The 975175-nt window shown below is 31.5% G+C and overlaps 42 protein-coding genes and 3 non-coding genes across 87 annotated transcripts; 27 read left to right on the top strand and 18 right to left on the bottom strand.

The window, feature by feature from the left end:
• Positions 1-4703: 4703 nt before the first annotated feature.
• On the bottom strand, positions 4704-168850 carry LOC132906449 (acetylcholine receptor subunit alpha-like 1). Its single transcript, XM_060958656.1, has 7 exons — positions 165939-168850; positions 116906-117181; positions 73910-73954; positions 62203-62312; positions 42259-42439; positions 31795-32844; positions 4704-21279 (listed from the first exon to the last, which is right to left on the bottom strand). Exons 2-7 carry the CDS (start codon positions 117161-117163, stop codon positions 21076-21078), a joined length of 1848 nt encoding a protein of 615 aa, XP_060814639.1. The 5' UTR covers positions 117164-117181; positions 165939-168850; the 3' UTR covers positions 4704-21075.
• Positions 168851-178743: 9893 nt separating this feature from the next.
• On the top strand, positions 178744-182871 carry LOC132906452 (acetylcholine receptor subunit alpha-L1). 2 transcript variants are annotated; one of them, XM_060958662.1, is made up of 8 exons: positions 178744-178992; positions 179659-179889; positions 180007-180051; positions 180124-180233; positions 180319-180499; positions 180570-181263; positions 181794-182002; positions 182081-182871. In XM_060958662.1, exons 2-8 carry the CDS (start codon positions 179710-179712, stop codon positions 182285-182287), a joined length of 1626 nt encoding a protein of 541 aa, XP_060814645.1. In that variant the 5' UTR covers positions 178744-178992; positions 179659-179709; the 3' UTR covers positions 182288-182871. The 2 variants fall into 2 exon arrangements, with proteins under 2 accessions (XP_060814645.1, XP_060814644.1); XM_060958661.1 differs by having other exon boundaries at positions 180570-181272.
• On the bottom strand, positions 182862-187269 carry LOC132906476 (lipopolysaccharide-induced tumor necrosis factor-alpha factor homolog). Its single transcript, XM_060958706.1, has 4 exons — positions 186999-187269; positions 185800-185994; positions 184970-185291; positions 182862-184473 (listed from the first exon to the last, which is right to left on the bottom strand). The coding sequence occupies exons 2-4, from the start codon at positions 185987-185989 to the stop codon at positions 184371-184373; spliced, it is 615 nt and encodes a 204-aa protein (XP_060814689.1). The 5' UTR covers positions 185990-185994; positions 186999-187269; the 3' UTR covers positions 182862-184370.
• A 791-nt stretch (positions 187270-188060) lies between these two features.
• On the top strand, positions 188061-191908 carry LOC132906423 (kinesin-like protein costa). Its single transcript, XM_060958599.1, has one exon. The coding sequence runs from the start codon at positions 188427-188429 to the stop codon at positions 190983-190985; it is 2559 nt and encodes an 852-aa protein (XP_060814582.1). The 5' UTR covers positions 188061-188426; the 3' UTR covers positions 190986-191908.
• Positions 191909-192337: 429 nt separating this feature from the next.
• On the top strand, positions 192338-192410 carry Trnav-cac (transfer RNA valine (anticodon CAC)). Its single transcript has one exon. It is a non-coding gene; the product is annotated as a tRNA-Val (tRNA).
• A 324-nt stretch (positions 192411-192734) lies between these two features.
• Trnal-caa (transfer RNA leucine (anticodon CAA)) lies at positions 192735-192861 on the top strand. Its single transcript has 2 exons — positions 192735-192772; positions 192827-192861. It is a non-coding gene; the product is annotated as a tRNA-Leu (tRNA).
• Positions 192862-194155: 1294 nt separating this feature from the next.
• Positions 194156-194227, top strand: Trnae-cuc (transfer RNA glutamic acid (anticodon CUC)). The gene has a single exon. It is a non-coding gene; the product is annotated as a tRNA-Glu (tRNA).
• Positions 194228-194970: 743 nt separating this feature from the next.
• Positions 194971-198134, top strand: LOC132906128 (odorant receptor Or1-like). Its single transcript, XM_060957998.1, has 6 exons — positions 194971-195379; positions 196231-196571; positions 196858-197148; positions 197209-197313; positions 197670-197828; positions 197908-198134. Exons 1-6 carry the CDS (start codon positions 195061-195063, stop codon positions 197968-197970), a joined length of 1278 nt encoding a protein of 425 aa, XP_060813981.1. The 5' UTR covers positions 194971-195060; the 3' UTR covers positions 197971-198134.
• Positions 198135-206135: 8001 nt separating this feature from the next.
• On the top strand, positions 206136-273752 carry LOC132906441 (uncharacterized). The gene is made up of 10 exons (XM_060958644.1): positions 206136-207996; positions 251805-251931; positions 252938-253108; positions 265698-265811; positions 265956-266089; positions 267251-267401; positions 268128-268459; positions 268909-269127; positions 269243-269345; positions 269457-273752. Exons 2-10 carry the CDS (start codon positions 251820-251822, stop codon positions 271994-271996), a joined length of 3876 nt encoding a protein of 1291 aa, XP_060814627.1. The 5' UTR covers positions 206136-207996; positions 251805-251819; the 3' UTR covers positions 271997-273752.
• A 724-nt stretch (positions 273753-274476) lies between these two features.
• On the bottom strand, positions 274477-278881 carry LOC132906127 (ATP-dependent RNA helicase DHX30-like). The gene is made up of 13 exons (XM_060957997.1): positions 278754-278881; positions 278555-278681; positions 278425-278472; positions 278222-278282; positions 277721-278106; positions 277555-277648; positions 276421-277432; positions 276000-276341; positions 275664-275878; positions 275349-275553; positions 275080-275269; positions 274930-275015; positions 274477-274860 (listed from the first exon to the last, which is right to left on the bottom strand). Exons 1-13 carry the CDS (start codon positions 278801-278803, stop codon positions 274656-274658), a joined length of 3021 nt encoding a protein of 1006 aa, XP_060813980.1. The 5' UTR covers positions 278804-278881; the 3' UTR covers positions 274477-274655.
• Positions 278882-279123: 242 nt separating this feature from the next.
• LOC132906450 (dolichyl-diphosphooligosaccharide--protein glycosyltransferase subunit 1) lies at positions 279124-281257 on the top strand. Its single transcript, XM_060958659.1, has one exon. The coding sequence runs from the start codon at positions 279249-279251 to the stop codon at positions 281073-281075; it is 1827 nt and encodes a 608-aa protein (XP_060814642.1). The 5' UTR covers positions 279124-279248; the 3' UTR covers positions 281076-281257.
• A 94-nt stretch (positions 281258-281351) lies between these two features.
• On the top strand, positions 281352-284214 carry LOC132906465 (deoxyribonuclease TATDN1). Its single transcript, XM_060958687.1, has 5 exons — positions 281352-281715; positions 281866-282045; positions 282484-282877; positions 282943-283146; positions 283254-284214. The coding sequence occupies exons 1-5, from the start codon at positions 281676-281678 to the stop codon at positions 283357-283359; spliced, it is 924 nt and encodes a 307-aa protein (XP_060814670.1). The 5' UTR covers positions 281352-281675; the 3' UTR covers positions 283360-284214.
• LOC132906444 (transmembrane protein 214-A) lies at positions 283809-287952 on the bottom strand. Its single transcript, XM_060958649.1, has 9 exons — positions 287734-287952; positions 287314-287519; positions 286539-287222; positions 286251-286461; positions 286029-286168; positions 285167-285293; positions 284667-284923; positions 284448-284599; positions 283809-284386 (listed from the first exon to the last, which is right to left on the bottom strand). Exons 1-9 carry the CDS (start codon positions 287858-287860, stop codon positions 284260-284262), a joined length of 2031 nt encoding a protein of 676 aa, XP_060814632.1. The 5' UTR covers positions 287861-287952; the 3' UTR covers positions 283809-284259.
• Positions 287953-288631: 679 nt separating this feature from the next.
• Positions 288632-291578, top strand: LOC132906445 (GPI mannosyltransferase 4). 2 transcript variants are annotated; one of them, XM_060958651.1, is made up of 4 exons: positions 288632-289061; positions 289170-289225; positions 289643-290181; positions 290272-291578. In XM_060958651.1, exons 1-4 carry the CDS (start codon positions 288884-288886, stop codon positions 291179-291181), a joined length of 1683 nt encoding a protein of 560 aa, XP_060814634.1. In that variant the 5' UTR covers positions 288632-288883; the 3' UTR covers positions 291182-291578. The 2 variants fall into 2 exon arrangements, with proteins under 2 accessions (XP_060814634.1, XP_060814633.1); XM_060958650.1 differs by having other exon boundaries at positions 289170-289570.
• An 82-nt stretch (positions 291579-291660) lies between these two features.
• LOC132906442 (histone deacetylase 6) lies at positions 291661-297954 on the bottom strand. The gene is made up of 19 exons (XM_060958646.1): positions 297610-297954; positions 296936-297109; positions 296460-296879; positions 296291-296388; positions 296026-296199; positions 295761-295953; positions 295577-295636; positions 295298-295387; positions 295104-295210; positions 294891-295034; positions 294703-294809; positions 294454-294623; positions 294016-294356; positions 293423-293618; positions 293212-293341; positions 292562-293107; positions 292327-292493; positions 291951-292238; positions 291661-291871 (listed from the first exon to the last, which is right to left on the bottom strand). Exons 1-19 carry the CDS (start codon positions 297610-297612, stop codon positions 291797-291799), a joined length of 3483 nt encoding a protein of 1160 aa, XP_060814629.1. The 5' UTR covers positions 297613-297954; the 3' UTR covers positions 291661-291796.
• A 1101-nt stretch (positions 297955-299055) lies between these two features.
• LOC132906451 (N-acetylgalactosaminyltransferase 7) lies at positions 299056-302755 on the top strand. Its single transcript, XM_060958660.1, has 11 exons — positions 299056-299244; positions 299544-299719; positions 300052-300257; positions 300334-300500; positions 300565-300772; positions 300847-301023; positions 301106-301349; positions 301446-301667; positions 301773-301871; positions 301986-302111; positions 302188-302755. Exons 2-11 carry the CDS (start codon positions 299564-299566, stop codon positions 302326-302328), a joined length of 1746 nt encoding a protein of 581 aa, XP_060814643.1. The 5' UTR covers positions 299056-299244; positions 299544-299563; the 3' UTR covers positions 302329-302755.
• Positions 302756-303744: 989 nt separating this feature from the next.
• On the bottom strand, positions 303745-308030 carry LOC132906462 (adipokinetic hormone/corazonin-related peptide receptor variant I). Of its 4 annotated transcripts, none has more exons than XM_060958683.1 (9): positions 306656-308030; positions 306223-306503; positions 305556-305704; positions 305022-305127; positions 304715-304919; positions 304501-304624; positions 304247-304379; positions 304070-304176; positions 303745-303925 (listed from the first exon to the last, which is right to left on the bottom strand). In XM_060958683.1, the coding sequence occupies exons 1-8, from the start codon at positions 306669-306671 to the stop codon at positions 304105-304107; spliced, it is 1086 nt and encodes a 361-aa protein (XP_060814666.1). In that variant the 5' UTR covers positions 306672-308030; the 3' UTR covers positions 303745-303925; positions 304070-304104. The 4 variants fall into 4 exon arrangements, with proteins under 4 accessions (XP_060814666.1, XP_060814664.1, XP_060814665.1 ...); XM_060958681.1 differs by having other exon boundaries at positions 303748-304176; positions 306656-306725; positions 306832-308029; XM_060958682.1 differs by having other exon boundaries at positions 303748-304176; positions 306656-306725; positions 307067-308029.
• A 385-nt stretch (positions 308031-308415) lies between these two features.
• Positions 308416-310904, bottom strand: LOC132906454 (WASH complex subunit 1-like). Its single transcript, XM_060958665.1, has 4 exons — positions 310463-310904; positions 310257-310386; positions 309619-310174; positions 308416-309505 (listed from the first exon to the last, which is right to left on the bottom strand). The coding sequence occupies exons 1-4, from the start codon at positions 310482-310484 to the stop codon at positions 308651-308653; spliced, it is 1563 nt and encodes a 520-aa protein (XP_060814648.1). The 5' UTR covers positions 310485-310904; the 3' UTR covers positions 308416-308650.
• Positions 310905-311078: 174 nt separating this feature from the next.
• Positions 311079-312897, top strand: LOC132906474 (dnaJ homolog subfamily B member 9-like). 4 transcript variants are annotated; one of them, XM_060958703.1, is made up of 2 exons: positions 311079-311188; positions 311821-312897. In XM_060958703.1, the coding sequence occupies exon 2, from the start codon at positions 311967-311969 to the stop codon at positions 312597-312599; it is 633 nt and encodes a 210-aa protein (XP_060814686.1). In that variant the 5' UTR covers positions 311079-311188; positions 311821-311966; the 3' UTR covers positions 312600-312897. The 4 variants fall into 4 exon arrangements, with proteins under 4 accessions (XP_060814686.1, XP_060814685.1, XP_060814687.1 ...); XM_060958702.1 differs by lacking the exon at positions 311079-311188 and adding an exon at positions 311379-311448; XM_060958704.1 differs by lacking the exon at positions 311079-311188 and adding an exon at positions 311448-311466.
• LOC132906472 (vacuolar protein sorting-associated protein 37B) lies at positions 312691-314412 on the bottom strand. The gene is made up of 4 exons (XM_060958698.1): positions 313940-314412; positions 313673-313844; positions 313492-313574; positions 312691-313289 (listed from the first exon to the last, which is right to left on the bottom strand). The coding sequence occupies exons 1-4, from the start codon at positions 314069-314071 to the stop codon at positions 313023-313025; spliced, it is 654 nt and encodes a 217-aa protein (XP_060814681.1). The 5' UTR covers positions 314072-314412; the 3' UTR covers positions 312691-313022.
• Positions 314413-315436: 1024 nt separating this feature from the next.
• LOC132906464 (large ribosomal subunit protein mL44) lies at positions 315437-317108 on the top strand. The gene is made up of 5 exons (XM_060958686.1): positions 315437-315768; positions 315837-316203; positions 316355-316439; positions 316515-316818; positions 316887-317108. The coding sequence occupies exons 1-5, from the start codon at positions 315708-315710 to the stop codon at positions 317009-317011; spliced, it is 942 nt and encodes a 313-aa protein (XP_060814669.1). The 5' UTR covers positions 315437-315707; the 3' UTR covers positions 317012-317108.
• Positions 317109-322497: 5389 nt separating this feature from the next.
• On the top strand, positions 322498-382016 carry LOC132906439 (nuclear receptor corepressor 2). Of its 16 annotated transcripts, none has more exons than XM_060958623.1 (19): positions 322499-322754; positions 323951-324400; positions 331563-332945; positions 334273-334831; positions 339700-340000; positions 345652-346264; positions 347957-348415; positions 349140-349445; positions 349828-350247; positions 350674-351030; positions 351171-351646; positions 354352-354476; positions 375358-375675; positions 375936-376312; positions 376679-376954; positions 377540-377999; positions 378282-380224; positions 380312-380523; positions 380684-382016. In XM_060958623.1, exons 5-19 carry the CDS (start codon positions 339720-339722, stop codon positions 381390-381392), a joined length of 7332 nt encoding a protein of 2443 aa, XP_060814606.1. In that variant the 5' UTR covers positions 322499-322754; positions 323951-324400; positions 331563-332945; positions 334273-334831; positions 339700-339719; the 3' UTR covers positions 381393-382016. The 16 variants fall into 16 exon arrangements, with proteins under 16 accessions (XP_060814615.1, XP_060814606.1, XP_060814604.1 ...); XM_060958621.1 differs by having other exon boundaries at positions 322499-322911; XM_060958637.1 differs by having other exon boundaries at positions 322613-322911; positions 349143-349445; positions 380324-380523.
• On the bottom strand, positions 355067-367644 carry LOC132906448 (mucin-2). Of its 2 annotated transcripts, none has more exons than XM_060958655.1 (3): positions 367440-367644; positions 357752-358223; positions 355067-357301 (listed from the first exon to the last, which is right to left on the bottom strand). In XM_060958655.1, exons 2-3 carry the CDS (start codon positions 358189-358191, stop codon positions 356224-356226), a joined length of 1518 nt encoding a protein of 505 aa, XP_060814638.1. In that variant the 5' UTR covers positions 358192-358223; positions 367440-367644; the 3' UTR covers positions 355067-356223. The 2 variants fall into 2 exon arrangements, with proteins under 2 accessions (XP_060814638.1, XP_060814637.1); XM_060958654.1 differs by lacking the exon at positions 367440-367644 and adding an exon at positions 359179-360042.
• Positions 382017-389265: 7249 nt separating the features above from the next.
• On the bottom strand, positions 389266-396994 carry LOC132906460 (rhomboid-related protein 2). 3 transcript variants are annotated; one of them, XM_060958676.1, is made up of 5 exons: positions 396403-396994; positions 392616-392694; positions 392299-392487; positions 391663-391988; positions 389266-391585 (listed from the first exon to the last, which is right to left on the bottom strand). In XM_060958676.1, exons 1-5 carry the CDS (start codon positions 396453-396455, stop codon positions 391075-391077), a joined length of 1158 nt encoding a protein of 385 aa, XP_060814659.1. In that variant the 5' UTR covers positions 396456-396994; the 3' UTR covers positions 389266-391074. The 3 variants fall into 3 exon arrangements, with proteins under 3 accessions (XP_060814659.1, XP_060814661.1, XP_060814660.1); XM_060958678.1 differs by lacking the exon at positions 396403-396994 and adding an exon at positions 393259-393616; XM_060958677.1 differs by lacking the exon at positions 396403-396994 and adding an exon at positions 392907-393250.
• On the top strand, positions 394457-398042 carry LOC132906455 (tectonic-like complex member MKS1). The gene is made up of 4 exons (XM_060958667.1): positions 394457-394808; positions 395330-396023; positions 397076-397434; positions 397505-398042. The coding sequence occupies exons 1-4, from the start codon at positions 394732-394734 to the stop codon at positions 397905-397907; spliced, it is 1533 nt and encodes a 510-aa protein (XP_060814650.1). The 5' UTR covers positions 394457-394731; the 3' UTR covers positions 397908-398042.
• Positions 398043-398390: 348 nt separating this feature from the next.
• LOC132906471 (ER membrane protein complex subunit 7) lies at positions 398391-399617 on the bottom strand. The gene is made up of 4 exons (XM_060958696.1): positions 399344-399617; positions 398974-399232; positions 398823-398897; positions 398391-398733 (listed from the first exon to the last, which is right to left on the bottom strand). Exons 1-4 carry the CDS (start codon positions 399544-399546, stop codon positions 398605-398607), a joined length of 666 nt encoding a protein of 221 aa, XP_060814679.1. The 5' UTR covers positions 399547-399617; the 3' UTR covers positions 398391-398604.
• A 197-nt stretch (positions 399618-399814) lies between these two features.
• LOC132906463 (RNA-binding protein 42) lies at positions 399815-414121 on the top strand. Its single transcript, XM_060958685.1, has 5 exons — positions 399815-399979; positions 400228-400469; positions 400550-400927; positions 401009-401203; positions 413604-414121. Exons 1-5 carry the CDS (start codon positions 399939-399941, stop codon positions 413726-413728), a joined length of 981 nt encoding a protein of 326 aa, XP_060814668.1. The 5' UTR covers positions 399815-399938; the 3' UTR covers positions 413729-414121.
• On the bottom strand, positions 400946-404573 carry LOC132906475 (uncharacterized). Its single transcript, XM_060958705.1, has 4 exons — positions 404376-404573; positions 402320-402665; positions 402017-402243; positions 400946-401933 (listed from the first exon to the last, which is right to left on the bottom strand). The coding sequence occupies exons 2-4, from the start codon at positions 402535-402537 to the stop codon at positions 401764-401766; spliced, it is 615 nt and encodes a 204-aa protein (XP_060814688.1). The 5' UTR covers positions 402538-402665; positions 404376-404573; the 3' UTR covers positions 400946-401763.
• A 666-nt stretch (positions 414122-414787) lies between the features above and the next one.
• On the bottom strand, positions 414788-418574 carry LOC132906458 (uncharacterized). Of its 2 annotated transcripts, none has more exons than XM_060958671.1 (8): positions 418145-418574; positions 417207-417362; positions 416764-417078; positions 416463-416621; positions 416187-416386; positions 415932-416103; positions 415673-415832; positions 414788-415296 (listed from the first exon to the last, which is right to left on the bottom strand). In XM_060958671.1, exons 1-8 carry the CDS (start codon positions 418265-418267, stop codon positions 414884-414886), a joined length of 1698 nt encoding a protein of 565 aa, XP_060814654.1. In that variant the 5' UTR covers positions 418268-418574; the 3' UTR covers positions 414788-414883. The 2 variants fall into 2 exon arrangements, with proteins under 2 accessions (XP_060814654.1, XP_060814653.1); XM_060958670.1 differs by having other exon boundaries at positions 417634-418566.
• Positions 418575-418779: 205 nt separating this feature from the next.
• On the bottom strand, positions 418780-424017 carry LOC132906473 (uncharacterized). Its single transcript, XM_060958699.1, has 5 exons — positions 423903-424017; positions 423672-423772; positions 420206-420408; positions 419672-419791; positions 418780-418966 (listed from the first exon to the last, which is right to left on the bottom strand). The coding sequence occupies exons 1-5, from the start codon at positions 423975-423977 to the stop codon at positions 418833-418835; spliced, it is 633 nt and encodes a 210-aa protein (XP_060814682.1). The 5' UTR covers positions 423978-424017; the 3' UTR covers positions 418780-418832.
• Positions 424018-424139: 122 nt separating this feature from the next.
• On the top strand, positions 424140-450060 carry LOC132906440 (mediator of RNA polymerase II transcription subunit 13). 6 transcript variants are annotated; one of them, XM_060958643.1, is made up of 17 exons: positions 424140-424279; positions 436500-436833; positions 439342-439510; positions 439623-439768; positions 439859-440288; positions 441282-441431; positions 443043-443610; positions 443687-443893; positions 443979-445700; positions 445772-446111; positions 446209-446507; positions 446772-446963; positions 447121-447432; positions 447554-447892; positions 447966-448250; positions 448321-448592; positions 448719-450060. In XM_060958643.1, the coding sequence occupies exons 1-17, from the start codon at positions 424211-424213 to the stop codon at positions 448849-448851; spliced, it is 5967 nt and encodes a 1988-aa protein (XP_060814626.1). In that variant the 5' UTR covers positions 424140-424210; the 3' UTR covers positions 448852-450060. The 6 variants fall into 6 exon arrangements, with proteins under 6 accessions (XP_060814626.1, XP_060814622.1, XP_060814623.1 ...); XM_060958639.1 differs by having other exon boundaries at positions 447088-447432; XM_060958640.1 differs by having other exon boundaries at positions 439611-439768.
• A 181-nt stretch (positions 450061-450241) lies between these two features.
• On the bottom strand, positions 450242-453608 carry LOC132906461 (glycoprotein-N-acetylgalactosamine 3-beta-galactosyltransferase 1). Its single transcript, XM_060958679.1, has 7 exons — positions 453513-453608; positions 453252-453436; positions 452917-453070; positions 452616-452791; positions 452336-452543; positions 452090-452228; positions 450242-451879 (listed from the first exon to the last, which is right to left on the bottom strand). Exons 3-7 carry the CDS (start codon positions 452945-452947, stop codon positions 451333-451335), a joined length of 1101 nt encoding a protein of 366 aa, XP_060814662.1. The 5' UTR covers positions 452948-453070; positions 453252-453436; positions 453513-453608; the 3' UTR covers positions 450242-451332.
• Positions 453609-455635: 2027 nt separating this feature from the next.
• LOC132906478 (probable trafficking protein particle complex subunit 2) lies at positions 455636-456671 on the top strand. The gene is made up of 3 exons (XM_060958707.1): positions 455636-456041; positions 456169-456402; positions 456478-456671. Exons 1-3 carry the CDS (start codon positions 455952-455954, stop codon positions 456574-456576), a joined length of 423 nt encoding a protein of 140 aa, XP_060814690.1. The 5' UTR covers positions 455636-455951; the 3' UTR covers positions 456577-456671.
• A 1407-nt stretch (positions 456672-458078) lies between these two features.
• Positions 458079-460357, top strand: LOC132906457 (beta-1,3-glucosyltransferase). Its single transcript, XM_060958669.1, has 9 exons — positions 458079-458220; positions 458298-458407; positions 458507-458689; positions 458770-458900; positions 458977-459157; positions 459225-459360; positions 459441-459588; positions 459694-459970; positions 460048-460357. The coding sequence occupies exons 1-9, from the start codon at positions 458148-458150 to the stop codon at positions 460201-460203; spliced, it is 1395 nt and encodes a 464-aa protein (XP_060814652.1). The 5' UTR covers positions 458079-458147; the 3' UTR covers positions 460204-460357.
• LOC132906446 (peroxisomal acyl-coenzyme A oxidase 3) lies at positions 459719-469999 on the bottom strand. 2 transcript variants are annotated; one of them, XM_060958652.1, is made up of 13 exons: positions 469735-469999; positions 463171-463317; positions 462923-463045; positions 462688-462846; positions 462365-462512; positions 462003-462293; positions 461765-461928; positions 461438-461681; positions 461123-461356; positions 460904-461058; positions 460543-460836; positions 460362-460468; positions 459719-460168 (listed from the first exon to the last, which is right to left on the bottom strand). In XM_060958652.1, the coding sequence occupies exons 2-12, from the start codon at positions 463288-463290 to the stop codon at positions 460376-460378; spliced, it is 2025 nt and encodes a 674-aa protein (XP_060814635.1). In that variant the 5' UTR covers positions 463291-463317; positions 469735-469999; the 3' UTR covers positions 459719-460168; positions 460362-460375. The 2 variants fall into 2 exon arrangements, with proteins under 2 accessions (XP_060814635.1, XP_060814636.1); XM_060958653.1 differs by lacking the exons at positions 459719-460168; positions 469735-469999 and adding an exon at positions 464197-464638 and having other exon boundaries at positions 460272-460468.
• LOC132906443 (ionotropic receptor 21a-like) lies at positions 465156-470244 on the top strand. 2 transcript variants are annotated; one of them, XM_060958647.1, is made up of 9 exons: positions 465157-465221; positions 465588-465768; positions 465835-465983; positions 467322-467630; positions 467713-467815; positions 467877-468163; positions 468244-468582; positions 468649-469030; positions 469119-470244. In XM_060958647.1, exons 1-9 carry the CDS (start codon positions 465172-465174, stop codon positions 469398-469400), a joined length of 2082 nt encoding a protein of 693 aa, XP_060814630.1. In that variant the 5' UTR covers positions 465157-465171; the 3' UTR covers positions 469401-470244. The 2 variants fall into 2 exon arrangements, with proteins under 2 accessions (XP_060814631.1, XP_060814630.1); XM_060958648.1 differs by lacking the exon at positions 467322-467630 and having other exon boundaries at positions 465156-465221.
• On the top strand, positions 470092-472485 carry LOC132906459 (GATOR complex protein NPRL2). 3 transcript variants are annotated; one of them, XM_060958673.1, is made up of 9 exons: positions 470092-470242; positions 470588-470714; positions 470833-470924; positions 471003-471159; positions 471230-471347; positions 471417-471651; positions 471726-471856; positions 471926-472095; positions 472178-472485. In XM_060958673.1, the coding sequence occupies exons 2-9, from the start codon at positions 470607-470609 to the stop codon at positions 472352-472354; spliced, it is 1188 nt and encodes a 395-aa protein (XP_060814656.1). In that variant the 5' UTR covers positions 470092-470242; positions 470588-470606; the 3' UTR covers positions 472355-472485. The 3 variants fall into 3 exon arrangements, with proteins under 3 accessions (XP_060814656.1, XP_060814655.1, XP_060814657.1); XM_060958672.1 differs by lacking the exon at positions 470092-470242 and adding an exon at positions 470396-470415; XM_060958674.1 differs by lacking the exon at positions 470092-470242 and adding an exon at positions 470430-470518.
• LOC132906453 (cilia- and flagella-associated protein 45-like) lies at positions 472335-508999 on the bottom strand. 2 transcript variants are annotated; one of them, XM_060958663.1, is made up of 7 exons: positions 508474-508999; positions 474615-474881; positions 473985-474395; positions 473515-473900; positions 473317-473449; positions 472787-473080; positions 472335-472693 (listed from the first exon to the last, which is right to left on the bottom strand). In XM_060958663.1, the coding sequence occupies exons 2-7, from the start codon at positions 474801-474803 to the stop codon at positions 472496-472498; spliced, it is 1611 nt and encodes a 536-aa protein (XP_060814646.1). In that variant the 5' UTR covers positions 474804-474881; positions 508474-508999; the 3' UTR covers positions 472335-472495. The 2 variants fall into 2 exon arrangements, with proteins under 2 accessions (XP_060814646.1, XP_060814647.1); XM_060958664.1 differs by lacking the exon at positions 508474-508999 and having other exon boundaries at positions 473985-474379; positions 474615-474697.
• On the top strand, positions 479190-485153 carry LOC132906479 (uncharacterized). The gene is given in 6 exon segments (XM_060958708.1): positions 479190-479957; positions 480573-481208; positions 481590-482782; positions 482866-483201; positions 483283-483513; positions 483793-485153. Coding segments are annotated over 6 exon segments (4047 nt in total). The 5' UTR covers positions 479190-479359; the 3' UTR covers positions 484846-485153.
• On the bottom strand, positions 484884-486688 carry LOC132906470 (glutathione S-transferase theta-1-like). Its single transcript, XM_060958695.1, has 4 exons — positions 486411-486688; positions 485956-486106; positions 485673-485853; positions 484884-485472 (listed from the first exon to the last, which is right to left on the bottom strand). Exons 1-4 carry the CDS (start codon positions 486608-486610, stop codon positions 485315-485317), a joined length of 690 nt encoding a protein of 229 aa, XP_060814678.1. The 5' UTR covers positions 486611-486688; the 3' UTR covers positions 484884-485314.
• Positions 487290-491659, top strand: LOC132906467 (protein rogdi). Of its 2 annotated transcripts, none has more exons than XM_060958690.1 (6): positions 487290-487429; positions 488031-488102; positions 488200-488334; positions 488398-488676; positions 488780-488989; positions 489048-491659. In XM_060958690.1, the coding sequence occupies exons 1-6, from the start codon at positions 487394-487396 to the stop codon at positions 489114-489116; spliced, it is 801 nt and encodes a 266-aa protein (XP_060814673.1). In that variant the 5' UTR covers positions 487290-487393; the 3' UTR covers positions 489117-491659. The 2 variants fall into 2 exon arrangements, with proteins under 2 accessions (XP_060814673.1, XP_060814674.1); XM_060958691.1 differs by lacking the exon at positions 487290-487429 and adding an exon at positions 487462-487802.
• Positions 492451-497716, top strand: LOC132906456 (sialin). The gene is made up of 7 exons (XM_060958668.1): positions 492451-492747; positions 493594-493817; positions 494306-494542; positions 494624-494711; positions 494771-494991; positions 495071-495601; positions 495689-497716. The coding sequence occupies exons 1-7, from the start codon at positions 492678-492680 to the stop codon at positions 495809-495811; spliced, it is 1494 nt and encodes a 497-aa protein (XP_060814651.1). The 5' UTR covers positions 492451-492677; the 3' UTR covers positions 495812-497716.
• Positions 498218-501348, top strand: LOC132906466 (lipid storage droplets surface-binding protein 2-like). 2 transcript variants are annotated; one of them, XM_060958689.1, is made up of 4 exons: positions 498218-498600; positions 499562-499912; positions 500231-500477; positions 500572-500711. In XM_060958689.1, exons 2-4 carry the CDS (start codon positions 499601-499603, stop codon positions 500574-500576), a joined length of 564 nt encoding a protein of 187 aa, XP_060814672.1. In that variant the 5' UTR covers positions 498218-498600; positions 499562-499600; the 3' UTR covers positions 500577-500711. The 2 variants fall into 2 exon arrangements, with proteins under 2 accessions (XP_060814672.1, XP_060814671.1); XM_060958688.1 differs by lacking the exon at positions 500572-500711 and adding an exon at positions 500883-501348 and having other exon boundaries at positions 498228-498600.
• LOC132906482 (lipid storage droplets surface-binding protein 2-like) lies at positions 503071-507251 on the top strand. 2 transcript variants are annotated; one of them, XM_060958713.1, is made up of 5 exons: positions 503071-503291; positions 504447-504484; positions 505153-505475; positions 505948-506197; positions 506298-507251. In XM_060958713.1, exons 2-5 carry the CDS (start codon positions 504457-504459, stop codon positions 506540-506542), a joined length of 846 nt encoding a protein of 281 aa, XP_060814696.1. In that variant the 5' UTR covers positions 503071-503291; positions 504447-504456; the 3' UTR covers positions 506543-507251. The 2 variants fall into 2 exon arrangements, with proteins under 2 accessions (XP_060814696.1, XP_060814695.1); XM_060958712.1 differs by lacking the exon at positions 504447-504484 and having other exon boundaries at positions 503139-503291.
• A 719-nt stretch (positions 509000-509718) lies between the features above and the next one.
• On the top strand, positions 509719-511714 carry LOC132906468 (lipid storage droplets surface-binding protein 2-like). 3 transcript variants are annotated; one of them, XM_060958693.1, is made up of 4 exons: positions 509719-510047; positions 510113-510861; positions 510945-511233; positions 511359-511714. In XM_060958693.1, exons 2-4 carry the CDS (start codon positions 510559-510561, stop codon positions 511550-511552), a joined length of 786 nt encoding a protein of 261 aa, XP_060814676.1. In that variant the 5' UTR covers positions 509719-510047; positions 510113-510558; the 3' UTR covers positions 511553-511714. The 3 variants fall into 3 exon arrangements, with proteins under 3 accessions (XP_060814676.1, XP_060814675.1, XP_060814677.1); XM_060958692.1 differs by having other exon boundaries at positions 509720-510047; positions 510499-510861; XM_060958694.1 differs by having other exon boundaries at positions 509724-510047; positions 510566-510861.
• The last annotated feature ends 463461 nt before the right edge of the window (positions 511715-975175 follow it).

Below are 975175 nucleotides of genomic sequence, written 5' to 3'. Positions count from 1 at the left end.
ATATACTTATATATCTCGTCGTATTATACGGAAAATTCCACATCAGAAGATACATATAGGCGGAAATAATATTGTTAACGGCAGCATTTTCGGTCATTAAATTCAGGAAACAGTGTGCAATACCGTAAATGTTGTATGGTAATCCGCGAGATACAAGAAGCGCATATGACTGTACCAACTTGTATTCTGGAAAAGTACCTTTTTGTATTCTCCTACGGTATCGAATATCGCGTGAATAAGATCCTACTTTTATAAAGTATCCCTTACAGAAGGAAATAATATCCCGAGCAGGAATGGTATTTTTAATGGAACCATTCCGAGGTGTATTAGTGTTAAAAATAGAGGGCGTAGGAACCACGGAACGAGTAAAAAATTTCGTTATTTTAATGGTCCCTTGGGGATGGTCTGGTTGCGACTTAAATATCGAGACACACACATTCTTCAGGGCGCGAGGTAAAAGAAGATCTTGCCAAGTTCCGTCTGACCAACACAAATCGTTCGCAAACGTTCCGACTGCAGGAAGTTGCTGGTAACTGCGCGCCAAACGAATATCGTCATAAACCTAACCCGCAAACTTCCATTCGTGCCGTTCCTTTCGCCGATACTCGAGCCAACCAACGTATTTGCCATTCTCGGCCAACTAGCGACCGACCCGGAAAAATTATTTACAGATGAAATTGCCGTAAATGGCAGCCGTAAACAGCCCTGCAACTTTTCCGTGGTTTGCCCTGCCTCTTTCTCTGCCAACGATTAGCCGATTCATGAACTCGAGAACTCTGGCTGTCATTTCTTCCGGTTAGCCGCTGTTGCGGTATCGTTTTGTTGATTAACTTTACGAGAGGTTTCTACAGCGTTTCTCGGTGTCGAGGAGTATGATGTTAAATCGAATGTTGTCGATCTTTGGAAGAAAAATTCCCTCGACTTTCCTCCAACAACTTCTTCTCGCTTACCTTTCCGCTTCATTCCGGGTTCGCGATGCTTTGAAGAGAAACCTGCGAGTTCCGCGAAAGAGAAAGGCGAAACTATAAAAATGGAAAAAGAAGGAAAAAGAAGAAACGGGGAAGACGGTAAAGTGCGAAAGACGAGGATGAGAAGTACGAGAAAAATGGGGACGGAAGATATGACGCTGTCTTAATAAGATTCGTTTTAAAAATCAGTAACTGGGAGTATGGTGATTTTCGTGGAGGAGAAAAGCACGGGGATTACCCCGTGAATGCCAAGTCGGCGTTCGAACAGGAAAACGCAAGGGACGTATTAATCTCGACGCCGAGAGGACTTGTTATCCGACGTGTATGATATCGTTAGCTTTTTCACGCCTCTTATAAACCCGGAAAAGAAAGGCGTATTTGATTTATTAAATACGTTATCTAGAGGCAGAGTCTACAAAGAGAGAGAGAGAGAGAGGGTAAGGAAAGCCGGAGGAACCCGAGTAGCATGTTCCAGCTGTAGAAAAATGTGCTTAAATCAAGCGTTTCCGTGATGTAGAAAAACGCCATCCTGGGAATATTAATGCCGATGTCACGAAATTCCTCGGTAGAAAACTAGGACTTAGAACGATCCCAGTCTCTGGACAAATGTTTTCCGGTGAATTTTCTACCTGCCACGGATAGATTGTGAGGGACGAGGATTTCCACAGCGAAGATTGAACGCGGCGATATACTCCGCTTCTAGTTCGTTTTACCCTCGGACGATTACTTTGTAACCGCAGTTCAGGGGTGTTTCGGGGATAGGGAGGTTGTTCCATCTCCATTTTAACACGAAGCTTTTGTCGAAGGTAAAACGCAATATAGAAATTGAAATCGATTTCATCGCAAACCTTGATCGTCGAACATTTAAAAGCTTGCAATATAGGGTAGGTAATTAGAAATGCGAAGGAATATTGCATTTTCGCAATGTAACGTTCTCGTGGAGTATCGAACGAAATCATAACGCAATGAAACAAAGAATCTGCGCCGGTTTCCACGTAGACGCGCCGGACTAAGTATTATTCAAAGAGCCACCTTTGTTCTATACATTCTTCCGCCTAGGAGCATTTAATTAAAACGAAATTGTTTCTGTGTTGCGATTTCATTCGGCGCATAGACCTTCCATCTACGTAATGAGGCAACTTCCACAAGCAATCGGCTTTAATTAACTTAAATTTATTATCCAGGCGCAAAACAGCGAGAGAGTGGAAGAAAGAGGGAACGATAGGCGGCAGCGTGCAGCAAAGGAAGAGAGAAACCGACTTGCGTTTCACTTAAAGGCTGGAAAAAAAAGACGCCTTAATTGTTCTTTATACACTCGCGCCCCCATAGCTTTCTGTCTTCCGCTGCCTGGAAAACTCCATCTTAATTCTTTCGTCGGGACGCATTCCTCCGGATCCCTTTTAATTTCCGTTCTTATTCCGCAGAAAGTGAAAATGGAGCTCGATCGCGCTCTAAATTGAACGAGGAACGACGAACAAATATCGAAAAATATTGGAAATGGAATAAATTTCCGAGTTGACGGTTGTTCAGTTAAATTACATTGTGATTAACGTAACGTTAATGCAACGTTAAATTACATTCAGAGTTAATTTCGCCGTTTTAAAGGACGATTTCGAAGAAAGTGCAAAGCGCAGCTGCCATTATTGGATGACTTCCGGTAGAATAGCCGTCGAGAGACGTCTGCATCAAGGGATGAGGGCAGGTTTCTTGAAGTTTGATCGTTAGCGGAGAAAAATGTTTCTACGGATAATAGGTGGCCTTATTGGCTGTTGTTTAAGCTAACGCAATTATCTTTCCTACAGGGTGTATGTGTCGGTTGACTTATCCAATTTAAAGTTCCTTCATCAGGCAGAAAGCGAAACAATTAGCTGGATGTGACTTTGCCGCGGTTCAATATCGATGGAAACAGCGAAGAGTGCGATTGATAACGACGAACGTCTTGAAAGAAAATTCTTGTCACTTGGAAATTCACCTTATTGCTAACTTTTTCACTCGTTGAATGCGTACGGGAAACAAAACCCAACAAGTTTTTGTTTCCACTTTTACGCGTCTCGAACAAACTTGACATAAAAAACCAACAAGTTTTGAGATACGTAGATTGAACTATTCTCTGTAACTCGCGCTTGATCAACACACGCAATTTTTGCTTCAACTTTACCCTTTGTTCTCTCATCTGCAAACTTTTGACTTTGAAACTTCGATGTTGCCTTGTGTCACACGTGAAACGTCCTCTATCGCAACTGTGTACGGAACCGATGCTTCACCCTATTGCTGCGAATCTACCACATCCTGTGGCAAAGGGGAAAAATTGATTTGATCGTCGACTACGGAACGTCGTTTCTGCCGAGATATTTGCAAACGAGTTTCCTTCTCATTGATTCCATCCCCCTTGCTCCTTCCTCGAGGAAGACCAAGTTGCGGAAAGTCAGACAAACAAAGATCGTTCGGGGGAGTGGATGAAAGTCTGTCTGCAGCGTTCTGTCGATCCATTCAACTTCTCGATACTGTACCATACCTACCCCTGTCCATATCTTCTATGTTCTCCTGTCGACTAATTTCTTTCTCGCCCTCGCCTCTTCTGGAAATGTCCCCGTTCCAATTGTTTGCTCTGGCAACAACACGATCCAGGAAAACAGGGGAACGTGTAGGAAGCGAGGGAGCTGGTAGAAGAAGAGGATGAGTTTGTACGAGAGGACGAGCGAAATTGTGCGGCAAGGGACACTGGCGTGGCGTCGAATGTTTCCGCTTTCGTCTGGTCCATTTTTCGGCTGGTATTAGTGGTAAAAGCTGTCGATAATGGATCCTTATTAAATAGAAAAGAAAAAAATGTTAGGTGGAAAGTAACGTGTCATACCTCTTGATGGTTTCGCTGGCGAAAAGCGGGAGTGCTTTTTGCGCGGATGCGAAATTTCGGAAAATGGACGACCGACAGGGTTGCGTCGGTGCGATTTTAATTTCTTCAATTCGATTAACGATAATCGATGCTAATTTTCCACTACTCTCTGCCATTCGCTATTCTACGTTTGTTCTCGTGGAAAGGATATTTGGAAATAATAGAGACCGAAATTCGAAAGAACGAACAATAGAGAGAAACCGTGACAGGTTACATCTACGACGCCACTAATTTTTTCAATACGTTTATTATTTTTTAAACAATAATTTTAACCGCTCATTTATTTCAATCGTTTTACATACGTGGATAGTTGTGTAGAGTGTAGACGTTTCTTTAGCTTACAAATAGGTTAGTTTAGTTTTTTTTATCCATACATAACGTGTGTATGTCTATGTGCGTGCGCGCGTGTGTATGTCGTGTGTACGTGTTTGTGTGTATGTACGCTGTGTATGTTCCTGTAACCGTGTGTACGTGTGTCTTTACGCCAGTGTGTACGTACGTATGCATGTATGCGTGTATGAGTCGTCACGTGTGTTCTCTGCTCTCAGAGTACTGGCTCTCCTCCATTAATTAGATAATTAATATATTACATAGCGTCTCTGCTTCCGTTCTCTATCTCCTCTGCAAACCTCATCCCTCCCCGGAAACGATCTTTCATCCCCGCTATCGACTCTCTTCCCTCACCCTCGGCCTTCCGTTCATCACCCGGCCCTTCTCTCCCCCATTTCCCTCCCACGTCAGCAACGGAATCGCAATTGAGGAATTGTAAGACGGATTTAAGTGCCATTTGCCCTTGCTTGACAGGCGACTGGAACGAGATCGAGCGCGCTGCGACGCCGAGCGTGTTCGTGGATCGACGATCGAGCGATGTCCGCGGGAGGAAGTCCGAGATAAATGACGTGTTCGTATTTTTTTTTTTTTTTTATGTACAGACCTAGAAATGGCTGACCCTCGCGAGCCTCGATTGCGTCGCCGGATGCGCGGAGGGGATCCACAACTCGTCGCTGGACCGATTCCCGACTACCATTGCAGTTGATAAAGTAACGAAAAGAGGAAAAGAAGAAAACGAATGAAACTCGTACTCGAAAGACCAAAGTCGAGAGATAAATGACAAATTCTGGAGGGGTTGAAATTTCGCCGGCAGACAAATCGTCCAGCCATCGATCGCATCCCCTTCGGCTAGTCCGTTCACTAGGCACTACTGTCGCTGAGTGTGATGTACAAAGGGATTCGTAAAAGTTACTGTACAGTCTATCGTATGCGTCGGTGGCTCCGGGGGCTCGCGACGATCGCTTCGAGGTGGTAAATGATTGCCTTAGGCGCTCACTAACGGAGACGCTGCTCGATCGGCGGCCCCTGCTGAAAGATCGTATTCTCGTTCCTCCTTCCAGCGTGTTTCGTCATTCTTATCGTCGTCGATTACGATCGTTTCATCGCCAAAGGAATCATCCAGCAGGGGCTATCGCGGAACGAATAGTGAAAAGAGAGAGAGAAAAAAAAAGAAACGCACGGCACGACAATACGGACACGATGGGCAGGTGGCACTCGGTTTCGGAGACATGACAGACACAGACGCACGAGAAACAGACAACAGACAGACAGGCAGACGAACAGCAGGCAGACGGACAAGACAGACAGACAGACAGACAGACAGACAGACAGACAGGCAGACAGATAGACAAACAGATAGACAGAGAGATCGGCATTGTTAACAACGGAAGATTCTCGGTGATTCGTTGTTGTTTATTTAAAACAAATTTTTCATTCGTTTTCCGTGAATCGTAGGTTTCCATCCATTCGACACTTCACCCTCATTCTTCTCTTTATCCTTCGTTCGTCCGAAGCGTCGATTATCGGCGCATTTCGCCGACTCATCGCTACGACGATCGTAACGATAGTCAGCGAATTGCTAACGATAATAAATAATCGTAACAGTCGCGATAACAATAATGATAAGTACAATAGTAATGATAATATTCAATCGCGACGAAGGATCCTCATGAACGTACAATATTTAATAGCAACAAACGTTTCCTTCGACATTCTCTTCACTATTTCTCCGCCAACTTTTCCAATATTTCCTCCCTTCGTATGTACATATGTATATTATTAATCGTTCCGCCGCTTTCGTGTAACGCTATAAATCTGCGAAACGCGTCGCTACGTAGCGACAACCGATCAAACAATCGTGACAAATTGCGATTCGATTCCCTTGCGCTGATTCGAGCCGCCACTAGTTTCATCGCTCGCAGCAACGAATCTCGCCGATGTCTCGTCGATTTTCGACTAAAAATTGTATTATATAAAACATTCGCAGTCTACCGAACACCGGTAGTTTTAAAATTCCTTTTCTCTATTTACGCCACGTTTTCTACCTTCTCAATGTTCGAACCACGCTTCGAATTTTCCATCAGGAGCAGTAGCTCGTGCAAAATAATCAGTTGCGGATTTTAAACGAATTTGACGCCTCCTTTGACCCCAGCGTGCTCGATAAGGTTGCTAAAATGTAACGTTTCAACCGGAAGGATCAACGTGTAAAAAAAAAATGTTTCTGCCAACGTGTTTCCAGGTTTCTTTCTTCCCGCTGGCGAATTCGTAATCCCTAATTCGAGAGGCGAATCGCGAACCATTAATCCCGCGGACGTGCTCAAAAATCCAACGATTATGAATTTCAAATGATTCCGCAATAAATCTATCGCCCCTGACTTCACGTCGAAGCATGGTTCTCTGATTAGCAAATTGATCGAGCTAAAATCGCGTCGATCCCTCGCGTTCTTCCTTTTCTTTCCCTCCTTCCTTTCCGTCTGTCTGTCCCGTGTGAGAAAAAGCAAACTTCATGCACACGCTTAGGACGATATCGGCGATTCGTCGATAAGATTTCGTTCCAACGTGACGCGTGCACTCTGTACGACGGCAGGCTTGAAGCATCTGCTCGATCAATCGATACGTACATATACATATACATACATACGTACATACATGTGTATATATATATACGTAATTATGGACGAAAGCGGTCAGAGACTCTTGAAAACGCGAGGGAACGACCTATTTCGCCGAAAATAATCGACCAGCGATGCTTTACGGGGGCTCGAGCTTCCGGTGAGCCACGCGTCGCCTTCCGGTTCCACAGAGCACCAAAGGGTCGATCCTCGTGGTCCAGAGTCGCTGAATGCTTTTCGAAAATTAACCGAGACGCGATCGAGTAACAGAATACACTCGCCTTCTGTATTCTTTTCTGCCGCCGTCATTCTCGTTCTTCGTTCTTTCTTCTCCTCGGTTCTCATTCAAAGATACGATGCTCGTTCACACCTCTGTCTCTCGCACCATGCACACGCGCACCAGGTTAATAACTTACTTATCAAATTCTTCTTTTTTTCTTTTCTCTGTTTTATTTGCGTAATCTCGTCGCTATGTGTGGTTTCATCGTACAATTCCGCTCACTCCCGGTCGTTTTCAGACAAACGGGTTACGTTCATTCGGCTATCAGGCACTCGGTGTGTCAGGCATACAGACCGGTCGCACGTTAAATACGTATAATCAAATATTTATTCCAAGCCGACTTAATATAGGATAACAGCTTCATCTCATTTGTATATCTCGTTTTAGGTCGTAAATCTAGAGGATTGGCACGAGTCCGCCGTACGAATCGATTAGTTAGAAAAAATCTAGAATCTTCTTAATTACCCGTAATTTTATCGTAAATATTTAACTGTAGATTCGATACGTTTACTTCCTTAATAACACACGTTCGTCGTACTACGTTCTTACGTACGGATATAACAAAATGTTCGTATGGTTTTTTTTATTTTTTTATTTCATTTTCTTCGTTTCCACCCTCATCGATAACACAACTCATCGTCATCGTTGATCATCGTCGTCAACATCGTCGTAATCTTCTTCGTTTCTCCCACATCTCCTCTTCCTCCTTTCTTCCTTTCCTTCTTTCCTCCGCTGTTTATACATAGATGGCCTTCGTGTACGTGTGTATGCGTATGTAAGTGAACCTGTAACGTATGCGTGTTTGCGCCCACCCTCTCCCCGTTTACGAACGCTCGCGACTTTTCCCTCCGCGTAAAATCACGGCAAACAGAAGAAAGGAGCGAAAGCAGGAGGCGATCACGGGAACGAAATCGAAAGGAAGGAGAGACGAAGCTTTCAACCGAGAATGATCTTTTCACCCCCGACGAAAGGACAAGCTTGAGGGTGGTCACTGAACGAACGAGTTCGATGTGCGCTCGTTGAAATCGATCGGCTATAACCATGCCTTTTCCACCGTTCTGTTTCGTGTTTTCTTAGCTTCTAAAGAGACAGAATACGTTCAACGAGGGAGGGCAACTTGTTTTCCCCCTTTCGGTCGTGGCGCGTATGTGTATAACTGTGCACGCGTGCATAGTTCGTGTTTTAATCAGGAAATCGATCTAAGGAAAGTATTGGAGAGATTTTGCGGGCATTTGAGGATAGTTTGAATTCATTCGTGATTACACTTTCGTTTCTGTTTTTATACAAAACCTATATTTACAGTTGACGATCGAGAACGAAAGCGATGTCAGTCAGAAACGAAGCTTTCCTCGAACATACGCACGCGTACAATCTGTATAATTGTTTCTATGAGCTTATGTAATGATGCGTGTCGCGTATTTTGTGTTTTTCGTGTGCGATCTCGTTATTTTACGTCACTGCTTTTAACCACACCCCTGGGAAACGGGGTGCCATCTCTGTCGCTCTTCAACGTGGCTCGATTGATTCCCGCAGAAACTTGATGACCGCCTTTTGCGTTCCCCTCTACCCCTAATATCCTTCTTCAATCTCTAATAATCGCTCCTTTGCATGCTATTTTTTTTTCTTTTTTCTTTTTTGAAACCGTAGAAAATGTGAGGCATAGAAAAAAACGTCCCGCGGCACATTCGACGAACACGTGCCGTGTTTTCTCTTCCTTCCCTGTCTGTTTCCCTTCTGATCGAGCCCCCTCCGACAATTTCGTTTCTGCTTGGACGAGGGTGGGTGGAATGGGCGAATTCAGGGGTAAAAGCCGAAGGTTTTCGTCCATCTTTTTCGAAACGTTCGTCACACGTTTCTTTCCTCTCGGTTTTTTCTCTCTTTCTTTTCCCCTTTGTTTCTCTTATGCATTCTGCTACAATGAAAATTCTGCCCGTGCTACTCCTTCGTCCTTCGTCCGGCTGAGAAGAGGCGCGCGACGATTCTGCTCGCACCCATTTCCTCTTCCTTCTCTTGTCTTCCATCTTCGTCATTCTCCTTCGAAATTTTCCGAGGAACAAACCTCTACAACAAATATTCACGGATGGCCCTCAAGGTGGCCGGAGCAATAAGTGTCTGATTGTCTTAACAATACTATCAGTTTTACACGAATTTCATCGGGTCCTCCCTCTCGTCAAACAACGGTCCTTCGCTTTATATTTGTCCGCTTTTAATTTTTCCCCACGTTCCGCCTCTCTTCTCCTTCTTGCTTCTTGCTATTTTCTTGTATTTTTTTCTTTTTCTTTCATCTTTGGAATTCGATAACAATACACCGTATAACGTTTCGTAATCGTCGATAGTAGAGTTAGCGCTCGATATACTTGTTAAGGGTACTTTTTAATTAATACTCGATATTTTGTTATTTAGCGTTTATTATTTTCTTGTTTATTTACTCTTACGTTTAACGGTACCGTAACTCGTTTATTGTTAAATGGTAGTTTATTACTGCGTTTTTTACGTGCTATCATTACTCGTTATTACTATTCTTCATTTATCCTTATAGCGTTAGCGTCGTTATTAGTAAATCGTTATTTAGTTATCATTATTACTATTGTGTTATCATTAATAATCTACACACTCCCACCCTTGAACCTCCGCCATCTTCCGACTCACCGTCATCCTACATCGTGTGCATCGATGGTGTCGCGTTCCTCTTCCTTCTTCGCAATTTTTCTACAACATGTTCCTTAAAAAAAAGAAAGAAAAAAAAAAGAAATCCCCGATATTCTTCGTACCATGTGAACACAACGGGAAACATCAACGGCAACGACGTGGCCGGAAAAAACACGAACAACCCACCCCTGTCCGTTTCAGTTAACACTATGTTTCAACACTAGACGATAACATCATCTTACTTTATTTTATATATAACACGTATGCAACGTTGAGCAAAGATTTCGATTTAATCCGTTCGAACATACGAAGAGATCCCTAACTACCACCCCTCCGTTACCCATCTCATCGCCGCCCTCTTCCTGGCCAGAAACTTCCTGGCCGGTTTCAGCCATCGCGAGACGCTGTACGCGAGTTTACTCCTCGAATTCGATCGACCTGCTTTCGAGGGCTGTGCACGATCGTTGGATCTCGCGTGGCCAAGTCGTGTGACTTCGATGATTATTCCGACGAGCTCCCACAGGGGGTGAAGCGTCTTCGAAACAGACATTCGCTCCTCCCCCTCCCTGGTGGCTCCAAATGTGGCTGTCTTACGTGTATATATGCGCGTGTAAATGTGTTTGGATGTCTGTGTGAGTGTGGTACCCGCGGTCCATCCTGGTGATGGTTGTAAATTCCTGTCGTGGAATTCTTCCGGTGAACGTGTTCGACAAACGAACCCGTTTCGGTCAACGCGGTTCTAAACAGATCGACGCGGTGGCTTCGTTCGATCGCCGCGTTGTAGAGGAACAAGACGATGCCGATACGGTCGTTGAGATCAAAGACAATTGGAAAAGTATGAAATTACACGGTAGAAAAATACTGTGTGCCTCGAATCCAATGAAATCGATACGAGTCGAACGGAACTGGGGCCGATCAGCGTCGACGGGTTTCCGATCTTCACGGCAGAGCTCCGGCGCTGTCTTAACGCGATGGCCACTGCTGCCAGGAACAAGTTCGTACGAATATCGATCTTTGCTTTTGAAGTATAACGCGTGTTATTAAATTGATAACTTTATCTTACTGAACGTTGTTTCTTCTTTTAATTATTCTGTGTAAAATATGTATTCGTATGTTTCATTCGATTTACCACCGCTTCACACGTGTTTCTTATTAGTATACCATTTTTCTGTAAATCAGTCTGTTCATAGAAATTGGTAGTTTTTAGATTTGAAATTAAAGTATAAACATTGTATTCGATTATAACTCTCTTCCTCGGAATCGAATATTCTCAGAGATAAAGCATAACACAATTATTAAAATCGAAACTTTCAGACGTAAAGCGAAATTCCTTTGGAAGATTCATTTTAAACCATATCACACAACTTACATACGATGGCGCTAATTCTAATAATTGTACGTATTTCGAAGTATTTAGTAATTCTTATTTGCAAATACTAATAACATCGAATTGTTAGACCTTGCCAATTTTTCACGATAATATGTAGTGTGTTCCTACTTCTTTCTTTTGATCTGCTTTTTTATTTTATTCCGCGGCTATGTCTGTGCGGTTAATAGAAAAAGTACAGAATATAGAATAAAGATCAACGATCGTGCGAACATTAATTACAGCGCCGAAGCTTATCCGTGAGGACCGAAAACGCAACGCGCTCACCGCGGAAAAAGAGCCCGAAATGGTCTTTGTTCGCCAACCCTTTTGTTTCAAAAGACGATAATTCATTACGTGATCTGGAAGCCGCGCCCACCGTTCGTTCCGGTTATTCGCCAGCTTATTTCCCTATTCCGTTTTCCGACGTCTTTGCACAACATGGGAGTTGCGGCAAAACATAGATGCCATTCCGCTGTGCCGTGCCTTTCATCGCCCGAATCCGCTTCGAACGTACGTACGAGCGCGGCTAATCGAATTTGCCACTTGTTTGAAACGCCTGCCTCTCGCGTAATCGTTTGCACGCTAGTACTGCGAACTCCGTGTTGCACTTCAGAACGTTATTCGCAAACCGTTCATATTTTTTTTTGCAAAAGAATTATTTCATTTTAACAGTGGAGCTACCGACGACTAAAATATCAAATTTGTGCCAAAGATAACGTGACGTAGAGGAAAAAATGGGTCTTTATTCATATACTTGGATGAAAAATCATTGAAATCGTGAAAAATGCACTGTTGCGAATGTGCGAAGTTACCGTAAAATCTTATTAACTTGACAATTTGACGATTTCGGTAGCCCTAATGTTAAAACAAATAATAGTTTGCATAAAAGAACAGTCGACGAAAAACGATGAAAAGCAATTTTATAAACCTGCTATTTCCGAATTTTTGTATAAAGAAAAAGAATTCCAATGATACGTTTGGAAAGGCAGTACGATGTGTGTCTCATCTTCGAAACTCTCGTGTGATCGACGATATCTATCTATCAAAGAGAAGGGAACCGCACGTGTGCGCCAACAAAGATGGAAGAACGCATCGAGGGCGGAAATTCCTAACGTTTTCGAATGATAAAGGCAGATCGTCCAATTAGTTGCGCCCTTAACGCGTGTATCGCAATTTTTGTGTAAAACGTGGTTCGCGTCTGTTCTCCGGTTGTTGTCGACGGCATTTCGCGATCTCTTCGCGATCGTTCGTTACGTTAATAATCTACGTTTCTGCTCTCCCTTTCTCTTCTTCGCTTTTTTCTGTTTTTTCCATTTTTTTTTCTTAGTATTTTATTTCACGACATGGATTACGGTGTCTCGATGAAAACGTGAAAAATTGTCCCGTAGCAAAGAGATGCCGCCTTGTTCAATGGTGATTCAATGGTGAGGTTTCGCGTACGACTATGGAAACGTTCGATGGTTATGATTGTCGAACTGACGTTAAGAACGTTTTTTTCAACGGATATGGAAAATGAACGAAATGGAGAACGAAACTTTCACGATGCGAAAACGTAAATTGGTCGGATTCAAAGGGATAGAAAAAAAGAAAGAAAAAAAAAATAGAAAAGGGTGCGGAGGAATAAAATAATGTCAATCAAACGTTCAGAAATTGAAAGCAATAAAGAATGAAAAGGGAAATTTCGGGGATTGAGGAAAAAACGTAGAGACAATGGGATTATTCGATCGGACGACGCAGTGAACCGCGCACTGGATGAAGTACAAAATTCCCGTTCGCGAAACGGAAACGAAAAGTCCCTGTTGTTCGTCGTACTTGTTACGTAAATTCTCTTTATGGACGGTTTAACATTCCTCTTTCACGTTCCCACGTTAAATCGACGGTGTGTCCACTGGACGATGTATTCGGCAAATTCTATGTATATATAAATGCTGGTTCGCCCGGTTTCCCTTTCATCGGCTTTCATTTGCGGATCACCCCGAGAAAATCGTCTTTCTTTGTCAGGAATGCCCCATGGAAGACTTTAAGCTTCTGACGATACACAGTACTTGATTTATTTGAGCGTTTCACGACTGTGACCCAGAACATGCGGTTCTGCACTCGGAATCGACCCATTGGGCATCCGGACGTAAAACGGACCGACGTAAAAACGGAGAAGCCTGGACGATCGACGAAATGTGTGGCGGCTGAGCCGCGCGATCGGCCGCCCGGTGATTTCAACGACCGGTCACGCGTGTCCACTTGCAATCAATTTAATTTCCAAGCGAGTATTCGTTGCCAAGCCTTTCGAGATTATTCTCACCGACAACACTGAAATCTTCGAACTGCTATCTACAGCGTATTAATCGAAAAGAATTCGATCGAGTTTACGATCGTTCTTTGTAGAACGAAGGTGCGTCTATCGAACGATAAACCGTACACGAGTAAGAAAGATAATCAGAGCGCGGCGTCGATGTGGCGAATAAAAAGAAAAACGATTTCTCGATCAGCCGATTATTAAATCTCATTCCGTATCGCGCTTCGATCGCAAGTCCTGGCACGAGGGTCACAATCAGAAGGGTCTACCTATTAGTTAATTAACATGCTTACACGAGATTATCACTTACGCAGAATTGTCGGGTTTGCTTATCAGGCTATCGCGCGCGAGTTTTAAACGTTTGTAAACACTTACTCTGTTAATCTACGCACAGTCACACGTTATGTATTAATCTCCGATCCAACGGTGTAGTCGGTGTAACCATGTATCCGAGTACGGACACGCGAGAACAGCGAGAAACTGGAAAAACACGAAGACAGGAAGACGGATTTTTCATTTTTTTTCTTTTTTATATTATATGTTTTTTCGTTTCTGTTGGAGGCACGTTTTCCGACCACGCGTTTTCATATTTCTTTCTTCTCTTCCACGTTCTTCCATTGAGAATGACGAGAATTTGGAAAGGAGAATTACGATCGAACCGGCGAACAAACACGAACGAATGGAAGAATAAGGTGACAGAGCTGAAACGCAGTCTCAAATTTTAATCAAACCTCTACTGGCTAGTTCCACGGAAACGTGGACACGTCCGTGATAATCGAGGGAGTCTCCTTCGTCCCGTGAGAACCGGCGCACGTTCACCGAATCACAACTCGCTCGCTTTAATCCATTTGCCTGGCGTTCGTTCGCTCGTTTACCTTACATGCCCGCCCTAATTTCTAGCCTCGGGGTTTACACTGCTAATGAATCGTGCGTCTACGAAGGCCCGAAGCGACTGAAAAATTCAATTACGACGCCCGGTTCAGCCTGGCCGACCATCCTTTTCAAGCCCTGGCCAACCAGGGTTGTTCAACGTTCACAGGCTGAAACGACCGACGGAATAACCTGCTTCAGGATCTCCCACACGGACACCTCCGTACGGCTGAAACAGAATTATTTCGCGTCCCGGATCGTTTCTATTCACCTCGAGAGATTATTCACGTCCTCCTCGACCGGTCTATTCAACGGGCACGTTGGAAAGACGCGAGATTTCTCGGTGATACGGCGAAAAATCCGCGATCCACCGGTGCAAACGGATTCTTACGACACTATCCTGGGGTTTAAATTAATCCACTGGTAAACGTTAATAAACGCGGTTGATTCAATGGTAGCATGCAAATGAGACTAAATTCCAGAAACGAAATGATCTTGGTCTCTGCCATTCTGTCGGACGATTCTATTTCAAAGCATTGAATAACGACTGCGTGATAAGCTAAACGAATGGCCGACGAATACTCTCGCAAATGGAGTAATTACATTTCCTTCGCTTCTATTTATTTATCTGGTTTTTCAAGAAAACGTGTCGGATAGAGAACGAAAGATAAAAGTATAATCGCGGAGAAGAAAAACCGGCAGCGTAATTAGAAACGCCGTCGAGTCGGATGATAAAATAGGAAAAATCATTTGATTCTGTTCGTTTCCGTTGGTTCGCGAGAAAAACGCGTGATCGGAATCGTTCGACGATTTTTAGGGTGAAAATTCGCTGCGCAAGGGACGAACAGGCACGACAACGTTACGAGGCTTCGATTCTCGTTGGCGCACACGCGCACTAAACGATCGAACAACCCCTCGATCAATGGATTGTAACGATGCGCGATTACGACGTGGCTAAAACATAACGTCTATGTTTGTAATGTTATTACAATGTACACAGTTTAACCTAATCTCTCGTAGTAATTTTTCAAGCCTATGTCGTCGATCGATGGGATCGTAAAATGGAACCGGTGTGGATAGATCGAATCGACGACGACTGTAGACGAGAACTTTCCGTTGATCGTTCGTTCTATTCTTTTTTTTTTTTTTTTTTTTTTTGTCTTTTTACTTTTTCCCCCGTGTTACGTTTCATTGTCATGGATCGATTATCAAACGTTTTATTATCAAGGAGTAGCAACTTAACGTACGACAACAACTATCGTTTAATCATTAGCGTAAAACTTTTAAATCTTTTCGTTTAAATCGTGTTCTCTCTTTCCCTGTCCAACAATTTCATTCTCTCTTTTAAACTTAACTCTTCTTTGCTGCTTTTATTTTCACGTTTCTGCTGTTCTTAACGTTAATCGTATCAATTATTGTTGTCGCAATTGTCGACGAAGCGATGGTGTGGCAGGGGGAGAAGAGCGGTTCCCGGCGAAACAATGGCTGTCGTTGCGCCATTGTTTTGTTATTGTTGAAATTACGTTCGGTCGCGCGTTTCAGCGATCCGTACACGCTGCGTCGATTAACTTTTCCACGCGTTACGCTATCCACCCTTCCCTCCTTCTCCCTCTTTTTCCACTTCTTTCTCTTTTTACGCTTTTAATGGAAAACTAACATTCGAATGAAGGTACGCCGGTTAGCGAAATTAACGGTGAACAAAAAGAATCTCGAGATTTTCGTGGTCAAATTCTGCCCTCCCGTGAGAACAAAATTGCTTTAGAGTGATTAATGTAAAGTAATTCTTTAATAGCTAGGCGTTTACGGGATTTCGGTAGAAAACAATATCAGTGAAATTTCAATACGAGCGCGGTGCAAATTCATAAAATAAATTTAATATAACGGCCGCGGTAACGACAAACGCTCGCAGCGTCGCTCTTTCAAATGAAAACGCTCACCAAATGCGTCGTTGCTTGTTTAATACCAACACACCGTTACTTTGTAATCAACCAGGAAATCCGTAAATCGGTAAATCCATGTAATCGAGTGTCAGGTGAATTTTCGTGAAAATCAATCGCACGGCAATCGGATTGAACGAGCTTTTTCAAACGCAGTTTCTACCATTTTGACGTTTGTTGGTGAAAAAAAAAAAAAAAGGATTGTGTCGCCGCGCGTGTAATTCTGTGACTCATTAGTCCGAGGTCGCACAACATCGTACATTACGTAGCCGTGTGACGTTCGCGTAATAACGTCACAAGGCTGGCTGCGTGGCTGCGTTTGAAGTCTGATTTAAACCGGCTCGTAAATTAATAACCCGGAACAGGAAGTCAGAGACGCGGCCGGCGAACAATGGCGAACAATGGCGAAACACTGCCGAAACACTGCAACACGACAATTTCCTTAAATACACAAAACTCGCGAATGGATATAATTACATTGGCAACACTGCGACAAGGACACGCCCGACCTTGCTTTTCCACGAATAAACTTATAAAAGACGAATCGTGCAACTACAATTCTCCGAACAAGTCCAGGCAAATACTCAAACACGATATCCAGGAAGGCGTCGAAGTAAGAAACGAAGTCCGTGGAACGCGATCGATTCCTTGCAAGAAGCGAACAACTGTCAAAGCTTTTGAAATCAGGTAAAAACCAACTTGGATTGTTTCGGCAACGCCAAAACATTCCTCTAAAAAATCATACATCAAATCGTTGTAGTTTATATTACGTCATAAATCATAAACGTTTGCGCTTGATGGCAGTTTACCGAACTCTCGACGAACAACGGTTCTCACGTAGGAAAGTTAATCTCCGCAACGATGGCGGAATGGCGACCGAAATCGCACGGACCTGTACTCTCGCGTGTTTCTCCTCTTCCACCCCTTGAATCCTCGGAACACGTATCACTTCGATGATCGGTGAATCGGGATCATCGCGCCTTCTGATTAGCACACTCGCGTGTTCACCGTGTCCATGGATTGGCGTTAATATTACGTCCCTCACTGCACACCATTAGCAACCACCACCACCAGCATCACCACCGGCTCCCACAGGCTGCCCGAATGAATCGTCCTCGGTTTATTATGCGATTTATTAGTTTAGTTTTTCGTATGATTAATCTTCTGTTTATACCTAATATGCACATATTAAATATATTATACCATTACCTTTACGTGAGCAAATAAATTGATTATTATACCGGTTCGCGGAGAGAGGAAGTGCCTGGGTGGCGTTTCTTTTTTCTTTTCACCCCCTGGGCTGCTCCCGCTTCCACCTTCGTCTCCTTCTTTTCTTCATTGTCAATATACAAACAATGTCTCTCTGTGTGTGTATGTATCCACGAGTGTACGCGTTCGACGCGCTCGCGCGCCCACCCACGAGCTTCGTGTGTCTCGTTTCTTTATTCTTTTTTCTGCTTTTCTTCGTCTTTTTTTTTTTTTTTGTTCCTTATAGAGCACGTGGCCAAACGATGGGCGTTCGACGGTGGATTATCCCGTCAGTCGATAAAGTTCGAGTCGAGCACGCTTTGAGCGTTGCGTTCGAACCGGAGAATGGTCGATGCTTCTGAAAGACTGAATGGCTTAAGCGTGAGTTCGTAGAACTTTGAAGTTTGTTTTTTTTTTTTTTTTAATCCGGAAGTTCTGGATACATTGAAAGACCGCTGGAAGCTTTCGAGACGTTAGAACGGTTGCTCGAGGATAACACGGAGGACTCGTGTGAACGTAGAAATATCAATGTACCAAGGTTGTATATCGAAATGAGGTTCTCTATGGTCGAGAGAAACAATGTTTACCGGTAGATCGAGCAATTCTAACATCTCGAAACGTTTGGGATTTGTTTATTCATTGGACCATCTGAGTATCCTATCGCATATTCCCAGAAGCGAGTGGCTTATCATATGTGGAATTTCACGAAAGGCGATCTCAAACCGTATCTTTGAGTCTATCAAAGAGGAGTAATCGTGTTTCCGTTTCTAGATTCCAGCGTAACAGTTCTGCCGCTTCCGAACAGCATCCGACAATCGTGTTTTCGTTGGAACACAGAGCTGAAAACACAGCGTTCACCCGTGTTGAATCTGCTGCACCGTCTTCATCTGTCGTCTGTTGGTCGTTTCCCCCGCCGTGTTATTCGCATCGATTCGCTTGCACGAGCCAACTGTAAAATCCATGGAGGAAGTAGCAAAAGCTCGGCGAATCTCTGACTTCGTGCAGGCAGTAACGGTGAAGAATGGCAGTTGATGGTGCTTCCTAGTCTTTGACCTAACTTTCTTTCGTTTTCTTTTCCCCGATCTTTCACAAGGTTTCCTCGATCGACCATGGAAATTAGGGTGTAAAACAAAATCGTTGAATGAGCGAGGAAGCTCGAACGGTGGGTTCGACGATGGAAAAATCCTTCGATAACGAAAGTGCATAGACAAAGTTCATCGGAGATTTGAACACAGTCGATAGAATCACGGATGGAGGTAATCGATTAGCTTGTCTACGGTATCTCGAGAGTTCATCGTTTGGGTAGTATCAAGATCGGCGAACGATGCTGCAAGGCAATTAGCGGCTAAAAATTCGCCGAGTTTTATCGCCATTATCTCGAAATGATTTTCAGCCATGCGTTCCACCGCACCACACGTGAGATCTTCGTTTATCTCACACGATAAAAAGAAGCACGGAGATACTGGAATCTTAATCGGTCGTTCTCAAAGAAACGGAGATATAATTCTCGTCTTAAATTCTCATTTTATCAGACCCGGTACACTCTGGTACCGCGAGTTTTCCTAAGGAACATCCTTTGCTCTGTTTTCCTCCTTTAAATCTATCGATAACGCTTGCTCGCTTCTAAGAATCGATCGGATCGATCAGGGTCCGTTGCTCCTAAAGTTGGCAGTTGTTTGCGAGCTTCTATGCTCGCGATTCTCTCCTCTTTCTTTCCAGTGTATTTGTCGAGAATACGCACGACGAAGGAATCGCTTGTCGGATGAACGAATCGTTGGTCGAGAGAACTATTTGAACGGCCGTTTGATTTCTGGCTCGATCGACGTACCAGGCCGTGCGCTGGCTCGCGATTGAACATCCGAACCACGGGATTCTGCGTTCGACCGAATCATTTGCTTTAGTAACTGATGAAGAACTTGGTGGTGATTAAAAATAGGATTACAAGGAATGAGTTAAAAGAGTTTAAAAAGATTTCGATAAAGATTATGCGCGGCGTTACTTGGTTCGGCGATCGAGTTGAAAGTAAAAAAGGGAAAAAAGGGGGAAAAAATGTAGGAAAAGAGAAGAGTGGAAGGAACGAGGAAATTTCCAGTTTTTTCTTTCTCCGAGTCCCCCGTTGCTCGAGCGAGCAGCACACGTTTCCTGGCACGATAATCACCGGCTCGACGACGACGACGACGAGTCTCGTTCTTTATCACCGCTAGCAATTCTCCAGCCCGAAGAATTCACCTTCGTCGTACGTTTCTCCCGCGAGGTTCCCTATGGTTCCCAGCTCGGTTCGTGTGCTCGGTTGTGCGTGTTGCGTGTGTCGTGACCGCGCGAGCGCGGCGCACTCCCGTGATTATACGATGTGTCGAGAGATATATGCGGATGAATATCGCGTTGCGTGCTCATACGCTGTGAGATCGTCGAGTTATATCTACGCACGTAATAGATGTATAATTCTTTTTCTATATACCTATGTACACCGCGTACACACACCTTGAACGGATACGCACGCGTGCGCGTGTGTCTACCTCGTGTTTTTTTTTTCTTTTCTTCTCCCGATGCGTTTTCTTTCTTCCCCTTCTTTTCTTCTTCTCTCTTATTTTTCCTCGTTTTAACTCATCTCGTTACGTATAAATGTTAACACGCTGGATCCTGCGCAAGTGTGAACCCGTAAGTGTACGTGTATGCGCGTGAAGATGTTGTCTGTACGTTCGTGTGTGCGCGTGTATATGTAAGAATTACATGTATACGTTTCCCCTCGTAGCTGCTCTTAGTGTACGTAGATGCGTGCGTGTATATAATGTGTACGTGTTTGTTTTAAACGTCTTCTTATATAAAATCGGCAGTTCGGGCAGTTCGACGTCTCGCCGCACGACTCTAGCCTTACGTATGAAACCAGATTTACAAAAATACGTTGCGCGTGTGTTTCGCGTATTTGGCACTTTTTCTCCCCTCTCTTGCCCCCAATTCTCTCTCTTCCTCGGTCTCGTTCGTTCAATCTCGCTCATCCCTCTCGCACCCATTCGCTCCGTCATCCTCTTGTTTCCCTTTCACACGCTTCCGATCACACGTCCATGCACAGGATTTTCTCTATTTTTCTTTCGACAAAACTCGTACGCTCCATTTCGTTCGCGTTCTCCCTCCCCCCTTCCCTCCTCTAAACCAGTCCGCGCCCCACTCTCGTCTCCCATTCCAAAGAGTTTCAGTATCGAAATCTGAATATCAGATTTATCCACAATTCGGAGAGGGAAAGATCCACGCCATCTTCCTGAATCCTCGTTTCTGCCACTCGTTGCCTCCTACTTTTTTCTGGCTGTGTTCTTTAGGAGGTCTCATCATCTCTGGCAGCAGCGATCGAGAGAGGGTCCTCTTGCATGTCGACGCGAAAATCGGCAGTTTCGATGATGGGCGGCGGCCGCTGAACGACAACGACGACGACGATAACAATGACGACGACGACGACGACGACGACGACGACGACGGCGACGACGACGACGAGAACGATAACGCGTGCAACGGGAACGACGACGCCGGCGACCGCGGTGGCAACAACAGCGACGATGATGCCCGCGACGACGGCGACGACGGTGAAGCAGCTGCCGCTGTGAACGCGGCACGAAGCCGCGCGGAATCGTCGACTAGTCCTCCTCGGGACCCATGTTCATCAGCATCATCTTCTTTTTCGCGATCTTGCTGTACTTGATGTCGATCGGCTTCGTGGTATCGTAGAGACTCGGCGCCTGCAGGATAATTAACACCGTGCCAAGCACGCAGGCCGCCGTGAATATCCAGAGGAAGATCCGGTCGAGCACCATCGCCACGTATTTCCAGTCCTCCTCCACCTAAAATCAGAAATTTGAAATACAGTAATTTTATTGAATTAGGTATGATCCATTTTGTTCTATTTCTATTATTATGTTCGTGCATAATTCAATAAATTAATATAAAACAAAAAACATTGAGCGTGTATTATTTCCTTATAAAACGAAAGGAACTTTTCGAACAAGTATAGTATATTATAGTAATTCTATCCTAGTATAATAGCAATTCTATTTTCTCTTATGATATTTCCAATTTTCAAATCTCTTTTATCCCCCTGCCCCTTTCTGTCTCCCCTTCCCTGCGCTTACATAACGAAGACATAATCCCACGCGTAGAGATAAACGACGTACGTTACTTGTGCATCGACCAGCGCTTGGCAAGGCTAACGAGAGAAAGAAACTACTCGAGGAGATAGTTGAGAATACCGTAAGACCTCGTAACGGCACGAGCTTGCCAACGTTATCGTAAATAAAATATCTCGTTCGACAAGTCGATCATCATCCTTCCCATCCAGCCAAGCACAACATTCTTTCGTCGTTTCGAAGCCGGTTCAGGGAATGAGAAACATTCTTTCCAAGTTTTCTTCCTCCGTTGAACGTCCAACTATCTACTCTATGTAGCAAGGATCCATGTGGCTCTTCGTCATCGAGCTCTCTATATCTAGCTAAAAGATGAGTTGTATTTTCGAACTTTCAATCGAGTGCCCTTACGACTTGTAGCAAACGTTGAGGAGCAGAGAGGACGAGAAATAGAGTCGGTCTCGTCCGTCCTAGAAACTGGTAACACAGACAACTGATCCCTCATTCCATGGGTGTATCGACTTCTTTCGATTCTCTCCGTGACAAGGGAGGAAGTGGACGATAAAACAGACACCCGATATTTTTATGATATCTTGCCCAGGAACGTCGCTCGGTATATCGTTCCCTTTTCAATTCCGTACAACCTTTTCGTGCGTCGTTCCACGTCGCTTTCTTCGGACTCGGTTCACGCACGGTGCGCTTTTATCTCGATAAACGAGCTTACTCCGCCTACAGTGATCCAATAACGAACTCGATCCGATCATTCCGATACGATACCTTCGCGATGAGACAAAGATCGAATGACTCACGCGGATACCAAGGGACGAAAATCAACTGGGGGGAGAAGAGAATACGAAGGGGAGAAACAAGATATACGAAGAGAAACGTGGAGGGAGGGAATTACGGTGATCTAGAAAGTTTGTTTAATCCAGGATCAAGGCGGGTAAAGTTCTTTTTGCTGGCACCCTCATGACATTTACCTTTGGCGAGCGGCCAATCCGCTGCTGGCGAAGAAAGCTCGCCGTTGGTTATATCGTAACGCGTCTGGATCGTAGACCAGTCACAGAACGTAGTTTGTTTCCTTAGGTTACTGTAAAAGGTTTGTTAGGTCGACTAAAATTTCCTATTTCTTTCGGATAAATCAAAAAATGATTTGCGGTCGATTGTTCCTCCTCTATTGAGGAAAATCAGCGAAATAAAGCTCCTGTACCTAGTGTCCACGCGGTGGAATTTAAGATTCCTTTAGGATTCGCGAGATATTCGCGAGATGCGAAAGAACAAGTAGCTTTCTAGCGGGGGAGAAACAAAAAAATGAAAGATAAGGAAAGAGGTTTCGTCTATCTACTCGCTATCTCTGGTTGGTTGCTTTTATTTCCAGCTTCGTTTATTCCAGTTGATCTCAGCCATCTACATTCCAAAATCAGCTTCCAAATCGCCAGATACCGTCCGATCGTTGCCTTTTCCCGAGACTATAGAGGGCAGCTGTTATAGCATGCGAACGATGGAATTCGGTCGTCTCGTTCTATCTCGCTGTCTCTGCTCATAGACCAGGTAGCCTTAAAATTTTCCCGTAGTTAAGTTTAATGTAAGAAACAAAACCGAAGCTATGGCCGTGACAATCGAAGTGGAGAATATTCGCACACGATGACGTAAGCGGAAAGAAAAACTTTTGTACGAAAAAGTAAGTAGAATAAAACTTTCTCGTACGAAGTTCGTTTAGGAAAAAACTCACTTTAAATATTTGCCTGATAAAGCGTCTGGTATCTCCACTTATCTTTGTGTTTATCGTGTTCTGTAATGAAGAATACACGTTGAATAGGATATTCGTGTACGATCAATTTTATTCCCTTAGAAATTATTTCCCATTTATACCCTTTGTATCAAGTTTCTTCTATCATAAACTACTAAAATTTATTGTCCTGTTTCGTTGCACACCCTCTTCCCATTACTTAGACACGAAGATATTCGTCTATAGCAAGAACCGTCGACACTTTTCAAGCAAATTCTAAATTTTCTCGAAAAATCGCCACGTATGACAAATTTCTATTTCGTGTTTTCATCCCTCCCGCCCCGGCCTTTACCTCCGGTTGCGCCATCAGTCACAGAACATCCTGTACATGTATAGAACTATACATAGGTGCTTGCAATGCTTTCTCACAAAACACGCGCGATAAATCACAAATGACGAAGTACACTTCAGTCGCGTAATTCTACGCCAATATAGTCAGGTTTTGCATGGATGACGAATCAAATACGCAAGCATTCAGCGGTGCGGTTTTTTTCTCTCGGCAAGCGCTCGTGCTTTCTCGCGACAGGATATTAACCGAATTAAGCACGTTTAACACGGGTCATGCGGCCAGAGGGTTCAGCAGCTCCGAGAATACAAACTCACAAAGCCCTTTTTATTCGTCCCGAGACCTTCCGGTCGGTCGACCACGAGACGTTACGTTTCCTCTTTCGGTTATTCCGTTTTGACGAATTTACAACGATGGAAAAGAACACGTCACGAGTCGCGATGATTTTCTCTGGCGGATTCGCAAATTAAATTGATCCAAAATACGAATATACATCGATCGGATTGATTCGTAATACGGTTTTTTACATGTCGCAGAGGATTGAATTTTTTAAACATTTTACTATGTATCAGCCCTGTAACGTAGACATGTAGTTGCAAGACACGCTGTACTTAAACTTTTGAGTGCCGTTTTTGTTATCTTTTGTTCATTACGAAGGCATAACAATAAATTACAAAGGCGCGATAAATATAATTTTCATTATACAGTTTGTTCTATAAATTGAAAAGTTACGAATCTACAGCCTTAAATATGCGGTTTTGTACGGGTTTTCCATTCAAAGATAAGCAACGAGTATCCTTTGTCAGTTTTTTGCCACTACATCAAACGAATGCCACGATATTCAACTGAGGCAATTTGGACGTAGAGCGCATCATTGTTTCGTCGTTCAATTATTTCTGCTATGGACGCCTCGTGTTTGAATTATTTCTATTGTTACAAAACGGAGTTCTTTTTATCAACGAGTTAAGAATAATTAGCTTTAGGTCAGATTTATTATACGCATATAATTCCGCTGCAATTTCTGTGTTCTTTCAATACGCGTTTTTATTTATTTCCTTCCTTTTTATTTCTTTTTACTTTCGGTGATGATTACGAGTCAAAGAGTTCCTAACTCTTCATACCCCAATATTGTGCTGGTAAAACATTTATTTTAAAAATGTGTCAGAAGCTTTATGTGAATAATATGTAACCTTTTCCGCTGAAGTTCTTTCGTTTCACTCTTAATCGTTTGAGTCCCAGAGGTCTTTGAAAAAACAGAATGGAAAAATTGCCAACAGCGCGATAGCGCCTGTCTTAATCGATTGCGAAGAAAAACAAGCGAAGAAATACATCTATATTATGCGTACTTATTAGTTTACAAATATTTCAAGTTCTATTCAATTAAAATTGTTGAGAAGATAGCAACGAAACACAAAATATCGTCAGTCGTCTGTAGCGTTCGAATGTGCTGGGACTTTTCGACACAAAATCTAAACAGCGCGATCGCGCGAAACGGTTAATAAAGATCTGTCGTCATGGAAATTGACATTTCCTCTTTATCTTCCAAGGTTAGTTAAGAGTTACTATCTTTTCTTCTCCTTAAGCATATAATAAATTGACGTGTTTCTACTATCAATTGAAGCGTTGAACTCATTGTACATAGTAGCATTTATCTTAACGCTTTAACTGCCACGCTGAAATCACATGTTTCGCTCAGAACGCCACGGGAGTATTTTTATTATTCAAAACATACAATAGCAAAATAATAATAAATTGATGATGTAAGATAACATTCTTCCCCAAAGGACCGTTTATCTTATTGGTGGTCACGGGTGACCACCGTGGCATCTTGCTAACAGTTAATAGCGACATATTATAACAAGGCTTCGTTTATTTTAACAAACCATTCGCATTCGTTATTTCGTTGTAAGCAAAACGTCCAAAATATATTGTTGAAACGTGTAGAAGATATTAGTAAACAATATTATGATTATTTTTATGATTTGGACGGAACATTCGGCTGAAATGATAGAGGTCCACAAAAAAGATTATGTTTGTGATAAACCAATGGTAGTGGTATATCACAACAGAGGAAACTGTGCTGTAGATTTATCAGATCAAATGATAGCATAATCTACACCACATAGAAGAACCCTCAAGTGGTATAAAAAATTATCTTTAGAGTTATTGTTAAATACATCAATTTCAAACGCGATGATACTCTATAAACAAGCAACAAATCAAAAATCAAGGTATCAGATTTTAGAATGGCACTCGCAATGCACCTTACACAGTGTCATTCACCAGAGCCGTCAAATGTACTTATTCGACAAAAATTGCGACACGAAATGTGAAAGAAAGAAGGGCAAGTGTACCTGGCACAAAAATTTTGCAGAGAGTGCTACAAAAGAAAATGTTAAACAGTTAGGACCAATAATGGCTAAAATTCGGACCAAAAAGGTGACCACCTATCGTTCAGATTGTATCGATGAACCACATTTATGTTTAATGTGTTTTAACACACTGCACAGTTAGATACAAGATTTGTTCACATTTTTTCTTATTGGTGTTCTAATAAAAATGTTTAATTGTTCAAGAGGGCACCTTTTATTTCAAAGTTTCTTCGATTTATCGGTTATATTCAAAATGCCCTAACTGTCAATTTTCATTTATTTTTTACAATTGTAAGAAGTTCAAGCGCCCCGGTCACCAATGACCACCGTGGCGTCGCAGGAGAAACCGTGGCCGGTCATATATGAACAACGTGGCAGTCAAAGTGTTAATATTATTCAGTGATAATATGGAAATAAATTATCTGCATATCGTTGCATTGTATTATATCGCAACTGATACGCAATGATAATAACATACGAAAATACCGACCTTAACGAATTCGTGGACGCAACGGACGATGCACCTGTTCTCTCGAAAGTTACGAGTTTGTCTGTCGACCCATGAAATTCGTTCAAAACACTTGTCTCGCCGCATTAGGAACAGTTAATTCCTCGACCGTTTGCGGTTCGTCCTTCGTGTGCATACGAAAATATGGAATACATTTCGGTTCGACCGTTTTAGAGGCTTATTTGGTAATTAAACCACGTTGAACAACGGCGTTTAAATTGAATTCTTCTACGACTTGACTGCCGATTGATTACAGGCATTCATACATTTTTCGTTTATCATTGTTGCACGACAGCAATGAATTTTCGATGTTTCATTCGATACGTTTGATGGTATCTGAGAGAAATATCGAAGCTTGCGAGGATTTTTCTGTGAATAACAGAACAAAGAAAATACGTGGGAGAGGGGAATAACGGAGAAAGAACCGTTCCATAAAGAAATTGAAGAAAAGCGATTCGATCGATGATGCTCCCCATAAATTCCAATAAAAAGCGAATACACGATCGGAAGATCGGCATCGCGTGAGATATAGCGTGATACCAGACCGAATTATTCGACAGTTTTCACTGAATATAACATTTTCCCCGCCATCTGATAAAGGATCGAATATCAATTAAGAATTTCAAACTACGTTTGATGCTATCTAACAGTAGAACTACCGACATTTAATATGTCCACTTAGACATACTAGTTACGCATATACATAGAAGATATATCTATGGTCGCAATAAAAGTGATGCGGCAAAAATGAGACACGTAATAAAGTATAATAAGTGCAATAAAGTAAATAGTGTAATAAAGGCTTCCATATTTGAACTAATAGGCAGATAAAAATGATAATGGAATAGAAAAGAGCTGTTCTTTGTCAAGTAGAAAACGATAGTTCTAGTCAGACCATAAATACTGTCAATTCAGCAAACACACGGAGAATCAAACTTTGCGGACACAAAAACGCAAAATCCTCTCTGCAATGCGCACAGGAAATCACAGTCGCACGCACAGGCCGCATTTTAATCGCTGCAACACACGTGCATTGGCGTGAATGCGAACGCACATTTGGCAGCGAGCGGAACTTCGCCGCAGTGCGTTCGCGCGACAGACAGTTCCCGTCGATAATTTATGAACGCCAGCGCTACTTTCCGCATCCCTGAACAGGGCAACCCCTGTACGGGGTTGGCTCCTCCGAAGCAACCGGAAGTCACCGGGTTGATGCGGCCAGCGCGCGGAAATCAAGGCATCTCCGGGATCGTGACTCGAGAAATCGATAGATTGAATTTCAGCCTGGCCCGCCTTGGCTCCGTCCAGATGTAGAGTATCTTGTTCAAGATACTAGATCGTTCGAGATAACTATGCGGCAAACCGCGCCACGATATGCTCGAATATCGAATTTCGGGACAGCGAAAATTCTACAGTGTATTTAAAAAATCGTGTTACGCAGGATACTTTGTGTAAACTGAAGACAACTGTAGAAATGATCGATGAGATTTTCAATCGAACGCAGAATGTGTCCATGTCGTCGTGATGAGTTCTCTGGCGTTTATAGCTAAATTAAACGACGACATTGAGACTATTTATTTTATTATTTCAGTCTTAAACCTTGAGTGATATTCGTTAATTGAATTTATCATGTAATTCCATTTAATTGTAAAAAGTAAAAGGGGTAGAAAGTAGAAGAGGAAGAAGAAGAGAGGAGGTAGGACTATCTACGATAGTTATTGATGATAGGCTTACCACGTTCGAGTTTCGTAGAATACGTTCGTATTATCGGAAAAGTAGAGAATAAGTCTATGCTACAATTTACGGTACAATTAGAATTTCTAGAAACAGCAATTTTTCTTGCCAGTGAATTATCATACTTTTGTCTGTTGAACTTTTGGACCAACTTTTCCAACCATGTAACTATAAAGTGTACTAAAAACTACTCAAGAATTGAAAACTCCGTCGTCCACCAGCCTCGCCCTGTCGAAACAGCCAAGCTGCAACTTCCGATAACCGCTCGTTTCCTGACGAACTTCTTCCTTGGAATAACAGTCACGGACGACAACTTTCTGTCATCGATGTTTTAACGGAAAGAAGAAGAAACCGAAAGGTTCCGCGATCCACGATGAAATTTCCAAAGAAACGCGGAGATTTTGCTAGGTAAGGGAAGTCCCGCAGGAACGAGAATAAACTCGATACAGGATGGATGCAGGAAAGTGTGCCATGCCGCTCGTTCTGCGCAAATACGAAATAGGAAGCATAAATTCGTTCGAATTTACGGCCAGCCCCCGGACAAATGTTTCAACTTGGAGACGCATTCTCCCCGTGCTGAGACCGCGTCAACGTCAAAACCAATTTTCGAAGTTTTCCATCCACGGAACTACTTTGCCACACTACAGAGCCACGAGCAACTCGCCGAAAGTTTCTGCTAACACGCGCCCTATCGTCGCTCCGCTTGTAATTTTTCGAAAATTTCCTGCAAGAACGCCGTTCGTATTCGATAACTTTCTAACTTCCATAAAATAGCTGTACAAACGGTATAAAAGAGTTAATGAAAAAATATAAAGGATAGTGTCTTTTAATCGTCTCTGAACTTTGCCCTCGTTTCTTCCGGTAGAATATCCCATCGTAAGTCAGACAAGGCGCGAAACTTTTAACCCGCGAATGGTAGACCAATTTTCTTGATTTATTCAACGATTTCGCTTGGAATAAGTTGCTGCTTTTCGCTACAATGTTCCTTTCAAACTTCATAAAAAATACACCTGAAAATATATTTTTTCAAAGCTTCCATGTATCCTGCTCCCCTTCTTTCAATTTCACAGTAGTAGAGCTCGCTGCTTGGCGAGTCACGCGTTTCTCACCATCCTTTAACAGGCTTTCCTTCCTGCCTTACGTACGTCGAGAAGTTTAACAGGTTGCTAAGGGTGTATAGTATGGAGGAAGATTGATGGGAAACGATCGCGACCGACTTTCCACCAGCTTATCGAGACTCCTCTCCTTTCCACTCGGTCGGATGACAGCGTTGCCTGTCAGGACTTAGCGCCCAAGTCAAAATGGACAGGCAACTGGTTTACTCATCCACTCGTGACAGCACACGCAGTGCAAGATATTTACTTTCGATGGTAAAAGGATTCGCCGGCTAATAGAAAAATGTGAACCAGCAGAGCTGAAGTTTTTCTTCGAAGATTTCGTTATTTGTGATTTTCTACTTTCATTTTACGAATTTCGAAATATACATTACGAAACTCTGATTAACTTTTCCGATATGATTACTCTATCACACATAAATATTCATACATACATATACACCCGATAGTAACATAGTGCAAGAGATAAAGTCTATTTGTCGTTGTTCGGGATATTATCATTTTAGGTGGTACAATATTTTTCAGGAAAAAACCGATAGAGCTGGCTGAAAATTCTAACTGAAAACTTTTTTCGACAATGGCAATGAAGCCTGACAATGGCTACCTCTATGAAAACGGTTGTTCGAATCTGACACTTGCGAATTAATATCGATGGTGGAAACCGAGTTGGACCCGATCGTTCGATATAACGTTCGGCTATATGGTCGAATAAGAGTACTGCACATAGTGAAACACGATTGATTTGCGACGCATCAACCATAATTCATGGCATAGTTACGCGATACTTGATGTACTTCTTGTCTCCCTTAGGACAAATGCCTATGTTAAAATTCATTAATTGCCAACTGTAAGTTGGCGACCTGTTATTCCTTCGCTGAGAGATCATGTTTGGTATATCTTCGTTGCGATTACTGTAAGTACCCATCATTTTAGAGTTCTATCGACGAATTATTAGTTCGTCTCGAGAAACATAGTTAGCAGGATTCTATCGTTGAAGCAATACTCGACGACGGAAACATAACAAGGTCGTAAAGTCTAAGTTGGTGTTATAGTTCACGGGCTTGATCGACTGAATGAGTAAATTAACCAAAGTATTTTACATCTTTTAGCTAATAAGGTAACACGTGAAATGTCTGCTTATACGATTTAGGTTATAAATTGTACCTGACTTTTAACTTCACTATTATATTAGGTTGTCCGAAAAATTTCTTTCGTTTTATGAGGAAAAAATAGACGCACAATGTTTTTTGTTTTATATTATTTGTCGAATTACGTACGATCCATTTTGTACTGTTGAGATAAACATTGCGACATTTCATAAACTTGGTTTCACGTTTGTATGAAGGTGCACTGTTGTAAAAAACACATTTACGAAAGAAAGACACTTTCCGGACAATCCAATACTATAAGTTTTATTGTTGCGCTATATGTTTACGAAATCGTAGATCCTTCTTTCTTTAACATTCTGCGTATTTGTGAAATAAAAACGGGAGTGTGTATTCCACGATGTGATTATTGAATTAATTAATTTAGAATCAGTCGCTGAATCAGATCTCCATCATTGGTGCATTAATCAACGCGTGGAAGCGAAGAAATTCTACATTTTCCAAGCGAAATGAATTCGATCTTGATATGTTTGAATCGTTAGTTTCCACGTGAGGATATTCGCAGCGAGGCGCAAGAAAGCGTATAAATCCAAGCATTCGGAACTAAAGCTATTAACAGCAATCGGATCCTGATGTGTTCCCTACTGATTAATACGATCTGATACTACTGCTGTCGGCCTATCAGATTTCAAACCACGGTTCTTGTAAATGATTCGTTATAATTCGCTTTCACTGACCCTTGCCTAGTTGCCTGCCCCATGATCACACCGAGCGAGCGGTGATTTGCACGCCCCATTACCGATTCCGTCACGTGGATTACTCGTAAAGATTAAAGAGCGTTGCCCGATCAGGCTGCCGTCCAGATCAATACGCTTCTCTTTCTACTCGATATTCTTTCGGTAGGTTCACGGGAACGAACGAGCTCGTATTATTTCACGCGCACTCTCCAAAATGGAGTATCGATCCCACAGCAGTCACGATTCGTGTCGAACAGTTTCTCAACCTCGAGAATCATCGTGAAATCGGTAAAATAGATATCGAACACGAGACTCGCAAATGAGAGGCAGGATCGAGCCTTTCAATTTCGGTTTTTCTTTCAATTTCGTAATTGTAGATATTTCCGATTAAAGGGGTCCGGTTGATAGGATCAAAATTTAACTTGTGTTTCGGTACCGGCAGTTGTTCTAATATTTATTTGCGAACTAGCCTGTGCGCGTTAGAATAAACTATATCTTTATAATAGTAATTCATCGACGTTGTCGACAAAAGGTCGTAGTATCATATGGAAGAAGCCTGAAGTAAGAAAAGATGGCGATAAAGTATACTCACGCTCTCAAACTTGTCCTTGTTCTTGGCATGTTGAGCGATAAACCTGGCATCGTCGACGGTCTTCTCGATCTCGCGTACCAACGGCTTCTCGAATGTGGGGCTGATGTCCTCGTGAACGTATGCGGGGCTGGCCGGGCCAAACAGATCGTCGTCAGCCCCCGGCAGTGGCAGCGAGGGTAAGGGTTCCTCGAAGCAGGGCGCTACGGTGCCTACGGTGGCCACGGCACCGAGGTCATACCTAGTCGCTGATGGTGGCAATCCGTGTGCAGGTATCTCGTACTCCCCGCTGAACCTGTTGCCGTAGTACGTATCGTACTTATCAGTCTCTTGTACATGGAACACATCGGTGAGCATGCCTTCGGGTGGTTTCCCGTTGGTCGCTTCGACGTCGTCGTCGTCGTCATCGTCGTCGACGGGCTCGCCGTCGGCGTTCACCACGGCGACACCGACGCCGTTTCTCCCTACCACCACCTCCTCCTCCTCGTCGTCGTCGTCGTCCTTTTTCGGCCTCTTGATCAGAAGGAACGGCGGCAACACTTGTATGAACACCACCCGCACCCATTTCGCCATACGATGAGTGACGGGCGAGCGAAAATTCACGTTCAACACGGCTATCGTCACCACCACGGATAGGGTGACTAGTACCATCGTGAACAACAGGTACTTGCCGAGCAACGGTACCGTTAACGACGTGGGCGGTATGATCTCGGCTAACAATAGGAAGAACACCGTCAACGACAGCAGAATCGAGATCGACAGCGAGACTTTCTCGCCGCTGTCACTCGGCAGGTAGAACACCAGCAGCGAGAGAAAAGATATGCCCACGCACGGTACGATTAGGTTCACCGTGTAGAAGAGGGTCTTGCGGCGTAGGGTGATATTGAACACGATATCGGGGTAGGGCTCCTCGCAGCATATGTAGAACGCCTCGTTCCTCTCGGCAGGCACTTTTATGATGTCCCACTCGACGGAAATGTAGTAGTCGGTTAGGTCGATCCCGACCTCAATTTGGTTCGAGTCTTCGGTCTGGGCCAGGTGTCGTAAGTCGACCTGCGGACATACGTTCCACTATCAGTTTCTTTGTCTACGTCGGATACGATGAAACGAGATGACGCGAAGCCAAAGGAAAAGAAAGGAAAATAGAAAAATGGGAAAGGAAGAAGGGGAGGGGAAAACCACTGATTTTGGATTATGCTATTATGGTTAAGCGACTAACGCGATTACAATGGTTATCGTTGAGAGCGCAGTTGCATATAACAGTTAAGATGAGGAGAACGTTGTAGTCTGAGAAAAGTCTACGTTGTCGCTAATGTTATTTGTCGTTGAACATAGTTGGATGATACAAGCAAGTTTATCTACGGTAGTTTTCTACAGCGATATAAAAGAGTTGCTTACTTCCAAAAGATCTTTTGTAGAGCAAGTTAAATCTTCCGGCACAAACAACTACGTTCTAAACAACTACGTTTCTATACAAACTCCTTGACAATCGGATCAAACTAGGTAGACTGATGTTATTATGATTGTTCCTTTTGCTCGCAGATAGTCGAAACAGCTAGAAGATCGTTTACTTAATTCTTCCTATCGCATCCTAACATCAGAACGTGCAAGTAAATTATCCAAGGTACGGAGAACGGTAATTGGTTCGTTTAAAGATTATCATGGCGCAGTGTACCGTCTAATTGAGGCTTCAGATAAGGAGCGTTACGTGAAATCAGCCATTTGACAGAGGGTTACGTATATAGGTTCGCGCGTGTACGTGCCTGAGAGTGAAACAGGGAGCGAGAAGAGAAGGACTGACGAATAATAAGGGTATTTCGTGAGACGTCGCCTAACTGGGAAACGAGGGATGCTTGAACCAAAAATAAAACGACTCCGAAGGACGACGTCTGTTTCCTCTTTCGCCCTTACAAATGTCTCATCGAAACTCTATAAGACTCGCGATGCAGAGTATCTTCTTGATTTTACTTTCCGTGGCGAATCCGATTGTTTAAAGACGGAGACGAGGAAAGTGGACGAGAATGGAGCAAGGATCAGCCGGGAAGAAAAGTCGGAGCTAGCGAACGAAAGAAATTGGATAGCCCTAATGGGTCGACGGGATAGGCGGTGGGTTTCACTCGGAGTTGTCGAATCTGAGAATAGGAATAAACTCCAAATCTCTCTTCCATCGAACTTCCGCCGCTAGCTAGACGCTTCTTGATCCTCTCCGGACCACTTCTGAGATCTTCTGATAGCTTCGCGAGGACATCTCCGCGCGTTAAACCACACCCCTTTCCTTCGCCCTCTTCCTCCTGCCGTATCATCTTCCCGCCACTGATCGAACAACAGGAACCTAGCCACTGAACTGTGTCGTGTAATTCCTGGAAGAAAGCAGAACCTTCTCGAGTACTGCTTTCGATGCTGCTTTTTCTTGATACTCCTTTATGACTTTTAGTTTTAACATTTTGTCCTTTCCTTGGACTGTCTGGTCTGAACGACTCTAGTTCAACTGACTTAGACTGTCGCTGCTATATTTTATTACTGAAATTCATTTCGTGAAAGTATCCTTTACGCTCTTGAAGTTTTCTAATTATTTGTTGTTGAATTCTTGCGGTTGTTTTCGGTGCTGACATTCCTTCTTCCCTCTTGGTATTTTCTAGTACGAATTTTTTAATCCCTGGAATTCCTTCTAGTGTTGGAAATCCCTTTTCTATGTCCTTGTAGTGCTTTTTAAAAACTTGCTGAATTTCTTATTCCTTATCTTTTTCTACTTTTCTTTGTATTATCATCCACTCTCGTGCTATTAACGTGTCTCTATACGAAATCCCAGACGAATTTACGTTAGAAGAGTTAGCTGCCAGATTACAGAGAGTTCCGCAAACATCTTTCGATTCGATTCCTTAATTTACGATCTACAGACAGATAATCGTCACTAATGGGAATCGACGTCAGGAAGGAAATGCGAAGAAGCATCTTCACGATTATCTTCGGTCTTCTGGAGGACTTGTTGAGCCACGATTGGCCGTCTTGAAGGAAATGAGGAAAACGATGCCATCGATATGTCCAAGTAGGTCGAGTCTTCTACTCGATGTCCTGTACACTTCCTTTCGTCGAACAGATCATCGTGGAAAGCGAGTAACGAGTTATAGATTTGCTCTGTACGGGTCAGATTTCGAACAAAAATAGCGACACTAGGCGAGGAGATTCAAAGGAATTCTGCTATTATCATTTCCAGTAATATTCCTTTCCATCGTTACTAAGTTAAAGTTCAACGTAGAATTTTTATCTTGGAAAATTGCGTTCCAGTATTATCGAAAAGTCGCTCACCTGCAATGTACTTTGCGAACGTTCGTATTTCATCGAATGTCAAACGCTGTTTGCGCGTCCGACGTATAAATATGGAAGGAATCGATAGCTCCGACTACGCCAAGTATTTGCACCATTCGGTCGCAGGAATAGACGCGTAATGCACTTCGCGACAGCGTTTATGAGCGGACACGTTTGCTTTCGATAAAATTTCGGCCTCGATATTGCCACGCCTTTATCGGCGTCAAATTGCAAGCTCTAAACGAGCCACGATACTTCTCCAAATAAAATATTTTTTGAGTTGCCTAACCTCACCTCAACTAACCCCAACCTAACCTCAATTAACGAACCTTCTTTCTCGCGAAACAACCTGACATATTAGGTCGTTCGAAAAGTTTCCTTCGTTTTATAAGGAAATAATACACGCACAACGTTTTTGTTTTATATTAATTTCTTGAATTATGAACGAAGATAATAATTGAAATAGAACGAAATGAATCATATCTAATTCAATAAAATAATATAAAACAGAAATTGTTGTTTATCTATTATCACCTTATGAAACGAAAGAAACCTTTCGGACAACCTAATATTTCAAATACCTTTCGAATAGCTTTCATCTTTCCCTATCCAAGCCATGAATTTCATTCGCGAAACTCGAAATTGGTTAAAATTGATTTGAAAAATTAAATTTATTATTAAATCAACCATCAGTGGCATCGTAGTTAACATTATTCGTGAAACGTAAAGCGAACAATCCACATATATCTTCGTGTGTCTTTGTCGTGCACGCAGATTACACGAGAGGCCAGAAACCTCGGTGGAAGCTGTAGGATACAACCGCGAAACCAAGGAAACTGGAATCGAAACGCGAGGAGCGGAAAGCCGCGCTCGAGGGGGCACGAACGGCTGGAACGGCGAGGCCGCCAGAATGGACGTTCACCGGCGCTACAGAACGATTTTATCGTTCTAGACGCGGGATTTATTTCCGCAATGGTTGTTCAGCGGTGAAATCCACGAACAGCTGGATTTGTTGGGATGGGATAAATCTGTCCATCCACAGGAAGGTGCCTCGGTCAACGGGAGTCCGCGGGAAGATGAGAAAAGGATTTCGATCTGGCTGAAGCCCTCGTGATCTTCCACTATCGCAAAATTATTCTTCCCTTTTCTTTACCTTTTTGTGTCCCTCGTGGAGAATCTCGAAGACTACGCGTCCGAGAATATCGAGAATCACTTGCAAATCCATTGGGTACGAGAAATCCTCGACCACGAGATGGTCAAATGGAAACCTTTCTGCAATGACAGCGATAGATCTTGGTGCTGGCGTTAATGCACACTTCCAGCAGAATCAATTTAGGATTTGAAATCTGGATCATCATTTTAATTTTCGACAGTTTTAATGGAATATCCAGCGCTTTAATCTGCCAATTGTTTTTCTGCATCAATCGATCTGTGATACGAACAGATCAACGATGATTCTTGCGTCTCGATGTCCTTTAAATGCAAGTTTATATCGATTTAGGCTTGAATATCGAAGGAAATCGATGGGGAAAAGGGAAAAGGATAGCTCGAAAGGCACGCATCCGTCAACAGCCGAGAAAAAGTTTCATCAGAGTCCTGGGGGAAACGCTGGCGAAGCGAGAAGACTCGTCAAAAGCAGGGCCGATGAATCATGACGTTTTCCCGATGCCTGGCTCCACGCTGCAGCCCAGTGTTGAGAGATTATACGTCTACACGAGCGAGCAAGGGCGTGAAATATTTCACACGGTAGAAGCGCACCCCTTTTAGGCTGCCGGAGATGTTTAAGACACGGACGGATATTTCGAAGCTGAAGGCCGCTATGCGTAGGCGATCAATTATGCAACATAGTCGGCAGATTCTCCCTTCCAATGCTAACATTTTCAACAACCATGGGAAATTCCATGCATCCGTACGATCGAAGAAAACATTCGATTAAAGAAAATTTCGTGTATTTATTAGGTCGTTCCACGGGTTCTTCGTATTTTTGTCAAAAGTTTGGTAAAAGAAAATAGAGAAGCATCGTGAGTTTAATAATCAACGTACTCTTGGTCGTTTCCTATTATTATTACTTAAAGTTATCATTTACAATTTGATGAAAATCGTATAATAAAAACTCCCCTTCTGCAACTGCAAATAACATTTTCGTCGTATTCTTGCGTCTAAATCTTATTCTCGTCTATTCGTTAAAATGTACGTGTACTGTAATCCTAGTGGAAGAAACAATTTGATAAGTAGAGAAACGATATTTGATTAAGACTGGATTACGAAAAAACGGGTAACTTGGAAAACACGATGTAATAATGAAAGAAAGATGTTCGAATTTCAGACATCGCGAGAATTATCATGAGATACTTGGAATCTATTCTATGTACGCTACTTTGCCAGCGAAGCTTCAAAGAAAGCACAGGAAGAAAAGGTTTCCAACAGTTTCCTCGAAATGGAATCGATGAATCGCAGCGTTTTATTGACGTCTGTTAGCACGTGCCAACTGTATCGAGAGACAGTGGAAAGAAAGGCAGCGATATTCTCCGATGGAACAAGGTTTCTCCGCCAGAAGGAAGAAAGCTGGCGAAGGTAATCGATGGATCGGAAGGTTTCATCGAAAACCGTTTTCTTTCTTTTCTCGCGTTACCACACGTCGTTTCCTCTCCCTTAACCAAATACGAACAGTCATTTCGAACTGGAGAACTCTAATCATCCGGATGATCCTCATCGATTTTTCCAGAAGAGAGAACATCCTGACTATAAGTACAGTCGATCAATTCGCTGGTACTCGCGGTTCATTCACTAGTCAGAGATGGTCGATCGCTCGGAAGAGATAAACACGAGTCATAGAGCGCTGATGACGAGAAGTGTTCTTCTCTTGCATGAACTTGCTTCCGTCAAGGCGGATGAAAACAGCTGAGAACGAATTCTATTCCAGCAAAATCTTTGATAACTCTTTGTCTGCGAGATTCCTTCGAAATGCCGTGGTTGCTTCTCGACTTTAGATATGTTTCCATTATTGCACACGGGCTTATCAGGATCCAGAACGTCGCTGGTACTTTTAACGGCCGACAGCCGTTGAGAGGGGTTGAAAATTAACGTCGCGACTTCGAAACTAACCGTCTGCGTCTACCGCGAAAGAACAAGTCAAACTTCGTACTCGGTTGCTTTGAAGAGGCAACGAAAGAAGAGGACAACTTTGAGTCGAAGATCGCGCAAGGATCGCCATCCAACGAGGAAAGATACCGGAAACTTCCACTTCCAGATATCTAGCAAGGGAAAGCTGACTTCCATTCAGCATCAAGTAAAGATCTGTCGCGCAGAAAAAGCGTGGAAATTACAAAAGCCATTTAGTCTTTCGAATTAATCATGTTATTTTTAATATAGAGAAGTATAGAATGAGAAATAAGAGGAAATTTGGATTGCTATTTCTGTGTATATTGGTATCAACAATTCTGGAAACTTTATAAAACATCGAATAGATGCAGACTGGGGTCACCGAGAGTCACTGACCTCAAGTATTTTCTCCGGACCAATTTGCACTTTTATTTATATCAGTTAAAATTAATTACCCTTTTTATTAGCATTTAATGAATATGTATGGTTGCCATGGCTATAATGAAACGCTAATATTACATATGGACGATAGTGCATGTGCTCTCGCTTGAAGGAAATAAAGTGGGCCTTCAAATATTTGCACACCTCTGACACTAAAAATACCTCAGCAGATAGCTAGAAACTATTTAACTTCTTCTTCTCCTACAAATTTTTGCTTATTTCCCATCGTTTCAACGCTACAAGCCGGACTAGCTACGATTCCAAGACCAACAGTCCAACAATTCCTGCCACGTGCAGTTGAGAGAAAGAAAGGTTCGGCCGACCATCGGTTAAGTAATTCATCGAAGATTTGCGGTAGCTCTGCAGCGGCATGAATTATTCGAACGCAGCGAAACACAGAGAGCATTCGAACCGCTTCAGAATCCGCAGGCTCGCAGCGGGTTTACGCGGACCGGAACGAAATGAAAGAAGAATCACCGGGGAATAGAACTGTCAGCGTAACTTCTAACATAATAAATAGTTCAGACGCGACGTGATAAGTTCGAAACAACGTTTTCTTGCCCCGATGCGAACGAGGTTCAGCCCAAATTCTATGGCCCTCGCGCCTTCCGGTTCATCTATATTCTACGCGATAAATGTGTATCGGCTGGCTGCGGAGAGGCTTGGTAGATTGGGACTTCCGGATCCGTGACGTTGGATCAACGAACTCGAAATCGCATCTAACCCAAGCAATGACGGACTATATGCGGCATTTTAAGGATGTCGTGTTATCGTCATTAACATTTTTAACTTTGCGGCGTTTACGCATTTAGGGGAAATTTTAAAAAATGTACAACATGCATCTAATATACTAAAGTATATATAATACCTAAAGTTCAGTACTCGTTGTATTTATAACGTTGTAATGTTTGGAATATATTAGGTTGTCCGAAAAGTGTCTTTCTTTCGCAAACGTGGTTTTTACAACAGTGCACCTTCTTACAAACGTGAAACCAAGTCTGTGAAATGTCGTGGTGTTTATCTCAACAGAACAAAATGGATCGTACGTAATTCGACAAAATAATATAAAATAAAAAACGTTGAGCGTCTATTATTTCCTCATAAAACAAAAGAAACTTTTCAGAAAACCTAATAATATTCAGTAGATATTAAAGATACAGATCTTTGAAACTGAAATGAAAACATGAAAAGCCGTGGTTTACTTGCCAGTTTTGCAGGTACTGGAAAACAGTCGGAGAATTAATATTACAGAGAATATTTTATGTTGAGGTTATTAGACGTATGTGAACAAAGGAACGCGTGGATAAATTGTAAGGTAGAAAATATATTTTAAATACTGACGAGTAAATAAAAATGGGAATATAATTGAGCTGATCCAGATGCGCACGTTAGCAGTGTTACCCTATGACTGAAAACCCTGAAGCCAACGTTGCCTGTGTACTGTTTATGGTTTGTATTCGACCCAGTCTTTTGTCTATACGCTGTTGATGGCTTCGGTGCTTGAGAAAACTAAAAGACCAGATATAAAGTTTTCTTAGAAGTGGTGATCACTTCAACATTTTACCAGATTGAAAAAGTAATTTTCAAAAGAAGAGAAGTGATCGATAATTACGACCAGGATCGGAACTTTGAGTTGAAAGTGTTACGTCTAGTTCAATTTAAGCCTATACACGTGCGACATTATCAGCGATAACTGTGTTAATTTACTCGCACAAGTACTGGCAAATTGTGTAATTTTAGGAATCTCCAATATTCTTAATATTCCTTTTGGTGATTGCCTACTGTTCGTAAATCATAGTACCGAACAGAATGTCAGGTTACGAAAAATCTTTCAGCTAATCTGGAGTTTACAACGCTCAAAAACATTCTCTGTCACGAATCCTTTTGAAACATTGAACTTCCCTCGTGAATGTATCTTTCGAATAATCGACAGTAGTCTGGGGGATGATAAATACGATTGGGTGTACGGTGACTCACAGAAGAAATTTTTATCGAAACAAAACCGCAGCAAAGGTTGAACGTGACCGGATTTACAATTCGATCGTTCTCTTTTGGACCGTAAGTGGACTTGTATCGAAATATGACCGGCCACTTAATGCAGTGAAATTCTCCGAGGAATATCAAAATATTATCGGATCTGTGACGTTGTCGGTCGAGAAACTCTTGCAGAACCCTATTGGAAGATTATAAAACGTTCTTTCGCTATAATCGAAACCAAAGGGAGATTAGCTATTGGAAGATTGATCAATTTGATTAAATCACGAGCCCATTTAGTAAAGAGCTCTATAAAAACGACGTTGTCGAAAACGCTGGCGAAATAGCAACGGAGGAAGAGGCAAACGAAGTAGATCGAAATATAAATGTAATAAATTCATCCGACAGAAGGAAGCAAGTACACGTTGAACATCGGTGGGGAAGCTCGTGTTCTAAGGAAAACTCGGTCGACGTTCCATTGATGCGTTCTTGCATATCTTGGTCGCATTGTAACGCGATTCAGCGAGCTAGCCTGCTTTTACCCCCGCTCTTCTTCAGTTCTCTGCTCCTACTTCAATACAACCTGTCCACCGATGCAAAGAAATTTCTTTACTTTTTCCCCATTTCCCATCCAACCTTCTCATCGTAGAAGCATCTTAACAATTTTTCCACGCTTCTTCCGTTCCAATGCTACTGCTTTACGTATGAATCCAGCGAATGTTCGAGTTATTTGGACAAATTATTTTTAAACCTTGCACATTCTCTGTCTGTCTTACCGGCACTTTTCACTCACGTCATATAGCATTTGGAAACAATTGTTTGACTAGGAAAAGGTCATAATTTTCATCATTTCCTACAACCTAATCTTCGTTTCTTCTTCATGTCTTCAAATCCTTCGCGATCCTTAATTGCAACGTCATTTATTTATGAAAAATATTTAGATACAGTGTGTGAATAATACATCGAAGTGAATAATTTTCACTGATTTAAAAAATACTCGCCATAGAAGCACGCAACGTTCTGTTAAATTACCCGCTGTCAATTTGACGTTATGAAATTTGCCACTATTAGTACCGTAGGTTTCCATTGACTCGAGGATATCGAAGGGGAGGGTGACAGTTCTATTTAGCATAAAGCTTTACGTCCAGTCATGGATCCCTGGTCATATTTTCTGCGCAGTAGTATGCGTAACGACTTGCTCGGTGAATGTTTAATGCAATCGGAAATGGTTGCGGCGAATTTCGATGGACCGATCGCAACATTAGCAGTCGACGCGAATAAAAAACTCGTGGAAGAAAGGAACAAGATTACAAAGTCGAAACAATGTTACGCAACAAGATCATTGTCATTTACGAGCATGACGAGAAAATGTAGGAATATGCGAAAGGCTGCAGTCATCGATACGCGTGATTCCATTTTTCAATTTTATACCGAATAACCGTAATAGAGTAAATAAGGCGCAGCAAAAATCATGGTGAGTTTCACGTTGGCCTAACAAGGTAATCTGGTTGATTAAAAACTGTTTTCTCCCACAACTGCTTATATTGTGAATTATGATATTATGGTTGGTTTTTTGGTTAAATACTTGGACGATGATTAATCGAGGGTGAAACGAGGGCGAATCGTTGGTTGAATCTTACTCACCGTGTACCCGTCGTAAGTCCAAGAACCAAACTTCATGAAGCAAGTCTGCTCGTCAAAGGGGAAGTACTCCACGTTGATCTCGCAAAATGATTTATAGATCGCTGGCGGTTTCCACACGACCAACCCCGTATGGTGCAAAATTGCTTTGGTCATAATGGTCACCTCGTAGTTGCCATCGGCGCTGAAAACAAAATTAATGTCCATCCTGATTTATGTTCCGTTTTTCACCGGCTTCGTTAGGGGCAGTTTCAATATGGAATTCGCTATATCACGTATCCTCGCGTTAATTAATCACTCAATTCTACAGCTACTTGCAATCTTATCCGAAGTAATCTATAAAATTCTATTCTAATTTTATTCCTTCATTCCTTTTTATTTCTTTCTTTTTTTTTTTTATTTTTTCTCTTATAAAGAATAAATTTTAATTCGAAGAATAGAGGAAACAGAGAACGAAAGAAAAAGGTTTCAACGGTATCAGAGGTAAGAGATAGGAAAATCCTCGAGATAAACAATAGAAAATAAGTAAAGAGGCATAGGTTTTAGAGTGTACGGTCTACACCGATGTAATAGAACTCTGAAAGAATAAATTCGACGAGATAATGCGACCGGATTTCTAATATAATACGTGCGGCTGTTGTAGCTGCAGCTGTCGTTGCTGCAATTGCACTTGTTGCGCTATTTTCACTCCGGCATTCAACCTTATTATTACCCGCTCTGTCGATTACTTCACGTAGAATTCTTCGCAGAAATCACGTCGATGTTTGTCGTTTTATGGCCAATCTAAAATAACTCGAACGCGAATATTTCTTACATTTTGGCACACTATTTCGATATTCAAACTTCGGTTATAATCGAGTTATATATCGAGTTAAATCGCAGAGCAGCGTATTCCATTTGTCATTTTTATTCGTTCTTCCTTCGTAATAATGATATTTAATAATGATCTTAAACGTAGCCGGGGAACTTTGCCAAACTATTAAAGCGCCTCATTTAACAAATCGTTGACTGGCCACGACACCTTGCACGTACATTAATCTTCGCAATTATTAAATTAGATCGGCTGATAAGTTCATTCAATTAATGTGTTCAAGAAATATATTTCATTTTTTCATTTAACGAACAGATTTTTAATGTTTCAACAAAATCTCTGCCACAAAATTAGAACGAAAAATCATGTACTAGATATATCGATAAGGATAAATTTTAGAAGCTTGCGAACGGTAAGAAAATGTTATTAGTCCGTTGATTATGCAAACAATCGGTGACACATATCGATTTTGAATGCGACACTCGGTGAAAGTCGTGCGTGCTAATATTCCATGTTTTATTGAAAGTTTCCTTGATAAACGAACCAAGCTTTTTTCAACCAAGAAAGACAGTACAGAGATACGATGATGAAAAATCGCGATGAAATATGGAATGCGATTCCCTCGACGTTGTAACAAAGTAGACAGTTCAATAAATTCACGGACGAGAAAAGGGTGGTCGTAGCAGTAGCGAGCAGAATATTGAAAGTCAGAAAATCGCGTTTGAATCTTAATATGGGTGCGGTGGTAGCGCGGTAGGTCGGTGGCAGGTGCGCGTGCCTCGAAGCAGATAGCTTTGAGGATGAATGAACGCTACTGGGAATTGGGGTTGCACACGTGCAACGAGAAATAAAACTTCGTTGTAGCGAGCTCGGCTTTTTATCCTAACTGAAAAATATATATGGCCGACGAAAGCGTGTAAACGAATTGTTTCGATAGACGCTTACGATCTTACAGTTTTCTCCGGGACTGACGTTGGTCAATCTGCCAACCTTTTAATTTCTCGGTAGATCGTTAATTGCAAGTGGCAGAAACCCTGTGATTATCGTGTTTATATAGTATAATGTTGCAGGGAATATTGGTTTGGTTGAAAATAAGTAAAACAGAGGATTTTAAATTATGTTTTTTGCAACAGACATATATTTTATTCATCGTGGTAAATTCGTTTTGTGACTGTAAATAGATAAACATTTTTGCAGTTTATTCCAATGATATGCATAAATAAAGAATAAGTAAAACCATAAATAGAACGGAGATGCAAAACGAAGAAACTGACAATGAAACGCAAAATGTACAAACGTTGGATGAATATTAAATTCGTCGAGCAAAAAATATGGTGCAATGGGTTGTTTTCATTTAAGAGATCAGAGAGTGCACGATGCATCGAATATGGAGTTAAATTCAGCTAGGATTACATACTTGTCTACGACTAACGAATGAAAAGCAGACTATTGTGACAGGGATAAAAGTCACAGTGGTAACTTCGTCATTCTACTTGCAAGTGATTACCAGCAGCGAACGTCATTGCGCATTCGAAATCGCGCCGAGCGTAGAGAATAGTTTCGCACTGCCGATTCCGGTTGTAATCCGCTTTGAAGACACATGCAAGCGGATTTGCAACGTTTAGCATTAAACCCGGACCTCTTGATCGCTGCGCGGGCTTTGTTTGCTACGAAACTTCAATATCGGATAAAGTTTCCTTCCCTCTGTCCCGTTTCATCCCTGTAATCAGGTTACGCGAACCTGGTTGCGTTAGTGTAGATCTTTCGCGCTCTGTCGTTCGATAATAATCGTACCTTTCACGTCAATGCTACCTTTACTCTGCTCTTCTTCAAACAGTGTCAATATTTCGATCGTTTCTATCTATGAAATCATGGTCTCTCTATCAAGACGGAACAGTTGTAGGGATTATCTGACAAAGGAACCTGCGATATTTCGATACCACTGTCCCCGATTACCTGCACGGCTATGATTTCTTGCCGCAGGGTGATCCGATATCACATTGTACCTCATCATCGATAAATAGTTGGCCGGGCTCACAGAATTCACAAAGGATCCTCGACCTAACATCCCTTCGTAAATCTATCGACGATTCGATCGGGTGTTGCAACTCCAGCGAAGCTGCGTCGCGACTATATCGTTGATTATAGGGCTGAATGGCGAATGGGGACGTTCTAATTCGCATAAGCACGGCTCGATACACCGAAAATTAGCGAGGACAGGTCACCGTGGCGGGGGTTTATCCGTGCAAAATTGCCTGCAGTCCGACCGGAAGTCAATGCTCCCGAGCGGCCGCTACGCGCCCCCCAAAGAGAACAATACGTCCACGTGGCAATAATTCCATGGCGAGGGCACGAAACTGACGTTCTAAACGCACCGCGTCTCCGGCCTGGAATCTACACAGCCTAGACCTTTGTTCGTCTATTCGTTGCCAGAGGAACTCGTTGCCTTAAGTGGATGTTGGGTAATTACGAAGCTGCAGCTTGCGAGGAGATTTCGTGATTTCGAACCGTGACGCGGATATTCCACATGTTTCCGACACTTGGCGGAGACTGGTTAAGTAGATTGTAAAAATCTCAAGGTGGTGCGAAGTGAACACGATGTCGAATCAAATGAACTAGTTCCGTTTGCGATTTTTTCTTCCTCCTATAACAATTCACATCAATTGTCTTGTTCCGTGAGTCTGCAAACGTGTTTCAGCATCTTGTTGAAAGCCTGTTGAAGCTTGTTTGAACCCGATCGTCGATTGATAGTATGTTCTATCTTGAAAATTGTTTAGTTAAAACGTGGTGGACATGGATATCTGTATTTTTAATCGCAGCTGCGTTTTCGTGCATGAACAAGGCGAGGCGTTTGCACAAATGTTTGTGCAAACGGCTTATTCAAATGTGTGTAATTTTGTGTGCTACACTAGATTAGCCGCATAGTGACGCACACATATGAGTATGAGTGTGTGGAAGTATGTGCGTGCACAATGTCTAGTAAAACAGATGAATGTAACTGTTCCGTTGGTAATGTGGTAAAGGAGATGTTGAGACAAAGAGAATGCTGAGACGCGTGCAAATACGTATCGACGAATATCTTGTAAATCACATATTAAATAAGTTTGAAACTATTTTAACACTTTGTCTCTCACGTTGGTCATTGGTGGTCGAAGCGCTTGAACTTACAATTGTAAAAATTGTATGAAAATTGACAGTTAGGGCATGTGGGATATAACCGATAAATAGAAGATACTATGAAATAAAAAGTGTCCCATTAAACAATTACAAATTTTTATTAGAACATCAATAAAAAAAATGAGAACAAATCTTTTGCACTGTGTTTGCATACATATCTTTGAGGGGTAATCTACGAATATTATTATAAACACACCTTAGAAAATAATCGTAAAAGCTGCTTTATAATCATGTAATTGAAGTTAGAAGTGTGCATATACCTTACTATTATATATAGAATGAGCAAATACTGTTTACTAATATCTTCTACATGTTTCAACAATATATTCTGGACGTTTTGCTTACGACGAAATAACGAATGCGAATGGTTTGTTGAAATAAACGAAGCCTTGTTATAATATGTCGTTATTAACTGATAGCAAGGCGCCAATAAGATAAACGGTCCATTGGGGAAGAATGTTGTCTTACATCATCAATGTACTATTATTTTGCCATTATATGCTTTGAATAATAAAAATACTCCCATGGCGTCCTGAGCGAAACATGTGATTTCGGCGTGGCAGTCAAAGTGTTAGTATCATTTCTACATGTGTTTCTATACATTTATTTCGGCAATTAAGATCCACAATTCTCAACACGGATATCTGCACCTAACGGAATTTCCCATGGAACCAAGTTTGCGACGTTTGCTTGTACGTGGCTATCGACTGGCCGAACCTGGCGTTATACCTTCTACATGGGGAAAATCTGGTTAAGAGATAGAACAATATTGTAACTAATCCGAGGAACGTCAAACATAAACCCGTGGCCCGGCGAAAGAACAGGACATTGAACGGTGGAAGTCGTGCCAAAGAAGTTGGGGATTTCCGATTAATCATATCTTTTTTTCGTGGACAGCGTGTGTCAGTTCTTGCTAGTAGACGCCGCGTAAATCTTCAAACTAGACGTCCCTTTTAAGCGTGGTTGTCTACTCGACCGACATCGAACACCCATCGAAAAAACTACATTGTCCTCCCCATTGGTGAACGTCGGCGAGGACATTCAATTTTTCGCCACCCCTTGTCTCGGCATATTCCATTTGTTACTGGGACAGCGTCTGCGCCACCGGATAGTTCGATCTATCTCATCCTTCTATTAGGTAGATATATCTGTGTGAACCTTCAAAACACAGCTTTCCTGCATAGAAAAACTTGGAAAGTTTATGCTCCCTTCCTCGTGTGCTTAAAGTGTTCATTCGCGCTTCGATCGTATCGCTGAAATCGATTACTCGTTTCACGAGAAGATAGCCGGAACCTTCGATTTTGCTTATTGCTGAAGTCAGTCCAGCGAAAGGTGTGTAACTGTTACCACGAGCATCGAATATTTTGTTTCATGGCGATTAAGCGAAGAGTCGAAGGAAACAACTGAATTCATATTTTTATGAACACAGTTTAAATGAGCAGTGATTTGTTTCGCCCATTTAATATTATAATAATTATTAAATTTTGAGTATTTTGGTCAGATGGAATGTGTTAATGTAATTCTAATGTACCTATCTTTTATAGATCACGATCTTTTTCCATTACGATTAAAGAAGAAGAGATGATTTGTCATAGAATCGATGTTTCTCGTTGGAATCAGGAAAAAGGAACGAAGTTGGAGAATTTCGTTGCTTCAAGGGGTTAGCCTCGTGCATCTTCCCTTAAACCTTGAGATTCAGTTTGCCATTGAGCGTGACTCTTGGGCTGGAGCCGCAGGCTGAAATGTTCCCAGTGACGTGGCAAACTGTTCCTTACTTAGACGTCTCTTTGTACCTCAACGTCGAAGTGAATTTATCAAAGTTCTAAGCAGTATATGTTCGAATGAAAATTAATGGTTTACGAGGCGTATCTAAATGTATATGTGAAACGCCTGCGTGTAGGAATTTATCGATGAAATAAAATCTTAACTTTCTTTTTCAAATGAGCAGCCTCATAAACGGGAAATTAAATCTCAGCGTTTTACATTGCCCGCTTATGGTACGCTTGTGTAATCTCATTATCTGGAGAACAAAAGTAATTAAGAGCCCATTTCCGTTGTTTACAAATTTAAAACAAACAACCTTGTTTTTTCTCTATGTTCAGCAGAAGCTGTGCGCCTTTTAGATGGCGGCAAAAATTTCTGCACGCGAGTACCTTGTTCGAGATTCATATTCCTTACATCGATATGGAAAAAATACGCGAAATCGATGAAATTTCTAGCTGAGTTGTGCGCGCTAACTTTGTACGCTACTGGAACGCGCCGCGAGAGATGGGCACGGTCGGCGGATCGATATAAGTTTCAGTAGTACAACGTGATATTCTGCAGCCCGTTTTTGTCCTCCCTCCGCCGAGCAAGCTGATTCTAGCCAATTAAAATCGAACGAAGTCGATAAATTCGATGTTCGCAGCGACGTAAAATACGTGGAATGAGACCGAAGGAGATGACGATTCTTTGCAATGAAACTTACGTTCTATTAAAGCAGCTTTTTCTTGCGAGTTTCTGAAGTTCATCTGCAGCCATACGAAAAACTTACGAAGAGTATAAGTAAATCTTTATCGACAGTGATCTTCATACGATTCAAAATTATCGTTCCTTAATTTCAGAAGGTCGTCGTTTCTTCACCCACAGACGCAATCTTTGATTTTGACTCCTAACGTGGTAATAAGTTCATGTTTAGCAGATTATCAGTATATGTGCAGCTTTAGTGCCAATTAAATTTTGTTTCTTCCTCCTTCTGTTATAGATGCGTTATGCGACTACAAAATAACTAGACTGCGAATATTTATAGAAAAATACGCATTAAATAAAGATTTATTTCGTCTGCCAAGTATTATAACGAATATTACATACATTTTCACATACTACGTGCATCTGTGCATTTCCCACAAACACACAAGCTACGATTTAATAGAAAGAATTTTCGGCGGAGCATATACGTTGCTCGAAGAACGTCCAACGACAGTTAGCCGTTGTAAGGATATAAAAAGCCGAGGAACGATATAAATCATCGCAAAGGTTAATACGAAGTGTGGAATACAAAAGATCTGCCTTAATACGTTTAAAGACAGACTCGAAGCATAGGGTCAGGTAAAAATTCTCTCCTGCTGCTTCGGTTGTGGATGGGTTCAACGACTGGCGATCGCAACACGTACCCTTCCGGTCGGCTTCGTACATCTTCACGAGAACAGAGTCGATATAAATCCCAATGAACGATGTCAGGAAGCACGTAGCAGCCCCCCCCCCTTCTAACGTAGAAACAAGAATTATTGAAGGAAATAAATCGTTCAGTAGCGAATCTTGGATCAGTGATCCCTGAGAGTAAGCGAATATTAGCGTACAAGAATTTAGTGCGCGATATTTCTCTGTTAAAAATTACTGCAAAATACATAGAGATAGGCGTTATTTCTTTTTCTTTATTATGTATTATTATTATGTTATTATATCCTTCTTATTCATATCGGAATGGGTTATTATTTGAAAGTTAATTGAAATAATTGCTGATTGTAGGTAGGTATAATTTGAGTTTCTATAATAATACGTATAAAACTATTGAATTCGGGGCACAATGCGGTTCGTTGCAACAGTCGTAACCAGCGGAAAGGGTGGTCGTTGGCAATTTTTAAATATTCAGTAGGGACCCGAGAAATTTCTATTGCCTGCGCCACCGTTTTATGGAAATAACGTGGACTCGCGTAATTTCGTTCGGCCGACTGTAGCGTGCAAAATTGAAAAACGCGAAACCGCATCGGCCGAAATGTTCAATACCGTTCAACCAAATCCAAACCAACGAAAGATAGGTCATCAAAATCACAAACGGAAAATACAGTCCTATATAATTTTGTATACTCGCTTTATGTTGTTTTAAAGGGAAAAGAAAAAGACGGAAATGTATAAAAAGAGGCGACGTATTGTATTGGTTGTTCCATTTTCAAAATCTTTGATCGCGGAAAATTTTCTTTTCTTTTTTTTCCTTTTTTTAGAAATGGCGGTGTTTCGCCGATACCACGGCGCGCCGAGGCAAATAGGGTGAAGGAGCGCAGAACGTTTGAAAGCGAATTGAAACTGAAAATACAGAAACGAGTGGCTCGTCGAAAGAAGACAAACGAGCCGGTTGTACGTGATGGCCTCCACTGCAGTTGGTTCACCGGCGAGCCGAGTAAAAAAGATTATCGTGGATTTCGCGAGAATGGTCAGCGATCTGTGACAATAGCGGTTTGTTTCCTCGCGGCTGCCACTCTATTTTCGTTCACCGACTCGAGAAAATACCCAGGGGCAAGTGGCGAGAATTGCATCGCGCAGAAAACGCAATTCCCTGCATCGTGAAACGCTTCCTTCGCCAACAGAAATTCTATTTCTCGCAAAATTTAGAAACCAACGAGAGACCTGCGGAATTCTTTCTCCTCTGGGAAAAGCCTTTCGATCTACGCACCGTGGTGCATCTCATCTCGCGTTTCACACAGTCTTCCCTAATTACATAATCGCTCGAAGAAGGCACAACAGTGAGTTTCTATCTCGAGCTGCAACTCAACAACAACGTTCAAACAACGCAGTCGTCGCCTCTATCCGAAATTACTCAAAGAGAATTAGCTGAGTTCGCTGGGAGCCCGGCTAAGCACTCGTTTCCCTTGCCCTTCCGTAATTTCTGCCACACCTGCATCGTGTTCCACCCCACGCGAAACTTCAGCCAGCAGCGAAATAACCCCTTGCAGTTCTCAACCGCCTTCGATAACGGAGTTTCGTACTTAGAAACCGAAACACACCAATTAGCAATCAACGTGTATCAGCTGGCATCCAATTTACGACGACGAGACGCTCGTGTTTATGCGAGAAAATATATAACGCAGCGACGCGTTTACTTGGCACCGGAGGCTGGTTTCTGGGGAACATCAGAGGGTGGCAGCCAGGCTGCTGGCTCGGAATCCTAACAGGGCCACGTGTACTTGGCATATTTTAGGTCAGCCGGCAGCTAGGCCGCTATAATGCGGCTGGATGTCAGGGCGAGCACAAGACGTCGACGTTGACGACGGGAACACGCCGTCGGGAGGTTGACGAAAGCACCGACGAAGGAGAGCGGTCGGCGATACAAGCGACAACCACGACGATAGTCGAACAAGCGTTTTCCCGCTCGACGACCAAGATAATTCCATTTTGTACAGCAACGAGCACGTTGCACTTGTTTTGGGATTGTTCTTCTCCTCTCGGGATCATCTACTATGAGCAAGATCGAGTGGGAACATCGTCTTTGGGTAGTTGGAGGTTGGGTTAGTGGCGTGAAAATGGAAGGTGAAACCGTGAGAAATATCAGGTGCACTGGCACAGCTTTTTCTTAGATAAAGATGTAATTACGTAGTGTATCTTTCGGTGGATTTATATAAGTGTGGTTGCTTTGCTAGAAAAATGACGCGATTGGGAAATCGAAATCGAGTTTCAAATAAAAAATTTTAGGAAAAAAATTATTATTTGCGAGCGTCTACGTATTTGTAGGATATTTCAAAGTGCATGGGTACACAGAAAGCATGAAATATTTGGAAATATCTAACATATTATACATAGGTTTTATTTCTCGTGTATTTTATTAATCCATTAAAATCCTGCTAACTATTACGATTAAATAATATTTCATTTGTAACTTTGTTTCTTTACAGATTAGTAAATTTTGTTTTTTAACAGTATGTTCATGGAACAGAATTGAGAGAGTTTGTTTACTATTTTTGTCATCACTGTTTATCCTCTTTCTAATTTTATAAAGTTCGAAAAAATTAAAATATTTCTGACAGGATAAATTATATTTTCTAACATTATAAATATCGAATTTCTGATTTCTGCAGTGGGCTTTTGTAAAGTATTTGCTATTTTAACTAATTTTTGTATCTCATAGAAACAATAAATAAATTACTGAATTTTGGATTTTCCTTCTTTTCCAATGTTTCAAATATCCTAAAAATTGTATTTTCCTAACAATGCTGCGACATCTATATTAAATAAGCGCAGGGAGAAACAAAGACATTCAAGATATTTCAATTTCAGTTAGATTCAGAAGAAAGGCGATAAATCACAGATGATAAAGCGTCGATCGATTAATTCGAACGAGAGAAGAGGAAACAACGAGAATGCGCGGGCTCAGGCGCGATCCTACGAAATCGTAAGTTTAGTTAATTTACACAGTGAAAGCGGAAGTCCGTAGCGGGGCTGACGCGTGACTTACGAGCATTAAGTCAGAAATTTGATAGTCTCGCGAACAGTTCAATTTCCTTCTAATTTAACACAGCTCCAACTACGCGCTTGTCTTATGTCTCAAACGTTAAATGTATCACTGTGTACGATAAGCCGTCGGTGTTTAGGGGATTGTCGCGTGCCTCGAGTCATCGCGCACCTTATGAATCATAAACTTAACCTCTCGTGTCGTCCCGTGGACAGGACGACTTCACTGTGGTAAATTCCAAGGAGAAAGGAATGGCAATGTAATTTTGAAAACATATTATACGATATTACGAGCGACAGTATTGTTTCACTGTTTATTGATATCTTTGTCACGCGCCTGGTGACTTGAGAATGTATTAGGTTGTCCGAAAAGTTCCTTTCGTTTTATCAGGAAATAATATACGTACAACGTTTTTTGTTTTATATTATTTTGTCGAATTACGTACGATCCATTTTGTTCTGTTGAGATAAACACCGCGACATTTCACAGACTTGATTTCACGTTTGTAAGAAGGTGCACTGTTGTAAAAAACACGTTTGCGAAAGAAAGACACTTTTCGGACAATCTAATACTATGCAGAAGGCGACAAGTCCATTCCCTTTGTTCTTTTTTTACATGGATATGATCACGGTATATGAAACACGATTTGCGCAAAATAACAGAAAATTAGAACTGGATAATTTTATGATTAAACGTAGCACTCGTCGACTTGCTTATTATTTCAAGAATCAAAAAATTTGTCTGTAACTCAACGTACAATCCGGCATAAAAATAAGTGGACAGATAGTGGAAGTAGATATGAACGAAGTATGTTCGAACTAGTAGATACTAATGTTACGTAATAAAGTATCGTTTCTTATATATGTTTATAGTACATAGATAATTTTGTAAATAATTGAAATTAATATTTACTTTCTTGTGTAAGCAAGCAGCATTTAACGAAACTTCGTTGCTATTCATTTTCACTACCTGTCCATTTATTCTAGTCCCGACTGAATCTACAGTCTGTACACATCTCAATACATATCCGAACTTCGCGCTATCTATTTGCCATGTAGCTGCAAACACCATTAATATTCCTTTCGGTGTTTCCAACAGCTTCGAAAACTGCGACTGTATCACTTTAGATTTCGCTTTGGATCATTGATACACCGGTAATCAAGCTACGAACTTATTCGAGGCACATGGGGATGCGTTCAGTGTTAATTGAAAATCCGTCTGTTACAGACTTTGTGGTAGGAACTACGGATGAGGTTTTAAAGGTTAAACGCGTGACTGGCGGAACTGGGAATTGGCAGAATATGGGTGAAGCGAGGAAAGTTGTATCTCGCGAGTAGGTCCGGCGTGGTTACTTTGAGGCCGTGTTACTTCGTTAACGCGCGTTCGTGGCGCGCGCTGCGACCGGATTACCGCGTCTGGGACGAGCTGCAGGCGCAGTAATCCGGCGATAATGGAGTAACGAGATTCCGGCTCACGTACGTTCCCTGCATATTTTAACTTTGCATTTCGCGCTGTCCGCCCGCACGTACGCCGGCGGGTCATTGTACCGAACCCTTTTGCCCGCTTCCCTCTGACGACCGACACCTATTTACTCCCGTTGATTACACCGAGTATACCTCCACAGCTGGTATCGGTCTCTGTTGCCTTTGTATCGTTTTCTTGTCCTAGCAACACTCGTCCGTTTCTCGACCGCCTTCTGGTTACTGCGTTTACAAGCCAAAACGATGGTTTGGCAATTTTAAACAATCAATACGAATATGAATTATTTAACGCATTGCGTACGGGTCACGAGATATCTCGTTTTCATGTTTTTTCGACCGAATCGATGACTTAAGCAACCAGAGACAAATGCTTTTGTTACGTTACCAGGGTAATGGAGGCTTGCGTATTTTTGTGACAATTGATTAGCAAAACAACTGAATGTTGACATTCCAAGCATGCAGAAACAATCAGTCAGTATAGCCAGTACATCGGTAGATCTGTGCCGATCGTCTACCGTACCTTATAAAGTGTTTTATTGTTGTATATTTTGTTATTTCAAAGTTCGCATTTTAATTTTTAAGGAAACAGCTTTTTAAAAATTATTTACATTTTCGAACTGTTACTGATAATTTATAACAAAAATTATTTTATGAAATAGGACCTAACTTTATAAAAGTAGCAAAATGACACATAGATGTAAAGAAAATGAAAGTCAAAGTGGATTGTTGTTTGATGATTTATCTGATGCACCAAACAACACTTGCGACGAAAATGAATTCAGTGATAGCAGCAACATTCTTGAATTAAGTGATGCGATTAAACATGGAAGAAGACTAAATAAAAAATATAATACCAAATGCAAATTAAAAATCTGCATATACGCATCCTATTGCTTGCCAAGCATGCTTCTGGAGGGTTTAAAAATGTGCGGGCCCTGGGAGCGCGTTGAACGCGCAGAGCGCCGTATGCAATGTATTAATACCAAAAGCACGAAAGTAGTGAAAATAATTAATTCGTAATTTCTTATTACACTTTTCTTCTATTATGTATTTTTCCATATATCCTTCGTTCTAATTTCGTTCGTATCAGTTTAATATATTTTTCGTTGCTACGTAACATAATATACTTGACATTTGTATCTATTCCGTGCAGTTAGTATATTTACTTGTTCCATTTGTTGTTCTTTGCTTTTTATCAATCATAATCGCATTTGATGCTAAATCCTTTCCAAGCTTCACGACGATTCGCCTTGAATATTTCATCTATTTTCATTCTAGCCAAAATCCTTCTGTAGCAAGAGACTATCGGACAATTAATTATACCACTGGCGGAAGGATTTCACGTGCGCGCTTATTCTATGCAAAACGAAGCCCTCGTATTCCACTGCAACCTAGATCTAGCAGCTAGCGCTGATTACATTCACGCCTGTGTCATTTCCATATGGGATGCCTGATCGAAAGTTCCGTACTCGCGAGGAACCCGACGAACGAGAACGAGAAGGACGATTGAACGAGCGCGTGATACGGCACGTGAAAAAGGGCCGCATACGAAAAAACACTTTGCCCTCCCTTTATGCGGCTTTCTTTATACGGACCGAGCATTTGCATCGTTGATTGCGCCCCGACGCTTCGCCGAGTTTATTGGATCCTGTCCTATCTGTTTCGAGCCAATACAAGAGCCGCGGGTCTGCGCTTTTTCGCCCGCTATTGGATCACTTTCAACGAAAATCGTTTTTCCTCGATACAGGGCCGAGATGGAGCCGCCAGAGAAATAGTTTCCATGTAATTTCAACTTTTCCCTCGGTGCATGATCCCCTTCCCCGTGAAACTAGTTCCACTGTGTCTGTCTTTCCATCCCTTTCCACGTCTCCTCAGCACCGATCTCCACCTTTTCGATTTTCTAATGTGCAATTAACCACGTGGATCAGTTCGGTCCATAAATATTCATCGATCTTCTTCGACACGATTAAACGACAGCGGCGTTGTACCGTCATTATCAATTCAACGTCGATATTTTCATGATGTTGAATTGTTAATCGTCTCGAATTCCGAACGATTTAACAACTATCGTTAGTTGTTTCATCTATCGTTACTTCTGGATGAATATCGCAATTGCCAGCGATCAGGCTTAGGATCTTTCCCTATAATTAATGAAAATTAATGTAACAGCTTAAATTGGAATTTTAATCTAGAAAGTAATGAAAAGTAAGGAAAGAGTCATACGCGAACATCGCGATCTCCACTTAATATTAATTATTTCTAACAGGTGGATAAAATTATTACGTACCGATCGACATCCTACTCATGTTCGTTTCATTTTCATTTTCCAGCTACTAGGGTATATCCAATATAGTCGCGTATTTCCAGGTTTTTCGATTAAATCCGCTGGTTCTCGATTAACCACGAATATTGTTACTGTTATTGTGCTGCTTCGACGGACACAAGCCGGATATCGCGGATGCTTCTGTTCATCGGGTTTATCTTGGCCCCGAATGAAAATCGTATTTAACGGCGCGAAGAAATTAAGTTTGATAAACGAGACCGGATTTCTTGTTCCAACACCTCGGGTCAGACTTTCACTTAGTTACCGCGGATATTACGTTCGCTGGCACGTGTATCTTCCAGGAACACGAATCTTCTAATATAACGCCGCAACTTTGCCGTATGTACTTCAATTAAAGCGATGGAAACTGAATATTTATGAGGGAACCGTACCTCGGAGACGTTCCACGAGAAGAAACCGATAATTTCATGAAATTTATGGATATCTATTTGATACCCCGAGACTCGAAATTCTTGCAACTTATTCCTTTTCTATAATATATGAATCTCACGTTATGGAACGTCGTACAGAAACGTAGCATTATATTATATCAAGTTACGTATCTTTACGAATGAATATAAAGACACGTAGTATTGCTTTCACTGCGTCGTTCTTACAACAAATATTTTATTCGAGCTAGTAATTACCTAAAACATTTCTTGATTAATTTGAAATAACTAATATCTCACGTGAATTCTTTCGCTCTCTCAACAGTAACGATACTTTGGAAGAGACGCTACTACGTATATTTTTAATAAACTTATCTCGTATTTTTAACAATTCTCTTTGCAACCTTTCAAAATACCGACTCGTATTTTTCATTTCTTTTTATTCTCAACATTGTGAATTTTTTTTATTACAGTTTTTATTTACAACAGATTTTCCAATCTAAAAAAAGTGTACAAATACTATCGTCAAACACTATGTATTTTATCTATCGTTATAAGATAGTGCGGATGGTGCAGGGCTTTAGCACAGTGCTGTATATTACACGGTATGTCCCATAATCGATAAGTTCAATTATAAACGGAGCCGCGAAGTCGCGCGGTACGCCCATCGACAGCGAGTCGGAATATCGAATTCAGATTTATCAAGGTGTTAATATTGAATGCAACTCGTACAATGACCTGCGGTTTTATTTATGACAACATCGACTGCAGTGAAACGCGTTATAGATCGGTCGTTTCTTAATTAAATTTCATCCGACGATCTGTCGTGGCCCCTCGATCTCACCAACGTACACCCTCAGCCTCGTCGCGACTTATCGATTTTCCGCGGCAAAACTTCGCCACCCCACTCCCTTCCACAACTTTTTCAGTCCCCTGAAAGAACCTTTTTCGGCGGAACTTTTCACCAAACTTTTCATGAAAAACTCTCTGCCGCTAATAAATGTCTCCATCCAATGGTATCTAATTTACATGTGCGCATATAAATTGCTTTCATAAGTTCTAAATTGTATTTTCAACGTTCTCCAACGATACAGACCCTTACGTTATTGCGCTGTTCATCGCTTTAAATTATGTATATTTTAAAGGAACGTATGGCAAACTAGAGATCGTGAAAGTTTTCGTTACGTCAGGAGGAATTTTTTAAAAGCCAAAAGACATTACACGAGCAGACGAATACCTAGCTTATCATCTTTAATATAGGATTACGGTTCACACGCGTGGCCAAAAGCACTGTTCCTCTGCTAACAACCCACGTTAAACATCCATTTAACGAAGACATTTATTCTTCTCGTTTCCTACAAGCGACTTTTTAGTCGTTCCATTTAAGAATCGTTCAAAGTTTGCAGGAAACTTGGCGAATAATTTGCGCCCACCACCACCGTTTGAGAATTCTTTAAACATCGCGAAACTATTCGTCAAAACGGCACTTGCCGCTACGTGCTCCGTTCCTACCACCACTTCGCCGTTCCCATAATTCACACAAGCCTCGTGTTCCGTTTTTCAAAATTATAGAACCGGTCGTAAACTCTCGATTTAGTAATAAAATACGTTACTACGTATAAATGATTGCCTACGATTTTCAATGATAATTTGGTGAATCAAAGACAATTGGGAAGCTTCCTGAAAAAGTCATAGTTAGGATAATGACATTTTTACACCTGGTCCTAATACAATGATCGAGACCTGCATTTATGTAAATGTACCTGAAAAGTTTCTTGGTATTTAACCCTTGAAATTGAACGAGATTATTAGCCGTTCCGATATCGCGCATCTTCAAGCTTCTCGTAGAGTCTGAAGAGTCTGGGTACACGGGAACGAGTGCTATGCACGTCGAGTGCGCGGCTCTTTGGATGAAAATGTTTTTATTCGTCGTTTTATAAGAATGCGTTTAGCCGAAGGGCAGCATAAGCACGCGCACGTTCATAAGAAATACTATAGCAATGAGAATTCGGAGGCGCAGCCTCATCCACGATTAAGCCCATACAAAGATCACGCTGTGAAACTTATCGCAGAGGAAACTAGAGAAATGAGAAACGTCACGCGACTCGCAGTCAAATTTACCGGAGCAACTTGACTCCGATTTAATTGATACATCGTCTAGGCCTAAGGCAACCTTCTCACACAGGTCGGCAATGGATGTTGACCTCGAACTTCCATTCGAGAACTTGCAAGTATGAGTGGATTGTTCGAGACTCGGTGTCTCGCAAATTCAGGCTGAAACTTTCGTGTCTTATATTCTTCACGCTCGATAATTCATCCTTTTTCACCGTTCCCTCTTCTAAAAGCGGCTGAAAGCAATCAACAAACTTCCATCCCTCGTTCCATCTAGACAATAAAGCCGTGACCAAGTTATTAAACAGCGAATTGCCTTCGACAGAGGGGTTGAAGTTAAAATTCGATAAAATGGTCAAAGAGGGGTGAGAGGGGAGGGAGCGAAAGGAACACGGTCACCAGGTCTCGGAAACGTCAAATGGAGCGAACACCATCAAAATTCATCTTGTAACAATATCCGCATTATGCGGCGTATCTCGATATCACGAGATCATCGAGGAATCCCTTTCAACTCTTCACGACTACGTTTTCTTTGACATTCGTTTCAAACAAGCCGCTCCCCTTTCGTCTGGCCCCATCTTCAACGACGACGGTGAATTATTAATAAGATTCGAATATTCCATACAAATTACTCCCACCTTGGTGGCAGAGGACATCGAAGAGACGGACGACAAACTCGTCCGTATCGTAGGATACATTTGCATGCTGTCGGGCTGCACAAAGCCCCGATACTTTTTGAGCCTTTCGAAGCGCTGCGCCGTCGGGACAATCGATTCGTCCCCTCCACCCCTGTTCTTCTCTGCCGCTGTTCGAGTAATTGAAATAGCGTAATGTATGTCGAGAGTTTCGACTTTCGAGAACGTTCTTTGTGACTTAGCATTGAACGCGTGGCCGTGCCGAAGCCACTCCAGTGCGTAATTGAAAATAAAACTCGTGGAAACGCCGACGCGTCTCCCAGCAGCCGTGAGACCTCGCGTAGGAGAAAACGCTGCGCGGCTGATATAATGAGAGGCGCACTCGTCGGCGCAAACAGGGGGAAAAAGTTTGATCGTACGTTTCAGCAAAGAGGAAACGATCGGGCTCTTCGGCCGAGCACGAGTCAAGCACGTTGCGCCTTCGGGCTGGAAAACAGGCGCAAAATTTCTGCTCACGCAGCTTGCTTTCAACTTCAGAAGAGTTAAACTTCTTTAGCTGAGAAGCATCGATAACGAAGCGATTTCGAAAAGTCAAACGGTTTACTCGAGCTTGACAATTGAATCGTGAGAGACACGCGGACATCGATAAATAGAAAATGTCTCGAATGTGTGGCCGAGCACCATGCCACCTTAGTTCAAACCAAGTTAACTCGAGTTTCATCGACGACGCTAGTATCCCGTAACTAGAAGCGTAGAAGCAATTAAATTCTTGGAAAAGTACGAAAGAAGTGGATTCCTTCGTACAAATTACTTTGAACGTATAGCAAAGTTTGAGAACGTTGTGTTGAAGTGGAATTCAATTTCTACTTGGAACAACTAGCTGTAACTAAACTAGCTTCCATTCCATCACTTGTATCATCGCTCGCGCTAACATTTCATAAGATTTTCAGACGATATTTCGCGTGATCTGCTTACATAGGCAAAATATACGACTACACTTGTTAAATGAGCATGAGTGGGATTTTAATTTAAATAAAAATTTTCCTTTCTAAGTATGGCAACGTGCTAAGTTAATGCATATAAAACGTCGCTTCTCTAAAGCTCGAATTCGACGAGGCAATACACATTACGTTTTATTAAATTTTATCCTATCGTCAATTGCTAGGTTTTTCAAAATCATTTGCACCGTATAAAGCAATTCATAAGAATTTTAGTCCGCCGAGTAAGAATCTTCCTACTTACACGCTCGTCGCTATACGCCATAATCCAGATACGTTGATACAGATAACCAATAAATACACCGATAGAAACGATCGAGACCATCTTAATTTTCCTCGAATTGGCTTAAGAGCACTCGATTTCTTATCCTACGGATACAAGGAAGAATTCGGTATACGATAGTCGAGCACGAAGTCGGCCGGGAGCCATTTAGGGTACAAGAATGGCGTCACGACGACTCGACCCTACTTCCTCGTAAAAGTGTCGTCCTTGGGGCGAAGTACATCCTATTTCTCAGCGTTAGCTCGCCTCGGTCAGGATACGTAGAGCTCGTGTGTGTCCCGTTTCGGTCGTGGATTTTCAAAATGGCCTTAGCGGGCTCTCGGCTGAAAACGTCACGTACTGGCGCGGAATATTCCACCGCGGTTTACGAGATACCGTGCTCTGCACTTTCCACTAAAATCCTATGAAGTATGACTGGACCAAGATGAAGGACGCCGCAGCGTACCGTGACCATATCCCAATACATTGGGACCAACGTCCGAAAAGAATGGGCAAAAGAGGATCAACCTGGGCCAGATTAACGCGAAAAACCGGCTGAAATATCCTCAGCCCTTTTGGATAACTGTCTCTCCCCTTCTAGACGGTGATTCGTGCGGTATTTCTTAGACTATTATAAAACATGAATCATAAATACATGTCTATACTTCAGAGAGTGAATCTACATACTAAAAAGTAAACAATAAACCGTCACATAAAAACATGTCCTACGTATTTCAGTTTTTGTGTTATGGATGATTAACTGTTCAAAGTATCCGAAACTTAGTTGTAATTTCAGCGAATATTTTTCATGGCTTTATATCGATTGCTTCTCCCTCATATTGTTATATATTTGTTGTCAATTATACAATCGATCGATAAGTTCTTATCAAATATACCTGTCATGTACTTCTCCTGTGATCGTCATTAGCAATAAGTTGATTAACCCGTTGAGATAAATAGGTAAATAAATAAATATATTATATTCTTATCTCGCGACACTTTTTAATTTGCGTATCCGGTAAAATTGGAATATCGTTAAACGTGAACGTATCGTCTTTATCGTGTTTTATCGTGCTCCGAGCACGTTTATAAATTGCAGCGAAAGGAAATTAAAGGATGGTTAAAGCCGGAACATCGAGCACGTGTAATATCGTACGCGACATCGAACGTATCGAACAGCTGTTTAAGCTAGCCCTTTCCGGTTATAAAAATAAAATCGTTCGAACGAACAAATTGCATCCGCAGTCTGGCTTGCACCCGGTTTCGTGCAAGACGTCTTGTGGCAAATTGCTCTGCCCGGTCACGGTCGTATATTTTATCGGTTTTTATCAGTGAACGCGACGCCCGGTCTTGTCGAAACGGCCAGCGCCATTTAATGCGCTTAATTTTGTCGTCCAGCCGTTAAAACCCTCGAGATGTCTCTAGTATTTTTCCATTGTTATATCTCGAAATAAACCAATATCGAAATTCTATCTCTTGCACGAGTATCAATTTCACCGCTATCGGATTTAATCCGGTGAAAAAGTCGCGTGACCAGACGTAATTAGATCGACTTACTTGTTGTAAAGAACAATGTCCGGCAACCATATATGCTCCGACGGCACGTGGAGGGTGTCGACACCGCCATAATCATCCGGGTTCCACTTCAGCTTGTAATCGTTCCACTCCTGCAAGCAGAAACAACGCAAAAATAAGTCTCGTTTATTTTCGTTCTTCTACCATGGTAACGGATACAGAGTGGAGAAAATGAATACAGCGATCATATTTTAAACAGGCGATCAATCTTGATAATCGCACAATGCTTCGACATTTTTAATTACTTTCTACCAATTTCGATTATAATTCACAAGTTAAGCGTTTGTCTGTGAAAAATAATGATTGTTCAGATCATACGTTATGTACGTAACTGGAACCCTGAATAGGAGGTTAAACCAAAATTATGTGAAAATTAATTAAACTATTTTGGATCTTGATTGAGGCAAAGCGTAGGTAGGTCTGTGTGTTCAATTCATCTCGAAGATGAGGTCGAAATACGTCAATAACTATATAATAGAAGCTGTACGAAACTTTGGACAAATCCTGATTACGTTAGACTCTGCCGTTTGGTGAACTAATAATTCCGTTTGAAGCCAAGAAACTTGCTACTCTGGAAAATAGCAATACAGCTTCGCACGTCGTCCAAACTTGCCTCCATTGACCATACTTGCACTTCGAATCGAATTATCGTTCGCTGTACTTCAAATAATTACTCTGTATAAGCTCTCCACCTGATCTTCTTGAGAATCCTTCAGATAGAAACCTCTCCTTACAAATACTGGGTCATTCCCATTTAAAATTTACGTCTCCAATTAGACTTTCAACGATTAAACGCCATGACAAGATGAAACGTGTGAAATTCTCGCGAGCTCTCCATCAGCTGTCCCTCTTTAAAATAATCGTTTCGATAAACCAGCGCATTCGTAACAACTTTCGCACAGTTTCACGTGACATTAAACGAAACTGACCTCCATTCGTCCATTCCGCGTTTCTATCGAGTTTTCGCCGCGTTCAATATTCATGTCGTTGTCGGGTTATGCGTGTCAATAAATGAAATAAATCGGGTTTTCCTTATCGTTGACTCCATTTCTACGTTTATACACTACAACTATTGGCATCTCAATACGCTAAAATAATGTACGACCTTAACATCAAAAATACCGAAATATCGTTTACGTGAAAAATATTATAATATTAAATAAATGTAGCGAATTACTATGCGAGCACGTGCGATGGATAGCAGATCGCTATTGATTCTTCGTCGATTCGAAGACTAAGAAGCGAGTTATGAGTGGAATAAAGAAAAAATTTCCTTCTCTGACTAATTTCGCGAATACTTCGTATGATAGAAACGAAGAAATTGCGGATTTAGTTGTTGGATTGTAAGGAATTTTCTGGCAAGAGGTCTGCTCGAGACGACAGGTCTTATATTTCCTGTATTTTCCTCCAAAAAATCTCGAAACATGCGAACTGCAGTTGCCTCGAGGTATCTCGAGTTATGGTTGACAGCATACTGACGCTAGTTCGTCGTTTTCTGGGTATCTAGGAACCTTTGAAATCGAATACCAACGATAGGCGACCGTTCTTTCCGTGATTTCTCTCCACGTTTCTTCAAGTACCATCGACAAACGTAAACGAAACATAGACAACGAAATGTTATAGAATCGATAATTTACCACATTAGTAAAAAGCAATAACGTACGTTTCATGCGTAATTCTAATCCATCAACATCACGCGCAACGACCGACGGAAATCGTAACAAACGATCGTTGATTCCCATCCGCGCGTTCCACCGAAACGATATCGATCGTTACGAGGTACGTACGACGAGTCGGTGTCCAGTTTGCCATCCCGTTGGTCGATGAATTCGATGATTGTAAATAATTGCATTTGCGCGAACGAGCTGCACGGTCGACGAATTAAAATCCGCCGATGCGTTCTTCGATGACTTCGGGCGATTCGCTTGATTTTTAATAACATTTCAACGCATCGAAACCTACTCCATTGATATTCTGTTAACGAAGTGGAACGTTCAAGGCGTTTCATCGCAAACTATACAGATTCTTAGTATGTAGATTGCCATGTTTCTTAGGCTAATTTTCCAAGCAAGTTGGAAAATTCAATAAAATCGGCTTGGTCCTCGCTTGAAACACACGAGAAGGAATTAGGAGGCTCGTAAAGGTACACACATGTGCGGAACGATCCCGGAGACATATCGATTCCCACGGGCATGAATTATTCCGCCTGCAATTAGCCAAGTTTCGTGCTATTCGGCAAAAATTCCGCGCACGATTCGCCTAGCTCCGTTTAAATCAATTACCGTTGCGTGAATGCCAGCGAACCATTTCGAAGACTTTTAAAAAGACACGAATAATCTCTAACCATTTATTTATTTATTTTTCTGTTTTTTTTTTTTTTTTTTGAATATTAGTTTTTAAAAACCATACAGGTTATGACAATATTCTACATGTAGAAGGGAACAAAAGAAATGAAACGAGTGAAATACGTAGCGATGACACGCTGCGATTGAAAAATAACGCAACCTGAAAATGATTGTCAGGCCAATAAACCCTTTGCTCGGGCAAACGGCGGGCCATCATTGGCGGAATATATTCGCTCGATTACAGCGTGCACGGCGCGGAGTCGATTCAATTGCGCTGAAGCAATTAACACTTTGTCCACCGCGGCTGCCACGCGATGTACTCATTAAATCGAACGACCGAAATTTCCTCAGGAAGCTACTGCCCCGTCGTTGTTTCACGAGGCCCGTTTGTTAGCCTCGTCGGAAGCGGTCGCTCTTCCTCTTGTCGAAATTTCTGCTGCGTCGCAAAGTGGCGATAGATCAGACATTAAAACCACCTTTCGGATGCACCGCGACGCTTTAAACAAATTAGTATCTGTGCCGGAAATATCAAGCAGAGAAATGTCTTGTTTGTGATTGTACAAACAAGCACTCTCCTTTCGTATTTTATATACATTTTACATGTATGTTTATGTATTTTTACGTGCGTTATGCGTACTTTTACATATTCCCCATAAATGTTCAACTTGATGTGCCAATTGTCCAACTTAGATCCTGTTTAATCGCTGCTAAACTGTTTCCGAGACCAGTACGCGCACGAACTATTTACGACAGCTGTTAAAACTTTATCGAATCTGTAAACGTACCGCAATTGTAAAAGTCGTTGGCTCAGATCGTTCCTTTGAGTCGTCGGCTCTTAAATTCCAATCGGTTTCTTTGAGACAAGCAAAGTAGATTAATAAAAATCTGGACAGTAAGACCGTTCGTCTGAAAAGTACGACTCGCTGGCCCATAAAAATTTCCTTTTCTCCTCGGCGCGACGATAAATTACGCGAGGAGAAGCACGCCGATACAAGGAGGGCCGTACGAGCTCGTAAAATCGCGACCGGTCGCGGCGACACTGGGAAAAAACGATGCCAATTTGACGCCGTCGCCGCGAGGCAAACTACTTTGGATATCGCTTTTGAAACTGCTTGACAAATACCGCTTGTTAGTCTTCCATGCTAGAAATGGATATCGCTTTCGGGCTACCACGGGGTCGTATTTTATTCCTCCTTAGCCTCGTTCAGTGAAATCGAGACTGTCGACCGTTTTCAGAATGTTTTGTACGCGTTGATTCAACGCCGGTGAAGTTCTTACGAGTCCAGAATTTGCTATAATAAACTTTGTAACGCAAAGATAGAGGAACAGCGCTCGGTTATATTCGACGGAAAGTAATGGATCGACGTCTTACTCAAAGGGTGGATTTAATACGTTCCACGTTGGGCGTGTAGATACGCCTACGAACTTTCCGTTCGGTTGGTTACTTTTATTATTAAACTAAGCGTGAAATATTTTATAAAATTACACACCAACCATTGAATATAGATAATGATGCTTTTACGACGCATTTCGAACGTTACACAAGTCCCTTGCTATTAATCTTCTACAGTATTACGCGTCTATGTATTTTAAATCTTATTTTATCAATTTACCGTTACATTGTATTTTGTTAACGTGTTACACCCCTAAATGGCAATTAGTTTATTTATAGCGATTGTTAGTTCGTGGATCTTAGATTGAAATTAAAACAAGACCCAAGGTACCAATTCTTCTTCCCAAAATCGAACATTAAGAAAGTAACGATTATTCATACCTGTATTTTCTTATGTTAAAATATATAATGCATCTCATTAATTGCTACGTTAATGATACATTATCAACCAAGTATACTTGTCTATGATAATTATACATGGCTATTATGAAATACGATAATGAGTAGATATTTTAAAGAAAATAATAAAGCTTAAGCCTTCTCGGATGCATCGAAATGTTTTAACAAAGGGCGGCAATATAAACAAAAAAATGATCGTGTGTCTTTCCAGCCTGAACAAAGAATCCTAAAAATCGATATGGCAAGGGGTGCGTTAATTACTGTTCACAATATCTCTGTTTAAAAATAGCAACTGCGAACGTAAACGAGATTCGATACGGACCAGAACCTAAGTTATACTGTTCGGTTGGCGGTGGCCTTATCGTTTTCAGCAAATGCTGTCGCATTATATCGGAAAGTCATCGGCCTCGAAGGAGAAAGCTAGTAGCTCTCTGTGGGGCGGGAAACTAAAATTGCGCTCGATTTAGAACGACAAGGCCGTCGAGCTGTCGTGTAACCCTTTAAATTCATGGATATCTAGAAATTTTCGTATTTCCGCGGCGACGTCACGAGCCTGTTCCCCTAGTCTTCTGAATTTTCGATGGATTCGCGAAAAGAGAGGGAATTCACAGCCGCAGCAGCCGATGTACGAAGAGTGCCAGCTTATTCCGCCGCCTGACGATGCCAACAGCACGAAGAAACTGACTCACGTTGGCACAACACGTTCCATCGGCTTTTACCACGGTTATACGCAACAAGATTTTCTTCGCACCAGGCATGTTCCGATCGATTTGTCTAAAAGAATGCGAAATACTATCGCGCACGGCGAATTAACGCGATCTTAAACTCAGGGCAAATCTACAGCACTGTTTTCGTTAAGAAACTGGAGGATTGCCAGTAGAAATGACATTAATTTTCATGGAGGAATAAACTCTCGAAACGAGATTATTCGAAATTGCCTTTAAATATCCTTTCACCGTCGAAATTATGCGACTTGGATCGCAGTTCTTGCAGCGTTTTTAGTTCGAATGGCGGCTCGGTTACGCGAATAGAAAAGTAATGGAATTTATGCGGTAACGATATCTGCAATTAAGTTCGATTCTTACTGTGTTAAGCATCGAACGATTCGGATTCTTCGCTCATTCGTTATTCTTTGAAAGTTTTCGTAGACGAAAATACTACGTGTTATGAACAGCGGAACTTTTCTCCGCGATAAGAAACCACGCTGGTTCGAGGAGACAGAGAGAAGGGTGGGATTTTAATCGAGCGAGTGGAACAAGACTGTCTGTGGTCTCACTGTTGGTGCTCAGCCCTACAATCGGTCGTGAAAGCACTTGCAAGTGCTAGATACACCAGCTACTACCAACAATGCCGAGATGCTAGAATAAATGCGGCCAATTTTACAGATATTCGGCTGTTTGCTTCTTCAGGAGTTGCAAGAGTCGATGGTTATTCGTGTTTAACCAACCGCCGGGTTAAACGTCATATCGAAGCGTTCCTTTCGGATTACAGAAACAAAATTGAGGAGAATTAGAGATAAGAATTGTTGGATGAAACGATGATGATCCAGTTGCCTCCTTTGAAAAATTGACTCTGAACCAATGTTAATATTGAGATATGTGTAATTTTGTGTGTTACACTGGATTAGTCGCGTAGTAGTGACACACATATATGAACATGAGTGTGTGGGAGTATGTGCGTGCACAGCGTTTCGTAAAACAGAAGAATGCAACTACTCCGTACGCATGATGGCGAAAAGATGATGAGACAAAAAGAGTACTGAGACACGTGCAATGTGTATCTACGAATATCTTGTAAATCACATATTCAATAAACATGAAACTATTTTAATATCATTTCTACATGTAATGTGAGTATTCCTATGCCTTTATTTCAGCCTAAAACCCACAATTCTCAACAGCTAATTTTCAGTTTTTCTATATACTTTTCTATTATTTCACTTTCGTACGACGTAGCATCGCGATGATTATTTGAGCAATATCAGAATACGATACGTCGTCGATCTCGAGTAAATTTGTTATTTTCCTTTCATGTTACATTATCGTTGAACGATCATTTCAGGAGCTAACCAAACAAGAAATAAATACCAGAACTCTGGCGTACCCGTTTCAAAAGCCTTCACCGTTACGGAGAAGTGGAAGAAAACGAATTCTCGTTACGTAATTTTAGCAAAGTCCCGTTTCTTCTGTATTCCAATTATTAAATAACCGCTATGCGAGTCAGCAACACAAGCAGCATGAACACTTAGTTGGCCGAGCTACCCATTCTATTATTAAATTCACAGTCGTTCCACGGGCAACGATAAAACGAACAAAGAGGAACGTGGAGGAAGTTTTCCGTCGAATTAAAAATTCTTCTTTCTGTTGTTTTTTTTTTTTTTTTTTTTTTCTCGAATCGTTCGTTTCAAGGTATCGCGAGTAATCAGAAACTGAATCTTCTAACCGCGTTTTCCATCGTAAGAACATAAACGAACTGCAAATACAGAGTCACAAAGGGCCAAGAAACGGAAAACTTGTCGAGATTGTATCCCTATGTAAATATCATCGGGGCAATTTTCACGATGCAGCATCCCCTTTGACCGCCAAACATTGCCGGAACAAACGGGCCTGAGAATCGAGATGCAACGACCTTGATAAAATTGAGCACGAGGCTGGCAAAGTGTATCGGAAGCCGATTTTCATAAGAACCGCGATATGCTCACGGAGAAAGGCGTATTCAATGGAACAAAACTTTCCACTTTTCGTTTCAGCCTCCCTTTGACCATCCAACGAATTTCAATTAATTCTTGCACTTCATTGGAATTGCCTTTGCCTGCGTTTCGTCCGAACTCCGCCAGGAAAAGTGATTCACTTCAGGAAAGTTATTAAAAATCGATACTAGCCCGATTAACGCTGTGGTGTTATAGCTATTCACAATTCTGTTCACGTTATGCTGGGAAACTGTATACTCCACGATCGTAATTTAATTAATGAGCAATCTTAAGTTATGATTACAATGAATGCACGTTCTAACGAACAGTCGACAAATGAAATGCATAAGGTTCGAGATGCATATCCCATTGACTAAGGATAGGTGCTTCGTTAAATGTGTCTTCGAATCTCACGTTGTGAAATGCCGACTTGGAAAAAATCAGCGCTCTCTACGATTTATAACGTCGCGATGATTGCAATTAGTCCGTTTAAATGCGCTCCATTTGTTCGAACAAGACTTGAGTTGGTACCTGATTAAACAAACTTCTGGTAAATGAATTCGCCTATCTGAACGTGAACTATTTGCTATTATACGAATTAAAAATTGTGAGTAATGAGAACGTAAGTATTTCTACGACACGTTCAAATAAAGGGAATTCTGCCGTACATGGAGTACAAATTACAGAATTTTTTTTCAAATTACATTATTAAGTAGAATTAGGTAGGTAATTAAACGAATAATTGAAGTAGAAATACTTGGACGTAATTTTATATTAGAAAGTAAAACATAAATTGCGCGTGTGGAAACATATTTGATTTATACATATATTTAATAATTAATTGTTGAACAATGGTATATGCTAAAAATGAAGTTAAGAAAATGTATAGATAGTTATAAAGTATTAGGATGAATTGCAAACATGAAACAACAGCCATCAATTTATAATAAAAATTACAAAACTGATAAATTTGATTGTGTTATAACACAAAAATTATTTTTTATGATATCGGCAAAAGTCGTTAACTCTCGATCAACCATTTCAAGTGCAGATTGGAAAAAATATACCGTTAATATAAAATACGTGTACCACTAATTGAATACAATTCTATTGTTGATTTAAAACAATATGTCACTAATTTCAAACAATTATACCGTTAACTTAAAATAATTCCATTGTTAATTTATATTTATAACAATTGTACTGCTAATATATAACAGTTGTTTCATTAATTTATAAAAATACACTGTTAATTTAAAACCATTAACATTCCATTACTTTTTAACGGTCAAGCCATTAATTTAAAACGATTATACTCTTAATTTAAAAGAATAATACCATTAATTCGAAACAATGTCACTATTAATTTAAAACAATAAAAACATCAATTCGTAACAATTAAATTAATGATTTATTTTATTTTATATAATATTAACTACATCTTTGAAATCTTTTAAATGGTACTTTATTTTTATTTAATTCTATTTTTTTATTTTAAATACAATACTTATTTTTTAGTTTAAATGCTTCATATAAAATCCTTGCCAATGTAAAGTGTAACTATTAAGTGACTATGCATGGAATTTAACTCTTCGCATTCGATCAGAGTCATGGGATCGAATCATGTTCGTGGATTTGAGGGAGCAAACGCAATCAAATCAAAGGCAACGAGATCTCGTCATTCAATCATGCGTGCTATGATTGATAAGTCGCATGGTTTAGTTCTTTTGTTTACTTTACTCCTTTTGATGAGTTCAATGTTGAAATATAGCTATTTCAGCTCAGGTACGAACTTAACTCTCGCGATATGTATATATGTAACATTTACGTATACTTCAATAGCTAATAACATTCGATTTATTTCTATTGAAAGATACTTCAAAGATATCTCTACGCTCGTATATAAACTGGATAGAGTTATTTTATTATTTATTAAGAATTCTATTTTCCTTTTAATGAATTTCAATTTGTTCTCATAACTTGTAATCTTTTCTGGTTTCGAACACATAATTGATAAAATTATTTGAAAATCAATACAACGCGATTAAATGTGTTTAACAATTTCCTATATGCTGTAACCTGTTCCCTTTAGGAAATTAGACATCACATTTTAATTAACAATTATATATAGTATTACGCCAATGGTTTACATATTGCATGAATTGCAACTTGTACGATAATAATCTGTACTGTCGCGCGTACAATAGAATATCATATAGGTAGAAATTCATATTAAAATCAGATGTGCTACATACCTTCTCAATACCAGCAGACGCTAATTAATAAATTTCAATCGCTCAACTCGCTACTTCTTTACTATCAAATACTTTCACATCTTCTGCTCCCAATAACATAAATAACAATTACTCGTGAACTAAATATAACACAAGCATGTTTAACAAACTTTCATGTAATCTATCCATTTCTCTAATTGTATATTGAATTAAAACAGACAAAATCAAATATAACGTAGGATAGATATTTTATCGATAAATGAAATTATTGATTTATGATGCATGATGGAAGCCCAGTGTTTTGTACCGCGACCCAGTCATTAAACACTCGTCCATTTCTTCATCCGCAACAATCTTTCGAGAATAGCAGTTTCTAATATTCTAAAACTGCCATTTACCTTCATCCAGTTTCATTTCTCTGTCAATGCTTTCCCACCTCATTTAGTTTCTGGTGTATATTTCATTTAAAGCTAATTAAATGAACCATTGAACTATTTACTATACGCTAATATATTATCCTGATGCTGAATACTTACATTCAGAATTAATGAACAAACTCATAGCAGAAGATATTTCGTCTAGACAAAGAAACAGAGGTTTAGTTGTCCATCATCAACGATCGAGGCAACAATGAGGGGACTAAAACGTTGCAGCACGCCACCCCAGTAGCGTACACACGATTGTTTACTCCGGCATCGGTGAACTTCCAAAATAAGCAACGGGGAGGTTCGACTTGCCTTGCCATCTCCAACAATGGCAAACAATTTCTCGCGACTGATAAAGAACAGCCACTTCGCTTGGCAGATGATCCTGGCCGACGGCACACTTTTCCCTGTCGGTGTGTTATGTACGTGTCCCTGCCCTGTCTTTCCACCGGCCAGATGCAAGAAAAAGAGGCGCGAGATCTATTGACGCGGACAAACGACTGGTGGCCGGGCCAAAAGGAAAGAATACCGGCGAAAAACCAACAGGCTGCCAGCCAGTTGCTTGCCGATTCCAGCAGACGCTTTGAAAAAAATTCCTCCAGACTTGCACCTAATTTCTTGCACCCTCTTTCACTCCTGAAACACTACGGGTCGCGATTCGTCGCTCAACTCTCTGCTGTGTTGTCTGAGAATAAAAAGGAATCCCAATTACAATTCTCGATTCAACTTCAACGTCGACTTCTTGTTTTGTGTGACAGTGTTCGTGGATGGTTCTGAAGGGTCAGTCGGATATGTAAAAATTCGAATGTACATCTGCTTTCATAGATACTCTGATATTTAAAGAAAAGCAGAGCAAATAAACTTGACAAATCGTCAGACCTTAGCCAGAACATTGGACTGTAGATAATTTGTATGTTCGATATCACCACTCATATATGACAAGTCGAATATCTTCTTTGTTTATATATACCGTTTTAATCGATTTTATAAATAACGTCGCAGTTTGTTACCACGTATTTGGAATGATCGTTTTGTACGAATACGAAATTCGAAGCGACTATATATGTAAAAACTGTAGCAGGTATCGTAATAGTTAGCAAGCTCCGGAAACAGCACATGTTGAAACCGTGTCACAAATCGATTGAATTTTTTAACATCGTATCTCAGATTGAAATAAAAATTGCATAAAGGCGATGGAAGTGTAACACTGCTACCAGCATAGAATAATGATGCTATTCGCTAGACACGCGAATTCTCTCTGTTATCGTCGCTTTTCGTGAAATTCGTGAAACGAAACGCGAAGTGAAAACAGAAGAAGAAAGCGGAGAAATGGCATAGATAAAAGTGTCTGAAGACATTGAATCGCATGGAACGGGAAGAGGCCTAAGAGGGAGAGAAGACTGGCAAGAAGTGGTATGTCAATAAGGATCGACTACCGTTTCGCGATTCCGATTTCGAATGTAGTCAACAAGCACGAAATGAAATTCGTCTGCTTTGAAATTCCAAACCTAGCAGAAAGGAGAGATATAGCAGCTGATGGTCAAAGTGACGCGCGTCCTCCTCTTTCGCAGCGATTCCGAATTTCTCCCTGTTTCCCCGTTCTCTCGTCCGGCTATAGTAACGGCAGAGGAAAATCACGTTTCGTTCTCATCTTTCTAGCGATCGTTTTCCATCGTGAACGACCGACTTGCACGGATTTCTCTGGCATAAGGTCCTACGACCTATTCCGCCGGCTCCTGGGAATCGTTTCGCGAATCGGCAACGGTACGGTTCGTTAAGTTGAGTCGCGGCGTTTTCGCTCGGGGACAACGCCACGGAAATGGAAACGCGGCCATATATTTAATTCCAGCGGCGCGAACGAAACCAGCCACGAGTTTCCTGAAACCTGCGCGTTCAACCGTCAAACAAAATTTAGTTCCTTTTCTTTCCTTTTTTTTTTTCTATTTTGCTTCCCATAGCTTGTTCTTTTGGCCACTGTTGCACGCCCTCGGCGCGGTTAATTTAACGAGCCGGCTTTTTAAAAGCGTATATTAACTCGGCGAATTTCAATTAATACACGGCTGCGCGAACCGTGGTTAATTAGCATGTACGCAGTATATTACCAGGACATACTGTTCGAGGGAATGAAAAGAGAATCATCCGAGAATGATACTTAAAATTGCGAAATTAAAATTAGATGTATATTGGTAGAAAGTGGTACTCACTTGTTCCACCCAAACGTTCGTCGTCATGATCTGGTTCTTCAGGTTCTGAAAAAGAAAGCAGAAAGAAGACACTTGAGGATCGGATGTCCAGAAGCGTTCTACGGTCTTGAGAGTTTCTAGTTACCGGAGGACGGATTTATTGGGTTTTGCAGATATTGGAACGATAGGCGAGCAACGAAGAGAGGAGAAACGAGCCTCCTGGCCATCGAGCAACCCAACAAATCATCTTACCTCCGGTGTATACGCAGGTTCAATTTCTCGCTGCTCAGAGCTTCGAAATCTTTCGTGAATTTTTCTTACTATGATCGACAACGTCAACTGCAGTTTGGAATAAGCTCAAAAATAATTAGATGCTGATTTATCTTGCAAAGCGGAATGCATACTGGCCCATCGTGATAATGAGATTTCTAAAGCGTTCGCAAAGAAGTTTTCCGAATCGATTAACGCTATTATGAGATCAATCTGTTTGATCTTGAACTCATTAATTAATTAAAGAGTGAAATAATACGCAGAAGTTGAGTGAGCGCACAGGTGTTTTTTAAATAGTATCGTACATTTTTTCGAAAATATAATGTTCAGGTAGTTTGGGAGTATTACGAGGAAAATACATGACACAGTTTCAAAAATCTAGATGGCTTTAGTTATACCAGGGGATTTTGTTTAAATACCTGTTTGTTAAATTATCAGAACCGACTCAAATATTGTGACGATACTATTTATTATATTAAACACTATTACTTTTATTGTTTCTATTTTATCTATTCGTCGTTAGACACATGTGTGTTGCCAACTAGTTATTTCCGGTTGTATTAGTTGTCCGAAAAGTTTCTTTCGTTTTATGAGGAAATAATAGACGCACAACATTTTTTGTTTTATATTATTTTGTCGAATACGTACGATCCATTTTATTCTGTTGAAATAGGCACTGCGACATATGACAGACTTGGTTTCACGTTTGTATGAAGGTGCACTGTTGTAAAAAAACACGTTTTTGAAAGAAAGACACATTTCGGACAACCTAATATATCAAAAGTTTGTAGTAAAAAGGTAATTTCATTGGAACAGCAGAGTTAAAGAATACCCTGTTACATCTACTATTTCAATTTTATTTATTTTTATTGATCACTGAACACGTACCATCGCCAATTACTTATTCTTCATCTCACGTCAAAAATACGTAGCAGGAAAGCAATTTCAGTCGAACAGCAGGATCAAAGGGCTCTACGATCCTTGGTGATCGACGCTCGATCTTTCTCTCTTGGAAAGGCGGGCGTCGTTAAGAATGCGCCGAGCAAATCCCTTGATCCGGCAATTAGATTCCTGTTTTCGACAAACGTTCCGTTTTCCTTCGAGCGGAGCGCGAGGTTTTAGCGAAGACACCGCCAGCGAGGATTTGCCAGCGTGATCCGGCCGCGCTTCTGCCTCCTCTCTACCCCTGTTTTCCCGGAAAACTGCAGTATAGGAAGAAAAATAAGAGAGGAAACGAAGATAAGCCGTCGCGTAACAAAACCTACGACCGTTTTCACAAAGGGGCGAGAATTATGGTTCCAATGGGAACGCTGTCACGTGGATTAGAAGAGATTGGTGCTGCGGACGCCTGGCGCAATTACACGCGGTAATTCGGATGCTTTTGTGCGCAACACCAATCGTGAGGTATAAAAATTTTGTCCAGTGAACAATTATCCGACATTTTTTCTATATAAATTCCCCGACAAATTGATGAAAAGTCAACTCATTCTCGTTTCGTTCCGTTTTGGAATTGGTGGTCCGGATATAGGGAATATTTGGAATTTCCACGATGGGAAAACCGGTTCGAACACAGCCGTCAGATGCGATCGCGATCGTATAAATCGTTTTTATACGCGAGCGTCCTGCTTCAAATTACAGCGGAAATTGTTATTCCGAGCGGGGCCGAGATACGGCCACTGTCTGTGTGCTGCAATTATGCAACGTAAATGAATTCGCCGTGTTGCCGCGGGCACGGTTTATCTCGCGTGCTATTTAAAACGTTAAGAAAATTTGCGTTATTAACGTAGAAATATGAGACTTAAGTATTTCCAACGTGTCGTGGACGCGCTAGTTTGCTTAGCTGCCGCCTCACCTTTTGTTATGCGGTGAAATATGGATAACAATTTGTTTAAAGACGCTAGAAGTGTTTTTTAGAAACCTGAGAAGCATGAAAACCAAGAGACAGGCAGGCATAAGATAGAATTCACGCAGATCTTTGTACGTTGCAAAGTAAAGTACGTCTGACAACGAATCACCTTATTTTACTGTTCATTTCACTTGCCAAACACTGTTGCGGCGCGAACAGACAATAGGTCAAGTAATAATCTCCAATTACTTTGCGAGTGTTCGAATGAAACAAAACTTAGGTGTCGAGCATTAATTATAGTAGAACTTTATTCTTAGAATATATAATTCGTTCTTAGTATATATGAACGTGTATTTTTATAGAGAATGTGTTCAAACGTTTGTTTATAATTTGAGTAAATTACACGTGATAAGTGTTGAGGTTAACTGATAGAGGAACAAGTTGATGAATTTATAATAGAAAAATATATTGAAATAAGTATAGGTATAAGTATAGTGTATGCAGATGCAGATCCTCGCTCTTACAATGTTACAGTACAATAGGAAGCGTGATAGGGAGGACGTTCCTATATTTATAGCAAAGGACATTAGCAAAAAGTGAACCTTAGTGTGTAGCTGTAGCTGAAGGGTACAAGAAGCAGCAACAGAAACCTACTTATAGTTCTTTTGTTTCTAGACCTTGTAACGTAAAACAAAATTTATATTCAAGGGCACAATAATATGAACCTCTCCTTATTTTGAGTTTTTTCACTAAATTCTATTCTTTTTGTAACACCGGTCTCCAGGTCACGGATATACAAAAGAAAAGGTGTAAAGTTTTTCTTGAAGTAAGTACTTCAACAATAAGAAGAGGACAGTTGAACTGTTCAGCTTTAGTTTTCCAAACATCAGCTCCTATTATCCGAATCAGATAAAAAGAAGAAGAGCTGGAGAGAGTAACTAATGGACCTCTATCATCAGAATTTCTCGTCTATCCGAATTTTCCTCCCCTAACTTGTTCGGATATATAAGATTATGCTATAGATACTTTATGATGTAGTGAAATATATAGTCACGATATCTCAACCAATTCTGGTAATTCAACGAGAAAGTTATTTTTCTCAAACTCAAACCAATATCCATTAATATTCGGACAAGATCTATTAATGTAAAACAGCGTTCGAAGGTATCTTCTTTCTTAAAATGTAGCGTTCCAAGTAATTTAAACGTTTTCGCTGGATGTCGAATGGAAGACTGAAAAAAAGGAAAATGCGATCGTTCTTTAGTGTCGCAGCCTTATCCTCTGAAAGAATCGCGCTACTTCTGAAACGATACGTGACGGCGTAAAGAGTCGAGCCTAGGTTGCCCCGATACGCCCAGGTTATCTAAAAGGTCTGACGTGTAAACGCATTGCCTGGCCCCGTTCATTGGCTGACGATCCTAAACGAAGCGCTGCAGAAAACAGCCGCGTCAGTTTACGTGTAGCCGGTCTAATGTTATGGAAATTGGATGTCGAAAGAAAACAGAGGGGTCTGCATCGAGCTTACTCCGGAGACGTACGAATAGAAGAATGCGAGGAAACTGTGTTTTCCCGGGGCCACCCCCGGTTGCGATCCATTTTCCGCCCGTTACACCCTATCTTCTTTTCCCCCACTTTCTTCTTCCTCCCTCTGTCGCGTGTAATTTCAAGTTTCACTTTCCCCGTCTCAGCCGTCGTCGAGCCTCTCTTAACCGCGTTTTCTCGCTTTTCAGTCCCTTATCTACCGTTCCACGACTCGACCCACCCACTCACGCGACCCCTCTTTCTCTCGTTTCGATGTCGTATCGCCGCTATCTATTCGCCAGTTTACGCGGTATGTTCGGGTCGATTTCAGGAGCACGCGTGTGGCCAATTCCAGCCATTTAACGACACCTCGGAGAAATTTTGGAGGCAGAGACGCAAGAGGAAAACGACAACAGGCAGAATCATCTTGCCGGGGTCCTTTCTCTGCAAGCGTTCGAGCCCTGGAGGTCGTGGAAAATTTTCAAGCGACGGATGCTCGACTTTCTTCTTGCCCGAGTACAGAAATTATGCACCGGGATGTGCATAATGCATTCCTCGGTACGAAGTAAGCCGGCGGACTTGGTCACCGGGAGGAAATATGCAGAAAGGGCGTGGTGCCTTTTCCGGCTGCTAGCTTTTTGCTGCCTTATTAGCGAATGAAAGCGTACGTCGATCGTGAAACACGATTGGTTTTTATACTCTGCGCAGAAGATATAAAAGAACCCTTACATCGAACAAAAGCTAAAGCTCATATGTTTTGAGGGTTAAAATGAAAGTTATTCCTCATGTTTTATGGAATATATGTATGTAAGGGACTAGATCCTGATCCAGGATCATACGATGTCAATTTGGAACTGTCTTTCTATGTCTTTCAAAAGTATACGTGTTAATTTTAGCAATTGCGGCTGAGTCTTGGCTGATATGGTGATTGGTCGAATAAGAAACGACAGAACTTCAATATCGCACGATTTTAATAAAATAGAAACAGAATTTTAATTGAGCACTCTCCCAATTGTTTCTCACTGATTATCGATACTTTGATTCGTTCGATTCTTTACTACTCACCCGTATAAATTCTCGCTCTCTCAATTCTTGTTTATTCTAATATATTAGATCGTCCGACAAGTTGCTATCGTTTTATAAGGAAACGATGGATGCACAACATATCCCGTTTTATGCTATTTTATCGAATTACGTATGATCCATTTTGTTCTATCAAGATAAAGATTAAAACGTTCGACAGATTGGGTTTCATGTTTGTATAAAGATGCGTTGTTATAAAAGACGGGTCTGTAAAAGAAAGGACACTTTTCGGACAACCTAATATTTAGCCACCAAATCGGATGTATGGTATTAGCTAAATAAATCAATTCTATAAGTTCGAGGGAACCTACGCAGATTTTTACGTATGCATGAGAAAACTAACAGTTAGGAAAGATATAAAAACTTATCTGATATAACCCATATGTTCGTATAGTATCGTTTTCTATAACGTAGAACATATCGTACGTTATACAGGGGTTCACTATATTTTGGATATTATTGCAAAGATCCGTGATCTTGATCCGTGTAATAAAGTGAGACCCGTGACAATTCGACGGCGACAATGGCTTCGAAGCGACGAGATACGAAAGCGTGAGCACAAAATTGGACATGGATTTATTTACATTCGAAGGGGGATCTCGTCCCTTTGACAAATCGAGCCTTATCGCCTGGAACAGCGAGCGTAAGTTCGTCGCTTTCGCAAGGATCACCGGCGGAAGAGCGCTATGAGAATTCCTTGTAACGTCACCAGGGCACGTCGTTGTGTCTTGAAAACGGAATCGTGATACGAATCGCGGACGAGGAACGCATCGTCTAGATAAAAGGAGGAGAGAGCAGAGGCATCCTTGATGTTCAGCCGACGTGGAAACCTACCAGCTCTTGTGGCAATTTGTCCCGAGGAATTTCATCGACACCACTTTCCTGCTTAAAATGGCACACGAAACACGGCCAATAGATCGTTTCGAGAGCTCTTTTCTACGCGAAAACTGAAATTTCTTCCACAAGCACACAAGAAATATCCAGAAACTTTATGATTTTCAATATTCTGCTTTCGCCTTCGCTTTCCTTTCTATCTCTTTCCTAACCAGTCCTTCAGCTGTTGTTTCATAGGCGAAATAAGAAACGCGGAAAATGAGAAGTTTCTGGTAGAATCAGGCAAAAAAAAGAAATGGGGAAACGGAAAACAGAACCAGCCTGCCTAAAGTACCTGCGTAATGGGGCAAATATTTTCTGAACGACCGTGGAGAAAAATTCTATTAGTTAGACACAAACGAGTTCCCCTGTGATATTACATGGAGGATAAAAAGAAGCTATCAGGAGGGACAAGGCCGCGGAGGGCGTTCCCTGGCTGTTGTCTGGAAATTAGGAGAAGATGAGTAAGAGCAAAAAGTGCGCCATACGTCAGACGGATTCCCTCCACGCCTATAAAACCGTCGCTCGATCTTTATTAAGACAGAATGAGAAGAGATACGCTCTGGTTACAAAGAGAATAACTCTGTTTCTTAAGGAAACACTTGCCGAAGAAGCGAATGTTTCTAAAGCTCGAATTAACCTACTGCTTTTAGCAGAAGGTAAGAAACGTGTCTTAAAATGACACCAACAAAGGAACGAAAATCTGGGTAGCAAGAGGGCAGAACGGAAGTTCCATCGTAAATCAGCCCGTGGTTTCCCTTATCGACCGCCTATCTACCAGGGCTAAGCGATTTTTGAACATCTCGCCGGCAAGAACGGCACCCAGACTGCTGATAAAAAAGGCTGGCCAGCTGGCGCGAAGGAGCTTTTTGTTCGGCCCTCCTTTCAGCCTTTTCCACGGCGACGCCACGACGCCCGCCATCTCGTTCGCATATTCAGGACTCGCTGGCTGTCTCCATACTCGTTCTCCGAGCCGTGAATTTATTCCAGGCCGAAGGAAAAAAAATCTCTATTCGTCATTCGTGGAAAAATTCGCGTATACTGAAGAAACCACCTCGCTCGAATATTCGTTCTATTGTACCTGCTTCTAGACTCTTCCCCTCGGTTATTAAAGAATAACTTTAATTTCCAATGTCTACTGCAATAAGTTTCGAATCATTGAGATAGCGACGTACTTCTATTTTCGTGAAAAAAAATTTATTTCGTGTTTCTGAAAAACTTTCGCGTCTTTGATAAACATACAAGAAACGATATATTGGGTTGGCAACCAGGTGATTACCGATTTTGTTATTACCACCTAATGACAAAATCCGCAATCATTTGGTTGCCAATCCAATAATTCGTAGCAATAGGTTTCCAGAAAATAAAATTCATAAAGAATATTTGATATTTAGCTCGCTGAAGGAAGAAAGTCCTGCTGCTGGTGCACGCGTTTTTCAAACTATTCCTCCATGTACTTCTGCAAACTGTGTTCAACATTTTTTTAAATAATCGATAATACTTGGCCGAAGCGAAGCTTTCCATGAAATCTACTCTTCAACTTTTCAAAGCTTTTTTACGATCCTGCGACTACGGAAGAATCTATAAAACACCGTAACGTCGGGAACACCGTAAACTTTACGAACAGCACACAAACGCCGTGGATAACAATTTAATTGCAAAAAGTACAAACTGACCAGCAGAATACGGATATAGAAGATGAACGTTAATTGTTTAAAATTTTGTGCTGAGATCATGAGACTTGATAATCGATAAATCCTGTTTATTGGAAGAAGCATCGAAATGTTTTTGTATCCGACGGTTATGTATTTCTTTTATGTTATAGCTTTTAATCGTATCTCGAAATTCCATAGAAATGTGAATGTTTCTTCTTTTCTGCTGAGACATTGTGGTCATCACTTCTAAGAAAACTCTACATCTGGTCTTTTAGTTTTCTCAAGCACTGAAGCCATCGACAGCGCATAGACAAAAGACTGCGTCAAAGGTAAACCATAAACTGTACATAGTCAACGTTGGCTTTAGGGTTTTCAGTCATAGGGTAACACTGCTAGCGTGCGGATCTGGATCAGCCCATATTATATTCCGACTTGTATTTACACTTGAGTATTTTAAAATATATATTTTCTACCTTACAATTTATCCACGCGTTCCTTTGTATTCACATACATCTAATAACCTCAACAGACATCACCAATTTTTTCAACTAATATCGTTGAATTTTGTTTTGTGACACACTGCAGAAGCCTATTGTCCACATTAAGACCACAAAAAGCATTTGTAAAATTGACAAAATAATCGTTATATATATACATTTATTAAATACTTCGATTTTTTTAAATTTCATAAAAGTATAAACTCTAAGCAAAAAAGGAATAGTAAAGAAACAAATATCGAGCGAGTTCTTGAAATTCTTTTTCATGCCAGTAGTAATATAAATTCAATAGAATTCAATAATATGAATTTATAAGAGTCCAAGGAAATTACAAATGAAATTTTGCGGCGACGCAACTGATCCTTGTATCACGATTTACACGCAAGTATGCGTGATTCGATGCAAGTTCAGATCGCGGAGAACGGAAATTCTTGGCGTTTCCGATCCCGTGAACTGCCACTCGACGAACGTCCCAGGAAAAAGTATTACGTGTCAGGCAACTTATCTCGCGTCAAGGAACTTCTATTGCACTTGGTGAATCGCACGGTGACACTGAACAGCCGGCCCGCGTGCTAGAGGTTTCCTCTGCGTAAATATCGCGGAAATATGTCATCCGAGAACGGCCTTCGTGACACTTAATTGCTCACCCCCAATTAACCCCCTAACGCGTAGCTCCACTCAGCGCGCAATCGTGTCCTTCCTATCCTCCTGCTTTTTACTAAATTCACAGCATCCGAATGCTCAGAGGTATTCCGTCCAATTTTCATTTCACCGCAGTTTATTCCTAACCTATTTCGATGGTGATTCTTGCCTTTTTTTCTCCTTTCGTTTGTTTGCCATGCTCCATATTCCTTCACATTTCCTTTTTCCTTTTCCTTTTTTGTCGTTTCTTCGACGTTTCATCGGAGCGAAGAGAACCTCTCGTCATGCGAGTCCGTGTGTCTGATCATCGACGAAGTAATCTACTGAACTCGCGCGATTTGATTATACACCACCGTTTATGAGTATTAAAACGATTCTAAAATATACGATTGATTTAACGAAGGAGGAATTAAGGTATCCTTGCGAGGATTATCATTTTATTCGAAAGCTTGGATTATAAAAATCCGGTATATTTAACGCATTCTCTGTGATAGAGAATCAAAGCAACATTTATTTGCTCGTCTATAATTTCTCCATAACTCTGACAAATCGTTTTTCCGAAACTTCATTACGTGTTTCGAATCGTTATCTATCACGCATGTAATATTCCAGTCGACTAGTCAAAAAATATGGCTCAGTCGTTATATTTTTTACGAGATCGACGAAACGTCAACTTCAATGGAGATGTATGTTCCGTCACATTCTTATTTCCATACATACGCGACAATTTTAATAAAAACGATTACTTTTGTTAAGTAAAGCATATAGCGATAAACTAGCTAATGTTTAAGGTAAAAACTAGCTAATGGCTGACGTTTGCAAGCACTCTCGGTGTTAAACAAAAATAAGCAACCGATCAAAGAGACCCGCATTCCTTTGGTCGATCGATTGCGACCGAAAAGCCAACAATTACCAGAGCGCGAGGAAAAAGGCGTTGTTTGCACGTTGCAAAAGGCATCGGCGAAGCAAAGCTGCGCCGGAATGGCGTGCGAACGGGGTTTCGTAACAAAAGGCAGAGCTTCCGCCGGGTCGGGGCAACAAAGACAAATTAACTGGCGCTAGTAGAAAAGTTTTAATTGCATTCGGCCACCGAATCAACTCGATGCTTTGACGATCTCTCATTCTCCGCGACCAAGCCGTTCTCCTCTCTCGCCTTTTTGTCTCTGGGTGTTTCTGTGCCCGCGTACCAAGTCCGATTTAGTCGCAATGGAAGGCGACACTTTCCTCGTTGGTGTGGGAAGATCAGCTTGAAAAAGAGCAGATAAAAGGGCGGAGGGAGAAAGGATCGATTCACGATGACCAGCTGCGACGGAAGTTTTAACTGGAAACCAAGGATCGAGCATTCGCCTTCGTCGACCACGGAATACGTTCAAGAAAATAACGACAAATGGTAATGACGGATTATTTTTATTTCCAACCCTGTGAAATATCTGTGCCCTGGTACGCTAACGACTCTTTAAATAGAAGGCTGAACTCGTTAAATAGATTTACTTCGAGAAATACTGATTCTCGATCTCTGCCATGTGCTAGTTTTAGTAACACGACTCTTCTACCTCTTCGAGTAGCTTTCACGGCTCTATCCACGTCTCAGCCGCCAGAAATAATCAATAAGGAGAAAAAAAAACAAATTTCCACCATTTCGGATCGATTTTTATCGATAATCTGGAATAATAAACTCACTATTATCGACCAAAACCATCTTTCTCTAAATTTAACGTCACGTTAGTGGCGAGGTAACGTTCTGAGTAGAGAGACTTTGCGATATATATCTGATATTACGAAAATAAAGAATTTAGATTAATAATAGAATTTAGCATTCTACTTCTGAGAAAATGTCGAGCTAAAGAAAAAGGTTCTCAGAATGAGTATAGGAATCGTTAAAACGGTCACTCGGGAGATGGATACAGAGATAAAGAAATCGGTAATTTTCCGCTGGAAAATGAACCAATGGAATCAGTCAATCGACGTAAAGTGCAGGCTCTTTGTGCGAAAGTAAAATTTCATTCGCCGCAGCGAAAGGAGCCTCGCTCCTGGAAGACGGTAAATCCAATTAAACCTCGGCAGAAGGAACAAAGAAGCCAACGTAGGAAAAGCAAGTGAACTTTAACTACTTTCTGGATGCCACGATGGAGATTGGTATCGCGAACCACGTTATGATCGCCAACTTATCAAAAATACCACATGCTGTCGTTCGTAGACACAGAGCGAAAGAAGAGAGCGGAGCAAAGATAGAAGAAAATACAGGCGACATTTGGTCAAAAGTTTCTCGTTGGATTTTTCGTTGAATTCTGCGACGGCCGTTTCGTGGATCAGCAAATTCCACGAAGATGTCTCGTCATAGTCGATTCCCGGAATAGCGCGGTAACGACCGCCGGTGAACTTCCAATCGATTCCAGCGAATCGACTAGCCGCTGAAACGACGTCGCGGCGTCGTGTTTGAAAATTTAGCGGCGTCAAAGCGCCGCGTCGCCCACGAGAAAGGGCACGGGCCACAGAGAAAAGCAATTTGCCAGTTGTTACAGGGAATACCTACGATTTCTCATTTACAAGACCGGATCTGAACGATCGAACGCTGCTCCGCGCTATCGAAACTACTTTTCCCTTTCGTTTTACTTTTTGTTTGGACTATCGGAAGTTTTGCAATCTCATGCCACGTTACGGAGTACCACCAATCGGTGTGAATTAAGAGAAACGAATATACATTTTAAGTACCGTTACGCTCGCCTATCGTTCTCGTGTATCGAATAAATTTCTCTGAGTTGTATAATTGTGTCCCATCTATGTGTGCACAGATAACAGAGAAACTATACAATTTTTACTCTTCTAATCATATTATTAACCTGGTGTAACATTCAATTGTAAGAAACAGGGTACCATTTTTCGGAAACTATCTGAGATTGCTCTCGTGCTTCGCATTCTTTCGTTATATAACATGATCTTTCAGTGACTAATGACAATATTAATCGGACAGTTACAGAGAACTGCAGCTAATCTTCCCTTATGCTTCCGCTGGCTCCGCTTAACTCTCGTAAGCCATTTACGAGTAAGGCGGAGTTGGAAACTTCCTCCGACTCGGACGTGCACACGCGTTTCCCATACGCAAATACGAACCCTAGGCCAACTACTTGTCTATCACTCTACCGTCTCGTCGCCGTCATGCTTTGTCGAGGTTTTATATCTCAGAATAGAGAGAGCAAACGCGTGCATGAATGTATTATAGAATTTCTTTATTAAAAAATGTTAGAAATTAGGATTTCCAATGGTTTTGTGGTGGACGATGAGACGCGTTGTTGGTTAAATTAATAAAAATTGGGACGAGTTTATTTCGTTAACTATATTTACAGATATTTTAAAATGTAGAATACAAAATTATTTGTAAGCGTTGCTCGCTAGATGTTATTCGATATAAGATTGCGCGATATTGCGATACTGATATACTAATTGTTATGCTGATTCGCTAGACTGATTCGTTATACTTATTCGCTCGACTGATGATCTCGATGACTCGATACTGATACTGATTCGCGCAACTGACGATGTCTGGAGAACATGCTCGTCTATTTATACTAGTTGGTAGGGTACTAGAAGGTTTGAATTTGTCGCCGGTTGTCAGTTGCACGTAGCAGCGAAATTGCTTTGTCCAGAGTTTGTTTATTACATTATGTGCGTCGTACAGTGTTAATCCTCTGTAGCAAAATAACTACGTGAGGCATCTTCGAATCATCCTTTGATACATGTGCCGCTACAGTTTCTATCCTATATAGTAATTTATTGATAGATGGATTTGTTACAGTGGATTAAACAGAAAACGATGATTATTTAACAACTCTCGATTAACGACTCTTCACTCTCCGGTGGCTAACTGAACAATCAACGACTGCGGTACCGAAATATTAGGTTGTCCGAAAAGTATCTTCCTTTCGCAAACGTGTTTTTTACAACAGTGCATCATACAAACGTGAAATCAAGTCTGTGAAACGTCACGGTGTTCATTTCAACAGAACAAAATGGATCGTACGTAATTTGACAAAATAATATAAAACGAGAAACGTTGTGTGTCTATTATTTCCTCATAAAACGAAAGAAACTGACTAACAATCTAATATATTGATGGCCGTTAGGTCTATTGAAGTTTTCCGCCTTTTTTGACTTTTTCAATTTGTCGGCATTTGCGCTTTACCGTCGTAATTGTCTGTATGTCGGTATTATAATATAAAAGAAGCCGTTGTAAAGATAATCGTTGTGCCAAAAACTAAACACTAGAGAAACCTAGAAGCGAAACCCACTTCAACATACTTTACAGAAAAACGTCCAGTTTTGATTAATAAAGCTATCTATGGAACGAGACCTGTTACCATGTAGGCATCCGCATCGATGAGGAAATTCGGCTGAAATTCCGTTGAAAACTGGTAGACGAGGCTTCGACGAACAGCTAATGGAGCCTTTGACATCGGCGTCTGTACTGCGAAATGGAAGATTCGATGGAGCTTTACCGGCCGGAACACGATCCCAGTCACAATTTCCATGAGCGTAAGAAGGAGGATTATCGTAAAATTTATGGCAACGGACACAAATCCAATTAGCCCGTAGAATACCACCAGTCCTAAGAGGATATATTAGTTCGCTTCGGCATGGCTGAGTCTGCTTCGCGCCCTCTCATCCGCCTCTCCTAAAGAGGATCTATTTAGCAGGAGCAAGGTGAAGTTTCGCGAGCGTCCTCGAAACTCGCGGAATCGCCAAGTTCGTCCGTCGTTTACGCGGCCCAGTTCGATCCACCGTTCCGTCGAGTATCCACTGTACACCTGGCTGTGCTTTGTTATCTGTTTTATCAAACCCCTAAGCGGCAACGAGGTCTACCGACCGCGCGCCGCTTCGAGGCGCGCTTGTTACTTTGCTCTGCCTCTCTCCCTCTCTCTCTCTCTCTCTCTCTCTCACTCTGTAGATGTTTGCGTATTATCCCAATTACTGTGGCGCGTTTCGTGTTTCCTGTGCCGATAAACACGCTGAAGAAGCAATCCGTTTCGTGGAATCTCTTGTGGTATACCTTTACCGGAGATCGATATTTATCCGAATGGCTTTTAACCTGAAGATTATTCGCCATCGCGTGATACTACATCTGCAGAGATCAGTTTCCTCCGCACTCAACTTTCCTCCATTTTATCTACTATTCCATCCAGCAGCTTCTAATTGAATTTCTGTTTGTCGTATTCGCTTTATTGTGTGCCGAAGTTTATCTTCCTGTTATTGGTACTGCGTGATTGTCACAGGGCCATAAATTAGCAATAGAAAAACAACAACGTAGACTGTGACCCAGGGTCAGAAGACAGTAACAGCATAGTCACCTCTGACCTCGGCCCTGACATCCCCTGCATAAGAGCCAAATCCATAGTATATAAAATCAGCTCTCGACACTCTTTTCTAACATTCTTAACCGTCACCCTCTTGGGTACACATGATAAACTCTGCCACCATATCTCATAGCGATAGAAAAGCCAAGGGGGTCCAACGAACATCCCACAAGCCATCGAAACAACAACGTAGAGAGTGTTCCAGTGTCAGAAAACAGCAACAACATGGCCATCTCTGACCTGGGCTCCGATGACACCCTCTCCATAGGAGCCAAACCCATAGTATTAGGTTGTCCGAAAAGTTTCTTTCGTTTTAAAAAGAAATAATAGACGCACAATGTTTTTTGTTTCATATTAGTTTATTGAATTAGGCACTAATATAATAATAGAAACATAACGAAATGAATCGTACCTAATTCAATAAAATAATATAAAACAGAAATTGTTGTTCATCTATTATCATCTTATAAAACGAAAGAAATTTTTCGGACAACCTAATATATAAACCTTCCTAAAATCAGCTCTCGATATTCTCTGTTCTAACACTCTGAACCGTCGCTTTGTTGGATTCGTATAATAAATTTTACTACTTTATATAAATATATCTAAATATATCTAAAGTTCAATTCTTTACCTTATTTATGAAACGTTCGAACTGCGACGCGAGGAGATCACCGGTGATCTGTCAATTTCGTGATTTCTTATGTCTCCTACGTGACACTCGTGAAACATTTAAACTTACGCGAAGTCATTCGAACGACGCGAGGAAACGACCAGTGATTGCTTGATTTCACCACTGCCCGTGTCTTCGACATAGCATGATCGTGCGAATGCGTAATAAATTCATAAGAATAATAATAATAGTACTAACAAATGCAAAGGAGAGGGTGGATGCACCAAGACAGCATCCGAACGAGCGTAATAAAAGTCAAGCAGCTACGAGACATGTAGCACGGAGAAGCTACAGGGAAGATCCAATAATCCGTACTCGATTTCCCGGTGGCTGTTTATCGGCTTCGCCTCGAGCCGAGTCGTTCGACACACGGAACGGCCTTATGTCCAGTCACGTAACAAATCTGGCGCGATTAAAGAGGACGGAATTGGGTGGACGAGCGCGAGAAACAATCGCAAGTTTGCGCCATGTTGCAGGATGCAGACGTATTTAAAATATCGGAAAAGCACTTGCCGTTCAGTGAACGCTATTCAATCGAAGCGGTCCGATCAGAGCCTACTTCTATTCTCAATTCCCGATATATCGTTTGCATCTGTCAGCAACTACTTCAAATAAATCGCCGAATTGCTTCGGGGAATCGGGCGCGTGGCCATTCGGCAGAAAAAATAAAAAAAAAAAAGATAGCGGAGAAACAAATACAACGACTTGGTGTCGGCGACAAAGTGATCTACGAGCCGATCGATCTTGTCGATCCATTCGAAAACGGATTATTGGTTCGTTAACAAGCAGCCATTCGTTTCCGCGTCGCATTTCTTTGTCTCCGACACACCCTGTCCTCGCGTTTCGTCTTCTCGCTTTCGTTCAGCTTTCCAGGGCGAAATTGAAATTTCCGCCCCAACGAGCATCTAAACGTCACGGATCTTGGAATATTTCTAACCGAATAAGATTCACCAGTCCGTAACCTTCTCTATCCATCGTTTTCTACTTTGTCGTTTTTCGCATCGAAACAAATTTCAAACGAAGCATCCGAATTTTATCTGCTTTTATCTTTGTCCGATGAAGAAAAAGGGGAATGGAAATACGTTTGGTCGAAAAGGCAGACGCGTATCGATGGAATCGTTCTAAAACTGTGTGTCTTTGGCTCACTGGTTCGATTGTAATTATTCGGAGGCACGTACGACGCGGAATTGGATCGCGCGGATCGTGAATATCGATTGCAGTTGCGTTTCGCTAGAATTCGAATAGCTCAAAGGCGAAACGCAGCTTTTTGTCTAGCTTACGATACCCGCATGCCTCTTCCCTCTAGTTGGAAATTTATCGAAAGCTACAATTCCGCGTCGCTTTTTAATTAATTCCAACAATGAAAACTTTCGCCTAACTGTTACGCCAGTTTCTATTGCCACTCGCTTTCGCGTTTACTCGCTGTTTGTCGTAGAAGTTAACGAAAGCACCGGCGTTGTTACCACAATCACATTTTCTTTCTATGAAACTGGAATTAATGCTTCGTGACCGAAGATTCTTTATCGATTTCGCAATGGAGATCGAATGGTTGCCAAGATTCTTATTAAACAAGCAATCCTGCTCACTAAACTCTCTCTTAAGCCCAATATTATACACATTATACACGACCGACATACCAACATCTACCAACAGCAAAGTACTGACATTCGCGGACCACATGGCTGTACTAGTCAGACATAATCCAGAAACAGCAGTCACATTACTACATCACAAAAATAGAAAAATGGCTACAATATAAAGAAATAAAAGCAAACCCCAGTAAATGCAACCATAGTACATTTACACTAAGAAAACGGAAATCACCAAATATCCAATTGAATGGCACGCACATAACACAAACAAGGCAAGTTAAATACGTATAACTCCACTTAGACACACAACTTAATGGAAGCAACATACTAAATGAATTATAGATAAAATACAGATAAAAAGAAGATAGATGTACTGGCTAACTAGTCGAAACTCAGCATAGAAAATAAACTAAAAATCTACAAAACGATAATAAAACCAATCTGGACGCACGGAATACCACTATGGGGGACAGCAGCAATGAGCCACATAAATAAACTAGAGTCGTTACAATCGAAGATACTGAGGACAATAGTGAACGCCCCATGGTATGTCAGAAACGAGAATATACGCAAAGATTTAAAAATACCAACGGTCAAAGAAGAAATCGGCAGGTACGCAGAAAAATACAAGGAAAGGACGGCATCCAAAGCAGCTGGCTGCTGAAGCGAGCACAACTCTCATAGAAAGAAGCTGAAAAGAAAACACCCCACTGATCTCACTAAAGAAATAAAATAGTCAAACTCGAAGATGGTATTCAGCTGGGGGTAGCCATCCACGTGTTATTTAGCAATCAAGTTAGAAAAATTTACCAAATGTTCAGCTGGACAAATTATAAAGTACAAATTAAATAATAATAATAAAAAAAACAACTAAACTGTTGGCAATTAAAGGTACCGATTGTCTACCAATTAGCTATCAATTAACGCTGCATGAAACCCGCAACCTAATTCGGATAAACGATCGTTTCTACAAACATTATCCGCATTTACGAGAGGATGTTAGCGTGCATTCAACGTACGTCGACTCTTTCTTCTCTCTCTTCCTCTCTCTTCCTTTCTGCCCCTTTGTCTCCATGTACACTATACGATAATCTTATTATACGTATGTCTCGCGGTCGAAAATACGGCACACAGCACGCTACCGAAAATCGTTGTATAGTTTCCTGCACAATTAGAAATTCTATTTATTCATAAATTTCTCCCTACCACGCTGTTTCGTAATTCGTGGACTTCGCATAGGTTGATTTATTAACACGTTGCAGAGTAAACTTCAGTCGCGAATGCAACTTGCTATGAAAAAAAAGAGCAATATGTATATCGCTTATCACGATATTTTGGTCTTTTTACTTTTTACTAGATTTTGCTGCTTACAAAAACTTGTTTCCGCCTCTCTGTTATTTCACTTTTTCACGTCAATGTTCAGCCAAGTAATTTTATTATTTTTCATATTTTCGGAAGCGCGCTTTTTTCCACCTACGATCGACTCGTTCGACTGACGATACGAACTGAATAAAATCCATCGGAAAAATATTCTTTCTGCTGAATCTAGTCGAGGTTCTAGATCCTAGTCCCTGGACTCGTTAAACAGACACCGCTACGCACTGCGCCACCTCGTCATCGATCTTCTTCTTCTTCTTCTACGTATTATTCTACACGAGTAAGTACATACTTCCATAAAAGACAGACCGCTATTAATCTACGAGTGATTAACGACATTTCATATGTACCAACCTAATATAATCCACGATACGACCTCTTGTAAATTTCCAAACGATTTAGTCTACGCGATAAGGTAACCATTATACAGTTCACGAATTTAAAATCAGGGTTGCATTTCCTTGATAAATTAAATCTTGTGAACAGAAAACAGTGGAACGTTCGATGCACCAACAACGAGCCTATAATCCATCATCGGCAAATTGCCATGCAGATACATGTAACGATTCGCGAATCTTCGTCGCATCGATACGGGCGCATTGACCGAGAGAATCGAAGCGAAGAGAAGACCGAGGGTAAGCGAGATACAAAAATATAAAGTGTCGGTAAAGTTTGATGGCGCCAGAGAGGGTGCGCGCGTTATATAGACCGTGATACGCCCGAACGAGCGCGGCAGCCACTAATTAACCTGGTCTTTAATTACTGCCGGCGCTTAGCATCTCGACCGCGGATGTTCGCCGCGTGAAATCGGCTGGAATGATGCCGGTCGCGGCATTAGCCTCTGCCGCATCGCCACGACATACAAAAGAACGCGCAGCTCCGTCAAGGCGAAAGTAAAATAGAAACATACCATTTGAACGCTGTGGATGGTAAAATGGTCGACGAAGAAAAGGGAGGGAAAATGCATAAGGATTTCATTGACTTTTCGCTTCGATGAACAATTCGACGAACAAACATCCTTAAATACGGCTGTGGTCGATAGACGATGAGAGGAAAATGTCGGTAAACGCGGCTGTAAAGATGCAAATACCAGATACTTTACAGAAGCTCGTTACAGAGGAAATAATTTCCATCATCTAATGAGATATAGTTTATCGCGTTGCTATAAATATCTCTGTTTACCCAAGCTTCGTTAAGACGTAGAATTTCGGCGGAAAAAGAAATAACAAGGAACACATTGGCACATAATGGATTGAAAAAACGATACTTTCCAAGCTTTGCAAATAATTTTCTCTCCTGAAATATTAGAAACAAGTTTCATGATGTTTCGTCCTTTGCTGGAAACGCGTGTTTATTGTAAGAAATTGGTTTCGGCGCAGAAACGGCAGGATTAACTCTTAGTAACGAAAATGGCGGATAAATCCTGTGGGATAGAAGATGGAGCAGGGAGATCGAGCCGTCATTTTGAAAAGTCCCTGACGGAGACATTGGCGGAGCAGATAGAGGCAACTGGGAGAGTCGTATCAATAACCGAGCATGACGGCCGCTGGAAAATACGTTGCGTATCGATCGCTGATCTCTGGAACGGATTACCGTCAGATAACGAGGTTAACAATAACCGATCGCCACGATTCCTGCTCTCAATTTGCACGGCTGACAGCAACAGCGTAGCGCGTGAATATGCAAATGAAAAAAGTTTCGGTGCCAGCCAAGTTTCCTCTGTTCGTTCGACTATTGTCGAGGGGTAGAGAACTTAAAGGAGGAAATGTTGAAACGCGGCCTCGCTCTTTCGCGGTAGACACCGTTAGTTTCGCGAGCATTTTCATCACAGAAAAAGTTACAGAATCCTCGAAACTGTATCTTGGAAGAAATTCCTGCCTGCATTTTTCCCTCATTTTTTCTATGCAGATGCAACCTAGCGCAGCTCGACGTTGTGGATTTATCGCGAGATTACTCGCGGAACTCGATTAAAACTACTATCTCGATAGTTACACACGTTAGAGTAAGCTATTCGTAACTGTAATACCGCGCGTCGGACGAAGCACGTTCGAGCGTTGCACGTATCCGAACTGCGTGCAATAATTCTCGATTTTAGATAGAAATTGCAATCGTAGTAAGTGGCAATTAAAATTTACCTTGAGTACAGTTAATTATTTTTCTCATCCTATCCATACATGTGAATGTATAATAATCGCCACGAGTCGAAAAATAGAGAATGCGGCTCGATGTACAACGGAGTTAGTTAATCGACTCACGACCCATCGTAAGACTCCCAGGCTGTAAATCACGCACATTACCCGCCAACTTGGCCAAACAATCCCAAAATACGTTCGAGTAAAACTGGAAACACACACGTGGCAGTGACGACCGTGCCTTTCCACTCGCATCTATCAACGCGATCAAAGCTACCACGAGGATCACGGTGCAAACACGCGGTCCGCAAAACTTTCTACGTCGATTTAATTAGGACAGCATCGAGCCAACGGATTGAAAATATTGTTGGGAACAAGATCAACGATAGAGAGAAGAGAGGGAAGAACAGAGACGGAGAGAGATCGTTACCATAAATTGGCGAAACGTCCGGGTCCGAATAGGGGGCGCGGTCGTGGCGCCACTCCCCGCCAGTGTCCGTTCGCGCTGATTTAAGGGTTGTGCGCGCTTTGGAATAACGCGTCGGCGGCGACGTCGGTGGCGGCGAGTCGCGTCATTATCGTAGTTAACAGGCATTATCGTCTCTAATCAGAAGTATTTATTCGATGGTTGGATCGCGAGAGGGTGGTGGGTGAAACGGGTAAGCGACGTAAACGCAGAGGATGGAAACGCGGCCGTCACCTAGTCGCCACGCCCGTTATTATTTCACCGCGGGGCGCAGTTGTAAAAGCGACGTGCAGCTGCAATAGCTGCTGCCGTTTGGCTGTCCGTGGAGTCGTTGCAGCTAGGAGTGCAGTAGTAACAGCAGCAGCAGCAGCAACCACGGTTCGATGACCCTCGGTCGGATTGCAGCGGCGACGCTCTCGCGCATCGATACGCCTCCATATTCTCCCGACAAAAGTAACGTGGAAACGTCTGCCTTGCTCTGTCTCTCTCTTTCTTTCCTTTCGCGAGCTTCCTTCACCTCTCCGCGTCTCTATCGTTCGTGGCCCCTTCCTCCGGTTACCTCTCTTTCTGTCTTTACTCTTTTATTTCTACCCGGCAAATTTTCCAGCACGCTCGAAGCGTGTTAGGAACCATTACCAGCAAGAACGAATAAAGGCTAACGTACGAGTATTACCGGGCTACAACTCACGCAACGAATTCGCAATAAAGAAAACAAACTGTTGGCTCGCGACTCTCGTTTGTTCCGAAATTTCGCTTTTCATGTTGGACAAGACTTGCGGAATTTTGCGATTTGCGTCATATTAAGTTACGGTTCTTGCAAATATAAACTACATTTAAAAAAAAGCGAACTGAGTTTAAATAAATTTCGCCTTTCTTAATTAACTACCGTCATTTGATATCTCGCGGCAGCCAAGTTGAGAGTATTTCACGGACTCGGATACGCAGCTTATTTACAGGGTGGTTTAGAGGCTGCTCCACAAAGGGAAAAAGCATGGTTCGCAGAGGGAAAAACTGAATCCGATGAAAGTTGGTCGTGCGAGGAAACGGCATGTATAAAACGCTTACTGTGAGCTAGTGTTCTTACAGGGCGCATGGCGCGTGCACTATAAAACAATTTTCAGGGAACTACGAGGTCACGCTATAAAACGATTGCTCGTAAAAGCGGCGGAAAGATATCGCGGCAAATGTGATTTCGTAGCACGGGATATGCAATAATCGCTAACGAAATTCTTAACAATGGAACGACACGGGTCGGCTGAATCCTCTTGTTTCATCACTTGCCAACGATGTGTACAAAAAGGGAAAAAAGAATTTCGACGAACGTTTCAAATGCTCGCTGCATTTTCTTCCCTATCGGCCCTTAAAATGTTCGTATTCCCCATCCATTTTGTCAGCGATGACTAAAACGAAGTTTTTGAATTTCATTAAAGATAAGTTTCTCCGCGTCCTCTCTTCTCTGCTGCATTTTCCATTTTCCTGGAATTCATGGAGCGTAAAAATAGCGAACATAGAGCCGCGACAGTTAAAAATCTTGTTACCACCAACGCTGTTCCGCGTTATTTTCGAGAGTATTTCCACTCCCGCGATTCTCTACACGGTTTATCGTCGCGTTTAACTTTAACACAAAGCACTTTACACTTGCCATCCTGCTGTCACTTCGACGACAGTATTTCGCAATCGTTACATCGTTAATCGCTCGGTAAAATTAAATCAATCCCTTGAAATAACTTCTGACAACTCTCCAATCGATATTTTCCTCTAACACAGTTTTATTTTTATCATTTTAGACGTATCATTTATACTGTCGCAACAAACATTCCTCCGAAATCCTTTCTTCGAAATATAAAAAGCAGGAAGAAACTAAGATGATACTGAAAAACCTGGCCGATACACGAACTAACGATTCCAGTCGATTGCACGATCCGAATGACTAATGGGATCCCAGCACACACACCCATGCCCCGACCTCGTAAACCCGTTATTTCTGTTTGTTTTTTTTTTTTCGACCTCATCCAGACCTGGTTGATATCCCAGAGTAAACAAAACCATCGGTGCATGGGGTAATGCGATGGAATAAAAGTATTATGATGAAAGACCCAGTCGAGCACTCCCAGGGCGCTCGGTACTTTTTAAAATTCATTAACAAATTAACCCTCCGCCGTCCTTCTCAAGTGAGGGAAAACTGATGGAAGTACGCCATTGCACACGCCCTCGACATATTTCCGGGAAAATCATTGTCCACAGTTAAAAGCTACTTATTCTAAATAACAATATTATATTATTACATTTTTTATAAAACAAGAATTTTAACAGTTCAGAAAATTAAATAATTCAAAACGATATAAAATTAATTTATATTCGTTTAAACCAAACGACAACCATGACAAGAGTTACGGGTGAAGAACAAAGGATTTTGCGGGTTTTTACGTTTCATTGCAAAGATCGTAAAATGGTCGAATTTTCTTCTGAAGCGAGAAAATCGCTCGACATTGCCCGATTCAGGGAGTTTCTTCGAGAACCTCGTCTTGTATCGAACTTTAGTGTACCTGCGTAATTTCGAAGACGTAGATATCTGGGTGAACTGTTTCAAATTAGATGCTTGGAAAGGGATTTCTTTCCAACGAAACGCGTGCAGTGTGTGACGTTTCGTCAAGAATCGCAACAGCGCAAACACTGTGAACTCGAAATGCAATTTCCTAGAAAGTTACTCCTCTGAAACGTGCCGCTGTCGCGATGTCGTTCCGAATCGACGATGTATCTTGTCCTCCGTTCTTTCCCTTCTATTTTCTTGTTTGCCGACACTGCTCCCCGACAAATTCCTTCGAGTCTTGTTTACCCGATCGAACAGCCGTTCCCCGTTGATCGATAACACGCGTAATTGTAACTCGACTCGTCACCGGACTCGCACGTTTCTCGAAACAATGCACGTAATTATTTAACAGGTCGACAAGCTGCAGATCCCGAGATCCATAATAATGCCACGATCCATATGCAGATTGTTGTTTGACGCGTCAGCTTAGAATTTGAAATACATATGCAGATTACGTTCTATGGCTCGAAGGATGGAGCGGACTCGTTTAATATACTGTACGTGCCGGCAACCTCGTGCAATACTCAACACATCCCTGTGAATCTTAGTGGAAGAGGTTGCTCCTTTTCATTATAGCCACGTGCGCGTCTTATCGAACGACTTTTTTAAATATCCTGCCTGCGTCGCGTGCATCTCCGGTGTCTGAAACATCGACCACGACTCGCGCCTTGCTTGAAAGTTTACAACATGCCAGTTAATAAAGGCTGAAATTAGTAGTTACTATCCAACAATTAGATTACGCCAACAGGACGCAGCGTGCAGAACTTTCTTCCGCTCTGCTTCACGGAAATCATGCTGAAAGCCGAAACTCTAGATGAACGTTGACCGACCAAGCGTGTGCATTCGGACGACACGGCCACCCTTTGAAGACAACCCTTTATTCGGTTACGCTAGCGTACAACTTGCTTCAACTATTACGGATCGACCAATGCCGGTGAATCTCGCAACAGCGCCAACGACGAACTCGAGGAGAAGCTTGCCACGTTGTCAACGTCGGTATTCGAAGAGGATTCCCGTTGCTAAGGCTGACCAATTACTCGTAGTAACGCTCAGAGTTACGATCCGCAGAAGATTTCGGGCTGCGCAAGGCCAATTATTGCTGCCGGCAGCAATTTGAACGATGTCGTGCGACGTGCATATTCAGCATCGTCGCATCTACGTATACGAGTTTCTTCGATTTGGCTGCGCCTCCGCCAAGCGGAAAGTCTTTCGTCTGCGCGTTCCGTCGACTCTGGAAGATTCTGGCGACAGCGACTCCGTTCACTGGAATCGTTTGCATGTAAATCGTGGACCAAGGAATTATTCAATCCTTTAAGAAGCAGCGGAGCTTTCGTACGTGGAAAGCAAATTTTATATCGTTGCTTAAATTTTGATACTACGCGTTCTATGATTTTTCTTCTGTGTCTCCCTCTCCGGTAAACTTTTAATATTTAAACATTAGGTGATTCCTGTTTGAGCAAAGGTAAACATCGATGTATTTATTCGAAAAATAAAAATCCACCAGATGAGATTCCATTGCTGCGCGTCCATTAGTTTAGTTTGCGGAAACTGTGAGCGCAGCTAGCGCGGAATATAAATCAGGTATAGCTAATTTAACGGAAGTCGCCAGCGCAAACAACGCCCAACTCGATACAATTCGAAGAGATTCCTTATCAAATATAAGTAAGCCCTGTTGCAACCCACGAGTCTGACCAGAATGCGAAGTTCACCGGTGCACCAGTGTATACCGATTCGCTCAAAGGGGCAGTTAACCCCATTCCATCGACCTTAAGAGCCGGCGAACATATAGTGCATGTGCGATGCTCCTCCGCAAAGGAAACTTCTTTGGGAATTAAAACTTCGAACGCGATCTTTTTCTTCCTTTTTCATGTATTATCGCATTCACGAATCATCCACATAGTATTTGAATTTTCTTTATGCTTTTTGGCATATAAAATTGAATTTTACGTAGCAAGTGAGCTCATAATGTCCACGCCTCTAACATTAAATCGATAAGAATATTTTGTAACGTTATAATTATATAATATTTTATATCATTCAGACAAGAGGTTACATTTACCGATACGAGTTGCTAATTAAATTCGTGGAAAAAGAAGAGTTAAGAAACACGTATTGTCCGCAAAGTGTCTTTCTTTCGCAAACGTGTTTTTTACAACAATACACCTTCATACAATACACATACAATACACCTTCATACAAACGTGAAATAAAATCTGTGAAATGTCGCGGTATTTATCTCAACAAAACAAAATGGATCGTACGTAATTCGACAAAATAATATGAAACAAAAAACTTTGTGCGTTTATTATTTCCTCATAAAACGAAAGAAACTTTCCGGACAACCTAATACTTCATCGAATAATCTTTTGCCATCTGTAACTTCACAAGTTGCCCGAAAAATTGATCATCTTATTCCGCAACGTAGAAACATATCTTCAATGATAATTGATGTGGCACTGACCTGATTGTTATTTCAATAACACGCGGGACACACACGATCCACGTGTAAAGCCGATAAAAGAAACCAGAAAGCTAGCAAAGGATCGTAAAACGAGCAGGCGTCTGTGCATCGATAAGAAAACTATAATCAGAGACGTACACCATAAAATCCAGGGATCTACGAGCGCGTTTTCACCCTCGTTTCCGTCACGCGATCGCTATCCAGGTGGCCGGTGTCGTTTCACGCCTCCAGACGCGTCGTTTCTTCGGATACTTATCCGCGATAAGGAAAGAAATCAACCTGGTTGAGTTTTCGTGGCGAACGGGGTGTCCAACGAATCGGTAGATCAGCGCTGCACACGAAGGAACTCCGTATTCTTGGCTGTCAACGCCAAGATACCGTGGCAGGTTTTATGCAAAAATCGATATCCTGCCTCTTCCTTCGCCAGCCCGATACACAGACAAAGCAGCACAAGTGATGCGCGCTCATTGCTGAGATACGCGCCTTATCTTTAATGCGCTTTTCCTCCTCGATTTTTCACGCGACTATCCTTCTCCTGCGCCTAACTACCGTGTATTTTACCGCCGTGTATTTAACACAGGTTCCGCTTTGAATCACTCGCGGGTTAAGAAGCACCGGTTACGAAAACGTATCCGAGACAAGGTTGCGACGAACGTCAGCTTCGCTTTTTAAACCAGACGATTACCGCGCATCTGACTCTGTTCTCTGTAAGCTTCGGATATTCTTTCCTTCCGCGGTTAATATTCTTTCCGTTTCCAAGGCAAAGTAATGATCTCGTTTGAGAAGTAAGTATTGTACAAGGAGGGGAAAGACGATACGCAAATGTTCGCAGAAAGGATTGCCAAGTGTACGTGCTGCAGCTGAGACGAGGTTGCGAAAGGAAGTCGCATTTGAGAGAAGTCGTTAACCTGTTAACCGGGACATTCCGCCAACAGAAACTTTTACGATCCTAGAATTAAGAATAATTAATAAGGATCTGGCGATTTCAGTTTGGTCGATTTTAGTCTTGCAAATGAAATTCTACATAATTTATTCGCAACAAAGATGAAGCGACATATTTCAAAATAGAATAGAAATAGAAATTGAAAAATGAATTATTAATTCATCCACCTCGGTCGATGGGTTAAGGGTTGTAAGTTTATATTTGCTGCAAGTTAGCATTTTTAACTGTCGATTTATTCTGATATGTTCTATATTTTCCATAATATTTGACACAAAGACTCTACAAATATAGAATTGATACAGGTGATGATTAAACTCGGAACAAACGAAGTCAATTGTCATCTTTGTGGATACATCTCTATATCCTCTAACTTTTCTTGTTATCTACGATTACTAACCGTTCAGTTTGCTTTCTCCTTTCCATTCGTCTGTCTTTTCCTCCTACACAACGATTGTTACATAGCGATTGCAAATCAGTGTGTTCTTATTGCTCTATAAACGTCTTCACGGAGTGTGCTACAAGTTAAGAGAAGCATTTTATTAACAAACCGAGAAGGAAAGTTCGCTCGACGGAATTAACAGAATTTTTCGCAACGTGGCTGGAAAACGTGGCTGTTTTCTCTGCACTCGAGCGAGGGGTCCATGATAGAGAGAGGAATAAAGAGAGAAAGAGGGAGAGAGAGAGAGTGGGGTGAGCTTGGAGTCACGCAAACACAACAGGCCTAGGAAAGAAAACGAGTGGACGCGTGGAGGATTTTATTTACAGTCTTAATTTCGCCTGGCGCGGTCCATTCAGCGTGTGCACGAGCCGACGAGCAGCCAAGGTTATACCGATAATTACGATTCCATTTTACTTTTTGTTGGGCCGAGAGGAAGGCAGGAGAATAGAAAGCAGGAGACAGCGAAGAGCGCACAAAAGTAAAGGATTTGCACGCGTATCATGCCAGCCGCGAATCCAGAAACATAATCCCGCGGGCGGGCATGCGGAATGCGCGGCACGTCCAAACCGACGCGATTCTCGAATAGAGCCGCTCGTAAATCCGCGGAGATTATTACGGGCCGGTGAAGGCGACCCTCAGGATTGCCGACGATTGCGCAAACACTGAAAAATCCGAGCGTCGGTTAAACCAACCACGTCGTATCGAGCCGCAAGCGTCTCCAGCCGAAGAAGCGTTTTTCTTCTCAAGCTCGTGAGAACGATTCTCGAATAAAATTCTCTGGTGACTAACACACGCCCGCAACCTCGCTATATTCGCCCCCTTTTGTTTTCCACGCGATCGCATTTCGGTAATTAATCGAGTCGATGAAAGCTCGGCAATGAGGATAATCGATGAAACGTGCAACGAACGAGATTCCGCGATTCGATCACGTCCATGTTCTGGCGTTAGCGAAAGAGTCTCTTTAGAATTCAGTTCTTTTTTAGGATTAAACAGCAGGATTTACGTATACGCGCAGTGGAGGACAGCGTACAATTCGTGGCGTTGTACGCATGTCTGACCCGCGCAACTTGTTCTACTTCGGTCGGACGCGATTCTAAATAGAGAAAGCATATTCAGATCATGGTTTCTCTATATTGAGCAAAAAAATCCATGCGCATTGTGTGACTGAAATCGTAAAATGACGTATAACGCGTGACTCGGTACGTGCGTCCGACTTTTATAGCTTCTTCTGTTTGATCTAGTCGAAAGAGAGAATATAACGTAGCGCAGACAATGTTAAATGCGAAATTTTTTACAAAGACTGAAGTGCGAAATAATAAAAACACGTGTCTGGTGTATGCGAATTTTTCCACTTGATTCTTACACGATTTAAAAGAGACCAATCGTACGCAGACTATAGTTTCATAACAAGGTAATTTGCGTGCTTTATATCATTGACATAATACATATATCTAACTTGCGTGATATTTTCCATTTAATTCGAATACGATACGAAAAGAAAGGTATTTAGACGAATTACTAAAATTGTCAGAAGTCAAATAAGAGGCGTGTCTCGACGTGCGTGATTTTTCCTACTCAAGTACTCGCATAACCAAACCTGTAGCAACAACCGATTGCAAGAATGCAACTATAAATCGAAGAAAGATTTTCAAATGCACAGTGTATGCTCGACTAACTAGAGTTGAATAACCTGATCTCGGTGGAGAATTCTCGTACGCAGCTGTGCAAGTGTTTCCGAGACGCAGCATCGAACGAATGGCACAGAAAACAATTCCATTCTCCGTCTATTCCTTTGGACACCGATAATAACTCCGACTTGTGGGTCACCGGCACGTCGGATGAAAGGGAACGGTAGTAGTGGGATACAAGGCAACGCTAGATCGAATGACGCTTATAAAGAGAAGCAACGTTCCCGTTAGGCTCGATGACAAAGCCGGTAGAATTGAAGAGGCAGCTCAACCAGTACGGATGTTGGTCATGTAATACCTGGATCGTTCTATTGCTTCGTCGTGTTCCTAGGGACGAGATCAAGACGCTTTGAACATACCCGGCAAAGTTTCTAGTTGCTCTGTTGCGCACCAGTTGACTTGGTCGTACGAGGCAACAACTTAACTTACGAAATGAACCATTCGCCTTGACGGTTGCAACATTAGCTCGTATCCCTAGCTATTTCTCTTCTAATTTATTGTATCTGACTGCAACTTTCATACTTCTCTTCTGGAGTCTCTGTCGTTTAGTTTTTGGTGACATCCACTGGATTAATAGTGAGATAAGTTACGTCGTTCTATTTAGTATTTACATTAGCTTACGAAAGTATTCGAACAGTTATAGACACCAATTATGAATACATTACGCGTGTTACATGAAACAATTTGAAATTTCATCGCCACGGTAATGAGGTGCAATTGTCATAGTTGTGTTGGTAAAATTTGAAACGCATCAAAAAATGTACATAGAAGTGTACAACAGAGTATTTAGTGTAAATGTATATTTCACGGGGTCACAGAAAACTACACAGTGGATTATCCATTATATGGATAAGCCTCGATATTTAGCGAGGCTATTTTTAACACTTACTATATCGTCGCCCTAGCGCTTGACTGTTCTAATTCCATTTTTCAAGAAAATGTAATTAACCAATCTATATACGTCTCAATGGTATGAAGAATACAAATTTATGAAAATATGATGAAAAATCTAGTTGAGAAACAATAAATATTCGGTTGTTTCAAGTCCCAATCTCACACAATAATATTTAACTTCATGAACTTTAAACTCGGTTTTCTCAGTTTACGAACTAGCGGAGATAGAACAGTTAAGAACTAGAGCGACGATATATCTATGCTAATTTTCTGCTAAATATATATTTATAGATAGTAGATATACTGTAACTTCTACAAACATTTCCAGATTACTTAAACATTTTTTAAATATAATCGTAATTGTGGCTAGTAACAAAAATTCATATATCTTGTCTTCGTGATTATATGAGAGAAGATTGACTTATTACACAATGAATAACCAAATTTACCTTCCTGCTAGTATAGTCGGTACGATCAGAATTTGTATGCAAATGGGAAGGATTTGGTCTCGAGGACTTGGTTTCGATATACATATTCCGTACGCTTCCTTCGTCACGCTATATCCAATTATTAGATATGACACTTCTGTTCGGTAACGAAAATTTCCATGCCTCTATCTAATGATTTTCAAAGAAAAGATGGGCTTATCGTATATTATCATTTGAGAAAAAAAAATAAACGTGAACAAATTTCAACCGCCAGCAATCGACTACATAACATCACTATGTATGTAACGAGGTAAATTTACATGATATCTCTAGATACCCTTTTCATCTCTGCACAGAAAATAATAACACGTCTATGTTCCATTGTTAAAAGAATTACACAGTGGCGTTGGAATTGAAACTCGGTTGCCGTGGCACGGGAAAAATGAAGAAGAACGAAGGGTTCCGTGTAACGCGCAGCTAATTTCCGCGTGGCCGGAATCGCTGGATACTCGAAGGGTGGATACAAGAGTTGCGGCCGGTAGTTACGGCAATTGGATCCCGACCAGGCCATGGCTATTCGCCTGTGAAAACTACAGGGAACTTAATTACCCGAAGTGGCCGGTAACAAGGGAGAAAGCGATTACTCGTCGCGTTGAATCCGCGTCGATCTGTCGGTACTGTCATCAATTTGCGTGTACGGGGCCGCATGTAAACTCGCGCACCTTATGCGCGAAAGCTGAGCCGCGTCGCGCCGAAAACAGATATCGATCGTGCATTGTTGCTGCCGCAGCCAGTACAAGCAACCGTTTTGTTTCCTCGACTCGATGCGACCCGGTGCGATGCGCGTCTCGTTGTCGACGATTGGTTTCAACGGAGGCTCGCCTAACAGGAAATTACTGATGCTCCGAGAACGTTCGCCGATAACTTCAAAAACTATCGAACACGCGGTTTCACCAATCTCTGCCCTGCTGCCTCATTGCTACCCGATCGCGCAAAAAAAATCTTCAGATTGTCCCTTGGAAAAATTTAAATTCCACTGGCGGTTGTGACTACGTGGTGTTTATGACTCGTTCTGAATAACCGGAGATCCTTCGAGCTAATTACGAGGCGTGACAACTTTCCCGAATGACGTTAGGCAAAAATCAAGTTCACTTTGAATTCTCGATTTTCGTTCTGTTTTACACAACGGACCGAGTCGTCGAGATCTTTACCCTTTCAACCGACCAGTTCGTTTACCGAAAGCACACATTGTACATATCTGGTGAGCATAGTCTTCAAAGTTGCGCAACCAGTTAACTCGTCTTGCAGATGCATTTTCCACTGACAAATGAACTCGTCATCCCTAGTTAAGGGGTTAAGTTTATAGAAACTCGCAAAACTCCAGCTACGGAAATTTGTATAAACTCGGTTCACAAGAGGATAGGAAGCGAGGGGAATAGAGAACACTCGAAGCGAAATCGCTCAAGTTCCACGACGACGTCCGAGCCAGCCTCCGAACGAGAGATCGCGAGACAAGTGACTCTTCAAACGGAGAGTCGGTTTATCCAAGAAACTGGCCAAACTTCCACCGATCGATCACTATTCCGATGTAACCTGATTCGATGGAAATTATCAGAGCAGACGATCGCCTGTTCCTCGATGTCGTGGAAATATCATTAACAGGTGATGGTTTTAAAGGCGTCTCGCGAAAAATCGATGTGGGAACTGACAGAAGAATCATTAACCAATTCATTTGATCTACATCCTTCCATTCTACCGATGGTTGCTGTCAAACTTTCTTACTGCTGATCCTAGACTTTTTACTCAAACTTCGCAAGTAGCTGAACCATGGATGAACCTCGATTACGGATTCGTTAACTGATTGAACAGCAAAGTTGCGTCAGTTATAATTATCGCGAACAATGTTAATTCGTAGCATTTTGGATGCGCGATGAATCATCCGAGCCACTAGCTAGAAAAGCGAAAATTTTCCAGGATAAATGGTGAACTTATTAATACGATCATCGTATTAGGGATTTTATTATCGAAAATTCGGCGAAAGCTATGTGGAACTTAATTACACGCAGAGCATAATCCCCGAGGTTCGATTCTATCGACCATCGCGTTCTCGTGAAAACTGAACGAAACTTAATTAGTCGAGAACAGATCAGTCCGGTCTCGAGGCTTTTAATCGATAGCCTTTTATCCAGCTTTCTGTAAATAAATTAAAGGAAGATGATTAACCCGATGACGAGTCTCTGAAACTGGAGAAACGACCACCTGGGTTCCTTATTTGAAGAAAATCCCGACTCAAGTATGAAAACCACTTGATTGCGCGACCAGGTTGCAACGTAATATCCTCTCTGCTAGAAATTGCCAGAATTGCCAGCTTAACTATCATAATTACTCAGAGGTTAGTCGGCCGTGAAAACCTAAAGGAAAATATAATTATTCAAGCAAGGCTGTAGCAAGAAGGAACATTATTTCCTGGTCTATCGATTTTCCACTAAAACTCAAGACACTCACCGAAATTGTCGATTGTCTTCCCTTGGAACAATTTCGTCGTTCGAGTACTTCTATCCTGGTCTACCAGGTACATAGTAGTTAGTTATGCAAAGTGTTTGGAACGCGTTAACTTTATTCCAGGCTGAAGAGTTCTCTAATTTGTCCAACGGTCGTCTCGGCGCATGCCGTGTCAGAAATTATGCGAATCGCGCGTTTAATCATCGCAATTAATCCGAGATCAGTCACCTATGAAGACTGAAGGAAATTGAATTATTCAGCTCGGTAATAAGGCAGGAAATGACTATGCTGGCTGTTAATTATGGGTGATTTAGAAGCATATTCGTGAATTTCCTGCTGCCGATACATTGAATATTTTAAAGCGTTTGTAACCACCAAACTAGTGAATTTTCGGCTGCATACGGTCCAGATAATATTAAGCTCTATGGGAGTATCCTCTGATAATCTTATAATAAGCAACATGTATAGCGATAAGGAGAAAATCAGAAGAAATATAATTGCGGGATTCAAAGAGCAAGCGATAGCAGTGACAAAATTTTGATTTTTATAAACCTGTAAAGAAAGTGGGCCTTTAATACAAAACAATGAAAATTATTTTATATTTAAATGGCAATTATTTTAACTGAAATTGATTCAACTGTGATCGATTCGAGATAATATTAAACGCGCAATGTCTTTGCTATGAAATCGGTTTCACGCGATTCTAACCGACGTCGAATGATTGGCAATCACTCCTACGACATTAGCAGACCTGAATCTAAGTACTTATAGCGGTTCCTTTGCTTGGCTATTTTATGCAAATTTTACGCTATCCCCGTCACCGCGTAAAACTTAAAATTGACTTGGAAACTACGACCGGGGAATGACAAGGTTCCGAACAATATTTTGGAAACTTTCATGAACTTTGATCGAATGTTCTTGGCTCGTTTTAAGCGATACTAACGTAAGAGGATTTTCAAGTTTTATTGGATACACGTAACTTCGACGAAACAATTTTCAAAGACCATGGATTAAATTTTGCATGACGGTATCGAGATTATTGACATCGTCGATGAACTTCACGTACTATATAAAAATCTGTATCTCAAAAAGTATCTTTTATTTCGTTCGATCTATAAAGCAAAGTTAACCCTTTGCACTCGGAATTTTATTTCAATTTCATTAGCAGCAGCTGCCAACGCTTTTAAATGTTTTATTTGAAATTTACTTTAATTAAAAAATAAGGCAATTTAAATATATAAAGGAAGAAACAAATCCACTTAAATACCAGTTTTATTCACACTATTGTTGTATTTTGTAATTTTTTAATTTAATTTTTAATATGATATATTTTGAAACAATTTCCAGGATGCAATCCTGCTTTTCTTTCGCACGTTTCACAAAAAGAAATGAAAGAATGGCGAGTGGGACTCGACAAAGGAGCTTCTGAGATAAAAACCGATATCGAGTCACATTCGATATAGGATTGCAAAGGGTTAATGATTAGAAAAGAGAATGAATTACGAGATCGTTGAAATTACTGATGATGACGACGACGATATAAAAAGTGGATTTTTATGCCTTTATTGGGAAATTTAAAACTGTACAAATACATCGAATGTATATTAGCACATAAGAATATACGAAAGTCACAAGTAGAAAAATCGATAAATCAATAGCTCGTCTATGAAGAAAGATATTTTTTTTCGGTCATGAAGAGTCAGAAAATGCAAAGAATAAAGTTACCATATCTCAGAATATCTCGTATGTGAATTAAAACTGTAGGAAGCTCCTATTGCTTTAGTTACGCAAATAAAAATATAAATCTGATGATAAAGGATATGTATATGACAAACGACTAGTAATACTTTGATGATTAACACTAGAACTACCGATAGTTAACGCGAAGCCATTTTTACCAAAACCAGTCAAAATGATTGGTCTTTAAAACATACGTAATAATAGAATATTGTTATATTTATTGAATTATTACTTTTTTACAAAAGCAATTCCATGTTATGTAGTACATTTTTGATATTAATCCATCTGGGACCATGATCCCTAAGCGAGGGTTGACACATTTATAAAATTGTAGAACCAGTCATTTTGATTGGTGTGGTATTTCTAGTGTTAGCATCTAGCGATCTAGCGATCGACTCGGGATTTTCCTGATAACTGATATCATCGTATTGAGTGATACGCAGTAAAAATTTGAAAAACGTGTGGGAAGTTGTACAAAACGATGAAACTGGATAATTGGGGTTCGATAAACAGATTGCAGGACCCTTTTACACTGTGACAAGCATAAGTATCCTTGATCGAAAATTATTTTGAGTTTGAATACATAAAAAACAAAATAAAATTCATTAAATTATTCATTTAGTTATCGTTGCAAAAGTCATTACATCATTGCGAGAAAAAATGTAACATGAAGTAGAAATTTTAAAATAAAATTGTAGAACCAGTCAATTTGACTGGTGTGGCAGTTCTAGTATTAAAGTCGCCTGGATGAGTGTTAATCCAACTTATAACATCTCAGACGACAAAATTCAAACCATTTATATAATCCAGTAGCGGTAAGTAATATAAACTTAGGATAACATTTGAGAAATACATTTTCTCGAAAGGACTTTTAAACTACGCCATTATTCGACACCGTGTTCAAGGAAACCACATCGTAAGAAGGTTCGAATCGTTAGGAAGGAAGTTCCTCCACCCGATCCTAATGAGCAAAAGTCTTCGTTATCGCGAAGCGACTGATAACGACGGAGTAACGCGATCCCTGTAACACTATCTTAAGAACCGAGCACCGCGACTGTCTCTTTAGATCGCGATGATGTATTTCGCTTTTGGACTGAGAAGGATTGCGAGAAACTTGTTCGCGTCGTCTAAGTGCGCGATGAAACTCGAGCTAATTGACAGTGATAAAAGAAGAAATTAAACAGGGGCCGATGCCTGGTGAAAAACTACAAGCAAACTTCTATCGCTTGGAAAATCGAAAAAGAAAAAAAGATGACGATGCACAGTTCGTTTTATTTGGTCCGTGATGGATTAATTAAATGTTACTGTAAAAATTCTGAAATAATGAGAGAATCTCGCCTGAGTATTATAAAACGCATAGAGAATGTTTCAGAGCAAGGCAGGAGTAAAGGAAAGGTGAAAAATGGAAATCAGCCTTTCGAAGTGCTGAAAACAGAATAACGAAAAATACGAAATGAGTTTGTTAAAAAATTACTCGACAGCATCCTCCGGAGAATTCCTTTCGCAGCCGTTCAACAGCTACTAGTCACGCGGAATATCGGTTATTTTAAATTAAACAACACTTCTCCGATAATTACCGAAGCAATTACAAATCTCTAGATAAATTAACGAAACAATCTCTTTTGGAGAGTAATCGAAGATTCTTGCAGACCATATCGCACGTCTGATTATATCACGTGCAAACAACCTACCGCTCAAAAGTATTTGGGCACTTTAAATGGATTTGTTCTAACAATATATGAATTTTATCAAAACGCACAAATTACAGGCAAATTAATAATTATACGCGATACATTCTGCCGTCTCACAAACTTATCGCATTATAAATTTGAATTATTTATTTAAAAAACTACCAATGCTATGTACGTATTCCTTTTACAACTGAATACGTAATATTTTTAAACGGCGGCGTACATCGGCGTGTATTTTTCAGTCGTCGCGTCGTGGTGGACCATTCTGTAACTGTCGCTAAAAGAAGCAAAACGTAATAGCGCGATCTCGCTTATTTGCATTGTATCGTTCCGCCGTGTATAATCCGCCCCTCTCCCGACGAGTTCGTGTAATGGGAAACGGCGCGTTTCGTTTACCTCGTTCAATTTAACTCCTTCGAGAAGCGTAATTTGCCCATTCGATTTAGCGGAACGAAATACCGAAGTTCCGCAGCTGCATCGTTAACGTTGCGCGATCGACAACAGAGGTTCGGCTTAATTGTTTACCCGAAGGTATGCCGATTCTATTCAAGTAATCCGATCAACGCAGAGATTAATTTAGAAAATCGTCGAGATCGTGCCGACTAATCGACAAGACCAAAAAGTTTCGAGCCGCGAATTTTCTTTTTTATCTAGCAATTGAAAACCGTATGAATATTAAATACGAAAGACTGCCTTGGTAATTATCGCTGAAATCAACTTGGCAATTCTTCCCTAAATTCCGAGGAAGCAGAATCAAACGCTGAATACGGCCAATTATACGACGTTTAATTAAACTACTATCCATCGAGCAACGGTGCTCGCTCGCTTCTTAGAAACGACGAATCGTCGTAAATTCTGGTCCAAAAATACGTCGAACGTCGTGCAATTAAACGCGGCGAGCTCAACGGCGTTGGGTATCTAATTAAAATGCTCTCGACCAGCCAACTGGCCGTCATAATCACTAGTTAGCTGCGCAATTCGTGTCTAAAATGGCGCGAGAAGAATCGAGCCGTAGCTAGTTCTCGTCCTTCATTCCCAGCTCCTCGGTTCCCGGCCCAAGATAGCCAGAGCTTCGGCTTAATTAGAAGAAACGAAGAGAACAGCGAAGGGTCGTGTGCCCTTCGAACCGTCAAATCGTTTCCCTGTGCAGCTTAAACTCGACGAGACTTAACCTTTCCATTGCACTCCGTACCGTACGCGCTCTTCAATTACACCTGTTTCGGAATGCTCGATTTAATTGGACCACTTCGATCACCGACGCCCATTGCTTCAGAATTAGCCGCTTCTTCCTCAACGGACCTCTACTCTACTCTGCTACGACTTTGCGATCGAATCGCGATCTTTCGTTTGATATAACGGACTAAAGATTGTTGGATTTCCGAAACCAAACTGATCCAATCGAGATAGATTAATTAGGAGTTAATAACGCGTATTAAATTAAAAAAGTACAATTGCAATTAAAGAACTTTCAGAAAATAAAGTTGAACAGTTTGATTTCTAAATGGTTCATATATATATTATTGTATAAACTGCACAATTTCACTTGCTCGAGTCCACTGATTCTACAAATATTGGTTGATCGATAGAATTCCACCGCAGGATCATCGGTGGAACAAATAGCACCCATACTCGAGCTACGGATTTTTCGCTTTTCACTAGACGATCGAGCGTTTAATTATCGTTTTTCCCCGGCTTCTAAATTCCGAGAGCCATATGAAACGACAATATTTGCCCGATCACACGGAGCTTCTTCTTTCGCTCGGGGTTCCGTGTGCTCTTTGCGCAAATCCTCTCGCAATACAAACAATAGCTAGGTCCGTGATTTCGAGGCGCGGCTACTTGTCTAGCTAAAAGTCAATCTCACCCAGGCCGTGGCTCGTAAATCTCTATAAAGTCGAAGGCCGCTGTCCCGTGGCGAACCACCGTGAGTTCAAGAAGATGCTCCCTTGAAAAGGAGGCCGTGTAAATAATGGCTGGACGTTGCTACGCTGTGAGAGTCACTACTCCTCTTATGGCTCTTCTGGGACATCATTCCTCTGTGACCAGGTCCGCTCACTTGCCACATACGTTAACTCGTTGCCGCTCGTTTCGCCCCTCCGATCGTTCCTTCAACGAGATCCTCTTCAATTCATTCCACCTGACGTTTTTAAATTCTTCGCCTTTACGATGCACCCTGGTAGACTTCCATGCGCATTATTTTGCCGAGTCTTGGCAAAGGCATCCTTCGAGAGATTTTGCAAACTCTTCTCGAGGATCCTCTATGTTATACTCCAGGGACGATTCTAAAGATTCCTGTGATCCTTCGACATTTATATTAAAATAACCATAGTCGTCCATCCAATATACATACCTATGACTCAGTTTAAGCTACAGACCTTCTAAGTTGCCTTACCATTGAATCTTTTAGACGGCCTCAGATGAAACACTCGTCTCTTTATTTTCTTCTTTCTTCTCCTTTTTCTTCTCTTGCTTACAGGGCCGTAGTAGAATCGAGTGTTTGAGATAAACGCGCTTAATTTGCCTAAAATGTGTGAATTAATTGTTGATGTTCAGGTTATTAGATGTATGTGACTACAAAGGAACGCGTGGATAAATTGTAAGATAGAAAATATATATTTCAAAATACTAAAGTGTAAATACAAGTCGGAATATAATATGAGCTGATCCAGATCCGTACGCTAGCAGTGTTACCCTATGACTGAAAGCCCTGAAGCCAACTTCGCCTATCTACTGTTTATGGTTTGCCTTCGACGCAGTCTTTTGTCTACGCGCTGACGATGGCTTCAGTGTTTGAGAAAACTAAAGACCAGATGTAGAATTTTCTTAGAAGTGATGACCACTTCAACAGTTGAACGATGAATTGTTTATTCGTTGCCTTTCATTACGTTGTGCTTGTACTTTTATGTATTATAATTATTTGATATGTAATCTAAGAACAGTAGTTTTTGATAGCGTATGAGATACAAGCAAGTCTGTTTGCAGGAAGATGTGTCTGTATACTTGAAAGTGTCCTTATCCAGCAAATCCGACAACGAGCCTCCCGCACAAAAGCCGCGTGTGCACGAAGCGAACTCGAGGAATCGCACTCGACTCGAAAATCAGCTTCTCATCAAAGAGCTTTCGCTCGAGTGTCTGCCTAACCGAAGGGGGTACTAAGCCAGCCCAGTCAAGCAGTCGACACCTTCATTGTTCCAAGGTGTGCGCCATCGAAAGGAAAGCTGTCGCTTCTCTCCCGTTACCGTTAAACGTGCATCCACTTACGCGTACCAAACAATTGGCCGGTTAGCCTGTGATTATTGATCGGATTGCGAAGCTTTCGTCGGCTGTGAAAAGTGGGCGTTGGCTGTTGCGTGACACGAGAAACTAGCCGGCTGAAAGAAGGGAACATCGATGCTAAGAATCGATTCGACGAGATTCGCCGTCGTCGTTGATCCAAGAGGATTGTACTCGGAAGTTTCATGCTGCTACGTTCAATAAGCATGGCGAACTCTGAATTCCGATTCAGAGGAGAAGAGTCGATCGTATCCTCGGAAGTACGCGCGTCCCACGACCATCGAGCATCGATGTTTCTGTTATTTTAATCGTTTCGCGACGCTCCACTAAATGGGTTTCGCATGTCGTCTAGTTTACCGGTCGTTAACTCGCGAGTGCAATCCTCCCTCTTTTTTTTTTTTTTTCGCATCGCACGCGTGGCCTCTTTACGTTCGCTCGTAGCGAAGAATACAAATGGTGACGGTTATCACCGGTCTCCCCTCGGTTTCCTTGGTTTACGACGCAATCGCTATTAAAATATGCAATCGAGCCGACACGTTATCCTTCATCAGGGTTTCACCATCCTCTCGGGGACGAGAGACGCGGTTAACGAGCCGTTTGTACCCGACGACGTTGAATATTTTGCATGAAGCTCGCGACGTCGGGAAAGATATCGCGCGTGCAGAAAATTCTTGTCGACTTGCACGCTGCAATTTCGATCGTTTAAACCGACGTTACATCACTCTCGCGTAATTCCGCCTCTTATCGGACTAATTAAACTGTTCGGAAATACTCAGAAGTTATGTTCTCCGAGGGGAAATCAAACGGAATCGGCTCGACGTTTTTCAACAAAAACGCTCGCTTGCCTAGAGAAAGTAAATTCCCGATAATTTCAGAGTATTAAATTTCCCGACAAACTATTTATCGCTTGGAAAGCGATTAATTCATTATCGCTCGTTTAAACGATCTCGGGCTTTCATTAAAGGAAACTCCATCAGAGTATTCCGGCCGTTTTACATAAAGATATTGAAATTCGCGTCTCGATAAAATGTTGCCCGAATTGCCTCGACACGTACCAACAAAATATTCCTATTTTTCTTTTTTTTTTTTTTTTTCAATTCTGATACAATTTTTCTCTGTCCATTTATTACGCGATACGTGGATATGGTAATTCGTATAAAGCAGCGCGTACCGTGGCTGTTCGCGCTCGGAATAAATCCTTCTCTGTCCAGTGGTCTAGAAATTTATTTTATGCTCGAACATTCACGACCACCACGGGTAATTTAGGCTTGTTGTCGCTGCATCGTTGTCGATTCACGGCTTCTAAGTAGAATCAGCCAACAAAGCGTGGACCGGCCGAGTGTCATTGAAATCCTGTGTTCGCGCTGTGGTTGCAAGTTCAAGGAGTCGACGAATGCACACAGTTGCACGTGATAATTACTGTTCGTGAGAAGCTCGCGGAAAGTCCGCACTCGACGCGTGCCAAGTCGTAACTCGCGAATGTCATTCACATGCCACTGACGTTTATCCGTTATACGGTTTTAAACGATCTTTGAATAGGTTCGAGATATTACTTAGATCCATAAATAAATTAGCTCCGCCTTTAACTTCGAGACACGTAGTTGGAAGCTCCCTGTTCTGCTTCATCGTTGCATCGATAAACTTTTTTGCAGCGATCGCAGTCGAACGAAACGCGCGCCATTCTCATCGATCGATTTTAATTCAATTGCATAGGCTGGTACGCCACATGAAACAGCAAGCGCCGCGCAAACAACGATAAAGAGATTTAATCGAATAACGCGGACATCGCTGAGCTTTGTCGCTTTCGAGTTTATAATAACACGCGGCCGACAATTAGATTTCATCTTCCTTCTATTTAGGACGGGGAATTTATTTTCCGTGACTGCGCTACTTTGCATGCAGTTTAGCGTGTCCATTAACGCTTCCTGCGCATTTTCGTCCAGAAACATTGTACGTACGTGATGCATTCCACGCGAACTAGGTACGATGCACTGAAAATACATTTTCTGCAACTAATTCGTCGCTAGAAATCTTTTTTAAAAATATTATTCTTTTGCTTCTCTTCTCTACGATTGGATATTTTCCAACGCCCTCTTCTGAATTTTCCTTCGCACGAAACAATTTCTCCATTGCATACACAACCAGTGTACGATGTATCCAAGCGTCTTTCCTGCGTGTTTCTTTTGTATTACATATTTTCAACTTTCTCGTTACCTGCTTCGTGCATTTGCTTCTTTCAAGTTTCCAGCGTTCACGGGTTTTGTGTATGTCGTTCGCTTTCTGCTTCCAATATCAGCCATAAAATCGGGAGAAGAAAGAAATCTGGGCTGTTCGGGGATTCCAACTCGAGACCTCGTGGTTCAAATCGAACCACGCTCCACCCTATCGAATGATCCCGACTTTGTCTTTCTATTTTTCCAAATCAGTCCTCTCTATAGCTAAAACTACTTTCACGCGTTTAAAATTCAGTTCATTCCATTTTTAACCTTCCTTCTTACAACACGGAACCACTCACTTTGCGAATCATAATACGATCGGACCACCAGGACCAAGAATTATATTCGGTCTGAATCGAAATTACGATCGTCTCAAGAAACATCTGCATTTTTACGATTTTCACGCATGTGACGAGAAACATCGAAGCGTGTTAACGAAATTACGCAAGTCCTAACTACTATGTTTCGTTAATATGCAAAAGACATTTCCAGTAGTGTAAGTATCGAAACATCGCAAAATTTGTGTCATCAAACGATCCTTTGAACCGCGTTCTCCTCGCAGATTACAGCGAGGAAAGAAACGGCATGCGAGCCACGAGCACGTACGGCGAAACGAGATTTGCCGAGTCCCAGCGCGTACCAAGCAAACCCGCAGTGGAAGGTGGTCGCAGTGAAATTACAGTGTTGATGTTCCATTGATAACAGCCAACGCGACGGTCAGCCAAACCGGCTGGCCGACCGATAACAAATTAATTATAGTTTGAACGGAGGTGAACACGTATTTAGTCTATAGACATCCGTGATCGAGGTAATTACAGCTGAAATTCGGACCAAGCTACATAAGCATGTAACACGAATGTAATAACCAAGGAGACAATGCGGCCGCGGAGGCGAAATGGGAGGAGGGTATGGTCACCTATGACAAGAAGGAAGGGATAGACAATCGCGTAATTGTAGCACATTGATCCGTCGAGAAGATGACCTCGAGTGTGTAGGTAGCCGTTCGAGATCCGGCAAACCTCGAGCCGAGACACGATTGATTGCTTGCGATCAGATTATGGCAATTAATGGCTCAAGTGCTATGGATCGAACCGCTTGTAAATTAGTTCCGGTTCCGGGCAGAAACTCCCGGAATTCAACTTATCACCGCAAGTACGTGGACGCGCGGTGTATCGGTGCCTGTATCTGCTGCATAATCCATACGCCATGCCAGTTCGGTGCGTGTTGGCTCCGAACGAATTTCCAGTTAGCCGAACGCTTCCCTGCCGAACGATCGTGTTCGACGAGAATGCAGAAACAAATATTCCGAGCACCCGGTTATGTATGGATGCGGCGAATTTCGACCAAGTATTGCAGTTCGGTGTGGTTCTCACGATCCAATGTAAACGGGCCTGAATCGCGAAAGGAAATGGCGGATTTTAGCGATGCAACGTTCGCCAATTGCCTGTGAGAATTATTTCTTCGCGTCAAATTCATCGTACTGCTCTTGTAAATTATAAATAATGATAAATAACGTAGTGGAAATGTGTGCGGGATACTACAGCGTAGGCGAATACAACAAGACTGCAACGCCCACGTGCAAAGATTATAAAAACGAATGCTTAATTTCTTCTAATTGAAATATCGAAAAATTCAGATTCAGTGACATTAGCTTTTCGATGTAGTATTCAAGGGGAGAATTTCAAATAAAAAGCAAATATTATAGCGAAGCGGCCTTGCAAATGAAGTATTTCAACCATCGATAATTATAATCCGTGTCTTCTACACACAGGTTAACTCGCGTCCTCCTAATTCATTGCAAAACGTCCGTTTGCCTCCTTAGAAAACTCGCACTTCGAATTGAGGATGTTCCCACAGGCATACGCGATCGCTTTCCCCATTCTTGCTATATCCTCTCCGTGCATTATCACTAATTTGTATAGGGCGTACAGTATTTGCCTAATAAATTTCCCGTTACAAATAACGTTCCACTGCAGGACTTAATAAATTACCGTGACGAGACAGGGTAGAAGCGCAATTACCCGCGCAGGGTGAAATCGAGGCCTGTCGAGGGGGAACAACCCGATGTCAGAAGCCACCGCTCTTGTTCCACATATCTCACCGGCGTTCTACACCGATTCTATAGTTTCTAACGCTATTCATGCGCTACGATAATGGGTTAAGTGGGATTTACTCACAACGTCGATGAGCTGGGAGAGGCGTAGTCCCATTTTGACAGTGAGGCGATCGCTGTTGTTGCCAACAGGCCGGATGAGGCGGTTGTAGTTCGACAGCAGGTCATCGTAGAGACGCTTCGCTTCCGGATTGGCCGAGGCACCCGGAAACGGAGCAACAAGACAGGAAATGGCCGTCGCCATCGCCAGCAATCCGCCCAACCTAGACCACCATCGCCACCAGCCTTTCCCACCGTTGTTCGACCAAGCATCCCTAAGCATCGTACGCCTTGTCCACCCCTGAAATCATAGTATTTCAACATTAAACGTTACTCATTTCATCCATCTTATTCAATTATACAGACGTATATTTTTGTTGCACCGTAGGTGAAAACGTTATAACGTTAAAAGTTTCGTGTAATACGCGTAATATAAAATTTGTTGTCATAAATGTTAAAATATTAGGTTGTCCGAAAAGTGTCTTTCTTTCGCGAACGTGATTTTTACAACAATGTGCCTTTATACAAACGTGAAACCAAGTCTGCAAAATATCGCGGTGTTTATTTCAATAGAACAAAATGGAACGTACGTAATTCGACAAAATAATATAAAAGAAAAAACGTTTATTTCTTTATAAAACGAAAGAAACTTTTTGAACAACGTAATGCTTTGGTGAGTTAGCGTCGTTTGATCGTGAAATCAACGGCGAGGTAAAGTTTACACGTTTCGGTTGCTGAAATTCAAATTGTATAGAACAGAAACTTAATACCTTTTAATGAAATATTGTAAACAGGATATCAATATGCAAATGTCTTTTGCAGTTCAAGGTTCAAATTGCTTTTACAAAACGCGTACAGTCCTGGGCGCAGTTACATCAATGGGTATCTCTTGTTAATCCTTTAATTTATCACCGCGCTATATCGTTTCCACCGAGTGTATGATAGATACACGTTCGACTCGAATAGCCGTTGTTAAATGTTTCACTTTCTGCTCGACTTCTCGAAAGTCTTACAAATAGAAAACAAGTTACCGCGAAAGAAAAAAATTTCCTGATTCCCTGATGAACAATTAGTTTCAGCGACAACAGCCTGAAACATAGTGGGGCGGGTGTACGGTCTTTACGGGACACCGAGTATGTGCGCAGAAGACACGTGTTTGTCGGCATCTCATAATGCTTTGACGTCAACTTTTCAAGCGAATCATAGTACATAGTAAGGCGTAAGTTGGTTGCCAGACGAAGTCATTTACTAGCCGTGGAGAAGAGCGTAACCGGCCATAAAGGAGGGCTTCAACGGCATTGTTGTGTCGCTGAAAGGAAAGGGGAAGGGAAGGGAACCTCTTGAGCAACTTTTATCGCTTCGTTGCTGACCTACCTGCGGCCATTATCAGCGTACCTATATGCCTGGGAAAGCTACTTTCCCGCATTATCCGGCGATTTACATTTCTTCACGTTCCTTCGTTGATTCTGAATATAAATGAGCTTGAACCTAACGCGAGCACGTTGAGAGCATCGGCTTTCAATTTTTGTCAATCGCTGCCAAAGTGTTGGTACGTTATCGTCGTGCCAGTCAAAATCTTCGCAACGTGAAAAAAAAAAGTAACAAGAGTTCGGGATATCGATGGACATTATCTTTTCTCGTGACAGATTGATAAATGATTTTGATTTCGTCCGTCGCTGCCTTTGCGCCATTAGGTTAATCGATGAATTACGTAAAAAGCTATGCTCGCTATCGCTATGTAAATGAAATTTATACGTTTCACTGCGCGCCATCCAGAGAATAAATATCCCTCGGATACGAACGGTTTCATTGATGTCTGCCATAAAATTACAATCGGTGCCCGTTCAAACTGCACATCCGCAAGAATCAGCCTTGTATTTACGATTTTATAGTGGCGTGATATCGATCGGCTCGTTGAGAATTCGCTCAACGCATCGGTGAAGAACTTTAACGTGCGAAATTATGCATCTGTGATATGTTTCGTTCGTCGACACGACGCACATCACAAACCAGTCACTGGTTAAATAACTTCTTTAAGATCCGTAAACGTTGACAAATATTCCTCACTCGACATACTTGTACGTCGCGTTATTAATGGAAAACTACTGCCTCTCTTTCTTTTTTTATTTTCCTTCGATGTCGATTTTTATACAGCATCAAAGAATCTGTTTTATTCGTGGAAAAGTTCGTTCGGCTAGCGGCTGTGGCACGCGAAATCATCGTGCGTATTTCCACGTTCTGTCGAAAATTTACAAAGCCGAGCGTCGCGTTTAATCATCGGCTTCTATTTTAACACAACATAGGAAACGCGCGTGCTGACATTACGTATCAACGTTTGACTAATGCACCCAAATGCGTCGATTCATTGATTTTCCCGCAGTCATTTGCATTTTGCGTGTCCGCGAAGCGACAGTAATTAGACGTAGCGAGTGGGCGCCTGATGGAAAAGTGAAACGAAACCGCACGATTGCACTCCGATAAAATTGTCAGGATATCGTTATCGGTATCGCTTAACTAACCAGATATAGGAAAAATCGTTTCATTCGATGCATTAGCCGATAACAGCCACTTTGTTAATAATTTATTAGAATAATTTATCGATCAAATCTTCAACATAAATAAATTATGTTAATGTGTACATATACAAAGGCAGTCACACGTAATATCAACTATCTGCAATTTATAAAAATCTCAAAACAAATCTACAAATATACGAGCAAAACTTTCCAATGAAATTCTAACACCTTCGAACGACACACGACAGATTAAACGAATAATAATAATTCCATCATTGGGATATTTTCAGGATGAACTAACAGCAAGGTCAATAGCGATCCACAGGCCGAAAAACTTTTATCGACGGTTGCTGGTTTTTATCGGTCGACCGACTGATGAACTATTTCCACGTATTAGAAAATGAAAAATGGCGCGGGGCCAAGACGACCCAAGTTGGTCAAAAACCTCACGGGACCCTTTCTACCTATCTGGGCTGTGTCGGGTCGCCAGATAAGACGACCCTGTGGTCATTATCAATCCCATTCGTTTCCAGCCAGCCTCTGGCCACCGAGTTAATTACAGCGGAATTCCGTACATCCCTGGCTTTTCCTTCGTTCCCTATCGTTGCACCTTCTTCGCCCCTGACCATCCCTTCGTTAGTCCGGTTCTTGTAACGAACCCCGTAGCGTACTGTAGTTTTCGAGTTTATCGTCCCCTGTCAATCTCTTGGGAGGACGAGGGTGGCTGGTATCGGGTTCATGACTCGATATATACTTACGGGAATTTAGTAGGGGATCGTTGTCATTCCACGATTCTCTAGCGACACACTTTGAGTGATTTATGCCTGCTTAGCTGTCCAAATGGTAAATGCGCACGCGAGGAATAATTTAGAAGGCAGAGGCCGATTTTCATCCTTTCTCTGCTATCGAAAGCGGGATTAATTCTTCGTAGGAGCAGATCAGTTCTTATCGAAGTGAAAGAAATACGAAACGTACCTGCGTTTAAGTATTTTATAGGATTCGTTGATTAAGATGTGTGTCGCGTACAAGTTAACCCAAACCGATTAATAACTCGTGTTATTTACGCTAAAAGAGTCGATTATTTTTTTACCGAGTTTTCTACGAGTTGCACGAGCTCTTCGTGCAACAGCTACAGAAAGGAAAATGAAATCTGCCTGCTATCGACCTAATACTTTGTGTAAACTCTTGCTCCAGCTGCAGCAAAGCCCAAAGACAACTTCATACCTTGCTTGAGCACAGAGTGACCTAGCAGATATGTTGTTTAACAAGCAATCCGTTGTATAAACGCGAAGAAAAAATCGACCATTGCGACGACACTCGTTCGTACATTGTATAACCAACCAGGGTAAACGATACCAGGTTGTAGTCGATCGAGTAGTTGGCGCTATCGGGCCGTCTGCGACATAAGGAAACGGATATAATGGAATCAATAATGAGCCCTGGTTGACACGTTCATCAATCTGGATCAGTCAGCCATCGTTATCCCCTGTATCTTGTCGGGACTACGAAATAATTACGAGGATTTGCTTCCATGTGTTTGTGTATCGATCGTGGTGAACAAGAGGGTGAATGGAAAAATATGTGACAACCGGTTTATTCGTCGAACGAATGAAATGTATCAGGGAAAAACACGAAACCCAGGTTTATTGGTAATTCGTCACAGTTACAGTCGCGCAAGATTTCGCCGCGGATGACTGGCAAGCCTTGATCGTTGCCCGATTAATTTCGCCCGCAATTTGTAAGGGAACGCCCGATGCAGTTTACAGTACAGTTTCCGATATTTTCAGGAACGTTCATTTCCTTGATGATCGAAGAGTACAGAATGGATGGATCGTGTCGTCGATTATATGACAGATATATTTTTGATCCGAACGACACCAGACGCGAAGTCTGGAATGTGTAATATAACGTGAGCATTCCGTGCTGCCGAGAGCTGTGAAAAATGTTACAGCTCGATGAAGTATCGCCAATAGAGCATTTCGATTCGAGCTTAAACCACGTATGACACGGTAGGTAAAAAAAGAGACAGATGGAATTAGGAATGTCTAGATGAAATATCTTCTAAAACGATGGAAAATAAATGTGTAAGCACTGATCGAAGACAAGTAACGGATAACAACAAGTAATCGTTCGGTTACGGACGAATTCACGGAAACTTTGCGCGCATTTATTGAAGGGAGACGTGGCAATGGAGCTGTATGAATGCACATCGTCATCGTTCAGTGTCCCGACGACGCAGCTCGAGCGTTGCAACTGGGCTAATCGAATCTCGCGCTACGCACAGTCGCTAACTAAGCTTTTATATACACGTTCGGTTGGCGCATTAATTGGACCGACTCTGTATTTCGTTTCAGCCGGTGTGGCTGTTAGAAAAGCGCGAAAAGCTGGAAAGAAAATAAACGTCTTAAGGGCGTAAAAAGAGGACCGTGAAATACGAGTGGCCCTTTTCCTTTCCAAACGATCAGAGAGCGGACCTTTGAATTTCTAACGTTGTTCCCGCGAATCTCCTTCGTTCGTACGAAGAATGATTTTCAACTAATAATACATTAATGATACAGACACGCGGCTGTAAAGTATGCTTCCAAGTTTCCACTGGAATTACAATGAGCTATCGATTATAACAATTAACGAGGAGCGAGCGTGAAGAGGTAAGCAAGGCAACGAGCGCCGCCCCAAGGCGAACGAACTTTCCCCCTGACCGCAGGACATGGAGGGATACCGGGTCGGCTAATTAAAACGACACGGGCGAACACAAAAACGCAGGGGTTGAGGCTTAGGGTGTGGGTGAAGGAAGCGGGATGTAAACGACACGACAATAAAATCAACGTCTGCCGTAGGCTTTTCAACGTTTTTATAAGGCAGTCAGTGTACTCTCTTTTTTAGCCGACGAGACGCGGCTTAATTTAGAGCACCGACCAGATTTACGGGGGCGGTTCTCCCTCGAGCTTTGCAGGTTATGGATCGTGTACCGCTTGACGCGTGACAACGTAGGAGGATTGGAGATTGCAAGGACCAAAACGATGTGCTACCACGTGTGTATTTGTTCTGTTCGTACGTGTGTCTAGATGTGTGTGTGTCTATATACACGTATATACATATACATAACCAGATAGACGAATGAGATCGCGCGTGCGTTCGAGGGAAGGGATTAAATGAAAAAAAAAATCAATTTTCTCCTACATCTATCTGTAGCAAATCTTCGGGAACAAAGCTTTTCACATAAATCGAGGATGGATGAATCACCATGGCTAGTCATACATACACCCTGCTTCCGATACAGTAGGGAACACGCCGATTCAGCCAGTTCACGATCGATGATAGTTCCGTATCGTCGATAGGAGCGACGAAAGTAGCGAAGATTCAGCTGGAAATTACAGCCGGAAAAATATGACCGGTCTGGACAGCGCATCGTCGCGAATTAATCGACGAACCAAGAGCAACGTCCGTGCGCGACAGAAACATCGACCAAGTGTTCCAGTTTTGTGATCGAGCGCCCCATCGACCAGAACACGATACCCGACAAGAACTCGCGACTCGCATTACGATTTTATTCGGGAAACGTTTTATTTTACAATATCCGTGTGTCAACGACAGTTGTGAAAACACGAGACACGTTTAAGCTTCCGATACGTAGTTATGCGAATATGTAAATTATTTGAAAATTATTTAAGTCTTTAATTTATATTCATTTTAGACTGCAAAAGCTTCTTTATTATGTACATTAACGTATATCGTGTATCACGTGTATAATTATTATGTTTTTACCTGTTTACAGGTCAATTTCAAGCGATAATCATTAATTTATTTATGGTATTTGTTGTTTGCTTTCATAAATATTTACGATATATCGTTTAAACGAATCAGATTCAGATTTTGAGCAACGAAATTTCAACGAAAAAATGTGTCATCCAATTTGCCTTGTATGTTCAGGATCACCATACAACAGGATCTAAAATTTTTATCAGCCAATTGTTTTTCTAACGATCTAGGTCAATTATTGCGTTTCTTACTAAAATCAAAGTATTCTTAGTATACGGGTACACATATATATACGTATTTTTTTAATAAAAATGAGAACGTTAAAACAGGAAAGTACTTCGTATGATCTCGCAGTTCGTCATCATCAACGTAGTCGAATTTCGCAGTCGAGACGCAGATAGCTGGAGTCGTGGAAACAACAACAGGAACACGCAAAGCTGGCACGGTTTTCCACTAGCTCGCATTTTCGCTGCTCCTAATGACCGACACTTTTTACCGTCTCGGAACGCGAACCTTACTCGCAAAAAGTCTGGCAACCGCGAGTTCTTGCATAAATTGTCGCGAATGAACGCTCGCCAAACGCGGCTTAATCCTCCTCGGCCGTTTGATAAAAAAACTAAGCTCAAGAAGAGCGGTGTAATTAGTTCGAAAAGCTGGCAAAGCGCAGTTACGAAACGTTCGCACGATTCTCCATTTTACGATTGTTCAAATGACGCGGAATTGCTAACGCGAATATTTTCCGTCGTTTCGTTCGCGCTGCGGGTGAAGCAACGGTTGACGAGCTTCCCTATTTAGTTCAAACGAGAAACTAACTATCCGTGTAATTGTCGGCGTTACGACGATGAACGATAAACGGTCAATCTCGCGTATGATACTTTACTAAGTATGTCATGTTGTTCATAAGCGAACTACAATAACGTTGAAGCCCGATCGATTATAGCTTAACCGAAAGCGTAACAAACGCAGGTCAGAAATTTGATCCGTCTACCCGGTTCCGATAGATTTTCCATTTGAAAAGTTTAGTGGGCTGTTTCGGTTTCGAGTTTGTAAACGACGCGGTATAATGACCAGTTGAAACAGCCGCCGTGATCAGCGATCGACCAGTTTCCAAGAAATTCGTAAAATCGTCGTCGTAAAAGTTGTTTGATTCGTTGGTAGACGTGTGATGGGAGCGACGCGGTTAACAGTTGCCATTTTGCCCGGCTGGTTCTCGTATTAAAAATCTTCCAAAGGGGGAAAAAGCGCGGACGGGTGAAAAGCAGGTGAATCGTTGAAAACGGCATTCGCGTGTCAAGTGTAGGATAATTCAATAATAGCGGGCGTACGAGAAGGGCTGACAGAATGGCCGAGAAGCAGAGAGAACGGAGGCATTCAGATGCAAACTGGAGAGAATGGCCGTGGGTCGAACGAAGAACGCACAATGGAAAGCAATCCGAGTGATCTACGAGACCCGCGCCAACGACGATCTCAATCCATATGGATAAACTAATTCAAGACGTCGCTTTATATACGTACATCCGCATCACAATGAGAAAGGCTTCTCCAGAGGGATGTCGATTCAATGGAAAACGTCCTGTGACGTCGTCCCTATATCTTTCGTGTGACCACGGAAACCGAGACCGCCATTTTCGAGCACGTACTAGACTCTGAAACGAGCTCGACTTTGTCCAACGTTTTCAGAGTGTTAAATCTTCACGTTCCAACTAGTTGCGGAATTATTTTCACGTCCTTTTTCGTCCTGAAATTTTTCTACTTTTGCTTTTTTAAGAAATCGATAACATTAAACTAGGGATATGCGTAGAATGTCAAAAATTGTCACCTGTAAATCTTCGCAGCTTTCCTCAATGGGACCGGAAAACGTTTCACGCATGCGAAGAAGAAAAATTCACCGAGTCGATATATTAGGTCGTCCGAAAAATTTCTTTCGTTTTATAAGGAAATAATGAATGCACAACATTTTTCGTTTTATATTATTTTATTACGTTTGACAGATTAGCTTTCATAGTTGTATAAAGATGCGTTGTTGTGAAAAACGTGTCTGTAAAAGAGAGACACTATGGTACATCCTAGCAGAGCCGAAAAAGTCAAATAAACCAGATAAATATATTTTTCAAATTTCCTTTTAATTTATGTTGGCGCAGATTACGTTTATACAGAGATATCTATGCACTCGTTCAAGGCATTTCTAGCACGAAAATATCCCTCAAAAGTAAAACACACTGGGACTCGGCACCATATTCTTCACGCATGTCCCACATTCTCTCCATACAAAGAAATTTCTTGGCTGTCTGTACTTTATACGCGCGCACGCTATCAAACGATTCAAAAATGAACAGAACAGCAATTTTACGTTATAATATACGGCATTTTCAACGCTGAAATTATCGATGTTATATATTTGACATTTTCTAAATGAAAGCTTTTATTCGAAAACCTGTAGTCAAAGCTGAATTTTAAAGACAAAAAAAAAAGAAAGATTCTTCTAGTTGTTTTACACAACGTATTCATTTTTCCACAATTCCGTAAGAATAGTTTTTCCGCAATTAATCAAACAGTAATTTCTGCAGTGACTTACTACAGGGATTATGCGTTAAAACTTTCAACTTGGAAGATGTATACGTCCAGTACGATAAAGTTATGGCTCTTTAAAGATTGAATCGTACACAGATAATACAGGAAATAATAAGGAAGAAAGCGTGATCAAAATTTCAAAGAAATTATAAGAAAATCGATCTACGTTACAAGCACCTTATATATCCGCGCAAATTGTTCAATCATACATCAAACGCAATACAACCTGACAACGAGCTCGAGAACGTTCAATGTTCAGGTCGTCTGCTGTCAAACGCAGCGGCACTGGTCAACAGTTGCCACGATATCTGACAAACGTCCGAATATCTTTCCGTCGAGCGTCGTCTTTTTAAATACAGCTCGTTTCTTTCGAGTTATCTAAAATTCCAGGAAATTAGGAAAGATCTAGACACCGAGAAATTGCGGTCGTTTTAAAAGAGCGAACGAGTATCAGAAGAGAAGCAGGAATTTCCAAACGATTCGCACGGTGAAACGGTGAAAAATCCTACAGCGTGGAGATTTAAAGGCCGCTGCAAGTGACTTTAGGCGATAGGAATCAAAATTCGGTGGATCCGTGGTGCAGCCGAGAGGGCGGGGGCGTGAAATGGTCCTTTTACTCGTGTTTATATGCGGCACCACTGAAATATCGGCTTTGCAACTGACGCGCAGCATATCCGGCGAAAGATATTTCAACGGCCCTCAACGTCTGCGCGCGTACACGCGCGCTGTATCGTCGAACGCGCTCGAATACGCTAGCAGGGGATTTTCAGTCTTGTCAAATGTACGCCAGAAGCGTATTTTCCCGACACAAGTACAGTTTCTTCTATGAGAAAGAGAAAATCATATTCAACTTTTTGTTTCCTACAAACATATTTTTTCTATGCTTTCTCGCTCTCGAAAGCAAACGTTCCGACGTGAAATTTCATTCTTCGAATCAAATTCGGAAGAAGCGCCACTTCTCATTCAAAAATACAAGCTTCCATGCGGTACGTTATTTAAACCGAGGCTCGAAACCTGGATATGATGAAATCGTATTCGTTGCGTTATGACAACTTCCACACTCTATTTTTCATCTTATCGTTGTCTCGTTCTTCCTAAGATTTTAATGCCACCGTGAAACTCATTCGAGTATCGTATACAAACGTCGAGAATACCTATAGTTGCTCTCGTTCGCCTAAAAATGTACCGATGGTGTCAGTTACGATCTTTAGCCCGCGAATTGACGGAATTCGGGCGAAAAGAACGTAGCAGGGAGAAACACATCGCGTTTACAGCATCGTGGGCGGAGACTTTACCTAATGAATTTTCCGGAGCAGCGGGTCTTTCGAATAACGGCTGCCTATCATTTTGTGCGGCGAGTCCATCGCCTCATTAACCCAATTAAGCAGCGTAGCTTAATGACACACGGCTTCTCTACCTTCTCTTTCTTTTTCTTCGCTTTCTTTCTTCCACCGTTTCTCCCTCTACCTTTTTCTCTCTGTTCTTTTGCCCCTTCCTCTCTTTTTTTTTTAATACGGCAAATTAGCGAGCGAGCCTGAAAGAGTCCGTTGAACAAGCGACTGTGATCATACAAGAGCTCGATTCAAAAGCTTCTTGTTCCCTAAGCTTCGTCTCCTTTCACGCGCCGCGAAGAGGATCCGCGTGGTTAATGGATCGCGGCCGGTTTACGACACGGGCACTTCGACGCAAGTCTCAATTGTCTACTCGGGGGCATCGGTATTTTTGAACAGGACGCAGGGACAACGAATGAAAGAAGTCCGCCCAAGGAGATGCGCGTCTTTCGACCGCGTGAAAAGGGCAAACATTCAGAGACAGGCCACGGCGTTTAATTGAAAGGCACTAGTCCGTAAAATAGTCGTATTAAGGAAAACTTCTGTAAAGCGGATGCAGAACTCGTGAGCTGTGCAGATTTTCAGTATGTCGTAGTTTCCACGCCGGAAAGACAAGAACGAGACAGGTACAACGACCGAATGAACGTGCACCGGAAACTGTATCGAGGAAGAATTAATGACTACGAGAAGGAGAGAGTTTCGCCCAAGCAAAACGTTAACGCGCGCAAGGTAAGGCGTTGAAAACGTCTAACGAAACGTCGAGCTCTGAATGTTCGTTTGTGAATTTTTTTCTATACGACGTCTTACCACAGCCGGTGAATAATTATTTCGCGGCATTCACGTTCACCAGCGGTTACTTTTCATACGACGCTTGCTGACGTAATTTCTGTCGAATTTAATCAAAAAGCGAACGAAAGTCGAAGACTTTGAAAAGCGCATTTAGCGGCGAACTACTCCTTTCGACTCCGTTTTCGAAAAACGCTGCGTGAATTATAAATATAGCTTGGGTGACGAAACGAGATTCAGCTTGAATTTACCGTTCGACTGAAACTGAAACCGAAACCGAAATTGCGTTCGTACGTAACCAGTGAGAATCTTGAACGAAAATCGCGGTGTATCCGACGAAACGGGTTGAACTGGTCTCGAACGGTTTAAACGGATTAAAAGATTACGCGAAACGATCCCGATACGCGGCCGAACCGAGAATAAATCTTAGAACGGTTGCCGATGCCCATTCCGCAGACAGGCCGCAGCAACAATTAACAACTGTGCCGTTTCTACGGCACACGGTTGATTGCCTGCTGGATTCCTCGGCCGATCGATACACGCCGGCTGTCGTATTTTACTCTTTTTCCCATGCCGGCGAACGAGTCTTAATGTGAGCTCAACCTATCGATAAATCCACCACGGTTACTTGGATCTACTGGGTGTCTCTGGTCGTGAAATATTTCCTGCAGTTTTTCACAACGGCGGAAAGACGTCGATTGAAACGAACGTTACGAGTATCGATGAAAACGTCGCCGTTTATCCTCGTCGGATCTTGATTCCGCGAAACGTTATTTCAGTATTTAGCGATGCCAGACAAATCTTCTGTCCGTTAATCCTTTACACTCAACTCGCTACGTTTCACATATAATAGTACGGAAGAATATACGTAAAGCATCTGTGAAACGAACAGCAGAGTTTAAGTGGAAACGGACCGACTTTGGCCAGACGCTTCCGCCTACGCTACTGTGACAATCGTGTCTCTCTGTAGCTTTAAAATACGGCGCGTTGTTTTCAGAATTGTTTGCAGCAACTATTACTCGCAGGCTGTAATGGTCGACGTTTTCAATATTTTGTTTAATTCGAAGAATCCAAGATTTTAGTTAGCGTACGATCAACGAAGACACCCTGTACGTATGCGCATGTATCCAACCAACAGCTCAGCCAAACTCTTCTTGTTTTTTATTGGAGTTGAGCCGGTTGCTTCGGTTGGTCGAACTCTAATCACCAGAAAACGCTCTTACCGTCCGACCCTCGTGGAAAATCCCTTAGCTCGTTTCTCTTCCCATCGACCAGTTCGGCCCTAGTAATTTTCGGGAACAGACCGTCACGATAAATCCCCACTTGGTGGAGTTCATTTCCAAAGTTTTTCTAGCGAATCCGATTCGATCCTCCGCGATATACCTACCGTTCGTTTGTCCATGTACTTTCCAGCATTCCTTGATAACAATTTAATCCGGTTCATCCAACTTGGCACGTTCGCGTTAACGATTGTCCAGGTGGAAAAAAGTTCCAAGAAAATTAGTATCGTAACGCTCGTGTACATGTCTGGCAATCTTGTTAATTTTGTCTATTTCCGAATCTGTTTCATCCGAATATCTGGTTATACACAGAGACGAAATGAAACATACGTGAAAAGTACTCGGCAATGGAGAACGGTATCCGTGTGCTTCGCAGCCTCGCGTTTCGCTTCTGCTAAATTACCTCGCCACTTGCATTTTTATGTGTCGAGAATCAACTCTCTTTTGTAACAATTTGCAGGCGATACGCAGCCAATTACCCAGAGAAAATAAGGCGAGTTCCAGCACACTGCAACGAAGCTTCGGATAATTGCAGCCTTAACTCTGCTGTATTCTTTTCGAGTTATTTTTCTCCTAATTCTGAATTTCCCGATAAATATTTCAGGATTAATAAACTATCAGATTTGTGCACTTATGAAAAAATTAAGTACCCAGAAATATATAAAATGCAGGAAATATAGTACACACGTTTCTCTAACTGTGTTTCAGCAGTAGAATTGTTAATGTAATTTTGTTAGAACACGAAGAATGTCCTTGTCCATTGAAATGAGAGCGAGATTGGAACATAAAAGTTCGAGGACCTTAACAAGACTTTACCGAATTTTACGAGGGGAAGACGATGCTTCGTGTTCGTCGTATCGCTCGAAGGAATCTTTATTAACGATACCTGGCATACCAGCAGGAATCGCACGAGCCACGTAATCGCGTTTAGTGATTTACAATCACGGCCGTCACTTCAGGTGGCAATAACGGCCGATACATTGAAATATTGCTCGTTATCGACGAGACAGTGTAATATCGTGGTACTATTACGAGACCAACTCGTCATTAGTCGACGATTCACGAGCCGATTTATTGGCACCGTTCACGTCCATTACAATATTTTCTCCGCCAGCCTTCGATTGGCCACGCGAGCAAATTCACTAGCGCGCATACTGTTTGTCCGGCGCGTATGTGTACACTGTTCACATATGATTCGGTAACTCGCATCGCGGTTTGTATGCTAACATTTCACGAATTGCTCAATCCGCTCACGGTAACTTAATATCGTGAAAGCTATTAGCTTTATCAATTAATATGACGAGATGACGGATGATTTACTATTTTCCGTTTGGACCGATGTACAATTGCTAGCCATCGAATTAAGATCGCTCAAAACTTCCGATATTTTTCACATTTTTCGTACAATCGAAACGTTGCACACATATATGTTAATAATTTGTGTCCTTTCTCATTTCCATTAGAACTCATGTTCTTGCAAGCGTGCGAAGCAAGGAAAGAAGAATAAACTTTGGTGTAAATGAAGTTTCATTGGGATGGCTAGTTTGTGAAATTTTTAGAACTTCGAGTTTGTGGCTGATTTATAGTTTCACGATCGTGCGTTGTTCGATTTATCTGTACGACCGAATATACGCTACTGGCCAAAAGTTTCGTTCATTCCGGTTCGAAGCTGGATATCGTGGCACAAACTCGCGATATGGCGATTGCAGGCAATTTGTGGACTCGCCTGGTTCGCATGAGGAGTGAATAGAGTCGAGGCAACGAGCACTGACTTGTGAAGGAATAATAAGAAGAAGAAGAGATAAAAGGAAGAAAGAAAACGTAGAGATTGCCCGCGCAAAACTACCTTTTTCGGCAGGTTACTCACGTACCCACGTTATTTATAACTGGAACACCGTACAGTGACGCGATCTCGGGCAATTTGCCTTTAAGAAGACGTATGCCGAGCCGCCGACGAGATAGCGGATTCATTTCAGGCATCCAGACCACGTTCGTACATGGATGAAACGTATAACGAGAGTTGCGATCCTACAGTCAGCCAGATTCCCTAGGAATATGTAGTGAACTCTTAAATAATTACGATAAAATCGCTTCGAAAAGAATGAACATAGTAAAACAGCTAGAACAGTGGTATAAATCGTCGTTTCTCAGAAGCTCCAGTAGCACGGCTCAACGATATCGTCGATGTTTCAGTATAACCGTGTAAGTTACTTGAAGATAAGGTGAATTACGGATCGTGCAAGCGAAGTTTCAGATCTAGGAAACGTATCAGCTCCATTATTAACTCTTGATCGGTACTGTGAAATGAAAACGCATTCGTGGAGATTATGAGATATTTCAATAAAAAAAAAAAAAAAATAAAAATCTAATTTATAATTATGAGTTATAATTATAAAATTGGATCGAATCTGTGATTATTAAGAGACTTAGTCACTTGAGAGCGTAATTATGACAATATTTGTAATATCTGGGTTACTCGAGAACCCTACAGAACCAGTTAAGATGTTTGTTTCGTTATTGATCAGATATGTAATTCTTCTTGAAGAGCGTCGACTTTATGCAATCGTGAATGAATCGTGCGATCGATGACGAGATTAAACAAAGGCGATAGATATAGATAGGGTAATCGCGAATTGTTCGATTTGGATGAAAAAAAGCTGCGAACCCATCGACTAAGTAACAAAGTAGTAGAGAAGGGGATTTTAATTAACACGTCGATTGTCGCATACCAGGCAGGTGAAAGTTTTTCACGAACAATCATCGACTCCGACTATTAAACGTTTCCCGGCGCAGCGAACGAGATCAACGTATAATCAGTATAACGAACATTTACGACATGATAATGTTGGAAGGAAAAAAGTATATTCTGAAAAGCGTGAAGAAAGTTGAAGCGGTTTAAGCAGGGTAAAAGGAATTAAAAGGAAATGAGAAAAGAAATTCACGAGCGTTCCTGGACTAGATACATAGTGCGTGCATAACTAGCGTAATTTGATCTGAAAGTTTGAGCAATCCTAATATTTGATAACACAGCGCATTAATATTAATTAAAGATTAACATTAAAACTAAATATTCATGGCAGGGTTAATCTGTTTACTTTGTAAATGGGACATACCCCGGTGAAAGTAATGATTTTCTCGATTAGGATGCAAATTAATGGCTTCCCAGGGAAATCCTTTGCACGAGTATTTTGTAGTGTATCGCGGAAAATAACAGCCAGCAGAATTTCCCATCTATGGAATATTTCGTTTCGCGTTTAAACCGTAGTTCGTTGAACCACGAATAGGGCGAAACAACTCTTACGTCTTCGCGAATAGGTTATAAGAAAAATACATTCGATATTTCTCCTCGATGGAGCGCAAACCTCGAATAATACTTGGAACAATTGGAAACTGGTGTTCTTGGTTCGCTCCGATGATTACATATTGAATTTCCAACAGACCACATGTCTCATTGTCCAGTGGTTTCCATTACAAACTGCACTCGCTAGGTTACCATTGGCTCTCTCCTTGCAGTTTGTTAAATTACTGCGGTCAGCTAGTGGTGGCGTCGCATCGGTCTACCTCGCTTCGTTTCTATTGCTTTATTTCACGATGGTCTAGTCACCATTACGGTGCATTCTAACTATTGTGCGGCAAATGCTTCGATAAACGAGCAAATCAGGAATGCAAAAAGAAAGAGCTATTTAATTGTAATCATCGCTGCACGAAAATAGCGAATTTTGATAAAAGCACTGAGCTGCATATTGAAACTTATATGATATTTAAACTTCTACCTGTAAAGATATTATTGCATACAATAACGTGTATCATTTTTTAACCCTAAAACTCTTATATACAGAATGCTCGGCCACAGATCTTTAAAAATTTAAGGGGCGATTCTTGGCACCGAAATAAGACGAATATCAAGAATAAAGAATTGCGTTTTCGGTCTGGTTCTTTGGTTATTGACAATTAAACATCGGCCAAAATACTCCTGCATGCGAGCAAACCTCCTTACACGAACGAAAAGAGGTCAGCGTAAGCAGCGGGGCGCACAGTGATCCTCAATTCGAACGACACATGGGCAGCAACTTACCTTTTACTAGTAGAGAAGAAGTCCACGGTATTCGGAGACATAAACAATCCCGCGCGACGTTATGCAAATGAAATTGTACATTGAACATTAAATGTTATTCTTGAATTTTGTCTTATTTCGGTGTCAAGAATCACCCCTTAAATTGTGGAAAATTCGTAACCAAACATATACTCTGTATATATTTTTGCTCATTGTTCGAAATAACAAAGATATTTCGGATGAATAAAATAACGATTTAATTACACAAACACTGTACGACTGTGACAATGTTCTGAGAATCTCGATAGGTCTGGGCTTTTTAGAAAGCAACTATTCTATCGGTATGATAAATTACGAAGTGCAAGCGTTTACGCTAGACTGAGGATTCAAGTTTAATCGCTTGAAATACAGTTTAAATCGAGGATCAGAGATAGATATGGGGCAACGTCGGGCAAGCTAGGCGAATCTAATTAATTTCCGATAAATTAAATAACTACAAATCCTGTCTCGCGTGTTACACCATGAACCGAAGTTTCGCAAATCGGTAAACGGAAATGATAGATGAGCCCCCACCAAATTTCGCGCGCAATACCTTCGGACAATCTAAATTCTTTTTTAGGACAGCAGCTGTATCGATTAAACCAGAGAAAATGAATCCAATGTTTGTACTGTTCGGATTCCTGTAAATTTCATTATAAATTATACGACGAATCCTATTAGTAGTTAACCGGAATTTATTGGAAACCAAATTGCCATCTCCTCCACATCTGCGCTCTTCTAAACTCCTACAATCAATCCTAGTACATCCTTCGCGTTTCAGACCCTAAATTTTCAAAGTCTAAGTGTTCCTTAACGTCTATATTATAATAATTGCAAGAAACGTGCATGTATATACCTAATTAGAATATCTGTTGTTTAAGCAGTTCTCAGGTTAAAATTTAAATATATAAATTTCAGTAAAACGACAGGGATTATGTAATTGGTTGTTTTCGCGGTAAAACCACTTTGTGTTTAATTATACTTCACATGCATACGTGATACTTTTAATTCGTTTGTGTCTATATCATTATGTTTTATAAACTAAAAAATTATGTATATACGCGGAGCGTTGAATATACAATTTCGCGTACGTTTCACCTAAATTGAGTAATCCGAAGAAGACTTGGGTGTTAAAATATCTCTCATGCTGCTAAGATATAGGAAACAGGCGTCGTTACGAATAAAGTTTCGTCGCCTACGTTCCAAGCGTATTTCACGAAGAACATGAACGGATGCCACGTTATCGAATAGTATCGTTTCTCACGAACTTTGTTATATTTCTCAAACATACATCAAACGTCGTGGAAACGAATAAGCAAACCGGTCGGCACGTTAACTCGTATTTGCTCGCTAATAAGTATGCGAATGTTGAAGGACAGCCGCGTGCGAATCGCGTACCAACGCGTTCTCTCCGTCTTCGTGTCAATTTACTCCGCCACAACGAAACGCCAGAGAACGAAGGTGCGCGTACAATATACACGTAGCTGGGGCAAAATGCGCCAACGCGTGGCAGATACGTGCACCTCTGTGTTCCACTTGTAACGATAGAAATTATGCAAAGCGGGAGCTGGTGCGCGAAGCAAGAGAACGGACGATGGCGCTGCCTTGGAAACAGATGAAAAAGAAGAAAACCCTGCGAGAAATAGAGAAATGGGAAGAGCTCGATTGAGAGAAATTTGTACAACAGGCCGTTTTACAATTACTGTTCGGAATTGTGAAATTGAAGATCCCGCACCAGCCATACAAATGGAAAAAGAATAATATTCCATCAGTAGGGATTTATGGCTCATCCGTTAAACGAGTACGACGAATTCGTTAGATTAAAAGAATCGAGTTTCCCGAACGTAGGTTGTACGGTATTCGTTATATAAAACAGCCTACATGGGGACAGAAGCTGCAAATACCGGGAATTAGCGATTCTCGCGTTTCAGTCAGCCATCGTGGTCAGCTAGTGATTCTGTCGACGCGCCTAACGAGCGAATACGCGCGATAACGATGGTGAAGAGCGAACAACTGAACCGGAGACGAAAGTGTGTTAAATTGAAATTAATCCTCGCAGCGTAATCTCGTGATGAAACAGGCGCGAATGTAAAAGGATCACTCATGGTGAAATTAATGGAGAGTTCCTTCGTCTTTTCTTTTCGCTCGACTACTCGTTACGTCGAGCTAATCGGGAGATCAAGAAGAAAAATTACTGCTTCAACTATAGTGTAAAATTCAACTTAGTGGAAGTTTATTTTTTATCATTTGCCGTACAAAGCTGATCTTCCACGATATTTTCGAGCGGATTTTTTAAATATTTTCCAGAATCCTCACGTACTACTAATAATAAATCGATTCATGAATTTAAGAAAATGCCAATCGCAACGCTAAATCTGTCACCGCTTTTCCCAATCCATGTGAATTTTATATGCCATTTGGTATCGAACTGTTTCAAATGAGCAAACATTTCGTTCGACAGAATCGACAGATCAAAAGAAGCGGTGCTTCATTACTATCTTTGGTCACGATGTCTAGACAGTTCCCGTCGCCGGCAGCTCATTAAAATGATCAGAGATGGTGTCGCGCTCTATTTTCATCGCATATCGAAGCGTCATCGTTTAAAGTAGCCGCTTTATTAATTTGCCTTGCGCCACTGTAACAAAGCTAACCATCACATTTGCTGTTTCCTCCTTTCACTGATGCTTCAATTATTCAACAAACTCGCACGGATCGCAACCCGTGGCACGTTTATTTCGACTAACGGAAACTGTTCGAACTTTGAAGCCGCTTGAATGACGAGCGCGATACAAGTGTTACATCTCCTCAACCATGTACAATCTTCAACGACCAACGATTCATCGAAACTGTTTAATTTACGAAAAAGTCTTCCTTTTTCACTTTCTTCCTTGTCATGACTTATTATAAATCGTTCCACATATGTGGAAAATCTGCGCAACACTAAAAGATATAAATACAAGATCACTATGGTAAATGACCCGACACTTTTTCACAGCATCGCACGCCGTTTCTCACTCATAATCTACAATTTTCAGTTGTTGCATCGCATAACCGTATCACCAAAAACTGTGAATAAATGGACGAGCAAAAGATGTGACCGAACAAATGATAATAAATACGAATAAAAATGTAAATAAACAGGCTGAAAGCGTAGGAAACAGACGAGAATGTAAATAACACGCGAAGACTGAACGAGATAATCGCGAGAAAGCAGTTCGGCTTTTTACTGCAAGTGAAACCGGGCAACTCGGTAACAAACGGAAACGTCGATTCCGGCCGCATTATCCGCGAATTTTTCTCCTTGTTGACCGCCGAGAGTGGCGCATAACATTGCTTTAATAAATCGTCGGGCCGATTGTCACGCATAAAAGTTCGCGGCGAACAATAGCGCGAGTTTATATTAAATTTAGGATACGTCCTCGTGCCGCGAGCTTCTCGGTGACACCGCGTAAAAGCAACATTATTGCGCAAACTAAATCTGTCGCTCGCGGCTATAAAGTACATGCAACAACGCCTATCTATCCACACCGTCAGCGTTATAACTGCCGGCGAGTAGAAAATTCTTGATAGTATACTTAGCTCGTAATGCCATTTGCCCTCTGACCACCACGAAAATTACTTTCAAACACAGCAAACATCTCGCGAGGCGTTCTCCTATAACGCATGGACACGAAACTTTTTTCAACAGGAATATTCGGTTATACTGTTACAACGAATGATTTTAACACTTTGAATACGGCAGTCGTCAACAGATGGTAATTTCGTGAAAGACGGTAATCGTGAACGAGCAATATTAAGATTCTAATCGAGTTGGAAATGTGGGAATCGCTTGTCGGCAACTCTATCTGCAAGAGATAAACGTAAATGAAAATACGTAACAATTTCACATTCTGAGAACAAAGTGGGACTTGCGTTGGACGATGTTACGAAACGATAAAAATCACACGAGAAACGAATTTTGATAGAGCTTCTGGACGCAAGTAAAATAAATAGCGTGCTATTTTGTATTGTATATACTTATGCTGTATATTAAATATTATTTTCTACAAAACAAACATTCGTGCTTGTGTTTCGGCGTGTGTATTTACGTCCGCAAGTTCGTAGAAATTTGCGTGAGAAGATTAGGTTCGTTTACTGAGTAGTACAATATTAAAATAAATTTAAATTGAGCGAAGCACAAAGGCGATAGAGGAAATTTCATATTAGAAATTTCATTTTTCTCGGACATTTCGAAATACTAAATAGAACAATAAGGAAAACAGAACGTGCCCGATTGTTCATCAACCGTAAACATTTTGGTTGCTTAAACACAAGATATAATATCGAATTGTCTGATCCGTCGTCTCACAATTTCAATCAACAAAATCCACGCACGCCATTAAGTTGCACTAAATACAATGCAAGATAATTGAGAAACGTTAACATACTTAGAAACCGCGACGCAAGTTACCAAGTCGCATGGAATATCACAATGGAATAACGTGGATCTGTAAAAGGGATGCATAGCTGAAATATCTAATTTCGTGGAACACAGATTAACGTAAGAGAGGGAAACGGCGCGGGCCACGTTGTACTGCATACTTTCTTAAACTATCCTTTCATTTGGACGAAAACACTTGGAGGAAATTACAACTGCGTCGTTGGTGGTAAAGGACAATGCAATTAACCGATACCATTGCGACTCTCACCACGACATACTCAAGGCCCAAGCTAATTTCCACGGAAAGAATTTCAGCAAACGGTTAGTAATATCGTTGCCGAGTTTTCTGAAAACGTAATTGCGCCTTCCTAAAGGCAACACAGAAACACAGCCACTGTACTTAGGCAGGTGGTCGCGTATTCTCTTCGCTTCTCTGCAACTGCTCGTCAAACGTAACCGTTACCACGTTACACAAAGCTTCTCGGACATACTATATCAGACCGGGCATGCGGAACAACGGTATCGTTATCAGCGCTGCGTTACAGAATCAGTTTAGTGCCCCCTAACTTGTTCATGTGTTTCAATTCCGGATCGGTGCGGTTATCGGTGATTTCTAGCAGAAAAATGTCATCAGAAATGATACCGTGTCGTTGATATTGCCCTCTTGCCTGCGCCGACACGCTTTTATCGTCGCCGATAGTCAAAGACCGAAGAAACCTCGGCAACCTCGATGATAATATTTACCATCTCGCGAAGGGAATTTTATTTTATCGATACTCAGAAGGAAACTACATCTCCTGCATCTTCACAGGCAATACGTTTTCATGCGCAAAGGAAGAACCTGTGGCGTCCTTAAGTTTATATTCAGTACGTTGCTCGTAAAGGCAACAATCTTCGCGCGATAGAAGGCACGATGTAAACGTTAGAAGAAAAACGCGATACTTAAGGGAAGAATAGAAAACTGGGGAAACGTTTCGTCGTTCGTACGTTCTCACGCAGGCGCCAAGACGAACGTTTAGCAAGCCGGGAACGAGTAATCGACACGTAACGTTCATCGTCACCGGGCTGAAAGCAGTTGCGATTCCAATGATCCTCCACGATCGTGCTGAAATGTTTTTAACGTGTTTCTCCACCGTGTGCTGTGACTTCCACTTTTCTTATCTTCCTTCGCTAGCACAGTATAATACGCGTGAGTGTCGCGTGTTCGTCGAAACGCGGAACAATGGCTGGTTCGTGCGACGATACATTTTCAACATTCGCGTCGAATCACTTTGGACACTCCTATCGAGTATCACGTATTCGACAAATGTATCGCGGAAAATGATTTCACGAGATGGATCGTTTCGCTGTTAGCGACATGAACTCGTGGAAGTTAGACGGTAGAGAAAGCAACACGGAAAGAAACCTCCTGGCAAGAATTTCATTTCAGACTTGCCGGCTCGGAAATACAATAAGCGGCGAAGATGAATGACGGAAAAAATGCTGCCTCGCGCTAAACGAGATTTTTATTGAACGGTTAATTCGAAAGCAGAAACTTGGAAATTGATGATTCGTTGTTTTATTCCAACGACCAGTTGCACCTGCGTTTCCTCTATGTTTCGAAGCTCGTTGAGCTTGTACAGGATATTCCACAGGAAGTTGTTGAAACTAACGCCCGATACTGACGAGCGAATTTTGTCATGCGAAAGTTTTATCAATTTATTCGATTATATGGAGAAATACGAATGGGAAAACGTATACTCGTTGCGGATAAAAATTGACACGTACTCGCTGTTGCAGATATTGTGATCTGTAATCATTCGCCTATTTTAAAAACGTGTATTTGAAAATATCCGAAACAACCGATTAGTTTCAACCACTTCCTGCCAAACACTTTGTACGAGCAGAGTGTCTCCGATATTTTTGCGTTTCTTCGATGAAACGGATGTGAAGTTTACGAGCTATGAATATGTGTGTGGAATCTTCAGAACCCTGATAAAACATCAAAGAAATATCAGCAAGCTATTTCACCTGATCGAAAACCTATTTCGCGATAAGTGGCGCTAGCTGCAGTCGTTGATGGCTTCCTTCGATGTCACAAAACGATCCTAACCTCTCTATTATGTTTGTCGATCGACAAGAAACAACTCAAGTTATCTTCTAGGGGCGGGACCTAAAAACTAAACTGACTAAAGTCGTACGAAGACGCATTTCCTCAGCGATTCGAAACTGTTAAGGAACTTCGAGGTGATGGACAAAGATTGCAGTGCAGAAATTGCTGCAACAACTGCGCGAAGAATGAGAGTAACGAAAATGGAAAACGCTACACGAAGATGTCGCTTTGACATTTAACCCGTAACTGCTATAATTCTTTCATTTCGTCACGTAGTCGATATGTTCGTAAATTTGCAGATGTTTAAAGGAATAGAAAACAGTAGTATTGTGTTCTATCATTTGCTAGATACTAAAAGACTATTAGTATTAATTAATACCGATTTCATTTATTTATGGATTACCGTTGTTGATACACAAATATTACACCAATATGGACGTTATCAGTTACAAATAAACGGTTAATTTATTCAGAGATATCGTGCAAATGGTAGAGGTCCGAGATGGGCATGGAAATTACCGTGCAATTCATAGCTGATAATACCGTCTCCCTATCCACGATATGCTCCATGGGGAAGTCCACTGTAACCGAAAGATGCAAACGCGGAATACCCGACTAATCAAGCCCTATGTCTAAAGCTTCCTGCTAATATTGACGTTCGAGATTAAGGGAACACCCGAAAATCTCACTGACCCATCCATTCCTATTGCCTGTCGTATCGAAGTTAGGCTCGATCTACCCCCGCACCCTCCTCGATTCGATATTCATCTCGATATTTTCGCTTAACTATGCAGGATGTTTCGAGAAGCTTGAGCCAAACTCGAAAGAAGCAGCATCCACAAAAACAAGAAAAATATGTACGTGTTAATATGAACATGGGTTCAAATGTGGCTGGTTTTCGAATTACAAGACGTTTTCAACTATACGCTTGTAACAACATAAAAGACTTTGTTGCATGGCTACTCGAGTGTATAACTTATCGAGTATAACACCTTTATGTAATAGTAACAGAAGAATGTACTTGGTCACTTTATCGCTATAACTTTCACGCGCATGAAGAGTTTTCCTTCACTCGCTTTTATACGTACGTTGTACGCAAGCTAATGAAAACTTTAATAACTTTGAAAGTAACAATAACGTCAGCACTGATTGCTATGACCAGTACTGCACCTTCTTTAAATTTGAAATACTCTGTTTTACGTACTCTGTGTACTTGTATATACTTCGCTACAATTAAATACAATTACGTGCTCTGTTTGAGTATTTGGTTTTAAGTGGAACACGTGATGCGCGAACAACGCCATATTTTCCAGGAACATTTTGCATTTGCTAAACTTTTTCCGCTCATCCAAATCGCGAATCGCTCGTTTCCTACATCGTTCTCCATCGTTCAGCTAGACAGCAAGAAAAGAGACAATTCCAGATTAACTTTGCCCATTACGAACGGCTAGCAAGCCATTCCTGCGTGAATCGAGACACGAATCGCAGACTAAGTTTGAAAGGACTTTGCAAACGACACCGCTTGCCTGCCTAGTGGACCGAGAAAGCAACCCAACGCGGCCAGTTCGATCGCTCTTATAAACTGATAGTTGTAATATCGCGTAAACGCTTACATTTTCGATTATCACGTTTGAAACTCGCTTCTTGCATGGAAAGCAGTTACCGATTGACTCGAACTCGTATCAACAACAATATTATTTTAAACAAATCTGACTATCTATTGCTCAAGTTACAACTCTAATGAGTTTTAACACGTCATTTCGAGCTTTTAAATTCAGCCCATCTCTGTATTCGTGAAAAGTGCCACTACGGATCCTATCAGCCGGGGGCAATTGAAATAAAAAGCTTGAAAACGGTCGGTCGTATACAGACAAATCAATATGAAAATAAGTGTGAACGATTACCTTGCTTAAAACGAACGAATGAACCGCGACGAAGTTCACCGATATCTCTGCTCGGCACAAACAGTCACGTATCCGCTAAATATTCCTAGAAATGGACAAAGAACGATCGCGGTGCGAACGAAACTCGCAGTCGGCTCGGCTAAAGTGGAAATTCCTCGCGACCTATTTCTACGGTTTTCCTCGATTTCAATTCCGGCCGGAAGAAAAACCCGGCCGCTAAGTATTATTTAGTGAAGCTGCAGTGCGCTACGGTGGAATCGAGTTTCATTAGGAAGTCGAGGAAGATAAAACCTTCGGCCGTTGGCCGCAGCTGTGACCGACTTCGATTTACTACGATTCGAAAAGGAAGGAACAAGGGGGCGACGATAAAAAAGACTACAATAAAGCCGGAGGAGAGGGGCGAGAGAGAAGAGCAGATAGAAATCCAGGTGAACGCAGGTGGAAACAGACGAGACGACGCTGACGCCTTGCGGGGTGTACGTTTTAACTGCAATCAACGCATCCATGGAACGTACGCGAGTGGAAATCGATTAATGCGAAATTAGGACGAAAAGTCAAGTCCTCGTCGGATGAAATGTCGCAGCCTGGCCTCCCTGTGATTCGTACGGGAACGATTTTCACGCGCCTTCGCGAATCGGGTCACGTTGCTCGAGTTTTCACGAACCCATCTCCTGGCTTCTCCCTTGGATTTCCACTGCGACGCGTAGAAATTATAATGGTACATCGAGTATCCGAAGAATCTGCACTCAGCCTGACACCGAAACAAAGAGAAACGTTTCGTTAGGAGGAACCAATGAACTTCTGAATAACGAGAAACTTTCTCTGTTTGATCAGGGCCGTGATCAGAGACAATACATCCTTCTAGTTCGAGATTTCCAGGAATTTACTCGAGGTTTTGACGCGTTCTGCGATTTTAACGATTCAGAAGAACGTGCAGTCCGCTAGAAACTGTTCGCCACTGAAGAATATATCTTTAGTTTCCAGTCCGATCGACAGAACTGTCCAAAATAAAGTGGTATTTCATTGAGCCGATCAAGTTTTCTGGAAATCGATATTTCTACTTAAACTACGACTTTTCATACTCTCTTTCGATATTTCCAGGCTATAGGTCGTGTACTTTTAGAAGATAAATTTCGACGTTCCGCCGACGTTGTAGCTATCTTACTGACTCGTTATTATTAGTAACACAGAATACACATATAGAGTTATATCGATGTGTCGTACGACCCTTCATGAACCTACCTGCAACCCTGGCAAAACGTTGAAATTTATCTTCCAAATGGACACAGCCGACACCTGTGAGTTTTCATTTTGATAATTCCGCGATATCCAACTACCACAGGCTCAAATCTTTCACCCTCAAATGTTTCGAGTGTAATCACGTCGCTTTCCATGGAACAAGCTCCATTGGTATGCGTAGAATGGATGTTTATAGAAGTGGAGGCAAATGATAAGATTTAATCGTTGGTCGTCTCTCAAGAGAGTGAGGTAAGGTGGGAAGTTAAAGGAGAGATAGATTCGCGGGCAAAAGAGAAACGAGCTTTTTTCGACGAAGAATCGCGATAATCGATAAAACTTTCACGACGCGTCAACGGCATCTTCGGGTGCATTTTTGTGTCGAGTTTTCAAGCAGAGCGAAACGAATCTGATGCGTGTCACTGGGTCATCTGTCGGGAGCGGCAAAAATCCTACTGCCTTCCTTTTCGCGGCCGCTTCAAATTTCCATCGCTTTCACAGCCACAAAATAATCCACACGCGCCACCGAACGATAATCTTCGTTATTAGTCGTTCTTGTTCCATCGTTCAATTATGGAGCGGAAGATTCAATTACAGCTCATGTACGCGGTACCTAATGCCTCTGATGATACACGTACCGAATAGGACATTTCACGAGCTAACTGGAAGTTATTCGTCGTAGTAATTTCGACCCCACCATTAAACCTCCTAAACGCATCGCCCGACGTTAGCTATTTGTTCGAGAGAGAAGGAGGAAACATAACGAAAAAGGGGGTGCAAGTTATATGCACGGTAGACCTGGACAATGGCCTGGAATCCGCGATAAGGGTAGACAGGGTCCACAAAGCTGTTCTTCTTTCCTTCTTCCCTCAGCCTTTACTTAGAAATTCAAGCAAGCGTGAGGAAGGCGCGATGGCGAAGTAAACGTTGAAAGAATTATCCATCTTGGCTCTTCCGAGTCCGATTTCGCTGCTTTTATCCCACATATATTTGCTCTGTGATTCGCTCGTGAATTCGACCGTGCCGAATCCTAGTAAAATCCGACGAATCTTTGCCACGAATACGTTCCAACAGATGGAACAAAGTGGCATTACGTTTGGAAATCGTGCGCCGCTAGTTATACTTGAACCAATAGCGACCAGGTCATAGGTCAATCCTCAAAGACGATGACCCGCCTTCCATGTGAGTCATTTCGCAAGTGCCAACCGCTGAACAACACTGTGTCCGATCCCATCCCTTCATTTCCATTGCCACACGGAAACTCGAAAGCCGAGAGCTCGGGTCCAACTAATTCCCCTGCGTCCTAACGACGAGAGAGCAGTTAACCTACAGGAAGCGATATCGGCTTGGTGATTCAGAGTCCTTAACCCTTCGACTGTATGGACCGGTGGAAGATCCGTCGATAGGTCGATTCAGTGCCGCGTCGAAAGCAGCTAGTTGACGATCGTTGACAGACAGAGGAGCGGAGGAGGAGCAAAGGGAAGGGAGGAGCTGGTACTAATTGTACGTCTCGTCCTCTCATCCTGTCTCAGGCAGCCTGCAGCAGCCCCTAAAAAGCAACCAGCTCGGTTGCTAGCAGCCGCCCTCATCATCCTGGAAAATAATACAGGCTGGATGTTTCTGCTTCTTCTTTTCCATCGTTCCTTTGTCTAGCGCGTCCACGTCGTGTCGTAGTTCCTCTTTATCCTCTTCGTGCGCGCTTCCTCCCTCCGTCGCTGCTTATATGCTTCTCTTCATCCTCCCCTACACCATCTTTTCCTTTCTCTTTATATCCTTCTTTTTTTTCTGTCGGGTAAACATGACACAAAGCTTCTAGGATTTTAGACGCGTGCTCGCGTCTCCGCCGACAGTTTTCTTTCTGTTTTGTTCCCTGCACACGCCTCACCCCCTCCCCTAAATCCCGACACCGCGGTGACGCCCACGTCATTAACCTGTAGCCACCGCCTAATTAAGCGAATTACCAAGTGGCCGAACCGAGAGACCTTGATTAACCTAAATGGACGGGTGGGAGAGGCGAGTGAGCTTGAATGGGGTCGTGTTTGCCACTGACTGCACCTACGGACGTCTATGACTCGGAAACGTCTACGATTTCGCGAATCGTAAACAGAGATCCGACAAACAATAAGAGGAGAGACCGTGGTAATTCGTAGTAAAGTGAACAATTGTGAAAATCGCCGCGGAAACACAATCCTTCGATCTACTACATGAATATGCATTGATTTCCAAGCGAATAAATATGCGTTGCAGACGATAGCGCGGTGGATTCGTTGGGAAAACAAATCGAAGAATCCGACACTACTATCTGACACAAAATTGCATTAAACAGAGGCGCGCGTGTGCGGTGGCGCGTGATCAATCGTTCTAAACAAATTTAACATTCCAGCCGGATTTTTCACAACTAATATTTCCGGTTTATTCCGCTGAGCGTTGGAAAATTTCGAACAGAAATGAACTTTTCGGCTAGTTTGCCGATATGGTAACTTTGTTTTCTGTTGCTTTTGGCAAGTACATTTATTAATCTCGACTTTATCCGATACTGATCGATCAACAGAGGGGCAGCAGGAATATGTATAACATTACAGAACTTCCCAAGTGGACATAGCACGACGATTCAACGATCGTGAATTCCTCTTGACTCTTTGCGAATTTTACGTCGCTTTACTACACCGTTAAAAGTGGCCAGATCCTTCGGTTCTACCGCTTTGTACGTTTCTTTGCCTCGTTCCAATTCCAGACGAGATAAAATTACTCTTCTGGCATGATTTCAACGCTCGTTTTCTCTTAGTGGTCCCCGGAAGCGTATTCTATTTGCCCGCTTAACGAACCTGAACAGCGCAACATCACCTTCTTCGTCGACCGTCTTCAAACATGGCGCGGCGTATCGTAAAGACAAACAAAATCTGGGTTGGATGTTTTCCCGTCCGCAAAATAGTTCCGGGAGGATTTGCACTTCCGCGTGACCAGCATCAAAGCGCGTGATCAGGATGACTCACGACGAAGGCTTACCTCAAGCAAGAAATCAAGACGAAACCGTGGAGAGGGCGGTGTTCAAAGCGCGCGGCTGGTCGATTCAGCGTGACGAAGGGCGGGACGCCAGCGAGCGACGAGGGGTCCGGGGCGGCTCGTTCTCTCGTTGGAAAATAAATCGCGCGTGCATGTGCAAACGTCACTTCCGGCGGCCGCGAGATTCGCGCAGTAAATCTGCAAGGAGCGCTTCGCGCCGACGAAATGAACAACCAGGTCAGATTTTGCAACGAGGGCGAACTACCTCGTGCCCGTTTTCTCCTCTTCCCTCTTTTTTTCATTTTTAATAAAAAATAAACCTAGAAAAAAATACGATGACGTAAACGAAAAGTCATAACACGAGACACGAATTTCCCATCCACTACGAATGGATACGACGACCAAATTGAAGGAATATCGATCGCTGTACTCGAACGGAGAAACATAACGTGCAATTAGATTGGAAATTTCACGTAATAGGAGCGACGAAGTTTATTCTGCTAAAGTATTGTACGGTTGAATCGCGGTGCTGGGTAAACGAAAGAAAACGACGAAAGGACTGAATCGAGACAGGCCATTGAATATCCCCAGGAACCGGCCGGGTCGATCGATTCGTTTGTCGATTGGATTGGAAGTTTGTCAAAAGGAGCGTAGCTTTTGTAGGTAGAATCTTACCGGGGAAACCGCAGAATTTGTCCCGGGGTAAAAAGCTCGGAAGCCGGCTTCCACGTGCGGCGAGTGGCCGTTGCCTCGAATCGACTGCGAAAACGTGTCAAGGGGGTTAAAGAGGAGCACTGCTACGTCGAACAAGTATTCTAGCGTGCGACCAAACTTCAAATCGCTGTTAAATTATAGAAGGTCTCGATGGACGCCGGTCTCCATGGCAATTCTTCCCAAAAATCTTTTTTCAATCTTACGTGTTGAAACCGTACTGTTGCTCGATAGAACTTCCTTTCGATTCAATTTTCTCCTATCTGGAGTTCTTCGACTAAAAACTGTGTAACTTTTGTCGATTAACAATTCTCTGGAATCGCGAAAACAATTTATCAGGACGTGAAAGAGCCGTGAACAGATCGCGGACGTTTATGCAAAATCGTATTTTTACGAAGAAAACTGAAGAGACAGAAAATTGAAGATTTATCTAATTTAATAAAAGATTTATCTCACTCTTTAAATATTCGAGTATTTATGCTACAACGAGTATTAACAATTCGATACTTTGTATATTTTCGCGCAATATGTTAGAAGGATTCTTACATACTTAAATCCTTTATAAAATAAACATCCGCAAGAACTTGATCTTTCGACACGTATCGATATTTGCTTTCTGTTTAGTTCACTCGTATTGGGCTGGCAACAACCGTCATTATCGCCTAATGACAAAATCCGCAATAACTTAGATGCCAACCCAATAGTTCCAAAAGCTGCAAAAATATCTGCGATCGCTGTATCCCTTTACATTATTTTATCTATATGGTACGGTGGTATCTACAGGAGTACATGTCTAATTCGATACTTATAAGTATACCCATACATATGTATATATACATACGCAAAAAGTAAGAGTAATTTTAATCCCTGAGAACATCAAAATATTATTAGCAACTCGTTCGTAACGTTTATTGTCAGAGTCGCTGCTATAATACGAAGTGACAAAGAGTCATGTAAGTTTAAACATTTACTTGTCAGACACCCCCTCCACTAAACTTGATCTCCTAAGATGGATAACGAAGGATAGAACTGCGACATCGAGCTTCTACATACCGAGGGGCGCAGTTTACCGCATCTTATCCCATCAATCTTCCAACATCGCTTATCTCCTATTTCGTTTGCCCCTGCGCCACTTTAAACCGCTGACGAAAGAGGCCACATTAATTAGCCAAGGTACTTTAATCCTTTAGTATTACAAAAAAAAAAAAAAGAAAAAGAAACCACACCGCTGTCTCGCAATTCTTGTCTTTGGTATTTCGCGGAACACGACGCGTGTGCATGTGTGTGCGCACATACAGGATATGCGCACAGAGGTGTACATGCAGTTTGAAGCGCTTTTAGTTCACCTCGGCTGCTGCAGCCTGGGGTATTTTCCCTGGAAGCTCGTCATATTTCCACCCGCACGCTGGCATGCCCCCATCAAGTATCCCTGGGCTATGCATAGTTTTACAAATATTCTACCCCTTGTCAGCGAGCCGTTAATATTCCTTGCGGGGGTGGGACAGGAATGGCACAAGTACAGCCATGAATTAAAATCATCCAACAGCCAGTGGGTAAAGTCGGTGGAAAGGGCGTGTTGCAAAGGGGTGGTTTAAGTAAGTAAAAGTTTGCGGCAAGTAAGCTGCCAGCGTGGTTGGTAGGAGGCAACTCATACACTGGATACACAATTTTGATAATTAATTATCCCGCGGACAGCTATTGTTCTCGTCCTATCACGGCTGTGTTACGAGGGACGGAAATTTCCAAGACCAGCGCCCGGTTCGATTCGCTGCCCCGATAATTCGCCAGATTTGCACACGAAATTGCGATCAAGGAGCAAATGAGACTTGTAGCGCAAAAGCGAGTGAGGAGTACGTGCGAGCTGCCATGAACGCGAAAACTTGCCTCACCGATTCGAGGAATTTAATTAAAAGGCGAGAGGAATATGTTCGTTAAAAGAGTAGGGCGATGAAATCTTCGGCGCGATCGATTCGCGCGGCATTTAACGCGTTCCGCGTAAAAAAGTAATTGGAAGTTTGGCGCTACGAGAAACGTAGCAGGAGCTAAGCAGATTATGTAAAACTCGATTTAATGCGAGGCTTAATTAATCGAAGCAGGCAAACGCATAATCCGGAAGGTTCTATTAATTGTACGTTAGTGCGAATATTGATAACGATTAACCGGTCGTTCCGTGATGTTAACGAAGTATCGAAATTTCTCAAGAGCGTCCGTTCAAGACTCCAAGATAGTTTCTTGGCCTAATAAATTTATACGACTGCATAAATGGCCAGGACTTTAATAAGAAGCCGACAAGAAACGTCGTCGAAACGAACCATTCCATCTCTATCAATTCGAAATTTCAAGTTACTCCTCGGACCACCGATGGCAGCGGAATCCTTCAACAATCCGTAATCTGTCATTCTTATCATAAATAACAACTATGTCGACTATCTATAAACGGCCGAACAACAAACGCCGTTTAATCTGATTTTACTGGCGCACTTGGTATACAAATTTCATCGCTTATATCATCTAATACTAACACGATTCAACGTTTACGACCAATCTGCGAGCGAACGATCGACACATCGAAATGGAGAAATCCATTTGCACGAAAATATACGAAAGGTTACGCACCCTTTATTCGTGTACCACGCCTGGCGCATCGATCCGTTCGACGCCACGTTGCAGTAGAAAGAGCGCGAGAGAGTGGACAACGTGGCAGAAAGCAGCGAAATAGCCGATGATGGAATTAAAAAGTTTTCCAATGGGGACTGAATTAACCGCGGAGATATGCGTGTGTTTGTATGCGAACAAGGAAGAACAGGAACCGAGAGAGGGAAAAAATACACGTGGCAGAGCAGATAGGAAGAAACAGTGAAAAGGAGGACAGCTGTGTATTAAGCAAATCGCGCTAGTTCGAAAACTTTGTTCAAATCGGATGTGAATTATGAACGATCCCGGCGGGTAACACACCTACAGGGAGTTTCAGCCAAGTGACGCGAGTGGTAGAGTATTTACGAGGCCCCAGCGGCGCGGCTTACTTCCATTGATAAATTTCCCAAGCTAGGCGCTTTTTGTCCACCAATGGCTGCTATTCGCTAAGAAAACTCCGAGACTCTCGACCAGCGAACTACGATTTCCCGGAAACCCTCCAGTTGGGGCATGAATCATCCTCGTTCATCCAATTTAGTTGTATCGTGTATGCATAATGTGCTGGTGATCATGTTAGAACCGCAGGAGGGACGCGAATATCCCCTTTTGTGATATATACGAAGATTTTTATAGGAGGGACGTGACGTAAGATTAGGTTAAGAGGATGTTGTAACTCAAATTTGTATATGTATATATATTTTGACGATCGGAAGTTATACGACAATCTAATAATTGAAGTTGTACACGCAGCACCATGGTCTATGTTTCGAATAATTTCCGCATTATTAACGTGGATCTTGAAAATTACATTGCTTGTTTTACGATATTTATACCGGAAAATATTGCGAAGACAAAACTTTGCAGAAAAAAGTTTTAGTCGATATCTTCGTCTCAATTTTTCTCATATTAGAATCACTTGCTTCCTGGCTGTGCTAATATTACTAGAACATCCTGCGTAGTGCTACTAGTTTCAACTTCGAATTCAGTGTTTTGGTTGCTTAAAGGAACGCCGGGAAAAGTTCTCAAACACAAATGAATCGCCAACGAACGCCGTCGTTGCGGACAAGCGTGAAAATGGTAGAACCGATTCAAATCCGTACCATGGCTGAAAAGAAATATTTAACTAGATTACAGAAGCTTTCACGTAACAAAGAAACCATGCTTGGAGTACGACAGCATAACAAAAGTAGTCGAAGGAAAACCACTTTTCCTTGCTGCACTTGCCTCCAAAGACCCAGACTTTCATCCGCTAAAGTGCACTGAAAAATGCACAGTCGGAGACAACCAGGCTCGCGATTGTGATCGAAAACGGCCAGAGGTCCTTAATCGTGAAATTCGATTTTACGAGAAGTTGATTGACCCTACGTGTACAGGAACGTAGCTCTCTTACCTTCCACGAGCACAGAATTTCACCGACTAAGGTACAACGAATACAAAAACAAACTATCGCTTTCAAACCGTGCCTTCTCGATTACTTCAACTTTCACGACATATCTGCGATATCATAATAATTGTACATCAACAATTATTAAAAATTTGACTCTGCGGATCGGAACATTAACTCGTCGAAAAATGGAACCATTGCACCGTAGTCGACACGACTCGCGAGGAGGCGAGGAAATAATTTATCCGCGATATTTTCTAAAATAGATGGTGCGTCCTATTTCACGTAGCACAACGCGATATGCTGATTGCGCGAATCCGATTTCATCGTTGCGCGCTATTTCCTCAGTGCATTCGTTCGCGGTATGCAAAGCAGATGTATTTCGGTAACCATGGGGGACAACGATTTTTTCAAAAAGTAATGCAAAATTCTCGAGGATGAAAGAACAAAATCATGTGACGATGAAAATAAAATCTAGGGTGTGACGCGTATGCGCTATCAAAAAGAAAAACCGAACCGTGTCACGCTCGACAGGTCCGTAACGCGATACATCCAAAGCGAAAGAGGAAATAAATATGAATGCAGAGACCATTAAAACGTGTGTACTACACGGAGAATAGAGAAGTGAGTATGACTTTTGGGTTACATTTTTGTTTCGTTGCGTTTTGAAAGCAGGCAGGAAAAATCGAAGCCTGAAGCATCGCGATATGATCGACGAATACAGCAACGAGCAAACGTATTTGACCGGAGACAAGAGATTCTGCGCGGTTCTTCTCGTTGATTAAAAGACTTTCGTCTAGTATTGTGATGATCATCTAGTATAACTTAATACAATAGAACAAGTGACTGATATTATGTACAGCCCGTGGACATCGGATTAGTACCACGTATGCAGAAACTTCACGTTTCTAAGACAAGACATAATTTATTTAATATTCTTCGGACAGAAACATTGTAAAATTATGGACGTCGTACAGGATTTTATTTCTATGTCACGTAATTGTATATTTGATCTTTGATTAATAGTTCAACGCGTTAGTTGGGCAGTGATCGAGTACGTTACTAGATACGATAAACGAAAGCTTCGCGAGAATATTCTGTCTGTCTGATTCGTTCGGAATTGAGAAGAGAATGCTACTCTTTTGTTTGAAAATAGCCCGAACAATCTGAGTAACGAAATTCCTACAACGTTGTGTCTTACTATAAAATAAACGAGTACGTGTGCATGAAGAAATCAGAGGGGATGAACGAGGATCGCGATTCTTATAAAATGAGCAGCAGAGAATCATCCGACAGCCGACATTTCTATAGTTCATCAGGAAAGTCTGCCACTTTCTTATTCCCTCGAATGGTTCCCGTTCATTCCATCGCGTGAAACCCGCGCAAGAGTCGGTGCCGCGGTGATTAACTGGCAAAAAAATTCAAACCATTGAAGCTGAATGAAAAAATGGGTGGAAAGAAGGTGAAAAGGAAGAACATTCAAGAGTAGAAGAAAGGACAAAGCAAAAGTACATGAACTTTTGCAAGTTTCCTCGAGATCGCTGATTTTTCTAATTGTTTTACACGAATTCAGACTACTCTGGATGTATGCTCACTGAGTGAATTTCTTCTGTTATAGAAGAGATACGGAGGGAAAGATAGATCTTGAAATGGATGAAAAAAGTCCAAAGAACTCGATTAGAAAGTAACTGCGTCTCTGTCAAAGCTGACATATCCGTCGATATCCGTCATGGAATTTATCCAAACAGAGCATCCGCTTTTTATCGAAGAGAAAGGTAATTTCCTAAGAAAAAGCGTGGTGTCGGCGACATCGCGGGGAAGTTTCGCGACGAGCTCCGAAAATAGATGACGGGTTTAAAGATCGACGGCGATTTATGAGAGAAGATATCGTGGTTGCCGAGTCGATATCGAAAAGAATGCTTCCGCGTGACAACGAATTCACTGGGCGGAAAAATGACAGGAATTTTCGGGACCTGACGTCCCTTCCAACCAACCCTGACGAATTTTTACGACCGTTGGAACCTGCCAAATGGAAGAAAAGAAGCCGAAAGTGTAGCCGTTTTATTGGACCGGTGCCATATTTTTTAATCTAGCAGAGTGTTTTTGCCCATTCACAACGAATTCGACCACGCTCATTCGTATCACACATCCACGAGGATCCGGTATCGTATTTGGGATGAGTGACGAGCAGCAAATACGCGGTCGGCCAACGAACGATTCACTGGAAAATTGTTATTCAAAATTTGGAAAGCTTGCCATGGATGTGACGCTAATTCCGACGTTAATGACGGGCGTGGCTCGCGCGACATCGCAAAATTCTCATCGTTCGACGAACCGAAACCCGTTGTTATCGATAGTTTTACAGAGAAATGATTTTGCGCAATCGATTTTCAAGCCTGGTGCACGCTGAGATTTGATCCTGGTTTAACCGCATTTGGACATCTCGCAGTACCAATTTATTTTAGAGAGAAAAATATTCTTCTTTAAGAAGACATTGGTACGTGAAGAGATGGTTAACGCTAATAACTCGAGACTTGATCGCCGAAATGTAAATAAAAAGGCTGCACACGGTGGAAGCGTTGCTCCCTTTAATGCAAATTAACTACCAAGATATACACGGTTGCAGAAATTCTCTGGAGATTTTTGTCAAGAAGACGAAGCACGAGGGACATGTCCCGTGGAGAGAGATGAAAGATGACTCCGGAGTCGTGGAACTCTTAAAGAAACAAGAGAAAAACTATTTGAATGGTAACTTGGAGCGAGATCCAGTTGGTAAATGGAGTTTCCTTACACACTGGACTTTCGAAACTTTAACAGGCTCATGGAAAAGTCCTTGTGAAAAGTTTCCTCAATGTTTCAAGCCCGATGATCAACCTTCGAGGGCTATTGTGCCCTCTATGCAAACATACGGATAATCGAGAATACGATACACCGATCGAACTATCCTGTTTCGCCCGATGTCAATCCGCTGCGCCATTCGAAGGAACACGATTTTTAACGTCTAAAAGATACAAGTTTTTTTAGACGAAATTCTATCGCGATTATTCAAATTACCGCTCTGTCTTGCGATGATCGAATATACGATTACGGTTAAATTACTATAAAGAAAAATTACATAACTACGTTGCTATAAGTATTCGGACAGCTACCCGTTACATTTATTGGAAAATTCTAATAAATTTTACTTCGCAGCATAAAAGCGAATGAATGAAATTACAATGACGCGAATAGAGTAATAAAGTTATAATGAAACAAGCAAGGAAGAAAAGTCGTGAGACACGTTCCATTTCACCTAAATATCCGCAGGTGTCCTAATATCTATTATTTTAATCCCAAATTTCGTTCTTATTAGAATAATATCTGCGTATAGCATCTTGCATGATTTTTATAACATTCAGTGATATAAATAGTTAGATTTAACGAGTGTAATCGTAAAATAAATGGTAAGATAAATAGTTAAACATTGAATGTTCGTATTCTTTCTTAAAATCTCGTCGCATTTCGATTTCCACGAAGAATTCTACGTCAGCCTGTGTTTTTCGAGGTTATTCGCTCGCGCTATTATACGGCTGCGTTTACTCTTTGCCGCGTTTAAAGTACTTACTTTCTTCCTATGGCGCGGACGTTGAGCGCCGGATTTGTGGGCCACTGCGCTGACTAATTCCCTTTTTCCGTATCCTTCGACCGCCTTCTATTTCCAACCCCTCGAATCTTGCCCCTCTCCTCCATATCCACCGCTGAAGAAAGCTAATCTTTTTTTCCTTCTTTTATTTTCGGCGCTGTCCGTTTATCTGGCTACGCGCCTCAAGTTTTCTATTCCCTCGCTCTTCCAGGCCGCTACTCCGCTAGACAATGGAAAAACCGTGCAATCATCCGCGTTTTGTTCGCGATCGAGCCCATGAGTTTTGTTATAAATTGCAATTACAGAAGGGAAATTGAAACCGACGTTCTTCCGCGAGGCGTTTGTTCGTTCGAATACGATGAAATTCTGGCCAGACCGCGGAATTAAAGGCGATGAACCTTGCGCCGAAAAATATTTGATACACAGCGTCGGACTAAATTCGCGATACTAATGAAATCGCACAGACTACGGTTCACAATGAAACGAAAATCAAGAATAACGTAATTGCATTGGAAACTTCATCTACGAGAAAATCAAGTTCAACAGCATGATACACGTACACTTGGCAACTTTTCAAATTACATTGTAACGCGATTAATTTATTCTTGATTTTCCTTCTATTTTGGCCCATCTAATCTTCTCTGCTATCGCTTGTAACACAAATGTAGACCCACACTGTACAAAAGAAAAAAACGGTTCATTGGAGATTGATCAGGCATCGATTTTTGATCGTTTATTAAAAATAATTCAAGGCCTGAAACAGCCCGCTCGATGGCCATAAAATCTCTTTATAGCGAGACAAATGGAGGTCGTCGTACTTAACGAGCACAATTTTTTGCAGCTCGTTTTCTCCTCTTTTCTGCCCCCTTTTTCCGTCCCTCTGTCATCGCTCAACCGGAAAGCTTTCTTCGAGCGTTCAATGAACCCCGTCGATTCCGGGGCGTCGAATAACAATCTAGACGCGTATAAAGTTTCGAATCGTTAAGCGATTCGGACCACGCCATCGTCACGACGAAACCATAAGCGGTTATCGTCTACCGTGGCCCGCCATTAAAACCACGCGGCAACTGAATTCAACGACCGAAAGTTTTCATACTCGCGGACCTTGGTGTACTAACAATTAGGAGGTCGTGACGCGTCCTCGCATCTCTCTTTAATTATTCTCCGTGTTTCGTTTGTCTATATCTATCAGAAAATTGAAACACCGCTAGCGAAAAGTGAGTTTCATCGACACAAGTCGACGAAATAACATAACATAATTCGAGCATAACATATAATTCAATCGCAAATCAATGCTGTTAAATCCACTTATCGTTATAAATTCTAAATTATCACGTTCGAATCACTATTAACGATAACGAATCATATTTAACGTTTCATATTGACAAGGATAAAGAGCCTCGTTCGTGCAACAGAGTAAACGATTGAAGAACGAAAGGGGGAGAGTAAGGGTTGAAATGGAATCAGAAACGTATTCTAGACAATTTCAGGAGGCAAAGGATCCTTTAAAGCGTTTGAACACGCGCTCATGATTTAGTGTTTAACCACGGGATCAGTAATACGGAAAGCAGAGGGTAAAATCAACGAGAAGCGAAAGACGGTCGAGCAGAGATCTATGCACGTGTGTTGCAACGATAACACGATTGAAAATTCTGAATGAAAATACAACCACGTTCAATCTTCTTGATTAGACGAATGTAAATGCGTGATACTCGCGTAACCCGGAGAAATTAGCAGCGAAGGTAGCATTTATTATTAAAAATGGAACTCCATGTTCTTTTTATAGCGTTGTCAATATTTGCGCGTTAATACTCCGACGGTTACACCAGCGACGGCCCATTTTAATAAAGCAACAACTTTCTACGCGCAACACCCAATAATATCGGTCGACTCGTTTTATTGAAGCGCGATCGCTCGATGATAAACAATAATCGAGAATATCTCGTTTTTCCTGTCTATCGATCTACGGGGGTGTCCTGTAACAGGTGGTACAGCGACGACTTTCCGCAACAGCAAATAAATTGAAAATAACATGTGAAAACCTTTGCCGTGTACGCACGGTTCTGTTTTCGAGAAACTCAATTTTCAAAATATCCACTGGTTAAAATTAGCGAAATTGGAAATCGAGAGAAATGAATTTTGAAGACGAACATACTTGCGCAAACAGTCGATTATTTACGAAGTGAATTTGCTTGGGAAGTAAATACTGCTAAATTACTACAATGCTGCGTCAATTTTAATTCGCTGATTTTCGCCAAGGCTTCGCTCCAACTACTAACGTTTTGTAAAATCGCCGAATAGCAAATACGAATTTGATTCTGAGATAAAGTGGTATCAGAGATAACGCGATATCCAGGTCGGTAAAAACTGTGCAAAGTATCACGGTGAAGCTTCCATTTAAATAACAAATCAGCCACGCAAGTACGGTGACGTTATTTCCACCAGAGATTCTCCAAGGCGAGGCACAGCTTTCGCAAATTACGAACGAACACCTGTCAACAAGTCCATAATCGAACTACCTTTGCTTAATTCCATAATTTTTATCTCTCGTTGATACAAAAAATATCCAGGGGAAATCAGAGAATGTCGACTAATGGAGGAGAAATCTCGTGGACGATCATCAAGCTGAAACTTCTCTGTTAACAACTGTTTAAATGCTTCATGTAACCATACGAAGAAGTAGTTCACGGTTTAAAGTCACCACTGGACAAGCTCATTAAAAAATAACAATCGCACAATTTCGCCGGACGAGTGTATCTTACTTTTAGCGCGTCCCTCGTGCATCATTCACGAATATGCACCAGTCAGCAGCGTGACCGAGTGGTTTGCAGGAGAGAGAGGCTCGCCACAGGCTGTTCTGAAATTCTTATTTTCTAATTTCCTTGCTTTCCCCGGACTCGGTCACCACAGTGATACGTGCTCCCTCCCCCTGTCCATTTATTTTCTTTCTCCTTCTTTTTCGCCCACTGGCTAACAACACATACGACGTTTAATACTCGCCGTGGAGTGGCCATGTTACGGAGGACGCATGGATGAAATTATTATTGCGAAACATTTGCATTACAAAGTGATGTCCATCGGTGTGCGCGGGTGGCCGGTGGCAGAGAACCGGCGAAAGGAGAGAAAAATGGAGCAGTGCCGTGGATACGGGTTCTCTTGGCCTCGGAGTGCAACACTGCCACTTCATAGCAAGGGGCCAACTCGGTCGCTTTAACCTGCATTCGCGACTGCGCCGGCAATAGCCTCGAAATGAAAAATGCAGTCTGTGCATACTTTCCACGACCGGATGAAAATCAACGTCCTCGATACAACCGCGATCAACCCCGTCTTTATAGATTCTTTGATCGTCGTTCGTTCGTCTACCGCCGATATCCTGCGTTTTACATCGAATTCTTGTAGGTATGCAACTATTGTATTAGGAATGAAGATACCGCGAGAGATGGAAAAATCAAACTATCTTTTTTTCATTTCCTGCAAGACAAACGTTTCAAGAATGTTTTCTCCAAATCCTGCGAAAAATCGTTCGTCTTTATTTTTGCACGTTTGTCGCGTACAATTAAAGGGGAAAAGACACTGCAACATGCCAAAGAATCAATTTCTTTTGTCACATTTCTTAAAAGATGGGAGTAGTTTTACCAAATTTGATGAAGCGTCGATCCTTCGATCGATTGGGAGACGACAAAGTATCTGATGATCTCTCTTTCATAGATGTTAGGATAAACGCAAAAAAGAAACTGTTAAACGTGTGTCAATCGCAAGCTAAGCACGTGGCGATAGAAGAATTAATTTGTATTCACTCTAAATGAAACAAATTACAATTCAGTAGAAAGTAGGCCACAGAGACAGCCGAAAAATGGCACGCAACCGTTTAAAACAAACGTTTCGCACGGTGGAATTTAAATGGCAGAGAAAACCACGCAATTTCACAGCGCAATGTATCGCAACCAACGATACTAGCTTCGAAAGCAGCTTTAACCTGCAGTCACCACTAAATCGGTACTGACCTCAAAATGAAAAATGCAGCCTGCTCCGTACTCCCGTTTTCCTACGCGGGGATTAACCTTCTGCATCAGACGCTAAAACATGTCGCAGATCTCTGAGCACGTTACCGTTTGCTCGGCATAAGCGATACCATGATCTTTCCTGCTGATTGCAACAATTTCAATCGCGAGTTTTCGCTTTTCTTCGCAAGTTCCCAAGTCCAATTCTCGGGCCGCACTTTTAACCAATTCGCAAAGACAAGTATCTGGCTATAGCTCCAAAACAACCAACGGCAGAACAATGTAACATGACCAAATATACAGTTGTTAGAATGAAGTTTGTTGAAATGCGTGATTAATTTGAATATAATAATAGAAAAAATTGTGCTGCACATTCAATATATCATTTAATAATATTTTAAATAAACAATTTAAATTTCACATGATATTTACATCTGTTGATTCCTTAAGGAAATAGTAAATGTTTCTTCCGATCGTTAATTAGCCATTAATTCGTGTATTTATTAAATTATATAAATTGACATTCGTTCGTTATTAACATTCCTTGTCGATAATACGAATCGACTAAAATTTGCATGTGAAGGATAGTATGCAATATTTATGAATCTATATTTTTTCATCAGTATAGAAAATAGAAAATAATTAGCAACTGTAGATCGCGGTAGGACGTTTCAGCCAAACTAAACGGTTTGCATGTAATTCGCCACATTTCGTTATGAGGAACTTTTTAATGATTTACATCTGAAAATAAACTACTAAACGCGCCATTAGAGACGTAATTATCATAATTCTATAACGCGCTTATATAATATCATGGACAGAGTAATACGTAATACGTAGAAGTTGAAACGAAAACTATGAATTTACCATGAGCAGTACATTGCAACAAATAGAAATGAAAGTTAACTATACGTACTTAAAAATGTCACAAAATCATATATGAAAATTGTCATTGTCCGTAGAAATGTCGAAGAAGACTTTAACGTATCGATACGTCACTTGTTTCGTCTGAATTAAACATTCATATGCTTCTCCTAAAGTAAAAGTAAATTTAAAGGAAAAATAAAAACATTGCGCACTCGCAAACAGTTAATCTTCGCTCTGGTGAATAATTCCGTGTCTGTTACCTATCTTGAAACCTTAAACCTTCTATCGAAGCGAGTCTCGAGACGGCATTTACACAACAGAAAGAAAACGAAGAATGTAACGGTGTGTTGTCTGAAAGTTGCCACCACTTCGCGTCACGTTCGACGAACGAACGGGAAGTTCCCGTGAATAGCACGTAGCCGCGGCTATTCTTACCCTCGGGACAATGGAAAATTGGATTCGAACTCGTAAATTCGTGCAAGCCCTACAAAACAAGCTCAATCTTTTTTAAGAGGAACAGAAGGCCGAAATAATTAAAAGTACACTGGCAATTCGTATAGAAAATATTGCCATGATTTTCGATGATACAGGCGGAAGTAATAGATAATACGAAAGTTTAACCCGTGGCATCGCGAGTTTTGCGCGAGCAACGCGAATTTGAATACCCGCATTCAGATACCGGTTCGAGTGCATCGCTCGAGAGCGATCGATAAAAGGAGGCAAGGAAACGAAGCGCTATGTACACACACTCGACTCGTTAAACAAGCAATTTGATGATTTCGCGGCGGAGTTCCAAGAGCTCGCCATTTCCCTCGTGTTTTCGCGACTTCTTTTTTGTTGGACGGTGCAGTGATCTCACGAACGAGTCCCAAGTTCGCGATTCACGACATACACCGACCAGCCACGTTGCGAGTTCGTACGAATTTCGAGGAATCTGCTGGTAGTTGCGCGCGAAACCCTTCGACTGGTCTGTGTTGTTACTTCCGGCGGAAACGTTTGGTTGCCTTCGGCCATTTCGATCGTCCAACACGAGTGAAATGCGTAACACTCGATACCAAAAATAACTACGTTTGGCATGTGCACGTTTAAACGGAGAATTAAATATTTTCGCGGACGTTCAATAATCTTGATCGTGTATCTCGCTAATTATAACGCCAACAAGTTAAACTGTATAGACACATACAGCCGTACATACGTACGATTGTGAACGCGGTGAAATTTAATCGTTTGAAAGGTACCTGGAAATGTTGTTATTAAAATAATTGATTGGAAAAATGGTGTACGCTTACACAGCCGTTAAAGTCCATTCCATCCCGATGGGCTGAGAGAACAGAGTACGTACATATAACAACATTTTCGGGAAACGGAAATCAGATGAGATCGAAAACGAAAGTTTATCGATACCTACAGCCACGCCCAGTTTCAAATGGCTGTGATTTTGACGCGGATTGCGTTAAACTAAACGCCAACACGATTCACAAACGGCATCAAATGTTCCGTTACTGCGATGAAAATTTCTACGTTATTGAAACCTCGTCACTTCGAAACAAATCGTGAGATTACAAATTTAAAGCATGTACGACCAGTTTATGGCTGAACATTCAACGCGGTAACGAACAAGTTGTACGAGGAAACAAACGTTTTGAACGGAAAATAAGCGAAATCGTAGGGAGCCAGACAAATTTTCCACAAGCTTTTCTCGAAAGCAAAATTGCGAGATCTCTGTTACAAACCTGATCCACGTGATAAAAAAAAAAAAAAAAAGAAAGAACTTTATGTAACAAGCGTCAGTCTGTTGGTCTGCTTGCTTCGTTTCAGGGCATGGAAAAAATTAACGAAATTCTGTTTCTCTGTCTGCAGGACGAAAATCCATCGGAATATCTCAGTTGAGATAGAGCCGCCGCGTATTCCAGCATCGCACTCTATCACTCAATTACGTTCGAGTAAGAAAATGGAGCAGTGCGGTGGGTGCGGTTCACTTGGTTACGTGGTAACACCACCACTTCACAGTGACCGACCAACTCGGTCGCTTTAACCTGTATCCCTAGCTGCACCAGTCGCTACCTTCTAAGTTAAAAAAAAAAAAAAAAGAAAACCGATAAAAATGCGCCTCGATTATTAATTATTGGCAGCCTCGTTTCCCGTCATTAAATCGCCCATATTATCACGCAGGATCGTTTCCTCGTTTCAAAGAAGCACGGCACGATACACGACTCAGGTCTAACGAACGTCTTGCGATATTAGTTGCGACAAGAACTTGCAATTATAATGAGAAATTATCTCGTTATATTATCGCAAGGAAAAATATTGACAAAGTGCCGATAAGATTTGCGGAACAGAATTACGTCGCGAATACGTTTCGAAAAGATCCGAGAGGAAGGGCAAATTGATTCACGATCGAGCTGGACTCCATTAATTTCAATCGCGTCAAATTTGGATTTAATCGCACCTTTGTTCTGTCCGGTCCGTGCGCTAATTCTACAGCTCGTTCTATGTATAAAGATAGTGAGCGTAATTCGGCATAATGTTGCTTCCTCGATCGAATTGAAATACATAGAAACTCGTTAGTTAAATCTTTTACTATATAAATCCTGTACAGTAGTCCTGTCTTTCCCGCCATATTAATAAGTAAGAACGTGAAAGAAACAAACGAAATTCATCCTTAAGAATACTAATTTCGCGATTCTACCCGGATGAGGAGTTCAACGTCAACTTTGTGGAACCGCGAATTATACGGACGATGAAACGGAAATTCGAAAGGTTTCAACCCGGGAATGCTCGAGGGAAAAAAAGGAGAAAAGAGGATAGAATCGTAGTCGTTCCGGATTATACGATAATACGGCAGTGTTAATCTACTGAAATAGAAAATCGAATCGGAGAGCAAGCGATAAAAGTAGGCGTTACAGGTTAGTCGCCTGCGTGAGCAAACAGCACGATCGTAGAAAATTCGAAGCCGATTAAAAAATCATCGTAAATTCGACGTAGATTAGCCGGAGTAGGCCACGAGTCGCGAATCGATTCTTTTTTCCTTTCTTCTTGCTCGTCCCGTACTGGCTCGATTTTTATCCGCTGGTTGCCAGCCGGTAACCTGATTAAACGCTCCATATAACTTAACGGTGGCTGCCAACCTACGGAATATCTGCTATCTTCGATTTCATGTTAAAACGTACGAATGAAAGTTGACACGTTCCAGGTTCACGGAACCTGGTCAACCGATAGGACTTTCTAATTCTGCGTTTCTGCTTTTCTTCCTACTAATACGACGATAAAATTATTGTTAGCGCGTTTTATCCTACACGTTGACATGTAGAAATTCGTTACGATACCAATTAACGTTGGCTAAAAATTGTCGAGTTATCGAGGAAGAAAGTAACCCCGTTACGAAAAGCTGTGAAATTGAATGAAGCGCGTGCTTCAGCGTATTTCGGTGATTCGCGAGGGAAGATCCTTCTCTCTAACGCGATTCCACGGTGAAGAAACACGAATGGATGACTTTTTGTACATCGACCTGGTATATAGGGTGGAATTAATATTCGCGCGGTAAAAGGTGGAAAGTTTGAAGAATTAATTCCAAGCGCAGCCGGATAGTTCAGCGTTTTCCCCGCGAAATACCTGGCATCGGATCAAAAGAAGAAAGGAAGTTTCACATCACGCAAAGAACCTTGGCGAACGTGACGAGCCAACGGGAAATCTGAACACCGCAGAGGTGCAGGCAGATGTTAATTCGAATGTAAATTTCGTCCCTGCATGGAGCCATGATGGGTAGATCATAAATTTGAATAATATCAATATATCCCGGTCGCTAAATCACGTTCACGTCGTGCCTAGGCGAGACGATTGACTGACGATGACAGTCCTCTCGCCCTTAATGGTGTTTCTTGTATCGACATTTTATAATTTCTATCGTCGTCCTCTGAAAAAGTTGCATTCTTACGAAGCGCTTAATCATTTTATAACTGAATAAATTCAAATTTCACTTCTAATTTTCCAATATGTAGAGATACGAATGCTATTCATTAATCATTTTCTTCCAAATACGTCCTCTACGTTGCATTTAATTGTGTAGGATTAATCGTTTTGACCGCTTCTCCGTTTGTAAGATATGCCATGAAGAATAGGGAAACAACGGACCAAGCAACGTAACGTATTGAACGAATAAAATCTACGGTTGAAGATATATACTGGGAAAAAAAAGAAAATGAAAAAAAACGATAAACGAATATCTTTCGTCGCGGATATACGATAATACCGGCTTCTGAAAAACCGATGTTTCATCGAAAATTGAATGGTAACGCGCTAGGATAGAGTGCTTTAATCAAGGATTCGCCGATAAAATGACATCGAATCGGGGCGCTGCGGAAGTGCCACCACGTCAGCAGGTTTTGACCATTCGCTATTCCTGCATATCTATAGAGACCTGAGTTCGCCTGACACGCCAGGAAGTGTCAGGCTTTATCCGGAAACGTCGCGGTGACGATGAAACGCCCCTCCACCCCAAAACGCTGATCGAACGCTTTCGATCCCTTTAACTCGGGCTATCGCGAAAATTTCAAAATCACCATAGAATTCGAGTCATTGTTGTTTCCTAACCGGATACGACGCATCTTGCTCCTATATATATATAATTCTGACGCGTAGCATCGAAAACCACTATATCAAGGAGAAAGAGCAGTGGAATAAAATGGAAAAAGAGAATGGATTTGTTTCACGAGCAATGAGATTCATGGACATCCGAACGAAACATTCGGGCGCGCCATCAGCTTGTATTTATTGGTCGCATAAATGTTCGGTGGAACGTTTGCACGGTAGATTTGATGGACATTCCGCGGATAAGGCATAGAAATTTCGATGAGCAGACAAACGGCGATAGAATTTATCAATGGCAGCAGCGTGTTGTTTTTGAAAGCAACACACGACGGTAAGGGGAATTTGTTTACGGTAGCAGTTAATGATTCGCATGGAAAGATCGATTATTAGGAAAATGACGGGTGATTGGTAGCACGATCGGTAAATCAGTCGCAATAAACACCGTTATCGACGATCGTGATTCAAAATGTTATCTTACGATAACACGAACAAATGAGAGGATTAAAGCGTGCTCACCGAAGTATGGCCGGGTTAATTTAGCAGTTACAACGGAACACGCGCGCGATCCCATCCGCCAAGTTAAAACACGGTTTACATTGCAGAGGAACGTGCTGTCAATGAACCAATGAAAAATACTGTTCCGCAGATCGCGTGTCAATTCACGTCATACGAATACATCGCAAATATTGTCAGCAAAGCAAACGAAAATTTTAATCGTGACGGATTCGCACGTTCAAAAACTATCTGTTCGACGGCTGTGTGCAACCGTGTCGCGCCGTTTTCACCGCGCAACGTCGCAACTAGGAGAACGGAGCCGCAATGAAACAGTGGGAACGATGGTTTCTCGCTTAAAAAATTTCGCTCGGATCCTTTCCATTTAGAAGTTGACAGAACGTAAAGTATCAATAAAATATCCGAAAGGAACGATATACCCAGAGGGAAAAGGATACACGAGAGAAAGACAGTAAGAGAGAAGGGGTGGATGGTGGGAGAAAAAGAGGAAGAGAGAGAGAGGGAGAGAGAAACTAGAGGACTACGCCCAGGACCACGGCACCCCTTGAAAGCACTCCGACGTTTTCGCGCGATTCCATAGGAGCTTTCGGATGGCTTTCCTTGGTAAAAGTTCGAGAGAGGAAGCAATTTATTCGTCGTCTTGGGTAAAGACGCGCTGCAAATAAGAAAAAATATTTCCACTCTGTATTTAACTAGGATTCGAGTCGATCAATCGTCTGTTCGTTTTCCGAATTAATTTCTTTCCAACGAAACAGAAAATTTATTTCTTTCTTTCCCTACAGCGATACGATATTTTTACGCTTTCGCTTTCGAGTCGTAGCGTATACGTCGATCTTTAATTAGAAGAACGGCAGAGAAATAAGTGTAGGAAGCTCCTTAGCGAATAACAAGTACCCACGCGAAACGCTAATTTTGATTTTTCTTTGGAATGGCAAGAAGGAATGTTACCTTGATCCGTGCACAAAGTTCTCTTAGATTTTAAAATTGGCGTTACAAAAGCGATTGCACAGACGGGTCGGTAACGGGTACGGTCTAAAGGGAGAGTCCCGAAGAATGCGATTATTTGTCTATGAAACGAGAAAAGTTACGTTTTAACGTTCTACCCTATCAAAGTCGAGGGGGAGAAGAACTTAATTATACGCTTTGGTTTACTCGCGAGGGCGAGCACGTGACAACAATAACACTCTTAATTATTCACATAGACTAATTAAATTAATTCACACATGCGTTCTGAACATCTCACGACCGTACAATTGTCGCGAAATTTCCGTCGTCGCGACTTTTTCATTTATTCGTGTAAATGGAACGCTTCTGGCGTTTTACTATTGTTACATTAAGGGCAATTGCTTCGCTTTGGACATTGTAAGGGGTTCGTTGACACGTTCCAGCGAGGACGATCATATATTTCTACCTATGAAAATAAGAAGAAACAAAAGCGGGAAGTTTGGTCGTAAGAAACAATAACGAAAATATGTTGTACGAAGAACGTAAACATGTACGTAAATATACATAGACAGACTGTACTCTTGGATTGAATATTTCCACGACGAACTAAACAAAACCATTATTAGGAAGATGATTAAAAATCCGAGTTTAAAAGGAGAGTAGAAATGATCGAAAAACACGAGCCTGAAGAAGGTGCACGATGACGTGTAGAGTCGGTTAAACACGCGAGGCTTAACGAGTCCAACGTGACACGGTGCAAGTGGAACGTCTAAAGAGAGAAAAGTAAAATAAAGTAGACTCACGTTGCTCTGCCGGCGGGTGGGCACATTGCCCGCGGGCGTCGATGAGGAGTAACGGTGAAGGACGAGCTACCGTATCCCAGGCTTGCTGTGTAGGGAGCACGAGGACTTGGTGCGCCGTGCCGATTTACCCGCAGCAGTCCCCAGTCCTCGTCGCGTGGCCGTGGCGCACCCGCACATATCCCCCACGTACTCGACGTCGTGGTCGTAGTGGCTGCTGTCGCCGGTGCCGTCGCCGCCGCCGCCGTGACCGTCGTCGCGTCGTAGGTACTCGTCGTCGTAAATGCGTCGCGCGTCAAGCCAAAGACGTAACCGCGGTTGTCGTCGTGGTCGTGGTCGTGGCCAGTCACCGGGGGACCGTCACCGAGACGCGCGCGAATACCAGCCCTCGTAGCTAGCCGAGAGTTGACCGCACTGCGGGTACGCGGCTATCGAAACGAGGAACCGGCCGGCCGGCACTAGCAGACCTGCTAACCCGTCACACGAGGGATCGGTAGACGGCACACCAACACACCAACACCCACCAGAGGACCACGCAGCACCACCGATAGGTAAGATAGACGATAATAGCCCCGAGAAGAGATCCGGACGGCACAACAACAGCACTGATACTAACGAGTAACGAGACACCGTACGACACGCGTTACCTACGCGCTACCAGGCCTTCGATGGCCCGAGACCGTACGAGCCAGCTACTACGGCACCGCCGTCTACTACAACTACTGCCAGCATGAGCGTACGAGCTAGAATCATCATCAACATCGACTGCAAGCCACTAGCGATAATAAACTTTCCCTTCCCCATCAGGCTCGTCGTTGTTTTCATCGACTGCGTTGTTTTCCTCTGCGATACTTCTGCCACGTTCTTCCTCGTCGTCTTGGTCGTACTCGTCGTAATCGTCAGCGTGCTGCGAGTCGTTGAGACCGTCGTCCTGATCACGCTCGAGCCGTTCGTTCGCAACCTGTTCGTTCTTTTTGGCGACGACGCGTTCGTCATGGTTCTACAGCAGAAATCCGATGGTACGATCCAACTTGCCATAACCGGCGGGATCTAACGGCTCCTACCAGCCGCCAGCTCCACGACTGCGGATTTCTGCCTTCTCCGCCTCCTTTTCTGCCTGCTTCTCCTCGTATCCCTTCGACACGAACTTGCACCTTGCGATGCGATGCTACAACCACGATCCCGATTCGAGGATCCACCGGATCGCTGCGAACCACCGCGACCACGACACCCTGCTCCTTCCTCCTTTTCCTCTTTCTTTTCTTTCTATCCGACCAACTTTCTACCGCCCGCGGACTCGAATCATTCGCTGGCGATGATACAGCACGCGCGGCAGCCCGCATAAGCGGCGACCGCCTCTTCCACGAGGCTGACGACGATCATTCACCGCTCGGAGCACCCACCACTACACCACTACCACCACCACTACCATCACTATCGGCCACCGCCACCCTGAAGCCACGCTGACCTCCTACCGACTTTCGTCTCCTCGACACACCTTTCTCTTCCTCCTTCCTCTCCCTCTCTTCCACCTTTTCTGTCCGTTTCTCCGCGATATATACGTACATACGTGCACCGCGTCTAGCCAACCAAACGGAAGGCTGCTATTTCAGCCGTGTCGATCGTTTCGACTAGCCTCCAACACCGCTCCGACTCTTTCATGATTCTTGTTCTCGTCGTGCTTTCGACTTTGCTCGTTCGTCAAGAATCCTACCGTGTTCCACGCCACCGTACTCTCACCGCACACTGCTAACAACAGTAACGGCAGCAACAGTAGCAACAGCAGCAGCAGCAGCAGTAGTAGTAGTAGTTAGTAGTAGTAGTATCAGCAGCAGCAGCAGCTTAGCCACCGAAATCTAGCGTCTCCTCACCGCGAAGCTGCGCTGCCTCCGTTCCTTCCGTTTCCTCGGACACGAATGCTGGCAGCTGGCTCGTCGTGTTCCCGTTCCTGTTCCCGATCCCGTTCCCGTTCCCGTTCTCGCTCCCGTCACCGCACGTACGTCTGTATATGTGGCCGTTGCTCCGTTTCCCTTTAGATCTTGCTGGCGTGCGTGCTTACGCGCGTGTACGTGGTTAGGCGCGTGTCGATCAGTCACAGCAGAGTCAGTCACTTCACTCACTCACTCGATGCGCGCGTTCTCTCGATCCTTGCACCGCTGCGGGTCCTGCACCAGGGAGTCGTGTCGGTGCAGCAGGCACTCCCAGGACGTGTCTCTCTCTCTCTGGCAATGTTCCGACCGAGCAACCCACCTTAGCACTGACGCTCTGCCCGTTCCGAGGGTGGAAAGAGGAGGAGGAGAAGTGGGACGGGGGGGTGTTGTGGCGAGCCGTATCTCTGCCTCTTGCTTGCTCTCGTTCGCGCATTCGACCCTCTTCGCTCGTTCTTCTCCCTCCTGCCGTGCCCGCCGCTTCTTCTCTTTCGCTCGTTCACCGCCTCGCTCGCTATACTCGACGCTTAGAGTCTCTCTCCGGTTAGAGCCCCACCGCACAAGCCACCCTGCGCCCCGGGAGCCAATACCAACCCATGTGGAAGCCCCGACGCGAGACGCTGGCGATGACTTGCGAAGTCGACCGAACGTACCCGAGCCGCCGCCACCCCTGCGCGTAACCACCGCCGCTCGCTGCTATCCTCTCTCGCTCGTGCTCGCTTTCGTCCTCTCTCGCGCGATCGTGTACAACGACCGTGATCCCCCACCAACCAGGTGCCGCCCCTGAAAGCTTGCGAAGCCCGCAAAACACGACGCGCGGCCATGTGGCAGCACCGACAGGACCGGTTACGAAAAGCTCCGAACTATTCCGAGCTTCCACGAGCCTACCCCGAGAGAACGCAAGACCATGTGGAAACCTCGAGGCGGTGACGCGCGGACAGACTCGTAAGCTACTCCGTTCTTCCGTCCTTTCGTCCTGTTCGCTATCCAGATTCATAGCGAATCAAAAGCTTATCCAATCGAAACTTTTGATAGAATGGAATCTCGATTCTAGGTAGCTTCCCCTAAGCTTTATTTCTCTCTCTCTCTCTCTCTCTCTCTCTCTCTCTCTCTCTCTCTCTCTCTCTCTCGTAGCGATGAGAAACGTTATTGTTATCGTTATTCTTATATAAATAGCCAGTGGTGTGAAAGAAGAAGATACAAACACCATAAACATCAATTGTATCCTATTTAAACTGTATAAATTTTAGGATCCTGAAGGATCGGATAGAGAAGGATCTCTGCCGAGAATTTTCTCGAAATAGATACGTCCGATGCACGGCACTGTGCACGACCCTCGCCGAGCATCGACGAACGGCCCTCTCTCTCTCTCTCTCTCTCTGCCTCCCTCCCTCTCTCCTTCTCACTCCCTTGCGTATCTGCCCCGTGCTTTTCGCTCCACTTGTATGTGTTCAGCATCTCGCCTACCCTCTGTCCTTCCTCGTTGCTGTTCTCTCCACGAGGTATCCCAGTCGATACTGACACTGGCGGTGCGAGGTCGACTCGTCAGAGGGTGCTGAACGGAGTGCAGAAGCAGCAAAGGGGCTCGGGGTAGTTAGGAAAAAAGAGAGAATGCTTTACGTTACTCTCGTCGTTCTCTTTTCTCTCCTTTTCCCCATTATTTCCCTTCGTTTCTCAGTTCCTCTTTTTCTCTCTCGTGCGCTATCCCTTCCTTTATTCCTGTTAAAATTGTACAATAGAAACGAAGCCTTATCCGATGCGGACATATCGGACATAGCCTCCGCAGTCTCTGTCTTCCTTTCTTCGCCGTATTTTTGCCCGTTTCTCGCGTCTCTGCGCCCTTCCATCCTCGAGTCCTTCGCCGTTGACGAGCTCGAAATTGTTACGTTTCGTGAAACGGTGAGAGGATTTTCCGAGATCTCCACCGCTAAAGGGCAAAGACGTTAATGGGTCAGCCGTATGAATGGATATCGTTATCGATGATCGTAGCAGAACGCGTAATCGTCCGTGAAAGGCGACGCTGATAAATAAAATTTCTAAGCATCCACCGTAGACACGGTAGATGAAAGCTGACAGATTTCGATAGTCGCGTTAACGTCGAATTAAGGGATAACGTTACGATTTAACGCGTTCGGGTATAATTCTTTCGATTTTAAGCCCCTTTGTCGAAAGCTAGGAAAACTGCTTCGTGATATCACGGCCTGGAATAATATGAAATCTACGAGGCTTTGTTGTACACGCGAGGCAGAGTAATGAAACGATACGCAGCGGCAATTTGCGCGAATTAACCGCTGCCAGAAGCACGAGATCTCGTCCCGTGCAACAGAGGAAAAAAGAAACAAGAAGGGAGAAAACGAAACGTTTTATTGAATTATTAAGAGCGCAAAAGGAAAGTGCATTAATGCCGCGTCGGTGGTGAGCTAAGACCGAAATGAAACGATACAAATCGAAATGTACCGTTGTAACTTGTTGAGCAAGCGACGAGAACGCGTCAAGGGGCTGGATATTGACTGAGATCTGTTTACGCGAGGACTCGAGATCTCTTCCACGCGTTTCACCCGCCCCGAGAATAAAGCGGCGGCTTTTCACTGCTTTTGCTTGACCTGTTCGATCCCTCGTGGTCATAATATACATTGTATATTATATACAGCGTTGAGTTTCGGAAGGGACAAGAGTCTTTTAAGTCCGACACCAAATCCACCGAAACTGAACGATCCCGTAATTGCGTTGCACGATGGATACAATAGCTAAAAGTAAATAGCGAGAGGGTGGAGAAATAGTTGACGAGAGTTTCGCCGTGATATAAGGGAAGCATAAATGCGAGCAGGCAGGCGGCGATCGGTTCTCGATACGTTTCAAATTTTCCAGCGAAATATTCGCGTAATCGTGGATCGCAGAGGCTACCGTTAATCGGAGCGAAACGGGTCAAATCGAGGAAAATATGTGACAAGCGCGTACACGTAAATGCAGCTAGGTACGCGAGACAACCTCAGATATGCGGTAGTCCGTTGTACGCTGGTCTGATGGGGTATGTGTAAGGTATTTCCGGGAACCTCCGATCTACAGGGATTCTCCAAAATAAACGGGTATGCGTGAAGTTCTTGTTTCGGGGCGCAGACGCCGGAATTCCTCGAGGGTTGCCGCGTTCTGCATTGCCTTTGGACAACGCGAACACGCCCTATTCGAGGCTGACTAGACTGTAGTAACGAAAATTCGACGGAATTCGAAACTGTTCGCGTATCCAATAGGCATTCGCGAGTACGTGCACGCGAGCGTAACGCTCATACAGGCTCGACGAAACGAGCATTACCGATGCACATGGCGATATCAATAATTCATGCGTCGGATAGCCGATCGGTGACCGACTGGTATGTGCGTCTACGGTCCATAAATTGATTCGTTATATTTGAAGGTGTCAGAGGATAATCTAAACGATCTCCTCTAGTTATGTCGTCAATTTACGCATCCTAGGAATCCCTCTAGAACAGAGCAATTTCACTTTATGATCCCATTAGCACCAATTGACGGTTTCATGGCAGGATACGCGATTATTGTTTTCGATAGATATTATAAAAATGGAAGTAAGTGCCGCGTTTATTACTTTCCGAATGGAAATAGGAATAAGAATCGTAAAATATTCTTTTGATTTCCCAGGGAAAGACAATCGTAGACGAGAGTTTTTGTTTCTTTCAACGAAGAGAAAATATGCATTTGATTCCCTTCTTTTTCTTTTTGGATGGTTACGGATCTTCTTTAGTTCTGCCGTGAATTTACGGACTTCAAGAGTCTCTTTAGAATAGATCGATTCCACTTCACAATTTCAATTGCAGCAACCGAGAACCGAATATACATATTTCCTTCTCCTTTTTCCTTTTCCACCGGTACGAGTATCTTGTGAAATTTCGCTTGTGAGAAAGCCCGTATATCCCACTAATGCCGATGCGTTTTTAAAAGAGTACAGTACATTAAGGTGCACCGTAACCTCCTAATGTCTTGCGAAAATTGAAACAACCCACTACTACACGTCACGTGCCAGCTACTGGACGTATTTCCCAAAGGTGTTCTCAATCCAAAAGACAGATAACCTGCCTTCGAATATCGACATCCTAGGATTTGCTCACGCATTCGATATCCTTATCTGAAAGTATAGTCACTTAACCACCTCTGGACAATTGTATAAGACTACAAGAAACTATCTCTTAACGTATCATTCAGTGCACACACGTATATTAGATTGTCCGAAAAGTTTCTTTCGTTTTATGAAGAAATAATAGACGCACGATTTTTGTTTTATATTATTTTGTCGAATTACGTACGATCCATTTCGTTATCTTGAGATAAACACCGCGACAATTCACAGACTTGGTTTCACGTTTATATGAAGATGCACTGTTGTGAAAAACACGTTTACGAAAGAAAGACGCTTTTCGGACAACCTAATACATATGAATAGATTAGTAACAATACAGTAAATAATTTAGTTTTGTCATATTATAATAATAATAATATATACACAACCTGGTGTAATTCATAAGTTAAACTGATCTTTTAAATAATTTTTCTTAGATACGATACTTATTACTGCGTATTTCATTAGCGGTACGCGATATAATTAACAAACGTAAACAGTTGGAAGTGGCGCGATAGCAAGTTACGATAACAATGTTACTAAATTTAGGCGAAACTTGTGAATTAAAGAACGGCACAATGTGACGCTAATGTATAATATTGCAAGTCGTATACCGTCGTGGCCCACTTACACAAATAAATTCCTTTTGAATATTGATTCCTCATTGCGGTCGTTGCGGTTCTTGTACACCACTGCCAGATAATAGAACCATGACTGTTTTCGAATTTGCCTGGCAGCATCAGGCAGACGTATTTGCAACCACTAACGAGCACACGAATGCGCCCTACACTCCCTCGTTTAATTTGTAATATATAAGTTTATAACAAATCCAAATGCCAAGCAATCACGTATGGTTGGAGCTCGTACATTAATTCCACCACAATAACGAATAATCCCTATTAGAATTAATTAAAAGGTAGCCGCTGTCATTGGAAAATAGCAGCTTAGCAGAAATTTCTATTCGTCGATTGTTCGCCCAGCATTACTTCATAACTCACGCATTTCAGTTTATATGTTATTAATGTTTTCGCGAATATCCAAATACTACCGAAATGATATAACACCGCGAGACCACTTTGTCAATTAAAATTGTGAGGCGATGAATTGGTCGAAAGAGACTATTTTATGTTTCAGATGCTATATAAAACGAACAAAATTTCGCAACTAAATTTTACAGATTATACGTTATTTAATTACCTTACTCGATGAAAACGTTACACTGTCACGTGAGATGTATAATGTATGATGCAGAATAATTGTTTGGAAGCGAAGAAAGTAGAAGGCAGAAATTAAAATCTAACATAAATGGCTACAAATCGAAATCGAAATCGAACCAATGAATTTTGTTAGAAAAAAGAAACGAATGTTCAAATAATTCACAAAACCAGGAAAATATCGAAGAAACCTAAAGAGAGAAAAAAGGAATGGAAATTAACCGAGGATAAACGTTTACTTCAGTAAAGTGGCTAGACCGTAAGTTTTTTCGAGATTCAAATTCGTCCTGGTTTATGGTTCCACGATCGTTCGCTATTCGGTTCAGCTATATCGGCAAAGAACGATCGATAACCCTCAAATTAGATGCACCGTGTAAATAACGATCTCTCGGCTGCTTTATCCACGTATACAATTACTCGCGCAATACGATAACGTTGAAAGAAGATATCGCGAAAGAAATGGGCATGGAAGAATTATTCCAAGCAAAGAATAAATTTGTTATTCCATGATATACATTCCAACGCAGTAGTCGGATTTACAAAGCAGCTGGTCGTGCGCCCCACTACCTCATTCCACGTAGTTGCACCACATTATTCCCAACGCGGCTACGAATCTCCCCTGCTCCTTGTCTCCCTCTATAATAATGTTTCCTGAGGCTGCAAGTTTTTTTCTCTACTCCCAGTCTTTGCTTTGTCTTCTACCGACCGCCAGGCCTCGTGAGACTCAACATCTTGTTTCAACGTTACTGGAAGATCAGAATTCCAGCGAACGATGTGACAGACGGACCGAGATATTCTCGCGGGAACTCGAATGGACAAAAAGGAGAAAAGTCGACGACTGCCGGCTGGAGGTAGGCTGTGAGAGAGAAAAGACAGAAGGTAAACCGAATTGGTTCCCCGCCTGGCACATTCATTTTTCTCGTTCCACACAAGTCGGCGCTTGAAACGAAAACCTTCGAAATTTGAAGGAAGAACTCTTCCCGATCAATTATGATACCATTACTCTGCTACTTGTCTATTGCTCCAACATTGCACGGTATTCGGTGACGCGAAGACGCATCGTGTCGCATCGGTCCCAAACAATGCGGTAAAAGGCGAGGGGAGCCGAGCTGTGTTCGTGAAGTTGTAACCGACGTAGTACGTATTATGTACAATAAAGTACCGACTAGTGCAAGTTATATAGAAACAGCTTGGAAAATGGCAAGAACGACTCGGTTTGACAGCGGTACGGATCGTGCGATGGTCGCTCGAGATACGAAACTCGAAAAAATACGCGGTTCTTCGAAAGTTCTGCGACATAGCTGCACCATGTACAGCGATGGGAATAATACGAAGCTAAAGGTTCATGGAAATTTATGTCAGTTTCTATCTCCCCGGCCGCGAATCATTCTTCGGTCACTGGCAATATTTATCTGCTGCAAATCACAAGAAGAACGAGATACGTGTCGCGCGATAGATGAGTAATTTCGTATTGAGTCATTTAATCTTTGTTCTCGGATACGACGGTGCACGAGGTCGCGACGATATACACGTTCGTTATACTTTCGCGATTTATGTACTAACAGGTCAAGCGTTAATTATCGAGAGGGAATCCTACGAGACCGGCTTATGTAGAACGGCCTGAAAATCGCCGATGAAATTAAAGTAGATAATCTTCTATGGATAACGTAAATTAAAACGACTAAATAATATGTATTTTGATATTTAACGAATACGCGGCTGTTATTAACCTTTGAAATCCGTGTTCTGTGTGCAGCGATACGCGTACTCGTCCGTAACAATCTCTGAAAGGAATTCCAAAGAGAATTCCTGCCGGTGAACGAACAACGCGGATTGCAACGATGCCAGAAACCCCTGGCTTCGGCGCAAGCCGGCAAATTACAAGAACAAATGTCGTTTCTTGAGCAATGCGGCTAACAATTTCTACAGAAAGAGATAGAGATACATGTAGATAGAGAGTGTGTGTGTTTGAGAGAGAGAGAGAGAGAGAGAGAGAGAGAGAGAGAGAGAGAGAAATAAAGGAATAACTGGTTCAAACTAAGTTCACGGGGGCAGCTAAGAATTAAAAGTGTTATCACAACACTAATGCAGACTACGGGAATATAGAATGATCAGCCGAGCATGAGGCGTAACGACGAGAGTGTAGCTTCTGAATGGTGTTGCTATATGTATACCGGGTGTTCCGAAAGGGGTCACCATAATTTACAGAGCGCGCGCAAACACTCATTTAAACTTCAACACGCCTTGACCATTATCCTAGGTTTAGGGACGTGGCAAAGGGAGGAAAGCGAAGGAAAGTGGCGGTAAAGAGAAGGAACAAGAGAGGAAGTGAAAAAGAGAGAGAGAGAAAGCGACGACCAACTGTTCACAGTGCGACAGGAGAATCTAACAACGAACTATAATGGGATTTCAGCTTATCTCGCGGCCCTGAGAATTTTCCCGTAGTAGGAAAGCGAGGGAACATGTAACAGGGTAAAGGATAGAAGGTTGCTTGATGCGTGACACCACATTAATTACTGGTATGTTCCAAGAACCAACCAATTTCGAGTCTCGCCCATACACTAGCTACCTGCCTTTCGATCCCTTCTCTCTGAACTATGTTCAAATTGTGTGCATTGCATCCCCTTTTACTTCATCGCTATGATATCCTTGTTCTCGCGCTTCTTCTCGTCTTTCTCCCTCCCTCTCTCTAAACCTCTTGAATAAGGAGGAAGTCTCTTTAATCCTCTTTCGTTTCTCCGGTATAATCTGCTTCGCGTAACTCGCAGAAATTTCAAACACCCTCTTACATTTTACAACATTCGATACGAATAACGAACAAAAAGGGAACTCGACGAACTGTTACTTCTACCTGTACCCGTACGTGATCAACGAAAGGTAGCAAGAATACGAGCAGTAAAAGCCAGAGTGCAGGACGACAAAAGAATAGCAGGTAAGAAAAATGCATTGCATATTAAGGGTAATTAATATTAATATAAACCGAACCGTATTATTAAATGAACACAGGAATGGTTCATTAATAAAACTGAGAACTTGCAGAAACATGATAAAAAGCAAACTACGGAAAAAGAAGATTGTATGAATTATATACTGCATTATTCCATGATATTTCTTAGAAAAAGGAAAAAGAAGAAAAAGAAGAAGAAAAGGGATTGTATCTTACTCGAGAAACAACATCTCTTAGACATTCTTATTCCACTCTAAAACAGTTGTAAGAAAGCGCGAAGCATATAGCGTAAAATACTCCGCAACGCCTTCGGATAAGATCCTGTGTTTGGGCGCGTGTACGTACACATCCATACCGATGCTTTTAACCAAATGCATGTTTCACGAGAAACATGTCATGGCGCGAGAGCAGACTTTTTTCCCACCGGCGAATAATTATTAGTCCTCCATTCCGGACTGAGGAGCTTCCATCTCGGCGAGTTTCTTCTAACGCGAGCTACCCTTCGGTTCTTACAACCAGCCAAAATAAATTCCAGATCATTGGCTATCGTGCACAGACGTTGAAACCGCGCGAAATAACTTGCCTCCAAAAAGTCTGAAATGCATTCTGCCTGGTCAGGTGTACGTTCGTTCGGTGGCGTACGACCGAATACGTACGCAGAACATTTCGAACGGTCGGCGCTTTTAAATCGTCCCCGTTTCTTTTCTTTTACCTTCTAGCCGCAGAGTTCTATCGCCGAACAAAAATATAACGTCATAAATTTCCCTTGGTTTACTGCTACAGGATCTTGGCATTAACACTTCAAGTAGCTAAGTAAGGGTGGAAAACGAGTAGAGAGAGCAAGAAAGAGAGATGCGAAGGGATCTGCAACGCATTTCAATGCACCTCGGTACAGAACATATTCCTTAACACATCCAGACGACCTGCCTCCAATACACGTGCAACATGCCACGCGTGTTCTGTGAGCTTACACGATACGATCGTGCAACTACACGACTGTACGTGGCCGCACACGTACATGCGTCCACATACAACTTCTACGAGGAAGCTATCCTCTTCCACGCTGAAAAGTAGCACCGTTCGTTCTGCCTTCCAGCCGGTGCTTCATGACGAAGGATTCCGGAAAAACAGTCACGTTTATCATCGAGTTGGTGCAAGCGCATCGGGGATGAACCTACCGGGAGATATAAGCGCAGTAAGCGCAAGAAAACGGCTCGCGTGTAAAGATAAGATGCTCTAATGTACGAACGTATAATGGTTCATTTCTGTCTACCAAGAAAAATGGTATCGACCGATGAAAGCGGCCCCTGCCCTAACGAATTCTCGTAAACATACGAACATTTCCACTACTTGCCGTGCGCGAGCCTCACGACGAAATGTAAACGCGCAGCCGACTGAAAAATAAAAGGATTTCGATGTAACACCAGCGTACGTATCTGCTGACGCGTTTTACGCTGCAGTTCAGAATACCTGCTCTCTCTCACAGAGCAAAATTGATTCTCGTTACGAACAGAATGTTTATTATCATTCTTAAAAGCATGCACAATTTTATCATCCAGTTTCTGTTAAACGTAGTCTGTTTAAAAAGTAACAGTCGCGAATTTTACGTCAGCACGGCGACGTAAATATTTGATCTTGAAGCGTCCGATATCTTGCTGTCTTATCAATATTAAAAAAATACTTAAGGACGAACTCTATAAAATGCATTAGCATACGCGTGCATCCGTACGAGGAGACGAGGGCAGTTACCTCGTCTCTGCCACTCGAAAGTGGTCCCCTAGCACGCTTGCTAGTGCTTCGCAACAACGAAACCCGGAATAATAATCTCATTTATCATTATATGCACGAGCATTGAAAGAAGAGCCAACGGTAAAAAAATTGCCATAGAATTAAATTTAAAAAATTAAAACTCTAATAGAACATCTAATAAATCGGTTGCTATAGTAGATAGATATCGATAAAATTCATTTTTTGTAAGAAAACCAAGAAATAAAAATGAAAAACCTTTCAAGCATCATCTTAACCTAGACCCAAATTCTTTTCCATCGTTCGTCTACCTTTGTAAACTAAATTAGGTAAATTGGCAAACCGGGAAAGAATTTTTCTTTGGCTCGTTGACAAGAGGTGGATACCAGGTCAATTCTATTCTGTCGTTCGATCCACTAACAGACTTCCAGAGGCTAAAATACCGCTTTGATAATATAGTCGGAACAATTTTCGTATTTCCAGCGATCAAATCGCTTTCCTCGTGTTCGAAAAATCGAATTCGTTTCGAAGATTGATAACATTGATTTCGCGCTGCGATTATTTACCGATTGACCCGGTGAACGTGCGATAGGTGGAAACGGTCGTAAAAAAGGTAGAAAAATTTCGAAGCAGAGAACGAAGAAGGAGCGATTCGAAAGGGCGTAGGAGCATCGAGGAGGCGGAGAGATCGTACAGAACCGGCGGACGTGCGCCTCTTTTTCTACTGTCGAGTGCAACGAACAGAACTTGCGCGTCAGGCGCCGGTGAAAACGCGCAAGCACCTTCTGCCACACTGGTGCATGCGCAATGGTGTATTGATCCCAGAAAATCTGAGATGCACGTAACATCATCCAGTGGTCCATTGGCCGTACAGAATGTCATTTCTGTTCTGCGCTCGTCCGACTTTTCGCGAATGAAACGGGACGCGTCAGTAATGCGAGACCGATCGGCTCCTCGTCGCATTCCTGATTGCCGGTCATCGCACTTACCCAACAATTCGAAGAAACCGCGCTAGATTATGAGAATCGTGAAACACGAGAGGAAATCTTTTAAGAAGAGCGCTCGAGGAGGCTGAAACAAACGGCAATCGCAAGTACGCAATTTTTCGTTCAACTTTCTCGTAAACATTAATAGATGGAGAAGCATCGATTTTTATACATCGATAGATACACTTTTATAGTCTTCTTTGTTTCTAATTTTTTATACTCGATTAACGGATAAGATAATGTGAATTATTTGCTGTAAATTTAACGTATCTTTCTGCAACTATTTATGTTACTTTGTGGCTTAAATTAGTTTCAAGAGACACTTTGTCTTAAGCCTCTTTCACGTCCGATTATTCTGAGAAACTGGAAATAAATTTATGATGTTAATTTATAGCCAATTAAGAACTTACGCGGCTGAAACGCGTGATTATCTCAAAATGAGACCTACACTGACAACGCGATTGTAAATATTGCAAAGTATGACTGTCCGTATATTAGAACGTTGACCCAAAATAACGTATCAAATATTAAAACACCTAGTTTATTAACTGCAGCTAATTTTCATAGAAAAATAATACAAACAAACAGCAATTAGCGCAACAGGTTTATAATTTCGTGAAGCAATGATGCATATATACATGTACTTTACATATATAATCGAGCTACACATATATAATCTACAGATAGATCATTGAGTTTAAATCAGCGACGAATATTTGTTATACGATTAATTCCAGGATTATAATTGTTTGTAACTTTTATACAACAAACAGGATGCCAATTGAACTCGAGTAGCGAAACTAGCCAAGAAACATTCACTCGAAATGATACTGCAGGCGATCATCTTGATCCTCTCTGCAAGGATATGCTACAGCAATCCCGATGCAAAGAGACTGTACGACGATTTGCTATCGAATTACAATCGACTGATTCGCCCCGTTTCTAATAACAATGACACCGTAGTCGTTAAACTAGGACTTCGTCTGTCCCAACTCATAGATCTCGTACGTGATTCTTTCATATAATCGATTTCATGTAAAAAAGAAACGTGGTTATTGAACACCAACGAACATTTATCAAATGCAATTTTAAAGTAACGCAATAACATTAAAAATTTACAGAATTTGAAGGATCAAATTCTCACGACGAACGTTTGGCTCGAACACGTAAGTCTTGAATAGTTTAAACAACTATTTGCCAAGTATGTACGTTGCTTAATAAAGACGAACTTTGGCCAGGAATGGCAAGACCACAAATTCCAGTGGGATCCAGCAGAATACGGAGGTGTCACTGAACTCTATGTACCTAGCGAGCACATATGGCTTCCGGACATTGTACTTTACAACAAGTACGTAAGATGATTCAACCTTATCCCGAGCTTTTCGCATTACCGAGCCTCGCCGACATAAAATTAAAATCATGATTGCTTTCAGTGCGGACGGAGAGTACGGCGTAACTACAATGACAAAAGCTATTCTTCATTACACTGGGAAAGTCCTTTGGACACCTCCAGCGATTTTCAAATCCTCCTGCGAGATAGACGTCCGATACTTTCCATTCGATCAGCAAACTTGCTTCATGAAATTCGGTTCATGGACCTATGATGGTATCCAGGTAAATTTCTATGCTAAAGGCTGATAGTTGTAACTAAATAATTTTTCTGATTTCTCGATACCACGTTCAGATCGACTTGAAACACATTAATCAAAACACGGGAGACAAAGTCGAAGTTGGCATCGATCTTCGAGAGTATTACCCCAGCGTCGAATGGGATATATTGGGAGTTCCAGCGGAACGACACAAGAAGTATTATCCCTGCTGCGACGAACCCTATCCTGACATTTTCTTTAACATCACTCTACGTCGAAAGACACTATTCTATACGGTGAATCTAATCGTGCCCTGCGTGAGCATCTCTTACTTATCGGTGCTCGCATTTTACCTACCCGCCGACTCTGGCGAGAAAATCGCCCTCTGCATTAACATTCTCCTATCGCAGACAATGTTTTTCCTCTTGATATCAGAAATCATACCATCCACGTCGTTAGCACTACCGTTGTTAGGCAAATACTTACTTTTCACGATGATTCTAGTCGGTCTTTCGGTAGTTATAACGATCATTATATTAAACGTTCACTATCGTAAACCAAGCACTCATAAAATGGCACCATGGGTGAGGAAGATTTTCATAAGAAGATTACCGAAACTCCTTTTAATGAGAGTACCCGATGATCTTCTCAACGATCTTGCCGCGCATAAAATACACGGCAGAGGAAAATCCGGTAAGAAAAGCAAATTCAACGCTGCGGTAGCGGCTGCCGTGCAATCCTCTTCAATAGTCTCTTCACCGGATTCCGCTCGCCACCAACGGATCGGCGGTAGATACCGTAAATTTTCTGTTCTATTAAGTCATTAAGGACCAACGTTTATCAACTCGCCATTCCATTTCCATTCTTTTTTTATTTAATCGTTTTTGTATATCGTTAAACTCTGTTTTTTTAATATTGTGCTTACGAACAACAGACACAAGAATTTATTTATATTTTTTTGTTACCATTTCTTCCTTCATCTAGGTCCTATCATTTTACGAAATTTGAAGAATTAAAGTATCTATAGCGGAGATTCTCAACCTCTCCATAAATGCTTGCAAACTATCAAAACAAAATTAAGAATATCCTCTTTTTATACTTTTGATTTGTGCAATGAATTTTTATGGTATGTCTATTATTCGGTTAAATTATTTGTCAATTATTTGCTAAAATAATATTTTATTTATACTGTATTTCACTTTATTTATATCTTTCAATAACATTGCATTTACGTATCTTTTCGGTATTATTTTATTGTTTGGTCCTTAATCAAGTAAAAGAAACAAAAAGAGCAAGTGTAAGAGGATAATTTTTTTCAGGATGTAATGGACTGCATACAACGTCTGCGCATAACAGATTTCTTGGTGGTATCGGTGGGTATAATGGACTCCCTACGGTGATGTCCGGATTGGATGAATCTCTGAGCGACGTAACTCCTAGGAAGAAGTATCCTTTCGAACTTGAGAAAGCTTTGCACAATGTGATGTTCATTCAACATCACATACAACGACAAGACGAGTTTAATGCGGTACGTATGTATATGTTAGATGAAGAAAGAGAAGATTCTGAAATATACAATCTTTCTTTTTTTCTTTGTGTTCCACAGGAAGATCAGGACTGGGGTTTCGTAGCAATGGTTCTTGATAGACTTTTTCTGTGGATCTTCACAATAGCTTCGATCGTTGGCACGTTCATCATTCTTTGCGAGGCCCCAGCACTTCGTGACAACACCAAACCAATCGACATGGAGTATTCTTCTGTGGCTCAACAACAATTTCTTCCTCATGGTGATTTGTTAGAAACTCTCGTATAGAACTTTTAGGAGAAATAGACAGACACTTAAGGAAGCTGAGGTGTTGATTTCACGTATTTCTCATAGGAATTCGTTATAGTACGATATCGCACCAATTAAACATTTTATTTCTGAATTTTTCTTATTCGAACGAATCAACAACCTCAGCTTCCTCGTCGTTTTTATCATAAAATATACAAATTTTCAATAGCATTGCAAATGTCTAAAAGTATGTTTAAGTTATACTTGATAGTATAATACGTGCACATAACGAATAAGTGCTCTTGAATAACAATAAACGTGTTAACCGTACCGTTAAAACGATACTGCAATATTATTTGTAGGAATTTTGTAACGTCGATTACGTAGAACGGTGAAAACGGAATATTAGTTGTCCATCAAAATCTGTGTATAGGAAGAAACATTTTCTGCTCGAATCGATATCTTCCCGAAGAGCAATGAAGAAAATTGTTATGTAGTATACTTAAATTTTTTCAACTACTAAAATATAAATCAACCTTTTTCATTAAAAATGAAATATATACTCTAACTCGTTCGATATCTTGTATGCCTATAAAAATTAAATAAACGACAATTATAAAGCATTTTATTATTTATTTATAACTGCGTGACTGTACTCTGTCATATTCTATGTACTTACAGTCACATCTGGTTACATTTAAACTTTCCTATATAACATATACCACTTGAAAACTAAAGTATAATTTATTATGTTAAACACGTACAAGAAAAATGTTATACATTAAAATACATGTATATGTATGTATATATATATATATATATTAAAATGCTAAAAAATTGGCCGTGTGAATCGCACGTAAAACCAAATCAATAACGTTAATGTTATTTGCGATATAATATCGTCATAGTTAAGTCAGAGGATATAGATATGGTATATAAAAAATACAAAACAATAATGTTTATAAATGGAATCATAGAAACGCTTGAATGATAATCTTAAACACGTGGAACATCAAACAGTACGTGAATCACAATAACTTGGAATATTTTATCCAGTATTGTCTCTCTGGAATATCAATGAATGTTCGAAGATATTCAGGAAATCATCAGTTTTATTTAGAATTTCCCTTTAAGCAAGAGTCTTTTTCTGGAAGTGACTATCTAATATTCGATATAAATTATTTGTACAAAGAACAAAACCGAAAACAGAAACGGACGAATCAAAATTCTCTTGTTATTATTCTCGTCGCTAATGTAATTCTGATACTTTTTGTGCAAATCCTTTTGCAATCTGCATAAAAATATATATGATAGTTTATATATCTATATAATATTCAGGAATTCATTTCACTTAAAGTTCCGGAAGCACCAATAAAATACAAGAATAAAAATACGCGAACTTTGTTGCATACAGGAGGTGGAACGATCTGCCTTTATTCACTCTCAATTCTCAACTAACCGTTCCCTTCTCTCTTATTCGCTAAAGTGAAACACATTGAAAGAAATAAGATCTTTAGCATAAACAGGGGAGATATTACCTCTTCTGCGTTCCAGATGCATTTCTCTCTCTCTCTCTCTCTCTCTCTCTCTCTCTCTCTCTCTCTCTCCCTCCCTCCCTCCCTCCCTCCCTCTTTCTCTTTCTATCTATCTATCTATCTTATTCCTATCTCTCTCTCTCCCTCTCTCTCACTCAACATTTCTAAAAAAGTCTCTAAGACTATATGGAATATGACAAATGCGAGTGAGAACAATACTGCTCACAGGTTCAACGCTCGAAAATATGTTTATAATATTATCGCACATTATCTATCTATAAATTCCACACGCGCACACTCGATCACATCGTCTCATATATAAATCAACATGGAATCTACAATTGTTCGAGTCTATCACACATAATAGAATGCATTCATATCTTATCTCGTAAAGAATAAGCGTCACATATATAGTTATCTTGTAATATGACCTATGACAATCCCGTCGAATAGCTCTTTCACTTAACGTAATACGCGACAAGCAGGGAATATCGTCTAGTCCTCATAATATTACAGTGAATCTAATATTATCTGATTACATAGAAGACCACGTAACGATATATAAGTATACATGTATGACGGTCTGTTCAACCCTTCCATGTACCAATATAATTTTTACATTTCGGACAAAAGTGGTGAACACTCATGAAGCTACTCATACAGTATGGCAGACACGAGCAAAGGCAACATCTGAAATTTGAAAGGACATCGGTGAGAATTAATTTACTAGGATCTAACAGACAAACACATACACCAACACGAAACCAGCATATATCATAAATAAACAAAACCTAACCTTACAAACTGATGCAAAACCTTCATACCAATGTATAGACAAAAGTTCCTTGCACTTGAAAATTTAATCTAAATTCAATCAAAAACTTGCATGCTATACCCATAAAACGATATCTGTGAATCTTGAGCAAACGTGGAACAACAAGCAGCAATATATTCTTACATATAGTATATTCTTGGTGACATTTAGATTTAGAAAGTGATCGCAAGTATTAGTGATATGACATATTTTTTAAAGAAATTGCATTTTCATAGAAATTATCGCGACATAACACAAATAGAATGTTAGTTGAGAAATAAATTAGAAGTAAGTAAGGCAATGCAAGCATTAATTTCAATAGTGTGAGCAACGAAGCAAATATTAGAAATAAATGTAGATGTATACACTCACCCAAGTAAACAAAGCACGATACAGCAGAGATGGGCGCTAGATTGATGATCCGATATCGTAGTGGTTTTAATACTGGCATGACACGTTGGGCAAGTCGTTTTTGTTGGGTTTGGAGTCAGGGAAAAAATCACTGGCTGATAGACAACTCGGAATTCTGCCGGAGGAACTGTATTCGGATTTGGATTATACGGTGTCTGCGATTGTGGCGGAGGAACTGTATTCGGATTTGCATTATACGGTGTCTGCGATTGCGGCGGAGGTTTACTGGATCCTGAATAATTCGGTGGATGTGGCATCGTTGTCTGATTCGGCGGCGGATTACCTGAAATTTCAATCAACTCTTATTCGTTCAATGTGTTATCAAACGTTTCTATGTATTACTACTGATATATTGATTATTACGTGATTAAGTTTATACGTTATGCCCTAGAAATTACAATATTGAATCGTAACATAAATTTGTCATACTTTTATATATTTAGAACCATATGTAAATATGTTACAACCTAATAGGTTGAAATATTTCAAAGTTTCAATACATTACTTTTGTAAAATACTATCTTGTAACAAAAATTATTATCATTGAATAGCATACTTTTACTTTATTGCTACTTTAGGATTTTTTATTTAACAATTTTATGTGTTCGTTTACGCTGTTCGAAACCTTTTAGACAGATGATATTTATCTTATCGTAACATTCTAAACATCTCCAGTAAACTCAACCGGTTAGCGGTGTAAATCTCCGCTGAGAAAATAAACACCGGTCATTGGTAAACATACATATAACGTTGGTAGTCAACGCGTTAAAAAGCAATAAAATGACACGTACGAGTTGGAATTGGCATAGATGATGGTCCTACTGGATATGGTGGAATGTTTGGTTTGAGAGATATACGAGCTGCATTTTCAACAGCTTCCTCATAAGACGGGGGTGCTGACGGGGGTGCTGACGGGGGTACTGACGGTGGAGCAGCCAAGGGTTCAGTACTTCCACTGGCGAACTCAATATCTTTTTCCATTTTTTCTAAAACAACATTTAAATATACTATAAGTATCGAATATTTAAATAAGAAAAGGACTTATACTGGATATGCATATATAATTCGATAGTAAACCAAATAAATCTAATTCCAATCTGCAACACAAATTAGATAAAGTCGAAGACTGCGGGTGTAATTGCGTTTGAAGACAAACGAACGTGAACAAATGAGCGCGAAATGTAGTTATTTATTCGCGAAAGTGCGAATAGAAAGTTAGACGGATGTTAAGTAATAGAGACAGTGCGAAGTACGCTCGTTTATCGGGCCGTACCTAAGAAATTTAGGGCCCGGTATGTATTTATGTTCTTTGTTCCGCCAAATACATATTACGTGACCTTGCTTTTCGATTGTAGCTCGAATGATTCCATTTAATATCAACTCAATACACACAAACAACTACATACATTAAAATTGTTACGAAGTATAAGTTATCGTAAAGTTAGGTACGTAGTTAGAACATTTTTTACAGATTTAAATACATAATAATTATCATAAAAAAATTTAAACATGACTCAGTATAAATTTCCGTTGTTACACGTAATCCTTTTCGGGGAAGCACAGAGACGTAACATATATTACAAAATCAACAGTGATGATTGCAATATTTATTTATTTCATATATTTTTCGTTATATATCCTAAATTCATCGAATTTGCTAGTTAACAACTTTTCAGAATGTGGAAAAATATATAACATGTTTGAGAAAATTAATTTTTTACTATGTAAAAACACGTACGACTTGGTTATCTGAACATCTCATTATACATATAAAGTAACTTAAGCGATAAATAAATTAATTTTGTCAGTTTAAATATATTGAATACACACATGACATAAAAATTTGATGCATCGATGTACTCTTTTCACAATTATGACAAGGTTACCGCAATCAACGTTACAATACATTCTAATTACAGTTGCATGGAAATATGCTTACAACAAAAATAATTTTCAAAGAAATTAAACAATAGTAAAACAATATTCTTACCGAAATTAAAATCTTACGATTTCAGAGTCGCTTAGACGTCTCCACTTAGAGAGAGGTTATAGTTGAACAGTTCAAAGTATTAATGGATTGCTTGCACACTGAAAGAACCATGTGTATCATACTATTTGATGTTTAGTTACCTTGGAATATTACTCCGAATTCCTTTTACGCGTATTTATAGGAGAAGCGTAGAGAAACACACAGAATTTACTGAAAACTGTCACAATATATACTACACTAATACGACTGAAAAGCTGTGTCGCAACTTTTCCCAGCGACCAATCAACATACTCGTATTATTCCAGTAGCGAAACCGGAGAAAATGGCGCGAGACATTTAAATTAATTCTGTGCATAAATAACTTTTACTAAAATATGACTATTCTACAAAAATTTCATTATTTTTATGAAGTGTTTGCTAATTTCATGAGTAAAAAAGATTTTTATTTATCTGCGATAAAAATATTAGGCAAGTGGATATTTAATATTAAAAAGTCGTTTGATTTTTTTTGATACGTAGTGCAGTGCGAACTTTTGCCGCGTCTGATGTGGGACGAATATGGTATGATTTTTAAAGTGCAATATGATCATGAACAAGTACAAAGATCCGTAGTGCATGGAGTAGAAGTCAGGCCTCAACGTACACATTATTACTTTTGTAAGTAAAAATACAAATTTAATTATTATAGTAATATTTGAGCATTTTAAGTCAAATGAATTGAATTCTGGTGTCAGGGCTACCAATTAACAGTGATTCAAAAAGGTTTATATCAATTTTACGTGTTTAATGGCACTAATATTTATATAAAACATTTATAATTTAAAAATTTATAACAAGCTTTCTTACATTTATTATATAGTTGTAAAAGTAACTTTTGAGGATTCACTCCACAAACCATTTCATAAAGCAATTTTTATAACATCTCATTTATTTTTCGTATTGTAATTATTTTTATATAATTTACACTTTACATATTCCATATCATAATACAATATATATAACAGACTTCAAAACCAGTATAATAATAATATGTATATGTACATAATATCCCAAATATGTTTCCTTGTGTATTAATTATAAGTTGGCACCAGTTTCTGCTAGACATTTCTGTTAATTATTCAATACAGGACTTTGTAAAATATTCTATAAGTGTTTGAATACATTCAACCGAATTCTATACACTACTTAGAATATAAAAAAATGTAGCAGTAATAGTGAAAATCTTAAACATAATTTTGAAACATGAAAAGTTTCAAATAGGTTAGAAACGATGGAAGTAGATTTGAAACTTGAATGTTTCAAATGATAAAAGAGTGAAAATATTTTAGAACAGAATGGGGTGGTAATACTAAATTATAAAACATTTATTCATGTGAGAGAATAAAGCTGTATTTATTATGTTAAATTGTATAATATAAGATTTCCAAAATGATGCATTATACACCTTGGATCCATCACCAAGCGGTGTTGGACAATCATCAGTGTTATGCACCATATATGACTAATGTGCCATCCTATCCGCACAATAATCATGAACAACAGCATATTACAGAAGAAGAAAGTGAACAAACAGGAGATGAAATGCACGATACAATTACCTCTGCTACATCAGGAGAGCGCAGTTCTAGTGCTGACATATTTAGATTAGAATTTGCAGCAGCTCAATGGTCTAAACTAGTTTCAAATGCAGAGGGCCTATTTACTAAGCTCATGACAAGTAATATTTTACCTCATACAGAACAAGATCAGATTGAACAATGGCTATGTATGAAACAAGAGTATGAAGAATGCATTGCTAGTGATGATACAGGTAGTTTGCAAGGCTATACAGAAAATGCAAGAAGATCATTGGAAAGAATAGAAGAAGTAACTGAAACAGATGAAAAGACAGATGAATCTGTACATCAAATGGAAAGAAAAATTGACTTAAATTGTTTATCCAGTTCAGAGAGTGAACTGTCTGAAACTAATGATGATGACGATGAAGAAGAGGAAGAAGAAGAAGAGCACAGTGATGTTAGTTCAGAGAACCCAGATTTTTTAGAAAAATTGGATGAATGTATGAATAAACTTAAAATAGAAACGGATAAAATAGTTGATTCCAAAAGAGACGAGTTCAGAGAAACAAATATAGAAATCATTCCATCTATAACAAGATCTATGAATACTAATAATAATTATGTCTCTGCAACTAGACCAGTTCCACTTAGAAATCCAAATTCCAGGAGGAATTCAATGCTTCCTGGTTCTGAAATGTGTAATGAAGTGTTAGCCTTTAACGATAGCCTTAAATCTAACCAAAATCAAATATTAGATAATAAAACATCAGCATTTGCTAGTATAAGAATCTTAGACAATCGTGAACCTGAATCATTTATCAATGAAAATATTGCAATTCATAATGACAATTCACCGGATTTATTAATTGATGCTTTGAAAACAACAGAAGTGCCCGAACCCATAAAAGAATTAAAAACTTTGACATTAAATAATGAGGCAAAACAAACTCAAGTGAAAAAGATTCAATCAGATTTAGATGGAGCCCATAAACGTATAGAAGAGCTACAAACGACTATTAAAATTAAAGAAAAATTCATTGCAGATATGATAAAAAATTCAGATGCACGCGCTAGCGCAAAACAAAAATTTCAGCGCAAATGGAGTAAATTAGAAGAAGAATATTATAATACAAGAAGCCAACTGGCTCAAGCGGAAAATGCTTGTATCTATAAAGACTCAGAAGAAAAATCTGCTCATAAAAAGGAAATTGAATTATATAAAAACATGGCCATCCATTATGAGAAAAGATTAATGGATATTGAAATGATAAAGCAAATTGCAGGTGATTCTGCTAAAAAAGTACTAGAACTTGAGAGTTCTTTAAATACATCTAAAAAGCAAATGGAGAAATTGAAGAAACAACTAAAAAAAGAAGAAGAACGTAAGAAACAATTAGAAGAGGAATTAGCAGAGGATCAGAAAAAAATACGTGATCTCGAGGAAAAATATAACTTAACTGCTTCCAAATTAAAAGAGATGCAATCGGAAAGTGAGGATGAAAAAAATAACAGTAAATCAAAAACCGATTACTCTGATAAGAAAAAAAATTTGTTAGACGTAAGTGCAAGAATATCACATCTTGATCATGTTTTAAAAGAAAAATCCATGGATTTGGAAAGAACGGCAGACATAGATGAAAAAGAAGCTCTACGTCATGAAATTCGAAACCTTCGACGTACTCGAGATTGTTTAGTAGATGAGAAATGCGATCTGGATGAAAAGTTTCAAAAAGAGAAAACGTTATCCACTGTAGAAGAACGAAAATTATTAGAATGTGGAGAAACCATTGAGGCGATCGATGCTATGATCGAACACAAAAATGAGATGATTTGTGGACGGAAAGGATTCGATGAAAATCAATCACAACGTGAGAAAGGGGAAAGAATGCTAATGGAGAGGTTGGCGAAACTTTCAGATGGTGAAATGAGAACTTTATTTTATAAGTATTTTCTGAAAGTAATCGATTTAAAGGAAAGTTCTAAAAATCTCGAAGTTCAGACAGCTGAATTAGAAGGTCATATAGAGTCCCAAGAATGGCAGATACAGACATTAACAAATGCTCTAAAACAGACTAAATTAGAAGCAGAGAGAAGAATAGTTTTGATGCAAAGAGAACATGAGGAAAAACTACACCTCATGTTTAGGCACTTTGCGGAAGAAACTAGCAGTTCCGGTCATGAAAGATTGGATAAAGATTCTGAACTTGCGAAATACAAACGTGAAAATAGAACTTTGAGAAAACGGCTAGCTGATGTCGAAGCTCTTTTGAAAGGTCCAACGCCTCCACGTACAGCTAGTCCAGCGAAAATCTCGCAACAAGGGTTAAAACAAATTGCACCGAATAGTCGGCCGACAACCAAAGTAACTAGGCAGCGAAATAAATTGATAATACAAAAAACCACCGACTGCGATAAAAGAAAGAAATGAGTTTTTTTAACAAAAATAGTCCTTTCTCTGTTTTTCCACAGTTAGCATTTATTATTTACTCAATATTTTTTTATCTTTTGTACAGTATTTAACTATTACGTTATTAACTTAATTGAACATACAAACGTTTATCCATTATAGACATGCATTTTTTATTATTTGAGAACATATTCAACCATTTGTGTGTTGTATCACAAATAATCATTTTCAGAAAGTAAAATATCAGTAATTTAGTCCAAATATGACAGTCAGTGTGTATAGTTTCATGGTATATTTTTCAATCCTCTCGTGCAATTATCAATTAATATTTATTATATACTCGTAAAATAAATTCAAGTTATAGTATATTCATTAAATCAAGAATATTGAACCTCAATCAAAATAGTATTTGCATGTTTCCCAGATCTCAAGAAAATACGTATGATAAGTAAATAAGTATCAGATATAATAAATACGACGGTATATTTATGCTTTAAAGAAAATAAGGTCCGAATTATTAACAATCATTTCAATACTCACTGTATTTAATATAGTATGAACATTCTATAGTATATCACTGTATGTAACACTGTTAGTAACTCAATTTATTATAATATCGGTAAATGTGTTTCACACTTAATAGTGTAAAAATAGACATGATATGGAATAATTTATGTATAAGATTTGTGCTCATTGACTTCCGATATATTATTTATTGAAATTTTGTAAATATATTAATAATACGTTAAATACATCATTAACCTTTAACCCTCTGATCCCTCGCTAAAATATTAATGAACAACTTATTTCTAATTCACCATAAAATCGCTAAAATTCCATATGAAACATACACGAAAGTTATTACAAGGACCGAAACGATTAATATCCCTTACACTTTCACAAAATGAACGCAGTAAATAAATAATCGATTATTGAAAACGAAATGTGTTCTTCATTTTACGATTAAGTTACACATGTGAATTCAGACGACATAACATTTTAAAGCATAAACAAAAGAAATAAAATGAATAAATTTTGTAGCCTGAGAAAGAATCTTTGAATTCACACCGTGTCGGAATAACAACAATCCGTAACATGATATAAAATCGGCGAAGCAAAGTAACAATAAAAGTAGGCCGAAAGCATCATTATTTTACATTTACTATTTGAAGACCGTACTACAGTGAATACTTTAATCTTTTTATTTTATGTAATAGATGCCATAAATTTATTGGAAAAAATTATATTAAAGGAATCAGTATTGAAAAAGATATCAGTGGACCCAATTTTGGCAAAAATTACATTAGCGAATTTGGTTTTCAAATAACTAGTTTATACCTATATAAGCTGTTAATAAAGTGTTCCGCAATGTAGTTTCCGTAGTGTAGTGGTTATCACGTGTGCTTCACACGCACAAGGTCCCCGGTTCGATCCCGGGCGGAAACATGTAATCAGAATTTTATTTTTTTGTTGATACTTTCATTTACAAAATACTATATTATAATAAAATATTTATTTATTCTTTTATTTTTCTATAATATTTTGATTTTTATTTTAGAAATCAATACTTTCCATATATACATTAAAAAATATTATAAATAAAAGTGGCAATATAGATAATTAATATATTTCACTATAAATTCAAATTTACTAGTATATAATAGAATTACCCTTTTTTTATATATATTAGGTTAGAGGAAGAAGTATAAAATCAGATGTAATCATATGAAAACATAAATATTTACATTGTATAAAATGCCGTTAGCACGTGTCAGGATGGCCGAGCGGTCTAAGGCGCCAGACTCAAGGTTATTACCTTATCAGTTTTCAAATATCTGATCCCAATGTGCCTTCTGGTCTCCATCTGGAGGCGTGGGTTCGAATCCCACTCCTGACAATTTTTTTGCAGTTTTTGACAAATTTCTAAGGGTAAAAACATAATTTAGCTATCTTAACATTTTATAAAGATACTTTTGAAGCACTCCAGTTATAGGCAGCGCGAGAATCCCGTGTTCAATTCTCAATACGAAATGCTAACTTTTTTTATCGTATAAAAGTGAAAAAATAATGTATTAATTGGTCATAGATTATTGTAGAAAGCTACAACAAAACAAAATAATTAATTGTTTTAAATTCATAATTATTTTATTTCGCAATAACGCGCGTGTGTGTGCATGTTGCATCATTATTGTGATTTTCTTAGATAATATATTTTAAATTGTAAATTCGATGCATTGACGTACAATTAATTTCTAATACTAAGAAAGATATTCGTAAAGATAACATTTATATAAATTATGTTACTCTTTACATATATAGTTACAAAATCAATATTACGTTTGCGAGGTCTGACCTTGTTTGTTTTGCATATCACACAACAGTACGTAAATACATACACACTGGATCAAAATTCAAGACACATAAAACTAATGCCTCAGTATCACTATCAATGCATTCAAATGTACTGCAATTACGGAGCTAATTTATTACTGAACTAAAATCACCTACCAGTAGCAGACCACATACAGAGCATTAATCCAAATTTAACGAAAACTTTATTCAATCTATAGGCACTGTTACAAACACTTGCGATATGTACGATCTTCAATTGAGATCGCGAAACCTAATCACATATACGCACGCATGATATTGGGTCACCTAAAGAAGCAACCAATCATAAATATGAATAATTGAAATTAAAAAATTGTAAATATTATATAGTTTATACATGTACTACACGTTATAAATAGAAAACATAAAAATGCGAAGAAACGAGTTGGAACGCTAAAACAGAATAAGGTCGAACAGACTGTATACATATTGATTCATTCTCTAACCTCTCTGTTGCCTATGTAAGAAAGATCCCAAGGAAACAAGTTTTTACAGAATTAACATTTTCCTAATACCTACTTTGTCTAAACCTAAACATTAGGTTCAGAAAGAAACAACCAAACACGCTATGTGTGTTTGTTTGCCTCTACTGATTCGATTCATTAGACTAACTGTATGTTGATTTCATCAAATATGCATAAAATTAATTTTACAAATCGCAAGTTAATAATTTATTGATATCAATAAATTATTTTGCACAATAAAAACAGATATTATTAAAATATATTATATAAACATTAAAAATTATATCTAATATGCTACTTAACTATTTCAATAATGAAGAAATCAAAGTTATCAAATCCGGTATGGTCTAGTGGCTAGGATACCTGGCTCTCACCCAGGAGGCTCGGGTTCGATTCCCGGTACCGGAAAGATTTTTTTTTTGTAACTTTATACATTAAACCAAATAAATAAATTACTTTTATCATTATTTTCATTCCATAAGCATTTAAAGCTATCGATTAAAAATAGATGGCAATAAATATGATAACAATATTAAAATATTATTCATGCGATTCAGTTTTTTTTACTTCAAGAGAACTTAGAATAGTCAAGAAAGCACTTTTATTTGACGTTATTGGAACAGACATGCATTAGCTACTGTACAACATGTAATACACAATAAAATTGTTGCTCCGTATCACTTTGCTTTAGACTGTCACTATTCTCCTTGCCAAGTTGTAGTAAAACGTGTCTTTGCCCGTCCATCGGTATGCAATTACTGCCACTTCTATCGATATTCGCGGAAGTGACTTGGGGACCCAACACGTGTAGCACGATCGAGTCTATAATTCCGAAAATCGGCCGCAATTTTCTTAAGAGGCATCGTGTCAAATTGATTGAAAATAACCGATGATACATGCCAGAGTTAAAGTACATACATAGTATGTAGGTATATACTATGTACTCACACGATACGGATGACTTGGTGACTTTACCTATGAGAAAATATTTTTATTCTTTGAGTCGTTGGAGAACAAGTTACATTAAGATGGCTCAAGAGCCAGGTCACGAGTGGATGAAACCCTTTCGAAAATTAATAAATCTTGAGATTAGCTATATTAAGTGAGAATCGTGATAATAAATTTGTCGTTCATATATACAATTTCTCGACCGGTATAACTGTTATGAATAATAGTAGAATTACTGATAGGAAATTTGTTAATTGTTATCAAGAATATCTATGAAATGATATACATATTTAATGAAGCAAGTGCGCCATTTTGTTTATAGGTACAGTGGGCTCGGAGAAATTGATTCAAAGAGTTCAGCGTTTTTAAACCGTGCCTACTTCGTATACAAAATATGGATGCTGATAGCTATGTACATCTTCGCAATCACTCTGTTCCTAGATATTTATGTGAACCGAGACAACTTACCGATCAGCACCGACGATGGCTGTATTTTTGCAGGAATTTTTGTTGTTATATATAAGGCGATGAACTTGCAATTTCGTCGAAAAAGAATAACCAGGCTATTGAACGAAGTATTAAAATGTACCGACGATCTCTGCGAATTTTCCGGTGAGTAGAAACAATTTAAAATCAGACACATTTGATGAAAAACGCGCAATCTAATTATCACATAATATGTCATAAATTATGCTATGTCTTGTGACTTAACTGTAAGGATTTTTATTCGGATTCAACGCAAACCTCTCAATCTCATTTGTATACAAGACAGTGAAAAATGTAAATGACAGAAGAAAAATCTAAAGTTTTATTTTTATACATAAAATTTGGAGTTAGAGATCAGATTAAACAAAAAAATTGTTTGGCTGATTCTATAGCTAATATAGTTAATAATAATTAACATTTACCATAAACATTACTACATGAAATGATCGATAACGTTTGCTTTAAACAATTCCTCGTGCAATATTTCATGAAGTGACATCGATATGTTTTGTGACATAGCTCAATGCATTTCATACTTTACCATTTCACTCCATCCACGCGGTGGACGACATGAACTGTCTCTTGTGGAGAGGGTATACCTCTTGTTAGGTGAAAACAAGAGCATAGACGGAGAAACGTATCTTGGATACTAAAGTGACGCAGCGAATGACGTCCGTTGAGATCATTAATTCAGGTCTATTTGATCACTTTTTCACGGCCCATTCTGCCAATCTTTTTCACGGCGTTTTTCCGTCAAGCATTCTCTACCAGGGACTTATTCAGAATTACTCGGCACATTTCACATTGTCGTGTCTTGTACACTTGCCTTTTGCAATATGCAACATTTCAACTAGACTTGTTCGCCTGTTTCTATAGCGACATTCTTTCGTACGGTAGCAAACTAAAACTATGAAACATCAGTACCGAGTTATCTACAGGTCTTCTCTAGTTAATTAACTATACGATATTCTTTATAGAAGTCGAATATATCAAGGAAATTATCGAAAAGCATCAAGTACAAAGCAAAATGATATTCTATGGGTTTACCGCGTTAGGATCTATATTAGGAACTGCTCTGTTATTTTTCTCACCGATGGAAGACGGTTTGTTGATCAGAGCACAGTATCCTTTCAATACTACGATATCACCTTGGCACGAGATAAGTTTGGTTATAGAAACGTGCGCTGTTTTCGGCGGTTTATTGGGAATAATTGGAATAGACAGTTTTGTAGTTATGATCTGCACCTTGCTTACTGTATTATTCGATATGTTGAATGTAAATTTTGAAAATTGTGGGATCGAAACGAAGGAGCATGTAAGAAAATGATATTTGATCTTTACTTTATATACGTGTCTTACTATGTCTTTCATATTCGGACTAATTAGAACATAACATAACGAACAAAACATAAAGTTTTACTTTGTACTATTCGCTATATGTATAACGTATTTAAACAGAATATTGTCAAAAATTGTATAATAATTTTAATTTAGAATATACGAAGTCGTCGTGTGATTCGTTTGAAATTTGTTTAGAAACTATTAACTGAAAAACCCATTGAATATGAAAGATCTACATGTGCGCTTTAAGAGTACCATAAACACGTTTACAGTGCGGGTTAATTTTCATTTATAACGTTTCAAATCTTCGTTGTATCGTGAACTTGTCTTTACAGACGGTTGAGATTTATGACGAACGCATTCACGCGAATATTCGTCTCAATAGAAAGAAACTGAACAATAGATTTCTCTACCGGTACAAGACGTGCTTTCAATTTTATCAGCGATTAGTGTGTATGACCAACGATTATAACAAACTTTTCAGCTTGAGTATGTTCATTCAGATGCTTTCGAGTACTTCGATTATTTGCCTGAGTGGTTTCCAGGCTGTCGTGGTAAGACATGATGGTCGAATGTACTGATCAGATCGTGATAGATTTGCATCGTTCGTACAGGTCGGAGGGCAAAGCTCAGACGTCATGAAGTTCGGGATTTATCTGAGCGCAGCTATATCTCAGCTCTTGTACATCTGTTGGATTGGAAACGAGTTGAACTATGCGGTAAGGGTTAATTATATGCATCGATTAACACGTCCCGTATCGTGCATAACGCTTACTTAGAAAGCAAGACTTTTTTTTAGAAAATTTCATATATGTAAACATATAAAAGATAAACAAATTACTTGAACTTTCAACTGTTCAAAATTCGACAAATAAGAATTCGAACAATATAAATTTCAGTAATTTAAAATATTTTTACCAATATGAAACTGTTGTTACTCGACGACACTTGTGAATAGAAACAAATAATTTAAGAATGTAGACGATAGAAATGAAATTGAAAGTATCGCGGCACGATACCTGTTAAGTGGAATTTTCTAAAAATAACGAACTTTAAATGATAAATTATCGTTCAGAGCTGGACGCTTGACAGAAGCCAGTGGCTCTCAGGCTGGCATAACGAACGTTTAACCAATATCGTGAAGATGATCACGTTGTCCACGATGTTCACCAGGCGATCGATAACTTTAAAAGCCAGTGTATTTTACGTGTTGTCTCTGGAAACTTTTATCGCCGTACGTAGACGTCGACAAAGTTACGATAATACACCTTTGTATTACAATACCAGTATTTTCTTCAGCATTCTAATTGCAGATCATAAGGAGATCTTATTCGGTTTATACTTTATTGAACAACATGCAAGCAACGGATCAGTAACTTTGTAATTCTATGTTTACCACATTGCACAATCTGTAAGGCGGTTTTTTAATCAATAAGGTTACAGATATAAAGACGAGGTATGTATCATATTGCGCGATCTTGCTTAGATAAAAACAATATACGAGACTGACCTGACACGTCGGTGTACCTTTATGACTAAAATGAAAGAATAGATATCCTATTTTTGGAAATTTTCATAATCGTTAAAATTCTCGGCAACCTGTTCTCTCGTCACGCTTACGGCGATCCCCTGTAGCTTCAGGCCAGCAACCTTGCAAATTATGGTCGACGGAACTCTCCTCTTGCACACCGCGAATTTACCGATTCGTTCTGTTTGTGCTCGGTAATATGCGTTCAGTGATAATCGGGAACAGCTGCAATTTTCACTTTGTTAGCCGGAAATATTTTTGCACGTCCGCTATTGCCACAGATACATAAACATCCGCAATCTAATTATTATTTCCTTAAGTTTTTCTGTCTGTATAGCGTATCTCACCAAGCTCGCTATCAAAAAGCCTCCTTGCCTCATACCGTTATTCAATTTATCTGCCAACGCATCCTGCGATTAACAGCTTCTAGAGAACCTATGCTTAGTTGCTCAATCGCCACTCAAAGGTGCACCTAGAAGGTGCTCGCGAATTATCGATAATTACATTCATTGTCAATCATCAATGGCTAATACAAGCGTCGAAATTCCAAGTATTGTCACGTACGATCGAACCCTACTCATCTGTCGACTCCAATCAAACGAAAATACGTTCGCCTGGTGTAAATTGGCTAGCGACCGTCGCGCGACTAATTTATGATTAAGTATAGATGCTACCATGCGTCTATGAAGTACCGTGCAAATCGTTTACGTGTGGTCGTTAACGTCTGACGCTGTTATTTGGTCTAAAGACGGTAGAAATTCGACGTTAATCAAACAACGAACCCTTTTTATTGCTTTGTGCCTGTCGTTAACTGACTGGATCCCTTGAAATACGAGAACGCTCGTGTCGTACGGTGTACGCGGCGCGTTTCTACGCTCAATCTCTGGCTCCTCATCTGACCGATGACTATCTGTCTTGATTTATAATGCTCTACCTGCTTCGTACAGGGAGTTCCATGTAACTAGACCGGTATAAATATTTCAGTTGTTCTCGTTGACGAAAAGACGAGTTCAAGGAAGAAAGAATCTCGATTCTTGAAAAACAATTTTTTTATAATATATATAGGTAACAGTTGTGCGTTTTGAAGTATCGGATGTACTTGTTATGAACTAGATAGTCTGTGTAGCGCGGTGTACTTATGCTCTTAGCTATTATCTAATTGCTTTTCACGGATACGAACGACAAAATGAAATAGCGTTTTTAATATTAGAATTACCAACAACTAGAATATAGAACTTGTACCAAAGAAATCGAAATGAAAGATATATATTTTAGAAGAAATCATTCGGATCCTCAAAGACCATTGTGAGTCTATAAAATCTCCACGATCAATTACAGATTGATTGCACTTGGACTTTTAATTCCATATTATATTACCAGTAAATATTACCAGTGAAATACTTTTTAATAAGAAATTCATCCTGCCAAGGTAGGAGTTCTATTTGCATGTTCTTTTTAATTAAAAATGAGTTAAAAGCAATAAATCGTATTAGAAGTATCATCCATTCATTGGGTTTTATAACAATAGTATCCAGATTTCATAACAGCTGCTCTTAGATAATCCTCCTCTTGCTCACAAAAGAGAACAAATTGAACCTTTTTTTTAGTAGCAATTTCAAAGTAGCGACATTAACATCCAATCAAACTAGTTTCGCGACCAGACGCCAGTAATCGAAAAATAATTAGGTATACAATTGTCTAAACTCGAACCAGCCAAGCATAATTTGTGCGCTACCTTGTCGTGTGCTGCAAGGTAGCAGCATCACCTAAGAAGGAAAAGAAGAAACGATGTCGTTGTTCTGGCAGCCATTCCATTGGCACTTGCTTCCTAGACAGATGGTCGCTTTACCACATGTTACCTAACTGTAGACCTGCTTTAAGTACCATTTCTGCCGTTGGTATCGCGCGTTTCTTCGCCAGAGCCTTGAACTACGCTTTGTTGCCGTCGCGATTTCTTGCGTTCCTGTTTCTTTTCCTGGAGGAAACGTACTAATCATCCGCGTTCACGTTGTTCGCGACGTTTCTTGTCATTTTCGCGCGACCATGTACACTTCTGTTGCATTATATGTTTCGCTTGTTTCCGTTTTACCGTCTTTCCAAAACCGTGTCAATGAATTCCTCGAAAATAGCAGAGAACGTTAGACGAATAGAAAAATTCTGTCAGTTTCTGTACCTATTTATCTATCAATAGACAGAACTTTCGCACCTATTCAATACCAATTGAAAATTTTTCATCTGTAACGTTGATCTTATCTTCGATATTAACGTATTCACATTACACGAAACATCAATGCCTGTTGAAAGTAATAAATTTTTAATAATAGAAATATTCCTCTTTGTACCATTCAAAAGAGGCAGATATTTTTGTAAAAACATTTTATTACATTTTTGCATTTATATTACAAATTAATTAAGTTAATAAATATCACTTTTTGTTTGGATTTGAAATTTTATAGAAACGTTTATTTTTCTCTGGGCGGGAAAGTTGAATTTTCTTAGGAAAATCTTCTTTGATTATTATCTGAAGAGGAAACATAATGTTTTCTATAATTTATCGTACTTGATACCCGTTATTATAGATACTTATTTTCTTTCACGTTCGATATGTTTCGCTGAAACCGTACGTATTTCGCGATAAAAGGAAACGTCGTATGGAATGCGCATAAAAAGATTTAACGTATTACCTAATAAATGCTTATCGGGACGACTCGTGGTAACGATACGACGAATCAAAACTCGATGATTTCAACCAGCGTCAAAAATAAAGGTTTCTGCGCGTGGTCCCAACGGAACGATCTCCTCCGACTTATTTCGTACAACTAGCTCCGCTACGAGCATGAATTCATCGCTGAAATTTTCATACACCGCCGGGTCCTTTCACCTGATCCTCTGAAAAAAACGTTCTGAGCTGACCTGTAGGTTAAACGCATCCTTCGTTTCCTGACCAAACTTCTGCTTTTCCTCTTGCAGAAAACCGAGAGTCTCCAGAAACTGGAGCAGCGATTCGTTATCGAAATTCCTGTTTGCGCGTTTTCAGCAAAAATTCCTCGTTTGTCAAAGTCTATCTCCTGGCCAAATTTATGGCATTCTCCACGTAAAGCACGCATTAGCGACTGGTGAGAATTTGTATCCAATTACAGAGGAATGATCCCTGTTCTAAGCGATACTTTACGACGATTGAAACATCAAACTGGTCTGTATTAACTGATCCTTTCACTGCTGTACTCTTCAAGCTATAAACGTTCTTTACGTATAGATGTAGGTAGACCACTTTCTCGAATTCTGCGTATATTTCGTTTTTTCAGTTTCGAATAGAAATTAAAGGAAACTAAAATCGAGGCAAAATTTTCTATGACGAATGTACTTTCTAATCAAATAGTCGAATTGTGCTAGTTATCCGAGAGTGAGAGCTGAGAAGGATTTGAAATTTGATAGGCGACGTTACGCGCATTTGCCCTATTTTTTATTTCATGTAAGAGGAACGACTCTCTGCTATATATACGATTTTGACATTATTGCGTCTGATGGTGAGAGATATGGAACGGTTAAAGCAACAGTAACGTTCACGTCGGCAAAAATTTCTCATGACATGGCCAGATTATGCCGGCCAGATATATAGGCAAAGTGAGTGGAGAGGGAACAATCCAATTTCTCGTGACAAGATAAAAATTTAATGGGCTACGAGGACAAGCAAGCAACGAGGATTAATTGGGCCGATGTAATGAATTTTTAGGGCAATGGATCGGCTCAGATCGCTGTCTCATGTTTGAAATTTAATCGAGAGAATTAATCAGCTACAAATTCTCTGTGGGTGTTCCAGAGGAACGGTGGGTGGATAGTGTGACGACATCGATCAATCATCGATCGATCGATTGTAGGATGTGTGGTCGTTTGGTAAATTACGAAAAAATTGGTTAGAATAGGCCACCTACGGAACTAGAGAATGAAACTAGAAATAAAAAGTGCATCAGGATCGGCTGGGAAGTGGCGCGGGATGAAAATTGCGAACACCATCGGTCTATTTATAAAGAAGCCTGTGCACTGACAAATTATTATATCGCACGTATTCACGGAAAGAAGCGTGCTCACTGACCATGCACCGTAAACCGTCTTCATCGTTTCAGGTTATTTTAAAGCAAAATGAAAACGTTTTGTATTCAACTAACAGTAAAGAGGGGAAAAATAAAAGAAAAAGAACGTACGATATTTTAGACATTTTCTTCTGAAAGTAGAATACTTTAGCACGCATAATAACTATACGCATAAGCGAAGTGTGAACGTAAAAGTGTGGGAAAAAATGAATAAATTAATTTATTCAAACACAACCAGAGATTGTTGCTCCACTGCACCAGTTTACTACAACGAAATTTTGAGATATACCTCCAGCTGATCGTTATTTACTGTAAATCCGGTCGATTATGCGAATAATTTACGAGATTACTGCCGGTATCACGCAACCGAAATCTGTCATATGGTACAGTTTATCGAGCCTTCGCCAAACACCATAGGCCTCTGTATTATCAGTCGGAAGTGTCGCACCACGCTCGTCGCGAAGATTTGATCGAAAATCTTGTGTTCATTAAAATTCCAAAGATACGCGCTGCAAGAAGCGCGTTATATTCGATGTATCGGCCGGTCGCGTGTTCTTGTTCGACGGATCATAATGAATATTCGAGTGTAAGCTTCATGATCCGCAGGGTCGCGATTACCGCTGTTACACCGCAAGTGTGTTCGATGAAGGGCATACCAGAGGAAAAAATGGCAACGATTACCCTTTAATTAGCTTTCGGGTGGTCAGGCCAATATTCGCGGGCTGGCATCTACATAGCCGATTAAACGAATAAAAACGGCATTTTTGATTATGCGGCGGATGCTCGCCTTGATCTTACCGTGTAATCTCTCAGCAACCTATCACGGCTCTATGGTGTCTCCCTGACCCTTAAATTTCCGTATCTCAGATTACGATAAAATATGGGAAGTTTTGCTGATGCAGAACATCATGTTTCGAAAATTGATTTGCAGATACGTGTCAGAAACGTAGTACATGTACCTTTTTTCTTATTTGTACTACAGATCATGATTTTTTGTTTAAAGTGATCGTAAACCTTTGGACGATACTGCGTTAGAACCTGTAAGTATGCTATCCATTTAATTAAATCTATTGGAATTAATTTATGTAAATTGGAGAGCTGAGGCGCTAGCGAAATGCTTCCACATGATCCACAAAAATGTACAAGTATATATATATGTTGGTTTAAATTGAAATAAATCAATCAATCGATTATAATTATTATCCCGTGTACTCCATTCGTATGGATTATTGAGGCGTCGGTGGTAATTAATTTGTGTTTCAGTGAAAGACGACGATTTCTCAAAGTTGTGTAGTAAGATAAATTTTTACCAAGATAGAGCTCCTTTCCAATTGCGAACGTTTATCATTGAAAATGGTGAAAGCATATTACCAGTTATGGTTGGATCTTCATACTGTTGGGAATAATATTCACGGCAACGCTTAATGCACTCTATCTTATTCCGAGGATGTAAATAATCTTGGTTGAAACATCGAGAGACGTAAATTTTGATCGCCTAAGTTTCTCAACTGACGGGCAGCCAAAGGCCGGACAAGACGACGTAACCGGCTATTAAAAATTTATCATCGCCGATACTTTATTGGGTTCTCTTCTTCACTGGGCCAGGTGAAATTATAGTAGTTATGCACGCACATCAAGCTTTTTATGCGGCCTTCGTCATCGCACGAATGGTTACTTGTTGAAATGTTTCATCCAAACCGTCGCATAAAATATCAATTAATATGCTGCCTTTATCTTATCTCCCATGCCAGTCTTGTACTCTCCCATTTTTTTCTTCTATTTTGTTTTTTATTTTTTATCTTCTAGGTGACCGGAATAGCATTCTAGCCAATAGCACAGCGGTAAAAGAATTTAATTTGTTGATTTACTCGATCCTCCTCGATATATCTACGTCGTATTCCCTTAATTAATCAATTAGTTTGCCTTATTATAATTAATAGTCGTCTTAATATACTGTTTACATCGTTTACAACATCAGACTCTCTTTAATTTGCTGTATAAATCGAAATATAAAATGCTAATAACATTTCAATTCGATGATTTCGTCGACGTCGAAAATGATATTTTCACGTTGCCATATAGCCCACTTACGATCGTCAACGATTTTGCGGAATTCGTTTTGTAGCGGCAACTCGAACGAGTTGAATGTAAAACGATGTTTCGCATAGTTTGTCCATGGCTATGATTCGCATTATGATAGCCTTTAATAATCCGCAAACTAGAAACTAGGGACTGGCTGTCTGCTCGAGTAGGCACGTGCTCGTCCGTAAACGACACGACTGATCGTGAAAAGCGTCGCAGAGCAATGTTCTCCATCACACGACAAACGTCCCCGTTTTCAGCCTTCTTTCTAATACGCATCGTTAAACAAACTGTCTTTCTGTGGAAGATTCTGGCCGCTAGCCAATAGTCCCCAGTGAAGTCAATTGCTTTTTTTCCTCTAGCTTCATAATCATTCCGAAGTTCGTTCGAATATCGCTAGAAGTTTTGTCATTTTCTATATTTTAATGTACACACATACTTTTCATAGAAAATAAGAAACACGTTGATCGATATGTAACAAAACATGCAGTCTCGCTTTGAAAAAGATTTAGAGGTCGAAAAAATGTGCACGAAGAAAAATATCACGAATGTTCATTGGCCTGACACAGTTGTTTGCATCGACAAAAATAACTGAGATATTAACAGAAGCAAGATAAATTCGACTAACAGACAACATTTATAACCAAAGATATTAAACGACGTTCTATGTTAATATATATGTGTGTGTGTGTGTATTATATGTATTATATGTATTTTATACATATAATATAGTATATAGTACATTAATCAACGACAAGGCGTGCAATATTGCATCGTAAAAGTAAAAATCTGTCGGAACTTGTCAATTTTACCAACATCTGTTTGCGTTACAAGAATATTAAACAACAGTTGTATTCTAAGAGTAATTCTGTCGTTGGTAGAGACTGAACAATTTGTTTTAAACGAGCATAATAATATATCTGCGGGATGTCTCGTACTTTCCTTACGCGAATCGGTGTTAAGTGAGATACGTCATGTTCTAGATGAAGTACGCTTAATATCTCGCTAGCGTTCCTTTCGCGATCGGCATTTCACATTACTCGGAAAAAATCGCATAGTTTGCAAAGAAACGTTCATGGACGAGGCGTTCAAGTGTCAACTGGTAGAGGCCGTCTCGTATCTTTAGTGGAACGACAATTGCGACTGCAACACCGAGCGCAAGTCGCATCCGTTACACGCGTGCCAGAGAAACGGAAGTAAAAATACGAGAACAGAGACGTCGCGGTTGATAGCCCTGGTAAGCTTGAAATTTATTAACGATGGAAAGTTACCGGAGATCTGGTAACAGTTATCCGATCGACGAACATCATTCTACACGTTCAACATCGTGTGTTGACTGCTCCTGTGACAAGCATTTGATAGATAATTTTTCACAAATATTCTCTCGGGCCTTAGGTTATATCTGTCAGAGGCAGCATGAATAGTACACGCGGAAACTGTTACATGTAAGTTTTGAACGATGGTAGTGTCATACGATGGTGGATAAGTACAAGCAGCTTTAAAGCCTGATATTCGATGCCGTGAAAACACCAACCGTTTTGAAGGAAAAAATTATTTTGGAATCGTTTTATAGCAAAAAATATGTCTTTTCTTTGGTGGAAAACCAAAAACATTGTTGAGTTTTGCACATCGTCTTAACTTTTATTTTTGCTCTGTTTCATTCCTTTCATAGTTTTTATTTTGTTTCTTCATTCCTTTCAATTTGACACAAAAAGTTTTAAAGTCGGTGCGTTACTGCACGCATGTGGTCTCACCTGCTGTACCATTTTACAAGGTTAATATGTAAATGGGAAATGCAGCAGTACATTTTATTGAAAAAACGAGAGCAAGGCGTTGCGCGTCTGTCGTCAGCAGCGCTTGAAAAAACACAAGACGTCGATGTATACTAACAATGTAATAAGAATATTATAGAAATTTCATATTAGCGAAACTACCAGGAAGCGACATTAGCCCACACGACACGACCGCTGCAAAGCGAAGTTTAACTAAAATAGCCTGTAATCCGTGAGCGCGAATCGCGAGCTAACATCACATTACTATTCGTGTAAAAATGAATAGTCTACTTTGCCATATACAGAATGAACTATTGTAGAGAGACGGTAGCCACGTGCGACTTAATGCAAGAACTCTCTTTCGAAGCAAGAACGACCGCCAGTCGTGTTTCTCCGTCGGAGACGACGACATCGGCATCGAGTCGTAGATCAATGGCGAATCGTAAACGCACGTAGTTTCTTCGTGAAAGAGAATCGATAAAAATGAAACGAGGACGACATTGCGATGGTCACCGAAACGGGTGAATCGCTTCGAGAGAAGAAGCAAAGAATAGAAAGGGAAGAAAGTGGCGACGAAGACCAGGAAACGATAAATGAACGGAGGAAAATAAAGTATAGGTTGGCAAGAGAGAAGAAAGCGAGAGGAAGAAGAAAGAGTATTTGCTACTGGCGCGATAAATAGATAGCCGAAGGAGGAAGCGAGGCAAGAATTTTTAGTCGCAGCGATGGGAACTCGATCCTATCGTGAACAAATCTACGTATTCAATGATTTTCATGACTGAGCGACAAAGTCTAGGAAGAAGGAAGGAGTGTGCTCGCATCAGAATCAACGACTCGCTGCAGATCCCGAGGAGTTGCAACAGGATCAAAGACAATAGGGTGCAAAAGCAACGCTAGACTCGAAATTTCCGTGATTCCAGTCCATCACTGGTTGGCGCCATCTAGCAAGGCGAGCGACCGAAAGAGAAAGAAATTCTCCGAGGGATCGCGACGAAGGATCTAAAGAGGGACGAGGGATCACGAGGGAAAGACAGAGCAGCGGCGGTGGAAAGGAGACGGAGTAAGATCGTCGTAGCTCCGCTTGCGCTCTCAGGCACAAACTACTCGACCACCAGCCAGCACGGATCCGAAACCCTATCTTGCGTTGTCTCTTGGTTACTCGCTTCGTGGAATACGATCAGCTTGCGCCCTAGGAACGACGCGGCAACCCCGAATCGCGTTTCGATTCCTTGCCTGCGTCTCTTCTCGCCAGAAGAAGAGACATCCAACACGACATCAGATTCTGAAAAACGCTCGAACAAACATTAAATTGACTCTCTGCGCTTGATCGTTTCTGGAGAACAGGCCACCTGTTTTTATCATTGTTGTTTCTAACGTTTGTACGGCTTCCTTCCTGTAGCCCTATGCACGATAATGAATATAAATGAGCAGACTTCGGCTTGCAAAAGCTATTTGTACGTTGTGACTTTATCAAAGGTTTGTTCGAGTAACGATCTTCTAAATAGAATTCTTGCTAATAGCAAGTGATTCGTGTTGATTGGAACATGTGGGGTTAGTCTGTGCGAGACGAGCTTTTGTAGGATTCCCCTGTCGAAAGGGAAAAGTGATCCTCGAGGAGAGTCAGCGATGTTTAGAAATTGTTAGAGACTACTTGATAAAATCCTTTCTTCGCATAGAAGTAACATGAACGATTGCGATAAACTGTGGTGAATATTGTGGAAGAAGAGAACAGTAGGAAGACCGTGCAAAAGGAAGCAGCAAAATCGCAAGATGAAGAAGATTCTGTGGATGGCGTGATACAAGTACACCTCGGCTGCTAGCAAAACTTCGTGCACGTGCTGCGAGGATCATCGATCATCAGTCTTCGTTGAACACTGTGACCGATGGGATTCACCGCATGGCACGTCGAATCCAGTTGATATTTAACAGGTGAGTTTAATTTTTAATCGTGTCTTTTACAGTTTAGAATAATCTGAAATCGTATTTCGTACGACTAAAAAATGAAGGGGATCGTGTTAGGTAATTGTAGTCGAAAAAGATAACACAAAATTGAGCCACATGGCAAAGTATTAACGAAACTGAATGAATTGCAATCATATCCATATGCCCAAATTAAACACCTGTTGTAACATTTGATTTGCCAAGATAATAATCGAAGGAGATCTGGCAAACCGTTATTTTTAACACACTAGTATCTGTATTGATTAAGATTTATCATCATCTAGGCTACTAAAAGCATACAACCGATTATTCTTCTCTAATCAGCGCTCGTTCATTAATCACCTGTTAAAAATTTATTCGGTTGAACGTCTTCCTTCGTCATATCACCTAGTCAGATAAACCATTATATTTTTGGTCAAAGCAACGACGATCGTTTGACCAACTTACACGGAATAATGTAATAGAAGCAATCTCGACGAGCTGCTGCCAGATATTTCCACTTATTAATTACTAACGTTTTCTTAGTTGAGTACAAAATTCACGATATTTTCACTTACTTTGCGAATTCGTAAAATTTCTGAAAACAGAGCTGAACAATTTGGTCATCGACTGTGAATAAAATTTATGCGAAGTACGTGATATATCTGCGTATGAATACAAATAGCCGCTATAATACCATCGCATAGGAAATAAACATACGTAATATACGAATAACAAATATGTACAATTAGAGGAAAAGTAAAATTTTTGACGCCCGTATTTTGAATATCTACGTCTGTAATTGATAATTTATATTCGTTAATGGAGCATTCGGTTTTATCTAGATATACGAATTACTTAACAATTTTCGATTCCGAAGTCTCAGAAATTTTAATGCGTTATCCTTGTACCAAGTCAACGAATTGACTTTACAATTTCTTGCTTCATATTTATTTTAATGCTTCTAACGACCCGAAACGTGTCGAAGGTTCGAAAGTTAGGTTCGAAAGGTTTCAAAGTTCGAGGGAATTAGCACCGTTATTTCTCCTTCTTCGATCGTAATCACGATTGCGAGGTTGGCCATCAAATCGTTTGATTTTCACTTAATTAACGAGACAGCTCGTAAAATTGCTGGACGAATCGAAAGAAAACCGCGTTCGAGAATCGAAAGAGGCAAAGATACGATCTCCTCCTTGACGGTGTACAGAAACGACCTTGCAAGGCCACATAGAAGCCGCCTCGACACACACACCCGCTTTATACTCGTAAAATAAGACCAGAGAGACTTCGTGAACGTGCTAGAAACCGGCAGCAGGTCTCACCTAGGGAGCAAGCTTCCCCTTCATCTGTTAGACGGGTTTTGCCACGTTCATTCAGCTTCGCCACGCCTCGATGCTCCAGTTTCCGTGATCGTTCGTTTTCTTTCCTTTCCTCTACTCGCGAACGATTATCAAAACAGGTCAATCACTATGCATAATTGATTCACGATCCATCATTGTTTCAGAAACGTCGAGTTTATGGTGTTGATAATATTCAAAGCGCTTCTTCTAATCTTTTAAATAAATATCAAAATTTATTACAATTTTATACAAAATATACGATGTAGCATCGTGGAAATCGTATTAATTATAAAGCGAAATTTCACTTCAGCACGTTCTTTCTATTTCAGAGATTATTCAAATGAAACGAATATCATTGACTGTTCTATTATAAAATTCAATTAAACAGATAAGTAAAAATGTTACTATTTAGAACTATTACGAGCAATAAGTATCGGTATCAATACGCAATAATTATATTAATTGAATTGATTTTGGCCAAGACTCGAGGTTTATTTTTATATTTTACGATCAAGTCAAAGCTGGCACACTTCTGCCTTCATGAAATATCTTTTTCATTCTATGTTTCATTTTCTCTTTACACGATAAAGAGGTAGAGAGGAAAGAAAACGACGTTTTCAAGAACGAGCAGATATGCAGCGTTGGCGAGAAATTGGATTAAGTCGATTACGAGATCGCTTCAATACCTTTCATCATGGACGATACTTGGCAATTTTGGTGTTCTCCGGGTAGCTGGTTTCACAGATCGTAAGAGAGTCAACTACGACGATCGATGATCAATGGCGATTAATCAATCGACCCAGGCTCGCGCTGCAATCAAACATCGTTTGCGTCGTTTCAGCGCCACAGAGAATAATTTTAATTATCAAGCGGTGAACAGGTGGCCTTGCAGTAAAACGTTTCGCGACAGTAATCGTTTCGGCATATCGTTAACGTTCGCGATAGAACACTATCGGCTTTTACAACTTTGTAATTTCGCTTGCTTGTAAATGCTCATGATCGGGAAAACCATCCAGTGACTTGTCTTGTGTCTTGGCCACGTTTACACAATAATCGAACATACTGCGAACATATTACGCGGAAGTTCAAAGCGAATTCTTCGACCATTTGCTACCCTAGCGGGATACGGATGCCTGATTTTTACGATTTTCGCGCTCGTCATCTTTTCCATCTGTCAAAGCTGAATACCAGCAGCGATCGAACTGTTGTACCTACAGTTATAATTTGTGATTTCAGCAAGTATCCCTCAACGTTGCTCGATGTTCGTGTTAATGATCTATTCAAGGTCTGGAAGAACATTTCGTAACATTTATCTAGCCTCTGCGTACGATATTATATGTAAAGTTAATGGAAGCTTATCTTCGCTCTTTAGTCTTCGTATTTTCTTCCCCTTTACGCCGTCATCGTAGAGACCAATCAACCACCACTCTTTTATATCATCTCGCGTATTACACGATGTAAGAAATTGGTTTCTGAAATGATATAACTGACACCTAGCGCACTGGTCATCTATTACGGATGAAAACGTGCAATCAGAGGGGCCCGGAGCGCGATCCTAAAAGATACCAATTCGAAGTAGTGGTCGATTTCGATTGAGCTGCAATTACGATGATTACGTTGCGATCGAAGGTCTCGTAATAGGTCGAAAGTGATTCGAATACCGGCGCAAGGGATATGGAATTTCAACGGTGTATCGGTAATTCTTCTGATCCGCTATTCTACGAGTTCTATTCATTGCATGGTTAATTTCTGCGCAAGTCTCTTGTTATTTAGACAGTGTGTGTGTTTCAATCGCACGGTTAAATGTACGGTTAAGTTGTTGTCTTAGCTGTTCGACGAACGATTACAAGAGAGACTTCAGCGAGATTTGAGATTCGAAACTGATTTCCTACGTGATGTGCCGGATTGAAAAACTAAATACCAGGAAACGTTGCTGGACAATCACGAACGCGAACATGCTAACCGATTGTGGCAAATAGAAATCGTTGTGCCATTGTGAGGTAACGTAGTAACGTTGCCGAATACCTTTCTAGCGCGTTGGAAATCGCAATACAGGCCTCGTTACAAGGTCTCGATGAAATTTACGCGATGCAAGAATCGTGGACGTTCGATTTACAATCGGCTATTGCGGTACTGTGTAACAATCTTAGTTTCCAACGAGTGAAAATATAAGCGAGTGTTACAAGCGTTCTAAGTGAGTATGAAGCTACTTGTAATATTTTACTTATTTTATTCTCACTTGTAAAATAGCGAAGAGATAGTTTAGATTTATAGATCGATCAAACTGTCCGGATTAATAGCGAATATATAATAACTACTAAAACTGTACAATCTAATACCATACGTATTAGAATTTCTTGTTAAGCATAGGATTACTGGAAGTTGTAAAATTTTCTTCCTTCATTTGGAAAAAAATTTTCGATAAGTTTTATACACAGATTTATGATTTACGGTCGTGTATAGAGTAGAAACAGATACGCCACTTGGCCAATAATTCAGGTTTCCTAATTTATTAATTATTTATTAAGCAGACTCTGTTTGAAGATATATCGTATTTTTCGTAGCGGTTCGCTTCTTTTTTATTTCTTTCCCGCTTCTTTTTTTTCCCCCTTTTTTGGCACGTGTGTATCTTACTTCTGTTTTCTGTTAAAAAAGATAGTAATAATATATGTGTTTTATTTAGTGGTCGATTTCTTATTCACTTTCGGAAGTAGCTTTCTGTTTTTTTATGTCTCTCGAATACCATTAATCACAGGTGTACGTTCGACTACGAAAGATTCATTAGCGGGGAGCGAAAAATCCGGCATTCGTGCGTTAAATCTCGACTGTGCTTTCGTCAACTTCGCCTCGTGCACGGCCCACTTCGATCACTCGCTTGTAATTCGTTTAGTTACACCTTGTTACGTGCAAGCGAAACACGATAATATCGTACTTAATTACAGCCATCTATGGCGATACCGCACTTTGTGATAACAAGAAAGTTATAAGAGACGCGTAAAAATATAGACGCAAAGTAAAGATATCTTTTATAGGCAAATTGCATATCCTTGCGTAAAATCGTAACGGTAGTTGTTCCTCCATTAACCAAATATCGTAACCAAAACAGTTGCAGTAAAAAAGGAGAAAAAAGGAAGCGCGGATGAATGGCTGCAATTATCTTTAATAGCGGAAGGATCGATGTTCATAACTTTACGATTATGTAAATTACATACGGCCGTTTACGTAACATTCTTGTTAATTTTTCTTTTCACCCGATTATCTGCAAGATTATTAAGAGATTATTCGCGGAGCAGCGCTAGCTTGCAGAAATTGCATGGCGAAGTGAAAAGTTCGGTACAAAGAACGAGGAAGCGAACAACGGGAGGAAATTTAGTAATCGAACGGCTCTATCTTACGCCGAAAGATACACAAGATGACGACGATAGCGAGTATATAAAACACTTTCACTCGAATAGAGAGTGTTATAATATCCTCATTAAGAGAATAGCATAATTACAAGCGTGTTCTAATTATAACACGTTCGACAAAAACTCGTCACAGTTTAAACGTGTTTCAAAAGTAAAAGCATATTGAACGTCTCGTTGCATTCGTCTTGTTTTTCTCATCCTATTTCTCATACTCGACCAGGTCAGTGGTTTTTTCTACTTTTAAAAGACGATCAACGAAATAATTTGAATATCAATCACTGGGAAGCCAAATTGATCAACTTAATGCCCTGAAAATTTTTTTGATATCAGTATACGTGATTGATGTTGCATTTTTTAGGAACTAAACAAGCAACTCTAGCGCTGAAAGAAGTTGATCGGTTTGACTTTTGTGTGACTCGTATCACTCATAAATCATTTGAAGCGTAAATCTGTTCTTTTTTCGTTACGAAATTACACGTTACGTATCTGCAATCGCTGCGCGATTATTACTCTCATTTGCTCGATAATGAACACCCGTAGAACACGTGTCTCATTAAGGTTTTCAATTACCTTCTGACGTTCACCTGAAACCAGGAGTACCGCTATCAACGAATACAATAAAATGTCTCACGATTTTCTCTAATCTGTCATCAATTCCGATGAGAAAGAGAATTCTGCTAGGAAAGGCCAGTGGACCGATTACAGCTGGCAGCCTTGACGTTTCATTAATATCACGATCGTTAGACATTCATCACGAAGCAACGATTCTTCCTTGTATTCCTGATATTCATATTTCTCAAAAATTCGTTTATTTTTAAAGATTCGTTTATTTTGTCGATCTTCCTATGATAAATCAATCCAGCAAATGACACGTCGTAAATTGATAGAACTTTCAGAAACAGATGTGCGTGATTTGATAAAAAATTATCGATAACGTATATACGTAAGTAAGGATAATACGTATGAAATTTTTGATTAATTTAATAGTTGCCGGATTTACTTTATGAATAAACGTCGAGATTCCGAGAATAAACGCGATTCTATCGCCTACGAGTTCATTTGCGTGCCTCGAATCATAGATCTCGACAAAGTAATAGGTTGCGATATATTACTCGCTGACATTCGTGCACAACTAAACGGAATAATCGCGTGATTTAAGGATTCCCCAGTATTCATTAAACCACGATCTTGTTGCTGAGGTTTTCTCGTAAACGAACTTTGTTACGAATAAATGACTCATCGTAGATAGATGCGTCAAGTAGAAATGCGAATTTATCGCGGAAAAAGTTCTTGTATCGTTAAGAACATCCATTTTACGAATTAATTCATTGATGGATTTTTTCAGCACATGAGCGATGATACGTTGAATAGAAAATATCGATTGACGTCCACCCTTGATTAATTATTCGAAAGAAAAGGAAATTGAATCGCGCACGAATAGGCTGATCAGGCAATAATACGATGTAACGACCAGTACTGTCGCTATAAACCTCACCTTTTTACGCAAGCTGATTTTTATCGTATCATATTATTGAGAAATAAGATTATTGAATCTAAGTTTAGGTATTTTCAAGTCGTTATGAATATGTAAAATATACTTCGAACTAAAGTTTAATTTAATCTCGGCTTCTGATCTTATTTCAGATAACCATATACAGTTAGTTTCTACTTAATAAAAATAATAGTTATTGCTGGAATTACTAATTCTTTTATATTTAATTTTATTATATTTATTATTCAAATATCATTTCATATAAAATATCTAAAATTATGGATGGTATAGAGTTAACAAATTTAAATTCGAATCAAGAGATTTTAGTGTCAAAGAACAGATTCTATCTGTCACCGTGATCAGTTAAACGCGTTTCAGTCTCTCGTACATACAGTGTGCAATGTGTAAAATGTGTTCTCGAACTGCCTTAACTGGAGTAACAGGTTGCAGGTGTAAACCTTAACCACGAAACCCTACGGGGTAAGGAATTCAAGTGTAACGCAAACTTGACTTGCAAACTCACGACATACACGCTTATCGGTCTGTTTAATCTTCATTCACTTACTGCATATTAATATGATATCTTAATTGATACCGTTATCTCTTCGGACGTGTCAGAAAAAGTACTTTTTTTGGCATTTTAATGAACGAAAAACCTGCTCTCCAAACTCGTCCCTTATTTCATTTACCAAATCACGAACTGTTCTTATTCAAATCATTCTTGATATAACTACAATGAAAAGTATTTCATATGATAATTCACTGGTGTTTCAGCGTGTGAAAATTTACTTGACGACCAGCGACTCACGAAAATATTTGAATATTTAAAAAATTCTTGATAATGTAAACCTTTCGTAAATATACTACTATATAGTACTGTAATTTATAAAATTTATTTATAGAAATTTCCTTCTTGTTGGTTACAGGAAAAAGAATCTATTAGCACGGAAAATTTGTAACTTATGATTTATAAAATTTCGCTAATACTACAGATAGCTTAATTGCAATGAAGTTAGCGTGACTGTCATTCTCTACGTCCAGTTTGCTCGAAGAAAAATTGAGATCTCTTCAGTTTTCAACGGCCTATTCCATGAAAGGTACATAATATATTCCACAAAGTACACGCGAACAAGCTTCTTCCGCGTTATGATCACCGCGATACGCTTTTGCCGCTGTTTTCTTATTACACGCTCACCAACGCTTCTTTTTCTGATTCACATTGTTTCCTTCTGGCCAAGATGGAATCCTCCTTCCGATCCTCTACCGTTCCCTCAGCAAACCCTTTCGTTTTCTAATTAACAATACACGTTCGTGCATCCCGGCTATAATAATGCATAAATTTACATAAAGAACTTTGACTGAAACGGAAAGTTCCCCGCGCTTCTCCTACACCTTCCAGCATTTAATCTCGGCGATAGACTTCTATAGCGTTCCGACGATCTTAATCGTAAATTTTTCCAAACACATTGTCTGAATACGCGGCACATGCTAAGAAAGATCATGTTTGCTCGGATGAATTTCATTTTCACTAGCACAGAATCCGTTATCGAAAGAAGGAACAAACGAAGCTACGTGGTACTTTGTTTCTTTGCTTTAAATACGCCACGTAGCTTATGCAAACAGCGTATACGAATAAATACTCGTATAGACATAATCCAACAAGAAACAAGTTCTTATTCGTGCGTTTTACAAGAAATGCAAACCTTCAAGAACGAACTGTTGCAATTCTTTGCAATCTCTAGGAAAATTACAGTTTTCTTCATATGACTCCGACAGCTCTAACGTTAAAAGTGTTCGCATCTCGCTTTCGATCGCTTCTACGGTTTAGTTCTCAGCCGATGATACGATTCTCAGAAGGTTAAGATTTCGCATAATTTTTATAGAAATCTGCTCGATATTCGTCTGGTTGGCTCGTTGGTCGATAGCCGGCCGTTCCAGAACGCTAGCAAAATTCCATCGCACTTGGAATCGATTCGCGTGATATCCTTCATGGCATCCGTTAACCGATCCCCATGTATATCCTTGTAAAAACATTCTTTTCGTTCGCACGGCGATGGAAGAGGGCTGAAAGAGGGCGTGGAATGGAGAATCGCGCGATAGATCGGCGTTCACGTCACGCCGCGATGATCAATACGAACGTTTCTGTATGTGGCTGGTTTCCTCCGTGCGTTTCACGCATACCAAAAGGTTACGTAATTGCTACGTGCTGTTATTATAGCTGGTTATTAAATTACGAATATTCCAAATTTCCATCTTCTTGGTATACTTGAAAAGTATGAACGAACAACTATTGTAGCGAAGTGTATTAATTAGTAAGACGTTGTATAGATACGTTTTAATGGTTTAAGGCCACAGATAGAATATATGGTAAGTCTCGTTTCCTTTCTTTTGTTTGTTAAAGAACAATTTAATGATTCACGATATGGCGAAGCAATTGTACATGCGGACATTTTCAATGATGTTGCTATTAATTCGTTGGTACGCGTTTCGATGAATAGGGAAAGGATATGTCCATAGAACTGGAACTAATTGAACGAAGTTACTGTGGTTTACATTGCGATATCAAAAGTGAGAAGAAGCGAAAGGGAAAGAGGAGAGAACTCGATCATTGGAAAGTAAAATGTGGCGAACACTCGTTAAATAAAATGATGCGGAAACCTCTGATCTAGAATGTAACAGAATCTTAATTGCCGTTTTAATAAAAGCAACCAAATATAAGAATGGAAACACGTATTTATGTTTTAATGGAAGAGAGACGATGAAGGAAACGTCATGGTTCGCGTGAGAAGAATATAAATGTTAATTAATTGGTCGTTGTTACGACGTCTAGATGGATTTAACCACGATTGGATAACTTTTATAGGAAGAGGTGATCCTGGATAGCCGCCAAGTCTGGCACAGACGTCCACGTTGTTTGCAATTCGTAACGACAAATAAATCAGCCTGCGCGGCCGAAGTTAATTGAAAAAGAAGAGAAAAACGTCAAATGACAACGAGGTGTAGCCACGATCGTACTCGCTTCTCGGAAAGTCAATGGCGTGAAATACAAAAGAAACGACGCATCCTTTCAACGAAACGCTTGAAGAACTGCCGATGCACACGCGATCCGTATGCTAGCTCACGTACATGCAGCAATATGATTGATAATAAACGACTACTCTTTTTATCAAACACACGCGAGTCGTTGTATGATTTATACGGATCGTTTTATTTTTTATATATCTCCTTCGTCTTAATCGTGTACATACGCATACGTGAAAACTATTATTTAATGCAAAGGATAAGCTGAAGCAAAATAAATTTTCTTCTATTTGGGTTGATACGAAAGCAACGCTCAGATCAACTTCCACCCATAAATGTCGAGATTAGACATTTTTTGAATTGTAGGAAAAAGATCGTTTACCACTCGTTGATAAAAGAAATTGCTTTTTTCCGTATTTAAAGTTACAACAGTTATTTACAAATAATGTAGATATTATCTACTAGATAAGTATTTCTCGACGCAAAACGTAGGCTATTACGAAGAAACATCGTAACCTGTCTGACAGTCGGTTATGTACTAATCGAATGATTATCCTCACTTAACTATTAAAAAACTATGGATGTGAATAAGTTAATATTCGGTAACAGTTACTCTTTGAATAGCGTGAAAAAAAAAACGAAAGAGAGGAAATAGAGGTAATCACGAGGAGTCACGAAACATTAAAAGCACCTTTTACAGGAAGCGTGTTGTATTATATGAATAAAAGTAAATACTATCATTACTTTCACGTCCTCTGTATTAAGAATCTATTTCTTCGATTATACAAATAGCTGGATAACACTTAGATGGACCAAAGGAAAGAAGAAATAAGAGAAAAAGCTGAGGCTGAACGGAAGGCACACGCTAGTTCTTGCACATAAATTGAACAGGACTGTTTTTTACTTTGCGGAATGCAATGTGCGCCAACGGCGTTGTAGTGGAGTTATCTATAGGGAATTGTAAGTCCGCCAAGAAAAAACCGCTGCTTTACGATACACGTCTCCTCGAAAACGCGTTGTCTTTGGGGAATCCTCTAATTATCATGAAATATGGTACTCAACTTCCTTCGGGCTCGTGCTATCTATTCGTGCCTTTCGATCGATTGACTGATTTACGCCGCCGTTAACATCCATTATCTAGGAAAACATTATTACTCTGGTAATTTTCACCAGAAACCTTTTTCTTGCTCGCCAGTCGAATCTTATGATCTTCACGATCGCCTATCTCTTCCCAGTATGAAGATAGTTCCACTATACCTGCAGCAATAGACGTTTCAATGTTGCTTTCCAACTGTGTAATTAGCTTCTTAGAGACATGAAAATTCGAATATTTCAAACTCTTCGATATAAAATTCTGAATATCTGAATAAATATTTAATAATTTAAATCTTGATAAATCTCGAGCTTCGGGCGTTTTATAGAAACTTTGAAGATTAAACGAAGCTCAGAATTGCAAATTTACTGGAACTTTCGATGGTGTTTTGCGCATCGAGCCTTGTTGTTTCAAGTAATTTAGAACTGGAATTAACGATTTTCAAGCGATTACGTCACGGGGTAACAAGATCGTGTAACTCGTTCGCTGACAATTTTTGTTACACCATGAAGTTTCACCGTGTCTAACGAAACAAACTATTTGATTGTTTCGCAAAGAAAAAGGAAGCTGAATTATTAATCAAACATCGTAAAACAAGACTGCGGGTGCTCGGTGTAAGCTCGTAGAAGGGACAAGATTATTTCGCGAATTATAATCATACGACCAGGTAATTTCTCTTCAATTTCGTTAATGTACCGAACAGTAGCTCGGATCGGTGCAGCATAAGAAAAATTGCGGCCGAGCGTTTTCGTAAATCGCTTTAACAAGGGCCTGACGCAAATACCAGAGTTCTCGCTCGTGCCCAATTAATCGCGATTGGGGGAACAGGTTCCCTCGCGCGTTTCAGCCTCAGCGTTCGTACTTCCGCCGAGTTTCTTGGCCCCCTGAATAATGTATACGCGTCTAATAACAGACGCGTTAAATTACGTCATAACATTATCGTGAGACGTGAGCTCGAAAAAAACATGGTAACTTATGTAGAAATTTTTCGTAGGAACTACGTGTTCTTTCGAATTAATAAGCGGATGCGATGATTTAGGTGGTAACGATACCGTAACTCAACAAATAATATTAGGTTGTCCGTAAAGTTTCTTTTGTTTTATGAGGAAATAATAGACGCACGACGTGTTTTGTTTTGTATTATTTTGTCGAATTACATACGATCCATTTTGTTCTGTTGAGATAAACACTGTGACATTTCACAGACTTGGTTTCACGTTTATATGAAGGTGCATTGTTGTAAAAAACACGTTTGCGAAAGAAAGACACTTTTCGGACAACCTAATATTTGATCATTTCACAAGTAACGTTGTAGTCGTCTGTATAATTTCAAAACGAAAAATTATATATGAAAATTAAAATCGTGTATTACCGATGAATGATGTATTACCGTATCATTTTCCGGAATTACGTTCCTTCCGTGTAATAATTTTTCGACATCGCTTGAAACGATAACATATTGTGGTAATGAAAGCTTCTTCTTGTATAAAATAAGTAAAAATTTGTCCACGTTCGAGAATAAAGCAGATAACGTGAGAATCGTATCTAATGAAACTGATGTTGGTGGAGAGCTTCGATGTAGAATCTTACGATACGAGAATTAGAAATACGACACCTGCAAATATGATTCATAGTACAGTAGAAGTCCATTTATCTGAACAGTTCCTATAACTGACATTCACCGATTCTCCACGCTACATACGATTTCTCATTCAGGTAATAGGAATTCGCATACAGACAAGTGGATTCAATCGGCAGGAGTTCGGTTAGTCGAACATCGACTAGAAGATGAGTGAAACTCCATCTAGCAGCATTGTGAAACTTTTGTTTATAACGAGATACACAGATTAAGATGAAAGATGGAAGATCGATAAGACAACTCGAATTTCACATCAACAGTTTAATGCGATGAACAGAATTTAAAATTCAGGAACGTTTATTACAATATTCAAAAGAAAAGCTTCTTTCTAACAATCATCGACAATGAAGATGTCCAAGGCGAAGGATAAAAAAATTAATAGCTTTCATCGAAACGGTCCACTCTGTTTTCGGCTATTTTTCTGCTATACAAGAATTCGGTCGTAACAAGTTTTGAACATTGCGACGTTTCTTAGGGTCTTAAATAACCGATACCTACGGTGTGTTCTCTCATGAATACAAGAAGCCTGAAACTCGTTAAAAAGCCGTCTTCGCCAATTAAAAATGCCATAGAAACCATGCGCCACAAATGTTGCCATTGGGATGTAAAGAAAGAGAAAATAAACGAAGAAGGAAGGAAGAAAAAGACAAGAGCCCAGGTCGAAATTTACTCGTTAAACTGCTATGATGGCGGGTGTGTCTTTGTCGCGATAACGTGATCCGGTCTTTGCTTGAAAATGAATGCATTAACACTAGCTCCGCGGAATTGCTTGCAGTAAAGTTAAGCCAGGCGCTGTTAATGGCTTCGTCCGTTTTTAAGGGCTCGAATTTACGATTTCTGGCGGTCTCTGGGCCCATTAATTAACGACAAAAAGATCGGTAGACCGTTTGTCTTCTTCTCGCCATATATTCTATCCACTCAGATAAAAAAAGTGACATCGCTATCTACTGTAATCCTGCCGAAAGTTTCCACATCAAAGTCGTAATAAATTCTATTACTTGATTTATTTATTTTTCATTCATGATGATTTATTTCTTTGTTTGACGAAGAGCGGTCGAGATGCATTTAGAAACAAGCTGGTCAGTGTGTAGCAATTTTCCAAAAGAAAATTCTACGACCGACTAAACACGCGGAAAACTGACTGTCTGAATGTTGTCTCTTTCTTAACTTATTTGACTGTTTAGAATGAAATCTGAATTAATGGGACGCTGGTAAGGAACGTGTTACATATTCGCCAGTTTCCGACGTATTTTCGTCAAAATAACGACCATAACGTTTAATAACGATCATATTACAAACGACCATATTACATTCGAGAAATGTTACCATAACCCAAAATTATATGGTGACACGAGCTGAAAAAGGACAAGAGAGCGACGAGTAGCGAGTAATCGGCCATTCGATCGTTTTCCTCTTTTTCTTTCTTTTAGAAAAAAACCAACCACTTTCTTTCCACCGCCACGATCTTGTGGCTCGAGGCCAATCGTTTATAGCGACGATTCAAAGGGACGTTAATGTCCACCCAAAATTCAGCCCTGTCATTCGTAAGATCAGTCTTTTTACGATGCTTCTTGCGTTCCGGCGCCTGTTTCTGTCGTCTCCGAACAAAGCAGCGCATCTACTACCACGTATACGTGATATCGTTGACTGGTTAACGTGGGAAGATTTACGCGATATCGAGCTGCAAGATATACGACGAAACGATCGGCGCAAGTGGCCCGCGGAAACGATCTGGGGATGGTTAGTTAAACACGCTGATACCGTTATGCCTAGCAGGATTTTGCCCATCGAACGCTGCCAGTTTGTCGTTTCATTTAGCAAAGGACAATGTATTTACAGTAGACTGCTGCTTAACTGACCCCATAGAACCGGACCGCTTGTCACGTAAACGAATGATCGTTTAATTCGGAAATGTATGTATACCAAGCGTCGTTTATTTGTTGTTAATGAAAAAGATGCGCATACCCATATATGTACGTGTAATGTACGTATAATGTACGTGTAATGTACGACCTGGTCGCTCATTATATGAGAACACTCGACGTTCTGTATCATACGTTTTCAGTTTATTAAAACGAGATCACATCTCGCCAAGCTGACCAATTGCTTTTATTTCGATAAAAATGTGACTGGTTAAAGCGGGACCGGATAATTGGAAGTTTTCTGTATTACGGGCGACGCTATTTAATTTTTCTGTTAATCGTGCACTTAAAATGTTTCAATGATGCAAGATAAAAATGCCGAGACGTCGTATCGAACGAAATGAAAATCGATTTTAACGACTTATGTACACAGGCCGGATGGTTTTTCTGTCCGCGTTCAAATTCAAACTGTATCTATCTGGCGTATAAATCACACAGAGAAAGTTACACTTACGCTGGGTTTGGCATGCGCGAGAGAAACGCTCCGCGTTTGGATACATCGAGGAATCTGAATGAAAATACGAGGAGAATTATAGACGCGATTCAAGATTTCCTTGCGCTACTTTCTCACGACCGAGTATCGGTCTCATGCTAGAAAAAATTCCAGTCATCGAATCTAATTTACATGCACGGCTTACCTCCACCTCTTGACTCCACTCCACAAAAAAGATATTCTTATAAAGTTTTTCACCTGTCGCCTATTCGTATTCATTCTCCTCTCCAACGCATTAACGAACGCTCACGATGGCGAGTCTATAGACGACACGACCAACATCAGAGCTCGTGCCTTACCACCGTAAACGAAATATTCTCCTCGAATAATCGAATGTTCTGTCTCCAACGCGGTTTCAAATTTCTCCTTTACTCCTAAGACTTGGATATCTTTTGTCCTCCATAATGTGTTGGACGAAGCCGCGTTCAATTATTGCAAATTCATCGTACGGTGAATGCTGGTGCATCCAGTCGATGCATCGTGCATGAAGCTTATGTAACGACATCGCGCAACAACGGACACGCGTTAACCCCGGCCTCGAGATGCCGATCGATCAGAGAATTCTTCGTCTCCTGAATCGAGGGTCGAAAAGGACCCAGGCTACGTGAACGGTACACGTAACTGAACGGTCAGAATAAATAAGCTGTGGTACGAGGAAAAACCATGATTCCGCGTGTATGGTACAAATCGATACGATGTGGTCGTCTGTCGGTATGCGACACGAACAGATGTGCAACGCTATGAGGATGATGTTTTTCGGCAGGCGCTTGTGCGAGTTAAAGCCCTCGAGCTTTTTATTTGCCCACATTGGACTCGAATCCGTTATGTTAAACGATTAAGTATGATTACGTAGCATGGGATAATTGACCCGTCAACTACTGGATCCCTTCTTCTCCAAACAACTTAATTGTTCAAACGTCTTCGTCTTCTTCTTCTTTACTGGGAATTATCAAACGTGGTAAAAATATTCGTACGTGACACGACCACGAACGAGTTTTGAGATTTTTAGATGCTGATGCTGATAGATTACGATTTAACACAGTTATAACGACAAGATGGTTAGACTAATGGCACTGACACGTTACATACTGGTACACAAACAACTCGATATTTATCCCTACTGCGTTCTTCTACTCATTTTCCGTTTAATTGCATTTTTCTAAATATTCATTAAATACGTGTGAAGTTTAAACGAAATATTGAAAGATTGTAATTCGGAATTACGTGACTTTTTGCTCGAATTTTTCGTTAAGTATCTTCCTAAACCTTTACGAATCCTCGCTGGTTGCTACTCATGAAATTAGAACAAGATTGAAATACAAAAATTCGAGGATCGCAGCGGAGATAATTTATAATACGTAGATAGTACATGGAAGTAGTTTATTATAATTTATAATACGAATAAATGACTTATCTGCTCTTTATTAGAAAGGATATATATATATATAGTATAAATATAAATATTCGTCGTAAACATTCTAAGCGAGAGTGAATATATATATTCATATCATATACTCACATAATATTGTATATGTATAATAAATATTTATGGGTAAAATAAATATTTAAACGAACGAAACGGTGAGATTTACGGTGTTTACTTGCAAGGAGAAACATCGGGAATTTATAGGTGAAAATGCGGAATATTTGTCAGGCTGGAACGACGCAACTTTCATCATTTTACCTTCGACCATGACTTTCGCGAGTTATCGTTTCCAGTTAGTGGTATAACTCGATAATAGCCGGTTAAAGGTAGAAAGCGATTCAAGCTGCGTCAAAATGCGTTCAGCGGCGTCGCCCTGTGCATGCTCATCGTGACGATTCGTTGATGCATTTTTAACGACAGAGAAATCCTGGAGATTCGCGAAAAGGGACATTACAATCTCGTTAAGAACCTTGGCAAAACTGAAATCGTTTCGGACTACGTATTTGTTAAAAGTAAAATCAGAAAGCGGATTTAACGGAAGAAATTACAGCTATGTAGACCGCAACCGTGCAATCAGACGCGATGATAATGTGTCAACATTTGCATCCGAACATTTATTTATTGCTTTTCATTACTTTATATCTTTTTACGTATTACGCTGTTTACTTTACAGTGAATTTAGTACATAATGAAGTAATGAATACGCATAATACAACTAGTATAGTATAGTATAGTATAGTATAGTATAGAAAATATGGTATAGAAGGAAGTATGGCATAGCATAGTAATGCATATTTTTTCCTTATCGTCTATTGTTTCTGGTACTTGTTTATCCATTGAACTCTATCGATTGCCATCTTTCTATATCGATTCCCACGCGAATCTATGTCAAAGAGGTTGAACGTCAAACTATGAATAATCGTGCAAATATTTCTCGATTCGAGTATCGTACAAGACAAGCTCGGTAGTAGTTCCTCTACGAATGTTTCTATCTTTGTCTCTTTTTCATGTTACCTTGTCAAGACACTGAGAAGTACGGTCTTTACTGGTCGGAACCACTCCGATTCTTCTGTCTCGTCAAGTGCAGAGGTAAAGCGAGGATCAAGACTGAAGCTGTCTCGCGATTGCTCTCACACGGAAGTGTGGGCAAACTTCAATCAAGTTTTTATTTGTTTTAAAACTTTGAATGTTGATACATCCGGTAAAAATCCTAGCACAAGTGTCGTCTTATACTCGATCATACTTTTAAAAGATATTCGCGTTTTAAAGAAATTCATCTGATCTATTTCACTATAATACTTTCTCACAAATAATAATGGTTACTTACTGAAAAACAATTTCCATGATCGGTAATATATATTTCCCGATATCTAAAGATATTTTAATCATTTCCGATGCTTATTTCTAACCAAAGTCATTTCAACTAACGTATCCTATATTATAATTATTTAAATTAGGATTTAACAACTATGATTCCGGGTTACAATTAGCCAGCGTTGAAAGGTTGCGAATTTCCATTCTTTTAGAACAAAAAAACTACAATGATTAATAATGGACAATAATACAAAAATATAATCGACACGTTTGATGTAAGTCCTGCATAGAGATGAAAAGGCGTTGCTTTAGGACGCGTCACAGAGAATATAATTCGCGAGTAACTGATTTACCTTGAATAACATTCCATATCCACGAAGCTCTCGTGACAGAACCATCGCATCGGCTGCAAAAGTATTAATAAAGAGGAAACATTCGATTTCACACAGTTTCGTGGCTGTGGACAGATATCGAATCGCTTTGTAAGCTCAGCGAATATTTCAGCAACCATACGCTTAAGTGAAAATCCAGAGATAACGCATGTGCCGAATACACAGCGATTGGTCCCGGAAGCAACGACCGATATGGCTGGCACTCTCCAAAGCCTTGAACACGCTTTTGACCAAAGAACTTTAACGTGATAGTCCTCGGATCAATCGACGTTGCTCGTAAAAAACTTTACAGAAATATCTATCCACTCTCTGACATCTTACGAACCGGATTCTTTCAAAGAACATCTGCGCCATATTAATGATTCTATCGAATTCGAAGAAGAGTACCAGTCTGTAATGCTTGGCAATTCTTGTCAGGCAGAAGAAAAGTTTTCTGATAATTTACGAGTAGGAAAAAGTACGTTCGATAAAGTGCACAAATACTGTGTGTAAGAAGGAAACAACGACGTGGATAGTTTCTCGTTATGGACATTAAAATTCCCTTTAATAGCGACCATAATCTCGAAAAGATCTGCGAATCGTTGGTCGTTCGCTCGGTTTTCGCGCTTCGCACTATCGTCGAAGAGTAGGAACGCAACAAGAGACGACATACCGAGCGGCACCTTTGATGTTACTTAATGCCTTGTTCCTCTAAATTGCTTCTAAGCTGGATATTTAAAATGACTGAACTCAATGTGTCTCTTTACTTCTTACTTTTTCCCTACTTTGTTCTCACTTTGAATAACGAACAGCGTGTTATCGCTTTATAGTTCGTGCTAAGTATCTGTATCAGCCTCATAAAATGAAAAGGTTAAGAAATAAGAAATATAATATAATCGAAGCTCCTTAAACAATTGCAAGTACGATACAAAAGTGTTACATGTTATAAATAGAATACACAAATATTTATTACGAAGAAATATGTCATAAGCGAATTACAAAAAAATTTCCTATAAACATTCTCGAGTCTAGATAATTTTGCAGACACAGATCTCAACACGTGGAGGTTGCTGCGAATGGAAATCCGTAAAGAATTTTACCACAAATCGTCATTAACGAAGTTCGTCGAATCTAACTTGATTATATTATTTCGTTTTTATCTAGAAATGGTTTCTTTGTCAGATGTGTCGCCTGCTGTTGTATCCTTAGTCTTTGTTATCTCGGTTTAAATAAAATCATAAAAAAGGCGCGAGTGTTAATCCATAAATCTAGAAAGTCGTAAATGTTGCAGCGATACGTCTCAATTGACGGCAACTAGTTGATCGTCGTTGGGCCCGGCTCGAAATTAAACGAAAGAAGTAAAATGTACGGGATGGAGTTAGGTGACATAATACACGACGCGGCTACCATCTGTTATTATGACGAAACAGAAAAGTATAACCATACATTCTAGAAGTATGGAGACGTGTTTATGGTTGAGGAACACGCGTAACATACCTAATTTAATAAGTAAGATAAAAGAACGTGGATGTGGTTGGTATGTACGTGTATTATAATTAAACAATCGCTTAGAATTCTAACGAGGTCCAGAAGCTGACACAAGTCTGTAACGATAGTTGATCAGATTGATAATTTTTTTAACGAAGCTTACAATCTCAACATAAGGCGAGAATGTAATGTCAAAGTTGTACGAGAATAAACGTACACCTAGTTCTTTTCACATTCTTCTACCTGATCAACAGAGAAGAGATATAACTAACGGTAGTCAAGGGAAACGTAGAATTTCGAAAATTGTCCAATGTGTAACGCTTTTTGTTACAATTCCAGGAAGGTTTCATTCGAAAAGAATGTCGACGAATACCAATGGAACGCTATTCCCCTGGTTATCGTGACACTTTCACGAGAACAGAAATCTTTATTTCTCCTGCTGCTGTCGCTCGATTATTCTTCGTACTTCGAATACGATAAATCCTTCTTCGAAATGACACCGCCTCTTCAATTCGACAAATTTTCAAGCAAAAAGTGGTAAAACACACGATGCAAGAGACAGTAATACTAAAAATATATAGCTAGGAAATTCCGATTCAAAAGTACTTGCACATCCTTGTTTTCTTGTATTTTTTGTAGTAGCTCCATACAAAAATACTACAAAAATTTGGTACTACGAAAATGAAACGTAGAACCTAATAAAAAAACGCCCCATTGAAAGATAAGGAAGTGTGCAAATACTTTTTTATAGCCACTGTATGTCTTGATTTCTGCTCGACAGAAGCAGACATCGCCAAATATGTTCTCGAAATAAATAATAATAATAATAATAAAAGACAAAGGTTTTCGATGATAGTATCCAATAAATCTAGTGACCCAACCAACAGATACCTTCGGGACATGGTTTAATTAATTCCTGTAATTAATACACGGTATAGCTTGAGAGAGATATTGTTATTAATATCGCGGAAGAGGCTTTATCGATGCGTTCATCGGGATTCCCAAAGAACTTTTACGAGGCAGAAGAGTGTTAATGAGCCAGTTAGAGTAAATGAGCGTAGCACGTGCTATATTCGTGCCGCGAATGATCCTAGAAATCCATTTAAGGGAACGTTCGCTCTTCCACGCTCCGTGGTCAAAGAAAGTGGCGTAATTGAGAGAAATAATAATAGGCAACCAGTGTCACCGGCTTAGGACATGTCCGCTCTCGTTTAGTTACTTTAATTGAATCAAGTCGTGTTACGAAGATCGAGTGGAATCACTGGTTTTTGCTGTGTATAAAGAATAGTCGAAGATTGTCGGCAATCTTCTAGGACATCCGTTACACAGAGGCGTGAAACCTTCCTCTTGATTGAACGACTGAGGGTTATTTAATTGCCTCTCGAAATGATATCACACCGGAGAAATTTAATTTACAGGTTTCGCGAAGTCTTTTAAGAAAGATACCAGTTTCCACTTCTTCGAAAAATATCTTCAAGAATTCTCGGGGAAAGAATTCTCCTGTCCTCCGTTTCGTAATAGCTTGATCAATTTTCGAACGATACCACTCGAATCAAAGTAAAATAAGCAAATCACGAAAAGATTTGTCGCCAAGTGCTATAACGATTAATCTTTTCCACGAACATCAGATTATTTGCGAGTCATTGTATATCACCGAGACAGTACCGTCTCGCGCACCAGCCAAACAGTTCTGAATATTTTCGTCGAGTTCGTTCGATGTCGCGTCGTTTCGTGCAGAATTTCACGCTGAATCAGCTTCCAAATATAGGCTTGTTAATTATGCGACATGCGTTCCGATAAAGTCCACACGATTCTAGTAAAATTCCAAAGATGAGCATTCCTCAGTGGAAGGAAAAAAACCACGACAGAGGGAGTTGCTCGCGGCATCAATTTTCCGGTATCTCGACGAGTCGCCGTTTCGAGATTTAATCTTCCGAACGACAAGGACTGTATGCATGTTCCAAGCGATAGTTGCACGACGATCCCGATGATTCCTGATTGCTCGAACGGAAAATAGACCATCCTTAGATCTGGAATGGATAAAACGGTGCTGACGCGACGATATAACGCAACTGCCGGCAAAGAAAATAACTGGAAAAGGGCCTCCTCCTCGAGATGATTCACGAGTAACAAAGTGTTCTTCTTCTAGATTCTAAATAATGAAAACGAACAAAATGTTATTAATAAATAATGACCTTTATACGTTAAAGGATAAGGTGATATTCAATTAGTTCGAATCGACAGTTGGACGAGACTGGCCAGATCTGTACTGTCGTAAAACTAACGTAACCGGTTGATAAAAGCAGATCGGATAGATATTTCAACGCAGCAGTTTCTTTGCTTAGACAATTAGACGTTATTTTCTTTTAGGAGGAAGGCTGGATCTTCACGCTGACAGACGTTACTTTGCAGTGAGCGGGGAGGGGGGTAATAATTATCAATTACGAAACGAGTTTCAACATTGAAAACGACACCAAGATACATCGAAGGGAAATGAAACAGTCTTATCCCCGTCAAGTATCAAACGAACGAAATTAATCGTGAAATTTATCTTAATTAAGCGGCATGATGAAAATCACAAAGGCATCGAACGCTGTTTCTAATGAATCAGTGGCTTTGAACGCTAGGCAAAGAGAAATAGAATTTCTTGCGGCCGCGGTTATTGCTTCGTTTCATAAAGATCGGTGCTTAATTGTGCAAAACACACCAACGAGCCGCAAAACTGGTTTTCTATCGCGGTGCTGTTGTAGCCTGGTCGATTCACTGATAATCAGAGAAGTTTATGAGCGCGGCAATTACGTATTCCAAAGTGCAAATACCGATAATGCGACTAATCCACGTGAATTATCCGCTAAGATGTTTAAATCATTCACGTACCGAACAAATACAAAATAATTTTATATGACCGAGCCTGCACGTTTCTGCTGCTAAAGAAAATCGACGAACGAGGAAGTCGAGTGGATTAATGAAAGTCTTTTCCATCCGTTATTTAATTCTTGATAACTTCATCCCGAATGCATATGCGTAAGTTAACGGAACATACTTCCAGTCTTTACGATAATTTACTCTGTCTCGTATTATCATTTGTCTGCAAACTGTACTTATGTATCACACAGCGCGTGCGAATACAGAAATATCGGACCAGTTACGGATGCGAGTTATAAATCAGAACTGGTTTATATATCAAAGATGAATTAAGGTTTCAAAATTAAACCTCTCGTGCCATGGAAGCCGCAAAATCTTTGGATGCGCTCTATAGAACGATGAGAAACGTAGACGATAATCGCGGCGAGTTTATTAAACACACGTTCAATCTCGTGATTCTCGTGATATATAATTAAATACGGTACACCACGTGGATCGGAAATCCTTTAGAGTAGTCATGTAGTTAACACGCGATACTCTGTAGGGGGAAGAAAGTAATTTACTTTCGTGATATACGCTGCTTCTTTCCAACGCCGATTTCAATGAATTACCCGCTCGAATTACCTGTGCGCCGTATTTGTTGTAATTACACTGTCGTAGAGTGATAAAAAGAAAAAAAGAAAAAAGATAACGGGATGCAATGGTCGCCTAAGAAAATAGAATTAATTTCATAGCAAAAGTTAATAATATAAGTGGCGTTAAAATAAGATAAATTAGCGATGCAGCGTATAGAAAGAATTTGGAAATATCTGCACGAGTCAGAATCGACGCAGTCCTTGCCGTGTCATTGACAGTTCTCGACTACGAATCACAAATACGCGTTAGCATCGAAATTTATTCGTTGCAAGAACAGACATGCGTTAGAAGTACGAAACGTTAGAACGAAACGATTCATCGAACGATCCGTGGTGAGAATATCGTACGAGCTCGGTACAAAAGGCAGTGGAAACGGAGAAGGTAGCGGGACGCGGCTCTTTACCTAGCGTAGGCGAGAGCGGAACGAGCGAAGGTGATAAATCCGAGCTCCCAGCTTTTTCCCATCGATGACCATAAGGTGCACTTGGGGGCTGCATAGCTTGCCGCCACGATGCTGTTTGCTCGATGCGTTCGAGTGGCTGAAGGCACGCCTGGCGTTGCCAAGGTAAGTAACAGGGGCGGTCTGTTGAGACAAAGAGCTCGCGGAAGTTGCCATCGAGCCATTATAAATCTCTTATGGAGGCGCGTTTGTAATATTTATCGGGGTGTGAATCAGCACCGGCATCTTGGCTGCAGTGGGTGGAATTCAAATTTATAGCTGCTGTGAATGGTATTGTTTGAATTAAAAAATGCTAATGGAAATTAAAAGATTCGCCGGTTTAACGCGTTTAATGCGCTATTAATGAACGTAATTTTGATACTTTTTACACGCAAGACGATACATGGCGGTGACCCATGTAAAATTTTTTTGATTTTCACTAATATATGCCTTAAATGTTTTTCTCTTTTTTATACGTATATGTCGATCAAATGTTAATGACTTCGCGTCATTCCATGGACGCTGCTTTCATCTTAACAATCGAATCGTATCACGTCGCACACAAAGTATTTTTAGAGCGCGCAATTGGCATATCTCGTTTCCATCAAAGAAACATATTCGCATACGCGTTGTCGTATAATATATCCCGTAATTTCCTCAAGAGGAACGCGTCTACGTTAACATACGTTGAACCATCTTAAGGTAGACTCTTCCTACCTGAATCAAATTCTACCAATACGGATTACCATAATTGTTGAAGAAAATCATGTGGAATAGAAATTGGTCAAGCATCGCTTATGTAAGCTATCATAACGTCCATCTGACACGAAAATTTCATTCCATCTATCCGAATAGGAATCCCACGATACTGTAGAACCATTCAAACCGCTAATGTAACCCGTGGTACTCGCATCGACAGATCCCATGATGCTCGAACGACGTACTCGTGTAACGCAAGTCGCGGTTAGTCTGCATTAAGTACAACCATGCACTCGAATGTGCTACCGTGAGACGCGTGATCCGGGTTCACTCGCTCTTTTTCCGCCGAATAGTAATAGCTGTGGTAAACCACGTAAGTACCATGGGTTATATGTAATACGTTAGCATACTGATGATACCACAAAATCTTCGTAAAGGATATTCAAATCAGAAGGTAGACGTTAACCGAGAAGAAAAAAGGTGTAGGTTAATAGCCAAGAAAGGTAATTTGTAATTCTTTTTGAATGTCAGTAATTTGCATGCTTGTGGGATAAGACGTGTGTGGGCCATTATTTACCATCGATAGCATCTGGTCGGTTTATTAGTAATTCCAGTTCCTGTTTCGTTTCGAACATCGTAGTATAATATAATCAATTTTAACTGAGTATACATATCGTTGCTTGAGGTAACATCACGAGGTAGAATTAGATTAAAAAGAAAAGTATTTTTTATACGCTGTAAGGTATAAGTAGCCAACTTTTTGCGAACACTATATGTTAGAACGTTGTAGCTTGAATCCATAAAGGACATGACTAATATTGGAAACAATCACAACATATTTGTACATTGTTGACCTTCTCAAATGCTGGTTTCTTAACTTCTTGTGAACAATAGCGGATATGTAAATATCTTAGAGCGTTGTAGATTGAATTCGTAAAGGACACGACTAATATTGGAAACAATCACAGCACATCACAACATATTCGTACATTGTTGACCTTCTCAAATGCTGCTTTCTTAACTTTTTGTGAACAATAGCGGATATGTAAATATCTCAAAACGTTGTAGATTGAATTCGTAAAGGACACGACTAATATTGGAAACAATCACAGCACATCACAACATATTCGTACATTGTTGACTTTCTCAAATGCTGCTTTCTTAACTTTTTATGAACAATAGCGGATATGTAAATATCTTAGAACGTTGTAGATTGAATTCGTAAAGGACACGACTAATATTGGAAACAATCACAGCACATCACAACATATTCGTACATTGTTGAGTTCTCAAATGCTGGTTTCTTAACTTTTTATGAACAACAGCGGATATGTAAATATCTTAGAACGTTGTAGATTGAATTCGTAAAGGACACGACTAATATTAGAAGCAATCACAACACATCACAACATATTCGTACATTGTTGACGTTCTCAAATGCTGGTTTCTTAATTGGCATTAACGACATGGTGTTGAATGTTCGAGGCCTATGTTTTACGCTTAATGGAAAGATTTATCGAGAATTCGATAGATCATCGAGAGGAATTTCAATTTTCTCGGAACGTGTCCGTTTATCGCATACGTGAGCAGAAGGAGCCGCTAAAAACAACAATTTAAAGGATGCTGGTAGGATCGAGAGGCGCACGGTAATGTCGACGCGGCTCCGATTTCCTCAAAACCAAATCGCAATCAAACAAAACCGATACTCTTGACGAAAGTACTCTTATCACCACCATTTCGCAGCAGATTGACGATCATCGTATAAATTCCAACGAGTTGACTCGACTGAGAAACACGCATAGCTGTTCTTCGTGATCATTAATACCATCGAAAGATCAAACGGTCGTTCATTCAGATTAGCGTCGTTAAAATTTCTCAGTTATAAATGTATCTAATTTCGAAAATATCAAGAGGAGCCAAATCATACTAATAAATTAGCAAAAATAAACGTTTTATTACTCCAAAAAAACATGTCTCCCGATCCACTGTCGAACTATATGGATACCCATTAAAGATCTACCTAAAGAAATATTGTGCAGAAATTTTCGTCTAAGTAGATTTTTCACGATTAAAACGTTTGATTTTAAAACTTTCTTAAAATGAATTCACATAGCACGCGGAACGTATCGAAGAAGGTGCGTAAAGAAACCGTGAAGGACGAAGCAAGAAGAAAATCAATTAGATCAGATATCTTTTTACTCCGCTATTTACATACCGCGTTTTAATTTTCAATTTTCTGAAGCGTTCACGGTAAACAAATTTCGCGAACACGCAACGTTGCGTAAAACCCAATTACGGTTATTTATCTTGGCTACTGGTTATCCAACGATTCTCCTGTTTTACTTATTATGCATATCACTTTTCCGCCCGTTATTTGTTGCGCTATTTACTTTAATTACTTGCAGACTCGTCCTAATTACACGGTTCAGATTCACTTCGTGCCAGTTCCCATATAGGAATTAACGGAGATCAAAGCGTAGCCAGAGGCTTCGAATATCAAAAGAAACTCGATTAAAATTAATAACCGATAATCACACGATCTGCTCGTTCGCGGTGCAATTACGTCTGGCTCGCTTGTTCGTCCCGTTTCGCCTTGCCTTGATGAAGACTCGTGAGCTCGTTTCCGACTTCTTTAATCTCGATAATTACACCTTCTTGCCGCCCTCGTCATTTCGTTCTTGTTTTCCACGTCAGTCGCGCAACGACAACTCGCAAATTCGAATTTTGTAACGTGTCAACGTAAATCATTATCCGTTCTAGCACCGGTTATCGCGGTGCTCCGCCCGCGCCGATGAGGAAAATTTCCCAATAAAATTAATAATTTACGATCACAGGTCTCATCATTCTCGCAAGGATGGCCATCTACGACGCAGTCGAGACGATGAAATTGATCCGCGATCTGGTTACCAGCAAGAATTCCATCGTCTTCTATACAGTTCTCCGTGAAGCAAAATCCTCGTTAGAGGTGACATCGTGGAATCTTTATTCGAAGCTGGCGCTAGTAAAAGACACCTTAAAGATACCATCGACAAAAGTACATTTTTGTTGAAACTTTCTTCGGTGCTGGTCGAAGGGCCTGCGATAAAAAATTGATACTTTCTATTGTCAACGTTTTTCGCATTCTTGCGAAAATATGTACGTTTCGTAGCAAATCGGAAACGTGTTTCGCCAATTATGCTTTGGGAAAAGAAAATACGCCATTACGAAGTGATTCGTTTGAAGTGGTGAATCGTCCTGGTGAATCGCGCTATCGATCGCGTACAATAATTTTCACGCTGGAACCACGATTATCTTGATAATTACACGGTGCCAGTTGTTCGAGGCCTTCCTGATCTCCCGCGTCTGGTTGCGTTATTGCCATGAACCGGTGGCAGCGAGCGCGTTCCATGCATCCGCGTCGACTGTTTATCTGAGATTTGCATAAAAAGCTCGTCGTCCAGTTTTCGTGGATCGCTTACTGGAAGAGTGCCTTTATCCGTTAAAATTCCCGATGCGCAGCCAGATATCGGGGTCATTTTTCGCCGGTCTTTTACTGCTGATTATGTATACCTTCTTAAAATGCTCACAATTTTAACGAAAAATCCCGCGACATTTCTCCGTTAACAGTCAACGTACATTCTTGCTTGCAGTATCAATTTTTAACTACCTCTTGCTTCCTTGGTATCTTGTTAACCTCTCCTTGGGTTTAGAGAAAAACAATCTTTTTTCTTATTCTGAGAATTATATAAGTAGACAATTGTTATTTCAAAACTCTCGTTTTATTTGCGTTACATGCGATATAACAAGAACGTAAAGTAGTAAAATAGTAAAAAAAATTTGTATACATGTATATGTACTAAAATTTCACAAGAAATGAACTTGTGCGATTAAGTTGTATCGTTGCTTAAAAGCCTTTTTTCTTCTTCACTAGAATTGTCGTTCGTTCATCCATGAGTCTGTCTGTCTTTAATCTTTATGCTTGGATCGGGTACATTAATTTATTAAAATAGTAAAAAATGTTCGTATCTGTCGTATGTAGAAGAAGATAATTTGTCTTTCATCTAGCTCGATAGTAGACTTTGATCGAAGGATGTAACGGATTGTAGGTTAATGGACAAGACTACCAGTGAATTTTTAGTTATACAAGAAGACATTCTTAAAAACAGACGAAGAGTTTAATTGCGAAGAGTGACAATCGATTTAGAAATTTAAGAGCGAGCATACGTCTAAAGTTGACTTGAAGAAATTTAAGCACACGACGTGGGCATCATTCATGATACACAGAATATGCATACATTAACACGTTGCCTAACAATTTGACGCGGCCAACTACTACCTAGCTGGCAAAGTTTTTAGACGGAGGCGTTTAATCAACTAGACGGAACAAGTAGGTCTCGATTCCTCATTCGTCACGAGCCTCTAAAAGGTTTTCTTATCGTAATGCTTCTTCGGCAGTCTTTAACACGAATCTCCTGGTGTTCTAGCCATTCCGCTATTTCCTGTCCCATTTTTGTTAACTGGAAATGCATCTACAGACGCGCGTTCAGACAACTAACGATAGGAACGTAGTTAAAATGGAACACAGAAATAATACACGACGCACGAATAAGTCGACAAATTTTTATTCGATACTAATAAATATAAATCTACAGCAATTGTTCAATTTCACGTTAAAAATCTTCTTAAGACGTTAGACATCTTGATTGCTAAAATCAGAGCAAGATCGAAGTATAGAAATTCGACCGTAAGATTGCAGCGAAGTTAAAAAAAGAAAATGACCGATAATGGAAACAACGAGAAAGCAGGCATAGAATTTGTAATAATATCCTGTAAAAGGATAGAGTCATCGATAACCAGGAAATTCCCGTTTCTACGAGAATTTTTCTATCAGAATAGCAACATACCAATGGAAAGTTGCATTTATAATGGGAACTAACGTCATGGGGCAGAACCAAGTTACCATTAAAGGTGAAACCTCGATGGCATCTCATTGCGTCGAGGCAAGTTACAGACTTTGATTTTATTTACAACTTCCACGAACGTGCAACATCGACGTTAGTAATGGTGTTTCCACGGGTTTCCATCCCCATTTTGAGGCGGTACCGCGAGATTCCTTGTGGGATCACCAAGCGTGCGGTATATCCTGTACAAATGAACATTAGGACCAAGCCGAGGCGGAATTGATGGTCGGTTACAACTCGTAATGCACGTGATCCCAGTGCAAGCTGCCGTTAATATGATCTATGCTCGCGAACTTGCACTTTTCACGTTGTTTATGGCGTATTCGTGAATACGCTCGCTTTGCCGCTATCACGATCGCCGCGTTGCTATTCGACGAGATACTGTACGGTCACCATTGCTGGTAATTTTCATGAATTAAAATCGCGACCATAAATAGATATCTTTCGACCAGATTGCTGGATATTATATATAATAACATTTCTTTGTTATGCTGAAATTATATTTTATATTTCATATAATTGTACGCATGTTCATATATATGAAACATAAAATATGAGATAATGAGATTACATTATAATTTTGTAATTACAATATATAAAATTGTGGAAATATTACTCGTTAAGAGATGAATTATTTTATATAATTATAAAATTGATATTAAAATTCTGAAACTATATTTCATATTTCGTATATTAATATACATGTTTATATAAAATATAGTTTCATTGGGATAGAAAAATTTTATTGTATTTTAATATCCTCCGATATTATATCGACTACTTACATCTATTCCTACGTTATAATAAATAAAAAAACAAAACTGAATTAGAAAGCAACGAAAATAATAACGACGATAACGATACTAAAGCAAAGGAAGGAGAAAGGATTTATAAGTTCGTTTGAATCGACTAAAACAAGAGAGTTACCTCTCTTCCTTGAAAAGAAGCATGCAGTTTATAATTTACAATCGTGTAAACCACGAAACCGCGGTAAATTGTCGATATTTCGGATCCAATTGATTCCGTCACATGGAAAAGTCTTATTATGTTCTTAAATTTCTCATGAAATCTTCTGTCTTATTTGTCATGGTCGTGTGGTCATAAAATGCTCGTCGATGTCGCAGTAAATTTGCCAGCGCCACAGGTTCGTGTTTTTCGACTGGCGTCAAAACCAGGACAACTATGTCACTACCGAGCACCAATTACGATCTTTAAGTCAGAAAAAAGCTAAATGCGTTCTTGGCCGTATAGCAAACGAAGACGAGCGTTTATCGTTCGTCGTTTAGTGTCTCGAGAGCATACAAGGAAAAGTAATTTTTCGCCGGAGACATAATTCGTTATGCCTGGATGACTTTGTCTACTCTACTCTTTGTCAAATTCATTTGCACACCTTCCCTCTTGTCGTATTTGAGACTTTATTTGTAATAAACAAATTTCAAAATGTTTTATATAATACGTACAACGTTGTGTGCATAAATGTTTTCTATCGTAAATGTTCAAATACTTTCGTGCACCACTACAATTATATGGTTTAATAGTTAAGTTAATATAAAAGTATATAATTACATGTATGTAGGTTAGGCGATTATTTGTCAAACCGACGTAGGGATTAATCCAAATGTGATAAACATTTTTTCACTGAACTTTTTTCAATGAATGAATGGAAGAAATGCAAGGTTTTTCACAAAGTTGGTATGATTAAATCATGAGGACTGGAGGAGGGAAGAAACAGCTTCGAAGAGATCGAGTTTTGTCGGTGTTGGATGCTGGTGATTCTTCACCGAGGTATCTTGTCGTTGATCAAACGTAGGAATTCAGCTGGTGAGTCGAGCGAGTTCGTGAATTAGATTAGCAGTAGAAGCCAGGTTCCTGGTCTGTGGACAACTCGACAAGGAAGAAAAAAAAAAGGAGATTCTCTGAATTGCTCTCTTCTCCACGATATCTCCGTACGCGAATCGAACGATACGATGCATTAGCGACGATAGACAAACACGGCGGAAGAAGCTGCACGAAACTTCAATAGTCAGTCTGGAGTTATTATACAGAGTTAAGGATTTGACAGCTAAGATTTGTCAGTATATTGTACGGTTACAATCGAGCAAAAGATAGGACATTTTAACTAAGAAGGGCAATTCTGTATACGCAGAAGAGAGAACCAAATGGAAGAAACAGAGAAACATTCCTATCGGATATCAGACGAGAATTCGTGACAAAGAATCGCGGAAACTGATAGATCTTGTAAGATCGGATTGTGACTCGAATATCTGTCATAGGTCGTTGAATTGGACGAAGACGTTCGCCATACGAGCCGCATGATATATTCACGCTCTACTGCGTGACAAAGGTTCTCTATCTATTGCCGCTTACGATTTTACCGATATTCCGTTGCTCGTTTACCGCTATATCATCGCATAAATTATGCGCCCTACTGTGAAAAGTAATATTTCAACGTTTGAATCGTAACCACAACTAATGAAATTAACTTAAGGATATTAACATTGGTAAATGTTCAAGTATTCGTTCTCGAAACGTAGTAGAAGAAGTAATTAATAAAATTGTATAATGTTCGCGTTATCGCATAAGGAGCGTAGTTTTTCCATCTACCACCCACGTATCGCGCGTCTGAATCACCGATTCATTATTATTAATCGATTCGTCCGTCGACCATATGTCGTTTGCTGACATTCCAACAAACGGTTCATAGTTACGAGTAATCATAAGATAATCACAACTGTTATTGTTGTTATTATTAATGGATTTTGACGCGTGAGATACAAAATGGAATTATCTATGGAAAATTTCTCTAGCAAGTAATAAATCTAAAACAGTCAACGGCAAGGACGGGATACAGCGTGAAACTTGATTTTAATTTTCTCAATGTCATAGGCCTAAATTCGTGATACAGATAAAGTCCGAGAATATTCTTTCTATTCTGTGATCGAACAGAATAATCTTGCGTGTGAATTCGACAAGGAGGATCCACTTATTCGCAGAAAAATACTTAACTTTCACTCGACGCGATGCGCTGGTCGAAATGGAATTCGCTGGAGTTTCTCCATGACAGCCTGACCAGTTTGTTCACTTGTACAAACTGGCAGCTTCGGCGTTGGATTAAGGGATGGTCATTCGAGCTCGCAAATATTAGAACAGGGAGGCAGAAGGCAGAGTTTTATGATGCTGCGGCCCGATAGAATCGGAAGTTCCGGAAAACGAGACGCAGCTTCGTCAATAAACCGTGTTTGTCTTCAAACACGTGTCTCTTCGTGAGAAGTGTTTTCTCTTTCGATGCCTAAGACATTTTCTACTACTTCTACGAGTTGTCTGCAGAGTGTTAGCTACACTTTAAGAACATGTTCTGTTAACCGCGGACACGGTGCTTCCTTCCCCTCAGTTAAGCTCAAACAGGGCGCCACCAGAATCCACGTCTGTCCGCATCGTTCTTTGCATCAAAGTTCATTGCCTCTGAGTTCCAACCACTGATCGAACCTCCTCTACGATCGATAAATATTATGTTCCAGGTGATTTACGTAATTACCGAAATTTATCGGTTAATAAAGACGTGAGCAGTTGCCTCAGACATGTTTCTTTGTCGGTAAACCCAAATAAGGTACAGTTGTACAATATTCGCCGAAATGAATTTCTAGAATTTTTTTCTCTCATAAAGCAGTCTGTAACAGGATGAAATTGGACGAGGATCGGCTGTTTTTCGGTTGGGACTCTAAACTATAACAAATGTTAACTAGCCGAGAGTCGAGTGAAGTAAATAGCTTGGCAGTCACTCTATTCCCGTTAACACGAAGAAACCAGATCTGACAGAGTGCAATTAATGTTCACTAGAAAATAGAACACCCTAAATCCTTTCAAACGACACGGACTAGCCATGTTCGTGGAAAGTCAAACGATATGTCGACCCTGCTATAGTAGTAAATATTCTCATCTCGTGTCAGACCCGTTCATTTCTCTTCAACGCGTCAGATCAGATTCTTCTTCTTGCATCGTGTGTCGGACCGAACACGTGTTTCAGCCGCACTTAAATTCAAGTTCGGCTACACGGAACACGGTCGCAACACGTCGACATCGTTACGGTTTATGTTGAAGCATACAATTACGGTTACTTTCAACAACCTGACCGTCTGTTACTTGAACAGTTGCACTACTTGTAATACTCTGGTGACTAGAGCCTGATTGGTTGTTGGGATCTTTATATCTTAACTGAACTAGCGTTTCATCGCAGAAATAATTATCAAATAATAATTTAGTAAAGATTGGAAATAATTGTCAAACTATAATTTAATAATAGTCGACTAGTGTATGGTCGATAGTGCAATAGTCGACTCGAAATGTGCATTAAAAACTTCCAAAAATTAATGAAGTTATAGTGGAAGTTACCATTAAAATAATAAAGCAAAGACATTGTCAGTCTTTGGAATTAGTTTCTCAATTGTATCTATATTATATCATATATTATATGGTATATGGTATATTATATATATATTAATAGTGAGTTCATAGATTTTTGTCTACAAAATATTCGAAAATAAATGAATGTTAAATTGATAATTTTAATCTTTTTAATGTCTTCGGTTCTATGAAACTACAGTAATTCAAAAATTTTGATCGGTAATTTATGTCTCGTAATGTCTCTAATCGAGATTTGTTGGCATCTTTGTCTTTTAAACTCTTCTGACACTTCTACTTTTTAAACCAAACCAACATCTGATCCTTATTTTTAAAATATCTTTCCTTATTTTTATATCTTTCCATCCTTATTTTTAAAATATCGTTTTGATGATAAAATCCATAAAGATGTCAATTCTCGTAGTTGGGAGTGTTAGGTAAACTAGAAGCGAAGAATAGAGCTAAAAAGAGGAATATTTCAACATTAAACGACGAGTAGGTCACGGACCATAAGCTATTCCTAATTCTATCGTAAATTCTAAAGTATACATAAAGCGACAAAATATTTGGCTGACAGTAACACCATTTATCATAATAATGAAATTATAAATATTGACATTTTTTAATCTCGTACCTTGCCACATTATTTATAAGGAATTATAATCACGATTAAGACATATATATGTTACTTAAAAATACCAAAATACCTTGTTGAAATGCGCTATTTATAAGAAGCAATGATTATAACGTATACTGTTTAAAGTGTCACAGTTTAAGCTATCGACTCTGGATTACTGGAAATTGAGTTGAACGAAAATGTGGTGAAAATAAAAAAATCGTCAATTTCAGAAGACTATAAATAAATATTATAAATATAAATTGTTTAAAATAGTAAAAGCAACTTGAGGAAATCTAGAAAATTTCTCGAACTAAACAAATTTGATGTACCATTTCCTGGACGTGTCTAATTTTTGAGAAACATACGCTCGTACCTATTCGCTGTCGCAGTGAAATTGTCAATCATTGGCGAACGTAAAGACGACGCAAGTTGCCCTTTTTGAGATTGGAAAATTACGTAAAACGGTGGTTCGAACGAAGCAAATAACCCGGTCCAGCATGGATAAAACGATCCGCGTAATTTTACATTATTATTGAACATGATGGTTGGAAAATAATCAGAAGAGTATGCTCGTTGCAAAAACTAACGGTCCAAGGATTAAGAAACTCCCGCGAAGCGGTATTTTAATAATGTTGCAATACGCGCTGCCTGAACGAAACGTTGGTGCATTAATGGGGCGACAAAAACCTTAAACAAGTTAGCGGAATTCCATTCTGTAGAAAAGCGATTACATTTTGCCGAAAAGAAAAACGAGGAAGTTATACTAATGGCATAATTAAACGAACAACAACACAGTTAGAAACTCTTAATCGTACGAATAGATCGATATCTGTGAGATATTAAAATCCTAAAAAACATAATTCCATTCATCGAGCGCCGTCACTTTTATTATATCGTTGGAACTGTCAAATTTATTCAAAGTTAGTTTATTCTCGATAATTTGAAAATGATATATCGCTAATGGCGATACACGTAGAAAAACAAATGAGTCGTGTCCTATACGCATAAAACTTTTATAATTATAAACGCCGGTAACTTGAGTTACAACTGTAAATTTGTGTAAATCCGAAAGAAGTATCTAACGGATAACGATGTGAAATAGAAAATAATAAAGTAAAGATGATTTCGAAAACATCCATAGGAGAAATCTTGATCGTAAGTGTAATCTTTCAACGCTCAACGGCTGATTTATTGATCTGATAAGACGTCTTTACAGCTAGATTGCATCGCATATAATATATCATATTTCGATACTAGGAAACATTTTTAATATATTTGCTAAATTTAATTAGAGAATGGACACATTTTATCCTTTTATCATTTATCTACATCAAGTACCGGCAATTCTAGTTTTCGAAATATTAATTACGTTTAGATCAAGGATCGCGATAGCTCTTAAAGAACTTTGTTATTTACTTATTTACAAGATATATACAAATTTCATAATAATTCAACTGTTCGATCAATTCGATTAAAAATAAATCGCTAGCCGTATTTTAATTTATCATAGGTCTATAGTTTCTCAACTGAAAAATTTTTTACTAAACTAACCAAATTAAAATTGAATTTGATACGAACAGTTTCTCCACTTGAAATTCCTCAGAAACGTATAAACATCTACCTCCGACTGATTATAAATTTTACAAAATTACATCGAGAGGATGGTGTAATTTATTTTCACAGCTAATAAATCTAACTGTTTAGGTCTTATTTCGTATAAAACGTTAATGCGCAACCATTTTAGGCGCGGTTAATAAACCCATACCCAGAGAATTATTATAGCGAGAGCAACGGCGACGTAATCAAGTCCCATAATAAGAATCGTTTAATTTCCACTTAATGAAAGGTCGTCCATAACATCGAAGGAAACACATCGGTGATCGTTTGCAAAGATGGAAGCGACAACAAGAGACGCAGAGTTACGAGCTAATTATATGCCAGCCGATGATTATTCCTTCATTATCGTAACCAAAAATGACATGTATGTCATTTATGGTGCTCTCTCAATTTCCTACCTATCGGGCAAAGCACGTGTTTTATCTCAATCGGCAAACCCACCGCTCTCTTAGTAATTAATCGAATTCATCTTTACGTACATTTCAAGGCCACTTTGCTGCTCTGTATGTAATTATCGCCGGTCATTTTATTCCTTTTTAAATTATATCAAGTTTGTCGATCGTACTTCAATGAACTGACAATCGACTTTGTGGATAATTTTATTGAAGGGACGATGAAGAAAGCAACATAGTGGAAGGCTAGAAAATAAAAAACGAAGATTTTTTTGTTTTTGTTTGTGCTGGAGAAAATAGAATATGTCAAGTAGGTATATTTCAGTTCGGTCTAATTATCAAGGTTCCGCAAAGGACTTTAGTTTGCTTTCCAACGAAATGAAAGGATAAGGTTAATGATCAAAATTTGCCAAGACCGTTTAGTAGATAAAGAAAGGAAATAATTGTTCTCGGATATTCTTTTTCGAATTGATTAAAAAATTCCAGCATGTGAAAGTATCGACGTACTTGTTGGCGATTAATAGAAAGAATAATATTCTTCGACATGAAAAATTGTAGATCGAAAGTAATCAAGTTAAGTGTGATATTCTTTTCGCTAAGACGATCGATGAAATCTAAAATTACATGTAATTCGCTTAGAAAAAATTGAATTTACAAATGTATCGTTCAGATATTTTTCTTCGTCTCGTTGCTTTCATACGCGTCGAATTTTTTTGATAACATATAAAATTATTTATGAATTGATTTCTCGTTGTTAACGACGTAAATAAAAGCTAATCGACGACAGCTTCTTTCCATTCGCACGAGACGTGTTATCGATTACGCGTCCAACCTCTGTTAATAACGTCTTCTTCATCAGACAGATGTTAAACGAGAGATGCAGAACGTGTCGATTCACACTGTAGTAGCCTTTTTTTCACGTAGCTACAATCTTGGATCGATGATTTCTTCTCGATCAAAGCGACGATTTAAAAGCGTGACACGCGGAATTCTAATTTCTCTCTTTTTCTTAACTGTAAGATGTACACGGAACGTTTCTTTCCAACATCGATCAACGTACAAATGGTGTTGAGATTTTTAATCACGACGCGAGGACGATACTACACGTATGACAAAAATTCGATATAACGTTACGAAAGGACACTGATACTTTAGGCAACATCTCTTTTAACATATTTTAGGATCTCTTAAATGGTTAATTTGCCTTTTTTCACATTTACCGGACATAAATTGTAACACGTATGTCAATGGATTTTTGGTCATTAAATTTATTTCGACTCCCTGTTCGCCGTAAGCGCTATATATGGATTTGTAAAGTCTATACCAATCTACGAAATATGGAAATAAATATTACAAGTTACAAGCTAAGATACAGCGCGGTAGTAAATTAAATCACCGAGTAGCTACACCGACTGACTTCTTAAGATTCTACACCTACTGTATTCTGTTTTTAGATAGACTCGTAACTAATGGGATTTCGTTTACAAATAAATACAAATTTCACGATTTCTACATACTGTCTAAAGTACATTGACTCCGTATTAAAAAATTTGTCACAAAAATCGGACTAATTGCGTTTCAAAATTTCTGACCACTGCGTACGCCGATACTTGTATCAATTTCTATAATTTCGTTTAGATACCTCAAAGTACTTCGTTTCGATTGATTTAAATTCAAGTTAACTAGCTTTAGATCTGTTGCCTTTTCTAATGAAAAATAATGGATGCCTAAAATACCGAAAATGCGAAACCGTTGCATTAAAAAGAAGAAACAGCTGGAAGAATCTGGACTTTGCTCGAAACTTGGAGGGATACTCCGAATCAAACGAATAACAAGTACATCGGTATATGCTTTCGAGTTACTTGGACGAAGCTTTCGTTTGAAAAGTCAATCTGAATTTTACAATTTTACATCCACATCGTAACTTTTCTGTACGTTGAAAGTCAATGATCTCTCATAGCTTCGAGGCCCGTGAAATTGACACGTCACGTCTAAGGAATCAGAGTTCCGTTTGTCAAATCTCTCCTTTACTCGAAGAAAAATCATCGAGATCAGAGCGAACAGGCGAAGCGGATACTCGACAGATTCGAAACGGATAGTTGACAGATTCGAAACGATAGATAAATTTCGTATCGCCAGGCGATTCGTGAGGAAGATGCAATCTCTCGTGGCATGCACCTTGACACAGAACGCGACATTGCAGTGGGTAATCGGTCACGTACGATCTCGTACTGCGATCTGCTCTTCATCCATGCTCATTCGCGACCCATTTCGCATAATTCAAAGTTATAAGGCGGAAATGTTGCACGCATCTCGGCGAACGTGGTCGATTACAATCGGGCGACGCGTGTCCATGAAAATGCAGACTAATTGCACGCATTCCGATTCTTAACTCAAACTGTTGACCATTTATATACACGGACAGCTCGATTGCGGTTCCCCTTTAAGACATCATTCGATCTTCCGATAATTTCTCCAATCTCACGGTTACAGATTTGCTGAAAGAATTAATACCACAATGAATTGCCACGCATAATGAAAACTCAGGTGATTTTGATCCATACGATACTATTTTACGTTTACGCTTCCTCAAGTACAGATATTTGGGTGTGGTTGTTCCATTAAACTATATAAATCGTATAGCAGCGTTTCTCAACCTTCTTTGTAAATATTTATAAACATGAAAGTATACAAATATTTCACGCAATACAATCTATTAAAAGCCTGGCACGACCGTTTATAGAAAGATTCCAGAAGGAATTAATTCTGTTGCATAACAGTGACACGAGCCAGAAACGTATCTTCGGTATCTGTGAATCGGATACAAGTGAAACACTGCCGGGAACATGATTAATGGCTGCTATTAGTGGCGAAGAAACCAGGACGTTCGTAATTCGTGAGCTGGTTACCAAGAAGAGACAAGTAAATATAATTTTATGTATGTATGTTCCCGAGGTAATTCTTTAGAGGTGATCCAAGAATCGACGTTTCGAGAGCAGAAATTTCACGGCACAATTTGAACGCTGAAGAAATTTTTACCGACTTGATTACGGTATTTTTATGCAAATCTAATTTTTATCCACGCAGGAATCCGGATCTTGGAATCTAGATCAATGTACAATTTTCATTTCTGATTCGTAGTTAAATTACCTTCAGTCAAAAGGATATTTTTTACCCACACTGTACATTCTATACATTTCTATACGTTTATATTTCCTATAAATATATCACACACTTTCCTGTAAATATCCACAGTTTATTAATCACGTTAGACAAATTTCGATTCGCCGACGATTTAGACGAGTAATCGTTCTTCCATTCGAATTGTAGAAATTATAAATTACAATGTAATTTAATTTTAACAAATAATAAAACAAAAGCGACAGTTTTCCTCTAGCTGTATTAAGGTATCCATTCAAATTCGATGGATTAGAACAGCGTGGTAAATGTTCCGGCAATTCGTGGCAACGACGTTCTTGTTTCGACCACTGACGATTAAGTACGTGCAAATACACTCGGTGAAACGCGTATGAAATTACCATTCTTCGTGCGACACATTCATATCAACTAACACGTTAAGCGATAAGAACCTGGAAATGATAAGAAAGTGGGTTTCTTTGTTTTTTATGTAATTCGGTAGTGATTTGTAGGATTCGAATTATTCGTTTGGATTCACGCGAGGAACATTCTTTGAGCGCCTCGGGCACTTGAAAAGACTCGCGTAGGGGAAAAAATGAAAATAATCGTTTCGCCGAAAATCATGAGAAGCGTTACTTGTCTGTTGAAATTAATTATACGAAGCGTTTAACTGTATAGGCATTAAATCGAACACCCGCGAATTTACTTCCCTCCGGTCGACGTTGCCAACTGTGTCAATATGAAAAGAAAATTTGCATTTTGCGTGAGTATTGGTTAACGAATGACCGGTGCTTCGCTGCATTAAATAAACATTACTCCAAATAATACCTCCTCTTGGGTTATCCATCTTTTACGCAGCTAGGTATAAAATATCACAGGCTATGATTCGCTTCATCGCTGTGTGCAATATCGAACACGTGAAAATTTCATGGTTTGGTTTAGATTCAAACATTAGGGAAAATAATATTGGCTCTGTGACAGAAACGTTTCCTTTATTTCATACTCTGTACTCTGTGAAATTTACAACTTTATTTATATTTTTATTTTTCTAATGCAATGATGCACATTTCGTTTTTGACGAATAGTCTAACTCGTTATTTGATCGACAGTCGATGATAAAACGTATTGTTCGAATCAAACAGAAGCATACAAGTTACGAGCGATTGTGTTCAAAGATGAAACTCGTTAAGCTGATTAATTATCTCATCAAGCATCGTGCCTGATGAAGCAAACACCGGCCTTTTTTTCAATCTCGAACATATACGAAAAAATTAATTGAATTTCAGACGCGATACCCACCCATGTCAAACGACAGATTAAAATCCAATAAATTTCATTTTTATCGAGCTATGCTAATTCCATATTCTCTTTTTTCATAGTTGGCAGATAGGTTTTCAATACGTGCGATGGAAGTTTAACACGCGTCAGTTAAGATTCGTCCGTCGACAATAAAAAATATTACGTTAACTACCTCTCGATACGTAAAATGCGATCTGTCGGCTATAAATTTTCCTGGTGCATAAAATAATACCTTGTGACCCACCGGCCATCTGCGTAACTCTGGGTTTAAGCTGAAACGTATTTCACTGTAATGGCTCTCGCGTTGGCAATTCATATTTTCAACCGAGACCAATCGAAAACATTGTGTGTACATATATATACGATGGGAAAATATCTTCCCTTCCCGGATGCTTGATAAAATTTTAAGGCCATAACGTATCACCATGATGTCGATACTCGATTTCTAAGGGTTAATATATAGCTTTCACGGTAATATTTTTAATCCATTCGAAACCGGTTTATTATCACAAAATATTATAGTTTATATTTTCTTTCCAAATCGCAAAAGTTATAATTACTTACGAAAATTCTCGTTCACCCTGTAATAAGACCCTTTGTTAAAATTTCATTTTTATTACAATAATCTTATATAGTAAGATACGTACAGTTAATCTTAGACTAATCGTAAATATCAAAATATTTTCATTAAAATAAGAATTCATCAAATTTCCCTGCAAAATTAATGTATTCTGTTAGAGTTTGCCGTTAAGCCAAGTTTCTGGCACTGTCAGCGACGATTACTATTTTTGAAAGATATATTTTAACTTTTCCAGCATCTGGGTACTAACAGACAGATTGTACAAGAATTAGTAATGATTCGATGAATTTAGACAGCGTGTATTGTTGGGGCTTTCATATTTTCACCTTTTCCGTATCTCAATAGGAAATACGCTGTCATAAACCTCGTAATTTTCACCAGTCATGCTTCGATACGAGAGCCAATCAAAGTCTATGTATAGAGTCTTAATAGAATAGAGAAATAGACTTTTAAATAACACGTTCTTCGGACTTGTAACAGCATTGCACAGGGTAACACAGTAGAGCAGAATAATGAACGTTATCGATGAGAATTTAATGAAATAGTTCTAGACATCAACAAATAATCATTCAGCAACCACCAACGCTCGTCATTTACTGGCACTTCAAAGTCCACTATCTTGGATGGTTGCTGGAATTAACAAGAGAGAATAATTATTACCTTATTATCATCTCACTTTATTATTACTTTATACGTTAATAGATTTACATAAAACTACGATGTATTTTAGTAAAAATAATTCTTCCACAGAAAATCTCTTATAAATCGTGTTATAATACGACATAATCTGTCGTTTTTCTCCTCGCTCTATCCAAATAAGACAAACCGGAGTCTTCGCTAGTCAATCTGAGCACGAGCACGAGCACGGGCCAGCTATCGGGGAAATCAACAGAATCATAAAGAAGGAGGTATCGCGTCATAAATTTTGAGCGGAACAAGAAAAAGGACTAAAAAGAATGCCTGAATAACCGGTACTGCGGACTTCGCAAGAGAAGCTATTCATTCTAAAAGCAATTAAAAGGGGAGAGAGCAATTAATCGGAAGAAGCAAGATACGCATTTCTCTAAACTAACGTCGAATATCTGACGAGCTTCGTTCTCTGTAATCCTAAGCCTCGCCGGAAAGTATTTAGATGTGAACGCGATAGACATCAACAGGCCGAAAAAAGGCACTTTAACGGACGTAAGAAAACTTTAAAGGATGTGCTAATATTTCCGGATGTGATCGAACGCGTGCCTTCATCGACCATCTGGGATTCTATTAAACATCTGTTTTTTTTTTTTTCTTTCTTTACCGTGTAATCATACCGTTTAACTCCCCTACAATTTTCCCAACCGTGTTAAATTGCGAGAATGATATGACACGAGAATTCATGAGTAGAAATAAAATCTATGTTTTTATAGAAATTCCGATTATGATTCGAGAGATATGAGGTTGCTCTATCGCATTGTTTGGGACATTCTTGATCCAATTGTACTTTTCTAACGTTAGAAAATATTTCGAGTTTGAAATTAAACACGATTTCTCGTAAAAATCCTTTTTAGACGAAAGATTGTTATTAAAGATGTATGATAAATTTTGCACGCGTTCCTAATGAAACGTTGATAAAATTTCTACCTAATCTTAAATAATAATTTTAAACTTCCACACTTGTGACTGGGACCGGATAATTAATTACAAGATAATTCAGGGATTTGTCGTGGGTTATACAACTCCAAAGGCGTAACCGTGAAATTAAAGTAATTATAAGGTTGAAATAAACGCGCGGCCGCCTCTGTTGACTAAAATTAATAGTGGTAATTAATCAGTCTTAAAAGTTTTATAGCGACCGTAGGTTGTTTGCGTATATCTTGCGTGAGATTTTTCTCTGTTCGTTGATTGGTTTGTCACTTTTGCCACGCTCAACCGTCCACCACTATTTACACATAAATCTCCTCAATAAAGAGATTTAGCAGAATATTCCTCGCGTCTTTAAATCATCCGCTGTCGACGGTTTGGTTGCGACAAAATATCGCTCGTGATCGTCTGTAACAAATTTAAGATCCGCTACATTGTACAAAGACGTTTTTGGCTGATATAAACGGAAGTTGGAGCACAATAGAATCACAATGACGTTACTCGTACTAAATATAGAAAATTAAGTCGGAGGACTCGTTAAATACTCTTTTAATCGTTCCTTCTGTCTCTTTCCAGTAACTTGCCCACCAACGTTTCCACTTTTACATTCAGATGACGCATCGGTGTCTTTCATTGCAGATTCATTACGAAAGCATCGCTGTTCCATTCTGAAATAGTAGTATTCATATGGCGAGACTTCTCGAACGCGAAATTACCGTTCTTAGCATCTTGTCCAGCGAGGCATGTTGCTTCCGTGCTGGGAAAAAAATGCCAAAGAAAAATCTTCCTACAAGCTGGAATCGTATCCCGGCATACGCGCGTTTACGGTAAACTACGGGCGCACGAAACAGGCATAAATTACACGTTCGATGCATGTCGCGAGCGGCGCATCAACATCAACGCAACGTGTGCCCACGTTATGCACAATCGAGCCGATGGCACGCGTGAGATAAGTTCAGACGATGGGAAACGCGAAAGAAGCGGCTGGAATACCTTCCAATCAGAGGTTCACCGAAACTCTCTCATCGTTTTTTACTAACCACCATAGTCCATACTCGAGCGGAAGTTTGGCCCCGAACGATTCTCCTAAAAACGATGAAAAATCAATTTCTCATTTTCCTCACTCGTGATTCCTTCTCGCATCTTTGTGTTTCAATCGTCTACCTCGATTTCCTAAGGATAAAGACGTGATAATACTGACAATAATTTTGCATATGGTTGTAAATAATCGCAGACATCAAAGTCACACGAGAGTTCGCATTTAAATGCTACTAAATGTCTCGGTCAAGTAAAACATAGTAGCAAAATGATGATAAATAAAAGATGTAAACGAAATTTATCTCGTGATAAGTCTATTTTTGTAGAATGCACTTTGAATAGTCATAAATACAAAAATACAGAATACGGAACTATGGAAACACGAAAATGTTTTAGAATGAAGGAAAAATGAAAGAAAAAACTGGTTGATTTATTCTTGACCGAAGGCAAACAACAGACGTTCCTTCGTCGTTCTTCCTCATGGACGTTTAGCTTGGAAAAAAGGTTACAGTAATTCGCTCCACTTTGTTTCAGAATGCAGAGGAGAAGATGCTTCTTCTAGTCCTCGTCCTCACGGGCTGCTTGAACGTTCTCGAGATTGTTCGTTGTCAAGAGCTTTCGGTCATCAGGCACTCCGATGGAGACATTTTCACGTTGGAAGGTAAGCCGAGCATTAAATACAATTACAAATGCTTTTTCTTATTCTTATCCTCTTGACTCGAATAATCAGAGATGGAAGCTGAGGGCTTGGTGACGTTTCGAATAAAGCCACGATACTTGTTCACGGAAGAGCGAAACCGTAAATTGCGTAACCGTGATTTGCAGGGTTGGAGAAATCGTACGGGATTTGATATTAAAAACAACGGAAAAGAGGAACGTGCACGTTTCGCGCGGGACCGTGAAGCACAAGGGGCGCTAGGGAAAAAAGCTCGTAACAGATTAACCATGAAATTACAATGTAACGATTTGACAGCTGTATTTCAGCTGGCCAGATTATATGTCGTGCTCCATCCGCACGACCACGGATGAAGTTCTCCCCCGTGGAAATTTATCTACGATCATTACTACTTAAGTAATATCGCATAAAAGTACAGTTACGTGGTGTTCTTCCTGCTTTCCCGAAAGATCACTCCGAAAGAACCGAAATCTCGGAGACGATGAGATAGAAGTATATTTATATGCCACGCTAAAGTCAATAACGTAAATAATCTAACATTTTTCCACAATACCGTACATTCAAGATTAATAATGTATTCCCAACATTCTCAGTTCGTCCTAAACCTATATTCCTTCTCACGTAACTTTCGTGTCTGCGTAAGTTGATTTCGAAACATTTGTTAACTGAAAGATACTCGAGTTGAAAAAAATCAAACTCCAGACGATTATCGCGTCTAATAGAGGAATATTATGTTATTATCTAAGTGTGACAAAATGTAATCTGCGATAGGAACTTTATTGCATCTTACTGTAGTACATTGCAAACTAAATTAGTTAACGAGCTATGCACATTTTCCTCTTTTGTCTCTCTCTCTCTCTCTCTCTCTCTCTCTCTCTCTCTCTCTCTCTTTCTCTCTCGTAACTATAGACCACAAAAAATGGCAATATAAAAAAGGAACGAGTATTTACTCGCAGATTAAAAATTAAAAGTTACAAACACGATTGTTCAGGTTCCTGCACGGAGGCTTGCACGGTGCTCAGCAGCGGAACAGCCAGCCCTTACACACGTAGTCCTTCGACCGCGGGACTCGTTCCTCCCAACAACACCTGCACCTGCCAGTGCAACCACGGCCTCCCTACCTTCCGGGAGGATCTTCACATCTGCGTGAATGATATTCACGGTAAGCCGCTTTAATCCTCGTGCCGTATGGTTATTTTCTAATGAACGCAATCAACTCCGTATACACGTCGATGCTTTACTCGCAATTCGAATCGGTCGAGTCCAATATGAAACCTTCAGTCTGGAAATAATCCGACTGAATGTGCAGCATCCTTTCGGTGATGCGTGTCAGAACATTGTCGATTTCCCGCCCGTATGATTATCCGTAAGAATCGAGTGCACCCAACGGTACCACACACGTGTACGTTTCGCGATGGTCCATTTCTGCTGCGGTCGGCCGAATCGCGTTTCAAAGGTCCTTTGCTACTCGATCGATGACGAATCCTGCGATATTTATCCCTTCCAGACGGCGCAAAGCCACGTCTTCCTTTGCAGTGCCGAGAAAACGATCCTGAAAGTACCGTTTCCAAATGGCGACGATTTCAGAAACACGTTACATGTAAATTAACATAAATGTATAACTGTCAAACGGAATTTCACCTCGATTTCTGGTTGTATCTTCTCGAATTTCGGTTTTTAATACGCATAATCCCTTTTACTATAATTAAATACGAGCAAGTTGCATTTTGGTAACCGATTGCAAATGCCTGCGATTCGCATAAAACAAACAGTCTATCTAACTGTTTAAGGATCTTACACCGGACAAACAAGCGCTGAAACGCGGTTTAGCCGAAGTGGAAGATTTTTCTCTGACGCGCGATACTATTTCAAGTATCATTGTCTTAACCCTTGAACCTGCGAGCAACCGGATCCTCGATTTGCATACATAGAATGCATAGAACCTGCGAGTTACAACTTTTACGGTAGATATTTTATAAAGGATATTATGTAAATAGATGGAGAAGTATAGTTCAAATTCGCGCCACGAAGATATAACGCGCTTGGAGAAATGTTACAAGTCCTATAATTCAATCTGTTGGTAATAATTTGTTTCATCGTCGAGACACTCCTGCGTTTCGTTTCCCTGTTTGTACCTGTCCTCTTCGTAATTCTATTCAGCTGTGTCTTCTCCTGTTCCGCGATCGAGCAGTTGCATGCACGTACCGTTTTCAATTGAACCGTGTCATCAGAAATGATTGCCCTAGCTGTTCATGCAAATGGTTCTCGGACCACGTACTTCTGCATGACTTTGCCGCTGCAGCAAACAACTGCACGCGTGCAACACGCTACAATTTCAATGGTACACGTTGTTTGCTGAAACAAGGAAAACGAGATTGCTTTTTAAAAAAAGTCAGATTGTTCAAGGGCGAATGAAAATTGAAACTGCTGCACGAGGAATGGCGAAACTAACAGATAATTTCGTTATCGTACTTGGAATATTCGATCCGCATGACGCGGCACCGTGAAACGTATAGTTACGTCGATGTAATCAAAGGGTAGTTGACCTGACTAATTGGGTTAATTTGCAATTTAAAATGTTTTACGTGTGGCCCGTGTTTCAGAGGGAAATTAATGAGGAATTTGCTCTCATAGCGGTTAACCACACACCTTGTATTTCTGATTTCAACGTGTTCGATCGCCCAGCAACTGTATAATGCACTATACTTAAAACCTCGTTACACGTCACCTTGAATATTATCTTTATCGAATCTTGTCCACAAAGATGCGGACTACCAACTTAAATGTAAAAGCATGTACGATTATGAATAACTACAATATACGTCAGCAAATGTGAATATTGACACGATGAAGATGTAACGGTAAAAAAGAAAATATTGTAGCGTTAAAATGAAACAGAGGTGAATTTCTGTTTCTACGTGTCTAAAAATTAAAAGACTCAAAGAAAAAAAATTGTTTAAAGCAGTGACATAAAACTAAATTTTCGATCACAGCAATCTCGCTAAGATTTACATTTCTTTAATCTCAAGCAAAGAGAAAAAAAGAGTGAGATGTAATATATTCAGTGTATCATCCGATGAAATCTCTATGACCTTTAGAGAGCTATAGCAACGGTCCTCATCGATCTCGATTTTCTAAGCTCGCCAGAATCGCGACAAGACAGTGCGAAATCGCTACATTGCAACGCTGCCAACCGGAGACTTCGATGCGCGCACAAGATACGAAAGCGCGAGAAAAATTGCGGCGCCATTATTCACTCGTATGATGGTATCGGCTAAATTATTGCTACCTACGAAACCTACTTTTCTAAAACTTGTACTAATCGTTAAACTTTTCATAAAAATTCTCTCATTAATTATATAAATGGATTAACAATGTTTACACGTTTATGGGAAATTTAAATAAGCAAATATTTACAGAATATGTACAAGGATATATAGAATATCCAAAGTAAAATAAACATTATAACAGTTGAACGATAAAACGAATTTCTATCTAGATTTCATGTTACTGGGTGTATTCGTAAACGTGTAAATTTACATAAACATCAGCGGTCTAATTATCGATATTAAACCATTCAAATTTTAAAAGATACTATTTTTCATGTTTAAAAAGGTCGTAAAATTTATGCATTTTTAGAGAAACATCCAACACACTTGTAACTTACGTTTTTTACGTAAAAAGAAGGAACATTCCATCAAATGTATAAACCTAGTAAGTTTAGACGATGATTTTATTCTTCGGTTATTATAAGATATACTTAATTAAAAAAAGGAATTTGAAATAGGCATGCACTGCATGCATAAAAGTACGAATGAATCCGATAGCTAGGTATTCGCTAGTCGAGAAGTCGTGATTCGTCGCCGAATATCTTGCCCAGTGATCGTAAGCTATGAATAGTAATGGAATACCTTCACGATTGCCGACCCACGTAAGGACCGTGCCCGTTGCACGGTATCTCATTAAAGTTCACTGCTTCGTATCAAAAAGTTTAGATGATACAGCATCCGCGATGATTAGCGCGCATCGCGTGTAGGAAGGACGAAGGAAAAAAAATCTGGCAATGAAAATCTGAGAATCCAAGAACAAGAGGTTACAATAACTAAAAAAGACCTCATAAAAAGAGGAGTTATGGCAGAAATAAAAGGGAAACATAAAGACGTGAATGAAAGGAATTTTAAGGAAAAAAAGAATACGTGGAAAGACAAAGGACAGTACGAAAAAAATACAAGTAATAAAGTCATCAAGCTTGAGAATAACCTGCTAATTCCTAGAATCTCCAAGTTCTATTCAGATTTTAAAAGACATGTTACCATTCGTGTTTGAATGGCAATGAAAATTTGATACCTTTCAACGTGATTAATAAAATTACCACAAAAAGCAGGTGTGACATACATCTTGTACATACACGTTATGATAGTACATGTGTACGCACACAGACGTTATTATATACAGTAATTTTGTTCAGGTGTCAGTATTCTTTGTGTATCGCGCTTTACATTCGACGCACGTTGCAGCAAACTGATTCTGTTCCTGAGCATTGTAATTTCCTTCCGTCTGCACGGATGTCACTGTTCCTTGCCGTGCATTTAGCTAATACGCGTCACATCTTTTAAATACTTATTATAATCTTAATCTCCATAACCTCCATATATTTACAAAGTATTATCTATCTATATAGTTACGAATTCGAAACGAATTAAAGAAATTCTCAGACGTCGTTTAGGTATCGATCCAATTTTTTTTACACACAATATTTTACACGCGCGAAAAGTAAAGAAAGCTATCAAATTTGAAATTCATTACTCCGAATAGTATAGTTATCCTGGACAATGAATAGTTTACTTTATGACCTCGAGACCGCGACAGAAGGTCGCATGCAAGTTTCACCTTATGACCGAACCCCTCGAGCTTACCAAACCAGCAATAATGTAACCATACGATCCTAATATTTCATGTGCACACGTATTATGCACAACTTATTTTCCATCAGGCTACTTCGTAGACACATATGACAAACGAAGTAACATTATTGTGCACAGAGTTCTCCGATCCCATTACCATTTGCACGAATTAATTACAGCTTAGACGCAAATTTCAATAGAAGGCAACGAACTGCTAGTTTTTATTTGAGGCCAAGCTAACATCTATCTAGCCGTTTAATGAGGATTCAAATTCAATTGGTTGAGTAAGTGTCCCATTGTTTCTGGGATCACAATCGTGACCTTAATCTCTCCAAGACCAATAAACCATAAAACGACTGGTATTCCTTTGCTATTCATGCGATCTTAATATTAATTGCGATAATCTTATGAGTTGTACACGTGTAGAGCTCGAAGGAATTATCTCACCGATGGTTGGGCTATAATTTTCATTCCTCGCGTTGTTCCGCACGTTCGTCCATTTCTCGTGTTCTGCGTTGAGGCAACCACGTGAAACAAGTTTCCCGACAAAATTGGTAAGGGATTCTTAACCAAGCTATGTTCCTTACGATATTCAATCGATGATAAACACTTGGAACGCATTGCGTTTATTAACTTCTTAATCATTTCATGCATCGACGGACTGTTAATCGCACTTTCATCTTCATATTATTTAATATTCAGCCAAGAAGACCAATGCAATCTCTACGGTGAATCGATAAGTTTCGTAATATTCATTTGCAGTAAAATAGTTTGTCTTCGGATAAAGAAACCCATTTACGAAGATAGATATTTATCCATCGTCTTCGTCTTCCTCGTCCAATTATACTCGATACAGGTTTATTACGCTCGTAAACTACTTAAAATGAAGCAGGAAACAAAGTCGAAGATCGCGGTACGATATAACGTGGACGGTCATAAAAATTTTCGCTTTATTTTTTGGCACAACCTGTTTCAATTACAACAAGCACAGAACGTAACCGCTTCTTGTAACTGGATAGTTTTCGATGCTAAATTGATGTCGCGAGATTATTATCACGATAAAATAATCTAATCTCGATAAAATAAACCATCATCGCAAATTTTTTCTATGTTCGTCTGTAAATGGAATTCTAACGATATGCAAACGAGTGTTAATTAGTGAAGAATTAAAATTCTACACGGGTATCCGTTATTTGAATCACCTAGTTGAACTAAAACTTAGATTGCCTATTTTTTAGATAACTTATAGATTGTTAAATCACGATTGTAACGTCGTAAATTTTTTTATATTTTCTCCACTGTATCGCCAATACTGTTTTCCTTCCCTGTATTCTCAATCTCCACCAATGCTTTAACTCTAATTCGTCGATGTTCGAAAGCCTATCAACTCTCCTGTTCCGTACAGAAACTTTTAACAAATATATATTTTGACAAGCTCTTATTTTAGTACATCTTTCATAAACGTCATGTCATAAAAGTATTCCTCTTGCAAATATCGTGTAGAAGTAATTACTTCAAGAAAAACTCTACACCTTTTTCTTTCGTATCTTCGTGACCTGGAGACCGCTGTTACGAAGAGAATAGAATTTAGTGAAAAAACTCAAAATAAGAAGAGGTTCATATTATTGTGCCCCTGAATATAAATTTTGTTTTAGGTTACAAGGTCTAGAAACATAAGAAGAGCTATTTCTATTGCTGTTTCTTGTAGCCTTTAGCTAGAGCTACACGCCAAGGTTAACCTTTTGGAAATGTCCTTTGTTATAAATATATGAGCGTGCCCCCTATCATGTTCTTCTTCCTATTGTATTGTAACACTGCAAGAGTGAGGATCTGGATCAGCATACACTTATACTTATACTTATACCTATACTTATTTCAATATAGTTTTTTATTACAAATTCATCCACTCGGTCCTCTATCAGTCAACCTTAACATATTGTGTTAGGACGCACTTGGCTGCGAGGCTTGAACATTGATACATCCAGAAGCTCTTGACTGGCCGAAACTATGCAGCAATGCCGTATATTCTCGCGACGTTGGCATCTGTCGGAATGTCATCCTTCGTCGATTTCACGTACCTAAAAACCTGACGAACTTGCTTGTCGAAGTATACGACACGTATCCAACCGCGTTAACAGTACCTCGGTACGCGGATTATCGCATTAAGGTGTCCTCGAGGACTGTCCGGAGGAACCATGTCGGGGAATTAATCATGTCGTCAGGATGGACGAGTGTTTCTGCGTCTCGGGGCCGTGTCATCGTCGCAATACATCGTTCTCGTGAATTTCACAGTTTCCTTGTCATTAATTTTCGTCGATTTCTCGCGGCGTCGAAGAAACAGGGCCAGATTTACCCGCTTTGCGAAAACAGAAGACATATTTCACAAGGCCAGAAGATATTTCAAATTTCATGCGAAATCCGCTTCTCATCACTCGATCTGTCACGTCGAGATCCACTCGCGCATTAGTCAACGAAATACCGCTTCGACGATTCGATTGGAATCTTCGAACATCGAATCTGCTTCGCGATTTAAAGAAGAGAATTCAGAAATGCAGGAAACGGTGATTCATCGAGAGATCCTAAGCAGTGTGTTTAACTGAGGCATCTGACAGAAAATTGCGATTTCTTCTTCATAATAGTCGGCATAATTTATGGATAGATATCGTACGCGCCTGTATACCTATCGCGGTTTAAAGTGTACGCGAGAAACGTTTTAAACGGACGTAGTAATAGGTACGTATCTGTTTTTCACAGAGGCTGACGCGTAACTCGTGGTAGCCGGTAATTAAAAAAGCTGAGCACAAGCCAGTGGTTCGATGCCGGCGTCGTCAGGGTCAACCGGTCGTGTCAAACGTGTCTCTTGCCGTTTTGCAAGCCCGTTCGTGTGCCCTATGCAACCGATAAATAACAGATTCACGGTTGTATAGTTGCGGCGAAGTGTACACGCCAAGAGAACACACGGTGCAACCGTAGGTTGATCAAAAGTACCGCAAGGAACAATATCTCTTCCTCCTTTGACTTGTCCACCTCGATAAAACCATCTTCACGGCCCCGCGACTGGTAAATGCCAGTATGTACACACGATTTCGAGTCGAAACCACGATCATAATAGCGTAAAGTCGGCAATAGTCGGTGGAAGCGAAAGTTTCATTCAGCGGATAAAAGTCTCCTTCGTCATATAGTTCAAGAGATTTCAAAATAAGAATTTTTTCTTCTTCGCAAGAATTTTTGTTCACCCTACGAATTAGGGATTTGAAAACTCCGTAAGAAAAGAGTACTTTTTCCTCAGCAACAGTCGTGTTAATTTATTTCAGTTACGGTGGATAATTTTTCCCATCGAAATCAAACAATACGCGAGTCCTTAACGCTTCTTGAAGTAGAAAGAGAATCACAGACTGCAAATCTTCTCTTAATAGGCAGTATATAGTTATCGTAGATAATTATAATCCTCAGCCATTCTGATTATCCATAATTATTTCATCTGTACACACACTCAGTGTCCGAGTCACGTTTATACTAAGTCATCTAAGAGCCACGGTCAAGTTAAGTAAATTCATCGTAATTTGTTCGCTGTTTACTAATTCCTACATTTTTAAACGAACTTATGCAGAGTTTCTCTACTTCTACCGTCTATGCAGCGCCTTCCCTTTCCGTGAACATTAATAAATCACGTGCAGACGTTTATTCATATCAGGCATTCTTCGTGTTAAACCATCAAAAGAGAATCGAACGACGGAATTTACCACAAAGCTGTACCAGCTTTGGTATTGGTATTCATCGAAACCGAGTGGCCATAATTTCACCATACCAATTCCAAAGTGACTTTATCTACCAGAGCCTGTGGTTCGCGGAGCGAAAAGGCAGGAAGATCGGTTTCGAGGATTGGTCGTGGTTCGACGGAGGTCAAGGTTCATCGGCGAGTATCGTCCCGTTCGCTCACTTTCCGGGGTCGAGCTTGCTGATCGTTAATCAACGGCTCTTTATCTGCTGGTCGATCGTAGAAGGCACAAGTAGCCGGGCCAGCGTCCTCCTACTAGCAAACGAGGACACCGAAGAGAGCTGCCGGCGTTAATTGCTCGCCGGCATCGATTATCGTAAATCGTGTCGTTGAACGGCCACTTTTAACGAGATACACACCGGTGAATCGCGTCGACCGAGAAAACTTGAATGAAAGATCCATTCCTCGAGGCCCCTTGATGAAAGTGAGAAGACGGTTCCGTAGTTCACGATTTTCAACGATGGAGGGGTGGCGTACCGATTCGAAAAAATCAACCCAATGCTTCGAATTATATAGTTACGAAATGCGTATAGTAAATGAAAATCAACGTGACACAGTTTTTTTTATTAACTAGTATATAATCTTGGGATAGTAATAAACGCTACGTAACTATGGGAATTTAGAAGAGATTGCTATGACAATTACGTATAGTGACTCACGAAAATGTTCGAAACACTTAAGGGAACTTTTTACAACTATATTACGCGCATCATATAAAATGTTTTGAAATTTCATTGTTTAATGAGACACAGTTATTATATTGATAAAATTTGAAACAAAACTTTAAGTGCATATAATAGTCACGATATTTATCGCAACCATACACTTCGCAAAGATCATCGGAGTATTTAAATAATCAACTATTCGCTACATTTGTAAGCTAGAATATTTAGTGTAGCTATGGATTATTGCATAATAAACGTCATTTTCCAACGAGCTCGTTTTGTTCGTTTGATCGTTCCATTTTTTCAAAGCTTCGGTCTGATTATTCTCTTCGCTCTTAAAATATCCCCGTTCTATTTCTTGCAAAGTGCATCGTGCTGAAACATGATTTACGAACCACTTTCCTTTATGGACATAATAAGAGTACCTCCATTGAGGAAGACAGCAAAAATACTACGTTTTTATATTCCACACAGAACCAATATATCCGATAAGAAACTGATAAAATCGCAAAAAGATGTACCGATCTAAACGTTTTTTACTCTGACTAGAAATGTTCACTTCAAGACATGCTACGGTTAAACGAAATTTATTAATACGACAACCTAATATTATATTGAAAAATGTAACGATAAGAGAAATCCTTTCGCAGGATACTAGGAATTAAAAATTACTCCGTTAATAACGATTGTTTGGTTTTCGAAAAACTAGATATTAGTTACGTAGGTATTTCGTAGTAAAATTATCTCAGTCAGAATACTAATCGTGAAAAAGTGAAAGTAAGGTAAATATAAGGTGCAAGAGCTTTGAGAAGCCAAGAGGTTTCGTCTAATAGAATTATTCGACCACTCGTCGGCAACGATTACGTTTATTAGGTAAATGGACTTACCGAGTCTCCATTGAAATTTCCATTGGAACCGCGCGGAGAGCGAAACCATTAGGAACACGAACCGCAATTTACGTCTAGCGATCGTGATTCCGTATTAGGAGCCGAGTGTTACAACGCTGTCAGTAAAAACAGCTTCTCGTTGGTAGCCCTAATCGACCGCAAATTTCTCGTTGTTCCCAACCATATGCACTTTCGCGCGAATTCTCCGCGACCATTAGGAATGTACCTGTACCTGTCCGAATATTAACCTTAATGCAATTCTTCTTCGCATGTCCATGAGAAAAACGCACAAAAGGATACGCGTATCTCTGGTAATAACGCCACGACCACCTTTTTTCTCGTCTAGAAATTTCACGGTAAAGCTTCGATAATGGTACACGCAAACACGCGCAAAGCGAAAATAAAATGCCAATTGTGCGGACACGGTTTCCAGCGTTAAAAGATTGAAAGAGAGTTCTACTTCTACGAACGATGCAGCTAGCATAAGGCGGATCGAGCAATTAGTAGAACGCTAAGATAAATCTAGGCGGTCAGGGTCGGGACCTCGGATCGGTGAATATGCGCCACCAGGCACATGGCATTTTCTCTTTTGGCGCACACGTGTCACATTGTACGAATCTGCGTATCCGACCAGGAAAGTCACCGAAAGATCTACGAGACTCTCCCTTTGGCTTTCTCCTTACAGAACAATGATGCCCTACTAAACGTGACTAGGCCGATTCGACAACCTACCGAAGATCTAGACTCGTCGAGAACACTCGGTTGTATAGATCGGTAGATTAGGTAGTCGTGCATGATTCGCGGCACGATTCAAACGTAGTCAACGCGGCTCATCACGCGGCAAAAGAAGCATCGTTCTGCGTTGCAATTATTTTTACGAAAACCAATGGAATATATGTTCGTTATTTTTGTACAGACCAATGATACGTTCATTGGCTTGTTAACACTTTGTCGCGTTCGTCATATATGACCGGCCACGGTTTCTCCTGTGATGCCACGGTGATCATTGATGACCGGAGCGCTTGAACTTCTTACAATTGTAAAAATTGTATGAAAATTGACAGTTAGGGCATTTTGAATATAAGCGATAAATAGAAGATACTTTGAAATAAAAAGTGCCCCATTGAACAATTAAACATTTTCATTATAACATCAATAAAAAAGAAATTGAGAACGAACTTTGCATCTAACGGTGCACTGTGTTTGCATTCGTATCTTTGAGGGGTGATCTACGAATATTATTATAAACACAGCTTAGAAAATAATCGTAAATGCTACTCTATAATCATATAATTGAAGTTAGTAGTGTGCACATACCTTACTATTATATATAGAATGAGCAAATATTGTTTACTAGTATCTTCTACACATTTCAACAATATATTCTGGACGTTTTGCTTACAACGAAATAACGAATGCGAATGGTTTGTTGAAATAAACGAAGTCTTGTTAGAATATATCGCTATCGACTGTTAGCAAGGCGCCACGATGGTCACCCGTAACCACTAATAAGATAAACGGTCTTACATCATCAATTTATTATTATTTTGCCATTATATGCTTTGAATAATAAAAATACTCCCGTGGCGTCCTGAGCAAAACATGTGATTTCGGCATGGCAGTCAAAGTGTTATGATAAGCGCTAATTTCATATCTTCCAAAATATGATGCATTTAAAAATAAAATATTTAAAAAAATGTCGAGAAGTATGAAGAAGCGTTTAACTCCAAATCCAAAGAAAAGGACAATTTTGGTAACGCGAGATCGATTGACGACACACTGGATTCTAAAGCTGTACATAAAAGTAACACATTTTTGATATCGTGTGCTTCTTTTGTAACCGCCCTTTAAACAATTCCGCAAGAAACGGCATTTTCCGGAATAACTAGTTCCACTGATTTTCAGGAATACCAGCGAACCGCACAGTAGATACGTCAAACACTTAAATCTTGATAAACGGCAAAATATTATCGTATGACATTCTCTCGTTAAGGAACCGGTACTGTCTTCACCGCAATTTGCAGCCGTGTCGGCTTTGCAGTTTACCGGCTCCCTGTCTCCTTCTCTGTTTACTCTATTTCTACGAACAACGTATCGATAAATAATTCTCGTAAAGAATGCTCTATTAACGATATTAGCATTAAAGGTTTCTTCGAAAACAAGAACTGAAAGGTAAAAACCGTTCGATATCGATGTACGATATGTATTTGATAGTGGCCGTTTATTTGCATTATTGTGCAAAAGGATTGACTGAAACGTTCTAAGACCGGTTTTATTAGGTACCAGATTACTCGCGATGACAATTCGCTCGCCATCGACGAAATCATTAACATTTTAACGAGCGGTTTCTTCTTTCCAACAGAAACCTCGTAACTGTTAATTACAAATTAAACAACGTATTTTGTAAGGTATCGTAACATTCGACACGGATCATGCCACGTTAAGAATCTTCGGTCTTGGAATTCGCTCCTCGACGATTCCATGATACGAGGAGACCTTTTTTACAACCGATTAAATAGCCCTTCAAAGAGAATATATCAAAATTCGAGGCAACCAGTAGTTAATTAACATATTTACGGATACGTTATGTTGTTTGTACCTGGTTTCTTCTAACTGTTACGTCGATGAAGATTCTTTTTTCTTTTTTTTTTTTTTTCTTTTTTAAGAACTTTGCAGGAAATAAACGCGTCAACGAAATAACGTATAACCGCGCCCGACCAATTTTCTCCAAAGAGATCGACCATCTCACGAGCTTCAGTGCAAGAGTGTCGACCTTCTCGACAGAATACAAACATACGTGATCCTTTGTATATTTCCCGATCAAAGGAAGCGCTCTGTCCATTGCGCCTTCGTGCGGAGCATGCCGAATTTTCGAGCGAACTGTATAATTGCACCGCGTTCAGATGACCGCGACCAATACGTGACTGAGAACTACAAACCGTGCTTTCGTGCATACGCACGAAATTGCCAGTCACGAGAAAACGTTAACTTGCGCGGCAAGAACACCTTCGTTCGTGCTATGTCGATGGGTGTGGTATCTCTGAGAGATCGCTTGGGATTAGAGAAAACCGTCAACGGAATACCATCGAATTTCAAACGATAAATATATTTTGCTATTATACCTCGAAGTAAGTCGTAAAATTCTTATTCTCTGATTTGCCTAATTCTGTTTTATGATCCTATTCGTTCTTTCGTCCGTATCGGAGTATCGATCGGAGCCATAAGATGTAATTAATAGCCTGATTGAAAAGAAATATACGCTATATTTCATATCTAAAGAACAATTCGGTAAAATTGTGAATTCATCTACAGGTATGAGGTACGAGATACCAACGAGAAACTGTCTTCGTTCGGAATCATGGTATATTAAAATGCTGCTCCTTAATCGCAAAGTAAAATTAAAATCATAAAATCGAGAAAACTGTACTTATCGTCCTCTGTTTCTTGTCCATGATTTTTATATCGTAGACAAAATATAGAAGACGAGTAATTGATTTAAATAATTGAATGCTTGCAGAGTGTAACGTGGCTGGTTTCGTCAGTAACACGGGCCAAATCGAAAGGGTGCCGTACGTGTTTTTACCTCAACGTGGCCAAATAATATACCCCCATGCAGAAATTCAATTCGAAGGTAAGTTAAATCAATCGGAGAATATTGTGAAATTTTACATCCTCAAAATCATCTCGAACGTTACACATACTCTCTGTAATTCTGTTGTTATCAGTCGATCAATGTTTGCGACGTTGAGAGCACTAATTTTTTATACGATCAAAGGTGTGAGCATGCCAGTGTGTGGTATAACCGGAGCTCAGCAATTAGGACGCACAGGATGGTCAGAATTGAGAAACCTTTCGGACACCGAGCCACCCTTCAGGCTGTTTCGTGACGAAGGAAGAACGTTCCTTCAGGTTAGTTACATAAAATAAGTGATTACACTGTCAGCTGGCGATATAATAATAAGCAGTCGGCTGATATTCGTCGGCTTTTGAAGGAAATTTAAAGGTGCAAAATTACACAGAATACGCGTAATAGCCAGAAATACGTAAAATATCACGGCTCGTCGTGATAATTAGCGAGTGAAACAAATCTCTATGTAGTTACACCACTTGTAGAAATTATGTAATACAATGAATATTTTGGCAATGAATAAAAGAAAGAAAATGATTGAAATATATCGAGCAAAAATTGAAAATGTTAGAGTATTTTTTTCCTTTGCTGTTCAAAATTATAACGTGTAGCCTATGTTGGATATTTTATATATTTTTATACGTTATACGTGTTCTCTGCATTTTTGCAGCTTTCAATCTCGCACGAATGCAAAAAAATTTGCAACGATGGTAATTCCAATGCGTAGAACATCTAAGCATTTTACAATTTTAAGAGAATTACACTGACGAACGAAACATTAGCTTTTACGACACTGATAATATCGAAAGCCTTAAGGAAGACTGAAGAATAATTTTTAACGTAAAGAACAGAGTGTCTTGTTTTAAGTACTCGACGATCAACGTTCCTTTTTGTCGCGTTGTGATGCGAAAAGTGCATTTTTATATACAGCAGCTTTTTAGTAGTACCAAGCTTTCGCGATTGAATAAAATACAGCTGCGCACACCCAAGTGCCGCAATTTCGCGACCGACCGGCAAATGAACGTCCCTCGGTCTGTCCGAGTCAAATGAACGAAGGACAGGCGTCCGGTGTTTCTTCTGGAAACTTGTAAAATCTTTAATGTAAGGTTAATAAGGAACCTGGAAGGCAGCCGCTCACAGAAACGTTTCACAGCGGAATGTGAACGTGACGTTAAAATTTCATGCACCGGAGGAACCGAAGACGTGGACAACGATATATACGATACTGTTAGGTGAAATTCGTGCACTTTCCGTTCGATTCTTCCTCATAAAAATATAAACGGGACAAAAAGAAAAAGACGTGCTTCGATGTATTTCCTTATTCATTTATTGCTTGCCCTTTTGCGTGTTGCTTCTTCTTCTTAAAAAAAAAAAGAATTTCCTTCGGCATTGAACTCCTTTGCTTTTAACAGAATAATTTAATTCGAACGATTTTGTTTCAGTGGATAGGTGAAACGGGACTAAGAGCGGCAGCTGAAGGTCGAGTAGTGACGGCCAAACTCGTCTGCAGAGACGCCTCGCCGAAGTCGAAGCTTCCCGGAGTCTTCACCCCGTGCGTGGCTTTCAGGGTCGCTGGTTCACCGTCTAAAAGTAGTCGGTATTCAACATATCCCGTAATCGAACGAAAATAAATTTTTTCATAAAAATGGAAATTTCAGTTGCGGGACATAGAAATGCGGAGAAAATAATGATTTCTGCCTTGATATAGCACGCAATTATTCTCTTTACCTAAGTTATCGTCCACCACCAATAGCCTAATAATTAATATTTTAATCGTATGTTAGATATTATTTTATAATATTATTCTATATTACATATTACGATAAATATCGTTTTAATATTATTTATAATGTTTGATTACAAACAACTAATGCAGTGAACTCGTAGAACCGTTTTCTACGATTTCGATGATTTCTGAATATGTTATAAAAATCAACATTTTGAACAATTTTCTCCTATACATACGACCTTCGGTTTCGCTTGGTTTCCTAGATATTTGCAAAAATCTGTCGATATCACTGTGGCGCATTTCTGGTTATAGTTGTGCGTTTGTAGAAGCGTACACGTCGTAAACGAAACTCAGGCGAGATTAAAGGTCCCGTGCACAACGTGCATACGCGAGGCTACAAGAAACATCCTATATATTATGTCTATATATTATATATTATATATATCGTATAATATATAACTCGATTAGAAATTAATATCGTCAATGTATTGGATTTGAGGAGATTCACCAGCAATATAATTGTAAATATTAAAAAAAATTCATCACGGTACATTCTAAAACTGTGCTCCTTTCTTTTTGTCTCTCTGCAGGCGTTCGAGAAGTGATGTTCTCTTCGACGACACAACTCTCACAAGGTCTTTCCGCCACGGAATACACGGCTATCGGTCTTTCGTCCGTGATCCTTGCCTTGATCTACGTTGCGAGCGTGTCCTTGTATCTTCATAGCAAAAAGACTAGGAGGAAAATCGTCGAGGAGCCAGAAATAAGCTTGACTCCTGGCCGAGAAGTTGGTGGATTGGTGAAGAACAATCCTCTGCTCGCTGCTTCGAGACACTTCGAGAGCGATACTAACAGTGGCTTAACGGAGAGCGATCTTGGCGATGATCTGCCACCGAGCGACGGTGAACAGGGATTTGAAAATGTTGGTGAAGCTACCTTTAGAGTATTCTATCTAAAAATCGCAAGAAAAAAACATCGTAAACACATTTCTTGCTTTCCTAATTTCAATATCGTTTCTTAATTAACCAAAAGGGTTTTAATAATGACATAGTTAAAAGTAACGACAACTTGTTGAACGCAGAGATCTTTGAAATAACTTTCAAATAATTGGTGAATCGTCGATGTGTTATATGGTTATGAAAACAAAGAATACTTTGAAAGAGAATGGTAAAAACACGTGTTTACCTCCAAACCCACATAAAAGACAATTTTGATAACATAGAATTGATATAGCGAATATCTTATAACTGTTTGCCTGCAAAAAGGTAGGAAATGTGACTTAACGTGTTCTTCTCCTACAGTCTTAATTTTTATTTGAAATCAATTCAAAGAAGTTTTGGAGCGTGAAAATCATCTTCTATGTACAAACAGATTACTTCGGCTATTGTTCATCCCCACTGCATTTACATGGAACAATCTGAGGGTTGCTTTGGAACTGGATCGATTTTAGGTGAAAGACTGCCAGAAGAAGATGTACGAGTCGTGGAAACTGCGGATAATCCGCATCAACAGGATGTGCCGGTGTTACCCGGGGCTCAGAGAAGAAAACTGTACTTCAACCCCGCTTATTTCGACAGACAATTGTTGCTTGTAAGCTTTCCCATAACTCCCGTAGATACGAGATGATAGATTCTCTGGTGAAAAACTGATTTCCTATATTTTGATAACTGCGAGATAATTTAAAGACAGCCGGGCATCTTTCTAGGCGCCCCCTCCAGCAGCCATCGAATTCCTTCTCAAAATTCGGGAAGTTATCTCTATCGCGAAGCACAAAATGGCCGCAAAGAGATTCGTTCCTACTCTCGTCGGTTAGTTGACAGTTTTTTTTTCTCTATTTTAACTTAACGACCAAGGAAGGTGACAGGAAACGATTCTCAACTAATTCAAAATATCCAATATTTCTTCTATCCACGATTCAGGTATACCGGAAGAAGAAACGAACACGGAGCACTGCGAAACCACGAAAAATCAGCAACAATCAGCTTCGAATTCGGCTCAGAGTTCTATTACGAAGTCACGGAAGTCTCAACGATGCACCGGATGCCCAGGTTGCACAAACTCGTTCAGGGACACGGCCGCGCTTCCGGAACCTGATCAAACGAATCCAGGTGAGAGTAAAGTTCGCGCATGGTTGGAGGACGTCAGATCAACGCCTCAACGACGTTGGCGAGACGCGGAGGAAGCCCGGAAAACGCTTCAGGAAAATACTAAAACCTTCAACAAGAACTTGGAGTATTTAAAAGAACTGGCCAAACGAGAATTCGACACGGACGTGAAAGGTTTAACAGGAAAACTCCTTTCTTCGTGGAAGGATAATCCACCGATGCTGAAAACGTTCCAAAACGTCGCAAGAAGCGAAATCCTGGAGACAGGCGATCGGCATAGCGTTTCAAAACGTTCGACCAAGTCGATGTTCGAGGAATCGAACTATTATTCGTCGAGGAACGAGGATTGTTCGGCCACTAATGGCAACGATGTCATTAATGCCAGAGTGAGGAATGCCATCGAAAATTCGTTCATTAAACAGATGGAAGAGAACGCAACGTTGGAGGAAGAGACGGTGGAGAAAACAGAAGCTGAAGAGAAGAGAATCGTAGTCCCTGAGGACGAAGATAATAAAATGGAAGAAAGAATGGCTGTCAAGGAGAATTCACTTGGGAAACAAGCGAATAAATTCAATGAAAATACAACACGATCGAAAAAGGAACTACCGGATATGATCAATGAGCTTCCAGGTGCTAAAAATACGGCAAAACGTATAATGGATGCCGTGATCCGCGAAATGGTCGATGCAAAGGTACTAGAACATCATTCGAGATCAGGCAACATCACGGATTATGAAGTGGATAGTTTAGAACGGTCGAAATCTAGCAGAAAGTCGTCTACTTCGCCAGAGTCGACCGATCAATCGAGTCCAGCTTTATCCACCGCTCTGCCAATGGACGAGGAACTGACGATGCAAAACGCTGTGATTAACACTAGGACCGGTGAAATGATGATACCGAATAAACTGAACAAGGATATCCTCGAAAGAAGCTATTATAATAGCCTGCCCGAACTAATTTCTTCGCAAAAATCGGAAAGTTACTCGCTTGTTAGCGAAGTGTACGTGAACGATGGTTATGATAGCCCAGCCTGTAGCGACGATTCTGGGCCAGAAATCCAATACGAGCCCGAGAATCCCGGTCATTTAACTATCAAGGTTCAAGATTCGCCGAAGAACTACGTCAAGCAGGATGAATCTGAATACGAGCCAGACACGTTGGATAGGAAACCGATGAAATTGAAGATCAACGACGACGTAAACTACGAAAAGGACGTTCCTGATGAGATCTATGTGGACTCTCTGGAAAGACCTGCTCAAATCCTCCTCAAAAGCAAAGGCAGTTTTCGCGATCAAGATTCGTCGAAAAATGGCTCATGTTTGCAACGCGGCTACGGTAGCCTTCGAGAAATCTACGAAGCTAGACTGAAGTCGTGTCCCAGAGACTTGTCTAACAGCACCAAATCGCTAAATGGCCATTTGGATGACTCTATGTCCTGGAAGAAGTGTAAGTATTTAACGCCAGAGACCAGACAGTTGAAGAGGCAACGACAACCGAGCAACCAACCTGACGTGGTACCGTTACCACCTATGGAGGACATCTATCAGCATCCGAAACCTCCGCGCCGTGTGAAGGACGCGAAATTACCATCAAATTCTCTGTCAAAAAACTGCTGGGACAGGAGTCCTGCCGAAGCGGGTGACCCTACGACCAGCAACGGTGCTCCTGTCCCGCTTGAACACACCCACGTAGGGACCACTGATTGTTCTTACTCCTGCAAGTCTCAATCGCCCGAGGAATCGATGACAAGGTGCAGACACCAATTGGAAGACCAAATCAGAAGCAATTGCACGCGAGGCAAGTCAAAGTCCAACGTTTCTGCGTCATGGACCAATCCTCGTAGTTATAAAGATAAAAGGAAGTTGTTCGATCAGTATCATAAACAGGATAACCAGAGGAGGAACAGCGAACCTCAAACTTACAAAAAGCATCTGACAAAACCTTCCAGAAACTGCGAATCGACCAGCAATTCCACGAGTCATTTATCCGGTTATCAGCAGCCACGAATGAAAGTAGAAGATAGCGGATACTTAAGCAGCACAGACAGCAATGGCTCGCACAAACAGCTACTAAAACACGAGGTGAGCAGCGTTTCGGAAACCGACGAGACAGAATCCGTCTGTGATGGTGCAAGCGAAAGCGGCGCCGAAAGCGTTGGAACGGACAGTGTCTTCTTTGGAAATTTCCGCAGACTCTCAGGCGTGGAAATTGGAGCGAAGCACACGTACCTTCAACCGTTTTGTACCAGGAATGAGAACGGTGTTTTAGAGAGGGCAAACTTTAGCACCAGCGATAGCGAGACTGAGAGTTTCATCACGGTTCTTCCGCCGTGTGGAACTAAAGAACCAATTTAATCATAAAGCTGTCTGATGAGTAAAGTTGTATTGTTTTTCTGTTATTTCGATATCGTGTAGCAAAGAATTAATTAGCATAGATTGTAGTATAATTATTGTACCTGTTTACAGGTTGCAATTGATGATTGTGATGGTAATTGTAGAATCTTTTACGTATTGTTCTTTTTTTTTTCTTTTTCAAAGACTATATAGTAAAATGAATGAGATGACTTGGAAATACAGTACTAAATACGTTCAGAATGAGTAAAAATCAAAATTAAATTGCCATCTATCTACGTGGATAGATATTTTCACAATAGTGGCAATTCACAAACCTTCTCACAAAAGACATAATTAGTATTGTTTAATAATGCGTTTAAGGGCCAGTACTTTCATTACTTCTGCACATTACATTGTATCTTATACAGATAGTCCTAGATTTGAAATAGAAACATAAGTAGAAGTTTCTTGAATTTATAGAATTATCTTTTACCGATTTTTTACTATTTTCGTTTAATGAACTGGTTTTCTTATTTTCTTAATATAAGGATAACTATGCGTAAATTCCTTTTTACTTAATTGATAAAACGTGACAGACGCGTTTGAAAGTTCGCTGAACGGGTAAATGTACAGTTTAATTACTGATATTAAGTCTGAGTAAATCTGAAAGTAAGTTACTTCGCATTTACTAGTTTACCGACTCTTGATATACTTATATCATATGTTATGAAAAGGGTTACTAAATTTAAGGGAAGATTTATTTAATCGTATCCCTTATATTCTACCAACAAGAAGGAAATCTATATATATATATAATTAGTTTAGAGAAGGAAAAAGGAATTGTGGCCGACGATACGTAGAAATTGCCATCGTAATTTAACTTGATAGTGAAGTGGCCGGAAGTGCAATATTATGTGGTAAAGATATAATAGATAAATAATTAAACAGATTACTGATATTCTTACTAGAATATTGTAATACTACAACTTATAATTGCTAGTCGATGTGATAGTAATTTCCTAACGAAACGAAAGAAAATTTTTATATCAAATGACATATAAAGAATTGATCACAACACGCACAAGTAGGAAATTCTATAAGCAACGTAAAAGTTGTTTTGTTTTCACACCGCCATGTAGTTATCCAATCTTGAATTTAATACATTACTTTATCAATGTTATTAATACACTTGTTATTGTTATCTTTCATGGTAGTCATGAAATAAAAGAGATTATAACAACATTTTATATATTCGTCAAAGGAGACCTCGACTACTTACCGACGTTTCACATTTTATTTAATTAATGGTTATTTTATTTAATTTGGTGCTCATTGTTGACTTTATTGTTACAAAATATTACGCTTTGTTTAATAATGGCATTTATCACGAAATATAAAGTTAACTGTATTTGTTATTATCGAAATAGATTTTTACATATTTCCTATTTATGTATTTTATATTTATAGTATGTTACATCTTAATATATATGTACTTTCGTTATTCTATTAATTTATTATAGTTTTATATATTTATACGCTAGGATAAAAAATAATTGTTAAACAAATAGAAACAAAACAAATAATAATGATTGTTATATGTTAGAGCTTAAAAATATTAATAAGAATCGTCGCGCCTCGCCTCTCGTAATAGAGTAATCTTTTTCATATCAGAAGCGCACGCTTCAATGTACCTGCCAGATGTATATAAAATAGATTTTAATATATTGAATGTTTATAATGTAACAATATAGCAGTGCTATATATAATATATTTTATATTATTATATTATTTTAATAGTTATATATATATAATATTTTTATATATAATATATATATAACTATTATAATCCATATATATGGAATGTTTTATTTAACATATAAACGTACTTACATAGATATGCGACTTAATCGATTACATCGAATGTTTTCAATGGCTACTTCTAAGCCGAAGCTAAAGCGTTCTCAATAAAACTAAATTGCATACGTAAAAGGCAATTTTCAACGTAAATCCTAATCAGTTTTCTGACTGATATCACAAAAAAATATATGTAGATAAACTAACAATCAGTATAAGCATAAAATCATTAAAAATTAATGCTACGTTAATGAAAGTAGCTTTGACAATCACAAATATCTTGTACTGTATTGACGGCGAAGTTACAAATATTGTATATGCGATTAGTAATTAAAATCTAACGTGAATAACTTTGGGATTGAGAATCTAATTCTTAATATTCTCTCCCATAAATTCGGGGAACATGGTGTTGGCAGGGTTTCAGGATTTTAGCGAAACAGGATGTAAGTATTGTAAGTATTAAATATTAGGCTGCTAAAGAATAATATATCGACATGTTTATATGAAATTTTATAAAATATAAATTCTATTGAATTTTTACATAACTATAGATAAATTATTGTAAAACGAAGATTATACTGTGATCTACAGAACACATACAGAAATTTATGTTTATACATGTACAAAAATATCAAGTAGAAAATGAATATTATCACTATATGTATTTATTTATATTCACATATAAGTAAATAATATATACAAATTCACAAATGAACCATTGTTTTGTTTTTTTTTTTTTGTTTCTAGATATTAACATAGAATTAAAGATTCTGTGATACGATGTCACAAAAATGTTCGTTCTTTAAATTTTTCTAATTTTTTATTTTTAAATCTGATTGTTTGCGTCTGATATATTGTCAATATGTCGTGACGATTCCGTCAACATTTTGGAAATTAAAACCATTAGATTGTCTCTAAATGGTTGAACTAACTGTAGCTTATCTTGGTAACCATTTTCACCTTCATATTTAATTATAAAGTGCACAAAATTCCACAACATACTTCGAAGTTGTAATAGCATGTCCGCGATTCTGAAAAAAGACGATGTATAAAATAAAAGACAAGTTGGTCATGTAAAAAATATAGGTAGAAATACGAACTCGGGTTTACACAACAAATTTAAATTTCGTATATTTTTTATCCTAATACAAATTTGTTCTTCTTCGATGGAAGCATTGTTTTGTATCTGTAAAAAAAATAACATTTAGCATTGTATAAACATATATTAACGGTTATATTCAAAAACATACCTTTTCACATTCAACATCAGCTTCACTGAATAATAGAACCGATAATGGTGATATCATACTAGTATCAAGAACTACAGAACAATTTCTTTCCCTAAACTCCATCTTATTGATGTAAGTCAAAAGCTCACTTGGCCATGTTTTTCTATTGTAATTTACACTCTCATTTTTAATTTTAATGACTTTGTTAGCCCTAAAAAGTAGAAAACTATATAAATTTTAGCTCTTTCTTGCATATTATAATTATGTGTATTTTTAAAAAATATATTAACTCAGTCATTAATATGTTTGCATTTTTTGTGAAACATCCGTTTTTAAATCCATAAGCATTTCTTTTTATCAAATGATTCGTAGCAGCAAATAAGATCGCTCGAATCAATTCATTATTATCAGAATATGCATCCAAATATTCAAAATTAGATGTGTCTGAAATCATTGCACTGCTTACAAGTTCATTTACATGTGACGAAAACAGCTCTACAAATAAACAATAGTTATTCTAAACATTATTTTTCCTCGTATATATATATATATATATATACATACAAATATATATACATATATATATATATATATAAAATACTTACTTTGTATCACATTAGAGTTATTTGTAAACTGAGTTTTATTACTGTGCTCCATACAATAAAAATATTCTAACATACTAATATGATCACTTGTTTTATGAAATTTCAACTTGTTTTCTTTCAAAATTCTGGAGGAACTTAATTTTTCCTCTAACGAAACATTAAATCCACCAAAAGTAGAAATTGTAGTGATTAATGATAACACAGGACTAAAACATCTAAAAAATATAAACTAAAATATATAACAAGAACTTTTTAAAAATATAAACATAAATATGTAGTATAAAATATATGGAAAAATAAGGATATCTTCTAGCAATAATGTAAATTTTTACGTACTGCAAAACACAGGAAAGTACTACTGCTTTACTTAATTTCGGATGCAACGAAATATACGAAACACGTTTGCCCAAACTTGTAAGATTTTCATCCTTATCGAGAAAGCCAGAAATTTCCAAATTATTTACAGCAGAAATTACTGAACCAGTATCCGGTGGATCAATCATACCATTAAAGAAATCCAATGCTTTCTTATCAGATAATGTTTTACTAATAATAATTGCTTCTTCCAATGGAATTTTTAATATCTCCGGTTTCGGATATAGATCTAATTCATTAAATTCTTTTTTAGTAATTAAGTGATAACTTTCACCAAATCTTACACGTCCAGCTCTTCCTTTCCTAAATATTAATAAATATATATTTTAATCTTTTCTTTCTTTGAAAGTAAAATCACAACGTTGCATAAAATAAAAATTACCTCTGATAAATATTGGCTTGTGATATTCGACTAAACTCTAAACTAGATAAAAACTTCTGTTCATTCCATCTTAAATCTCTCTTAACAGCAGTATCTATAACATATCTTATATCTTGGATGGTAATACCAGTTTCAGCTATATCTGTAGCTAAAATAATCCTTGTAATATAATGAGGAACTTGTCCAAAAACCATTTTCTGGTCATCATTTGATAGTTTAGAATGAAGTGGTAATATTAATACATTATTTATTTTATATTGAAGCATGTTATATAAGTCCTTAATTTCTTGCCAACCTGGAAGAAAACATAAAATACCTCCACGTGGTTTATTTTTAATAATCCATTGTATTAGATGCACTATGTCATTGAAAGGAATTTGTATTTTCATAGGAGTATTCTGATCTAATGAGTTCTTATTTAAGAAATCAATATCATCCAAGAAATGCATTTTTACATCAAATAATTTCCCAGGGACATCAATAATTGTGGCGGAAAAGTATTGTTGAAATATATCTACGTTTATACTTGCAGACATAACTATAAGTTTTACATGTGGATTGCGTTCCAACATATCTTTAAATAACATTAGCAACATATCTATTTGTAAACTTCTTTCATGAGCTTCATCTATAATTATGTGTGATACTCCTTTTAATGTAGAATTATGTTTTAATTTTTGCAAGAGTATGCCAGTTGTACAATATGAAATTGAGCCACTTATTCTTGGCATTTTATTAACAAAACGTACATGATAACCTATTCTATTGCCTATTTTTTCACCCCTTTCAGACGCAACACGTTCAGTCAAGGAAATAGCTGATATTCTACGAGGTTCTGACACAACTATATTACATTCATGTGTTTTATTTTGTTTTATATATTCATCCAGTATGAACTGTGGAACTTGGGTACTTTTGCCACAGCCAGTTTCTCCTTTAATTATCAAAACCTGGTTATTTTCTAAAGCATTAAGTATTTTTTCCCTGAAAGAAATTTTTAAGCAATAAATAACTTGATAACAAATGTTATATATAGATATATAAATACATACTTATAATTAAAAATAGGCAAATTTATATTTTCATATCTTCTTATTTTGACATTCCTTAATGAATGACTACTATGCATTTTACCAAAATCATCATCTAATGAAAGATTATCTCCCAATTCTTTTTTCAAATTGTTTTCTTCAGTAGCACATGGTATTGTTATTATAGATTTTACTTCCTACAAATAATCATAATAAATTAAGATATTTGTAAATATTAAACAAACATTTCTGTTACTTATAAACCTTACATTATTAAAAGTATCAATCAAAGATTGTATTTTACTTGCGAACTCTGGTGGAAGATTGATATTAACAGATTGTTGAGATTTATAAAAACTCTTTATACTTTCATAATCATATAATATAGGTTTCAAATCTTTAATTTTTTCATTCATATATAGCCAATCTAAACACATTAATGCTGCATTATGTCCAGCTTTCTTTTTGCTTGATGCTATATCGCAAAAGGATGCTTCATAAGGCCATGTGACATCAATGGTACATTTCATTTTATTATTATTCCCTTTTATTGCTGAATATGTAAATGATATACATGACTTATTGAATTCATCACATACAGCTCCATAGATTAAGTCAAGAGCATATTTAGGATGTGGATGAACTTGTTCAAGCTCTGAAATTTGAAATGAAAATATTAGTGAAACTTAATTTTATATAATATCTGTACAATATACATTTGTATATTATTCATTAATTAGAGGAAATTGGTATTATTTTACCATACTTACTTGGTTTCCTAATTGCAAAACCATTCAAATTTGATACATTTGTATCTTGTTCTTCCTGTTCCTATTATGATAATTTTGTTGTTAATATATTTATATATTACACTACATTTTAATAGAAGAAATAGTATGCTATATACTCAATTATACAATTTCTATTTCATATTATGATTACATGTTTTATATTATAATTACGTTATATTTACCTGTGTAGAGTTATTTACTTCTCTAAGATTATTTTTATCGATATTGAACTTCAATGAAAAAATAATAAAATGACATTAGATCTGACTGATTTGCATTCCTCATAAAATCAAAATTTGATTAATTACTTACATTACAAAATGTATCAGATTGTACATTAATTTTTGATTCCCCTTTATAACATCGATAAAGTGTTTGATAGTTATAAAACTTTCTTAAATGTGATCTACATATTTTGTTTGTACAATAAAATATTAAACTGTTCAACAAAAATATTTTCGATCATTATTTTTATATGATTGATTAAGGTCATATATTATGGACTACTTACTGGCTACATAAAGATTTTTTTGAGTTAAACATGACTGCAGATAAAATCATTTTCCTAAGTTTAATAGCAATTTTTATACAATGCTGGTCTTGTGGTATTACAATATAACTTAATATAACAAAATTTAAAAGGTTAAATTTACCATCTAATATACTTATAAGTATATATTCTTATATTTCAGTTTTAACTTTTTGTTTTATTAAATAAGTATTTAGGATTGATGTAAATATTTTTAAAAATCAAAATTTTGTAATTCATATACACATATTTGAATTATACTTGTAAAAATTCAGAAAACTGTATGAGATATGTATGTATTATAGACATACTTAAAGTATATCATATAATTCGTATATGAGTTTCGTGTCTACATAATACGTGGTTTTAGATAAACGCCACGTCTATGATGATACCGATTGTAACTCGTTTACCGGTTAGTTAAGAGTGTTAAACGACAATCAACAGTGAGCTGAAAGAAATTCTTACGTGAAAAACATGATTAATCGTAGTTTAATTATATTGCTATGGAATATTGTGTTATTTTTCGGATTAAATATCCAATCTTCCGCTATTGCCAGCACCATTGATCCCGACTTGAATTTTAAGAACGTGGAAAAACATATTGATCTGCAATCTCAATTAACAAAAATTACAACTAGACTTATATTAGAAAATGGAAGTAAAGATCGACACATACGAAATTTCCTTTTTTCACTGGAACCTGAACAAAAAAGTAGTCTTAGTTACATAGCAGCTTATAGAGAACCTGTACGAGTTGAATTAAAGCTAACCAAAGTCAAGGTAAATGCTTATCCAGATGAAACTTTCTATCAAATTGAATTAAAAGACCCATTGTCTCCTGGAAGAACTATGTCTGTTGAAATTGAATGGATATTAGCTCATGAGCTCATACCTCATCCTAAAGAGATCACACAGAAAGAAAAACAATTAGTAAAATATATAGGAAATATTTATCTTTATGCGCCATATAGCATAATGAAACAAACAACCACTGTATCTTTACCATCACGTAATATTGAGAGCTACACTAAATTTAAACCTGTTTCACAGAGTGATTCATTTATCACATATGGTCCATATGAGAAACTTTCTCCATTTTCTTATGAAGAATTAAATATACACTTTGAAAATAATAATAAATTCCTCGCAGTTACCAGACTTGAAAGGAATATTGAAATATCACACTGGGGCAATATAGCAGTAGAAGAACATATTGACTTATTACATACTGGAGCATTACTAAAAGGCTCATTTTCACGATACGAATTTGCCAGAGAACCAAAATCATGGGAAGCTAGTATTCAAAGTTTCGATACCATTTTACCTGCAGCTGCCTCTGATATTTATTATAGAGATGAAATTGGTAACATTTCAACATCACATACTCGTATTAAAAAGGATTCAGTAGAACTAAATCTTCGCCCAAGATTTCCACTATTTGGTGGTTGGAAAACTAAATATATAGTTGGATATAATGTACCTAGCTATGAGTATCTATTCCATTCTGGAGATCTATATACTTTAGAAATGAGATTGTTGGATCATGTTTTTGATGATATGGTTATAGATGAATTAATTGTAAAGATTATCTTGCCAGAAGGTTCCAAGAATATTGAATTAAGCCTTCCATATTCTGCAACACGTTTACCAGATTCTCTTCATTACACATACTTAGATACTACTGGTCGTCCAGTAATTTCTGTTACTAAGAAGAATTTAGTTGAGAATCATATTCAGAATTTTAAACTAAAATATACATTTCCACGTATATTGATGTTACAAGAACCATTGCTTGTAGCTGCAGCTTTGTATTTACTATTTTTATTAGTAATTACTTATGTAAGACTTGATTTTTCAATTGACAAAGATGAAGTTTCAGAAAGTAAATTAAGAATTGCTGGTCAGTGTGAAAAGATCTTAGCTGCACAAGATCGTAGAGTAACTTCTTACAATGAACTAGATGATCAGTTAGCATATCTTAAAACGAATAAAGACGCTAATGCATTTCTATCTGTAATAAAAGGTATTAATCAAGAATATAAAAGTGCAACCAGTTCTATTACTGAAATTGCACAACGCTTGAAAGGAGAATCAGGAGATGTATATGATCGTATTCAAGAATTACAGAAATATGATAGAACTTTAAAAGAACTTTATAATCAACAACAAGCATTGTATGTAGACAAATTAGTACCAGGCAAGATAGGACGTCAACAATTTGTAGAAGCAGAAGCAGCTATTACAAAGAAAAAAGAAGAATGTGTTGAGAAAATAAACTCTATCATAAAATCATTACAGTAATAATATTTTCCTGAATATTTTCAGTTAAAAAAATATTTGAGAACAAGAGACTCAATAAAAATAATTTAAATAATAGGTTATAATAATAAGTTGAAACAACGTTTCCTTTACAATGAATTAAAATTTGTAATAAAAAAATTGTAATAAACGTAATTTATAATAAATATATATTATAAATTATACATTTTATATTTTTATTATCCATTTAGTTATGATATAATAATAACGCATATTTTAAGTCGCTACTTCGAAGTAGAGGATTTATATCTGTAATTCTGTATAAAGGATTACAGAGACACAATATAGGAAAATATGTAGTATACCATAAGTATAAAATACATATACTTGCTATGCTGAAATGAGAATAGAAAATAATATAAAGTACGACCAATGAAAATTACATTGATTTTTACAAAATATAATTGTAGTTAAATTCATTGCATGTACAATAAAAGACAAAAAAATATAATTTCTATTTTCATGGCATGTCAAATATCCACTCATATGTTAGTATGTATACAACGCCGGTTAAATAAGACACCTGCTAACCTTTCAGACAGCATCGTGTTTGAGAAAACTGTCATTTCACTGATAGGTTGAATGCTCGGTAGTAGAATGAGTAATTTAAGAAAATTTATAGGTAATTAAATTCTTTATTCATCATATTAACATTTTAATAATCGACGTTTATGCATGAACTACAGTGTATCTTCGTGTTTTTTTTAAGATATTTATAAAAAGGTTATGCTTTAACAAATAATATATTCTACCGTTGTTAATTTTAATGCAGACATCGGGGCCAATTTGACAGATCCTATGTATCAAGGAATTTATCATGGATCACGAAAACATCTACCAGATTTGGATAAAGTTTTAGAACGAAGTTGGAATAATAATATTTCAAAAATTATAATCACTGCCGGTAATATAGAAGAAAGCAAAAGGGCTCTTGAAATAGCACGAACAGATGGTGAGATACTTTTGTATAAATAATGGGAACATAATACTAATTAAGTATAACTTGGTGTACTGTCGCGTCTCTCTATCACAGGCAGCTATATTTTATAATTTTCAAATTCTATTTTTTATGTAGAGATATTAATGTTTTAGAAACAAGTACAATGATTTTGGTACAATTAACATTTTATGCACCTTACAGGCTTTCAACTGTGAGGGTAAAGACTTATTGTTATAATGTACAGCTACTGTTTATTTCTTATTGTTAGACTGAAATACAAACATTGCATATGAAGAAACCAGTGAAAGAGAGATGCAATGGTGTTGTGATTCTATTCTCTAACTACAACAACAAAATGCATGTCAATGGAAATACCTAGGTACATATTATATTATTATTTTTCCTCTTTTATTGAATTTATTCATATATTGACTGTTACGTATATTTCAGAGCGACTATTTTCTACAATTGGTTGTCATCCGTCACGTTGTAATGAATTTGAAGAAAGTGGCAACCCAGAAGCATATCTCAAATCATTATCGGATCTAGCCACAGACAATAAAGATAAAGTTGTTGCTATTGGTGAAATGGGACTAGACTATGATAGGCTGCAATTTTGCTCCAAAGATATTCAAAAGAAATATTTTGAAATGCAATTATCTTTATGTTCCACTTTAAAGTTACCAATGTTTCTACATTGTCGTAATGCTAGTGAAGATTTTGTAAGAATTTTAAGAAAACATAAAGATACATTAACAGCTGGTGTTGTACACTCTTTTGATGGTAACCCAGAAGAAGCCAATTCCATTTTACAAATGGGATTATACATTGGTATCAATGGATGGTATGTTAAATAAGTAACATATTTATTCTATATCAAATAATTAACACACATGATGTTATTTATAGTTCTTTAAAAACAGAAGAAAACCTTTTCGCTGTTACAACTATACCATCAGATAAATTGATGATAGAAACTGATTGTCCATGGTGTGAGATAAGGCCTACACATGCTTCTGCAAAAGATGTTATTACTCATTTTCCATCCATTAAAAAGGAAAAGTGGCAATGTGATAAAATGGTCAAGGGAAGAAACGAACCATGTACCATAGTGTAAATATATTGATCAATTTTTAAACCAAAATTTGCAATGATTATGATATAATTATGATTAAATTATATTTACGTTGTATATATTATTATTTGATTTCTCTTTACAGCCAAATTTTGGAAGTACTTGCGCGAATTAGAGACGAAGAAGAGGAATATTTATGCAACCAAATATATAAAAATACAATGAAAGTCTTTTTTCCTCATGAACTTTAACACAGTAATTCAAACTGAAACATTAACTTCATAATCAGTGTGCGTTTTAGTATTGCACGCTCATACATATAATCAGGGAAAAATGCTGTGAAATTATATAAAAAAAAATAAACATAATTTCTACTAAATTCATTTCTAAAAAGGAAGGAAATGAAATACATTTTTACACACATAGTTCTATGGATGTGACAAGTATCACATTCCATTGATCTCTTTCCATATAAATCTTTAATATTTGTTTCTCCTTTTTTGTTAAATTTATCATTGTCACTATAATCATCACCATTAGAGTTGCATGATTAGCGCTATTATATAATTATAATAATAATTATATTACTATACATATATTTATCAACATTATTCTATATGTCCTATGAATATTATTATTATTGATGTGTCCAATGACATTAAGTTAATATTTTACATGTACTATAAAATCAACAATAATCTATAATAATCCAGCTTTATTTTTGTAAAAAAAGATAATACCAAAAAGTAATTTTATTTAATACATTGTCCGATTTATAAATCAACTTGTTATTATATTATTATTCAACACCATATTAGAAACATTAAATGAAAATATATTAATGAATATACAAATAAGAGGTTTTAAGTTTGGTACTACATACATAGAGTGTAGTCTATATATTACTTTAATAATTATTTTGACAATAGTAACTTCAAAAAGAAACTGACATTTTCATTAAATTTATGGATCTTAATATCATACTTAATCGTATGATACATTTTTCAAATATCACAGGTAAAATGGCCGTCACAATATATTTGGAAATGTATAATATCAAGTTCGGAATTGTAGAACTAAATGCAGAGGTATGAAAGGAGATTTTTTTGATCACCGAAAAAAATCGGTATGCAACTTTTAATAAATTTCATTCATGGAACTTTAGAAAGTGTTTGCACCTTTTCATACACCCAATCATAAGTTTGACTCGCTAAGGTCTGTGTGGTGTCAATAGCTTTTGAGGCATAATTTTGCAAATTTTCTGGGCTTAATTTTCCACTAAAAACATAATATTATAAAGTATAACTCTTCATACTTCAAAAACTTTTTATGTACTTACACAAAAACATTATGTTCTAGCCATTGAAGTGTTGCAGTTGAGCGTTCATTCAGCTTCTCCACACATAAATTTGAATAAAGTTTTACATATTCTAAACCTTGATTACTTCGTAATTTAATTTCATCCAACATTCCAGGGACATAATACTCTATCTATAAAGCAAACAAAGTATTTACTTATAGTATCTACAACTTATATATTGAAATCATTAAGACTTACTGTTTGTACAATCAGTGGACCGTTTCTTCCAATATATTCTGCAATATTACCATAAACTTTAAGAGAAAGATGCTTCATTAAAAGATAAGCATCTCCTGCTAATTTAATATAAGGTTTACATGTTTCAACAGTTGTTTTATAATATTCTGGTGAAGTAGCTTCTATAAATTCAAGTGCTCTAGTGGAATATTCTTGCACTACAATCCATGACTGTTGTCCATAGGCAACTAATCCAGTTCTTTTTAAAAACTTATTTACTAAAAAGTTATATTATAAATATAAAAATTAATATATTTAGACAATATTTCAAACAGACTGAATATTTATATGACTGAATATATATATATATATATATATATATATATATATATATATATATACACAAAAAAAGGAAATATTCAGTCTGTTTGAAATATTATCTAAATATATTAATTTATATATATATATATATATATATATATATATATATGTATGTATATTTTGTGTGTGTGTGTATTTACCTTTAAAATCATCATGTTTGTATATGTCATAAGCAAGGATGGCACTAATAAGAAGTAATAACAAAATAATTCCCTTTTTCCAGGAATATTTCTTATTAGCAGAAGCTGTCATTTTTAGTAATAAAGTCTGTAATAAAAGTGTAATAAAACAATGTATTACATGTTAACTTATTTACCATTTAACATGAGTCTAAAGGTCAATATCAAGTATCAAAAGAGGAACCTTACTACAGATGTATATATATAAATAAATTTAATTTTTGAATACGTACTTTTTACTTACAGAGTTGATGAAGAAATGAAAATATTTTCTAAATTATTTATTCTAAAATATTGTCTGCAGTATGTATCTTTGTACAAAAAAGGAATGACGCGATGAATGATGTTAATGTCGTCAGTAGCGATGCTGAAGGGACAATATGCGATCGATAGTCTCCTTCCGAAAAAACAAACGACCTAACCTACACTATATTTAAAATTCAGATTTCTCAAAATCATTCAAATATTACACTCACGATTTTTCAAAATAAAAACAAGCTCAAATGCAAATTTTGCAGGTTATTGCTGGAAAATTATACCGGTATTTAAACGTCTTTCCTCGCTCGCAAACAGGCAATTAGCCTACACGCGATTTATACGTTACGTAGTATTCTGCTGACACTCATGCTTTGCGCATATACGTGTGTATATGTATGTATAAGGCATAGAATACAATAATCAAATGTTACGTTGATTATTTCCGTATTTCAAGACATTTGTCACATACAATGCGTAAAAAACATTCTAATTTCGGCAAAAAGTATTATTTTTATATAAATATTAAATATATATATTTAATACAAAAACAAATATTTAAATTTACCTCGCATATCTTACTACAATTGTTAGCAAGACCTTCATCTTTGCCCTTTTTCCACCTTTCATTAATTGTCTGAAATTCTATACATGTTTCTTTTAAACATTTTGTTTCTAATGTTATGTGCAAATCATGCCATTTAACATCTAAAAAAAAATTAAATGAAATTAAATTTAACAAATCCATCGTATATATATATCATCTATAAAGTTAAATCACTATTCTTACCAATATGCATTAAAATCAAATGAGATTGATATAAATTTTTGGCATAAACAGACCTCCACACAAAGAAACAAAATGGATCTGTAGCCAAACAAGTCACAAGTACTTTGATTAATTCATCCCTATAGTTTGTATTTACCTTCTGTGTAACTTTTGTAATTAACAATTCAAATAGCTTCACATAACTTATATTCTTATTTTTAAACAATATTGACTAAAAAGAATAAAAAAAATTATGTCTATTTCATACTAACATGGTGTTTTGTATAAATATAACACTCAAATACATACTCTTAATTTTTCAATGCTGTTATTGATCTCCCTGCTTACAGAAACAGGAATATTAAATTTCCCAGAATATGTATCTTTTATAATGTCAAGATAAAGTTCTGGTTTAAGATCATAACAGATGTCATGCCCAAATACAAGATCATTCAAAATTTGTGCTACATAACTACAGTAACTCTTTGTCTCTAACATAGGAGACATTACTTCATGCCATACTTTTAAACCCACAATTAAGTTTTTTCTACCAGCTTGTGATATTGCCCACAATAAAGAAAGACCAATATTTTTTCTATTTTGATAGGAATTTTTTACACCGATTAATTTAGAAATGTTAGCAATTGTCATTTCAGGATTAATACGTGCTAGAAGTTGTAAAAATATTTTGTGACCTACAGCAGGTGATCCCTTAACCATATCAGTAGCCATTGTAGTAAGAGTATTTTCATAAAAAAGTTGGGCTGTTTGTTTGCCTACGATATCAATTGCTTTTTCTAATATGGAAGAAATCGTTTTAGGTACTATACTTAAAGGATAGTCTTTAGGCTTCCCAGAAAAGACTGCATCTTCTTTATCAACAGGTATTTTCATATTAAGGAAGGCAGCGAGATCTTTTAACCAAATTAATGGAGCTTCAGGAAATTTAGTTTGACTACTAGTAAAAACATTTCGAAGCTCTTCTGCATTAATCTGTTGGAAATGATATTTCAATATCAATAAACTTATCTGGAAATTATACAAAAAGAACATTTTTTAAAAGTATATATATATATATACATACCACATTTAATGCATCTTTTATAGACTTTGGGGGTTTTTCCTTTGGTTCTTGCTTCTTTTTCTCAGATTGTTGCTGTTTCTGCTGTTTCTGCTGTTTCTTTTTTTCTTCATTCTCTTTGATTTTATTTTCTTTCTCCTTTGACGGCTTTTTATTTTCCTTGTTATTATCCAAATTATCATATAATTTTTTTACTTGACTTAAGGGAACTGAAAAAAGATAAGTTCTGAACTAACATACTTTCATCTGTATAATGCAATAAACATATTTTCATCTAGAAACTTTATTTTTGAATGTATATATAAAGCAAATTTTACAGTAACATTTTATTTGAATAAAAGTGTTTATAAATTTTAAGAATTATTATTTAGTAGCAAATGAAAGTGATAACAATTTTATACAAAGTTGAGTAGAGACACTTACGAAAATCTTCCACTTTTGGTACATTTTCGATAAATTCCTTTTTTTCTACTTTTGTAAGTTTATTGATCTTGCCATTGTTTTTGTCTTTCTTATTTCTTCCAACTATTTCCCATCCACCAGACGACATAATGCTATAAATGCAATAAACAAATGGTCAGCTAATAATGCTATTAAAAGGTACTGAAGTATTTGTTGGCGATTGGCAGTTATGTTGCTGTCCGTATATCATAGGTACGTGGTCGCGCATGCGTAGAAAGTTGCCACGCGCTACTCTTTCATGAAATAACTTTCTTAATCCTTTTATAGATAGGTAATTAATAATAACATGTAATATCTACATTATCATGACACTTATTACAAGTAATATAAATAATCATGAAATATACAATTTATTATCAACTAGCAAATAATAAATTGTAATAAATAATAAATGTTAATATTATATTTACAAATATATATAATTTAGCGTTTTATATATTTAATTATGTAAAAACTGTAACGCGTTTCTGCTATTCGAAAAGAAAGAAACCAAAGAGTTCTTTCATAAAACACAATATTTCTCATTTAATTGAATACATAAAATTGCAATGTTTACATGAAATAATATTTTTAAAAGATATTATTACAATAAATTAGATATAACTAAAATATAAATATACAATTTTATAAAGTTAATCTTTTTTTGCATCGTCAATGAATCATAAACAAAATTTAATTTTCATATCAGTTTTGTTTCGAGAAAAGGTAAATAAGAACAAATTATATGATGTGACATAGATATGTAGTATGAATATGGTCAGACTCTATTCTTTGGTATGATAGTATGCAATACATACTACACAGATTTGTACTATAGTTATGTCGTCTCTTCTAACGCTTATAATCTGTGTTGTGGTATAATCATATTTTATATGTGCTATAATGCAATGATACAAGATGGAATATCATGTTGTAAATATGTTCAAATTAAGTATTATATGACTGAATAAAGATAATGCAATAATACAAAATACTATTTGACTGAAACATATATTATATATCCTCTAATAATCAAAAAATAATGATAATCAAAGAGTCTTACTACTTTCTTTAACCTTAATAAATTGACATCCCGTGAAAAATTGTTGCCCGGGACTGTTTGCTAACAAAAATGCATTTTAAAAATGAATATCGTAGATCCATAGATGAATACAAACCTGCTGTACCGATAAAAAGAAAAATGAGCCTTTATTGGATCTTAGTAATCTTAAGAATCATATTAACTCTTATTCCTCAAACAGGATATATTCATCCTGACGAATATTTTCAATCTATCGAAGTCATATCTGGTAAGTACAATAATATTATTGTCTAGGAATAACATGATTAATTTATATATTTATTTATATGTTAATTTATAATATAAACAAATTATGGGGGGAATTTTCATTTTGTAGGGGATTATTTTGACATTGACGTCAACAAACCATGGGAATTTAATTCAACGTTTCCCGTAAGAACTGTTTTAATACCACAAATCATAGTTGGTATGCCATATTCAATTTTGAAGAGACTTTCAAAATATACAGTTTTTTATTTGGGTATATCATTGAAATCGCCATATTTTCTTATATCATCTCCACGTTTATTAGTGTGTGGCTTATCTTTTATATCAGATTATTGTTTGTATAAAATCTGTTACATATATGGTCAAAATTACAAAATAAGACTGATCATTTATGCTAGTTCATATGTTATGCTTGTTTATGCCACTCATACATTATCAAATACTATTGAACTGGTGTTAACAGCTTTATTATTATATTATACATCATATTCTATGGCATATTCAGAAAAGGTATCAACATATATACTATTATGGTAAGAATTTATAGACTGGTTCATAAAGTGGTAATATTTATCATTTTAGGTAGTTGTTCAAAGTGATTATCTATCAGATAAATATAATGAAGCAAAAACTGGTATAGAAAGAGTAAAATACTACAAACTTAAAACTACATTGCCGCCACATTCTTTAAATCATTGTATAAAAATTGCAACAGTTACTGTGATTGGTATATTCAATAGACCAACATTCATTGCATTTGCCTTTGCTCCTATCTTCTTTTGGCTACAGAGAGGTTTAGGTTCAAAAACTGTAGGTTTTGGAGACTTTCATGTTCGAATATTCACCTTCATTGCCTGTGGAATACCTACCACTGTTCTTTTTATTTTAGTTGATAGCTTTTATTTTGGTTATTTAACAATGGCAGAGATAGGTAATCTCGACATTAGCATGAATAACTTTGTGGTAACACCACTGAATTTTCTCAGATACAATTCAAATACTAAAAATCTACAGGATCATGGCTTACATCCTCATTATTTACATTTGATAGTAAATGTACCCCTTTTATATAATGTTCTTGGAGTTATTGGCCTTTGTACATTTGGAAAACTATTATACAGGTAAATATCTCAATAGTGTTGTCTACAATCAATATTACACAAAAAGTTAATAATGCGAAATAATTGATAAAGGACAATTGTCGTTTACAGTGGTTTAAAAGCACAATGGTTAAATTTGCCACGAATACAAAGTGTTGTTGGTTTAATGACAACATCTTTTATTACACCCATCATATTATTATCAATATTTCCTCATCAAGAGCCTAGGTTTATTATACCAATATTATTACCTTTAACTTTTTTGTATGCACCAAATATAAGTCAAACATCAGGAGTTGACACTATTGCACGTATTGCAGAAGATGATGAGTCCTCAAATGCATTTACAACAAGAAATAAGTTGAATAAACTACAGATTTTTTGGTTTATATGTAATATTGTATTAACGTTCTTTTATGGATTTGCTCATCAAGGTGGAGTTCTACCCTTATCATCTCATATAGCAACTGAATTAAAAGCAAAACCAGATCTTACACATATACATTTATTTACATCTCACACTTATTCTGTACCAACAGCACTTTTACATTTAAGAAATACCAAAAAGACATATGTAAGTAGTGCAAATCATAAATATAAATTGATAAAAGATTTTTATCTTTATGAACAAGGATCAAAATCTTTAAGAGATGTATGTAATGTTATTGCTTCGAAACTTCGTGAATGTGAATATAAGTATGTCACCAAGAAGGTACCATATAGATTGTATTATGCTCTTCCTGCCACAGATTTGGAAGAGTTTATTTTTATTCAAAATAGTATAAATTTATTCAATTATCATATTACACATAAATTTTATCCGCACGTTGCAGTTGAAAAATTACCGTTTTCGAAAGCTGTTAAAAATATTACGCGTTTAACAAATCTAACCACATTTTCAATGGATAGATTGACTGAAATTATGGATAACATACTTGAGGTTTTTCAACAGTTTCAATTGTTATTAATACGAATTGAGTATTTAGTAGATAATAAATATAAAAATATACATATATCATGAAAGGAATTATTATAATTCATAATTACAATATTTTAATTTAATCGTTAAATTAACGTAATACCTAATTATTTACCATTTAGTCACTATAATAACTACATTTGTTACTATAATAACAAAAAATATATGGTTATTTCATATAATATGAAGACATATTTGTAATTCTTAACAGTGAAACAATATTATACTTAAAATTTACATTAAATAACCTGTAAGATTATCTTAAATTAGGACCCATGTAAGATATTTAAAATATGCGTTATTAAAATATTTAAAAATAAAAGTAAATATATGTACAAAAATTATTTAAATTAAATAATGTTGTAATATTAAAATCAATATGTGTTACATTACAATCTACAATTTCACTTTCAATAAAATTATTTAGTTCCATCTTGAATATACTACTTATTCAATGATTATTATCCTGCATAGAAAAATAGAATATAATCTAGTATAAAGTAGATAGATAGTACAAAATATTTTCAAGTTATATTAACAATTTATTTAAACATGATACGGAAATTAAAATGTGTATTTTATAGATTTACAAGTATTATAAAATACACAATGTTAATTATAAATTTTTCATAAATACATATTTATTTCAATTATCATTTATATTTCATATGTCCATGGTAATTCCTCATTAAATTTACTTTGATGTGCAGCATTGCGCGCGGCAAATAATCGCTATAAACATTATCAAACGTATTGTACAGATAAAATTATAGTAAAATGAATATCTTCAACAAAATTTATTATAACTTACCGGATTATCTATGTATGCCTCACATTTGTAACACCAAACTGATAAATCACTGAAACTTAGGGCCAATGGATGTTCCATTTCTTCAGCGTGTATTAAACCATGTTGATTAATATTACGAGCACAGTGAACCGTATAACACTGTAAACAGATCCAGTTTTCAACATTGCTTTCACATTCTATACATGGTGAATATATATCAATTCCAGAAACTGGTACATCCTTGACACTATCCAAATGTGGACATTCTCGTAAAGGTATCACTGCAAACATGTCTCCATCCACTAATGCCTGCAAAATTGACAATGAATTCCAATTGTAAAAATCACAATTGGTCTTAAATAAATATTTATAATGTCAAAATTTAAATATTAATTACTTGCGAATTTTCCAACAAATAATCATGTAAACTTTTACTTCCAGTCATTTGCACACTTGCTCTTTCGCCTTGTTCACCACTACTACCAGCAGCAAAATTGGTAACATTTTCATCAGAATGTCCTTCTTCTTCGTCCTGATTCATGCATTTCTTTGTATACTTGGAACCTATAAAAATAATCTTATACAATAATCTTATACAACATGACTACATATATATTTTTAACCTATCATACCTTTATCATTATAAGAAGCATTAATTGTTGTATGTGTACGTCGCTCATGTACAGATTTAAGAAACTCTTGTAACTTCTCACAATCTTCTTGTGAGGCCATTTTATTTATCAGCTTCCAAGTTGTAAGGTTTTTCTGACTAGTTTGCATTTTTTCTGTTTCTATTTCTTCCAATGCTATCTTAGATTCTGAATGCTTTAATATTTCTTCACTGTTTATAACATGTTCATTTGTCTTTATATGTGGAACTTTGGGTTTAGGAAGTACTCTCTCTTTCGGTAAAGATAAATTAAATACTAAATTCATCCAATATTGTTTTTGTGTTTTTATAACATTATTTATAGTGTGAATAGCGCTCGCACATGGAGTTTGGCCATTCTCTAATATCGGTAAAGGATCACCAAGCAAAGATTTTGTACAAATAGCCATTGCATGCGCGATTGAATTAATATTGTAACCTCCTTCAAGGCTAAGAATAATACGACCATTAGCTAAAGAAGATAGCCAGTGTGTTAAGTGTCCATACATTTCTGGTGTTACGAAACAACCTTAAAAATAAGAAAAATATTTAAACTAAATTTATTATTTTAATTATAATATTTAAATATCTAAATTCTTCTAAGTTATAAAAGACATAAAACTGTATATATACCTCCTAGAGGATCCCCAATACATGCATCGAAACCCGCAGAAACTAAGACTAATTCTGGATTAAACTGATAAGCAATTGGCATTATTATCTGTTGAAATGCTGCTATATATTCTGCATCACCCATTCCTTTCTATATAACACATAAATAATATATGATGATAAATTTGCTTTATTATGTAACTTATTCTATAACATATTTTTTAAAATTAACCTTATTCCATGGAATGTTAACAGTGAAACCTTCTCCTGATAGAGAACCGACATAAGAGTAATTTGCTCGTTTAGAATTTGGAAAAAAATTGCCATTATCATAACGATGGACAGACATATACAAAACTTTAGGATCTTCCTCAAAGATGGATTGAGTTCCATTACCATGATGTACATCCCAATCTACTATCAATACTCTGAAAATTATATTATTCCTTGTACTAAGATTGTACGTTATTAACCGTTTGAGTCGGTTAATAGTCCAAGTAGTGCGATCACGCTGTTTAGATTTTGTGTCGAAAAGTCCCAGTACATTTGAACGCTACGGACGATTGACGATATTTTATATTTCATTATTATCTTCTCAATAATTTTTATTGAATAAAATTTGAAGTATTTATAAACTAATAGTACGCATATATAATAATATAGATGTATTTCATAAAATAACAAATATGACGAACGCTATTGCGCCGCTTGTTTCTCTTCGCAATCTATTAAGACAAGCGCTATCGCGCTGTTCGGGATTTTTCGACTCTGTTTTTTCAAAGATCTCTGGGACTCAAACGGTTAAAAGAAAATCGATTATAATACCTTTTTACATGATGAAATTCTACCGCATATCTAGCTGCTATAGCAATATTGTTAAAGATACAAAAACCACATGCTGTATTCTCTCCAGCATGATGCCCTGGAGGCCTAACAATAGCAATACCGGATTGACTTTCTCCATTTAATACGCTATCAACTACTTGTAATAATGATCCAGTTGATATACAGGCACTTGACCAGGTTTCAGGATGCAAATAAACCGAATTATAAGTTTCTGCCTGCTTTTTTAGCTCTTTTGGTTTTAAGTTTTCTGTATCTTTTATTGTATCTATATATTCTTTTGAATGAACTAATATTAATTCTTCTCTTGTTGCACTTCGTCCCTTTAAAATAATCAATGAACAAAATGTAATATTTCAAATAAAAATTTTGATGTTAATAAAAGAGATTTAATAATACAAAGTGAATACATGAACATACCTGTTGCACATAACATCGATCAAGTAAATTGTACTCTTGATATTTTTTATAAATAATATTAATACGATGTGGTTTTTCTGGATGATTATCATTAGACATATCACAATGTTTTAACATTCTATCATCATAAACAATGCATACTTTGTTAGGTGCTTTAGATAAGTTAGTAACTAAAGAAAAAATTAAATTTATATAATTTGTTGTTATATATAGGATTAATTATTATTAACTATTAAACTTGATATTTACACTGTATTAATGTATTTAACTGCTTTTCTATCATTTCGATAACTTCTTTATTTTGAGTTGGGTAACAATTTCGAGTCTCATACACTTCAGGCTTAATATCAGTTCCTCTAAAATAAATATATAAATGGTATTTTTATATAATAATTAAATACAATAAAATTCTTGTTAAAATTAATTTAATTTCTTACTTGAATGTAACTGCAGGTAAATATTGATTACTACTTCCTTCTTTATTATTTGTTGTACTATTAATACTGTATGTATCTTGGTATTGATAGCATTTCCAATATGGTTTATGTGCATAAATTGTATTTAAAATGGTATCACGTACACTAAAATCATGTTAAATATAAACGTAATTAATGAATTACATATGTCATACTAAGAATTCTCAGGTTTACCTTACTGAAGGTAATGTGAGAGTTTCTAACATAGGGCATGGATCGCCTAACAAAGTACGTAGTGTTAATGCTGCACTTTCTGCTAATGATTTTAAACAATAACCACCCTGTAACGAGAAATATAATGAAAGTATATTTGAAAGCTATAAGTATATAATAAAAATTTAATAACAAAATGAAAATATATTTTATACCTCCAATATAACAGCAACTTTTCCAGAAGCTAAACTCAATAATGATGATAGTAAATGAGCATAACATGCAGGTGTTAGCAACATTTCACCCTGGATATCATAAAATGAAAACGTTGAAATTATTATCTATAGTTTATTGATATATATAACAACATTAAATTTATTATATATATCAACCTTTTCGTCTCCAATCGCGGAATCAAATCCAGCTGAGACAATCACAAGATTTGGATTAAACTAAGATAAAAAAAAGTTAACAAGTAATATTTATTATTTTACCTCTGGACAGCCCAAGGCTGCATCATATCCAGCTGATACTATTATAAGATCAGGTTGAAACTAGAATAATTAAAATTGGCTTAATTTATATAAATCACATTGAAAATTATATTGATATTTTATACAATATTTTTACATTAATATTACATTATTTGAATTATTATAAATTGCAATAATATACTACCTCATAAGCCATTGGCAATAAAACTTGTTGAAATATGGCTAAATAATCAGCATTGGTCATGCCAGTTTTATTAAGTGGCACATTAAAATTATATCCTTCTCCTAAACCATCTCCAACAAAATGGAAATTGGATTCTCTAAGATTTGGCCAAAATTCACCATTTTCATAACGGTGAATTGAAAAATAAATTACTCTGTACAGAATTTCCAAGTAATACAAAAATTATTCAAAAACATTTAGAGAAAGTTCGAAAGTATTTACATACCGTGGATCATTATAAAACATTTGCTGAGTAGCTTGTCCATGGTGTATATCCCAATCAACAATCAAAATTTTACTAGCTAAATTGCTACTTAAAACTTTTTCAGCAGCAATTGCAACATTATTAAAGAAACAATATCCACAATATTCTGATTTCATTGCATGATGTCCTGGTGGCCTGAAATATTTTAAGAAATAAAAAAATATAATTTTCAATAATATTATTATTATTTATTCATTTATGTATCAATCAAGCGTTACTAAATTACCTTATAATGGCCATACCATTCTGAATTTCTTCTTTGCAAATGCTTTCCACTAAATTTATTGTTGAACCCACAGCTAACAAAGACAATTGATAGGTAGACTAGAATAATTTTAAATAAATCAATATTTAAATCTAACAATTTTGATATTATATTTAAAATAAGTACATACAGGATGTATATAAATGGCATCATATTTTGATGATAATAATTCTAAACTATCTACATCTGTACATTCATTAGTAGCCTTCAAAATATCTATCTGTTCTTGACTGTGCTTCATTAGTATTTCATCCTCTGAGGCTTGTCTTGGTGTAACCAATTTACATCTATTTATTAAACCTAACTCCTCGCATCTCTGCACAACTCTTGTCAATCTAGCAGGACATTCCGGATAACTTGGATCCCAAAGGCATTTATGTTCTGCCATAGAACGATCAAATACAATGCCAGTTTCCTTCCTTTTTATATTATATGCATCAATAGCTTTTTGATATATATCATGTACAAAAACATTGTTAGATTTCTTTCCTTGTAATACACGTTGTGTTGCTTCATGTTTAGCTGCTATTAAAGCAGCAGATGGACGAACCTGATTAAATTACACAATTAGTAACAATTGTTATTTTTTCATAAATTTATACTTACATTAAATATTTTTGCACACTTTTTGGCACTTTTCTTATCTGTCACAGACATAGTATTTTTAATATTTCTATTATTTATCTTTCCTGAATTTTCTATAGCTTTTATTAATTCAATTTCACTGTCTGCTAATTGTTTAACAGCAGAGTATAAATTTTTGCAGATCACAGAATCAGACTGTCAGGATCAATTTTATACATTTAATACAAGAGAATAGATAAAAAATAAGTTAATTTTAGAAGAATGTATATTGTAGAATAAAACATAGAATAAATCTTTAATTCTGTGTCAAAGGAAGCCTTAATTGCAAAATGACATTGTTACTTAAAAATAAAAGAATTTATTGAAAAAATTCAAAGTGACTGAATTTCAACTGTAATTATTATCGCATATATAAATAACACTGATAAATACGAAGAGAAATAATATAATTAAAAACATTACACACGCGATAAAATCTAATGCAAGGATATTTATTTACTAAATTACAAAAATTACGAAGAAACTAAATGTTGTCAATTTATATATGGATGACGATATGAGACATATCCTTGTATAGCTATTTGTTTACCCCTTCCACTTGAGCGTATTGTCGCGCACAGAATCCTATCATGTTTGTTTTATTCAAATAATCAACGATAACGAATGTATATGATTAAGAAAATTTATTCTCTCACCATTTGTGTTTTTAAGTAACTCCAAAATTTTCAGTAAAGAAGCTCTTTATAGATAATTTCTACAAACAAGTCATGCTCAAAAGAGAAACTTTAGACTTTTGCCAATCGAATCAGATTTATTTTATATGAATCAAATATCTTCATTGTAAAAATACAGTTGCTCCGACCTTTTTCATTTTTCACTTTCAATTTTATTCTTATATGTACAATTCCAATAAAGACTATTCGAGTTATAGGCGACAGTTAAAATTACAGTGATGTCATCATTTAGTCCAAGATAGAGTCACGAATTCTGAAAATAAACAAAATCCGCATCTGTCGAGACCTTCCCATACTTAACAAGCATGTATGCAGATATACTGCACCGGTTCGAAGCTGTTCAGTCTTCTGATTGGTCGTCATAACATATTAATGATATTTATAAAATTTTTAGAGATAAAGGAAAGAAAATATTGAGAAGAAAGCGTATTTTATTTTTCCTAACAATCTCTATTCAGTCGTATGACTCGTATGGTTGTATTAGTTTCATAAAAATTCCATGACGCTGTTCATTTGATACGAAGTATGCAATTGAATGAAAATATTTAATACTAGTTTAATTTAAATCATAGTTATAATGAGAAAGTGTAAAATATTACAATGATTTATAAGTACATATATCAAAAGATTTTAGATTGATATATAGTAATTCTTTATGATCTGCTAAAAAGTAGAAATTTTATCCGAGTAAGTATAGTCATTGAGGGAGGTATTTATATATTTGTTTAAAAAATTCTAGATACTTATTTAAATAAATAGTTGTAGGTACTATTTCTTCCCGGTTGAAAATGCTACCGAGATACAAATATCCAATACATTTTTGTTGTTAAGTTGAAAGAACTAACAGAGATAACAAAACCAAATTTTAGACAATTAACGCAGTATTATTGCATGAAAAATATTTCTTCTTTCTAAACGCTTACTGAATTGATTATATTCATTTAATCTTATTTTAGTAATAAAATGTCATAAGTAACTGTATCATATATTATTTAAATTATCATAACAATGTGTCAAGCATTTATCGTATGCAATTTTACGATGTTTATGTAATAAAACTTCAATAGATGCTATATATTTCTCAATAATGTAATGTAATATAAACTATGTAAATATTATAGAATTTGCATTTCTTTGATTAACAAGATGACATTAATAAATTTATTAATTTGTATAATTAAAAAGGAGTATGTGGTTTCCAGAGAATAAATTTTTTTTCGAATAGCGTACAATGTTTCCACCAAATTTGTACAATATCAACGAACGCCAGATAGCGATGTTTTAATCAATTTTTTGATTAAAATTTAGAAATGTCGAACGCGTATTGGTTTATGCGAAAGTAGAAGATAGAAGATAGAAGTATGTAAGTACATATGTATTTATATACACTCTTCCCGTACATATGTATGTAAGTAGGTACTTAAGTGTGTGCAAAAGACACGTTGGCTGTGGTGTGAAGCAACGTAGCTTCAGATTCTTTGAATAATGATTCGGTTTATTATGATATAATTTTTAATATCATTGTAATATATTCAAAAGATTAATTTACTGAAATATACATATTCTATTTCATATGTTTATGTATTTTTAATTGAGGTAATTAAAGATATTTTCCTTTTAACTCTTTACTACAATATTTCAACAAATATTTTGATTGTATAGTGATTAAATGAGTATTGAAGCAATAACACTATTTTAAATTTTAATTTTTTAATTATTTTCAGTTATTTACGTTGCATACTTCGTTTTTTCCTCTTTATCAGTTATTTTTGTCATGTATCTAAAGATTATTTTTTATTTTATATTTATGTAGATTTCTCAATATATAATGAGATAAATTTTCTGATTATAATGTTATGAATTATAAAAATGTTATTGTCAAATTTTTATTTCAGGTGTCATTATCCTAAACAAAATGAGAATTGTACAGCTCAGGCGAAATCGTCTTTTCAGTATTATTATCTGTAGCATATTTTTGCTTTACACATTGTATATTGCTATAAACTTTTTTTCTGACAAGCCTATCAACAATTTAAAGGAATATTGGTCAGATAGTCTAAAGGTTAAACAGGTAAATATAATGTTAAATTATTCTTATAATATATAAACATAATTTTTTAAACATAAAAGTATCAACATCCTATTAAAAGTAATCTTGTCTTAAATTAAATTACAAAAATGAACTGTAATAATTTATTCATTAAAACTTTCTCTAAATGACTAATAATAAAAGTATGTCACCTATAGTATATTGCACTTAGCATAGTATGATAAAGATACATTCAAAACAATAATTACATTTAAAAAAGGAACTAAAGCAAGAAATTCTTTTAAAGTAAAAGAAGATAAAATGTTTTTTATACTTTTATATAAATATATTTTATATAAACTACTATTATATAGGTACCAGTTCTATCAAAAGAGCTTGGTAATTTTGAGCTCAAACATATATCAATTAGAAGTGGACCTGGAGAAGGAGGTAAACCTTATATCCTTAGGGATGATCAACAGAATGATGTTCAACAATCAGAAATAGATTATGGCATGAATATGGTGTGCTCGGATGAAATTTCATTAGATAGATCGATCCTTGATACAAGAATGCCTGAGTAAATCAATATTGCTACAAATAAAAATTTTATAACAGTACTATTTAAACTAGATTTTCACTTATTCTGTTTACAGATGTAAACACTGGAATTATCCAGAAGTACTGCCCCGAACTAGTGTAATTATAGTATTTCATAATGAAGGTTGGTCTGTATTACTGAGAACTGTTCACAGTGTGATAAATCGTACTCCCTCACAATTTTTGGAAGAAATTTTACTTGTAGATGACTTTTCTGATAAAGGTGAATAGCAGTAATATGGTAAGACTATCAAAATAAAAGTAATAACAAGTATGTATTTTTATAGATAATTTAAAAGGAGATTTAGATTCATATATAGAACGGTGGGAAGGTAAAGTAAAATTAATAAGGAATGATAAAAGAGAAGGTTTAATAAGAACAAGATCACGTGGTGCACGTGAAGCTAAGGGTGAAGTTATAGTGTTTTTGGATGCACATTGTGAAGTTAATGTTAACTGGTTACCACCTCTCTTAGCCCCAATAGCTGTTGATAGGTAATTTTTTATCAAATAAATTGTCTATTATTCATCTGAAAGTTAATTTATTAAAATCTTTTAAATATTTCTAGAACTGTGATGACAGTTCCTATTATCGATGGCATTGATCATAAGACCTTTGAGTATCGACCTGTGTATCAAGAAGGACATTTATATAGAGGTATTTTTGAATGGGGAATGTTGTATAAAGAAAATGAACTACCTGCACGGGAGAAAAAATCTCGACCTTATAACAGCATGCCATACAAGTAACTCACATTTTAAAAAATATTCTTAGGCGTGTAGAACGAAGTTATTTTACATTCATATATTAGGAATAACTCATTTCAGGTCTCCTACTCACGCCGGTGGTTTATTTGCGATAAATCGTGAATACTTTTTGTCATTGGGTGGATATGATGACGGATTACTTGTGTGGGGTGGAGAAAACTTTGAGTTATCATTCAAAATATGGCAGTGTGGGGGAAGTATTCTTTGGGTACCATGTTCGCACGTTGGTCATGTGTATAGAGGGTTTATGCCTTATACATTTGGAAAATTGGCTCAAAAGAAAAAGGGGCCGCTGATCACCATAGTAAGTAAAACATTTTTATGGGTATAAATTAATTTGAAGGATATAAAATAATATATGATTTAATATAAATTTATAAAAATCGTTAAATCTTTCTAGAATTATAAAAGAGTGGTCGAAACTTGGTTTGATGATAAACATAAAGAATTTTTTTATACAAGGGAACCACTAGCGCAATTGCTTGATCATGGCGATATATCAGAGCAATTAGAATTTAAAAGAAGGAAAAGGTGTAAAAGTTTTCAGTGGTATATGGAAAATGTTGCTTATGATGTTTTCGATAAATTTCCCGAATTACCACCTAATATTCACTGGGGAGAGGTAATAATAGCAATATCTATCACCTATAATTTTTTATGTTCGTGTATGTTTCTACATGTCACTGAAATTCTTCTTTTTTTTTTATTTTTATTTTTTTAATCTTAGTTACGCAACATAGCGACAGGAATGTGTTTGGATACAATGAGTCATTCGCCTCCTAGTTTAATGGCTACTACTGATTGTCATGGATTTGGTAATAATCAGGTAATTTTTAATTTTTTACATCTCTTTTCAAGCAAAATTCTTTATTTATGAATTATGATTTATATAGTTTCAGTTTTATATAGTTTATATTTTTATATAGTTTATATTTTTCAGTTAATTAGATTAAACGCGAAAGGTCAATTAGGTGTCGGAGAACGATGCATATCTGCTGATAGTCAAGGAGTGAAATTCGTATTTTGCCGGTTAGGGACTGTAGATGGTCCATGGCAATACGATGAGGTAAATGTCAGTAAATATGTTACCATTTTATTACCCAATTTTTTATTTTATTATAAATGATATATTACTTTTGCAGAAAACGAAGACGCTTTTACACAGAGTGCACAAGAAGTGCATGGCACTTCATCCTCAAACTCAACAGTTATCACTAATGCCATGTGATATCAATAATACGTATCAACAGTGGTCTTTCCATCAAATTCATCCAAAATGGTGAAGAAACGTAAGTACTGGTGCTGTTTGCATATGAGACGTTTCATGCCGAATTAAACTATACTCATTAAAGACTTTTGGCAAAAATCTATTTATGCATTGACTATTCTTTTGTACAACAAATTGTGTTTACGATACATGGTGTTTTATATTTCCCTATTATAAATAACTCGAATATTTGTGCAAAATCAAAAATGTATAAAAATCACATTGTAAATTTTTCTTTAAAATTTACTTTAAAATAACAGTTATAAAATACTTATAAAAAAATAGGGCTGCAAAATCTTAACAGCGCTAAAATAAGATTTATATCGTCATTTGAAACCGTAAATAGCTCATGATCATTAATGAAACGAAGAAACTGCTCATTTTGATACAATTTCAATGAAACTGTTTTAATTTAATGCAATAACATAATTTATTAAAATGCAGCCATGTTTGAGATTCTTTTACATAACTTCCTATAATACCGAGTATATTGACACGTCATGGTTTGTCTTATCTTATCTGAGATAAGTTTAAGTTCGCTCCTAGTTTAGCTATTTTTTGAGTAATAGGATAAGATTAATAGAATCACTTTCTTTAAACGAAGGTTTCCTATATCTGCTCGAGATAAAAAAGAGATTGCTGCACACATTCGCGTATCCACCGATCGTGTAAAATGCTTACAAATGTTTGTGAGCATTTAGAGATGTTAGCAAATATTAGTGGCAAATATTTATTAAATGTCGCTCAAATACTAATAAATAAGGATAGATAAAGCTAGTTTTTGAAGACGATAGTAGTCATGTCTCTTCATCGTGCCTTTGTTTGTTTGATAGTTGTGATTTGTAAGAAATCCACAACCACATAAGGTGCTATTCCTGTGGACAATGCTAGTTTATTATATTTCTTCTGTCGAAATTATTGGAAAGAATTTACAAATGTTAGTAAATATTTGTGTGCATGCATGTTCCATCTGTGCATTGACTGGTTAATAGGCTTGCAAACGTTTATGAACTATTAGTGTGATTGGTGGACACGCGTCTTAAACAGTTGCAAGGAATGTATATGTTTCAATCATTTTAAAGTGCATTTCGCTTAAATTATCGATATAATATGAGAATGTGTGCTTCCGTTTTCGACTGATTCTTCTTAAGAGAGCATGTTACTGACGTAGTTTTGTAATGGTTTTTAATTTTTTAAAACACACTTTCAGGCAAGAAGTTACTTAACATAATGTAAAGAAATAAAAGGAATGTTTTATCACAGGTTATGTACTAATAAAGTAAAGTAAATATATAATTTGTAATAATTCTCTGTTTTTTCTATGACTGTTAAATTTCTATGTCAACTATATGAAGAACTGTCTATTTTATTAATATTTTTTATTGTAAGAAAATAACTTTATTTAAATTTCATACAAATGAATGAATAAATAGTATTGTTACTTTAGGGAAGTTTAATAATTTAATTATTATTTTAAATATATACAGGTGCTTAAGGTTGTAAGGGACTTGGAAATCCAAGCTTCGGGACGGGTTGGAAAGATTCGGGCAGGCTCTCACCCGAATTCTTCCGATTCATCCCGAACCTGTACTCTCGGATACTCGAATGCAACCCTATTGTAAGGATAACTTACAGCATATTTGGTCTTCATCCAAAAAAGCTATTAATATTTAGTACTTAATTATAGCAAATATCATTTTTTGAAGTATATGGTCAATCACAGTCAAATTTGATATTGAGGACTAGACTTAACTTACAATTCTAATTAATATTTCTTACAGAAAAGTAAACGTTAGTCAAGAAGCTTGAGTGACAGTGACAATGGAGTGACTCGAGTTTCTATAGTAGTTGGTCTTACAGATGTCTGAAATAACATTAAATTATATAGATATCTATTTATATAGTTACCGAGTAGAAAAAGAAGAAATATTTACCTTATTACGATCTCTAATATTAAATGCACCATAAACAATAGGATTCATGCAAGAATTTGTGCATGCGAATAGAAAGAGACCTTTCTGGATTCGTTGATCGACTTTATATGCTGAATTTCGATCAATCCAATACCTATACATTTAGGTATATTTCTTTTCAATGTCAGATATACTTATATATATATAATGTAGGATAATTTAGGATTCAATGTCCTAATACATATATTTTCCTATTAACGAACAATAGCACTTACCAAAGACTCATTACGTAATATGGCGTCCAGCAAATAAAGAATACAGCAACAATGATCACAGTCATCTTTAAAGTTCGTATTTTCGCTCGTGTAAGAAAAGCCATAGAAGAACGACGAATTTTATCTGAAATTCGTTAACCATTTACTATTTCATAAAAAATAAGTAAATTGTTTTCTGATTTTATAAGAATTTACTGAAATTTATATATATTACCTTCGCTCTTTTTCGATCTTCTGCATATTTCCAGTAAAATGCTCGCGTAGGTGTATATTATTACGACAAGGGGAAACCAATACATCATGATCATTCCAAAGAGAGAATAAGTTATTTCGTGAGTATATGTTGGAAATGCATTAAACGTGACACATTGTGAATACCATGTGATATTTGGATGGGTTTCCAGGTGAAATACTAGCATCTAAGAAAGAAAAAAATTACAGTACATATATTATGTGTATATTGAACTAAATTAGAAAAGGTAAGATTCTCCACTTTTATCAGTTATTTATAATTATCATACCTGAGGCATTGAACATACGACAGATCCCACCCAAGCGATGCATAACATAATTTTTCCTCTTCTATTAACATCCCACAATTGCAATGGTCTTATTATTGCATAATATCTGAAATTAGAAAATTTAATATTTTTCAGTAATATTTTATTTCAATTTTGTAAGAAATTATTAAAAATTTAACTATGATGCCACTAAAAATAGAATTCATTATTACTTTATTTTTTATTTCATTGCCTTATCCATGAATATATGAAATGTAAAAGCAGATAAATAGTATATGAGAATTTCTTTTTTATAACTCTATCTTTTATACTTATAACAAATTCGGAAATTTTTTTAAATATAATGTAAGTTTTATATTTGCAATTTTTTGTATAGGAAAATTTAAATATTAGTTGATTCAACAATTGAGAACTACAAAAAAGAAATGCGACGTAAGTTTCCTAAAATGGTCAGTACAATTTTTTTAACTATATTGAGTGAGAAAAGAAAGAAAAAATAGAAAAAATAAGATTTCTTTAAAAAATTAAACTGACCTGTCCATACTTATGCATACCAGAATGAAAGATGATAAGTACAGACCGAACATCCTAAAAAATGCCATTATTCGGCACATCGCGTCTCCTGCTTTCCAGGAGACTGTGACCGCCCAACCGATTTCGAGTGGCATCATTAAAAAAGTTACCTGAAAATTGTTTCAGGTTAATATAATTTTATTTAATAAAACTCATTTCTATGTAGTATGTATTTTCCTTCTATTTATTTATAAAACATATTAAACTAGTTCGATTATTTTGAATGAAAAATACTCTGTACACAGATCATTAATTTACGTAGCATTGTTGCATGGTATTAATGTTTGTTAATACATAGAGGCAAATTGTACGTAGTATCTTACTTTACTTTTATTTTATAGTCTATGTGTCGATAGTGAACTTTTTAACGATATAATTGTTACGATATTAGCTTGTAATTACGAACGCGTTAATTAATTTCCTCAAGAAAAATGACCAAAATTACCATAATCTACTACTACATTACGAAAAATTAAGGGATCACTAGATCTTCGTCCAAAATGTTATCGATCTTCGAAAAATTTAATTATAAATTACAAATCAAAACTATAGCAATTATAAGGTATTAAATTTTATTATAATATTGCAATATTGATAAAGAGAGAAAAATATACTAAATTATACTTACAAGTAGATCAGCGATCGCAAGATGCATTAACATCGTGTGTATTCTCGATTTGGATACACGTTTGCGACGCTTAATTAATATTAACACCGTCGTGTTTCCGATTGCAGATATTATCATTAACACGCTGTAAAAGACAATACTAACAATGTGGCCTTCGTTGAAATGCATATCAATCGGTAATTCCACTTCATTCGAAATATTTGGCCGCGAATTGGGCAGTTCCGTAGAACTAATCATTTTTATTCCATTTTCCATAATGTATCCCAATATTTTTAGAAAGTCTGGTATCAAGTGAATTCATAAATAATTAATAATTAAATTTGGATTAATTTAAAAAATATTATACAAACACAACGAATTAATACCAAATTAGAAAGAAATGACCTTATAAATGATTAAAAAAAGAATTTATCTTAATAGAATACAGCTTTACCTTGATAATAAACCATAAAATAAAAATTATTTTAGTAAATGAAATGTCTTCTTTTATTTTCTACATTTCCCTGAAATCAGAATTCACGTACGATCGGAACCTCTTAAAACAAAGTTTTATCATAACTAATTTCTACAAAAATATAACAAGTCAAATACTTAAAATTGATACGGTACCAAGATGATGAAGAAGAAAAAAGCAAGCGCAGATAAAGAATGACCATTGAACATCCAGAGTTTTAGCGTTATCGTTTTATCCAAAGTTTTCTCAAATTAATGATTTTTTAAATCATACAATTATATCATCGGTATACGGATGTAGAAGTGTGCAAAACTAATAAAAAAGGAAATAGTAAAATAACGAGAGATACGTTGTAATATCAAGAATTATGAAGATTAATCTTCATCATACACTTCGTTCGTCATGTGTAAAATGTGTGCACCATTAATTTTTGCAGTAATTAATACGAATTACAAATACATATTATGTCATTCGTTCTCTTTTATCATAACACCATACATTTTACTCTTTAATCCTTTTTGTTCAAATATCAACAGCGTTTGATACCGATATCGATAAATTCATTATTCATTTGTACAACACTTTGGATTGCGATTATAGCAAAAATCGCTCTCCATTTTTTATTCAAATTCAATTGCAATTAATTTGATTAATTTTTTCAGATCCTTCCAAATTAATTCCTCTCTGATATTTTAGTGAATATAGAAATGGTCGCCTTCTTCTCCTTAAGCACATAATGCCATGAAGTATGTTTTAATGTCCCAACATTTTCTATTAAAATTTCGAATTTTTGAAATCTTTTTAATTGTGGACTTTTAAATTAATTATTCACTTTAATATAAAATTTAGTTTTTAATTAATTAGAAGGATTAGAAGGATTAAAACGCCGTTCAAAATTTATCCATTGTTCCAACAATTTTTTCTATATCTTCTTTTATAAATAATTCTCATTTTCTCGATTAAACCGTTTCACTATCATAAATTTTCAACACACGTGGATCAAAGTAATACACGCTTAAACAACGTATGAATAAGAAAATTTAAACAGAATGTGACACTTCATCGAAAACTGGTACGTAGTTCATATTATATAGTTTATAACAATGTTTATGAGATAAAAGTCATCTATTTGTACAGAATGGCAAAAATAAGACGAAAATTAACTTGTAAAGTTAAATCACAATTTAACTAAGAATTTAAAGCTTAAATGAATTTAATAAAGAGATGATGATGAACTCAAATATCAAAGACAGGAACATCCAAGCAAAAACTGCAAATTCCATGGTGCAACTAACATTTATAAACCTACAGACGATTGGTCCAGTAATCTAGGGTCAAGTGTTAAATCAAAACCGATAAGAATACGCTGTTATTATGTTACTGTCGAATGCTGATGACAATAACGAAGATTCCATTTTAAAAAAATGGTAAAATTCCATTAGAACTTATATTTAATTCAATTAATTGTCTTTGCTATTACTAAAGACAATCAGGAACCCTTTTAATTCCAACTTTGGGAATTATTTTCACCACATGTAATTAAGTATTCTTTTTTAGGATTATGTGAAGAAGATTAAAAGATAAAACAAGAGCAAAGTTCAATGGAGGGAAAAATTGTCAAAAAACTTTAATGTACATAAATGTACAAGTTTTTAAAATTGAAATTATTTAATGAAATCGTTAATAAAAATTACAAAAATGAGTTTGAGATATAATTATTAAAAATAATGAATTCAAGATTTTATGTATAATTTTAGATCTTTTCTTCATAATATATGTATATACACAATTAACAAATATTACTAACATGTTTTACAAAATTAGATTATTTTATAACATAAATTCTATTTTGTTATAAATTTCCCAAGTAAGTTTTCGATAATTTATAAATGGAACTATACATGAAATATTAAATATGATAAGTGAATGGAATTTGAATTAGAAACTATACATAATTAACAATATCGAGTAGCGTTACTCGTCCCAATCATCGGTATCTGGTTGAGAATCGTACTCGCTGGTGGCCGAATTTCTATCTGACGCAACTGCATCGCTTGGTTTAGGAGGAGGAGGAATCAAGCTGGACATTCTTTCGAGAGCACTACCTCCGGACCCAGCGATTCCCTTTCTTCTGAGTGCTAATTTTGCGTGCAAATCAGCTATTAAATCTCCTCCAACGGATGCAGAGGACCAACGATTTCCTTCTTTTTCCTCTGGTGGTACAGTATGTCTCAGTTTCGCCCTTCCTATACCGCCAGCATTGCGAATAGCTTCCATCAAATTCGATCTGACGTCCGGTTTGATCGCTTTATTCAAATCCTTGACAATTTTTTTTTTATCCGAATCTTTAGTTTGAGATTCAGAAATGGTTGTTTCGGATTCAGCTGGAGGCAGTGGCGGTGGAGGCGGTGGAGGAGAAGGAGGTGGTGGTGGTAGTGGCGGTGGCGGTGGCGGTGGTATCGATGGATCTAACGACGATGAGACTAATGAGGAACGGCTATCGGTTTTAGAGTTCGAAGAAGCAGAAGTCGACGTGTCTGACGCAATCAAGGGCGGAGGAGGAGGTGGTGGAGCAGGCTCAGTAGAATCTTTTGAGAAATCGGTATCGACAAAGCCAGGTAAGTTTGGAATAGTTCGGTCATGTTTTGTACTCGAATCCTTCTCGTCTATTGTTGCTGTTGGAGTTGGTAGATCAAGCCGAACGGTAGGAGTGGTTACTGCTGAGGAAGGTGCAATGGGACTTTGAGAATTAAAGTCTAAAACGAATTTTTCATCGTCTACAATTCCAGGTAGATCCGGAAGTGTTAGTGGCACATTTATCTGTGGCACCTGCATGATAGAATATTTCATGTGACAATATGTTCTGTATCCTTCTTTACATTTTATAAGTAATATATTGTAATTAAACAATATTAACATTAAATTTTAATAAAAGATCTTACCTCTCCTAAGGTTGGTGTATATAAATAACTACTAGATAAATCCATTTCTGATGATAACCATGGCTGTATAATTGAATCTGGTGCATCTTCTATTTGCTGTTTGTCATTTAATTTGTGGGAAGTCTGTTTAGTAGATATCTTATATGGATTATCCTTACTACTGAACAATAGAGAATTGATCGAAGATAATTCAAAGGGGAATGTCACTTCGTTGTTATCTATATAAAGTTCTTTATTAGATTTAGATCGAACATGATAAAATTGTAGCTTTTCTTGCAGATTATTATTTGATACATATTGGCCATCTTCTGTTTTACAATTAGAAGATAGATATGTTTCAGGAATATCTCTTATAGGTACAGAACATTTGTAAACTTTTGGTATCTTATTGATATCATCACACTGAGGTGGTATAGCCAATTCATATTCTTTGTATGTGTGACTAGCAGGATACCTTGCAGCAGAAAACATCTTTACAGCTTTTAAATTTAAGCTAGTTTGTAAATATTTTAATCGATCTTGAAGTTTTGTAGCCCTATCTTTAACATTTGACAATCTACAAAAAAATGTATTAACATTTTTGTATAAATTAAAAAGTTGTAATTCCTAAAATATTTAGTAATATGGAAGAAACGTACCTTTGACCATTTTGAAGAAGCCTTTTATCAATAGATTCAAATATATAATTAACAGCAGAATCTAGATTGTCGAGAGCTTCTGCTATTTGAACTATGGTTTCCTCGTGCCTTAAATTATCAGGAATAATACCTAAATATAAAATTTATATAAAATATGTTTATTTTTTTATATTTTTCCTTTTATATATATAAATTAATTTATTTACCAATTTCAGTTCGGTTTGGCATTATTAATGTTTTTTAATAATATGTATATTTCCTTAACTCAATAAAAAATCATATTATGTTCCATTGCCGCATAATACACACACATAATTACATTGACATTTAGCGATATACAAAACATTTTACATAGATTAAATTTTTAATACACTTATCATTACCAGTTAACCTGAAGCATACAATCGTATGATAATCAAAATAAATTTAATAGTTCTTTTGGAAAGTTTACATGTAGATTTACACGTAGATCTGCCATCAATTATTTTTACGAAGTGTTCATGTATGTGCCAACTAAATAAAATACAATGGTCTCTTTTTATATGAAAGAGAATAATATATTATTTACATTTTTTATGCCATAAAAAATATTTCATATTATGGAATAAATAAACATTTATTATGCTAACATCTCAATGATAAAACTATTGTGTATCTGCCTTGATACCATGAAAGTGATCGCGAATCTGTTCTATTATTTTTGACGCAACATTTAAATGTTATAAAATTTTGATATTCTGTTTTATATTTAGATCTATTTCCGTCACAATAATCTATATTTAATAACACAGATTATATATTATATACATATATATTTACTTGTAACCTGCTCAGTTCTAGCAAAAAAGTGTTGTTTATTTTAATTACTAAACAATATTCAAATAATCTTTTATTCGTTTATTATTAAGTCTTTAAAGTGATAAGATTAAAATGTATGTATCTTAAAATTAATTATAAATTTGTAAATTATTTCATGCATCATAAAATTTCATTAAATTAGTTGATTAATATTATTTAAATAAATGCATGTGACAAAACAAAGAGATTATTTATTTAAAATTGAAGACATATATCATAATTTACCGATAACAACAATTTATCTTTTTATCCAAAAATCCATGTAACAATTTGTACCTGACTATTTATCTAGATTATAACATTTCTGATAACTACCGATACTCCGTCTAGTTTTGTAAGTCCATGCATGAAGGTCTTTCAATATCAATTTGTTAGAAATTATATTTCATAAAAATTGTCTAAAAATAAAACATTACGAATAAATTATACATAATGCTATAATTATATTATATTATATAAATTGTACATAATGTGCCATAACTTTAAAGAGATGTAATCAAATTAATATCGATTACTGTAATATATGATAATAATATACTCTGGTATACAGCAAATACTATTGAATATAGATATATTTATATATTTAGACAATGGTTATGTTGGTTAGCTAATATGACAATTTAATATTATTAATACATAATAATGTTTCACTCATAATTTCTAATATACTTTAACATTTAGTTAACTATTCTTTTTTTCTTTGTAGGTTATAGATTGAATCAATCTTTTAACAAAATATCAAATATTTTGCTATAAAATATGACAAAATGTACATAAATTTATAAAATAATTTTTACTGCTCACGATATATGAAAATAAACTTATAGTAATAAAGACTAAACGTTTAAGAATATGCTTGTTCATTGCTCTTTGATAGATGTAAATAAAAGAGTTCTATTTAAATGTGTAAAACAATCTATGTTATCACTACCTGCAATGGCAAATCTAACTACGAAGACTAAAACGCATTATGAGACGTTGGGATTGCAACCAACTGCAACTTATAATGAAATAAAGTCTGCATATTATAAATTGACATTAAAATATCATCCTGACAAGAATAAAAGTAAATTTGCAAAAGAAATGTTTCATGAGATTTCAAATGCGTATGATGTACTTAGCAAATATGAAACACGCAAACAATATGATAGAACTCAAATAATTAATCAGGATTTGCAGAATTTGAACAATAAAAGATATGAGATATTTAAAACAAAAAACATTCAATTTTATAAATATCAATCTACGAATACTTTTAATTTTGATGAGTGGGTACAGCAACATTATAGTAATGCATTTCAAAAGAATATATCATTAAAACAAATCGAAAAAATGAAACTTCTAGAAAATAAAATCCAAGCTCCAAGTCTATTTGTTGCAACAATTATATTGATATTGACGATAATAGTAATATACATTTATGAATGCATAGCTGATAGGGAATATGAGGATTTTAAAGCTGTACAGAAGCGTCAAAATAAGTAACAATTGTATGTTTAAAATTAGTCATTTATAAAATTATGATTTATATAAAGAACACAATATAAGAAGAAAATTATGATGAAAAATATGTTTATGTGAAACATGATAACATTTACATGTTTATTGCGTTAACCCCTATATCAAAAACGTGTACAGTTTATGTTATATATTTTAACATATTTATTTCAGAAAACGAATCTATTTTAATATATCACAATAACATTACAAAATCTAATACATTAATTGTAAATTATCTTAATTATATTATCTATTAATTAAACGTTACAAATATTTTGATGTATCATACGCGTTAATCACTTAAAAATATTGTTAATTAAAATTACGTGTTTCTTATACATTAAAGAAAATTCAATATTTAAAAACTTAACTGATTGGAATACAATGCTGTATTATAATAAATGTAACTTAGTATGGTTTAAAATGTGGAAAACCAGATGGTACAGGCATTGGCATCGAAACAGGTCCAGCTGGATAAGGAATAGCAGGAGCTAGACTTCTAAAATTACTAGCTATTGGATATCCAGGACCAATAGCAGTATGTGATGTTCTTATTAACTCTCTCAATTTATCTACTTTAACTTTACGTAGATGCATCAATTTTCGACGTGATAAAAATTGTTCTAAAAATTCATCTACTTCCATATCTCCAGCCAGAAATTTTTCAGCTATGGTCTGTATATTAAAAAATACAAATATTACTTTGTAGAAATCACAAATTATGTTCAAGAATTTTAACACATTGCCAAACAAATGAGTTTCACATAAATCTTTCTGAAAAGAATGATAAAAAAAGAAATATAAATATAATAAAAATTAACAAAATGAAATATGAATATGGCAATGTATTAATAATTATAATAGTATTAAGTCATACTTCTGATTCTTCTTCAATTTCCGCTGCTGCTGTTTGCAATAAATCTAATGCAGTATCAGCAGTCATTTCCCCAGACTTATTTTCTATAAGTATTGGAAAAAATATAATAAGTATTGGTTATTATTTATATATTATATAGAATACGTAACTAGTAAATATACAGGGAAAAAAAAATACATACTTATCTCATCCAATTTTTCTTTTACGCTCATGCATAATCTACTTCCCTTTTCACTAAGTTCCTTTAATATTTGTTTACCCTCTTGTAATTCTGGTTGTTTTGATAAATTAAACTCTGCCAGAGATGTGTTACTTGCCATTAATAATTCTTTTTCAGTTTCTAAATTCTTAAACTGATAGAAAGAAAAGATGTGAATTACATAAAATTCCACACATAGAAAAATTATAAATTGGAAATATAAAATACCTCTAATAATAATTTAATTACCTGCTTTACATCTTTTACAATATCTTCAAATTTTGAATCATCATTTAATAATTCCTTCAGTTCATCGTTTGTTAAATGTGATAACAGACCTAGTGCTGCAGGTATGTCTGGTTCCTGATTTGATTTAAACATTATTTAATATTAATCAGTTTCGCGGAGTTATGATAATGTTCATGAATTAAATTTTATTTTTTAAGCAGAATTGTTGTCGATTTATTTAATTATATTACACAGAATCAACATTTTATTATACACATTGGTTAATATAAAAATACATTGATTGACCTTTCCACATAAAAAAAAAATTTTATTAATTTGGTTATAATGTGAAATCGATTATTATTAAATATAATTATCAAAATTTAATACAATTTTAATCGCGTAAATTTTATAAAAATATGCGTTTCAATTAATGACTCAATTTATAGGTATTATGATATCAATTGAAATTACTGTAGAATAACAAGTTAATAGATACACGACTCAATGTAAAAATCACGGACTTATATACAGGTCTGGCAACTCGTCCAATTTTTAGTGGTGGGGATGTCATCATTTTGTTATATTCCCTTACAAGCTGCATGGCGCTATCATACAATTTTTTCAGTGCGCATGCGTCGCATCAGTGACGTAGTCAAAAGCATAGTAGGATGATAGCGACCAATGCGTTATTTAGCGCAAAATAATCATTTTCAAATTTCAAAAACAAAGGAGGTATTTAATCATCGAAGGCAAATTTTGTTGGACATTTATTTATTGAAAACATTTTAGAATAAGTGAAACAGTTATTAGGTAGAAAATACACTACAGAACTGAATTTTGTTTACAAGAAAGAACAAAATAAAGCTAGTTTTATAAAAATGGAAATATCAGATTGCATTTTCGAATTAGATTGTTAATGAAAAAAGATTTCTTACCCATTAATATAATAAAAGATAATTTAATTAAATTAAACAATGAAAAAATTAGTATTTAAAATAAATGAAAAATTTTTTATATATGCATTCAATATTTTGTACTTATTACTGTAATAACATAAACATACACAAAACAATACTAATTTCACAGACAGTATGTTGCAATAATTGTATCTTTGAATCGCATTTTTTCTTATTATATATTTGTCTTTAAAGTGTTTTTGACGCATCGGTTATAGTGATTTTAATTGTGTTATTTCAGAAATGGCTTGCAATTATTTTTTTTTTAAATCCACATTTTTGGAGATTTTAAATAACGAATATTTTTATTTGTATTTATATTTATTACTGCACTCTAGCACAATACATACACGAAACATCTTTATCATATACGCTTTTCTCCCAAACACAATCACGATCGTATAGACGTTTCTGTTTTCTTTCTACCTGTCTCTCTTTTCTATTCTGATATATGGCAGCCTAGTGACAGTTTCTGTCGCCCGTTGTAAAGCAGCGTAGATCACTAAATGCGCATTTACGTTAAGGCAGTTTCATGGTAGTACTAGAACCATACGGTTAATAAGGGAATTAAAATACACCAAAATGGCGATATTCCTTTCAATAGGAGTTGTTGGACGGCCTCTATGCAGCGTTCTCTTTCTTACGCACTGACGTATTCTATTCTTATATTTTTATGGTTGTAATTGTAGTATATTGTAAACAATATTAAAGTAAATAAACAATTTTAATATTTTAATCTGCATTTATAGTATTAATAGAAACAATTCTCATTTAAAGTGAAAACCTATATTTTGATAAGAACTCAATTATATTTCTTATAAAATAAAAATATGAATAGGTTACAATTATGTTTCCAAAGTCTTACGAACATAAAGTATGTAAATTATGGAGGTAAATATATAGATAAAAATTCGAATGTATGAGAAAATGAGTATATAATGTCTTAATTGCAAATATAGTTTGCAGATATATTCATCGATGGGTTGCGCCAACTCAAATTGAAATAACCCGAAGAAAAAAAAGGTTACCACCTCAACCTGAACCAAAACGTAGTAATTTTATTGAGTGGAATAGAAATGCAGAAATATATGCATTTAATCAAAGACTTTCAGAAAAATTCGATACTGAGAAATTGAATCAAGCATTTATACACAAATCATATATCCTTGATGAACTAAAAAAGCAGGAAAATATGGGAATAAAGGATCCTAAATTAGATGTGCAACATAACGAAGAATATATTAAAAAAGGGAGAGAAATAACTTCGGCAGTTGTAAAGAAGTATTTAAATAAAAGTTTACCACGTCTTCCTGAAATTGGTATTATGTATGTATAAACTGTATGATATGTATTTGTGTTTACACATAAGTATTATAAAAAATGTATCAGCTATAATCAAAAAACAAAATTTTTATGTTATATAAACTGCAGATTTGAATTTCTAAATTCATTTCTGATACATTCAATTATGTTTTAGGGCACTTCATGACTATCTTATGTCTCAAGAGATGTTAGCTACTGCAGCTTTACATATTGGAACAAAAGACATTATTTTAACTAGTGTTTGTATATAACTTAACTATTTTACTAATTCATTGTTCTGTTGTAAACTAATAACTTTATTATGTATTATTTAGGAACATCCTGTGTCCCAAGAAACATTGGCACAAACGTTTACAGCACTTGTGGGAGCACTTGCTGAAAGCGTTAATATTGATCACACAAGTGCTTTCGTCCGAGATTTTTTGATAGTAGGATTAGCAAGCAAAGATCTAACTGAAATATGGTGCCCAACTAAACCATTCGAAATGTTAAATGATGTAATTTCTACAGAGAAGAAAACACCTATAGAAGCAAGACTTATTGGACAAACTGGAAAAAATACACTTTTGGCTGCCCATCATGTTGGAATTTATGCAAACAAAGAATATTTAGGTTCAGGTAATATTTTTAAATACTTGAAAGGTACAAGTATCTTATAACAAATAATTAATTAATTACATTTGTAGGTTTTGGACAAACCATTTCAGAAGCAAGAGATATAGCTGCTATTAACATATTAGCTCAGATGTATGGATTATACCACACAAATCAACCGCTACGATTTAACGAAGAAATAAATATATCTGCTTGAAAACAGTTACCAAATTTGTATACCAAATTTGTAGAACGTTAAATAATATTAATTGTAAATGTATATATGTACATACAAAATATAATTAACCCTTGTTTTACAATAACGTCGTCCTACTGAGATATTATTACTGCAAAAATAAAACGCATTGAATAATTTATTTAAGCAAGTTAATGAAAGTATTAAACAAGAAATATAGTTTCAACAAATTATAGGTAATAAAAGTAGATAGAATACTAATATAAGACTTAAAGAAATTATATCAAGCATCAGTAAATACATGTTTGGAATCAATTTTCCTTTTATATAATACTGAACATATTTAATATGTATTGAACACGACTACCATTTTATAAAGGAAAAAACATAACTTCACATTAAATAAAAATATACAGAAATATTTGAAATTGCTTGCAGTAAAAATTTCATGAAAGTAATATTAAAAATATATTGTTTTGAAAAGAAGTTAACAAACATGACAATTATATACAAATCAATATCATTATATAAAACAAATTTTTGTATTCTTATATATTATATTACTCTATTTTTAAGAATATTTTGTGAACGCAATAAACTACGTATGTATGTGGGGAAAAACTGCATAACGGTATTAGCAGCGTCCGTATTATATGACATAAAATTTTGCTTATAGTGAAATAGCTGAAATCGTCTTATGCTTATGGTATGATTTTTATTAATCGTTACTTGATAATATTACGAAAATTTGTAATATAGTTTCTCATATGATCAAAATATTAAAAAATTAACATAAGCATGTATAACGATAAAATTATCAAAAATTAATAAATTATTTTTAAATTATTTTATATTTTCTTGTTTTAATATTATTTTTATTTTACAAACTTCTTATAAATTCAGCGCATAGCTACTATTATAACCAGAAAATTGATTACAATACAAAAGCATATACAAAATAGTTCACATTTTTCATTTCTTTATAAAAATGAGGATTAACATATGAATTACTTTTACACGATTCTAGTCATGTGTTCTACATTTCTATTACTAATATTATTTCATACCGATTTATATCATGGTTGTTATTTTACATCAAAATAAAACAACTTATTATTAAAGACAATATTATATACATAAATCATAATTTAAGAATTATGATAAATATTTTACATTTTCCGTAAATATGAATTCCAATTCTATTCAAAGAAAACGATTCAAATCATGGAATAATATAACTACATATGTACTATATATATATTGCAATTGATTAAAAATATGTATATAAGAATATGAAATTACGAACGAAAGAATATTTTAAATTTAATACAAACAGCATGCATATCCTCGGTATCTATACGAAGACAGCAGTAAAGGAAACGGCCATATTATTTCGGAACATATTTTTCAAATCAAAGATACTTAATTATTATAATCACAAGTAATATTTCAGAAATGAAATTAAATTTTAAAATAGCAATTTTTTTTAGGTGATATAGGAGTTAAATATCGCCCAAAATTTTTCTATATCGGTCGTAGGTATAATATTGATTACTTATGATTCATGCTATCCCCTTTAAGGTGGTTCATCCTTGTCCCCATCCGCACTCCACCGCTCCGAGTTTCCGCCACTTCTACCATCTCTCTCTTTCTCTTTCTCTCTTCATTTTTGTTGCTCTTTTTTTACGGTCGTCTCGCTTCTTATTCTCTCTATTTCTTTTGCACTTCAGTCAGTTTCTTTCTCCTTTCCACACGGCATCGTTCTTTCTTTCTTTCTTTCTCGCTTATTCACTTACATACATATATATATATGTACGCGTGCGCGCACACAAATATACGCAATCGCACGTATTATCCCACTACTTGCTCTATTCCTGCGTGTAACGACTCAATGGCGTTGCCACACCCTTTCGCCATCGAGTAATCAGTGTTATTGTTTTACAGTTCCACTTCTGTTATTATTTCTCGTTATAAGGAACGTAATGTATCGATTCGAGAAATATTTTAAATACATCGCGACAAAGTGTATTCGTATTTAACGAAATAAAACAGGGAGAAACGATGATTCAGCATTAAAATCGGTTATATCGATAATGAAGGAATAATATGTAAAGAAACCAATTTGTGTAGTCTACGCCCCTGGATTCTTGATGTTTGGGCTTGATTTTACAGATATACCATATTACATATTTCGTTTATCTCGAAACAAATTTTAAATTTGCAGTATGAAATAGTTCATCGCTTTCTTGTTTTCCAAACTTGCAAGTTTTTGGATTTGTTTATGTACTTTAAAGTATATTTTCATCAATATTAAGTTGCATTATAAGCCTGTGTGGTATAAGCATTGCTGTAAATTTTGGGCTACAACATAAATAATTCATTTTTTAGATTCAAAGATTTTGAAGTTATAAATAGATTATGGATGTTTATGTAAATTCATATTTTTATGAACATATTCAATGATATGAAATCTAAGCAAAGGTTTGATCCTTCCACTAAATATAATAACGACTATGTACTGTACATACATTTTTGCATCTTTAAATTTCCATAAAATCTCAAACATCCGCAATCTATAAGATTATTAATATATTTTATTACATAGTTTCGTTTTATCAACATGCAATTTATTTATTATATATATAAACTATTCTCATAATTATTATGTTTTCATGCTGTAATATGGTAAAGTTCGAAACCGAAACATACCACAGTAATAGGAAATGTATAATAAATGATGGAACCCTTATGCCAAAATGATGAATGTACAAATTTTTTATTTTTCGGTAATGAAGCGAACTTAATGTCTTCTTCAAATCTTGACTCTATAAATTATATAAAGTGATGGACGTGGCACAATAAACGTAGTATAACAACAGTGATTATACTCTACTTGATTCATCATTCCATCTATTTTATATTTAATCGCGAACTTCTATAATCTATCGAATCGTACGTTCACGATATTGGCATAGGAGAAATGATATAATGTATGGATAATAATACATTCGAGTATGCAATATAACGTATATTATATACGTGAGGTATGTTAGTGAAACGAAATTATTTCGTACGCGTACATATACAAATACATGTATGTATTTAGAATATGTCAAACGTTTTTCTGAAATCTCAAGAGATCAGTGGAAAACTTCGTAGCCTGTTTAAGACTCGGTAGATCTCTCATTCTCTCGTGTATTTGTCCCTCCTCCCTCTCTCCCCCTTCTTTCTATCTCCTTCAACTCAGTAAAACGGGATTCTTTCCTTCTCTGGTCTGCCGTTCTCCGTACACTTGTGTGTTGGTGGATTGCTTGGCGTCCATGAAGCCTTTTGCGACGTTGCCATGCGTATGCCAGTAATGCATCGTTGCCGGGCTCTTGCACTGTTCCGTTCCTTTTTGCTCGTTCACACGCTCTACCCGTCTCTCTCGTACCTTCATATGTGCGCGGCCAGGATCAACCATATACCCTCCTCCGACAACGGCCGACATCCCTACCCGTACTATTCACAGCCCCTCCCGGCCCCTCCTCTTCATTTCTCTGCTCTTCCCTCTACCCAACCCTTCTCTTCCCTTCTACCCGGCCGCAAAGGCTGCGAGTTTGCTTGTGCCCGATACAGTGCCGTATACATCACTCTTAACTTACTTGCACCTACGCTTTTGAAAGTCGCATTTTATTATTAGTAGAAATTAACACACCAACTGCTGCTAATATGACTATTTTTTCAGGATCGAAGTATAGTTAGATAAGAACAATTATCAATGATTTTTAAGGAAAGAAGAATTTCTTATACTTATTTGAATTGATGATAATAAATGATGCAAGGTATGATATTTGATAACAAACTCTTCATATTCTTGTTATTGATTTAGTTACAGAGATTTGTCATTTTCTATTTCAGGATTTTAGTAAAATGATTGGGAAGATTCTGACTACGTGTATCTTTCTTAAAGAATGAAAAATTTCGAAGACGAATGTTCAATGTTACATTGTAAAATGTAGATATTCTTGAATATATATTTTATTAAAATATGTAAGAAAGGAAATTTGATATGTATGTTAAAGATTAAAAATTACTACCATTATAGCTATAATGCTACTTTTTATTTAGAATTAAAATCATCTGCATTCGAATAATCATCTTTTACGTCTCATCCTACTTTACATCGAATCATTTTATATCAATAAAAAGTCTAAAGTATTTGTATGGCATAGTATATTTCCCATTGTCTTTTTCATTTTTACTAAACGTATTAAATATGTACTAACGTATTATCTATTTAGTTTATAAAAATTCCGAATTCCAAGTGAAAGTCTAGATTAAAGAACGCGCAACAAAAATTTGGTTTGAATGTAAATAGCTGTACTTAAAATGTGTATATCGAATAGCACGAATAATGAGATATATAATAGTAAACAATAAGATTTGAAAAAAATGTAAATATAATGTATATACGCTACTGGAATACTTAGTTTCTTGCCATAAAAAGAAAAAATTTTATAAATATCATAATAAATGATAGTCGGACAGAAATAATAAATTCATGATAGAAAGATGAAGTTGAACATTCGATCTAACATCTAACATTTCTTAATTTTTTTATCAAGATATGAGATCAAATGTTTTTTTTAAATAATGATACTTTTTCCAGTGTTTCTTCTCGGTTACATTTAATTGTTAATTAAAAGCAGTTTTTATCTATACACACATACATACATACATATATACATACAACAGCGTTTTGCATGGATCAGCGTTTTGTTATATATACATATGTAAGTTAACACTAGAATTATTAGTGATTAAAATAACTAATTCATAATTTTTCATGGAAATTTCATAGATCGACAGTATATTTTTAGGAATTTGAATGATCATAAGATTATATATGTAAGCATGTGCATGATTGAGGATTCCAGTTCGTATGATAACAAAATTTATATATTTTTTCATCTACCTTCAACTTAAATTTCTTTAGCATAAACTCTATAGTTGGTGTTGTGAATCCTACGAACTTACCAAACAAACAATTTCATACAACACATTGTAAAACCTTACAACATTATAGTTAATACGTTTCTAAACTATCACCTTTAAGTCGCGGAGATCTTTAGGGTTGTATACATGTATCTCTCTTTCCAACATGCCGTTATTATCTAAAATAAACCTTTCATATTTTTCATTAATTTACTATATTTAAAATTCTGTCTATATTACCTTACAGATCTAAGATCCAACGATATAATAATATACATCCAAAATATAAGAAAAAAAGGGAAAAATGTGTGTTTGACGAGAAGTAGTGGCACTGAGGGGACCAGAATGAAACGGTCCTGAGCTAACGTAGACCTCCGTCCCCCGCGACGCTACGTCGTCAGTCGGTTCGGTTGCTCGCTCGTTCTCGTTCGTTTTCCCCCCACTTTGTCTCGCACGTCCCCGTCCCCTTATAACCCCACCTGCCCCTCGCCCAGAAACTTTACCCTCACCCCGCCGCATTCAATGCCCCTCCCCCCGAACCTCTCTGTGATTCCGCCTTGCCTGCTGCCAGCCAGCCGTCCGTCCTTACGTCCGTCCGTCCACCGTTTGGGATCTATGGTTGTGTCGGTGGATTTCGTGACGTTAACCTGGCGGCCCTGAAAACGTTGGACTGACCGTACGATTTTCGACTTACCCTTATCGTTGGGGTCGCGAATGTGAGACGCGAGTGCTTTTTTTAATCACCATAGGTTGCCGCAACTGGAATATACGCACGGACTAGTTTCGGGTAAGAGAAGAGAAATGTGTGTGGTGAAACTAACCGATACATTCCCCGATCGTGTTGAACGCTCCTCGACGGAGTGTAAGAAACTCTTAAACAACTAGTGATCGACGAAAAGAAATGTTGGTGTAGAAGAAAATATTGCCTAAACGTAGTCTCTCAGGTTCTTTTTCCTTTTTTTCTTTCTCTTATACACATACGTGCACATCTACATATACACGCATACACATATACGAGCGCGCGTGCGCATGTATACGTACATATATTCGTACACGACCACACAACACAATCCTTTTCTTTTATCTTCCTTTCTTTCAACAGTATACGTAAATGTGTGTAATTTATCCTTATTCTCTTGTATAGCTATGCTTGAATTTGTGTACATATACTGTTAATTCTTATTGCATAGTACGTTCTATCCTTTCTTCTCCTCTACCTTTCTTCCACTCTTTTCTTCAGATTTATTCTTCTCATTTTCGGATAGAATACTATTTTTGATTTTGTACCGGAATATTCGAAATGAATTATCTGCGCATTGAGAACACTCATATGTATATATGAGTAATTTTTAGTGAAGTGTTAACATTTGTATTGGCAATATTTTTTCTTCGGAAGCTAGATTTGATTTCTTCAAAAATGCTTCAGTATTTATTTGTGAAAATTTCCTTAGAATTAATCTGATTTGAATAATATCCTTTTAAAGTGATACTCCTTTGTATGATACATTTAATTAGTCTCTTACATATACTATTAATTTTATAGCGTTCATTTATATTAAAAACCACATTCTATCTTTCTTCCTCTCCCCTGTCTACCTTTTTCTACCACCTCTTCCTTTTTATATTTATTCTGTTTATTCTTGGTATAAGATAAACATAATAGAAAAAGAGAGAGAACGAATACATCTGCACCTGTATCTAAGCCTAAACAGTTATATAGTGGTATTACGAAGTGTACAATAGTGAAATCCATGCATTCTGATAGCATCGTAGCTGGAAACGATTCCGTAATATGTGCTGTCCGTGTACGTCGCTCGTAATGTTCATCTGCAACATTTGAAGTGCGTTCTAATCGGTCGTTCGTTCATTCGTTGATCGTTCTCATCGATTCATTTTATCCGTGGTAGTTTTATTTGTTTCACTTGTTCTTCGGCCCTTCGGGCACAATTATACATGTTCTCTCGTTCATGTTTCTTCTTGCAGTTCCCAAACAAGTCTTGTCGCCGTTCACGCATATTTTAACCTGTGTTCTAAGATTTTCAAGAATAACGTGTTTAAGTGGTGCTCCATGGTGTTTAGAAGTTACCGACCGAGTGTATTACTTCTGCTATTTTCTGGCTACCTGCGTATTTAGATTCGTGTATTCGTGTTTCTTTTTGCCTGCGATGATTTTTAAAAAAGTGTCGTCTCAACGAACTTCTGTGTGTTTTTGTGATATATCGCAACACAAGTGTTCCTCGCAAAATTCTTTCCTTTGATACACGAGAATCGCATTTTATAATGATGTCCCGGAGCAGTGGTGAGAGTGCTGAAGAGTATTCAAGATCCTGAAATAGCGAATCTAATAATAGGCGATATCTTATTCCGACCACTTTTCGTGTGAACTTGAAGAGATAACAACGTGCAGCGTGTGATTAATTAACGAACAAAATCGTACGTATGTTATATAATTGTTATATGTCCAAAAAATGAAAATGTAAAAAGAAATATTATCGATATAGTGAATGGATGAATTATAACACGATCCACCCTTTCTTTCGTGAAACGTTTACCGCCTGGGGAACAAGCGAACTCATGATCGCAACTGTTGAACCTATGATGACGTGTCTCGTTCGTTTGCATTATATCAATCTTTGTTTTCCTTAACGTTTCTTCTCTCGTGAGCAATCATATTATGTTTTAATTAGACTAGCCGTTATAATTTATAATGTTTTAGCTAAGTGATAAAAAAGTGATAAAAAAAGTTCTTCTGATAATTGCGAAAACCTTTGGTTAAAGGAATGTTTTCATTTATTTAAACACCGACCAATTTCTTTGATTTTCCTCGTTCCTGCATATGTGTTGGAGAAGAAGAGATTCTAAACGATTCTTCGCTTTACTACACTCCTGTTACTTCTTTTATTCAATGTTAGTGACATTTAGGTTTAACTCTATTTTTAAATCGATTCAAGTTGAAGACTTTCCACTTCGTGGTACAACGGTTTCTCTTAACCATACACATATGCATGCAATTCCACTGAATTTAGTTGATTCTCTGCGAATGGAGCTTTACAAAATTTGATTGCTTATTCGAAAAGTGAGCTAAAAATCGCGATTGAGGACGTCGGCTATCTAATTTTGAGTACACGCCTACAGTTATGTAAGTGAACCATACGAGAATCGAGTACCTTATCAGTTATCTGCAAAGTACTTTGATCGGGTAGAACAGTTCGATGTTGCGGTATTGATATTTCAATAAATACTCGCCTTGAATTTTCTTCGAATTTTCGAATTGTAAACGAGATCTATTGTGTTTTTTTCTAATTCATTGTGTTTTTGAAATTTTCTTCTTTTTACATTAAATTTTTTTATATAATCTTTTTAATCTCAGACTTTTTAAATTTTATAATACGAATAATAGAATGTCGTTTATGTTATTTTTTATTCTTGATATAAATTATACGATGCCTTGTGAAAAATGAAATCGGGATAAAATTAATTGTTATGAACAAGATGACAGAAGAAAATTTTAAATTCTGAAATGGTAGATTCCTTCGAACTCGTACAAAATGCGATGATTATATTGCAATTTTAATTTTTGGATATTTTAGTTTTCTGAATTTTTTTATTGATTGGAAATTAACTTTTTTTTTCTCATTTTTATGCTTTTTTTGAAGAGGATTTTGCGATTTTTACACATGAAAGGAAATTCTTAGATTGTAAGTTTAATTTTGCTCTTTAAGTTTTCCATTCGTCCAGGATGTAATTCTATTATTTTTATCTTTTACGACTTTTGGCTCACACTTTAGCTCACATTATTGCTAACACAATATACTAGTTTTCGATTTGTGACTTTTTGCCCATATCAAGTGTGAGCCTGTGATTTTAACTTGGATTTTTTTGCACTTCTGCGTTCGCAGAAGATGCGTTTTGCCAATTTTGATTTCGTATATTTTACAATATTATTCACACGTTGTATCCTTACCCTTTGCGTCTCGCTGTTAATGGATAGTTCTCCTTATTTGTTTGATTCAGATAAAATAAATACTTTAGAATTGCTATTAATTTTATGTCGATATCGATAATCATGTGTAGAATTATCAGTACAGACATAGAAAATTAGTCATGTCGTGTATTTCAAAATTTTATTTATTTTTATCTAAAATATTTTTTTTGTGATTGCAGTTTATCTAGTTTTCTTCTTCTTGATAAATTCTCGGTACTGGATAGTTCTTCCAATATTTATTATAAAAGATTTATTATAAACATCTCTTTTAAATATATATTTTGATTTTTAAAATCAAAAGGATTCAGGTTAAGGCATTACAAAAAATCGAAACACTTCCCTTCCATTTATGTTAAACAGATTTTAAAACATCTTCGTGAAATTTCCAGTGCCTTCCATGTGTTTTTTATGTCTGTGATAATATTTGTGAGTCATTCGTTTGTTTTACAAGTTTTGTATTATCTCAAAAAAATACTTAGTTTCAATTTTTAAAGAATATTCTTAATGAAATAGAACAATTTTTATATTATGAAAAAGTAGTGTAACATTACATAAAAACTTTGTAACATATTGTTATTCTATAATCGTATCTATGAAATATTGTAAATGCCTAGTAAATTATATGTTTTTTAATCAATATGAAATTATGTTCCATAAAGTATATTTAATAATATTTTCTAGGTATATTTCATTGAATTTATTCAAAAATCTAGAATATAAATGCTTAATATTTGCCAAAATTTATACATAACAAAAGCATAACGCTAAATTTAAGGAAATCAATGTAAAACTATTATACATATATACAATTACTGCTTTACAATATTTAAATAACAATAAAAATTTATACTTACCAGTAAATTATATCTTAACCTAATGCAAAAACTAAAATCGTGAACAATTTTTTAATTAATTAGAATTTTTAATATCATTTCTTATTTCATATTTCTTTGATTGTTACTCATATTACTACTATATTTGTTTCTAAATGTGATGATTACTGAGAAATTAAAAAACTAGTTTGCTATTCGGTTTAGAAATATGAATCATTTTTGTACATTTCCGCGCGAAGAGTGTAACTCGTTATTACTTCTAAATGAGTCATGATAGATAAGCAAAATTATTTCTTTTTATTGTTATTTGTAATATTATTTTATCCATAATATTGGAAAAGGGACAAATTATTTATATTCGTGTTTATATAATACATCTGTACCATTTTCATGGCTCATCTTATATACGCAAAATTTTGTAGGACATATTTAATTTCGCACGTAGCCACCATTTTATATAATCCGCCTTATAACATGAATACATATAGTTTCTGAATTATGCAATTTTTGGAATCAGATTCTTTAACGATGAAAAATTTTGTCTATATTATATAAATATCATTGAATATTCATAAATTTGATGTAGGAAGTACAAACAAATGAAAAAAATGAAAAAAACATTGAACTAAATTTATGTATACATGCAAAATGTATTGTATGTGTGTGTTTGTGTGTGTGTATTTCTCCTTTAATGTGCGGTTATTTTCCTTACGTGTATGCGCATTGCGTATAAAGTCATAGGCATAAAAAATGGATTATGGGGAAGTTCTATGCACTTTATTGCTGTATGTTTATTGCATTAATAAACATGATGACATATTTTCAAATATACTTTAACCACATTCTCGTTGCAAACGCGGTTCAGAAGTGATGAAATCATCTATAGGTCGCTATTAAGAAGCAAAAGCAAAAGAATAAAATAATATGGATAACGATACTAACTATATGCAGGTTCTAGTTCTAGTACTTAAAATCGTATTCAAAATATTACTAATAGGGTATCTAAGTATTCTTAAAAGTAAAATATTCTTAAAACTAATAAATGTTATTAATTTCGAATGCAAATAATGTACAAATCTATGCTTTGATTTATTATACAATTTCTTGATGAACGCATTATGCGATCTACATATTATAGTAATAATTAGCCAGCTCGTGGCTAATAAAATCAGTAATTTTATTAGTAATTAATCTCTATACTTTGGCCTTTCTTGTTTCTGAAAATAATGATTCAAAATACTTTTTAAATAATTCGAGATATCTTCCGATATGGCAGTGACATAATTAGGAAGTCGTATTGGGATGCGCAGAAGAGTTTTGAAACAAAATACAGTCCTTTTATTGGTATGATCTATCACTTCGCACTCGCCCTTTTTACGCGTTGACGCGCTACAAAAGTACAGTCCAGTTCGGTTTGATTCGACTCTTCTCGGTTCGACTCGGCTCGACTTTGAGTCACAACGACTGCGGAGCTATCGACCGTTCTAGGTTTAGCAAGATAATAATAATTCGGATGGAATGTATTCAGCGCGCGCGCGGGAATGGAATGAATTCTTGTACGCTTTATACGTCGATGTATTGGTTATTATTAGTTTTAATACTAACGAGAAGAGTGATGTTCTAGGATATTCATTGTCGCTTTTAGTAACTTTTTATTTGTTACCAAATTTCCTCCAGATAATCAACATAAAGTGGTCCAGTTTTTTCTAACGAAAATTGATTAGGATCTTCAACGAATATAAATAAGAAAGAATTATTGCTTAAACATAGGTTATTTGAAGCTGTATTACAAATTTCTAACAAAAATATAAAATATGGATAAAAAAATACTTAGATCTATACAACTTGATGTTACACCACTAGACTTTTACATGTGAGTGGTTTGAAAAAGAGGTATCTTAAACATGTATTAGCACACGTGATGAACTAAGGAGTTGAGGAAGAGTTGATTAATTCATTGAGATGAAGCAAACTTAAAATGATCTTCTTAGGATAATAATTTAATTTTTTTACTGTAATCCAGTATTCTATCAATGACCATTAGAAACAGTGACCATTCTAAAATGGGGTATTAAAACCTAATCATTAGATTGATAAATCTATTATCTTATAATACAGTTATTATAAATGCATTGTTATCGTCTTCAGAATATTTTATAATTTTTTAATAATGTTTTAAACTTCCTATATCGATGTAACTTTTTTTAATTATCCAAAATATGGCAAAACGGTGTAATACGCCATATATATAATATTTATGTTTATATTTATGTTAGCGAAGAATATTTATTTTCGGATGTATAAACTGGTTTTTACTTTTTACCTGTACATTATGCGTTCAAATGGCTGATTAAAGTTATGTAACAGGTTTTGGAACCACATTTTCAGGGTAGAATGTAATGATACTTTTTTTTAAAGATTGCATAAACTTTATATAGTTTGAAAAATTGAGGTTAGAAATCTCTTAATTGTATACGCGAGTGTAATTTCATTATAAGCTGCATCATTAATTTGTGTCCTTACAATGCAATTGATTAAAAAGTATGTACATTTACAAAGCATAAATTAAAATACTTTTTAAATCAGAATAATGCTTATATACTTTATCTATGTATCGATCACGATACATATATTTCAATAGTTACGTTGACAATATTTTTTCATAGAAACTACTAATACATTTTGTTAGGAAGTATTAAAGAGAACTTAAATTAGTATCCAGAATTTCCTTAGAATTATCATAGTCTGAATAATATCGTTCCAAAGGGATATCCTAAATTTACAAAAAATTTAGGCGATAGTTAAAATAAATCTATAAATATACATCACTAAAATGTAATTTTTTTATGAAGTTGTATCGTTAAAAGTTTTATGTGTGTGTGAATGAATTTTATAAATAAAAAATATCGATTTAGTACATAGCACTAGATTCTCTTGTTGTGTTTGTTACGTAGAAATTAATTTTGTATTTAAGGCACAGACACATCTGCAATGCGTTCAATGTTGCTTAGGATAAAATTATGCGTGATTTTACACGGGAAAAAGTCAAAGAGCATTGTGTTTCTTGTTCTCTACATAGACTTAAATTTAATGTGTAAATTTTTCCAGTTTTGAGACGTAATAGCAGACTTTCAAAGAAATGCAAATCAGGGTTTGAGCTCAGTTTTACATATAAATATAAAATTATTTCACATATTAAATTAAACATTAAATACTTGTGAAATATATTATAGAGTAACATAGTTAGTTGGAATTGTTTAAATTGAAACAATTATGTGAATGTATTTAAAGAAGACATAGAAATCAATTATTCGTATAAGTTTACTGACAATCTTAAATTTAAAGGTTTTATTACTTTTGACAATATAATTAATTAAGGTGCAAATCCTTGTATAGTTATGCATTACTATGTAGATACAGTTATATATAGTAAGTTATACATTTGTGCGATAAATTATGATCTTACTTTTTTCGATTCTTTCTCCCGTTACTATTTTATTTGATTTGTTTATCTATGAGACTTTCATCGTTATATCTTGTTACGAAAGCGTTTTGATGTAACGTGTTTATGTTCATCCATCTTTTTGGCTGAACGTTGTTGTTTCGCAATCTTTCATAAGTCAAGTCTTATAAGTGCGCTACTAACACTTCATGAAACGTAGCTATATCTTTACCTTGCAAGGTAAAAGACCTCTATTCTTATATTAGATCTATAGAGAGCTTAAATACACACACATTTAAAATATCGATATTATCTAACATACAATAGCAAACAAAGCTTACTTATTATTTGTTATTACTCAATGAAATAATTATTATTAATTTTTTCCAATATAAATATTTTGTATGTATATTTGATATAATTTTTTTTGGAATATATATACATAATTCTGTGATATACATACTACGAAGATCGATCGTTTCCACTGCATTCAAGATGACATATTTTGATTTTGAACGCGATGTATTTTTCAATGCAGGCGAAAGAATTTACTGTGCACGCGTTTAATTTTTATTTTAAATATATAATAAATATTTTACTTTTATCAAATTCATAAATGTGAATTCTTAAATATCAATTGTTATTTAAAGACGATAATTAATATTTAAGTATATACATGGTATTAATAATGAAGTATAATTATTAAAATTTAAGTATTGGTTCACATATCTTTCTGATCTTTCATGATCATAGCGAAAAAATATTCATTACGTTACACGTAGATTATACATGAGGATATAGCTTAAAGTCCTTAATTTCTCCTTTTTTTATTTGAAATGTGATTTTAGAGATAGGAGAACTATCTTCTGGAAGGAGCTGTTCAAATATTAATCGCAAAGGCGTATTAGTATGGTGTGTGCAATTATGTACGAAAAACGCATTTTAGTACGAAATTATATTTACTATCTTACAAGATCTTTGTTATCTTCTTATTCAATAGTAATTTATACATGTGGTCACAAAGAGAATTTTTATTACATTTAAAATCTCAAATAAGTTTACTAATTCGTTAGGATGAAGCATATTTTCATATCTAAGTTGTAGTTCTTCATTTATTTGAATTCTCAAGAAATTCTCCTTCATTCTATCAATATAAATTATAAATGTACATATAGTAAAATATGCATCATATCTCTCTTTTAAAGATATTGTAGATATTCGTAGTCAAATAATTAATAATCGTTACAAAATTATGAATTATAAAATTGATTTAAAATAATGTATTCTTTATGACAAATAAGCAAAATATCAATATAACTTACGTTTTATTTACAGGAACACTGCCGGGGATATTGCCGCTGCTATCATTATCACCGCTACAGAGATTCAAGAACGAGATGATGTCTAAAGATGAAATGTCCTTATATGCTAAATAATTCATCCACCAAATTAAAAGCTATGCTTGAACATTAAGAAGAGGAGGAGAACAAAATTATTAACTCCAAGAGTACAAAAAAACGCACTAAGAAACGAATGGAAACGAAACGAAGGAAATATATAGAAGAAACAAAAGAAGAATAGCGTTAGTGGTAGAAAGGAAGGATCGAATGGCATAAACTTTAAGAAGAAAACAGCATCGATTGGGATATCTTTCATGCAACCAGTCGTCGTCAGTTGCTATATGCGCTGAAACTGTGCGCGTATGTGTTTCTCGTTCTGCCATCTTGAAAGTCATCCAATTTCTTTCTCTTGGTAGCGCGCTGGGTCACGTGTACCGGAAGCGTGCACGGTGCGTGCATCGTACACGCACTGTGCTAGGCTACTATGAAACGAAGGAACATCGGGTCGAAAGTAAAACCAACAAAACAACACGATAATAGCACACGATAGAAGAACTGCATAATGAAAGCGAGTTCGACGATAAATTTGTTTTATTGCGGGAGTGATAACGGGTGGTGTAGCAGCAGTAGTAGCGGTAGCAGCAGTAGGAACGACAACCCCGAAATAAATACAGATGACACTACTAGCAGTAAGAAAAACGGATATGACAATGGTTTTAGCGGCAACGATGAATCGCGAGTGGAATATAGTGTGGAAGTTGTTAAGTGTGAGTCACATGGCAACAGTGATGATGAGATTGTCGAGCAGTTGTATTTCAGCGAGGTGTACTCACACTGATTTGTGAGTACTAGTAGAGAAAGAGAAAGCGGGAGACAGAGAGATAGAAGCCACCAAGACTCTCGTGGAGAGCGGGGCACTGAAAGATATGCGGACCTTTGTGCGAACAGCTGAACCGGAAGTTGTGAGAACAAGTGGAGTGCAACGCGCTCCGCCTAATCGGTGATAGGGTCAGTCGGTTAAAAGAAGACAAAATTGGCATTCGCAGCGACGGCAACGCGGCATCTTTCACGATTACCTTTTTCTCTCATCCCTTCCCTCTTTTTCTTGTTTCGTTTCGTTTCACCTCGTTTCCTTTCTCTCTCTCTCTTTTTCTCGAAACTCTTTGACTCTACTATCACTCATTTATTTTATATATGTATATACTGTTCTACTCTCTGTTGATTACCGAAAACTCTCACCTTTTTATTTCTCGATCGAGTAATGTTCGTTAAGTATATATCGTATAATGGTGACACACGCAATTAAAACGTTGGAAGGATAATGCAAATGAAAATTCGTCGTATAGAAGCCGCGTCGCGTTCCCCCACAATAATGAAGGTATACTTTCCTAAATACATACATACATGTATTGAGACGATCGGTGCTGGACACTCGCATGGCCGTCGCTGGATCTGTTTAGATCTATATCTTATGATACTATTATTTATGTAATTGTGCTTATATTATATAGTAGTTTTGAATATTTGTTTTACATATAGACTATAGACTACACTTCCAGAAATCGACTATAGTCAAAGGAGAGTTAAAGTTAAGTATTTTTATATCCACGAAATACATTGTTTTTTGGATTACCAAATGTTTTCAGATATCTAGTTTATTGGATTAAATACGATATCATTAAAGATAAAGTCAATATATGTATATTCTTATCGCGGAAATCGTCTTCTTACATCTTTTGTTATTTAGACTTGTCATTAAAAAACTGATCATATTGAGTCTTTCGCAGATTTGTTCAACAGACTTCACGCTATTCAAACTCTAGCTCATATTTTCTTATCTACTCACAAAGAAAAAATATCCAAGTTCCGAAACAGATAAAATATAAGAGTTTACAATCACCAAAACCCATTAGTTACCCAATTACTTGACACGACGGATCAGATCCGCAGACTATAAAAGCAATACCCCCAGATTGAAGCATTATATTCAACTAGAATCAAACATACTATAAACTTTTATAACCCAAATTACAGTACCACGTCAAAATAATTTACTTAAAATTCTGTATGAGAATTAATTGTAAATAATCTACTAAATAAAAAAAAAATATTTTCTTATTATACTTCGTAAAAAGTTCAGAAAGAAGATAAATGAAAGACAATTAGTTCTTGGGCTTGAAAAGACTTATCGATGGCCATGCGAGTGTTAAATCACACTGTTCCTTCGATATATGTACGAAATATAGGAAAAATTTGTGCAATCAAATCTGTAGCATGTTTTAGCATGTGAACGGCGATTGTGAGTTATTTCGATATTTCTGAGATATTTACAAAAATGGAAAATACATTTTATAGATATTTCAACAGAATATGTATTAAAATCTCTAATTAGATTAGAAAATTTCTTAAGTTAGTAAGTATAAAGAAAATATGGAAGAACCACTTCAAAAATTTTCTTAAGATAAAAATTCGAAAACCGTAGCAGAAATGTACAATTTAATTGAATAATTTCAATTCCAATTTTTCATAATCCTGACAATCGAAGTTCTCTATTTTACCTTCGTAGTACCGTAACTAAAAATTCTGTACAAAAGTCATAATCGCGTGTATTAATGCGCGCGCATGTCCCTTTATATGTGTTCAGCTCGGCTGGAAGATTTAAACAGCAGATACTAATTTGATATTTCTCCAACTGTTATCTACAGAAATCGTCGCTGGAGCAACAGCGCAAGAAAGAAATTTGAAAAGTCGATTAAGTTGTGTTACGAGTGTACGAAACCGAGTGGCGTGGAACGCATGAAAGTGTATGTAAGCTAACACAGGAAGAGAAAGAGAGAGAAACAACGAGCGAACAACAGAGAAGAAGGAAGAGGTAGCGCGAATTAAAAAGAAACAACAACGTTACAACGAAGAAATGAAGACAGTGTGAGTAATAGTGGAAGCAAGAGGGAAATGATAAAGAAAAAGAAAGAGTTTACGAAGGGAATAGCTTAGTGAGAAGAGAAGCAAAAAGTTCGCGCGACGTACAGTATAATGTGGAGTAGCGTGTTTCGCAAAAGTTTTTAAAAAGTCGATATAGAATTTATAAATAGATCGGTTGGTATACTCACATATGTGCACGCGTACGCATGTGTGCGTGATTACGCGCGCACATGTACGTGATTTGCACTCGAGACTGAAGCGGTGAATTATTCTCGCACGGATTGACTACTCGTGGGGGAAATTTGAGATCCGGCTTACCTTCCACAGCTGACGTCATTACCGGTAAGTTGTTTTTCCGTTACCAGTAGATTTATACCTTTACGACGTTAAAAATTCTGCTTTGTTTTTTTATGGTTTGCTTTTTTTCCCATATATTTAATATTTAACTTTTGTTTTGAAAGGTAGATATCTTTGGCTCTTTGCAGGATACTTATCTTCTAATGAAAATTAATGTATTGGTTCTTAATAAGTTTTTTAAGCATTAGTTATATTTATGTAAACATATATTTATGTATGAGTTAAAGGGGGCATCACACTAAAATAGATGGTTAAGTATGTAGATGTATTACTCTTACTTTTTGTTGGAAATCTAATAAAATAAATGAAAGTTTCGCTTTCAGTTTTTTGGCAGTCAAGAATAGAATTAATTAATGATTATAATTAATGAAAACATGAAGATATATTTCTTTTATATGATATCATGAAAAACTATTTTCAATTAACGACAAATTGACAACGATAGAAGTACACGAAAGGGTTTTCTAATTTTGTACATTCGAACGCGTTGTACGTCGCGATGATTTTCTATGTCTTCTCGTTAACGCTGCGTAGATTACTGATGACCCACGTTGATGATCTTATTATGCAGCATGCATTTTACGCTAGAAGCACGTACTTCGTAATGCTCATGGAACTATGAACACAGTTATCGTGAAGAAGCAATAAGAATGATACACAGTCATATCAAAATCAAATAACTCCTTTGATTTTGATTTTATAATTTATTTTTTGTTGCTATTAAGATTGTTTTATTTAAGATAAAAACACTACAATAAATTTTCTTTGTACTTTGATATACTGGTTCACTATAGAATGACTATCCATTGACTCGACTAATGATTATTCAGATTAACTATTCATCTTTTATATTTCCACTCAACACTTTAATAACAATGGTTAATTGATTATGAAACTGATGACAACAAATTATTGAATATAATTTAACAAAACAGCGTTTAAAATATGCATAAAATTAAAAAAGAAAAAGGTGTGTGTGATCAAAATAATTAAAAAGTCTTTGGAGTCTGATAATAAATTTTTCCTAACAATTAATATTTTGATAAATTTGTTAGATGTAAGTTAGAAACGTTTATTTGTATTCTATTCAAAATTACACGAATACCATGTTGTACCATCTCATTTGTCTTTTCCTTTTTTTTTTTTTTAGATAGTTCCATTTTGTATTGATAATTTTGTGGTATATTTTAAATACTTTTTTATTGCATAACGATGGATTAGCTTGCAAAAATTAAGCATAACGTTATGATATTTTTCTATGTATCAAGTGTGTTACTTCTATTAATGGCTAAGTAAAATCATAATAGTTCTATGTGCAGAGGTTAGAAAAGAAGGAAAAAGCTAGTTACTTTGACAAGTGTTTGAGTTCATCAATAAATATAAGTGAAGTATATCTTGACTTTATGTACTGAATGGTTCTTTAGACCATTAAAAGTCGCAGTAACTTAAAAATTAGAAAATGTCACTTAACACGTTCATTCACGAAGACAATCTTGAATCCTTCTATTATAATTATATATTCATATAAAGGTTATTTCATCTATAGTATCGACGAGAAGTTTTACAAGATTTTCAACACTAGAACACGAATAATACACTTTGTAAAATATATTTACATTCAATATTCCTGTAACATAAACATTTCTGATTTTTTCAAAGTTCTATTTTTGTTAAATAATATTGCAGATTTTATGTTAGCCAAAAAACTGTAGCTTAAGAAAGTAGATGTAGCTCCTAACTTATCTCTGATTGATACAATATTTATAGAATACCTAATCTAGATCTTTAACTCTTGATTTATAGTTCAAGAATCACCTTTTTAGGGATTACAATGTTCCCTGGGGTCCCCAATTTTATTACGATGATTCTCGTTATTTATTTCTCTCGACATAGCTGTGATACAAATTCTTACAACATTGCAATATGATACTAGTGATCGTAACGCTTAATAAACAAAATACACTAAAGATCACTATCACTAATTATTGTAAACTTTTTAGTCAATTAACGAGTTTGTGCAAAAATCCAGAAACGAGGATGTAGCTTTCGTAGGAAACTATATTTACAAGAATTGACATAGTAAATTGGTGGGAATACAGCTGTATGCAATTCTCCGAATTATTTCATTGCTATTCTTGCTTGTCTGATATCTTTCGTGAGGTATAATTAGAAATCTCATTGTGGTAATCTCACTACCGAGAAATATATATATGTATTCACCTAGAATCTAGAGTAAAATAAAATGATATATTACATATTTTTAAAGAATATACATGCTTGTAAAATAAATTCTTTAAAATCAGAATACTGTATATCAAGTTTTTAATTCTTTTATTCAATAGTATAAAAAATTTCTTTGTTAATTATTAATATTGACGGAGACATTGAATTTTGACAATTCTTATAAATTTCAAATGTTGGATCTTGCATTTTTTAACAATCTCAGTTATAATTTTTATTAATAAAATTTTTAACGAAAGACTATCATTGGGAAAATAAAAGAAAAATTATTGCTTACTGATATTGATATATAGTTCTCCAATTATTACTTGGCTTATACATACTCCTCCAAACCGTTTCTATATACAGCTTTCGGTTCTCTTTGAGTGTCATTACAGTACCGTTACTTTGATGATGCTAGCCGTTGACGTCCTTGTGAACTTTTTCCTTCTTTTTAAGCATAGCGTACCACGATCACGCGTTAATGTCGATTTTCATTTATTTCACGTATAAATGTATGAATTTCGACTGAGATATTCGGTATCAACCTATCAATTATTTATCACTTGTTAACTATCTTTAACGTGACTTATATATACTTAGTCGATCAGTAATGTTATACTTTGCATCCATTTACTTTAAAATCAAGTTTGCAAAAGCTACATATTTTTAAAGTATAAGTAGTTAAAGTATAGTATTTTACAATAATTAATACTTGCGCATTTTATGCAATACGCATTTACGAGTTTCGTGGAATTATATTGTAAAATGTATTCAAAGTATAGAAGGAAAAGGCAATGAAGAAGGAAAATAAGAAAACAGTTCAAAGTAATTTGTAATAATTCTGGAAAGGAAAAATTGTGCAATGTAGTTAATTTATCATTCATAATTCACGTATGAATTTAACGAAAACGTTATTAATTAAAGAGTACAGATAGCAAATAATGATGAAAGGTAATATTAATTATTGAACTAAAAAGTAATGAACGAAAGTACTATTACATAATCAGGCTTACTGTTTCGTAATAAATATTAATAGTCAATACTTAGCACGGAAATAATCGTAATTAATCATTTCAATCAATTTATTCCACACGTACATTGATTATGTACATGTATTGTTTTTATTGCTATCAATATATTAATAAATTATTTTTTTTATTTATTAGAAGAATACAGAAAGGAAGAATTGTAAAAGTTTTGCTCAATCGCGTTAACAATTATGTTATATTAAAAATTATATTTCTGAGAACAAAACTGACCAATTCCTTATATCTACTATGGAGTATGGGTATTCTAATTGTGATTATGATTATATCTTAGTATTGTCTTTAGATACTAGATATGATAAGAATAGCAAAATTTATAGCAACTGTCTGTAACAAACGTAAATAAAAATGAAAATTGAGCATCGTAAACAAAAGTTAATCACAGGAATATATTTGTAGTTTGTTTAGAAAAGTTATTAAATTAAAATACTTATTTCTAAAAGAGCAACCTACGCATATAACATACACATATAGTGGGCATATAATTCACCGGTGTAAAAATCTGAAAAATATCGATGAACGTTGTACGCTCCCATCGTAAACCCGATAATGGCATTGTGTCTTGCTTGATGTGCACTGTCATACTTTCTAATGTGTAGCATTCTCATGACCTTCCTTTTTGTATGATCTCCGTCTTTTACCAACTGCACATCACAAATTAAAAAATAAAGAAAGTGTATATGACATATTCTAAATTTAATCTTTTGGAAATCACAGCAACATTATTAATCTTATTACCAAATTGAAAAATTTTTATTATTATAATAGTTAATATAATATCACAAAAGTTTGTCAAAAAATATGGAATATATAATAAATCTTTTACATTTAAATAAAATTAATGTTTTATGGCTCAGATTTAACAACTTAAATTCTATAATAAGTATAACTTAAACAACGCACATATCTTAAGTATTTTTGTCAGCATATATGTGAGCACGATGAAAAGAGGAGGTTCCGCAGATGTTTTGAAACCGATAACATTTAGTGATATTGCGCGTCTGTGACGAACTCCTAAAATTATTGATCGAAATGTTGTTATCTAATTGCAGTTGACAAAATAGGGGATATTATTGATACTGTCGGGTAAAATTAAAATATACATATTGGGAAACGAATGAAAGGAAAGGAGAAGAAGGAAAGAAAGGGTAAAAAGGAGGCAAAGAAAGATAAATGTAATAAATTATACAATTTATATTAACGTCAGGTATTCTATGTTTGCTTCCAATTTATGAATCCTTTCATATAAAGATAACTGTATATAGTATATAATAATATGAAATATAATATATAATAATAATGTATATTATATTATATTATATTATATTATATTATATTATATTATATTATATTATATTATATTATATTATATTATATTAAAAATATATATTGATAAATTTATTAATAAGATAAATAAGTAATCAATAGTCAAACACGAGTATGAAACTATTAATAAGTCTTTAACAACCGATATGAACAATAATAAATAAGTAATATATATATACAAGTATAAAAAGGAGGAATTTTGAAAAAGATAAAACACGAAGGCAATGTTTCCAATTAATTTTTATGGATTTTTTCCAGTACACAATGCGCTAGGGGTGATGGAGACAGTGAGCAAGCAAGTCCAAGTAGTGAGCGGACTGGGGGTGGGGGGTCCGGTGGGCCCGGTGGGTCCAGTGGGGGCAGATTTGCATCACCATCATCATCCTCACCCCCACTCTCATCCTCCACACCCACATGCCCACCCCCACGGTCATCCTCACGGACCCCATGGCCACTCACTGGTCGGCGTAACGTCGACCCCTGGCAGGGGTCAGACACAACCACCGGTCTCGCATAACCAGCATTTACCCGCGAGATCTACTCCGGTACAGCTGCATAGGTAAGTTATTTTCTTGCCTATGTTGTATTGCTATCGCAGTCACATTGCACACCATATTGTTCACGTTGTAGTGTGTACAATATAATTAAAAGTTACGCGCATGCGCTTAATTCCGCGCGAAAAACGACTTAACTCATCGTTTGATGAAACGCATCTATAATGTAGTCGTAAAGGAATACACTACGTGAAAGAATAATTATTGTTTTTGTCGTCTTTCAGTTATTTTCATTGATCATTTAGCCTTAAGTAAGACAGTATGATGTATTGGTACAATGATCGGACAAAATTGGACCTAAATGCATTGATATATTATCATATCATATGATATGTAATTTATTGAAATTTTATAGAGATAAAGGTATTAAATACAGATAGCACATTGAGTGGGCGTTAATGTTAAAGTAAATGTTCATATTTACATATACAGCTTATATTAATTACGATAATAATATATGCTACTATGGCTTTCTCTATTATTTATGTCACCTTATATAAGATATAAGCTTATAATGTTGGATTCTAATTATTGAGTAATTGTTTATAATTAAATTTAAATAGTAGGATGTCAGAAAAGATTTTTCCTTTTTAATTTTTCTTTTATTAGAAGAAATTTGGAAATAATATAGTGTAACTATTATCACATTTATTTCATTTTTATATGTTTTACTATTATATTGCCATTATTGTTTAAAAATTTAGTTATATTTATTAATATATATTGCAATGGATTCTGTATTGTATAAATTCAAATATTGAAACTTGAAATACGCGGCAGATAGACCATTGAAGTTGGATACGTAACATACATACATTCGGTGTACTGCGCATGCGTTCTCCCAATTTTACCACTACTGCTACCTGTCGATTCTAACCTCAAACGTCAACGTGCAACGTTGATTTTTAACCTTGCAAGGTTTACATTTACAATTTGTAGTTTACTGAAATATATATATGGACGATGGTACAGTGTATTTTACTGAAATTATCAAAATAAAGCCGCAATTTTTGGAAACGCGATGTACCAGATGTGTGAATGGAGAATGTACGTGGGAAGGAAAGATTTCTTTGAAACTCAAGATTGTCCGTTTGCATGATGAAGTAAGTCCACGCAGTTATTTATGTTGCTTCTGGTCGTTATTCCTCGCATGAACAATATCATTACATTATAGTCCATTCTCGTATTAGTGTAGCACGTTTCTAGCAATGGCATCAGTTACAGACATATAAGTGATTTCAATGTCCATATCATGAGTTTTATATAGAAAATCATTGTAAATTGTTTTGTTTATGAAGTGACTCGTGATATTGCTTTGCCATAAATATCAAATCCTGTGATGTTATCCTATTACAATTTTTACTATTAGCATAGTAAATACAGTTTTACTATTAGCATACAAAATTTAATTAATTAACAATAATTTGCGTATCAGAAAATTTCACATAGAATAGTTAGTAACGTACATAAAGAATAAAATAAATAATATGGAAAACGCGGGAAAATCAGTTAGGTTAGGTACGTTGTAGGATTGTGCAAATGAACCAAACAATACGAAGGAACGCAGTACATGTATATGTTACACACATTTACACATTTACACATACTATGGGTTATGTTACGAGTTACGAATCTGGTCGCTTATAGGCAAAGCTTGTGTAAGAAATAGAAATACAACAAAATAAAAATCTTGCTTTATTACAATCTGTTTTTGAAACGATGTTTGATTAGAATCTTTATTTTACACATAATGAATAACATTGAAAAAATACGTTATTAATTAAATAGATAGCTTAAATAAATTGGCAAGTTAAAAATTTCGGTCTGTTTTCTAATAATTTATTGTTCATCTGTATTTGAATTAGCGGAAAATGGTAATAGATGTAGGAATTTGTTCAACGGGAAAGAGAAAGCTAACAGTAGGTCGCATGACGGGGAATAAAAGATGGCGGTGATAGAGGAAATGTACTTTTTTTTACCTGTGAATAGGTAAAAAAAAGCAAAGGAAAATAAAATTAACGTGTTGTATCTAATTACGTATATTTAAATTCATAATGTGAAAGCTTAAAACATTATCAATTTTATCAACAAAATATTGCGATTATATAGCATTCTTATAAATATTTGTACAAACTTTATGAATATTTCGCTGACTAAGAAATTTACATTAAAATACCTGAGACATATTTTCGAGAGGAAATAAGTGAGGAAAGAATCAGAGACATTAACGGAGGCGTGAACGAAAAGTAGAATTGGAGGAAGGGGCTCAAGGCTACGTTGATTTCTATTTCCTGCAATTCTCTTTCAGACGAAAACAAAAATAGAATACATTTCTTAATATAACACTTAATTCTTTAATAAAGTTGGATTATGTAGAAAATTATGGATATAATATTTAAAAATAAATATTTATTTAAAAATTCAAAGATTTCTATACTTTGTCGAAAAATTAATTAATCATAACTTTTTATCGTTCTATCGTTGTTGTCTTGAGTATATTATTTGCGATAGTAATACAAATGCGATGAAATTCATAAGATATATGTATACATTGAAAACATTTGTTATCGCAGGTGCAACTTTGCATTTCTTTTATTTATATAGGTATTTTATGATATAACTTTATGTAATATAGAATATGTGTTATTGATAAATAGTGATAATGGTGTAGTGATAATTTCTGCTTCGTTTTGACATGATGTATGTGGCGCTATATGATACGTACTTAGACGCTTTTTATCTTGTTTTCATATTTTAGATGTACCCGCCATGTTTTATACCCTAACCTATCATATTACTTTTCTTATCTGCATGTTATGATCTTTCTTCTCTTTAATTATTTTAAAATCCCTATTATTTCTAATGTAAACAGTGACATGAAAAATATCATCATATATTTTTATCATCTGGTCAACTGTAACATATACAAATTCTAGATTAATTTTGCTACTCTGCTTCAAATTTAAGAAATAGCCTGAAAAATACGATTGATTTGAAAATTATTCACAGAAGACAGCAGTTAATTTTATACATCTTATCTATTACTGTGTTATTTGTTCCCAAAGGTGGTATTTTATTTCTCACCTAAGTATTAAATTCATTATCATTGAGCCTGTATAGGTTCATATGTACAACTTATGTGTGCATGTCATGTTATCGTTCTCTCCGTGACCTATGTATGTACGTACATAACATTCTATCGCACGCGCATCATTCATAAAAGGGAAAAAGAGTAGGTGATACATGGGAGGGAGAAGATTTTAGAAGTGGGAGGAGGGGGTCAGTGACCGTTACATCATCGGGAACTCATAGTCTAGGAAAATCCATAAAGTCGTCATTCATTTACGATTATAAATTCGTATATAAGAAAAAAAATAGCAATTAAGAAAGATCGAATGATTCATTAATATGAAAAATATATCGTGCATAACTGTGGGCTAATATTGTGGTATAATAGTCGTTTTTATAGCATTAATTGTTTCTTAACATTTTATTTTGTCTTTTTATTAATTTAATTTACAATCATTGCAGTTTAATTTTCCTTCTACTAACTGGGTAATAATTATTAAAATTATTTATGTTTGACATTATTGTATATGCTATTGTTTATGATAATTCAAAAATACATAACTCTCTTTTTTGTGAATCGTTATGTTGTGAATAGTTTCGTAATTTGCCTGAAAGATTTAATATCATTAATATGTGTTTACAAAATTTTCAAATAGAAATAGTTAAGAGAGGGTTTCGTTGATAATAGCAGAATATATATATATATATATATATATATATATATTTCTTGGATGTGAGCTAGGCTAGGACTATATATAGACTAAACTATAATTCCGAATGATTTGAAATATTCATTTAGTTACTGCGGCACACACTATACTCTTTCAAAAAATATAATCAATTTTGTTTACAGTATACAAAACGTTAATGCCAAATAATAGATATCAATTTATAGAAGAATTTAATTTAGTAATTTTCAAATATATTATTGAATACATGCGTATTACACATAATTTTATTTCGTATTACAATTATGTGTAATAACTACTTTTACGTTTTTTGAGTATGTATTAGTTTATCTTCTGTTCTCAGAAAAAGATTTAAGAAAATCATATATTCAATAACGTATGAAATATATTAGATAATTTCGGGAAAGAAATCTTTATAAACGCTATATCAGACTACATCGGTTGATCGTTCACCATTATCCACCAACGAATAACGCTAAGAACGCTTGGCAAGCCTCGAATGTATTCAACGATATGGCAACGTCGCCTTACGAAAGCAGACAGGCACATTCACCCTTTGTGATGTTCAACGCATGCGCAGTCATTCTACAGAGAATAGGTACCGATGCACCGGCACGCGGAATCATGATCTGTGGAATACTGCGACATCGCATATCGTTATACACTATGGCGCATGTGCGGTATATTTTGCCACATGTGACAAACTAGCGTCGAAAGGTCGTGTATCTACTATGCTGCTATACGTATGTATAGCCAATGGTTGATTTCACGTGAAGCATATTTTTACCGCGTGACGCGATTGGTTAGTTGATCGTCATTCTTCAATTTTTATATGCATTTATTTCTTACAGTTTATCTTTTCATATAAATCTAATTTTGTACACGTATGTAACTTTCCAATATTATTTTTTTTTAAATATGGAATACGCTTCTTTTTTTGACATGTCTATATAATACTGCGGTTTGAATAATCAACATATGTATGTACATATGTACATATTATATACAGAACGTATATATGTATAGCAACCTGTTTGTAAAAGATAGTTCATTTGAACATAAGTAGGATTTATTTATGTTCGTACATAATAGGTAAAATTATTGGTGTATAAACGTATTTGGTTAAGAGATCTTCTTATGTAAAGGTATATTTAGCTTAAAAGTCTACTAGGTAATTTGATATCATTGGTATAATTTATTAAAAACAAAGGACTTACTTCCCCATAAAGAAAAATTGAATAAAATCTTAGATATCCTTCAATGAGCGGGAAACACTTCATGGGTTGTTTCTTTTTATATTAACATAGTGACAAGTATTTAAAAACAAAGTATGCTTATTTAAGTATTTTCATTATGATACTAAAATGGCTGCTTGTTTAGCGAGTTTTGTATGATACGTAAGAATATCTGTCTTAAAATGCACACTATAGTAGTACATAGTATATCAAGAAATACAATCTGAAGAAACCGTTACCATTGTAGGGACATGAAGTGTCTAATACGATTTTCTCAATAGAAATGCAAAGCATACATGTAAGTGTATGTATCGTAAATAATCGCGTTGAGTATAACATATCGTAAAAATGATCTTTGTAATTTCAGAACTTTTATACATATACAAAATCTTGTACAATCTTGTGGAATAGGAAATTTAATTATTTGTACTATATAAGTACCAAAATAAATGCAGCACTGTGCAAATACATTTGTCAATATATTTCTCTGCTCCTTTATAATAAATTTCGAATGATATGAATATATATGCATGTATATAACATAAAATATGAAAATTACGAAGATTTTGTCGCTACTGATAAATCTTCTTCCAAAATGAATTGTTAATTTGTATGCCACTGTCCCAGTCTAACCTCGTAATTTAGGTTTCCAAATGTTCGCAGGCCGACGCAGAGTTATGTCAACATCAAGAGCAGCAGCCCTGTATCTCCAAGAACGATAGGAACAGGAGTGACGTATGTGCAGGGCGGTGCGGCTTCATCTTCAGCAGCAGCAGCGGGGACAGTCGGAAGTGGAAGTGGCGGAGGTCCTTCAATCGGTGGCGGCGGTAGCGGTGGAGGAGGCGGTGGTGTTAACAACGCCGGTGGCGCGAACAGCGGTACAGGAGTCGTCGGGGCTGGAGCTGGTGCTGGTTCCGTTGGAAACGTAGCACCAGCCGGAAATGGTAACAACAACGGTACCAATAACAGCGCCGGTGCGGGGAGCAATAGTGGTGGAAACAGCGGTACAGTGGGTGGTGCACCAGGAGGTTACGTTACTGTGCCCATGGCTGGTAGCCTGCGGTATATCCATCCGTACCCGTCGACGCCTACGTCGGCGTCGGTGCCGGCTGTAGCGACGATGGTCACATCGGCCTCGTCGGCACCGACTCCAATACCCGTTCCAGCACCCGCAGCTGCACCTGTCAATCCACCTACAGTTAGTCAAACACCACCACCATCGCTTTCGGGAACGTATGCCACAAGAGATGGTGGATATCGCGGCGCCACCACGAATGTAGGTATTTTTCTCTTCGATTTATCCCACGATAAATCGGTCGTGCCCTCATTTGTTTTTGCTCTGTTGCTTTCGTTACACATGAGAGAGAGAAAGAGAGAGAGAGAGAGTCACTAACAGGTTTTAGATAACAGATTATAAATCTTCATTTTTTCATAGACAGTGGGAAATATTTTTTCTATCGATTAAAGGCTTGCGTGTAAATATGTAGAACCATAGGAAATGAAAGATTAAATTTTAATCAATGTTAATTTAATAAGATATTCCTAATAATAAAATAGAAATTGTAGGACAGAGTATCCTATTTGTAAAGGGTGATACATAAACAAATTGATTGTACTGAGACAAGTATATATCCCATTTAATATCCTTTGCATTGATTTATTTGCTTCTTCCACAAAAATTTGAATTGTTTCGACAAAAGAGTTAGTAGGTGAAAGTCATGTAGGAGGCTAACATGTACAGTTCATCATAAAAGTTTACATACACGTATGTATTCGACTTTCTTCATTAATGAAATCAGAAGTTGCTCAAACTAATCTCTTTGCTGGAATATTTGAAATTGATTACATTTATTTGTGACTGACTGATTGTATATATATTGTATATATATAATAATCTATCACATCTAATTCAATCTTTTAAACGCGTTACACGAAACGCGCATTGTATCTGCCAGTGCCCTTGACTTTCAACCACTATTAGCCGTCCCTTGTTCTTTTCACTGCCTAGCAATATAATCTTCTTTGTCGCGGATGTTGTGCCGTTTTGGATTAATTTTACGACGATATTGAAGTTGCGGAATTCTGATGAAATTATGTTTGATGATTTTAGCAATATCTTTGTTGTAAATGTTGTTTCATTTTATTTCAACGATTTTAAATTTCGACATACATTGTGTCAACTTTCAAATTGTTAGGTGGTAAATTGTCAACTTAGTTTAAAATTTGTAAATGAGCCTAAGTTTGATTTAAAAATCTTACTTTCTATTTTGGGATGTCTATTACAATATATAGTAATAATAGATGTATACTATGTAACATTGAATATAAGAACTATGAATAAGTCAGAGTATATGAACATGTATAAGAGAATAATTATATCCCCTATATGTTATACTTCTGTTATCTAAAAAAAGAAAAGAAAGAATGTACAAAAATCAAGTCTAGTTTATTAAAAGTGTAGCTGCTTATTCGAATCGATTTCGAATTGAATCATATATTTAATCATTAATGCTCGATTAACTTTTCTAAAATGAACAATACTCGATATATAGATAGAATCAGATAAACAGCTTAGTAAGAGGTCATATCTGTTATCTGTTTGGGTGGCAGATTATGATCCTAAGGCATGGTATAAGCAAGACGTAGAAGGCGTGAGAAAGAAAGACGAATCGACTAAAAGTGGAGTTTAGTCATAATACGAGTGCAAGGAACGTATGGCGGTGTCGTAGGTATATCGATGGTCTACCGTCTGCCCTCTTGAACCGGGTCATCGATTTTCTTGAAATAGGTTCGTGCCGAGAAGGTTAGACAAGATAAATTGAATAAAACGCGCGATGAAAAAAAGCAATAGAACCACACACATCTTAAATGAAAAGGAGATAAAGATAAAGATAGAGCAGAATAGATAGGGGGACAAATAAAATGAGATTCGAAAGAATGAACAGATATTTATTATGACATCTTTCAGGTGAACGAGAGGATTGCCATTAGCGTGAGCAGTAGTCCCCTGTCGCAAATAGGAGTCGGTGTCGGAGTAGTTGCAGCCGAATATGCGGCGAATAGCGGTATAGGTAGTGGGATGGCTGGTGGAAGAGGGGACAGACCGAGGATATCTCTTTTACCACCTGCTTCGGTGACACCAACACCTTCACCAACAGCACCAGATTACCAGCACGTGTCCAGTGCAAGAAATTCACGAATAGCCCTGATGCCCGTCCAGCCGGATCAGTATTGCAATCGTACGGCCGTTGAAATGGCCAATCTGCAAGAGGCGCCGCCCTTCAAGAAGATACGCCTCAGCCAACCGACTCAGATTCAATTGCAGTCCCAATCGCAATCTCGTTGTCATAGTTTGTCACCCGCTGACCCGTGCGTTAAGCAGGAACACGTGGTGCAGTTGCAGCAACCACTTAGGATAGACACTAGGGTGGGTACATAGATACATAGATACACAGGATGATTCAGGATAAATGTGAAATAACTTGACACTAAATAATAACTTAGTATATTGAAATAACTTGAAATAACTTAGTAGATTGCTTTCGAGATAGCTTTGAGAAACTTACTGAGCGAACTCTATTGTCGATATTTATGTAGGCATAAGTATTTAACCTGCCGAGTGTCGCGTTATATACATTTGAATGATGTCTGTATATTTTGTAAAGAATTCCTTATTTGTGTTTGATGTTACAACACTATAGATTCTATAATTGAAAATGAATATACAGTATAAGGATTAAGTATATAGTTGTATGATAAAAGTTATATGTGAAAGATATTGAATTTGTCTTTGATAAAGTTATACAAAAACCTCTCAACATTTAATGAATTCGGTTATTGTTTCATTGTTGTTACAATAGGATTATAAGCTTGACATGATATAGTGTTTCAGGAATTAACAAAAAAGATAGGTAAAATTAAGTATGTGTATCTTTAGAAGTACTCATGCAAAACATTTATTAAAAAGTCTCTATATTAAAAAGATATATATAGAAGATCTACAAAATATGTCATAGTCTTTCACATTTCTTTTGAAAATATCCTTTACAAGTAATTGTTTCTCCTTCGACTTTTTCTGGATCAATAATTTTTCCATTCCTAAATTTTCATTTTATGGGATATTATAATATATGAATAATTTTTGTTTGAAGCAGCCGGCAACAGAAGCGTATACACCTCAAACTGAAGCGATTTCACCTACGCTTCCGGAACCGAATACGCAAGAAGATGCGCAGTTCAGAAGCACCAAGGATGATCTTCTACAGCAAATCTCCAAGGTTGACAGAGAAATTGCAAAAAGGGAGTCTCAGATAAATAAGCTTCGGAAAAAGTTAAAGGAATTGGAAGAGACAGCTAATAAACCTCTAGAAGCTAGCGGACTTAAACGACAGGTTGAGGAACAGTCTCAGCAACCAAAGCATCAGTCTTTGGCACAAAAAATTTATGCTGAGAATAGGGTAAGATATTAATTCAAATTTTGTTTAATTCAACATGTGTAATGTAGGTTTTACATTCTACCAAATTAATCTATTAAGTGAGAAAAATGAGTTAACTCGTTATTTGAAAATGATTTCTCATTAAATAAAACGAGATGATTCATCGTAAATGTGTACTAATTATACATTTAAGAAAAGAATGAATATATCGTTTGGTTCTTACTCTTAACAATGAAACAGCTGTTTTAATCCGTACTTGTGCTATACTGATGTTTGTATAAGAAATAAAGTATGTTTCGTTTAATATTGGCAAGACGAGTTAACTGAATTAAACAGAATATATTTTTAAATAAGAAATAATCTAGTTTTTCATTGGTTGAATGAAATCATACGTTAATTACAGAGGAAGGCAGAAGAAGCTCACAGACTTTTAGAGAGGCTAGGTCCAAAAGTGGAACTACCTTTGTACAATCAGCCATCAGATACAAGCGTGTATCAAGAAAATCGAACAAAACATCAAACGTGTATGAGAGCAAGGCTTATAGTGAGGCTTCGACGAGAACACGCTGAACGCGCATCTCTCCATCGACAACAGTCACAAACGTATGCTATTTTGGTACAAGAGTGGCATCGTAAAGTAGAGCGATTGGAAGCAACGCAGAAAAGGAAGTCAAAAGAAGCGAAGAATCGCGAATTCTTCGAGAAAGTGTTCCCAGAATTGCGAAAACAAAGGGAAGACAAAGAGCGTTTTAATAGAGTCGGTGCACGTATCAAGAGTGAAGCTGATTTGGAGGAAATTATGGACGGCCTTCAAGAACAAGAGGTATATTATTGCATAATTAAGAAAAGGAAATTAAGGAACAAAGTTCATAGGTTAAAAGTTACCAAGGTTAAAAAAAAATCTACAAAATTATTGTTTACGAAAATACTTTATTATCACATATGGGTAGATCATATTTACCGATTTGCGATTTATGTACTAACATTCTGATTATATTCCTGGCAATATTAAGGTTTAGATTTAAAAAATATTCTTTTTCGAATCAAATCTCTTCGAAAATTTTCTATCTTAATTCAATAATATTATGACGAATAGTCAAAAAGTTATAAAATTGTATGGTCTTTTTATACTATCACCAACAATCGATAAATTCATAATGCTAATAATCCACTTGGTATATGAACTTTTGTAATGTAGTTGTTTGAAAAATTCAATGTATAATAACAATTTCTAAAATTGGTTTTGTAGATGGAAGATAAAAAGATGCGCTCGTACGCAGTAATACCTCCATTATTGTTGGATACAAAGCAGAGACGAATCGCATTTCAAAATCGAAATGGTCTTCTTCAGCCGGAAGAATTAGAGGCTCTTCACAGTGAACGAAAGTTAATCAACGTATGGAGTTCTGTGGAGCACGAATTATTTAAAGAAAAATATCTACAACATCCTAAGAACTTTGGGACGATAGCTCAATCTTTAGAACATAAGTCCGTTCCAGATTGCGTGCATCATTACTACCTCACTAAAAAAGCAGAAAATTATAAGCAGCTCTTGCGAAAGTCGCGGCAACGAACACGTAGCTCTCGAAATAATCCTAATAATAAAGTGAGTCTAATTGTAATTAAATTTAAAGACATTTTTACATAGATATTCTTTGAAAATTGTATAAATGCATTTAATTAATTAATACGTAATAATGTTAATTTTATAACAATTATTAACCTTATAATTGTTTTCTTTTTCAGGTAAATAATAGCAGTTCAAGTATTGGAAATCTAGACATTTTAACTACAGGTGTGACAACAAGGTTGCAACGTGAGCAACAGCAAAAAACACAAGAGAATCCTCAAAATAGTTCAGCAGGGACATCAAGTACAACGACGACGACGACTACGACTACGTCAAGTGTATCAACTACTGTTGCAACAACAATAGCGACCACTTCGACAACTCCTTTAAATTCATCAACGTCAAGTATATGTTTAACGACGGACTCTGTAATAGCATCAACGACAGCTACAACGACATCCGTGTTGAGCACCACGACATCGTCTGTCGCGGCGTCGTCGACGACAACAAGCGCGAAGGATAATAGGGAAATCAATAAAGAAAACAAAGAAAGTAAAATGGAATCGAAGGAGTCGCACCTTATTAAAGTCGAAGTGAAAGAGGAGCCTCAATTAAGTTCTGAGACGGTGTCAGGAAAGGACGTCAAAGTAATGTACGTAATATCATTTCTTATAAATATTTCTAATTTGACTTGTAGAAAATATTAAATATATATCTATATCATATCGTGGGGTTGTATAAATGGAAGTAGCATGCTTTTTTAATTCTTCAATGAATTTGTAAGTATTTCAAACATAGATTTTTTAAATTAATACTACGTAAGTTTAACACACACTTGAGATCACATATACATCTTGTAGTATAATAGTTACTGTGATTTTCGTCCTACCTACAGAAGGAATGAGATAAACAGTGGTCATATTTGATTTACTGTTTGGTAACTACAATATTGACATAATCGATATTTTAGTTGTAAATGTATACGCAAAATCGCTTATCAGGACTAATAACCATTTCTTTTTATATTTGGTTGGTTGGCTAGATAATTGGACGTATCTTTATAGATTGTTATAATTTACATCGATTGTTAGTAATATAAATAATGTTAATTATCTATCATTATTATCTTTAAGTATTAATCTTGGAAGTGAATTATCGTGGATATGAGAAAAAATTTCTCCTTTATGAGAAAATATTTTATATATTTAATCTTTGAACTAACTTATGCATCCTAGCTTGGTACTAGCTTCTAGATTTTTAGAGTATTAGTAATGATTCGTAGTATTGTATAGATTATTTTATATATCTTTACCTATCTTTAGCCTAGTCTATGTTTCGAGCTTCTGTGATGTATGTAGGTCGTTTTCAAGATGTATATATTACATGTATTCCTCTACCTATAAAACAGCATACTGTTTTGATAAATTGCATCACTTGTGCCAAGATGCTAATGTTAAAGTTAATATCAAAATATACTAAAGGAAGTTCTCTTACAGTCATAAATGTAGCTGTATATATCACATAAATTTCATTCTTAACTTTCATGGTTTTTCTTTTTAAAAATTGTTGCAACCAGATTGTAGTTACTATTTTTGCCTTTGGTAATGTACATTTAATAATGTATGAATATTTGCATACACTTGTATTAGGATTTATGATATTCAAATTTAATAATTATGAATTATTTAATTTAATGAGAATACATTGCAAGTTCACATAAATTTCAATTAAAAAATTTTTAGATAAAGATTCTTGCAATTGACTTTTTGTTACACTTTTAAGAATTTGTTAGAATTAAAAATTTCTAATTTTTCTGCGAGGCTGATAAATTGGAAGCATAATTCTAGCACAAAATCACTTTAGAAATTGTAATTGATATAAAATCACGCAGTTTTATTGTTCGAACGGGATTCATCTTGCTAAAGATATTCATCGTGCAAACAGACCAATTTTACTAACCAATCATTACTTACAATTTTTAAAATGTTAAAAAATAATTGAAGGAGGTATTCGTCCAAATTTGTGTTGAAAATAAGTAAGCCTTCCACTCTTTTTATTTTTTTAATAAAAAAATTTTAAAGTTTGTTCATTCTATATGTATCTATGATCTGCAACAAAAATTATATATTTTATATATAAATATAATAAATACCGGTATTGATTTACTAAAAATTGTCTAGTATCAAAAAATTGTTTCTACAACAATTCTATTTATTCAGAATTTCAATAAAATGAACAAATAATTTTTTAATAATCACAACGAATATTAAAATTGTCCATACGTAGAAGCAATTTAATCTTCATCCGTTTTTAAATCGTTTTTCAGATCGTAATTTCCACTCTTCGTTCATCAAGTTTTACAGTAAAATTTCTGACGATAAAAATTAATTTAATGGTATCCATCAATGGAATTATAATTCTCGGAAAATGAAAGAAAAGAAAAAGAATACAAATAAATCGCTGAAGCGGAATAGGAGGAGGAATAGAGAGGGTTTGAGTTGAATGGAGGATAGATAGGGGGAAATAGAAGGTGGTGGTAAAATGGAGGTTCGAGAGGGAAGGTAGGGTAGTTATTAGCAGATTGTAATGCTAATCAATGGTTACTGGTTAGTGGATTATGTTTGCGTAGGCATTCATCATCGAAATGGAGTCGATCGTTGAAAATCTGATTCCGAACCGCGTGAAGACCAGAATGTTTACTTCCCTCGTTCGTTTAGAAATGATGTACAGAGTGTTTTATTAATCCTGCAGTAATTGTATTCATACTGTATGGATGAATAATTCTCTCTATTTTTTTTTTAATTGTATTGAGCTTTTTGAATTTTTTTGGGCCATATACGTAAAATATTTTTTTATATTTCATCTTCTTTGTTTTCTTCCTAAATCCTTGCACAGACAAAGGGTTAATTCAATTAATTCAATTTCAAGTTTGTTTCTCTTTAAATTACATTTACATGAACTATTTTCCCTATTAAGTAAATTTAGTTAATGGATAAAAGACCTTTTTAACCGACTGTTCGTTTTATTGTTATAAAATAAAATATTCTAGGATTATAACAGCAATGATTCAGCCTTCGTTGGATTAATGTGACGAATATACGTACAATAGAAATGAGTACACATAAAATTTAACATAACAAATATAAATAAAAAATATAAGATTTAACATAAATTATAGGCAGGGATATTGAAATTTGTAATAGGAATATTTTTAAAAATTGTCGAAAAAGGTTTTATTAAATGAGTAGTGAATAACAACTAATAGGTTTTTTATCGTTGGATTTATTGTTATAAAATTGATAGGAACAGTACATTGTTAAATTTGAAAGATATTAATGGGCAGAAATTGTGTTGCAGGGAAGCAAACAACAGCGATGGTGGAAGCGTAGTAACCGCGAGCAGGATAAAAGAAAAGAAGAAAGATAATCATGCCAACCCTATGGAAACCAGCGACGAGGAAGCCCAATCGATGGACACCATTGGTAAGTTTCGTTAAATATATCTTACCAGTTTGCTTTGCCCATCTTTCATGGCACATCACTGCAACGTTATCACGAACATTTAAGTGTTATTATCGTATTTAAATGTTTAAATCGGTGTGATTTGATTTTTGTCTATGTTTAATAAACATTTATATCGTTTTTCTTCATTTCTTATTTTCTAAATGACAGTTCTTGCATAAAAAGAAATTTCAATTCCTTTTTTCAATGAGAATTCAGGGACTTATGTATTCTCGTTTCACAATTGAGAAAACTATATAAACAGGCATCTATGTAGTGTAAGTTAATTAAATTGAAGAAATATTTTCTAGTTTTAGAATAGGTATCAGTGTTTTACATTATATCCCTGTTGGTGATATGAAAGAAACTTCGAAGTAATTCTCTACAATGTAATAAAAATTTGTGTAATACATATAATTTTTATCTTTTTGAAAAATTCTGGACATAAACTGTAGTGCTGTAACGCATCTTCGTTTTAGATCAAATGATAGTACCTCTATTATACTTTCGAATTTATTGAATTAATTCAATATTCAGGATATTCTAATTCTAATAAAATAAAAATTGAAAAAATTATATTAATCTAAAAACACGGTAGGATCTTATAAGCTCGGACGCAATAAGAGGGTTGAAATTTTGTCGAATGGAACGATTAAAAATTTGAAGGAGGTAATGACGATAAAGACAGAATTGTTAATAAACTCAAGTAGAATGAATGCAATAATTGTTTAAAAGAACTTTAATCTCTATATTAAAGAGTTTTATGCATATTATATGTGTATTTTAATTTTTTAATATTTGATCATTTTTATTAAGTAATTAATTAATTAATGTAGGAAGTTAGTTTTTGTTGGATTGTACAGATTTGAACCATACTGTCATCTAATGTCAATATTAGTATAATAATTAATAATACTTTCATTATTTAAATTTTATAGTATGTCGTTGTTTTTCTAATCATAATTTCAATGTAATTCATGGATCAAAATTATTGAAATTTCAGTACTGGTCAATTGTCTTCTCTTTCACATATTATTATTTTTCATATTATAATTACATACATGTAGTACATTATAATGTAACTAGTGCTTATAATATATGTTAATACAATTTAACACATCAACAGATAATTTTCAAACTAGATAGTTTGACACATGAATATCGATTGATAGAAAATTTATTTTATATGTAATCATCGATATTTACTTCAATTATATTTTATTATTATCATTATAATTGGTATACTTTTACATTTTAATATTTAATGGAACGTCGACTATCATTAATATCACCTATCTTTATGTTTTTCCTTTATTTACTTTATTTCCATTACATTATTTTAACATTATTTTCAATTTACTACTATAAAACAGAAAGAATCTAGTTTCCTATTTGACGAAATGTCAATTGCTAATATATTAACAATATCTAACTGTATTCATCTAATTTGATCTTTACTTAATTCAAGTTACTTCTACGAAACGCAAGTAATTTATTCTATGTTATTTGACCAGTCCGCTTAAGCAATTTGTGATATGTTAAAATTATTTATCTTCATTTATTTTCGCTTAACGTTTCCACTATATCTAATTTATTTCTACAAGACACGAACATCCTGTTTTTTATTGAAATAGGTAAGTGTTTTTAATCAACTATGGATTTATTGAAATTATCTTCGCTTCGATTTTCACTCATTTAACATCAACAAACCATAAATAGCAGTTCAATTTCATTGTCTATCGTTATTCGTCGTTGAAGTAGTCGATTCTTGATCCTCGGTAGCTGTGCTATTAGCTTCGTCGGACTGCGTTCTCTCCTCCGTATTCGCATGGCACAATTTCCTGTGTTTATGTACAAAATAATAGCTCGGGAATTTGCATCCACAGATCTTACACGGATAATACTGAACATTTAAATCCAACAATCGAACTTCTCTTCTATTTCGAGCCTCTGTATCCTGCCTCTGTCTATTTCCAGTCGGATCGTTTGCTCTTGTCGGCAACAAATGCCTCTTGGTATGTTTTCTGTAACAATACTGCGACTTGAAAGTGTGCCTACAGTATCGGCAAGTGTAGCTCCCGCTGCTGTTGCCCGTATCCATTGCAGACTCGATTTGGTCGCAAGGAGTTCTAACAGCCGGTGGTCCTCCGTTTTCGTCATTTTCACCAGAGGCGTTTTCTGGTTCAAAACACGGCCTCTGTAAACGCGGTTGTAGTACAGAACTAGACCCACACGAGGCTGTTGACGAGTAATTTTCATTCAACACTCGATGGAACTTGACTGGACCATCGCAACAAGCCACGTCGTAAACCACTGACAAAACACCCGTAGAATTATCGTTTGCTCTATTGGAACCGCGTCCTCTTCGTCTAGATCTTCCTCGATCGTCCTCGCTGATCGACGTGGATTCGATGTTCTTGTCACCGTTTCGAGGTATTGCTGTGTCTTCTACAGGTGTCAGAGGTGGAGATCGATGTTGTTGTTCGTTGTTGCTCGAATTTGGATGTTCGTAACGGTGTTCTTCTGTGGATTGACGCTGCTGTTCCGTTGTCTTTTTGTTTTGACACGGTGGTACCGAGGATTGAGAAGCGGAGGACGGCGTAGGTGAAATCGATTGACAAGGCGACGACGTTCGTGTCGATGTGGCAACGTTAGAAGTGGTGAAAGTGGTAAATGCAGCTGCTGCTGCTGCCACAAAGGGCAGAGAATTGGAGGACACGTTCTCTGGTGATTTTGGTCTACAGTCCACTCGTAGGCCCCGATTTCGTTCGATTTTGAAGACTGATGATTTTGGCGATAAAACTTCTCTGTTGGCAGATGTTACGAAACATTAGGTTTCTTGATACCATGCAATGAAACATACTCGAAATATAATATGATTATTTTACAGTAAACTGCTTCTTCTATCATCTCCTTATTACTTATTTATTGGAAGTTAATATTTCAGTTGGAAAGTTGGTACTACAATTGCTCGGAATAGCTGGACAATTACATGTTTAGTAAATCTAAGAAGTTGAAACGAAATTAGATATTCAGCATTGTCACACTTTTAGCACAATCCAAAATCTACTAGTTCTGTTAGAACGCGATTGTAATATCATGTCATAATAACATGTGTAGTATATTTGTCTCTAACATAAGATTCCAAATCTCCTAAAATGCAAAAAGGAGAGGCAAACTCTTCACAGTTTCCTAGAAACACTTCACATATTCTTTATCTCGATATACGTTAAAATCAACAAAATCAACATTCAAACCTATAAGCCGTCGAGCTGTGCGTTTCTTGAACACTGGAGGTCGGAGCGACGGAAACGCCGAGTGGAACGGTCGATTGCATTAGCACCGACGGTTGCAGTTGAGGTAAATGTGGAATACCGATAGACGAGGGTACAGGTGCTGTTGGTGGATAAAGAGGCGCTGTCGGTGGCCAGCATATGCTTGGATCTATCATCAGCCTGTTTGGTATAGGTCTGAGTATATTTCCCGAACCTGGCGTCGACGTGGATATGGAGGTCGACGTTAACGTCGACGTTGGGCCTGCTGGTACCGGTATCGGTGTTGGCAAAGGCGGCGGTGCCCTCAGCCTTAGTAAAGCAGCCCTGCATTGCTCCAGTGCCCCTGGCATGTGCAGCAAATGCGTGGCTAATAGCACGCTGTACACGTTATCCAATGTTACCTCCAACCTACCCGTATACATGTAGTTCAATAATGGCGCGAATGCTTCTCCACCTACAAATTAGAATTTAAAGCAAGAAAAAAAATATATAGTCGTTTTTTTATTTATTGCTATATGTAGTTGTTGAAATTTCTTGTTTGTTTCTTACAGTTCGTCGATTCTTTTTGCGTTTAACTCGTAGCTTGTGCGTCGATGATTCAAAATTTTTTAATGAAACTATGTACGCCATAGTATAGTTTTTCAGTAGATATTATAGGGAAATTAAAGCATTGGATTTTGAATATATATCGGTATACAGAGAGGGTATTAGTTCAGAAAAACGAGCATTGTTCCGTTTGAAACAGATGTTTTATACTTCTGAGTACAAGCGATTTTATGGAAATTCTTCTACTGACTGACACAAAAAGAAATCTATACTGTGTTGTTCGAAAGCCGTAGGTGGAAACAGAAGGAAAGGACAGAGGCAAGGTATTATTTTCGTAAATTTAATGTTAATTCGTGCATTTTCTGCTTGAAAACGTTAGAAACACGTTAGAAACGTTTGATAAAAGTCGAATAAGGAATAACTAGAAAGATACCGAAAGAGGAATTTTTTATTGCACTTATTTTCGTAAGCATTGGAAGGTTTAACGAAGATGCAAAGGCATTCTTATTTAGGAACATTCAGATTTTTCAAATTTTTAATGTTTAGTCTAAGGAAAGGTGTCTTTGCGCGATGTTCTTTTCTTCAATTTTAAATGTATTAAAATCCATCAGAACTTTCTTCTAGGCGAACCTACAAATAAATCGGCGAGTTGGAGAACGGTACAAATTCAAAATTACAAATGTTTTCAAATATACCAACTAACATTAGCTTTGGCGTATCAGTAAAGCTATCGATCTTGCAGCCTCATTCCAGTTTAAACACATAGATAAAACATTGTAGCAAATTTTAAATAATCGAAATAAAACCATATTGAATTCGTGTCATTCTTCAACTCACCGACTCGAATAAATTACGATATTTACCAATGGACGAAACCGAGACAGACGTGACAGGCTGTCGTTGTGATGGTCCCGACAAATTGGTAGTAGTTACCGCGATTGCAGTGGTTGGCAAGTTAGCACAAGATGTAATATTCGTGTTAACACCTTGATTAGGTGTCGTCGGTGCGCTAGTTAGCAAAGCTTTTAGATATCCGCTATGAGCGGCCAGAACACCTTTGTGAGCGACGAACTGATGCTCTCCTTCGTTTCCCACTCTGACCACTGTGTCAGGTGGCGATAAAGTTTCTTGAAGTCTTGAATAATTGTCTGGCGTAACGCTGTCACCGAACCAAGCTCTATATAAACTATACATCGTACGATTTCAGCTATGTACCAACTAAATGATTTATTAATTGACGTATATAGACATTGTGCAGAATTATTGATTGACGATAAACTTTGGACAAATTCGTTTGAATAAAGTTGCTGGAATTAGGATGAATTCACATCGATGGTAATACGAAGATTTATTTATTCCGTTATCTTGTTAAAAGTAACTTTCACTTGTAATTTTAAGGAGTCGAATTAATTTGAGCGACAACATCTTTTTAAAGATCTATGACCAATACTTTCCGATTGAATGAATTTTGAAACTGTTCAGATTATCACGTTTCTTTTCGATCTGCCGATTCCTTTGCTCGACAAAGTCAAACAGCCCTCTAATATTAATTAAAATCTTATTCCTGCGGGTCCTCGATTAATTTTCCAATAAAATCATTTTCAATCTGCAGTATTATTATTTAAAACTGTGTTCTTCCAATTGCGCGGTGAATTTTCAAAGCGAATCCCACCGAAACAAATGTTCGAACTTGTCCAACTATGACACACGTTTCTTTCCAATTTCCCGATTCCACCCCTTTAGCGTTACTCGCTAAAACCGTAAATATCTTCAAATATTGTACAGATTCTCCCATTAATTCTCAAATCAAATTCGAGCAAAATCAATTTTTCAAACTTCTCCAACAATCACGTTCCTCCTCCGTTCCCAATTCCGCCTCATTTCCTCCACTCGTCGAACTTCCTGTCCTCTTATTTAAAACCTTATTTCTCCAACGAGTTCTCCGGTCGTACTCGAATCAATTATAAAAGCCAACTTCTCCGATTATCACTATCCGTTTTCACCCTCAAATTCTCCTCGATCTTGCAGTTGTCAGAGTCATCAAACACCCTTTCGCTTTCGACTTATGAGCGACCGTACATTTCTAAGATCCCGAAGATTCACGACGACAAAGTACGAGCGATAAATGGTATAATCGACGATTGAGAAGCGGATATAAACGCAAAGTCGAAGAGGTAACCGGCGTGCGTCGCGATTGCCCGTGATTTGAACGCCAGGTTTCCGTGACGTTGCGCCACCGTCGTAAACGTCCGTAAATTCGGCTAGTTTTTCGACGAGGTTCTACCGCCCTTCGAGTTTCCTCCTCCAGACGGCTGGTATCAGCCAGTCCCTGTGCAGCTCACCCCATCCCCTAGCCAGCGGAGAACCGCCCCCGACGAGTCGAGATTGGCGGCGCTGCCTCGATTACTGGCAGGGTTGCACGTGCGCCTGGTGTATTTACCATGTCGAAAATTGTACCAAGCATTTTTCTTCGTCTTCCCCTACCATATATCCTCCACTTCCACTTCCTTCTATCTCCTCTTTTACCTATCGGTTGGCTACCTCGTGCTTCTTTCGTTTTAAACTTGTATTTTGGTACTCCGTCTTTCTTTATAGTTTCTCTTCTTGTTTTTTCTTTCTTTTCCCTCTATCGGCCAGTTTCTTCCTGCTTTTGGTTATCGAGTTTCTAATGGCGAGTTAAGCGTAGTATTTCGAGATGTTGCTCTCGATACCTATGGATAGAGCAACATTTTAGTTCCAGAGGAAATATGTCGAAACGACGATGACTTTGAACATGTTTGGATTTGGGACGCATCTAAAAATATTACGCGTTTTGGCCACGTGTGTGTTTCGCAAACTACCACCGACCAGAATTCCCTTGACGTTTAAATTCTTAACAGATACCTAAGTTCCCTATAGATCCTTAAATTTCTAACGAATAATCTAATCGTTATTATATCCATTCATGAAGAAGAAGCATTTTCATTCGATGAATCCAGTCTAAGATTTTTATGCGATATCGTCGTTAGTTTGTTGTTGCCGAAAGGAAGAAATGAAACGGAAGGGAATGACGATGGGAAGAAGAATAATAGAAAATAGAAAGAGAGAGAATCAATCGCGGCCGCGATTCGACTGGCGCGAGATTGTGGAAGCTCTGTTTTTTTATTCTTGCCATCCCCGTACTCGTGGGATATGATCGACGTACCCCTACTCTGTGTTTCTCCGATAGTGTATCGCGTTCTGACAAAAAGGATGAAAGAAAGCCGATTGGGTTGTTGAGTCAATTAGTCCTACGAATCATCGGCGTGGCTATTTTTCCAAGTTAGAAGGGCTGGTCGGTAAACGATGTTTTTTTAATATTTTGAATCGTTGAATTGAATTATATGCTGTTAAAAATCGCTAGCATAAATAACTAGTTTAGTTTCGGACTAGACACTTTTTACAAGATTGACACGTTTTCGCGACATACGTAGAATCAAAGATATATCAAATTACTAACTGAAGTTACGATTCGAATAGAAACATCCAGCTCGCAGAAATATTACTTTGAACTAAGTTGCAATTCTCTTTCTGCATATTCATCGCGTATATCCGAACGTAAGGTTCTTTGCGTCCGCGCCTTCGAATAACATGAATTAAGCACTTCAGTTAGGAGATTGAAACGGAAGAAAGGAATCAAACAAATTAAATTATAAGAAGTATGTGAAACCAAAGGAAGATGTGAAAGAAAATAACGAAGTTATACAAGTTATAAAACGTTCAAAGAAACAAATAAAACAAGTTACTAAATGCAATAAAGAAAACCAACGAATCAAAAAACAGGCAAGCTATCGACTGTCGAGCAAAAATGGAAGAAATAAATCAAGGAAAGCTCTCTCTGCCATTGAATATTCTACTCGATACAACGGGCTTGTCGTAAGCCCCGTGAAAGAATCCCTCTCTTTGCCCAAAAAATTACCGAAACGTATCGCACGCGTAACACTCGTCGCTCAGAGCGAGAGTAGAAAACGCAAGAGAAGCAAAGACGGAAGAAAGGGAACACGGGATAAAAGACAAAACAAAGACTCTGATGACCACAGTTTGGCATGGTTGTTCGGTGATTAGAGTGCCTTTAGAGTCGAAAAGCGTAGATGAAGAGGAGCGTGTTCCTCCTCAAGAACGTTCTTTCCGGGATGCGTCTTTTGCCTGTCCTCCCCTTTCTCCCTTTCTCTTCTTCCCTCCTTCCTTTCTCTGTTTCACCCCTATCTCGTTTCCTCTATTCTGGCTGCTCTCTGATGTTTTTCATCAAATTAACTCGCGGCTACGAGTACTCTTTCTCCGCAGTGTTTGCATAATATCGTTTATAATTCAGGTTGCGCTGAAATTTCACTTTATTCCGCCTGGTGGCCCGTATACGTACAGGTCGCTCGTTTGCTCGCTCTCTTCGCTTTTTCGACCCTCGGCCACCCCTCTATATCGGTTCAAACTATCTTACTCTTTCTTTCTGTACACGGTGTCCCAGGGTTTTCTGGCACAAACCACTCGTCATTCTGAGTTGAGGATTGAAAATTGGACGCAAAGAATGATACACGAATGGCGCTGCTTCGTTCGGAAATATAACAGACTTTCCGTTAAATCATTAACCTCGGATGTTCATATTTTTATTTTTATGACATTTTAGACATTTTAGACATTTTGCTTGGTATTTTATGTATCGACGCTGAAACTATCGCGATGGTTAAAACGATCAATTCGTAATTTTTATTTGCACTTTTGGCAGTTCGAATGATTCTCTGCAATGCCTGTGAATAAAATGTAATTTCTTCTATTATAGGTATTATTAGATCCTTTTTATTTTTAATACTTTCAGTTTTATATCTTTTTTATTTTTACCAATAGGAGTCAATGGATATATTGGCAAAAATTGGTGGTAAATTATTTGAGACACCATATGTATTTCTTTTCCTTTCGGAAACGTGTACGTGCTTCCGGACACACATAAGAATATATCTTCATATCGTGGAAAGAGTGGTTTTTTTCTTCCATGCCGATATTTCGCATTTTCCCTCGTCTTCTGGAGGAAAATTAGGTTTGGTATCGAATCGATAACGTTGATCGAGCTTACTGCAATTATTGGTCAAACGAAAATGAGGAAGCATAATCAACGACATTTTTTTCTTATGAGTAAACAAAATTTCCGTTGTACAGGGCTAGAAAACTGAAAAATGAAAGAAAATGTTTTATTTCTATGTAGGTTGTCCACGCAATACAAATAAATGGAATACAAATAAATTTTGATATTCTTCGTTAAAAAAGAACGAAGATATAAATTTAGTATTTCGCATTGATTTCGCTTTATTCTATCTAGACAATTTTTGAACGTAAAAATAAAAGAGAAACCATAATAATGGAGCATAGTAATGTCACTAGAAAGGTACGTTGAATTATACAAGGATTACTTTGATTAAATAGGTAATGTTTTGATGTTAGAAACTTTATTTGGGCCAGCGATGTTTCACGTATACGAGCCTATCTATGCAGTCACTCAGCAAAATTAAAACAAAACCAGAATTCTAAATACAAAGAGTTGGCGTAAATAACGGAAAATAAGGGAGATATACAGAGCCATTGAAGTTAATCGTGGGTCATCGTAACAGGGTGGTGCGGAACAGTCGCGGTTCCAGGCAAGAATGCGTCGCCACCAATTCAGAATGGGACATGGCGATTACGCACATTTCCCAGGAGACCTGCAGCTTTAAACTGAAGTTAACAGACGCAAAGTTCCCCCTGTCCCTCCGTTTCCTCCACCACGCCCTCCCTTTATCCCGTTGTATCCCGATCGAAAGCAACAACTACTACCATAATCGTCGTTTACATAGCTATTAGTATCATTGTCGTCATCGTTGATAATAATACTACCGATTAACGTGATATCACCTGAATTGATTCTGTCGCCATATCGTCTCTAATTTATCGTCTCCTCTTTGTAAAATTGTTCATCTTACAGGAATAATTGAAACATTAGTGTTATAGTAAAAAAAACTTTCCAAGCTGTAGACACACAGCTTTAAATTCTTCAAAATGCTTTAATATTTTCCAAGTAAGAAAAATTGATTCTGGTGTAACGATTACGCTCGACTAGTGGGATAATATTCACCCTGATATCGTTGATGTCGTAGATGATTTGATGCTTCAGTAATATATACAGTGATATATTCTATTTAAATAGAAAAATATGTATGTGCCTATAAATTCAGCTACATAATCGTGGAAAATTTCTTTTTCCTTGTACGTTGGTCTGAATGGTATCTTGCAGTAGTATTCACGTCTCGTGTCCTAGAACACGATTATGACAAAAGAAAACCACTATATAAATAGTAATATTTATTTTTCGCTGCTAAATATCTTTCCCCTTATCCATCGTATGATTCGTATGATCGCAACCGAACAGGAAATTTTAACTGTCCATCTTGCGTCATTCGTTCTATGCAATTTTGGTCAGATCAGTTCAACGATTTAACCATCTCGTCATTCACACGCATATGGTCTTTTTCGATATTTTCTCAATCACTTCAATTGTATTCCACGTTCCCTAAAAAACTCTTTGCATCTTTCCTACGAGCTGTTAGTTAAATTGTCGCCGGACTCCATGACAAAGTACATGAAACTGATCGCCGCTTCAATTGGCAGAATCGAAATTCACCGCGGTGGAAAGGAAGGAAATAGCTGTTCGGGCTCGCGCAACGTATAATCGGGAGCAGAAGTGTACACATTGGAGAGGTCGGTATCGCTCTCCCCGGATCCCAGGGAGACGAGAAAGAACGCTCTCGCGGTTTAATGCTCCGAGCTCGGTCGAGACAAGCTGAGCAAACACTTTTCGCGATATTACCAGGATCCGTACGGGCTTTCTGCAGCTTCTCTTCGCCGCTTTCGCCATCATTCTCTCTCTCTTTCTCTCTCTCCATCTCTCTCTCCAGCCCCTTTCTCTATTCCGAACACGTTCGTTCGAACTTATTTTCTCTCTATTTCTCTCTTTTACTGTCTGTCCCTTGCAGATAGGCTATTTCGCTTGTAATGAAATAAATACTCACCTGCTCAGAAATCCACTTATTCTTCCTTTGCGTTTCATCGACCCGTATGGTGCGTTGGTTCTTGGTTCAATTGACCCTCTGTCTTTAATTTTAATGGCGTTGTATGTAATTGGCGAAGCAATCGAATTGAAGGTTTCGCGATAGGATTTGTGAAGTTTTTAGTGAGTTCTTCGAGTAGGGGTTCTTTCTATAGGGTCTTGTTTTTTCAAGCTGTTGTTTTGGGGGGTGTTGTCGATGTGGAAAGGATTTAACGACAGATATTTTTAAATAGAATTGGATGGTATATATTGAATACATCGCGTTAAACATACAGTATAAAATCGAGTAGAAAAAGACTTTCTATCGAGGACCTGAGAGTAATTAAATCTTTGCAAGTACGATTGCCGATCTAATTATTAGATTTCCTCTTGCGTCCTACGATGAAAACGTATAACACGTAGCAATACCAAAGCTTTTATTTCCATTGAAATATTAAACATTTGTCCGCTTCGTGACTCGATTGTTTTTAACGAAGATCCATAACAAGACCAGGATACCGTATTTAACTGTGAAATAACATGATAATATAAATTTAATAATTCCAGCTATAATTAATTATACTTTTAATTCGGCAAATTACCACTGTACGCTGAAACAAATCAAACGAAGCTTGCCTATTACGTTTAACATTTTCCCGACTTTTCGTTTAATACTCAACTGTAAAGCTGGTAGGATCGAATCAAACGAATCATCATCATCATCATCATCCCAATAAAAGATAATCATCTGTTACCGTGAACAAAGGGCCTATCTACCTTTTGAACATTCATTGGTCGTACATAGTGGACAGGAAAAAGTGTTGTTAGTGATGTCGCATAAACGAACTACCCTCGAATAAATGCGTTCCATCGTCTGCACAGGTAAATTTGTAATCGTAGCAGCCAGTTGCCACAGCAAATGGGTAGGAAAATTAAATGACCGTGGAAACGGTGATCTCTCGCGTCGGTGTAGCTAGTTACACTGGTTAGAGCTGACGTCAAGGGGTGGTAACATTTTGGTTTGAGAGAACCTCGTGGTGGTGGTAACTTCGTCGTTGGGCCGAAAGGCCGATGACGCGCGCGTGCGCGCACTCTTGGCGCGAGCTAATTAGCGTCTTGATTTACTTAATCCCAATTAATGCCTTTAGCTGCAGAGCAACACACAGCTGTCGTGTTCCTGTGTGCATTAGACGGTTGGTAAAGTGAGAGGAAGAGAAAGAGAGGGAGAAACAGAGAGAGAGAGGGAGATAGCAAGGAGTGTGGTTGAATTCAACACGAAAGCCATGGCCGCGTTTTCGTTGTGCAAATAATGGATTATCTACGTATGGATGGATACACATCGTGCACTGTTAATATAGCTTTCTGCGTGTGATCTAGTTGTCTGTAAGCGCATAAATATGTATGTATAGGAGTATGGTTCTGTGTGTAGAATATTATTTAACCTGTTAATCGGAGAAGAGTCATTACTTGGATTAGTAATATTTCTTGGATGTATATGGTAATTTATTTATTCGAGGCCTGGCTATTTTTTGGTATGTTTTATTTCTATTAAAAATTAATTATATTGTATTTTCTTCACTAATATTCTCCATAAATGACGTAGCATTTAATAATTTTAAACGCAAATTTCAATAAGGTAATACAATAAATATCTACTAGAATCTTCAGGATTCTTCGTTTATTTTTCTTTAAAACGTTCGCGGCTCATAAGCAACAAATTTATTTGTGACTCCGATGTCGGTGAAATATTATTAAAATACAAACAAGTAATAGTCGTACGACTTTTTTGATTGATAGTTAAAATTTAACTAACTACGTCTTGGTATATAGTACATGATGTATAGACAGAAGGACGAAATAAAATGGTTAACATGTATCTTTATCTTACTGGATTATTCCTATAAAATTATTCGATTTATGCATTCTCCGTTCGTAATAGGTGAAAATGATTGATCACAAAGATAATGCTGTTCCAGCTACGAATGGTCATTTCATCGTCAATACTATAATATCATGTGCCCCTCTATTTCTGCTCTTCGATTAACACACATTATTTACACGACTAGATCTTATTTGGACCGGGATCAATCGGTTTTCCAGAATAAGTAATCGCGACGATCTTTCCCGTATTTATTCGACCTGTTTCTCCATTTGTCATCGTGACCATCGAGCGTAGCCAGCTCTCTGTGAAAAAGCTTAAAGTCAAATCTCATGAGTTTCTCTAATAATACGATCGAATTAACACGTAGTGTCGATCACGAGTTATGGACGAATTAATTTTAATCAATCACGTTTCAGTATATTCATACTAACTTCAGAAAGATCAGAGATTGAAGCTCGTCGTTAGATTTAGATATTACGCCGAGGGAGTTTCATTTTTTATAACAAAGGAAATTCTCAATCGTTCTTATCTTTTTTATTTTCATATCATACATTAGATCAAAGTAATTCCGATTTTATAACTTTCTTTGATAACGATTACCTAGAAAACGAAAAGTCGAATCGCAGATATGAAATAACTGTGAAACGAGGGATTTTAACGTGGTTCGAAAGTCTGTTAAGTTTATTTATCTTTCTTGTAGTTCTCTATCTATAGATTTATAATTTCGTTCGAAGTAGTGTATTTCCTTGCATAAATTATTTCCATATTTCTCGCGAATATTTCTTGCAGATCAATTCGGCAAATATTAAAAGTTGATTAAAAGCCATTGAATTTATTGTATAATTAACGAATTAAAGGAATTAATCGAATAAAAAGGTAACGCTCCTCCCTTTACCAATCCTAACGAATTTTTGTTTGCGAGAAATTCTGCAAGAACAGCGTTTGTACGTCATTAAAACGTGCTGCACCGAACACACGTGGCCAAACACGGTAATCGAATCATTCGATGTACGCGCGTATATACATACGTGTATTTACTCACGGAACCCATCCCATAAAGTTCTTCAATTCGAAGATTTTATTCCGTTACCAAACCCTGCCCACGTTATAATTCATCGACTTTCATAACAGGAATAAAATAATCGACGTAGTAATTTCCATTATCGCGTTACGCTTTATACGTTTACCGGATGTATCCGTTTCAACGAAAAATACAGTTAAAACCGGTGTCCCGGCATATTGGATTATAGAAAAATGAATTCTCGTTATTTCTCGTCATATTACGATTGATTTGACTCGATTGTGTTACGGTTGTATTATCACGTGTTTGACGATTCCTTGGTCCTCGTATTGGTTGAATAACGAAAAACCACCGCACATATTTGCTTTTAATCATTTTTGTCGGGCCGGACCGTTATGTAATCTCATAAATACGTAAATAAAAAAACGCGTCGTTTCGATGCCTCCAGCGAAACGTTGGGCGCAAACACAAGAGAAGAGAACCCTCTCTATCTACTCCGTTAACCCCTTTCGATTATTCGTTTTAATTTCTATACTTCTTCGCGATATGGATTTATTCGTCCAACATCTGGAATTAAAAAACAAGGAAGGGAGTAATCTTTTTTATTAGGAGAGAATATTTTTCAACTAGATGCTCGTCGAAGGAAGAGTTACAATGTGTTTACGTAATAGATTTTCAGATGTGTATCAAATATTTTATGAGGATCTTATAGTCTTCGAAAAGTTGTTTTTGATACGCGTTCCATTTAACTCTAGAACGATCGACAATTAAGATGAAGCTATTTCTATCAAAACCAGTCAAAACGCCTGGTCTTCATAAAATACGTAATAATAGGATATTTTATATAATTTAAAATAATTAATAATAGAATAATTTCATTTCTCTTTTTATTAAAATTATTTGTACTACATTTCTGCTATTATTAATCTATCTATGACCATGATCCCTAAATGGGTGTTGGCAAATTTATAAAAAGAATTGTAGAATCAGTCATTTTAATTGGCGTGGAAGTTCTTGTGTTAGCATCTAGCGACTTAGTGATCGATCCGGAATTTTGTTCATAATCGACACAGTCATATTGAATGATACGCGATAGAAATTCTGAAAAAGCGTGGGAAGTTGTACGGAATAAGGAAACTGGTTAATTCGGGTTCGATAAATAGATTGTAGAAGTCTTTTACACTTTGACAATTAGCAGTTATCTTGTCTGGTATTGGTATAAGTAGCCATGGTACAAAATTATTTTCATTTTGAATATATAAAAAAGACGTAAATTCAATATATTATTCCTTCAATTATCGCGGAAAAAATGTAACATGAAGTAGGAATTGTGTAAAACCAGTCGTTTGTTAATTAATGTTAATTAAGCATTTCACATTAGAACTAGCTAATCTATCCAAGTAATGAGTTTCATTTTTCTTTTTCTACGACTGCTCAAAACATGTAGGAGCTTTTAGAATTGAAATCATACACGTTTATTTTATTCTCGTTGAGTATCACTTTAATCAGTATGATTCAAATATAGTATAACTAAGTACACACATTGCTACACGCAAGTTTACAATTCTTACGTTTATATTTTTCATCGCCATTCTTTCGATAATCAGACTACCTGAAAATCATGACAATTATTAATTCTGTGGGTAATAAACTCCTGTTTGTTCCACTTAGCTCATACGCGCTTAAAGACATTCGTTTAAGCCAAGTTAATCGTGCTTTCTTTCTCTGCTTAATTCCCAGTCACAATGAGTAAACGGGTAATATTCCGTGTTTGCTATACGCATAATACACACGCACGCGTGCACGGTCGGAATCAAAGAGAATATTTTATTAACACACATAGTCGCTGCTGTATGCACATTGGGGACACGTGTAATAATACTTATTTGTTGGTTTAACACATTATCTGACCCTTACATGCTTGTTCACGGACATTTGAATCACAGATACATACCGCTTCGCTGTTACGAAACAGAAAAAGATAGAACGCGTTGTTTCGTATATTTCCTACGATTTATTTCGAGAAGTCAGCGCCTTCCTTCGTTTCGCATATCGTAGGAAATTTTTATAACATTTCATTCGGTGATCGACACGCTGTCATTTTTTTTTTTAGGTTTCTCCGGTTTTCGTCAATTAATTTTCTATCAATTTTCAAGTCCTTTGATTTCCCTACTATCTTTGTATCAATTTCTTGTACTCTTCTACACCAATTCTCCCCCTTGCTTTACGATAATTGCAAATTATTAATTCCATCTCGTTGGACGTTCTTCTATTCTACTTGAATTGCCACAAGTCCTGTTCAAGTCCTATCGTCCTATTCTACTTAATTTCTCAACGCAATTACACGGATACGATGTATACAGAAATTATCTAGCATTTATCTTATCAACGTGATCCATTTCCATAAGCGTGGCTGAGGAAAACCCCGCATAATAAATTTCGACCGAAAATCATTGATCGGTATAAAGAGAAGCGAGAATTACACGCATGGCCAGAACTAAAGGCGGATAAATGAAATGGAGAGGAAGGGTTGCAAGAAGGGGAAAGGTGTATGGGATTCTCTCGTGATACCCTTTCTGAAATATTCAAGGTATACTCGTCGTTCTGTTTCGAGCCAGCTTAATTAGCACGTAGCTAATATCTCTCCCTTACGAGTGATATCTTTTTCTTTCCTTTTTCTGTTCTTCGCTTTTCCCCCATTTCTCCTCTCTCTCTCTCTCTCTCTCTCTCTCTCTCTCTCTCTCTCTCTCTCTCTCTCTCTGTTATCTTTCGATTTATCGTTTGAACAAGCTCAACGACATTCTTCCAATTGCAGCCTTTGTTTCGCGTCCTTGAATGCCACGACACAGCGAAGAAATGTAGCTTTGTGCAAAATGTCAAGTATCCAGGTGTTCTGTGTCCGTTTTATAAGCATTATTTTATCGTATGATTTAATAGAGTTTCACGACGTCGAATTATAATTTTATTCTGTGTGTGGGAGAACGAATGCTTGTTAGAACTGCGCGATCGTTTCAAGCAAAACTACTTGAAATTAAAGCGCGTTCGTGCATCGATCTTTTGTATTATTTTTCCGTGAAATGAAAGTAATTCTTGTTAAAAGTATTCGTGTAGCAACGTCAATTGCGTACATGGACAATGAGATTAAGAAATATACAAAGAGCGAAATTGCAAGGGCGAACAAACGCATCTAATAGAAAAGAAGCTTACGCTGCTATTCGAGTTCCTCGAAGACTCACAACGGATCTCGTATCGTTTATTCGTCAATCGTTGATGCGTGATAAAAGTGTACAAGAAAATTGATTGATTTAGAAGAACTTGATTTATCGATGTAATTTATAATCTAATCGTTCATCTGATATATATATCCAATCATTTACTTCTCGTTAAAAGGCTGATAATTGAAATCATGTAAAAGTACACCGTAATACACCATCGACATCGCATTATAATTATCGACGATTTTTCAATCGTTCAAAGTGATCTGCAAGCTTTCGTTATATCAAACTACGATGATACATGCACTAATCTCTAGAGGCCTGTCATACGGTATATTCGTGTCTTTCGAAACACGGAGAAAATTACTGTTGACGCAGGACTACCGATGGTGTATACTGTATCAAATCGGATATAGCGAAGAGAAGCGGAAGGGACACAGTAGCCAACGCGCGAGAGGAAGAATTGTCTACCGAGCAATCATATAAACGCCATACGAGAATATTCGCGACACTGATTGGCAGCTATTCCCCTGCGCCAGAGAAATTGCTTCTCATAATTTAGCTATTGCATACGATCCGATGGCTAATTTTACGAAGCTCGGATAGAATTGATCGAATAATTGCTTCGGAACGTCGTTAAAAATTCGCCGAATTAAATCATTGTTATTTTTGTTGTTGTTTGTTTATTCGTTAAGTGGATTAGAAATTAACGTTTGTTAAGGTAGAAATCCTTTCTACGAATAATTTTTGAAGGAAGAAATTCTTGAATATTTCCACGGCTCGGCAATTGTCTTCTCTGAATAATTGATAGTAAGAAATTCTCAGTTATTTAAATGAAACGGTGATGGGGTTTTTTTTTATGTAAATTATTATTTATTCTGTATATACTCTATATACTGAATGTTATTTTTCCGGTGGATGGATATATTTCATATAACCATTAGGTTGTTTTAATTGATTAATTTGTTTAAATCGTTCAGTTTTTATCTGCCTTGCACGATGATATCGTTTAATAATTACAAAATTGTATCTGTTTTAGTGAAATCAAGATATTTTCATATATTCGTACTTGATATATTTATTATTCGATTAATTACATGAAGATTGAAAAAGGATATAATTGGGAAAATATATTTTTTGTTACATAGGAAGAAAGCAATAGATTTACACGATACGCTACGATGAAGTGACATTCGCAAGTAATAAGAGGAAACATATAAGTAGAACAATATCGAGGGTTGTAAATTAGCTTATTAATGTAGCTTTAATTGTCTGTCATACCAAACTCTGTTAATTTATTTGATTGATGTACATAACACAAAACTAACGGAACTCGCGCTCGACCGCGATACTAGAAATTAATAATTATCGCAAATGCTTGTGTCATTCACAGATTGATTAATTACATCACGTCCGCAACGTGAAAATATATCCACTTAACAAATAAATGACACCAAGGTTAAATGTTTCAGATCATTATCAAATCATTATGTACTTTGTAAACGTAAATTAATTTAAACGATGATCGGCAAACGTTTCGAATGACTATTATATTGATTACCTTTTTGCTTTGTTTATGTTTAACGTTATACGAAATAGGAGTTTCTTACGAGTTCAAATAATTTCTCCCATGGTACATTTCTCAATGAAGAAATATACATAGAAACATACAAAAACATACTATTCCATATGTAATCTCGAATTATTATTCACGTATCAGTGTCAATGATTTTTCAAATACATATAAAAATTCGAATATCATAAACCTTACACAATGGTGTAAACTCAAAATATTATATCAAATAACATAAAACACTTCTTCTTCTTCTTCTCTCTTCTTTTTCTTTTTTTTTCTATTGCTAAAATTTTGAATTAACATATTGATGTAAATATTGTATTAGCCATCGTACAGTAGAATTCCCAAACTATCAATTTATACTTGTTACAGAATAAATAAAAGATGGCATAAGTAAGTGACAATGGGAATCAGAGAATTAACCCTCGAAAGCTGAAAAGTATCAAATTTAGCTGCTGACCGATTTTACAAGCCCGCTGTATCTCTTTCAGCGACTATACTTAAGCAAATGAGCCCGACAATAATAGCCGTGGAAAGAATAAACTTAAATTTTTCACCTGGCACCCAACCCGTTCCCGGATAAAACCATCAAAGCGATTTTACCATGTCTCCCGCCTCTACGTCAATGTTTGCGAGGCCGCGGGCGAGAGAGAACTTTTTAATTGGCTACCCTTAATTAGTTAACCAGCAAAGTCTCGGTAATTATTCTGTTTCTCGCTCCGTTTCCGTGCGGCCCGACTGCCCGTCCTCCTCTCATCCGACCTGCTGCTGCTTCATCGCTTTTTCCTCATCCCTCTACACACTCGCAGCCTCCTCCCTTCGTGTTTTCGCTGCGAGTTCTTGCTTCTACGCTCTGCAGTCCGACAGAGTTGAGCACCATCCCGTATCAAGCGATCGTACCGCTGCTATTTGCTCAACTTCATCGCGAACGGAATGTCAAAATATAGAATGTCGCGTCAGGAAAATGATAAAAAGCTTTCGTTCGAAGGATCATCAAAGTAGAGGGCCGATAGATTGTTAGTAAATTTCTGGATTCGACTACAGGTTTGCAGCTTTCATTTAGGTTTAGATCTTGCGAGTCTTTTTAGGTTTAGCTTGTACAACGTCTTTCTTTTCTTTTTCTTTTCTTTTAATCCATTTGTATGGAAACTAATTGAATAAGGGGATGAAGATTGGTAAATTGATAGTTGTCTTTTGGATACCCTTAACTTACAATATCGTACGAGACACGTGATACATCCTTCAGGCTACAAACACCTATTAATTTTCTTGGCCACATTCGAACGTGCAGATATATTTTCTTGAAAAATATTAGAAAGCTACCCTTAAAAATTTCTTCAGAAAGAATATTCAGCGTTGTCGAGGAAAGTTCTATTAACACCGGAAAAAGCGATTTGATAGATATTTTAAATGTAGTGACAGTAACAATATTTTATTTCCTCTATGAAAACGTTGTAAGCGACTATTTATCAAAGATGATCAATTGGTAGTAATTATTCAAACATTTTGTAAAATAAAATTAGTTGTACCTTATACATGCATTTACATATAAAAAGACACGTGCGATATGCACAGCTTCGAACGCTCAGCTAAACCGTGATATAGCTCGACGTGTGACAGACTTTGTTGTTCTTTATGGTACGCGCTATTTGAACTTAAAGCGTAAAACAAGGGGATAAACTTGGAGCTTTGTGTATTTAAATTTAGATCGGAGAACATATCTTTAATCTTCGCACTCGAGAGCATTATTATTGTTGATAATCTGATAAATGTGACGATGAAGTACTATAGATCGATATCTAGCTTTTGGATTTAGGTCCTCAGATCTAGGATTAGATTTCTTGATGCTGTTAAAACATGTAACTTTGTTGTTGTTATTGAGTCACTACGTTTTAGTGTATTTAATTTTAATCTGTATCCTATATTTTGATAGCTTATCACATAAAACACACGATTCTCTAACATGTAGTAACTTTATCCAAACTTATATCTTATTTATGGTTCAACAGTACTAACTTAAATAGTGTGAAGAAAGATGTGTTTTAAGGATTATACCGGAAAGCTAGAATATATTAATAAATGCATTAACACGAAAAAGTTACTCTAATTTTATCCTTCTCAAAGTCTTCATTTAATCTTCAAATGTAGCTTTGAAAAAAGTCTGATGTAACTTGCCCTTTCCTAACGTAAGAATTAACACCAATATTACAGTTGCTGTTGAAAATTCTCACATCATCTTGATCATATTATTACAAAAATACATATATTTTTCTTTGTTTCAGAAGGTGGCAGACAGATCGGTCCACACGCCTGCACAGTTTGTCAAAACATCGTCGAAGGAAATACGCAGAGCAGAGCATTGCCACGAAGTCAAGCGTCACAGTATGGACTACGAGAAGATCAAGTAGCACCTGGTGCACGCGTGTGCAATACCTGTAGGTGCAAGGCCGTCAGAGGACGGTACACTGCGTGCCCATTGCCCGGTTGCCCAAATCTGAACAATGCTAGCTCGAAAACGAGGGTGAAGAGGTTACGAGCTTTACCTGCTAAATGGCTCGATTTACCTGCTGAAATTCGCGATCCAATTATTCAAGAGTTTCGTAAGTATCATATATATTTCCTTTCAATAGTTAGATAAAAAAATGATTCGATAGAGAAAGTTTATTTTACGAAATAGATATCGAAATTAAAATTTTCCAATAAAAAAATATTAATTTCAAAGAAAATTGCATAAAACAAATATCAAAATTGAAAGTTTACAGTAATAAATATTTATATTATAGATTAAGGGTAGAATAGATTTATATTTCAAAAATATTTATCAATGATATTTATTATTTTGTGATATTTTATTTTCCAGAAATACCAAGTAGCGCGACGAAATGTTGCTCGGCCTGTTTCAATCGAATATCTCGTCGATTGGCACCGCATCTAACCGGTGGTACTGAAGTGCCCGAGGGCTCAGCCGATTCCCTTGCTCGACAATGGACGGATGAGGAACTCGAACAACTAAGAAGAGCCCTTCGAGAGCACGGTACCAACTGGGTGAAGGTTGCCGAGCAAATATCTGGAAAGACGAACCATCAATGCAAAAATTATTATTTTGCTTATCGAAAGAAGCTGAGTTTAGATCAGGTTGTAGCAGAATATTATCAGTCATTGGGTGAAGAGAGGAGACCTTGTTTAACGGACGAAGAAGAAAGTGGTAGCAGTACGAGTAGCTGTGACGAATTGGCGGTAAGCTGTTAATTAGTTTCCTTGAAAGAATATTTATAACGATTTTATACAGAAAAGTAAGTTTTAATGAAGATAAACTATATTTAATAATATTGAGTGAAACTGTATTTTAAAGTTGCATCGCACGAGTTAAAGAAAAATTTTGTAATTTTATTAAACAATGTGCAATTTTTTGTTTCCATAAATTAAATTATATAAGATTATATCTCTATTATAATACAAATCTTTGTAGCAATAAAGAAGAAATAAATTCATTATTTTTAAATTTTTATTTTACATATACATACTGTGATTTAAGCATACGCGCATATAATTATCATTACTCTTTCTTATAATCCATTCTTAATCTCATTATTTTTTATTTAGGTCCATGATTCGAGCGATACAGCCAGTGCAGGTAGTCCAGCGAACAATTTGTCCAGTGGAACACCAGGTACACCGGGTGCCACAGCATCCTCGAATCTGCCAATATCCTATTCGCGATCGACAGACCAGAAGCTTGGTGACAAGTTAGTAGCGGATATCGCTGTGGTATCATTGGTACCTCCGGTGAGCATAGGCCCATCGCAACAGTCTTCCACCAGTGGAAGTAGCAACGCTGCTTCGGCTGGCACTAGAGAAGATTATGATAGTTCTGCCACGGTAAGACCAAGTTTTAATTCGCTTGATGGTTAAAGAGGAAATACTAGTTTGTATGCATTATGTAGCATTTATGAGAGAGAACATTTTAACTAATTGATATTTAGATCAAGCTGATTATTGATATTCGCAGCGAGCAAAAGTTTTACTAATTAATTTTCTTTTTATTATCTTATTTTTCTTAAATACATTTACTTTTCATTTTTTTTCTCATATATTTTTAAGTATTACTTTATATTTTATAAGATTTTTGTATTTTCATTGACATATTTTAATCAAAATTAGTATAATAATAATTTTTATAATTTATTTATAGTAGATTATAACTTTCTTTCAATATATTATTCTGTACATTGAACATTTCATAGTTTCATAGAACTACTGAAACGATTAATTTTACATAATTCAATAAAATTATACCATCAAACTATACACCTGAAAAATAAATTGCATTATCCTACAGCATTAAATGGGTTAAAATGATCTCAATGCTATTTTAGTTCTGTTTTCCTTATTTTCATAATTAAATATGGAAAGAAGTTTGTCACTTGATAGGGCCGTCTGATAGAGGTTCGCTGATTGTTTCAGGAGACAGCGGACGAAGGTCAGGGAGGAACCGATCTAGAAAATAACAGCGTAGTCGTTACGTTAACAACTGCCAATAATTCCACGACGCTGCAACAACAGCACCAGCAGTCGCATCAACAGGTGCCACCACCTTCACATTCACCACCATCCACTACCAGCAACTCCAATCCTCTCACCGTGAAGGATCTTATGCTTGGCGTTATTGAGATGCAACTGAAACGTAATCCTAACAGTCCAGCTGGTACCGGTGGTTCGTCGATACCAGTCAACTCTGGAACACCAACAATATCGAGTATATTAAAAACGGATCATAGGAACGATATCACCTTTGTAAGAGAATATAAACCATCAGTCACTATGGCAAATACTAGTATGCCAAGGGACTCGAATTTAGCTACTTTGTCGGTGGTATCTGGTCCTCACCATGGACATCGATCTGCTCCTAGTCCTCAGCAAATTGGTGCGTATTCTTCTTTTTCTTTTTCCTTGTGAACGAGTATTTTACCAGTTGTCTTCATTTTCTTATCTGTCGTTTGAATTTTCTAGTTGTTATACATTTTTATATTAAATTTTTATAAACTATCTAAAAGAAGGGGTTGAAATCTTACATCTACGTTTGTAATCTATAGTCCTATTATCTTATATTCTTTTGATTTATACAACTTTAGTTATTAAATTTTGTAATTATATAATTATTTCCATTACTACAGAAAATAATCGTATACGAAAATTCCTTTATTAGGTCAGATGCAAGCAACTATTACTCCCTGTCCACCGGCGCCATCGAGCAGTCAGTCATCGACATCGGATATACTTCCAAAGGAAGGATTAGTCGTGATGCAAGTACAACAGGCGCTACGGGAAAGCACCGAGGGTACCCTAGATCTGAGTATCAAGAAACCAAGGCAGCAACAAGAATACAATCATTCCCTGCAAACGCTTCACAAACCACCAACCGTTACACTCTACCGGCCAGAACCTCCACCAGGGGCTTACTATCATCCTCACGCTCACCCAGAACAAGGACGCGGCGCGAAAAGTCCTCTGGTGTATGCATCGTCGCCACGACCTCAAGCACCTCTTACACCTAAGATGAATAAAGTCTCGGTCCCACCGCCGCATCCTAAATTGTCACCCAAGTTGGGCGCGATAGGGACAACGAGCCACAAAAGCGGTTCCATTACACATGGTACTCCAGTGTCCACTGCACGTTACGAGGGTCTTCTGAGACAGATGACTCCTCCAGGAAACCCTGGTAACGCCGCTGGAACGCCCAGTGTGCCCAGTGGCGCCAGTGCAGTGAACGCTCCCAGCAATCAAGGACCTAAAGAAACAGGATCCATAACTCAAGGAACACCTGTTCATCCTTTCGCAGTGGATAAGCGCGCGCCAATGTACGATTATCACCGTACCATTAGACACTCACCTGTAACGACCGGCAATATTCCTGGCCAAGGTCAGACCCAACCCGGAACGGCAGCAGTGGTAGTGACTCATAGCAATCAGTATAATTCTTATTCGGGACGACCACCTCCTAGTTACACCATGGAACAACAGCTGTCTTCGAGACAGATAATCATGAACGATTACATAACCAGTCAACAGATGCATGCGCGTAGTCGAAGCGTTGGTACGTCTGAAGGTAGTAGTAAAAACGAAGCACCATCTACGTTGTACTATACCAGCACACCTCCGCCACAGACCCATACGCAGCCTCGACAGGGTGTGATACAGAGGCATAACCCACAAAAACAGATCCATTTTCCGCCGCCACCGGGACTGGAAGCATTCTCCAGTTTGGTGGATGTCGCTGTACAACAACCAAGTCTTCCGGTTCCCCATCCTCATGGACATCCTGCAACTGGTACCAGCAGTCACGAAGGTCTTGGTAAGACCATGGCAGATAGATTGTTGGCTGATCGTTATGGGGATAAGCATCGTCTAGCCATGCATCAAGATCATAGAATGACTGTAGCTCATCATCATCAGCGTGACAGAGAAAGAGAACGAGATCTGGTTCACCTGCGCGAGAAGGAAGAATACAGACTACAAAGAGAGAAAGAAATTCAACAGGAGCACAGATTGGCTCAGCAGAGGGAAAAGGATGTGCAACATGCTGAACACAGGCTATCGATACAGCAACGAGAGAAAGATATGCAGCATACTGAACACCGTCTTACCGTCCATCAACAGAGAGAGAAAGAGATTCATCAGCAAATGGCAGCAGCTGCTGCTCAACGTGAGAAAGAACATCAAGAGCATCGTTTGGCTGTGCAACAGCAGAGGGAGAGAGATTTGGCACATCTACAGCAGCAACAGCAACAGCAGCAGCTACAACAGCATATTCAACAACAACAGAGGATGGAAGCTGAAAGAAGACACATGGCTCAGCTGTACAGAGATCAACAGCAGCAACAGCTTGATAGGGACAGCAGACTAATAAGTACTGGGTTTACTCAATCCTCGAGACTTCAGCAACCACAACAACCCCAACAACAACAACAACAACAGCAACAATCATCCTCTAGACAAAACCAGTCCTCCAATCAGCAGCAAAACGAGTCAGCATCTACGTTAACTGCTGCCAGTCTGATAGATGCTATTATAACACACCAAATTAATCAGAGTGTCGAGAACACTGGTGGAAATTCTCAACCGCAGCGACCTGGTGATCGTCTTTTCCAGGTAACTTAAAATTTGTTGTGTTAATTCTTGCGTGATGTAATTTCATTTATCAAGTGTTCCTGTAGGTAAATGTGTTTTATATAATAGAAAACTTTTCAGGGATTTCACCGCGAAGCCCCAGTAGAACCAAATGGGATGGCTCATAGTCCTGCCGGCGAGGGGAATGGTGGCAACAGCGGAGCTGGGAGCGCAGGTGGCAATGGAAGTGGAAATAAACCGATCACTCTTGGAGAACACGTTGACCATATTGTTTCTAAAGATTATGGTCCACCACATTCCTCATATAGATCGTACAGCGGGTAAGTTTTGAATGTAGTTTACTATATTTTTCATAACTCGTTACTCTAATTCCTTCAAATAAATATTATATACCGTTTATGTAAATAAAATTATATAAATAAAAATAAAAAAAAGAACTATTATGAAGATTCTTATAATAAAATGTTTCCTGATCAATAGGTATCAAATCTCGGAAGATCAATGGAAGAGGCGAAAAACTAGCGAACCCGATTCCGTTAAAGCCGGAGACGAGCGTCAGATAATTCGAGTCACGCAGCAACAATCGCAACAGCAGCAGCAACAGCAACAGCAGCAACAGCAACAGCACCAACATCAACACCAACACCAACACCAGCATCAGCAACCAGCATCATCAGTAGGAAAACAATTCCACTCGGTCGAGCCTGTTTCGCCACCAGAACCAGGTACCAATCATTACGGTCGTCGCCTGTATGAAACAACCACTGCCACATCAACTTCCGGAACTCCTTCCAATAAGCCGCACCTTTCACCTCTGGATTACGTTAAGAACAAGATCGTTGAAGTGATGCGTACATCAGAGGACGACAAAGGAGGTAGCGTAGCTGACAGAAACGGAGGAAACGTAACGAGCGGAGAAAAGGACGACAAGATCGGAGGGAACGTGGAAAGCCCCTCGAGTGGAGAAATGATGGTCGACGAGACTCCGAATCAAACTCCTCAACCACCAGCACCGGCACCTACTACCACCTTTTATCCATTCAGCGCTTTAGGCGTTCACACTGGCCCGCCGCCAGCGCCACCACCTTCGACTTCCGGATCAGCCTCTGTGACAAAGTCTGAGCAAATGCAAGCCGAACCGGCACCATTGCTTTCTGCGCAGTACGAACCACTTTCTGACGAGGATTGATAGTCTAATAATTTAGGAACGTGTACAGCAATCTGTACTGATCGACGCTCTGAGAATGTTCTTAGGGTATTTATGTGGTTTGTTTATCCTGGATGAAAATCATATTCAGACTACGACAATGAATGTTGAATATTTCACAATTACCAATATCTTTTCTCGGGCGTTAGCCACTGCGTTCTAACTGGTCGTGTCCAATAGTTCTCAAATGATAAACAAGTCAAAGGACCTTTTCTCTTATTTCGTTCCGTTTTTTCATTTCCATTCTCTTTTTTCTTTTCCTTTTTTTTATCATGAACTCTATCATATTCCGCAAATAGAGATTATAGTACGATGTTTTTATATATATGAATAGAGTTTATTTTATAAATTTCATATTCCGTCAGTGTATTCTTTTAGTCGAGGATCGTTTCCGTACTCTCTGTGTACATGTAAATGCGGTTGTTTTACGGAAACGTTATTATTTTTTTAATACTCGTCCCAACGCACGAGAAACGATAACAGCGTAATTTTAATTAATAATTGATATTTTTTTACGCATTACTTATTCTCCGCGCTAATCTGTACGTAAACGTTGTGTATAATTATCAGCTAGATTAAATATAATTATTTCTGTTTTCACCGCCACTTCTTTTTGTTTTTTATAAAAACGCTATGATTTTTTTAAGATATCATTCGCTTCTAACTTATACTAGTTACTTATACAAAACGAGAATTTTTTAATTTCAAAACGGCGCAGAGGAATCTATACAGATGTAAAATTATTAAGTCTTCTGTAATTCACATATCGTCGTGATATTTAATTTTTTTATTGAATTTGAAAAAAATATAAGAACAGCGTGTAGTGAAATTTTGGCTAAAAGCGAAAATTGTTTCTAATGCTCATAAAAGCTCTTGAGTAGTGTTCAGTCGTTTTTCTACACGTAATTTTGCGTCTAATTATAGAAAGAAAGTGTGCATCGTACGCAAGTATTCGATCCTTTCCAGAACAAGACTATCAACAAAGATTAAGCGAATAGAATCGACCTGTAGAACGTCCAGGCTAGCCCAAGTTCACAATGGAGACGCTTTTTTGTACATAATGAATGATATATAATCGTTAAACGACGATACAACGTTAGAAAGGCATACGTGTTTTTATTTGGAATGAATCTGTGATGTGTTTGGGAGTATAAAAAAATAACTTCATCTGTTAATACCAGTGCGAAGAGATCGTAGCCTCAAATTTTGACGAAAAGTCAATATGGCGGACGTGTAAGGACATGTAAAATGCATCCTCGCACAGGTTGACTAGTGTACTGTCTTATCGAGATCATATTTAAATGTTCTCTCCTTGGTGAAGTGGGTTTTAAACAAAACAACAAAAAAAGTGTAATTCTAAGTGTTGTACATAGTACACAATATTAATTTCTAAGTTGAACAAGTAGGTATATGATGGCTAGTTTAATCGTATGCTATATTGTAAGAATCTAGATTTAGCGTAAGTGATGTAGCTAGCATTTAGAGATTAGACGCCATGAACTGACTAGGGAAAGAACTTCCCGAACTACTTCTCTTATTAATAATAAAAAGAAGAAGAAGAAAAAAAGAAAACGTATACAGGCGATTATAAATGATCAATGGCAAGAATGATCATCCGTCACATGCAAGCGAATGGATGTGAATTTTATTTTATTTGATTGAAATTATAGAACCTGTACGCTCTGACTATCAAACAAACAAGAAAAATACATTACGCAGTTATACACGTTGCAAAACACAAGTTACATTTTCACTTACTCAGATAAATACACATACATGCATACATACATCGGTGAAGACACGTGTAACACATAAAGAATTTTTATATAGCCTAATTTTATATTTGTATGCAAACGTAAGTTGAACCGTGCGGTCTGCTCCTTCATTTAGTCACGCGACACTCGAAACGAGAACCTTAGTCCCCTTGTCATAAGAAAAATATTGCTTTTTATTGCAAATATTTGCTGCACCGGAAATCACTTCTACCAAACGACTATATATACATATATGTATCATACATACATAACACACATACGTATGTATGTATGTATGTATATGCTTATTATATACATACATTTAATACATATGTATATTTCTTCGTACTCTATTTCTTTACACACTTTTTTATAATCAAGCTCATGAAAGCTCTCGAGAAAGAAAAGCATTTAGTCGGACAATGCGAGTGCCTCTATACATTTGCGCGAACTATTTTTACCAAAATGTAAACATAGATTTCGTTGTCTCTACGTTGTGGGTCGCGGTAACATCATCTTCGTTTCGCTTTATATGTTTACATCGTTTCGTTTCCGCGAGGATCATATCGGAGGAGTATCCAATATTATATGTACATACTGCACACGCGTGAAATATTTGTTCGATAGAAAATGTTCGAATTATACGTCGGTGAAATAGAGTTCGTTTGCATCTACATATATATATATGTATTTATGTATGCGTGTATGCATGTATGTATGTTGTAAGTATGTATGTCTGCGACACACGATCGTTTCAGTGAAGCGGACAATGTCCAAAAAGGGAAAAAAATGGAACAGATGTCTCGAGACCGGTGTTATAAACGAAAAACAAAGATCTTACAAAGCCTCCTTGACACTATCACGAGTTGATAAAATAATGATTTTGAAATTCAAAGACTTCTGTGTGTTGACTTTTCTTCGACGTTTCTTTTTTCTAGCAATTTTACTTTTCTTGAAAACGAAAAAAAGAACGAAAGGAAAAGTTTAGCTTTTCCTATAGGGATTCGTATTAAACTTTAGCACCGGAAATACTCCATAGTTTATAAACGAACAGCAACGGTGGTATCGGGACGCTTCAGGATTGCGAATTCGTCGTTTACCTCTCGCGAGTTACATGTTACCGTCGTTCGTCTATAGAAAAAAAAGAGGAAGAGTGAAAGAACAAGAGAGAGAGAGAGAGAGAGAGAGAGAGAAAGAGAGAGTGAGTGAATGAGTGAATTAGTGAGTGAGTGAGTAAGTGAGTGTTTGCGTGCGTGCGTGTATGTGTATGCAAAACAAGATCGTTTGATAAAACCGTGTCTGTAAATAAACGAACTTATTAACCTTCGCTTCGCCAGTGGTCTCATGTTAAGGATTCTTAGTGTCTTTTCAACTTGCGACTTTGAAAAAAAGAGAACTTCTGCGTTCTATGCCGCGATTTTTACATATTTTTAAACGATAACGTAAAAAGGAGTCTTTAAAGATCTCGGATGTTAAGGAAACACGTGATCATCGATGCATCCATGCCGACACACTGTCCTTTCTCATGCTGTTGTGATTATAGTAATATCGCGTCATTCGAATGAATTATATTACATTTAGTTGGTAACACAGTATCAAATTATGGTCGCCATCATTATTATCTTTATCTTTACAATTACAATTACAATTATAATATCCCGTCATATTGATTAATCCTGCAATAGCATTTTGTTTTTGGGGGTTATCGAAAGCGGCAATCTTCGCAAATGTAATTCCAATGATTTGCATAAATTGATATTCTGCGATCTATAAATCAGTGTAACAGATTTTTACCCTTCTTATTTGGACAAAACTCACATCATTTCCTTTTTTCCAATTTAATTAACTTTCAAGTTATTGACTTTCATCGACTTTCAAAGAGTCATGTAAGATATTCGATTGTTTCTTACAAATCCAAACGTAACATAACATCATTATACATGAAGCCAATGTATATGTTTTTCGTAGAAATTGTTTCTTATGCTTTTGTCATGTCATATAGACCTTTCACTTCAGAAACTGGGATCTTTTATGTCCTATACTAACTTGGATCCTTTACTGTTAACAATGTGCCATTGCAGGATTAGTATTGTTCTGTTCGATCGTAGACTCTTGAATGTCAAACAGAACGGGATATAAATCAGAAATTTCTCTCAGCATCTGATAGTAATTTAAAATACTGTTCTGTTCAACGTATATAACGTAAAAATGATATTCAAAATGAAATACGTTAAAAGATATCAATCGGAGGTCATCTTCTCAGTATTATTTGGATAATCTGCCCTGGGTGCAAGAAGGTATTCGTGAGAAAAATTAAAATGACAATATACAGGGTGTCCGAGTCTTTTCCAGCCAAATTTTATCAGAATGTTCTATAGATATAAATAAGAAAAAAATGTTATACAAATATAGGTCGTTCGAAGCTTTATTAAAATGTAATAATAAAAATGAAAAATATAAAAAAAACAATACGTAAAAGTTAAATCACCAGTATCGGCTGACTTCACACCTCGATACTTTCATGTGTGAATAACCTTAGAAGAAAATACATATATTAAACAATTATTAATATATGTGAACGAATACAAAGATTTAATTAATTCATTGAGATGGACTTCGTAGATAATTTTAAATTGGGATAGTAACACTTAATGATTACATCGATTGTGAACTTATCCTTGTCTTATAACATAGTACATTCAAATCAGTTTCTTGATATTTTTCAATAAAGCTTCGAACAACTTATATCTACATAACATCCTTTTCTTATGTATACCTAACAAAGCATGATCAGAAGAAATTAGAATACCCTGTATAAACATGTGTACACTATATAAATTCACGCGAAGAAAAACACCATGGAAATTCTGCAGCTTCGCATAAGATATACAGAGCATTTATTTTAGCCAATGGTAAGGCGATTCACAATCAACATAAATTGTATTATTACGGAGCTTTACATTCATCGTAACATCAAAGAAATAAACAGCAGAAAAGAATAAAAAGATAAGAGTAAATTTTAGATTATACAAAATCGGAGTCCTGAAGAATACCGTGTTTAAATGCTTCCAATAAATTAAACAAATAAAAAACAAGATAACATATAGAGAATGGAATATTAGGACAAAACAAATACATAAACGGAAAAGTATACCTAGTGTTAACGACAGCAATTTCTAAACCGTGATCCGATTGTACTTTTTGAAGAGTGCCCTTGGCGTTTCTCTGCTTTCTTTCTGCTGCATTAACGTAGATTGTCGTAGGTCGTAGGTGATCGAACGCTTTTACTTTTCTCGCTCGCCGCCTTATCGAACTTCATCATCAATAGCTCCATGTCCTCGGTCGTAATACGAAACTTATGAAATATACATATTGAGTATATATAATTACCAAATTAATACACACAAAATTATACGTGTCTCTCAGAAACTACGTTGGTCAACTTCATATATCAAAAGATAAAAAAAGGTGATAGAAAAATGTATATACCTTGCTTATTTTACGATTATTTATGTTATATTCTTGCAGTGTACGAATAAAAAAATAAACTGACGAAAGTAAGTCATTTTTTTTAAACAAGCTGGATGCTAATCACGTGCTCAGAGAATGCAATTCTAGAATTTGATGGAAAGTGGTGTTGATCAATTTGGCTCCTGAGAGCCAAATATATATGTGTACCGGATAAAAATTTTTGTGAACTCTCTTTGATCTATGAGTCGATCTTTGTACATACGTACAAAGCCGACTCGACATCGTGCAATTGCGTGTAAAAATATTTTCAAGATTAACGTTTGCTCAGATCGAACTCTCGAGCGATACTCTCGGATGTTAATAGCGGAATCGCATGTCCTATATTAAAGTTGGAGTTAGAAAGTGGAGTACGACAATGGCAATCCTTTTTTTTTAGGTACTTCGCAACATCATAAGACAAAGTCAAGTGAAAATAAATATACATACACGAGAAAACACATAGACACGATAAAAGAGAACAAAAAAGATGAAAACTAATATTATCGTTGGCATGGCAGGTAAATCACATCTAGACTATTCTATAGACTAGAAACGACGTAAGATATCGATAATACATCGTGTATATGTATCTATAATCGTTTGCAACCTGAAGGGACATCTATCGATTGAGGATTCCTTTCACATATGGAAATCTGTACATAGGTAAAAAAGAGAAAGTAGATGGAATGAAGTAAAGAACACGCCGAGGTACTCAGCTCCATCCTAAACAAAAAATATTGTACCATAATAATAATAATAATGATGATGATGACGATGATAATGCTTATGATGCGGTTGCGCGGAATGCGAGAAGCTAATAAGGAGACAAAAGAGTAAATGAAACGAGATTTAAACAAAAAGGAAGAGGAAGAAAAAGCAAAAAAGAAGAAAAAAGGAGAAAGGAGAAATGAAATAATAACATTAAAATAAAAGAAGAAAGGCTAAGAAGCGATATTACCTACGAACCCGCTATTAATGCGATTAATTCAAATAAATTAACTACAATTAATAGCGAGCAAATGTATAACACGCCTACAGTAAACTACAGGTGTAGCATACACGATAATATTATTATCAAGACAGTTCAATGTAAATTGTTATTTTTGTTGAAATAAAAATCACCTCCGTTATAATAACGAGCACCCCTTTTGACTCTTGTCTCTGTGAACACTTTATTATAGTTTTTATTGTGGTCAATTACGGATATACAGAGCGTACATGAGTCTCTTTTTTTAAGACGCGTACAGCGCCGTATGAAATTTAAAGTTCCTGATAGATTAATATAAAACTGAAATTTAAGGATTAAATTCACAAATTACATATATCGAAATATTTAATTAGAAAGAATAGCCTGGGTTATGTTAAATTTATTTTTACCCTACGATTCATTGTTCCTACGTTTTATTTCCATATTAGGTAAGGAGGATGAAAAAGGGTACATATTTATTTTTGGTGGGTCAGTCATTAGTGACTCATGTGACAGGAAACGTGTTAACGATTAGTAAATCTCAAAGGAAGCTTCAAACTGATTTCGATATCTAATAAGTATTTTTCTTTTGAAATAGATAAAAATATATATGATAATTTAATTATACAGTTAATCATTTATGTACATAAGTAGAATCTAACGATATGTCGTTCTTTTTTTTTTATTGATAAATATAATACTTGACTGAAGAAATATATGCATATATAGGAAATGATCGTACCTGTCCAAAATGATGGTACTTATTATTAAGATAGATATTGTTTATCGAACGAATGAGGAAACTTAACGATTATCTGTATTTTAATGTCGAAATAGTATTTAAAGCGATGGTTGATTTAGAATTTACTCTATTCTATTTTATACAGAATGCGTGCAAAATATGCAAGTAATATGAACAAAATGTTTCTTTGCCGCCGCATCGAGTTTAATTATTTTAGGTTAAATATTTAGTGTCGCTCATAATTAATTTTGTAATAAGAAATTTATATTCTAATTTTATAATGAATCTATTACTCGACAATTTAACAATTTTAACTTTTTAATTTAACGATAACAAATGACAAAGTAATAAAACATAAATTAATTAAAAATTTAATTAAAGCAATTCAACACATATCTATCAAATTGCAACATTAATATAATTTTTATAAATACTAAGAATAGACTCTACTTGACAATCTTTTTTATCTTTTTTACTGTTCCATTTCATTATTATTGTTAAAATTAGTTGATATTCTTTTTTTTAAATAATGATTCCTTTCTCCAGATAAATTGTTTTACTATATGATATTTACAGTTCATACAATATCGACATTATCATTAAGTTACTATATCATTTTGTAATGTTAAAAAGTAAAAATAAAAAGAATATATTTCCCATTAAAAAATACAGTCCTCCCATTTCTGTTTATTTTTAAAATTATTTAACTAATTATGAGCGATACTATACGCAAATAATTGTTAATTTTATATAGTAGCACAAACACGCATTTTTTAATTTAATATTTCATATTTATTATAAAACTTACATACACAAGATAATACATAAGAAGCACTTACATGCGAAGAATCATCTAAATACGATTAACGAATAAAGTTGAGGTTCTTTGATAAATTTTTCTTTATTCAGTCAATCAAAATTTTCTTTATTCGCTCAAGTTCGTTTTAAAATAATTTTTGTTCAGTTTCTCTCGATTTTCTGTCGGATTACCCTGTCTATTAAGATCATTACAACTATCATGTAACATACATTTTTAAAACAACTTCACTTCAATTATCGTATTAATTACGTCTTTTACAATGAAGCTCTTAAACTAATAGTTTAGTTTCATATTTTGCATTTTCATTATATGTATTTCGTTACTCTCGAGAACAGTCTAATTTTAAATCGGTTATCTTAATATGAAAGTACAAAATGAAGAACTTATATTATCTTTGACTTTCATTGGATTGTAAGCTGTGTTCCCTTCTTGTGCGTATTTCAGATATTTGAATCTTAAAGATATGATTAGTATTTATGTGATAAAAATAAAAGAAGAATGAAAAAAATAAAGATTTTATTTGGTGAGAATAAAAAAATTAATATACTTGCATTTTCCTTGCATATACTGATATTAATAATTAACTTAATTAGTAACAGAACATAATAGATATACTTGTGCATGACAAACCCGAATAATTATTAAAATTACTTTAAATTGAAATATACTGTTTCAAATGATTGTACCTCATGATTCATGGGTATCTTCTAAAATATACTTTTATGATTTTGATATATCGCCAAAATTTAAGATAATTACTATTGAATTAAAAATTTTGTAATATTTTAAGTGTGACTTTATAAAAGTTGTGTCTAATAGTTTATTATGAACAGAGTAGTTAAAATTAAATCTTAGTATGTTTATTTTCCCAATAAAATTAAAATAGTGCATTTTTAAATAAATGATAATGTTAAAACAGTGCTATTTTTTATATACACCTCAGACTTAGATTTCATTTTATACTTACAAGGCACTAATTTTTTATTTTCTATTGTCGTTCTATTTTTGTCAAGTTTTTATCTATATTGAAACAAATAATTTTACTATTTTAGCAGCCAAAACATAGATTTTGACATAAAAATTTCAAGTTTATGAAGGTCTTTATACATCTTACACATATATGTGGACAAATTTGTTCTGTAACATTAGTTTAGTAGTTTGCAAATCAGGTACATGACATAGTGAATTATAAATACATGATATAGTGAAGCACAGAAACTTATTACATAAAAGTTACCATAGAAGAGAAACGTTCCATAATAGTATATATATACTAGTAATATTTTAATATTTTACATATATTATAATAAAATTTATTTCTTCAAAATTAAATACTAATCAAATATTACTCTAACATGTACTCAAATATTGAAAACAACGCACTATAAAATTATCATATTGCAATTATTGCTTTAAAACATAGCATTTATAACATTTATATCTTATCGTTATATTTTATAGCATTTAATATTTTATCTTTGAACGATTATCATTTAACGTACTTAATTTATTATTATAAAAATATTTGTTTTTATTATACCTTTAGAGACAATGAAATAGCAAAAAAGTTATATTACATTTTTTTACCATTAACGCGGAATATTATCGAGTATAAAATTATTTGTCATTACGATATTTAATAGCTATTTCTCCTGTGCAAAATATAGAGACCTTCTATATCACAGTATGCAATATATTAATGTTCAGTTTAGATATATACAAGTGCACTAAAATTTGCACCTTATTTATCTAACTGGTATTGTAAAAAAAGTTTCACTTGTCTCTACTTACATAGTGGCAAGATTACAAACTTCGACTGCGTTAGAAAACGCAACAGCAAAAAATAAATATTTAGAAGCCATTAAGAGTTACTAATCATAATAAGATGTATATAAAATATTCCATAAAATGGCGGCTGTCATAAGTACAGTGTAAGTAATAATACTGGCCCACCACACAACTTTTTCCCAAGTTTTTACTTCGAGATTACGAAGTACATTTATACCTACGAGCAAACCCGCAATGGCACCAGCAAAATGAGCAACATATCCAACTTGGTCATTGGTTTCTAACACGTAACGGTTATATATTGCTTGACTAATGTCAACAACTGTTACAACAAGGAATACTAACAATTGTAAAACAGCAAATTCCATTTGCGACCAGTTCATTAATATAGTTGCCACATGAGCCGTAATTAATGCATATACACCACCTGATGCTCCTGCTAAATATACTGTAGGATCCGATACAGAGGTACCAAGAGATCCTGCTACAACACCTGCTATATATATAGTTAATACTCTCCACCATTTGTGTACCATCTCCAGTGGAATACCCAGCATTATTTGCACAAGTAGGTTTACTACTAAATGAAATACTCTGTATAAAGAAAAGTACATATAGTTTAATTATTTTATCATATAAATAGTTATCTGTAGAATAAGAAAAATACATACCCCACATGTACAAACATATATGTTAAATACCTCCATGCTTGGTATCTTTTGTGTGGATTATAAATAAATAATGTGGCTGCTGGTCCTTCGACTGAAGGTGATTTATATACAATCACATCGTATAAAAATAAAGTAATTTCTAGTATAGATATAATTATCATTGCTAGTGCTGGAGGTTTACAACTATATTCTTCTTCATACTGTCCATCAGGTATGTCACTAGACCTTGCTAGACCTTCAAAAGGAGATGGTCTTTGTGGAACCATAGATTGTACATATCGTTGCACAAGATGACCAAAAACACCTTGCATATCTTTTCTGTGAATCTAAAGAAGAATATAGAATTTGTTTATTAGTTTCACATTGAATAATAAAAAATATTATTATGAAGTAATCTAAGAAAGATAAAATAGATTCTATAATAGAATAAATTCAATAGACCTGGTAATCAACAGATGATTATTGATCTATTAAAAAATAGTCTTTTATCAATATCTTTATTTTTTCAATAATGATAAAAGTAATAATATATAGAATAAAGTACATAAATAAGCATTATTCTATCGTAAGAACACAATTGCAGCTAAAGTAAAGTTATAATAAAAGTAATAGTAATAGTAATAGAGATAAAAATACCATAGCTATAAATTCTGGATAATCTAGATATCCAGAATCATCTAGATCTGCTTTATGCATTATTATATGGACAACCCTGGTTGGAATATCATTAGAGTAACTAGAACTGCGTATCATAGCTCGCAATTCTTGATACGAGATTTTCCCATCCCCATCAAGATCATATTTTTCAAATATAGATTTCCAATGCTGAAAACATTGAAATTATTGCAATATATGAAAAACTATACCTTTTATCAAATTTATAATATATAATGTTTATACAGGTTATGGGACACTTATAATGAAAATTATACATAGAAAAGATAAACTCTTACAGAATTATTATATTGCAGTGGTATCGTTATACCAGACTCTCCTTCTTGATTACTTGACATTCTTATTAATTTGAAACCTCTACAACACAAAATAAAACCTAATATAAATAAATATATGATACAATAAATGTTATATGACTTAATTTCATTATTCTTATCCTAAAAAAACAAATTAATCCTTTCAAAAAGGTGAAGTAATATAATTTATTGAAATTACTATAAAAAATATACTTTACATTTTATACTTAATAAAGGAGAGAATATATATGTACATTTAAATTCTTTTCATACCTGTATCCGATTAATTTGTCAAATTTGTACACTTGTTAAATTGTATATCAAACGTATGAATGACACAAGCTATGTCTACTTTTACGGCACACGATCTACTACATTCTCTAGCTATTACGGAGAAATTTACTTTACACATTATTTATACGAATGATACATTATTTTATCTTATCAGACCGATGCATTATCCGGAATATAGACAGAGAAGATTTATGTGTTGTGTAGTAGACGAATAAGATACATGTACGGTTCTACATGTGTTCTATGTATCCGCGTGATGTATATTGTACATAGACATTGATTTATTCAAGCATCTTTGATTTTTTTTTAGAAATACCATTAATCCTAATACCTCTGCAGTCAACAAGAATTTTAATCGTCAGTCAGATAGCTTAGTTTATCTTCGAACCAAATTTCCCATTACTATGATCGGTTAGTATTATATGTACACAGTACAAAGACTCGTATCTCATCAGGTATAACAGGACACGTTTTGAAAAGACTATACGGTTGAAAGTCGCCAGCGTCGCAACTCGCAACAGGTGAACTTAAAGCGGCCCAAGCATCGCACGAATAGAAAGTACCGTAAGATGTTGTACTGTGTGGCAAAATGTTGTAATTATTTCTTTATTAACATAACAGAACAGTTCTATCTGTTTGTATAGTTAGATAAAATAAAATTCTTATTAATAATAAAATTAAGAATCTAATTTCTAATATAGCAATTTCCACTTTCTCTCTTTTTCCTTATAATAATTTCTATAATTGATTGAAATAAATGTTAATGATGATTGAAATTACGAAAAAATTCTTTATTGATAATAAAATTAAAAGTGCAGATAGTAATTAAAATCTAATATTATTGTAAGATATAATCATAAAAAGTTGTAATTCACGTGTACCGGTATACTAACAAGAATACATATCTTCATTGATGATTCATTCAGTTTTCTTAGTGAATCATAAAATTTGCGTGTATGTAAGTGCACTAGATAGCTCGCATACGTACGTATATTGTTTAGCTTTGCTTTCATAAAAAAATTAATGAAGTCTGGAGCGACATTTGGTACTTTGTTACCAGCAAGTGATTAAAATAGATTATAACATTAAAGCACTTATGAAAGAATTGTGAGAGATTTATATAAATAGAATTACATAGATCAAAATGCTCATGGAATACTAAAAAATTTTAGATTATCCGTTCAGTATTATTCTCTTAAAATTATTATTATAATTATATGTTATTAATATTACCTATATCATTAAAAAAGAATTATTTATTATTATATTATTAGAATAATATAATATAAATACAGTTTTATTTCATTTTTTACAAAAAATTATCTGCAATTCAAAATCTTAATACATGCCATTGAAAACTAATATTCTATGGATACAAGAATATTCTATATATGTATATACATGTAGGTATATACTTAGATAACTTTCTTGATATTTAATCAATCGCGAAAGATGTGTATGAAATATTGCCGTGTTTATTACATGTCCCACCTTATAAAAAGCTGACTCAACAGGATGTAAGGTTTTTACAACTACATTTTATTTCTATGTCAAAAGAAATTCGCCACAATCATATGTAAGAGGGTACAGACAACATAAAACGCAAGTACTCAACGGTGTGTGTATATATTCGTGTTGTCAGACCCGTTACCAAGCAACAGAGGAATCGATATACAATACTTCGTATGCGATTGTCGGTACCTTGTTCTTGTCAGTTAGCTTTTTTGTCTCATACCCAAATGTTCTTTTATTTCAAATCGATTTCCTATCAAGTGATCGATATACTTGAAAGTAAAAACAAAAAATGGCATATAAGATACGGAAGCAAAAAATTGCCGTCAATTACAAAGTTAAAGAACCTATAAGCAACTTTAAAATAAGGTAACATTTTGAATCTTCATCTTTCGTTATGATACAAAAATTTTACAAATGTCAACGTTCGTAAGATTATTATTTTTCACTATTATTGTCTATTTATTATTCCTTTCTATTATTATCTCTTTCTTTGACAGTTCCAGTGTATTGTTTAAAATGTATAATTAGCCCTGAAATGGTATACATGCTATTTTTCTTAGACTATTAAATAGCACATGAGGTCTCGTGCATTGGAATACAGCTCACATTGTGTCATCTATGTTATATGTCAGTAAAAAGATTATTTTATAAAGGAAGGGGAGCAGGACTATGTAAAATAAATCACTATCTACTTCCATAGAAAATTTTGCTAAGACCGTGGCATGCTATTGCAAGATTAATTCTGATCGCCCAAATTGAAAACAACGCGACTGTTCTGCCTCCGAAACTCGTACCAGACATGTCGATAGAATTAGATCCCGGCCATCTGGCAGAGATTGTTTCTACCTTCTAAATTGTATTTATCTTCCGCATGTTTATTGTTTCAGAGTCAAAATCGTGCAGCAAAGGCCTTTGCTTGCAGAACTGCTCGAAAACGAAGGGGATACCAGGGACTCAAATTTTCTTGAAGAGGAGGATCGTATTTTTAACTGGCAGGAAAAAGTATTTAGTCCGTTCGAACTAAGTTTTTACAGCGAAGAAACGAATTGTCTGACTGAATGTCAGAAAGTATATTACAGACAAATCAAAGAGAAGAATATCGAGGGTTCTCATCTTTATACCTACACACAAAATGATTCTTATTATCTGGGTGACGACTTGTTAACGAAACCTTATAAGACAAAATTGGCGATTAAAAACCAAACTGCATTGCCGGCATTGCAAAATCGTAAACCTTTCCCTGAAAGGTACAATAAAGCGGTTATTGATGATGCACCTGACGAAACAAGGATTCGAACGAATCATTATCTTTACATGGAGCGTTCTACAATGTATGTCATGGTTGATTTATCTGAACGAGATAAAATCTTAACACGCTCCGACGAGAATACGGAAATAGTGCTGTTCACGATCACGTATAATGAATTGCATAAAATTCTGACGGTAAATCCCGACTTTACGGACGACCATTATTACACTATCACGAATTCCAGCGGCATTCAATTTAATTATTGGCTCGAGCATGTTTCCGAGAAACAATCGTCATTGGAATTACAGCAACAACAAAATGAATCGCGAAAAGTGAGTATGTATATGTATATAAAATGCATGATCAGATTTTTCCATGGTAAACCGGTTTAAACATGTTTGCATATTTAAATGCTGCCTTCTTTAGTTTTTTGTATACCTTTAATCAGTTGAAGGTGAAAGTTATTATTACATTTTTAATTTAGTGTTACAAGTAAAATATTTAGGACTAAATCAATTGAAGATTTGATTACATTAATTCAAATTTTTTCATTGTAAATTGGTTTGAACGTTTTAAAATATTTCTATTTAATTCTGTTTGCATATTTACATACTGTCTTTTCTATTGTTTTCGAGTCAAATTAAAAATTTTATTAGTAATTTTTCTAATTTTAATTATATGACGATATTATATTATAAAATATATACATACCCAACATAGGAGATTTCAGAGATTTGTCTCATCATTCTTTGAGGATAGAACATAATTCTTGAATTCAGCGAAAATTAATCATTAACACAACAGTTATAATCTTTTATAACTAAACATATGACACACTAAACTAATTTTAGTTGTTTTATTTTACATTTGGTTAAAACATACTCGGGAAATGTGATTATCTTCATATTTAATTCTGTATTTTCGATCATTTTACTACAATACAATCAAAACCTATTAATTACTTAGAATATATGAAATACGTGGGAACGATGAAGTACATTCACCGGCGTTGTCTCAAACTCAACTGAATCTTATGGCAGTGAATGGCTCCTTGAATACGTTCACGCTATCGATTCTCCTACGTATACATATATGAATACATACATATATCTATATGTTTATATGTACACGGTCGAGCAGTATATATTGTTATTTAAACGGAAAAGCAACTTTCACACAATTTCGGATTATCACGATAATGTATTATCGTAGTATATTATCTAAGATATTATCCTATTATATGTAAAAAACATGTATTTTTTATGATAAAATTATTTGAGAAATAATTAAAAGCATTATAAAAATGTTTCAGAATATCATACTTATTAATTTTTTAATAATATATGCAAAATAACCAGATAACGTTTTGATTTTTATATTTTAGGAAATTAAAGAACATCTGATGTACAAAGAAGCAGAAATATTTCACAGCTTTCAGTTAGCATCACCAAATGTATATAAATTTTTTATAAAATTGGACATTTTATCAGCTCATGATTTCTTTTTTAATGGACTTTGCATTTCCTACTATGTTGATTTGCCAGAACATTGGAGCACAAGTCAAGTTGATAGATTGTATGGAAGAACTCAAAGATGTAATTTAAAGAATAACTCTGCGTATTTTAGTTATGCCTCTGAAATATCATTAGATTTTCAATCTGCAGCTATGGTTGATGCAAACAATATTTTACCATCTTGGCCTCGATTATTACTATCAGTTACATCACTTGACAACTGGTTTAGGTAAATTAAATATAAAAATTTTTATACTTTGCATAATAAAAAAATTAAATTTAACAATTAAAAACTTCAGATATCGTACAGAAGGTTATGCTGTTGTTCCTTTGCCTGTATTACCTGGTTCACATAAATTCAATATCCCAACTTGGCGACCAACAGGAAGTATTATTAACACCCTTAGAAGATTTTTTACAGGTGGTACTTATGAATTGGAAGACATAACTCACTGTAGTATCCCAAAAGGACATGAAGATAAAATGTTAAATAAGTCATACTTAAATGTTACATCAAGTGGTTACATTAAGTTAAATATGAATATCATCCATCAAACTCATGGCTCAATTAAACATGATGACCACTTAAATTATTTTCAGAGATTGAGTACAGATAAACTTATGACTAATATAGACAATATTTTTGAACAGTTCAAAGCAGCCAGAGAACGTATGTTACAAATAAAAAATTTAAACATTTAATTATGTAAATTTAAATTATTGAGCTATAAAAAAGTGATCTGTGATATATTGTAAGTAATAGGTAAAGGATAATCTGTGATGCATAATATTTGAAAATAAACTTTTAATACATTTGTAAAATGGTGTAGAATATTCTTATATATCAATTTAAATGTAATTTCAGGATATTTATTTTTAACCTACAAATATATTTTGTCATATATTGATTGATATTGTTAAGAATTGCTTTACATTCATAATACACAATATTTGAATTATTTCTTCTATATGTTTTTAAATAATAATACACGAAAGAAAAGATAATAAAACAATTACAAGTATATACATTCAATACAACTGGTGAATGATATGCAAAATTATAGATAAGTATTTATTATAAAAACATAAAAGTTTATTAATATTTACCAAAATGTACTTTAGCCTTTTCCTTCTTTTTTAATTTTTCAATAGACGTTTATAAAATATTCGTACCAATTCTTACCAATTATAATTTGTACTAAGTTATGTAATATAATATCAATATATTTAATTTTTTGCATGAAAATAACATTTTAAAATTCTCTGTTACCTGTTTTCAAATGTAACAATGCTACGTGAAAATTAAAAAAGTGAGAAGAGTAACTTTTTTTCTAGAAATCTGATTAACAATCAAAAGACTAGAGCAAATGTGCAAACATACATTCTATATGCATTTTAATCATTGTCTCTTCTTTGCAGCTTTCACTGCTTTTGCTTTTTGTTTCTCCCCACCAGATAAGAATGATGTTATTACTTCAGACATTTCTGGCATATTATAATTGGTGAAATTATTTAATTGCTCCATCTCCTGAAAAATACAGAAGTAATATACAAATTGTAAATTTAACATTGTACAATAAAACTTATAATATTATATTATTGAAGTTATTTACCAACCTTCCTAGTTTCAGGGTCATTCATGATTTTTGGTATAATCATAATTAGCAATAATGGTAATATCATCATTAAAACCTATAATGATATAAAAAATAATAAATTGAATTCTTTTCTATATAAATGTAAATTTATATGTGTATAGTATTCATACCATGGGATTAAATAAAAAGTCAGTTGCTCTCCACTGTTCTCTAATTTGGAAGTAACGGAATGGTGTGAGTGGTCTCATTTTTAATGGATATGGAACTTGTATTACTTGAGATGTCTGAATCAAATTAACTTTCCTTGCTCTGAATTTTCCCCTTGAATTAATTTCTACTCTAACAGGTTCATAAACACAGTTTGGATTTACAACTTCAATTACATATGATCCTGATGGTACATTTGAAATAATAAACGTTCCATCCTCCCTAAAAGTGTAAAAGTTGAAATAAGCATTACTTTAGATATTTTCTGTCTGATAAAAATATACAGTTCAAAAATTTTTAATTTTCGGCCAAAAATACCTAACGTAAATTTACCTTAAGAAACCATAATGTTCTCCACCATTAGCCATGACATGAGTCATTAATTGCCATCCACTTGGAGCTCCATTTTCCCATGGAAATACTTTTCCTTCGATAACATACAGGTCTGTCGATATATTCTCGTCATTTTCGGCGATTACATACTTATTCGATATGTTGACAATAATAAAAAGTAGAAAAATAGCACTTTTATACATAATTATATTGGATGCACACTCAACACATAGAAGTTCGTATCAGATGTTCAACTGTTGCCACTACAGTAAAATGTAGATTACTATTATTGAATTATAGATTTTTTAAATATTATTGTAGATATTATCTCCGATAGTTTTGAAGTACAAAATTACATCACATATTTTTAAAGATTATATTAAGTTTAATAAATTAGAGAATATTTTAAATAAAACATAACATATGAATTGTTCCTGTATAACGCGTATTGGTAGTACTGAATAATACTAAAGTCTTCAGAGCATAACTAGGCAGAATGGTTTAGACTTGTGCGGTCAGTAATAAATAATTTGTTATTCTAGGATCACATATATTTACGTTATTAAAGAAATTAAGAAACAGTAAGAACATCAAAATGGATGACAAATTACGTCAAATGGAAGATGAGATGAATAGGTATTAAATAGTTGTAAATATACACAATGTTCCTAACCTCTTTGTTATAATTCGTTTTATTGGTTATTTATATATATACATTTCTTTTTACTATGCAACTAATTATTTAATTTACGTTTTTAAGTTTCAAGTGGCTGATTTCTTACGAAACAAATAAATTATTATAAATCTTTGTATAGATATGATTGAAAACTTGTATTTGAAGTATGAATAGTTTTATGTATTAACAAATTAAAACTAATTCTTAGATTTGAAGCTGAAATTGGTGGTCAGTTAGTTACGCCAATGGTTAGACCTGTAATTGGTGCAAATACTTATAATCAAGTGGCTAGACAATTGGAACAACATGAACTTCCAACACCAGTTGTTGCTGCTGCTGCAGCTAGTTTAGCTTTTCCTCCAATGATTGGATTTCCACCGCCACCGCCACCACCACCACCTCCTCCTCCACCACCGCCAATGTTAATTCCACAGCAAGTAGCAAGACAAGGTAGATGGATATAAAGTTTTTTATATCATAAGATTAAATTTATTGCAAGTAGTTTACTGATGAGCTATTGTCTTATACAGGTACGGTTCCTTCTATTACAACATACTCATCACCTGCACAGATAAGTAATCCATATTTACCAAATATGGTGGACCCGTGTTTAAGTGCTACTCCAAAAACTTACGAATCTACATCAGCACCAATGATTCATCCAGAAATTATTGAACAGATTATCAATACAAAGATCCCAGAAGATGACAGCAAAAAGAAACCCAAGGTGAAAGGTGTAAGTACTGCAGCAGAATTAGCAATTAGCCAAGGGAAGGCAAGTTCTATCATGGCTAATGCTAGCGCAGAAGAGACTCATCCAAAGGGCAAAGGGAAGAAAAATAAAAAAATCATACGAATGGCTGGTGGACAAACATGGGAAGATCCTTCCTTACTAGAATGGGATGAAGGTTAATTATTTATTCATATTTATATTCTTCATAAGCTTTAATTTGTTTTAAATATATTTTACATTTTTCTTCATATTGCAGATGATTTCAGGATATTTTGTGGAGATTTAGGAAACGATGTTACAGATGAAATGCTAGTAAGAGTCTTTGGCAAATATCCAAGTTTTCAGAAAGCAAAGGTAGTCAGGGATAAAAGAACAAATAAGACAAAAGGATTTGGGTTTGTGTCCTTCAAAGATCCACAAGATTTCATCAAAGCAATGAAAGAAATGAACGGTGAGTTAAATAACCTCTTATTATATAATAATTTAAGATAGATTATATTCCCAAATATGAAAAAAATAATTAATTTTAATATAACCAAAGCTATACATAAGAAGTAAGTTTTAATTTTCTTAGGAACTAAAAATTCATTTTATTATGGTTTTGAATCATATAAGAGAAAAGAATAAATGATAATTTTATACATAATGAGGTAGAATCTTTAATATTTACTGAATTATTTAGTGAAATTTTAATGAAAATTTAAAGGAATAAGTAACGCGTGATTTCTCATATAATAATTATTCACAGCTAACAAAATTAAAAAATTTTTTGGTGGATTAAAATAAAACGTTTGAATAAATATTTAAAAAGTATGTACAAATAATTAATGAATAATTGGAGTTATGGTTATTTGCGGATGTTTTTTTAAAAAAGGGACATTTAGATTGTAATTTATCCAAAACATGACGCTTAGTTGAAATTAAATATAACTAAATATCTTTACAGTTGATTTCGTATACCAAAATTATGAGATCAGTATTCCATTTACACACTTAAGTAGGAGATTCGTTTCATTTGCCAAACGGACCCCAGCCATATGATATAAAAAGCTGCGGTATTATCGAGTATTGTCTTCTTGGTTGCGTGGAACTTCCATTACGCACAGCAATGCGAGTATTAGGATGTATTATAGGTGGCGTTGTACTTTCAGTTTTTCCCAGATCTTGTTGTTGCGAAGTACCTTAACATAACATGTACCATGTGTATCTGTGCTTATATGCGATAATGTATTATCGTTTTCTTTCTTGTTTAATATTTCCTTACTGGCATAATTTCCACGAGGACTATATGGATTCATATAAAGAATAGAAAAGGGCATGCCGCCAGCACCCCAACTACGTGACATATCTTTCTTCGACAATCTACTTCCGATATGCTTGTTAGCCAGTGACAATTGGTGAACTTTTCTGTTCAGTGGTGGGGAACTATCACCCCATGTTTCTATAATCGTATTGGGATCTAAGCTTGAAGTTTCTCGACGAATATCTATTCTATAATCCATAACAGCATTATTTCCTATCATTATATAGAATAATATGGGAATTAAAGATCATACAAATTATCTACTTTGATATGGGGAGGTCCTCTGGAGCCAAAGGAACATCTTTTTGAACTTCTTGCATCGGTAACCATTTCCAACAATCTCCATTTGAAGAGCATGCAGAGGAGACCATAGCATCCAATACATTTTGCTCCAAACTGTTCCTCATATCAAGCAGTGGCACTGCTTGACACACCATCCATAGTGTGTTCAATGTGAAGACAAAGACTGTAATCGTAAACATTATTTTTCTATTTTTATTCCTTCAAGTATATTCTCGTTCGATATCTTTCTCGTGTTCGTTCAACGTTTCCACTTCCGTGAAACGATTCGTTATTATAGATACAGCTGGTGTGCTCCCACTGGCGAATTCTGAAAAGTATTATAAAACTAAATAAATCTTTGATAAATTTTCGATGGAAAACGTATGCAGGCATCGCGTATAAATTTAACAGAAACATGGGTGACGATGCTCTATCACGAAACGCATCATGGTCGAACGTCGTGACGATCGGTCGTGATCGTTATTAGGCCGGTTACAAATCCTTGAATTTGACGACAGTCAGGTATGCTGTTTACGTTTTCCAGACATTTCTGCAATGGTTACGTTCTATTTATACAACATTCCTGCTAAATTTAGTGCGGTGAATAACCACCAACTTGCCGATTGTAGTGACTGGGATAGGGAGAGATAGCATTGTCGCTCGTTGACAATGAAACCGACGCTTGAGCGATTTCAGATGGACCAAAGGATTTTTAATCAGCTTGCTAATTCCGTTTAATTCGTTTAAGTATTGTTTATACATTTGCTAGTTTCGTTCATTATTTTTTCCCCTGTTGTTCGGCTTAATATAGGAAAGATTCAGAAGCATTTTTTTTTTTTTTTTTTTTTTTTTTTTCAGAATTCTGAGACTGATAGCTAAAAGATACTATTCAACTAATGCAAAATTGATATGCCATCTTATCTAAAAAAGAATGAGAAGGCATTTGATCTTTCGTTAGAAGTCATCCGACCCCTATAATTCGTTCCACTCATAATGATTAGGGTATGATGATGTCCCATCTAATTAGAAAAAAAGCTCGTGTCCCAGTATTTTTAATTTAAAAAAACAGTTCTGGGCATGTCTTACGCGACTCAGCCTGCATATAAGCTATTTCAATAAAACATACAATTATATCATGAATGAAAAAAGATCACTAAAAGATTTAGAAACAGAATTATAAAAAATGTGTATTTAAAAATTAATTGTTTAAAACGACCGATTATTGTTTTTCAATATTCTATAATTTTTTAGCAATGTGAAAGAAATTGTGGAAAGAAGCTTAAAAAATATTTATTGCAGTTCTTTTGCAAATTAGAGATTGTCGATTCTAATACTTTGCATTTACTTGAAAACACATGCAATTATTTGAAAAAATAGCTATATCTATGAGGTCGGCTCTACGTATCTATCTACCGGTGATTTATTAAAATGACATCTTTTCAGTCTGTACGAGCGGAATTTTATATCTAGTTTGAAATTTAAAGCAATACTCTATTACTGGGATTAATATTTATAAAATATTATAATATAATATAATATAAATATGGTATTATTACGGTATTGTTGTTACTATTGTATAAGGAAATCGTACAATATAACAGATCTATTACACATTAATAAAAAGAAATGAATTATTACAGTTACGTAGGTCCTTCAATTAAGTAATTTCAGCGTGTTTATGGGCAACTACTCTGAAGTATCAAATGCGTGATTAAATTCAATATAGCTTTTCTTCGATATTATCTCAATATTTTGACAATTTTTTTTTTAATAACTCGATCTAAGTGTTATTAATACGAAATATTTCGTATTTTCTTTACATATTCTATTTAATGGCACTTAGAAAAAGATACTATTTTATGTTCGAATTTTGTACAATTACTGTGTCCCAAACACAAAAAGAGAAAAAAGAAATTTCATTAATTTCATATCACATCTAAGCTTCGTATAAACATTCAACGAAAGATTCTAAAATTGTATTCAATTAAAAAAGCAAATAAGAAAATGGAAAAATGTTAGGAAAAATTAAAAGACTCACCGTGGGCTCGACCGTCTGTTCGTTCAGTCGTCCGTTCGGTTTCTCGTTAGAGGAAATTCGTTGTTACCTCTTCGTATCAATCTCACCGAGTTCCTCGTGAGTTTAGCGCGCGAATACGGAGCCACTCGGACATCCGCTACCCGTCGGGGTGACTACGACGGAATGCGTTGCGACCTCGCTCGTCCCGGTACTCATTCAACAACCCCTACCAGTACCGTTCTTCCCTTTAACCCCTCCACCTAACCATAAAACAGCCAATCGGAATCGTTTTGTTCGACAAACAACCGATCGTGTGCGACGTGACTTCTTACTCGTCATCGTAATCGTCACCGTACTCGTTACATCTACCTAGTGGACATCGTCATCGTTACGTTTCATTGCTCTTTTCACCGAGTCCTTTTCGCTTCTTTCGTCATTCGCTTTTCTTGGTAGTTCGGTAGCTGAGTTTAGTTTCCTAGCGAGTCTTTCTCTGTTCGTCTTTTTCAGTATCGATGGCGTCAGTCAGTACTTTTTACTTTTAGATTTGTTTGATCAATATCAAAAAAAGGAGAGAATATTGAAAGATCCGCTGAAAAAGTATAAAATTGCAAGCGTAAAGTTGTAAAGAATTGTTCCACGTGCTAGAATGTATTAACGAGTTTTTAAGATTTAACAAGAGTTTAATAAGTTTCTTTTCATTCTCATTTTCATCATATTTCCTTATCTTTTTTTACCAACCTTTCACCATTTGTTTCATTCATTTCGTAATTATACCGTCCTCTTATCTTTCCTTAGTACGTCATTCTCTTTCTCTTCGTCACCTTCTCTCTCGTTTATTTCGTTCTTCTCGTTTCTTCGCTCCTTCTCATCTCTTTAACAAATCCTCTTCGTATTTCTTCTTTTTTTTCTTTTTTTTTTTCTTTTCGAATGCTTGTTTCTTTTCTTGAATTTTCTATCGCTTTTCTGTAACTCCCCCGCAGTTTCTTCACCTTTCCTTCTGTTTTCTTCGTATCTTGCTTCCGTCTTCTTCGTCTTCCTTAGCGTCTTTCTCAACTGCTGCCGTAATCATTATTTTTCTCGTTCGCTGGACTTTCCTTGCTCTATTACTTCGTTTTCGATTACACTTATCTTTTTTGTTATGGTATTAACCATGTTATGTTGTATAATATTTATTTCTATACAAAGCAAGTCAACCAATTAGGCAAGCTGTATCTCTTGCTTCGTTTTAGATGGAAGAAATTTTGCAGAGAAATGAGTTGAGTAGAGGACCGATCTTTCTCCTATTTCTCATTCAGGGTATACGCAATGAAGATCAACGATCAACTGTCGCTTATTTTCCATTCATATCATTGTAGTACATTGTTTTATTACATAATCTCGAATCTTTGAATTTTAGATGGTTTTATCAATTCGAAACCATTTCAAAAATATTCCAAAAGTTTATAGTATGACGTTCGAAGACTTTCCCTATCGCTATACTAATTTACATATTCCCATCTTTCTTCTACTAATTTATATCTCAAGTTCCGATTGAGTTGGATTTGTTTATTATTATCATTATTACCAAAAAATGTGTAGCTTGGTGGCTTCGAGACTACAATAACGCAATTGTTCTATCTAATATTTATTTTTACAACATCAGTGGATGAATAAAAGCAACTTTGTTTCGCGACATTACGAACATAAATGAGACCAATAGAGCGTCTCAGAAATCTTCCAATAATTGGACCTATGAGAACCACGATGGCCCAACAGTCCATTTAACGATTAATTGAACTATTATAGCTACTTATTTTTATTATATCCAGATACGCCTTTTACCCATTATTGTTTTGTTACAACGTATCTTATCTGAACAGTATCTAAAATCTAAAGTATATCGATATGATACAGATATCGTGCAATCGTTTGGTCAGAAATTTATCGTTTGTTTAAATTTCGCGTTTAACCCGCAAAATTTCCATTTCTCACTGGTTTGGGAACGATCGGTCTTGGCGGTGGTCGCATTCCATCGACGAGATTCCTCTTCCTCCTCATCTTGTGTTTCGCGGGATGAATCAGAGTCCTACACATGCTGCTGTGTTCGACACCGTTCACCACACAGTGGGTGAGAAATAGCACGAATATTTCTGTCGATATATTTATTTCACGACGAGGGACACGACTCGATTACAAAATAAACATATTGTCTCTGCGAAGGCGATCGTATATTAGACGGGGTGGCTCGTCGAAGTAGGCGGCCAAAGCTTGAGCAGGCTAGACTATTTTATTGGGCTGAATAACGAGGTCTTTGAGATTTTTTTGACGGAACCCGATGTTATTAACTTTCCAGGAATCAGCGTATATGCGTAATCTTGTGTCCTTTGCATTCCTCTTTTCTTTTTCTTCGCCATTGAAATGGATTCCTGTGCGAATAATGCAGAAGGGTAGATGCACAAAGCGTGATTGTTGAATATCTTGAAAAAGACAAATCTTCTTTTGTGGTCTTTATAGAAATATTAATAGATAAATCTGTTCGTGAGTTCTAGAGATAAAAATTTCTTTATTCGAAATTTAATAGCGCGATGTTTTACGCTTTTAGAAGAACAAACAGTATTGTTATATATTATATAAGATTCATTCATTAGGATTCAGTAGAACTTGGTCTTTCGTTAATTAGAATGAAATTTTACTTGATGTACTGATTTACTGATTTCTTACGGATTTTTTATTGTCAGAACAACTCTCAATTATTACTTTAACGAATGAACTATTTATTTAGCGAAAAATTTGCATCTCTTGAAATATTACTAATTATTCGAATTTAGTTGCTCGGACGTGAACGAGTTATTCGAGCGAAGATTATAGATACGTGATGAGAGAAATTAGTAAACTCTTCTTGATGGTTGTCCAAATTATTTTGCCCCTATGCTCAGATAAATGGATTTTTATTGCTCTCTTTTATCGCAAATAAATGTTCTATTCTCTGCAAATTGTTTTATTTATCAATTTCCGAATATTTAAGAAAATTTATTTCCACGAAACATTCAATTTTCTATTGAATTCTTCCAGCGTACTATTACCACAAGCTATGATACATCTTCTCTGGCCGTTCATTACACTAAACTCATTCCTAAATTCCTTAAAGCATTCTGGTACACTGGATTTTTTAGTCACGTTGCCACAGTACATATCATTTGTTGTCCACACCTCGTTCTTCCTACTCGCGAGAATGAAATATCGTTAAGTGACGAAATACGAATATTACGCTCACTTATATCCAGACGAACTTGACTGGTTGAGACTTAAATTAGAACTCAGTGATACCACATGCAAAGTCTGTGTTTGATCTCAGTAACTGAACCTTATACGTACCTCTTTTACGTTAACGTTTCCAGAGTTTAATACAATATAAATAGTCTAGTTTCCAGAATAATTGTTATTTATTCATGAAATTATTATTAAGATAAGTAGCATAATTTCTTATAAGTACTATTATGAGCACGTTTTTGAAAAATTGCCTTACCAAGTGATATTTACAAGGTGCACATTTAAATTTAAGAACTTATTCAGAACCATTATATTTTTTATGTATTCTCTCGCGTTTCATAAATCTTGTTCTTTATCATGAAAACTTTTCCTTTCATTATTTCGAATCCCTAAGAGTTTTCTATAAATACATATTTTTTGTCAAAAACCGAGGCGTTCTTTAAAAGTTTCCAAGCGGAAAGATATTTCGTGACAGGTTCTCTAAAGCGTATCATGACAATAAAAATCGGAAGGTTTAACAACTGTCTAAGGAAGGGAATAAAAATATACTATTCGAAATTATAGATAGTTTTATTATTCGGAAATATGTTAAATTTATGAATTATATTGTTAAATGTATCCCTTCGTTAAGATTAACGACGAAAGATTTTTTGATAGAAACATTCCTTGTCAATAGGCGATCGAAATCTATTTCCGATTAGTAATAATTATGAAAATATTCTATAATTTCTTAGATTTTAATCTGAAATCTGTTTAATCTGTTCTCGCGTAATCGAATGTCCCTGCAATTATTTTCAGCAGTGTACATTTTGATGCACAACTGCAATATTTGCACGAACATGGCGAATAATAAGTTGGAAATTGTTTGCATTCCCGTTTGTTGATCGAGAAATCGATCATTGTGATCGGAGCAATTAGCGTAAAAAGTTTTTCAGCACCATCTATACACAATACACACAGAGTACAGGAAAAGTGCATTGTAAGTTATATATAGTATATCTATATAACATTCCCAATGATTTCCCGAATGATTGTTCATTGGAGTATAAAAGGCAAATTTCTTTTATAAATATAATACGAATATGTAAAAAATAATTTTATAGATAAAATATATAAAAATTATTTATTTATTGATGACATTTGTTCGGCCGTTTCGCGGAGATACGTGATCGCGAAGAAGCGCGTCAACGAGAGTCGTAAATTCCGATTTGATAATCGACGCCACGAGTCAGTTGATCCCTTATTTCGGTTAGGATAATAGAGGTGGTTGAACTGATTATAACATTGAATTAACAGGTTACAATATACACTTTATTCCAACAACTTTGTAGATATAAGTAGTTACGCGTGGTACGTGTAGATGTATTCTCAGCGAAGTGTAAGTAACAAGTTAAACTGATGACTGGTCAATGAACGGAAAACCAGTCAAGAGCTGATGACTGATCTAAGGATGAAACCAGTGAAGTTCTCTGACAATGCTGTCGCAGAGGAAAGCTATTGATGGGTATGTCATCGGATTCGTTGATGACAATTTTGGCTAGGAAAGTGAGGGCAACGGTCATTGTTCCTAAATGGATAAGAAAAAGGCTGGTGGGTAAGGATAGGTACTGGTCGCCCCTAATCAGAGGTCGGCCGTGGGTGGCATTGTACATAGGAAAATCGCTTACCCGTGTTTTCTCGGAATGGACAATAGATCTAAAGAATAATTCGACCAAAAAGATACTTGTTTGGTCTGAAGGACCTTAACACTTAGCCAACCGAATAGGGAGATCTTCCCTTTGTGAAAAACATCGCTGCGTGACAGAACGGGAAATCTCCCTTTTAGACTTTAGCAACGCGTTTTTTTTATTATTATTATCAGTTATTGTCTACCAGGAATTGCTCCCAATTAATTGCGCCACTTTTTTGCTTTTATAAAGTACAGTATATAATAAAATACACCAATTTAGTGGTGTTAAAATTAATTCAAAAGTTACACTATCAGTTATGACTAAATAAAGTTATTATATAATCGAACGATACCATACTGTAAAGAGATATTAGAATTCATTATGAATTTTTAATTTCACGTTCAAGTCGTGTTATTTATCTTTAGTGATCTTTAATGTTTTTAATTTTACCTATATTTTTTATGCTTTTAACACATACTTTTAGTTTGATGTTTTGTATAAACAATATGTGAAATTGTAAAATAAAATCATTATCGCAAAATATAATTGACAACTTAAATCATTTTTAGACTTCTTTGTTTTTTAAGTAGTGAATATTAGTCCTCGATACTTGGAAAAATGCGCGGTGGACAGCGTGTATACATAGATTGGCTTATTCGAGCGCGTTGGAAACATATAGCTCGCAGTGGCGCGAGCTGTTGGCTAAGTGTTAACTATGAAAATGCTAAGATTTATAGTGGATCTTTAAGATTATTGAGGGCCCGCAATAAGGGTATGTAGATATTTGGCAGTCATCTTGCTCGAGGTATGGAGTCTGGTTTGTGTAGAGAGTCACCGGACGTAACACATTATTCCGTACTAAAATGAGACACCGCGTATATAACGGTAGCGATAAGTGGTAGGTCCAGAATTTGATCAGACGCAACAAGTAGTTTAAACACACGTACGAGCGAATCAATGAATACGATAGAGACTGTCTGCAAGAATGGGTACGTTTAGCATATTAAGCTGATACAAAAGCGATGGATCTTTCATATAATTTCTTTTAAAGAAGCCTCCTACAACCGTTAAAAAGAATCTAAACTAATAAAATGATGAACAACATTTGAATAATTTTCAACTTAGAAAATAAAAAGAAATAAAGTATTTATCCTTTTTCAACATTATACGGAAGATTTGATAATAGTTCTTTTATGAATTATTAAGTTTTTCAATATTTTATTGAATATAAAAGGCTAAGTCATAGAAATGATGACTGTTTGAACGGATATATGAGTGAATGTTTGAGGTACCTGGTTTGACTCGATTTCTGTCGTTGTCCTGGGTGTAACCTTGCGATCACTTTGAATAAGATTAAACAGCTGATCAATGATTTTGTCCTGATTACCATCGTTTTTCTGAATGTTTAATTATAATCTTTGCTCTTAAAATACAGTTTCCATTTTTAAGTAAACTGTTACGACCGTTCGCGGAGAGACGCAGTCGCGAGGAAAACGCGTCAAGGAGTTTTGGTTCAAGGAGTTTTGGTTGCAATAAATTACGTACTCAGTATCGTGCTACCATATTTCAATATGTGTCGCGAAAAGACCCTTGGTACTTTTGTTTCGAGGAATAAATGATATCATAAAAGATATAATTTAGCAAACACGAAGATGGCACCCCGCTGGGGGTAGCTACCCACATGCTATATTTTATTTTTAATTTTTTTTTCCCAATAAATAAGATATAATACTTTACCAAATGTCCTCCAGGACAAATAGTAAAAAAAAAAAAAGAAAAATACACTTTTAGAAATGTTATATCGGAAATGTTAGATTGGAAAAATTAAACATGATATAAACATAAAAAAATGGTTAAATCAACTATGAAATTATAAGTAAAATTGACATTATAATAGTAGTAAAATCCACTGAAAAAAAATTTTGCATAATGATTTTTCATTACTTCTCACATACAGACTAACAATAGAAAATGTATATTACTTTTACAAATCAAACGCGAAAACATCCATTCAAATGCACTACTTGAAGTTCTACAGAAAACTATATACAATTTAGATATTACGTTGCTAGTGAGAAAATACTCTGTATTTACTTTACGCTCTTTCAACCGTTATTGTTAACTGAAACCTTAAAATATAAATATCATATTTCCAACTACAATAGGGCACATTTTGCACGTTTTGATTTTAAATTTGGTATCACTTGATCGAACGAAGGTAAGATATTTCATACCTACTATACATACAAGATATAACATTCTTTCCTATGTTCCTTATTTTAAATAAATGTTCAAAAACGTGCTGACATGCGTTTTCACTTTGTTCCATACGTTTTTTTCCAGGTACCATATATTACTCCCATTTCAGATTAATAAATTTATGCTCCCAGTTTATTCCTCGAAATATGTCATACTATATTCGTATGCTATTCTACGAATTTGATAAAAAGATTTCATAGAATTTATGCACTGCTACCATAGTTTAATATTAGAATATAAGTTTAGAATGATTTGTTTATTACAATAATTTCATCTTATACAATACTGATTTTCGTTGTTACAATTTTTCAGGAAGTAATGGTAAAGTAATTTAATCATAAAATAATCAATACTTCACTGTCTCTATAATTTTTCGATAAATTCGATTGATGTCTTCCGCCATCCTGTTTCCGCTATTTTGAAAGCTGACTTCCGTTTTCGGTTTCCTTCCCTTTCCTTATTTATTTCAAGTAATTCCATCCATATTTTATACTATCGAAATCTATATCCTATTTAGTGCGGACTTCTATTATATCGCTTCGCTTGAGTGAAATCCATTTGTTAATTTTCTCGAAAGAAAATCTTTCTATTTAATTCAACTAATACTTATATATAACGCGAAAGTAATTTACTTGTTATCTGCCCTAGATTGTTTCCATTAATATCTGTTAAAAAATGTTGTTACTTCTCGCTCTTTCTCGTGATTCATACTCTATTGAGAAATCGTCAAACTTTGAATTTTTCCAACCAATGTTTAACTTTTTTGATATTTGGAAAACTTTCTTCAAAATGCTACTGAAGGAATCACGTTTACCTTTCCAGTAATTTCTTCGACATTTCAACAAATATAATTGGTCCACTCACTCAGAAGCTTCTTTTATATGCAAAAATAAATTGAAAAGAAAGTATAAAATTTTTTCGCTTGAAATCTTGTTTTTGAGAAAACAAGGGTGGATGTGTATAAGTTTAGATCACTAAAAATCGGGACTAAGAATTAAATACTTTGACATAAAGAGATGCTGCGAATTAAAAAATTCGAAAAGACGTACACTCGTGGGCGTGCTTGATTCGCTGATAAAACAATGAAACGCGAACTCTAAATGAATTTACTTTGAATATCGTTGATACTGTGGACAATATCGCCACCTTCTTTCATGATTTTCACAGATAGTAGAGGGTCTCTAATTCAGTCGTATCATGTTTTTTGTGTAAACCACTTAAGCCTACGGTTTATTTGTGCTTTATCCGTATCTCAGATATTGACTTCCTTTCATACGGTTTTCTTTTGCAGTTGGGTAACAAACCGTAATTTTAAAATAGTACAAGACTTACCAAACGTTCGTTAGAAAAAGCTAGAATCACGTTTTCAAATATTTCATAAAAATATTTTAAGTACTCGAGTATTTGAAATTCATTAAAAAGCAAACTGACTATGGAAGCATCGCAAGGCAATCGCATTAATCCAACGTTTACCTTTAATGAATTAATTGAATTTATACTCTTCCAATTAATATGTACAGAGGCATGCAAGAACCCAATAGTCGAAACGGAAAGACATCAGGTTAGGTCGGGTCGGGTCGGGTCGGGTCCAGTCGGGTCGGGTCCAGTCGGATCGGGTCGCGTTCCTGAGAATTTCCAGATTTCCCGAGAATGTTCGGGTTTTCCGACAGTGTCTGAGTTTCTTGGAAGTTTCAGGGAAGTCCGAACGAACATTCACGAGAATCTCGAAACCCGGGAACCCGTTCTGGCTCCTAAAAGATTCTCGTCGTACCGATTTAGTATTTTCGGGTTCTCACACACCTCTAGTCTATAAATGTTCGAAGGCAGGATTATAAATAAAGATAAAGATAATATAAATAGAATTAAAAAAATAATATATGCGAAACATTAATAACCAAAACAAAATAATTTACAATAGCAACTAACTAAGTATTATCAGATGATAGGATATAGCAAACGTCTAGACATATTCATTCAACTAGAAAAAAATAGAAAGGAAGAAAAAAGAAAAAAAAGAGATCATTTTCTCCTGTAAGAATAACTTCAATCTAATGAAATTGTTTTCTTTCAGGTCGATACGTAGGCTCACGTCCCATAAAGCTACGGAAGAGTTCATGGAAACAACGGAATTTAGAGACAGTACGGAAAAAAGAGAAAGAGAAGCAGGCATTAATTGGCTTGTTAACCGGGCGGTGACGTGATAGAGAACCTTTGTTCTTTTTCTCGTTAATATTTATTTAATCGGATTTTACACTGACTTACTGTTGTTGGCTTTATTCAAACAATTGTCATCGAAACGTCTGTACGTAAGGTATATTTACGAAAGCTTGACAATTAGCGCCAATGGATACGTTTTTTAAGAATTCTATTTCACAGGAGTAAAAATGTCTACGATCGAGTATTATCTTACATTGTGATTGACTACCATATAGTATATAAAAATTGCATGTAGGTGTACATGGAAATAAATTCTTACTACAAATTACTTACTCAGTGATTTTGTTTACATATTTGTTTATTTTTTGTCAGTTCATTTATTACTTTGTAAACATTAATATTGATTTAATAAATATGAATATGGATTGTTTAGATATTAAGCTGTTTTATTATAATATTGGTGTTATTTTTAAATATTTAACTGTAATTATTCAATGTAAAGTCGGTTATATAATATGTAAATCCTATTTTATATATTTTGCTTCAATATTATTTATAGTTTACATTCTTATCGACACAGGGTAAAACTCCTTGTAAAGTTATGGACTAACGTCACCACAGGGGCGAACATAGGAATTACATGCGTATCGACTCTGATAACTTACAATTAATTATGACTATCGATTAACTTAATAAGATATCTTACGGCGTCTTACGATGAATGACAATAATTCACTTATTATTCAATCATTACCTAAAATCACTATGAGAATTTTGTGCTTGAAATTTTTTTGCGTGAAGGAAGGATGTATTTAGGGTCTCTATATGCAGCAATCTCCACGTGATGAGATTAATTGGCAATTATTATTATTGCAATTTATACATGTGATGAAGCGATTATTATTTGATATATGTATAATCTACAATTATATCATATAATGTAGTAGACCACAATTATAAATTATATCACTATGTGATGTATTTGTGACTTATATATCAAATAGTAAGAGCTAGTTGTCTGTAATCGCAATAATATTTTTAAATAATTAGAAAACTTATTAAGTTATTCTGAAACGTGAGTCAATTGATAAAACAGACTTTGTTATAAATTTACTATTTAATATTTTTACATTTATAAATTTTTTCATTTAAAAAAATTAATTGTTCACAAATGTTCTATAATAATTCCACGAATTATCGTTTACAAATCTCTGTTAAAAACTGAGCCAGCTTGTGATCCACGTTAGCGGATTTAAGTCTACGTTCTAAGCTTTCAAAATCCACCCTTTCGAGCCACGTAGGTGGATCAATTTCTTTTGAAGGAAATGGGCAGAGTAAACGTTCGACTGCAGCACACAAACCGCACCAAGTTCTAAAATTTAACGGTTCCTTAATTTCGCCAATCGTAAGATTTAAATATGCCTCTTGCTCTTGAGTTATAGGTTTTCCGATCATATCCTGAAGAGCTTCAAGAACAATGCTTGGTGAAATGCATTTAGTATTTCCCTTCGTATCTTCTTGGAATTTGTTGAAAACTCTTCCGAAAATCAACTTTCTTCCCGAAGTGACAAAGACGTGTTTATTTAGATATCCCAATATTGTTAACCCTGATAAAGATTTACAAAAATTTTGTTCAAATTATATAACATTATTTGCAAAATTACAAAAATTTAATTGTTTGAAATATCTGTATAGCGCAACAATATTTTTATTTATATAAAAAAATAATATACACGAAAGATACTAATTTCAATGTACTATGGGAATTTTTTAACTTTGTGTGGTAATGTGATGAAAACAACTTGTTAAAAATCTGTTTGCGCTTATTAACACTATAACTGCTTTCGGGAATAACTTTCACCAGGGCCGGAAACTCTGTTAAGAATTTACAAAATGCGAATTATCACTAAAAATCACATGACGTCATTAATCGTTATAGTGTTAAGATCAGCCCAATTCATTAACAATTCAATGATTGTTTACCGTGTAAACTTTCACTTCCGAGAATTTCAAAACGAGCTGCTTGGCGGGAAAATACGCGCGGTGTATCAACTAGCGCAGGGTTTGAAAATATTTGAGATCGTCTAGAGTGCGAATAATGTTCACCTTTTACCCGCAGAGCTTCTTCGAATGCGATTTTTCTCTAAAATTAATATTAATTTCACAAAATCTTTTCTAAAATTACAAATTTTTAATTTATCTGAATTACTAAATAATTTTTCACAAAATTTGCGAATCTTACCCTAACTGAAAACTCTGCTTCCACTTTGTCACTGTCTAATTCTCTGCACAAATGCTTTAATATATCTGGATCAATGAAACTAGGAAATATCATAGAAGGCATATTATTCGTTGCAGAGGTCTTCTTAGGGGTGGTTGCCAAATTCTCTACATCCCCGTTGTTTGTATGGATCCTATCAGAAAAGAAAAATATAAATGAAATGTGTAATTAAAAAAAGTAGGAATTAAAATATTATAATAAAGAATCATTACTAACGACGTTCTTCTAGATCCATCGCCTATATGCGAGATTTGAGTATCAGTTGGTTCAAATAAATCACGAACTTCTGTTTGTTGTCCATAGCCTGATCCTCTTCTGCATTTCCCTTTACGTAATCGTCTTCCTCTTCTGCGAATTATTATAACTTCTTTAGTTGGCTTTTCAACTTTTTCTTCTTCTATGCGTCCATTGGAATTCTAACATAAATTCTTCGTTAACAATAGAGTGTTGTATTTTTTAACGTCATGGTCGAATTAATTTAATCATAAATACCAATTCATCGTCTATATTTGTAAATATATCTGGAATATCCCTTGGATTCGGTGTACGTATCGTACGTCTTGAACTGGGTTTAGATACAAAAATTTCACTTTTCCGGTAAGTGGGCGGTGGTTCTAAAGTCAACGCGTGCCAAGAGAACGTTTCATTTTCCTATAAATAAAATCTGTAATATTATTTTATTAAATTTTCTGATAAACTTCAGAAGTACGATAAATTATAAATATTTAATATAACTCTCTTTCTCTCTCTTTCTATCTATCTATCCTTAATAGAAGTATGGTAAATTACGAACCATTTGCTTTCGTGAGTTGGTTCTAAGATCTAGAATTAACGTAATACGTTCACGTAGATCGCAGGTCACCGGATGTTCTTCCTGAATCGGTCGATTTGTCAAAGTAGGGCCGCTAGCGAGCGTGGGTGCGGGAGTCAAAGGTCTTGAGTCAGTCTCGGTATATTTTCGAAACAATTCCTCAGGGACAGTAGAAGCATCATTAGTCGCTTCAGTTCCAGTATTCCCACCTACATCGGTAGCACTGCATGTAGCTACCAAACTGGCTCTAATCATATCCATTTCTTCTGGTAATAATAAAGCCTTCCCTTCCGTTGCCTGTAGTATATGAAAGGAAAATTGTATTACCTTATATTGCATTTTCAGTATCTTGTTTAAAATATTACAAATTTAATATTTAATACATAGCTTCCTTAATGAATGCTTGTTAAAAATGTAAATTTTACCCATGTATCTTTGGCACGTCTGAGAATTTCTTTTGCTTCACAATCTGCTGGGTGATTACACAATATAGAACATCCATAAGGATAAGGATTAAAAAGGCCAGAGAAAGGTCTAAGAATAAAAGGCGCTGGTTTAGTGAAACCTGCCAATTCCACAAGCTATAACAAATAAAATATTTATATTATATAGTCATCATTCTATACAAAACGTAATATTGCAACGTAGTGCGATAAATTCATTGCTTAAATGCGGTAAAGGTAATATAGAAGAAGTTTGAACTGAAAATATTTTGTTAATCGACCAGGAACGAATACATAAAGTACTACTTGGTATTTATTTAATTACACAATGTACATATGAACACAAAAAGGCAATTATAAATTATTTTATTGTAGTCGGTTGTGATGGAAATAGTTGCGATTTACTTACGTATAATCAGCGTTGCAACTTTTCATTCAGATATGATTACAATCTAATTATAACAAATTTATCTAATTATAGTGCAATCATAACAAAGTGATATTATGGTCTTGCGACAGTTACGATCCATTCACGGTAATCCAACATAATCGTGATTTACTATTAGTTTAGGCGCATGCTTGAAATACTACTGTAGTATCTTAATCTTATCATCAGATAATCACATTGATATTTCTTATCATCAATATAAATCCAACTATAATTTTATATTTTCTCTAATACTTTATTCTAAGAATTTTGATATATGAAAGTATAACTATAATATCTTTTTGGAATTAAAAATAAAATAATTATTATATTCAATTATAATAATAATTATAATTATATAAAATATAAGTTTATGTTATTAAGGGATAAAGTATTTAATGAAATCAAAGTAAAATAACAAATAGATACTTTTCTTTCCGACTGTATCGTCGCGTAATTCATTCTTTTATTGCCGATTTCCTTCGATAAATACCTTTGGTTTAGGCCGATAGGTTGGTCGAATGCGTGCTTCCAAGAGGCCAGTTGCACTTGCGATTCCTGACATAATCCTGCATAAAATTATTGCTATTGTACTACGTAAGACAAGAATCCTCATTAAGGCGTGAATAAATCAGTCGCTCGTTGTCTTGGAGGCACGTTGCTAACGTGAATTTGATGGTTCGATTATGTACTGCCAAAGAATGGAAGATGCTAGTCTACTTCCTCACCTTTACTACTTTGCCGATTGTCGTACAACAAAAAATAATTTTGTTACAAAGAAAGAAAGGAATCATATTAATAAATGAAATGTAATAAAGTCATGTAGACGAAATTTTACATTTTATTGTCATAAATTGTATTCTCTCATTTTAAAGGAGAAGATAGATTTAAAAAAAGGTATATTGTTGATATACAATAAGAAATATTTTTTCAACATGTCTGTGATATGATCGAACGATTTTTATTGATTAAACCAGGAACTGAATACAGGAAGTATTTAAAAGTTCGAATAACAATAAAAAAGTAAATACATAATTATGTACTTTGTAAATAAAGATATTGTTAGTTCGCCAAATGATAGAAGAACAAACCGAATTGAAAAATATTTAAAGTAATAATTACACAGGATATTTATAAATGTATTATATTTATTTATCTTTTGTACAATCTAATTAATGTTCTTAAATTTTAAGCATTTTCTCCAAATGTGGATCATCTTGTTGGTGCCCTGAATATTTTTTCTTATACTTTAATCCAGTTACCAAAGTGGAGCTCTTTGGGAATGCTGTTTTTCCATTGAACAACGTATCCGTATCTGAAATATTATTATTTAATTTGGAATGTTATATAAGACACAGAATTCACAATTTTGTAATTACACGATCTTAAAAGACATCTAACTGTACTGTACATAGCTAAATTAAGAACTTGGACAAGCCGTTAAATGATTTTGTCTTTGAGGAGGTAATGAACTTCACAGAAAGAGTATTAGATAGCAATGTAAGATAAACTAATCAAGAGAACAGTTGTAACTGTATGGAAATTGAGAGATATTTTTTATTTAACAAGAACCGAACAATTAATATTTTTCTATCTTAAATCTATTTCCTAAACAATGTACTTTTCTTTAATTGTGTCACTGTCTTAGCAATACCTACAATATATTGTACAATTTAAAAGCAATTATTAGGAAATTAGAAAGTATAATTGCTTCTTATGGTAACGTTCCGCATGTTTCCCATAGAATGGCTGTATTATTACAATTCCTCGAAAATTAGTCAGTCATTCAAGGTCATTTTTTCTACTTAAACGGCATTAATTAGTGACCCCCTCATTCATTGAATAATTGCAGTTATTTCTCAGGTAGACATATAAAATGTTAGGAAATGTGATAAAACAATTTCTGTGTAGATAGATCATCAAATACTATTTCATAAATTCTTTTTACGTATCTTGTTATCGATATGTCTATCAGCTGACACTGTTAGCTTAATCAAAAAACTTTTAATATGACACTTACCAGGATGAAATCGAACATAATCGTAATTAACATGCAAATTCTTTGGCAATTCCATAGATTGCATAGCATCGAATGGAGTTATATTACTGACATGTTTTCTGTAGTATTTTTTCAAATCACCTAGAATATATAATACATCCTATAATTATATAAAATATGATAATTCATATTCGTAAGAGTCGAAAAATAATTTCACAAATAAAACACGACATGGAAAAATGTATTAGATTGTTTTTTAGTAATTTGTTAATAATCTTATTTAATTTGTTTTAAGCTTTTAATAATAATTGAAATTTATAATTTATTATTAAGATTATCAACGATAATACAAATAATTTAAATATCATATACTTTAAAATCCAAAGTTTCTCAAGAATATTTTCTCGTTTAAAAATGAATAAAATTTTTCATTAAATCTTACTTTTATCGAAAACTAAGGGAAGCATTGATTAATACAACGAGTGTGTGAATTATTCAAATTTATTATATATAATATAATAGATTGTAACCTTAGAAATTTTCTGCAAAACTTACTAACTGTTTTGATGCTATATAATACGGAATTCATTATCGGATGTTGAAATTCTTGCTCGCATGCTAAGAAAAGATTGAAACGCTGTACTGGGTCCTCGAGTTTTGTTGCACACTTTATGGAAATTTGCTGTTCCTCGCAAATTTTATTTATCCTATCGTATGTATCATCCGATGGCTTGTATTCTTTTTGATATCTCAAAAATCTGAAACAATTGGAATGATTCTTGCATTTAAAGTAAATTTAACATGATATTTATTATCTTTCTCGTTTATATTATCTCTATCTATCGATAATTAATACGGATACTAACATATAAATTATAAACAAAAATAATGTAAAATTATATTTAATAAAAACAAATATTGAATTTACCCATTAAAATTGAAAGATTATCTCAAAAATTCCTTTATTTTTTAACTTCTCCGTCCTATCAAATGTTGAAAATATCGATTTTCCGGATGACACTTAGTTTTCTTATTTCGTAGACGATATATTTCAGTAAAGCGTTCAATATTATAATTTCAATACTAATGATTTAATAAATTTTAACTTATCTCCATATCGCTATAATCGTTGTAAAATTGCAAATTTGTTTTGGAATCGATTACAAATCACATCAATTATAATTAAACGAAACCTCAAACGATTTGTACATAACGGTAAAAGTTTAAATGTATTGAAAGGTTATGCTTTAAAACTAATACTATCTTATACTATCCAAATATTATAATTCTATTACTGTCCATGCATATATCATGAAAAATCACGAATGATATTCCATATCCAAGTAGTAGAGTCAGTCATTCGTTCATGATTCCTGAATTACCATTTAAATTACGTATTAAATAATAAAATTCAGGATTCAGGTCATAAAAACAAAACAAATGAGAATATATTAAAAAGAGATTATTTATTTTTTATACAAGAGTAGTATGCTAGTCATATATAATTACTTGCTTCAGAATTGTAATCAATCAATTTAGATATTATAATTTTCCGTCACAAGTTCATTTAACATGATCAGCTCTAATATAGAAATTATTTCAATAGTGTACGAGAGTTAAACATATCAGGGATACATCCCCTGTGAGTATCACGCAGGTTTTCCAGAAACTATCTTTACCATTGATAGCCATTGATTTTGCTCGTTGCAAATCAATATCGTCTCATCTAGATTATGTATCCCGACACGACTCGCGCCAAACTTTTCGTACCGTGTAAAAGACTCTGGTTACCGGATGAAGCGCAGCAAGGGAGGCTTCCCTTAGAAGAGGTGGCCAATTGGAGCGTTCGAGCGGAGGGGACAAGATCGATGTCCGACTACCGTACGGTGGTGCCCTCAGTTGTATTTTCTCAGGATACAGTTATGGCCAATATGTGCCAGGAACGAAACGAAACGTACGGAAACCCCGTGACTAGGAAAATTTTTCTCATATTCTAGTGAAAAGTACGCTTCATCAAAATGATATGATTAATAACTACTGGATCGTATTTAGAAACTCATCGAGTTTATAGCCAGATTGAAATTGGTTTGTGCACGTCAAACCAGTAACATGTATTTCATATGTTTCATGTTTTTAATTGATATTAAAATAAAGTTCGAGGAATATTATTCTCGTAAATTGGAGCACAGTTTCATTTTTCTTTTGTTACGCATTAATTCTGATCTATGTAGCGAGAGACGGGCGATAGTTTGTCAATGTTAATTACAAGGACGGAGAAACTTGGTCTTCGAAACAGGTGTTCTCAATAAAAACTGGCACAGCCGGAGAACTAAAATATCCAGGAACTAAACCGTTTTTCACATATATTCTATCCCTTGCTACATTTAAACGTATATTTATTACTTTTAATGAATATTTAATTAAGATATTTCTCATGTAATTTTTCCTGTATTCGGATTTTAAATTAAACATGTAACTTTTAGTATAGATTTCTAGGACTTGACCATCCTTTCAAAAGAATGCGTTGTAGAAATTGTAACATAAAATTAGATATCTTGCTATCCCTTTGAAAGATCCATAGACTTAAAAAAATTTTTTATTTGACTAATTATAGCAAATAAAGATACAAACAGATTACTTTTTGGCAGAGAATATATTTCATAGAATTGATGCATTTTTTAATAACGAAATATCTTTTACAAACGCGATGCGTCTTAAACTATTTCAACAAGTTTAGAATTTTCATAATTGTCTGAAAACTTGGCGTACAAAAATATATACTATTAGTTATTACGTCACATGTAAAAGTGGAAACAAATCCAGCTTATATACATAGATACGCACTTATAAATCTGAATTACTTTAATGCCAAAATGTCATTTAGTTCCAATCTAGTGACATTCTAAAAAATAAATGTATTGTTTAGTATAATATTTAATAAAATGCAATTTGTATTGAAATTTTGAAACACCACAATTTAGTAATTCAAACTTAATAATTCAATTCCGTGAAAATATTACGCAGGCTTCTTTAAATTTGCGTTGACTCTACGAGATGACGTATATAATATACGTATAAATATACGTATCTAACACTTTATATGTTTCAAATTTTACATTTCATACAATTTAATGTTACATTTGTAAGACAAAATTTATAAAAGTTTTCAACATATTAATTTCTTATTTATAATATTCATAATATAAAACATAATACTTCAAACAGTAATAAAAACGTTTTTCCATTCGTTAAAATGAAAGTTAAATTAGAGTATAAAAATTTCAAGACCAGGTTAATTACATCTGTCATCATATATATTTAAAAAAAAAATTGCATAGAAGCTAATGAACCCGCTGCTATATCCTTTGGATTACTTTCAATCGTATATTGCTATCGTATATTGAACGATTTTTTAAATTTGAGGGAAATATGAAAGAATCGTTGCATACGCGTAATCATTTATTTTATACTAAAATCTTTCTTAAAACGATCAAAATCGTTTTGTTTGTTAAAACTGGGATATAAAAATTCGGAAAATATAGCAAGGTTAATTTATATGTAACTATTATACAAAAGGATGATCGCAAAATATAATCTTTTCAACTATTTTTTAATTTTCAGCAGTATTGTTCAGATTTAAACTTTTCTTCTATTTGGACAGTTGGAATAACACACAAATGCAGCAAAAGAAAATGTCATCAATATGCTAAATTTAAATCGCGAAAAGACAATGAAATTATTTTGAAGAAGCATTATCAAAAAAAGTTAAATTAATTTCATCCCTACTCACATGAGTCTACTACAAAAAGAGTTGCACAAGAACTAGAGAGAAGCTAGGGTGCTAGAAACGCGTTGGTCTTCCCTGAGAAGCTGTCAAATCCAAGAGTTTATTGGTCGGTGCTTGAAAGAGAGGGGGTAAACGGCAATATGGCTACGGTGTGTCCTCTGCCAGTTAGCCATCGGCGCGACGTAACGCGAATATTTCGATCTTACGAGTCTGTAATCTAATCAAATTACTCACCCTTTGGAAGCGAGAGATCTGTTATCATCGTTGATCGTACGAGTCGGCATCTGAGGACGTTTCTTACTCTTGAAACGAGTTATATCGTATCGTAGGCTCGTCTGTAAAATGATGATACTTTCGTTAGTGCGCGAACTACGTAAGTTGAATTTCTTTACTCCTAATCGGGAGTATCATGTAATGATGATGGTGATTAAAAAGTGTACGTGAAAAGAAGTGTTCTACACTGACCGTGTTCACGGCAAGGATAGTGGGTGAACACTTAAAAGAATTGACGAGTGAACCATGCCTGATGAGCGCCGCCATCTTCTTCCTCTATGTCGAATTGAACTGCGCGAGTGATCGGTAGAAGGCGCCTCGGGCGGCTGCGCTTGTTGTTTCCCATCGTCCGCCATTTTACGGTCGCCATTGAGAAGTGAAAACCCTCCTAAATGTTCTCGAATAATAGCGGCCTCGCCGTGTGATTTTTCGGGGCCTGAGAGAGGCGCGCCGCCGCGAGAAGTGTTGCTAATGAGTGTACGCCGTACGATGGAGAAGCCATGACGCATCCGTCGCATCAAACGAACGGCGCTAGCCTGGAGGACTGCCACACGAATTTCTTCGCACTGGTGAGTGATCAGTGAGCCCACTCTCTTCACTCGTAAGACTCATATAGTCGCGCATATCTGCTTCAATGTGTGTGATTTGAAGAATCGAGATGGAAGAATGGAGACGGAGGCTTCAGAGGATGGAAATGCCAGTTGTCCAATGGATGTTTAACGGTACCGCGTAATGTCGCGAGCAGAAGTCGCCCGGGTTAACCTATATATCGGAGAATTCCCGTGGGCAGTACTCGATCGTTCGTGTCGACGTCGGTGTTGTGTATCGCGCGGCACTCCCCTCTCCTCCCTCTCACCCATTGCTGTGTGTACAGGGTGTTCCAGTTTTTTCCGGCTGAAACCTTTTCCATTATGCTCTATGGATATAAATAAGGAAAATATGTCATATAAACATAGCTTGTTCGAAGCTTCATTAAGAAGTTATGAGAGAAATACGTGATGCGAAAGGAACGATATTACGAACTGCTAGATCGCCAGGTGTGTCTCATGCTAGTAGTTTTTGAAAGAAAAAGCATGTCAAGCAAAAACTAATACGTAATGAACTAATACGAAAGATTTTATTAATTCAGTGAAAAAAATTTAAGAGTGAGATCTAAGGGGAAAACGAAATTAAGAATTCCGAACAAATAACAACTAACACAAAAAATGAAATAAAATAATCATAGAGTAATGGATTAAAACTTTTACCGGTATGTCTTATGACTATTGTCAAAAACGGTAAACATTTCGAAACAGAGTATTAATAGCTAGAAGTTTGGGTTAGGTTGTCAACCTATTTTCGTTTTGCATTATAGTAACTGAGAGCTTGTTGCCATTCCTTTTGTATTTCGTATTTTTCTTAGAACCTTTTAATCTAGTTTCAAACAACCTATATTTATACGACATTTTCCCGTTATTTGTTCATAACACACTAAAAAGTTTGATCGAGCAATTGGAGCACCCAGTATAATATGTACATATATAGCATGTCTCGAAAACTATGAATCAAGATGAGGAAAATTCTGTGATTCAAAATGGAATAACAATCAAGAATGATAAAATTGCGTTGAAGGCTCCGTTTCTGAAAAAATTGAGTTTGACAACTTGTCAAATTGCGAATTTATACGAGTACACAGTCGGCAAAATCATTCAATAATTTGTTTTGTATACTTATTTCACAATTTTTCAAATTCAATTTTTTAAATTTTGTTATTTTTAATTTTGTTATTTTTAATTTTCGTGTTATGTGGAATGTATAGAATCTTCTTAACCTCCATTTTGTACCATAATTCTTGCAGCGCGTTGTATATACGTACGTATAAATACAGAGATTTACGAAGAAAAAGGGAATAAATAGTATTTACCGATGAGAATAAAAAATGTTTGATCAATATAGGTTCTAAAATTTTGCTGATAGCAAAATTAGAAACGACGCAATTTCGTTCTGAATTTAAAACATACTGAGAAAATGTCACATAACAAAAAGTTCATAAGTGCTTTATTCTTCTTAGTACAATTATTCAGTTGTGAAAAATAATGGGAATCAATATCGCACATGAAGAAAAGAATCAAGATCAAAACCGATTTCAGTTTATAAATGACGTTGCGATTATCCGATGTCAGATGTGTATCGATAATTTCATCTTATATTGATGCTTCACATAGTGTTTATTTCACGTTTTATATTTGTCCTATAATTTTTTAATAGGGGATTTATAACATATTTTTTTATTAGATTGGTGAATATGAAATGTCATTTGTACGAATTGCGGATTTGACAGATTAATTTCCTCCTATGAATCTAAATTTTGAAAAACTGATATGAAAGTTATTAGAAATACAAATGTTGCATTTGAAAACTAAATAATTCTTATAAATCTAGATTAGTGAAACTTATTAGTTGAGAAAGTGCATCGAATTATGTTTAGATTAACAGTTAAACTTTCATTTGAAGAAACAGCATTTTGTATGCATTAATCTAACACAACCTTATTTTTCTAGTTTTATTTTTATACTACTCTGATAATATTGCACGGAAAACCGGACACCCTGTATAAACGCGCAAGCGTGTATACGCGCGTCACTGGGATTTAAAGTTTATAAGACCCAATGTCATGCCTGATTCACGTCGGCCCTGAGTTTTCCACTCGTGAGAGAATTAAGGAGGTTGCAACAGTGCTGACCATTGATATCCTTTGATTACCGTAGTGTATATTGTTCGATTGTTTCTAGCATGTTATGTTATTGTTGTTTTTACTACTAATCTCTGGATAAACTGTTGAAAACGCGGCGTGTTTTCGTATCTTCTCCCAGTGGCAAGATAACAAAATTATCTCTCATAACATTCCTTTCGCCTTTCAAGGGAACCACAAAACTGTGCCAGACGATTGTTTGCACCGGTTGAAAGTTCTCGTCTTTGCTCTGCTCTGGTCCGACAAGTCTAGGAATTTCTTTTCCGTTGAACTCCACGAATCTCGAACGTGTATGTGTGCGATGCATACCAACCTATCAGAATATATTGATTTTTCGTGATACACCTGTTTGCGTGATATTTTGAAAATAGGATATTGATTCTTATTAACGTGACATTAGGCTAATTTATTTAATAGAGTATTTAATAAATTCAAAGTTAATTCTGAGATAGTTTCGCCTGCTCAATGTAGATATCAATTTTTTAGTCTTTCTATCTATTAAAACATTCCAAAAATTTATTCACTTATGTTTAAAATATAAAATTTATATGTTATATAATATAAATTGCATGTTATTCATCAATATATTCAATTTTATTAAGTAAGTGTTCGTTGATGTCTCGAGATACCATACTCGTGAAAATCCCTAGAAATCGTTATGTTGAAGAATGTAGTTACTTTGAATGTAATACTTTGACAAATGAGAATATAATACCTTGCCGTATATCATGCTTTGGTAATTTAAATATTTTTACTAAACAAGACATGTTATCTATTTATTTTTGCAAGCTTTCTTTTACTAATACTTTAATGATAAACGTATAATAATGGTGTCATTAATAGGGATTAATATCCTAGGCGTATCCAACATCAGATACGTATCTTTTTCGTTTCGTCTATGCAACCATTTCTGTGAATAGATTTTCGTCGAATTTACGACTTATCTTCATTAGTTTCTCTGAACTTTCTAAGAATACCTAACATACCTGTGAAGTTGTTATTAAACGTTGTTTCTGCTGAAGATATACGATTAAACATAATTCACGCGTGACAAAGCTCAATTATATTTTACCTTTTGTAACATTATAACTTCATAACTTTTTATCTGCCTCTATGAATTTAATATGAATATCAATCCCAAAGTAAATTACATACATATTTCTATTTTGTTATATTTTGCATTAAACTTCTTATTACATTTTTAACAAAAATTTAATTCTTTAAAATATATTACTAATTGAGATGTCAGTCACTGATAAGCGATTACTTACACATCATTAAAGAAATAATTTCCCTTTTTTGATTGTTAATATTGATATTTTTCGAATATACGGCTAAAAGATTTACTGCAATTCGTATTTAAATACAGAGTAATAAACATTAACGATAAAAAAATTCTGAGTGTACAAATATTTAAATGTGCGTCAGTTCAATACGAATAATATTTACACGCGTCAATGAAATAATTAGACGTTTCATAATAAAATTTTAATCTTTGTTCGTGTTCACGAAACTTGAAAATGTACGTTAATATTAAATAAATGATAATACATTGATTTAATAAATATTGAAAAGAAAGAATTACTGATAATTTAGTGAAATCAAACGCCTTCGAAACCATGACTAAAGAATTTTTTTACTTTTGGGACCAACTGCATTCAGTATCCACACTGTTAATTTCTACTATCTTTTCTTTTTTCTAGTAAATTTGTGAAAAAATAAAGGAGCATAATGTTTAGTAAAAGATTGTAATTTTAATAACAAAAAATAGTAATATTTTATACATAATGTGATAGCCTAAATAAATTTTTACATTTGATACATTTGTGACTCCCTGTATGCTTTTAAAGCTTGGTCATCTATTTTAGAAACAGCCTGTATGCAAGGCCTTTAGGCTGTCTCTCCCCTCTTTTTCTCTTCATTTTGACCATGCAGAATGCGCGCGACTCATGTATACACATACTTATCACGGGTATAACGGCGAGACAGACACATTTTTCTGTTACACTCGAAGTGTACCGCATTCCCACGAACAGTCAATCAAAACATCAACCTCTGAATGAATTTCTACTGTTCGTTTTGTATCTTTTTTATATTTTTTCTTTCTCTCCTTTTTTTAACTTAATTGTATAGTAGCGCTCGTCTGGATAACAACAAAATGAAGAAGTTTTTGGAAATTAATTTTAGGAGATTTTCCAAAGCAGACATCATTGTGATAAAAGTTGTTAAAATGAGCTATTCGGATGATTGGGATTTATGAAACATTAATTATTTATTTTAATTAATTAAATTAATTTAATTATAATTAAATAAAATTTATTTAATTAATTAAAATTAATTAAACAGAGCTTATTTATCGATCGTTTATTTATTATTATTATTATTTCGATTATTCTCCTTAGGATTTTTCTATTCTATTGTACATCCTTATTGTGTTAAATTAAAATTCGGGAAAGTTTAGTTGTTGCGTGTTATGTCGTCAGTACTGGTTTGTCGGTTGCAGGGAAAACTATGCTTTCGTTTTGGCTCCCCCCTCCCCCTTTCCCTCCGTAGCTTTCCCCGATGAAATTCGTTTACGTCTGACGACAGTTCGTCGGCCTCCGCTATTCCGCACGAATTCGATTTAAGAAATTATTTCGAAATTATCCACTAAGGATATCTAGTACGTAACATGACATGATCGTGGAGTACGGTATATTCTTGTATTATTTTTATCAATATTATGAAATATCGTGATTCTGATAGCATCTGAATTTTTGTGCAATCCATTCTTTTATTGGAGTATTATTTTATTAATTTTGAGGGTCTTCATAATTATTTGAATTTTAATAATAACTTACTGAAATCACTTTTTAAACTTTTATTTATATTCTTTATAAAGCATAGTTTAAAAATTTTACGATAATAGCAATTTATTTATTTATTCCTATAGTTAATCTTCCTATTATTTCTATTCTATTAATTAATTTTTCTATGTATTAAGGATCGAATCCTTTAAAGATTATCGAAATGATTAGTGTCCTTAAAATTCATTAAAAATTGAAAATAGATACTTCGTTTGATACCCACAAAGTGACATATACAATTTTTTAAGCAGGTAAAACCTCAGATGTTTTGAATAGAATAACTTTCTTGGCGGCTTTTTATGTACAGCTTTATAGTTACTTTGTATTCACGGTAAAATTCGAGTTGCAACGGCCTGGTAGGAGCAATGCTCTGTCGCAGTGGTTCTCAATACAAATACATGTATATATGTATATATACAGAAACACGTCCATCTATTATCAAAGATCTCTGAAACCTATCGTATAATTAACCTAATTAATCAGATAAGCATATATGTTAACTTTATCAAAAAAACCTCTATATCTTAACATACAGTTATTTACAGGATTATAATTCTTTAATAATTTTAATAATTTATTTAAAAGAACATTGTACCGATCAAATTATGATAAAATAAATATTTTGTTGTGATTTGTGAAGGAAATTTTTAATCAAGTGAATAATTATTGATATCAACTGTAACAAATTATTTTATAGCATATTTTATTCTGTCACAATTCTCGATTTACCGTTATAAATCGAATGACGGGAGAACAGGACAATAATTTCTCAGTTAACTAAGATCTATAATTAATTAGGAATATTAATAAATACTCATCAATTGTCGGCTTTCAATTGCAATTTAGTTCGACCCTCATCCGTCTCTTATTTCTCCAATTTAGTTTATCTCTCCTAACACTATATAAATCTAGAGAGATATTTTCAAGTGTAAATAACGAGAATAACTGTAATGAAACATACGTTACAAATAACTCGAATGTATACATAATATATCAAGTTTATCGCAATTTGTCAAATTAACAAGGAGTGAATGCGAGTTGATCTCCACAATTCATTTAAAAATCAAAAATTTGCTTCTTAATTTTTTTCAACGTATAAACATACTGGCAGAATGGATGCTAGATGACAGAAATAAAATGTCAAAAATTGAAGCACATCTAACTTGTATTCTTTTTCCATTGAGCCCTATAATTCTTCAGATCATGATAGCGATGTGAGAATTCAGATTCACCTTAAAGGACACGTGTTACCCAATTTAAGGTTGAAACTGTCTGTACCTTTGATTCAAATTGTTATGGATCACCTATGATCCAATAGCGATACAATTCAAAGGTTAAAAGTAGCAGAATTTGTAAGGTTCCATTGTCGTTCTTTGAGCGGGGAGCAAAGTGTGATCGAAATTGAGACTCTCGATCTTTTTCTTGGATCAAATTTAATCGAGATTCATCCGAAAGTGGTTTCTAAAAGTTTGGTGGTGGGATAAAAAAAAAAAAAAAAAGAAAATGATGTTCCGAGGTCAGCTCGAAGCAAAAGTGGCGAGCTCAAAACCGAGCAATGTGTAAACTCTCTTGTAGTCTTAACACGTGACGTCCTCGCAGTGCAAGGCTTTCACCTAGGCTGGTCAAGTCCCCTTCGGCTTCTCCTGTTTCTCTCCACGGAGCACCAGTTTCAGCATAATCTAGCCGAGTGACTTCGTCGACGAAGAAGCCGCGTGCCTCGCGTATCTCGCCCGAGAAATCACCAGACCGGACTCTGATATAATTTAGAATACCCAGTGTCTCTCGAATCGAATTCTTCTCTCGATATTTTTACGTTGAACTCATTTTGCTTGAACTATCTGACAATGACTGATAAATGACATTTAAGTAGTCTTTTCATAATTTCATGAAATTAAATTCAAAATTAGAATTAATGCTTCACTTCGTTTGGAGCGAATAAAAAAATATGAAACAATAGTAAGAACATTCTAAGTATTTACAATTTCCTTTGCACGTATAGAGAAATAGGAAAATAGAGGATGACGAGATTGGATGGCTAGGATGATTGTGCGATTCGTGTACAATTTTCTGGTAAACTTGTCAATTAGACAATTTAATTACAAGTTCGACAAAGCTGCATATTACAACATACCTTGTAATTTATTTTAATATAATCTACGTGCAGTTTTTTTGTATATTGTAATTAATCATGTGGAAATAATAACTGAGAAAGGAATAGAAATAAGGAAAAGTGATAATAATATATATTAGTAAGCAGGATGCTGTATTTGAATGTAGAGATGAACTGTTTAAGTTTAAATAGAGGAACACATAATTTTCTACGTAAAAAAGTCATTCTTTCAAAGATAAAAGTATATAATTTAATTGTTCTGTTAAATATCGTTTATTTTATATTTACACTTTTTCACTTAATGAATAATTTCTCACTTTGTTGTGCTTAAGTTGTGTCGTGTTAAGTATTGTTACATGGCTAGAATTTATTTTTTCCTTTTTCGTATAATTTGTACTCTTTTTTTTTTTTAATGGTAACTGCAATTTTAACCACGAATTGGACATTACTTCGCAATCTCGTTTAGATATTAATAATTAATTTATAAATTAAAGATAAATGGAAATAAATAATCAAAAATTATTATAATTATTAAATATCAGCATGAGTATGTATATAATATTGTTGAAACAATCATATCTGCCGTAATACTTTACCGTAAGTAAACATAAGAAAAAAGGGACTCTCAAAATAACCAATAACAAAAACAAAGTTAGAATCCACACAGCAAGTGCGATTCCATAGGGAAAAAAAGAAAGAGGAGCGTCGGTGGCATCGTAGAGGCGTACTCTATCCACTTTCGAGTAACTTGTACGCAAAAGAATTCCGCTTCGTTACGCACGTGAATGTAATGTTCGTGCTGCTTTAACGGCAAGTGTATAAGGAGGGCAGTAACAGAAATGGGAATTTACAGCTGTAGCTGCGTTCTACGCGCACCGAAACACGCTCTGCTACTAGAAAAATGAGATTGTACAGTTTTCTTCTATCTTCATTGATACGTTCGTTCGGCATTGTTTCCTTCTGGTGACAAGATCAATAATTCGATGTGCAATTGTGTATGTTTTCGACTCGAACCATGAGGATTGTGATCGGTTGCATTTGGAATTATAATCGATTGAAGGCTGCGTCAATACTTTGTCCGTAGTTATTTCGTTGTTCCATATGTTTTTGTTCTCACCGTTCTAACCAATTTAGTAAAATGTTTAGACCAAAGTATTGATACTATTATAATTGATAATATTTGAAGACATTAAAGTAGCAGATGATATGTTTAAATATGTTTGGAATCTAAAATCAAAGTTTCGTACTGTTATGGTAGGTCTTTATATGGTCTATAGCTCAAATTTTTAATATGAAAAGTAAATTTTTAAAGCTACGGAGTTTTTTACGGAGTCTTTTTGGTAATATTTTTTAATTTCAAGAAAATACACAACGTATTATTAACACAATGAATTATTTGATTCATTCATTGATTAATCTTTCATACTCGAAAGCAGAAAGCAAGAAGAAACATTTAGAACTAAACGTGTAAAATAAACTTGTTAGAAATATTTTATTGTATACTAATTACTAAAATTTGTTCTTCATTGCACCAGGAATATAGGGGCATTATTGAAATAAAAATAAATTTTATGGCCCAAGTAATGTGAAGCCAAAAAATTCCCCTAAAAATTATCTTGGTATCTTACAATTCCAACACACACTGTTAAATTATTCGATAATTACACGTCTTAAAATTTTAGACAAATTGTAACCACTGATAAAATGGAAAATTTGGAAAGAGGGCAAAGACAGGATAAAGTAATGCAAAACGAGAGAGAAAGAATCTATAAGAAACGATACCGTGGGAGAAAACCGATACGAAACAGGCGCGCACGACAGGATGAAACGAGGGAATGTGGCAGACCCGCGAGTTGAATCCACGCGGGCGGCCTTGCACGTCGCCTTGCTTGTATTGATCAGCAAGCTTGACAGCCCCGTAGCGTTGCGATGGGCGCCTTTGCTCACCGATTATTTCGTCTCGTCGACACGATAGGCGCCACTGCGCGCCCTTACCTTCTCAATCGATTCTTTTTTCATCTTTTGTCTCTAAAATATAATAGAATCAAGAAAATATCACTTCTATTCGTTATATTTTCATTATTATAGATAGGATATAGTCAATAACTATATGGTGTATTCCAAAAAATTTTGAATTAAATTTTTGGGGATGTGTAATTTTATAGGTTATTTGGATATTTTATCTAATTTCCTCCAGGTATTTTAGATTATTAGTATTTGTTGAATGACATTAATGATAAGATATAAACAATTTGGAAAGAATTTTTTTTTCTTAAACAGGTTAAATAGCTCTATAGTAATACTTGGGAGTAATGATGAATAATATACTTGTCTTCTTGTTTGCAATCGTAAACATAAATTTTTTGCATTTTGAATATTATATATGTGTACTACTCATAGAAAAAAATTGATGTTTTGTATTTTTTAATTTCTAGTATTTGCATGAAAAAATAAGTACTCTGAATATAAATTAAAAGTAACGCTAACGATACACGATAAAAAACGTTATTAGATTTATATATTATCCTATTTAATATCATAGGAAGTTTCCGCTCTTATTTGAATCTGTTCCGGTTATGTCAGCTGGCAATGTGACGTAAGAAAAGGCGCATGTTTGATTGGTTGAGAAGCGTGCGACCTGCTCGCGACTGCGTGTGTCTTTATTACTCTGACAGACACATCGTGGCGCCATACGATAGACAGACGTGCTTACGGTGGCGCCGCGGTTCATATACATTGTACTAAAAACGAGAAAATATGTGGAAATTCTCTATTCCACCCTGCTATTATTACTGTCTTAGTGTGATTATGACAATTTTTAAGCAACAAACGGTAGCAAATGTTATGCATAACCATCTAATAAATAACATATTGAAAAGCATATTGAAAAGATATTATGCCTTCTAAAGTGTTTGAGATAAATGAAACTTTAGCAAAATACATAACATCCGATTAGGTCTAAACTAGGTCGTTAATAATACCGTTGTAATTATTACGACAAACTTATGAATCATTGGATTATTTAAATGTGTCGAATAATTAACAATTAATTTGTATTTAACAATAATTAAAATTGTGTCTCTCTATCAATTCTTTTTTCTTATCTTGTACGTAGCTTACATCCAGTAACAACAAAATGTTATTTGCAAACTATGTTTAAATTGTAAATGAATATTAAATATTGGATAATCTTTTGAACCACTTATAATAAATTGCAGTAAATTGTTTTAATAGAAAAGATATAATTATCATAAAACGATTGATTATGTTTGACGTTGAGTGCATTCAAATTACAAATATCGTTCTCACGCATGCGCTAATAGCAACTGCACATTTCAAGTGTTCAGAATCGACTTTAAACTGTATATCGATTACTCACGAAAAAACATCGACTATTCGTATAGAAGACAGAAAAAAATGTATGAATCAGATGCGTTAGAGATATCAGACCAGGGTGAATAGCCTCTGACTAACCAAGATAAGATACATTTTTCCTTAAACATGGATACCTTGTATACAACTCAATTTCAACTAAAGTACTTATCTTCCTATTTCCTTCCTATCAAGCACAAGTTCATTGACGTTTTCAGAAAGTTGCAAGCTATTGTAACGGAAAATTTAATGTTCAGTGCAGACTGATGCGTTCAACGGGAAATCATTTGGTTTCATTACAGATATCTGTATGAATATTTACGATTTATTCATCGCTTTCACTTTTTATTTAGAGTCCTCCTAATAAGTACATAGTTATCATATATTAGTAATTTATCATTATATTTTTTTTATAAATGCTGTTAATAAAACATAAAACAAAATTCTTGTGAAACTGCAATTAAAAAGTTTATGTATGTCCCTAACCTACATTAAATATCTATTTGATATTTGTATAGAAACATATTATTTAGACTACGCGAAATTGTAGTTTGCAGTAATTTGTATTAAAACTATAAATTATTAATTATTTTATTGCTTTAATCCTCATTAGTAAAGTTATAAAAAAACAATCTTTTTTTAAATCATTATGGTTTTACAATTAGTACAATTATATTTTTGATGTCAAAACTGTATTATCAATATCGATAACTCTTTAACAAGATATTAATTACTTTTTAGTACACAAAATTGCAACATAATCTCAAGTTCTAATACTGATCTGCACATTAAAGGAGAATCTTATTGTTCACGGTTAAATCAACGATTTGTTACATTGCGTGACAAATGGAAATAGAATGCGGCGAAAGTTCAAGGACCGACCTTTCTCAATGGTCAATGAATGATCCGATACATTCCCTACAGTCCCTAACCTATCTTCGCTAATTGGAAGAGTTTGTACAAGTGTTATGTTATACGTGTAAATTATATATTTTATCATTGCTTTTAGCCGCTGACATTAATAAATGTATAATCAAATATTATTAAAGATATATAAAGCTTCATTTAATTAATTTAACAGATTTATTTTTGAGTTAATTAGATAAAATATATGACATTAACAGAGTAGATTATTTTCATACATCCATTTAAATTCCTTCTCAAAAGTCCAGCTAGAAGTTAGATCTACCATGCAATAGTTCCTCTTTTTTAAATTATCATAGCTGAACATTTTAATATCCTAATCACAATACATTTTAAAGGCAATCTTACAGAATTTAGAATTTATTTGACTTACTAACGGTAAATAGATCGATTATCTTTTAATAAATTAAGAATTTTAATTCTTCAACTATTAAAAGTCAGTTATATACATAAATTGATATTACACTCAACATCATTTTGTTTCAGCATTTATTAATACAATACCGAAATACTCCTCAGAAATAACTCGTTGTCAATATACTTTTAATCATCATCATAAATACGTTTTTCCCATAAATATTAATCTTTATAAATATTATATCTTTAAAAAGAAAAACAACCTTCTATCCATACATCTTAGAAAAAAATATTCAAACGCTACAAGTGCACCGCTGTATATCTACGAAATTTCTATCTTAAAATTATGAGCTAGTCGTTTTAACAATTCTGGTAGCTCTACTATTAATATTTAGATCGATTCATAAGAGTTTAATAAATGTGGCTAACGAGTAATTTTATTATTGTAGACGGATCTCTGCGGCATCAAATGGAAGAAGCTCGTGTGGGGCGAAGTAGCCGGCGATTTCGGTGGCACCCCCCTCGAGGACCCGGTGTTATCGAGCTTCTCGCGGTGCCTCGCGGGTGACATTCTCTGCGTGTGGCGACGAGTCGCCGCTACACCAGCTACCTCCGGCCCAGCAACCGCCTCGGCAACTGGAGCTGGAATCTTCGACCTAGGCATTGCACCCTCGCCCGCACCACCACCCCTTTCCCTTACTGCCGCTAAGGAACTCTGGATTTTCTGGTATGGCGAGGAACCTGATCTCTCCGGTCTTGTGTCACCGGAACTCATCGCGTGTGGTGAGTAATGAAGCTCTTACTATCCTCACGGACATCTCCAATTCTCTAATAGACATACTTTATAATAGACGATAGAGTCATAGACGCTTGTATGTTTATAAGATGTGAAATTTATGCGTCTAAATTGAGAGATATACAAGGTGTTAATCCCTTGCCCTATTAACTATGGTCGATCTACTACGAACAATAATTATACTCAAATGTAGTCTTTACTTTAATTTCAATCTTTCTTCTGGGTCCAAACTATTGAAAATCATTGAAGCACAAACAATATACAGTATCTCGTACTGATTTTCATATCAGTTACAATATTTTAAAAGCAACTAGTTAAGTTTAATAAGCGTAAAATAAATTATAAAGCTTAAGGCGAATAGATCGATTACGAACGAAATGAATTTTCTAAAACAGTAACGAGTTGTGAAGTACATAACCTGAAGAGGCATCAGCTATCCGCATTATATTTGAAATACTTCTCATTAGAATCGAAGCAATATAATCATGATTTTCTAATAAACGATAGAGAAACGCTCCGAGTATTTTCTTGAGTTACTGCAACATAGGGTAACATTGTTCTCGTATGTTAAATATTCAAGTGATATGAGCAAACAAATCTTGGAATTTCTTCATTACGTATCGAACATATTCCTGAGAGGACTATAAATATTTCTACATATTTTCCTATGTTGAATCTGATCGTAATCTATTTGATTTATTAGGGTTTGTTATTGGTGAAGATTGATTTATATATTTATGATTCATCTTAAGAACTGACCCAAAATCTTGGCAACTAACAATGTTTACTTTTTAATTCCTTTCAACTTCCGTGACATCTGTTACTTGTATCAGAATAATATGAACTTTAAACCTTCGATTACAATAGTTGAATCATAGATGATCCAAACAGTTTAGATTATATTTGAAGCTTAGAGGGAGAAACAAAGAGCCATTGCTAGTTTTTACAGAATTAAAATTAATATTAAAATTACAAAAGCCAAAATTTGTCATTTATACACAATAAAATAACGATTGAATGATACCGTAAGAATAACAGTTCATTGATTAAACGATCGGGTCAATCCAAAAGCGATATACCGCGAATTCTTGTGGACATCGTTGTAGAAAATCCCGTATGCTTTTGTTTCGGAGAAAGAAGGTGTGCAAAGCGAACGAAGCGGTAACGTTAGCTAGACCGTGTTTCTCTGCACAGGGTCGCTGAACCATGTACTTGTCTGTAACTCGGTGCGATGCGACGCAAGGTTCCATTATTGTGCATCGCAAGGAATACACCATTTGCGGAACCAACTGGTAAACCGTTAGTCTTGGTTAAACCAGATTTTTGGATGCTATGGATTAAAAAGAAATTTAAGCAACTATACGTATATTCTATCAAAAATTTTAATAAATCATCAACTATTGAATGGACATAGAAAAATATAATTTTTTCCTTATCAATATATGATGAAAAACTAATTTTATGAAGTTAGAGAAATATTTGTTTAGCACAAGTTATGCGATAATGAAAATGACAGTGAAAATAACTCTTTTGAATACACATATTTAGGAGTGAAGAATTCTGTGTGCGTGCGTGCACGTGTGTGTGTGAATTTCATATAGAAAAGTTAGTTACAATTGTTTTGTTACCAATAGGATATTTTCAACAAAATATACATTCTATGAAATCTTTAATACTAGTAAAATCGAGATCTGTAATATTTATGAATATACTATACACGTATAGAAATCTAGAAATCTATAGGAAATAATTCAATTGAGTCCATTTGATTTTTATATAAATATTATGTAATAAAGATGTAAAAAAAATATATATATATGTATATATTGCAATTTATAAAAATTATATTACATAAAGTGGTATAATTTGTTTTATTGTAATACTATTTTATTTTAGAAAGTGAAACTGATATATACCACACACTCACAGAGTTGATGTTCATGAAGCGTAAAGTTCATTACTATTTCACGAGTAAAGCAGAATTACGTTGCTAAATGCAAAATTAGATTTATTTTTTGAGGAACGAAAATATAACGTAATACCGTTGTATTATAAGATAAGAAAATATATATTTCATCTTAGATCACGAATATAAAATTCTAGAATTTTTTAATTGTCTCGATCAACATTTCTTTTATCTTCTACAGATTGCTTAGCGTCGACGTGACTGGCTGTAATTTTATACACGAATTGCATTACTTTCACAATGGAATCGGTCGTTTCTTTCGACCAATAAGAATAGGCATTGCCTCGATTTGATGAAGAAAGTAGATCGCGGGAAAATAACAAAAACTACGTGCTTCTAAAACAAAATTCATTTCGTTCCTTCTGTTCACAAAACAGAAAAAAAGTGTGAATGTAAAACGTTTTCTAAATATTATATCAAATATTGTACAAATTTTTTAAGTATTATCTAATACTAAAAAATTATTGTATTCTGATATTATATATATATAAAATAAGATTATGTTCTAATATAAACATTTTGATTACAGAAAGTGAACAGGGTTCTTGGGAAAGTGGATTATCGTATGAGTGCAGGTCACTTCTTTTCAAGGCTCTGCATAACTTAATCGAACGGTGCTTACTATCTCGTGATTTTGTTCGCCTTGGAAAGTGGTTCGTACAACCTTATGATGGATTCGAGAAACACCGTTGCAGTAGGTACGTTCTTCTATTTTTGTTAATAATAGTTTTTAACCATAGTTACGAGACAAATTATTAATCAATCTTCTTGTAACTTAATTCAGCAAAATAATTTTAGTACCATTTACAGTAGCCACCTGTCATTCTCCTTTGCATTTTTTGTGCATGGAGAAAGCACTGTATGTGCAAGTGTGGATGTCAGGCAGCATCCTGCTGTGAGACATCTTACAAGAACTTGTTTACAACGCACCCAAACTTCCCAGTCTGGTGTCAAAGGTAAGCTAGATTCTACAAGATAATTTAAAAACGCAATAGTATATACTGCTACTGCAAATATGTACTTATTTAATGTATCTTCTGTTTCAGTGATACTAGCTCCTTATGGACTGGCAGGTACATTAACTGGCCCAGTGGGACGTACAGATAGTCAACTCCTTGAAGAATGGAAACACTTTTATCCAATTAATGGCAGTAATGTAGAAGCAGGACTTCCATCTCTAGTAGAAGTGCTTGTTGGTGGTGTTCGCATGCGTTATCCCTCATGTTATGTCCTGGTCACAGATATGGATGATACTCCATCTGATACTGCTCTTTCTCCACCAAATAGTCCTGCTAGTTACGAACATCCTCTCTTGAGTCAGCAGGATATACGAGCGGCTACCGAATTACCAGAACGTGTATGGGCAGAATGTACTTTAAGTTCACCAATTTCTGCTTCCAAGACAGAATCTTCCACAGAACCTGGAACCTGGACCTTCGTTGATCCAACACAAAAGTCTTCCTGTACCTGTTCAAAGTAAGTAATACTTTCTTGTGACTTTTATTAGTGAGTCAAACTTTTACTGCATTGTATGTAATATATTTCATATTTTATTTCATGCAGTGGTTAATAATAAAGTTCAGAAATTTCAGGAATTTTGCATTGATATAATTTGAGAAATCGTTTGTTAAAACAATTTCATATTTTTGTTCCATATTTTTTATATATATCTTCATGATATAAACAAGAAAAAAAACAATGCAGTAATAGCGATAGTAGTAATAATAACATTTTTGTCCAAAGTTTGTAGTATAAAGTGAAAGTATATATAAAGAATAAGATTACTGTTAGATTTTTAACTATTATTTTCTTTGCACATTTATTATATGTAGTAGTAAATATATACTTCTTTTCACTGTATTTTATGTTTATCTGATAATATTCAAAATAGCATAGTCTGCAATTGTTATTGATTCTGTCTGCATGTTATAGCACAATTTATAAAATGTAGATTGTTTAAAATATTACAGTACAAGTAGTAATTTTTTTAATGGCTGTTGCTATATGTGCATGTAAATTTAGTTTTTGAGAATGGCTAGTATGCAATTATTTCTTGAAATTGGTTCTCTTATTTATAACAACAGGACTGTTCTATATTGAAAACTTTCATATAAAATAATATAAACTTTATGTTCCTTTTAAACAATACATGGTAAGTCCATACCATAATAAATCTGAACATAAATCTCAGGATATAGTTATCATGGGTAAGCTTATGTACTTTCTTTAAATTTTAAATAAATAATAACTAAAAGTTTTATTCAGATTAAACATTATATGTTTTATGAGAAGAAAGATTTTAACATTATATCATTACACCAATGTAGGTTTGACAAAATTGTAAAGATAATAAAAGTTGATATTAGGCTACTTATCTATTTCTATTCCACACGTTGCTGCTCAGTAAATCAGAATAATTAAGATAAGTAAACATATGAAAAAACGAGATATTAAATACATCGGTTGCAGGTATGCCACCCCCGGGGGTTGGAAGAGCCTGGCCTCCTCTCAGGTTCAGAGGGAGAGAGTAGATAAAGGTGGACGGAGGGTCGTACCGTTTCATCGACGCTCTACCACCCAGTGGGATGCTTGTCCCTCTGTCCCTGCTAATGCCCCCAGGTGGGTAATTTCTGCCCCGATATCAATGAAAAAATCATTGTATTTTTTCCCATACCTTAATTAATCACCGCAATAATGCCAATATCGTATGATCGTTATAATACCATAACGTCATCTTTTAATTCACATCGCTTATGAAAGCTCTGCTATTTATTTAGTCATAGGAGTAACTAAATCTAATTGCACGAATAACGCATTAATCAAACGTCATTGTGCAATTTTTCTATCTTCTTTTTGTGGGGGGGGGGGCTCATTTTTGGAAAAATTATGAATATTGTGGTAAAGCATACACGAGAAAAAGTGTTCATTATTATATTATTTTAATACATAACAATACATAAGGTGAATTTACAGTACAAATTTTATTACTCTGATTATTGAAGAGAAGCAGCTAATATGTATATTCCGTATATACTTTAAATAGGATCTATTACATTTGTGTACTTATTAATACAAACTATAGTAAGTATATTCATACATAACTGGTAACCATTATATATTGTTACATATACAGCATCATGGTATTCATAGTTAAGGTATTACAAATATCAAGAAATCATAGAAATATACCTCAACTTTGATTAAAATTAAGTAGTCATTATTTTTTATTTCATGCTTTATTATGCAGTTTTAGTTTTCATTTTATATATACTAAATAAACCGTATTGCAGTATACAAGGTGTCCAGTAAAGTGTTTAACAAACTCATTCACGTATTCAACAAATCATCCAGAACAAAAAATGTTTTATTAGCTAGATATAAGTATTGATTTTCGGTAAATGTGTGATGTGGAGTAGTAAGCTGAAACTTCATTGGACCATGTATTATAAAGATGCTATTGGTAGTAAATTATCATTGAAATTTTATTTAATTTACTTCCTTACTTGGAGGGAATAACATTAAAAATCAGAAGAAAAATGTAGTTACAACAAGATGATAACACTTCATTCTATTGGGACAAATTTGTTAAATTTCTAAATTTACTTCTTACCTTACCAGACACCATGTATATAATTGAATAAAAAAGCACATTTCTATACAATATTATTGAAATGTTTTTTTTTTTTGTTTTTTTTTCTTTTTTTTCTTTTTTCTTCCTTTTCTATAGTTTTACCACTTCTAATTTTTAATTTAAGTTTTAAACTATTTAGCTCTTAAGTTTTAAACTATTTAGCTCTTTCAATAGTTAAAGAATGCTTTGCATGTACATAATAATATTATTCATAACTTAAGCACGATTTTTGTAATTGTTATTTTCCTATTCGTGCATTGTTTGCTTCAATATTGTAGTTGAATCTGTTATCATGTTTAGATATATAATTGTATTTTTAACAATTTCTAACATACAAAGAAATATATTCAAAAAACCGTTTCATAACAATTTTCCTAAGTAGTAAAATAATTGTAGGTGTGTTGTATCATAAAATTCTCTTCATAAAAACGTTCATGGTGGTAGTTGTATGTGTATCATTTTTTATTCAGCATGAATCAACTTATCAAGGTCGATTATAGTCATCAAATTTAAAATATGAAATATATCATTAATATTTGTATGATACCCGGATTATTAAAAAAAACTTAATTTATGATTATGTTTTCTAATTGGAATAGGTCTGTATTGAACAGAACAGAAGCGCCGAGTACACCACCAGGCGGACCTCCTTCCTATTCAAGGGGACCACCAACAGGAGGAGATTGTCTACCAGTTCCATCTGTTGGCTCACCAGGATCTCCAGCACCTTCACCTCTTCCAACTCCACATTCCGAGCCAGCATCAGTTCCACCAGCAGAGCCTACAATGCCTACTCTTAGTCCTCAACCACCACCCAGTCATACAAACACTGCCCCACCACTAACCCCTTCTCAAGGCCCAAAATCAATTTCCTCTGCATGCAATAATCAAGTGCATAGTCCAGCCCCTGGACCAACATTAAAACGACCAGTCTTAGCCTCTAGAGAATGTGAGGATATATATCTAGAAAATGAACAGTCATTACCTTGGCTCTATGATTATTCAACGCAAGAAGCATGGCTCAATCATCCTGTAAAGCGTTTTAAGGAATCTAATACCAGTCCAGTCAATGTGAGGAGCAATACATTATATCCACCAATGAATTCTCAGGTTCCTCAATCTCAAACACCCAAATTAGAGATTAAGCAAGAACCAAATGTCAATGTTGTAAGTGACCTCTTTCATTTGTCTGAAATATTATTTGCATTTTTCATATACATTATATTTATTAATATTCGTGCAGGGAGATTGCATTGGAAGAAGAACAGATCCATATGAGTTTGATGCAACAGGTGAAGAAAATGGCACAAGTGTTGATGGACTTAGACGACCAAGAGATGATCCTACTAAACCAGGATCGTTATTTACTAGTGAAGGTCTTCAAGCATCCTATAAAGATTTAGACCAAATCTTTGATAATTCCGATCCTGACACTTCTAGTGATGAAACCGTACGCATTGCTTTTCCTTTTCTCTCTCTGTTATTTAATATTGCGTTTGTGATTAAAGTTACAAATTATACAATATTTTTTATAGAATTTAAACCAGCTTCAAGTACAAACTCCCCCAGAGTCGAATAGATCTGGTGGACTACATGAAGAAACCAGAGTAGATGCCAATAACAGACATAATAACCGGGGAGTTGGCGTGTTACGACCAGAAGAACTTTCCAAAATGTTTCCGACGCCACCATCCTTAGAGCATAATCCCGTTGCTTCGCCTTGTCAGTTAAATGACCCTTTAATGGACCAGACAGAACTTTCTGTACCTCAACGACCACTTAGGCATCTCCCCGACATTTATCCGAACATGGGATCTCCTCAAGAAGAGCCAATCGATGATTGGTCCTACGTGTTCAAACCTACACCTATCTGTAAGATGGTTGGTTCTTCCAAATATGCTCCACTCACAAATCTACCCAGTCAATCTCTACCATCTGTTACACTGCCATCGCACTGCGTATATAGATCTTCTTGGCAGTGCAACTCTACTTCCAACAATTCAGATAAACCACTTCCACCAACTAGACCTGGTTCAGTTCAACAACAACAACAACAACCATGCCCTCCGAGTCCAGCACCATTGGGAGCACCATATCGCTCGGCAACTATATCCGGAAGACCACCGCCGCCGCCATATGATCAACCAAGTCCAGCTACATCTACCACCTCTTCTTATCTGAACAAAAATCTGAATAGCATCGAAGCAGACACACCAGGCCCTACTCGTGCGCCAGAATCGAACTCTCTCATAGTGAATATCCTCTTAGGTGACACTGTGCTTAATATCTTCCGTGATCACAATTTTGACAGTTGCAGTCTCTGCGTGTGCAATGCAGGTCCAAAAGTTGTTGGTAATATTAAAGGTGCAGATGCTGGTGTGTATCTTACACACTCATGGTCAGGCGGAGCACTATTTCAAGATGATGATCAGATTAGGTGCAGTTGTGGCTTTAGTGCGGTTGTAAATCGACGGTTAGCTCATCAAGCTGGCTTGTTCTACGAAGATGAGATGGAAATTACTGGTATTGCAGAGGATCCAGCAGAGAAGAAAAAAGCGTCTCTAATCGCTGTAGCCTGTGGAGGGGGCAAACCGTCGGAAGGTTTAGACGTGATACCACCTAATGTGTTAGAATTGCTCAGAGAACAGTGCCTGATCATACAGAGCTCCGCAAGCAGTCTTTACAGAGCATCCAGAATCTATTCCTCAATGAAGAGCTACCCGATGCTTACGCCTACTGTGAATATGTTAGAATTCAATGATGGTAACGAAGTGTCGCTAGCAGCTCTCGATCAGGGTAAAATTAATGGTACACACAATGAAAGAACTAATCGTGTAATTGGAGTGCATCGATGGGTGTTCCTTAGAGCAAAAGGACCTCAGTGCAGTGGTGATATCGTGAGAATGATGAGAGCTCTACAACCACTGTTACAAGATGCTGTGCAGAAAAAATGTACAACTCGTATGTGGGAAGCACCATATACCGTTGCAGGTCCCTTGACTTGGAGACAATTCCATCGTTTAGCTGGTCGCGGAACCGATGATCGCTGTGAACCTCAACCAATACCTGCATTGGTTGTTGGATATGACCGAGATTGGTTGTCTTTATCACCTTATGCTTTAAGTTACTGGGAGAAACTACTCTTGGAGCCATATGCTGGACCAAGAGACGTCGCCTATGTAGTGGTAGCACCAGACAATGATTGTGTTATTAATAAAGTAAAATCATTCTTCCGCGAACTATCAACTACGTATGAAGTAAGAAAATGAATTTCGCATAACATATTATATGTTTTTATCTTTGATTATAAAGCTATGATTTATTTCAGATTTGTCGGCTAGGAAGGCATACACCTATTTCAAAATCGTTACGCGATGGTATTCTTCGCGTTGGAAAAGCATCAATGCAAAAACAAGTCAAACAACCAATAGACGATTGGTTTAAACTTCTAGGAGAGAATCAATTAGGAGAACTATTGCGATTGTATGCGCAAGTCTGTAATCATCGATTAGCTCCATATTTAACACAGGTTATTCAAGATCGAAGTTTGTTAGATCCTGGAGACTTGCAACCGACTAACAAACAACAACAGCCGCAAACAACTATTCCTGTTACTGATACAATGCCAGTCACACCTGATGTAATGACAAATAAATCAGAATCCGTTGGTACGTTTTCATATCAAGTACCTTTTTACATTGTAAGTTAAGTTATCCTTACATTTGTTTAGAGATAAATTTACATATAAAATTTGCACATTTTTAGAAGGAGAAAATCCTAGAAGTGAAACACCATCGTCAAACACAACAGCAAATACTAATTCTAATACCGGTAACACAACACCAACTTCACAAACTGCCGCGATACACACTAATACAACATCGGGTCCAGATGAAGAGGAAATCGAGCCTCCAGCTATAGTCGTTTACTTAGTAGAACCTTTCTCATTGGGGGGTCCCGAAGATGCTGACCGACGAAGACTTGCTATTTTAGCTTTGTTACGTGCATATTCGACAGCAGTTAATAGCATGCCTGAAAATCTTAGATCCAATATCAATGTTCAGGTAAGATTGAATTGTGATTTTTCTTACGTTTTGCTAAAAGATCTCGAGCAAAGGTAAAATGGAGAACTGAAGAAGTACTTCGCGCCGACTACATGTATCTTTTCTATATTATGATAAAAACATTCTTATTATAATTTATATTTTTTTAATTATTATAATAATTTATATTATACACGTTAAAACGAAATAATATTCAACGTTTTGTACATTGTACTTCAAATTAAGCAAGTTACTAATTTATTTTCTATTTGTTTTCATCTTCAGATAATATCTTTGGAAAGTATAATGGAGTTAGGACGAGCTAGGGAAAGGCGCAAAATACAGGACGAAATGAGAGCTTTAGCGTTAAACGTGTTTCTACAGGGCCGCCGGTTATTAAATCATAACTCCACAGTAAAAAGTCTTACTGGTTTTGGTACCGCTGCCGCAGCAGACATTTTCCTTAAGAGTAAAGATGTAAGATGCATTTTTGTACTTTGTGTAGAACTGTTCCCCTAAAATAGACAATCGCGTTGCCCATGTGCCGTTTAGGACGACCAAAATAGTAAAAGTAAACAGGCCATGACTCGATCATTTTTAGTCTTATAGTAATACTCTTGCAACTATACATCAGGAACGAAATAGAGCCTCGTACCGGTTGTACTCACCCGCCTACGTCTTGGCTCCACTACGGGCGAAAAGCGAAGCACCAGAGTCTTTCGGCATCGCTGGACCAGAAGAGTGTGCAGTTTTGTATCTCAGCTATTGTCTTAGCGAAGATCAATCATGGCTGCTTGCGGTTGCAACTGATGATAGAGGAGAAATATTTGAAACAGCTACTATCAACATCGATATACCAAATAGAAAAAGAAGAAAACGCGCTTCAGCCAGACGAATTGGATTACAAAAATTGATGGATTTCATACTTGGTGTAATGTCTCAAGGTGTAAGTAGCTCAAAATAAAATAACAAATGTTGTTTAAAATATTGAACCATAAAAATTAAAAATAATGAAAATATAATTGAATTAAAAAATATATAATCAAATTGAATGTTTCCATACTTAGGTACAACCTTGGAGGTTAGTAGTAGGTCGTGTAGGACGCATTGGACATGGTGAGCTGAAAGGTTGGAGCTGGTTACTATCCAGAAAAGCGCTTCTCAAAGCCTCTAAACACCTTAAAGAAATATGTGGCCAGTGCAGTCTTTTATATCCGTCAGCAGCACCTTGTGTGCTTAGCGCCTGTCTAGTCTCCCTTGAACCAGATTCAACTCTCAGGCTTATGGCTGATCAATTCACACCTGATGAAAGGTTTAGTCAGGCGTCAGTAAACTGCCAATTATCTACACCACAAGATGTTACATGCACTCATATTCTCGTTTTTCCTACATCTGCTACCACACAGGTACAAATTTGTTTTTAAGAGAAAAAATCTAAATGTAACTGAATGTCTAAAAATAATCATTTTTCTGCTACAGTCATCACAGACTGCATTTCAAGAGCAGCATATTAATGGACCAGAATTAGGAGATGATGAGCTATTTTCTGCACTAAACGATGATATGCCAGAAGGTATGGAAGGCATGGGAGACTTTAATGACATCTTCAATGTATGGCCAGAGGCTGGTGCTGGTGGAGGTCAAAGCCCTGGTGGTAGCCCACATCGTCCTGAAGGATCCCCACTGGGTGGAGATGGTGGAGGTTCAGGATTAGGCAATCATGATGGCCCTGGTAGTCCGTTTCCATGTAGTAACACACCAAGAGTAAGTTAAATGTTTATACATATTATCTGTCTGTAAATGGTAAGTTAACTGTAAACTTTATAATTGATAGGTAGCAGTTGCTGAACAAGCAGAAGAAGTTGGAACTTTATTGCAGCAGCCACTTGCTCTTGGTTACTTAGTGTCTACTGCACCAACTGGACGAATGCCTCCATGGTTTTGGTCAGCCTGTCCCCATTTAGAGGGTGTTTGCCCGGTGTTCTTGAAAAATGCCTTACATTTGCATAGTCCAGCAATACAGCAGAATAGTGATGACCTATTGCAACAACAAAGTGCACTCACTGCTCATCCGTTAGATTCACAGTATACCACCGATGTGCTCAGGTTTATATTGTTGCTTTCATTGACTGCATATTTTAATTTTTAATTTAATTATTACAATTCAATATAATTCATTTATAAATATCAAAAGCTATCATTTTATTAATTATTATTATTAATATATTTCAGATATGTGCTGGAGGGATACAATGCACTATCGTGGCTCGCAGTGGATGCGAACACGAAGGATCGTTTATCCTGTTTACCAGTGCACGTACAAGCGCTCATGCAACTCTACCATGCAGCGGCAGCTCTCGTCTGACCCACACCTTCTTCTTTCGTAGTGCAGTATGTGCACCTCTTTCATGCACTCCTTTACCATACCGCCACTTGGGGCTTTACGAGAGCAACTGGTTTCCTACGTCCGTCTTCAACTGTTTGTTAGAGACTTTGAGATTTCCTGGATAACTGGGAGAAAACGATCCTTCAAATATTAATCGATAAAACCTCCAATGCGAAATACTGACTTTTTTTACTCTATTCCTTTTTAAATTAATACAATAATACGTGATCGTAGCGTAAACTTGATGATTATCAATGCACAGTAATTCTTTTTAACATTTTCTATTCGTGTAATTCGTCAAGCGAAAAAAAAGGTACATAGATCGTACTTTGTGTTTTCCGAAAAACAAAAAATAAGATAACACGAGATACTATTATTGATGACCGTACATTGCCGCATACCAAATGGAATCTGATGAATGGGAAGTAAAATTGTATGTACGAGAGATTGATAGAACGAATGAACATGTGCGAGAACGAAAGAAAGTGAATAAAAGAGAGCATGTGAGAGAGAGGAAAAAGAGAAAGAACGAATGCGCGCGTATAAACGGAAAGAAAAGGAGAAACAAAGGAAAACGCGCTATAAGAAATTAACTTACAATTGCCTCTCTGTCGGTAGATAGTTCAATTACAAATCAGAATCTCTAGAAAATTACATAACCAAAACGTTTTTAATTGTAAATTGAATTTTGTACAAAGCTTTTATTATTAATAACGACGAAGTAATATAAATAATATTACGTTGTTTTTTAATTTTATATAGATGATATAAATGAAAAAAGAAGAACGGAAAAGAGAGGCGATATACTTCTTTTTTACAAGTGAAAATGCCTCGTACAAGCCCCTGGTGTGAGATAATTGCATATTATATTATATTATATTATGCTCGCGCGGCACTGGGTCACTGTTATCATGTTTTCTGGACCCATTAGCGCAATTTTTCGATGCTGTTTGACAAATTTTATTCAAATTAGGTGACCTCTATATATTATACATACATTAATAATGTAAAATATTGTTTTTAAATAATTTATGAAGTGAGAGACATCGCCGAGATATTAGATAATTGAGAATGAGCGAAAAGAGCGCGAGAGAGTAAATGAGAATGAGAGAAGGGCACAGAGAGGTTTGTTCTCTATAATTTAGGAAACAGATGATTTCACATACAAACAAATGAGCGCGCGGGTCGCTCATAGGAAATATATAAGGAAAAATAAAAAGACAAGAGAAAAGAATACAGGGCGCGTCTGAATGAAAGCCGATGATGGCTAATTGCGTCAGTCGCATAGTACAAATATGACTTGTACATAGCAACCCCTAATCCTCTCCCCCCTATAAAGTTAATTGGTTAATTTACTCACACACCACACTCACACTGTATCTATAGTATTTATTATCTGGGTAGAACATCATTATTGGGATTATTATTATTAATTATTATTAATTATTATTATTACCATTATTATATTAATATTACGAAATACAGTTTTATGTGTATATATAATTATATACCTTATTTCACATGAAGTGTATGTATGTCTTACAGTTTGATGTTGCAAGCATAGTAGAAACAGACTAACATTTTTATTTCTGTAAAATTTACCACTAGTTTAAAATTCACTGTGCATCATTTTTCTGGTAGTCACATTCTCGATATGTACAAGAAAAAGGTACATATAAATTACAGTAAGTTAATGACATCGATGGCGAATCATTAAATTATTATAGAATAATTCTCTTTTTTTTTAAATACTTATGAAAAATATTGGGGAGTTCGAAATAATATAAAATTCATTACTCACAAAAAATAACTAATTACAATAGAAGAATAAAACTTCATTTCATCAGCTAATTATATATTTGGTTGAAATTACACTAGATTTTCATGTATAAATTCATATGTGTACAGCGATATTATCAAAACTAAATAATAAAAAATACCAATAATTGATAATGTTAATAATTAACAATATTTCTAATGTGCTTGTAACATTTATTTGTAGAACAGAGTACACCCTGTCTTGCACTTGCGATGAAATTATAAATTTCTCATCGTTACATATAGGTATGTATAAACATTATATATATTACGAAACATTTTATATATATATCACAAATTTTATCTTTCAATGAATATATTAACATCTAATTCGTTGACCTGAATAGACTAGTTATACTCATACAAAATAAGGGAAAAATATTATCACTTGATTGAATTAATGACAAATTTAAATGCGTCATACCTAGAATTTCCAAAATTTAAAATAACTGAACAAAAATGTATCTTGAATAATTATCATAACTATTAATTTGTGGGAAAAAATTTTTATGTTGCAAGATCTCAGTTTTTACTGATTTATTAAGATCCAAAATACTTTTTTCTAATTAGATAATGTTCATTTGGAAATTTATAAAGAACAGAATTATTCTTTCCATATTTCAATTAAGAATAATATGTAGACTAGTATTTACTCGATATGGTGGTTGATTGATCTGTAGTAAGTTTTTCCATACCGTGTGTAATACCATACGGTCTTAAGTGGTAAATTAAGTACTCGAGAACATACATCATATTGGGCGATACATAGTGAAACGAAATTGCGCTATCAGAACAACAATTGAGGCCATCTTTGGTATCATAATAAATATACTTCCAGTACCAGAAATTCTTATCTACATGGTTAGGAATTAAATGATGCTCTGGTACAAAAGGGAAGAATCTTCCACGGCCATGTGGATCCCGAGTGTCCATTGCTTTGACATTTACTTTTTCTAAACACTTTCCCATTTCCACATCTTCTGCACCTCCATTATCTGATCGACATTTTGTTTGATCAGGCAAAGCCTCCTCTACAAACTTACGTAAACCTTCCTTGCTAAGTACATATCCTGCACCGCCGCTCATGTATCCTTGTTTCACAAACGGTTTAAATCTACAGCCAAAATATAATGGCGAATTTTGATCATAAGATGACAGCATATATCGTAAATTTTCAACCACCACATATCTGAAAAGGTTTTAATCTAAATTAATTTTTCATTCAACAAATTAATATACATAACTAAATGCGATTGTGTAACTTTAAAACATTACTTCAAAAATCCATACTATAAATCTTTTGCGATTTTAAATATAATTTCAACCAGATCTTATAAATCATTTCAAAATTTGAACTAAATGTCTAACTTAAGATTTGTAATTGCAATAAACTACGTACGTATCATCATCAGCTTTCATAAACCAATCAACTTCATCTTTGTACTTTTCATAAGCATATTTGAAAGCTTCTTTGGTTTTTGCCCACAAGTTATCTCTCCCCTCTTTTACTGGTAAAACAACTGTGGGTAAATTTGCATCTAGAAACATATTAAATTACAATATAATATACAATAAATTACAATATCATGTCAAAAATCGTTTCTTTGAATTGTTGTTATTGTTGTATTACAAAAGTATAATTTACCTTCAGCAGAGCTCATAAACAAAAGAACATTGCAACGTTTGCCCCATGTTGCTTTCACATGCTGTGCTTTACTTTGATGATTTTTTGGACCAGTCATGATCCAACAAAGAACACGTACTTTCTTTGCAAGTTCTTGCGCAACTTTGTCTTCATCTTTATGAAAATCTTCATCTTTACCATGAAATTTTACCTCTATCTCTGGCCCAATCTATAGTATTTATTAATAAGATTAAAAATTAAATATGAAAGGATTAAAAGAAGCAAAATATAAAGCAACTACCTCTGACTCCAAGTCTGAATAATGATGTGGATCTCTTGAAAGCATAAGACCACCAGAAAACCAATTAAATATATATGGCACATTTTTTGTAGATGTTATTAAAAGGTACGCTGAGATAAATCCAAAAATTATACCCGTAACAAGAGTTAATACAAAATGCTTACCACTTCTAACACCTACATATAAAATAAAATTTAAACAATAAAAAGAGTTACAGAGAGAGTTACTTTGCTAAGCTAAATTAAACTAAAGCTAAATTAATAATATTAGTTAATATCATAAATTTTTAATATCAGTTTACCATTAATATTCGGAAATCTTTGCCGAACCATGATACATGTATTATACAATTAAGCTACTTTATCATTTAGTTAAAGTATTGTAGCCAACATAATTTTATTTCCATTTGTCAGCACATCAAACACACATTATACATGTTTAGTTATGTCATGTTTCTGCAACATAAAATACATTTTTCTAACTTATAACAAATTCTTATTTATTAAAAGATTAATTACCTATATAATTGAAACATTTTAAAATCAATTAATTAAATGAAACAAAATAAATTACACAATGTAAATTTCTGTAAAGAATTTTAATATTATCACACAAATATTATAGTAATCAACACACCTGAGAATTTCTATACATATGAGTGAAAATCAAACATTACTCTGACCATATTTATGATTTTTTATCTTTTAAATAGATCATTTGCTATATCCTATTTATATAACAATGTTATATTGCAATATTTAATTGATTAGATAAAATTCTTGATCTTCTTACATTAGTATTTGTATCAATTTACATTGTTTCTGAAAATAACACATAGTAATAAATATGTTATGTTTGAATAATAATATTATATGTTAAATTAACATAAAAAATTACCTTAATACAAAAATTTCTTTTGATTAGTTTTATTATATATATAAAATTAAATATAGAAGAACGAAAGTGACAGTGTCATAAAGCATACAATTTTTGCTTCAATAAATGGTATCATAAACACACTAATTATGTAAATCTAATTAAAAATTGTTTGATCTTATCTTATCTCGTAATGTAAATAAAACGTTATCTCATTTTATACATATGTATTATACTTGAATTTTAAGATTGTACACTTCAAAAATAAAAATCATGATTAATATAAAACCTCAGAGTAAGACAAATAAAATAATAAAATAATAAATAAATATCATACATAAATAAATAATATATAAATAATATAAATAATAAAGAAGTAAAATAAACAAAGAGATCGATTAAAGTGTTTAGATAAAATACTGAATCTACAACATGATATTTTTTCTCTATATATATTAAGTTGCAAATATAAAAAGGACTTTATCTTATCTTATTTTATTCGAGTATTAGAGAGCTTTTGTAAATATTTACAATAATTGCATTGTTATTATCTAACATCAATTATTCATCTTTCTTGAACACTATATTTAATACTCCCTACTCCCCATACTGGGGTATGTACAAAGGAATCTCTTAAATGAGAGGTTACCACTACTTCCACTGCCACTCTCAATGCAATCATAAAGATAAATTTGAATGTTGGCTAGGATTAGATTAAGAGATAATGGAACTATTTTTAAATAATATGGAAAATAAATATAAAACTATCAATGTAATATTAACATATTGTTTTCTTAATAATGATTTATTTTGCTTAAATTTAATACAAGTTTAGTATAAACGAATTTTTAGACTACAGTATTTTATTTTACTAACTAACTTTTATTTTACTTTACTACAGCAATTTTACTAAAATGTTACAATGTTCATAAACTTTAAATTATTTTGCAAATTATTATTGAAAGATAATTAACAGTTTGGGCTTTTAAACATTTCTATAACTTAATTCTTATTCAATATAAATTTTTTTATTGCGATTAGGCTGCAGTTTCTTAAATTACTTTGTAAATAAATAAATAAAATTGCTGTATATTAATTTACCTGATATATCCTATTTATTAATTTTGATACTCTAAAATCACTATAAATACAGGCTGTTCCAACAATAGCGATACAATTGGGAAGGAGTGATTCCTCGTGAAAAAATAAGTTGAAAATATAAAGTTTTTGCATATGAAACTTCGTTTCCGATAAAATCGAGTTTAAAGATTTGTTAAGTATACTTAAACTTGAATAATTACAAACCAGATGTTAGTAAATAATAAGCAGGAGATCATTTTATATGCAAAAAGAAGTCAATAATGTAAAATAAAATTTTTCTGTTTCAAGCCTTGTTTTCAAGAAAATTTAAATGTGTTTACAGTTAATTATTGGCCTGATATAAGTGCATAATAAATGTTCAAATTTATTTTTCTCGATAACAAAGTGTCTTATGAAAAAATATTACTCTATATTTTTTATTTATTTTCACATATAGAATAATCTCCTGATAATTGTTTATTCATATCTAGTTTTTAATCAGCCATAACAAATTAAATTTAAATTTATATTTAATTTAATTTTTTCATATTAAATTTGATGATAATAAATTCAATTGTTGGACAAATCAGATTGCTAATTTAGAATTCATACTTTCTCTAATAACTTTACATACTGTTTTTCACATATTAATTTTTATAATACCATAAGCCTAAACGTAAGCATGATCTCACTGTAATATTGTTCTCAATAAGAAAACAAAGAAAGACATATGGTCATAGCAGGATTGTGCGGCAACATGTTGCTCGTGTGCATTCAGCCTAATTCTAACTAGTACGTATAGTCCGAGAGGAAATTTCCTCTCTAGTATAGTCTATCCAAAGAGACGAGACAGTAAACATAAACAAAATTTAATTGCTGCAGCTGCATCTACTGGTTGCCAACTAGTGAAATTCAAATGTGACACTGTTTCGTTTCATTGGACAGACTATATAATCTAGTATATTAAATTAGTTTTAGCAGAGAGAAAACTCCTCTCTGGTATCAGCTGATAGCAGCAGACAACTCAATAGATAGAGTACATATATCACCTGGTCAGTTGTGTTTACTTCTCCTGAGTCAATTGTTGTATAGTATATAATTTATAATTAAAGTATAATATGCTGTAGATATTGCATCAAATAGATTTGTTACTGAAAAATAATCATTGGTAAATACGAATTTAGTTTTCTTACTGCAATGAAATTTATGTATATATAATACTATTTCCAAGTATACTATTAAAATCGGAAGTTTTTTCTATGTAATCACTAGTACATCATATATGACATGTATACCTACGTATACATGTGACACTTGGTGTAAAAGTGTCAATGTATGGAAATAAAATCTTAATTGAAATACACCAAGTCAGTTAACAAGATGACAGCTAACTATTATTTCGCAATCGTCGGGCATACTGACAATCCTCTATTTGAAATTGAATTCAACAACTCTGGGAAAGATGCAAAGGTTCATCATTTTTATAGGTTATATTTAAGTAGTATGATACAATTATTTGCTGATTGTATAGAATAGTATGAAAATATACTTATAATTTAAAAACAATATTATATTTACATCATTGAATTTTTAACAGAAAGAAGATTATACTCATTTAAACCAATTTATTGCACATGCTGCCCTAGATCTTGTAGATGAACATACTTGGAAAACAACAAATATGCATTTGAAAGTTGTAGACAAATTTAACCAATGGTTTGTGAGTGCATTTGTTACTGCAACTCACATTCGATTTGTCATGGTACATGACAGTAAAAATGAAGATGGTATAAAAAATTTCTTCAATGAAATGTATGAAATGTACATAAAGGTAAGATCCATATATTATAGTATTTGATATTTTATTCATATTATATAATAATAAAATTTTTAATCTCTTTCTTAGTACTCAATGAATCCATTCTATAAATTAAATACGCCTATTAAATCCATTGGCTTTGAGAAAAAGGCGCAACTATATGGTAGAAAATATTTATCTTCATAAATTGTTCATTATTTCATAATTGTTCCTTGTATGTATCCATTGCATGAAAAGAAAATGGAAGAAGTGATACACTTAATAAAATATCATAGAAATAATTTCTGCTATGAATAAATTATCTTTTACCTAATTAATATATATACATAATATGTGAATATTATATGAATGTGGTCATACAAATATGTGAATTTTGAGCTGTATGTAAAAAGAAAAACATGTCATACAATATTTTCTTTAAAACCATGTAAAGTTTGTATATAAAATATTTATATATAATATATAATTTTTAGAATAATTTTTAAATTATTCAAATGAGAAATAATTATATTTTTAAAACATTTGATTGTATATCATTGTACAAAATATATCGATTTTAATTTTAATAAGACTAAATTGATTAAATAATTGCTTCCTGTCAACTAACCTTAGTAATAAACAATATTGTATTAGTAAAATGAAAAATTGTAAGATATATATATATATATATATATATATATATTAATAAAAATGTAATAAAAATTAAAATTTTAGAATTTATATGACTCAATACAACAGTTTCATTTTTGTAACTAATTAACTTTAAGTTAATTTATATAAAATTGATGTTTTAATATCTATGCGTGATATGTATATGTAAATAAAATATATTATGTATTGCTTATTATAGCATTTTATTAATCTAGATATTATAAGGATTATTTTCTATTGCTAATTCTGAATTATACAATTATACCCTCTAAATTATGTAACTGGCCTCTTAGTAAAGTAACTGTAAGAGTACATAACTTAAAAAAATGTCATTATTGTATATTCTGTATATATACTGCATAAAACTTATTTACATTTTAAATATTTGTTTACGGAATCAAATTTTGCAATGATTTGAACTTACTTTCAGTATTAATTTTTAATTTATTCATGATATAACTTCAGTATGAAAAGATTTTAATCTTACAATTTTTCATTTTACTAATACAATATTGTTTATATATATATATATATTATCAAAGAGAACATTTTTTAATTTCTCTTTCTGATATTACTATACTATTAGCACCTGCTAGTCCTGTACCGAGTACCGAAGAGAAAATCTAGTACTTATTAACTCTAATTAACCATAATATGTGTGCTCAATACGTATATATACATGTTCTACACATACATACGTGGATAGAAGTTTCGTGATGGTGGATATTTAGACAAAGAATTTAATGGTAAATTTGTATAAGGTAATACGTTATTGTATTTAATATCTAATCTAGTTAATATTATATTTCTGCTATAATGTGTAGAAATATTTGTGATTTTTTATACTTTAAATATATTATATACGTCTTTTAAACTGTAAATAATTACTATATAGTACTGTGTATTATCAATCAGTTAAAATAAAAAAAGAATCAAATATCGTTCAAATATTAAAGTTATTCGTTATTAAACTTAATATTTTAAATAACTTGCAACTCATATAGTCTTATTTTATTAAATTAATATGAAATGTTTTTGTCTATTTCAAGTCTTTTAATTTTTTTCTTACAGGAGGGTGTATTAACTAAGTTGAATTTTCGAAAACAATGTTTTCCATATATACTATGTACTTTGTATTTCTTATATTATTCGTGGATAAGATTAATGTACATGGTTTAGGTAAGTTATGTTATACATAGTATACTTATTCTTAATTTTATCATTAAATGCAAATTGTAAATTAATTGTTTTTGCAGACCCCAGTGACATAGTTATTGTAATATTAGATCAAAAGGAAGGTTATCATATGGCTCATGCTGAAATGTTAAAGAAAAATATTCTTGAACAAGCAGAAGCCCTTGATAAGGTATGTACAATAAAGCATATTTAATACATATAATATTAAAACATATTATATATAAAATACAATCTTTTGCACAAAACATCTATAATTTTTTTTCATTAGGATCCTCCTAAAATTATCTTATCTCACAAATTGAATATTAATGGATCTTGGACAATAATACCACTTTTAAACTATTTATTGGATACATATTCCACTTCAAAATGGTTTTTCTTCTGTGTAGAGAATACTGTAATTAGATTGAATAAATTATTAAGTATTCTACTCAAATATAGAGAAAATAAAGTACGTTGTTTTAAAATTATGTTACTTATTAAAATATTTAATTTTTTTTAGAATAATTAAACATGGAGTATTTGTTTTAGAATATATGGATTGGTCATGCATTATACGATCAAGAACCAACCATCATCCATCATTTTGCAGAACATAAAAAAAAATTGAAGTATCCACATATAGCTTCAGGTTTTGCAATAACATCAAATTTGTTAGCTAAGTATGTTATGCAAGATGTATTTTAGAATGAATTTAAAATTTAAATCATAGGCTTGATATGACTTTTGTTTTATCAGCCTAGTACATAAAATTAATGAAGGTGATAGACCTAAAGATGATTTTTCAATTGATGCATCATATGAATTTGCATCTTTCGTATTGAAAATTGGTAAAGGAGTACGATTAACACATGTATCTGAAATATGTATTATATCTAATTCTGAGTGTGCTACATATCCAAGATTTTTTCATCCATGTGTAAGTCAATACTAATGTAATTATAAGTTATAATTCTAAATAATATTCTAATTTATTTTAAATGAAGGGTTCATCTGTGACCACTGAAAATATCTATTTTGCTGTAAAAACTTGTTCGAAATTTCATATTGAGAGAATTCCTGTGATTAAAAGAACATGGGCAAAATATGCTACAAATATTGGTTATTTTAGTGATATTGCTGGTATAAATACTTTTATTACATAATTTAACAATGATTATGTGTGTTAATTAGCAGTAAAGTGATGTTTCTTTTTAGTATAGATAAACATCTGCCTGATAGTTTCATTGTCCCAAATACAACACATGGGCATTGTGCAAAAACATACAGCATCTTAGTACAAGCAGATAAAATATTAAAAAAGAAAAATTTAAATTGGTTAATAATCAGTGATGATGACACAATTTTTAGGTATGTATATTTGTTTGTATATCTTTATTATATTTGTTTGTAATATATGTATAATATATACAATTTAATAATAGATATTAATATAATATTATTTACATAAATTAGCGTGGCACGTGTGTTACGTTTATTGACATGTTACAATCCAAACACACCAGTTGCTATTGGAGAACGATATGGTTTTCAACTCTGGGATAGTGATTACGGGTATGAATATTTAACAGGTGGAGCAGGTGTTGCTTTATCTGCATCTCTGGTTCATGAAATCATAGAACTAGGTAAATGTAAATGTCCATCATCTACTACTCCAGATGATATGTATCTTTTTGGTATATGTCTATCACAAATCAGAGTGCAACCTGTACATTCATCAATGTTTCATCAAGTATGTTATACGAAATTATTTACTTTATGTAAGATAAATGTAATTTCTCTCAAAACAATAATATATATTTATTATAGGCACGTCCTTCAGATTATGCGACTGCATACCTTGCTTCACAAGAACCCATATCATTCCATAAATTTTGGATGATTGAACCCCAAACGGTTTATGATGAATGGTTTGCAGAAGCAGACAAATCTTTAATCACAGTAAGAAAACACACAGAATTATAATATTATTATGGTTTACTATTCATTCTGTAAGTACTAATAATAAAAGTATACAATAATAAAAGTCAAAATTTTATAATAAATTTTTATTATTCAAGTGTATAATTTTTATATGTATAATAGAAAATATTAAAAATATAATAACAAAAAATATAAATTACATGTTATGTACATATCACAATTTTGATCGTACTATTTCTCTCCACCATGACGGTCGTTCAAAGTTTTCTTTGACTTTAAATATTTCTTCTTTGATATGTTTATATACCTATATGCAAAATAGATTTAGATAATTGTGGATTTAATAAATGTGAGATTTTGAAAATAAATAAAATGACGTACTTGACCATCAGACATTCCTAATGGAGAATTTAATACAAAATCTGGTGGTGCTAAAACATCTACTAATGCTACCACCTCTTGAACTAATTCTTTACACAAAATTATAATCCCTTTTCGTAATAATGTATCCATATTACTCTTGGGTGATGCATATCCACCAGCATAAAAGTCTCCTAATCTTTTTTCTAAAATAGCTGCTCCATAGAGCGAACATAATTTTATTAGCACATTGCGTTCTTCTGATCTCCATGAAGGATTTTGAATACATTCTATGAAGTACTTCATTATCACATGCTACAAAAAGAAATATTAATGAGGTTAAGATACTAATTATGTTATGACATTAAAAGAGAGTTATTACCTGCCCATATAATAGAGATAATGTTTGTGCAAAGAATACTTGAGTATTGTTCCTAATTTCAAAATCATCACAACCTTTGCGTTTCAAATTTTGTGTTTGTTCATATGTTCTTTTTAAATAATAACATAATAACCACGTAAAGGATAAAAATAAATCTGTAAAAAAGAAGTACCAAATAAAATCGTGAATTGTGAATAGTGTTTAAATTGATTTTCATACTTTCTGGTTTCAATGTTTCATCGACTGTTGTATAAGGGAAAGTTTGCATTAAAATATTGTTGGCATCTTTCATGAAATCTGCTGTTCTTAAAGGAGAATTTATTGGTTTTCCATTGAGTACGTTTGACCATTGGTTTAATAACCAATTGCTGGCTTGTTGAATTAATACATTATTTTCGCCTTCAAATGTACAAGTTACATCATTTTCAGCTCTCAAGTCGCCCAAACGTGAGACTAATAATTACAAATAAAAATTAAATAAAATGAAAGCAAAGTATAAATTATTTTATCGTATTTAGTTTACAATCGACGTACTTTTAAGATAACCGTGTCCTCCGCAAGACTCTCTACAATCCTGTATAATATCTCGACTAGTCCACGAACATACTGGTTTTGTTGCAGAAGATAATGCATGTATTTCCATACCTTCATTATCAATATTATCTTGATTTTTTGCAGTTATAAGTTTGAAATTAAATTCGCACATTTGATTTACAAATTTAGCAGAAAATATTTTTAGAGCATATGTTGCTGCCAAGTGAGGAAACAATCGCCATTGCTACATGTTTACGTTAAATTTTAATTGTATCATACATTTTATTTATTTTTCTTTTTAGATTTTCATTCGACTCATTTAAATACCTGCGCTTGATATTTTATAACCGGCCATTCTTCTAATTCCGATGGTCCGAATTGTTTTCTTACGGTACAATATCGCACAGCAATGGTTATTGCAACAGATGCAAAGTTTGCACATATTGACGTTATGGTAATACGTCCCGAAGATAATGCACCTAAGGATGCACCTATACGAATTTAAGTATATAAATATTATTAAAATTGCTGTTAAAAAGAAAACATAATTTCTTTATATTCTCACCAAATCGTTTGCTTTTATCTTTTACAGATGCTGTATAATTCCCATCTTCAGTAACATCTGCTGTTTTATTTAACAAACATGTTCGAGAAATAAAATAATTGTTAAACATTATGAATCCATTGTCAACTCCATTTAATCCAATTTTTTCACCCATGTCACCAACATCTATATTTGGGTAAGGTATATGAGTATTTGGATCTCTGATGGGTACAATAAAAGTATGAAGACCATGATTTTGTTGATCTGGCGTTATTAATTGTGCAAATACAATAGCATGCGTTGCAGTTTTTCCTAAAAATGCACAAATTTTGATTTGTTATTCATTTATGAATTTGATAAAATGTATATTCCTACTTATTCACCTAAACCGCCAATCCAACATTTTGCAGCTTCGAAATCAGGAGTATTTAAAATAAAAGCCTTTGATTTTGCATCATATGTAGCTGTAGTTCTTATTCCTTTTGCATTTGTTCCATGGGATATTTCAGTCAGTGCAAAACAACAAGTATACTAAAGGAAATAATATTATATAAATAGAAAAACCATTATAATCTTAGCATAAGTCCAGATAAAGATTGAAATAAAATTTTGTCAAATACTGATCAATACTGGTTGATTTTATTAAAATTCTATTAAAATTTAGTATTGGAATATTTGAAACATGTTTCATTCAACTAATGCTTACTTCTCCCTCTTGAATTTTTGCTACGGTTTGAAAATGATCATCATTACCCAATGCAAGAATTGTACTTGGTACCATACCATCCATCACACCCATTTTTATTGGTATAGAGGCTTCATATTGAAATACTATATTAAACCAATGTGCATGAGTTAGTGGACTCTGCAAAAAAGTTATAAATGGCTTATATAAGTAAAAGTTGTTTCTTCTTTTACTTATTATTGTTGATAATATATACTGCAATATTATTATCCCTCAGTGCTCGAACACGAGCATTACAAAGCCTTCGTTGTTCATCTAATGTAGTACAGCTATGTCTTTGAAATACTGATGTCTTTTTCATAAAATCCCACAATGTTTTCTGAAATGACAAAAGAACATGTGAAACTTTTTATATTCATATTTTACATACAAAAATTCCAAATTAAGAAAATAAAACTAAAATTTTTTAAATGTATTATTAGAATAATATCTCTTTCTATATACCTGAAATTCAACAAAATCTTCTCCTTCTATATTAAGTTTCAATAATTTCCAATCGAATGTTGCAGATTTTCTATAAGGATCTAAAGGGCCTTTCGGTAGGTCAGCTATTGTATCCTTCATCTTAACTAAATTCTTCGGCTAAAACACCTATACAGTACAATAATGTTTAGATTTGTGCTTGATACAATATACGACGATACTTTTAAATTCTCGAGGTAATTCTCTATATAATTCATAGATTATTTTATTAATTTTTATCAAGAATAATTTTACATAATGGTACATCTCTATTATTAATACAGTAGTTACACAATTTTAAATATTACTTTTATTTTATATGATAATCATTAAAACAATCAAGCACAATTTTGATGTTTTAGAGGATATGAGGCTTTTTAAAATTTTTCTCATTTTTTGACAATGCAGAGAAAATAAAATACCTATTAGTAAAGGATGACAATAAAGCAATAAAAACAGATTGAAATTCTTGATATTTCTACTTTTATTAATGTACAGTCGTCTAATTGTATTAATTCGAATCTTTTAATTTTTTTAAATCATAAGACCATGAGTATCATAGGAAATTTTAATAATTACAAAAAATTTATTTTTTTTATTACTTGTATCAAGATTTTCTTATTTTAATATCCTATTTTATTTTTAATTTAGGAAGATCTTTTGCACTTATGAATGAAGGCGTAGTAGTAGGCAGGTGTTAAAGAACATATTTAGATCAGATAAGAACTTTGACAAAATATACGTACGCTATACACATGTATGTATTACTACTATGTATAATACATTTTACGATATTTCGTATATTTTGGACTTATGAATTTCCATTCAGTTTTTTGATAGCAGTGCAGGTGTTCATGCTTTTATCATGATCTCAATATGAAATTGAAATATCAGTAATGGATTTTTCACGTAAGTACTATTTATATACTTTACTCTTTTTTAAATTAATAAAATTGTTCAAATAATAAACTTTATTTTCTTGTCTATAAAAATATAATCGATACTCACAAAAGAAAAAGAAAAATTTCAATGAACAGTCGCTCGTTGGAAAGTACAACATATACTGTATACGGCAACTCATTCGACCGTTAATGAAGGCTCACTTGCGTATGAATAATATACTGATAATAAAAAGTGATTTAATATATTGTTTGGTTTGGAAACAATAAGATTAAGTTATTCAAAGTATAATAAAAAACGCTTATTTTTAGGAAAAAAAAATGATTTATATCTCAATTCGCGGTTATTTTGGCAAATCAAACGTAAAAGTAGACGTACTTTAACAAAGAAACAAAATGACTACTTTATGTATATAAGTAATTATAGCAACTTGTATGTGATAATGATAACTGCAATATGTCTTAATACCGCAGTGCATAGCATTTACACTTCGTCTACTATGTATCTTCGCTATCATAACAAGTTTCATAATACACAATAATTGGGATGTAATTACTTATATATAGAACTCGTTACATCCTATATCATTAATTATTATGCAAAGTAACACATAATATTAAATTGTAACATCACATATAGATACTTATTTTAATTTTCTCATAATATTTTCATTCAAACATTATCAAATTATCACCCATCTTTAACTTGTCCTCTGTTTTCGGTATGTATCTTATGTCTCCTGTAAATTCCGTGTTAAGCGACATTTATACTGATTCAAGTTTGATTTTTAATTCAACATTTCAGCACACTTTGCAATCGATTTATAAGAATAAAAATAAATTGAACTCGCCATGACCTTTTATTCAAAGTTGATGTAAACGAAACTGCTAAGTGATATTTACATTATCGATTGCATTTCCTATGTAAATTAATTCCCCTGCAAATGAGATTCCTGAATATTTGATTACTTCGTACGATCGAAAGAACAAATTAAAAGGATCTGATGAGTCGATAGCATGCATGTGTATGTAAAGCGTTTCAATCAGAAATCGTATCGCAATTTTTAGCAGTAGAATCCAAGCAATGATACTTGTTACGTTGTTTCTTCAAATCATACTGGTATCCGGTAAAAGGTAACGACATTAATGAAGTTTAAATTAACATTATTTTAATTAGTTAATTTCCTGTACGCGATATTTTAATTATTATTCGAACTTTTACTTTTTACATCTTTTTGTTTATTATTAATATATTAAAGACAAAATTTAGCGAAATTCAATTAATGGAATAAAACGACCAGTTTCCATGAATATAGATTGAAATGGAAAATTAACAATCGTATTGCATTTATAACTAGTTGCATAATTTTATTAATTTTTATTAGATATATATAGATCTCATATCTACAATCCACGAGTTAATTTACGAGAAACCTAATTTATAATTTGTTTCTAATTAAAAGAAATAATCATTTAGCAAATATTTATAAAATTGTATAGTGTATTTTATAAAGAGCATCAATGCGAGAACAGTGGAAACAATTTGAAATCTGTCGTCGAAGAAATCGTGGAAGAAATTATCGACCAAAGGAATTGCATTGTTTTTGTTAGCGATTCTGTTTATCGAAATCTCGTAGATGTTAAAAATATTAAAGGTTCCTCAAATGTATTAAAATATGAGGTAAGATCAGATATTCTAATTTGTTCTTAACTTTTTGTGTATAATTATTTATAATATGCATTGCAGATTGCACTGCGTGATAACGAACAATTTTTACAACCAAGACGACGAGTTCAGAGAATTTTGATCGACGGAAAAGCAGTTAATTGTAGTGCATATATTATATTAATTGCTAATGGGTTTCTAGCAGCTGAATTTTTGCAATATACAGAAAGGTAAATATATTAATAAATATCGATTGCATTTTAATCTTTTAAATAATAATGCATTCTAGTAGTCAGAAGCTATACTTACAATACAATGGATATTGTAAAAAATGACCTATATCTTGATATGTTATCGAATGAAAATTAACTAGTTCTATAAAAATTTTTGTTATAAGATCTACAATTTTACAATTTGATTGGATATAATTCTTCTACGATATATTTATAGCCAGAAATTATATAATTAGAAATTCGTAGAAATTATCTAATACGATGTTTGAAAAAACTGAAACGTACTAAACAGAAATTAAAAAGGTTACATTGTTTTTTAGTTTTCCTGAAAAAAGAGAAAAATATAGATAGAGATCATTTTTATTATGAACTCAGTGATGAAAATCAATTTTTCTCTATCATCAATTAAAACAAAAATATACTCATTAGGTTCATTTGCTAGCAATATTTTTGGTAACTTCTTCCAAATAGAAGATGCTTAGGGTCTATCATTTTTCAAACTACAGGATTTTGTTACCACTTCCTAATGCAGTTCTATAGACATTTTAAAATACATTAATTCTTACTTCCCGCAAAACGAATATTACATCTTTTACATTTATTTCGAAACTCTACCAGATCGATGGGGCGTTACGAATCGAATCGCGAGATTGTAAGTTCCATGTTAAGCAGATTGGTATACGATTTTATCGCGAGTACTTGTCACTAAATTTAACTCTTAACTGATATCACCGGGATCATACATGACTTCAATAATTCTGATTAGATTGGTATTAGATTGAATAACTGTAGAAAATTACGTGATAAGAACCATTACTAACATTTAATGCTCTTTATCGCGTAAAGTACAAGATACAAATCAATTAAATGACTTAATCTAAGCTATTATGAATCATGATTCAAATATATCAGATAAGAAATAGTTGACTATGGAACAAGCTAACCTTTAACTTAATTTAGAAATACGAGGATACATGGTATCATGTATACACAATAGTTTACACAATAGTCACAATAGTTTAGGATAGTTTATGTACTTTTATTTATGATACATTTGTATAAACATATGCATTTTTAATTTCACGAAGTAATTAATTAGAGCATTCTTTCTTCTGTTATAGTCTCCCTTACTTTTATCCTCATTATTTTTTTCAATAGAAAATTATTTCTATTAATACGAATTTAATTAGATATTATCAGAGATAAGGAACAAAAAAATTGAATCAACTCCTATTTCAGTTTAAAATCAGAATCAAATATTAGATTTGAAATACTAAATTTATTAATAATTATTATTTAGTATTTCAAATACTAAATTTCATTTTCTACTTTCAGAGAACGTCTTATTAACACCCGTGGATTATTTTTACTGTTATATGATTCTCGTTTATTCCGATCGCATTTACATTATCTTTGGAACAGGATAATTAATGTAGTTTTTATTCGCCAATACAATGCATACAAGTATCGTTCTGGTGAGAAAACTTCCAAAGAAAGAATTGATTTGGATACGGTCTATTTTCCCCTTCGTAAAAGAAAATCTATTGTGACAAAATATATAGATACTTGGTACGAAGGAAAATTGCTCTATGGTACCAATCATTTTACAGAGAAAATCACTAACTTACAAGAAAAACATTTGCAGTTTGTATAAAAGATTATAATGCAGCTATAATTATAACTATTACTTTAAGAAATAGTAAGAAAGATTTGATACATGTTTCAGAATTGCTGTATTTGAGCATATTCCAGCAGTGACAACAAAGTCAAGAGCATACTATAACAAACAACCAAATAATAACACAGAAGGTCTTGGAATAGAATTTGAAGTATGTATTATATGTATACGAGACTTATGGCTTTATATTTTTATTCTTTTATATTTTTCAGTTAATGCAAATCATATCAAAAGCAATGAATTTTAAACCAAAATATTATATGCCTGATAATATTACTTTAGAGAAATGGGGCATCAACGAAGATAATCAAACTCATGTTGGATTAGTAGGTGAAGCCATACAAGGAAAGGCTGCATTTTATTTGGGTGATTTACACTATACATTGCACCACTTGAATTACTTTGACCTTACTACCCCATACAATACTGAATGCCTTACTTTTCTGACACCAGAATCTTTAACTAAAAATTCATGGAAGCTTCTAATACTTCCATTCAAGTAAGTATAAAATGAAAGAAATGTAATTAGTAAATAAATAAGAAATATATATATATATATATATATATATTGCTTTTTAGATTTTATACCTGGATTGCTCTTGTCCTTACTTTAATTTTAGGAGGGGTTGTATTTTATTTCTTATCAATATCGTATAAGAAACATATAAGTTTCTATAAAAATAAAATGCATTTCCAAAATACATCAATGAAGAAAGAAATAAAGGGGTTATACTTATTCACTGAAATAGGAAATAGTATTTTATATACTTATGGCATGCTATTTCAAATTTCTTTGCCAAGCTTGCCAAGCTCTTGGGCTGTACGGGTATTAATTGGGTGGTGGTGGATTTATAGCATTTTAGTTGCAGTTGCTTATCGAGCTAGCATGACTGCAACCTTAGCGAATCCTGTTGCCAGGTGAAAGTTATTTTAATAAAATGCTTCAATGTATTATACTTTATTTATATTGCAATTTGTATGCAGAGTTACTATTGATACATTAGGACAGTTGGCAAAAAGTTCTATAGAAGTTGGAGGATGGAATAAGGAAAATAAAAATTTTTTCTCAATGTCATCAGATCTTAGTAGTCAAGAAATTGGTAACAAATTCAAGTTAATTCAAGAAGAAGATAAAGCTGTTGAGAAAGTGGCAAATGGTTCTTTTGCTTACTATGAGAATTCTTATTTACTTCGACATGTCCGTGTAAAGAGGCAGATATTAGAGAAAGAACAAAAAGAAAATATAACTACAGTGGATATATCATCAAAGCATAATTTACATATCATGGAAGAATGTGTTATAAATATGCCAATAGCCCTTGGTTTAGAAAAAAATTCACCATTGAAACCAAGGGTTGACACTTTAGTATGTATCTCTTTTTGTAAATTATTATAAAACTATTATGAGAAAAGGTATTTAGCAATGATCTATCTTATACAATGCATATTCTTAGATAAGGCGTATAATAGAAATTGGATTAGTTGAAAAATGGTTGAGTGATGTCATGGAGTGGTCAAAAATTATGGAAATAAGACAAGAAACAGAGTCAGAAAAAGCATTGGTTGATCTTCATAAATTACAAGGTGCATTTATTGCAATTATAGTTGGATATTTATTAGCTTTCATGGTTTTAATAGGTGAAATTTTATATTGGAAACATATTGTACTAAAAGATCCAAAGTTTGACAAGTACCATTTAGATATATTCTACAGTATTAATAATCCCAAAATATAAAAAAACAATTAATATTTTTTCATTAATTTTTCAAAAGATAAACAAAATTTATTTTATTATGACAATAAAATCTTAAAAGCATATTTAGAAAAAGATTACTTTTTTAATATATGTTTATAAAATTACGATAAATATAATAGGCATAAAAAGGATATGAACTAAACTTATTGCAGATAGAGAATTTAAACATGTATGTACATAAAATATGGTTACAGATTGCAAGATGTCTATGACTAAAAAACAGCTGCCATCAATATGATACAGCTATAACTATGACAAAAATATAATAAAAGAATTTATAAATTCTTAGTAAAATGTTAATAAAATTACGCACCAATAATATAACAAAGAAGGTTAAATATTCTTCCTCTCTTTGTTACACAGGCACTTTGTTCTTACTTATTCATTGAATTGCTTACTCTTTCCCTCTCTCTTTATTTCTCATGATGTTTCTTTCTCATGCTTGACTATCGTTTTTCCTTACTAATATGCATTACATATTTTTATCATTGCTCCTCTTATTCTTATTTTCTTATATCTTTTGTGTTTTTGTTCATCTATTTATATTACCCTCATTATCTAAACCCACTTTTTGACTGTTTAAAAAAATATTTATTTATACTTCTGCTTACATTTATTTCCTTTGTTCCTATTTCCCCTTATGGTATGTTATAAACACATTTTCCCCCTTGAGTACCCATACGTATAAGTAGAAATATATTGTGACACATATCTATGTAGTATGTAGTTTTTTAAAAATTGCATTTCGTAAGAAATGTCACTCTACAAATTTTCAAGGATTTTTCATGCTTCTTATTATACTAAATAAAATGTATTTTAAGGTATATTCACTATAGTTAATACATATTTAATTAATAAAAATTTGTTTATAAATTAAAAAAATTGGATATTTTTTATTTTTGTACAAGTAAATAGAGATTCAAGCAAATATAAAAACCTTCTTAATTTCATAAAATTACAGTAAGTATGTAATTACGTATGAAAATTTTCCTATGTATGTAGATAAAAATTGAATTTGAAGAAGTATTGATTGTATTATGATTTTGACTATTTTGATAAGAAAATTGATTGCTAATTTGTTTAAAATTATGAAATAAGTAATAGATTTGGTTCTTTATTAACATGCATGTGAATATATCTTAATAATACTTTATATATTATTATAGGTTATTGAAATCGACAAAAATGACATCAGTAACAGAAAATATAAAGGATGAGACACAAGAAGATCCGATTAGATGTATATTTTTTTCAGAATTTCACCCTATTGTGGGTCCAATGATTACTTGTCAGGTTAGCAAAGGTTATACACAACGTATATTAAATATTATTTTGATCTTTTTATTTTAATTATTTTTATATGTAACTTATAAAACTTATAAAGTTCATAATGATATATGCCTTTTACTAGGTTCCAGATAATTTTATTTCAAAGGATATTTTTGATAATGTCAGTGTTTATATTATACCAAAAGCAAAGTTACAGCGTAGTACTATCACAGTGTAAGTAGAAGCAAAAAGAAATATGAAAATTTAAGAATTTCTTTTGAACTAGTTTATTAAATTGTTTATTTTGTATAGGACATTGAAGGATTATAAAATCCTAGGATTTCCAGTAAAGATTGATGACAAGAAGTATGCAAGAAATGCATTTTATTTCAACTTATGTTTTGTATGTGATGCAGAAGCTCGTACTGTACATTATGAACCTGTTGTGAAAAAGATGTCTGATTTTTTAGTAAGAAGCTATACATTGGAAATAATTGCTTTATCAATATTTTTTTATTGAACTGAGTCTAATTTTTCAGATGGCTCTAGAGGTAGAAAATTGTTTTTTATCTGCCTCTGAGGATAAAACAAGATTAGCAGAAATGTTGAAACATGTAATGCAAGATTTGAATTTACACAAAATGTGTACATTAACAGGTAAACACGTTTCATAAAGAATAGTTTTGTACAAAAATGTTAAAGATGTAAAATATAATATTTTAATAGAGGGGACAATGACGTCCCATTTGAAAGTCATAAAATTAGCACCTGAGCCGAAACCAGTTCTTGATCATCAGGTACCAATATTCTTGGAGGGCCGTGAAGCATTCCAAACTGATCAGTGGGATTTAACCACTCAGCAAGTATTACCATACATAGATGGATTTAATCACGTTGCACGAATAGCAGCTGAAGCAGACGTGGAAAATAATCTAGTTAAAAGTTGTGTGCAGAATCTTATGTAAGTATATAAATACAAAATTTCATTTAAAACACATCATTTTTGCAGTATTGATTGTTTCTATTCGCTTCCAGTTATTACGGTGTTGTAACTTTAATTCCAATATTTCAATACAGTAATGTGTATGCTGCAACTTCTAAATTGAAAGAATTAGCCGAAAATACAAAATTACAAGAACGATGCATAGCATATGCTTCAAAATTCCGTAAGTTATACATCTTCATTATGAAAACTTATCAGAATAGATAAACATTCTACAAACGATTATTTTTAGCTAGACAACCTGCATATCTTAGAGATATATATCGAATGTATGCAAGTATGACACATGGCAGCAGCATGAGAGATTTGTGTCAACGTCTCAATCCTCAGAATCTAAGAATCAATGAAAGGAGGCTGGTGCAATTTGGTCTTATTGAAGGTCTTATTCGTCGAGTATATAAGGTTATCAGATCTATTTCATGAAAGATCCATTTCATTTAAACAATCATCTGTCTTATCTTTTATCAACTTTCGTAATTTGCAGTATCCAATATATTTGTCGGGATCTTCTTTTAATGAAGAGACGAAAAACAATCCAGTTTATAAGTACTTTACAGGAACATTCAGTCTTGATGAAATTTGTTGTAGTACAGGTCAATCAGCTGCACAAGTCGAAGATATTGTTGAACGCGATCCGAATGTTGTTATGTTATGGAAGTAATATTTAGAAGTAGTATTTATGTCATGAATTTTGTTTTCTGTGATTTTGATAAGCGTAAAGGTTGTTCATTTAAGCAGATATAGTACGCAGGATATATTGTGAATGATAAATAGACAAATTACAATTATAAATTTATTGTATTTATTGTATATTGTTGATCATTCGTTTTACTTCATTGATGTATATTTCAGGCACTCTGTTTCTTCTCATTTCTTCACATTTTCTTTCCATTGCATCACGCAGCTTCTTCTTACGTATCGCGGCTTCTGTACGTATTGCTAAACCTTCCTCGAACATCTTTTGCCTTGCTTCGATGCGTTCTCTTTCTTTCTCATTTACCTGATGAAGATGATAGATATAAAATAATTTAGTCATAGTATTAGAAGAAAGATAATAAATTAAAAAATCTATAATCCAGCCGTGAAAACAAACCTGTTTTAGTATCTCGCTTCTATGAATTAATGCTTGTCGCTGTTTCTTTTCAAGTTCTTTTTGTTCTCGACAGAAAGCTTCCTTCTGAACACGTACAATTTTTTCAAATTCACGTCTTTCTCGTTCTAGTTCAATTGCTTCCATTATTCGTTTGTTGTTTATTTGTTTTTCTCTTTCTTCTATAAGTAACTTTTGGGCTTGCGTTTTTTTAAGAGCTTCTTCCTTTTCTTTCTGTCTCCATTGTCTTTCTACTTCTTCTTGAATTCGTGCAGCATTCAACTCATCGATCCGCTCCTAGAGAAGGGGTGCGAAAAATAATTATTAAAATATAAGTGCGAAATGTACAATTATCTGTTTATTCTTATTTGTAAATATTGTAATAAAATTTATAATACACAATACAATGGTACAAATAAAAAAGGAATCCAAAGGCTTTGATACTTAAACCAGGAACTAATAATTGCAACGTGAGGTAAAAAATTTAAATAAATGGAAAAAAGAATAATTCCATTAATTAAATAATTAAATACTTGTTGACCCCTTGCTTGCAATGTCTGTATTGCAACAGTTTTTTTAGCCTTTTCTTTTTCTAATTTTTCCAATCTTCTTTCTTCCGCCAGCTTTGCTTCCCTTTCTTCCTTATACCGTTGGTACTCTTGTATCCTATGAAATATTATTATTAAAGATTGATCAAAACTTCAATAATTTAATAATTTGATAAATCTTACCTAAGATCAATGACTTTATTTTGCTGTTTTTCCATAGCCTTAAAGTGTTTTAATTGCTCATTCCCTTCAGCGAGCTGTTGTCGAATTAATGCGTTTTCGGATTCTTTGTTTTGTAATTTTGTAATTTCTTCCTGTTGCCAATTGATATTGTTTAAATTAATTAATCGACTTTCCTCTTGCTTCCTTTCAAACTCTAATATCCTGTTTTCCTCGTTTTCTTTTATTTGATCGATTAGACTATTAGCAAATTTTTGTCTTTTTACTGCTTCGTCCTGCTCTTTTTTAATTTCTTCTTTAATCGCCCATCTTCTTTCATTTTCCATCATATCATTTAAACGTTTCTCTTCTTCCTCCAACTCGAGTTCCATTAGTTTTTTTTCTGCTATCTGTTAAAAATTACAAGCTTTAAATATAATATATAAGAACAGAATTTTATTTAATTATTTAATATGTAAATTCACATTATCTACCTGAGCGTCTCTAATAGCACGACATTTAGTTTCTAAAATGATCCTATTGCACTTTTGGATTTCTTCTTCCTGTTCGAGCTTCATCTTCTCTGCTCTTTCAAGCACATGTTTCGCTCTTTTCCTAGCTTCCTCTTCTATTTCGACCAATTGCGGGCACTTTTCTCGAGGCCTTCCTTGATCTATTCTACGAAATTCCTCTTTTCTCTCCATACTCTCTTTCGTAAGTCTTTGCCTCTCTTCTTCCTCCGATTTAAGAGCCGCATTTCGCTCTTCCTTCGTCACAGAACTGTATTTTTGAAATTCGTCGTACTCTTCTTTTGTTAAAATTTTTGGAGGAGGTAGTCTCTTTTTTATGATTTTCTGTCCACTCAGTTGCATTCTTGGTTTACTTCTACCTATTTTTTTGGTTGACTAAATAATTTAAAATACGATTATTACAGACACGACAAATATTTCTGTATCAATGATATGATGTTATTAATTAATTAACAACATGCTAAAATAACGGGATACGTAGTTGTATTTCAATATCGAGATTTCTTTCATAGACGTTATTATTAAACTATACAAATATTATCTTACGACAATTATTATATAAATTTTCTATGTTAAAACAAAATATAAAGTTACCTCTTTTTCATTGTACGAATAACGATGTTGACCAGATTTACATTCCGCAGTTCGAATACAAGTATTCTGTGGTCCACTAGAGCAAACATCTTTGAGTTTCGTTTCCTTTCTATCTTTTACACTACAAGACGGTGGTCCACAAATTGTGTTTGATTTTGACGTATTATTTCTTATTCTTTGCACTACCATTCTACACTTTCTAAGATTTTATTTTTTCCGAAACGAGTATCTTCGATATTCGTTGTTTAACTTATCAATCCATGAAGGCTATTTAACAAATAATTATTATGGCAAGGTATCAATCTGAAAAATTTCTGTGATTTATTTTAATGGCACGTTACTCAAAATATTTTTGTTACTGTCGCAAATATCGGTAAAACAAAAATGGGGATAGATTAGCTAGGAAAAACTGACATCGAGGACTGATGAGGAATAAGTTTTGTTCATTGTTTACAAACGGTAACCTGCGATTTCGTCGTTTGTTTGGTCAATAGTAAACCGACAACATATTTCAATTGTGTAACAGAATGTTTACAGAAATATTTTTGATAATATTATCAATATTATTTACACTCATTTTCAACATCAAAGTATCTACAACATAGCTATTTGTTGAACAAATTTTAATATTTATTACTAAAGTAAATTTGTATATATGTACATTAAAATATTTATATTTTTTATCAATTATTAATATTTCTTCAATATTTTAGGTTCTATTGAAATGCGTTCTATTAAAATATACTATTAGAAATATTTTATTTTATTTTATTACTTTTAGCGAGGAAGAAGAATCCCCAAGAACAAAGTGGTAGGGTGAATCACCCCTTTTGTTCGTGTAAACGTTCGTTGCCGAGTTTCCCTATTCGTCGTCGACTTTCCTCAGGTGGGAAAATGCACACGTGACTACGTGTCGTTTGTCTGTTAAATGTTCATATTGCAGGCAAAATATACAATATTGCACAATATTTGAAATGAATTTAATGTGTACATATTTATAATTCGCTTGACTTTGAAATATGGCTGCAACGGTTTTAAAATATCCTCCTACGAATATTAGTTCCATTTGAAATTTGTGTATTTTTAAAAGGTCGGTGATAGTGAAGAGAATACCATTCATGTTTTTTATTATAGTTCAAAACAGTCTTATCTAATAATGATCAAGAGACACGTATAATAGCAATTAACAATAAGTTTATTACAAATGTTAGAGAATGTAATAACAAAGACTATTAAAGGTTTATTATTTGATCGTTTTAATACTGAATGCAAATTTGGCAATACAAAAGAAAATTTTTGCACACGTAAAAGTTTTGCAACATATCCTGATAAACATATGATTTTTATGTTTCATGTTGTGACTAGAATTTTTAAAAAATAGCGTTAAATTTTCATTTTGTGCTATTCAAAGTGCTTCTAAAAATTTTAAAAGCAAACCATTATCATGCTTTATACAGTCGGTAATAACTGTCCTTCGATGAGTCTCTCGTGGGAAATATCCAACGCACCGATTATTTGGCGAATCGATTTTGCAAGGGGAACTTTTGCATTTAAGCATTAAACAGCGTCTGAAGAATAAAAAAGTCGATCGATATCATCCACACACAATGACCATTTTACACGCAGTAGTTAAATTTAACTCGATTGCATATCGAGATACTATTATTCACTATATGAACATACAATAGAATCAGTAAAGATACATTTTTGTTTCTTCCACAAGCTAGCTCATGGCTTGCACGTATTAGTTATGTTAATAGAATACAAATATAGTAACAATAATAATAGGTAGATTATATATAACAAGTATAAGTAATTATTAAAGTTAAATTTGTAAATGTTATTAAACGTGTTGGATTGTTTTATAAAAAAACGAGTGATAAAATCGTAATAGTCAGTGTATATTAAAATGAAATCAAGTGCAAGTACAGAAATAGTATATGCCGATCGTAATCGTCGCTCGTTCGAAACTCGTATATCGATAACAACTCAACTCTTCAACTCGCTAACTATTCAACTATTCGACTTGGAACGACGGTTGCCCTCAACGGCGACATTGTTTTTGCCTGGAGATAATCTCGTGCTAATTTCGTATGTCGAGGCGGTATCCGTAATCCGAGGCACAACACGAGTCGCTCTCGCTTCGCCTCATCCTATGACTCATGTGTGGCACAATACTAACAGTAATGTTATAAGAAGCTCTAAAAAATACATTTTCTATTTATTCTATTCTAATATATATATTATGTCACAGGCAGTAAATTTAATTTGTAAAATAATTTTGAGTGAAAAAATTAGATAGTAATTAAGTGATTAATTACTGTTAACCATAATTATAACGATAATAGAAGAAGATAATGAAACGAAAGCCGGCTTCTTAACAAATTTTAGCATTAAAATTCTATATAAATTCTAATACTGTAAAAAAAAGGTTTATTGTTTCAAAGTATAATATATACTCTACGTATTCATACATTAGCAAATGTATTTCTGTTATAAAATATTCTTTTCCCTTCCATGAAAACACGTATCATTTCAAATCTTCCCCCGTAGTATGTACGCTCCCTTATTATATGAAAGAAAGGGAAAAAGAGAGAAAGAAAAAAAGGAAAACAGAGAGGAAGAAAAAACAATTTGTAACTACCACATCCACCACGTTTCAACCATCCTTCCAATCGGCGATGAACAAAGATAATGTACCATATACAGGAAAAAGTCCTTTGAAAGTAATGCCAAAGAAGAATGTATTGTCCTTTTTCTTACATGTCTTGCCAATAAACATTGTATTTCTGAGCTGCGCCAAACGACTGCGTTCTAGTCAGCCAATTGCGAACGGTTTCCCTAATAAGAACTTTTCTAGAAGTGGGAATACGAGTGTACGTGTAAGATTCCTTGGTGTCTGGCTTCACTTTTCGCGCGACGCCGTCTCGATCTACTTTGCAACATATGCCAGTCGGAATAGTTAAATTTGATAGTTTTATAACGTTTTATACCTACAATTGGACAAAATTATTCGACTAAAAAAAAAAGGCGGTTTTTGTTTTAAAATTTCCAGTTGCACGCTATCTTTATTTTTAATTAACTGTTCATTCGATTTTTAGTTTATTTGGAAGAATATAATTACACGTGCACCGAAACACACACAAGATTGTTGCCACTCCTTCGTATCTAGCTTTTAATATAATTTCCATCTTGAATTTTAAAGAACTGCATTCATTTTTTCATTTTCTCTCTTACATTTTCCTCAAAATAATGATTTATGAGAGATTTTAGAGATATAAAATTGCACGAAACTCTTTTTGTTAAATGATATTTTATTTTCTGTTCTTTCCTCATTCTTCAATTTGATTTTTTTAATATAATAAATTGTCACATATATTTTTTAAATAATAATTTTTTCAAATGTGAATAAGGACAGTGGAACGGAATCATAGAGTTTCGTGAATCACAAATAATTTTATCTTTTTATTGTGACAATATTTGTGTGTGCGTGTCTATAAAAGATTTGTATATCTTCATAGGTATATCAATGGAGGTGAAACATAATATTTAACAACTGTATTTAATAACATATATTTGGTGAAAATCGTAAGTATGAATAATCGATTTGATAAAGTAAAAGACCGAGTAAAATAAATCACGTGTTCAATTTTAGTAAAGAATTAAGTATGTGCTGAATAAAAGTACTCAGATACAACATTTTTATATTTAGAATGTAGGTACTATTGTATTACATTAAAACAATAATATTTTAACTTTTATGCTGATGCGACTAAGGCAGTTTTGTTCCGATATATCTGTGCTAAAAGAAAGCAATTTTTCCTGCATAAAAAATATTTTTTTAAGGAATATTAGACTTATAAATGCTTTAGACACGAAATGAACTATTTTCAAAACAATAACTACTTTAGATGTATTATTAGGATAGTACTGAAATCGAAATCAATTCTGCGAATCAGCAAGTATACGTTTTACAAACTTAGTAATAGCTAACTAGGGTTTTATGTCTGTGCATCATATTGTATAATCGACTTCTATATAGTATAGTAAAGGTATGAAGAAATCAAAAGAAGAAAGCGCGTGTTATGTAATTTCTATACCTTTTATGTGATAAATAATTAATCCGCAGTTTCCAAAACAATTTGTCATAAGATGGCGCACAAAATTTGTTAAAGTATTTATAGTATTATACATTAAATATATGATATATGTTACTTCATAACATTTAGAGAAATTTAAAAGAAATTGAAATATTCCAGATTTTCCAAATATAGTCCCTTTACAAACATATTTCAAGTCTCGACAAATTTTTACGATATCCTAAACTATTTATTAAATGTAAAAAATATATGTGTGCAATTTACATGAAATAAAACATAGCACACTAATTTTAGTTCAGACTCAGAAAAATTTCATTCTGAATTTTTGTTAACTATTTTATTTCATTGTTGCACTTTCTATCGCGCTTCTTATGCCTAAGTTCAATAAAAACTTTAGTGAATAATGAACACACGCACAAAACCGTAAAACAAATTTTAAGAATTTTAAATGTCACATTTAAGAACAATTAAGAACATTAATAAAATATCCATGTCCAAAAACCAAACTCAAATATGTTTGAAAAGCAACCATCAATTTGCTTCGCATCGACTTAAATCGATACGAAGAACCTATCCCTCTTCTCACGCTGTCTATAGACAAACCATTACTACCTCCACCATTTACGCTGAAAGAGAAAGAAAAAAATGAAAGAACTTGGTAGTTGTAAATCGAATGATTCGCAGAAAAAACAGAGAGGAAGATCGAAGAAGCAGAAATCGACGTTTAAACTATTCACCAAGAACAGCTGGCCGAAGGTAATGATATCTCGCAACAGTATCATTAACAAGAAGATCAGAGATTCCTCTGGATCTTCAAGTTTGTCGTTTCTTGAAGAATCTTCGAGCGAGCTGCAAGGAACGGAAGAAAAAGATGCCTGTCATATGGAACATTTATATCGTGATGAAAATGTCACGAATTTCAAGGAAGAATTGGATGTTTGTTTGATCAGTAGCTCCAGCGAAATTCAAGGAAGTCTTAAAGTGAGCGAGACTTCGAGAGGAAACGAGAAGGCTTTGAAAACGTCCGATGGGGCGGTCGAAGAAAATGATTTTGATTGCGCGTCGAAAGAAAGTGTAATCTCTGATACACGGGAACAACAGACGCCTATTTTCGTTGATTTAACAGCTGATGAGAAAAGCACGTGGAAACAAACGATTTTGAAGCGATTCTGTAATGTAAAGGCAGACATGACCAATGAAAAGGAAGATGAGAACGAGAAGTGCACTAGGAACATCGCATTAGGTACAGAACATTGTAATAGGTGAAGATAATTTTAGTGGCACTATAATTGTCATTGATAAGACATGAGATAAAATTTAAGTCCTTTTTTTTAGAGGAAAGCACTTGTTAAGAGAGAAATATATTTATTAGTATGAACAATTTTTAAACGGTTTTTAAACGAAATATTAAAAAATTTTTCTGATTCAATGATATAACAAATCGAAGTACGGATGTATTGTTGTCTTTAATTTGTTTATGATATATTGGTCCTATACAATTTCTATTTATAAAACATATATATATTGTTTCAATTCACATTTCAATCTACATTTCTCCATAAAATCGTTAAACAAGTCTTCCTTATAATGGTACTGAATATAGGACACGTAATACTACGATCTATTAATTATGAATCACAATCATTCTACACTAACTTATAATTTATTATAAATTAATAAATCACTGTTTATTATTTTTTCATTTTCATACGACGTGTTTGATGTAATTTTTTCAAAATTTATTTCAATTTACATTCTTATTACGAGTATACGTATTACAAATTCTTTTGCAATTGGATCATCAAATATAATTAATCGATATTTCGTTTTCTTTGCGCAATTTGTCATTGCATTCCAGAACCTCGAATTATAATAGCAGATAGTTCAAGCAAATTAATTTGTAATGGAAACAACAGTTTAGCAACTGCTTTACGAGACCGTGGGTCATGCTTCATACCGGTACAACCAAATCGTTCTTTACCTATTCTTCCGGCACCATCCGTACCTACGAGATTCATTCGAAAAGATTCATCATCTCTCATCTTACCAAAATCTACCGTAGACGTAGTAGAAGTAGAATTAATGAAATCAAACAGTACATTGTTGAATAAGAAAGATATTATTTCTAAAGAACAAATAGCATCAAAAGATACCGTAAGCTCGATGGCTTACTTTGTTCCACAAATTTCGAGCGTGGAAAGTCTGAGTATGATAAAGAAAAGAAATGATAATGACATGGAACACGAGACTAATGTTAAAGAAAGAAGGAAGAAAAAAAAATCGCAGGAAGCAAATTCTAGACAAAATAAAGAGGAACGTATGGAAAGTTCGATTAAAGAGTTCCTAACAAATTTCTGTGGCTCGAATGCAACTGAAGGCGTACAGAATCTTTGTACCGACAAATGCGTTAGAGCTGCCTCCACGACGAAAGGAGACGAAAAAAATGGAAATAAATTGGTTCCTCCGTTGAGACTGAAGAAAGTCGTGCATACAGGTAATAATAAATAATAAAAAATAATTAAAAAGTTGTATTACTTAATACGTTAAACGCGAATCTTAATGCATTTATAGAAAACTTAAAATAGCAAAATTACATAGAATACACATAATACGTAAAAATATATAGAATATCCAAAGTATAATCTTCGTTACAATATTTATTTAAGTAAAACGATTCCAAACTTAGAACATAAAAATGTAGAATTTGCAATCTATGTATTATATTTTGTAGAACGTAACGATACAAAATTAATTATACATAATTGTTTGTTTTAATTTGAAATAATACGATTAAATAGAAAATCTTTTGAAGTAATTCCATGATGGACATGTTCAAAATCTTTTTATTTGATTTAAAAATTATTTCTGGCAACAGAAACAGAGAGATACAACGATTCTCAAATCGTCACGGGATCGGAACACGAATCAAACTATAGAATCATCACAGACACAGCGTCCCAATCACCACCTAGTCCAAATTCTAATAACTGGAACGATATACTCTTCGAGAAAGATACAGATTTCACCACTTTAAATACCGATAACTATAAACTAAAGTACAGGCGAAATAGACTAAAACAGAAACTGTGTGAACTACAAAGTAAAGCTTTGGAATTAGCTAAACAAATGGCTAGTGACTCGAACTCTCAGCAAAATATCAGACTAAGGCAAGTGATGAATCGTTACGAGAAGCAAATAGAAAATCTATCAAAATTACATAACAGACTGTCTGCAGCCCTCTCGATCTCTAAGGAAGTGATTAATGAAAATAATGATAGCATGAATTCTTCTGATAACAAGTGTCCATGTATAAATTTAAACGAGAGGAACACAGATTTTTCAGTGAATAACAGTTCTCCGATGTCATCACCTGAACCACCTAAATTGTCACCACGATCATCTCTGGATTGTCATAGTATTCTACCAGAAGAGGTTCGAAATAGTCCACCAATTTTGCCAAAGATATGTTTAACTATCTCGTCGAGTCAAGACTCGGTGGAAGAAGAGCTACAAGTCGTTGAAAGGAAAGTTTGGCCTGTGAACGAAGAATTGATAAAATCAACGTTTTCTACAGATCCACTTCCTGAGGATTTAACTGATTCCGTGGACAAAGATCCTCCAGATATTGAGAAACACGTGCAGACTATGCCTGTAGTCCATAAAAATAATATCAATGTCGATATAGAAAGTTCTAATTCTAGTGTAAATAAGAGGGCTTTCAATCATTCGAACAAGGTTACTCAATCACCAGAGAACAACCATGCGGCTCGGGAAAAGAAAGACGAAAGAAATAAATCGACCAAAGGGTTTTCTCAATGTCGTCTTGTGATCCAAGAACCAGAAAAAATCAAGTGTTTGGAGTTTCCGGATGTTGGACCCATAATAAGTTCTGTAGCTAATTGCGTGGAAATACCAACAACTGTTCAAGGAAACAAATCGTTTGAGGTGATATCTGCCAAACAGTTCTCTTCGTCAAGGGATCATACACTACAACCTAATTTTTATGAATCCAATCGAGAGGAAGTACCATTTTCGACAAATCATGAAGACAGTATAAATTCGCAAAAGGTTCGTAAAATATAATTTTCAGACAAATAAAATTTTATTTGTAATATTGTTTTATACTATACATAGTGCTGAATTCGTTTTAGGTTTCATCGAGTTCGGGTCAGCCAACTCAATTTGATTCTTCACAAACGATGTTGAATCAGGAAAAGCTCACGTAAGTTAAATGAAAAATTAATATATTTTATTATCTATATTTTTACCTTACATTTTATGTATACAGGTTGCGACAGAGCCGTAAAGGAGAAGAAATTCTGGCTGATTCTGTACAGAAGAGTAGTGGGAATCATTCTATAACTGAACAATTTCCTACTCTTGGTAACTGGTTCGCTCGAATGTCGAAAAAGCAAGCCTCAATAACCAAACCCAAATTACAAGCCACAGAAAATGTGCCGTTTGTACCAGGAGAAAACACTACACGCGTAAGAGCAATTTAATAGAATTTTTTAATTTTCTTTCGGAATTTCTCTAAATACTCTGAATAATTTTTTAATACATCGTAGCAAATTTCTGGGTCTGAAATACCAAAGATGGTAGGACCTAATATCAACAATCACATAATAAATCCAACGCCTCAACGTGGTACAGAGAAATGGCAATATCATCAGCAACAACAACTACAACATGTTGCGGCATCCGTGACTCTTTCGCAACCTGTTGCAGCAGTTCCTCCTTTACGACCTGGAGCTTGTCCACCACTTCCTATGACTCAATTTTACCCGAATAACTACGCTGTAAGTAGGATAAGTCTATTTTAATATTTTTATTTCGGCAAAATTGAAAATGTTGAGGTAATATAGTTGATGTAATATTCGTATTTTATTACAAAAGATACAGAAAACTTATTGAACAGATTCGAATATTTATGTAATATATTTTTTGTATTATATTGTATATTATATTATATTAACAGATATTATATTATCTTATTAATCACAGTATACCAATATTAATAATGTATAAATATTTGTGCACTGATGAAGTACAATCACCTATGATTTTTTACATTACAGATCGATCCTTACAACAGTGCTGCCTTAAGTTATCATCCACCAATTTGTCCTTACGGTCCTTATCCATATCACCCACGATTACACTCGGGTTCCTTACCATTTCATTTACCTGTGCAAGAAAGCTTGCGATCAATGCACCATATGGATAAACGTTTCCCCATAATACAAGATCCAGTTGTGAGGTATCCTTCACCATCGACAAACACTCTACAGCATTCGGGTAATTTGGAGTTTGATCGTCTTCGAGGAAACTCTACCACTAACAACATTGGTACCACAACTTGTTTACCATCGTTATTTCTATCACCACCGTCCTTATCAACTTCTCATCAGACCCTGCCTCGAAATTCTTTAATTGGCTATTCGACAAACAATCAATTTTCTCGGAACAGAATGATACCGGATGTTGTTGCCGCAGCAGCAGCCGCTGCTGTTGTCGCTGCTGCTTCCTTTGATAGGCAACGAGATACGTTGACTTATAATAGAACTGAGACGGATGCATTATCGCCTACTGGTATTCCAAATGTCATTGACAGAGAACCACCTCACGTATCGGGCGCTACTAGATCAATTATTAATCGTGACGTAACTAATTTAACTCAAGATAGTAATTTTAACAAAGAAAGTCATGAAAACACTAAGTATCAACAAATGCAAAATTTTGTATTCGACCGATTAGCATTTGTGAAAACCACGGATAATTTTGCGCAAACAAATTCAGTTATTAATAATGATGCGCAGTCGACGATGACGTCTATTGTTCCAACAGCACAATATCGAATGCCATTAATTCCTTCACATGCACAATCATCGAAAAATGTATTAGAAACTGAAGCTAGGAATTGCGAGACACCGCATCTAGGTAAAGTGAATCGTAGTCCGAATAGTTCACATAATCTCACATGTTCAAATTGTGGTATTATCGGACCAAAGTTTAAATGTTTAGGATGTGAAATGGCCTTTTATTGTGATGAACGGTGCCAAGAGAAACATTGGTATGTCCACGTACAAAGATGCCCAAAGAAAATGCCAAAATTAAAGAAAGTCACATAAAATTAATTAGGTTAGAAATATAAATTTCGGAATATTGATTTGATGCACAAAACGTATTTTATGTGGAGTAAAAAAGATATTTTTCTATAGCTTTTTCATACAAAAGTAAACGTAGTTTTCAAATGTAGTATCATATAATAATACAACAATAACAATAATATATATGTTTAACATTTAATAATATAACTTTGTTGTGCAATAAGACTGGTATACTTCGTATCATACACATCTAATATAGTAAAGCATTACTACATTCGCACACATATGTACCTGATACATGTTTAATAAAAAAATTTAGCTTAATTACTTACATTTCTTGCAATTATTTAAAAAACAAATTATATATTTTTCAAATCAGAGTTTTTAAAACGTTACGAATAAAAATATTTTGTAACAAATATAAGAAAATTATAAAAAAATTCTTATGTAATTCTTAAATGAGTGAGCTTAGATTCAAAATTCATGATCATTAAAACTTGCTTTTTAATCCCTCTTGTTCTACCTTACTTGTAAGCTTATTTAAAAGTACATGAGCTTCCTGATAATAAGGACTTGTTTTATCTGCAACTCTTTTCATCCATGCAGCTAAATGAGGCCTATTCTCTTTTGGATCATACCCAACTATTCCTACAATTGAAAATTGCGTTTCTATAGTAATATAATAATACAATCTTTATTTTTTATTATTTTTTATGTTGTATATTAATTATGAAAATGATTTATTTTCTACCAAATAGTAAAATATTAAAAATTATCTGCCAAGACTTTCCTGATACTATTTATTTATTTTTATTTCATTTTTAGTGAATGTACATATCATTACTTACGAACTTGTTCTATTTCACATGACCCTAGAATATCAGCAATGCTGATTTCAGAACCAGTTAAGAAGTTTTTGTCTTTTAACCAGAAATTTTCTAGATCATCAAGTGTTTGCATCATGCGTTTTTCATATTGCATTAGACTTTCTGGCTTCATTGATTTTCCAGTTAATAATGGTTTCATGTACTAAAATAAAGATTTTTATCAGTAGGAAGAACATCATTCCCTTGTCATTATCATTGTCTATAGACTCAATATCATTCTCTATAGATAAAGGAATTTCTTTACCTTCATAAAAAAGTATGAAGCACAATTTAGTCTTGTATTAAGATGCTGCCATTCAAGATATTCATCAACTTTAAGTTGAAGTTTTAAGTCTTGAGGGTACCAATGATTAGCTACCTTAAATTCTTTGCAGAGATATCTCAAAATTGCAACACTATAAAACATTCAATGTTCTTTAATTTTTTGCAAATTAAATTATAAAATTATTTATATAGAAATATGTTATAATTTATACATTTTCTTATTTCTGTAATGATTTTCATTTTATATCTTCATTCAAAGAATAAAGGTAAAAAGTTGACATATATAACTTTGATATAAGTTACTAGTTTTGAAATATTAAACATATAAAATGAAACATGACATTATATTTGTATATAATTGTAAATCAAAATTTATATTTAACTTATTTCTTCTTGTTAATACAAATTATATATCATACTAAAAAGCAATAATACCTTTCTATCATGTTAAAACCATTGTGTTCAATAGCCGGTACTTTTTGAAAAGGATGGATCCTTTGATACTCTGGATTAAGATGTTCACCTTTCGCTAAATTTACAAATTTCCCTTCAAATGGTATATCGCAAACTTTTAAAAATATATAGAGAGCTCTACTTGGCTGTGATAATAAATCATAATACAATTTGAGACTCATATTTTTAATAATAAATTAAGCTTACAAGGATAAGAAATATACCACCAATATTATAAACATAAATGGAAGAACCAATTGCTGAAAATAAAGAATAATTTGATAAGATGATAAAAAATATTGCTTAATATATTTTCTATATATATTTAATATATTTGTAATTCCATTTGTGGATTTTCAGATAATTTTACAAATTCTAAGTATATTTATACATAATGTTATCTAATCAAGATCTCTCTCTCTCTCTTTTTCTCTCTCTCTTTTTAATAAATGGTAAATAAAATCTATAATTTGTTATTCGTTTTAATAATAAAGTGTTTTTACATGAAATGGCAAATTTAACATGCAATATAGAGTTTAGATTTTGTAAATACTTGATTTTGACGAAATATTATTTAGATGTATGTTAGTATGTTATTAAGATAAATTTGTAATTACCTTTTTTTTATAATATAAAGATAGGGTAAATGTCACTATTTTATTGCTAACTGTTTGAGTCTATTTACTGGTAGGTAAATTTCTACAATAATTCATACTAATCCTAGAACATAAAAATATCTTATAATGATAACGGTTTATCTATTTAAGATTGCAAAATTTCACATTGAAGATGACGGGATTTATCTTTGGCATTTAATGTAACGACGACATTCTGTCGCAGGTTGAGTAATAAATGAGATATTCCAAGAAGAAAGTAGAAATTCTACAAAAGAATCTTACAGATTAGACAAATATAGAATCTTAAGTAACTAGGAAACAAGTGGTAGGCATCACCCGGTAGAGAAAATGGCCGACTGCGAGAAGGAGGAGGCTCACAATCTCGTAAGCTATTTGCCTTTACTTACCGTTTATCTAATCACTTAGGCGACCTCGCCGTCTCGCGGTTCGCGATGATAGTGTACCTTATCTATCGTCGAACTAATCAATTTACTCTTACTGTTTTTACTGAAACAAGTTCTTTGTGGTTATGTTCCCTACAGTGAATGATTTTGTGATGTTACGTTTATTTCTTATTTACATATAGGAATACACAATTCAGTAATCCTGTTTCAAAAATTTGTGACAGTGTTTATTTTCTAATAACTATGATTGATTAAATCATATAGAAATATTCATTCAATACAGTTTTACAATTTATTGAATATAAGACTAAAATTGATATACAAAGATAATTTGTTACTTGGACATGAGTATAGTATGTTATATATTTAAACAAATAATAGCTGTAAGATATCAAAACTTGTAGAACAAAATATTAATTTACTCAAGCATGTATTTAATGATTATTTGTAAATATTTGTGTAACAAAGAATATGTATGAACTCCAAATGCAAAATGATGCAGTATTAATTCTTATTAACGTTTTAATCATTGTCCACATTGTTATACAAAGCAATTAGAATTTAATTACAATATTTTTCAGCAAATGGAGTTTGAATGGGTGCTTCATGAAGAAGTACATTCTTCACTATCACAGCTAAGGAATATTTTAATGGTATTATATATTTTTGGAATTTATCATAAAACAAAGTAAAGAAATTATTATTTATATCATATACATACATGTTGTGTTAATGTATGTTATATTACAGGAATGTGCACAAAGATTTCCATTAGCATTATTTGGTAACGATCAACATAATAAAACAGATAGGTTTGTATTTGCTGCACCACATGACCAAGTGAAATGTGTTGCTGTTTTAACTGGTGACAGTATTACAAATGCAGTAAGTGTCAATTATTTTGTTAATTTGCAGCTATATTATTATCTAAAAAAAACATATTTGTAGGAAGTTAATTTTAAAGTACAGCGTCAACAAAATATTAATATGAGAACAAGTATACAAACTGAACATCCTTGGAAGTTACAACAAATACAAGATGCTGCTAATCATTTACAACAAGCTATTGCTCACATAGATAATGTTGATCGTCATTATCCATTTAAGACATCCGATGAAGTTATGCATGTATTAGGGAACATACTTGGTTGTCTCCAACGGAGTCGTACAAGTTTAATTGTTCCTAGAAAAAAAACTATTGATGATCTCATTAAAAGCCGTAATATGGTGAGTAAACATTTTGGAGTAATATTTGGTTTATATTAATCCTTTATACAGTTAGGCTTGATATCATATTTCATATCTAAATTATCAATCTTTTGTATTGCAGAAGTCATTAAATCCTAATCTTCCAGAAAATTTGGCAATTAGTTTTTATATTCAAAGTTATAAACTAGTTTTAGCAATATACCAATTAGAAAATGCACATGGTAGTGTTAAGTATGAAACACAACAAGCAGAATGTAGTGTTCCATGGTTAAATGATGCTTTAGTACTACTTACTATTGCATTACAGCTTTGCCAACGACTAAAAGACAAGGTTAGTTAAAATAAAACTATTTCAAATTGTTCATTATCTTATTTGAAACATTTTTCAGATCTGTGTTTTTTCTCAATACAAAGATTTTACAGTTGGTTCTCACGTTACTTCTACAATGGGCTGGTAATAAAAATATTTGAGCAATTAACCTTCAATTGAAAGAATAGTTGTGTATATGTATATTACAGTATATCACATTTAATGTTCTGGTAGCATTTTTAGTGGGTTTTGTTTTTATAAACAAAATTTAGTTTTAAAAAACACTAAATTATATTGCATTTTCAGAAATAAGTTTTTTAATCATCTGCATATATATTTTTCTTGATACACTCTATCAAATACGAAGATTAAATTTTACATAGCAAATTTTACACAAGAAAAATTCTTGTATATTAGTACAAGATCTGAGACTTCATTATCATTCACGATTTTAAAAGTATTTTGCTAATTAGTTATGTGCTTATATCTATTAATTTGTATTAGATTTCCTTTGATTATAATGTTTAATCTTTTGTAGACAGCTTTGATCTAATTAAGAATAGTTATACATCTTTACTAAGATGAAATAATTAAGCACTGTATTTACTATATTTCCTGTGATTTTTTCGGAATGTTATAATAATTCCCTTCTTACTAGATATTAATGTTCTGTTTCTAAGAAAACGTATGCAAATCTAAAGCCATTAATTTTAACTATTTTGTGTATCCAATTATTATTTTAAACACTTTAATGAATTATTTATTTTACTTACCAAAGAAAGTACTATTTAGTAAGTGTTGACGTACATTACCGTGGTATGACGTTCCTTTAAACTTTAAACTGTATCTATATATTTACATACAAATGTCTGAATTAGTATTACATCGATCATGAACTAGATGTTAGAATAATTGTTATTGATCGATGTTATTGTTATACATATAACTCAGAAGCAATTTATAAGGATTTCAATACAGTTATATTAAATAATTAGAATTGCATTAACTTAATAACGAAGAAACGTGAAATTTTTAATATTAAAATTGGTTTCTGTATTGAGTTAAATGGAAAGTTTTTATTTAATTTCTAAAATTTTTGTTCTTTCTATATTGTGATGTAAAAATTATATATATGTATCCTATGTATGTATACATATTCAAGTATGTCTTTTCTGGTGAAATTTTGGTACTTTTCAGTTTTATTTATTCTCATATTAATATATGTACATATATAGTTTAACTATAAATAAATTAAATAAATTAAATTGATTTACTTTCCATATAACTCAATAAAAAAGCAGTATGTGATGATACATCACTTTTACATATTTGAATTATAAATTCTTTATGTTATTGTATTAACTAATCAAAGAACAGTCTGTCCTACAAAACAAAAATTAATTTGTTTTGATTGAAAATATTCCTAAAGCACTAGTATGCTGTTGCTTAATAATAAATCCAATCTCCTTCATTATCGATTATAGCTTGACAACGTACCGATATACTTTTTACTAATTTTTCGGGATACGATATAGATAGCGATCTCCATATTTTTTTAATGTAATTCATTAAAATTCTTAACTTTAAAATACATTTTCCTTTCAATTTGTGCTTCATAATAGACTAAACATTTTTTATGCGATTTGTATCGAATGACTGAGACAATCAGTCCAACACAATGATACCGTTTTCAGATTTCCATTCGGTGCAGACATAGTTTTAATGTTCCGGATTATTTTCTTGCAACGAAACTTAGACATTATAAATTATAAGCCAAGGCATATCTGATTGGATTGTATATGTTTAAATTACAATCTCTCCTTTATTACATACCAACGCCAGTATACTTTTGTACGACAGACTGTAATTTTTGATTTATGAATTGAAACAATTATAAAATGTAAAAATTATTTCATAAGTGCAAAACTTTGAAATAGCTTATGTTTAGTATTACCAACTAAATTTACTCATTTTTGTAAAAATATTACTAGGCAAGCCACTAATTGAATATATTTGCTTTATTTTAATTACTTATATGTTTAAAAATGTTATAAATTTACAAGTGCTGTGCTTTAGGTATTAAAAGTTTATAGTTTCATTTTATGCATCATATCTCCTTGATTCTATATTATTATATTGTGTACTTATATATTACATTTTACATCATCTAATAATAATTATCTAATAATATCATTTTACAAATTATATTTTGTTTATAGTTACTTGTTATATTAAATATCTTGTATAAAATACAAAATAGTACTTAAATGATATAAAATGATTCAGTGTATTATGTTATTTAGTTTCTTTAATTTGCATTATTTTGACATGAAAATAAATTTCAGTATGAAGTTCATATAAAAAGCAATTTTCATTATAATTATATTCATAATGATTAAAAACAATGGAGTTTTGTAACTTGTGTGTTTAATAATTTTCTCATATAAATTCTATAAGAAAAGTAATAATATATTCGTCAATACTATTTGAAATATTTTGGATTTAGAAACAATAAAGAATGTAGTATATACTTACATCTAAAAAAGAGATTACAAAATGTTCCCAGTAAGAAAAATTATGGTATATACTGTCTTTATTGCAGGGTATTGACCACTTACATAATTAGTAATATTTATACATTTTTAATGTTTAAGAAATTTTAATAAACACCAAAAATTGCTAAGTATTAAATTGAGAGAATAGAGGAGCCTAATTAATAAGAAAAACCTTTACATATTGCATTGTAACCAGTGCTACTTTTAGGAATAATAGTTTTATTCAGCTTATAAAATTACTAAAAAGATTTGGAGCGATATATTGAAAATTATATTTCAATGGATTATGTATAAACAATTATTTCATGATTACGCAACTTTATTTTATTAATAAAAAATATGTTTCATATTCAAATAAGTTCTGTGAAATCTATTAAGAAATAAAATTATCCAAATGTACATGTGTACATTCTTTCTTATATTAATATATCCAAAAATAAAAGCCTTTTATTCACAAAAAATTTTAATTCGTAATTTTTTCTTTTCCTGTGAATAATATCATATAAGCTGATAATTCTTTAAAAACTCTATCAAAAATTTATATATGCGTATAGTTTCTGTTACAAAAACAGTGCAGCTTTTATTACTTCTTCATAGTCTTACGATTCACATAATTATAAAAAAATTCTCATATTCTTATTATTTAACAGTGTAATTGTGCCAGAAAATAAAATTAATCATGACGTAAATGTAACAAAACTCACAGAATATATATGGATCAAATATTATTCGATCATCGTTGTTCGAGAGTGAACAGCATAATCTCAACAAATTTGAATTTATCCTTCAATTATATTCAATTATAGAAAGTTTTGAAGAAGTAAAACGTGCTACACGAGTGTTCTTTCCTACATTGTACACACAATCGAGTTTCAGTACATATGTATTATATATATATATATGTGAGCGCGCAGCAATTCGTGCTAACGATAAGCCACGATGACAGCAGACGACAGTTTACTATTACTTAACACACATCGTATCGCTGCTAAGACTCATTACAAAATTTTTTTATTAATTACATATTATTCCGTTACCACATTAACGCGACGAATGAAACGATCGTAATTATATACAGTCGAAAAATATTTTCGATGCTTGAAACGACGAATTCTTCGTGAAAGTGTTGAGTATTCGCGAAAACATCATACAACATGGAAGTATTGGATCCTAGTGTCTCAAGAGACGACCAGCCTTTGTGCATCAATGATTTTTTGGAAAAAGGTTTATTTTCAATATTTTCCTATCATATTAATCGAATAATTATTTGCTCAAATATTTTTTTTCGTGATTTTGTTTGCAACCTTTTCTTGGGAGCATTAAAAACCTTTAAAAACCTCCTGAGTTAAAGAAAGGCATTGTTTGGAAACAAAGGATTGGCAGAACGATACATAAGCTCTCCACAATATTGTCAGCTGTCAAGTTTTCTGAATATATTATTTTACGTGAACTGTATCGATCGAAACTATATTTTGAAGCTTTTTTTAATAATTACTTTTTTATTTTAAAAACACATTATAATTATGCTTCTCGGATTTTTATTTATTTATAAATTATTCTATATGAGTGCAAATTTTGCAGTAAGAAGTAAATGAATATATTGAATGGAAGTAAATAATAACAGATGTCAAGAAAAAGAAAGAACCAGAAATTATATAAAAAGTTGTCAGAAGATACATTAGGTTAACTTAAAATAAGATATTACATATTATTTATTTTTGTTGGAAATTGAGTTGAATTTTAATATTTTAATGAGGATAGGAAAAGATCATGGATGTTTTAAAGAACTTGATGCAGTTATTAGTTTGTTAGCTGATTAATTCTGAACTTCAAATACATATCTATATCTTGATATAATAATGTATGCCAATTATTATTTTGAAAAAAGAAATATATATAACTGTATAAAATAATGAATTATTAGTTATAGAAAATTTCACATCAAAAGTTTAATTAGTAATTATAAAAATCATTAAAATAATTTATTTTATAAACATTATATTGTTTTTAAATAAATTTTTCTATATTGTCTCTATCTAAATAAACCTGATAACAAAATTGTATTTTTAGTTACTGTACCAGACATACCCCCTGATACAAAATCATGCATAAAAGCAAGGCATACATTAGGCTTTTTAGGATTTCTAGGATTTGCACTAGTGTATGCCATGAGAGTAAATTTATCTGTGGCTATTGTTTCAATGGTTAATCAAACAGCAGTACCACATAATGATGATAATAATACCACAGATGTTTGTCCTAAGGAAAAACCAATTAATGGAACATTCATACCAGTAAGTTATTTAATAGTGTTATAATGTTTAACTCAATGTTGCTTATAATTTATTATATAATTTAGTAAATGTTATTCATATCAATTTTAGAATTTCTACATATGATATATATGGATATATTTTATATTTTGTAAGAACTATAGAATTGAAGTTTATGATCTATTATATTCTGCATGCGTAATATTGATGCAGATCAAATGTCAACATTGGTTCTACTTCATTATCACATTAGTCATGCAAACTTATCATTTTTAGTATGACTTAACACATTGATATGTTTTTAACGCCTACATCTTTTTCTTTTATCTTATTATATACCTATCATCTTTAAATGTTTCACAAAAACATTTTAACATTATGTTTCTGCATTTTTGAATAGAATATTTATTTTTAATTAATTAATATTAAAACAATTAATTATGCTTTTCTTTACATACATGATTTTAAATTGTTATCAATAAAAATAAAAGTAATATACATTTCCAAAGAGTGCAGGAGAATTTGATTGGGATGAGAAGACACAAGGTGTTATATTGGGAGCTTTTTTCATCGGTTATGTTGCTACAAATGTCCCAGGTGGAAGAATGGCAGAGAAATTTGGTGGAAAGCTAATATATGGATTGGGAGTATTTTTAACTGCTGTACTGACTGTAATTACTCCTTTTGCAGCATATATAGGATTGATACCATTCTTAGCTGTACGAGTAGCAGAAGGATTTACAGAAGTATGTTTTGCTTCTATAAATTAATTTTTAAAAGAACATTAATTTAAAATTTAAAGAATTTTCTGTCTATTTTATAAATAGGGTGTTACATTCCCTGCAATGCATAGCATGTTAGCGCATTGGGTACCCCCTTTAGAAAGAAGCAAATTTGCTGCTATAGTATATGCAGGTAATTATTCTTTCTTCAATATGTGATAAATTTGATTTGTTATATTCATTCTTATACAGGTGCAAATTTTGGAACTGTAATATCATTACCAGTCAGTGGGTGGCTCTGTTCATTAGAACTTTGGGGTGGATGGCCCCTTGCATTTTATTTATTTGGAGGGCTTGGTATCGTGTGGTATGCATTTTGGACAATTTTTGTATTTGATACACCTGCACAACATAAAAAGATTGATCCTCTTGAAAGAGCATACATTGAAGCTAGTGTGGAAAAGAAGGATGAGGTTCTTTTCAATTTTTTAAAATTAAGCTTAAATTCCTAACGGACTGAATAAAATTTAACTTAATGTATGTTAAAAACAGGATAATGATTCAGGAGTTCCTTGGTTATCAGTATTTACATCATTACCCATGTGGGCTATAGCTATCACTCAGTGTGGACAGTCATGGTCATTTTATACGCTTTTAACAGAATTACCAACGTATATGGATAAAATTTTGCATTTTGATGTACAACAGGACGCATTCCTTTCAGCACTGCCTTATTTAAGTTCTTGGTTAGTCGGACTCGGTATTTCAAGTTTCGCAGACGCCCTCCTTGCCCGTCAGCTTATATCTCCTTTAGCATCATTCAAGTTATGGAATACAGTGGCTTCATTAGGACCCAGTCTCAGTTTCATTGGCGCTATCTGGGCTGGATGTGATCGTATGATGGTTATGATGATGCTCGCTGGATTAGGATCTCTACAAGGTGCAATTTATGCAGGGAATCAAATGAATCATATTGCTCTAGCACCACGATATGCGGGAACTCTTTATGGACTTACAAATGCTGCAGCTAATGGTTGCGGATTTTTAGCTCCATATTTTATTGGAAATATAGTCCAAGGACATGTCAGTATAACTACACATTGTTATTAGCAATAATAAACTTCGTTCTATAAAAATGGTTCTATAATTTTTTTACATTTTATGTTATAGGAAACACTGGCTCGTTGGCATACAGTATTCTGGTTAGCAGCAGGAATAAATATGGTGACCAATTGTTTTTACTTAATTTTTGCATCTGCCTCAGAACAACCATGGAGTAAAGGTAGCAGTTGATGACAAAATTTAGTTAGACACGAAGTATTTCATATGGAGAATAATTTACCGTTAGATCGAATTGCGCTCAGTTCGTTTTAATTATTATATTATCCATTTCCATCATTTAAGCACAAAATTGCAATATTTCTTTCTGCAATATTAAGTTTGATATATTTCGCATTGAATGAAATATTTAAAACATGAATAATTTATTACATTGCTTGGTAAAATGATACAGAAACTAAAAGTAAAGTTTGTTTGCATCAGTATTATTATGTTAATGAAGTTTAGGTACTAAATCTATAATTTACGTATCATTCCAATGAAGCTATTCACATGACAATATGAGTTTTTAAAATTTTGTTTGACTTTTTAATTTAATTGAAATGAACATGATTTAAAAAAATATTGACTTTACTTTATTTAATCTTACTACGAAGAAGAGTAAATTATTACAGATATCTTTTCTCTTTATAAAATAAGAAGTATCAAAAAATGTCTAGAGTCTATATTCTTGTTTATATGTAAGAGTTTTATATGTACATAAAAATAATGTAAAAATGATTGGTATAGTGCAGGATGCAACAATTTTTAAATGAACAATTGAATTTTTCTTTTGCAACTAAATATGTATGTTTCATACCGATTGTAGTTAATTTTTATACCTTCTGTGGCAATAGCCAATAAGATAATATATAAATTTATAAATTTGTTTATAAAAAATATAAAAATTTCAACAAAAATAATATATGATATAGCTATAGTAAGATTTTACTAACAATAAGTTGGAAAGCAAAATATTTTATAAAGCTAACTCCTACAATCAGACTTTAATAAAATCATTATCTTTTCCAAAAAATGATAATCTGGTACATTAGTTGTTACATTATTTTGTATAAAAAGAAAAGAAATAAAATTTCAAAGAAATAGTAAATATTTATTAATAGTAAAATATTTACTTACATATATTGTTAATAAAGAATTGGTTTTGCAAAAAATTTTAACATTATTTAAAACAAAATAATGTGCTACTATTTGTTATTTTTTTTAGATATAAATACTGTTACTTACAACTCATTTTATTTTATTCTTTTGAAAGTTTGCTAACTTTTTATAGAATAATTTTCAAGTAAAGTTAATTTGATAAAAACAATTATATAATAATTCAAAAATTTATATTTGAATTATAGATTAATTTACAAAAATTATTTAATATAATAGGGCTTTACAAAAAAATAGTATTTCGTTAAAAAATTAACATTATATATGTATATATTATATAACTTATAGACAATGTGTAAAATACAGGCATTTTATATAATTCTTAAGAAATCTATAGAATGTCATAGATGGTATTCTCAAAATATTATCGGTACTACTATAGCAAATTTTGTCTATCTGGGCGACCGTAGCATTTAACTCAAATTTATATATACTATGAACAAAAGATAACGTAGGTTTCTGTTAGATGGTATTTTACCCGGCCACCTTACGGAGAGTGGCAATCAATGCTTAAGGAAAATATAAAATATATTAATATAACACAGACATTTCATGCTCAGTCTAAAAACGACACGCATTCTATAGATTTTGTAGGCATTATATGAAATGCCAGTAATTTATATTGCCGGTAACATATAAACATGTATATGCGGCATATAATGAACGAAGAAAAAAAATTCAACAATAACTAATTTATTTAAACATCGACTTCTGTTTATTTTCTTACGCTATTTTTTATCGAAAGATAAAAACATAAATTTCATGCACAAATAACTTAAAATAAAATTGTTCCCGTTAAAAGTTCATTAAAAGTGTTAATATTGTATTTCTTGGGTTATTCATAAAAATGTATAAAATTATATTTAAATAATGATAATAAAGAACAAAATTATATTTATAAAATAAATTATTCAATTAGTATTGCTGGTCTTTAATGTACATATATATACCATGTTTTCTCAGTTTTTTATATTTTAAAATTAGATTAGTAATGAATTGTACCTCGTAGAAATTTTATAACAGTGAATAATATTTTTTGATACAATTTAATGGGAAGATACAGTTTCCTGTATACTTTATTCAAAATTGTAGAATTAAAATAGAATGGAAAAAACTTTTGTTTAATCACAGTGCAAGAAGTGAAAGCTTAAAATTTAATTCCTTTTTAACAAATTATTTGTAATCTTATATTCTTAAAAAGTCGCAACTATTACGATTTTCAAATTGTTTCAGTGAAGCACAATTTTCATTCAGAGAAGACTAATGTTTATCTCATAGTTAAGCAACATATCTGGCATGGTATGATGAATAATCCTTGATAATCTATGATTCTTTTCTAAATATATGTATATATATATATTTAGAAATATATTATATATATGTAATGTATGTAACCGGCAGTTCTTAAATCATCGTTCAACTAAATTGTTCGCGTTAGAAACATGAAAATCTTCACGTAACGTTGTTATGAAAGAAGTCGGTATAAAGTCCTTAATAGTTGCTGCAATGTTCGTGGCTAATCACGAATTTTCATCCATTTTTAAGCGGCTGTTCCAGTAATAATGATAACGTGAAAGCATTGTCGTCTTAGCGGACTTTGAAGCCTCGTAGCATGTGTTTGATCACCGCTTGTAGATGTTCTCGTCGATTTTCATTGGCTCGTATGAACGAACTTTAGCGCGCAGGCGGTAAGCCAGTTATAAGAGTAAAGACTGCGTACAACCAAGCACATTTCTATTTACGTTGCACTCGCGACCAATCCCTCTAAGCCTTTTATAGAAACAAGGAAGTAACAACAAAAGCCTGTAAGTATCATAGCAACACTTTATTTCAGAAAATTTTGAAAAGTTCTAAGTTTTTGAAATTTTCAAAATATTTTATAACAGTTTCAGAAATTTCTTATGTTCGATTTTTATTTCATATTTAGATATTAGATACCTACTATATGCACAAGCTAATTACTTTATAAACATTTGAAATTAGTAAATATTTTTAGTGAAATAGAAAATACTAATAGAAACTAAATTAAATGAGTTGAATATATGTTTTATTAATGATTTATGAGTATGTTTATACATGATTACATTTTGAAAAAAATTATAATTTAGTTAATATAATTAGAAATATCATTTACTACAATCCGGTGAAATTAATAATTTAACATGTGAAAATAGATACACATTACAGTACTTCAATTACAGCTGTAGTATTAGCAGTAGTTAGCAGTAGTATAATAAATAAATAAGAAAGTTGCCTTGTTCTGGTGTTACGTACTGACTTTCAACTTCAGTCGTTACTAAACGTAATTGCGAATTCTAGTGAAAGTTGAGAAAGTGTTATATTTAACGCTATATATAGCGAATACATATATATACATGTACTAGTGCATTGAACCTGCCTTATCATCAGACAGGGATTTCCTGTCCTTATCACAATACTATTCTAAAGCTTAGTTTAACACAAAAATTAAAATTGTTACAGTTGACAATTATTTTTTCAGAGAATGAAAACGTAGATGTAATACAATAAAATTAGTATATCTATAATACAAATGTCTTTATAAAGAAATGTTTCTAATAAAAATAGAATCATTCAGTTATCAGAACATTGGCAATTAATAAGTAAAATAGAAAAAGAAATATTTTATTTAATATTAGATTCTAACATTAAAGAATAAATAATATAATAGGGACCAAAACGGAACGTTTTATAAATGTAATTTCGAAAATGAAAAATCGTAAAACCGAAAAATCTGAATTGTTGCAGAGTTTGAAATCGTCTCAAATTTTTCAAAATAGTGAAAGAATGGCTACTGAAGTCATGCAGCTACCGCATATCGAAGTGTTTCATCGAGTAATGGAACTTCCAGTAGTCGAAAGTGCGATTTCTAAATCAACAGCGACGTATTTGCGTGTGAAAGATTGTCATCAGCTAGTGCACTGGGCACTAACCACTGCGGAAACTTCTTTAAGTAATGCAACGAAGCAAGCGGTACCTATTGCTGTTCCTATCGCCAAGAAACTCGAGAACCCTATACACTTTGTTGACCACACGTTATGTCGTGGTCTCGATAAAATTGAAGAAAAAGTTCCGATGGTTAAAGAGAAACCTGAGCAGGTCAGATGTCTATCCCCTTTTCCGGCAAACGAGATAAAAATTTTTAAACCTAAATACATGTATCAGAAATTTTTATCATATCTTCAAACACGATTCTTACCATCTTTCTTTTAATCTTGCTATTCTAGATATAATTATATTTAATCATGGATTATTGTATTTTATCATTCAGTAATAATTTGTATTAACAAATTTTCGCTGTAAAATGATATAAATATTCTATGACAAAAATTGACGTATTAAAACGTTACATATAAAGTTATTGTTAGTGTTAAAAAATATTATATTTTTTAACCATGTACATTTTTTGTGTTTTAGATTCTAGAAAATGCCTATACGTTAGCACGACAAACTGTTCAACCAGCTGTAATGAGCATTTCGCTTGTCAACGAATTAATAATCTCGCAAGCCTTGAGTTTCAGAGACATAAGTTGGAGTAAGGCGAATCAGATTTTAGAAACGCAGTATGGTAGCGCAGCTGTTCGAGGTTTAGACAGCACAGCTGACGTTGTTAATAAATTAATCGATAAATATTTTCCTGCGACGGGGGACGAGCAGTCAAAAGGTGAGATATTTTATTTAATAGACAATTTTTAATTTATAATATCAATAATAGATAACCTATAGATGGTAAAAACAAGAGAATTTAAACATTTCAGATTAATCATAAATCATAGATCGGGGTTACGTTTATATTTCTTTAATCAATGCAATAGTAGTTAATTATGAATTTATACACATTATAGTAGACTATAATAAATTAAATAATAAATTAATAGACTACGAATATTTATGTAAATTTATGTTTATATGGAATCTACGTGGAAATTTGTTTTACCTACCTACTAAATATGTGTTATAAATGTCATAAATATAAAAAATCCACAGTTTGATTATAAATTATGTAGTCGACTATATTAGAATAACTTTGATTGTAATATCAGTTAATATAATTCTGTTTTCATTTCAGAGATAAACGCGAACGAAGAAGATAAGCTTCTTCATACCTTACAAACGGTTGGGCATTTATCTAATAAAGCTGCTCGTCGCATGTATTCGAATATAATATTTCACTTAGGCACTATTAACGCTGATAATTTAAAAGCTTATATCAAATCCTTGGTTCAGTTTCTGCTATTAACGAACCGTCATGCTATAAACAGCAAAATACAGACCCATGAGACTAATTCGAAAACTACATCGAACGCAGAGACAAAGAAACAAAATTGATATTTCGTTGTTGATAATTGTGAAAAAAAATTTCTACCGATTCCATTAGCCTTCTATTTATTTCTAGTGTGCATTTTGTAATACATCACTTTTTTTCCTAAATTTCATTTTTTAGATATATAAGTATTATATATTACATTTAAGAGATTGAAATGTATTTGTATTGACAGTGGTGAAAAATATACGACCAACTTTTCCAAGAATAATGTTTTGTTATTAGAACCCTCATAAATATATAATTCTACGCGATCATATAAGATACTGTGATTCAAAATATTGTTATTTTTGTATTAGTGTAGAAGATAGTGCTGTAGTGCCTTCTTGAAAATAGACACAATCTATTTGTTAATGTAATAAATTTGTTAAAATAATAAAATTATACGGAACATAAAATTTACTAGAAATATTATCAGAGTAAATTAAATATCGAAAAATATGTTTTGCACTTTACTCTAATATTAAATTTTTTCATATATACTAATATCTGATGAAAACAATAGATATATTTAGTATATGTATTATATATATATATATATATATATATATGTATGTATATATTATTATATATATGTATATAATAATATATATGTATAATAATAAATATAATATATATATTATATATATATAATATATATACTAAAGGAACTATGTTGATTTTTTAAATAAATGTAATAAAACATACTGGAAGTAATTTTCAATAATTGCTTTTACAAAAACTGTATATTGACAAGGAAGTCTAAAATTACTTGTTCTGAAACTATTTTTTTATTTGTACTTTCTAAAAAAAGACAGATTTATTAGTATTTATAAAAGGTTTTGTTATTAGAAATTTTTTAAACAAACTTAAGTACAGTAACTTAAGTATTTAAACAGTAGTATTATTTTATTTCAGTTTTCTCTCTAGTAGTAATAATATTTGTTTTAACTGATTTCTTAATATTCGTCTTCTAATCAAAAAGTAATCGTAATCTTCGTCTTCTAATCAAATAGTAATTGTAGATAATTACATAATTTGGAATACTTAAGTAATTTAGATTAATTATTATAAAACTGCTAGTGCTAAGTATTCAGCAGCTATAACAATAACAATTTTACAAAATAAAAACAAAAATCGAAAAGAATTAAAAATAAATTTGAGTAACCTTAAATTTCGTTAATGTATCAGATATCTCGAAAACAAAACAATACGTTTAATTACTTAGAATCAAAAATTGATCGAATCATATTTCGCCAAAATGATTACGAATCAATGGATTCAACGTATTCTTTACAATTCTACGGTATAAAAGAATTACGATGTGACCTCCACGTCATGGATGATGTCTCGTATATATGTATTATCTTTACTTATGTGTATTTACACATACGTAGTACAGCTGCGCAGAATCACTACTATGTTCATGGCAGTAGCCACGCATCGAAGTTCCCTTCTATCTACTCCATTTGAATACAGAAGGGTATTAACACGATTAAATAATATATTCAGTAACCAAGAAATTTTCCTATAATTTTTTATTACTTGAAATTACTGTAGTGCCTTTATATCATTATTACATACGTAAAAAATTCTATAATCTATATATTAAAATCAGCAATTTTGTTTAAAATGAAATGTAGTACGTGAATTGTAATTCATAGTAAATTAATAATAATTAAATAGTAATTATGTAATTACCAAATTTTACTTTTTTAGCAACTATAATATCTAAACTTGAAAATTTGACAAATTATAAAGTACATTAAACGATTGGATATACGACATAATAGTGTAATAAAGATAATTTTATTATGGTAAGGAAATAGGTATCAAACATTCCATATTATAATTATTAGAATAAATTTAGTGATATTGGTTAGATAAATGTTTTATCATTAAGGGCAGAAGGTATCAATGTAAACTCTTATAATAATTTATGTTTCGTAGTATTTGCCCAGAATATTGGGAACAGAAGAAGAGTAAGCACATACAAGTTTCTACGATCCTGAAGAATGTCTACCCCCACTTGTGTGATCATTTTCTACCACAAGATTTTGCCTACCTATCGCCAGTATTGCTGGATCTGTTGTGTGTATCGTTGACTATAGTGCGTCCCGATTTTCTTACTAACATTTTGCTAACTGTTGCATCAAGTATTACACAGCAATATCAGTAAGTAATATTATTTATAATGTTTAATGATTGATTCCTTAATATTTGATGCATCTACGCATTAGATATTTACGATATATACATATATTGTGTAATATTATAATTTGTGGTTATATTAAATATCAATTTGAAGAAAAGTTAAGTAGAATGAATTGGAACTGTATATGTATTTTAATACTTACTCGCAATGCAATTGCGATTGTTTTAAGTAAATTTTTTAGGTTTTATATAGAGACTCTATTTCTCCCTTTTTTTTCTATTTTCTTAATTAATATTTTTCAAAAAATATATTTTTTCAGTTATGAAAATCTTCATTTCGTTGCATACATATCAAACATATTTGTCAGTTTTGAAAATATAACTACAGTGATGACTAATGAATATAAATTTACATTTAATTTCTTAGTTAAAGCCTTAAAGAAGATACCACAAAAACTTGTAATCTCTTTTGATATATCATATATTCGTTAATTTGATAATATTTTAATAGTATTGTTATTAAATCTATATTATTTAACGCGTTTTTATATTCTATTGTCATCATTTAATTAATTTGGCTGGCTATTTATTATGTATATATTGTAATACTGATACTATTTTTGTCGTTTCATATTGTTATCGACCAGTGAAATTTCATAACCTATCGTAAAGTCATAAAAGGTTGAATATTTTACAATAAAGATCGATAACGTACACGCTATAAAAGGCTCTACTACGTAAGTACTTCCTGTACTTACATTCATAATTATTGTTTGTTCTATTCTGGAGTTACGTACTATTTCATAAATTGTTCAATTCTAGAGTTACGTACTATCTCATAAATTGTTTCGTCCTCTCTTTTTCTTATAGGTTTGAAATAGATGTACATTAAATTTGTCACTTTTTAAACTATGAAAAATATAATTAAAAGATTTGATGACACATATTATTGAAAACTATATAAAATCTAGAAGTATTGCAATATGTACACCTAATAATAAAATTACTATTTAATCTTGGAATTTGAATACTGCTAATGATAAATTATATAGTACAAGTACTATGATATTGTGCATTTATTTACGTTTGAAATTAAAAGTCATGATTAATTGTTATCTTTCTACATAATGGACATTGAACTGCGTACTCAATTTTAATGTATCATTTATTTTACAGCGAAAGAATCATGAATTATACGCGTAATCTTATGAAAAGTTGGGTATCGTAAAAAAGCTTTATTTTATATAATATACTTATGTATTTTTAATCTTCCGCTTAATTCACCGATTACATGCAAATTTTTATATGAAATTAAGCAACACTGTTAATTTTTTAATTTCACATGTTATCTTTAACTTTCATTAAATAATTTTTATCTTCATATTGTTTCACTATTATCATTGTTTGCAAAGCAGAGGTAATATTTATTCTCTTGTTACACATACGTAAAAGCATGTAAAAAGTAGCACGTAATAAAGTTATAAAACAAAAACGTATTCGATCATCTTGCTTTTAAGGCAAATGTTACTTTTTTATTTACTACTGATTGGATGTTATTTTAAATATGAATAGTTATTTATAGCTTAATCGCAATTAATATGATTAACGAAGATTATTTTTATTGACTCGAATGGTTATGCGATTAGTAACAGTAGAAATAAAAATATAATCCGTTGAAGTCATAATAATATCTTATAAATTTGTTAAAAATTTCCGCACGATTGTAACATTGAAATTGAACAACAAGTTATATCAGGCCAAAGCATTAAGGAATTTAGTCTAGTTCATTTGTTGTTGTATTTGCATAATTTTTTCTTATTGTATCTGTATAATAAATACATCATTTATTAAATAATCATCAATACTTCGTTCTACTTTTCAGAAAAAATGGCAGACAATAAAGCAATTAATGGTACACCTCAGCTGGAAGTAATTAATCGTGTAAAAAGCATTCCTGTTGTTCATTCGGCGATAGAGAAAACTGGATCTACATATTCTTACTTGAAAGATTCGCATCATTTAATAAATTGGGCACTGACACAAGCTGAAGCTGGACTTAATTATGCAACTGCAACGGCTGCTCCTCTTACTGTACCCTTGGCAAAAAAATTTGAAGGACACATTACTGCTGTTGACCAAAAATTGTGCGAAGGTCTGAACGTGGTCGAGCAGAAAGTACCGATCGTGAAACAACCACCTCAGCAAGTAAATATATTGAGATAGAGATTGAGTAATAAGAAGTCACAATAAACTATAAATCTCTTTTAATGAAAATGAAATAAGAAAGATATACAGAAAAGATACTTCATGCGACAAAATTGTAAGAAACGAAAGTACAATGGATCGAGCGACATAAAGTGCATTTTGAATTTGTTCAACAAAGAGATAGGACCCTAATCTTAGATAATGGGAATTTTAATAGTAGAATCTTTTATCAAATGCGTTTTGTTTTAAAATGTGAAAAAATGCTAAACAGTGTACTAATACTATATTAATTAAAAATCGATTAGATTTTTATTAAAGAAATAATTAGGAGATATTAAAGTCATATTTAATAGATTATAAGGCAACAAAAATATATTATTTCTCGTTTATACAATAAAATATCTGTATTACAGGCTACAGTATCTAAATGTACATATTCATATGATTAATAAATATCATTTATTCTATACAGATTTACGATGCTGCCAAAGCTGTAATGAGTAGTTCCTTGCAACCAACAATCGACAAATTGCACGCTGCAAAAGAGTCAGCGGCTCAACATGCATATACATTCAAAGAAATTAGTATAAACAAAGCTAATGAGTTATTGAATAATTCATATGGTACTATGGCAGTGCAAGGTGTTGATAATACGAGCGTTCTCATTAACGGATTATTAGATCGTTATTTCCCTCCAGTTGAAGGAGAAGAAAACACACCTGGTATGTATTATTTATAAATATCTAACAAAATATCATCTCTTTATATATATACATTGAAATGTTGGATAAACCTCTAAATTATTAAATTTTTATTTCATAGCTCCTATATCTGCTGATGAGAACAAAGTTCTGCATACAGTACAAACTATTGGTCAATTATCCTCGAAAACTGCCAATCGAGTATATCATTCGGTTGTAGCACAATTAAAAACAGTGAAGAAAGAAGATGTAGCGTCATATATGTCGAGCGTAATATCTATTCTTCATCTAACGCATTTTTTAAGCTTAACTGATAAAGAAGATGAAAGTAACAGAGCAAATGAAAAAAATAAGGAAAAGAAATAGGCACGATTGTTACTAACAATTGTACAATAACACAATCGCTAGATAAATAATTAGATTCACATCAGGCCCATGTTTGTTAGTAAAATTTCTATATTGTTCCTGCTCGGAATGCTTATTCATCATGTAGAATAAGGATAAATCCGTGAACTTTATGTAAGTTATGTCTAATAAATGAAAGCATTAGTTTCAAGTATGTGATAAGTTCATTCATCGATGTAAATGTAATGTAAATTTATATTGTTTGTTCTGTAAATTCGATGAATTACTGAAATTCCCCAAGAATGTCGTAAAAAATTGTATGCTTAAGAAAGTATATCTAATTTAATTCGGTAATGATATTAAATTGCAAAAGTAACTGCACATGTAATTTATCGATGTTGTAAGAAAAAAAAATAGTAAATTTTCAATTGGGGAGTTTTCGAATTTGTTGATGTGATTTTATGAAGATTTAATGTAAGAAATTGTAAAGTAAAATTCTAGTACTTTAAGATACATGTTTAATTTTGTATACAACTAAACATGTAAATAGGAAGAAAGGCACTTTAAATTTATTATATTTTTGTAACAAGAAATTTGAAAAATTGCGATATTTAAGTTCATTATATAATTGTGCCTCGAATTATACAACTATAAATCGATAATTTTAATATAGAATTCCTTATTTGCTGTTACTTTTATGGAGTTGTTATACATGATATACTCTCTATTTGTATCTATGAAGATACTACTTGAATAGGAAACACACATATATTTTTTATGTATTTTATGTATTTTATAATCTTATATCTGTATAAATATAATATGAAAAAGTTGAAAAAACGTTGATATACTTTATTTAATATATTTAATCCAAATCGATTTTATTTTAGTTTAAGATTTCATCACACGATATATTTTATTTGAATAAATTTCTCTATTTTATTTCATGTACTAGTTTTGTACCAAAAATAATTTTTAATAAAATTTTGTTTAATAAATATTATCGAGTGCAGAAACAAATTAAAATTATTAGTACATAATTTTCTATACAGTTTAAATACAAAGCGTTAAATTTTAATCGCTTATTTTTTTTAACTTTATTTGTCGATTCGGTGGCAAACATGATATGTTTCATAGTTTAACTGTTTAATTCTAATTTTATTTGCAAATTTAATAGTAAATATAATATGAATCATCCTAACAATATGATTTGTTTTAACATCTTCAATGTTAGGACATCTGGTAGGATACTAGACTACAATTGCTTTGAAAGAGCTAGTTTTATTTTGAATACCATGGTAACGATATAGAGTTAAAGAAATATCAAGGATTCGTCCCTGATCGTTGAAACATCACTGATAAGGATATACTTAAAGGTATATTTTATTAAAATAGTTTAAACATTTTCTGAGCTGTATAACTTTATACACAGAATAACTAACGAAATATACTACTACATATATCTTTTTAATAAATATACAGTGGTGTGCAAAAATTTCAGGCCAGATCAATTTTTTTACTACACATTTCATAAACAATATCTAAAAGAATTTAACTAATATTAGATAATAATTATATAGTATTATTATATTCATATGATTAATAATATATAATATTAATTAAGATTCTTTAAAATACCGCTTTTGTTTCTATCTGTGTGGAACATTCTACACACCACTGTAAGTATAAAGAGTGTAGTTGTATTATATTTTGCAAGCACATCAATGATATTTATATTTAATTATATTTTATATAATCTTCTTCTATCCCTAATCACTTTAAAGGTAATTATTTATATGATTTTATGGTATATTATATATATATATATATGATTTTCAATCTATTTTATATAACGTTATATACAGATACACAAATATTAATTAATTGTAATTTTAATGATTTAAAGGTATATACATTTTCCGCATATTCAATATTTAATATTTAATACTTACCAATTCGATGTACCGATTTTATCTGCTAATTGTTTCTTAAATGTCTTCTTTCATTACATTAATGATATTTTCGACAGTAATTTTCTGTTCATTGCAGATTCGGTGATGGCTCATTTTCAGATTTAGCTGTAGTCAGCGCAGAAAAGTTCGATTTCGCTTCATGTATAAGTAAAGAATCCGGAGTTCGAATCTACTTGAAGTAAGTGAATTAATTAAATTATGAATTTCTAATGTTTGAATACAAATATTCTTCCAATTATGTACATATTTCGGAACTGCTTTCACCTTTTCTTTATTTGTCGATAAAATTATTTTCATATCCAAACAATTTTCTACCCACGTTCCAGTCTTTAAATTATATTTATAAAAACATGAATTTGCATAAAAAATATCTGCAGTCTATCATTTCTATCCAGGTATATTATATTTATAATGGTTCTAAATCTAAAATTGTTATTCTTTGATCCTATATCGATTTCAAAACTGTTCTAGAATCGATTTTCGTATCAATTTCACACTAATCGAAACGATTCGATATTGCGGTTATAGATTGTTATACATAAATGATAGTATATGAGAATATCTTCTTTGCAAAATCGTTATGAAAAAAGAAAACTATATAATTATAAATTATAAATTAAATTATATAGCTTTCTTATAGCATAACCAATATTCGTTGATACAAATACTTCCTTTGAAACAGCAATATCTTTGTCTTACCTTGTCAAATGGTTTTTATATGTTTACCATTTCTTATAACGACCGTCTTATTTGACTCAAATGCTACGCGGTATCAATATCGCATTGTGCTACAGATATAAAAAAATGTCCTACAAATTTCTAATCATTTTGAAGAAAGCATTTCTCTGTAAATATTAGCAAAAATTTTTCGTGTTATAAGATAAATCATATAAAATACATTTTATAATATTGTATAGTATCATTTAATATTTATAGGATTAATTTCCATTTATAAATATTATTATAGTTTACGATAATTTGCAACCACTGTTGTTAGGAAATTCTTGAAATTAATTCGTTTATAATGTACTCTTTGAAACTATACAACTTTTATTTGTTTAATTTTTATATTACGAATCTAATTTTTTTCTAATTGTTTTTTAATTTAATGATTTAAAGGTGCATTATGTACCATACTTTTGAAAATAAGAATTGATTAGCAAACGTTTATTTTATTATTAATTTTATCTCAAACTAGAAAAGTAGTGACATACCCTTTCATTCTCTTAACTTTATATGAACTATAAAATATTTGAATGTTATCAAAATTCTTCAGTACAAAAGTCGGTTAATACAAAATGTACCACGCATGACTGTGAAGATGCGACAGTGGTGTCCTCATACGATTATTTAGCAGCGAATAATAGCGTCGTATTGTAAAAAGCACTACAGTGTTATGATATTTCATAAGAGAAAGAGAAGTTATAACTGTCGTACTCGATTATTGAACAAATAAATTTCTCGGTGAAATAGATTGGATCAAGGTGTATGTTTAGTTATTGAAAGAAACGTGATAATTGTGAACAAAGTTTTATTGAAGTTGATTACATAGAGTAAGTGTCAAACAAGCAATTTGTTAAGAAAAGTTAGAATAATTGGAATAATTTTTATATTACAGTTATGTCAGATTTTTCTATAAATGACCACATGTTATGCCATATGTTTCATAAAATGCTTAATAAGTATTTTTCTGTGAATATGGTTCTTGTTTACTTAAATTATTCTATATCTCTTATTGTTATTGATAAAAGTATAATATTTATAAGCAGTATAAAATTGGAGGAATAATATTAATACCACTGCAATATAAAAGCATAAATCGATATGAATTTTATCAATTTATATTCAAGACTTTGGAATATTCCAACTTTCAGTTTGTTTTGTATATGTTGTATATGATAACTATGTAATTGTAGATTATGGATATGCTAAACTAAGCAAATAACTATGCCATGCTAAGTTTTGTTTCCCTTTAACAAAATTATATGCTAACTTATGTTATAGATTTTGACTTTGTAAAAGATATTTACTTTATTGATATAAATTCCATTATTGTTTATTAATATGGAAGCTGAATCATCAAAACACATATGTAAAATACAAGCTGTTAATCGCGCCCGTAAAATACCAAGTGTAAATTATTTATGGGATAAATCTACAGCAGTATATGGTCGTGTTAAAGATACAAATGTATTTGTACATTGGGCATTTAACACTATGGAGAACATAGTTAATACCATGGTTGAAAAGTCATTGCCAGTTGCTAAATTAATAGAAAAGCCTATTTGTACACTTGATAAGACATTATGTCAAGGAATTGATTATGTAGAAGTAAAATTACCCATAATAAAAGAAGAACCAAAGCAGGTTATACATATTTTAATATGTAGTTGTATTCATAGTCTTTTCTTCATAAAATCTACTTTTTCATGTTGTATTAATTATTTTAGATAATAAACCGGACTAAGTCTCTTGTATCAGAGCGTCTTAGACCAGCTGTTAAAACATTCACAAATTTAAAGAAGGGAACCAAGCATAGAGTTAAAGTTATAAAGTTACACACTTATTACAAAGTTCATTATTTAAGAATGTATAGTTGGCAGCAGGCAGATAGAGTTATGTCAACTGAAACAGGAATTAGTATTTTAAAAACTGTTGACAGTACCACTGATTTCGTTGAATTAATATTGGATAAATACTTACCTATTCCTTCTGATGATTTTCACAATAATGAAACTGGTAAAATAGTACTTATGATATACTATAGTATTATAAAATATATGATATAGTATAGTAGTATTAGTAAGATTATTAGCATTATTAACATTATCCTATAATTAAAAATTATTGTTCATCCTTTGTAGAAAAGTTATGCAATGAAGATGCCAAACTTCATCACACTGTTGGGAGATTAAGTGAATTTAGTTCTCGTACTTCAAAACGTATTTACTTTGCTTTAATGGAATTGCAACATATTTATAGAATGGAAATTCGTTTGTTGATATCAGATATCATATGTATACTCTTATTATTCAAATACATACTGCATGGTGTGTAATATATATATATATCTATGCATTTATGTATGTATGTATATATATATCACATACTGTATATGAAAATATACTTAATATGCAGTATATTTAAAATTGCATTTAAGCATTGTTGTGTACTTATAATAGTTTACAATAAAATATCAAATAATTCTACGATATATTAATTCAGGTATGCCTGAATCTTTAGTATAATGTATTTTGAAATAATATCCCTTCCACTTTTTTTTCTTTATCTTTATTTGGTATTTAAATTTCTATTCTTTTTATTCTTTATGTTACATGAGAAAAATAATTTTTAAATAATAAGTGTGCGTTTTTTACGATACGATGTTATATGTGACATCAAGGCGAGTTTAATGACCTATGATAGTATGACCTGAAGTAATCTTAAGCAGTAAGATATCAATGTTGAGTCATTTCTTGATCCTGCTTACATTGCATATATAACGCTTTAATGCGTTGCAAATTTATATGATTGTTTCGATTGAAATTCGAAAGTGTAGTCTAGTGACGTAGAAATAAGAATAAATTTTCTTCAGTTCATATTCCACTTCTTCATTTTATGACGATATTTTCTAAAATTCTATCATTTTTATGAGAAGCCTTTTAATTCAACAGACTTCAATAAAGTATGATGTTCTAACTATCGATCGTAATTTTTAAGTATACTGGCAATTGAAACGGTTATTATACGAGGAACGAATATTGGTACTAATTATTATGATTAATTTTACTTTTAGTAAAAGATAGGAAAGTCATTGATATTTTACTATTTAAGACCGCTTTTAGATCATAATGTCATAGGTCGTTGAACTCGGTTTGATATATGAAAAATAAATTTTAATATGCAAATGAATATTAATTTTGCAATCATATATACTCCTGATACTCATAATTTTTTATTTTCAATAATAGTTGGAGTAATTTAAATTTACATACTCATTGTAAATGAAACAGTCATATGTAATTATGAGAATCATTTATTTGTGAACATTTTATACATTTTAAATTGTGTATTGTGTGAAAAGTTATTACATAAGTTGTACAGTTTTGAGGAGGTCAACATTCGGCATCTTTTATTCAAGCAAGTTCTTTTATGTAAAAATATGATATGAAAAGTACGAATTATAAAATATTAATTTTCTAGAAAGGTTTTAATACAAATTTAATATCTAATATTCAATATTTGGTAAATCTTTTTAAATGAAATTTGAAAACAAATATAAATTTTGTATTTTTAGCGTTGCTACGTATCAAGACTGATATGAACGTCTGCACAGCCAAGGTTTTCGAATAAGAAGTTTCGAATTTCTAATTAGTACAGACGATCTGACATCTGACTAACATCGATAATCACTAGAAAATGTGAACTGTAAACAAATCGATGTTTGATTAACATCGACTGTTACTAAGAAGAAAGTCAATCTCGTCGAACATTGTTTTTAAAAAACAAAATCTAATATTGTTACGACGATGTTAATGGAAAATATCGTGGCTTATATATATCACAGTAACATCAAGAAGATGGTTTTTATCGACATGCGGAATTTTGATTAAATACTGGAAGTTTTCAACCGTTTCATGAATTTCCAATGGAGCAGATCTATTTAAATCCCTTATTTATCTAATTAATCCTATCTAAATAATTATAATTAATCCAGTTAGCATTTCTTATCGTATATATGCTACTTACATACAATATAAGTAGAAAAATTAAAGAAATGCTAAATTTTTGCGGAAATATTGCCGATCTTTGAGCAGTCATAATTTCTTGAAAAGTAGGCTCCTTTTAAAAATTAAGGTCTGCTTTGTACGTAGTAGAACCTTCCTGAGTTCATTTTATATTAAAAAATGGGGAGGAAAGGTGAGGCTGAATTCTTTTTCTTAATTTTAGTATCAAGTAATTCAGCCATAGAACCTTGTTGAGTTTATCTTATATTAAAAAATGGGGAAAAGTGAAGTTGGATTTTTTTCTCAATTTTACAAAATCAAATAACTCTACGAAATTTAACCCTTTGTACTCCGCGTGTTTATTTACCACTGCCTATTCTGGCACTCCAGCAACTCCGGCACATGTATGCAGCGGAGAGTCTAATACGATCCATCATGATAGTATTTAAACATTAATTTATTAATGATATTAACGACAAACCCAAATATATTTGTATAATATGACAATTACATATTATACATATTGTTATCCTCTCGCATGTGTAGATGTTCATCCGCCGAAAATGTACATATAAAGCATCGTTGTATGTTCAATATTCGATGCATTGTCTTGCCTAGGTCTTTGAAAGCTTACGTACTTTTCTTTTCAGGTATTCTTTCCTACGCTGCAGTCCATGCTGTCCAACAAGAACAGTATAGATGTCTTCTTGAGTGTATCTATCTGTTATAATCTCCTCGATGCTGAAGTGGAGCATTTTCTCTGGAGTGTGGATTCATATCTCATTGAGGTACATTTCATGTCATTCAGGTTCTTTTCATGTCACCGTGTATCTTTATTTTCTGTAACCTAATTTATAAATTAGAATCACCCTCATATTTTCGGAGATTGTTCGTTGGTGTTCCACGATAAATTTTTTTGTCATTCAATCATTAATACCCAACAATTAGTCTTCATGTCACTGCATTGTCCGTTTCAGTGCTCATGCACAGGCAAGTCAAACAGATTCATTTCATGGTGCTATTCGTTTATACAGATGGGAAACATGACCCAAGTGAAATAATTTTATTCCGCAAATATTGTCGCAACAAACTTTCTCTAGCTTAGTTTACGAGTTAGAAGGGCATCCGTATTTGTAAAGCCTGGTCCTTGGTGTTCAATGATAAGTGTCTTCATTAGTCGACCGTTTAATACCACATAATTAATCTTGTTTTCGATGAATTGTTTTCAATCTTCCAGCTGATTCAAACTACACGTCCCACATGTCTTTCTGACTACACTTTGCTCATTGCCGCAAACCGTCCATGGTTTCATTTATGAGGTAAAATCGCCATTTTTCGGCGACCATTTATTTTTTATTCGACGATAATCGTTTTCGTCAATCGTCCATTTAATGCCCTTTAGTTAATCTTCCAACTGGTTCAAACTATTATACGTTCCCATATCTTTATCAGCTAACCCTTCATAGTTTCGTTTACGAGGTAAAATCGCTTCCTTCTTTCTTTTTTGCGACCGTGTTCTTGGTATTGATGATACGCGTTTTCGTCAGTCGTTCGTTTAATATCCATTTATTAATTTTATTACGGTTGAAAATATGACTTTGGAAGTAGAATTTACATGTTTCCACAGGTTTGTTACTTTAGATGGCAGAAGCACATTTCTAGAGAGTGGAGATCGAAGAGATTCACTTCTTGATTATACAAGTTCCATCTGTTCGAAAATAGAAAAAATATATTTTTTTGGAAAGAATCCTAGCGATGTCAAAATCGAAAGTTACTAGCACTCTCACTCTGTCATTTTATATCCATTAATTAATCTTGATGTCTTTAAATCGTTTGCTTCATCGCTTGTCGGATGGTAGATCGAAGAGGTTCACTTCTTGATATGTAATCACCTGTTCGAAAAATAGAAAAAATGTTTTCTGGAGAGAATCCTAGCGATGTAGATTTGAGTTCTAATTTTTCATGTCCTATGTTGTCTTATTTGGACTCAGATGCTTTCTCAAACCTCGTCTGATATTGTTTCCGATTTGACATTTAACATGGAATTTTCTTCTGTTTCGAGTTCTCTTAGTAATAATGTCGCATTCTCCAGAGTTCGGGATTTCAGTGACCCACGTTGTTTGGAGTTAGTAGATAGTAACAAAATATGATTGGTGTACAAAGGGTTAAGTATGCAAAGACAGTTAATATAAAAAGACAATTAAAGCAAATTGCATTTGGAAGATATTTCTCCCCATTTTTTAATTATCCAGCTGCCTACGTAAAGAATTACAGAACATTATCAGAATATAGAATTATAAATTATCACAATATGATAGTTTCACTTAACCTTTCTGAATAATGATAATCATATTAAACATGGATTACATTCGGAATCCTCAAGTAGAAATAACTACAATTTTATCTACAATTATATGTAATGATGGGTTTATTCAGGAACATGGAATAAGTAAGGGTTTATGACATTGCCGATCGGGCCCGAAGAGGGGTTTAGGCCAAAAAAACTTGAAAGGCTAACAACGTTATGAACCATTCGACAAAAGAAGCAAATTTTTACCCTTCATTCCCTCTTTGAGTAATTAATAGTGGGGCAAGGGGAGATTACGGGTCTTCTTGGGGATTTTTTGCGCGGTCTAGGACCAGATACTAAAGGTCAGTCGTCAAAAACAGTTATTTTTCGCTTTACGAAAATCAAAGGTCGTGGTCTACCCAGCGGATACAACATAACAATTGATATTCTATATCATATCCAGAAGGTACAATCCCTTAATAACCACGCATTCAAAAGCTAATACAATTCACATTGTGATAAACTCCCTGGCCTATACCTACTTTCGAATATTTGGACGCGTACAGGGTTTGCTCAAAAATGTGATTAGATGTCGCGATTATTTTGAACTTTACAAAAGCAATCAAACAGTCATTTAATACATTTTATTTTAAAATTCTGTATCGTCTTGGGATATAATGCAAATGTATTCCCTTGCTTCGTTAAATCAATCCTCAACCAATCGGTGAGAACAAGGAGGCGAGAAAACAATTCAATGATAGAAATGCTGAAAATCGATTCATATGATCGAAGTACAGTTCTGCCCGAGCAGTTGAGCCAAGCGGACGTGTGACAAGTGGGGAAAGCAAGGTAATGCAACGGGTGCCACCAATCAGGATAACAAATAGCGGTGAGACATACGTTATAAACGGAGCTGTGGATACAACAAACCAACCAAACGAGGATCGCGATTGCTCGGTTACAAAGGAGGCAGAAGTGGAGACTGTACAGATGAATGACGAGAGGAATAACATCAACATCGATCTACCACACCAGAATGAAAGCTGGAAGGTTGTAACTCCCAGCAAAAAACGAAAAATAACATCAAACACAAATGCCAGGAGGGCTGCAGAAATAGAAAGGCAACAATGGCTCCAAGAAATTCCTCTCCAAAACTCCTTCAGCACACTGCCACAAGAGAAGGAACCAGACCCAACTGAAAAATCAATAAAACACAACGCCAAACCACCACCAATCTACATCGACACGCAAATAATAGACCCCCTCATCAAACTGCTAAACATCACGGCAGGCAAAGAAAATTACAGCATTAAACAACTAAAACTGGACCAGGTAAAGTGCTAACCAACACCCCAGAAACCTACAGAAAAGTGGTAAAAGTGCTAAAAGAAAAAAACGCCGGGTACCATACTTACCAGCTTAAAACTGATAAAAGTTACAAAGCAGTAATCAGAGGAGTACACCCAAAGACAAATACAAGCAACATATGTGAGGAACTAGCCAAAATCGGACACCAGGTAAGGGTAATAAACAACATAACGAGATTTGATGCTAAACAACCACTGCCGCTATTTCTAATTGAACTTGAACCTAAAAACAACAACAAGGAAATTTTTGAAATTAAAAAAAATTTGTGACAACAATATGGCCATACAAAAAACTACTGCAACAGAAACCTGGTGTGTGTCAAATGCGCAAAAAAGCATTTAACAATGAACTGCCCATACACGGGAAAAATAAACGATGTAAAGTGCTACAATTGCAGTGGAAACCACCCAGCTAGCTACAAAGGCTGTACAGTCAGAAAAATACTTCAACGTAAACTGTCTCCGCCGCTTCGAAGCAGGACATACAATAACTATCACACACAACAAGACAGCGCAGAAACTGAGATACCAACAAACGTACAGCACGTAACGAATATCAACCACAATAATACCAACACCTCTGGTAGTCGAAGCTACGCACAAGTAACCAAGGAAGTAACACCCGTAGCCAACCAAAACCACAACAATAACACCAACGACGCTACAGAAATCAAAGAACTACTAAAGCAATCCATCAAAAACACTGAAATGTTAACAAAAATGATAAGCGAACAAAATGCAGTATTCAGACAGCAAACGCAACAAATCACACTTATGTTGCAACTGCTAACAAACATGTTAAGCAAAAAATAAAAATGGACATACTTAAAATAGTAGCCTGGAACTCTAACGGCCTACAACAAAGGACCCTAGAAACTAAAACATTCCTGTATCACAACAACATCGACATACTACTCATATCAGAAACGCACTTCACTACAAAAAGTTACATAAAAATACCGTACTACACCATATACGATACCAAGCATCCCTCAGGAAAAGCACACGGAGGGACCGCAGTAATAAGAAGAAACGACATTAAACACCACTTACACAGCCAAGTTAGTAAAGAATATATACAAGCAACCACCGTTACTGCACAATCTAGCAGCAACCATCTAACAGCTGCCAGCGGTATATGTACCACCGCGACACAAAATTACAGCACAAATGTGGGAAAAGCACTTTCAACAATTAGGCGACAAGTATATCGCAGCAGGGGACTACAACTCAAAGCACACACTATGGGGATCAAGAATCACTACACCTCGAGGTAGAACCCTGGAAAAACACATCAGAAAAAACAACCTCAATATATTATCCACAGGAAGACCGACATAATGGCAGACAGACCTGAGCAAAATCCCTGACCTACTCGATTTTGCAGTCACAAAGGGACTAAACGGAAATAAAATAAATATAGCACCCAGCCTCAAGCTTAGCTCCGACCATACACCCATAATAATTACATACAGAAACAAGACAATACTTTACAACAACCCAGAGACACTATGCAACAAATCCACCAAATGGCAAAGCTTCAAAGAAATAATCGAGAGCAAAATCAACTGCAACATCCTATTGAAAACGCCCGAACACATCGAACAAGCAGTAACAACACTTACAGAAACTATATAAGAAGCAGCACGGGCAACCACTAAACCTGAATCAACCATCAGATAAACAAAACTAATCCCATCAGACATCCTCGAAAAAATTAGAGAAAAAAGAAAAGCGAAAGCAAAATGGCAAAAACATAGAACGAAAGAAAACAAAAAACACCTAAACAAACTTGCAAAAGAAATAAAAAACAAAATAAAAGAACACAACAACAACGAATTCACAAAGTTCATAGAGTTACTATCTGCACACGAGAACTACAACTACTCACTATGGAAAGCCACAAAAAAAATAAAGAACACAATAAAACCAGCCCCACTAATCAGAAAAGCAGACAACACATGGGCAAGAAGCAACGAAGAGCAAGCCGAAGAATTTTCCAACCACCTATGCAACACATTTACACCACACAACATCAATAACAGCAACCACAATTGTCATACGGACGACGATGCGCTAACCACTAGCACCGCAACTGACAAGCAATACACCATACCTAAAACAACAGCACAAGAAATTACAAACATAATCGAAAAAACAAAAAACAACAAAGCACCAGGAATCGATCAAATCAATGGTAAAATCTTGAAAAACCTTCCTCCAAAAGCGATACGACTAATCACTATAATATTCAATGCAATACTAAGAATCCAATACTATCCTAAACTATGGAAACTAGCACAGATCATAATTTTACCCAAACCAGGCAAAGGCCCACACGAAACAACATCTTACAGGCCAATATCACTACTTCCCGTGCTCTCCAAAATAATAGAAAAAGTAATATACGCCCGACTAAAACCAATAATAGAGAAGGAAAAATTAATACCAGACCACCAATTTGGATTCAGAAACAAACACTCCACCATAGAACAAATGCACAGGCTTGTCAACGAAATATTACACTCAATAGAAAACAAACAATATTGTACAGCCCTATTCATGGACATAGAGAAAGCATTCGACAAAATAAACCACGAAAGCCTACTACAAACAATCAAGAAACAATTCCCGAAACAAATATACCAATTAACAAAATCATATTTAAACAACAGAACCTTCACAATAAAAATCAAGGATGCATACTCCGAAGTCAAAGGCATCAAAGCAGGTGTTCCGCAAGGAAGCGTCCTAAGTCCAATATTATACATACTATACACAGCCAACATACCAACAACTACCAATAGCAAAATACTGTCATTCGCAGACGACACAGACGTCCTAGCCAGGCACACTAACCCTGTAAACAGCAGTCACAATATTACAAAAATATATCACAAAAATAGAAAAGTGGCTACAAGCTAAACAAATTAAAGCTAACCCTACAAACGCAACTACATGACATTCACACTGCGAAAACAGATACCACCAAACATCTTCCTGAACGGCACGCAAATAATACAAACAAGGCAAGTCAAATGCCTTGGACTTCACATAGATACACACTTCACATGGAAACAGCATATCAAATCAATAATAGACAAAATACGGACAGCAAGGAGACAAATGCACTGGCTAACAAGCCGAACTTCCAAACTAAGCACAGAAAACAAACTAAAAATATACAAAATAATCATAAAACCAATCTGGACATTAGAAATTCCACTATGGGGAACAGCAGCAATGAGCCATATAACCAAAATTGAAACAATGCAAGCCAAAATCCTTAGAACGATAGTAAACGCCCTATGGTACGTTAGAAACGAGGACATTCGGAAAGACCTGGGAATACCAACGGTCAAGGAGGAGATTAGCAGACTTGCAATAAGGTACAGAGAAAGAATAGCAACACACCCGAACCGGCTGGCAGCGGAAACGAACAACACAACAAACATTGTAAGAAGATTAAAAAGGAAACGCCCAACAGATCTCATAAAGGATATAACCTAGCAATATGATCGAAGTCGCGTAATATGAAAATTGAACGTGGTCACGGCGAAATAAATCTCACACTGGATATTTGAATAAATAAATATGCATCATCGAGAAGAATGAGCGAGACAGGTTGATCGATTTTCACGATGTGAAATGTGTGAAATACGCTTCCACCTTGAAAGACGATGAAAGTTAATAAATACAGGTATGTGTAAACAATATAATTTATTTTTTACGCTTTATTTTTTTTTATATAATACAAAATTATTGAAATATTTGACAATATAGTATACGAGAAGCTAAAGTAAACGATTTCAAATTTTATTATGAAACAAACTGAAATTTGTAGGCAAATTGAAATGATTTTAATCTTTAAAAAATAGTTATTTTATAACGTCGATTATCATTCATATTCTATTATTATCACGCATTCCATTACTGATATATAAATTACTAAATAATATTTCAAAACGTAAAAATTTGAAAACAATTACGTGTGCAATCTGATAAATACGACTTAAACTCTCACATGTGTTTCTTGAGATTAATTACTAGTTTTATAGATCACGATCGACGTATGTGTTAATTTGTTATCGACGGAAGTGAGAAAAACTATTGGATCGAAAAACAGCTGGATTAGGGACGAAGAAACTTGGTCGATGTCTGAAACACATCTGCAGACAATCTATTTATCCAATAGGAATGATGAAACTTTTGCAAGCTTCAAGCTTTGTGAAAAATAACTCTGTCGAAAGCGTCGTATCGAAGCAATGGGATACATCCAGTAGATAGATGATCCGTGGAAATAAAAAGTAACCGTAAGCCTGAGAAATAGACGCTTCTTACTACTTTCGTTACTACTTTAGTGATTTTCATTATTCGAACGATTTAGTCAAGTAATAAGTACGTATTTCCGTTAAAGATGTAATTATAATTTTTTAAAGTATCAGAATAATACACTGTTTTCATATCAAATGTAACCATATATCATATTTTAGGTGTTACGTTCAGCTTCTTGGATTTTTCAATGCAAGATTGAAGAAAACTTTTAATAGAAGTTGATCGTATAAGAGAAGTAAGTAGACTTATAGATAAATTTATATGAAGCTATAAATATTTTAATATAAATCTTAACATCTTCCGCAGTCATCGCCTGTAACCATTCAGAGTGATTTGTCCATTATATTAATCAAATGTAAAACTGATTTAAGATATAGGAGGAAAAAAGAGATTATAAAAAAATAAATATATGAAAACTTAAACTACAAGAATCAGACTATTTGGATATGTTGACAATCTGGTCTCACCGAATCGATAATTTCCTCCTTTCCGAAGTCGGTTAAAAATATGAACTTAACATATGAATGCAGGACCGTGAGAGAGGATAACAGTATTGAATACGTATGAATATACGATCTGAGAGGATATTTTGAGACAACACGTTCACTCAGATCATAGCATCAAGCATAAGCAGATTTCTCATCAAGATGTAAATCTGTTTGACTTGCCGTTAAATGAGTTGAAGCAGAAACCTAGACATCATCGATAAGGATCCAGTATAACTGATATTAAATGTTTCATGTGTTTTATTCAAACAAATTTATTTCATGCAAATTCATTTTATTCGTTACATGCAAATGAATTTGTTAATACTAACAATTTGTAAGTTATGATTTACAAAACTCTAATAATATTGATTCAATTCTGCAATAAAGTCCAAGAGGCAGTCTTCAACTCGTTCAACATCGTAAACTGGACCAAAGCACGGCTCGCTACATTGTCACCCACACGGAAAGCCTGACTGACATGTGAGTACGTGTGAACAGAGCAACCGTTGATTGCAATTACGTTACGTCATGCGAAACTCGTCGGACGAGCAATTCGATCAACTAATAAGCAATATTTTGTAATTTCTCCTGCATAAAACTGTACTAAAAAGCGAAAGATATGCACGTATGATATTCAAATGTAATTCATCAAATGTAAGATAAGTTTTCTTAGCGCATCCAAATAGTATACCGAGTCAGAGCAATTAAATACCTCAATAGAATGTTATCTCGATCAGTTCCTTAAAAATTATAAATCTAAACTTCGCTAGAAATAGGTATACGAAATATTATACTGCATTGCACACTGTATCCGCTGTTTTTCACCTCTCAATTAGAAACTGCAGAAATCTCAGTGTTTTGTCAATTGAGAATACTTTTTTCAATGTCATTCAATTTTTGTAAACTATCTATGTCATACGTTTTATACGTGTATCGTAATTACATATTGTGTTACGTTTAGGATTGTTAATCGTTACCTTTTTAGAAAATATAAGAAATTCATCCACAGTCAAGGGCCATCGTGGTCCTGCATTGGTGTCATGCGAACGTGATTTAAACCTCTGAAAATACTGCTTAGACCTCGAGGCAGTTTCAATTACCCCGCCACGTTGTACGCGATATTAGTTGGATGTTGACACTAGCCTCGATAAAATCTCTCGACAGCTTGTAGCTAGTCCGCTTATTATTCATTATACTTTTAAGTGCGGTGAAGCTTTACCGGTAGAAGGGAACAAGTCTGTCGCGTGAATATCCACGTGTCCTTTTTTATAGAAGATGGTTAAGATAACTGACATGTGCGTAATTCGTACAGTTATGCATATTTATTCCACTTTCTGGGATAAATGAATATTATATGCATCATTACTACGAAATATTCTTTTCTTCGATAGTTCGATGTTATATTTGGCAACGTATCTGTTTTTGTATTGGCCTGTTTCTGTATGTAATTATTATGGGTGTATGGTCGGAGCTAAGCTTGAAGCTGGGTGCTATATTTATTTTATTTCCGTTTAGTCCCTTTGTGACTGCAAAATCGAGTAGGTCAGGGATTTTGCTCAGGTCTGTCTGCCAGTATGTCGGTCTTCCTGTGGATAATATATTGAGGTTGTTTTTTCTGATGTGTTTTTCCAGGGTTCTACCTCGAGGTGTAGTGATTCTTGATCCCCATAGTGTGTGCTTTGAGTTGTAGTCCCCGCTGCGATATACTTGTCGCCTAATTGTTGAAAGTACTCTTCCCACATTTGTGCTGCAATTTTGTGTCGCGGTGGTACATATACCGCTGGCAGCTGTTAGATGGTTGCTGCTAGATTGTACAGTAACGGTGGTTGCTTGTATATATTCTTTACTAACTTGGCTGTGTAAGTGGTGTTTAATGTCGTTTCTTCTTATTACTGCGGTCCCTCCGTGTGCTTTTCCTGAGGGATGCTTGGTATCGTATATGGTGTAGTACGGTATTTTTATGTAACTTTTTGTAGTGAAGTGCGTTTCTGATACGAGTAGTATGTCTATGTTGTTGTGGTATAGGAATGCTTTGGTTTCAATGGCCCTTTGTTGTAGGCCGTTAGAGTTCCAGGCAGCTATTTTTAGTATGTCCGTTTTTACTTTTTGCTTAGCATGGTTGTTATCAGTTGTATCATAGCTGTGATTTGTAATGATTGCTGTTTGAATGCTTCGTTTAGTTCGCTTATCGTTCTTGTTAACATGTCGGTGCTTTTGATGGATTGTTTTAACAGTTCTTTTATTTCTGTAGCGTCGTTGGTGTTATTGTTGTGGTTTTGGTTGGCTACGGGTGTTACTTCCTTGGTTGCTTGCGCGTAGCTTCGACTGCCAGTGGTGTTGATATTGTTGTGGTTGTTTTTCATTACGTGCTGTTCTTTTATTGGTGTCTCAGCTTCTGCCCTGTCTTGTTGTGTGTGGTGGTAGTTATATGTCCTGCTTCTAAGCGGCGGAAACAATTTACGTTGGAGTATTTTTCTGGCTGGGCAGCCTTTGTAGCTGGCTGGGTGGTTTCCGTTGCAGTTGTAGCACTTTACCTCGTTTATTTTTCCCGTATATGGCAGTAAGTTGTCAGGTGCTTTTCTGTGCATTTGACGCATACCGGGTTTCTGTTGCAGTAATTTTTTGTGTGCCCATATTGTTGGCACCGCATGCATTGAGGTATGTCTTTTTTTTGTCTGAGTGGTTCAACTGTGATTATTGTGTTTAAGATTTGTTTAATGTCATAAATTTCCTTGTTGTTTTTGTTCGGTTCTAGTTCTATTAGGAACAGCGGTAGCGGTTGTTTAGTATCAAATCTCGTTATGTTGTTTATTACCCTTACCTGGTGTCCGATTTTGGCTAGTTCCTCACATATGTTGTTTGTATTTGTCTTTGGGTGTAGTCCTCTGATTACTGCTTTATAGCTTTTGTCGGTTTTGAGTTGGTAGGTATGGTACCCGGCGTTTTTTTCTTTTAGCACCTTTACTACTTTTCTGTAGGTTTCTGGGGCGTTGGTTAGCACTTTTACCTGATCCAGTTTTAATTGTTTTATTGTGTAATTTTCTTTGCCTGCCGTATTGTTTAGTAGTTCGAGGAGGGGGTCTATTACTTGCGCATCGATGTATATTGGTGGTGGTTTGGCGTTGTGTTTTGGTTTTTCAGTTGTTTCTGGTTCCTTTTCTTGTGGTAGTATGCCGAAGGGGTTTTGTAGTGGGATTTCTTGGAGCCACTGCTTACTTTCTGTTTCTGCAGCCCTCCTAGTATTTGCGTTTGTTGTAATTTTTCTTCTTTTGCTGGGAGTTACGACCTTCCAGCTTCCGTCTTGTTGTGTCATTTCGTTGTTGTTGGCGTTTGTATCGTCGCTCATTCGAGTGATATCCATTTCGGTTTCTGTAGATTCTTGGATTTCCATATTTTTGTGTACGGCATATGTTTCGCCGTTGTTTGATATCCTGAGCGGTGGCACTCGTTGCATTTTTTGTTTTCCCTGTTTTTCGCACTTTCGAGAACACTTTCTCTCCACGTCCGGTTTCGAGGGAGAGACCTCTCCGGGCACCCGGCACGTCTGCACTCTTCGGCAGTCAAAAGGGAACTCGACAATGCGATCGTGACAAAAAAAAAAAAAAAATGCAAATAATATTAGAAACATCTGAATATGTCGAATCAGTGACGTTCGTTTTATTATCCAAGGCTTAAACAAAGAATCGACAGTGGTTATTTGCGAAGTGTGAAACAGTGATAGGGGGATGCAACGCTGACACAAGTACCACAGTGCTCAGACGAGGAGGGTTCTTCGTCTCGCCATTTCCAATCCTTCTTACGCTTAACGGCGTTATTCCGCGATCTTTACACGACCTACACACAGAAACATCGTTACCTGTATAGAATACGCGTACCGCAAGTCTGGCTCAGCCACTTTCAGACACCTTAGAATTAACGCGGTGATTTCGAGTACCCTCGGGAATTCTTTGTTCGCCCGCCAGCTACGCCTTCTTCTTACAAGCTTACGGTCCTGGGCTGAAGCTTTATTGAACTGTTGTGTTTGCCAGTCGAAACCGATTTACGAATATTTTCCCGCGGAGAATACGCGCTACGCCTTTCGCCGAGAGTAACGACCGCTGCTTAGTTGACTCTGTTTCATTGTAAGTTGAATCTGTAATCCTTTATCCTTTCGATAGTTCCTTTTAGATAATGTAAGGGGGGGTTAGACGATTTGTTATTTAAAAAGATTGTGGACTTAACAAGTGTCATCAAATAACACATTAATATTCTATTAACGATGCACATGAAACAGTCACGAAATTTTTTAGTGTTATCTATTCGGAATATAGTGATAATCGTACCCTTCTTAATGTATTTTGCATTAAATCGATATCTCAAGTGGTTCTGCAGATATAGTACTGCAAAGTTGTATAATAGACGTATATCTAAGTCTATAACCTTCGACGATCTGACCTACATTTTTTCCAGGAAACGCATGTGTCTAGTAATAGTAATAAAAAAGAACACACCGTCCGTTACTGATCATATTAGCCAGATTGTGGTTGGTCAGTGACGCGATGCAGGTGAGGAACCTGAGAGTACGAGAGAGATAGCGACAGAAAATTATCGAAGAATTCGTTTCTTTTCAAGCGATGATATCTCAGCAACGAATAGTCGGATCGAAATGAAAAGAAAAGTATTTTGTAGGAAAATGATTACTTACTTTGAGAGCTGCAACTCAATTTAAAGATTTTCATTAGGTTTGCAATGGTAATTGTTTAAACTTTTAGAAGTTTTAATAAGTTACTCGTGTATTTAAGGTCTGTTGGAATAAATGTGTATGTTTTTTGAACAATATCGTTCGTAATGGTATTGTTAATAGCTTTTATACTAATTACAATGTAAAATCACATGTATTTTGCAAAATTTTTAAGGGTGTGCGGCAATAAGCAGGCAGTTTCACTATTTAGATTGATTTGATATTTTCGATTTATTAGAAGAGAAAAGATATCGGTTTCATATTCAAATTATCGCTATGAATATTATTCGACTACGAGTTTATAACACGTTTGAAAAAATCATTTGATTTAAAGATAATTTTTGGTTCGGAAGCAAATCATTTGTTTCTTGTGAATTAAATATTAATCGTATACTTACGTAATGAAATTCAGAAATGAATAAAAAGTGGAATTGATCGGTTTGGTTTCTGAAAGGTTCATTTAATAAATCGAACTTAAGTATTAATAATCATGAACGCATAATATTTGTATCTAACATATATTATAAATTATTAAGTTCCGTGCTAAGCTTAATTTACGAAGCTTTCTCATGATTTGTATTGTAGTCCGGATCACAACGAAATCCTAACATCGCGCGTTGAAGTAGGAATCGATCGATTGCAGCAGGTTCATGGCTCGAAGAATGGATTTGGACAATGTTTCGAAAATTAACGATACTGCCTTTGGTAGGGGGGCTTAATTAGTATGAATTTTTTTGCTCCGTACTTTATATCTCAACGAGAGTTACGAGTGCTGCTAGTCGAACACGGTGATCCCATTCTACTCGTTCTGCTTTCCGCTCGATCTCGTTGACGTTTCGAGGCATGAAGCATGAACAGCAAAGAAATAAAAAAAAAAAAAAAGAGAGTTGAGAGCAGAATAATACAAGAAATTCAAATTGAAACTTTTTTTCTTTTTTCGTAATCCGATTGTCTACTATGTCACACTTTTCATTTCCAATTAGCAGCTATTACATGTAGTTGCAGGCAAGAATTTAGACATTTCTTGCGTTGCATGAGCCAGAAAATGATTTGGCAATTTAATTAACGGTCTATCTTTGTAATATTGTTTGTTCTGAATTCAGAAAGATTAGTAAGTTCATTATGTAAATAATGATAATCGATGCAGATATTTAAAAATTTATCATTTAAAATATACCATTATGACTCCACTATTAGAAGGACAATAAAATAAAATTTATTATCACTTCGTGAAGGATACTAATTTTATTTTAGTAATGAAGAAAGATCACTTTTTGTTGATTTGTTGTAGGATCGTAAAAAAGGTGAGAAACGATTTTCTTTGCAATCTGTTCAGGAATAACCGGAATGTAAAATGCAGGTGTTTCCTTTTGGGTTTGCAGAACGCGTATATCACGGTACCCTCTAATCTGCCGAGAAAGCAACCGACGAGCTGGGATTATCGAACATGCAGCGAATATTCTTCTTATGAGAATACGTGTTTTTCGAGTTCGCTTTCGGTTGTTCTTTCGTTTCTCATGGGCTCTTGGGAGTCGTTGCAGCAACTCGGCGAAAGAAACAGCGGACTGCTGGCTTTTCCTAATTTACGCCGCCATTAATCACATTCGTTCGTTTCATCCTGTTTCCGTTAATTTTGTGTACTACAGGCCGTTAGTAATTTTTCATTTACCGAGCATACGAACACAGAACGAATGCCATTGCAACATTTTACTAAAACGAGAGGATAAGAGTCGTATTTAACGTTCAGCGGGATTTTAAATTCTTTTTCCGTACAGAATTTTAATGAAATTTTAATGTAATAACTTTGAAATTCACGAATTTATGTAAAAATATCAGTTTGAAGCAAGATACACTCACAAAAATTCCCGAACACAAGAATTGAAACAATGAAAAATTGTAGAAACTCTTTATGAACATGTTATGTATGTTTTATTAACATTATAATGAGATTCGACTATTGATAAGATTTTTAATCAAATGATAATTTATGTAGCGATTGCAAGATATTTACTACATATATTTTGTAGAAAATTAGTATACAGCATAAATAGGTACGTTGAACATATAATAATAAATACTGTCTTGAGCAACTTGTTCACTTAAAGCGAACCGTTCCGTTCAAACTATAAGTCGACTAAAAGTAATGAATGCAATCAACGAACAAGACCATACAATTAAAAAGAGAATGTTGCAGTACATTTAAAGTACGGCCTTCGTTATACACAAGAAACATGTAGCAATAGAAAATATCACTAGTAAGGATAATTTATACTTGTATCATTTTCAGCGGATCCCAACAGGATTGTGAGTAAAGGATTTTTGAGGAGCATACAATCTCTGTACATGCATATCCCAAGAAATTATGGTATACAGGAATTTCCCGCAAGAATATTGTTCACGGATGAGGTAACATTCAGCACACGTGGTATGATTAATCTTCGTAACGACCACATCGAGACCAATGGAACTCCACACGTGCTAATAAAATCTAATTTACAGGGACGATATCTTGTAAATGCATGTTGTAGCTTAGGGAATTCTTAATAAAAAGAAAGACGGATGTTCGTTTGTGTAATTTATGGATACATACAATTATTAAAGTTATTAATAGTAGTGTTATCTTAAAATAATAATTAATTCTTTTATACCAGTTATTATATAATATTAAAATAATAATTAAACAATAGAAAAACTTGGAATCCTTCAAACATTGATCGATGAAATTTGACATTTGAAATCGGTGAATTTGATGAAAAATGTAGAATAGATAATTAATTAAGAAGTAGAAAAGCTTGAAATTCTTGAAATACTGCTAGAAAATAGTATGCGAAATTCTCACAATGTTTGTTATCGAACGATATTTTAACTGATTTACGATAACAAAAGGAAAAAGACGAAAGGAAGAATTTTATTGAGTGCGTAACAATGTTTTATTCGACAATATTTTGATTCTATAATATATTTCATATTATAGTTGGAAGAATTTGTAACAATGTCATACAGTTATAATGGAGAAATAAACATAACGTAGATGGAATCCGTTGAATCAGTAAGAATTGCAAGTACGCCTGCTGTCATAGATGTAATCAGAGCACACGAATATTATATCAAACGAATATTAGAAGTATCGCCAAGAATTTTCAATGTAATAATTTCCATAATCAATTATTTTATTTATCTGTTTGTAGCCGTCGCTACAATAATTACCGTTTCGATAATTCAAATTAATTATCATGTGTACAAATTACGTCATATTAAGTAGCGAAGACGAACAATCTAAACTTCTGGTTTGTAGCACTTGAACATTTAATATCTTTCCAAGACATTTAACCGTCGTTGAATAAATATCAGTCGTTTCATAAAATCAGGCGGCGGCACTATCATTTTATTTACAAGATTATTTCTTCAACAGTTGCTACCGCTGCAAGACTTAGTGTCTTTGAAAAGAGCAGTTTTTAAAATTTCACATAAATCCATCTGGCACATTCATTCGTTTTAAACTGCGCAAAAGACCGCAAGACATCGCAATCCATTTAGCTCAGCTCACTTTCTGGAATTACAGTGGGAGAACGCAGATACGAGCTTGTGTACATGGCGAAAAATTGCTTGCTGAAACGAAGAAATACTTTCAATGAAAATATGCAAAGGCGCTTTACAATGATAATACCTTGGATTATACATAAATGTATCATATCTTTATTAGACCAGTCCGAAATTCTTAGAACGATTCTTTTGCTACATCGAGAAATCTTTCCGATTAAGATCGTTTCACACCTCAATTTAATTCGACTTAATTAAGGTAATTAAGATAATATTCCAAATTTGTATAGTGTTTGTAGAAAATTATTATTTTATATAATTTATTCAAAGATAAGAAGTGACTCAGAAATTTGAACACTTATTATAGTAAATTTTCATATATGTATCATATGTTTGTATAAAAGATTTTATAATTTTATTGGTAGTATATTTTGAAATTCCATTAGAACTGTAACTCAAGCCATAATAAGCAAAAAGCTTTGATCGGTATTACACGATCTTACTTTACTTTTGAATACGTATAATCTGTTCATCTGCAATGAATTGAACGAGGTGAGTTATTCACCGGTAATTCATTAAAAATTCAAATATACAGGTACCATGTAGATGTAGCTGAGAAATCACGGAGGAATATTTCTAGAAATCAGTGAGTATCGAAGAAAGATTCTTCATTCTTTTCTGTTTGATCATAGATAGAAACGAAGGTCGGGCTAGTATTCGGTTTCTTCGTATTAGCCAAAGGAATCAAAGGCAATTGCTAAGGCTTCCGCTACCTGGAAACTGTCTGAATAGCTCCTCCTTCGTTTTTTCGTATTCTTCCAGCCTCGTTTTCTCAATCTTCTCTATACTCCTCAGTGCTTCCTACTTTTTCGGATATTGAAAACGTGGTTACGATAAAAAGCGTTCTTCCTCTCGACGAAAACTTTAGGAAACAAGAGAACAACGAAAGGAAGTCGAAGGAGACAGTTGCGGATGATATCCGCCCTCTTATGTTTATACGTGTTTTAACAGAACCTTCTTCTACTTATGTATGTATTTTGCGATACCAGCTTTTCATGATATGCTCTTATACAAGTTTGTCATTCTATGGTGCACATTCTGCCTTTTATGCTTGCTAGTCTCTATACAAAATTCGTCTTTCTTCCGAATTGCTTTAGAAATAAACCGAATATAAATATAAATGTGTTCAAATATGTTAACCGCGGCTGTAATTTTCAAATTTAATAGTTAAACTTTAAATTAATAGTTCAATTTTAAATCGATATTAATTTTAACCTTAGTTATAAAATTTAATATACGAAAGATGAGAAAATATACGAAGCAGTACTTTTGTGCTTATGTCTTCCGTATCTTTCATATGATCAGTATGAAACTATATTTCAGAGCCGAGGCTTTGTACAACTACAAGAAAGGGTAGTTCTTTATGGTTTAATAAACTAGATTATTGAAGTAAATGTATAGTTATGAATGTCTTGGTTATGTGAGTGTGGTGTTGCATAGATAAAATGTATGCGAAATATGCAAATTGCTCACACTTAAGGATGAATAATTTTAAAAGAGTTCTTCAAGATAAGAAGAGGCAAACTTTCTTGGATTACTGAGTTGTGAAAATTATATGAATTCTACGAATTTTGATGGGAAAAGTTTAAGCGATGAACATGATTCAAATTTGCATTGTCGTTGATATTATTTTGTAATTAATGTAAAATATAAAATAAAATAAAATTTGTCAGAATTTTCCAATATAGAACATATCCTAATGTATACATGCATACAATGAATGTATCTAAATAGTTAACAGTTGGTCGAACAGCACAATGGATCTAAATCTCGATGTTAGGGATTTATTGTGTAGAGGTTGTTGAACTTAAAATTTTCTAAAACTTATACAAGCAATATTCGGTGCTCGTTATCAACGTTGGTGCGTTTTAATTAAAGTAAAGTCTTCGATGAAATGAATGATTTCGACAATCGTTGAAGAGATTCTGCTCCTCGATCAAGCGCCATTCTTATGGATTTATTTCGTAATTTCCTTTTGGAGACACTTCACTGTGATCGGCTTCAAACGTTGAGCCTCGTTACAACATCGTTAAAAATGAATCACCGAAAATTTCATTATGAATTATTGATCATGAACAACTATTATTTTCTGACTTTACCAAGATTCTCAGATATCATTGTACTACCTTCTTTTGACTTCGCTTCTTGACTGAAATAATTCTGTTTCAATTATAATTACAGATGAATCTCACCTTTATAGATTCGTTATTTGTCGCTGTTATATAGAATACGTTTTACTGATATCATCTATGTATGAGAATTATATTTCATTCTTTCAATCCTCGTTAAAAATCTTCATTTATTATGGATATGAAAAAAGAAGTAAATATATTATCTGTGACTGAAATAAAATTTATTTTACCAGATCATTTTTAAAGAATTCCCTTAAATTTTTCAACACTTTTCGTATTATTTATTAATTAGATATTTATAGCTAATAGCTCTTCACAATTTCACACTAAAGCAGCATTTTTAAATAAAATTTTAATTCCCTGTTCGTCGTTACTACTTGTTAAAGAATATTTCCAGACTTAAATTTATAAAAAAATGTAGACGGCGGTTGTTAACATGCATTATTTCTCACTTCTCTCACAAATTTCATCTTTAAAAAAAAAAGGGAAGATTTGCATGTAAAATTTTGAATATGGTAATAAGACCAAAGCGAAGTATCATCAGGAAAAACACGTCTGATGAATAGAATATTAGGTCTTTGCGTGCGTTTTATATATTGTGAGGTGATCGGCCTTTTAAAATCTTTCGATACCACTTGACTTCATCTAGGCTGAAAAGTCCGTGTGGCTTATTCGTATTGAGCGAGACAGGTGCTCGAAAATCCCGTTACGAATCTCTCCACTCTATCCAGCCATGATTCAATTGCCGATATTACGTGGTTTCTTTCTTATACCGAGCTTTTGGTCTTGGCTTAACGGAAACTGGCCAAAAATATTGCACGTGCTATTTGTCAAAAACTCGGACGAAAAATGTAATCCCCTTCTAATTTAGCGAGATCGATCATCACTTTTCGGATTTCCTCTTAAAAATCCATCATCTCCCGGCTGAAGTTTATGTTGGACTGTCAAGATATGTACGTACTTTGCTCTGACGTAATCTTAAGATGAAAGTAATTCTTATACAGATGACCCTCGTTTGTAACTGTCTTTTGATTCGGACAAAGTCATCCCTGACAAATTGTAGTTCATCCGTTAAGATACCCTGTACTATACCACTTGATTATGAAATGGGAAAACTAATTGTAAGAATGATTTTCGTATAGAATTCACAGAAAAGTAAGTATATTCATTCATTATTCCAAAATGCTCTGTTATGTTAAATATTTCAGAATTATTGATTATTACAAATCGTTCAATTAGTTTTAAAATTACCTGTAACAAACGAGAGATCGTTTATTAAGATACATTGTACTATTATTGATTATAAAAGGGAAAGACTAAGAATGGTATTAATGTAAAATCTTTGCGATGTTCGTCGAGAAAAAGATATAATTTATTCGGCAAGTACATTTCTCTGCTATTCGAAATATTTTCTTGTGTCAAATAATTTGAAATTATGTTTATTTAATTTTACTATTCGCAGACTGCGAACTTTTATGTATTCGTGGAAAGTGGAAAGTTGAGGAGATACATAGATATAAAATGCAAGAATATACATACACCGCTATGTATACACTTTTCAAAGAAATATTATCATTACAATATTTGACGAGTGTCATAAATTTCTTTTAATTTTTAGGTTGTCGTAACATACACAGTTTAACTATTAGTATAATCTAATTTATAAATGAATTACAAAAATATTTTAGAGTATCGGTGTAACGAAATTCTGCTTACAGAAAGCAATAAAATGTATAAATTTATCAAAGATCAACTATCACAATTAATTTTCATATTAAATTAATTTCAATTAATTTCAAATATTAAACAGAAATATAGAGTTGATTTATTCTATAACTACCAGCAAATTTGAGTTAATCATAAGTAAACATGAGATACTGGAATGATTCGTCCTTCTATCTTTTAAGTGTGATCAATGTCCAGCAATAATATCGTTGGCTACTCTTCCTTGAAATCGACATTGAACGACAGTCCTTTCTTCGATTATTGGTGCACACCGGAAAGAAACGTCCAAGAATATCCTGAGAAGTGGATAGGTATGGCAACGGGGTGGAATATTGCGTGTTCAGAAGATCTTCATTCCTTCCCTTACCTTTTCAATGTCCCCTCAAAATAACGATCATAGTGATGATCGTGGAGCACAGGGGACAATACAACGATCCGGAATGCATAGAATAACTAAAAATTGTTATGGAGAAAACGAAAAGGCAGAGAAGCAAATCGTACATTTCGCCACGAGATACCATTAAATACATCTATCTAATTCTCACTGCTCTTATATAAAGTAGCGTTATCCCTAATATACTATCTCTACATGTACCAATCTATTTATCTATATATATACCGTACAAATATATCATAAATACAATATGTATATGAAATGGTATATAGAAATACAATACAACGTAATATTATATAACGTAAGACGTAGCAACGTAAAATTATATAACATGATACTATAGAACGTAATGCGCTGTAACTTAATATAGTATAGCACAATAATATATAACGTTATACGCTACAACGTAAAACTATATAACGTAATACGATATAACGTAATACCATATAACGGAGTAGGTTATACCGTAATAGTATATCACGATATACATCATAATGTAATACTATATAACGCAACACGTTATAACGCAATACTACATAAAGTTGTACGTCATATTGCAATACGATATAACGTTATACCATATCACGTAATACCATATAACGTTATACTTTATAACGTAATTCTATATAACGTAATACGATACAACGTAACACTATATAACGTAATACGTTACAACGTAATACTATATATCGAAATACGTTACAACATAATAATATATACCGTAATACGTTATACCGTAAAACCGCATAACTTTATACGTTATAACATCATACTATATAACGCTATACGTTATACGGTAATACTATATAACGTAATACGTGTTATCGTAATACCACATAACCTTATACGTTATAACATAATACCTTAAAACGTAATACTACATGTCATGATAAGATAAAGCGGAATACTATATTACGCTATACGTTATAATGCAATTCGACATAACGTTATACGTCATAACGTAATACTACATAACGTTATACGTTATAACATAATAAAACACAACGTAATACGTTATAACGTAATACAATATAAAGTTATACGATACACCGCAGTGCAATAAAACGCTATACGTTATATCGTAACACTATATAACGTAATACGTTATAACGTAATAGTATATAACGTTATACGATACAAGGTAAGAGTATATAACGCTATACGTTATAACGAAATGCTACATAAAGATATACGCTATACTGTTACATAATAACGTATGACGTTATATACTGTTAAGTAATAACGTATAACGTTATGTAGTATTACGTAATAACGTATAACGTTATATACTATTACGTTATAACGTATGACGTTATATACTATTACGTACTAACGTATAACGTTATATACTATTACGTAATAACGTACGACGTTATATAGTATGGTCTTATGACGTATAACGTTATGTAGGATTACCTTATACCGTATAACGTTATATACTATTACGTAATAACGTACAACGTTATATAGTATTACGTAATAACGTATAACGTTATATAGTATTACGTAATAACGTATAACGTTATATAGTATTAATTTATGACGTCTAACGTTATATACTATTACGTACTAACGTATAACGATATGTAGTATTACGTCATAACGCATAACGTTATATACTATTAACTTATAACGTATGACGTTATATAGTAATACGGTATAACGTATAACGTTATATACTATTAGCTTATAACGTATAACGTTATATAGTATTACGCTATAGCGTACAACGTTATATACTATTACCTTATAACGTATAACGTTATATACTATTACCTTATAACAAATGACGTTATATAGTATTATGGTATAACGTATAACGTTATATACTATTAGCTTACAACGTATAACGTTATATAGCATTACCTTATAACGTATAACGTAATATACTATTACCTTATAACAAATGACGTTATATAGTATTATGGTATAACGTATAACGTTATATACTATTAGCTGATAACGTATAACGTTATATACTATTACCTTATAACGTATAACGTTACATACTATTACCTTATAACGTATAACGTTATATACTATTACCTTATAACGTATAACGTTATATACTATTACCTTATAACGTATGACGTTATATAGTATTGCGGTATAACGTATAACGTTATATACAATTAGCTTATAACGTATGACGTTATATAGTTATACGTTATAACGTATAACGTTATATACTATTACCTTATAACGTATAACGTTATATACTATTACCTTATAACGTATAACGTTATATACTATTAGCTGATAACGTATAACGTTATATAGCATTAGCTTATGACGCATAACGTTAAATACTATTACCTTATACCGTATAACGTTATATGCTATTAGCTTATAACGTATAACGTTATATACTATTACCTTATAACATATAACGTTACATACTATTACCTTATAACGTATAACGTTATATACTATTACCTTATAACGTATGACGTTATATACTATTACCTTATAACGTATGACGTTATATAGAATTGCGGTATAACGTATAACGTTACATACTATTACCTTATAACGTATAACGTTATATACTATTACCTTATAACGTATAACGTTATATACTATTACCTTATAACGTATGACGTTATATAGTATTACGGTATAACGTATAACGTTATATACTATTACCTTATAACGTATAACGTTATATACTATTAGCTTATATCGTATAACGTTATATAGTATTAGCTTATGACGCATAACGTTAAATACTATTACATTATAACGTATAACGTTATATACTATTCCGTTATAATGAATAACGTTATATACTGTTACCTTATAACGTATAACGTTATATACTATTAGCTTATTACGTATAACGTTATATAGTATTACGTTATAGTGCATAACGTTATATACTATTACGTTATAATGAATAACGTCATATACTGTTACCTTATAACGTATAACGTTATATACTATTAGCTTATAAGGTATAACGTTATATAGTATTACGTTATAATGCATAACGTTATATACTATTACCTTATAACGTATAACGTTATATACTATTACCTTATAACGTATAACGTTATATACTATTACCTTATAACGTTTGACGTTATATAGTATTACGGTATAACGTATAACGTTATATACTATTAGCCTATAACGTATAACGTTATATACTATTACGTTATAATGCATAACGTTATATACTGATACCTTATAACGTATAACGGTATATAGTGTTAGCTTATAACGTATAACGTTATATAGTATTAACTTATGACGTATAACGTTAAATACTATTACCTTATAACGTATAACGTTACATACTATTACCTTATAACGTATAACGTTATATACTATTACCTTATAACGTCTAACGTTACATACTATTACCTTATAACGTATAACGTTATATACTATTACCTTATAACGTCTAACGTTACATACTATTACCTTATAACGTATAACGTTATATACTATTACCTTATAACGTTTGACGTTATATAGAATTACGGTATAACGTATAACCATATATACTATTACCTTATAACGTATAACGTTATATACTATTAGCTTATAAAGTATAACGTTATATAGTATTACGCTATAACGCATAACGTTATATACTATTAGCTTACAACGTATAACGTTATATAGCATTACCTTATAACGTATAACGTTATATACTATTACCTTATAACGTATGACGTTATATACTATTACCTTATAACGTATGACGTTATATAGTATTACGGTATAACGTATAACGTTATATACTATTACGTTATAATGAATAACGTTATATACTATTACCTTATAACGTATAACGTTATATACTATTACCTTATAACGTATAACGTTATATACTATTACCTTATAACAAATGACGTTATATAGTATTATGGTATAACGTATAACGTTATATACTATTAGCTTACAACGTATAACGTTATATAGCATTACCTTATAACGTATAACGTTATATACTATTACGATATAATGAATAACGTCATACACACTTACCTTATAACGTTTAACGTTATATGGTACTACGCTATCACGAATGACGTTATATACTATTAGCTTATAACGTATAACGTTATATAGTATTACCTTATAACGTATAACGTTATATACCATTACGTCATAATGAATAACGTTATGTACTGTTACCTTATAACGTATAACGTTATATAGTATTAGCTTATAACGTATAACGTTAAATACTATTATCTTATAACGAATAACGTTACATACTATTACCTTATAACGTATAACGTTATATACTATTACCTTATAACGTATGACGTTATATAGTATTACGGTATAACGTATAACGTTATATACTATTACCTTATAACGTATAACGTTATATACCATTACCTTATAACGTTTGACGTTATATACTATTACCTTATAACGTATAACGTTATATGATATTAGCTTATGACGTACAACGTTAAATACTATTACCTTATAACGTATAACGTTATATACTATTAGCTTATAACGTATAACGTTATATACCAATACCTTATAACGTTTGACTTTATATACTATTACCTTATAACGTATAACGTTATATACTATTACCTTATAACAAATGACGTTATATAGTATTATGGTATAACGTATAACGTTATATACTATTAGCTTACAACGTATAACGTTATATAGCATTACCTTATAACGTATAACGTTATATACTATTACGATATAATGTATAACGTCATACACACTTACCTTATAACGTTTAACGTTATATGGTACTACGCTATCACGTATGACGTTATATACTATTAGCTTATAACGTATAACGTTATATAGTATTACCTTATAACGTATAACGTTATATACCATTACGTCATAATGAATAACGTTATGTACTGTTACCTTATAACGTATAACGTTATATAGTATTAGCTTATAACGTATAAAGTTAAATACTATTATCTTATAACGAATAACGTTACATACTATTACCTTATAACGTATAACGTTATATACTATTACCTTATAACGTATGACGTTATATAGTATTACGATATAACGTATAACGTTATATACTATTACCTTATAACGTATAACGTTATATACCATTACCTTATAACGTTTGACGTTATATACTATTACCTTATAACGTATAACGTTATATGATATTAGCTTATGACGTACAACGTTAAATACTATTAGCTTATAACGTATAAAGTTATATAGTATTAGCTTATGACGTATAACGTTAAATACTATTACCTTATAACGTATAACGTTATATAGTATTACCTTATAACGTATAACGTTATATACTATTACCTTATAATGCATATCGTTATATACTGTTACCTTATAACGTATAACGTTATATAGTACTGCGGTATAACGTATAACGTTATATACTATTACTTTATAACGTATAACGTTATATGATATTAGCATATAACGTATAACGTTATATACTATTACCTTATAACGTATGACGTTATATAGTATTACGGTATAACGGATAACGTTATGTATTATTACCTTATAACATATAACGTTATATACCATTGCCTTATAACGTTTGACGTTATATACTATTAGCTTATAACGTATAACGTTATATAGTATTAGCTTATGACGTATAACGTTAAATACTATTACCTTATTACGTATAACGTTATATACTATTAGCTTATAACGCATAACGTTATATATTATTACCTTATAAAGTATAACGTTATATACTATTAGCTTATAACGTATAACGATATATACTATTACCTTATAACGTATGACGTTATATAGTATTACGGTGAAACGTATAACGTTATATACTATTACCTTATAACGTATGACGTTATATAGTATTACGGTATAACGTATAACGTTATATAATATTACCTTATAACGTATAACGTTATATACTATTACCTTATAACGTATAACGTTACATACTATTACCTTGTAACGTATAACGTTATATACTATTACCTTATAACGTATGACGTTATATAGTATTACGGTATATCGTATAACGATATATACTATTACCTTATAACGTATAACGTTATATACTATTACCTTATAACGTATAACGTTATATATTATTACCTTATAAAGTATAACGTTATATACTATTAGCTTATAACGTATAACGTTATATAGTATTGCGGTATAACGTATAACGTTATATACTATTAGCTTATAACGTATGACGTTATATAGTAATACGGTATAACGTATAACGCTATTTACTATTACCTTATAACGTATAACGTTATATAATATTACCTTATAACGTATAACGTTATATACTATTAGCTTATAACGTATAACGTTATATGATATTAGCTTATGACGTACAACGTTAAATACTATTACCTTATAACGTATAACGTTATACAGTATTAGCTTATGACGTATAACGTTAAATACTATTACCTTATAACGTATAACGTTATATAGTATTACCTTATAACGTATAACGTTATATACTATTACCTTATAATGCATATCGTTATATACTGTTACCTTATAACGTATAACGTTATATAGTACTGCGGTATAACGTATAACGTTATATACTATTACTTTATAACGTATAACGTTATATGATATTAGCATATAACGTATAACGTTATATACTATTACCTTATAACGTATGACGTTATATAGTATTACGGTATAACGGATAACGTTATGTATTATTACCTTATAACATATAACGTTATATACCATTGCCTTATAACGTTTGACGTTATATACTATTAGCTTATAACGTATAACGTTATATAGTATTAGCTTATGACGTATAACGTTAAATACTATTACCTTATTACGTATAACGTTATATACTATTAGCTTATAACGCATAACGTTATATATTATTACCTTATAAAGTATAACGTTATATACTATTAGCTTATAACGTATAACGATATATACTATTACCTTATAACGTATGACGTTATATAGTATTACGGTGTAACGTATAACGTTATATACCATTACCTTATAACGTTGGACGTTGTATACTATTACCTTATAACGTATAACGTTATATAGTTATAGCTTATGACGTATAACGTTAAATACTATTACCTTATAACGTATAACGTTATATACTATTAGCTTATAACGTATTACGTTATATAGTATTACGGTGAAACATATAACGTTATATACTATTACCTCATAACGTATGACGTTATATAGTATTACGGTATAACGTATAACGTTATATACTATTACCTTATAACGTATAACGTTATATACTATTACCTTATAACGTATAACGTTATATAGTATTAGCTTATGACGTATAACGTTAAATACTATTACCTTATTACGTATAACGTTATATACTATTAGCTTATAACGCATAACGTTATATATTATTACCTTATAAAGTATTACGTTATATACTATTAGCTTATAACGTATAACGATATATACTATTACCTTATAACGTATGACGTTATATAGTATTACGGTGAAACGTATAACGTTATATACTATTACCTTATAACGTATGACGTTATATAGTATTACGGTATAACGTATAACGTTATATAATATTACCTTATAACGTATAACGTTATATACTATTACCTTATAACGTATAACGTTACATACTATTACCTTGTAACGTATAACGTTATATACTATTACCTTATAACGTATGACGTTATATAGTATTACGGTATATCGTATAACGATATATACTATTACCTTATAACGTATAACGTTATATACTATTACCTTATAACGTATAACGTTATATATTATTACCTTATAAAGTATAACGTTATATACTATTAGCTTATAACGTATAACGTTATATAGTATTGCGGTATAACGTATAACGTTATATACTATTAGCTTATAACGTATGACGTTATATAGTAATACGGTATAACGTATAACGCTATTTACTATTACCTTATAACGTATAACGTTATATAATATTACCTTATAACGTATAACGTTATATACTATTAGCTTATAACGTATAACGTTATATGGTATTAGCTTATGACGTACAACGTTAAATACTATTACCTTATAACGTATAACGTTATACAGTATTAGCTTATGACGTATGGCGTTAAATACTATAACCTTATAACGTATAACGTTATATACCATTACCTTATAAAGTTTGACGTTATTAACTATTACCTAATAACGTATAACGTTATATACTATTAGCTTATAACGTATAAAGTTATATAGTATTAGCTTATGACGTATAACGTTAAATACTATTACCTTATAACGTAAAACGTTATATAGTATTAGCTTATAACGTATAACGTTATATACCATTACCTTATAACGTATAACGTTATACAGTATTAGCTTATGCCGTATGACGTTAAATCCTATTACCTTATAACGTATAACGTTATATACTATTAGCATATAACGTATAACGTTATATACTATTACCTTATAACGTACAACGTTAAATACTATTACCTTATAACGTATAACGTTATATACTATTAGCTTATAACGTATAACGTTATATACCAATACATTATAACGTTTGACTTTATATACTATTACCTTATAACGTATAACGTTATATACTATTACCTAATAACGTATAACGTTATATACTATTAGCTTATAACGTATAAAGTTATATAGTATTAGCTTATGACGTATAACGTTAAATACTATTACCTTATAACGTATAACGTTATATAGTATTAGCTTATAACGTATAACGTTACATACTACTACCTTGTAACGTATAACGTTATATACTATTACCTTATAACGTATGACGTTGTATAGTATTACGGTATATCGTATAACGTTATATACTATTACCTTATAACGTATGACGTTGTATAGTATTACGGTATAACGTATAACGTTATATAGTATTAGCTTATAACGTATAACGTTATATACTATTAGCTTATAACGTATAACGTTATATAGTATTGCGGTATAACGTATAACGTTATATACTATTAGCTTATAACGTATGACGTTATATAGTAATACGGTATAACGTATAACGCTATTTACTATTACCTTATAACGTATAACGTTATATAATATTACCTTATAACGTATAACGTTATATACTATTAGCTTATAACGTATAACGTTATATGGTATTAGCTTATGACGTACAACGTTAAATACTATTACCTTATAACGTATAACGTTATACAGTATTAGCTTATGACGTATGGCGTTAAATACTATAACCTTATAACGTATAACGTTATATACCATTACCTTATAAAGTTTGACGTTATTAACTATTACCTAATAACGTATAACGTTATATACTATTACCTTATAACGTATAACGTTACATACTATTACCTTGTAACGTATAACGTTATATACTATTACCTTATAACGTATGACGTTATATAGTATTACGGTATATCGTATAACGTTATATACTATTACCTTATAACGTATAACGTTATATACTATTACCTTATAACGTATAACGTTATATACTATTACCTTATAACGTATAACGTTATATACCATTACCTTATAACGTTGGACGTTATATACTACTACCTTGTAACGTATAACGTTATATACTATTACCTTATAACGTATGACGTTGTATAGTATTACGGTATATCGTATAACGTTATGTACCATTACCTTATAACGTATGACGTTGTATAGTATTACGGTATAACGTATAACGTTATATAGTATTAGCTTATAACGTATAACGTTATATACCATTACCTTATAACGTTTGACGTTACATAGTTTACCTTATAACGTATAACGTTAAATACTATTACCTTATAACGTATATCGTTATATACTATTAGCTTATAACGTATAACGTTATATACTATTACCTTATAACGTATAACGTTATATACTATTAGCTTATAACGTATAACGTTATATACCTTTCCCTTATAACGTATAACGTTATACAGTATTAGCTTATGACGTATGACTTTAAATACTATTACCTTATAACGTATAACGTTATATATCATTACCTTATAACGTTTGACGTTATATACTATTACCTTATAACGCATAACGTTATATAGTATTAGCTTATGACGTACAACGTTAAATACTATTACCTTATAACGTATAACGTTATATACTATTAGCTTATAACTTATAACGATATATACTATTACCTTATAATGTATGACGTTATATAGTATTACGGTGTAACGTATAACGTTATATACCATTACCTTATAACGTTGGACGTTATATACTATTACCTTATAACGTATAACGTTATATAGTTATAGCTTATGACGTATAACGTTAAATACTATTACCTTATAACGTATAACGTTATATACTATTAGCTTATAACGTATTACGTTATATAGTATTACGGTGAAACATATAACGTTATATACTATTACCTCATAACGTATGACGTTATATAGTATTACGGTATAACGTATAACGTTATATACTATTACCTTATAACGTATAACGTTATATACTATTACCTTATAACGTATAACGTTACATACTATTACCTTGTAACGTATAACGTTATATACTATTACCTTATAACGGATGACGTTATATAGTATTACGGTATATCGTATAACGTTATATACTATTACCTTATAACGTATAACGTTATATACTATTACCTTATAACGTATAACGTTATATACTATTAGCTTATAAAGTATAACGTTATATACCAATACCTTATAACGTATGACGTTATATAGTATTACGGTATATCGTATAACGTTATATACTATTACCTTATAACGTATAACGTTATATACTATTACCTTATAACGTATAACGTTATATACTATTAGCTTATAAAGTATAACGTTATATACCAATACCTTATACCGTTTGACGTTATATACTATTACCTTATAACGTATAACGTTATATACTATTACCTAATAACTTATAACGTTATATACTATTAGCTTATAACGTATAACGTTATATACTATTAGCTTATAACGTATAACGTTATATAGTATTAGCTTATGACGTACAACGTTAAATACTATTACCTTATAACGTATAACGTTATATACTATTAGCTTATAACGTGTAACGTTATATACCATTACCTTATAACGTATGACGTTATATAGTATTACGGTATAACGTATAACGTTATGTACTATTACCTTATAACGTATAACGTTATATACCATTACCTTATAACGTATAACGTTACATACTGCTACCTTGTAACGTATAACGTTATATACTATTACCTTATAACGTATGACGTTGTATAGTATTACGGTATATCGTATAACGTTATATACTATTACCTTATAACGTATGACGTTGTATAGTATTACGGTATAACGTATAACGTTATATACTATTACCTTATAACGTATAACGTTATATACTATTAGCTTATAACGTATAACGTTATATACTATTACCTAATAACGTATAACGTTATATACTATTAGCTTATAACTTATAACGATATATACTATTACCTTATAATGTATGACGTTATATAGTATTACGGTGTAACGTATAACGTTATATACCATTACCTTATAACGTTGGACGTTATATACTATTACCTTATAACGAATAACGTTATATAGTATTAGCTTATGACGTATAACGTTAAATACTATTACCTTATAACGTATAACGTTATATACTATTAGCTTATAACGTATGACGTTATATAGTATTACGGTGAAACGTATAACGTTATATACTATTGCCTCATAACGTATGACGTTATATAGTATTACGGTATAACGTATAACGTTATATACTATTACCTTATAACGTATAACGTTATATACTATTACCTTATAACGTATAACGTTACATACTATTACCTTGTAACGTATAACGTTATATACTATTACCTTATAACGTATGACGTTATATAGTATTACGGTATATCGTATAACGTTATATACTATTACCTTATAACGTATAACGTTATATACTATTACCTTATAACGTATAACGTTATATACTATTACCTTATAACGTATAACGTTATATACCATTACCTTATAACGTTGGACGTTATATACTACTACCTTGTAACGTATAACGTTATATACTATTACCTTATAACGTATGACGTTGTATAGTATTACGGTATATCGTATAACGTTATGTACCATTACCTTATAACGTATGACGTTGTATAGTATTACGGTATAACGTATAACGTTATATAGTATTAGCTTATAACGTATAACGTTATATACCATTACCTTATAACGTTTGACGTTACATAGTTTACCTTATAACGTATAACGTTAAATACTATTACCTTATAACGTATATCGTTATATACTATTAGCTTATAACGTATAACGTTATATACTATTACCTTATAACGTATAACGTTATATACTATTAGCTTATAACGTATAACGTTATATACCTTTCCCTTATAACGTATAACGTTATACAGTATTAGCTTATGACGTATGACTTTAAATACTATTACCTTATAACGTATAACGTTATATATCATTACCTTATAACGTTTGACGTTATATACTATTACCTTATAACGCATAACGTTATATAGTATTAGCTTATGACGTACAACGTTAAATACTATTACCTTATAACGTATAACGTTATATACTATTAGCTTATAACTTATAACGATATATACTATTACCTTATAATGTATGACGTTATATAGTATTACGGTGTAACGTATAACGTTATATACCATTACCTTATAACGTTGGACGTTATATACTATTACCTTATAACGTATAACGTTATATAGTTATAGCTTATGACGTATAACGTTAAATACTATTACCTTATAACGTATAACGTTATATACTATTAGCTTATAACGTATTACGTTATATAGTATTACGGTGAAACATATAACGTTATATACTATTACCTCATAACGTATGACGTTATATAGTATTACGGTATAACGTATAACGTTATATACTATTACCTTATAACGTATAACGTTATATACTATTACCTTATAACGTATAACGTTACATACTATTACCTTGTAACGTATAACGTTATATACTATTACCTTATAACGGATGACGTTATATAGTATTACGGTATATCGTATAACGTTATATACTATTACCTTATAACGTATAACGTTATATACTATTACCTTATAACGTATAACGTTATATACTATTAGCTTATAAAGTATAACGTTATATACCAATACCTTATAACGTATGACGTTATATAGTATTACGGTATATCGTATAACGTTATATACTATTACCTTATAACGTATAACGTTATATACTATTACCTTATAACGTATAACGTTATATACTATTAGCTTATAAAGTATAACGTTATATACCAATACCTTATACCGTTTGACGTTATATACTATTACCTTATAACGTATAACGTTATATACTATTACCTAATAACTTATAACGTTATATACTATTAGCTTATAACGTATAACGTTATATACTATTAGCTTATAACGTATAACGTTATATAGTATTAGCTTATGACGTACAACGTTAAATACTATTACCTTATAACGTATAACGTTATATACTATTAGCTTATAACGTGTAACGTTATATACCATTACCTTATAACGTATGACGTTATATAGTATTACGGTATAACGTATAACGTTATGTACTATTACCTTATAACGTATAACGTTATATACCATTACCTTATAACGTATAACGTTACATACTGCTACCTTGTAACGTATAACGTTATATACTATTACCTTACAACGTATGACGTTGTATAGTATTACGGTATATCGTATAACGTTATATACTATTACCTTATAACGTATGACGTTGTATAGTATTACGGTATAACGTATAACGTTATATACTATTACCTTATAACGTATAACGTTATATACTATTAGCTTATAACGTATAACGTTATATACTATTACCTAATAACGTATAACGTTATATACTATTAGCTTATAACTTATAACGATATATACTATTACCTTATAATGTATGACGTTATATAGTATTACGGTGTAACGTATAACGTTATATACCATTACCTTATAACGTTGGACGTTATATACTATTACCTTATAACGTATAACGTTATATAGTATTAGCTTATGACGTATAACGTTAAATACTATTACCTTATAACGTATAACGTTATATACTATTAGCTTATAACGTATGACGTTATATAGTATTACGGTGAAACGTATAACGTTATATACTATTGCCTCATAACGTATGACGTTATATAGTATTACGGTATAACGTATAACGTTATATACTATTACCTTATAACGTATAACGTTATATACTATTACCTTATAACGTATAACGTTACATACTATTACCTTGTAACGTATAACGTTATATACTATTACCTTATAACGTATGACGTTATATAGTATTACGGTATATCGTATAACGTTATATACTATTACCTTATAACGTATAACGTTATATACTATTACCTTATAACGTATAACGTTATATACTATTACCTTATAACGTATAACGTTATATACCATTACCTTATAACGTTGGACGTTATATACTATTACCTTATAACGTATAACGTTATATAGTATTAGCTTATGACGTATAACGTTAAATACAATTACCTTATAACGTATAACGTTATATACTATTAGCTTATAACGTATTACGTTATATACTATTAGCTTATAACGTATAACGTTATATAGTATTAGCTTATGACGTACAACGTTAAATACTATTACCTTATAACGTATAACGTTATATACCATTACCTTATAACGTTTGACGTTACATAGTTTACCTTATAACGTATAACGTTAAATACTATTACCTTATAACGTATATCGTTATATACTATTAGCTTATAACGTATAACGTTATATACTATTACCTTATAACGTATAACGTTATATACTATTAGCTTATAACGTATAACGTTATATACCTTTCCCTTATAACGTATAACGTTATACAGTATTAGCTTATGACGTATGACTTTAAATACTATTACCTTATAACGTATAACGTTATATATCATTACCTTATAACGTTTGACGTTATATACTATTACCTTATAACGCATAACGTTATATAGTATTAGCTTATGACGTACAACGTTAAATACTATTACCTTATAACGTATAACGTTATATACTATTAGCTTATAACTTATAACGATATATACTATTACCTTATAATGTATGACGTTATATAGTATTACGGTGTAACGTATAACGTTATATACCATTACCTTATAACGTTGGACGTTATATACTATTACCTTATAACGTATAACGTTATATAGTTATAGCTTATGACGTATAACGTTAAATACTATTACCTTATAACGTATAACGTTATATACTATTAGCTTATAACGTATTACGTTATATAGTATTACGGTGAAACATATAACGTTATATACTATTACCTCATAACGTATGACGTTATATAGTATTACGGTATAACGTATAACGTTATATACTATTACCTTATAACGTATAACGTTATATACTATTACCTTATAACGTATAACGTTACATACTATTACCTTGTAACGTATAACGTTATATACTATTACCTTATAACGGATGACGTTATATAGTATTACGGTATATCGTATAACGTTATATACTATTACCTTATAACGTATAACGTTATATACTATTACCTTATAACGTATAACGTTATATACTATTAGCTTATAAAGTATAACGTTATATACCAATACCTTATAACGTATGACGTTATATAGTATTACGGTATATCGTATAACGTTATATACTATTACCTTATAACGTATAACGTTATATACTATTACCTTATAACGTATAACGTTATATACTATTAGCTTATAAAGTATAACGTTATATACCAATACCTTATACCGTTTGACGTTATATACTATTACCTTATAACGTATAACGTTATATACTATTACCTAATAACTTATAACGTTATATACTATTAGCTTATAACGTATAACGTTATATACTATTAGCTTATAACGTATAACGTTATATAGTATTAGCTTATGACGTACAACGTTAAATACTATTACCTTATAACGTATAACGTTATATACTATTAGCTTATAACGTGTAACGTTATATACCATTACCTTATAACGTATGACGTTATATAGTATTACGGTATAACGTATAACGTTATGTACTATTACCTTATAACGTATAACGTTATATACCATTACCTTATAACGTATAACGTTACATACTGCTACCTTGTAACGTATAACGTTATATACTATTACCTTACAACGTATGACGTTGTATAGTATTACGGTATATCGTATAACGTTATATACTATTACCTTATAACGTATGACGTTGTATAGTATTACGGTATAACGTATAACGTTATATACTATTACCTTATAACGTATAACGTTATATACTATTAGCTTATAACGTATAACGTTATATACTATTACCTAATAACGTATAACGTTATATACTATTATCTTATAACTTATAACGATATATACTATTACCTTATAATGTATGACGTTATATAGTATTACGGTGTAACGTATAACGTTATATACCATTACCTTATAACGTTGGACGTTATATACTATTACCTTATAACGTATAACGTTATATAGTATTAGCTTATGACGTATAACGTTAAATACTATTACCTTATAACGTATAACGTTATATACTATTAGCTTATAACGTATGACGTTATATAGTATTACGGTGAAACGTATAACGTTATATACTATTGCCTCATAACGTATGACGTTATATAGTATTACGGTATAACGTATAACGTTATATACTATTACCTTATAACGTATAACGTTATATACTATTACCTTATAACGTATAACGTTACATACTATTACCTTGTAACGTATAACGTTATATACTATTACCTTATAACGTATGACGTTATATAGTATTACGGTATATCGTATAACGTTATATACTATTACCTTATAACGTATAACGTTATATACTATTACCTTATAACGTATAACGTTATATACTATTACCTTATAACGTATAACGTTATATACCATTACCTTATAACGTTGGACGTTATATACTATTACCTTATAACGTATAACGTTATATAGTATTAGCTTATGACGTATAACGTTAAATACAATTACCTTATAACGTATAACGTTATATACTATTAGCTTATAACGTATTACGTTATATACTATTAGCTTATAACGTATAACGTTATATAGTATTAGCTTATGACGTACAACGTTAAATACTATTACCTTATAACGTATAACGTTATATACTATTAGCTTATAACGTGTAACGTTATATACCATTACCTTATAACGTATGACGTTATATAGTATTACGGTATAACGTATAACGTTATGTACTATTACCTTATAACGTATAACGTTATATACCATTACCTTATAACGTATAACGTTACATACTGCTACCTTGTAACGTATAACGTTATATACTATTACCTTATAACGTATGACGTTGTATAGTATTACGGTATATCGTATAACGTTATATACTATTACCTTATAACGTATGACGTTGTATAGTATTACGGTATAACGTATAACGTTATATACTATTACCTTATAACGTATAACGTTATATACTATTAGCTTATAACGTATAACGTTATATACTATTACCTAATAACGTATAACTTTATATACTATTAGCTTATGACGTATAACGTTAAATACTATTACCTTATAACGTATAACGTTATATACCATTACCTTATAACGTTTGACGTTACATAGTATTACCTTATAACGTATAACGTTAAATACTATTACCTTATAACGTATAACGTTATATACTATTAGCTTATAACGTATAACGTTATATACTATTACCTTATAACGTATAACGTTATATACTATTAGCTTATAACGTATAACGTTATATATCATTACCTTATAACGTTTGACGTTATATACTATTACCTTATAACGCATAACGTTATATAGTATTAGCTTATGACGTACAACGTTAAATACTATTAGCTTATAACGTATAACGTTATATACCTTTACCTTATAACGTATAACGTTATACAGTATTAGCTTATGACGTATGACGTTAAATACTATTACCTTATAACGTATAACGTTATATACCATTACCTTATAACGTTTGACGTTACATAGTATTACCTTATAACGTATAACGTTAAATACTATTACCTTATAACGTATAACGTTATATACTATTAGCTTATAACGTATAACGTTATATACTATTACCTTATAACGTATAACGTTATATACTATTAGCTTATAACGTATAACGTTATATATCATTACCTTATAACGTATAACGTTATATACTATTACCTTATAACGTATAACGTTATATACTATTAGCTTATAAAGTATAACGTTATATACCAATACCTTATACCGTTTGACGTTATATACTATTACCTTATAACGTATAACGTTATATACTATTACCTAATAACGTATAACGTTATATACTATTAGCTTATAACGTATAACGTTATATACTATTAGCTTATAACGTATGATGTTATATAGTATTACGGTATATCGTATAACGTTATATACTATTACCTTATAACGTATAACGTTATATACTATTACCTTATAACGTATAACGTTATATACTCTTAGCTTATAAAGTATAACGTTATATACCAATACCTTATACCGTTTGACGTTATATACTATTACCGTATAACGTATAACGTTATATACTATTAGCTTATAACGTATAACGTTATATACCTTTCCCTTATAACGTATAACGTTATACAGTATTAGCTTATGACGTATGACTTTAAATACTATTACCTTATAACGTATAACGTTATATATCATTACCTTATAACGTTTGACGTTATATACTATTACCTTATAACGCATAACGTTATATAGTATTAGCTTATGACGTACAACGTTAAATACTATTAGCTTATAACGTATAACGTTATATACCTTTACCTTATAACGTATAACGTTATACAGTATTAGCTTATGACGTATGACGTTAAATACTATTACCTTATAACGTATAACGTTATATACCATTACCTTATAACGTTTGACGTTACATAGTATTACCTTATAACGTATAACGTTAAATACTATTACCTTATAACGTATAACGTTATATACTATTAGCTTATAACGTATAACGTTATATACTATTACCTTATAACGTATAACGTTATATACTATTAGCTTATAACGTATAACGTTATATACTATTAGCTTATAACTTATAACGATATATACTATTACCTTATAATGTATGACGTTATATAGTATTACGGTGTAACGTATAACGTTATATACCATTACCTTATAACGTTGGACGTTATATACTATTACCTTATAACGTATAACGTTATATAGTATTAGCTTATGACGTATAACGTTAAATACTATTACCTTATAACGTATAACGTTATATACTATTAGCTTATAACGTATTACGTTATATAGTATTACGGTGAAACGTATAACGTTATATACTATTACCTCATAACGTATGACGTTATATAGTATTACGGTATAACGTATAACGTTATATGCTATTACCTTATAACGTATAACGTTATATACTATTACCTTATAACGTATAACGTTACATACTATTACCTTGTAACGTATAACGTTATATACTATTACCTTATAACGTATGACGTTATATAGTATTACGGTATATCGAATAACGTTATATACTATTACCTTATAACGTATAACGTTATATACTATTACCTTATAACGTATAACGTTATATACTATTAGCTTATAAAGTATAACGTTATATACCAATACCTTATAACGTATGACGTTATATAGTATTACGGTATATCGTATAACGTTATATACTATTACCTTATAACGTATAACGTTATATACTATTACCTTATAACGTATAACGTTATATACTATTAGCTTATAAAGTATAACGTTATATACCAATACCTTATACCGTTTGACGTTATATACTATTACCTTATAACGTATAACGTTATATACTATTACCTAATAACGTATAACGTTATATACTATTAGCTTATAACGTATAACGTTATATACTATTAGCTTACAACGTATAACGTTATATAGTATTAGCTTATGACGTACAACGTTAAATACTATTACCTTATAACGTATAACGTTATATACTATTAGCTTATAACGTGTAACGTTATATACCATTACCTTATAACGTATGACGTTATATAGTATTACGGTATAACGTATAACGTTATGTACTATTACCTTATAACGTATAACGTTATATACCATTACCTTATAACGTATAACGTTACATACTGCTACCTTGTAACGTATAACGTTATATACTATTACCTTATAACGTATGACGTTGTATAGTATTACGGTATATCGTATAACGTTATATACTATTACCTTATAACGTATGACGTTGTATAGTATTACGGTATAACGTATAACGTTATATACTATTACCTTATAACGTATAACGTTATATACTATTAGCTTATAACGTATAACGTTATATACTATTACCTAATAACGTATAACTTTATATACTATTAGCTTATAACGTATAACGTTATATAGTATTAGCTTATGACGTATAACGTTAAATACTATTACCTTATAACGTATAACGTTATATACTATTAGCTTATAACGTATAACGTTAAATACTATTACCTTATAACGTATAACGTTATATAGTATTAGCTTATAACGTATAACGTTATATACCATTACCTTATAACGTTTGACGTTACATAGTATTACCTTATAACGTATAACGTTAAATACTATTACCTTATAACGTATAACGTTATATACTATTAGCTTATAACGTATAACGTTATATACTATTACCTTATAACGTATAACGTTATATACTATTAGCTTATAACGTATAACGTTATATATCATTACCTTATAACGTTTGACGTTATATACTATTACCTTATAACGCATAACGTTATATAGTATTAGCTTATGACGTACAACGTTAAATACTATTACCTTAAAACGTATAACGTTATATACTATTAGCTTATAACTTATAACGATATATACTATTACCTTATAATGTATGACGTTATATAGTATTACGGTGTAACGTATAACGTTATATACCATTACCTTATAACGTTGGACGTTATATACTATTACCTTATAACGTATAACGTTATATAGTATTAGCTTATGACGTATAACGTTAAATACTATTACCTTATAACGTATAACGTTATATACTATTAGCTTATAACGTATGACGTTATATAGTATTACGGTGAAACGTATAACGTTATATACTATTACCTCATAACGTATGACGTTATATAGTATTACGGTATAACGTATAACGTTATATACTATTAGCTTATAACGTATAACGTTATATACTATTACCTTATAACGTATAACGTTACATACTATTACCTTGTAACGTATAACGTTATATACTATTACCTTATAACGTATGACGTTATATAGTATTACGGTATATCGTATAACGTTATATACTATTACCTTATAACGTATAACGTTATATAATATTACCTTATAACGTATAACGTTATATACTATTACCTTATAACGTATAACGTTATATACCATTACCTTATAACGTTGGACGTTATATACTATTATCTTATAACGTATAACGTTATATAGTATTAGCTTATGACGTATAACGTTAAATACTATTACCTTATAACGTATAACGTTATATACTATTAGCTTATAACGTATGATGTTATATAGTATTACGGTATATCGTATAACGTTATATACTATTACCTTATAACGTATAACGTTATATACTATTACCTTATAACGTATAACGTTATTTACTATTAGCTTATAAAGTATAACGTTATATACCAATACCTTATACCGTTTGACGTTATATACTATTACCTTATAACGTATAACGTTATATACTATTACCTAATAACGTATAACGTTATATACTATTAGCTTATAACGTATAACGTTATATACTATTAGCTTATAACGTATAACGTTATACACTATTACCTTATAACGTATAACGTTATATACTATTACCTTATAACGTATAACGTTATGTACTATTACCTTGTAACGCATGACGTTATGTAGTATTACGGTATAACGTATAACGTTATACACTATTACCTTATAACGTATAACGTTATATACTATTACCTTATAACGTATAACGTTACATACTAGTACCTTATAACGTATAACGTTATATACTATTACCTTATAACGTATGACGTTATATAGTATTACGGCATAACGTATAACGTTATATACTATTACCTTATAACGTATAACGTTAAATACCATTACCTTATAACGTTTGACGTTATATACTATTACCTTATAACGTATAACGTTATATACTATTACCTTATAACGTATAACGTTATATACTACTAGCTTATAACGTATAACGTTATATACTATTAGCTCATAACGTATAACGTTATATAGTATTAGCTTATGACGTACAACGTTAAATACTATTACCTTATAACGTATAACGTTATATACTATTAGCTTATAACGTATAACGTTATACACTATTACCTTATAACGTATAACGTTATATACTATTACCTTATAACGTATAACGTTATATACTATTACCTTATAACGTATGACGTTATATAGGATTACGGTATAACGTATAACGTTATGTACTATTACCTTATAACGTATAACGTTATATACCATTACCTTATAACGTTTGACGTTATATACTATTACCTTATAACGTATAACGTTATATAGTATTAGCTTATGACGTACAACGTTAAATACTATTACCTTATAACGTATAACATTATATACTATTAGCTTATAACGTATAATGTTATATAGTATTAGCTTATGACGTATAACGTTAAATACTATTACCATATAACGTATGACGTTATATAGTATTACGGTATAACGTATAACGTTATATACTATTACCTTATAACGTATAACGTTATATACTATTACCTTATAACGTATAACGTTACATATTATTACCTTGTATCGTATAACGTTATATACTATTACCTTATAACGTATGACGTTATATAGTATTACGGTATATCGTATAACGTTATATAATATTACCTTATAACGTATAACGTTATATACTATTACCTTATAACGTATAACGTTATATACTATTAGCTTATAACGTATAACGTTATATAGTATTACCTTATAACGTATAACGTTATATACCATTACGTCATAATGAATAACGTTATGTACTGTTACCTTATAACGTATAACGTTATATAGTATTAGCTTATAACGTATAACGTTAAATACTATTATCTTATAACGAATAACGTTACATACTATTACCTTATAACGTATAACGTTATATACTATTACCTTATAACGTATGACGTTATATAGTATTACGGTATAACGTATAACGTTATATACTATTACCTTATAACGTATAACGTTATATACCATTACCTTATAACGTTTGACGTTATATACTATTACCTTATAACGTATAACGTTATATGATATTAGCTTATGACGTACAACGTTAAATACTATTACCTTATAACGTATAACGTTATATACTATTAGCTTATAACGTATAACGTTATATACCAATACCTTATAACGTTTGACTTTATATACTATTACCTTATAACGTATAACGTTATATACTATTACCTTATAACAAATGACGTTATATAGTATTATGGTATAACGTATAACGTTATATACTATTAGCTTACAACGTATAACGTTATATAGCATTACCTTATAACGTATAACGTTATATACTATTACGATATAATGTATAACGTCATACACACTTACCTTATAACGTTTAACGTTATATGGTACTACGCTATCACGTATGACGTTATATACTATTAGCTTATAACGTATAACGTTATATAGTATTACGGTATAACGTATAACGTTATGTACTATTACCTTATAACGTATAACGTTATATACCATTACCTTATAACGTATAACGTTACATACTACTACCTTGTAACGTATAACGTTATATACTATTACCTTATAACGTATGACGTTATATAGTATTACGATATAACGTATAACGTTATATACTATTACCTTATAACGTATAACGTTATATACCATTACCTTATAACGTTTGACGTTATATACTATTACCTTATAACGTATAACGTTATATGATATTAGCTTATGACGTACAACGTTAAATACTATTACCTTATAACGTATAACGTTATATACTATTAGCTTATAACGTATAACGTTATATACCAATACCTTATAACGTTTGACTTTATATACTATTACCTTATAACGTATAACGTTATTAACTATTACCTAATAACGTATAACGTTATATACTATTAGCTTATAACGTATAAAGTTATATAGTATTAGCTTATGACGTATAACGTTAAATACTATTACCTTATAACGTATAACGTTATATAGTATTACCTTATAACGTATAACGTTATATACTATTACCTTATAATGCATATCGTTATATACTGTTACCTTATAACGTATAACGTTATATAGTACTGCGGTATAACGTATAACGTTATATACTATTACTTTATAACGTATAACGTTATATGATATTAGCATATAACGTATAACGTTATATACTATTACCTTATAACGTATGACGTTATATAGTATTACGGTATAACGGATAACGTTATGTATTATTACCTTATAACATATAACGTTATATACCATTGCCTTATAACGTTTGACGTTATATACTATTAGCTTATAACGTATAACGTTATATAGTATTAGCTTATGACGTATAACGTTAAATACTATTACCTTATTACGTATAACGTTATATACTATTAGCTTATAACGCATAACGTTATATATTATTACCTTATAAAGTATAACGTTATATACTATTAGCTTATAACGTATAACGATATATACTATTACCTTATAACGTATGACGTTATATAGTATTACGGTGAAACGTATAACGTTATATACTATTACCTTATAACGTATGACGTTATATAGTATTACGGTATAACGTATAACGTTATATAATATTACCTTATAACGTATAACGTTATATACTATTACCTTATAACGTATAACGTTACATACTATTACCTTGTAACGTATAACGTTATATACTATTACCTTATAACGTATGACGTTATATAGTATTACGGTATATCGTATAACGATATATACTATTACCTTATAACGTATAACGTTATATACTATTACCTTATAACGTATAACGTTATATATTATTACCTTATAAAGTATAACGTTATATACTATTAGCTTATAACGTATAACGTTATATAGTATTGCGGTATAACGTATAACGTTATATACTATTAGCTTATAACGTATGACGTTATATAGTAATACGGTATAACGTATAACGCTATTTACTATTACCTTATAACGTATAACGTTATATAATATTACCTTATAACGTATAACGTTATATACTATTAGCTTATAACGTATAACGTTATATGGTATTAGCTTATGACGTACAACGTTAAATACTATTACCTTATAACGTATAACGTTATACAGTATTAGCTTATGACGTATGGCGTTAAATACTATAACCTTATAACGTATAACGTTATATACCATTACCTTATAAAGTTTGACGTTATTAACTATTACCAAATAACGTATAACGTTATATACTATTAGCTTATAACGTATAAAGTTATATAGTATTAGCTTATGACGTATAACGTTAAATACTATTACCTTATAACGTAAAACGTTATATAGTATTAGCTTATAACGTATAACGTTATATACCATTACCTTATAACGTATAACGTTATACAGTATTAGCTTATGCCGTATGACGTTAAATCCTATTACCTTATAACGTATAACGTTATATACTATTACCTTATAATGCATATCGTTATATACTGTTACCTTATAACGTATAACGTTATATAGTACTGCGGTATAACGTATAACGTTATATACTATTACTTTATAACGTATAACGTTATATGATATTAGCATATAACGTATAACGTTATATACTATTACCTTATAACGTATGACGTTATATAGTATTACGGTATAACGGATAACGTTATGTATTATTACCTTATAACATATAACGTTATATACCATTGCCTTATAACGTTTGACGTTATATACTATTAGCTTATAACGTATAACGTTATATAGTATTAGCTTATGACGTATAACGTTAAATACTATTACCTTATTACGTATAACGTTATATACTATTAGCTTATAACGCATAACGTTATATATTATTACCTTATAAAGTATAACGTTATATACTATTAGCTTATAACGTATAACGATATATACTATTACCTTATAACGTATGACGTTATATAGTATTACGGTATATCGTATAACGATATATACTATTACCTTATAACGTATAACGTTATATACTATTACCTTATAACGTATAACGTTATATATTATTACCTTATAAAGTATAACGTTATATACTATTAGCTTATAACGTATAACGTTATATAGTATTGCGGTATAACGTATAACGTTATATACTATTAGCTTATAACGTATGACGTTATATAGTAATACGGTATAACGTATAACGCTATTTACTATTACCTTATAACGTATAACGTTATATAATATTACCTTATAACGTATAACGTTATATACTATTAGCTTATAACGTATAACGTTATATGGTATTAGCTTATGACGTACAACGTTAAATACTATTACCTTATAACGTATAACGTTATACAGTATTAGCTTATGACGTATGGCGTTAAATACTATAACCTTATAACGTATAACGTTATATACCATTACCTTATAAAGTTTGACGTTATTAACTATTACCAAATAACGTATAACGTTATATACTATTAGCTTATAACGTATAAAGTTATATAGTATTAGCTTATGACGTATAACGTTAAATACTATTACCTTATAACGTAAAACGTTATATAGTATTAGCTTATAACGTATAACGTTATATACCATTACCTTATAACGTATAACGTTATACAGTATTAGCTTATGCCGTATGACGTTAAATCCTATTACCTTATAACGTATAACGTTATATACTATTAGCATATAACGTATAACGTTATATACTATTACCTTATAACGTACAACGTTAAATACTATTACCTTATAACGTATAACGTTATATACTATTAGCTTATAACGTATAACGTTATATACCAATACATTATAACGTTTGACTTTATATACTATTACCTTATAACGTATAACGTTATATACTATTACCTAATAACGTATAACGTTATATACTATTAGCTTATAACGTATAAAGTTATATAGTATTAGCTTATGACGTATAACGTTAAATACTATTACCTTATAACGTATAACGTTATATAGTATTAGCTTATAACGTATAACGTTATATACCATTACCTTATAACGTATGACGTTATATAGTATTACGGTATAACGTATAACGTTATGTACTATTACCTTATAACGTATAACGTTATATACCATTACCTTATAACGTATAACGTTACATACTACTACCTTGTAACGTATAACGTTATATACTATTACCTTATAACGTATGACGTTGTATAGTATTACGGTATAACGTATAACGTTATATAGTATTAGCTTATAACGTATAACGTTATATACCATTACCTTATAACGTTTGACGTTACATAGTTTTACCTTATAACGTATAACGTTAAATACTATTACCTTATAACGTATATCGTTATATACTATTAGCTTATAACGTATAACGTTATATACTATTACCTTATAACGTATAACGTTATATACTATTAGCTTATAACGTATAACGTTATATACCTTTCCCTTATAACGTATAACGTTATACAGTATTAGCTTATGACGTATGACTTTAAATACTATTACCTTATAACGTATAACGTTATATATCATTATATCATTACCTTATAACGTTTGACGTTATATACTATTACCTTATAACGCATAACGTTATATAGTATTAGCTTATGACGTACAACGTTAAATACTATTACCTTATAACGTATAACGTTATATACTATTAGCTTATAACTTATAACGATATATACTATTACCTTATAATGTATGACGTTATATAGTATTACGGTGTAACGTATAACGTTATATACCATTACCTTATAACGTTGGACGTTATATACTATTACCTTATAACGTATAACGTTATATAGTTATAGCTTATGACGTATAACGTTAAATACTATTACCTTATAACGTATAACGTTATATACTATTAGCTTATAACGTATTACGTTATATAGTATTACGGTGAAACATATAACGTTATATACTATTACCTCATAACGTATGACGTTATATAGTATTACGGTATAACGTATAACGTTATATACTATTACCTTATAACGTATAACGTTATATACTATTACCTTATAACGTATAACGTTACATACTATTACCTTGTAACGTATAACGTTATATACTATTACCTTATAACGTATGACGTTATATAGTATTACGGTATATCGTATAACGTTATATACTATTACCTTATAACGTATAACGTTATATACTATTACCTTATAACGTATAACGTTATATACTATTAGCTTATAAAGTATAACGTTATATACCAATACCTTATAACGTATGACGTTATATAGTATTACGGTATATCGTATAACGTTATATACTATTACCTTATAACGTATAACGTTATATACTATTACCTTACAACGTATAACGTTATATACTATTAGCTTATAAAGTATAACGTTATATACCAATACCTTATACCGTTTGACGTTATATACTATTACCTTATAACGTATAACGTTATATACTATTACCTAATAACTTATAACGTTATATACTATTAGCTTATAACGTATAACGTTATATACTATTAGCTTATAACGTATAACGTTATATAGTATTAGCTTATGACGTACAACGTTAAATACTATTACCTTATAACGTATAACGTTATATACTATTAGCTTATAACGTGTAACGTTATATACCATTACCTTATAACGTATGACGTTATATAGTATTACGGTATAACGTATAACGTTATATACTATTACCTAATAACTTATAACGTTATATACTATTAGCTTATAACGTATAACGTTATATACTATTACCTTATAACGTATAACGTTACATACTATTACCTTATAACGTATAACGTTATATACTATTACCTTATAACGTATGACGTTATATAGTATTACGGTATAACGTATAACGTTATATTCTATTAGCTTATAACGTATAACGTTATATACTATTACCTTATAACGTATGACGTTATATAGGATTACGGTATAACGTATAACGTTATGTACTATTACCTTATAACGTATAACGTTATATACCATTACCTTATAACGTTTGACGTTATATACTATTACCTTATAACGTATAACGTTATATAGTATTAGCTTATGACGTACAACGTTAAATACTATTACCTTATAACGTATAACATTATATACTATTAGCTTATAACGTATAATGTTATATAGTATTAGCTTATGACGTATAACGTTAAATACTATTACCTTATAACGTATGACGTTATATAGTATTACGGTATAACGTATAACGTTATATACTATTACCTTATAACGTATAACGTTATATACTATTACCTTATAACGTATAACGTTACATATTATTACCTTGTATCGTATAACGTTATATACTATTACCTTATAACGTATGACGTTATATAGTATTACGGTATATCGTATAACGTTATATAATATTACCTTATAACGTATAACGTTATATACTATTACCTTATAACGTATAACGTTATATACTATTAGCTTATAACGTATGTCGTTATATAGTAATACGGTATAACGTATAACGTTATATACTATTACCTTATAACGTATAACGTTATATACTATTACCTTATAACGTATAACGTTATATACTATTAGCTTATAACGTATAACGTTATATAGTATTAGCTTATGACGTACAACGTTAAATACTATTACCTTATAACGTATAACGTTATATACTATTAGCTTATAACGTATAACGTTATATACCAATACCTTATAACGTTTGACGTTATATACTATTACCTTATAACGTATAACGTTATATACTATTACCTAATAACGTATAACGTTATATACTATTAGCTTATAACGTATAACGTTATATAGTATTAGCTTATAACGTATAACGTTAAATACTATTACCTTATAACGTATGACATTATATAGTATTGCGGTATAACGTATAACGTTATATACTATTAGCTTATAACGTATGACGTTATATACTATTACCTTATAACGTATAACGTTATATACTATTAGCTGATAACGTATAACGTTATGTACTATTACCTTATAACGTATGACGTTATATAGTATTACGGTATAACGTATAACGTTATACACTATTACCTTATAACGTATAACGTTATATACTATTACCTTATAACGTATAACGTTACATACTATTACCTTATAACGTATAACGTTATATACTATTACCTTATAACGTATGACGTTATATAGTATTACGGTATAACGTATAACGTTGTATACTATTACCTTATAACGTATAACGTTATATACCATTACCTTATAACGTTTGACGTTATATACTATTACCTTATAACGTATAACGTTATATACTATTACCTTATAACGTATAACGTTATATACTATTAGCTTATAACGTATAACGTTATATACTATTACCTTATAACGTATGACGTTATATAGGATTACGGTATAACGTATAACGTTATGTACTATTACCTTATAACGTATAACGTTATATACCATTACCTTATAACGTTTGACGTTATATACTATTACCTTATAACGTATAACGTTATATAGTATTAGCTTATGACGTACAACGTTAAATACTATTACCTTATAACGTATAACATTATATACTATTAGCTTATAACGTATAATGTTATATAGTATTAGCTTATGACGTATAACGTTAAATACTATTACCATATAACGTATGACGTTATATAGTATTACGGTATAACGTATAACGTTATATACTATTACCTTATAACGTATAACGTTATATACTATTACCTTATAACGTATAACGTTACATATTATTACCTTGTATCGTATAACGTTATATACTATTACCTTATAACGTATGACGTTATATAGTATTACGGTATATCGTATAACGTTATATAATATTACCTTATAACGTATAACGTTATATACTATTACCTTATAACGTATAAGGTTATATACTATTAGCTTATAACGTATGACGTTATATAGTAATACGGTATAACGTATAACGTTATATACTATTACCTTATAACGTCTAACGTTACATACTATTACCTTATAACGTATAACGTTATATACTATTACCTTATAACGTCTAACGTTACATACTATTACCTTATAACGTATAACGTTATATACTATTACCTTATAACGTTTGACGTTATATAGAATTACGGTATAACGTATAACCATATATACTATTACCTTATAACGTATAACGTTATATACTATTACCTTATAACAAATGACGTTATATAGTATTATGGTATAACGTATAACGTTATATACTATTAGCTTACAACGTATAACGTTATATAGCATTACCTTATAACGTATAACGTTATATACTATTACGATATAATGTATAACGTCATACACACTTACCTTATAACGTTTAACGTTATATGGTACTACGCTATCACGTATGACGTTATATACTATTAGCTTATAACGTATAACGTTATATAGTATTACCTTATAACGTATAACGTTATATACCATTACGTCATAATGAATAACGTTATGTACTGTTACCTTATAACGAATAACGTTATATAGTATTAGCTTATAACGTATAAAGTTAAATACTATTATCTTATAACGAATAACGTTACATACTATTACCTTATAACGTATAACGTTATATACTATTACCTTATAACGTATGACGTTATATAGTATTACGATATAACGTATAACGTTATATACTATTACCTTATAACGTATAACGTTATATACCATTACCTTATAACGTTTGACGTTATATACTATTACCTTATAACGTATAACGTTATATGATATTAGCTTATGACGTACAACGTTAAATACTATTACCTTATAACGTATAACGTTATATACTATTAGCTTATAACGTATAACGTTATATACCAATACCTTATAACGTTTGACTTTATATACTATTACCTTATAACGTATAACGTTATTAACTATTACCTAATAACGTATAACGTTATATACTATTAGCTTATAACGTATAAAGTTATATAGTATTAGCTTATGACGTATAACGTTAAATACTATTACCTTATAACGTATAACGTTATATAGTATTACCTTATAACGTATAACGTTATATACTATTACCTTATAATGCATATCGTTATATACTGTTACCTTATAACGTATAACGTTATATAGTACTGCGGTATAACGTATAACGTTATATACTATTACTTTATAACGTATAACGTTATATGATATTAGCATATAACGTATAACGTTATATACTATTACCTTATAACGTATGACGTTATATAGGATTACGGTATAACGTATAACGTTATGTACTATTACCTTATAACGTATGACGTTATATAGGATTACGGTATAACGTATAACGTTATGTACTATTACCTTATAACGTATAACGTTATATACCATTACCTTATAACGTTTGACGTTATATACTATTACCTTATAACGTATAACGTTATATAGTATTAGCTTATGACGTACAACGTTAAATACTATTACCTTATAACGTATAACATTATATACTATTAGCTTATAACGTATAATGTTATATAGTATTAGCTTATGACGTATAACGTTAAATACTATTACCATATAACGTATGACGTTATATAGTATTACGGTATAACGTATAACGTTATATACTATTACCTTATAACGTATAACGTTATATACTATTACCTTATAACGTATAACGTTACATATTATTACCTTGTATCGTATAACGTTATATACTATTACCTTATAACGTATGACGTTATATAGTATTACGGTATATCGTATAACGTTATATAATATTACCTTATAACGTATAACGTTATATACTATTACCTTATAACGTATAAGGTTATATACTATTAGCTTATAACGTATGACGTTATATAGTAATACGGTATAACGTATAACGTTATATACTATTACCTTATAACGTCTAACGTTACATACTATTACCTTATAACGTATAACGTTATATACTATTACCTTATAACGTCTAACGTTACATACTATTACCTTATAACGTATAACGTTATATACTATTACCTTATAACGTTTGACGTTATATAGAATTACGGTATAACGTATAACCATATATACTATTACCTTATAACGTATAACGTTATATACTATTACCTTATAACAAATGACGTTATATAGTATTATGGTATAACGTATAACGTTATATACTATTAGCTTACAACGTATAACGTTATATAGCATTACCTTATAACGTATAACGTTATATACTATTACGATATAATGTATAACGTCATACACACTTACCTTATAACGTTTAACGTTATATGGTACTACGCTATCACGTATGACGTTATATACTATTAGCTTATAACGTATAACGTTATATAGTATTACCTTATAACGTATAACGTTATATACCATTACGTCATAATGAATAACGTTATGTACTGTTACCTTATAACGTATAACGTTATATAGTATTAGCTTATAACGTTTGACGTTATATAGAATTACGGTATAACGTATAACCATATATACTATTACCTTATAACGTATAAAGTTAAATACTATTATCTTATAACGAATAACGTTACATACTATTACCTTATAACGTATAACGTTATATACTATTACCTTATAACGTATGACGTTATATAGTATTACGATATAACGTATAACGTTATATACTATTACCTTATAACGTATAACGTTATATACCATTACCTTATAACGTTTGACGTTATATACTATTACCTTATAACGTATAACGTTATATGATATTAGCTTATGACGTACAACGTTAAATACTATTACCTTATAACGTATAACGTTATATACTATTAGCTTATAACGTATAACGTTATATACCAATACCTTATAACGTTTGACTTTATATACTATTACCTTATAACGTATAACGTTATTAACTATTACCTAATAACGTATAACGTTATATACTATTAGCTTATAACGTATAAAGTTATATAGTATTAGCTTATGACGTATAACGTTAAATACTATTACCTTATAACGTATAACGTTATATAGTATTACCTTATAACGTATAACGTTATATACTATTACCTTATAATGCATATCGTTATATACTGTTACCTTATAACGTATAACGTTATATAGTACTGCGGTATAACGTATAACGTTATATACTATTACTTTATAACGTATAACGTTATATGATATTAGCATATAACGTATAACGTTATATACTATTACCTTATAACGTATGACGTTATATAGTATTACGGTATAACGGATAACGTTATGTATTATTACCTTATAACATATAACGTTATATACCATTGCCTTATAACGTTTGACGTTATATACTATTAGCTTATAACGTATAACGTTATATAGTATTAGCTTATGACGTATAACGATAAATACTATTACCTTATTACGTATAACGTTATATACTATTAGCTTATAACGCATAACGTTATATATTATTACCTTATAAAGTATAACGTTATATACTATTAGCTTATAACGTATAACGATATATACTATTACCTTATAACGTATGACGTTATATAGTATTACGGTGAAACGTATAACGTTATATACTATTACCTTATAACGTATGACGTTATATAGTATTACGGTATAACGTATAACGTTATATAATATTACCTTATAACGTATAACGTTATATACTATTACCTTATAACGTATAACGTTACATACTATTACCTTGTAACGTATAACGTTATATACTATTACCTTATAACGTATGACGTTATATAGTATTACGGTATATCGTATAACGATATATACTATTACCTTATAACGTATAACGTTATATACTATTACCTTATAACGTATAACGTTATATATTATTACCTTATAAAGTATAACGTTATATACTATTAGCTTATAACGTATAACGTTATATAGTATTGCGGTATAACGTATAACGTTATATACTATTAGCTTATAACGTATGACGTTATATAGTAATACGGTATAACGTATAACGCTATTTACTATTACCTTATAACGTATAACGTTATATAATATTACCTTATAACGTATAACGTTATATACTATTAGCTTATAACGTATAACGTTATATGGTATTAGCTTATGACGTACAACGTTAAATACTATTACCTTATAACGTATAACGTTATACAGTATTAGCTTATGACGTATGGCGTTAAATACTATAACCTTATAACGTATAACGTTATATACCATTACCTTATAAAGTTTGACGTTATTAACTATTACCAAATAACGTATAACGTTATATACTATTAGCTTATAACGTATAAAGTTATATAGTATTAGCTTATGACGTATAACGTTAAATACTATTACCTTATAACGTAAAACGTTATATAGTATTAGCTTATAACGTATAACGTTATATACCATTACCTTATAACGTATAACGTTATACAGTATTAGCTTATGCCGTATGACGTTAAATCCTATTACCTTATAACGTATAACGTTATATACTATTAGCATATAACGTATAACGTTATATACTATTACCTTATAACGTACAACGTTAAATACTATTACCTTATAACGTATAACGTTATATACTATTAGCTTATAACGTATAACGTTATATACCAATACATTATAACGTTTGACTTTATATACTATTACCTTATAACGTATAACGTTATATACTATTACCTAATAACGTATAACGTTATATACTATTAGCTTATAACGTATAAAGTTATATACTATTACCTTATAACGTATAACGTTATATACTATTAGCTTATAACGTATAACGTTATATACCTTTCCCTTATAACGTATAACGTTATACAGTATTAGCTTATGACGTATGACTTTAAATACTATTACCTTATAACGTATAACGTTATATATCATTACCTTATAACGTTTGACGTTATATACTATTACCTTATAACGCATAACGTTATATAGTATTAGCTTATGACGTACAACGTTAAATACTATTACCTTATAACGTATAACGTTATATACTATTAGCTTATAACTTATAACGATATATACTATTACCTTATAATGTATGACGTTATATAGTATTACGGTGTAACGTATAACGTTATATACCATTACCTTATAACGTTGGACGTTATATACTATTACCTTATAACGTATAACGTTATATAGTTATAGCTTATGACGTATAACGTTAAATACTATTACCTTATAACGTATAACGTTATATACTATTAGCTTATAACGTATTACGTTATATAGTATTACGGTGAAACATATAACGTTATATACTATTACCTCATAACGTATGACGTTATATAGTATTACGGTATAACGTATAACGTTATATACTATTACCTTATAACGTATAACGTTATATACTATTACCTTATAACGTATAACGTTACATACTATTACCTTGTAACGTATAACGTTATATACTATTACCTTATAACGTATGACGTTATATAGTATTACGGTATATCGTATAACGTTATATACTATTACCTTATAACGTATAACGTTATATACTATTACCTTATAACGTATAACGTTATATACTATTAGCTTATAAAGTATAACGTTATATACCAATACCTTATAACGTATGACGTTATATAGTATTACGGTATATCGTATAACGTTATATACTATTACCTTATAACGTATAACGTTATATACTATTACCTTATAACGTATAACGTTATATACTATTAGCTTATAAAGTATAACGTTATATACCAATACCTTATACCGTTTGACGTTATATACTATTACCTTATAACGTATAACGTTATATACTATTACCTAATAACTTATAACGTTATATACTATTAGCTTATAACGTATAACGTTATATACTATTAGCTTATAACGTATAACGTTATATAGTATTAGCTTATGACGTACAACGTTAAATACTATTACCTTATAACGTATAACGTTATATACTATTAGCTTATAACGTGTAACGTTATATACCATTACCTTATAACGTATGACGTTATATAGTATTACGGTATAACGTATAACGTTATGTACTATTACCTTATAACGTATAACGTTATATACCATTACCTTATAACGTATAACGTTACATACTGCTACCTTGTAACGTATAACGTTATATACTATTACCTTATAACGTATGACGTTGTATAGTATTACGGTATATCGTATAACGTTATATACTATTACCTTATAACGTATGACGTTGTATAGTATTACGGTATAACGTATAACGTTATATACTATTACCTTATAACGTATAACGTTATATACTATTAGCTTATAACGTATAACGTTATATACTATTACCTAATAACGTATAACGTTATATACTATTAGCTTATAACTTATAACGATATATACTATTACCTTATAATGTATGACGTTATATAGTATTACGGTGTAACGTATAACGTTATATACCATTACCTTATAACGTTGGACGTTATATACTATTACCTTATAACGTATAACGTTATATAGTATTAGCTTATGACGTATAACGTTAAATACTATTACCTTATAACGTATAACGTTATATACTATTAGCTTATAACGTATGACGTTATATAGTATTACGGTGAAACGTATAACGTTATATACTATTGCCTCATAACGTATGACGTTATATAGTATTACGGTATAACGTATAACGTTATATACTATTACCTTATAACGTATAACGTTATATACTATTACCTTATAACGTATAACGTTACATACTATTACCTTGTAACGTATAACGTTATATACTATTACCTTATAACGTATGACGTTATATAGTATTACGGTATATCGTATAACGTTATATACTATTACCTTATAACGTATAACGTTATATACTATTACCTTATAACGTATAACGTTATATACTATTACCTTATAACGTTTAACGTTATATACCATTACCTTATAACGTTGGACGTTATATACTATTACCTTATAACGTATAACGTTATATAGTATTAGCTTATGACGTATAACGTTAAATACAATTACCTTATAACGTATAACGTTATATACTATTAGCTTATAACGTATTACGTTATATAGTATTACGGTGAAACGTATAACGTTATATACTATTACCTCATAACGTATGACGTTATATAGTATTACGGTTTAACGTATAACGTTATATACTATTACCTTATAACGTATGACGTTGTATAGTATTACGGTATAACGTATAACGTTATATACTATTACCTTATAACGTATAACGTTATATACTATTAGCTTATAACGTATAACGTTATATATCATTACCTTATAACGTTTGACGTTATATACTATTACCTTATAACGCATAACGTTATATAGTATTAGCTTATGACGTACAACGTTAAATACTATTAGCTTATAACGTATAACGTTATATACCTTTACCTTATAACGTATAACGTTATACAGTATTAGCTTATGACGTATGACGTTAAATACTATTACCTTATAACGTATAACGTTATATACCATTACCTTATAACGTTTGACGTTACATAGTATTACCTTATAACGTATAACGTTAAATACTATTACCTTATAACGTATAACGTTATATACTATTAGCTTATAACGTATAACGTTATATACTATTACCTTATAACGTATAACGTTATATACTATTAGCTTATAACGTATAACGTTATATATCATTACCTTATAACGTATAACGTTATATACTATTACCTTATAACGTATAACGTTATATACTATTAGCTTATAACGTATGACGTTATATAGTATTACCTTATAACGTATAACGTTATATACTATTAGCTTATAACGTATAACGTTATATATCATTACCTTATAACGTATAACGTTATATACTATTACCTTATAACGTATAACGTTATATACTATTACCTTATAACGTATGACGTTATATAGTATTACGGTATAACGGATAACGTTATGTATTATTACCTTATAACATATAACGTTATATACCATTGCCTTATAACGTTTGACGTTATATACCTTTACCTTATAACGTATAACGTTATACAGTATTAGCTTATGACGTATGACGTTAAATACTATTACCTTATAACGTATAACGTTATATACCATTACCTTATAACGTTTGACGTTACATAGTATTACCTTATAACGTATAACGTTAAATACTATTACCTTATAACGTATAACGTTATATACTATTAGCTTATAACGTATAACGTTATATACTATTACCTTATAACGTATAACGTTATATACTATTAGCTTATAACGTATAACGTTATATATCATTACCTTATAACGTATAACGTTATATACTATTACCTTATAACGTATAACGTTATATACTATTACCTTATAACGTATGACGTTATATAGTATTACGGTATAACGGATAACGTTATGTATTATTACCTTATAACATATAACGTTATATACCATTGCCTTATAACGTTTGACGTTATATACTATTAGCTTATAACGTATAACGTTATATAGTATTAGCTTATGACGTATAACGATAAATACTATTACCTTATTACGTATAACGTTATATACTATTAGCTTATAACGCATAACGTTATATATTATTACCTTATAAAGTATAACGTTATATACTATTAGCTTATAACGTATAACGATATATACTATTACCTTATAACGTATGACGTTATATAGTATTACGGTGAAACGTATAACGTTATATACTATTACCTTATAACGTATGACGTTATATAGTATTACGGTATAACGTATAACGTTATATAATATTACCTTATAACGTATAACGTTATATACTATTACCTTATAACGTATAACGTTACATACTATTACCTTGTAACGTATAACGTTATATACTATTAGCTTATAACGTATGACGTTATATAGTAATACGGTATAACGTATAACGCTATTTACTATTACCTTATAACGTATAACGTTATATAATATTACCTTATAACGTATAACGTTATATACTATTAGCTTATAACGTATAACGTTATATGGTATTAGCTTATGACGTACAACGTTAAATACTATTACCTTATAACGTATAACGTTATACAGTATTAGCTTATGACGTATGGCGTTAAATACTATAACCTTATAACGTATAACGTTATATACCATTACCTTATAAAGTTTGACGTTATTAACTATTACCAAATAACGTATAACGTTATATACTATTAGCTTATAACGTATAAAGTTATATAGTATTAGCTTATGACGTATAACGTTAAATACTATTACCTTATAACGTAAAACGTTATATAGTATTAGCTTATAACGTATAACGTTATATACCATTACCTTATAACGTATAACGTTATACAGTATTAGCTTATGCCGTATGACGTTAAATCCTATTACCTTATAACGTATAACGTTATATACTATTAGCATATAACGTATAACGTTATATACTATTACCTTATAACGTACAACGTTAAATACTATTACCTTATAACGTATAACGTTATATACTATTAGCTTATAACGTATAACGTTATATACCAATACATTATAACGTTTGACTTTATATACTATTACCTTATAACGTATAACGTTATATACTATTACCTAATAACGTATAACGTTATATACTATTAGCTTATAACGTATAAAGTTATATAGTATTAGCTTATGACGTATAACGTTAAATACTATTACCTTATAACGTATAACGTTATATAGTATTAGCTTATAACGTATAACGTTATATACCATTACCTTATAACGTATGACGTTATATAGTATTACGGTATAACGTATAACGTTATGTACTATTACCTTATAACGTATAACGTTATATACCATTACCTTATAACGTATAACGTTACATACTACTACCTTGTAACGTATAACGTTATATACTATTACCTTATAACGTATGACGTTGTATAGTATTACGGTATATCGTATAACGTTATATACTATTACCTTATAACGTATGACGTTGTATAGTATTACGGTATAACGTATAACGTTATATAGTATTAGCTTATAACGTATAACGTTATATACCATTACCTTATAACGTTTGACGTTACATAGTTTTACCTTATAACGTATAACGTTAAATACTATTACCTTATAACGTATATCGTTATATACTATTAGCTTATAACGTATAACGTTATATACTATTACCTTATAACGTATAACGTTATATACTATTAGCTTATAACGTATAACGTTATATACCTTTCCATTATAACGTATAACGTTATACAGTATTAGCTTATGACGTATGACTTTAAATACTATTACCTTATAACGTATAACGTTATATATCATTACCTTATAACGTTTGACGTTATATACTATTACCTTATAACGCATAACGTTATATAGTATTAGCTTATGACGTACAACGTTAAATACTATTACCTTATAACGTATAACGTTATATACTATTAGCTTATAACTTATAACGATATATACTATTACCTTATAATGTATGACGTTATATAGTATTACGGTGTAACGTATAACGTTATATACCATTACCTTATAACGTTGGACGTTATATACTATTACCTTATAACGTATAACGTTATATAGTTATAGCTTATGACGTATAACGTTAAATACTATTACCTTATAACGTATAACGTTATATACTATTAGCTTATAACGTATTACGTTATATAGTATTACGGTGAAACATATAACGTTATATACTATTACCTCATAACGTATGACGTTATATAGTATTACGGTATAACGTATAACGTTATATACTATTACCTTATAACGTATAACGTTATATACTATTACCTTATAACGTATAACGTTACATACTATTACCTTGTAACGTATAACGTTATATACTATTACCTTATAACGTATGACGTTATATAGTATTACGGTATATCGTATAACGTTATATACTATTACCTTATAACGTATAACGTTATATACTATTACCTTATAACGTATAACGTTATATACTATTAGCTTATAAAGTATAACGTTATATACCAATACCTTATAACGTATGACGTTATATAGTATTACGGTATATCGTATAACGTTATATACTATTACCTTATAACGTATAACGTTATATACTATTACCTTATAACGTATAACGTTATATACTATTAGCTTATAAAGTATAACGTTATATACCAATACCTTATACCGTTTGACGTTATATACTATTACCTTATAACGTATAACGTTATATACTATTACCTAATAACTTATAACGTTATATACTATTAGCTTATAACGTATAACGTTATATACTATTAGCTTATAACGTATAACGTTATATAGTATTAGCTTATGACGTACAACGTTAAATACTATTACCTTATAACGTATAACGTTATATACTATTAGCTTATAACGTGTAACGTTATATACCATTACCTTATAACGTATGACGTTATATAGTATTACGGTATAACGTATAACGTTATGTACTATTACCTTATAACGTATAACGTTATATACCATTACCTTATAACGTATAACGTTACATACTGCTACCTTGTAACGTATAACGTTATATACTATTACCTTATAACGTATGACGTTGTATAGTATTACGGTATATCGTATAACGTTATATACTATTACCTTATAACGTATGACGTTGTATAGTATTACGGTATAACGTATAACGTTATATACTATTACCTTATAACGTATAACGTTATATACTATTAGCTTATAACGTATAACGTTATATACTATTACCTAATAACGTATAACGTTATATACTATTAGCTTATAACTTATAACGATATATACTATTACCTTATAATGTATGACGTTATATAGTATTACGGTGTAACGTATAACGTTATATACCATTACCTTATAACGTTGGACGTTATATACTATTACCTTATAACGTATAACGTTATATAGTATTAGCTTATGACGTATAACGTTAAATACTATTACCTTATAACGTATAACGTTATATACTATTAGCTTATAACGTATGACGTTATATAGTATTACGGTGAAACGTATAACGTTATATACTATTGCCTTATAACGTATGACGTTATATAGTATTACGGTATAACGTATAACGTTATATACTATTACCTTATAACGTATAACGTTATATACTATTACCTTATAACGTATAACGTTACATACTATTACCTTGTAACGTATAACGTTATATACTATTACCTTATAACGTATGACGTTATATAGTATTACGGTATATCGTATAACGTTATATACTATTACCTTATAACGTATAACGTTATATACTATTACCTTATAACGTATAACGTTATATACTATTACCTTATAACGTTTAACGTTATATACCATTACCTTATAACGTTGGACGTTATATACTATTACCTTATAACGTATAACGTTATATAGTATTAGCTTATGACGTATAACGTTAAATACAATTACCTTATAACGTATAACGTTATATACTATTAGCTTATAACGTATTACGTTATATAGTATTACGGTGAAACGTATAACGTTATATACTATTACCTCATAACGTATGACGTTATATAGTATTACGGTTTAACGTATAACGTTATATACTATTACCTTATAACGTATGACGTTGTATAGTATTACGGTATAACGTATAACGTTATATACTATTACCTTATAACGTATAACGTTATATACTATTAGCTTATAACGTATAACGTTATATATCATTACCTTATAACGTTTGACGTTATATACTATTACCTTATAACGCATAACGTTATATAGTATTAGCTTATGACGTACAACGTTAAATACTATTAGCTTATAACGTATAACGTTATATACCTTTACCTTATAACGTATAACGTTATACAGTATTAGCTTATGACGTATGACGTTAAATACTATTACCTTATAACGTATAACGTTATATACCATTACCTTATAACGTTTGACGTTACATAGTATTACCTTATAACGTATAACGTTAAATACTATTACCTTATAACGTATAACGTTATATACTATTAGCTTATAACGTATAACGTTATATACTATTACCTTATAACGTATAACGTTATATACTATTAGCTTATAACGTATAACGTTATATATCATTACCTTATAACGTATAACGTTATATACTATTACCTTATAACGTATAACGTTATATACTATTAGCTTATAAAGTATAACGTTATATACCAATACCTTATACCGTTTGACGTTATATACTATTACCTTATAACGTATAACGTTATATACTATTAGCTTATAACGTATGATGTTATATAGTATTACGGTATATCGTATAACGTTATATACTATTACCTTATAACGTATAACGTTATATACTATTACCTTATAACGTATAACGTTAAATACAATTACCTTATAACGTATAACGTTATATACTATTAGCTTACAACGTATAACGTTATATAGTATTAGCTTATGACGTACAACGTTAAATACTATTACCTTATAACGTATAACGTTATATACTATTAGCTTATAACGTGTAACGTTATATACCATTACCTTATAACGTATGACGTTATATAGTATTACGGTATAACGTATAACGTTATGTACTATTACCTTATAACGTATGACGTTGTATAGTATTACGGTATAACGTATAACGTTATATACTATTACCTTATAACGTATAACGTTATATACTATTAGCTTATAACGTATAACGTTATATACTATTACCTAATAACGTATAACTTTATATACTATTAGCTTATAACGTATAACGTTATATAGTATTAGCTTATGACGTATAACGTTAAATACTATTACCTTATAACGTATAACGTTATATACTATTACCTTATAACGTATGACGTTGTATAGTATTACGGTATATCGTATAACGTTATATACTATTACCTTATAACGTATGACGTTGTATAGTATTACGGTATAACGTATAACGTTATATACTATTACCTTATAACGTATGACGTTGTATAGTATTACGGTATAACGTATAACGTTATATACTATTACCTTATAACGTATAACGTTATATACTATTAGCTTATAACGTATAACGTTATATACTATTACCTAATAACGTATAACGTTATATACTATTAGCTTATAACTTATAACGATATATACTATTACCTTATAATGTATGACGTTATATAGTATTACGGTGTAACGTATAACGTTATATACCATTACCTTATAACGTTGGACGTTATATACTATTACCTTATAACGTATAACGTTATATAGTATTAGCTTATGACGTATAACGTTAAATACTATTACCTTATAACGTATAACGTTATATACTATTAGCTTATAACGTATGACGTTATATAGTATTACGGTGAAACGTATAACGTTATATACTATTGCCTCATAACGTATGACGTTATATAGTATTACGGTATAACGTATAACGTTATATACTATTACCTTATAACGTATAACGTTATATACTATTACCTTATAACGTATAACGTTACATACTATTACCTTGTAACGTATAACGTTATATACTATTACCTTATAACGTATGACGTTATATAGTATTACGGTATATCGTATAACGTTATATACTATTACCTTATAACGTATAACGTTATATACTATTACCTTATAACGTATAACGTTATATACTATTACCTTATAACGTTTAACGTTATATACCATTACCTTATAACGTTGGACGTTATATACTATTACCTTATAACGTATAACGTTATATAGTATTAGCTTATGACGTATAACGTTAAATACAATTACCTTATAACGTATAACGTTATATACTATTAGCTTATAACGTATTACGTTATATAGTATTACGGTGAAACGTATAACGTTATATACTATTACCTCATAACGTATGACGTTATATAGTATTACGGTTTAACGTATAACGTTATATACTATTACCTTATAACGTATGACGTTGTATAGTATTACGGTATAACGTATAACGTTATATACTATTACCTTATAACGTATAACGTTATATACTATTAGCTTATAACGTATAACGTTATATATCATTACCTTATAACGTTTGACGTTATATACTATTACCTTATAACGCATAACGTTATATAGTATTAGCTTATGACGTACAACGTTAAATACTATTAGCTTATAACGTATAACGTTATATACCTTTACCTTATAACGTATAACGTTATACAGTATTAGCTTATGACGTATGACGTTAAATACTATTACCTTATAACGTATAACGTTATATACCATTACCTTATAACGTTTGACGTTACATAGTATTACCTTATAACGTATAACGTTAAATACTATTACCTTATAACGTATAACGTTATATACTATTAGCTTATAACGTATAACGTTATATACTATTACCTTATAACGTATAACGTTATATACTATTAGCTTATAACGTATAACGTTATATATCATTACCTTATAACGTATAACGTTATATACTATTACCTTATAACGTATAACGTTATATACTATTAGCTTATAAAGTATAACGTTATATACCAATACCTTATACCGTTTGACGTTATATACTATTACCTTATAACGTATAACGTTATATACTATTAGCTTATAACGTATGATGTTATATAGTATTACGGTATATCGTATAACGTTATATACTATTACCTTATAACGTATAACGTTATATACTATTACCTTATAACGTATAACGTTAAATACAATTACCTTATAACGTATAACGTTATATACTATTAGCTTACAACGTATAACGTTATATAGTATTAGCTTATGACGTACAACGTTAAATACTATTACCTTATAACGTATAACGTTATATACTATTAGCTTATAACGTGTAACGTTATATACCATTACCTTATAACGTATGACGTTATATAGTATTACGGTATAACGTATAACGTTATGTACTATTACCTTATAACGTATGACGTTGTATAGTATTACGGTATAACGTATAACGTTATATACTATTACCTTATAACGTATAACGTTATATACTATTAGCTTATAACGTATAACGTTATATACTATTACCTAATAACGTATAACTTTATATACTATTAGCTTATAACGTATAACGTTATATAGTATTAGCTTATGACGTATAACGTTAAATACTATTACCTTATAACGTATAACGTTATATACTATTAGCTTATAACGTATAACGTTATATACCTTTACCTTATAACGTATAACGTTATACAGTATTAGCTTATGACGTATGACGTTAAATACTATTACCTTATAACGTATAACGTTATATACCATTACCTTATAACGTTTGACGTTACATAGTATTACCTTATAACGTATAACGTTAAATACTATTACCTTATAACGTATAACGTTATATACTATTAGCTTATAACGTATAACGTTATATACTATTACCTTATAACGTATAACGTTATATACTATTAGCTTATAACGTATAACGTTATATTTCATTACCTTATAACGTTTGACGTTATATACTATTACCTTATAACGCATAACGTTATATAGTATTAGCTTATGACGTACAACGTTAAATACTATTACCTTATAACGTATAACGTTATATACTATTAGCTTATAACTTATAACGATATATACTATTACCTTATAATGTATGACGTTATATAGTATTACGGTGTAACGTATAACGTTATATACCATTACCTTATAACGTTGGACGTTATATACTATTACCTTATAACGTATAACGTTATATAGTATTAGCTTATGACGTATAACGTTAAATACTATTACCTTATAACGTATAACGTTATATACTATTAGCTTATAACGTATGACGTTATATAGTATTACGGTGAAACGTATAACGTTATATACTATTACCTCATAACGTATGACGTTATATAGTATTACGGTATAACGTATAACGTTATATACTATTACCTTATAACGTATAACGTTATATACTATTACCTTATAACGTATAACGTTACATACTATTACCTTGTAACGTATAACGTTATATACTATTACCTTATAACGTATGACGTTATATAGTATTACGGTATATCGTATAACGTTATATACTATTACCTTATAACGTATAACGTTATATACTATTACCTTATAACGTATAACGTTATATACTATTACCTTATAACGTATAACGTTATATACCATTACCTTATAACGTTGGACGTTATATACTATTACCTTATAACGTATAACGTTATATAGTATTAGCTTATGACGTATAACGTTAAATACTATTACCTTATAACGTATAACGTTATATACTATTAGCTTATAACGTATGATGTTATATAGTATTACGGTATATCGTATAACGTTATATACTATTACCTTATAACGTATAACGTTATATACTATTACCTTATAACGTATAACGTTATATACTATTAGCTTATAACGTATAACGTTATATACTATTACCTTATAACGTATAACGTTATATACTATTAGCTTATAACGTATAACGTTATGTACTATTACCTTATAACGTATGACGTTATATAGTATTACGGTATAACGTATAACGTTATACACTATTACCTTATAACGTATAACGTTATATACTATTACCTTATAACGTATAACGTTATGTACTATTACCTTGTAACGCATGACGTTATATAGTATTACGGTATAACGTATAACGTTATACACTATTACCTTATAACGTATAACGTTATATACTATTACCTTATAACGTATAACGTTACATACTAGTACCTTATAACGTATAACGTTATATACTATTACCTTATAACGTATGACGTTATATAGTATTACGGCATAACGTATAACGTTATATAGTATTACCTTATAACGTATAACGTTAAATACCATTACCTTATAACGTTTGACGTTATATACTATTACCTTATAACGTATAACGTTATATACTATTACCTTATAACGTATAACGTTATATACTACTAGCTTATAACGTATAACGTTATATACTATTAGCTCATAACGTATAACGTTATATAGTATTAGCTTATGACGTACAACGTTAAATACTATTACCTTATAACGTATAACGTTATATACTATTAGCTTATAACGTATAACGTTATATACTATTACCTTATAACGTATAACGTTACATACTATTACCTTATAACGCATAACGTTATATACTATTACCTTGTAACGTATAACGTTATATACTATTACCTTATAACGTATGACGTTATATAGTATTACGGTATATCGTATAACGTTATATACTATTACCTTATAACGTATAACGTTATATACTATTACCTTATAACGTATAACGTTATATACTATTACCTTATAACGTATAACGTTATATACCATTACCTTATAACGTTGGACGTTATATACTATTACCTTATAACGTATAACGTTATATAGTATTAGCTTATGACGTATAACGTTAAATACTATTACCTTATAACGTATAACGTTATATACTATTAGCTTATAACGTATGATGTTATATAGTATTACGGTATATCGTATAACGTTATATACTATTACCTTATAACGTATAACGTTATATACTATTACCTTATAACGTATAACGTTATATACTATTAGCTTATAAAGTATAACGTTATATACCAATACCTTATACCGTTTGACGTTATATACTATTACCTTATAACGTATAACGTTATATACTATTACCTAATAACGTATAACGTTATATACTATTAGCTTATAACGTATAACGTTATATACTATTAGCTTATAACGTATAACGTTATATAGTATTAGCTTATGACGTACAACGTTAAATACTATTACCTTATAACGTATAACGTTATATACTATTAGCTTATAACGTGTAACGTTATATACCAATACCTTATAACGTTTGACATTATATACTATTACCTTATAACGTATAACGTTATATACTATTACCTTATAACGTATAACGTTATATACCATTACCTTATAACGTTTGACGTTATATACTATTACCTTATAACGTATAACGTTATATACTATTACCTTATAACGTATAACGTTATATACTATTAGCTTATAACGTATAACGTTATGTACTATTACCTTATAACGTATAACGTTATGTACTATTACCTTGTAACGCATGACGTTATATAGTATTACGGTATATCGTATAACGTTATATACTATTACCTTATAACGTATAACGTTATATACTATTAGCTTATAACGTATAACGTTATATACTATTACCTTATAACGTATAACGTTATATACTATTAGCTTATAACGTATAACGTTATATATCATTACCTTATAACGTTTGACGTTATATACTATTACCTTATAACGCATAACGTTATATAGTATTAGCTTATGACGTACAACGTTAAATACTATTACCTTATAACGTATAACGTTATATACTATTAGCTTATAACTTATAACGATATATACTATTACCTTATAATGTATGACGTTATATAGTATTACGGTGTAACGTATAACGTTATATACCATTACCTTATAACGTTGGACGTTATATACTATTACCTTATAACGTATAACGTTATATAGTATTAGCTTATGACGTATAACGTTAAATACTATTACCTTATAACGTATAACGTTATATACTATTAGCTTATAACGTATGACGTTATATAGTATTACGGTGAAACGTATAACGTTATATACTATTACCTCATAACGTATGACGTTATATAGTATTACGGTATAACGTATAACGTTATATACTATTACCTTATAACGTATAACGTTATATACTATTAGCTTATAACGTATAACGTTATATTTCATTACCTTATAACGTTTGACGTTATATACTATTACCTTATAACGCATAACGTTATATAGTATTAGCTTATGACGTACAACGTTAAATACTATTACCTTATAACGTATAACGTTATATACTATTAGCTTATAACTTATAACGATATATACTATTACCTTATAATGTATGACGTTATATAGTATTACGGTGTAACGTATAACGTTATATACCATTACCTTATAACGTTGGACGTTATATACTATTACCTTATAACGTATAACGTTATATAGTATTAGCTTATGACGTATAACGTTAAATACTATTACCTTATAACGTATAACGTTATATACTATTAGCTTATAACGTATGACGTTATATAGTATTACGGTGAAACGTATAACGTTATATACTATTACCTCATAACGTATGACGTTATATAGTATTACGGTATAACGTATAACGTTATATACTATTACCTTATAACGTATAACGTTATATACTATTACCTTATAACGTATAACGTTACATACTATTACCTTGTAACGTATAACGTTATATACTATTACCTTATAACGTATGACGTTATATAGTATTACGGTATAACGTATAACGTTATATACTATTACCTTATAACGTATAACGTTATATACTATTACCTTATAACGTATAACGTTATATACTATTACCTTATAACGTATAACGTTATATACCATTACCTTATAACGTTGGACGTTATATACTATTACCTTATAACGTATAACGTTATATAGTATTAGCTTATGACGTATAACGTTAAATACTATTACCTTATAACGTATAACGTTATATACTATTAGCTTATAACGTATGATGTTATATAGTATTACGGTATATCGTATAACGTTATATACTATTACCTTATAACGTATAACGTTATATACTATTACCTTATAACGTATAACGTTATATACTATTAGCTTATAACGTATAACGTTATATACTATTACCTTATAACGTATAACGTTATATACTATTAGCTTATAACGTATAACGTTATGTACTATTACCTTATAACGTATGACGTTATATAGTATTACGGTATAACGTATAACGTTATACACTATTACCTTATAACGTATAACGTTATATACTATTACCTTATAACGTATAACGTTATGTACTATTACCTTGTAACGCATGACGTTATATAGTATTACGGTATAACGTATAACGTTATACACTATTACCTTATAACGTATAACGTTATATACTATTACCTTATAACGTATAACGTTACATACTAGTACCTTATAACGTATAACGTTATATACTATTACCTTATAACGTATGACGTTATATAGTATTACGGCATAACGTATAACGTTATATAGTATTACCTTATAACGTATAACGTTAAATACCATTACCTTATAACGTTTGACGTTATATACTATTACCTTATAACGTATAACGTTATATACTATTACCTTATAACGTATAACGTTATATACTACTAGCTTATAACGTATAACGTTATATACTATTAGCTCATAACGTATAACGTTATATAGTATTAGCTTATGACGTACAACGTTAAATACTATTACCTTATAACGTATAACGTTATATACTATTAGCTTATAACGTATAACGTTATATACTATTACCTTATAACGTATAACGTTACATACTATTACCTTATAACGCATAACGTTATATACTATTACCTTGTAACGTATAACGTTATATACTATTACCTTATAACGTATGACGTTATATAGTATTACGGTATATCGTATAACGTTATATACTATTACCTTATAACGTATAACGTTATATACTATTACCTTATAACGTATAACGTTATATACTATTACCTTATAACGTATAACGTTATATACCATTACCTTATAACGTTGGACGTTATATACTATTACCTTATAACGTATAACGTTATATAGTATTAGCTTATGACGTATAACGTTAAATACTATTACCTTATAACGTATAACGTTATATACTATTAGCTTATAACGTATGATGTTATATAGTATTACGGTATATCGTATAACGTTATATACTATTACCTTATAACGTATAACGTTATATACTATTACCTTATAACGTATAACGTTATATACTATTAGCTTATAAAGTATAACGTTATATACCAATACCTTATACCGTTTGACGTTATATACTATTACCTTATAACGTATAACGTTATATACTATTACCTAATAACGTATAACGTTATATACTATTAGCTTATAACGTATAACGTTATATACTATTAGCTTATAACGTATAACGTTATATAGTATTAGCTTATGACGTACAACGTTAAATACTATTACCTTATAACGTATAACGTTATATACTATTAGCTTATAACGTGTAACGTTATATACCAATACCTTATAACGTTTGACATTATATACTATTACCTTATAACGTATAACGTTATATACTATTACCTTATAACGTATAACGTTATATACCATTACCTTATAACGTTTGACGTTATATACTATTACCTTATAACGTATAACGTTATATACTATTACCTTATAACGTATAACGTTATATACTATTAGCTTATAACGTATAACGTTATGTACTATTACCTTATAACGTATAACGTTATGTACTATTACCTTGTAACGCATGACGTTATATAGTATTACGGTATATCGTATAACGTTATATACTATTACCTTATAACGTATAACGTTATATACTATTAGCTTATAACGTATAACGTTATATACTATTACCTTATAACGTATAACGTTATATACTATTAGCTTATAACGTATAACGTTATATATCATTACCTTATAACGTTTGACGTTATATACTATTACCTTATAACGCATAACGTTATATAGTATTAGCTTATGACGTACAACGTTAAATACTATTACCTTATAACGTATAACGTTATATACTATTAGCTTATAACTTATAACGATATATACTATTACCTTATAATGTATGACGTTATATAGTATTACGGTGTAACGTATAACGTTATATACCATTACCTTATAACGTTGGACGTTATATACTATTACCTTATAACGTATAACGTTATATAGTATTAGCTTATGACGTATAACGTTAAATACTATTACCTTATAACGTATAACGTTATATACTATTAGCTTATAACGTATGACGTTATATAGTATTACGGTGAAACGTATAACGTTATATACTATTACCTCATAACGTATGACGTTATATAGTATTACGGTATAACGTATAACGTTATATACTATTACCTTATAACGTATAACGTTATATACTATTACCTTATAACGTATAACGTTACATACTATTACCTTGTAACGTATAACGTTATATACTATTACCTTATAACGTATGACGTTATATAGTATTACGGTATATCGTATAACGTTATATACTATTACCTTATAACGTATAACGTTATATACTATTACCTTATAACGTATAACGTTATATACTATTACCTTATAACGTATAACGTTATATACCATTACCTTATAACGTTGGACGTTATATACTATTACCTTATAACGTATAACGTTATATAGTATTAGCTTATGACGTATAACGTTAAATACTATTACCTTATAACGTATAACGTTATATACTATTAGCTTATAACGTATGATGTTATATAGTATTACGGTATATCGTATAACGTTATATACTATTACCTTATAACGTATAACGTTATATACTATTACCTTATAACGTATAACGTTATATACTATTAGCTTATAACGTATAACGTTATATACTATTACCTTATAACGTATAACGTTATATACTATTAGCTTATAACGTATAACGTTATGTACTATTACCTTATAACGTATGACGTTATATAGTATTACGGTATAACGTATAACGTTATACACTATTACCTTATAACGTATAACGTTATATACTATTACCTTATAACGTATAACGTTATGTACTATTACCTTGTAACGCATGACGTTATATAGTATTACGGTATAACGTATAACGTTATACACTATTACCTTATAACGTATAACGTTATATACTATTACCTTATAACGTATAACGTTACATACTAGTACCTTATAACGTATAACGTTATATACTATTACCTTATAACGTATGACGTTATATAGTATTACGGCATAACGTATAACGTTATATAGTATTACCTTATAACGTATAACGTTAAATACCATTACCTTATAACGTTTGACGTTATATACTATTACCTTATAACGTATAACGTTATATACTATTACCTTATAACGTATAACGTTATATACTACTAGCTTATAACGTATAACGTTATATACTATTAGCTCATAACGTATAACGTTATATAGTATTAGCTTATGACGTACAACGTTAAATACTATTACCTTATAACGTATAACGTTATATACTATTAGCTTATAACGTATAACGTTATATACTATTACCTTATAACGTATAACGTTACATACTATTACCTTATAACGCATAACGTTATATACTATTACCTTGTAACGTATAACGTTATATACTATTACCTTATAACGTATGACGTTATATAGTATTACGGTATATCGTATAACGTTATATACTATTACCTTATAACGTATAACGTTATATACTATTACCTTATAACGTATAACGTTATATACTATTACCTTATAACGTATAACGTTATATACCATTACCTTATAACGTTGGACGTTATATACTATTACCTTATAACGTATAACGTTATATAGTATTAGCTTATGACGTATAACGTTAAATACTATTACCTTATAACGTATAACGTTATATACTATTAGCTTATAACGTATGATGTTATATAGTATTACGGTATATCGTATAACGTTATATACTATTACCTTATAACGTATAACGTTATATACTATTACCTTATAACGTATAACGTTATATACTATTAGCTTATAAAGTATAACGTTATATACCAATACCTTATACCGTTTGACGTTATATACTATTACCTTATAACGTATAACGTTATATACTATTACCTAATAACGTATAACGTTATATACTATTAGCTTATAACGTATAACGTTATATACTATTAGCTTATAACGTATAACGTTATATAGTATTAGCTTATGACGTACAACGTTAAATACTATTACCTTATAACGTATAACGTTATATACTATTAGCTTATAACGTGTAACGTTATATACCAATACCTTATAACGTTTGACATTATATACTATTACCTTATAACGTATAACGTTATATACTATTACCTTATAACGTATAACGTTATATACCATTACCTTATAACGTTTGACGTTATATACTATTACCTTATAACGTATAACGTTATATACTATTACCTTATAACGTATAACGTTATATACTATTAGCTTATAACGTATAACGTTATGTACTATTACCTTATAACGTATGACGTTATATAGTATTACGGTATAACGTATACCGTTATACACTATTACCTTATAACGTATAACGTTATATACTATTACCTTATAACGTATAACGTTATGTACTATTACCTTGTAACGCATGACGTTATATAGTATTACGGTATAACGTATAACGTTATACACTATTACCTTATAACGTATAACGTTATATACTATTACCTTATAACGTATAACGTTACATACTAGTACCTTATAACGTATAACGTTATATACTATTACCTTATAACGTATGACGTTATATAGTATTACGGCATAACGTATAACGTTATATAGTATTACCTTATAACGTATAACGTTAAATACCATTACCTTATAACGTTTGACGTTATATACTATTACCTTATAACGTATAACGTTATATACTATTACCTTATAACGTATAACGTTATATACTACTAGCTTATAACGTATAACGTTATATACTATTAGCTCATAACGTAAAACGTTATATAGTATTAGCTTATGACGTACAACGTTAAATACTATTACCTTATAACGTATAACGTTATATACTATTAGCTTATAACGTATAACGTTATACACTATTACCTTATAACGTATAACGTTATATACTATTACCTTATAACGTATAACGTTACATACTAGTACCTTATAACGTATAACGTTATATACTATTACCTTATAACTTATAACGTTATATACTATTAGCTTATAACGTATAACGTTATGTACTATTACCTTATAACGTATGACGTTATATAATATTACGGTATAACGAATAACGTTATACACTATTATCTTATAACGTATAACGTTATATACTATTACCTTATAACGTATAACGTTACATACTATAACCTTATAACGTATAACGATATATACTATTACCTTATAACGTATGACGTTAAATACTATTACCTTATAACGTATAACGTTATATACTATTAGCTTATAACGTATAACGTTATATACCAATACCTTATAACGTTTGACATTATATACTATTACCTTATAACGTATAACGTTATATACTATTACCTTATAACGTATAACGTTATATACCATTACCTTATAACGTTTGACGTTATATACTATTACCTTATAACGTATAACGTTATATACTATTACCTTATAACGCATAACGTTATATACTATTAGCTTATAACGTATAACGTTATGTACTATTACCTTATATCGTATGACGTTATATAGTATTACGGTATAACGAATAACGTTATACACTATTATCTTATAACGTATAACGTTATATACTATTACCTTATAACGTATAACGTTACATACTATTACCTTATAACGTATAACGTTATATACTATTACCTTATAACGTATGACGTTATATAGTATTACGGTATAACGTATAACGTTATATACTATTATCTTATAACGTATAACGTTATATACTATTACCTTATAACGTATAACGTTACATACTATAACCTTATAACGTATAACGATATATACTATTACCTTATAACGTATGACGTTAAATACTATTACCTTATAACGTATAACGTTATATACTATTAGCTTATAACGTATAACGTTATATACCAATACCTTATAACGTTTGACATTATATACTATTACCTTATAACGTATAACGTTATATACTATTACCTTATAACGTATAACGTTATATACCATTACCTTATAACGTTTGACGTTATATACTATTACCTTATAACGTATAACGTTATATACTATTACCTTATAACGTATAACGTTATATACTATTAGCTTATAACGTATAACGTTATGTACTATTACCTTATATCGTATGACGTTATATAGTATTACGGTATAACGAATAACGTTATACACTATTATCTTATAACGTATAACGTTATATACTATTACCTTATAACGTATAACGTTACATACTATTACCTTATAACGTATAACGTTATATACTATTACCTTATAACGTATGACGTTATATAGTATTACGGTATAACGTATAACGTTATATACTATTAGCTTATAACGTATAACGTTATATACTATTACCTTATAACGTATGACGTTATATAGGATTACGGTATAACGTATAACGTTATGTACTATTACCTTATAACGTATAACGTTATATACCATTACCTTATAACGTTTGACGTTATATACTATTACCTTATAACGTATAACGTTATATAGTATTAGCTTATGACGTACAACGCTAAATACTATTACCTTATAACGTATAACATTATATACTATTAGCTTATAACGTATAATGTTATATAGTATTAGCTTATGACGTATAACGTTAAATACTATTACCTTATAACGTATGACGTTATATAGTATTACGGTATAACGTATAACGTTATATACTATTACCTTATAACGTATAACGTTATATACTATTACCTTATAACGTATAACGTTACATATTATTACCTTGTATCGTATAACGTTATATACTATTACCTTATAACGTATGACATTATATAGTATTGCGGTATAACGTATAACGTTATATACTATTAGCTTATAACGTATGACGTTATATACTATTACCTTATAACGTATAACGTTATATACTATTAGCTTATAACGTATAACGTTATGTACTATTACCTTATAACGTATGACGTTATATAGTATTACGGTATAACGTATAACGTTATACACTATTACCTTATAACGTATAACGTTATATACTATTACCTTATAACGTATAACGTTACATACTATTACCTTATAACGTATAACGTTATATACTATTACCTTATAACGTATGACGTTATATAGTATTACGGTATAACGTATAACGTTGTATACTATTACCTTATAACGTATAACGTTATATACCATTACCTTATAACGTTTGACGTTATATACTATTACCTTATAACGTATAACGTTATATACTATTACCTTATAACGTATAACGTTATATACTATTAGCTTATAACGTATAACGTTATATACTATTACCTTATAACGTATGACGTTATATAGTATTACGGTATAACGTATAACGTTATGTACTATTACCTTATAACGTATAACGTTATATACCATTACCTTATAACGTTTGACGTTATATACTATTACCTTATAACGTATAACGTTATATAGTATTAGCTTATGACGTACAACGTTAAATACTATTACCTTATAACGTATAACATTATATACTATTAGCTTATAACGTATAATGTTATATAGTATTAGCTTATGACGTATAACGTTAAATACTATTACCTTATAACGTATGACGTTATATAGTATTACGGTATAACGTATAACGTTATATACTATTACCTTATAACGTATAACGTTATATACTATTACCTTATAACGTATAACGTTACATATTATTACCTTGTATCGTATAACGTTATATACTATTACCTTATAACGTATGACGTTATATAGTATTACGGTATATCGTATAACGTTATATAATATTACCTTATAACGTATAACGTTATATACTATTACCTTATAACGTATAACGTTATATACTATTAGCTTATAACGTATGACGTTATATAGTAATACGGTATAACGTATAACGTTATATACTATTACCTTATAACGTATAACGTTATATACTATTACCTTATAACGTATAACGTTATATACTATTAGCTTATAACGTATAACGTTATATAGTATTAGCTTATGACGTACAACGTTAAATACTATTACCTTATAACGTATAACGTTATATACTATTAGCTTATAACGTATAACGTTATATACCAATACCTTATAACGTTTGACGTTATATACTATTACCTTATAACGTATAACGTTATATACTATTACCTAATAACGTATAACGTTATATACTATTAGCTTATAACGTATAACGTTATATAGTATTAGCTTATAACGTATAACGTTAAATACTATTACCTTATAACGTATGACATTATATAGTATTGCGGTATAACGTATAACGTTATATACTATTAGCTTATAACGTATGACGTTATATACTATTACCTTATAACGTATAACGTTATATACTATTAGCTTATAACGTATAACGTTATGTACTATTACCTTATAACGTATGACGTTATATAGTATTACGGTATAACGTATAACGTTATACACTATTACCTTATAACGTATAACGTTATATACTATTACCTTATAACGTATAACGTTACATACTGTTACCTTATAACGTATAACGTTATATACTATTACCTTATAACGTATGACGTTATATAGTATTACGGTATAACGTATAACGTTGTATACTATTACCTTATAACGTATAACGTTATATACCATTACCTTATAACGTTTGACGTTATATACTATTACCTTATAACGTATAACGTTATATACTATTACCTTATAACGTATAACGTTATATACTATTAGCTTATAACGTATGACGTTATATAGGATTACGGTATAACGTATAACGTTATGTACTATTACCTTATAACGTATAACGTTATATACCATTACCTTATAACGTTTGACGTTATATACTATTACCTTATAACGTATAACGTTATATAGTATTAGCTTATGACGTACAACGTTAAATACTATTACCTTATAACGTATAACATTATATACTATTAGCTTATAACGTATAATGTTATATAGTATTAGCTTATGACGTATAACGTTAAATACTATTACCTTATAACGTATGACGTTATATAGTATTACGGTATAACGTATAACGTTATATACTATTACCTTATAACGTATAACGTTATATACTATTACCTTATAACGTATAACGTTACATATTATTACCTTGTATCGTATAACGTTATATACTATTACCTTATAACGTATGACGTTATATAGTATTACGGTATATCGTATAACGTTATATAATATTACCTTATAACGTATAACGTTATATACTATTACCTTATAACGTATAACGTTATATACTATTAGCTTATAACGTATGACGTTATATAGTAATACGGTATAACGTATAACGTTATATACTATTACCTTATAACGTATAACGTTATATACTATTACCTTATAACGTATAACGTTATATACTATTAGCTTATAACGTATAACGTTATATAGTATTAGCTTATGACGTACAACGTTAAATACTATTACCTTATAACGTATAACGTTATGTACTATTAGCTTATAACGTATAACGTTATATACCAATACCTTATAACGTTTGACGTTATATACTATTACCTTATAACGTATAACGTTATATACTATTAGCTTATAACGTATAACGTTATGTACTATTACCTTATAACGTATGACGTTATATAGTATTACGGTATAACGTATAACGTTATACACTATTACCTTATAACGTATAACGTTATATACTATTACCTTATAACGTATAACGTTACATACTATTACCTTATAACGTATGACGTTATATACTATTACCTTATAACGTATGACGTTATATAGTATTACGGTATAACGTATAACGTTGTATACTATTACCTTATAACGTATAACGTTATATACCATTACCTTATAACGTTTGACGTTATATACTATTACCTTATAACGTATAACGTTATATACTATTACCTTATAACGTATAACGTTATATACTATTAGCTTATAACGTATAACGTTATATACTATTACCGTATAACGTATAACGTTATATACTATTACCTTATAACGTATGACATTATATAGTATTGCGGTATAACGTATAACGTTATATACTATTAGCTTATACCGTATGACGTTATATAGTAATACGGTATAACGTATAACGCTATATACTATTACCTTATAACGTATAACGTTATATAATATTACCTTATAACGAATGACGTTATATACTATTAGCTTATAACGTATAACGTTATATGGTATTAGCTTACGACGTACAACGTTAAATACTATTACCTTATAACGTATAACGTTGTATACTATTAGCTTATAACGTATAACGTTATATACTATTAGCTTATAACGTATAACGTTATATAGTATTAGCTTATGACGTACAACGTTAAATAAAATTACCTTATAACGTATAACGTTATATACTATTAGCTTATAACGTATAACGTTATATACCAATACCTTATAACGTTTGACATTATATACTATTACCTTATAACGTATAACGTTATATACTATTACCTTATAACGTATAACGTTATATACCATTACCTTATAACGTTTGACGTTATATACTATTACCTTATAACGTATAACGTTATATACTATTACCTTATAACGTATAACGTTATATACTATTACCTTATAACGTATAACGTTATATACTATTAGCTTATAACGTATAACGTTATATACTATTACCGTATAACGTATAACGTTATATACTATTACCATATAACGTATGACATTATATAGTATTGCGGTATAACGTATAACGTTATACACTATTAGCTTATACCGTATGACGTTATATAGTATTACGGTATAACGTATAACGTTATACACTATTACCTTATAACGTATAACGTTATATACTATTACCTTATAACGTATAACGTTACATACAATTACCTTGTAACGTATAACGTTATATACTATTACCATATAACGTATGACATTATATAGTATTGCGGTATAACGTATAACGTTATATACTATTAGCTTATACCGTATGACGTTATATAGTATTACGGTATAACGTATAACGTTATACACTATTACCTTATAACGTATAACGTTATATACTATTACCTTATAACGTATAACGTTACATACTATTACCTTGTAACGTATAACGTTATATACTATTACCTTATAACGTATGACGTTATATAGTATTACGGTATATCGTATAACGTTATATACTATTACCTTATAACGTATAACGTTATATACTATTACCTTATAACGTATAACGTTATATACTATTAGCTTACAACGTATGACGTTATATAGTAATACGGTATAACGTATAACGTTATATACTATTAGCTTATAACGTATAACGTTATATACTATTAGCTTATAACGTGTAACGTTATATACCAATACCTTATAACGTTTGACGTTATATACTATTACCTTATAACGTATAACGTTATATACTATTACCTTATAACGTATAACGTTATATACTATTACCTAATAACGTATAACGTTATATACTAATAGCTTATAACGTTTGACGTTATATACTATTACCTTATAACGTATAACGTTATATACTATTACCTAATAACGTATAACGTTATATACTATTACCTTATAACGTATAACGTTATATACTATTACCTTATAACGTATAACGTTATATACTATTAGCTTATAACGTATGACGTTATATAGTAATACGGTATAACCTATAACGTTATATACTATTAGCTTATAACGTATAACGTTATATACTATTAGCTTATAACGTGTAACGTTATATACCAATACCTTATAACGTTTGACGTTATATACTATTACCTTATAACGTATAACGTTATATACCATTACCTTATAACGTTTGACGTTATATACTATTACCTTATAACGTATAACGTTATATACTATTACCTAATAACGTATAACGTTATATACTATTAGCTTATAACGTATAACGTTATATAGTATTAGCTTATAACGTATAACGTTAAATACTATTACCTTATAACGTATGACATTATATATTATTGCGGTATAACGTATAACGTTATATACTATTAGCTTATAACGTATGACGTTATATACTATTACCTTATAACGTATAACGTTATATACTATTAGCTTATAACGTATAACGTTATGTACTATTACCTTATAACGTATGACGTTATATAGTATTACGGTATAACGTATAACGTTATACACTATTACCTTATAACGTATAACGTTATATACTATTACCTTATAACGTATAACGTTACATACTATTACCTTATAACGTATGACGTTATATACTATTACCTTATAACGTATGACGTTATATAGTATTACGGTATAACGTATAACGTTGTATACTATTACCTTATAACGTATAACGTTATATACCATTACCTTATAACGTTTGACGTTATATACTATTACCTTATAACGTATAACGTTATATACTATTACCTTATAACGTATAACGTTATATACTATTAGCTTATAACGTATAACGTTATATACTATTACCGTATAACGTATAACGTTATATACTATTACCTTATAACGTATGACATTATATAGTATTGCGGTATAACGTATAACGTTATATACTATTAGCTTATACCGTATGACGTTATATAGTAATACGGTATAACGTATAACGCTATATACTATTACCTTATAACGTATAACGTTATATAATATTACCTTATAACGAATGACGTTATATACTATTAGCTTATAACGTATAACGTTATATGGTATTAGCTTACGACGTACAACGTTAAATACTATTACCTTATAACGTATAACGTTGTATACTATTAGCTTATAACGTATGACGTTATATACTATTACCTTATAACGTATAACGTTATATACTACTAGCTAATAACGTATAACGTTATGTACTATTACCTTATAACGTATGACGTTATATAGTATTACGGTATAACGTATAACGTTATACACTATTACCTTATAACGTATAACGTTATATACTATTACCTTATAACGTATAACGTTACATACTATTACCTTATAACGTATAACGTTATATACCATTACCTTATAACGTTTGACGTTATATACTATTACCTTATAACGTATAACGTTATATACTATTACCTTATAACGTATAACGTTATATACTATTACCTTATAACGTATAACGTTATATACTATTAGCTTATAACGTATAACGTTATATACTATTACCGTATAACGTATAACGTTATATACTATTACCATATAACGTATGACATTATATAGTATTGCGGTATAACGTATAACGTTATACACTATTAGCTTATACCGTATGACGTTATATAGTATTACGGTATAACGTATAACGTTATACACTATTACCTTATAACGTATAACGTTATATACTATTACCTTATAACGTATAACGTTACATACAATTACCTTGTAACGTATAACGTTATATACTATTACCATATAACGTATGACATTATATAGTATTGCGGTATAACGTATAACGTTATATACTATTAGCTTATACCGTATGACGTTATATAGTATTACGGTATAACGTATAACGTTATACACTATTACCTTATAACGTATAACGTTATATACTATTACCTTATAACGTATAACGTTACATACTATTACCTTGTAACGTATAACGTTATATACTATTACCTTATAACGTATGACGTTATATAGTATTACGGTATATCGTATAACGTTATATACTATTACCTTATAACGTATAACGTTATATACTATTACCTTATAACGTATAACGTTATATACTATTAGCTTACAACGTATGACGTTATATAGTAATACGGTATAACGTATAACGTTATATACTATTAGCTTATAACGTATAACGTTATATACTATTAGCTGATAACGTGTAACGTTATATACCAATACCTTATAACGTTTGACGTTATATACTATTACCTTATAACGTATAACGTTATATACTATTACCTTATAACGTATAACGTTATATACTATTACCTAATAACGTATAACGTTATATACTAATAGCTTATAACGTTTGACGTTATATACTATTACCTTATAACGTATAACGTTATATACTATTACCTAATAACGTATAACGTTATATACTATTACCTTATAACGTATAACGTTATATACTATTACCTTATAACGTATAACGTTATATACTATTAGCTTATAACGTATGACGTTATATAGTAATACGGTATAACGTATAACGTTATATACTATTAGCTTATAACGTATAACGTTATATACTATTAGCTTATAACGTGTAACGTTATATACCAATACCTTATAACGTTTGACGTTATATACTATTACCTTATAACGTATTACGTTATATACCATTACCTTATAACGTTTGACGTTATATACTATTACCTTATAACGTATAACGTTATATACTATTACCTTATAACGTATAACGTTATATACTATTAGCTTATAACGTATAACGTTATGTACTATTACCTTATAACGAATGACGTAATATAGTATTACGGTATAACGAATAACGTTATACACTATTATCTTATAACGTATAACGTTATATACTATTACCTTATAACGTATAATGTTACATACTATTACCTTATAACGTATAACGTTATATACTATTACCTTATAACGTATGACGTTATATAGTATTACGGTATAACGTATAACGTTATATACTATTAGCTTATAACGTATAACGTTATATACTATTACCTTATAACGTAAGACGTTATATAGTATTACGGTATAACGTATAACGTTATGTACTATTACCTTATAACGTATAACGTTATATACCATTACCTTATAACGTTTGACGTTATATACTATTACCTTATAACGTATAACGTTATATAGTATTAGCTTATGACGTACAACGTTAAATACTATTACCTTATAACGTATAACATTATATACTATTAGCTTATAACGTATAATGTTATATAGTATTAGCTTATGACGTATAACGTTAAATACTATTACCTTATTACGTATAACGTTATATACTATTAGCTTATAACGTATAACGTTATATATTATTACCTTATAAAGTATAACGTTATATACTATTAGCTTATAACGTATAACGTTATATAGTATTAGCTTATGACGTATAACGTTAAATACTATTACCTTATAACGTATGACATTATATAGTATTGCGGTATAACGTATAACGTTATATACTATTAGCTTATAACGTATGACGTTATATACTATTACCTTATAACGTATAACGTTATATACTACTAGCTAATAACGTATAACGTTATGTACTATTACCTTATAACGTATGACGTTATATAGTATTACGGTATAACGTATAACGTTATACACTATTACCTTATAACGTATAACGTTATATACTATTACCTTATAACGTATAACGTTACATACTATTACCTTATAACGTATAACGTTATATACTATTACCTTATAACGTATGACGTCATATAGTATTACGGTATAACGTATAACGTTGTATACTATTACCTTATAACGTATAACGTTATATACCATTACCTTATAACGTTTGACGTTATATACTATTACCTTATAACGTATAACGTTATATAGTATTACCTTATAACGTATAACGTTATATACTATTAGCTTATAACGTATAACGTTATATACTATTACCGTATAACGTATAACGTTATATACCATTACCTTATAACGTTTGACGTTATATACTATTACCTTATAACGTATAACGTTATATACTATTACCTTATAACGTATAACGTTATATACTATTACCTTATAACGTATAACGTTATATACTATTACCTTATAACGTATAACGTTATATACTATTAGCTCATAACGTATAACGTTATATACTATTACCGTATAACGTATAACGTTATATACTATTACCTTATAACGTATGACGTCATATAGTATTACGGTATAACGTATAACGTTGTATACTATTACCTTATAACGTATAACGTTATATACCATTACCTTATAACGTTTGACGTTATATACTATTACCTTATAACGTATAACGTTATATACTATTACCTTATAACGTATAACGTTATATACTATTACCTTATAACGTATGACGTTATATAGTATAACGATATAACGTATAACGTTATATACTATTACCTTATAACGTATAACGTTATATACCATTACCTTATAACGTTTGACGTTATATACTATTACCTTATAACGTATAACGTTATATGATATTAGCTTATGACGTACAACGTTAAATACTATTACCTTATAACGTATAACGTTATATACTATTAGCTTATAACGTATAACGTTATATACCAATACCTTATAACGTTTGACTTTATATACTATTACCTTATAACGTATAACGTTATTAACTATTACCTAATAACGTATAACGTTATATACTATTAGCTTATAACGTATAAAGTTATATAGTATTAGCTTATGACGTATAACGTTAAATACTATTACCTTATAACGTATAACGTTATATAGTATTACCTTATAACGTATAACGTTATATACTATTACCTTATAATGCATATCGTTATATACTGTTACCTTATAACGTATAACGTTATATAGTACTGCGGTATAACGTATAACGTTATATACTATTACTTTATAACGTATAACGTTATATGATATTAGCATATAACGTATAACGTTATATACTATTACCTTATAACGTATGACGTTATATAGTATTACGGTATAACGGATAACGTTATGTATTATTACCTTATAACATATAACGTTATATACCATTGCCTTATAACGTTTGACGTTATATACTATTAGCTTATAACGTATAACGTTATATAGTATTAGCTTATGACGTATAACGTTAAATACTATTACCTTATTACGTATAACGTTATATACTATTAGCTTATAACGCATAACGTTATATATTATTACCTTATAAAGTATAACGTTATATACTATTAGCTTATAACGTATAACGATATATACTATTACCTTATAACGTATGACGTTATATAGTATTACGGTGAAACGTATAACGTTATATACTATTACCTTATAACGTATGACGTTATATAGTATTACGGTATAACGTATAACGTTATATAATATTACCTTATAACGTATAACGTTATATACTATTACCTTATAACGTATAACGTTACATACTATTACCTTGTAACGTATAACGTTATATACTATTACCTTATAACGTATGACGTTATATAGTATTACGGTATATCGTATAACGATATATACTATTACCTTATAACGTATAACGTTATATACTATTACCTTATAACGTATAACGTTATATATTATTACCTTATAAAGTATAACGTTATATACTATTAGCTTATAACGTATAACGTTATATAGTATTGCGGTATAACGTATAACGTTATATACTATTAGCTTATAACGTATGACGTTATATAGTAATACGGTATAACGTATAACGCTATTTACTATTACCTTATAACGTATAACGTTATATAATATTACCTTATAACGTATAACGTTATATAATATTAGCTTATAACGTATAACGTTATATGGTATTAGCTTATGACGTACAACGTTAAATACTATTACCTTATAACGTATAACGTTATACAGTATTAGCTTATGACGTATGGCGTTAAATACTATAACCTTATAACGTATAACGTTATATACCATTACCTTATAACGTTTGACGTTATTAACTATTACCTATTAACGTATAACGTTATATACTATTAGCTTATAACGTATAAAGTTATATAGTATTAGCTTATGACGTATAACGTTAAATACTATTACCTTATAACGTAAAACGTTATATAGTATTAGCTTATAACGTATAACGTTATATACCATTACCTTATAACGTATGACGTTATACAGTATTAGCTTATGCCGTATGACGTTAAATCCTATTACCTTATAACGTATAACGTTATATACTATTAGCATATAACGTATAACGTTATATACTATTACCTTATAACGTACAACGTTAAATACTATTACCTTATAACGTATAACGTTATATACTATTAGCTTATAACGTATAACGTTATATACCAATACCTTATAACGTTTGACTTTATATACTATTACCTTATAACGTATAACGTTATATACTATTACCTAATAACGTATAACGTTATATACTATTAGCTTATAACGTATAAAGTTATATAGTATTAGCTTATGACGTATAACGTTAAATACTATTACCTTATAACGTATAACGTTATATAGTATTAGCTTATAACGTATAACGTTATATACCATTACCTTATAACGTATGACGTTATATAGTATTACGGTATAACGTATAACGTTATGTACTATTACCTTATAACGTATAACGTTATATACCATTACCTTATAACGTATAACGTTACATACTACTACCTTGTAACGTATAACGTTATATACTATTACCTTATAACGTATGACGTTGTATAGTATTACGGTATATCGTATAACGTTATATACTATTACCTTATAACGTATGACGTTGTATAGTATTACGGTATAACGTATAACGTTATATAGTATTAGCTTATAACGTATAACGTTATATACCATTACCTTATAACGTTTGACGTTACATAGTTTTACCTTATAACGTATAACGTTAAATACTATTACCTTATAACGTATATCGTTATATACTATTAGCTTATAACGTATAACGTTATATACTATTACCTTATAACGTATAACGTTATATACTATTAGCTTATAACGTATAACGTTATATACCTTTCCCTTATAACGTATAACGTTATACAGTATTAGCTTATGACGTATGACTTTAAATACTATTACCTTATAACGTATAACGTTATATATCATTACCTTATAACGTTTGACGTTATATACTATTACCTTATAACGCATAACGTTATATAGTATTAGCTTATGACGTACAACGTTAAATACTATTACCTTATAACGTATAACGTTATATACTATTAGCTTATAACTTATAACGATATATACTATTACCTTATAATGTATGACGTTATATAGTATTACGGTGTAACGTATAACGTTATATACCATTACCTTATAACGTTGGATGTTATATACTATTACCTTATAACGTATAACGTTATATAGTTATAGCTTATGACGTATAACGTTAAATACTGTTACCTTATAACGTATAACGTTATATACTATTAGCTTATAACGTATTACGTTATATAGTATTACGGTGAAACATATAACGTTATATACTATTACCTCATAACGTATGACGTTATATAGTATTACGGTATAACGTATAACGTTATATACTATTACCTTATAACGTATAACGTTATATACTATTACCTTATAACGTATAACGTTACATACTATTACCTTGTAACGTATAACGTTATATACTATTACCTTATAACGTATGACGTTATATAGTATTACGGTATATCGTATAACGTTATATACTATTACCTTATAACGTATAACGTTATATACTATTACCTTATAACGTATAACGTTATATACTATTAGCTTATAAAGTATAACGTTATATACCAATACCTTATAACGTATGACGTTATATAGTATTACGGTATATCGTATAACGTTATATACTATTACCTTATAACGTATAACGTTATATACTATTACCTTATAACGTATAACGTTATATACTATTAGCTTATAAAGTATAACGTTATATACCAATACCTTATACCGTTTGACGTTATATACTATTACCTTATAACGTATAACGTTATATACTATTACCTTATAACGTATGACATTATATAGTATTGCGGTATAACGTATAACGTTATATACTATTAGCTTATACCGTATGACGTTATATAGTAATACGGTATAACGTATAACGCTATATACTATTACCTTATAACGTATAACGTTATATAATATTACCTTATAACGAATGACGTTATATACTATTAGCTTATAACGTATAACGTTATATGGTATTAGCTTACGACGTACAACGTTAAATACTATTACCTTATAACGTATAACGTTGTATACTATTAGCTTATAACGTATAACGTTATATACTATTAGCTTATAACGTATAACGTTATATAGTATTAGCTTATGACGTACAACGTTAAATAAAATTACCTTATAACGTATAACGTTATATACTATTAGCTTATAACGTATAACGTTATATACCAATACCTTATAACGTTTGACATTATATACTATTACCTTATAACGTATAACGTTATATACTATTACCTTATAACGTATAACGTTATATACCATTACCTTATAACGTTTGACGTTATATACTATTACCTTATAACGTATAACGTTATATACTATTACCTTATAACGTATAACGTTATATACTATTACCTTATAACGTATAACGTTATATACTATTAGCTTATAACGTATAACGTTATATACTATTACCGTATAACGTATAACGTTATATACTATTACCATATAACGTATGACATTATATAGTATTGCGGTATAACGTATAACGTTATACACTATTAGCTTATACCGTATGACGTTATATAGTATTACGGTATAACGTATAACGTTATACACTATTACCTTATAACGTATAACGTTATATACTATTACCTTATAACGTATAACGTTACATACAATTACCTTGTAACGTATAACGTTATATACTATTACCATATAACGTATGACATTATATAGTATTGCGGTATAACGTATAACGTTATATACTATTAGCTTATACCGTATGACGTTATATAGTATTACGGTATAACGTATAACGTTATACACTATTACCTTATAACGTATGACGTTGTATAGTATTACGGTATAACGTATAACGTTATATAGTATTAGCTTATAACGTATAACGTTATATACCATTACCTTATAACGATTGACGTTACATAGTTTTACCTTATAACGTATAACGTTAAATACTATTACCTTATAACGTATATCGTTATATACTATTAGCTTATAACGTATAACGTTATATACTATTACCTTATAACGTATAACGTTATATACTATTAGCTTATAACGTATAACGTTATATACCTTTCCCTTATAACGTATAACGTTATACAGTATTAGCTTATGACGTATGACTTTAAATACTATTACCTTATAACGTATAACGTTATATATCATTACCTTATAACGTTTGACGTTATATACTATTACCTTATAACGCATAACGTTATATAGTATTAGCTTATGACGTACAACGTTAAATACTATTACCTTATAACGTATAACGTTATATACTATTAGCTTATAACTTATAACGATATATACTATTACCTTATAATGTATGACGTTATATAGTATTACGGTGTAACGTATAACGTTATATACCATTACCTTATAACGTTGGATGTTATATACTATTACCTTATAACGTATAACGTTATATAGTTATAGCTTATGACGTATAACGTTAAATACTATTACCTTATAACGTATAACGTTATATACTATTAGCTTATAACGTATTACGTTATATAGTATTACGGTGAAACATATAACGTTATATACTATTACCTCATAACGTATGACGTTATATAGTATTACGGTATAACGTATAACGTTATATACTATTACCTTATAACGTATAACGTTATATACTATTACCTTATAACGTATAACGTTACATACTATTACCTTGTAACGTATAACGTTATATACTATTACCTTATAACGTATGACGTTATATAGTATTACGGTATATCGTATAACGTTATATACTATTACCTTATAACGTATAACGTTATATACTATTACCTTATAACGTATAACGTTATATACTATTAGCTTATAAAGTATAACGTTATATACCAATACCTTATAACGTATGACGTTATATAGTATTACGGTATATCGTATAACGTTATATACTATTACCTTATAACGTATAACGTTATATACTATTACCTTATAACGTATAACGTTATATACTATTAGCTTATAAAGTATAACGTTATATACCAATACCTTATACCGTTTGACGTTATATACTATTACCTTATAACGTATAACGTTATATACTATTACCTAATAACGTATAACGTTATATACTATTAGCTTATAACGTATAACGTTATATACTATTAGCTTATAACGTATAACGTTATATAGTATTAGCTTATGACGTACAACGTTAAATACTATTACCTTATAACGTATAACGTTATATACTATTAGCTTATAACGTATAACGTTATATACTATTAGCTTATAACGTATAACGTTATATACTATTACCGTATAACGTATAACGTTATATACTATTACCATATAACGTATGACATTATATAGTATTGCGGTATAACGTATAACGTTATACACTATTAGCTTATACCGTATGACGTTATATAGTATTACGGTATAACGTATAACGTTATACACTATTACCTTATAACGTATGACGTTATATACTATTACCTTATAACGTATAACGTTATATACTACTAGCTAATAACGTATAACGTTATGTACTATTACCTTATAACGTATGACGTTATATAGTATTACGGTATAACGTATAACGTTATACACTATTACCTTATAACGTATAACGTTATATACTATTACCTTATAACGTATAACGTTACATACTATTAGCTTATAAAGTATAACGTTATATACCAATACCTTATACCGTTTGACGTTATATACTATTACCTTATAACGTATAACGTTATATACTATTACCTAATAACGTATAACGTTATATACTATTAGCTTATAACGTATAACGTTATATACTATTAGCTTATAACGTATAACGTTATATAGTATTAGCTTATGACGTACAACGTTAAATACTATTACCTTATAACGTATAACGTTATATACTATTAGCTTATAACGTGTAACGTTATATACCATTACCTTATAACGTATAACGTTACATACTATTACCTTATAACGTATAACGTTATATACCATTACCTTATAACGTTTGACGTTATATACTATTACCTTATAACGTATAACGTTATATACTATTACCTTATAACGTATAACGTTATATACTATTAGCTTATAACGTATAACGTTATATACTATTACCGTATAACGTATAACGTTATATACTATTACCTTATAACGTATGACATTATATAGTATTGCGGTATAACGTATAACGTTATATACTATTAGCTTATACCGTATGACGTTATATAGTAATACGGTATAACGTATAACGCTATATACTATTACCTTATAACGTATAACGTTATATAATATTACCTTATAACGAATGACGTTATATACTATTAGCTTATAACGTATAACGTTATATGGTATTAGCTTACGACGTACAACGTTAAATACTATTACCTTATAACGTATAACGTTGTATACTATTAGCTTATAACGTATAACGTTATATACTATTAGCTTATAACGTATAACGTTATATAGTATTAGCTTATGACGTACAACGTTAAATAAAATTACCTTATAACGTATAACGTTATATACTATTAGCTTATAACGTATAACGTTATATACCAATACCTTATAACGTTTGACATTATATACTATTACCTTATAACGTATAACGTTATATACTATTACCTTATAACGTATAACGTTATATACCATTACCTTATAACGTTTGACGTTATATACTATTACCTTATAACGTATAACGTTATATACTATTACCTTATAACGTATAACGTTATATACTATTACCTTATAACGTATAACGTTATATACTATTAGCTTATAACGTATAACGTTATATACTATTACCGTATAACGTATAACGTTATATACTATTACCATATAACGTATGACATTATATAGTATTGCGGTATAACGTATAACGTTATACACTATTAGCTTATACCGTATGACGTTATATAGTATTACGGTATAACGTATAACGTTATACACTATTACCTTATAACGTATAACGTTATATACTATTACCTTATAACGTATAACGTTACATACAATTACCTTGTAACGTATAACGTTATATACTATTACCATATAACGTATGACATTATATAGTATTGCGGTATAACGTATAACGTTATATACTATTAGCTTATACCGTATGACGTTATATAGTATTACGGTATAACGTATAACGTTATACACTATTACCTTATAACGTATAACGTTATATACTATTACCTTATAACGTATAACGTTACATACTATTACCTTGTAACGTATAACGTTATATACTATTACCTTATAACGTATGACGTTATATAGTATTACGGTATATCGTATAACGTTATATACTATTACCTTATAACGTATAACGTTATATACTATTACCTTATAACGTATAACGTTATATACTATTAGCTTACAACGTATGACGTTATATAGTAATACGGTATAACGTATAACGTTATATACTATTAGCTTATAACGTATAACGTTATATACTATTAGCTTATAACGTGTAACGTTATATACCAATACCTTATAACGTTTGACGTTATATACTATTACCTTATAACGTATAACGTTATATACTATTACCTTATAACGTATAACGTTATATACTATTACCTAATAACGTATAACGTTATATACTAATAGCTTATAACGTTTGACGTTATATACTATTACCTTATAACGTATAACGTTATATACTATTACCTAATAACGTATAACGTTATATACTATTACCTTATAACGTATAACGTTATATACTATTACCTTATAACGTATAACGTTATATACTATTAGCTTATAACGTATGACGTTATATAGTAATACGGTATAACGTATAACGTTATATACTATTAGCTTATAACGTATAACGTTATATACTATTAGCTTATAACGTGTAACGTTATATACCAATACCTTATAACGTTTGACGTTATATACTATTACCTTATAACGTATAACGTTATATACCATTACCTTATAACGTTTGACGTTATATACTATTACCTTATAACGTATAACGTTATATACTATTACCTTATAACGTATAACGTTATATACTATTAGCTTATAACGTATAACGTTATGTACTATTACCTTATAACGTATGACGTAATATAGTATTACGGTATAACGAATAACGTTATACACTATTATCTTATAACGTATAACGTTATATACTATTACCTTATAACGTATAATGTTACATACTATTACCTTATAACGTATAACGTTATATACTATTACCTTATAACGTATGACGTTATATAGTATTACGGTATAACGTATAACGTTATATACTATTAGCTTATAACGTATAACGTTATATACTATTACCTTATAACGTATGACGTTATATAGTATTACGGTATAACGTATAACGTTATGTACTATTACCTTATAACGTATAACGTTATATACCATTACCTTATAACGTTTGACGTTATATACTATTACCTTATAACGTATAACGTTATATAGTATTAGCTTATGACGTACAACGTTAAATACTATTACCTTATAACGTATAACATTATATACTATTAGCTTATAACGTATAATGTTATATAGTATTAGCTTATGACGTATAACGTTAAATACTATTACCTTATTACGTATAACGTTATATACTATTAGCTTATAACGTATAACGTTATATATTATTACCTTATAAAGTATAACGTTATATACTATTAGCTTATAACGTATAACGTTATATAGTATTAGCTTATGACGTATAACGTTAAATACTATTACCTTATAACGTATGACATTATATAGTATTGCGGTATAACGTATAACGTTATATACTATTAGCTTATAACGTATGACGTTATATACTATTACCTTATAACGTATAACGTTAAATACTATTACCTTATAACGTATGACATTATATAGTATTGCGGTATAACGTATAACGTTATATACTATTAGCTTATAACGTATGACGTTATATACTATTACCTTATAACGTATAACGTTATATACTACTAGCTAATAACGTATAACGTTATGTACTATTACCTTATAACGTATGACGTTATATAGTATTACGGTATAACGTATAACGTTATACACTATTACCTTATAACGTATAACGTTATATACTATTACCTTATAACGTATAACGTTACATACTATTACCTTATAACGTATAACGTTATATACTATTACCTTATAACGTATGACGTCATATAGTATTACGGTATAACGTATAACGTTGTATACTATTACCTTATAACGTATAACGTTATATACCATTACCTTATAACGTTTGACGTTATATACTATTACCTTATAACGTATAACGTTATATAGTATTACCTTATAACGTATAACGTTATATACTATTAGCTTATAACGTATAACGTTATATACTATTACCGTATAACGTATAACGTTATATACCATTACCTTATAACGTTTGACGTTATATACTATTACCTTATAACGTATAACGTTATATACTATTACCTTATAACGTATAACGTTATATACTATTACCTTATAACGTATAACGTTATATACTATTACCTTATAACGTATAACGTTATATACTATTAGCTTATAACGTATAACGTTATATACTATTACCGTATAACGTATAACGTTATATACTATTACCTTATAACGTATGACGTCATATAGTATTACGGTATAACGTATAACGTTGTATACTATTACCTTATAACGTATAACGTTATATACCATTACCTTATAACGTTTGACGTTATATACTATTACCTTATAACGTATAACGTTATATACTATTACCTTATAACGTATAACGTTATATACTATTACCTTATAACGTATGACGTTATATAGTATTACGATATAACGTATAACGTTATATACTATTACCTTATAACGTATAACGTTATATACCATTACCTTATAACGTTTGACGTTATATACTATTACCTTATAACGTATAACGTTATATGATATTAGCTTATGACGTACAACGTTAAATACTATTACCTTATAACGTATAACGTTATATACTATTAGCTTATAACGTATAACATTATATACCAATACCTTATAACGTTTGACTTTATATACTATTACCTTATAACGTATAACGTTATTAACTATTACCTAATAACGTATAACGTTATATACTATTAGCTTATAACGTATAAAGTTATATAGTATTAGCTTATGACGTATAACGTTAAATACTATTACCTTATAACGTATAACGTTATATAGTATTACCTTATAACGTATAACGTTATATACTATTACCTTATAATGCATATCGTTATATACTGTTACCTTATAACGTATAACGTTATATAGTACTGCGGTATAACGTATAACGTTATATACTATTACTTTATAACGTATAACGTTATATGATATTAGCATATAACGTATAACGTTATATACTATTACCTTATAACGTATGACGTTATATAGTATTACGGTATAACGGATAACGTTATGTATTATTACCTTATAACATATAACGTTATATACCATTGCCTTATAACGTTTGACGTTATATACTATTAGCTTATAACGTATAACGTTATATAGTATTAGCTTATGACGTATAACGTTAAATACTATTACCTTATTACGTATAACGTTATATACTATTAGCTTATAACGCATAACGTTATATATTATTACCTTATAAAGTATAACGTTATATACTATTAGCTTATAACGTATAACGTTATATAGTATTGCGGTATAACGTATAACGTTATATACTATTAGCTTATAACGTATGACGTTATATAGTAATACGGTATAACGTATAACGCTATTTACTATTACCTTATAACGTATAACGTTATATAATATTACCTTATAACGTATAACGTTATATAATATTAGCTTATAACGTATAACGTTATATGGTATTAGCTTATGACGTACAACGTTAAATACTATTACCTTATAACGTATAACGTTATACAGTATTAGCTTATGACGTATGGCGTTAAATACTATAACCTTATAACGTATAACGTTATATACCATTACCTTATAACGTTTGACGTTATTAACTATTACCTAATAACGTATAACGTTATATACTATTAGCTTATAACGTATAAAGTTATATAGTATTAGCTTATGACGTATAACGTTAAATACTATTACCTTATAACGTAAAACGTTATATAGTATTAGCTTATAACGTATAACGTTATATACCATTACCTTATAACGTATGACGTTATACAGTATTAGCTTATGCCGTATGACGTTAAATCCTATTACCTTATAACGTATAACGTTATATACTATTAGCATATAACGTATAACGTTATATACTATTACCTTATAACGTACAACGTTAAATACTATTACCTTATAACGTATAACGTTATATACTATTAGCTTATAACGTATAACGTTATATACCAATACCTTATAACGTTTGACTTTATATACTATTACCTTATAACGTATAACGTTATATACTATTACCTAATAACGTATAACGTTATATACTATTAGCTTATAACGTATAAAGTTATATAGTATTAGCTTATGACGTATAACGTTAAATACTATTACCTTATAACGTATAACGTTATATAGTATTAGCTTATAACGTATAACGTTATATACCATTACCTTATAACGTATGACGTTATATAGTATTACGGTATAACGTATAACGTTATGTACTATTACCTTATAACGTATAACGTTATATACTATTAGCTTATAACGTATAACGTTATATACCTTTCCCTTATAACGTATAACGTTATACAGTATTAGCTTATGACGTATGACTTTAAATACTATTACCTTATAACGTATAACGTTATATATCATTACCTTATAACGTTTGACGTTATATACTATTACCTTATAACGCATAACGTTATATAGTATTAGCTTATGACGTACAACGTTAAATACTATTACCTTATAACGTATAACGTTATATACTATTAGCTTATAACTTATAACGATATATACTATTACCTTATAACGTATAACGTTATATACTATTAGCTTATAACGTATTACGTTATATAGTATTACGGTGAAACATATAACGTTATATACTATTACCTCATAACGTATGACGTTATATAGTATTACGGTATAACGTATAACGTTATATACTATTACCTTATAACGTATAACGTTATATACTATTACCTTATAACGTATAACGTTACATACTATTACCTTGTAACGTATAACGTTATATACTATTACCTTATAACGTATGACGTTATATAGTATTACGGTATATCGTATAACGTTATATACTATTACCTTATAACGTATAACGTTATATACTATTACCTTATAACGTATAACGTTATATACTATTAGCTTATAAAGTATAACGTTATATACCAATACCTTATAACGTATGACGTTATATAGTATTACGGTATATCGTATAACGTTATATACTATTACCTTATAACGTATAACGTTATATACTATTACCTTATAACGTATAACGTTATATACTATTAGCTTATAAAGTATAACGTTATATACCAATACCTTATACCGTTTGACGTTATATACTATTACCTTATAACGTATAACGTTATATACTATTACCTAATAACGTATAACGTTATATACTATTAGCTTATAACGTATAACGTTATATACTATTAGCTTATAACGTATAACGTTATATAGTATTAGCTTATGACGTACAACGTTAAATACTATTACCTTATAACGTATAACGTTATATACTATTAGCTTATAACGTGTAACGTTATATACCATTACCTTATAACGTATGACGTTATATAGTATTACGGTATAACGTATAACGTTATGTACTATTACCTTATAACGTATAACGTTATATACCATTACCTTATAACGTATAACGTTACATACTGCTACCTTGTAACGTATAACGTTATATACTATTACCTTATAACGTATGACGTTGTATAGTATTACGGTATATCGTATAACGTTATATACTATTACCTTATAACGTATGACGTTGTATAGTATTACGGTATAACGTATAACGTTATATACTATTACCTTATAACGTATAACGTTATATACTATTAGCTTATAACGTATAACGTTATATACTATTACCTAATAACGTATAACGTTATATACTATTAGCTTATAACTTATAACGATATATACTATTACCTTATAATGTATGACGTTATATAGTATTACGGTGTAACGTATAACGTTATATACCATTACCTTATAACGTTGGACGTTATATACTATTACCTTATAACGTATAACGTTATATAGTATTAGCTTATGACGTATAACGTTAAATACTATTACCTTATAACGTATAACGTTATATACTATTAGCTTATAACGTATGACGTTATATAGTATTACGGTGAAACGTATAACGTTATATAATATTGCCTCATAACGAATGACGTTATATAGTATTACGGTATAACGTATAACGTTATATACTATTACCTTATAACGTATAACGTTATATACTATTACCTTATAACGTATAACGTTACATACTATTACCTTGTAACGTATAACGTTATATACTATTACCTTATAACGTATGACGTTATATAGTATTACGGTATATCGTATAACGTTATATACTATTACCTTATAACGTATAACGTTATATACTATTACCTTATAACGTATAACGTTATATACTATTACCTTATAACGTATAACGTTATATACCATTACCTTATAACGTTGGACGTTATATACTATTACCTTATAACGTATAACGTTATATAGTATTAGCTTATGACGTATAACGTTAAATACAATTACCTTATAACGTATAACGTTATATACTATTAGCTTATAACGTATTACGTTATATAGTATTACGGTGAAACGTATAACGTTATATACTATTACCTCATAACGTATGACGTTATATAGTATTACGGTATAACGTATAACGTTATATACTATTACCTTATAACGTATAACGTTATATACTATTACCTTATAACGTATAACGTTACATACTATTACCTTGTAACGTATAACGTTATATACTATTACCTTATAACGTATGACGTTATATAGTATTACGGTATATCGTATAACGTTATATACTATTACCTTATAACGTATAACGTTATATACTATTACCTTATAACGTTTGACGTTACATAGTATTACCTTATAACGTATAACGTTAAATACTATTACCTTATAACGTATAACGTTATATACTATTAGCTTATAACGCATAACGTTATATAGTATTAGCTTATGACGTACAACGTTAAATACTATTAGCTTATAACGTATAACGTTATATACCTTTACCTTATAACGTATAACGTTATACAGTATTAGCTTATGACGTATGACGTTAAATACTATTACCTTATAACGTATAACGTTATATACCATTACCTTATAACGTTTGACGTTACATAGTATTACCTTATAACGTATAACGTTAAATACTATTACCTTATAACGTATAACGTTATATACTATTAGCTTATAACGTATAACGTTATATACTATTACCTTATAACGTATAACGTTATATACTATTAGCTTATAACGTATAACGTTATATATCATTACCTTATAACGTATAACGTTATATACTATTACCTTATAACGTATAACGTTATATACTATTAGCTTATAAAGTATAACGTTATATACCAATACCTTATACCGTTTGACGTTATATACTATTACCTTATAACGTATAACGTTATATACTATTACCTAATAACGTATAACGTTATATACTATTAGCTTATAACGTATAACGTTATATACTATTAGCTTATAACGTATGATGTTATATAGTATTACGGTATATCGTATAACGTTATATACTATTACCTTTTAACGTATAACGTTATATACTATTACCTTATAACGTATAACGTTATATACTATTAGCTTATAACGTATTACGTTATATAGTATTACGGTGAAACATATAACGTTATATACTATTACCTCATAACGTATGACGTTATATAGTATTACGGTATAACGTATAACGTTATATACTATTACCTTATAACGTATAACGTTATATACTATTACCTTATAACGTATAACGTTATATACTATTAGCTTATAAAGTATAACGTTATATACCAATACCTTATAACGTATGACGTTATATAGTATTACGGTATATCGTATAACGTTATATACTATTACCTTATAACGTATAACGTTATATACTATTACCTTATAACGTATAACGTTATATACTATTAGCTTATAAAGTATAACGTTATATACCAATACCTTATACCGTTTGACGTTATATACTATTACCTTATAACGTATAACGTTATATACTATTACCTAATAACGTATAACGTTATATACTATTAGCTTATAACGTATAACGTTATATACTATTAGCTTATAACGTATAACGTTATATAGTATTAGCTTATGACGTACAACGTTAAATACTATTACCTTATAACGTATAACGTTATATACTATTAGCTTATAACGTGTAACGTTATATACCATTACCTTATAACGTATGACGTTATATAGTATTACGGTATAACGTATAACGTTATGTACTATTACCTTATAACGTATAACGTTATATACCATTACCTTATAACGTATAACGTTACATACTGCTACCTTGTAACGTATAACGTTATATACTATTACCTTATAACGTATGACGTTGTATAGTATTACGGTATATCGTATAACGTTATATACTATTACCTTATAACGTATGACGTTGTATAGTATTACGGTATAACGTATAACGTTATATACTATTACCTTATAACGTATAACGTTATATACTATTAGCTTATAACGTATAACGTTATATACTATTACCTAATAACGTATAACGTTATATACTATTAGCTTATAACTTATAACGATATATACTATTACCTTATAATGTATGACGTTATATAGTATTACGGTGTAACGTATAACGTTATATACCATTACCTTATAACGTTGGACGTTATATACTATTACCTTATAACGTATAACGTTATATAGTATTAGCTTATGACGTATAACGTTAAATACTATTACCTTATAACGTATAACGTTATATACTATTAGCTTATAACGTATGACGTTATATAGTATTACGGTGAAACGTATAACGTTATATACTATTGCCTCATAACGAATGACGTTATATAGTATTACGGTATAACGTATAACGTTATATACTATTACCTTATAACGTATAACGTTATATACTATTACCTTATAACGTATAACGTTACATACTATTACCTTGTAACGTATAACGTTATATACTATTACCTTATAACGTATGACGTTATATAGTATTACGGTATATCGTATAACGTTATATACTATTACCTTATAACGTATAACGTTATATACTATTACCTTATAACGTATAACGTTATATACTATTACCTTATAACGTATAACGTTATATACCATTACCTTATAACGTTGGACGTTATATACTATTACCTTATAACGTATAACGTTATATAGTATTAGCTTATGACGTATAACGTTAAATACAATTACCTTATAACGTATAACGTTATATACTATTAGCTTATAACGTATTACGTTATATAGTATTACGGTGCAACGTATAACGTTATATACTATTACCTCATAACGTATGACGTTATATAGTATTACGGTATAACGTATAACGTTATATACTATTACCTTATAACGTATAACGTTATATACTATTACCTTATAACGTATAACGTTACATACTATTACCTTGTAACGTATAACGTTATATACTATTACCTTATAACGTATGACGTTATATAGTATTACGGTATATCGTATAACGTTATATACTATTACCTTATAACGTATAACGTTATATACTATTACCTTATAACGTATAACGTTATATACTATTACCTTATAACGTATAACGTTATATACTATTAGCTTATAAAGTATAACGTTATATACCAATACCTTATACCGTTTGACGTTATATACTATTACCTTATAACGTATAACGTTATATACTATTACCTAATAACGTATAACGTTATATACTATTAGCTTATAACGTATAACGTTATATACTATTAGCTTATAACGTATAACGTTATATAGTATTAGCTTATGACGTACAACGTTAAATACTATTACCTTATAACGTATAACGTTATATACTATTAGCTTATAACGTGTAACGTTATATACCATTACCTTATAACGTATGACGTTATATAGTATTACGGTATAACGTATAACGTTATGTACTATCACCTTATAACGTATAACGTTATATACCATTACCTTATAACGTATAACGTTACATACTGCTACCTTGTAACGTATAACGTTATATACTATTACCTTATAACGTATGACGTTGTATAGTATTACGGTATATCGTATAACGTTATATACTATTACCTTATAACGTATGACGTTGTATAGTATTACGGTATAACGTATAACGTTATATACTATTACCTTATAAGGTATAACGTTATATACTATTAGCTTATAACGTATAACGTTATATACCATTACCTAATAACGTATAACTTTATATACTATTAGCTTATGACGTATAACGTTAAATACTATTACCTTATAACGTATAACGTTATATACCATTACCTTATAACGTTTGACGTTACATAGTATTACCTTATAACGTATAACGTTAAATACTTTTACCTTATAACGTATAACGTTATATACTATTAGCTTATAACGTATAACGTTATATACTATTACCTTATAACGTATAACGTTATATACTATTAGCTTATAACGTATAACGTTATATATCATTACCTTATAACGTATAACGTTATATATCATTACCTTATAACGTATAACGTTATATACTATTACCTTATAACGTATAACGTTATATACTATTAGCTTATAAAGTATAACGTTATATACCAATACCTTATACCGTTTGACGTTATATACTATTACCTTATAACGTATAACGTTATATACTATTACCTAATAACGTATAACGTTATATACTATTAGCTTATAACGTATAACGTTATATACTATTAGCTTATAACGTATGATGTTATATAGTATTACGGTATATCGTATAACGTTATATACTATTACCTTATAACGTATAACGTTATATACTATTACCTTATAACGTATAACGTTATATACTATTAGCTTATAAAGTATAACGTTATATACCAATACCTTATACCGTTTGACGTTATATACTATTACCGTATAACGTATAACGTTATATACTATTAGCTTATAACGTATAACGTTATATACCTTTCCCTTATAACGTATAACGTTATACAGTATTAGCTTATGACGTATGACTTTAAATACTATTACCTTATAACGTATAACGTTATATATCATTACCTTATAACGTTTGACGTTATATACTATTACCTTATAACGCATAACGTTATATAGTATTAGCTTATGACGTACAACGTTAAATACTATTACCTTATAACGTATAACGTTATATACTATTAGCTTATAACTTATAACGATATATACTATTACCTTATAATGTATGACGTTATATAGTATTACGGTGTAACGTATAACGTTATATACCATTACCTTATAACGTTGGACGTTATATACTATTACCTTATAACGTATAACGTTATATACTATTAGCTTATAACGTATTACGTTATATAGTATTACGGTGAAACGTATAACGTTATATACTATTACCTCATAACGTATGACGTTATATAGTATTACGGTATAACGTATAACGTTATATGCTATTACCTTATAACGTATAACGTTATATACTATTACCTTATAACGTATAACGTTACATACTATTACCTTGTAACGTATAACGTTATATACTATTACCTTATAACGTATGACGTTATATAGTATTACGGTATATCGTATAACGTTATATACTATTACCTTATAACGTATAACGTTATATACTATTACCTTATAACGTATAACGTTATATACTATTAGATTATAAAGTATAACGTTATATACCAATACCTTATAACGTATGACGTTATATAGTATTACGGTATATCGTATAACGTTATATACTATTACCTTATAACGTATAACGTTATATACTATTACCTTATAACGTATAACGTTATATACTATTAGCTTATAAAGTATAACGTTATATACCAATACCTTATACCGTTTGACGTTATATACTATTACCTTATAACGTATAACGTTATATACTATTACCTAATAACGTATAACGTTATATACTATTAGCTTATAACGTATAACGTTATATACTATTAGCTTATAACGTATGATGTTATATAGTATTACGGTATATCGTATAACGTTATATACTATTACCTTATAACGTATAACGTTATATACTATTACCTTATAACGTATAACGTTATATACTATTAGCTTATAAAGTATAACGTTATATACCAATACCTTATACCGTTTGACGTTATATACTATTACCGTATAACGTATAACGTTATATACTATTAGCTTATAACGTATAACGTTATATACCTTTCCCTTATAACGTATAACGTTATACAGTATTAGCTTATGACGTATGACTTTAAATACTATTACCTTATAACGTATAACGTTATATATCATTACCTTATAACGTTTGACGTTATATACTATTACCTTATAACGCATAACGTTATATAGTATTAGCTTATGACGTACAACGTTAAATACTATTACCTTATAACGTATAACGTTATATACTATTAGCTTATAACTTATAACGATATATACTATTACCTTATAATGTATGACGTTATATAGTATTACGGTGTAACGTATAACGTTATATACCATTACCTTATAACGTTGGACGTTATATACTATTACCTTATAACGTATAACGTTATATACTATTAGCTTATAACGTATTACGTTAAATACAATTACCTTATAACGTATAACGTTATATACTATTAGCTTATAACGTATTACGTTATATAGTATTACGGTGCAACGTATAACGTTATATACTATTACCTCATAACGTATGACGTTATATAGTATTACGGTATAACGTATAACGTTATATACTATTACCTTATAACGTATAACGTTATATACTATTACCTTATAACGTATAACGTTACATACTATTACCTTGTAACGTATAACGTTATATACTATTACCTTATAACGTATGACGTTATATAGTATTACGGTATATCGTATAACGTTATATACTATTACCTTATAACGTATAACGTTATATACTATTACCTTATAACGTATAACGTTATATACTATTACCTTATAACGTATAACGTTATATACTATTAGCTTATAAAGTATAACGTTATATACCAATACCTTATACCGTTTGACGTTATATACTATTACCTTATAACGTATAACGTTATATACTATTACCTAATAACGTATAACGTTATATACTATTAGCTTATAACGTATAACGTTATATACTATTAGCTTATAACGTATAACGTTATATAGTATTAGCTTATGACGTACAACGTTAAATACTATTACCTTATAACGTATAACGTTATATACTATTAGCTTATAACGTGTAACGTTATATACCATTACCTTATAACGTATGACGTTATATAGTATTACGGTATAACGTATAACGTTATGTACTATCACCTTATAACGTATAACGTTATATACCATTACCTTATAACGTATAACGTTACATACTGCTACCTTGTAACGTATAACGTTATATACTATTACCTTATAACGTATGACGTTGTATAGTATTACGGTATATCGTATAACGTTATATACTATTACCTTATAACGTATGACGTTGTATAGTATTACGGTATAACGTATAACGTTATATACTATTACCTTATAAGGTATAACGTTATATACTATTAGCTTATAACGTATAACGTTATATACCATTACCTAATAACGTATAACTTTATATACTATTAGCTTATGACGTATAACGTTAAATACTATTACCTTATAACGTATAACGTTATATACCATTACCTTATAACGTTTGACGTTACATAGTATTACCTTATAACGTATAACGTTAAATACTTTTACCTTATAACGTATAACGTTATATACTATTAGCTTATAACGTATAACGTTATATACTATTACCTTATAACGTATAACGTTATATACTATTAGCTTATAACGTATAACGTTATATATCATTACCTTATAACGTATAACGTTATATATCATTACCTTATAACGTATAACGTTATATACTATTACCTTATAACGTATAACGTTATATACTATTAGCTTATAAAGTATAACGTTATATACCAATACCTTATACCGTTTGACGTTATATACTATTACCTTATAACGTATAACGTTATATACTATTACCTAATAACGTATAACGTTATATACTATTAGCTTATAACGTATAACGTTATATACTATTAGCTTATAACGTATGATGTTATATAGTATTACGGTATATCGTATAACGTTATATACTATTACCTTATAACGTATAACGTTATATACTATTACCTTATAACGTATAACGTTATATACTATTAGCTTATAAAGTATAACGTTATATACCAATACCTTATACCGTTTGACGTTATATACTATTACCGTATAACGTATAACGTTATATACTATTAGCTTATAACGTATAACGTTATATACCTTTCCCTTATAACGTATAACGTTATACAGTATTAGCTTATGACGTATGACTTTAAATACTATTACCTTATAACGTATAACGTTATATATCATTACCTTATAACGTTTGACGTTATATACTATTACCTTATAACGCATAACGTTATATAGTATTAGCTTATGACGTACAACGTTAAATACTATTACCTTATAACGTATAACGTTATATACTATTAGCTTATAACTTATAACGATATATACTATTACCTTATAATGTATGACGTTATATAGTATTACGGTGTAACGTATAACGTTATATACCATTACCTTATAACGTTGGACGTTATATACTATTACCTTATAACGTATAACGTTATATACTATTAGCTTATAACGTATTACGTTATATAGTATTACGGTGAAACGTATAACGTTATATACTATTACCTCATAACGTATGACGTTATATAGTATTACGGTATAACGTATAACGTTATATGCTATTACCTTATAACGTATAACGTTATATACTATTACCTTATAACGTATAACGTTACATACTATTACCTTGTAACGTATAACGTTATATACTATTACCTTATAACGTATGACGTTATATAGTATTACGGTATATCGTATAACGTTATATACTATTACCTTATAACGTATAACGTTATATACTATTACCTTATAACGTATAACGTTATATACTATTAGATTATAAAGTATAACGTTATATACCAATACCTTATAACGTATGACGTTATATAGTATTACGGTATATCGTATAACGTTATATACTATTACCTTATAACGTATAACGTTATATACTATTACCTTATAACGTATAACGTTATATACTATTAGCTTATAAAGTATAACGTTATATACCAATACCTTATACCGTTTGACGTTATATACTATTACCTTATAACGTATAACGTTATATACTATTACCTAATAACGTATAACGTTATATACTATTAGCTTATAACGTATAACGTTATATACTATTAGCTTATAACGTATGATGTTATATAGTATTACGGTATATCGTATAACGTTATATACTATTACCTTATAACGTATAACGTTATATACTATTACCTTATAACGTATAACGTTATATACTATTAGCTTATAAAGTATAACGTTATATACCAATACCTTATACCGTTTGACGTTATATACTATTACCGTATAACGTATAACGTTATATACTATTAGCTTATAACGTATAACGTTATATACCTTTCCCTTATAACGTATAACGTTATACAGTATTAGCTTATGACGTATGACTTTAAATACTATTACCTTATAACGTATAACGTTATATATCATTACCTTATAACGTTTGACGTTATATACTATTACCTTATAACGCATAACGTTATATAGTATTAGCTTATGACGTACAACGTTAAATACTATTACCTTATAACGTATAACGTTATATACTATTAGCTTATAACTTATAACGATATATACTATTACCTTATAATGTATGACGTTATATAGTATTACGGTGTAACGTATAACGTTATATACCATTACCTTATAACGTTGGACGTTATATACTATTACCTTATAACGTATAACGTTATATACTATTAGCTTATAACGTATTACGTTATATAGTATTACGGTGAAACGTATAACGTTATATACTATTACCTCATAACGTATGACGTTATATAGTATTACGGTATAACGTATAACGTTATATGCTATTACCTTATAACGTATAACGTTATATACTATTACCTTATAACGTATAACGTTACATACTATTACCTTGTAACGTATAACGTTATATACTATTACCTTATAACGTATGACGTTATATAGTATTACGGTATATCGTATAACGTTATATACTATTACCTTATAACGTATAACGTTATATACTATTACCTTATAACGTATAACGTTATATACTATTAGCTTATAAAGTATAACGTTATATACCAATACCTTATAACGTATGACGTTATATAGTATTACGGTATATCGTATAACGTTATATACTATTACCTTATAACGTATAACGTTATATACTATTACCTTATAACGTATAACGTTATATACTATTAGCTTATAAAGTATAACGTTATATACCAATACCTTATACCGTTTGACGTTATATACTATTACCTTATAACGTATAACGTTATATACTATTACCTAATAACGTATAACGTTATATACTATTAGCTTATAACGTATAACGTTATATACTATTAGCTTACAACGTATAACGTTATATAGTATTAGCTTATGACGTACAACGTTAAATACTATTACCTTATAACGTATAACGTTATATACTATTAGCTTATAACGTGTAACGTTATATACCATTACCTTATAACGTATGACGTTATATAGTATTACGGTATAACGTATAACGTTATGTACTATTACCTTATAACGTATAACGTTATATACCATTACCTTATAACGTATAACGTTACATACTGCTACCTTGTAACGTATAACGTTATATACTATTACCTTATAACGTATGACGTTGTATAGTATTACGGTATATCGTATAACGTTATATACTATTACCTTATAACGTATGACGTTGTATAGTATTACGGTATAACGTATAACGTTATATACTATTACCTTATAACGTATAACGTTATATACTATTAGCTTATAACGTATAACGTTATATACTATTACCTAATAACGTATAACTTTATATACTATTAGCTTATAACGTATAACGTTATATAGTACTAGCTTATGACGTATAACGTTAAATACTATTACCTTATAACGTATAACGTTATATACTATTAGCTTATAACGTATAACGTTATATACCTTTACCTTATAACGTATAACGTTATACAGTATTAGCTTATGACGTATGACGTTAAATACTATTACCTTATAACGTATAACGTTATATACCATTACCTTATAACGTTTGACGTTACATAGTATTACCTTATAACGTATAACGTTAAATACTATTACCTTATAACGTATAACGTTATATACTATTAGCTTATAACGTATAACGTTATATACTATTACCTTATAACGTATAACGTTATATACTATTAGCTTATAACGTATAACGTTATATATCATTACCTTATAACGTTTGACGTTATATACTATTACCTTATAACGCATAACGTTATATAGTATTAGCTTATGACGTACAACGTTAAATACTATTACCTTATAACGTATAACGTTATATACTATTAGCTTATAACTTATAACGATATATACTATTACCTTATAATGTATGACGTTATATAGTATTACGGTGTAACGTATAATGTTATTTACCATTACCTTATAACGTTGGACGTTATATACTATTACCTTATAACGTATAACGTTATATAGTATTAGCTTATGACGTATAACGTTAAATACTATTACCTTATAACGTATAACGTTATATACTATTAGCTTATAACGTATGACGTTATATAGTATTACGGTGAAACGTATAACGTTATATACTATTACCTCATAACGTATGACGTTATATAGTATTACGGTATAACGTATAACGTTATATACAATTACCTTATAACGTATAACGTTATATACTATTACCTTATAACGTATAACGTTACATACTATTACCTTGTAACGTATAACGTTATATACTATTACCTTATAACGTATGACGTTATATAGTATTACGGTATATCGTATAACGTTATATACTATTACCTTATAACGTATAACGTTATATACTATTACCTTATAACGTATAACGTTATATACTATTACCTTATAAAGTATAACGTTATATACCAATACCTTATACCGTTTGACGTTATATACTATTACCTTATAACGTATAACGTTATATACTATTACCTAATAACGTATAACGTTATATACTATTAGCTTATAACGTATAACGTTATATAATATTAGCTTATAACGTATAACGTTATATAGTATTAGCTTATGACGTACAACGTTAAATACTATTACCTTATAACGTATAACGTTATATACTATTAGCTTATAACGTGTAACGTTATATACCAATACCTTATAACGTTTGACATTATATACTATTACCTTATAACGTATAACGTTATATACTATTACCTTATAACGTATAACGTTATATACCATTACCTTATAACGTTTGACGTTATATACTATTACCTTATAACGTATAACGTTATATACTATTACCTTATAACGTATAACGTTATATACTATTAGCTTATAACGTATAACGTTATGTACTATTACCTTATAACGTATGACGTTATATAGTATTACGGTATAACGTATAACGTTATACACTATTACCTTATAACGTATAACGTTATATACTATTACCTTATAACGTATAACGTTATGTACTATTACCTTGTAACGCATGACGTTATATAGTATTACGGTATAACGTATAACGTTATACACTATTACCTTATAACGTATAACGTTATATACTATTACCTTATAACGTATAACGTTACATACTAGTACCTTATAACGTATAACGTTATATACTATTACCTTATAACGTATGACGTTATATAGTATTACGGCATAACGTATAACGTTATATACTATTACCTTATAACGTATAACGTTAAATACCATTACCTTATAACGTTTGACGTTATATACTATTACCTTATAACGTATAACGTTATATACTATTACCTTATAACGTATAACGTTATATACTACTAGCTTATAAAGTATAACGTTATATACTATTAGCTCATAACGTATAACGTTATATAGTATTAGCTTATGACGTACAACGTTAAATACTATTACCTTATAACGTATAACGTTATATACTATTAGCTTATAACGTATAACGTTATACACTATTACCTTATAACGTATAACGTTATATACTATTACCTTATAACGTATAACGTTACATACTAGTACCTTATAACGTATAACGTTATATACTATTACCTTATAACGTATGACGTTATATAGTATTACGGCATAACGTATAACGTTATATACTATTACCTTATAACGTATAACGTTAAATACCATTACCTTATAACGTTTGACGTTATATACTATTACCTTATAACGTATAACGTTATATACTATTACCTTATAACGTATAACGTTATATACTACTAGCTTATAACGTATAACGTTATATACTATTACCTTATAACTTATAACGTTATATACTATTAGCTTATAACGTATAACGTTATGTACTATTACCTTATAACGTATGACGTTATATAGTATTACGGTATAACGAATAACGTTATACACTATTATCTTATAACGTATAACGTTATATACTATTACCTTATAACGTATAACGTTACATACTATTACCTTATAACGTATAACGATATATACTATTACCTTATAACGTATGACGTTAAATACTATTACCTTATAACGTATAACGTTATATACTATTAGCTTATAACGTATAACGTTATATACCAATACCTTATAACGTTTGACATTATATACTATTACCTTATAACGTATAACGTTATATACTATTACCTTATAACGTATAACGTTATATACCATTACCTTATAACGTTTGACGTTATATACTATTACCTTATAACGTATAACGTTATATACTATTACCTTATAACGTATAACGTTATATACTATTAGCTTATAACGTATAACGTTATGTACTATTACCTTATATCGTATGACGTTATATAGTATTACGGTATAACGAATAACGTTATACACTATTATCTTATAACGTATAACGTTATATACTATTACCTTATAACGTATAACGTTACATACTATTACCTTATAACGTATAACGATATATACCAATACCTTATAACGTTTGACATTATATACTATTACCTTATAACGTATAACGTTATATACTATTACCTTATAACGTATAACGTTATATACCATTACCTTATAACGTTTGACGTTATATACTATTACCTTATAACGTATAACGTTATATACTATTACCTTATAACGTATAACGTTATATACTATTAGCTTATAACGTATAACGTTATGTACTATTACCTTATAACGTATGACGTTATATAGTATTACGGTATAACGTATAACGTTATATACTATTAGCTTATAACGTATAACGTTATATACTATTACCTTATAACGTATGACGTTATATAGGATTACGGTATAACGTATAACGTTATGTACTATTACCTTATAACGTATAACGTTATATACCATTACCTTATAACGTTTGACGTTATATACTATTACCTTATAACGTATAACGTTATATAGTATTAGCTTATGACGTACAACGTTAAATACTATTACCTTATAACGTATAACATTATATACTATTAGCTTATAACGTATGACGTTATATACTATTACCTTATAACGTATAACGTTATATACTATTAGCTTATAACGTATAACGTTATGTACTATTACCTTATAACGTATGACGTTATATAGTATTACGGTATAACGTATAACGTTATACACTATTACCTTATAACGTATAACGTTATATACTATTACCTTATAACGTATAACGTTACATACTATTACCTTATAACGTATAACGTTATATACTATTACCTTATAACGTATGACGTTATATAGTATTACGGTATAACGTATAACGTTGTATACTATTACCTTATAACGTATAACGTTATATACCATTACCTTATAACGTTTGACGTTATATACTATTACCTTATAACGTATAACGTTATATACTATTACCTTATAACGTATAACGTTATATACTATTAGCTTATAACGTATAACGTTATATACTATTACCGTATAACGTATAACGTTATATACTATTACCTTATAACGTATGACATTATATAGTATTGCGGTATAACGTATAACGTTATATACTATTAGCTTATACCGTATAACGTTATATAGTAATACGGTATAACGTATAACGCTATATACTATTACCTTATAACGTATAACGTTATATAATATTACCTTATAACGAATGACGTTATATACTATTAGCTTATAACGTATAACGTTATATGGTATTAGCTTACGACGTACAACGTTAAATACTATTACCTTATAACGTATAACGTTGTATACTATTAGATTATAACGTATAACGTTATATACTATTAGCTTATAACGTATAACGTTATATAGTATTAGCTTATGACGTACAACGTTAAATAAAATTACCTTATAACGTATAACGTTATATACTATTAGCTTATAACGTATAACGTTATATACCAATACCTTATAACGTTTGACATTATATACTATTACCTTATAACGTATAACGTTATATACTATTACCTTATAACGTATAACGTTATATACCATTACCTTATAACGTTTGACGTTATATACTATTACCTTATAACGTATAACGTTATATACTATTACCTTATAACGTATAACGTTATATACTATTACCTTATAACGTATAACGTTATATACTATTAGCTTATAACGTATAACGTTAAATAAAATTACCTTATAACGTATAACGTTATATACTATTAGCTTATAACGTATGACGTTATATAGTAATACGGTATAACGTATAACGCTATATACTATTACCTTATAACGTATAACGTTATATACTATTAGCTTATAACGTGTAACGTTACATACTATTACCATATAACGTATAACGTTATATACCATTACCTTATAACGTTTGACGTTATATACTATTACCTTATAACGTATAACGTTATATACTATTACCTTATAACGTTTGACGTTATATACTATTACCTTATAACGTATAACGTTATATACTATTACCTTATAACGTATAACGTTATATACTATTACCTTATAACGTATAACGTTATATACTATTAGCTTATAACGTATAACGTTAAATAAAATTACCTTATAACGTATAACGTTATATACTATTACCTTATAACGTATAACGTTACATACTATTACCTTATAACGTATAACGTTATATACTATTACCTTATAACGTATAACGTTATATACTATTAGCTTATAACGTATAACGTTAAATAAAATTACCTTATAACGTATAACGTTATATACTATTACCTTATAACGTATAACGTTACATACTATTACCTTATAACGTATAACGTTATATACTATTACCTTATAACGTATGACGTTATATAGTATTACGGTATAACGTATAACGTTGTATACTATTACCTTATAACGTATAACGTTATATACTATTACCTTATAACGTATAACGTTACATACTATTACCTTATAACGTGTAACGTTACATACTATTACCATATAACGTATAACGTTATATACCATTACCTTATAACGTTTGACGTTATATACTATTACCTTATAACGTATAACGTTATATACTATTACCTTATAACGTTTGACGTTATATACTATTACCTTATAACGTATAACGTTATATACTATTACCTTATAACGTATAACGTTATATACTATTACCTTATAACGTATAACGTTATATACTATTAGCTTATAACGTATAACGTTAAATAAAATTACCTTATAACGTATAACGTTATATACTATTACCTTATAACGTATAACGTTACATACTATTACCTTATAACGTATAACGTTATATACTATTACCTTATAACGTATGACGTTATATAGTATTACGGTATAACGTATAACGTTATACACTATTACCTTATAACGTATAACGTTATATACTATTACCTTATAACGTATAACGTTACATACTATTACCTTGTAACGTATAACGTTATATACTATTACCTTATAACGTATGACGTTATATAGTATTACGGTATATCGTATAACGTTATATACTATTACCTTATAACGTATAACGTTATATACTATTACCTTATAACGTATAACGTTATATACTATTAGCTTATAACGTATGACGTTATATAGTAATACGGTATAACGTATAACGTTATATACTATTACCTTATAACGTATAACGTTATATACTATTAGCTTATAACGTGTAACGTTATATACCAATACCTTATAACGTTTGACGTTATATACTATTACCTTATAACGTATAACGTTATATACTATTACCTAATAACGTATAACGTTATATACTAATAGCTTATAACGTATAACGTTATATAGTATTAGCTTATGACGTATAACGTTAAATACTATTACCTTATAACGTATGACATTATATAGTATTGCGGTATAACGTATAACGTTATATACTATTAGCTTATAACGTATGACGTTATATACTATTACCTTATAACGTATAACGTTATATACTACTAGCTTATAACGTATAACGTTATGTACTATTACCTTATAACGTATGACGTTATATAGTATCACGGTATAACGTATAACGTTATACACTATTACCTTATAACGTATAACGTTATATACTATTACCTTATAACGTATAACGTTACATACTATTACCTTATAACGTATAACGTTATATACTATTACCTTATAACGTATGACGTTATATAGTATTACGGTATAACGTATAACGTTGTATACTATTACCTTATAACGTATAACGTTATATACCATTACCTTATAACGTTTGACGTTATATACTATTACCTTATAACGTATAACGTTATATACTATTACCTTATAACGTATAACGTTATATACTATTAGCTTATAACGTATAACGTTATATACTATTACCGTATAACGTATAACGTTATATACTATTACCTCATAACGTATGACGTTATATAGTATTACGGTATAACGTATAACGTTATATACTATTACCTTATAACGTATAACGTTATATACTATTACCTTATAACGTATAACGTTACATACTATTACCTTGTAACGTATAACGTTATATACTATTACCTTATAACGTATGACGTTATATACTATTAGCTTATAACGTATAACGTTATATACCAATACCTTATAACGTTTGACGTTATATACTATTACCTTATAACGTATAACGATATACACTACTACCTAATAACGTATAACGTTATATACTATTAGCTTATAACGTATAACGTTATATAGTATTAGCTTATGACGTATAACGTTAAATACTATTACCTTATAACGTATGACATTATATAGTATTGCGGTATAACGTATAACGTTATATACTATTAGCTTATAACGTATGACGTTATATACTATTACCTTATAACATATAACGTTATATACTACTAGCTTATAACGTATAACGTTATGTACTATTACCTTATAACGTATGACGTTATATAGTATTACGGTATAACGTATAACGTTATGTACTATTACCTTATAACGTATAACGTTATATACCATTACCTTATAACGTTTGACGTTATATACTATTACCTTATAACGTATAACGTTATATAGTATTAGCTTATGACGTACAACGTTAAATACTATTACCTTATAACGTATAACATTATATACTATTAGCTTATAACGTATAATGTTATATAGTATTAGCTTATGACGTATAACGTTAAATACTATTACCTTATAACGTATGACGTTATATAGTATTACGGTATAACGTATAACGTTATATACTATTACCTTATAACGTATAACGTTATATACTATTACCTTATAACGTATAACGTTACATATTATTACCTTGTATCGTATAACGTTATATACTATTAGCTTATAACGTATAACGTTATATAGTATTAGCTTATGACGTACAACGTTAAATACTATTACCTTATAACGTATAACGTTATATACTATTAGCTTATAACGTATAACGTTATATACCAATACCTTATAACGTTTGACGTTATATACTATTACCTTATAACGTATAACGTTATATACTATTACCTAATAACGTATAACGTTATATACTATTAGCTTATAACGTATAACGTTATATAGTATTAGCTTATAACGTATAACGTTATGTACTATTACCTTATAACGTATGACGTTATATAGTATTACGGTATAACGAATAACGTTATACACTATTATCTTATAACGTATAACGTTATATACTATTACCTTATAACGTATAATGTTACATACTATTACCTTATAACGTATAACGTTATATACTATTACCTTATAACGTATGACGTTATACATATAGTATTACGGTATAACGTATAACGTTATATACTATTAGCTTATAACGTATAACGTTATATACTATTACCTTATAACGTATGACGTTATATAGTATTACGGTATAACGTATAACGTTATGTACTATTACCTTATAACGTATAACGTTATATACCATTACCTTATAACGTTTGACGTTATATACTATTACCTTATAACGTATAACGTTATATAGTATTAGCTTATGACGTACAACGTTAAATACTATTACCTTATAACGTATAACATTATATACTATTAGCTTATAACGTATAATGTTATATAGTATTAGCTTATGACGTATAACGTTAAATACTATTACCTTATTACGTATAACGTTATATACTATTAGCTTATAACGTATAACGTTATATATTATTACCTTATAAAGTATAACGTTATATACTATTAGCTTATAACGTATAACGTTATATAGTATTAGCTTATGACGTATAACGTTAAATACTATTACCTTATAACGTATGACATTATATAGTATTGCGGTATAACGTATAACGTTATATACTATTAGCTTATAACGTATGACGTTATATACTATTACCTTATAACGTATAACGTTATATACTACTAGCTAATAACGTATAACGTTATGTACTATTACCTTATAACGTATGACGTTATATAGTATTACGGTATAACGTATAACGTTATACACTATTACCTTATAACGTATAACGTTATATACTATTACCTTATAACGTATGACGTCATATAGTATTACGGTATAACGTATAACGTTGTATACTATTACCTTATAACGTATAACGTTATATACCATTACCTTATAACGTTTGACGTTATATACTATTACCTTATAACGTATAACGTTATATACTATTACCTTATAACGTATAACGTTATATACTATTAGCTTATAACGTATAACGTTATATACTATTACCGTATAACGTATAACGTTATATACCATTACCTTATAACGTTTGACGTTATATACTATTACCTTATAACGTATAACGTTATATACTATTACCTTATAACGTATAACGTTATATACTATTACCTTATAACGTATAACGTTATATACTATTACCTTATAACGTATAACGTTATATACTATTAGCTTATAACGTATAACGTTATATACTATTACCGTATAACGTATAACGTTATATACTATTACCTTATAACGTATGACATTATATAGTATTGCGGTATAACGTATATCGTTATATACTATTAGCTTATACCGTATGACGTTATATAGTATTACGGTATAACGTATAACGTTATACACTATTAGCTTATAACGTATGACGTTATATACTATTACCTTATAACGTATAACGTTATATACTACTAGCTAATAACGTATAACGTTATGTACTATTACCTTATAACGTATGACGTTATATAGTATTACGGTATAACGTATAACGTTATACACTATTACCTTATAACGTATAACGTTATATACTATTACCTTATAACGTATAACGTTACATACTATTACCTTATAACGTATAACGTTATATACTATTACCTTATAACGTATGACGTCATATAGTATTACGGTATAACGTATAACGTTGTATACTATTACCTTATAACGTATAACGTTATAAACCATTACCTTATAACGTTTGACGTTATATACTATTACCTTATAACGTATAACGTTATATACTATTACCTTATAACGTATAACGTTATATACTATTAGCTTATAACGTATAACGTTATATACTATTACCGTATAACGTATAACGTTATATACTATTACCTCATAACGTATGATGTTACATAGTATTACGGTATAACGTATAACGTTATATACTATTACCTTATAACGTATAACGTTATATACTATTACCTTATAACGTATAACGTTACATACTATTACCTTGTAACGTATAACGTTATATACTATTACCTTATAACGTATGACGTTATATACTATTAGCTTATAACGTATAACGTTATATACCAATACCTTATAACGTTTGACGTTATATACTATTACCTTATAACGTATAACGTTATATACTATTACCTAATAACGTATAACGTTATATACTATTAGCTTATAACGTATAACGTTATATAGTATTAGCTTATGACGTATAACGTTAAATACTATTACCTTATAACGTATGACATTATATAGTATTGCGGTATAACGTATAACGTTATATACTATTAGCTTATAACGTATGACGTTATATACTATTACCTTATAACGTATAACGTTATATACTACTAGCTTATAACGTATAACGTTATGTACTATTACCTTATAACGTATGACGTTATATAGTATTACGGTATAACGTATAACGTTATACACTATTACCTTATAACGTATAACGTTATATACTATTACCTTATAACGTATAACGTTACATACTCTTACCTTATAACGTATAACGTTATATACTATTACCTTATAACGTATGACGTTATATAGTATTACGGTATAACGTATAACGTTGTATACTATTACCTTATAACGTATAACGTTATATACCATTACCTTATAACGTTTGATGTTATATACTATTACCTTATAACGTATAACGTTATATACTATTACCTTATATCGTATAACGTTATATACTATTAGCTTATAACGTATAACGTTATATACTATTACCGTATAACGTATAACGTTATATACTATTACCTCATAACGTATGACGTTATATAGTATTACGGTATAACGTATAACGTTATATACTATTACCTTATAACGTATAACGTTATATACTATTACCTTATAACGTATAACGTTACATACTATTACCTTGTAACGTATAACGTTATATACTATTACCTTATAACGTATGACGTTATATAGTATTACGGTATATCGTATAACGTTATATACTATTACCTTATAACGTATAACGTTATATACTATTACCTTATAACGTATAAAGTTATATACTATTAGCTTATAAAGTATAACGTTATATACCAATACCTTATAACGTATGACGTTATATAGTATTACGGTATATCGTATAACGTTATATACTATTACCTTATAACGTATAACGTTATATACTATTACCTTATAACGTATAACGTTATATACTATTAGCTTATAAAGTATAACGTTATATACCAATACCTTATACCGTTTGACGTTATATACTATTACCTTATAACGTATAACGTTATATACTATTACCTTATAACGTATAACGTTATATACTATTAGCTTATAAAGTATAACGTTATATACCAATACCTTATAACGTATGACGTTATATAGTATTACGGTATAACGTATAACGTTATATACTATTACCGTATAACGTATAACGTTATATACTATTACCTCATAACGTATGACGTTATATAGTATTACGGTATAACGTATAACGTTATTTACTATTACCTTATAACGTATAACGTTATATACTATTACCTTATAACGTATAACGTTACATACTATTACCTTGTAACGTATAACGTTATATACTATTACCTTATAACGTATGACGTTATATAGTATTACGGTATATCGTATAACGTTATATACTATTACCTTATAACGTATAACGTTATATACTATTACCTTATAACGTATAACGTTATATACTATTACCTTATAAAGTATAACGTTATATACCAATACCTTATAACGTATGACGTTATATAGTATTACGGTATATCGTATAACGTTATATACTATTACCTCATGACGTATGACGTTATATAGTATTACGGTATAACGTATAACGTTATATACTATTACCTAATAACGTATAACGTTATATACTATTAGCTTATAACGTATAACGTTATATACTATTAGCTTATAACGTATAACGTTATATAGTATTAGCTTATGACGTACAACGTTAAATACTATTACCTTATAACGTATAACGTTATATACTATTTGCTTATAACGTGTAACGTTATATACCAATACCTTATAACGTTTGACATTATATACTATTACCTTATAACGTATAACGTTATATACTATTACCTTATAACGTATAACGTTATATACCATTACCATATAACGTTTGACGTTATATACTATTACCTTATAACGTATAACGTTATATACTATTACCTTATAACGTATAACGTTATATACTATTACCTAATAACGTATAACATTATATACTATTAGCTTATAACGTATAACGTTATATACTATTAGCTTATAACGTATAACGTTATATAGTATTAGCTTATGACGTACAACGTTAAATACTATTACCTTATAACGTATAACGTTATACACTATTACCTTATAACGTATAACGTTATATACTATTACCTTATAACGTATAACGTTATGTACTATTACCTTGTAACGTATGACGTTATATAGTATTACCTTATAACGTATAACGTTATATACTATTACCTTATAACGTATAACGTTATATACTATTAGCTTATAACGTATAACGTTATATACCAATACCTTAAAACGTTTGACATTATATACTATTACCTTATAACGTATAACGTTATATACTATTACCTTATAACGTATAACGTTATATACTATTACCTTATAACGTATAACGTTATATACTATTAGCTTATAACGTATAACGTTATGTACTATTACCTTATAACGTATGACGTTATATAGTATTACGGTATAACGAATAACGTTATACACTATTACCTTATAACGTATAACGTTATATACTATTACCTTATAACGTATAACGTTACATACTATTACCTTATAACGTATAACGTTATATACTATTACCTTATAACGTATGACGTTATATAGTATTACGGTATAACGTATAACGTTATATACTATTACCTTATAACGTATAACGTTATATACCATTACCTTATAACGTTTGACGTTATGTACTATTACCTTATAACGTATAACGTTAAATACTATTACCTTATTACGTATAACGTTATATACTATTAGGTTATAACGTATAACGTTATATATTATTACCTTATAAAGTATTACGTTATATACTATTAGCTTATAACGTATAACGATATATACTATTACCTTATAACTTATGACGATATATAGTATTACGGTGAAACGTATAACGTTATATACTATTACCTTATAACGTATGACGTTATATAGTATTACGGTATAACGTATAACGTTATATACTATGACCTTATAACGTATAACGTTATATACTATTTCCTTATAACGTATAACGTTACATATTATTACCTTGTATCGTATAACGTTATATACTATTACCTTATAACGTATGACGTTATATAGTATTACGGTATATCGTATAACGTTATATACTATTACCTTATAACGTATAACGTTATATACTATTACCTTATAACGTATAACGTTATATACTATTAGCTTATAACGTATAACGTTATATACTATTACCGTATAACGTATAACGTTATATACTATTACCTTATAACGTATGACATTATATAGTATTGCGGTATAACGTATAACGTTGTATACTATTACCTTATAACGTATAACGTTATATACCATTACCTTATAACGTTTGACGTTATATACTATTACCTTATAACGTATAACGTTATATACTATTACCTTATAACGTATAACGTTATATACTATTAGCTTATAACGTATAACGTTATATACTATTACCGTATAACGTATAACGTTATATACTATTACCTCATAACGTATGACGTTATATAGTATTACGGTATAACGTATAACGTTATATACTATTATCTTATAACGTATAACGTTATATACTATTACCTTATAACGTATAACGTTACATACTATTACCTTGTAACGTATAACGTTATATACTATTACCTTATAACGTATGACGTTATATAGTATTACGGTATATCGTATAACGTTATATACTATTACCTTATAACGTATAACGTTATATACTATTACCTTATAACGTATAACGTTATATACTATTAGCTTATAACGTATAACGTTATATACTACTAGCTTATAACGTATAACGTTATGTACTATTACCTTATAACGTATGATGTTATATAGTATTACGGTATAACGTATAACGTTATACACTATTACCTTATAACGTATAACGTTATATACTATTACCTTATAACGTATAACGTTACATACTATTACCTTATAACGTATAACGTTATATACTATTACCTTATAACGTATAACGTTATATAGTATTACGGTATAACGTATAACGTTGTATACTATTACCTTATAACGTATAACGTTATATACCATTACCTTATAACGTTTGACGTTATATACTATTACCTTATAACGTATAACGTTATATACTATTACCTTATAACGTATAACGTTATATACTATTAGCTTATAACGTATAACGTTATATACTATTACCGTATAACGTATAACGTTATATACTATTACCTCATAACGTATGACGTTATATAGTATTACGGTATAACGTATAACGTTATATACTATTATCTTATAACGTATAACGTTATATACTATTACCTTATAACGTATAACGTTACATACTATTACCTTGTAACGTATAACGTTATATACTATTACCTTATAACGTATGACGTTATATAGCATTACGGTATATCGTATAACGTTATATACTATTACCTTATAACGTATAACGTTATATACTATTACCTTATAACGTATAACGTTATATACTATTAGCTTATAACGTATAACGTTATATACTATTACCGTATAACGTATAACGTTATATACTATTACCTCATAACGTATGACGTTATATAGTATTACGGTATAACGTATAACGTTATATACTATTACCTTATAACGTATAACGTTATATACTATTACCTTATAACGTATAACGTTACATACTATTACCTTGTAACGTATAACGTTATATACTATGACCTTATAACGTATGACGTTATATACTATTAGCTTATAACGTATAACGTTATATACCAATACCTTATAACGTTTGACGTTATATACTATTACCTTATAACGTATAACGTTATATACTATTACCTAATAACGTATAACGTTATATACTATTAGCTTATAACGTATAACGTTATATAGTATTAGCTTATGACGTATAACGTTAAATACTATTACCTTATAACGTATGACATTATATAGTATTGCGGTATAACGTATAACGTTATATACTATTAGCTTATAACGTATGACGTTATATACTATTACCTTATAACGTATAACGTTATATACTACTAGCTTATAACGTATAACGTTATGTACTATTACCTTATAACGTATGACGTTATATAGTATTACGGTATAACGTATAACGTTATACACTATTACCTTATAACGTATAACGTTATATACTATTACCTTATAACGTATAACGTTACATACTATTACCTTATAACGTATAACGTTATATACTATTACCTTATAACGTATGACGTTATATAGTATTACGGTATAACGTATAACGTTGTATACTATTACCTTATAACGTATAACGTTATATACCATTACCTTATAACGTTTGACGTTATATACTATTACCTTATAACGTATAACGTTATATACTATTACCTTATAACGTATAACGTTATATACTATTAGCTTATAACGTATAACGTTATATACTATTACCGCATAACGTATAACGTTATATACTATTACCTCATAACGTATAACGTTACATACTATTACCTTGTAACGTATAACGTTATATACTATTACCTTATAACGTATGACGTTATATAGTATTACGGTATATCGTATAACGTTATATACTATTACCTTATAACGTATAACGTTATATACTATTACCTTATAACGTATAACGTTATATACTATTAGCTTATAAAGTATAACGTTATATACCAATACCTTATAACGTATGGCGTTATATAGTATTACGGTATATCGTATAACGTTATATACTATTACCTTATAACGTATAACGTTATATACTATTACCTTATAACGTATAACGTTATATACTATTAGCTTATAAAGTATAACGTTATATACCAATACCTTATACCGTTTGACGTTATATACTATTACCTTATAACGTATAACGTTATATACTATTACCTAATAACGCATAACGTTATATACTATTAGCTTATAACGTATAACGTTATATACTATTAGCTTATAACGTATAACGTTATATAGTATTAGCTTATGACGTACAACGTTAAATACTATTACCTTATAACGTATAACGTTATATACTTTTAGCTTATAACGTGTAACGTTATATACCAATACCTTATAACGTTTGACATTATATACTATTACCTTATAACGTATAACGTTATATACTATTACCTTATAACGTATAACGTTATATACTATTACCTTATAACGTATAACGTTACATACTAGTACCTTATAACGTATAACGTTATATACTATTACCTTATAACGTGTGACGTTATATAGTATTACGGCATAACGTATAACGTTATATACTATTACCTTATAACGTATAACGTTACATACTATTACCTTGTAACGTATAACGTTATATACTATGACCTTATAACGTATGACGTTATATACTATTAGCTTATAACGTATAACGTTATATACCAATACCTTATAACGTTTGACGTTATATACTATTACCTTATAACGTATAACGTTATATGCTATTACCTAATAACGTATAACGTTATATACTATTAGCTTATAACGTATAACGTTATATAGTATTAGCTTATGACGTATAACGTTAAATACTATTACCTTATAACGTATGACATTATATAGTATTGCGGTATAACGTATAACGTTATATACTATTAGCTTATAACGTATGACGTTATATACTATTACCTTATAACGTATAACGTTATATACTACTAGCTTATAACGTATAACGTTATGTACTATTACCTTATAACGTATGACGTTATATAGTATTACGGTATAACGTATAACGTTATACACTATTACCTTATAACGTATAACGTTATATACTATTACCTTATAACGTATAACGTTACATACTATTACCTTATAACGTATAACGTTATATACTATTACCTTATAACGTATGACGTTATATAGTATTACGGTATAACGTATAACGTTGTATACTATTACCTTATAACGTATAACGTTATATACCATTACCTTATAACGTTTGACGTTATATACTATTACCTTATAACGTATAACGTTATATACTATTACCTTATAACGTATAACGTTATATACTATTAGCTTATAACGTATAACGTTATATACTATTACCGTATAACGTATAACGTTATATACTATTACCTCATAACGTATAACGTTACATACTATTACCTTGTAACGTATAACGTTATATACTATTACCTTATAACGTATAACGTTATATGCTATTACCTAATAACGTATAACGTTATATACTATTAGCTTATAACGTATAACGTTATATAGTATTAGCTTATGACGTACAACGTTAAATACTATTACCTTATAACGTATAACGTTATATACTATTACCTTATAACGTATAACGTTATATACTATTACCTTATAACGTATAACGTTATATACTATTAGCTTATAAAGTATAACGTTATATACCAATACCTTATAACGTATGGCGTTATATAGTATTACGGTATATCGTATAACGTTATATACTATTACCTTATAACGTATAACGTTATATACTATTACCTTATAACGTATAACGTTATATACTATTAGCTTATAAAGTATAACGTTATATACCAATACCTTATACCGTTTGACGTTATATACTATTACCTTATAACGTATAACGTTATATACTATTACCTAATAACGCATAACGTTATATACTATTAGCTTATAACGTATAACGTTATATACTATTAGCTTATAACGTATAACGTTATATAGTATTAGCTTATGACGTACAACGTTAAATACTATTACCTTATAACGTATAACGTTATATACTATTAGCTTATAACGTGTAACGTTATATACCAATACCTTATAACGTTTGACATTATATACTATTACCTTATAACGTATAACGTTATATACTATTACCTTATAACGTATAACGTTATATACTATTACCTTATAACGTATAACGTTACATACTAGTACCTTATAACGTATAACGTTATATACTATTACCTTATAACGTGTGACGTTATATAGTATTACGGCATAACGTATAACGTTATATACTATTACCTCATAACGTATAACGTTAAATACCATTACCTTATAACGTTTGACGTTATATACTATTACCTTATAACGTATAACGTTATATACTATTACCTTATAACGTATAACGTTATATACTACTAGCTTATAACGTATAACGTTATATACTATTAGCTCATAACGTATAACGTTATATAGTATTAGTTTATGACGTACAACGTTAAATACTATTACCTTATAACGTATAACGTTATATACTATTACCTTATAACGTATGACGTTATATAGTATTACCTTATAACGTATGACGTTATATAGTATTACGGTATAACGTATAACGTTATACACTATTACCTTATAACGTATAACGTTATATACTATTACCTTATAACGTATAACGTTACATACTATTACCTTATAACGTATAACGTTATATACTATTACCTTATAACGTATGACGTTATATAGTATTACGGTATAACGTATAACGTTGTATACTATTACCTTATAACGTATAACGTTATATACCATTACCTTATAACGTTTGACGTTATATACTATTACCTTATAACGTATAACGTTATATACTATTACCTTATAACGTATAACGTTATATACTATTAGCTTATAACGTATAACGTTATATACTATTACCGTATAACGTATAACGTTATATACTATTACCTCATAACGTATAACGTTACATACTATTACCTTGTAACGTATAACGTTATATACTATTACCTTATAACGTATAACGTTATATGCTATTACCTAATAACGTATAACGTTATATACTATTAGCTTATAACGTATAACGTTATATAGTATTAGCTTATGACGTACAACGTTAAATACTATTACCTTATAACGTATAACGTTATATACTATTTCCTTATAACGTATAACGTTATATACTATTACCTTATAACGTATAACGTTATATACTATTAGCTTATAAAGTATAACGTTATATACCAATACCTTATAACGTATGGCGTTATATAGTATTACGGTATATCGTATAACGTTATATACTATTACCTTATAACGTATAACGTTATATACTATTACCTTATAACGTATAACGTTATATACTATTAGCTTATAAAGTATAACGTTATATACCAATACCTTATACCGTTTGACGTTATATACTATTACCTTATAACGTATAACGTTATATACTATTACCTAATAACGCATAACGTTATATACTATTAGCTTATAACGTATAACGTTATATACTATTAGCTTATAACGTATAACGTTATATAGTATTAGCTTATGACGTACAACGTTAAATACTATTACCTTATAACGTATAACGTTATATACTATTAGCTTATAACGTGTAACGTTATATACCAATACCTTATAACGTTTGACATTATATACTATTACCTTATAACGTATAACGTTATATACTATTACCTTATAACGTATAACGTTATATACTATTACCTTATAACGTATAACGTTACATACTAGTACCTTATAACGTATAACGTTATATACTATTACCTTATAACGTGTGACGTTATATAGTATTACGGCATAACGTATAACGTTATATACTATTACCTCATAACGTATAACGTTAAATACCATTACCTTATAACGTTTGACGTTATATACTATTACCTTATAACGTATAACGTTATATACTATTACCTTATAACGTATAACGTTATATACTACTAGCTTATAACGTATAACGTTATATACTATTAGCTCATAACGTATAACGTTATATAGTATTAGTTTATGACGTACAACGTTAAATACTATTACCTTATAACGTATAACGTTATATACTATTAGCTTATAACGTATAACGTTATATACCAATACCTTATAACGTTTGACATTATATACTATTACCTTATAACGTATAACGTTATATACTATTACCTTATAACGTATAACGTTATATACTATTACCTTATAACGTATAACGTTATATACTATTAGCTTATAACGTATAACGTTATGTACTATTACCTTATAACGTATGACGTTATATAGTATTACGGTATAACGAATAACGTTATACACTATTACCTTATAACGTATAACGTTATATACTATTACCTTATAACGTATAACGTTACATACTATTACCTTATAACGTATAACGTTATATACTATTACCTTATAACGTATGACGTTATATAGTATTACGGTATAACGTATAACGTTATATACTATTACCTTATAACGTATAACGTTATATACCATTACCTTATAACGTTTGACGTTATGTACTATTACCTTATAACGTATAACGTTAAATACTATTACCTTATTACGTATAAAGTTATATACTATTAGCTTATAACGTATAACGTTATATATTATTACCTTATAAAGTATTACGTTATATACTATTAGCATATAACGTATAACGATATATACTATTACCTTATAACTTATGACGTTATATAGTATTACGGTGAAACGTATAACGTTATATACTATTACCTTATAACGTATGACGTTATATAGTATTACGGTATAACGTATAACGTTATATACTATTACCTTATAACGTATAACGTTATATACTATTACCTTATAACGTATAACGTTACATATTATTACCTTATAACGTATAACGTTATATACTATTACCTTATAACGTATAACGTTATATACTATTAGCTTATAACGTATGACGTTATATAGTAATACGGTATAACGTATAACGTTATATACTATTACCTTATAACGTATAACGTTATTTACTATTACCTTATAACGTATAACGTTATATACTATTAGCTTATAACGTACAACGTTAAATACTATTACCTTATAACGTATAACGTTATATACTATTACCTAATAACGTATAACGTTATATACTATTAGCTTATAACGTATAACGTTATATAGTATTAGCTTATGACGTATAACGTTAAATACTATTACCTTATAACGTATAACGTTACATACTATTACCTTATAACGTATAACGTTATATACTATTACCTTATAACGTATGACGTTATATAGTATTACGGTATAACGTATAACGTTATATACTATTACCTTATAACGTGTAACGTTATATACCATTACCTTATAACGTTTGACGTTATATACTATTAGCATATAACGTATAACGTTATATACCAATACCTTATAACGTTTGACATTATATACTATTACCTTATAACGTATAACGTCATATACTATTACCTTATAACGTATGACGTTATATAGTATTACGGTATATCGTATAACGTTATATACTATTACCTTATAACGTATAACGGTATATACTGTTAGCTTATAACGTATAACGTTATATGGTATTAGCTTATGACGTACAACGTTAAATACTATTACCTTATAACGTATAACGTTATATACTATTAGCTTATAACGTATAACGTTATATACTATTAGCTTATAACGTATAACGTTATATAGCATTAGCTTATGACGTACAACGTTAAATACTATTACCTTATAACGTATAACGTTATATAATATTAGCATATAATGTATAACGTTATATACCAATACCTTATAACGTTTGACATTATATACTATTACCTTATAACGTATAACGTTATATACTATTACCTTATAACGTATAACGTTATATACCATTACCTTATAACGTTTGACGTTATATACTATTACCTTATAACGTATAACGTTATATACTATTACCTTATAACGTATAACGTTATATACTATTAGCTTATAACGTATAACGTTATGTACTATTACCTTATAACGTATGACGTTATATAGTATTACGGTATAACGAATAACGTTATACACTATTACCTTATAACGTATAACGTTATATACTATTACCTTATAACGTATAACGTTATATACTATTACCTTATAACGTATAACGTTATATACTATTAGCTTATAACGTATAACGTTATGTACTATTACCTTATAACGTATGACGTTATATAGTATTACGGTATAACGTATAACGTTATACACTATTACCTTATAACGTATAACGTTATATACTATTACCTTATAACGTATAACGTTATGTACTATTACCTTATAACGTATGACGTTATATAGTATCACGGTATAACGTATAACGTTATACACTATTACCTTATAACGTATAACGTTATATACTATTACCTTATAACGTATAACGTTACATACTAGTACCTTATAACGTATAACGTTATATACTATTACCTTATAACGTATGACGTTATATAGTATTACGGCATAACGTATAACGTAATATACTATTACCTTATAACGTATAACGTTAAATACCATTACCTTATAACGTTTGACGTTATATACTAATACCTTATAACGTATAACGTTATATACAATTACCTTATAACGTATAACGTTATATACTACTAGCTTATAACGTATAACGTTATATACTATTAGCTTATAACGTATAACGTTATATAGTATTAGCTTATGACGTACAACGTTAAATACTATTACCTTATAACGTATAACGTTATATACTATTAGCTTATAACGTATAACGTTATATACCAATACCTTATAACGTTTGACATTATATACTATTACCTTATAACGTTTGACGTTATATACTATTACCTTATAACGTATAATGTTATATACTATTACCTTATAACGTATAACGTTATAAACTATTAGCTTATAACGTATAATGTTATATACTATTACCTTATAACGTATGACGTTATATAGTATTACGGTATAACGAATAACGTTATACACTATTACCTTATAACGTATAACGTTATATACTATTACCTTATAACGTATAACGTTACATACTATTACCTTATAACGTATAACGTTATATACTATTACCTTATAACGTATGACGTTATATAGTATTACGGTATAACGTATGACGTTATATAGTATTACGGTATAACGTATAACGTTATACACTATTACCTTATAACGTATAACGTTATATACTATTACCTTATAACGTATAACGTTATGTACTATTACCTTATAACGTATGACGTTATATACTATTAGCTTATAACGTATAACGTTATATACTAATACCGTATAACGTATAACGTTATATACTATTACCTTATAACGTATGACATTATATAGTATTGCGGTATAACGTATAACGTTATATACTATTAGCTTATAACGTATGACGTTATATTGTAATACGGTATAACGTATAACGCTATATACTATTACCTTATAACGTATAACGTTATATAATATTACCTTATAACGTATAACGTTATATACTATTAGCTTATAACTTATAACGTTATATGGTATTAGCTTATGACGTACAACGTTAAATACTATTACCTTATAACGTATAACGTTATATAGTATTAGCTTATAACGTATAACGTTATATACCATTACCTTATAACGTATAACGTTATACAGTATTAGCTTATGACGTATGACGTTAAATACTATTACCTTATAACGTATAACGTTATATACCATTACCTTATAACGTTTGACGTTATATAGTATTACCTTATAACGTATAACGTTATATACTATTACCTTATAACGTATAACGTTATATACTATTAGCTTATAACGTATAACGTTATATACTATTAGCTTATAACGTATAACGTTATATACTATTAGCTTATAACGTATAACGTTATATACTATTAGCTTATAACGTATAACGTTATATACTATTACCTTATGACGTATGACGTTATATAGTATTAAGGTATAACGTATAACGTTATATACTATTAGCTTATAACGTATGACGTTATATAGTAATACGGTATAACGTATAACGCTATATACTATTACCTTATAACGTATAATGTTATATACTATTACCTTATAACGTATGACGTTATATAGTATTACGGTATAACGAATAACGTTATACACTATTACCTTATAACGTATAACGTTATATACTATTACCTTATAACGTATAACGTTACATAGTATTACCTTATAACGTATAACGTTATATACTATTACCTTATAACGTATGACGTTATATAGTATTACGGTATAACGTATGACGTTATATAGTATTACGGTATAACGTATAACGTTATACACTATTACCTTATAACGTATAACGTTATATACAATTACCTTATAACGTATAACGTTATGTACTATTACCTTATAACGTATGACGTTATATACTATTAGCTTATAACGTATAACGTTATATACTATTACCGTATAACGTATAACGTTATATACTATTACCTTATAACGTATGACATTATATAGTATTGCGGTATAACGTATAACGTTATATACTATTAGCTTATAACGTATGACGTTATATAGTAATACGGTATAACGTATAACGCTATATACTATTACCTTATAACGTATAACGTTATATAATATTACCTTATAACGTATAACGTTATATACTATTAGCTTATAACGTATAACGTTATATGGTATTAGCTTATGACGTACAACGTTAAATACTATTACCTTATAACGTATAACGTTATATAGTATTAGCTTATAACGTATAACGTTATATACCATTACCTTATAACGTATAACGTTATACAGTATTAGCTTATGACGTATGACGTTAAATACTATTACCTTATAACGTATAACGTTATATACCATTACCTTATAACGTTTGACGTTATATAGTATTACCTTATAACGTATAACGTTATATACTATTACCTTATAACGTATAACGTTATATACTATTAGCTTATAACGTATAACGTTATATACTATTAGCTTATAACGTATAACGTTATATACTATTAGCTTATAACGTATAACGTTATATACTATTAGCTTATAACGTATAACGTTATATACTATTACCTTATGACGTATGACGTTATATAGTATTACGGTATAACGTATAACGTTATGTACTATTACCTTATAACGTATAACGTTATATACTACTAGCTTATAACGTATAACGTTATATACTATTAGCTTATAACGTATAACGTTATATAGTATTAGCTTATGACGTACAACGTTAAATACTATTACCTTATAACGTATAAGGTTATATACTATTAGCTTATAACGTATAACGTTATATACCAATACCTTATAACGTTTGACATTATATACTATTCCCTTATAACGTATAACGTTATATACTATTACCTTATAACGTATAACGTTATATACTATTAGCTTATAAAGTATAACGTTATATACCAATACCTTATAACGTATGACGTTATATAGTATTACGGTATATCGTATAACGTTATATACTATTACCTTATAACGTATAACGTTATATACTATTACCTTATAACGTATAACGTTATATACTATTAGCTTATAAAGTATAACGTTATATACCAATACCTTATACCGTTTGACGTTATATACTATTACCTTATAACGTATAACGTTATATACTATTACCTAATAACGTATAACGTTATATACTATTAGCTTATAACGTATAACGTTATATACTATTAGCTTATAACGTATAACGTTATATAGTATTAGCTTATGACGTACAACGTTAAATACTATTACCTTATAACGTATAACGTTATATACTATTAGCTTATAACGTGTAACGTTATATACCAATACCTTATAACGTTTGACATTATATACTATTACCTTATAACGTATAACGTTATATACTATTACCTTATAATGTATAACGTTATATACCATTACCTTATAACGTTTGACGTTATATACTATTACCTTATAACGTATAACGTTATATACTATTACCTTATAACGTATGACATTATATAGTATTGCGGTATAACGTATAACGTTATATACTATTAGCTTATAACGTATGACGTTATATAGTAATACGGTATAACGTATAACGCTATATACTATTACCTTATAACGTATAACGTTATATAATATTACCTTATAACGTATAACGTTATATACTATTAGCTTATAACGTATAACGTTATATGGTATTAGCTTATGACGTACAACGTTAAATACTATTACCTTATAACGTATAACGTTATATAGTATTAGCTTATAACGTATAACGTTATATACCATTACCTTATAACGTATAACGTTATACAGTATTAGCTTATGACGTATGACGTTAAATACTATTACCTTATAACGTATAACGTTATATACCATTACCTTATAACGTTTGACGTTATATAGTATTTCCTTATAACGTATAACGTTATATACTATTACCTTATAACGTATAACGTTATATACTATTAGCTTATAACGTATAACGTTATATACTATTAACTTATAACGTATAACGTTATATACTATTAGCTTATAACGTATAACGTTATATACTATTAGCTTATAACGTATAACGTTATATACTATTACCTTATGACGTATGACGTTATATAGTATTACGGTATAACGTATAACGTTATGTACTATTACCTTATAACGTATAACGTTATATACTACTAGCTTATAACGTATAACGTTATATACTATTAGCTTATAACGTATAACGTTATATAGTATTAGCTTATGACGTACAACGTTAAATACTATTACCTTATAACGTATAACGTTATATACTATTAGCTTATAACGTGTAACGTTATATACCAATACCTTATAACGTTTGACATTATATACTATTACCTTATAACGTATAACGTTATATACTATTACCTTATAATGTATAACGTTATATACCATTACCTTATAACGTTTGACGTTATATACTATTACCTTATAACGTATAACGTTATATACTATTACCTTATAACGTATAACGTTATATACTATTAGCTTATAACGTATAACGTTATGTACTATTACCTTATAACGTATGACGTTATATAGTATTACGGTATAACGTATAACGTTATACACTATTACCTTATAACGTATAACGTTATATACTATTACCTTATAACGTATAACGTTACATACTAGTACCTTATAACGTATAACGTTATATACTATTACCTTATAACGTATGACGTTATATAGTATTACGGCATAACGTATAACGTTATATACTATTACCTTATAACGTATAACGTTAAATACCATTACCTTATAACGTTTGACGTTATATACTATTACCTTATAACGTATAACGTTATATACTATTACCTTATAACGTATAACGTTATATACTACTAGCTTATAACGTATAACGTTATATACTATTAGCTCATAACGTATAACGTTATATAGTATTAGCTTATGACGTACAACGTTAAATACTATTACCTTATAACGTATAACGTTATATACTATTAGCTTATAACGTATAACGTTATATACCAATACCTTATAACGTTTGACATTATATACTATTACCTTATAACGTATAACGTTATATACTATTACCTTATAACGTATAACGTTATATACTATTACCTTATAACGTATAACGTTATATACTAGTAGCTTATAACGTATAACGTTATGTACTATTACCTTATAACGTATGACGTTATATAGTATTACGGTATAACGAATAACGTTATACACTATTACCTTATAACGTATAACGTTATATACTATTACCTTATAACGTATAACGTTACATACTATTACCTTATTACGTGTAACGTTATATACTATTACCTTATAACGTATGACGTTATATAGTATTACGGTATAACGTATAACGCTATATATACTATTACCTTATAACGTATAACGTTATATACCATTACCTTATAACGTTTGACGTTATGTACTATTACCTTATAACGTATAACGTTAAATACTATTACCTTATTACGTATAACGTTATATACTATTAGCTTATAACGTATAACGTTATATATTATTACCTTATAAAGTATAACGTTATATACTATTAGCTTATAACGTATAACGATATATACTATTAGCTTATAACGTATAACGATATATACTATTACCTTATAACGTATGACGTTATATATTATTACGGTATAACGTATAACGTTATATACTATTACCTTATAACGTATAACGTTATATACCATTACCTTATAACGTTTGACGTTATGTACTATTACCTTATAACGTATAACGTTAAATACTATTACCTTATTACGTATAACGTTATATACTATTAGCTTATAACGTATAACGTTATATATTATTACCTTATAACGTATAACGTTATATACTATTACCTTATAACGTATAACGTTATATACTATTACCTTATAACGTATAACGTTATATACTATTAGCTTATAACGTATAACGTTATATACTATTACCGTATAACGTATAACGTTATATACTATTACCTTATAACGTATGACATTATATAGTATTGCGGTATAACGTATAACGTTATATACTATTAGCTTATACCGTATGACGTTATATAGTAATACGGTATAACGTATAACGCTATATACTATTACCTTATAACGTATAACGTTATATAATATTACCTTATAACGAATGACGTTATATACTATTAGCTTATAACGTATAACGTTATATGGTATTAGCTTATGACGTACAACGTTAAATACTATTACCTTATAACGTATAACGTTGTATACTATTAGCTTATAACGTATAACGTTATATACTATTAGCTTATAACGTATAACGTTATATAGTATTAGCTTATGACGTACAACGTTAAATACTATTACCTTATAACGTATAACGTTATATACTATTAGCTTATAACGTATAACGTTATATACAAATACCTTATAACGTTTGACATTATATACTATTACCTTATAACGTATAACGTTATATACTATTACCTTATAACGTATAACGTTATATACCATTACCTTATAACGTTTGACGTTATATACTATTACCTTATAACGTATAACGTTATATACTATTACCTTATAACGTATAACGTTATATACTATTACCTCATAACGTATGAAATTATATAGTATTACGGTATAACGTATAACGTTATATACTATTACCTTATAACGTATAACGTTATATACTATTACCTTATAACGTATAACGTTACATACTATTACCTTGTAACGTATAACGTTATATACTATGACCTTATAACGTATGACGTTATATACTATTAGCTTATAACGTATAACGTTATATACCAATACCTTATAACGTTTGACGTTATATACTATTACCTTATAACGTATAACGTTATATACTATTACCTAATAACGTATAACGTTATATACTATTAGCTTATAACGTATAACGTTATATAGTATTAGCTTATGACGTATAACGTTAAATACTATTAGCTTATAAAGTATAACGTTATATACTATTACCGTATAACGTATAACGTTATATACTATTACCTCATAACGTATGACGTTATATAGTATTACGGTATAACGTATAACGTTATATACTATTATCTTATAACGTATAACGTTATATACTATTACCTTATAACGTATAACGTTGCATACTATTACCTTGTAACGTATAACGTTATATACTATTACCTTATAACGTATGACGTTATATAGTATTACGGTATATCGTATAACGTTATATACTATTACCTTATAACGTATAACGTTATATACTATTACCTTATAACGTATAACGTTATATACTATTAGCTTATAAAGTATAACGTTATATACTATTACCTTATAACGTATAACGTTATATACTATTAGCTTATAACGTATAACGTTATGTACTATTACCTTATAACGTATGACGTTATATAGTATTACGGTATAACGTATAACGTTATACACTATTACCTTATAACGTATAACGTTATATACTATTACCTTATAACGTATAACGTTATGTACTATTACCTTATAACGTATAACGTTATATACTATTACCTTATAACGTATAACGTTATATACTACTAGCTTATAACGTATAACGTTATATACTATTAGCTCATAACGAATAACGTTATATAGTATTAGCTTATGACGTACAACGTTAAATACTATTACCTTATAACGTATAACGTTATATACTATTAGCTTATAACGTATAACGTTATATACCAATACCTTATAACGTTTGACATTATATACTATTACCTTATAACATATAACGTTATATACTATTACCTTATAACGTATAACGTTATATACTATTACCTTATAACGTATAACGTTATATACTATTAGCTTATAACGTATAACGTTATGTACTATTACATTATAACGTATGACGTTATATAGTATTACGGTATAACGAATAACGTTATACACTATTACCTTATAACGTATAACGTTATATACTATTACCTTATAACGTATAACGTTACATACTATTACCTTATAACGTATAACGTTATATACTATTACCTTATAACGTATGACGTTATATAGAATTACGGTATAACGTATAACGTTATATACTATTACCTTATAACGTATAACGTTATATACCATTACCTTATAACGTTTGACGTTATGTACTATTACCTTATAACGTATAACGTTAAATACTATTACCTTATTACGTATAACGTTATATACTATTAGCTTATAACGTATAACGTTATATATTATTACCTTATAAAGTATTACGTTATATACTATTAGCTTATAACGTATAACGATATATACTATTACCTTATAACTTATGACGTTATATAGTATTACGGTGAAACGTATAACGTTATATACTATTACCTTATAACGTATGACGTTATATAGTATTACGGTATAACGTATAACGTTATATACTATTACCTTATAACGTATAACGTTATATACTATTAGCTTATAACGTATAACGTTATATACAAATACCTTATAACGTTTGACATTATATACTATTACCTTATAACGTATAACGTTATATACTATTACCTTATAACGTATAACGTTATATACCATTACCTTATAACGTTTGACGTTATATACTATTACCTTATAACGTATAACGTTATATACTATTACCTTATAACGTATAACGTTATATATTATTACCTTATAACGTATAACGTTATATACTATTACCTTATAACGTATAACGTTATATACTATTAGCTTATAACGTATAACGTTATATACTATTACCGTATAACGTACAACGTTATATACTATTACCTTATAACGTATGACATTATATAGTATTGCGGTATAACGTATAACGTTATATACTATTAGCTTATACCGTATGACGTTATATAGTAATACGGTATAACGTATAACGCTATATACTATTACCTTATAACGTATAACGTTATATAATATTACCTTATAACGAATGACGTTATATACTATTAGCTTATAACGTATAACGTTATATGGTATTAGCTTATGACGTACATCGTTAAATACTATTACCTTATAACGTATAACGTTGTATACTATTAGCTTATAACGTATAACGTTTTATACTATTAGCTTATAACGTATAACGTTATATAGTATTAGCTTATGACGTACAACGTTAAATACTATTACCTTATAACGTATAACGTTATATACTATTAGCTTATAACGTATAACGTTATATACAAATACCTTATAACGTTTGACATTATATACTATTACCTTATAACGTATAACGTTATATACTATTACCTTATAACGTATAACGTTATATACCATTACCTTATAACGTTTGACGTTATATACTATTACCTTATAACGTATAACGTTATATACTATTACCTTATAACGTATAACGTTATATACTATTACCTTATAACGTATAACGTTATATACTATTACCTTATAACGTATAACGTTATATACTATTAGCTTCTAACGTATAACGTTATATACTATTACCTTATAACGTATAACGTTATATACTATTAGCTTATAACGTATAACGTTATATACAAATACCTTATAACGTTTGACATTATATACTATTACCGTATAACGTATAACGTTATATACTATTACCTTATAACGTATAACGTTATATACTATTAGCTTATGACGTACAACGTTAAATACTATTACCTTATAACGTATAACGTTATATACTATTACCTTATAACGTATAACGTTATATACTATTAGCTTATAAAGTATAACGTTATATACCAATACCTTATAACGTATGACGTTATGTAGTATTACGGTATATCGTATAACGTTATATACTATTACCTTATAACGTATAACGTTATATACTATTACCTTATAACGTATAACGTTATATACTATTAGCTTATAAAGTATAACGTTATATACCAATACCTTATACCGTTTGACGTTATATACTATTACCTTATAACGTATAACGTTATATACTATTACCTAATAACGCATAACGTTATATACTATTAGCTTATAACGTATAACGTTATATACTATTAGCTTATAACGTATAACGTTATATAGTATTAGCTTATGACGTACAACGTTAAATACTATTACCTTATAACGTATAACGTTATATACTATTAGCTCATAACGTATAACGTTATATAGTATTAGCTTATGACGTACAACGTTAAATACTATCACCTTATAACGTATAACGTTATATACTATTAGCTTATAACGTATAACGTTATATACCAATACCTTATAACGTTTGATATTATATACTATTACCTTATAACGTATAACGTTATATACTATTACCTTATAACGTATAACGTTATATACTATTACCTTATAACGTATAACGTTATATACTATTAGCTTATAACGTATAACGTTATGTACTATTACCTTATAACGTATGACGTTATATAGTATTACGGTATAACGAATAACGTTATACACTATTACCTTATAACGTATAACGTTATATACTATTACCTTATAACGTATAACGTTACATACTATTACCTTGTATCGTATAACGTTATATACTATTACCTTATAACGTATGACGTTATATAGTATTACGGTATAACGTATAACGTTATATACTATTACCTTATAACGTATAACGTTATATACTATTACCTTATAACGTATAACGTTACATATTATTACCTTGTATCGTATAACGTTATATACTATTACCTTATAACGTATGACGTTATATAGTATTACGGTATATCGTATAACGTTATATACTATTTCCTTATAACGTATAACGTTATATACTATTAGCTTATAACGTATGACGTTATATAGTAATACGGTATAACGTATAACGTTATATACTATTACCTTATAACGTATAAAGTTATATACTATTACCTTATAACGTATAACGTTATATACTATTAGCTTATAACGTATAACGTTATATAGTATTAGCTTATGACGTACAACGTTAAATACTATTACCTTATAACGTATAACGTTATATACTATTAGCTTATAACGTATAACGTTATATACCAATACCTTATAACGTTTGACGTTATATACTATTACCTTATAACGTATAACGTTATATACTATTACCTAATAACGTATAACGTTATATACTATTAGCTTATAACGTATAACGTTATATAGTATTAGCTTATGACGTATAACGTTAAATACTATTACCTTATAACGTATGACATTATATAGTATTGCGGTATAACGTATAACGTTATATACTATTAGCTTATAACGTATGACGTTATATACTATTACCTTATAACGTATAACGTTATATACTATTAGCTTATACCGTATAACGTAATGTACTATTACCTTATAACGTATGACGTTATATAGTATTACGGTATAACGTATAACGTTATACACTATTACCTTATAACGTATAACGTTATATACTATTACCTTATAACGTATAACGTTACATACTATTACCTTATAACGTATAACGTTATATACTATTACCTTATAACGTATGACGTTATATAGTATTACGGTATAACGTATAACGTTGTATACTATTACCGTATAACGTATAACGTTATATGCTATTACCTTATAACGTATGACATTATATAGTATTGCGGTATAACGTATAACGTTATATACTATTAGCTTATACCGTATGACGTTATATAGTAATACGGTATAACGTATAACGCTATATACTATTACCTTATAACGTGTAACGTTATATAATATTACCTTATAACGAATAACGTTATATACTATTACCTTATAACGTATAACGTTATATATTATTACCTTATAACGTATAACGTTATATACTATTACCTTATAACGTATAACGTTATATACTATTAGCTCATAACGTATAACGTTATATACTATTACCGTATAACGTATAACGTTATATACTATTAGCTCATAACGTATGACATTATATAGTGTTGCGGTATAACGTGTAACGTTATATACTATTAGCTTATACCGTATGACGTTATATAGTATTACGGTATAACGTATAACGTTATACACTATTACCTTATAACGTATAACGTTATATACTATTACCTTATAACGTATAACGTTACATACTATTACCTTGTAACGTATAACGTTATATAATATTACCTTATAACGTATGACGTTATATAGTATTACGGTATATCGTATAACGTTATATACTATTTCCTTATAACGTATAACGTTATATACTATTACCTTATAACGTATAACGTTATATACTATTAGCTTATAACGTATGACGTTATATAGTAATACGGTATAACGTATAACGTTATATACTATTAGCTTATAACGTATAACGTTATATACTATTACCGTATAACGTATAACGTTATATACTATTACCTTACAACGTATGACATTATATAGTATTGCGGTATAACGTATAACGTTATATACTATTAGCTTATACCGTATGACGTTATATAGTAATACGGTATAACGTATAACGTTATATACTATTACCTTATAACGTATAACGGTATATACTATTAGCTTATAACGTATAACGTTATATGGTATTAGCTTATGACGTACAACGTTAAATACTATTACCTTATAACGTATAACGTTATATACTATTACCTAATAACGTATAACGTTATATACTATTAGCTTATAACGTATAACGTTATATAGTATTAGCTTATGACGTATAACGTTAAATACTATTACCTTATAACGTATAACGTTACATACTATTACCTTATAACGTATAACGTTATATACTATTACCTTATAACGTATGACGTTATATAGTATTACGGTATAACGTATAACGTTATATACTATTACCTTATAACGTATAACGTTATATACCATTACCTTATAACGTTTGACGTTATATACTATTAGCATATCACGTATAACGTTATATACCAATACCTTATAACGTTTGACATTATATACTATCACCTTATAACGTATAACGTTATATACTATTACCTTATAACGTATGACGTTATATAGTATTACGGTATATCGTATAACGTTATATACTATTACCTTATAACGTATAACTGTATATACTATTAGCTTATAACGTATAACGTTATATGGTATTAGCTTATGACGTACAACGTTCAATACTATTACCTTATAACGTATAACGTTATATACTACTAGCTTATAACGTATAACGTTATATACTATTAGCTCATAACGAATAACGTTATATAGTATTAGCTTATGACGTACAACGTTAAATACTATTACCTTATAACGTATAACGTTATATACTATTAGCTTATAACGTATAACGTTATATACCAATACCTTATAACGTTTGACATTATATACTATTACCTTATAACGTATAACGTTATATACTATTACCTTATAACGTATAACGTTATATACTATTACCTTATAACGTATAACGTTATATACTATTAGCTTATAACGTATAACGTTATGTACTATTACCTTATAACGTATGACGTTATATAGTATTACGGTATAACGAATAACGTTATACACTATTACCTTATAACGTATAACGTTATATACTATTACCTTATAACGTATAACGTTACATACTATTACCTTATAACGTATAACGTTATATACTCTTACCTTATAACGTATGACGTTATATAGTATTACGGTATAACGTATAACGTTATATACTATTACCTTATAACGTATAACGGTATATACCATTACCTTATAACGTTTGACGTTATGTACTATTACCTTATAACGTATAACGTTAAATACTATTACCTTATTACGTATAACGTTATATACTATTAGCTTATAACGTATAACGTTATATATTATTACCTTATAAAGTATTACGTTATATACTATTAGCTTATAACGTATAACGATATATACTATTACCTTATAACTTATGACGTTATATAGTATTACGGTGAAACGTATAACGTTATATACTATTACCTTATAACGTATGACGTTATATAGTATTACGGTATAACGTATAACGTTATATACTATTACCTTATAACGTATAACGTTATATACTATTAGCTTATAACGTATAACGTTATATACAAATACCTTATAACGTTTGACATTATATACTATTACCTTATAACGTATAACGTTATATACTATTACCTTATAACGTATAACGTTATATACTATTACCTTATAACGTATAACGTTATATACTATTACCGTATAACGTATAACGTTATATACTATTACCTTATAACGTATGACATTATATAGTATTGCGGTATAACGTATAACGTTATATACTATTAGCTTATACCGTATGACGTTATATAGTAATATGGTATAACGTATAACGCTATATACTATTACCTTATAACGTATAACGTTATATAATATTACCTTATAACGAATGACGTTATATACTATTAGCTTATAACGTATAACGTTATATGGTATTAGCTTATGACGTACAACGTTAAATACTATTACCTTATAACGTATAACGTTGTATACTATTAGCTTATAACGTATAACGTTATATACAAATACCTTATAACGTTTGACATTATATACTATTACCTTATAACGTATAACGTTATATACTATTACCTTATAACGTATAACGTTATATACCATTACCTTATAACGTTTGACGTTATATACTATTACCTTATAACGTATAACGTTATATACTATTACCTTATAACGTATAACGTTATATACTATTACCTTATAACGTATAACGTTATATACTATTACCTTATAACGTATAACGTTATATACTATTACCTTACAACGTTTGACATTATATAGTATTGCGGTATAACGTATAACGTTATATACTATTAGCTTATAACGTATAACGTTATATACAAATACCTTATAACGTTTGACATTATATACTATTACCGTATAACGTATAACGTTATATACTATTACCTTATAACGTATAACGTTATATACTATTAGCTTATGACGTACAACGTTAAATACTATTACCTTATAACGTATAACGTTATATACTATTAGCTTATAACGTATAACGTTATATACAAATACCTTATAACGTTTGACATTATATACTATTACCGTATAACGTATAACGTTATATACTATTACCTTATAACGTATGACATTATATAGTATTGCGGTATAACGTATAACGTTATATACTATTAGCTTATACCGTATGACGTTATATAGTATTACGGTATAACGTATAACGTTATACACTATTACCTTATAACGTATAACGTTATATACTATTACCTTATAACGTATAACGTTATATACCAATACCTTATAACGTTTGACGTTATATACTATTACCTTATAACGTATAACGTTATATACTATTACCTAATAACGTATAACGTTATATACTATTACCTTATAACGTATAACGTTACATACTATTACCTTATAACGTATAACGTTATATACTATTACCTTATAACGTATGACGTTATATAGTATTACGGTATAAAGTATAACGTTGTATACCATTACCTTATAACGTATAACGTTATATACCATTACCTTATAACGTTTGACGTTATATACTATTACCTTATAACGTATAACGTTACATACTATTACCTTATAACGTATAACGTTATATACTATTAGCTTATAACGTATAACGTTATATATTATTACCGTATAACGTATAACGTTATATACTATTACCTCATAACGTATGACGTTATATAGTATTACGGTATAACGTATAACGTTATATACTATTACCTTATAACGAATAACGTTATATACTATTACCTTATAACGTATAACGTTACATACTATTACCTTGTAACGTATAACGTTATATACTATGACCTTATAACGTATGACGTTATATACTATTAGCTTATAACGTATAACGTTATATACCAATACCTTATAACGTTTGACGTTATATACTATTACCTTATAACGTATAACGTTATATACTATTACCTAATAACGTATAACGTTATATACTATTAGCTTATAACGTATAACGTTATATAGTATTAGCTTATGACGTATAACGTTAAATACTATTACCTTATAACGTATGACATTATATAGTATTGCGGTATAACGTATAACGTTATATACTATTAGCTTATAACGTATGACGTTATATACTATTACCTTATAACGTATAACGTTATATACTACTAGCTTATAACGTATAACGTTATGTACTATTACCTTATAACGTATGACGTTATATAGTATTACGGTATAACGTATAACGTTATACACTATTACCTTATAACGTATAACGTTATATACTAATACCTTATATCGTATAACGTTATATACTATTACCTTATAACGTATAACGTTATATACTATTAGCTTATAACGTATAACGTTATATACTATTACCGTATAACGTATAACGTTATATACTATTACCTCATAACGTATGACGTTATATAGTATTACGGTATAACGTATAACGTTATATACTATTATCTTATAACGTATAACGTTATATACTATTACCTTATAACGTATAACGTTACATACTATTACCTTGTAACGTATAACGTTATATACTATTACCTTATAACGTATGACGTTATATAGTATTACGGTATATCGTATAACGTTATATACTATTACCTTATAACGTATAACGTTATATACTATTACCTTATAACGTATAACGTTATATACTATTAGCTTATAAAGTATAACGTTATATACCAATACCTTATAACGTATGACGTTATATAGTATTACGGTATATCGTATAACGTTATATACTATTACCTTATAACGTATAACGTTATATACTATTACCTTATAACGTATAACGTTATATACTATTAGCTTATAAAGTATAACGTTATATACCAATACCTTATACCGTTTGACGTTATATACTATTACCTTATAACGTATAACGTTATATACTATTACCTAATAACGCATAACGTTATATACTATTAGCTTATAACGTATAACGTTATATACTATTAGCTTATAACGTATAACGTTATATAGTATTAGCTTATGACGTACAACGTTAAATATTATTACCTTATAACGTATAACGTTATATACTATTAGCTCATAACGTATAACGTTATATAGTATTAGCTTATGACGTACAACGTTAAATACTATTACCTTATAACGTATAACGTTATATACTATTAGCTTATAACGTATAACGTTATATACCAATACCTTATAACGTTTGACATTATATACTATTACCTTATAACGTATAACGTTATATACTATTACCTTATAACGTATAACGTTATATACTATTACCTTATAACGTATAACGTTATATACTATTAGCTTATAACGTATAACGTTATGTACTATTACCTTATAACGTATGACGTTATATAGTATTACGGTATAACGAATAACGTTATACACTATTACCTTATAACGTATAACGTTATATACTATTACCTTATAACGTATAACGTTACATACTATTACCTTATAACGTATAACGTTATATACTATTGCCTTATAACGTATGACGTTATATAGTATTACGGTATAACGTATAACGTTATATACTATTACCTTATAACGTATAACGTAATATACCATTACCTTATAACGTTTGACGTTATGTACTATTACCTTATAACGTATAACGTTAAATACTATTACCTTATTACGTATAACGTTATATGCTATTGGCTTATAACGTATAACGTTATATATTATTACCTTATAAAGTATTACGTTATATACTATTAGCTTATAACGTATAACGATATATACTATTACCTTATAACTTATGACGTTATATAGTATTACGGTGAAACGTATAACGTTATATACTATTACCTTATAACGTATGACGTTATATAGTATTACGGTATAACGTATAACGTTATATACTATTACCTTATAACGTATAACGTTATATACTATTACCTTATAACGTATAACGTTACATATTATTACCTTGTATCGTATAACGTTATATACTATTACCTTATAACGTATGACGTTATATAGTATTACGGTATATCGTATAACGTTATATACTATTACCTTATAACGTATAACGTTATATACTATTAGCTTATAACGTATGACGTTATATAGTAATACGGTATAACGTATAACGTTATATACTATTACCTTATAACGTATAACGTTATATACTATTACCTTATAACGTATAACGTTATATACTATTAGCTTATAACGTATAACGTTATATAGTATTAGCTTATGACGTACAACGTTAAATACTATTACCTTATAACGTATAACGTTATATACTATTAGCTTATAACGTATAACGTTATATACCAATACCTTATAACGTTTGACGTTATATACTATTACCTTATAACGTATAACGTTATATACTATTACCTAATAACGTATAACGTTATATACTATTAGCTTATAACGTATAACGTTATATAGTATTAGCTTATGACGTATAACGTTAAATACTATTACCTTATAACGTATAACGTTATATACTATTACCTTATAACGTATAACGTTATATACTATTACCTTATAACGTATGACATTATATAGTATTGCGGTATAACGTATAACGTTATATACTATTAGCTTATACCGTATGACGTTATATAGTAATACGGTATAACGTATAACGCTATATACTATTACCTTATAACGTGTAACGTTATATACTATTAGCTTATAACGAATAACGTTATATAATATTAGCTTATAACGTATAACGTTATATACTATTACCTTATAACGTATGACATTATATAGTATTGCGGTATAACGTATAACGTTATATACTATTAGCTTATACCGTATGACGTTATATAGTAATACGGTATAACGTATAACGTTATATACTATTACCTTATAACGTATAACGGTATATACTATTAGCTTATAACGTATAACGTTATATGGTATTAGCTTATGACGTACAACGTTAAATACTATTACCTTATAACGTATAACGTTATATACTATTAGCTTATAACGTATAACGTTATATACCAATACCTTATAACGTTTGACATTATATACTATTACCTTATAACGTTTGACGTTATATACTATTACCTTATAACGTATAACGTTATATACTATTACCTAATAACGTATAACGTTATATACTATTACCTTATAACGTATAACGTTATATACTATTACCTTATAACGTATAACGTTATATACTATTAGCTCATAACGTATAACGTTATATACTATTACCGTATAACGTATAACGTTATATACTATTACCTTATAACGTATGACATTATATAGTATTGCGGTATAACGTGTAACGTTATATACTATTAGCTTATACCGTATGACGTTATATAGTATTACGGTATAACGTATAACGTTATACACTATTACCTTATAACGTATAACGTTATATACTATTACCTTATAACGTATAACGTTACATACTATTACCTTGTAACGTATAACGTTATATAATATTACCTTATAACGTATGACGTTATATAGTATTACGGTATATCGTATAACGTTATATACTATTTCCTTATAACGTATAACGTTATATACTATTACCTTATAACGTATAACGTTATATACTATTAGCTTATAACGTATGACGTTATATAGTAATACGGTATAACGTATAACGTTATATACTATTAGCTTATAACGTATAACGTTATATACTATTACCGTATAACGTATAACGTTATATACTATTACCTTACAACGTATGACATTATATAGTATTGCGGTATAACGTATAACGTTATATACTATTAGCTTATACCGTATGACGTTATATAGTAATACGGTATAACGTATAACGTTATATACTATTACCTTATAACGTATAACGGTATATACTATTAGCTTATAACGTATAACGTTATATGGTATTAGCTTATGACGTACAACGTTAAATACTATTACCTTATAACGTATAACGTTATATACTATTACCTAATAACGTATAACGTTATATACTATTAGCTTATAACGTATAACGTTATATAGTATTAGCTTATGACGTATAACGTTAAATACTATTACCTTATAACGTATAACGTTACATACTATTACCTTATAACGTATAACGTTATATACTATTACCTTATAACGTATGACGTTATATAGTATTACGGTATAACGTATAACGTTATATACTATTACCTTATAACGTATAACGTTATATACCATTACCTTATAACGTTTGACGTTATATACTATTAGCATATAACGTATAACGTTATATACCAATACCTTATAACGTTTGACATTATATACTATCACCTTATAACGTATAACGTTATATACTATTACCTTATAACGTATGACGTTATATAGTATCACGGTATATCGTATAACGTTATATACTATTACCTTATAACGTATAACGGTATATACTATTAGCTTATAACGTATAACGTTATATGGTATTAGCTTATGACGTACAACGTTCAATACTATTACCTTATAACGTATAACGTTATATACTATTAGCTTATAACGTATAACGTTATATACTATTAGCTTATAACGTATAACGTTATATAGCATTAGCTTATGACGTACAACGTTAAATACTATTACCTTATAACGTATAACGGTATATACTATTAGCTTATAACGTATAACGTTATATGGTATTAGCTTATGACGTACAACGTTAAATACTATTACCTTATAACGTATAACGTTATATACTATTACCTAATAACGTATAACGTTATATACTATTAGCTTATAACGTATAACGTTATATAGTATTAGCTTATGACGTATAACGTTAAATACTATTACCTTATAACGTATAACGTTACATACTATTACCTTATAACGTATAACGTTATATACTATTACCTTATAACGTATGACGTTATATAGTATTACGGTATAACGTATAACGTTATATACTATTACCTTATAACGTATAACGTTATATACCATTACCTTATAACGTTTGACGTTATATACTATTAGCATATAACGTATAACGTTATATACCAATACCTTATAACGTTTGACATTATATACTATCACCTTATAACGTATAACGTTTTATACTATTACCTTATAACGTATGACGTTATATAGTATTACGGTATATCGTATAACGTTATATACTATTACCTTATAACGTATAACGGTATATACTATTAGCTCATAACGTATAACGTTATATGGTATTAGCTTATGACGTACAACGTTCAATACTATTACCTTATAACGTATAACGTTATATACAATTAGCTTATAACGTATAACGTTATATACTATTAGCTTATAACGTATAACGTTATATAGCATTAGCTTATGACGTACAACGTTAAATACTATTACCTTATAACGTATTACGTTATATACTATTAGCATATTATGTATAACGTTATATACCAATACCTTATAACGTTTGACATTATATACTATTACCTTATAACGTATAACGTTATATACTATTATCTTATAACGTATAACGTTATATACTATTAGCTTATAACGTATAACGTTATGTACTATTACCTTATAACGTATGACGTTATATAGTATTACGGTATAACGAATAACGTTATACACTATTACCTTATAACGTATAACGTTATATACCATTACCTTATAACGTATAACGTTATATACTATTACCTTATAACGTATAACGTTATATACTATTAGCTTATAACGTATAACGTTATGTACTATTACCTTATAACGTATGACGTTATATAGTATTACGGTATAACGTATAACGTTATACACTATTACCTTATAACGTATAACGTTATATACTATTACCTTATAACGTATAACGTTATGTACTATTACCTTATAACGTATGACGTTATATAGTATTACGGTATAACGTATAACGTTATACACTATTACCTTATAACGTATAACGTTATATACTATTACCTTATAACGTATAACGTTACATACTAGTTCCTTATAACGTATAACGTTATATACTATTACCTTATAACGTATGACGTTATATAGTATTACGGCATAACGTATAACGTAATATACTATTACCTTATAACGTATAACGATATATACTAATACCTTATAACGTATAACGTTATATACAATTACCTTATAACGTATAACGTTATATACTACTAGCTTATAACGTATAACGTTATATACTATTAGCTTATAACATATAACGTTATATAGTATTAGCTTATGACGTACAACGTTAAATACTATTACCTTATAACGTATAACGTTATATACTATTAGCTTATAACGTATAACGTTATATAACAATACCTTATAACGTTTGACATTATATACTATTACCTTATAACGTTTGACGTTATATACTATTACCTTATAACGTATAATGTTATATACTATTACCTTATAACGTATAACGTTATATACTATTAGCTTATAACGTATAATGTTATATACTATTACCTTATAACGTATGACGTTATATAGTATTACGGTATAACGAATAACGTTATACACTATTACCTTATAACGTATAACGTTATATACTATTACCTTATAACGTATAACGTTACATACTATTACCTTATAACGTATAACGTTATATACTATTACCTTATAACGTATGACGTTATATAGTATTACGGTATAACGTATGACTTTATATAGTATTATGGTATAACGTATAACGTTATACACTATTACCTTATAACGTATAACGTTATATACTATTACCTTATAACGTATAACGTTATGTACTATTACCTTATAACGTATGACGTTATATACTATTAGCTTATAACGTATAACGTTATATACCATTACCTTATAACGTATAACGTTATACAGTATTAGCTTATGACGTATGACGTTAAATACTATTACCTTATAACGTATAACGTTATACAGTATTAGCTTATGACGTATGACGTTAAATACTATTACCTTATAATGTATAACGTTATATACCATTACCTTATAACGTTTGACGTTATATAGTATTACCTTATAACGTATAACGTTATATACTATTACCTTATAACGTATAACGTTATATACTATTAGCTTATAACGTATAACGTTATATACTATTAGCTTATAACGTATAACGTTATATACTATTAGCTTATAACGTATAACGTTATATACTATTAGCTTATAACGTATAACGTTATATACTATTACCTTATGACGTATGACGTTATATAATATTACGGTATAACGTATAACGTTATGTACTATTACCTTATAACGTATAACGTTATATACTACTAGCTTATAACGTATAACGTTATATACTATTAGCTTATAACGTATAACGTTATATAGTATTAGCTTATGACGTACAACGTTAAATACTATTACCTTATAACGTATAACGTTATATACTATTAGCTTATAACGTGTAACGTTATATACCAATACCTTATAACGTTTGACATTATATACTATTACCTTATAACGTATAACGTTATATACTATTACCTTATAACGTATAACGTTATATACCATTACCTTATAACGTTTGACGTTATATACTATTACCTTATAACGTATAACGTTATATACTATTACCTTATAACGTATAACGTTATATACTATTACCTAATAACGTATAACGTTATATACTATTAGCTTATAACGTATAACGTAATATACTATTAGCTTATAACGTATGACGTTATATAGTATTAGCTTATGACGTACAACGTTAAATACTATTACCTTATAACGTATAACGTTATATACTATTAGCTTATAACGTGTAACGTTATATACCAATACCTTATAACGTTTGACATTATATACTATTACCTTATAACGTATAACGTTATATACTATTACCTTATAACGTATAACGTTATATACCATTACCTTATAACGTTTGACGTTATATACTATTACCTTATAACGTATAACGTTATATACTATTACCTTATAACGTATAACGTTATGTACTATTACCTTATAACGTTTGACATTATATACTATTACCTTATAACGTATAACGTTATATACTATTACCTTATAACGTATAACGTTATATACTATTACCTTATAACGTATAACGTTATATACTATTAGCTTATAACGTATAACGTTATGTACTATTACCTTATAACGTATGACGTTATATAGTATTACGGTATAACGAATAACGTTATACACTATTACCTTATAACGTATAACGTTATATACTATTACCTTATAACGTATAACGTTACATACTATTACCTTATAACGTATAACGTTATATACTATTACCTTATAACGTATGACGTTATATAGTATTACGGTATAACGTATAACGTTATATACTATTACCTTATAACGTATAACGTTATATACCATTACCTTATAACGTTTGACGTTATGTACTATTACCTTATAACGTATAACGTTAAATACTATTACCTTATTACGTATAACGTTATATACTATTAGCTTATAACGTATAACGTTATATATTATTACCTTATAAAGTATAACGTTATATACTATTAGCTTATAACGTATAACGATATATACTATTACCTTATAACTTATGACGTTATATAGTATTACGGTGAAACGTATAACGTTATATACTATTACCTTATAACGTATGACGTTATATAGTATTACGGTATAACGTATAACGTTATATACTATTACCTTATAACGTATAACGTTATATACTATTACCTTATAACGTATAACGTTACATATTATTACCTTGTATCGTATAACGTTATATACTATTACCTTATAACGTATGACGTTATATAGTATTACGGTATATCGTATAACGTTATATACTATTACCTTATAACGTATAACGTTATATACTATTACCTTATAACGTATAACGTTATATACTATTAGCTTATAACGTATGACGTTATATAGTAATACGGTATAACGTATAACGTTATATACTATTACCTTATAACGTATAACGTTATATACTATTACCTTATAACGTATAACGTTATATACTATTAGCTTATAACGTATAACGTTATATAGTATTAGCTTATGACATACAACGTTAAATACTATTACCTTATAACGTATAACGTTATATACTATTAGCTTATAACGTATAACGTTATATACCAATACCTTATAACGTTTGACGTTATATACTATTACCTTATAACGTATAACGTTATATACTATTACCTAATAACGTATAACGTTATATAATATTAGCTTATAACGTATAACGTTATATAGTATTAGCTTATGACGTATAACGTTAAATACTATTACCTTATAACGTATGACATTATATAGTATTGCGGTATAACGTATAACGTTATATACTATTAGCTTATAACGTATGACTTTATATACTATTACCTTATAACGTATAACGTTATATACTATTAGCTTATACCGTATAACGTAATGTACTATTACCTTATAACGTATGACGTTATATAGTATTACGGTATAACGTATAACGTTATACACTATTACCTTATAACGTATAACGTTATATACTATTACCTTATAACGTATAACGTTACATACTATTACCTTATAACGTATAACGTTATATATTATTACCTTATAACGTATGACGTTATATAGTATTACGGTATAACGTATAACGTTGTATACTATTACCTTATAACGTATAACGTTATATACCATTACCTTATAACGTTTGACGTTATATACTATTACCTTATAACGTATAACGTTATATACTATTACCTTATAACGTATAACGTTATATACTATTAGCTTATAACGTATAACGTTATATACTATTACCGTATAACGTATAACGTTATATACTATTACCTTATAACGTATAACGTTATATACTATTAGCTTATAACGTATAACGTTATATACCAATACCTTATAACGTTTGACATTATATACTATTACCATATAACGTATAACGTTATATACTATTACCTTATAACGTATAACGTTATATACCATTACCTTATAACGTTTGACGTTATATACTATTACCTTATAACGTATAACGTTACATACTATTACCTTGTAACGTATAACGTTATATACTATTACCTTATAACGTATGACGTTATATAGTATTACGGTATATCGTATAACGTTATATACTATTACCTTATAACGTATAACGTTATATACTATTACCTTATAACGTATAACGTTACATATTATTACCTTGTATCGTATAACGTTATATACTATTACCTTATAACGTATGACGTTATATAGTATTACGGTATATCGCATAACGTTATATACTATTACCTTATAACGTATAACGTTATATACTATTACCTTATAACGTATAACGTTATATACTATTAGCTTATAACGTATGACGTTATATAGTAATACGGTATAACGTATAACGTTATATACTATTACCTTATAACGTATAACGTTATATACTATTACCTTATAACGTATAACGTTATATACTATTACCTTATAACGTATAACGTTACATACTAGTTCCTTATAACGTATAACGTTATATACTATTACCTTATAACGTATGACGTTATATAGTATTACGGCATAACGTATAACGTAATATACTATTACCTTATAACGTATAACGTTAAATACCATTACCTTATAACGTTTGACGTTATATACTAATACCTTATAACGTATAACGTTATATACAATTACCTTATAACGTATAACGTTATATACTACTAGCTTATAACGTATAACGTTATATACTACTAGCTTATAACGTATAACGTTATATAGTATTAGCTTATGACGTACAACGTTAAACACTATTACCTTATAACGTATAACGTTATATACTATTAGCTTATAACGTATAACGTTATATACCAATACCTTATAACGTTTGACATTATATACTATTACCTTAAAACGTTTGACGTTATATACTATTACCTTATAACGTATAATGTTATATACTATTACCTTATAACGTATAACGTTATATACTATTAGCTTATAACGTATAATGTTATATACTATTACCTTATAACGTATGACGTTATATAGTATTACGGTATAACGAATAACGTTATACACTATTACCTTATAACGTATAACGTTATATACTATTACCTTATAACGTATAACGTTACATACTATTACCTTATAACGTATAACGTTATATACTATTACCTTATAACGTATGACGTTATATAGTATTACGGTATAACGTATGACGTTATATAGTATTACGGTATAACGTATAACGTTATATACTATTACCTTATAACGTATAACGTTATATACTATTACCTTATAACGTATAACGTTATGTACTATTACCTTATAACGTATGACGTTATATACTATTAGCTTATAACGTATAACGTTATATACTATTACCGTATAACGTATAACGTTATATACTATTACCTTATAACGTATGACATTATATAGTATTGCGGTATAACGTATAACGTTATATACTATTAGCTTATAACGTATGACGTTATATAGTAATACGGTATAACGTATAACGCTATATACTATTACCTTATAACGTATAACATTATATAATATTACCTTATAACGTATAACGTTATATACTATTAGCTTATAACGTATAACGTTATATGGTATTAGCTTATGACGTACAACGTTAAATACTATTACCATATAACGTATAACGTTATATAGTATTAGCTTATAACGTATAACGTTATATACCATTACCTTATAACGTATAACGTTATACAGTATTAGCTTATGACGTATGACGTTAAATACTATTACCTTATAATGTATAACGTTATATACCATTACCTTATAACGTTTGACGTTATATAGTATTACCTTATAACGTATAACGTTATATACTATTACCTTATAACGTATAACGTTATATACTATTAGCTTATAACGTATAACGTTATATACCAATACCTTATAACGTATGACGTTATATAGTATTACGGTATATCGTATAACGTTATATACTATTACCTTATAACGTATAACGTTATATACTATTACCTTATAACGTATAACGTTATATACTATTAGCTTATAAAGTATAACGTTATATACCAATACCTTATACCGTTTGACGTTATATACTATTACCTTATAACGTATAACGTTATATACTATTACCTAATAACGTATAACGTTATATACTATTAGCTTATAACGTATAACGTTATATACTATTAGCTTATAACGTATAACGTTATATAGTATTAGCTTATGACGTACAACGTTAAATACTATTACCTTATAACGTATAACGTTATATACTATTAGCTTATAACGTGTAACGTTATATACCAATACCTTATAACGTTTGACATTATATACTATTACCTTATAACGTATGACGTTATATAGTATTACGGTATAACGTATAACGTTATACACTATTACCTTATAACGTATAACGTTATATACTATTACCTTATAACGTATAACGTTATATACTACTAGCTTATAACGTATAACGTTATATACTATTAGATCATAACATATAACGTTATATAGTATTAGCTTATGACGTACAACGTTAAATACTATTACCTTATAACGTATAACGTTATATACTATTAGCTTATAACGTATAACGTTATATACCAATACCTTATAACCTTTGACATTATATACTATTACCTTATAACGTATAACGTTATATACTATTACCTTATAACGTATAACGTTATATACTATTACCTTATAACGTATAACGTTATATACTATTAGCTTATAACGTATAACGTTATGTACTATTACCTTATAACGTATGACGTTATATAGTATTACGGTATAACGAATAACGTTATACACTATTACCTTATAACGTATAACGTTATATACTATTACCTTATAACGTATAACGTTACATACTATTACCTTATAACGTATAACGTTATATACTATTACCTTATAACGTATGACGTTATATAGTATTACGGTATAACGTATAACGTTATATACTATTACCTTATAACGTATAACGTTATATACCATTACCTTATAACGTTTGACGTTATGTACTATTACCTTATAACGTATAACGTTAAATACTATTACCTTATTACGTATAACGTTATATACTATTAGCTTATAACGTATAACGTTATATATTATTACCTTATAAAGTATAACGTTATATACTATTAGCTTATAACGTATAACGATATATACTATTACCTTATAACTTATGACGTTATATAGTATTACGGTGAAACGTATAACGTTATATACTATTACCTTATAACGTATGACGTTATATAGTATTACGGTATAACGTATAACGTTATATACTATTACCTTATAACGTATAACGTTATATACTATTACCTTATAACGTATAACGTTACATATTATTACCTTGTATCGTATAACGTTATATACTATTACCTTATAACGTATGACGTTATATAGTATTACGGTATATCGTATAACGTTATATACTATTACCTTATAACGTATAACGTTATATACTATTACCTTATAACGTATAACGTTATATACTATTAGCTTATAACGTATGACGTTATATAGTAATACGGTATAACGTATAACGTTATATACTATTACCTTATAACGTATAACGTTATATACTATTACCTTATAACGTATAACGTTATATACTATTAGCTTATAACGTATAACGTTATATAGTATTAGCTTATGACATACAACGTTAAATACTATTACCTTATAACGTATAACGTTATATACTATTAGCTTATAACGTATAACGTTATATACCAATACCTTATAACGTTTGACGTTATATACTATTACCTTATAACGTATAACGTTATATACTATTACCTAATAACGTATAACGTTATATACTATTAGCTTATAACGTATAACGTTATATAGTATTAGCTTATGACGTATAACGTTAAATACTATTACCTTATAACGTATGACATTATATAGTATTGCGGTATAACGTATAACGTTATATACTATTAGCTTATAACGTATGACGTTATATAGTATTACCTTATAACGTATAACGTTATATACTATTAGCTTACACAGTATAACGTAATGTACTATTACCTTATAACGTATGACGTTATATAGTATTACGGTATAACGTATAACGTTATACACTATTACCTTATAACGTATAACGTTATATACTATTACCTTATAACGTATAACGTTACATACTATTACCTTATAACGTATAACGTTATATATTATTACCTTATAACGTATGACGTTATATAGTATTACGGTATAACGTATAACGTTGTATACTATTACCTTATAACGTATAACGTTATATACCATTACCTTATAACGTTTGACGTTATATACTATTACCTTATAACGTATAACGTTATATACTATTACCTTATAACGTATAACGTTATATACTATTAGCTTATAACGTATAACGTTATATACTATTACCGTATAACGTATAACGTTATATACTATTACCTTATAACGTATAACGTTATATACTATTAGCTTATAACGTATAACGTTACATACCAATACCTTATAACGTTTGACATTATATACTATTACCATATAACGTATAACGTTATATACTATTACCTTATAACGTATAACGTTATATACCATTACCTTATAACGTTTGACGTTATATACTATTACCTTATAACGTATAACGTTATATACTATTACCTTATAACGTATAACGTTATATACTATTACCTTATAACGTATAACGTTATATACTATTACCTTATAACGTATAACGTTATATACTATTAGCTCATAACGTATAACGTTATATACTATTACCGTATAACGTATAACGTTATATACTATTACCTTATAACGTATGACATTATATAGTATTGCGGTATAACGTATAACGTTATATACTATTAGCTTATACCGTATGACGTTATATAGTATTACGGTATAACGTATAACGTTATACACTATTACCTTATAACGTATAACGTTATATACTATTACCTTATAACGTATAACGTTACATACTATTACCTTGTAACGTATAACGTTATATACTATTACCTTATAACGTATGACGTTATATAGTATTACGGTATATCGTATAACGTTATATACTATTACCTTATAACGTATAACGTTATATACTATTACCTTATAACGTATAACGTTATATACTATTAGCTTATAACGTATGACGTTATATAGTAATACGGTATAACGTATAACGTTATATACTATTACCTTATAACGTATAACGTTATATACTATTACCTTATAACGTATAACGTTATATACTATTAGCTTATAACGTATGACATTATATAGTATTGCGGTATAACGTATAACGTTATATACTATTAGCTTATAACGTATGACGTTATATACTATTACCTTATAACGTATAACGTTATATACCAATACCTTATAACGTTTGACGTTATATACTATTACCTTATAACGTATAACGTTATATACTATTACCTAATAACGTATAACGATATATACTATTAGCTTATAACGTATAACGTTATATAGTATTAGCTTATGACGTATAACGTTAAATACTATTACCTTATAACGTATGACATTATATAGTATTGCGGTATAACGTATAACGTTATATACTATTAGCTTATAACGTATGACGTTATATACTATTACCTTATAACGTATAACGTTATATACTACTACCTTATAACGTATAACGTTATATACTATTAGCTTATAAAGTATAACGTTATATACCAATACCTTATAACGTTTGACGTTATATACTATTACCTTATAACGTATAACGTTATATACTATTACCTTATAACGTATAACGTTATATACTATTAGCTTATAATGTATAACGATATATACTATTTCCTTATAACGTATGACGTTATATAGTATTACGGTATAACGTATAACGTTATACACTATTACCTTATAACGTATAACGTTATATACTATTACCTTATAACGTATAACGTTACATACTATTACCTTATAACGTATAACGTTATATACTATTACCTTATAACGTATGACGTTATATAGTATTACGGTATAACGTATAACGTTATATACTATTACCTTATAACGTATAACGTTATATACCATTACCTTATAACGTTTGACGTTATATACTATTAGCATATAACGTATAACGTTATATACCAATACCTTATAACGTTTGACATTATATACTATTACCTTATAACGTATAACGTTATACACTATTACCTTATAACGTATGACGTTATATAGTATTACGGTATATCGTATAACGTTATATACTATTACCTTATAACGTATAACGTTACATACTATTACCTTATAACGTATAACGTTATATAATATTACCTTATAACGTATGACGTTATATAGTATTACGGTATAACGTATAACGTTATATACTATTACCTTATAACGTATAACGTTATATACCATTACCTTATAACGTTTGACGTTATATACTATTAGCATATAACGTATAACGTTATATACCAATACCTTATAACGTTTGACATTATATACTATTACCTTATAACGTATAACGTTATACACTATTACCTTATAACGTATGACGTTATATAGTATTACGGTATATCGTATAACGTTATATACTATTACCTTATAACGTATCACGTTATATACTATTAGCTTATAACGTATAACGTTATATACTATTACCGTATAACGTATAACGTTATATACTATTACCTTATAACGTATGACATTATATAGTATTGCGGTATAACGTATAACGGTATATACTATTAGCTTATAACGTATGACGTTATATAGTAATACGGTATAACGTATAGCGTTATATACTATTACCTTATAACGTATAACGTTATATACTATTAGCTTCTAACGTATAACGTTATGTACTATTACCTTATAACGTATGACGTTATATAGTATTACGGTATAACGAATAACGTTATACACTATTACCTTATAAAGTATAACGTTACATACTATTATCTTGTAACGTATAACGTTATATAATATTACCTTATAACGTATGACGTTATATAGTATTACGGTATATCGTATAACGTTATATACTATTACCTTATAACGTATATCGTTATATACTACTACCTTATAACGTATAACGTTATATACTATTAGCTTATAAAGTATAACGTTATATACCAATACCTTATAACGTTTGACGTTATATACTATTACCTTATAACGTATAACGTTATATACTATTACCTTATAACGTATAACGTTATATACTATTAGCTTATAACGTATAACGATATATACTATTACCTTATAACGTATGACGTTATATAGTATTACGGTATAACGTATAACGTTATACACTATTACCTTATAACGTATAACGTTATATACTATTACCTTATAACGTATAACGTTACATACTATTACCTTATAACGTATAACGTTATATACCATTACCTTATAACGTATGACGTTATATAGTATTACGGTATAACGTATAACGTTATATACTATTACCTTATAACGTATAACGTTATATACCATTACCTTATAACGTTTGACGTTATATACTATTAGCATATAACGTATAACGTTATATACTATTACCTTATAACGTATAACGTTATATACTATTAGCTTATAACGTATAACGTTATATACCAATACCTTATAACGTTTGACATTATATACTATTACCATATAACGTATAACGTTATATACTATTACCTTATAACGTATAACGTTATATACCATTACCTTATAACGTTTGACGTTATATACTATTACCTTATAACGTATAACGTTATATACTATTACCTTATAACGTATAACGTTATATACTATTACCTTATAACGTATAACGTTATATACTATTACCTTATAACGTATAACGTTATATACTATTAGCTCATAACGTATAACGTTATATACTATTACCGTATAACGTATAACGTTATATACTATTACCTTATAACGTATGACATTATATAGTATTGCGGTATAACGTATAACGTTATATACTATTAGCTTATACCGTATGACGTTATATAGTATTACGGTATAACGTATAACGTTATACACTATTACCTTATAGCGTATAACGTTATATACTATTACCTTATAACGTATAACGTTACATACTATTACCTTGTAACGTATAACGTTATATACTATTACCTTATAACGTATGACGTTATATAGTATTACGGTATATCGTATAACGTTATATACTATTACCTTATAACGTATAACGTTATATACTATTACCTTATAACGTATAACGTTACATATTATTACCTTGTATCGTATAACGTTATATACTATTACCTTATAACGTATGACGTTATATAGTATTACGGTATATCGCATAACGTTATATACTATTACCTTATAACGTATAACGTTATATACTATTACCTTATAACGTATAACGTTATATACTATTAGCTTATAACGTATGACGTTATATAGTAATACGGTATAACGTATAACGTTATATACTATTACCTTATAACGTATAACGTTATATACTATTACCTTATAACGTATAACGTTATATACTATTACCTTATAACGTATAACGTTACATACTAGTTCCTTATAACGTATAACGTTATATACTATTACCTTATAACGTATGACGTTATATAGTATTACGGCATAACGTATAACGTAATATACTATTACCTTATAACGTATAACGTTAAATACCATTACCTTATAACGTTTGACGTTATATACTAATACCTTATAACGTATAACGTTATATACAATTACCTTATAACGTATAACGTTATATACTACTAGCTTATAACGTATAACGTTATATACTATTAGCTTATAACGTATAACGTTATATAGTATTAGCTTATGACGTACAACGTTAAACACTATTACCTTATAACGTATAACGTTATATACTATTAGCTTATAACGTATAACGTTATATACCAATACCTTATAACGTTTGACATTATATACTATTACCTTAAAACGTTTGACGTTATATACTATTACCTTATAACGTATAATGTTATATACTATTACCTTATAACGTATAACGTTATATACTATTAGCTTATAACGTATAATGTTATATACTATTACCTTATAACGTATGACGTTATATAGTATTACGGTATAACGAATAACGTTATACACTATTACCTTATAACGTATGACGTTATATAGTATTACGGTATAACGTATGACGTTATATAGTATTACGGTATAACGTATAACGTTATACACTATTACCTTATAACGTATAACGTTATATACTATTACCTTATAACGTATAACGTTATGTACTATTACCTTATAACGTATGACGTTATATACTATTAGCTTATAACGTATAACGTTATATACTATTACCGTATAACGTATAACGTTATATACTATTACCTTATAACGTATGACATTATATAGTATTGCGGTATAACGTATAACGTTATATACTATTAGCTTATAACGTATGACGTTATATAGTAATACGGTATAACGTATAACGCTATATACTATTACCTTATAACGTATAACGTTATATAATATTACCTTATAACGTATAACGTTATATACTATTAGCTTATAACGTATAACGTTATATGGTATTAGCTTATGACGTACAACGTTAAATACTATTACCATATAACGTATAACGTTATATAGTATTAGCTTATAACGTATAACGTTATATACCATTACCTTATAACGTATAACGTTATACAGTATTAGCTTATGACGTATGACGTTAAATACTATTACCTTATAATGTATAACGTTATATACCATTACCTTATAACGTTTGACGTTATATAGTATTACCTTATAACGTATAACGTTATATACTATTACCTTATAACGTATAACGTTATATACTATTAGCTTATAACGTATAACGTTATATACCAATACCTTATAACGTATGACGTTATATAGTATTACGGTATATCGTATAACGTTATATACTATTACCTTATAACGTATAACGTTATATACTATTACCTTATAACGTATAACGTTATATACTATTAGCTTATAAAGTATAACGTTATATACCAATACCTTATACCGTTTGACGTTATATACTATTACCTTATAACGTATAACGTTATATACTATTACCTAATAACGTATAACGTTATATACTATTAGCTTATAACGTATAACGTTATATACTATTAGCTTATATCGTATAACGTTATATAGTATTAGCTTATGACGTACAACGTTAAATACTATTACCTTATAACGTATAACGTTATATACTATTAGCTTATAACGTGTAACGTTATATACCAATACCTTATAACGTTTGACATTATATACTATTACCTTATAACGTATAACGTTATATACTATTACCTTATAACGTATAACGTTATATACCATTACCTTATAACGTTTGACGTTATATACTATTACCTTATAACGTATAACGTTATATACTATTACCTTATAACGTATAACGTTATATACTATTAGCTTATAACGTATAACGTTATGTACTATTACCTTATAACGTATGACGTTATATAGTATTACGGTATAACGTATAACGTTATACACTATTACCTTATAACGTATAACGTTATATACTATTACCTTATAACGTATAACGTTATATACTACTAGCTTATAACGTATAACGTTATATACTATTAGATCATAACATATAACGTTATATAGTATTAGCTTATGACGTACAACGTTAAATACTATTACCTTATAACGTATAACGTTATATACTATTAGCTTATAACGTATAACGTTATATACCAATACCTTATAACCTTTGACATTATATACTATTACCTTATAACGTATAACGTTATATACTATTACCTTATAACGTATAACGTTATATACTATTACCTTATAACGTATAACGTTATATACTATTAGCTTATAACGTATAACGTTATGTACTATTACCTTATAACGTATGACGTTATATAGTATTACGGTATAACGAATAACGTTATACACTATTACCTTATAACGTATAACGTTATATACTATTACCTTATAACGTATAACGTTACATACTATTACCTTATAACGTATAACGTTATATACTATTACCTTATAACGTATGACGTTATATAGTATTACGGTATAACGTATAACGTTATATACTATTACCTTATAACGTATAACGTTATATACCATTACCTTATAACGTTTGACGTTATGTACTATTACCTTATAACGTATAACGTTAAATACTATTACCTTATTACGTATAACGTTATATACTATTAGCTTATAACGTATAACGTTATATATTATTACCTTATAAAGTATAACGTTATATACTATTAGCTTATAACGTATAACGATATATACTATTACCTTATAACTTATGACGTTATATAGTATTACGGTGAAACGTATAACGTTATATACTATTACCTTATAACGTATGACGTTATATAGTATTACGGTATAACGTATAACGTTATATACTATTACCTTATAACGTATAACGTTATATACTATTACCTTATAACGTATAACGTTACATATTATTACCTTGTATCGTATAACGTTATATACTATTACCTTATAACGTATGACGTTATATAGTATTACGGTATATCGTATAACGTTATATACTATTACCTTATAACGTATAACGTTATATACTATTACCTTATAACGTATAACGTTATATACTATTAGCTTATAACGTATGACGTTATATAGTAATACGGTATAACGTATAACGTTATATACTATTACCTTATAACGTATAACGTTATATACTATTACCTTATAACGTATAACGTTATATACTATTAGCTTATAACGTGTAACGTTATATACCAATACCTTATAACGTTTGACATTATATACTATTACCTTATAACGTATAACGTTATATACTATTACCTTATAACGTATAACGTTATATACCATTACCTTATAACGTTTGACGTTATATACTATTACCTTATAACGTATAACGTTATATACTATTACCTTATAACGTATAACGTTATATACTATTAGCTTATAACGTATAACGTTATGTACTATTACCTTATAACGTATGACGTTATATAGTATTACGGTATAACGTATAACGTTATACACTATTACCTTATAACGTATAACGTTATATACTATTACCTTATAACGTATAACGTTATATACTACTAGCTTATAACGTATAACGTTATATACTATTAGATCATAACATATAACGTTATATAGTATTAGCTTATGACGTACAACGTTAAATACTATTACCTTATAACGTATAACGTTATATACTATTAGCTTATAACGTATAACGTTATATACCAATACCTTATAACCTTTGACATTATATACTATTACCTTATAACGTATAACGTTATATACTATTACCTTATAACGTATAACGTTATATACTATTACCTTATAACGTATAACGTTATATACTATTAGCTTATAACGTATAACGTTATGTACTATTACCTTATAACGTATGACGTTATATAGTATTACGGTATAACGAATAACGTTATACACTATTACCTTATAACGTATAACGTTATATACTATTACCTTATAACGTATAACGTTACATACTATTACCTTATAACGTATAACGTTATATACTATTACCTTATAACGTATGACGTTATATAGTATTACGGTATAACGTATAACGTTATATACTATTACCTTATAACGTATAACGTTATATACCATTACCTTATAACGTTTGACGTTATGTACTATTACCTTATAACGTATAACGTTAAATACTATTACCTTATTACGTATAACGTTATATACTATTAGCTTATAACGTATAACGTTATATATTATTACCTTATAAAGTATAACGTTATATACTATTAGCTTATAACGTATAACGATATATACTATTACCTTATAACTTATGACGTTATATAGTATTAGCTTATGACATACAACGTTAAATACTATTACCTTATAACGTATAACGTTATATACTATTAGCTTATAACGTATAACGTTATATACCAATACCTTATAACGTTTGACGTTATATACTATTACCTTATAACGTATGACGTTATATAGTATTACGGTATATCGTATAACGTTATATACTATTACCTTATAACGTATAACGTTATATACTATTACCTTATAACGTATAACGTTATATACTATTAGCTTATAACGTATGACGTTATATAGTAATACGGTATAACGTATAACGTTATATACTATTACCTTATAACGTATAACGTTATATACTATTACCTTATAACGTATAACGTTATATACTATTAGCTTATAACGTATAACGTTATATAGTATTAGCTTATGACATACAACGTTAAATACTATTACCTTATAACGTATAACGTTATATACTATTAGCTTATAACGTATAACGTTATATACCAATACCTTATAACGTTTGACGTTATATACTATTACCTTATAACGTATAACGTTATATACTATTACCTAATAACGTATAACGTTATATACTATTAGCTTATAACGTATAACGTTATATAGTATTAGCTTATGACGTATAACGTTAAATACTATTACCTTATAACGTATGACATTATATAGTATTGCGGTATAACGTATAACGTTATATACTATTAGCTTATAACGTATGACGTTATATAGTATTACCTTATAACGTATAACGTTATATACTATTAGCTTATACAGTATAACGTAATGTACTATTACCTTATAACGTATGACGTTATATAGTATTACGGTATAACGTATAACGTTATACACTATTACCTTATAACGTATAACGTTATATACTATTACCTTATAACGTATAACGTTACATACTATTACCTTATAACGTATAACGTTATATATTATTACCTTATAACGTATGACGTTATATAGTATTACGGTATAACGTATAACGTTGTATACTATTACCTTATAACGTATAACGTTATATACCATTACCTTATAACGTTTGACGTTATATACTATTACCTTATAACGTATAACGTTATATACTATTACCTTATAACGTATAACGTTATATACTATTAGCTTATAACGTATAACGTTATATACTATTACCGTATAACGTATAACGTTATATACTATTACCTTATAACGTATAACGTTATATACTATTAGCTTATAACTTATAACGTTACATACCAATACCTTATAACGTTTGACATTATATACTATTACCATATAACGTATAACGTTATATACTATTACCTTATAACGTATAACGCTATATACTATTACCTTATAACGTATAACGTTATATACTATTACCTTATAACGTATAACGTTATATACTATTACCTTATAACGTATAACGTTATATACTATTACCTTATAACGTATAACGTTATATACTATTACCTTATAACGTATAACGTTATATACTATTAGCTCATAACGTATAACGTTATATACTATTACCGTATAACGTATAACGTTATATACTATTACCTTATAACGTATGACATTATATAGTATTGCGGTATAACGTATAACGTTATATACTATTAGCTTATACCGTATGACGTTATATAGTATTACGGTATAACGTATAACGTTATACACTATTACCTTATAACGTATAACGTTATATACTATTACCTTATAACGTATAACGTTACATACTATTACCTTGTAACGTATAACGTTATATACTATTACCTTATAACGTATGACGTTATATAGTATTACGGTATATCGTATAACGTTATATACTATTACCTTATAACGTATAACGTTATATACTATTACCTTATAACGTATAACGTTATATACTATTAGCTTATAACGTATGACGTTATATAGTAATACGGTATAACGTATAACGTTATATACTATTACCTTATAACGTATAACGTTATATACTATTACCTTATAACGTATAACGTTATATACTATTAGCTTATAACGTATGACATTATATAGTATTGCGGTATAACGTATAACGTTATATACTATTAGCTTATAACGTATGACGTTATATACTATTACCTTATAACGTATAACGTTATATACCAATACCTTATAACGTTTGACGTTATATACTATTACCTTATAACGTATAACGTTATATACTATTACCTAATAACGTATAACGATATATACTATTAGCTTATAACGTATAACGTTATATAGTATTAGCTTATGACGTATAACGTTAAATACTATTACCTTATAACGTATGACATTATATAGTATTGCGGTATAACGTATAACGTTATATACTATTAGCTTATAACGTATGACGTTATATACTATTACCTTATAACGTATAACGTTATATACTACTACCTTATAACGTATAACGTTATATACTATTAGCTTATAAAGTATAACGTTATATACCAATACCTTATAACGTTTGACGTTATATACTATTACCTTATAACGTATAACGTTATATACTATTACCTTATAACGTATAACGTTATATACTATTAGCTTATAACGTATAACGATATATACTATTACCTTATAACGTATGACGTTATATAGTATTACGGTATAACGTATAACGTTATACACTATTACCTTATAACGTATAACGTTATATACTATTACCTTATAACGTATAACGTTACATACTATTACCTTATAACGTATAACGTTATATACTATTACCTTATAACGTATGACGTTATATAGTATTACGGTATAACGTATAACGTTATATACTATTACCTTATAACGTATAACGTTATATACCATTACCTTATAACGTTTGACGTTATATACTATTAGCATATAACGTATAACGTTATATACCAATACCTTATAACGTTTGACATTATATACTATTACCTTATAACGTATAACGTTATACACTATTACCTTATAACGTATGACGTTATATAGTATTACGGTATATCGTATAACGTTATATACTATTACCTTATAACGTATAACGTTATATACTATTATCGTATAACGTATAACGTTATATACTATTACCTTATAACGTATGACATTATATAGTATTGCGGTATAACGTATAACGGTATATACTATTAGCTTATAACGTATGACGTTATATAGTAATACGGTATAACGTATAGCGTTATATACTATTACCTTATAACGTATAACGTTATATACTATTAGCTTATAACGTATAACGTTATGTACTATTACCTTATAACGTATGACGTTATATAGTATTACGGTATAACGAATAACGTTATACACTATTACCTTATAAAGTATAACGTTACATACTATTATCTTGTAACGTATAACGTTATATACTATTACCTTATAACGTATCACGTTATATAGTATTACGGTATATCGTATAACGTTATATACTATTACCTTATAACGTATAACGTTATATACTACTACCTTATAACGTATAACGTTATATACTATTAGCTTATAAAGTATAACGTTATATACCAATACCTTATAACGTTTGACGTTATATACTATTACCTTATAACGTATAACGTTATATACTATTACCTTATAACGTATAACGTTATATACTATTAGCTTATAACGTATAACGATATATACTATTACCTTATAACGTATGACGTTATATAGTATTACGGTATAACGTATAACGTTATACACTATTACCTTATAACGTATAACGTTATATACTATTACCTTATAACGTATAACGTTACATACTATTACCTTATAACGTATAACGTTATATACTATTACCTTATAACGTATGACGTTATATAGTATTACGGTATAACGTATAACGTTATATACTATTACCTTATAACGTATAACGTTATATACCATTACCTTATAACGTTTGACGTTATATACTATTAGCATATAACGTATAACGTTATATACCAATACCTTATAACGTTTGACATTATATACTATTACCTTATAACGTATAACGTTATACACTATTACCTTATAACGTATGACGTTATATAGTATTACGGTATATCGTATAACGTTATATACTATTACCTTATAACGTATAACGTTACATACTATTACCTTATAACGTATAACGTTATATACTATTACCTTATAACGTATGACGTTATATAGTATTACGGTATAACGTATAACGTTATATACTATTACCTTATAACGTATAACGTTATATACCATTACCTTATAACGTTTGACGTTATATACTATTAGCATATAACGTATAACGTTATATACCAATACCTTATAACGTTTGACATTATATACTATTACCTTATAACGTATAACGTTATACACTATTACCTTATAACGTATGACGTTATATAGTATTACGGTATATCGTATAACGTTATATACTATTACCTTATAACGTATCACGTTATATACTATTAGCTTATAACGTATAACGTTATATACTATTACCGTATAACGTATAACGTTATATACTATTACCTTATAACGTATGACATTATATAGTATTGCGGTATAACGTATAACGGTATATACTATTAGCTTATAACGTATGACGTTATGTAGTAATACGGTATAACGTATAACGCTATATACTATTACCTTATAACGTATAACGTTATATACCAATACCTTATAACGTTTGACATTATATACTATTACCTTATAACGTATAACGTTATACACTATTACCTTATAACGTATAACGTTATATACTATTACCTTATAACGTATAACGTTACATACTATTACCTTATAACGTATAACGTTATATACTATTACCTTATAACGTATGACGTTATATAGTATTACGGTATAACGTATAACGTTATATACTATTACCTTATAACGTATAACGTTATATACCATTACCTTATAACGTTTGACGTTATATACTATTAGCATATAACGTATAACGTTATATACCAATACCTTATAACGTTTGACATTATATACTATTACCTTATAACGTATAACGTTATACACTATTACCTTATAACGTATGACGTTATATAGTATTACGGTATATCGTATAACGTTATATACTATTACCTTATAACGTATAACGTTACATACTATTACCTTATAACGTATAACGTTATATACTATTACCTTATAACGTATGACGTTATATAGTATTACGGTATAACGTATAACGTTATATACTATTACCTTATAACGTATAACGTTATATACCATTACCTTATAACGTTTGACGTTATATACTATTAGCATATAACGTATAACGTTATATACCAATACCTTATAACGTTTGACATTATATACTATTACCTTATAACGTATAACGTTATACACTATTACCTTATAACGTATGACGTTATATAGTATTACGGTATATCGTATAACGTTATATACTATTACCTTATAACGTATCACGTTATATACTATTAGCTTATAACGTATAACGTTATATACTATTACCGTATAACGTATAACGTTATATACTATTACCTTATAACGTATGACATTATATAGTATTGCGGTATAACGTATAACGGTATATACTATTAGCTTATAACGTATGACGTTATGTAGTAATACGGTATAACGTATAACGCTATATACTATTACCTTATAACGTATAACGTTATATAATATTACCTTATAACGTATAACGTTATATACTATTAGCTTATAACGTATAACGTTATATGGTATTAGCTTATGACGTACAACGTTAAATACTATTACCTTATAACGTATAACGTTATATACTATTAGCTTATAACGTATAACGTTATATACTATTAGATTATAACGTATAACGTTATATAGCATTAGCTTATGACGTACAACGTTAAATACTATTACCTTATAACGTATAACGTTATATACTATTAGCATATAACGTATAACGTTATATACCAATACCTTATAACGTATAACGTTATATACTATTACCTTATAACGTATGACATTATATAGTATTGCGGTATAACGTTTGACGTTATGTACTATTACCTTATAACGTATGACATTATATAGTATTGCGGTATAACGTATAACGGTATATACTATTAGCTTATAACGTATGACGTTATATAGTAATACGGTATAACGTATAACGCTATATACTATTACCTTATAACGTATAACGTTATATAATATTACCTTATAACGTATGACATTATATAGTATTGCGGTATAACGTATAACGGTATATACTATTAGCTTATAACGTATGACGTTATATAGTAATACGGTATAACGTATAGCGTTATATACTATTACCTTATAACGTATAACGTTATATACTATTAGCTTATAACGTATAACGTTATGTACTATTACCTTATAACGTATGACGTTATATAGTATTACGGTATAACGAATAACGTTATACACTATTACCTTATAAAGTATAACGTTACATACTATTATCTTGTAACGTATAACGTTATATACTATTACCTTATAACGTATCACGTTATATAGTATTACGGTATATCGTATAACGTTATATACTATTACCTTATAACGTATAACGTTATATACTACTACCTTATAACGTATAACGTTATATACTATTAGCTTATAAAGTATAACGTTATATACCAATACCTTATAACGTTTGACGTTATATACTATTACCTTATAACGTATAACGTTATATACTATTACCTTATAACGTATAACGTTATATACTATTAGCTTATAACGTATAACGATATATACTATTACCTTATAACGTATGACGTTATATAGTATTACGGTATAACGTATAACGTTATACACTATTACCTTATAACGTATAACGTTATATACTATTACCTTATAACGTATAACGTTACATACTATTACCTTATAACGTATAACGTTATATACTATTACCTTATAACGTATGACGTTATATAGTATTACGGTATAACGTATAACGTTATATACTATTACCTTATAACGTATAACGTTATATACCATTACCTTATAACGTTTGACGTTATATACTATTAGCATATAACGTATAACGTTATATACCAATACCTTATAACGTTTGACATTATATACTATTACCTTATAACGTATAACGTTATACACTATTACCTTATAACGTATGACGTTATATAGTATTACGGTATATCGTATAACGTTATATACTATTACCTTATAACGTATAACGTTACATACTATTACCTTATAACGTATAACGTTATATACTATTACCTTATAACGTATGACGTTATATAGTATTACGGTATAACGTATAACGTTATATACTATTACCTTATAACGTATAACGTTATATACCATTACCTTATAACGTTTGACGTTATATACTATTAGCATATAACGTATAACGTTATATACCAATACCTTATAACGTTTGACATTATATACTATTACCTTATAACGTATAACGTTATACACTATTACCTTATAACGTATGACGTTATATAGTATTACGGTATATCGTATAACGTTATATACTATTACCTTATAACGTATCACGTTATATACTATTAGCTTATAACGTATAACGTTATATACTATTACCGTATAACGTATAACGTTATATACTATTACCTTATAACGTATGACATTATATAGTATTGCGGTATAACGTATAACGGTATATACTATTAGCTTATAACGTATGACGTTATGTAGTAATACGGTATAACGTATAACGCTATATACTATTACCTTATAACGTATAACGTTATATACCAATACCTTATAACGTTTGACATTATATACTATTACCTTATAACGTATAACGTTATACACTATTACCTTATAACGTATAACGTTATATACTATTACCTTATAACGTATAACGTTACATACTATTACCTTATAACGTATAACGTTATATACTATTACCTTATAACGTATGACGTTATATAGTATTACGGTATAACGTATAACGTTATATACTATTACCTTATAACGTATAACGTTATATACCATTACCTTATAACGTTTGACGTTATATACTATTAGCATATAACGTATAACGTTATATACCAATACCTTATAACGTTTGACATTATATACTATTACCTTATAACGTATAACGTTATACACTATTACCTTATAACGTATGACGTTATATAGTATTACGGTATATCGTATAACGTTATATACTATTACCTTATAACGTATAACGTTACATACTATTACCTTATAACGTATAACGTTATATACTATTACCTTATAACGTATGACGTTATATAGTATTACGGTATAACGTATAACGTTATATACTATTACCTTATAACGTATAACGTTATATACCATTACCTTATAACGTTTGACGTTATATACTATTAGCATATAACGTATAACGTTATATACCAATACCTTATAACGTTTGACATTATATACTATTACCTTATAACGTATAACGTTATACACTATTACCTTATAACGTATGACGTTATATAGTATTACGGTATATCGTATAACGTTATATACTATTACCTTATAACGTATCACGTTATATACTATTAGCTTATAACGTATAACGTTATATACTATTACCGTATAACGTATAACGTTATATACTATTACCTTATAACGTATGACATTATATAGTATTGCGGTATAACGTATAACGGTATATACTATTAGCTTATAACGTATGACGTTATGTAGTAATACGGTATAACGTATAACGCTATATACTATTACCTTATAACGTATAACGTTATATAATATTACCTTATAACGTATAACGTTATATACTATTAGCTTATAACGTATAACGTTATATGGTATTAGCTTATGACGTACAACGTTAAATACTATTACCTTATAACGTATAACGTTATATACTATTAGCTTATAACGTATAACGTTATATACTATTAGATTATAACGTATAACGTTATATAGCATTAGCTTATGACGTACAACGTTAAATACTATTACCTTATAACGTATAACGTTATATACTATTAGCATATAACGTATAACGTTATATACCAATACCTTATAACGTATAACGTTATATACTATTACCTTATAACGTATGACATTATATAGTATTGCGGTATAACGTTTGACGTTATGTACTATTACCTTATAACGTATGACATTATATAGTATTGCGGTATAACGTATAACGGTATATACTATTAGCTTATAACGTATGACGTTATATAGTAATACGGTATAACGTATAACGCTATATACTATTACCTTATAACGTATAACGTTATATAATATTACCTTATAACGTATAACGTTATATACTATTAGCTTATAACGTATAACGTTATATGGTATTAGCTTATGACGTACAACGTTAAATACTATTACCTTATAACGTATAACGTTATATACTATTAGCTTATAACGTATAACGTTATATACTATTAGCTTATAACGTATAACGTTATATAGCATTAGCTTATGACGTACAACGTTAAATACTATTACCTTATAACGTATAACGTTATATACTATTAGCATATAACGTATAACGTTATATACCAATACCTTATAACGTATAACGTTATATACTATTACCTTATAACGTATGACATTATATAGTATTGCGGTATAACGTTTGACGTTATGTACTATTACCTTATAACGTATAACGTTATATACTATTACCTTATAACGTATAACGTTATATACTATTACCTTATAACGTATGACGTTATATAGTATTACGGTATAACGTATAACGTTATATACTATTACCTTATAACGTATAACGTTATATACCATTACCTTATAACGTTTGACGTTATATACTATTAGCATATAACGTATAACGTTATATACCAATACCTTATAACGTTTGACATTATATACTATTTCCTTATAACGTATAACGTTATACACTATTACCTTATAACGTATGACGTTATATAGTATTACGGTATATCGTATAACGTTATATACTATTACCTTATAACGTATAACGTTACATACTATTACCTTATAACGTATAACGTTATATACTATTACCTTATAACGTATGACGTTATATACTATTAGCATATAACGTATAACGTTATATACTATTACCTTATAACGTTTGACATTATATACTATTACCTTATAACGTGTAACGTTATACACTATTACCTTATAACGTATGACGTTATATAGTATTACGGTATATCGTATAACGTTATATACTATTACCTTATAACGTATCACGTTATATACTATTAGCTGATAACGTATAACGTTATATACTATTACCGTATAACGTATAACGTTATATACTATTACCTTATAACGTATGACATTATATAGTATTGCGGTATAACGTATAACGGTATATACTATTAGCTTATAACGTATGACGTTATATAGTAATACGGTATAACGTATAACGCTATATACTATTACCTTATAACGTATAACGTTATATAATATTACCTTATAACGTATAACGTTATATACTATTAGCTTATAACGTATAACGTTATATGGTATTAGCTTATGACGTACAACGTTAAATACTATTACCTTATAACGTATAACGTTATATACTATTAGCTTATAACGTATAACGTTATATACTATTAGCTTATAACGTATAACGTTATATAGCATTAGCTTATGACGTACAACGTTAAATACTATTACCTTATAACGTATAACGTTATATACTATTAGCATATAACGTATAACGTTATATACCAATACCTTATAACGTATAACGTTATATACTACTACCTTATAACGTATGACATTATATAGTATTGCGGTATAACGTTTGACGTTATGTACAATTACCTTATAACGTATAACGTTATATACTATTACCTTATAACGTATAACGTTATATACTATTAGCTTATAACGTATAACGTTATATACTATTACCATATAACGTATAACGTTAAATACTATTACCTTATAACGTATAACGTTATATACCATTACCTTATAACGTTTGACGTTATATAGTATTACCTTATAACGTATAACGTTATATACTATTACCTTATAACGTATAACGTTATATAATATTACCTTAAAACGTATAACGTTATATACTATTAGCTTATAACGTATAACGTTATATGGTATTAGTTTAACACGTACAACGTTAAATACTATTACCTTATAACGTATAACGTTATATAGTATTAGCTTATAACGTATAACTTTATATACCATTACCTTATAACGTATAACGTTATACAGTATTAGCTTATGACGTATTGACGTTAAATACTATTACCTTATAACGTATAACGTTATATACCATTACCTTATAACGTTTGACATTATATAGTATTACCTTATAACGTATAACGTTATATACTATTACCTTATAACGTATGACGTTATATAGTATTACGGTATAACGAATAACGTTATACACTATTACCTTATAAAGTATAACGTTACATACTATTATCTTGTAACGTATAACGTTATATACTATTACCTTATAACGTATGACGTTATATAGTATTACGGTATATCGTATAACGTTATATACTATTACCTTATAACGTATAACGTTATATACTACTACCTTATAACGTATAACGTTATATACTATTAGCTTATAAAGTATAACGTTATATACCAATACCTTATAACGTTTGACGTTATATACTATTACCTTATAACGTATAACGTTATATACTATTACCTTATAACGTATAACGTTATATACTATTAGCTTATAACGTATAACGATATATACTATTACCTTATAACGTATGACGTTATATAGTATTACGGTATAACGTATAACGTTATACACTATTACCTTATAACGTATAACGTTATATACTATTACCTTATAACGTATAACGTTACATACTATTACCTTATAACGTATAACGTTATATACTATTACCTTATAACGTATGACGTTATATAGTATTACGGTATAACGTATAACGTTATATACTATTACCTTATAACGTATAACGTTATATACCATTACCTTATAACGTTTGACGTTATATACTATTAGCATATAACGTATAACGTTATATACCAATACCTTATAACGTTTGACATTATATACTATTTCCTTATAACGTATAACGTTATACACTATTACCTTATAACGTATGACGTTATATAGTATTACGGTATATCGTATAACGTTATATACTATTACCTTATAACGTATAACGTTACATACTATTACCTTATAACGTATAACGTTATATACTATTACCTTATAACGTATGACGTTATATAGTATTACGGTATAACGTATAACGTTATATACTATTACCTTATAACGTATAACGTTATATACCATTACCTTATAACGTTTGACGTTATATACTATTAGCATATAACGTATAACGTTATATACCAATACCTTATAACGTTTGACATTATATACTATTACCTTATAACGTATAACGTTATACACTATTACCTTATAACGTATGACGTTATATAGTATTACGGTATATCGTATAACGTTATATACTATTACCTTATAACGTATCACGTTATATACTATTAGCTTATAACGTATAACGTTATATACTATTACCGTATAACGTATAACGTTATATACTATTACCTTATAACGTATGACATTATATAGTATTGCGGTATAACGTATAACGGTATATACTATTAGGTTATAACGTATGACGTTATATAGTAATACGGTATAACGTATAGCGTTATATACTATTACCTTATAACGTATAACGTTATATACTATTAGCTTATAACGTATAACGTTATGTACTATTACCTTATAACGTATGACGTTATATAGTATTACGGTATAACGAATAACGTTATACACTATTTCCTTATAAAGTATAACGTTACATACTATTTTCTTGTAACGTATAACGTTATATACTATTACCTTATAACGTATGACGTTATATAGTATTACGGTATATCGTATAACGTTATATACTATTACCTTATAACGTATAACGTTATATACTACTACCTTATAACGTATAACGTTATATACTATTAGCTTATAAAGTATAACGTTATATACCAATACCTTATAACGTTTGACGTTATATACTATTACCTTATAACGTATAACGTTATATACTATTACCTTATAACGTATAACGTTATATACTATTAGCTTATAACGTATAACGATATATACTATTACCTTATAACGTATGACGTTATATAGTATTACGGTATAACGTATAACGTTATACACTATTACCTTATAACGTATAACGTTATATACTATTACCTTATAACGTATAACGTTACATACTATTACCTTATAACGTATAACGTTATATACTATTACCTTATAACGTATGACGTTATATAGTATTACGGTATAACGTATAACGTTATATACTATTACCTTATAACGTATAACGTTATATACCATTACCTTATAACGTTTGACGTTATATACTATTAGCATATAACGTATAACGTTATATACCAATACCTTATAACGTTTGACATTATATACTATTACCTTATAACGTATAACGTTATACACTATTACCTTATAACGTATGACGTTATATAGTATTACGGTATATCGTATAACGTTATATACTATTACCTTATAACGTATAACGTTACATACTATTACCTTATAACGTATAACGTTATATACTATTACCTTATAACGTATGACGTTATATAGTATTACGGTATAACGTATAACGTTATATACTATTACCTTATAACGTATAACGTTATATACCATTACCTTATAACGTTTGACGTTATATACTATTAGCATATAACGTATAACGTTATATACCAATACCTTATAACGTTTGACATTATATACTATTACCTTATAACGTATAACGTTATACACTATTACCTTATAACGTATGGCGTTATATAGTATTACGGTATATCGTATAACGTTATATACTATTACCTTATAACGTATCACGTTATATACTATTAGCTTATAACGTATAACGTTATATACTATTACCGTATAACGTATAACGTTATATACTATTACCTTATAACGTATGACATTATATAGTATTGCGGTATAACGTATAACGGTATATACTATTAGCTTATAACGTATGACGTTATATAGTAATACGGTATAACGTATAACGCTATATACTATTACCTTATAACGTATAACGTTATATAATATTACCTTATAACGTATAACGTTATATACTATTAGCTTATAACGTATAACGTTATATGGTATTAGCTTATGACGTACAACGTTAAATACAATTACCTTATAACGTATAACGTTATATACTATTAGCTTATAACGTATAACGTTATATACTATTAGATTATAACGTATAACGTTATATAGCATTAGCTTATGACGTACAACGTTAAATACTATTACCTTATAACGTATAACGTTATATACTATTAGCATTTAACGTATAACGTTATATACCAATACCTTATAACGTATAACGTTATATACTATTACCTTATAACGTATGACATTATATAGTATTGCGGTATAACGTTTGACGTTATGTACTATTACCTTATAACGTATGACATTATATAGTATTGCGGTATAACGTATAACGGTATATACTATTAGCTTATAACGTATGACGTTATATAGTAATACGGTATAACGTATAACGCTATATACTATTACCTTATAACGTATAACGTTATATAATATTACCTTATAACGTATAACGTTATATACTATTAGCTTATAACGTATAACGTTATATGGTATTAGCTTATGACGTACAACGTTAAATACTATTACCTTATAACGTATAACGTTATATACTATTAGCTTATAACGTATAACGTTATATACTATTAGCTTATAACGTATAACGTTATATAGCATTAGCTTATGACGTACAACGTTAAATACTATTACCTTATAACGTATAACGTTATATACTATTAGCATATAACGTATAACGTTATATACCAATACCTTATAACGTATAACGTTATATACTATTACCTTATAACGTATGACATTATATAGTATTGCGGTATAACGTTTGACGTTATGTACTATTACCTTATAACGTATAACGTTATATACTATTACCTTATAACGTATAACGTTATATACTATTACCTTATAACGTATGACGTTATATAGTATTACGGTATAACGTATAACGTTATATACTATTACCTTATAACGTATAAGGTTATATACCATTACCTTATAACGTTTGACGTTATATACTATTAGCATATAACGTATAACGTTATATACCAATACCTTATAACGTTTGACATTATATACTATTACCTTATAACGTATAACGTTATACACTATTACCTTATAACGTATGACGTTATATAGTATTACGGTATATCGTATAACGTTATATACTATTACCTTATAACGTATAACGTTACATACTATTACCTTATAACGTATAACGTTATATACTATTACCTTATAACGTATGACGTTATATAGTATTACGGTATAACGTATAACGTTATATACTATTACCTTATAACGTATAACGTTATATACCATTACCTTATAACGTTTGACGTTATATACTATTAGCATATAACGTATAACGTTATATACCAATACCTTATAACGTTTGACATTATATACTATTACCTTATAACGTGTAACGTTATACACTATTACCTTATAACGTATGACGTTATATAGTATTACGGTATATCGTATAACGTTATATACTATTACCTTATAACGTATCACGTTATATACTATTAGCTGATAACGTATAACGTTATATACTATTACCGTATAACGTATAACGTTATATACTATTACCTTATAACGTATGACATTATATATTATTGCGGTATAACGTATAACGGTATATACTATTAGCTTATAACGTATGACGTTATATAGTAATACGGTATAACGTATAACGCTATATACTATTACCTTATAACGTATAACGTTATATAATATTACCTTATAACGTATAACGTTATATACTATTAGCTTATGACGTACAACGTTAAATACTATTACCTTATAACGTATAACGTTATATACTATTAGCATATAACGTATAACGTTATATACCAATACCTTATAACGTATAACGTTAAATACTATTACCTTATAACGTATGACATTATATAGTATTGCGGTATAACGTTTGACGTTATGTACTATTACCTTATAACGTATAACGTTATATACTATTACCTTATAACGTATAACGTTATATACTATTAGCTTATAACGTATAACGTTATATACTATTACCATATAACGTATAACGTTAAATACTATTACCTTATAACGTATAACGTTATATACCATTCCCTTATAACGTTTGACGTTATATAGTATTACCTTATAACGTATAACGTTATATACTATTACCTTATAACGTATAACGTTATATAATATTACCTTAAAACGTATAACGTTATATACTATTAGCTTATAACGTATAACGTTATATGGTATTAGTTTAACACGTACAACGTTAAATACTATTACCTTATAACGTATAACGTTATATAGTATTAGCTTATAACGTATAACTTTATATACCATTACCTTATAACGTATAACGTTATACAGTATTAGCTTATGACGTATTGACGTTAAATACTATTACCTTATAACGTATAACGTTATATACCATTACCTTATAACGTTTGACATTATATAGTATTACCTTATAACGTATAACGTTATATACTATTACCTTATAACGTATAACGTTATATACTATTAGCTTATAACGTATAACGTTATATACTATTACCTTATAACGTATAACGTTATATACCATTACCTTATAACGTATAACGTTATATACTATTAGCTTACAACGTATAACGTTATATACTATTACCTTATAACGTATGACGTTATATAGTATTACGGTATAACGTATAACGTTATGTACTATTACCCTATAACGTATAACGTTATATACTATTACCTTATAACGTATAACGTTACATACAATTACCTTGTAACGTATAACGTTATATACTGTTACCTTATAACGTATGACGTTATATAGTATTACGGTTTATCGTATAACGTTATATACTATTGCCTTATAACGTATAACGTTACATACAATTACCTTGTAACGTATAACGTTATATACTATTACCTTATAACGTATAACGTTATATACTATTAGCTTATAACGTATAACGTTATATAGTATTAGCTTATGACGTACAACCTTAAATACTATTACCTTATAACGTATAACGTTATATACTATTAGCTTATAACGTATAACGTTATATACCAATACCTTATAACGTTTGACGTTATATACTATTACCTTATAACGTATGACGTTATATAGTATTACGGTATAACGTATAACGTTATATACTATTACCTTATAACGTATAACGTTATATACCATTACCTTATAACGTTTGACGTTATATACTATTAGCTTATAACGTATAACGTTATGTACTATTACCTTATAACGTATGACGTTATATAGTATTACGGTATAACGTATAACGTTATGTACTATTACCTTATAACGTATAACGTTATATACCAATACCTTATAACGTTTGACGTTATATACTATTACCTTATAACGTATAACGTTATATAGTATTAGTTTATGACGTACAACGTTAAATACTATTACCTTATAACGTATGACGTTATATAGTATTACGGTATATCGTATAACGTTATATACTATTACCTTATTACGTATAACGTTATATACTATTACCTAATAAGGTATAACGTTATATACTATTAGCTTATAACGTATGACGTTATATAGTAATACGGTATAACGTATAACGTTATATACTATTACCTTATAACGTATAACGTTATATACTATTAGCTTATAACGTATAACGTTATATACCAATACCTTATAACGTTTGACATTATATACTATTACCTTATAACGTATAACGTTATATACCATTACCTTATAACGTTTGACGTTATATACTATTACCTTATAACGTATAACGTTATATACTCTTACCTTATAACGTATAACGTTATATACTATTAGCTTATAATGTATAACGTTATACACTATTACCGTATAACGTATAACGTTATATACTATTACCTTATAACGTATGACATTATATAGTATTGCGGTATAACGTATAACGTAATATACTATTAGCTTATAACGTATAACGTTATATGGTATTAGCTTATGACGTACAACGTTAAATACTATTACCTTATAACGTATAACGTTATATACTATTAGCTTATAACGTATAACGTTATATACCAATACCTTATAACGTTTGACATTATATACTATTACCTTATAACGTATAACGTTATATACTATTACCTTATAACGTTTAACGTTATATACCATTACCATATAACGTTTGACGTTATATAGTATTACGGTATAACGTATAACGTTATATACTATTACCTTATAACGTATAACGTTATATACCAATACCTTATAACGTTTGACGTTATATACTATTACCTTATAACGTATAACGTTATATAGTATTAGCTTATGACGTACAACGTTAAATACTATTACCTTATAACGTATGACGTTATATAGTATTACGGTATAACGAATAACGTTATACACTATTACCTTATAACGTATAACGTTATATACTATTACCTTATAACGTATAACGTTATATACCAATACCTTATAACGTTTGACATTATATACTATTACCTTATAACGTATAACGTTATATACTATTACCTTATAACGTATAACGTTATATACTATTAGCTTATAACGTATAACGTTATGTACTATTACCTTATAACGTATGACGTTATATAGTATTACGGTATAACGAATAACGTTATACACTATTACCTTATAACGTATAACGTTATATACTATTACCTTATAACGTATAACGTTACATACTATTACCTTATAACGTATAACGTTATATACTATTACCTTATAACGTATGACGTTATATAGTATTACGGTATAACGTATAACGTTATATACTATTACCTTATAACGTATAACGTTATATACCATTACCTTATAACGTTTGACGTTATGTACTATTACCTTATAACGTATAACGTTATATACTATTACCTTATAACGTATAACGTTATATACTATTACCTTATAACGTACAAAGTTATATACCATTACCTTATAACGTTTGACGTTATATACTATTACCTTATAACGTATAACGTTATATACCATTACCTTATAACGTATAACGTTATATACTATTAGCTTATAACGTATAACGTTATATACTATTACCGTATAAGGTATAACGTTATATACTATTACCTTATAACGTATGACATCATATAGTATTGCGGTATAACGTATAACGTAATATACTATTAGCTTATAACGTATAACGTTATATGGTATTAGCTTATGACGTACAACGTTAAATACTATTACCTTATAACGTATAACGTTATATACTATTAGCTTATAACGTATAACGTTATATACTATTAGCTTATAACGTATGACATTATATAGTATTGCGGTATAACGTAATATACTATTTGCTTATAACGTATAACGTTATATGGTATTACCTTATAACGTATAACGTTATATACTATTACCTTATAACGTATAACGTTATATACTATTAGCTTATAACGTATAACGTTATATACTATTACCTTATAACGTATGACGTTATATATTATTACGGTATAACGTATAACGTTATGTACTATTACCTTATAACGTATAACGTTATATACTATTATGTTATAACGTATAACGTTACATACTATTACCTTATAACGTATAACGTTATATACTATTACCTTATAACGTATGACGTTATATAGTATTACGGTATAACGTATAACGTTATATACTATTACCTTATAACGTATAACGTTATATACCATTACCTTATAACGTTTGACGTTATGTACTATTACCTTATAACGTATAACGTTATATACTATTACCTTATAACGTATAACGTTATATACTATTAGCTTATAACGTATAACGTTATATACTATTACCGTATAACGTATAACGTTAAATACTATAACCTTATAACGTATAACGTTATATACTATTAGCTTATAACGTATAACGTTATATACTATTACCTTATAACGTATGACGTTATATAGTATTATGGTATAACGTATAACGTTATGTACTATTACCTTATAACGTATAACGTTATATACCAATACCTTATAACGTTTGACGTTATATACTATTACCTTATAACGTATAACGTTATATAGTATTAGCTTATGACGTACAACGTTAAATACTATTACCTTATGACGTATGACGTTATATATTATTACGGTATATCGTATAACGTTATATACTATTACCTTATAACGTATAACGTTATATACTATTACCTAATAACGTATAACGTTATATACTATTAGCTTATAACGTATGACGTTATATAGTAATACGGTATAACGTATAACGTTATATACTATTACCTTATAACGTATAACGTTATATACTATCACCTTATAACGTATGACGTTACATAGTATCACGGTATAACGTATAACGTTATGTACTATTACCTTATAACGTATAACGTTATATACCAATACCTTATAACGTTTGACATTATATACTATTACCTTATAACGTATAACGTTACATACTATTACCTAATAACGTATAACGTTATATACTATTAGCTTATAACGTATAACGTTATATACTATTAGCTTATAACGTATAACGTTATATACTATTACCTTATAACGTATAACGTTATATACTATTACCTTATAACGTATAACGTTATATACCATTACCTTATAACGTATAACGTTATATACTATTAGCTTACAACGTATAACGTTATATACTATTACCTTATAACGTATGACGTTATATAGTATTACGGTATAACGTATAACGTTATGTACTATTACCCTATAACGAATAACGTTATATACTATTACCTTATAACGTATAACGTTACATACAATTACCTTGTAACGTATAACGTTATATACTATTACCTTATAACGTATGACGTTATATAGTATTACGGTTTATCGTATAACGTTATATACTATTGCCTTATAACGTATAACGTTACATACAATTACCTTGTAACGTATAACGTTATATACTATTACCTTATAACGTATAACGTTATATACTATTAGCTTATAACGTATAACGTTATATAGTATTAGCTTATGACGTACAACCTTAAATACTATTACCTTATAACGTATAACGTTATATACTATTAGCTTATAACGTATAACGTTATATACCAATACCTTATAACGTTTGACGTTATATACTATTACCTTATAACGTATAACGTTATATACTATTACCTAATAACGTATAACGTTATATACTATTAGCTTATAACGTATAACGTTATATAGTATTAGCTTATGACGTATAACGTTAAATACCATTACCTTATAACGTATGACATTATATAGTATTGCGGTATAACGTATAACGTTATATACTATTAGCTTATAACGTATGACGTTATATACTATTACCTTATAACGTATAACGTTATATACTATTAGCTTATAACGTATAACGTTATGTACTATTACCTTATAACGTATGACGTTATATAGTATTACGGTATAACGTATAACGTTATACACTATTACCTTATAACGTATAACGTTATATACTATTACCTTATATCGTATAACGTTACATACTATTACCTTATAACGTATAACGTTATATACTATTACCTTATAACGTATGACGTTATATAGTATTACGGTATAACGTATAACGTTATATACTATTACCTTATAACGTATAACGTTATATACCATTATCTTATAACGTTTGACGTTATATACTATTAGCTTATAACGTATAACGTTATGTACTATTACCTTATAACGTATGACGTTATATAGTATTACGGTATAACGTATAACGTTATGTACTATTACCTTATAACGTATAACGTTATATACCAATACCTTATAACGTTTGACGTTATATACTATTACCTTATAACGTATAACGTTATATAGTATTAGTTTATGACGTACAACGTTAAATACTATTACCTTATAACGTATGACGTTATATAGTATTACGGTATATCGTATAACGTTATATACTATTACCTTATAACGTATAACGTTATATACTATTACCTAATAACGTATAACGTTATATACTATTAGCTTATAACGTATAACGTTATATACTATTACCTTATAACGTATAACGTTATATACTATTAGCTTATAACGTATAACGTTATATACCAATACCTTATAACGTTTGACATTATATACTATTACCTTATAACGTATAACGTTATATACCATTACCTTATAACGTTTGACGTTATATACTATTACCTTATAACGTATAACGTTATATACCATTACCTTATAACGTATAACGTTATATACTATTAGCTTATAACGTATAACGTTATATACTATTACCGTATAAGGTATAACGTTATATACTATTACCTTATAACGTATGACATCATATAGTATTGCGGTATAACGTATAACGTAATATACTATTAGCTTATAACGTATAACGTTATATGGTATTAGCTTATGACGTACAACGTTAAATACTATTACCTTATAACGTATAACGTTATATACTATTAGCTTATAACGTATAACGTTATATACTATTAGCTTATAACGTATGACATTATATAGTATTGCGGTATAACGTAATATACTATTTGCTTATAACGTATAACGTTATATGGTATTACCTTATAACGTATAACGTTATATACTATTACCTTATAACGTATAACGTTATATACTATTAGCTTATAACGTATAACGTTATATACTATTACCTTATAACGTATGACGTTATATATTATTACGGTATAACGTATAACGTTATGTACTATTACCTTATAACGTATAACGTTATATACTATTATGTTATAACGTATAACGTTACATACTATTACCTTATAACGTATAACGTTATATACTATTACCTTATAACGTATGACGTTATATAGTATTACGGTATAACGTATAACGTTATATACTATTACCTTATAACGTATAACGTTATATACCATTACCTTATAACGTTTGACGTTATGTACTATTACCTTATAACGTATAACGTTATATACTATTACCTTATAACGTATAACGTTATATACTATTAGCTTATAACGTATAACGTTATATACTATTACCGTATAACGTATAACGTTAAATACTATAACCTTATAACGTATAACGTTATATACTATTAGCTTATAACGTATAACGTTATATACTATTACCTTATAACGTATGACGTTATATAGTATTATGGTATAACGTATAACGTTATGTACTATTACCTTATAACGTATAACGTTATATACCAATACCTTATAACGTTTGACGTTATATACTATTACCTTATAACGTATAACGTTATATAGTATTAGCTTATGACGTACAACGTTAAATACTATTACCTTATGACGTATGACGTTATATATTATTACGGTATATCGTATAACGTTATATACTATTACCTTATAACGTATAACGTTATATACTATTACCTAATAACGTATAACGTTATATACTATTAGCTTATAACGTATGACGTTATATAGTAATACGGTATAACGTATAACGTTATATACTATTACCTTATAACGTATAACGTTATATACTATCACCTTATAACGTATGACGTTACATAGTATCACGGTATAACGTATAACGTTATGTACTATTACCTTATAACGTATAACGTTATATACCAATACCTTATAACGTTTGACATTATATACTATTACCTTATAACGTATAACGTTACATACTATTACCTAATAACGTATAACGTTATATACTATTAGCTTATAACGTATAACGTTATATACTATTAGCTTATAACGTATAACGTTATATACTATTACCTTATAACGTATAACGTTATATACTATTACCTTATAACGTATAACGTTATATACCATTACCTTATAACGTATAACGTTATATACTATTAGCTTACAACGTATAACGTTATATACTATTACCTTATAACGTATGACGTTATATAGTATTACGGTATAACGTATAACGTTATGTACTATTACCCTATAACGAATAACGTTATATACTATTACCTTATAACGTATAACGTTACATACAATTACCTTGTAACGTATAACGTTATATACTATTACCTTATAACGTATGACGTTATATAGTATTACGGTTTATCGTATAACGTTATATACTATTGCCTTATAACGTATAACGTTACATACAATTACCTTGTAACGTATAACGTTATATACTATTACCTTATAACGTATAACGTTATATACTATTAGCTTATAACGTATAACGTTATATAGTATTAGCTTATGACGTACAACCTTAAATACTATTACCTTATAACGTATAACGTTATATACTATTAGCTTATAACGTATAACGTTATATACCAATACCTTATAACGTTTGACGTTATATACTATTACCTTATAACGTATAACGTTATATACTATTACCTAATAACGTATAACGTTATATACTATTAGCTTATAACGTATAACGTTATATAGTATTAGCTTATGACGTATAACGTTAAATACTATTACCTTATAACGTATGACATTATATAGTATTGCGGTATAACGTATAACGTTATATACTATTAGCTTATAACGTATGACGTTATATACTATTACCTTATAACGTATAACGTTATATACTATTAGCTTATAACGTATAACGTTATGTACTATTACCTTATAACGTATGACGTTATATAGTATTACGGTATAACGTATAACGTTATACACTATTACCTTATAACGTATAACGTTATATACTATTACCTTATATCGTATAACGTTACATACTATTACCTTATAACGTATAACGTTATATACTATTACCTTATAACGTATGACGTTATATAGTATTACGGTATAACGTATAACGTTATATACTATTACCTTATAACGTATAACGTTATATACCATTACCTTATAACGTTTGACGTTATATACTATTAGCTTATAACGTATAACGTTATGTACTATTACCTTATAACGTATGACGTTATATAGTATTACGGTATAACGTATAACGTTATGTACTATTACCTTATAACGTATAACGTTATATACCAATACCTTATAACGTTTGACGTTATATACTATTACCTTATAACGTATAACGTTATATAGTATTAGTTTATGACGTACAACGTTAAATACTATTACCTTATAACGTATGACGTTATATAGTATTACGGTATATCGTATAACGTTATATACTATTACCTTATAACGTATAACGTTATATACTATTACCTAATAACGTATAACGTTATATACTATTAGCTTATAACGTATGACGTTATATAGTAATACGGTATAACGTATAACGTTATATACTATTACCTTATAACGTATAACGTTATATACTATTAGCTTATAACGTATAACGTTATATACCAATACCTTATAACGTTTGACATTATATACTATTACCTTATAACGTATAACGTTATATACCATTACCTTATAACGTTTGACGTTATATACTATTACCTTATAACGTATAACGTTATATACTCTTACCTTATAACGTATAACGTTATATACTATTAGCTTATAATGTATAACGTTATACACTATTACCGTATAACGTATAACGTTATATACTATTACCTTATAACGTATGACATTATATAGTATTGCGGTATAACGTATAACGTAATATACTATTAGCTTATAACGTATAACGTTATATGGTATTAGCTTATGACGTACAACGTTAAATACTATTACCTTATAACGTATAACGTTATATACTATTAGCTTATAACGTATAACGTTATATACCAATACCTTATAACGTTTGACATTATATACTATTACCTTATAACGTATAACGTTATATACTATTACCTTATAACGTATAACGTTATATACCATTACCATATAACGTTTGACGTTTTATACTATTACCTTATAACGTATAACGTTATATACTATTACCTTATAACGTATAACGTTATGTACTATTACCTTATAACGTATAACGTTATATACCAATACCTTATAACGTTTGACGTTATATACTATTACCTTATAACGTATAACGTTATATAGTATTAGCTTATGACGTACAACGTTAAATACTATTACCTTATAACGTATGACGTTATATAGTATTACGGTATAACGAATAACGTTATACACTATTACCTTATAACGTATAACGTTATATACTATTACCTTATAACGTATAACGTTATATACCAATACCTTATAACGTTTGACATTATATACTATTACCTTATAACGTATAACGTTATATACTATTACCTTATAACGTATAACGTTATATACTATTAGCTTATAACGTATAACGTTATGTACTATTACCTTATAACGTATGACGTTATATAGTATTACGGTATAACGAATAACGTTATACACTATTACCTTATAACGTATAACGTTATATACTATTACCTTATAACGTATAACGTTACATACTATTACCTTATAACGTATAACGTTATATACTATTACCTTATAACGTATGACGTTATATAGTATTACGGTATAACGTATAACGTTATATACTATTACCTTATAACGTATAACGTTATATACCATTACCTTATAACGTTTGACGTTATGTACTATTACCTTATAACGTATAACGTTATATACTATTACCTTATAACGTATAACGTTATATACTATTACCTTATAACGTACAACGTTATATACCATTACCTTATAACGTTTGACGTTATATACTATTACCTTATAACGTATAACGTTATATACCATTACCTTATAACGTATAACGTTATATACTATTAGCTTATAACGTATAACGTTATATACTATTACCGTATAAGGTATAACGTTATATACTATTACCTTATAACGTATGACATCATATAGTATTGCGGTATAACGTATAACGTAATATACTATTAGCTTATAACGTATAACGTTATATGGTATTTGCTTATGACGTACAACGTTAAATACTATTACCTTATAACGTATAACGTTATATACTATTAGCTTATAACGTATAACGTTATATACTATTAGCTTATAACGTATGACATTATATAGTATTGCGGTATAACGTAATATACTATTTGCTTATAACGTATAACGTTGTATGGTATTACCTTATAACGTATAACGTTATATACTATTACCTTATAACGTATAACGTTATATACTATTAGCTTATAACGTATAACGTTATATACTATTTCCTTATAACGTATGACGTTATATATTATTACGGTATAACGTATAACGTTATGTACTATTACCTTATAACGTATAACGTTATATACTATTACGTTATAACGTATAACGTTACATACTATTACCTTATAACGTATAACGTTATATACTATTACCTTATAACGTATGACGTTATATAGTATTACGGTATAACGTATAACGTTATATACTATTACCTTATAACGTATAACGTTATATACCATTACCTTATAACGTTTGACGTTATGTACTATTACCTTATAACGTATAACGTTATATACTATTACCTTATAACGTATAACGTTATATACTATTAGCTTATAACGTATAACGTTATACACTATTACCTTATAACGTATAACGTTATATACTATTACCTTATAACGTATAACGTTACATACTATTACCTTATAACGTATAACGTTATATACTATTACCTTATAACGTATGACGTTATATAGTATTACGGTATAACGTATAACGTTATATACTATTACCTTATAACGTATAACGTTATATACCATTACCTTATAACGTTTGACGTTATATACTATTAGCATATAACGTATAACGTTATATACCAATACCTTATAACGTTTGACATTATATACTATTACCTTATAACGTATAACGTTATACACTATTACCTTATAACGTATGACGTTATATAGTATTACGGTATATCGTATAACGTAATATACTATTACCTTATAACGTATCACGTTATATACTATTAGCTTATAACGTATAACGTTATATACTATTACCTTATAACGTATCACATTATATGGTATTAGCTTATGACGTACAACGTTAAATACTATTACCTTATAACGTATAACGTTATATACTATTAGCTTATAACGTATAACGTTATATACTATTAGCTTATAACGTATAACGTTATATAGCATTAGCTTATGACGTACAACGTTAAATACTATTAGCTTATAACGTATAACGATATATGCTATTACCTTATAACGTATGACGTTATATACTATTACCTTATAACGTATAACGTTATATACTATTAGCTTATAACGTATAACGATATATACTATTACCTTATAACGTATGACGTTATATAGTATTACGGTATAAGGTATAACGTTATATAGTATTACGGTATAACGTATAACGTTATACACTATTACGTTATAACGTATAACGTTATATACTATTACCTTATAACGTATAACGTTATATACCAATACCTTATAACGTATGACGTTATATAGTATTACGGTATAACGTATAACGTTATATACTATTACCTTATAACGTATAACGTTATATACCATTACCTTATAACGTTTGACGTTATGTACTATTACCTTATAACGTATAACGTTATATACTATTACCTTATAACGTATGACGTTATATAGTATTACGGTATAACGTATAACGTTATATACTATTACCTTATAACGTATAACGTTATATACCATTACCTTATAACGTTTGACGTTATGTACTATTACCTTATAACGTATAACGTTATATACTATTACCTTATAACGTATAACGTTATATACTATTAGCTTATAACGTATAACGTTATATATTATTACCGTATAACGTATAACGTTAAATACTATAACCTTATAACGTATAACGTTATATACTATTAGCTTATAACGTATAACGTTATATACTATTACCTTATAACGTATGACGTTATATAGTATTATGGTATAACGTATAACGTTATGTACTATTACCTTATAACGTATAACGTTATATACCAATACCTTATAACGTTTGACGTTATATACTATTACCTTATAACGTATAACGTTATATAGTATTAGCTTATGACGTACAACGTTAAATACTATTACCTTATGACGTATGACGTTATATATTATTACGGTATATCGTATAACGTTATATACTATTACCTTATAACGTATGACGTTATATGGTATTACCTTATAACGTATAACGTTATATACTATTACCTTATAACGTATATCGTTATATACTATTAGCTTATAACGTATGACGTTATATATTATTACGGTATAACGTATAACGTTATGTACTATTACCTTATAACGTATAACGTTATATACTATTACGTTATAACGTATAACGTTACATACTATTACCTTATAACCTATAACGTTATATACTATTACCTTATAACGTATGACGTTATATAGTATTACGGTATAACGTATAACGTTATATACTATTACCGTATAACGTATAACGTTATATACTATTACCGTATAACGCATAACGTTATATACTATTACCTTATAACCTATAACGTTATATACTATTACCTTATAACGTATGACATCATATAGTATTGCGGTATAACGTATAACGTAATATACTATTAGCTTATAACGTATAACGTTATATGGTATTAGCTTATGACGTACAACGTTAAATACTATTACCTTATAACGTATAACGTTATATACTATTAGCTTATAACGTATAACGTTATATACTATTAGCTTATAACGTATGACATTATATAGTATTGCGGTATAACGTATAACGTAATATACTATTTGCTTATAACGTATAACGTTATATGGTATTAGCTTATGACGTACAACGTTAAATACTATTACCTTATAACGTATAACGTTATATACTATTAGCTTATAACGTATAACGTTATATACTATTACCTTATAACGTATAACGTTATATACTATTACCTTATAACGTATAACGTTATATACCATTACCTTATAACGTATAACGTTATATACTATTAGCTTACAACGTATAACGTTATATACTATTACCTTATAACGTATGACGTTATATAGTATTACGGTATAACGTATAACGTTATGTACTATTACCCTATAACGTATAACGTTATATACTATTACCTTATAACGTATAACGTTACATACAATTACCTTGTAACGTATAACGTTATATACTATTACCTTATAACGTATGACGTTATATAGTATTACGGTTTATCGTATAACGTTATATACTATTGCCTTATAACGTATAACGTTACATACAATTACCTTGTAACGTATAACGTTATATACTATTACCTTATAACGTATAACGTTATATACTATTAGCTTATAACGTATAACGTTATATAGTATTAGCTTATGACGTACAACCTTAAATACTATTACCTTATAACGTATAACGTTATATACTATTAGCTTATAACGTATAACGTTATATACCAATACCTTATAACGTTTGACGTTATATATTATTACCTTATAACGTATAACGTTATATACTATTACCTAATAACGTATAACGTTATATACTATTAGCTTATAACGTATAACGTTATATAGTATTAGCTTATGACGTATAACGTTAAATACTATTACCTTATAACGTATGACATTATATAGTATTGCGGTATAACGTATAACGTTATATACTATTAGCTTATAACGTATGACGTTATATACTATTACCTTATAACGTATAACGTTATATACTATTAGCTTATAACGTATAACGTTATGTACTATTACCTTATAACGTATGACGTTATATAGTATTACGGTATAACGTATAACGTTATACACTATTACCTTATAAGTTATAACGTTATATACTATTACCTTATATCGTATAACGTTACATACTATTACCTTATAACGTATAACGTTATATACTATTACCTTATAACGTATGACGTTATATAGTATTACGGTATAACGTATAACGTTATATACTATTACCTTATAACGTATAACGTTATATACCATTACCTTATAACGTTTGACGTTATATACTATTAGCTTATAACGTATAACGTTATGTACTATTACCTTATAACGTATGACGTTATATAGTATTACGGTATAACGTATAACGTTATGTACTATTACCTTATAACGTATAACGTTATATACCAATACCTTATAACGTTTGACGTTATATACTATTACCTTATAACGTATAACGTTATATAGTATTAGTTTATGACGTACAACGTTAAATACTATTACCTTATAACGTATGACGTTATATAGTATTACGGTATATCGTATAACGTTATATACTATTACCTTATAACGTATAACGTTATATACTATTACCTAATAACGTATAACGTTATATACTATTAGCTTATAACGTATGACGTTATATAGTAATACGGTATAACGTATAACGTTATATACTATTACCTTATAACGTATAACGTTATATACTATTAGCTTATAACGTATAACGTTATATACCAATACCTTATAACGTTTGACATTATATACTATTACCTTATAACGTATAACGTTATATACCATTACCTTATAACGTTTGACGTTATATACTATTACCTTATAACGTATAACGTTATATACTCTTACCTTATAACGTATAACGTTATATACTATTAGCTTATAATGTATAACGTTATACACTATTACCGTATAACGTATAACGTTATATACTATTACCTTATAACGTATGACATTATATAGTATTGCGGTATAACGTATAACGTAATATACTATTAGCTTATAACGTATAACGTTATATGGTATTAGCTTATGACGTACAACGTTAAATACTATTACCTTATAACGTATAACGTTATATACTATTAGCTTATAACGTATAACGTTATATACCAATACCTTATAACGTTTGACATTATATACTATTACCTTATAACGTATAACGTTATATACTATTACCTTATAACGTATAACGTTATATACCATTACCATATAACGTTTGACGTTTTATACTATTACCTTATAACGTATAACGTTATATACTATTACCTTATAACGTATAACGTTATGTACTATTACCTTATAACGTATAACGTTATATACCAATACCTTATAACGTATAACGTTATATACTATTACCTTATAACGTATAACGTTATATACTATTAGCTTATAACGTATAACGTTATGTACTATTACCTTATAACGTATGACGTTATATAGTATTACGGTATAACGAATAACGTTATACACTATTACCTTATAACGTATAACGTTATATACTATTACCTTATAACGTATAACGTTACATACTATTACCTTATAACGTATAACGTTATATACTATTACCTTATAACGTATGACGTTATATAGTATTACGGTATAACGTATAACGTTATATACTATTACCTTATAACGTATAACGTTATATACCATTACCTTATAACGTTTGACGTTATGTACTATTACCTTATAACGTATAACGTTATATACTATTACCTTATAACGTATAACGTTATATACTATTACCTTATAACGTACAACGTTATATACCATTACCTTATAACGTTTGACGTTATATACTATTACCTTATAACGTATAACGTTATATACCATTACCTTATAACGTATAACGTTATATACTATTAGCTTATAACGTATAACGTTATATACTATTACCGTATAAGGTATAACGTTATATACTATTACCTTATAACGTATGACATCATATAGTATTGCGGTATAACGTATAACGTAATATACTATTACCTTATAACGTATAACGTTATATACTATTAGCTTATAACGTATAACGTTATACACTATTACCTTATAACGTATAACGTTATATACTATTACCTTATAACGTATAACGTTACATACTATTACCTTATAACGTATAACGTTATATACTATTACCTTATAACGTATGACGTTATATAGTATTACGGTATAACGTATAACGTTATATACTATTACCTTATAACGTATAACGTTATATACCATTACCTTATAACGTTTGACGTTATATACTATTAGCATATAACGTATAACGTTATATACCAATACCTTATAACGTTTGACATTATATACTATTACCTTATAACGTATAACGTTATACACTATTACCTTATAACGTATGACGTTATATAGTATTACGGTATATCGTATAACGTAATATACTATTACCTTATAACGTATCACGTTATATACTATTAGCTTATAACGTATAACGTTATATACTATTACCTTATAACGTATCACATTATATGGTATTAGCTTATGACGTACAACGTTAAATACTATTACCTTATAACGTATAACGTTATATACTATTAGCTTATAACGTATAACGTTATATACTATTAGCTTATAACGTATAACGTTATATAGCATTAGCTTATGACGTACAACGTTAAATACTATTAGCTTATAACGTATAACGATATATGCTATTACCTTATAACGTATGACGTTATATACTATTACCTTATAACGTATAACGTTATATACTATTAGCTTATAACGTATAACGATATATACTATTACCTTATAACGTATGACGTTATATAGTATTACGGTATAAGGTATAACGTTATATAGTATTACGGTATAACGTATAACGTTATACACTATTACGTTATAACGTATAACGTTATATACTATTACCTTATAACGTATAACGTTATATACCAATACCTTATAACGTATGACGTTATATAGTATTACGGTATAACGTATAACGTTATATACTATTACCTTATAACGTATAACGTTATATACCATTACCTTATAACGTTTGACGTTATGTACTATTACCTTATAACGTATAACGTTATATACTATTACCTTATAACGTATGACGTTATATAGTATTACGGTATAACGTATAACGTTATATACTATTACCTTATAACGTATAACGTTATATACCATTACCTTATAACGTTTGACGTTATGTACTATTACCTTATAACGTATAACGTTATATACTATTACCTTATAACGTATAACGTTATATACTATTAGCTTATAACGTATAACGTTATATATTATTACCGTATAACGTATAACGTTAAATACTATAACCTTATAACGTATAACGTTATATACTATTAGCTTATAACGTATAACGTTATATACTATTACCTTATAACGTATGACGTTATATAGTATTATGGTATAACGTATAACGTTATGTACTATTACCTTATAACGTATAACGTTATATACCAATACCTTATAACGTTTGACGTTATATACTATTACCTTATAACGTATAACGTTATATAGTATTAGCTTATGACGTACAACGTTAAATACTATTACCTTATGACGTATGACGTTATATATTATTACGGTATATCGTATAACGTTATATACTATTACCTTATAACGTATGACGTTATATGGTATTACCTTATAACGTATAACGTTATATACTATTACCTTATAACGTATATCGTTATATACTATTAGCTTATAACGTATGACGTTATATATTATTACGGTATAACGTATAACGTTATGTACTATTACCTTATAACGTATAACGTTATATACTATTACGTTATAACGTATAACGTTACATACTATTACCTTATAACCTATAACGTTATATACTATTACCTTATAACGTATGACGTTATATAGTATTACGGTATAACGTATAACGTTATATACTATTACCGTATAACGTATAACGTTATATACTATTACCGTATAACGCATAACGTTATATACTATTACCTTATAACCTATAACGTTATATACTATTACCTTATAACGTATGACATCATATAGTATTGCGGTATAACGTATAACGTAATATACTATTAGCTTATAACGTATAACGTTATATGGTATTAGCTTATGACGTACAACGTTAAATACTATTACCTTATAACGTATAACGTTATATACTATTAGCTTATAACGTATAACGTTATATACTATTAGCTTATAACGTATGACATTATATAGTATTGCGGTATAACGTATAACGTAATATACTATTTGCTTATAACGTATAACGTTATATGGTATTAGCTTATGACGTACAACGTTAAATACTATTACCTTATAACGTATAACGTTATATACTATTAGCTTATAACGTATAACGTTATATACTATTACCTTATAACGTATAACGTTATATACTATTACCTTATAACGTATAACGTTATATACCATTACCTTATAACGTATAACGTTATATACTATTAGCTTACAACGTATAACGTTATATACTATTACCTTATAACGTATGACGTTATATAGTATTACGGTATAACGTATAACGTTATGTACTATTACCCTATAACGTATAACGTTATATACTATTACCTTATAACGTATAACGTTACATACAATTACCTTGTAACGTATAACGTTATATACTATTACCTTATAACGTATGACGTTATATAGTATTACGGTTTATCGTATAACGTTATATACTATTGCCTTATAACGTATAACGTTACATACAATTACCTTGTAACGTATAACGTTATATACTATTACCTTATAACGTATAACGTTATATACTATTAGCTTATAACGTATAACGTTATATAGTATTAGCTTATGACGTACAACCTTAAATACTATTACCTTATAACGTATAACGTTATATACTATTAGCTTATAACGTATAACGTTATATACCAATACCTTATAACGTTTGACGTTATATATTATTACCTTATAACGTATAACGTTATATACTATTACCTAATAACGTATAACGTTATATACTATTAGCTTATAACGTATAACGTTATATAGTATTAGCTTATGACGTATAACGTTAAATACTATTACCTTATAACGTATGACATTATATAGTATTGCGGTATAACGTATAACGTTATATACTATTAGCTTATAACGTATGACGTTATATACTATTACCTTATAACGTATAACGTTATATACTATTAGCTTATAACGTATAACGTTATGTACTATTACCTTATAACGTATGACGTTATATAGTATTACGGTATAACGTATAACGTTATACACTATTACCTTATAAGTTATAACGTTATATACTATTACCTTATATCGTATAACGTTACATACTATTACCTTATAACGTATAACGTTATATACTATTACCTTATAACGTATGACGTTATATAGTATTACGGTATAACGTATAACGTTATATACTATTACCTTATAACGTATAACGTTATATACCATTACCTTATAACGTTTGACGTTATATACTATTAGCTTATAACGTATAACGTTATGTACTATTACCTTATAACGTATGACGTTATATAGTATTACGGTATAACGTATAACGTTATGTACTATTACCTTATAACGTATAACGTTATATACCAATACCTTATAACGTTTGACGTTATATACTATTACCTTATAACGTATAACGTTATATAGTATTAGTTTATGACGTACAACGTTAAATACTATTACCTTATAACGTATGACGTTATATAGTATTACGGTATATCGTATAACGTTATATACTATTACCTTATAACGTATAACGTTATATACTATTACCTAATAACGTATAACGTTATATACTATTAGCTTATAACGTATGACGTTATATAGTAATACGGTATAACGTATAACGTTATATACTATTACCTTATAACGTATAACGTTATATACTATTAGCTTATAACGTATAACGTTATATACCAATACCTTATAACGTTTGACATTATATACTATTACCTTATAACGTATAACGTTATATACCATTACCTTATAACGTTTGACGTTATATACTATTACCTTATAACGTATAACGTTATATACTCTTACCTTATAACGTATAACGTTATATACTATTAGCTTATAATGTATAACGTTATACACTATTACCGTATAACGTATAACGTTATATACTATTACCTTATAACGTATGACATTATATAGTATTGCGGTATAACGTATAACGTAATATACTATTAGCTTATAACGTATAACGTTATATGGTATTAGCTTATGACGTACAACGTTAAATACTATTACCTTATAACGTATAACGTTATATACTATTAGCTTATAACGTATAACGTTATATACCAATACCTTATAACGTTTGACATTATATACTATTACCTTATAACGTATAACGTTATATACTATTACCTTATAACGTATAACGTTATATACCATTACCATATAACGTTTGACGTTTTATACTATTACCTTATAACGTATAACGTTATATCTTATTACCTTATAACGTATAACGTTATGTACTATTACCTTATAACGTATAACGTTATATACCAATACCTTATAACGTATAACGTTATATACTATTACCTTATAACGTATAACGTTATATACTATTAGCTTATAACGTATAACGTTATGTACTATTACCTTATAACGTATGACGTTATATAGTATTACGGTATAACGAATAACGTTATACACTATTACCTTATAACGTATAACGTTATATACTATTACCTTATAACGTATAACGTTACATACTATTACCTTATAACGTATAACGTTATATACTATTACCTTATAACGTATGACGTTATATAGTATTACGGTATAACGTATAACGTTATATACTATTACCTTATAACGTATAACGTTATATACCATTACCTTATAACGTTTGACGTTATGTACTATTACCTTATAACGTATAACGTTATATACTATTACCTTATAACGTATAACGTTATATACTATTACCTTATAACGTACAACGTTATATACCATTACCTTATAACGTTTGACGTTATATACTATTACCTTATAACGTATAACGTTATATACCATTACCTTATAACGTATAACGTTATATACTATTAGCTTATAACGTATAACGTTATATACTATTACCGTATAAGGTATAACGTTATATACTATTACCTTATAACGTATGACATCATATAGTATTGCGGTATAACGTATAACGTAATATACTATTAGCTTATAACGTATAACGTTATATGGTATTAGCTTATGACGTACAACGTTAAATACTATTACCTTATAACGTATAACGTTATATACTATTAGCTTATAACGTATAACGTTATATACTATTAGCTTATAACGTATGACATTATATAGTATTGCGGTATAACGTAATATACTATTTGCTTATAACGTATAACGTTATATGGTATTACCTTATAACGTATAACGTTATATACTATTACCTTATAACGTATAACGTTATATACTATTAGCTTATAACGTATAACGTTATATACTATTACCTTATAACGTATGACGTTATATATTATTACGGTATAACGTATAACGTTATGTACTATTACCTTATAACGTATAACGTTATATACTATTACGTTATAACGTATAACGTTACATACTATTACCTTATAACGTATAACGTTATATACTATTACCTTATAACGTATGACGTTATATAGTATTACGGTATAACGTATAACGTTATATACTATTACCTTATAACGTATAACGTTATATACCATTACCTTATAACGTTTGACGTTATGTACTATTACCTTATAACGTATAACGTTATATACTATTACCTTATAACGTATAACGTTATATACTATTAGCTTATAACGTATAACGTTATACACTATTACCTTATAACGTATAACGTTATATACTATTACCTTATAACGTATAACGTTACATACTATTACCTTATAACGTATAACGTTATATACTATTACCTTATAACGTATGACGTTATATAGTATTACGGTATAACGTATAACGTTATATACTATTACCTTATAACGTATAACGTTATATACCATTACCTTATAACGTTTGACGTTATATACTATTAGCATATAACGTATAACGTTATATACCAATACCTTATAACGTTTGACATTATATACTATTACCTTATAACGTATAACGTTATACACTATTACCTTATAACGTATGACGTTATATAGTATTACGGTATATCGTATAACGTAATATACTATTACCTTATAACGTATCACGTTATATACTATTAGCTTATAACGTATAACGTTATATACTATTACCTTATAACGTATGACATTATATGGTATTAGCTTATGACGTACAACGTTAAATACTATTACCTTATAACGTATAACGTTATATACTATTAGCTTATAACGTATAACGTTATATACTATTAGCTTATAACGTATAACGTTATATAGCATTAGCTTATGACGTACAACGTTAAATACTATTAGCTTATAACGTATAACGATATATACTATTACCTTATAACGTATGACGTTATATACTATTACCTTATAACGTATAACGTTATATACTATTAGCTTATAACGTATAACGATATATACTATTACCTTATAACGTATGACGTTATATAGTATTACGGTATAAGGTATAACGTTATATAGTATTACGGTATAACGTATAACGTTATACACTATTACGTTATAACGTATAACGTTATATACTATTACCTTATAACGTATAACGTTATATACTATTACCTTATAACGTATAACGTTATATACTATTAGCTTATAACGTATAACGTTATATACTATTACCGTATAACGTATAACGTTAAATACTATAACCTTATAACGTATAACGTTATATACTATTAGCTTATAACGTATAACGTTATATACTATTACCTTATAACGTATGACGTTATATAGTATTATGGTATAACGTATAACGTTATGTACTATTACCTTATAACGTATAACGTTATATACCAATACCTTATAACGTTTGACGTTATATACTATTACCTTATAACGTATAACGTTATATAGTATCAGCTTATGACGTACAACGTTAAATACTATTACCTTATGACGTATGACGTTATATATTATTACGGTATATCGTATAACGTTATATACTATTACCTTATAACGTATGACGTTATATGGTATTACCTTATAACGTATAACGTTATATACTATTACCTTATAACGTATATCGTTATATACTATTAGCTTATAACGTATGACGTTATATATTATTACGGTATAACGTATAACGTTATGTACTATTACCTTATAACGTATAACGTTATATACTATTACGTTATAACGTATAACGTTACATACTATTACCTTATAACCTATAACGTTATATACTATTACCTTATAACGTTTGACGTTATATACTATTACCTTATAACGTATAACGTTATATAGTATTAGCTTATGACGTACAACGTTAAATACTATTACCTTATGACGTATGACGTTATATATTATTACGGTATATCGTATAACGTTATATACTATTACCTTATAACGTATGACGTTATATGGTATTACCTTATAACGTATAACGTTATATACTATTACCTTATAACGTATATCGTTATATACTATTAGCTTATAACGTATGACGTTATATATTATTACGGTATAACGTATAACGTTATGTACTATTACCTTATAACGTATAACGTTATATACTATTACGTTATAACGTATAACGTTACATACTATTACCTTATAACCTATAACGTTATATACTATTACCTTATAACGTATGACGTTATATAGTATTACGGTATAACGTATAACGTTATATACTATTACCGTATAACGTATAACGTTATATACTATTACCGTATAACGTATAACGTTATATACTATTACCTTATAACGTATGACATCATATAGTATTGCGGTATAACGTATAACGTAATATACTATTAGCTTATAACGTATAACGTTATATGGTATTAGCTTATGACGTACAACGTTAAATACTATTACCATATAACGTATAACGTTATATACTATTAGCTTATAACGTATAACGTTATATACTATTAGCTTATAACGTATGACATTATATAGTATTGCGGTATAACGTATAACGTAATATACTATTTGCTTATAACGTATAACGTTATATGGTATTAGCTTATGACGTACAACGTTAAATACTATTACCTTATAACGTATAACGTTATATACTATTAGCTTATAACGTATAACGTTATATACTATTAGCTTATAACGTAAGACATTATATAGTATTGCGGTATAACGTAATATACTATTTGCTTATAACGTATGACGTTATATAGTATTACGGTATAACGTATAACGTTATATACTATTACCTTATAACGTATAACGTTATATACCATTACCTTATAACGTTTGACGTTATGTACTATTACCTTATAACGTATAACGTTATATACTATTACCTTATAACGTATGACGTTATATAGTATTACGGTATAACGTATAACGTTATATACTATTACCTTATAACGTATAACGTTATATACCATTACCTTATAACGTTTGACGTTATGTACTATTACCTTATAACGTATAACGTTATATACTATTACCTTATAACGTATAACGTTATATACTATTAGCTTATAACGTATAACGTTATATACTATTACCGTATAACGTATAACGTTAAATACTATAACCTTATAACGTATAACGTTATATACTATTAGCTTATAACGTATAACGTTATATACTATTACCTTATAACGTATGACGTTATATAGTATTATGGTATAACGTATAACGTTATGTACTATTACCTTATAACGTATAACGTTATATACCAATACCTTATAACGTTTGACGTTATATACTATTACCTTATAACGTATAACGTTATATAGTATTAGCTTATGACGTACAACGTTAAATACTATTACCTTATGACGTATGACGTTATATATTATTACGGTATATCGTATAACGTTATATACTATTACCTTATAACGTATGACGTTATATGGTATTACCTTATAACGTATAACGTTATATAGTATTAGCTTATGACGTACAACGTTAAATACTATAACCTTATGACGTATAACGTTACATACTATTACCTTATAACCTATAACGTTATATACTATTACCTTATAACGTTTGACGTTATATAGTATTATGGTATAACGTATAACGTTATGTACTATTACCTTATAACGTATAACGTTATATACCAATACCTTATAACGTTTGACGTTATATACTATTACCTTATAACGTATAACGTTATATAGTATTAGCTTATGACGTACAACGTTAAATACTATTACCTTATGACGTATGACGTTATGTACTATTACCTTATAACGTATAACGTTATATACCAATACCTTATAACGTTTGACGTTATATACTATTACCTTATAACGTATAACGTTATATAGTATTAGCTTATGACGTACAACGTTAAATACTATTACCTTATGACGTATAACGTTACATACTATTACCTTATAACCTATAACGTTATATACTATTACCTTATAACGTTTGACGTTATGTACTATTACCTTATAACGTATAACGTTATATAGTATTAGCTTATGACGTACAACGTTAAATACTATTACCTTATGACGTATGACGTTATATATTATTACGGTATATCGTATAACGTTATATACTATTACCTTATAACGTATGACGTTATATGGTATTACCTTATAACGTATAACGTTATATACTATTACCTTATAACGTATATCGTTATATACTATTAGCTTATAACGTATGACGTTATATATTATTACGGTATAACGTATAACGTTATGTACTATTACCTTATAACGTATAACGTTATATACTATTACGTTATAACGTATAACGTTACATACTATTACCTTATAACCTATAACGTTATATACTATTACCTTATAACGTATGACGTTATATAGTATTACGGTATAACGTATAACGTTATATACTATTACCGTATAACGTATAACGTTATATACTATTACCGTATAACGTATAACGTTATATACTATTACCTTATAACGTATGACATCATATAGTATTGCGGTATAACGTATAACGTAATATACTATTAGCTTATAACGTATAACGTTATATGGTATTAGCTTATGACGTACAACGTTAAATACTATTACCTTATAACGTATAACGTTATATACTATTAGCTTATAACGTATAACGTTATATACTATTAGCTTATAACGTATGACATTATATAGTATTGCGGTATAACGTATAACGTAATATACTATTTGCTTATAACGTATAACGTTATATGGTATTAGCTTATGACGTACAACGTTAAATACTATTACCTTATAACGTATAACGTTATATACTATTAGCTTATAACGTATAACGTTATATACTATTAGCTTATAACGTATGACATTATATAGTATTGCGGTATAACGTAATATACTATTTGCTTATAACGTATAACGTTATATGGTATTACCTTATAACGTATAACGTTATATACTATTACCTTATAACGTATATCGTTATATACTATTAGCTTATAACGTATGACGTTATATATTATTACGGTATAACGTATAACGTTATGTACTATTACCTTATAACGTATAACGTTATATACTATTACGTTATAACGTATAACGTTACGTACTATTACCTTATAACGTATAACGTTATATACTATTACCTTATAACGTATGACGTTATATAGTATTACGGTATAACGTATAACGTTATATACTATTACCTTATAACGTATAACGTTATATACCATTACCTTATAACGTTTGACGTTATGTACTATTACCTTATAACGTATAACGTTATATACTATTACCTTATAACGTATAACGTTATATACTATTAGCTTATAACGTATAACGTTATATACTATTACCGTATAACGTATAACGTTATATACTATTACCGTATAACGTATAACGTTATATACTATTACCTTATAACGTATGACATCATATAGTATTGCGGTATAACGTATAACGTAATATACTATTAGCTTATAACGTATAACGTTATATGGTATTAGCTTATGACGTACAACGTTAAATACTATTACCTTATAACGTATAACGTTATATACTATTAGCTTATAACGTATAACGTTATATACTATTAGCTTATAACGTATGACATTATATAGTATTGCGGTATAACGTAATATACTATTTGCTTATAACGTATAACGTTATATGGTATTACCTTATAACGTATAACGTTATATACTATTACCTTATAACGTATAACGTTATATACTATTAGCTTATAACGTATAACGTTATATACTATTACCTTATAACGTATGACGTTATATATTATTACGGTATAACGTATAACGTTATGTACTATTACCTTATAACGTATAACGTTATATACTATTACGTTATAACGTATAACGTTACATACTATTACCTTATAACGTATAACGTTATATACTATTACCTTATAACGTATGACGTTATATAGTATTACGGTATAACGTATAACGTTATATACTATTACCTTATAACGTATAACGTTATATACCATTACCTTATAACGTTTGACGTTATGTACTATTACCTTATAACGTATAACGTTATATACTATTACCTTATAACGTATAACGTTATATACTATTAGCTTATAACGTATAACGTTATATACTATTACCGTATAACGTATAACGTTAAATACTATAACCTTATAACGTATAACGTTATATACTATTAGCTTATAACGTATAACGTTATATACTATTACCTTATAACGTATGACGTTATATAGTATTACGGTATAACGTATAACGTTATGTACTATTACCTTATAACGTATAACGTTTTATACCAATACCTTATAACGTTTGACGTTATATACTATTACCTTATAACGTATAACGTTATATAGTATTAGCTTATGACGTACAACGTTAAATACTATTACCTTATGACGTATGACGTTATATAGTATTACGGTATATCGTATAACGTTATATACTATTACCTTATAACGTATAACGTTATATACTATTACCTAATAACGTATAACGTTATATACTATTAGCTTATAACGTATGACGTTATATAGTATTACGGTATAACGTATAACGTTATACACTATTACCTTATAACGTATAACGTTATATACTATTACCTTATAACGTATGACGTTACATAGTATTACGGTATAACGTATAACGTTATGTACTATTACCTTATAACGTATAACGTTATATACCAATACCTTATAACGTTTGACATTATATACTATTACCTTATAACGTATAACGTTACATACCATTACCTTATAACGTTTGACGTTATGTACTATTACCTTATAACGTATAACGTTATATACTATTACCTTATAACGTATAACGTTATATACTATTACCTTATAACTTATAACGTTATATACCATTACCTTATAACGTTTGACGTTATGTACTATTACCTTATAACGTATAACGTTATATACTATTACCTTATAACGTATAACGTTATATACTATTAGCTTATAACGTATAACGTTATATACTATTAGCTTATAAAGCATAACGTTATATACCAATACCTTATAACGTTTGACGTTATATACTATTACCTTATAACGTATAACGTTATATACTATTACCTTATAACGTATAACGTTATATACCATTACCTTATAACGTTTGACGTTATGTACTATTACCTTATAACGTATAACGTTATATACTATTACCTTATAACGTATAACGTTATATACTATTACCTTATAACGTATGACGTTATATAGTATTACGGTATAACGTATAACGTTATACACTATTACCTTATAACGTATAACGTTATATACTATTACCTTATAACGTATAACGTTACATACTATTACCTTATAACGTATAACGTTATATACTATTACCTTATAACGTATGACGTTATATAGTATTACGGTATAACGTATAACGTTATATACTATTACCTTATAACGTATAACGTTATATACCATTACCTTATAACGTTTGACGTTACATACTATTACCTTATAACGTATAACGTTATATACTATTACCTTATAACGTATGACGTTATATAGTATTACGGTATAACGTATAACGTTATATACCAATACCTTATAACGTTTGACGTTATATACTATTACCTTATAACGTATAACGTTATATACTATTACCTTATAACGTATAACGTTATATACTATTAGCTTGTAACGTATGACGTTATATAGTAATACGGTATAACGTATAACGTTATATACTATTACCTTATAACGTATAACGTTATATACTATTAGCTTATAACGTATAACGTTATATAGTATTAGCTTATGACGTACAACGTTAAATACTATTACCTTATAACGTATAACGTTATATACTATTAGCTTATAACGTATAACGTTATATACCAATACCTTATAACGTTTGACGTTATATACTATTACCTTATAACGTATAACGTTATATACTATTACCTAATAACGTATAACGTTATATACTATTAGCTTATAACGTATAACGTTATATAGTATTAGCTTATGACGTATAACGTTAAATACTATTACCTTATAACGTATGACATTATATAGTATTGCGGTATAACGTATAACGTTATATACTATTAGCTTATAACGTATGACGTTATATACTATTACCTTATAACGTATAACGTTATATACTATTAGCTTATAACGTATAACGTTATGTACTATTACCTTATAACGTATGACGTTATATAGTATTACGGTATAACGTATAACGTTATACACTATTACCTTATAACGTATAACGTTATACACTATTACCTTATATCGTATAACGTTACATACTATTACCTTATAACGTATAACGTTATATACTATTACCTTATAACGTATGACGTTATATAGTATTACGGTATAACGTATAACGTTATATACTATTACCTTATAACGTATAACGTTATATACCATTACCTTATAACGTTTGACGTTATATACTATTAGGTTATAACGTATAACGTTAAATACTATAACCTTATAACGTATAACGTTATATACTATTAGCTTATAACGTATAACGTTATATACTATTACCTTATAACGTATGACGTTATATAGTATTACGGTATAACGTATAACGTTATGTACTATTACCTTATAACGTATAACGTTATATACCAATACCTTATAACGTTTGACGTTATATACTATTACCTTATAACGTATAACGTTATATAGTATTAGCTTATGACGTACAACGTTAAATACTATTACCTTATGACGTATGACGTTATATAGTATTACGGTATATCGTATAACGTTATATACTATTACCTTATAACGTATAACGTTATATACTATTACCTAATAACGTATAACGTTATATACTATTAGCTTATAACGTATGACGTTATATAGTATTACGGTATAACGTATAACGTTATACACTATTACCTTATAACGTATAACGTTATATACTATTACCTTATAACGTATGACGTTACATAGTATTACGGTATAACGTATAACGTTATGTACTATTACCTTATAACGTATAACGTTATATACCAATAACTTATAACGTTTGACATTATATACTATTACCTTATAACGTATAACGTTACATACTATTACCTAATAACGTATAACGTTATATACTATTAGCTTATAACGTATAACGTTATATACTATTAGCTTATAACGTATAACGTTATATACTATTACCTTATAACGTATAACGTTATATACTATTACCTTATAACGTATAACGTTATATACTATTAGCTTATAAAGCATAACGTTATATACCAATACCTTATAACGTTTGACGTTATATACTATTACCTTATAACGTATAACGTTATATACTATTACCTTATAACGTATAACGTTATATACCATTACCTTATAACGTTTGACGTTATGTACTATTACCTTATAACGTATAACGTTATATACTATTACCTTATAACGTATAACGTTATATACTATTACCTTATAACGTATGACGTTATATAGTATTACGGTATAACGTATAACGTTATACACTATTACCTTATAACGTATAACGTTATATACTATTACCTTATAACGTATAACGTTACATACTATTACCTTATAACGTATAACGTTATATACTATTACCTTATAACGTATGACGTTATATAGTATTACGGTATAACGTATAACGTTATATACTATTACCTTATAACGTATAACGTTATATACCATTACCTTATAACGTTTGACGTTACATACTATTACCTTATAACGTATAACGTTATATACTATTACCTTATAACGTATGACGTTATATAGTATTACGGTATAACGTATAACGTTATATACCAATACCTTATAACGTTTGACGTTATATACTATTACCTTATAACGTATAACGTTATATACTATTACCTTATAACGTATAACGTTATATACTATTAGCTTGTAACGTATGACGTTATATAGTAATACGGTATAACGTATAACGTTATATACTATTACCTTATAACGTATAACGTTATATACTATTAGCTTATAACGTATAACGTTATATAGTATTAGCTTATGACGTACAACGTTAAATACTATTACCTTATAACGTATAACGTTATATACTATTAGCTTATAACGTATAACGTTATATACCAATACCTTATAACGTTTGACGTTATATACTATTACCTTATAACGTATAACGTTATATACTATTACCTTATAACGTATGACGTTATATAGTATTACGGTGAAACGTATAACGTTATATAATATTACCTTATAACGTATGATGTTATATAGTATTACGGTATAACGTATAACGTTATACACTATTACCTTATAACGTACAACGTTAAATACTATTACCTTATAACGTATAACGTTATATACTATTAGCTTATAACGTATATCGTTATATACTATTAGCTTATAACGTATGACATTATATAGTATTGCGGTATAACGTATAACGTAATATACTATTAGCTTATAACGTATAACGTTATATGGTATTAGCTTATGACGTACAACGTTAAATACTATTACCTTATAACGTATAACGTTATATACCAATACCTTATAACGTTTGACATTATATACTATTACCTTATAACGTATAACGTTATATACCATTACCTTATAACGTTTGACGTTATATACTATTACCTTATAACGTATAACGTTATATACTCTTACCTTATAACGTATAACGTTATATACTATTAGCTTATAACGTATAACGTTATATACTATTACCGTATAACGTATAACGTTATGTACTATTACCTTATAACGTATGACATTATATAGTATTGCGGTATAACGTATAACGTAATATACTATTAGCTTATAACGTATAACGTTATATGGTATTAGCTTATGACGTACAACGTTAAATACTATTACCTTATAACGTATAACGTTATATACTATTAGCTTATAACGTATAACGTTATATACCAATACCTTATAACGTTTGACATTATATACTATTATTTTATAACGTATAACGTTATATACTATTACCTTATAACGTATAACGTTATATACCATTACCATATAACGTTTGACGTTATATACTATTACCTTATAACGTATAACGTTATATACTATTACCTTATAACGTATAACGTTATATACTATTAGCTTATAACGTATAACCTTATGTACTATTACCTTATAACGTATGACGTTATATAGTATTACGGTATAACGTATAACGTTATATACTATTACCTTATAACGTATAACGTTATATACCATTACCTTATAACGTTTGACGTTATGTACTATTACCTTATAACGTATAACGTTATATAGTATTACGGTATAACGTATAACGTTATGTACTATTACCTTATAACGTATAACGTTATATACCAATACCTTATAACGTTTGACGTTATATACTATTACCTTATAACGCATAACGTTATATAGTATTAGCTTATGACGTACAACGTTAAATACTATTACCTTATAACGTATGACGTTATATAGTATTACGGTATATCGTATAACGTTATATACTATTACCTTATAACGTATAACGTTATATACTATTACCTAATAACGTATAACGTTATATACTATTAGCTTATAACGTATGACGTTATATAGTAATACGGTATAACGTATAACGTTATATACTATTAGCTTATAACGTATAACGTTATATACTATCACCTTATAACGTATGACGTTACATAGTATTACGGTATAACGTATAACGTTATGTACTATTACCTTATAACGTATAACGTTATATACCAATACCTTATAACGTATAACGTTATATACTATTACCTTATAACGTATGACGTTATATATTATTACGGTATAACGTATAACGTTATATACTATTACCTTATAACGTATAACGTTATATACCATTACCTTATAACGTTTGACGTTATATACTATTACCTTATAACGTATAACGTTATATACTATTACCTTATAACGTATAACGTTATATACTATTAGCTTATAACGTATAACGTTATATACTATTACCGTATAACGTATAACGTTATATACAATTACCTTATAACGTATGACATCATATAGTATTGCGGTATAACGTATAACGTAATATACTATTAGCTTATAACGTATAACGTTATATGGTATTAGCTTATGACGTACAACGTTAAATACTATTACCTTATAACGTATAACGTTATATACTATTAGCTTATAACGTATAACGTTATATACTATTAGCTTATAACGTATGACATTATATAGTATTGCGGTATAACGTAATATACTATTAGCTTATAACGTATAACGTTATATGGTATTAGCTTATGACGTGCAACGGTAAATACTATTACCTTATAACGTATAACGTTATATACTATTAGCTTATAACGTATAACGTTATAAACTATTAGCTTATAACGTATAACGTTATATAGCATTAGCTTATGACGTACAACGTTAAATACTATTACCTTATAACGTATAACGTTATATACTATTAGCTTATAACGTATAACGTTATATACCAATACCTTATAACGTTTGACATTATATACTATTACCTTATAACGTATAACGTTATATACTATTACCTTATAACGTATAACGTTATATACCATTACCATATGACGTTTGACGTTATATACTATTACCTTATAACGTATAACGTTATATACTATTACCTTATAACGTATAACGTTATATACTATTAGCTTATAACGTATAACGTTATATACTATTACCTTATAACGTATGACGTTATATAGTATTACGGTATAACGTATAACGTTATGTACTATTACCTTATAACGTATAACGTTATATACTATTACCTTATAACGTATAACGTTATATACTATTACCTTATAACGTATAACGTTATATACCATTACCATATAACGTTTGACGTTATATACTATTACCTTATAACGTATAACGTTATATACTATTACCTTATAACGTATAACGTTATATACTATTAGCTTATAACGTATAACGTTATATACTATAACCTTATAACGTATGACGTTATATAGTATTACGGTATAACGTATAACGTCATATACTATTACCGTATAACGTATAACGTTAAATACTATAACCTTATAACGTATAACGTTATATACTATTAGCTTATAACGTATAACGTTATATACTATTACCTTATAACGTATGACGTTATATAGTATTACGGTATAACGTATAACGTTATGTACTATTACCTTATAACGTATAACGTTATATACCAATACCTTATAACGTTTGACGTTATATACTATTACCTTATAACGTATAACGTTATATAGTATTAGCTTATGACGTACAACGTTAAATACTATTACCTTATAACGTATGACTTTATATAGTATTACGGTATATCGTATAACGTTATATACTATTACCTTATAACGTATAACGTTATATACTATTACCTAATAACGTATAACGTTATATACTATTAGCTTATAACGTATGACGTTATATAGTAATACGGTATAACGTATAACGTTATATACTATTACCTTATAACGTATAACGTTATATACTATCACCTTATTACGGATGACGTTACATAGTATTACGGTATAACGTATAACGTTATGTACTATTACCTTATAACGTATAACGTTATATAGCAATACCTTATAACGTTTGACATTATATACTATTACCTTATAACGTATAACGTTATATACTATTACCTAATAACGTATAACGTGATATACTATTAGCTTATAACGTATAACGTTATATACTATTAGCTTATGACGTATAACGTTAAATACTATTACCTCATAACGTATAACGTTATATACTATTAGCTTATAACGTATAACGTTAAATACTATTACCTCATAACGTATAACGTTATATACTATTACCTTATAACGTATAACGTTATATACTATTAGCTTATAACGTATAACCTTATGTACTATTACCTTATAACGTATGACGTTATATAGTATTACGGTATAACGTATAACGTTATATACTATTACCTTATAACGTATAACGTTATATACCATTACCTTATAACGTTTGACGTTATGTACTATTACCTTATAACGTATAACGTTATATAGTATTACGGTATAACGTATAACGTTATGTACTATTACCTTATAACGTATAACGTTATATACCAATACCTTATAACGTTTGACGTTATATACTATTACCTTATAACGCATAACGTTATATAGTATTAGCTTATGACGTACAACGTTAAATACTATTACCTTATAACGTATGACGTTATATAGTATTACGGTATATCGTATAACGTTATATACTATTACCTTATAACGTATAACGTTATATACTATTACCTAATAACGTATAACGTTATATACTATTAGCTTATAACGTATGACGTTATATAGTAATACGGTATAACGTATAACGTTATATACTATTAGCTTATAACGTATAACGTTATATACTATCACCTTATAACGTATGACGTTACATAGTATTACGGTATAACGTATAACGTTATGTACTATTACCTTATAACGTATAACGTTATATACCAATACCTTATAACGTATAACGTTATATACTATTACCTTATAACGTATGACGTTATATAGTATTACGGTATAACGTATAACGTTATATACTATTACCTTATAACGTATAACGTTATATACCATTACCTTATAACGTTTGACGTTATATACTATTACCTTATAACGTATAACGTTATATACTATTACCTTATAACGTATAACGTTATATACTATTAGCTTATAACGTATAACGTTATATACTATTACCGTATAACGTATAACGTTATATACAATTACCTTATAACGTATGACATCATATAGTATTGCGGTATAACGTATAACGTAATATACTATTAGCTTATAACGTATAACGTTATATGGTATTAGCTTATGACGTACAACGTTAAATACTATTACCTTATAACGTATAACGTTATATACTATTAGCTTATAACGTATAACGTTATATACTATTAGCTTATAACGTATGACATTATATAGTATTGCGGTATAACGTATAACGTAATATACTATTAGCTTATAACGTATAACGTTATATACTATCACCTTATAACGTATGACGTTACATAGTATTACGGTATAACGTATAACGTTATGTACTATTACCTTATAACGTATAACGTTATATACCAATACCTTATAACGTATAACATTATATACTATTACCTAATAACGTATAACGTTATATACTATTACCGTGTAACGTATAACGTTAAATACTATAACCTTATAACGTATAACGTTATATACTATTAGCTTATAACGTATAACGTTATATACCAATACCTTATAACGTTTGACATTATATACTATTACCTTATAACGTATAACGTTATATACTATTACCTTATAACGTATAACGTTATATACCATTACCATATAACGTTTGACGTTATATACTATTACCTTATAACGTATAACGTTATATACTATTAGCTTATAACGTATAACGTTATATACTATTACCTTATAACGTATGACGTTATATAGTATTACGGTATAACGTATAACGTTATGTACTATTACCTTATAACGTATAACGTTATATACTATTACCTTATAACGTATAACGTTATATACTATTACCTTATAACGTATAACGTTATATACCATTACCATATAACGTTTGACGTTATATACTATTACCTTATAACGTATAACGTTATATACTATTACCTTATAACGTATAACGTTATATACTATTAGCTTATAACGTATAACGTTATATACTATAACCTTATAACGTATGACGTTATATAGTATTACGGTATAACGTATAACGTTATATACTATTACCGTATAACGTATAACGTTAAATACTATAACCTTATAACGTATAACGTTATATACTATTAGCTTATAACGTATAACGTTATATAGTATTACCTTATAACGTATGACGTTATATAGTATTACGGTATAACGTATAACGTTATGTACTATTACCTTATAACGTATAACGTTATATACCAATACCTTATAACGTTTGACGTTATATACTATTACCTTATAACGTATAACGTTATATAGTATTAGCTTATGACGTACAACGTTAAATACTATTACCTTATAACGTATGACTTTATATAGTATTACGGTATATCGTATAACGTTATATACTATTACCTTATAACGTATAACGTTATATACTATTACCTAATAACGTATAACGTTATATACTATTAGCTTATAACGTATGACGTTATATAGTAATACGGTATAACGTATAACGTTATATACTATTACCTTATAACGTATAACGTTATATACTATCACCTTATTACGGATGACGTTACATAGTATTACGGTATAACGTATAACGTTATGTACTATTACCTTATAACGTATAACGTTATATACCAATACCTTATAACGTTTGACATTATATACTATTACCTTATAACGTATAACGTTATATACTATTACCTAATAACGTATAACGTGATATACTATTAGCTTATAACGTATAACGTTATATACTATTAGCTTATGACGTATAACGTTAAATACTATTACCTCATAACGTATAACGTTATATACTATTAGCTTATAACGTATAACGTTATATACCAATACCTTATAACGTTTGACGTTATATACTATTACCTTATAACGTATAACGTTATATAGTATTAGCTTATGACGTACAACGTTAAATACTATTACCTTATAACGTATGACGTTATATAGTATTACGGTATATCGTATAACGTTATATACTATTACCTTATAACGTATAACGTTATATACTATTACCTAATAACGTATAACGTTATATACTATTAGCTTATAACGTATAACGTTATATACTATCACCTTATAACGTATGACGTTACATAGTATTACGGTATAACGTATAACGTTATGTACTATTACCTTATAACGTATAACGTTATATACCAATACCTTATAACGTATAACGTTATATACTATTACCTTATAACGTATAACGTTATATACTATTACCTTATAACGTATGACGTTATATAGTATTACGGTATAACGTATAACGTTATATACTATTACCTTATAACGTATAACGTTATATACCATTACCTTATAACGTTTGACGTTATGTACTATTACCTTATAACGTATAACGTTATATACTATTACCTTATAACGTATAACGTTATATACTATTAGCTTATAACGTATAACGTTATATACTATTACCGTGTAACGTATAACGTTAAATACTATAACCTTATAACGTATAACGTTATATACTATTAGCTTATAACGTATAACGTTATATACCAATACCTTATAACGTTTGACATTATATACTATTACCTTATAACGTATAACGTTATATACTATTACCTTATAACGTATAACGTTATATACCATTACCATATAACGTTTGACGTTATATACTATTACCTTATAACGTATAACGTTATATACTATTACCGTATAACGTATAACGTTATATACTATAAGCTTATAACGTATAACGTTATATACCAATACCTTATAACGTTTGACATTATATACTATTACCTTATAACGCATAACGTTATATAGTATTAGCTTATGACGTACAACGTTAAATACTATTACCTTATAACGTATGACGTTATATAGTATTACGGTATAACGTATAACGTTATATACTATTACCTTATAACGTATAACGTTATATACCATTACCTTATAACGTTTGACGTTATGTACTATTACCTTATAACGTATAACGTTATATAGTATTACGGTATAACGTATAACGTTATGTACTATTACCTTATAACGTATAACGTTATATACCAATACCTTATAACGTTTGACGTTATATACTATTACCTTATAACGCATAACGTTATATAGTATTAGCTTATGACGTACAACGTTAAATACTATTACCTTATAACGTATGACGTTATATAGTATTACGGTATATCGTATAACGTTATATACTATTACCTTATAACGTATAACGTTATATACTATTACCTAATAACGTATAACGTTATATACTATTAGCTTATATCGTATGACGTTATATAGTAATACGGTATAACGTATAACGTTATATACTATTAGCTTATAACGTATAACGTTATATACTATCACCTTATAACGTATGACGTTACATAGTATTACGGTATAACGTATAACGTTATGTACTATTACCTTATAACGTATAACGTTATATACCAATACCTTATAACGTATAACGTTATATACTATTACCTTATAACGTATGACGTTATATAGTATTACGGTATAACGTATAACGTTATATACTATTACCTTATAACGTATAACGTTATATACCATTACCTTATAACGTTTGACGTTATATACTATTACCTTATAACGTATAACGTTATATACTATTACCTTATAACGTATAACGTTATATACTATTAGCTTATAACGTATAACGTTATATACTATTACCGTATAACGTATAACGTTATATACAATTACCTTATAACGTATGACATCATATAGTATTGCGGTATAACGTATAACGTAATATACTATTAGCTTATAACGTATAACGTTATATGGTATTAGCTTATGACGTACAACGTTAAATACTATTACCTTATAACGTATAACGTTATATACTATTAGCTTATAACGTATAACGTTATATACTATTAGCTTATAACGTATGACATTATATAGTATTGCGGTATAACGTAATATAATATTAGCTTATAACGTATAACGTTATATGGTATTAGCTTATGACGTGCAACGTTAAATACTATTACCTTATAACGTATAACGTTATATACTATTAGCTTATAACGTATAACGTTATAAACTATTAGCTTATAACGTATAACGTTATATAGCATTAGCTTATGACGTACAACGTTAAATACTATTACCTTATAACGTATAACGTTATATACTATTAGCTTATAACGTATAACGTTATATACCAATACCTTATAACGTTTGACATTATATACTATTACCTTATAACGTATAACGTTATATACTATTACCTTATAACGTATAACGTTATATACCATTACCATATGACGTTTGACGTTATATACTATTACCTTATAACGTATAACGTTATATACTATTACCTTATAACGTATAACGTTATATACTATTAGCTTATAACGTATAACGTTATATACTATTACCTTATAACGTATGACGTTATATAGTATTACGGTATAACGTATAACGTTATGTACTATTACCTTATAACGTATAACGTTATATACTATTACCTTATAACGTATAACGTTATATACTATTACCTTATAACGTATAACGTTATATACCATTACCATATAACGTTTGACGTTATATACTATTACCTTATAACGTATAACGTTATATACTATTACCTTATAACGTATAACGTTATATACTATTAGCTTATAACGTATAACGTTATATACTATAACCTTATAACGTATGACGTTATATAGTATTACGGTATAACGTATAACGTTATATACTATTACCGTATAACGTATAACGTTAAATACTATAACCTTATAACGTATAACGTTATATACTATTAGCTTATAACGTATAACGTTATATACTATTACCTTATAACGTATGACGTTATATAGTATTACGGTATAACGTATAACGTTATGTACTATTACCTTATAACGTATAACGTTATATACCAATACCTTATAACGTTTGACGTTATATACTATTACCTTATAACGTATAACGTTATATAGTATTAGCTTATGACGTACAACGTTAAATACTATTACCTTATAACGTATGACTTTATATAGTATTACGGTATATCGTATAACGTTATATACTATTACCTTATAACGTATAACGTTATATACTATTACCTAATAACGTATAACGTTATATACTATTAGCTTATAACGTATGACGTTATATAGTAATACGGTATAACGTATGACGTTATATAGTATTACGGTATAACGTATAACGTTATGTACTATTACCTTATAACGTATAACGTTATATACTATTACCTTATAACGTATAACGTTATATACTATTACCTTATAACGTATAACGTTATATACCATTACCATATAACGTTTGACGTTATATACTATTACCTTATAACGTATAACGTTATATACTATTACCTTATAACGTATAACGTTATATACTATTAGCTTATAACGTATAACGTTATATACTATAACCTTATAACGTATGACGTTATATAGTATTACGGTATAACGTATAACGTTATATACTATTACCGTATAACGTATAACGTTAAATACTATAACCTTATAACGTATAACGTTATATACTATTAGCTTATAACGTATAACGTTATATAGTATTACCTTATAACGTATGACGTTATATAGTATTACGGTATAACGTATAACGTTATGTACTATTACCTTATAACGTATAACGTTATATACCAATACCTTATAACGTTTGACGTTATATACTATTACCTTATAACGTATAACGTTATATAGTATTAGCTTATGACGTACAACGTTAAATACTATTACCTTATAACGTATGACTTTATATAGTATTACGGTATATCGTATAACGTTATATACTATTACCTTATAACGTATAACGTTATATACTATTACCTAATAACGTATAACGTTATATACTATTAGCTTATAACGTATGACGTTATATAGTAATACGGTATAACGTATAACGTTATATACTATTAGCTTATAACGTATAACGTTATATACTATCACCTTATAACGTATGACGTTACATAGTATTACGGTATAACGTATAACGTTATGTACTATTACCTTATAACGTATAACGTTATATACTATTACCGTATAACGTATAACGTTATATACAATTACCTTATAACGTATGACATCATATAGTATTGCGGTATAACGTATAACGTAATATACTATTAGCTTATAACGTATAACGTTATATGGTATTAGCTTATGACGTACAACGTTAAATACTATTACCTTATAACGTATAACGTTATATACTATTAGCTTATAACGTATAACGTTATATACTATTAGCTTATAACGTATGACATTATATAGTATTGCGGTATAACGTAATATACTATTAGCTTATAACGTATAACGTTATATGGTATTAGCTTATGACGTGCAACGTTAAATACTATTACCTTATAACGTATAACGTTATATACTATTAGCTTATAACGTATAACGTTATAAACTATTAGCTTATAACGTATAACGTTATATAGCATTAGCTTATGACGTACAACGTTAAATACTATTACCTTATAACGTATAACGTTATATACTATTAGCTTATAACGTATAACGTTATATACCAATACCTTATAACGTTTGACATTATATACTATTACCTTATAACGTATAACGTTATATACTATTACCTTATAACGTATAACGTTATATACCATTACCATATGACGTTTGACGTTATATACTATTACCTTATAACGTATAACGTTATATACTATTACCTTATAACGTATAACGTTATATACTATTAGCTTATAACGTATAACGTTATATACTATTACCTTATAACGTATGACGTTATATAGTATTACGGTATAACGTATAACGTTATGTACTATTACCTTATAACGTATAACGTTATATACTATTACCTTATAACGTATAACGTTATATACTATTACCTTATAACGTATAACGTTATATACCATTACCATATAACGTTTGACGTTATATACTATTACCTTATAACGTATAACGTTATATACTATTACCTTATAACGTATAACGTTATATACTATTAGCTTATAACGTATAACGTTATATACTATAACCTTATAACGTATGACGTTATATAGTATTACGGTATAACGTATAACGTTATATACTATTACCGTATAACGTATAACGTTAAATACTATAACCTTATAACGTATAACGTTATATACTATTAGCTTATAACGTATAACGTTATATAGTATTACCTTATAACGTATGACGTTATATAGTATTACGGTATAACGTATAACGTTATGTACTATTACCTTATAACGTATAACGTTATATACAAATACCTTATAACGTTTGACGTTATATACTATTACCTTATAACGTATAACGTTATATAGTATTAGCTTATGACGTACAACGTTAAATACTATTACCTTATAACGTATGACTTTATATAGTATTACGGTATATCGTATAACGTTATATACTATTACCTTATAACGTATAACGTTATATACTATTACCTAATAACGTATAACGTTATATACTATTAGCTTATAACGTATGACGTTATATAGTAATACGGTATAACGTATAACGTTATATACTATTACCTTATAACGTATAACGTTATATACTATCACCTTATTACGGATGACGTTACATAGTATTACGGTATAACGTATAACGTTATGTACTATTACCTTATAACGTATAACGTTATATACCAATACCTTATAACGTTTGACATTATATACTATTACCTTATAACGTATAACGTTATATACTATTACCTAATAACGTATAACGTGATATACTATTAGCTTATAACGTATAACGTTATATACTATTAGCTTATGACGTATAACGTTAAATACTATTACCTCATAACGTATAACGTTATATACTATTAGCTTATAACGTATAACGTTATATACCAATACCTTATAACGTTTGACGTTATATACTATTACCTTATAACGTATAACGTTATATAGTATTAGCTTATGACGTACAACGTTAAATACTATTACCTTATAACGTATGACGTTATATAGTATTACGGTATATCGTATAACGTTATATACTATTACCTTATAACGTATAACGTTATATACTATTACCTAATAACGTATAACGTTATATACTATTAGCTTATAACGTATAACGTTATATACTATCACCTTATAACGTATGACGTTACATAGTATTACGGTATAACGTATAACGTTATGTACTATTACCTTATAACGTATAACGTTATATACCAATACCTTATAACGTATAACGTTATATACTATTACCTTATAACGTATAACGTTATATACTATTACCTTATAACGTATGACGTTATATAGTATTACGGTATAACGTATAACGTTATATACTATTACCTTATAACGTATAACGTTATATACCATTACCTTATAACGTTTGACGTTATGTACTATTACCTTATAACGTATAACGTTATATACTATTACCTTATAACGTATAACGTTATATACTATTAGCTTATAACGTATAACGTTATATACTATTACCGTGTAACGTATAACGTTAAATACTATAACCTTATAACGTATAACGTTATATACTATTAGCTTATAACGTATAACGTTATATACCAATACCTTATAACGTTTGACATTATATACTATTACCTTATAACGTATAACGTTATATACTATTACCTTATAACGTATAACGTTATATACCATTACCATATAACGTTTGACGTTATATACTATTACTTTATAACGTATAACGTTATATACTATTACCGTATAACGTATAACGTTATATACTATTAGCTTATAACGTATAACGTTATATACCAATACCTTATAACGTTTGACATTATATACTATTACCTTATAACGTATAACGTTATATACTATTACCTTATAACGTATAACGTTATATACCATTACCATATAACGTTTGACGTTATATACTATTACCTTATAACGTATAACGTTATATACTATTACCTTATAACGTATAACGTTATATACTATTAGCTTATAACGTATAACGTTATATACTATTACCTTATAACTTATGACGTTATATAGTATTACGGTATAACGTATAACGTTATGTACTATTACCTTATAACGTATAACGTTATATACTATTACCTTATAACGTATAACGTTATATACTATTACCTTATAACGTATAACGTTATATACCATTACCATATAACGTTTGACGTTATATACTATTACCTTATAACGTATAACGTTATATACTATTACCTTATAACGTATAACGTTATATACTATTAGCTTATAACGTATAACGTTATATACTATAACCTTATAACGTATGACGTTATATAGTATTACGGTATAACGTATAACGTTATATACTATTACCGTATAACGTATAACGTTAAATACTATAACCTTATAACGTATAACGTTATATACTATTAGCTTATAACGTATAACGTTATATACTATTACCTTATAACGTATGACGTTATATAGTATTACGGTATAACGTATAACGTTATGTACTATTACCTTATAACGTATAACGTTATATACCAATACCTTATAACGTTTGACGTTATATACTATTACCTTATAACGTATAACGTTATATAGTATTAGCTTATGACGTACAACGTTAAATACTATTACCTTATAACGTATGACTTTATATAGTATTACGGTATATCGTATAACGTTATATACTATTACCTTATAACGTATAACGTTATATACTATTACCTAATAACGTATAACGTTATATACTATTAGCTTATAACGTATGACGTTATATAGTAATACGGTATAACGTATAACGTTATATACTATTACCTTATAACGTATAACGTTATATACTATCACCTTATTACGGATGACGTTACATAGTATTACGGTATAACGTATAACGTTATGTACTATTACCTTATAACGTATAACGTTATATACCAATACCTTATAACGTTTGACATTATATACTATTACCTTATAACGTATAACGTTATATACTATTACCTAATAACGTATAACGTGATATACTATTAGCTTATAACGTATAACGTTATATACTATTAGCTTATGACGTATAACGTTAAATACTATTACCTCATAACGTATAACGTTATATACTATTAGCTTATAACGTATAACGTTATATACCAATACCTTATAACGTTTGACGTTATATACTATTACCTTATAACGTATAACGTTATATAGTATTAGCTTATGACGTACAACGTTAAATACTATTACCTTATAACGTATGACGTTATATAGTATTACGGTATACCGTATAACGTTATATACTATTACCTTATAACGTATAACGTTATATACTATTACCTAATAACGTATAACGTTATATACTATTAGCTTATAACGTATAACGTTATATACTATCACCTTATAACGTATGACGTTACATAGTATTACGGTATAACGTATAACGTTATGTACTATTACCTTATAACGTATAACGTTATATACCAATACCTTATAACGTATAACGTTATATACTATTACCTTATAACGTATAACGTTATATACTATTACCTTATAACGTTTGACGTTATATAGTATTACGGTATAACGTATAACGTTATATACTATTACCTTATAACGTATAACGTTATATACCATTACCTTATAACGTTTGACGTTATGTACTATTACCTTATAACGTATAACGTTATATACTATTACCTTATAACGTATAACGTTATATACTATTAGCTTATAACGTATAACGTTATATACTATTACCGTATAACGTATAACGTTAAATACTATAACCTTATAACGTATAACGTTATATACTATTAGCTTATAACGTATAACGTTATATACTATTACCTTATAACGTATGACGTTATATAGTATTACGGTATAACGTATAACGTTATGTACTATTACCTTATAACGTATAACGTTATATACCAATACCTTATAACGTTTGACGTTATATACTATTACCTTATAACGTATAACGTTATATAGTATTAGCTTATGACGTACAACGTTAAATACTATTACCTTATAACGTATGACGTTATATACTATTACCTTATAACGTATAACGTTATATACCATTACCATATAACGTTTGACGTTATATACTATTACCTTATAACGTATAACGTTATATACTATTACCTTATAACGTATAACGTTATATACTATTAGCTTATAACGTATAACGTTATATACTATAACCTTATAACGTATGACGTTATATAGTATTACGGTATAACGTATAACGTTATATACTATTACCGTATAACGTATAACGTTAAATACTATAACCTTATAACGTATAACGTTATATACTATTAGCTTATAACGTATAACGTTATATACTATTACCTTATAACGTATGACGTTATATAGTATTACGGTATAACGTATAACGTTATGTACTATTACCTTATAACGTATAACGTTATATACCAATACCTTATAACGTTTGACGTTATATACTATTACCTTATAACGTATAACGTTATATAGTATTAGCTTATGACGTACAACGTTAAATACTATTACCTTATAACGTATGACTTTATATAGTATTACGGTATATCGTATAACGTTATATACTATTACCTTATAACGTATAACGTTATATACTATTACCTAATAACGTATAACGTTATATACTATTAGCTTATAACGTATGACGTTATATAGTAATACGGTATAACGTATAACGTTATATACTATTACCTTATAACGTATAACGTTATATACTATCACCTTATTACGGATGACGTTACATAGTATTACGGTATAACGTATAACGTTATGTACTATTACCTTATAACGTATAACGTTATATACCAATACCTTATAACGTTTGACATTATATACTATTACCTTATAACGTATAACGTTATATACTATTACCTAATAACGTATAACGTGATATACTATTAGCTTATAACGTATAACGTTATATACTATTAGCTTATGACGTATAACGTTAAATACTATTACCTCATAACGTATAACGTTATATACTATTAGCTTATAACGTATAACGTTATATACCAATACCTTATAACGTTTGACGTTATATACTATTACCTTATAACGTATAACGTTATATAGTATTAGCTTATGACGTACAACGTTAAATACTATTACCTTATAACGTATGACGTTATATAGTATTACGGTATACCGTATAACGTTATATACTATTACCTTATAACGTATAACGTTATATACTATTACCTAATAACGTATAACGTTATATACTATTAGCTTATAACGTATAACGTTATATACTATCACCTTATAACGTATGACGTTACATAGTATTACGGTATAACGTATAACGTTATGTACTATTACCTTATAACGTATAACGTTATATACCAATACCTTATAACGTATAACGTTATATACTATTACCTTATAACGTATAACGTTATATACTATTACCTTATAACGTTTGACGTTATATAGTATTACGGTATAACGTATAACGTTATATACTATTACCTTATAACGTATAACGTTATATACCATTACCTTATAACGTTTGACGTTATGTACTATTACCTTATAACGTATAACGTTATATACTATTACCTTATAACGTATAACGTTATATACTATTAGCTTATAACGTATAACGTTATATACTATTACCGTATAACGTATAACGTTAAATACTATAACCTTATAACGTATAACGTTATATACTATTAGCTTATAACGTATAACGTTATATACTATTACCTTATAACGTATGACGTTATATAGTATTACGGTATAACGTATAACGTTATGTACTATTACCTTATAACGTATAACGTTATATACCAATACCTTATAACGTTTGACGTTATATACTATTACCTTATAACGTATAACGTTATATAGTATTAGCTTATGACGTACAACGTTAAATACTATTACCTTATAACGTATGACGTTATATAGTATTACGGTATATCGTATAACGTTATATACTATTACCTTATAACGTATAACGTTATATACTATTACCTAATAACGTATAACGTTCTATACTATTAGCTTATAACGTATGACGTTATATAGTAATACGGTATAACGTATAACGTTATATACTATTACCTTATAACGTATAACGTTATATACTATCACCTTATAACGTATGACGTTACATAGTATTACGGTATAACGTATAACGTTATGTACTATTACCTTATAACGTATAACGTTATATACCAATACCTTATAACGTTTGACATTATATACTATTACCTTATAACGTATAACGTTATATACTATTACCTAATAACGTATAACGTTATATACTATTAGCTTATAACGTATAACGTTATATACTATTAGCTTATAACGTATAACGTTAAATACTATTACCTTATAACGTATAACGTTATATACTATTAGCTTATGACGTATAACGTTATATACCATTACCTTATAACGTATAACGTTATATACTATTACCTTATAACGTATAACGTTATATACTATTAGCTTATAACGTATGACGTTATATAGTAATACGGTATGACCTATAACGTTATATACTATTACCTTACAACGTATAATGTTATATACTATTACCTTATAACGTATAACGTTATATACTATTAGCTTATAACGTATAACGTTATATACTATCACCTTATAACGTATGACGTTACATAGTATTACGGTATAACGTATAACGTTATGTACTATTACCTTATAACGTATAACGTTATATACCAATACCTTATAACGTATAACATTATATACTATTACCTTATAACGTATGACGTTATATAGTATTACGGTATAATGTATAACGTTATATACTATTACCTAATAACGTATAACGTTATATACTATTAGCTTATAACGTATAACGTTATATACTATTAGCTTATGACGTATAACGTTAAATACTATTACCTTATAACGTATAACGTTATATACTATTAGCTTATGACGTATAACGTTATATACCATTACCTTATAACGTATAACGTTATATACTATTACCTTATAACGTATAACGTTATATACTATTAGCTTATAACGTATGACGTTATATAGTAATACGGTATGACCTATAACGTTATATACTATTACCTTACAACGTATAATGTTATATACTATTACCTTATAACGTATAACGTTATATACTATTAGCTTATAACGTATAACGTTATATACTATCACCTTATAACGTATGACGTTACATAGTATTACGGTATAACGTATAACGTTATGTACTATTACCTTATAACGTATAACGTTATATACCAATACCTTATAACGTATAACATTATATACTATTACCTTATAACGTATGACGTTATATAGTATTACGGTATAATGTATAACGTTATATACTATTACCTTATAACGTATAACGTTATATACCATTACCTTATAACGTTTGACGTTATATACTATTACCTTATAACGTATAACGTTATATACTATTACCTTATAACGTATAACGTTATATACTATTAGCTTATAACGTATAACGTTATATACTATTACCGTATAACGTATAACGTTATATACTATTACCTTATAACGTATGACATTATATAGTATTGCGGTATAACGTATAACGTAATATACTATTAGCTTATAACGTATAACGTTATATACTATCACCTTATAACGTATGACGTTACATAGTATTACGGTATAACGTATAACGTTATGTACTATTACCTTATAACGTATAACGTTATATACCAATACCTTATAACGTATAACATTATATACTATTTCCTTATAACGTATGACGTTATATAGTATTACGGTATAATGTATAACGTTATATACTATTACCTTATAACGTATAACGTTATATACCATTACCTTATAACGTTTGACGTTATATACTATTACCTTATAACGTATAACGTTATATACTATTACCTTATAACGTATAACGTTATATACTATTAGCTTATAACGTATAACGTTATATACTATTACCGTATAACGTATAACGTTATATACTATTACCTTATAACGTATGACATTATATAGTATTGCGGTATAACGTATAACGTAATATACTATTAGCTTATAACGTATAACGTTATATATTATTACCTTATAACGTATAACGTTATATACTATTACCTTATAACGTATAACGTTATATACTATTAGCTTATAACGTATAACGTTATGTACTATTAGCTTATAACGTATGACGTTATATAGTATTACGGTATAACGAATAACGTTATACACTATTACCTTATAAAGTATAACGTTATATACTATTAGCTTATAACGTATAACGATATATACTATTACCTTATAACGTATGACGTTATATAGTATTACGGTGAAACGTATAACGTTATATACTATTACCTTATAACGTATGACGTTATATAGTATTACGGTATAACGTATAACGTTATATACTATTACCTTATAACGTATAACGTTATATACTATTACCGTTTAACGTATAACGTTATATACTATTACCTTATAACGTATGACATTATATAGTATTGCGGTATAACGTATAACGTTATATACTATTAGCTTATAACGTATGACGTTATATACTATTACCTTATAACGTATAACGTTATATACTATTAGCTTATAACGTATAACGTTATGTACTATTACCTTATAACGTATGACGTTATATAGTATTACGGTATAACGTATAACGTTATACACTATTACCTTATAACGTATAACGTTATATACTATTACCTTATATCGTATAACGTTACATACTATTACCTTATAACGTATAACGTTATATACTATTACCTTATAACGTATGACGTTATATAGTATTACGGTATAACGTATAACGTTATATACTATTACCTTATAACGTATAACGTTATATACCATTACCTTATAACGTTTGACGTTATATACTATTACCTTATAACGTATAACGTTATATACTATTACCTTATAACGTATAACGTTATATACCAATACCTTATAACGTTTGACGTTATATACTATTACCTTATAACGTATAACGTTATATAGTATTAGCTTATGACGTACAACGTTAAATACTATTACCTTATAACGTATGACGTTATATAGTATTACGGTATATCGTATAACGTTATATACTATTACCTTATAACGTATAACGTTATATACTATTACCTAATAACGTATAACGTTCTATACTATTAGCTTATAACGTATGACGTTATATAGTAATACGGTATAACGTATAACGTTATATACTATTACCTTATAACGTATAACGTTATATACTATCACCTTATAACGTATGACGTTACATAGTATTACGGTATAACGTATAACGTTATGTACTATTACCTTATAACGTATAACGTTATATACCAATACCTTATAACGTTTGACATTATATACTATTACCTTATAACGTATAACGTTATATACTATTACCTAATAACGTATAACGTTATATACTATTAGCTTATAACGTATAACGTTATATACTATTAGCTTATGACGTATAACGTTAAATACTATTACCTTATAACGTATAACGTTATATACTATTAGCTTATGACGTATAACGTTATATACCATTACCTTATAACGTATAACGTTATATACTATTACCTTATAACGTATAACGTTATATACTATTAGCTTATAACGTATGACGTTATATAGTAATACGGTATGACCTATAACGTTATATACTATTACCTTACAACGTATAATGTTATATACTATTACCTTATAACGTATAACGTTATATACTATTAGCTTATAACGTATAACGTTATATACTATCACCTTATAACGTATGACGTTACATAGTATTACGGTATAACGTATAACGTTATGTACTATTACCTTATAACGTATAACGTTATATTCCAATACCTTATAACGTATAACATTATATACTATTACCTTATAACGTATGACGTTATATAGTATTACGGTATAATGTATAACGTTATATACTATTACCTTATAACGTATAACGTTATATACCATTACCTTATAACGTTTGACGTTATATACTATTACCTTATAACGTATAACGTTATATACTATTACCTTATAACGTATAACGTTATATACTATTAGCTTATAACGTATAACGTTATATACTATTACCGTATAACGTATAACGTTATATACTATTACCTTATAACGTATGACATTATATAGTATTGCGGTATAACGTATAACGTAATATACTATTAGCTTATAACGTATAACGTTATATATTATTACCTTATAACGTATAACGTTATATACTATTACCTTATAACGTATAACGTTATATACTATTAGCTTATAACGTATAACGTTATGTACTATTAGCTTATAACGTATGACGTTATATAGTATTACGGTATAACGAATAACGTTATACACTATTACCTTATAAAGTATAACGTTATATACTATTAGCTTATAACGTATAACGATATATACTATTACCTTATAACGTATGACGTTATATAGTATTACGGTGAAACGTATAACGTTATATACTATTACCTTATAACGTATGACGTTATATAGTATTACGGTATAACGTATAACGTTATATACTATTACCTTATAACGTATAACGTTATATACTATTACCGTATAACGTATAACGTTATATACTATTACCTTATAACGTATGACATTATATAGTATTGCGGTATAACGTATAACGTTATATACTATTAGCTTATAACGTATGACGTTATATACTATTACCTTATAACGTATAACGTTATATACTATTAGCTTATAACGTATAACGTTATGTACTATTACCTTATAACGTATGACGTTATATAGTATTACGGTATAACGTATAACGTTATACACTATTACCTTATAACGTATAACGTTATATACTATTACCTTATATCGTATAACGTTACATACTATTACCTTATAACGTATAACGTTATATACTATTACCTTATAACGTATGACGTTATATAGTATTACGGTATAACGTATAACGTTATATACTATTACCTTATAACGTATAACGTTATATATTATTACCTTATAACGTTTGACGTTATGTACTATTACCTTATAACGTATAACGTTATATACTATTACCTTATAACGTATAACGTTATATACTATTAGCTTATAACGTATAACGTTATATACTATTACCGTATAACGTATAACGTTAAATACTATAACCTTATAACGTATAACGTTATATACTATTAGCTTATAACGTATAACGTTATATACTATTACCTTATAACGTATGACGTTATACACTATTACCTTATAAAGTATAACGTTATATACTATTAGCTTATAACGTATAACGATATATACTATTACCTTATAACGTATGACGTTATACACTATTACCTTATAAAGTATAACGTTATATACTATTAGCTTATAACGTATAACGATATATACTATTACCTTATAACGTATGACGTTATATAGTATTACGGTGAAACGTATAACGTTATATACTATTACCTTATAACGTATAACGTTATGTACTATTACCTTATAACGTATAACGTTATATACCAATACCTTATAACGTATAACGTTATATACTATTACCTTATAACGTATAACGTTATATACTATTACCTTATAACGTTTGACGTTATATAGTATTACGGTATAACGTATAACGTTATATACTATTACCTTATAACGTATAACGTTATATACCATTACCTTATAACGTTTGACGTTATGTACTATTACCTTATAACGTATAACGTTATATACTATTACCTTATAACGTATAACGTTATATACTATTAGCTTATAACGTATAACGTTATATACTATTACCGTATAACGTATAACGTTAAATACTATAACCTTATAACGTATAACGTTATATACTATTAGCTTATAACGTATAACGTTATATACTATTACCTTATAACGTATGACGTTATATAGTATTACGGTATAACGTATAACGTTATGTACTATTACCTTATAACGTATAACGTTATATACCAATACCTTATAACGTTTGACGTTATATACTATTACCTTATAACGTATAACGTTATATAGTATTAGCTTATGACGTACAACGTTAAATACTATTACCTTATAACGTATGACGTTATATACTATTACCTTATAACGTATAACGTTATATACCATTACCATATAACGTTTGACGTTATATACTATTACCTTATAACGTATAACGTTATATACTATTACCTTATAACGTATAACGTTATATACTATTAGCTTATAACGTATAACGTTATATACTATAACCTTATAACGTATGACGTTATATAGTATTACGGTATAACGTATAACGTTATATACTATTACCGTATAACGTATAACGTTAAATACTATAACCTTATAACGTATAACGTTATATACTATTAGCTTATAACGTATAACGTTATATACTATTACCTTATAACGTATGACGTTATATAGTATTACGGTATAACGTATAACGTTATGTACTATTACCTTATAACGTATAACGTTATATACCAATACCTTATAACGTTTGACGTTATATACTATTACCTTATAACGTATAACGTTATATAGTATTAGCTTATGACGTACAACGTTAAATACTATTACCTTATAACGTATGACTTTATATAGTATTACGGTATATCGTATAACGTTATATACTATTACCTTATAACGTATAACGTTATATACTATTACCTAATAACGTATAACGTTATATACTATTAGCTTATAACGTATGACGTTATATAGTATTACGGTATAACGTATAACGTTATATACTATTACCTTATAACGTATAACGTTATATACTATCACCTTATTACGGATGACGTTACATAGTATTACGGTATAACGTATAACGTTATGTACTATTACCTTATAACGTATAACGTTATATACCAATACCTTATAACGTTTGACATTATATACTATTACCTTATAACGTATAACGTTATATACTATTACCTAATAACGTATAACGTGATATACTATTAGCTTATAACGTATAACGTTATATACTATTAGCTTATGACGTATAACGTTAAATACTATTACCTCATAACGTATAACGTTATATACTATTAGCTTATAACGTATAACGTTATATACCAATACCTTATAACGTTTGACGTTATATACTATTACCTTATAACGTATAACGTTATATAGTATTAGCTTATGACGTACAACGTTAAATACTATTACCTTATAACGTATGACGTTATATAGTATTACGGTATACCGTATAACGTTATATACTATTACCTTATAACGTATAACGTTATATACTATTACCTAATAACGTATAACGTTATATACTATTAGCTTATAACGTATAACGTTATATACTATCACCTTATAACGTATGACGTTACATAGTATTACGGTATAACGTATAACGTTATGTACTATTACCTTATAACGTATAACGTTATATACCAATACCTTATAACGTATAACGTTATATACTATTACCTTATAACGTATAACGTTATATACTATTACCTTATAACGTTTGACGTTATATAGTATTACGGTATAACGTATAACGTTATATACTATTACCTTATAACGTATAACGTTATATACCATTACCTTATAACGTTTGACGTTATGTACTATTACCTTATAACGTATAACGTTATATACTATTACCTTATAACGTATAACGTTATATACTATTAGCTTATAACGTATAACGTTATATACTATTACCGTATAACGTATAACGTTAAATACTATAACCTTATAACGTATAACGTTATATACTATTAGCTTATAACGTATAACGTTATATACTATTACCTTATAACGTATGACGTTATATAGTATTACGGTATAACGTATAACGTTATGTACTATTACCTTATAACGTATAACGTTATATACCAATACCTTATAACGTTTGACGTTATATACTATTACCTTATAACGTATAACGTTATATAGTATTAGCTTATGACGTACAACGTTAAATACTATTACCTTATAACGTATGACGTTATATAGTATTACGGTATATCGTATAACGTTATATACTATTACCTTATAACGTATAACGTTATATACTATTACCTAATAACGTATAACGTTCTATACTATTAGCTTATAACGTATGACGTTATATAGTAATACGGTATAACGTATAACGTTATATACTATTACCTTATAACGTATAACGTTATATACTATCACCTTATAACGTATGACGTTACATAGTATTACGGTATAACGTATAACGTTATGTACTATTACCTTATAACGTATAACGTTATATACCAATACCTTATAACGTTTGACATTATATACTATTACCTTATAACGTATAACGTTATATACTATTACCTAATAACGTATAACGTTATATACTATTAGCTTATAACGTATAACGTTATATACTATTAGCTTATGACGTATAACGTTAAATACTATTACCTTATAACGTATAACGTTATATACTATTAGCTTATGACGTATAACGTTATATACCATTACCTTATAACGTATAACGTTATATACTATTACCTTATAACGTATAACGTTATATACTATTAGCTTATAACGTATGACGTTATATAGTAATACGGTATGACCTATAACGTTATATACTATTACCTTACAACGTATAATGTTATATACTATTACCTTATAACGTATAACGTTATATACTATTAGCTTATAACGTATAACGTTATATACTATCACCTTATAACGTATGACGTTACATAGTATTACGGTATAACGTATAACGTTATGTACTATTACCTTATAACGTATAACGTTATATACCAATACCTTATAACGTATAACATTATATACTATTACCTTATAACGTATGACGTTATATAGTATTACGGTATAATGTATAACGTTATATACTATTACCTAATAACGTATAACGTTATATACTATTAGCTTATAACGTATAACGTTATATACTATTAGCTTATGACGTATAACGTTAAATACTATTACCTTATAACGTATAACGTTATATACTATTAGCTTATGACGTATAACGTTATATACCATTACCTTATAACGTATAACGTTATATACTATTACCTTATAACGTATAACGTTATATACTATTAGCTTATAACGTATGACGTTATATAGTAATACGGTATGACCTATAACGTTATATACTATTACCTTACAACGTATAATGTTATATACTATTACCTTATAACGTATAACGTTATATACTATTAGCTTATAACGTATAACGTTATATACTATCACCTTATAACGTATGACGTTACATAGTATTACGGTATAACGTATAACGTTATGTACTATTACCTTATAACGTATAACGTTATATACCAATACCTTATAACGTATAACATTATATACTATTACCTTATAACGTATGACGTTATATAGTATTACGGTATAATGTATAACGTTATATACTATTACCTTATAACGTATAACGTTATATACCATTACCTTATAACGTTTGACGTTATATACTATTACCTTATAACGTATAACGTTATATACTATTACCTTATAACGTATAACGTTATATACTATTAGCTTATAACGTATAACGTTATATACTATTACCGTATAACGTATAACGTTATATACTATTACCTTATAACGTATGACATTATATAGTATTGCGGTATAACGTATAACGTAATATACTATTAGCTTATAACGTATAACGTTATATACTATCACCTTATAACGTATGACGTTACATAGTATTACGGTATAACGTATAACGTTATGTACTATTACCTTATAACGTATAACGTTATATACCAATACCTTATAACGTATAACATTATATACTATTACCTTATAACGTATGACGTTATATAGTATTACGGTATAATGTATAACGTTATATACTATTACCTTATAACGTATAACGTTATATACCATTACCTTATAACGTTTGACGTTATATACTATTACCTTATAACGTATAACGTTATATACTATTACCTTATAACGTATAACGTTATATACTATTAGCTTATAACGTATAACGTTATATACTATTACCGTATAACGTATAACGTTATATACTATTACCTTATAACGTATGACATTATATAGTATTGCGGTATAACGTATAACGTAATATACTATTAGCTTATAACGTATAACGTTATATATTATTACCTTATAACGTATAACGTTATATACTATTACCTTATAACGTATAACGTTATATACTATTAGCTTATAACGTATAACGTTATGTACTATTAGCTTATAACGTATGACGTTATATAGTATTACGGTATAACGAATAACGTTATACACTATTACCTTATAAAGTATAACGTTATATACTATTAGCTTATAACGTATAACGATATATACTATTACCTTATAACGTATGACGTTATATAGTATTACGGTGAAACGTATAACGTTATATACTATTACCTTATAACGTATGACGTTATATAGTATTACGGTATAACGTATAACGTTATATACTATTACCTTATAACGTATAACGTTATATACTATTACCGTTTAACGTATAACGTTATATACTATTACCTTATAACGTATGACATTATATAGTATTGCGGTATAACGTATAACGTTATATACTATTAGCTTATAACGTATGACGTTATATACTATTACCTTATAACGTATAACGTTATATACTATTAGCTTATAACGTATAACGTTATGTACTATTACCTTATAACGTATGACGTTATATAGTATTACGGTATAACGTATAACGTTATACACTATTACCTTATAACGTATAACGTTATATACTATTACCTTATATCGTATAACGTTACATACTATTACCTTATAACGTATAACGTTATATACTATTACCTTATAACGTATGACGTTATATAGTATTACGGTATAACGTATAACGTTATATACTATTACCTTATAACGTATAACGTTATATACCATTACCTTATAACGTTTGACGTTATATACTATTACCTTATAACGTATAACGTTATATACTATTACCTTATAACGTATAACGTTATATACCAATACCTTATAACGTTTGACGTTATATACTATTACCTTATAACGTATAACGTTATATAGTATTAGCTTATGACGTACAACGTTAAATACTATTACCTTATAACGTATGACGTTATATAGTATTACGGTATATCGTATAACGTTATATACTATTACCTTATAACGTATGACGTTATATACTATTACCTAATAACGTATAACGTTCTATACTATTAGCTTATAACGTATGACGTTATATAGTAATACGGTATAACGTATAACGTTATATACTATTACCTTATAACGTATAACGTTATATACTATCACCTTATAACGTATGACGTTACATAGTATTACGGTATAACGTATAACGTTATGTACTATTACCTTATAACGTATAACGTTATATACCAATACCTTATAACGTTTGACATTATATACTATTACCTTATAACGTATAACGTTATATACTATTACCTAATAACGTATAACGTTATATACTATTAGCTTATAACGTATAACGTTATATACTATTAGCTTATGACGTATAACGTTAAATACTATTACCTTATAACGTATAACGTTATATACTATTAGCTTATGACGTATAACGTTATATACCATTACCTTATAACGTATAACGTTATATACTATTACCTTATAACGTATAACGTTATATACTATTAGCTTATAACGTATGACGTTATATAGTAATACGGTATGACCTATAACGTTATATACTATTACCTTACAACGTATAATGTTATATACTATTACCTTATAACGTATAACGTTATATACTATTAGCTTATAACGTATAACGTTATATACTATCACCTTATAACGTATGACGTTACATAGTATTACGGTATAACGTATAACGTTATGTACTATTACCTTATAACGTATAACGTTATATTCCAATACCTTATAACGTATAACATTATATACTATTACCTTATAACGTATGACGTTATATAGTATTACGGTATAATGTATAACGTTATATACTATTACCTTATAACGTATAACGTTATATACCATTACCTTATAACGTTTGACGTTATATACTATTACCTTATAACGTATAACGTTATATACTATTACCTTATAACGTATAACGTTATATACTATTAGCTTATAACGTATAACGTTATATACTATTACCGTATAACGTATAACGTTATATACTATTACCTTATAACGTATGACATTATATAGTATTGCGGTATAACGTATAACGTAATATACTATTAGCTTATAACGTATAACGTTATATATTATTACCTTATAACGTATAACGTTATATACTATTACCTTATAACGTATAACGTTATATACTATTAGCTTATAACGTATAACGTTATGTACTATTAGCTTATAACGTATGACGTTATATAGTATTACGGTATAACGAATAACGTTATACACTATTACCTTATAAAGTATAACGTTATATACTATTAGCTTATAACGTATAACGATATATACTATTACCTTATAACGTATGACGTTATATAGTATTACGGTGAAACGTATAACGTTATATACTATTACCTTATAACGTATGACGTTATATAGTATTACGGTATAACGTATAACGTTATATACTATTACCTTATAACGTATAACGTTATATACTATTACCGTATAACGTATAACGTTATATACTATTACCTTATAACGTATGACATTATATAGTATTGCGGTATAACGTATAACGTTATATACTATTAGCTTATAACGTATGACGTTATATACTATTACCTTATAACGTATAACGTTATATACTATTAGCTTATAACGTATAACGTTATGTACTATTACCTTATAACGTATGACGTTATATAGTATTACGGTATAACGTATAACGTTATACACTATTACCTTATAACGTATAACGTTATATACTATTACCTTATATCGTATAACGTTACATACTATTACCTTATAACGTATAACGTTATATACTATTACCTTATAACGTATGACGTTATATAGTATTACGGTATAACGTATAACGTTATATACTATTACCTTATAACGTATAACGTTATATATTATTACCTTATAACGTATAACGTTATATACTATTACCTTATAACGTATAAAGTTATATACTATTAGCTTATAACGTATAACGTTATGTACTATTAGCTTATAACGTATGACGTTATATACTATTACCTTATAACGTATAACGTTATATACCATTACCTTATAACGTTTGACGTTATATACTATTACCTTATAACGTATGACGTTATATAGTAATACGGTATGACCTATAACGTTATATACTATTACCTTACAACGTATAATGTTATATACTATTACCTTATAACGTATAACGTTATATACTATTAGCTTATAACGTATAACGTTATATACTATTACCTTATAACGTATGACGTTATATAGTATTACGGTATAACGTATAACGTTATATACTATTACCTTATAACGTATAACGTTATATACCATTACCTTATAACGTTTGACGTTATATACTATTACCTTATAACGTATAACGTTATATACTATTACCTTATAACGTATAACGTTATATACTATTAGCTTATAACGTATAACGTTATATACTATTACCGTATAACGTATAACGTTATATACTATTACCTTATAACGTATAACGTTATATACTATTAGCTTATAACGTATGACGTTATATAGTAATACGGTATGACCTATAACGTTATATACTATTACCTTACAACGTATAATGTTATATACTATTACCTTATAACGTATAACGTTATATACTATTAGCTTATAACGTATAACGTTATATACTATCACCTTATAACGTATGACGTTACATAGTATTACGGTATAACGTATAACGTTATGTACTATTACCTTATAACGTATAACGTTATATACCAATACCTTATAACGTATAACGTTATATACTATTACCTTATAACGTATGACGTTATATAGTATTACGGTATAACGTATAACGTTATATACTATTACCTTATAACGTATAACGTTATATACCATTACCTTATAACGTTTGACGTTATATACTATTACCTTATAACGTATAACGTTATATACTATTACCTTATAACGTATAAAGTTATATACTATTAGCTTATAACGTATAACGTTATATACTATTACCGTATAACGTATAACGTTATATACTATTACCTTATAACGTATGACATTATATAGTATTGCGGTATAACGTATAACGTAATATACTATTAGCTTATAACGTATAACGTTATATATTATTACCTTATAACGTATAACGTTATATACTATTACCTTATAACGTATAACGTTATATACTATTAGCTTATAACGTATAACGTTATGTACTATTAGCTTATAACGTATGACGTTATATAGTATTACGGTATAACGAATAACGTTATACACTATTACCTTATAAAGTATAACGTTATATACTATTAGCTTATAACGTATAACGATATATACTATTACCTTATAACGTATGACGTTATATAGTATTACGGTGAAACGTATAACGTTATATACTATTACCTTATAACGTATGACGTTATATAGTATTACGGTATAACGTATAACGTTATATACTATTACCTTATAACGTATAACGTTATATACTATTACCGTTTAACGTATAACGTTATATACTATTACCTTATAACGTATGACATTATATAGTATTGCGGTATAACGTATAACGTTATATACTATTAGCTTATAACGTATGACGTTATATACTATTACCTTATAACGTATAACGTTATATACTATTAGCTTATAACGTATAACGTTATGTACTATTACCTTATAACGTATGACGTTATATAGTATTACGGTATAACGTATAACGTTATACACTATTACCTTATAACGTATAACGTTATATACTATTACCTTATATCGTATAACGTTACATACTATTACCTTATAACGTATAACGTTATATACTATTACCTTATAACGTATGACGTTATATAGTATTACGGTATAACGTATAACGTTATATACTATTACCTTATAACGTATAACGTTATATACCATTACCTTATAACGTTTGACGTTATATACTATTACCTTATAACGTATAACGTTATATACTATTACCTTATAACGTATAACGTTATATACTATTAGCTTATAACGTATAACGTTATATACTATTACCGTATAACGTATAACGTTATATACTATTACCTTATAACGTATGACATTATATAGTATTGCGGTATAACGTATAACGTTATATACTATTAGCTTATAACGTATGACGTTATATAGCAATACGGTATAACGTATAACGCTATATACTATTACCTTATAACGTATAACGTTATATAATATTACCTTATAACGAATAACGTTATATACTATTAGCTTATAACGTATAACGTTATATGGTATTAGCTTATGACGTACAACGTTAAATACTACTACCTTATAACGTATAACGTTATATTCTATTAGCTTATAACTTATAACGTTATATACTATTAGCTTATAACGTATAACGTGATATAGTATTAGCTTATGACGTACACCGTTAAATACTATTACCTTATAAGGTATAACGTTATATATAATTAGCTTATAACGTATAACGTTATATACCAATACCTTATAACGTTTGACATTATATACTATTACCTTATAACGAATAACGTTATATACTATTACCTTATAACGTATAACGTTATATAACATTACCTTATAACGTTTGACGTTATATATTATTACCTTATAACGTATAACGTTATATACTATTACCTTATAACGTATAACGTTATATACTATTAGCTTCTAACGTATAACGTTATGTACTATTACCTTATAACGTATGACGTTATATAGTATTACGGTATAACGAATAACGTTATACGCTATTACCTTATAAAGTATAACGTTATATACTATTAGCTTATAACGTATAACGATATATACTATTACCTTATAACGTATAACGTTATATACTATTACCTTATAACGTATGACGTTATATAGTATTACGGTGAAACGTATAACGTTATATACTATTACCTTATAACGTATGACGTTATATAGTATTACGGTATAACGTATAACGTTATACACTATTACCTTATAACGTATAACGTTATATACTATTACCTTATAACGTATAACGTTACATACTATTACCTTATAACGTATAACGTTATATACTATTACCTTATAACGTATGACGTTATATAGTATTACGGTATAACGTATAACGTTATATACTATTACCTTATAACGTATAACGTTATATACCATTACCTTATAACGTTTGACGTTATATACTATTACCTTATAACGTATAACGTTATATACTATTACCTTATAACGTATAACGTTATATACTATTAGCTTATAAAGTATAACGTTATATACTATTACCGTATAACGTATAACGTTATATACTATTACCTTATAACGTATGACATTATATAGTATTGCGGTATAACGTATAACGTAATATACTATTAGCTTATAACGTATAACGTTATATGGTATTAGCTTATGACGTACAACGTTAAATACTATTACCTTATAACGTATAACGTTATATACTATTAGCTGATAACGTATAACGTTATATACTATTAGCTTATAACGTATAACGTTATATAGCATTAGCTTATGACGTACAACGTTAAATACTATTACCTTATAACGTATAACGTTATATACTATTACCTTATAACGTATGACATTATATAGTATTGCGGTATAACGTATAACGTAATATACTATTAGCTTATAACGTATAACGTTATATGGTATTAGCTTATGACGTACAACGTTAAATACTATTACCTTATAACGTATAACGTTATATACTATTAGCTTATAACGTATAACGTTATATACTATTAGCTTATAACGTATAACGTTATATAGCATTAGCTTATGACGTATAACGTTATACACTATTACCTTATAACGTATAACGTTATATACTATTACCTTATAACGTATAACGTTACATACTATTACCTTATAACGTATAACGTTATATACTATTACCTTATAACGTATGACGTTATATAGTATTACGGTATAACGTATAACGTTATATACTATTACCTTATAACGTATAACGTTATATACCATTACCTTATAACGTTTGACGTTATGTACTATTACCTTATAACGTATAACGTTATATACTATTACCTTATAACGTATAACGTTATATACTATTAGCTTATAACGTATAACGTTATATACTATTACCTTATAACGTATAACGTTATATACTATTAGCTTATAACGTATAACGTTATATACCATTACCTTATAACGTATGACGTTATATAGTATTACGGTATATCGTATAACGTTATATACTATTACCTTATAACGTATAACGTTATATACTATTACCTTATAACGTATAACGTTATATACTATTACCTTATAACGTATAACGTTATATACTATTAGCTTATAACGTATGACGTTATATAGTAATACGGTATGACGTATAACGTTATATACTATTACCTTATAACGTATAATGTTATATACTATTACCTTATAACGTATAACGTTATATACTATTAGCTTATAACGTATGACGTTATATAGTAATACGGTATAACGTATAACGTTATATACTATTACCTTATAACGTATAACGTTATACGATATTACCTTATAACGTGTAACGTTATATACTGTTAGCTTATAACGTATAACGTTATATAGTATTAGCTTATGACGTACAACGTTAAATACTATTACCTTATAACGTATAACGTTATATACTATTACCTTATAACGTATAACGTTATACGCTATTACCTTATAACGTATAACGTTATATACTGTTAGCTTATAACGTATAACGTTATATAGTATTAGCTTATGACGTACAACGTTAAATACTATTACCTTATAACGTATAACGTTATATACTATTAGCTTATGACGTATAACGTTATATACCATTACCTTATAACGTATAACGTTATATACTATTACCTTATAACGTATAACGTTATATACTATTAGCTTATAACGTATGACGTTATATAGTAATACGGTATGACGTATAACGTTATATACTATTACCTTATAACGTATAATGTTATATACTATTACCTTATAACGTATAACGTCATATACTATTACCTTATAACGTATAACGTTATATACTATTAGCTTATAACGTATGATGTTATATAGTAATACGGTATGACGTATAACGTTATATACTATTACCTTATAACGTATAATGTTATATACTATTACCTTATAACGTATAACGTTATATACTATTAGCTTATAAGGTATAACGTTATATAGTATTAGCTTATGACGTATAACGTTAAATACTATTACCTTATAGCGTATAACGTTATATACTATTACCTTGTAACGTACAACGTTATATAGTATTAGCTTATGACGTACAACGTTAAATACTATTACCTTATAACGTATAACATTATATACTATTAGCTTATAACGTATAATGTTATATAGTATTAGCTTATGACGTATAACGTTAAATATTATTACCTTATTACGTATAACGTTATATACTATTAGCTTATAACGTATAACGTTATATATTATTACCTTATGAAGTATAACGTTATATACTATTAGCTTATAACGTATAACGATATATACTATAACCTTATAACGTATGACGTTATATATTATTACGGTGAAACGTATAACGTTATATACTATTACCTTATAACGTATGACGTTATATAGTATTACGGTATAACGTATAACGTTATATACTATTACCTTATAACGTATAACGTTATATACCATTACCTTATAACGTTTGACGTTATGTACTATTACCTTATAACGTATAACGTTATATACTATTACCTTATAACGTATAACGTTATATACCATTACCATATAACGTTTGACGTTATATACTATTACCTTATAACGTATAACGTTATATACTATTACCTTATAACGTATAACGTTATATACTATTAGCTTATAACGTATAACGTTATGTACTATTACCTTATAACGTATGACGTTATATAGTATTACGGCATAACGAATAACGTTATACACTATTACCTTATAACGTATAACGTTATATACTATTACCTTATAACGTATAACGTTACATACTATTACCTTATAACGTATAACGTTATATACTATTACCTTATAACGTATGACGTTATATAGTATTACGGTATAACGTAGAACGTTATATACTATTACCTTATAACGTATAACGTTATATACCATTACCTTATAACGTTTGACGTTATGTACTATTACCTTATAACGTATAACGTTATATACTATTACCTTATAACGTATAACGTTATATACTATTAGCTTATAACGTATAACGTTATATACTATTACCTTATAACGTATAACGTTATATACTATTACCTTATAACGTATAACGTTACATACTATTACCTTATAACGTATAACGTTATATACTATTACCTTATAACGTATGACGTTATATAGTATTACGGTATATCGTATAACGTTATATACTATTACCTTATAACGTATAACGTTATATAGTATTAGCTTATGACGTACAACGTTAAATACCATTACCTTATAACGTATAACATTATATACTATTACCTTATAACGTATAACGTTATATACTATTACCTTATAACGTATGACGTTATATAGTATTACGGTATAACGTATAACGTTATATACTATTACCTTATAACGTATAACGTTATATACCATTACCTTATAACGTTTGACGTTATATACTATTACCTTATAAAGTATAACGTTATATACTATTACCTTATAACGTATAACGTTATATGGTATTAGCTTATGACGTACAACGTTAAATACTATTACCTTATAACGTATAACGTTATATACTATTACCTTATAACGTATAACGTTATATACTATTACCTAATAACGTATAACGTGATATACTATTAGCTTATAACGTATAACGTTATATACTATTAGCTTATGACGTATAACGTTAAATACTATTACCTCATAACGTATAACGGTATATACTATTAGCTTATAACGTATAACGTTATATACCAATACCTTATAACGTTTGACGTTATATACTATTACCTTATAACGTATAACGTTATATACTATTACCTAATAACGTATAACGTTATATACTATTAGCTTATAACGTATAACGTTATATACTATCACCTTATAACGTATGACGTTACATAGTATTACGGTATAACGTATAACGTAATATACTATTAGCTTATAACGTATAACGTTAAATATTATTACCTTATAGCGTATAACGTTATATACTATTACCTTATAACGTATAACGTTATATACTATTAGCTTATAACGTATAACGTTATGTACTATTAGCTTATAACGTATGACGTTATATAGTATTACGGTATGACGAATAACGTTATACACTATTACCTTATAAAGTATAACGTTATATACTATTAGCTTATAACGTATAACGATATATACTATTACCTTATAACGTATGACGTTATATAGTATTACGGTGAAACGTATAACGTTATATACTATTACCTTATAACGTATGACGTTATATAGTATTACGGTATAACGTATAACGTTATATACTATTACCTTATAACGTATAACGTTATATACTATTACCGTTTAACGTATAACGTTATATACTATTACCTTATAACGTATGACATTATATAGTATTGCGGTATAACGTATAACGTTATATACTATTAGCTTATAACGTATGACGTTATATACTATTACCTTATAACGTATAACGTTATATACTATTAGCTTATAACGTATAACGTTATGTACTATTACCTTATAACGTATGACGTTATATAGTATTACGGTATAACGTATAACGTTATACACTATTACCTTATAACGTATAACGTTATATACTATTACCTTATATCGTATAACGTTACATACTATTACCTTATAACGTATAACGTTATATACTATTACCTTATAACGTATGACGTTATATAGTAATACGGTATGACGTGTAACGTTATATACTATTACCTTATAACGTATAATGTTATATACTATTACCTTATAACGTATAACGTTATATACTATTAGCTTATAACGTATGACGTTATATAGTAATACGGTATAACGTATAACGTTATATACTATTACCTTATAACGTATAACGTTATACGATATTACCTTATAACGTATAACGTTATATACTATTAGCTTATAACGTATAACGTTATATACTATTACCTTATAACGTATAACGTTATATACTATTAGCTTATAACGTATAACGTTATATACCATTACCTTATAACGTATGACGTTATATAGTATTACGGTATATCGTATAACGTTATATACTATTACCTTATAACGTATAACGTTATATACTATTACCTTATAACGTATAACGTTATATACTATTACCTTATAACGTATAACGTTATATACTATTAGCTTATAACGTATGACGTTATATAGTAATACGGTATGACGTATAACGTTATATACTATTACCTTATAACGTATAATGTTATATACTATTACCTTATAACGTATAACGTTATATACTATTAGCTTATAACGTATGACGTTATATAGTAATACGGTATAACGTATAACGTTATATACTATTACCTTATAACGTATAACGTTATACGATATTACCTTATAACGTGTAACGTTATATACTGTTAGCTTATAACGTATAACGTTATATAGTATTAGCTTATGACGTACAACGTTAAATACTATTACCTTATAACGTATAACGTTATATACTATTACCTTATAACGTATAACGTTATACGCTATTACCTTATAACGTATAACGTTATATACTGTTAGCTTATAACGTATAACGTTATATAGTATTAGCTTATGACGTACAACGTTAAATACTATTACCTTATAACGTATAACGTTATATACTATTAGCTTATGACGTATAACGTTATATACCATTACCTTATAACGTATAACGTTATATACTATTACCTTATAACGTATAACGTTATATACTATTAGCTTATAACGTATGACGTTATATAGTAATACGGTATGACGTATAACGTTATATACTATTACCTTATAACGTATAATGTTATATACTATTACCTTATAACGTATAACGTCATATACTATTACCTTATAACGTATAACGTTATATACTATTAGCTTATAACGTATGATGTTATATAGTAATACGGTATGACGTATAACGTTATATACTATTACCTTATAACGTATAATGTTATATACTATTACCTTATAACGTATAACGTTATATACTATTAGCTTATAAGGTATAACGTTATATAGTATTAGCTTATGACGTATAACGTTAAATACTATTACCTTATAGCGTATAACGTTATATACTATTACCTTGTAACGTACAACGTTATATAGTATTAGCTTATGACGTACAACGTTAAATACTATTACCTTATAACGTATAACATTATATACTATTAGCTTATAACGTATAATGTTATATAGTATTAGCTTATGACGTATAACGTTAAATATTATTACCTTATTACGTATAACGTTATATACTATTAGCTTATAACGTATAACGTTATATATTATTACCTTATGAAGTATAACGTTATATACTATTAGCTTATAACGTATAACGATATATACTATAACCTTATAACGTATGACGTTATATATTATTACGGTGAAACGTATAACGTTATATACTATTACCTTATAACGTATGACGTTATATAGTATTACGGTATAACGTATAACGTTATATACTATTACCTTATAACGTATAACGTTATATACCATTACCTTATAACGTTTGACGTTATGTACTATTACCTTATAACGTATAACGTTATATACTATTACCTTATAACGTATAACGTTATATACCATTACCATATAACGTTTGACGTTATATACTATTACCTTATAACGTATAACGTTATATACTATTACCTTATAACGTATAACGTTATATACTATTAGCTTATAACGTATAACGTTATGTACTATTACCTTATAACGTATGACGTTATATAGTATTACGGCATAACGAATAACGTTATACACTATTACCTTATAACGTATAACGTTATATACTATTACCTTATAACGTATAACGTTACATACTATTACCTTATAACGTATAACGTTATATACTATTACCTTATAACGTATGACGTTATATAGTATTACGGTATAACGTAGAACGTTATATACTATTACCTTATAACGTATAACGTTATATACCATTACCTTATAACGTTTGACGTTATGTACTATTACCTTATAACGTATAACGTTATATACTATTACCTTATAACGTATAACGTTATATACTATTAGCTTATAACGTATAACGTTATATACTATTACCTTATAACGTATAACGTTATATACTATTACCTTATAACGTATAACGTTACATACTATTACCTTATAACGTATAACGTTATATACTATTACCTTATAACGTATGACGTTATATAGTATTACGGTATATCGTATAACGTTATATACTATTACCTTATAACGTATAACGTTATATAGTATTAGCTTATGACGTACAACGTTAAATACCATTACCTTATAACGTATAACATTATATACTATTACCTTATAACGTATAACGATATATACTATTACCTTATAACGTATGACGTTATATAGTATTACGGTATAACGTATAACGTTATATACTATTACCTTATAACGTATAACGTTATATACCATTACCTTATAACGTTTGACGTTATATACTATTACCTTATAAAGTATAACGTTATATACTATTACCTTATAACGTATAACGTTATATGGTATTAGCTTATGACGTACAACGTTAAATACTATTACCTTATAACGTATAACGTTATATACTATTACCTTATAACGTATAACGTTATATACTATTACCTAATAACGTATAACGTGATATACTATTAGCTTATAACGTATAACGTTATATACTATTAGCTTATGACGTATAACGTTAAATACTATTACCTCATAACGTATAACGTTATATACTATTAGCTTATAACGTATAACGTTATATACCAATACCTTATAACGTTTGACGTTATATACTATTACCTTATAACGTATAACGTTATATACTATTACCTAATAACGTATAACGTTATATACTATTAGCTTATAACGTATAACGTTATATACTATCACCTTATAACGTATGACGTTACATAGTATTACGGTATAACGTATAACGTAATATACTATTAGCTTATAACGTATAACGTTATATATTATTACCTTATAGCGTATAACGTTATATACTATTACCTTATAACGTATAACGTTATATACTATTAGCTTATAACGTATAACGTTATGTACTATTAGCTTATAACGTATGACGTTATATAGTATTACGGTATAACGAATAACGTTATACACTATTACCTTATAAAGTATAACGTTATATACTATTAGCTTATAACGTATAACGATATATACTATTACCTTATAACGTATGACGTTATATAGTATTACGGTGAAACGTATAACGTTATATACTATTACCTTATAACGTATGACGTTATATAGTATTACGGTATAACGTATAACGTTATATACTATTACCTTATAACGTATAACGTTATATACTATTACCGTTTAACGTATAACGTTATATACTATTACCTTATAACGTATGACATTATATAGTATTGCGGTATAACGTATAACGTTATATACTATTAGCTTATAACGTATGACGTTATATACTATTACCTTATAACGTATAACGTTATATACTATTAGCTTATAACGTATAACGTTATGTACTATTACCTTATAACGTATGACGTTATATAGTATTACGGTATAACGTATAACGTTATACACTATTACCTTATAACGTATAACGTTATATACTATTACCTTATATCGTATAACGTTACATACTATTACCTTATAACGTATAACGTTATATACTATTACCTTATAACGTATGACGTTATATAGTATTACGGTATAACGTATAACGTTATATACTATTACCTTATAACGTATAACGTTATATACCATTACCTTATAACGTTTGACGTTATATACTATTACCTTATAACGAATAACGTTATATACTATTACCTTATAACGTATAACGTTATATACTATTAGCTTATAACGTATAACGTTATATACTATTACCGTATAACGTATAACGTTATATACTATTACCTTATAACGTATGACATTATATAGTATTGCGGTATAACGTATAACGTTATATACTATTAGCTTATAACGTATGACGTTATATAGTAATACGGTATGACGTATAACGTTATATACTATTACCTTATAACGTATAATGTTATATACTATTACCTTATAACGTATAACGTCATATACTATTACCTTATAACGTATAACGTTATATACTATTAGCTTATAACGTATGATGTTATATAGTAATACGGTATGACGTATAACGTTATATACTATTACCTTATAACGTATAATGTTATATACTATTACCTTATAACGTATAACGTTATATACTATTAGCTTATAAGGTATAACGTTATATAGTATTAGCTTATGACGTATAACGTTAAATACTATTACCTTATAGCGTATAACGTTATATACTATTACCTTGTAACGTACAACGTTATATAGTATTAGCTTATGACGTACAACGTTAAATACTATTACCTTATAACGTATAACATTATATACTATTAGCTTATAACGTATAATGTTATATAGTATTAGCTTATGACGTATAACGTTAAATATTATTACCTTATTACGTATAACGTTATATACTATTAGCTTATAACGTATAACGTTATATATTATTACCTTATGAAGTATAACGTTATATACTATTAGCTTATAACGTATAACGATATATACTATAACCTTATAACGTATGACGTTATATATTATTACGGTGAAACGTATAACGTTATATACTATTACCTTATAACGTATGACGTTATATAGTATTACGGTATAACGTATAACGTTATATACTATTACCTTATAACGTATAACGTTATATACCATTACCTTATAACGTTTGACGTTATGTACTATTACCTTATAACGTATAACGTTATATACTATTACCTTATAACGTATAACGTTATATACCATTACCATATAACGTTTGACGTTATATACTATTACCTTATAACGTATAACGTTATATACTATTACCTTATAACGTATAACGTTATATACTATTAGCTTATAACGTATAACGTTATGTACTATTACCTTATAACGTATGACGTTATATAGTATTACGGCATAACGAATAACGTTATACACTATTACCTTATAACGTATAACGTTATATACTATTACCTTATAACGTATAACGTTACATACTATTACCTTATAACGTATAACGTTATATACTATTACCTTATAACGTATGACGTTATATAGTATTACGGTATAACGTAGAACGTTATATACTATTACCTTATAACGTATAACGTTATATACCATTACCTTATAACGTTTGACGTTATGTACTATTACCTTATAACGTATAACGTTATATACTATTACCTTATAACGTATAACGTTATATACTATTAGCTTATAACGTATAACGTTATATACTATTACCTTATAACGTATAACGTTATATACTATTACCTTATAACGTATAACGTTACATACTATTACCTTATAACGTATAACGTTATATACTATTACCTTATAACGTATGACGTTATATAGTATTACGGTATATCGTATAACGTTATATACTATTACCTTATAACGTATAACGTTATATAGTATTAGCTTATGACGTACAACGTTAAATACCATTACCTTATAACGTATAACATTATATACTATTACCTTATAACGTATAACGATATATACTATTACCTTATAACGTATGACGTTATATAGTATTACGGTATAACGTATAACGTTATATACTATTACCTTATAACGTATAACGTTATATACCATTACCTTATAACGTTTGACGTTATATACTATTACCTTATAAAGTATAACGTTATATACTATTACCTTATAACGTATAACGTTATATGGTATTAGCTTATGACGTACAACGTTAAATACTATTACCTTATAACGTATAACGTTATATACTATTACCTTATAACGTATAACGTTATATACTATTACCTAATAACGTATAACGTGATATACTATTAGCTTATAACGTATAACGTTATATACTATTAGCTTATGACGTATAACGTTAAATACTATTACCTCATAACGTATAACGTTATATACTATTAGCTTATAACGTATAACGTTATATACCAATACCTTATAACGTTTGACGTTATATACTATTACCTTATAACGTATAACGTTATATACTATTACCTAATAACGTATAACGTTATATACTATTAGCTTATAACGTATAACGTTATATACTATCACCTTATAACGTATGACGTTACATAGTATTACGGTATAACGTATAACGTAATATACTATTAGCTTATAACGTATAACGTTATATATTATTACCTTATAGCGTATAACGTTATATACTATTACCTTATAACGTATAACGTTATATACTATTAGCTTATAACGTATAACGTTATGTACTATTAGCTTATAACGTATGACGTTATATAGTATTACGGTATAACGAATAACGTTATACACTATTACCTTATAAAGTATAACGTTATATACTATTAGCTTATAACGTATAACGATATATACTATTACCTTATAACGTATGACGTTATATAGTATTACGGTGAAACGTATAACGTTATATACTATTACCTTATAACGTATGACGTTATATAGTATTACGGTATAACGTATAACGTTATATACTATTACCTTATAACGTATAACGTTATATACTATTACCGTTTAACGTATGACATTATATAGTATTGCGGTATAACGTATAACGTAATATACTATTAGCTTATAACGTATAACGTTATATGGTATTAGCTTATGACGTACAACGTTAAATACTATTACCTTATAACGTATAACGTTATATACTATTAGCTGATAACGTATAACGTTATATACTATTAGCTTATAACGTATAACGTTATATAGCATTAGCTTATGACGTACAACGTTAAATACTATTACCTTATAACGTATAACGTTATATACTATTACCTTATAACGTATGACATTATATAGTATTGCGGTATAACGTATAACGTAATATACTATTAGCTTATAACGTATAACGTTATATGGTATTAGCTTATGACGTACAACGTTAAATACTATTACCTTATAACGTATAACGTTATATACTATTAGCTTATAACGTATAACGTTATATACTATTAGCTTATAACGTATAACGTTATATAGCATTAGCTTATGACGTATAACGTTATACACTATTACCTTATAACGTATAACGTTATATACTATTACCTTATAACGTATAACGTTACATACTATTACCTTATAACGTATAACGTTATATACTATTACCTTATAACGTATGACGTTATATAGTATTACGGTATAACGTATAACGTTATATACTATTACCTTATAACGTATAACGTTATATACCATTACCTTATAACGTTTGACGTTATTGTACTATTACCTTATAACGTATAACGTTATATACTATTACCTTATAACGTATAACGTTATATACTATTAGCTTATAACGTATAACGTTATATACTATTACCTTATAACGTATAACGTTATATACTATTAGCTTATAACGTATAACGTTATATAGTATTGCGGTATAACGTATAACGTTATATACTATTAGCTTATAACGTATGACGTTATATAGCAATACGGTATAACGTATAACGCTATATACTATTACCTTATAACGTATAACGTTATATACTATTAGCTTATAACGTATAACGTTATATACTATTACCGTATAACGTATAACGTTATATACTATTACCTTATAACGTATGACATTATATAGTATTGCGGTATAACGTATAACGTAATATACTATTAGCTTATAACGTATAACGTTATATGGTATTAGCTTATGACGTACAACGTTAAATACTATTACCTTATAACGTATAACGTTATATACTATTAGCTGATAACGTATAACGTTATATACTATTAGCTTATAACGTATAACGTTATATAGCATTAGCTTATGACGTACAACGTTAAATACTATTACCTTATAACGTATAACGTTATATACTATTACCTTATAACGTATGACATTATATAGTATTGCGGTATAACGTATAACGTAATATACTATTAGCTTATAACGTATAACGTTATATGGTATTAGCTTATGACGTACAACGTTAAATACTATTACCTTATAACGTATAACGTTATATACTATTAGCTTATAACGTATAACGTTATATACTATTAGCTTATAACGTATAACGTTATATAGCATTAGCTTATGACGTATAACGTTATACACTATTACCTTATAACGTATAACGTTATATACTATTACCTTATAACGTATAACGTTACATACTATTACCTTATAACGTATAACGTTATATACTATTACCTTATAACGTATGACGTTATATAGTATTACGGTATAACGTATAACGTTATATACTATTACCTTATAACGTATAACGTTATATACCATTACCTTATAACGTTTGACGTTATTGTACTATTACCTTATAACGTATAACGTTATATACTATTACCTTATAACGTATAACGTTATATACTATTAGCTTATAACGTATAACGTTATATACTATTACCTTATAACGTATAACGTTATATACTATTAGCTTATAACGTATAACGTTATATAGTATTGCGGTATAACGTATAACGTTATATACTATTAGCTTATAACGTATGACGTTATATAGCAATACGGTATAACGTATAACGCTATATACTATTACCTTATAACGTATAACGTTATATAATATTACCTTATAACGAATAACGTTATATACTATTAGCTTATAACGTATAACGTTATATGGTATTAGCTTATGACGTACAACGTTAAATACTATTACCTTATAACGTATAACGTTATATTCTATTAGCTTATAACGTATAACGTTATATACTATTAGCTTATAACGTATAACGTGATATAGTATTAGCTTATGACGTACAACGTTAAATACTATTACCTTATAAGGTATAACGTTATATACTATTAGCTTATAACGTATAACGTTATATACCAATACCTTATAACGTTTGACATTATATACTATTACCTTATAACGAATAACGTTATATACTATTACCTTATAACGTATAACGTTATATAACATTACCTTATAACGTTTGACGTTATATATTATTACCTTATAACGTATAACGTTATATACTATTACCTTATAACGTATAACGTTATATACTATTAGCTTCTAACGTATATCGTTATGTACTATTACCTTATAACGTATGACGTTATATAGTATTACGGTATAACGAATAACGTTATACGCTATTACCTTATAAAGTATAACGTTATATACTATTAGCTTATAACGTATAACGATATATACTATTACCTTATAACGTATAACGTTATATACTATTACCTTATAACGTATGACGTTATATAGTATTACGGTGAAACGTATAACGTTATATACTATTACCTTATAACGTATGACGTTATATAGTATTACGGTATAACGTATAACGTTATACACTATTACCTAATAACGTATAACGTTATATACTATTACCTTATAACGTATAACGTTACATACTATTACCTTATAACGTATAACGTTATATACTATTACCTTATAACGTATGACGTTATATAGTATTACGGTATAACGTATAACGTTATATACTATTACCTTATAACGTATAACGTTATATACCATTACCTTATAACGTTTGACGTTATATACTATTACCTTATAACGTATAACGTTATATACTATTACCTTATAACGTATAACGTTATATACTATTAGCTTATAAAGTATAACGTTATATACTATTACCGTATAACGTATAACGTTATATACTATTACCTTATAACGTATGACATTATATAGTATTGCGGTATAACGTATAACGTAATATACTATTAGCTTATAACGTATAACGTTATATGGTATTAGCTTATGACGTACAACGTTAAATACTATTACCTTATAACGTATAACGTTATATACTATTAGCTGATAACGTATAACGTTATATACTATTAGCTTATAACGTATAACGTTATATAGCATTAGCTTATGACGTACAACGTTAAATACTATTACCTTATAACGTATAACGTTATATACTATTACCTTATAACGTATGACATTATATAGTATTGCGGTATAACGTATAACGTAATATACTATTAGCTTATAACGTATAACGTTATATGGTATTAGCTTATGACGTACAACGTTAAATACTATTACCTTATAACGTATAACGTTATATACTATTAGCTTATAACGTATAACGTTATATACTATTAGCTTATAACGTATAACGTTATATAGCATTAGCTTATGACGTATAACGTTATACACTATTACCTTATAACGTATAACGTTATATACTATTACCTTATAACGTATAACGTTACATACTATTACCTTATAACGTATAACGTTATATACTATTACCTTATAACGTATGACGTTATATAGTATTACGGTATAACGTATAACGTTATATACTATTACCTTATAACGTATAACGTTATATACCATTACCTTATAACGTTTGACGTTATTGTACTATTACCTTATAACGTATAACGTTATATACTATTACCTTATAACGTATAACGTTATATACTATTAGCTTATAACGTATAACGTTATATACTATTACCTTATAACGTATAACGTTATATACTATTAGCTTATAACGTATAACGTTATATAGTATTGCGGTATAACGTATAACGTTATATACTATTAGCTTATAACGTATGACGTTATATAGCAATACGGTATAACGTATAACGCTATATACTATTACCTTATAACGTATAACGTTATATAATATTACCTTATAACGAATAACGTTATATACTATTAGCTTATAACGTATAACGTTATATGGTATTAGCTTATGACGTACAACGTTAAATACTATTACCTTATAACGTATAACGTTATATTCTATTAGCTTATAACGTATAACGTTATATACTATTAGCTTATAACGTATAACGTGATATAGTATTAGCTTATGACGTACAACGTTAAATACTATTACCTTATAAGGTATAACGTTATATACTATTAGCTTATAACGTATAACGTTATATACCAATACCTTATAACGTTTGACATTATATACTATTACCTTATAACGAATAACGTTATATACTATTACCTTATAACGTATAACGTTATATAACATTACCTTATAACGTTTGACGTTATATATTATTACCTTATAACGTATAACGTTATATACTATTACCTTATAACGTATAACGTTATATACTATTAGCTTCTAACGTATATCGTTATGTACTATTACCTTATAACGTATGACGTTATATAGTATTACGGTATAACGAATAACGTTATACGCTATTACCTTATAAAGTATAACGTTATATACTATTAGCTTATAACGTATAACGATATATACTATTACCTTATAACGTATAACGTTATATACTATTACCTTATAACGTATGACGTTATATAGTATTACGGTGAAACGTATAACGTTATATACTATTACCTTATAACGTATGACGTTATATAGTATTACGGTATAACGTATAACGTTATACACTATTACCTAATAACGTATAACGTTATATACTATTACCTTATAACGTATAACGTTACATACTATTACCTTATAACGTATAACGTTATATACTATTACCTTATAACGTATGACGTTATATAGTATTACGGTATAACGTATAGCGTTATATACTATTACCTTATAACGTATAACGTTATATACCATTACCTTATAACGTTTGACGTTATATACTATTACCTTATAACGTATAACGTTATATACTATTACCTTATAACGTATAACGTTATATACTATTAGCTTATAAAGTATAACGTTATATACTATTACCGTATAACGTATAACGTTATATACTATTACCTTATAACGTATGACATTATATAGTATTGCGGTATAACGTATAACGTAATATACTATTAGCTTATAACGTATAACGTTATATGGTATTAGCTTATGACGTACAACGTTAAATACTATTACCTTATAACGTATAACGTTATATACTATTAGCTGATAACGTATAACGTTATATACTATTAGCTTATAACGTATAACGTTATATAGCATTAGCTTATGACGTACAACGTTAAATACTATTACCTTATAACGTATAACGTTATATACTATTACCTTATAACGTATGACATTATATAGTATTGCGGTATAACGTATAACGTAATATACTATTAGCTTATAACGTATAACGTTATATGGTATTAGCTTATGACGTACAACGTTAAATACTATTACCTTATAACGTATAACGTTATATACTATTAGCTTATAACGTATAACGTTATATACTATTAGCTTATAACGTATAACGTTATATAGCATTAGCTTATGACGTATAACGTTATACACTATTACCTTATAACGTATAACGTTATATACTATTACCTTATAACGTATAACGTTACATACTATTACCTTATAACGTATAACGTTATATACTATTACCTTATAACGTATGACGTTATATAGTATTACGGTATAACGTATAACGTTATATACTATTACCTTATAACGTATAACGTTATATACCATTACCTTATAACGTTTGACGTTATTGTACTATTACCTTATAACGTATAACGTTATATACTATTACCTTATAACGTATAACGTTATATACTATTAGCTTATAACGTATAACGTTATATACTATTACCTTATAACGTATAACGTTATATACTATTAGCTTATAACGTATAACGTTATATACCATTACCTTATAACGTATGACGTTATATAGTATTACGGTATATCGTATAACGTTATATACTATTACCTTATAACGTATAACGTTATATACTATTACCTTATAACGTATAACGTTATATACTATTACCTTATAACGTATAACGTTATATACTATTAGCTTATAACGTATGACGTTATATAGTAATACGGTATGACGTATAACGTTATATACTATTACCTTATAACGTATAATGTTATATACTATTACCTTATAACGTATAACGTTATATACTATTAGCTTATAACGTATGACGTTATATAGTAATACGGTATAACGTATAACGTTATATACTATTACCTTATAACGTATAACGTTATACGCTATTACCTTATAACGTATAACGTTATATACTGTTAGCTTATAACGTATAACGTTATATAGTATTAGCTTATGACGTACAACGTTAAATACTATTACCTTATAACGTATAACGTTATATACTATTACCTTATAACGTATAACGTTATACGCTATTACCTTATAACGTATAACGTTATATACTGTTAGCTTATAACGTATAACGTTATATAGTATTAGCTTATGACGTACAACGTTAAATACTATTACCTTATAACGTATAACGTTATATACTATTAGCTTATGACGTATAACGTTATATACCATTACCTTATAACGTATAACGTTATATACTATTACCTTATAACGTATAACGTTATATACTATTAGCTTATAACGTATGACGTTATATAGTAATACGGTATGACGTATAACGTTATATACTATTACCTTATAACGTATAATGTTATATACTATTACCTTATAACGTATAACGTCATATACTATTACCTTATAACGTATAACGTTATATACTATTAGCTTATAACGTATGATGTTATATAGTAATACGGTATGACGTATAACGTTATATACTATTACCTTATAACGTATAATGTTATATACTATTACCTTATAACGTATAACGTTATATACTATTAGCTTATAAGGTATAACGTTATATAGTATTAGCTTATGACGTATAACGTTAAATACTATTACCTTATAGCGTATAACGTTATATACTATTACCTTGTAACGTACAACGTTATATAGTATTAGCTTATGACGTACAACGTTAAATACTATTACGTTATAACGTATAACATTATATACTATTAGCTTATAACGTATGATGTTATATAGTAATACGGTATGACGTATAACGTTATATACTATTAGCTTATAACGTATAACGTTATATATTATTACCTTATGAAGTATAACGTTATATACTATTAGCTTATAACGTATAACGATATATACTATAACGTTATAACGTATGACGTTATATATTATTACGGTGAAACGTATAACGTTATATACTATTACCTTATAACGTATGACGTTATATAGTATTACGGTATAACGTATAACGTTATATACTATTACCTTATAACGTATAACGTTATATACCATTACCTTATAACGTTTGACGTTATGTACTATTACCTTATAACGTATAACGTTATATACTATTACCTTATAACGTATAACGTTATATACCATTACCATATAACGTTTGACGTTATATACTATTACCTTATAACGTATAACGTTATATACTATTACCTTATAACGTATAACGTTATATACTATTAGCTTATAACGTATAACGTTATGTACTATTACCTTATAACGTATGACGTTATATAGTATTACGGTATAACGAATAACGTTATACACTATTACCTTATAACGTATAACGTTATATACTATTACCTTATAACGTATAACGTTACATACTATTACCTTATAACGTATAACGTTATATACTATTACCTTATAACGTATGACGTTATATAGTATTACGGTATAACGTAGAACGTTATATACTATTACCTTATAACGTATAACGTTATATACCATTACCTTATAACGTTTGACGTTATGTACTATTACCTTATAACGTATAACGTTATATACTATTACCTTATAACGTATAACGTTATATACTATTAGCTTATAACGTATAACGTTATATACTATTACCTTATAACGTATAACGTTATATACTATTACCTTATAACGTATAACGATACATACTATTACCTTATAACGTATAACGTTATATACTATTACCTTATAACGTATGACGTTATATAGTATTACGGTATATCGTATAACGTTATATACTATTACCTTATAACGTATAACGTTATATAGTATTAGCTTATGACGTACAACGTTAAATACCATTACCTTATAACGTATAACATTATATACTATTACCTTATAACGTATAACGTTATATACTATTACCTTATAACGTATGACGTTATATAGTATTACGGTATAACGTATAACGTTATATACTATTACCTTATAACGTATAACGTTATATACCATTACCTTATAACGTTTGACGTTATATACTATTACCTTATAACGTATAACGTTATATACTATTACCTTATAACGTATAACGTTATATGGTATTAGCTTATGACGTACAACGTTAAATACTATTACCTTATAACGTATAACGTTATATACTATTACCTTATAACGTATAACGTTATATACTATTACCTAATAACGTATAACGTGATATACTATTAGCTTATAACGTATAACGTTATATACTATTAGCTTATGACGTATAACGTTAAATACTATTACCTCATAACGTATAACGTTATATACTATTAGCTTATAACGTATAACGTTATATACCAATACCTTATAACGTTTGACGTTATATACTATTACCTTATAACGTATAACGTTATATAGTATTAGCTTATGACGTACAACGTTAAATACTATTACCTTATAACGTATGACGTTATATAGTATTACGGTATACCGTATAACGTTATATACTATTACCTTATAACGTATAACGTTATATACTATTACCTAATAACGTATAACGTTATATACTATTAGCTTATAACGTATAACGTTATATACTATCACCTTATAACGTATGACGTTACATAGTATTACGGTATAACGTATAACGTTATGTACTATTACCTTATAACGTATAACGTTATATACCAATACCTTATAACGTATAACGTTATATACTATTACCTTATAACGTATAACGTTATATACTATTACCTTATAACGTATGACGTTATATAGTATTACGGTATAACGTATAACGTTATATACTATTACCTTATAACGTATAACGTTATATACCATTACCTTATAACGTTTGACGTTATGTACTATTACCTTATAACGTATAACGTTATATACTATTACCTTATAACGTATAACGTTATATACTATTAGCTTATAACGTATAACGTTATATACTATTACCGTATAACGTATAACGTTAAATACTATAACCTTATAACGTATAACGTTATATACTATTAGCTTATAACGTATAACGTTATATACTATTACCTTATAACGTATGACGTTATATAGTATTACGGTATAACGTATAACGTTATGTACTATTACCTTATAACGTATAACGTTATATACCAATACCTTATAACGTTTGACGTTATATACTATTACCTTATAACGTATAACGTTATATAGTATTAGCTTATGACGTACAACGTTAAATACTATTACCTTATAACGTATGACGTTATATAGTATTACGGTATATCGTATAACGTTATATACTATTACCTTATAACGTATAACGTTATATACTATTACCTAATAACGTATAACGTTCTATACTATTAGCTTATAACGTATGACGTTATATAGTAATACGGTATAACGTATAACGTTATATACTATTACCTTATAACGTATAACGTTATATACTATCACCTTATAACGTATGACGTTACATAGTATTACGGTATAACGTATAACGTTATGTACTATTACCTTATAACGTATAACGTTATATACCAATACCTTATAACGTTTGACATTATATACTATTACCTTATAACGTATAACGTTATATACTATTACCTAATAACGTATAACGTTATATACTATTAGCTTATAACGTATAACGTTATATACTATTAGCTTATGACGTATAACGTTAAATACTATTACCTTATAACGTATAACGTTATATACTATTAGCTTATGACGTATAACGTTATATACCATTACCTTATAACGTATAACGTTATATACTATTACCTTATAACGTATAACGTTATATACTATTAGCTTATAACGTATGATGTTATATAGTAATACGGTATGACCTATAACGTTATATACTATTACCTTACAACGTATAATGTTATATACTATTACCTTATAACGTATAACGTTATATACTATTAGCTTATAACGTATAACGTTATATACTATCACCTTATAACGTATGACGTTACATAGTATTACGGTATAACGTATAACGTTATGTACTATTACCTTATAACGTATAACGTTATATACCAATACCTTATAACGTATAACGTTATATACTATTACCTTATAACGTATGACGTTATATAGTATTACGGTATAACGTATAACGTTATATACTATTACCTTATAACGTATAACGTTATATACCATTACCTTATAACGTTTGACGTTATATACTATTACCTTATAACGTATAACGTTATATACTATTACCTTATAACGTATAACGTTATATACTATTAGCTTATAACGTATAACGTTATATACTATTACCGTATAACGTATAACGTTATATACTATTACCTTATAACGTATGACATTATATAGTATTGCGGTATAACGTATAACGTAATATACTATTAGCTTATAACGTATAACGTTATATATTATTACCTTATAACGTATAACGTTATATACTATTACCTTATAACGTATAACGTTATATACTATTAGCTTATAACGTATAACGTTATGTACTATTAGCTTATAACGTATGACGTTATATAGTATTACGGTATAACGAATAACGTTATACACTATTACCTTATAAAGTATAACGTTATATACTATTAGCTTATAACGTATAACGATATATACTATTACCTTATAACGTATGACGTTATATAGTATTACGGTGAAACGTATAACGTTATATACTATTACCTTATAACGTATGACGTTATATAGTATTACGGTATAACGTATAACGTTATATACTATTACCTTATAACGTATAACGTTATATACTATTACCGTATAACGTATAACGTTATATACTATTACCTTATAACGTATGACATTATATAGTATTGCGGTATAACGTATAACGTTATATACTATTAGCTTATAACGTATGACGTTATATACTATTACCTTATAACGTATAACGTTATATACTATTAGCTTATAACGTATAACGTTATGTACTATTACCTTATAACGTATGACGTTATATAGTATTACGGTATAACGTATAACGTTATACACTATTACCTTATAACGTATAACGTTATATACTATTACCTTATATCGTATAACGTTACATACTATTACCTTATAACGTATAACGTTATATACTATTACCTTATAACGTATGACGTTATATAGTATTACGGTATAACGTATAACGTTATATACTATTACCTTATAACGTATAACGTTATATACCATTACCTTATAACGTTTGACGTTATATACTATTACCTTATAACGTATAACGTTATATACTATTACCTTATAACGTATAACGTTATATACTATTAGCTTATAACGTATAACGTTATATACTATTACCGTATAACGTATAACGTTATATACTATTACCTTATAACGTATGACATTATATAGTATTGCGGTATAACGTATAACGTTATATACTATTAGCTTATAACGTATGACGTTATATAGCAATACGGTATAACGTATAACGCTATATACTATTACCTTATAACGTATAACGTTATATAATATTACCTTATAACGAATAACGTTATATACTATTAGCTTATAACGTATAACGTTATATGGTATTAGCTTATGACGTACAACGTTAAATACTATTACCTTATAACGTATAACGTTATATTCTATTAGCTTATAACGTATAACGTTATATACTATTAGCTTATAACGTATAACGTGATATAGTATTAGCTTATGACGTACAACGTTAAATACTATTACCTTATAAGGTATAACGTTATATACTATTAGCTTATAACGTATAACGTTATATACCAATACCTTATAACGTTTGACATTATATACTATTACCTTATAACGAATAACGTTATATACTATTACCTTATAACGTATAACGTTATATAACATTACCTTATAACGTTTGACGTTATATATTATTACCTTATATCGTATAACGTTATATACTATTACCTTATAACGTATAACGTTATATACTATTAGCTTCTAACGTATAACGTTATGTACTATTACCTTATAACGTATGACGTTATATAGTATTACGGTATAACGAATAACGTTATACGCTATTACCTTATAAAGTATAACGTTATATACTATTAGCTTATAACGTATAACGATATATACTATTACCTTATAACGTATAACGTTATATACTATTACCTTATAACGTATGACGTTATATAGTATTACGGTGAAACGTATAACGTTATATACTATTACCTTATAACGTATGACGTTATATAGTATTACGGTATAACGTATAACGTTATACACTATTACCTTATAACGTATAACGTTATATACTATTACCTTATAACGTATAACGTTACATACTATTACCTTATAACGTATAACGTTATATACTATTACCTTATAACGTATGACGTTATATAGTATTACGGTATAACGTATAACGTTATATACTATTACCTTATAACGTATAACGTTATATACCATTACCTTATAACGTTTGACGTTATATACTATTACCTTATAACGTATAACGTTATATACTATTACCTTATAACGTATAACGTTATATACTATTAGCTTATAACGTATAACGTTATATACTATTACCGTATAACGTATAACGTTATATACTATTACCTTATAACGTATGACATTATATAGTATTGCGGTATAACGTATAACGTAATATACTATTAGCTTATAACGTATAACGTTATATGGTATTAGCTTATGACGTACAACGTTAAATACTATTACCTTATAACGTATAACGTTATATACTATTAGCTGATAACGTATAACGTTATATACTATTAGCTTATAACGTATAACGTTATATAGCATTAGCTTATTACGTACAACGTTAAATACTATTACCTTATAACGTATAACGTTATATACTATTACCTTATAACGTATGACATTATATAGTATTGCGGTATAACGTATAACGTAATATACTATTAGCTTATAACGTATAACGTTATATGGTATTAGCTTATGACGTACAACGTTAAATACTATTACCTTATAACGTATAACGTTATATACTATTAGCTTATAACGTATAACGTTATATACTATTAGCTTATAACGTATAACGTTATATAGCATTAGCTTATGACGTATAACGTTATACACTATTACCTTATAACGTATAACGTTATATACTATTACCTTATAACGTATAACGTTACATACTATTACCTTATAACGTATAACGTTATATACTATTACCTTATAACGTATGACGTTATATAGTATTACGGTATAACGTATAACGTTATATACTATTACCTTATAACGTATAACGTTATATACCATTACCTTATAACGTTTGACGTTATGTACTATTACCTTATAACGTATAACGTTATATACTATTACCTTATAACGTATAACGTTATATACTATTAGCTTATAACGTATAACGTTATATACTATTACCGTATAACGTATAACGTTATATACTATTACCTTATAACGTATGACATTATATAGTATTGCGGTATAACGTATAACGTTATATACTATTAGCTTATAACGTATGACGTTATATAGCAATACGGTATAACGTATAACGCTATATACTATTACCTTATAACGTATAACGTTATATAATATTACCTTATAACGAATAACGTTATATACTATTAGCTTATAACGTATAACGTTATATGGTATTAGCTTATGACGTACAACGTTAAATACTATTACCTTATAACGTATAACGTTATATTCTATTAGCTTATAACGTATAACGTTATATACTATTAGCTTATAACGTATAACGTGATATAGTATTAGCTTATGACGTACAACGTTAAATACTATTACCTTATAAGGTATAACGTTATATACTATTAGCTTATAACGTATAACGTTACATACTATTACCTTATAACGTATAACGTTATATACTATTACCTTATAACGTATGACGTTATATAGTATTACGGTATAACGTATAACGTTATATACTATTACCTTATAACGTATAACGTTATATACCATTACCTTATAACGTTTGACGTTATATACTATTACCTTATAACGTATAACGTTATATACTATTACCTTATAACGTATAACGTTATATACTATTAGCTTATAACGTATAACGTTATATACTATTACCGTATAACGTATAACGTTATATACTATTACCTTATAACGTATGACATTATATAGTATTGCGGTATAACGTATAACGTAATATACTATTAGCTTATAACGTATAACGTTATATGGTATTAGCTTATGACGTACAACGTTAAATACTATTACCTTATAACGTATAACGTTATATACTATTAGCTGATAACGTATAACGTTATATACTATTAGCTTATAACGTATAACGTTATATAGCATTAGCTTATGACGTACAACGTTAAATACTATTACCTTATAACGTATAACGTTATATACTATTACCTTATAACGTATGACATTATATAGTATTGCGGTATAACGTATAACGTAATATACTATTAGCTTATAACGTATAACGTTATATGGTATTAGCTTATGACGTACAACGTTAAATACTATTACCTTATAACGTATAACGTTATATACTATTAGCTTATAACGTATAACGTTATATACTATTAGCTTATAACGTATAACGTTATATAGCATTAGCTTATGACGTATAACGTTATATACCATTACCTTATAACGTATGACGTTATATAGTATTACGGTATATCGTATAACGTTATATACTATTACCTTATAACGTTATATACTATTACCTTATAACGTATAACGTTATATACTATTACCTTATAACGTATAACGTTATATACTATTAGCTTATAACGTATGACGTTATATAGTAATACGGTATGACGTATGACGTTATATACTATTACCTTATAACGTATAACGTTATATACTATTAGCTTATAACGTATAACGTTATATACTATTACCTTATAACGTATAACGTTATATACTATTAGCTTATAACGTATAACGTTATATACCATTACCTTATAACGTATGACGTTATATAGTATTACGGTATATCGTATAACGTTATATACTATTACCTTATAACGTTATATACTATTACCTTATAACGTATAACGTTATATACTATTACCTTATAACGTATAACGTTATATACTATTAGCTTATAACGTATGACGTTATATAGTAATACGGTATGACGTATGACGTTATATACTATTACCTTATAACGTATAATGTTATATACTATTACCTTATAACGTATAACGTTATATACTATTAGCTTATAACGTATGACGTTATATAGTAATACGGTATAACGTATAACGTTATATACTATTACCTTATAACGTATAACGTTATACGCTATTACCTTATAACGTATAACGTTATATACTGTTAGCTTATAACGTATAACGTTATATAGTATTAGCTTATGACGTACAACGTTAAATACTATTACCTTATAACGTATAACGTTATATACTATTACCTTATAACGTATAACGTTATACGCTATTACCTTATAACGTATAACGTTATATACTGTTAGCTTATAACGTATAACGTTATATAGTATTAGCTTATGACGTACAACGTTAAATACTATTACCTTATAACGTATAACGTTATATACTATTAGCTTATGACGTATAACGTTATATACCATTACCTTATAACGTATAACGTTATATACTATTACCTTATAACGTATAACGTTATATACTATTAGCTTATAACGTATGACGTTATATAGTAATACGGTATGACGTATAACGTTATATACTATTACCTTATAACGTATAATGTTATATACTATTACCTTATAACGTATAACGTCATATACTATTACCTTATAACGTATAACGTTATATACTATTAGCTTATAACGTATGATGTTATATAGTAATACGGTATGACGTATAACGTTATATACTATTACCTTATAACGTATAATGTTATATACTATTACCTTATAACGTATAACGTTATATACTATTAGCTTATAAGGTATAACGTTATATAGTATTAGCTTATGACGTATAACGTTAAATACTATTACCTTATAGCGTATAACGTTATATACTATTACCTTGTAACGTACAACGTTATATAGTATTAGCTTATGACGTACAACGTTAAATACGATTACCTTATAACGTATAACATTATATACTATTAGCTTATAACGTATAATGTTATATAGTATTAGCTTATGACGTATAACGTTAAATACTATTACCTTATTACGTATAACGTTATATACTATTAGCTTATAACGTATAACGTTATATATTATTACCTTATGAAGTATAACGTTATATACTATTAGCTTATAACGTATAACGATATATACTATTACCTTATAACGTATGACGTTATATATTATTACGGTGAAACGTATAACGTTATATACTATTACCTTATAACGTATGACGTTATATAGTATTACGGTATAACGTATAACGTTATATACTATTACCTTATAACGTATAACGTTATATACCATTACCTTATAACGTTTGACGTTATGTACTATTACCTTATAACGTATAACGTTATATACTATTACCTAATAACGTATAACGTTCTATACTATTAGCTTATAACGTATGACGTTATATAGTAATACGGTATAACGTATAACGTTATATACTATTACCTTATAACGTATAACGTTATATACTATCACCTTATAACGTATGACGTTACATAGTATTACGGTATAACGTATAACGTTATGTACTATTACCTTATAACGTATAACGTTATATACCAATACCTTATAACGTTTGACATTATATACTATTACCTTATAACGTATAACGTTATATACTATTACCTAATAACGTATAACGTTATATACTATTAGCTTATAACGTATAACGTTATATACTATTAGCTTATGACGTATAACGTTAAATACTATTACCTTATAACGTATAACGTTATATACTATTAGCTTATGACGTATAACGTTATATACCATTACCTTATAACGTATAACGTTATATACTATTACCTTATAACGTATAACGTTATATACTATTAGCTTATAACGTATGACGTTATATAGTAATACGGTATGACCTATAACGTTATATACTATTACCTTACAACGTATAATGTTATATACTATTACCTTATAACGTATAACGTTATATACTATTAGCTTATAACGTATAACGTTATATACTATCACCTTATAACGTATGACGTTACATAGAATTACGGTATAACGTATAACGTTATGTACTATTACCTTATAACGTATAACTTTATATACCAATACCTTATAACGTATAACGTTATATACTATTACCTTATAACGTATGACGTTATATAGTATTACGGTATAACGTATAACGTTATATACTATTACCTTATAACGTATAACGTTATATACCATTACCTTATAACGTTTGACGTTATATACTATTACCTTATAACGTATAACGTTATATACTATTACCTTATAACGTATAACGTTATATACTATTAGCTTATAACGTATAACGTTATATACTATTACCGTATAACATATAACGTTATATACTATTACCTTATAACGTATGACATTATATAGTATTGCGGTATAACGTATAACGTAATATACTATTAGCTTATAACGTATAACGTTATATATTATTACCTTATAACGTATAACGTTATATACTATTACCTTATAACGTATAACGTTATATACTATTAGCTTATAACGTATAACGTTATGTACTATTAGCTTATAACGTATGACGTTATATAGTATTACGGTATAACGAATAACGTTATACACTATTACCTTATAAAGTATAACGTTATATACTATTAGCTTATAACGTATAACGATATATACTATTACCTTATAACGTATGACGTTATATAGTATTACGGTGAAACGTATAACGTTATATACTATTACCTTATAACGTATGACGTTATATAGTATTACGGTATAACGTATAACGTTATATACTATTACCTTATAACGTATAACGTTATATACTATTACCGTATAACGTATAACGTTATATACTATTACCTTATAACGTATGACATTATATAGTATTGCGGTATAACGTATAACGTTATATACTATTAGCTTATAACGTATGACGTTATATACTATTACCTTATAACGTATAACGTTATATACTATTAGCTTATAACGTATAACGTTATGTACTATTACCTTATAACGTATGACGTTATATAGTATAACGGTATAACGTATAACGTTATACACTATTACCTTATAACGTATAACGTTATATACTATTACCTTATATCGTATAACGTTACATACTATTACCTTATAACGTATAACGTTATATACTATTACCTTATAACGTATGACGTTATATAGTATTACGGTATAACGTATAACGTTATATACTATTACCTTATAACGTATAACGTTATATACCATTACCTTATAACGTTTGACGTTATATACTATTACCTTATAACGTATAACGTTATATACTATTACCTTATAACGTATAACGTTATATACTATTAGCTTATAACGTATAACGTTATATACTATTACCGTATAACGTATAACGTTATATACTATTACCTTATAACGTATGACATTATATAGTATTGCGGTATAACGTATAACGTTATATACTATTAGCTTATAACGTATGACGTTATATAGCAATACGGTATAACGTATAACGCTATATAATATTACCTTATAACGTATAACGTTATATAATATTACCTTATAACGAATAACGTTATATACTATTAGCTTATAACGTATAACGTTATATGGTATTAGCTTATGACGTACAACGTTAAATACTATTACCTTATAACGTATAACGTTATATTCTATTAGCTTATAACGTATAACGTTATATACTATTAGCTTATAACGTATAACGTGATATAGTATTAGCTTATGACGTACAACGTTAAATACTATTACCTTATAAGGTATAACGTTATATACTATTAGCTTATAACGTATAACGTTATATACCAATACCTTATAACGTTTGACATTATATACTATTACCTTATAACGAATAACGTTATATACTATTACCTTATAACGTATAACGTTATATAACATTACCTTATAACGTTTGACGTTATATATTATTACCTTATAACGTATAACGTTATATACTATTACCTTATAACGTATAACGTTATATACTATTAGCTTCTAACGTATAACGTTATGTACTATTACCTTATAACGTATGACGTTATATAGTATTACGGTATAACGAATAACGTTATACGCTATTACCTTATAAAGTATAACGTTATATACTATTAGCTTATAACGTATAACGATATATACTATTACCTTATAACGTATAACGTTATATACTATTACCTTATAACGTATGACGTTATATAGTATTACGGTGAAACGTATAACGTTATATACTATTACCTTATAACGTATGACGTTATATAGTATTACGGTATAACGTATAACGTTATACACTATTACCTTATAACGTATAACGTTATATACTATTACCTTATAACGTATAACGTTACATACTATTACCTTATAACGTATAACGTTATATACTATTACCTTATAACGTATGACGTTATATAGTATTACGGTATAACGTATAACGTTATATACTATTACCTTATAACGTATAACGTTATATACCATTACCTTATAACGTTTGACGTTATATACTATTACCTTATAACGTATAACGTTATATACTATTACCTTATAACGTATAACGTTATATACTATTAGCTTATAACGTATAACGTTATATACTATTACCGTATAACGTATAACGTTATATACTATTACCTTATAACGTATGACATTATATAGTATTGCGGTATAACGTATAACGTAATATACTATTAGCTTATAACGTATAACGTTATATGGTATTAGCTTATGACGTACAACGTTAAATACTATTACCTTATAACGTATAACGTTATATACTATTAGCTGATAACGTATAACGTTATATACTATTAGCTTATAACGTATAACGTTATATAGCATTAGCTTATGACGTACAACGTTAAATACTATTACCTTATAACGTATAACGTTATATACTATTACCTTATAACGTATGACATTATATAGTATTGCGGTATAACGTATAACGTAATATACTATTAGCTTATAACGTATAACGTTATATGGTATTAGCTTATGACGTACAACGTTAAATACTATTACCTTATAACGTATAACGTTATATACTATTAGCTTATAACGTATAACGTTATATACTATTAGCTTATAACGTATAACGTTATATAGCATTAGCTTATGACGTATAACGTTATACACTATTACCTTATAACGTATAACGTTATATACTATTACCTTATAACGTATAACGTTACATACTATTACCTTATAACGTATAACGTTATATACTATTACCTTATAACGTATGACGTTATATAGTATTACGGTATAACGTATAACGTTATATACTATTACCTTATAACGTATAACGTTATATACCATTACCTTATAACGTTTGACGTTATGTACTATTACCTTATAACGTATAACGTTATATACTATTACCTTATAACGTATAACGTTATATACTATTAGCTTATAACGTATAACGTTATATACTATTACCTTATAACGTATAACGTTATATACTATTAGCTTATAACGTATAACGTTATATACCATTACCTTATAACGTATGACGTTATATAGTATTACGGTATATCGTATAACGTTATATACTATTACCTTATAACGTTATATACTATTACCTTATAACGTATAACGTTATATACTATTACCTTATAACGTATAACGTTATATACTATTAGCTTATAACGTATGACGTTATATAGTAATACGGTATGACGTATAACGTTATATACTATTACCTTATAACGTATAATGTTATATACTATTACCTTATAACGTATAACGTTATATACTATTAGCTTATAACGTATGACGTTATATAGTAATACGGTATAACGTATAACGTTATATACTATTACCTTATAACGTATAACGTTATACGCTATTACCTTATAACGTATAACGTTATATACTGTTAGCTTATAACGTATAACGTTATATAGTATTAGCTTATGACGTACAACGTTAAATACTATTACCTTATAACGTATAACGTTATATACTATTACCTTATAACGTATAACGTTATACGCTATTACCTTATAACGTATAACGTTATATACTGTTAGCTTATAACGTATAACGTTATATAGTATTAGCTTATGACGTACAACGTTAAATACTATTACCTTATAACGTATAACGTTATATACTATTAGCTTATGACGTATAACGTTATATACTATTACCTTATAACGTATAACGTTATATACTATTACCTTATAACGTATAACGTTATATACTATTAGCTTATAACGTATGACGTTATATAGTAATACGGTATGACGTATAACGTTATATACTATTACCTTATAACGTATAATGTTATATACTATTACCTTATAACGTATAACGTTATATACTATTACCTTATAACGTATAACGTTATATACTATTAGCTTATAACGTATGATGTTATATAGTAATACGGTATGACGTATAACGTTATATACTATTACCTTATAACGTATAATGTTATATACTATTACCTTATAACGTATAACGTTATATACTATTAGCTTATAAGGTATAACGTTATATAGTATTAGCTTATGACGTATAACGTTAAATACTATTACCTTATAGCGTATAACGTTATATACTATTACCTTGTAACGTACAACGTTATATAGTATTAGCTTATGACGTACAACGTTAAATACTATTACCTTATAACGTATAACATTATATACTATTAGCTTATAACGTATAATGTTATATAGTATTAGCTTATGACGTATAACGTTAAATACTATTACCTTATTACGTATAACGTTATATACTATTAGCTTATAACGTATAACGTTATATATTATTACCTTATGAAGTATAACGTTATATACTATTAGCTTATAACGTATAACGATATATACTATTACCTTATAACGTATGACGTTATATATTATTACGGTGAAACGTATAACGTTATATACTATTACCTTATAACGTATGACGTTATATAGTATTACGGTATAACGTATAACGTTATATACTATTACCTTATAACGTATAACGTTATATACCATTACCTTATAACGTTTGACGTTATGTACTATTACCTTATAACGTATAACGTTATATACTATTACCTTATAACGTATAACGTTATATACCATTACCATATAACGTTTGACGTTATATACTATTACCTTATAACGTATAACGTTATATACTATTACCTTATAACGTATAACGTTATATACTATTAGCTTATAACGTATAACGTTATGTACTATTACCTTATAACGTATGACGTTATATAGTATTACGGTATAACGAATAACGTTATACACTATTACCTTATAACGTATAACGTTATATACTATTACCTTATAACGTATAACGTTACATACTATTACCTTATAACGTATAACGTTATATACTATTAGCTTATAACGTATGACGTTATATAGCAATACGGTATAACGTATAACGCTATATACTATTACCTTATAACGTATAACGTTATATAATATTACCTTATAACGAATAACGTTATATACTATTAGCTTATAACGTATAACGTTATATGGTATTAGCTTATGACGTACAACGTTAAATACTATTACCTTATAACGTATAACGTTATATACTATTAGCTTATAACGTATAACGTTATATACTATTAGCTTATAACGTATAACGTTATATACCAATACCTTATAACGTTTGACATTATATACTATTACATTATAACGAATAACGTTATATACTATTACCTTATAACGTATAACGTTATATAACATTACCTTATAACGTTTGACGTTATATATTATTACCTTATAACGTATAACGTTATATACTATTACCTTATAACGTATAACGTTATATACTATTAGCTTATAACGTATAACGTTATGTACTATTACCTTATAACGTATGACGTTATATAGTATTACGGTAAAACGAATAACGTTATACACTATTACCTTATAAAGTATAACGTTATATACTATTAGCTTATAACGTATAACGATATATACTATTACCTTATAACGTATGACGTTATATAGTATTACGGTGAAACGTATAACGTTATATACTATTACCTTATAACGTATGACGTTATATAGTATTACGGTATAACGTTTAACGTTATATACTATTACCTTATAACGTATAACGTTATATACTATTACCTTATAACGTATAACGTTACATACTATTACCTTGTAACGTATAACGTTATATACTATTACCTTATAACGTATGACGTTATATAGTATTACGGTATATCGTATAACGTCATATACTATTACCTTATAACGTATAACGTTATATACTATTACCTTATAACGTGTAACGTTATACACTATTAGCTTATAAAGTATAACGTTATATACCAATACCTTATAACGTTTGACGTTTTATACTATTACCTTATAACGTATAACGTTATATACTATTACCTTATAACGTATAACGTTATATACTATTAGCTTATAACGTATAACGTTATGTACTATTACCTTATAACGTATGACGTTATATAGTATTACGGTATAACGTATAACGTTATACACTATTACCTTATAACGTATAACGTTATATACTATTACCTTATAACGTATAACGTTACATACTATTACCTTATAACGTATAACGTTATATACCATTACCTTAAAACGTTTGACGTTATGTACTATTACCTTATAACGTATAACGTTATATACTATTACCTTATAACGTATAACGTTATATACCATTACCATATAACGTTTGACGTTATATACTATTACCTTATAACGTATAACGTTATATACTATTACCTTATAACGTATAACGTTATATACTATTACCTTATAACGTATGACGTTATATAGTATTACGGTATATCGTATAACGTCATATACTATTACCTTATAACGTATAACGTTATATACTATTACCTTATAACGTGTAACGTTATACACTATTAGCTTATAAAGTATAACGTTATATACCAATACCTTATAACGTTTGACGTTTTATACTATTACCTTATAACGTATAACGTTATATACTGTTAGCTTATAACGTATAACGTTATATAGTATTAGCTTATGACGTACAACGTTAAATACTATTACCTTATAACGTATAACGTTATATACTATTAGCTTATGACGTATAACGTTATATACCATTACCTTATAACGTATAACGTTATATACTATTACCTTATAACGTATAACGTTATATACTATTAGCTTATAATGTATGACGTTATATAGTAATACGGTATGACGTATAACGTTATATACTATTACCTTATAACGTATAATGTTATATACTATTACCTTATAACGTATAACGTCATATACTATTACCTTATAACGTATAACGTTATATACTATTAGCTTATAACGTATGATGTTATATAGTAATACGGTATGACGTATAACGTTATATACTATTACCTTATAACGTATAATGTTATATACTATTACCTTATAACGTATAACGTTATATACTATTAGCTTATAAGGTATAACGTTATATAGTATTAGCTTATGACGTATAACGTTAAATACTATTACCTTATAGCGTATAACGTTATATACTATTACCTTGTAACGTACAACGTTATATAGTATTAGCTTATGACGTACAACGTTAAATACTATTACCTTATAACGTATAACATTATATACTATTAGCTTATAACGTATAATGTTATATAGTATTAGCTTATGACGTATAACGTTAAATACTATTACCTTATTACGTATAACGTTATATACTATTAGCTTATAACGTATAACGTTATAAATTATTACCTTATGAAGTATAACGTTATATACTATTAGCTTATAACGTATAACGATATATACTATTACCTTATAACGTATGACGTTATATATTATTACGGTGAAACGTATAACGTTATATACTATTACCTTATAACGTATGACGTTATATAGTATTACGGTATAACGTATAACGTTATATACTATTACCTTATAACGTATAACGTTATATACCATTACCTTATAACGTTTGACGTTATGTACTATTACCTTATAACGTATAACGTTATATACTATTACCTTATAACGTATAACGTTATATACCATTACCATATAACGTTTGACGTTATATACTATTACCTTATAACGTATGACGTTATATAGTATTACGGTATAACGTAGAACGTTATATACTATTACCTTATAACGTATAACGTTATATACCATTACCTTATAACGTTTGACGTTATGTACTATTACCTTATAACGTATAACGTTATATACTATTACCTTATAACGTATAACGTTATATACTATTAGCTTATAACGTATAACGTTATATACTATTACCTTATAACGTATAACGTTATATACTATTACCTTATAACGTATAACGTTATATACTATTAGCTTATAACGTATAACGTTATGTACTATTACCTTATAACGTATGACGTTATATAGTATTACGGTAAAACGAATAACGTTATACACTATTACCTTATAAAGTATAACGTTATATACTATTAGCTTATAACGTATAACGATATATACTATTACCTTATAACGTATGACGTTATATAGTATTACGGTGAAACGTATAACGTTATATATTATTACCTTATAACGTATGACGTTATATAGTATTACGGTATAACGTTTAACGTTATATACTATTACCTTATAACGTATAACGTTATATACTATTACCTTATAACGTATAACGTTACATACTATTACCTTGTAACGTATAACGTTATATACTATTACCTTATAACGTATGACGTTATATAGTATTACGGTATATCGTATAACGTCATATACTATTACCTTATAACGTATAACGTTATATACTATTACCTTATAACGTGTAACGTTATACACTATTAGCTTATAAAGTATAACGTTATATACCAATACCTTATAACGTTTGACGTTTTATACTATTACCTTATAACGTATAACGTTATATACTGTTACCTTATAACGTATAACGTTATATACTATTAGCTTATAACGTATAACGTTATGTACTATTACCTTATAACGTATGACGTTATATAGTATTACGGTATAACGTATAACGTTATACACTATTACCTTATAACGTATAACGTTATATACTATTACCTTATAACGTATAACGTTACATACTATTACCTTATAACGTATAACGTTATATACCATTACCTTATAACGTTTGACGTTATGTACTATTACCTTATAACGTATAACGTTATATACTATTACCTTATAACGTATAACGTTATATACCATTACCATATAACGTTTGACGTTATATACTATTACCTTATAACGTATAACGTTATATACTATTACCTTATAACGTATAACGTTATATACTATTACCTTATAACGTATGACGTTATATAGTATTACGGTATATCGTATAACGTCATATACTATTACCTTATAACGTATAACGTTATATACTATTACCTTATAACGTGTAACGTTATACACTATTAGCTTATAAAGTATAACGTTATATACCAATACCTTATAACGTTTGACGTTTTATACTATTACCTTATAACGTATAACGTTATATACTGTTAGCTTATAACGTATAACGTTATATAGTATTAGCTTATGACGTACAACGTTAAATACTATTACCTTATAACGTATAACGTTATATACTATTAGCTTATGACGTATAACGTTATATACCATTACCTTATAACGTATAACGTTATATACTATTACCTTAGAACGTATAACGTTATATACTATTAGCTTATAACGTATGACGTTATATAGTAATACGGTATGACGTATAACGTTATATACTATTACCTTATAACGTATAATGTTATATACTATTACCTTATAACGTATAACGTCATATACTATTACCTTATAACGTATAACGTTATATACTATTAGCTTATAACGTATGATGTTATATAGTAATACGGTATGACGTATAACGTTATATACTATTACCTTATAACGTATAATGTTATATACTATTACCTTATAACGTATAACGTTATATACTATTAGCTTATAAGGTATAACGTTATATAGTATTAGCTTATGACGTATAACGTTAAATACTATTACCTTATAGCGTATAACGTTATATACTCTTACCTTGTAACGTACAACGTTATATAGTATTAGCTTATGACGTACAACGTTAAATACTATTACCTTATAACGTATAACATTATATACTATTAGCTTATAACGTATAATGTTATATAGTATTAGCTTATGACGTATAACGTTAAATACTATTACCTTATTACGTATAACGTTATATACTATTAGCTTATAACGTATAACGTTATAAATTATTACCTTATGAAGTATAACGTTATATACTATTAGCTTATAACGTATAACGATATATACTATTACCTTATAACGTATGACGTTATATATTATTACGGTGAAACGTATAACGTTATATACTATTACCTTATAACGTATGACGTTATATAGTATTACGGTATAACGTATAACGTTATATACTATTACCTTATAACGTATAACGTTATATACCATTACCTTATAACGTTTGACGTTATGTACTATTACCTTATAACGTATAACGTTATATACTATTACCTTATAACGTATAACGTTATATACCATTACCATATAACGTTTGACGTTATATACTATTACCTTATAACGTATAACGTTATATACTATTACCTTATAACGTATAACGTTATATACTATTAGCTTATAACGTATAACGTTATGTACTATTACCTTATAACGTATGACGTTATATAGTATTACGGTATAACGAATAACGTTATACACTATTACCTTATAACGTATAACGTTATATACTATTACCTTATAACGTATAACGTTACATACTATTACCTTATAACGTATAACGTTATATACTATTACCTTATAACGTATGACGTTATATAGTATTACGGTATAACGTAGAACGTTATATACTATTACCTTATAACGTATAACGTTATATACCATTACCTTATAACGTTTGACGTTATGTACTATTACCTTATAACGTATAACGTTATATACTATTACCTTATAACGTATAACGTTATATACTATTAGCTTATAACGTATAACGTTATATACTATTACCTTATAACGTTTGACGTTATATACTATTACCTTATAACGTATAACGTTATATACTATTACCTTATAACGTATAACGTTATATACTATTAGCTTATAACGTATAACGTTATGTACTATTACCTTATAACGTATGACGTTATATAGTATTACGGTATAACGAATAACGTTATACACTATTACCTTATAACGTATAACGTTATATACTATTACCTTATAACGTATAACGTTACATACTATTACCTTATAACGTATAACGTTATATACCATTACCTTATAACGTTTGACGTTATGTACTATTACCTTATAACGTATGACGTTATATAGTATTACGGTATAACGTATAACGTTATATACTATTACCTTATAACGTATAACGTTATATACCATTACCTTATAACGTTTGACGTTATATACTATTACCTTATAACGTATAACGTTATATACTATTACCTTATAACGTATAACGTTATATACTATTAGCTTATAACGTATAACGTTATATACTATTACCGTATAACGTATAACGTTATATACTATTACCTTATAACGTATGACATTATATAGTATTGCGGTATAACGTATAACGTTATATACTATTAGCTTATAACGTATGACGTTATATAGCAATACGGTATAACGTATAACGCTATATACTATTACCTTATAACGTATAACGTTATATAATATTACCTTATAACGAATAACGTTATATACTATTAGCTTATAACGTATAACGTTATATGGTATTAGCTTATGACGTACAACGTTAAATACTATTACCTTATAACGTATAACGTTTAATACTATTAGCTTATAACGTATAACGTTATATACTATTAGCTTATAACGTATAACGTTATATAGTATTAGCTTATGACGTACAACGTTAAATACTATTACCTTATAAGGTATAACGTTATATACTATTAGCTTATAACGTATAACGTTATATACCAATACCTTATAACGTTTGACATTATATACTATTACCTTATAACGAATAACGTTATATACTATTACCTTATAACGTATAACGTTATATAACATTACCTTATAACGTTTGACGTTATATATTATTACCTTATAACGTATAACGTTATATACTATTACCTTATAACGTATAACGTTATATACTATTAGCTTATAACGTATAACGTTATATAGCATTAGCTTATGACGTACAACGTTAAATACTATTACCTTATAACGTATAACGTTATATACTATTACCTTATAACGTATGACATTATATAGTATTGCGGTATAACGTATAACGTTATATACCAATACCTTATAACGTTTGACATTATATACTATTACCTTATAACGTATAACGTTATATACTATTACCTTATAACGTATAACGTTATATACCATTACCATATAACGTTTGACGTTATATACCATTACCTTATAACGTATAACGTTATATACTATTACCGTATAACGTATAACGTTATATACTATTAGCTTATAACGTATAACGTTATGTACTATTACCTTATAACGTATGACGTTATATAGTATTACGGTATAACGAATAACGTTATACACTATTACCTTATAACGTATAACGTTATATACTATTACCTTATAACGTATAACGTTACATACTATTACCTTATAACGTATAACGTTATATACTATTACCTTATAACGTATGACGTTATATAGTATTACGGTATAACGTATAACGTTATATACTATTACCTTATAACGTGTAACGTTATATACCATTACCTTATAACGTTTGACGTTATGTACTATTACCTTATAACGTATAACGTTATATACTATTACCTTATAACGTATAACGTTATATGCTATTAGCTTATAACGTATAACGTTATATACTATTACCTTATAACGTATAACGTTATATACTATTACCTTATAACGTATAACGTTACATACTATTACCTTATAACGTATAACGTTATATACTATTACCTTATAACGTATGACGTTATATAGTATTACGGTATATCGTATAACGTTATATACTATTACCTTATAACGTATAACGTTATATACTATTAGCTTATAACGTATGACGTTATATAGTAATACGGTATAACGTATAACGTTATATACTATTACCTTATAACGTATAACGTTATACGCTATTACCTTATAACGTATAACGTTATATACTGTTAGCTTATAACGTATAACGTTATATAGTATTAGCTTATGACGTACAATGTTAAATACTATTACCTTATAACGTATAACGTTATATACTATTAGCTTATAACGTATAACGTTATATACTATCACCTTATAACGTATGACGTTATATACTATTAGCTTATAACGTATAACGTTATGTACTATTACCTTATAACGTATGACGTTATATACTATTACCTTATAACGTATAACGTTATATACTATTAGCTTATAACGTATAAAGTTATATACCATTACCATATAACGTTTGACGTTATATACTATTACCTTATAACGTATAACGTTATATACTATTACCTTATAACGTATAACGTTATATACTATTAGCTTATAACGTATAACGTTATGTACTATTACCTTATAACGTATGACGTTATATACTATTACCTTATAACGTATAACGTTATATACTATTAGCTTATAACGTATAACGTTATATACCATTACCATATAACGTTTGACGTTATATACTATTACCTTATAACGTATAACGTTATATACTATTACCTTATAACGTATAACGTTATATACTATTAGCTTATAACGTATAACGTTATGTACTATTACCTTATAACGTATGACGTTATATACTATTACCTTATAACGTATAACGTTATATACTATTAGCTTATAACGTATAAAGTTATGTACTATTACCTTATAACGTATGACGTTATATAGTATTACGGTATAACGAATAACGTTATACACTATTGCCTTATAACGTATAACGTTATATACTATTACCTTATAACGTATAACGTTACATACTATTACCTTATAACGTATAACGTTATATACTATTACCTTATAACGTATGACGTTATATAGTATTACGGTATAACGTAGAACGTTATATACTATTACCTTATAACGTATAACGTTATATACCATTACCTTATAACGTTTGACGTTATGTACTATTACCTTATAACGTATAACGTTATATACTATTACCTTATAACGTATAACGTTATATAGTATTAGCTTATGACGTATAACGTTAAATACTATTACCTTATAACGTATAACGTTATATACTATTAGCTTATGACGTATAACGTTATATACCATTACCTTATAACGTTTAACGTTATATACTATTACCTTATAACGTATAACGTTATATACTATTAGCTTATAACGTATGACGTTATATAGTAATACGGTATGACGTCTAACGTTATATACTATTACCTTATAACGTATAATGTTATATACTATTACCTTATAACGTATAACGTTATATAGTATTACCTTATAACGTATAACGTTATATACTATTAGCTTATAACGTATGATGTTATATAGTAATACGGTATGACGTATAACGTTATATACTATTACCTTATAACGTATAATGTTATATACTATTACCTTATAACGTATAACGTTATATACTATTAGCTTATAACGTATAACGTTATATAGTATTAGCTTATGACGTATAACGTTAAATACTATTACCTTATAGCGTATAACGTTATATACTATTACCTTGTAACGTACAACGTTATTTAGTATTAGCTTATGACGTACAACGTTAAATACCATTACCTTATAACGTATAACATTATATACTATTAGCTTATAACGTATAATGTTATATAGTATTAGCTTATGACGTATAACGTTAAATACTATTACCTTATTACGTATAACGTTATATACTATTAGCTTATAACGTATAACGTTATATATTATTACCTTATAACGTATAACGTTATATACTATTAGCTTATAACGTATAACGTTATATACTATTAACTTATAACGTATAACGTTTTATACTATTACCTTATAACGTATAACGTTATATACTATTAGCTTATAACGTATAACGTTATATACTATTACCTTATAACGTATGACGTTACATACTATTACCTTATAACGTATAACGTTATATACTATTAGCTTATAACGTATAACGTTACATAGTATTAGCTTATGACGTACAACGTTAAATACTATTACCTTATAACGTATAACGTTATATACTATTAGCTTATAACGTATAACGTTATATACCAATACCTTATAACGTTTGACGTTATATACTATTAGCTTGTAACGTATGAGGTTATATAGTAATACGGTATAACGTATAACGTTATATACTATTACCTTATAACGTATAACGTTATATACTATTAGCTTATAACGTATAACGTTATATACTATTACCGTATAACGTATAACGTTATATACTATTACCTTATAACGTATGACATTATATAGTATTGCGGTATAACGTATAACGTTATATACTATTAGCTTATAACGTATGACGTTATATACTATTACCTTATAACGTATAACGTTATATACTATTAGCTTATAACGTATAACGTTATGTACTATTACCTTATAACGTATGACGTTATATAGTATTACGGTATAACGTATAACGTTATTCACTATTACCTTATAACGTATAACGTTATATACTATTACCTTATATCGTATAACGTTACATACTATTACCTTATAACGTATAACGTTATATACTATTACCTTATAACGTATGACGTTATATAGTATTACGGTATAACGTATAACGTTATATACTATTACCTTATAACGTATAACGTTATATACCATTACCTTATAACGTTTGACGTTATATACTATTACCTTATAACGTATAACGTTATATACTATTACCTTATAACGTATAACGTTATATACTATTAGCTTATAACGTATAACGTTATATACCAATACCTTATAACGTTTGACATTATATACTATTACCTTATAACGAATAACGTTATATACTATTACCTTATAACGTATAACGTTATATAACATTACCTTATAACGTTTGACGTTATATATTATTACCTTATAACGTATAACGTTATATACTATTAGCTTATAACGTATGACGTTATATAGTAATACGGTATAACGTATAACGTTATATACTATTAGCTTATGACGTATAACGTTATATACCATTACCTTATAACGTATAACGTTATATACTATTACCTTATAACGTATAACGTTATATACTATTAGCTTATAACGTATGACGTTATATAGTAATACGGTATGACGTATAACGTTATATACTATTACCTTATAACGTATAATGTTATATACTATTACCTTATAACGTATAACGTCATATACTATTACCTTATAACGTATAACGTTATATACTATTAGCTTATAACGTATAACGTTATATACTATTACCTTATAACGTATAACGTTATATACTATTAGCTTATAACGTATAACGTTATATACTATTACCTTATAACGTATAACGTTATATACCATTACCTTATAACGTTTGACGTTATATACTATTACCTTATAACGTATAACGTTATATAGTATTACGGTATAACGTATAACGTTATATACTATTACCTTATAACGTATAACGTTATATACCATTACCTTATAACGTTTGACGTTATATACTATTACCTTATAACGTATAACGTTATATACTATTACCTTATAACGTATAACGTTATATACTATTAGCTTATAACGTATAACGTTATATACTATTACCTTATAACGTATAACGTTATATACTATTAGCTTATAACGTATGACGTTATATAGTAATACGGTATAACGTATAACGTTATATACTATTAGCTTATGACGTATAACGTTATATACCATTACCTTATAACGTATAACGTTATATACTATTACCTTATAACGTATAACGTTATATACTATTAGCTTATAACGTATGACGTTATATAGTAATACGGTATGACGTATAACGTTATATACTATTACCTTATAACGTATAATGTTATATACTATTACCTTATAACGTATAACGTCATATACTATTACCTTATAACGTATAACGTTATATACTATTAGCTTATAACGTATGATGTTATATAGTAATACGGTATGACGTAAAACGTTATATACTATTACCTTATAACGTATAATGTTATATACTATTACCTTATAACGTATAACGTTATATACTATTAGCTTATAAGGTATAACGTTATATAGTATTAGCTTATGACGTATAACGTTAAATACTATTACCTTATAGCGTATAACGTTATATACTATTACCTTGTAACGTACAACGTTATATAGTATTAGCTTATGACGTACAACGTTAAATACTACTACCTTATAACGTATAACATTATATACTATTAGCTTATAACGTATAATGTTATATAGTATTAGCTTATGACGTATAACGTTAAATACTATTACCTTATTACGTATAACGTTATATACTATTAGCTTATAACGTATAACGTTATATATTCTTACCTTATGAAGTATAACGTTATATACTATTAGCTTATAACGTATAACGATATATACTATTACCTTATAACGTATGACGTTATATATTATTACGGTGAAACGTATAACGTTATATACTATTACCTTATAACGTATGACGTTATATAGTATTACGGTATAACGTATAACGTTATATACTATTACCTTATAACGTATAACGTTATATACCATTACCTTATAACGTTTGACGTTATGTACTATTACCTTATAACGTATAACGTTATATACTATTACCTTATAACGTATAACGTTATATACCATTACCATATAACGTTTGACGTTATATACTATTACCTTATAACGTATAACGTTATATACTATTACCTTATAACGTATAACGTTATATACTATTAGCTTATAACGTATAACGTTATGTACTATTACCTTATAACGTATGACGTTATATAGTATTACGGTATAACGAATAACGTTATACACTATTACCTTATAACGTATAACGTTATATACTATTACCTTATAACGTATAACGTTACATACTATTACCTTATAACGTATAACGTTATATACTATTACCTTATAACGTATGACGTTATATAGTATTACGGTATAACGTAGAACGTTATATACTATTACCTTATAACGTATAACGTTATATACCATTACCTTATAACGTTTGACGTTATGTACTATTACCTTATAACGTATAACGTTATATACTATTACCTTATAACGTATAACGTTATATACTATTAGCTTATAACGTATAACGTTATATACTATTACCTTATAACGTATAACGTTATATACTATTACCTTATAACGTATAACGTTACATACTATTACCTTATAACGTATAACGTTATATACTATTACCTTATAACGCATGACGTTATATAGTATTACGGTATATCGTATAACGTTAAATACTATTACCTTATAACGTATAACGTTATATAGTATTAGCTTATGACGTACAACGTTAAATACCATTACCTTATAACGTATAACATTATATACTATTACCTTATAACGTATAACGTTATATACTATTACCTTATAACGTATGACGTTATATAGTATTACGGTATAACGTATAACGTTATATACTATTACCTTATAACGTATAACGTTATATAACATTACCTTATAACGTTTGACGTTATATACTATTACCTTATAACGTATAACGTTATATACTATTACCTTATAACGTATAACGTTATATACTATTAGCTTATAACGTATAACGTTATATACTATTACCGTATAACGTATAACGTTATATACTATTACCTTATAACGTATGACATTATATAGTATTGCGGTATAACGTATAACGTTATATACTATTAGCTTATAACGTATGACGTTATATAGCAATACGGTATAACGTATAACGCTATATACTATTACCTTATAACGTATAACGTTATATAATATTACCTTATAACGAATAACGTTATATACTATTAGCTTATAACGTATAACGTTATATGGTATTAGCTTATGACGTACAACGTTAAATACTATTACCTTATAACGTATAACGTTATATACTATTAGCTTATAACGTATAACGTTATATACTATTAGCTTATAACGTATAACGTTATATAGTATTAGCTTATGACGTACAACGTTAAATACTATTACCTTATAAGGTATAACGTTATATACTATTAGCTTATAACGTATAACGTTATATACCAATACCTTCTAACGTTTGACATTATATACTATTACCTTATAACGAATAACGTTATATACTATTACCTTATAACGTATAACGTTATATAACATTACCTTATAACGTTTGACGTTATATATTATTACCTTATAACGTATAACGTTATATACTATTACCTTATAACGTATAACGTTATATACTATTAGCTTATAACGTATAACGATATATACTATTACCTTATAACGTATGACGTTATATAGTATTACGGTGAAACGTATAACGTTATATACTATTACCTTATAACGTATGACGTTATATAGTATTACGGTATAACGTTTAACGTTATATACTATTACCTTATAACGTATAACGTTATATACTATTACCTTATAACGTATAACGTTACATACTATTACCTTGTAACGTATAACGTTATATACTATTACCTTATAACGTATGACGTTATATAGTATTACGGTATATCGTATAACGTCATATACTATTACCTTATAACGTATAATGTTATATACTATTACCTTATAACGTGTAACGTTATACACTATTAGCTTATAAAGTATAACGTTATATACCAATACCTTATAACGTTTGACGTTTTATACTATTACCTTATAACGTATAACGTTATATACTATTACCTTAAAACGTATAACGTTATATACTATTAGCTTATATCGTATAACGTTATGTACTATTACCTTATAACGTATAACGTTATATACTATTAGCTTATAACGTATAACGTTATGTACTATTACCTTATAACGTATGACGTTATATAGTATTACGGTATAACGTATAACGTTATACACTATTACCTTATAACGTATAACGTTATATACTATTACCTTATAACGTATAACGTTACATACTATTACCTTATAACGTATAACGTTATATACTATTACCTTATAACGTATGACGTTATATAGTATTACGGTATAACGTATAACGTTATATACTATTACGTTATAACGTATAACGTTATATACCATTACCTTATAACGTTTGACGTTATATACTATTACCTTATAACGTATAACGTTATATACTATTACCTTATAACGTATAACGTTATATACTATTAGCTTATAACGTATAACGTTATATACTATTACCGTATAACTTATAACGTTATATACTATTACCTTATAACGTATGACATTATATAGTATTGCGGTATAACGTATAACGTAATATACTATTAGCTTATAACGTATAACGTTATATGGTATTAGCTTATGACGTACAACGTTAAATACTATTACCTTATAACGTATAACGTTATATACTATTAGCTTATAACGTATAACGTTATATACTATTAGCTTATAACGTATAACGTTATATAGCATTAGCTTATGACGTACAACGTTAAATACTATTACCTTATAACGTATAACGTTATATACTATTACCTTATAACGTATGACATTATATAGTATTGCGGTATAACGTATAACGTTATATACCAATACCTTATAACGTTTGACATTATATACTATTACCTTATAACGTATAACGTTATATACTATTACCTTATAACGTATAACGTTATATACCATTACCATATAACGTTTGACGTTATATACCATTACCTTATAACGTATAACGTTATATACTATTACCGTATAACGTATAACGTTATATACTATTAGCTTATAACGTATAACGTTATGTACTATTACCTTATAACGTATGACGTTATATAGTATTACGGTATAACGAATAACGTTATACACTATTACCTTATAACGTATAACGTTATATACTATTTCCTTATAACGTATAACGTTACATACTATTACCTTATAACGTATAACGTTATATACTATTACCTTATAACGTATGACGTTATATAGTATTACGGTATAACGTATAACGTTATATACTATTACCTTATAACGTATAACGTTATATACCATTACCTTATAACGTTTGACGTTATGTACTATTACCTTATAACGTATAACGTTATATACTATTACCTTATAACGTATAACGTTATATACTATTAGCTTATAACGTATAACGTTATATACTATTACCTTATAACGTATAACGTTACATACAGTAGCGGACAAAAGTTTAAGACGAAATGGAAGAAATAAATAATTGATTTACTTTCCATAAAAAATATAAATACGGTGTTCTACTTTTGGTATTAACTAATTGTACATTTGTTTGTACACTTAGAAAAAAAATTTCATTTTGATATTTTGCTCAATAGCTAAGTTATAAAAAAGGAACGAAATCTGTATAATATTTCGTCGGTCAAAAGTTTAAGACTATACAAAAAATATTAATTTTTGGTTAAAAAATATACACAATTTTTGTTTAAATTCAATATTTTGTTCAATATCCGTTATTTCTTATCCCTTCGGTACATCTTCTTGGCATAGAATCTATTAATTTTTTATATTAATCTACCGTAATATTATTCCAGGCTGTTTCAATCGTAGAGTAAAGTTCATTTAAATTTTTCGGTTTATAACCTTGTACTGTCTTTTTTATGATGCTTCACAAATTCTCGATTGGGTTAATGTCTGGTGATTGCGACGGCCACGGCAGCACGGTGATATTTTCTTCTTGAAAAAACTGTTTCACAACCCGAGCCGTGTGCTTCGGATCATTATCATTTTGAAAAATAAAATCATCACTCATATTGTTGCGTGCAAAAGGTAACATTGTGTTCTTGAGTATGTCCTTGTATTGAAAACGGTCCATAATTCCATTGATACGACATATCGGACCAGGGCCGCTTCGAGAAAAACACGCCCACACCATAACGTTGCCACCACCATGTTTAAGAGTTTTTAAAACGCACTGTGTTTTCAAACTTTCGCCAATTCGACGTCTAACGTACCGTATCCCGTCAGAACAGACGCGATTGAATTTCGATTCGTCAGAAAACAATACCTTTTGCCAATCTTCACTTGTCCAATGCTTATGAGCTTTAGCAAATGCAAGTCGTCTTTTTCGATTCCTAGAACTCAGCAGTGGTTTCTTTTGGGGTTTTCGTCCTCTTAAGTTAAAGTCTTCTAATCTTCTCCTAACAGTTCTAGCACTAATTTGTGTATCGTTTTCATAGTTTATCTCCGCAGCAATATTATTTGCACTACGAAAACGATCCTTTTCGCTCAATCGATGAATCCGGCGATCCATTTTCGGTGTTGTTTTCCGTGGTCTTCCGTTTTTCGGTTGATCGCAATACATGCCTGTCTTTAAACATTTATACCAAGCTTGTTTACAAGCTGTTTCTGACCTGTTCACTATATTTGCTATTTCGGTGAAGGTTTTACTTTGCTTTCGCAGCCTTACGATTTGTTCCCTTTCGTTTTCAAGTAAATTCTTTGATTTACCCATAGTCTGTTCCTACCTAAATGAATTTTAAGCAATAAAAGGTACACTAAACAATGATTTTGACATTCCAGAATCAAAATGTTCAAAAACTGTACTCGTACTCACGTTTTACACAGATCGTCTTAAACTAATGTCCACTGTTTCCAAGTGCTAGGCGGTAACTAACTGTTGTAACTCCTACATTGTTTGTATTTAACAACTGACTGTCTGAGGTTACGAAGGTCAAACATACAGCTACGTTATTCCAAAGAGACAAACCGAATAGAAGAACAATATGCGTATAAGATGTTTGTAATCCGGTTTACAAATCATCGTCTTAAACTTTTGTCCGCTACTGTACTATTACCTTATAACGTATAACTTTACATACTATTACCTTATAACGTATAACGTTATATACTATTACCTTATAACGTATGACGTTATATAGTATTACGGTATATCGTATAACGTTATATACTATTACCTTATAACGTATAACGTTATATACTATTACCTTATAACGTGTAACGTTATATACTATTAGCTTATAACGTATGACGTTATATAGTAATACGGTATAACGTATAACGTTATATACTATTACCTTATAACGTATAACGTTATACGCTATTACCTTATAACGTATAACGTTATATACTGTTAGCTTATAACGTATAACGTTATATAGTATTAGCTTATGACGTACAACGTTAAATACTATTACCTTATTACGTATAACGTTATATACTATTAGCTTATAACGTATAACGTTATATACTATCACCTTATAACGTATGACGTTACATAGTATTACGGTATAACGTATAACGTTATGTACTATTACCTTATAACGTATAACGTTATATACCAATAGCTTATAACGTTTGACATTATATACTATTACCTTATAATGTATAACGTTATATACTATTACCTAATAACGTATAACGTTATATACTATTAGCTTATAACGTATAACGTTATATAGTATTAGCTTATGACGTATAACGTTAAATATTATTACCTTATAACGTATAACGTTATATACTATTAGCTTATGACGTATAACGTTATATACCATTACCTTATAACGTATAACGTTATATACTATTACCTTTCAACGTATAACGTTATATACTATTAGCTTATAACGTATGACGTTATATAGTAATACGGTATGACGTATAACGTTATATACTATTACCTTATAACGTATAATGTTATATACTATTACCTTATAACGTATAACGTTATATACTATTAGCTTATAATGTATAACGTTATATAGCATTAGCTTATGGCGTATAACGTTAAATACTATTACCTTATAGCGTATAACGTTATATACTATTACCTTGTAACGTACAACGTTATATAGTATTAGCTTATGACGTACAACGTTAAATACTATTACCTTATAACGTATAACATTATATACTATTAGCTTATAACGTATAATGTTATATAGTATTAGCTTATGACGTATAACGTTAAATACTATTACCTTATTACGTATAACGTTATATACTATTAGCTTATAACGTATAACGCTATATATTATTACCTTATGAAGTATAACGTTATATACTATTAGCTTATAACGTATAACGATATATACTATTACCTTATAACGTATGACGTTATATATTATTACGGTGAAACGTATAACGTTATATACTATTACCTTATAACGTATGACGTTATATAGTATTACGGTATAACGTATAACGTTATATACTATTACCTTATAACGTATAACGTTATATACCATTACCTTATAACGTTTGACGTTATGTACTATTACCTTATAACGTATGACGTTATATAGTATTACGGTATAACGAATAACGTTATACACTATTGCCTTATAACGTATAACGTTATATACTATTACCTTATAACGTATAACGTTACATACTATTACCTTATAACGTATAACGTTATATACTATTACCTTATAACGTATGACGTTATATAGTATTACGGTATAACGTAGAACGTTATATACTATTACCTTATAACGTATAACGTTATATACCATTACCTTATAACGTTTGACGTTATGTACTATTACCTTATAACGTATAACGTTATATACTATTACCTTATAACGTATAACGTTATATACTATTAGCTTATAACGTATAACGTTATATACTATTACCTTATAACGTATAACGTTATATACTATTACCTTATAACGTATAACGTTATATACTATTACCTTATAACGTATGACGTTATATAGTAATACGGTATAACGTATAACGTTATATACTATTACCTTATAACGTATAACGTTATATGCTATTACCTTATAACGTATAACGTTATATACTGTTAGCTTATAACGTATAACGTTATATAGTATTAGCTTATGACGTACAACGTTATATACCATTACCTTATAACGTATAACGTTATATACTATTACCTTATAACGTATAACGTTATATACTATTAGCTTATAACGTATGACGATATATACTATCACCTTATAACGTATGACGTTACATAGTATTACGGTATAACGTATAACGTTATGTACTATTACCTTATAACGTATAACGTTATATACCAATACCTTATAACGTTTGACATTATATACTATTACCTTATAACGTATAACGTTATATACTATTACCTAATAACGTATAACGTTATATACTATTAGCTTATAACGTATAACGTTATATAGTATTAGCTTATGACGTATAACGTTAAATACTATTACCTTATAACGTATAACGTTATATACTATTAGCTTATGACGTATAACGTTATATACCATTACCTTATAACGTATAACGTTATATACTATTACCTTATAACGTATAACGTTATATACTATTAGCTTATAACGTATGACGTTATATAGTAATACGGTATGACGTCTAACGTTATATACTATTACCTTATAACGTATAATGTTATAAACTATTACCTTATAACGTATAACGTTATATAGTATTACCTTATAACGTATAACGTTATATACTATTAGCTTATAACGTATGATGTTATATAGTAATACGGTATGACGTATAACGTTATATACTATTACCTTATAACGTATAATGTTATATACTATTACCTTATAACGTATAACGTTATATACTATTAGCTTATAACGTATAACGTTATATAGTATTAGCTTATGACGTATAACGTTAAATACTATTACCTTATAGCGTATAACGTTATATACTATTACCTTGTAACGTACAACGTTATATAGTATTAGCTTATGACGTACAACGTTAAATACCATTACCTTATAACGTATAACATTATATACTATTAGCTTATAACGCATAATGTTATATAGTATTAGCTTATAACGTATAACGTTATATACTATTAGCTTATAACGTATAACGTTATATACTATTACCTTATAACGTATGACGTTACATACTATTACCTTATAACGTATAACGTTATATACTATTAGCTTATAACGTATAACGTTACATAGTATTAGCTTATGACGTACAACGTTAAATACTATTACCTTATAACGTATAACGTTATATACTATTAGCTTATAACGTATAACGTTATATACCAATACCTTATAACGTTTGACGTTATATACTATTAGCTTGTAACGTATGACGTTATATAGTAATACGGTATAACGTATAACGTTATATACTATTACCTTATAACGTATAACGTTATATACTATTAGCTTATAACGTATAACGTTATATACTATTACCGTATAACGTATAACGTTATATACTATTACCTTATAACGTATGACATTATATAGTATTGCGGTATAACGTATAACGTTATATACTATTAGCTTATAACGTATGACGTTATATACTATTACCTTATAACGTATAACGTTATATACTATTAGCTTATAACGTATAACGTTATGTACTATTACCTTATAACGTATGACGTTATATAGTATTACGGTATAACGTATAACGTTATTCACTATTACCTTATAACGTATAACGTTATATACTATTACCTTATATCGTATAACGTTACATACTATTACCTTATAACGTATAACGTTATATACTATTACCTTATAACGTATGACGTTATATAGTATTACGGTATAACGTATAACGTTATATACTATTACCTTATAACGTATAACGTTATATACCATTACCTTATAACGTTTGACGTTATATACTATTACCTTATAACGTATAACGTTATATACTACTACCTTATAACGTATAACGTTATATACTATTAGCTTATAACGTATAACGTTATATACTATTACCGTATAACGTATAACGTTATATACTATTACCTTATAACGTATGACATTATATAGTATTGCGGTATAACGTATAACGTTATATACTATTAGCTTATAACGTATGACGTTATATAGCAATACGGTATAACGTATAACGCTATATACTATTACCTTATAACGTATAACGTTATATAATATTACCTTATAACGAATAACGTTATATACTATTAGCTTATAACGTATAACGTTATATGGTATTTGCTTATGACGTACAACGTTAAATACTATTACCTTATAACGTATAACGTTATATACTATTAGCTTATAACGTATAACGTTATATACTATTAGCTTATAACGTATAACGTTATATAGTATTAGCTTATGACGTACAACGTTAAATACTATTACCTTATAACGTATAACGTTATATACTATTAGCTTATAACGTATAACGTTATATACCAATACCTTATAACGTTTGACATTATATACTATTACCTTATAACGAATAACGTTATATACTATTACCTTATAACGTATAACGTTATATAACATTACCTTATAACGTTTGACGTTATATATTATTACCTTATAACGTATAACGTTATATACTATTACCTTATAACGTATAACGTTATATACTATTAGCTTATAACGTATAACGTTATGTACTATTACCTTATAACGTATGACGTTATATAGTATTACGGTATAACGAATAACGTTATACACTATTACCTTATAAAGTATAACGTTATATACTATTAGCTTATAACGTATAACGATATATACTATTACCTTATAACGTATGACGTTATATAGTATTACGGTGAAACGTATAACGTTATATACTATTACCTTATAACGTATGACGTTATATAGTATTACGGTATAACGTATAACGTTATATACTATTACCGTATAACGTATAACGTTATATACTATTACCTTATAACGTATGACATTATATAGTATTGCGGTATAACGTATAACGTTATATACTATTAGCTTATAACGTATGACGTTATATACTATTACCTTATAACGTATAACGTTATATACTATTAGCTTATAACGTATAACGTTATGTACTATTACCTTATAACGTATGACGTTATATAGTATTACGGTATAACGTATAACGTTATACACTATTACCTTATAACGTATAACGTTATATACTATTACCTTATATCGTATAACGTTACATACTATTACCTTATAACGTATAACGTTATATACTATTACCTTATAACGTATGACGTTATATAGTATTACGGTATAACGTATAACGTTATATACTATTACCTTATAACGTATAACGTTATATACCATTACCTTATAACGTTTGACGTTATATACTATTACCTTATAACGTATAACGTTATATACTATTACCGTATAACGTATAACGTTATATACTATTACCTTATAACGTATGACATTATATAGTATTGCGGTATAGCGTATAACGTTATATACTATTAGCTTATAACGTATGACGTTATATAGCAATACGGTATAACGTATAACGCTATATACTATTACCTTATAACGTATAACGTTATATAATATTACCTTATAACGAATAACGTTATATACTATTAGCTTATAACGTATAACGTTATATAGTATTAGCTTATGACGTACAACGTTAAATACTATTACCTTATAACGTATAACGTTATATACTATTAGCTTATTACGTATAACGTTATATACTATTAGCTTATAACGTATAACGTTATATAGTATTACGGTATAACGTATAACGTTATATACTATTACCTTATAACGTATAACGTTATATACCATTACCTTATAACGTTTGACGTTATATACTATTACCTTATAACGTATAACGTTATATACTATTACCTTATAACGTATAACGTTATATACTATTAGCTTATTACGTATAACGTTATATACTATTAGCTTATAACGTATAACGTTATATAGTATTAGCTTATGACGTACAACGTTAAATACTATTACCTTATAACGTATAACGTTATATACTATTAGCTTATAACGTATAACGTTATATACCAATACCTTATAACGTTTGACATTATATACTATTACCTTATAACGAATAACGTTATATACTATTACCTTATAACGTATAACGTTATATAACATTACCTTATAACGTTTGACGTTATATATTATTACCTTATAACGTATAACGTTATATACTATTACCTTATAACGTATAACGTTATATACTATTAGCTTATAACGTATAACGTTATGTACTATTACCTTATAACGTATGACGTTATATAGTATTACGGTATAACGAATAACGTTATACACTATTACCTTATAAAGTATAACGTTATATACTATTAGCTTATAACGTATAACGATATATACTATTACCTTATAACGTATGACGTTATATAGTATTACGGTGAAGCGTATAACGTTATATACTATTACCTTATAACGTATGACGTTATATAGTATTACGGTATAACGTATAACGTTATATACTATTACCTTATAACGTATAACGTTATATACTATTACCTTATAACGTATAACGTTACATACTATTACCTTGTAACGTATAACGTTATATACTATTACCTTATAACGTATGACGTTATATAGTATTACGGTATATCGTATAACGTTATATACTATTACCTTATAACGTATAACGTTATATACTATTACCTTATAACGTGTAACGTTATACACTATTAGCTTATAAAGTATAACGTTATATACCAATACCTTATAACGTTTGACGTTTTATACTATTACCTTATAACGTATAACGTTATATACTATTACCTTATAACGTATAACGTTATATACTATTAGCTTATAACGTATAACGTTATGTACTATTACCTTATAACGTATGACGTTATATAGTATTACGGTATAACGTATAACGTTATACACTATTACCTTATAACGTATAACGTTATATACTATTACCTTATAACGTATAACGTTACATACTATTACCTTATAACGTATAACGTTATATACTAATACCTTATAACGTATGACGTTATATAGTATTACGGTATAACGTTTAACGTTATATACTATTACCTTATAACGTATAACGTTATATACCATTACCTTATAACGTTTGACGTTATATACTATTACCTTATAACGTATAACGTTATATACTATTACCTTATAACGTATAACGTTATATACTATTAGCTTATAACGTATAACGTATAACGTTATATACTATTACCTTGTAACGTATGACATTATATAGTATTGCGGTATAACGTATAACGTAATATACTATTAGCTTATAACGTATAACGTTATATGGTATTAGCTTATGACGTACAACGTTAAATACTATTACCTTATAACGTATAACGTTATATACTATTAGCTTATAACGTATAACGTTATATACTATTAGCTTATAACGTATAACGTTATATACTATTACCTTATAACGTATAACGTTATATACTATTAGCTTATAACGTATAACGTTATGTACTATTACCTTATAACGTTTGACGTTATATACTATTACCTTATAACGTATAACGTTATATACTATTACCTTATAACGTATAACGTTATATACTATTAGCTTATAACGTATAACGTATAACGTTATATACTATTACCTTATAACGTATGACATTATATAGTATTGCGGTATAACGTATAACGTAATATACTATTAGCTTATAACGTATAACGTTATATGGTATTAGCTTATGACGTACAACGTTAAATACTATTACCTTATAACGTATAACGTTATATACTATTAGCTTATAACGTATAACGTTATATACTATTAGCTTATAACGTATAACGTTATATAGCATTAGCTTATGACGTACAACGTTAAATACTATTACCTTATAACGTATAACGTTATATACTATCACCTTATAACGTATGACATTATATAGTATTGCGGTATAACGTATAACGTAATATACTATTAGCTTATAACGTATAACGTTATATGGTATTAGCTTATGACGTACAACGTTAAATACTATTACCTTATAACGTATAACGTTATATACTATTAGCTTATAACGTATAACGTAATATACTATTAGCTTATAACGTATAACGTTATATAGCATTAGCTTATGACGTACAACGTTAAATACTATTACCTTATAACGTATGACGTTATATAGTATTACGGTATATCGTATAACGTTATATACTATTACCTTATAACGTATAACGTTATATACTATTACCTTATAACGTATAACGTTATATACTATTAGCTTATAACGTATGACGTTATATAGTAATACGGTATAACGTATAACGTTATATACTATTACCTTATAACGTATAACGTTATATGCTATTACCTTATAACGTATAACGTTATATACTGTTAGCTTATAACGTATAACGTTATATAGTATTAGCTTATGACGTACAACGTTAAATACTATTACCTTATAACGTATAACGTTATATACTATTAGCTTATAACGTATAACGTTATATACTATCACCTTATAACGTATGACGTTACATAGTATTACGGTATAACGTATAACGTTATGTACTATTACCTTATAACGTATAACGTTATATACCAATACCTTATAACGTTTGACATTATATACTATTACCTTATAACGTATAACGTTATATACTATTACCTAATAACGTATAACGTTATATACTATTAGCTTATAACGTATAACGATATATAGTATTAGCTTATGACGTATAACGTTAAATACTATTACCTTATAACGTATAACGTTATATACTATTAGCTTATGACGTATAACGTTATATACCATTACCTTATAACGTATAACGTTATATACTATTACCTTATAACGTATAACGTTATATACTATTAGCTTATAACGTATGACGTTATATAGTAATACGGTATGACGTCTAACGTTATATACTATTACCTTATAACGTATAATGTTATATACTATTACCTTATAACGTATAACGTTATATATACTATTAGCTTATAACGTATAACGTTATATACTATCACCTTATAACGTATGACGTTACATAGTATTACGGTATAACGTATAACGTTATGTACTATTACCTTATAACGTATAACGTTATATACCAATACCTTATAACGTTTGACATTATATACTATTACCTTATAACGTATAACGTTATATACTATTACCTTATAACGTATAACGTTATATACCATTACCATATAACGTTTGACGTTATATACTATTACCTTATAACGTATAACGTTATATACTATTACCGTATAACGTATAACGTTATATACTATTAGCTTATAACGTATAACGTTATGTACTATTACCTTATAACGTATGACGTTATATTGTATTACGGTATAACGAATAACGTTATACACTATTACCTTATAACGTATAACGTTATATACTATTACCTTATAACGTATAACGTTACATACTATTACCTTATAACGTATAACGTTATATACTATTACCTTATAACGTATGACGTTATATAGTATTACGGTATAACGTATAACGTTATATACTATTACCTTATAACGTATAACGTTATATACCATTACCTTATAACGTTTGACGTTATGTACGATTACCTTATAACGTATAACGTTATATACTATTACCTTATAACGTATAACGTTATATACTATTAGCTTATAACGTATAACGTTATATACTATTACCTTATAACGTATAACGTTATATACTATTACCTTATAACGTATAACGTTACATACTATTACCTTATAACGTATAACGTTATATACTATTACCTTATAACGTATGACGTTATATAGTATTACGGTATATCGTATAACGTTATATACTATTACCTTATAACGTATAACGTTATATACTATTACCTTATAACGTATAACGTTATATACTATTAGCTTATAACGTATGATGTTATATAGTAATACGGTATAACGTATAACGTTATATACTATTACCTTATAACGTATAACGTTATATGCTATTACCTTATAACGTATAACGTTATATACTGTTAGCTTATAACGTATAACGTTATATAGTATTAGCTTATGACGTACAACGTTAAATACTATTACCTTATAACGTATAACGTTATATACTATTACCTTATAACGTATAACGTTATATAGTATTACCTTATAACGTATAACGTTATATACTATTAGCTTATAACGTATAACGTTATATAGTATTAGCTTATGACGTATAACGTTAAATACTATTACCTTATAACGTATAACGTTATATACTATTAGCTTATGACGTATAACGTTATATACCATTACCTTATAACGTATAACGTTATATACTATTACCTTATAACGTATAACGTTATATACTATTAGCTTATAACGTATGACGTTATATAGTAATACGGTATGACGTATAACGTTATATACTATTACCTTATAACGTATAATGTTATATACTATTACCTTATAACGTATAACGTTATATACTATTAGCTTATAATGTATAACGTTATATAGTATTAGCTTATGGCGTATAACGTTAAATACTATTACCTTATAGCGTATAACGTTATATACTATTACCTTGTAACGTACAACGTTATATAGTATTAGCTTATGACGTACAACGTTAAATACTATTACCTTATAACGTATAACATTATATACTATTAGCTTATAACGTATAATGTTATATAGTATTAGCTTATGACGTATAACGTTAAATACTATTACCTTATTACGTATAACGTTATATACTATTAGCTTATAACGTATAACGTTATATATTATTACCTTATGAAGTATAACGTTATATACTATTAGCTTATAACGTATAACGATATATACTATTACCTTATAACGTATGACGTTATATATTATTACGGTGAAACGTATAACGTTATATACTATTACCTTATAACGTATGACGTTATATAGTATTACGGTATAACGTATAACGTTATATACTATTACCTTATAACGTATAACGTTATATACCATTACCTTATAACGTTTGACGTTATGTACTATTACCTTATAACGTATAACGTTATATACTATTACCTTATAACGTATAACGTTATATACCATTACCATATAACGTTTGACGTTATATACTATTACCTTATAACGTATAACGTTATATACTATTACCTTATAACGTATAACGTTATATACTATTAGCTTATAACGTATAACGTTATGTACTATTACCTTATAACGTATGACGTTATATAGTATTACGGTATAACGAATAACGTTATACACTATTGCCTTATAACGTATAACGTTATATACTATTACCGTATAACGTATAACGTTACATACTATTACCTTATAACGTATAACGTTATATACTATTACCTTATAACGTTTGACGTTATATAGTATTACGGTATAACGTAGAACGTTATATACTATTACCTTATAACGTATAACGTTATATACCATTACCTTATAACGTTTGACGTTATGTACTATTACCTTATAACGTATAACGTTATATACTATTACCTTATAACGTATAACGTTATATACTATTAGCTTATAACGTATAACGTTATGTACTATTACCTTATAACGTATGACGTTATATAGTATTACGGTATAACGTATAACGTTATACACTATTACCTTATAACGTATAACGTTATATACTATTACCTTATAACGTATAACGTTACATACTATTACCTTATAACGTATAACGTTATATACTAATACCTTATAACGTATGACGTTATATAGTATTACGGTATAACGTTTAACGTTATATACTATTACCTTATAACGTATAACGTTATATACCATTACCTTATAACGTTTGACGTTATATACTATTACCTTATAACGTATAACGTTATATACTATTACCTTATAACGTATAACGTTATATACTATTAGCTTATAACGTATAACGTATAACGTTATATACTATTACCTTGTAACGTATGACATTATATAGTATTGCGGTATAACGTATAACGTAATATACTATTAGCTTATAACGTATAACGTTATATGGTATTAGCTTATGACGTACAACGTTAAATACTATTACCTTATAACGTATAACGTTATATACTATTAGCTTATAACGTATAACGTTATATACTATTAGCTTATAACGTATAACGTTATATACTATTACCTTATAACGTATAACGTTATATACTATTAGCTTATAACGTATAACGTTATGTACTATTACCTTATAACGTTTGACGTTATATACTATTACCTTATAACGTATAACGTTATATACTATTACCTTATAACGTATAACGTTATATACTATTAGCTTATAACGTATAACGTATAACGTTATATACTATTACCTTATAACGTATGACATTATATAGTATTGCGGTATAACGTATAACGTAATATACTATTAGCTTATAACGTATAACGTTATATGGTATTAGCTTATGACGTACAACGTTAAATACTATTACCTTATAACGTATAACGTTATATACTATTAGCTTATAACGTATAACGTTATATACTATTAGCTTATAACGTATAACGTTATATAGCATTAGCTTATGACGTACAACGTTAAATACTATTACCTTATAACGTATAACGTTATATACTATCACCTTATAACGTATGACATTATATAGTATTGCGGTATAACGTATAACGTAATATACTATTAGCTTATAACGTATAACGTTATATGGTATTAGCTTATGACGTACAACGTTAAATACTATTACCTTATAACGTATAACGTTATATACTATTAGCTTATAACGTATAACGTTATATACTATTAGCTTATAACGTATAACGTTATATAGCATTAGCTTATGACGTACAACGTTAAATACTATTACCTTATAACGTATGACGTTATATAGTATTACGGTATATCGTATAACGTTATATACTATTACCTTATAACGTATAACGTTATATACTATTACCTTATAACGTATAACGTTATATACTATTAGCTTATAACGTATGACGTTATATAGTAATACGGTATAACGTATAACGTTATATACTATTACCTTATAACGTATAACGTTATATGCTATTACCTTATAACGTATAACGTTATATACTGTTAGCTTATAACGTATAACGTTATATAGTATTAGCTTATGACGTACAACGTTAAATACTATTACCTTATAACGTATAACGTTATATACTATTAGCTTATAACGTATAACGTTATATACTATCACCTTATAACGTATGACGTTACATAGTATTACGGTATAACGTATAACGTTATGTACTATTACCTTATAACGTATAACGTTATATACCAATACCTTATAACGTTTGACATTATATACTATTACCTTATAACGTATAACGTTATATACTATTACCTAATAACGTATAACGTTATATACTATTAGCTTATAACGTATAACGATATATAGTATTAGCTTATGACGTATAACGTTAAATACTATTACCTTATAACGTATAACGTTATATACTATTAGCTTATGACGTATAACGTTATATACCATTACCTTATAACGTATAACGTTATATACTATTACCTTATAACGTATAACGTTATATACTATTAGCTTATAACGTATGACGTTATATAGTAATACGGTATGACGTCTAACGTTATATACTATTACCTTATAACGTATAATGTTATATACTATTACCTTATAACGTATAACGTTATATAATATTACCTTATAACGAATAACGTTATATACTATTAGCTTATAACGTATAACGTTATATAGTATTAGCTTATGACGTATAACGTTAAATACTATTACCTTATAACGTATAACGTTATATACTATTAGCTTATGACGTATAACGTTATATACCATTACCTTATAACGTATAACGTTATATACCATTACCTTATAACGTATAACGTTATATACTATTACCTTATAACGTATAACGTTATATACTATTAGCTTATAACGTATGACGTTATATAGTAATACGGTATGACGTCTAACGTTATATACTATTACCTTATAACGTATAATGTTATATACTATTACCTTATAACGTATAACGTTATATAACATTACCTTATAACGTTTGACGTTATATATTATTACCTTATAACGTATAACGTTATATACTATTAGCTTATAACGTATGACGTTATATAGCAATACGGTATAACGTATAACGCTATATACTATTACCTTATAACGTATAACGTTATATAATATTACCTTATAACGAATAACGTTATATACTATTAGCTTATAACGTATAACGTTATATAGTATTAGCTTATGACGTATAACGTTAAATACTATTACCTTATAACGTATAACGTTATATACTATTAGCTTATGACGTATAACGTTATATACCATTACCTTATAACGTATAACGTTATATACCATTACCTTATAACGTATAACGTTATATAGTATTAGCTTATGACGTATAACGTTAAATACTATTACCTTATAACGTATAACGTTATATACTATTAGCTTATGACGTATAACGTTATATACCATTACCTTATAACGTATAACGTTATATACTATTACCTTATAACGTATAACGTTATATACTATTAGCTTATAACGTATGACGTTATATAGTAATACGGAATGACGTCTAACGTTATATACTATTACCTTATAACGTATAATGTTATATACTATTACCTTATAACGTATAACGTTATATAGTATTACCTTATAACGTATAACGTTATATACTATTAGCTTATAACGTATGATGTTATATAGTAATACGGTATGACGTATAACGTTATATACTATTACCTTATAACGTATAATGTTATATACTATTACCTTATAACGTATAACGTTATATACTATTAGCTTATAACGTATAACGTTATATAGTATTAGCTTATGACGTATAACGTTAAATACTATTACCTTATAGCGTATAACGTTATATACTATTACCTTGTAACGTACAACGTTATATAGTATTAGCTTATGACGTACAACGTTAAATACCATTACCTTAAAACGTATAACATTATATACTATTAGCTTATAACGTATAATGTTATATAGTATTAGCTTATGACGTATAACGTTAAATACTATTACCTTATTACGTATAACGTTATATACTATTAGCTTATAACGTATAACGTTATATATTATTACCTTATAACGTATAACATTATATACTATTAGCTTATAACGTATAACGTTATATACTATTACCTTATAACGTATAACGTTTTATACTATTACCTTATAACGTATAACGTTATATACTATTAGCTTATAACGTATAACGTTATATACTATTACCTTATAACGTATAACGTTACATACTATTACCTTATAACGTATAACGTTATATACTATTAGCTTATAACGTATAACGTTACATAGTATTAGCTTATGACGTACAACGTTAAATACTATTACCTTATAACGTATAACGTTATATACTATTAGCTTATAACGTATAACGTTATATACCAATACCTTATAACGTTTGACGTTATATACTATTAGCTTGTAACGTATGACGTTATATAGTAATACGGTATAACGTATAACGTTATATACTATTACCTTATAACGTATAACGTTATATACTATTACCTTATATCGTATAACGTTACATACTATTACCTTATAACGTATAACGTTATATATTATTACCTTATAACGTATAACGTTATATACTATTAGCTTCTAACGTATAACGTTATATACTATTACCTTATAACGTATAACGTTTTATACTATTACCTTATAACGTATAACGTTATATACTATTAGCTTATAACGTATAACGTTATATACTATTACCTTATAACGTATGACGTTACATACTATTACCTTATAACGTATAACGTTATATACTATTAGCTTATAACGTATAACGTTACATAGTATTAGCTTATGACGTACAACGTTAAATACTATTACCTTATAACGTATAACGTTATATACTATTAGCTTATAACGTATAACGTTATATACTATTACCTTATAACGTATAACGTTATGTACTATTACCTTATAACGTATGACGTTATATAGTATTACGGTATAACGTATAACGTTATTCACTATTACCTTATAACGTATAACGTTATATACTATTACCTTATATCGTATAACGTTACATACTATTACCTTATAACGTATAACGTTACATAGTATTAGCTTATGACGTACAACGTTAAATACTATTACCTTATAACGTATAACGTTATATACTATTAGCTTATAACGTATAACGTTATATACTATTAGCTTATAACGTATAACGTTATATACTATTACCGTATAACGTATAACGTTATATACTATTACCTTATAACGTATGACATTATATAGTATTGCGGTATAACGTATAACGTTATATACTATTAGCTTATAACGTATGACGTTATATAGCAATACGGTATAACGTATAACGCTATATACTATTACCTTATAACGTATAACGTTATATAATATTACCTTATAACGAATAACGTTATATACTATTAGCTTATAACGTATAACGTTATATGGTATTAGCTTATGACGTACAACGTTAAATACTATTACCTTATAACGTATATCGTTATATACTATTAGCTTATAACGTATAACGTTATATACTATTAGCTTATAACGTATAACGTTATATAGTATTAGCTTATGACGTACAACGTTAAATACTATTACCTTATAACGTATAACGTTATATACTATTACCGTATAACGTATAACGTTATATACTATTACCTTATAACGTATGACATTATATAGTATTGCGGTATAACGTATAACGTTATATACTATTAGCTTATAACGTATGACGTTATATAGCAATACGGTATAACGTATAACGCTATATACTATTACCTTATAACGTATAACGTTATATAATATTACCTTATAACGAATAACGTTATATACTATTAGCTTATAACGTATAACGTTATATGGTATTAGCTTATGACGTACAACGTTAAATACTATTACCTTATAACGTATATCGTTATATACTATCAGCTTATAACGTATAACGTTATATACTATTAGCTTATAACGTATAACGTTATATAGTATTAGCTTATGACGTACAACGTTAAATACTATTACCTTATAACGTATAACGTTATATACTATTAGCTTATAACGTATAACGTTATATACCAATACCTTATAACGTTTGACATTATATACTATTACCTTATAACGAATAACGTTATATACTATTACCTTATAACGTATAACGTTATATAACATTACCTTATAACGTTTGACGTTATATATTATTACCTTATAACGTATAACGTTATATACTATTACCTTATAACGTATAACGTTATATACTATTAGCTTATAACGTATAACGTTATGTACTATTACCTTATAACGTATGACGTTATATAGTATTACGGTATAACGAATAACGTTATACACTATTACCTTATAAAGTATAACGTTATATACTATTAGCTTATAACGTATAACGATATATACTATTACCTTATAACGTATGACGTTATATAGTATTACGGTGAAACGTATAACGTTATATACTATTACCTTATAACGTATGACGTTATATAGTATTACGGTATAACGTATAACGTTATATACTATTACCGTATAACGTATAACGTTATATACTATTACCTTATAACGTATGACATTATATAGTATTGCGGTATAACGTATAACGTTATATACTATTAGCTTATAACGTATGACGTTATATACTATTACCTTATAACGTATAACGTTATATACTATTAGCTTATAACGTATAACGTTATGTACTATTACCTTATAACGTATGACGTTATATAGTATTACGGTATAACGTATAACGTTATACACTATTACCTTATAACGTATAACGTTATATACTATTACCTTATATCGTATAACGTTACATACTATTACCTTATAACGTATAACGTTATATACTATTACCTTATAACGTATGACGTTATATAGTATTACGGTATAACGTATAACGTTATATACTATTACCTTATAACGTATAACGTTATATACCATTACCTTATAACGTTTGACGTTATATACTATTACCTTATAACGTATAACGTTATATACTATTACCTTATAACGTATAACGTTATATACTATTAGCTTATAACGTATAACGTTATATACTATTACCGTATAACGTATAACGTTATATACTATTACCTTATAACGTATGACATTATATAGTATTGCGGTATAACGTATAACGTTATATACTATTAGCTTATAACGTATGACGTTATACAGCAATACGGTATAACGTATAACGCTATATACTATTACCTTATAACGTATAACGTTATATAATATTACCTTATAACGAATAACGTTATATACTATTAGCTTATAACGTATAACGTTATATGGTATTAGCTTATGACGTACAACGTTAAATACTATTACCTTATAACGTATAACGTTATATACTATTAGCTTATTACGTATAACGTTATATACTATTAGCTTATAACGTATAACGTTATATAGTATTAGCTTATGACGTACAACGTTAAATACTATTACCTTATAACGTATAACGTTATATACTATTAGCTTATAACGTATAACGTTATATACCAATACCTTATAACGTTTGACATTATATACTATTACCTTATAACGAATAACGTTATATACTATTACCTTATAACGTATAACGTTATATAACATTACCTTATAACGTTTGACGTTATATATTATTACCTTATAACGTATAAGGTTATATACTATTACCTTATAACGTATAACGTTATATACTATTAGCTTATAACGTATAACGTTATGTACTATTACCTTATAACGTATGACGTTATATAGTATTACGGTATAACGAATAACGTTATACACTATTACCTTATAAAGTATAACGTTATATACTATTAGCTTATAACGTATAACGATATATACTATTACCTTATAACGTATGACGTTATATAGTATTACGGTGAAGCGTATAACGTTATATACTATTACCTTATAACGTATGACGTTATATAGTATTACGGTATAACGTATAACGTTATATACTATTACCTTATAACGTATAACGTTATATACTATTACCTTATAACGTATAACGTTACATACTATTACCTTGTAACGTATAACGTTATATACTATTACCTTATAACGTATGACGTTATATAGTATTACGGTATATCGTATAACGTTATATACTATTACCTTATAACGTATAAGGTTATATACTATTACCTTATAACGTGTAACGTTATACACTATTAGCTTATAAAGTATAACGTTATATACCAATACCTTATAACGTTTGACGTTTTATACTATTACCTTATAACGTATAACGTTATATACTATTACCTTATAACGTATAACGTTATATACTATTAGCTTATAACGTATAACGTTATGTACTATTACCTTATAACGTATGACGTTATATAGTATTACGGTATAACGTATAACGTTATACACTATTACCTTATAACGTATAACGTTATATACTATTACCTTATAACGTATAACGTTACATACTATTACCTTATAACGTATAACGTTATATACTAATACCTTATAACGTATGACGTTATATAGTATTACGGTATAACGTATAACGTTATATACTATTACCTTATAACGTATAACGTTATATACCATTACCTTATAACGTTTGACGTTATATACTATTACCTTATAACGTATAACGTTATATACTATTACCTTATAACGTATAACGTTATATACTATTAGCTTATAACGTATAACGTATAACGTTATATACTATTACCTTGTAACGTATGACATTATATAGTATTGCGGTATAACGTATAACGTAATATACTATTAGCTTATAACGTATAACGTTATATGGTATTAGCTTATGACGTACAACGTTAAATACTATTACCTTATAACGTATAACGTTATATACTATTAGCTTATAACGTATAACGTTATATACTATTAGCTTATAACGTATAACGTTATATACTATTACCTTATAACGTATAACGTTATATACTATTAGCTTATAACGTATAACGTTATGTACTATTACCTTATAACGTATGACGTTATATAGTATTACGGTATAACGTATAACGTTATACACTATTACCTTATAACGTATAACGTTATATACTATTACCTTATAACGTATAACGTTACATACTATTACCTTATAACGTATAACGTTATATACTATTACCTTATAACGTATGACGTTATATAGTATTACGGTATAACGTATAACGTTATATACTATTACCTTATAACGTATAACGTTATATACCATTACCTTATAACGTTTGACGTTATGTACTATTACCTTATAACGTATAACGTTATATACTATTACCTTATAACGTATAACGTTATATACTATTAGCTTATAACGTATAACGTTATATACTATTACCTTATAACGTATAACGTTATATACTATTACCTTATAACGTATAACGTTACATACTATTACCTTATAACGTATAACGTTATATACTATTACCTTATAACGTATTACGTTATATAGTATTACGGTATATCGTATAACGTTATATACTATTACCTTATAACGTATAACGTTATATACTATTACCTTATAACGTATAACGTTATATACTATTAGCTTATAACGTATGACGTTATATAGTAATACGGTATAACGTATAACGTTATATACTATTACCTTATAACGTATAACGTTATGTACTATTACCTTATAACGTATGACGTTATATAGTATTACGGTATAACGAATAACGTTATACACTATTACCTTATAACGTTATACGTTATATACTATTACCTTATAACGTATAACGTTACATACTAATACCTTATAACGTATAACGTTATATACTATTACCTTATAACGTATGACGTTATATAGTATTACGGTATATCGTATAACGTTATATACTATTACCTTATAACGTATAACGTTATATACTATTACCTTATAACGTATAACGTTATATACTATTAGCTTATAACGTATGACGTTATATAGTAATACGGTATAACGTATAACGTTATATACTATTACCTTATAACGTATAACGTTATATGCTATTACCTTATAACGTATAACGTTATATACTGTTAGCTTATAACGTATAACGTTATATAGTATTAGCTTATGACGTACAACGTTAAATACTATTACCTTATAACGTATAACGTTATATACTATTACCTTATAACGTATAACGTTATATAGTATTACCTTATAACGTATAACGTTATATACTATTAGCTTATAACGTATAATGTTATATAGTAATACGGTATGACGTATAACGTTATATACTATTACCTTATAACGTATAATGTTATATACTATTACCTTATAACGTATAACGTTATATACTATTAGCTTATAACGTATAACGTTATATAGTATTAGCTTATGACGTATAACGTTAAATACTATTACCGTATAGCGTATAACGTTATATACTATTACCTTGTAACATACAACGTTATATAGTATTAGCTTATGACGTACAACGTTAAATACCATTACCTTATAACGTATAACATTATATACTATTAGCTTATAACGTATAATGTTATATAGTATTAGCTTATGACGTATAACGTTAAATACTATTACCTTATTACGTATAGCGTTATATACTATTAGCTTATAACGTATAACGTTAAATATTATTACCTTATAAAGTATAACGTTATATACTATTAGCTTATAACGTATAACGATATATACTATTACCTTATAACGTATGACGTTATATATTATTACGGTGAAACGTATAACGTTATATACTATTACCTTATAACGTATGACGTTATATAGTAATACGGTATAACGTATAACGCTATATACTATTACCTTATAACGTATGACATTATATAGTATTGCGGTATAACGTATAACGGTATATACTATTAGCTTATAACGTATGACGTTATATAGTAATACGGTATAACGTATAACGCTATAAACTATTACCTTATAACGTATAACGTCATATAATATTACCTTATAACGTATAACGTTATATACTATTAGCTTATAACGTATGACGTTATATAGTAATACGGTATAACGTATAACGCTATATACTATTACCTTATAACGTATAACGTTATATAATATTACCTTATAACGTATAACATTATATACTGTTAGCTTATAACGTATAACGTTATATACTATTAGCTTATAACGTATAACGTTATATACTATTACCTTATAACGTATAACGTTATATAGTATTACGGTGAAACGTATAACGTTATATACTATTACCTTATAACGTATGACGTTATATAATATTACGGTATATCGTATAAAGTTATATACTATTACCTTATAACGTATAACGTTATATACTATTACCTTATAACGTATAACGTTATATACTATTACCTAATAACGTATAACGTTATATACTATTAGCTTATAACGTATAACGTTATATAGTATTGGCTTATGACGTATAACGTTAAATACTATTACCTTATAAAGTATAACGTTATATACTATTAGCTTATAACGTATAACGATATATACTATTACCTTATAACGTATGACGTTATATAGTATTACGGTGAAACGTATAACGTTATATACTATTACCTTATAACGTATGACGTTATATAGTATTACGGTATAACGTATAACGTATATACTATTACCTTATAACGTAGAACGTTATATACTATTACCTTATAACGTATAACGTTACATACTATTACCTTGTAACGTATAACGTTATATACTATTACCTTATAACGTATGACGTTATATAGTATTACGGTATATCGTATAACGTTGTATACTATTACCTTATAACGTATAACGTTATATACTATTACCTTATAACGTATAACGTTATATACCATTAGCTTATAACGTATGACGTTATATAGTAATACGGTATAACGTATAAAGTTATCTACTATTACCTTATAACGTATAACGTTATATACTATTACCTTATAACGTATGACGTTATATAGTAATACGGTATAACGTATAACGCTATATACTATTACCTTATAACGTATGACGTTATATAGTAATACGGTATAACGTATAACGCTATATACTATTACCTTATAACGTATGACATTATATAGTATTGCGGTATAACGTATAACGGTATATACTATTAGCTTATAACGTATGACGTTATATAGTAATACGGTATAACGTATAACGCTATATACTATTACCTTATAACGTATAACGTTATATAATATTACCTTATAACGTATAACGTTATACAGTATTAGCTTATGACGTACGACGTTAAATACTATTACCTTATAACGTATAACGTTATATACCATTACCTTATAACGTTTGACGTTATATAGTATTGCCTTATAACGTATAACGTTATATACTATTACCTTATAACGTATAACGTTATATACTATTAGCTTATAACGTATAACGTTATATAGTATTACCTTATAACGTAAAACGTTATATACTGTTAGCTTATAACGTATAACGTTATATACTATTAGCTTATAACGTATAACGTTATATACTATTACCTTATAACGTATAACGTTATATAGTATTACGGTGAAACGTATAACGTTATATACTATTACCTTATAACGTATGACGTTATATAGTATTACGGTATATCGTATAACGTTATATACTATTACCTTATAACGTATAACGTTATATACTATTACCTTATAACGTATAACGTTATATACTATTACCTAATAACGTATAACGTTATATACTATTAGCTTATAACGTATAACGTTATATAGTATTGGCTTATGACGTATAACGTTAAATACTATTACCTTATAAAGTATAACGTTATATACTATTAGCTTATAACGTATAACGATATATACTATTACCTTATAACGTATGACGTTATATAGTATTACGGTGAAACGTATAACGTTATATACTATTACCTTATAACGTATGACGTTATATAGTATTACGGTATAACGTATAACGTATATACTATTACCTTATAACGTAGAACGTTATATACTATTACCTTATAACGTATAACGTTACATACTATTACCTTGTAACGTATAACGTTATATACTATTACCTTATAACGTATGACGTTATATAGTATTACGGTATATCGTATAACGTTATATACTATTACCTTATAACGTATAACGTTATATACTATTAGCTTATAACGTATAACGTTATATGGTATTAGTTTATGACGTACAACGTTAAATACTATTACCTTATAACGTATAACGTTATATAGTATTAGCTTATAACGTATAACGTTATATACCATTACCTTATAACGTATAACGTTATACAGTATTAGCTTATGACGTATGACGTTAAATACTATTACCTTATAACGTATAACGTTATATACCATTACCTTATAACGTTTGACGTTATATAGTATTACCTTATAACGTATAACGTTATATACTATTACCTTATAACGTATAACGTTATCTACTATTAGCTTATAACGTATAACGTTATATACTATTAGCTTATAACGTATAACGTTATATACTATTAGCTTATAACGTATAACGTTATATACTATTACCTTATAACGTATGACGTTATATAGTATTACGGTATAACGTATAACGTTATGTACTATTACCTTATAACGTATAACGTTATATACTATTACCTTATAACGTATAACGTTATATACCAATACCTTATAACGTTTGATGTTATATACTATTACCTTATAACGTATAACGTTATATACTATTACCTAATAACGTATAACGTTATATACTATTAGCTTATAACGTATAACGTTATATAGTATTGTCTTATGACGTATAACGTTAAATACTATTACCTTATAACGTATGATATTATATAGTATTGCGGTATAACGTATAACGTTATATACTATTAGCTTATAACGTATGACGTTATATAATATTACCTTATAACGTATGACATTATATAGTATTGCGGTATAACGTATAACGGTATATACTATTAGCTTATAACGTATGACGTTATATAGTAATACGGTATAACGTATAAAACTATATACTATTACCTTATAACGTATAACGTTATATAATATTACCTTATAACGTATAACGTTATATACTATTAGCTTATAACGTATGACGTTATATAGTAATACGGTATAACGTATAACGCTATATACTATTACCTTATAACGTATAACGTTATATAATATTACCTTATAACGTATAACGTTATATACTATTAGCTTATAACGTATAACGTTATATGGTATTAGTTTATGACGTACAACGTTAAATACTATTACCTTATAACGTATAACGTTATACAGTATTAGCTTATAACGTATAACGTTATATACCATTACCTTATAACGTATAACGTTATACAGTATTAGCTTATGACGTTTGACGTTATATAGTATTACCTTATAACGTATAACGTTATATACTATTACCTTATAACGTATAACGTTATATACTATTAGCTTATAACGTATAACGTTATATAGTATTACCTTATAACGTATAACGTTATATACTATTAGCTTATAACGTATAACGTTATATACTATTAGCTTATAACGTATAACGTTATATAATATTACCTTATAACGTATGACGTTATATAGTATTACGGTATAACGTATAACGTTATGTACTATTAGCTTATAACGTATAACGTTATGTACTATTACCTTATAACGTATAACGTTATATACTATTACCTTATAACGTATGACGTTATATAGTATTACGGTATAACGTATAACGTTATATACTATTAGCTTATAACGTATAACGTTATATACAATTAGCTTATAACGTATAACGTTATATAGTATTAGCTTATAACGTATGACGTTATATACTATTACCTTATAACGTATAACGTTATATACTATTAGCTTATAACGTATAACGTTATATACTATTAGCTTATAACGTATAACGTTATATAGCATTAGCTTATGACGTACAACGTTAAATACTATTACCTTATAACGTATAACGTTATATACTATTAGCTTATAACGTATAACGTTATATACCAATACCTTATAACGTTTGACATTATATACTATTACCTTATAACGTATAACGTTATATACTATTACCTTATAACGTATAACGTTATATACCATTACCATATAACGTTTGACGTTATATACTATTGCCTTATAACGTATAACGTTATATACTATTACCGTATAACGTATAACGTTATATACTATTAGCTTATAACGTATAACGTTATGTACTATTACCTTATAACGTATGACGTTATATAGTATTACGGTATAACGAATAACGTTATACACTATTACCTTATAACGTATAACGTTATATACTATTACCTTATAACGTATAACGTTACATACTATTACCTTATAACGTATAACGTTATATACTATTACCTTATAACGTATGACGTTATATAGTATTACGGTATAACGTATAACGTTATATACTATTACCTTATAACGTATAACGTTATATACCATTACCTTATAACGTTTGACGTTATGTACTATTACCTTATAACGTATAACGTTATATACTATTACCTTATAACGTATAACGTTATATACTATTAGCTTATAACGTATAACGTTATATACTATTACCTTATAACGTATAACGTTATATACTATTACCTTATAACGTATAACGTTACATACTATTACCTTATAACGTATAACGTTATATACTATTACCTTATAACGTATTACGTTATATAGTATTACGGTATATCGTATAACGTTATATACTATTACCTTATAACGTATAACGTTATATACTATTACCTTATAACGTATAACGTTATATACTATTAGCTTATAACGTATGACGTTATATAGTAATACGGTATAACGTATAACGTTATATACTATTACCTTATAACGTATAACGTTATGTACTATTACCTTATAACGTATGACGTTATATAGTATTACGGTATAACGAATAACGTTATACACTATTACCTTATAACGTAAAACGTTATATACTATTACCTTATAACGTATAACGTTACATACTATTACCTTATAACGTATAACGTTATATACTATTACCTTATAACGTATGACGTTATATAGTATTACGGTATATCGTATAACGTTATATACTATTACCTTATAACGTATAACGTTATATACTATTACCTTATAACGTATAACGTTATATACTATTAGCTTATAACGTATGACGTTATATAGTAATACGGTATAACGTATAACGTTATATACTATTACCTTATAACGTATAACGTTATATGCTATTACCTTATAACGTATAACGTTATATACTGTTAGCTTATAACGTATAACGTTATATAGTATTAGCTTATGACGTACAACGTTAAATACTATTACCTTATAACGTATAACGTTATATACTATTACCTTATAACGTATAACGTTATATAGTATTACCTTATAACGTATAACGTTATATACTATTAGCTTATAACGTATAATGTTATATAGTAATACGGTATGACGTATAACGTTATATACTATTACCTTATAACGTATAATGTTATATACTATTACCTTATAACGTATAACGTTATATACTATTAGCTTATAACGTATAACGTTATATAGTATTAGCTTATGACGTATAACGTTAAATACTATTACCGTATAGCGTATAACGTTATATACTATTACCTTGTAACATACAACGTTATATAGTATTAGCTTATGACGTACAACGTTAAATACCATTACCTTATAACGTATAACATTATATACTATTAGCTTATAACGCATAATGTTATATAGTATTAGCTTATGACGTATAACGTTAAATACTATTACCTTATTACGTATAGCGTTATATACTATTAGCTTATAACGTATAACGTTAAATATTATTACCTTATAAAGTATAACGTTATATACTATTAGCTTATAACGTATAACGATATATACTATTACCTTATAACGTATGACGTTATATATTATTACGGTGAAACGTATAACGTTATATACTATTACCTTATAACGTATGACGTTAAATAGTAATACGGTATAACGTATAACGCTATATACTATTACCTTATAACGTATGACATTATATAGTATTGCGGTATAACGTATAACGGTATATACTATTAGCTTATAACGTATGACGTTATATAGTAATACGGTATAACGTATAACGCTATAAACTATTACCTTATAACGTATAACGTCATATAATATTACCTTATAACGTATAACGTTATATACTATTAGCTTATAACGTATGACGTTATATAGTAATACGGTATAACGTATAACGCTATATACTATTACCTTATAACGTATAACGTTATATAATATTACCTTATAACGTATAACGTTATATACTGTTAGCTTATAACGTATAACGTTATATACTATTAGCTTATAACGTATAACGTTATATACTATTACCTTATAACGTATAACGTTATATAGTATTACGGTGAAACGTATAACGTATATACTATTACCTTATAACGTAGAACGTTATATACTATTACCTTATAACGTATAACGTTACATACTATTACCTTGTAACGTATAACGTTATATACTATTACCTTATAACGTATGACGTTATATAGTATTACGGTATATCGTATAACGTTATATACTATTACCTTATAACGTATAACGTTATATACTATTAGCTTATAACGTATAACGTTATATGGTATTAGTTTATGACGTACAACGTTAAATACTATTACCTTATAACGTATAACGTTATATAGTATTAGCTTATAACGTATAACGTTATATACCATTACCTTATAACGTATAACGTTATACAGTATTAGCTTATGACGTATGACGTTAAATACTATTACCTTATAACGTATAACGTTATATACCATTACCTTATAACGTTTGACGTTATATAGTATTACCTTATAACGTATAACGTTATATACTATTACCTTATAACGTATAACGTTATCTACTATTAGCTTATAACGTATAACGTTATATAGTATTACCTTATAACGTATAACGTTATATACTATTAGCTTATAACGTATAACGTTATATACTATTAGCTTATAACGTATAACGTTATATACTATTACCTTATAACGTATGACGTTATATAGTATTACGGTATAACGTATAACGTTATGTACTATTACCTTATAACGTATAACGTTATATACTATTACCTTATAACGTATAACGTTATATACCAATACCTTATAACGTTTGATGTTATATACTATTACCTTATAACGTATAACGTTATATACTATTACCTAATAACGTATAACGTTATATACTATTAGCTTATAACGTATAACGTTATATAGTATTGTCTTATGACGTATAACGTTAAATACTATTACCTTATAACGTATGATATTATATAGTATTGCGGTATAACGTATAACGTTATATACTATTAGCTTATAACGTATGACGTTATATACTATTACCTTATAACGTATGACATTATATAGTATTGCGGTATAACGTATAACGGTATATACTATTAGCTTATAACGTATGACGTTATATAGTAATACGGTATAACGTATAAAACTATATACTATTACCTTATAACGTATAACGTTATATAATATTACCTTATAACGTATAACGTTATATACTATTAGCTTATAACGTATGACGTTATATAGTAATACGGTATAACGTATAACGCTATATACTATTACCTTATAACGTATAACGTTATATAATATTACCTTATAACGTATAACGTTATATACTATTAGCTTATAACGTATAACGTTATATGGTATTAGTTTATGACGTACAACGTTAAATACTATTACCTTATAACGTATAACGTTATACAGTATTAGCTTATAACGTATAACGTTATATACCATTACCTTATAACGTATAACGTTATACAGTATTAGCTTATGACGTTTGACGTTATATAGTATTACCTTATAACGTATAACGTTATATACTATTACCTTATAACGTATAACGTTATATACTATTAGCTTATAACGTATAACGTTATATAGTATTACCTTATAACGTATAACGTTATATACTATTAGCTTATAATGTATAACGTTATATACTATTAGCTTATAACGTATAACGTTATATAATATTACCTTATAACGTATGACGTTATATAGTATTACGGTATAACGTATAACGTTATGTACTATTAGCTTATAACGTATAACGTTATGTACTATTACCTTATAACGTATAACGTTATATACTATTACCTTAAAACGTATGACGTTATATAGTATTACGGTATAACGTATAACGTTATATACTATTAGCTTATAACGTATAACGTTATATACTATTAGCTTATAACGTATAACGTTATATAGTATTAGCTTATAACGTATGACGTTATATACTATTACCTTATAACGTATAACGTTATATACTATTAGCATATAACGTATAACGTTATATACTATTAGCTTATAACGTATAACGTTATATAGTATTGGCTTATGACGTATAACGTTAAATACTATTACCTTATAACGTATGATATTATATAGTATTGCGGTATAACGTATAACGTTATATACTATTAGCTTATAACGTATGACGTTATATACTATTACCTTATAACGTATAACGTTATATACTATTAGCTTATAACGTATAACGTTATGTACTATTACCTTATAACGTATAACGTTATATACTATTACCTTATAACGTATGACGTTATATAGTATTACGGTATAACGTATAACGTTATATACTATTAGCTTATAACGTATAACGTTATATACTATTAGCTTATAACGTATAACGTTATATACTATTACCTTATAACGTATGACGTTATATAGTATTACGGTATAACGTATAACGTTATGTACTATTACCTTATAACGTATAACGTTATATACTATTACCTTATAACGTATAACGTTATATACCAATACCTTATAACGTTTGATGTTATATACTATTACCTTATAACGTATAACGTTATATACTATTACCTAATAACGTATAACGTTATATACTATTAGCTTATAACGTATAACGTTATATAGTATTGTCTTATGACGTATAACGTTAAATACTATTACCTTATAACGTATGATATTATATAGTATTGCGGTATAACGTATAACGTTATATACTATTAGCTTATAACGTATGACGTTATATACTATTACCTTATAACGTATGACATTATATAGTATTGCGGTATAACGTATAACGGTATATACTATTAGCTTATAACGTATGACGTTATATAGTAATACGGTATAACGTATAAAACTATATACTATTACCTTATAACGTATAACGTTATATAATATTACCTTATAACGTATAACGTTATATACTATTAGCTTATAACGTATGACGTTATATAGTAATACGGTATAACGTATAACGCTATATACTATTACCTTATAACGTATAACGTTATATAATATTACCTTATAACGTATAACGTTATATACTATTAGCTTATAACGTATAACGTTATATGGTATTAGTTTATGACGTACAACGTTAAATACTATTACCTTATAACGTATAACGTTATACAGTATTAGCTTATAACGTATAACGTTATATACCATTACCTTATAACGTATAACGTTATACAGTATTAGCTTATGACGTTTGACGTTATATAGTATTACCTTATAACGTATAACGTTATATACTATTACCTTATAACGTATAACGTTATATACTATTAGCTTATAACGTATAACGTTATATAGTATTACCTTATAACGTATAACGTTATATACTATTAGCTTATAACGTATAACGTTATATACTATTAGCTTATAACGTATAACGTTATATAATATTACCTTATAACGTATGACGTTATATAGTATTACGGTATAACGTATAACGTTATGTACTATTAGCTTATAACGTAGAACGTTATGTACTATTACCTTATAACATATAACGTTATATACTATTACCTTATAACGTATGACGTTATATAGTATTACGGTATAACGTATAACGTTATATACTATTAGCTTATAACGTATAACGTTATATAGTATTGGCTTATGACGTATAACGTTAAATACTATTACCTTATAACGTATGATGTTATATAGTATTGCGGTATAACGTATAACGTTATATACTATTAGCTTATAACGTATGACGTTATATACTATTACCTTATAACGTATAACGTTATATACTATTAGCTTATAACGTATAACGTTATGTACTATTACCTTATAACGTATAACGTTATATACTATTACCTTATAACGTATGACGTTATATAGTATTACGGTATAACGTATAACGTTATATACTATTAGCTTATAACGTATAACGTTATATACTATTAGCTTATAACGTATAACGTTATATAGTATTAGCTTATAACGTATGACGTTATATACTATTACCTTATAACGTATAACGTTATATACTATTAGCTTATAACGTATGACGTTATATAGTAATACGGTATAACGTATAACGTTATATACTATTACCTCATAACGTATAACGTTATATACTATTACTTTATAACGTATGACGTTATATAGTAATACGGTATAACGTATAACGCTATATACTATTACCTTATAACGTATAACGTTATATAATATTACCTTATAACGTATAACGTTATATACTATTAGCTTATAACGTATGACGTTATATAGTAATACGGTATAACGTATAACGCTATATAGTATTACCTTATAACGTATAACGTTATATAATATTAGCTTATAACGTATAACGTTATATACTATCAGCTTATAACGTATAACGTTATATGGTATTAGTTTATGACGTACAACGTGAAATACTATTACCTTATAACGTATAACGTTATATGGTATTAGCTTATAACGTATAACGTTATATACCATTACCTTATAACGTATAACGTTATACAGTATTAGCTTATGACGTATGACGTTAAATACTATTACCTTATAACGTATAACGTTATATACCATTACCTTATAACGTTTGACGTTATATAGTATTACCTTATAACGTATAACGTTATATACTATTACCTTATAACGTATAACGTTATATACTATTAGCTTATAACGTATAACGTTATATAGTATTACCTTATAACGTATAACGTTATATACTATTAGCTTATAACGTATAACGTTATATACTATTAGCTTATTACGTATAACGTTATATACTATTACCTTATAACGTATAACGTTATATACTATTAGCTTATAACGTATAACGTTATATACTATTACCTTATAACGTATGACGTTATATAGTATTACGGTATAACGTATAACGTTATGTACTATTACCTTATAACGTATAACGTTATATACTATTACCTTATAACGTATAACGTTATATACCAATACCTTATAACGTTTGACGTTATATACTATTACCTTATAACGTATAACGTTATATACTATTACCTAATAACGTATAACGTTATATACTATTAGCTTATAACGTATAACGTTATATAGTATTGTCTTATGACGTATAACGTTAAATACTATTACCTTATAACGTATGATATTATATAGTATTGCGGTATAACGTATAACGTTATATACTATTAGCTTATAACGTATAACGTTATATAGTATTACCTTATAACGTATAACGTTATATACTATTAGCTTATAACGTATGACGTTTTATAGTAATACGGTATAACGTATAAAACTATATACTATTACCTTATAACGTATAACGTTATATAATATTACCTTATAACGTATAACGTTATATACTATTAGCTTATAACGTATGACGTTATATAGTAATACGGTATAACGTATAACGCTATATACTATTACCTTATAACGTATAACGTTATATAATATTACCTTATAACGTATAACGTTATATACTATTAGCTTATAACGTATAACGTTATATGGTATTAGTTTATGACGTACAACGTTAAATACTATTACCTTATAACGTATAACGTTATATAGTATTAGCTTATAACGTATAACGTTATATACCATTACCTTATAACGTATAACGTTATACAGTATTAGCTTATGACGTATGACGTTAAATACTATTACCTTATAACGTATAACGTTATATACCATTACCTTATAACGTTTGACGTTATATAGTATTACCTTATAACGTATAACGTTATATACTATTACCTTATAACGTATAACGTTATATACTATTAGCTTATAACGTATAACGTTATATAGTATTACCTTATAACGTATAACGTTATATGTATACTATTAGCTTATAACGTATAACGTTATATACTATTAGCTTATAACGTATAACGTTATATAATATTACCTTATAACGTATGACGTTATATAGTATTACGGTATAACGTATAACGTTATGTACTATTAGCTTATAACGTATAACGTTATGTACTATTACCTTATAACGTATAACGTTATATACTATTACCTTATACCGTATGACGTTATATACTATTACCTTATAACGTATAACGTTATATACTATTAGCATATAACGTATAACGTTATATACTATTAGCTTATAACGTATAACGTTATATAGTATTGGCTTATGACGTATAACGTTAAATACTATTACCTTATAACGTATGACGTTATATAGTATTACGGTATATCGTATAACGTTATATACTATTACCTTATAACGTATAACGTTATATACTATTACTTTATAACGTATAACGTTATACACTATTAGCTTATAAAGTATAACGTTATATACCAATACCTTATAACGTTTGACGTTATATACTATTACCTTATAACGTATAACGTTATATACTATTACCTTATAACGTTTGACGTTATATACTATTACCTTATAACGTATAACGTTATATACTATTACCTCATAACGTATAACGTTATATACTATTAGCTTATAACGTATAACGTTATATACTATTACCGTATAACGTATAACTTTATATACTATTACCTTAGAACGTATGACATTATATAGTATTGCGGAATAACGTATAACGTAATATACTATTAGCTTATAACGTATAACGTTATATGGTATTAGCTTATGACGTACAACGTTAAATACTATTACCTTAGAACGTATGACATTATATAGTATTGCGGTATAACGTATAACGTAATATACTATTAGCTTATAACGTATAACGTTATATGGTATTAGCTTATGACGTACAACGTTAAATACTATTACCTTATAACGTATAACGTTATATACTATTAGCTTATAAAGTATAACGTTATATATGATTAGGTTATAACGTATAACGTTATATAGCATTAGCTTATGACGTACAACGTTAAATACTATTACCTTATAACGTATAATGTTATATACTATTACCTTATAACGTATAACGTTATATACCATTACCTTATAACGTTTGACGTTATATACTATTACCTTATAACGTTTGACGTTATATAGTATTACCTTATAACGTATAACGTTATATACCATTACCTTATAACGTTTGACGTTATATACTATTACCTTATAACGTATAACGTTATATACTATTACCTTATAACGTATAACGTTATATACCAATACCTTATAACGTTTGACGTTATATACTATTACCTTATAACGTATAACGTTATATACTATTACCTAATAACGTATAACGTTATATACTATTAGCTTATAACGTATAACGTTATATAGTATTACCTTATAACGTATAACGTTATATACTATTACCTTATAACGTATGACGTTATATAGTATTACCTTATAAAGTATAACGTTATATACTATTACCTTATAACGTATAACGTTACATACTATTAGCCTATAACGTATAACGTTATGTACTATTACCTTATAACGTATGACGTTACATAGTATTACGGTATAACGAATAACGTTATACACTATTACCTTATAAAGTATAACGTTATATACTATTAGCTTATAACGTATAACGATATATACTATTACCTCATAACGTATGACGTTATATAGTATTACGGTGAAACGTATAACGTTATATACTATTACCTTATAACGTATGACGTTATATAGTATTACGGTATAACGTATAACGTTATATACTATTACCTTATAACGTATAACGTTATATACTATTACCTTATAACGTATAACGTTACATACTATTACCTTGTAACGTATAACGTTATATACTATTACCTTATAACGTATGACGTTATATAGTATTACGGTATATCGTATAACGTTATATACTATTACCTTATAACGTATAACGTTATATACTATTACCTTATAACGTATAACGTTATATACTATTACCTTATAACGTATAACGTTATATACTATTAGCTTATAACGTATAACGTTATATACTATTACCGTATAACGTATAACGTTATATACTATTACATTAGAACGTATGACATTATATAGTATTGCGGTATAACGTATAACGTAATATACTATTAGCTTATAACGTATAACGTTATATGGTATTAGCTTATGACGTACAACGTTAAATACTATTACCTTAGAACGTATGACATTATATAGTATTGCGGTATAACGTGTAACGTAATATACTATTAGCTTATAACGTATAACGTTATATGGTATTAGCTTATGACGTACAACGTTAAATACTATTACCTTATAACGTATAACGTTATATACTATTAGCTTATAAAGTATAACGTTATATATGATTAGGTTATAACGTATAACGTTATATAGCATTAGCTTATGACGTACAACGTTAAATACTATTACCTTATAACGTATAATGTTATATACTATTACCTTATAACGTATAACGTTATATACCATTACCTTATAACGTTAGACGTTATATAGTATTACGGTATAACGTATAACGTTATATACTATTACCTTATAACGTATAACGTTATATACTATTACCTTATAACGTATAACGTTACATACTATTACCTTGTAACGTATAACGTTATATACTATTAGCTTATAACGTATAACGTTATATACTATTACGCACTAACGTATAACGTTATAAACTAATACGTACTAACGTATAACGTTATATACTATTACGTGCTAACGTATAACGTTATATACTATTTCGTGCTAACGTGTAACGTTATATACTATTACGTAATGACGTATAACGTTATAAACTAATACGTAATGACGAGTAACGTTATATACTATTACGTACTAACGTATAACGTTATAAACTAATACGTACTAACGTCTAACGTTATAAACTAATACGTACTAATGTGTAACGTTATATAGTATTACCTGATGACGTATAACGTTGTATACTATTACGTAATAACGTGTAACGTAATATAGAATTACCTGATGACGTATAACGTTATATACTATTACGTACTAACGTATAACGTTATATACTATTACGCAATGACGTATAACGTTATATACTATTACGCAATGACGTATAACGCTATATACTATTACGTACTAAAGTATAACGTTATAAACTAATACGTAATGACGAATAACGTTATATACTATTACGTACTAACGTATAACGTTATAAACTAATACGTAATGACGTATAACGTTATAAACTAATACGTAATGACGTATAACGTTATATACTATTACGCAATGACGTATAACGTTATATACTATTACGCAATGACGTATAACGCTATATACTATTACGTACTAACGTATAACGTTATAAACTATTACGCAATGACGTATAACGTTATATACTATTACGCAATGACGTATAACGCTATATACTATTACGTACTAACGTATAACGTTATAAACTATTACGCAATGACGTATAACGTTATATACTATTACGTAATAACGTATAACGTTATATACTGTTACGTAATGACGTATAACGTTATATACTAATACGTAATAACGTATAACGTTATATACTGTTACGTAGTGACGTATAACGTTATATACTAATACGTAATAACGTATAACGTTATATCGTATTACGTGCTAACGTATAACGTTATATACTATTACGTACTAACGTATAACGTTATATCCTATTACGTAATAACGTATAACGTTATATACCATTACGTACTAACGTATAACGTTATATACTATTACGTAATGACGTATAACGTTATAAACTAATACGTAATGACGAATAACGTTATATACTAATACGTAATAACGTATAACGTTGTATACTATTACGCAATGACGTATAACGTTATATACTATTACGCACTAACGTATAACGTTATAAACTAATACGTACTAACGTATAACGTTATATACTATTACGTGCTAACGTATAACGTTATATACTATTTCGTGCTAACGTGTAACGTTATAAACTAATACGTAATGACGTATAACGTTATATACTATTACGTACTAACGTACAACGTTATATACTATTACGTAATGACGTATAACGCTATATACTATTACGTACTAACGTATAACGTTATAAACTAATACGTAATGACGAATAACGTTATATACTATTACGTACTAACGTATAACGTTATATACTATTACGCAATGACGTATAACGTTATATACTATTACGCACTAACGTATAACGTTATAAACTAATACGTACTAACGTATAACGTTATATACTATTACGTGCTAACGTATAACGTTATATACTATTTCGTGCTAACGTGTAACGTTATATACTATTACGTAATGACGTATAACGCTATATACTATTACGTACTAACGTGTAACGTTATATAGTATTACGTACTAACGTATAACGTTATACACTATTACGTACAGACGTATAACGTTATATACTAATACGTAATAACGTATAACGTTATATACTATTACGTACTAACGTATAACGTTATACATTATTACGTAATGACGTATAACGCTATATACTATTACGTACTAACGTATAACGTTATAAACTAATACGTAATGACGAATAACGTTATATACTATTACGTACTAACGTATAACGTTATATACTATTACGCAATGACGTAAAACGTTATATACTATTACGTAATAACGTATAACGTTATATACTATTACGTAATGACGTATAACGTTATAAACTAATACGTAATGACGAATAACGTTATATACTAATACGTAATAACGTATAACGTTATAAACTAATACGTAATGACGAATAACGTTATATAATATTACGTACTAACGTATAACGTTATACACTATTACGTAAAGACGTATAACGTTATATACTAATACGTTATAACGTACAACGTTATATCGTATTACGTGCTATCGTATAACGTTATATACTATTACGTACTAACGTGTAACGTTATAAGCTAATACGTAATGACGTATAACGTTATATACTATTACGTACTAACGTACAACGTTATATACTATTACGTAATGACGTATAACGCTATATACTATTACGTACTAACGTATAACGTTATAAAGTAATACGTAATGACGAATAACGTTATATACTATTACGTGCTAACGTATAACGTTATATACAATTACGCAATGACGTATAACGTTATATACTATTACGCACTAACGTATAACGTTATAAACTAATACGTACTAACGTATAACGTTATATACTATTACGTGCTAACGTATAACGTTATATACTATTTCGGGCTAACGTGTAACGTTATATACTATTACGTAATGACGTATAACGCTATATACTATTACGTACTAACGTGTAACGTTATATAGTATTACGTACTAACGTATAACGTTATACACTATTACGTAAAGACGTATAACGTTATATACTAATACGTAATAACGTATAACGTTATATACTATTACGTACTAACGTATAACGTTATACATTATTACGTAATGACGTATAACGCTATATACTATTACGTACTAACGTATAACGTTATAAACTAATACGTAATGACGAATAACGTTATATACTATTACGTACTAACGTATAACGTTATATACTATTACGCAATGACGTATAACGTTATATACTATTACGCAATGACGTATAACGCTATATACTATTACGTACTAACGTATAACGTTATAAACTATTACGCAATGACATATAACGTTATATACTATTACGCAATGACGTATAACGCTATATACTATTACGTACTAACGTATAACGTTATAAACTAATACGTAATGACGTATAACGTTATATACTATTACTTAATAACGTGTAACGTTATATACTAATACGTAATAACGTAAAACGTTATATACTATTACGTAATAACGTATAACGTTATATACTATTACGTAATGACGTATAACGTTATATACTAATACGTAATAACGTATAACGTTATATCGTATTACGTGCTAACGTATAACGTTATATACTATTACGTACTAACGTGTAACGTTATATAGTATTACCTGATGACGTATAACGTTATATACTAATACGTAATAACGTAAAACGTTATATACTATTACGTAATAACGTGTAACGTTATATACTATTTCGTGCTAACGTGTAACGTTATATACTAATACGTAATGACGTATAACGTTATAAACTAATACGTAATGACGTATAACGTTATGTACTATTACGTACTAACGTATAACGTTATAAACTAATACGTACTAACGTATAACGTTATTGAGTATTACCTTATAGCGTATAACGTTATATACTAATACGTAATAACGTAAAACGTTATATACTATTACGTAATAACGTATAACGTTATATACTATTACGTAATGACGTATAACGTTATACACTATTACGTAAAGACGTATAACGTTATATACTAATACGTAATAACGTATAACGTTGTATACTATTACGTACTAAAGTATAACGTTATATACTATTACGTAATGACGTATAACGTTATATACTAATACGTAATGACGTATATCGTTATATACTATTACGTACTAACGTATAACGTTATATACTATTACGTAATGACGTATAACGCTATATACTATTACGTACTAACGTATAACGTTATAAACTAATACGTAATGACGAATAACGTTATATACTATTACGTACTAAAGTATAACGTTATAAACTAAAACGTAATGACTAGTAACGTTATATACTATTACGTACTAACGTATAACGTTATATACTATTTCGTGCTAACGTGTAACGTTATATACTATTACGTAATGACGTATAACGCTATATACTATTACGTACTAACGTGTAACGTTATATAGTATTACGTACTAACGTATAACGTTATACACTATTACGTAAAGACGTATAACGTTATATAATAATACGTAATAACGTATAACGTTATATAGTATTACGTACTAACGTATAACGTTATATATTATTACGTAATGACGTATAACGCTATATACTATTACGTACTAACGTATAACGTTATAAACTAATACGTAATGACGAATAACGTTATATACTATTACGTACTAACGTATAACGTTATATACTATTACGCAATGACGTATAACGTTATATACTATTACGCAATGACGTATAACGCTATATACTATTACGTACTAACGTATAACGTTATAAACTATTACGCAATGACATATAACGTTATATACTATTACGCAATGACGTATAACGCTATATACTATTACGTACTAACGTATAACGTTATAAACTAATACGTAATAACGTATAACGTTATATCGTATTACGTGCTAACGTATAACGTTATATACTATATCGTGCTAACGTGTAACGTTATATACTAATACGTAATAACGTAAAACGTTATATACTATTACGTAATAACGTATACCGTTATATACTATTACGTAATAACGTGTAACGTTATATACTATTTCGTGCTAACGTGTAACGTTATATAGTATTACCTGATGACGTATAACGTTATATACTAATACGTAATAACGTAAAACGTTATATACTATTACGTAATAACGTGTAACGTTATATACTATTTCGTGCTAACGTGTAACGTTATATACTAATACGTATTGACGTATAACGTTATAAACTAATACGTAATGACGTATAACGTTATGTACTATTACGTACTAACGTATAACGTTATAAACTAATACGTACTAACGTATAACGTTATTGAGTATTACCTTATAGCGTATAACGTTATATACTAATACGTAATGACGTATATCGTTATATACTATTACGTACTAACGTATAACGTTATATACTATTACGCAATGACGTTTAACGCTATATACTATTACGTACTAACGTATAACGTTATAAACTAATACGTAATGACGAATAACGTTATATACTATTACGTACTAACGTGTAACGTTATAAACTAATACGTAATGACGTATAACGTTATATACTATTACGTACTAACGTACAACGTTATAAACTATTACGTAATGACGTATAACGCTATATACTATTACGTACTAACGTATAACGTTATAAAATAATACGTAATGACGAATAACGTTATATACTATTACGTACTAACGTATAACGTTATATACTATTACGCAATGACGTATAACGTTATATACTATTACGTACTAACGTATAACGTTATAAACTAATACGTACTAACGTATAACGTTATATACTATTACGTGCTAACGTATAACGTTATGTACTATTTCGTGCTAACGTGTAACATTATATACTATTACGTAATGACGTATAACGCTATATACTATTACGCAATGACGTATAACGCTATATACTATTACGTACTAACGTATAACGTTATAAACTATTACGCAATGACGTATAACGTTATATATAATTACGCAATGACGTATAACGCTATATACTATTACGTACTAACGTATAACGTTATAAACTAATACGTAATGACGTATAACGTTATATACTATTACGTACTAACGTATAACGTTATAAACTAATACGTACTAACGAATAACGTTATATACTATTACGTAATGACGTATAACGCTATATACTATTACGTACTAACGTATAACGTTATAAACTAATACGTAATGACGAATAACGTTATATACTATTACGTACTAACGTATAACGTTATATACTATTACATACTAACGTATAACGTTATATACTATTACGTACTAACGTATAACGTTATATACTATTACGCAATGACGTATAACGTTATATACTATTACGCAATGACGTATAACGCTATATACTATTACGTACTAACGTATAACGTTATAAACTAATACGTAATGACGAATAACGCTATATAATATTATGTACTAACGTATAACGTTATATACTATTACATACTAACGTATAACGTTATATACTATTACGTACTAACGTATAACGTTATATACTATTACGCAATGACGTATAACGTTATATACTATTACGTACTAACGTATAACGTTATAAACTAATACGTACTAGCGTATAACGTTATATACTATTACGTGCTAACGTATAACGTTATATACTATTTCGTGCTAACGTGTAACATTATATACTATTACGTAATGACGTATAACGCTATATACTATTACGCAATGACGTATAACGCTATATACTATTACGTACTAACGTATAACGTTATAAACTATTACGCAATGACGTATAACGTTATATACTATTACGCAATGACGTATAACGCTATATACTATTACGTACTAACGTATAACGTTATAAACTAATACGTAATGACGTATAACGTTATATACTATTACGCAATGACGTATAACGCTATATACTATTACGTACTAAAGTATAACGTTATAAACTAATACGTAATGACGAATAACGTTATATACTATTACGTAGTAACGTATAACGTAATATACTATTACGTAATGACGTATAACGTTATATACTAATACGTAATGACGTATATCGTTATATACTATTACGTACTAACGTATAACGTTATATACTATTACGTAATGACGTATAACGCTATATACTATTACGTACTAACGTATAACGTTATAAACTAATACGTAATGCCGAATAACGTTATATACTATTACGTACTAACGTATAACGTTATAAACTAATACGTACTAATGTGTAACGTTATATAGTATTACCTGATGACGTATAACGTTGTATGCTATTACGTAATAACGTGTAACGTAATATGGTATTACCTGATGACGTATAACGTTATATACTATTACGTAATAAGGTATAACGTTATATACTATTACGCAATGACGTATAACGTTATATACTATTACGCAATGACGTATAACGCTATATACTATTACGTACTAACGTATAACGTTATAAACTAATACGTAATGACGTATAACGTTATATACTATTACGTACTAACGTATAACGTTATATACTATTACGTAATGACGTATAACGCTATATACTATTACGTACTAACGTATAACGTTATAAACTAATACGTAATGCCGAATAATGTTATATACTATTACGTACTAACGTATAACGTTATAAACTAATACGTACTAATGTGTAACGTTATATAGTATTACCTGATGACGTATAACGTTGTATACTATTACGTAATAACGTGTAACGTAATATGGTATTACCTGATGACGTATAACGTTATATACTATTACGTAATAACGTATAACGTTATATACTATTACGCAATGACGTATAACGTTATATACTATTACGTACTAACGTATAACGTTATAAACTAATACGTACTAACGAATAACGATATATACTATTACGTACTAACGTATAATGTTATAAACTAATACGTAATGTCGTATAACGTTATATACTATTACGTAATAACGTATAACGTTATATACCATTACGTACTAACGTATAACGTTATATACTATTACGTACTAACGTATAACGTTATATACTATTACGTACTAACGTATAATGTTATATACTATTACGTACTAACGTATAACGTTATAAACTAATACGTACTAACGTATAACGTTATAAACTAATACGTACTAACGTATAATGTTATATACTATTACGTACTAACGTATAACGTTATAAACTAATACGTACTAACGTATAACGTTATATACTATTACGTAATGACGTATAACGCTATATACTATTACGTACTAACGTATAACGTTATAAACTAATACGTAATGACGAATAACGTTATATACTATTACGTACTAACGTATAACGTTATAAACTAATACGTACTAATGTGTAACGTTATATAGTATTACCTGATGACGTATAACGTTGTATACTATTACGTAATAACGTGTAACGTAATATGGTATTACCTGATGACGTATAACGTTATATACTATTACGTAATAACGTATAACGTTATATACTATTACGCAATGACGTATAACGTTATATACTATTACGCAATGACGTATAACGCTATATACTATTACGTACTAAAGTATAACGTTATAAACTAATACGTAATGACGAATAACGTTATATACTATTACGTACTAACGTATAACGTTATAAACTAATACGTAATGACGTATAACGTTATAAACTAATACGTAATGACGAGTAACGTTATATACTATTACGTACTAACGTATAACGTTATAAACCAATACGTACTAACGTATAACGTTATACACCATTACCTAAAGACGTATAACGTTATATACTAATACGTAATAACGTATAACGTTGTATACTATTACGTACTAACGTATAACGTTATATACTATTACGTAATGAATTTTAACGCTATATACTATTACGTACTAACGTATAACGTTATATACTATTACGTAAAGACGTATAACGTTATATACTAATACGTAATAACGTACAACGTTATATCGTATTACGTGCTAACGTATAACGTTATATATTATTACGTACTAACGTGTAACGTTATAAACTAATACGTAATGACGTATAACGTTATATACTATTACGTACTAACGTACAACGTTATATACTATTACGTAATGACGTATAACGCTATATACTATTACGTACTAACGTATAACGTTATAAACTAATACGTAATGACGAATAACGTTATATACTATTACGTACTAACGTCTAACGTTATATACTATTACGTAATAACGTGTAACGTTATATACTATTTCGTGCTAACGTGTAACGTTATATACTAATACGTAATGACGTATAACGTTATAAACTAATACGTAATGACGTATAACGTTATGTACTATTACGTACTAACGTATAACGTTATAAACTAATACGTACTAACGTATAACGTTATTGAGTATTACCTTATAGCGTATAACGTTATATACTAATACGTAATGACGTATATCGTTATATACTATTACGTACTAACGTATAACGTTATATACTATTACGTAATGACGTATAACGCTATATACTATTACGTACTAACGTATAACGTTATAAACTAATACGTAATGACGAATAACGTTATATACTATTACGTACTAACGTGTAACGTTATAAACTAATACGTAATGACGTATAACGTTATATACTATTACGTACTAACGTACAACGTTATATACTATTACGTAATGACGTATAACGCTATATACTATTACGTACTAACGTATAACGTTATAAAATAATACGTAATGACGAATAACGTTATATACTATTACGTACTAATGTATACCGTTATATACTATTACGCAATGACGTATAACGTTATATACTATTACGTACTAACGTATAACGTTATAAACTAATACGTACTAACGTATAACGTTATATACTATTACGTGCTAACGTATAACGTTATATACTATTTCGTGCTAACGTGTAACATTATATACTATTACGTAGTGACGTATAACGCTATATACTATTACGCAATGACGTATAACGCTATATACTATTACGTACTAACGTATAACGTTATAAACTATTACGCAATGACGTATAACGTTATATATAATTACGCAATGACGTATAACGCTATATACTATTACGTACTAACGTATAACGTTATAAACTAATACGTAATGACGTATAACGTTACATACTATTACGTACTAACGTATAACGTTATAAACTAATACGTACTAACGAATAACGTTATATACTATTACGTAATGACGTATAACGCTATATACTATTACGTACTAACGTATAACGTTATAAACTAATACGTAATGACGAATAACGTTATATACTATTACGTACTAACGTATAACGTTATATACTATTACATACTAACGTATAACGTTATATACTATTACGTACTAACGTATAACGTTATATACTATTATGCAATGACGTGTAACGTTATATACTATTACGCAATGACGTATAACGCTATATACTATTACATACTAACGTATAACGTTATAAACTAATACGTAATGACGAATAACGCTATATACTATTATGTACTAACGTATAACGTTATATACTATTACATACTAACGTATAACGTTATATACTATTACGTACTAACGTATAACGTTATATACTATTACGCAATGACGTATAACGTTATATACTATTACGTACTAACGTATAACGTTATAAACTAATACGTACTAGCGTATAACGTTAAATACTATTACGTGCTAACGTATAACGTTATATACTATTTCGTGCTAACGTGTAACATTATATACTATTACGCAATGACGTATAACGTTATATACTATTACGCAATGACGTATAACGCTATATACTATTACGTACTAAAGTATAACGTTATAAACTAATACGTAATGACGAATAACGTTATATACTATTACGTACTAACGTATAACGTAATATACTATTACGTAATGACGTATAACGTTATATACTAATACGTAATGACGTATATCGTTATATACTATTACGTACTAACGTATAACGTTATATACTATTACGTAATGACGTATAACGCTATATACTATTACGTACTAACGTATAACGTTATAAACTAATACGTAATGACGAATAACGTTATATACTATTACGTACTAACGTATAACGTTATAAACTAATACGTACTAATGTGTAACGTTATATAGTATTAACTGATGACGTATAACGTTGTATACTATTACGTACTAACGTATAACGTTATAAACTAATACGTAATGACGAATAACGTTATATACTATTACGTACTAACGTATAACGTTATAAACTAATACGTACTAACGAATAACGTTATATACTATTACGTAATGACGTATAACGCTATATACTATTACGTACTAACGTATAACGTTATAAACTAATACGTAATGACGAATAACGTTATATACTATTACGTACTAACGTATAACGTTATATACTATTACATACTAACGTATAACGTTATATACTATTACGTACTAACGTATAACGTTATATACTATTACGCAATGACGTGTAACGTTATATACTATTACGCAATGACGTATAACGCTATATACTATTACGTACTAACGTATAACGTTATAAACTAATACGTAATGACGAATAACGCTATATACTATTATGTACTAACGTATAACGTTATATACTATTACATACTAACGTATAACGTTATATACTATTACGTACTAACGTATAACGTTATATACTATTACGCAATGACGTATAACGTTATATACTATTACGTACTAACGTATAACGTTATAAACTAATACGTACTAGCGTATAACGTTAAATACTATTACGTGCTAACGTATAACGTTATATACTATTTCGTGCTAACGTGTAACATTATATACTATTACGTAATGACGTATAACGCTATATACTATTACGCAATGACGTATAACGCTATATACTATTACGTACTAACGTATAACGTTATAAACTATTACGCAATGACGTATAACGTTATATACTATTACGCAATGACGTATAACGCTATATACTATTACGTACTAACGTATAACGTTATAAACTAATACGTAATGACGTATAACGTTATATACTATTACGTACTAACGTATAACGTTATAAACTAATACGTACTAACGAATAACGTTATATACTATTACGTACTAACGTATAATGTTATAAACTAATACGTAATGTCGTATAACGTTATATACTATTACGTAATAACGTATAACGTTATATACCATTACGTACTAACGTATAACGTTATATACTATTACGTACTAACGTATAACGTTATATACTATTACGTACTAACGTATAATGTTATATACTATTACGTACTAACGTATAACGTTATAAACTAATACGTACTAACGTATAACGTTATAAACTAATACGTACTAATGTGTAACGTTATATAGTATTACCTGATGACGTATAACGTTGTATACTATTACGTAATAACGTGTAACGTAATATAGTATTACCTGATGACGTATAACGTTATATACTATTACGTACTAACGTAGAACGTTATATACTATTACGCAATGACGTATAACGTTATATACTATTACGCAATGACGTATAACGCTATATACTATTACGTACTAAAGTATAACGTTATAAACTAATACGTAATGACGAATAACGTTATATACTATTACGTACTAACGTATAACGTAATATACTATTACGTAATGACGTATAACGTTATATACTAATACGTAATGACGTATATCGTTATATACTATTACGTACTAACGTATAACGTTATATACTATTACGTAATGACGTATAACGCTATATACTATTACGTACTAACGTATAACGTTATAAACTAATACGTAATGACGAATAACGTTATATACTATTACGTACTAACGTATAACGTTATAAACTAATACGTACTAATGTGTAACGTTATATAGTATTACCTGATGACGTATAACGTTGTATACTAATACGTAATAACGTGTAACGTAATATGGTATTACCTGATGACGTATAACGTTATATACTATTACGTAATAACGTATAACGTTATATACTATTACGCAATGACGTATAACGTTATATACTATTACGCAATGACGTATAACGCTATATACTATTACGTACTAAAGTATAACGTTATAAACTAATACGTAATGACGAATAACGTTATATACTATTACGTACTAACGTATAACGTTATAAACTAATACGTAATGACGTATAACGTTATAAACTAATACGTAATGACGAGTAACGTTATATACTATTACGTACTAACGTATAACGTTATAAACTAATACGTACTAAAGTATAACGTTATACACCATTACCTAAAGACGTATAACGTTATATACTAATACGTAATAACGTATAACGTTGTATACTATTACGTACTAACGTATAACGTTATATACTATTACGTAATGAATTTTAACGCTATATACTATTACGTACTAACGTATAACGTTATATACTATTACGTAAAGACGTATAACGTTATATACTAATACGTAATAACGTACAACGTTATATCGTATTACGTGCTAACGTATAACGTTATATATTATTACGTACTAACGTGTAACGTTATAAACTAATACGTAATGACGTATAACGTTATATACTATTACGTACTAACGTACAACGTTATATACTATTACGTACTAACGTATAACGTTATAAACTAATACGTAATGACGAATAACGTTATATACTATTACGTACTAACGTATAACGTTATAAACTAATACGTACTAACGTATAACGTTATAAACTAATACGTACTAATGTGTAACGTTATATAGTATTACCTGATGACGTATAACGTTGTATACTATTACGTAATAACGTGTAACGTAATATAGTATTACCTGATGACGTATAACGTTATATACTATTACGTACTAACGTATAACGTTATATACTATTACGCAATGACGTATAACGTTATATACTATTACGCAATGACGTATAACGCTATATACTATTACGTACTAAAGTATAACGTTATAAACTAATACGTAATGAGGAATAACGTTATATACTATTACGTACTAACGTATAACGTAATATACTATTACGTAATGACGTATAACGTTATATACTAATACGTAATGACGTATATCGTTATATACTATTACGTACTAACGTATAACGTTATATACTATTACGTAATGACGTATAACGCTATATACTATTACGTACTAACGTATAACGTTATAAACTAATACGTAATGACGAATAACGTTATATACTATTACGTACTAACGTATAACGTTATAAACTAATACGTACTAATGTGTAACGTTATATAGTATTACCTGATGACGTATAACGTTGTATACTATTACGTACTAACGTATAACGTTATATACTATTACGTAATGAATTTTAACGCTATATACTATTACGTACTAACGTATAACGTTATATACTATTACGTAAAGACGTATAACGTTATATACTAATACGTAATAACGTACAACGTTATATCGTATTACGTGCTAACGTATAACGTTATATATTATTACGTACTAACGTGTAACGTTATAAACTAATACGTAATGACGTATAACGTTATATACTATTACGTACTAACGTACAACGTTATATACTATTACGTACTAACGTATAACGTTATAAACTAATACGTAATGACGAGTAACGTTATATACTATTACGTACTAACGTATAACGTTATAAACTAATACGTACTAACGTATAACGTTATACACCATTACCTAAAGACGTATAACGTTATATACTAATACGTAATAACGTATAACGTTGTATACTATTACGTACTAACGTATAACGTTATATACTATTACGTAATGAATTTTAACGCTATATACTATTACGTACTAACGTATAACGTTATATACTATTACGTAAAGACGTATAACGTTATATACTAATACGTAATAACGTACAACGTTATATCGTATTACGTGCTAACGTATAACGTTATATATTATTACGTACTAACGTGTAACGTTATAAACTAATACGTAATGACGTATAACGTTATATACTATTACGTACTAACGTACAACGTTATATACTATTACGTAATGACGTATAACGCTATATACTATTACGTACTAACGTATAACGTTATAAACTAATACGTAATGACGAATAACGTTATATACTATTACGTACTAACGTCTAACGTTATATACTATTACGCAATGACGTATAACGTTATATACTATTACGCACTAACGTATAACGTTATAAACTAATACGTACTAACGTATAACGTTATATACTATTTCGTGCTAACGTATAACGTTATATACCATTACGTACTAACGTACAACGTTATATACTATTACGTACTGACGTATAACGCTATATACTATTACGTACTAACGTATAACGTTATAAACTAATACGTAATGACGAATAACGTTATATACTATTACGTACTAACGTCTAACGTTATATACTATTACGCAATGACGTATAACGTTATATACTATTACGCACGAACGTATAACGTTATAAACTAATACGTACTAACGTATAACGTTATATACTATTTCGTGCTAACGTATAACGTTATATACTATTTCGTGCTAACGTGTAACGTTATATACTATTACGTAATGACGTATAACGCTATATACTATTACGTACTAACGTGTAACGTTATATAGTATTACGTACTAACGTATAACGTTATACACTATTACGTAAAGACGTATAACGTTATATACTAATACGTAATAACGTATAACGTTATATACCATTACGTACTAACGTATATAGTTATATACTATTACGTACTAACGTAAAACGTTATATACTATTACGTACTAACGTATAATGTTATATACTATTACGTAATGACGTATAACGCTATATACTATTACGCAATGACGTATAACGCTATATACTATTACGTACTAACGTATAACGTTATAAACTATTACGCAATGACGTATAACGTTATATACTATTACGCAATGACGTATAACGCTATATACTATTACGTACTAACGTATAACGTTATAAACTAATACGTAGTGACGTATAACGTTATATACTATTACGTACTAACGTATAACGTTATAAACTAATACGTACTAACGAATAACGTTATATACTATTTCGTGCTAACGTATAACGTTATATACCATTACGTACTAACGTACAACGTTATATACTATTACGTACTGACGTATAACGCTATATACTATTACCTACTAACGTATAACGTTATAAACTAATACGTAATGACGAATAACGTTATATACTATTACGTACTAACGTCTAACGTTATATACTATTACGCAATGACGTATAACGTTATATACTATTACGCACGAACGTATAACGTTATAAACTAATACGTACTAACGTATAACGTTATATACTATTTCGTGCTAACGTATAACGTTATATACTATTTCGTGCTAACGTGTAACGTTATATACTATTACGTAATGACGTATAACGCTATATACTATTACGTACTAACGTGTAACGTTATATACTATTACGTACTAACGTATAACGTTATAAACTAATACGTAATGACGAATAACGTTATATACTATTACGTACTAACGTCTAACGTTATATACTATTACGCAATGACGTATAACGTTATATACTATTACGCACGAACGTATAACGTTATAAACTAATACGTACTAACGTATAACGTTATATACTATTTCGTGCTAACGTATAACGTTATATACTATTTCGTGCTAACGTGTAACATTATATACTATTACGTAATGACGTATAACGCTATATACTATTACGCAATGACGTATAACGCTATATACTATTACGTACTAACGTATAACGTTATAAACTATTACGCAATGACGTATAACGTTATATACTATTACGCAATGACGTATAACGCTATATACTATTACGTACTAACGTATAACGTTATAAACTAATACGTAATGACGTATAACGTTATATACTATTACGTACTAACGTATAACGTTATAAACTAATACGTACTAACGAATAACGTTATATACTATTAAGTACTAACGTATAATGTTATAAACTAATACGTAATGTCGTATAACGTTATATACTATTACGTAATAACGTATAACGTTATATACCATTACGTACTAACGTATAACGTTATATACTATTACGTACTAACGTATAACGTTATATACTATTACGTACTAACGTATAATGTTATATACTATTACGTACTAACGTATAACGTTATAAACTAATACGTACTAACGTATAACGTTATAAACTAATACGTACTAATGTGTAACGTTATATAGTATTACCTGATGACGTATAACGTTGTATACTATTACGTAATAACGTGTAACGTAATATAGTATTACCTGATGACGTATAACGTTATATACTATTACGTACTAACGTATAACGTTATATACTATTACGCAATGACGTATAACGTTATATACTATTACGCAATGACGTATAACGCTATATACTATTACGTACTAAAGTATAACGTTATAAACTAATACGTAATGACGAATAACGTTATATACTATTACGTACTAACGTATAACGTAATATACTATTACGTAATGACGTATAACGTTATATACTAATACGTAATGACGTATATCGTTATATACTATTACGTACTAACGTATAACGTTATATACTATTACGTAATGACGTATAACGCTATATACTATTACGTACTAACGTATAACGTTATAAACTAATACGTAATGACGAATAACGTTATATACTATTACGTACTAACGTATAACGTTATAAACTAATACGTACTAATGTGTAACGTTATATAGTATTACCTGATGACGTATAACGTTGTATACTATTACGTAATAACGTGTAACGTAATATGGTATTACCTGATGACGTATAACGTTATATACTATTACGTAATAACGTATAACGTTATATACTATTACGCAATGACGTATAACGTTATATACTATTACGCAATGACGTATAACGCTATATACTATTACGTACTAAAGTATAACGTTATAAACTAATACGTAATGACGAATAACGTTATATACTATTACGTACTAACGTATAACGTTATAAACTAATACGTAATGACGTATAACGTTATAAACTAATACGTAATGACGAGTAACGTTATATACTATTACGTACTAACGTATAACGTTATAAACTAATACGTACTAACGTATAACGTTATACACCATTACCTAAAGACGTATAACGTTATATACTAATACGTAATAACGTATAACGTTGTATACTATTACGTACTAACGTATAACGTTATATACTATTACGTAATGAATTTTAACGCTATATACTATTACGTGCTAACGTATAACGTTATATACTATTACGTAAAGACGTATAACGTTATATACTAATACGTAATAACGTACAACGTTATATCGTATTACGTGCTAACGTATAACGTTATATATTATTACGTACTAACGTGTAACGTTTTAAACTAATACGTAATGACGTATAACGTTATATACTATTACGTACTAACGTACAACGTTATATACTATTACGTAATGACGTATAACGCTATATACTATTACGTACTAACGTATAACGTTATAAACTAATACGTAATGACGAATAACGTTATATACTATTACGTACTAACGTCTAACGTTATATACTATTACGCAATGACGTATAACGTTATATACTATTACGCACTAACGTATAACGTTATAAACTAATACGTACTAACGTATAACGTTATATACTATTTCGTGCTAACGTATAACGTTATATACCATTACGTACTAACGTACAACGTTATATACTATTACGTACTGACGTATAACGCTATATACTATTACGTACTAACGTATAACGTTATAAACTAATACGTAATGACGAATAACGTTATATACTATTTCGTACTAACGTCTAACGTTATATACTATTACGCAATGACGTATAACGTTATATACTATTACGCACGAACGTATAACGTTATAAACTAATACGTACTAACGTATAACGTTATATACTATTTCGTGCTAACGTATAACGTTATATACTATTTCGTGCTAACGTGTAACGTTATATACTATTACGTAATGACGTATAACGCTATATACTATTACGTACTAACGTGTAACGTTATATAGTATTACGTACTAACGTATAACGTTATACACTATTACGTAAAGACGTATAACGTTATATACTAATACGTAATAACGTATAACGTTATATACCATTACGTACTAACGTATATAGTTATATACTATTACGTACTAACGTAAAACGTTATATACTATTACGTACTAACGTATAATGTTATATACTATTACGTACTAACGTATAACGTTATATACTAATACGTAATGACGTATAACGTTATAAACTAATACGTAATGACGAATAACGTTATGTACTATTACGTACTAACGTATAACGTTATAAACTAATACGTACTAACGTATAACGTTATTGAGTAATACCTTATAGCGTATAACGTTATATACTAATACGTAATAACGTAAAACGTTATATACTATTACGTAATAACGTATAACGTTACATACTATTACGTAATGACGTATAACGTTATACACTATTACGTAAAGACGTATAACGTTATATACTAATACGTAATAACGTATAACGTAGTATACTATTACGTACTAACGTATAACGTTATACACCATTACCTATAGACGTATAACGTTATATACTAATACGTAATAACGTATAACGTTGTATACTATTACGTACTAACGTATAACGTTATATACTATTACGTAATGAATTTTAACGCTATATACTATTACGTACTAACGTATAACGTTATATACTATTACGTAAAGACGTATAACGTTATATACTAATACGTAATAACGTACAACGTTATATCGTATTACGTGCTAACGTATAACGTTATATATTATTACGTACTAACGTGTAACGTTATAAACTAATACGTAATGACGTATAACGTTATATACTATTACGTACTAACGTACAACGTTATATACTATTACGTAATGACGTATAACGCTATATACTATTACGTACTAACGTATAACGTTATAAACTAATACGTAATGACGAATAACGTTATATACTATTACGTACTAACGTCTAACGTTATATACTATTACGCAATGACGTATAACGTTATATACTATTACGCACTAACGTATAACGTTATAAACTAATACGTACTAACGTACAACGTTATATACTATTACGTACTGACGTATAACGCTATATACTATTACGTACTAACGTATAACGTTATAAACTAATACGTAATGACGAATAACGTTATATACTATTACGTACTAACGTCTAACGTTATATACTATTACGCAATGACGTATAACGTTATATACTATTACGCACGAACGTATAACGTTATAAACTAATACGTACTAACGTATAACGTTATATACTATTTCGTGCTAACGTATAACGTTATATACTATTTCGTGCTAACGTGTAACGTTATATACTATTACGTAATGACGTATAACGCTATATACTATTACGTACTAACGTGTAACGTTATATAGTATTACGTACTAACGTATAACGTTATACACTATTACGTAAAGACGTATAACGTTATATACTAATACGTAATAACGTATAACGTTATATACCATTACGTACTAACGTATATAGTTATATACTATTACGTACTAACGTAAAACGTTATATACTATTACGTACTAACGTATAATGTTATATACTATTACGTAATGACGTATAACGCTATATACTATTACGCAATGACGTATAACGCTATATACTATTACGTACTAACGTATAACGTTATAAACTATTACGCAATGACGTATAACGTTATATACTATTACGCAATGACGTATAACGCTATATACTATTACGTGCTAACGTATAACGTTATAAACTAATACGTAGTGACGTATAACGTTATATACTATTACGTACTAACGTATAACGTTATAAACTAATACGTACTAACGAATAACGTTATATACTATTTCGTGCTAACGTATAACGTTATATACCATTACGTACTAACGTACAACGTTATATACTATTACGTACTGACGTATAACGCTATATACTATTACCTACTAACGTATAACGTTATAAACTAATACGTAATGACGAATAACGTTATATACTATTACGTACTAACGTCTAACGTTATATACTATTACGCAATGACGTATAACGTTATATACTATTACGCACGAACGTATAACGTTATAAACTAATACGTACTAACGTATAACGTTATATACTATTTCGTGCTAACGTATAACGTTATATACTATTTCGTGCTAACGTGTAACGTTATATACTATTACGTAATGACGTATAACGCTATATACTATTACGTACTAACGTGTAACGTTATATACTATTACGTACTAACGTATAACGTTATAAACTAATACGTAATGACGAATAACGTTATATACTATTACGTACAAACGTCTAACGTTATATACTATTACGCAATGACGTATAACGTTATATACTATTACGCACGAACGTATAACGTTATAAACTAATACGTACTAACGTATAACGTTATATACTATTTCGTGCTAACGTATAACGTTATATACTATTTCGTGCTAACGTGTAACATTATATACTATTACGTAATGACGTATAACGCTATATACTATTACGCAATGACGTATAACGCTATATACTATTACGTACTAACGTATAACGTTATAAACTATTACGCAATGACGTATAACGTTATATACTATTACGCAATGACGTATAACGCTATATACTATTACGTACTAACGTATAACGTTATAAACTAATACGTAATGACGTATAACGTTATATACTATTACGTACTAACGTATAACGTTATAAACTAATACGTACTAACGAATAACGTTATATACTATTACGTACTAACGTATAATGTTATAAACTAATACGTAATGTCGTATAACGTTATATACTATTACGTAATAACGTATAACGTTATATACCATTACGTACTAACGTATAACGTTATATACTATTACGTACTAACGTATAACGTTATATACTATTACGTACTAACGTATAATGTTATATACTATTACGTACTAACGTATAACGTTATAAACTAATACGTACTAACGTATAACGTTATAAACTAATACGTACTAATGTGTAACGTTATATAGTATTACCTGATGACGTATAACGTTGTATACTATTACGTAATAACGTGTAACGTAATATAGTATTACCTGATGACGTATAACGTTATATACTATTACGTACTAACGTATAACGTTATATACTATTACGCAATGACGTATAACGTTATATACTATTACGCAATGACGTATAACGCTATATACTATTACGTACTAAAGTATAACGTTATAAACTAATACGTAATGACGAATAACGTTATATACTATTACGTACTAACGTATAACGTAATATACTATTACGTAATGACGTATAACGTTATATACTAATACGTAATGACGTATATCGTTATATACTATTACGTACTAACGTATAACGTTATATACTATTACGTAATGACGTATAACGCTATATACTATTACGTACTAACGTATAACGTTATAAACTAATACGTAATGACGAATAACGTTATATACTATTTCGTACTAACGTCTAACGTTATATACTATTACGCAATGACGTATAACGTTATATACTATTACGCACGAACGTATAACGTTATAAACTAATACGTACTAACGTATAACGTTATATACTATTTCGTGCTAACGTATAACGTTATATACTATTTCGTGCTAACGTGTAACGTTATATACTATTACGTAATGACGTATAACGTTATAAACTAATACGTAATGACGAATAACGTTATATACTATTACGTACTAACGTATAACGTTATAAACTAATACGTACTAATGTGTAACATTATATAGTATTACCTGATGACGTATAACGTTGTATACTATTACGTAATAACGTGTAACGTAATATGGTATTACCTGATGACGTATAACGTTATATACTATTACGTAATAACGTATAACGTTATATACTATTACGCAATGACGTATAACGTTATATACTATTACGCAATGACGTATAACGCTATATACTATTACGTACTAAAGTATAACGTTATAAACTAATACGTAATGACGAGTAACGTTATATACTATTACGTACTAACGTATAACGTTATAAACTAATACGTACTAACGTATAACGTTATACACCATTACCTAAAGACGTATAACGTTATATACTAATACGTAATAACGTATAACGTTGTATACTATTACGTACTAACGTATAACGTTATATACTATTACGTAATGAATTTTAACGCTATATACTATTACGTACTAACGTATAACGTTATATACTATTACGTAAAGACGTATAACGTTATATACTAATATGTAATAACGTACAACGTTATATCGTATTACGTGCTAACGTATAACGTTATATATTATTACGTACTAACGTGTAACGTTATAAACTAATACGTAATGACGTATAACGTTATATACTATTACGTACTAACGTACAACGTTATATACTATTACGTAATGACGTATAACGCTATATACTATTACGTACTAACGTATAACGTTATAAACTAATACGTAATGACGAATAACGTTATATACTATTACGTACTAACGTCTAACGTTATATACTATTACGCAATGACGTATAACGTTATATACTATTACGCACTAACGTATAACGTTATAAACTAATACGTACTAACGTATAACGTTATATACTATTTCGTGCTAACGTATAACGTTATATACCATTACGTACTAACGTACAACGTTATATACTATTACGTACTGACGTATAACGCTATATACTATTACGTACTAACGTATAACGTTATAAACTAATACGTAATGACGAATAACGTTATATACTATTTCGTACTAACGTCTAACGTTATATACTATTACGCAATGACGTATAACGTTATATACTATTACGCACGAACGTATAACGTTATAAACTAATACGTACTAACGTATAACGTTATATACTATTTCGTGCTAACGTATAACGTTATATACTATTTCGTGCTAACGTGTAACGTTATATACTATTACGTAATGACGTATAACGCTATATACTATTACGTACTAACGTGTAACGTTATATAGTATTACGTACTAACGTATAACGTTATACACTATTACGTAAAGACGTATAACGTTATAAACTAATACGTAATGACGAATAACGTTATGTACTATTACGTACTAACGTATAACGTTATAAACTAATACGTACTAACGTATAACGTTATTGAGTAATACCTTATAGCGTATAACGTTATATACTAATACGTAATAACGTAAAACGTTATATACTATAACGTAATAACGTATAACGTTACATACTATTACGTAATGACGTATAACGTTATACACTATTACGTAAAGACGTATAACGTTATATACTAATACGTAATAACGTATAACGTAGTATACTATTACGTACTAACGTATAACGTTATACACCATTACCTATAGACGTATAACGTTATATACTAATACGTAATAACGTATAACGTTGTATACTATTACGTACTAACGTATAACGTTATATACTATTACGTAATGAATTTTAACGCTATATACTATTACGTACTAACGTATAACGTTATATACTATTACGTAAAGACGTATAACGTTATATACTAATACGTAATAACGTACAACGTTATATCGTATTACGTGCTAACGTATAACGTTAAATATTATTACGTACTAACGTGTAACGTTATAAACTAATACGTAATGACGTATAACGTTATATACTATTACGTACTTACGTACAACGTTATATACTATTACGTAATGACGTATAACGCTATATACTATTACGTACTAACGTATAACGTTATAAACTAATACGTAATGACGAATAACGTTATATACTATTACGTACTAACGTCTAACGTTATATACTATTACGCAATGACGTATAACGTTATATACTATTACGCACTAACGTATAACGTTATAAACTAATACGTACTAACGTATAACGTTATATACTATTTCGTGCTAACGTATAACGTTATATACCATTACGTACTAACGTACAACGTTATATACTATTACGTACTGACGTATAACGCTATATACTATTACGTACTAACGTATAACGTTATAAACTAATACGTAATGACGAATAACGTTATATACTATTACGTACTAACGTCTAACGTTATATACTATTACGCAATGACGTATAACGTTATATACTATTACGCACTAACGTATAACGTTATAAACTAATACGTACTAACGTATAACGTTATATACTATTTCGTGCTAACGTATAACGTTATATACTATTTCGTGCTAACGTGTAACGTTATATACTATTACGTAATGACGTATAACGCTATATACTATTACGTACTAACGTGTAACGTTATATAGTATTACGTACTAACGTATAACGTTATACACTATTACGTAAAGACGTATAACGTTATATACTAATACGTAATAACGTATAACGTTATATACCATTACGTACTAACGTATATAGTTATATACTATTACGTACTAACGTAAAACGTTATATACTATTACGTACTAACGTATAATGTTATATACTATTACGTACTAACGTATAACGTTATATACTAATACGTAATGACGTATAACGTTATAAACTAATACGTAATGACGAATAACGTTATGTACTATTACGTACTAACGTATAACGTTATAAACTAATACGTACTAACGTATAACGTTATTGAGTAATACCTTATAGCGTATAACGTTATATACTAATACGTAATAACGTAAAACGTTATATACTATTACGTAATAACGTATAACGTTATATACTATTACGTAATGACGTATAACGTTATACACTATTACGTAAAGACGTATAACGTTATATACTAATACGTAATAACGTATAACGTTGTATACTATTACGTACTAACGTATAATGTAATATACTATTACGTAATGACGTATAACGTTATATACTAGTACGTAATGTCGTATATCGTTATATACTATTACGTACTAACGTATAACGTTATATACTATTACGTAATGACGTATAACGCTATATACTATTACGTACTAACGTATAACGTTATAAACTATTACGTAATGACGAATAACGTTATATACTATTACGTACTAACGTATAACGTTACATACTATTACGTACTAACGTATAACGTTATAAACTAATACGTAATGACGAATAACGTTATATACTATTACGTACTAACGTATAACGTTACATACTATTACGCAATGCCGTATAACGTTATATACCATTACGCAGTAACGTATAACGTTATAAACTAATACGTACTAACATATAACGTTATATACTATTACGTGCTAACGTATAACGTTATATACTATTTCGTGCTAACGTGTAACGTCATATACTATTACGTAATGACGTATAACGTTATAAACTAATACGTAATGACGAGTAACGTTATATACTATTACGTACTAACGTATAACGTTATAAACTAATACGTACTAACGTATAACGTTATAAACTAATACGTACTAATGTGTAACGTTATATAGTATTACCTGATGACGTATAACGTTGTATACTATTACGTAATAACGTGTAACGTAATATAGTATTACCTGATGACGTATAACGTTATATACTATTACGTAATGACGTATAACGTTATACACTATTACGTAAAGACGTATAACGTTATATACTAATACGTAATAACGTATAACGTTGTATACTATTACGTACTAACGTATAACGTTATATACTATTACGTACTAACGTATAACGTTATAAACTAATACGTACTAACGTATAACGTTATACACCGTTACGAAAAGACGTATAACGTTATATACTAATACGTAATAACGTATAACGTTGTATACTATTACGTACTAACGTATAACGTTATATACTATTACGTAATGACGTATAACGCTATATACTATTACGTACTAACGTATAACGTTATAAACTAATACGTAATGACGAATAACGTTATATAGTATTACGTACTAACGTATAACGTTATATACTATTACGTAAAGACGTATAACGTTATATACTAATACGTAATAAAGTATAACGTTATATCGTATTACGTGCTAACGTATAACGTTATATACTATTACGTACTAACGTGTAACATTATAAACTAATACGTAATGACGTATAACGTTATATACTATTACGTACTAACGTACAACGTTATATACTATTACGTAATGACGTATAACGCTATATACTATTACGTACTAACGTATAACGTTATAAACTAATACGTAATGACGAATAACGTTATATACTATTACGTACTAACGTATAACGTTATATACTATTACGCAATGACGTATAACGTTATATACTATTACGCACTAACGTATAACGTTATAAACTAATACGAACTAACGTATAACGTTATATACTATTACGTGCTAACGTATAACGTTATATATGTACTATTTCGTGCTAACGTGTAACGTTATATACTATTACGTAATGAGGTATAACGCTATATACTATTACTTACTAACGTGTAACGTTATATAGTATTACGTACTAACGTATAACGTTATAAACTAATACGTACTAACGTATAACGTTATACACCATTACGTAAAGACGTATAACGTTATATGCTAATACGTAATAACGTATAACGTTGTATACTACTACGTACTAACGTATAACGTTATATACTATTACGTAAAGACGTATAACGTTATATACTAATACGTAATAACGGATAACGTTATATACTATTACGTACTAACGTATAACGTTATATATTATTACGTAATGACGTATAACGCTATATACTATTACGTACTAATGTGTAACGTTATAAACTAATACGTAATGACGAATAACGTTATATACTATTACGCAATGACGTATAACGCTATATACTATTACGTACTAACGTATAACGTTATAAACTATTACGCAATGACGTATAACGTTATATACTATTACGCAATGACGTATAACGCTATATACTATTACGTACTAACGTATAACGTTATAAACTAATACGTAATGACGTATAACGTTACATACTATTACGTACTAACGTATAACGTTATAAACTAATACGTACTAACGAATAACGTTATATACTATTACGTACTAACGTATAATGTTATAAACTAATACGTAATGACGTATAACGTTATATACTATTACGTAATAACGTGTAACGTTATATACTAACACGTAATAACGTAAAACGTTATATACTATTACGTAATAACGTATAACGTTATATACTATTACGTAATGACGTATAACGTTATATACTATTACGCAATGACGTATAACGCTATATACTATTACGTACTAACGTATAACGTTATAAACTAATACGTAATGACGTATAACGTTATATACTATTACGTACTAACGTATAATGTTATATACTATTACGTACTAACGTATAACGTTATATACTAATACGTAATGACGTATAACGTTATAAACTAATACGTAATGACGAATAACGTTATGTACTATTACGTACTAACGTATAACGTTATAAACTAATACGTACTAACGTATAACGTTATAAACTAATACGTACTAATGTGTAACGTTATATAGTATTTCCTGATGACGTATAACGTTGTATACTATTACGTAATAACGTGTAACGTAATATAGTATTACCTGATGACGTATAACGTTATATACTATTACGTACTAACGTATAACGTTATATACTAATACGTAATAACGAATAACGTTATATACTATTACGTACTAACGTATAACGTTATATACTATTACGTACTAACGTGTAACGTTATAAACTAATACGTAATGACGTATAACGTTATATACTATTACGTACTAACGTACAACGTTATATACTATTACGTAATGACGTATAACGCTATATACTATTACGTACTAACGTATAACGTTATAAACTAATACGTAATGACGAATAACGTTATATACTATTACGTACTAACGTATAACGTTATATACTATTACGCAATGACGTATAACGTTATATACTATTACGCACTAACGTATAACGTTATAAACTAATACGAACTAACGTATAACGTTATATACTATTACGTGCTAACGTATAACGTTATATACTATTTCGTGCTAACGTGTAACGTTATATACTATTACGTAATGACGTATAACGCTATATACTATTACTTACTAACGTGTAACGTTATGTAGTATTACGCACTAACGTATAACGTTACACACTATTACGTAAAGACGTATAACGTTATATACTAATACGTAATAACGTATAACGTTATAAACTAATACGTAATGACGAATAACGTTATATACTATTACGTACTAACGTATAACGTTATAAACTAATACGTAATGACGTATAACGTTATAAACTAATACGTAATGACGAGTAACGTTATATACTATTACGTACTAACGTATAACGTTATAAACTAATACGTACTAACGTATAACGTTATACACCATTACGTAAAGACGTATAACGTTATATGCTAATACGTACTAACGTATAACGTTATAAACTAATACGTAATGACGTATAACGTTACATACTATTACGTACTAACGTATAACGTTATAAACTAATACGTACTAACGAATAACGTTATATACTATTACGTACTAACGTATAATGTTATAAACTAATACGTAATGACGTATAACGTTATATACTATTACGTAATAACGTGTAACGTTATATACTAATACGTAATAACGTAAAACGTTATATACTATTACGTAATAACGTATAACGTTATATACTATTACGCAATGACGTATAACGCTATATACTATTACGTACTAACGTATAACGTTATAAACTATTACGCAATGACGTATAACGTTATATACTATTACGCAATGACGTATAACGCTATATACTATTACGTACTAACGTATAACGTTATAAACTAATACGTAATGACGTATAACGTTACATACTATTACGTACTAACGTATAACGTTATAAACTAATACGTACTAACGAATAACGTTATATACTATTACGTACTAACGTATAATGTTATAAACTAATACGTAATGACGTATAACGTTATATACTATTACGTAATAACGTGTAACGTTATATACTAACACGTAATAACGTAAAACGTTATATACTATTACGTAATAACGTATAACGTTATATACTATTACGTAATGATGTATAACGTTATATACTATTACGCAATGACGTATAACGCTATATACTATTACGTACTAACGTATAACGTTATAAACTAATACGTAATGACGTATAACGTTATATACTATTACGTACTAACGTATAATGTTATATACTATTACGTACTAACGTATAACGTTATATACTAATACGTAATGACGTATAACGTTATAAACTAATACGTAATGACGAATAACGTTATGTACTATTACGTACTAACGTATAACGTTATAAACTAATACGTACTAACGTATAACGTTATAAACTAATACGTACTAATGTGTAACGTTATATAGTATTACCTGATGACGTATAACGTTGTATACTGTTACGTAATAACGTGTAACGTAATATAGTATTACCTGATGACGTATAACGTTATATACTATTACGTACTAACGTATAACGTTATATACTATTACGCAATGACGTATAACGTTAATTACTATTACGCAATGACGTATAACGCTATATACTATTACGTACTAAAGTATAACGTTATAAACTAATACGTAATGACGAATAACGTTATATACTATTACGTACTAACGTATAACGTTATATACTATTACGCAATGACGTATAACGTTATATACTATTACGCACTAACGTATAACGTTGTATGCTATTACGTACTAACGTATAACGTTATATACTATTACGTAATGAATTTTAACGCTATATACTATTACGTACTAACGTATACCGTTATATACTATTACGTAAAGACGTATAACGTTATATACTAATACGTAATAACGTACAACGTTATATCATATTACGTGCTAACGTTTAACGTTATATATTATTACGTACTAACGTGTAACGTTATAAACTAATACGTAATGACGTATAACGTTATATACTATTACGTACTAACGTACAACGTTATAAACTATTACGTAATGACGTATAACGCTATATACTATTACGTACTAACGTATAACGTTATATACTAATACGTAATAACGTAAAACGTTATATACTATTACGTACTAACGTATAATGTTATATACTATTACGTACTAACGTATAACGTTATATACTAATACGTAATAACGTATAACGTTATATACTATTACGCAATGACGTATAACGCTATATACTATTACGTACTAACGTATAACGTTATAAACTATTACGCAATGACGTATAACGTTATATACTATTACGCAATGACGTATAACGCTATATACTATTACGTACTAACGTATAACGTTATAAACTAATACGTAATGACGTATAACGTTACATACTATTACGTACTAACGTATAACGTTATAAACTAATACGTACTAACGAATAACGTTATATACTATTACGTACTAACGTATAATGTTATAAACTAATACGTAATGACGTATAACGTTATATACTATTACGTAATAACGTGTAACGTTATATACTAACACGTAATAACGTAAAACGTTATATACTATTACGTAATAACGTATAACGTTATATACTATTACGTAATGACGTATAACGTTATATACTATTACGCAATGACGTATAACGCTATATACTATTACGTACTAACGTATAACGTTATAAACTAATACGTAATGACGTATAACGTTATATACTATTACGTACTAACGTATAATGTTATATACTATTACGTACTAACGTATAACGTTATATACTAATACGTAATGACGTATAACGTTATAAACTAATACGTAATGACGAATAACGTTATGTACTATTACGTACTAACGTATAACGTTATAAACTAATACGTACTAACGTATAACGTTATAAACTAATACGTACTAATGTGTAACGTTATATAGTATTACCTGATGACGTATAACGTTGTATACTGTTACGTAATAACGTGTAACGTAATATAGTATTACCTGATGACGTATAACGTTATATACTATTACGTACTAACGTATAACGTTATATACTATTACGCAATGACGTATAACGTTAATTACTATTACGCAATGACGTATAACGCTATATACTATTACGTACTAAAGTATAACGTTATAAACTAATACGTAATGACGAATAACGTTATATACTATTACGTACTAACGTATAACGTTATATACTATTACGCAATGACGTATAACGTTATATACTATTACGCACTAACGTATAACGTTGTATGCTATTACGTACTAACGTATAACGTTATATACTATTACGTAATGAATTTTAACGCTATATACTATTACGTACTAACGTATACCGTTATATACTATTACGTAAAGACGTATAACGTTATATACTAATACGTAATAACGTACAACGTTATATCATATTACGTGCTAACGTTTAACGTTATATATTATTACGTACTAACGTGTAACGTTATAAACTAATACGTAATGACGTATAACGTTATATACTATTACGTACTAACGTACAACGTTATAAACTATTACGTAATGACGTATAACGCTATATACTATTACGTACTAACGTATAACGTTATATACTAATACGTAATAACGTAAAACGTTATATACTATTACGTACTAACGTATAACGTTATATACTATTACGTAAAGACGTATAACGCTATATACTATTACGTACTAACGTATAACGTTATAAACTAATACGTAATGACGAATAACGTTATATAGTATTACGTACTAACGTATAACGTTATATACTATTACGTAAAGACGTATAACGTTATATACTAATACGTAATAACGTACAACGTTATATCATATTACGTACTAACGTATAACGTTACACACTATTACGTAAAGACGTATAACGTTATATACTAATACGTAATAACGTATAACGTTATAAACTAATACGTAATGACGAATAACGTTATATACTATTACGTACTAACGTATAACGTTATAAACTAATACGTAATGACGTATAACGTTATAAACTAATACGTAATGACGAGTAACGTTATATACTATTACGTACTAACGTATAACGTTATATAATATTACGTAATGACGTATAACGTTATATACTATTACGTAAAGACGTATAACGTTATATACTATTACGTAAAGACGTATAACGTTACATACTATTACGTACTAACGTATAACGTTATAAACTAATACGTACTAACGAATAACGTTATATACTATTACGTACTAACGTATAATGTTATAAACTAATACGTAATGACGTATAACGTTATATACTATTACGTAATAACGTGTAACTTTATATACTAATACGTAATAACGTAAAACGTTATATACTATTACGTAATAACGTATAACGTTATATACTATTACGTACTAACGTATAACGTTATATATTATTACGTAATGACGTATAACGCTATATACTATTACGTACTAATGTATAACGTTATAAACTAATACGTAATGACGAATAACGTTATGTACTATTACGCAATGACGTATAACGCTATATACTATTACGTACTAACGTATAACGTTATAAACTATTACGCAATGACGTATAACGTTATATACTATTACGCAATGACGTATAACGCTATATACTATTACGTACTAACGTATAACGTTATAAACTAATACGTAATGACGTATAACGTTACATACTATTACGTACTAACGTATAACGTTATAAACTAATACGTACTAACGAATAACGTTATATAATATTACGTACTAACGTATAATGTTATAAACTAATACGTAATGACGTATAACGTTATATACTATTACGTAATAACGTGTAACGTTATATACTAATACGTAATAACGTAAAACGTTATATACTATTACGTAATAACGTATAACGTTATATACTATTACGTAATGACGTATAACGTTATATACTATTACGCAATGACGTATAACGCTATATACTATTACGTACTAACGTATAACGTTATAAACTAATACGTAATGACGTATAACGTTATATACTATTACGTACTAACGTATAATGTTATATACTATTACGTACTAACGTATAACGTTATATACTAATACGTAATGACGTATAACGTTATAAACTAATACGTAATGACGAATAACGTTATGTACTATTACGTACTAACGTATAAGGTTATAAACTAATGCGTACTAACGTATAACGTTATTGAGTATTATCTTATAGCGTATAACGTTATATACTAATACGTAATAACGTAAAACGTTATATACTATTACGTAATAACGTATAACGTTATATACTATTACGTAATGACGTATAACGTTATACACTATTACGTAAAGACGTATAACGTTATATACTAATACGTAATAACGTATAACGTTGTATACTATTACGTACTAACGTATAACGTTATATACTATTACGTACTAACGTATAACGTTATAAACTAATACGTACTAACGTATAACGTTATACACCGTTACGTAAAGACGTATAACGCTATATACTATTACGTACTAACGTATAACGTTATAAACTAATACGTAATGACGAATAACGTTATATAGTATTACGTACTAACGTATAACGTTATATACTATTACGTAAAGACGTATAACGTTATATACTAATACGTAATAACGTACAACGTTATATCGTATTACGTGCTAACGTATAACGTTATATACTATTACGTACTAACGTGTAACGTTATAAACTAATACGTAATGACGTATAACGTTATATACTATTACGTACTAACGTACAACGTTATATACTATTACGTAATGACGTATAACGCTATATACTATTACGTACTAACGTATAACGTTATAAACTAATACGTAATGACGAATAACGTTATATACTATTACGTACTAACGTATAACGTTATATACTATTACGCAATGACGTATAACGTTATATACTATTACGCACTAACGTATAACGTTATAAACTAATACGAACTAACGTATAACGTTATATACTATTACGTGCTAACGTATAACGTTATATACTATTTCGTGCTAACGTGTAACGTTATATACTATTACGTAAAGACGTATAACGTTATATAATATTACGTAATGACGTATAACGTTATATACTATTACGTAAAGACGTATAACGTTATATACTATTACGTAAAGACGTATAACGTTACATACTATTACGTACTAACGTATAACGTTATAAACTAATACGTACTAACGAATAACGTTATATACTATTACGTACTAACGTATAATGTTATAAACTAATACGTAATGACGTATAACGTTATATACTATTACGTAATAACGTGTAACGTTATATACTAATACGTAATGACGTATAACGTTATATACTATTACGTAATAACGTGTAACGTTATATACTAACACGTAATAACGTAAAACGTTATATACTATTACGTAATAACGTATAACGTTATATACTATTACGTAATGACGTATAACGTTATATACTATTACGCAATGACGTATAACGCTATATACTATTACGTACTAACGTATAACGTTATAAACTAATACGTAATGACGTATAACGTTATATACTATTACGTACTAACGTATAATGTTATATACTATTACGTACTAACGTATAACGCTATATACTATTACGTACTAACGTATAACGTTATAAACTAATACGTAATGACGTATAACGTTACATACTATTACGTACTAACGTATAACGTTATAGACTAATACGTACTAACGAATAACGTTATATACTATTACGTACTAACGTATAATGTTATAAACTAATACGTAATGACGTATAACGTTATATACTATTACGTAATAACGTGTAACGTTATATACTAATACGTAATAACGTAAAACGTTATATACTATTACGTAATAACGTATAACGTTATATACTATTACGTAATGACGTATAACGTTATATACTATTACGCAATGACGTATAACGCTATATACTATTACGTACTAACGTATAACGTTATAAACTAATACGTAATGACGTATAACGTTATATACTATTACGTACTAACGTATAATGTTATATACTATTACGTACTAACGTATAACGTTATATACTAATACGTAATGACGTATAACGTTATAAACTAATACGTAATGACGAATAACGTTATGTACTATTACGTACTAACGTATAACGTTATAAACTAATACGTACTAACGTATAACGTTATTGAGTATTACCTTATAGCGTATAACGTTATATACTAATACGTAATAACGTAAAACGTTATATACTATTACGTAATAACGTATAACGTTATATACTATTACGTAATGACGTATAACGTTATACACTATTACGTAAAGACGTATAACGTTATATACTAATACGTAATAACGTATAACGTTGTATACTATTACGTACTAACGTATAACGTTATATACTATTACGTACTAACGTATAACGTTATAAACTAATACGTACTAACGTATAACGTTATACACCGTTACGTAAAGACGTATAACGTTATATACTAATACGTAATAACGTATAACGTTGTATACTATTACGTACTAACGTATAACGTTATATACTAGTACGTAATGACGTATAACGCTATATACTATTACGTACTAACGTATAACGTTATAAACTAATACGTAATGACGAATAACGTTATATAGTATTACGTACTAACGTATAACGTTATATACTATTACGTAAAGACGTATAACGTTATATACTAATACGTAATAACGTACAACGTTATATCGTATTACGTGCTAACGTATAACGTTATATACTATTACGTACTAACGTGTAACGTTATAAACTAATACGTAATGACGTATAACGTTATATACTATTACGTACTAACGTACAACGTTATATACTATTACGTAATGACGTATAATGCTATATACTATTACGTACTAACGTATAACGTTATAAACTAATACGTAATGACGAATAACGTTATATACTATTTCGTACTAACGTATAACGTTATATACTATTACGCAATGACGTATAACGTTATATACTATTACGCACTAACGTATAACGTTATAAACTAATACGAACTAACGTATAACGTTATATACTATTACGTGCTAACGTATAACGTTATATACTATTTCGTGCTAACGTGTAACGTTATATACTATTACGTAATGACGTATTACGCTATATACTATTACGTACTAACGTGTAACGTTATATAGTATTACGTACTAACGTATAACGTTATACACCATTACGTAAAGACGTATAACGTTATATGCTAATACGTACTAACGTATAACGTTATAAACTAATACGTAATGACGTATAACGTTACATACTATTACGTACTAACGTATAACGTTATAAACTAATACGTACTAACGAATAACGTTATATACTACTACGTACTAACGTATAATGTTATAAACTAATACGTACTAACGTATAATGTTATAAACTAATACGTACTAACGTATAACGTTATAAACTAATACGTACTAACGTATAACGTTATTGAGTAGTACCTTATAGCGTATAACGTTATATACTAATACGTAATAACGTAAAACGTTATATACTATTACGTAATAACGTATAACGTTATATACTATTACGTAATGACGTATAACGTTATACACTATTACGTAAAGACGTATAACGTTATATACTAATACGTAATAACGTATAACGTTGTATACTATAACGTACTAACGTATAACGTTATATACTATTACGTAATGACGTATAACGCTATATACTATTACGTACTAACGTATAACGTTATAAACTAATACGTAATGACGAATAACGTTATATAGTATTACGTACTAACGTATAACGTTATACACCATTACGTAAAGACGTATAACGTTATATGCTAATACGTACTAACGTATAACGTTATAAAATAATACGTAATGACGTATAACGTTACATACTATTACGTACTAACGTATAACGTTATAAACTAATACGTACTAACGAATAACGTTATATACTATTACGTACTAACGTATAATGTTATAAACTAATACGTAATGACGTATAACGTTATATACTATTACGTAATAACGTGTAACGTTATATACTAATACGTAATAACGTAAAACGTTATATACTATTACGTAATAACGTATAACGTTATATACTATTACGCAATGACGTATAACGCTATATACTGTTACGTACTAACGTATAACGTTATAAACTATTACGCAATGACGTATAACGTTATATACTATTACGCAATGACGTATAACGCTATATACTATTACGTACTAACGTATAACGTTATAAACTAATACGTAATGACGTATAACGTTACATACTATTACGTACTAACGTATAACGTTATAAACTAATACGTACTAACGAATAACGTTATATACTATTACGTACTAACGTATAATGTTATAAACTAATACGTAATGACGTATAACGTTATATACTATTACGTAATAACGTGTAACGTTATATACTAACACGTAATAACGTAAAACGTTATATACTATTACGTAATAACGTATAACGTTATATACTATTACGTAATGACGTATAACGTTATATACTATTACGCAATGACGTATAACGCTATATACTATTACGTACTAACGTATAACGTTATAAACTAATACGTAATGACGTATAACGTTATATACTATTACGTACTAACGTATAATGTTATATACTATTACGTACTAACGTATAACGTTATATACTAATACGTAATGACGTATAACGTTATAAACTAATACGTAATGACGAATAACGTTATGTACTATTACGTACTAACGTATAACGTTATAAACTAATACGTACTAACGTATAACGTTATAAACTAATACGTACTAATGTGTAACGTTATATAGTATTACCTGATGACGTATAACGTTGTATACTGTTACGTAATAACGTGTAACGTAATATAGTATTACCTGATGACGTATAACGTTATATACTATTACGTACTAACGTATAACGTTATATACTATTACGCAATGACGTATAACGTTAATTACTATTACGCAATGACGTATAACGCTATATACTATTACGTACTAAAGTATAACGTTATAAACTAATACGTAATGACGAATAACGTTATATACTATTACGTACTAACGTATAACGTTATATACTATTACGCACTAACGTATAACGTTGTATGCTATTACGTACTAACGTATAACGTTATATACTATTACGTAATGAATTTTAACGCTATATACTATTACGTACTAACGTATACCGTTATATACTATTACGTAAAGACGTATAACGTTATATACTAATACCTAATAACGTACAACGTTATATCATATTACGTGCTAACGTTTAACGTTATATATTATTACGTACTAACGTATAACGTTATATACTAATACGTAATAACGTAAAACGTTATATACTATTACGTACTAACGTATAACGTTATATACTATTACGTAAAGACGTATAACGCTATATACTATTACGTACTAACGTATAACGTTATAAACTAATACGTAATGACGAATAACGTTATATAGTATTACGTACTAACGTATAACGTTATATACTATTACGTAAAGACGTATAACGTTATATACTAATACGTAATAACGTACAACGTTATATCATATTACGTACTAACGTATAACGTTACACACTATTACGTAAAGACGTATAACGTTATATACTAATACGTAATAACGTATAACGTTATAAACTAATACGTAATGACGAATAACGTTATATACTATTACGTACTAACGTATAACGTTATAAACTAATACGTAATGACGTATAACGTTATAAACTAATACGTACTAACGAATAACGTTATATACTATTACGTACTAACGTATAATGTTATAAACTAATACGTAATGACGTATAACGTTATATACTATTACGTAATAACGTGTAACTTTATATACTAATACGTAATAACGAAAAACGTTATATACTATTACGTAATAACGTATAACGTTATATACTATTACGTACTAACGTATAACGTTATATATTATTACGTAATGACGTATAACGCTATATACTATTACGTACTAATGTATAACGTTATAAACTAATACGTAATGACGAATAACGTTATGTACTATTACGCAATGACGTATAACGCTATATACTATTACGTACTAACGTATAACGTTATAAACTATTACGCAATGACGTATAACGTTATATACTATTACGCAATGACGTATAACGCTATATACTATTACGTACTAACGTATAACGTTATAAACTAATACGTAATGACGTATAACGTTACATACTATTACGTACTAACGTATAACGTTATAAACTAATACGTACTAACGAATAACGTTATATACTATTACGTACTAACGTATAATGTTATAAACTAATACGTAATGACGTATAACGTTATATACTATTACGTAATAACGTGTAACGTTATATACTAATACGTAATAACGTAAAATGTTATATACTATTACGTAATAACGTATAACGTTATATACTATTACGTAATGACGTATAACGTTATATACTATTACGCAATGACGTATAACGCTATATACTATTACGTACTAACGTATAACGTTATAAACTAATACGTAATGACGTATAACGTTATATACTATTACGTACTAACGTATAATGTTATATACTATTACGTAATGACGTATAACGTTATACACTATTACGTAAAGACGTATAACGTTATATACTAATACGTAATAACGTATAACGTTGTATACTATTACGTACTAACGTATAACGTTATATACTATTACGTACTAACGTATAACGTTATATACTATTACGTACTAACGTATAACGTTATAAACTAATACGTACTAACGTATAACGTTATACACCGTTACGTAAAGACGTATAACGTTATAAACTAATACGTACTAACGTATAACGTTATACACCGTTACGTAAAGACGTATAACGCTATATACTATTACGTACTAACGTATAACGTTATAAACTAATACGTAATGACGAATAACGTTATATAGTATTACGTACTAACGTATAACGTTATATACTATTACGTAAAGACGTATAACGTTATATACTAATACGTAATAACGTACAACGTTATATCGTATTACGTGCTAACGTATAACGTTATATACTATTACGTACTAACGTGTAACGTTATAAACTAATACGTAATGACGTATAACGTTATATACTATTACGTACTAACGTACAACGTTATATACTATTACGTAATGACGTATAACGCTATATACTATTACGTACTAACGTATAACGTTATAAACTAATACGTAATGACGAATAACGTTATATACTATTACGTACTAACGTATAACGTTATATACTATTACGCAATGACGTATAACGTTATATACTATTACGCACTAACGTATAACGTTATAAACTAATACGAACTAACGTATAACCTTATATACTATTACGTGCTAACGTATAACGTTATATACTATTTCGTGCTAACGTGTAACGTTATATACTATTACGTAAAGACGTATAACGTTATATAATATTACGTAATGACGTATAACGTTATATACTATTACGTAAAGACGTATAACGTTATATACTATTACGTAAAGACGTATAACGTTACACACTATTACGTACTAACGTATAACGTTATAAACTAATACGTACTAACGAATAACGTTATATACTATTACGTACTAACGTATAATGTTATAAACTAATACGTAATGACGTATAACGTTATATACTATTACGTAATAACGTGTAACGTTATATACTAATACGTAATAACGTAAAACGTTATATACTATTACGTAATAACGTATAACGTTATATACTATTACGTACTAACGTATAACGTTATATATTATTACGTAATGACGTATAACGCTATATACTATTACGTACTAATGTATAACCTTATAAACTAATACGTAATGACGAATAACGTTATGTACTATTACGCAATGACGTATAACGCTATATACTATTACGTACTAACGTATAACGTTATAAACTATTACGCAATGACGTATAACGTTATATACTATTACGCAATGACGTATAACGCTATATACTATTACGTACTAACGTATAACGTTATAAACTAATACGTAATGACGTATAACGTTACATACTATTACGTACTAACGTATAACGTTATAGACTAATACGTACTAACGAATAACGTTATATACTATTACGTACTAACGTATAATGTTATAAACTAATACGTAATGACGTATAACGTTATATACTATTACGTAATAACGTGTAACGTTATATACTAATACGTAATAACGTAAAACGTTATATACTATTACGTAATAACGTATAACGTTATATACTATTACGTAATGACGTATAACGTTATATACTATTACGCAATGACGTATAACGCTATATACAATTACGTACTAACGTATAACGTTATAAACTAATACGTAATGACGTATAACGTTATATACTATTACGTACTAACGTATAATGTTATATACTATTACGTACTAACGTATAACGTTATATACTAATACGTAATGACGTATAACGTTATAAACTAATACGTAATGACGAATAACGTTATGTACTATTACGTACTAACGTATAACGTTATAAACTAATACGTACTAACGTATAACGTTATTGAGTATTACCTTATGGCGTATAACGTTATATACTAATACGTAATAACGTAAAACGTTATATACTATTACGTAATAACGTATAACGTTATATACTATTACGTAATGACGTATAACGTTATATACTATTACGTACTAACGTATAACGTTATATACTATTATGTAAAGACGTATAACGTTATATACTAATACGTAATAACGTACAACGTTATATCGTATTACGTGCTAACGTATAACGTTATATACTATTACGTACTAACGTGTAACGTTATAACCTAATACGTAATGACGTATAACGTTATATACTATTACGTACTAACGTACAACGTTATATACTATTACGTAATGACGTATAACGCTATATACTATTACGTACTAACGTATAACGTTATAAACTAATACGTAATGACGAATAACGTTATATACTATTACGTACTAACGTATAACGTTATATACTATTACGCAATGACGTATAACGTTATATACTATTACGCACTAACGTATAACGTTATAAACTAATACGAACTAACGTATAACGTTATATACTATTACGTGCTAACGTATAACGTTATATACTATTTCGTGCTAACGTGTAACGTTATATACTATTACGTAAAGACGTATAACGTTATATAATATTACGTAATGACGTATAACGTTATATACTATTACGTAAAGACGTATAACGTTATATACTATTACGTAAAGACGTATAACGTTACACACTATTACGTACTAACGTATAACGTTATAAACTAATACGTACTAACGAATAACGTTATATACTATTACGTACTAACGTATAATGTTATAAACTAATACGTAATGACGTATAACGTTATATACTATTACGTAATAACGTGTAACGTTATATACTAATACGTAATAACGTAAAACGTTATATACTATTACGTAATAACGTATAACGTTATATACTATTACGTACTAACGTATAACGTTATATATTATTACGTAATGACGTATAACGCTATATACTATTACGTACTAACGTATAACGTTATAAACTAATACGTAATGACGTATAACGTTATATACTATTACGTACTAACGTATAATGTTATATACTATTACGTACTAACGTATAACGTTATATACTAATACGTAATGACGTATAACGTTATAAACTAATACGTAATGACGAATAACGTTATGTACTACTACGTACTAACGTATAACGTTATAAACTAATACGTACTAACGTATAACGTTATTGAGTATTACCTTATAGCGTATAACGTTATATACTAATACGTAATAACGTAAAACGTTATAAACTAATACGTAATGACGAATAACGTTATATACTATTACGTAATGACGTATAACGTTATATACTATTACGCAATGACGTATAACGTTATATACTATTACGCACTAACGTATAACGTTATAAACTAATACGAACTAACGTATAACGTTATATACTATTACGTGCTAACGTATAACGTTATATACTATTTCGTGCTAACGTGTAACGTTATATACTATTACGTAATGACGTATAACGCTATATACTATTACGTACTAACGTGTAACGTTATAAACTAATACGTAATGACGAATAACGTTATATACTATTACTTACTAACGTATAACGTTATAAACTGATACGTAATGACGTATAACGTTATAAACTAATACGTAATGACGAGTAACGTTATATACTATTACGTACTAACGTATAACGTTATAAACTAATACGTACTAACGTATAACGTTATACACCATTACGTAAAGACGTATAACGTTATATACTAATACGTAATAACGTATAACGTTATATACTATTACGTACTAACGTGTAACGTTATATAGTATTACCTGATGACGTATAACGTTATATACTATTACGTACTAACGTATAACGTTATAAACTGATACGTAATGACGTATAACGTTATAAACTAATACGTAATGACGAGTAACGTTATATACTATTACGTACTAACGTATAACGTTATAAACTAATACGTAATGACGTATAACGCTATATACTATTACGTACTAACGTGTAACGTTATAAACTAATACGTAATGACGTATAACGTTATATACTATTACGTAATAACGTGTAACGTTATATACTAATACGTAATAACGTAAAACGTTATATACTATTACGTAATAACGTATAACGTTATATACTATTACGTAATGACGTATAACGTTATATACTACTACGCAATGACGTATAACGCTATATACTATTACGTACTAACGTATAACGTTATAAACTAATACGTAATGACGTATAACGTTATATACTATTACGTACTAACGTATAATGTTATATACTATTACGTACTAACGTATAACGTTATAAACTAATACGAACTAACGTATAACGTTATATACTATTACGTGCTAACGTATAACGTTATATACTATTTCACGCTAACGTGTAACGTTATATACTATTACGTAATGACGTATAACGCTATATACTATTACGTACTAACGTGTAACGTTATATAGTATTACGTACTAACGTATAACGTTACACACTATTACGTAAAGACGTATAACGTTATATACTAATACGTAATAACGTATAACGTTATAAACTAATACGTAATGACGAATAACGTTATATACTATTACGTACTAACGTATAACGTTATAAACTAATACGTAATGACGTATAACGTTATAAACTAATACGTACTAACGAATAACGTTATATACTATTACGTACTAACGTATAATGTTATAAACTAATACGTAATGACGAATAACGTTATATAGTATTACGTACTAACGTATAACGTTATATACTATTACGTAAAGACGTATAACGTTATATACTAATACGTAATAACGTACAACGTTATATCATATTACGTACTAACGTATAACGTTACACACTATTACGTAAAGACGTATAACGTTATATACTAATACGTAATAACGTATAACGTTATAAACTAATACGTAATGACGAATAACGTTATATACTATTACGTACTAACGTATAACGTTATAAACTAATACGTAATGACGTATAACGTTATAAACTAATACGTACTAACGAATAACGTTATATACTATTACGTACTAACGTATAATGTTATAAACTAATACGTAATGACGTATAACGTTATATACTATTACGTAATAACGTGTAACTTTATATACTAATACGTAATAACGAAAAACGTTATATACTATTACGTAATAACGTATAACGTTATATACTATTACGTACTAACGTATAACGTTATATATTATTACGTAATGACGTATAACGCTATATACTATTACGTACTAATGTATAACGTTATAAACTAATACGTAATGACGAATAACGTTATGTACTATTACGCAATGACGTATAACGCTATATACTATTACGTACTAACGTATAACGTTATAAACTATTACGCAATGACGTATAACGTTATATACTATTACGCAATGACGTATAACGCTATATACTATTACGTACTAACGTATAACGTTATAAACTAATACGTAATGACGTATAACGTTACATACTATTACGTACTAACGTATAACGTTATAAACTAATACGTACTAACGAATAACGTTATATACTATTACGTACTAACGTATAATGTTATAAACTAATACGTAATGACGTATAACGTTATATACTATTACGTAATAACGTGTAACGTTATATACTAATACGTAATAACGTAAAATGTTATATACTATTACGTAATAACGTATAACGTTATATACTATTACGTAATGACGTATAACGTTATATACTATTACGCAATGACGTATAACGCTATATACTATTACGTACTAACGTATAACGTTATAAACTAATACGTAATGACGTATAACGTTATATACTATTACGTACTAACGTATAATGTTATATACTATTACGTAATGACGTATAACGTTATACACTATTACGTAAAGACGTATAACGTTATATACTAATACGTAATAACGTATAACGTTGTATACTATTACGTACTAACGTATAACGTTATATACTATTACGTACTAACGTATAACGTTATATACTATTACGTACTAACGTATAACGTTATAAACTAATACGTACTAACGTATAACGTTATACACCGTTACGTAAAGACGTATAACGTTATAAACTAATACGTACTAACGTATAACGTTATACACCGTTACGTAAAGACGTATAACGCTATATACTATTACGTACTAACGTATAACGTTATAAACTAATACGTAATGACGAATAACGTTATATAGTATTACGTACTAACGTATAACGTTATATACTATTACGTAAAGACGTATAACGTTATATACTAATACGTAATAACGTACAACGTTGTATCGTATTACGTGCTAACGTATAACGTTATATACTATTACGTACTAACGTGTAACGTTATAAACTAATACGTAATGACGTATAACGTTATATACTATTACGTACTAACGTACAACGTTATATACTATTACGTAATGACGTATAACGCTATATACTATTACGTACTAACGTATAACGTTATAAACTAATACGTAATGACGAATAACGTTATATACTATTACGTACTAACGTATAACGTTATATACTATTACGCAATGACGTATAACGTTATATACTATTACGCACTAACGTATAACGTTATAAACTAATACGAACTAACGTATAACCTTATATACTATTACGTGCTAACGTATAACGTTATATACTATTTCGTGCTAACGTGTAACGTTATATACTATTACGTAAAGACGTATAACGTTATATAATATTACGTAATGACGTATAACGTTATATACTATTACGTAAAGACGTATAACGTTATATACTATTACGTAAAGACGTATAACGTTACACACTATTACGTACTAACGTATAACGTTATAAACTAATACGTACTAACGAATAACGTTATATACTATTACGTACTAACGTATAATGTTATAAACTAATACGTAATGACGTATAACGTTATATACTATTACGTAATAACGTGTAACGTTATATACTAATACGTAATAACGTAAAACGTTATATACTATTACGTAATAACGTATAACGTTATATACTATTACGTACTAACGTATAACGTTATATATTATTACGTAATGACGTATAACGCTATATACTATTACGTACTAATGTATAACCTTATAAACTAATACGTAATGACGAATAACGTTATGTACTATTACGCAATGACGTATAACGCTATATACTATTACGTACTAACGTATAACGTTATAAACTATTACGCAATGACGTATAACGTTATATACTATTACGCAATGACGTATAACGCTATATACTATTACGTACTAACGTATAACGTTATAAACTAATACGTAATGACGTATAACGTTACATACTATTACGTACTAACGTATAACGTTATAGACTAATACGTACTAACGAATAACGTTATATACTATTACGTACTAACGTATAATGTTATAAACTAATACGTAATGACGTATAACGTTATATACTATTACGTAATAACGTGTAACGTTATATACTAATACGTAATAACGTAAAACGTTATATACTATTACGTAATAACGTATAACGTTATATACTATTACGTAATGACGTATAACGTTATATACTATTACGCAATGACGTATAACGCTATATACAATTACGTACTAACGTATAACGTTATAAACTAATACGTAATGACGTATAACGTTATATACTATTACGTACTAACGTATAATGTTATATACTATTACGTACTAACGTATAACGTTATATACTAATACGTAATGACGTATAACGTTATAAACTAATACGTAATGACGAATAACGTTATGTACTATTACGTACTAACGTATAACGTTATAAACTAATACGTACTAACGTATAACGTTATTGAGTATTACCTTATGGCGTATAACGTTATATACTAATACGTAATAACGTAAAACGTTATATACTATTACGTAATAACGTATAACGTTATATACTATTACGTAATGACGTATAACGTTATATACTATTACGTACTAACGTATAACGTTATATACTATTATGTAAAGACGTATAACGTTATATACTAATACGTAATAACGTACAACGTTATATCGTATTACGTGCTAACGTATAACGTTATATACTATTACGTACTAACGTGTAACGTTATAACCTAATACGTAATGACGTATAACGTTATATACTATTACGTACTAACGTACAACGTTATATACTATTACGTAATGACGTATAACGCTATATACTATTACGTACTAACGTATAACGTTATAAACTAATACGTAATGACGAATAACGTTATATACTATTACGTACTAACGTATAACGTTATATACTATTACGCAATGACGTATAACGTTATATACTATTACGCACTAACGTATAACGTTATAAACTAATACGAACTAACGTATAACGTTATATACTATTACGTGCTAACGTATAACGTTATATACTATTTCGTGCTAACGTGTAACGTTATATACTATTACGTAAAGACGTATAACGTTATATAATATTACGTAATGACGTATAACGTTATATACTATTACGTAAAGACGTATAACGTTATATACTATTACGTAAAGACGTATAACGTTACACACTATTACGTACTAACGTATAACGTTATAAACTAATACGTACTAACGAATAACGTTATATACTATTACGTACTAACGTATAATGTTATAAACTAATACGTAATGACGTATAACGTTATATACTATTACGTAATAACGTGTAACGTTATATACTAATACGTAATAACGTAAAACGTTATATACTATTACGTAATAACGTATAACGTTATATACTATTACGTACTAACGTATAACGTTATATATTATTACGTAATGACGTATAACGCTATATACTATTACGTACTAACGTATAACGTTATAAACTAATACGTAATGACGTATAACGTTATATACTATTACGTACTAACGTATAATGTTATATACTATTACGTACTAACGTATAACGTTATATACTAATACGTAATGACGTATAACGTTATAAACTAATACGTAATGACGAATAACGTTATGTACTACTACGTACTAACGTATAACGTTATAAACTAATACGTACTAACGTATAACGTTATTGAGTATTACCTTATAGCGTATAACGTTATATACTAATACGTAATAACGTAAAACGTTATAAACTAATACGTAATGACGAATAACGTTATATACTATTACGTAATGACGTATAACGTTATATACTATTACGCAATGACGTATAACGTTATATACTATTACGCACTAACGTATAACGTTATAAACTAATACGAACTAACGTATAACGTTATATACTATTACGTGCTAACGTATAACGTTATATACTATTTCGTGCTAACGTGTAACGTTATATACTATTACGTAATGACGTATAACGCTATATACTATTACGTACTAACGTGTAACGTTATAAACTAATACGTAATGACGAATAACGTTATATACTATTACTTACTAACGTATAACGTTATAAACTGATACGTAATGACGTATAACGTTATAAACTAATACGTAATGACGAGTAACGTTATATACTATTACGTACTAACGTATAACGTTATAAACTAATACGTACTAACGTATAACGTTATACACCATTACGTAAAGACGTATAACGTTATATACTAATACGTAATAACGTATAACGTTATATACTATTACGTACTAACGTGTAACGTTATATAGTATTACCTGATGACGTATAACGTTATATACTATTACGTACTAACGTATAACGTTATAAACTGATACGTAATGACGTATAACGTTATAAACTAATACGTAATGACGAGTAACGTTATATACTATTACGTACTAACGTATAACGTTATAAACTAATACGTAATGACGTATAACGTTATATACTATTACGTACTAACGTGTAACGTTATAAACTAATACGTAATGACGTATAACGTTATATACTATTACGTAATAACGTGTAACGTTATATACTAATACGTAATAACGTAAAACGTTATATACTATTACGTAATAACGTATAACGTTATATACTATTACGTAATGACGTATAACGTTATATACTACTACGCAATGACGTATAACGCTATATACTATTACGTACTAACGTATAACGTTATAAACTAATACGTAATGACGTATAACGTTATATACTATTACGTACTAACGTATAATGTTATATACTATTACGTACTAACGTATAACGTTATAAACTAATACGAACTAACGTATAACGTTATATACTATTACGTGCTAACGTATAACGTTATATACTATTTCACGCTAACGTGTAACGTTATATACTATTACGTAATGACGTATAACGCTATATACTATTACGTACTAACGTGTAACGTTATATAGTATTACGTACTAACGTATAACGTTACACACTATTACGTAAAGACGTATAACGTTATATACTAATACGTAATAACGTATAACGTTATAAACTAATACGTAATGACGAATAACGTTATATACTATTACGTACTAACGTATAACGTTATAAACTGATACGTAATGACGTATAACGTTATAAACTATTACGCAATAACGTATAACGTTATATACTATTACGCAATGACGTATAACGCTATATACTATTACGTACTAACGTATAACGTTATAAACTAATACGTAATGACGAATAACGTTATATAGTATTACGTACTAACGTATAACGTTATATACTATTACGTAAAGACGTATAACGTTATATACTAATACGTAATAACGTACAACGTTATATCGTATTACGTGCTAACGTATAACGTTATATACTATTACGTACTAACGTGTAACGTTATAAACTAATACGTAATGACGTATAACGTTATATACTATTACGTACTAACGTACAACGTTATATACTATTACGTAATGACGTATAACGCTATATACTATTACGTACTAACGTATAACGTTATAAACTAATACGTAATGACGAATAACGTTATATACTATTACGTACTTACGTATAACGTTATATACTATTACGCAATGACGTATAACGTTATATACTATTACGTAATGACGTATAACGTTATAAACTAATACGTAATGACGAATAACGTTATGTACTATTACGTACTAACGTATAACGTTATAAACTAATACGTACTAACGTATAACGTTATTGAGTATTACCTTATGGCGTATAACGTTATATACTAATACGTAATAACGTAAAACGTTATATACTATTACGTAATAACGTATAACGTTATATACTATTACGTAATGACGTATAACGTTATATACTATTACGTACTAACGTATAACGTTATATACTATTATGTAAAGACGTATAACGTTATATACTAATACGTAATAACGTACAACGTTATATCGTATTACGTGCTAACGTATAACGTTATATACTATTACGTACTAACGTGTAACGTTATAACCTAATACGTAATGACGTATAACGTTATATACTATTACGTACTAACGTACAACGTTATATACTATTACGTAATGACGTATAACGCTATATACTATTACGTACTAACGTATAACGTTATAAACTAATACGTAATGACGAATAACGTTATATACTATTACGTACTAACGTATAACGTTATATACTATTACGCAATGACGTATAACGTTATATACTATTACGCACTAACGTATAACGTTATAAACTAATACGAACTAACGTATAACGTTATATACTATTACGTGCTAACGTATAACGTTATATACTATTTCGTTCTAACGTGTAACGTTATATACTATTACGTAAAGACGTATAACGTTATATAATATTACGTAATGACGTATAACGTTATATACTATTACGTAAAGACGTATAACGTTATATACTATTACGTAAAGACGTATAACGTTACACACTATTACGTACTAACGTATAACGTTATAAACTAATACGTACTAACGAATAACGTTATATACTATTACGTACTAACGTATAATGTTATAAACTAATACGTAATGACGTATAACGTTATATACTATTACGTAATAACGTGTAACGTTATATACTAATACGTAATAACGTAAAACGTTATATACTATTACGTAATAACGTATAACGTTATATACTATTACGTACTAACGTATAACGTTATATATTATTACGTAATGACGTATAACGCTATATACTATTACGTACTAACGTATAACGTTATAAACTAATACGTAATGACGTATAACGTTATATACTATTACGTACTAACGTATAACGTTATATACTATTACGTGCTAACGTATAACGTTATATACTATTTCGTGCTAACGTGTAACGTTATATACTATTACGTAATGACGTATTACGCTATATACTATTACGTACTAACGTGTAACGTTATATAGTATTACGTACTAACGTATAACGTTACACACTATTACGTAAAGACGTATAACGTTATATACTAATACGTAATAACGTATAACGTTATAAACTAATACGTAATGACGAATAACGTTATATACTATTACGTACTAACGTATAACGTTATAAACTGATACGTAATGACGTATAACGTTATAAACTATTACGCAATAACGTATAACGTTATATACTATTACGCAATGACGTATAACGCTATATACTATTACGTACTAACGTATAACGTTATAAACTAATACGTAATGACGAATAACGTTATATAGTATTACGTACTAACGTATAACGTTATATACTATTACGTAAAGACGTATAACGTTATATACTAATACGTAATAACGTACAACGTTATATCGTATTACGTGCTAACGTATAACGTTATATACTATTACGTACTAACGTGTAACGTTATAAACTAATACGTAATGACGTATAACGTTATATACTATTACGTACTAACGTACAACGTTATATACTATTACGTAATGACGTATAACGCTATATACTATTACGTACTAACGTATAACGTTATAAACTAATACGTAATGACGAATAACGTTATATACTATTACGTACTTACGTATAACGTTATATACTATTACGCAATGACGTATAACGTTATATACTATTACGCACTAACGTATAACGTTATAAACTAATACGAACTAACGTATAACGTTATATACTATTACGTGCTAACGTATAACGTTATATACTATTTCGTGCTAACGTGTAACGTTATATACTATTACGTAATGACGTATAACGCTATATACTATTACGTACTAACGTGTAACGTTATAAACTAATACGTAATGACGAATAACGTTATATACTATTACTTACTAACGTATAACGTTATAAACTGATACGTAATGACGTATAACGTTATAAACTAATACGTAATGACGAGTAACGTTATATACTATTACGTACTAACGTATAACGTTATAAACTAATACGTACTAACGTATAACGTTATACACCATTACGTAAAGACGTATAACGTTATATACTAATACGTAATAACGTATAACGTTATATACTATTACGTACTAACGTGTAACGTTATATAGTATTACCTGATGACGTATAACGTTATATACTATTACGTACTAACGTATAACGTTATAAACTGATACGTAATGACGTATAACGTTATAAACTAATACGTAATGACGAGTAACGTTATATACTATTACGTACTAACGTGTAACGTTATATAGTATTACCTGATGACGTATAACGTTATATACTATTACGTACTAACGTATAACGTTATAAACTGATACGTAATGACGTATAACGTTATAAACTAATACGTAATGACGAGTAACGTTATATACTATTACGTACTAACGTATAACGTTATAAACTAATACGTAATGACGTATAACGCTATATACTATTACGTACTAACGTGTAACGTTATAAACTAATACGTAATGACGTATAACGTTATATACTATTACGTAATAACGTGTAACGTTATATACTAATACGTAATAACGTAAAACGTTATATACTATTACGTAATAACGTATAACGTTATATACTATTACGTAATGACGTATAACGTTATATACTACTACGCAATGACGTATAACGCTATATACTATTACGTACTAACGTATAACGTTATAAACTAATACGTAATGACGTATAACGTTATATACTATTACGTACTAACGTATAATGTTATATACTATTACGTACTAACGTATAACGTTATAAACTAATACGAACTAACGTATAACGTTATATACTATTACGTGCTAACGTATAACGTTATATACTATTTCACGCTAACGTGTAACGTTATATACTATTACGTAATGACGTATAGCGCTATATACTATTACGTACTAACGTGTAACGTTATATAGTATTACGTACTAACGTATAACGTTACACACTATTACGTAAAGACGTATAACGTTATATACTAATACGTAATAACGTATAACGTTATAAACTAATACGTAATGACGAATAACGTTATATACTATTACGTACTAACGTATAACGTTATAAACTGATACGTAATGACGTATAACGTTATAAACTAATACGTAATGACGAGTAACGTTATATACTATTACGTACTAACGTATAACGTTATAAACTAATACGTACTAACGTATAACGTTATACACCATTACGTAAAGACGTATAACGTTATATGCTAATACGTAATAACGTATAACGTTGTATACTATTACGTACTAACGTATAACGTTATATACTATTACGTAAAGACGTATAACGTTATATACTAATACGTAATAACGTATAACGTTATATACTATTACGTACTAACGTATAACGTTATATATTATTACGTAATGACGTATAACGCTATATACTATTACGTACTAATGTATAACGTTATAAACTAATACGTAATGACGAATAACGTTATATACTATTACGCAATGACGTATAACGCTATATACTATTACGTACTAACGTATAACGTTATAAACTATTACGCAATAACGTATAACGTTATATACTATTACGCAATGACGTATAACGCTATATACTATTACGTACTAACGTATAACGTTATAAACTAATACGTAATGACGTATAACGTTACATACTATTACGTACTAACGTATAACGTTATAAACTAATACGTACTAACGAATAACGTTATATACTATTACGTACTAACGTATAATGTTATAAACTAATACGTACTAACGTATAACGTTATTGAGTATTACCTTATAGCGTATAACGTTATTTACTAATACGTAATAACGTAAAACGTTATATACTATTACGTAATAACGTATAACGTTATATACTATTACGTAATGACGTATAACGTTATACACTATTACGTAAAGACGTATAACGTTATATACTAATACGTAATAACGTATAACGTTGTATACTATTACGTACTAACGTATAACGTTATATACTATTACGTACTAACGTATAACGTTATAAACTAATACGTACTAACGTATAACGTTATACACCGTTACGTAAAGACGTATAACGTTATATACTAATACGTAATAACGTATAACGTTGTATACTATTACGTACTAACGTATAACGTTATATACTATTACGTAATGACGCATAACGCTATATACTATTACGTACTAACGTATAACGTTATATACTATTACGTACTAACGTGTAACGTTATAAACTAATACGTAATGACGTATAACGTTATATACTATTACGTACTAACGTACAACGTTATATACTATTACGTAATGACGTATAACGCTATATACTATTACGTACTAACGTATAACGTTATAAACTAATACGTAATGACGAATAACGTTATATACTATTACGTACTAACGTATATCGTTATATACTATTACGCAATGACGTATAACGTTATATACTATTACGCACTAACGTATAACGTTATAAACTAATACGAACTAACGTATAACGTTATATACTATTACGTGCTAACGTATAACGTTATATACTATTACGCGCTAACGTGTAACGTTATATACTATTACGTAATGACGTATAACGCTATATACTATTACGTACTAACGTGTAACGTTATATAGTATTACGTACTAACGTATAACGTTACACACTATTACGTAAAGACGTATAACGTTATATACTATTACGTAATGACGTATAACGTTATAAACTAATACGTAATGACGAGTAACGTTATATACTATTACGTACTAACGTATAACGTTATAAACTAATACGTACTAACGTATAACGTTATACACCATTACGTAAAGACGTATAACGTTATATACTAATACGTAATAACGTATAACGTTATATACTATTACGTACTAACGTGTAACGTTATATAGTATTACCTGATGACGTATAACGTTATATACTATTACGTACTAACGTATAACGTTATAAACTGATACGTAATGACGTATAACGTTATAAACTAATACGTAATGACGAGTAACGTTATATACTATTACGTACTAACGTATAACGTTATAAACTAATACGTAATGACGTATAACGCTATATACTATTACGTACTAACGTGTAACGTTATAAACTAATACGTAATGACGTATAACGTTATATACTATTACGTAATAACGTGTAACGTTATATACTAATACGTAATAACGTAAAACGTTATATACTATTACGTAATAACGTATAACGTTATATACTATTACGTAATGACGTATAACGTTATATACTATTACGCAATGACGTATAACGCTATATACTATTACGTACTAACGTATAACGTTATAAACTAATACGTAATGACGTATAACGTTATATACTATTACGTACTAACGTATAATGTTATATACTATTACGTACTAACGTATAACGTTATATATTATTACGTAATGACGTATAACGCTATATACTATTACGTACTAATGTATAACGTTATAAACTAATACGTAATGACGAATAACGTTATATACTATTACGCAATGACGTATAACGCTATATACTATTACGTACTAACGTATAACGTTATAAACTATTACGCAATAACGTATAACGTTATATACTATTACGCAATGACGTATAACGCTATATACTATTACGTACTAACGTATAACGTTATAAACTAATACGTAATGACGTATAACGTTACATACTATTACGTACTAACGTATAACGTTATAAACTAATACGTACTAACGAATAACGTTATATACTATTACGTACTAACGTATAATGTTATAAACTAATACGTACTAACGTATAACGTTATTGAGTATTACCTTATAGCGTATAACGTTATTTACTAATACGTAATAACCTATAACGTTATATACTATTACGTAATAACGTATAACGTTATATACTATTACGTAATGACGTATAACGTTATACACTATTACGTAAAGACGTATAACGTTATATACTAATACGTAATAACGTATAACGTTGTATACTATTACGTACTAACGTATAACGTTATATACTATTACGTACTAACGTATAACGTTATAAACTAATACGTACTAACGTATAACGTTATACACCGTTACGTAAAGACGTATAACGTTATATACTAATACGTAATAACGTATAACGTTGTATACTATTACGTACTAACGTATAACGTTATATACTATTACGTAATGACGCATAACGCTATATACTATTACGTACTAACGTATAACGTTATATACTATTACGTACTAACGTGTAACGTTATAAACTAATACGTAATGACGTATAACGTTATATACTATTACGTACTAACGTACAACGTTATATACTATTACGTAATGACGTATAACGCTATATACTATTACGTACTAACGTATAACGTTATAAACTAATACGTAATGACGAATAACGTTATATACTATTACGTACTAACGTATATCGTTATATACTATTACGCAATGACGTATAACGTTATATACTATTACGCACTAACGTATAACGTTATAAACTAATACGAACTAACGTATAACGTTATATACTATTACGTGCTAACGTATAACGTTATATACTATTTCGCGCTAACGTGTAACGTTATATACTATTACGTAATGACGTATAACGCTATATACTATTACGTACTAACGTGTAACGTTATATAGTATTACGTACTAACGTATAACGTTACACACTATTACGTAAAGACGTATAACGTTATATACTATTACGTAATGACGTATAACGTTATAAACTAATACGTAATGACGAGTAACGTTATATACTATTACGTACTAACGTATAACGTTATAAACTAATACGTACTAACGTATAACGTTATACACCATTACGTAAAGACGTATAACGTTATATACTAATACGTAATAACGTATAACGTTATATACTATTACGTACTAACGTGTAACGTTATATAGTATTACCTGATGACGTATAACGTTATATACTATTACGTACTAACGTATAACGTTATAAACTGATACGTAATGACGTATAACGTTATAAACTAATACGTAATGACGAGTAACGTTATATACTATTACGTACTAACGTATAACGTTATAAACTAATACGTAATGACGTATAACGCTATATACTATTACGTACTAACGTGTAACGTTATAAACTAATACGTAATGACGTATAACGTTATATACTATTACGTAATAACGTGTAACGTTATATACTAATACGTAATAACGTAAAACGTTATATACTATTACGTAATAACGTATAACGTTATATACTATTACGTAATGACGTATAACGTTATATACTATTACGCAATGACGTATAACGCTATATACTATTACGTACTAACGTATAACGTTATAAACTAATACGTAATGACGTATAACGTTATATACTATTACGTACTAACGTATAATGTTATATACTATTACGTACTAACGTATAACGTTATATACTAATACGTAATGACGTATAACGTTATAAACTAATACGTAATGACGAATAACGTTATGTACTATTACGTACTAACGTATAACGTTATAAACTAATACGTACTAACGTATAACGTTATTGAGTATTACCTTATAGCGTATAACGTTATTTACTAATACGTAATAACGTAAAACGTTATATACTATTACGTAATAACGTATAACGTTATATACTATTACGTAATGACGTATAACGTTATACACTATTACGTAAAGACGTATAACGTTAGATACTAATACGTAATAACGTATAACGTTGTATACTATTACGTACTAACGTATAACGTTATATACTATTACGTACTAAAGTATAACGTTATATACTATTACGCAATGACGTATAACGTTATATACTATTACGCACTAACGTATAACGTTATAAACTAATACGAACTAACGTATAACGTTATATACTATTACGTGCTAACGTATAACGTTATATACTATTTCACGCTAACGTGTAACGTTATATACTATTACGTAATGACGTATAACGCTATATACTATTACGTACTAACGTGTAACGTTATATAGTATTACGTACTAACGTATAACGTTACACACTATTACGTAAAGACGTATAACGTTATATACTAATACGTAATAACGTATAACGTTATAAACTAATACGTAATGACGAATAACGTTATATACTATTACGTACTAACGTATAACGTTATAAACTGATACGTAATGACGTATAACGTTATAAACTAATACGTAATGACGAGTAACGTTATATACTATTACGTACTAACGTATAACGTTATAAACTAATACGTACTAACGTATAACGTTATACACCATTACGTAAAGACGTATAACGTTATATGCTAATACGTAATAACGTATAACGTTGTATACTATTACGTACTAACGTATAACGTTATATACTATTACGTAAAGACGTATAACGTTATATACTAATACGTAATAACGTATAACGTTATATACTATTACGTACTAACGTATAACGTTATATATTATTACGTAATGACGTATAACGCTATATACTATTACGTACTAATGTATAACGTTATAAACTAATACGTAATGACGAATAACGTTATATACTATTACGCAATGACGTATAACGCTATATACTATTACGTACTAACGTATAACGTTATAAACTATTACGCAATAACGTATAACGTCATAAACTAATACGAACTAACGTATAACGTTATATACTATTACGTGCTAACGTATAACGTTATATACTATTTCGTGCTAACGTGTAACGTTATATACTATTACGTAATGACGTATAACGCTATATACTATTACGTACTAACGTGTAACGTTATAAACTAATACGTAATGACGAATAACGTTATATACTATTACTTACTAACGTATAACGTTATAAACTGATACGTAATGACGTATAACGTTATAAACTAATACGTAATGACGAGTAACGTTATATACTATTACGTACTAACGTATAACGTTATAAACTAATACGTACTAACGTATAACGTTATACACCATTACGTAAAGACGTATAACGTTATATACTAATACGTAATAACGTATAACGTTATATACTATTACGTACTAACGTGTAACGTTATATAGTATTACCTGATGACGTATAACGTTATATACTATTACGTACTAACGTATAACGTTATAAACTGATACGTAATGACGTATAACGTTATAAACTAATACGTAATGACGAGTAACGTTATATACTATTACGTACTAACGTGTAACGTTATATAGTATTACCTGATGACGTATAACGTTATATACTATTACGTACTAACGTATAACGTTATAAACTGATACGTAATGACGTATAACGTTATAAACTAATACGTAATGACGAGTAACGTTATATACTATTACGTACTAACGTATAACGTTATAAACTAATACGTAATGACGTATAACGCTATATACTATTACGTACTAACGTGTAACGTTATAAACTAATACGTAATGACGTATAACGTTATATACTATTACGTAATAACGTGTAACGTTATATACTAATACGTAATAACGTAAAACGTTATATACTATTACGTAATAACGTATAACGTTATATACTATTACGTAATGACGTATAACGTTATATACTACTACGCAATGACGTATAACGCTATATACTATTACGTACTAACGTATAACGTTATAAACTAATACGTAATGACGTATAACGTTATATACTATTACGTACTAACGTATAATGTTATATACTATTACGTACTAACGTATAACGTTATAAACTAATACGAACTAACGTATAACGTTATATACTATTACGTGCTAACGTATAACGTTATATACTATTTCACGCTAACGTGTAACGTTATATACTATTACGTAATGACGTATAGCGCTATATACTATTACGTACTAACGTGTAACGTTATATAGTATTACGTACTAACGTATAACGTTACACACTATTACGTAAAGACGTATAACGTTATATACTAATACGTAATAACGTATAACGTTATAAACTAATACGTAATGACGAATAACGTTATATACTATTACGTACTAACGTATAACGTTATAAACTGATACGTAATGACGTATAACGTTATAAACTAATACGTAATGACGAGTAACGTTATATACTATTACGTACTAACGTATAACGTTATAAACTAATACGTACTAACGTATAACGTTATACACCATTACGTAAAGACGTATAACGTTATATGCTAATACGTAATAACGTATAACGTTGTATACTATTACGTACTAACGTATAACGTTATATACTATTACGTAAAGACGTATAACGTTATATACTAATACGTAATAACGTATAACGTTATATACTATTACGTACTAACGTATAACGTTATATATTATTACGTAATGACGTATAACGCTATATACTATTACGTACTAATGTATAACGTTATAAACTAATACGTAATGACGAATAACGTTATATACTATTACGCAATGACGTATAACGCTATATACTATTACGTACTAACGTATAACGTTATAAACTATTACGCAATAACGTATAACGTTATATACTATTACGCAATGACGTATAACGCTATATACTATTACGTACTAACGTATAACGTTATAAACTAATACGTAATGACGTATAACGTTACATACTATTACGTACTAACGTATAACGTTATAAACTAATACGTACTAACGAATAACGTTATATACTATTACGTACTAACGTATAATGTTATAAACTAATACGTACTAACGTATAACGTTATTGAGTATTACCTTATAGCGTATAACGTTATTTACTAATACGTAATAACGTAAAACGTTATATACTATTACGTAATAACGTATAACGTTATATACTATTACGTAATGACGTATAACGTTATACACTATTACGTAAAGACGTATAACGTTATATACTAATACGTAATAACGTATAACGTTGTATACTATTACGTACTAACGTATAACGTTATATACTATTACGTACTAACGTATAACGTTATAAACTAATACGTACTAACGTATAACGTTATACACCGTTACGTAAAGACGTATAACGTTATATACTAATACGTAATAACGTATAACGTTGTATACTATTACGTACTAACGTATAACGTTATATACTATTACGTAATGACGCATAACGCTATATACTATTACGTACTAACGTATAACGTTATATACTATTACGTACTAACGTGTAACGTTATAAACTAATACGTAATGACGTATAACGTTATATACTATTACGTACTAACGTACAACGTTATATACTATTACGTAATGACGTATAACGCTATATACTATTACGTACTAACGTATAACGTTATAAACTAATACGTAATGACGAATAACGTTATATACTATTACGTACTAACGTATATCGTTATATACTATTACGCAATGACGTATAACGTTATATACTATTACGCACTAACGTATAACGTTATAAACTAATACGAACTAACGTATAACGTTATATACTATTACGTGCTAACGTATAACGTTATATACTATTTCGCGCTAACGTGTAACGTTATATACTATTACGTAATGACGTATAACGCTATATACTATTACGTACTAACGTGTAACGTTATATAGTATTACGTACTAACGTATAACGTTACACACTATTACGTAAAGACGTATAACGTTATATACTATTACGTAATGACGTATAACGTTATAAACTAATACGTAATGACGAGTAACGTTATATACTATTACGTACTAACGTATAACGTTATAAACTAATACGTACTAACGTATAACGTTATACACCATTACGTAAAGACGTATAACGTTATATACTAATACGTAATAACGTATAACGTTATATACTATTACGTACTAACGTGTAACGTTATATAGTATTACCTGATGACGTATAACGTTATATACTATTACGTACTAACGTATAACGTTATAAACTGATACGTAATGACGTATAACGTTATAAACTAATACGTAATGACGAGTAACGTTATATACTATTACGTACTAACGTATAACGTTATAAACTAATACGTAATGACGTATAACGCTATATACTATTACGTACTAACGTGTAACGTTATAAACTAATACGTAATGACGTATAACGTTATATACTATTACGTAATAACGTGTAACGTTATATACTAATACGTAATAACGTAAAACGTTATATACTATTACGTAATAACGTATAACGTTATATACTATTACGTAATGACGTATAACGTTATATACTATTACGCAATGACGTATAACGCTATATACTATTACGTACTAACGTATAACGTTATAAACTAATACGTAATGACGTATAACGTTATATACTATTACGTACTAACGTATAATGTTATATACTATTACGTACTAACGTATAACGTTATATATTATTACGTAATGACGTATAACGCTATATACTATTACGTACTAATGTATAACGTTATAAACTAATACGTAATGACGAATAACGTTATATACTATTACGCAATGACGTATAACGCTATATACTATTACGTACTAACGTATAACGTTATAAACTATTACGCAATAACGTATAACGTTATATACTATTACGCAATGACGTATAACGCTATATACTATTACGTACTAACGTATAACGTTATAAACTAATACGTAATGACGTATAACGTTACATACTATTACGTACTAACGTATAACGTTATAAACTAATACGTACTAACGAATAACGTTATATACTATTACGTACTAACGTATAATGTTATAAACTAATACGTACTAACGTATAACGTTATTGAGTATTACCTTATAGCGTATAACGTTATTTACTAATACGTAATAACGTAAAACGTTATATACTATTACGTAATAACGTATAACGTTATATACTATTACGTAATGACGTATAACGTTATACACTATTACGTAAAGACGTATAACGTTATATACTAATACGTAATAACGTATAACGTTGTATACTATTACGTACTAACGTATAACGTTATATACTATTACGTACTAACGTATAACGTTATAAACTAATACGTACTAACGTATAACGTTATACACCGTTACGTAAAGACGTATAACGTTATATACTAATACGTAATAACGTATAACGTTGTATACTATTACGTACTAACGTATAACGTTATATACTATTACGTAATGACGCATAACGCTATATACTATTACGTACTAACGTATAACGTTATATACTATTACGTACTAACGTGTAACGTTATAAACTAATACGTAATGACGTATAACGTTATATACTATTACGTACTAACGTACAACGTTATATACTATTACGTAATGACGTATAACGCTATATACTATTACGTACTAACGTATAACGTTATAAACTAATACGTAATGACGAATAACGTTATATACTATTACGTACTAACGTATAACGTTATATACTATTACGCAATGACGTATAACGTTATATACTATTACGCACTAACGTATAACGTTATAAACTAATACGAACTAACGTATAACGTTATATACTATTACGTGCTAACGTATAACGTTATATACTATTTCGCGCTAACGTGTAACGTTATATACTATTACGTAATGACGTATAACGCTATATACTATTACGTACTAACGTGTAACGTTATATAGTATTACGTACTAACGTATAACGTTACACACTATTACGTAAAGACGTATAACGTTATATACTATTACGTAATGACGTATAACGTTATAAACTAATACGTAATGACGAGTAACGTTATATACTATTACGTACTAACGTATAACGTTATAAACTAATACGTACTAACGTATAACGTTATACACCATTACGTAAAGACGTATAACGTTATATACTAATACGTAATAACGTATAACGTTATATACTATTACGTACTAACGTGTAACGTTATATAGTATTACCTGATGACGTATAACGTTATATACTATTACGTACTAACGTATAACGTTATATACTAATACGTAATGACGTATAACGTTATAAACTAATACGTAATGACGAGTAACGTTATATACTATTACGTACTAACGTATAACGTTATAAACTAATACGTAATGACGTATAACGCTATATACTATTACGTACTAACGTGTAACGTTATAAACTAATACGTAATGACGTATAACGTTATATACTATTACGTAATAACGTGTAACGTTATATACTAATACGTAATAACGTAAAACGTTATATACTATTACGTAATAACGTATAACGTTATATACTATTACGTAATGACGTATAACGTTATATACTATTACGCAATGACGTATAACGCTATATACTATTACGTACTAACGTATAACGTTATAAACTAATACGTAATGACGTATAACGTTATATACTATTACGTACTAACGTATAATGTTATATACTATTACGTACTAACGTATAACGTTATATACTAATACGTAATGACGTATAACGTTATAAACTAATACGTAATGACGAATAACGTTATGTACTATTACGTACTAACGTATAACGTTATAAACTAATACGTACTAACGTATAACGTTATTGAGTATTACCTTATAGCGTATAACGTTATTTACTAATACGTAATAACGTAAAACGTTATATACTATTACGTAATAACGTATAACGTTATATACTATTACGTAATGACGTATAACGTTATACACTATTACGTAAAGACGTATAACGTTATATACTAATACGTAATAACGTATAACGTTGTATACTATTACGTACTAACGTATAACGTTATATACTATTACGTACTAAAGTATAACGTTATATACTATTACGCAATGACGTATAACGTTATATACTATTACGCACTAACGTATAACGTTATAAACTAATACGAACTAACGTATAACGTTATATACTATTACGTGCTAACGTATAACGTTATATACTATTTCACGCTAACGTGTAACGTTATATACTATTACGTAATGACGTATAACGCTATATACTATTACGTACTAACGTGTAACGTTATATAGTATTACGTACTAACGTATAACGTTACACACTATTACGTAAAGACGTATAACGTTATATACTAATACGTAATAACGTATAACGTTATAAACTAATACGTAATGACGAATAACGTTATATACTATTACGTACTAACGTATAACGTTATAAACTGATACGTAATGACGTATAACGTTATAAACTAATACGTAATGACGAGTAACGTTATATACTATTACGTACTAACGTATAACGTTATAAACTAATACGTACTAACGTATAACGTTATACACCATTACGTAAAGACGTATAACGTTATATGCTAATACGTAATAACGTATAACGTTGTATACTATTACGTACTAACGTATAACGTTATATACTATTACGTAAAGACGTATAACGTTATATACTAATACGTAATAACGTATAACGTTATATACTATTACGTACTAACGTATAACGTTATATATTATTACGTAATGACGTATAACGCTATATACTATTACGTACTAATGTATAACGTTATAAACTAATACGTAATGACGAATAACGTTATATACTATTACGCAATGACGTATAACGCTATATACTATTACGTACTAACGTATAACGTTATAAACTATTACGCAATAACGTATAACGTTATATACTATTACGCAATGACGTATAACGCTATATACTATTACGTACTAACGTATAACGTTATAAACTAATACGTAATGACGTATAACGTTACATACTATTACGTACTAACGTATAACGTTATAAACTAATACGTACTAACGAATAACGTTATATACTATTACGTACTAACGTATAATGTTATAAACTAATACGTACTAACGTATAACGTTATTGAGTATTACCTTATAGCGTATAACGTTATTTACTAATACGTAATAACGTAAAACGTTATATACTATTACGTAATAACGTATAACGTTATATACTATTACGTAATGACGTATAACGTTATACACTATTACGTAAAGACGTATAACGTTATATACTAATACGTAATAACGTATAACGTTGTATACTATTACGTACTAACGTATAACGTTATATACTATTACGTACTAACGTATAACGTTATAAACTAATACGTACTAACGTATAACGTTATACACCGTTACGTAAAGACGTATAACGTTATATACTAATACGTAATAACGTATAACGTTGTATACTATTACGTACTAACGTATAACGTTATATACTATTACGTAATGACGCATAACGCTATATACTATTACGTACTAACGTATAACGTTATATACTATTACGTACTAACGTGTAACGTTATAAACTAATACGTAATGACGTATAACGTTATATACTATTACGTACTAACGTACAACGTTATATACTATTACGTAATGACGTATAACGCTATATACTATTACGTACTAACGTATAACGTTATAAACTAATACGTAATGACGAATAACGTTATATACTATTACGTACTAACGTATATCGTTATATACTATTACGCAATGACGTATAACGTTATATACTATTACGCACTAACGTATAACGTTATAAACTAATACGAACTAACGTATAACGTTATATACTATTACGTGCTAACGTATAACGTTATATACTATTTCGCGCTAACGTGTAACGTTATATACTATTACGTAATGACGTATAACGCTATATACTATTACGTACTAACGTGTAACGTTATATAGTATTACGTACTAACGTATAACGTTACACACTATTACGTAAAGACGTATAACGTTATATACTATTACGTAATGACGTATAACGTTATATACTATTACGCAATGACGTATAACGCTATATACTATTACGTACTAACGTATAACGTTATAAACTAATACGTAATGACGTATAACGTTATATACTATTACGTACTAGCGTATAATGTTATATACTATTACGTACTAACGTATAACGTTATATACTAATACGTAATGACGTATAACGTTATAAACTAATACGTAATGACGAATAACGTTATGTACTATTACGTACTAACGTATAACGTTATAAACTTATACGTAATGACGAATAACGTTATATACTATTACGTACTAACGTATAACGTTATAAACTGATACGTAATGACGTATAACGTTATAAACTAATACGTAATGACGAGTAACGTTATATACTATTACGTACTAACGTATAACGTTATAAACTAATACGTACTAACGTATAACGTTATACACCATTACGTAAAGACGTATAACGTTATATGCTAATACGTAATAACGTATAACGTTGTATACTATTACGTACTAACGTATAACGTTATATACTATTACGTAAAGACGTATAACGCTATATACTATTACGTACTAACGTATAACGTTATAAACTATTACGCAATAACGTATAACGTTATATACTATTACGCAATGACGTATAACGCTATATACTATTACGTACTAACGTATAACGTTATAAACTAATACGTAATGACGTATAACGTTACATACTATTACGTACTAACGTATAACGTTATAAACTAATACGTACTAACGAATAACGTTATATACTATTACGTACTAACGTATAATGTTATAAACTAATACGTACTAACGTATAATGTTATAAACTAATACGTACTAACGTATAACGTTATAAACTAATACGTACTAACGTATAACGTTATTGAGTAGTACCTTATAGCGTATAACGTTATATACTAATACGTAATAACGTAAAACGTTATATACTATTACGTAATAACGTATAACGTTATATACTATTACGTAATGGCGTATAACGTTATACACTATTACGTAAAGACGTATAACGTTATATACTAATACGTAATAACGTATAAGGTTGTATACTATTACGTACTAACGTATAACGTTATATACTATTACGTACTAACGTATAACGTTATAAACTAATACGTACTAACGTATAACGTTATACACCGTTACGTAAAGACGTATAACGTTATATACTAATACGTAATAACGTATAACGTTGTATACTATTACGTACTAACGTATAACGTTATATACTATTACGTAATGACGTTTAACGCTATATACTATTACGTACTAACGTATAACGTTATAAACTAATACGTAATGACGAATAACGTTATATAGTATTACGTACTAACGTATAACGTTATATACTATTACGTAAAGACGTATAACGTTATATACTAATACGTAATAACGTACAACGTTATATCGTATTACGTGCTAACGTATAACGTTATATACTATTACGTACTAACGTGTAACGTTATAAACTAATACGTAATGACGTATAACGTTATATACTATTACGTACTAACGTACAACGTTATATACTATTACGTAATGACGTATAACGCTATATACTATTACGTACTAACGTATAACGTTATAAACTAATACGTAATGACGAATAACGTTATATACTATTACGTACTAACGTATAACGTTATATACTATTACGCAATGACGTATAACGTTATATACTATTACGCACTAACGTATAACGTTATAAACTAATACGAACTAACGTATAACGTTATATACTATTACGTGCTAACGTATAACGTTATATACTATTTCGTGCTAACGTGTAACGTTATATACTATTACGTAATGACGTATAACGCTATATACTATTACGTACTAACGTATAACGTTATATACTATTAAGTAATGACGTATAACGCTATATACTATTACGTACTAACGTATAACGTTATAAACTAATACGTAATGACGAATAACGTTATATAGTATTACGTACTAACGTATAACGTTATATACTATTACGTAAAGACGTATAACGTTATATACTAATACGTAATAACGTATAACGTTATAAACTAATACGTAATGACGAATAACGTTATATACTATTACGTACTAACGTATAACGTTATAAACTGATACGTAATGACGTATAACGTTATAAACTAATACGTAATGACGAGTAACGTTATATACTATTACGTACTAACGTATAACGTTATAAACTAATACGTACTAACGTATAACGTTATACACCATTACGTAAAGACGTATAACGTTATATGCTAATACGTAATAACGTATAACGTTGTATACTATTACGTACTAACGTATAACGTTATAAACTATTACGTAAAGACGTATAACGTTATATACTAATACGTAATAACATATAACGTTATATACTATTACGTACTAACGTATAACGTTATATATTATTACGTAATGACGTATAACGCTATATACTATTACGTACTAATGTATAACGTTATAAACTAATACGTAATGACGAATAACGTTATATACTATTACGCAATGACGTATAACGCTATATACTATTACGTACTAACGTATAACGTTATAAATTATTACGCAATAACGTATAACGTTATATACTATTACGCAATGTCGTATAACGCTATATACTATTACGTACTAACGTATAACGTTATAAACTAATACGTAATGACGTATAACGTTACATACTATTACGTACTAACGTATAACGTTATAAACTAATACGTACTAACGAATAACGTTATATACTCTTACGTACTAACGTATAATGTTATAAACTAATACGTACTAACGTATAATGTTATATACTATTACGTACTAACGTATAACGTTATATACTATTACGTACTAACGTGTAACGTTATAAACTAATACGTAATGACGTATAACGTTATATACTATTACGTACTAACGTACAACGTTATATACTATTACGTAATGACGTATAACGCTATATACTATTACGTACTAACGTATAACGTTATAAACTAATACGTAATGACGAATAACGTTATATACTATTACGTACTAACGTATAACGTTATATACTATTACGCAATGACGTATAACGTTATATACTATTACGCACTAACATATAACGTTATAAACTAATACGTACTAACGTATAACGTTATATACTATTACGTGCTAACGTATAACGTTATATACTATTTCGTGCTAACGTGTAACGTTATATACTATTACGTAAAGACGTATAACGTTATATACTAATACGTAATAACGTATAACGTTATATACTATTACGTACTAACGTATAACGTTATATATTATTACGTAATGACGTATAACGCTATATACTATTACGTACTAACGTATAACGTTATAAACTAATACGTACTAACGAATAACGTTATATACTATTACGTACTAACGTATAATGTTATAAACTAATACGTAATGACGTATAACGTTATATACTATTACGTACTAACGTATAACGTTATACACCATTACGTAAAGACGTATAAAGTTATATACTAATACGTAATAACGTATAACGTTGTATACTATTACGTACTAACGTATAACGTTATATACTATTACGTAATGACGTATAACGCTATATACTATTACGTACTAACGTATAACGTTATAAACTAATACGTAATGACGAATAACGTTATATACTATTACGTACTAACGTATAACGTTATATACTATTACGTAAAGACGTATAACGTTATAAACTAATACGTAATAACGTACAACGTTATATCGTATTACGTGCTAACGTATAACGTTATATACTATTACGTACTAACGTGTAACGTTATAAACTAATACGTAATGACGTATAACGTTATATACTATTACGTACTAACGTACAACGTTATATACTATTACGTAATGACGTATAACGCTATATACTATTACGTACTAACGTATAACGTTATAAACTAATACGTAATGACGAATAACGTTATATACTATTACGTACTAACGTATAACGTTATATACTATTACGCAATGACGTATAACGTTATATACTATTACGCACTAACATATAACGTTATATACTATTACGCAATGACGTATAACGTTATATACTATTACGCACTAACATATAACGTTATAAACTAATACGTACTAACGTATAACGTTATATACTATTACGTGCTAACGTATAACGTTATATACTATTTCGTGCTAACGTGTAACGTTATATACTATTACGTAAAGACGTATAACGTTATATACTAATACGTAATAACGTATAACGTTATATACTATTACGTACTAACGTATAACGTTATATATTATTACGTAATGACGTATAACGCTATATACTATTACGTACTAACGTATAACGTTATAAACTAATACGTACTAACGAATAACGTTATATACTATTACGTACTAACGTATAATGTTATAAACTAATACGTAATGACGTATAACGTTATATACTATTACGTAATAACGTGTAACGTTATATACTAATACGTAATAACGTAAAACGTTATATACTATTACGTAATAACGTATAACGTTATATACTATTACGTAATGACGTATAACGTTATATACTAAAACGTAATAACGTATAACGTTATATCGTATTACGTGCTAACGTATAACGTTATATACTATTACGTACTAACGTGTAACGTTATATAGTATTACCTGATGACGTATAACGTTATATACTATTACGTACTAACGTATAACGTTATATCCTATTACGTAATAACGTATAACGCTATATACTATTACGTACTAACGTATAACGTTATAAACTAATACGTAATGACGTATAACGTTATATACTATTACGTACTAACGTATAGTGTTATATACTATTACGTACTAACGTATAACGTTATATACTAATACGTAATGACGTATAACGTTATAAACTAATACGTAATGACGAATAACGTTATGTACTATTACGTACTAACGCATAACGTTATAAAATAATACGTACTAACGTATAACGTTATTGAGTATTACCTTATAGCGTATAACGTTATATACTAATACGTGATAACGTAAAACGTTATATACTATTACGTAATAACGTATAACGTTATATACTATTACGTAATGACGTATAACGTTATACACTATTACGTAAAGACGTATAACGTTATATACTAATACGTAATAACGTATAACGTTGTATACTATTACGTACTAACGTATAACGTTATATACTATTACGTACTAACGTATAACGTTATACACCATTACGTAAAGACGTATAAAGTTATATACTAATACGTAATAACGTATAACGTTGTATACTATTACGTACTAACGTATAACGTTATATACTATTACGTAATGACGTATAACGCTATATACTATTACGTACTAACGTATAACGTTATAAACTAATACGTAATGACGAATAACGTTATATACTATTACGTACTAACGTATAACGTTATATACTATTACGTAAAGACGTATAACGTTATATACTAATACGTAATAACGTACAACGTTATATCGTATTACGTGCTAACGTATAACGTTATATACTATTACGTACTAACGTGTAACGTTATAAACTAATACGTAATGACGTATAACGTTATATACTATTACGTACTAACGTACAACGTTATATACTATTACGTAATGACGTATAACGCTATATACTATTACGTACTAACGTAGAACGTTATAAACTAATACGTAATGACGAATAACGTTATATACTATTACGTACTAACGTATAACGTTATATACTATTACGCAATGACGTATAACGTTATATACTATTACGCACTAACATATAACGTTATAAACTAATACGTACTAACGTATAACGTTATATACTATTACGTGCTAACGTATAACGTTATATACTATTTCGTGCTAACGTGTAACGTTATATACTATTACGTAATGACGTATAACGCTATATACTATTACGTACTAACGTGTAACGTTATATAGTATTACGTACTAACGTATAACGTTATACACTATTACGTAAAGACGTATAACGTTATATACTAATACGTAATAACGTATAACGTTATATATTATTACGTACTAACGTATAACGTTATATATTATTACGTAATGACGTATAACGCTATATACTATTACGTACTAACGTATAACGTTATAAACTAATACGTACTAACGAATAACGTTATATACTATTACGTACTAACGTGTAATGTTATAAACTAATACGTAATGACGTATAACGTTATATACTATTACGTAATAACGTGTAACGTTATATACTAATACGTAATAACGTAAAACGTTATATACTATTACGTAATAACGTATAACGTTATATACTATTACGTAATGACGTATAACGTTATATACTAAAACGTAATAACGTATAACGATATATCGTATTACGTGCTAACGTATAACGTTATATACTATTACGTACTAACGTGTAATGTTATATAGTATTACCTGATGACGTATAACGTTATATACTATTACGTACTAACGTATAACGTTATATACTATTACGCAATGACGTATAACGTTATATACTATTACGCACTAACATATAACGTTATAAACTAATACGTACTAACGTATAACGTTATATACTATTACGTGCTAACGTATAACGATATATACTATTTCGTGCTAACGTGTAACGTTATATACTATTACGTAAAGACGTATAACGTTATATACTAATACGTAATAACGTATAACGTTATATACTATTACGTACTAACGTATAACGTTATATATTATTACGTAATGACGTATAACGCTATATACTATTACGTACTAACGTATAACGTTATAAACTAATACGTACTAACGAGTAACGTTATATACTATTACGTACTAACGTATAATGTTATAAACTAATACGTAATGACGTATAACGTTATATACTATTACGAAATAACGTGTAACGTTATATACTAATACGTAATAACGTAAAACGTTATATACTATTACGTAATAACGTATAACGTTATATACTACTACGTAATGACGTATAACGTTATATACTAAAACGTAATAACGTATAACGTTATATCGTATTACGTGCTAACGTATAACGTTATATACTATTACGTACTAACGTGTAACGTTATATAGTATTACCTGATGACGTATAACGTTATATACTATTACGTACTAACGTATAACGTTATATCCTATTACGTAATAACGTATAACGCTATATACTATTACGTACTAACGAATAACGTTATAAACTAATACGTAATGACGTATAACGTTATATACTATTACGTACTAACGTATAATGTTATATACTATTACGTACTAACGTATAACGTTATATACTAATACGTAATGACGTATAACGTTATAAACTAATACGTAATGACGAATAACGTTATGTACTATTACGTACTAACGTATAACGTTATAAACTAATACGTACTAACGTATAACGTTATTGAGTATTACCTTATAGCGTATAACGTTATATACTAATACGTGATAACGTAAAACGTTATATACTATTACGTAATAACGTATAACGTTATATACTATTACGTAATGACGTATAACGTTATACACTATTACGTAAAGACGTATAACGTTATATACTAATACGTAATAACGTATAACGTTGTATACTATTACGTACTAACGTATAACGTTATATACTATTACGTACTAACGTATAACGTTATACACCATTACGTAAAGACGTATAAAGTTATATACTAATACGTAATAACGTATAACGTTGTATACTATTACGTACTAACGTATAACGTTATATACTATTACGTAATGACGTATAACGCTATATACTATTACGTACTAACGTATAACGTTATAAACTAATACGTAATGACGAATAACGTTATATAGTATTACGTACTAACGTATAACGTTATATACTATTACGTAAAGACGTATAACGTTATATACTAATACGTAATAACGTACAACGTTATATCGTATTACGTGCTAACGTATAACGTTATATACTATTACGTACTAACGTGTAACGTTATAAACTAATACGTAATGACGTATAACGTTATATACTATTACGTACTAACGTACAACGTTATATACTATTACGTAATGACGTATAACGCTATATACTATTACGTACTAACGTATAACGTTATAAACTAATACGTAATGACGAATAACGTTATATACTATTACGTACTAACGTATAACGTTATATATTATTACGTAATGACGTATAACGCTATATACTATTACGTACTAACGTATAACGTTATAAACTAATACGTACTAACGAATAACGTTATATACTATTACGTACTAACGTATAATGTTATAAACTAATACGTAATAACGTATAACGTTATATATTATTACGTACTAACGTATAACGTTATATATTATTACGTAATGACGTATAACGCTATATACTATTACGTACTAACGTATAACGTTATAAACTAATACGTACTAACGAATAACGTTATATACTATTACGTACTAACGTATAATGTTATAAACTAATACGTAATGACGTATAACGTTATATACTATTACGTAATAACGTGTAACGTTATATACTAATACGTAATAACGTAAAACGTTATATACTATTACGTAATAACGTATAACGTTATATACTATTACGTAATGACGTATAACGTTATATACTAAAACGTAATAACGTATAACGTTATATCGTATTACGTGCTAACGTATAACGTTATATACTATTACGTACTAACGTGTAATGTTATATAGTATTACCTGATGACGTATAACGTTATATACTATTACGTACTAACGTATAACGTTATATCCTATTACGTAATAACGTATAACGTTATATACTATTACGTACTAACGTATAACGTTATATACTATTACGTACTAACGTATAATGTTATATACTATTACGTACTAACGTATAACGTTATATACTAATACGTAATGACGTATAACGTTATAAACTAATACGTAATGACGAATAACGTTATGTACTATTACGTACTAACGTATAACGTTATAAACTAATACGTACTAACGTATAACGTTATTGAGTATTACCTTATAGCGTATAACGTTGTATACTATTACGTAATAACGTGTAACGTAATATAGTATTACCTGATGACGTATAACGTTATATACTATTACGTACTAACGTATAACGTTATATACTATTACGCAATGACGTATAACGTTATATACTATTACGCCATGACGTATAACGCTATATACTATTACGTACTAAAGTATAACGTTATATACTATTACGTAATGACGTATAACGCTATATACTATTACGTACTAACGTATAACGTTATAAACTATTACGTACTAACGTGTAACGTTATATAGTATTACGTACTAACGTATAACGTTATATACTAATACGTAATGACGAATAACGTTATATACTATTACGTACTAACGTCTAACGTTATATACTATTACGCAATGACGTATAACGTTATATACTATTACGCACTAACGTATAACGTTATAAACTAATACGTACTAACGTATAACGTTATATACTGATACGTAATAACGTAAAACGTTATATACTATTACGTACTAACGTATAACGTTATATACTATTACGTGCTAACGTATAACGTTATATACTATTTCAGTGCTAACGTGTAACGTTATATACTATTACGTAATGACGTATAACGCTATATACTATTACGTACTAACGTGTAACGTTATATAGTATTACGTACTAACGTATAACGTTATATACTATTACGCAATGACGTATAACGTTATATATTATTACGTAATGACGTATAACGTTATATACTATTACGTACTAACGTATAACGTTATATACTATTACGCAAAGACGTATAACGTTATATACTATTACGCAATGACGTATAACGCTATATACTATTACGTACTAACGTATAACGTTATAAAATATTACGCAATGACGTATAACGTTGTATACTATTACGCAATGACGTATAACGCTATATACTATTACGTACTAACGTATAACGTTATAAACTAATACGTACTAACGTATAACGTTATTGAGTATTACCTTATAGCGTATAACGTTATATACTAATACGTGATAACGTAAAACGTTATATACTATTACGTAATAACGTATAACGTTATATACTATTACGTAATGACGTATAACGTTATACACTATTACGTAAAGACGTATAACGTTATATACTAATACGTAATAACGTATAACGTTGTATACTATTACGTACTAACGTATAACGTTATATACTATTACGTACTAACGTATAACGTTATACACCATTACGTAAAGACGTATAAAGTTATATACTAATACGTAATAACGTATAACGTTGTATACTATTACGTACTAACGTATAACGTTATATACTATTACGTAATGACGTATAACGCTATATACTATTACGTACTAACGTATAACGTTATAAACTAATACGTAATGACGAATAACGTTATATACTATTACGTACTAACGTATAATGTTATAAACTAATACGTAATAACGTATAACGTTATATATTATTACGTACTAACGTATAACGTTATATATTATTACGTAATGACGTATAACGCTATATACTATTACGTACTAACGTATAACGTTATAAACTAATACGTACTAACGAATAACGTTATATACTATTACGTACTAACGTATAATGTTATAAACTAATACGTAATGACGTATAACGTTATATACTATTACGTAATAACGTGTAACGTTATATACTAATACGTAATAACGTAAAACGTTATATACTATTACGTAATAACGTATAACGTTATATACTATTACGTAATGACGTATAACGTTATATACTAAAACGTAATAACGTATAACGTTATATCGTATTACGTGCTAACGTATAACGTTATATACTATTACGTACTAACGTGTAATGTTATATAGTATTACCTGATGACGTATAACGTTATATACTATTACGTACTAACGTATAACGTTATATCCTATTACGTAATAACGTATAACGTTATATACTATTACGTACTAACGTATAACGTTATATACTATTACGTACTAACGTGTAACGTTATATAGTATTACGTACTAACGTATAACGTTATATACTATTACGCAATGACGTATAACGTTATATATTATTACGTAATGACGTATAACGTTATATACTATTACGTACTAACGTATAACGTTATATACTATTACGCAAAGACGTATAACGTTATATACTATTACGCAATGACGTATAACGCTATATACTATTACGTACTAACGTATAACGTTATAAACTATTACGCAATGACGTATAACGTTGTATACTATTACGCAATGACGTATAACGCTATATACTATTACGTACTAACGTATAACGTTATAAACTAATACGTACTAACGTATAACGTTATTGAGTATTACCTTATAGCGTATAACGTTATATACTAAAACGTAATAACGTATAACGTTATATCGTATTACGTGCTAACGTATAACGTTATATACTATTACGTACTAACGTGTAATGTTATATAGTATTACCTGATGACGTATAACGTTATATACTATTACGTACTAACGTATAACGTTATATCCTATTACGTAATAACGTATAACGTTATATACTATTACGTACTAACGTATAACGTTATATACTATTACGTACTAACGTATAATGTTATATACTATTACGTACTAACGTATAACGTTATATACTAATACGTAATGACGTATAACGTTATAAACTAATACGTAATGACGAATAACGTTATGTACTATTACGTACTAACGTATAACGTTATAAACTAATACGTACTAACGTATAACGTTATTGAGTATTACCTTATAGCGTATAACGTTGTATACTATTACGTAATAACGTGTAACGTAATATAGTATTACCTGATGACGTATAACGTTATATACTATTACGTACTAACGTATAACGTTATATACTATTACGCAATGACGTATAACGTTATATACTATTACGCAATGACGTATAACGCTATATACTATTACGTACTAAAGTATAACGTTATATACTATTACGTAATGACGTATAACGCTATATACTATTACGTACTAACGTATAACGTTATAAACTATTACGTACTAACGTGTAACGTTATATAGTATTACGTACTAACGTATAACGTTATATACTAATACGTAATGACGAATAACGTTATATACTATTACGTACTAACGTCTAACGTTATATGCTATTACGCAATGACGTATAACGTTATATACTATTACGCACTAACGTATAACGTTATAAACTAATACGTACTAACGTATAACGTTATATACTAATACGTAATAACGTAAAACGTTATATACTATTACGTACTAACGTATAACGTTATATACTATTACGTGCTAACGTATAACGTTATATACTATTTCAGTGCTAACGTGTAACGTTATATACTATTACGTAATGACGTATAACGCTATATACTATTACGTACTAACGTGTAACGTTATATAGTATTACGTACTAACGTATAACGTTATATACTATTACGCAATGACGTATAACGTTATATATTATTACGTAATGACGTATAACGTTATATACTATTACGTACTAACGTATAACGTTATATACTATTACGCAAAGACGTATAACGTTATATACTATTACGCAATGACGTATAACGCTATATACTACTACGTACTAACGTATAACGTTATAAACTATTACGCAATGACGTATAACGTTGTATACTATTACGCAATGACGTATAACGCTATATACTATTACGTACTAACGTATAACGTTATAAACTAATACGTAATGACGTATAACGTTATATACTATTACGTACTAACGTATAACGTTATAAACTAATACGTACTAACGTATAACGTTATATACTATTACGTACTAACGTATAATGTTATAAACTAATACGTACTGACGTATAACGTTATAAACTAATACGTAATGACGTATAACGTTATATACTATTACGTACTAACGTACAACGTTATAAACTATTACGTAATGACGTATAACGCTATATACTATTACGTACTAACGTATAACGTTATAAACTAATACGTAATGACGAATAACGTTATATAGTATTATGTACTAACGTATAACGTTATATACTATTACGTAAAGACGTATAACGTTATATACTATTACGTACTAACGTACAACGTTATAAACTATTACGTAATGACGTATAACGCTATATACTATTACGTACTAACGTATAACGTTATAAACTAATACGTAATGACGAATAACGTTATATACTATTACGTACTAACGTGTAACGTTATAAACTAATACGTAATGACGTATAACGTTATATACTATTACGTACTAACGTACAACGTTATATACTATTACGTAATGACGAATAACGTTATATAGTATTACGTACTAACGTATAACGTTATATACTATTACGTAAAGACGTATAACGTTATATACTAATACGTAATAACGTACAACGTTATATCATATTACGTGCTAACGTATAACGTTATATACTATTACGTACTAACGTGTAACGTTATAAACTAATACGTAATGACGTATAACGTTATATACTATTACGTACTAACGTACAACGTTATATACTATTACGTAATGACGTATAACGCTATATACTATTACGTACTAACGTATAACGTTATAAACTAATACGTAATGACGAATAACGTTATATACTATAACGTACTAACGTATAACGTTATATACTATTACGCAATGACGTATAACGTTATATACTATTACGCACTAACGTATAACGTTATAAACTAATACGAACTAACGTATAACGTTATATACTATTACGTGCTAACGTATAACGTTATATACTATTTCGTGCTAACGTGTAACGTTATATACTATTACGTAATGACGTATAACGCTATATACTATTACTTACTAACGTGTAACGTTATATAGTATTACGTACTAACGTATAACGTTACACACTATTACGTAAAGACGTATAACGTTATATACTAATACGTAATAACGTATAACGTTATAAACTAATACGTAATGACGAATAACGTTATATACTATTACGTACTAACGTATAACGTTATAAACTAATACGTAATGACGTATAACGTTATAAACTAATACGTAATGACGAGTAACGTTATATACTATTACGTACTAACGTATAACGTTATAAACTAATACGTAATGACGTATAACGTTATAAACTAATACGTAATGACGAGTAACGTTATATACTATTACGTACTAACGTGTAACGTTATATAGTATTACGTACTAACGTATAACGTTATACACAATTACGTAAAGACGTATAACGTTATATACTAATACGTAATAACGTATAACGTTATATACTATTAGGTACTAACGTATAACGTTATACAGGGTGCGCCGTTAGAATCCGGACAAAAGAAGTTTTGTGCAGAAAGTTGTTTATTTAAGTCAATACACAAAAACACATGAAAATGTTGTTATATCTCATTTAAAGGGTCCTTGCTGAGAACTTTTATTCTATGTAACCACCCTCTGCCTCTATGACCTGCTCTATTCTTGCTCTAATGCGCGAGCACGCTGACTTCAACTGGTCGCGTTTAATTGTCGCGAATTCTGACTCGATAGCAGCTCGTAGGGAGTTGACGTTGGGGTGCCTGCATTTATTAGTTTGTCTCTCGATAACGCCCCACACGTAATAGTCCAATGGGTTTAGGTCGGGACTGTTAGGAGGCCAGAAATCTTTCGACCAAAACATGTCCACATTGACAGAGAGCCAATTTTGAACAAGATGACTTGTGTGAGCAGGTGCGCCATCTTGTTGAAATAAATACGGCCTTCCAGAAGCCGTAATTTCCATCCACGGCTTTATTACTGTCTTCAGGACCTCCAAATAAACCTCCTTTGTGATTCTTTCGCCTTTTTGGAAGAAGTGCGGAGGCATGACGTCGCCCTCACTTGAGACAACGCTCAAAACGTGAACACTTGCTGGAAATTTGGTTTTGCCCACAACAAAATTAAATTACCGTCGATCTTGGGTAGCTAAAGAATTTTATAATTTCGACCGGCGTTCTCCCGGCGCGAAGACTTTCTATAATCGCCGCTCTTCTATCGTATTCCGGGTTTTGCTTAACGAGTTCTGTCATTTTGAGGTTATAGAAGACTTATTGACATATTTAACTAACTTCAGAGTCAATCAGCACAAACATCTGAATTCTAATATGGTGGGAACTACAAATTGAATTCTGTCCGAATTCTAACGGCGCACCCTGTATATTATTACGTAATGACGTATAACGCTATATACTATTACGTACTAACGTATAACGTTATAAACTAATACGTAATGACGAATAACGTTATATACTATTACGTACTAACGTATAACGTTATATACCATTACGCAATGACGTATAACGTTATATACTATTACGCAATGACGTATAACGCTATATACTATTACGTACTAACGTATAACGTTATAAACTATTACGCAATGACGTATAACGTTATTTACTATTACGCAATGACGTATAACGCTATATACTATTACGTACTAACGTATAACGTTATATACTACTACGTGCTAACGTATAACGTTATATACTATTTCGTGCTAACGTGTAACGTTATATACTAATACGTAATGACGTATAACGCTATATACTATTACGTACTAACGTGTAACGTTATATAGTATTACGTACTAACGTATAACGTTATACACTATTACGTAAAGACGTATAACGTTATATACTAATACGTAATAACGTTTAACGTTATATACTATTACGTACTAACGTATAACGTTATATATTATTACGTAATGACGTATAACGCTATATACTATTACGTACTAACGTATAACGTTATAAACTAATACGTAATGACGAATAACGTTATATACTATTACGTACTAACGTATAACGTTATATACTATTACGTACTAACGTATAACGTTATAAACTAATACGTACTAACGTATAACGTTATACACTATTACGTAAAGACGTATAACGTTATATACTAATACGTAATAACGTATAACGTTGTATACTATTACGTACTAACGTATAACGTTATATACTATTACGTAATGACGTATAACGCTATATACTATTACGTACTAACGTATAACGTTATAAACTAATACGTAATGACGAATAACGTTATATAGTATTACGTACTAACGTATAACGTTATATACTATTACGTAAAGACGTATAACGTTATGTACTAATACGTAATAACGTACAACGTTATATCGTATTACGTGCTAACGTATAACGTTATATACTATTACGTACTAACGTGTAACGTTATAAACTAATACGTAATGACGTATAACGTTATATACTATTACGTACTAACGTACAACGTTATATACTATTACGTAATGACGTATAACGCTATATACTATTACGTACTAACGTATAACGTTATAAACTAATACGTAATGACGAATAACGTTATGTACTATTACGTACTAACGTATAACGTTATATACTATTACGCAATGACGTATAACGTTATATACTATTACGCACTAACGTATAACGTTATAAACTAATAAGAACTAACGTATAACGTTATATACTATTACGTGCTAACGTATAACGTTATATACTATTTCGTGCTAACGTGTAACGTTATATACTATTACGTTATGACGTATAACGCTATATACTGTTACGTACTAATGTGTAACGTTATATAGTATTACGTACTAACGTATAACGTTATATACTATTACGTAAAGACGTATAACGTTATATACTAATACGTAATAACGTATAACGTTATATACTATTACGTACTAACGTATAACGTTATATATTATTACGTAATGACGTATAACGCTATATACTATTACGTACTAATGTATAACGTTATAAACTAATACGTAATGACGAATAACGTTATATACTATTACGCAATGACGTATAACGCTATATACTATTACGTACTAACGTATAACGTTATAAACTATTACGCAATGACGTATAACGTTATATACTATTACGCAATGACGTATAACGCTATATACTATTACGTACTACCGTATAACGTTATAAACTAATACGTAATGACGTATAACGTTACATACTACTACGTACTAACGTATAACGTTATAAACTAATACGTACTAACGAATAACGTTATAAACTAATACGTAATGACGTATAACGTTATATACTATTACGTACTAACGTATAATGTTATATACTATTACGTACTAACGTATAACGTTATACACCATTACGTAAAGACGTATAACGTTATATGCTAATACGTAATAACTTATAACGTTGTATACTATTACGTACTAACGTATAATGTTATAAACTAATACGTAATGACGTATAACGTTATATACTATTACGTAATAACGTGTAACGTTATATACTAATACGTAATAACGTAAAACGTTATATACTATTACGTAATGACGTATAACGTTATATACTATTACGCAATGACGTATAACGCTATATACTATTACGTACTAACGTATAACGTTATAAACTAATACGTAATGACGTATAACGTTATATACTATTACGTACTAACGTATAATGTTATATACTATTACGTACTAACGTATAACGTTATATACTAATACGTAATAACGTACAACGTTATATCGTATTACGTGCTAACGTATAACGTTATATACTATTACGTACTAGCGTGTAACGTTATAAATTAATACGTAATGACGTATAACGTTATATACTATTACGTACTAACGTACAACGTTATATACTATTACGTAATGACGTATAATGCTATATACTATTACGTACTAACGTATAACGTTATAAACTAGTACGTAATGACGAATAACGTTATATACTATTACGTACTAACGTATAACGTTATATACTATTACGCAATGACGTATAACGTTATATACTATTACGCACTAACATATAACGTTATAAACTAATACTTACTAACGTATAACGTTATATACTATTACGTGCTAACGCATAACGTTATATACTATTTCGTGCTAACGTATAACGTTATATACTATTACGTAATGACGTATAACGCTATATACTATTACGTACTAACGTGTAACGTTATATAGTATTACGTACTAACGTATAACGTTATACACTATTACGTAAAGACGTATAACGTTATATACTATTACGTACTAACGTATAATGTTATATACTATTACGTACTAACGTATAACGTTATATACTAATACGTAATGACGTATAACGTTATAAACTAATACGTAATGACGAATAACGTTATGTACTATTACGTACTAACGTATAACGTTATAAACTAATACGCACTAACGAATAACGTTATATACTATTACGTACTAACGTATAATGTTATAAACTAATACGTAATGACGTATAACGTTATATACTATTACGTAATAACGTGTAACGTTATATACTATTACGTACTAACGTATAATGTTATATACTATTACGTACTAACGTATAACGTTATATACTAATACGTAATGACGTATAACGTTATAAACTAATACGTAATGACGAATAACGTTATGTACTATTACGTACTAACGTATAACGTTATAAACTAATACGTACTAACGTATAACGTTATTGAGTATTACCTTATAGCGTATAACGTTATATACTAATACGTAATAACGTTTAACGTTGTATACTATTACGTACTAACGTATAACGTTATATACTATTAGGTACTAACGTATAACGTTATATACTATTACGTAATGACGTATAACGCTATATACTATTACGTAATGACGTATAGCGTTATATACTAAAACGTAATAACGTATAACGTTATGTCGTATTACGTGCTAACGTATAACGTTATATACTATTACGTACTAACGTGTAACGTTATATAGTATTACCTGATGACGTATAACGTTATATACTATTACGTACTAACGTATAACGTTATATCCTATTACGTAATAACGTATAACGTTATATACCATTACGTACTAACGTATAACGTTATATATTATTACGTAATGACGTATAACGCTATATACTATTACGTACTAACGTATAACGTTATAAACTAATACGTAATGACGAATAACGTTATATACTATTACGTACTAACGTATAACGTTATATACTATTACGTACTAACGTATAACGTTATAAACTAATACGTACTAACGTATAACGTTATACACCATTACGTAAAGACGTATAACGTTATATACTAATACGTAATAACGTATAACGTTGTATACTATTACGTACTAACGTATAACGTTATATACTATTACGTAATGACGTATAACGCTATATACTATTACGTAATGACGTATAGCGTTATATACTAAAACGTAATAACGTATAACGTTATGTCGTATTACGTGCTAACGTATAACGTTATATACTATTACGTACTAACGTGTAACGTTATATAGTATTACCTGATGACGTATAACGTTATATACTATTACGTACTAACGTATAACGTTATATCCTATTACGTAATAACGTATAACGTTATATACCATTACGTACTAACGTATAACGTTATATACCATTACGCAATGACGTATAACGTTATATACTATTACGCAATGACGTATAACGCTATATACTATTACGTACTAACGTATAACGTTATAAACTATTACGCAATGACGTATAACGTTATTTACTATTACGCAATGACGTATAACGCTATATACTATTACGTACTAACGTATAACGTTATATACTACTACGTGCTAACGTATAACGTTATATACTATTTCGTGCTAACGTGTAACGTTATATACTAATACGTAATGACGTATAACGCTATATACTATTACGTACTAACGTGTAACGTTATATAGTATTACGTACTAACGTATAACGTTATACACTATTACGTAAAGACGTATAACGTTATATACTAATACGTAATAACGTTTAACGTTATATACTATTACGTACTAACGTATAACGTTATATATTATTACGTAATGACGTATAACGCTATATACTATTACGTACTAACGTATAACGTTATAAACTAATACGTAATGACGAATAACGTTATATACTATTACGTACTAACGTATAACGTTATATACTATTACGTACTAACGTATAACGTTATAAACTAATACGTACTAACGTATAACGTTATACACCATTACGTAAAGACGTATAACGTTATATACTAATACGTAATAACGTATAACGTTGTATACTATTACGTACTAACGTATAACGTTATATACTATTACGTAATGACGTATAACGCTATATACTATTACGTACTAACGTATAACGTTATAAACTAATACGTAATGACGAATAACGTTATATAGTATTACGTACTAACGTATAACGTTATATACTATTACGTAAAGACGTATAACGTTATGTACTAATACGTAATAACGTACAACGTTATATCGTATTACGTGCTAACGTATAACGTTATATACTATTACGTACTAACGTGTAACGTTATAAACTAATACGTAATGACGTATAACGTTATATACTATTACGTACTAACGTACAACGTTATATACTATTACGTAATGACGTATAACGCTATATACTATTACGTACTAACGTATAACGTTATAAACTAATACGTAATGACGAATAACGTTATGTACTATTACGTACTAACGTATAACGTTATATACTATTACGCAATGACGTATAACGTTATATACTATTACGCACTAACGTATAACGTTATAAACTAATAAGAACTAACGTATAACGTTATATACTATTACGTGCTAACGTATAACGTTATATACTATTTCGTGCTAACGTGTAACGTTATATACTATTACGTTATGACGTATAACGCTATATACTATTACGTACTAATGTGTAACGTTATATAGTATTACGTACTAACGTATAACGTTATATACTATTACGTAAAGACGTATAACGTTATATACTAATACGTAATAACGTATAACGTTATATACTATTACGTACTAACGTATAACGTTATATATTATTACGTAATGACGTATAACGCTATATACTATTACGTACTAATATATAACGTTATAAACTAATACGTAATGACGAATAACGTTATATACTATTACGCAATGACGTATAACGCTATATACTATTACGTACTAACGTATAACGTTATAAACTATTACGCAATGACGTATAACGTTATATACTATTACGCAATGACGTATAACGCTATATACTATTACGTACTACCGTATAACGTTATAAACTAATACGTAATGACGTATAACGTTACATACTACTACGTACTAACGTATAACGTTATAAACTAATACGTACTAACGAATAACGTTATAAACTAATACGTAATGACGTATAACGTTATATACTATTACGTACTAACGTATAATGTTATATACTATTACGTACTAACGTATAACGTTATACACCATTACGTAAAGACGTATAACGTTATATGCTAATACGTAATAACTTATAACGTTGTATACTATTACGTACTAACGTATAATGTTATAAACTAATACGTAATGACGTATAACGTTATATACTATTACGTAATAACGTGTAACGTTATATACTAATACGTAATAACGTAAAACGTTATATACTATTACGTAATGACGTATAACGTTATATACTATTACGCAATGACGTATAACGCTATATACTATTACGTACTAACGTATAACGTTATAAACTAATACGTAATGACGTATAACGTTATATACTATTACGTACTAACGTATAATGTTATATACTATTACGTACTAACGTATAACGTTATATACTAATACGTAATAACGTACAACGTTATATCGTATTACGTGCTAACGTATAACGTTATATACTATTACGTACTAGCGTGTAACGTTATAAATTAATACGTAATGACGTATAACGTTATATACTATTACGTACTAACGTACAACGTTATATACTATTACGTAATGACGTATAATGCTATATACTATTACGTACTATCGTATAACGTTATAAACTAGTACGTAATGACGAATAACGTTATATACTATTACGTACTAACGTATAACGTTATATACTATTACGCAATGACGTATAACGTTATATACTATTACGCACTAACATATAACGTTATAAACTAATACTTACTAACGTATAACGTTATATACTATTACGTGCTAACGCATAACGTTATATACTATTTCGTGCTAACGTATAACGTTATATACTATTACGTAATGACGTATAACGCTATATACTATTACGTACTAACGTGTAACGTTATATAGTATTACGTACTAACGTATAACGTTATACACTATTACGTAAAGACGTATAACGTTATATACTATTACGTACTAACGTATAATGTTATATACTATTACGTACTAACGTATAACGTTATATACTAATACGTAATGACGTATAACGTTATAAACTAATACGTAATGACGAATAACGTTATGTACTATTACGTACTAACGTATAACGTTATAAACTAATACGCACTAACGAATAACGTTATATACTATTACGTACTAACGTATAATGTTATAAACTAATACGTAATGACGTATAACGTTATATACTATTACGTAATAACGTGTAACGTTATATACTATTACGTACTAACGTATAATGTTATATACTATTACGTACTAACGTATAACGTTATATACTAATACGTAATGACGTATAACGTTATAAACTAATACGTAATGACGAATAACGTTATGTACTATTACGTACTAACGTATAACGTTATAAGCTAATACGTACTAACGTATAACGTTATTGAGTATTACCTTATAGCGTATAACGTTATATACTAATACGTAATAACGTTTAACGTTGTATACTATTACGTACTAACGTATAACGTTATATACTATTAGGTACTAACGTATAACGTTATATACTATTACGTAATGACGTATAACGCTATATACTATTACGTAATGACGTATAGCGTTATATACTAAAACGTAATAACGTATAACGTTATGTCGTATTACGTGCTAACGTATAACGTTATATACTATTACGTACTAACGTGTAACGTTATATAGTATTACCTGATGACGTATAACGTTATATACTATTACGTACTAACGTATAACGTTATATCCTATTACGTAATAACGTATAACGTTATATACCATTACGTACTAACGTATAACGTTATATACTATTACGTAATGACGTATAACGTTATATACTAATACGTAATGACGTATATCGATATATACTATTACGTACTAACGTATAACGTTATATAGTATTACGTAATGACGTATAACGCTATATACGATTACGTACTAACGTATAACGTTATAAACTAATACGTAATGACGAATAACGTTATATACGATTACGTACTAACGTATAACGTTATATACTATTACGCAATGACGTATAACGTTGTATACTATTACGCACTAACGTATAACGTTATAAACTAATACGTACTAACGTATAACGTTATATACTATTACGTGCTAACGTATAACGTTATATACTATTTCGTGCTAACGTGTAACGTTATGTACTATTACGTAATGACGTATAACGTTATAAACTAATACGTAATGACGAGTAACGTTATATACTATTACGTACTAACGTATAACGTTATAAACTAATACGTACTAACGTATAACGTTATAAACTAATACGTACTAATGTGTAACGTTATATAGTATTACCTGATGACGTATAACGTTGTATACTATTACGTACTAACGTATAACGTTATAAACTAATACGTAATGACGAATAACGTTATATAGTATTACGTACTAACGTATAACGTTATATACTATTACGTAAAGACGTATAACGTTATATACTAATACGTAATAACGTACAACGTTATATCATATTACGTGCTAACGTATAACGTTATATACTATTACGTACTAACGTGTAACGTTATAAACTAATACGTAATGACGTATAACGTTATATACTATTACGTACTAACGTACAACGTTATATACTATTACGTAATGACGTATAACGCTATATACTATTACGTACTAACGTATAACGTTATAAACTAATACGTAATGACGAATAACGTTATATACTATAACGTACTAACGTATAACGTTATATACTATTACGCAATGACGTATAACGTTATATACTATTACGCACTAACGTATAACGTTATAAACTAATACGAACTAACGTATAACGTTATATACTATTACGTGCTAACGTATAACGTTATATACTATTTCGTGCTAACGTGTAACGTTATATACTAATACGTAATGACGTATAACGCTATATACTATTACTTACTAACGTGTAACGTTATATAGTATTACGTACTAACGTATAACGTTACACACTATTACGTAAAGACGTATAACGTTATATACTAATACGTAATAACGTATAACGTTATAAACTAATACGTAATGACGAATAACGTTATATACTATTACGTACTAACGTATAACGTTATAAACTAATACGTAATGACGTATAACGTTATAAACTAATACGTAATGACGAGTAACGTTATATACTATTACGTACTAACGTATAACGTTATAAACTAATACGTACTAACGTATAACGTTATAAACTAATACGTACTAATGTGTAACGTTATATAGTATTACCTGATGACGTATAACGTTGTATACTATTACGTACTAACGTATAACGTTATAAACTAATACGTAATGACGAATAACGTTATATAGTATTACGTACTAACGTATAACGTTATATACTATTACGTAAAGACGTATAACGTTATATACTAATACGTAATAACGTACAACGTTATATCATATTACGTGCTAACGTATAACGTTATATACTATTACGTACTAACGTGTAACGTTATAAACTTATACGTAATGACGTATAACGTTATATACTATTACGTACTAACGTACAACGTTATATACTATTACGTAATGACGTATAACGCTATATACTATTACGTACTAATGTGTAACGTTATATAGTATTACGTACTAACGTATAACGTTATATACTATTACGTAAAGACGTATAACGTTATATACTAATACGTAATAACGTATAACGTTATATACTATTACGTACTAACGTATAACGTTATTTACTATTACGCAATGACGTATAACGCTATATACTATTACGTACTAACGTATAACGTTATATACTACTACGTGCTAACGTATAACGTTATATACTATTTCGTGCTAACGTGTAACGTTATATACTATTACGTAATGACGTATAACGCTATATACTATTACGTACTAACGTGTAACGTTATATAGTATTACGTACTAACGTATAACGTTATACACTATTACGTAAAGACGTATAACGTTATATACTAATACGTAATAACGTTTAACGTTATATACTATTACGTACTAACGTATAACGTTATATATTATTACGTAATGACGTATAACGCTATATACTATTACGTACTAACGTATAACGTTATAAACTAATACGTAATGACGAATAACGTTATATACTATTACGTACTAACGTATAACGTTATATACTATTACGTACTAACGTATAACGTTATAAACTAATACGTACTAACGTATAACGTTATACACCATTACGTAAAGACGTATAACGTTATATACTAATACGTAATAACGTATAACGTTGTATACTATTACGTACTAACGTATAACGTTATATACTATTACGTAATGACGTATAACGCTATATACTATTACGTACTAACGTATAACGTTATAAACTAATACGTAATGACGAATAACGTTATATAGTATTACGTACTAACGTATAACGTTATATACTATTACGTAAAGACGTATAACGTTATGTACTAATACGTAATAACGTACAACGTTATATCGTATTACGTGCTAACGTATAACGTTATATACTATTACGTACTAACGTGTAACGTTATAAACTAATACGTAATGACGTATAACGTTATATACTATTACGTACTAACGTACAACGTTATATACTATTACGTAATGACGTATAACGCTATATACTATTACGTACTAACGTATAACGTTATAAACTAATACGTAATGACGAATAACGTTATATACTATTACGTACTAACGTATAACGTTATATACTATTACGCAATGACGTATAACGTTATATACTATTACGCACTAACGTATAACGTTATAAACTAATAAGAACTAACGTATAACGTTATATACTATTACGTGCTAACGTATAACGTTATATACTATTTCGTGCTAACGTGTAACGTTATATACTATTACGTTATGACGTATAACGCTATATACTATTACGTACTAATGTGTAACGTTATATAGTATTACGTACTAACGTATAACGTTATATACTATTACGTAAAGACGTATAACGTTATATACTAATACGTAATAACGTATAACGTTATATACTATTACGTACTAACGTATAACGTTATATATTATTACGTAATGACGTATAACGCTATATACTATTACGTACTAATGTATAACGTTATAAACTAATACGTAATGACGAATAACGTTATATACTATTACGCAATGACGTATAACGCTATATACTATTACGTACTAACGTATAACGTTATAAACTATTACGCAATGACGTATAACGTTATATACTATTACGCAATGACGTATAACGCTATACACTATTACGTACTACCGTATAACGTTATAAACTAATACGTAATGACGTATAACGTTACATACTACTACGTACTAACGTATAACGTTATAAACTAATACGTACTAACGAATAACGTTATAAACTAATACGTAATGACGTATAACGTTATATACTATTACGTACTAACGTATAATGTTATATACTATTACGTACTAACGTATAACGTTATACACCATTACGTAAAGACGTATAACGTTATATGCTAATACGTAATAACTTATAACGTTGTATACTATTACGTACTAACGTATAATGTTATAAACTAATACGTAATGACGTATAACGTTATATACTATTACGTAATAACGTGTAACGTTATATACTAATACGTAATAACGTAAAACGTTATATACTATTACGTAATGACGTATAACGTTATATACTATTACGCAATGACGTATAACGCTATATACTATTACGTACTAACGTATAACGCTATATACTATTACGTACTAACGTATAACGTTATAAACTAATACTTACTAACGTATAACGTTATAAACTAATACGTAATGACGTATAACGTTATATACTATTACGTACTAACGTACAACGTTATATACTATTACGTAATGACGTATAACGCTATATACTATTACGTACTAACGTATAACGTTATAAACTAATACGTAATGACGAATAACGTTATGTACTATTACGTACTAACGTATAACGTTATATACTATTACGCAATGACGTATAACGTTATATACTATTACGCACTAACGTATAACGTTATAAACTAATAAGAACTAACGTATAACGTTATATACTATTACGTGCTAACGTATAACGTTATATACTATTTCGTGCTAACGTGTAACGTTATATACTATTACGTTATGACGTATAACGCTATATACTATTACGTACTAATGTGTAACGTTATATAGTATTACGTACTAACGTATAACGTTATATACTATTACGTAAAGACGTATAACGTTATATACTAATACGTAATAACGTATAACGTTATATACTATTACGTACTAACGTATAACGTTATATATTATTACGTAATGACGTATAACGCTATATACTATTACGTACTAATGTATAACGTTATAAACTAATACGTAATGACGAATAACGTTATATACTATTACGCAATGACGTATAACGCTATATACTATTACGTACTAACGTATAACGTTATAAACTATTACGCAATGACGTATAACGTTATATACTATTACGCAATGACGTATAACGCTATATACTATTACGTACTACCGTATAACGTTATAAACTAATACGTAATGACGTATAACGTTACATACTACTACGTACTAACGTATAACGTTATAAACTAATACGTACTAACGAATAACGTTATAAACTAATACGTAATGACGTATAACGTTATATACTATTACGTACTAACGTATAATGTTATATACTATTACGTACTAACGTATAACGTTATACACCATTACGTAAAGACGTATAACGTTATATGCTAATACGTAATAACTTATAACGTTGTATACTATTACGTACTAACGTATAATGTTATAAACTAATACGTAATGACGTATAACGTTATATACTATTACGTAATAACGTGTAACGTTATATACTAATACGTAATAACGTAAAACGTTATATACTATTACGTAATGACGTATAACGTTATATACTATTACGCAATGACGTATAACGCTATATACTATTACGTACTAACGTATAACGTTATAAACTAATACGTAATGACGTATAACGTTATATACTATTACGTACTAACGTATAATGTTATATACTATTACGTACTAACGTATAACGTTATATACTAATACGTAATAACGTACAACGTTATATCGTATTACGTGCTAACGTATAACGTTATATACTATTACGTACTAGCGTGTAACGTTATAAATTAATACGTAATGACGTATAACGTTATATACTATTACGTACTAACGTACAACGTTATATACTATTACGTAATGACGTATAATGCTATATACTATTACGTACTAACGTATAACGTTATAAACTAGTACGTAATGACGAATAACGTTATATACTATTACGTACTAACGTATAACGTTATATACTATTACGCACTAACGAATAACGTTATATACTATTACGTACTAACGTATAATGTTATAAACTAATACGTAATGACGTATAACGTTATATACTATTACGTAATAACGTGTAACGTTATATACTATTACGTACTAACGTATAATGTTATATACTATTACGTACTAACGTATAACGTTATATACTAATACGTAATGACGTATAACGTTATAAACTAATACGTAATGACGAATAACGTTATGTACTATTACGTACTAACGTATAACGTTATAAACTAATACGTACTAACGTATAACGTTATTGAGTATTACCTTATAGCGTATAACGTTATATACTAATACGTAATAACGTTTAACGTTGTATACTATTACGTACTAACGTATAACGTTATATACTATTAGGTACTAACGTATAACGTTATATACTATTACGTAATGACGTATAACGCTATATACTATTACGTAATGACGTATAGCGTTATATACTAAAACGTAATAACGTATAACGTTATGTCGTATTACGTGCTAACGTATAACGTTATATACTATTACGTACTAACGTGTAACGTTATATAGTATTACCTGATGACGTATAACGTTATATACTATTACGTACTAACGTATAACGTTATATCCTATTACGTAATAACGTATAACGTTATATACCATTACGTACTAACGTATAACGTTATATACTATTACGTAATGACGTATAACGTTATATACTAATACGTAATGACGTATATCGATATATACTATTACGTACTAACGTATAACGTTATATAGTATTACGTAATGACGTATAACGCTATATACGATTACGTACTAACGTATAACGTTATAAACTAATACGTAATGACGAATAACGTTATATACTATTACGTACTAACGTATAACGTTATATACTATTACGCAATGACGTATAACGTTGTATACTATTACGCACTAACGTATAACGTTATAAACTAATACGTACTAACGTATAACGTTATATACTATTACGTGCTAACGTATAACGTTATATACTATTTCGTGCTAACGTGTAACGTTATATACTATTACGTAATGACGTATAACGTTATAAACTAATACGTAATGACGAGTAACGTTATATACTATTACGTACTAACGTATAACGTTATAAACTAATACGTACTAACGTATAACGTTATAAACTAATACGTACTAATGTGTAACGTTATATAGTATTACCTGATGACGTATAACGTTGTATACTATTACGTACTAACGTATAACGTTATAAACTAATACGTAATGACGAATAACGTTATATAGTATTACGTACTAACGTATAACGTTATATACTATTACGTAAAGACGTATAACGTTATATACTAATACGTAATAACGTACAACGTTATATCATATTACGTGCTAACGTATAACGTTATATACTATTACGTACTAACGTGTAACGTTATAAACTAATACGTAATGACGTATAACGTTATATACTATTACGTACTAACGTACAACGTTATATACTATTACGTAATGACGTATAACGCTATATACTATTACGTACTAACGTATAACGTTATAAACTAATACGTAATGACGAATAACGTTATATACTATAACGTACTAACGTATAACGTTATATACTATTACGCAATGACGTATAACGTTATATACTATTACGCACTAACGTATAACGTTATAAACTAATACGAACTAACGTATAACGTTATATACTATTACGTGCTAACGTATAACGTTATATACTATTTCGTGCTAACGTGTAACGTTATATACTAATACGTAATGACGTATAACGCTATATACTATTACTTACTAACGTGTAACGTTATATAGTATTACGTACTAACGTATAACGTTACACACTATTACGTAAAGACGTATAACGTTATATACTAATACGTAATAACGTATAACGTTATAAACTAATACGTAATGACGAATAACGTTATATACTATTACGTACTAACGTATAACGTTATAAACTAATACGTAATGACGTATAACGTTATAAACTAATACGTAATGACGAGTAACGTTATATACTATTACGTACTAACGTATAACGTTATAAACTAATACGTACTAACGTATAACGTTATAAACTAATACGTACTAATGTGTAACGTTATATAGTATTACCTGATGACGTATAACGTTGTATACTATTACGTACTAACGTATAACGTTATAAACTAATACGTAATGACGAATAACGTTATATAGTATTACGTACTAACGTATAACGTTATATACTATTACGTAAAGACGTATAACGTTATATACTAATACGTAATAACGTACAACGTTATATCATATTACGTGCTAACGTATAACGTTATATACTATTACGTACTAACGTGTAACGTTATAAACTTATACGTAATGACGTATAACGTTATATACTATTACGTACTAACGTACAACGTTATATACTATTACGTAATGACGTATAACGCTATATACTATTACGTACTAATGTGTAACGTTATATAGTATTACGTACTAACGTATAACGTTATATACTATTACGTAAAGACGTATAACGTTATATACTAATACGTAATAACGTATAACGTTATATACTATTACGTACTAACGTATAACGTTATTTACTATTACGCAATGACGTATAACGCTATATACTATTACGTACTAACGTATAACGTTATATACTACTACGTGCTAACGTATAACGTTATATACTATTTCGTGCTAACGTGTAACGTTATATACTATTACGTAATGACGTATAACGCTATATACTATTACGTACTAACGTGTAACGTTATATAGTATTACGTACTAACGTATAACGTTATACACTATTACGTAAAGACGTATAACGTTATATACTAATACGTAATAACGTTTAACGTTATATACTATTACGTACTAACGTATAACGTTATATATTATTACGTAATGACGTATAACGCTATATACTATTACGTACTAACGTATAACGTTATAAACTAATACGTAATGACGAATAACGTTATATACTATTACGTACTAACGTATAACGTTATATACTATTACGTACTAACGTATAACGTTATAAACTAATACGTACTAACGTATAACGTTATACACCATTACGTAAAGACGTATAACGTTATATACTAATACGTAATAACGTATAACGTTGTATACTATTACGTACTAACGTATAACGTTATATACTATTACGTAATGACGTATAACGCTATATACTATTACGTACTAACGTATAACGTTATAAACTAATACGTAATGACGAATAACGTTATATAGTATTACGTACTAACGTATAACGTTATATACTATTACGTAAAGACGTATAACGTTATGTACTAATACGTAATAACGTACAACGTTATATCGTATTACGTGCTAACGTATAACGTTATATACTATTACGTACTAACGTGTAACGTTATAAACTAATACGTAATGACGTATAACGTTATATACTATTACGTACTAACGTACAACGTTATATACTATTACGTAATGACGTATAACGCTATATACTATTACGTACTAACGTATAACGTTATAAACTAATACGTAATGACGAATAACGTTATATACTATTACGTACTAACGTATAACGTTATATACTATTACGCAATGACGTATAACGTTATATACTATTACGCACTAACGTATAACGTTATAAACTAATAAGAACTAACGTATAACGTTATATACTATTACGTGCTAACGTATAACGTTATATACTATTTCGTGCTAACGTGTAACGTTATATACTATTACGTTATGACGTATAACGCTATATACTATTACGTACTAATGTGTAACGTTATATAGTATTACGTACTAACGTATAACGTTATATACTATTACGTAAAGACGTATAACGTTATATACTAATACGTAATAACGTATAACGTTATATACTATTACGTACTAACGTATAACGTTATATATTATTACGTAATGACGTATAACGCTATATACTATTACGTACTAATGTATAACGTTATAAACTAATACGTAATGACGAATAACGTTATATACTATTACGCAATGACGTATAACGCTATATACTATTACGTACTAACGTATAACGTTATAAACTATTACGCAATGACGTATAACGTTATATACTATTACGCAATGACGTATAACGCTATACACTATTACGTACTACCGTATAACGTTATAAACTAATACGTAATGACGTATAACGTTACATACTACTACGTACTAACGTATAACGTTATAAACTAATACGTACTAACGAATAACGTTATAAACTAATACGTAATGACGTATAACGTTATATACTATTACGTACTAACGTATAATGTTATATACTATTACGTACTAACGTATAACGTTATACACCATTACGTAAAGACGTATAACGTTATATGCTAATACGTAATAACTTATAACGTTGTATACTATTACGTACTAACGTATAATGTTATAAACTAATACGTAATGACGTATAACGTTATATACTATTACGTAATAACGTGTAACGTTATATACTAATACGTAATAACGTAAAACGTTATATACTATTACGTAATGACGTATAACGTTATATACTATTACGCAATGACGTATAACGCTATATACTATTACGTACTAACGTATAACGCTATATACTATTACGTACTAACGTATAACGTTATAAACTAATACTTACTAACGTATAACGTTATATACTATTACGTGCTAACGCATAACGTTATATACTATTTCGTGCTAACGTAAAACGTTATATACTATTACGTAATGACGTATAACGTTATATACTATTACGCAATGACGTATAACGCTATATACTATTACGTACTAACGTATAACGTTATAAACTAATACGTAATGACGTATAACGTTATATACTATTACGTACTAACGTATAATGTTATATACTATTACGTACTGACGTATAACGTTATATACTAATACGTAATAACGTACAACGTTATATCGTATTACGTGCTAACGTATAACGTTATATACTATTACGTACTAGTGTGTAACGTTATAAATTAATACGTAATGACGTATAACGTTATATACTATTACGTACTAACGTACAACGTTATATACTATTACGTAATGACGTATAATGCTATATACTATTACGTACTAACGTATAACGTTATAAACTAGTACGTAATGACGAATAACGTTATATACTATTACGTACTAACGTATAACGTTATATACTATTACGCAATGACGTATAACGTTATATACTATTACGCACTAACATATAACGTTATAAACTAATACTTACTAACGTATAACGTTATATACTATTACGTGCTAACGCATAACGTTATATACTATTTCGTGCTAACGTATAACGTTATATACTATTACGTAATGACGTATAACGCTATATACTATTACGTTCTAACGTGTAACGTTATATAGTATTACGTACTAACGTATAACGTTATACACTATTACGTAAAGACGTATAACGTTATATACTATTACGTACTAACGTATAATGTTATATACTATTACGTACTAACGTATAACGTTATATACTAATACGTAATGACGTATAACGTTATAAACTAATACGTAATGACGAATAACGTTATGTACTATTACGTACTAACGTATAACGTTATAAACTAATACGCACTAACGAATAACGTTATATACTATTACGTACTAACGTATAATGTTATAAACTAATACGTAATGACGTATAACGTTATATACTATTACGTAATAACGTGTAACGTTATATACTATTACGTACTAACGTATAATGTTATATACTATTACGTACTAACGTATAACGTTATATACTAATACGTAATGACGTATAACGTTATAAACTAATACGTAATGACGAATAACGTTATGTACTATTACGTACTAACGTATAACGTTATAAACTAATACGTACTAACGTATAACGTTATTGAGTATTACCTTATAGCGTATAACGTTATATACTAATACGTAATAACGTTTTACGTTGTATACTATTACGTACTAACGTATAACGTTATATACTATTAGGTACTAACGTATAACGTTATATACTATTACGTAATGACGTATAACGCTATATACTATTACGTAATGACGTATAGCGTTATATACTAATACGTAATAACGTATAACGTTATATCGTATTACGTGCTAACGTATAACGTTATATACTATTACGTACTAACGTGTAACGTTATATAGTATTACCTGATGACGTATAACGTTATATACTATTACGTACTAACGTATAACGTTATATCCTATTACGTAATAACGTATAACGTTATATACCATTACGTACTAACGTATAACGTTATATACTATTACGTAATGACGTATAACGTTATATACTAATACGTAATGACGTATATCGATATATACTATTACGTACTAACGTATAACGTTATATAGTATTACGTAATGACGTATAACGCTATATACGATTACGTACTAACGTATAACGTTATAAATTAATACGTAATGACGAATAACGTTATATACTATTACGTACTAACGTATAACGTTATATACTATTACGCAATGACGTATAACGTTGTATACTATTACGCACTAACGTATAACGTTATAAACTAATACGTACTAACGTATAACGTTATATACTATTACGTGCTAACGTATAACGTTATATACTATTTCGTGCTAACGTGTAACGTTATGTACTATTACGTAATGACGTATAACGTTATAAACTAATACGTAATGACGAGTAACGTTATATACTATTACGTACTAACGTATAACGTTATAAACTAATACGTACTAACGTATAACGTTATAAACTAATACGTACTAATGTGTAACGTTATATAGTATTACCTGATGACGTATAACGTTGTATACTATTACGTACTAACGTATAACGTTATAAACTAATACGTAATGACGAATAACGTTATATAGTATTACGTACTAACGTATAACGTTATATACTATTACGTAAAGACGTATAACGTTATATACTAATACGTAATAACGTACAACGTTATATCATATTACGTGCTAACGTATAACGTTATATACTATTACGTACTAACGTGTAACGTTATAAACTAATACATAATGACGTATAACGTTATATACTATTACGTACTAACGTACAACGTTATATACTATTACGTAATGACGTATAACGCTATATACTATTACGTACTAACGTATAACGTTATAAACTAATACGTAATGACGAATAACGTTATATACTATAACGTACTAACGTATAACGTTATATACTATTACGCAATGACGTATAACGTTATATACTATTACGCACTAACGTATAACGTTATAAACTAATACGAACTAACGTATAACGTTATATACTATTACGTGCTAACGTATAACGTTATATACTATTTCGTGCTAACGTGTAACGTTATATACTATTACGTAATGACGTATAACGCTATATACTATTACTTACTAACGTGTAACGTTATATAGTATTACGTACTAACGTATAACGTTACACACTATTACGTAAAGACGTATAACGTTATATACTAATACGTAATAACGTATAACGTTATAAACTAATACGTAATGACGAATAACGTTATATATTATTACGTACTAACGTATAACGTTATAAACTAATACGTAATGACGTATAACGTTATAAACTAATACGTAATGACGAGTAACGTTATATACTATTACGTACTAACGTATAACGTTATAAACTAATACGTACTAACGTATAACGTTATAAACTAATACGTACTAATGTGTAACGTTATATAGTATTACCTGATGACGTATAACGTTGTATACTATTACGTACTAACGTATAACGTTATAAACTAATACGTAATGACGAATAACGTTATATAGTATTACGTACTAACGTATAACGTTATATACTAATACGTAATGACGTATAACGTTATATACTATTACGTACTAACGTACAACGTTATATACTATTACGTAATGACGTATAACGCTATATACTATTACGTACTAACGTATAACGTTATAAACTAATACGTAATGACGAATAACGTTATATACTATAACGTACTAACGTATAGCGTTATATACTATTACGCAATGACGTATAACGTTATATACTATTACGCACTAACGTATAACGTTATAAACTAATACGAACTAACGTATAACGTTATATACTATTACGTGCTAACGTATAACGTTATATACTATTTCGTGCTAACGTGTAACGTTATATACTATTACGTAATGACGTATAACGCTATATACTATTACTTACTAACGTGTAACGTTATATAGTATTACGTACTAACGTATAACGTTACACACTATTACGTAAAGACGTATAACGTTATATACTAATACGTAATAACGTATAACGTTATAAACTAATACGTAATGACGAATAACGTTATATACTATTACGTACTAACGTATAACGTTATAAACTAATACGTAATGACGTATAACGTTATAAACTAATACGTAATGACGAGTAACGTTATATACTATTACGTACTAACGTATAACGTTATAAACTAATACGTAATGACGTATAACGTTATAAACTAATACGTAATGACGAGTAACGTTATATACTATTACGTACTAACGTGTAACGTTATATAGTATTACGTACTAACGTATAACGTTATACACAATTACGTAAAGACGTACAGTAGCGGACAAAAGTTTAAGACGAAATGGAAGAAATAAATAATTGATTTACTTTCCATAAAAAATATAAATACGGTGTTCTACTTTTGGTATTAACTAATTGTACATTTGTTTGTACACTTAGAAAAAAAATTTCATTTTGATATTTTGCTCAATAGCTAAGTTATAAAAAAGGAACGAAATCTGTATAATATTTCGTCGGTCAAAAGTTTAAGACTATACAAAAAATATTAATTTTTGGTTAAAAAATATACACAATTTTTGTTTAAATTCAATATTTTGTTCAATATCCGTTATTTCTTATCCCTTCGGTACATCTTCTTGGCATAGAATCTATTAATTTTTTATATTAATCTACCGTAATATTATTCCAGGCTGTTTCAATCGTAGAGTAAAGTTCATTTAAATTTTTCGGTTTATAACCTTGTACTGTCTTTTTTATGATGCTTCACAAATTCTCGATTGGGTTAATGTCTGGTGATTGCGACGGCCACGGCAGCACGGTGATATTTTCTTCTTGAAAAAACTGTTTCACAACCCGAGCCGTGTGCTTCGGATCATTATCATTTTGAAAAATAAAATCATCACTCATATTGTTGCGTGCAAAAGGTAACATTGTGTTCTTGAGTATGTCCTTGTATTGAAAACGGTCCATAATTCCATTGATACGACATATCGGACCAGGGCCGCTTCGAGAAAAACACGCCCACACCATAACGTTGCCACCACCATGTTTAAGAGTTTTTAAAACGCACTGTGTTTTCAAACTTTCGCCAATTCGACGTCTAACGTACCGTATCCCGTCAGAACAGACGCGATTGAATTTCGATTCGTCAGAAAACAATACCTTTTGCCAATCTTCACTTGTCCAATGCTTATGAGCTTTAGCAAATGCAAGTCGTCTTTTTCGATTCCTAGAACTCAGCAGTGGTTTCTTTTGGGGTTTTCGTCCTCTTAAGTTAAAGTCTTCTAATCTTCTCCTAACAGTTCTAGCACTAATTTGTGTATCGTTTTCATAGTTTATCTCCGCAGCAATATTATTTGCACTACGAAAACGATCCTTTTCGCTCAATCGATGAATCCGGCGATCCATTTTCGGTGTTGTTTTCCGTGGTCTTCCGTTTTTCGGTTGATCGCAATACATGCCTGTCTTTAAACATTTATACCAAGCTTGTTTACAAGCTGTTTCTGACCTGTTCGCTATATTTGCTATTTCGGTGAAGGTTTTACTTTGCTTTCGCAGCCTTACGATTTGTTCCCTTTCGTTTTCAAGTAAATTCTTTGATTTACCCATAGTCTGTTCCTACCTAAATGAATTTTAAGCAATAAAAGGTACACTAAACAATGATTTTGACATTCCAGAATCAAAATGTTCAAAAACTGTACTCGTACTCACGTTTTACACAGATCGTCTTAAACTAATGTCCACTGTTTCCAAGTGCTAGGCGGTAACTAACTGTTGTAACTCCTACATTGTTTGTATTTAACAACTGACTGTCTGAGGTTACGAAGGTCAAACATACAGCTACGTTATTCCAAAGAGACAAACCGAATAGAAGAACAATATGCGTATAAGATGTTTGTAATCCGGTTTACAAATCATCGTCTTAAACTTTTGTCCGCTACTGTATAACGTTATATACTAATACGTAATAACGTATAACGTTATATACTATTAGGTACTAACGTATAACGTTATATATTATTACGTAATGACGTATAACGCTATATACTATTACGTACTAACGTATAACGTTATAAACTAATACGTAATGACGAATAACGTTATATACTATTACGTACTAACGTATAACGTTATATACCATTACGCAATGACGTATAACGTTATATACTATTACGCAATGACGTATAACGCTATATACTATTACGTACTAACGTATAACGTTATAAACTATTACGCAATGACGTATAACGTTATTTACTATTACGCAATGACGTATAACGCTATATACTATTACGTACTAACGTATAACGTTATATACTACTACGTGCTAACGTATAACGTTATATACTATTTCGTGCTAACGTGTAACGTTATATACTATTACGTAATGACGTATAACGCTATATACTATTACGTACTAACGTGTAACGTTATATAGTATTACGTACTAACGTATAACGTTATAAACTAATACGTACTAACGTATAACGTTATACACCATTACGTAAAGACGTATAACGTTATATACTAATACGTAATAACGTATAACGTTGTATACTATTACGTACTAACGTATAACGTTATATACTATTACGTAATGACGTATAACGCTATATACTATTACGTACTAACGTATAACGTTATAAACTAATACGTAATGACGAATAACGTTATATAGTATTACGTACTAACGTATAACGTTATATACTATTACGTAAAGACGTATAACGTTATGTACTAATACGTAATAACGTACAACGTTATATCGTATTACGTGCTAACGTATAACGATATATACTATTACGTACTAACGTGTAACGTTATAAACTAATACGTAATGACGTATAACGTTATATACTATTACGTACTAACGTACAACGTTATATACTATTACGTAATGACGTATAACGCTATATACTATTACGTACTAACGTATAACGTTATAAACTAATACGTAATGACGAATAACGTTATATACTATTACGTACTAACGTATAACGTTATATAGTATTACGCAATGACGTATAACGTTATATACTATTACGCACTAACGTATAACGTTATAAACTAATAAGAACTAACGTATAACGTTATATACTATTACGTGCTAACGTATCACGTTATATACTATTTCGTGCTAACGTGTAACGTTATATACTATTACGTTATGACGTATAACGCTATATACTATTACGTACTAACGTATAACGTTATAAACTAATACGTAATGACGTATAACGTTACATACTACTACGTACTAACGTATAACGTTATAAACTAATACGTACTAACGAATAACGTTATAAACTAATACGTAATGACGTATAACGTTATATACTATTACGTACTAACGTATAATGTTATATACTATTACGTACTAACGTATAACGTTATACACCATTACGTAAAGACGTATAACGTTATATGCTAATACGTAATAACTTATAACGTTGTATACTATTACGTACTAACGTATAATGTTATAAACTAATACGTAATGACGTATAACGTTATATACTATTACGTAATAACGTGTAACGTTATATACTAATACGTAATAACGTAAAACGTTATATACTATTACGTAATAACGTATAACGTTATATACTATTACGTAATGACGTATAACGTTATATACTATTACGCAATGACGTATAACGCTATATACTATTACGTACTAACGTATAACGTTATAAACTAATACGTAATGACGTATAACGTTATATACTATTACGTACTAACGTATAATGATATATACTATTACGTACTAACGTATAACGTTATATACTAATACGTAATAACGTACAACGTTATATCGTATTACGTGCTAACGTATAACGTTATATTCTATTACGTACTAGCGTGTAACGTTATAAATTAATACGTAATGACGTATAACGTTATATACTATTACGTACTAACGTACAACGTTATATACTATTACGTAATGACGTATAATGCTATATACTATTACGTACTAACGTATAACGTTATAAACTAGTACGTAATGACGAATAACGTTATTTACTATTACGTACTAACGTATAACGTTATATACTATTACGCAATGACGTATAACGTTATATACTATTACGCACTAACATATAACGTTATAAACTAATACTTACTAACGTATAACGTTATATACTATTACGTGCTAACGCATAACGTTATATACTATTTCGTGCTAACGTATAACGTTATATACTATTACGTAATGACGTATAACGCTATATACTATTACGTACTAACGTGTAACGTTATATAGTATTACGTACTAACGTATAACGTTATACACTATTACGTAAAGACGTATAACGTTATATACTAATACGTAATAACGTATAACGTTATATACTATTACGTACTAACGTATAACATTATATATTGTTACGTAATGACGTATAACGCTATATACTATTACGTACTAAACGTATAACGTTATAAACTAATACGCACTAACGAATAACGTTATATACTATTACGTACTAACGTATAATGTTATAAACTAATACGTAATGACGTATAACGTTATATACTATTACGTAATAACGTGTAACGTTATATACTAATACGTAATAACGTAAAACGTTATATACTATTACGTAATAACGTATAACGTTATATCGTATTACGTGCTAACGTATAACGTTATATGCTATTACGCACTAACGTGTAACGTTATATAGTATTACCTGATGACGTATAACGTTATATACTATTACGTACTAACGTATAACGTTATATCCTATTACGTAATAACGTATAACGTTATATACCATTACGTACTAACGTATAACGTTATATACTATTACGTACTAACGTATAACGTTATATACTATTACGTACTAACGTATAATGTTATATACTATTACGTACTAACGTATAACGTTATATACTAATACGTAATGACGTATAACGTTATAAACTAATACGTAATGACGAATAACGTTATGTACTATTACGTACTAACGTATAACGTTATAAACTAATACGTACTAACGTATAACGTTATTGAGTATTACCTTATAGCGTATAACGTTATATACTAATACGTAATAACGTTTAACGTTGTATACTATTACGTACTAACGTATAACGTTATATACTATTAGGTACTAACGTATAACGTTATATACTATTACGTAATGACGTATAACGCTATATACTATTACGTAATGACGTATAGCGTTATATACTAAAACGTAATAACGTATAACGTTATATCGTATTACGTGCTAACGTATAACGTTATATACTATTACGTACTAACGTGTAACGTTATATAGTATTACCTGATGACGTATAACGTTATATACTATTACGTACTAACGTATAACGTTATATCCTATTACGTAATAACGTATAACGTTATATACCATTACGTACTAACGTATAACGTTATATACTATTACGTAATGACGTATAACGTTATATACTAATACGTAATGACGTATATCGATATATACTATTACGTACTAACGTATAACGTTATATAGTATTACGTAATGACGTATAACGCTATATACGATTACGTACTAACGTATAACGTTATAAACTAATACGTAATGACGAATAACGTTATATACTATTACGTACTAACGTATAACGTTATATACTATTACGCAATGACGTATAACTTTGTATACTATTACGCACTAACGTATAACGTTATAAACTAATACGTACTAACGTATAACGTTATATACTATTACGTGCTAACGTATAACGTTATATACTATTTCGTGCTAACGTGTAACGTTATGTACTATTACGTAATGACGTATAACGTTATAAACTAATACGTAATGACGAGTAACGTTATATACTATTACGTACTAACGTATAACGTTATAAACTAATACGTACTAACGTATAACGTTATAAACTAATACGTACTAATGTGTAACGTTATATAGTATTACCTGATGACGTATAACGTTGTATACTATTACGTAATAACGTGTAACGTAATATAGTATTACCTGATGACGTATAACGTTATATACTATTACGTACTAACGTATAACGTTATATACTATTACGCAATGACGTATAACGTTATATACTATTACGCAATGACGTATAACGCTATATACTATTACGTACTAAAGTATAACGTTATAAACTAATACGTAATGACGAATAACGTTATATACTATTACGTACTAACGTATAACGTTATAAACTAATACGTAATGACGTATAACGTTATATACTATTACGTAATAACGTATAACGTTATATACTATTACGTAATGATGTATAACGTTATATACTAATACGTAATGACGTATATCGTTATATACTATTACGTACTAACGTATAACGTTATATACTAATACGTAATAACGTATAACGCTATATACTATTACGTACTAACGTGTAACGTTATATAGTATTACGTACTAACGTATAACGTTATATACTAATACGTAATGACGAATAACGTTATATACTATTACGTACTAACGTCTAACGTTATATACTATTACGCAATGACGTATAACGTTATATACTATTACGCACTAACGTATAACGTTATAAACTAATACGTACTAACGTATAACGTTATATACTAATACGTAATAACGTAAAACGTTATATACTATTACGTACTAACGTATAACGTTATATACTATTACGTGCTAACGTATAACGTTATATACTATTTCGTGCTAACGTGTAACGTTATATACTATTACGTAATGACGTATAACGCTATATACTATTACGTACTAACGTGTAACGTTATATAGTATTACGTACTAACGTATAACGTTATATACTATTACGCAATGACGTATAACGTTATATATTATTACGTAATGGCGTATAACGTTATATACTATTACGTACTAACGTATAACGTTATATACTATTACGCAAAGACGTATAACGTTATATACTATTACGCAATGACGTATAACGCTATATACTATTACGTACTAACGTATAACGTTATAAACTATTACGCAATGACGTACAACGTTGTATACTATTACGCAATGACGTATAACGCTATATACTATTACGTACTAACGTATAACGTTATAAACTAATACGTAATGACGTATAACGTTATATACTATTACGTACTAACGTATAACGTTATAAACTAATACGTACTAACGTATAACGTTATAAACTATTACGTACTAACGTATAACGTTATATACTATTACGTGCTAACGTATAACGTTATATACTATTTCGTGCTAACGTGTAACGTTATGTACTATTACGCAATGACGTATAACGCTATATACTATTATGTACTAACGTATAACGTTATAAACTAATACGTAATGACGTATAACGTTATATACTATTACGTACTAACGTATAACGTTATAAACTAATACGTACTAACGTATAACGTTATAAACTATTACGTACTAACGTATAATGTTATAAACTAATACGTGCTAACGTATAACGTTATATACTAATACGTACTAACGTGTAACGTTATATAGTATTACCTGATGACGTATAACGTTATATACTATTACGTACTAACGTATAACGTTATATCCTATTACGTAATAACGTATAACGTTATATACCATTACGTACTAACGTATAACGTTATATACTATTACCTACTAACGTATAATGTTATATACTATTACGTACTAACGTATAACGTTATATACTATTACGCAAAGACGTATAACGTTATATACTATTACGCAATGACGTATAACGCTATATACTATTACGTACTAACGTATAACGTTATAAACTATTACGCAATGACGTACAACGTTGTATACTATTACGCAATGACGTATAACGCTATATACTATTACGTACTAACGTATAACGTTATAAACTGATACGTAATGACGTATAACGTTATATACTATTACGTACTAACGTATAACGTTATAAACTAATACGTACTAACGTATAACGTTATAAACTATTACGTACTAACGTATAATGTTATAAACTAATACGTGCTAACGTATAACGTTATATACTAATACGTACTAACGTGTAACGTTATATAGTATTACCTGATGACGTATAACGTTATATACTATTACGTACTAACGTATAACGTTATATCCTATTACGTAATAACGTATAACGTTATATACCATTACGTACTAACGTATAACGTTATATACTATTACCTACTAACGTATAATGTTATATACTATTACGTACTAACGTATAACGTTATATACTAATACGTAATGACGTATAACGTTATAAACTAATACGTAATGACGAATAACGTTATGTACTATTACGTACTAACGTATAATGTTACATACTATTACGTACTAACGTATAACGTTATAAACTAATACGTAATGACGAATAACGTTATATACTATTACGTACTAACGTATAACGTTATATACTATTACCTACTAACGTATAATGTTATATACTATTACGTAATGACGTATAACGTTATATACTAATACGTAATGACGTATATCGATATATACTATTACGTACTAACGTATAACGTTATATAGTATTACGTAATGACGTATAACGCTATATACGATTACGTACTAACGTATAACGTTATAAACTAATACGTAATGACGAATAACGTTATATACTATTACGTACTAACGTATAACGTTATATACTATTACGCAATGACGTATAACGTTGTATACTATTACGCACTAACGTATAACGTTATAAACTAATACGTACTAACGTATAACGTTATATACTATTACGTGCTAACGTATAACGTTATATACTATTTCGTGCTAACGTGTAACGTTATGTACTATTACGCAATGACGTATAACGCTATATACTATTATGTACTAACGTATAACGTTATAAACTATTACGCAATGACGTACAACGTTGTATACTATTACGCAATGACGTATAACGTTATAAACTAATACGTAATGACGTATAACGTTATATACTATTACGTACTAACGTATAACGTTATAAACTAATACGTACTAACGTATAACGTTATAAACTATTACGTACTAACGTATAATGTTATAAACTAATACGTGCTAACGTATAACGTTATATACTAATACGTACTAACGTGTAACGTTATATAGTATTACCTGATGACGTATAACGTTATATACTATTACGTACTAACGTATAACGTTATATCCTATTACGTAATAACGTATAACGTTATATACCATTACGTACTAACGTATAACGTTATATACTATTACCTACTAACGTATAATGTTATATACTATTACGTACTAACGTATAACGTTATATACTAATACGTAATGACGTATAACGTTATAAACTAATACGTAATGACGAATAACGTTATGTACTATTACGTACTAACGTATAATGTTACATACTATTACGTACTAACGTATAACGTTATAAACTAATACGTAATGACGAATAACGTTATATACTATTACGTACTAACGTATAACGTTATATACTATTACCTACTAACGTATAATGTTATATACTATTACGTAATTACGTATAACGTTATATACTAATACGTAATGACGTATATCGATATATACTATTACGTACTAACGTATAACGTTATATAGTATTACGTAATGACGTATAACGCTATATACGATTACGTACTAACGTATAACGTTATAAACTAATACGTAATGACGAATAACGTTATATACTATTACGTACTAACGTATAACGTTATATACTATTACGCAATGACGTATAACGTTGTATACTATTACGCACTAACGTATAACGTTATAAACTAATACGTACTAACGTATAACGTTATATACTATTACGTGCTAACGTATAACGTTATATACTATTTCGTGCTAATGTGTAACGTTATGTACTATTACGCAATGACGTATAACGCTATATACTATTATGTACTAACGTATAACGTTATAAACTATTACGCAATGACGTACAACGTTGTATACTATTACGCAATGACGTATAACGCTATATACTATTACGTACTAACGTATAACGTTATTAACTAATACGTAATGACGTATAACGTTATATACTATTACGTACTAACGTATAACGTTATATACTATTACCTACTAACGTATAATGTTATATACTATTACGTACTAACGTATAACGTTATATACTAATACGTAATGACGTATAACGTTATAAACTAATACGTAATGACGAATAACGTTATGTACTATTACGTACTAACGTATAACGTTATAAACTAATACGTACTAACGTATAACGTTATTGAGTATTACCTTATAGCGTATAACGGTATGTACTAATACGGAATAACGTATAACGTTGTATACTATTACGTATTAACGTATAACGTTATATACTATTACGTACTAACTTATAACGTTATATACTATTACGTAATGACGTATAACGCTATATACTATTACGTAATGACGTATAACGTTATATACTAAAACGTAATGACGTATAACGTTATATACTATTACGTACTAACGTATAATGTTATATACTATTACGTACTAACGTATAACGTTATATACTAATACGTAATAACGTACAACGTTATATCGTATTACGTGCTAACGTATAACGTTATATACTATTACGTACTAGCGTGTAACGTTATAAATTAATACGTAATGACGTATAACGTTATATACTATTACGTACTAACGTACAACGTTATATACTATTACGTAATGACGTATAATGCTATATACTATTACGTACTAACGTATAACGTTATAATCTAGTACGTAATGACGAATAACGTTATATACTATTACGTACTAACGTATAACGTTATATACTATTACGTAATGACGTATAACGCTATATACTATTACGTACTAACGTGTAACGTTATATAGTATTACGTACTAACGTATAACGTTATACAGTATTACGTAAAGACGTATAACGTTATATACTAATACGTAATAACGTATAACGTTATATACTATTACGTACTAACGTATAACATTATATATTGTTACGTAATGACGTATAACGCTATATACTATTACGTACTAAACGTATAACGTTATAAACTATTACGTAAAGACGTATAACGTTATATACTATTACGTACTAACGTATAATGTTATATACTATTACGTACTAACGTATAACGTTATATACTAATACGTAATGACGT

The sequence above is a fragment of the Bombus pascuorum genome, chromosome 4 (genome assembly GCF_905332965.1).
Source record: "Bombus pascuorum chromosome 4, iyBomPasc1.1, whole genome shotgun sequence".
NCBI classification, from domain to species: domain Eukaryota; kingdom Metazoa; phylum Arthropoda; class Insecta; order Hymenoptera; family Apidae; genus Bombus; species Bombus pascuorum.
The sequence above is the reverse complement of the archived record's forward strand: the minus strand, read 5'-3'. Positions and strand labels throughout refer to the sequence as shown.

Excerpts from the sequence above, each read along its gene's own strand:
- LOC132906449 (XM_060958656.1), bottom strand. The coding sequence starts at position 117,163 with ATGCTTAGGGATGCTTGGTCGAACAACGGTGGGAAAGGCTGGTGGCGA. Across the intron at positions 62,313-73,909 it reads CGAACGTTTGGGTGGAACAA|GAGTGGAACGATTACAAGCT; the intron begins GTGAGTACCACT and ends TTCTGCTTGCAG. Across the intron at positions 21,280-31,794 it reads ACAAGGACAAGTTTGAGAGC|GTGGAGGAGGACTGGAAATA; the intron begins GTGAGTATACTT and ends TTCTGATTTTAG.
- LOC132906452 (XM_060958661.1), top strand. The coding sequence starts at position 179,710 with ATGATACTGCAGGCGATCATCTTGATCCTCTCTGCAAGGATATGCTAC. Across the intron at positions 179,890-180,006 it reads TGTCCCAACTCATAGATCTC|AATTTGAAGGATCAAATTCT; the intron begins GTACGTGATTCT and ends AAAAATTTACAG. Across the intron at positions 180,234-180,318 it reads GACATTGTACTTTACAACAA|TGCGGACGGAGAGTACGGCG; the intron begins GTACGTAAGATG and ends GATTGCTTTCAG.
- LOC132906476 (XM_060958706.1), bottom strand. The coding sequence starts at position 185,989 with ATGGAAAAAGATATTGAGTTCGCCAGTGGAAGTACTGAACCCTTGGCT. Across the intron at positions 185,292-185,799 it reads ATCTATGCCAATTCCAACTC|GTAATCCGCCGCCGAATCAG; the intron begins GTACGTGTCATT and ends TTGAAATTTCAG. Across the intron at positions 184,474-184,969 it reads ATCGTGCTTTGTTTACTTGG|ATGTTGCCTTTGCTCGTGTC; the intron begins GTGAGTGTATAC and ends TTCAAATTTCAG.
- LOC132906423 (XM_060958599.1), top strand. The coding sequence starts at position 188,427 with ATGATGCATTATACACCTTGGATCCATCACCAAGCGGTGTTGGACAAT.
- LOC132906128 (XM_060957998.1), top strand. The coding sequence starts at position 195,061 with ATGAAGCAAGTGCGCCATTTTGTTTATAGGTACAGTGGGCTCGGAGAA. Across the intron at positions 196,572-196,857 it reads TCGAAACGAAGGAGCATGTA|CGTTTACAGTGCGGGTTAAT; the intron begins AGAAAATGATAT and ends GTACCATAAACA. Across the intron at positions 197,314-197,669 it reads GAAACGAGTTGAACTATGCG|AGCTGGACGCTTGACAGAAG; the intron begins GTAAGGGTTAAT and ends ATTATCGTTCAG.
- LOC132906441 (XM_060958644.1), top strand. The coding sequence starts at position 251,820 with ATGCTTCTTCTAGTCCTCGTCCTCACGGGCTGCTTGAACGTTCTCGAG. Across the intron at positions 253,109-265,697 it reads CTGCGTGAATGATATTCACG|AGTGTAACGTGGCTGGTTTC; the intron begins GTAAGCCGCTTT and ends GAATGCTTGCAG. Across the intron at positions 266,090-267,250 it reads AAGGAAGAACGTTCCTTCAG|TGGATAGGTGAAACGGGACT; the intron begins GTTAGTTACATA and ends ATTTTGTTTCAG.
- LOC132906127 (XM_060957997.1), bottom strand. The coding sequence starts at position 278,803 with ATGATTTTATCTGCAGTCATGTTTAACTCAAAAAAATCTTTATGTAGC. Across the intron at positions 278,682-278,753 it reads AAAAAATCTTTATGTAGCCA|TTTAATATTTTATTGTACAA; the intron begins GTAAGTAGTCCA and ends TTTGTTGAACAG. Across the intron at positions 275,270-275,348 it reads GCAAACATATTAATGACTGA|GGCTAACAAAGTCATTAAAA; the intron begins GTTAATATATTT and ends TCTACTTTTTAG.
- LOC132906450 (XM_060958659.1), top strand. The coding sequence starts at position 279,249 with ATGATTAATCGTAGTTTAATTATATTGCTATGGAATATTGTGTTATTT.
- LOC132906465 (XM_060958687.1), top strand. The coding sequence starts at position 281,676 with ATGCTCGGTAGTAGAATGAGTAATTTAAGAAAATTTATAG. Across the intron at positions 281,716-281,865 it reads TAATTTAAGAAAATTTATAG|ACATCGGGGCCAATTTGACA; the intron begins GTAATTAAATTC and ends ATTTTAATGCAG. Across the intron at positions 282,046-282,483 it reads TGAAATAGCACGAACAGATG|AGCGACTATTTTCTACAATT; the intron begins GTGAGATACTTT and ends CGTATATTTCAG.
- LOC132906444 (XM_060958649.1), bottom strand. The coding sequence starts at position 287,860 with ATGTCGTCTGGTGGATGGGAAATAGTTGGAAGAAATAAGAAAGACAAA. Across the intron at positions 287,520-287,733 it reads ACCAAAAGTGGAAGATTTTC|TTCCCTTAAGTCAAGTAAAA; the intron begins GTAAGTGTCTCT and ends ATCTTTTTTCAG. Across the intron at positions 284,600-284,666 it reads GTCCACTGATTGTACAAACA|ATAGAGTATTATGTCCCTGG; the intron begins GTAAGTCTTAAT and ends TTTGCTTTATAG.
- LOC132906445 (XM_060958650.1), top strand. The coding sequence starts at position 288,884 with ATGCATTTTAAAAATGAATATCGTAGATCCATAGATGAATACAAACCT. Across the intron at positions 289,062-289,169 it reads ATCTATCGAAGTCATATCTG|GGGATTATTTTGACATTGAC; the intron begins GTAAGTACAATA and ends TTCATTTTGTAG. Across the intron at positions 290,182-290,271 it reads TTTGGAAAACTATTATACAG|TGGTTTAAAAGCACAATGGT; the intron begins GTAAATATCTCA and ends TGTCGTTTACAG.
- LOC132906442 (XM_060958646.1), bottom strand. Across the intron at positions 295,211-295,297 it reads AAGTTGCTGTTATATTGGAG|GGTGGTTATTGTTTAAAATC; the intron begins GTATAAAATATA and ends TTCTCGTTACAG. Across the intron at positions 292,494-292,561 it reads TGCTTCTTATAATGATAAAG|GTTCCAAGTATACAAAGAAA; the intron begins GTATGATAGGTT and ends TTATTTTTATAG.
- LOC132906451 (XM_060958660.1), top strand. The coding sequence starts at position 299,564 with ATGAGAATTGTACAGCTCAGGCGAAATCGTCTTTTCAGTATTATTATC. Across the intron at positions 301,668-301,772 it reads CTAATATTCACTGGGGAGAG|TTACGCAACATAGCGACAGG; the intron begins GTAATAATAGCA and ends TTTTAATCTTAG. Across the intron at positions 301,872-301,985 it reads ATGGATTTGGTAATAATCAG|TTAATTAGATTAAACGCGAA; the intron begins GTAATTTTTAAT and ends TATATTTTTCAG.
- LOC132906462 (XM_060958683.1), bottom strand. Across the intron at positions 305,705-306,222 it reads TTGCGATCGCTGATCTACTT|GTAACTTTTTTAATGATGCC; the intron begins GTAAGTATAATT and ends AACAATTTTCAG. Across the intron at positions 304,177-304,246 it reads ATATTAGAGATCGTAATAAG|ACATCTGTAAGACCAACTAC; the intron begins GTAAATATTTCT and ends ATGTTATTTCAG.
- LOC132906454 (XM_060958665.1), bottom strand. The coding sequence starts at position 310,484 with ATGCCAAACCGAACTGAAATTG. Across the intron at positions 310,175-310,256 it reads CTTCTTCAAAATGGTCAAAG|ATTGTCAAATGTTAAAGATA; the intron begins GTACGTTTCTTC and ends ATTTTTTTGTAG. Across the intron at positions 309,506-309,618 it reads ATACACCAACCTTAGGAGAG|GTGCCACAGATAAATGTGCC; the intron begins GTAAGATCTTTT and ends TCTATCATGCAG.
- LOC132906474 (XM_060958703.1), top strand. The coding sequence starts at position 311,967 with ATGCTTGTTCATTGCTCTTTGATAGATGTAAATAAAAGAGTTCTATTT.
- LOC132906472 (XM_060958698.1), bottom strand. The coding sequence starts at position 314,071 with ATGTTTAAATCAAATCAGGAACCAGACATACCTGCAGCACTAGGTCTG. Across the intron at positions 313,845-313,939 it reads TTGTAAAAGATGTAAAGCAG|TTTAAGAATTTAGAAACTGA; the intron begins GTAATTAAATTA and ends TCTTTCTATCAG. Across the intron at positions 313,575-313,672 it reads AGAAAAATTGGATGAGATAA|AAAATAAGTCTGGGGAAATG; the intron begins GTATGTATTTTT and ends CAATACTTATAG.
- LOC132906464 (XM_060958686.1), top strand. The coding sequence starts at position 315,708 with ATGAATAGGTTACAATTATGTTTCCAAAGTCTTACGAACATAAAGTAT. Across the intron at positions 315,769-315,836 it reads AAAGTATGTAAATTATGGAG|TTTGCAGATATATTCATCGA; the intron begins GTAAATATATAG and ends TTGCAAATATAG. Across the intron at positions 316,204-316,354 it reads CTTCCTGAAATTGGTATTAT|GGCACTTCATGACTATCTTA; the intron begins GTATGTATAAAC and ends ATTATGTTTTAG.
- LOC132906439 (XM_060958628.1), top strand. The coding sequence starts at position 339,720 with ATGGAGACAGTGAGCAAGCAAGTCCAAGTAGTGAGCGGACTGGGGGTG. Across the intron at positions 351,031-351,170 it reads GAAATAATCCTAATAATAAA|GTAAATAATAGCAGTTCAAG; the intron begins GTGAGTCTAATT and ends TTTCTTTTTCAG. Across the intron at positions 376,313-376,678 it reads GTAGCTGTGACGAATTGGCG|GTCCATGATTCGAGCGATAC; the intron begins GTAAGCTGTTAA and ends TTTTTTATTTAG.
- LOC132906448 (XM_060958654.1), bottom strand. The coding sequence starts at position 359,509 with ATGTATAGTTTATATAGAGCTTGGTTCGGTGACAGCGTTACGCCAGAC. Across the intron at positions 358,224-359,178 it reads TGTCTCGGTTTCGTCCATTG|GTGGAGAAGCATTCGCGCCA; the intron begins GTAAATATCGTA and ends TCTAATTTGTAG. Across the intron at positions 357,302-357,751 it reads CACAGCTCGACGGCTTATAG|AGAAGTTTTATCGCCAAAAT; the intron begins GTTTGAATGTTG and ends ATCTGCCAACAG.
- LOC132906455 (XM_060958667.1), top strand. The coding sequence starts at position 394,732 with ATGGCATATAAGATACGGAAGCAAAAAATTGCCGTCAATTACAAAGTT. Across the intron at positions 394,809-395,329 it reads ATAAGCAACTTTAAAATAAG|AGTCAAAATCGTGCAGCAAA; the intron begins GTAACATTTTGA and ends TTATTGTTTCAG. Across the intron at positions 396,024-397,075 it reads AACAAAATGAATCGCGAAAA|GAAATTAAAGAACATCTGAT; the intron begins GTGAGTATGTAT and ends TTTATATTTTAG.
- LOC132906460 (XM_060958676.1), bottom strand. The coding sequence starts at position 396,455 with ATGTTCTATCCTCAAAGAATGATGAGACAAATCTCTGAAATCTCCTAT. Across the intron at positions 392,488-392,615 it reads CACTGCAATATAATAATTCT|CATTGGAAATCTATATTTGA; the intron begins GTAAGAGTTTAT and ends CAATGTTTTCAG. Across the intron at positions 391,989-392,298 it reads ATCCAGAATTTATAGCTATG|ATTCACAGAAAAGATATGCA; the intron begins GTATTTTTATCT and ends ATTCTTCTTTAG.
- LOC132906471 (XM_060958696.1), bottom strand. The coding sequence starts at position 399,546 with ATGTATAAAAGTGCTATTTTTCTACTTTTTATTATTGTCAACATATCG. Across the intron at positions 399,233-399,343 it reads GAACATTATGGTTTCTTAAG|GGAGGATGGAACGTTTATTA; the intron begins GTAAATTTACGT and ends TTACACTTTTAG. Across the intron at positions 398,734-398,822 it reads ATGACCCTGAAACTAGGAAG|GAGATGGAGCAATTAAATAA; the intron begins GTTGGTAAATAA and ends TGTATTTTTCAG.
- LOC132906463 (XM_060958685.1), top strand. The coding sequence starts at position 399,939 with ATGGATGACAAATTACGTCAAATGGAAGATGAGATGAATAG. Across the intron at positions 399,980-400,227 it reads ATGGAAGATGAGATGAATAG|ATTTGAAGCTGAAATTGGTG; the intron begins GTATTAAATAGT and ends ACTAATTCTTAG. Across the intron at positions 400,470-400,549 it reads ACAGCAAGTAGCAAGACAAG|GTACGGTTCCTTCTATTACA; the intron begins GTAGATGGATAT and ends TGTCTTATACAG.
- LOC132906475 (XM_060958705.1), bottom strand. The coding sequence starts at position 402,537 with ATGTTTACGATTACAGTCTTTGTCTTCACATTGAACACACTATGGATG. Across the intron at positions 402,244-402,319 it reads GAGGACCTCCCCATATCAAA|AATAGATATTCGTCGAGAAA; the intron begins GTAGATAATTTG and ends TATGGATTATAG. Across the intron at positions 401,934-402,016 it reads TCCTCGTGGAAATTATGCCA|GTACTTCGCAACAACAAGAT; the intron begins GTAAGGAAATAT and ends TGTTATGTTAAG.
- LOC132906458 (XM_060958671.1), bottom strand. The coding sequence starts at position 418,267 with ATGAGGATTCTTGTCTTACGTAGTACAATAGCAATAATTTTATGCAGG. Across the intron at positions 416,622-416,763 it reads CCAACTCACGAAAGCAAATG|GAAAATGAAACGTTCTCTTG; the intron begins GTTCGTAATTTA and ends TTTTATTTATAG. Across the intron at positions 415,297-415,672 it reads CGGAAGTGAAAGTTTACACG|GGTTAACAATATTGGGATAT; the intron begins GTAAACAATCAT and ends AATCTTTATCAG.
- LOC132906473 (XM_060958699.1), bottom strand. The coding sequence starts at position 423,977 with ATGGCGGCGCTCATCAGGCATGGTTCACTCGTCAATTCTTTTAAGTGT. Across the intron at positions 423,773-423,902 it reads CTATCCTTGCCGTGAACACG|ACGAGCCTACGATACGATAT; the intron begins GTCAGTGTAGAA and ends ATCATTTTACAG. Across the intron at positions 420,409-423,671 it reads AGATCTCTCGCTTCCAAAGG|ATTTTTGAGATATCAAAAAG; the intron begins GTGAGTAATTTG and ends CAATTGTTTCAG.
- LOC132906440 (XM_060958638.1), top strand. The coding sequence starts at position 424,211 with ATGACGCATCCGTCGCATCAAACGAACGGCGCTAGCCTGGAGGACTGC. Across the intron at positions 436,834-439,341 it reads ACCGGAACTCATCGCGTGTG|AAAGTGAACAGGGTTCTTGG; the intron begins GTGAGTAATGAA and ends TTTTGATTACAG. Across the intron at positions 446,964-447,087 it reads TTTTCCTTAAGAGTAAAGAT|TCTTATAGTAATACTCTTGC; the intron begins GTAAGATGCATT and ends GATCATTTTTAG.
- LOC132906461 (XM_060958679.1), bottom strand. The coding sequence starts at position 452,947 with ATGGTTCGGCAAAGATTTCCGAATATTAATG. Across the intron at positions 452,544-452,615 it reads ATTCAGACTTGGAGTCAGAG|ATTGGGCCAGAGATAGAGGT; the intron begins GTAGTTGCTTTA and ends TAAATACTATAG. Across the intron at positions 452,229-452,335 it reads GTTTATGAGCTCTGCTGAAG|ATGCAAATTTACCCACAGTT; the intron begins GTAAATTATACT and ends ATATGTTTCTAG.
- LOC132906478 (XM_060958707.1), top strand. The coding sequence starts at position 455,952 with ATGACAGCTAACTATTATTTCGCAATCGTCGGGCATACTGACAATCCT. Across the intron at positions 456,042-456,168 it reads ACTCTGGGAAAGATGCAAAG|AAAGAAGATTATACTCATTT; the intron begins GTTCATCATTTT and ends AATTTTTAACAG. Across the intron at positions 456,403-456,477 it reads TGTATGAAATGTACATAAAG|TACTCAATGAATCCATTCTA; the intron begins GTAAGATCCATA and ends TCTCTTTCTTAG.
- LOC132906457 (XM_060958669.1), top strand. The coding sequence starts at position 458,148 with ATGTTTTCCATATATACTATGTACTTTGTATTTCTTATATTATTCGTG. Across the intron at positions 458,408-458,506 it reads AAGCAGAAGCCCTTGATAAG|GATCCTCCTAAAATTATCTT; the intron begins GTATGTACAATA and ends TTTTTTCATTAG. Across the intron at positions 458,901-458,976 it reads ACATCAAATTTGTTAGCTAA|CCTAGTACATAAAATTAATG; the intron begins GTATGTTATGCA and ends TTGTTTTATCAG.
- LOC132906446 (XM_060958652.1), bottom strand. The coding sequence starts at position 463,290 with ATGAAGGATACAATAGCTGACCTACCGAAAGGCCCTTTAGATCCTTAT. Across the intron at positions 462,847-462,922 it reads TGAGGGATAATAATATTGCA|AGTCCACTAACTCATGCACA; the intron begins GTATATATTATC and ends ACTTTTTTGCAG. Across the intron at positions 460,469-460,542 it reads TAGGAATGTCTGATGGTCAA|GTATATAAACATATCAAAGA; the intron begins GTACGTCATTTT and ends TTTTGCATATAG.
- LOC132906443 (XM_060958647.1), top strand. The coding sequence starts at position 465,172 with ATGATACTTGTTACGTTGTTTCTTCAAATCATACTGGTATCCGGTAAA. Across the intron at positions 467,631-467,712 it reads TTACAAGAAAAACATTTGCA|AATTGCTGTATTTGAGCATA; the intron begins GTTTGTATAAAA and ends TACATGTTTCAG. Across the intron at positions 468,164-468,243 it reads CTTCTAATACTTCCATTCAA|ATTTTATACCTGGATTGCTC; the intron begins GTAAGTATAAAA and ends ATTGCTTTTTAG.
- LOC132906459 (XM_060958672.1), top strand. Across the intron at positions 471,857-471,925 it reads AGCATATGCTTCAAAATTCC|CTAGACAACCTGCATATCTT; the intron begins GTAAGTTATACA and ends GATTATTTTTAG. Across the intron at positions 472,096-472,177 it reads TTATTCGTCGAGTATATAAG|TATCCAATATATTTGTCGGG; the intron begins GTTATCAGATCT and ends CGTAATTTGCAG.
- LOC132906453 (XM_060958663.1), bottom strand. The coding sequence starts at position 474,803 with ATGGTAGTGCAAAGAATAAGAAATAATACGTCAAAATCAAACACAATT. Across the intron at positions 473,450-473,514 it reads AATAAAGTCATTGATCTTAG|GATACAAGAGTACCAACGGT; the intron begins GTAAGATTTATC and ends AATATTTCATAG. Across the intron at positions 472,694-472,786 it reads GAAGCGAGATACTAAAACAG|GTAAATGAGAAAGAAAGAGA; the intron begins GTTTGTTTTCAC and ends CATCTTCATCAG.
- LOC132906470 (XM_060958695.1), bottom strand. The coding sequence starts at position 486,610 with ATGAGTCTCAAATTGTATTATGATTTATTATCACAGCCAAGTAGAGCT. Across the intron at positions 486,107-486,410 it reads GGTTTTAACATGATAGAAAG|TGTTGCAATTTTGAGATATC; the intron begins GTATTATTGCTT and ends AATGTTTTATAG. Across the intron at positions 485,473-485,672 it reads ATGTGAAATAGAACAAGTTC|GAATAGTTGGGTATGATCCA; the intron begins GTAAGTAATGAT and ends TTTCAATTGTAG.
- LOC132906467 (XM_060958690.1), top strand. The coding sequence starts at position 487,394 with ATGGCCGACTGCGAGAAGGAGGAGGCTCACAATCTC. Across the intron at positions 488,103-488,199 it reads AGCTAAGGAATATTTTAATG|GAATGTGCACAAAGATTTCC; the intron begins GTATTATATATT and ends GTTATATTACAG. Across the intron at positions 488,677-488,779 it reads TCATTAAAAGCCGTAATATG|AAGTCATTAAATCCTAATCT; the intron begins GTGAGTAAACAT and ends TTTGTATTGCAG.
- LOC132906456 (XM_060958668.1), top strand. The coding sequence starts at position 492,678 with ATGGAAGTATTGGATCCTAGTGTCTCAAGAGACGACCAGCCTTTGTGC. Across the intron at positions 494,543-494,623 it reads TAGCAGAAGGATTTACAGAA|GGTGTTACATTCCCTGCAAT; the intron begins GTATGTTTTGCT and ends TTTTATAAATAG. Across the intron at positions 495,602-495,688 it reads GAAATATAGTCCAAGGACAT|GAAACACTGGCTCGTTGGCA; the intron begins GTCAGTATAACT and ends TTTATGTTATAG.
- LOC132906466 (XM_060958688.1), top strand. The coding sequence starts at position 499,601 with ATGGCTACTGAAGTCATGCAGCTACCGCATATCGAAGTGTTTCATCGA. Across the intron at positions 499,913-500,230 it reads TTAAAGAGAAACCTGAGCAG|ATTCTAGAAAATGCCTATAC; the intron begins GTCAGATGTCTA and ends TTTGTGTTTTAG. Across the intron at positions 500,478-500,882 it reads GGGGGACGAGCAGTCAAAAG|AGATAAACGCGAACGAAGAA; the intron begins GTGAGATATTTT and ends TTTTCATTTCAG.
- LOC132906482 (XM_060958713.1), top strand. The coding sequence starts at position 504,457 with ATGAATTATACGCGTAATCTTATGAAAA. Across the intron at positions 504,485-505,152 it reads TACGCGTAATCTTATGAAAA|AAAAAATGGCAGACAATAAA; the intron begins GTTGGGTATCGT and ends TCTACTTTTCAG. Across the intron at positions 505,476-505,947 it reads TGAAACAACCACCTCAGCAA|ATTTACGATGCTGCCAAAGC; the intron begins GTAAATATATTG and ends TATTCTATACAG.
- LOC132906468 (XM_060958693.1), top strand. The coding sequence starts at position 510,559 with ATGGAAGCTGAATCATCAAAACACATATGTAAAATACAAGCTGTTAAT. Across the intron at positions 510,862-510,944 it reads TAAAAGAAGAACCAAAGCAG|ATAATAAACCGGACTAAGTC; the intron begins GTTATACATATT and ends TAATTATTTTAG. Across the intron at positions 511,234-511,358 it reads TTTTCACAATAATGAAACTG|AAAAGTTATGCAATGAAGAT; the intron begins GTAAAATAGTAC and ends CATCCTTTGTAG.